Here is a 966,264-nt window from a genome sequence, read left to right as displayed (position 1 = left end):
TCAAATTAGCCCGTAATCCTGAATCCTGATACATAAATTTAGCCTATTAATTTAACACATGTACGACTGTACTCAGTGTTGCACTATCAAATGCAATTGAAGCGCCTCTGTGCCAGGGTTTTTATGTTCCTGGTCAGGCTATACTTAGTGCCTTTGATTTAATTACTTTTTATTTTTACAAGTGTTTGAAAAATCCATTTCAGATTTTGTTCATTGTCAAGTGAAATCTCAAATTGAAATGTCTCAATCTCAATGAGGAGACTCTGTATTTATTCCTAGAATTCCCCAAACACCGTCAAATTACCCTTTCGAATTGTTCGTGTGACGCTTGAAGGGAAGGAAGTCGACCTAACTTAACCAACTGCGTATTTCTATACTGCGTAGCTGGAAATTGTGGCGGGAGCTCTTTGACGCGCTGTTTTCGGCGAAGAATTGCGCGCGCAGATTTTGACAGCGCGAAATACCTACTTTAGAAGAAATACCAAGCCTTAAGTGAAGCATCAAATCGAACGCACACCATTGAATAGAGCTCTGTGATTGATTCGTGTGTCACCCTGTGCGTCCACGCGCACTGTGAGCAGTGGCGGCGTAAGGCGTGGGCGACGTGGGCCACCGCCTACGGCCTCGCGGTACAAGGGGCCTCGCGCATCAAAAATTTTGAAAAAATGTACACAAGGTGGAGATGACAATATCACAATACGACAATAAATGCAAACATTGACTATTAAATATAAATTCTTGATAGCTAAACAATGTAGTTAAAAATAAAAATATATTTTTTTCCAAACAAATTCAGCCATAATCAGACACAAAATTAAGCAAACACACGGTTTTAAGTGACGAACATTATTCTTTGGCGCAATATTCCTCACTGAATCAAGAAATCAGAAACTGTCAATGAATAGACCATTGACCCGTTTTTTTTATTATTTCATAAATTTTTATTTTTTTATTTTTTATTTTATTTGTTTAACAATGTTTCAACAGCATTAAATTGTACATAAATGTGCAGGAAGATACAACTTGAACATAAGCCAATTAAAGAAATACTAATATTAATTTAAAACTGTGCAATTTTGTGAACCAAATAAACGATATTTCTTTCTTCTTCTTCTTCATTTGAATTCGTCTGTCCATCAGGTCAGAAGGATAGCATCAGAGTTCTATGAAAACTTGCCGCAGCATAACAGCTGGTCGAGCGTGCTGTACGACTTTGTGACGGACCCCGACATCGGGCCCTATGCACGAATTAAGAGGAAGCACCACGGCCTGGATAGCTAGGTAAGTTGACAGATAGGCATAATGGTATGGGTTGACTGACAGCTATGTAAGCAGTAAAGTTTGACAGATAGGAAGATGGTATGGGTTGACAGATAGAAAGATAGTAAGGGTTGACAGATAGGCATATGGTAAGGGTTGACAGCTAGGCGAATGGTAAAGGTCAAGGGTTGACAGCTAGTCAGAGGGCAAGGGTTGATATTTAGGGAAGTGGTAAATGTTGACATTTACATAGATAGTATGGGTTGATAAAGTCCGGTCGCTGAGCAGTCGCGACTCTGCGATGGGCGGCCGCAGTGAGTGTGCGAGCGCGACAGCAATATAATTACGCGCGAGCGATAAGGATGGGTAGCTTGGGGTCATAGTACGAAATTCTATCTGCTCAGCGACCGGACTTTAGCTAGGCAGATGGTAAGGGTTTATAGCTAGACAGATGGTACGGGTCGACAGCCAGATAGATTTTTTTTATAAAGATACGCAATGGTATGTATTGCTTAACATAATGTTTTTTCTCTTTCAGATTTACTGAATGGTGAAAAGATTCTTACATGCAGGTACGCTTTTCGGGTCTTAGTTAATTGTTGTTTACTTCCAAATCACAAAATCAAATAGGAATAGGTACATACAGTATATTTTTTAATTTTATATGTACCCATAATAGTTACAGGGATAAATATAGGGTGTAACATTAAAAAAAACGAGATTTGAAAGCTTGGATCTTAGTTTTTGAATTGAATATAATGTAGTTTTGTAAATTACACGATATTTTAATTTAATTTTGCTTTATTATGTTGTATTTGAAAAACAATAAATATCGCTAGAAAATCTTTTACTACATATTTTATGTTTTTACACCCTGTATATTAAGAGTCACATTATAAATGTATATCGTTCTCTTTCGAATACCCAGTGATAAAAAAGGATAGCATGTCTATATATTTTTATATTAAAATGAGATTTCTTCATTTTATTTAAAAAACTGTGAACTTGAAATCTCAATAAGAATTTTTTTATCGATTAAGTGAATTTTTAAATTGATCTTTAATTTAACAATAATACTTATTATATTGATATTTATTTATTCAAAATTAAGTAAAGTATTTGCATATAAAAATACTCTCAAAAATTTTGTTTTTTAAAGGAATAAATTCCTGTTTTCAAATAAATACTTCTACGTTTTGTAGTTATAAAAATATTGTATTTTTAATACTTCAAAATATTGGATGTTGTCTATGAATATTTAAAGCTTTTGTATTATATCTACATACGTTGAAATAATGCCTTAATAATGCTAAAGTCCATTATAGATGTCATTTGTCAAGCACTTAAATCAGTCAATGCCTGAGGTTTGTGACATTGACATTTTGTATGACAAAATATACAGGATGTGTCGTAAATAGTGGTCCAAAGCAAAAGGGTCGATACACTATACACTGAGGTACCACATACCAGTATTAAAAAAAAGGTAAAGTCAAGCGATTTGCTAGTAGTGAGTATTTGATGAGTGCTGCTGACAACGCCACTCTTGTAGCGGAGTTTTGGGCTGACACTGTGTAGGTTTGTTGTCGACACGAAAAGAAGTAGTGAGTATTGAATTTCGAAACAAGTAAAGGTTTGTTGTCGACACGAAAAGAAGAAGTAGTGAGTATTGAATTTCGAAACAAACTTGTTTATTGAAATTCAGTTTTCAAAAAAAAATTGGAATACTTAGTTAATACATAAATGTAATTAAATTTGTAAAGCAAGGTACAAATTAAAAAAAAATAACTACCTTGAAAATTTTTCTTTTAAATACTGGTATGTGGTACCTCAGTGTACAGTGTATCAACCCCTTTGCTTTGGACCACTATTTTCGACACACCCTGTATAATTATGAAGGAGATCTGAAGTCTCGCTGACGTTTGAAGTCACCCTCACTTGCCACTCCCATACCTCAGGTACTGACTAGAGTTAAGCGTTAGGCCTATAAAATTAATTGCAGATGTCATTAATTAGTATTATAGTCTGGTCCGGGAGCACGTAGAATTTTGTCCAATGACCCCAAGCTATCCATCCTTATCGCTCGCGCGTAATTATGTTGCTGTCACGCTCGCACACTCACTGCGGGCGCCCGTCGCACAGTCGCGACAGCAATATAATTACGCGCGAGCGATAAGGAGGGGTAGCTTGGGGTCATTGGACAAAATTCTACGTGCTCCCGGACCAGACTATAGTTGATTTATTTATGCAAATGTTTACATTTTAGAGATTGTATGGACCGCAAACATCAAAATTAAATAATCTTTACAACAATTGTGTATTTTTGGTTCATATTTAATCTGATTATGGAAGTATTATTTTAGTATCATGGCTGTAACTTGTATTGTTGAACTCATAGAATTTTATTATCATAAGAGTGCAGATTTGGGCTGTTCTGTGTTAGTGACCTATTAGTGGATGATCAAACAAAAAGGATTTGGGCCCGTATTTACAAACATTACTATGAGGTCTCACAGTGCGCGTGGACGCACAGGGTCACACACGAAAAAATCACAGTTCTATTGCTGTGCGAGATTTGCTGCTTCACTTAAGCAAGCATCGTTTGAGTAAATACGGGAGTTAATCTATCAATATCTATAGTTAATCGGGAGTTATTCTCCAAATAAATTGACGTCCCCATACAAACTGCTGGTGTCTGAACTAATGTCAATTTGTATGAAAAGGGGTATTATTTTGGAAAATTTAACTTCTCTTGGGGAAATCGCTCACCCTGTATAATTCCAAACTAACGCTGAGTTGCACCACTTTAACTTTGACAAACGTCAAAAATCTGTCAAACTCCCTACAAAAGTACCGGTTATTGTTTTCAAATATTGGCACAGAGTTATTTATGCAGCACAAATCAAATCTGGTCTAAACATACCTAAGATATTATTAATGTTAATCTATGTAGTTTCTTTTTTCGAGTAATTAAACTGACTCCATCCCTGGTGTAAGTCGATCCTTTCGAACTAAATGGTCTTCTGATCAATTTCGTTGCGGGTCCAATGACAGCTTAACTTTCCCCCGGGACAAACTTGGCCTTCACAGGTTGGGTTATTGGTGGTCAAGCTGTAGATCCTGGCTACACAGGAGTTGCAGCGGTGGGAATAGTCCCGTTTGATAATTGAATTCAGTAACGCCAGATCTTATTTTAGAATGTAATTTTACGTACTCGAATTTGGAAACTAGACTATTTGTTGCATTTCACTGATTGTTACATTTATAACTACATTAATTTTTAAGGGTTACAACACTTTTTTATTTATTTTTAGTCTGGAATGATATTAATTACTATTGTGGAATGTTGAAATCTTCGATCAACGAGAAGAAATTATTTGAGACAATTCTCCTTACCGGGAATATTCCTAGTGACTTTATTCCCGTTAAATTGATTTAAAAATAACAATAGATACAACTTTGTGTCGAAAGTAGGATTGAAGAATAATAATATTATTGTATAAATTATTCTGGGGTTCCCAGTTCTAAAAAGTACTTCTCATTATAACTTTAAAAAGTATTTATTCCTAGTTTCCTAGTTCTTAAAAAGTATTTCTCTTGATCGAAGTTTCAAATAACGTGGTATTGTGTGGATATTATTTATAAATAGTTCATTCATTCTATTTTGATGTCGTTTTTTTGGTTTTTTTTTTCATTCCTGTCATGTCACGACATCCACGGGAAGAGTTTATGGTGGTCCTATTCTACCCCTATTCTACTAGTATAAAACGTTACTGCAATCTTTTAATTTTATTTTTCAAAATTGTAAGTATAAAAAGGTTTTATATCTGATGTACTGAGCTTTCTTAAAATAAGGTCACATTGTCGCTAATGTATGTACATAAAATGTAGAATTGTATGTTTTATTTTTAAATACATTTATTTGAACATTAGTCTTGTTTTTATTTATTTTTACCATTCCTTGCTAAATTATCTATTACTACTTTTTGACATAATTGAGTCGTCTAGTTTCAAAACCCGCTAAAACACTGCTGCAACTAATTTCTGTTTATATCTCTAAATGATGCTACTGCAATTTTCTCATCATACTGTTCAATCATTTTCGATCAAAATACACTAAAAGACTACTAAACTAGCACTTAAAATTAGGTTTGTGTTACAAACTCCGCTAAAACGCCGTCCGTTTCTTTCAAAACCCTCCAAAAGTTGAATGACCAATGGTAGCACGGTATTTTGGTCACGTGACTGCGAAATCAGTATGGAGTTTTTTTTATAACGTGGTTGCTTCATAATTTGCTCTTATCAAATCCCGCTAAACAACATGTCCGTTTCAAATCCCATTAAAACCGAATGTTCGTAACAAAATACGCCAAAATGAAAATATTTTTCATTATAATTCAAATTATATTTAATTTAAAGATAAAATTAAATAGCAATTACTGTTAGTATTGCCAGATGACAATAATAATTCGTATCATTTTTTTTTTGCCTAAGGCCAAAGCTATATGGATAAGCGGTTTTTTTCAATTTCTCGAAATCTTATCAAAATCGTTTTAGCGGGATTTGAAACTAGACGCCTCAATTATATGTGTGTTAATTTACATCAAAGTAAATTTAAATTTTATAAATTAATTACCCTTCATTCTGTGTTTATAGCCTGACCAGGAACATAAAAACCCTGGCATAGAGGCGCTTCAATTGCATTTGATAGTGCAACACTGGGTACAGTCGTACCTGTATTAAATTAATAGGCTAACTTTATGTATCAGGATTCAGGATTATAGGCTAATTTAATATTTTCATAAATTAACAAAAACATATTATATTATAGGTAAACTGGTTTAAATAAATTAAATGAAACCATCAATCGAGCAAGTAGGATTTTATTATTATTCATCAATAATCAAATTCTGAACTTGAATATTCAACTACAATGTCAGGCCTGGCTCACTCCGCGCGGTACATCCGATAATTACCTACAGCGAAGCGCCCCGCCGGCGGGTATTATATCAGTCGAGTGTCACGCGCGCGCCCGTCAGGACGCTGGCGTGCATTGTAGTATGTACCTAATTCTATGATCGAAGTATTATTTAAAAATGGACATAAAGAGAAAGAAATATTGTGCGGCGTTCGGGTGTTTAAATTCGAAAATAAATCTACCGGATTTATCTTTTTTTTCGCTTCCCAAAGATGCTGAAAGGTATGTTGGCCATGTAGGTAATCAATAATTCTTAGGATAGTATAGGAACCTAACCTACCATGACTACTGCTCAGAATGCATTCGTTCGTTTCAGCCAAATGACGTCCACTGCTGGACAAAGGCCTCTCCCAAGGTTTTCCATAATGAATGCGTACTTACATACATACGTATCATGTGGTACGTAGTCATGCCTCATGACATATAAGTAGATTAATTATTTTTTTCACTAGACAGCAACCCTAACAGCGTAAGAAGAGTTCAGAGGCACGCGATAGAAAGAGACAAAACTTGTAGGTGAATAAAATTGCAGGTACGTAGTGCTGTGCGAGCTGAATTCCACTGTATCGCGTCGCAGCAAGACTCGCATTTATTTAAATCGTCTTGCGGAGTAATCCTTCTGTACCTGTACTATTACTTATTCTGTGNGTTCCTGGTCAGGCTATAATTAATATTGACTGCGCATTCTTATTCCAAACTCTTTGGCCAACCAAAAATGAGTACGCAAACACGCCACGAGAGGGCGCTGCTAGTCTCGAAACTATGAGAAGTACGAACTACCTACATCCAGTCAAGTTCAATGGCGCGCGCGTGCGAGTGAAAAACTGCAACAACAGTATGAAGACCTGCTTTGTTCAAGAAATATGCTGTGAATAGTTGTGTGTGCAGCAAGACCCGCTGAAACTATTGGATTTGAGCCCCGGCCGGGAATTTTAAGCCCCAGGACTTTGCAAGCAAACGTCGACCGGCAGTTGGCCAAGTAAGTCCCAAAACTTCTCTAAAGCCCAGAACAGACGGTGAAATGCAACTGCAACGAAACTGCAACTTTCTGATGATTCTGATGAATGAAACTGAAACTTAGATGCTACTCAAAAGTAACTAGCAGTTGCAGTTGCGTTTCACCGTCTGTTCTGGCCCTAACTGTTGCGGGCCAGATAACCTAGAAACTCCCCCAGGTTCAATCTTTCCTTACTGAGAGTTTAGTAACTAATATAGCCCGTAATCACAAACATTATTATGAGGTCTCACAGTGCGCGTGAGCTCACAGGGTCACAGACGAACCAATCACAGAGCTCTATTCAACGCTGTGCGTTCGATTTGCTGCTTCACTTAAGCAAGCATCGTTTGTGAATACGGGTGAGTCCTATTTCTGGGCGTAGAAATTGAGGTTTCATATATAAAAACGTATATTTTCTTACAAAACTTTATTTCACATCTAAATTGGTTAGAACACTTCGTTCGTATCTAAATATACAAAAGGACGGCTGCGGTGATATGATCATAATTATGTTACCTTAAAACTAATTCAGTACATATTTAGTAACTGTCAAAATCGTTTATGTATTCACATAGATCTATAAAAATATTATTACACAAAAAAAACTTGCTAAAAGGAGGCAATTTCCAAAATTACACAAAAAAATCCCAGGTAAAATTTTTTCCCGTAAAATTTTCCTCCGTTATATTCATAGAGTAATATGAGAACACTTGTTGTAATATTTGCGACCTTGGGGATTTTTACTGTTGAAGAAAGAAAGTTTTATTTTCCCCTTTTTTTTCCTAGAGACGAGTGTTGTTAATAATCATTAAACTCAGTAATTGCTTAAGTGCTCGCCAACAAATACGGTAACCTTAAAATTAAGCAAACGGACAGACATTCACAAAAGATTAATTATTTTAATACCTATGGTGTTTTTAGAAGCAAACCGAAACTTCTCGGTATTTCTTACAATTAGGCACTACACAAAGGCACACTTTTTTTACATTTATGATCAGTACATACAAATTCTAATACTATAAAGTCGGCCTTTTGCTTACGCTATACATTTTTATATTAATAAATATATTTATTTCTGAATATGGCTGTGACGTGAATATAATAATTATTATAAATTGCCAATAATAATACAATGAATTTGATAATAATAAGGCACAAAAATTCATGATATTACAAAAATATTTTTAGTGAGATTCTTCAATAATATTTCCATTTCGTCAAGAGGCACACAATTTTATATCTATTAAGATTTAACAGGACGGATTATCTTAACAAATAAGGGCGATTTTAAAGTAATTAATACGCTTAAAATTAATTAAAAAATTAAGAGACATTTTATAAATGCACAAAGGTGAATAAAAATTAGAATAATGTTAACGTAAGATAATATTTTTTAATATTAGACACCCTGAAGACCACATATAGTCGGTCGATAGTTTAATCGGGCTGTTAATCAGTATGGACAAGTATGGAAGTGCGCACATTACACCGATTTGGTATCGGCCGATTCCTCGTACAATTTGAAGCCGATTAAACTATCGGCCGACTTAAAGTCTGTAGTCTTATTATAATTGAGAAGTCGACGTACAAAATGATCTAATTTCTAAAGCCCGGTCGCCGAGCACGTAGAATTTCGTCCAATGACCCCAAGCTACCCATCCTTATCGCTCGCGCGTAATTATATTGCTGTCGCGACTGTGCGACGGGCGGCCGCAGTTAGTGTGCGAGCGACCGGACTATAACATTGAATAGCAATTTCGGTAGAAAAATTGAACTATAAATGGCATGGTAATAAATAAAATGGCTTTAAATGTTCGGTGGTAACGTTTCAATTCTAAGCAGGTTTGGGCTCAATTAACTTACTGACATAGTGATCTATCAACGCACAGCCCAAACCACTGGACGGATTGGGCTGCAAGGCATGCAGGTAGATGTTATGACGTAGGCATCCGCTAAGAAAGGATTTTACGAAACTCCACCCCTAAGGGGGCAAAACGGGATCCACGCGTACGAAGTCGCGGGCGGCCGCTAGTTTTGCAATAAAACTGATCATTTTGTAGGTCGACTCTTTTTGTAAACATAAACGTATAATATATTTTACATAAGTATTAGTAAATTACATCTTAGTATTACATATTACACTTAAAACTCACGATAAGTCTTTTCAAGTGTGAAAAATACTTTTTCAATAAAAATATCCAATTCTCACTACTGCCTAAACGTCACACCTTATATTTTTTTTCATTCATTTAATAGAGTTGACCTTGGACAGGTTATCGATATTGATATTTTTAAATGGCAAAAATTAGCTCGTATTTTGAAACAATCGATTCATACAGAAAATAAAAATGTAAGTTCTATGATTGACAATAAAATCTTTAAAAATCTGATATTATTATTACGTCTAATAAATAATTTCTAATTTGTCATTGGTCCAAATATTTACAGTAAATAAATCCCAAGTTTATCGAACTCACTCGAATTTCGAATTTTGTGCGTTTAAAAATACAAGCCATTTATAAATTGCACACAGTCAAAAACATTGTCATATAAAACGCAGACTCACGCCCGTTTTCACCATCAATCCCTAATTTTTAAGTGACACTTAAGAAAACAAAATTCTTATTATGTTACCATAGGGATCACTTAAAAATTAGGGATTGATGGTAAAAACGGCCATCAGTGATTTCACAAGATTGAAGTTCAATCAAACGGGCTAGGGGATGCGCACCTTAATAAACTCTTATAGATAATTTTAGACGACAATCGTATGTACTTATAAAATCGATAAAATGACACGATAACTATGCTAGTAACAGTTTTGTACCTAGATCTTGTAAGGAATATGATAATAGGTTTAACGCGATTGACATTTTTAATTCTTTCTTACCATCTTATAAAAAACAATTGAGAGAATATTTGAATATATAACTTTGACCTACATAAATATAATTGTAATTTCTCTGCCATTTAATTTATATAATTTTATTAATTTTTGACATTTTATAATTTTTAGTAAATTTAACTGTTTGACATTTTATAAAATTGACACTGTATTTGTTTGACATTTAGAAATTAATGTATAATTTCTTACTTTTTAATTAATTTTAGTCTGCACTCTGTATTCATTTTAACTGTGGAAACTTTGCTGATTTCTGTCCTATTTTTTGTGTGATTATTTGTCTGTATAACAAAATTTTTTGTTTCCCTAATATAAATAAATAAAAGCTTATCGCGGCGCGCATCCTAGGCCTACTGGGCATTTAATCGATAACCGTCAAACTATCGACACTGGACAGCACTAGACGGGCGTTTCCAGACTCACCTCGACCGAGAGGGGCGTGGCTTCGTCTGCGCTGTCTTCTGATTCGTCTGCTTTGGACGGGAGGGGGTCTGGTGGTGGTGCTATGTCAGTTTCTTCTTTCTGAAAGTCAGAATGGAAAATCTTATAGCGGACCAGACCGATGATGGAGACCAATGCATGCACAATGGGGAGAATTAGAATGTCATCGTTACTGAAGAATGGAATGACAGTAATATTGAAATTGGCGTCATTATTAATTATAGTGTGGAAGCTTTATAAGTTTCGTCAGACTTTTTGAGCATCTGACATGGCTCAATCGTACCTATATTTATGTAATTATTAATATATTTTACCTATAGGTGTCGCTGTGGACTGAGGGTTAGTGTTACTAGACCCAGTGTGTTTTAGCAGAGTAAATAATCGGCGCAACTCCCCGCAGTCCCCGCTAAATTTTGTCAGTGTGTGCGTGCGCGCCGCATACATATTGGCGCGCTCACATACAAACCGCGCTCGGTGCGCTTCTATGAAGATGACCTACTCATTTGTATTTACTCTGCCAACGGTATCAGCTGAAGCCAATGAAAAGAAAGTTGCCCTTACCGTGTGTGGTCCGTCAGGCAACGGAGCCTCTCGCATCATATCTGCGAGGAGGCCCCTTCTATGTCTACTAGTGTCGCTGTGTGTAGTCTATGAGGCCCCTACTATCGCTGTTGATAGTGTGGGTAATCCCTACTGTGTCTAGTGGCCTTTGAGTCTATTGCCTCTTACCGTGTGTGGTCTGTCAGGCAACGTGAGCCTCTCGCATCATATCTGCGAGGCGGGCATGGTGGATACAGTGCTGTGAGGGGTGGTGGCCCTTTTTATGTATAGTGTCGCTGTTTATGACCCCTGCAATTTTTACTGTAGCATAACTTGCCCCTACTGTGCTTAGTATAGCTATGAGTGACCCCAACTGTTTCTAGCGTAGCTGTGAGTGACCCCTAGTCCCCTACTGTGTCTATTGTCGCTGTGTGAGACCTCTACTATATTTAGAGTCACGTTGTGGTGGCCCCTACCGTGTCTAGTATGGCCCCTACTGTGTCTAGTCTGGCCCCTACTGTGTCTAGTGTGGCCCCAAGTGAATCTTGTGGTTCCTAGCATGCCCAGTGTGGTCCCTACCGTGTCTATTGTGGCATCTACCGTGTCTAATGCGGCCCCTACCGTGTATAGTGTGGCCCCTACCGTGTCTAGTCGCCTTTGAGTCTAGTGCCTCTTACCGTGTGTGGTCTGTCAGGCAGCGTGAGCCTCTCGCATCATATCTGCGAGGCGGGCCTTTGTGTCAATTTTCGCTGTATAGCCTCTACAGTGTCTGGTGTCACTGTGTGGGCCCTACTATGTAAAATGTCACTGAGGGCATTTTGTGTGGCCTTTAATGTGTCTTGTATAATACATAGTAACACTTCTTACCGTGTGTGGTCTGTCAGGCAGCGTGAGCCTCTCGCATCATATCTGCGAGGCGGGCATGGTGGATACAGTGCTGTGAGGGGTGGTGGGACGGGATCCAGCTAGAGACGCGTTGAGAGACGCCATGGTGCCCATCTGTGGAGGAAAACACATGGTGTTTTAAGAAACATTCATATGAGACGGAAGATTTTTTAATGAATAATGTGGATTATTCAACTTGGTTCACATGGGTGAAGAAAGTGGAATTTTTATTGTCCTCATTTCACCTCGGAACCATTTCACCTAACTTCATTTCGAAAACGGTCACCTTTGTTCACCTACGAACTAATTCACCCTGGTGAACAGATGCGAAAACCTGGGTGAATTAATTCCTTGGTGAACAAAGACTGAAGACGTAGCGTGGGCAGGCCTCCCACTAGGTGGACCGACGATCTGGTGAAGGTCGCGGAAGGTGCCTGGATGCGAGCGGCGCAGGACCGGTCTTTGTGGAAATCGAAGTCGAATTCGAAGGTGGAAGCGAGCTTAATTAATCTTCAATCACAGACGAACTGGGAATTCCACTGGGTATCGAACCCGGGACCTCTAGGATAGATTACAGGGGCGATTAGCGTACATATTAATGTCCTACACTGAACCGCCCAGCTATGACATCGTCAGGAGGGCGCTACTATCAATGCTGGATTATTAGTTCCGGTTACTGCCACATTGGACAACCATATAAATATTACATTTTCAGGAGGGCGCTACTATCAATATTTGGTTGTCAGTTTTTAATTTTTTCCACTTGACGTTTCAAAATCTTTGAACTATAGATGACCTACACTGTAACTATAGTCTTTTTCACGTAAGATGATCCGTATGACACTTCAAGGTTATCCATATTACGCATTCTACATATGCAGAATATTTTTGAAAAAAAATTGATATTTTATTAGCAATATAATAAAAAAAAATTAACTACTTGTCTTGAAATATATAGTAAAATCTGAGTCTGTTGATTATATTTTAATTAAATACGTTGTAAAAATATTTTTTATTTAATGTACGCAATGTGTGAAACGGAATAGATTTAGTGCTGGGGTATTTCTTGTATAATAAAATCGATTATTTCCGCGGTTCATTAATCGATTGCAGTAAATACTTACCCCCTTACTAATAAAAAGTTACACAGTTGTTGAACACTGTTTTAAAATGACATTTCCATACTAAACGTCACTTTAAAACACTGTTCAACGAGCGTGTAAGTTTTATTAGTAAGGGGGTTAGTTATTAAAAACATCACAAAAATCAACTATATTTTTCGTTTATTCACTTTAATAAACGCATTGAAAATAAATTAATAGTTTTTAATTGAAATAAACAGAACCAGTACTTTTTAGGAATCGTTTTTTTTTAACACGAACCATGAAATTTGAATATTATCAATAAAAAATTGTTACAATAATATTTCTAATTAAAAAAACATGTTTTTTTGTTAAATAACACCTATACAAAATATTTCTCTAAAAGTAGGTTTACTAACTCTTCGAATAAAATCGATAGATAAATCGCTATGGTTTAGTTATGTGACATCTCTAAATCTATCAAACTCGAAACGTCATACGGATCATCTTAGGTGAAAAAGACTATAATTAACAGGGGGGCGCCACCATCGTTCAACTATTTATGTATAGTTTCCAACATGGTAAAAATCGGAACCAGCGATCCGGTATTGATGGCGGCGCCCCGCTGTCAATGTCACGGGTGGGACAGTCTATACTAGAGATGAAACGGATAGTTGTTTGCTAGACCAGCTGCTAGGCCGGATAGCCGGATATCCGGCGGCCGGATAGTTGGCCCATTGTCTCGTTGCATGTCGTGACGAGTATAGCGCCGGACAGGTACGAACGCGATCAGTGGGTCTATTAGTAGACTAGACTAGTCACACTTTTCAAAAATCGAATCTGTCCGCATAGAATGTCAGATTTTGCCACTTGTCTAGGGGGCAGATCAATTAAATTTCAGTTGCAAATGTGAGTGTGTGATTGAATAGCGAAAATTTAATTAGTTGCATCATATCATCAGACCATCAGTGAAAAAAGAAATTGGCAATATTTCGACATTAACAGATATTTTTACTATTTATGTATTCGTCATTAGAGTGAATAGGTAGCCCAGAAAAAGAAATTAGTTTTGAAATTCCTTAATATGGCTTTTTTGTAATTTTTGGACTATAAGTAAAAGCCGTCATTATTATAAGCCATTTTATTGATATTTACCTCAAAGATTAATGTAGGTAATTACTTTTATTAATAGGAAATTGTCGTAGTTTTTTAATATCCGGTATCCGGCCGGATAGTAAAATTAGGCCGGATATCCGGCCTACCGGATAGTTACCGGATATCCGTTTCATCTCTAGTCTATACATATAAGACTAGAATAGTAATTATCAGTTTTCACTTACCCTCAAATGCGCCAAATCCTCCAGCTTCGTCAGATCAGCCAACTCCAAATATAAACTATACACCAGTAGCCATCCATAAGCGCCGCACACACAGAAAACCACCCATAGCAAACACATCATTACATTATACGCGAAAATCATGTCATTTACAATAGCAGCAAACAGAAACGCGATCAGTCGGAATAATATGAACACTCCGAAGGTGTATAGCCAGGGAACTATGCGTTTTTCGTATTCCTGCAATGGGAAAAATATGGGTGAATTTTTAAACACATAAATATACATGCTTTTGCCCGCGGCTTCACCCGCGTGAAATTTAGTTTGGCACAGATCTTCATAAATTACAGCCTATATGTTATTCTGGGTTATAAACAATAATACTGTAAAGTTTCATCAAAATCCGTTCAGTAGTTTTTGCGTGTAAGAGTAACAAACATCCACACAAACTCGCATTTATAATATTAGTAGGAAGTAGGATGCAAGGAAAGGTGTTTTTGTGACGTCAAATGTCAGCGAGACTTCAGTGTGCCTACCATGAGTTTACGTTAGGTGAGCTCGCTAGCGAATACGTCAAAAAATTTTATGAAGATTTTATTTCTTGAAAGTAGCCGCTAGGGGCGCTGCACAATATGTCATACATTTAAATGTCATTTTTTTACGCAGTTGCTAGCGAGCACACCTAACGTAAACTCATGGTAGGCACACTGATTGTATATCGACTGAGTTATCGACCAATGAAATGAGTACAGTACCCGGCATTAAATATTGCACATCGACCTTTGGAAAGAGAATCGGTTAATTTCGGCTCGTAGAGCGTTATCTCTGTCGCACACTACCTATACGATTGACAAAACGTCATTGACAAAACATTATTCAATGAAAATATTGTCCGAACCCTTAGTATTTCTCTTCGACAAATACTTTAATGCATTGTGAACCACTTTTCTTTCACGACTATAAAAAGTTTTTACATTTAAAATAAAGTTTTTTTACACTTTGACAAAACGTCATTGTCAGTCGTTGTTCAAGTGCGACAGTGATAACGCTCCACAAAACCGAAATTAGCCGATTGTCTCTTTCTAAAGGTCAATGTGCAATATTTATCGCCGGGTATTGTATGTACCTTATAAATAAGTTTTTTATTCAACTTTAGTGTTATCAAGTTAAACAAAATGAAAACCAACTCAAACAAAGCAAAGACAATGGCATGTCAAGCTATGCACTGTGGCATCTTTAAGTGCTTGCAATAAGGTCGGTTTTGCAACGAAAATGTGCAGCCTAACGTGCTATCGTCTCTATTTCTGTAGGTATACTAGAAAAAAAAAAGCTATAATAAGACTAGTTTCATACCTGGTTTTTACCGTGCTTCACATACTACAAGATGGCGGCATGAATGAATGAATGATAGAATGAATGACACAATGAATTTGTTAATAAATTGAGTGAATGACTTACTAATGAATTAATAAATGAAACAAGAGTGTTACAAAACGCAAAATTTAAAATGTGTTGTTATATTGGTGTCTTAAAAAGGCATAAGTCTGACTTAAGGAGAATAAAATCATTTATAGACTGAGAGATAAACTAAACAAAATAAATCGATTAATAAATTAAGACTAGTCGAAGACTAGACTTTTTATCATCCGATAGTTGGGTCGGGCTGTTAATCAGTATACAGGGTGTTAGGTAAATGGGTATATGAGCCGACACTAGCCCATGTTAACATGGTCATATAAATGGTATGGTGAAGTCAGAAAATTGATATCTTCATTTTAATTATTTTAATTTTCATACAAATCGGATTTTATAAAATTTATTTTGTATGAAAATTAAAAAAATAAAAACACATTGGAATCGGGTTCAACTATCGGCCGACTAAAAGTCTGTAGTCTTGAGTAGGCGCACACCGTTGATTTTTAGTTGGTCGATAGTTGTGCCCGATTTCAAATTGTATGAAGAATCGGCCAAATTGAATCGGCGTAATGTGCGCACTACCATACATGCCCATACTGATCAACTGCCCGACTGAACTATCGGCCCACGAAAAATCAACGATGTGCGCCTACTCTTAAGATACGAATTTCTTTTTGTTTAGTCAAGTCACAACTTGCCTTGGACTAATATTGGACACACATTTGAATTTTGTAACACCATGTATTTTGTGCTATATTTTTAGAAACAAATGATTATTGGTACAGTCATACCTTCCTCAATGCGTAAATAAGCAGGATACTCGTCACCAGAACAGCTACCGACCCGATCCAGGAGAAGAGAGAGAACACGATCAGGACATTGCGGACTGAAATATAAAAATTGAAAAATGTTAATTGATCAATAAAAATATGTTTCAATTTACTATAAATAAAATCAATATGTCCCATTTTGTATTTTGTCTGAACTAATTAAAATTAGTACATGAAATCTTCAAATTTTATTTTTATATGTCTCACTCCTTTATTTACAAACGATGCTTGCTTATATGTGAAACAGCAAATCTGACTACAGCTATGTGACTGGTTCGTGTGGCACCCTGTGCGTCCACGCGCACTGTGAGACCGCATAGCAATGTTTGTGAATACGGGCGTCATTCTTTTTAGAGTTCCGTAGCCAAATGGCAAAAAACGGAACCCTTATAGATTCGTCATGTCTGTCTGTCCGTCCGTATATCACAGCCATTTTTTTCCGAAATTATAAGAGCTATACTGTTGAAACTTGGTAAGTAGATGTATTCTGTGAACTGCATTAAGATTTTGATGCAAAAATAAAAAAATAATAATAAATATTGGGGGCTCCCGATACTTAGAACTGAACTGAACTAGTAAGTAGTTTTTTTTAATACCTCGTAAATCGTAAACCGCTTATTACCGCGTAATCTTTCATACAAATAACTTAAATTAAAAAGAAATAATTCTAATTTCATAAATCAATGGTACAGAACCCTTTGTGCGTGAGTCCGACACGCACTTGGCCGGTTTTTTGCCCTACTAGCATTTTGAGACAAACATTGGCAAGTTTTTGTAAGTCTTACCGGGTGCGCTGCCAACGTAAACAAACTGGTAGCTGATGACGTAATATCCGTAATGCACCGAGCCGGGTGCCGCCATCCCCAGGCAGTACAGGTCGAAGATGCTTTGCGCGAACGTGAAGAGAGCTATGAACTGAAATAAATAATTTATACAATATAATTTTCATTTCAAATCAAACTGACTGAAAATGACCATTTTTGACAGTTAATGACTAGTTTTTGACCAATTTGACCGTAAATGATGGTGAGTCAAATTTAATCGCTTTAGTCATTTTCAACACTAGGCCAACGACGTCCGTTCGTTACTGCGGCACATTTACGACACCCCTGACTTGGATCTCGAGCGCATCCCAAGATTTGATGTTCGTAGGAAAGCTCGCGTTTCTTCTGTTTATATGGAGTTACAATACTGTATGATAGTTTTACCGTGACAATGGCCTAATCCGAAAGATAAGTGTTCCTGTTATGCAAATAAACATTTTATCTATCTAAGTGCAGATACAGCTCTGTTAAGCTAACTAAGCAAATATTACATTAAGGAATGCTCATAGCCTGGGTGTTGTTGTTTATACTGTACTAGCTGACCCGGCGAACTTCGTACCGCCTTAGCGTAGAGATTTTCTTAATATTTTTTTCCGTAAGAACCATCCTTGGCCTTCCACAAACATTAAAAAAAAAGAATTATCGAAATCGGTTCAGCCGTTCACACGTGATGCCGTGACAACGCGAAACGGGTTTCATTTTTATATATATAGATTTGTACTCTTACTTTCATTAAAAAAGCTATCACAAAATTATTTAATACTTACAAGAGAAATGAAACCAGTAAGAAGGGATCCCCTCTGTAGATCAAGAAAGAAAGCATCGTGGAGTATCGGTTTCTGGTACCACGGCAGACGGAGGGATCTCACCGACTTTGACGATCGGAGGTTAGTGGATGACCTGTAAAACGAAACAATGATTAATTTTTACAAGTGTTGCTTTTCTTTTTTCTAAGCAATCTTTTATTTGGATTAAAATCGACTTTCCAATAAGATTATACTTACTTGGTAGTGTAATGAGAATACACTGAAGGCGTAGAGCGATACGTAGACGGAGTTTTACGTCCGTACATCGTGATTTATCATAAAAAACACGAATCAAAAACCAATACAACGGCACCCAACACTTATGCCTAAATCACCGTTTCCATAGGGTGTGAAAGGATAAGATTCACAATGGTGAATGTAGTTAAACACACGCTAGTAGTTTGATGACTAATTTCTATTCAAAAGGCGTAAAAATACTAGTTTTCATTCAAAATTTATGAAAATAGCCACGCCTGTGATCAGTTGTTTGATGCCATTTTGACAGTTAAATACAGTATAATAACCGACTTATTTGAGAAGGACTCCAAAATTGTCAGCAGTGGCGCTAGTTGCAATGAACATTCCATAGAATTCAAACATGCCGCACCTACAAATTTTAGACATTTCAATTTGGATTTATTATCGTTCTAGGCATTTACGAAGCTACTTCAAGTTTACACTTAATTTCCGGTAAGTCCGGTAGTTTCCGACAGCTCACTGACAACAAAAAATCATCAAAAAATGTCAACAAGCTATTCAAAAAATATAAAAAATACATAAAAATTATGGCTGAAACGAGTAATCATGGGAACGATCACAAATCTAACAATAATTTCAAAGATGAATCAGAAATAAAATATATGGATGGCCAAAGTTATCGGACACATTGCGGTTTGTGTTGTGAGTAATTTTAACATCCATAGTTTCCGTTAAAAATTACAAATTCTTGATAACGATTTCATCCCAACTAATATTATAAATGCGAAAGTAACTCGGTCTGTCTGTCTGTCTGTCTGTCTGTCTGTCTGTTACGCTTTCCCGCTTAAACCTCGCAACCGATTTTGATGAAATTTGGCATAGAGATAGTTTGAGTCCCGGGAAAGAACATAGAATAGTTTTTATCCCGGTTTTTGAAACAGGGACGCGCGCGATAAAGTTTTTCTGTGACAGACAAAATTCCACGCGGGCGAAGCCGCGGGCGGAAAGCTAGTAATCGATAATCGGGACGGGGTCATAATTTCTTGTTGTTTACCACCTATTCATTGTTAGGATTATATTATCTTTGGAAGTGTATTAAATATTAAAAAGTTAACTGTTTCCGGTAGAACGCTCTTCCCTCTTCCGGCTATGTACGAACAAGATGTGTCTGTGTAAGAACCCGAATAATAAATGCTTATCTCGCTAACTATCGGTCTTTTCATTAAAGAAACACAAGTTCTGATAGGTTATGGGCCCAGACGCCCGTTAGTTAGAGTTAGGGAAAGTATTAATTGTAGATTATTCGGGAAAAAGCGGATTTGTGAAATATAAAAATGGCGATGTCAAGTAGTAACACGCCGCTACCGCAATTGAGTGCAGGGGCATACGACAACTGGGTTTTCAGGATAAAATGCATACTCGCAGAAAAAGGTCTAACAGAAGTTTTGGATATAAAGAAAATAGTAGACTGTGATGAGAAGATGAAACTCATGGATGCAAAAGCGAGAAGTATCATCGTCCAAAGCGTGACAGACCAACACTTAAACCTGATAAAAGAAAGCACAAGCGCGAAAGAAATGTTAGAAGTTTTGAAAAACACATTCCAACGAAACACGGTCATATCAAAAATATGCCTAAGAAGAAAGTTATTGACTTTGAAACATACAGGAAAATTAGAAGAATATTTCGCCAATTTCGACAATCTTATAAGAGAATTAGAAGTGTCAGGAGAGAAAATTGCAGAAAATGAAAAAATCAGCTACCTCTTAACTGGATTGGGAGAGGAATTCAACGCAATAATAACAGCAATGGAAACGGTAAACCAAGAGCTAAGGCTCGACTTCGTAAAGTCTAGATTGCTTGACAATGAGATAAAGAGGGAATATAGTAGCACAGAACCACAATCTTCATTTGTCATCAAATGCTATACATGCCATAAAAAAGGGCATAAATCCTTCGAGTGCAAAAGCCGAGGACGAGGCAGAGGCCGCAGATATAGAGGTACTACAAGAACACAGTATAATGAAACAGCACAAGGGCCAGTAATAAATCTGACAGAAAAAGTGTCAGTGGCATGGTCATTTATCACAGAGGAAATCCTATATCATGGTCATCCAGGAAACAGCAAGCTGTCGCCCTTTCAACTGCGGAAGCAGAGTATGTCGCCGCCGCTATGACTGTGAGCGAGCTATTATTTGTGAGGGGACTTGCAATCGATTTTCAAGACAAAAGTGATGCAGTGTTATATGTGGACAATCAAAGTGCGATTAAAATGGTGATGAACAGTGAAAACACTCGACATTCGAAGCACATAGACATTAAATTTCATTTCGTGAAAGACATAGTTTGTAATAATATTGTAAGTGTCAAATATGTAAGTACAAACGAAAATACGTCAGATATTTTGACTAAATCACTGTGTAATATCAAGTTCAGTTATTTTCGTGAGAAGTTATTAGTTTTGTAGTGATTTCATTTAAAGTTTTGTTTACATTAATAGAACAGTGTGAAGTGAGTTGCATGTGTCACTAGTTGTCATTAATGTCAGTTTCTGAAATGTCAAATTCTTTTTTTTAATGTTGCCATACTAAAACATAAGTGGAATATTGTTATTAGAAGTTTTTATTAGTAGATAAAAATTATTTTGTTTTGCAATTAAAAGTTAAAGCCTAACTTGTAATTGAGAGGGAGTGTTAGGATTATATTATCTTTGGAAGTGTATTAAATATTAAAAAGTTAACTGTTTCCGGTAGAACGCTCTTCCCTCTTCCGGCTATGTACGAACAAGATGTGTCTGTGTAAGAACCCGAATAATAAATGCTTATCCCGCTAACTATCGGTCTTTTCATTAAAGAAACACAAGTTCTGATATTCATTTCATTTATTTGCTAGTGGTCAGGCCTCCTAGTGGGAGGCCTAACCTACGTCTTCCGGCCCGTGTTCGCCACGCGAGAACTTTTCTGCCCTAATGGCCATCAGTTCTAGTCTCTAAACGAGCTATGTGCGGGCCCCACTGCCACTTTATTTTAGCAATGCCATTTCTGCAATTTGCCATTGCTATCAGTTATTTCTATGAAACATCATTATGGTCAGACTTAATACCACGAAAAGGGATCAACACCGTATTGCCTTTCGCGCGCTGTCAACCGCGAGGCGAGGCGTTTACGTTACGTTGCGGATAAGTGTGCGTTGCAGCATGGAGTTTCATACAAATAATACTGACCGCCTCGAGTTGATAGTTTGATACGGTTACGATCCCTTTTCGGGTTGATAAGTGTGCGACGTCCTTTTCAGGTGTATGCCACACTTTTCCCACTAACTCCCGTACTTACTATGGCCACGTGTTCTGCATTGATTGCTTCCACAAATACATCTGGACTCCTTCCAAAAGGGAATGTTCTGGAGATGCCTTGAAGAAACGTAGCGGAGAGCCCTCTGTGATCCAAAACTCCGCTAAGTAATCAGGAATTTGATTTGTGTGTAACTTTGTAATAAAATTATTTATGTAAAATGTAAAAGTGGTTTTAATTTTCGTTTGTAAAGGTCTAGCGTTTAACTCGGCCAGTGCCCGAGTTACGGGAGCGGCACGGAACGGGATTATTCCCACCGCTGCAACTCCTGTGTAGCCAAGATCTACAGCTAGACCGCCAACCCAACCAGTGAAGGTCAAGTTTGTCCCGGGGGAGAATTAAACTGTCATGGGACCCGCAACGAAATTAATCAGAAGAACATATTATTATTACGTGGAGTTCGAAGTTAAGGTTCGACTTCCCTCCATTGCAAAGCGTATGACCTAGGTCCTCCCTCCCATGCCGCTCCCATACCTCAGACACTGACTGAGTTTATAGTTAAGGCCCGGTCTGCGAGCACGTAGAATTTAGTCCAATGACCCCAAGCTACCCATCCTTATCGCTCGCGCGTAATTATATTGCTGTCGCGACTGTGCGACGCGCGCCCGCAGTGAGTGTGCGAGCGCGACAGCAACATAATTACGCGCAAGCGATAAGGATGAGTAGCTTGGGGTCATTGGACAAAATTCTACGTGCTCACGGACCAGACTATAGACTGAAACATAGTAGAGTAACTAAGTATGTATTTATTTATTAATAACCATAAAAATTGGATTGCTTAAAGTGGGAATTGAAGTCACAGCCCTTCGCTTGCCGGGCGACTGCTCTTATTTCTAGAAAAGGACAAGGAATATCAAAATAAGTTTTATCACAAACAAAATATATTTATTTATACAATCAAATATACCCCGTTGATATCAACCTTATACAAAAATGGATATTTACAAAGTTCGACATTATACAAAATGGCTTTGGTGTATTTGTACTTTTTAAGACTTTTACACACGATTTTTGGTTGTATGAGAAAAATGGCAATCGTCACATAAAAAAATGGTACACAGTCAGCGTCAAATAGTTCATGACACCCAAAGTGGCCAAAAAGTGGACAACTCAACCTTATTCCAATGAGGGCTATCGTTTTTATACTTAACAGTTGGCACCCCAGGCGATTGACAGGACCTTACTCTACAGTGGCGCCATCTTGATGAGTGCAAATGCGATAGTCCTCCTACCACTTTAGCGCTCACCAGTTGGTGCCACTGTCTTCGCTACTAGCAAGTGACAGGACCTTACTCTACAGTGGCGCTAACTGGTGAGCGCTAAAACGATAGCCCTCATTGTAACAAAGACGTGTCGCGAACTTTTGGCTACTTTGGGTGTCACAAACTATTTGACGCTGACTGTTTAAAAAAAAACTTACACCCAAACAAAAATACAAGAAAAGAAAAGAAGAAAAATTAAATAAATAATCGTACGTCCACCAGGCGACACTTAAAAATATTTTCAAAAAAATTCTGCAACTTAAATAATAAGTACTTAAATGAATGATATGATGATTCCTTAACGATTTCTTATCAATACATGAAAAATCTTTACATTCTAGAAAAATGGGATAAAAAAAGGAATGTTTAGACCTGCAAAATCACATACATAGCAACACATTTTAACTGTTTTTTACAATATAAAAACATTTTGTCATTCATCATCTCTTGATTTACTTTCATAAGATACTTTGTTCTTCCTAATTTAACCTAAAGATTTTCAAGACTTTTTATCAGTTTTTTCTTTTCCGTAATAAACAAAAATCCGTACAAGTGTTTATCTAGAACACATACACCCGCATTCACAAACATTACTATGAGGTCTCACAGTGCGCGTGGGCCGTGGACGCACAGGGTGACACACGAACCAATCACAGAGCTCTATTCAAGGCTGTGCGTTCGATTTGCTGCTTCACTTAAGCAAGAGTTATTTGTAAATACGGGTGAATAGTAATTAATTTAACGATTTATTTGTGATTTGCAAAATATTACAGACTATACAAGTAAAATAATCTAAAATTTAGATTTTATTTAGATTCTAAATTATCTAGAAATATTTTGTCTTTAAGACACAGCCTGATTGAATTGGTCCTAAAAGATCAGATCAATAAAGAATATAATAGATTTAATTACAACCCGATCGAAGTTCTCACTGTCTGTACCTAACATCTTTATATACCATGTTTAATTGCAAATAAATGATTATGATTATGATTATTATGATTATGATTATGATTATGATTATGATTATGATTATGATTATGATTATGATTATGATTATGATTATGATTATGATTATGATTATGATTATGATTATGATTATGATTATGATTATGATTATGATTATGATTATGATTATGATTATGATTATGATTATGATTATTATGATTATGAAGTAGCTGCGCACCTCGCTGGAATGCGACTCTCCCTCGCACTCACCCGCACACCTCGCCGCGCTCGTCCCGTCCGTACCAGAGCGGCGATGTGACGTCACGGCTGCCAGGTGCGCAGTTAACTTTTTTTTTTTTAACGCGGAAGCTCTTGGCCTGTATCTCACCTGATGGTAAGTGATGATCAGATAAGGGGCCATCCATAAAGTACGTCACACGAATTTCGAATTTCATGATTTTTTTACCCCCCCTCCGTCCTTGTCACAGGTGGTCACATTTCTGAGACCCCCCCCTCCCTAGTGTGACGTCACATGTTTTGCAATTTCACATCGAAAAATTATGAAATTAACAGCAGTTCCGAAATTAGTTTTATTTCCATTTAAATTAATTTAAATGGAAATAATGTTGATTTCATAAAAAAAGTACTTAAGAGCGTTGTCACATTTTTCATGCAGAAATCGAGAATTTGGCAGATTTCGAAATGATTTTAGTCATATAATTTATTGTTATAGCTTCTTTTGACTTATATCATCGTAATTATCATACATTTTTACGGAATGTCTATTGACAAAATCTCGTTCAAATTGGATTTTTGCCTACGAAAACAGCGAATTTCGAAAGCCCGATTTCCAGGTAACTCGCGAAGGCACAACTTTGAACTAATATTACAACAAATTTATTTCTAAGTAAGAAGATAGAATGTATTCATTAGAATAAGCATACCCTGAAGAAGAAAGTGTATTGAGAAAATTTTGATGTTTAATTCATTAAAATGCATTTTTATCATGTCTAAGATAGTCAAAATTCGAGAAAATTACTGCAAGAAAACAGGTCACATCTCATAATCTAAAAGTCATTTGGCAACATAAACTACTTTATACTTAAGAAGAAACATAGTACTATTATTGTGTGAAAAAGAAAAAATATCTATCTTCAATCTTCAAATGAAAAATTAATTTGAAAATACTATAAAATCGGGTGCATCAAATGGCATAAATCAGTCGTGCTTTGGCACTCGTAGACGCCGGGTCTATGTCAGTTGACTCTATGGATAAAAATCTTAAAGTTACCTCTGATTTTTTAGCATTATACGACCGTGGTTTATAATAATAAATTCTATAAAATCACAATGATATCAGTATTTACCTCTTTGATTTCCTGACTTGTTTAGATTTACAAAAACTAAAGTTTTAGATAATAATTTGAATGGTGCTTACGATGTTTAGTTACGAGCTCTTTGATGGACACAGATATTATAGATAACGTTTAAAAAATGGCACGCTCGTTTTCATATATTTCATTCTATTTATTTAACCTATCCATATTTATGTGCGGAAACGTCACAAAATCAGAATAAATCTTAATTTTTCCAACCCGCATCATAAAAACTAAAAAGTTTAAAATAAAATTTAAATAGTAAATATTTTTCATAAACAAGCTTTTGATGCTGTAAAAAGAATAAAATAAAACATAAATTCTTTCAAACCCATCAACTTATTACTTTACTCAATTTAAAGATTAAAAACTTGTCGCGGGATTTACTAGTGTAAAAAATACATTAATTACGTAACTTGATTTTGCTAAAAGTCTAATCTGAGAAAAAATCAAATAGGTAAATTATACATTATTTCTTTATTATTATGTATGATGTACTGTCTTAGGTACGATACAACTACGGATTAAGATCGTTTAGTCGACGCAGCGTTGAAATTGTACAGATAAATGCAGTTTGCGCACTTACTTCGCGACGTCAAGCAATAAAAACCTAAAATTCGAACGCCAACTTTTTGCTACAACGCTCTTAAGTACTTAACATTATATCAAATATTTGAAACAATGAAATGTGATGTCACGAAACTTAGGACCCCTCCCACCCCTTGTCACACCATGTCACACTTTGTCAACCCCCTCCCCCCCTCTTTACGTGTGACGTACTTTATGGATGACCCCTAAGGTGGAAGCGAGCTTCACCCGGAATCCTCACTACGGACGGAAGAACTGGCTATCTTACCTTTAATTGCCGGAACACAACAATGCTGTTAACATTGTTGTTATGGCGACAGACTTAGGTAAGATGGTGGTAGCTAGCCAGGCGGACTTAGAACAAGCCCTACCACTAACCAAACCGAACAGAAAAATCTGCCCCCACTGGGAATCGAACCCGGGACCTCTGCGTCTGAAGCAGATGGTCTTATCACTAGACCACAGAGGCGGTTAAAACTTGATCGGGTTGTAGTTACTTTAAACTTACGGCGCGCGCGCAAAGGTGACTTTATGACCGTGACAGTATCTCTCTGTTTCTCTTTATAAACGTGTAAAAGAAACAGATATAGGTAGGTAATTACTATCACGGAATAAGTACTGCCACAGCGACAAAAAAGTCACGCGTGTGCGCGCCCATATGTTGGAATACCCACTTCATTTCTTTTCCTATTGAGGAAAGAAGAAGTGTTTCACGAATAATGCTCAGAATTGTCACTAACTTGTATGTATTTAAAAGAGTAACTACCTACTTCTACTTTTCTTTATTTTAGTTAACACTGCGACTTTGGCAAGGCAAGGTTTTCACAAAGTTTAAAATTAAAGTTTAATATCAAACTCCTTCTAGCTCTTGGTCATTAATTGCAGTTTTCTCATAGCTAAATGATATTGGCAAGACTACCCATACATAAAAGCATCGTTACCATTTCTATTAAGACCAGTGTACCTACCATGAGTTTACGTTAGGTGTGCTCGCTAGCGATTACGTCAAAAATCTCTATGAAGATTTTGTTTCTTGAAAGTAGCCGCTAGGGGCGCTGCACAATATGTCATACTAATTAATGTCATTTTTTTACGCAGTCGCTAGCGAGCACACCTAACATAAACTCATGGTAAGCACACTGAAGAGAAGTAGAAATGGCTGAAAACCAGCGCAGACTGAGATAGTCCTTGTCAGCACGAGCTGAATCACTTCCAATTGCTTTACTTGATCTGTATCCTATTATGTAACTCCAACTTAAAAATAGCAATAAATGATTTATATTATTTATTTTATATATTTACAGTTTTAAAAACAGATCTTTTTAAAGTCCACCGTTTAAGTCAAACCGATCGAGCTAACTGCGTACCTCGCTGGAATGTCGATGTGACGTCACGGCTGCCTAGTGCGCAGTTAACTTGAGCAGGTTGTATTCGAAATTGTCATAAAAGTGGAGTAATTAAGATCCACGATAAAAAGAGATTTTCTACCTAACTTTCAACACTTCTAACTTCCACTCAAGGTTCTGGACTTTTCAGTTCGATGGGTATCTTCACAGTCGCACAGGGTTTTGGTCGTCTTCCGATCAGTAGCATGAACAAGCATATGCCAGAGACAATGAGCGATGCTATGCTGCCGACTGCTAAGCCTAGCTGAGCAGCGGCTGTGGAATAGGTCCCGTGGTAGATCAGGGTGCGGAGACTCTCTGGTAGTTCTTCTACGGCCTGTAACAATCATCATCATCAGAGGTGGAATTGTGTCAAGCAATCGTTATCATTTGACAGTTCATAACGTACGATTATTCTGACAGAATAATGCTGTGGGTCTAGACAAAGTGCAAATTTTAATCGCAAACCAGTCGAAAAGTGGTCGAAAAGCCCCTTTTTTGTATGGAGTTTTGACGGATTCGATTTTCGATTCGATCAAAAAGTGCGTTACAAAGTGCAAATTTTAATCGCAAACCAGTCGAAAAGTGGTCGAAAAGCCCCTTTTTTGTATGGAGTTTTGACGGATTCGATTTTCGATTCGATCAAAAAGTGCGTTTTGTCTAGGGGGGCTGATCAATAACGCCCGTATTCACAAACATTATATGTCTCACAGTGCGCGTGGACGCACAGGGTCACACACGAACCAATCACAGAGCTCTATTCAACGCTGTGCGTTTGATTTGCTGCTTCACTTAAGCAAGCATCGTTTGTGAATACGTGTGTTAGTCTCCACGACTAATTTACCAGAGGCAAATGGAGGATTTGTCTTCACTCCCTACGCTGGCCAAATGGGATTAGAATTGAAAATTACTTCTCCGTTTCAAGTATCATTATGAAAAATCAAGATTTCAAAACAGAACAACAATAACTATTATAATAACTAGAAATATAATGTATTAATTTGAGGGTAGCCAAAGATTTTCAAACCCGCTCAAACAGACTACGCCGCGAGCCGTCAGTCTGCTTGTGACCACGGCTGTAGCAACACAGCCTAACATAAATTTCAATTTTCGTCAAGCTTTAAAATTAAATGTCGCGTTCGCGTCTCGTTGCTCTATAAATTAAGGTGTGAAAGTGTAAAATGTTATAAGTAGTGAAGTTTAAAAATGTAGGTAATGAAAAGTAATAAAAACTTACCATTTCAAGCCACGCTACTGGTAAGATCAGACCTTGAGGTAGAAAACTCAGTGCCGTGAACGAACTGGATTTCCTCACTTGCACGTTGATTTGTAAGCTGGAATGAATAAAAGGTTATTGTTACTATTTTACCTTTTCTTTTAAGAGGATTCCGGATTTCCATAATAAAAGAGTGAAAAAAAATTTTTTTTGTGTGTTGAGAAGAGTACGAAAAGGGACTCAAGACCTTATCTCAAATGGAGTGGTCTCAGGACAGATTGGTGATGGTGGAGGAGCATATGTGAAAGGTAAGTGGCCCAATTTGTATTGAGAATTAGGCTTAATTTCTAACATGTCATCTGACTCACTGGAGATACTTAAAAGGCCAGTAGAATTAAACATGAAAATTAGGATCAAATCGGAAACAATTCCTACAAAAGATTTTATTGTTTTAATGGCTTCATTTGTTGCCCATTAAGACTATCCTAGGTTTGCCGACTTCGACGGAGTTATGCTTAAGTGATGGGGCCCCCCGAAAGGGGCATATTTGCAGTTTTACGGTTATACCGCGTAAAGGGCTTACAGTATCGCTTAAACTACATACAATAACCTTATAACGGCATAACCTTATTCCCATAGGTACCAAGAGGTGCATTTTAGAAAACCCTTTCTTAGTGTAGAAATTATTCTTCTTTGTCTTTTGCTCTTGGCAGAGTCAAGCGTTCAAGTTGTAGATTTCGCCGTCATCTCTAAGAGATGTAGGGCTACCGATTCGAAGTTAATAGTTGATAGCACTCACTCATGAGCTAGATACTAATCCTCCCCCCCGTGACCACCCGTGACGTATGGTATGTCAGAGGCCAGTGGCCTATTCACGTATTTTGACAGTCAAGATCTCGCTGACGTTCAGAAGTCTTCCCATTGAAAAACAGTTCTAAATTCGTATTCACAAGGGTCATTTCGATAGAACGTTTACTCGATAGGATCGCAACTTAGCGATTTTTTGTCGTTGAAGTTTTGTTATGTGATTAAGGCTACTGGTTCCCCCTGAAAAATAACCCTCGATACGCCAAAGGGCAAACTGCTTGCTGCAGTCAGATACTATTCCTTCTGCCGATTTGACTATTTTAGCAATTATTTATAAACTTTATTTACCTGGACTTCCCTCTAAGAGCGATGCCGAGGGTTGGGTGTATGTCCAGGTAGTTGTCATACACCCGCTCAGGGTGTAGCCCAGAGAACATAACTTGGAGCCGAGGGTCTCCGTGGCTGAAGTGAGGGAAGGACGCTAGGGCTGGAGCACCTGGAAAATGATAAAATATCTTTCATACTTTTGTCCGTACGGTCAAACTTTGTCACGGTTTTAGGTTGGTTTTAGTCACGCTGACGCACGCTGACCGTCAGCGCTGACAGCCGAAATGTAGCGTCGGCGTCAAGTGATCAGCGTCACTCAGGAACGTTTCCTTCAATTACATACATATTGATCTGTCAGCGCCGACGATCAGCGAGCGGTCAGCGCGATTCTAAAACCTGCCTTAAAGGGATATTACGGGACACGGGACGAGATTTTTTTATCCACAACGAGGAAGATCTTGGCTTGCATCTCATCTGATGGTAAGAGATGATCAGGCCGAAGGCGGAAGCGAGCTTCACCCGGAATCAACCACAGAAGAACTGGCATCTTACTTCTAACTGCCGGAACACAACAATGCTGTTAACATTGTTGAGTTAATCATCTATCCTATTTTTTCCCTGAGCCTTACAGTTTTTACGTGAAATCTACTTATTTTCTAAATTAGTAGGACTTAACTATCAGTCATCATAATGTCAAAATATTAAGATTTAGACTCCGCATTTATCCGAAACTTTTGAATCGGTTACGGTTACGGATATTTTTTTATTTCGGATATCCGATAGTTTCGGTTACGGTTACGGATATCTATAACATCCCTGTTAACAAAAGGTGCGATTGCGGTCAAATACCTGCGTTGTCATGCATAAAAAAATCCTCAATTTCCACTCACCCATAGCGCAAGCAGTGATGTTAATCACCCCTTTAGGGGGGCAAGTGGCAGAATCCACCTCGCAGTAGCACTGGTTGTCTGAGTTGTTAATGGGGTCGTCGAACACATTGTGGGGCAGACGATACCGGAGGAGGGGGATGCCGTCTAGCTGTAAGAGAAAGAGGATTTATTTAATTCATCATCAGCAAGGTTCTGGAGTGGAGGCCGCGTAACAGAAAACGTACAAAGGTGGACCGACATCATAAAGGTAGCAGGAAGGCGCTGGATGCAGGCCGCTACAGAATGGTCAATATGGATGAATCATTGAGGGAGACCTATTTTCAGCAGTGGACGTCCTACGGCTGAAATGATGATGATGATCATCAGCTCATTTAGTCTCCAGTGAAAGTCATGATTATCTAAGGCTGGGTTATAGCTAATAACAAACGTCAAAAGTCTGTCAAACTACATACAAAAAACACTGGTTATGGTTAAAGTTACGGTTCAAATAAGGTGGTGCAACTCAGCCTAAGATGCTAGTAGAATTTTTGTACACGATATTCATCATCATCATTTCAGCTACAGGACGTCCACTGATTTCATTATTGACCGGTTGGTAGCAGCCTGCATCCATCGCCTTTTTGCTACCTTTATGAGGCCATCTGTCCACTACCTTATTCAGGTTTAAAGAAACATGAGATGATCTATTCATCATCATGTCATTTAGTCTCCACTGCAGGAGCACGGCCCTTTCTAATTTACCAGAGGCAAATGAGAGCTTGGCCTACACTCCCCTGACTGGTTAGAAGGGTTGGGGAGGCCTGATTGATGTTCGTGAACCAATAAGTAATTTACTTAATCCTGGCAAAGAATAACGACAGTTTCACAAGTAGGTAGACAAATAAAACTTTAAAAACCTCTGTTGTCTTGTGGCTAAACGAAACCGCGAAAGTAAAGAACTTCCTACTTTTTTAAAGGTTGAAGGGTACTAAGCCAACTAACCTCAACATCCTTCTCGTAATGGAAGGGTAGTCTTCTGCACAAGTTAGGGTAGAACACATGCAGCACTTGCTTCCTGTCCAGCTGGGATGGTGGAAAGATGGAGCCATCAGTCGCGTCTATACTGCAAGGAAAGAAGAATCTATTTAGTCATCATCAAGTCATGAGGGCTATCGTTTTTATACTTAACAGTTGGCACCCCTGGCGATTGACAGGACCTTACTCTACAGTGGCACCATCTTGATGATTGCAAATGCGATAGTCCTCCTACCACTTTAGCGCTCACCAGTTGGTGCCACTGTCTTCGCTACTAGCAAGTGACAGGAGCTTACTCTACAGTGGCGCTAACTGGTGAGCGCTAAAACGATAGCCCTCATTGAATTTAAGTTTCAGCCACAGGACGTTCACTGCTGAACATAGGCCTCCGGATCTGATGATAATGATTTCCATATTGAACGGTTGGTAGCGGCCCTCTAGTAAACTTTGGTAAGCCAAAGGGGAATGGATTGGCCTACACTCCCCGCTCTGGCCAGATGGATTAGGGCCTTCGATTGTATCTATCTATACTTGAAGTAAAGAAGAATTCATTTAGCTATCATCAGGTCAAGTCTCCACTGCAGGAGCACGACCCTCCAATTTACTAAAGGCTAATGGAGGATTTGGTCTAAACTCCTCACGCAGGCCAGACGGGTTGGGGCCTACAGTTGCGTCTATATTGCAAGGACAGAAGAATTCGTTTAGCAATTATCAGGTCATTTAGTACACCAGAGGAATATGGATATGGCCTAAACTCCCCAAGCTGGCTATAGAGGGGTTTCGAAGGCCTGATGTTTGCATTTTAGTCATCAACAGGTCATTTAGTCACCACTGCAGGAGCACGACCCTCTAGTTTCTGCCATAGGACGTCCAATGCTGAACATTGGCCTCCCCCAATGATAGTTTACCAGAGGCAAAATGGATTTGGCCTACACTCCCCTCGCTGGCCAGACGGGTTGAGAAGGCCTAATGTTTGTCTCTACTGCAGGAGCACGACCCTTTAAATTAGAGAATTTACTAAAGGCAAATGGAAGAGGCGTACACTCCCCACGCTGGCCAGACGGGTTTGAGAGGCCTGATGTCCGTAGCTATATTAAGCCCTTAAGTAGTCGCTTTTCAGGACATCCATAGGGATCATTCTATTCTCATCATCATCATCAACAGCCCTTTACAGTCCACTGCTGGACTATGAGCCTCCTCCACTTATAGTGGAGGGTTTTGCCGGCCGTTTGGTGTGGTGGTTCAGAACGGACTACTATGCCGAGAGGTCCCGGGTTCGATTCCCGGCCGGGCAGAAATTGAAATGATGAATTTTAATTTCTGTGACGGGTCTGGGTGTTACTATGTATAATATGTATGTATTTAAAAAAAAAAAAAAAAAAGTATATAAGTAGTATATCCGCTAAGCTAGCACCCATAACACAAGCATATTAATTGCTTACTTTGGGGCTAGATGGCGCTGTGTGAGATTGTCCAAAGATATTTATTTATTATTATTTATTATTATTATTTGCCATAATCTCCACGCTTGGCAGGCGGGTTGGAGATCGCAGTTTAAAAGATTTATGTTTTTCAGAGAGCGCTGCTGCCCGTTCTCTGTTTGATGTGTAGTCCCTAAGTCGCCTCTTACGACACACCCGTGGGAAGAGTAGGGGTTGGTGACAAATGTATTCTACTCTGCCGTCACCTATTCTACTCTGCTGGAATCACCAGACAGTATAAATAGATTTACTCATTTACTTCATTCATTCATATGAATTTTTGTGGGTTCTAGCATTTCTAGCGAGGATCGAATCCGGAATATCTGGTGTCTAAACAATAATAAAACTAAATCATCAACTAATTATCTAATAACGTTTCATTTCCTCAATAATTACCTATTCCCTTGACTCTTTATAATAACAAACGATAAATACTGTAACTTAGAAGACAAATTGTGTTTTTAAATCGTTCAGAAATGGTGTATTTTCTTATCATGGGGTGATAACCTCTGCCCGCTCATTACAAGGGAAGTGGATACAGTAGGCTGGTGGGTTATCAGTCCTCGACAAGGTACTGAAGGGTAGTAGGTTCGACCATAGATATGTGTCGACGTCTACGACGCGCCACTAGATTAGTGGCAGTCATAACCCAACAGATGGCGCTGACACAAGGGCTACTATGGCATACTCCACCGCACCTACAATCCTGCATCGCGGTATCAGAGTTTTCTACCCCGTATATATAGAATAGTATAAATAGAAAAACCGAGATAGTAACAACTGGACCCAAACCCGTTCGCTGGACACGGCCTACCGTGGTGCCCTCAGGCCGCGTCCGTAGTCCCCTCGATCGGGCCTACTAGTAAGCCCGCCGTAGGCTGGACTTTGGTCCAACACCGCGGTGGGCAACCCTCTAGTTGGGTTCGCCACTGATCGGGCGCCTTATGCGCTCGATACGGACCGATCGCGAACGTTGGTATGCGACTTTATCTGATTTTAACTAAATATGCCGCTCCATAAAATTTGCCGCCCTAAGCTTTAGCCTACTCATGCCCGTTTTAACCATCAATCCCTAATTTTTAAGTAACTCCTATGGTAACACTTAACAGGAATTTTGTTTTCAAAGGGGTCAATTAAAAAAAATGGGATTGATGGTGAAAACGGCCCTCATCAGCCTGCTGGATATACTGCCACTTAACTGCGCATCAATACGACTATCCCTCGTACTCACTCGCACACCTCTTGCATTTGCCCCGTCCGTACCAGAGCGTCGACATGACGTCACGGCCACCCGGTGCGTAGTTAACTCTACTGGGTTATAGTTCCAGAATCCCAGAAAGCTTCTGACTCTTCTGAGCCCATCTATACTGTGTACTAGTGATAACGATGGAGCCAATTCTCATTCAGACGGTTATGTTGATAAGAGCTCGTGAAATGAGCGTACAGTTGTTTAGCAGAGGAACGTGATTTGATAATGTACTTGTACAACTAATTTGGCATGATATAAGTGGGATTTTAAGCCACTAAGTATAGTTTTATAGTTAGTTGATGCCACTGAATGTACTACAGTTCACGAGGCCTAAGCTGAGCTGTTCAAATTTTCCATAAGTAAACAATTTTGCGACTTAAAAATGTTTTATCTGGCTCTACATTTAGTGAAGCTGAGTTATCAGGATTCTGTGCCACTATTCAGGGCACGCAGACGTCCCAAATATAAATTACCCTACCTGCAAGTCGAAACAACATTTCAGCTGGTGCTGACAATTGGTAGAAGAAACTAAGTCACATCAGTCTTTTAAAGTCTCTAATGCAGGACGGGTCGTTGTGGAAACTATTTGGAAGGCCTTTGTCCAGCTAGATGTCATTTGGCTGAATCGACGAACAAAGGAAGGCGCCTTTAAAAGTCTCTTAAGGTCTGGTCTCTACAGGCTCTCTCCCTCTGTGTGTGACAATAGTGACTGAGTTTCTTGCGCTGCTTCTCAGCACTGGCCCATTCATTGTCCCGAAGCAGTGGTAGGGTTAATACTGGGACGTGTAAAAGTGCTTTTTAAAACCTACTTGCAAAAAATGTATGAGTTTTGTGAGTTTTTTATGAGTTTCTCTCTAACATAGGACCGGTGGTTATCCTTGAAGTCTTTGTCCAGCAGTGGACGTCATTTGGCTTAAACGACGAACAATAGAAGGTCTCTAACCTATTGCAATCAGGTCCAGTCCACATATCCAGCTGGCTCTGCCCGTCCACTTCTTCGATCATGTTCATTTTGTCCATGTTTTCTACCCCTGTGTTTATGGTCAGCTTCTCAGATAACGTCTGGTTTTTCTGCAAGAATGCGATAATATTTTAGAATAAGATTACAGTAATTTGGTCTCTCCCACAGATCACAGAAACTAAAGGGAGATGTGAAAAGGGGGCGTGGCCGGTGTCGCAGCAATATGCCCAAAAACAGAACACATTGCAATGATGACAACAGCGACGTCATAATGTAAACAGTTTACATTGCCTTCGTAGTTCTAAAGAATATTCGAACGTTGAGCAATACCGCAGTATAATGAGCACATATTTTGATTACTTTGTGTGTGAATTTCTAATGCGACACTGAGTTTCGAACTCAGCGCATTAGTTGGCATCTCTCTACATCTCTAATTCTCTATGGTCTCCCCAGCCCGTCTGACCAGTATGGGGAGTGTAGGTTTAATGGTAGCGCATTTTCTTACATAACTTTTCAATTCCTATCATTGGAGGTCCGAAAATATTTCTCATACAATTTGATACCATAATGATCATTCTTCATAAAAAATTTAAAACCTACATATTTAAAAACATAATCATTGATATTCATAATATCACTAATCATACACTTAGTTTTTACTAATATTTGTTTTCATATATTTTTCTATACTAATGATCGAAACTCCTAATCATTCGAATAAATAACTATAATATTCATAAATATGATGTATCCTAATATTTGTTTTCATAAATTTATTANCAGCCGAGTACCTCCCCTGGTTTTCGCTAACGGCGCGCGTGAACACATGCGCGCGCCGCCGCCACGGGTCCTCCTTTAGCGGCCACCAAACACCCCCGTGTCTAGTGGCCGAGGACTTTCACTAAGGGCCTTAGTCTAAGGCGGAGGAGAGCGGAGCGGAGAAGAGTTTTTAATAACCAATAAGATTTAATTAATTCCACTTAACTTCTCCGCTTCCCGCGATGGTGGCGCTCCGTTTCGCGTCGCGCCACCATCGCTGTCAAATTCTTTAGAATTTGAGTGCTTGATACTTCTTCGCTCCGCTCCGCTCTGCTCCGCCTAGGGGAAGCCTTTACCTTGTCCAATTTCTTGTGCCTTAAGAATAACGTTGTTTTCATGTACCAAACAGGAGACACAAACAAAGAAACCCTGAAAGGTACGGAAAATATAGACGGTTTTGGAAGCCAAATGTTCCCGAAGAACATGTTTAGCAAATACCAATTTGGCGGCGCAAAGGGATCGTCTGGTAACAATGAAGCCCTTACGGAAGGTAGGCTATGATTTTACTTTTGTAAACTAGTTAGCTTAGGTACTAACTAGAATTTTGTCTGTCACAGAAAAACTTTATTGCGCGCATCCCTGTTTCAAAAACCGGGATAAAAACTATCCTATGTCCTTTCCCGGGACTCAAACTATCTCTATGCCAAATTTCATCAAAATCAGTTCAGTGGTTTAGGCGTGAAAGCACCGACAGACAGAGTTACTTTCGCATTTTTAATATTAGTAGATATAGATACTATTGTAAAGTAACTACAACCCGATCGAGCTTTCGAGAGCGGCGATGTGACGTCACGGCCGCCAGGTGCTCAGTTAACTCGCCCGAGTAAACCCCTCCTGGTTTAGGGAACTAAGCTAAATATTATGAATGTTACGAGTGGGTTCACCATAATAGTCGAGCGGCGGGGATCGAACCCGCGTTTCGGATGTCGAGTCGGCCAGTCCGACCCCTTCACCGTTCGGCTATCGTGGCTTCAATTAGAAAGAGAGCAGCCCCCCTAGACAAGAGGCAAAACGTGATAAAGCCCGGTCTGTGAGCACGGTAGAATTTTGTCCAACGACCCCAAGCAACCCATCCTTATCGCTCGCGCGTAATTATGTTGCTGTCGCGTTCGCACACTCACTGTGGGCGCCCGTCGCACAGTCGCGACAGCAATATAATTACGCGCGAGCGATAAGGATGGGTAGCTTGGGGTCATTGGACAAAATTCTACGTGCTCGCAGACCAGACTATAGATAATATCGAAAGGCCTATGCTTCAACCGCACCAAAGCTTCAACCACAACAACGCGCGTGACCCATGACAGTCCACGCGACCTATCATTTCCCTATGATCGCCGGCGCCGGTGGTTGAAGCTTTAGCTCCAGCGTTTTTTTAGGGTTCCGTAGCCAAATGGCAAAAAACGGAACCCTTATATTGTATGGCTAGGCTCTATAACAAGTGGCACGTGACAGTTATAACATCGAAAGGCCTTACGCCCGTATTCACAAACGATGCTTGCTTATGTGAAATTGAATAGAGCTCTGTGATTGATTCTTGTGTCACCCTGTGCGTCTACGCGCACTGTGAGACCTCATAGTAATGTTGTTTGTGGACATTAGCTCCAGCGTTTTTTTACATCGCTCCGTGAACGGATTAGATTTTCGATTCGATCAAAAACTGGCACTTGTCTTGACCTACTGTTGTGGCTACAATTTAGAAATTAATATTTTCATTTGATTAACAGGAGATACACGATATGGAGCCCAAAAAGACGATATAGAAAACTATGACAACGCTGATAATGGAGATGAAAGAGGATCACCTGAAGTTAATGATGCCTTAACTGAAGGTATTAATAGGTCTTTAGTAGTTTTGTACCACGAATTAATAATGAATGCTCTGAATGAATGAATAAGTGATCACGAAAAGTCGAGTCAGACAAAAAGATAAAAAAACTAGTCGCCGCCCGCGACTTCGTACGCGTGGATCCCGTTTTACCCCTTATGGGTGAAATTTCGTAAGATCTCGTCTTAGTGAGCACACGTTCTAAAAGGAACCCCCATGCAAAAATTAAGACTCCTAGCACTTGTAGTTTCTGAGATTTCGTGATGAATGAGTGAGTCCTAGTCTGTAACTTTTCGCTTTTATAGATAACTAGCGGCCGCCCGCGACTTTGTACGCGTGGATCCCGTTTTACCCCCTTAGAGTAGGCGCACACTGTTGATTTTTAGTTGGCCGATAGTTGTGCCCGATTTTAAATTGTATGAGGAATCGGCCAAATCGAATCGGCGTAGTGTGCGCACTCCCATACATGCCCATTGCCCATACTGATCAACTGCCCGACTAAACTATCGGCCGACGAAAAATCAACGGTGTGCACGCAACGGTTAGGGGTGGAGTTTCGTAAAATCATTACTTAGCGGATGCCTACGTCATAACATCTACTACCTGCATGCCAAACAGCCCGATTGGTCCAGTGGTTTGGGCTGTGCGTGGCTGTGCGTTGATAGATCTATCAATCTATAGATCTATAGATAATTTTCATACAAAATAAAATTTATAAAACCAGATTTGTATGAAAATTAAAATAATTAGAATGATGATATCAATTTTCTGACTTCACTATACCATTTATATGCATATGTTAACATGGGCTAGTGTCGGCTCATATACCCATTTACCTAACACCCTGTATATTTAATTAATTAATGCCATTTAACAAACAGGAGAGGCGCCAAACAAAGAAGGCGGTAATATGATAAAGGGAAATTTTTTCAATAAAATGTTTAAAGAGAACATGTTCAGTAAACAGAAATTTGGAAAACCAAAAGGAAAATCTCAAGCCAGAGAAGATCTTACGGAAGGTAACTCGTACTTAAGTACTCAGAGTCAAAATACACTCGGCATCACATAAATCGCACCTCCCGCGACAGTAACTTTAAAGTTTTTCTTCTGACATAATCATGGACCATGGTGCCCCACCAATATTGGAATTATTTGAAAGCCTAATAAATATAAACTTAAAGAAAAACACTTTTTTTTATAGACAATTAACAGATACCATAAATGTGACTCGAAAAAAGCTTCACTTGGGGCTCACCTCTGGGACCAATTAAACCAATTTTTGACATTATAAAACCAAAATAATGATCTAAAGGTGCGTACGGATCGCGCGTACCCTGGTACGCGTACCAGGGTACGCACAGTTAGTTAGTTAGTTAGTTAGTTTTGCAGGGCAATCGAATACCGCACTTAGCCTCATGATAGGGCCATTGTGCGCGATTTGTGGTTTATCTTCCTACTCCAACCACCCCAGATCCCCCCAGAAGGCGAGCAGCCCGTCCAGGCTGCTGCAGGCTTCCTGTAGCGACGACGGTGATCGAAGAAATTGAGCCCGTTGTTCTTCCACGCTACTGCACTCCATGAGCACATGCTGCGGTGTTTCCTCCGCCTCCATGCACCCCCTGCACAGCGGGCTGTCTGTGACACCTATATTGTATAGGTGCTTGTTTAGCATACAGTGTCCGGTTATGACACTTAAGACCTTGCGGATGCTGTCCCTGTTCAGTNAACCGTGGCGATGAGAAATACCCTGTTACAATCTTACAGAAGGAGGAGCAAAAAGGAGGTCGAAAATGTTTATTTTAGTGTAACTACTAGGTCTTGGTTTTTGTGTTAATTATCGTTGTAATAAACGATAATAATCGCTAAACCTTATAAAATTGATCTTGTAGCTTCTTGTTATTTTCCAATGTAAAGAATAATCTGTTGATGAAAACCATAAAATCAGATTTGAGTTTATCGCCAACAGACAAATAAATGGGACGTGTTGTATACCTACATTTTAATGATAAATATAAACTCACAGCAGCCAACAGTCCGAACTGGTTGAATTTCAATTCTCCACGAATGCTGAGCAGTGGTTTGGCAGCGTTGAAGATGGAGTCTTCGTAGCCCCAGAGGAATCTGAAGACAATGGCATAACAATAAATAAAATAGGTACCGGCAAGCGCAGCATAGAATATCCACCTACAAGGTCAACAGACGACCTCATAAAGGTAGCAGAAAGGTAACCGGCCAATCAAGAAATCATGGGGAGGCCAAATTAATGTGGTCATCGTAAAAGGTGACTGGGACAAATATTCGAACATCAGGCCTCCCTAACCCGTCTGGCCAGCGTGGGGAGTGTAGGACAAATCCTCCATTTGCCTCTGGTAAATTAGAGAGGGTCGTGCTCCGTCCGGCAGTGGGGTCTATCTAATTGACCTGATGATGATGATACAATCTTATAGCTTATACTTCAGACAGAGGAAATAGGGTATTTACTACTAGGTACTTATTGAAGTCTAAGATAGCGGTAGCGTGGCATAGACGAGGCCTGTATCTTTGTTGGAGGCCCCTTTAACATTCGCGTGGGGTGCCTAACGGCCCCTATGAATCTCTATGCCCCTCAGTGCCGGAAAATTGTCTTTGTCCGGCATTGAGGGCCCCTATGGCCTGGGGCCTTGTATCATGGATAAGGCTGATACGGCAGCAGCTACGCCTCCTCATGCAGACGAAGTTATGGGACAAAGATTTTTCTGTTCGGTTTGGTTGGTGATAGGGCTTGTTCTAAGTCCGCCTGGCTAGCTACCACCATCTTACTTAAGTATGTTAACAGCATTGTTGTGTTCCGGTAGAAGAGGTAAGATAGTTCCTCCGTGGTTGAGTATTCCGGGTGAAACTCGCTTCCACCTTCGGCTTGATCATCACTTACCGTGAGATACAGACCAAGAGCTTCCTCGTTGTGGTTAAAAAAAAGATAGTGTAATATATCAATACATACTTACNCCTGAACAACTTGAATTCATGGTGCTCTAGAAACGGCATGTGCTTAAACGTCGATAAGTGCTTTGTTGTTAGGTTTACCAGGAAGAAGAAGCTAACCCCCTCTGCATATTTCCTCAATGGGAATCAGCTGTCGGAAGTGGAGCATGCGCGTGACCTAGGTGTTATTCTCGATAACAAATTACGCTTCCATAAGCACATAGAGAATATTGTGAATGCGAGTTTCAGGATGCTTGGTTTTGTCCTGAGAAATTGCAAAGAATTTAGAAATCCATCCACAAAAATAGCTATTTATTCAGCCCTGGTACGAAGTAAGCTAGAATACTGTAGCATCGTATGGAACCCCTACTATGACGTGTATCGGAAAAATATAGAAAGAGTTCAAAAGCGCTTCCTTTGGCATTTATCATACAGCTGTAACATGGCTAAAAAGCTCCCAAGCTACTCCGACAGGTTAAAGCATTTTAAGCTTCAGTCTTTGGAAGATCGAAGAAATCTGATGGATCACTTGTTTCTCCATAAGCTGGTTAATGGTGTCCTTGATGCGCCTAACCTTCTGTCGCAGATCAATATTCGTGCTCCCTCGCGTGGTATTCGTCTAGCTTCTTACATGCCCTTCGTTCAGAGAAATTCATCTTCGCGTCAGGGACTCCAGGCACCACTTAATAGGCTAGTGACTAATTATAATAAAGTACACAAACATGTCACAAACAACATGGGTTCGCTCAGTGACTCATCAAGCGAACTGATTAATGTGGATATATTTTCAAGCAATAAGTATATCAAAATTCCGTAAAGGACTAATTTTGCTGCCCTGATTGTCTTTTCTAATTTATATATTTAACGCACTATAGTATGATCATAATTTAATTTCATAAAAGTATTTTTTTTTTTGCAAAATTATTGTAAAATTACTAATTTATTGTTATTTAACTTATTTCAATTTAAAATTTACTAATGTTCTGTGCTACGTTAATTCAATTTATTTTGTGTAACGCCTATAATTAAGATAGCACTTAACCTATTATATAAGCATGTATAATATTGTCTAAAATGGTGTATGTCTTGTTGGTGTTAATAAATAAATAAATAAATAAATACCTGTGTAGAGGGAGTTGCACAAATGCTTCAGGATGGTTGGCAAAAGGCAGCATTGTTATAACTGGAAACTGTGTTATAGGGTTGAAGTTCGCTTCCACCACCTTTGACAGTCCCTGCGAAGTCAAAGTCAAGTTTTTATTCAGTACTTGGGCCCTTTCCAGGGCGCTTATACACGTCCCCAAATATAGCTTGCCCTACCACCACTTCGGGACAACATATGGGCTGCAGGCAGAGAAGAAGTGGCGGAAGGAACTGCTGTATAGCCAGGATCTACAGTTTGTTCCAATGAAATCCAATAAAAAAGTCATCCCAGGGGACAACTATCTGTCTTAAACCAACAATTTTTATTTATTTTATTCTTAACTAGATCCTGGCTATACAGGAGTTGCAGCGGTGGGATCGAGAGGTAGAATTTGGTTCTCGAATGGTGGCAAAGTGACCATGCTAGATTAATGATTAGGTGAACGTAATATTAGGTAAGCGCCTGGATGCGGTCAGCGCAGGACCGGTCGTTGAGGAAATTCTTGTGGAAGCCCTTGTTGAAAAGGAAAGATAGGCGACTTATTCCCGTTTTCACCACCAATCCCTTACTTTTAAATGACCCCTATACTAACACATAACAGGATTTTTGTGTTCATAGGGGTCACTTAAAAATAAGGGATTGATGGTGAAAACGGGCGTGAGTCTCTTGACTTCTTCTTAGTACTGGCCTTTTTATTGTACCGAAGCAGTGGTGGGTTAACCATGGGCTAAACTAACCGGCTAATCTGGAAAATTTTGGGACACTGTAGTCGACGCGACATTCTGTGGCTGAAATGTGATGATGAAGATGGACGTCCTTTGACGTGATACTGACCATTAAAGGCATGTTAGGCACTGAGATCTGATCGAAGACAGGTCCCCTTGACCGGTTGGGGAGGAACCTGAAGTCATTCATTTCTTGGAAGGTCAGCTGCTCTCCCTTGAAGGCTACGTTCACTCGCTCCACCTGCTGCCTGGAACAAAGTTAAAAAAGGGAGGTTAGAATTAGGGATGTTATGGATATGTAGTTTCGGTTATGGATACGGTTACGGATATAGGAATAATATTATACCGGTTTCGGTTACGGTTACGGATATTTTTTATTTCGGATATCCGAAAGTTTCGGTTACGGTTACGGTTATCTGTGCTTTAGAATGCAATTTGCAATAGTTGTCCAACACGGTTCATTCATGGCCGCACACTTTACATCGAATAAAAAGTAATAAAAAAATAAAAATTGATACTAGATGGCATTATAAAGGTAAATCAGGTTCCTTTACACATAATGCTATACAAAAACAATTTAAACTGCCTACATCCGAAACTATCCGAAATTTTTGAATCGTTGCATTAGAAATTCACACAAACAAAATAATCAAAATAAAAACAAAGTGTGTGTCATACCACAGAATAATAAAGTTCTACGGTCATACGTACAGCATTACTACATAAGCAGTGACGTGCGATTGAATATATTCTTAAAGTTAGAATATGCTCATTATCCACTGCGGTATCAGTACTCAACGTTTGAATAATCTTTAGCAATACGCAAGCAATGTAAACTGTTTACACTATAATGTCGCTGCAGTCATCATTGATGTCGCGAGCAATGTGTTCTGTTTTTGGGCATATTGCTGCGACGCTGGCCCCGCCCCCTTTTCATATTTGCCTTTAGTTTCTGTAATCTGTGATTCCATCCCAGTTTTCGTTGTCCCGTTTAAACCTCGTAAGCTAAACATGCTTGTGTTAAGTAGATTCACAGAACTGTCTACGGAACTGATAAACTATGCATATAATAAGTTATTTACATAATTGTCAACAGTCTGTTTACACTGTATACAATTTAATGACTACGTGCATCAATACGTAGACTTATTGTGGCTAGTTCGATGCAGGGTGCTGATAGGTTATCAAACATATTGGCCGTGCATGTAATGACGTTTATTTACCTAACTTTATATAATTCATTCATTGACGATGGTTGAGGGTTTCACCCAAGTGATCTAATTGAAGTGCGTAAGTATTGAAGTAATTCGTAAACATCCTTGGACATTGTACACCACGCCATTATTACGCGAACTGCTGCTATGTTCTTCTGATTAATTTCGTTGCGGGTCCAATGATAGTGTAACTTTCGCGGGACAAACTTGACGTTCACTGGTTGGGTTATTGGCGGTCAAGCTGTAGATCCTGGCTACACAGGAGTTGCAGCGGCGGGAACGAGAGATGGGAATAGTTTTGGTCCCAAACTAAGCTACTCGTTATGCCTTGTAGCTAAGCTTGTTTCGGCTTTTACTAGTCTAGCGCATACAACCCGCCGGAATGCGACTCTCCCATGCACTCACCTGCACACCTCCCCGCGTTCGTCCCGTCCGTACCAGAGCGTCGATGTGACGTCACAGTTACCAGGTACGCAGTAATTCAAGCAGGTTGTAGCTAAGTCAGTGCCTGAGGATATGTGAGCGGCACGGGAGATTGTATTTGTGACGTCAAACGATAGTGAGAATTCAGATGTGCTTCAGAATATGCTCTGTCACGTCATATCACCCCTCTCATGCCGCTCCTATCTTCTTATTCGTTACGCTCTTGGCAGAGCGGTCGTAGTCACGTTGAGGCGTTGTTCACATTGGTTGTAGAGGCGGATTAGCGGATACAACTCCCGCCATCACTCTCTATTGGCAGACTGTCTGGTGCAGTCACATACGCCGTCTTCCACTGCTGATTTAACTTGGTTGGTCCAGCGCATTGGTGACCTGCCACGCGATCGGATTCCTTCGACTTTTCCTTGGACGACCAGTCTTTCTATGGAGTTTTCATCCCGCTTTGAGACATGTCCGAAGTATTGCAGTATGCGCGACTCGTATACATCAGGCACTAACTCAATTATTCGCTAGACTTGTAGCTATGTAGGTTCCAGCAGAGTAGTATAGGACCACCCCTCTTCCCCTGGATGTCCTAAGTAGGGACAAATATGCGAACATCAGGCCTCCCCAACCCGTCTGGCCAGCGTGGGGAGTGTAGGACAAATCCTCCATTTGCCTCTGGTAGATTAGAGGGTCGTTCTCCTGCAGTGGAGACTAAATGACCTGATGATTATGATAGCATACCGATAACATACGGGCGAATACGCAGACCGAAGCTAAGTAAATATTATAGTATCGACGAAATTAAAGAAAGAAAAAAAGAAACATTTATTGCCATGGACATCACAGAAGACAAAAGATGTAAATAATAGAAAAAAAAAGTAAATAAGACATAGGTGACATAAAACATACAATGAAAGTGAAAGTAAACTGAGCAGTGCCGCCCTGTCGCACAGCGATGTCCATCGCAATGGGACCCCACTCAGCATATGCCGTGGCCCCCGGTGAGGGAGGCCACGACGCTGGTTTTCAGTGTGCCCCATGCCGAGTGGGAGTCACGGACACTAACCTATACTGCATAAAATATACATACATAAATAATAATAATAATAGTGCGCTAATAACTATTAACTATGTGCCTATTTTTCTATGACCATGAAGTCTTAAATGCATCTGTCAACAAAGGTAATTTGGAAAACACGTTTAGGTATTTGTACAATTATGTAGGTAACGGCAACCATTGTCAAAACTTGTGAATTATCGCTAGTGGGAATTTTATTATTGCCTATCTGTGCTCGGAGTTTCCCTGCGTGATCGAATCAGAAATGAGGAGATCCGTAGGAGAACCAGAGTGACTGACATAGCCCGCAGAATCGCTAAAATCAAGTGGCAGTGGGCGGGGCACATAGCTCGAAGAGCTGATGGCCGCTGGGGCAGGAAAGTTCTTGAGTGGCGACCACGAGCTGGAAGACGTAGCGTGGGCAGGCCTCCCACTAGGTGGACCGACGATCTGGTGAAAGTCGCGGGAGGTGCCTGGATGCGAGCGGCGCAGGACCGGTCTTTGTGGAAATCCTTGGGGGAGGAGTTTGTCCAGCAGTGGACGTCGATTATCTAGTATCACGGTAGTGTGGTGTGGTGCCCTGCCAAGGCGAGCAAACAAAACATTTTTTTCTGGAATAATTTTGTATGGTGCCTTGATTGAAGTTCCGCGTGACGTCACATCGTGCTACATTCAACCACGCCTTGAGGTCATGGGATTTTTATTAGTTTGAAAAAGTGAAAGCGTCGAGTATTTTTTGATAAGTTAACTGACGGACTAACTAATTCAAACTCTTGCTTTTTAGCCCAAGAAACAATCCTATTGTTTTAAGTTCACATTCTGGATCTTATCTTATATTTCAAAACCCCGACTTGAAATGTCTTTAGACACGTGGTCAAACATGACACCAAGTGAGGTCAAGGGCAAAAGATAAATATGCTAGCGACCGCACGCAGATTTTTAAAACAATTTAATTAAATTGCCTATTTAATTATTATGTAAGAAATTACATAATTACATTAAGAGTTTTTTGATCCGCAGTTAAAACATCTAAAGGTCAGACTTTGTTATGTGGTTAAAATATTATGAAAATAAATTCTATACTATTCTATACTAATATTATATGCGGAAGTAACTCTGTCTGTCTGTCTATCTTGCTTTCACGCCTAAACCACTGAACCGATTTTGATGTTTGGCATAGAGAGAGTTTGAGTCCCGGAAAAGGACATAGGAACTTTAGGAACTATCCTATGTCCTCACCTGACCGGGATAAAAACTATTTTATCCCGGTTTTTGAAACAGGGACGCGCGCGATAAATTTTTCTGTGACAGACAAAATTTCAAGCAAGCGATGGCGCGGGCGGAAATCTATTAAATAATAAACTCAACTGAAAAAATTGTTAAACATTGAAACAAGTTGAAAAACAGGGCCTTATTGCAAAAATTTAAATGTGCTTTGGACACTGTTTTAAAATATCACTTTTAACTACCCGATCAAAGTTAACTGCGCACCTGGCTGACGTGACGTCACATCAACGCTCTGGTACAGGGCGAAAGCGGGAAGGTGTGCGGGTGAGTGCGAGGGAGAGGCGCATTCCAGCGAGGTCCGCAGTTAACTTGATCGGATTGTAAAAATCAATTTAAACATTTTTGTAATAAGGCTCATATTTTTTCAAAGAATGATCATGGTTGACAGTGATCTTAAAATCGATTTTTCAATCTTACTAGTCTTACTTCTTACTAATATTATAAATGTGAAAGTTTGGATGTCAGGATGTTTGTTACTCTTTCACGCAAAAACTACTGAACAGATTTTGATGAAACTTTACAGTATTATTGTTTATAACCCAGAATAACATATAGGCTATAATTTATGACAATCTGTGACTTATTAAATTTCACGCGGGTGAAGCCGCGGGCAAAAGCTAGTTAACTAAAAAAAATGCTTTTAAAGTATAATAAAAATACCTAAAAGTGTAAAAGACCTATTTTAAAGCCTACTTGCACAAATAAAACAAGTTTCATGATTTTTTTAGGCGGATAACGTGAATCAAAGTGGTTTCAGACCCAACATTCGACGAATTCAAAAATTTACATTGAATTGATAGTGTAAGATTATTTAAAATTGTAAATTGAAATAAATAATGTATGAGTAGTGTGGCGGTGTTTACTTATTTAGAAGTAATTCCAAGAAATAATATTTATATTTATACAATTTGTGACAGTAATCTGGCACTATCTACCTATGTAAATGCTTATTTTTTGTTTGTTGTTGTTTTCGCACCAAATAAGCATACATATATTGTGTGGAGGCACTTTTCACGGCACTTATATTTACACGTTCTAAATATAGCTTGCTCTACCACAACTTCCGGATAACATCGGCTACTACAATCTATACTTCTATACTTAATATTATAAAGCTGAAGAGTTTGTTTGTTTGTTTACTTGAACGCGCTAATCTCAGGAACTACTGGTCCGATTTGAAAAATTCTTTCAGTGTTAGAAAGCCCATTTATCAAGGAAGGCTATCGATAGGCTATATACCATCACGCTACGAGTAATAGACGCAGAGCCACAATGAAAAATGTTGCAAAAACGGGGTTACACGCGTATGAAGTCGCGGGCACAGCTAGTAATAGGTACATAGATTGGTACCAAGAAGATAAATATGCGATGTGCAAAATGAGAGCTAGGCAAGTAAAGTCCATGCACTCTTGACATCATCATTTCAGCCACAGAACGTCTAAGTACTACTGAACATAGGACTTCCCAATAAATTCCAGGTTGGCCGGTTGATAGCCTTTATCCAGCGTCTTCATGCAACCTATATTTCAGACCTTTTTTTTTCATAAAGAGTATAATTTATAATTTGAATTTATGAACAAGAACAAGGGAGATAGAAAACATAATACTCCTTTCTACAGCCGGTTAAAGGGTGGCCTTGTCAGCAATAAGTCGAAACAGATAATAGTATCAGCAAGCAGCTTCGATAAAGCTTTATTGGGGGATGTGTAGGGACACCATTGTTTTGTTTTTCATCGGACAAGAATATAAAAGCGAAAGGTCACTCACTCATCACGAAATCTCAGAAACTACAAGTGCTAGGAGTCTCAAATTTTGCATGGGGGTTCCTTTTAGAACGTAGCTGCTCACTAAGACGGGATTTTGCAAAATTCAACTCCTAAGGGGGTAAGACGGGGTCCACGCGTACGAGGTCGCGGGCGGCAGCTAGTAATAGTAATTCATAATTTCATACCACGGGACTATTCCCACCTCTCGTTCCCACCGCTGCAACTCCTGTGTAGCTAGGATCTACAGCTTGACCGCCAATAACCCAACCAGTGAAGGCCAAGTTTGTCCCGGGGGAAAGTTAAAATGTCATTGGACTTGCAACGACATTAATCACGACAGGAACTGGACTTGACTTGTTGCCTCTAGTATAACTTCTTTCAAAGAATAGGTCGAGTTTTCCCTGTCATCCTGTATATTAGATTAGCTGTGCCCGCGACTTCGTACGCGTGAAAATAGTTTGAATAATATTTCCCGTTTTTGTAACATTTTTTTTACTGCTCCGCCTCTATTGGCCGAAAGCCTTTTTCTATAAATGGGCTAAAATACAATAATTTTTTTTCAAATTGGACCAGTAGTTCCTGAGATAAACGCGTTCAAAAGCATCTTCAGCTTTATAATATTAGTATAGATTTGGCTGTTTGTCTCTAAGAAGATATTAATAAAGACTTCTTTCGTCCCTTGAAGATTACCAAGTACTAAAATGTCAAATTGTATAGTAAATGTCTCGCCATAACTTATGGTGTCCCCACACCTAGTGTAATGAAAGATACCAAAATTAGATAGTTTATTTTATGGGCCCCATAAACGATGGTGGTGGTCATATCGTAGGCGATAACGTAAGCATTTATGTATATCAACACGTTTGTATGTTGCAATTTATTAACTACTTAGGGCTTGTTCCCAGAGAACCTTAACTTTGAACTCCTCCAATGTACTACTGATTAATTTCGTTGCGGGTTTAATGACAGTTTAACTTTCCCCCATGTTGATTTTAATTGCCATATTTGCATAGCCCGACGGATTAGCAAGCTGAAGTGGCAATGGGCAGGGCACATAGTACGCAGAACCGACTGCCGATGGGGTAGCAAGGTTCTGGAGTGGAGGCCACGTACTGGATAACGCAGCGTAAGACGTCCATTCACAATGTGAATCGACGGCCTCATAAAGGTAGCAGGAAGGCGCTGGATGCAGGCCGCTACCAACCGGCATTTGTGGAAATCATTGGGGGAGACCTATGTTCAGCAGTGGACGTCCTATGGCTGAAATGATGATGATTCTACTCACGAGTAGACGTAGGGCCCAGCGTCCTCCACGTGGAAGGTATCATCATATCCATCTCTGACGTCCCTCCAGTTGGTGTAGTTGAAGACGTGCACCTTCATCAGAGGCTGGACGTTCGGCCGCTGCCACACTTTGTAGGCTAGGGAGTTGTTGCGGATCACCATATTCTGGAAAAAATATAGATTTTACAACCTTGAACTGCTGCTTGATAGCTTTTTCGGGACAAACTTGACCTTGGTTGGGTGTTTTTGGCGGTCAAGCTGTAGATCCTGGCTACACAGGACGAGTCGCAGTGGTGGGCGAAAGACTTGACCTTCACTGGTTGGGTTATTGGCGGTCAAGCTGTAGATCCTGGCTACACAGGAGTTGCAGTGGTGGGAACAAGAGGTAGGATTAGTTCTTTTTCTTCGTCCCACCGCTGCAACTTAAGTGTAGGCAGGATTTAAAACTTTCTGTCATTAGAACCTAAAGTCAAGTTTATCCCAGAAGATTGTTAGAGGGAGGGGGGTTGGAAAAGACAAGATTTAAAGCTAACGATCCGGCTCTTTTAGCGAAGTAGGAATCGTATCGGTTAGAATGTGAGGTAGTAAAATATAGTCTACCTGCCAGTAAGCACCATCATCATCCTCAGGACATTTATTTTGTCTCTACTGCAGGAGTACGAAACTCTATAATTTACCAGACGCAAAAAGAGGATTTGGGCTACACTTCCCACGCTGGCCAGACGGGTTGGGGTACATAGATCGTTTCATCCACGAAGACGCGCCCCACCATTCTTCCGCTAATGTTTGAGTGTTATCGGTACACGCTAAATCATCCATGAGTGCACACGCACACTACAATAATGACGCTCGGATTGCTCGGATCAAACTCCCCGCACCCCGCGCGACCGAGACCAAACATTGGTGGGGCGCGTCTTCGTGGATGAAACGATTCATACTAAGCAGTATAGTTAATATTAGTAGTTAGTAAACAACTTACTGACAATATGGCGTCGTTGATTGTGTTTGTGAAGCAGAAGAACACTGTCCCTATCATGCTGAGCACGAACGTTGCTGATAACAGCACCAGCACTGAAACAAAACAAATTTTACATTACTTATTTATCTAAAGGCACAACAACATATACAATCTATACTTCTAAGTCTGTCTGTCTGCCTTGCTTTCACGCCTAAACCACTGAAACCATTTTGATGAACTTTGGCATAGAGATAGTGTGAGTCCCGGGAAATGACAGGATAGTTTTCATTCTGGTTTTTGAAACAGGGACGCGCGCGGTAATGTTTTTCTGTGAAAGAGAAAATTCCACGCGGGCGAAGCCGCGGGCGGAAAGATAGTATTCCTATAAATATTGCTATGCTTACAATCTGATCGAGTTAACTGCGCACCTCGCTGGAATGCGTTTCTACCTCGCACTCACCCGCACACCTCCCCGCATTCGCCCCGTCTGGACCAAAACGTCGATGTTACGTCACGGTAACCAGATGCGCAGTTAACTTGACCGGGCTGTTTTTATGTTTAGGCTAAGTTTAAAATGTACTACTCTGTAATGGCGCTACGCCTAAGTCATGTTAGTTCCAATTTTAAATCCTAGATGGCGTTATCCCGAGTTGACTCGCGGTATAAGTTTTTCCGGGTTTTGAAAAAGATGTTTTGCACAGTTTAGCAACAAAAATACCAAAAATTGTTCACACTAGGTAGGTATACTCTTACAACTCCACTTTTCTTTTTATCTAGAGCTAGATATAACTAGCTTTTGCCTGCGACTTCACCCGCGTGAAAATTAGTTTGTCACGAATCGTCATAAATTATAGCCTATATTTAAGGTCATAATAATCAATAATACTGTAAAGTTTCATCAAAATCCGTTCAGTACTTTTTGCGTGAAAGAGTAAAAAACATCCAGACATCCACACAAACTTTCGCATTTATAATATCAGTAGGATTAACTCAACAAATAGACAGACATTAAGAATTATATCGCTTGCATGTTTATGAGCATTCTTCTTTAATAACATGTCGTGTAAAACTTCAACCAATTGATGGATCAACAAATGAATCCATTAAATACTTTAATCCCAGAATCTTTAATCAATAATTAAATTACGTTTACATAAAATCGATGTGTAACAATGGTCATTTTATGTAGTTACAATAGAATTTAAAAATAGGCCATTTAAATTATTGCCGCAATGCATAAATTACGTAATTGGGCAATTGTTTTCAATGATTGGAATTGTTGCTTGAGCTTTTATGATCAATTAAAGGATGGGCATAGCGCTACAATAGTAATTAAGATCTACACTCGGCATCAAATAAATCGCACCTCCCGCAACAAGCACTTCTCAAACGTATGCAATTATGCATCCCCGCATCCCACCAACATTGATTCCATTTGAAAGCCTAGTTCTAAGCTTCATTTCATTAAAGGAAAGGTTTTTACCCCAAAAATGTGTAGGTATTTAGAAGGATCCAGAGTCACTTCTTCAAAAAATAGGTAGTTACGCTTGAGCCAACTTTTATGGCTATAAAATTGTTAAGTTGGGATTAATCGCTATACATCTGTTAAAAAGGATACGTGTGATCATTATTTGGTTTTACAACCATAAAATTTGGTCTAATTGATCCCAGAGGTGAGCCCAAAGTGAGGTCTATTTTCAAGTCACATTTATTAAGAAATGAAATGTGTTTTTCTTTAAGGGTATTATTTATTGCGCTTTCAAATAACACCAATATTGTTGACACCATGATTGTGTCAGAAGAAAATAATTAAAGTTCGCGTCGCGGAAGGTGCGGTTTATTTGATGTTGAGTGTATTTTCTTTCTATTGTAATATCATCATGGTCATTTAGTCTCCATTGCAGGAGCCCGACCCTCTAATTTACCAGAGGCAAATGGAGGATTTGGCCTACACTCCCCACTCTGGCCAGAGAGGTTGGGCAGTATAACCGTGCCGTTTAACCCATTTTATAATCGAGAAAGAAAGAAAAATATACAGGGTGGAATTTTATAATGCCACCTGGAAGGGAAAGTAGGTAGGCACAATACCTACTGTAGATAGATTTTTTTTCTCAAAGAAAAAATTGCTTTATTTTTTAAAAGAAAGAGAACTGCATTCAAAGATATTTAAAAAAATCTTAAATTAAACCCTATATCATAATTTTCTGTAAATAATTTAAATAAGTTAAGATTCCGTGGTTTTCCTTCAATTTGATTTATCAAGTTTGTTAGGGAGATTTCATCCTTTTAACCCTAATTATTGTTGAAATAAAAATACAGGATGTAATTTTTAACAGATTTTGGTTGGTTCGATTCCCGGCTGTGGCAAGCAAATTTTTGGAAATCTTCGAATGCAGTTCTATTTCTTATCAAAAATAAAGAAATGTTTTCTTTGAGTAATATTTTCTATCTACAGATTATTATGAGTAGGTACTTTCCCTCCAGGTGGCATTATATAATTCCACCCTGTATTTTTTAGTTCACCACGAGGAGTTAATAGGACTTAAAAAGAAGTACAATATTCAAAAGACTAAAAAAGAGGTTCTCAATATATTGTTATTCGACTGTTTGTTTATTTTACTTAATTGAAACGGCATAAAAACAATTTAATTAATTAAAATGTTGCAATTATTTTAGTATCTAGTTAGGTCAACTTTTAGGTCGCACTAGGTGACTAGAGTCGATATTTTAGCATAATAATTGATACTTCAAAGGTCAATAAAAGATAGCATTGTTACTACGCCCGATAATAACTTAAAAACAATTTTTGATTCAAAACAATATATCGTATGACATTTTACTATCAATTTGATTCATTAAAATAACTATTCTAGGTAACTATTCACAAACGTTACTATGAGATCTCACAATGCGCGTGGACGCACAGGGTGACACAATGAACCAATCACAGAGCTCTACTCAACGCGGTACGTTCCATTAGCTGCTTCACTTAAGCGTCAATGTGACGTCACGGCTGCCTAGTGCGCAGTTAACTCAATTGGGTTGTACATACTAACATTATTATTATTTATTCTGTATTGCCGCGGTATTTTGATCTGGAACAGTTCTGAACGCAGTTTTTCCATGGAAAATTATGCATACGTAGGGTTGCCAGGTCCTAAAACACAAAAGCCGGACTCTGTGCTTCATTTGTCCGGACATGTCACTTGGGGGTGCAATTAGTGTCATAGCTCACGAGTGAATTCTATCATCATCCCAACATCCTAATGCGTGCGCTTTCTTTCGACTTTCGCCTGGCGCGGCAACCATATAAAAAGCTTAACAAAAGCCGGACAGGCCGGACAAGACAATTTTTGGCCGGACACGACCGTAAAAAGCCAAACATGTCCGGCCAAAGCCGGACACCTGGCAACCCTATGCACACGTGTAATTAGGGTTCGTATTCAATTATCATGCGTGTTGTTATATAATTACCTGCATGTAATCGGAAATGAGGCTTGGTAAAGAATATTATAAGAATACCTAATAAATCTTGAAATTGATACTATTTTGGCACGACGGATTAGCAAGCTGAAGTGGCAATGGGCAGGGCATATAGTACGCAGAGCTGACGGCCGATGGGGCAGCAAGGTTCTGGAGTGGAAGCAATGACCGGAAAGCGTCCACCCACAAGGTGAACCGACGACCTCATAAAGGTAGCAGGAAGGCGCTGGATGCAGGCCGCTACCAACCGGGCGATATGGAAATCATTGGGGGAGACCTATGTTCAGCAGTGGACGTCCTGTGGCTGAAATGATGATGATAACGATGAATGAATACTATTTTGAGACATTTTATTAAAATCTCAAGAGTTTGATTGTTTGGTTGACCACGTTAATCTCGGACGAAATTAAAAATATTTTTGTGTTCTTAGACAGTCCATTTATCGAAGAAGGCTATGTAAGCATCACCCACAATTAAAAGAAGCGGAGCTTCAAAGAAAAATGTTGCAAAAACGAAAAAAAAAATATGAAAACTATTTTCAAGTGTACGAAGTCGCGGGCAAAGCTATTAGATTCTGAAATTTAAATAGTGACTGAGTTTCTTGCGCTGCTTCTTCTCAGCACTGGCCCATTATTGTCCCGAAGCAGTGGTAGGGTTAACAGGGACGTGTAAAAGTGCTTTTTATAAGGCAACTTGCATAAAAATGAATTTAATGAGTTTTTTTTAAAGAATAAAAAAAGGAGTCTAGCATAGCAATACAATGGTTGATGATGGTGGTAAGCCCCGTTTTTAAGACTATAAAAATAAACAAAACTTTAGGTTAAGGAAAATAGTAATAGTTAGCGTCGAATATGGAAATTAGAAATAAAATCTGATAGTTTGGAATATCCACCAATAATGGCACCACTTAACTATTATGGTTGATAAATTTATTATATTTTATTAAAGTTATGGATTAGGTTTATATTGAAAATTTTACCTATTGCCCATGAATTATACCCCAAGATGGGAAATAGGTAACATTGAAAGTACTATAATTATCCTTATTCGATTTGATGGTCTTTCAGGATGATTAATGCCCATTTTCACCATCAATCCCTCATTTCACCTTAGGGGTCACTTAAAAATTAGGGATCGATGGTGAAAACGGGCTCATGACTCTCTCCATTTGGGTGTCTAGAGTTCGATTCTCGTGTAGGGCACAAACATTGAAGACATACCTACTGTATAATTATAATTACCAGTTATTCGTTCGTTCGTTCGTCTCAGCCAAATGACGTCCAGTGCTGGACAAAGGCCTCCCCAAGGATTTTCCACAGCGACCGGTCCTGCATCCAGGCACCTCCCGCGACCTTCACTTAAGTCTAAATTGAGTAAATGATGTTGTGATAACAGTAAATTTAGTGACTCAAAATTTCAATAGATTCAACATCAGGTCATTCAGTCTCCAGTGCAGGAGCACGTCCCTCTAATTGACCAGAGGCAAATGGAGGATTTGTCCTACACTCCCCACGCTGGCCAGACGGGTTGGGGAGGCCTGATGTTCGCATATTTGTCCCTCAGTCGCTTACGACGTCCACGGGAAGAGTGGGAGAGATTCTATTCTACTCTGCCAAAACCACATAGCAAATAGCGAACAGTTTTTCTACATATACCTAATAGTTATAAGATCTAGCGCGGTACGGGAGGGGTGACTGATATATATATTATGACGTAACAGAGCATACGAATCTGAAGTCTCGCTGACGTTTGACGTTACAAAAACACCCTCCCGTGCCGTGCCAGGCACTGAGTCAATTAAGCGCTAGGTATTTGAAGATAAATTATGATGCTCAATTGTTTTGACAAAACTATTTTTCACAAATCACTGAGTCATCGTCGGTCATATATTTAAAAGCACATTAGCGTTTTTTAACTTCATAATTTTCCGCGGGAGGTGCCTGGATGCCGGCCGTCTTTGTGGAAACTGAGGCCTTTGTCCAGCAGTGGACGTCATTCGGCTGAAACGAACGAACGAATTAGCGTTTTTTAACTTCAAAATTTTCCTTGTCTGGCCATCAATTGTCAAGGTCAAGTGTAATGGATGTCCACAACAGTATAATAGGTTTTAATTGGCTAGTAGAGACTATAGTATAATTTGCGTATCAACAGGAACTTCATTCATTGTATATGTATGTATATGTACGTTTGCATTTTAGCCGACTGAAAAAAGGAGTTTCTCAATTCGGCAAAGTTTTTTATGTTTGTTTTCTGATCATTCCAAAACGCCTGGGTCGATTTGAAACAATCTTTTTTGTTTGGGGAATGAATGGAAAAAATAACATTTTCAGAATCCTTAAAAAAATTTGAAATATTGTCTTTTTCAACTTCAATAGTGGCTGAGTTTCTTGCGCTGCTTCTTCTCAGCACTGGCCCATTTATTGTCCCGAAGCAGTGGTAGGGTTAATACTGGGACGTGTAAAAGTGTTTTTTAAAAGCTTATTTGCAGAAATTTTCAAGATTCGTGAACCAATTTCGATGATGCTTTATTAGTCTGAAAGATAAAAACTCTTGAAATAGTTTTCTGAAAATTTCACAGTGTTAAGACTAGTAAATTTTTTCGTTCGTTTCAGCCGAAAGACGTCCACTGGTACCCAAGGATTTCCACAAAGACCGGTCCTGCGCCGCCCGCATCCAGGCACCTCCCGCGACCTTCGCCAGATCGTCGGTCCACCTAGTGGGAGCCGGTAGACTTAATAGATTTTTTATAATCATTACAATCCTACATTATTTCTGATGAACATAGGAGGTCCGAAGTTCCCCGGGTCAGCTAGTTTATTTATAAAAAGACCAGGTTTTAACTGGTTTTAATAATACAATTTAGTAGATAAACGGGGGTAGAAAATAATTTTAACAAATACAAAGTCGCGGCGAGCACATAATTTGTTAAACAATAAATTGTAGAAAACAAACTACTAGTAAGCAATAAAAATTAATTGTTTATTAACATTTACTGCCTTTTAAACGAAATCTTAAAGACTCTTTTTATTTTAATGTATGACTATGTACCTTCTCGTTAACTACTAAGTACGGCTTACATACCGTTGTAAAAACTGGTAGAGCAAGGGAGGTTTCTATAAATGCTATGTGTGAAGGAACTGCGTGCTGGTTCAGTTCGAGTAGGTACTAGTAATTTCTAAAGCATTACGGACCCCCTAAGGGGCCTTGAGCTGTGAGGGGTCTTTGCATACATAATATGGGGGGTCCCTGAGCTATACGAGTGTTCCAGCAACTTGGCCCACTTTTAGCTTGGTCCACGGGCCAAGTCGTCGGTTCCAATTTTTAATTTTTTTTTCAGGCAACAATAATAGGTTACAGAATAAACTGGATCTACCTGAAAATGTAATGTTTCCAGCTTCCATACTAAATGTATGCAAGCCACATACTCGTAATATTAGAAGTGTGAACTCTTATGGCCTATTTTTGAAAAGGCTTTATTTTAATCAAATGCCAAGATTTAAAATACTATACTATACTATATTTTAGTTTTGGATCTGATACAACTACAAGACAGGCTGTGCTGTGATTGAACTCACGAACCTCTGGCCTCTGGCCTCTGGCCTCTGGCCTCTGGCCTCTGGCATAGTAGTCCGGTACGTGAATTCGGCGAATTGTCTATATATGTATATAAAAGAAAGTCGTGTTAGTTACTCCACTTATAACTCAAGAACGGCTGAACCGATTTAGCTGAAAATTGTCAGGGAGGTAGTTTAGAGCCAGGAGAAGGACATAGGATACTTTTTATCCCGTTCGAAATTAAAAAAAAAGTCTGCTTATTTATTGCCATTAAGGCGGAACAAAGTTCGCCGGGTCAGCTAGTTTGTTATAAAAATCAAGTTGTTATGATGTGAAACAGTAATTTAGATAGAGCTGGGAAGAACCTGTTTAATCTCGGTTTTTGAAACACACGCGCGATAACGTCTTTCTGGGAAAAACCAAATTCTACTAGCATAATTTCGAACTCCTCCTATGTTCTTCTGATTAATTAATTTCGTTGCGGGTCCAATGACAGTTTAACTTTCCCCCGGGACAAACTTGACCTTCATTGGTTGGGTTTTTGTGGAGCTGTAGATCCTGGCTACACAGGAATTGCAGTGGTGGGAACGAGAGGTGGGAATAGTCCCGTAATTAATAATTTAGATGGAGCGGGCTACGCTCGCAGTTTCCCTGCGTGATCGAATTAGAATGAGGAGATCCGCAGGAGAACTAAAGTGACTGACACAGCTCGCAGAATTGCTAAAATCAAGTAATAATAANTGACTGACAGTGATTTGAATTGTCAGTTTTGGACCCAAAAGCTGGCCACTTATCAATACTATTTTGTTCATCAATTAAACTGTCGCTATCGATGCGTAATATGGTAAGGTCTTAGATTAATAAAACCTAGATAGATAGTCAGTGCACGAAAGGTGAGGCAGATTTTAGTAAGCCAGAATGGCTTACTCGTAAACGTCACATGAACTGTCAAAGTGAAAAATTGGAAAACACGTCCGACGACTTTTAATTAATTAAGACGGTTTGTGCTGTGAAAGGGTGTCTAAATACATCAGAAAAACTAAAGAAAGTGACCAGTGTTACATTTCATAAGTAAGCACTACGATTCGACGCGTATTTTGCTTGAATTTGGCTTTCAAAAATTAAATACGGGAATGATACCAGTAACAAGAAAATTTATTTCCCAATTGTTCGCCGTACAAATACACTTCCTTTTTTATGAAATCGAGACTTTTTCGTCGCCCCAGCAAGGGTTGAGCTCGTGCAGCTTGTCGGCCAAGTAATTGTGGTTGCGGAACAGCCAGAAGATCAGGTTGACCTGATCTCAACATCAATGCCGTGGAGAGCGTTGCGCTTAGCTAAATTATGTTTTTGTGACGAGTGGTTTCCCCACAATAGTCCAGCGGCGCGGCGGGGTTCAAACCAGTGTTCCTTGGACCCCGAGTCGGCCAGTCTGACATCTTCACCGTTCGGTATTGTAGCTTTGTTCTATAGTTCAGGATTCTATGTGAGTATCTACTGGTTGACTGCCAAAAATCCAACCAATGAAGGCCTGGGCATCATGAAAGAAACATAAATGGTCAAAGCCCTCTTTCCCACTGGGCACTTTAGGCACGTGCTCAGGGCCCCGCGACGGAGGGGGCCCCCGTCTGTCCGTCTCAAAATACCTTCTTCTAGATGACAAGGGCCCCCTTGATCCGTAAGTGCCCAGGGCCCCTAGTAGGTTAAAGAAGGCCCTGTGTTTACATAACTTTTTGTCCTAAATTAAATTAGAGAAGTTATACATAAGCAAAAAGGATTTTTTTTGTAACTTCTTCAATCTTTAATTTAAGGCAAAAATTTATATTAACATATTTGTAGGCAAAGCAATTTTCTACAAATTATGACTGTACAATTTTTTTGTACGACGCATAGTTTCCGAGACATGCACGCGGGCTACCGTAGCACAGGGGCCACGCTGCGCGGGCCCTCTGTGCTACGGTTGCCGCATGCCCCGCAACCCAGGCCGTGGGGGGCCCGCGCAGGCTGGGGCCCGGCTGGCAAATGCCACCCTGACTGTATGGCCAGTCCGACGCTGCAAGCTATTACTGAAAGTTTGAACTTACAGCTGTTTTTTCGTAAGCCATTCTTTATTTTGCTTTAGTTGGAGCACATAGGTAGGTTCACCTGCCCACACTACGTCTTCCGGTTTGTGGTCGCCACCCGAGATTTTTTCTGCCCTAGCGGCATACCTACTTACTTTTCTAATAACATATTATGATAACAAAAGATGTGCGTACATTTGAAGAATCAAAGTTTTTTTAAGACGGCAGAGTATGATCAACTTACCAAGATAATAGTCAGCGATCATGGAGTGAAAGTACATGGCCATGTTCATATTCTTGAAGTACCTCTCGCGCGCTGTGTCGCGGAACTGCCTGTGGTACCAGTTCATCACGGAGACCCCATCTGCTTCGCGCTCAGACAAGTAGTTGGGAAGATCGTTGCGGATTCTGGAAAACAGGTGACGATACCAATGAGTAAAAGCTTTGGCAGGTTTTACGGAAATTACATTGTTTCGTAGTTCGAGGTTTCTTAGTAAAGCTCGTTTAGATCGTTGCGGATTCTGCAAAGTTAGTGACGATACATAAGGTAAGTGCCCCCTACTTCGGTATATTAAGGCTCCTACGACTTTAACATTTTATTTAAAAATAACCAAGCATGATATCAGTATGAAAGCTTTTGTATGCTAAACTTTGGTCTTTTGACAGTAAGTTAATACATAATTTATAGTTATATAGTTTGAACTTTTTTTTATATTAATTGTTCTGCGGACCTCTTGTTTGGATCCTGTTTCGTGACAAAATTTTGCTCTGTTTCTAAGTTCGTGAACTCATGTCCCCTATTTCGGGATAAGGTTTTATGCATACAGTTAGGATATTTTAATAATGATTAAGGCTTTAATAAATTTAAAAACGATAGTAAAAATTTAGAATAAAATAATTATGTGAAATTGACGATATTATTTACCTGAAATATTCATAAGAAATAATGGGAGTGTAGTATAATATTTTGATTTGTTAATTCTAACAATATGTGAAAATATTCATATAACCATTAGAAATGCAGGGGGGGGGGTAACTTAACCCCCCCCCCCCGCTCATACCCATAAAAGTTAGATTTGTTATTTCTAGCGATATGTAAAAATATTTATATTAACCATTAGAAATGTGGGGGGGATTTACCCCCCCCCCTTCGTACCCATATAATTTTGATTTGTGTTCCCCCCCCCCTTCTCCCCATAATCCCACCCCTGGAGCTGTTTCAAGAGAGGGTAGCCCCCCCCCCCCCTGAAAATAACCCCAGATACGCCAATGACTCATAATAAAAAGTAAGTAATTAACTAATTTCTTAGGTGGGTAAGTATTAAAAACTAAAAAATATGTCGATTTCTTTGATAGTGTGTGTCATAAAAGTACCTAACACCATACATTTATATATCACGAACTTGGAAAAAAGTAACAATAATACGGTTCCTTGTTTCGGGATACTGATTATTCCAAATTCCCCAAGTAAAATTCATGGATTATTGTCAAAATGTGTCAATTAACTATTATCTATCCCATATACAATACAAATAAACAAAGATAAATAAAACAAATCGAAATAAAACCAAAATTATGCTGGTAGTACTTATGCTAATTTATCTTAAAATTGGTCAAGTATGTGAACTTCAGACTCGTGTCATATAAATTCTAGTGAACGAAACATATACCGAATTTAGGTCATGAGAAACTTAAATAAATGCATTATTTGTTTCATAACTTACATTTAAATTATCATAAATAATTATTTAAAAACCAAGCATCAAAATGTTATCCATAATATCCTTGAATCGGTAGTGTCACGAAATAGGGGACACCCGAAAAATAATATGTACGCTATTTCGTGAGTCAATTAATCGCAATTTTAAAGGAATTCTACGTTTTCATATAACTTTTTTCTAAGCCAAATCAATTGTCAAGGAACACATGAAACCACTATTACAAGTTTTATTTAAATGGACGTTCCTTTGCCTTTTTATAAGCTTAAGAAGTTGGAGTGCTAACCTTACGATGAGAGCAACCTTTGCAAGCCGCACGGCCGTTTTTGGCTCTCTGAGAGTTTGAAGCTTCGTATTGCTCTCATTTTTGGCGCAACAATGTTGGTACTTGGTTTTTTAGATAGCTTAAATAATAGAGTTTTTGTAGTAATAAAGAATTTTTATAAATAATATTCCATTTGCTTATTATTTGAGCTAGAAAAAAAAACTTACGAACTTACGTACTATCACGAACTAGTAGCCGTTTACCTTACCTATAAAGTTTTTGGAGGTAACATAGCAAAAATGTTTTAGCAGTCCGAGGTAATAAAGATAGTTCCTCTGAAATTGAGGATTCTGGGTGAAGCTCGCTTCCACCATTCGGCCTGATCTTCACTATCAGGTGAGATGCAGGCCAAGAGCTTACCCGTTGTAATTAAAAAGGGCACTTAGATTCTGAGGAGTTGAAATAGTTTAAATTGCATGATATCCAATCTATGCACAAGACGTATAAGTTCCTCTACAATTCTCGTAACTAAGGCAAAGAATATCAAGGAAAATAAAGTGTCGGGCAAATAACTATGGTGTTATTTGGATGTTTCGCCATTATAATAGCGCTCACCTGGTCCACAGTAAAGGAGGGATTCTCCTCACAGGAGGCAGATGGTACTGGTACACATCATCCAGCACTTTGTCATCTAAACTGATCAGATCTTCAAGTTCTGTCTCCGACAGGCCGCTGCGAGCTGCTGTGATGTACGCCAGAGCGTGGAAGACCAGTAGACGGCCATGCTGTGGAAGAAAACAGTTTTTCTATAATAAGGTACAGACGAGGGGCATGAAGCTAAATATTGTGGCATCTTTTGTGTTTGTAATGTTGGCTACTTATTCGGTGTCTTGTTTCAACATCATCAGGTCATTTAGTCTCCACTGCCAGAGAAGGCCCTTCTCTTACTTACCTAGAGGAACACTCTACACTCTCCACGCTGGCCAGACGGGTTGGGAAAATGTAGGTACATACGCAAATTGAATGATTAGAGAACTGGAGACTATAATAACCATTCACCTGCTTTTCAATCCTTTCAAATAGCATCATGATGGAGTCCATAACAGTTGATGCTAGATGAGTGTCCGTGGGTTTGGTATAGCTTCTCCATCTGCATACCTGAATAAACATAACGATTAGCAAATTATCCTTTGGTTAGAGATTAATTTAATCTTTAATAAAGCAGTGGGAATATAATTCCCACCATATTTTGAATCTTATTCACTTGTCTTAAGATCCAAAAACAATGAAAATTTTATGACTGTCAACAGGCTAAGTGACATGACGGATACCTCAGCAAAAACCAGCTTGACGAAGATGGGCAGAGAACAAGAGGCGATGGCGTTGGAGACCAGCCTCCACTGGTAATTGTTCAAGTCGCGAGCAGCTGATGCCATCCATAATCTACAGAAAAAGAGAATCATATTCAATAAGCTGTGGGACTATTGCAATGACTTTTTAAGCTTCAGCAAAAGCTACTGGGATTACATTAAAGCTAGTTTTCATATTCTTGGAGCTATTGCTTTCGTGCTGCTGCTTTTGAAGCTGGAATAGCTTCTTGTTCAGAGTAATAACCCTTCTAGTTACATGCCGAAGATCCCAGAAATGTCTGTTCTGGACTCTCATAAATACTTACAGAATTTAAGTAAACTGTTTGTCCTAGTTATTAAAATGAATGATGAGTATTATCAATATTCAAAATAAAGGCAAGACTTTTTGAAGAATATAAAACGAAGTAACTTACTTCAACACCTGCATAGCAAGTTCCTCCCCAAGTGCCGTGACTTCTAGAAAGTTCTCGTCGGAGTCTATCATGCGCCGCAACACCTCGTACTCCTTCGACACCTCAGGGTTGGCCTCCTCGCGAGCACAGGTCACTATTATCTAAGAATAAAATGGTATAGACTCCTTAGGATATAGCTACATGAAGCGAAGAAGAAGGGAAAAGAAGTATGTTTTGTATAGTGGTGGAACGTACGGTACTACGCTGTATCGCATTCACATCGGCTGCGTTTCAGTCTTAATTCAAATTATTTTATTCTTGGCCTACAGACGACCCTACTACATGCTCAATATATCTTGCCTTAACACTATTATTTTGGGCTGGTGCTTACTTCTAGTTTAGCGTTTCTATAAGGTAGTAGAAACGCAGGTATGTGCGAGTTAGGTAGACGAAGATCATACGTACATTTTTACTCGTTCTAACCCTAACCATTAACGAGGATCATGATTACGTCATTATTTTACCTTGCAATGCGGCGGTAATCTTGTTGGAAGCCACGATACTTTGTTATTTTCAGTGCCAATTCCAGTCAGCTGGTCAACCGAATCCATGAAGAGCAGCAGTGGCTGCTGCTGTGTGGCCATCGTCAGCAACTGCTTGAAGTGTGCCGTGAGGGGCACCAAGTCATCTGGGATCCCCTCGAAGGGTAGAGCGAAGTTGTATGATATCTAGAAAAAGAGGTTTCTTTGAAATAATATAAAATACAGGCAGTGGGCAGGCCTCCTACTAGGTGGACCGACGATCTGGTAAAGGTCGCGGGAAGAGCCTGGATGCGGGCAGCGCAGGACCGTTCATTGTGGAAAACCTTGGGGGAGGCCTTTGTCCAGCAGTGGACGTCATTTGGCTGAAACGAAACGAACGAATATAAAATCTAAATCATTTCAAGATAGCTCCAGGCCTTATAGAATTTCACTTAGTGCCTCATGAAAAAATCTTATCTACCTATAACTATTATTATAGGTACGATGATGTATAGCGTGAGTATACATCAAATGCGCTAGTTAGCGCGTAAAAAAATGATACTAAATGTATGACGGATTATACAGCGCCCCTAGCGGAAACGTTCAAGAACAAAAATTTTCATAAATTTTTTTAACGCGCTCACTATTGAGGACTTTTGATGTAAACTCACACTCAACCCACAGGTCATTTAGCCTCCATTGTCCAGGAAGACCCTGTCTAAATTACTAGAAGCAAATGGATGGATCATCATCTTCTTAAAATATTACTTGAAGTTACAAGCTCTCTTACTTTTCTAGTCTTCTCAAACATTACCTGTTGACAAATGGATATCAGCGTAGGAGTCAGAGCACTGGAATCTGGAGTGGTTCCAAGAAACCTGATGATATTGGTAGGGCGGACGTCGGCGAACCAGGTGTCCAGGCACATGGCTGCGCTCTTGGAGAGAAGACTGGTCTTGCCACAGCCACCTGGAGTCATAGGACATTTGAGGGATGAGAAATATTATGAACAATTTCAATGTCAATAACAATGTCTGTTAGTAATTCGGCTTTGGGAGAAGACGCAACAGAATTTTTTCCACTGGTGGACACTGGAAAGATATAATGAGCTTTGTTCCTCAGTGATGAACAATGAAACAAACAAAAACTATGGTCCTCCATTAATTGGTTTTATTTCCCCAACTTTTTTCAAGTTCACTTCATCATCATCATCATCTTTATCATTATCATCATCATCATCACCATAGGACGTCGGACGTACACTGCTGAACATAGGCCTCCCCAATCATTTCCACATTGACCATTTGACCATTCTTCAACTACCACTAAGTAAGATTTACCTACCTTCTCCATACAGCACAAGAGGTTTCTCAGAGTTGTTCTTCATGTAGTTCTCCACGAACTTCAAATCGTCGTCTCTGCCGTGGAACACCTTAACGTGGTTAACCATAATAATTAATTAGTGTTGTGGTATGATATTGTTGTTTTGTATGGGAAATTTAAAGGAAACAAATTTTTTTGCAAACATTTTTGCGATCTTTTAGTGAACTTTGCTTCGATTTTTGGAGATACCGATTTTATAATTTTTTGGACAGACTGAGACAACATTAATCACCTATTATAAGAAAAATTTAGAAAATTGCTACCTGTAAATTAAAACAAATGAAAATTTTCAAGCTCGCTTTTATAGATAATACAGATTAAGTAGTTCTTAAAATTAAAATAAAATAGAAATAATAATGGACATAGCCTATTGTAATAAACTAATACCTACCTAGGGAAAATCGGCGGCTTCACACCGTACCCCATATTGCAACATGTTTGTACCTACTCCTCAATAATTACTGNAACTAATACCTACCTAGGGAAAATCGGCGGCTTCACACCGTACCCCATATTGCAACATGTTTGTACCTACTCCTCAATAATTACTGGATAATGTTTGTACTCATTTACAATATAATGTTTAGCTACAACTGATAATGTTCCTAATGATATAAGGCAGTGTACTGTATACTTTTTACTGAAATAAAATATTCTTATTCTTATTCTTACCTTGACGGAGTTGTTGCAGGCATGCAGGTGCTGAAGGATCTCCGTCACGATCTGGCCCTGGGCGCTGCTGTCTTCTTTACGCATTGCTCTGGGAGTAGAAAATGGAAGATTAACTTTTAAGAGCCATTTATAGATCGTTTCATCCATGAAGCCCACCAATTTTTGGTCGAGGGAAGCGCGGGGTGCGGTGAGTTTGATCCGAGCAATACGAGCGTCATTACTGTAGTGTGCGTGTGCACTCATGGATGATTGATTTAGCGTGTACCGATAACACTCAAACATTAGCGGAAGAATGGTGGAGCGCGTCTTCGTGGATGAAAATATGATCTAACTATATCCGTAAATTATTTATCAGGAATTCCCATTTTTTACCGAGGCGCCCTTGGGTCTTTGCCATTTACAACTTACTTCTCTGAGCATAGCTTTGCTCCATCCCCAGGGCGTCGTGACGCACAGTTTGGGATTAGATCAAGCGCTTAGTTAGTGCCTGAGGTATGAGAGCGGCACGGGAGGGTATTTTTGTGACGTCTACCGTCAGGCAGACCAGACCAGCCAGCTTCAGACTTTTAGAGTAGGCGCACACCGTTGATTTTTAGTTGGCCGATAGTTTTGCCCGATTTTAATTTGTATGAAAAATCGGCCAAATCGAATCGGCGTAGTGTGCGCACTCCCATACATGCCCATACTGATCAACTGCCCGACTAAACTATCGGCCGACGAAAAATCAGCGGTGTGCGCCTACTCTTAGGCTCTGATATGTCACCCTCCCGTGCCTTTCCCATACCACAGGCACTGAGCAAGTCCTTTATAACAGACACAAGCTTCATCATCATCATCATCATTTCAGTCATAGGAAGTTCCTTGCTGAACGGCTATATTCAGCGGCTTTCTACAACCTTTAAAACTTCAGACTCGATCCACATTGTGGGTGGATGTCCTGCGTACAAAAACGTTTTTGTTTTAATAATATGACATTGCGGTTTATTTCTTTTTAGTTTCTGTATTTTATCAAATGTGTAGGTACTAACTATAGGTAGGTACTATGTAGGTACACTAGGCGTGAATAAATAGGTAATAAATATTACACAGGGCTAACATAAACTAGGTATTTCTAAGTCTACGCTCATTTATTACTTAAGCCACAAGGGAAAGAATATTTAGAAAATATGTTATTCCCACCCAAACAGCGGCGTTTAATAAATAAAAATAAAGATAGTCACGTACCGGTCTACAAGTTTGATGATGTTCTTGTAGAAATGGGTAATAAAGTGGTTGAGGTATTCTCCGTGGGTTTCGTTGTCCAGACCTTCTCGGCCGATCCACTCGACTGTGTATCTGAAAAAAGTACACATAACTTTGAAAAACAACATTTATTATGAGTGGACAAAGGTGTTATCTGACAAAACTGAAAAATCTACTTTTTTGCATGAACATAGGTTTTAAGTAATAATAATAATAATAATAATAATAATAATAAGCCCCCTGCAAACCTAACACCACGTCCGGTACGACCATCTGTTACCACGTGGGGGGCGGACACTGGCTGCTTATAGCAAATTACTTACCAGTGACCAACGGTGCAATAGTGTAACTATTATGCGATGCGACTCAGAAACAGAAGAATTCCTCAGGCGGGTCCTCAACAGAGGGAATCCCGCCCTGAACCACAAGGTTCGGGCAGCCCCATCGTATCTGAGGGGGGCAACGTATCGCTTAATACTGCCCAGTCTAGTACTGTTGCAGCAAACAACTCACCAACAACACGCACTACCATCTCGCGTTCTTCATCCAGAAGCTTATTCGAGTCTCCTGACTCGTCTCCACAGTCTTACTTACTCCGACATCCATCGTCGCGATCGACTACAACATCACCTATGTCAGACGATGTTGCACAGGAAGCCTATGCTATTTCTCCTGCGCCCACCCCTGACATCACCAACTCTGCGAGTACAATACAAATTAACTCACCTACCTACGCAGACCATAACACACACGCGTCCACCTCTATTACCACCACACCAGCAAGAAGTGTTTTGCAGGACATGCTTCCCGCAACCACCCTAGCTGGCAAAAGTAGACAACGGATGAAATGGACTTACCCAATTAATAAAGAACTCCTCCGTTGCTACTATATAGTCACACTTTGTGAAACGGATATGACAGCATACAGACCCCTGTTACATCAAAAATTCATAGAAACTTTCCCAGAATTAAGCCATCTATCTGAACAACGACTAGCAGATCAGATTCGTGTCATACATAGAAATAATAGAATACCAATATCTGAAAGAGAGCATCTAAAACAATCAGTTGCGGTAACTACCAATCAAATTATAGATAATCTAATCGAACACAATAACACCAATGGTGCCGTACAACAATCCCAGTCCGACTCGCTACCAAACGATGATCAACAATCTACAATAGACATGCATACCCCTGGCCTACAAAATACATCAACAAATACTACACAACATGCTTCTACAGGTATATCTCAAGCGCTAGAAACCACGGAACATATACAAACGACGGATACTGAACTGCCAACCAGAACATCAGAGCCAATAAACTTCAATAAAATCGAAAATGTTTTCATGGAAATGCTTATTAAATATACAGGTACGAATCCAACTCTCAGACCAGCCATACCTAAGCTCCAGACATCTCGAAATGTGATAAAAGCAGTAAATACGGTTAACATCATAATAGAAGAACACTTAAAAACAAAAGAAACAGTTACATTGGAAGAAATTCATGATATTATATACAGCGCAGCAAAAACTGTAACTACCATCCATGCTAAACAAACGACACAAAAGGACAACAATGCAACCAATAAAACACCAGGTCAAAATAAGCCGCAGTGGGAAATACGGATAGAAAAGAAGATTACAGAACTACGTAAAGAAATAGGCCGCCTAACTCAATATCTAAATGGAAATCTCACACAGAAAAAGCAACGAAAACTAAACCCTAACAATGCCTGCAGAAATGAATTAATTGACCGCCTTGATACCACCAAACAAAAATTACAAGCTTACTCTAAACGATTACGACGACTGAAAACAAGCAACCAACGGAAAAAAGACAATATTCTATTCAGTAATAACCAGAAATTATTCTATCAAAATCTTAACGCAGAACAGATTAAAATCATTCACCCACCTAATGTAGACGACGTCCAAAAATACTGGGAGAATGTGTGGTCAAAACCGGTTCAACATAATCCACACTCATCTTGGGTTGACATTGAAGAAAAAGAGACTGAAAACATAGATGTGATGCCGGAAATAGTCATAAATAAAGACGACAAAACCGGAATGCCGGAAATAGTCATAAATAAATAACACAAGCGATAAATAAAACTCTAAACTGGAAAGCTCCAGGACCAGACAAAATACAAAACTACTGGATTAAATATTTTACTGCAACACATGAACATATCGCAAAAACACTCAACCATATCGTCCATAACCCACAAGATTTGCCCACCTTTTTAACACAAGGTATTACATATTTGAAACCTAAAGACAACGACACAACCAACCCTACAAAATACAGACCGATTACATGCCTCCCCACTATTTACAAACTTCTCACATCCATCATCTCACACAAACTGAATTCACACATTAACCTAAACAAAATTATATCCGAAGAACAGAAAGGTTGCAGTAAGGGATCTAGGGGATGTAAAGAACAATTAGTCATTGACACTGAAATACACAACCAAGTCAAACAAAAACACAGAAACCTATTCTACTCATATATTGACTACCAAAAAGCTTTTGATAGTGTTCCCCATACATGGCTTTTACATGTCCTTCAAATTTACAAGGTTGACAATACACTCATACAGTTTTTAAAATACGCAATGAGTACCTGGTCCACTAAACTTAATATACGAACTAGTAACACCACACTCTCTACAACACCCATAAAAATTATGCGCGGAATTTTCCAAGGTGATTCTCTCAGCCCTTTGTGGTTCTGCTTAGCCATAAATCCTCTTTCCAGGATCCTCAACAAAACTGATTTCGGATACACAATAGACAAAGACAATGATATCAAACTCACACACTTGCTATATATGGATGACATTAAACTCTACGCAGCCAATAGACAACAACTCAACCACCTACTCCAACTGACTGAAAAATTTAGCACAGACATTAAGATGACTTTCGGTACCAACAAGTGTAAAATTAACAGCATCATAAAAGGCCAACATAAAGAAACAGAATCATTTGAGTTAGAATTACAAGGGGGCTCAATAGACAGCATGGATCCGAAAGAGACATACAAATATCTAGGGTACCAACAGTCGACATCAATAAATCATACAGATATTAAAACTACACTTAAAACTAAATACAAACAGAGGCTCAATAAAATACTCAAAACTCAACTCTCTGCAAGAAACAAAATAAAAGCTGTTAACACCTATGCAATACCCATTTTGACGTACTCCTTTGGAGTCGTTAAATGGTCAGACACTGAATTAGAAGCTCTTAATACCGCAACCAGAACAGCCAGCAATAAACACAACATTCACCATATCCACTCAGCAGTTCAAAGATTCACCCTAAAAAGGAAACTAGGAGGCCGCGGATTCATAGACATAAAAAACCTACACTACACCCAAATAGATAATCTCCGTAAATACTTTCTCACAAAAGCCAATGACAGTAAACTACACAAAGCAATAACAACCCTCCCCCACGCCGGAACACCCCTTCAACTGAACAATATCCAATACGACCCAAAACTGAAAATGCTCAAAGACGAACAGAAAATAGAAAACTGGAAGAAAAAAGCACTACATGGCAGGTATCCACATCAGTTAGAACAAGATCACGTCGACCAATCTGCATCATCCACCTGGCTTACAAAAGGTAACATATTCGGCGAGACTGANCAGGCATAACCTAGTAGCCAGAATCATCCATCAGCAACTTGCTCTTCAGTACGACCTTCTTGAATCTGAGACGCCTTATTACCGATACCAGCCGGTGCCAGTTCTCGAAAATGGTCATGCATTGCTCTATTGGGATCGTTCTATCATCACAGACAGGACTATTGTCTGTAATAAGCCTGATATTGTGGTGGTTGACCGATCCCAACGTCGGGCAATGCTCGTTGACATTACCATCCCGCATGACGAAAACCTCGTGAAGGCCGAGAAGGAAAAGCAAAGCAAATACCTTGACTTGGCCCACGAGGTGACCGCCATGTGGGATGTTGACTCGACGATCATTGTCCCGATAGTTGTCTCGGCAAACGGGCTAATAGCGAAGAGCTTCGACCAACATCTAAAGAAGCTCTCGCTGGATGGTTGGCTCAAGGGTCAGATGCAAAAGGCGGTGATCCTCAGCACGGCACGCATTGTCCGGAGGTTCCTCAGCCTGTGACCCTGACCACCGGTAGCTTGGGCCCTGCTCCGCTACCAGCGGAATAACTATTTTTAAGTATTTTTTTATAATGTATTTTTATTTATTTTTTTTGATAATTTACATTGTAAAAAAATATTTAAAATTAAGAACCAAAGTTAATAAAGAGAATAATAATAATAAATTTTATTTCCAGAAAAATGCACTTTAGTTACATATGCTTACAAAGTAGTTAAACTAATAGGAATTCAGGTGACTTACTGGTAGTCCCCAAACTAGGTAGTCCTGTCTTTTGGGGACTTGAGTTTGGTACAAAAGTGATGATAAAATTGACTAATGAGCTCAAAACACGCAATTTTGTTACGTGTCAAACCTTAACAAAGGTGTTATCTGACAAGCATTCATACATTTCAGGATTCAAATGTGGTATGAGCAGATTAACATTTTCAAACACTAATAACTCATTTTGTTAGTTAAGACCTTTGTCCACTCACCCCTTCAATTATTAACAAAAGTTGATGATAAAAATTTAGGCGACTATAGAATAAAGTTTTCGACGTCGAATTGGACATTGGCAGTCAAAAATCCTTGAGTTGGCTACTGCTAATAAGATCTTTGTCGATTGCTGGACTATTATAGTGAACTTTCTCTTAACACAATCATATTAAAAAAGTAGGATATTAGCAATATTCTAAAGAAGGACAAATAAGTACATCAACACTACATTGCACAGCACACAAAACAAGAAGGGAACAAATTACTTATCATAAAAGAGATTGACTATTCAAAATTTTGTCTCACTGATGTTATGAACGTATTCTAGAAAAGGCTCTAAAAATTAATAAATTGCCCCATTAAAAAGTTCTTTTTGACGTCCCTGTTAAACTCTACCACTGCTTCAGGACAACAATGTGTGCCAGTGCTATTCATCTTTCCTCCCATTCCTCAATTTTAAAAGCGCTTTATAAAAGCCTATTTGTCTATTTTCAATACACTTAACTCACTTTTGTATATTAGTCGTCTCAATCTTCTCTGGCAGTCTGACGTCTCTCAAATCTGCCAGCAGCTTAGATGCCTCCGAATCCAAACTCCTGTTGAGGATGTCCACGAAATTGCTGGCCTTCTTCAGGTTTTGAAGGTTGATGTTGTTGATGTACCGCACGTAGGCTAAGCAATGGTTCTTGGTGTTCTTTACGTTGAGCACCCCGTTGATTACTTCGCGCTCCGTCACTGGAATGGAAATATCATCATCATCACCAGTAGCATTAATATTTTATCATTATCATTATTTTACTTATTATAGTTTATATCTTTCGTAGAGAGTGCCTGAGAGTACTCTCTTGTCATCTAAGAGGACAACTGATGGTAAGTGATCGCCAACGCTAACACGAGAAGACTTGCTAATACGATACGATTCCTTTCATCATCATCATCATCATCTCAATCTGTATAAGGCCTATAGTGAGAGGCCACGTTTCCGAACCATAAGTCATCACTGGTAACACACATTGGTTGTAGACTTTCGTCTTCAGGCATGTATATAGTATTTTGGACGAAAAGATGCTGCGTAGTTTCCCGAACGCTACCCAGCCGAGTTGGATTCGACGATTGACCTCTTTTTCGAAATTGGACCTCCTACCTAGCTGAATCGTTTGTCCGAGGTAGACTACGTAAACTTACCAGACATAAAGTAGTTGTGCATGGCGTCTTTATCCATCTTGCCAGCAGCGTACAGCTGGGACGAGGCCTTGCGAAACAGCTTCTGCATCTTGCACAGCGTGTCCCACCAGACTGCCTGGTCCTCTGCTTGGAGTTTTGGTACTCTCTGGAAAAGGAATTCAAAGAAATGGTTCAAGTTTACTTGCTCTTTCTAAATTTGTACCCAAAGTCGGTGGATCATTCTTGAAGAAATTTGTTAAAAAGTTAAAAACGAAATGTATTAAGTTCAGATCGGTCTTAGGTCTTATAGCCGGTTAATCTTTCCCTTTCAATCATCAGGCTACGGAAATTCATGGTTTATTTTTAAAAAAATGACCTGACTATTCTCACCTCTTGCTCTTGCTGCTGTAACTAACGCTTGAGTAGGATTTACAGATGTTTATATTGTGCACATTTAAAAAATACTTTGATAAATAGATGCTGTTTAGTACCTATCTTAGCTGTAGAAACTGACTACTTAGGAGCTGCAGCAGTGAGAGTAAGTGATAATAATCCCGTATTTTTGAGATACAGTGAGAGAACGTAAGTTTTGACAGACATACGAGAGATACACAGTAGAATCATTAGTATTATTAGGTAAGGTCCCGTTGGCACCCTTTGAGTGACTCTCGAATCGCTGAAAACCCAATTACTCCTACCAATTACGCTTAAAACAGGTTATTTCGGGACCAGTATGTACCTTGTTGTTGAAATTGATCAGTATAGATGAGATGGGCTGCAGAACTGACACCGGAGGTACAGCGTTTGAGTCCTTTTTGTACCAAGTGTCGAGGAGGATGACGTCGACTCCTCCCGCTGCAAGTTCATCTCGGAGCATTTGGAGTTCGGATGAGAGGACGTAGGTGGGTATGGGCCTGAAAAAATGTAATAAAATATTGTACTAGCGACCAGACCCGGATTCACCATGGTGCAAATTAAATAATTTCCTCTTGAATCACTCTATTCATTGATAAAAACCGCATTTAAATACTTTGCGCAGATCTCCTTTAAAGACAGACTGGACGTCGTTGTTTTATACTATGTAAAGAAGCATAAGTCTTTTCTATTTACAAAAAATATCATTTTTAGGGAAGTTACCTGACGAAAGAAGCTTAAAAAGTCCTAAAGGAATTAAAAGTTGAGTGCGCAAGTACGCACAATTTAGAGCTCTAATAAATATTACTTTTTGCATGGTCTCCACGACCTACGAATTGTGTTGCCTATTTGGTACAGACAGACTAATCAAGAAATGATCACGAATTTTATTCCAGGAACTCATTCACGACATAAAATATTCATTTTAATAGTCTTATCCTTTTACATTAATTTGTTCACCATTAGTCACATACATAGTTTATTCAATTACTGACCTGTAGAGACGATGGCCGTTGGAGCAGAATACGTAGCGTGGGCAGGCCTCTCACTAGGTGGACCGACGATCTGGTGAAGGTCGCGGTAAAAATATGGATGTGGGCAGCGCAGGACGGGTCGTTATGGTAAGCCTTAAGGGAGACCTTAGTCCAGCAGTGGACGTCATTTGGCTAAAAGACTGACCTGTAACCATATTTCTGTCCCAGAAACACCACGAAGTTGGGTCCCATGGACAACCGCTGGCAGTTCTTGATCTCCCTCATACACAGCTCTGTGGTCATGTGGTCGTCTGTGGCTTCGTCTCTGACACCCCATCTCATGTCCACCACCTTGGAAAATAAAAGAAATAAATCATCATCATCATCAACGTGACTGAGTGAAGACCGAGGGAGAGAATTTACTGAAATACCTCTTCTTATGAACACAAAAAAAAGCAAGACAAAACATCTGATTATGACCCAAGTCGATTGCAGATATAAAAAGGAGAGAAAAAAAATCATCATCAACAGGCCTTTATAGTCCACTGCTGGACTATGAGCCTTCTCTACTATAGTGGAGGGTTTTGCCATAATCCGCACGCTTGGCAGGCGGGTTGGAGATCGCAATTTAAAAGAAATAAATCAATGGATACTTAATCAAGGCGAGTTGGATTTTTTTTTGGAAAGTTCGCTCCATCATAGGTCGCATCCTCCCCCGAGTGAGATTCGTTGAAAGAAAACAATTCGTCGTCGTTGTTTTAGCCAAATGCTGTCCACAGCTGGACAAGTACCTCGTCCAAGAATGTCTGAATAACCGGTCCGGCGCTGCCCTCATGTGCCCTTCTCCAGATCGTCACTCCGCTTAGTGCAAAAAAATATATATTTTCTTGAATTTCATAGAAATTTTAATTCCATGAATTTTCAAAGTCGACGCTATTACTTTCATGAAACAGATTTGAATATTGTAAACACTTCAAACAAAATGAAAATCAAGACTCAATTTTAGGCAAGATCAACCCAACTTCGTTCAATTTCAAAGGAAGAACTGTTCTATTAAGTTATTCTTTGGCGTAGTTTTGTAAACGAACGCAAATAGCCGTGCTAGGCGCAAACGGGAGCTGTAAACATTCACAAAAACCCAGCCCTCGGCGAGTATTTCGGTCGACGGAAATAGTGCTGTCATTCTATCGACCATCGATAAAATATGAGTTACCGACATGGTGGGTTATACATATTTTCATGTAAAATGTTGCCATACACCTCGTACTGTCAGAAGAAAGCTATCAGATCTCATGTAGAAACTATAGAAAGTCAAGCTTCTAACTCTACAGCCACAAATTCTATAGATCATTGTTTTGGTTAGGTCGTTTGCTAGTTTTTCAGTCATTAGATTCAATCGTTAGTCTCATAAATTCTACGAAAACGAAAAAAAAACTTACTTATCTCCTAAGAAACAAGTAAAGCAACCCTGAGTAATACCAGTAATAGTAATAAAAACCGTGTGTTAAAAACCAAACTAATTTTCTTGCATTCGCCAATTCCGCGAAATTGGTTGCATAACTCCTTTTAGAACTATTATTAGTTCTGTTAAACTCATAGCACGTTCGCGTGAGCCTCGACTTTGAAACTATCGACACCTGTCCAGCCCTAGCGTGTGTAGTTCATGGTTAATTTTAATTGTTCAATACATCAACCCTGGCACCGGCACTAGCTAGAGCTCAAATAAAATAGTTTGAAACCTCTGTTTTCGCTTGTATTGTTCTTGACTTTCCTGGTCCGAACCTGATACAGAAAATCTCATTTGAAAAGTTTTGAAGGTACTAGGTATTTTTCAAGCCTGTTATTTTTGTAAAGTCACTGGTGTATTTTACCTAGATACCTATGTAATTCTATGCAAGTATTTCTTTTTACAGCCGCATGCATGGCCTGTAATATAACTCACATAATTTGGTAGGTACCTATTTTCACATCCTTAATTATTATAATTATTACCTACTAGCGGCCGCCCGCGACTTCGTACGCGTGGATCTCGTTTTACCCCCCCCCCTTCATCTATCTTACGCGGTTCAGATTTTTTCATACAAATGTTTTTTCCCGCTAACTCCCGTTCCCGTGGGAATTTTGCAATATCCTGTAGTAACTAAGCTTTAAGTTTACTAAGGTACCTGCATGCCAAATTTCAAGCGTCTAACTTAAGCGGTTTAGATTTTTCATACAAAAGGATTTTCCCGCTAATCCCCGTTCCCGTGGGAATTCCTAAGTATCCTATAACCTGCCCAGGAGTATGAAGAATAATTGTACCAAGTTTCGTTAAAATCCGTCGAGTAGTTTTTGTTTCTATAAGGAACATACAGACAGACAGACAGACAGACAGACAGACAGACAGACAGACAGACAGACAGACAGACAGACAGACAGACAGACAGACAGACAGACAGACAGACAGACAGACAAAAATTTTACTGATTGCATTTTTGGCATCAGTATCGATCACTAATCACACCCTGATAGTTATTTTGAAAATATATTTCATGTACAGAATTGACCTCTCTACAGATTTATTATAAGTATAGATGTTGTGTTTTACGTTTATTGCTTAGAATTTTCACCAACTCACTCCAAAAACTCCAAATTATTAAATTCTGTAGAGCATTACCTAACTGCCGATTTAATCACCTCATTATATCCGCCCGGAAAATTCTCCTTAATTTAAATATGAAAGTAAAAAATAAAAACAAGCGTTCTCACCCAAACGATTTCCGAGTCGTTTAGATCGTGGCTTATTATTTAAATTCATTTTGCGTTTTCAAGGAAAAATATCGGGATATCGTAAGATTAAGGGAATCAAAAGAGGGACTGTTAAGGGGGAGCTCTCTTTTAAGTAATTATTTATTGAAAGATTCTAGTAATTTTGGCGTCGAGACCTTTGGTCATAAAAAAGTCCAGATAATTCTTTAGCAAAAACCAAGTAGAGTTATTTAGCGAGAAAATACAAGATTCTTACCATTCTTTATAGGTTGGGTTCGTTTCATGCAATAAAGTTACACACCTACTATTTATAATTTGAAACTTGGTGCCGCAGCAAAGCTTTTAAGTAAGTGCCTCTTTAAATAGTTTTTAATTAAGTGCCCAATTATAATCTGGCCCTAGAAATCATAATAACCCGGTCTAGGAATATATTTTTCTGTGAGTTCCTGCCCTTAAACGTAAATGAGGATTTGAGAACGGATCAGAGGAAGACATCAATTTTTATAGTTAATCTTGAGTAGATTACTCATCTGGCTTCTGGGAAATATATTTTCTGGGAAAAGTTAACGAGACAAAAACAATTATTGTGAAAACCCTCATACTTAGATTCCAAAGGGTAATTAAATTTTAATTAAAACAAAACTCTAACAACATTTATTAAAAAATAAGGACAAATAAAAAATTACATGTAGAATTACCTAAAACTAGTATAGCTCCATCTTATCGAAATAAAAAAGAATTTGAACTCTCTAAAATCCTGAAATTCTGGGTTCAGTACCCAGTTGGGAGATATTAAAACAATTTATTTCAAACTACGACTACACACGTACAAGTAATCTACTGGTTTTTAATTACCAGTTCAAGGCTTCAAAAACGGCAATGGTGACAATAACGTTCATAAATGTATGAAAATGTTTGTACCAAACTGAAGAAAAGTCTACATAGATACATATTCAACAGAGTAAGACCACGATGCTCGACCTTTGCCAATAATATTCCTTATAAAAATTACAAAAGCTTCAGTCGACTCCATATTGCGAATCCTTTTCTCATTCCTACTATAAAATGAAAGATTCATAGCAATCGTTTTAAGTCAATTCATTTTATTTTAATAGAAGCAGGATCTTTGCGAAAACTGTTTCATATACTGGAAGCTCTTTCACAATGGAATTTATTGTATTTTAGAGCTTTGCTCTACGGAAATGAGATTATTGCTATTCTTTATTGGTAGGAAAATATCTTTGATACCTAACTTCTATTTTCACAAAGGTTTTCACTATAAGTAGATAATGTATAATAGAAAAAATTTGTCAAGTGCGTGTCGTGCCACGCGCAGTGTAGGGTTCCGTTGTTGTCCGTCGTTAACATAATCAATTTCAGAAGCAAGCAATTTAATATTTTCTTGTAAGAAATTTTCACAAGTTAAGAAACAACAGTTTATTCAAATATTGCTCTTATATTAGAAGAAAAATAAGAATAATACATATAATTAACCTACATAATAGACTAAATATTTACAAATATTTTATAATACATGAGTCAAATGACTCATGTATTATATAACTAACTGATGTATCCTAACCGTTTTAATTTTCCTTGAAAGTTCATGAAAAGCAGTATTATAACGAATTTTGCTAGATTTTTCAAGCCAACACAGTTTAGTTTTTAGGGGGGACGCCCTGCTCGGAGAAAAATTGGCACTTTAAACTTTAACATTTTGCAAACGGATCCCTAAATGGAAAAATAGTCTTAGAAACCCCTAAGCCATTTTATAAGACCTATCCAACGATACCCCACACGATGGGGCAGAAGACGAAAAATTATCCCCACTTTAGAAGTAGGGGAGCTACATTAAAAAAAATTTTTTTTGACGATTTGTAAGAATTAATTTAGTTAGTGTAATCAAATAAAGATATTTTTGATTTAGAGTCATATGTGCTATTATTTGAATTTAGAAAACTGAGTTTCATGCAGTACTTATTAAATTATTTGACCCGAAGGCTTTTAGACTTAATCCCAACTAATATTATAAATGCGAAAGTAACTCTGTCTGTCTGTCTGTCTGTCTGTTACGCTTTCCCGCTTAAACCTCGCAACCGATTTTGATGAAATTTGGCATAGAGATAGTTTGAGTCCCGGGAAAGAACATAGGATAGTTTTTATCCCGGTTTTTGAAACAGGGACGCGCGCGATAAAGTTTTTCTGTGACAGACAAAATTCCACGCGGGCGAAGCCGCGGGCGGAAAGCTAGTTTTTTTATAATTATATTAAAAAATTACACATCTCTCTCATAAGTCTCTAGGTATATTTAAATGTAATTCTGCAATAAAATATACATTTCCTCCATGTAATACAAGCTCTGCTGGTTATTTAAGCGCATTAAATGTTTCTCCATACAGTTTCAGCTTTGATAAACCATTTATTCACTCATTCCGAACATTCAACGGGCGCTATTTGCATTTCATTGGGTTGCGTTTGCATCGGCCATACATTTGCCACAAACATTCGGTGGAATAGTCGAATGGTTGGAAACTGATTGCGAAGTAACGTTGACTACGAATCGACACGACTATTTTGTGTGATGTATGTTCACATTTTCAGTTAAATTTACCAATGTTATGTTTAAATAACCCTCCTTCTAGCGCAGTTGGGTAAAAAGTAGTTTGACCTATTAGTGTTAGGCAGGCTACATTAAGAACATAGAAGTAATACATAAAAGCCTCGGTTAAAAAAAAAGAAACAGCTGTTTTATACAAAAAGTTGTGTGTAAAATGTGTGGAACAATAGATTTTTCTCATACTCGTCATTGATCCTAAATAGGATTTGTTCATAAACATTAAATTTCCTGAAAATTGGCAACTGTTTTACAAATAATCATGATTCTTACAACGGTGAATACGGTCAATACGAGTAAGTATGTACTATCGCCAACAGTGTTAACTGCCCATTGAAAGTCATGTCATCTCATTCTATCGCAAAGAATCGCCATTTGATTAAAGCGAGAGCGTGTGTACATAAAAAAAATTACCTACTGCTACTAGTTTGAGTAAGTATTGCATTTTAGGTTCGTTATTGTTTTGATCGACGTACGAGTAGGTAGGTACTCCAACTTCAGGAAAATAAACTCTGTGCTGTCGACTGAAAGAACATTCGAGGGTTAACTTACTTGGAACTCCAGTCCATGTTTCTCCCTGCAGTAGTCCTTGATACGAGGGTAGCACTTGGCCATCAGTGTGTTCCTCTCCATCGTGGTGTCTGGAATGGCAAGTTACAATTATTAATTAAGTTTTACTTGTACGTGTGGACACTGGGTCTCGTAGACCCAGCTATTTGAGAAAAATACTCTAGCTGAAAGTCCAGAGAAAGTTTCAGGATAAGTCACTATTATAAAAGGAGTCAGTTGCTTAGTCCTTTTAGTTAGGTATGTTACGGAATACTTAAACAGTGTCATAATATTTGGCCTATGAAACCTTCTAAAAATAAAGGTTTAACGAGCGACAATTTAATACAACAGTGACCTAGTCTTACGTTATTAAATGGTCGAGGAATGCATTCTATTCTACGCCAAACGGGACTATTCCCACCTCTCGTTCCTACCACTGCAACTCCTGTGTAGCCAGGATCTACAGCTTGACCGCCACAAAACCCAACCAATGAAGGTCAAGTTTGTCCCGGGGGCAAGTTAAACTGTCATTGGACCCGCAACGAAATTAATCAGAAGAACATAGGAGGAGTTCGAAATTAAGGTTCTACTCTATTCTACGCCAATGAGCCTCTACAAAATAGGATATTCTAGCCTTGAAACAATTACCTATTTTATAAGTTTTACAGCGAAATGAAAAGCAACTTGGTTTTCAGGGCTGAAATGACCGTTTTTCAAAGAGTTGTCTTGAAATTTTCGTCAGCTACCCAATTCTAACCCATGTCCACCTTTAATAAAGATAGACAACAATCAAGAAAATTGTCTTTCTAAACCTTTTACCCTCCTTTTGTGGCACAAACATCGCGTGACCGGCGGCTCAAGGGAGCGGCGGTAAATACGCCGCCACTCTCTGTAATGCCGCCCATTGTCTAAGCCGGCTTTTAAAACTGTGACCCCGTTCTGACATGTCTATACAGGGCGCCGAATTTACACCCTCCTAGTCCTACGTGTCTATACAGAGTGAAGATTTGGTGTTGTGAGAGCTTTTTTGCCCACGTGGCCAAAAATGAGAACAAGATCGAATTGAATTCAAACACTAATTTTTTTTTGATAAATTAAGCCGTAGGTTTTGAGCTTTCACACTCCACAAATACTCGTAATTGTTGTTAAGAATGCCGTGATCAAAAATGGGAATTATATACCCTGGAATACTCTTTTAAGCCTTATGAAATTAATATCATTAGCTCGTAGAACTGATGGCCATTTCGATAGAAAAGATCTCGACCATGCACAGAGAGACGTAGAGTAAGTGGACCTCCCACTCGGTAGACCGATGACAAGCACCAGGCTTGCTGGAGGCGCCTATATGCAGATGTTGGAGGACCAGCTGTTATAGAAACCTTATCCAGGAGTGGAAGTCTTTTAATTGGAAAAGAGGAGTCTTGAAGGACAGAAGAGTTTCCGGCGCAATACATTTTTCGAAAGTCTTTAGATTTTTTTTTCTTTAATCGACCTAATTGTAAGATTTAAGTTTTGTTGTTGTTGAAAGTAAAGTAAGTAGGCAAGTAAAGTTTGAATTAAATGAAAGTTAGTCAGGCACTAGGTACAGTCGTGTCTAATTTCCATTATATAGATGCAGTGCCTACGTGGCACGTCGACCTGGTTGCAACTGCGTCAGCACAATGCAGATTTTGTAATGCAGGTTGACGGTAATTTATTGCAAGCCTTTGCCCGTGGTTTCGTTCGTGAGATCTTGCCATCTGTCAAAAGCTTTTCCTCGAGGGCATTAACCTCTGTTGGTTTAGGTATTTATAAAAAGAAAATAGTGAGACAAAATTTTATTCGGATCATGTACAAGGAGACGAAGAAGAAGAAATAAATAAAGAAAGATTTTTTTTTAGTACAAGCATTGGTTATCATTGTGAACCGTTATGGCCTATAAAGCAAAAGAAATAAAGCGAACTTATAAAAAAAGAGCTTTCGAGTTTTCTTAATCTGTTGTGAAACCATCTTGATCAATTTTTGTTTGATGAATTGATGAATTTATTTAGCTTGAACTAAATGGGAAGTAAGATTTTGATTAACTAACAAATAAAGATTGTATTCTCCCACACGTTTCTGAGCAAACTTACAGACATAAACACAGACAAAAGATCACAGTAAAGGCGCTGAAATGACCCTGTTTTGTGATAAAAAAACAAGGGTAAGAGTAAGTATTATCAAAAAGCCTTCATAGACTGCTATCCAAACTTCCGTGGATTCTTCGCTGACCTACTTTGAGTAATAAAATATACAACAATAGCCTTCTGTGGGGGGTGGGGGGAGGGGAGGGAGAACTTTTAATTAACAAGCATTATCTGATAGTGGATGCGATCGCTCGAAATTTAATTAGCGCACGAATTTTGATGGAACACTTTACCACACTGCAAGAAGGACGAGTAAGCCTTTTTTAAAACAAGAGTTTCCAAAAAACATGCTTCTAAAAAGAAGATAATTTGACGCCCCTTCAAGGATTTTTTAAAGATTTTCATTAATTATCTTTTTGATTGAAAAACCATAAATAAAATACTATATGGTAATAGACAGAGACTTTTAGCAAAGATTTGATCTAATATCGCAAAAACGATGACTTTCTTCAGTTTTATCTTTAATACCTATTTTTATACTGTCAAAGAATTTCTGACTGATTGATTTATGTACCTATAATGACATTGATTTTATTTTTTAATTAATTTATTACTATATTATTATTATTAATAGATTCTAATTTTGTAAAATTTGCATGCCTATCCTGGACAAAACATGTTGGTCTTGACATTTTCTAACGACCATTTTGTTACCATGTTTCTGAGCAAATAAATGATTTCTTATCATTTATTATCAAGTTACATACGTTTTGGGACAACAAGCAAAAACATAAGATGAGTTTTAATATGAATTCTGTTCAATACTAGATTTGTTTCAATTGATAAATTAAAATGATGGAAGTGAAGTTCATCATCATAATCATTGTATACCATTGCATTAAGTTTGCCTGTAATAATATCGTATGTGTAATAAATAAATAAAATAAATTTCAGCCCTAGGACATCCATACTACGTAATAGGCCTCTCCTACAGTGAAGTTATCGATTACAAATTGGAGTTACTGTTCCTACTTGCAGTATGGTTTTTATGCGCCATAACGTTACAGACAAAATCAACGGAATTGCTATTAAAAATGGCTTTTAGGGAAAATTCGATGAAAATCCGATGGCCGAGTATTTTTGCAGGAATCGATGGACATTATTAAGACGGCAAGTCAAGCTCAATAATGCATCTTAAGTAGTGGTCATAGGTGTGATTTTGCAACGAAATATTTAATAATTTCTATTCAATATACATACCTAGTTTGTACGCAGGGAAACTCCGAATATAAGAAAAGTTAGTAATCATTCTGAAAACTCGTATTTATTTAGCACATTACAGACTAAGGAATTGAGTCGAAAAAATATCAGCAAAAGTTCATAATATTAATTTACAACCGCTAAATATATTTTAACGAGCAAAATCCGAATAAACACTCGCTACACGCGAAACATAAAACCTTTAACGGCATTACTATTACTTATCCGAAAAATTTAAGCTTTTATTACAACTGTATAAAGTTCAAATTGGGATGACGATGTCGTGCCCCCAAAGGACAGGTGTGGCGAATTCTACTAAGAAGTTGTAAACGTTCTGAACAGTTTTAGCACTAAACTGCAGTTTAGTGCGACTAAATAGGCCTGAAACTGAGTTAGGTAATGGTTTCATGTGTATGAAGCGATTTCTTAAGACTAAGTTATTCATTTAGGTCCTATGAGTATGTACACCTCACACGGCACATAGCTCGTAGAGCTGATGGCCGCTGGGGCAGGAAAGTTCTTGAGTGGCGACCATGAGAGCACTCAGCGGACCCCTGGTCCGGCATATCGGGGGACGGCCTTCTCAATGCCGCTGCTCAGACAACTCTGCTGATCAGAGGAGTACTGAGAGCGCCCCTGGGCAAACACCCCTCTAGCCCCCGTCTGTGGTGGTTTTTAAAGATGTCCACTACATAGCGGACCAGGAAAACGACCCGGCATCCCCGGTGGCTTGACGAGATCTCCCGCGCACGGGGTTTATGTCTGCACTGGTCGACCGGGACCAGAGTAAATTCAAATGAGTAGGTCATCTTCATAGAAACGCACCGAGCGCGGTTTGTATGTGAGCGCGCCAATACGGCGCAACCACGACTGGCTCCCCGCTAATCCACGCTAAATTTTGTCAGTGTGTGCGTGCGCGCCGCATACGTATTGGCGCGTTCACATGCTAACCGCGCTCGGTGCGTTTCTATGAAGATGACCTACTCATTTGTATTTACTCTGCTGGGACCCCTCACGAATGGGGGGCGTTCCCCTATCCGTAACCTGAGGACGCGTCGATGGTAGACCCAAAACTGCACAATAGCTTCCTATGAGACATGCCTGTAGTGTCCAGCAATGGATAGTAGCAGTCTTCGGTGCTTCTTACCTGTGAAGGTAGAGCTGGTGAAGATCCTCACGATCTTCGAGCTGACCGGTGGAAGCAACTTGAGCGAGCCCGCGAAGATCAGGTCTATGGTGCGGTCGTCCATTGTTTATGGTGGGTTTCTGGAAGAAGAATTTTTATCGTTTAGTAAGGGATCAGGGTCAGGGGGTTTGAATATGTAAACTGATTTTAGTCCGGGGATTTATCTGAATGGATTTCGGTCACTCTTTACAAACTACATAATTTATTAAAATCAGAAGCATATAAAAATAGTTTCCACATTTCTTATAAAACCAACATAAGGAATTTTGTTCACATAGGTAAATTTTAACAAATTACTAATAAAGATAATTTAAAACATTTGATTATCGTATCAAAATAGCTTCAGTAGTTTAGATGTGTAAATGTAACAGACAGTTTTCTCTGTAATTGCTATGCTGTTCTGTGTACTGAATGAAAGTAGGTAGGTATACGTAATAAGTATCTAATGTAAGTAATAATAATATCTAATTGGAGCATAAAACCAGCCAAAGGTCTTAATTTTGTGTGTGTCATGTCACGTCGGACATCTGACAGTTCTGACAAGTAAATTAGCCGCTAGCTCAAAATAGCCAAAAGCCAATTGGATAGCGGTTCATGGTCATTATTATAGTCACAAAGAATTTAGTCACTGTCATTTTTAAAGTTCTGGAGCCGTAATCATCATACAACGTTCTAATCACTAGGTGACGAGACGATCACGGCCACACATCCACTAGGTGGACCGACGATCTGGTGAAGGTAGTAAAAAATACCTGGATGCGGGCAGCGCAGAACCGTTCGTTATGGAAATCCTTGGGGGAGGCCTTTGTCCAGCAGTAGACGTCATTTGGCTGAAACGGAATCATCATCATCATCATTTTAGCCTATTTATGGTAGTCTTCTACTGGGCTTAAGTCAGATTGTAATGTTAATGTTTTTGCTGTAACTCCCATAGTTATATTTGAGCTTTCATTCAGTCATTATTTACTTTGGAAGAAAGAAAGAAAAAATATTTATTTGGTACCTACTAAAAACTCTTCCAACTCTGTAGGACACAAATTCTCGTTCCCATCATGGTAATGGCTTCTGCGTAAGCACCATAGACTAACCTCGATCAATGGAGTTTGGGAGGTCCCAGGGGAAAGCTAACTGGCCAGCAACGAAATTAGAAGTAAGTGGGGAAGGACCTAATAATGGTTATAAGAATGACATCGGTAACTCAGCAAAATTTCTTGCGACAACTCTAACGAACGTATGAGAGTGCGCGTGGACGCAAAGGGTGACAAATAAACTAATCACAGAGCTCTATTCAACGCTGTGCGTTCGATTTGCTGCTGCTTAACTTAAGCAAGTATCGTTTGTGAATACTGGCGTTACTCTGGTGCTTAGGCTCATGAGCTGACTCACAAAGTTGATGGTAGGTACTTTTCATTTCTTCGGTTTTAAAAAGTTACATTAAATCATGGCATAATTTGACGTGTGATTCCAGCAAGGATTATGACTACCACCACTCTTTTTATGAATATCTTAAAAGGCCACTAAGGGACAAATATGCGACCATCAGGCCTCCCCAACCCGTCTGACCAGAACGGGGAATGTAGGCCAAATCCTTTATTTGCTTCTGGTAAATTAGAGAGGGTCCTGATGATGACCTGATGATGATGATGATTAATGTAACAATAGGATTCCCATTGGGTTGGTTTCAGCTAAATGTCGTCCACAGCTGGGCAAAAGCCTTCCCCAAGGATTTTCATAATGACCTGTCCTAAAACCCGAAGGTGTACCCCGGAGCCCAAATAAACGGAGCCGCGAGTTATTGTCCTAGCTCGGACATATTTGTCCGCAGCTCTGGCTCAGGCTAGAGGGAGGGAGGAGGGAGGCTTTGAGGGAACGCCCGATCCCCTCCTCCAGTTGTTTTTTAAAATAAAGGTTTTCTCCTCGTGGCCCTGGTATTCCTGGTACAACAAAACCCCCGGCTCGTCACAATGGGTTAAGAATAATGACCTGTCCTGCGTTGCCCGCATCCAGTCTCATTGACCGATCATGCAGGACCGGTCCCATTGGGTACATCTAAATATAATAACTGACTGACATAGTGATCTATCAACGCACAGCCCAAACCACTGGACGTATCGGGCTGAAATTTGGCATGCAGGTAGATGTTATGACGTAGGCATCCGCTAAGAAAGGATGTTACGAAACTCCATCCCTAAGGGGGTAAAACGGGATCCACGCGTACGAAGTCGCGGACGGCCGCTAATGACTTATAAATTCAGGCCAATCCACGGGCAAAAAGTAGGCTAAATTGCAACAAAGATAAGTATGCGCATTTTAATAAAACAGCAAACATAGTCGTAGTTTGGATTAGCGCCCTTTTCCCTTATCAGTGCATTGATAACGAACCCTAAGTTATCATTGGCTTTGTATCATCTACCTATAGCTTTTAGGTAAATTGCAAGCGATACGCAGTATCTACCATAGATTATGTCCTTGCGGTGTTGCCAGGGTGAAACATGGTGATTGATGGATTTGTTATACAGAGGGAGAAAAAGAAAAAATACGTTATGTTTTGGGGAAAGTTGGCTGAAAGATATTATTATGCACGTGAATTTTCGGTTTTTTGTTTTATTTTATTTTTAATATTGTATTGCATAAAAATTAGTTCTGTTTATCGTTTCGGAAGAGGCGAGTCATTTTCATTAAGGTCAGTATAGACTAAATCAATTCTATGTAATTTTAAGTGCTTACGAATGATAAAATAAACGACGTTTGATTCGTGAAAGAGTGATACACTAGAACATTTCATAGAGCGGCTCGTTGTTCTGTTACGAATAAGTTCGTTCGTTCGTTCGTATAAGCCGAAAGACGTCCACTGCTGGACAAAGGATCTCCACAAAGATTGGTCTTGCGTCGCTCGCATCCCGGCGCCTCCCGCGACCTTCACCAGATCGTCGGTCCACCTAGTGGGAGGCCTGCCCACGCTACGAATAAGTGTTCTAATCTATACCTATCTACTCACCACTCACCATCACAAGTATCGGGAAAGCCCCGGCACAAAAAATTATCAAGTTATTGTGATTTTTTTTATTTTTATTAACACCACCATTATTTGAAAAGTTTGCGTCTAATTTTTTCCTATCTATAAAAAAATTTCCTCCAGGACAAACTTGACCTTCATTGGTTGGGTTTTTATTGGCAGTCAAGCTGTAGATCCTGGCTACACAGGAGTTGCAGTGGTGGGAATGAGAGGTGGGAACAATCCCATTTATCTATAAAAAAGTCAAAACCTATATCGATTTTCCAAAACTATTCCTATTTTGCCGACAGAGGTCGTCCACCGAGACATGTGCGTTTCATATTTAGTTTACGATACAATTATTGCTCTTAGACGGTATACGTTTCCTGTATGGAACTTTTATGTGGTTTGAACAGGATATTTTGTAACGAAATCAAATTTTAATGTGCATACATGAACAAATAGTTTTAATGGGTTTTCCACCAGGTGGCGGGATTTTACGCTTGGGTGGGCGATATTTTTTTAATGTTTTGTAATTGTAGTTACTTTTTCCCGCTTTTACACTTTAATCGATAAAAATAATGATAAATGCGAAAGTCTCTCTGTTTATTAGTTACTTTTTGTATGCCTAAACCACTGAACCAATTTTGATGTATTTCGTTATAGACAAAGACGCAACGACCATGAAGCTACAGATAAAAATGGAGGGCAAAGTTGGGAACAAAACTTGAGTCAAATACCTACTTATATCTATCTCGCTCTCTGTGGCCCTACTTCTCTTTTTAGTGTGAACTGTAGTATTGCTATCTTCTTATTTAAATCTCCTTGTAAATTCTTCGAAATAGCCAATTCACTAACCAAATAAGAAGTTAAATAAATAAATAATTAATATTTGAAACTTAGATTACCTAGTTAAATAAAAAATCACAAAATTGTCGGCCATTTAGGCTTAATGTGTTGGCGAATCAGGGAATTACAATCCCAATTTCTGAGGTATCGGTAATGTGGCAACATCGGCCGAATCCGGCCCATCATGGCGGTTGTTTACTATGCAGTTGATTTCGTTTGAGATTTTTCAAGGGACCTTATCATTGTTTTGTCTGAAGAAATGGTGCAAAATTGTATAGTGCGTGGTTGCGGTAGTTCGTGTTGTCCTGGAAGTGATATAAAATTCCACGCGTAAGTGTTTATTTCGTGATTTCTGACAGTGGATCATTGTTAACATATTTCTTTGTATTTTCACAGTAATTACTTCCTAAAACGTTTTACCAGTATTTAAACTTATTATTAAATGTTACATATGTCAAGAAAAAGAAGATTTTACATTGAGTTTCATTGACTTTGAGCAAATTTAAAATTTTTGTTTCTATAAGACATTTTGAAGTAGTATGACCATATTGAGGATATATCTGGGACTTTCTGTGGGACCTTACTTATCTAATTTTGCATAATGTTTTCTACGGCCGTTTACTGTAATCAATCCATATCCAAATCCGTCTGTCAACTGCCAAATTAAAATCTGTTTTCTATCAAATATCCACAGTTTTCGATGCCTTTACACTTTCTTAATGTTGTAATTCATCTTAAAACAAAAACATCGAAAACCTTTTTTCATAATCATATTAAGTGCACTTTATCAAGACACACTGTTTAAACGTAAATCAGTCTTTGTCGTCCTGAGAAAAATAAATAAAAGGTTACCCTACTTAGAAAGAGAGAGCCTGCCCACAGAGAGCGAGATAGTGATACATAGGTTGTGCTTCAAGTAGGTATTCTAAGTCTGGCCTCCATTTTTATCTTTAGCTTCATGGCAACGACGTAGAAGAAGACATTCTGTCTGTTGCAAAACCAAAACATTTGTTTCACTTTGTCGGTACAAGTTAATCCTTATTTACTCTCCATAAACTGAATATCTTTTAAAAATCTGAAAATTGGCAATTAGCCACAGTTAACGTGCGCATTTTCTTCATTCATTCATTCTCTAACTTTGTGTACTTAATGTACTTTCACAAACAAAAAATACTCACCGTTCCCCAAATAAAGCCTTAAAACCGTCGATAAACAAAGTAAGTAGGCTGGGATATGAACATTTACATACAAATGGCAAGTTTACGCAACGCGGGCACGGCAGGAATCCATAACTACGCCGAATAGACAAAGACAGGTGCTTGGCCTAGTTCTGAACGCCTAATCAATACGATTGCACCATTTCTAATGTTAAGGTCGCGGACAATCGATTAATTTTCACTTTCAATCGAATTGAGACGATTTGCGGTCAACTCCCAACACTTTTAAAAAAAGTTAAACCCAATTTATGAAGAAATCAAAACTTTTACGAAGAAAAAACGCGGTCGTCTTTTGTTTTACCGGCGAAACGTCAAATTTGAATTCAAAATCGGAACGCGTGGTGTTCCACAGTGCAGCCCCGTGGTACTGAAGATGGCGAAGAAAGTGGGAAAATTGAAATCTTGTTATTTGGTTGCTAGGCAACGACTTAGATTTGCGTTTCGGCAAAAATTTTAATTTAGCACCATGACTTGGGCAAATTGGCGGGAAGGCCGAATTCACACTGTCGTTTTATCAATAAAATCATTGTTTGTACAATCCATTTTCAGTTTTAACTAGGACTTTTGGTGGGAAAATGAAGTGTCATGACAGTCATGTTTGCTGTTTTACTTTATTTGTAAAAGTGTGTTTAACCGAATTTTAATCTAAGTAACTAAAATTATTGTAGATTTCAATAAGTGTTCGTAAACGTTCATGAGTATAGGCAAGTTAAAAAAAAACAGAGCAACGTCCCTTTAAATTATTTATGGAAGTTCGCGTGAAATCTTAGTAAAGCGTCGCTTTTTTACTGAAATTCAGCTAAGTAATAATAATATACTTTTCAGAGACATAAAAAGATTCATGACTTATTCGGGTCATTCCACAAAAATATGTCAACTCTTAGTCCGCGCCACATTTCACATGAAATATTTGTTAATATTTAATTCCAAAATTGTTAAATAACAGCTCGCAATGTGCTTTATTCATCACCCATTTATATTTTTTGAAACTATTTTTAAAACATCTTAAATTCCTTTTGAATGACCCAAAACGTCATTCCCTAGGCATGTCCGTACTCCAAAAGTTTGTGTTTTGGGACCCACATTTATAAAACATCAACTTTATCCTTTGTTTTAATTAACGAATAATCTACTTAAATGTATATTACACCAAATTCTATTAATATTTTGCGGTTTCAATAAACAATAATTTGATTTTCTTTAGTTGAAAAAGAGTCTACAGTTTTTAGCGTCATTCCCTCGCCACGCACTGATTTTATAATTTTGCGCTTTAATATGTATTTAGAGTGAATGACATTTAGTTGAGTTTAAAGTACGATACGAAGTTATCCTCAGACCATACTGGCTTTGCGGTAGCCGTTTTTTGAATAAGTGCAAACGTGCCAGTTGTTGCGGAAACATGTGTTAATCCAGTCACTTCGTCAGTCCCTAGTTGAGTAGCTTTATTGATTATAATAGGAAATTGTATATAATTTAATAGTATTTACGTGTGGTTTTTTGGCTATTTTCGGCACATCGTATTAAGCATCTTATAATATAAAGTTAATCTGCATTTGTGTTAAGTTTTACTCCAAATCGTCAGTCCCTAGAGCGTCAGGCCCTAGCTTTAAATGGCACTTGGGACTAAATTACTGGTTAGGGAATGATGTTTTTTATATAGTGATAATAACAAAACAACTACATTATGTGTATTAACTTATCTATAAATGTTAAGGTTATAAGTTTTATACTTTATTAGAAGTCATATAGGAGTAATGTAGTATGAAAAAATTGAAAATTGTAATTTCTCCTAAAATAAAGCATAAAGTGACTGGCCCTTTTAGACATAACATAATTAATTAATAAACAATAATTTACACTAATAAAGTATTCAAAAGCATCTTAAAAAAGTTACGGACAAAATGACGTCGAAAATATACAGATTTTTATGGAATGACCCATTCAGAAATGAGGAGATCCGTAAACGAACTAAAGTCATTGACATAGCCCGACGGATTAGCAAGTTGAAGTGGCAATGGGCAGGACACATAGAACTGACGGCCGATGGGGCAGCAAGGTTCTGGAGTGGAGGGCACGTACCGGAAAACGCAGCGTGGGACGTCGACGACCTGATAAAGGTAGCAGGAAGGCGCTGGATGCAACCAACCGTGCGATGTGGAAGTCATTGGGGGAGGTCTATGTTCAGCAGTGGACGTCCTGTGGCTGAAATGATAATGATAGATTAAATTTTATGAAAAAAAAATGTAAAAAAACATCGAAAATGAGATACGAATTACTAGAAAAACATTTGTGTCTTACTGATAGTAACTTTCATTGTAAATTAAATATAAACTTTATACAGGGTGTTAGGTAAATGGGTAGGTATATGAGCCGTCACTAGCCCATGTTAACATGGTCATATAAATGGTAGGGTGAAGTCAGAAAATTGATATCTTCATTTTAATTATTTTAATTTTCATACAAATCGGATTTTATAAAATTTATTTTGTATGAAAATTTGAAAAATTAAAATGATGATATCAAATTTCTGACTTCACCATACCATTTATATGACCATGTTAACATAGGCTAAAGCCTGGTCCGTGAGCACGTAGAATTTTGTTTAATGACCCCAAGCTACCCATCCTTATCACTCGCGCGTAATTATATTGCTGTCGCGACTATGCGACGGGCGCCCGCAGTAAGTGTGCGAGCGCGATAGCAACATAATTACGCGCGAGCGATAAAGATGGGTAGCTTGGGTTCATTGGACAAAATTCTATGTGCTCACGGACCAGGCTTTAGTGTCGGCTCATATACCCATTTACCTAACACCCTGTATATTTACTGACTTGTAATGCCAGCTATGTGAACAACTGTTTACACTGGAGTGTACGTACACGCAAATGTACTTTAATTTTGTCAATGGGCGCCACTCGAGTTGTCAAATAATAAAATATGGGAATTTAATGGGAAATCGTTACCAAATTGGGGCATGATATTTGATACTATCTTGTATGAAATATGTATGGTAGAAACCTGTAAATGATATTGGAAAAGCAATAACAACTTGATGTTGTTTTTATTAAAATTAGTTATATTTGTTTGTTGTTTTAAGTCGATTTTGATGGAAAAAGAATTAATTATACGAATAAAACAATCAATTAAACGCGAAAGTTTAATTAGAGTGGATGGATGTTTGTCTACGCAAAAAATACTGTACGGATTTTAATTAAACTTTATAGAAATAGAAATAGAAAAACCTTGTTTTGACACGATAGCATATTATAATATTATAGCATTTCTCTGTTTGCAGTCGTTGCCGTCTATGCTGAGGTCGTCAGTCCATCAAGCAGGTGGACGTCTGATAACCTACATCCTACGCGGTCTAAGTTAACAAATAACTTTAAAGAAAACTTATTTTTTTACAATCACGTTATTGTTTACACAAACAACAATCCAAAGAGTCCCGATTCCTGAAAACAAGCATTGTTTTTGGGGTATCCCTCAGGAATACAGATGGGATGGATCCCGGAAAACTTTCGGGAAGTCAGAAAAATGTCGGGTCGCCTCTCACAATCTCCACGGTTTATCTCTGACGGTAGTAATGCATTTAAATATTTGTTCTTGCTCTTAGGGCTTGTGCCCACGGAGACATCCAGTTTTGAGGGATACAGTAATGCAGGAACCAGCAATATTGGACTGTCGTGTGTGAACACAAAAGTGTGTATTTGAAATTCAAATTCCAGATTCGGACGGATCGATTTTTTGCCGGACACTGCAAACTGGATGTTGATGATGACACTGCGAACGGAATCCTGCAAAAAACGGAATGTCTACGTGGGAAGGAGCTCTTAGTTTTGGCTTTTCGTGATCATAATACACTAACCGAGCTATATTTTAGAGCTTTAGCCTGAAGTGAATAATCTATATTTACTAACTAGGGTTTTCCTGAAGCAGGGGCGGGTCGCTAGTATCTGAAATAAATTAGAAAATACGTTCGAAATGGGCAAGAGCTAGCGTATCTAAGAAAGGAGCGAGCATTGTATTGAAACAATCAAACTCTACATTAATCATCACCATCATTTCAGCCATAGGACGTCCACTGCTGAACATAGGCCTTCCCCAATAATTTCCGTGGCCGGTTGGTAGCGGCCTGCATCCAGCGCCTTCCTGCTACCTTTATGAGGTCGCGTTGTACTTTACGAGAACTCTAAACCCACCTAATTATACCTCAGTTAAACTGTCTTTACCCTTTTAAAAATAATTAAACCAACTTAAACAACCGTTTGTAAATGTTGACACGTCGTTTACTAATGGATGGACGGATGGCTGACGTCTTTATACCAATTACTCGGACGAATTGAAACGACGGCATCACGTAAGGTTTGCTCGATCGATCTGCGGTAACGATATAACTAGCCTAGTGGGGGTAGATGCAGTGGGTTTACTCCACAGGTGGGATTGGGAACACCTGTTGATATAGAAGACATCTTGAAGATAGATGGTTCTCTATGTCAGCGGTTCCCAAATGGTGGTCCGCGGAACCCTGAGGTTCCGTGGAAAGGCCGCAAGGGTTTCGTAAAAAATACTATCCCACGTTTCGTGACCGACGTTGTTCGCTCGCACCGACTTGTTTACGCACAAGGGAGGGGCAGGGCGTGCGGGCGGAGTAGTACGGGGGTTCCGCTAGGAAAAGTATCATCAATTAGGGTTCCTTGGCAAAAAAAAATTGGGAAACCCTGCTCTATGTAACGGAGGCCACAAATGTAGTGTAGGAAGCCTCTGTGTTTGATGGTCCGAGGAGGTCAAGAAAGTTGGAGCCACTGAGTGGCTGGATGAAAAAAGTTACATTTTGTTCTTTGGCACTTCTTGAAGGAAACTTTTGGGCTTCGAAAGTTCCACCACACCTAGAAAGTTGGCAGTGACTTGATGAAATAAGTTAGGAGATAGGTATAGGTCTTTGGCACTCATTTAAAGAAGGTTTAGGGCGTTTGAAGTCACACACACCACATCTAGCAGTAGTGACGATGAGCAAAGCATTTTATTCACCTCAAAAAACACCAAAAACAAGCTAATTACTAGCTGAAAACTGCAAATTTGGCTTTCAATCATCGTGTGAGTTTTGACAACTGACTTCTCGAATTCACTAACCCAACTAAATTCACTTTTTCTAACTGGTCATTACAGAGGTCCGCAGGAGAACCAAAGTGACCGACATAGCTCGCAGAATTGCTAAAATCAAGTGACAGTGGGCGGGGCACATAGCTCGTAGAGACGATAGCAGTTGGCCATCAGTCAGAAAAGGCCTTTGTCCAGCAGTGGACGTCATTCGGCTGAAACGAACGAACGAACATTACAGAGAGGAATCACTTCTTACACCTCAATGCTGCGTAGAATTTCTTATTACCGTGAACCGTAGCTACTAGTATTACTGTATTGACGGCCATTGTGTAATAAGCCACAAAGCAATCCATTAGCGACATTGTATGCAGGCCGCACCTTGCGGCTCTACTGGGCGTAACCTTTATGTGATGGGTCAACTCATAGGCGGTAGCGGTAGCGGAAGAGGTAGCGGCGGTAGCGGTGCAGTGTTCTGTCGTCAAAATAATATCGGGACTGTATAATTTGAAAAATGCATCATCATTATGTTATTTTTGGTATCTATTGCAGGAACACGACCCTCTCTAATTTATCAGAGGAATATTTAGGGAGGCCTCATGTCATGTTCTCATATTTGTTCCTTAGTCATTTCTTACGAAAAAAATGGAAATGGACCTATTCTGCTCAGTGTTCAGCCACGCCAAAGTAGCATTAAAAGCCTCACTCACTGTATTTCAAAACTTAAACTGAATGTGAAAGAAATAAATCCAAAAAGCCAGTAAATGTTTTACACGTTTACCCAACATTTGCGTCCGAATACAAAAATACAAAATTACTGAATCCATCAGCGCTAAATATCTAGCAAAATGAATAAAGATTGTAATAACCCTCTTTCTGGTGGAGTCGAATAAAAATTGAATCAGAATCAACACAAAACCAATACTTAGAACTTAATTTACCTAAGATTTATACAGACCCATGCATTGGCTAAACTTCGCACCTTATTCCTGAAAAACACATTAAATCTAAGTAGAAGCAAATATAGTTATGAAGTCATGGACTACACCAGTAGAAAATAAAATTACTTGCAGACCACACCTTGCTGCGTCTCACTGGGCGTAGCCTTTAGAGTTTGGGTCAAGTCATAAGCTGAAGCGGGGACATTTTTTTATGATTTTATGAGTTAGTTCTATTTTATAAAATTATTTTTCATCAGTATCAAATTATTATTTGTATCAAAAATCTCTTGTTAACATTGTCAAACTTAATAATGTCACATTAAAGTTATTAAGATTCTCACCATAATGCATTTAACAATGGTGATAATATGACGGTATCTGCCTTAATAACTATTTCGAGCTATGGGCTCGATTTTATGTTGTTTTTATTACTAAAATAACTTACAAATCTTATAATATTATCTACGGAAACATTGTTTATTTTCGGAATAATCATAAATATAATATTTTTTTACACTTCTAATCTAATTTGGACGTTAGTGTTTTTGGTCACCACTTTTGTTATTTACCCAGGAGAAGATTTCATTTTACGATTCTGTTATTCTAACTAGACAAAATTACGACATTTCGATGGCTCCTACGTATAAAGGCGAAACTGCCGCTTACGCCTTTTTCCAATTATTTAAGCAATGATTTCATTTTGCTCTAATCTATAACGTCAGTAAGAAAAAAAATTTTTTTTTCCATTAAATACAAAATAAAATTTTAGGCAAATAGGCGTATGTGCAAAACTACGCCACGTATAAAGCCCAATCATACGATTCGTCAATCTATACGAGTAGTTGCTTACATAAATATATATTTTTTATAATCCAAATCTTAAATAAAGCCACGAAAATATTTAGCAAATTGTTTTATATATAAAATATGACACATTATATAGTTATTCAATTTTTAGCGTTAAGAGTCGCATCTCAAACTAATTTGAAAATTATAAATAACTTGAAAAAATCTAACTGCCTAAGGCATCGTGGGTTCAATTCCCGCCTTAGACAGCAGTAGCAAAAGCATTACATGTTAAGGCTAAATGTGAAATTTCATTAAATTCGTTTTAGTAGGTCAGAAGATATGACCCAAAAATATGGTTCTGGCCACTAAAATGGCTCTCCTGTAAAATTTACTTTTTTCACTTACGCCAGTATACGTAGGAGCCATCGATTTTCGTCTATTTTGAAGTCATCAAAACTAAAATACGTTTCCGTACTTACTTAAGAATTACAGTTGGGCTTAATAACCTTTTAAACTAATTACAGGAAAGAAAATGCATATTTCACGTGATCCGTTTTAGTGCTAAACACAATTACTTGCAGCCGCACCTCGGTGCGTCTTCCCTGGGCGTAGTCTTTATGCGCTGGCTTAATTTATAAGCGGAGGCGGGCGCGGAAGCGGGTTATTAATTGTGTTAGACTGTACGGTAAGAACAAATTATAAGTTACACTACGCAAGTCTTAAGTTTATTTATTGTTTCATAGCTCTTAAAAATGCTATGGGGCAAAAAAGTTCTTGAATTGGACTTGTTGACACCACGAATCAATTGAAGTTCTTTTTGAAACTGTGAAATCAAGTCTCTCCCACAGATTTTGTACAATACAAGGAAATGACGTCACTGTTTTGTCCTATCAATTTTACTTAATTTATAGGTAATTTGAAGTTACATAATTAAGTTTATAAGATCAAAATGAAGTGTCTTTTTAAAAAAGTTGTGATTTCGAATTATTGCGAAATGGTGTCAAAAGTCTATAGCGACCACGGACTGAAAAACGCAGTGTAGGTATGCCTCCCACTCGGTTGACCGACGATCTGATGAAGAAAAGGAAGGAAGCAATTGAATCTTCTATCTAACAGTGTAGTGTAGACTAGACATTGTGGAACTCCGTGGAAGCCTTTGACCAGCGGTAGACGAAACCGATGGGAACACGAAACAAATACAATTTTTTCTCAATTCTTCCATTGCCATTGTATTGTTTGTTTAATTTCTATTTACTTAAATCATTACTCACTAAGTAGGAAAAGGAAAAACATTAAAATTAAACGTTCAAATACCGCCTAAGCTTGCACTTTGCACCACGCGTCAGCGGAAACGCGTCTATTTCTGTACCTACCTTCAGTTTTCCGCGCCCAGCCCGCAACTCTATTCCGCTACGGTATCTACGTATTTCAGTTACAGTTTATACTTCGTAGAGCTTTCAGCTTCAGAAGCTCATTTCCGTCTTTTTAATATGATTGAGTTCGAAGAGCAGGTAGTTTTTTAAAATACTCATTTTGTTGAAAATCATTTTAAGATGGAGGGTTCGTTTAGGTTCGTTATTATCTATTTAAATAAAAGCAAAATACCACTCACTGATTAATCGCAAAATCTCAGAAACTATAACATCTATAAACTTGAAATTTGGCAGGTAGGTTCCTTATAGGGTGTAGATTATACGCTAAAAACGGATTTTACGACACTCTACCCCTAAGGGGGTAAAACGGGGTCCACGCGTTGTTCATGTAAACAAAGCGATTATATCTGTAATAGATTAATAATGTGAGTCAACAGACGGCCATCTGTGAGGCTTCCGGCGACTGGGACCGCAATTAACTAGGACCGCGGTCCCAGTCGCCGGATCCATAAAAAAAAAATTTTCTTCCGGCGACTGGGACCACTCATAGATAACTTAAAAAAAAAATTATTCAATCCAAAATTGGTACAGTACTAAAATCCATGAGTGGTCCCAGTCGCCGGAAGAAAATTATTAAATTTTTACGCATCCGGCGACTGGGACCGCGGTCCCAGTTAATTGCGGTCCCAGTTGACGGAATCCTCCTATGGTTATGTTATTGATGAATTGATATTGTATGCATTTCAATTAAATTACTATTATTATCTAGTCGATTATAATACTGTGTTTGTAAGTGGTGGTAGAGTAAGTGACATTTTTGTTTAAGAGCTTTTTTTTCAGTAGTTTTAAACAAGGATAATGTATTTTGTATTAATTTTCATCATCATGAGTCTATCTAGAATTCAGGTTTTATATTCAATATTGTATTACATTTTGTTAAATGTAGCTTATTTAGATCCTAAAGGTGTGTATAGACTAGAGCACTATGTAAGACCACTTATGTACCTACCTGGAATTAGGCAAATAAAGAAATTTGATTTGATTTGATTTGAGCATTTACTTGTAAGAGAACAACAAACCGCTCTATGAAATGTTCTAATGTCAGTGTCACCTTTTCACGACCCAAACGTCGTACTTTTACCTGTATTGTACCATTCTCGACATGGCGCTTGTTATGTCGCGAATATTGCTGAGCGGACGCCTCTTCAGCATAGCTTGTAAGTTAATGATAAGTACTGTATTTTTTTCATCACCATCATCATCTCAGCCATAGGACGTCCACTGCTGAACATAGGCCTCCCCCAATGCTTTCCATGTTACCCGGTTGGTAGGTTTTTTTATGCTGAATAAAGTATTCTTATTCTTATTCTTATTCGTAACTAGCGGCCGCCCGCGACTTCGTACGCGTGGATCCCGTTTTACCCCTTTCATCTATCTTACGCGGTTTAGATTTTTTCATACAAATGTTTTTTTCCGCTAACTCCCGTTCCCGTGGGAATTTTGCAATATCCTATTGACGCTAAGCTTTAAGTTTACTAAGGTACCTACATGCCAAATTTCAAGTGTCTAACTTAAGCGGTTTAGATTTTTCATACAAAAGGATTTTCCCGCTAATTCCTGTTCCTGTGGGAATTCCTAAGTATACTATAACCTGCCCATGAGTATGAAGAATAATTGTACCAAGTTTCGTTAAAATCCGTCGAGTAGTTTTTGTTTCTATACGGAACATACAGACGGACAGACAGACGGACAGACAGACAAAAATTTTACTGATTGCATTTTTGGCATCAGTACCGATTAGAGGTGGGCGCCGATATACAATTGGCCGGCGGCGGCGCGCCGACTTTTTGACCTCGGCGGCGGCGGCGTCGGCGGCGTGACCTTGTTTGACCTTTGTTCATTGGGTATTTTTTTTTAAATCTACTTTTTTAGTATCTGTCGTCAAGACTAATCAGGTGATTTGCAGTTGGTTGGGGTTTGAGCCACTAGAGCAGTGGTTTATCCTAGTAAATTAGCTCTCTTGATCATAGATACTTTGATATTTGGATAGCGGGTTTGGCTGAGATCAGGTTCTCGTGTATTTCCTAAAAGCGAGCGTACCAATGTGCCGATAAAAGTACCCTTAACATGTATTTTTGAGCTCTTTGGAGGCACATAGTTAATGTTAGATTAGCTGACTGTCGGTGGAATATTATATTCAGTTCTGTTTTATTTATATTTATGGTCTTTCTATGTTATCCTACGGTCCAGGATGTTAATGTAGCTTGATTGCAGCAATGGGTCGAGGTCTAGATTAGCCGGAGCATACGTTTCACGTCTTAAATGATAATATGGTGAGACTTCGGGGCTTAATTACATGCGCCACTTGGTCAGCCAATCAGCTGACTTTGCAACAGTGTAGTCACTTTAAGATCACAGTTACATTTGTGGAAGGCCGCAGCTTTCTGGTGTCTGGGCTACTTTACTAGTAGATGTTATAGAGCATCGGACCAAGTACAGAGTTCTGGGGTACTCCAGCTCTGCAGCTAAAAAGAGAAGATTTTGTCACCGAGTTTGATTTTAAACTGTCGTTCCAGGCTGATGGATTCTTAACTGTGTGTTCAGATAAGAATCCATCAGCAGGTAGTAGAAGTGTGCTAGAAGGTACTTTTTAATTTCATAGAGTAGTCCTTTATGATAAACCCAGCTGAAGCCGCAGCGAAAGCAGACGTACAGTATTCTTTCTTTTCCAAACATTGTACTGATTATGGTTGGTATGGTTTCTGCCAAAATTTATGGTCGGGTATACTATATTACATGGGTCATACTTAGGCAAGGGAATAAACGAGCAAGAATGATCCTTTTCCATAATTTTAACAATACAAATGTCAGATTAATTGAGCGATAAGAGAATTCGTTAGGCGACTTGCCAGTCTTATGGATAATTTCCAAAGTTAAGAGACTTGCGAGGTTCTCACTCAGTGTGTAATGCAAGTGCTTTACGAGGGTTCATTTTTGCTATTTCTTTAGTTTAGCCATCTCTCTTAGCGTTAGTTCTTTCGTTTCAGCCGAAAGACGTCCTGCGCCGCTCGCATCCAGGCACTTCCTGCGACCTTCCCCAAATCGTTGGTCCACCTAGTGGGAGGCTTGCCCACGCTACGTCTTTCGGCTCGTGGTTGCCACTCAAGAACTTTACTACCCCAGCGGCCATCAGCTTTACGAGATATTATTATGTGCCCCGCCCACTGCCACTTGATTTTAGCGATTCTGTGGGCTACGTCAGTCACTTTGTCCTCCTGCGTCTTTCGTCCTCAATTAGCGTAGTAGGAATCAATCTTCTACTTTGAACTTGAGGAGGGTAAGTGGAAACATGGCGGTCAACTCCTCAGATAGTCAAGTATAAAGATGTCCAGAAGCAGCATAGAGATGCAAAATGGGCCCTCTTAAATCACAATGGGAAGGTTTGGCAGCACAGCACCTAGAATGGCGGGAGATTGTGTTGTGTAGAGGCGAGTCCGCAAATTCAAGGAGCAGCGCACAACTGAACTCGACGCAAAACGCGATGATGTAAAACTCTCAATGTGCGAGGAGTTTGCCGCGAATATCGGCTAGGTAAGTCATCTTCGGGCGCACCAGCGCCGCTAAGACAGCTAAGTCGAAGTGGTCACCATGACCGAAATCGGTCGGATGAATCAAAGGCAGGCATCATAGCTGCAAGTCTCGGATCAAGTTCAATGCTTGATCTTATTTTTTTGATTGAATTGTGGATTTTTTGGATTATCCGTGTCAATGGGTTTAAATAAACCGGCTTGTCGTGTAGCAAAGGTCTGAGATTTTTCTTGTCAGTTCGCACTCATGTATTATCGGACCTAATAAGCGGAGAACACTTTGAGGGAGGTACTTTGTTGCCTTCCAGAGGTTGTGGTTCCCATTTGCATTCCGAGACATATTTGCCAAACTCTGTGTGTGTGATTCGCTTAAAGTATAGTCCAACAGTGTGGGTTGTCTGCCAGACGAAAGCGGGGATTTTTTTCTTGACAGCAAGAGGGACCGACGCCTCTCGCGTTCAATTATTTACTAGACCAAGCAGCAACTTAAATAATGTACTTGATTAACTGTTAATATAGTTAGTATTGAGTTATTCAATCAATTTATTAGTATATCAACGGCATTAAGTTGCGAAAAAATTATGCCAACCACATAATTTACATTAACTCAGACAGTCAGGCCACGCTGATGGCTTTAAACTCCAACTTAATCACCTCAAAGTTAGTAGAAAACTGCATGAGTCGACTGAAAACCCTAGGAGAACGTAACAGAGTAACGCTGAAATGGGTTCCAGGTCACGCGGGAATCGTGGCAATGAAATGCCGACGAACTAAGCGACGAGCGGAGGGAACACAATATGGCCCAGAACCCTTTTGTGGCATTCCCAAAAGTCTCGCTTGAATGACCCTGGAGAACATCTATTTAAACAAATCCTTGAAGGCATGGTCAGACACGCCAGTATTAACTCATTACAAAGCTCTCATAAAAGCCTATGACCGAAAATGCTCTAAGCAGATCATAGGACAAAATGCGCATCTTAGTTCGAGCCCTCACTGGACACTGCAGCTTAAACAAGCACTTGTCCACTATGGGACTGTCCGAATCAAGAACGCGCAGGATGTGCCAAGAGGCAGATGAAACGCCACCACACATTCTCACGGCTGCGGACCTTTGATGCGCAAGCGGAGCTTACACCTGGGCAAACACATCCTAAGCCCACAAGATGTAAAACATATCGCCCCCCAAAAGATACTGCAATTCCTAATGGATGTAGGACTCGGAGACAAACTGTAAGGAAAATAGCAGCGATCACAATAGATCGGTACCGGTCGTAGTGATACTAGGACTTTATTGAACTAGAATAGCCGCTCAACTCAATAAAAAAAATAGTTCTTCTGCGTTCGAAACACAAATTAGTACAGTATAGGAGAGGAATAAATTGCAAATAGTTGGTACAGTATCAGTATCGGCGCGCCGACAGCTGGTCGTCGGCGGCGGCGGCGTGAAAAAATTCGCGGCGGCGGCGGCGCGCCGGCGTGGCGCCCACCTCTAGTACCGATCACTAATCACCCCCTGATAGTTATTTTGAAAATATATTTCATGTACAGAATTGACCTCTCTATAGATTTATTATAAGTATAGATAACGTTACATAACATAGAAATGCTCTAGTCTGTACTCACTACTACTCACCTTAAGTGTTAACACATCGTTTGAGTTTTTAGCGCCATCTACAGGCAACGTACATCACTTCAGATATTAACTCGGTAATTTGTTGAGAGATTCATTTTACGAGGGTACTTAACAGGGTAATGCACGTTCTTTGCATATTGCACGTTATACGAGGAAAATGTTCCTGTTAAAATAAAATAACTATTCATGTAACTAAACAGTCTTCCTACTTATTACAGTCTCGGCCGTTTGGTGTAGTGGTTCAGAACGGATTAGTATGCCGAGAGGTCCCGGGTTCGATTCCCGGTCAATTTCAATTTCTGTGACGGGTCTGGGTGTTTTCTATGTATAATATACATATATGTATTTGCGAGCAGGCTATGCTCGGAGTTTCCCTGCTTGATCGAATCAGAAATGAGGAGATCCGCAGGAGAACCAAAGTGACCGACATAGCTTGCAGAATTGCTAAAATCAGTGGGCGGGGCACATAGCTCGTAGAGACGATGACCGTTGGGGCAGAAAAGTTTTTGAGTGGCGACCACGGGCTGGAAGACGTAGCGTGAGCAGGCCTCCTACTTAACTAGGTGGACCGACGATCTGGTGAAGGTCGCGGGAGGTGCCTGGATGCGAGCGGCGCAGGGTCTCTAACCCATAGTACAAGCTTTGCTTAGTTTGGGACTAGAAGCGTAGTGTAAAATGTCTAAGGATATTTATTACAAAAGATGTTTTTCTTTTCATCATCATCATCATCTCAGCCATAGGACGTCCACTGCTGAACATAGGCCTCGCCCAATGCTTTCCATGCTGCCCGGTTGGTAGCGGTTTTTCTTTTATCCAAAGTTATTTTTATTTAATATTTATTTTATTTACAATTTATAGTAAAATTTTGTACACCAATTATAAATCGTTAATTGGTGTAAGTTAGTTTAATCGATTAAATACAGAACTTTACTCGTCAGGTTAATTTGGAAACTTAATATTATGACGTAATCGTTAAAGTTGCTTTCGAGTTAATAACGATATTTAATTAAGGCAACGAGCTTAACAATATCCTTTGTTCTATCCTCAGTAGAGTTTATTAAATAATTATGAAAAGATGACGTCAAATAAACGAATGGCACTGATTGAGTTAGGCGCTAGAACTATAATTAACTTTAATACTTTAAAAAAATGTTTTATTTGACAAAGAGAGCGATATCACATTTACACAAAATACAAAAAGTAAAACATTGTGCCCGGCTTTCAAATAGGGGCACTGATTTTCAGCGGTCCCTTGACGTTGCTGCGTCCAACCGCCGAAGGAGAAGCACTCCGTAAAATGCCTGTCCGTCGGCGGGAACGGGAAACAAAGGGGGCATGCAGGCATTCGCATATAAATGAAGAAAATTATGTACCCATAAAAACAAACACAAAAATTAAAAAACAATAAGAATTTAAAGAAACACAATATTTATTTTACATAGTGAATCGGCTAATTGACATTACTTTTTATCTGATGTCAAAACCTCTCCCATAGATTTTGCTTGAAAGAGACATCCAATGTTCCGTTATTTTTTCACCAACTAAATTTTCAGCGTACTTACAATCGTATTTTACAGTTTGAATTACCTGACTTTAAACATGAGCAAAGTTTTATTTTAGAAAAGTAATGCTTTAAAAAATATCGATTTGTTTTGTCGACTACCGGACTATCCTACATCTACCGGACTTTCTTTCTATTTTTCAGGGAAGTAGCGATCAGATCACGAATACAATAATTATATTATTTTATAGATGTATCAATGATTACAGTTAACTTGACAAACATACTAAAAAGACATAAGTAACTTTTACCCTCCATTAGCGTAAACAAACGTGCCTAAAAGAACATTATCTATATCCAAAGGTACACATGTGCCTCGAGTTACATGTCAAAAATAATTGACAGCGCAAGTGTCTATCTGTCAATAAATAATAGTGCTCGTGCTCTTCTGTCAATAAAGTATAATAATCCGAAGTTTTTGGCTGAGGGTAGATTTGTATTTTTATTGTTTTAGGGGTCCGTAGTCAAACGTGTAACTCGATGCCTGAATGGCTGAACCAATGTTGGTGAATTTTGGTATAGAAAGAGGTATAGCAGGTAAATTGTTTACTTTTGGTTGTAAATAGTCATTTAAAAGCGGGTTGAATTTAAATTGTAATATAAAATGTGTCTTTGTCGAATTAATTGCCTTAGGCAGTTGTTCCATTTTTTCAAGTAAGTTTTTTTGAAATTTTATAGAAAGTCATGCTCATTTTAGGTTTTCATTCATTTCGCTCATAAAAGAGTTTCACTTAATTTTAAATATGAAAGAATCTGAAAACTTATTATTATTCAATACCAGGATCTACTAGTAAGAAATACGAACTTATTAAGATTATCCTTTTTAATACGAGCAATACGAGCATGTTACACGCGTCGTATTTCACTCTCCAGCAAGTCGAATGCTCGTGCTCGCGTGCATTCGTGCGTGTTCGCGGTCGTTCGCGCGCGCTCATTCGAACCAGTGCGTTAGCAATATGGATGCTACGAGCTTGTTAGCGCATCTAGTTACGTTCTAGACTACCAAGACGAACTTATCGAAAACAACTTTAATTTCGAACTCCTCCTATGTTCTTCTGATTAATTTCGTTGCGGGTCCAATGATAGTTTAACTTTCCCCCGGGACAAACTTGACCTTCATTGGTTGGGTTTTAATGACGGTCAAGCTGGAGTCCTGGCTGGCTACACAGGAGTTGCAGCGGTGGGAACGAGACGTGGGAATAGTCCCGTACCAAGACGAACTTTAGCCCTTTTACACCCCTTATCTTAAAATGCTAGATTTATCTGGAAGACTGTGACTGGTTGTCACATTTTAGATCAATTTTAGACTTTAATATTTTACCGACCTCAAAAAAAGGAGTTTTAATACTTCATCGTTGTTACAGAATGCGGGTCTGAATATGTGTTTACCATTGGCTATACAAAAAACCTTTCTAGTTTCTACGTTTGCATACTATTATTTTTCATCATCATTTCAGCCACAGGACGTCCACTGTACATAGGCCTCCCCCAACGACTTCGAACGGTGGACTGACGACCTACTACTTTTATTTGTAATTTTATAATACCTCATAATATTATGGTTAACTCGCAAAATCGTATAGTTTTCCAGTTTTCAATAGACACTCGTAGTTATCTACGTTTTTAAAGGACAACGTTACGTACAGTTGCTGGACTATGAATCGAATTTAGAAACGAAAACGAAATTAGGAAATACTAGTGTATCATAGACGTGGCCTAAAACATAAAGTATACAAAAAACAGCTGTGCAGGATCGTTGACCGGCACTGTTATACCGATCTTCGGTTGATACTGTGTTTCCATTGTATGACGTCATTTATTGCTCCTACACTGTACGTGATTTTTAGGCTGGGTTGCACCATCTTACTTTAACTTTAACAAATGTCAATGTCAAACTCCATACAAAAAACACCGGTTATAATTATGGTTAAAGTTAGATAGTGCAACTCACCCTAAGACTGAACATTTTTAAAAATTAATTCATAACTTGACTTCGATTTCGTTTAAGTAATTTACTAAAATATATTTTTAATTGATTTCTAAGTAACTCCTTAGAAACAAAACGAACATTGAGCACTGGTCTTGGCCACAAAATTTTTGTGTCTTGACGGTTACCCATCCACACCCGACCACTGCGTTGGTTGCTTAATTTCAGTAGGTAGTCACCGACGAAGAGATTTCCCACAAGTCACAAGCGTATTTATCTTAAGTTGGACCAAAATAGGAAACTTTTATAATCTAACTTCTAAATTAGTTGTTACAGATCTTAATCGCAACGTATTGTGCATCAGACCTGTCCCAAGAAGTTTTGGAAAGCAGCTTTATCTATACTGTTTAATATTAAATGCGAATGCCCTTTCTTTCTACGTTATTCTGATAAATATTGCAACAATTTACAATTCTAACTGAAATAGAGAAATACGGATCTCAACGCGACATTTATAATTATGAGTTACATAAAATTATGTCTGCTTGTGACCACGGCTGCAGCATAGCAGCCGAAACGTCAAGCCGTGGAGTCCTTAAATATGTACTAACTCATATTTTAAATATGGCGTTGAGAATTTCTCTTTTAATTTACAATTAATTTATATGAATTTGGTATAGAAATAAATGGAGCCTTAGAACCTTCGCCTTTTAAGAGCGTGAGGGCTTATAGGATATTCATCCATCATTCGTTCATCGTTCTTAGTAAAAATAATGTGTTTATTTTACTTTCACTCAAAATACATCATCTCCTACCAGGTGGTAGGTGGATCGACATGGTGAAGGTTCCGGGAAGCACCTGGATGCGGGCAGGGCAGGTTGTCTTTCTGGAAATCCTTGGGGAGACCTTTGTCCAACAGTGGACGTAAATTGGCTGAAACGAATGTTAGTAGGCCAAACCACGGGTAAAAGCTATTAAACTTAGGCTCAGTTGCATTGCACCAACTTACTTAACCGTAACTATAATTAACCAGTGTTTTTTGTTTTTGACGTTCGTTAAAGTAAAATGAGATGGTGCAACTCGGCGTTAATAATTTTGAATATGAAACATCAATATGTGCCTTATTGTAAATTATAAGAAAATATCTATAGTATAAAATCTCTTGAGATAATGGAAACGCTATTAATCGGCATATCCGGTAACTGTTGAACGAGTTTAAGCCGGATCTGTAGCGTTATTGTTTTTTATTACTATGTGCTAATAAGAGACCGTAGGGTCCAATTCACACACATTTTTATATTGTGTGGATATCGAAGGTTCGACCTCTGTCTGGTGCGAGAACCAACAAGGCCTCAGCCTCGAACTTAGCGGGCAGCGGGGCGGCGGCGGCGGCGGCGAGGGAGCGGCAATATCTTATGCGTAAAATCAAATAGACCGGTTCTCGAAAACAGCGGCGCGGCAGCGGACAACGAGCGGGCAGCGGCGAGGGAGCGGGCAACGAGCGGGCAGCGCACTCCTTCTTTTGCCCACAATAAATCGAGCGTTAGGAATAAATTTGAATCGAAATAAAATTGTCGCCGTTGTTCAGACATTTCGTTTGCGAATAAAAACAAATATCTCGACAACACAACCCCGAACACAACACTTCGCCGCTAAAGCGCCGCGCGAGCTGCCCGCTTGTTTCGAGAACGGGTCTGCGTTGCCCGCCCCGCTCCAGCGCCGCCGCCGCTCCCGCCCCGCTGCCCGCTAAGTTCGAGGCTGAGGCCTAATACAGACAGCTAGCTGACTTAATCTCTCTCCCTCTCCATTCCTGATGGTACGGGACTATTCCCATCTCTCGTTCCCACCTCTGCAACTCCTGTGTAGCCAGGATCTACAGCTTGACCGCCACACACGTTTGTCCCGGGGGAAAGTTAAGCTGTCATTGGACCCGCAATGAAATTAATCAGAAGAACATAGAAGGAGTTCGAAGTTAAGGTTCGACTTCCCTCCATTGCAAAGCGGAGATGTGAGTGAGTGAATGATGAGTTGATTCCTGGTAGTGAGACGTGTGCTCTATAACACACTTAATTTATTTTTACTTAGGTATAAAAGTTCAAAGTAAAAAAAAAACAAAATTAAACATCTCACTCAGCCAAATCATAATAAATTGTCTATCAGTTTAATCAAATCTGTAAACGAACTAAAGTCGCTGACATAGCCCGACGGATTAGCAAGCTGAAGTGGCAATGGGCACGGCACATAGGTAGTACGCAGAACTGACGGCCGATGGGGCAGCAAGGTTCTGGAGTGGAGGCCGCGTACCGGAAAACGCAGCGTGAAACGTCCACTTGCAAGGTGGACCGACGACATCATAGAGGTAGCAGAAAAGCGCTGGATGCAGGCCGCTACTAACCGGGCAACAAGAAAGCATTGGGGGAGGCCTATGTTCAGCAGTGGACGTCATATGGCTGAGACGATGATGATGTTGAGTCTAATCAATGCCATCGTTGCTCTCTTACTTATATCAAACGAAGCGAGCGATCAAAGTGCCCTTCCATGGCGAATATCTTACCATAAATAAGTCAACAATTAGCATATCAAATTAGCATCAGCTTCATTTCACGCCCACGCAATCACCTAATTAATCCCCGAAAATCCCGAAATAACATCCCTACATATTAAAATAATAAGCAATATATTCGCTCCCTTGTCACCGTTATAGCCCCATGACTATGGTTGTCACTTATCAGCTATCAGGATGGTCTAAAACTCATAAAACTAATTTTATTTTGCAAGTAGGCTTTTTAAAAGTACTTTTACACGTCCCAGTATTAACCCTACCACTGCTTCGGGACAATAAATGGGCTAGTGCTGATAAGAAGCAGCGTACGAAACTCAGGCACATTATTATTTTTTTTATCCACAACGAGGAAGCTCTTGGCCGAAGGTGGAAGTGAGCTTCACCCGGAATCCTCAACCACGGAGGAACTGGCTATCTTACCTCTAACTGCCGGAACACAACAATGCTGTTAACATTGTTGTTATGGCGACAGACTTAGGTAAGATGGTAGTAGCTAGCCAAGCGGACTTAGAACAAGCCCTACCACCAACCAGTAATCAGAAAATAAGCTGCGAACAAACCTCTTATCCTCAGTGCCTGGATTCTGGATTCTGCTTATCTCCGTTATGCAGTTTGCTTGTGTTGCACATATTGATGGAGACGACCGTGAATTCCATAGAGGCTGGATCAATCAATCGGTTTTGAAAATTGTCAAAAGCTTTGGTAGCTTCCGAAATAAACACACCGCTGTTTTTTGGTAACCAAACTTCTTTAAGAGGCAAATATCACTTCACTAGACTCAGAGTACTACAGATTTATTATACTTTAGTCTATTATTACATTAAAATTATTTACAACATGGTTCAGCAAAATTGTCCATGGTTTTCGTTAAACTACCCTCCAATTTTCACACCGCTTGCGCACTCGCGTTTTAAAACTGCACTCGCGTCACTCGCAATGCGTGACTAACTTCACACTGTCTGCGCTACACAAAAACTTCAGAATGAAAGAAGTGTCGCCAGTAAAAATAATAAATGGAGAAAAACACAATTCCTCCTAGTTTTTTTGTTTTATCTACTTACGAAAATGAAAAAAGCCAATGATATTTTTTCAGGGTTCTAATAAAGCGAAATTACTTTTTTCAGCGTTGTAATAAAGCGACATGACAAAATTTTTTGCTATAAATACCTACTTAATATTAAAAATTAGCTTTACAACCACTATCAAGTTTCTATCAGTGTTAATTACGTTAAAAAACATTACTTACGCTCGTACTCACAAACGATGCTTGCTTAGGTGAAGCACCAAATCGAACGCACAGCGTTGAATAGAGCTCTGTGATTGGCTCGTGTGTCACCCTGTGCATACGGGTGTTATTCGTCATCATCATTATCATCATTCAGGACGTCCACTGCTGAACATAAGCCTCCCCCAATGACTTCCACATCGCACGATTGGTAGCGGCCTGCATCCAGCGCCTTCCTGCTACCTTTATCAGTCGTTATTTTCTCAAGTAAATTCTCGAGGGCGTTTAGCGTGTGGCAGCCCTAACCTACCCCCTTAAATTAAACAAACCGGTCGGGGAGAGGGATAATTAAAACACAGAGAAGTATTTATTAAACCTTCGCCTCGGCATCCGCTATTTATTTAATTTGAGTTCTGTTTACGTTTGCCGACTATTAGATGTTGATTTCAGCTGTTTTGAATGTTAGCCAGTTTGTTAATGTTTCGCTTTTTGCCGTGGATCTACTCGCGTTAATTGATGATTTAAAAAAATGCTTATTGACCCATGGTAGGTACAGCATAAAGTTACTACCAATAAGATTTTGAATAAATGTTAAACTTAGGTTAATACAATTCTTCATTTGCATCTGATAAATTATTACAGAGATGGGTCGTCCTCATGGAATAGACTATACACTCGACATCAAGTAAATCGCACCTCCCGCGACAAGCTCTTTTAAACGTAGGTATGTATCCCCACTTCCCACCAATATTGGCACCATTTAAAAGCCTAGTTCTAAACTTCTTTTCTTTAACACCTTTGCTGCGGCAGTAACTTTCTAATACTTTCCATTCCTTCGGTACAAGGTCAGTAAACTTGGTATTAAAACTTACATTGTGGCGGCACAAGGCTTAAAGACCTTGTAATATTTAAGATATATTAATTTTATTTTTGGCTTCGTGTTAATAGATATTGTGTTTTTTTTCTTTGAATATTAATAAAAATGCATTTATTGACATACACCTGAAGGCGTTCGTGAATAACTTGTTTAGTATAAAAACTATAGCTATATTCAAAATACAAGGCTTATGCACCCTGTGCCGCACTGAAGTAGGGAAGTCTGGTGGGTATTCTAGGGATGTGAAATACAAATATCGATAGTTTAAATTAAGTTTTAATAAAAATTTAAAAAAGTAACAAACAAAGATGTTTTAATAATTTAGTCTAAATATTTTACAAATAAGACATACGTGCATAAATACTTTAATAAGCTATATTTCAAGAAAACATATTATTTAATAACATTTAGTTACAACTTCAAATGTTTGTCACGAAAAACATTATTTAAATTAGCAATAAATCGTGTAGCAAATTAAATAATCAATTTGCAGTTTTGATTTTGTTTGTTTCTCTTGACGCCATGTCGACATACTGCGTTTCTTACGAATGCGAGGCAACACTGGCTGCACGAAGCTAGCGTGGGGTGCGGTACCAGGTGCTCAGGGTACAAGGTGCTTCGACCTGGTTTCGCATTGTGAAGACATTTTATTACTTCCGTGCGGTACCAGGTCTAAAAACCTGGTATTAAGGTAGGTACATCATTGGATTCTATTTTAAGAATACATCATAGATATATATTCATCACTTTCCTACACCGGACCCAATTGAAGTTATGCCTTTCGCACGACAAGGAAGACTATAATTTTCTTAGCCGCACGGTAAGCGAGACGTACACAAGGTCTATAGACCTGGTTTCGCACTGAACGTGTTAAAGGAAAGGTTTTTACGTGTTTAAAATGTGTCTTTAGAAGGATCCAGAGTCACTTCTTAAAAAAATAGGTAGTTACGCTTGAGCCAACTTATATGGCTATGGGATTAATCGCTATCCATCTGTTAAAGAGGACACGTGTGATAATTAATTTTGGTTTTATAACCATAAAATTTGGTCTAATTGATCCCAGAGGTGAGCTCAAAGTCAGGTCTTTTATTAAGTTACATTTAGGGTATATGTTAATAATTTATACAGAAATTAAATGTGTTTTTCTTTGGGGGTATTATTGGGCTTTCAAATAACACCAATATTGTTGGGGCGCCATGATTGTGTCAGAAGAAAATCTTTACAGATCGCGTCGCGGAAGTTGCGTTTTATTTGATGTTCAGTGTAGTTCTGATGATGATGATAGTTTAAGTTAATGTCGTCAATATTTTAACAACACGAAGAGGGATCCAGTATAACCCTCTGCAACAATAAGCCAACCCACTAATTCGAGCATTCAAACCGTCGGGCTAGATAATTCCACGTAACGCAGTACATTATTCCTTTAATCTCATGTAGGGTTGTTCTGTTATCGATCATTTTGTCGATGGTTTCACAAATTTGAGTGCACAGGAAAAATAAAAATAAAATAACACACGGCCAACTGCTGGCTGGCTTTGTGGAGAGGGAGGACCTTTTTATGACGATCTCCTTATTCAAAAAGCCAAAACAGCGAAAGTGGAGATGGCTGCATCCCAATGGTGCACAGGAAAAAAGAAAAAAGTGAACTTTTTAATATTATTATAATAGGGAAAGTGTAGAGTGTAATCATCTCATAATTTACATAACTTTAGGGTTTTGCATTCGCTTTTTGGGTTATTTGAAGTATTGAATTTCTAAAAAGAAGTAACGATTCAGAGGTAACGATTATGTGACGGTAAATTTGATACAATTCTCTAGATTTTACTCCTACTGTTGTTAATAAATGTAGTAAAACTTTCATAATCATAATCAACATTTTCAGCCACAGTACGTAATTATTACACGGCACAGATTGTATCGATAAAAACATGCAACTATCGACTAATACATATCTCTCCCATCACTAGCCTCCGTCTACCGCTAGCTAGACATGGATATAGTATGTCGGACACTAACAATGCGCAATGACATCATCCTACGCGATGGAAATCGTGGACTGAATGGACGGCCGACTATTAGAGCCGGCATTATCTAGAACAGTGTCCGGGAAGTATCCGACCAAGGGATATCGTGGCGCTGTGGTGCTATGAATCAGTTTAAAAATTATCTTTTGATTATAATTGTTTCAATAAAAATATGCCGACTGATTATGAAAATAATGACCGTAAAATTAATGTATTGTATGTAAGCGAAAATCTAGCATTCATCACAACAAGTTTTCATCGTGGCATTTCATTTATTTCGACTAAGGGCAAGCAAAATGCGAAGAAAATTTGTGTGATATGAACAGATTAGAATAAATTTTAAAGAGATTATCGAAAATACTATTTTTGATCGTGTCGCGTCTAAAAAAACTTTATTGTGCCGCAGGAAGTGTGCTCCTATTTCGTAGACAAAGCGGTCTTTGTCTTGCACCTTACCTAAAGAGCACCTTATCTCTATTTTTAAGTCCCGAGTCTTTAGTTACTTTATTTTGGGTTTCAAATAAAGCGACTATGATGTAAAACATTGCTTTATCCCGAGACTATAAGAAAAATATTATGAAGGTCGGATACTTTTCGGACAGTCCTTGTGTAGCGTACGTAACTATTCATAGTTTACGTAGAGATTATTTCATTATTTGTTATCAAGTGTACAGTGTACGAGTATGACTCAAGTATGAGTAAAGTAAGTGACAAAAATGTCGGCTCAAGTCTGACACCTTGGGTTCCTTAGTTACTAGGAAATCTAACATTTTTGCTACGTTCTAGCCAAAAAAGGCGACTAAGGAACTTTACATCTTAATTCCTTAATTTTTTTCTATATTAAAGAAGGCCGTGCTTCTGCAGGCTACTAAAGCCCGTACTCACAAACATTACTATGAGGTCTCACAGTGCGCGTGGCCGCACTAAGCTCTGTGCGTCCAAGTGAACCAATCACAAAGCTCTATTCAACGGTCAGCGTTCAAGCATCGTTTGTGAATACGGGCGTAAATACCCTGATGTTGATGATGGTAAAGATGATGACAATTTATGTGCTGATGACTTTTCACAAGGTACCACAGTAATTGTCAGTCAGCTTGAACTGCCTTCGTCTATGGTCCGTACCAAAATAACAGAACATAAAACAACAGAAGTGACACTACAAACGGTTCAACAGTTCGTGTCCAGTTTATTGCCTATTAGCAAACGAGGCAGAATCACGCCGCTCCATTGGTTTTTATGTCTTATGCTTGAAGGGTTAGGTTGACTTCTGTAGTTCGTAAGATTGTTCGCAATAAAATATAACGAAGGTCAGTTTTGGGAGTCAAATTGCAATGGCCGAAATCCTTATATGGGTGGAAATTGTTTCCCAGAGAGGGGTCTTAGAGGTCTTAGAGGGGTAGTTTTCAAGCCAAGGTCAAGAAAAATAAGGACAGCTTAGACCAAAAGAAAATGACCACGGAAAATATAATAAACAGTCAACATTTGGCACTTACACTATTTTCTACTTAAAGAATTTCACAGCATTTATTTATGTTGTGACATAGATTTCCCACATGGTCTAACTAAAATTTGTCTCAATGAATTTTTTAGATGAGTATAAATGCAGTAAAGGCAATATAATATTTTCTAATTAGATAACATGTGACAAATTTAAAATATCCAGTAAAAAATATGCTGAATCATGGTGACTTCAGAATTTTTCAGGAATCGGTCAGTTATTGAGATATCAGTAGATCAACCCACAATCCACATAGTTGTTTCTTCATGGGGTAGTACCTACTTACCATAATATTAAATTAAATAATCTAATGTTCTGTCAAGAACGATGCGGGATGTTAAATTGGTATTTAGTACCATTACGTCATTGAAAGTACTTTGATCCTGTTTATAAATTACATTACACAACCTTCGGAGAGTAAGAAAAATAAAGAAATCCTTCAACGCTTCAAAGTTTAGACTGAACAAGCAATTTATTGTTAGAAATAGAAACGGTGAACTTTGTTTTATTGTGGCTTCGTGTTGCGGTGAATTTTCTCGGAAATAGACTACAAAACTGCCTGTTCCAATTTAGTTGAAGAAAACCCAGCTAGGACTATATTAAACTTCAAACGAAAGAATTTCCTCTCGATAAGTAAATTAAATAATCAATCTTTATTATAATGTAACTTGCCACCTTTGACAGTTCTCATAGGAAAGTAATACTGCATTTTTCGGGAAAATTGTTTACGGCTAGTTCACAAAATCAAAATCGAATATTTGCTTGAACTGTTAACACATGACAAAAAACAAAAACACGACTTATCTAAGCAAATATTTTACAAGCCTTTCGCCAATCACTTTAATGTTCTCGACCCTCGATCTGTGAATAGGCATTATTATACTGCTATTCACCCGTTCAAAATGTAAATCGACTGACCTATCTGCACGTCAGTGTCGTTAATCTTTGACATTTTAATCATCTATAAACCATGGCATACCGTAACGTTGAACGCATAAGGAGACGTTCTACGTATTATGAATGAAAATATAAAATCATAGGACATTCACGAAGTTTTATCGCCGCTCTGACCCGTTTTGGTAGATTAAAATCGTGTGATGGCGGTCGTGAAATGCGCAGGAGTGTATTGAGCTTTATGACAGGGGTGTAAAGTTGATGTTTGGATGGAAATGCGTTTTATTACGCACTCAGTATTGTCAGTATCGATTTTGATGGTTCACGTAAGTTTTTTGTGAGCGTGAGTAATTTTTGTGGGTGAGATTTGAGGATTTGCAAAAAATGGTATCTCAACATACTATCACTCGGTAATAGTGATGGTTGAGTTTTTAATTTTCAATATTTTAAGGGAAAAGATCTAAAAAGTGAAAATAATGTTTCTGTGGATGGATGTTTGTTACTCTTTCGCGCAAAAATAACTAAATGAATTTTCATTAATACTGTTTATACATGAGAAAATCATAGGCTATAAACATGCGTGACCCGCTAATATTCACGCCGGTGAAGCCTTGGCAATTTTAATATATTTACAATAGAATAAAAAAGCTATTACTATCTTCAATTTTTTTTTAAATTTATTTAACAACTTAAAGACAGTTACATTGAGACAATTACATTTAGATAGCTTTAAAAACCACTAGGGTTTGATGTAAAGCTAACGAGTTTGCAGTGGGTACATTCACAATTTCACATACAATTACATAATACAGCATAAAATTATTTTGATATTGTTACATTAGCTTTAGGAAATAGTCCTTCAGCTTATATTTAATATTTTTAACAGTGATTTCTTTCACAAATTCGGGTGGCATGCTATTTATAATCCGGGGCAGTAGGCACTCGACCGTGCGTGTGCCGTACGCGTTGTTGGCGCACGGCTGCCACAGCCGGTTTTTAATTCAATTTCAATTTTTTAGTTCAATTTGAATGTGCTTTTATGTTTGTTCATGCCCTTAACTTTTACTACCCAACAGAAGTAGGTGACATACTTTTTAAATTATGTCACCGGCTCTTACAACGTAAAATGCGAGCAAAAGAAATCAGTAATTAACGAAGGGAAAGGGGAAGATGAATACGAATATGTAATTACTAGCATCATTCATTTTCCGAAAATATTTTTATTATATTTTTGTGCATTTTCATCCTCTACTTTGAATTAAATAAAGAACATGACATAAAAATCAAGTGCAAACTCTTTGGTGTTTGAAGAAAAACGAATCATCACTGAGACTTTTTTGAACATTTTGAATTACTTAATTTACTTGACTGACTTTACTTTGTATTTTTTTTTACATTTTTTAATTCAGTCGGTCACAGATCAGTTCATGCTGTGTCCATGCAATTCATTTATTAACTAAAACCTAAATTAATATAAAAATAAAAACAATCTGAAGTTAATTAAACACAGCATGACCTAACACAAACAGAAAACCCCGAGATTAAGACTGAGTTGCACCATTTTACTATAACCGTAACTATAACCATAACCGGTGATTTTTTGTATGGAGTTTGACAGAATTTAGACGTCAGTTATAGTTCAAGCAAGATGGTGCAACCCAACCTAAATGTCCTCAAATTCTTCACATCTTCGTTCTTCTTTATTCTTTGCTGAAAAAACGGCACCAACACACCTGAAAGTTTGCTCACCTAGTCCAAATACAGGTAAGAGCAACAATTCAGGCCCATCAGTGTACCGGTTTGGTCTTGGGTATCTTCTTCTTACTTCTTCTGCTTCTAATTTCGAAGTTCTTATTTTTCAGCTTGAAACTTCAGTTCTTCTGTCTTGCGTTCTTCTTTCAGCTTAGGTTAAACTAGATTTAACTTAAGGGCAAAATCCTAGGTATTGTTTATTTTATGTAATTGAAGTACAGGTATGTTCGTAAAATACATTGATCTCGACGTATGTAGTAGCAGACACAAAATACGATTATTTCAAAATATTGACTTAACTATTTAAGCGATATTTAAGTCATATTAAATACAATAGTAGAAAGTAGTATGTAGTCACAGATAATATAAATGTAGCTATGTGTAAATAAAAACAATAACAAATTGCAACAGCAAAACTGCTACCCTTCATTTGATTTTGTTCACTGGGATGAACATTCAATTGAAAAAAATAATATGCCGAGTGCATACGTCTTAATTTCTGGTAAGTTTTTTTTTTCACTAGAAAATATACTTAAGTTTTGGTAGAAAAATATTTTTATGTGCTAGTCACAGTCTGAAAGTGTTAATTTTAGCCAAAATGCCGGCCATAGCGAAGACCAAGCTTTAGTGTCAAGGTGTTTATTCAAGCTTTACATGTTTTTTATTATAATTGAGTAATGACAGTGGTTTTAACGTATTGCATAGTGTTCATGCTTAATAACTTGATTGATTTACAATGCTCATTTAATAAATAAGCCATGTTATACCAGGTCAAAGTCGAGTGTTCATCCCAGTGAACATTGCCAAATTACTAGTAATCTTTGATTGTTCATCCCAGTGAACGTTGTCAAATAGGCTATGAAACGTTTATTTTTGCTTAATTTCATTTCAGTGGACTAATTTCTTTATTTAGAGTATTTTTTATTTTGTTTGGGATGTTGGCAGCTTAATACTGTATATTGCATGAAATGTAATATCAGAATAATGTTTTGTTACTGGTAAAAGTGGACATAATTGTTTTCTAAATTTTCATGCAAAATAATTACATATTTTAATTTAGCGGTTGTTTGTAGATTCAAAGTTTGTAGTTCCAAAGAATATTTTTGATTAAAAACATTTTTACTTTTTTATTTAAACCCTAAAGAATATATTTTATAAATGTGGGAGCTGTTTTTTTTATTAATTAGTGCGACTTGTCCACTTTTAAGTAACATGAACAAAAAATTATGTTTTTTTTCTTTAAAAACATTAAACATTGTTTTACCTCAACGATCACACAAAATTGTATGGTAATAGTTAATTTCTTACTATTTTGTGCACCAAAAAGCGTTAATAATATAAATTTTACTTTTTATATGAATAATTGTTTTAATTTAATGCCGCTACCCTAAATTGGCAATGTTCACCCCAATGAACAGTTAAAATTCTCCATATATTTGGCAGTGTTCATCGGGATGAACATTGTTTTTTTTTCTATTTGGTGAAGTTCCGATTTTTTATATATTTTTTTCTGACCTATAAATAACCCTAAGAACATAAATCCGACGATGTATTTTTATTTTTTGATAAATAATGAGTCTGCCAAATTAAGGGTTAAACTCGTATCGTGACCGCAAACAACATCGTAAGTTCGCAAAGAATCGAATAACAATCGAATGCCGTTCGATTTACAATCGTAAAGCACCCCTCATAACGTGGCACGTGTTCAATAAAACAAAACACTATCTGAAATCAAAATCTACATCATTATCATTATGCCGTTGACAAGCGCGGTGCGGACAAAATGGCGCGAAAAAGGCGCGCGATTTGACAGCTGTCAATTAGAACGCGGGAAAATGGGCGGTCGGTGATAAATGATGCTCGGGTACACGCAAGTATGCCGTAGTTTGGGCTGTTGTTTACGATGACGTTATGATACCGATTTATTGTTTTTCGTTGTTTTTTTCAGTTTATTGCGATATTATTATTATTTTTTATCCATAACAAGGCAGATATTTGACCGCAATCGCACCTTGTGTTAAATGAGATGCAGTCTAGGATGGTACATATCTAACAAAAATATTATATGAAATCAATTGATTGGTTGCTAGTTTCTGGTAGGTACCTACTTGTTTTGTTGTGATATGCCTTAATTTTGAAATAGGTATTGTTGAGATATTTTCACAAATTTTTACATAATTAAAATAACTGTGTAGTTCGTTTTTTTTTGTACCTCTATGATGTGTCCCATTGTAATACATATTTCTTTCATTCTTTCAAACGCTTGAAGTCTAGATTTTATCATTTTTCGAAGAGCACTCACTTCAATTGTTATTTTAGATGCTTTCTAGTGAAAAGCAATTAAAATTTAGCTACGTCAGTCTCAGATTCTGTGTACAGTTTCATAGCCGACCTAAATCTGAACGGTATGAAGTAAAATTGTATTATTAATAGCAAATAGCAAATTGTGCCAAAAGCAACATGCGTGACCCAAGCAAAGTCGGACCGATCGAACTGTTTATTAATATTAGAATTAGTCACGAATTTCATTATTTATTATGTTGTCTTAAACGAGTATTTATTGGCAGGATGCTGGTGACTTTGCAACTGTTAAACGTGACAATTGAAATGTCTAAATTTAAAAGTAGATAAGAGAGTAAGCACTTGCAAATTAGTCCTGTTATTTTGGGAAATATTTTACAATGTATGGGGTTTATAAAAAAATGCATTCTTTGAAGAGAGAATGGAGAATTTGTACTAAAGCGCTTAATTCGAATTAATAGGTACCTAATCTATCAGATACATAAATTATTAACTCAATATAACATAAGTGGCTATACTGTAAAAGTCTCTTTAATACAATATAATGTATTGTTTACGTTAGGTTACTATTTACTGGTCATAAATGAAGTACGTAAATAATAAAATAAGATAGTAGCTATGTCCATTTTTTGGATGGTTTTCAACTGGCTCTACCAAGTTAAAAATCGTCAACACGTTCCATGTCACGCATACCGTGAACTCTCGCAAAAATATTTTGTGCAGACACGTGAAACGGAATTCGATAACGTGTTCAATATTTTTGGTTTAAATTCAATACTGTTGTGTGGCTTTGGCTATCAAAATTACAACAAAAGCCAGAATACAACGAAATAATCTACATATTTCATTCAATGGATTTTTCAGATGAACGATATCAGTACGTTTCAGTCTGAATGGATTTTCATAATGAGAGCGTACATACCTACCTATTCATTTTATATTCCTACTATACATTTAATTGTATGAATATTTTGGATGTCCTGGGAAAGAACATATTACGATAGTTTTTATCCCGGTTTTCGAAACACATTCGACAAAATTTCACGCGGGCGAAGTTGCGGGCAAAGCTAATTTCTTATAAATATATGAAAAATAACCCCAAAAAACCTCCGTAACCGATTCCAGGCACATTCTATACCCGACCGTAATTTCCAATCTTTGCCTGTACAAACACTATCACAGTAGAACATCAATCAAGCGAAGGGAAACAAAAAATATCAATTTATTTTCCACACAATTTCCGCTTCGCCTAAACGCAGCCGCTCCTCGAATACGTAACCACTCCTGTACCTCTAGTACGAAAAACTTTCGAGTTCGTTTCGTTTGCGTATTCAGTGTCATCGAAAAATTTTGTATGAAAAATTAAACAGCGCCCCCTAGGGCGGCTATAATATAGGGGGCGCTGTTTAATTTTTCATACAAAATTTTTCGATGACACTTTGAATACGCAAACGAAACGAACTCGAAAGTTTTTCGTACTAGAGGTACTGGTAACTCTAGTGATGTAACCGATCGGTTAAAAGATCCGATTTTTTTGGTAAAAGTCCGTACAGACTTATTACGGTCTTGAACTTGAGTCAGTCTCTACATAAGAATTAAACGCTCTTTACTTTAATTTTCATAAATATTTACTTAGGATCAATCACAGTACCTAATCTCTTAATTAATCAAGAATAAATCAGTCAAAAAGATTTTTTAGTCAAGTTTCCTAATAGTCATATTATTATGGTTCATGATGAGCAGTTATTTTTTCTAAATATAATTTTAGGCAAAATCCTCCATCTCTCTGGTTAATTAGAGAGGGTCATACTCCTGCAATAGAGACTAAATTACCCTATAAAGATAATGATGATAATACGGATAATCCTATTATCAATGCTGTAGCTGAGGAGTGGCTATTCTGTAGCCACTTGATGGTTAATTCTCCTTCCAAATGACTCAGAGGCCTACCTTGGTACCTTAACGTAGCGGATCTTCAAGATTCGGATACGTCAGCCCATCACTACAACACACCCAAAGCAACAGTCACACCCGTCGCGTGACAGAGCTCACTACACCTAATTGGATTAGCTATACCATCCCATTTCATCCACTATAAGCTATCTACCATCGTAAAAATGCAGGCAATTTTTACTCGACCTCGTACAATTAAATTGCTCGGTTAATTGATAAGGTTATGAGGATGGATGGGAGTTTTATTGATATTGGCTTTTGTATTGATAAAAGGTTGAGGTAAAACTTCAGAAATAAAAGGCAAGAGAGAATATTAGGTAAAATACCTACATAGTGGTAAATAGAGTCAAGTCTTATCTATTATTTTACGAAAAAGAGCAAGCATTTACAGAAGTTCTGGTTAGTTGACAGGTTACTACCTAATATTGAATTATAGGGTGGATGTCTCAATATCAATCTATCTAATATAGGTATAACTCAAAGGTGACTGACTGACTGACATAGTGATCAATCAACGCACAGCCCCAACCACTGGACGGATCGGACTGAAATTTAGCATGTAGGTAGATGTTATGACGTAGGCATCCGCTAAGAAAGGATTTTACGAAACTCCACCCCTAAAACGGGATCCGAAGTCGCGGGCGGCCGCTAGTATTGAAATATATTATTATGTAAATAAATGATTTGATTTGATTTGATTTGGATTTCTCAATCGTCAAATATTTTTATAGCTAGAAAATAATGTCATTAAAATTTTTCAACGTTCATGAAAGTTACTCTGACAATTATTAAAAAATTATGACTTCACGATATTTCTAAGTCTACACATAATTGTAATATTGCTTCTATTGTATTTGAATACGTTTCACAATAAGACTGTAGAGACATGTTTATAAAAGGACAGAAACACTTGGATAATGACTATGTGAATGGTTTAGTTTTATCTCTAGCACATCACAATTATTTTTGCATACAATACTTATACAGCATTCAGCGCTTCTAAATAATACCTTATTATTCTAGCTCCTCATCTATGAGGATTTATAAACAGCCTATATGCCTATACTAAACACGCAGTTAATAATAATAATTTAAAAACCGTTTAAGGCCTGCATTAATGGTCTGTGGGATTAAGAGGCTGGAGACCATTTGTGTAGAAATTGAAAACACCTAAAAGCTGTTGTTACCTACTTTTCATTTAACTTAGATTTTGAACTTAGACGTGAAAAGATCGCAACAAATAAATTCCTAAGTAAGTACCTACTTGGATTTATGAAACTATGAAACTACCTACTACTTGAAATTAATTTAGATTTTTGTCCATTTCGATCTATTAAATAACAATTTAAGAATTAACTATTTGTGTCATGTGCGGAGAAGGCCAGTCTTTTTTCAGGAACTATTAAACACTCAACCTTCAATATTGAAGTAAATCTTCAATCATGAAAGACCATTACACAACATGACGTCATAATAAGTATTAGGCCTCATCCTACTCCACGCTCCATGGAGCTGATCATCCATCACCCAGCAGCGTTTCAAATAAATGGTTCTGTGTGTCATGTTCAATAATACTATATCAATCTGCCTACAATGGCCTGTGATTATCTTATCATGTTAGGCACGATATGGACATTCTATAATGGTTTTGAATTTTGAGTTTGCTACCTATTTGTGTATTCTGACACATCTTTAATCTATGGAAGGGTTTGGTGCAAATACTCGTAGAAACGAACATAAGTATCACAAGATTTTTTTTACTTTGAAAATGTCCAACACCATGATTGTATTTATGAATAAATAAGTAATTGTTTTTCAATAAACACTTACCCCCTTACTAATAAAAAGTTACACAGTTGTTGATCAGTTTTAAAATGACATTTCCATACTAAACGTCACTTTAAAACACTGATCACCGAGCGTGTAAGTTTTATTAGTAAGGGGGTTAAAATGTATGTAACGGAATATAATAATTTCTTTCATGTATCCGACAGTAATTACGTGTAACAGCTACTTACATGATGTTGATCATACATAAAGAACATTTATTATTAGTGTATTATTAAGAGAAATCCATTAATTATAACGTAACATTGTATTATTTTCATGTTATAACGAAGTAACACACTTCAAGCAAAACAGCGTAAATGCAAACGCAATTTGTCAAAAGGCGCAAAAACTATTGTTACGTTGTTCTTCATATCGGGTGTGATTAGTCATCGCGAAATCAACTCAAATGTCAAAATCAAAATCAAAATCAAAATCAAAAATATTTATTCAGTTTAGACCACAAGTGGCACTTATGAACGTCAATAGAAAATAATAAAAAAAGAAAAGATAGCCCTTATGGGGCACTTTACATGTCTCCTTATCTTTTGGGCCCTACCAGCGCTTCGAGACAAACATATGGCAAGTGCTGAGAAGAACAACGTGTTACAAATAGGTTCGAACAACTTGTGTCCTAGATGCCAGTGTCATTCATTTCTAGGGTTCCGTACCGAGAGGGCACGGGACTATTCCCACCTCTCGTTCCCACCACAGCAACTCCTGTGTAGCCAGGATCTACAGCTTGACCGCCACAAAAACCCAACCAATGAAGGTCAAGTTTGTCCCGGGGGAAAGTTAAACTGTCATTGGACCCGCACAACGAAATTAATCAGAAGAACATAGGAGGAATTCGAAATTAAGGTTCGCCTTCTCTGACCGAGAGGGTACCATTTATTGCCTCCACTGTCTGAGTGGGCTAGTGGCTATCTTCCTAGGTGAGCAGTAGAATTAGGCACGCAGCGTGGGACGTCCACCCACAAGGTGGACCGACGACATCATAAAGGTAGCAGGAAAGCGCTGGACGCAGGCCGCTACCAATCGATCAAAATGGAAACCATTGGGGGAGGCCTATGTTCAGCAGTGGACGTCCTATGGCTGAGATAATGATGATGAGGCAGTAGACATTTTAGAGAATATACATATCTTTACTAAAATTTAATAGAAAATAAAGGAACCATACCCCATAATCTAGAAATAAACTTCTGATACTTTATGCCGACTTTTAGTCAAAACTAAGCAAAGTTTTCCTATGGGTGCTAGAGACATGTAAATACTTTTTTGTTAAATTCAATATCATAGATCACCACAAAAATTATTTTTAACGTTTCTTGTTTCTGTTAGATTGAGGAAAGTCAATAGACAGAATAATAGCCTAATACATTTTAATCTTGGGAAATGTTACGGAACCCTTCATTTGCTATCCAACTCAAACTTATCTCGTTTTTTCACAATGCCCGCCGTGTTCATTGATCAAGCTAAATTGGCGTAATAAGCTGCTAAGTACCCTATTTTGAACCTTAACAACATGAGTATAAGGAGCATAAACACTTGTGTTACAACTAGCTAGTCATGACAGTCACAGTCTTCGTAGCAAATTATTTTTAAAGTATTTGAAACTGAGCATCAGTTTATGTGGGCGGGAAGCAATGAACAGTAGAAAAAAAGCATTTACAAAATGTGGGACATTATTGTCAATGCCAGTAGTTCCCAAAGTTGACTGGGCCACGACTCATCTAATACAAGTTCCCAAACTCAGGATCCATCTATAGGAAATTTCGCCCGCTGCCCAGCGGTTAGATCGGCATGTGGTGTGTCGTTCTACAGGCAGGACCCACTCAATGTTCGCTCGTGACCCACCACTGGGTCGCGACCAATAGTTTGGGAAACCTTGGTACGTACAGATCCATCTCTATTTTGTTAAAGAAAACCAACTCCTGTTATGAAAACATATACTAAAGAGAACTAAACATTCCATCAGTCTAGTTTTCTAAACATTCCAACAGTATTTTGCCTTCAATTCGATATTTTTGTTAAATAGTTCAAAAATTACCTACTCTATTCTAACATTGCTAAGTAAATGGTGTTTTGCCAAGGCTTTATAAAACATCGCATCTTCGATCACAAAAAGACTGGTAGTAGGTGAATTAGGAAAGCAAGAGATTCTTCTTTGCAGTGCTCCTTGGGGTGGATTACAGTAGTGGTCAACCATAGGCTTCTTCTTGTCGTGTCGACAACAAACCTACACAGCGTCAGCCCAAAACTCCGCCACAAGAGTGGCGTTGTCAGTAGCCTTCATTAAATCTTCCTGCGTGCAGTTGTCTGGGCACGCAGGGCACGACATCATGTGCTTCGTCGACTGGGGAACAAAACCACACTTGCACTCATTCAACCATAGGCTGAAATTATAGTTATAGGTACAGTCAGTTCTTCTTTGGTTAAGGATTCCGGATGAATCTCGCTTCAACCTTCAGCATTATCATTATTTTATTTCCCAGTGAGATAAATACCAAGAGCTTGTTCTTTTTAGGTAAAAAACAATACTTTGAAGTGACTGTGAATTCCATGAACCTTAATAGAACGTAACAATCCAGTGCTAACTGCAAATTTAATAAAATAACTAGAGCACCAATTGCTAGCAAGTAGGACACGTTTATTGGCATAAATTCTATTCTGTCCAACTGTATTTTTTTGTTATCTTTTGGTCAAATTTATATGAATAAGTTTATTAATTTTACATTGTGGCAAAGTGCCCGAGAGAACTGAATTTTAATTAAAATGGCTGAGAGAGTTGTTAATTACATTATCAATATTGTTATAACTTTGGAATATTTTCCTGTCCAAGGAATAAAGGCTGGGCTTTTGCTTAGTGGTTTTATTTTCGTTTAAGTTTAAATGACTCGCACTGTTGAATTCTTTCTTTCTCTCTCACACACTCTAACCATGTCTACAGAGGCATGTAGCAGGTATCTAATTACAATCTTATTTCATTTTCAACGTGATCGAATCAGAAATGAAGAGATCCACAGGAAACCCAATGTGACCGATATAGCCCGCAGAATTGCTAAAATCAAGAGTCAGTGGGCGGGGCACATAGCTCGTAGAGATGATGGCCGTTGGGGCAGAAAAGTTCTCGAGTAGCGACCACGGGCCGGAAAACGTAGCGTGGGCAGACCTCCCACTAGGTGGACCGACGATCTGGTGAATGTTGCGGGAAGAACCTAGATGCGGGCAGCGCAGGACCGGTCTTTGTCCAGCATTGGACGTCATTTGGCTGAAACGAACGAATGAAACTACGAGTATTTCACTGAAAACTCTTTGCAAAATGTTAGCCTTTTTTAGAGATTTTATACATCCTAAATGAAAAGTAACCTAAAGCATTATTTCACCCCTATAAAACTGTTTAATGTTACTAGCAGCAATAATAAAGTTTCAATTGTCTTCAGTTGACCTACGGCGTAACCACGGGTGGTCGGCCATAGCTATCAATTTAGAAACTGACTCATAACACTGGAAAATTCTCAGTAACTAGAAACAATAAATTTTCTGGTTATCTTAGTTCGTACATCTTGATATAATGAACTGATATAGTAAGGTTGTTATATCCGATATCTTGAAACGGGATTCGTACTCTAGTATTTTTTTATTTATTTTTAAGTTAATGGGTACTTCTCATTTACACTAAAATTTGATGGTCACACAATAATAGTTCATAAACGGTATAAGTTAGAACAATACCTTTGAAATCAGATGATAAAATATCTATTTAGCTACATACAAAATAAATTTTATCGTAATAGAAGCAAAAATAATACGAAAAAATCACATGAAACGATAAAAAACGGGGTCATTTTTCGAGTTCTCATCGTGTCACACCTTCGGTTGCAATGAAACATTTGGTTACTGCATTCACAATTTTCATTCAATTTGTGTGTAGCATATACTAAAATCATCGTAATTAAATATACTTTCCACACAATAGTCAAAAAAATATCTTCTTATAATTATTTTGAATTGAGAAAGCGAAATACGTTGGTCACACGATTTTAGGTACCTAAAATTTTGAGTAATAATACAAGATTGCCGTTAAACCGAACACCAGGAACCAATCACAGTGTTCTATTCGGTTAACGTCAGTCACGCTTCGACCATTGGGGAGGTGAGATAGGTCGATCGTCGCTCCGCGAAAAAAATACGTAGCTTTTTGTGATTGTCCATAGACATACCGTCGCTTGCTTGAACAATATTTTCTACCTCTAAAATTTAAACAATTTAATTGAAACTTTGCCATTGAAAACTTAACATGTTAGACTTATTTGTGTAGTATTCGACTTGAACCGTTAAATTCAAATTTAAGGATAATTCATAAAAAACTAAAATTTTCGTCACCTTCGTGGCATCACCTTCGTGGTGTTTTATACACGAAGGTGATTTTAGGCCACGAAAGTGATTTCTTGCTTTGGTTTATTTTAAAATATAGTGACTGGTGTTTATGTTTTTACAATATTTTAATAACTAATAAATTATACGTGGTAAAGTAGAGATCAGTACATCAATAAATAAATAAGGGCCTCGTATTTTTGTTGTCTGTCTGTATGTATGTCTGTATATGTGACTGTGTATCTGTTTGTAAGATAAATTTAATCTGAAGTTTGAGTTAAAAGTTGTACAACAAAAATACGAGACCCTCTGGGCTAAAAAAAAATATATTTTTGTTGAGGGACTGATAATCAGTTAGAGTTCTTTTTATTGAGGTACTGATAATCCGTTTTTTGCTTCTTTAGCATTTCAGAATGCCACCAGTGTCACCCTTAAAACCAATTTCGTAGAATCTTGTAACTTAGTAGGTGACCTAATCCGTAAAATTTTATCTTGTATTTAAGTAGGTACCTATTTATATTATGTTATTGCTATTTATCTATGAAAATAAGACAAAACATATGTTTTATAAACACTTAAGAGTCATTTACAGTAGTAAAGTTTGAAAAAATTATTGCTGTGAAGTACAGAATCACTTTCGTGGCATCGAAAAATTCAAAACGTTAAATCTTCCAAACGAGACTCACTATTTGACTGATTTACTGAGAATACAATCTTCACATCAAGCGCTACAATTTTTGTTTACAAAAAGTTGAAATAAGTTAAAAATAAAATTCGCCACGAAGGTGACGATGAGAACCGTGCCGATGAGAAATACCCTAATAATAGGTTTTGCATACTAGGGTGTATCGAACAAAAGCCTATTGGAAAATAATGTCTATTTCGTTGTATTTACATAAAAGGATCGTAACTTCAATGCCCTTAAGGTGACGAATATAAAAAGCTGGTAGGTATTATGAAGGTATACACTGAATGGGGCGTCTTATGTAATTTTAATAAGTGAGATTTTTTTTGTGTACTGTCGATTGTGCTATTTCATGTGATGGCATTTATTCTGTCAGGACTAACATTAAGAGGTGCAATTTTGTAAGAACAAGATGGCCGACTATGCCAGCTAAAATTCAAAAAATGCTTTTAGCATTACGATTTGTTCAATATTTTTGTGCAATAAAGTATAAAACTAAATAAAATAAAATCATGTGTTTGATCTTTTTAGTACGTTTTATTTTTTCATTTTTCATGTTCACTAAAAGCTTTGTACTTCATAAGATTAAACGAATACTATCTTTCAGTGAGTAAAATATATAAGTTTTCTTCAACTTTTCCAAGGAAAATCAGTCCGTCGCGTTTTCAATCAGTCCAAGTATACATTTTCTCTGAACATTTTTAAACCTTGTCGTTCAGTTTTAGTGTGATGGGGACTGAAATAAAAATGTTGCTAAGCTGCAGTGGAAATACACACAGAAGCCTTATTTCGTAACCTTTATAGGTGTAACTTATAGGACCGACGACATCATAAAGGTAGCAGGAAGGCGTTGGACGCAGACCGCTACCAACCGGGCAACATGGAAAGCATTGGGGGAGGCCTATGTTCAGCAGTGGACGTCCTATGGCTGAGATGATGATGATGATGACGATTATGATGGTGTAACTGAGTGAGAGAGATAATGAATATCAATCGAGTAGATTGTTGGTACGGTTAATTTTTCTTAATGTTAGTAAAATAATCCAGTTTTCAGCATGTGCCTTAGGATTATTGATGAGCGTTTTTCACAACTTTCAGGTTTCTGATTTTCAACGATAAGTTAAATTTTATTGCATAAACAAGGAATGATGGAGCTCCTACCCAGTGCGGTTTTGCGATAGGGGTGCCCCCTGAGGTGCACCCCTATCGCAAGGGGTGATATCGGCTTGTGAGGGATCGTACGTGGTACGTGAAGATTAAATTTACTCAGGAGCTGGCTACTGTCAACCCTACTTCTCATGTTGTTATGGAGAAAAACCAGGTCAAGCAACTCCCTTCGCTGATTAAGTGTTTACATTTTGAAGTGCATGAGCCCTTCTCTATAGATGTAAGCTTTTTATGAGAACAAAGGAGCTTGAGAGATGCCAAAGAAATGATGATATAACCAGTAAGCTCTTGATGGAGCTTTCTGATTATATTTGTGTTGTATCACCGCCATTACGGCGTAGTAAAACGGTTTTACAAGCGATCGCTTTCAGCGACAACGCGGGTTTACTGGCTCATAAAGAGATACTGTATGGTTGGGGATATTCGAAAGATTTACATATTAGTAATTTTGCTGAGTATTTGTACTTGGCTGACTATTAATGAGATTAAAATGCTTATGTATCAGAAAAACAACATTCCGTAGTCAAAAACGTTTTGATTTTGTTATTTACTTTCGAGCTAGCTTCCTTTGCTTCATAGTATTATTAAATTAAGTAATTTAAGTTGCGTGAAACAAAACTTAACGTAAGTATTACCTAATACCAATGATTCAAACATAGATTCAACTTTGTTGTACATCTAAGTAGTCGCTGCCTGATTTAAATAATTTTCGAAACGCTATCATGGGTGTCTTTTATTTGTAGGTACCACGCAATTTTCCATAGAGAAGTAGCATAAACTTTACTGAGGCTCAATTACATCATTTAACTTTAGCAAACGTCAAAAAACACCGATTATTGTTATAGTTACGGTTAAACTAAGTTGGTGCAACTCTACCTTAATGTCTGGAATTTCATAATAAATTAATTATGAAATGAACATTATTAATAACTTTAACCAGATTAAATGGTAAATAAAATAATGGCCAATTTGACTGGATTAAATAGGGGGAGCAGTCTCAACAGTGTTGTTAGGGGTTCTCAAGGGAAAGCTAACTGTCTTGGAACCCGTAAGTAAGGCGTTAGTTGGATTGATTGCACTGCAGTGGTTGTAAACTCGAGTTTTAGAATGACATTAGAATGAAATCAAAACGAATAATTTCTAAGGAAAAGGAATCCTGAAAATGTTCGATGCGGTACTTTGCAATGAAATGAAATAGGTTTTTCAATACATAGACCCTTTCAAGGGCACGATACACGTCCCGAACATAGCTTGCCCTACCACCACTTCGGGACAACATACGGGCTGGTGTACTTACCTAAATAGATTTTAAAAATGCTGCTATATGAATAAAAAAGCAAGAGTTCGTGCTTTGTGTTGTTCCTTGGGTGGCGTATGCGCATTGCGCAGTAGTGCACTGAAGGGATGATGATAATGATGAAAATTAATCTATTATAAATAGGACTTCTATTGCTGCAGTTTTCAGCCTTGTTCAGTCTGACACGAGCCGCAACATAAGAAGAACGACAGCATATTATGGCGAAAAAAGTATGAAAGCACCTTAATTTATTGGTGTAATATGGAAACACATAAATAGCAAAAAATGGTCGATGCGCTGCGTTGTGTCGCGTTTGTCGCTAACGTAGAAAAGAGAGAACAAACATTAAAACATATTTATTAGGTACCTACCATATCTTTCAAGTCTACTGTTATGGATAATATTATAAAAAGACCGAAATCTTACTTAGCTATACAAAACACGAAAATATCAAATTACATAATTTTACCGACCAAAATTAAATTACGCTTCAATTTGGGGGTTTTATTATTATTATGGATAGCTTTGAAAAAAGTGCTTTTATTACTCGTAGTTTTGTATTCAATTTCTTATTAAATTACCGTAAAAACTGATAAAGGAATTTTACCTGGTACACTTTTAATATTTGCTTTAAGTGGCACCTAGCAATGAGGGCTAGGTATCGTTTTATACATAACTAGCGGCCGCCCACGACTTTGTACGCGTGGATCCCGTTTTACCCCCTTAGGGGTGGAGTTTCGTAAAATCCTTCCTAAGCGGATGCCTACGTCATAACATCTACCTGTATGTCAAATTTCAGCCCGATCCGTCTAGTGGTTTGGGCTGTGCGTAGATAGATCACTATGTCAGTCAGTCAGTCAGTCACCTTTAGACAGTTGGCACCACTGGCGATTGACATGACCCTAGTCTACAGTGGCGCCATCATGGTGAATGCAAATGCGATAGTCCTCCTACCGCTTCAGCGATCACCAGCTGGCGCTACTATCTATCTACTACTAGCTTTCCGCCCGCGGCTTCGCCCGCGTGGAATTTTGTCTGTCACAGAAAAACTTTATCGCGCGCGTCCCTGTTTCAAAAACCAGGATAAAAACTATCCTATGTTCTTTCCCGGGACTCAAACTATCTCTATGCCAAATTTCATCAAAATCGGTTGCGAGGTTTAAGCGGGAAAGCGTAACAGACAGACAGACAGACAGAGTTACATTCGCATTTATAATATTAGTTGGGATCTATCGCGATTGACAGTGACCTTACTACAGTGGCATATTGGTGAGGCTCATTGACCGAGAGCTTATTACCTACGTTCGTTCGTTCGTTTTCAGCCAAATGACGTCCACTGCTGGACAAAGGCCTCCCCCAAGGTTTTCCACAATGAACGGTCCTGCGCTGCCCGCATCCAGGCTCCTCCCGCGACCTTCTATTACCTACGATTGAAATCTAATCAAATCAAATAATGTTATTGCATAATGTAGATAAATATTAGTCATACATTAGCAAGATATTATTTAGCTTCATCACACCATAATGCATAATGGCGTGTAAAAAAATCAATCGTTTTGTTCATCGTTTTAGGAAGTAATTTTAATCATTACTGTAGTAATTTAGTAGTAATCAATGTTTCATGATTCAAGATTAAAAAAAAATCCTTTTGTTTTACTAAAAATAATCTTCAGTTAGGTCATACACACTTAAATAACTACATACCTATTATGTAGTTTTCAACATGTCGCACACCTAGATCTAAACTGAGACAACTCAAAAAGGGCATTTTTCAGGAGGCGTATTACTACATTTTTTGTTAGGGAAGTTATGAAACTCAGTTTTATTTTGGATTATTGATAGGCTGTGAAATGACCCTGTGTATAAACTGGGTCAAAAAATCTATCCTTTTTATCTTTAATCGCAGTTTTTTTAGTTGTTACATTTTAGGGGAATGACTTTGTATAAATAATAAAGTACATTTAGACTTGAATCAGTTTTGTTTGGACATTTTGAGATTTGAGTCCTCCTTTTCCACTCTTAAATTTTTTATATCGTGCCATTTAACTTGATTCCGATTTTCGTCTACAACCAAATTAGTTGCCCACATTTTTTGCAACATTTTAGTGTCATAAAACTTTTCAAATGTCATCTCTTCCACGTTCTTTGGTCCTCTGTATTTCAAAATTTCAAGATGTGGCTGAGTCCTGTTCCTGCACTATTAAAGTGTTTTCATTCAATGTTTCGATATCCTTAATCATCAATTTAGGAATTTTTTGAGAAAACAGTTCTTTTTTAACACGATTTGGATCAGCATAAGAGATATAAATGAAGGTTTCATGACATGGTGAACATGATAGGTGTTTGAGTTTCTTCAGCCACTGTTTTCTTAGCATCAACTGATTGATATGTTTATTTATAATTTATTTACTTATTATAGACCTTCTTTCTACATTATTTTTTATTTCTACATTATAAAGAAGGTTTTATCTCTTGTGCAGACAACAGCATATCAGACTATACACTTGTATTACAACTACATTAGTTACTACAGTGTTTAACTTGAAGTGCCGTCGTATGTACATTGCTATTTTAACTATCTTTACACTGTTCTCTCAAAATATTTAAAAGAAAACGACCTGGCATATTTTCTTCGGAAAATAAAAAAAAATCCACTGTAATTTTTACTTATCCAACAATAGTAAGTTAACTCAAAACACTGTTCTCAAACACAACAGTTGAACAGTTTGAATAAAACTAACTTTATTTAGAAACAGGGATTAGATTAGAACACCTGATTTTAGGTGAAACATGCAAAACTACGCGTTCTGTATAGAAAAACATTGAATTGAAATTTGTTCCAACAAAACTACGCCAACTAGAAAATCACAAGTTGATTCATCAAAACAAACTCAACTCAAATAAGTAAGAAAATATAAGTTACTTTATCAAACAAAACTGGAACAAGTCAAAATGATCTGGTTGACTATTGCAGAACAATTCATCAATACTGTTACTACTCAAATTAACTCATTATACATTTTCTGCTTAACTGTAACAAATCTAAATATCCGCGTTTTCGTTTATTTTGATACGTGCACTCTCTGATACTAGCGAAGGTCAACTGACAAAACGCTTGTTTAGGTGGAAGGGGTTGACAAGCGTTGATTCAACAAAAGTAAGTTATCGCCATCTAGCGGCAAATGGATCAAGGCTTTATTAAACCTGTTATGTTGGAAAGATGCGTATGATAACCGAGTATTTGAATACAAGCATAAGTCAAAATTGGCAATTTTTGAGTTGTCTCAGTTTAGATCTAGGTGTGCGATGTATACGCTCAGCACTATATACGGTATACTTGAAACACCAGAAACGAATACTGTGCGTCATCGCTTATTAGCACCATAGCTGGGCATTAACTCGTTAATCCGTTAATCGTTAATTAACGAAGTTAACATTTCTATTAACGGATTAACTTTTAAGTTAACTTTAAAAAATGTTAACGGACTCGTTAACTTCCGTTAAATTATCCTAAGTCCGTTAATCCGTTAATCCAGTACCTACTATTTACCAAAAGCACGCTGAAAAACGCTAGAAAAACGCGTTCTGACAAGTACGTTCGGGCTTCCAGAACTTCCAGAACCCAAAACAACAGTTTTTGTAACCAGATCACTAACGACACATGTAAGTATGTGTAGGACAACTCTTGCAACTGAATTTAAGACCAGTTTTCCTCAACCGATTGAGCTGAAATTTGGTATACTTATGTAAGTCATTGTGACAATGCAATGTTATGGTACCATTGAGCTGGTCTGATGATGGAGTCATGAAGTGGCCATAGGAATTCCTAAACGAAACGGTGGAAACTTATCGAGTTTGGGTTTGCTGGATTTGTCTTTTCGAGCACTTTGGTGCTAAATTGTATTGTAATTGAACCAAGGCTCTGAGATTGAGATACTACTAAAAAGTGTAAAATAAAATTATAATAATTAAAAAACTTTTTTAAAAACAAGCTTTTATTCTGAAATGCAGTTGTACTAAAACGAAAAAAAATTATTGTACTTATGCAAGGTTCAAATAATTTCGAAAGCTTGTAGCGCAAACAAAAAAACCGGCCAAGAGCGTGTCGGAAATTATTTTTTTTAAATTTAAGTTATTTGTATGAAAGATTACGCGGTAATAAGCGGTTTACGATTTACAAGGTATTCAAAAAAACTACTTACTAGATCTCGTTCAAAACAATTTTCGTTGGTAGTTTTTATAGTAATGTACATCATGTTTTTTTTAGATTTTTCATTTTCTTATTTTAGAAATTAGAGAGGGGGGGAAACCAACTTTTTTCCACTTTGGAAGCGTCTGTCACGCAAACTATTCGATTTAGAAAAAAAATATTTTAGAAACCTCGATATCATTTTTGAAGACCTATCCATAGATACCCCACACGTATGTTTGATGAAAAAAAATTTTTGAGTTTCAGTTCTAAGTATGGGGAGCCCCCAATATTTTTTTATTTTTTATTTTTGCATCAAAATCTTAATGCGGTTCACAGAATACATCTACCTACCAAGTTTCAACAGTATAGCTCTTATAGTTTCGGAAAAAAATGGCTGTGACATACGGACGGACAGACGGACAGACAGACATGACGAATCTATAAGGGTTCCGTTTTTTGCCATTTGGCTACGGAACCCTAAAAAAGAGGAATAAATTCCATGCGCGATACAAGCTTTCGAAATTATTTGAACCTTGCATACAATGATTTTTTTCGTTTTATTATCATGTGTTAACGGATTAACGATTAACGTTAACTTGCGTTAAATCTTGTGAAATGTAACGTATTAACGTTTAACGAAGTTAATTTTTTTATTAACGGTTTAACGATTAACGAAGTTAACTATTTGATTAACGGTGCCCAGCTATGATTAGCACACGCTCAGCACTATATCCTAAAATCTACACAACTTTTATAGTACAGTCAGTACATAAGACCATAAAATTGCAAAGTAGCACTTATAACCATGTGCATAAGGTTCATATTATGCCGTTGCTGTGCGTATGCGCGTGCGCAATAAACAAGTGCGCACGAGCTTGACGGACAGACGCCAGACAGCGGTTGACTCACGCCGTGTGGTCCATATGGCGGCTATAACCTGAATCTTTTTGCTGTACTTCTACTTTTAAGGTTTAGAGATTTTTTTATCATCATTAGGTCATTTTGGGCCCGGTTTTTGAAGTGAGATTTTCAGCTTGAGCTAGCAAATTTTCTTCTCAAAAATGAATTTAATAAAAGCTCATACTTTATGAGTAAGAGCTCACGACAAAAACATCAATTCTTCTGAATTCTACCATGCATTAGTCTCAAATTGTAGGAGCACGACCCCTTCCGATTTACCAAAGGTAAATGGAGAATATGGCCTACATTTGCCCACTGGCCAGGTGGGTTGAGGAGGCCTGATGTTTGATGTGGCATATTTATTTCTCCCTTATTCGACCCTTATGGGAGACGCACGAGAAAATGCGAAGTAGGCCTGGAGGCTATTTAAAAAGGATCATTGAACACAATTGGAACATAACGACTCTACAGTCTAAAGATTATAATAAAAATCTTTCCGACAGAATAGGCGACAATGCAAGAGTATTTTTCCAATTTTAAATATTATAAGGCTCAAAAATTCACCTGGGCTCTCTCAGACCCCGCTCGAGGCGTTATAAGGGTTAAGAAGTACGCACGAGTCGACACACTGTCAGCTGAGTCACGTTGTGTGGTCCAGATGGCCAATAACCTAAATCTTTTATTGATAAGTGTTGCAACATAAAAACTATTTTAATGTTTTATCGATCCATAGGTACTAAAGGTTATGTGCGTTAGCTATTTTATCTTTTGTGAATATTATTTATTTTCTTTATTAGGAAAAACTATGATATTTTATTGTAGTGACATAGTAGGTAATATTCCTAATATAATTATGATCATTACGGGTCCAATGACAGTTTAACTCTCCCCCGGGACAAACTTGACCTTCATTGGTTGGGTTTTTATTGACGGTCAAGCTGTAGATCCTGGCTACACAGGAGTTGCAGCAGTGGGAACGAGAGGTGGGAATAGTCCCGTAGCTGCGACTTAATTATTATTGAAAGTTTAACGTTGACCTAGCATTATATTTGCTTAGCTCTACTTAGTCATAACAAAATTAAATTAACTCATCGCCATTTACCAGAAAAAATATCATGTTCAACTGTGGTTCTAGTATTCCACCTGAGAGAAAACTTTTTTCCCAAATACCTTCATATTAATATGCAATTGAACAAACTTCAAACTTCCACATACAAAATTCTGAGCGAGTTCTTTTCAAATTACAATCCGTTTCGCCTACCACTTAAAAGTTGGCCCTACTTCTAACTTTAGCTCGAAACTTAGGCATTTAGGCTTTCAGACTTGCTGGCCTGGCAAAAGTTCTATTGGGGCTGACTTTTGAAGTCTGGACTGTCGGAGAAAAACGTAGAAGCAGTTTTTCGTATCGAATTTAACACCACTTTTTCAATAAAATGTAGAGTTAAGTAACAGTTAGGTAAATGTACAGTACAGTAAATCTAGTTAAGTATACCTACAAGATGTGTCATCCTAAACCTAGCCTCAGCTACAATAAAAAGCTTTATGTAGCAAAAGAGAATGTAAAAGCGTTTTTTTATGACTTTTTAAAACACTGTTTAACTGATTTTTAAAATTTTGCCAGCCAATACGAGTTCAAAAATAGTTGTAGTTCCTCTTCTAAGATTACTTCGTTTACATTCTAAACTTGTAGAGATCAAGGAAACGATGTCAGATTTTGTGTTCTTTGATTTGTATGAATCTTTAAGCACAAGAAATAACTCCCTTTGGCAGAGAAAATCCATTGATTTTCTATTGTATTAGGCGTTAGGGTGCGAAAGCTTAATTAATATATTTGGGCTTTCGCAGTACACACTACACTGCACAGTGGGCCTTATTAGGAAAAAGTTAAACCCGGGACGAACACTGGTTTAAAACGTTTCCACACTAAATCCCAGTTGCACCATCTTATTTAAACTTTGACAAACGTCAAAAAACTGTCAAACTCTATACAAAAAGCGCCGGTTATTGTTAATGTTACGGTTAAAATAAGGTGGTGCAACTTAGCCTAAATGTCAATTTAAACCAGAGCTCAACCAGTCTAACTTTTTGTATTATGTTGGAGTGATTTTGAGAAATTCTTCTTTTAGAACAAAAAAAGCGATTTTATCTACGTTTTAGCTTCTAACTTACGCCAAGACCAGATCGATCTCAAATCGGCCCGTATTTCTGTACGAGATTAATATTTTTTGGCGCGAGCTCAAGTTCCGATGCGTCTGCGATTCATACAATATTTTAAGCTTCATACATCGATTGCGGACTTGCTATTGAGATGTACAAGCTGGATTTAATTTCTAGATCAAATTTTTAATAACATTTAGCGACTGTTACTGTTGTAACTAAGACGACTATGAAAATACATAGAATATAATTATTATCGTTGATAAGATCGAAATATTTTGTCAAACTATAATTAGGTTGTTTTATTCATTCTGTCTACATTAAAGCGATTAAGAACTTTATTAAAATGTCGTACTTACAAAATCACCTCACTCACTTACGCGACCACCATAATGTGTAGGCATCTCAACGATATTGTATCGTAGCACAATCTGAAACAAACAAAATATATTTTTTAATTCGCTGCATCAATTATAGATTATACATACATAATTCGATTCGGCGTTAAGTGATAAAACGAGAAATCTAGTTTAATCCATTACAACCACTTTTCCTACATCTACTCTCTAAATTAACTAAATTCAATGAACTTTCTTCAATCTACTTACTACATAATATAGGCTAATCACTAGGAAAGTTGTTGCATTTGAGTAGTCCAGAATCAGCCTGTAGAGTCTCAAATCTACTGTATTAATAACATTCAGTACTAAACCTCTAAGCGAATTTCTCCGTTCAAAAAATCTAGGTCACCCAATAAACCGAATCAAAGATTAAAATAAAATATACAGAACAGACACTCGTCTGAAAGGCTAAGCAAATTAAACTGACAGCGCCTTTGATCCGTGAGGGAACGCACGCGCAGACGTAGGCCCGTATTTATACGACGGACCTGGTTTTTGTCTTCTGGATTTAGGTACTGACGATTGACGGATAGAAAGTTTTGTATGTGTCACAAATTGTTTAAAAGTTCTTAGTTTTGAAGATTTAACTAGTTGGTGATGGTGTAAGGCATGCTAACTCTATCTTAAAATATCATAGCATGCCAATTTGGGAGACAAGGAAGATTGTCAAATTCAAAATTTATTTACTTAAAATAAATAGTACCTAGTTAATCAAGAAATAGAAAAAATAACTTGGATTCACATATCAGGTTTAACAGTATTGGTAGTGGTCTTCCTGAAAACTTTATGAGCTCGTCTATCCACATCGGAGAAACCTGTGTACAGCAATGGATATCTTGTGACTGATGATATTGATGATGACAGGTCAAATAACTAAATTACATAAGATACAGTAGTGTTTTTGATTATTATTTTAGTTATCAAGTAGGTATAACATTACATCTTTTAGTTTTAACCGCCTCTGTGGTCTAGTGGTTAGACCACCTGCTTCAGACGCAGAGGTCCCGGGTTCGATTCCCAGTGGGGACAGAATTTTCTGTTCAGTTTGGTTGGTAGTAGGGCTTGTTCCAAGTCCGCCTGGCTAGCTACCACCATCTTATCTAAGTCTGTCGCCATAACAACAATGTTAACAGTATTGTTGTGTTCCGGCAGTTAGAGGTAAGATAGCTAGTTTCTCTGTGGTTGAGGATTCCGGGTGAAGCTCGCTTCCACCTTCGGCCTGATCATCACTTACCATCAGGTGAGATACAGGCCAAGAGCTTCCTCGTTGTGGATAAAAAGGACTATTCATAGAATTTAATGGGATAGACATAGGGATTCAACCCCGCAACATCAAAATATGATCATACTATCAAAAAGAAAATGAAGTAATCTTGCAAATTACAACCCAAGTTCATACAAAAGATTGGATTTGTCCGCTCTCATATCTAAATTACAACGTTGTGGAAATAACTAGAATTTTTCCGTTACATTACAAGTTAGTTCGCAAAGGGGTTGGGATATAATAATATAATATAATATAATTCAATCCAATCTGACTTCATTCAATCCTGAGGGATGGAGTGTAGTGTATATTTTCCTTTATTAAAAACAGGAATTCTTCGGCTCGCAGTCAAATTAGAAGGAAAATATTGTATGAACTGTATGTTTAGATTTAGATAATGAATGGAGAATATCTCCGTGATTGTAATATTTGCATGGATTAGGGATCTATTTATGTCAAAATTGGGGACATTATGTAGGTACCTATTTCTGTATTTTATTTAAGTGTTTCTTGGATTAGAGTTTTCAAATATCTTAATAATACTTGAATTGGATTGATTGATGGACTCTACATTTTAGGAATGGCGCTCTTTGAATGAAGAGAAATTCAAAATTTTGTCATAATGTCTGAATAGGCTGAGCAATAAAAATGTAAAATATCCCAAAGATCTTTTGATAACTATTAATTGTGGATGTAAAATATTTTTTCAATCCCATGTAATCAAAAGCACAAAAACAACAATTGAATCTACATCAAAGTTCTTAATCTTATTCCTTCTGCATACATTTCAATGGGAATCCCTCAATAAAACTTATTCGCCATTCTATGCAACTAATCTTACGAATCGAAATTGAAGAAGAAAATCTCTATTCATTCATAAATCCAGGTCAGAACTCACGAGAATTGCAACTGTGTGCATTACGACAAAATGTAATAGAAAATTCAAAGAATAGGTATCTGGATTCTTCGACAATAATTGAGGGTAGTTATTGGACGCGTCCAACGATGACAAAAGCCTACACCGATGTAATATCCAAGATAAATATTCAGTGAGGTATTGAGATAGTAAAGGAGCATATTCACTGAGGAGCGCTCGCGAGCATTGAAATTGATGGCATAACGATTTGTGCGCTAGGAAAATTGAATTGGAAGCGAGGCGGAATCGAAATGAAAAATTGTTAGTCTGATAATATATCTTTGGAAAAGTTCGACGTAGAAAAGACTCGTTTCAGTCATAAATAAGTTTCTAGTTAATATTCTAACCAGTTATTGAGGGGTATTCTAAGTTCACGACTCTAGGAGCTGAAGATTCTAACATTACACCAGTTTTTATTGTTTTAACAAAGAATGATATTACAATCAGCACATTCAGCAAGTACAGCAACAGGTTAAAATCTGCAGAACGAACAATAACATGCTATAAACATTAGCAATTTCTTTAGAATACTGATTGTTCGTGTCTGACAATGTGACGAAAGCGCTCTTTGCGGAGTCCTTTTTTAGGGTTCCGTAGCCAAATGGCAAAAAACGGAACTTATGGAGCATATAATATTATCAGAAATTTTATTTAAAAATAGGCTAGCATTCTATTCTCTTTCACTTAATTCACTACGGTTATGTGTTTACTCATCTACGTCTATCCAATAATGGGCCATTATCTTACGAAACAGCGAATGCTCGTCATCCAGCCCTAGTGGGCTTACTTCCTAACCACAAATCGATCGTACGAACGGTTCAGCTAATCCTCGGGGAGAATGAGCTGCGACTCCAAGATAGCTTCCATTTTGGCGGCCATATTTGAAACGAACATTCTCGAAAATTTATTTGATTTGGGACTTGTCCGTTCGGTAAATAACTTGGTTTGAAATATTAATGCTAAAGTATGTAAGTTTGGTTAAATTATGAGGATGATGTAAATATCCGATGATGTATTGGTTTTTCATTAAAAAACTTGAAAATAAATACATAATAAATAAGGAGTCATCAATTTTCTGGAAAAATACACTTTAAATCGTTTTTTAGGGCACATTGAGCTTTATATTTTTGAATCTTGGTAGGTACAGCCAGCGTAAAATAATTCGTGACACCCAAAGTATCCAAAAAGTTCGTAACGCGTCTTTGTTACAATTGGAATAAGGTTGTGTTTTCAACTTTTTTGGCACTTTGGGTGTCACGAACCATTTGATACTAACTGTAACCTACTAAGCCTGTGTTGCACTATTTTACTAACTATCACAAACGTCAAAAGTCTGTCAAACTCCTTAAAAACCCCGGTTAAAGTTGTACTTAAAGTTAAGATGTTGCAATTCAGTCTAAGTACTACAAGTACGTTGTAAATGTAATGCTGATTGCTGACACAACAATATTTACGTCACAACATCGTTATAAAAAGACATAATAGTGTGCACCCAGCGTAACAATGCTAAAATAATGGCCCAATAAATCAATAAAAGGCACTCCGCTGCACTCCTCCCGAGGGCTGTGACGTCACTCAGCCTTGAGACGCCATTGTTTAGACCCGTATTCATAATCACAGCCCAAAAATATAGGCAGTCAAAATATCTGCACATTATACAGTAAAATATGGACCGTAACAGGTCAAATGTCACAAACGTGTATTACATTATCTACGACTTTTATATTGTTTGGGGCACTTTAACAAAGTTTTCTTCAACAGTGAAAACCATGTATTGCTCGATTGCGATTTTATTTACCCACGACTGACTTAACACAAATCTACACTGATAATATTATAAAGAGGAAAATTTTGTTGGTTTGGTTGTAATGAATAGGCTCAAGAACTACTGGACCGTTTTTAAAAATTCTTTCACCATTCGAAAGCTACATTACTCACGAGTACCATAGGCTTTTATTTTGGAAAAAATAGGGTTCCGTAAAATATGTAGATATGTAGATAATGTAGTCCATGCGCGCGAAGCCGCGGCCGGAAAGCTAGTTTTCAATATTTTTGTTACTTTTTCAGGAAAAATCTTCAGGCATACCTACCTACTCGTGTGCTTCTTTCATAAAGTTATCTAAACTTGCCACAATTTCAGCCTAACCCTAGTTTTCTGTAGCATTTTTTGACGCTTCCAATTTTGCTGCTACACACACCTGCTGCACACCGCTATCGCCTTTCAAAAAACACGTTTAGATTCACTGAGACGGTTCGTTCGTTTCGATCTAATGCCGTCTACTGGACAAAGGCGAGTCGTTACATTCTCTAAAATANCAGTGGACAAGCTTTCCTGACGAAAAAAAATGGATAGGTATTGTATACGGTTTCCTATTCCCTATTCGATAATGGAAAATTTGTGCAACTGATTTTTGACACTAGACTAGCGCGATCTATGAACATTGAACAAACACTGCTGCACTGTCGCGCGTTTCAATTTGCCTTTGTTAGCACACGTTTAGCTTGACGGCCAACCTCTGGCCAAACTGCAAATTCCAAAGCCATTTTTTTACTTTGTCTTTACAAAATCGTCAAAGGCACTTCCAGCTAGCGTTGAACCATAAACTCAGTTTGGGAAATCTGGTTCTGTTAGGCCCACTTTCCACCAAGACGGAGCAGTGCGGAGACGAGAGAAGACGTGCGGCAAAGCTGGCAGCTGGCGCAGGCTATTTCCACCAAAGCGGCCGCCTAAAACAATCGACGCTTATTAAAATAACCTCCAGCGGAATGGTACAGATCATAAGATGTAGCGATTTACAATATTAGAAAAAATATTACAGGACTATTCCCACCTCTCGTTCCCACCACTGCAACTCCTGTGTAGCCAGTATCTACAGCTTGACCGCCACAAAAACCCAACGAATGAAGGCCAATTTTCTCAAGAAAAAAATGTTAGTGGAAGACAGACAGATACTCAGAAATGAGGATTAAGTTAAAGATAAATAAAATACAGGTTGATTAATTGATAAAAAAATATTCATGCCCGTTTTCACCATCAATCCCTAATTTTTAAGTGACCCCTATGAAAACAAAATTCTTGTGAAGTATTAATATTACCATAGGGTTCACTTAAAAAATAGGGATTGATGGTGAAACAGGCATGGGTCTACTGCCCAAATGCAACTAATTTTCCTAAGAGAACTGTAATGTAGGTCTTCTTATTATTAAAAATAGTGACAGATAAGTACATTTTAAATCTTAAATTACTATTTAGTTCAAATTTCCCAAAAAAAGTTACCTTTCCATACAAATTGTCCTCAGAAAGCCAATGAGTATGGGGGACGTCATTTCTTTTAAGAATTTAGATATTACTACCGAAAATCCTGTATTTGAGAAGTAGAATTAACCCTTTTTGTGCTCAACACCTACCAAAGAACTCCTTTTTTATAAAACTACTAGTTTTTGCCCGCGGCTTCACCCGCGTGAAATTTCGTTTGTCACAGATCGTCATAAATTATAGCCTGTTATTCTGGGTTATAAATAATAATAAGTACTGTAAAGTTACATCAAAATCCGTTAATTACTTTTTGCGTGAAAGAGTAACAAACATCCAGACATCCAGCAATCCAAAATTTCGCATAACTATAATATTAGTAGGATGAATACAATTTTGGCAGACATTTTTTTCCCATGAAATACAGGGTGTGGTTTTGTAAAACAACGACTATCTCAGGGGTGTCAGTATACACGACACTGATGCCAAAAAAATATGTATGTTTCAAATCGCTACTGCTTATGTTTTGTAGGTGTGCGCCGACGCATTCATTTATTAGTTCAATAATATTAGGCTATGAGTCATGGCGCCGTGCTGTATGTAGAGTCAATAGCAAAAGTGTATGATCAAAATCAGAAATTTATTTTCTTTTCTTTTTTATACAGAGATAGTATTCTCTATATAAAAGAAAGGAAAAAGAGTTTCCATCCGCGGCTTCGCCTGCATAAAATTTTGTCTGTCATAGAAAAACTTTATCACGGGCGTCCCTGTTTCAAAAACTGGAATAAAAACTATCCTCTGTCCTTTTCCGGTACTCAAACTATCTCTATGTCAAATTTCATCAAAATCGGTTCAGTGGTTTAGAATAGAATAGAAAATACGACACAGACAGACAGACAGAGTTACTTTCGCATTTATAATAAATATTAGTAGGGATTAGTAATTTGTATTGCACAAATATAATTCGAACGCGAAATTTTATTTATCCACAGCAAGGGAGCTGATCTGCATCTCACCTCATTCAGGACGGAAGGTGGAAGCGAGCTTATAAGCCGTACCTAAATGGCAGAATCCTCAACTACAGAGGACCTGGCTATCTTGTCTTCAACTGCCGGAACACAGCAATGCTGTTTTAAACATCGTACAGAACACAACTTCGTACATTCATTTTGAATTTCTGACTTGATCATCAATTTTTGCTACCGACTGTACGTTGTATGTGTTCCCATTGTTAGACCACGATTCCTAATTATTTATGTCAATTCGAGCTGAAATTCCAAACTTTGACGCATTGGGCATTTGGGCCATTTCTTAAAGTTAGTGTGAAATGGTAAGAAAATAATTGTTAAACCTTCACACTATAATTTATTACATTATTTCATTCAATTTAATTCAATTTTCAATACTACACAATATTNTTGACTTTGACTTTGAAAGGTCTCCCCCAAGGACTTCCACAACAACCGGTCCTGTGCTGCCCGCATTACATAGGTACACCTTCACTAGATTGGGACTATTCCTACCTCTCGTTCCCACCGCTGCAACTCCTGTGTAGCCAGGATCTACAGCTTGACCGCCACTAAAAACCCAACCAGTAGGTCTTTGATCCTTTGAGACCTTCACTAGATCGTCGGTCCACCGAGTGAGAAGCTTTCCTACACTACCTTTTAAGGCCCGCAGTCGCCAGTCAATAACTTTTCTTTCTCACCCAACAGCCATAATTTCTACGAGCTGTTACAGTCAAAACTCATAACTTATTTTTTCAGTCAAAATAAGTTTTGACCAAGGGCGTTAGTCAAAACCACTCTTGACTGATTTTTACAGTCAGATTGGTTTTGACCGATTAAGGATGGGTTGCACCATCTTGCATTAACTTTGAAAAACGCCAAAAATCTGTCAAACACCATACAAAAAATACCGGTTATCGTTATAGTTACGGTCAAAGTTGGTGCAACTCTTCAGCCTATGATTAAGTTAAATTAAGCCTAAATTAAGTTAAGTTAAATTGTTTTTAATTACCTAAATGTTATTCTGAGCTTTGTTACGTCTTGTTTGAATAGTGTAATTGGTACTACCGTTCTATTCATGAATAAATAAATAAATAAATAAATGATTTTTAACTTTACCAGAGCTAAATTCACTTCCACACGCGTTCACTCCACAAAAATCACTGACACAAATACAGCATCATTAGCATTCCGCGAATATTTTAACGTCTTATTAATAGTAATAATTATTATTATTCTCCGGACCGTTATTATAATAATGGAAAACGTAAACTTCCTCAACAATAGTGTGAGAAACGATTATTTATATTAGTAGTTGAAATAACGGTATTGTTTTGAATTCGAATTTCAAATAAATAATTCAAAATCTTTAGTTTGAATTTTTTAGCATTTAAGGCTGAGTTGCGTTATTTTACTTTGATCATAACTGTAACAATAACTGGTGTTTTTTGTATGGAGTTTGACAGATTTTGGACGTTTGTTAAAGTTAATGTTAACAGCATTATTGTATTCCGGCAGTTAGAGGTAAGATAGCCAGTTCCTCTGTGGTTGAGAATTCCGGGTGAAGCTCGCTTCCACCTTCAGCCTGATCATCACTTACCATCAGGTGAGATACAGGCCAAGAGCTTCCTCGTTGTGGATTAAAAAAAAGTAACTTTAAGCGTAACTATAACGATAACCAGTGTTTTTGTATGGAGAGTTTTTTGTGGAGTTTCAAGTCAAACAATTATTTTTTAATTACATACTTACTTGAAAAATATCGATGGCCATTCGCCAAATCATCTCGGATGAGAATTAAACCTACAGTCGACCTTATGCTTGCCCGGCGACTGCTCTAAACGTTGGCCGTGGGTTAAATTCCCAGAATGTAATCTTTTTTTCGTTTTTTTTTTGTTTTTTTGGTTGTTGCTGATCCCGTTGTCCGCTGGACTATTGTGGTGAATTCACTCCTAACACTAGCTTAATCTAGCTTACTTGCAGGGGTTAACAGGGCCCTATGTAGTTTACGAGAAAAATGTAGTAGAAATATTGTGAGCGTAGATGGATGAAAAGTACTGGACAGATGTTGATGCAACTTTACAATATTAAATCTTATTCTTCAATAGTGCGCTATAGTAAATTAGGTTTCTTTTTAACCGACTTCAAAAAAGGTTCTCAATTCGACTTTTTTTTTTGTCTATTTCGATGAAGTCAGGGATAAAGCTAGTATATTTTTTATTGTTTACACAGATGTCCCGATTACTCGTAACTTTAAAAAATGGCCACCCATACAGAATTCCTTCCGAGAATTTTGAGGGGAATCACCTTTACCGTTAGGCAATAATTATAATGTTATTAATAATAACAATACAGTTTATTCATGTCGTATGTCGTGAATGGTTCTATTTTCAACTAATTGACAAATGAATACGTCATTGTGTCGTTAATAATTAATTAACGCATGTAATACTCGTATTATGTTATGGAATACAAAGCTGAATAATTTAGTTTTATTATGATTTATTTAAATTATAATAACAATATTTACGATCAAAAACTACATTTTTTTAAAGATTATTAGTAATTTGTTATTACACAAATTACTAAATTTTAATAGTCCCGTTAGCCCCTCGTACTAAGCTAAATATGCTTGTGTCACGAGTGAGCTCACCACAATAGTCGAGCGGCGGCGGGGACCGAACCCGCGTTCCCCGGATCACGAGTCGGCCAGTCCGACCCCTTCACCGTTCGGCTATCGTGGCTTCTACATTACAATTTTAGTAATAAAAACGAAAAAAACTAGCAATTTTGTCGTACCGTCGATAGCACATCAGCCTACACAATTTTGTTGCATTCATTAACCCTTTAGATTCAAAAGTGGGAACTATATTCCCACTATAAGTGGGAATATACTTTCCACTTTTGAACCTTATTCGCCTGCCTTCAGTGTTTTGCTTGATGTGTTATCGTCTGTACCTTCAAGGAAAGGGTACATTAAAAGGTAGAATAAAGTATTTTAGATAATGGAAACACCAATAACGTCATCAAAAATGCGATAAACCACAAATTCAATGTTCCAAGAATTCAATTTACTTGTACAAATGTCAAAATGTGAGGTTTTTTTGTTAAAAATCTTAATAAATAATCATTCATCTCTACCTCTAATAATAATATGGGTTTTATTATATACGAGCTTTTGCCCGCGGCTTCACCTGCGTATGATGGACAAACAATAGTTTCATCGAAACCCGTTCACGAGTTTTTGCGTGCAAGATTACTAAAATGTCTACATTGACTTAGAATAATGATGTTAGTAGCATAGTAGGAAGTAGGAAGTGGGAAGCATATGACAGGTTTTTTTTATAAATCTTTGAACAAAACACTCCCTTATTTTCCCAATCTTTTGTCCAATATTTGTTCAAAGCCTTAATTCTGAAAACGTTCGTATTTGGTTTTATCCCGGAGGCATTGCATTGCTCCAAATATATCGAGCGCTCGCTAATTCGGAATGTAGGCTACCGGGCAATTAGCGAGCGTAGGCGAGAATGACTCAGCTGAGTCACTCATTTAACTCACCCGGTGTAATTATCACTCGTTAACGCACTCACTCTGGTAATGGGCGGGCGATGAAACTTTTTAGTAACTGTTAGCCTTACTTTCGAACTCCTATGTTCTTCTGATTAATTTCGTTGCGGGTCCAATGACAGTTTAACTTTCCCCGGGACAAACTTGGCCTTCACTGGTTCGGTTTTATTGGCGGTCAAGCTGTAGATCCTGGCTACACAGGAGTTGCAGCGGTGGGAACGAGAGGTGGGAATAGTCCCGTTAACTGTAAGCCGAGGCGCAGACCACCGACTTTTAGTTGGCCGATAGTTTGGTCGGGCTGTTTATCAGTAGATGTTGAGATGTATGAAAGTATTCATTTTTTTAGATCCATTGGGAATAGGGAAGTAACTATATTTGAAACTTTCTTGCCATGTATTAGAGCCCAAAACCATGGTAATCTCTCGATAAAGATTTAAAGCTGCTTACTTTTAAAAGTTTAGAAACTTTGCTTGTCCTCTTTGATGACTAAAGAGTGAGATGAGAGGCCTTTGTTTCAAATGATTCCATTATTGCCTTCATCCATCTAGACGTCTCAGGGTAATATAATTCCAGAAGTATGCTCTTTTATTTCTAAACTTAAATGATATCGTAGACCAGCCTATTAGGCTTGAATCAAAGAAAATTAGGACCAACTTCTTCAACTATTCTATTCTTAACAACGAATCATTTAAGATACTCGTACTCAAAAAACGCTCTACATTTAACGAAGTAATGAATTTAAATGAAGAAATAGGAATAAGAAGAGATCATTCTAGGAACGAAGTTAAAAATCCTGATTTAAGAATTGAAGTTCCATACCTGCTATCCTGTGAAGTAAGGACAAACTTCTTCAACTATACTTAATCAGAGTCAGGAACAACACGTCACAACGAACAACGAACCAATTCAGAAAGAAGAATCTAAAGTTAAGTTACGTATCAACTTTTTCAAAGTACGAGCAACTTTGCAAGTCTTTAAGGAACCCCCGCGCTTGGAGTCCCGTTCCCAACTGACCGTCCAGTGCTCAAGCCAGGTCTTTTAAGCCAGTGACGAGGGTGCGCGCGCACCGCCAATAACCCTAAATGCCAGCTCGCCCCATAAACTGCCCTCATTACTGAAGGGCGCAGCTCTGCACACACCTTTATAGTCACCGTACCTCATTTATCCTATCATCTGTTTATTTTACTTTAAGGTCGTTGCTTGTCTTTATAGGTTGTTTTTGCTGAGTTATAGGACTCGGGCCGGCCAATAAAGCCGGATTGGCGATTACCCCTAGTAATAGAGTTATATGGGACCACACCTCGTTGGACAAATGCCGAAGAAACGGGGGTGTGGCGGCCGCACCTTCGATGCTCTGATTTATCAAGCCAGAAAGTTAGTGCTATTTTCGGTTTTTCCGATGGTGGCAACCCTTTTTAATATTTATGCGGGCGACACCGTCCCCCGGTCAGGATGTGGGTGTTGCCATACCTCGTGCAGTAAACTTGACTGCGTCCTAAAACAATTTGGTTTTCTCTTGTTATTTTGTCGGCGGTCCATTTCGTTTGGTGGATGACATTGTTGCAAATTTTAGGGGCCTGTTATGACTTACGGGATATGGTTTGTTTTGAATTTTCTTCTCAGTTTTTTCTTCGTTCCAAATCCGCTTAATCCTAACTTTCTATAGAATCTTATAATCTGAATGAAATGCTGAAAAACATTTCTTTACTGACTATTCTAGAAATTATTTTGAAACATTTTTCAATCAGGCAGGAGGACCAATAACATTAGGTATTTACCATTTATTATTCATGATTTCCTTATGGAAACAATGATTTATGTATTCATCACAAATTCTACCATAGTTATGACTATCATCCATCGTAAGAACTTAATCCAATACAAAAATATTTCATCAATGAGTAACAAAAACCAATAAATTCCCCACCAAAGTGGTCTTTAAATAAAACCATTCATTACTTCATCGCCAAATAAAAGCGGAGAACAATATTTCTATTCTCGCCGGGAATCGAACCCGCGCCATTGAGCGCCTAAAACAATCGACGCTTATTAAAATAACCTCCAGCGGGATGGTACAAATCATAAGATGTAGCGATTTACAATATTAGAAAAAATATTACGGGACTATTCCCACCTCTCGTTCCCACCACTGCAACTCCTGTGTAGCCAGGATCTACAGCTTGACCGCCACAAAAACCCAACCAATGAAGGCCAATTTTGTCAAGAAAAAAATGTTAGTGGAAGACAGACAGATACTCAGAAATGAGGATTAAGTTAAATATAATAAAATACAGGTTGAATCATTGATAAAAAAAGATTCATGCCAATTTCCACCATCAATCCCTAATTTTTAAATGACCCTATGAGAACAAAATTCTTGAGAAGTATTACCATAGATTAGGGGTCAGTTTAAAATTAGGGATTGATGGTGAAAACAGGCATGAGTCTACTGCCCAAATGCAACTACTTTTCCCAAGAGAACTGTAATGTAGGTCTTCTTATTATTAAAATAGTGACAGATAAGTACATTTGAAATCTTAAATTACTATTTAGTTCAAATTTCCCAAAAAAAGTTACCTTTCCGTACAAATTGTCATCAGAAAGCCAATGAGTATGGGGGACGTCATTTCTTTTAAGAATTTAGATATTACTCCCGAAAATCCTGTATTTGAGAAGTAGAATTAACCCTTTTTGTGCTCAACACCTACCAAAGAACTCCTTTTTTATAAAACTACTAGCTTTTGCCCGCGGCTTCACCCGCGTGAAATTTCGTTTGTCACAGATCGTCATAAATTATAGCCTGTTATTCTGGGTTATAAATAATAATAAGTACTGTAAAGTTACATCAAAATCCGTTAATCACTTTTTGCGTGAAAGAGTAACAAACATCCAGACATCCAGCAATCCAAAATTTCGCATAATTATAATATTAGTAGGATGAATACAATTTTGGCAGACATTTTTTTCCCATGAAATACAGGGTGTGGTTTTGTAAAACAACGACCATCTCAGGGGTGTCAGTATACACGACACTGATGCCAAAAAAATATGTATGTTTCAAATCGCTACCGCTTATGTTTTGTCGGTGTGCGCCGACGCATTCATTTATTAGTTCAATAATATTAGGCTATGAGTCATGGCGCCGTGCTGTATGTACAGTCAATAGCAAAAGTGTATGATCAAAATCTGTTTTTTTTTCCTTTTTTTTTTATAGAGAATACTAGCGACCCGTCCCTGCTTCGCACAGGTAAAATGTATTATACATGAGAACCTTCCTCTTGAATTACTCTATCTATTAAAAAACCGCATCAAAATCCGTTGCGTAGTTTCAAAGATCTAAGCATACTTACATAGGACAGACAGCGGAAAGCGACTTTGTTTTATTCTATGTATTTAGTGATTTGTATTGATAGAGTCTAGAGTCATATTCGAACGCGAACTTTTATTTATCCACAGCAATGAAGCTGATCTGCATCTCACCTGATCATAACTTCAGGTTCCGGATCATAGATTCAGGACCGAAGGTAGAAGCGAGCGTCAGTAAATTCGTAAATGCCGGAATCCTCAACCACAGAGGACCTGGCTAACTTGCCTTCAACTGCCAGAACACAACAATGCTGTTTTAAGCATTCTAAAGAACATAACTTCGTACATTAGTTTTAAATTTCTCACTTGAACGTCAACTTTTGCTACCGACTGTACGCTGTGTGTGTGTTCCCATTGTTAGAGCACGATTCCTAATTATTTATGTCAATTAGAGCTGAAATTCCAAACTTTGACGCATTGGGCATTTGGGCCATTTCTTAAAGTTAGTGTGAAATGGTAAGAAAATAATTGTTAAACCTTCACACTATAATTTATTACATTATTTCATTCAATTTAATTCAATTTTCAATACTACACAATATTGAATTATTATAAAATTATTATAATAAAATACAAAAACCCTGCCTTTACCTGCATACTACTAGGTACCTATGCATTTTTCCGCGATTTTTCTATTGAAATGCTATAATAATATCAACAACTATTATTATTATTATTTGTTTAAAAGAGATCGTTTCATAAGTATAAGACCGCCCCTGTGTGCCGTCATAAATGGGTTTCCATGAAACTTTAGCAGTGTTTTAAAGGTAGATTTATCGAAATGGTCAACAGAAATCGATATGCTGACCAATCGTTGCGCATAAAACGAAAAATACTAAAGTTAGGTAACCCATTCAAAGTGGACAAAGGTGGGGCAAAAGATAGGGAGTGTGCCCATTCAATGATAGCCATGCATTGGTAGACTTGATAAGACATGTCTGCCCACTATAGATACTGAGGCAATCACTTAGAGCTAGCTCCATATTTGGCTCTACGTAATTGACCTCAGATTGACCTTATGGAAAGAGGACTGCAATAAAAAATGGGACCTGGTCCACTTCAGATTAGATTGATTTTCAAAGCATTCGTGTCAAATCGCACACGAAATCGCAGAAATAGGGTGCTCTCGGAATGCGGTTCTGTTATAATTGATTGGTTAAATGAGCTATGACGTCACATTTACGCTAAAATCAAAAACAGCAAAACGAAAACTTAACAGCTTGGTTTTTAGGGTTAGAATCTTCTTTTTCCTGGACCATTCCCTTTTTGCGGGCTTGGCTTTCCGTATCATGCGGATCCATTTATTTTGAATCAGTGGACAGGCTTAACTTGAATGAAGTGTTTTTTTTTTAGTTTGAGTCTTGGGTATTGCTCAAAAGCTGGGTGAAAATTGGGTGGGTAATTGTGGGGCGGAGCGGCGAAAGAATGTCTAGGCCGTCTAGCTCGGATAATAACTCGCAGTTCGGTCCCAAAGACTTTGGAAGGACACCGTCAGGTTTTAGTGAGTAGGCCTTGCGCATCTGGCAGGGAGAGCCTCACATAACCCACTGGTTCCGCCGGGCCAGTGGACAAGCTTTCCTGACGAAAAAAAATGGATAGGTATTGTATACGGTTTCCTATTCCCTATTCGATAATGGAAAATTTGTGCAACTGATTTTTGACACTAGACTAGCGCGATCTATGAACATTGAACAAACACTGCTGCACTGTCGCGCGTTTCAATTTGCCTTTGTTAGCACACGTTTAGCTTGACGGCCAACCTCTGGCCAAACTGCAAATTCCAAAGCCATTTTTTTACTTTGTCTTTACAAAATCGTCAAAGGCACTTCCAGCTAGCGTTGAACCATAAACTCAGTTTGGGAAATCTGGTTCTGTTAGGCCCACTTTCCACCAAGACGGAGCAGTGCGGAGACGAGAGAAGACGTGCGGCAAAGCTGGCAGCTGGCGCAGGCTATTTCCACCAAAGCGGCCGCCTAAAACAATCGACGCTTATTAAAATAACCTCCAGCGGAATGGTACAGATCATAAGATGTAGCGATTTACAATATTAGAAAAAATATTACAGGACTATTCCCACCTCTCGTTCCCACCACTGCAACTCCTGTGTAGCCAGTATCTACAGCTTGACCGCCACAAAAACCCAACGAATGAAGGCCAATTTTCTCAAGAAAAAAATGTTAGTGGAAGACAGACAGATACTCAGAAATGAGGATTAAGTTAAAGATAAATAAAATACAGGTTGATTAATTGATAAAAAAATATTCATGCCCGTTTTCACCATCAATCCCTAATTTTTAAGTGACCCCTATGAAAACAAAATTCTTGTGAAGTATTAATATTACCATAGGGTTCACTTAAAAAATAGGGATTGATGGTGAAACAGGCATGGGTCTACTGCCCAAATGCAACTAATTTTCCTTTGCAGGAGGCGTCATCCAAATTTTTGACCGGAAGTCGTTATTTCTACTTTCGACATTTTTGGACCAAATCTCCCAAAGTGTGGCAACACTGGAGAAATTTCTTCACCCAAGCGAAACCTCTCGACAAGACACACAACCGCCTCATACAACTCGACTTTCCAAAATGTTGCCAACTGCTCGAAAAATGAATTCCAAAATTTCGGAATTTTCAACTTTTTACAAAATGGCCGACCACGCCGCCGCCATCTTGATTTTCTGACATTTCGGATTTTTCCCATAATCTGGGTCGTATATCTGACCAAACGCCATTTTTATTTTTTTTTCTGCCATAATTCTTTCTGTCCGTCACTAACTTTAAAGTCACCCATGTCGCAAAAAAAACTTTTCCCCATAACTTTCAGTGTTGCCAGACTTTTTTCACAAAAATGGTGAAATGTCATTCGGGTCCCCAAATGTCACCAGACTGCATACCAAGTTTATGGAATTTTTGGAAATTTCCATTTTCTACTATCCGGGGCCGTGGGGGAAATATTTCTTCCAAAATGGTAGTTTTTTCCTATTCATGGCAACACTCGAATAACAGACCAACAATCGCCCGGAACATTGTACCCCACTCCGGTGTCGCCATCTACCGGAAAATTGCTGTCAAACTTTGGGAATTTTTTGATCGCAACAAAATGGCCGACGGCTCAGCCGCCATCTTGTTTTTTGATAATCTGTAAATGTGGCCTTGAAGCACACTATACAAGTCACAAATACCCAAAAGAATTTTTCAAAAACACTTGCGCATCTCGGAGTGACACCTCCCTGAAAACACCCCGAAATCGCATTTTCAATCCAAGATGGCGGCGCGGCCATTTTGTTTTTCTTAAATTTTCTCAAATTTTTGAACACACCTTGGCAACCCTAATAAACTCCCAAAAAGGAAAAAATTCAGGATGAAAAACAAAAAAGTTGGAGTTTCAAAAAGTGCCGCCATTTTGTTTTTTGGTTCAAAAAATGTAAAAAACCTGGGTGTCAAAAAATCTAGTAAAAAACAAACACTAACAATTTTACCCCTCTCCCCTCTTAATACCCCAAAAACACCCCTGATCAGTCAGTCAGTGAGTCAGTGAGTGGTAATCGAGCTTTATATAATATAGAAACCGGCAGAAGTGGTGACTGAGTTTGTTGCGGCGCTTCTTCTCAGCACTTGCCAAATGTTTGTCTCGAAGCGCTTAGGGCAAAAAAAGAATGAGACATGTATAGGCTCCTTAAGAGCATTTGACGATTTGTAAGTACTTATTTAATTAGTCTAAACAAATAAAGCTTACGCTACCAACCGTGCGATGTGGAAGTCATTGGGGGAGGCCTATGTTCAGCAGTGGACGTCCTGTGGCTGAAATGATGATGATGATGAAACAAATAAAGATAATTTTGATCTTTGATTTTGATTTTGAATGCAATCTGATTGGTTTTTCAAAAAAACCTTAGCTTCCTTCCTTCACTCTACCTTAGTGGAAACCGGGTCTTAGCATCACCCAGCTTTTTCCTTGACCTCTGGCCTACGAAACCCAAAGCCAAACTTTTTTTCACTGCCTTTGTCCATAGAGCCAGCGTTGAACCATAAACTCAGTTCGGAAATCTGGTCCCGTTACATGACGCAACGCTGCAGACAACAAAGGGATTTGCATACGTTTCCGAACGCAAGTGGGGCGTTCGACGCACGTGTTCCATTTTCAAATTCGAATTTTGCCGCTTCCAAACGTTTCAATCTCAACCTTATCTTTATGGGCTCAAGATCTTCAAACTGTCATTCAACGTAATGCGCCTGGGCTGTGCAATTTTAAATTTGCGGCTGGAATTTTAAGTAACCATCCAATTTGGATCTTACGGTTCTGTTCTTAGAGTTGATGAGTGTTTTTCGGAGTGAATTTGATTGGAAGAGAACATCTCAAAGAATGGGTTGTTTATAGTGAATGGATCTTTAGACGTACAAATGAGTGTTCTCGTACTGAATGCGTTGTGTGTTTGTAAGAATGAAGTATGGACTATCAGAGGCGTAGTATATTCCTGTGGGCTTTATTCATTGGGGTTAGGGTTGTTTTTTGATTGTCACGACGAAGTACGTGTTTAATCAATGCATATGACGATTTTGTTTCTGTATGAAGGCGGCTTTTCTGATGGGACTTAGAAAATTTGAAATATCTTTAAATGCAAATGATTCTGTAAGGGAATTTCATATACGCATCACCATTTTTGGGATTTCTGGGAAAATACAACTTTTTGTTTTAGTCCTTGGCAGTTTGTTGTACTTTATTGGTATCAGGTATCAGTTTTTCCCGATCATTGTGACGTGACATGCATGTTAATTCGATATTCAGTTCGATTCGATCAATAACAACATACCTGAGCGCTTTGAATAGTCGTCTCTTGGTAATGGTAGTTATGATAAATCAAATCGTTGTGGGTTCGATTCCCGCAGGGGTAAACTAATAGCACAGCTAATAGGTACGACGATAAATCTGTACGAGATAGTCTTTATATGAGTAGGTAGAAGGTAACTATTCGTACTTTATGCTTATTTTTTTATTAATAACGTTCGTTTTAAACTATGTATGTTTGAGAGCAAATTCGCAATTTCCATTGTAATGTGATTTCTACCATTGCCAAGAGATGGCGTAAGTATGTTTCTAACTCGCGCAAGTCTGCTCGCATTATCTAAAAAAAACTGTTCCGACTAGAGTTTTCAAATCAGGATAGCTTTCGCCCACTAATGATGGAATTTTTCCTAATTACTATCCAAAGCGACTGAATTTAACCCAATTTAGGTACTTGGTAATATTTAAACAACGAAAAGTCAGTATCTAGATGTATGTAGCCTAAAATATCCTGACAGTAGTACAAAGGAGAACTTCTTATGTCATCGTCATTTAGAGAAACTAACTAATTTTACTCAACTCTGTCTCTCCAAAAGTATTTCTGACGTAACAAAAATTTTCCAAAAGCATTAGTAGTCTTTCTGACGTTAAACATTTAAATGAACCCATTCATTTGGATCCATACACATGTTTCATGTCAACCAGCGCATCTATTATGTTAAACATAACTCACCGTGTAGACACGAGAATTACTCTGTGCCCCAAATTTAAAAAAAAATATGTCAACATTTTGTCCCGCGTTCTTCAAACAAAGAAAGAATAAATCAGAATAACGCCGATTTGAGTTGACCTACCCCTCCCCCGGTCCTAGGGGCCTACTCTAGAATACTGTTTGCGTAGTTTTGAATCTATCTGTCACTGTCGCTCATGATAGCATCTAGCTTTGTGTGAGAGGAATGGCAATATTCGAAACTTTGGTTTACATTTTTCGGAATAGGCCCATTGGAAGCATGACGTATGAAGCTGAAGGCATACAAAGGAGCCTCAGAGACCAACACAAACTGGTCCCCATCAGCGTTTTACATCTGTTGCTACAGTCGCCAAAAAGCTTTTTCCACTTTTCAAATTATCATACATTTGAATTTAGATCTTGTGCTTTTGCAAATAGAGACGTATGCGTACACGATTTTGGTTTCGCGACCGCAGCGTTATGTTTGTGGTGAAACTCTTTAGCGGGCTTGACAATATAACCTTTTTTAAATTACGCTACCATATTGAGTTATTTAATTAATGTAGAGCAAATGCTGTGGTTTTCTTTGTTCTAAGGTGGTTTGTAACATTTTCGTTATTTAGGTTAAAAATAAATCACCAAAGGAATTTAAATTAACAAGCATTAAACAGGGTTAATTAATGGTTATTGACATTTACAAGCCAGAAGATCAAAGGCCTCTAGTGTTTAGAGATGGATTCTCTCGACCCGGAGGTTCTAGGTTCAATTCCCAGGTGTAGCATACAAATTGAAAAAATACTACATATCTAGTTATTATCAGGTTTATAGAACGTTGCGGGCTAGAAACAATTTGATTAGTCATTTTAGACGACAAGTTTTCGTTCTTTACTCGTTACGATCTGTTCAACTGGTACCAGACATTCATGATGTTTTATAAAATCTGACATTCTTCTTTTTTGATGATGTTGGCGATGCATCGTCGAGGTTGACTTGATTTGTGCCATTTTCAAGTATATAAGTGATACGAGTTACAAAATGAGATCAAGTAATGATATAATGAAGGATGATAGATGATACCCCTTCCCACCCTTTGAGTCTCAGTAAAGTTGTGGTGCTTTACTGAGACCTCAATGGACAACTTGAGAGAACCAGAAGAATCACGATGCACTATTTTGCTTCACTCGCCCACACCCATGCACGTTCACGAACACTTAATGGTTAATAATCCACCATTATTACACATTAATAGTCGCCTAAACACGAATTTGAGGAAATAAAATAAAACCGCTAACATGACGCTTCAGATTCCCACCAAGAAGTCCCTCTGTTGTTTTTACAACCCTCATTATGGAAGAAAGGAATTGACACCTTAAACTTTTTAAATCGTCGTGCCACTTACGCCCGTATTCACAAACGATGCTTGCAGCAAATCGAACGCACAGCGTTGAATAGATCTCGGTGATTGCTTCGTGTGTCACCCTGTGCGTCCATGCGCACTGTGAGACCTCATAGTAATGTTTGTAAATACGGGCGTTAGACCTTTTTAAATCCCCGTGCCACTTAGGCTTTAAATAATTACCATTAAAAAAAGCCTTAACTGGACTGCTTAAAGGTTTCCTTATAATTAACTAACGGTTTACAAATCCTCTTGCTTAGCTCCACACCCGAGCCGACGCGTAAATGTCAAAGTGACATTTAATTAATGCCATCAAATAGCACAGCCTTTTAATTGGCATTTCGTCTAACGGCACATCAAGCTAATATGTTATGTCTTTGTAATAAGAGTGAATTTGCAACAAAATTGTGATGATGGTGTTGTGCTGTGTGCTAGTGAGCGCGTTAAAAAAATGAATGAAAATTTTAGTTCTTGAACGTTTCCGCTAGGGGCGCTGTACAATCCGTCATACAATATCGCAAAAACGGGGAAACAGCACAACTAGTCTATCCATAAAAAGCGAAAGGTCACTGCTGACTCACTAATCACGAAATCTCAGAAACTTCAAGTGCTAGGAGTCTCAAATTTTTCATGGGGTTCCTTTTATTAGAAAGGTGCTCATTAAGACGGGATTTTGCAAAATTCAACCCCTAAGGGGGTAAAAAGGGGTCCACGCGCACGAAGTCGCGGGCGGCCGCTAGTTGTACAATAAAGCTCAGCTTGACTGTTTGACAAGTCGAAATTGCGTTTTGTTTTATGGCCCCGACGTGATTTTAGGGTTCCTTCGGCAAACACAGCCTTTATTGTCCAAACACGTGTTTACAGGCCCGTATTACGAAACGGCCTTCGAATTTAACATGTCATTGGTCAATATTAAGACCAAATACTTTTAGAATTGATACTTGAATCATTTCAGACCACGAGTCTTAGTCATAGTTTCTAAAATCTATACTAATATGTATAATAAATGCGAAAGTAACTCTGTCTGTCTGTCTGTCTCTCTTTCACGCCTAAACCACTGAACCGATTTTGATGACATTTGGCATAGAGATAGTTTGGATCCCGGGAAAGGACATAGGATAGTTTTTATCCCGGTTTTTGAAACAGGGACGCGCGTGATAAAGTTTTTCTGTGACAGACAAAATTCCACGCGGGTGCAGCCGCGGCGGGCGGAAAGCTAGTTAGTTTATATTAGGTTTCACAAATCACTAAGCCATGCAAGAATAATTGAGAAAAAGACCACCAAGAACTACCTGTTTTTGAGAAAGAGTCAAATGAAAATGAAATTTATTCAATTTTGACCAATATTTTGTAACACAAAGGACATACGAATAACATAGCGATAGGGTTCCAATATTTTTTAAGGTAAGGAACCTTAAAAATGGGATTATACCAAGGTTGGCTGTAGATATTATGTGTTTAGTAGATAAGTATAATCCTAATCCAATTATAAGTATTAGATTCCATAGTACCCACATCATGACGCCGTTCGTACGTAATTAACTTAATCGTGATAAAACGTAGAATCCATTATTTCTTCTAGCACTTTACTTACAACAAAGATTAAAAACACTATACTACTAATGCTTATGGAAGGATGGAAGCTCGAAATTTTGGGATAAATCCAGTTTATTCTGTAACCTATTATTGATACAGTTTGATAGAGCTCGTGAAGCACTTTCAGGATCAGTAACCACTTTTTCGATATCTTGTAAACTTTAGGAATAATAAAGTGAGGTCACTCTGCAAGAGATCCATCGATTGAGACGAGAGATCAAGTGAAATCTATCCACCCTGTAGAGCTTAATACAAATTTGGCATCCTGCAATCATGACCTTCTTGGTTGGGTTTTATTGGCGGTCAATCTGTAGATCCTGGCTACACAGCAGTTGCAGCGGTGGGAAAGAGAGGTGGGAATAGTCCCGTATTCTGCAATCACCCTGTACAGATTGATTTTCCTCGCCACTTCTCTTCTACGCCCTTATCTATGGTTGGGTCCACTTGTTTGTCTATGCTAATGCACGTGATGTCATAGCAAACAGTTCAAAGTGACGTGTTGTAAACGGGGATTAAGACTGTTATCTGGATTAAAGATGTTGCCCAAGATCCGTGTTGGACACATATTTAACACAAGTTTTTGAGGGAGTTACTGAGGTTGGTTCAAAACTTTGGAATAACTTGAATTTCATGGTGTGCTCATGAAGAGATGTCCAGTTCTATGTAACCCTGGGTATACTCCAGACAGTATTAGAGGAATTTAACCATTGAAATACCATAAAAAGAGAAGTTTTTAAGTACGAGTGAAAAACATTCAACATAAAATTTGGAAAAAATGGATTAGTATTATGGACTTACCAAAACTTTCATGAACATTCCTCCAATCTGTAACAAAAATACCAACAATTAAGGTTTATCCGAAAACCAAATGAAAGAAACAATACAAAAAGTATTTCAGCTAAGCTGTTTCTACAATCATAACAATTTAAGGATTAAAGTAGTTAATAAAAATAATTGTTAGTTTTCTTAGATATGTATCATCATCATCATCAGCATCATCATCGGTTATAGTCTTTACTGCAGGAGCACGATTCTCTCTAAATTACCAGAGACAAAAGAAGCCTATACTTTTTATTTATAACCTACTTTTCCTAGACCCAATTCATCGGGCAATTTCAACATCATTTACAAAACGGAAATTCTCGTCCATTTTCAGTCCAAAAATAACCAAACCCATTTAGGCTTATAAAATTCAACCGTTTATAATTGGGTTCTAACCCAGATTAAAATAGGAATGGCTACTCTTTTTTTGGCCAATAATAATGTTCCCGAAATAAATCGGAACGGTCCGAATTCCCGGTCAGGCATTTCTGGAGAGCTACTCCGAAAAACGTTATCCGAAGTTTCGAATGTTGCCATCCCTCTTACACAAAGCGAGGTGCCAGCATGAGCGATGGTGACAGATAGATCCGTAACTACGTGAGCAGCATTTCGGAGTAGAACCCTGGTTCCAATGTTTCCGTTCAGAATCAGATGGTTTATTCATTGAATCACGATATAAACAGTAATGACGTGGGTAGGGCTTAGTCATAGTAAAGTGTTGGGAGAAGTCAGTAAGTAATTTTTGGACAATAATTTGAAAGTGGCGGATTTTTAATAAATTAAACTTTCCATAATCATGAATCGGTGTTTCTTTACGAGATCGAATCAGAAATGAGGAGATCCGTAAACGAACTAAAGTCGCTGACATAGCCCGACGGATTAGCAAGCTGTAGTGGCAGTGGGCAGGGCACATAGTACGCAGAACTGACGGCCGATGGGGCAGCAAGGTTCTGGAATGGAGGCCACGTACCGGAAAACGCAGCGTGAGAGAGACGTCCACCCACAAGGTGGACCAACGACCTGATAAAGGTAGCAGGAAGGCGCCGGATACAGGCAGCTACCAACCGTGTAATATGGAAGTCATTGGGGAGGCCTATATGCTGCAGTGGACGTCCTATGGCAGAAATGATGATGATGATAATCATGAATTATAGGTAGGTAGGTAAGTACGTCAGTCTCTCGTTTGTACATAGACTTTACATAGGTTCTCTGTTACTGTCGGTAACAACTCACCTGTCTGGAATAACAGAGTAGAGTAAGAGTAGGTACCTCTACCACCACTTTTCCTTCGGATATTTCTAGTTCTTTAGCCTCTCATGCCCATACGAGTATGTCATCATGATAAATGCTAAGCGGGAGCCTATTGACACAGTGGCTCACTATCTTCTATATTCGTTTTGTGTTGTTATTGTTTATAATTTTATTTGTGTTTACTGTGATCAATAAAGTCTATTTCTTTCTTCTTTCTTTCTTTTTCTCAGAAGCGACTAAGGAAATCCAGGCCTCCTTTCTGGCCAGTGAGGAGTGTAGGCCAGATCCTCCATTTGCCTCTGGTAAATTAGACAGCGTTTTTCTCCTGTATCGGAGACTAAGTCAAATCAAATAAAGTATATTTTATTGAATTTAGATCACTGGTGGCACTTATGAACGTCAAATATGGTAAAAAAGGTAGCCTTTAAGGAGTGACGATGATACAGGATGTAAGGATAGTGAATCGTGAAGAAGGCCAACAATTTAAATGGTTTACTGCTCCATCTACACTGTAAAGGAACATTACTGAGATGACTAATATCTTTGCAAATGTATTGCGCAATGTCAGGTATTCTTGTACAATCGAGCACATCAACCTATACATTTCCATTGCAATATAGCTCTTATTACAAAGACCATAAGATCCCACAGTGTTTATGATAAAGATAATATTATAATGGAATCTGAGTGAAACGTTGGCAGAAGAAGGTTAGCAAAATTGTTTACGAAAACGTATTTTAGAATAAGTAAAACAAACATCCATTTCATTTGCAAATTGTTTTGTTTCGCTATATTTTTGTTTCTCACGTTTATGTAAATATGTTTGAAAAGTTTTTATGGCTACAACCTCACGTTTATTTGTAGGTATCTACAATATTATACTTTTTAGTGAATGTTATTTTCAACATAACTTGAGATAGAAGCAACGATAGCTCAACGGTGATCTCGTTGATCGATCGATAGCATCAATCTGCCGATTTGACTGTAGTTTTGATTCCCGTCAAGCGCTGACTATTGTGGTGAACCTAGGGTTGCCAGGTCCAAAATCAAAAAAGCCGGACTCTGTGCTTCATTTGGCCGGACATTTTACCCTTAAAAAGCCAAACATGTCCGGCTAAAGCCGGACGCCTGGCAACCCTAGGTGAACCTACTTCTAGTACGAGCTTATTTTTCTTGCTTAAAGGTTAATTAAAACAAATCACTAATCATGCTTTTAACGGTTAATTTCAGTCTCCCAATAAAGATCTTAAATAAGAACGCAAAATGAGTTCAATAGAACCAATCAAGAAAGATCTTTTAAGTCGAGAGTTTTCTTAAGAGCATCGTCTATGCAAATACTGTCTAATTATGAATAAAACCTTCAAAGTTTCAGGCTTCAATTTCCAAGTGGAACATGCCCTATAAACAGATAAATAGAAGATTGCAATGGAGGGAAGTCGAGCCTTAACTTCGAGCTCCTCCTATGTTCTTTTGATTAGTTTCGTTGCGGGCCCAATGACAGTTTAACTTTCCCCGAAGACAAACTTGACCTTCACTGGTTGTGTTGGGTTTTATTAGAAGTCAAGCTGTAGATCCTGGCTACACAGGAGTTGCAGCGGTGGGAACGAGAGGTGGGAATAGTCCCGTTTGTCCTACATTTGATGCTGACGTTTCATCTTATGACATCTACGGGAAGGATAGGATCCTGTTAGATGTAGTTCATCATCACATTTTAAGCCTTAAGACGTCAATGATTCCCATAAAGGTTGGTAGCGGCCTGCATTCAGCGCCTTCCTGCTACCTAGTATTATATTATCTGTGCTGCTACCTTTATGAGGTCTGTCTCTACTTAGTATGATATTTACTTAGTTATCATTATAAAACTACATCATTACTCTACCGAAACTACAAAAGCAACGCTATAAAAATTCCAGCATTAGCCTGGTACACCCAGCACATCAGGCCAATATAGCACCTATTCCCGCCACAAAAGGTGCTATATCGTATAGCTCGTGATGTACTTGTACGCGAGTGGCCACAAATCAATATTCAGCGAGTATGTGGGACGCAGATAGCTCTTAGTGCAGGCTACATGAAATTACAGCCGCTGGGGTGAGCACACTACATTATTTTTATAGGACTTTTTTGTCTCACAAAGTAAAAAAAAAGTATTTATTTCAAAAAAAACTTAAACAGTTTATATTTTGGTAAGTAAAGTTTAAGCCGGCCTTTGTTTCGAATAAATGGCGTCGGACTGGCCGAATCGAGAGATCCGAGAAACGTGGATTATGAGCTGCTAGACTTTTTTTGTCCACCATTCTATTGTACACCTACTAGTAATACAAGCATTATTTAGCTTACCACGAGGGGTTAAAAGAACTAACGTTCAAAAACAAAAAAAAATACTAGAAAGTTTGACATTAAAATACTTTTATGAAATGCCTAGAGCATTCAGCCGTCTTAGAGTTGATTTAAGAAACCATTTATCATTCAAAATTTTGTTTGTTTATTGCGAAATCGCCTCTAATACAACTACAAAAGACAAGACAGTTTAGCAACTGTGCTTTAGGCGCCATCGTATATCCAAAACAATTAATTTTAAAAGCTAGTTCATGGCAGTAATAACATCAAATAATCACGTGAAACACTCAAGCTCGACGCACGGTGTCAATTTAATATTAGCAGAAATTAGGGAGTCCCAAAAGGGTCGGCATTTAACGCCAAATGTGTTACGGCCCTTTGAAGATAATTCGCTAAGGGATGTCGGAAACGAAAAGCAGGTAAGTACATAATTCATGATAATTTTATAGCTTAAGCGACACGTCATGCTGAAGGATTTTGATGACATTACTTTCAGGATAAAATGTTTCTGAAACTACTTCGCATATTCGGTTATGGTTTAGGTATGATAGCAACTTATCGTATGACAGAGTCCGGTCAAAAGTGGTGGTAGGGCAAGCTATAATAATATTTGGGGAAAAAGTGTGGAAAGGGTCTATGTACTGAATAAACTATTTTATTTATTCATTTAAAAAAAGCAAAAAAGCAGGTTTAACCTTTTTTTTAATTTGGAATAGGGTAAACCACCCAATCATTGGCACTCTACCAATTTATTGGCATGCTCCAGTTTTTTAAGAAAATTAAGGTTTTTTGTAGCCAAACCTTATATTTTTTAGTAGAAATTGTACAGTAATATCATTTATTACTCAACTGGCTACACACGTTTTTATTTTTTTCAAACATCGCGTCGCATCAACCATTTGTTTGACAAACCGCGACCTGTGCGATAAAAACAATCGAAATATTCGTTTTTTACTAAGGTAAGAGCTATCATAATCTTTTAAAAAAATGCAAATCTATTTTGTTGTCCCTATACATAATCATTTTGTCTTATTATTGAATATATTAACTGCCTTTTTAAAACATTATTTTATAATTTAACCGCCAACTTTTAATTATTTGTGGTGTGCCAACATTTGGTATGCGTAAAACTGTTTATCCATTTTATTGGCACACATGCCAATAAAAGGGTATTTAAAATAATTTGAGTTTATTAAAAATTATACCTTGTTTGTCTCAAAATTGAGTTTAAATTGCATTTAAAATATTTTTTAACGTTTTGGATACACCAATCCAAATGTTGGCCCACTGCCAATTATATAAAATCCATTTATTGGCACGGGTGTCAAACATTGGTTAAAAAGGTGCCAATAAAAAATATTATCTTTTCAGCCACTTTCAAAGCCTTTCAAAGTCTTATTCCACTAATCCCCGTTGACAATCCCCGTCAACGGGGATTAGTGAACTTTTTGTTCATTAATTCCCGTTAACGCCAATGGAGTTTACGATGGGGATTACAATTTTAACTGACGAGGAAGAACAGCTTTTTGTTGACTGGATAAAATAAAAATCAGTAGCAAAAAAGTATTTCCGAAGAGAAAAGAAGATTTGATAAAAGTGTTTATGGAAAGTTTAAAACCATATTTAAATATAAGCGTTTGAACTGATATGGTATGTTCCTATACAAATAAATGTTACTTTTCTTATAACAAAGGATTTTATTTTGTTTATTTCTATCATGAATCTCTTTAAAACCTCTACATAAGACCTAGCAGCTATTTTTCAGTCTTGTGAGAACAGTGCCAATAATAGGTAATTATCACTGCCAATAAAAGGTTTGGCTATGCCAACAACTGGTATTTTGAGGTATTTTTTTAAAAGGTACACTATATTGAATAAATGATTTAATTTATTAATGATAAGTACTTTATAATATTCTGCAAAGATTAAAAGACCAATATAAATGTTTTTTTCTTTGATAAAACATAATTTTACATGCAAATTTTACCGGTTTTGTGAAGTAGCTGCTTAAAGTGCCAATAATTGGGTGGTTTACCCTACAACAGGTTCTTCAAAATTTCAGCAACAAAACAGTAGAGGTTTTTAATAACAAAACACCTCTCAGACACTTCTTAAAGCCTTAGAAGGGGTAGGTCCGAGCAAAGGTCAACATCCTCAGTACTGGCATTTTTTATGTAATGCGACGTGCCATCATAAAAACAAATGAATCTTTTCGTCCGTCAGATCCCAAAGCCATGGTCACCCCACAATTGCGTCAATGCTTTATGAAGTGGAGGCCCCCTCCTGTTGATTATCAGCTGAGTGATAACGCCCTCTCCTCCCCCTCCCCCTTCCCCTCCATATTGACCGGGCCCGCATAATAAGTGCGTGATTAGCAGTTTATTTGGATTAAATATACATTGAAGTTTGGAAGTAAACTAAAGTTTAACGGGTCGTCTAAGAGACTTCTAAAAGAGTTCTAAGATAATTCTAACTTGTTCAAAAGCGTACATAAATCAAAGCATTTTTAATGTGCGAATTTTAATTTTCGTTATACATTTTGATTATATTCAGATTTTTTAGGTAACCTTTCCTATCTATTTTAACAGAATTTTCAACCAACCACGTCTTTCTTAGTACTTATTCGTAATACGAATACGTATTTTTAACGAAATCGAAAAATTGTTTTATTTTTACAACTTTAATTTCAATTTAGAAAAGTTTGCAACGCGCAACAATAAAAAAATCGCTATCTCTTTTTTGTACTCAATGTCATAATAACTGACTAAACCCACCCAAAATACTCTCGCACAAAATTTTAATTACTGTCAAGACTAATTACAACGCGACCTATTTAATAATGAACAAATAAATGAGTATGAAAGGTAATATTGATGGAACCAGTAATGGATTTGCGGTCTACATGAACTGGAAAATGGAAACCACAAATTTTCCGATGCTGAAAATCCAGATAGTACCTATAACAGATTTTCCGAAAATTTAAGTGGCTTTATTTTGTAAATAAATGCATATTTTTATTCCTGAATATTATTTTAATGTAATTTCGTGACTATTATAATTATTATTACTAACGGGATTGCTACCATGTACCTTAATTTTGAGTTTCCGATATTTCTGCCTATAACATCTCACCCGCAAGTTTCTTCAGTTACACCATGACCATGGCGCTTGCAACAGTGCCGAAATATCGGAAACTCAAAATTAAGGTACATGGTAGCAATCCTGTCAGTAATAATAATTATGATAGTGACCATGAAAGTTTAAAACAATATATTTCGATGACTCTATGGATCAACGACTAGATAGCGCAAGATTGGTCATTGTGGGATTCTTTGAGGGAGACCTTTTTCTAGCAGTAAACATATGTATAGTAGAAGATGAATTATCATCTAGCAACATCATAAGCTGAGTTGCACAACCTAACTTTAACCGTAACTATAACGATAACCGGTGTTTTTTGTCAAACAAACGTCAAAAGTCTGTCAACTTCCATAGAGTTTGTATCCATAAAATGGTGCATGCAACTCAGCCAATTTCGGTTAAAGAATCCTGGTTCTTATGTCTTATAGTATTTTACCACATTCTTTAACTATTGCCGTTATTATTATACTTGAATAGATTCAGTAAACACTTAATAATAACCAAGGGTTTCTTGTATCGTTACAAAAAATACTAATTAAATACAGGAAACTACATAAAAACTTTACAGAAATGAGTTAAGGGTCACAGGTTATCATGTGGTGATAAAGTATGGGGAATGCCCACACGCGTGTGTTTTATTGAAATCGATAAATTATAATTCATAATAATAAAACTTGATCCCTCTTATTACAAAAAGTTAACACTATGGTTGAACTCTGGTTTATATTGACATCTAGTATGGAAATGACATTTTAAACCAGTGCTCGTCCCGAGTTTAACATTTTTGTAATAAGGAATAAGTCCTACAAAAGAGAATTAAAAAAAAAGTCACTTACCAACGTGCGATATTATTAAGAATTTGAGTTACAAATAGTGAGATTTTATGTGTGAATTTAATTCGAATGCTACAAAAATGGAACTAGAGACGTGGGCGGTGCTAACTTTTTTCGAAATGTTTTTGACACATTCATTTACAAAAATGACTTGACAAGTATGTAGATTTTAAGCTAGCACACACTACCTACACATAGTCTGAAATAGCCTTCAAGCAATTTAATAAAAGTATATCATTGGCGCCAAGAAAGACACCTTGTGAACTGAAAATTGAATTTTCTGAGCATGGTTAAAAGTATACCCGAGTTTTTGGTTCAAATCCTGCATCTTTCTATGTAAAATGTTAAGAGCACGAGCTAAGTTTACAATGTTAAATACTACGTAACTACGTACGTACACACTCTCTGAAGGGATCCCTATCACATCCACGAGCAGGCTCTGGATTGGAACCCCCAAGGAAAACGCAAACGTGGTCGCCCCAAGCAAACTTGGCGACGCACTGTGGCAGACGAGGCGAAGAAGATCGGCAAGACTTGGAGCGAGATCAAACGCGAAGCTCAAGACCGAACGCGATGGAGGACTGTTGTGGACGCCCTCTGCCTCATCTAGGGGACATAGGACCTTAAGTCAAGTAAGTCAACTACGTACCTAGTAGGTATACTAAGGCTGGGTTGCACCTACTTACTTCAACTTTGACAAAATCTGTTAAAATACATACAAAAAGCACCGGTTATCGTCATAGTTACCGTTAAAGTTAGGTGGTGCAACCCAGCCTAAGAAATTATAATTGATCTGCTCATTTTGGACTTAAAAGAGTAGAGGCAATTTTGAGATATAAAATCTTTCCCTGTTATTAATTCAGCTATAATGCAAAGAAAAGACTACCGTCATGTGTCTCAGCTGATTATTCGAATAAATTATGAATGGTAATTATTACACAATCGAACAATAAGATGGCATAATTAGTTCTTTGTAAGCAATGACAATCTTTTAATTAGCAATCTGTTTTGCATACGGAAATATTGATCCTTTATTGTTATTAGTATTTGATGTACTATGTTTGTTAATGAGCTGAGATATTAAATCAGTTTGATGTAAGACAATGGGATATCAAGTTCAACGTCATGTCATCTAATAGTTACAATAGGTACGGTTTTGCAAAAAAAAAATGTGGCTCGTAGTTCTGCCGGTGAGACTTTAGTAACAGTATGATAGACAGCTTCAGAATATAACATGTATACTATTTTGCGAATTATACTATTTCTTCAGGGAGAGACAAAACATCTTTTTTTTTTGGTCTATTCATCTAACCATGAGCTAAATAAAAATATAAATGGAGGAACCATCCTCCTCCTTTTTACCATTTCGTTGTCAGTGATTTATTCACAGAAGGCTTTATTTTAAACATGACCTTCACTGATTGACTTTTTATTTCCGTTCAAGCTATACACCCTTGCTACACAGGAGCTGGAGTGGAGTTACAGAGGTGATAACTATAATTCAGAACGTCTCTTAACACGTCTCTTTTTTTATTTTTTTATCCACAACGAGGAAGCTCTTGGCCTGTATCTCACCTGATGGTAAGTGACGATCAGGTCGAATGTGGAAGCGAGCTTCACCCGGAATCCTCAACCACGGAGGAACTGGCTATCTTACCTCTAACTGCCGGAACACAATAATGCTGTTAACATTGTTGTTATGGCGACAGACTTAGGTAAGATGGTGGTAGTTAGCCAGGCGGACTTAGAACAAGCCCTACCACCAACCAAACCGAAGAGAAAAATCTGCCGCCGCTGGGAATCGAACCCGGGACCTATGCGTCTGAAGCAGGTGGTCTTACCACTAAACCACAGAGGCGGTCGTCTCTAACAGAGCTATGTCTTAAAAGGAACTAATCCTTGCACGCCTCTTCAGATAGATGCAACTATGAGACTCTGTACCCTAAAAAGGATGGACAGACCCATTACGCAAGTGTCCGGCGGAACCCGCGCGACCTCTGCGGAACCCACGTGACCTCACGGAACCCACGTGACCTCACGGAACCCCACGCAGATGCGCGCTGACTCATGCGCTGGCGCAGGGTACAGTCGGCCGCAGATGTTGCGAATAATTGTTTTGGAAAGGTTTTAAAATGATCTTCATGATCGAGTATCGAGAGATCGAGCATTTTGGACTAATTCCCGTTTTTACCATCAATCCCTAATTTTTAAGTGACCCCTATGGTAACACATGTATAACAGGAATTTTGTTTTCATAGAGGTTACTTAAAAATTAGGGACTTCAGACTCTGAAGTTGCGAAATATTAAATTTTCGAAAAGTTTTTAAAATGGTCTCTGTAGGCGTTTTGGATTATTGCGAAAAAATAATTTGCAGTAAATAAATGAATATAATAAACATAATACTCTATCGAAAATTTAATAGATAAAGCTTTGAAACATTCTAGGACAGCCTTTATTGCAGTCTTGAAAAATAAACTGCATTTATATCTAAAGTCACCCACGAAGTCAACCTACTCAATTCTCACGCCCGTACACAAACATTACTATGAGGTCTCACAGTGCGCGTGGACGCACAGGGTGACACACGAACCCATCACAGAGCTCTATTCAACGCTGTGCGTTCGATTTTCTACTTCACTTAAGCAAGCATCGTCTGTGAATACGGGCGTAAATATCAAAGCGCCGAAATACACACAAAATGTAGTAAGAACCTAACTAGACAATAATTTAGGACAGAAACGTTACAAGCCATTGTGAGACTCATAAATAAGGCAAAAGGTCAACTGCAGAACAGCTGTTGGAATCCATCGTATTAAGGCTTTTAATTAGCTCCGTACTGACCGAAGGTTATACAGGGTGTTGATTTCAATACCCGCCATATTTAGGGAGTAGATTAAGTAGCTTATTCTGATCACGAATCAGCAAAAAAACTGACTTCCAAATTTTTTATTATTATTTTTTAAATATCTACGATTTCCATAATCGACCACTACAGTGCAGAATAGTCCCCCAACGCAAACGGCGCGCGGCGCTCACCCGGTGACCCGGGCAAACGCTGCGCCCCCCGTCCCGCGCCCCACTACCCGCGCTCGCCCATGAGTCAGTCAACTATCAGCCACAATCAGCTGTGAGTTCAAAGACGACTACTGGACAGAGCTTAATCCAAATCTACCCTAAAAATGTAATGAGTAAATTAGTTACTTACACCTTATCATGTTACGAGTTTATTTGTTGTTCTAAAAACTAATTAATTAAGTACTCTTTAATTAATAAAAAAAACCTTTTACACGAATTTGCTTCCTTCCGCAAAATAAAACAAAGTATTTTTCCCGCCGCTTTTACATTCTCATTCGTTGATAGACTTCCTGTACTAAACTGACGAAATTAAACTTTTCTGATGTTAAAAATTACGTAAAGTAGTTGAAAATGAAGAATAACGATAACTACCGATTCACGACGACATTCGATGGACGTATTTCATCGAATGCACTTTTCTAATTGCAAATTTGCGATTTTTGATTGTTTTCTCGTGCGGTTTTGAGTATTTAGTGTGTGAAAGTGTGATAGTGAGTGTAATAATAGTGAGTGAGTGTTAGGAAGATGCCAAACCATACGTACAGTGCTCGTGAGTACGTAAACATGGTTTACTGTTACGGGAGGGCACGTGGAAACGCATCTGAAGTCGCATCGGTGAGTAGGTACCTAGTTCTAAACTTAAAGGAATGTGTTTTTTTTAATGTAGGGAGTAAATAATCTGGTAATTTTGTGTACAAAATACTCCCGCGATTGCGGTAGGTAGTGGCGGAAAGCGCGTAGGTACGCTCCAATACACACACACACACACATAGGAAACAGCAAACTAATTTAAAACGAACTTTAACTTTAGTTAGTCAAACAAAAATACCTATTTACACTACCTATTTTACGTGGCTTCCTTCAGTAGACTATCAGACATGATAAGCGAGCGATCCGCGTAGCTCGATGGGTGCCGCAGTTGAAGCGTATTGCAGTATTAAGAGCCACAGTACAGTTGATGTCGCACGGAAAATATTCGCTAAAAATTCTACTTTAGTTTGTAATTTTTTTTTTGGTGGATAATGCGTTTATATAAGTCATAATAGATCACCTAAATAAATATGGCGAGGATTGAAATCAACACCCTGTATAACGGAGCTACTAATATCCCTTAAGTTTCTTGAAGCTGAATTAGTGTGGATTTATAACGTAACCAGCTGCTTTGTCCAAAATAGTCTGCGAGTTATTATTTGGCTTATGTAGCCATTATCTTTATGGATTCTATCTTTCTTCATGATAGTCGTTTATGACATTACCTTCGTTATTTGGTGTGAACTTGGAACCTTGTGGTTGCAGGTTCAAAAAGCAGATATTTTCATGAAATGTGCCAGACAGTAAAATAATTTTCATGATTATCCTTTTAAAATAAAAACAGAGCATTATGCAAAGAATAAGATGTATCACAGAAACTTAATTTTCATGATTTACCTTTTGAAATAAACACAAATTTTGCATTATGCAAACCGTAAGAAAACACCATTATCTTATTTATTGCTTTGTTTTTATGGACAGTCGTCAATTTGATTGAGAATGGTGTCAATTGCAATTAGTAGAATTTAATAACGTGTGAATTTTCTCAATGAGACCACTAGTGAGATACGTAAAAAATGTTATTTATGCTAATTCACATTCATACAAGTTACGAAGGCATACCTCTTTGGAAAAATGTTGCAATAAATTATTGTATTAACTCAAAAATGCGCTATGACACACTGAAATGGACACGTAAATTGTAAATTTCTTTATAATTTAAAAATGTTTAATATCAAAATCATAAAACCCATTTATTTTTGCAAATAGGCTTTTAAAAAGCACTTTTACACGTCCCAGTTTAATCCTGCCACTGCTTCGGGACTGTAAATGGGCCAGTGCTGAGAAGAAGCAGCGCAAGAAACTCAGTCACTATTGTCAGCCTCTTTTTCAAGGGTTTTTACATAAGCTCAACTATCCAAATGTGAAGCGATGCAGTTAATTCTTAAATTCTTATAATAATTAATCTTAGCTAATCCCAAGAAAGACTGTTTTGGCGTCTTTGATCAAGAAGTCCAAGTCCAAGGAAATAAATTAAATGAGAAAATACAAAGCAACAAGTGCACTTTCCATAGTCTTGTTTTATCTCTAAAAACTAGAGTTTTCAAACTGTGTATTGTAAACGTTTAGTATGGTAGGTAATTACAGATAGCGGCTATCTCATCTGAAAACAAATACATCTCAAGGCCCTCACACAGCGGACTCCTTGGAACTACATAGAGACACATTCATTTCTTTACTATAGATAGTAACTGTTAGATACTTTGCAACTGACCTGTTTTGGAGATTAGACGAAAATCTAAATACATATAATCTAACTCAAAGGTGACTGCCTGATAATATAGTGATCTGTCAACGCACAGCCCAAACCACTGGACGGATCGGGCTGAAATTTGGCATGCAGGTAGATGTTATGACGTTGGCATTCGCTAAGATTTTACGAAACTCTACCATCAATCCCTAATTTTTAAGTCATCCCTATGGTAAAACATAACAGGAATTTTGTTCTCATAGGGGTCACTTAAAAATTAGGGATTGATGGTGAAAACGGGCATAAGACTATTAGAGAACCAATAGCTTAGTCACAACTTATAAAAATAGACCTAAATAATGAAATTTATGAATTGAACGTTTCTGTACAAAATGACTCTTTAAGAATGCGTTTCCATTTCACTAAGAAAACATATTGCTTTCATTCAATCACGCTGAATGTATAAAAAAGGTAAAAAGTAGAGCGAAAGAGATGCAATGCCCCATTGTGTTGTCTCTGTCGAGTACTCTTTGATCTCATAATTGAATATCAATTTCGTTATCATTCTGTCATTTATTCATCTCCAGTACCTTTTTGTATAAGTTTTTGCCTCGACTCCGCTTGCGAACTTGACGTTTGATAAGAAAGACCTAAGCACTTATTAAAATTTAGTGCCATTGATAAAATAATTTAACTGGACTTTTTCCAGATCTTTTTCCCACCGCTGCAACTCTTTTGTAGCCAGGATCTACAGTTTGATCGCCAATAAAAATAAAATCAATGGAGGCCACCCGAGAACTTTTCTGCCCCAACGGCCATCGTCTCTACGAGCTATGTGCCCCGCCCACTACCACTTGATTTTAGCAATTCTGCGAGCCATAACGGTCACTTTGGTTCTCCTGCGGATCTCCTCATTTCTGATTCGATCACGCAGGGAAACCCCGAGCATAGCCCGCTCCATCGCCCTTTGGGTGACCTTGAGCCTTCTTATGAGGCCCATAGTAAGCGACAGAGGCCAAACATGTCCCGAAGAAAGACTTAAGAAAAGTCAGACCTTAATTTCGAACTCGTCCTATGTTTTTATTGATTTCTTTGTGTTTTCAACGACGGTTTCAAAATAAATTATTGAAATATTAATTAAAACTTAAGATGTCAATAGAATCAAGATAGCCTAATTTCCTTATAACCCATAAAGAATCACAAGTAAGGCCTAATTTGTTCCAAATCTGAAAAACAATTCGCACACGTAATTTTCTATTACAGCAAGTTATGTGTCAGACAACATTAAATGTATCTCAGAAACATAGACGTAACCTAATTTGGAAGAAACATTATTTCCTAAATTGGCCCGAGTAGGCATCGAACCCGCACCCCGCGTTCAATTATCCGCCCACTGCACCATGGCGCCGTAATGGATATAGATTTTTCTTAATAGGTCATGTCAAAATGGTGATATGTCTTTTACTATACTTTTGGGAGTTCTGAAAAAGATCGATTGGTAAAGTTAGAAAGCCATATTAAGCTTTAATTTAGGCATTAAGCTCTTCTTTTATGCTTATTTAAGTGCAAAACGTCAATAGAATCGTACTTTGACTCTATTTAAGTTCTACAGACATTTTCTTAATTACTTAAGTCTTTTTCAATTTCAATATAATGATAAATGTAACACTCTCAGACTCCAGCAGTTAAAATGTATTTTAAAGTATTTTCCCAATTTCATTTTAATATGATTAGAGTTGCAGGATTGAATCAAAAGTAATTAAACGTGACCAAATGCCTTTCTAGCCAAAAAGGCGTCTGAATTAGAAACTCTACATTTTTCATTTTATCTTAAACACAACTTAAATCCTTTATTTGTGTAGGTAGACATTAGATGTATTACCACTTAGCCTTCTTACTTATTTCTATTTAAAACGAATTTGCAAAAATTGACTCTACATTATTAGCAACGTTAATTTCGATCGACCAACCAGTAACATCTCTCCTACCAAAAGACTAACAAAAAAATCGCTAGACACTGTGTACTCGACTGTACATCCTCCCACGGGCCCCCGGCGCCCGATCGGCCACAACAATTAAAGTATGTAGGTCGCTTGGACGCCCACAACGCTGTACTTGCCTGTACTGGTAGAGGATAGAGTAGCAAGCGGAGCGGGAGCGGGCGTGGGCGCGGAAGCGTTTAAAAATATATGGGTATTATGGGGCGTTTTTGACAAAAAAAATGCAACATTAAACTATGTAGGACGCCCACAACGCTGTACTTGCCTGTACTGGTAGAGGATAGAGTAGCAAGCGGAGCGGGAGCGGGCGCGGAGGCGGTTTAGAGATTTTGGGGTTTTCAGTTTCTTGCGCTGCTTCTTCTCAGCACTGGCCCATTTATTGTCCCGAAGCAGTGGTAGGGTTAATATTGGGTCGTGTAAAAGTGCTTTTCAAAAGCCTATTTGCAAAAATATATGAGTTTTTTGGGGCGTTTTTTTTACAAAAAAAAAATGCAATAATTAAAGCACGTAGGTCGCTCGGACGCCCACAACGCTGTACTTGCCTGTACTGGTAGAGGATAGAGCAGCAAGCGGAGCGGGAACGGGCGCGGAAACGGGTTTAAAAGGATTAAGGATTTGACAAGGGCCTACGTGCTAGTAGAAGGTTTTTAACAATTAAAGTATGTAGATCGTTTGGATGCCTACAATGCTGTACTTGCCTATACTGGTAGAGTACACAGTAGCAAGCGACACAGGAGCGAGCGCGGAAGCGAGCTAGTTTTTGACTTTCGGATTATAGAAAATTTTAAATATGGCACTTTTGGGACGTGTTTATGTGGTCTGAAAAGGGCTTGTATTCTAATACGCTGTAATAGCTTTACTGATAGAGCACACAATGGGAACGGAACAGGAGCGGGCGCATAGGCGGGTTTGAGAGATTATTGTCGATTTGAAAGTGAGTGAGTGAGTGAGTAAATACTCTGGAAATGGGTTAACGGTTAGTTCATATAATCATAGTTTATTCACTTCACAATGTAACAACAGTACAATACAATAATAAAGGTAACAAAGATTTTTTTAAACTTTAAGAAATACTATGTTTAAAAACTGGATGTTTTAAGAAACATAAAACATAACCGTATTCAAAGAGAACTACTTAGATGTCTTATTCTGAAAAAGCTTAAAACTTAATTCAAGCATAGATTTATGCCTGTGTTTGGTAGAAATTACTTTAACCACATGAATCTGCTTTGAGTGTAGATTCATACATGAACGTTTTATCAGACTAAGTACGTTTAGTTAAATTATTTAGCAAATAAATATTACATAGCCACAAAATTCATGCTTACAAAAAAAAGTTTTTCTTGCAAGAAAACACGGATTATCTCTACATAAATATAAAGCTGAAAAAAGCTTTACGAATTGTAAAACGAAAAAGGAACTCAGATAAATTTTGCTATTCTTTGATTAAAAAATAAAAAGCAAATCGAAGCATGAATTATTTATTTGAATAGTTTTGAAATTCACATTAGTAATAAATTGACCTCTGCGATATTATTGCCACAGTTCATCAACCCGAAAGTTTACATGGCCTAATAAATAATTTAATTTCCCAAAGTTCATTGCCCTATAATTTTCCATGGCGTTTTCCGACCGCGCCCGCGACCGCGCCCCGCACTATATCAGCGCCCGAGACCATACAGCCAGACCCCTCGATCCCTCGGCAAAACGACCCCGCCCTACCCCGATGGCTCAATGTTCGCTGGTCCAAACTATGACCTCAGCTTTCTGTTGTTCTTTATTTCAATTCAAACTTCTAGTGTGTGCGGATGATAAATGCGCCGTTCTATTATTCGAATCGCGTTCTTTTTTTTCGTTGCGGCCTTTTTGGAACGGGTTTTAAAAGTTTAAAATGGTTCGAACGAATTTAATGTTCGTTGTTTGAAAATTATGAAAAATAATTTGGAAAATCGCAATAAAAACGCTTGAAGATTATCTTTGCTATGAACAAGTTATAATTATTGCTTTTTTATTATTGTTTTTTATGATCGGCAAAAGCATGAAAACGTTTGTTTAACTTTTCCACCACTATTTTTCCTAATTTCTTATGGGTGTTTAATAAAATTAGTGGTGCATGTTTTTGTCCATGAATTAAGTAGAGCAAATAATGAATTTCCTTTTAAATTAAATGTGATGAAAGACGTAATAAAAATGTTGCGTCAAATAATGTAATTCAACAAATTAAATATTTCCGCTTGTGAAAATGTACTCAGATTAAATTTTCTTTTGTCATACATACTCTGAATGGAAAAACGATTTTCCTGTTCAAAAAGATTATCAGTTGAAATCCAACAAAAGAATAAGATTAACATGTAAAAAATCAGTATAATGTGCTTCCTTTCACAGAGAGAACAATGGTTGGAAAAGGTAGGTACCATGTCGGGAGAAACACATCTGTCAGAAAATTGCGACATTTGAGTCTTTCACTCGGTGACGAATGTCATCGTTTGTCATATTTTGTGTTAAAAAATTTAACATGACATGACTGTATTTTTTTGTCTGTGCTAGGAATAAATTATTTCTTTTTTTTTCGCGTCTTCATTATTGCGTTCTTATTTACGATGACAAAGAAGTGTCATTATAATTGCGATGCTAATGCACCGATTTTCTCTTTTACTTTTCGCTCGATTAATTTATTCCCTGCGAAGATTCCCTTGTTTTATAGCATCTGTGCCGTAAAAACGACGTTAAAGAAATAATAAAAGTCGATTTAGCAGCGCAACTGTCTCTTCCCATGGCTCATAATTTACGGTCTCCTCTAACCACAGAAGACAATAAGTCGTAAAGCATTTCATTTTAACGCACCCAAACATCAAAGGAACAAAAAAATGGCCTCGCTCTAAATCGAAAAATAAAAAAAAACTTCATCAAGCAAAGACATGGTACAGCCTAATTCGTCACGAAATCCGATGACTTATTGAAAAAGAGGCGAAAAGTTCGGTCTAACACTACAAAAAGCCGAAAGCTTTTAATCGATCACTCGCCGAAGCGAAAAACTTACGTTTTCGGCCAGATCCTTGGTGCTCCAAGCAAGATGGGCGGGCCGGGGGAAACGCAGTAAAATAATATAACACACTGAACTAAAAAGCACTAAAATACGCGTACGTTCAGAAACCATTTTGAGGAGCGGGCGCGCGACGGCCCTTCTCCCGCGAAGTCCGCTAGCCACTGATCGTGATCTAATTTCAAAACGCACGGCTGTGCTGTGAAAGTGACGTAATGCGCCGCCATTTTGAATCCCGCCCCCCGCCACGCCTCACTTCCGCCTCTGGAAAAATGCAGCATTTAATCAATTTCAGAAGCAGAGTGGTGGAATTTTTTTAAACTTCTCTTTATTGGTATGTAGTTTTTCTCTGGGACATTATCTGGATGCGTAGTGTAAGTTGAAGGACATGAAATGACAACTGGGCGGCGGACACGTACGAGCGCGAAACGATTGGAGTTTTCTCCATTTTGGGACTCAGTGTGCACGTAATTTTTCCGAGCGTTGCGTAGATTATTTTGTTTTATGTATCATCAAAGGCTTTTGTATTGCTGTCGGTTTTATTTTTATTTTCACAAGCAGCTTTTATGCTCTACAAAGCTGTTAAAAGCTTCTTCGTAGATTGCGATGAATAAAGTAGGCACCTTTCTGGAATTTTCTTTTTCAGTTTGAAAATGACGCGATACAATTTTTTTCAGCAAACTCTCTCATAGTTGAAAATTGGTCTTATTGCACTGTTTTTAGGTTCATATTGTGTTTTATTACAGACACGTGCCTTTTTTTTATCATTGCGTCTGAATCTAATGCATTTTCTATGATAGGGTATCTAAAAAAACGCAAATGCGTTAATTGAAAAAGTCGTTAAACGTTATTAAGCAACGTTTTTCACAAATTATTTTCGTTTAAAATCACAATATTAAGTATAATTTTGGTTTATTCTTCTGTATCAAAAAACCTCGTAATTTACACACGTAAATTAATTATTAACATAATATTGGTGACTTTATTATTCAATCACCCGTCTCCAAAACACCTTAATAACCAACTTTTCACACCCATAAAAAAACACTGTTTCAGTATTTAGTATTTCTTGAATCCTCCTTCATTCATGACCTACATTATTCCTAGGCTGGAGCGAGCAATCGATAGCCTCCACCGATCCGCCGACTGATCCGTGCTCCGTCTGCTCGACGCACTATTTTATTGTCAATCTTGAATCCATGAGATGGAACGACGCTTAAAACTGAATTTAATACCTTGGCGGCTAGAGTTTTATGCCATATGTTTGTCTCGAAGCGACTGGTAGAGTCCAAAAAACATTTAGTGTCCTTTAAAAGCTAGAAAAAGAGCGTTTCTATAAAAAAAGCTCTCTTAAGTGGTTATTATTTTGATTTCAACAAAAAATCATTTTTTTTCTTTGAAAAAATACGTAAAATAATTTAAAAAAATTCTATTGAAACTTGAAAAGATGATGACTTGAATGACTTGAAAGATAGAATTTAGACCCCCCTCTTTAAATGGGTTGATTCTCGATATTTTTAATGAATATTTGCAATATTTTGGGTCGGCCTTAAAACATTTTTTTTTTTCTTTTTTTTATCCACAAGGAGGAAGGATTTTTTTTTTGTGATGTGGCACCAAATTTTTTCTTTTTAATAGCAGGTACATATAGTCATAGACTTATAGATTACAACACACTACGACACTGACCTCCTTAATCCGTTAACGTGGGAAAATAAGCGAAATGATGAAGGAAACGCCACTTGAGTCCCAGTTCTACCTAGCAACGTTCCCGGGGGAAGGAAATCATCCAGTACAGTAATGAGGATACGGATACCGAGGTCTTGCGAGGGAACTGCGAGGAAGAAGCTGTTACTCATGATATTTAACGTTTTTGAATAAAATCATGTGTTATTGTTTAAACAAGGATATCTACAACAAGCAGCACCCAAGTGCTTTTTGAGACCTTCACCAGATCGTCAGTCCACCGAGTGGGAGGCCTACCCTCACTACGTTTTGCAGTCCGTGGTCGACAATAACGTTTATTACGATTGGATTTATTTTGCTTCTGAAATTTTGTTACTTCAGCATCATTTTCAGGTCATGTATGCCCGTTTTCACCATCAATTTTTAAGTGACCCCTTTAAAAACAAAATACCTGTTATGTGTTACCATAGGGGTTACTTAAAAATTTGGGATTCATTCTTGGAACATTCTTCATACACATTCACATACCTACCTAAAATGTATATTCGTACTTCATGTTCATAATGAACATGAAGTACGAATATACATTTTAGGTAGGTTATTATTAATGAACAGTTCATTAATATTAAAGTCATAAAAGTAAAAAATTAAACAGTATCAAGATCGTTTATTCCAATTTCCCCAGTATTGCTCTCAACAAAGTTTATTTTCCCTATTTGCCATGAGATTCTGGTACACCTATATCTGTGGGATTGATGGAATCCCACAGATACCTGAAAAAATGTAGAAAATCCGTAAAATTAAGAATGTAGACGCTTCCATTATCTTGAGGAGTGTAAACGTCACGACGCCTTTGTAGTGCTCATAAACTATTTCGGGTAAAACTTTATAGGTTCGATGCCCGTACATTTTTGACTATGCGAAGAATTTTTTGGTTCTGGAGAGTAATTAAAACAATGTTTTTGGGACTGAACTGAAATAGTACTTATTTTTAGTATTTTAGATAGGTAAAGTAGATACCGTAAATAACAGACGGTAAGTCGCGAGCTTTTATACTGCGCGCTTAGGATCGTAATAATGATTTATTTTCTCATAAATTTATTTAATGCCGTCCTAATAAAAAATAAAAACGAAAGTGATCTATCTTTTTTAATTTATTACAAGTAAGAACTTTAATAATAAATTAGGGATATTTAAAGGTATGAAACGCTCACAGGCATGCTTATGTTATGTGTGAAATATTTTTAAACCTCAACCAAAAAGGTCATCCAGTATCATCATCATCATCATCATCTCAGCCATAGGACGTCCACTGCTGAACATAGGCCTCCCCCAATGCTTTCCATGCTGCCCGGTTGGTAGCGGCCTGCGTCCAGCGCTTTCCTGCTACCTTTATGATGTCGTCGGTCGTCCCACGCTATCACTATCATCATCAGCCTGTAATAGCAGTCCACTGCTGGACATATGCATTAAAATGTGTGTTAACTACAGACAAGACTACACAAATTAATTTAGACGAGAAAAACAACGGACAGCCTTGAAGCAGTTATTTGCACGTAAGGAATTTATATTATTTTCCTTACGCAACTTTTCTCTGGGAATTTATGAAGGGTCCTTTTCAGAAGTTTGTATAGATTTCCTATGGTTTCTAGTTGTATTATGGTTCTATTTTATTACCTTTTCACCTCTTTAAACTTCTTTCTGTTTATTTTTTCATTTTCCTTAGGCTGAGTTGCACCAACTTATTTAAACCGTAACAACCGGTGGTTTTTGTAACGAGTTTGACAGATTTTTGACGTTTGTCAAAGTTAAAGTAAGATGATACAACCCGGCCTTAGTTTTCTTAATTTTTATCGCGAATTATTACACTCACATTAATATTACCTATCTACGTTTATATCCGTTGTCTAGTGCCCATAGTACAAGCTTTGCTTAGTTTGGGACTAGAAGCGTAGTGTAAAATGTCCAAGGATATTTATTTATTTATTGTTTACTGCTTTTTTATTTAGGTAGTATTTATAAATAAAGCTTGGTTCCACCTTTTGGCCTGAACATCGCATCAAAATGTTGTGGGAAGAAAACTATCCAACTGTATCAAATAAAATATTTCTATTCTATTATTTATTCTATCCACCATACAAACAACTTTGTTAGTTATCTTTTTTTGGCAACACTGGAAAATGTTGTTTTTCCAAACGATACTCCTTAGCAAACTACGCAATCGCTCTATACAACTCGACTTTCCCAAATGTTGCCAACTGCCCAAAAAATGCATTTGAAAAATCAGAAATCTGAAACTTTTTACAAAATGACCGCTCACTCGGTCGCCATCTTGATTTTCTGAATTTTCGGATTTTTCCCATAATCTGGGTCGTATAACCGACCAAACCCCATATTTGGATTTTTTCTGCCATATCTCCTTCTGTCCGTCCGTAACTTTAAAGACACCCATGTCGAAAAAAAATACTTTTCCCCGTAGCTGCCAGTGTTGCCAGGTGATCGAGATGAAAATGGTCAATTGCACGACCCTTTTGCAGGAGGCGTCATCCAAATTTTTGACCGGAAGTCGTTATTTCCACTTTCGACATTTTTGGACCAAATCTCCCAAAGCATGGCAACACTGGAGAAATTTCTTCACCCAAGCGATACCTCTTGACAAGACACACAAACGCCTCATACAACTCGTCTTTCCCAAATGTTGCCAACTACTCGAAAAATGTCACCTTTCAGTTTTAATTTCACTTTACAAAATTCGACAACCATCATTCAGGACTGATTTTTCGCAGGCAACCCTTTACCACCGTGTTCATAATGAAATAATCTTTATTTTCATTTAAATTTGATTAAATAATCAGACCGGTGCAAAATGCTCCATCAATTTACCTGTTTATACCTGGCAACCCGAGAGTTATGACTGGAAAAGAATAGGCAACCTAACGTTTGCATATTCTATGGGCTTCATACTTTCGATTGGTATGGAGTTTGTTTAATAGTCAAACCGATGCAATATTTAAAAAAAAAAACTATTTTTAATGATTAATTAATCATATCCTGGACTGAAATTTATTAGGCAACCATTAAGCAATATAATTATTGACATGTTAAATTGAATATAAAATATGTTTCATCAAATAAGCATCTCGGTGAAGGTCGTTGTATAGCGGGATCTTATACTATAGTTTGGGACTAGAAGCGTAGTGTAAAATGTCCAAGGATATTTATTTATTTATTTTATTTATTCCCGTTTCCTCACATAACACAGCATGAAACTTATGGGGCTGGACCAATGCCCTTTACCTACTGAACAAGCCCGAACAAGTTTCCCCATTCGTACTAACTGCTTCTGATGTAATTGACAGAACTTATTGATATTAGTTTCTTTTATTAATTCTGCTTTATTTATTGGTCTCCAGGTTTGTTCTTAGAAACTGTCTTATTTCATATTTTCCCTCTAACAATATGTAAAGTGAAAAAGATTTTGGACTGTGAACACCATTGCAGGCAAAAATCAGTGAAATTATTAATAACATAAAAAAATCAAGATCATTTTGTGCTATTTCTCTATCAGCTAAATCTAAGATTAGGTACTAATAAAATATTACTTACCCACAGATCTGTGTAAGGTCTGTGTCATACTCTATGGGATTTCTAGGATTGATATAACTGTAAGCTCTTTCACAAGATCTGTCTTCCCACTCTATAGGTGCGTACAAGACGTACTTACCTATTTATAGACTTATTTTGCTCTTAACAATCCATATAAATAAATATTTTATCGTCAAATAATCTATGAGGTACTCGTCAAACGCAGACTTGGTTTTATAAACAGTTTCATATTAAGTTCTTAAGGAAAACTGTTGAAGCTAAGTTTGATAAAATAAATAGGGTACCCGTACGAAGATCGCCTTTTATCCGCGTGTGTAATCCTAAAGTTAATCTTTACAATTTTCCGTTCGTCAAAAGTTGCGTAAAGTTGCTAAAAGTTGCCGAAAGTTGAACAATTAAGAAAATTCCTCTTCGTCATTTGCCGATGAGCGGTACAAAGGGTTAAGACGAGTATACATAGACGTTTAAAATATAATTGGATATCAAACGCTCGTAGGTTCGATTCCTAGATAGGATGAAGTTTCTAAGAAAATTAAATTTCGTTTTCTCTGGCAGCACTGAACCACGTTTTTAGGGTCCCGTAGTCCTGACCAGGAACCCTTATAGTTTCGTCATGTCTGTCTATCCGTCTGTCTGCCCGTCTGTCTGCCCGTCTGTCTGTCTGTCTGTCCGTCCCAGGTTTTGCTTTTTGAGCGTGTGAAAAAAATTCTTCTGAAGTCAAACCATCAAGAAATGACTTTACTTATATTATGAATTTATTTCATATTTAGATTCTGTTTAAAAGCTTGGCCTGCTTTTTACCTGTTAGAAAGTGATGATTAAGCTGAGATTCACCCGGAATCTTTAAACACAAAAGAACTGCCTATTTTACCTCTAACTGCCAAATACATCTGAGTGATATCAAACGTGTATCAGCCTAGATAGCATCTCAGTTAAGATCAGGTGCGATTGCGGTCAAATACCTGCCTTGTTCTGCATAAAAAAACACAGAGGAATTTACCAATTTTACCTCCAACTGCTGAAACACATTATCAGTGACTAGCGGCCGCCCGCGACTTCGTACACGTGGATCCCGTTTTATCCCCTTAGGGGTGAAGTTTCGTAAAATCTACCTGCATGCTAAATTTCAGCCAGATCCGTCCAGTGGTTTGGGCTGTGCGTTGATAAGTCAGTCAGTCAGCCAGTCAGTCAGCCAGTCAGTCAGTCAGCCAGTCAGTCAGTCACCTTTGAGTTATATATGTCAACGCGAAATTGTGAACTCCGTCAGTTTTTATAATATAACGCATGAGATTGGGTTATGTTGATGAAGTGGGTTAGGTTAGGTTAGATTGTAATTTAACTACGTTAAATTATAATCTGACGGAATTCACAATTTTACGGTGACATACATATTTAGATATCAAAGGTGTAATAAGACTGAATAAAGTATCCCGAACAATGTATCCTCATCTTTTATAAAGATCTCTGTGAGGATATCCTTCCAGTGTGGGCACTCCTCGAAGGGCGAGGGCCGCGAACTCCTAACTACTACAAATAACAATGAGCTTGCTCGAGTAACGGCCGCGTTTTTGTACAGCCTTGTACACTGCGGGACAAAAAAATGGTTTGGCATAACTCAACAACACGTAGACCAATTTTACCAATTCTTTTTTTAAATGTTCCTTGAAGTCCAAGGATGATTTTTACGACGAGGAAAATTCGAATAATTTCCGGAAAGCCTTAAAAACAGCCCTTTTCTTTTTCTCATAAACTTGATTTCTATTTGAGTCAAAAAATAGTCTTCTTTGTTCTTCCTAACATAAGTTAGGAGGATTCTGCTGCTGTCATAGGACAATTAGGTGGTTGGTATATTATTATCATTATTTTACGAATTTTGAGTAGTAACAGAAAATTGACACTTTTACGGGCAACCCATAATCTAATCATTATAAAACAATTGAAAAATGAGCAGTAAATACAAATTGATATTTGTAGGCTAAAATGTAAAGTTTTTAGAGACAGTGTTTTTCAAATTCTTACGGCCAAACACAATTAATTAATTTTGGAAAACAACAAAACTATCATTTATCTTGTGTAAAAATATCATTAAAATAAGTTCCAAGTTAAGTAAGCAGTTATTAAGCCAAAAAGGAAGCAGTTCTATTTGACTGCTCATTATACTAAGTTCAAACCAAACATAACCGACTCATTTTCCAACGCTCAAAATATGTTTCTATTTTAGCGAGAACACAATACGCAACTAGTAACAACCGGGGATACAAGTTAAAGTTAAACTCCAGTTAGCCTCGTTAAATATAGCCCTTAACTACGGTTAAACACAAAACAAAGTTCTGTATTTGGACACGTTTAATTTTGAGGTTAGTGTGTGTGAGGTAACATGACTTTTGGGAAATGACCGGCAAAAAATTATCATGTTTGGTTATTAATTATGGTGGGATGACGTGTGAGTTTTAATAGGGAAAAATACAGTCATTCGAACTTTTTTCAATTCAACATAAAATCCAACAAAATTGGTGCAGCAGCATAGGTAGGCGTGGTAATATGGCAAGAAAGTAAATACACTTAGGGTTGATTTTTTAATCGTCAGTTATTTTTTAACTGAAGAATAAGCTTGTCATTTAGAGACATTTCCCATACTGAAACTGTCAATGTCCCAAACTTATTCTTCAGTTAAAAGTCCAAACGAATAAGTAGGTACCTACCTTAACATTAGTGACTACACGGTGAAACATTTTAGGTACTTACTGACGACATTTTTTAACTCTACTTATGAATCAAAAAGAGTAAAAATAAAAAGTTGTCCAAATCTTTTGCACTGCAGTGTAACCGTTCACAAAAGATACGAGAGGCTGTTATTGGCCCGCGAAGTATCCGAACTCTTTGTGAGCCGAGCCCGGAGTCGAATCTTGACCTTCGCGTGTTTGCTTTTAGCTCAATGGAAAAATGGGAAACGACATCGGGGCGTAAGGTGTACTCGAAGAATAAAGATCGATATTCATGAATAAAATTATAGATACTTGAAGAATAAAACGTGTAAAACCGAATTGAGAACCACCTTCTTTTGTTGAAGTCGGTTATAAAGTAACACTGCACTGTTCAAACCGAAATTGAGCAATTAAAAAGTAACTTTATTTGGTTTTAAGACGAAAAAATTTTATGGAATTAATAACGAAATCTCTATAAATAAATTATCTATCCCACACACACACGTGACACGTAGAAGGTATACTAATAAACGGGATCCTGCTAAAAACGGGTTGACTCTTTGAGAAAGAACCCCTAATCTCCGTTTTGATGTACTATGTCATTCTGGAAGAAGTATCTACAAGCTCGGAGAGCTGATGGCCGCTGGGGCAGGAAAGTTCTTGAGTGGCGACCACGAGCTGGAAGACGTGGCGTGGGCAGGTCCCACTAGGTGGACCGACGATCTGGTGAAGGTCGCGGGCGGTACCTGGATGCAAGCGGCGCAGGACCGGTCTTTGTGGAAATCCTTGGGGGAGGCCTTTGTCCAGCAGTGGACGTCTTTCGGCTGAAACGAACGAACGAACGAACGAAGAATAAAGCGTGTAAAACCGAATTGAGAACCTCCTTTTGTTGAAGTCGGTTATAGAGTACTGTTCGAACCGAAACGAAGCAATTAAGGGAGAGACCGCTAATTTGGACCAGTTTTTTTCAATCCCATTTTACACATAGTTTTCTTTTGTTTTTGCTAATGTCCATGGTATATAAAAGATACATTATTCAACTTACTATTTCATAAGTATTAATTAACATGATTGTTGTATATTTAGCACAAATCAACAAAATACGAGTTCAGAGCTTCGGTCCAATTTAGCCAACCGGTTCGATAATTTGTTCCACAGGGTTACTAAATTGGATTTCAAAAAATTTCAAGCCTATAAAAAAACTATGGCAAAATATTATACGATACATTCTTAACAAATTAGGAAACGAAAAGGAACAGTAGTTAATAACATAGACAATCGATATTGTTTTTCACGTTATCACGATTTTGAGTACAAGTTTTGTAATTCCAATTCTCGTAACGCACACTTGTACCTAATGTACTTTGCCAGTCTTTTGCTTTCATTTATTGTTAGTCAAACATAACTACGCTATTATAACTTCAAAATATGATTTACTAAAAAAAAATTTCAAAATCCTTTGGTAAAGTTCCATACAACTTGATGTGGTACAATTTAGCCGACTAGGTGATAATGCTTTTAAAAAATCGGTAAAAAATATAGCTTATAAATACCGAAAAATGTTTCAAATAATTGTAATCCACACTAATTTACGATTCTAAATAATATATTAGAAACACCCTGTGATTAAATTTAACAAAATTACAAACTAAACATGTATTGTCAAAAGTTACTTGAAAACAATGAAAAAATACTTTTCAAAATAAAACACACGTGTTTGTTGTCACGGCAAAAACCACATGGCCGATATTAATTTATTTTAGTTGTGTATCGCTGAGTATTGCAATTACAGACATTCAATAAATACTTTACGAAATATGAGGGTGGTACAATTTACCCGGCGGTACAATATACCGAACTCTCCCCTACTAATTAGTTTTAAGTATACCTATCCAAAAATCTTCATCTCTCTTATTCCAAACAAATCAAAATTTTAATTATTTCATTTAGAGTAATTGCATTAGTAAAAGTCGTCAATCATTCAGTTACTCTAGAACCTTTACATACCTATTATTTTCACCCTATTAGCGCTTTGACATGAACTTGAATAATTGAGCTGAAATAAATCATGATGACATAATGTAAGAGAAGTGATTGCAAATATAGGCTCTAAGTACATGTCTGTTATTTTCCTGTTTTCCTTCTATAAAACCTACTTACCTATCAACCAAGTGCAAAATAGATTGTGTTTTGTTAAAATCATAAAAGTTAGTCGTTCTACACTGTCTGCATAGCGGCAAACTTGATATGCAAAGGTTTTGTCGTACAACGGGAACAGATGTAAAATTCATATTTTACTTTGTCGAATAGTTGGTCTTATTATGTTAGTGTCTTGCCGGCCGCGTTTCACTAGTTTGGCGAAGATCTACTTGAGTTTCACCTTAGTTGTTCTTGTGGGGTTTATAATACGAAATGAAATTTTAGCAGGTGAAATGTATTTGTCTACGATATGCATTTTGTTAACACAGTTGTTTCGTTTGAAAATAATACAAATATTAAATCTGCGCACACGCGTCATGGAAGAGTACAACAAACTAAGTAAATGATATTTACCTACCTACACTCGCGAGAAAAACTATGGAATCACTTACATGAAGTTGTTTCCACGCGATCTTGTGTACTAACGAATTTGTTAGTAACAAAAAAAGTGGCACCATTTTAAAGATTAAACTTTTACTTTTAAATTGATACCAAATTCATTTAAATCACACCGGTATTTAATAAGATATCCCGGCTGATGTGAAGAAGTAAGGAAAAAGACATGTATCAACTGTTTGATACGTCGCGAGTTGCGGCCTACTTACCCCCTATAAAACACGTGTTTTCGGATTTTTGCTTTTACACGTTGATCCATACACATCTCCGCTTTTTTTGACACTTTACCTGGGATTCTACACCTACAGAAGCAGCACAAATCGTTGCACTATTGCAAGAAGGGCTCAGCCAGCGGGCTGTCGCATGTCAGCTCCACATAAGCCAGTCCTGGGTTTCGAAAGTTTTAAGACGCTTTCGGGAGACTGGTGGCTTTATCCCGAGACCAAGTTCTGAACAGCGCCGGTGCATATCGCAGAGGGATGACCGTTTTTTCATGTCAACCTCTCTATGAAATCATCATTTGAGTGGTATCGACGTCCAGCAAGAGCTCAGAAATGTTCGTAGGATAGCTGTTAGCGTGTGGACAGATCGTCTAAGATATAAGCAATAGAATTTGACTCCAAAAAGGCCTGCCACAGGCTCGAAAATGACGGCAGGTCACCGACAAGCACGCTTTCAATTAACTCGCACTTATTTTGATGGGTAGGCGAGTAATGGAGGCGAGTTTTGTTCTCCGATGAATGCAGACTGTGTTTGCAGTGCAGCAGTTGAAGAGGTCGGGTCTATAGGCAGCCTGGGGAGCGATTTGTGCAGTGCTGGTTCGCTGAAACAGTAGCTTATGGGGGTGGCTTGCTCGACTTCCCATCGAGATGTGTACGAGCAAATTGAAAGCGTGCATATCGGTGACCTGCCATCAGTTTCGAGCCTGTGGAAGGCCTGTTTGGAGTCAAATTCTATTGCTTATATCTAAGACGAACTATCCACACGCTAACAGCTATCCTACGAACATTTCTGAGCTCTTGCTAGACGTTGATACCAGTCAAATGACGATTTCATAGAGAGTTTGACATGAAAAAACGGTCATCCTTCTGCGATTTGCACTGGCGCTGTTCAGAACTTGGTCTCGGGATAAAGCCACTAGTCTCCTGAAAGCGTCTTAAAACTTTCGAAACCCAGGACTGGCTTATGTGGAGCTGACATGCGACAGCCCGCTGGCTGAGCCCTTCTTGCAATAGTGCAAGGATTTGTGCTGCTTCTGAAGGTGTAGAATCCCAGGTAAAGTGTCAAAAGAAGCTGCGATGTGTATGGATCAACGTGTGAAAGCAAAAATCCGAAAACACGTGCTTTTATAGGGGGTAAATGGGCCGCAACTCGCGACGTATCAAACAGTTGATACATGTCTTTTTCCTTACTTCTTCACATCAGCCGCGATATCTTTTTAAATACTGGTGTGATTTAAATGAATTTTTTTATCAATTTAAAGGTAAAAGTTTTATCTTTAAAATGGTGCCACTTTTTTTGTTACTAACAAATTCGTTAGTACACAAGATCGCGTGGAAACAACTTCATGTAAGTGATTCCATAGTTTTGCTCGCGAGTGTAGTTTTTGAACCATTATAAAAATAGCAAATAAGTTCGCGAATTAATAGGAATGGACAGTATGTCAAAATTTGCAATTTTCCAAATCACATCTGATCATGGTGATACAAGGTGGACCGACGACCTCATAAAGGTAGCAGGAAGGCGTTGGATAGCGTTGGGATGCAGGCCGCCAGTCCGCCACCAAACGGCCATTGTGGAAATCATTGGGGGAGACTTAGCAGTGAACGTCCTATGGCTGAAATGATGATGATGATGATGAATCAGAATCAGAGCATCTTTCTTTAGTTCACAAGCACTTTATCAAAACTTAACGTCTGAACTATACGTGGTTTTTGCTAGCTTAACGCTGATCGACGGGCGATATGCAGAAGCATGTAAACTCCCGACAGAATTTTCCGCAACATAATGCTAATTAAATTTCCTTTATCACGAAATGTCCTCGAGTATCAAGGCCCGTATTTATGATTCCCAAAGTTTGCGGCTTAAAAACGCCGAGTCATTAGTCTGGGGTATGAATATGACAGAGATTAAGCGAAAAGGAATTTAAGACGGTGCTTAGCGTTCGATACTTGACAGTTTTATGGATAGGCGATAAAATAGTAAAGAAGCAGTATTTATTTACGTAACAGAGATTTTCCTCTTCAGTTTTCATTTTACAGTTTCCAGGCTAGTTTATTTGTGATATTTAGGCCTTAATGGGGTATTTTTATAATATTTACTTACCTTAAATTACATATGTGTGGTCTATTTCAATTGTTTAATCGGAAAAAAAGTATTCGTAAATATTTGATGTAAAGCTTAAAGTCCAATTTTGGTTACTCTTAAACTTAATAAAACCTGTCAAATAATGGATTTATTTTTATTTACAATGGATTTTAAAGCCTCTGAAAATTGACAATTTGACACCATTCCCCAATAATTCGAAATCACAACTTTTCTAAAAAGACACTTCGTTCTAGTCTTAAAAACTTAATTAATTTTAAATTACCTGTAAATTACAATTTTTGGTCGCATTGTAATTGAAAAAAGTAGTTTATTTGAGTTGACAAAATAGTGACGTCACTTGCTTGTAGTGCCATACAAAATCTATGGGAGAGTTTCGTTTTGACAGTTTTAAAAAGTACGTCAATTGATTGGTGGTGTCAACATGTCTATTATTCCAATATGCAGTATTCTAGGAATTCAACTCGGTTACATAACTTTAACCAACTGCTTTTTCCGAGCGGTTAATGCGAGAACTCGTCGAATGGAGATGCCGGGCGGGCGGAAAATTTCATAAAACTTACATTCACTGTAAAACTAAGGATTTACAGCAACTTTGGGCAAGTTACAATAAAACGAGCTCAGGGTTTACGGGCTCAGAACTGTGAGGAATTCAGTTTGTTTGTATGAAAAGTCTTATTACAAGTAGGTTACTTAGATCATTTCGTGAATCATAATCCATCATCATTTCAGACATAGGACGTCCACTGATGAACATAGGCCTCCTCCTCCTCGACGACCTCATAAAGGTAGCAGAAATCCGCTGGATGCAAGCCGCTACCAACCGGTCATTATAGAATTATGATTAAAACAGGAAAACCATGAATGAGCTCGCAGAATCGCTTCTTATAATTCGGCAATTTGCTTATGAACAAACAATGGCAGTTCTAGTTAAACGCTTCTGTTGTATCGTTGCGAGTAGGTATTTCTTTTTAACAAAATTAATTCTGAGAATCTTTAATTCTTTAAACGCTATCAAAGACTCGTTTAAAATATACTTTTCTCGCCTTGTTGTTAAGAATATGGAGATAAAAGCGTCTCTAGTTTGCTAAGTAGCCAAATTAACGAAATCGAAGGGTCAAGATTTTAAATACCGAAAATGCAGACGTCCCGAAAATGAGCAACTAACGAGAATAGTTAAACGGACCTGTAATTTGCATACAGATTGGCTTTCAGGGATAAACGCTCCATTTGTATTCAAACACGGCAACCCAGCTCAGTGGCCGAAGAACAGTTATCCAGTTTAGGATTTGAATCAACCGCGGTATCATCTGCTTATCGATATTACCTCTGTAAGCACTCCGATCGATTTATGTCAAAGAGCGTGATTGGAATTAGTGCGCAGATTTATTGAAGAATTATGCTTGAGCCGTGGCGAAGATGTCTATAGACGATCAGATGGTATGCTCAGAGGGAGTATTTTGAAGCATTTTAACCAGGCGACGCGACGATAGAATAACGGGTTGATGCCGTATTGCGATTCTAGGGCCGCTAGATCCATCGCCGTCGACCTCTGGACTATTGTGGTATTGGTCCCATTAAGACAAGAATAAAGGTTATGCTTAGTTGGAATATTATTATTTTGTATTAAAAATACGTTAGTAAATAAGTTACTATATCTGAAATCAAGCGATATGAGTCGATGCTGGAAAAACTACTAGTAGCACCATCATACCTACATGAATTCATATTTCTTTCTGTGTAAATTATGATAGCATTTTTAACGCAAAATTATTACCAATCCCACCCAACACATCCCTAAACATGGAACTAAAGTAACCAGTCGAAATTATTCCAGAAAAATCGTAGTCGGACGGATGTAAAATGATATAGCTACGGAAAGACAATGGGAGAGGTGAGTGACACGGAACAACGACGTTAACGAGGGGAGACTCGCCGCAAAAATAGACCAAATTGATATTGTACAGAGCACATCAAACTAAACAGCGCCACCTTATGCAGTTGAAATAGGTTCCATTTTGCAAGAAAAATGTATAGTCTGATGTGCTAACATAGGTGATTTTTTATGGAGCGCTGGGTGAAGTGCGTCATATTTTATGAAGGAACCATTTGGTTGCTGCTACGGCTAGACTAAAAACTAAGCTAGATCAAACAGTTATTCCCAGTCGCCCCCACCGGCATCGCCCCAGTGAGGGCAACTGGGAATTCGTAAAAAAAATTTTTAAATTAATAGTCCCAGTACGTGTCATAGCTCTTGAAGCGCATTGGTAGACCAAGCCTTGTTTGTTTAAGTAGACTAGTTCAGTGATTATGTGAGTTGTACTATGCTATAGAAGGTTGGCAAAGGAGAAGTGGCAGTGGGCGGGGCACATAGCTCGTAGAGACGATGGCCGTTGGAGCAGAAAAGTTCTCGAGTGGCGACCACGGGCTGGAAGACGTAGCGTGGGCAGGCCTCCTACTAGGTGGACCGACAATCTGGTAAAGGTCGCGGGAAGAGCAGGACCGTGTATTGTGGAAAATCTTGGAGGAGGTCTTTGTCCAGCAGTGGACGTCATTTGGCTGAAACGAACGAACGTACAAACGAATAGAAGGTTGATAAATATAATTTGAAAGTTAAATGTAACACATAATGTAACCAAGTTGTCAAATGTGTTTGTCAACATCGGAACCGTGTCGCCCGCGTAGCCTGCAGCGATATCTCCGTTTATGCCAGCTGTAAATTACCGTGAAGCCTCCGAAACTTGTCAGTTAACATCATGTTAAATGTAAAGTTTAATTTTGTGTCACCCGCTTAAACTTTAACTTTCCCAATTACGATTATAAATGTACGCTGAAATGCCGGAAGTGAGATGGCGGCGTTTAATTTCGTGCACGTATTAATTATAATAATAAATGTTTCAAACTCGTTGGTTATTGAAATCTCAAATGATTTTAATACTGGCACGGTCACTCTACTCGTATTTAAGAAATAAAACAATACTATTCTTATTACAATGTGAATTTTCACTTGAAGAAAAAATCATTTGCCTTAAGGTATAGTAAGTACCTACTGGAATCTACGATCTTTTACTTTACCAGATGGCTACTCTGTTCACTGAGCTACAGCCAATTAGGATGTTATGCGAGTTAGTAAAGGACTTGCACATTGTTACTTTGATTGTGAGTGTAGTGGAAGTTCATAAATAAAAAGAGTGGACTGTACAAAATTAATTGTCTATTCGGTGTAAATTTACAATAATATCGAGACCGCTTAGTGCAAGGTCGTTGAAGAGAGTGCGTCAGGATCGTCTTCTTAGATGTTCGCTCGCGAACCGAACATTGCTCGTTCGTTCGCCGAACGCTCGCCGCTCCCTCCGGTCACGCCGCCCGCGGGCAATGTCCGTGAGTAGACACACATCATTCAGTGAATCAAAAGACACTAATTATTTGATACGAAGTTGAATTAAATTTTAGATTCTTACGTGCTGGCGAGTGGATGGTCCATATCTATGCGATTATTTTGTTTTCACATAATACATAATGAACGTTTGAAGAATTTTATTTAGTGAAATATCTTCAGTACGTAGGGTTGAATATCGAGCAGGATCAAAACAGGAAAACGTTAAGGAAAGTCTCCTAAGATTTTTCCCATAGCTACAACGGTTAAGGCACTTGGCCTTTCCTGTATATTAATCAATAGGTACCTAAGTGCTTTTTAAGAAAAATTGAAGATGATACCTAGCTTTAGAAACTTTAAAGGCCAATGTATAACCCACTTAATTTTAAGCTGCATGTGTCAAACAAGGCTGTATGTTTCTTTAATAAAGATAAATAAAAAAATAAAAAATACGACTATCAAACTTATGGATTGTATTGGGAAATGGCACTCGAGTACGAATTCAGGAATAAATTAAAGTCTGTTACTTATTGGCCCATATTAAAACTTAAATTATGTTTGTGTTTCAATCTCTTGATCCTCGTTTCTTAAACAAGTTTTGTTCTAGGTAACTGAAAACAAATTAGATGAATTTGGTTGGACCAACGTTGGGCCAACGTGTGAAGCTGGCCTAGAATAGTTTCAAACGTAATTAGTCGATTAAATGTATTAGCTTAGGCGCAGACCACCGATTTTTATTTGGCCGATAGTGGGGCCCGATTGTTAATTTGTATGAAGAATCCGCTTCATACATGTGCATACTGATTAACAGCTTGACCCAACTATCGGCCGACAAAAAATCGGTGGTCTGCACCTAGGTTTAAAATTCAATGAACCAGTTTCAGATTGAAACGATTTTGAATTTGAGTTCTGAGCTTCGTAGGGCTTCAATCAACTCTAGTTCCATCACCCTTCGCATAGGTCTGTCATAGTACACAAATATAGCGGCGTTCCCTCGGGCGATTTGGTTTCAATGAGACAGACAAGGGCCCTCGAGCGGATTGGATGTCAGTGGGCCGAGCCATTGAGCAGTCACCACGCGTCGCTCACGAGCACCCTCCATCTAATGTACCTAATGAAATTAAATTAGTGTCCCTTCAGCCAACCACTTGTCTTCAGTAGCGTTTGTGTTACAAGTAGCTTGCAGTTTGAGAGGTTAATAAAGTTATTAATTGGGATCTTGTGATTTTGAGGAATATCAATCAGCTTAAAATAAGTGGGCGCTTAAACAAGCTATTGTTCTATTTACGTAAAGTTCCTCTAAGTCTCTAGCAGTCAACCATTAGTCAAGCAGAAGAATTATGGCGGTGCATAATTTCGGAATAAAACATACAATATTAAGGCTGAATTGCACCACCTAACTTTAACGGTAACTATGACAATAACCGGTGCATTTTGTATGGAGTTTGACAGATTTTTGACGTTTGTCAAAGTCAAAGTAAGATGGTGCAATCCAGCCTTAATATCTAATAGATAAACACACACGCGTACACATAACTAGTGTCTGAAGCTAAAATATCTAGTAAAATATAATCCATTGTCGGTAGTTTTACTGCGAAGCTTTGCGTATGAGTGCTAAAGTTTTTTGCGCTATTTTTCGTGACCTAACCTTTAGTGCTTTGCTTTCAGCTCGCAAACGGAAAGGCGTTATGATAGTACCATGGATTAAAGATCCATTTTATGATTTCAGCCTATATGGTATCACAGAAAATATTCTTACCACATAATATCCACCAAGTATAAATCATGAAACGCAATATTTCGGTATTCCTTTGGATTCACACGAAATAACTGGTCTTTGAAAATATTAACGTATAAATCAAGAATAGTCCAGATAGTAGCCATTTTGACTTTTGTCCATTACATAATGGGGGAATAAAGGCTGTTTAGGATCATGGTAATGCTTGTTCAATAGCTTTCTTTCCTATAGAAGCCGGTTGAGTTATGTGCCAAGTTTCGATGGGTTATTTCTCCCTATTGTGTGTTTATTTTTCGGATGTACGGTCTTAAAGGGTTTCTGTAGGGTTCAATTGTATACCCGCAGTTTTAGGGTTTGTGATATCAGTTTCATAATTCTAATAAAATTTGCGAACCAGCTTGTTTCTGGCCTATTTACAAGTTAATTTATTTAAAGCACTGAATTTCAGAAAAGTAAACATAAGTTTAATTAATCAACCCTGACATTCTGGTGAAATAACGAACAAAATTCTAAAACAAATATTTACTTTGTAAAATTAAAACGGGCATGTGGGCTTACTACTGCCATGTGGGTTATGGAAGGGTTGCCAATGCGTTTCAAGAGAGTCGTAAAAAGCCGTAAATGTTAGTTAATCATTAAGTAACATGAATAAATTCTCTTTATTATTTCAATTTGAATGTTTTTTTCTTTTTCAGATAACATATGCTCGTCCAAACAATTTCAATGCGCGAACGGGAAGTGTATACCGCTGTCATGGGTGTGCGAGGGAGACGACGACTGTGGCGATAATTCGGACGAGAACATAGAGCAATGCAAAAAAGGTATGTACTATGATTATGATGGCATGATAATTTAATCATTATTTACAGCGACGTTTTGGTTTCTCGGAAAAGCCCAAAATAAATAAGGTTAAAAAAAACGTGCTTAAAGAGCTGAAATTATTCGAGAAAAGGTCGATTTATTTATTTATTTATTTATTATTAGGCATACACAACAAGTAACAATCACAAATANCATGCAGGTACCTTAGTAAACTTAAAGCTTAGTTACAACAGGATATTGCAAAATTCCCACGGGAACGGGAGTTAGCGGGAAAAAACATATGTATGAAAAATCTAAACCGCGTAAGATAGACGCTTGAAATTTGGCATGCAGGTACCTTAGTAAACTTAAAGCTTAGTTACAACAGGATATTGCAAAATTCCCACGGGAACGGGAGTTAGCGGGAAAAAACATTTGTATGAAAAAATCTGAACCGCGTAAGATAGATGAAGGGGGGGTAAAACGAGATCCACGCGTACGAAGTCGCGGGCGGCCGCTAGTTCTAATAAAATTTGCGAACCAGCTTGTTTCTGGCCTATTTACAAGTTAATTTATTTAAAGCACTGAATTTCAGAAAAGTAAACATAACTTTCATTAATCAACCCTGACATTCTGGTGAAATAACGAAACAAAACTCTAAAACAAATATTTGCTTTTTAAAATTAAAACGAGCATGTGGGCTTACTTTCTGCCATGTCGGATAAAGGGTTGCCCAATGCGTTTCAAGAGAGTTGTAAAAAGTCGTAAATGTTAGTTAATAATTATGTGTCATATGAATAAGTTCTCTGTATTATTTAAATCAAATGAATGTTTTTTCTTTTCAGATAACATATGCTCGTCCAAACAATTTCAATGCGCGAACGGGAAGTGTATACCGCTGTCATGGGTGTGCGAGGGAGACGACGACTGTGGCGATAATTCGGACGAGAACATAGAGCAATGCAAAAAAGGTATGTACTATGATTATGATGGCATGATAATTTAATCATTATTTACAGCGACGTTTTGGTTTCTCGGAAAATCCCAAAAAAAAAAGGTTAAAAAAATAAAAAAAACGTGCTTAAAGAGCTGAAATTATTCGAGAAAAGGTCGATTGTTTAGAAAAGTAATTTTTCATTACGTTAAACATTTAGGTTCGTATAAAAAGGTCCAAAACCCGTTTCAATTTCAGGAATAGATTCTGCTTTGTGATTGGTCTGTATTGAAATTCATCCAATCAAAAGCGTCAGTTTACGGTTGAAATTGAAGATTTGAGTTTCTTACGCGCTTAGTCTTAGTAGGTATTTATACAGTCATGAGCACGAAAATGTTTAACACTTCGTAAATTATTCCAATGTGATAAGGTAAAAATCTAATGACACTGTCTAATAATTTTGCACGTGACTATACCGGCAGTGCGGTAGGTAAGTCCTAACCTAAATTGCTCTCATCAGACACTCGGACCTACGCGGTCGCTAACGTATTTCTGTGTATCTTTGATCGCATAAATAACACTATCTGTGACCTTTTCCTGAAACCTTTTTTTAAGCTTTTAGCCACAACATAGTTGATTAAGATAACAAGCGTTATTGAGGCTTATTCTATTTTCTAAGTTCTTTTTATTAAGCTTAAGAAATGTATGAGATATTGGCGAACTATTACGTCTACATTCTCTAAAAATAGAATAGAATAATCATAGCAGAATACTATTTGTGTTGTTAGCTCAGTGGATACAAAGAGTATTTTTCCAGAATGTTAGTCTTGTTTACAATGTACGCGAATTCATCTTTTATCATAAGTAACGAACAGCAAATTCAATTGATGTTGATAAATTGGCATGCTACGTCTACGTCGAGGATTTTTGCTAAATTAAATTGCTGTATGGTATCGAATAACGATATCTAATAAGGAGTCTATTTACTTGAACTTGTTTGAAATAATTGAAATCGAGGTATATAATACCTGTAAATCATAGGTACCTTTGCGCTTGTTAGGTGACCTGTTAACCTTCGGTAGCTGAATTGTTATTTGAATTAAATGCGAATGAAATACAAAGTGCTTGCATCATTGTCTTGAATGCATTACTTGTGGTCAAATTGTCATTATACTCGTATAGCCCCAAACTTAGAATAGAATATAATTTATTTAACACACAATATAAGATGAATACATAAAGGAAAAATAAAAGAAAGTAAAGAACACAATTGAATTATAATTAAAATGGCTTTGAGTGTCCTGTGCCATAAAAGCTCAGCATTGGTCGTTACATTATAGGTGCAATGACACTGGTTTTTTAGGGTTCCGTACCTCAAAAGGAAAAAACGGAACCCTTATAGGATCACTTTGTTGTCCGTCTGTCCGTCCGTCCGTCTGTCAAGACCCTTTTTCTCAGGAACGCGTGGAGGTATGAAGCTGAAATTTATATCAATTACTCAGGTTTACTGTCCCTTGAAGCTGTGAAAAAATCAAACTTCTAAGCCAACGCAATCAAAAGATACAGCCGTTTATGCCGCAAATTTTCGACACTTGCAAGGGAATCAAAACCTACAGGGTGCTTCCCGTGAACTCAGAATCTTGAAATTTGGTGCGAAGCAACGTCTTATAGCATAGATAAAGGAAAAATTACGAAAACTATACATTTTTAGTTACATCACATAATATATGTTTTTTAATAAATATGTCGCAGATTCAATTGGATTTGTAACCGCGTTTTGGTCGTTGGTGTCCGCCATGTTGATATTTTATCAATCAGTGCGCACACCCTGCGCAGGCGCCGTCTCGATGGCAAGTGAAGGCCTCGATCGATCGAACGCACCACTGACAGATACAACACAGACAACTCCAAAACAGAAAATACCGTTACTGTTAAACGAAATAATGAATATCGTTATCAAATACAAACAAAATATTTTTCATAATCCGACACAAATATATATTCGTTTTTTGTAAAAGAGCTTTCAACATTACATCATCAGTTCAATTCGGAACTCCAGTAGTCAGCAAAGCGTTAGAGCTTTCAACATTACATCATCAGTTCAATTCGGAACTCCAGTAGTCAGCAAAGCGTTAGAGCTTTCAACATTACATCATCAGTTCAATTCGGAACTCTAGTAGTCAGCAAAGCGTTAGAGCTTTCAACATTATATCAGGATCAAATAATTGAAACTTTACAGCAAAGCGTATCAGCTTTCAGCATTTATTTGGGCCAAGCAAAAGCTTTCAATCTTTCAACTACAGCAAAGCGTAAGAGCTTTCAGCATCTAAATCAAACCACTCTGTAAGCCAACATTAGCCATGTATTTGCTCCAATTAAGAAACAAACAAATAACAAACAAAAATGTGTTACTACAATTAAGAACTAAAATTGTTAACAAAATAATGGTGTCAGTAAAAATCAGATTTACTAATCAGCAACAAGATGGTATGAGTAACGAAACAATGAGATGCGATAAGACTTTGATTAATTTTTAAGTTACTCAGGCTCCAAAAATTCAGACATTAACGGTTTGCAATTTCGGATCTTTGAGGTCTTTTAACTTTTCAAGTCGTTGCTTTTTAAAACAGGTAAATTCCGAATGCCCAGGTTTGTGACAATAAGAACATGAAGCGGGTTTGTCAACTGATTTATCGTCTGACATCAAAGAATGATCGTTACTCTCATCTTTACGGTTATTTCGTAACAATAAGCAGTGACGTTTCAAATGGCCTATTTTGTTACAATAGTGACAACGCCGGTCATTAGATTGTTCATCAATTTTAGGTCGTTTATTATTAACAGGATCAGGTTCACTCCGGGTATTATCAAAAGGTCGTTTAAAACTTTGAATATTAGGATACGTACTCAAATGTCTATCAAGTGCAACAAAATCGGTCGGGGTATTTTTAAGTAACTCGGAACGTACCTGAAAGTCTGTGATGCCTGCAATCACTACCTCAATTTTGTTCAATTCTCCCCAGCCGGTCTCCAGTCGATCAATCAGCGCCAACTTGTTGGTAGAATATTCGATGTACGTCGCCGCATGTTCACTTTTGTACTTCACCATGTCTCGGTACAGGTCGTGGAACCTCTTTGTTGCCGCAAACTGTCGGGTAAGTCGTTCCTTCAGCTCTTCCCAAGTCTTGCATAGAGGATACGAACGGGCCGCCCACTTCTTCGCACGTCCTTGTAGATGAGTGAACACAGCATTTCTAGTTTCATAATCCGTCCATGAATTGTTTCTGCTATGATGTTCGATCTCTTCACACCACTGTGCCGCAGTGAATTGACAATCATCCGGGTCAAATGGCGGCAAATAAATCTCGCTCGCCTTGAGCTTCCTCGTTGTAACGACACTCGAAGAAGGATTTCGATTTGAGTCCTGGAAGCCCGCCATCATATTTTGAAAAAATGTCGTCCATATTTCGGGGGTAGGTCCAACATTTGGTACCGCCATTTTCTCCGTTCCGTTTTCTTGAGCTTGATATTCCGCCGTGAAATATTCTTGATTTTGAGTAGCTGGTATCGCGGTAGGCTCGTAGGATTTTTGTGAAAGCGATCCCAACGCTGCTGTCGCAGATTCAATTGGATTTGTAACCGCGTTTTGGTCGTTGGTGTCCGCCATGTTGATATTTTATCAATCAGTGCGCACACCCGGCGCAGGCGCTGTCTCGATGGCAAGTGAACGCCTCGATCGATCGAACGCACCACTGACAGATACAACACAGACAACTCCAAAACAGAAAATACCGTTACTGTTAAACGAAATAAAGAAAATCGTTATCAAATACAAACAAAATATTTTTCATAATCCGACAAACAGTAACAAATAGGTAACAATACTAGCTAAGGAGAGCCAAAAGATAAGGAGACATGTAAAGTGCCCCATAAGGGCTACCTTTTCTTTTTTTATTATTTTCTATTGACGTTCATAAGTGCCACTTGTGGTCTAAACTGAATAAATATTTTTGATTGATTTGATTGATTTTTGATTTTTAGCTATGTCAAAGTAATGCCCGAAGAGGAAGCGCAGTAGAGGATCTTTTTGACGTTGCGACGGAATCGGACGTGCTTAGGCTCGAAAATATCGAGATCTAGTGATGTCGATGTTTTGCTATCGTTCTGTAGCAGTTCATTGTAAAGCCGACACATTCGTACTACTGGGTTGAAAAAGGACGTGTTATTCTTGAATACTTGCAATACAAATGTCTTTTTGCGGTTTCTAGAAAGAATTCTGGCGTTAAAGTTAAGCAAGGAAAGCAAAATAGGGGAGTCAAAGGCAGAGTGCAAAATCTTATGTAGGTGAAGAAGATCCTGTTGCTTTCTACGCACTATCAATGGTGTTAACTTGAAGTGGCGAAGCCTGTTTAGAAAAGCGATTGTTTAGAAAAGTAATTTTTCATTACGTTAAACATTTAGGTTCGTATAAAAAGGTCCAAAACCCATTTCAATTTCAGGAATAGATTCTGTTTTGTGATTGGTCTGTATTGAAATTCATCCAATCAAAAGCGTCAGTTTACGGTTGAAATTGAAGATTTGAACTTCATACGCGCTTAGTCTTAGTATAATGAGCACAAAAATGTTTAACACTTCGTAAATTATTCCAATGTGATAAGGTAAAAATCTAATGACACTAATGTGATAAGGTAAAAATCTAATGACACTGTCCAGTGCGGTAGGTAAGTCCTAACCAAAATTGCTCTCATCAGACACTCGGACCTACGCGGTCGCTAACGTATTTCTGTGTATCTTTGATCGCATAAATATAAACAGTCTGTGATCTTTTCCTGAAACCTTTTTTTAATCTTTTGGATAAGGTAAAAATCTAATGACACTGTCCAGTGCGGTAGGTAAGTCCTAACCAAAATTGCTCCCATCAGACACTCGGACCTACGCGGTCGCTAACGTATTTCTGTGTATCTTTGATCGCATAAATAACACTATCTGTGACCTTTTCCTGAAACCTTTTTTTAATCTTTTGGTCACAACTTAGTTGATTAAGATAACGAGCGTTATTGAGGCTTTTTCTATTTTCTAAGTTCTTTTTATTAGGCTTAAGAAATGTATAAGATTTTGGCGAACTATTACGTCTACATTCTCTAAAAATAGAATAGAATAATCATAGCAGAATACTATTTGTGTTGTTAGCTCAAAGAGTATTTTTCCAGAATGTTAGCCTTGTTTACAATGTACACGAATTCATCTTTTATCATAAGTAACGAACAGCAAATTCAATTGATGTTGATAAATTGGCATGCTACGTCTACGTCGAGGATTTTTGCTAAATTAAATTGCTGTATGGAATCGAATAACGATATCTAATAAGGAGTCTATTTACTTGAATTTGTTTGAAATAATTGAAATCGAGGTATATAATATAAATCATAGGTACCTATGCGTTTGTTAGTTGACCTGATAACCTTTAATCGGTAGCCGAATTGTTATTTTAATTAAATGCAAATGAAATACAACGTGCTTGCATCATTGTCTTGAATGCATTAGTTATGTGGTCAAATTGTCATTAAATTTTGTATCACCAAACTTAGAATAGAATAGAATATAATTTATTTTGCACACAATATAAGATGACTACATAATTATTTTTTCTTCCACTACGATCGGCCATCCATAGCCGTAATTAGATGCGTTCTGGGAGCGGATTTATTTGACAGGTATTCCATTGAATAGCAAAGTCCATTACTGGTACTACTCTACTTTCTTTCGCCGAGCTCGAGAATATACATAATATGAATACATACATGAAAAAAAAGGAAACTATATGACAAAATTAAATTAAAATGGCTTTGTGTCCTGTGCCAAGAAGCTCAGCATTAGTCGTGACATTATAGGTGCCGTTAGGCATCTTCTGATTGATTTCGTTGCGGGTCTAATGACAGTTTAATTTTCCCCCGGGACAAACTTGACCTTCATTGGTTGGGTTTTTATGGCGGTCAAGCTGTAGATCCTGGCTACACAGGAGTTGCAGTGGTGGGAACGAGAGATGGGAATAGTCCCGTGATGCGTTAGGCGCTTGGTAAGTAAAACGCGGGCTACAAAAAGTTTTTTTACTATTACAATTATATGTATATATGATGTACTTCCTTCGTTCTGTCCTTTGCTTCGTGCGTGCGTATTATATTAGTAGGTATAGTTTATAAGGTCGATTGTAGCCATGATTGGCGATGGCTTCCTTTATTGACTAGAGATGACTTGCCGCGACTCTGCGGCGCCTATCCAATGCGACTGCGCGACCCCACTTGTACTATAATGACGCGCAGTTAAAATTATACCTTAAATTGATTCAATGAAAATACTTTTTACCATTTGTTTTGTTCTTGATAAGAAATTAGTGGCATAAAATAACGGAACGATGACGATAAATGTGTTTTAAGGAAATATCTAGTCATTTCCAAGGATTCATTAATATTAATTGGTGTCGACGATGTCATTGTTTTACACCCCATAAATTTCATAGAAGACTATCCTACTTAGGTATACACAATAGACATGGACCATTTTATACATTATATGCTCTGTAAGAGTGCTATGTAATGCACTACAATTGATGTTCAATGCAAACACGCACCCAACTGCTACTGGTGTCTGTACTAATAATGAACATAAGTATTACCATTTACTATCTTGCAAAATTGAAACCAAACGAATAAAGTCAATTTACCCTTTATCAGGGGTAAATCCCGAATATCAGAATATTAATTTCGTTCCCTTGGTTGCCTCCGCACATTCTAAATTAACACATTTAAACATCGCAGCGGCGTCGCACGAATGAAGCTCGTTGGAATCTTTACGAAGTTGCGTGCACAGTTTAAAATTTGCCGCAACCAACTTTAGGGTTGCCAGTAATTAAAAAAAAAAAAGAAACTTTTTGGGTAATTTACTGTGTCCTTTCTATCTAGATGACTCTTTTAAGCTTCTGCTATTCTTAGGCGTAACAAATAACAAATATTTTGGGAGCGTATTATAATACATACTATCAAGTATGAATCTATGTAACTAAAACTATATTCACAAACAGATTAATATTCAGTGGTAGCGCTTTCGTTAAGGGCATTTTCCTAGTTCGTTTCTATTGATACGAAAACGTTACAACGGAGCAATTAAGAAATCAAATGAACAAAATATTTTAAGGATTTCCAAGCCCTAGTTTGTAACACCAACGCTCATTATCGTTTTACGAAGCAATTTGGTGATTTCGACGCGTTTGCCAATCTTTACGGCAAAATCCTGCATCTTCCCTTTCTAATGGGAAGTTCTCGTGATTCCGTAATAAATTGACTGCTAACTGTAGTCCTATTATTTTTTATGTACCTACTCTCACTCAACCCTTAGTTTTCATCTGATTAATTTCTGCTGCAGTCTTCAGATAGTGATTTTCATGTACCTACTTTCAATACTCAGTTTTCATCTGATTAATTTCGTTTCAAATCCAATGATAGTTCAACTTTCCCCTTCACGACNTTCCCGATTGAGCCCAAAAATGTAACATGATTAATGGAAATGAATGCTTGAGGGATAGAAATGCGCATTGCTAGAAATGTGTTACGAATCGTAAACTATATTATGATGATGATGTAGATGCTGGGTAGCATTACTTACAGTGACAGCATAAGCGAGGGCGTCACGCGTCGTTACGTCACATAACTTATTTAACGTTATGCGATCCCGAAAACTTATTATAAATATAAAAACGTCACACACAGCAAGTAGTAACTCCGGTATTGGCTGTCATCGGGAGATTGGGGTCTTTTAGGTGTAACGACCTCCGTTATGGCGACCTGAACATCTGTCACTCCTCGGATTCGGGCAACAAAGATAATGTCACCGACATCCGACCATTACCTACTGATAAGGCGAAGTTACGAAAAATTGCAGAAGACAATTTAAATCAAAGGGAAGGAACTCAATAGCTGCGGTTATAGTATTTTTCCGTCTTCAGTTGAAGACTGTGCGATAATATGAAAGGGAATTGTCTTCGCAAGCAAGAAGGTGGCTTTCTGACATTTCTTTTGGGATTTTGAAAGCCAAATTTAAGGAATTGTGGTTTTGGAAGCATCTTTCGTTACTCTAGTTAAATTTACCTCTAAAAACCATTATGCACTAATAGNAAAACCATTATGCACTTTTGTGGTGCCTAATCTAGTACTTTGATTGATGACAATCTATGTTTTGTTGAGTAGCTACTGCCTATTACGAAGAAAAGCTTATGCCATCAATACAGCAATTAAGCGCTTTGTATTCGTAATCGAAACCCAAAATTATTCCAGGTAATCTTAATTCGCTGTATAATTCTGAGCCTTACAGCGCCCGAGAAATGATTATACAATTTGTAGGTGTGATGAACTCTTTTTAATTCGCACCTAAATTATATCCAGTAGATCAAGCTGGTTTATCTCATCCATCTCTGTGATTCCCTGAAGTAATCTAAGAACTTGCCAAACAACTCGAAAACAAAGTGGAAATCCCGATTAAATTCCAAAAGTACTTTCAAACTGTTTCATTGTAAATTATTCTGTACGTATTTGAATAATGTAAGAATAACATTGGTTGGCTTATGTAGGTACTTTAGGGTATTAATTGGTAGGTCACGTAACGGTTTACGAATTGTTGTCGTGGGTTCAAATTCTGATAAAGGCAAATGTTACTTAAGGTGATTGATTAGAATTGGTGTGATTTAAATGAGAATTTATTTTTATTCATTTTCTAATCTAAAAGTTTTTTAGTTTTATCATCAAAACATTGGAAAGTTTTATCCTCATAAAGCCAGACGACGGGAAAAATGGTAGCAGGAAGGCTGGATGTAGTTGCCTCTACCAACCGGTCAATCCGGAAATCATTGGGGGAGGATAAGAAGAAGATATAGGGAGGCCTTTGTTTAGCAGTGGAAGTCCTGTGGCTGAAATGATGATGGTGATGAATGTTTCATCCATTAGTTTAAGTCTCATTATTTGAAAGAAAACATCATTTTATACAAAATCTGTCGTTGCTACAGATACTTACACCGTATCTAAATAGTAATTTTCCATTAGAACGAAGTCAGGGCGCCCATCTTGTTACGAAGAATACCGCTGAGTTTTTCTTAATTTTATTGAAATACCTGATCAAACTCTTAACCCGAGACGAATAATGAATCAAAATATCCAACTGAGACGTCACGGACAATTATTATAATTTTCAAGTCCCGAAAAATACCAAACAATTAAAATGCTTAATGTTTTAATTATATCGGGTTATTTAACTACGAGCGGAAGAAAGCTGACGAGTCAACAATTAAATTGAACACTCGGCTGGAAGTTTTTGTGGGGGATTGGAATCATAATTTGGGCAGTTGAAGATGAGTTTCGAGAATATTCTCTTTGGACTTTCAAATGAAAGTTTATGCAGGGAAATTCGGACTTTAACCGGATTGTGGTCTACCAGGGAGCTTTTTTGAGCAGTGTAACTGAAACGTGCGTTTTTTCTGACCAATGCACGGGTTAACAGTAATGTTGCGAAATACATAATTATAATGTGGAATTTATTGGAATCAACACAAATATGGCAGTCAGCCAGCATAACATGCAGTGTATAGCGCATTTAAATTATGGAAATAATATTGAAAATATTTGAAACATGCCATAAATTAGCTATTTAATTTAGTCTCTCTATTGTGGTAGCGATTTCAATTGTTTTGACGTGAATGATTTCACATTTTTGTTTTGTGAAATTCCGGTAATACGAGTATCGTTTACAGCATAAAATCATTTTTCATGTGTTGGCATTGAACACTTGCTTGGCGACAATATTGCTCGATATTCATCATTTTAACGAGGTCAAGGAACAAAAAAGTGACTCGCGTGAGGAATCGTGAAAGATTCGTTTTATCTGAATGAATGAATATGAATGCCATATATTTGTTTGTGTATTTAGTTGAGTAATAAGATACTGGTTAGTTGGGAGGATGGTCACGTGCGGCAGGCTCTTTGTCACAGAAAAATATGAGACTTGATGATAGATGAATAAATAAATGACCAAAAATAGTACGTAGACTATTCATAAATAAATACCTAAATAAGTGCTTTGTCTGTGTCATTACTTATCTATGTACCTATTAAAACAGCCCGTTTAAATTTTGTAACATAACATAAGAGATAATAAATGTATGAAAATATAGAACCGATTTGTATTTTCACAAAGGCTATGCATGCATTTGACCTCAAATTAACCTTAATATGCCTACAACTACAATAAATCGATTCGTTTATTTTACATAAAAATAGCAACGTGTTAAATAGCAATTAAAAAGTAAAGTAAGACAACAATAAATCGGTGTCAAAGTTAGTAGGTTATATTTTTGCAAGTCCATCATTTTCTATTGTCGCTGACTGTACATGATACACGCGTGAGCTTCTCGTATTATGTTTATTAATCATTACATTACAGTATCTTAGCAGTCTCTTCTGTATTCAGAAAAAGATAACGACGTCATAACGATTTCAATGTTATCTTTTAATTTGCTATGTAATCAGAATTGCTTTTATTAATTAAACGTGTCTTTATTCAGTATTATATCAGTTTGGTATACTCTAGACATAAATTATGCTTCTGAAATACCATGACATGTGCGGAATGATATAAGGTATTACAAATCGCCAAAATATCTACTAATCTACACTAATATTAATAAAAAGAGGAAAGATTTGATTGTTTGTATTGAATAGGCTCCGAAACTACTGGATTTAAAAAAATCTTTCACTCTACATTTTCTTTGATGGACATAGGCATGATGAAGTCAGACAGAAATTAACGCGAGCGAAGCCGCGGGAAAAAGCTCGTGCTTTTTATTATTACAAATGTAAAGTTACTCTGTCTGTTTATCTGTTCCCTCTTCATGCTTATGCTACTGAAACGATTCAGATAAAATTTAGCGTCTATTATAGTTTGAAACCCATGAAAAAAGGTATGGTATTTTTTTATCTAGATATCCGAAAGGACACGCTCGCTATAAAGCCTTTCTGTGTCATACAAAATTTAACGCGGAATACCCTGCGGGCAAAAGCTAGCATCAAATAAATAACGGTCTCCTCCCAAAATAGCGCTCTTTTACAATTATTACCCGTTTAAAAAGATGCTTTACGCTACATGTTAATAATAGTACTGTAAATACGAATATACCGCTGGCTCACTGCGAATTTCATACGCCATTAACTGTCGTTTGTGGGACGTCAGCCTTATACAAAGTGACAACCCTTTCTGAGGTGGCCGTTGCACCGCACACTATATTCACTCTTATTTCCAAATGTATAACAGCGATTTTGCCATGAAAATATTTTTTAATATATGAGTTGTGTTCCGATATAGCTAAGGATAAGTAATGAGGCATAGAAGCAGCACTTTTGCTTGATGATACTTTAGGAGCTCATTTCTGTGTATGGAAATTACGAATATGAGAAGATAAGGAAGTATTAGGGTTGATATTAAGGAATTAATGTATGAGTATAATATACGCGTTTGATTACAAATTGTGCTTTTAATAACATTTAATTATCATGTTGAAAGGGATTCTGAAACGTAATTAAAAAGTCTCACTCAGCATAGATTAATGTACGTTAATCTTTTACGGATTGAAACATAAAAGTCTTTTCATTCTAACCGCCTAAAAAAAGGAGGATGTTTGACTGTATTTTTTTTCTACGTATGTTCACCGATTCTTTGTCAATTATGGCAGACCGATTTTCAAAATTATTTTTTGCTCGATAGAGTACACTTGTGTCTGTCCCATTGTCACCAAGTTCGGATCTGATGATAGAACCTGTTTACTAGGGAAATCAAGGGCAACCCTCAAATTTTATAGGCACGTAGGTATCAAGCATACATTGTCAATTTTGATTGGCCGAATTTCAATATTTAGACCAATCACAGTACGGAAACTTTAACTGAGATTGAATAGTCTTGAACATCGTTTTGTATTTAATATGAACCTCAAACCCGTGTTGAATTCGAATATTTAAAACAACTACAGGATTTATTATATTTATATTCTTAAACATAGATTCATATTTTAATATCACTTTAGAATGTTAACGAAATAACTACTTTAATATGAAATTCGAAAATTGCAGATACTGAAGAAATTTTGTCCAGTGCTTTGATAAAGTATTAAAAGCTGAAAAGCTTTTTTGATAAAATAAAAAGCCGGCTCGGTTTGTATCGAATATTATTCCAATAAAATGTAAATTGAGTGCTTTATACAGAAACGGACATTTTTCGATGCAGATTAAAAAGTTGATAAACATTTACGAGGTATTCAAATAATTCTGTGAGTGTGTTAAGTGAATATATATAACTTAATAAATATTGGAACTGTAAATAAATGGACTTTACACCACATAATAAATAAATAAATACATACACATTACAAGCTGATAGAGCTTAAGTTTACTATCCATACACACAGAATATCTTAAAATAAACAAAACCTTTGTGTTTATTTATGATCACCAGGACTCTGCCTTGACATGATTTTGAGAAAAAGATAACGTAGGGTACATTATCCGGCTTTACATAAAACGGCAATTTGTAAAGATCAAATTCCACATAATATGGCATCACGACCCAATATTTTACAACCAATAAACCATTGACAAAGATCGGCGACGAAGAGATAGCTTTAAGCAGTCTCTATAAAGAGTGGAAGTAATGATTGTAATAACCATGACTCCCGAAAACCTATAAAGTTTGAACCAATCTTCCGTATTTCTAAGATGAAGGAATGAAGGGTAGTAATTGCCTCTATAAACTGGTGTCCCCAGAATTGGGGCCGGCATTAAATTTTAGTAAGACTTTTTGGCCTTAATTCTCATCGATTTCTTTGTCGCACTCATTTATTTTTAAATTCAATTTACCTAAGTGCTTCGGGGCTATTAGAGAGATTAACGGCCGTGCTTCTTAGCGGTCGATACAGTAATCATTGTATCGTTAGCTCTATTTCTTTCCAATCGCGCAGATGTTCACGTGAAGATCTACTTTGAGGCATTTCAGCAACTGGAAATGCTCAGCGGAAAAGAATCGGTCAAATAAAAGCATTTAATTTTCCGTTATAAGGATTAAAAATGGAACAACCCTGATTTTAACTTTTTTTGGAAAAACGTTTTGAAAAAGTACTACCACTTCAAAAGTACTACGTATTTAGTTATTAATAATCTGTGGTACAACTACCTACTTCACGCAAATAAGGACTTCTTAGGTTCGCAATACAAAAGTCACTCAAATCTCAAGTGAATTTTACTGATTCTGTCTTGTGATTGGTCGAATTAATATTAAAATCAAGGCAATTGAGGCTTGAAATTTAATCTAGTTTTGAGCTTCGTTCTTTAATATGCACCTAAGTCAAAGCAAAACACGCTACACGTTCAATTGATATAACTTCTAATAAGTATGGAAGGAACATAAATGTATAGATGGGGTATTTTAGCAGTAAGTGGTGCCTCTCCAAGCAAGTCACGTAGAACCGCAAGGCTGCTCCTGTAAAATTGTACGCAGCTATAGAATAAATAAATAGTTCTAACGTTACAGTCAATCGGGTAGAATAATATCCGAACAAATACCAAATAAAATACTAAAATTGGATAGATCAGTTTAGATTTTTATGAGGTACTCGCTAAACACTGAGGCGTCTTAAAACAGTTATAATAAGAGCGAGTTTGCAGCGACAGTCTTATGTGATGTGTGCTGAAGAACTTTTATGGGGTAGTACAAGTAATCATATGATCACAATCATGTTTTCTGTAAAAAATCGCAAAATATGAGATCACGAGCCCGATGTGATGTGGCGGTTCCCATATTATGACTATGGACATTAGCTGTGGTTCCGGATTTTAATCTCACTAGGGCCACATAATATAACACACGTTTTCTACTGCCATATTATGTATAAATTAATAGTACTTCGCTTAGTTCGGGGATAAGATGATAAAAATCTGAAAATGAATATTGAAAACATGGTTGAATATTTGTGTAGTATTTTCCGCTTAGTTACCGCTATACCAGCTTTTATTATATCGCCGACGGGTTGAATACCCCTAATAGTGGTAGTATTGAAGCAGCTTTGAATGTAAGGAGTAGAGCTCTGAGTATTTTAGTAACAAGACCATCTAAGCATTCGGATCACGTCGCGCCCAAGGCTGCCTGTAAAATTGTACCCAGCTGCCTGCGGTACGGGCGGTTCGCAGCCAAACAAACAACAATGTCTTATTGAGCCAATAACTCACATCTCGAAGACGTATTCACAAACAATACTGTTCAATTAAATTGAAAGAATTGATCGGACTCGTTTAGGCCAATCGCGAACTCAATGGATGGTTTGAAACTCTTGTAGCTCTGATTTTGTAAAGACTGTTGCGTAGTAAGCTTCCCCCAAGGATCGCCAAAGAGCACTATCTTCATCTTTTTTCATTCTGCAGTCATTCATTCTATCTGTAGTCTTGAGTAAGTCGATCTCTCAAATACCTAAGGGAAGTACTTTTGCCTTGTCTTTATTTGATACTGAGTTTTAAAATACCCTTCAAAAGGGCTATGCCTAAGCCCTGAAAGGTTCGTGGCGTTCCAAATAATAACCAGCTCCACAATTTTGAACCACAACTGACTAAAATGAAGTGTCGTGTCATGCATTATTCCCAATTTAATTCTATAAGAATTTCGCCGAGAATAATAAAATATATTTAGTGAAGATATAAGCCATCGGAAGGGCGGTCATAATGAAAAAAATATACAAAGAAACGCCGGGAGCAAATTAACTTTCACTTCTTGCGACAGATCGCCGCGTTTGCGACAATAGTACGCTACAACACAATTTCAAGGAAGCAAGAGCAGCGCACTTCACCCAATTTACATGAAATTTCCGTCATGAAGAATTTTTTCTTTCTTTTCTCTGCGCCTTTAAATGGTAATGAGGGTCGGTTGGAAAAATTTCAGGATCTGATTAGATTTTCTCCGTATATTGTCGCGCGCGATGCCGCCATGCATTCGCTCGTTACATTTGTCATGGGCAGTGATACGGATAGTTTTCCATCTACATATTTTAGGAATGTACCGAAAAGTCTGTAAACGTTTCAGAATGGTATATTTAGGGTAAGTTTTTACATTCAGTTGAACAGAATATGTCATGTAGGTACTCTACGTGCATGTGGATTAAAATAGGAAATACAAAGATTTTTTGTTCAGACTAATGATGTTATTTAAGTTATTTTAAACCACAGATTTAAGTTAATTAGTAAATTTTACATCATTGTTTTTTATATCCGGAAAAAATTGCTTTCAAATGACAAAACCGCCTGATTTTACTGAAAGAAGCACACAACATTTTGTGTTTCATATTCGCGTTTCATGTGGCGTACAAAATCATTCTAGGTAACCTACCACCAAATCATTCGGTTAAATTGATCGAAGCCAGAATGTTTTCGCAAATTCAAAGCTACACGCGAGAAATATTCCTACCAAAATTACATAAACGCGGCCCATTACCTCCAAACACAATGACGTGATATATTCCTTAGAATTTTTACTCGAAACATTTGGTTGGTAATTTGACGCCACCAAGAAGCCGAGTGGTAATAGCGAAGCTGCATAATCCCGCGCCGTTTCGGAGTTGAGGGTTGATACACATTTAAGCGGGTTGACATTGTCTGCACGGCATGGCAATATTTGTTGAGCGGCAAAGCTGACCCGAATCATTGGGGGAGGCCTATGTTCAGCAGTAGTGGACGTCCTGTGGCTGAAATGATGTTCCGCACATATACATTAGTTAGTGTAGGTATATGTGCGGAAAACGAGTGTGTGCAGGTTTTTTCTTTCAAATTAAATCAAATCAAATAATTTTATTTGAAGAACAAAATGTCATGACATTTAGAGGAGAGGATGAGGTATACAGTATATGAGTCAGTTCCAATTATGTTCTACTGGGGATTGTACCAGTGTGCAAATGTAATACAATATTTTCTTTTGTGGCAGGCTTCTCACTCTATTGAGCCACGATCTGGTGAAAATCGCGGGAAGCATCTGGATGCGGGCATTGCAGGACCGGTTGTTGTGAAAATCCTTGGGAGAGGTCTTTGTCCAGTAAACGATGATAATTTTATGTGTGGCAAAGCCAAGTAGTATTTTTCTCAAACATTCATCTATATTATTAGATTTTAATGCTCGGCTATTCTGCTCAATGCCGGCCCGCTTATGTGTGTAGCAACCCTGAGCCCCGGCTACGGAATTTGCCGCGTCATTACCCCGGCCTGGTAGGCGCCCGGATAACAAACACACCTTACCAGCTTTGTTTCATAGCTCATAGCCGGGTTAATACACCTGCAGTGTAGTAGGGGACCGCCTAATCCGCCATCAAATCGCGGTAATGCGATCTGTTCCAAAATTTTGGAGTTGAATTAAAAAGTTTTGTTTTAATCACGGCGATAGCCAAGACACGAAGTAAGCAGAGATTGTGCTATGGCAACGTGATAATGGTACTTAACAAGGTATTTAAATAGAAACATGTGAATATAATAGACAAATAGGTTAAATGTTCATTGTATGAGTAGGTATAATAAATACACGTGGATGTCAATTGAAGAAGCACATGATGATGATCATGATGACGTGAATGATCAGTCCAATCGCCCGGCATAATCGTTTGCCATGCAAAGAAGTAATATTTTATTATGATTGATAAAAAAAAATCTAATGACTTGGTGAGAGGTTTATCTTTCTTATAATTTTCGTCCAATTGTTCTTTGAGTATACGGTTAACAAAAATATCACAGTTCTAAGCAATATTCTGTGCCCTTCATTCCGAAAGATAGAAAGTACTTTTTAATTCTATCGATTCGCAGCGTTGTCCAAGACCCAGGATCCTTTGCCTAATGACGCTTCGGTAAGTGATTTCTTCGGTATGGCTGCTCCTGCGAAGGCCCCTGAATTTCTCATAACAGTCCCTTTTTATTGTTATGGGGCTTGCTTGTAAGCGGTTTTAACCAACCTTATTCTTAACGTTTGTTATACTTGCTTGAATTTTGCAAAGAAATTGCCAATTACTGCTCTGTTGATCTTATAATACTTAAAGTCTGTTTACGGTGTAGTTCTTGATTATATTTTTATTCTGTCCCGAAGAAAGGTGTAATTATATTTTTATTGCCTTACCATCTACAATGCATAATGAAAAAGCGCCGTATTGTTCTTACACTGTCAACAAAGAAAGTTAATTCTCCTTTGTGTTACTTTTATTCATTGTTCATTAAAGGTGCTTTTAACCTTGTAAGTTTTCATCGGTACTGCGTCAATTTGCATTTCATGAGAAACCGAAGCTGTAGGTATTTATCTTAAAAGTGACCTTTAATTCAATAGCGATAAAGTTTCACGTTTTATCACACCGTTATTTAAATAGTCTCAAATATATCGTGAGAATTTATCGACCGTAGAGCCACTGCAGCGGAAAATCAAATGCCACCGATAAATTTTCGAATCACGCTCCGGAGCTACCCTGCCGTTTAAAAAATTGCTAGTCTTCCAACAATTTTCCGCAAACAGCGCGATTGGTCGAACGTGGGCCTTGTAAATTAAGTTATATCTACCTGGCGATGACTTTTATTTTTGGTCTACACGTACCGAAATGAAGGTTTCACGCGGCAAAATACCGCTAAGTTTCTTCAACCATAATCAAGTTGGAAAACGTAGGGCTAGATTAAGCCAAGTTAACTAAGATCAAATGATATTACACGTCAAAGACTCACTCAAGTAGTTGGCAACACAACCACAACGCAGGTATCAGAATATCAAGAATTAAAGGACATATTTAATGATCTAGGTTATATTCCGCTAGACATACTAAGGCCATGAAGTAGAGGTTATCAACGGGTCAAGATAGTTTTGTATTGTTTGATAGAACAATGCCAAGATGGTCAATTCATACCAGACATCGAGTTACATTGTTCACTGATCGTAGCATGGATAGGAGCGTCTTGTCCATCTGGAAGGATTATGCTACATTGATCAGCAATTTGCGTAATGCTTTGATAAACTAATGTAACATAGTATTAGGTAACATCCTTTGACTATTCGGAATACCTTTGACGCACGCGAGACGTCATTACATATTACCAATGTGCAAATAGAAAAGACTGAAGTACGTAAATGAAACAATCTGTGACGTCGACCTCAAAAACAAAACACACGGATCTCGAAAAGGTGACTGAAATATTTCCCGTCCCAGTTTGGAGGCCACTTCCCGTATTTGTTCAATAATTTATGAAAGGATGAGCTTGCTCCTCTCGTTTTTTAGCACGCGTTCGTTCAGTCTTTCCGCGATCCTTATTTTTCAGATTTCAGAATGTGATCGTATGCTAATACAACCCTCTGTGAGAGAAAATTGTAGATTTTTTCCATTCCCACTCGAATGAACTTTGGGTTTTCTTAAAGTATGATATGATAATAAGGGGGATATTAAAAAGTTTTACCTTATTATTATTCTGCATCATAATAAGAGCTCACATAAAACTCGCGTTTTCATAATTCAGGGTTGCGTTTGACTAGAGTATTCAACTTTATGCCTTGCAAAATAGGATTCACGAGTTGTGTCGAGTATCAACGATACGATTGCTCGTACCCAAAGATGGCTGAAGACATTGCCAGCAAAAATATGCTTGCAACAGCTTTATACAAGCCATACCCAAGTTTTCGCAGTCAACTAGGCGTGAAATCGCCCATCACAAATGATATTACGCCGCATGTAATCGCATCGAAGCCAAAGGCGGGACGTTTGCCCTGTAATAGCGCTTATTTTGTCACATTCGTCGCGGAACGTGACGGAGCGGCACAATAACGCGGCCCATACCGTAATGGCCGACGCCTCAGATTTATACTTATTTCTTTTATGTGCGTACCAAATGGCTTTCTTTATAGAATGTCGTCTTTTTAGGGACGCGGCCACAGGCAGCGACGGCCGCACTAAGCGAGTTACGGTCGTTCAGATTAAATTACGTCCAACCTTAGTATTGTGTTTATGAGGCTACATGCGGTTTAGTGTCAGATTAAGCGATTGGTTTGTGATGGCACGCCTTTTGGGTCACGTTAATCGAATCATATTTCAGTTGTTACATTCGATTCGATGAATTGTGGTTTGAAAAGTACTTTGTCGTTGTTCAATATTAAATTAAAGCTGTTACCAGGTAGATTACCAATAAATTCTCGTAATCCGATCATTCGTTAACATTGGCCTATTTAATATTTACAATTGACTAAGCTTCGAACTGAAAGTAATAAATAATTCTAATGGCGAATCTGCGCAAACTACTTGAATAAATCAATTCAAAGGGGTCGAAAGCAAAAGTGGGCCGACTAGAAAAATGCTATCGGCATATTTCGTACACTCCAGTTGAACGAGGGACTAGGACGAGGTAGTTAATAGCGATTTATGGAACCCCTTTTGTTCCACGTCTCTTATCTGCGTCGCGTGTGCTATTCACGGTTGATTTATTGAGCCAGGATGTCAGGGAAGAAAGAACATGAGGCCTCTCTATTGTAATCGTAAAAGTGTCGCCTGCGCGGCGATGAAGGTAGAATGACGGCCGCGTAAAAGAATTTTTGTGTACGCTCTGTCTTTGTGCGTAGTCTTGGGTAAAGTTATTTATGTAGTCGGGATAACAAAACAATGTGTGGAAGTAAACGTGTCTTCGTTTAAAACCTAACTCACGATCTCATAAACTCTAAGGCTAAACTGGTAAACAATGTACTCTGATGGAAATCTAAAACTACACACTTACAATGAAAGACACATATGCTAGTTTCAAAAGCTTTTTTTTTATTGTCATTTATTTATTTTTGTGTCATTACCTGTACAATGTGGACTTTAAGAAAAACAAAATTATAATAATGGCCGTGAAAGATGAGAGACTGTAATATAATTTGGAGGCTGATACACATATATCAAACGTAAACAGCGCTGGAACGCGATAAGGAACGAGAAACAAAACGCCGGAATGGCTGTCATTACGTTTTACCACGCCGGCGCTTTAACTCGCCGGGTGCTTATGTACTTAAACGGCGGCTCGTCAAGCGTTACACTCTATGGTCTTATGTAGTTGGAATACGGGCGAGTTTGCAACGAAAAAGTAAAGTCAATGTGCTCTCTTCTGTACTTAGAGCCTATCATACTAGTTTGAGCGATGGCGACATCGCAGTAACATTATGTATACTGCCCATACTATCCCATACCGTAGCTATATTACTAGTAGTTACTAGAAAGAATCACAGGAATTGATGAAACCGCCATTCTTGCACATGATTTTTTTCAAAATTCGTCGTGGTGCTAAAAATATCAAATGTTAATGTTTAATAATATTTAGTAATTTAACTTTTTATTTCGATGAGAGCACATCTTAGTTTCTCCGTAGCAGTAAACAAAATGCTACGACATTTTTCACTGCTACAACTGTAGCCATTTAGTGTATTCGTAGCGGTCCCATAACGATGGAGTAGTGCGTTGGTTTACGCATGTAATAAATAATGAGATGATATTCGTGAATGTTGTCGTAAATGTCTATGATCTTGGGGCTTTGGACTTATAGCCGATTCCAGTAAAGTCTAATAGTTGCCTATTATCGTTCATGGCTTTACGTAAGTCGCATTCAGTCGTATTAAGATGCTGGCATTGACTAAGCTCGATCTTAGTTTGGGTTACGCCTGTAATGCGTGTAATCACACGGTGATTATTTCGTTATTGTGTTGTTATTTGCCTTATTTGTAGTTCAATCATGCTAGCCTTTTATGTCTAAATGTGGATATGTTTCAATGTGTAATAAGTTTATGATTATAACTTCTAAACATAATTCACCAAAAAGCTAAAATCATACATTTGAAGCCAACCTAAATGTTAGAAAAACTACTTACAATATTTAAACAGCATTGAATGTAAGGAAACTAAATAAAAAATTTCAAGTCACCCTTTGAACTGTCCTGTATAAGAAAACCTAAATAACTTGATCCGTTTTTGAATAGCCGGCGTATAACGAGGTAAGAGTTAAGTGACTATTATTCCAAGCAGAGGGAGCTGTTGGAAACTTAATCAGCCTACAACAGCTAGTTATCACAGCTAATGGGACGAGCCGGCCCCTCGGGTCGATTCTTGTTCTTCTTAGATTCTCATACAAGTCGAAAACCGATCTCGATCTAGACTCTATTATTTTACCCTTAAGCTCGGTATTTCAATGGCATTTGACTTATCTACTTCAGATATGAATGCCCTATTCATGTAAATAAGAATCCCTTGTATATGACACAAGTGGCTTGCTATTCATAAAGATAAATGGTATTTTAGAACAGTGTGGTCTTCAATGTTGATGATGCTTACGTATTAATGACATAATCGTATTATATTGTTCGTAATTAATGTACGATGGCATTTCAAGCCTAACACTGTGGTATCTTATATTCTTGTAATAAATAAGTGCTATTAAAGAATAGAAATCTATATTCTTATTAATACTGCAATTGTTTATTATTAATAAGAAAATATATTGAAAATTTGACATGTAATAAATAAATAATAAATAAATAAATCTTTGGACAATTTCACACAGCGCCAGCTAGCCCCAAAGTAAGCAACTTAATGCTTGTGTTATGGGTGCTAGCTTAACGGATATACTACTTATATACTTTTTTTTTATTAAATACATACATATTATACATATTTACACCCAGACCCGTCACAGAAATTAAAATTCATCATTTTAATTTCTGCCCGGCCGGGAATCGAACCCGGGACCTCTCGGCATAGTAGTCCGTTCTGAACCACTACACCAAACGGCCGACTAAAATTACGAAATTATTAAAATAATGAACATTATGAATAAATATAGTCAGAAGTGCTATCGCTGTGAACAAAATTACTCTTAAAAATATTATGGCATGTTTGCTGTAGTTAATAAATAGGTGCTATGTAACAGAAATCTTAAGTAGGACGTGCTATCGCTGCAAATAAAAACGGCGCCTAAAATATTCATTTTAACGATTCCTTCGGATAAAATGTTTGAATGTTATCTATTAAAGGAGAGGGGAGCGATATAATGCCAGGAAAAGTAATAACCTGTGACATTTGGCAAATATTTGTTCCAATTTTGGAACCAGGTCAATCGATGATCGATCGAACATTCTGTTTCAATCATTAGATATTAATTAACCTAGTAAATAAATTAAACCTGGTATACTTGCGACTAGCTGACCTGGCGAACTTCTTGGAGCCTATATTCATCAGAAATGATATAGGTATCTAATCATCATCATTATTTCAGCCATAGGACGTCCACTGCTGAACATAACCCCCCGAATGATTTTCACGTTGAACGGTTGGTAGCGGCCTGCGTCCAGCGCCTTCCTGCTACCTTTATGACGTCTTTAAGGATTCTAATAGTGAAAGAAATTTTCAAATCGATCCAGTAGTTTCGGAATATTAGTGTAGAAAATTAAACCTGGCTGCTTTCCCCCGGCTTGCACCAAAATTCTTCCGTGAAGTTTGCTCGGTTGGTGTTATCTTTAAATTAACGTGATACCGTTTGAAATGAATTACAACAACACTTAACCTAATAACTTTGTTTGGGTTGTTTATTTTATCCCAGGAGTGGTCGTGGCGTTTTATTCAAATTTGATGGCGAAACATATTTCATGTCGAAACGCTTCTTTCTGGGTCGANTGTTATCCAGCTACAGGAGTACTAAAACCTTCATGCCAATAATAGTTTAATAAAAGAGATGTTAAAATTAGGGATTTCCAATACTTCAGCGTAATATGCGTGATGCCGAAAGAAAGGTATGCTAATAAATTTTAGGCAAATATTTTTTTCGGCCAAAGTATAATAGTGCGAAAACAACTGTCAGGCTAAACAATAATAATTGTGAGTTAAAAGTACCTATCGGCCAATGTGGTTTGGCTAAATGAAATTTTAGACGTACCGAGGGGCACCCGACCACGCGACCGTGCTTGTGCCGCTTAGTTTTATACATTTCCTAATACAATATTGGAATTCTATAAAATTCCTAGGAAAAGTATACATTTCCTAGGATATCTGCGTATTAAAAAATCTCTGAAGCAATATTTTATACATTTCCTAAATAGCTTCGGAATTGTATACATTTCCGAGGAAAAGTATACAATTCCTAGATTTCATACATTTCCTGTATCATATAGATAAACAACCAGGGGCAAATTTATATTACTTATTATTACCAAACAACAATCAAAATGATATGATTAGATTCCTAAAATTGCGTGACACTTGAATCGCTATCTCCAATACAGTTTACGTTTATAAATAAAATACCCAAATGAACCATGTAAATATTGACGATCGGGTAATTTTAAAACAGGTAACTCTATAAAAGCTGTTCAGAATTTCGATAAATTCCAATCAATTTCATATTCACACTATTCGTACCTAAATGACGATAGCACAAAATGTTTATCTGATGAAATTCGCGCTGCAAATACTGTAAGCTTGTTTTCATTGGAATTGGGAAAAATAAGCGAGTATTTTGAAAACGGGACTTTTGTAGAAATACGATTATTCCAGTATTTTAAGCGACTGATTGAAATCGGCGGATACTTGAGAGTTTTAAGATGGAGATTATATCTTATCTTATAATCTCGTCCGTAAAATCGGAATAAGAACATTTTTTGTGGCAAGGACATCTTGACATGGTTGCTTAAGTCTTAAAACTACGCTACGTAAGTAATTTTTGGACGGTTTTGATATATGTTGACGCGAAGCTAAAGAATCACAAGTCGGCATTAAAACATTGAATGCCCTAATAAAACTTAAAAAACAATAATATAGTAATGAAACGACAGAATCTTTTTCAAAACTTGTACAGAACACTAAAGAGAGATATGGTTGTGGTAAATCATCTTATTGTGTTTGTTATTGGAGAAGTAACGTTAATGTTAGTTTTATTTGTTTATTATTTACCGTTTGTTTGTTCTGATTCCAACAATAACAAGTTAACAACAGTACATTAGATTGATTATGGAAATGTTAATCTGAAACAGCTTACGTAGCCGATTTCCCAACGGAGCGGCTACGAGACGTAGGCTACGAAGGGTCGTAGCGCTACGAACTACGGGTGTAGCCACCTGACTCGTAGTGGCGAGCGGGTGAACGAAAGTGACTACGAACTTGTAGGTGCATTTTGTAAGCATAATTTGTTAGTGAAAAGTTTCGTAGTACATACCCAGAAAAATAAATGAAGAACGTAACATAACACATGACAAAAATTTGCAGCCTCAGAAGGAACCACGACCTTTCGTTTGACTGATAATTACACACTACTGAGTTGCGGGGTCATTGAAAAACTTAATCATCAATTAGTTACGGTATCGTACACAAATTCGCTCGTTCCACTAAGGTCTCACTATCAAAAGCTATTTCTTAAGTGGTTACACTAGATTCGCGCAGCATCAAAATCTGTTTCGTAAGTGTTCTTGTCTTCTAAACTTCATGACATCCCTTCAAATTTTACCCCGTGACCTACAAATGTGATCTCAATAAATGCTCCGCTGGCAACAGTACCGCGGTCCCGTGGGCCCGGGCACGCTACTACCGTTACCGGCTTTCAGATTGATCCGAACACAGACTTAGTTAATCCCCCGGATATCATGTGTGCGTAGTACTGTAATTAACACAACCCGCGATATCAGAACAATCTCGATTGTTAATTTCATTTGGCATTAGATCCGCTTGTCGGAATAGGTGGGCCGGCTTCACGTACACGTAATTGATTGATGCTGTAATCAGATTCCGGATTTAAGCCCTCATCCATTATTTGTTTTGTGATTGGTTGGACTATAATGAATGTTCAATTAAACAAAATTTCAACGCTGAAATATTGTCGATGTCATTGTTTGAAATTAAAAATCACATTTCGAAACAAACTCGTTTGTGAGTTAACTCCCCACAGGGACCACAATGACACATTATTATGAAGTTAATTTAAAAAGTTAAACACGTCCTCAAAAGTTGGTTGATTCCTTTTATAAAAATAATGAAGTGTTCATAACAATAAAATTGTTTTGCACGCGACTACAAGCGCTCCGGTTTGTATTATTTCACAATAATAAACTCTGCATTCCGCTTTGGAGTCTAGGAATTTTCAGACGCTGCATAATTTTTTACGCCAGCGAAATAATGTGCTAGTAACAAGAGTTTTGACATTATTATGGAAAATGACACGGAAACGTGAATTTACGGGCTCGTTTTACCCTCCTGCAAACGAGAAATGAGTTTGGCTGACTTGGAACATTCCTCGCAAACTGCGCTCTTGCTAACTTACATTATAAACATTTGCGTCTCAAAAATTGCTTTAGATCATTCTTTATCTGCTTAGTTATCATCAGTTTCTTCTTTCTTTTTCTTGTTTTAGAAGGTTACAAAGTTTGCTATTTATGTTTAAAACAAAATACTTATTATATTTAAAGTAATTCTTATTTTGGTTTTTAAATACAAATTTTGTTTTTTACATCTCTGCTGTGTATTTCTATAATTTATTTTATTTGAATATTTTATTGATATCTTTTTAAGTTTGTCAACTCAGAAGCTTTGTGGGTCTCGGGCGATGGCAATCGAGTGAAAGAGTTATAGAGTATTTCTCGCTAAAATAACTAAAATAACAAATTATATCATTCTGTTGTTCCTACACACTTATATTAGCTGTGAGACTCTGTAATCGACAAAGCTGTTGAGTTTCCAAATAAATAAATAAATATTTAGCAACATCTCATTATCCCACAGCCTATCTGGTGTATTTAGTCTTTGAATATGGTTAAAAGATTTTCAAGTTAAAATGAACATACCAATGTAATCAGTGTGCTTTTAGGTGTGCTTACCATGAGTTTACGTTAGGTGTGCTGGCTAGCGAGTACGTCAAAAAATCTATGAAGATTTTATTTTTTTAAAGTAGCCGCTAGGGGCGCTACACAATATGTCATACATAATTATGTAATTTTTTACGCAGTCGCTTACCATGGTAAGCACACTGAACACATTAAATAGCTCATATTCGTAGGTCTAAATCTCTACTATACCTAATTGTAAGAACACAGATAAATACTAAGGGCTTAACATAAAAAAATGTCTTCATTGTTCGCCAACCCAGATTAAACCAACTGTCCCTTCTACAGATTGGGTATCGCTTAATTGGCCTCTGTGACTTGTGACTCGGCTGTATAAAGGTTCTATAGTAATTACCACTGGTCATTGTTTGTATTTGAGAGCAACGAGCGAGGGCGTTATCGGCCCCCGGGATTAGAAGTCCGCTCGCATAACAAATTAGATCGATACCCTATCCTTAAGGTTTGTTGTTTGTTTATTACTGGATTAGTTTAGTTTTAGCTTAGATATGTATAAAAGCGAAACGAAGACCCTTGGGTGACTGTAAGCCTGAGTATTTAATGGCTAGCTTATTTTTTTTAAAGATTTTTAGTAATTTGTTATTTCACAAATTACTAATAGTCCTGTTAGCCCATCGTACTAAACTAAATATGCTTGTGTCACGAGTGAGCTCACCACAATAGTAGAGCGGCGGCGGGGACCGAACCCGCGTTTCCCGGATCACGAGTCGGCCAGTTCGACCCCTTCACCGTTCGGCTATCGTGGCTTGGTAGTTAAATGTTGATGACAAGTACAAACCAGTCGAGATAACTGCAAACCTGGCAGCCGTGACGTCACATCGACGCTCTAGTTTGTCAAACAAATCTCACTGAATAGAGGATTTTAAATTGATTGGCATAACAAGACATGAATTTATAACATAACGTTTATCTACGAGTAATCGTAATAAATCAAAAACTTGTTCTGAAAAATCGTAATAACAGCAAGCTTTATATTGTGCTAATGACACTCAAGTATACCTGTTGTTCCAGAGTGTACGTTATTAAGCTTTAATTAATATTATATAATTCTTATAATATGATTGTAAAGAAATAATAAGAAAGCTTACTCATATAGATTGCCAAATTGTTAAGCTCGCAAGTTCATTCGCAACGATTACCAGCCGCCCTCGGGTCTTTTCCCGGGGGACTATAAACAACATGTTTTTAAACTTAACAAAATATATAGTAGAAGCTAAATGCCGTAGGATTACTTTTACTAGGAAAAATGATATTGTCTAAGCTTGAATTCTGTTGAAACCATCATGAAAGAATAATAAGTCTTTTGGAGAATTCATCAGACTTTATGTAAGTGGAATTATTATCCGAAAATTATTAAGTGAAACGGAACAAACTTCCTGAAACTTGGTGGAAACGCGGTTTATAACTAATTACATTTTGAGCACGACAAGAAAACAAGTTTCTCCCACTGCACGTTACAGACGCTTCTTAAAAACTTCGTGACTTAAACTTTGCCTCTATGATTAAATAGCATGTTACAAGAAAGACAAGTTCTTTCGTACAAAGAGTCATATGCAATGTACGTTGCAATGTTTCATAGATGAGTTAGGCATGAGACGTGCGTATGGGCCTCTTTCAAAAACGGGCTGATACTCATGCCGAAAAAATGTTTAAAACTCATTTAAACTAAATATGAACGAATGAGACACGTGAGGATTTTAAATCAAGGTTAATAATTCAATTCAAGTGGGCAATGTGAACCTGCGGGGCTTTTCCGTAACGTTTTCACATGTTAGCGGTATGCCTGTCTCTGTTAGTAACGAACAAATCTCAGTTTGAGTAAAAAGGAAAGACAGTTCCAAAATGGTTCGACATGGGTGTCAGTGTCTCGAAATAAAGACGAAACTTCTTCGAGTCCATACTTAGAGACTCTTACGGTATGATTTCGAACTCCGCTGCATGCACAGGACTATTCCCACCTCTCGTTCCCACCGCTGCAACTCCTGTGTAACCAGGATCTACAGCTTGACCGCCAATAAAAACCCAACCAGTGAGGGTCAAGTTTGACCGCTGCATGCAGCAATACTGTCGCAGAAGTGCTGCCACGCGACATTGTCGCGTAGCTCCCACACCCTTAAGAAAAATATATTGCGGGGTGCTATTCTCGAAAAATTGCGATTAAGATGTTACTTTATGGGTGCAATAAAGGCGAAGTCATTGGCGCCAACAAATGAGCGATATAATATCATTGTGAAGATAATGGACGGCGATCGTTCCACATTACGGCTCGCGGGGCCTTTGGGAATGAATTTACGGGGTTTTAACGGCACTACTTTTACGTGTGAATATAAATCTTGTAACTTTATTTCACCCGCGGAATATTTTACAACTAACCCCAGATACTTTTATGTTATTCGCATTACTTTAATGTATTATTCTTCTATGTTGAATTTATAATTTATAGTATTTTATCTAGAGTAAGACATTTTAATATGTATTTGTATTATTCAAACCTTTTTTTGGCAGATAAAATATGTTAAGATCCTTTATTTAATCGCTTTCAAGACTGTACCGTGCATGATAATGCCTATTTCATAGGCAATTAGAGTCTACTCAGAAAATATTATCTTGATAATGAAACTAATGAATTGAATTAACTAGGTACTTTCCAAATTGAAATGAAACGAATACTTATCTATCCATCTCAGCTTAGTATCATTTATCGACATGAAACTTACTACATCTGTATAGTGAATAATCTGATTCAGTGATCAGTTTTCAAGTCACCCATAGCCCTTCGATGTAGCTTAACGACTGTTATCGAATGACAACAGCTGGGATTGACTGGTGAACCCTCTCGCGAAAATAGGTCAAGACAAAATAATACCACTAGGTATCTTCTTGTTATTTCACTTTTATTTTCTGACGGTAGTTGGTTTTGCAGCTTCACTTCACAATATCAATATATTGTTTCTTGAAGTTTCTTTAAAGTTATGAACTTTAAAATCAAAATTGTTGTTTGGAAGTACGTAGATATAAAATAAATATGTAGAGGCTCTTTAATGCACACAACACAAAATAAAAAATACATAATAAACTTTGAAACAAAATGATACTGAATCGCTGCGTTTTCCGGATCACTTACAAGGTGGACNGTAAAACAAAAAATCGTATATGTCGAGATGTCACAGTGTCGTCGCAAATGGGCGGTGTGAATATAAATCTTGTAACTTTGTTTCCCTCATGGAATATTTTACAACTAACCCCAGATATTTTTATGTTATTCGCGTTACTTTAATGTATTCTTCTATGTTGAATTTAAAATAATACAAATAGGTACAAATTAAAACATCTTACTCTAGATACAATAATAGTATTGTTCAAATTTTCAAACTATTATTTAAATGCAGAAAACATTGTTAAACACAATCTTAAATGAAGCATCAGTTAAGATTCTTTTTAAGACAGATAATTGTGTTAAAATCCCTTATTTGATCGCTTTAACGACTGTACCGTGCATGATCACTTTTTCATAGGCAATTAGAGTCTGTTTAGAAAATATCATCTTGATAGGTAATTACCTAAACCAATGGATTGAAATGGTGTAACTACTTTTCAAGTTGAAAGTGACCATATCAACATGAAACTTACTACATCTGTATAGAGAATAATCTGATTCAGTGATCAGTTTTCAAGTCACCCATAGCCCTTCGATGTAGCTTAACGACTGTTATTGAATGACAACAGCTGGGACTGACTGGTGAACCCTCTCGCGAAAGTAGGTCAAGACAAAATAATACCACTAGGTATCTTCTTGTTATTTCACTTTTATTTTCTGACGGTAGTTGGTTTTGCAGCTTCACTTCACAATATCAATATATTGTTTCTTGAAGTTTCTTTAAAGTTATGAACTTTAAAATCAAAATTGTTGTTTCTAAGTACCTACGTAGATATAAAATAAATATGTAGAGGCTCTTTAATGCACACAACACAAAATAAAAAATACATAATAAACTTTGAAACAAAATGATACTGAATCGTTGCGTTTTCCGGATCACTTACAAGGTGGAACGACGACCTGATAAAGGTAGCAGGAAGGCGCTGGATGCAGCTCGCTACCAACCGTGTGATGTGGAAGTCATTGGGAGAGGCCTATGTTCAGCAGTGGACGTCCTGTGGCTGAAATGATGATGATGATGATACTGAATCACAAAAATTATGACCTCATTCATCGGCAAAAAGGTATTCCACGAGTAACCTAATATTTTTAGAGTACTAAACATACTCTTGTGTTCCATAACTGGCAGTTTCCAACAAAGAAAGTATAACCTATTCGGAACGAGCCTTTAAGTACTTCGCCCCCGTCTTATAGGCATTCGAGTTTAATTACACACTCGAAAACAGACGAGGGTAGTTCAACAGAGTTTTACGGCGCTCGCACTATGTGTCAGGCGGCAAATGAAATACAATACGGTGGCTTTCAGTCGCGAAAATTTATTGAAGTCTATCCACTGGTAACAGGGCTTTGACACTTTGTTTCACGATCCTATTGTGGAGTCGGGTATGACATGGCTCGTGTACTTCACTATTGTTAGTCTTTTGTAGTCCTTTTTCATCAAGCCCCTTTCTGCCCAAAGTGCTATACAGACCGACATTCTCAGAGATATTAAATAAATACTACGATATCTAGACAATATAAAAGCAAAGATTCTATCTTTTTTAAGTAACCCCACACTGTACAGAACTTCTACTATGGCGACAAAGATATGAATAAAAGTTTTTGCATGTATCTAACATGCGAATATTTAAATAAAAAACCAAGACGGTATTATACCACATGTATCAGCTTTAGCTCTACAATATAAATTTGACTCACGATAGACAAAATTTTAATTGTAGTCCGCTACGCAAACCACCAACCACCTACCTATACTTACTACACGGGTATAAAAAAACTTTTTGATAGATCATCGGATTTTCCTTGCAAACTTCAGGTAAACGGATAAGGTGTTAGTCTACACTATGTAGCGTTAAAATACGACAGTGAAAACGTTCATTTTAACCTCTTTACCTATGTCTCCCGAGTGCGCCTCCTGGGACGAACCGGAAGTTTTGCAAAAGGTTTCGCTGGATTTTATTCCGATTGTTGTGCTCGCTGTATACTTCGCTTAGAATATATTTAAATATATTGCGCTGTCTTTTAAGGTTGGAGTTTATAAAGAAGTATAGCAGCAATGGTTTTAGTTTTAGGAAAAAGAATTTAGGATTTTCTGCGCTGTTTTTTCAATTTAAATAATGAGAAATGTTCCTAAAATATTACAAGAATGATGGATTCAGTAAATTCAATTAATTATTTTTTAATGTACTTTGATGATTACGTCAGGGTAAAACTATTAATGATGGCAGAGAAAATTAATAAACAAGTGACTGATGAAGCGCAGTAAGAATTAATTACACCGAAACATTTTAATCATCGTCATCTACCTACTTTAAACAACTCCGCGGTGAAATTTTCGTCCAATTATTATTTAAGTTTAATTATTATTATTATTATTATTATTATTAATTACGGTGCTAAAGTGCGAATTTTAATTAATCAACTGTTGACCGCAAAATACAATTATTGTTGAGCCATTGTTTTTTGGTTGCTTATTGTGATAAGTGGCAATATGAAATAAAAAAGTTGCCAAGGCAAATATACTTATAATATGGTCGCCAGCGGTTTGATCGCACGAGTATTAAAATTGTTTTGCATGTAAATGTATAATAAATATTGTATAAAGCTTGTAGAAAGTAAGCCCGAAAGACACGGGAGTTGAGACTAAAGGCAAAAATTTCATATTTTGCCGGAGGTATTTCACAAGTTTATTGGGCATATTAATATGAACGAAGCTGCATTGCTTTTGTTCTTTTGCAATCTTGCGAAGAAAACTTAAAAGAAGTTTATTAATAAAATAGCATTTATTAATTGCAATTTATCAAGCCGAGACAAAGTGGCTCCAAACGGTTAGGTAAAGTTTAAAACTGAATTCCTTCATCCTTTACAGCCAAGAATTATAATCGTGTGAAATTATCTTAAACGAGAGTTTTCTCCTTGAAAGCGTTAAGCGAAACTGAGCTTTAAGTTCAGCGTTAAAAAACCGTTAAGAAAATCTAGGCCTCAAGTTTGCCGTTAAAAAAGCGTGAGCAAATATAGGCCTTAAGCGTTAAAAAGTGTCAAGCAAAACTAGGCCTAAAGTTTTTCGAATAAAAAGTTTAAGCAAAACAAACGAGTGTCACGAAACAACAGCTGCGCCTGGAATTTCTTGTGCACATTAGTCGGGCTTGAGGGTTTTTTTACGTCGTCTTTATTAGTATGTGCCGAGGCCTCAGGACATTACGTGACATCGTAACCTGCGCTCGTAAAGGGCCGCCGTGTTCCCACGTACGCGCCACAGAAAAACTCTCAAACTGTATTCGTAGATCTGGCCTTTCAATAAAACATTGGCTTCAGTGCGCTAGATACAAAATAATATTGTACGGAATGGTAGCAGGTAGGAGTTTAGGTAGATTTACCTTTGCAAACATGTTGCTAAGACATGCTCGAAAGTACTCTACCTACATAAAACACAACTTATTTTACCATTTTATGATATTGCGTATACTTCACGCTGTTGATTGCAAAGTTTGAAAAAGTGTGTCCGTATTGTTTATTAAATAGTTAAATGATTAATTTTTTTACATGCAAGTGTAGGTGAAGGTTTCCTTTATGCCTTTCAGTTTTCGTGGATTCAGAACAGAATATGCAGTAAATTGTTGCTCACATAAATGATGCTATTTACTGCTACTTTAAACCGACAGTTCTTGGATCCGGATCGAATGCAGTGCAAAATAGCCCTAACTCTTTTTTATGGATTGGAAGTAGGTTATAAAAACAACGCACTGTCAAAGCTCGTAGAAATTTTAGCAGAAAACGTATCGGTATTTTAAAACGCGGCATTTATGTCAACACTCGGACAAACAAAATGTTTTCCGCAAAACGATATTGAATGAAAAAATCATTTGCAACGCGAAGCGTCTAACAATTAATCAAATAAATTGCCCATGATGAATTGTTATCGCTGAGGGAAGACAAGTGCCATTCATGAGATGGCATGTACGTATGCATAGGTTTGCATCTGTTTTAATTGTCAAAACAAGAACACATTGATTTATGATGTTTGATTACACTTAGACTGAGATGTCAAGCTTCATACAAAAACACCGGTTATCGTTATAGTTACGGTCAAAGTAAGGTGGTGTAACTCAGTGCCTTAACCCATTCTGATTCCATTTTCAATTCCCATACGAATATACACGTAATATCTATCGTAGAGAAAACATTTATTATGTAACAGAATTTTTGTATCACAAACGCTTCTTCAAAGATGCATTTCAAACCCCACTTGATGTTTAGCCGCAAGCAATTCTGAAGCGTTCAGCCGATCGTTTTGGCATTTCTAGATGACCTAGTCCAGTTTCTGAGTAGCTGTGCAATATGTGCGAGTATGCTACAACGGCTTTAAAGGTCACTCGGGCGAAAGCCGACAGTGATAAATGTTTCATTTATTCTGCAGGAAGCTTGGACATCAGTCCTAGAGCTGGCTAGGTTTCATATTCCACTATTAGCTTTTAAACATACTACCTACTAAAGGTCTAGCGATTTTGTCAGTGCCTGAGGCATGGGAGCGGCACGGGAGGGTGTTTTTGTAACGTTAAAGGTAGCATTCGGATCAAGACGACCGCGACGCGAGACCGCGACGCGAGACCGCGACTCGAGACCGTGACCGGCGACCGCGACCCACTGCTTTATATGAATTAATAGGAAGTGCTGACGGATGCAAGCAACCGAGTCGCGCGACGCGTTTNGTAGTGTGAATACTACATATTAAGTACATGAGATAATATTATAAAAGCTGCATAGGTTTTTCAGGGTTGCAAACTAGAGAAATTACTCTCAAGAGACCTAGGAGAAGCGAAAGTTTGCTTTTTTGTTTTGATAAGTTTTTAGTGTAATTATACAGTTTGCTTCGTAACGGCTGTATTATTCTACTCTACTATTATGATTTTTTGCCATTTCAGTTGTATGCTAGCTCTATGTACTCGTACTTTACTTACAACAACGCACGCTGCCGCCGTTCAGTATAAAGATGAAATTAGGATCTTACCTGTGTTCCATAATAATATTGAAACATTTGTGTTTCGCTTCACCTGGAAAGAAAAATAAATAAAAATAAAGCACACTAGGAAAAAATGCGAAACATAAATATTAAAGAATTTATAAACTTAAGCGACATACTTTTGTCACCCGCCAAATAACTTTTAAATGTTTAATTNTGGGCGTGGCCTGCCGGCTACTTGCGTCGCGCGACTCGGTCGCTCACAAGGCAGTGCCGTGACGCGACAGATGCAAAATGGCCGTGTTTTCTTCGCACGAAATGAGTCGCACTGAGTTTCGTATGGGTCGCACGACTCGTGTCGCGAAGATTATAAGTAGCTGTCGCCCTGCGACCTGCGACCGGTTGCCTATCGCGGTCTCGGGTCGTGGTCTCTCGTCGCGGTCGTCTTGATCCGAATGCTATCTACGTCAGCGAGACTTCAAATCTTCAGATTTATAAGTCAATGTCGCCTCTCTCGTGCCCCTCCCATACCTCAGGGACTGACTGAGTTAAGTGCTTTAGCTTTTGCTCGGGGCTTTACTCCATTGAAATTGAATTTCTGTCTGCTACAGCCTATGTACAGTCGACAACACATCAAGTTATACATTTTCAATGCAAAGTCGCCCCTATCGCAACTACGTAAGATACCGCAGTGTTTACGTTGACGTGCTGTCGACTGTACATTATGCCTACTCATGGATATTGTAGCATTCAAATGACAGAAGAATATTTGAAATCGGTCTGGTAGTTGTTGAGTTTATTCGATAAAAACATACCAGTCTTTTCTCTCTAAAATATTAGCATGATTCCATTCCTAAGTTTACTTCACCTTTGACCTACATTAATTCCCTTCTGCGCATGTTAAAGCCCTGAGGTTATCGCTCAGGTTGAAGCCGTCAGTCATCAATGATTAATTGATGTCCTAGATCCAGGCAGACCGCCCACAAAACGGCTAGTTTAATAAATAGTTTTAGAGAAGATAGTGAAAGGTTAACGAGACCTTCACCCGGGTCATGAATGAGCATCGCGTTACCTACGAGTACCTTTATCTCACAGAGATCTTTAGGTCGTAAATTAGGGGATTATAGTTTATTTTAGCTACGAAACTGGCTGAATGAGTAGAATATTGTAGGTACCTAAAAGTAAAAAAATAACTAGGTATTCATCAAAAACGTGGCCATGCAACTACGATATGGCATCTAAAGATAAAACAACAAGTTACTATCGCTCATATTCACAAACGATGCTTACTTAAGTGAAGCGGCAAATCGAACGCACAGCGTTGAATAGGGCTCTTTGATTCACCTGTGCGTCCACCCGTACTGTGAGACCTCATAGTAATGTTTGTGAACACTGCCCGGTGCCCGTGTGTCTATTTCTTAAAGTGCTACTATGTAAATGCACGAAAAATCTCCATTGCAGTCTAGCGGTCGACATATAAAGCGGACAGTGATGAATGTTTCATTTATTCTCTGGCTGCAGAACAGTGGACACCCTCCCAAATTTGCAGGTTTTATTTAATTATTTCCCGCCCGGCTTGCGGACTTCTTTCACATTCCCGTTTACAACACCGAATTTGGGGTGAAAACGGGGCTTTGTTATTAATTTTTATGAGTTTGATGTAAAATTTGAGCGATCATTTATTAATGGTGTTTTGGAGAAAAATAACAGCTACTTAGTCAAGTTGGATATCTATTTATAATGCTCTCTTGCTGCTTTTATGCGGCTGAGAAATTCTCATTTGCATTCATTATCAAGCTGTAATAGTGAGTCTACTGATATAGAGTTATAAAAAAAAGAGTTATCAAGGAATCGCGCTAATTGCGTCGAGGGAGCATAGTCTACTTTAAGCTTTAGTCTAAAGAAAAAAAGGCAACAACAAATCTCGCAATAATCTTTTTTTTTATTTACAGGTAAGTTCATTCTTCTTTCTCCAGAGTGGAAACTGTAAGCCCATGGAGTTGCAAATGGATATAAAAGGTAATTGATTTGATTTGAATATTATACGAAATTCACTTTTTAAATTACTCATGACTTTAAGGGCATTTATTATGCATAGGTAACATTACATACTCTAAAAGAAGAACGAAAAATATATTTTGACATAACTTCATACGAAAAATAATGGGCTCTTACATTACCTGCAAGCCAAAAACGTTAAAGAATTATTTCCTTTGTTGAATTTTAGCGGACTGAAAATAGTGTACTTAGCGTACGTAAAGTATTTTTAAGCTGTAATAAATGTTTAAACGTTTTATATTATGAAAGTATGCGTGCATGATTAATGGTTGTTTAAACTAAGCGACTAGGTACTACTAATACAGGGTTTTTAAGCAATGGATGGATAGTGCGTATCTAAAGCGCAACTAGTAAATGCTGATAATTAAGAAGAAACGTTCCAACAGCAATAATTAAATATTTAAGAGCACTTTTGTCAATAAAGTAAAGCAAAACAAAAAAGAAAGCAAGAAAAACAAACAATTTAGTGAAAGCAACAAAAGATCGACTCTGATTTAATTAATCCCTAAAGTTAATGTTGACGATATTACCTCGAAGTTACCTCTGCTTTCCATAAATTTGTCATAATTTAAAAGGGACGAATATCTATTTCAAATGTAAATTAGGACGAAATGACCTTCGCAAATCTATTCGAGAAGTCATTGCCCTCAAAGCTGAACTAAATAATAGGTAAGCCTATCGGCTTATCAATCCTTTTACTTGTTGTTAAGTGTATTAAGGACTAGCAAATAATATTAAGTGACATTATAAAGGATAAAGGTATTTGTAACAAGTTTGACAAATGGCAACTTCATATTAGTATTAGTTGATAATTTTGCAAGCAGCATAGGTTTTTCAGCGTTGCAAACTTGACCAATTACTCTCAAGAGACCTAGCGGAGCGAATGTTTGATTTTTTATTTTTATACCTTGATAGTTTTTAGTGTGAATATAGGTACAGTTTGCATCGTAACGGCTGCATTATTATTCTACTCCTCTGTTATTTTCTTAAACGTCGAACCATTTCAGTTGTGGGCTACTTCAACGAACACGCTGTCGCCACACAGTATAAAAATGAAATTAGGATCTTATGATTGAAATGCTTAATTATTTGGGTTTGGCTTCACCTGGAAAGAAAAATAATAAAAAAATAAAGCAAACTAGGAAAAAATGCAAAAAAGTTAATAAAATTATAAACTTAAGCGACATATTTTTGTCGCCAACCAAATAACTTTTAAATATTTAATTGTTAGCGCACGAGAAAATATAAATGAAATGCACATTGAAAGCTTCATAAAACAGAAGTATGGACGTAAAATATGTGCAAACGGCCACAATAACTAACAACGCGGCGTGAGTGGTCACCGGGGGCAAATTGCGAGAGGAATCAACCCTTTGCAGCATTTATTTCGTATTTTTGTGTGCGTATTAGGCTTTAGGCTCCTTTGTTTTCACGTTTCAGCGGCGGATATTACCATAATTTAGCGAAGAGGACGTAATGAACGTTAATGTAAACGGCGTTAAGCGATATTTTTTAAGCGTTATGTGCGCATTGTTCTTTATATCGCGTTTATGCACACATGAAATTATGGCCGGACATATTTTGAGGAGAGCGTGGGAGAGGATACATGTGGTAAAATTAGACTTGTGTCAAAGGGCAGGCAAATAAACTTCTTGAATTAGCAGCGCGTAATACTTTTATTCGAGGTGGTGCTAATTTTAATTAATAAAACACTACCTATTTGCGAAGTAGGTAAACAATCTATTTATTAGGTATCACCGCACGCCAATATAGCTACGAGTACAAGCAAGTACCAAAAATTCATCGCCATTCTACTTATTGCTAAGTAATTTGGAGTCAACGTTGAATAGCAGTAGTAGTTTCCTAAATTATTTTTTTTTAAATAAATCTTTGGACAATTACACACAGCGCCAGCTAGCCCCAAAGTAAGCAACTCAATGCTTGTGTTATGGGTGCTAGCTTAACGGATATACTACTTATATACTTTTTTATTTTTATTAAATACATACATATTATACATATTTACACCCAGACCCGTCACAGAAATTAAAACGCATCATTTCAATTTCTGCCCGGCCGGGAATCGAACCCGGGACCTCTCGGCATAGTAGTCCGTTCTCAACCACTACACCAAACGGCCGACTTAATTCTAAATCCTAAATCTGGGGGCACGGCAGTGCCCCCACCAAGTCGAGCAAAAAAGCGGCACGGCCGTACCATCCTTTTCTCGAAGCAATTCAGGCCATTTTCGACCGCCTGTAACTTCGTTGTGGATAAAACTAGAAGGCTGAATTTTCATTAGCTATGCAGGCATTGTAAAGACACGGTATATTTAAAATTTCATTCAATTTGACCCAGTAGTTTAAGAATTATAACGGGTCAAAGTTACTTAATTTTGTCACTCACTGACTGACTCACTGACTCACCGATCATCAAAACTCTAAGGCACTTCTAGCAGACCTAGAAGCTTCAAATTTGGAATATAAGTAGTGTTTGGTGTATGAATCAAGGAAAAACTAAAATATTTGGGGGCACGGTAGTGCAACCGCCAAGTCGAGTAAAATTTTTCAATTTCGGTCCAGTTTTCTAGATACATAACTGCTGTCTACAAAATACAAAAAGAAATGAGATCCCATCAAAAACAATACTTGTCAAAAAAACCAAGTCTCGCAACTCAGTTGTTCTACGGTAAAAAGTTGTGAGATCCATGTAATACCAAGTCCAGGCCAGGAAATCTTTAACGTTTTACATAAATATATTGACTTGGCCATCGCATGAAAACACGTGTAAATTAAATTATTTAGTGCGATGGCCAAGTCAATAATTTATGTAAAACGTTAAAGATTTCCTGGCCTGGACTTGGTATTACATGGATCTCACAACTTTTTACCGTAGAACAACTGAGTTGCGAGACTTGGTTTTTTTGACAAGTATTGTTTTTGATGGGATTCATTACTTACTTAAAGTTACGAGTAAGTATTTACTATGTAGAGACAAAATCTTGAAACTCTTTAAGTTCCTGCATTTCTACGAAAACATCCACGAATTTCAAGTTTACCTCGCGTGGAAATTCTAAATTTTCACTCAAGTATAAAGATATCAAAGAAATTATCGCGGTAAGATTACAGCACCGCCGTAAGACATTACTTGGGATGGCTGGTGTGACGCAGCCCCCCGGGACTGGTCGTTTAATCAAAACAAAATGGCATCCCGTCGTTTGGCATGGTACATTTCGTCAAGAGACATAATGGTTTTCCGTTTTTCCATTCATTAAAATTTAAAAGCTGCCGCGATACAATCGTTTATCTCTGACGTCACATCATTCATGTCACGCGCCCTTATAATGGAAATAAATTTGGGAACTATCCACTGGGATTAGCCGACGCCATAAATAGGGATTAATTAGGTTTAATTATATAGCCTTTTTGCTCGGATAGTTGAAGCTTTCAGAACACGTCCGCGGAGTAAGCGGCTATCCAGAATTAGAGTTGTTTTGATCCTGATAAGTATCCGAAAGTATTGGATATTTAGAGACTTGGCTTATGCGAAACGTTTTAAGAATAATTTATTTATTTTTGTATAAATTATGTAATCACAGTGCATAATATAGTTAGTTGAATAAATTTGTATGAGTAGGTACCTATTAGTTGGTGTGCCTTGAAAATTAAATAGGGATAGGTAACTTTTTAGGAAATTCTTTCTTTTTGGTATTGGTCTTTTGTTAATGCTCATCAAGTTGGCAGTTGCTTATTTGTTAATTAATGTTAATGTTCTTTGATTGATTTTCTTTCCTAAAAATCGCATTCTAAATTAATAACCTGGAAAATATCGAATAAATAATAAACACATATCTATATTGAGAGTTATATCATAGACCTACACGCGATATGAGTAAAATAATTCACTTGTTATAAATTCTCCGCAGAAATTACTAGTTGGTAACCTAACCCGTTTTTGTTAGTAACCATATCCGAAGACCCGTATCCCTACCGCCCACACGGCTCAACTCTGCAGGGCTACCCCGAAACGTATAGGTACGTAGTTTCGGGGATCTTTCTGTCAGTCGGCATCTGGCATCTTGCTTTGCATGAGAGGGATGGTAACATTCGACTCTTCGGATGACGTTTTTAAGAGTAATCCCCCTGACTCTCGCGCTCATCAGCGCATGTTCCATGTGGTTCGTGAGGGCTGTATTAATATCGTTTGTCTTACACAATTATTTTATTTTATGTATTCTCTAAGAAGTTACGAGAAATGTTATGTTTTCTCTTTGAGTTAGTTTTTCTGTTTAAGCGCGAATATCAAGTTATACAGATATATTTTTTGTCTTATTTATTTACTTATGGGATTTACAAAGGTTTGGTATGTCTAATATTTTCTTTGTCGTTCGCCTGAAAATGTATAAAGCTCATGTTTTATTTACTTAATGTTTGTTGTTTGGATCTCTTTAAATAACCTAATCTGTTATTCTGAAAAAGAAATACAAGCTCTAAACTTAAATGAAAAATAGTGAGGCCATCACACTGATTAAATTATACCTACATAGATTCAGGGTTCAAATTATAATGTGACCAAACCATTACTAAAATATTAGGCCTCCCGCGCACTAGGTAGCCTGGCTGTCTGTGGCAGTCAATCAGTGTGCTTACCATGAGTTTACGTTAGGTGTGCTCGCTAGCGACTACGTAAAAAAATGACATTAATTGTATGACATATTGTGCAGCGCCCCTAGCGGCTACTTTCAAGAAACAAAATCTTCATAGAGATTTTTGACGTACTCGCTAGCGAGCACACCTAACGTAAACTCATGGTAGGTGCACAGCACAGGTATATGAACACTCTTGGTTGCTTAGTGCGCAGGCTCCCATACTATTACACAGTCGTATAGTGCGTCATAAAGGTAGCAGGAAAGCGCTGGACGCAAGCCGCTACCAACCGGTAACATGGAAAGCATTGGGGGAGGCCTATGTTCATCAGTGGACGTCCTATGGCTGAGATGATGATGATGATGATGATGATAGTGCGCGGGGTCGCTCACAGCACAGACGACTATCAGAGCAAAATACTGTGAATTTTGTCCTGTTTTTACTGACGTCTCACTGTCCCTACCTACTGTAGGTAGGTATACAGCGTCTACGAATGGGTATATCAAGTGAACATGACTTACAAAATTCAATTTCACAGCGAGAAAACCTTCAATAATATGCTATGGTATCCTTTTATATCGACACGAGAACGCGTATTCTAATTTTACCGTGTATTTGCTTTGTTTAATAAGTTTTCTCGGAATGTGTAGCTGTAGGCGTTGGGAAATCAATTATTTGATTATTAATTGAATAGTAGACATACCGTTGAAAGTTGAAACCCATTAAAATACTGTGCAAATAAAAGAGTAAGTTTGTTGTGACGTAGGTGGTTTTAGGGTTGCCAAAAAAGGAAAAAAACGCCTTTATATGGTATCAAGTCCAATTATGACAAAATCCCATTTAAAACTAGTTTCAGCTTCAGTTACAGATTATGTCCAATCATTTCAAAGCTTCAACTATAGTGATAGGTTTTGTAAAAGATGCTTATTATGAAACCGCTGATTCGTCGATTGATATAAAATAATGAGGGATTAATTTTTTTTCCTTTTACCTACTTCGTTGTGAATTTTCAGTATTAAAACACGTGAAAATAAACCAGATAGTTCGTCGTAACTTCTCAGTCCGTCGCATAGTCTGTGTAAATTACGCAGCAGCTGTCGCCTTAACGCTCGGAATAGTGATGAGGATGCAGGAATAACTTTATTTTTTACTATCGATGTGCGAAGGACTCCTTTTGTGGGAAAGTGTTGTGATACGAGACTAGTAGTGTTTAACGCGTAGGAATATTCGAGATGGAAGTGACAAAGAAGACATTTCACTTTGTGTACAATTCTTAGTTTGGTTATGGAAGATCCTAGTTGTGGACGTCGTAAAAGTAATAAACTAGAGCTTATTTTCTACATAATGTAACGATTCTACGAATGGTACAATACAGGTAAAAAAATGTAGGTACGACGTTTGGTTCGAGAAAGGGTGACACACTGACTCAAAAACATTTCATAGAGCACCTCATTGTTTTGTTTCTGTTTCGTTGCGCCGAGTTGAAACTAGAGTCTGTACTCACCTTTATGGCTGAAACGATAAATTAAGGATGGTAATGTGAAAACAATGATGACTCTCTCCTCAGGGAGATTACATACAGCTATCTGTCAGATTAAGCCAAATTATATGCCAGACCATAAAAATGTAAGATAGTAGAAGTAATTAACGCTTTAACTTAGTGGTTAAACATTGCTACGCTCTATTTAAAGAATAAAAGTTCTAATAGAATTAGCTCACAGGATAGTGAAAATAAACAATGGGTAGAATTACTTACTGAACTGTTTTATTGTTTTATTTTACTTTCAGAAAAGCAAGTAAAGCAGATGAAGTTAGAAATACCAAAGTCATTCAATAAAATTTATGTGGGTAGTTCCGAGAATCGCGGACTTGTAAAGGAATTTTGAATTTCTAGCTAATCTCAGCTACAAGTATTTCTGTTTACTTTAAATATAATAATTTTAAAGCTTTATTCGTAATATTTTAGTTAAAGTAGAGCTACCAAAATGGAGTCGATATTACTAGACAATAGTTTGGCTTTATCCAAATGACAAGGTTCAGAATCGGATTATAAATAATTTTGAATCAATCTTATATTAATACGGTGTCTAGCTAAATAACTGTTGCCGAGGAAAAAGAACCTTTAATTTACATTCGAAATTAATTAACATTTTAACTATTATGCCACCACTAGTAACTCACCAGTCAACTAGTCCTAAACTAAGTAGAACTTGAATATTCTGACGACTAGACAACGCATAAGCATACTGAAATATTAAATACCTAGTTAGGCTAGGTCAGAAAATTTCTGAGAAGCGAATTTGTTGAACATTCACTTAGGAATGTGACATAATAAGGCATAATATTGTTTCAACGTCACGCCACCAGGCCTGGCCGTTCAATAAGCTCAAAAGTGGACGCTTATTTATGAGACAGAAATAGAATTAAATGTCTAAAAATAGCCGCTTAAAGCCTATTTAAAAATACACGATGTGTAAACCTGCGCAAACCACAAAATGGAGATCAATAGAGACGAGCCATTCGCTGACCACTTGTATGAGCTGGCGTGCCCCGCATTTCAGAAATTGTTTGCGGCAAGCAAAGTTCTGTAGGTGGCTTAACTATGCCTCAACGCTGCGGTCCACCGCTATATCGCTAGAAATTTCCTATTTACAAACGCACAAATATCACCTTTTAACTTCGACCTCTAAAGGGTATTGGAGGTGAAAACGGTATGAATCTCGTAATCCACTTTCAAAGCTCATTTATAAGTTGCGCCTTACAATAGGCCAGACAGAATGTTAGTTATCAGTTTTTGATCTCAGTCGAGTTGTCTAAACTATTGAATTGGGTACGCAAGAGGAAAGCGCGATTAGGAATCTCGGCGAAGTTTGGTTAATTTCCTCAGTTACGTATAAATGTACAATTCAATAAGTTAAGAAACAAGCAATTTGAAGAGGAGACCGAGGAGAGTTGTAACAGAAGTGAGTTGTCACTTGACAGACAGTGTAGAGTCTACACCTATGATAGTTAACGAGCTGTCAGTTTCACGTAAACTGTGGAGTGTCGAAAAAGCAAGGAATTAGTTACTAGCTTTATAAAAAATATTAGGTTCAGAAAAAAGATATACCGAATTGGTTTATAGGTAGCGTGTAAAGTCAAATCGCAACCGAATCCAATTCGAAAAATATAAAATTGTGGCGCAATTTTTTGACACCCAACATGGGTTTAGCGTCTATTCATATTATGCTGACAGCATTTTTTAAAATTGCGCCCCAGAGTGAATGACAGCGAGACAGCTGAAGAAAGCGGCATCTTTCAAAATGATTTCAGAGTAATAGAATTCTTTCAGACTTTCTTTTACGGGTACAAATATTCGAGCGTGCTTCGAATAATTATCTGAAAAATGTTTTTCACAAGCAAAAACCAACTTGTCGACTGCCAGACATTGCTTGATTACTTATACAATCCAATTTCTAATTAATTGTAACTTGATTAATATTCCCCTTACAAGTTCAGTCGTGTTGTGGATTTCGTTGAATATTTTAATAGCTTGTTTCTTCAGAATATAAAATAGCAACTTGTATCTCATATAAATGATGAATGGTACCTAGACTAGAAAATTTGATCACAAGTCGTCGAGGTAATATTTTTAAAGCGCTTGAATTTACATATCCTTTAAGAATCAAACTTATTGATTAGTTCAGATTCGTATCCGAATCGGAAATCAATGATTCAAAAACAAGTCTTGGAGACTTCAAAATCCCTAATTAATTACTCTGTATTCGGTTATTAGAATAGGGACTGACCCCCCGAATACCGCACGTGCTTGGTCAACCGGTGACCCGCAGGCTCGGAATGCCCCGCTCTAAATCGGTTACTAATGGCATAACTAAGCTACCGACTTAATTAATATGAGTATCTATATCAAATACTACATTTCCAGGGACTATTTTAAGGTGTATCGATTCTAAAATACGAGTTAATGAATCTTATTGAGGTAACGAAATCGTTCTGAGAAACTGGTTGCTGAAACTCTCGAGAATCATTTGACAATTTTCTCGTACATATTTTGACTTTCCGATTCATTGAATTAGGAAAAGTTAAACACATACGGAAAGTTAATCATGTAGTCGTATATTATACAATACCTTACCAGTTACTGATGTTCTATATGAAACCATAGAGTATTTATTTTTAAGGAGGGTTCTGTGAAATCTACAGGAATTTTGTCGTTTCTCACTTAGTCATGGTTTATGAATGTACGCAAAAAACTCGGCCTACAAAATATGTGTTATTTTGGCTTAACGTAATTACTGTGTCGGCTCTGAGACGTTTTCCGAAATGTTTTAGCAAGTACCATTTTTCCTTATTATTCAGGACCGAGAGTGTTTCTGTTTCAGGTTGTCATCTAAGAAAGCTTTTTTCATGTCTAATTGAATACTTTGTGCCTCTTCCTCTGTCTGGCCGCTGAGAGCACTGTGAATAATTAAAAGTCGTTTTCAGCGTAATTTTTTCTTCGGAACTGAAATTCATGTTTGGAATTATAAGGCGATTAAATTCGTATCTCGTTAAAAGTGCTTTTGGTCGGCTCTAATGTTGCTTTGAATTGTTCTGTTTTTATACAGCGCTTTCTATATTTTCCATTAGCATTTTCGTGGGGTAGTGTTTCTTCCCGATTTAACCGCTGGACCTTACGTTCCTGTTTGCATGCATAATGTGTAAACTCCCTAAATGCTCTCTCATCGAATATAAAGTTGCGGTGGTTTGGAGTGGGCGGTTGACTTGTATCAATATTTTGTGAGCGTTTTTGCTTACGAAAATATAGAAAATTCTGGGTGACCTTTTTTGTTAAAAGGATCACTCGATCACGTGATTAAACACGTCAAACATACTTTCAAAGGCTTAATAAAAAATAGCTAAAGCTTTTTATAAAATTTTGCTAACATAAATGTTCTAGAAGACATTGTCTTGATGGATGGGTGTTGGGAACCCAACAACGCGCGGGAGGAGACGTGCGGGCGGCGTACAATGACTAACGTCACCTCGGGCCGACAGCGTCATCATCGGCTGCGCTCGGGTCACACACTCGCCTTTGGACACCACCGTCGACGCACGATTACCGCGTAGTCTTAGATAATTTTCTGTAATTAGGCTGGCGAGAATTACAGCACCTATTTTTTATACAGTCCACTATTTTATTTATACTAATATTCGTTAGGACCCTAACAATGGGGGTGATAAGATAACTTGAAAGATTGATTCCTAACTATCGCTGATTTATTTCTTGATGACAAGCTTTTGTTTAGCCCAGTGTCGTCCCAAACTCATCTTTAAAATTATTTTATCAAGATTCTTCCTTCTCTAATTCCGAATCGGAAGTTACATAAAAACCGTTTATAGATAACATCCCGTCGTACCGACCTACAGTTGGATCGAACGCCTACGGCTGGGCGCATTTGTTAAGATTATCCTTCGCCGACGGTAATAAAAGGTCCTAAGCGGCGATATTGCCTGCTAAAGTTTTATTTATTATTGTAACATTCACTGGAAGAGGTCAAAGAAATGTCCTATTTGATGCTTTTCATGTAATAGGACACAAACCCTTTAATATTCGAAATGCAATTATAGATAGTTACAAAGCCTAATCAATTAAATGACATTTAAATTAAAGGCTTTAACCCTGACTTCTAGGCTTATAAAATGATAGTTCTATTGCGTTTATTATTACAACAACCAAGGTTGAATAAGATTTTAAATACATAATTAATGGGAACAATTTATCTACACATTTTGTGCTTTCTATCTAGGAATCAAATCCAGTACCCAGGATCCATGGTGTCCAACTCTATTACTACTGGGCAATGGAGGGGCATCGTTGGAACATAAAGGCGCATTCTACGTTGAAAATGTTCCATTTGATACAATATCAATCCTGCATTTTACTCCTGTATGATAAAATGTTAGGCTTCATGCATTTAAATTGGGACTCTTGTTGATGCATATTCAGCAGCTCATCAAGCACATCAATTTACTACCAAAATTACCAGCACCCAAACTGATGTAACAAGTTCTTACCAGGAGTTACCTATATCCCTCATTGAAACTAAATCGGCCAACTTTGGGCAGGTAACGCGTGAAATGGTAGCGATTCGAACTTTATGAGCTCTTATCAACATTATCATGTCGTTCTAACCAAATGTGGCATCGTCTTCTTTAATGTAAGCGCCAGAACCGATGCCAGACTTTATTTGCTCTTTAGCTGCGATGGATTTTCGTTGAGCATAATCATCATATCAAGCTTAGATTTTGTTCTTTACCTAATGTTAAAGTTTAAGGGCCACCATAGATGTCTGACGTACAATGGATTGACTGACCATATAGCAACATTGGATAAGTTTAAGTTAATTTGCATGGCACTAAACATATTGATTAAGCTTAGAACCTTCTCTTTGAGTGCTGTAGCAATTTAGAAAATAAACCTTATGTCTGACTCGAAGAGCCACCGTACCATAGACGTCTGATATAAGCCAATCGAATAGTTTTTTTCACAAGGTAAATGCCACGCGAATATCGAACCTAGAACTTTAGGCTGAGTTGCACCACCTAATTTTGACCGTAACTTTAACGATAATCGGTGTTTTTTGTAAGGACTTTGACAGATTTTTGATGTTTGTCAAAGTTAAAGTAAGATGGTACAACCTAGCCTTTAAGTTCCTATCTCTCTATTAGATCTTTCCGCGATGTTTTAAGGTCAAGTAGCTAAGCAAAAAAAGTATGACGAAGTGCACCAAAGAAATCAAAAGCACAGGCAAATTCAAAGAACTGGCGTTGAGAAACAAAAAGCTGGTATAACAAAGAAGAAATTCAATATTTTTTTCGCCCTGCAGCTACAAGTAAATTGTTTTTATAACCTTATGATCTCGTAATTTCTGTTCCTTTACAATATTGGATTGAAACGAGAGTTGGGTAATCTACGGGTAAATTACAAACATAAAATTGTATTGCCTAAAAATAACGCTACCGTTATTTTGCAATATCTTTTGTATCTCGGTAAGAGAAATTGTTAGCCTGAAGTAAACAGGTAATTACGGAGCGCGGCTTTTTAGCCTTTTCCAGGTTCTTTTTAGGTATGAATAACTACGTTTATTAAATTAGTACCTACGTCAATTACAAAGATGTCTGGATGGGGAGAAAGATGACGCACGTAAGGTACAAATGTCTTTCAAAAATCAAAAGGATCTAAAAAATTAAAATTCATTTATTTTTGCAAATAGGCTTTAAAAAAGCGCTTTTACACGTCCCAATATTAACCCTACCACTGCTTCTGCTGCTCTCTTTGATACATTAGTAATATGAGTAACTTTACATGCTGAAATCTCAGTTACACGTCACATTATTTTTCTCTTCATTATTATATGAAACTCATGTTAAGAGCGCTTGTTTTTATGTATGCTCTAAAGTCACTCTCATTCATAGCACAAGGCAGCTTTATTAGGAAAAACAAACTTTGTACCTTAAGTTTTCTTTAATAGAGTACATTCTCATTTGAAGCAGCAACAAAAACTTTCCAAAGGTGTATTCTCAAGCGAAAAGTTGCACTGAAANCACTAAAATTGCGACATTAATCCAAAAGTCAACGCTCCTCAGCGCTAACGGCTAATGCAAACGTTATTAGTGCGCGAACAATGCTCTCAGATATGCAGTTCGAGTTCGCCGGTCTCTTGGCAATGCTCGCGGAACTGTTTGAGTTGTGCTTTGTCAGGTAAACTACTGTTATACTGCTATTGAAATACTGCACTTGATTTTGAGGACTGTGAGGATATGTTAAGACCTACATTGGCATGCAACTATACTGTTTCCTGAATCAGTTTTAATTTCCATGACCACTAACGGCCTGCCGTTAGTGGTCATGGAAATTAAAATTGTAAAGACGTCATAGTGTGCGCTCGCGACCTGAACATTGCTCGTGTTCGCTCGCACATGTTTGAAGATGAAGACGCAAAGATATTTTTCTGATATCTGTAGTATAATTTATACCTAACCGTCATGCATGGATAGGTGCTTTGAACCATAATTTGAATTATTTATAGTGCCAAGCTTTCTGAATCATACAATTATGGTGAGATATTCATACCAATTAGATATTTCATTCCACACACGAACTTGCTGTTAGTAAAGTAGTGCTTTTTATCATAGAGCAATTCCAAACTACATATCGTCCATTTGCGACGACAGTGTGACATCTTCAATTAGATTAACACAGACGATGTCACGTAGTCGTCGCAAATGGACGATATTTAGAACATTTCAATTTGTTGAATCCTCTCAAAACTACATCGGGTCTCTTTATGATCATGTATTCAAAAGCGTAGTGTGCCTTGTTCTGGCATGTTTGACGGTGATTCAAAAGTTTTGACTTCATTTGAGTGTAGAGTATCTGCTTCGTTCAACCGAAACTTTATACAGCTTTAAATTCAGTGGAAATCCTATACGAATCGCGCCACAAACACTAGTCAGTTAGAATAAAAATGGCGTTACATGCAGTTTCTTTTTTTTTCGTTCCGTATCCAAAGGAGTCCCGAGTTTATCTACCCTGCCAGTGCCAGCGATTGGCCGGAGGCGAGTGCGGTCAGCCGTAAACGTTTACAATATCCACGTGGTTGGCTTACTGAGTACCATGTCTGCAGGTTTTGGTACATCTATATTAATAATTTCGTCAAGGGGTACGGTAGACTGGATCGAAACCTTATATGAATAACAAAGAATAAAAAAATATCGATTTTGAGTCGACAACATATATCCGCAAAATTCGGATAATGGAGAATTTCGTTAAATTCCGATGGCACTGACCTCTAATCCATATCTGTGGCACTGACAAACAAACCGCTGTCGCCATCTTTAGAAGTTCACCATCCACTCACTATAGATGACCCACGCTGAACTGTCCCGCCAAACTCAATGACAGGGGGGCGCTACCATCGTTCAACTATATGGTTTCCAACATGGCAAAAATCTGAACCAGCGATCCGGTATTGACGGTGGCGCCCCACTGTCAATGTCATCGACAGTCATGTCATGTCATCATTTTGTTGTCATGTCATCGATCCATAAAATTAAATAAANACATATTTAGAACATTTCAATTTGTTGAATCCTCTCAAAACTACATCGGGTCTCTTTATGATCATGTATTCAAAAGCGTAGTGTGCCTTGTTCTGGCATGTTTGATCGCGCCACAAACACTGGTCAGTTAGAATAAAAATGGCGTTACATGCAGTTTGTTTTTTTTTCGTTCCGTATTCAAAGGAGTCCCGAGTTTATCTACCCTGCCAGTGCCAGCGATTGGCCGGAGGCGAGTGCGGTCAGCCGTAAACGTTTACAATATCCACGTGGTTGGCTTACTGAGTACCATGTCTGCAGGTTTTGGTACATGTATTAATATTTCCGGATTGGTAGGTTTTGGGTACTACATACCTAACAGCGGTAATGCTTTTGAGTGTATTCTGTTTTAAAACATTCTGTTTTCCGAGGATCTTTCTTACCTATGCTCTTGCATATGAGTAAAAAACCGGTTTCTTTACTCATATGGTATGAGGTAACATCACGACTGAATTAATGTCTTTATCCACGTAAGATATTCACCCTAAACTGTAAATACTGTATAGATACTCGTAATGACCAAAAAATGTTCCATCCAATCCGTTTCGGTCTCGATTTTTGTATAACAACTCGGAATTTCGGTAAAGAATAAATAAAACGGCTATTTTGCGGGCAACTTGACAATATAATCCCACTCGTTTTATGTCCAGAACAATCCCAGGGACGTTACTGTTTATGATTCTGCGTCATTAACCACGGGAGAGGTTAGGGCAAACAGGCCAAGGATATACGGTTTCCTTAGCGCAGCGTGCACGATCCGTCTTGCTTCCCGTAGGTCTTGCTGCTTCCTCGAATAAATCTTGCTTTGTCCGAGCATATTAGGTATTAGGGCTACCATCGCTTGATTTACCGATACCCATAAAAAAACTAAAAGNTCTAAAGGCCATTGATATAATTCTTCGGGTACTTTGTATTCCCTTTTGACAAGATATTTTTACGACATAGGTGACTAATTGTGCGTCCACATTGGGCGAACGGGCTCGCGCGGCACGCTAGTCATCCATCCTGCTCACCCCGCTTTTGAGTGAGCAGGATGTCGAGTTTGCCGCACGAGCCCGTTCACCCAGTGTGGACGCACTATACGTTTGTTGCGGCGCTTCTTCTCAGCACTTGCCAAATGTTTTCCTCGAAGCGCAAAAAAAGAATGAGTCATGTATAGGCTCTTTAAGAGCATTTGACAATTTGTAAGTACAAATTTAATTAGTCGATACAAATAAAGATAATTTTGATTTTGATTTGACAAAAGTAAAAACGTTGGTTTTCATTTTCTTTCATAATTAATTTGTTTTATTTTTACNTTATTTACAATGTACTCTTATTGATTAGATTAGATTATCCAAACACACACTTTTTTATTTAAATCTTCTGAACGTGTTTCTGGCGTCTTACAAACTAGGGCTAATCCTAGCTGGCAACCCTAGTATAAGTATAGTTCTGTCCGGCTCTCTTGTATATGGACACTCTACTGAACACCAAATCTGAAGGCTTGAGTTACACGAACTTGCAATACAGCAACATTTGTTTTAGGACACAGTAGATAGACGACAGAGTAAGCAAGTACGTGACTGAGTTTCGAACAAAGTACGCAATGCACTCCGCTCCATCTTTTACCTCGTTTGTAAGTTCCAGTTTGTTCTTTGTTGTGATAAGGACAACTTTGAGTGTGAGTTGGTTCACTGAGTGCCAGTCACAATTATTTGTTGCCTATGCTACAAAATACTAATATACTACTGGTAAGTTTGTAGGGACAGATACTTAGTCGATTCTAATAATATTAGGTACAAGGTAGGAGTTATGTAACTCAAGAGAATATGAGTTATTGTTTAATAGAAAAATGCTAGTTCAGCTTGTGAATACATTTATTGGAGTGAATCGACATATTTGACAAATACATGGTTTAAAACTTAACGGTAGGGGTAGCAGCGCGTCCATTGGCTGCTTAGATATCACGCGATCGCAGCCTTTTCTGATTGGCTGTTGCGGAGATCACGTCACAAGAACGGTAGCCATCAATTCTGTGGTACGATGCGGATAACGCGAGACAGTAGGGTGACAATGGGTTTGGTCGGCTCGAACAGTTATATTCATTTGAAAAGGGTTGTTTATGATTGAATACAGTTATTTTTCTTTACTTAGGAAGTATTACTCTGTCTAATTTACCAAAGAAAAAAGGACGATTTGGTGTGTTTGTATTATGTTTGTAAAAAGTTATTGACATCTCCATACAACTGATTTTGGATTGGGCAGAATTTTCTGCAGTAAATGGGCTATACTACCAAGGTTATATTGTTTCCTAAGCGTAGCGTGTACACGATATGTCTTGCCTCCCGTAGGAGGCTCACGCTACACGGGGTCCTCACCTCGCATAAATCTTGCCTTGTTTGGGCACATTATGTACTGTTATACCTTTCCCAGATAAGTCTATACAATCATGGTCTCTTGATTGAACTCTATATGCATTGGTAAATCCGTATTTTTTTAAACAATCACAATTAAATTCGAATTTTCTTAAATTATACAAGAGATGCAAATTATATCAAATTCAAAATCTTTATTGCGGAGTTACTAAGTGTCAATTTGTAATGGTGGAAATTACATAGATATGGGCTTACGACTTAGTTTATCTAGGAGGTATTGAAACAGAGTAGGTTACAATATAATCATCTAGAGACACCTCTGCGGAGTGTATAAATAAATAAAATAACATCTAAATATCAGGCTTTTTAACCAAAAGCTAAAGGACCTGAACCCATGCGATCCATAAATAACGAAAATAGTCGTTACCTTTTAAAACCTTTCTGCTCCAACTTTACAAAAGAATGCCGTATGAACTCAAATAGCTGCAGCTTACTTTCATATAACTCGATTCCAGATAAGCGATTTTCGTTATTACGACGTTGGGAATACCCGAACAAAGAACGTTTCACGTAGTTAACGAAGTTTACATGAAATTCTTAGTTGAATTGGGAATAGGGACATTTATTATTAAACTTGAAAGAAGTTGCCCCTGAAGCTTCTAGCTTCTATTAGATGGGGCTAAGTTATTTCAGGGAGCGCAAACTCGGTACCTTTAGGCCGGGGCTACACTATTTAACCTAAGCCACGAGTAAAGTACGCGATTTACCGGGTGACTTAGTGCCAGCATTAAAGAGGTACATAGATAAACTACGCTAATTCCTAAAGGAGCGCACACAGATATTCTAGAAGCGATTTCGATTTAACTCTCTGGGACAATATTACTAAATAAATATTAATAAACATGCGATAAAAACTGAAAATCGAAAATGTATGTGTAAAATTTTCCTGAAGTTCAATTCGCAAAAAGATTTAAGGTTCAAAGTGATTATCTGAAATCTAAAAGAATAGTCATTAAAATACATAACTAATAATTATTTGTTGGGTTTAAACGATCGATAGTGAGTCCTTCTTTTAATTTGAATTTTTTTATTTTTTATTTTTTAATGTAACTTTAACGTTAAGTTAACAATAAGTATCGAATTAAATTAAAACCTCAAGAGAATTTTAACACCAGGTGTGAATCCAGCCTTAGAGCCCTATTTTCAAGCAATTATACGGAATTGGATTCAACGCTCAATATTTTAGAGATAAACGGAAAATTAGACCAGCTTATTTTCAAACATTTACAATTTTAATTTAATAAGACGTTGAACCCGTTTCTTAAAGTCATCCTCTTGAAATATTAACGTATATTTTGGATATCCTATTTAAATAAGTTTGAATGAAACATCAAACAAACTTGGATTATTTTCAGAGTCAAAAACAACATGTAGAGTCTCGGAAGATTGTATATTAAAAACACTTTTTTTTAACTAAAAAGAAAACTTTTGGCCTGCGTTTCACCTCATGGAAAGTAGTAATTAGGAAATAAAGAAAAGTAAATAAAAGCGTGGGACGTCCACACACAAGGTGGACCGATGACATCGTAAAGGTAGCAGGGAAGCGCTGGACGCAGGCCGCTACCAATCGATCAACGTGGAAAGCATTGGGGGAGGCCTATGTTCAGCAGTGGACGTCCTGTGGCTGAAATGATGATATGATGATGATGAAGAAATAACATTCTATTTTGGCGCACAATTTTATATTATTACAGAGAGCTACACTAGTTACCGAGTTGACGCAAGGTATTTTGCTTATTTACTCACATCCATTGTAATGAATGAAGTATTTTCACGGCAGAGGTGACAATATGCAGTATCAATTTTATTAAAAGCATGGCTTTTGTGGAGATTAAAATAACAATACAATGCCATGTTGACGTTAGTCACAATGGTAATAGCTTTTATTATTTGCTGAACAACTGTTGTTTATTTTGTTGCTAGAAATCCAGTACGTCGGATTTTATATTCCAATAGCAACAAATACTGGCAATTTGAATATGCATTATGATAAATAAACCGAAACAGAAATATAACTATATCAGTATCATTAATATTACCTCACACGATACATTCGGTGTTAATTCAGCTGTATATGGGCACGTAAGTAGGTATTCTTAAAATATGTTTCTTAAAAGATATGAGTCTACTAAGAAACTTCGATCGCGTTGTTGTCGTTGGCTAAAAGCAAATGATTGTCAATGAGTCTACATGTAACATTAATATCAGTTTTTATATTTTTTCGCTTCGTTCAGCGCCAAATAAAACCAAAAGTGATAACACAAAATAAAAAGTGCTAAAAGTGACATTATAACGTACCTAAACCAGAAAGACTGGCGGAGTCATTTTAAAATACCAACAGTACCGCGACCCTGTGTGTCGTGGTTTTTGTTTTAGGACTTTTGTCTGCCTTTAAATGGCGTTATTTATATTTAATTTAGTATGAATTAAATAAATAAAGGTCACTTAAATCTGTTTATTATTTTGCAGAAACGAAAGCAATAAGATAATAAAAAAAAAACTCCAAATGCTTTTTATTTAGTACTAAAATAAATAAGAGCGAATATTTACTCCATTTATTCACATAATAATAGAAGCACAGATCACACAACCTGTGTGTTCTGTGAACAGAAGTCTAAAAAACAACTCACTTTTGGTACTTAAAGGAGCTGAATTAATGTATTAAGTATTTGCATTTTTCCAAGGATACTTTTTGTTTTCACATACAAAAACTACTGATTGCTGCTTCATTAATATAACCACGGCTCAGCAACAGCAATGCTTGCGTTAAAATAAATAAAATACAAAGTTAGTTATTTACCAGCCGCAGCCGGTAACAGGTTAACTTGTGTGGACAAAGTTAGCTAATTTTCGCTGAAACTGTATGTTGCGACGGTAAACTGACAGTTATTGGCTACAAGTGTGTGACGTCATGAGCGCGGCGGCGGTGCGGTGTTTGAAAGTTTCAAGTGATCGTTTGCTGTTAGTGTGTTCTGCGGTTTAAAACCATTTTATTTTTTAATGGAAGTTCGCGACAAGTTTCTTGAACGAACATTTTAATGAGCGATATTTTTCATCTAATTTAACATTAACCGCTCCTAGTAATTTCAGGAATTAATTCATTAGGTACGACAAAATTAGCACAGATTTCAATTAATTCAATATAAAAGTGTTTTGAGGTACCTATATGAAGCTGAATAGTGGTCTAGTTTCTAAATACGCGACTAGCTATCGAACTTTTTCGAACGGTTACCGGATACTGATAATATTATTTACTTTGAACGTTAGGATTTTTTTTAATTGACGGACGTTGTGTTTTCAAATTTTTACAGCAACCAGTTGCGCATAAATGGCTACCAAAAGTAGCAAAATACTTCGTAAATTGTGCTCAAATTCTCAAAAAGGGTTTGTCGTAAATTGTGCTCAAATTGTCGTTAACTGCGTTCTGTGTGCCTACCATGAGTTTACGTTAGGTGTGCTCGCTAGCGACTGCGTAATAAAATGACATTTAAATGTATGACATATTGTGCAGCGCCCCTAGCGGCTACTTTCAAAAAATAAAATCTTCATAGAATTTTTTGACGTATTCGCTAGCGAGCTCACCTAACGTAAACTCATGGTAGGCACACTGCTCCGCCCAACAGTAGTGTAGTCAAGTCGAACCCACAATTTTGCACCATGACAACAACAAAAGTCGAGCTAGACAGCCAAAAAATGAACTTGTAAGGACAAACTGAGCTAATTTCGCGAGGCGGTTGATGCGGTGACATTTATTGGCGCGACCCTGCGAGGTGACGTCACAGGCGACAGTGACGGACGACCGCGCCGAATGCGAAACGAGACTTATTGGTGACGATTTTTCAACGTCACTCGATGCACGCTTAATACGGATCCCTTTCTCATTTAACTTCCCAGTCATTCTATCGAACTGTCCCGGTCGATGAACTCCATTTACAGTGCTTAACGTTCGTTTCGTTTGTAATTGCTTCAATGTCGCCACAAAGTAAACTTTTGCTCTGCAAATTGCAGGATCCAGACCAGAAAGCAGTTATTTTAGATTCCAATAAGACTAAAACAACGCTATANGTAATTTGCTTATTTTGCATATATTTAGTTAATAATTGTGTTATTTTTTGTAATATTGCTAAAATTAAAGGATGGAAGAAGTTAATTAACCTTGTTTTTGTTGACTGGCGTTAATATTTATTGAAATATGAGCATTTAAAGTTAGGTAGGCCTTATTTGTATCAAGTACCTTATAAAAAATTAAAAAAAAATCTCAAAAAATTTTTGACCTCTTTTTTGTCGATAAAAATAGGTCTAGTTTCATCTATTTTCATATGTACACTTTAACGTGACTCACACTGTATAAAGAAGAACTGAGGAGGTATGGTATTCAATTACTCACCACAAAGTTGTTTTCTCTACATATAAAGGGCAAATATTTAAGGTTTCCCTTTATATTGGAAAATGTTTCAAAGAAATTGTACGGTAAGCAACAATAAAACTTGTTTTCACGCGGAAACCATGCGAAGGATCGGAAAATATAATTCTATGGAAATATCACAAGCATACAGCGCAATGAAAATTGGTTCGTGACTCAACAATGTTTACGTAGAATGTGTGTGGTGATATTACATTAATGTAAAGTAAGTAAAAATATTTCTTATTTATAGAAACAGATTGATTACATTTTCAGTTGGAGTAGGTTCTCAAGTGTATATAATGGTTGCCTATGTAAAACTCTACCATTCTCCTAGTCAGTTAATTTGTTTTGATTCTACATGGAATTTGGACCTTTGATAGAGATCAATATCGCCCAATCACATTTTAAGTGCCCATCAGATAAAAATTAATCTCAATTACGGTCCTTCCGAGCTTAGACTCTTTGAGTGTCCGAAGGCGAGTGACGCATAGGTAATATCATCTAGTCAGTTATTTGTTTTGATTCTTCTAGCTCTTAGGCATTACCTCACTCAAATTACTGTCTTGTAATAAAGATCAATATCGCCCAATCACGTTTTAAGTGCCCATCAGATAAAAATCGATCTCAATCACGGTCCTTCCGAGCATAGACTCTTTGAGTGTCCGAAGGCGAGCGGCGCATAAATTTGGCCCGACCCGCGGCAGAGCCAGTAATTAAACTGTAAATTACCACTAAGTGCAGACCCGGCTTGAAGGTCGTATCGAGCCCCTCCCAAGAATATCAATGAACCCGGGACCGTAATCAAAAATTTATTCCCCACCCAGGCATAGGCCCGATATACGACGCTCCCGAGTTTGTCTCTGTCGCATCAAGTGATACTGAAAAGTTTCAGGAATCGTGTGACAAATAGGAATTGGGTTCCTCGAAATGTTTACAGAAGGTTTGTGTAGGGGCCTCGACCGGGAATTGATGAAATAAAGAACGTAGTGGACTGTATTACAGGTTTATTGAAAGAAATAATGTTAATGACAGTTTGGTTGGCAATTATAAACAAGGGAGCGCGCGCGGTATCTGCGGTGGCGTGAGGTGAAGTGAGCGGCCGATCGCCGCGGGTGCCGCGCGCCCGCGCCTCTGGGCCGAGAGCAGCCGAGGGCAGCCGAAGGTGCTCGAACAGTTTGAATTTATAAAATGGTGTGCTAAAATATGTCTAATGGTATGGGCTTGATAGTGTCAAAGTATAAGTAATCAGAGTGTGGTATTGTTTCGACTAGGTAATTCGATATTATGAATAAATTGTTCATTCAAACTTTTTATGAAGCAAAATTCGGATAGGTAACTAAATTACGGCCAAGGAATCATCAAGTAAGATCCAATCAATATTTAAATAAGTAACTAGAAAATCTGAATAGATCTATAAACTCGTGATTCATAGTGTCGTAAATGTCAATGATATGGCTTTTGATAAAGCAGAACTTCCATTTGGTTGATTAGAACATAAAATAGTTTTGTGAAATTGACGACCAAGATTTATGGAACTGGAGTAATATTAATCAAAAATTCAATCAACTATGAAAAGGTTACGGAAATTGCACAAACCTTTACATGAAACTGTAAACAAAATACATTTCTGGCCTTCCTAATGTCCCTTAATCGAACAAGCATAATTTGGTTACTATTATCTGCTTGAGGGTTAAAAACAAAATGAAATAATAATACCCAAATCATTCTTTTAAATTCCCAGGAAACTCGCAAACATAAGCCTAACGAGATTCCGTGTACAGACCAGCCCATTTCCAGCGGGTCCTGATTCTGTTGCGATCACAATTACGGCGCGCGGTATTCCCTAAGATATTAGTAAAGTTGCGACAAGGAAACGCGTGAAGTGGCCCCGCCACGAAACTTCGTTGCCATTTTGACTCGTAAAAGAACGTAACTGCTGCCGTGAATAGATAATAAGGATTTTATTAAAATTCCTTGCCCTTGTTTTGCCATTCACAGGCCGCCTTGCGAACGCTTTTGTTCTGGTGGCATGCGAACCTTTAAACCTTCCTAAATTCTCTCATAGTCGACTCCAATGAAAATTCAGTGCCTCGTTCAAGCCTTTTGTATTTGTACTTATGATAACATTTTGGGCTGGAGCTTTTTGGCAGAAATTTGCGGTATAGCGTACAAACAAATAAGGTTTTGAACGAAAAATCTCACTGTATATGTTTCAAAGATTTAAAAGCACTAGCTCTTGTTAAAACACGTGGACAGCTGATTACTTTGCATGATTTACCTGAAATAAATAATTTACACGCAACCGAACTAATAACGAGTGTTGATTAAACTCACCATTTATCAGAAAAAGCTTTCAATTGACCAAATAATTAACTCAATTTTCATGGAATCAAACGTCATATACGCACTATGCGGGAAAATGTAAATTACGAGTGCACGTCACAGTTTTAATTAATCTGCCCGTACGAAATAACAACGCGAATTCAATTTTCTGGTCAAACGGCTCGCCATTCCGAAACGTGCGGCCGACATGTGGCAGTAGTATTCCATTTTTTCATCATTCTTCATTCCGATGTGCATCCAATTTACAAGGACGTAGGTTGCATACGCAAAGAGAGCAAGACCGATTGATTTGCAAGTTAAAAGGTTATCGCCAAGGAACACTAAGCCTTTGCTAATAGTTGAATATTTCTATTTTATGATTAAAAGCTATTGTAAGAGCCAATATAAAAATCGACGCATTCATCTTTTCAATGACTGATACCCACAACTGCGACGTTCTTGCATCTCACTTGAATCAGCCTTTGAACCTTTTGATACCGACTGAAGGTGTCTGTAGGTTATCGCACAAGCTCATAATATAAAGGCCATATTATTGTAATGGGTCGTCAGTTTCTTTAAATTACCAGGGTACCCCATTGAAATCAATCCTTTTTATAAAAACTTTTAAAAATAAACAAATTTACAAACTTTACATAGAGAATTTTCATTAATTTTCTTTTTGTCTTTAGCAACAAACTTCCATTATTCAACCAGTTTAAGGCGACATTGATTAGAAGGGCCGTTTCAATTGGTGTACAAGTAACGCTTAAGTGGATCGGAATGATTCGTTAATTCATTATTCGGTGGCCTTAATTTGTGTCATGATATCGGCATTGGCAGTGATTGAGTACTCTGATTTGTTTTATTAAACACTAACGTCACTCGCACGTTATAAATTTAGACTAAATTATTATGTACTACATTATACCTAATGATGCATTAAATTTTGAGACTGTTTAAGTATGTATGTCTGGGCCACATACATAGCGAAGTCTTTGCGACTATGCAAAAAAGGCTTGGCTACACACATCGCGATAGGAAATTTCCTAAATTTATTTATTTATCTTTAAAAGAAACATACAGCCTACTAAAAACACATTTGTTCCAGAATAGACAGTATACTATAGGTTAAGATTTTTAACTCAATTTTTAATTTAATAATATTTAGTACATAATCCCTGAATGTAACTATTTGTTGTCCCAAATACTTAAATAGAAAAATAAGATCCAAGGGGATCTATAGATATCGCCTTTTATAATTTCATCCAATTGTAGGATATAATTGGTAGAAATTTATATTTTATCTCTAAGAAATAATTCAGAAGAATTGACTCTTATTCTCCGTTGCTCTCGGTCGAGAGGTTGTTTTATTGCTCCATTTCCAAGAATAATGTTTATTATGTCGAAAATTGTTCGCAAAACATTTTCGTTGTAACTACTCTTTTGCAACTTTAAACTTGGTACATTGTAGAGTGAGATCCAGAAAAGCGTTTTATTTTCTAAAACTGTCTTTAAGTATGCCCCAAGGCAATATTTGACCGTAATTACAACTTAGTTAATAACAAGATTGAGAGAGATAAACATAACTTAATACCGGGTATATGGGTGGTGGTAGAAAGTTGCAAAGTGACTAGTAATTGCATTAGTTCTTGTATTGAAATTGTGAAAAGGTTAGGCAAAGATACAAACCAACTCTTGAGCAAGTATGTTAAAGTGATAAATATTTATCATGACAAATATCCCAAGACATTCGAGTACTCTAATATTGGAGTACATCAATCACCAAACTCCTACATAAGTAAATTCCGCCCGTTCTTCTTTTATTGCTGTCTTTAACTTTACCTAATATTCGATCCTTGTCTAGTATGTTCTTGTTTTCTCGATGAGAAATAGTTTTCTAGTTATTAGTTACAAGTTGAGTCAACAAAGATCTCTTAGTTACATATTTGAGAGTACGTCTAGTGGCGGTTGCGGTTCATCTTTGTCTCACGAACTGTATTTAGGTACTAATCGTTATAACATTTTTGAATTAAGATATGTGAAAATGATAAAAGTCAAAACTACCTTAGCAATTTTTATGTCTATAGAAAACAGGTAACGCACTGACAAAAATAATATAAAAACTTAATCTAAAACTCATGCGTATCTTACGCCCATTTTCACAAACGTTACTATGAGGTCTCAAAGTGTGCGTGGACGCACAGGATGACACACGAACCAATCACAGGGCTCTATTCAACGCTGTGCGTTCGATTTATCACTTCTAAAAAATGTGGGCAATATATTAGACTTTGTAGAATCTTACCACATTCAGGTTTACTGACAAACCACAGTAATCCGTTCGTGTTATTGAACGTCTGTGACAAGTGACAGCCGACGGGTGTTACCGTCACGCCCTGGCTGGGATAACGCCCGTCTAGCCCGTTATCGTTGTAAAACTTGTGTAAAACCATATTTGAGACTTGGGAGGAATTTGTTCGCTTTCGTTGCCCACATTTATTTAATGGTGTCGTAAGAGTCATAATACCAAGATGTAATAATTCCACTTACTTGACTCTGTCTCTACAAGTATTTTACCTTTATTTAAGCCTTTAACTTGTATGTTTTTTTTTATTTATTTTTTATGAGACAGGAGGCAAACGAGCAGACGGATCACCTGATCTTATATTTCGTTCGTTCGTTTCAGCCAAATGACGTCCACTGCTGGACAAAGGCCTCTCCCAAGGTTTTCCACAATGAACGGTCCTTCCACAATGAATGTTATATTTATAATCTAAGTAATTAAACAACACATCGAATACTAATCTGATTTTATCTTCTAGTAATAAACCTCTTCATGATATTGGATTCTTTTCATCTGCAAATTAATGCCTATCTAATACATAGACGCCATCAAAGCTTAGACTCTCCGTCTCCGTCGAGTACCAATTGTACTCCAAACCGATCATAGTGGCATCTTACTAGTTCTAAAAGGGCGCCATTATGTAACAAAAATTTAAACGTAGTCTGATGATTTGTCGACTGGTACAGTCAGCGTCAAATAGTCGTGACACCCAAGGTAACCAAAAAGTTCGCAACACGTCTTTGTTGCAATTGGAATAAGGTTGTGTTATCAACTTTTTGGTCATTTTGGATGTCACGATGTATGTATTTAACGCTGACTGTACCTACAGTCCGGACCTTCGCTCTTTTCAAACATCTGATTTAACCCCAAAAGTCAGATCAAATCAGAATATCGGATCACTCGAGAACTATGGCACGAATGCTCTTCAGTGAGAATGCGTTACTTCGAAAACCGCTAAGTTTCGGATTAATCGATTACAGTGCGGTGCGATTGGGCAACTTTGGTTGCGTCTGACGACTCAAGTTCACCCATTTGTCTGAAACATGCCCAACTTTGCCCTGACAAGAAAGTACGAATGACCTCATCAATATATTAAGGGCTCCCCGAACCGTCCCTTATCCCGTTTCAGCGGCATAATCTTTTTATCTTTAGCCCCTAAACTTGTAAACTCAAATTATCTGTTGCTTCCGCGGTGTCCGCTTTAGCGGGTTATTAAAAGCTTTTTGAGGTCCTAAAGTTTATTAAGATTATGTCGCAATAAGATGAGACGACCGTGTAAAGGAGAACATTAAAAATTACACTCAGGTTGAACACTAGTTAGCTACGTTATGCTACCTTGCATCTTCATCATTTCAGCCACAGGACGAACAGCCTATAGGCCTCCCCCAATAATTTCCACATCACCCGGTTGGTAGCTACTAGGGCTTCCAATCCCGCAATACCGAGATCTCGGTATTCCGGGATCCCGCATCATTTTTTAGTCCCGCGTGCTGCGGGATTACGGGTGCAGGATCCCGCGGGATTTGCGGGACTGTAAAGAAACATGCGCACGACCATTCGCGACCGCGTTTCGTGTAATTACTGTGCGTCAAATGACGATGAAACATTCTGTCTTCCATCGACATATTTACTTCGAAAACCAATTACAGAATTCGTCATGAGAATGAAGTTCGGCATTTTAAATTCACCTGAGATGGAGAGCAATGCCGAGGAAGGTCTTCTTCAAGGGACAAACAACTGTGAAGTTTCGCCATCCGATCCTGATACAAGAGGAGTTGGAGTTAACTATATCATCAGTATGTAACGTAATTTGCCCGTCACCATCTCGAGCTAACAGTCTCAAATCGATCATAAAAAAAGAAATTACTCTTTATGAGTCCGGAGGGTCAATGGGGAAATATCTCACACATACTCGTATATAATTTTTTCAAAGGAATACCACCGACTAGTCTAGAAGCCGAAAGAGCCTTCTCTGCTGCTGGCTATATTGCCTCTAAAATACGCTGCAGTTTGGCAGACGACACTTTAGACATGCTATGTTTTCTTCGCAAACATTTCCAATGGAATGATAAAAAAAATATGAAAGAATCTAAATAATTCTTTAACATTCAGCTGAAACTGTTTTTTGCTATTGTACTTGATTGTATTTTTATATTTGATCTCAGTAATTGAAGTGTAATTTGATTGATTACATTTTTTAACGTTAATTATAGTGAAATTACGTTGATTTAATTTGATTAATGCATTGTTTTATTTGCCTCACATAATATTTTTCATAATTATATGCGGGATCCCGCCAATACCGGGATCCCGCGGGATTTGAATTCCAACTCCCGCCAATACCGGAATCGAGCATGGGGTGCGGGATTGGAAGCCCTAGTAGCTACCTTTCATGCTTATTTGACCTTTAAATATTTTTATTTTAAGCAACGACATTATTTTGTTCAAAAATCATATAAAGTAAATGTATCATTTTCATTTTATCCATGACTGACTGCTACGAAGCGTATTGAAAAAACATTGAAATACGATTCTCATTAACGTTTCCATTCAGCATTCAGACTATTTTTGATGAAAGAATATTCTTGACCATAATCCATTAATCAAGCTAAATGAAATTGATATGTCGAAATTAATTTTCCGCTCCGTTTCAGTACGTATCAAATATTCGGCGGCCACATTTTGCCATTTGACTTTTTAATTTTTCACAATGACAATATCCTTTTCCCTGCTTCAGCATTGTTAGGATTGAGGATCATATTTTGCTGATTTTATGACCCTTTTGTGAGTGGTATTCGGCATATGAGATGGCAAGGTTGTATTGATAATAATGATATATCTGTAGTATTTAGGTAGGTACTTTTCTTTTTCAAGAGTCAAAATAAGGCCTCTGTGATTTTGGTTAAAGAGTAGAGTTGCTTGATACGATCTCCTGCAATTTTTCCAAACTGAACACTCTTTTTGTGTGGATTTATAAAATAATCTTTCATATACCTAAGTACTTTTCCAGTATATAAGTAGTCTTGACGTTTTAGTAAATGATAAAATAAGAAATTCGGTTCCTACTTGAAATGTTACTTTAGATAATTCATCCTGTGTCACATCTACTTGTAACAAGGGTTAACATCACCAATATTGATGTATGTGACCTTTAGACGTAGATTTATAAGCTAAAGTTCACCAAAGGAGGTTGAATTCAGAGGTATTTTGTCCTAAACTTATTTTATATAGGTTTTTAAATCTCGACTCTCCATTAAGCACTGCTTACGGATATTTGGATTGTTAAGGATTTTTGGGGGAGGCCTATGTTCAGCAGTGGACATCCTATGGCTGAAATAATGAAGGAATTTTGACTTTACCATAATACCTAAGTAACTATAGTTAGGTACGTAAGTTACGGTAGCTAAGCCGAGAGTTAAAATTCAATGTGTTTTGCTCTACATTCAAATTATTATTAAGTAGGTATTAATATTAAGTAGTGGTGTCGACTTTGACAAGATAATTTAAATAATAGGTCTGTGTGTGTTANCTAATGATTGCTGGGTACGGGTCACCTAGTTACATTCAAAAGTGTTCCTTTGTATGAAAAACGGTCTTCATTTGACGCCTAATCTGGGTTCAGAATGACACCGCTCGATAAAGGTCGCCTTTTATTAATGTATCCTCAGGATTTTGTCCCAATTTGCGTCGATGTGGAGATGTGTGGGAATATAATCGCCTTCGATCTTTATCTGATTTGAAGGTTGCCAGTTTTCTGTATTGCTAATGCTTGTGTGGGAGCCGTAAGCTGGGTTGGATCTAAAAATTATATTTGATGAAGATATAAAAGTTTGCTTGAAATTTCGAAATTAATATGGCTGAAGATAATTACATTGCAAATGTATAAATGGGTACGTTAATCAGATTAAAATGACAGAAATAACTACTTATGAAAACAAAGACGTGAGATAAATCTTATTCTTTCTTATTCTTATAAATTAAGATATTAATGGTAGTCGTTGCATTTGAACAAACATTCTAAGAATCTTTGAATCTTCGACAATTATTTATTCAGGTCATAAGAAATTCAGTGACGTTCATCGCAACAGCGCAGCTAGTGTGTGATATTGTTAGTGATTTCTATGAATTACTTATCAATTTTGATTTAGATCAATAGGTTATTTCTATTAGTAGAACATTTCTGTCCTACTTTATATGTTTCAGACCGCTAAGTATGATTCATTTAATGGTTATACATAGATACTTGTAGATCCGTCAAATATAATGATAGTTGTAAAGTTTTGAAATGTTTCGGTAATAAAATAATAAGAAATAAGTCAGTAAGTAGGTATGTTAGTATATAGCATGTACAGCATTGTTCTAGTATAAACACAAAAGGTTCAGTATTTTTTTAATTTTTTTAACCTAGCATGGATAGGGCGTTGGGGATCAGAAGTCCCATAAAACTGTCCTTATGGTACACTGGGGTGACAGCAAACTGCTCGGTAACTACTTGTGAATTGAAGACATTTTCAAGTAGTTTCAAACTGTGGACGTTTCAGAGCAAGTATTAGTTTTATTTTGAAATAGGAACTTTACATTTCTAAACAACAATTAACACATTTTGCGGGGATACACTGCTTAATTGGTTGTTTCGGAGTTATTTCAGTTAGATGGAAAACTCTATAATGCTGTAGAAATGTTTTCGAGCTTGTAGAAGTATCAAATGTTTTATCAACATACTAATCTCTGTATTTACTTACAAAACAATAAAATCACATCTTTTAATAGTCTTTAAATTGCAATATCAGTTTCTTTTTAAGCTTTTTCGAGGGCTATATTAATTGTAACATAATTATCATCAAAAAGTAAGCTCAGAACAACGGAACAAATATTTGCAATGAAAAAGAAACTACAAAGTATTCCTTAACGAATTACATTATCTTCGCTTTATCCAGAAAGTGACTTTGCTCTTGTTTACCATACCTCCAAGGATTTCAGTTTGTTGCCGGCAGTTTTCTTCGCAAATCGACAGGCCAGTTGTGTAAGCATCAACAACGTTTTACAGACGATCTAAGGGTAAGGCTAGACCTTCGTCAAAATAGTTTTGTTTTCCTCAAAGGTAAACAAATTAATATATCATTGTATACCTTCCAAGTAAGATAAATAAGCTTGTGTAGAGAGGACTCACCTTAAATAGTCCAGCGGTCAACGACAATGATCCAGCGTTCTGTGAATCTCTAATTGATACAGGCTCTTGACGCCTTTGGGGATTCTAAAAACAGTAAGTACATACACTGTATTTCTTCTATTTACCACGTACATAATTATGTTACTGTGGATGAAATTGGCTGACTGAATGGAAATCAATTCTTTAGAGCGCCTTCAAATTAGAGACGCGAGGAAGCGCTACAGTAGCGCTATTGCGCGCTTGCCGCACCACCACTAGCATTCATACAATTTCTAGAAGCGCAGTTTGTCAGTAGCCTTTAACTATTTTTTTATTTTTCCTAGGTCTAGTGGCACTGTCACTTGCGTGGTCTAGTAAGAAAACATTCTATATGTGAAGTTAGCCTGGCATTAGTACCATTTAAAGCAATAAATTACAAGTTAAGTGAGTAAACGTTTACAATACTGACTGGATAAATGCTATGTACTAGTGCGTCAACGGAATCTGACTCAACACTATTTTAACATAGAGCCCAGTATTTACCTATCGTCTAGCCCCCTCCTTACAAATAACTTTGTTGGGGATAAACGGACGCGGAACTTAGAGCCCTCGAGGCCACTTAAAACTTGTGTGGCTTCGTTAACCATAGTCCTATATTCTGAGTCTTGTTAAGACCCAGCAACTAAGGTCTTTGGGTTTCAATTTATTGTTCCTCGTCATAATGTGGTTTTGGGCACGTTTAAACGTTTGTTTATTAAGACCATTGCTAATAAACGGGGGCAAATGTTGATATTTTGTTGTGGGTGATACGTATTTGTTTTTATTTTAATTTAAGTTTTTGTTTTGAGATAGATCTGACAGTAATATATAGCAAATGAAATTATTTAAGCCAAAAAATCGACAAAAATCGAGTTGGACTCGCAAGCATGGTACCTAGTAAATAGTAAAAAACATAACCCTCCGTCTGGCGTAGTCGGGTGAAAAAATTACCCTTCTATTGAAATACATACCTATTGACATTTAGGGACAAAAGTACAGACACTGAAAGCTTAGGTAAGAATGCTTTGTGTACGGAACACTAGTAATTACTTAGAAATTGTCTATTTAAGAGCTTCACTAGTAGATTGCATCGATGTTCGTATACTCTTAACTAGTGGAACAAACTATTTTCTACAACAGTACGATGCGACAATCTATAGTGTCGCAAGAGAGCCGAGTCAATACCGTCACATACCGTCTTGTATATGTCACCGTAAAATTGTGAATTCCGTCAGATTATAATCTGACGTAGTTAAATTACAATCTAACCTAACCTAACCCACTGTTAGTTTACAATCTAACACGTTATATTATAAACTGACAGAGTTCTCAATTTCACGTTGACATATTATATAACACGAATACGTCATGTAGTGTTGCTAATGAAATGATACGAATATTGTACATTTTCCGAGAAATCATACATTATGTCGTAGTCAGGCAGTAATATTGGAGAGGTGACTATTTAATTAAGAACACGACGTGGTAAACGTAGGAATTACTTTTCTAAAGTTTCAATTACTGCATCTTAAAAGCACACTATCATTCTGACAGAACTTATAAGACTAGTATACGAGTACATTTATGTTGCATAATATCACCGATTCGAATATCAACGAATAAGAAGAAGAAATGTAGTTGTATATTTTCTTCTTCTTATTCGTTACGCTCTTGGCAGAGCGGTCGTGGTCACGTGGAGGCATTGTTCACATTGGTTGTAGAGGCGGATACAACTCTCCGCACGATCTCCCGCCATCTCTCTCTATTGGCAGACTGTCTGGTGCAGTCACTTACGCCGTCTCCCACTGCTGATTTCACTTGGTCGGTCCAGCGCATTGGTGACCTGCCACGCGATCGGGTTCCTTCGACTTTTCCTTGGACGACCAGTCGTTCTATGGAGTTGTCATCCCGCCTTGTCTTACAACTACATTTAGCTTGATTATAATTTAGGCACTTTTTATATATCATTTGCATTCAAGAGAGTTTCTCGGTGGAGAAAATTAAGTGCAAGAATAAAAATACAGCTTGGGTGTACTAAACAAACACATTGTTTGTTTTCTCTTCGATAGTGGGAAATTCTCAAACTTCAGCGTTTTCAGATAAGGGAGAGTCCGCTAATTTGAACCAGTTTTTTTCAATCTCATTTTACACATAGTTTTCTTTTGTTTTTGCTAATGTTCATGGTATATAATGAGAGATAAATTATTCAACTTACTATTTCATATGTATTAATCAACACAATTGTCGTATATTTAGCACAAATCAACAAAATACCAGCTCAGAGCTTCGGTCCAATTTAGCCAACCGGTTCGATAATTTGTACCACATGATTACTAAATTGGATTTCAATAAATTTCAAGCCTATAAAAAAACTACGGCAAAATATTATACGATACATTCTTAACAAATTAGGTAACGAAAAGGAACAGTAGTTAATAACATAGACAATCGATATTGTTTTACACGTTATCACGATTTTAAGTAAAAGTTTTGTAATTCTAATTATCGTAACGCACACTTGTACCTCATCTACTTTGCCAGTCTTTTGCTTTCATTTATTGTTAGTCAAACATAACTACGCTATTATAACTTCAAAATATAATTTCCTAAAAAAAAATTCAAAATCCTTTGGTAAAGTTCCATACAACTTGATGTGGTACAATTTAGCCGACTAGGTGATAGTGCTTTTAAAAAATCGGTAAAAAATATAACTTATAAATACCGAAAAATGTTTCAAATAATTGTAATCCACACTAATTTACGCTTTTAAATAATATATTAGAAACACCCTGTGATTAAATTTAACAAAATTACATACTAAACACGCATTGTCAAAAGTTACTTGAAAACAATGAAAAAATACTTTTCAAAATAAAACACACGTGTTCGTTGTCACAGCAAAAACCACATGGCCGATATTAATTGAATTTAGTTGTGTATCGCTGAGTGTTGCAATTACAGACATTCAATAAATACTTTACGAAATATGAGGGTGGTACAATTTACCCGGCGGTACAATATACCGAACTCTCCCCTAATAGATATACACGATTTTGCTATTTCGGTAAAATGGTATTTGCTAGTTGAAGTTCAATACATTTTTATGTCTAGAACAACATTGTTTTCTTGTTATTTGATATATCTGGCTCCTTTTTGATTTAAAGTTAACCAATATTATTTTCATTTTATAAATAAAAATTACTTATTTCAATTTGCTCGTGAACACGTGTGCATTAACACTTTTTATTACAATTCTTTATACTACTTTATATATTTTTATTACTTCAATAAATCTCTAATATCTAGTTTAAATCCCCAAACTAAGCAGAACTTTACGGTTAAAAAGTACTTAATAGAATTGTACATCAGTCTACTACTTCTGAATTAGCATAAATGATTCAAATAAAGTTACGTAACTGTGGTAACTACTGAAAACTTTCTCTTGGAACTTGAACATCGATACTTCAGTAATTGAAATTCCATAACGTATTTAGAATCTAATGAGAAACCTACATCTATAGGTAGGTATAACGCTAAATACAGTTAGTTCCTGAGGTACGGGAGAAGTGACATTGACATGATGACGTGACAGAGCATACACTGCACAAAAATTTAACCGCCTCTGTGGTCTAGTGGTTAGACCACCTGCTTCAGACGCAGAGGTCCCGGGTTCGATTCCCAGAGGGGGCAGAATTTTCTGTTCAGTTTGGCTGGTGATAGGGCTTGTTCCAAGTCCGCCTGGCTAGCTACCACCATCTTACCTAAGCATGTTGCCATAACAACAATGTTAACAGCATTGTTGTGTTCCGGCAGTTCGAGGTAAGATAGCCAGTTCATCTGTGGTTGAGGGGATTACTAATGTTTGGCCAAAAAACGTTTCCCAAATTATCACATCGCAAACAACGTTTCGCAAATTTTCATTTGGCAAATTCTCATTTGGCAAAACAACTTATTGCAAACTTTTAATTCGCAAATGTCGTTTTTGGCAAATATTGTTTGGCAAAGTATGTTTTGTCAAATGTTTCATTTGGCAAAAATGTTCCACGATAAACTATTCACAAAATAATTTGATTGGTGCATAGAATGGAATATAAATTAGCTTGTGGTTATTATTTTGTTTAGTGGGTAGTTAATATAAAATTTGTTATAAATTAATTTTCTTATTTCATTATTTTTATCGAAATTTCCAAAATAGAGGTGATTCTAGCGCTCGGCGGCCGCTGCCGCGGCACGCTTCGCTCGCCTTCGCGCATTAAGGGTCACTGTTCTAACCTAACCTAACCTACTATTTTCTGCAATACCTACTTTTTGCAACCATACTATTTTTTGCAATCTCTTTGTTATACATAAAATTCTTGTGAAAACCATGATTATGTGCCTTATGCTTTGATTTGTGGGTAACGGTGGGTAAGTATGTGAAGTGTCAATTTGACCAAACAAATTATTTGGGATATAATATTTGGCAAAATAAAACATTTGCTATTTAAACATTTGCCAAGTAAAATTTTTCCAAATGATAATTTGACCAAATGAATTAGTTGCGAAAAGTACAGTTGCTAAAAGTTCATTTGGGAAATGGACTATTCCCACCTCTCGTTCCCACCACTGCAACTCCTGTGTAGCCAGGATCTACAGCTTGACCGCCACAAAAACCCAACCAATGAAGGTCAAGTTTGTCCCGGGGGAAAGTTAAACTGTCATTGGACCCGCAACGAAATTAATCAGAAGAACATAGGAGGAGTTCGAAATTAAGGTTCGACTTCCCTCCATTGCAAAGCGGATGACAGGTGACAAACAAAGGTTTAAAACCTTTAAGAAAAAGATTATGCACCACGGACAATAAATTAAATTAAGGGGGCCTATCTTATGAGCAATTAGCAACTACCTGCCAATAATATTTTTCACAAAATCGCTTAAAAGCACGGAAATTTTTCCTTGTCGCGACAAGATCGGTGTAATAAATTGCGGAAACAGATGTATGTTGTATTGAATTAAGCATTATATCACGTTCATGTTTCCAAAGATCACACTCCCACAAGATATGATGGGCAGACTGCTCATGACTGACATCATCAGTGGAACACTCGCAAAAAGGAGACGGAACTAGTTTGAATTCGTGAAGTTTATGTTTAAAGTTGCCATGTCCCGTGAGGAACTGCGACGAGCAATGGTCGATTTCTAACCATCGCCTAGTTAGACGTTCGCGTACATTCGGGAAGAATTTATATAAGTGACGTCCTTTGACTGACGTATCCCATCTTTTTTGCCATTCATTAAGTAAATCTTCTTCAACGACTTCTCGGGAATCAAATAATCGACTTATTTTAGTTCATTTGGGAAATGAAACTTTGGCGATAAGTTGTTTGCGAAGTGAAATTTGGCGAAAAGTAATTTGGCCAAACGGAAGGATACCGTGGTTGAGGATTCCGGGTGAAGCTCGCTTCCACCTTCGGTCTGATCATCACTTACCATCAGGTGAGATACAGGCCAAGAGCTTCCTCGTTGTGGATAAAAAAAACATCTGACGGAAATTTGAAGTCTCGCTGACATTTGACGTTACAAAAACACCAGTGCCGCTCCCATACCTCAGATACTGACTGATTTAAGTGCAAACCTATAATTTATATACATTTGTATGAGTTATAAACTTTATAAGCCTCTCAAAACACGAGCAAGTATAGGTATTATATACGATTATTGATTTACAATACGGCTTCCCTCGTGGCTTTTATGATATGATCAAAGGCCTGTGATTATTAATATGAATTGATACAATTTGGTTATATTACCTGTTCAGCCATTTATGTAAAGGAAGCGTACGGAAAGATACTAACTCGTGTATTGGTAACGCGGAACTTTGATTATAAATAATAATATGTTCTTACTCGTAGATGTTTGTTAATCGATTCCGAAAAAACTGCCTGGCGGATTTTGATGAAGCCACGCGATTGAAGTCGCGGGGGTGAATAGTTAAGCTCAGCTAATTACTTCTTTTTCTATTTATTTATTTATATTAACCGGCAGACAGTGGTGACTGAATTTGTTGCGGCGCTTCTTCTCAGCACTTGCCAAATGTTGGTGTCAAAGCGCTGGTAGGGTAAAAATATTATGAGACATGTAGTTGTAGAGGCTCCTTAAGAGCAAAATATTTGACGATTTGTAAGCGCTATTTAATAGTCTATACAAATAAAGAAATTTTGACTTTGAGTTGCACCATTTTACTTTAGCTGTAACTATAACCATAACCGGTGTTTTTTGTATAGAGTTCGATAGACTTTTGACCCTTGTTAAAGTTAAATTTAGATAGTGCAAACCAGCCTCTGTCAAACTCCATAAAAAGCACCGATTATTGTTATAGTTACCGTTAGAAGCTTACAGTGGAATTCCTTTTCTAACGAAAATCATTCTAATACAGTTTCATGTAAAATTTTCAATTAAAAATATATCTTTGTCAAGTAATTCCATTATTATTGTGTACTGCATTCTTATTTACAAGAACCTCACAATTAATCATAGTCACTTTTAACTTGTGTAAATTTTGTTTTGAATAATCACTTTCTGTTACCAGACAAGGCACAATTAGTCATTCTCCTGATTATTTCTGTGTATGTTGTTAAATTAATTTTCCCCTAAGTTGTGTTGCCATTTTACGGTTATCTGTAACAATTTAACAAAGGGATAACTCGAAATCTCTCCGTTTTCAGACTAAGATGCATGAATTTTGAAATGCTTATCGTGCAACGCTTTGAATAATGTTGGAAGATGTTTATTTGATTTAGCATTGAATCAAATCATCTTTCATTAATACAAACATTTGTTCATGTAAGATTATCTTACAATTGGCCAGCTACGTTAAAATTTCTAAGTACTACTTTGTTCTAACACTACAATTCCTTTTTTGCCAAGTGCATACCCAAATCCTTACTTAGGACATTCTTTATGATGATAATGGTGAAGAAAGTTAGAGCCTAATGAGGCGATGAAATAAAAGGTATAGGAGGCACAAACAATCCTGATAGGTAAATGTCGAATTGCTCCATGAGCAATATTTTTGAGCAACCGATAATAGAATATCTGCTATTCTTAGTAGAGACAATTGATGAATGTTATGCATGAAAACGCCGACGATGTCGCACACCTAGATAAAGAGTAGCACAACTCAAAATAAGCCAAAATAAGCCAAAATCTAATCTTTGCTATTATAGAATATGCGTTCAAGACTACGTGAATTACCTACTGTTCCTGTAAAAATAAGTATTTTGAGTTATGCTTATCTACGTGTAAGATGTGAAAACAGCTTTATCATAAAACTTCGATCAACGCTCACGTTAACATAAATACTAAAATAATAAGCACCAGAACAATGATAACAAACGAAACGTAATTAAGGTTTCCACGTCTGCACTCCAGAGTCAAGTAGACTGAAACACGCGTGTAAGCAGTAGTTTAATTTCCCCAGCGATGTTATCGAACTAACTCACGGCCAGAATAAACTAATTTGTCTCGTCAACTCCTAGTTTCCTGTGGCGGGGGACCGGCGACGCACAACATTGATGTTTATGTCGTAGATAGAAAGAGTGTTTTTGAATGACGAGGTCAGGGAAAAAATGTTTATTGGTAAAGAAGTTTCCTAGTTTGCTATATGTTGAGCATTCGATGTACGCTTGTTCTGTTTGGAGAGTTTGAGTGCTAAGTTCGGTTTATGTTTTAATATTTATAAAAGAAAAATCAATTCAGTATTACCTATTGCTTATGATGTAGCTATGTGAGTTTGGGTCTTAGGATAATTCTGACGAAAGTACCTATTTAAGAGCTCTTGTATTTATTCGTTATGTAGTTTGAACCTTTCCCATTTATTTTGTATATATACTGTTACATGTGACAAAACATAATTAAGTAACTACACACACCTTCAGACAGTGTGTCAACATAACTGTTAGACATTTACTAACTTGTTTACCTATTTAGTAAAAGTCCCAAGTGATTTAACTTACCTACTAAGTATTTGGCTACAATTTTACTCGTACATTTTGGTGTTAATAATCAAAACACATACGATAAACCACATTTTAAGTATTTTTAAGTCCTATTAATCTTCTAAAGTTGAACAACCTAGGTACGTTAATTATTCGTAAATAAACCGGTTAAACTAACCTTTATTATTACACACCCTATTTATTAACCACATAAAAGACACGCGACAAAAGCGACGTTGTTGACATCGCGAATGAGCGTACACTTTATTGGCTTAATCGTTGTGTTCCAGTAATTTCGGTCCTGGGCTCCGTATTTGAGGGGCGATATGTTACCGGTTCAAACTAGATTTCAGGGAAAACCGGTTTATCTTCCACGAAACCGGTTTATATACGTAACGGGATAAACTAGTCTTAGAAAGTCTAATTACAAAAACATCTACTTTGTTAAACTATTTCAATATTTCACCTGTCCAATCTCGATTTAAGAAATTCTTTTCTCTGCCAAACCATTTTATTCTACACGTGTCAGCAGAACTTGGTATTTATCATTTTAAGCGTTGGCATAAACTTGGGAATTAGTTAACTTTCAATAATATCAATCCGCTTTGCCTTTTGGGTAGTATTTTAAAATCTACTGTATGATATTGTAAATTCCAATCTCCATTGACACGCTGCAACCAAATCAATTGGAAACAAATTCTGGAGCTTAAATCTCCATCGTTGTTTTTGCTGCACTACATTTGTATGCAAACATTTGCATGCATTTCGATTAATTAAATAGATGGACGAGTTTTTATTGCACTATTTGCTACTGATTTTTTTTCACATGTAATATAACTGCCAATCCGTCTGTATTTGGGACTAATGTAACTTTACATTTTAGGCCATTTCATGTTTTCCTCTTCATATTTTTAGTTTCTTATTTTAATTAAAGGTTTATAAGTCACAAATGAAGTTATTTGGCTTACATTAATCGAGACTTACTTATAGCAGATTTCAATGCTTGTTGTTTGGGACGTGGTAGAGCCTAATGGAGTCATATACATATTTTGCACGAGGGATTGCATACTATTTTGATGTTTGCAGTGATATATTAAACTATTACTACGTGGAAATCCTGCTTAATTAAATGGTAATATTGTGGTCCTAGAGTAGATAATTTAGGCTGTAATACGATGATAATGATCCCGCTTAGCTTTCAAAACGTAACATTTTATAATCCTTGTAAAACGATGCTCAGATTGTTACACGACCTAACAATATTACGTAAACAGATATTATAATCTAGATACACTATGTTATTATGTTAATATCTCTAAAGGGGTTTGTGTTAAACTGCGAACTGTAATTAGTATTGTATCTGTTTGCTTTGCGGATCTGCCAAAATGGTGCGCCGGCCGATCCTTTGAGGCCCGGGGCATTCAATCTATCCGCTATTAATATCTGGAACCGCTCTATCTCTGTCGGTCAAGCCGCAACTTTAGCTGCTATAATTATTTGCAGACCAATAGTTTGAATGGTGCCATTCAATTTAGGGCGGCAACTTTAAGCCTTGCAATATACACTTACAAAGGGGTTGCTAAATACTGTTTTAAAGTGATGTGTCAATATGTTACTATGTTAGGTTTTGGGTCACTAGCTATCTTAGTTTAAGCTTGAGAACCATCACATCAAAGTTCCAATCAGATTTTTTTGTAAGTAAGTGCTATTGGAATGCACTTGCAATTGGAGCTAGTGATTTGCAAAAACTTCGACACAGGTCACTGAAACATCAATTGCTGATACCTTAGTAACAGAGTCCGGTTCTTACCAGTAAAATCGGACAATAAGGCCGTAAACTATTCCAGCGTAGGACATAACAAACGATGAAGGACTACTGCCAACTCACCTAACTTTCGGCGATGATAAACGCAGCGCTCGGATAGGGTACATTAGCGCAACTCCTCTTAAACTTGCTTAATTTATGTTGTCTAACTTCGGATTACGAGACCCAAAGATTAACGCACCGTTTGTAAATTACCATCAATAAAATAAAACGTTAAACCGTTGTTTCAGCCATAACTAAAACCAAAGCCCGCTTAAGGCTAAGATAAACGAGGCATATGTTCAGCGAAATTACATGTTTAATTTTGATTTCGCTGCGCGGAGCGGGTCTTTGTAAAATTGAGCTTAAAGAAGTTAGACTAACAGAGTTAATAAAGGAGCTTTGCGCATACATTGTGTGCCTAACGTAGTTTGTGTTCGACAAACAAAGTGCATTTCGCTCATAAATCTATATTATCTATACGGTAGCCGTCAACAGGGCAGACAGCGGGGCCGGCACAAAGACGGTTATTGAATTTCAATATAAAATGTTTTTCCGAATACATCGAGAAATCAAATTTTGAAAAGTTTGAAAATCACTCCGTGGCTTACTTCTATTCAGTTGGAGATAAAGTTAAGTTGACTGAAACGGGATTTATAACGAGGTTTTGGCGACTTGTCTTTGTTACTTGTGCGATGAAACTAAGTGATACCTAGTTAGATGAACTTTTAAGGGCGCTCTCGTGCCTTTCAGTCCTTGCCGTGGTTTTTGTTATGCAGCTTTGGTCTGATTGTTACCTGAATCTAATTTTGAAATGGCAATTAGCTAAATGTACTTTAATCAGGTATATTAATAATAATGATCATTGACAAAAGGTGTTTTTTTTAGTCATTTTCGCTATGAGTCCTAAAATTACAACAATAGAATCAAAACGCCATAAAGACGATAATTAATAAAAACTTTTTTTTTTTCAGGTAAGTCACAATTATTTAATAATGCAGCAACGTCAACTCGAGTGCCTTACAAGAAAACACAAGTAAGTTGATATTATTAAGCTGTACCGATTTAAGTAAAACTGTCTCATGATAAGCAGAAATAGCAAATAACTGTACCTTTGAGTTGTCCAAGCCAAGTAGGTATGGTATCGTTATTAATTTAAAGATTACTCTATCTAAGAATAACGATCGTGATATCGCGTTTATCTAATATCAGTCAGGGATGTTATGGATATCCGTAACCGTAACCGAAACTTTCGGATATCCGAAATAAAAAAATATCCGAAACCGTAACCATAACCGATTCGAAAGTTTCGGATAGTTTCGGAATGTAGGCAGTTTAAATTGATTTTGTAAGTATAGCATTATATTCGATCTAAAGTGTGTGGCCATGAATGTAAAGTGTTGGACAACTATTGCAAATTGCATTCAAAAGCACAGATATCCGTAACCGTAACCGAAACCGGTATAATATTATTCCTATATCCGTAACCGTATCCATAACCGAAACTACATATCCATAACATCCCTAATATCAGTATAACGTGTTATTGTGCAAAAGTATTTAATGTCAAGCAAGATTTGAGCAACAAAGGCATATCTCGTGACGTGACAGCCCGCAACCGCAACACGTATCAACGTCAAGCCTACGTTTCAACGTCTCTGGGCTTTAGACATTACGCTACCCAAGTTATAAGTAAATACCATTTATATGTCATTATATGTATAGATAGATAGTAATATTTTTTTTGTAAAAATTGTTAAAGCCTATTTCTAAGGTTCATCATCATCATCATCATCATCATCATCATCATCATCATCATCATCTCAGCCATAGGACATCCACTGCTGAACATAGGCCTCTCCCAATGCTTTCCATGTTACCTGGTTGGTAGCGGCCTGCGTCCAGTGCTTTCCTGCTACCTTTATGATGTCGTCGGTCCACCTTGTTGATGGACGTCCCACGATGGGTTTCCGGTACGCGGCCTCCACTCCAGAACCTTGCTGCCCCATCGGCATTTCTATGGTTAGGTTGCACCATTTACTTTAACTATCACAAACGTAAAAAATCTGTCAAAAGTCCACACAAAATCACCGATAATCATATAGTTACGGTTAAGGTTAAGTGGTGCCACTCAGCCTAATTGTTACTGATACCACTGATACAGACTATACGTTTAATGAATTTTATGAAGTCTAGGGAGCTCTGGACTGTATTTAAAAAGTAATTAGCCGCCATTTTGACGGCACATGCTTTAGATAAAGGTAAAAAGTCATGCATGGTCAAGTGGGGTTGATAAATGTGCCAAAAAGTCATATTAACTCTTGACTTTTATATAAACCGCATCGTTTTGGAAAATGAGAAGAATGAAGCGAATGCAGTGCGATGGTTTAATTTTATAACGTCAATGAATGCGTTTTACCTTTTCTATTTGCACATTCGAAAGTATGTACGTAGATAGGTACTTTGTCCAAATTTTCTTTTATTGGGTAAAACGGTTAATAACGGTTAGTCATAATATCTTCCAACTAGTAAAGTACCTACCTAATATGTAAAATTTTCATCAAATTATTTTGATACTGTAGTCCACTTAAAGCACCCGCCCAAATAGCACCTAGTTTAGTCCACATAGAGCACCTTACATCATCAAGAATTGAATAGCAAATTTTATTGCAATAGAGTCAAATTACTACGACTCGGGTCCATCAAGTCAGCACTCTACACATGAGCACGTTACATCCACCACATCGTTAGTTCCATACACCATAAGAGTCTCGTTAAAATTAATGGCGGTCACGAAACTCCGTTCGGAATTAGCTTCTCCATTAAAAATATCTAGCGAGTCAACGTGGGGTTACTATGGGAGTTTGGAAGAGACTTTCAAAGTCCTTATAAATGAGCTCACAAATTTTAAAAGCAATGGCCTTTTTGTTAGGTCAGTACCTAACAGTTAAAAAAAAGTAAGTATCTGTAATTCGGACGCAGTCTTGAGTACACTATTCACTGAATCAATAAAACTTGGGCTGAGTTGCACCACCTGAATTTGACCGTAACTATAATAATAACCGGCGTTTTTTTGTATGGAGTTTGACAGATTTTTGATGTTTGTCAAAGTTAAAGTAAGATAAGTAAGAGAACCCAGCCTTAGGATGATAATTTTTACTGTTTTGTTTATTCTTACCTGGACTTTCCATCAAATGCTTATCCGCCAAAAAAAAATATTTCAAAACGAAAGAAAGATCAAAATAATAAGAGTTATCCGAACAAAGTGGGAACTATGGTAACTCTAGTTGCACGAATTCACCGAGATATTTAATTAGCTGGTATAATGTGGTTCATGCTAAGGCATTTAATAAACCTTAAAACTATTTCCAACTTAATTTCTTGAAGCAAACAAAAAATTAAATTTTATAACACATAATTTTCGAGACACTGTATTAGTGTGTGTGTTTTTAAGGCAAGTTTGTATTTTTCTAAGATATATCTAACCTAAAAGCACTTTAAGACTGTATAGACTAACACCAGGCCTCCGTCACTCGCCTATGTCGGCCGAGATAATTACCTACAGCGCGCGACAACTTCAAGTTGCAAATCAGTCCGGGCCGCCAAGCGCCTGTTTGCACACGCGTATCTATAGGTACACGCTCGGTCGATCATAGTCGCAATCAAGGTTTATTGTTCCAACAGCACTGTTATTCTTCTTTAATGAAAAATTGTAATATTTAGGAATAATAATTAACTGTAGTGATTTAAATAATAAAAAAAAACTACACTTTTTAAATAATAAATTATTTTGAAATACTTATGACAAAAAACTATAGCAAAAAAATTATTTTAGCTAATAAAAACATTAACTTTACTTCACCGTGTCTATTTTCCGACACTACACCTTTTAAAACTGTTTGTTTAATTTCGAATTATCGCAACACTGAAGTTTATTAATAGGTACTTTTAGAGATGGTACGATTATACAAACTCCACTAGATTAAAGTTTTCTAATCGTAAATACAATAAATGCTTCTTAAAATTAAGTTTTTATTTATTTTACTTTGCTCATACAACCCTGACGCTTGAGCGGTGACGTAGATCAATTCTTAACACAAAAAAAATAGTAGTAAGTACAAAAGTAATAGTAAGGTGCGATTTCGAATGCACCATGTGCGTTGGATATTTTGCATTATTATTATTACCGTTAAAATGTCGGCATCTGATCCTACACAAAGGAGTGCAATTTCTGTTGCTACTATTATGTATTCTGTGCTAACACCTCATTCTAAAATAACTTTCAATGTTGTTTATATTCCCGGATAAACTGTCCGAGCTTAAAATCATAATTTATTTTTTAGAAAATCATACCGCCACAGAGTCTGTGGTCTAGTGGTTAGACCACCTGCTTCAGACGCAGAGGTCCCGGGCTCGATTCCCAGTGGGGGCATAATTTTCTGTTCGGTTTGGTTGGCGTGGTAGGGCTTGTTCCAAGTCCGCCTGGCTAGCTACCACCATCTTACCTAAGTCCGTCGCCATAACAACAATGTTAACAGCATTGTTGTGTTCCGGCAGTTAGAGGTAAGATAGCCAGTTCCTCCGTGGTTGAGGATTCCGGGTGAAGCTCGCTTCCACCTTCGGCCTGATCATCACTTACCATCAGGTGAGATACAGGCCAAGAGCTTCCTCGTTGTGGATAAAAAAAAAATTGATATTAGTCCTAAAAAAATGGTTAAAAATGCAAAAAAATCATTAGAAAACCAGAACCTCACTAACCACTACTTGGAAGACTAGAACCGACTGTTCTATAAGATAAAACTACAAACCGTCAAATCTAGAAAGTGGTCTAAAAATATGAAATTGCTCCTGCAATCCACTCCGACTCGACTAGTCAAAGTGAAAGAGAATTCTCATCTGTGCAAAAGGGCGAAAGAGTTCAACAACTCGTAATTAGATAGTAATGACGTTGCCGATGGCCAATTACAAAGGAACAGAGAGCTTTCCCGCCGACCGAAGCGACCACGAACAATAACTTCGTTACGACTTTTGCCGGATGTACAAATAAACAAACAACCCGAATAAACAACTTCCAGTTGTACTTTAGTTCAAACAGATTCTGAGCTTTGACATTGAATTCGGACGAAATAAGCACTGAAATATTGAAATAGAAATGTTTACATAGACGAAATTTATCATCGCTGCAATTATATTATAGGTAACTAGCGGCCGCCTTTGACTTCGTACGCGTTGTACCTTATAATACAGAGTACAGGTACATTACAGTAAATTTCAGTCACAAGTTTGTGTGAGACTGGTGCCTGAGCTACGTAGGTATGAAATACCTGTGTTACAGGACATCAGGCAACCACGACACAAAACGGCCTAAGCAGTACACTGAACTAGTAAAGGTTATCGGAATAATTTAAAGTGATAATATTTGAACAAAGTGGACGAAAGATATAAATAAATGTTAGACCTGCCTAGTTGTGGAGTTTCGTCTACATCCTATAAGGAACCTACGTACCTGCCTTTCAAGTTTGTCGGTGTTAGTTTCTGAAATTTTCGTGATTAATCAGTGAGTGGTATTTAGCTTTTATATGTATAGATTTAAACTCAAATAGGTCTTCAATTAATGAATGAATTATAAGCGAGAAATTAAAGCCTATTTTTAGACGTTGGATAGGAAAATTTAGTTTGATAAGGCTTCTTCTGTTGGCTGTGATCAACATCAAAGCGACGTGTTTATACTTTAACTTCTTCAATTTATTTACACAGTGAAGAGAGCAAAAGAATAACTATATGCCGTGCTGTATTCCTTCAGTTAATCTTTGGGTCAAGCGCAATAAGTAGGTAGCCTTTTAGAGACACACATCCGCACGCATTTAGTTTCTATCTAGTGTTAGACTCTACATGACTATGCAAAATGATTAGGTATCTATACTTATAATACATCTGTAGAGAGGTCAATTCTGTACATGAAATATATTTTCAAAATATGTAAAAGTCTGTCATAAAAGCCTCAAACATCGCTTCAACTCGAAAAGCCTTGTTAAAATTAATATTTAGTGTGCGACAATCAAAAAAGTCTTTTGTGGCTTGTCTTTTTGCGGAAGCTGGAGCGAAGCCAGCGCTAGACAATGCTGTTATGAGATTGTACTGGCTCGGAATTACCGTGACTTCAGATTGTTTATGGTCCCTGCCACATATATCCAACTAATTTTATGACGAGCCACCAAACTTGGTTAAGCGGTCTTCTGGGAACGGGGCAAGTTTGAATCCAAACTGACTTTTAGTGGTGACTTGATTGGAGGTATAATTACTGGGTCACATATTAACTTACGATACATGCTCAATTGGGTCTAAACTTATAAGTAAGAAGGTACAATATAGGTCCCTAAAAACTATTAAATTTTTCTTTCTTTGGAGTTAGATAATATTCACAAATTGATAATAGATATCTATCTTTTCTTATTTTATCTGTTTATAAAAATAATGTTTGAGCACGCAATGTATTTTGCCATCCAATTTATAAGCTATAGTTTTATCATTTCTTCTGAAAGATATTTGAGTTCCGACGTTCTTGCATCTCACTTGAATCAGCCTTTGAACCTTTTGATACCGACTGAAGGTGTCTGTAGGTTATCGCACAAGCTCATAATAAAAAGGCCATATTATTGTAATGGGTCGTCAGTTTCCTTAAATTACCAGGGTACCCCATTGAAATCAATCCTTTTTATAAAACTTTTAATAATGAACACATTTACAAAGTTTACATAGAGAATTTTCATTAATTTTCTTTTTGTCTTTAGCAACAAACTTCCTTATTATTATTCAACCAGTTTAAGGCGACATTGATTAGAAGGGCCGTTTCAATTGGTGTACAAGTAACGCTTAAGTGGATCGGAATGATTCGTTAATTCATTATTCGGTGGCCTTAATTTGTGTCATGATATCGGCATTGACAGTGATTGAGTACTCTGATTTGTTTTATTAAACACTAACGTCACTCGCACGTTATAAATTAAGACTAAATTATCTTGTACTACATTATACCTAATTATGCATTAAATTTTGAGACTGTTTAAGTATGTAATGTCTGGGCCACATACATAGCGCAGTCTTTGCGACTATGCAAAAAAGAATCGAAGTACATATTAGAATACTTGGCTACACACATCGCGATAGGAAATTTCCTAAAAAAACATATGTATTTGTTCCAGAATAGACAGTATACAGGTTAAGATTTATAACTCATTTTTTATTTATTAATATTTAGTACATAAGTCCTCAATGTAACTGTTTGTTATCCCAAATAAAGAGAACAAAAAGATCGAAGGGGATCTTTAGATATCGCCTTTAATAATTTCATCTAATTGTAGGATGTAATTGGTAGAAATTTATATTTTATCTCTAAGAAATAATTCAGAAGAATTGACTCTTATTCTCCGTTGCTCTCAGTCGAGAGGTTGTTTTATTGCTCCATTCCCAAAAATAATGTTTGTTATGTCGAAAATTGTTCGCAAAATATTTTCGTTGTAACTACTCTTTTGCAACTTTAAACTTGGTACATTGTAGAGTGAGATCCAGAAAAGCGTTTTATTTTATAAAGCTGTCTTTAAGTATGCCCCAAGGCAATATTTGACCGTAATTACAACGTTAATAACAAGATTGAGAGAGAGAAACATAACTTAATACCAGGTATATGGGTGGTGGTAGAAAGTTGCAAAGTGACTAGTATGTAATTGCATTAGTTCTTGCATTGAAATTGTGAAAAGGTTAGGCAAAGAGATCACAAACCAACTCTTGAGCAAGTATGTTAAAGTGATAAATATTTATCACTATAAGTTTTATAAAAAGGATTGATTTCTAGTAGGATATAATTGGTAGAAATTTATATTTTATCTCTAAGAAATAATTCAGGAGAATTGACTCTTATTCTCCGTTGCTCTCAGTCGAGAGGTTGTTTTATTGCTCCATTCTCAAGAATAATGTTTGCTATGTCGAAAATTGTTCGCAAAACATTTTCGTTGTAACTACTCTTTTGCAACTTTAAACTTGGTACATGGTAGAGATCCAGAAAAGCGTTTTATTTTCTAAAACTGTCTTTAAGTATGCCCCAAGGCAATATTTGACCGTAATTACAACTTAGTTAATAACAAGATTGAGAGAGAGAAACATAACTTAATACCGGGTATATGGGTGGTGGTAGAAAGTTGCAAAGTGACTAGTAATTGCATTAGTTCTTGCATTGAAATTGTGAAAAGGTTAGGCAAAGATACAAACCAACTCTTGAGCAAGTATGTTATAGTGATAAATATTTATCATGACAAATATCCCAAGACATTCGAGTACTCTAATATTGGAGTACATCAATCACCACACTCCTACATAAGTAAATTCCGCCCATCCTTCTTTTATTGCTGTCTTTAACTTTACCTAATATTCGATCCTTGTCTAGTATTTTCTTGGTTGCTCGATGAGAAATAGTTTTCTAGTTATTAGTTATAAGTCCAGTCAATAAAGATCTCTTAGTTACATATTTGAGAGTACGTCTAGTGGCGGTTGCGGTTCATCTTTGTCTCACGAACTGTATTTACTAATCGTTATAACATTTTTGAATTAAGATATGTGAAAATGATAAAAATCAAAACCACCTTAGCAATTTTCATGTCTATAGGAAACAGGTAACGCACTGACAAAAATAATATAAAAACTTAATCTTTAAACTCCATGCGTATCTTACGCCCGTATTCACAAACGTTACTATGAGGTCTACTATGAGGCACAGGATGACACACGAACCAATCACAGAGCTCACACTGTGCGTTCGATTTATCACTTCTAAAAAATGTGGGCAATATATTAGACTTTCTAGAATCTTACCACATTTAGGTTTACTGACAAACCACAGTAATCCGTTCGTGTTATTGAACGTCTGTGACAAGTGACAGCCGACGGGTGTTACTGTCACGCCCTGGGATAACGCCCGTCTAGCCCGTTACCGTTGTAAAACTATATTTGAGATTTGGGAGGAATTTGTTCGCTTTCGTTGCCCACATTTATTTAATGGTGTCGTAAGAGTCATAATACCAAGATGTAATGATTCCAGTCACGTGACTCTATCTCGACATTTATTTTTACAAGCTAACGTAACTTGCAGTTGCTAATATTATATTTATATCTAAGTAACAGCAACATCACATCGAATACTAATTTAATCTGTTTTTATCTTCTAGTAATAAACCTGGATTCTCTTCATTTGCAAATCAATCATCTAATACATAAATTCTATCAAAGTTTTTACTCCGTCGTGTACCAATTGTACTCCAAACCGATCACTGTGGAATCTTACTAGTTCTAAAAGGGCGCCATTATGTAAGTACCAAAAAATTTAACGTAGTCTTATGATCTGTCGACTGATACCTACAGCCCCGACCTTCGCTCTTTTCAAACATCTGATTTAAACCCAAAACTCAGATCAAATCAGAATATCGGATCACTCGAGAACTATGCCACGAATGCTCTTCAGTGAGAATGCGTTACTTCGAAAACCGCTAAGTTTCGGATTAATCGATTACAGTGCGGTGCGATTGGGCAACTTTGGTTGCGACGGACGACTCAAGTTCACCCATTTGTCTGAAACATGCCCAACTTTGCCCTGACAAGAAAGTACGAATGACCTCATCAATATATTAAGGACTCCCCGAACCGTCCCTTATCCCGTTTCAGGGGCATAATCTTTTTATCTTTAGCCCCTAAACTTGTAAACTCAAATTATCTGTTGCTTCCGCGGTGTCCGCTTTAGCGGGTTATTAAAAGCTTTTTGAGGTCCTAAGGTTTGTTAAGATTATGTCGCAATAAGATGAGACGACCGTGTAAAGGAGAACAATAAAAATTACACTCGCGTTAAACACTAGTTAGCTAAGTTATGTTACCTTGCATCATCATTATCATCATTCCAGCCATAGGACGTCCACTGCTGAACATAGGCCTCCACCAATGATTTCGACATTGCCCGGTTGGTAGCTTTTCATGCTTCTTTGATGTTTGAGTATACAGATACTCCGTTCCGTTACCTTTAAGTATTTGTATTTTAATCAACGACATTATTTTGTTCAAAATCATATAAAGTAAATGTATCATTTTCATTTTGTCCATTTGACTGACTGCTACGTAGCATATTGAAAAAACATTGAAATACGATTCTCATTAACGTTTCCATTCAGCATTCAGACTATTTTTGATGAAAGAATATTCTTGACCATAATCCATTAATCAAGCTAAATGAAATTGATATGTCGAAATTAATTTTCCGCTCCGTTTCAGTACGTATCAAATATTCGGCGGCCACATTTTGCCATTTGACTTTTTAATTTTTCACAATGAGAATATCCGTTTCCCTGCTTCAGCATTGTTAGGATTGAGGATCATATTTTGCTGATTTTATGACCCTTTTGTGAGTGGTATTCGGCATAATAATATGAGATGGCAAGGATGTACCTATTAACAATAATGATGTCTGTAGTATTTACTTTTCTCTTTCAGGAGTAAACACAAGGCCTCCGTGATTTTGGTAAAAGAGTAGAGTACTTTTTCCAAACTGAACACTCTAATTGAAATACAGAATAATTATATTTATTTTTATATTATATTTATTTTTGTGTGGATTAATAAAAAATCTTTTATATACCTCTAGGTACTTCCAGCATATAAGTAGTCTTGACGTTATAGTAAATGATAAAATAAGAAATTCGGTTCCTACTTGAAATGTTACTTTAGATAATTCATCCTGTGTCACATCTACTTGTAACAAGGGTTAACATCACCAATATTTGATGTATGTGACCTTTAGACGTAGATATTATAAGTTAAAGTTCACCAAAGGAGGCTGAATTCAGAGATATTTTGTCCTAAACTTATTTTATATACATAGGTTTTGAAATCTCAACTCTCCACTAAGCACTGCTTACGGATATTTGGATTGTTAAGGAATTTTGACTTAACCATAATACCTAAGTAATTACGGTTACATAAGTTACTTTAACTAAGCCGAGAATTAAAATTCAGTGTGTTTTACTCTACTTACAAATACATCAATTACACAACTAACTCTTTATTGTAGTAAGTACGTGTCGACTTTGACAAGATAATTTTAATAATAGGTAGGCCTGTTTGTTAAACAACGGCAAACAGAGACTTGAGGTACACACGGCCACAGTGTTAACTATCCATTTCCGTTTTTGCTCTCACTCTCATCAAATGGTGATTATTTGCGATAGAACGAGACGACATGACCGGCAATGGGCAGTTAACACTGTTGCCGATAGTACATGGTCTGCTGTTATGATGAACTTAGGTCGCATGTTTTATGATAGTTATAGGTTTCAAATTCGTAAGTACATAGTAGGTACTATCTAAAATTGAAACTAATGATTGCTGGGTACGGGTCACCTAGTTACATTCAAAAGTGTTCCTTTGTATGAAAAACGGTCTTCATTTGACGCCTAATCTGGGTTCAGAATGACACCGCTCGATAAAGGTCGCCTTTTATTAATGTATCCTCAGGATTTTGTCCCAATTTGCGTCGATGTGGAGATGTGTGGGAATATAATCGCCTTCGATCTTTATCTGATTTGAAGGTTGCCAGTTTTCTGTATTGCTAATGCTTGTGTGGGAGCCGTAAGCTGGGTTGGATCTAAAAATTATATTTGATGAAGATATAAAAGTTTGCTTGAAATTTCGAAATTAATATGGCTGAAGATAATTACATTGCAAATGTATAAATGGGTACGTTAATCAGATTAAAATGACAGAAATAACTACTTATGAAAACAAAGACGTGAGATAAATCTTATTCTTTCTTATTCTTATAAATTAAGATATTAATGGTAGTCGTTGCATTTGAACAAACATTCTAAGAATCTTTGAATCTTCGACAATTATTTATTCAGGTCATAATAAATTCAGTGACGTTCATCTCAACAGCGCAGCTAGTGTGTGATATTGTTAGTGATTTCTATGAATTACTTATCAATTTTGATTTAGATCAATAAGGTTATTTCTATTAGTAGAAAATTTCTGTCCTACTTTATATGTTTCAGACCGCTAAGTATGATTCATTTAATGGTTATACATAGATACTTGTAGATCCGTCAAATATAATGATAGTTGTAAAGTTTTGAAATGTTTCGGTAATAAAATAATAAGAAATAAGTCAGTAAGTATGTTAGTACATAGCATGTACGTACAGCATTGTTCTATAAACACAAAAGGTTCAGTATTTTTTAACTGTTGTAGCATGGATAGGGCGTTGGGGATCAGAAGTCCCATAAAACTGTCCTTATGGTACACTGGGGTGACAGCAAACTGCTCGGTAACTACTTGTGAATTGAAGACATTTTCAAGTAGTTTCAAACTGTGGGAGGTTTCAGAGCAAGTATTAGTTTTATTCTGAAGTAGGAACTTTGAATTTCTAAACATCAATAACACATTTTGCTGGGACTTGACTTACTGACTTAAGGTCCTATGTCCCCTAGATGGGGCAGAGGGCGTCCACAACATTTTGCGGGGAGACACTGCTTAATTGGTTATGTTTCGGAGTACTTCAGTTAGATGGAAAATTCTTTAATGGTATAGAAATGTTTTAGAGCTTGTAGAAGTATCAAAGGTTTTATCAACTTGCTAATCTCTATATTTACTTACAAAAAAATAAAATTACATCTTTTAATAGTCGTTAGATTACAATATTTTATATCAGTTTCTTTTCAATCTTTTCGAGGGCTACAGTAATTGTAACATAATTATCATCAAGAATTAAACTCAGAACAAAGGAACAAATATTTGCAATGAAAAAGAAACTACAAAGTATTTCTTAACGAATTACATTATCTTCGCTTTATCCAGAAAGGGACTTTTCTCTTGTTTACCATACCTCCAAGGATTTCAGTTTGTTGCCGGCAGTTTTCTCCGCAAATCGACAGGCCAGTTGTGTAAGCATCAACAACGTTTTACAGACGATCTAAGGGTAAGGCTAGACCTTCGTCAAAATAGTGTTTTGTTTTCCTCAAAGGTAAACAAATGAATATCACTGTTTACTTTCCAAGTAATATAAATAAGCTTGTGTAGAGTGGACTCACCTTAAATAGTCCAGCGGTCAACGAGAATTGATCCAGCGTTCTGTGAATCTCTAATTGATACAGGTTCTTGACGCCTTTGGGGATTCTAAGAAAAATACATACCTACACTGTATTAATTCTTCTATTTACCACGTACATAATTATGTTACTGTGGTATTTTTTACTGACTGTTTAATTTACTTTGTCAAGCAGTAGCGCGAAAGTTGCGCGCGCGCTTGCCGCGTCACTAGTAGTTTTCATACAATTTCTATAAGCGCAGTTGCAGCGCCACGAACATTTACATTAATTTGTCAGTAAGTAGCCTTCAACTATTTTTTTCTTTTTCCTGGGTCTAGTGGCACTGTCACTTGCGTGGTCAAGTAGGAAAGTAGGCTATACGGGAATTGTAGTGTTAGTCTGGCAATTAGTCCTATTTACATTAAATTAATTAAGTCTAGACACTCTTCATTTTGTTTATGTATTTTGATATGTAAATGACTGTAACCTGTATGTGTACTTATTGAATAAAATAAAATAAAATTGCAAGATACTCGTAGGTGAGTAAACGTTTAAAACACTGAAAGGATAAATACCGTGTATTACTAGTCCATAAACGGAATATGACTCAACACTATTTCAACATAGAACACAGTATTTACCTAACGTCTAGCCCCCGCCTTACAAATAACTTTATTGGGGATAAACGGACGCGGAACTTGGAGCCCTCGAGGCCACTTAAAACTTGTGTAGCTTCGTTAACCATAGTCCTATATTCTGAGTCTTGTTAAGACCCAGCAACTAAGGTCTTTGGGTTTCAATTTATTGTTCCTCGTCATAATGTGGTTTTGGGCACGTTTAAACGTTTGTTTATTAAGACCATTGCTAATAAACGGGGGCAAATGTTGAAATTTTGTTGTGGGCGATACGTATTTGTTTTTATCTTAATTTAGATATTTGTTTTGAAGCCAAACTAAGTACCAAAAAACATAGCAAGTTAAATTATTTCATTAAATTTAATACATAGTACAAGCTTTGCTTAGTTTGGGATGTCCAAGGATATTTATTTATAAAATAAAATCGCCCAACAACGAGTCGGACTCTCACACAGGGCATACTAAAATTACCCTCCGATTGATTTCATATTTTCACATCATTGTATTTAACATCAGGTGCAATTGCGGTCAAATAAATGCCTGCCTTGTTCGGCATAAAAAAATTAGAAACTTACAGACAGACACAGGAAGCTTAGTAAGAATGCTTTGGGTACGGAACACTAGAAATTACTTAGAAATTGTCTATTTAAGAGCATCACTAGTAGATTGCATCGATGTTCGTATACTCTTAACTAGTGGAACAAACTATTCTACAACAGTACGATGCGACAATCTATAGTGTCGCAAGAGAGCCGAGTCAATACCGTCACATACCGTCTTGTATATAACATGAATACATGTAGTGTTGCTAATGAAATGATACAAATATTGTAACTTTTCCGAGAATTCATACATTATGTCGTAGTTGGGCAGTAATAGGTATTGGAGAGGTGACTATTTAATTGAGAACACGTGGTAAACTTAGGAATTACTTTTCAAAACTTTCAATTACTGCATCTTAAAGGCACACTATCATTCTGACAGAACTTATAAGACTACGAGTAAGTATACGAGTACTTTTATATTGCTTGATTATAATTTAGGCACTTTTTATATAATTCGTATTCAAGAGAGTTTCTCGAGGGCGAAAATTAAGTGCAAGAATAAAAATACAGCTTGAGTGTACTAAACAAACACATTGTTTGTTTTCTCTGCGATAGTGGGATATTCCCAAACTTCAGCGTTTTCAGATAATATGTAGATATATACACATTACGATTTTGCTATTTCGCTAAAAAGGTATTTGCTAGTTGAAGTTCAATACATTTTTATGTCTAGAACAACATTGTTTTCGGGTTATTTAATATATCTGGCTCCTTTTTGATTAAATTTGTTAATCAATATTATTTTCATTTTATAAATAAAACTACTAGGTATTTCTGATTTGCCCGTGAACACGTGTGCATTAACACTTTTTATTGCAATTCTTTATACTACTTTAATTACGACAATAAATCCCTAATATCTAGTTTAAATCCCCAAATTAAGCAGAACTTTACGGTTAAAAAGTAGTTAATAGAATTGTACATCAGTCTACAACTTCTGAATTAGCATAAATGATTCAAATAAAGTTACGTAACTGTGGTAACTACTGAAAACTTTCTCTTGGAACGTGAACATCGATACTTCAGTAATTGAAATTCCATAACGTACTTAGCGATTAACTAGGTCAGTTCCTGAGGTACGGGAGAAGTGACATTGACATTATGACGTGACAGAGCATATACACTGCACAACAATTTAACCGCCTCTGTGGTCTAGTGGTTAGACCACCTGCTTCAGACGCAGAGGTCCCGGGTTCGATTCCCGGTTGGGGCAGAATTTTGTTCGGTTTGGTTGGTGGTAGGGCTTGTTCCAAGTCCGCCTGGCTAGCTACCACCATCTTACCTAAGTATGTCGCCATCGACAGTTAGGCGGTTATCACACTGCGCCGCGCTCCGTCGCGGAGCGCGTGATTTTCATATAAAAAAACACGCGCGCGGACGCGTTGTCAGTGTGAAGTGCCGCGCGTGTTTTCTATACAAACTGAGGTACTTTCATACAATGATTAAATCTGTCGCCCCGCGCTCCGCGGCGGAGCGCGGCGCAGTGTGATAACCGCCTTAGAGGTAAGATAGCCAGTTCCTCTGTGGTTGAGTATTTCGGGTGAAGCTCGCTTCCACCTTCGGTCTGATCATCACTTACCATCAGGTGAGATAGGCCAAGAGCTTCCTCGTTGTGGATAAAAAAAAACATCTGACGGAAATTTGAAGTCTCGCTGACATTTGACGTTACAAAAACACCAGTGCCGCTCCCATACCTCAGGTTAAGTGCCAGACCTATAATTTATATACATTTGTATAAGTTATAAACTTTATAAGCCTCTCAAAACACGAGCAAGTATAGGTATTATATACGATTATTGATTTACAATACGGCTTCCCTCGTGGCTTTTATGATATGATCAAAGGCCTGTGATTAAATATGAATTGATACAATTTGCTTATATTACCTGTTCAGCCATTTATGTAAAGGAAGCGTACAAAGACAGGTACGAGTATGTACCTAAGTATGTCAGGCAGTAATTTTGAGGAAGGAAAGATACTAACTCGTGTATTATTATCACAAAACTTTGATCATAAATCATGTACCTACTTAGATGCTTGTTACTCCATTCCGCGAAAAACTGCCAGACGGATTTTGAAGAAACCACGCGATTGGTTGCACCACCTTACTTTAACTGTATCTATATCCTATACTATGTTATAGTTACCGTTATAGTTAGGTGGTGCAACTCAGCCTTAGTTGTTTATATGTTTACAGTGGAATTTCTTTTCTAATGAAAATAATTCTAATACAGTGTCATCACTTTGTAAAATTTTCAATTAACAAAATATATCTTTGTCAAGTAATTTCCATTATTATTGTGTACTGCATTCTTATTTACAAGAACCTCACAATTAATCATAGTCACTTTTAACTTGTGTAAATTTTGTTTTGAATAATCACTTTCTGTTACCAGACAAGGCACAATTAGTCATCCTCCTGATTATTGCTGTGTATGTTGTTAAATTAATTTTCCCCTCAGTTGTGTTGCCATTTTACGGTTGTCTGTAACAATTTAACAAAGGGGTAACTCGAAATCTCTCCGTTTTCAGACTAAGATGCATGAATTTCGAAATGCTTATCGTGCAACGCTTTGAATAATATTGGAAGATGTTTATTTGATTTATCATTGAATCAAATCATCTTTCATCAATTTAAACATTTATTTATGTAAGAATATCTTTCAATTGATTACAGCGACTCGATGTGACTGTACGGACAAAAGTTTTACTTACTTACTTTGTTCCACCACGGCAATTCCTTTTTTGCCAATGGCATACCCAAACCGTTACTTAGGATATTCTATAACCTGATAATAATATGATGATAATGGTGAAGGAATTTAGAGCCTATGGAGATGATGAAATAGAAGGTAGAGGCATAAACAATCCTGATAAATATCGAAGTGCATCATTAGCAACATATTTGAGCAATCGATAACAGAATGTCTGCTATTCTTAGTAGAGACAATTTATTGAATTGTTGAATGTTATGTATGAAAAATATAATGCCTATCATGTCGTACATCAAGTCAAAGAGTGGTACAACTTAAAATAAACCAAAATATAATAATCTTTGCGATTAGCGGAATTTGCGTTCAAGACTACGTGAATTACTTAGTACCTTTCCTGTAAAAAGAAGTATTTTGAGTTATACTTATCTGCGTGTAAGATGTGAAAACAGCTTTATCATAAAACTTCGATCAACGCTCACGTTAACATAAATACTAAAATAATAAGCACCAGAACAATGATAACAAACGAAACGTAATTAAGGTTTCCACGTCTGCACTCCAGAGTCAAGTAGACTGAAACACGCGTGTAAGCAGTAGTTTAATTTCCCCAGCGATGTTATCGAACTAACTCACGGCCAGAATAAACTAATTTGTCTCGTCAACTCCTAGTTTCCTGTGGCGGGGGACCGGCGACGCAGAACATTGATGTTTATGTCGTAGATAGAAAGAGTGTTTTTGAATGACGAGGTCAGGGAAAAAATGTTTATTGGTAAAGAAGTTTCCTAGTTTGCTATATGTTGAGCATTCGATGTACGCTTGTTCTGTTTGGAGAGTGCTTTGAGTGCTAAGTTCGGTTTATGTTTTAATATTTATAAAAGAAAAATCAATTCAGTATTACCTATTGCTTATGATGTAGCTATGTGAGTGTGGGTCTTAGGATAATTCTGACGAAAGTACCTATTTAAGAGCTCTTGTATTTATTCGTTATGTAGTTTGAACCTTTCCCATTTGGTGTTAATAATCAAAACACATACGATAAACCACATTTTAAGTATTTTTAAGTCCTATTAATCTTCTAAAGTTGAACAACCTAGGTACGTTAATTATTCGTAAATAAACCGGTTAAACTAACCTTTATTAATTACACACCCTATTTATTAACCACATAAAAGACACGCGACAAAAGCGACGTTGTTGACATCGCGAATGAGCGTACACTTTATTGGCTTAATCGTTGTGTTCCAGTAATTTCGGTCCTGGGCTCCGTATTTGAGGGGCGATATGTTACCGGTTCAAACTAGATTTCAGGGAAAACCGGTTTATCTGCCACGAAACCGGTTTATATACGTGACGGGATAAACTAGTCTTAGAAAGTCTAATTACACAAACATCTACTTTGTTAAACTATTTCAATATTTCACCTGTCCAATCTCGATTTAAGAAATTCTTTTCTCTGCCAAACCATTTTATTCTACACGTGTCAGCAGAACTTGGTATTTATCATTTTAAGCGTTGGCATAAACTTGGGAATTAGTTAACTTTCAATAATATCAATCCGCTTTGCCTTTTGGGTAGTATTTTAAAATCTACTGTATGATATTGTAAATCCCAATCTCCATTGACACGCTGCAACCAAATCAATTCGAAATAAATTCTCGAGCTTAAATCTCCATCGTTGTTTTTGTTGCTCTACATTTGTATGCAAACATTTGCATGCATTTCGATTAAATAAATAGATGGGTGAGTTTTTATTGCACTATTTGCTACTGTTTTGTTTTCACCTGTAACGTAACTGTCAATTCGTCTGTATTTGGGACTAATGTAAAAATACATTTTAGGACTATTTCTGTTTGATTAGAGTTACCGGTTAATACAAGTCACAGTTGAAGATTTTTTAGCTCACGTCAATCGAGACTTCTGGTGATTTCGTTGCTTTGGCACATGGTGGAAGCTATGGAAAGAATGGAAGATAATATTTTGTATGAGATATTGTATTCTATTTTGAACTATGCAGTGACGTACGAGTAACATTAGAATTTTCCGAAAGTAGATAATTTAGGCTGTAATACGATGATAATGATCCCGCTTAGCTTTCAAAACGTAACATTTTATAATCCTTGTAAAACGATGCTCAGATTGTTACACGACCTAACAATATTACGTAAACAGATATTATAATCTACGAGCTAGATACACTATGTTATTATGTTAATATCTCTAAAGGGGTTTGTGTTAAACTGCGAACTGTAATCAGTATTGTATCTGTTTGCTTTGCGGATCTGCCAAAATGGTGCGCCGGCCGATCCTTTGAGGCCCGGGGCATTCAATCTATCCGCTATTAATATCTGGAACCGCTCTATCTCTGTCGGTCAAGCCGCAACTTTAGCTGCTATAATTATTTGCAGACCAATAGTTTGAATGGTGCCATTCAATTTAGGGCGGCAACTTTAAGCCTTGCAATATACACTTACAAAGGGGTTGCTAAATACTGTTATAAAGTGATGTGTCAATATACGAGTATACCCTAATATGTTACACTTAAGTCTAAAGCAGATTTTCAAAAATTAGGTTTTGGGTCACTAGCTTTCTTAGTCTAAGCTTGAGAACCATCACATTAAAGTTCCAATCAGATTTGCAAAAACTTCGTCACTAGTCACTGAAACATCAATTGCTGATACCTAAGTAACAGAGTCCGGTTCTTACCAGTAAAATCGGACAATAAGGCCGTAAACTATTCCAGCGTAGGACATAACAAACGATGAAGGACTACTGCCAACTCACCTAACTTTCGGCGATGATAAACGCAGCGCTCGGATAGGGTACATTAGCGCAACTCCTCTTAAACTTGCTTAATTTATGTTGTCTAACTTCGGATTACGAGACCCAAAGATTAACGCACCGTTTGTAAATTACCATCAATAAAATAAAACGTTAAACCGTTGTTTCAGCCATAACTAAAACCAAAGCCCGCTTAAGGCCAAGATAAACGAGGCATATGTTCAGCGAAATTACATGTTTAATTTTGATTTCGCTGCGCCGAGCGGGTCTTTGTAAAATTGAGCTTAAATAAGTTAGACTAACAGAGTTAATAAAGGAGCTTTGCGCATACATTGTGTGCCTAACGTAGTTTGTGTTCGACAAACAAAGTGCATTTCGCTCGCAAATCTATATTATCTATACGGTAGCCGTCAACAGGGCAGACAGCGGGGCCGGCACAAAGACGGTTATTGAATTTCAATATAAAATGTCTTTCCGAATACATCGAGAAATCAAATTTTGAAAAGTTTGAAAATCACTCCGTGGCTTACTTCTATTCAGTTGGAGATAAAGTTAAGTTGACTGAAACGGGATTTATAACGAGGTTTTGGCGACTTGTCTTTGTTACTTGTGCGATGAAACTAAGTGATACCTAGTTAGATGAACTTTAAGGGGGCTCTCGGTGTCTTTCAGTCCTTGCCGTGGTTTTTGTTATGCAGTTACCTGAATCTAATTTTGAAATGGCAATTAGATAAATGTCCTTTAATCAGGCATATTATATTATAAACATTGGCAATAGGTGTTTTTAAGGCTGAGTTGCACCACCTAACTTTGACCGTAACTATGACGTTAACCGGTGTATTTTGTATGGAGTTTGACAGATTTTTGACGTTTGTCAAAGTTAAAGTAAGATGGTGCAACCCAACCTTAGTCATTTACGCTATGAGTCCTAAAATTACAACAATAGAATCAAAACGCCGTAAAGACGATAATTAATAAAAACTTTTTTTTTTCAGGTAAGTCACAATTTAATAATGCAGCAACGTCAACTCGAGTGCCTTACAAGAAAATACAAGTAAGTTATATTATAAGCTGTACCTATTTATCTAAAACTGTCTCACCATAAACAGTAATAGCAAATAACTGTACCTTTGAGTTGTCCAAGCCAAGTGTGGTATCGTTTATTTAAAGATTACTCTATCTAAGTATAACGATTGTGATATTGCGTTTACCTAATATCAGTCAGGGATGTTATGGATATCCGAAACCGTAACCGATTCAAAAGTTTCGGATAGTTTCGGATGTAGGCAGTTTAAATTGTTTTTTGTATATCATTATATTCGATGTAAAGTGTGCGGCCATGAATGTACCGTGTTAGACAACTATTGCAAATCGCATTCAAAAGCACAGATATCCGTAACCGTAACCGAAACTTTCGGATATCCGCAATAAAAAAATATCCGTAGTAACCGTAACCGAAACCGGTATAATATTATTCCTATATCCGTAACCGTATCCATAACTGAAACATCCCTAATATCAGTAGCGTGTTATTGTGCAAAAGTATTTAACGTCAAGCAAGATTTGAGTAACAAAGGCATATCTCGTGACGTGACAGCCCGCAACCGCAACACGTATCAACGTCAAGCCTAGTACGTTTCAACGTCTCTGGGCTTTAGACATTACGCTACCCAAGTTATAAGTAAATACTATCTAATGTCATGATATTGTATTACGAGTACTTTTCTTAAAGATTGAAGAATCAAAGCCTCGGATTAGCAGGTAAATTATTATCAAGCAAAAATTATAATGAATTAATCAAAGAGTCAAGTCAGATTTGGGGTGGGGTGGTGCAATTCAACCTAAGTGTTTTACTTGGCGTACCGTCGTCTTTACCTATACGTATAATGTTATTTAGAGGCTATTGTAATAACAGTATTGTTAGAACTGCTGCCGACAAACTGTGTCACAGTTTGGCAGAAGATATTAATGTTTACTGTGTGTATTTACATGGAACATAAATAAAAAATAATAGATTATTAATAGGTCTAGTGCTTAATTCAGTAAGTGCCTGAGATAAGAGCGGCACGGGAGGGTGTTTCTGTAACGCCAAATGTCAGCGAGACATCAGATTTCTTCAGATTTATATGCTCTGTCACGTCACAATAACGTAGTCTTATCATCCTTACCGATTTACCGCCTTTTGTATTTATCTTTGCACTAATATTACTATTTATGTATGTTTATCTAGACAATTTTATGCAGGTTAGTATTTTATTTATTTTACCAATGGTCCGTGACCCTCACTCGGCATGGGGCACACTGAAAACCAGCGCCGTGGCCTTCGTCACCGTGGGCCACGGCATATGCTGAGTGGGGTCCCGTTGCAGTGGGCATCTTGTTGGTGGATGGGTGGCACTGCTCAGTTTACTCTTGTTTTTATTTTTTCTTCTTCCATTCTTATGTGCCACTGTCATGTCTATGTAATTGCCTGTATTTGTGTGATGTCCATTGTAATAAATGTGTCTTTCTTTCACAATATGTCAATGTCACCCCTCCCGAGCCGCTCCCGTACCTCAGGCACTGACTGAGTTAGCGCCAGATCTATAGTAGGTAGGTTTTTATAAAATTAAGGAAGCTCTGGACTGTATTTAAAAAGTAATTAGCCGCCATTTTGACAGCACATGCTTTAGATAAAGGCAAAAAGTCATGCACGGTCACGCGCGGTTGATAAATGTGCTAAAAGAGTAACTAATTTTCCACAAGACCACATATTAAATTTTACAAGCACCAACAAGTGCATTCTAAGTTATTTGTTGAATAATAATGCCTTTTCTATTGTAAGTCGACAGCATTTTACCCAAATCTTCTTCTATTGGAAGAGCTGATGGTTTGTCATATGAACATTTAAAATAAACCTAATTAAAATTTCATGGACCCGGTGTGAAAAGAAGAACAATAGAGTCATGGACATCATTACTTAACGTAAAAATACATCATCATCATCATCATCATTTCAGCCATAGGACGTCCACTGCTGAACATAGGCCTCCCCCAATGATTTTCACAATGGCCGGTTGGTGGCGGCCTGCATCCAGCGCCTTCCTCTACCTTTAGTGGTCGAGAGGTAAAAATGCCATCTATATACGAGTAGTAATACCTGACTATGTTATAATTCTGAAAACACATCCTACTTACACTATTAAAGGATTAAATAGTATGTTTCAAAAGAGTCAAATTACTACGACTCCGGTCCATCAAGTCAGCACTCTACACATGAGCTCGTTACATCCGCCACATCGTTAGTTCCATTCACCATAAGAGTCTCGTTAAAATTAATGGCGGTCACGAAACTCCGTTCGGAATTAGCTTCTCCATTAAAAATATCTAGCGAGTTATCGTGGGGTTACCATGGGAGTTTGGAAGATACTTTCAAAGCTAGTCCTTATAAATGATCTTAGAAATTTTAAACGCAATGGCCGTTTTGTTAGTTCAGTAACAGTTAAAAAAAGTAAGTAGTAATTCGGATGCAATCTTGTGTTCATTGTTCATTGAATCAATAAAACTTAAAATGAGAATTTTTACTGTTTTGTTTAAACTTACCTTGACTTTAAAAGTTGCCATCATTAATGCAAATCCAAAAAAAAAATTGAAACGAGAGAAAGGTCAAAATGATAAGAGTTATCCGAACAAAGTCGGAACTATGGTAACTCTAGTTGCACGAATTCACCGAGATATTTAATTAGCTGGTATAATGTGGTTTTCATGCTAAGGCATTTAATAAACCTTAAAACTATTTTCAACTTAATTTCTTGATGCGAACAAAAAATGGAAACTATATCTTAACTTTTACAAAGAATTTTCCAGTACTATTATTGTAGATTCATTCTTTTTAATTTCTAAAGATCGAGTGATTTCTTAGTAAAACTTAAATTTGTGGGACCTAACTAATCTTTAAGTTAGCTATAAAGTAACTAAAACTTATCCTAAAATAAATTAGGTCTGTGACTAATACCTAGCAAATTAAAAATGTTTATTTTATTATTATACTTAGGGTTTTAAGAGTACTTATTAAAGAGAATAACCTGTCATCCAAAGCAGTGAAAAGTATAACAAAACTTTTCAAATCAGGTGGTAAATACACAAATTGGTTTTGAATTAAGAAACAGAACTTCTGGATCAAGAATATCACTAACCACTAGCTACTAGGAACCATCAGGTCATCATCATCATCATCATCATTTCAGCCACAGGACGTCCACTGCTGAACATAGGCCTCCCCCAATGACTTCCATATCGCACGGTTGGTAGCGGCCTGCATCCAGCGCCTTCCTGCTACCTTTATATAACCATCAGGTAACAATCCGAAAAGACAAAACACAAACAAATCTAACTGAAAGTGGTCTAAAAATATGAAATTGCTCCTGCAATCCACTCCGACTCGACTAGTCAAAGTGAAAGAGAATTCTCATCTGTGCAAAAGGGCGAAAGAGTTCAACAACTCGTAATTAGATAGTAATGACGTTGCCGATGGCCAATTACAGAGGAACAGAGAGCTATCCCGCCGACCGAAGCGACCACGAACAATAACTTCGTTACGACTTTCGCCGGATGTACAAATAAACAAACAACCCGAATAAACAACTTCCAGTTTTACTTTAGTTCAAACAGATTCTGAGCTTTGACATTGAATTCGGAACGAATGAGCACTGAAATATTAAAATAGAAATGTTACATAGACGAAATTTATCATCTCTGCAATTATATTGTAACTAACGGCCGCCTTTGACTTCGTACGCGTTGTACCTTATAATACAGAGTACAGGTACATCACATTAAATTTCAGTCACAAGTTTGTGTGAGACTGATGCCTGAGCTAGGTATGAAATACCTGTGTTGCAGGACATCAGGCAACCACCACTCAAAACGGCCTAAGCAGTACACTGAACTAATAAAGGTAATCAGGAATGAATTACAGTGATAAGATTTGAACAAAGTGGACGAAAGATTTAAATGTTAGACCTGCCTAGGGGTGGAGTTTCGTAAAATCCGTTCTTAGCGAATGTCTACATCCTTTATGGAACCTACCTGCATTTCAAGTTTGTGGGTGTTATAGTTTCTGAGATTTTCGTGATTAATGAGTGAGTGGTATTTCGCTTGTATAGATTTAAACTCAAATAGGTCTTCAATTAATGAATGAATTATTAGCGAGAGTAAATTAAAGCCCATTTTTAGACGTTGGATAGGAAAATTTAGATTGTTAAGGCTTCTTCTGTAGGCTGTGATCAACATCAAAGCGACGTGTGTATTTATACTTTAACTTCTTCAATTTATTTACACAGTGAAGAGAGCAAAAGAAGAACTAAATGCCGTGTTATATTCCTTCAGTTAATCAAGCGCAATAAGAGTAAGCCTTTTGGAGACATACATCCGCACACATTTGGTTTCTGTCTGGTGTTAGACTCTACATGACTATGCATAATGATTATCTACACTAATATTATAAAGAGGAAAACTTTGTTTGTTTGTTTGTTTGTAATGAATAGGCTCAAAAACTATTGGACCGTTTTTAAAAATTAACATAGGCTAAATTTTATTTTGGAAAAAAATAGGGTTCCGTAAAATATGTAGATAATGTAGTTCACCAGCGCGAAGCCGCGGGCGGAAAGCTAGCAGTAAATAAATATGTAAAAGTCTGTCATAAAAGCCTCAAACATAGCTTCAACTCGAAAAGCCTTGTTAAAATTAATATTTAGTGTGCGACAATCAAAAAAGTCTTTTGTGGCTTGTCTTTTTGCGGAAGCTGGAACGAAGCCAGCGCTAGACAATGCTGTTATGAGATTGTACTGGCTCGGAATTACCGTGACTTCAGATTGTTTATGGTCCCTGCCACATATATCCAACTAATTTTATGACGAGCCACCAAACTTGGTTAAGCGGTCTTCTGGGAACGGGGCAAGTTTGAATCCAAACTGACTTTTAGTAGTGACTTGATTGGAGGTATAATTACTGGGTCACATGTTAACCTACGTTATACATGCTCAATTGGGTGTAAACTTATAAGTAAGAAGGTACAATATAGGTACCTAAAAACTATAAAATTTCTTTGGAGTTACATAATATTCACAATTTGATAGTAGTAATATCATCTTTTCTTATTTCATCTGTTTATAAAAGTAATGTTTGAGCACGCAATGTATTTTGCCATCCAATTTATAAGCTATAGTTTTATCATTTCTCCTGAAAGATATTTGAGTTTNTTGAGTTCTTTATGATCTAGATTGGTTATTATTCTTTAGTAGCTACTTATCAATAAATTCCAAAGCTATAATAATACCTACGTTTCCAGACAGAAATAAGAAATACAATATAATTTTTTTGCTCCGCTTCGTCGAGCAAAAACGGCGCAGTCTCAACTCCCGTGCGATAAAAACAAGATTATCCACGCTATCATTTTTCAAGTCACATCCCAATCCATGAAAGCATCGACATTTTTACCCTCGCAACTTTTTTGGTAATACGTTGGCTTCACCGACCAATTCGAATCCAATTTACATTTCAATCGGGAGCTTCATGTAAAAACATGAGCTCCACGCCAGCGGCTCGTTGAGAGCTTATGAAATAATGTTGCACGCCACAAATACTCATGCATACTATTCTTCCTCCCCCGTTTTATTTAACAGCCGCAGAAAAAGTTAATTAAAATTTACGCGGAAACTTGAGCTGGCTGCGACAACAGAAGTGCCAGACGGATGAATTTAAAGAAAGAATAATGAGAGCCTAAATAAGGACTTTGTATAATTTCGTTTCACTTTGTGTGGAATTTCATCGTATCAACAAAATGCTGTGTCGTTTTCGTGTCAAAACAGTGACTCCATTTATTTTCACAAGAGTATCCTTTTTAATTAATGATAATCTTTTGAAATATTTAAGTAAATATCGTGTCCTAATTTTTTTTTTAATAAATAACAAAAGTATCTAAAACTGAAAGTGCATTAAGAGAAAAAGTATTTAAATTGTATTCAGTAGGTGAATCGAGAGCTATATCCATTTGAAATGAAAAATAATACTGTAATAAACATAGCTCGGCAAGTTTTGAGAAAACGGCTGATTTTCTTAAGTTAAACATGCATGAAGAAAATACGAGCACATAGTGGTTTCTTTCAGAATGCATTTTCAGTGTATGCAAAGAGCCGTTTAGGGATGTTCTTTGTACACGATCTTTTGGAATCGAGTTAACCTTTTCACTTCTCAATTCAGGGAATTATAAAAAATACGATACAGAGAACTTAACTTATTGAAAAAGGACCTAATTTCTTTTTCTGTCCAGCTTTTGTGCGAATATTCGAGCCCGATGTTAGCATCTAAAAGTCACGAAAAATACATTTTTTTTATTCGATTCAAAAGCAAAATAGTATCGGACTCGGTTGTATTCGATTTTCCGAATCAACTGAACACTCGCATCAGGTATTTCTCGGTGCATCTCGCCTCAGGCCACAGATAAAGTTGCTAGTGAGCCTGGGAGCCTGTAAACTAGTTTTATTCGGCCATAACACCGGTCCTGCGGGTAGGTGCATGTCGCCCATATACCGGCTTTATCCGTTATTGCTTCACGCTTTACACGAAAGCGCTTTACGTTTTTGAGGCACTGTAATATCGCGCTTTTAGATAAGCGACATTTTGTGCTATACCGGCATTTTATCACGGTAGTGCTCTACACTTTTCTCATACTCGTAGATTGCATAAATGAAAAATACTCCTTCTTGATATTATAAAGGCTCAGTCCAGTATATTAGGTATTCAGTTGGTTATCCAGTATGGGGGAGACCTATTGTTTTTATAGTGTTCAGCAGTGGACATCTTTATGGCTGAGATGATGATGATGATGATGATGATCCAGTATACTTCTTATGAAAGAAAGTACTTATCAACGTCACAATAATTTACATTACATTGGATACTATTTTACTATCACAACACCAATTGACCAAACATTAAAATGATCATTAATACGTTATATGTATAAACGCATCACGCACCTTCATATCATTATTAATTTATTGCAATAACCAGCGTAATACTAGCGTTCACGTCAACAATTATTTCCAGCGAATGTGTTGAACCAATTGATAGGATTAATTCGTTGATTAACAATACATGCGATGTTTCGCCATTTGTTTGCGTCCCTACTTAACAATTCAAAGAGGTGGAGGCCAGCTACATGAGGGTTAAATACCTACTAACTAGAATTGGATTTGTTATTTTATTTAACCTTTAAGTATAACAGTAACATTTTCGAATGGTAGATTTTCTAACGAGTGATACTGATTGACTCATGATATAAGTATTTTTGAAATACGAGTATAATACCTATTTAAAATTAGAAACACAAATCTTTCTGCCAAATCTACAGCATGTAAAATAAATTTTAATTAAAGCCATGATTCCTTTGAAAAGTTTATTTGTATCTATTTAGTAAGGGTTAATTCCGTTTCTACCTCTCCTACTTACACCATTATGGCTGAAAATTTGGGACCATTCCCACTTCTCGTTGCCATCGATGCAACTCCTATGTTGCTAGAGTCTATAGCTTGGAACGTCAATAACAACTACCTACATAGGTACTTAGTTTGGTCCCGTGGTAAAATTAAACTGTCATTGGCTCATTGGACCCGCATCGAAATTGATCAGAACTACATGAGTACGAAGTTATGTATCTGTTACGGTCAAAGTGATAAATGTGAAAATTATGAATAATCGCCGGTTATTATGAATAATTACCGCATGATTTGGTAAATGTGATTAATATGAGGTCATTTATGTGTGTATAAAACTAAATAGGCGGCTTAGCTGCACCTTAACCTATTTTTCACTTTAAATCAAAACATTATGGTATCATCATAAACAAATCTAGCCGAAGACCCAAGAGCTAGACTGACCCGACACTACACCGAAGATATCCCGGACGTCAGCCTGTACGAGATTAGAATGGCTCTCAAACAGCTGAAAAACAACAAGGCACCGGGTGATGATGGAATCACGGCTGAGCTTCTGAAAGCAGGAGGAACGCCGGTACTAAAGGCTCTTCAGAGGCTGTTCGATTCCGTCATACTTGAGGGAAAAACGCCTACGGCATGGCACAGAAGTGTGGTGATACTTTTTTTCAAAAAAGGCGACAAAACCTTGTTGAAAAATTATAGACCCATCTCACTTCTGAGCCATGTCTACAAGCTCTTTTCGAGAGTCATTACGAATCGTCTCGCTCGCAGGCTCGACGACTTCCAGCCTCCCGAACAAGCCGGTTTCCGAAAAGGCTTTAGTACCATAGACCACATACATACGCTACGGCAGATTATACAGAAGACCGAGGAGTATAATCAGCCACTTTGTCTGGCGTTTGTGGACTATGAAAAAGCCTTCGACTCGATCGAGACCTGGGCAGTGCTACAGTCTCTCCAACGGTGCCAAATTGACTATAGATACATCGAAGCGCTGAAGGGCTTGTACGAAAACGCCACAATGTCGGTCCGCCTCCAGGATCAGAACTCGAAACCTATCCAGTTGCAGCGAGGGGTGAGACAGGGAGATGTCATATCTCCGAAACTGTTCACCACCGCCCTGGAAGATGTTTTCAAGCTTCTGGACTGGAGCGGATTCGGCATAAATATCAACGGCGAGTATATCACCCACCTTCGTTTCGCGGACGATATCGTAGTCATGGCTGAGACCGTGGAGGACCTAAACACAATGCTCGATGGCCTCAGTAGAGCCTCTCAACAAGTGGGTCTTAAAATGAACATGGACAAGACAAAAATTATGTCAAATGCCCGTGTTGTACCCACTCCTCTGAAGGTTGGAGACACTACACTCGAAGTTGTTGACAATTATGTATACCTGGGACAAACAGTCCAGTTAGGTAGGTCCAACTTCGAGAAAGAGGTTAATCGTCGAATCCAACTCGGCTGGGCAGCGTTCGGGAAGCTTCGCGAAATTCTCACGTCCGAAATACCGCAGTGTCTCAAGTCAAAAGTATTTGACCAGTGTGTGTTGCCAGTGATGGTGTATGGCTCTGAGACGTGGTCGCTTACTATGGGCCTCATAAGAAGGCTCAAGGTCACCCAAAGAGCGATGGAGCGTGCTATGCTCGGAGTTTCCCTGCGTGATCGAATCAGAAATGAGGAGATCCGTAGGAGAACCAGAGTGACTGACATAGCCCGCAGAATCGCTAAAATCAAGTGGCAGTGGGCGGGGCACATAGCTCGAAGAGATACAAATAAAATAGAAAGTTCTAAAACTAATTCTTACTTACAAACTACAAATTATAAACAAAATAACTACAATACTAATAATAATAATAACAAAAAAGAGACAAAAACAAATAATAATAATTTCAAAAAATCATATCTGTGCACTATTTGTAAACAGAATCATTTCTTATTCAATTGTGAATCATTTCGTGCTCTTCCTATTGAAACCCGTATCCAAAAGGCGTCAGACGCCAAAGTTTGTTTAAATTGTCTTAGACCAGGTCATGTAGAAAATAAATGCAGTCTTNGCAGTCTTGTGCCTTGTAAATATTGCAAAAAAATGCATAACACTCTTTTGCATTTACATGAATCAAACCCCACGCCTGGACCTTCTGTCCCAATTAACAATTTTGCAAATTCCACCGACATTAATAAGCAGATTACTACTCCGCCACATGTTTTGCTTTCCACAGCGATGGTGAAGGTGCTGGACAGCAAGGGCGCCGTGCACCAGGCTCGAGTGCTGCTCGACAATGGTAGCACGGCGAACTTCGTCACGCAGTCATTATGCGGTAAGCTGGGTTTGTCTCAACGGAGTGCTAGCGCCACGGTAACGGGAATAAATAACAACACTTCATTTAGCACACAATCTTGCAGCCTAACTATTATGTCGATTCACGATGATAGTTTCAAAGTTACTCTTGACTGTCATATTTTACCCCAAATAACTAAATCTTTACCTTCTTCATTCATTAATATTGATCATATTAACCTTCCATTGGGAATTCATTTAGCTGACCCGTCTTTTAACATACCTTCAGCGATCGACATATTGGTCGGCGCCGATGTTTTCTGGTCAGTCTTATGTAATAATTTCATTGATTTAGGGAAAAACCAACCTAAACTTTACGAAACCAAACTGGGTTGGCTGGTGTCAGGGTATGTTACCCGCCTTAAGGCACAACAATCTTCTCCTGTTTGTCATTTTATCAACCAACAATCTGACCCCGATTTAACTCGATTCTGGGAATTTGATAGTGTTTCCGTCGAGCATACCCTGTCTTCTGAGGAACGTAGTTGTGAGCAGCATTTTTTAGAAAATACCTCTCGTAAAGATGACGGGCGCTTTGTGGTCAAAATGCCGCTGAAGCAAAATCCTTCAGTCTTAGGCGACTCTTTTCAAAAGGCTAAAGTCCGTTTCTTATCTTTAGAGAAAAAATTTGCTCGTGAGCCCGAATTCAAAGCAAAATACGTGGATTTCTTAAATGAATACGAGTCTTTGGGTCACATGACACTTAATAGGGAGCCTTCACCCAACCCTCTTCAAAATATTAATTATTTTTTGCCTCATCACGGTGTCATTCGTGAAGAGAGCCTTACAACGAAGCTCCGTACTGTATTTGACGCTTCAGCCGCAACCAGTACTGGTGTGTCACTAAACGACATCCAGATGATAGGCCCCACAGTACAGGAAGATCTGACCTCCATATTGTTTCGCTTTCGCCAACATAAATATGTTGTAACTGGCGATGTCGAAAAAATGTATAGAGCGATTGAACTACATCCTAGTCAACGCTCTCTTCAACAGATTCTTTTTAGACCAGACCCTTCAAAACCCATTCAAACATACACACTCAATACATTGACCTATGGGACATCATCAGCTCCATATTTGGCCACCAAGTGCTTAGTAAGTTTAGCACATACAGCTCAGGATAGTGACGTCAAAAAATCGATTGAACGAGATTTTTATGTCGACGATTACTTGGGGGGAGGAGCAACAAAAGAAAAAACAATTAAAACTTGTAAAGGGGTAATATCAACTTTAAAATCAGCTCAATTTAATTTAAGAAAATTCAAATCAAATGATGACACAATTTTAAAAGAGATTACAGAATTAAAAACACATAACAATGATAACAATAAATTAGAATTTGCAGATATAAATAAAAACATTTCATCCAAAACTCTTGGTTTACATTGGAATTGCTATAAAGATACTCTTTCTTATTCAATTAATATAGAAACATGCAAAAAACTTACAAAACGACACATACTATCTGTCATCAGTCAGATCTTCGACCCTCTGGGCCTTGTCAGTCCATGCATTATTGAGGCCAAGATCATTATGCAGAGGTTATGGGTGGATAAATATAACTGGGATGATGATGTCTCGTCGGAAATAAAAGAGTTGTGGAGTTCATTTTCGTCTACTCTACCTTATCTCAACAATTTAAAAATCCCTCGTTGGATTCTTAGCAACGGCTCTGATCATTATGAAATCCACGTATTTTCAGACGCATCGGAACGAGCTTACGGCGCTTGTTTGTATGTTCGTTCTGTGAGTCATTCAGGGTCCGTCACAGTTCACCTTTTGACGTCAAAGAGTAAGGTAGCGCCTATCAAGCCAACTACGATGCCGCGTCTTGAGCTTTGTGGAGCCTTATTAGCCACAAGATTGTGCAGTAAAGTGTTGGCTGCCTTAAGTATTCCTATTGACAGTTGCATGTTTTGGTGTGACTCCACTATTGTGTTAGGGTGGTTAAAAACTCCACCTCTTCAACTTAAAAATTTCGTCCGCAATCGTGTCAACGAAATTCAGGAAAGTACGAGTAGTTACACGTGGCGCTACGTACCTTCTAAGGACAATCCGGCGGATCATGTTTCTCGGGGGCTGAAGGCCGATTCCATCTGCTTTTCTTCTCTTTGGTGGACAGGTCCTAGCTTTTTATTAAAAGACGAGACAGACTGGCCAAAAAATCCTAATAACANGACAAAAACAAATAATAATAATTTCAAAAAATCTTATCTGTGCACTATTTGTAAACAGAATCATTTCTTATTCAATTGTGAATCATTTCGTGCTCTTCCTATTGAAACCCGTATCCAAAAGGCGTCAGACGCCAAAGTTTGTTTAAATTGTCTTAGACCAGGTCATGTAGAAAATAAATGCAGTCTTGTGCCGTGTAAATATTGCAAAAAAATGCATAACACTCTTTTGCATTTACTGATTCAAATTCTGACCCCATCTCTGAATTAATAAAAAATCAAATTTTACATATTTACAAAGATCAATGGCATATTTACAGAGGTTCATTCATAATTGCAAAAATAAAAATAATAAATTAAATGGTTACTTAACTGTACAAGAGCTTAACAATTCGTTAAATGTTATCATACACAAGGCACAGATGGAAATGTTTCCTTCTGAATATGCCATTCTTAAGTCAGGAAAAGCACTTCCTATCAAAAACCGTCTTATCTCATTATCCCCATTTTTAGACAAAAATGACATTATTAGAGTTGGTGGGAGAATACAAAATTCCCCATACAGCTTCGATACTAAACATCCAATTTTATTATGTTCTAAACATCATTTTACAAAAGTTCTTTTTAATTATTTTCATTTAAAACTTATACATGCTGGTCCACAGCTTCTTTTAGCCAACATTAGGCAAACTTATTGGCCATTAGGTGGCAGAAACCTAGCCAAGGCCACAGTTCATAAATGTGTTCGATGTTGCAGATTCAAGGCAGATACTATCCAAACTATCATGGGACAGCTGCCAGCATCTCGAACTGAGTTAGAGTACCCTATTTTNAAATGACATTATTAGAGTTGGTGGGAGAATACAAAATTCCCCATACAGCTTCGATACTAAACATCCAATTTTATTATGTTCTAAACATCATTTTACAAAAGTTCTTTTTAATTATTTTCATTTAAAATTTATACATGCTGGTCCACAGCTTCTTTTAGCCAACATTAGGCAAACTTATTGGCCATTAGGTGGCAGAAACCTAGCCAAGGCCACAGTTCATAAATGTGTTCGGTGTTGCAGATTCAAGGCAGATACTATCCAACCAATCATGGGACAGCTGCCAGCATCTCGAACTGAGTTAGAGTACCCTTTTTTGCATTGTTGCGTTGATTACGCAGGTCCAGTGTTGATAGCAGACCGTAGCGGTCGTGGATGTCGACTCATTAAGTCATATTTGGCAATTTTCATTTGTAGTTCGATTAAAGCCTGTCATATTGAACTCGTTACGGCTCTGTCTTCTGACGCTTACTTAGCTGCTTTGAACCGCTTTATATCTCGCAGGGGAAAGCCCCAGAGCATTACTTCCGATAACGGAACGAATTTTGTAGGCACTTACAATGAACTGTCGAGATTCTTGGTTCAGTCTGACCTTGAAAGCCGTGTAGCTCAGGAGGGCATCGAATTTAAATTCGTTCCCCCACATAGTCCTCATTTTAACGGTCTGGCAGAAGCAGCGGTCAAATCAACCAAATACCACCTTAGACGCTTGCTACAGACAACCAACTTCACATTCGAAGAGATGGCTACATGCCTCGCTCAAATTGAGGCCGTTTTAAACTCCCGTCCACTCACTCCTCTCTCTTCAGACCCCAATGACCTTTCTGTCCTTACTCCTGCTCATTTTCTTATTGGACGATCACTGTCTTTTGTGCCTCATCCACAGATCCCAGAGGAGACCATCATCAACCGGCTGCAGCGCTTCAAGAGAATAGAGCTCATCAAGCAGCACTTTTGGAGACGCTTCTCCTTGGAGTATGTGGCTCTGTTACAGCAGAAGGTGAAGTGGCAGTCATCGAAGGCAGAACCAAAGATTGGCGCTCTTGTGCTCATCAAAGATAGAGCTCTTCCACCACTGCTCTGGTCTATGGGCCGAGTCATCAAGCTCTATCCTGGCACCGATAATGTGTCTAGAGTCGCTGAGCTCAAGACGAAGGGTGGCACCATTCGAAGAGCCCTCATTAATTTGTGCCCTCTTCCAGATTTTTGAAGTCTTCTCGTCTTCAGACTTCAAGCCGGGGAGCATGTTGGGAACCCAACAACGCGCGGGAGGAGACGTGCGGGCGGCGTACAATGACTAACGTCACCTCGGGCCGACAGCGTCATCATCGGCTGCGCTCGGGTCACACACTCGCCTTTGGACGACACAAATGTCTTTGTTAGACACTCGCCTTTGGGACACCACCGTCGTCGCACAAATAACGCGTACTCTCATAATTGATTGTAATTAGGCTGGCGAGAATTACAGCAACCTATTTTAATACAGTCCACTATTTTATTTCTTACTAATATTCGTTAGGACCCTAACATGTGCCATAATTTTTTTTCTTCTTGGATTATGAATGAAAAATACAACAGAAATTATTAACATATTGTTTTATTAAATCACATGAAACTACTACAAAAATAAAAAGAAGGTTACCTACTAATTAATAATTTAAAAATGTATGATAATTTTGAAAACACGGATGAATACAAAGGTTTACATTACACTCGGAACACATGAACTTCGTCATTTTTCTTTGTTTGGGACCACGTACAGTTGTAGAACATACATGGCATCGTCGAAATGGCTTAGAACGCTTCTCGGTGGGGGGTACCGGGCTTGGAAAATGTCGTCCAATTAAACGAAAAAGTGAATCTTTATGGGTTGAAATGCGACTATCTAATGTTATACTACCCCGGTGTTTCAAAATGAGCTGTTCTATTAACGCGTACTGAAAATCAGCCAATGGGTAAGATTCTCTACCGGTCAAATGCTTAAAAGAAGCGTACGAGTTAAGTAAAATCAAATCCAAAATATGGAATCCTATTTTTTTTTACCATTTCTTACTTTTACGAAGACAACATAATGAACTGAGTAACATGTCTGTCTTATCCACTGATCCCATGTTTTTATTACAAGCTTTTTATTATTACAAGCTTTTTTACAAGCTTTTTATTACTTTTATTACTTTCATTACAAGCTTTTTACAAGCTTTTTTTTTTTTTTTTACTTTCANCCATCAAATTTGAGTGTAAATGAGAAGTACCCAATTAGTCGTCCTTCGAGCGGAATTAGTCGCTTGTTCTATTGATCTCAATCTCAATTCTGACCCCATCTCTGAATTAATAAAAAACAAATCAAATTTTACATATTTACAAAGATCAATGGCATTTTTACAAAGGTTTATTTATAATTGCAAAAATAAAAATAATAAATTACAATCACTTATCTGTACAAGAGCTTAATAATTCATTAAATGTTNAAATTAGGCTGGCGAGAATACAGCACCTATTTTTATACAGTCCGCTATTTCATTTATTTCTTACTAATATTCGTTAGGACCCTAACAAGATAGCAAAACGTTCAAAAGTTTGGCTGTACACGAGCACGTACACAAGATGTTGTTCTCTTTTAAGAAATTTGTTAGTACTAAGGTTGAATTATTAAATAATCACTGTTAAATGTGATTAATTTATCACTTTTACCGCGACTGTCGGTAATTATTCATAATAACCGGTTATTATTAATAATTTTCAATTTATCACATTAACCGTAACATATCCACTTTTCTGTGAAGCGTGGGTGATAGGAGTTCGAAGTTAAGGCTCTATTTCCCTCAAAGCGTGGGTGATGCCAACAGATAGAGATGAAAATAGAACCAGTTTAGTAAACTTAAGCTCACGAGCCCTTGCGGGCGGGTATATCAAAAAGGTCACCGTTTAAAGGCGTCCCATCCAAAATTTATACTTGAAGGGCGCTTGTATTGTTCACGCGTCGACTCGCGAGCGAAGTTATCGTTTCGCATGTCAGGTGGGAGATATATCGCTCCGGCTAAGAAATGAAAATGCTCTCACGCCGGATCTCATGTATATGTTACTGTAAAAGCTCGAACTACGGTTAATCTTAAGATTTAAATGTAAGTCTTAGGATTTACCGACATGAGTTGGTAAATGTAAGTATTTCTGAAAATACGACGATTTTTTCGAGCTTTTACCATACGAATCCAGTATATTATGCTAGGTTTTACCTCTGTCAGCTGGTAGATGTTGGTTTTAGGAATAAAACAATGAGTAATTCTTAATGGGGAATTATAACACGATCGACTAAAAATAACTTAGCGACTGATGATGGCATACTTACTGTTTTAATAACTTGTTAGCCATTAATGTAAATCCTAAGATTTACCAACGAAATGATGGTAAGAGTTCGAATCGCAAACCTTTTGGGACATTTACCATTAGACATTGGTAGATCTTAGGTTTTACTGGAATATCTTAGGGTTTACTGCAATTCGAGCTTTTTCAGTAACATATATATTTGGCATTTGCCGTTCCTTTGCTGTATAGCAATTTTCACGCGGTGTGTTTTGCTCAGTTGATAAGCTTTTTGCGGTAACCACAGTATATAACCATACTATATGACCTATTTACATAATTAACATATCAGTAGTAATAATAATATAGCTATTTATTGCCTCGTCGTTCAAATTTTACTCTACAAATTTTAATCATCATCATCATCTCAGCCATAGGACGTCCACTGCTGAACATAGGCCTCCCCCAATGCTTTTAATGTTGTCCGGTTGGTAGCGGCCTGCGTCCTGCGCCTTCCTGTTACCTTTACGATGTCGTCGGTCCACCACAAATAAATAATAATAATGACAAATAAAAAAAACATTACAGGCAAAAGGTGCATAAGCGAGGTCAAGCATACCCGATCCCGCGCTGATTTTCAACCTACTTTTTCCTTAGTTGGAGGGTGGAAAACAACCAGTAGTAGCCATCGATGGTAAAATTAAAACAAGAACAATTTCAATCATGATTTCCATGGCTTTGTGAACATTTTCAAATAATTGTTTGTAGATGTGCAATATATGAAAAAGGTTCTGAACCCCTAAACAATATACCATCGTTATGGATTTTGTTTGAAGTCTCCTAACTACTGTTTTGGACAAATAGTAGCGATTATTGTCGCTTTCGTTATCTATGGGCATATCTCATTTGATGTAACCTATGAGAGTCGCCTCTGTGTAACGTTAGCGACATTATTACATCCTGTATACAAACCATATACAGCAAATAATGTACGAGCCATGAAAAACTAGCGTTGTATATCACACTTTTACCCTTGCTGAAGGCACATCGAATATAGTCGCTAAACGCTCCGACTAAGACAAGTCACCTCTATTTGTCTCATGTAATATGACCGTCCACACTGCTGGCTCTTACCTCCTTGGATTTCGTATTCCTGTACATAAGAGAAAGCGGGCGCGGAAGCGTTTAACTTGATTTAATGGAAAACAAAAGTCTATGTGCAACAATTTGAAGTGATTAGCGAACTGAGTGTTAGGTAACGGTCTACAGAACATCATACCTATTGTCATCATCATCTCCATTAAAGGAAGACGAGGTTTTAGCCTGCACTGGCTGCCAAACAGGTGGCACCCACCCTGGTCAGATAACCAGGGTTTGGAAGGTCGGACGTTGTTTCTGCCTTAAGACGGGAAGATTGGGGGTGTTTCTATTCTACTCCGCCAGAACCACACAGGTGAACTCACATTTTTTTTCATATTTACTAGTATAAAAAAAAATTCAAAGCATTGCTCGGATTGGTAATGATTTGTCAATTTGACTTAGATTTATTCAGATCCACCTCCGCCTCCGCTTCATGTTATGTAGGTATTTTTTATTTCTATAATAATAAGACCAGTTAGTTGATTGATTTCGTTAGTGCTTAGATTTCGCGGAAAGTGTAGGTGGCGGATTTTAAAAGGGCTTCTATTTTAGGAATATTTTGATGCTGGATGATATTTTAGCATATTAATTATTATTTGAATGATATTTCGATTATTTAAAAATACTACTACGACTTTAATAAAAGCGTACTACCTATTTATAAAATAATTCAGGATAGTTTTCCCTACTGACTAACAATCTAATTCAATCGAAAATTCAAAAGTAGTTTAAGCATTATTTTATATTATGTTTATCCAAACCACCTCCAATTCTGTTTAGAAAATAAATTAAAGTCAACTTTATTCCCTTTAGGAATCGGTGATGTTGATGGATTTGCAAGTAACTAGAAAATTAATCTTTTTTTTTCATTTTTTAATGACACAAGTTAGTTAAAGATTACTTTTAAAATACGAATTTTGTATCCTTTCTATTTGAGTTCCCTAGTTTCCCCAAAGAAATGTTTATGTGTTAACTAAGCAAAACTCAACCGTTACCTTGTTGCTTTTATAAAGTACATCCAAGAGGCTTCCTTCCTTTGTCTGCAGATCCACCGCACAGTGGTATCTGCAACTTGCAGTCTGAACATTGGGTTAAGCATTCATACTATGCAAATTGTTTTCAGTCTAAAACATTCCCTTAAAACTGGTTTATCATTTTGTAGTTACATTTCCAATTTACAGCGAATATTCTTAGGTATCATGAAATTCCTAACATTCCTTTTGAATACTAAATAAACGTACATTCTATTGCTTGTTGTTGACGTTTAAGGGTGAAGGTACACGCGTTATTTAGCTACGCTATTGCCCATCTTTTGTCATATACGAGCCTACATAAACCTATCGAAACTCGACGATCCATTCGTAGAATACATACAGCACTATTAAAAAATATTTACCTATATAAAATAATCTAGGTTTAAAAAAAACATGTATTTAATGAACATAGTAAGTAATTCTAAAGTTTATTAAGTCTTAGTTGAAACGTGACCATTTCTATTAACTAGGTACATTTCATAAGACGTTTTATAATTAAGATTAAACGCAGAACAGGTAAAGATATAAGACATATCACGCTATATTCGGACGTCAAACTCAACAATATTATTATACACAGAAGAAACACTACCCTGTAGGACGTCAACCTCAACAATATGCGCAAAAGAAATACTAACCAGTGTGCCTACCATGAGCTTACGTTAGGTGTGCTCGCTAGCGACTGCGTAAAAAAATGACATTTAAATGTATGACATATTGTGCAGCGCCCCTAGTGGCTACTTTCAAGAAATAGGATCTTCATAGAATTTTTTGACGTATTCGCTAGCGAGCTCACCTAACGTAAACTCATGGTAGGCACACTGTATCGCGTGTGCGTGGGCCCTAACAGAATTACCGCCTCATAAATTTTACGAACCCGAGGTAATATTGTTTGCTTATTAGGTAGACGCGTTTCCCCGAGCTTCCTTTAACCACTCACTACCGCGCACTGGTATTTGCATAATTTTAATTTGGTTTCGTGTTAAGCTGTAAGAATAGAATTTCTCAGCGTCTTGGCGGTTGACGGTCGAGCAAAAGTTCAAGTCTTGTACTTAATTTTGTTTGAAATCTTGAAATGAAATGGCGTTACTCTAGTTTTTCAGCTTATTCACCTAAAACCTAAGTATTGTAGTGATACGATAACGAAAAATCTTATGAATTAATAATTATGACTATGTGAGGGTAGGTCTCCCTATATGGACCTACGATCTGGTGAAGGTCGCGTGAAGTCCCTAGATGCAGGAAACTCAGAACTGGTCGTTGTGAAAATCCTTGGGGGAAGTTTTTGTCATTTAGCGGACCAACTCACGTGGCTGTCATTCGATCTTCGTTATCCTCCTTCACACAATCTGTCCATCTTTTCTTTGGTCATTCTCTTCTTATTCTTCCACTCTCACATCTATACGCCAGAAGAAGTCCAAGGCTTCCATTCCATTTGTCACCAGAAGTCAAAGTTTTCAAGGCATAAGATAAGAGAGAAGAGAACGATGCAAGTCCGCAACTTGTCCGCCATGTTGACGTGCAAAGTAAGCCCAAATCCTCGCAGCCGAAGAGCACAAGCCAAGTTATTTTTTGTTCTAAATAAACCAGCTATCACAAACTTAGGCCGGTGAGAAAAGCCAGTGAATGCAGTGGCAACCGTCCTAGGGCTTGGCAGCTCGCCAGCACCACAATGTAGTAGCGGTTACATGCGTAAACTAGTAAAAACCAGTATAAAACGCGCGCCAAATGATCCTATACCTCTTTTTGTGAATTCGCGTATATTTTTGAAATTGGTTCGTTAAGCGGAGGTCCATCTGGCTTTAATATCCAGCTGTGAGTACTCCTATACATATTTTTATGGTTATTACATTACTTTTAAAACCGCGAACGTATAAACTTTTATAGTTAACTATTTTAAAATACAATTGGTATTCCCGCAAGAGGATTTGCAGCTATATGTATTGTTAAAACTTAGATTTGTACTGTATTCACTGCTTTGCCCTTTACTGTTGAACTAAGTAGAATATAAAAACCGTTATAAGCGCTATCAGTAGAGTCACACTGTACCTACACGTAAAACCTGAGCACCAAGAAATGTGCTTGTGTCTTTAATAAAATGTAATGCTGTGTTTTTACGTAAATCTACTGCTTATTCTTCTTCTCTGTTTTCTACTTCATACCAAAAATTGGCAATGTTTAATCATAAAACGTAATAAATAATATTTCAGACACTGTTTTAATTCCAATTATTCTGCTTCAGGATGTTTTGAAAATACTTTCAAATTATTTTATCGTGATAACTATTCAGAAAACCTAATCAGTGTCCGCTTGAAAATCTAAAAGCATTTCGTTTCAAACACAAATAAATGTTATTGAACGTTCCTAAATTAAGTGGATATTTTGGAGAGCCATCCAAACGGGCTATTTCCGAGGGTTTTAAATTGAGGGGTCCAATTGATAATTATGTCTTACCTCCCGCTCTGATTTCAACCGTCTCGTTTTGCCAATACAGAGCAATCGTGATGTAGGTCGACGTACAATTTCCTGGGAGTGTCTGACCGCCTCTGTAAAGCTCGGCCCTTACTGACAAGCTGGAGCCGGATATAGGATGTCAGTGGGCTAACCTTCGCCGAAATTGCTTCCGACAAAACAATGCATTCGCTGACAGTAACCAGTGACTCTCTGTAGCATGTCTGTGACTTTGCACATTGGCGACTTCGCACATTTGCCCGCCGACTAGAGAAATATAACACTGACAACACACGTCCATTTTCTTCACTCGGTTGTCACAGCAACTGTCGGTCAGGCTGTAGATCCTGGCTACACAGGAATTGTAGAGGTGGAAACGACCTTCGCCGAAATTGCTTCCGACAAAACAATGCGTTCGCTGACACTAAGCAGTGGCTACTGACACTGTCCATGTCTGTGACATTGCACATTCGCCAGCTGACACTTGAGAAATACAACATTACCACACACGTCATCCTTCTACTCCCGATTGTCATAGCAACTGTCGGTCAAGCTGTAGATCCTGGCTACACTAGAGTTGCAGTGGTGAGAACGAGAGGTGGGAATAGTCCCGCATATCAACTGTCAAGTTAAGAGTTGAAAGCAACTGCCAAAAAAGTTGCTGATGTGATGGCGGCATGGATAGTTTCCCAATTTGAACGAGATGTGAAATTGCCGCCGAAAGTCATGTCGCCGGGCTGGCGAGCTTGGTGTGTAACCTGCTTAACTGACAAGCTGGAGCCGGACATAGGATGTCAGTGGGCTAACCTTCGCGAAATTGCGTTCGACATCGATGGAACCAATGCTTATGCTAACACTGACTAGTCTGCCACCAGTGGCTCTGTGTGGTCGCGTAAATCAGACGCGCCTGGATGGACACGTCGCTTTTATTAACATCGTCATGTGGTCGGGATTTGCAATACCGGTTTTGAAGTAATTTCATTGGTGGTGAACATAAGTTTCCAATCATATGTATGCTGCATGATAAATATGAGGTTAATTTAGAATTTCAACTCGATCGTATTACTTTGTACCTACTGTGTATTTTCTATTGCAAACAAATAATAGACAGTACAATATTCTTTTGTAAGAAACATATGAAACATGATTGCCTGTTTACTCTCTTTTGTACAAGAGAACGATTTTGTGGAGTAAAGTCTGTTGCAGGCGCTGTACAAGCTAAAGTAAAATACTGTCTTGTTTCGCACCGTAAAATATTTCTTACTATGCTTTGTATCTACCTAAAGGTAATCTTAAAAACTATTTAAAAATCTCCTCTTGAATCTTTAAAAAAATCAATTTACACATAATCTTTCTAAGCGTCTAAGCGGTGACAAGAGACTCGTATAAGGTCTAACGCGCTTTAGCCAATCCCTTTGTTTGACGGGGCCCTTAATATCATCCGATCTGGCAGAGTCAGCGAAAAGTGCCTTTTTATGTTTCTCCAAAGGTTCTTTTCTGCGCATTTGCGTTTCCGATAGTCAAACGCATCAGTGAAAATGCCATAGGTATAAATTATTCAGAGGCAGCTCGATCGAGATAGTAAGGGACCGTTCACACTAGCTAAAATTTTAGAAATAATACTTTCTTGGGAAGTTTTGTTTAATTTGTTTTCTACGTTTATTCTTTGGAAGGATCAAGTGTAATCTAGCTTTAGCAGCTTTGAGAGAGAAATGCAATAAACTTCACGTAACTTTCGTAGCATCGTAGCAGGATGACGTCACAACAATCGTGGCTTAGACGTTATATTTTTGATACAATGTGCCCAGAGAAGTAGTAATCAAACTTTAAGAGCGATCTATGTACAAAACGTACTACACATTTTTTATTATAAACTTATATATTGAGTAACCTAGTTACCACTGCATAAGATGCGAATTGTCTGAACAATAAAAACACGTAAGATTAGATAGAGGCTTACTATTCTTTGCGATTCTACCTCACAAAAACTAACAATTACCTACCTATCTACCTATCTACAAGAAATACAAAATTTCGGTAAGGCATAATAAACATACCTGTATCAATCCTCTAGTCCTGAGTTAACAACGTATCGCATGAGCATGATAATGCAAAGATATGGGATGAAAAATGTACCCAACCTTTATTATTGCGTTATTATGGTCAGAATCCTTAAACATATATGTATATTACAAATGCTAACTCTGTCTGTCTGTTACGTTTCAGGTCTAAAACTTGATATCTTTTTTCGCAAAAATGAATCTTAAAATCAATGAAATAGAGTATGAAAGTTTAGGTATTAAGGGGAACGAATCATATCCTACATAAGGGATATATCCATTTGGTGAGGTTACATAAGAATGAAAAGTGTGAAGCGCTTTATAAAATACTATATCGAGAGAAATACAGTGAAGCCTTAGGCAGAAAATAATTATGATTTTAATGAGTTTTAGTAAAAGCCAACCCAACCACAAACATGTAAGGTTTCATATTAATAATGCCTAAGAATAAGGTTCTATTCAATTTTCAAGAAAGGTTTTCCAGCGATCAAATTTAGATCACTTGGCATTGTTAAGGAATTCTAAAGAGTAACGTATACGTGTTTGGTATTTCATTAAAATGTGAAAGGAAAAGAGAGCTTTCAAAATATGGCCGGCGGTAAAATGATACAAGGCCTTTAATATGTGGGTATGTGGTTGACATAATAAACGAATAATATAAATAAGACACAACTCTTTAAAATAAACATTTCATTCAAGCCCTGAAAACCTTGCCAGTTTTCAGTTTGCTGTAAAATTAGATTTTTTGTAGTTTTTAAATCAATGAATCATGTGTGGTTTGACATCATTATGTGATTCTCGTTGCCATAGAATATTCTTAAAAAGCATGTCAATATAAAGGTGCTCAGCGGTGGTACTATATTCTTAAAACCAACCAATCTGGTTTGTCTGGAAGATTATTTCCTAGCTATAAGAACGCCTAAATGGGGCCGTGCACATTTTATAACTTTTGACTGTTATTTATGTTGTACAACAAAGAGCATCTACTTATCGCTGGGAACGAAAACAATAATACTTCTTCTTCTTCTTTTCGTGTCGACAACAAACCTACACAGTGTCAGCCCAAAACTCCGCCACAAGACTTTCTGACAATTGGGCTGACAATAATACTAGTACTCAGACTTATAACCGATGTCCAGATGGTGCCAATCCTAAAATACTACGTTGATAGTCGATCGGGTGCATCTCGAATGCATTTTAGATGCGGACACAGATGCGCGCGGAAAAATTATGGAGGTCTAAGTTTCTCATTCCAACGTTAAATTGGATTTGACTTGAATTTATATGGGCTTCGGATACCTATTTATGTTATTTATACGTTGTTCATTTACCAGAAAATATTCGAAAAGAAACAGCTTGTTTGTAGGTACTGCTACATTATTACATTACAACATTATAACTACAAATCACGAAGTTTTGACTTAGAGGTACTGGATTCTAGGTATTCAACACAAGACGCTAAATTACATTCTGAATTTACAGTTGGACTAAGATCTAGGTCTCATTTCTGAGAAGATTCGTTTACTTTGTGTTTCAAAGAACAACAATCTCGACTTGTTTTGTAATGTGATCAGTGTGCCTACCATGAGTTTACGTTAGGTGTGCTCGCTAGCGAATGCGTAAAAAATGTCATTTAAATGTATGACATATTGTGAAGCGCCCCTAGCGGCTACTTTCAAGAAATAAAATCTTCATAGACTTTTTTGACGTATTCGCTAGCGAGCTCACCTAACGTAAACTCATGGTAGGCACACAGTAATTTTACTGCTAGATAATACAATTACGAGACATGGTCGCTCTATGACCTCTGATGGTATATGGATGGTACTGAAAGTGTTGTGAATGCTTATACTAAAACGTTTGTTTTTATTTGTATAGAGAACAATAGTGTCTAGACAAACCTAAAAAGGATTTAGGACGCTATTTGGATCAAATATGTAATTGCTCAATAATGAATAATAAATAAATAAATAAAATAAATAAATAAANATATTATAGGGAATGTAACGACCCGCCTCACTTTTAAACAGATACCTAAGATACAGGCAATAAATTTTGCTTAGTTTAGGTATCATTAATTACTTACGCACACTAACCTTAATTTTATCGAAACCAAACTTGTACGTGTTTAGGCTAAGTTTTTATACAGTAATAAATTTATTCTTATTCTTATTCTTAACTTAAGCGGTTTAGATTTTTCATACAAAAGGATTTTCCCGCGAATTCCCGTTTCCGTGGTGGTAATTTGGTGATGGTGATGGTAATTTCGGGTGATGGTGATGGTAATTTCGGGAATTTCTTGTTGTAATTAAGCTTTAAGTTTATTAAGGTACCTACATGCCAAATTTCAAGCGTCTAACTTAAGCGGTTTAGATTTTTCATACAAAAGGATTTTCCCGCTAATTCCCGTTCCTGTGGGAATTCCTAAGTATACTATAACCTGCCCAGGAGTATGAAGAATAATTGTACCAAATTTCGTTTAAATCCGTCGAGTAGTTTCTATAAGGAACATACAGACAGACAGACAAAAATTTTACTGATTGCATTTTTGGCATCAGTATCGATCACTAATCACCCCCTGGTAGTTATTTTGAAAATATATTTCATGTACAGAATTGACCTCTCTACAGATTTATTATAATTATAGATGTGAGTCCAGTCCCCCTAGTCAAAGTTACCAATGTGACAATTAGGCTGGGCTGTACCGTCTTACTTTAACTTCAACAAACGTCAAAAGTCTGTCAAACTCCANGTGGTCGCTTACTATGGGCCTCATAAGAAGGCTCAAGGTCACCCAAAGGGCGATGGAGCGTGCTATGCTCGCAGTTTCCCTGCGTGATCGAATGACAAATGGGGAGATCCGTAGGAGAACCAGAGTGACTGACATAGCCCGCAGAATCACTAAGATCAAGTGGCAGTGGGCGGGGCACACATAGCTCGTAGAGCTGAAGGCCGCTGGGGCAGGAAAGTTCTTGAGCGACCACGAGCCGGAAGACGTAGCGTGGGCATGCCTCCCACTAGGTGGACCGACAATCTGGTGAAGGTTGCGGAAGGTGCCTGGATGCGAGCGGCGCAGGACCGGTCTTTGTGGAAATCCTTGATGGAGGCCTTTGTCCAACAGTGGACGTCTTTCAGCTGAAACGTTCGAATACTGAACTGAAATGGCAATTTTCATTCTTAAAGTATAAAATTGTCTCTCTAATCTTCTCTTCTTCGACTTTTTAGTGTACTTTTATAGCGTATAGCAACCCAGACTTCCTCCATTTATTTGATGTTAATTGTACCTACTTTACGAAATTAACAGATTAATTACCTTCTTGGAATATTCTCAGAAACGATTCCATCATGAGGTGGATCTAATATTAAACCACACACATAAGTCAGTCATTATTGTAATAATTAATTACTAAAATAGAAATAATGATAATGTAGAAAGGCTTAATCTTGCATCAAAGAAAGGACCTTTAATGAAACCTCAGTTTTATAAATAGATTCTTGATAGGTAATGTTTAAAATTTAACTTTCCAAATCATTACACTCCAATCGCCAGCAGCCAGCAGTAACTTTTGATTTTTATGGCAAAATAGCAAGTATGGCAATATATCAAATCACAATGATTAGCTCGATTTAGGTACCGTTCATATGGACGAAGTAGCAGTCTCCCGCTTTATTTTTCCAAAGAAAATTGCACTTAGATATTTATTTTGTACCAGTGTTACATGCTATCGCTACACTAGGCTAAACTAAGACATTTTATCTTCTAGAATGGCTATTTGAAACTCAGTTAATTTTGTTTTGTAATTCGTATTAAAAAGACAGCATAAAGGCTTAAAAGGTTACGCTCTTTAATCCCGCCCGGCCAGACAGCTGAAGTTAAAAGATAATCCCTAAAAAGAACAACTGAACTATCTTTAGATTGTGTTACAAGTGGAACGCCGTGCACTTTTCCCGACTCCTGTTTACACCGTTCATTACAGAAAGTCAGCCCGCAGACTATGAGCTAACGCACAAGATGCGTTGCGACGGCGGTGCGACGCCGGAGCGGTGTCGCTGCGTCGTCGTCGACTCCCCGCAGAATACAGACTTTTAGTCGGCCGATAGTATACATATAATTTGTAGGAAGAATTGGCCGATCCAATGTGCGAACTTTCATACATGTTCTTAATGATTAACAGTGCGACTAAACTATCAGCCAACTAAAAGTCGGTGGTCTGCACTTAGGCTTACATAGAAATATCTGCGATCGGCACACAAGCGGTGCGGCGCCTCGCTGCGCGATTCGGCAAAATCTTTGCGGTGTCGTGTGCTTTGGCTCTATAGTGCCATCTTTTTTCTTGTTTTGCTCGACATTAAACGGGTTTAATCGATTTTCAGGACGTCTTTCAGGTGTGAGAACAATGTTATTAACCTTTGTGAGGGATGCTTTTGTATTTCAGTGGTTAGAGTTGTCTCTCACGAGACGTATAACGCAAAAAAGTGATTTCATTTTTAGCTCGATTCGATCGTTGCATTATTTAAAAACCTGTGGTGCGATTGTGTTCAATGTAATGTGGCAATCGTATTCATTTGACAGTTCATAACGTACGGTATGATCTGTCAAACGGCTAATTCTAATTGTGTACCGAGTTCATATAACGATAACGATTTGATCGCTGATTATCTGAAATATATGATTTACTGGACCCTCGTTGATAGAGCCTTGTCAGATGACTGCTGACAGTCTGACGGCGGGGTTGTGATCTTAGTTAAAACTTACATAGTAGGAAGAGGAGTGACATTGAGTCAACCGCTATAGGTACTTACTAGTAAATGCGTTATCTTGATGCACTGATGATGATTTTATTCACGTTCACATTTCTCAGATAATAAGCACAAATAATTCCACGTTTTATTTTATTTCACACACACAACGCACAAAGTGGTTCGATTACACTGTTTCTAACTAATTAAGGTCCATTCGAAATCGCATACGTTTGAAACTAAACACCATTCAAATGTTGCGTGCACTCGACTGTTTATCGTAGTGCTTGATGCACACCGCAATTTAATCAGTGGGTAATTCCCGATGCAACCGCAAAACAATCGAAGAGCGAACTATACTTATAAAATCGTTTGTCCTGACTGTTCTATTAATAACTAGCGGCCGCCCGCGACTTCGTACGCGTGGATCCCGTTTTACCCCCTTCATCTATCTTACGCGGTTTAGATTTTTTCATACAAATGTTTTTTCCCGCTAACTCCCATTCCCGTGGGAATTTTGCAATATCCTGTTGTAACTGAGCTTTACGTTTACTAAGGTACCTACAACTACATGCCAAATTTCAAGCGTCTAACTTAAGCGGTTTAGATTTTTCATACAAAAGGATTTTCCCGCTAATTCCCGTTCCTGTGGGAAATCCTAAGTATACTATAACCTGCCCAGGAGTATGAAGAATAATTGTACCAAATTTCGTTTAAATCCGTCGAGTAGTTTTTGTTTCTATAAGGAACATACAGACAGACAGACAGACAGACAAAAATTTTACTGATTGCATTTATGGCATCAGTATCGATCACTAATCACCCCCTGATAGTTATTTTGAAAATATATTTCATGTACAGAATTGACCTCTCTACAGATTTATTATAATTATAGATGTGAGTCCAGTCCCCCTAGTCAAAGTTACCAATGTGACAATTAGGCTGGGCTGTACCGTCTTACTTTAACTTCAACAAACGTCAAAAGTCTGTCAAACTCCATTAAAAAAATTCCGGATAGCCACGGTTAAAATAAGATGGTGCAACTCAAGCTTATAATTCCGAAAACACTTCGCTGCGACTACTTTACTTTGGTACTTAAAGCGATTTCGACATTAAAGCTGTCATGAATGTCACTATGACTAGGGTGACAGAAAGCTTAAGTACACCTAGTATATTTTGTAACGTAAAAGGTCGCTTAGAAACATTTTTTAAAGTGATTTCTGAAAAACCGTATTTAAAGTTAGACGAGAATTTGGCACTTCTATTTATAGAAATAAAAAATATCCCTCCAAAGGCAAAAGTTTGATAATTTGGAAGTAAGGGACTAAAAGGTTTAGAAGGAAAATTGTGTCTCAATATTAATTTACTAAATACAATTTATTAAACTTTTTGTTCTTGTTAAAATGAAAACTTTACACGTGTAAAGCAGTGGGTAAATCTAAAAAGATTTTGCTGTACTGATTAGTACAGTTATCGGTAAACTCTGTTAATATCTTTATGTGTGTAATCAATGTTATCAATTACGCACAATAACACAATAACTAAGTACCTAGTTACTTATTGAAGTAAATACATAATATCTACGAAGATGATATAACATATCGGTCAATACAGTTTAGAATTGGTTATTCGATTTGATATAATCATAAAGATTCTAATTAAATACTGATTAGACACTATTTTTACATTATTCTTGGCCAAAAATACATTTGTTAAAATACTTTTTAAGCCTATGCATGCAGAAACATAATATTCTATTGAAACTACTTATCAAAATATTTCATTAAGGAATAACTCATAACCTCTACATGACAGCACAAATTATAATGTACTAAGATAATTACTAAATTTACTTCTCATCTAGCTTTTAGCAAATAGAACCACTATTTGCTAATATTAGGAAACATCATTGCAAATCGACTCTTTGATGCGGTCAGTTTGAAATTACATGTGTACCTACCCGAAAGTTCAGATTAAGTTCAGAAGAAAACCACCGTACTTCTCGGTAATTTAATATTGAAAGCCGCATTATACCCTATAATATTGGTTACAAGTAATTCGTTAGTTAATTTAGATTTAATATCAAGTACAATATTGGTAACGTCGAATAAACTACGAGTGCTTCTCACTATTTTAGAGAATTTGTGCTAGAGTTATTTTAACCACTGCATTAGATTAACTCGTAACACAAGCATATTTAGCTTACGAGCAGATAAAGGGATTATTAGTAATTTGTATTTGACGTAGTCCACTTAGAGCACCCGCCCAAATAGTACCCGCACGAATAGCACCTGGCATAAGTAAGTCCACATTATAAATTCTTTAAAAAAGTAAATTATTGGATCTGAATTTATGAAAAGGTTTATTTATCACGCTTTTGCCCGCTAATCCGGTGAACATCGGCTTATCAAAACGTTAATTGTCCACAATTTGTGTATTATGATTCCAGTATGGATTTCAGATAAAAAATAACTTACTTAAACGTAAAAAGTACTAGTTTATATTATTCCATTATATCATAATTCTATAATTTATCCTATGTAACATGGGAAAAGCTAGTACCTTGTGGCATAATATGTTTTCATGTGATTTAACAGCCTACATGTCTTAGTAGAAGACTGTCCAACTTTAAATTATGGAGAGTCACGCCTAGTGCTTAAATCTGCCTATATACCTACACAACATTACTTACTTTAACTTACCCAAGCTGATAAAAGTACTTACCAAGTTTTGAAATGAAATTCAGCTGGTTTAGATAATCCCTTAACATAAAAATAGTTCACGAGCAGCGAAGTTTTACTTTAGCAAAGTTGAAAATTTGGGAAAACTTTCGTTACGGACGCATTTTAAGAAAGGATTCCATTCGACCATTATTGCTACGCTTCTCACTAAGGGTGAATAAATTTAATTCTAACTTTACCTTTAATTTCGATATTACCCAAAAAGTTCCCTTAAAAATTGTAGGGACTTTGACAAGTCGAGTCACGAGTCGCAATAATTTAACTATTTCGATCCTTGAGTTATTCTAATTTGCCATTCCTTAAACGTAAAATATTTGGGAGTTATAAAGATTGGAAGATTTTCCTGGTATTTAAAGCTCGTCGTTGTTTAAAAGTAATTGTAATGAAATACACGTGTCGACGACAAAAGTTATCAGTATTTTGGTTAATTTTTTGAATCTCTTTTGATTTAAATATATTCGGTGTAGAGACTTTGCTTAACCAGAGATAATATTTTTTGTATGTTAGCGCAAACGCTCCGTTTGCCTTTATTAAATTTTAGATGATCGTTTTCGTGGAGACGAAATGACCCAATTAGTATGGTGATGATGTACTTACATAACTTAGTTTCATTTTTATAAAGATTATGGTGAACCCGAATATCAAGGATTACATAAAAGAATTGTAAGTTTAAGAAGAGCGTGTTAAATTCCAACAACTGTCAAGTTTTCTTAGCCTGATTGCGGCACGTCTCGCCGCGCAGATCAAGCTATCTGCTCGGGGCGGAAGCGACCGTTTAAGCTGATCGCTGTGAGGTGGACCTATCTCAACAGCAGTCAGGATCACGTAACAATGCGAAAGGTGGTGGCTTAATGCAGGTGGATGCAGAAGGAACACTCCACACAAGTATAAGGAAGGCCCGTAAAAAGAACACTATGGTCGTAGTTTCATACTACGTAGGTATAAAATTTGTCTCAAACAAGCACCAAACGTCATGCGATTAGTTTAATTTCGACATTATTACAAATCACGGGCTTGATTCGATTCTTATGAACAAATTCTTAGTACAATATCGTTTTGAAGTATAAAAACAAAATCAAAGGAATTGGTAATTGAGTTCGAGAAATATTTCAATTACTTACATTATTGTAATTTCCATCAATTGAAATCTTTCAGTTTATTTTTTTTCACTCACGTTTCACTTATTTGTGAGCTCTACATCAATAAGTAAGTAATTACTTACCCGCCTTTGACAAATTCAAATAATGGTAGTTCAAATTAAATTCTACATTTTGGTAGCATAATTATAATTTAGCATTTCAAAGAACCAAAATTCTGATTTTGCAATTGCGCCAACTCTTACTATAAACACTAAACAGTAAGAGCGTCTCTTAGTTAGACAATAAAGGCTAATCTCGCTTAACCTAAAACTGTTATCAGTATAAACTGAACCAGCTGCGTTAATTTATATTGTGAGTGCGGTCCCCGTCGTTATCCCCTGAAACCTCGCCCATTGTGCAATAGCTTACGTAACTGAACTTTTTATTTTGGTATTGTGATTGCGACTCGTGGGATTAGAACGTGGCTTTTAATAAGTGAAGCTACTCTTTAAAATAACTTTACTAGTCACATTCGAGTAATTTATCACCTCGTTTCATTAGGTTTGGTGGTCATGAATATTTTAGGTACTCATTTAAAAGAATTGACTCTACCTTTCATGAATTTGGCGCTAAAATAACTGAAACGGGTTTTTTCTTTAAAATGGTTAATTTTAAAACAATATAAGTACCTAGGTTTAAATTACATACGAATTTGGTGTAATTCGATCTAACATAACATTATAATAATGACATAATACAATTAAGAGAGTTAGTAAGTAGTAATGAATTCATAGCCACTCTATTGATTGAATGCCATTATTATAACTTTAAATGAACACACTCAAAGAAATATTTCTAAGTATCGAGCCTCTCATAAATGAACGCTTATTTATCTACTAACAAATGACTCTTGGAATTCTAGTTTCAGTAAAACAGAAATAGTTTAAAATAAATGCCTCGTGATTGCTTAGACATCAGACAATAATGAACTCGTTACAAACACTTCAGAGAATTCATTTCGCAATCTTCTTACAAATTAAGTTGTCGATGAAAAATATTCGGCATCGTTAATCATGATAATTTGAGATCAAATATCGTGATTTAGGTGCTGTTACCAACGAATTCTTGTATCTAGAAGATATTCTAATTACTATTGCTATTTGAAATTTTAGTTAAGAATTTTCAGAATTTACTATGATGATTAAATAAATTAAATTAAGTTCATACTAACGATAAAGAAACTCGTAGACTACCCTCGAAACTCGAAGAGGACAAAGACAAAGAACGAGAGTCTTTGAACCCAGTTGCGAGCTTCAGGAGACCCAATGACACTTTTGGGGACAGTCCGGGTCAAAATTTCCATCTGATTGATCGCTCCCGAAAATTCTCCTGGGTGTTTTCCGTGCCTCCTGATTGGGGCTCAAGGGATCGGAACACGGCGTGCGCGGCACTTAAAAAGTCATAAATTAAAAGCGGTTGGCCGCGGAGCGAGGTGCTCCACGTGAATAATAGCCCGAAAATAGTCCGAACAGCGGTATTAACGCGCTTCTTAAACATTCCTACGTAATTCCTGAATATTTTTGGCGATTTTTAGCTATTGTAGCGCTTTAATGCCGAATTTTATGGTCGGGATTAACCTGGCGCGGTTAAGTTGCAATAAAATATAACAACGCCGAAGTGTCTGAATTTTTTCTGAAAACAGAGATGGAATTCTTATTTAACTTGCTATAAAACATTTTTCCATTTAATTCTCGCTTAATCAAATCTTCAACATCTAAAGTTAAATGACTTTAAGAGAGGTAAATCACGTACCACTTTCAGAATTACTTGTTTTATTTTATTTCATTTGAACTAAAATAGGTACAAAGCACCTAGTGGGAACTGGAATTCCAAACAAAAAAGTTTTTAACGTGAAATTACAATTTGGTTTAAATTACAATATTCTCGTTAGAACCAAATAATCCGATATATCTGGAACATTCCAGACCCGTTCTATTGTTGAATTTTGGTGTGAAACCTATGCTGTGGGAAAACCTTCATTAATTGGACGAAATTCGATATTTCTATTGGCTTTGTTTATGAAACATATTTTGAAAAAAGTAGGTATTTTGAATGAAATAATATTAAAATGTTTTATCAAATTAACACCGCATATCAGATTTTCAAAGCTTTCAGTGTTATGAATAACAAGATAAATAGGTATTATTATATTTCAAAATTAGCTTTATTGCTATATTCATGTATAAAACAGGGTGTAAGGAATGCTATATGTTGAAAAGCTTTTTATTTTTCATTTATTTTGGCGTTAAATAGAAATTGAAGTTGATTCCATATAATTCAATTTTTTTTTAATAGCATACTTACCGATAAAGCACATTTACGCCCGTATTCACAAACATTACTATGAGGTCTCACAGTGCGCATGGACGCACAGGGTCACACACGAACTAATCACAGAGCTCTATTCAACGCTGTGCGTTTGATTTGCTGCTTCACTTAAGCAAGCATCGTTTGTGAATACGGGGGTTAGTCTATCCACACACCCTCATTAATAGCATAAAATACATTGAACAATGTGGGGTTCAACGTTGATCTTCTGATTCCAGGAAAAAAGAACTTTATAACAAATTATATCGAATTCGGGAAAATGTTAATTTTTGCCATCCTTCCCTTGCCTTTTATCTTTGGGAAATGATTTCTGAGTAATAATTATGGTTTAAGATATTTATTCTCATTAAGAATTACAAAAAATCGCTTACTATGAGAACTTAGTTCAAACACAATGGTATTCATAGAAAAACGCAAAAGTAGGGGGTAGGTAGTACATAAAAAGTCACAGCGTCATGTTTTGCTAAAGCGTAGATGTTTTAGCAAAACAAAACTTCGACCGCGGTAATAATTTTCAGCTTTAAAAAGTGATTTTTTTTGTTTTGCACCCTTTTAGAAACTGGAAACAGTTTCACTAGTGTTGTACTCGTACAGAGCACTAAAGCATTCGGCTTGATTTTTCGCATTACCGGGGCAATAATTCACGGGGCAACCGCCCACCTCGACCGCGGGCAGCGCTAATTTACGGGCCTTTAAGTGCCCGTGCGGGTCACGCCGACTATTTGCCCCGACCGACACGGCCTTACGTCAAAACATGGGGCAATTCCTGATTGGTTGTCTTAACTGTTTGAGGGTATATCAAAAGCGGCATTGATGTTATTTCTAGGTATGCAGAAGATATTTAATTTTAAATCACTGCAATTTTCATCAATGAAAAAGAGGCTCACTTTTTTATTTAAAATCTTTATTGCACACATTATAAATAGTGGTACAACAGGCGAGCTTTACGCACTGTGGCATTCTCTTCCAGCCAACCAGAAATGTATTGTCATGAAGCAGTGGTAGAGTTAATACTGGGACGTGTAAAAGTACTTTTTTAAAAGCATTTCACGAATAAATGAGTCTTATGAGTTTTTTTTATAAAACACGGTATGTATTGTCTTCTTTAAGTTAATCTTTGTTCTTATAACAGAACTATTGCACAGAATTTGATAAAACAAATAATTGAAATGGGTTTACCAGAAAAGCACAGGCTTTTTTTCCGAAAACCTCCTCGTGGAAGAACTGAAGCGCCTAATGTGCAATGCACTCTCCTATTCCCAATCCTACAGCTTTGCCACTAATAAAACGCAACCCCACTATCAAACATACAAATACCTGTAATTACAAGTTACCTGGGCAACTTATGTCAGCACGTAGCTTTATTTATGGCTTTTATTACCTAACCTGGGCACTGCCGGCAATTTGCCCAAAGCGACCAACAACGGCCCTACGTCAAAACATTCACGTTTAAGTACTCGTTAGGACTAATTGTGTGTGTTTAATTATAACTTCTGCCTTGTATTTTGGGGTTTCTAATTCTACAGAGACAAAGCAGATTTAAATATAGCCCTTTGTTTGTGATAATAAAGCTTGGGTTATGTAAGGCTAAAGCTGTAATAACTGATGTGTTAAGTAATCAAATTGTTAATTTTGACGTTATTTTTGTTTCAGGTATGTAAAAACTTTAATGCTATGAACTCTACAGGTAAAACAGTTTATTTTTTATTATTTTCACTGTCAGAAAATAGGAAAACCTCTAAAATAAAATACCTATTATGTAATTGAAAATGGGTGGATGGGAAATGGATCCAATACTAGGTACTTGTTTACATTGGAAATGGGTTCGTTAATCTAAGACAATTATGTATTTATTAGGAGATGTGTATTTAAACCTTTTCATAGTTATAGTAACTCTCAGGCTAGGTAATTAAAATAGAGAATCACGAGTCTCAACGTCGTATAGCCGAAACATCAAGCGTAGGTATGTACTCGTAGGTACTTCATAAAAAATGACGCGTTGGGACCTGTACAGTAGTTCTCTGGTTTATTTTGAATAATACGCGAATGTTTAAAATTCCTAGGTAGATTGACAATTTAAATTGTAGAATAACAGCAGCCGAGTTGCACCATCTTACTTTAACTTTGACAAACGTCAAAAATCTGTCAAACTCCATACCAAAAGCACCAGTTAGTGTGATTGTTACGGTTAAAATAATTTGGTACAACTTAGCGATAGTTAGTAAAGTTTTGACTGTAACGAATTAGCGATTACCGGCTGATAAGCGGTATCTATTTAGGCCAGACGTGGGTCAAGTCTGGGCGAGTGGATCAGCTGATAACCCCGTGACGTCACAGCGTCGCGGCGTGACGCAGAGAACCGGCTGCAGTATTACGCGTGAATTGGTTATGTCCCAGACATAATAATATTATTCAATCAGATATTTATGATACCGAAAAACGAGATCTGACCTTACTTTTACATCACTCTAGGTATATGACTGTAGTATTGTAAGGTCAGTAAAGGTCAGAAAGATGCGTATTGCGCATCTAGTGGAGTCAATCTTCGGTTTTGATACGGGCACTTTCAGCTGCATTTTTACGTTCATTGCATGTAAAGAAAGAGAAACCTATAAACAATACCTACGAAATCTTACAGATACTAAACACATAGCAGTAGCACAAGAAAACATGAAGTAACATACCGACCTAATAATACATCTTTCTGATAAGTATTGACAATCTTACTACTATTCATCAATCACCATGTTGTTAAGAGTTCAGGTTTGGTCTGAATTTGCTTTTAGCACTTTTATCTTAGTGCTTCTTTCGTAGGCATTTTCATCCATATCTAAATATAATGGTGACTGACTGACTGACATAGTGATCTATCAACGCACAGCCCAAACCACTGGACGGATCGGGTTGAAATTTGACATGCAGGTAGATGTTATGACGTAGGCATCCGCTAAGAAAGGATTTTACGAAACTCCACCCCTAAGGGGGTAAAACGGATCCACGCGGGCGGTCGCTGTTCTATTAAAATATTCAGAAACTAAATTGGAAGTGTATTTCTTGTTACACAATAATCAAATCACACTCCAATCTAGAAATGTCATCTATGGATACGCACCTAGTTGACTCAAATGTCACTCAGCGAATCATCTCACTACCATGCACATCTATTCACTAGCACCAGTTAAATTGCTTAGGTAGCCCACGTAGCAGTTAGTCGTGAACATCCTACCTACTACCCGAGCACGGAAGTCATTGTCACAACAATGTGATTGTGTGTGAACACCGCTTAGTGTGGTCGTACAGGTTCAAGCACATTAGACTGCATAGTTTAGTTGCAAAATCGAACTTATTGGAACTAGATAAGGTGTCACAGTGTTTACCTTGATGTGCCGTCGTCTGCTCCTGTCTAGTGAAGAGGTGACGTGTATATACTCGTACTTAGACTTACCAATATTCATTATATTGCGCTAGCTGTTGTCCTCTTTGCATGATTGGTGTCATGTTTTAATAAAATCTGAGAATAGGTAAAAGAAAAGCGCCCAATTCTCTACGTTCCTCTACGTTACTCCAAAATCAGAAGGTTTTACATGTAAATTCAAAACTTTCTAAGTAAGCCTAAAGGTGGCATGGGCTGCCTTCACACCTTTTATGCATATTTAGGTTAGCTGTAGGAATTTGTGCACTACAAAATTCGTCCCATACTCTGTCTTACACAGACAATAATAAAATTACTTAATTTAATCATCACGTACTTATAGCGTGACGAGAAGTTTAGTTCCACGAGTTGCGAGTTCCCCACAATGCGCCACTGCGTAACAAGAATAAAAAGTTTGCCCTTAATATTTCTTTGTTATTCCGAAGAAACAGTTCTCCATTGAGAGTGTGAAACGCTGTTCCCGAAGTGTTTCTATTACGCTCGTGAGAGTTCCCGAGCTGATATTTTCAATCAATTTAAAAATAACGCTGAGTCAAAGAACACATTTCTCAAGTTTATTCCCATAAAAGCAATATTATTTCACCCGTGATGACTTAACCCAAATTATGTTACGGTTGGGGAAATGATACGACTTTTATTGGGTTATTATTTTAAAGAAACGTTTTCTAGTAATAACTGAGCAGAAATATGGTTAGGGTATTCAGTGTGCGGGATTGTGAATCTTCGCATGAGAATTGCACTTCGATTTTATTTCTTCAATAAATTTTAGCCACCTTGCAGTTTAAATAAGATGTAAAATACATTTAAAATTGACCGTAATTTCACTTAGGTAAAGGATGATGGGCACCAATGTATATGATGTATGATGTAAGATATAATATTAGTTTTAGTTTTCTCTATTTCTCATACATTTCACTCTAAGCTCTATCAATATGCAATGCAATAATTTTCGGCTCTATCAAAAAATAGTTCAGTTCACCCATACGAAATGAAGGCTGTCATTTTGTAATTTGAAGAGGCATATTATTATGAAAATAGTCGACCGTTTGATGTAGAATATGGTTTTGGCCAATCAGGGGCTTGAATTGAAATCAAATTTTGGGTGACATTTAATGAATAATGGTAATCAAAGATAGTATGAATAGTTATTAATATAGCAAAGATAGTTGTAATAATTATTAACCTTCTAAGCTTCGACCGAGTTCTCGTAAGGCGATACACTGACTGAAGCAACTCAATAAATAAAACGCTGCTTCAGCATTGTTCAACAGGCACTTGAAAGACAAAACCAGGTGGAAGCAAGTTTCCTCATTTATCGGTCGCTCCCACAGGATACGGTGCAATCCAGCGGAAATGGAAAGTCAAGTGCAGTATAGTTAGGTGCGGATAAATCCGGGATAGCCAGGGCACAAACAGATTTATTCTTTAAGTGTGAGCGTTTACTGCGCTGTGGTAAGTGAAGCTGGAAGATTTATCTGTTTCAGTCCGCAGCCTTTTACAGCGGGTCAAATTGACTTTATTGTGCAGGGCTTAAAAGTTTTCCGGGAAAGAGGTAGTGTCTATGTAAGTATCTACATACGCATTGGTACATAATATAATGTTTTTAGTTGGCACTACTACCCGTTCGCGCTAAGTTTGCCGGTCCGTGGAATGCGCGTCCCCTCCTCCAACCGCGATTAAACGCAAATAATTAGTGATTAAACGCAATTGAGTGTTTTATTTTATGCAAATACACAATTTTTAGGGTTCCGTAGCCAAATGGCAAAAAACGGAACCCTTATAGATTCGTCATGTCTGTCTGTCCGTCCGTCCGTCTGTCCGTCCGTATGTCACAGCCATTTTTTTCCGAAACTATAAGAGCTATACTGTTGAAACTTGGTAAATAGATGTATTCTGTGAACCGCATTAAGATTTTGATGCAAAAATAAAAAACATATTAAGAAAATAGTCGACGGTTTGATGTTGAACAAGGATTTGGCCAATCATGGGCTTGAATTGAAATCTAATTTTGGGTGACGTTTAAAATAATGTTTAACGTTTAATAAAAGATAGTATTTATAATTAATAATATTTTAAGCTTCGACTGAATTCTCGTAAGGCGATACACTGAGCAACTCAATATATAAAACGCTGCTTCAGCATTGTTCAACAGGCACTTGAAAGACAAAACCAGGTGGAAGCAAGTTTCCTCATTTATCGGTCGATCCCACAGGATACGGTGCAATCCAGCGGAAATAGAAAGTCAAGTGCAGTATAGTTAGGTGCGGATATAAATCCGGGATAGCCAGGGTACAAACAGATTTATTCTTTAAGTGTGAGCGTTTACTGCGCTGTGGTAAGTGAAGCTGGAAGATTTATCTGTTTCAGTCCGCAGCCTTTTACAGCGGGTCAAATTAACTTTATTGTGCTGGGCTTAAAAGAGTTTGTATCTATGTAAGATATCAACATACGCATTGGTACATAATATGTATATATAATGTTTTTATATTATAATGTTTTAGTTGGTACTAAATAAGTAGCTAGCTGGTGGCAAATAAGTTAGCATAAATACTATTTATGACGGCACCTTTACAAATTCAAAGATATGCAACTTCTATCTGGTTGTATTTTCTGTCAATAGGCTTTCGAGTTGCTAGATTTGATTTGATGTGGTTCTGTTTGCTCGCTTCAATCAATGTGTGTTCGATAAGGAACAAGATTCCGTTCTTTGGTCAAAGGAAACATGAGGCATTTAGTCTGAGTGTTGCGTGTACAATACGAGTCACATCAGAAGAATACGTACGTTATTCTATACCTAAGCCTGTCAGAATCAGATACCATACCACACATCTAGCGATTGTTTGTGATCCCTGTTTCAAACCATCCCAAGAAAAATGTAGAGGTACAAGTATAAATAAATTGTTTTCTTACCTACATTTTTGTTGTAAAAAATATCTCTTATAACTTCATCAGAGGCCACATTTTTATTTAATTTAATTTAAAGACTTTATTGCACACACAACAATGTTCCGTACAAAAGGCGAGCTTAATGCCATAAGTCATTCTCTACCAGTTTACCTTGATGTCTAGGTACTTCATTCAATGTACTGGACTTCATTCGAAACACAAGTCGCTAAACTAAATCAACAGCCAAATTCAGCGCCTGTGTATGAAGAATTAAAAATTAATCCCCGTTCTGCTCGGAAAAAATTTACTAGAATGTAAATTTACGAGCCTGCACAACCTCTCCGTTTAAATATGCACATGCAGACATTCCCGTAAACACACCCTTGTCAGATTTCCCGGTTTTACCCTACACTTCAAAGAGGGCTCCTCTTTTTATCACCGCTTCAACAAATTCTACATAATATGCATTTTTGTTTGTAAAGGAAACTTTTAATATATTCATTAATGTATGCTTTGTAAACGAAAATTTAATTTACTGAAATGAGTACTTCGTTTTTGAATTTGAAATAGTTCACCCGACTATCAACATTTATTAAAATAAATCAGTTTATTAACAAAGTCATAAAAGTAGGTAATAAATTTAGTGCAAAAGGCTCCTTTATACGTCCTAGTATTACTTTAACCCTTCCACTGCTTCGTCACTTTAAATAGGCCAGTGCTGAGAACAAGAAGCAGTTGTAAAAGCCTACGTGCGGAAAATATACCACTTTTACAATTTATATGAAAATGGGTAATTCTGGTTTCAACAAAGGAACGGGACATTCCCGATACCCTGTACAGCGGACGAAGTAATTGTGCGAACTAGTTCTCATTTTTTCCTCGTTGCTAATGAACTTCAATGGACGAACTTTTTCCAGCAGCTGGATAATTATGCCGGTTCTTTTGTTATATATTTATGCGCAATTTGACGGCGGTTGACTGCTCTTTGACGAGCTAACTTCGTGTTTTTTGTAACGCGCTCTTGACTTTGTTTTCAAACGGCTTTTAATCTTGAGGTCTGAGATGATACTCAAGTATGAATCGACACTTGAAGATACATTTAAGCTTGTGATTGATCTAAATAGGCACTGAAAGTCGACATTAAGGAAATGGCCAATACAGAAATATTTTTGTTTTTGTGACGAATTCTTGATTTTTTTGAGACAAGTATTTGAATATACTTGTGCATAGTGCAAGGTTTGTGTCCTAATTATTTAACTAAATCTGCAATAATTAACATAATAACTATTAACGCAAAGATATATAGGTATGCTAGCAAAGCGCAGAACTTCAAATTAAAATATTTTTTTAAATTAATTTTCTCATCCTTTAGGTTGCATTTTGTTTTCAGTTTATGACTTACAAAAGTAATGGCCCTAAAATCCGTTTCCAAAATCGAATAAGTATTCACACAAACTTGTCCTTTCCTACACATGAAATAAGCTATCTTTTCTCACTTACTACAGTTGAGTTGCAAACAAAAGAAGGTGAAATATGACAGATAAACGGATAGACGCAATAAGGAAAAGGTGTACTCGTGTCCTTCTATCTAATATGCGCCTCGAGTACTTTTCGGGGCATGCCATCGTTCAGCGAAATTCATTCCTTTATCAAGCGGAAATTACGCCGTAAAGAACAGAATCGACCTTATTTCCATCTTCCGCGTTTTCTTTAGAGCCAAGAGTACATTGCCACTGAAGTCCTTAATAATTTGAGTTTAGAACCAGTTGCTTGCTTTGTTCTTTTGAAATGGAGAAAAAAAAAATTTTAACCAGTTGCTCGGTTCTACGAGTACGTCATTTTGCAATATTTTAAATTTGTAACTAATCACGTTGTTCTTTTGAAATTAAGAGAAAACATTTTTATCAGTTTCCATAGGCTTAAGGCCCAGAACAGACGGTGAAACACAACTGCAACGAAACTGCAACTGCTAGTTACTTTTGAGTTGTATCTAAGTTTCTGCCATAGCGTCCGTTGAGAGACCACACATGACGCGACCAGTTTGAAACTTTCAGTTTCAGTTTCATTCATCAGAATCATCACAAAGTTGCAGTTTCGTTGCAGTTGCGTTTCACCGTCTGTTCTGGGCCTAAAACGCCAATTTAATTTTTTAGGGTAAGTTGGATTTCATAAATGAGTTTCTAGCTAATAGCATTTGAATTGGATTGATGTTGTTTTACAGTTTAAACAAAGGAAAATATCATTGACATTTAATCTATACATGCCAATGAAACTATAGGCATTCCTTCAAGTAGATATTAAGTTATTTCAGAGTGGTATCAAGAAAGCAATTTTGAACTTATACAAACATTTTCATATCTGCATCGTCGCATGTTCATCCTTTCTATTCTTAATATAACAATCGGCAATGTCAGAGTCGCAGTACATATTGTATTGTTTGCAAAGAAAAATATTGCAATTCAGCGCCGGTGCAATTTCGTAGAATGGCGAGCAATCGTCGATCCATATAGACTCTATATTATAGAGCATGTGCATAGTGCATACCGTTCATTTTGTTCTCGCTTTCTTTTGGGAAAAACGTTGAAGGGATTTGCGATGGTCTCTAAATCACTCGAAATTTTGTTTTTACGAGTATGTACTTACATCGTCTTTTTAAAAAGTAAATAAAGCTCAAAGATGTTAGAAAAATTCACACTTACCTCTTATTAATCGCGAGTGGAAGATTCAATTTCATTATTCAACAAATGGTAAACACATTGCCAAGTTGATTTGGATTGATTATGTGAATATACCTGTATATTATCAATAATATTCAATAATATTAATTTAATGACGTAATGTATTACAGAAAGAAAGAACGATATTTCGATTTCTGTAGTCTTAGAATCAAGTTTTTGTAATTTTAGGTGATAAAAATGCTAATATAAAAATGCTATGTAAACTTTTTGCCTTTTTAAACTTGCAGTAGGTAATTAAGTTTTTCAGTAGAGCATAGTATCGAAGATCGATGGATTATCCTTAGACAATGCACTGCAGGTAATTAATCGTTCAAAGGGAAGGCACTTTGAAACAAATTCTATCTGTTCCTGTCTTTCTTTCTAAAGGAAAATAGCTATTGATCGGATCCTCTAAAGAGTTGCAACTCTGTTAGACACCGTCTAAAGCGCGCTAAGATTAGTGCGGGAAGTTTGTGAAAAATGCGACGGGCGTTGGATCGGGGCCATGTCATTAAGTTGCTTTATTGGACATGGTGTCCCATATTATCTAAGTTCTAACTCAAGGACTACTGGATATTAGGTAATTATTTATTTTGACATTATATTCGCTTTTTTCTTTACTCGCGATGCATTATTTTGGCATTGTATTGCTACCGATGGTATATATTTTGTAGTAATTATTTAGTTTTCTAATATCGGGAAAGTTGTGAGAAAAAGTGATATACAACACATTATTCTATAGTTTTACAAGTTTGAGTGAGCTCACTCGTGATACAAGCATATTTAGCTTAGTGCGAGGGGCTAACGGGACTATTAGTAATTTTTGCAATAACAAACAGCATCTCGAGACCAATCGAAGATTCTTGGAAGGTACTAAGGCTGGGTTGCACCATCTTACTTTAACTGAGACAAACATCAAATATCTGTCAAACTCCATACAAAAAGCACCGGTTTTCGTCATAGTTACGGTCTGGATGGTGCAACTCAGCCTAAGTATCAAAGCTTTAAAATATGGATTTGCATGAAAACCTCAACAATCCTAATGCTGACTGCAGCTAAAAAGGCATCAGTATTCCTTGTATATTGAATAAGTTTATTAGGCGTGCCTTTATAATGGTAATGAGCTATCAGACGTAGTGGCACTCGCGAGTTCCGCGAATCCAGATTAGTGCATCAAGTTTGCGGAGAGCTCCGAAAGGCGGACTTGGAAGTTCCCGCGGAAATCGTATAAATGTTAATGAAAGCCAGACGTCCCTAATGAGATTACCGCTCCCGTGAAATTGGATTCGCGTGGGACTTCTTTAATTTTCAGCCGGCGTGAAAATTAGGTGGATCCGAGCGACATCCGCCGCCGGATCGTTCGCGTTTCAATAATGCCTATTACTTGCGCCTAGTTACGTGCGATGCTGGGATACTGTTCAACACTCCAATGTTTTTAACGAATATTAGAATTTTTTATTGCATCAATGACTAAATGAGACGACTTCACGGGTCATAGGAAAACACCTGGATAAGCATAACGCAGGCAGAACCGGCCGTTGTGGAAATCTTTGCGAGAAGCCTTTGTCAAGCAGAGAATAAAACCAACTAAGAACCTCGTTGACTCCTTCAGCTAAGTTAAATATAATGCTTGTGTTAGGAGTTGATTCATCATAATAGTTCAGCTAGAACAACACACCATCACCCATGGCCATACCAACCTTGCGGTTATACTGGCCGAATCGCGGTAGATGTGCGCGGAATTGCGGCTGCCTAGGGCAGATTGCACTCCACCGCGCCATACTTCTTGACTCCCTACAAGTTATTTTTCTTCGTCCTTGTCCCTATAGTACAGTTCTCCCCCTTCTGGGGCCTAACGATCACTCCACGGATGACACCCTCTGGTGTGTTCAGCTAGAACAGTAGGATTCGAACTAACAACCCATTGATTTCGGAATTATTTAATTTTCAGCCGCCGTGTAATTTAGGTGGATCCAAGTGACATCCGCCGGATCGTTCGCGTTTCAATAATGCCTATTACGCGCGCCTAGTTACCTGCGAGGTTGGGAATACTATGTCAACACTCCAATAGATTTGTAGGTTATGTTACACGTAAAATCATTCAAGGCTATATCGCTGGATTAACGGGAGTAAAATTATTATGCCCTAGTTTAGTTTCATCAGGTTTTATTTACATTGATGTATTTTATAAAAACAAAAGACACATCACACTGTTGAAAGTCGAAAAGATGATGATGAATGTTTTAATTTAGTTAAAATAAAGACTAGAGTACATTTATCTAATGGTACCTATTACCGCTGTGTGACCAACAACGTACAAAGCTCATTCTTTCTCTACAACGTAAAAATATACAACTCAAAGCGTAGAAAAAGGATTTTTACTTGCAAATTTTGGGTCATCCTCCGCGCCTAGTTATATCAAGCTAGAAAATTAGGAACTCCGACTAAATTAGCACATTTCTCAAAAACATTATGCGGTGGAATGCGTAAGCAGGATAAAATTAAAATAGCAAGGGTTCTTTCTAATTACAAAGCTCGTTATATATTTACTAGTGCTAACTTTAGGTGAACCTAATTAAGAATTAGAATATTTAACTTAGCGTTGAGAAAGGTAATATAGAGAAAGGTATTTCAAGATTAACACTATGAAATTTTATGTATTATGTTACAACACATAGCTAGGTGCTATTTTGCAATAAAATGTAGCTTTTTGTGCTGTCGATAGTGGATAATTTAGTTTCGAAATACGTCTCAACGACATACATCAGCAATATTGGAAATCCCATTCCACCTGATGATACAGTTTGTGTAAGTAACACTTGACTTGGTCGTGAGATGATATTGGACTGCAGCATAATATACGTATAGGTCCAATCAGTCAGAAGTCTGGAGCACGTCATGAATTTCACAGTAGCTCGTGCAATATTCACCTGATGCCAGGGATGCGCATCCAATCTGCCGATTCGTAGCATCCATTTTGAACCATACAGAATTCAGTTTTATAACTAATGGAAAAAAAAACTAGTAACTTTAGGACTAAGTATTTTAATTTGATATATTTTAATTTGATAAATAATCTGGTAAAAATATCACTGAGAGTTGAAAAAGTAAGAGCAATTTGCATTTTTGAGAGTCGCGCATTTTAAGGGAAATTCTAGAGTTCTCGTAAGAAGACAAAAATAAGACGAAGATTTCCATCATGTATTATGTATACGAGCTAACCTGGCGAACTCCGTATGGCCTATGTTCATCAGTAATTTAGGATTCTAATGGTGAAACAATTTTTCAAATCGTTCCAGTAATTTTGGATCCGTTTCAATACAATCAAATCTTTCCTCTTCATAATATTAGTGTAGATGTACTAGGCAGAAGAACGAGTTCCCAGTATTTCTATTCCTAATAAGTATCATGCGCTAAATCAAAATAATAATGCCACACTGTTAGTTAATTTTGTTCCGTTTGCCAGTTAGCTGTTACGCTTCGCGGCAGCAAACAGCTCTTTGTTTAAGACGAACATCGTACAGCCCTACTGTCGCTAGATGCCAGTTTATGAGAGTATATGCATATGTATTTACGATGCCGCGAGAATTCGGCGCAATATCGTATTCAAATTTGCCATCCCAGCCTTTGAATTATAACGTGTTTCATTTGAATCTTCACGCGCGAAGCTATCAATATCGCAATAACTTTGCCTTGCAAGTTAATACTCAGGTGAGTTATTTATTCTCATTGCTTTTTGACACATTTTATTAAAGTTTATCGAAAATTCACGAAGAAAAACATTTCAAGTGGGTAAATATATTTTCTATCCCATTTCGGTAAGACTACTAGAACTTTTTGCAATTTTTTCGTCCCGTCCTTGGCATGGTATAGCCACAAAAGGCCTGTGTAAAAGTGCTTTGGTTCATCATAGTGGACATAGGAGTGGGTACTCCTTAGCTATACTTGTGTTGTGACACAAGATTATGAATAAAAATATTGCTGGCAGTAGCTGTATGAATAAAACGAGACCTTACTCTGTGGTGCTCTTTTAACTATGATCTGCTTAGATATGCCCGGCATTGGATTGAGATGAGAAAGATTATAAATACACAGAAATAGACCCTTTACTCTAATAGGTAAAAAAACTAAATGATCTGCTGCAGTCTAAAATAAAGATAGATAGCCCACTTGCCAGTGATGTGAATCCAACAACAAAAATTAAAGTTCTAGCCGAATAGCTTCGAAATAGCACATAAACGGGCGAAAGCGACGTTCTGCCGTTTATAGAACGGGGCATGCACCACAAATTGAGAGACGGGCCTCAGCGGCTCAGTGCAAATTGAAAACGGTCCCAAATTGGTGCAGACCTTTGTATTTGTAACCAGGGCCTCGGAGAATCAATCAGGGTAATGGGGGTTTGTCCGAATCTCGAGGATTAGTCGGACGAACTGCTCTCACGGACGAAACGACTTTTCAATCGGCACGTGGTAATATCTTTTGTTGCACAGATTGGACGACCTTTCAGTGGGTATTTCAGATTTAGCTTCTCATATTTGGACGCACGATGGTGAAACGGGAACGAAAAAAGGAACGCGTGAACAGCGAGGGAACTTTCACCAAAAATGGGCAGACTTTATCCGTTTTCTGTTATGAATTCAAACGGATCTACATAAATTACGGTCTGCGTCTGTAAGTTTTTTAGAAGCGAAGTTAAAGATTAACGTAACCAAATCGTGTATTTTTGAATGTTAAGACGCTTTTTGTTCTATACCATCTTAAAGTTCCAAATAGCCTACCTCAGTACCTTTGCCTTTCACGAATTATTTCTCTGAATTCATTTGACAAATTAATGATTCTAAGAAATAAATGCGAAGCAGAATTATCATAACACAAAGGTCACTTTCGCATTTTTTATTTTTTTTCCTGCAACTACAAATTACTGTGAATGATTTTTATTCCAATTAATTAAGTGATTCTCCTTATCAAAAACGGATGAAGATAATAAATTGCGAAACTTTTTTACTTCATAATTTAATTAAATCAAAGAGACCGGTAAAATATTACAACATATACTTACTTAATTCTCAACTCGACCAACGAGCAAAGTAGCGCATTTGCTAAGTCTCATTGACAAATACCTAGTCCGGACTTATTTCAGCACGAGTCGCGTGAATTCTAAAGCGATATCCAAAAAGCTAGTATAACTTAGTTATTTCACGTGCAGCTTGTGCAGGATTTCGCGAACAAATAGTGTTTCCACGTTTTTAGAACACACATCCAACTTACTGTCACGATTGCATACGAAATCAGTTAAATTGGAACATTGAAACCGGCGTTGTATAGTGAGCAACAGTAAAATAACTACGTAGGTAGGTATGTGAAGTTAATATGCAGTTGTTAAAAAAACTGGGTAAAATAATAGGTGTTTATTTCGACAAGCTTCAATTTCATTTATCCGAGTACACTTATGTATTTTGTTAATACATTTTAAACTAATGAGTTTTTAACAAAACCTCTTCGTCACGTATAATGTGGTATAATAGACATATTATGTTTAAAAACAGTACCCAACTCTTGTATATTTACGAGTAATAGCTTTATTTTCCTTTCCTAAAGAAAATTATGACGTGTTTTCATGCAATGGCTTAATTTGATCAATAGCTGATAACTGATATCGTGATTCCAACCGTAACGCAATCCTCTTGATTTCAAATTAGCTTGCTGATGAGCGGGAGATCCATCGGATGCAATAGCTTAGTACTAATTGAGCACAATTAAAGACTAGCTAACTAATCCAATAGGTTTCACGTTGATACATTGATCTTAGATTACGTCTACTGGTTAAATTGTATTGTAGGTCGCCCAACGAAAGTTGAGGCGAATGCGATACATGCACTAATGTAATATTTGAATTAGGAACACACAAATCAGAATACGCAAAAAGTCAGCGCGACAAGCGTATACGGATTCAAATCGTTGCTTGTGTTGATCGCTTCAACTCTTTCTGCGCGACCTATAAAATCAAAGCATTTAAAAAACAAACGAAACGCATAAAGATGAGTAATGGAAAGTTCTAACAATAAAAAGTATACGAGTGATTTAAATTACGAAAAAAAAAAGATGGAACAAAGTCAAATCCATGACTTTGAAAAGTTTGAGGCTAACTCTGATTTAATTGCTATTTTGTTTGGGTTACTGGGTTTTCGTAGCTGGCAATTAGTGTGCTCTTGTAAAACAAATACACCTTTCTTTGACCCCGTAGATATTCGAGCCCACGACCACAGCAAGCGTATATTTATTAATTTTTTTGAATTGCAAAATTTTATGTTCCAGATAGATATCTAATTGATTATAGCACCATTTAATTTATTCGTAAGTACCTACACAATATGTGTTCATTTGACTGAAAATGAAAATTGAATATTGTTACTCAATAGTAATTTTAATTAACAACCTTAAATAACATATTTGTATATTCACTTTGAAATTAACCTTTATTTTGGTTTGTTCATTAAATCAGCGCATGCTAGTTGCCGAATAAAGGTTAAACGTTGCTCATTAATGACTATCATTGTTTCAATTGACCGATTTTCAGCGTTATGGCACGGTTAAAACAAGCAACAAAGCGGCAGAATACAATGAGGCACCGAACGAGTTTATGGTTTACAATTAACTACTAGAAGTATTTAATTAGAGGCTTTCAAAACGATTAGTGATTTTTTAGCCTCTTGTAAACGTCATATTCGAAAATTTAAGGCTGAGTTGCACCACTTATATTTTAACCGTAACAATAACAATAACCAGCGCTTTTTGTATGGATTTTGACAGATTTTTGACGTTTGTCAAAGTTAAAGTAATATGGTGCAACCCAGTCTAAAAGTGTTCACTGTACAAACTTAGCTGTCATTTATGGAGTCTACACACAAAATCAGGCAAACCGACAGCCGACATGCGTCGTCAACTTGACTAAACCGCCGGGCTGTTGGACGATTAACTGTAGAGTCCTAATATTTAACCGGTCTCCCTTTTTTCCATTTATTTTTGTTAGTCTGTATCTATTAGCAATATATTCCGCACTACACCTTTTGGTTCACCCCAACGTAAGAATGAACTGAAATTTTGTAACTGAAAATATCGACGGAAAATTTCTACACGTCAAAAACGAATTGAGTTGTCTACCATTTCCTACCTTTTCGCATGGAACTCGATTTGACGCAAACTGCAGCAAACGGCAGCGTTTGGCTAAAGTCAATTCCCGTTGTTTGAAATGCAAGTTCCAATGCTGGTATTCGATTCGGTAGTTTAATGTTTTGGCACGCGTTGCGCGGCACCATTGAGCGCTATTAGTCCGCTGCGGTAAATTACCCGATTTGGGGAAAATAGTAATATTTTGATACTTTTGTTGGGTCAAATAAGAAAGTAAAGCTAGCATTTAGCCGGAGCTTTGCATTCGGATTGTAATTCAGGCTTTTCTCGGCGTGCCAAGTTTAGTTTTGAACATTCGGAAATTAACTTCTTTGCGAGTTTAACCTAAATACGGTTTCAAAACAATAAAGTTAGAAGGTGATGATTCGTTTGACCACTTCAACGATGAAATGCCAACCCACTGTGTGATAGGTAATAAATATTAAACTTAGTATAGATTGTTCCATCCACGAAGACGCGCCCCACCATTCTTCCGTTAATGTTTGAGTGATATCGGTACACACTAAATTAAATTACCATGAGTACTTAAATAATAACGCTCGATTTGCTCGGATCAAATTCCCTGCACCCCGCGCTTCCCTCGACCAAAAATTGGTGGGACGCGTCTTCGTGGATGGAAAGATCTATAGTATCCCGAATCCGATTGCAAAATCTAGACACTAATGTGCGTGTAAAAATGTTTTACTGTTTTTATTTTACTGTAACACTGTTTAGGTTAGACCCAAACTAAGCACTGCGTTAAGTGTCCTACTTAACTTATTAGAGTACTTACCTACCTATACCTAGAAATAGGTAGATGTTGTAACTAATACAATTTAGGCACACTTCTGACCTATTACGCATCTAAGATGTTTTGTTAGGTCTGATATTAGTCTACGTAATGTTATCATTATGAAATAATTTGATAATCCTTTTCATCAGCTTTAATATAATTTTGTCGTTGAAGTCGTAATTGGACCGGCATCGGTTGTCTTTTGTTCCGTAGGTCTTTATTTTTCAAACTTTTAGACCCTTGTAGCTGTTTTCCAGAGAATAGCGAACCTTTTAACTTAAAAAGATAGTTACCATACATATTTACAAAAAGTTTGCATTATTTTGTTTTTGTGGAAAATTAAATTTTAGAGCCTAATTTTGGCGAGTTGCACCACCTTATTTTAACTGTAACAATAACAATAACCGGTGCTTTTTTATGGAGTTTAACAGATTTTTTATGTAGTTTGTTTGTCAAACTTAAAGTAAGATTGTGCAACTAAGCCTCTCACAGTCATATACCTAGCTTTACTTTTTGTCACGAATTCTTTACCATACCATGGTAAGTCCCTAAGGGTACACCGGATTAAGAATCCCAATTGTTATAACATGGCTCTGGATCAATTCTGTAACAAAGATTAAGCGGTGATGTAACCGGTGGCCAGACTGATTAGCCAAAACCGTTTTGGGTTGCTAAATCTGATTGGATGATTGTTCTGATTTACGTAAGCTACTCTACAATTAGGTTTGTATAATTAGTCTGACTCAGTCTCTAATTTTTTAAGTGCAGTGACATCAGTATAAGAGTCTTACAGGCAAAAAGAAGATGGACTTCAGAAAGATATTATTATTATTGTTAATATGTATTCATAGTCAGTACTGAAAATAGCTTTCCTATAATATAATATCAACGAACAAAATAACCACATTTTTATCAGTAGCAATAGCAGCCATTTTCCATATTGTCTGCATGTCAGACAATATCATAAGTTTCCTAGAAAATACAACTTTATTTATCAAATTGAACATCTGTCCGTCTGGCTCCGATAACAATTTCCCAACGACGCACAAAAGCTACTGAATCATTATTTTATCACCAATAATTAAATTATCTTCCGTCTGGTTAATTCCATTATTTCATTAATTAATTACTACAATAAATTAATTACCAAACAATCCATATCGCATCATCTCATTCCATCCATCGAACGCTGCTAACGTGAAAATTGAGTTTCGTGAATTCAGCCTGTAATTAAATTTTCTAATCAATTACAGTGTCTCAGAAATAGTTTTAATTGTGAAGAAGTCAATTACTTACTTTTTCTCAAAGTCGATTCTTAGAAGAATAAAGTGTCCAAAAAGAAATTTAAGGTAACCACTTTTATTTTGATTGCTTTTTTAGGTATGGACAACTTTTCATGATAATATAATTTGTAATATTTTAAACTATTATGTTGCATTTTTTACTATAAAATTATCACTTCACGGGATTTATTGCAACAATATCTATTTTAACGGTAAATAATATTTACCCTCCCGACGTTTCGGCTCGGTTGCACGAGTCATGGTCGCGGGCAGACTGAAGAGATGCGGCGTCGTCTGCTCCGGCGCGATGAGTTTTCTTCACCCACCCGCATTTGCACAATATTTTCGTCAGTGGTACAGTCAGTCCGACAAACTACACTAACAGTGTCCGGGTTTCTCTGAGACGGCCTAGAACGCGATTTGTACTTCGTTATCACCGGATTCCACGCTGATGATAGGTTAAATCCATCTTCTCGATTGAAATTCTTATGCTTTTTAATTTCAATGGCTTCACGTATCAACCTAACATGAGATCATCAAGAGGGATAAGCAACCAATGGTGAGCAGGGAACCAGCTTTCCTTCCGTACGTGAAAGGGGTAACGGATAAAATTGGAACAGTACTCAACAAATACTCCATTAAGACTGTATATAGTCCGTTGTCAAAAGTAACGAAGGAAATTCGCTNAAATTGGAACGAACTCACAAATATCGTTATCCTTATCCACAAGGCGACCTGATTCCCACGATGAAGCGATGACACGGCGCTTTTCGACCTCCAGGTCGAAATTACAACGGTCAAATCTGGACTTCTGGAATCTTGTGCGTTCTGTGCTTTTCTTCTTGTAGAAGACCTCGACGATGAGCTGCGACTTCCACCTGCAGTTCCAGTAGGCGATGACACGGCGCTGTCCACGTAGGGGCCAAAGTCCACGAACCGTCCCACGTAGTCTTCAGTTGCTGGATCTTTTCGCGGCGAGTAAAGGACCAAAATGTAGGGGCCTCGACCGGGAATCGATGAAATGAGAACGTAGTGGACTGTATTACAGGTTTATTGAAAGAAACTACGTTAATGACAGTTTAGTTGGCAATTATAAACAAGGGAGCGCGCGCGGTGTCTGCGGTGGCGTGAGGTGAAGTGGGCGGCCGATCGCCGCGGGTGCCGCGCGCCCGCGCCTCTGGGCCGAGAGCAGCCGAGGGCAGCCGAAGGTGCTCGAACAGATGGGTCGTAAAGGCACTTTTTTTGGGAATTTCGACAAACTAAATATACAGATCGATAGAGAATTAAATTCTGAGTAAAACTGTATAAATAACTCATTTTCGGTATTTTGTCCTTTACGACCTTTGAGCCCAGAGGTATCGATATGCTGGTGCGTCCAGAGCGCTCGTCATCTTCTATGCATTCATGGTCTTCTTAGATACGATTTTACCACTCGTGAACCCTTGATTCACTCACAGCAGACTCGCCAAAGACCATTTTTAACATTTCAAACACTTTTCATTTCATTTTGTAGCAAAACTTGATTCAAATTCTTTGATCGTAAGGAGTTTGTTCCGGCGTTTCTTCTCAGCACTTGCCATAATTTGTCTCGAAGCGCTGGTAGGGCCCAAAAGGTAAGGAGACATGTAAAGTGCCCCTGTTAGGGCTACCTTTTGTTTTTTTATTATTTACTATATTTTGACGTTCATAAGCGCCACTTGTGGTCTAAACTGAATAAATATTTTTGATTTTGATTTTTTGATACATTTTTTCTAACAAACAAAAATCGCCGTACTTATAAAACACGTGTAACTTAAGTGAATAACAAAAGTTCTCGATCGCAGCCTTTGAAGGTCCCATTTTTGGGTTTTTCGCTTATATCTCAGAAACTGTCTAAATAAATAACTATGCGTCCTAGCGATATGACTATTGCAACAAAATGAAAACTCATTTAATTTACTACTTTTTCAGTCAAGTTTTTCGATAATATCTTGTATGGTTTTCGAGATATCTGCTCTTTATAGTTTTGTAAAACTTAAACATTTTTGCCTTATATTTTCAAATAATTATGCGGAAATAGTTGCCATAATTTACAATTAGATAATAATTTTAGGTACTTTTTGATGATGAAAGAATAAAAGGCGAGTCATCAATTCTGATGTTTCACAAATTTTTAAAGATGCTGAATTATAAAACTAGATGGCGATACAGTTATTTAATTGATACCATAAAAAATTATTTTAAAAGTTTACTGCTTGAATCTAAGTTACAAATTCTAAAAGGGCAGAAGAGGACCTCTAGGCAAGTTGTTTTGAGGATTGTTTACTATTTCTGGGTTTACAATGATTAATTTAGAGTCATTTGCTTAAATAGAATAGCAAAATGTAAAATAACATTAGTATTTCATATTAAAATGGAGTTTAAATTTTGTGATCATTTACTATTTGTCGGTAAAAAGTAGGTATTTGTTTGACTTAAATTATTATCATCTTTCATTTGACATTATTGATTGACAAACATTAGTGTGCATGAACATTATAATAATGTTTGTTTCGGGCTGGGTGTTTTCTAACCATAATATGAATGTATTTATTTATGTTATGTTATTTAAGTATGTTTATATCCCATAGTACAAGCTTTGATTAGTTTGAGACTAGAGGCGCAGTGTTAAAATATTATGTCGAAGGATATTTAATTTTATTATTTAAGCTGACCCGGCGAACTTTGTTCCGCCTTAATGGCAATAAATAAGCAGACTTTTTTTATTTCGAACGGGATAAAAAGTCCTGTCCTTCTCCTGGCTCTAAACTACCTCCCTGACAATTTTCAGCTAAATCGGTTCAGCCGTTCTTGAGTTATAAGTGGAGTAACTAACACGACTTTCTTTTATATATATAGATTTATTCACTATTTGAAGATTACGGTTCAATTCAACTTACGGCTTGTTTTTACACTGTGGCGTCATCGCGTCGCGCGAGTGTCAGCGCGAGTGTCAGTGCGAGGTGTGCGGGGGCTGAGGTAAACGAATGCACGGCATCGAGGCGGTAAATCCTAGCCTTAACTTATTAGAGTAGGTAGGTACTTACCTATACCTAGAAATAGGTAGATGTTGTACCTAATACAATTTAAGCACACTTCTGACCTATTACGCAGCTAAGATGTTTTGTTAGGTCTGTTATTAGTCTACGTAATGTTATCATTATGAAATAATTTGATAATCCTTTTCATCAGCTTTAACTTAATTTTGTCGTTGAAGTCGTAATTGGACCGGCATCGGTTGTCTTTTGTTCCGTAGGTCTTTATTTTTCAAACTTTTAGACCCTTGTAGCTGTTTTCCAGAGAATAGCGAACCTTTTAACTTAAAAAGATAGTTACCATACATATTTACAAAAAGTTTGCATTATGTTAGCCGTGGTTTTGTTTATTGTGGAAAATTAAATTTTAGAGCCTAATTTTGGCGAGTTGCACCACCTTATTTTAACTGTAACAATAACAATAACCGGTGCTTTTTTATGGAGTTTAACAGATTTTTTATGTAGTTTGTTTGTCAAACTTAAAGTAAGATTGTGCAACTAAGCCTCTCACAGTCGTATACCTAGCTTTACTTTTTGTCACGAATTCTTTACCATACCATGGTAAGTCCCTAAGGGTACACCAGATTAAGAATCCCGATTGTTATAACATGGCTCTGGATCAATTCTGTAACAAAGATTAAGCAGTGATGTAACCGGTGGCCAGACTGATTAGCCAAAATCGTTTTGGGTTGCTAAATCTGATTGGATGATTGTTCTGATTTACGTAAGCTACTCTACAATTAGGTTTGTATAATTAGTCTGACTCAGTCTCTAATTTTTTAAGTGCAGTGACATCAGTATAAGAGTCTTACAGGCAAAAAGAAGAAGGACTTCAGAAAGATATAATTATTATTGTTAATATGTATTCATAGTCAGTACTGAAAATAGCTTTCCTATAATATAATATCAACGAACAAAATAACCAAATTTTTATCAGTAGCAATAGCAGCTATTTTCCATATTGTCTGCATGTCAGACATTCCTAGAAAACACAACTTTATTTATCAAATTGAACATCTGTCCGTCTGGCTCCGATAACAATTTCCCAACGACGCACAAAAGCTACTGAATCATTATTTTATCATCAATAATTAAATTATCTTCCGTTTGGTTAATTCCATTACTTCATTAATTAATTACTACAATAAATTAATTACCAAACAATCCATATCGCATCATCTCATTCCATCCATCGAACGCTGCTAACGTGAAAATTGAGTTTCGTGAAATCAGCCTGTAATTAAATTTTCTAATCAATTACAGTGTCTCAGAAATAGTTTTAATTGTGAAGAAGTCAATTACTTACTTTTTCTCAAAGTCAAATTCTTTGAAGAATAAAGCGTCCAAAAAAGAAAATCAACCGTTTCAATTTTGATTGCTTTTTTATGCATAGACAACTTTTCATGACATTGTAATTTGTGATTTTGCAATCTTATATGCCGCCAACTGAATAAATTACTCTTACTTACCTCTTACTGTAATGCAACATTATCGATTTCAATTCCATGATGCCACACAACAATATTTTCGTAAAAAACATATCGATGTTATACAACGTAATACGACTAACTTTATCTTATTACGTGTCCGACAAAAGAGAATTTAATAAAACAGTAACCGGGTTATTCCCATCACTGCATCAACTCAGTGGCTCCATCAGAAAGGACGACGTAATCCCATATTGCTACTGACAATGCGCCCGTAAGGGCCGCACTGCGTCGCTGGCCGCTGCAAACACATTGCAAGCAATGGTATAAAACTTCGATAGTCCATCGATAGTATCTTTCGGTACTATTTAATGTAGATACTATCGATAGTGTCCAAAATATTTATAGTTTCGATGCTATTGAAAAAATCGAACCGCCTAAGGTGGGAATCGAACCCACGACCTTTCGCTTGCCGGACGATTTAGGCAGTTCGATTTTTATTTGTAACTAGCTGACCCGGCGAACTTTGTTCCGCCTTAATGGCAATAAATAAGCAGACTTTTTTTTATTTCGAACGGGATAAAAAGTATCCTATGTCCTTCTCCTGGCTCTAAACTACCTCCCTGACAATTTTCAGCTAAATCGGTTCAGCCGTTCTTGAGTTATAAGTGGAGTAACTAACACGACTTTCTTTTATATACATATATAGATTCAGTTAGTACCAATTCTAAATGCTAACGAATTTTAGTAACTATTGGTAGGTACTATTTTTATGAAGAAAAAATATCGATAATTTAAAACTATCAATAGTAGCTCTTGTTCTTCACGCAATATACCTACTCGTAGATAAATAAATTAATAAAATTCTTTAATGCTTCTACAACTAGATAGTATTGATTAAACAAAAGCAGAGACTATAATCGATACTAACTAAATTCAATAGCATCGATAAAATTATAATATAATGTTTGGCACAACACTCCGGCGAAAGACCGAGTAAAACTTTCATTTTACTTTTCAGGTTTTTGGTCTAGCTAAAATACGAAGGCATTTTTTTCATCAATTGCAACTGACATAACGAGAAGCACAATGCACTATTGTACTGACCATGGACGTATACCAAACCGGGACTGAAAGGGTTAAAAAAGGTCTCTCCAACACAAAATGAAGAGTGAATAGTGATGCACTCGTATATGTTAAGAGATTATAAAGACTAGCACTGGTATTCCTATAATACATATTTTAATTTAACATATTAGTTCTAATCCGTAATTTACCATGATGTAATTAATTATGTTTGTATTTCCTATTTTATGACTGCTATGCGAATGGATATGAACGGCGCTTCATCCATTTTTATACGTCCATGGCGTTGACATTTAGTACTTTTTACGTTTCACGCATCAACATAATACACTCGACATCAAATAAATCGCACCTCCCGCGACAAGCATTTTCAAACGTATGCATCCCCACTTCCCACCAATATTGGCACCATTTAAAAGCCTAGTTCTAACCTTCAATTCATTAAAGGAAAGGTTTTTACCCCAGAAATGTGTCTTTAGAAGGATCCAGAGTCACTTCTTCAAAAAATAGGTAGTTACGCTTGAGTCAACTTTTATGGCTTTAAAACTGTTAAGTTGGGATTAATCGCTATCCATCTGTTAAAGAGGACACGTGAAATCATTATTTGGTTTTATAACCATAAAAATTGGTCTAATTGATCCCATAGGTGGGCCCAAAGTGAGGTATTTTTTCAAGTCACATTTATGGTATATGTTAATCATTTATTAAGAAATTAAATGTGTTTTTCTTTAAGGATATTTATTGGGCTTTCAAATAACACCAATATTATTGGGGCACTATGATTGTGTCAGAAGAAAATCGTTAAAGTTCGCGTCGCGGAAGGTGCGGTTTATTTGATGTTGAGTATATTAATTTGTTTTCGGCTATAAAGCCCATTTTGTGTCAGTCTTGATAATCCTGAAAGATTGTAATGTTTTATGCCGCGTTGGTAGTAGATTTCCCACATAATCATACTATTGTCCAGTTGCATCGGATCATGGCATCAATTCAGTGGGCGCATCACTGAGGACGACGTAATCCCTTAATACGATCGACACAAGCGCTCGTCATAACATCTGCGCTACAAATGACAGTTTAATGTTCTGTGCCGTGAAGGGTTAAGAGCCCGTGGAGGCTCGAGTGAGACTGGGGATTTTATTTTTCTTATTTTATGGAAGCAAGTGTAAAATCACTCTAACAAACACTACATACTTACTATAATGACTGCATGTCGAATCAGACGCTAACTAGTGTGGTTCACACACTGTGATTTGTCGTGAAATTTTGTATCATATAAACTATAATCTGATGTGTAAAGAGGTAGGGATTAGTGGTATTACATTAATTTAGAAATTGAAATATTTGGAAAATAAATCTCAATGGGTTAATTTGATGTGAGGTCCAAAATTATCAATCAAAATTATGGCGAGGTGACTAGATCACGTGTACAGTAAAACCTGCCTTAAATAAATATTGGTCCCTAGCAGGGTTCAAACCTACAACAGCCGGTGTAGTTCGAGACAGCCGTCACATTAACCAGCTCATCTCCCTAATTAGGTTCATCTACGCGCGCGCTACGTTCGCTTAGGCCCGGTTTCCACCAAGACAAGAGATGTGCAGCGAAGCTGGCGGTCTTTTTCCACCAAAGCGGAGCGGAGAAGAGCGGAGCGGTGCGGAGACGAGAGATGTGTGAGCTGTGCGTAGCTGTCAGCTGTCAGGCTATTGCTATCTATGAAATACCGTAACTCTCCGCACATCTCCGCACTCATCATCATCATCATCATTTCAGCCATGGGACGTCTACTGCTGAACATAGGCCTCCCCTAATGTTTTCCATGTTGATCGATTGGTAGCGGCCTGCGTCCAGCGCTTCCCTGCTACCTTTATGATGTCGTCAGTCCACCTTGTGGGTGGACGTCATCTCCGCACTGCTCCACTCTTATCCGCACCGCGCGCCGCGCTGTCAAATTCTATAGAAAAACAAGTCCGCCTGACACTTCTCCGCTCGATCTATATCCACCGAAGCGGAGCGCAGTGGAGATGTGCAATTAATAGATTCTGATTAATAATTCAAAAAACTCCGCACCGCTCTGCCTTGGTAGAAAACGGGCCTTAGTTTACTACGCTCATGCAGCTCGCGCGTAACTTTGCGGTGGGTTACACCCCAGCTGCTAGAAACTTAACTCACATGCACTGGAATACAGTTACGAATAAATTAACATACAGTTAGTAGTTTCAGTTTCATATTATTGTTGATGACAACCGAACGGCATCAGAGCCGTTCGGTTGGATATACTTTAGAATAACTGACCTTAAGGATTTTCAACTATTACGATTACCAGCTTAATATTGTCTTATTAAAATAGATCTTGTACTGCAAAACTAAAGACAGCGATTTCATGCTTCAATTCATATAATTTTACATCGTATAACGCTTGAATACTGGAGTTAATAGCAGATGCTTTTAGTTCTAAGAGCTAGACAGATTTCTAGGTAATTTTGGAGGACAAAATCCTTGACAAGTTTAATCTACACCTAACTCACTATCCTATGAATAACTTTGTATTAGGCTAGATATAACCCTATTTTATATCCTCCTAGTGATACTTAACTGTTGTACGTAAAGCTTAGAGTATGAAAGCAATTTACTAAACAGAGTTATTAAGCTTTCAAGATTTGATTTGATTTGATTTGATTAGCCATTTATGCGCTACCTGCTACTAGGTCTCGGTTCTGTGGCCTCAGCGCAAGTGTTTGGATAATCAATTGACTATTCAATTAAATGGGCTGCTTAAACAATGCGCCTAGCAACGCATTGCATATTGTTTAAGCGGCCCACTTAATTACTCGCATTGAAGGGGAAATAAAGGGTTCACGTGGGTGTGCTCAGAGGAAGGTCACCGGAAATTATGTGAAAAATTCCGATCGTAACTACAAAACAGTTAAAAACTTATAGTCACATGTAATACAAATTAGCAATTATGCTCTCATATTGGCATTGGGCAGGGCACATAGTACGCCGATGGGGCAGCAAAGTTCTGGAGTGGACGCCACGTACCAGAAAACACAGCGTGGGACGTCCACCCACAAGGTGGATCGACGACCTAATAAAGGTAGCAGGAAGGCGTTGGATGCACACCGCTACCAACCGTGCGATGTGAAAGTCACTGGGGGAGGCCTATATTCAGCAGTAGACGTGTGACTGAAATGATGATGTTGATGATGCTCTCATAAACACAATGGGACAAAACGTCCCTCAAAATGACGCTACAATGTCACTCAGTGTTTCGCACCATGCCTTGCAACATTATGCAAAGCTTGTACATGGCGAATAAGAGATTGTTAAGCTCTCAAAATGCGAGTGCACTTAGTACATTGAGTCTTGGACATCAATTAGGTGTTTGAGGAACTACATTTTCCGGAACATGTTACTCTATTTATCTTCTAGTAAAGGGTAGAAATAACAGCTTTCTACATATTATAAATAAGAATTCAGGATAAAAATAGCTCTGGGAAAGAGCTCTAGTACGCCTGATCCGAATTCGGTCCAAAACCATCAAAATACGATCCAAAAAATGTAACTAGAGAAATCGTATTACGGAAATCGGATCTAGTGCGTAAACTACCATAAAAATAGTTCTACGACCATTTCAGGACGTATTTTCACGGATTCGAACCGCTCTAACATTGCTCTACCATGATATAATTTTGTCTCACTTATAACACCGGTTATCGTTAATAGTTACGCTTAAAGTTTGGTGGTGCAACTCAACCTTGAAGTACATAAAATTGAAGTAATTTAAGTAATCAACCAAATAAGGATCAGAATTAAAAACCAAATGTCAAACAATTGCTAGAACAACAATCAGTCGCTAAAATTACACGCAGAGCTACATCTAACGTCATAAACTGCAGGCTTACCGATTTAATCAGTGCAGCAGTATGCCGGCCGCGTGCGACCGCCACAAAGACTCAAAGCTTTGGCTGCACTGAACAATTACAGTAATAGACGTTTGGCCGACCGCACGCCCTTAACGCTGTTGCGTGTCTGGGGGACTATTCGCAATGTTTCGATTTATCGACTTTATTCGTAGAGCTTGATTCCTTCCGAATAACGAACGATAAAAATCGTGCAATTTTGCTCAGCTGGACCGCTCGCGCCTGCAAGTCTGGCCTCTGGGCCTCTGGGTGACTAGTAGTTCTCAAGCAAGGCTTCAATCTGTCGACTTTATTTATTAACTTTACCAATCGAGTTTTTCCTTGCTTCTACGTCTTTAGGAAAAAACATTTAGTATACTCGCTGTATTGTCACTAGTGAGGACTGACTACTATCAGGCGATGTAGGTTAGGCGTATGCTTTAAAATGAAATAAATTCNAAAAAAAAAGTGTGGTTCATACACTGTGAAATTGTGGTGTTATAAAATACCATCTGATGTGAAAAGATTAAATACATATTTACAAAATAAATCCTAGGTTAATGGTGTGAGGTCCATAATTGACTATTAGGATAATGACAAGGAAACTAGATTACGAATAGGTACGGTAAATACTTAGGTACCTTCTTTAAATAAATATTTGTCCCTAGCAGGGTTCAAACAAACCTACAACAGCCGGTGTAGGTCGAGACAGCCGTCACATTAACCAGCTCATCTCCCTAATTAGGTTCTTTCACGCGCGCACTACACTCGCTTAGACCCGGTTTCCACCAAGACGAGAGGAGATGTGCGGCGAAGCTGGCAGGCTTTTTCCACCAAAGCGGAGCGGAGAAGAGCAGAGCTATCTATGAAACACCGCAACTCTCCGCACATCTCCGCACTCATCATCACCATTTCAGCAATAGGACGTCCACTGTTGAACATAGGCCTCCCCCAATGTTTTCCATGTTGATCGATTGGTAGCGACCTGCGTCCAGCGCTTCCCTGCTACCTTTATGATGTCATCAGTCCACCTTGTGGGTGGAGGTCATGTCCGCACTGCTCCGCTCTTATCCCTACCGCGCGCCGCGCTGTCAAATTCTATAGAAAAACAAGTTCGCCCGACACTTCTCCGCTCGATCTATATCCACCGAAGCGGAGCGAAGTGCATAATGCAAATAGGAATCTGATTGATAATTCAAAAAACTTCTCTGCTCCGCTCCGCACCGCTCTGCTTTGGTGGAAACCGGGCCTTAGTTCGCTCAGTGCGCTCATGCAGCTCGCGCGTAACTTAGCGGTAGGTTACACCCCAGCTGCTAGAAACTTAACTCACATGCACTGGAATACAGTTACGAGTAAATTAACATACAGTTAGTAGTTTCAGTTTCATATTATTGTTGATGACTTATCCTGATGCCGTTCGGTTGGATATACTTTAGAATAACTGACCTTAAGGATTTTCAACTATTACGATTACCTGCTTAATATTGTCTTATTAAAATAGATCTTGTACTGCAAAACTAAAGACAGCGATTTCATGCTTCAATTCATACAATTTTACATCGTATAACGCTTGAATACTGGAGTTAATAGCAGATGCTTTTAGTTCTAAGAGCTAGACAAATTTCTAGGTAATTTTGGAGGACAAAATCCTTGACAAGTTTAATCTACACCTAACTCACTATCCTATGAATAACTTTGTAGTAGGCTAGGTATTACCCTATTTAATATCCACCTAGTGATACTTAGCTATTGTAGATAAAGCTTAGAGTATGAAAGCAATTTACTAAACAGAGTTATTAAGCTTTCAAGATTTGAGTTGATTTGATTTGATTAGCCATTTATGCGCTACCTGCTACTTGGTCTCGGTTCTGTGGCCTCAGCGCAAGTGTTTGGATAATTCATTGACTATTCAATTAAGTGGGCTGCTTAAACAATGCGCCTAGCAACGCATTGCATATTGTTTAAGCGGCCCACTTAATTACTCGCATTGAAGGGGAAATAAAGGGATCACGTGGGTGTACTCAGAGGAAGGCCACGGGAAATTATGTGGAAAATTCCGATCGTAACTACAAAACAGTTAAGAACTTAAATAGTCACATGTAATACAAATTAGCAATTATGCTTTCATATTGGCATTGGGCAGGGCACATAGTACGCAAAACTGACGGCCGATGGGCAGCAAAGTTCTGGAGTGGAGGCCACGTACCGGAAAACGCAGCGTGGGACGTCCACCCACAAGGTGGATCGACGACCTGATAAAGGTAGCGCTGGACTATCAACCGTGCGATGTGGAAGTCATTGGGGGAGGCCTATATTCAGTAGTGGACGTCCTGTGACTGAAATGATGATGTTGATGATGCTCTCATAAACACTATGGCACAAAACGTCCCTCAAAATGACGCTACAATGTCACTCAGTATTTCGCACCAATCCTTGCAACATTATGCTACGTGAGTAAGCTTTTACGTGACGAAGAAGATATTGCTAAGCTCTTAGAATGCGAGTGCACTTGGTACATTGAGTCTTGGACATTCAAATTAGGTGTTTGTGGAGTTACATTTTCCGAAACATGTTGCTCTATTTGTCTTCGAATAAAGGGTAGAATTAACAGCTTTCCACATATTATAAACAAGAATTGAGGATACAAATAGCTCTGGGTAAAGAGCTCTACGCCTGATCCGAATTCGGTTCAAAACCATCAAAATACGGATCTAAAAATGTAACTAGAGAAATCGGATGAAGGAAATCGGATCTAGTGCTTAAACTACCATGAAAATTGGTCTGCGACTGTTCCAGAACGTATTTTCACAGATCCGGATAGGACATATTTTATTTGGGAACCGCTTTAACGTTGCTTGTTAAAATTAAATAAATAAAATTGCAGCTGTAAATTATTTCAACACCAGAAGTAATACAATCAGCCGAATAAGGATCCGAATTAGAAATCAAATGTCAAACATTTGCCAGAACAACAATCAATCGCTAAAATTACACGCAGAGCTACATCTAACGTCATAAACTGCAGGCTTACCGATTTAATCAGTGCAGCAGTATGCCGGCCGCGTGCGACCGCCACTAAGACTCAAAGCTTTGGCCGCACTGAACAATTACAGTAATAGACGTTTGGCCGACCGCACGCCCTTTTAACGCTGTTGCGTGTCTGGGGGACTATTCGCAATGTTTCGATTTATCGACTTTATTCGTAGAGCTTGATTCCTTCCGAATAACGAACGATAAAAAATCATGCAATTTTGCTCAGCTGGACCGTTCGCGCCTGCAAGTCTGGCTTCTGGGCCTCTGGGTGACTAGTAGTTCTCAAGCAAGGCTTCAATCTGTCGACTTTATTTATTAACTTTACCAATCGAGTTTTTCCTTGCTTCTACGTCTTTAGGAAAAAACATTTAGTATACTCGCTGTATTGTCACTAGTGAGGACTGACTACTATCAGGCGATGTAGGTTAGGCGTATGCTTTAAAATGAAATAAATTCTTTTTTCGATGCCAGATTTTGTTCATAAAGGCGGTAAAATACATAGATTGTTTTGCATAGTCGGACCTCTCTAGTATGTCACTGTTCTGGAAATATAGAGACCCCTCTAGTGCTCTCTTACTGGGTTACAAGGTATCTGAAATAAAAAATACAATTTGTCAAATCCTAGAAATATTAAAATTCTATAATTATCCAAAATAATTAGCAGGTGAGGAAAACTTTTTAAAATATTTTCGATTATTGTAATTTCCTGATGACTTTTACTTAGTTTCCTATTGCCTTTTTAATCTCCCACACTGGCCTTCACTATAAATAAATACAATTTACTCGTACCTACCGACTAATAAAATGACAACGCAAAACGAAGTTTATGCAAATACTATTTATTCCACACTACACTAATGGGTATTGCAAATAGAGCTCGAATTTTATTATCTCCGACAAAAGCCAATTACATGACACGTGCAATGTCACCGAACGGTTTTTGTGGTATTTACATAAAACTGGATTCATTTATTACATCATGAAACTATTAGCAGTTGTCTATTTATAAAGTATTAGAGATCTCTTACTTTAAAATAATTTTGTTTCTAGTTATATTACATCATTACGCGTATTCGACTGGATTGAATTACAGAAGGTATGTAACTGTTGTAAGGTTCGGAAAAAATGCGAAATAAAGTTGTATCGTTGTAGTGTGGTTCCAGCACAATAATAGTACCACTCCTGCTCTTCCCATGGATGTCGTAAACGGCGACAAGGGACAAATATGCGAATATCATGCCCTCCCAAGATAACTGGCCAGCGTGGGGAGAGAGTCGAGATACTGCAATGGATTTTTTTAATCCCAACTAATATTATAAATGCGAAAGTAACTCTGTCTGTCTGTCTGTCTGTCTGTCTGTTACGCTTTCCCGCTTAAACCTCGCAACCGATTTTGATGAATTTTGGCATAGAGATAGTTTGAGTCCCGGGAAAGAACATAGGATAGTTTTTATCCCGGATTTTGAAACAGGGACGCGCGCGATAAAGTTTTTCTGTGACAGACAAAATTCCACGCGGGCGAAGCCGCGGGCGGATCAACGAAATTATAACTACACAACATTCAACTTAATCGACGGGGGGGTCTAGAAAGGAATATACAATAAATGACCCGATTATGATGATGATTTAATGATAATCCCAACTAATATTATAAATGCGAAAGTAACTCTGTCTGTCTGTCTGTCTGTCTGTCTGTCTGTCTGTCTGTCTGTTACGCTTTCCCGCTTAAACCTCGCAACCGATTTTGATGAAATTTGGCATAGAGATAGTTTGAGTCCCGGGAAAGAACATAGGATAGTTTTTATCCCGGTTTTTGAAACAGGGACGCGCGCGATAAAGTTTTTCTGTGACAGACAAAATTCCACGCGGGCGAAGCCGCGGGCGGAATATACAATAAATGACCCGATTATGATGATTATAAAATGATAAGTGTACAAGAAGTACAACTCTGTACTTAAGCTTATGTTCTGGTAAATGGCCTAAAATATTGTAACAACCAATAAAATCACTGGCTTAAGCCTAGGCGCAGACCGACGACTTTTTGTTGGCCGATTGTTGGGGTATGGAGTTGCGCCCTTTTCGTCATACAAATTAAAAGTCGACCCAACTATCGGCCGACTAGAAGTAGGTAGTCTACGGTGAGTCTAAACGTGTGTTTAAAGATGAACCCGGTTGAGTATCGTTTAATAGAATAAACGCTTCAGCTCGTATTGTGCAATAATTTTTGAGCACCATTTCAGGGTTTTAGCTTAATTTTGCGGCCAGTAATTCAACTTGTGTTAGTCAAAGCAAGTCCAGTGCTTCCTTTGACTCATTTGAAGTTGCGTTGTGGTTTATGTAAATGAGTAACCTTTCATGCCTCGAGTATCAAATTGTATTTGTACGTAAAACACTTCTAAAACCTTTTACGTGCTTTTATTTTCCAAAAACAAGTTTTAAAATAAAGTGTTTTGTTTATGCGTCACAAACATACAACTTTTAATGGAAGAATTATTTCATTCGAAACTCTTTTCGAAAAGTGAAAAACTAAAATTTTCAATCTGCTATGAAATTCTCATTTTTCAGCTCTTAACAGCTCTTGAATAGTTAGACTGAAAGTTTTCTATAATTTTCACGGCACGCGAATAAATGTCTGTATATTTGTAGCCTTTGTTTATTTTTAATACGAGCTTCGATGTACGCTCGTCATAAATCAAGCCAAAAGTTGGACAGTTGAGTCGGGTATTTTGAAATAAAATAAAACTTTCCTTTTGAGATTGCTTTTTTGTTTTACTTCGTTTCGTAGGTCCTTTACATTAGTAAATTCAAATTACGTACAATTTTTATTCTAGGGATTCCAGACTAAGAATGTAATTTGAATGTTGATTGAATTGTGGAAGTACTGTTACAAGTTGAGCAATAAGTTTAGATTCAATTTGTACCTAAGATCTTGTATCTAATTACTTAGTTACGCTCATATTTTTTCATTAACAAATATAAACAAAATGTCACTCGAAAATCTATCTCAGAAAGCTTGGTTACTGAAATTATGACTTAATCAACAAAGAGACTTAAGGGCTATTTAACTGAAAACTCATTCCTTCATCATACTACATTCAACACTTACACAAACCTACTCTCGACACTTCGCAAGGGTACTTTAAAATTCCGCGATAGTGCTAATTACGCGTGAAGCGCTCACTAATTACCCTTCTACAGGAACAAAAGCGTGTGTGTGCCCCTTTATTAAACACCCCGACAAATGTACCCGGTTTGTTTGCAGTTAGAACTGGTAATTTATTCTACGAACGCTGATTTTGTAGGTTGTGTACTCAAATTGTTTTGTTTACTTTGAAGCTTATGAAACTCGATTTGTTATCTCAGCCGATAGTTCGCGTTTAGTCTACTATCAAATTTTATGCGCAAGCAGGTCCGCTAATTACTTACTCAAGTAGTGGTCTTCGACGGCGAAGTAAAAATTGGAAAAATTCGCTGAAAAATCTCCCTTGTCATAACGATGGAGGGAAGATTTATACGCAAATTGCCTGGCTGATAGGAGAAAAATAGTCGATGATTGATTGGGTTCGGTGTTTGAACTTAAAACCCAGCTCAAAACTCGATTCATTCTCAACTTAAGAGCCTGCGATTGGTTGAATTTCATTATTTAAACGAACGTAAAACATGTGATAAAACACTAGAATTTATCTTTTTAAAATACTGCAGCAAACCTTAGTTTCGAAACAATCAATAAACATTTTATATATTTACGAACACGATGAGAACATTTTATTTTTTACATATTTTTTAACACTGACTCGTTAAAACTGGTGATTGTATTAACTTTCAATTGAAGTATGTTGTTTATTGACATATGTCTTTATTTTTTCAGGTACGTAAAACAGCAACGTTACTCGTCCATGACCCAATCATCTAAAATTAGTAAGTACCTACTTTAAATGTCCTACTTTAACTAAGTAAGTTAATCGTTCTAATAAACAATTTCAATGCCAACATTTAAAGGTAAAGGCTCTACATATTTATACTATTTAATTATTCTACCTAAACTTTTGAAGTTATATTTATTCGAAAAGACTTATTAGCTACTTATCAAAATTTCTGCCTAAATCGTGAATAACTTTAAGCGTCAGAATATAACGGTAGTCTTTAAGAGGCTCTGTAGGTATATTTCTAATTAATTACTCAGTAACTACTTAAGTACAGTTTCCAAGTAAATTTTCTGCCTGGGTTACTGGGAAGGATTTCATAACTATCACAATAACTGTATTAACCTTAAATTTCAAGTGTTATTATGATTTCACCTTTAATTTGTTTCTGTGTAGAGTTTCATTGTTAGATCCAATCTTCAATCAATAAAACCTAGATGGATAGTTTTCAAACAATCGCTTCGTCAAAAGTGTGGTAAAAATCTAAGGCCATTACTGTCAAAACGTTGTCAAAAATGTTTAAATAAGGCGACTTTTTCGAAAGTGAGAGACTTTTATACACGTTTATCGTATTAAAATGTTATTATTTGTTATTTTAATAAATATTTATTTTAAACAATAAAGTTTCTAAAAGTTGCCTCACTTTTCGTGTGCTTACGATCGATTGAGGCTAAGCTATGGCTCTAATAAACAAGATTAATTTCTTCATTGTAAGTCTCCCTTAAAATTATGTTGTGAACTCATTCTGGAATATAGAGTGGGTCATGGCAACACGGAACGTGAGATCAAGGTGCCATGAGGATTTTATTGATTTAAGCTTCAATAGAATCGTATTTCTTTTACCCGGAGCTTATCATTTTTCCTAAATCCCATAAGATCTTTGAAAGTGTACGAATGTACTTGAATATGATCGTATAATTCTCATATTCAATGGCGATAATCTAAGATCTAACGTAACGTTTACACGTGTATGTTGCCATATTTCTCTCATCTGATTATAATAAAAAAATACCCAGTCTCACACTAACGGGACTATTCCCACCTCTTGTTCGCACCACTGCAACTCCTGTGTAGCCAGAATCTACAGCTTGACCGCCATAAAACCCAACCAATGAAGGTTTTTTTTTCTTGAAAGTGCCGCATAACTCTGTTAGTGTCTGAGGTATGGAAGTGGTACGGGAGGGGTGGCATTGACATATTATGAAATGACAGAGCATATGAATCTGAAGTCTAGCTGACTTTTAACATCAAGAAAAACACCCTCCTGTGACTGTGATATGCGCTAGATCTAAAGGTAAGACACCGCAGTGTAGTTCAAGGACTATAGTTCTTCATACATCTATCCGTTTGAAGTACATATTTTTACTATGCAAAATTTCCCAGCTACATTCGAAGCCAAAAAGGGCAAAACACGTGACGTAGGCCTTACTTTTTACACACCCCATATCAACTTCCAATTGTCCAGGACCGCAAAAAAGTCACAAAGGAAATCTGACGTTGATCAATGACGGAGCTTCTGACCGCTGTCATTTTTATAAACGCCGCTTTAACACGCCGGTCGGCTTTTGTTTTGGCCACAATATTGACAAAAATGTACAAAAATGGCTATGCAAAATAGCATCTGTTACAACTAAATAAGGTTCAAGTGTTTATTCATACTAACGGCGCAGATTTTAACAACAGGCTTAAAACAGTACTAAATTGGTCCGACGTGACCACGCGGCCTTAATAATTGGATGAACTTAAGTATCAACTAAGTCCATTTTGAAGTTCTTAGTTCAAAAGGTTGACCTTGGTTTGGTCATATTAACAACTACATATATACCTAATTAAATTAACACAAAACCTGAAATTAGTGTGTTTAGAATGTAGAATAGAATCGTAATAGGTATCCTGTAAATCTATTCGTATCGTAGATCGTACTAACGATTAGTCAAGGTGAAATTTTGACATTCAAATCTTCCACACAATTTAGCCTTTTCATACAAATTCTCATCAGAAATCAAGCAATTAGTATTGGGACGTGAATTTTTTTTGAGAATGTTGATATTATTTCTGTTTGAAAGTTGTTGCATTTGCATAGTACAATCAATCTTTGTTTGATCCACACTCACAGGGACAGCCTGTATAGTTTTACTCAGACTAATCATTAGTACGATCACGATGACTCTCCAATAAATAACGATCATTATTTACAATTGTTACCTTTGAATTCGCGTACAAAGTTTCGAACTATTCGTACCCCATTACCGGTATAAACAATAGTCCGAAGTTATACACTATCGACGGTCAATGATACTTGAACTAATGGTGCTTGAACCCAATCAATAATTAACTGATTAAATAATAAACAGAGAGGAATTTTAGGCAGAGAACCCTGAAATTTATCATTAACAATTCCAACTATAGCTATAAATAACCGGTAGTTTTACTCCAATGCGGTTCCTAATTTATTAGTTTAGGACCGATTTATTACATACGGTTTTAGGCTTTTCCATGGAAACTAATTATGGCCGGATATCAAATTATTATTATATTCTAATTGGAAATTATTAGAATAATAGCTAAAAGCATAATTACAGAGCAGAGATACAGAACGATTAATTTCAATACGGTAACATACCTAGATGGATGTTACTCTACAAAAACTGGATGAATCGTGATAAAACACACATAATACTATCCGTTCGCTTTAAGTTTGCCGCTGGTGATATGACGTCACTCGAAGGGATGCGTCTATAACTATGTATGACAAACTATATTTTTTAACATTTTTTTATTTATTATTATTGATTGATAAAAAATGAGTATTTGCGTAAAATAAGACACATTAATTGCGTTTAATCACTAACTAATTGCGTTTAACCGCGGTTAGGGGAGGGGACGCGCATTGCACGGACCGGCAAACTTAGCGCGAACGGGTAGTACAGTGTTATAATATGTACCAAAGTAACCGGGCAAAGCCGCAGGCAGAAACATTACTATCATAGATTTAAAACGTCTCCATGCGTACGTGTAAAGAAGCCAAAAGATATAAAACTGCGCTCACAATAGCTATAAACGGGACGCGCACTTTCTCTCTGTCGGCTGAAGGGTCTGTCGCGCGCCCTAGGGAGTGTTTCAGGAGACAAATTGCTGTACAATGCCTATTGAACGAGCGACGTGGTATCTAACTACTGGAGAGAAGACTGATGCAAGTTTTACACGACTTTAGGTATAGTGGCATACATTTACCAGACAACACTGTGTACATATTAGAGGCCGAGAGATCTATTCTCATAAATAAAACACTGAATACTCAACTTTAACACTATATTGCCTTATTTTAAATACAATTCATCACATAGCATCAAAAGCGCGGCTAGTCGTCTTCCCCGCGCGTCCCACTATTCTGTTTGCTCGTGTGACATTGACATTACGTCAATGTCACTATGACAGCAGCTCATTGGCTATAACGATACCGTTATTTTAACGTTGTAAATTTTTCACAATTAACACTAAATACGGATTATGTCCATAAGCCAGGTCAATCTAAAACATTTACCAGACTGTAAGTTACCTAAGTCGGACGATTTCGTGATGCTACCAGCTAAACACCGTGGCGTCTTATTTAGCTGTAATAAGGTTTATTTTATAAATATAAGTGAGACCTATCCCAGCTAAATTGCAGAAGAGCCGTCTGCGGTGGTACGGACACGTCATGAGGCGACCACCCGACCATATGACCAAAAAAGTCAAACATCCAAACTAAGCCCGGCAGACGAGGAAGACCCTTAATTACATGAATGTCCGTAATCAATAACGACCTTAAAGAAGCCCAAGTTAACAGTAAGACAAGACACAGGACCGAGCCGCCTGGAGACGCAAGACGCAGAGGTCCGACCCAAAATAAAATGGGAATGGGCCAGGCAAAGTAGAAGAAGGTTTACCTATTTTATAACAAACATGTAGTTTTATGTAATACCTAATATCCATTTTGTGGTTGGTGATTTTCACCGCCAAAGTCTAGTCAAAACATAATAATTATATTTTTACGTCAAGATTTTAATCAAGTGCTTTATTTTAAAATAGAAACCTGTAAAATGCCTTTGATCACGGATTGCAATAAACTTTTTGATAAGTTTATTTTCTGAAGGAATGGATTCATTCCAGCGGAAATTACTAAGGAAGGGAAAAAATGTAAAATGACATTTTTTGCTCTTTCTATCAACCGGGATTGCATTGGAATTGCAAAGAATACCATCTACCTAAAATGAACAAATTTTCTAATAAAAAATAAAATACCTACAGTTAATAAAGGTACGTACGTAATGCAAGAGCGTACAGTTCTTAAAATACATTTAACTTGAAATAATGTTTCAATGAAAAACAAACACATTCTGATTTAGTAAATTTGAACGTTTTTATTTATTTTACGAATGTTTATTAAAGTAACAGTATTACCTTTAAAACTACATTATAACACCGCCCACATTTCAGCCCACTCTGATATTAAATAGATTGCCAAGTGAAAAACTCATGCTATGGCGACATCATTTTTCATTTAAATAATTTCTCACATACCTATGTTAGGATTTCTGCTTTTTATTCGTTCCAAACCAACGCGTGCAGATCGCCTCGGTCACTGCGCGTGCATAAGACAGATGTCCTGTCATTGCTCGCGCATCCTGTCATTGGCCTATGAACGCCATTGGCGACGCGATTTGCACGCTTTTTATTTGGCTGAAGTTTCATTCATAAAAATATCATATTTAGTGAGAAGAAAAGAGATAAAAAAGTATTTTAATTCAAAATAAACATTGAGACTGTTATTTGATGAACACGAGCTAGGTAATTCAAAACTATAGCAATTTAATAGGAATCTACTCGTACAAGGAAGATGCTTAACTTGATAAACCGTACCGGTACATGTTTGTTACAGAAACACAAAAACACGAGCATGTTTTCAGGACAACGATCATTTCTGAATTAACCCAGAATTGAATCTGGATTCCGTGTTCAAGGTAACCTTAACCGGGTCGATATACACATACAAACGTTCAGTGACACATGTAAGTTGTAGCCCATATATTTTTACTGTCTATTTATATAAAGAAATAGCAATAACACCGACAGTAACGAGCCGCACTGCCGTTTAGATAGCGTAACGATTATAAAACACATAAAGTTGAACGCTTCATTATGTCGATAGATAATTATAAAACCGTGCAGCGACCTTTTATCTGTAATTACTTAACATTGAATAAATCAGTTCGTTTAGACCTCTATTGTAGGCTCTGAATGTTTAATCGAACTTCGACAATTCCACGGTTCAGTTCTGATGAACAATAACTTTACAGATTTCGGTCGGATTTTCGCTTTGGGCTAGAGTTATATGGATTTTATATCGTTTTGAAAATGTAATCAATGGCACGAAATTGGAGTGCTTTGAGCACTGACGTTTAATTAACATCGATTAATTGGCTATGATAGATATAGATAGATAGAATACATTATTATATACCACACAAGACAAGAAAAAAAGAGAAAGAAATAGGTATACACAATTTGGGCGTTCTTATCGCAATATAAAGCGATCTCTTCCAGACAATGATGCTTAAAGATACAAATGTTTATGCGCTTATTTATCTACTCTTGTAGAATATTAAAAAAAGGGTTAGTAGTAGTTTCGTATGAATGTGCGACCCAAAAAATAGTATGTAAAACTGTGTCCTTTTAACCAAATCAAAAGACGCCCTCAAGGATTTCCGCAACAACAAAATAAAATTGCACAACTGGATAAAACTTTTCCACGTTAATACATATAATAATACTTATTTCCGAACGAAGCACACATTATTACTTGGTACATAACATAGACATCCAGTCCTAATTGTGTACCGCCTAATTGACTTACATAATCATGAGCTCATTGCCTTTTCCCTCCGCAACACAAAAATACGAAAAACATTGCCGAAAGCTGCCCATTGGATGCTAAAGTTTTGACGTTATAACGCTATTTAAGGCAGCAGGTACACTACGCTAAATATGTATTACCCAACAAGTTTAACACTGCACACGGTGGGCAAATTATAAAACAGGCATTAATTATAAAGTTTGAGACGGAAAGTTTGCACTGCACTGTAATGCTGTCTTGTTTATAACGTGCTCGCGCATAAACATGACGTTAACACCGACCATTAGTGTTTCGCTAACCCCTTATTTTTATTACTAACGGGCAATAAGAACTGCATAGTTAAAGTTAACGGCACCCGAAACACCCTTGGGTACGCTTTGTTTCGCCTTCTTTTTAAAATGCGGAGGTAATTGTGTTGGTAATGGATGGGTAAAATGACAGCAATCAAAAATTTTATCTACTTTTCGTTTAGCATAGCTGTAAGTTGTAAGGGTTAAGTAATATAAAGATATGGGTTACTTAAACTTAGGTACTTACTTACCTAGTTTGTAGCGATTTAATTGGTAAATGATGGGTTTAAAAAAGCGGGAGCAGGATGAATCGTTCGTCGTCTCGTAATGACTATTAATTCTGCCGAAGGCCTACCACAGAACGAGCGGCTATTTTTAACTAAATTGTTATTGTTATAAAAATATATTTTTTTTTTATAAAAACATCCATTGTTTGCTCATTTTACACAAAACCCACTCTGTGAAAACTGAAGAAAAATAATTCACAAACGAATAGTCCGTACCACGTTGGTACAACTCGCTTTTCTGTGTGTATTAAGCTTTATTTGTTTTTTGAACATATTTTTTGTTCACTCAAATAATACCAATATCTGATCCCATATTTACAATACCTGCCATACAACAGTAATAATAACATCTTGAACGAGTTATAAGACTATAAAACTACATACAAGACAATAATATTGTAGCATTACGAAGTTGCGAAATTGATTTGTAAAAGTCTGTATTAGATTGTAAGAATACTTACCTAATCTAATTCGACTAACGTAATATCGCTTGGGGAGTGACTCTTGATATTAGGTTTGGTATTACATTGTCTCACTCCTGCTTATTGAGCTTTGTGTGGTATTTTTCCTCTCGTGTATAACACATTAACTGTTCGTAAAGGGATGGCGTAAAACCATACGGTTTATTAATTAATGAAGTGCACGGAATGTTTTATTTGTTTTTGAAATTAAACGGATACAAATAAGTAAAGAAGGTAAGTCAGATTTTTTGGTCAGATAGTTTGTGAGTTCCACCCCTGTAAGCAAATCTTGGTCCGTGGCGACAAGGTAATGAATAATCACATTTTGGCCCTCAGTGGAATTCAAGCATGCCATGCCATTATTAGCATTGTAGACGTAAGTAATCCAGACGAGGTCATGCATGGTCTGCAACTCTGCATCATTAAATGCAATGGTTGAACTATCCTTATACAAAAAAAATCTGTTATTTTTATAAGGATTCCTAGTTCAGCTATTACCTACTCCAATTGCATGAATATGTTCACGTTTTGTTACACAGTACGATATATGTAAAACGTCTTTGATCATGCCATGTATGCAAAACGTATCCCAGCCCGTGATTCAAGCCTAGACGAGGTTGCTCTTTGTAGTGACCAAGCGCAGGGCACAACACGAGAAGTATATTATCTAGGGGTTTATTTAGGCAACATGTGCGCTGTTTGTCGAGCGATCGCTTGATTGGACCGCGCTTTGTTTTCAAGAGGCATTCAATGCCCACTAACGAGTGCTCCGATCACAGTCTTGTTTATTTTCCCCCGAACTCCGGCAAACCCTTGCAAATTGTTTACCGAATCAACTCCCCGGTCCCCGACGTCAACACAATTAGGATTTTTAACGAAACTTCACTCTCCATTAATTTTTCTGCCAATTAACATTTTCGAAGGGGAAAACATAAATTAACTTGCGAAAGCCAATTTGATTGAGGAACTTGGCTTCGGATTACGGGACGATAAAATGGGTGTGGGCGGCTTCCCACAGGTGGACCGATGATCTTGTGAAGATTGCGGGAAGTATCTGGACAGAATAGATAGAGTAAAGAGATAGGTAGACCCTTGTCCAGTAGTGGACGTCATTTAGCCAAAGGAACGAACAACAAAAAAGATGGGTGGTAATATCCGCACGTCGCGATGGGTTTATTATGACATCGCGCGACAAATCTAAGCGCAATTGTCTACAATACGTTTGCAGGTTGAACAATAAACCTCGGCCTTAGGAAATAAATAGCAGACAGCCTTCGTCGGTGTAAGCACGGGCCATTTGAGAAATTTATTGTGCGCACTTAACCACAAATAAATTGGCCAGCAGTGTACGCGGTCGGCCGTGCCGCCCGGCGTTGTATGCAACGTTATTTCGTTTATACATAGAAAATTCACCTCTAACGTGTATGATTAACGACTGCGTTTAGCTCGGAAAAACAAAGAGAAATGGGCCTCGAGAAAGCAATAACTTACTACTAACGTTAGATCAAAGATTTATTGTAAAACTGGTAACGTGTTGAATGAGGGAATGCTGTTTGCTGCCTAAAGGTTTATTCACATTGCAATTCGTGGTACATTGATGTCTTTTATTACTACGGGCCAGTGAAAGATATTGTTTTGTCTACATACATACTCTACGTCCTCCGCAGTCTCATCCAATTTAATTTTCCAACTTGAAAATTATTTTTAAGAAAAATATGAACCTATTCATTCCCGAGTGTTTTTTTATTACTGTTGAAAGGTTCCTAAAAACTTGCACGATACCTAGGTACAGGGTCGATTTTCATCTCAGAAAGGAACAGGGAGGAGTGTTTCTATAACGAAAGGAAATCACTTCCATTAATTATGACTAGTGACCAACAATGAATGTTAAGCTGGATTGCACCATCTTACTTTGACTTTAACAAACGTCAAAAATCGGTCAATATTCATACAAAAAACACCGGTTATTGTTATAGTTACGGTCAAAGTTAGGTGGTGCAACTCAGGCTTATACTTACATCATTAGAGATATATTTTTCCATAGGTTAGCAAAGGAAACGACATTAATGGTCTGTCAAAATGTATAAAATCGTGTGCGTCAACGGCAAAAATAACCTTAGGGATGCCTTTGCTAAAGGAAAAACTCCCAATTAACCAGTTTGATGTGCTAAAAGGGAAAGATTGGTACAAAATAAATAAGGATAGACGAAACAGCCCAATCCTCTCTCGCTTTAACCAAAAAATAAAATTATTTTTCTTTTCCTTATGAAATTGACAAAGCCTTCGCAAATGCCTACATCACAAAACAAAAATCCTCTCGTATAATAACGCGGGGAAATTAAAACGAAATTACGAGGCAACTCATATTTTCACGTCGGTTTCTGTAGTTACTTACATTCAAATTCAAATTCAAATTCAAATTCAAATTCAAATTCAAATTCAAATTCAAATTCAAATTCAAATTCAAATTCGTTTATTTCTTTAACTTAGCCTAGTTCAGTTACAAGTTGTTGGAGCTTCCTGTTAAGCTGCTTNGTTTAGCTTGGAAAAACAAAGAGAAATGGGCCTCGAGAAAGCAATAACTTACTACTAACGTTAGATCAAAGATTTATTGTAAAACTGGTTACATGTTGAATGAGGGAATGCTGTTTGCTGCCTAAAGGTTTATTCACATTGCAATGCGTGGAACATTGATATTTTTTATTACTACGGGCTATGAGCCAGTGAATGATATTGTTTTGTCTACATACTATACGCCCTCCGCAGTCTCATTTAATTTTCCAATTTGATTAAGATTATGTACCTATTCTTCTAAACTTTGACGTTTATAAAATAATGAAATTTATATTAAGAAAAATAATTATGGTCCTATTCATTCAGGAGTATTTTCTATTACTGTTGAAAGGTTCCTAAAAACTTGCACGATACCTAGGTACAAAGTCGATTTTCACTCAGAAAGGAATAGGGAGGAAAGTTTCTATGACGAAAGGAAATCACTTTCATTAATTATGATTAGTGACCAACAATAAATGTTAAGCTGGGTTGCACCATCTTACTTTGACTTTAACAAACGTCAAAAATCGGTCAATCTCCATACAAAAAACATCGGTTATTGTTATAGTTACGGTCAAAGTTAGGTGGTGCAACTCAGCCTTATACTCGTACATACATCATTAGAGATATATTTTTCCATAGGTTAGCAAAGGAAACGACATTAATGGTCTGTCAAAATGTATAAAATCGTGTGCGTCAACGGCAAAAATAACCTTAAGGATGCCTTTGCTAAAGGAAAAACTCCCAATTATCCAGTTTGATGTGCTAAAAGGGAAAGATTGGTACAAAATAAATAAGGATAGACGAAACAGTCCAATCCTCTCTCGCTTTAACCAAAAAATAAAATTATTTTTCTTTTCCTTATGAAATTGACAAAGCCTTCGCAAATGCCTACATCACAAAACAAAAATCCTCTCGTATAATAACGCGGGGAAATTAAAACGAAATTACGAGGCAACTCATATTTTCACGTCGGTTTCTGTAGTTACTTACATTACCTACATATTTTGGTACTCGGGCAATAAATAAGGAAAAAAAGAAGACTTTATTGTATTTGCTGAGTTTGTGTAGTAGCTATCTACTGTAGATAGGTACAATCCATGAGTGCTAACTACTTTTAACATAATAAAAAATGTCGCGTTAAGACCCGTGTTTTAGGTAAAGTATACAATCCAAATTACAAAACATTATTTTAATTAAACAGCAAAATAAAACAAATTTCAACTAACACACTTTATGAAGGTAATAACTAAATACCACGACAGAATAGTTCAGAATATACCGTTTCCTACTTAATATTCAGTTGAAGTATATCTTCAAGGATAAGCTAAGAATAGCAGTAATACCTCCCATTTGGGTTTTAGACGGTAAATTCACTAGTTGTTAATTCACTTAAAATGGATTCAGTCACACTGTAAAGTTTTAAGTGCTGAAATAGGTACGAGTACCTACTGAAGTACTGACTACAAACTGGGTAAACCTACGCAAATCTCGTGCCCACTTATTGTCTGCCTGCTGCTTATTCAGAATATTTTATCCTTTCAATAACGAGTTAAGTGATCTTTTGGTCCACGTCGTCTAATGATAAGTTCCATTGGGATTCCTTTCAAGACATTTCAAGGAATCTCGGGAGAATTTATCACGGCCCGCTTAGAATGCTGGCCCATTAGATTTAGGTATTATTTTTAAAATACCTACTATTTGAAAGGCATTCGTAGGACAAGATTTATCCCATTCTTTTCTACCACTGCAAAGTTACGTCAGTTAAACTGATCAGTTTAAGTGCACCGCGGAATAAGGACCAAATTCTATGCGATTTACAATGTTGATATTCAAGTAACTTATTACAAGAGAGCTTCATTTTAAATTTTAGCAAATTCCTCAAAGAACACGATAGCATTTTATAGCGACAACAATATGCCGGAAAAAAACAAGAACCACAAATTTTCAAAATTCCTAGGAAAATAAGCTTTCGTAGGATTCTAAACGATATAAATGTACATTGGAGTGAACGATAATAATGTTATGTTCATGTTTCTAAAGATTATGATGCACGCTCAGAATATCATGAGTTGTAGGTATCATCGTGACTGACTTCAACAAATAAATTGTCACCAAAGGGAATCGAAACAACTTTGAATTTGTTTTGTTCTTTTAAATGTCTTTTGTAAATAAGTTTATTTCGACTTTTCGTTTAACTTTTAGAATCAAAAACCTCTTTTTTACTTCCCCTCTCTTTCTGCGTTTTATTTCATTATATTATCATTTTCTAGGCTGAGTTGCACCACCTAACTTTGACCGTTACTACAACGATAACCGATGTTTTTTTATATGGAGTTTGACAGATATTTGACGTTTGTCAAAGTTAAAGTAAGATGGTGAACCCAGCCTAAGTAATTATTAAAAACATTGACTGACATTTTGCTTTTTAAATAGATAACATATTTATCATCTATACAAACTCAGGAGCTCGTTCGTGTTGATACAAAATTTATAAATTGAACTCTACATACATCCAACCCCATTACCGGGCCGCGACATTTGCTAAATTACTCGTTTACATGAAATACGCGAAAAGTTTTTGTTTCTAATTGAAAATCAACTATGTAGGGAAAACAACAGCACTTTACGTTCCGAAAGTTGGTAACTCCCAATTTATAAGGTGACTGTAATTACGTGGGTGTCTCGTAATCAAGTCCAGAGTTATAATAGAGCTTGTGTCTAGATAACTAGTAATCTAGCGGAATAACCTATTAACCGGTATCGCCGTGTGGTGACGGCAGAGTAGAATACATTTGTCACCAACCCCTACTCTTCCCGCGGGTGTCGTAAGAGGCGACTTAGGGACTACACAACAAACAGAGAATGGGCAGCAGCGCTCTCTGAAAAACATCAATCTTTTAAACTGCGATCTCCAACCCGCCTGCCAAGCGTGGAGATTATGGCAAATCCCTCCACCATAGTGGAGGAGGCTCATAGTCCAGCAGTGGACTGTAAAGGGCTGTTGATGAACCTATTAACACGCAGTTAGGTACTATAGATATCAATCTATTACACACCTGCGTAGTGCTTTGCTTAATTGAAATCAAGTAGCATCTTGTTGGCTCAAATGATTTGCATGATTGACCTATTTATACGCAAGCAACTAGAGATATTTAAAGCAGATAGATAAAATTAGATGTTACTGAAATGGGTATGTTAATTCCTTAAGTATTTTCTTCATGGGGCGATGGCACCCTACTTACATCGACATCGAAACCCTTGATATCTTTTAGTGAAGATTCCTATTAGCCATGATGGGCGCCAGCGAAAAACCATGTCACTGCTGGCGGATAGTTTGGATAACACATTAACAGGGTTTTGTTTCGTTTTTCTTTAAAATAAAACCATACACCCTATATCGAACATTGGATTTATTACAAAACTCAACCAGTGAAGCCGAAATTGGTCTCCGTGTTAAGTTAAATGGGGTCGATTAGTTGATTACTTACTTACGAAACAAGTACCTAATGAACTACCTCCCATTGCTATAGCAACTTTTAATATGTACTATGTACTTAAACATGATATGAAACCTTTAACATTAAACGTGGGTCGTACACATTATCATCCCACCAGCGGAGTTAAATGGACATTTAAAAAACAATTGCAATCGAAAAGCCGAAGAGAAACGAACGCAAAAGAAATATCCAGTTTACGTAAACAGGATTGGGGCAATGAAGCGTAAACGACTCAGCCGAGCTCCGGGCGAAGATCTACTGATGAAATTACACAAATGCTAATGAAAGTCCTGCTACAGCTAGATTAGCGTGCTCGGTGAAATTGGACTCGTTTACGGTGACTTTACAAGCTAGGACATGCCAGGACATCTCTCACGATGGCTTTGAACGGGTGGCAAAACAGTTATCGTACCTACCAAAGGAGGCCAAATTGTGTCACTTATTATTAAATTTAAGCGCTTGCCTTTTTGGAATAGATTATAAGATCTAAATTACAAGGTGCTATATATTTATACTAGCGACCGCCCGCGGCCTCGTACGCGTAAATTCCGTTTTAGCCCCTTAGGGGTGGAGTTTCATAAAATTAAAATTCTTAGCCGATGCCTATGCCAGTGGTTTGGGCTGTGCGTTGATAGATCACTATGTCAGTCAGTCACCTTTGAGTTATATATGTCGGCGCGCGGGGCGCAATAAATTAAATAACTTAATGTTATAGTTCTCACAACACTTTGAATGTGTTAGCTAATTTATTGCTATGGAATTTTAAGCAGCGCCAAAGCTCTTATGGTCAGAGTTAAGTGCGCGCCTGGGAACGAAGGTGACATAAATCCCCATGTTGCCTGACGTAGTTGTGGACCCGTTCAAGTGCAGTATTGATGGATTAATAGCTTTACAAAAACTTCAGGTACAGAGCCCTGGAACGTAGAGATTTTGGGACTCAGTGTTAGAGTCATTGCACATTCGGGTTTTAGACGTGGTGGTGACTGGGCGTGGTTCACAAATTCGTCAATCGCTCCCAATCTATTTAATTTAGGCGTCTCTAGCTTTGTTAAACTAATTCAATAACTTTAATCTTTCTGTTAAATTTAACTGTGGCCAATATTGATTAAATTACGAACCAGTCTTTACATTCTAGTCTATAGTAAAGTTAGTCGTTTATAATCAGTGATTATAATTAGTGTTAGTATCCACTCGCACGTGTCCTATACGCCCACATAGGTAGATAGTATGAATTCAATGAGAGACCCTTCTGGTGCCGTCCGAGAGCCCGACGCTCCGACATATATATTTAGATACCTAATAGTTACTCTCTATTCTAGAGCGATAAACTTACAAATGGTACCAAAATTGGATTTAGGTGGGTACGCATTTATGTAATAATGTATTTAAGGCGTAGAGTCAAATGTTTGCCGAGTTTTATTCTTATACCTGGAAATTCAAAAGATAGAGCTCCGTCTACTTTATTCCCGAGTGATCATACAATCTTTCATAAGTTTTACCTATAATAAAAACAAGTTTCCATTCTCAAAAGTTTCTAGACCGATATTCTATTTTTAACTTTAAAAAAAGTAAAATTAATTAATTGATTAAAACTTTTTAAGTAAAGTTGAAAAGAAATCTTATTAATAGTATTCAGTTATCTAACTTTAAAATAAAAATACAAAAATTCACACTTACAGACGAATAGAATCGCTATAAATACCGTTGTCCAACCCACACATAAACGTAACTTAAAAAGTTAACAAACATAAAAACCTTTGTTGATGCGAATTAAAAGGTTCTTTTACGTAAAATACACAAATAATAACGTAGGCACGCCAGCTCACGCTACCCTCTGACTTATTCAACTTTATTGTCGGTGGGCTACGTATCTCGAGTAATTACGTGCCGAAATAAATTATCTCCAATGTAAATAGCCCAGTAGGTATAATTACGCTACACACAAAGATCAGGGATGTGCGTACACGTAACGGTTACCGTTATCATCGGATACCGAAATAAAAAATATATTATGATGATTTGTAATAATGTTATCCATGTGATGTTCTCATGTGAGGGTCTTTAATATTTAAGATAGCGGCACACGCTAAATACGGACTGGTGAGATCTACACAAATGCTAAAATGTAACAAAATGCAAAGTCAAATTTTTTGTTGACTCATTAGCGAAACACAACCAAAAGAGTCAACTGCTACTTTGTAAAAGTACCAATGATTTTTTACGAATAACTTGAATTTTACCCGTGGACGTAAAGCCTAGCTATAGTACATTATAACTTAACTCATCATTACCCATAACAGTTAGGAAAAGTGTCAGTTAAATTATCCGTATCCGAAAGGCACCTCTACTACGGCCCTAACAAAGGCGCCCTTTGTAAAGGCACTGAAGTTTCAACTGCTAGATATCAATAATGGTACGCGTAGATGTATTGCCTACGTATAAAACATTATTATTTAGTTGACTCATTACCCATAGCCGTAACTAAAAGAGTCAATTAATTATCCGTATCCGAAATGCACCTCTACTACGGCCCTAACAAAGGCGCCCTTTGTAAAGGCACTGAAGTTTCAACTGAGAGATAGCAATAATGGTACGCGTAGATGTATGGCCTACGTATACTCGTAGTACACGATGAATGCTTGCGCACTAAATGTCTAATTTAAACTTAGATGTTTTGTTAGTGGGAGAAAGTCGAACAGGTGAATTTAAAGTTATGTAACTTTGCACGTTGATTTAAAGATATACAAAGAGAGAGAGAGAGAGAGAAATAAAATCAACAATTTATTTACTTACCTACATTGGTTTCGGACGTTTATCGCATTTGACTGCATCATCATCATCACCATTTCCTGCCTGCTTGCTACCTTTATGAATTATTTTAGTAAAAAAAAAATATCTTTGTCTTTCGAGTTACGTATTATTAGCGCGTCTCGTACCAAAATATAACGTATTTTCTGTACTAATATGTATCTTTTGCCTAACAAATGTCATAGAAGGGTCATAATTTGTAAAGGACATTTATTTTGTCATCCCGTGGGTGAAGATTGCTGGAAATATATTTCAGGTGTTCTTAGGTAAATAATATTCTGATAAATCTAAATTAGAAACGTCCTTCATCCTTCTTTATTATGAAATATAATTAGAACTAACTAAGATAAGTAACGTTAATAAACGATAAATGTAGTGTATTCTTGACTGAATAATTCTTCGAAATCAGAAACGTAAAAACTTTCATAATATCTAAGCACTTGAATTATGTAACTTTCGTAATTAGATAGATATTTTCAGCTATTGACCTTTTGTTTCACTACTAAATAGGAACTTATTTTGATTCATGTCTTGAATCTAAATTAATAAATGATAACATTCACAAGATGTCATCAAAATTCCCATCCACAAATAAAATGGCTTCCAACGTTCCCGACTTGTGAAAAACCGACTTCCTGACTTAGATGAAAGTTGGTGTTATTTATTTATATGTTCGGAGGCTTAATGTGAAAGCTGTGTTCCCGCGGTGGGGGCGTGACATCTCGATAAATTAGATCATGTTCGCCATTGACTTTGAGACCTTAGTTTCAACAAAAGAGTATTCATAAATATGTTGTTGGCTTAATATTATGTATAATAAGATATACTTAAGTCTTATTTTTGCGTTACCTCAGTGTAGAATACGAGTACCTACAATCATAAAAGCTCTTGTTTAAGATACTATTTTTCTTCAAGTCGTCTTACAATTAATTGTTTGTGAAATACTAGAATATAGTAAAGTACGAGTAAAAGTGCCGAAACGGCGCGTTAGCAATTTGATTACCTAATCTAATACATACAATAGTAATAAAGCAGATAATACAATAGTAAAGACAGCAAAACTAACCAAGCTTTTAAATTAATATCGTTTTCAGCAAAATCAATCTGAACAAAACCGTAGTGTAAGACTTTTTGAGTTGTTTTGGCTCAACCGCTTTCTTATGCCAATTTTCAGTATGATACATCTGATAATTGAATTATGGACCTTGAGAGAAGAAGATATTCCAACCATGGAAGCTATGAACTGATTCATCATCATCATCATCATCATTTCAGCCATAGGACGTCCACTGCTGAACACTAGGCCTCCCCCAATGATTTCCACAATGGCCGGTTGGTGGCGGCCTGCATCCAGCGCCTTCCTGCTTCCCTTATAAGGTCGTCGGTCCACCTTGGGGGTGGGCATTCCTACGCTGCGCTTACCGGTACGTGGCCTTCACTCCAGAACCATGCGGCCCCGTGAACCCATTTCAATGAAAAAAGATATCGAAATTTGTTTTTGAATGAAGTTCGTACATCTGTAAAGATATAAAACCTTCCGCGTCAATAGCTTTTTATCGACTCTGTTTTCGCTTTCTTCACAAAACGCGATAAAAATGTCATAACTCTGATATATAAGAGCATTTACCCGTTCAACGGTATATTTATCGAAAAGCATTACTTAATGGTTGCTATGCATATAAATCCCCTTAATGGAAGCATTGTGACTGTAATTAAAAACTTATTGCCGATATAAATCAATAGTAATGTTTATTGACGTTGTCGAACAAAGTAAATAAGATCGTTCAGTAATGTGATTAAACAGTTACAATAAATTGAACTCTATGGTTTCTTTGTTTTGTGAAATAATTGGCGATAAGCGCTTGTTGTTCTGATTTTGTAATTGACAAATCAAACAAAACAATAATTGAAGCCAGTCCTACTTCTCATATAATTATTTTACCAATATTATACACGTGTATCCGAAATTTTGCGGATCTGAGAATTGAAACCTCATTAGAAACAAAATCGACAGTCAACCTGGATAAAGTTACTTTGTTAGGTATTGGTTTTTAGAAAATAGTCAAATTGTTTCGTTTTCACTAGGTATTTACAAGAGATAATCTTTAAACAAAGCTATGCTTGTACTGTGAAGTGGTTTACTCATCAAAGGAAGTGCTTTTCACAACAACGTTAGCCCCCAGCGGGAATCAAACCTGAAGTCAGTTAGTGTTTAAGCGGTGTAAGCAAACCATCAGGTGGTTACTTTATTAACTTGAGAGTAAGTAAAAAAACACGTACCTACTTGAAAGAAAGTGACGTATTTTTCTCTACACTAAGGCTGGATTGCACCATCTTACTTTAACAAACCTCAAAAATCTGTCAAACTCCATACAAAAAATACCGGTTATCGTTAAAGTTACGGTTAAAATTAGATGGTGCAACTCAGCCTAAATGTTCATGTCGACCTCCATCAGTTTCAGTGCACTGTCAATCCATTTTTACCCGACTCCGTCCAAAACGAAACAAAAAACAATCGCAAAACACATACATTCCATTAATTGCTCATCAAGTTTCAAACAGAGCTGAAAAAGATAAAAAATGCAAAACTTGGGTGGAGCAAATATAAATTCATTAAAGACAACAAAGGGCGTTCAGGCCTGGGCTAATGAAGAAGGACGTCTTGTTTAATTACCTTTTGTAATTTTTCTACTAAGCGAGCCAACGTAAGTATAAATTAATTTTCTTTCAGTCGCCTGTCCATGAACCATTAGGTATGAGGCACGAAGTGAAGCTCCTTTGCGTATGACTATAAAGTCTAACAGTGGCATTTTGTGAGCTGTACGTAGTTCTTAGTGGCTTTTAGAAGGTGCGGTTGATGATTCGAGTATTGATGGAGGCATTGAGCGAATACTATCGGGGTCGGGGTGTGTTAAAAAAAAGTGAAGACTCCGTATGGTGGGTGAATCCAGATAATACGGATTCACCCATCATACGGAGTCTTGGCCCACTTTTAGCCTGGTCTACAGGCCTAGTCGCTGGTTTGAATTTTTAAGTAGTTTTTCTTCCAGTGACTGGGCCCGCCTTCAATGTTTTATTAATAAGTTAAACACTACATTAACAAAAATCGAATCTTAGAGGTGGGATCAGTCACTAAAAGAAAAACTATTTAAAAATTCAAACCAGCGACTTGGCCTGTGGACCAAGCAAAAGTGGGCCAACTCACTAAAAGACTTATACTGTATCTTTTCTTGTGCCTACCTCTATTATATCCTCCTATCTCCTATATGACAATTTTATTTTAAAGTAATTTTTGAGGACTCTTTGGTAAAACAAAAATTACTGCTATTAAATTACAATTTCATAATGTTATGATAGTTATCATAGGGAAATACGCATCGGAAACTGCGCAGACCTATGACATACTAGATATCTTATCAGTAACCGGATGCTCGATCACTCACTATGTCCATAGTTATAGTGACACGCATACACCATGATCTAGTGAGGTAGGTGGTACTTAATCCCTGTTAGTTATCCATATTTCATAGTAATGTCTCTATTTTAAATATGAGATACCGATAAGGTATACTGTTTTGACACAACCTACAGCACCATTAATACCTAAAATTGAATAGGTACTTACTGAAGTTTTCTTAAAAAAATCTTACTACATATTATTTACTTGTAGATATCTACATAGTTACAATACCTACATGCTCGTAATGTAAGCCATGCCTGAAAATTCCGAGCCCTCAAAATCGACTCCACAAAAATGTCATAAATCACAAGAGTTGTCTAATGTCAATTTTAGGTATTCACCTCAAGGAGCTTTCAACTGTTTCCGAGAGCTTACGGAAAGCTCCCAGGCGTCGGCAGGTCCGTTTAAGGTACTGCGCACATTATATCGGGACGCGAAGGGATCCTTAAGCATACCTATATTATTATTATGCACATGCACACCTACGGCAATTAGGTTGCGGAATCCTTAAGCATGACTAGACATCCCGCGGCATCCTTAGGCATGCCGAAATATGATGCGATTTCGCTCATGCGGTCGTGGTCAAAATATCAAGTTTAGTATACCTACTGTATTCCGAAGGCTGCCGACGCATCACGAAGGCTGCAGGTTCGGTATTCCTAAGCATGCCTTGCTTGCTAAAATCATTAACATTGCAATTTCAACCATAGCGTTAAACTTTAAGATGCACTATTATTCGTCACCTAAAATTGCCGTGCCATCCCGACAATTTGCGCAGCCCCTAAGAAGCGCGGTGGAACTTTTCCAATATTTTTTTCATCACGTTTGTCAACTTCTAGCGCCGTATCACGATAACAAACAAACAATATTTTCTCAGAGACAAGTTTTCCGAAGTCATTTGAATTTCCCATTCGGGAACGTGTTGGTGGCAATTTAGGGTTAGTTACTGAGAATAAGGTGCATAATATTTATCTACTTAGGAAGGAAGCTTTTCGTGTTATTTTCCTGAAAATGGCATTGGAAAATTGTAATCTATCAGCAGTACTCAGTAATCTATCAGTAGCTACAACATGCCCTAGTTGTTCTTTGGAATTGTACCGTCCAGTAACCTAAAATGTATTTATGATTCTGTAATGAACTGCTTAACATTCAACGTTAGTTTTTAGAAATTCTACTCTAGATAGATATTATTGGACCGCTAACCTGCAAAACCGTACAGTGTATCTACCATGAGTTTACGTTAGGTGTGCTCGCTAGCGAATACGTCAAAAATCTCTATGAAGATTTTGTTTCTTGAAAGTAGCCGCTAGGGGCGCTGCACAATATGTCATACAATTAATGTCATTTTTTTTACGCAGTCGCTAGCGAGCACACCTAACGTAAACTCATGGTAAGCACACAGAACCGCTATTGGATTTTCATTTACCATTTTGTATACTTAGTAACACTGTACAACCTTTATATCTGTCAACGTGAAATTGTGAACTCTGTCAGTTTATAATATAACGCGTTAGATTGTAAACTAACAGTGGGTTAGGTTAGATTGTAATTTAACTACGTCAGATTATAATCTGACGGAATTTACAATTTTACGGTGACATATCGGTGTCACTGCCCTTCTGCTCAAAATAAAACAGGAGGACTAAGCTCAATCTTCGTGGGAGTCAATTCCGTGGCGCTCGGTCTTCGTTAGGAGCGCATCGCTTTTCATTAGCTGTCAGTTGACAGCAAAACTTAGTGTTTGCCGGATATGCCCTCACCCGGATTCGGTTTGTAGGTTTAGCTTTGCATTTAGTTTCATTCCACGAACATGGAGTTCCACTTTGTGGAGCTTAAATAGTGAAATAATATTCCAGTTGTTTGTTTATTTACGTAATTTGCGTTTCATACGATTTAGGGATTAATTGCAACATTTACAGTTATACAATTTTAAGCTCCTATCATGATTTCGTATTTAATTAAACCAATGATCCCGATTTTTCTAGAAACAAATTAATGAAACCACTCTCTAAATAAAACAACAAATTCGACGAACTATTTTGGTTTTATCTCTTGGAGATACCGAGTTCTATTACGGTTTTATGTCTCTATGTTATGTGCTACAGTTCTGCAATTCTCCTACCGGGAGCCCGTGTGTGAAAAGTCTCAGCAATAAGAACGCTAGAGACTTGTTGTTAACTTTTGCACAAGTTTTTATATGTGAGAACTACGTTAATTCTTCGCGACGAGTCCCGGGAGATGTGCTCTATTAGACGCGGATAGAGCGTCGCATCGTACGAGTTTGCTACGTATCGTACTTTATCGCTGTTTTTGCTTTGACGATTTCAAAGTGTCATCTATTTTCAAAAGTTTCTTTTGTTTAGCGATATTTCACTCGAAGAAAACACGTGAAACACTCGATTTGAAACATCAACGTAAAATTGCATCACCTCAAACTGACAAAAGATTTAAGTAATAATCAAGCAGGCATTTTTAATCAACTCATTAACTTAAATAACAGCTTCCCGGTTCGTTCATTATTAAGAGCGTAGTAACATGAACTTTTTTGTATCACGCGGTGACCTCTCATTCGTAAACTTAAGTCATCTTAGTGCGGACAGTCGGTCAACTCTGAAACTAGACCATACTATCACTTATATGTAGGGTTGCCAATCCTTCAGGCAGGGTTTTGTTTGGATTGGTATTATCCGGTTTGGAAAATGTCAAGTCTTAAGCCGATGCCGAGCGATGAGATGCGACTAAGCTTAAAAAAAACTGTTAACAAGTCTGGGTTCTGGGCTCCATAATCCGCGGTTTTCACGCATCTTGTCCTAGTTACCAAATTTTAGAGATGGCAACCCTATTATTATGTTATATCGCAAGTAGGTCGTAGGGTGCGCTATCTGCCGATATTGTGCCATTAGTGCATTAAACTGTTACTGTTATTGCAGCCCGGGTCCATTAGACATTTACATCTATATTAACGTCATGAGATGAATTCCGATGAGCTGGACACGATTAAGCAATATCCCTGATACGCACGGTTGTGATTCATTCGAATCCAAGTTTCTTCTTCTATGCGTCATAATAAATAAATAAATAAATAAATCTTTGGACAATTTCACACAGCGCCAGCTAGCCCCAAAGTAAGCAACTTAATGCTTGTGTTATGGGTGCTAGGTTAACGGATATACTACTTATATACTTTTTTTTTAAATACATTCATATTATACATAGTAACACCCAGACCCGTCACAGAAATTAAAATTCATCATTTCAATTTCTGCCCGGCCGGGAATCCAACCCGGGACCTCTCGGCATAGTAGTCCGCTCTGAACCACTACACCAAACGGCCGACAAATATAATAAATTATTATTGTAAAAGACAATGCTATGCATGTGGGTGGGTGCTATAACTTCGAAGTGGTCTGTTGTCACCACCTTGTAGCATTTTCAAGTAGTTTTTTTATTTGGTTGGTTGCTATATTTTTGATCGGCATCAGAAAATTAACCAATCTTATGAAGGATACTGTCATTTAAGTATCAATCATTACTTCAATAATACGAAAAGTTGCAAAAATGTGGTCTTGCTAATATCTAATTTAATTTAAACCTTATTCCGGAAACAGTTGTTATTTTTTGTAAATACGAGTACATCAAAGAGTAGTTTACTTACTTAGATAATAAGTACTGTATGTAATAAATAATCAGAAATCATAAACGCAGATGGCTCTCATCACAGTGCTTACTAAGTGGCCATCCCTTAGACAAAAGACTCGGTCAAGTGTTTTATGGGCGGTCGCCATCGGTTCACTGTCTGCCACCATTTAGCTGAAAGGTCCTGATAAAATAATGTTACTCGTATAAGAGTCCTTAGCGAGTGTTGGCAGAGATAAGACCGCGGTTACATTGTTGGATATTTTTATGTCGCCACTAAATAAAGAACGCAGTGGTTGCAGCTTTACTGCGCTAAATGTGACAATGTGGTGGTGCAGTAAAATAAAATGAGTTACACATTGCGCGATGGGATGGGCACACACCTATTTATTTTTATTTATTTATTTTTATGTTATATTTTCACGTTACATGTGTCGAAATGCAACGTGCATTTCTGTGTGTGTAGTGTCCTTAAAAATCATTGTTATGTCTATATGATTAGGCATAATAAAACTGATTAGATAAGTAGGTAATTGGGTATATTTTATACTCTGTAACTAACTATACATAAATATAAGAACAAATTCAATGATTCCCAAATGTTAAACGCATATGGATGTACTTATGCCTTTGTATTGATTTTTCCCAGAGAATTTTATAAATTAAATTTGACATTTGTTCACGCATTTCCAAAGTTTATCCACAACTCGCCATCTTCCTGTTAGTTTCTGTATCTGCCTTTTTTGTAGTTCGTATTTTGTTTTTGGACTCTGGTCCAATCATCCTGAAAGCATCGGGCACATCTCGCCAAATAAATAGGTACTCCCCTTTATTATTTCGCATCACATGTCTGTGTCTGTGTATGTTTTGTTATTTTTTTCGACCTACTAATACATTAAAGGTAACCTTGTCTGCAAAGCCGACGAGTAGAGAAATACCCGAAAATGATAAGAAATTACTATACTAATCTTTTGTAGCCCCTAACGTTGATAAAAATATTCGGACAAAAAATGCTTAGACTGTATCGAATTATATTACTTTATAGTAGGTATTCTTAGAACCAATTCCAGCACTGTCTCGTTGGTTATTTTAACAATTAAAAATACATAAGGCACTGTTGTTTTGTAGTTGGAGATTCGAGCATAAAGGACATTACTCTCCAGTGCCAACTCTCCCGTGAATATCTTCATGTTTCAATCCAGATGAAAATATGTAACCCAAACAGAATAAAAACCAACATACCAACGTTTAAAAAAGCTCAAGATCTTTTTACAATTAATTGAAGAAAAAAAAAGGTAAGACGTAAAAGCTTCACTTTTGCAAAATTAATACTGATACCGAGAAATCTTTGTAATTTATCCTTTGAAGTGTTTTTAGTCCCTTTGGCAAAATATTCCTGATACTATTTATAGAACGGCCATCGCAAATCCGTCAATATTAATCCTTCCGAGTTGATAATTGAAGGGGTAATTGAACAAAAGGGCTATTTTGATTGTTTGTACGGTCGACAGCATATCAACATAGGTACCATGAAATAACACTACAATCTCAATTGATTTTAACCTGTATTATTTCAGGCATAAAGCCCATCTGGGATGCCGTTTTAAGAAGGTTGATTGTAGATTGTAGGCGACTGTAAATAGATTCGGAGTACTGTCCATGAGTGCCCTGAGCATAAAGGACTCTCGTGATCGTATAGTAATCGTAGAGCTGTAATTGTCATGACAACGGATTGCTTCTGTCACAAGAGAAAATAATTCGCTGATTTGCGTGAAGGTTAGCCCAAAGCTATCGCCATCGCGCACGCAGGCTGATCGCGTTGGTTTGGCCAAACCTTTAGTAATGACCGATTGGTAGTGGCCTGCGCGCGTTCCTGCTACCTTTATGAGTTCGTCAGTCCATCTTGTGGGTGATTTTTGCCCCTACCAACCGGTCATTATGGAAATCGTTGGGGGAGGCCTATATTCAGCAGGGAACGTCCTATGGCTGAAATGTTGATGATGATGATCGCGGAAATACTTGATGAAAAATAAAAACTTTTAAAAGAATGTTAGCACAGTTAGTCACTAGCTTTTTTCGTAAATATCTTTTCATCGTTTAAGAATCCGCTGTCAGGACAATTACATGACAAATACGATTACGAGTTATTCGTACTCGGGGTACTGTCGTGTTTCAGAGGATGTTACGGAGTGGCACCAATCTCGCTGATAATTATATCAGTCCAATGTCGAGACGGCCCGCTTTCTGATGTCGCTTATCGGTCCGCAGACCAGAAGTTCAAAAGTTATTTATTTACAAATTACACGTGGACTGTAATTCTGTGTAGCAGAAATACAGTACGAATAATTCTGTGTAGCAGAAATACAGTACGAGTAAATCTGTGTAGCAGAAATACAATTAACAAATTTATACTTATCAAACGGTTGTCTTCAGACTAGTCTGAAGTCTAGGTCTAGATATAGAACACCTAGGTTACAGTAATTATTTTAAAGGATTACATTTCATCAATAATAAGCCAAAATTACTTACACATAATTTTAGTCATGCCATAGCAATTACGCGAAAACACAATATTTTTATAGGTCTCTCAACAGGTTAAATATAATATTGCTTCATCCCCTACGTAAATAAATGTTTGATAAAAAAGGAAAAACGTTAACCCGTGTAGCGCCGGGTTAATAGTTCCCACTTCCCACTCTTCGAGCGGGAAAGCCTTCTGGGAACGCGCCGACAAACTTGACACATTGACTGTTCTCTGAAGGAGACAGCCATGGATGTCGATCGGGTTACCTCGGTACTAGCGTAAGCGTGGATTTTCAATTTTAGAGCGTTTACAGTCGCTTTGGGGCTATCTTTAATTGTCTCATACTTTTTAATGAAACTTTGATAGGCAATTCGTAGCGTTCATTATTAGAATACATACCTACATATGTTTTTGAGAAGACTCCCTATTTTATAAATTTCAGTTTTCAAGCCGTCATGATTCATATGATTTGATATTTCAGTGACAATAACTTTATGAAACTGAAAATTAATGTCACTAGTAATATTTCATTTCATATCAATGTATGATATTAAAAATGCGAATGTATTTTTGCTGAAATAAAAGTAAATTCAAATCAACGTTTGTCCCCGCGCGCTTTTGTCGCAACTGTCAAATTATTATTTTTCAGCTCAAAATGAGCCCCTGTTATATCTGTTTCGGGGGGTCATGCCTCGTGCTAATATCGGCTTTATGCGCCTTGCATTGTGGCCAAGATCGCTTACACAGTTATTACGAATTAACGAGCGAGTCAGGCGTGTCACATGTCTGCTCGGAGTGACGTCACATGTATGTGCGGGTGACACCTCCCTTACTTTTGATAAACGATAACACGACATACAAGTACCTAGCCTAAAAAGCAGAGATTTTCAGATGTTTACCTGCGCTTAAATTAGCACCATGCGGCCATGGTATAATTTTTGCAGTCTTTTAAATATCGCTGTAGTGCGATAGGCATTTGTTTCATTTTGAATGAAGCTTTATGTAAGTATGGATGGTGACATGTCAAGCTAATAAATTGTATTAACCAATCATAACTCAAATTGATTTCTATTGAGTCTTGAAACGGGGTGATTGAAGGGCTAAAAATGTCATAGTCAAAATAGATGCATTTTTGCAACAAAAATACATTATATTAGTTATATGTGCTGTCAACGGCGTAAATTTTTCGAATCGTGACTATCCAGAAACTTTTAATTTTCATAAAGGTCTTTTAATTACTTTTGTATCGCAGCTTTTAAAGGGCTGAAATTTAAACATGTTTTAGGAAGGTTAAGTGTGTGTTTGAACAAAAGAGCTTATCTTGGGAAACAACGCGTCGTAACTTTCCTAACATATAAGGTTAACATCCTTATTAAAGTAAAACAAACACAACAAATTGCTTTGACCTTTGAACATGTAAATATAACAAAGAAACTCATCATAAGTACCGAGAAAATATCGTTTACAGCCTTCAAAGTCGCAGAATAATTGGGCGTTCGAATAAAAATGTATTGCCACACGCAAAAATCATCACGACGTTAAATATTTTACGGTTATTTCGCTCGAAGTGAACTTCCACGTATGTGCAAATGACACCTTCCACCCTTTGATAAACATAAACACAATAAAGGCGTTCGCAGATTGGGCGCTGTTTGCGGGGAAACTCACTTCTACGCGAATGCAAAAAACAAATGACATTCTAGTGCTTGAATGTTGAACGAAAAAGTGACAACGGGTTGTTTAAAACTCTACATTCATGTTATTAGTTTTTCAGTTACTGTCTTTTTTTTTTACACGCTCATAACATTTTTTTTAATCTCAATCGTGAAATCGTGCGATATCATGACGTTGGAAATATCTACTACTAGCTTTCCGCCCGCGGCTTCGCCCGCGTGGAATTTTGTCTGTCACAGAAAAACTTTATCGCGCGCGTCCCTGTTTCAAAAACCGGGATAAAAACTATCCTATGTTCTTTCCCGGGACTCAAACTATCTCTATGCCAAATTTCATCAAAATCGGTTGCGAGGTTTAAGCGGGAAAGCGTAACAGACAGACAGACAGACAGACAGAGTTACTTTCGCATTTATAATATTAGTGATAGTGAGGTTTATAGCCAAGAAAATTCGGGAAAAGGGGGTAAAACGGGATCCACGCGTACGAAGTCGCGGGCGGCCGCTAGTGCTTTTATAAAAAAAGGACCAAGAGAAGCTCTGTCTATAGGATACCTGCGTCTAATTTGTTTTAATTGTACAGCGACAGATAACAGAATATACCTAAATTTGTGTTGAAATATAGCCTGTATTATAACGAGATAAGATGTCACTGTGTTTTACTTGATGTACGATAGGTACGTTACACGAAAGAAAACCGCGTGAGATTCGCGTCACCCATCTGAAAACTGCCTTAACATACTACACGAATATCACGTACCTACTCGTGTAAGGTATCTCTTAAGGCCCCGAGCTTTGAAGGTTTCATTAAATGTAAATTGTCAGCAAATCTTCTAATTACATTACGTATGTATATTAAAACGTAGGGGAGACTGGCCCAAAGCGGGCACCTTAAGGTAAAGTAGGAAAAAAACACACAGAATAAGCAAAACGGAATAAGTTTTTATCGTGATCAGTTACTACATTTATTGTAGTTTGACATGGCGTTTTCAAATCATTCATTTGTCTAATATATAAAAAGTAGGCACTCAAATACGAAACACTATCACTTGCTCACTTTGCCCGAGGGGGTGGCCTAAAGCGAGCACCGGCACACGGGCAAAACGGGCATGCAGAGGGCAATAGTTTTATTTTTATTTTTACTANCTTAATATTCCTTTTTAACGAAATAATTCGTTTTAAAATAAGATAAACACAAAGCTCACAACCTACATAGATAAGTCATCGTTGAACACCGATATCTTTTCAAATCATATAATTTATTAATTTTTTTCACTGATATTACTTTAAAAGTTATAAAAAGATTGTTTACATTGTTCGACTAGCAAAAAAACGGACTATACCTACACGATAAATGTAGAGGACTAACAATAAAAGCAAGTTAGTTTATATGGCTATGAAGAGGGTAAAGAGAGCATGCTCATTTTGCCCTGCTCACTTTGCCTTTTGCGCCACCACACCACGTTTCATAAAACATAAACTATAATTCCTTTTTAATAATTTTCGAGGAAATATCCTTAAAACACGGTTAAGTAGGTGCAACACATTACGCATACATTGATAATAACGTACGTCACTCAGTTTAATCCAAAACACAACGAACATACCTTTGTTTTTTCAAATAAAATTGACGAATTTCGTTTATCGCTGTCCACGCGTGGTGTTGTTACTCGGAGGTGGCGCACACGACTTCCGCGGGAGCGGCGGGGCGGGGGGATAATGTTAACAAGACAAGACAACAAGTCGAGCAAATGAGTGTAAGTTTAGAGGGGGGTGCCCGCTTTAGGCGGAGTGCCCGCTTTGGGCCAGTCTCCCCTAAGTAATGCAAGCAGGGTGAAGGTCGTTCTTTGTCGCGGTTTGTTTGATGTATTTTAATAAGCTGAGCTGTGGCGTCGAACGACCCAGTCCTTAGCAATTTTAAAATAGAACAAGAACCACTATGTTGCGTTGATTTGGCTTTATTTATAAATAGTTATCTTTCCCTTTACGTCTATGTAATGATATAAAGCATACAAAACAAAATTTAGTAGACCCCTCAACTGTTTTCTGTCTCATCTCCTAACTCACTTTTTAATGGAGATTTTTTACCCTTTTTTACTTTTTCGTAAAGATATTCAAACGTAGCTATGCAATTAACAAAGCATATTAATACAAAGTTACACCCTAGTTGAACACTGTTTTAAAGTTATTCCCATACTAAACGTCACTTTAAAACAGAGTTCAACTATGCTGTAACTTTTATTAATAAAGTGGGTAGGGTACAACTAGTTTCTGTGATGTGTGGGTACAAAAAACAAAAACAAATACAACACCATTTTTTTTTTCATTAATCTACTATACAATAAAAATAAGTCGGGTTTTCCTCCCTGACGCTATAACTCCAGAACGCACGAACCGATTTCCACGGTTTTGCATTCGTTGGAAAGGTCTCGGGCTCCGTGAGGTTTATAGCAAAGAAAATTCGGGAAAAGGGGGTAAAACAGGATCCACGCGTACGAAGTCGCGGGCGGCCGCTAGTAAAATATATTTAAAAGTGCGCTAAGCTAAGTAAACAAAATCTTACCTAGTAATTTATTACGCAGCAGTCACTACTTACTTATGATAAAAATATTGAAGAAAAACAGTCAGTTTCTTACTTACCCTATACATTCTCGCCCATGATCAGAGAATGGAACGAATTCCAGGATGTTAAAAGCTCGTTATCCTCAATTTGGATCCCAAAACCGGGTAAAAAGTATAACCTGACCAAAAGGCAATGGCACGCGTTTGTTGCAGTAGAATTCTTCACAAACTGCTTTTTTGTTCCGCGAAGATGAAGGTCGAGTTTTGACTTGCGAATCCAGTCCTGTTTAAGTATGATTACACTCTGATGCAATGTTGCTCATGCGTCGGTGAGACTTTTATTTGAAGCCTTAAGTAGGTAGATCTCACATAAGCTAATACATAGACTAGGTACAGCCAATCTGGGTAACTTTGCCAAACAGTTTGATATTGACTCAAAATATAGTTGCGAATTTAGGTAGGTTTTTTTTTTACTTTGATTTTTTCGTTGTTCACAAAAGCTTGTTTGAGATATAATAAATCAAAGCAAAAAGTATTTTTCAAATTCTGAACCATAAAACTAATTTCGGAGAAGATACCAAACAATATTCTTTCAACTTTGGAAAATATTTTGCCTGGTAAATTTATTGAATTTACTAGAGAAATTACATACGCGTGCTTATACAAACGCTAAATAAATCTACGTCAAGAAAGAAGTAATCTTGTTCACTTTTATGCTATTGTTATTATACTCAGAATCAAGCTCTATAACGTCTGATTGATCTAATTATAGAGTTCAAAGTGGGTTGCCTATCGATTGGGTTGCCTATTTCCAATCTACGTCTCGTCGTCTTTTATTAGGTAAATAACTATAATACCTAATCTATTCAGTTCTGCAATATTACCACAATAATATTGGTGAACAAAAAAAAATTAGACTTAAAGTACATTATCTACGTTTTATTGTTAGTAATTTTGGACAAAAATAGGCATATAGTTTTAGTTTAGATAAAAATAATATAGATGACATCAACGACAATCAACTCCATTATTGGAATTCATAAAATTAAATCTATAGCTATCGTTGCACAAAATACTTACGTATTTATTAAATTTGACATCCTTTGACTGTAAACGTCACTTTCTGTCAGAAGGACACTGGTCCAATCAATTCCACCAAGGGTAGAATTCCGTAATTCGTACGAATCAAGCTTTCAAATTACTTGTCCCGTTTTATTCCGATGAGATAAAGGATGATAAATGCGCAGAACAGTTTACTGCGATCGCACTGATGCAATCCTGCGCAGAAATCGATAAGACTTGTTTACTAAGAGATGCGTGGAAGATGCGTAAATTGAAATTGTTTACCTATGTTAGTATTTAAGGCGCCATTATTTCAAATACAAATGAAAATATCAACCCATTTACATTAATTTTCCGTGAGTTCGATCAGGTCGCTGCTTCTAATATTTGTTCCGTTTTGGTATTTGTCCCAAATACAGACGTGAACTACATTAAATAATGAAGATTTTCCACATAATAGGGACTGTTTGATATTACGAAAATAAAGTAGGTGGATAGACTAGGTGATGATTTTCATCAGATCTATTATTAGGTAAAATCTAACAAATTACATGTAGCGGCTCAATATTGCCATCGGATTTTTTGGACCCACGGGTGAGATTAGTATCAAAAGCAAGCCCATATACCTACCTAAATAAAAAAAAACAACTCAATTGAGAACCTCCTCCTTTTTGAAGTTGGTCAAAAACTTGGCTTGAAAACAGGGTGACACTATCAGCGTTGTGTCAACGCAGCACTGATTATACATTGCCGTTGCGGTCAAGCTAACAAAATTCCTATCAAACGACACTGGATTGCTTAGATTTCCATAATTCAGATTGCAATTAGGCGCAAGCCTGCATCAGGCCGGACGGGACCAGTCTGATGCAATTTCGCCGCGGCCGCGATAAGAAAACTGCTATTAGAGCTTTCGACAGGTTGCGCGTACGCATACGTACGGTCGGAATCAAAATGTTAGCAATTAGGAAGCGATTTGAGGCTCTTGCGCCATATTGATAAGAATAATAGATTTAAATAATCATGTATTGTTTGCCATAGGTAAAATGCTGGCTGAAAGTAAAAACAAAAACTGGTTGATTTGGCTCATACACGGCACTGAATTAATAGGCTTATATCGATATTCATCCCGCAAAAATATAGCTATTCCGTGTGTAATAGAGCCAATATCTGATCTATAATATTAGACTACAGCATATCGTAACATGTACTAATTTTATTTATTTCTATTGCAGGTAAGTGTGTGCAAACTCCGTCACAAATTCAAGATACACAAGCTTCATCTCCCAGGTACGTATCTGCTGACGGTACACAATCAAGTTATCGACCCGTGTGGCGTTCGTCTGGAAATTAAGGACATGTATGCCATGATGTAATAAATCATATTTTTACGTCCAAACGAGGCGAAGATGTCATCAAAATAACGGCATAGGGGCACGTGTAAAAGTGAAGCAAGAGGAATGACGTCAATCGTCAAAGTTTACGTGTAGTAGGTTGGGGAAACTTAAACAGTCAACTCCGACTACTATCCCAAATTCGTTAACATTAGATTTTTTCCCGGAAAGAATGTCAGTTTATTTTTTATCCATCTTTTTTGTCTTGATCATTTGTACAAAAGTTATTTCTCAAAAGCTTGACTTCATGAATTAGCAACAGATTTTTTTTAATGCTCCCAAAGCTAAATTGTGTCTAAGATATAATGCGAACATCGTTCTGGCAGCCATAGTAATAAGAATATTAAAAATACCTAATTAATGACTTGAGGCTTACTCTCTGTAGAGCTTCACCTAATTGGTATTCGTATCAATAACGTAATAAAATATTTGCTTGATAATAAAATTTATTTTTTGTGAAATCATTAATGCTTCGAGAACTACAAGTAAAATTATTGAACAGACTCAGACTGAGAGTGTTTGCAAAGCTTTTTTGTTCGCTCTCCACTCGGGTGGTTCCATTAATTAATAAAAGTAGACATCCACTGGCTGAGCTTTCGCGTCGTAGGCCAAGAGTTAATATCGACTGCAATTCTGGGGGCCTCTTTATTTTTACAGCCCAAAATAGAACCGTAATATTAGACCAATAAGCCAGGCATTGATTGACGGAATGGCAAAGTAAACTAGCCAGCCCCTAAAGCTGTCTCCACACGACGATGGCTAAGCTCCTAACATTACTGAACTAAAATACTCAATTATTGAAGCAAGAGGTACAGCGACAGACTGACAGTCTTCTGAGTGGAATGGAAACAACGTTATGGAACTCTAAAGGTACAATGTGAGTACAACTTAACAAGTCTACGCACGGGCTTTGGAGGACTTTGAATTTGACGTTTGACGTTTAGATTCACAAATCAACTGCATAATATACCTACATATAGGGGCAGCCTCAAGGTGTCATTGCCTTATCATTTAGGTACTTACAAGAACCAAAGCCAAAATACATAAATGACACAAAGTCTTGAGACGACGCAACCGATACGGCACTTAAGGGCGGTTCCCCTCGTAGATCCAGTGATTATATTAGTGCGACGGCTATTAGAATGATGTTAAGACTCATGTTAAACAGATCTTCACCAAGGGCGGGCTCTGTGGTCATTGATAGCTACCCTTAACTGTAAGGTAGATTTGTATTTAAAGTTCCATGCAAAGTACCGACGATCGCCAAATGGCTTTAGTACCTACCTTCTTCACTCGCCACTCTGCCCGGTGAAGCTAGAAAAGCTACTCCAGTTACCAGCGCGCGCGTAGAATTGGTCAATTATTCCCTATCTGAGAAAATTGCAGTTCTGTTGACAGCCAATGTTTGAGTTATTTGACATCTTATTTAGCTTTTGTCGCCTTAGTGATCATGACGCTATACAAACCTGGAGATTTTAACGATGCATGTTGAAAACATAATTATTTAGCAAGCAAATTTTCTGTGCACAGAGCTTTATTTAGAGCAAGCACTATATCGAATCCACCAACCAAGTGGCTCTTCAACCTTCAGCGTGAGATAGTCTGGCGCACCTAAGGGCAATGACCGTAAAACCTATACCTACTCATTGACTAGATTAGATGAGCTCCTAAAGTTAAAAAGCAAACCTCTTTTAGATTATAAAATGAACAGTATTTTAATAAAAAAATACAAAAGGAACGAAAATTTTGCACGCGAGTTTGTTTGGATTTCTTAAGCTCACGTGTTTAGATAAATAAGGAGTAGGTTTGAGTAAGTAATGGAATAAAAGCTAATAACATTTGGGAACAGCAAAGTCTTTTATTAAAGTTAATCTGGAATCATTAGGTATAATGAGATGAATGAACTTGTAATATTATTCGAAATAAACTTTCTTATTACTTGCGTCTATATGAGGGATGAACAATAACACTGAGTTAAATTCAGATTAAAATAAATCTGAATGCCTACGTGCAAAATATCGTTTAGCTTTAGTTGTAGAATTGGTCGTAGAATATAATTTAATTGAGCGTTATCGGATACTTTAGCCCGACCTCTAACGGGGTTTCACTTTTACAAAGCGTTTAGTTTCAAACGACAGCGTCGACCGCGACGCTTAGATTCAGTAACACCTAATAGGAGATAAAGCATCGATTTTCCCACAAAGAGAGGTTAGTGGCGCAACAGCGGCCCTTTCAATAAAAATCGCATTTTCCTCCGCAAGCGGGCTGGTGCCTGGTAACATTCATGGTAGAGTTTAGTGACTTCCGAAGTAGCAGGTTATCAGACGTGGAGGGGTGCGGGGCGCGTGGGGGGTGTTGGGGGGAAAAGCTAGATGTCGGTGGTGGGTTCGCTTTCGCCCCCGCATTCGAGTCCCGACGCTCGGAGCGCTCGCCCGCGCTCCCGTCCGCGATTCAACATCCAATTCACTCCGCGAGACCTATTTTATTTACTTTCGGTCACATTGCGTTCCTAGTGCTCCAGGTTTGTTGTGACAAGTGACGGTGTTTTAACGGTTCCACAATTCGTATTAAATCTTTAAAACAAAAGCGATGCGTTAATAAAAGGAATTTATTTGTTACAGTAATAAAAAGGGACAAATAAATAGCCCCTCGTTTCTTGTCTGTAGACAACAATAAAATCTTATGACGGCTTTAATGTTTAGATACAATCTGCGCTTTGTTCCCGAACATCGCCACTTGAATTGGGTATATTGCGTGTAATTAAAGCAATATTATTTTGTTGCGTAAATAGGAAGTGGTTTTGAGAAGAAATTCACTCGAGTGTTTGAATATAAATAATAGGGTAATTGTCGCTTCATTCGGTCCAGTGGAGCTGGAATCTCTTAATCGATTAGCGTCTATTTATAAGTCGACTTCGCCATAACCATTTTTCATCAACAACCCTTGTACATCACAATCAGATGTCCCCTAATAAATCTGGACTACGGCGGTTATCCTGAATTTATTTGATGCTGCCTAAGCAATTTCGTGGATCCTAAGCAACCCTTAACGCACATTAATCTGACGAGATATAAATATCGTTCATAGGCTAGCTAGATTAGGATCACTTAATTTGTGATTTTAGGATTTATTTTTGAAGAGTGAAGGTATATTTTTATTCCAGAAAGCTCTCATTCGACAATATAAAAAGTTTGTGAATAGTTTGCTTCTTAAAAAAAAACTTTCATTTCCCCAAAAAAGCAATGGCATGTCCATGTCAGTAGATTTATACTTACCAATAAAACATTTTAACACTTGTTGACGAAAGTTGTCTGTCAAATAAAGTTTTATTTTCGTTTCATCTCGCGCTTTGAGACACGCAACGTGATTTGGAGTGACACAAAGAAGATTGCCCTCTGGTAGGAGGAATTTTTGTGTCATTTCAGGACCAATGTTTTCACCAAAAGATTTTACTATAAATAAATGGTGATAAGACATCAATGGTTTAAAAGGTCCTCTTATTTATTAACAATTTAAGGCTGAGTGCACAACCTAACTTTGACCGTAACTATAACGATAACTGGTGTTTTTTGTATGGAGTTGGACAGATTTTTAATGTTTGTCAAAGTTGAATTAAGATAGTACAACCCAGCCTAAAACTTTTTATAAAAAATGAGAGAAAGAGAATGTCGAGTGTGTAATTAAACAAAATTAATTTGACATTCTGTGAACTGATAAACATTGAACAATATTCTGATAATGATTACAAATTAATATAGTAAATCACACCAGCATCCAGTTAACTGTACCATTTAGATTATGAGAAACAAATGAATGAACTTAAGTGTCTTTGTGACTACATTACATGAATCATGTTCTATAAATAAAACGTATTAATAAATAATAATTGAACTATCGTTTAGTACTAATAATCCCATTTCAATTAACAAGACAATGACCAAACTATTTATTAACCTACTTATAACAAAAAGCTCATAAAACATTTATCTCAATGTTAGGTAATAAATTCGATAACTGCTAGAAAAAATATTCTTATGATAAACGGGAACATAGTGACCTACTTACGTCCAGTTTGTTATATTAATAGTTATCTTGAATTGTTATTCTAAGTTATAGCTTCCGTGTTTATCTTAGGCTTGGACTACACTTCTGTAAACNCGGTAACCTTCCTGAATAGTTTAGGAGAATTTGAGTCCGAGGAATTTTGTGAATCTATTAAAATTTTATACATAACTAGCGGCCGCCCGCGACTTCGTACGCGTGGATCCCGTTTTACCCTTTAGGGGTGGAGTTTCGTAAAATCCTTTCTTAGCGGATGCCTACGATCCGTCCAGTGGTTTGGGCTGTGCGTTGATAGATCACTATGTCAGTCAGTCAGTCAGTCACCTTTGAGTTATTTAATACTAGCGGCCGCCCGCGACTTCGTACGCGTGGACCTCATTTTAACCCCGTTAGATATCATGTTGATAGATGGCATTTCACGGCATGAATATTTACGAATGTCAAAAACAGTAGTTTGTCCAGCGCCGTAGATTTTAACCAATGACGATAGGTGGCGCTTTTTAGACGTCTTATTTATTTATTAAAATTTATTTGTCACTTATCGTCATAAATTATAGCCTATATGTTAATCTGGGTTATAAACAATAATACTGTAAAGTTTCAACAAAATTCGTTCAGTAGTTTTTGCGTGAAAGAGTAACAAACATCCAGACATCCAGACATCATGACATCCAACATCCAAACTTTCGCCTTTATAATATTAGTAGGATTTAGATTCAAAAATACTATTGTTACAAAATACAGATTTGGTTTGATATTAATTGCACGATGTTTATCTATTTAATTGGTTGTGTGATTTACTTATGCAAATAGAATTGAAATACCATCTCTTTTCTTAAAAAACTGTAAACATGAATTCATTTCTTAATGTAAAAAGTCTACACCTCAAGACTTAATCGTAACAAAATCCTATCCGTGTCTAAACTCTCAAGAAATGCAATATCGTAGTTATCATTAGTGTCACTACTTTGGTAGAGTTGTATCGTTGAGCGAAACGCGAAATGTCGTAGTAGATACCTACGCCATAAGTCCCAGCAATGCCGTCTTACCAGCTACGAGCCCTACATACAGTGGCCTTCTCGCAAAAACCGTAGCAGCGCGCTTTCGATCCGGCAAAGCGGCCAGTTTCTGCAATGATATCCGAGTACTTTCGCGAGCAAAATACTAAACAAACTAATATTTAAAACCATTCGAAAACAAAACACGATTATCGCCGTATATTTTTCTTTTTTTTTAATAATTAATGGCAACCAATCCTCCTCTGTGGGAAGTTTTTTTTCTGCCAATGTTAATTCCTTAACCTTTTGCATGTTGAATAGCTAATAATATTTAAAATCATTCGAAAACAAAAGAAGATTATGGCCGTATCTTTTTTTTAAAGGTTACTTGAACTTTTCTTTCTCACCTGGCATCTTTTTTGCACTGGAAGTCGATCCTTAACTTCGAACTCATCTGTTATGTTCTTCTGATTATTTCGTTGCGGGTCCAATGACAGTTTAACTTTCCTCCGGGACAAACTTGACCTTCACTGGTTGGGTTTTTGTTGACAGTCAAGCGTAGATCCTGGCTACACAGGATTAGTAGTGGTGGGAACGAGAGGTGGGAATAGCCCCTTAAAATACACGATCATTAAAAACAATGGCACGCTATTTTTGTAAGACTCATTGAGAACGTTCTTCAATTCAATTGAAATATAAGCTTTACATTCAATAAATTTAATAATAAGTCTTTTTGCATCTTCCTCGTTTGACGAAGAGAAAAAGAAAATGAAAACATTCAATTGATTTAAATACGCGAAGTGTTTGTAAACAAAGAAAAATTATTTCGTAAAAGCTTGGCTCCAGTCACTCAAATGAGTAAGTTTTTTCATCATTAGTTTATTCAGTATTTTGAAGAAACCTTTTTAAAAATGTTTTTCAAAGGTATAAAGCACAAATACGTAAGTTTAAAAATGAACAAGAGTTCAGATTTTAAGATAACCTAATTACATAGATTCTACGCAGTTTTCTTTGCTATCAGTGATGTAAATAAAACAAGTTTATTACATAGCTTATTGTTTACTATCTATTAAAACATATAACGCAAACGATAAACTTCGTAATTTAATTGGCCGTTCCATAAAAGCGCGTAAGTAAATAATTTTAACAACTCATTATACCCATCATTAATAGTTTTCTTTATGCAAAGTTTTTAAGTCAAAAGTTAAGACGCCATTCTAAGACAAATTATTTCTATCAAACTACTAAGTGGGCCCTAAAGATTCTTCTGAAATTCGAGAAGCCTTCAAAGTTTTGGTCCCATCTTGTAATTAAAGGGTTCGCTCGAACTGAAGAGAAAAGATAACGCTGGATATTAGCAGTTGTCGCTATTAAATTAATTACAATTTGTAAATCAATACGTACCGATTGTATATAGACGTAGAAAGTGACCCTTTTGAAAACTAAATTCCTGTTGATGTGTTACCATAAGGGTACCTTGAAAATTAGGGATTGATGGAGAAAACGGGCATTAAAGTACTTACTTACTTAATGAGATGACCACTAGTGGTTTTTCTTAATTTTCAAAAAGTGATATTACAGGGCAAAAATGATCTATGCAGTGAGTTATAAAAAGTGAAGGGAAATTCCAAAGAAGCTTGAAAAGCTGTTAAACTTTCAAATTTATTAACGGTCACGTGGCGTACCATAGGATTTATTTTTCCAATAAATAGGTAACTTAGCTTTTATATTTTTTACTAAAAACGAGTTACGTTTTCGTTCTCGATTGCACCAATCCATCAAACGAGTCGATATAGTACAAGAAAAGTGCTTCTATGAAGTACGTGTCGCGAATCGGGGTTGTCCGACAACTTTCTTAATATGTCTGCCATTCCACAAGCTTACAATGTATCATGACAGTCGCCAGTTGCCACAGGACTTTTTGTAAGTACCCCAAATTGATACCTTGTTTAGCACCAGCATAATTGGGCAATCTTTTTAACAAATAAAAAGCTTTTATACGAGTAGGTTTAGGTGTTCTTTGCAAGAGTTTTAATATTAGTTTTTTTTTTAATTTCCTGTGTGTGTAAAATTTTAACTAATTAGGTACTTGATATGAACTTGAAGTACTTGTATTAATGCAATAAGCAAGCTATTATACCCTGCCAAACGTAACAATATTGGAAAAAAATTGACGCAAAATTCAAAACGTTTCCACTTTTAAGTAACATCGAAAACAAGGTCATAATCACAAGATGACAGGTATCATCTATTCATATCAATATTGGTCGTCGTTATTTGTTTGCAAGTTTGCCAGATTCTATGCCTATACTTACAATTTTACACTAACTTTTAATTGGTCAAGTTTATTGTTATTTAACACTGTCACGTGTATCGAATGATATGATTTCAAACAAATTGTTTTAAGATATAGGTCAATGTTTATAAACAAACGCAAGGTCATTGTCTAAAAGAAATATATTATTGTTTTTAAATTTTAATATGTTCAAGATAATGGTGGCCTTCATTAAAATCGGGAAATAAAGCTAGCGCGCAACATTTTGTAGAGCATTGCGCATCAACCTTAGCAATGATTTCCTTTTTTTATGTTGTCATAATAATGGATTTTTAATAACCACCAAAGACATCATTATAAATTGGTGTAGTTTTATCATTAAAACTGTTATGGATCTACAGGCTAAATTGTGAGTTTTAAAAATATCAGTGCTGACATGATAATGAAGGCCTATAATGAGTTTTCAATATTTTCGGTTTAGCCACTGTCGCTCATCGTTAAAAGTGGAATGGATGATAGATCTGAAAATACCGACAGCACTATAGCCCATCGATTAAAAAGATTAAATCCACACAATGTATTATTTATAGATAGAGAGGTACCTGGTACATACCGTAATAATTGTATCCATATCGATACATGCAAAAATAATTGTATGTGATAATTAGGGCACATTGTCAACGACCAGCATGTTACGTCGATAATTTGCCCGTTACACAATGTACTTTACAGGTACCTACCTTAGGAGGAAGTAAATCAAAAACCCATTCTTTCCCAGATCTATAAGCAATACTGTATAAATACATTCGATGGCTCATCAAACGAAGTTTCTTTTTTATTATTCCGTGAACAGCCCGGAGCCGCGAAATAGGAAAAGTTTTAATTCCGCCCGGTTATAGTGACGCGTTGTGCGCCCACAAACATCATGGCAACTTATATTGACGTTCTGAAACGGATGTTTTTCGATCGTAACTCAAAAGTTTTGCCCTCGACCTATATTGAATTTTTCATAAGGCCCATGACAGTGCCTTGTTGACTCCAATTCTATGTAAGTCAAACGCTCATAGTGAATTCGGACTTATAGTGTGTGAGAGTAATGACGATTATTTTTTAAATTCTGTTTATTAGTTTATGTACTGTGTAAATACTATTTTTTTCTATACTAGTGCGAACAGAATGCAAAATAAATCAAACATTTAGTCATTTTATAAAAAAGCTATAAACATAGAACTTTCTATAGTACCTTATAAGGAAATTTCAAAGGAATTAGACTCTAATCCCGTTGGTTCGTCAGAAACCGCCTCCACTAACCATTCAAGATCACATTAATGAATGTCAAGCTGTGAGATGGTGCGGTGTGACCACAGAGACACGTGCCCACACTTAGAACGTCTAGTGACAATGGTATAATCCCCTTGTTATCATCAAACTGGAATTGCAGCTTTGTGTTCTAAATAATAGAGATTGTTATTGCTTTTGAGTTCCGAATTTATGTATTTGAAATTTTAGTAATAATGTTCTTCTACTAGAAGTTAATTCGCAAGTGGAACGGTATCATGACTCTTGCTTTTAATATTGTTTTATTGTGTACAACTGTGTCATCAGGATTTAATGACTGAAATGTTGCTTGATTTTTCCATTTCGAATACCAATTGACTAAATGCCAGATTTAGTCAAACATACTGCTTTTATCGGTGTTTACATTAAAGCTTTTAACGTTACTCCTGCAAGGAGCGTTTCCTTTAAATACGATATACCGCACAATAATTTCAATCAGGACATACACACAAGCTGTGTTGGAATCGCACTTGCATTTCAGTGCTCATGTACGTGCCAGCAATATTGGAAGCAAATTATGCGCCACAAGGTCTTGTACCTTGTAAGGAATTCTATATTGTAAACAATATTTACACGACTACCTTTAATTTAATTTTACTGTCTCTTATGACCAGTCCGTAATTCAGATATTCTAGTGTCGCTGTGAACTAACAAGTTTCTTTATAGTGTTTGTATCTTGACAGTTTTATGTAGGTTAGTAATAAAAAGTTAAAAGGCCAACTAACACAGCTTTGCAGCTTTGTAGCCCATAGTATCAGACAGGCTCCCTTTACGTAGGTACGTATGATGGGCCATTTAAGGGACACACAGGAACAGCATAGCCTGCAATTTGGATGTTTTTTCTTGATCGTATTAAAGTATGGTACCTAATACCTGCGCAACTTTTCTTAAATAAGCTTCATTAACTTTAAATGATAGTCTTGAAATAAAGTGAAAAATGTACGATTTTTGAATGAATGTCTGTAAAAGCACTTCGCTTAAGTAAATGAAAGTAAGGGACATTATCGTTCTTTTGGGAGTATCTTGAGAAATATCTTAACGACTAACAATAAATTTGAATATAATGTACAGCCAACCATAAATCAAAAGCAGAGTATTTTCGGAAACTTGTCTTAACCGAAAACAGAGAACAATGATCATGATCACAAAACATTCGGTGTAATTCGCTTAATCCGTGCCCGATAAAAGAATGTGTATCCCAACACGAATGCCATTCATCCAAAGGTTTTGTTCATCCAATTACTGTGAAATTAACGCAAATTTCACGCCAGGACTTCCATTATGTAGTCTCAAGGCACCGCCCAACACCATTCGTTAGTGAAATTCAGTAATAAATATCCGGATTTTGATGCGAATGCTTTTCTCTCTACGGAGCAGAGTGACATTTCACATTCTGAATTTACTTTGTTGTAAAAACAAAATTTCTGGATTTATTTCTCACTTGTTTTTCATTTGATGCTCGTATTAATTAAGCAAAATATTTATGGCAGTACATTGTGTGGTTTGTTTAATGCTTTTTGTATTTATTTTTATTGCAAGATTGACTTAGTTTCCGTAGGTAATAGAGTTACGTTATTTAATTACTTTTTCATAGCCGTTCAAGATTTTGTTGGTAAAAATTTGGCTTTTCTAAAAGAAGTCTACCTATATTATATTCTTTAGGGTCGTTATTAAAACTATTTTTAAAACTCGCAAGACAGGCAAGAAATCTACTTAAATTATTGCCTGTCTGTCAGTCAGTGACGATATTTATAAGTACAAAGAAGATAACATTGCTTAACCTTCACATAATTAAGGAGATGATGTATTAACCGCGTCATGTCACTCGGAATTAATATGTATTATTAGATATGAGGGTTTAATTAACGTTCTTGGAGCTTATGACGTAACGTATAGAGAAGAGGTAAATGGGTGCTTTAATATAATGGGTACGTGAGCGTAACAGCACACTATGGTTGCACGCAGCGGAACGAGAATGTAAGCCGCTTACGTTCCGAGCCCTGCATAACTTTTCACAGAAGCGAGTCTTGTCACCTGAAAATTATATGTGAATTCAAATAAGATTGCGAATTTTTAGACGATTTATTATTTCTGCTACATGTTTTTGTTTCTGATACATGTTTTGGTAAAATGCTTCTAACTGTTTGTACTTATTTTTATCCCTAAGGAGACTTTGTTTTTCAAAATAAATCTGTACCTACACATTGTCGAAAGATTGGCGCAATCGATTTTAAAACTTAAATTACTCGTATGTAACCTAGCTAATAATTGAAAGTTTAATATGGCAGATGATTCCTAAACACAATGCGTAGGTGCTATAAATGGTAACTTAGATACAAAGCTCTAAAACACATTGGGATGGACTAAACCGCACTATACAAATCGTAAGCAGCTTATCTGCAATCTGACTACAGGTGCACCCGCCGCACAAATTCCAGTTAAATCCGTCAAAATGGTTCAATAAAGACAGAAAGTGTTCACATTCAGACTGACATAAAACTATTTTTCATATGATCATAGTTTTTAAAGCTATTAAATATAATAACGATTGCTAGGCAAAATTGAATACTATGTTTTCGTAGTGCGTAACTTCTGTGGCGACTGACGACCAATGTAAATTCAATAATTATTGATTGAAGAATGAGATTTTAATTTATAAGAGCGTGATTAATGTACCCGTATTTATAAAGTTTCTAGCCCAAAAGCTGATATAATAATGTTTGAACCTAATTACTTTTTCTTACCTTATTACGTACTGAAAGAGCCATTGTTGAGAATATGACATTAAACGCATAAAGCCTAGTCACCGATGGCGACGAAACCGCACAATACAGACTTTAAGCCGCTTACCTGCATGTGCACAAGCTCTGCATAACTTTCCACTACAAAATCCGTCAAAATTCGCTAATAGACTACATTGTTCTACCACCGCCGCTTGAGGTGAACGCCCGATTATCCAGTTATGAACTGAAGTAAGAGGGTTTGGTTATAACCCCGGGGAGCTCTTTCGAGTGTTTACAAGCTTAAGTAAGTTCAGTTAATAATCACGGCAATTTTGTATCGACCGTCATCTTCGATACAGCATTGGCAAATAGCATAAACAAACCATTTAAAATGGAATCAAATAAGTACAAATATTTCTTTCGAGTAAGTCTTTTACAAATTTTCTGGTCTTAATTGATTACGAACACTTCGTTTGATTCGAATTATATCTGCCAATAATTTCGGTACGCTACGTTAATTGTGCGTTTGATTAATGCTAGCAGCATTTGAAGGAGACTGTCTTGAGGAAGTCGTTTGCACATCGCCGACTGCTTAGTCTGGTTCTATTGAAGCTTAATTTACTGCGAACGGGGTGTGGCCGAATAGAATGATGGGCATGAATTTGACAGTGGTTGTTAATTATATTCCTATCGGTCTTAATATACCTCCTTGCGGCACTCCTTAAAATTACGATTCAAGCCCCGTTTAAGGTACGCGGTTTGATGATGTCGTAAAAAGAAAATTTAAAGGTCGACAGATCTCTCCATCGGCAGGTGAAACATTTTATTGCGTGCTCGTGTTAGTATTTTATTGTAGAATAAAAGATACGGTAATAGCGTGTGATAGGCGAAACGTTTTATGTAGGAACCTTTCCTTTGTATTCTAAGTGCTTCAGGCTATATTCATGCAAAGTGTAGTAAAACGGGCGTATGAATAAATCACGTAATAAAGTGAGGAAAGCGTGAAAAATCGAAGAACTTACCAAAATATTATATCCTAAAACTGAAATTTAAAGTGCAGGAATTAGAATAACTTAAATTACTACTAGAAAATTGTTGGGTTGGTTTATACATAATAATCGCAAAGCAGTCGTATAAATGTGAATAGCCAACCGATAGTAAATCGTTTAAATCGATGATTCTCTCGATGTAGGGGAGCAAAATAATGGCGTGGTGTAACTGACGGCTCCTGAAGTTGCTCGTAATTAATACTCGGATCTCCCCAGTTTACAGGGTTTAGTCATGATTAAAAGGGTCCAAGAGTTTGATGTGTGGGGGAGAAAAATTGTCGGATAAGCTCGGATCTGAAGTGGAAATCCATATTTATTTTTACCCCTGGAAATACTTCATGAATATTGAATTGAAAAACAGAGCATCGTTAGATGGAGTGATCGTATAGCAGCTCTGCCAAACGAATTTACGCGGACTTTTATCTAAACCTGTCCAAGTGTCCACTGTTCAAATATTTCAAAACAGGCTTTACTTTACTACTAACTCTCTTTAAGAGCCTTTTTAACTATGCCCTAAAATGCTTCATAAGTTACAGGCTATAATTTAATAAACGCCCTATTTATAGATACGTCCGTGTAACTTTCCTCGTTTAAAGTTCACGGTGAAGACACGGTGGAAATAAGTTCGTCAACTTACGTTTCCCCACGTCTTTCTTATTTCACGTCAAACTCAAAATGAAGATAATGTCCACTTGATAAGTTGGAAAACTCATTCCCTTAGCTTGAAAGTTGGGATGCCCAGGGATGGACTAATATCCGTAACTTGATAACAAGTATTTTCACTCTTTTACTATACCACAAAAGAAATCGAGAAATTCTGCGAAATTATTTTGATGTGACGATTACAAAAAAAAAAATTGTAAAGACTTAAGTAAATAAAACAAGAGAATTAAGCATAATCATGTGTACTTTTGGTCCATGTCTACGCACGGATATTTAAAGGGAAACCCGTTTAAAGGGAACCTAGTTAACAAAACCCTGCTAAAATTGTACAAGCGCATTGATTTATGATAAGACACGCACGCTTTCTCCCACGCGTTTGCAGAATTAGGCAACGCAAAATATAATATTTCGAGCCAGTTTGCAATTATTTTGTTATACCTACTTACAACAAAATGAGGCTCAGTTCCATTCCCCAGATAATGGACACTATGTCAATGAAATTAGCTTTATCTTACATTTATAGTCACTTTTCCTTTGTTTCGGCTGTTATCTTACCCGCGTGAATTTATTTTCAAGTAATAACTTAAAAATAAATGTTACCTATTAAGATTAAAATAAATGTTTGTTTTGCATTGCTTAAATGTACACCATAATGCATTCATCCTAAAAAATAACCAAAAATGTTATCTCAAACTAAAAACTCATCCAAAAAAATTAGACAGAATAGGTGCTAAACACAATTTGAAATACTTCAGATATTTCAAATTAAAGGTTCGGCCAAACCAACGCGATCGACCGGCGTGCAGCGATGGCGATCAATGCATTTAGTCTGGTCGCCATCGCTTCACGCCGGCTGATCGCGGTGTGATCGCGTTGGTTTGTCCGAACCCTAAGACCATTGCCACGCTTTAGTTGGTAGTTACCTACTAATAATACAATAACTATTGTTACTGTACTCGGTGAGTTTAGAATACATAGATTTAACTGACCCAAATATTCAGAGCCAGTGTAATTGTGCGATCCGTTTACTGCGTCCCGTGCAATTGACACAGCCAGTTTGCTAGTCATACAGAAACATTGTGTTTAAATCGATTAATTTCCTTTGATGATAGAGGAGAATCCGATAATTTCATTGACTCGATACCGGAAGCAATGTAATTGTGTTTATACTGCCACGAGGGCGATTCCGATATTGAAAACTTCCAAAGTTCCGATTTCACATATCTGATGACTGTCAAAAGTAAATATCTCCAAGAATATTCATTGTGGAGAAGTGATATGATCCAAATTTCGAATTCCGTTGAAAAGTTCGAGTTAAAATTCCGAAAGTTAAATTCTCAGACGTCATTCTAACGTCGGTAGTAGTCCGAGACTGCTATGGCTTTGGCCCGCCAATCCTATGCAGGTTTCCCGGAATGGGAAACCTGTCGAGATTCCCGTTCGACCGTCCCTGTCTGACTTTCAAGCAATCGAGATCAAATCGAGGCCGACTCGCATTCTAGTTTTGTTTACGATTCTCCGATTGGAATTCAATCGCTTCATCGAGAATCTTGATGCAGTTTAATGTGACAGGTCCGTTCAATTCAACTGACATTGTAAGATTTAGACCATCTGAGATGTACGGACGACAGCACATCAGCTAAGCACTGCAGCATAATAATATATTATGTACTTTGTTGTATTTTGCAACAAAAAGTCTGATGTACTCCCGATTGTACATACATACATAATCATCAATTGGTTAAAGCTATTAAAATTGAACTTTACAAAAATGAAGATAACATAGCCTTTTTACACCATTAATTTTTAGCTCGGGTCAAAGCGTACGGTTATCCTATCCACGGTTTGTAAACAGGAATCTAATCTGAGTAATATTTTATGCCCATAAAACTTTCGGAGGGACCTCCGTGGGAGACAAGGGGTCGTGGGGATTACCCCGCAGTTACCTGCTTTTAATTCAGGCGGCTCCCTGTAGATTCATAATTTAACTTCGGACTAATACACTAGTTCGCTCATTACTCTCTTGTCGGATACATTAATCTATCGTTTGATGTTTTAATTGATACTCCAGGGTTGGATGTGAAATGAGATAGAAATGTATCTCCAAAATGACGAGTAAGGATGTGATTAAATCTAATTAATCCCCGAACACAAATTTGTTCAAAGAGGCGTATATTTAGTTGTCGATGCGAAAATAGTGTTGTCAATTTAAGTAGACTAATTAAAACAGTGAAACTAAACGAAGTTTACTAAACGAAGCAAAATTAAAACTTACGCAAGAATAATATTTTTTTATGGAACCGTTAAAACCACCGTTTTATAGCTGAATAAACAATCCACAAATCGCTTATACCAAACTTTTGTTTGCATTCGCAGTTTAATGTGCTGATGTAGAAAGTGCGGAGACTATCGTATTTAGTGTGAAAACAACTAGTGAAGAAGAAACTACAAAATGACTAGTTCTGGCGTTATATGGTTCACGATATGCATCGTCGTTGTGACCGCTGAAGCATCGATATACGACGACGACTACGATTCGTATACTAAGGTGTACGACTACAAAAATTCAGGTAAATTCAACACAAATTTTATTGTTACTCTTTTTATTGGGCTCTTCTATACTGGTCGTTATGCTTTCGATTGAAGCGAAAGGCGTCCTCTCAAATTGGATTTTGCATCGAACCCTTAGGGTAAGAGTCGTTACATCTAGATATTTGGAGCCTTTGCTATTTGATATTGTTCTAACATGTTCAAATGAATATTTGTTCTATCTGTTTTTGTTGAAAATATTTTGTCAGATTGTTTGACTACGAAATCTGTGTAGGCAGTCTAAACACGTTTATTTATTTTAACGTATAGAACATAAATGTAATTACAAAAGGCAAACTATCACGTGTAGTAATCTAGTTTATAGTGTATATAGGTTTTGATAGTGTGATAGTAGTAGTAAAGATTATAATATCTAGTAAAACATGATTAAAATGCATAATGTAATTGAACTATGATAAACTGTAGGTTTAATGTGGTCACTAGATAAGCTTTCAAATGGGTTTATGTTATTATTTTATTAGATAGTAACTAATAATTGTGTAAAAATCAATGTTTACACGATACTCATTAAATAAATGGGTAATAAGTTATCAGTTCTAATTAACAAACGGTAAAGTTATTCAGTTTCATAGCTGATTCTCACTGAACTTAGATTTACGTACTATTAGAACTTAACCGACAGTATCAAACTGCAACAGCCTTCAGGTTACGTCTTATTTGCAAATGCAAATGCCAGGATGCAAGTTCTGCTTGTGTAATATTCACCGCTCCAACAGAACATTATGATCGGCGATACATTTTATGGAAGCCATTAGAGTTGCTCGAAGAAGACTAGGTCGCAGTCACTACAAAGCTCGTAGTTACAGTACGGTAACGAATGCACTCATCTCTGGCTGAGTGCAGACCGGTAATACAATTTCCCGGTCCCCCCGCTATTGCCATCTTGGGGACAATTTGGCCTAATGCTTGCACCTAGCACTGGAGTGCATTGTTTAAAATATTCGTATAAGACCTTTATTACCTTCTTGTGAAGAAATGAAACTGCAAATGGTGGAATATTGTAAACTAAATTCTATAGAAAAGGTACAAGAGACTTCGGGCAATCTTACCTTAATAATAGAAGTGAAACTAATATGAACAACTAGGAGTTATGTAAAACGTTTAAGCAGAAATCTGTAACATTTCCGACGAAGCCGACGCTAACTTGTCCCAACATATTGTCACATGATACTTAAACAGTGATATTTGTAGAACACAATGTCTTTCACGCGAATTCTTATTTACATTTCCTTATATTTCACGTATTTCATGAAAACCAAGCGCCTACACGGAGCATCAAAGAAAATTCAGCGGGACACAAAAAACAGAGAGTTCGTTTTTACAGAGACGATAGTTACAAAGCTCTTTGAAACATAAAACTGTTATTCAGTCGTCGTTATTCCTTTGAACGGAATCCGCAAAAAACGGAACGCAAGAAGCAAAGAACTCGTGAATACGTATTTAACGCAGTGATTTGGAGCGTAATGAATAATAATCAGCTGGTTTTAGCTATGGCTTTATGGCTTCTGATTCGCAAGTAGAAATAACACTACATAAAACGACTATGAGCTACGTCATTATTGTACAGTCGACTGCACATCGTACTGTACATTTTTGATGCAAACTAGCACCTATTCCTAGGTACATAAGATGTTTAGTTTAGCTCGATGTGCCGATGTGTTTACTGTACATCCGTTGGCATAAAATGTGATGTTAGAGCTTATTTTATGTACTAACTGCGTGTACGGAGCTTAATGTGCTTTCCCCAACATAGTATTTAATTGAAATTTACTTGATGGAGAATTTATTTTAGAACGTGTATTTTCAGAATTCTGTCTCTAATTATTTTGTTGACTTTGAATCAGAAAAACAACAAGTTCTTAAGCGAAATTAAGCGGCTTATTTTAAAGCTACTCGACTTAGTCACGACTTAATGATTACGTATTACAAACGAAGCTTAAACGGCTAATTTCAAGCATCGATCGGGGTTTTTCATTGTTTCAATCTCAATAAATTAGGGCTAATTACAGGATTCTGCCATATTCTGTCAACGACTAAGTTTGAATCGTACCTACCTATTAAGCATTTTTTTTTAATTGGGCCTGTATAAGCCCAATTTAAATAATACGAGTANTTTGATGCAAACTAGCACCTATTCCTAAGTACATAAGATGTTTAGTTTAGCTCGATGTTCCGTTAACTGTACATCCGTTGGCATAAAATGTTATGTTAGAGCTTATTTTATGTACTAACTGCGTGTACGGAGCTTAATGTGCTTTCCCCAACATAGTATTTAATTGAAATTTACTTGACGGAGAATTTATTTTAGAACGTGTATTTTCAGAATTCTGTCTCTAATTATTTTGTTTACTTTGAATCAGAAAAACAACAAGTTCTTATGCAAAATAAGCGGCTTAGTTTAAAGCTACTAGACTTAGTCACGACTTAATGATTTAGGTTACGTATTATAGAACGAAGCTCAAAACACTCAAGCGACTTAATTTCAAGCATCGATCGGGGTTTTTCATTGTTTGAATCTCAATGAATTAGGGCTAATTACAGGATTCTGCCCTATTCTGTCAATGACTGATACTGAATCGTACCTACCAACTAAGCGTTTTTAAATTGGACCTATATTCGTATCTATGTCTTTTAATGATTGGGAGAAATCTGTAGTTAAATGAAAAGTGCCTACACAGCGCGACAGATTAGCAAGCTGAAGTGGCAATCTCAGCTCAACCGATGGGGGAAGGTTCTTAAGATCAAAAACCGAGGAATATTGTCAGCATAGTCTTAATCTGTCTAACGACACTATAGAGCAAAACGACACTAAACGGTATTATACGGAGTTTTAATTCTAATAGCAAGTGGTTCAAAGATAGACGCACATAATTATGTTCTAGATTCTAGAAAGTCTTGAATGACGAAAAATATCGGAGTTATTACGTTATTGGTTCATTTAAGTGTTTATATTAAACTAGTGGCCGCCCGCGACTTCGTACGCGTGGATCCCGTATTACCCCCTTAGGGGTGGAGTTTCGTAAAATTATTTCTTAGCGGATGCCTACGTCATAATATCTACCTGCATGCCAAATTTCAGCCCGATCCGTCCTGGTTTGGGCTGTGCGTTGATAGATCACTATGTCAGTCAGTCAGTCAGTAAGTCAGTTAGTGAGTCAGTCAGTCACCTTTGAGTTGAAAACTACTGAGCTAATTATTTTCTCAAATCTATTGTGGGCAATGTAGAGCCTATGATTTGATATGACTAGACTCTACTAGACGTTGTTCCATATAAATGAGACACCTAGGTATTTCTAGGTTTACAAAATAAGACATAGATTAGAATCATAAACGCTTATTGCGGCTTTTATATCTATCTATTACATACTACCGTAGAATGAGGTTACTTTGGCCAATTTTGAACTTTGAAGGTCCATATCTTTTAAATTTGTGGGTGTAAAAAAATACAAAAAAGTCTAATAATCGGTTTTTATAGTACTCTCGATTCGTGTAATAAAAAATGAAAAAATATAGCTCAATTTTGAGAAAAAAAATAAAAAGTATGTGATCAAAGCTAAAAGAAGAATGGGGTTACTTTGATACCCCCAGATTTTATTGCGTACCTAAATAGAAAGTAACCACATTTATAATACCAATAGATTTAAAAAAATCAAAATCTGCCAACGGGATAAATAGTATGTAGGTATATTATTATTTTCTTGAAGCCTTTTACGAATTTTCAGGCACGGGTAAGCTACGTTTAATTTCAAGCCAGTATAACCTGTGTATGGAAGTTAATTCTGCTGGTAGGCACAATAATTATCTTGTCTCAAATAGGGCTCGAGATAAGCGTAGATACTATAGTGTAGGTCTAGCGTTTAACTTATTCAGTGCCTGAGGTATAGGAGCGGCAGGGTAATTGTGTGACGGTCAAAAGTGAGCGACTTCAGACTTCAGATTTGTATGCCCTGTCACGTCATAACATGTCATTGTCACCTCTCCCGTTCCGCTTCAGGCACTGACTGAATTAATCTTAAATTAGACCTATATTGTGTACAGTGGCAGTTAACATTATACGGGGTGACTTTGTTATCAGTATCCAAATTTTTTTAATAAGCTCGTTAGAACAATTTGACAATACAACTTTATCGTAGCTAATTATTTTTATTTGTGGTATTTTTCGCAAAAAAAAAATATTGAAAGTCTAATCCGCGGGTGCCCATATCTTAAGTTTTAAAGGTTATTGCTTATTTTCGCTCACCATTATGTCTATTAAGCTTTGCAGTTAACTGTGTGTACGTATTTTTCCATGAATGAAGCAAATTTTCCACGTGAGTCAATTTGGAAACCGCGCGCAGCGAATGAAAATAATTAAATATGGAGAAAAAAGTTTTGTTTTCTTTACGTAAATCAATTAAGTTACTGATTCTGAGTCGATCCTGAGGATACTGATTCAAAAATCACCCTGTATAGGTAAACAAAAAAAAAACAGTAATCGTGTAAGTAATTATTTAATTAACTAATGTTTGGTATGCAATAACTGAAACAATCATCTTATTTAGCATAATATGCAGGTAACATAAACAGGTAGAGACGAATATAGAGCCTTAGCTGCTCGTTATTATCGTGTACAACAAACCAATAGATAAAAAAAAACATGTTTATAAAGACATTTTACAAAAAAAGAAAAACTTTTCTTATATAACAACTAACCTTTTCGACCCCTAATATACTTAAGGACGATGTCTCCATCGATAAATCTTGTTTGATATGTCGAGTTAAATGAGCAAGCCAGCACATCACTATCTAGTTAATTAATCCTCGTATATGGGCCCATTAGTCGAATGGTGTTCCGCCGGTGGCAATCAAGTCGTACTTGCGGGACGATAGACTGAATCACTAATCAACTGTGAGATCAATCTTAGAGAAAAATCGGACAGGGCGTTTCTTGCTTTAAGTCCTATTGGTGGATTTTCTTCATTTGGGAAATCTATATAAATAAAAATGAATTGATGTTCGTTAGTCTGATAAAAACTCGAGAACGGCTGGGCCGATTGAGCTTATTTTGGTTTCAAAATCTTTATCGTAGTCCAGGGTAGGACTAAACGGTGAGCAAGTACGCGCGCGATATTGTTTTTCTGTGACAGACAAAATTCCACGCGGGCGAAGCCGCGGGCGGAAAGCTAGTAATAAATAGAAATAAATGAATGCATTTGTTAATATTGCTCTACACGTGAGAAGTTGAAGTAAAACATGATTTCCAAGAAAGTTTATGTTGGTAATCTAATGACCTTTAGTTGCTCTATGATTCTTAAAAAGTTGCATTAGCTATGTATAGGTCTATTATTATTATTAGTCGAATGGTGTTCCGCCGGTGGCAATCAAGTCGTGGGACGATAGACTGAATCACTAATCAACTGTGAGATCAATCTTAGAGAAAAATCGGCTAAGGCGTGTCTCGCATCAAGTAGGTAATTCTGGATTCTTGGTAAACATAAGTAAATAGCAATCAAATGATTTGCATTTCTTTAACATTACTCTTGGGTACACATGGATAGTTAAAGAGAAATATTATGTTTCCAAGAAAATGCAAATTGAGAATTTCTTAAGTGACTTAGTTGCTATGAAATCTTAAGATGCCCTCTTTCTTGTGAACGAACTAAGTTCCATTACCTGGTATTACCTGGTATATGTACCTACGTGTTGTTATTGTTAAGATGCAAATTTCTGCCCGCGTGCTTTTCGGTTGTTTACTTTTTTACGCTCTGGGATATCTTGTAGAAAATATTTTTATGATTAAAACAAAGTGACATGGTTCACGTTTGGGCTTTAGCGATTACTTTTGTCTTTTTCAATTGTGAATGTGATTCAATTTTCACGTGACGCAAAAAGTTTCTATGACGTCTGTCTGACAGGTGTCACGTAATAACGGTTCCATACCGCCAGCGGGACCCTAAGCTGTACGTGATCCCACCCTGATCCCCACTGCCACATGAGTGGGTAAATCGAAGATACGTCGTTGGCTGATAAAACCGCTCTCGTGTCGTCTTTGCGGGAACAAAATCACTCTAACGTGAAATGGTGACAAAAATTGCCGTTCACGAAATTGCTTCGAGGCCCTCCGATTCGATGTTCATTGGCGAGTGTCATATTACATTCAATCATAATCTCGAGTTATACGGTGGTAAGTTTATTAACTGAGACCATGAGGAATTAAGAATCGTCTAGTTTCAAGATAAGTAGAAACCTTAACTTTTAAGTACATTTTGTTGCAGTATTACAGTCCCGTTGAAATCTTATTTTCCTTTTAAAATATATATGTATTAAATGTGTATCTTATTTCCATAATGAAAAAGATAACTATCACGCATGCAGAATAAGAAATCATCCGACTCAAATCGAAGTTCTAAATCGAAAATCTTCCTGTGACTGTGTCTTCTTTTATATTCATTCAAGCACCTATGCATAAATATATTATTATTAATTCTAGTTAGATACTATTTCCACGGTATAGTAGGAAAAATTATAATATTAATTTCTATCATGATCTCCTTAGTTTTATAAGGCTGCAGAATGTCGTAGCAATTATGTAAATGTATACTCCAGTTATAGTGGCGCCATAATTTTTGCATGAATAATTCCAACGTACGCCGGCCGCCCAGCACTAAAACTGCATGGTTAGCTACCGGGGAAACCTCACGTAAAACATTAATGAGAAAGTTAGCGCGATAATCGCCGGCTTCAAACAAGGATTGAAGCAAGATCCGACGAGAAGAAGCTCGCATTAACATTCCAGCGTAGAGGAGGCAATAATGTGGGTGTTACACGGTGAAGCGTTTCACTCGAGCAAATGGCCGCCCCGCCTCACGAGGGAATACCTTTTACACTACCCGCTCAGTTATTGTACCAGCCTTGTATTAGGCAACCCGACTGGCCCGCAATCCCAAAGTAAACGAGGGTCGCCGAGCAAAAGAAAATTTCAGAGTTCTTTTCCGCGCGTCTTAATATTCAATATCTACCGGTTCGATGCGATTTCTATTTACGTTAGAATTTGTGAAGTGTCTAATTCTGGCGGGGACATTGCCCCGTGGAGGGTAGGTACTACGAGGCACTGAGGAAAATTGACACATAACGTACAGGTATAAATATCGAAGGCATTCAGTAGGTACGTGAGTGCATTTCACAATTATGTCCCGCAAATAGGCATCGAGTAGGGTACACGTGTACCTATATATATGTCACCGTAAAATTGTGAATTCCGTCAGATTACAATCTAACGTAGTTAAATTACAATCTAACCTAACCTAACCCACTGTTAGTTTACAATCTAACGCGTTATATTATAAACTGACAGAGTTCACAATTTCACGTTGACATATATACCCTTCTTTTATTAAGCCACCAAGTTGTAGGAATGGTGGAGTAATCTGATGGTGCTCTCGAATTTATCGGCGACGCACTCGTTGAGTGAGGGCCACGTAGAGCGATATTATTCGAGGATGTGTTTTGTTTACAAATTGCCCTGCGGTGCGTGCTTGCCTCGGCTCGAACCACCTCAAGATAAAGCGGCTGCTGTCATTCCCCGATAATTTTCTTCAACCTCGTTTTATGTGCATGCTGATAGGTCTTTTCGAGCGCGAATTGCCTGATCCAATTTACGACTGCCCTCAATCGTCTGCCCGAAAGAATAATGGGTACTGTTTAGCAAATTGAATATGAATCTGCCTCCAGCGAATTTTATTTGAACTGCTTTAATCATGATTTGGATGTGTGTAAACGCTTTTAGCTAATAAATGTTGCTCAAGGTAAATACTATTTAATTTACGTGATGCCAGCGTTCTCAACATTGTACTCCGACATGTAATATTGCGCCCCGATATAAGTGAAGATTAAAGGCCTCCTAAAAGCGTCACCGTTTTCGTAGACACATCTTTCATATAAATTAAAAGAAGGAATTGGAGGTCTTTCCTCGAGTGACATCGTTCAACTTTCGCATCTACCACAAAAGCATTAAGAATAATTTTCCTCTGGTGTTTTGCGTTACCAAAATATTTATCTCTTAAATTGTGGCTGCTGAGAATGAATGAAAAATGTCCGTAGCGCGATTGTGTAACTAAACCTTTACATTATTAGTGGATTCGTTTATTTTGGCATTTATTTGTTAACAATTCCTCGCTTTCTTTTATTGTCCTGATTTATTCGTTCGTGAATTTATGGGTGAGCAGGAGAAAAATAATGTGCTGTTTTGATTCCCTACATATTTTTCATCACATTATCGCCTATTCCACATATCAACATCCATTTTTACAAAGAATGTATGAAATAAACAAAATTGTTGATTCCTTATAAAATAACAAGTATGATTCCAGACTATAGAAAACCATTTTGTAACTATCGGAAATAAATGGGCACGTGTAGGCAAGAATAATAATTGAAAGCAAGGTTTTTATTTATCTAATAATTCGTAACAAAAGAATATTTAAGTTGCTAAAGTAGCTGTATTTAGTTAGTGAATCAAAGAAAGTCTAAACATCGAACTTATTCCGTTCAATGTTTTAGGTAAATATTGTTCTAAAGTCTTGCTTCGGTATTTACCTACCAAAGAAATATTTGTTTCTACTTTTTGACTAAGAAATGTATTAACTTTCAATACAGAGCTATAAATGTGAGTGTATCAATAAATGTATATTTATGTAGGTAATACTGGTAATACCTAATAGTGACTTCAAATGAAACAATATCTATTTATTTCATTTATTTTTCTTATTACTTAATCCAACCCCTGACTGAAGCTTTTTTGTCTTAATTTTCCGAAACAGTCATAGTTTTTACAAAATTATTTATCTCATCTAGGAAATTGACTTTTCTTGCAAACGTAAAATTTAAAAGAATAGATCTACTAATGTTTTTTTTTCTTCCACAGAAAGTCGGACCTGCACATCATCAGAGTTCCGCTGCAAGACAGGACGATGTGTGCCGATGTCATGGCGTTGCGACAACGAGAAGGACTGTCCAGATGGGTCAGACGAAGAACCTGGAACTTGCAGTGAGTAATAGAAATCATATTTAAAGACAAAATTATACAAGAGTTCTTAATATGAAGGCCCAAAACCAATAATAATAATAATAATGCGAAACAGGTCTTGCCAGAACAAGTCTGTCTGAAGTGTTTCCAATTAAACAATGGGCAGCTCTAATTGCTCTTTCACCTTTTAGTCGACTGTTTTGTATAAGTATTAGGTATAATTCTACCGAAAGTCGAACCAATTTAGCTGACAAAGAGTACAGTTTACACAGGCACAATGAATGACGGAAAAGCATGGGCAGCAACTTAGGATAATTTGTATGAGTAAAATAAGCAAACAGTTCAGCGAAATTTACTTTCGGTCCTGCGCCCAGCCCCTTTGTGTTTAGATAGGTACAACAATGAAAAAACAAGGTCACAAGTGACAAAGCCAGATTTGAGGCTATGAAAACCGGACAATCTTCTAATCCAAAAAAGGGTTATCCCTGTAGGAGAAACACGCCCAGGGTACTTTTGGGTGAACGAGTGCTGCTCTGAAGTACGTACATGAGTTTTGTAGTGGTTTCGAATGACGAGGGTAATGTTTTATTAATCGTACGCAGGGTTCGCTGAAAAAGGATTAATGAGCTCATTCATAATAATGAGCATTGAAATTTTCCTCAATGGACCAGACAAAGGTATTTTATTGGCACGGGTATTTCGATAAAAGATAACCATACCGACTATATCTGTAAGTTCAACGAGTCCGAAGTTGCTGACAGACAGAAGGGTTGACGCATACCGTAGATAATATTTCAGGGGCATGGAACCTTAAAAATAATTATCTCACGATTTATGGGCAAAGTTGTAAGGTAGCACGCGTATTTCGTCCATAGCCAGGCTTCCGGGCAGATTAGAATCTTAATTACGGACGAAGTTTTTGGGCTTAATTTTATAATCTCTGCCCTCTTTTTTACTTGTTATGAATTGCCAATTTGCGTACATCAATTGGACGACTCCAGTCAATTGACTGGACTAAGCAAACTCTAGGTTCTAGGTAAAGTAAGAGAAGTAAAGATATCAATCGCTTGAAATTGAGATTTGGCGTAGGTATCAGATCAGATTTCCGAAACAAGTAATTATTACTTGTCTATCAATGGAATATTCAATATCTTGTTGGACGAGAATAAAATAGGCTATTCTATGGGTTTATCAGGATTTGCTTGTGTTCCTAGAATTTTCGGATCAAACAAATGAGTAGACAATATTGATTACCGCTTCAAGCTGTACGACCAAGCGTTTAACATCTGATATTAACACCAAAACCATATTGTATTTCTAGGAAAGTAGCTCGATACACGAGATGGTCTCAATTTCAGAATACTGCGTTAGCCTGAAAAAAAAAATGGCACGCTAAATCCCATGACGTTTGAATCTTGTCTTAATTTATTTGCCGACGTGACGTCAGGTCTGGGTGACGGAGAATACTTACCTAAGGGATAATAATGCGATGTGTTCAGGACGAGTGAACCGGCAAATTATGCCTGCAAAAGAAAGAGGGCTTGATTCCAATCGATTGGGAACATATGCCACGTATCTCGTGTTTGCAGCCTCCAATTTGTGCTTACAGTGAACTTCTTTTACTGATTTAAACGCGAAATTTATTGCAACGTTTCTTTTTAAGAAATTCGGGGTGAGATGGGTCTTCATTTATTATCACCTGTTCAACCTTTCAATGTTAGCAATGTGAAATTGATATTTGTCTACTCACGGACATTGCCCGCGGGCGGCGTGACCGGAGGGAGCGGCGAGCGTTCGGCGAACGAACGAGCAATGTTCGGTTTGCGAGCGAACATCGAAGAAGACGATCCTGACGCACTCTCTTCAACGACTTTGCACTAAACGGTCTCAATATCATTGTTAATTTATACCGAATAGACAATTAATTGTATACAGTCCACTCTTTCATTTAATTAACTTTCACTACACTCACTATCGAAGTAACAATATTCGATTGTTTTTTAACTCGTAGGTTATGTACGGCTGCGATTGTTAGCTCAAATTCCTTTGGGGGAAATCATGTTAGTGATGCGGTGCTTCTCACACTAAATAAAAGTCATAGCCGTTGATATTTAGTTGTCTAGTTTTCTTATTAAAATTTGGTACTTACTCGATTTCGAACTAGCTAAGTAACACCTAAATGTGAAAGGTAAAAAGGTGTATTTTATTTTTAAGTACTCAAGTTACGATTTTAAAGTTAACAATCAAGTGATTGTATTTCAAGATCAAGTGATTATAAAAAAGTTTTTATAAACTAATAACATGAAAAATATTTTCGGACTGATAAATCTCCATTGAATTTAAAATGAAATAGCTTGTTTTGGAAACAAATTGCGGGCACACCCATTAACAACGAAAACAAACAAAAAAACCTAAACCAACTTGCAATGTTAAAGCGAAAAGAGTATAAAGCCACATAACGGCTCGCTGTATCCTGGGAGGATATTCCCAAAAACGTTATCCGAGGTTTCGATATTTATATCCCTCTCACGCAAGGGCGGAGCGACAGTGACAGATATACAAGAAACTACGTAAACAACGTAACGGAATAGCCCTGGTTTTCCTGTTGTATATCATAGAAGGGTCGCAATAAATTGTGATTGTTATCGAGACCACTTTTCAATATAAGTGACCCGTGAAATTATAGGATGCTCCAACTTTTACGACTTTTCACGTGCTTGTAATATTACAGTTTTTCATTTACAAAATATTTCATCAATGGGAACCTTTTTCCTCCTTGATAAAGAAGGATAATATCGACTATAGAAAAAACCTTAATAATAATTACCTATACATTATTCACGGCATCATCAGTTCCAAATAAGGTGATATTCAGGCACACAAATATTTATATTGTGCGTGGAACGAAATTGCGATCTTTTATGCTGACTGAGTATTCAACCACATCGCCAATATAGTATAACAAAGTTTCTAGAAAAGATTTATGGATTACCAACTGCAAACTTTGCTAAGTGAATGCACCATCCAAACTTTAAGAGGAAGAGAGAAAGAATAAATTATTGCCCGACTTAATATTATTCAGGTGTGGTACAAACTTTCCTATGCTAGAGATTAATAACGATGGTCAACAGTATTAAGTCGAATGAATTATTTTGAAGGTTTGGCAAGTTACCAAAAGAATTACTTAACTAAGTTAAAAAGTTGCCTTGTCATGGAGTGACGCCGGAGTTTCTTTGAAATTCAAACTAAGACTAAAACAAGATTATCTGGAGGAGAAAAACTTTAGTATTCCTGCACAAAGTCATCAATCAAAGTATCGCTTATCGCTTAGTCTTGTTTAACAAGATGTTAATCACAAAGCGTTAATATTTATAACTACAGATTATTTTTTAAAAACTGGCCAAGTACCTACTAGTTACTCCATAGGAGACGTTACGAATTCGACAGTTTTCATCGTACTTATTACACGATTTCGTATGTAGATTGAAACATGAGTCATAATAAAATCTATTTTCTGTATGGCGTGTGCGTGAAATATGCCAGTAATGTGTCCAGGTAGACTAACCTGTGATACATAAGATTGTAGTATAGGTATTAGGTACCTACTTACCTATTTTAAAAGATTTTCAGGACTTGAGTATAATGTCAAAAATCATATTTCACTTTACGTTAGCGTATCGTTTTGTAAACGATTTTATTGAGGTGTAACATCGGTGTTCTTAGCACAAAAATAAACTTCTCCCCGACTTAATTTCTTGTTTTTCTCAAGCGAACATAAAAACTAAGTGGAAGTTAGCTCGGATTTATTTCGGGAAGGGGGTAACGGCAACCGCGAAGTCGCAACTTCGTGCACTGAGTGCTTCAGCGAGTCGACCCCACAAATGGAAAATCCTTTTTATTCGCTCGAAACACGCAATGTTTTGTCGCGAAACATTTTCACATAATCACTCATGTGGGACGACATGACTTGGCAACTTTTTGCTCTTGCTAATCTCGCACAAAGCTGAAGACACCTACGCCATTAGAGAGAGCGCTTTTGCATACGATATGTCGTTAATGGAAGCCATATCGTTAGAGTTTCAGTGGTGACATCAGTTCGCCGGTTTGCGGAAAATCCGTTAGCTTATGTACAGAATTTCCCTGTATGTGCTTGAGAAGTGATAGCCTGAATATTGAGTAGTGTTCACTATCCTACTTATCTACGAGTCCTTCTGATCATACTATGAAAGTTACAAAAATGTACGAGTAGTTTTTATCTGTATCTCGTGTTGATTTAATTATTAACAGGCTTTGAATGTTGAAAGGTTTTAAAACAAACATTTTGCTTGCAATATCGTAAGTACTTAATAAAGTATTTACAATTAGAAGGGTCTAACTTAATTTACTTATGCCTACTGTTACTGTCATCCAAATACTGGAAAAATTTAAGGCTGAGTTGCACCACCTAACTTTGACCGTAACTTTATAGATATTACTATCTTTGACCGTAACTTTATAGATACTTTTTATCGTTATCGATAACCGGTGTTTTTGTATGGATTTTGACATATTTTTGACGTTTGTTAAAGTCAAAGTAAGATGGTGCAACCAAGCCTAAGTCTATCGTTACAGTAATTATCCAATGATCGGAAACACTAACTACCCTGAAATTAAATTGCTACAGAGCTAGTCGTGTCCCGACTCGCAGACCCTCATAATTGGAGTTTATTTAATTTGTTACAAAGACGTGGAACAATATTAGACTGTAATAAGGACTGTTTAGTATCATTAATTACTCTTTAGTCTCGGCCGCGTTTAGCATTAGCATTTATTATTTTGCAGTCGTACTTTCGTAGCATACTAAATGAGTTTGTGTTGTCAGCTTGAGACGCCTTGAGCCAAGTTTGTACAGGCGACAGCAGATCAGAAGACACATTTTTGTTTCAAACTCGCTCTTATTCCAACTACATAATACCTCACATTGTTTAGCTTGGCGTGCTGTCGTCTGTACTGAGTACGGCCATTTTAATCTGCTAAACGGACTTAATTAGATCCGTTAAATATTTAAAAAGTCATTAGGATGTGATTGAATGGAATTAACATGCGACTGAAAGCACTGAAGCGTTTGATCGCTGAGTTATCTAACTGTATTGGATTAAATGCCTTTTAAGAGTTTTTATACTGCTTTTTACAATTTAATAACAATTCCTTCCTATTAAATGAGAAGCTGAATATCTACGCTTTTTCCGTGTTTACGTTTCGTCTTTCCTTTATGTGTAGGACTGAGAACAATTAATTTTTCTTTTAATTATAATTAATTACGTTTCAGAATCTAAGGTAACAGGGCCATTAAAATTATTGACCAAGTAGGCCAGGCTAAGTCGTAGGTTATAATTATTTATTCAATCTAGATAAAGTTGTATTAATAGCTACGGTATTATATCGACCACCTTGCCTGTCTGCATTTTATTAAATCTAAAGATAGGTAATTGCAGAGAAACTGGACTGATAGTTAAGGTTCGTTGACTTCGAAAGCAGGCTGCCCTATTAGATGATCTAACACGACACTAAACGTACCTATACATTTTCGGCGATAATCTTGAAGTGTCTTTGGGTTAAATTAACAAAATTATGTATTTCCAATAAAAAGTAGACAGGACTTGCGTCACAAATGACCCGTCTCCTTTAATCCAATGTAGAGCGCGGCAAAATGGAAATGTTGCATAAATGCATTCACTGCCTTAGCGAAAAAAAGACGATCGCCTTCCAGTTACAAATAACGTTTTTACAATGCAGCGAACCAACGCCAGTGTCCAGAACATAAATTCGTGTGCACCACGGGTCAGTGTATACCCGCTTCGTGGCATTGCGACGACACGCCGGACTGTCCGGACGGGTCGGATGAACACCAGTGCGGTAAGCCGGACACCATGCATGGTGGATATCGGCATGATATGGAGCGAGCATGCAAAGGGTCGTATGATAGGGGCTTTATAGCATCTTAATCGTGGCATACGAGATTGGACATTAAAAAATGTATCAAAACTAAAACTAAGGTCATTTTTTATGACGTCAAAAAAGTTCTGCGAATGTTAATTAAAGTAAAAATACTAAATTTATTTCCTGAAACTTCGATCCATATTGTTGATCGAAGTCCCGAATGTATTAAATTATTCTTACAACGACGGTTGGCTTCATTGGAAACTAATTTATGAGAGACAAAGAAACATCAGAAAATTAATGCCCTCCATAAAGCGTAAAAAATAAAAATATTTTGTACGTTTGCTGCTTCCCCTCGTCGTTAGGTGAGGAAATAATTTTCGTCAGTGATCAATCGTATTGTGTCTATAAATCAAAATGGATGTGGAACAAAATTGATCGAGTGCTCCGAACTTTATAGGGTATTGTAGGCTGTATATTGGTTCGAATTTAATACAGTTTAGGAATCAGAAATTAGTTTTTCATGTGTCATTTCTTGCAGGAGTATGTTCATAGTTTTAAGGTCTAAGATCGTGTGCATTATTCTGCATCGTACTTAGCATGAGCATGAATTGGGTTGACAGAAGTGGAGGCTTGCGGACCTGAGGAGTTCACGTGCCGAGGGAAACATGGCGAGTGTGTGCCTCTGACGTGGATGTGCGACGACAATCCTGACTGCTCGGACGGATCCGACGAAAAAGCATGCAGTAAGGGTTTGAACATAATAAAAAACAAAGGAACGTCGACATTTAAAGATACGCTCCCAAAACAAATTAGAGGGTGAATCTCGGCATTCCTTGACCGTAAACAAACTGTTAATGCTGGGTGATTATGCAAATTTCGCACGTAACCTACTGACATTAAAACCATTCCGCAGAAATATTGACGCTATGTTAAACAAATTGCGCATTTACATAATCACTCACTATTTGCTATACCTACCTATCTTCATCATCTGTTATAATGGGTCAGCATTCGTACTTAGGTAGTTTTATCGCTGTTACGATGGCCTACATAAAAGAGGAATGCACTCGAAATCGCCGGTTCATTGGCTTGTCATTACATTATCTAATTGCGCAATTGGCAACTTGAACCATGATATCTCATTATGAAAACTGCATGATGCCGACCTACATATTACTATCTTTTGTTTTAGTTATTATCTCCTTTATCTAGCACAAAGAGCACAAGTTCGCTTCAACAATACTTGTCCTATTTTAGAACTACGCAAAAGCTTAAACGCGGGTCAATTTCGGTCACGTCTCGAAAAATGTTTACTTTGTTAGTCCGCGGATGGAGTCGGTGTTTAACTATTCCTCTTCGGCGTCAGCGGTATCAATCAATCATGGGGGTGGATCCCGGGCAAACACTCTGTATTCTATCAACGGAGGGCTCATCCGTCTATAAATTCTTATCTGGCCTCACAGGTCCGAACGAGCCCGAGGCGTGACGTTGCGTGCACACTCCATCACCCGCGCTTTTCTTCCGGGCCGCGTTACCATGATTATGTCATAATTTATCTCATTATTCGGCACTGTCGAACTTTTTCCGATGTTTCAAGGCCTTGGGCTTTCAGAGCTTTTAAGTACTTACGTAATAATAATAATTTTTATTCTACATGTATCATAATATAAGCTGTAGGTATGTTTTCCTAATAAAGAAAAATAAAATAAAATAATGACTAGAAATGCCGCGAATGGAATACCGATTAAAATTGCCAGTCCCTATTGCTAATAGTCGAATACTCGTTATAAAAATTTATTAAATTATTCGATATAAAAATAATTTATTAGTTAAAAAATAATAATATACTTAGGTAACTAACCTAAGCTCTCACTATTAACTTTAACATGACTGATTTTAGCCTTACTTTTTTCTATTGACGAAAATAATAATTAATAATGGGCTTTTTTTTTTCAAGAAAATTAAAGCGATTATTTTAATTTCCAGATAAGACCACTGAAAACACAAGACAGTTGAGGAGGTCAGATGTTATGACATAATTAACGGTATAATGTTACGAACGAACGAACGATCTTTATCAAAGAAACATACAGCCTTATTTTAATTACATGTAGCTTTGTAAAATTGATGTTTTTTTTTACGTCTAAATACACATTTTCAGAGACTACATTGTTGATTGATTGACCAACTTCTTCAATCTATGCGCGAAATAAGAAATAAATAAGAAATTAGAACATTTTATTATAATTTCATATAAACAGTTGTGAAATAATAAGAATGAGAATTGTCCATCTCTGAAGAGTTTAATTAAAAGAAGTCTCAGCTTAATAAGACCAGTGATAATATTTTCTAGAACAAAAAAAAAATATCGTGAGATTTCCTAGAGAGTGAAAATAATAAAATACATTTTCCGCAAGCTCGCAATCATCTTTTTATGTTTTAGCGGATTACAGTTATGTTTCCTCTCTCATTACTTAATCAAAACCACGGCAGAGGGAATATAAATTGTGTGTTTCTATATGCAGATTCTAGATTCCTTGAGTTATGTGCTCTTTGTGCTAATGAAGCTACTTCGTTTGCAAAGCCATTGCCGATTTATTAATCCGTATTTTTATCAACATTATTTATTCGCATAACGTTCAGTAAACATTGATTCAAGTGAGTACCTAAACTTTGTTGTTACTTTATTGATTTTCCTTTGTTTTTATAGAGTTCTTTTTGATCTTCTTCTGTTTTATAGTTCTTTTTATATTTTGTGAATCCTTTTAAATTAATCTTCTTTTGTTTCTACTTTTGTAGTTTTTTCTTTTTTGTGAATCGAATCTCACATTCAATTTCAAATAACCAGATGAGACGTGCCGCTCGGACGAGTTCACATGCGGGAATGGCAAGTGCATCCAGCAGCGGTGGGTTTGCGACGGCGACGACGACTGTGGCGATGACAGCGACGAAGCCAAATGTCCGGCGCCGACTTGCCAGCCGACAACACACTTCTCATGCGAAGACGGGCATTGCATTTCGGCGTGGTGGCGGTGCGACGGCGATATAGACTGTCCCGATGCCAGCGACGAAAAGGTGGGTGATGAAATTACAAGTTACGTAGTTCAGCGACGATAGTGACGAGGCTAAGTGTCCGACACCGACTTGACCCACATCTACTTGGAGTATCTACGAGTCTACGCCCAAAATGAGCATAGTCCGTAACGAAAGACCGACTTTTTGACTATGTACTTTTGTACAATGCAACTCAAAAAGGAGTTGAGTTGCATTGTACTCAAATTAGAAATGTTACCTATAAAATAAATGAAAAACGTTATTTGTTGTGTTTCGTATTACGAAAAAAGTAGTCCCGGTTTCGCAAATTGCTGCCGGCGATTTCGTGTTGAGCCTTGAATATTTTTTGTTAGTACCTACTATCAATATTGAACAATATGTGACATTATTCGATAAAAGTCTACATCAGAGGCTACCGTTTGAAATGGAAAAACGTTAGTGTACAAAAAATGTTTTGCAATCGTCCAAAACTTTCCGTTCAATCAGCGAAAATATTGCAGATTGAAAATACTTCACTAGTTTTACCAGTTTTACGCAATCGTGTCACAAAATGTATTTTACGCTACTTAATTCCAGGGTTGTGCGACCACGCCGAAAGTGACATCACCATGCATATCATCTGAATTCGAGTGCAAGGACCGCATGACGTGCGTCCACAAGGCCTGGGTGTGCGATGGAGACCGGGACTGCCCGGACGGAGGTGACGAGGCTCCCGAGATATGCAGAGGGAACATAACGTGCAGACCAGACCAGTTCCAGTGTAAGGACCACAGCTGTATACCTGGTGCGCTGTACTGCAACGGCGATAAGGACTGCCCGGATGGCAGCGATGAGTTTAACTGCAGTAAGTACATTTTTGCGACTATGATTGACATGATTTTAAGTAGCGATTACTGGCCGGAAAACATACTGTGAGAGTAGGTACCTATTTGCAATCTTAAAGGTATGATTTTAGTGACGCGACTAACATGAGCAGTTCACTTTTGGAGTTTACATAATATTACCTAAGCTCTTTTCAGTTTTGGACATTGTTATTGTTATAATAAAATTAGAAGAACTAAACTTCAAAAATGTTTCTGTTTGTGGCGTCAGGGACCATTAGGCCCAGAACAGACGATGAAACGCAACTGCAACGAAACTGCAACTGCTAGTTACTTTTGAGTTGCATGCATCTAAGTTTCTGCCATAGCGTCCGTTGAGAGACCACACATGACGCGACCAGTTTGAAACTTTCAGTTTCAGTTTCATTCATAAGAATCATCAGAAAGTTGCAGTTTCGTTGCAGTTTTTTATTTTTTTATTATTGGTTTTTGGGCCTTTATTTGCGCCAANCAGAAGCGTCGCCAAGAGGCTCTTTTAGCTTTTCTGATTTGTTTGTTATATTCTGTTAGGGCCTTTCCGTACTTGTCCCAGTCGCACGGTTTGGCACGGTTGAATATACGACGTGTGATGGCTCTGAGCTTTTCTAGCTTCTTGTTCCACCACATTGGTGATTTGTTAGATTTTACTTCTTTTTCGGGGCAGCTTCGTTCGTAGGCATTGATTATGCCATTATTGAGCATTTTGACCGCGGCATTTAGAGAGTCCGGTGTTTTGATAGTTTTGGGTATATCCTTTAGATTCTCACTGAGCAGGGTTATATACATATCCCAGGAGGTGTCTTTTGGATTTCTTACTCTTGGATATTGAGCTTCTACCAGCCCTGAAATATCAAAACGTATATGTCTATGATCAGACATTGAGTTCGTTGCAGTTGCGTTTCACCGTCTGTTCTGGGCCTTACTTACACGTCAAACTGATTTTAATGAACACCTGCAAATTAATGTGAATTTTTCTTTATCTAAAATATCTTAATCGCCAGCTGAATTCAGCTGATGATTGACCGATTGGATTAATTTATTCATTTCCCTCGATAAGCTGTCTCTACAATGATTCATAGATACGTAAAACTATTATGATGTGATTAGCCGAATCACATCAGCTTAGTCAATAAATGTTTTTGTTTTATAATCGGCGTGACTTAGCTTATTTGAATTTTTCTGATTGCTAATTGCTTTAATCGACAATTATGACTACCAAATATTTAATTACTAACAACAACACCTGCACATTTACATTATCTATGACACTGATTTTATAATCTTAAATACAATTACATGGGTATTTTCGTCAAGTAATAGGTACTGTTTCCACTTACATGGGTATTTTGTTTTCGATAATATTTTAGATTTTTTAAGTGACGCAGTAAAAGTTGCAACTACTACTTAGGTAGTTACTCTAGTAACTCTAACTTTAGGGTCTACCTATAGACATTGGATCGACATTATTTTTTGTATAAATTGTTCATATTCTAGCCGACTGTATCTTTTCTTCATTCTGTACATACATACTATTCAAGTATTATCCCCAAAAAGCAAAGGAACGTCTCCTAAAACGATTACCTGTAACAACAACACACCTTTTCTTACAACTCTACCTAAAAACCCCAACAGAAACAAACGGAACTTCACTTCCTCATTATTCTTTACAGCGCGCCCGAAACCAGTTTGCGACAAGAAAACGGAGTTTGACTGCGGCGAAGGCATGTGCATCCCACTGTCCAAAGTTTGCGACAAGAAACCAGACTGTCCCAACTTCGAGGATGAGCCGCGGGACAAATGCGGCGAGAATGAATGTGAGAAGAACAACGGAGGATGCACACAGAGATGCGTGGACACCCCAGTCGGGTACTACTGTGACTGTGATAAGGGTTACAAGCTGACGGATAATAGGACTTGTGAAGGTATGTTGTTTGCACTACTCATCATCACCAATACTCAATATCAATAGGTTTTAATTATTTTTAATGGAATGAACATTTTGGGCCTAATAATCCAACTTAAAAAGATCGTGCGCTATTTAGGTGTGAGTGTGCCGCATTTCAATTATTTATTTTTATTTTACAGTAGACCAAGTAAATTAGCAAATTCGCTAATATTATTTTGGCTTATTTTCGGCTTTCCAAAAAACCCTACATCTTTTCCGAAAAACCTTGTAAAACTCCACGTAAATAAGTTCGGAGATCACCCAAATAAACAAAAAACAGAAATTTTCATTTTTATTCAATTTTTAACACCATGGGTATGTTAAATTTTATACAGTGTGTCCGGATAAGTACCTAGTGATCAAGGGCGTAGTGATAGGGACAAATTGAATACAAGAAAAACCAGGTCGTGAAAGTATTGTTGGGATTTCTACTAGCGAAGGACGAGTATTTTACTTAGAGTTTTGAACTTTTTCAGGAGCACAATGAAACAATACTTTTGACCGCAGCCATCTTTTTTTTTTATTTTCGATCATAGACAACAGAGTAACACCAAAATCCACACTTTGGCCATAGACACATAACGTTCAGAAATAATTAACTTTTAAATATTCAACACCCCCTCTCAATTTCAACTTTCGAAATTGTCTTACAGAAATCCTTAAAAATAATTACTTGTTAATTACACAGAGTTATAAAGTTGTTACACTAGATTGTTACTAAGTATTTACTTATTTAAATTATTTAAGTACTATGTTCTTACATAAACGTAATGTATGTATTTGAAAACTAACTATGAACTTTATCCATTATCCTTTTAAATAATGTATTTACTTACATTTTATACCAATACTTAAATATTTTATCTTACATATTTAGTCAGATCTTATGTTAAACTATTATTTTCTTAAGTCTGTATTATTTATTACATGATATTTAACTAATACATCATTAGGTAAGCTTATGACACAACTTATTTATATTGTTACATTTAATTTACTTTAGTTAAACATTTACCTTAGTTATAATATGTACTTTTACTGCAATAGTCAATAGATTGTTATTAAATTTAATCAAGAGTTTATGAAAATACAAAATATTTATTTAGTATCTTTAAATTTTACAAAAATACTTGTTTTAAACAAAACCACTACTCCAATCACGGACTTTACAANATTGAGTTAAAAAAACCTGAATAGATAATGAGTTGCTCGTTATGTGTGATTTACTTAATTGAAAATATGGACTTAAGATTTTATTTTGATAAATATTTTCGTAATTGTAATTCAGCTGAGGTTATTACACATATTACAGCATTATACACCACTTAATTACATTTAATTTGATACCCCACACATGCAAATAAGGTTGTTAGAACTAGAATAAAGACAATTTTTAAAATGTTACCCTAAGAGAATGGACTATTTTATTTTGTAATCACCATTCCCGATAGTTTTGTGGAAAAAAAGAACTTTTCTTTGCAAAAACTTAGTTTGATTTTATAAGTTAACGTTTAATTTTGCAGGATTCGAAAAATACAGATGTGGATAGTGCTAGCCTAAAAAGCAGTTATATGAAAAAGTTTAGTAATTAACTGCCATTAAGTTATGCATAACTGTATTAAAAGTTGTTAAAAAATTTTGGAAGAGCAGTTAAGCGATATCTACTTGGCTAAAAGGCGGTTATGTGTAATTAGCTGCTTTTTTGTTATGGATATGTTAATAACTTCCTGTTTTTTTCTGGCAGTTATTAATAAATCCATAACTTAAAAGCAGTCATGATTCTTTAGCCGCCATTTAGTTCTGCACACTTGAAGCAAGCCTTAAAATTTTACAAGGTTAGAAAGGAAAATGTGTATTTATTGAATTAATTATTAATATTTTACAAAATCAACTTACTTCATAGGAAAGTTGAAAAAAATACCTTTTTTTTGGTATATGACAACATGACAAAATGTTTATAGATACTGAGCAGCATCGGTTTGAAAATATTGCCGCTTTTTTCTGCTCTAGCTCAAAATTAGATTTTGTCATTTAGCGGCCTTTTAGCTTATAGACGGCAGTAGTGGTAGTGTAACAAATGACAATATGAGGGTAGTTGAAAATCTTCAAGCCCGCCCGAACGGACGACGCCGCGAACCGCCAGTCTGCTTGTGACCACGGCTGTAGCATCGCAGCCGAAACGTCAAGCCGTGAGTACATAATGTAACTCATTAATAAACGTCGCGTTAAGACCCGTGTCTTACTATTTTATTGTGGTGAACCCCACTTTTCAACCCCCAAAATTCTAATTGTCCATTACTTTTATTACAATCTCCTTGTTTTAACTTCACATTATTTCATGGCGAAATAATGTGAAGTTAAAACACACCTCTATACGATTTTGTTTCAACTTCATAACTCTGCTATTAATTCATTAACTATACTGGCTATTGCTAAACAAGTAACAATCCTGTACCTAATATCGGTTTCTTCACTTACATAACCCTGCAAACAATGTTATTGGTTTATCTAGACTTTAATTAACACACCATAGTTTAGCAAACTGAGCGGGAAGTCTAATGTTTGCGTCTGGAACAACATCAATAAAGTCGGGGTCGCTGGCATCGTTCACTATGTACCCAGGCAGTCGTATTATTTTTTATTATGTTTGATAAACACACTGTCTTATTTATTACAATCTATCTATATATATAAAAGCGAAAGGTCACTGACTCACTCTCTCAGCACGAAATCTCAGAAACTACAAGTGCTATGCTAGGAGTTTAAATTTTTGCATCGGGGATCCTTTTAGAACGTAAGTTTAACTAAGACGGGAATTTACAAAATTCAACCCCTAAGCGGGTAAAACGGGATTCACGCGTACGAAGTCACGGGAGGGCCGCCAGTATGTTTATAAAATTAACAACTTTACAGAACGGCGAGAAAACAGGCCCGGAATCTTGACCATGTAACTATTTGGTTAAAGGTGACCAGCCCATACCCATAAATGTTGCCCCGAAATGGTGGTAGGGCAAGCTATATTAGGGACGTGTGTAAGTGCTCAGAAAAGGGCCTACATATTAATTATTTTGATTGAATTTAGTAGATACCATTCTGTTCTGTTAACCCAGATGAGCCTGAAACTATTTTTACTTTAGAATTTTGACATTTTTGGATATACGGTTTATTATGATCCCAGTACCCTACGAAAAATAATTAAAAAAATTAGTCACCCCCGGGAAAGCGGGAAAATGATGACCCATACATGGGTCGGTCGGCACAAATACTGCATTTTACTTACCTGTTAAGATCAATAAATAGATATTAAAATAAAACACTTTTTATCAATGAAACATGTATGTATTAGTTTGAAAACGTATTTTTATTTATTTTATGATAATTATGTTAGTCTGTAACAGTATTTTTATATTGTGTGATAGTTAAAAAAACATTCTTCAGGATGTAAATGTATGTTGCACTTCACACAAATGTAATTACATTTTTTTTACATATTTTGCATTTTAGAATCTTACTGACATAGTTGATTAGATGACCTGTTTGATCGTATCTTGAATCTCCAAGGTGGCAGGTACAGGGCAAGGCCCACGTTTTTCACACCTTTTGAAAGTTTCTAACTTCAAAATATTATAAACGCTGATTTTGGTGAAATTTTGTATTTTTCTATACACGTCAAAATCTAGAAAACCACACGTAGGAAATCAACAAATTTGCTACTAAAGCAACCAGGATAAGGTCCTCAATCAAAAACTATATACAGTTCCTTGGCACCAAAACCACTGTTGACCATAATAATTCCAATGCCAGGGAAATATATATTTTTATTCACACACCAAAGTGGCAATGAACTGCAACAATATTTACTTATTTTTCAGAAGTTGTTATATGTTATTTTTTTATTTATTTAAACTTTTATGCCAAAATAAATTTGAACATAAGGCGTTGTATTTTTATTCAAACATGTTAGTATTTTTATTTATTTTCTTTTTTAAGAAAACATAAATACAAGTATGACTACTATTGACAGCACAGTAAATTACATGTAACATTCGTTTATTTTGTAACAGAATAGCACCTTTTAGATCTGCAAGATGCTGCAGTGTTTGCTTCGTTATACCTTAGTGGCACGTGATTAATTAAAAATACAATTTTTTTAAGGATGTTTGAATGATTGTTCATTTTCCGAGAAAAACTTCTGAGGGATCTAAATAAAAATTTTGAGGAGGTGAAGTCTGCATTTTACTTATAAGGCTACAAAATTATGAAATTTAATTTTATACTTCGGACGATTAAAGCCGCGGCCGTCCAATTAAATTATCCAATAACGTATTTTATTAAATAATCAAATCACAAATTTATCTAACCTACAATGTCTTATACTGTTTGGGTAAATTTACTGATTGCTATATCAGACTTAATTGGCAATCCAATACAAGAGATCCGTGATATCTTACAACCAAAGTTTTCCTCTCATTAATTATGAAATAAACAAGAACATCGAAAGTCCGTAACTTTTTAATTAGTTTTATTTGGTAGGTCTCCCTGGAAACTTTTCACTTGCTAACACATTTATGGCTTCAAGTACTTCCATTAGAGGAAATAGGGCAATTCAAATTAATCTTAATTAAATACATTTCAATTTGAAAAGATTTCTGATTCTCAGAACTTTATGAAGACGAATTTCATTCCCACTCATATTTCCAATTCGTCAGTGAAGTTTTAACAGTGCGTAAGTCATTTTTGGCGGTTTTAACATTTTGATGGCGTTGGATGAAGAAGGATCGCGTGCTTGTTCCGACCAATCTCCTGTGAAATGCATATTTTTGACTTACGCCAGAGTAAATATAAATGAATAGGTCATCTTCATAGAAACGCCCGAGCGCGGCGCGGCCTACTCATTTGTATTTACTCTGCTTACGCACTGTTAAAACTTGACTGACGATTTGTAGGTTGTTAATATTATCATCAGAATGACGTCAGGCCAATCTTAATTTGACAAGAATCCCCTTAAAAAAGTTGAGTGCTGGTTATTTTGCATCAAAAATGTAACTCGAATTGATTAATCTACCTAGCGACCCTTCAAAGTCAGCATCGGTTTGAATCTCGCTAGATATTTTACATAATGGGATTATATTTATTTGAGTTTATGATCGTACTTGTTAATTCGATATTCGTGGAAAAAATATCCTTTACTCTGAAACAGATTTTCAAGAAAATATTTCAGTAAAAGTAATTTTCTATCCATATTCCATTCGTGTTGTAATTCAAACTCAACATCGTCATATAACTCACAATCAGTATCGTCGCATTTTGTAGTAACATAACGTGCTTGAAATACTAGTTTTGGTGCTATTAAATTTTAAATTATACGTTCTTCGTGAACTTTATTTTCAAACTAAAACCACACAACTCAATTCGAAGTTTCTATTGCTATTTGAATAAAAATAAGCAATACAAAATCCGCACACGTCCGCACCGCGGTGCTTAAATGTGAACGTAGGGGATGTTCACAATACGTACAATTAAATGAAAATTCGATAGAAATTACAATTATGGAATAATAAAGTATAACTTGTGAATTCGTCGCCCATAAAAATTTCGTAAAGAATAAGGAAGTATTTTTTACATTGTCTCTCTTTTTATGAAATGGATAATGTACCTAATGGTAACTAAATGTTTCTTTATTCGTGGCGGAAAGGTCATATTTACACAATCAATCATTATCATGACAATTTTATTAGCACCCACAAAATAAAACAATTTAGTCTTTTTAGCTCGCATTTAGACGATTATCACACTGCACCGCGCTCCGCCGCGGTCCGCGTGATTACATAACGAATCCCGCGCGCAGACGCGGTGTCAGTGTGTTATGCCGCGCGTGTTTTCTATACAAACTGAGGTACTTGCATACAATGATTAAATCTGTCGTCTCGCGTACCGCGGCGGAGCGCGGTGCAGTGTGATAATCGCCTTAGAGAGTATTGCCAGAGGCTAATGAAGGACTTTAACTACGTTGGCCAGATGGGTTATAGAGACTTTCATTCCATTCCATATCTTTTCGGGGGCTCCCGTGGCAAGAGGAAAAGAAGAATTTTAAGTTTCCTTCCATAATTTCCAGCTGTATGTGGTGTGTAATAAAAATATCTATTTGTCACACCTCTATAAGTATCTCAAACTTTCACAAAGGTAAAAGTGTGTCTTTCTGTATAGACCTTTACCTTAGTTTCGCAGCGGCCAGTCCCGTGCCCAAGTCATCTGCGCCGGGGTGCCTCCTGCATATTTCATTGCAGGAATCCCAACCCTCGAGATGTCGACAGCCGTCCGCGGCAGCCTTATTTGCCTCCACATTCAAACTGAATTCTTAAGGCAATTTGTTTGGAAGGCTTATGGTTTGTGTCCTGATGACAATAGAGAAGCCACGGTTTCACAATGCGACCGCTTTTTGGAATGCGCACGGATTTTGCTTTGCCACTTTAAGGNTCACAGGAATAAAACTGACACGCGTCCGTCCTCCGTAAGCGCCACCGCGCGACTGATTAAGATTGTCCAAGCCGTCATGGCCGATTTTTTCACATTTTTTCAACATAGTAACTAAATAAGACGCAATAACAAAAGTTTGAAAAGTTGTCGACCTAGAAAATACAAAGTCCTATCTATTAGTATATATTTTAAGTGTAAAATGTTAAAAATGAATATATGAGAGTAAAACAAAAAAGCCGTCGACGTACTTCTTTGGGATTTTTTTTTATCGGACAAACTATGCAATATCGTGTTTTGGAAAAGTTGTCGCCCTAGTTAAAGACATTAACTTACTCGTACAATTTTTTGTTTGCTAAAATATCTTTTCATTTAGAAGCTATCTGCAAACAAAATCGGTCAAATATCGACATTGCCACTCTTCAGTACCTATTAGCAGGTAAAAAATCTAATTTATTGCGAACTTTACAAAAATATTGGGCAATTATTTCGAAGAAAAACTTTACTACCTACGCGTCTTTCAAAGGGTATGTTTTCATCGGAATATACTTAAATATTCTTTTAGTTTATAAAAGTAACTAAAAAGCTTTTGAATAATAACATTCCATTTAACCTTAAACACCCAACAGCAATGGTGGCTGGCAATCGTTTTATTTTCCACAACACTAGTTTAAAACTATCGCAGTTTACCTTCAAAGGCCTCGTTGAACTAAATAATTAAGTTGCAGCGAACAGAGGGGTCACAAAGGCGGGTGACGCCGCGCTCGCGCCACACTAGCACTCTTATGAGGCTGAATGTGGTTCACACTCAACCCACTTGCGGTAAATAGGTTAGGGGATCCGCTTAGCTAGATGTTTGTGTCAGCTTCGTAAACAAATTGAACAAAATAATTAAAATTAAGGCTGAGTTGCACCACCTAACTTTGACCGTAACTTTGACAATAACCGGTGTATTTTATATGGAGTTTGACAGATTTCTGACGTTTGTCAAAGTTAAAGTAAGATGGTGCAACCCAGCCTTAGTTGACGCTATGTTAGAGTAGACTGAAAGTGACTCAAATCTACTCAGCAAGTTGGATTAGGAGTGGTGCACCGTTAATCTTTAGCGATTCATAAGAGGCTAAATGTGGTTCACACTCAACCCACTTGCGGTAAATAGGTTAAGGGATTCGCTTAGTTATTACTAAATGTTTATGTCAGCTTCGTTAACAAATTGAAAATAATTAACTGTGCGGACATTCTAGAGGCGGTTGAAAGTGTGCAGCCTTAATCAAACAATGAGCGATTGTTGACAAATTAAGAGCAAAACATTTTTAAATAATTAGCACTCTTATGAGGCTGAATTTTATTATACGTAGGTACCTAGTTGTGCAGTACATTTACATAAAGAGTGAAGGGTTGGTGAAGTTTTATATTTTAAAAATCCGATTTCATGTTTCATTTATTCCTCAATTAATTTTAATAACCTTCATAAAAAGCCATTTTAATTTTAATTTCGGGCTAAAATCAAAGCCGAAAGGAATCATAATTAATTTTCTCAAACTGAAACTTCAATATTATAGTAAGAAGATAAATAAGAAAGTATGATGAGGTAGATAAATTAGTAAACCAAAATTTTAATCATCTTTATAAAATTAATGCTCTTTTCTAACGAGCTAGTTAAATAGGGCTTGTAATTCTGCTAAAGTACTAACTATGGTTTTAATGCGTGAAGTAACGTTTTTAATTAGTCTAATTAGGTACACTAATGCGAATTAAATTAATTATGTATTGTATTGTGTATGAAAGATCTAATTAGTTCTGACATAAACCACAATATATTTACTCAATAATTATATTGTTCAATCGATTTTTACAAGTCGCTAAATAAGTATTTCTGTGTGCTTACCTACCATGACTTTACGTTAGGGGTGCTAGCGACTGTGTAATAAAATTGATATTAAATGTATGACAAATTGTACAGCGCCCTTAGCTTACTTTCAAAAACTAAAATCTTCATAGAATTTTTTGACGCACTCGCTAGCGAGCACACCTAACGTAAACTCATGATAAGCACTCTGAACGTTACAAATCCTACATCTAAGAATCTGGCTATATGGAAATGATTTATGTACTTTCTCAATTTTATTATTTGTACTAAGTACTTCTTCCAAAAATTTATGATAAATACTAGAACTGATTGCTTTTCGTAAGCATGTTGTACGCAAATGAAATGAAAATTACCGATACACGTGCTTGACGAATGACGACGGCTAAACAAAATTATCTTTATTACGCGAAATTCGTCAATCCCGACTTTTTATTGCGAAGTCAAACAACCTCCTTCCGAAGCTGATTCATAAGGAATTTTTCTATTTCAACATACACCAAACGAGTCCTTGAGCCGTTAATTATAATGCTTTCTTTATGTTCCCTTTACACGATATTATAAGTTAAACCAAAGCAAATAGAGTCCATGTTTGAAGCTTACAACGCCTCATTTATGGTTATACATGTCGGTATTTGGTGTGGCGTGTAAATAGCCACACCAGGCGGGATCTTAATCGGAAGTCCAAATTACGTTTCCCAAATGATTTTGCCTGCAGAGGAGAAATAGTTGGTCCCACTAACCTCTGAGCCAATCTCGGGTCCCCTTCCGTCAGCTCGACCACTGCTGGGCACCGGGACACTCCGGGATGAAGATGGATCGGCTTCACTTCCCCTGCAGGGGGTTCAGGTCACGAGCAATTTGGGCTTTGAATGCGGAGATGGTTTGATGCGAATGCGTTGTGCGTTATGATGCGATTTGCGGGAGATAAAAGTGCGGTTTTTTCACTCGCGAAACTGCGAAGATGTGCGTTGCGTTTAAGTTCTTACGGTGAAGTGTGTCAAAGCTTGACGTTCAGAAACGCCAAGAATGACCACAGAGATGTGGAAACCAAACAGTTTTCTACCTGCAGACAAAACTATTTGGGAATTAAAAATAAACTAAAGTTAAGCGTACATCTGCGTAACCAGTATTTTAAAACACGACACTTCCAGGCTGTTGTAAAATTTAATAAGCTATAAATTTTAGGAAGCAGCCTCCCTATAAATTCAGGTGTCTGCTTGTAGCAAAGACTGCCGTCTCAAATATGCTAGGCTTTCAAATATCGAGAAAAATCCAGGCATAAAAATTTCTGTAACCTGAAATTTATTGAAAGAGCAAAACATACTGTGGAGGGAATTTTAATAGACTGAAACGGAACGATAAATAAGATAAACAACGAAAAACTGGGTTAGTTAAACACGAGTATTTTTAGAAGTTATTATGTTATTCTTTTTGTAATGTCAGACTTTACTTTTCTCTTTATACAGAACTTGCTCAAACCCGCGGCTTTTCCCGCTTCGGATTTTAATATGATCAATAGCATCATCCTATTACATTTTTAATTTTTGTGTCGAACATTTATCCTTCACTATTAGAGATCTAGAAGTTTTTTCTTTTTAAATCTATTCAGTCGTAAAGCAACTTTCACGAACGTACCAAAATCTCGCAGGCGATAGTTTAGGACTACAAGATAGCCATAAAGAAACAGCCCGGATCCTATCTCCTCACTAAAAGCCCCTCCGACCATTAGACCCCATAAAAATGTACCCAGCACAAAACCGCGTGAATGATTGCCAGACATAGCTCAGGCATTCATACCCGTGCCTCAGACAGTATCATAATAAACGACTGCTTATCATCCGGATCTAAATAAAATACAGCCATTTTCTCCCACATCCAGCATTTTTGCTTTGAAATGCCCCTCACGAAAACACCGCTGACACTTCTCCGGATCGTATATTTCCATTCATATTTCTCTATGAATATTTTAGTGAAATTAAAGAAAAAAACGCCTCTAGAATTTATAAGTGGCCAGTCCGACGGTTCGGATCCCCTTGCGTGCCTGTCAGATATTAATAAATTGCTCAGATTTTTCTGTATTCAATTCTTTAAATTGTTTTCGTGTGATACACAAAATTATGAACTACGAGTGTGTAAGTGCTTGGTCCCACGATTTGGCCCACTAGGTATACCTACTGCAAACTTTTACATCACAATCATTAACATGTTACTTTAAAGGTAATAGAGCATTTATTTGTAACATAACAGTGAGCTTTATGATATGTCCTGTGTGTGAGTCCCTTTCCCGAACCAAACGTGGTACATTTAACCTGTTTTGTACCATTCATAAGAACCTTACATTACATAGAAATGCTCTAATCTATACACACCTTTATGAATCGCGAGGCACTAATAATAATTGCAGATATTCAGAAAGCAAAATGAAAAACCAATTTTGACAAAGAAACTTTACTTCACATTTGATTAAACCAGTACAAGCGCACTTTTCAGACATTTATGTAACTTTTTATTATATCAAACACTTAAAATTACGAAGTTCATAACTCCAATTATGACTAGAATAGCAAAAAACTCTTTCCCAAAGAAAACTTTCGTCAAAGTTAAAAGTTTTATTGGAGCTTTCAAAGCTTCGGGCGTAGCTATAAATAACATTGACACGTTGATTACTGCGGAAACGCGTAGGCGTTGAGGGTAGACCTAAGGAGGACAGTCCCGCCAACTAATTACAGTGAAGTACACAATTTGTTTAGATGTCAAACACAATACACGAACAGAAAGAAGGCACAGTCCACAGCTACCTCCTCTTACACCCGTATTCTCTAGCGATGCTTGCTTATGTGACGCAGCAACGCTATGCGAAGACAAACGCACAGCGTTGAATAGAGCTCTGTGATTGATTCGTGGGTGTCACTCTGCTACTCAAGTATTTATCTACAAATAGGTTTTTGTGACCCTGTGCGTCCACGCGCACTGTGAGACCTCATAGTAATATTTGTGAATACGGGTGTTAGATGTCGATGCAAACTGAAAAATTTGCTTTAGGATGCGCCTGGCCTGGATGTTGTATGTATGAAGCTATTTCCAACCTACAAAAGCAATGGCTGACCGATGGTAGCAAAACGTACCTTGTCGGCTCTCTACACAGCTGATACGCATTGTTTTCATCTTTAGACATACTCTCTAATCTGTGGTTTTCATCCTTCCTACTATCTTCTTCTTGTTGTGTCGACAACAAACCTACACAGTGTCAGCCCAAAACTCAGCCCCAAGAGTGGCGTTGTCAGTAGCACTCATTAAATCTTCCTGCGTGCAGTTGTTTGGGAACGCAGGGCATACATTACTATAGGAACCGCGTTTGCTGTGACTAACACACATTAATCACGATGTCATTGATTGTCATTGTCATGACATTGACATTCCTTATAAATATTATAGGTAGTGTGCTTTCCAAAATGGATAGAGTGCTAGTAAAATCGAAAACATGTGGCAGCTGTCATTGTCCCATTAATTGGCCTTAGCTATGTCTGGATAAAATGATGTCGTTCGTTTGCCTATACATTTTTATTATAAAATGCCTCTTACTATTACAGTGTTATAATCTATGTCTCGTCCGTACATCAATGAGTGATCCTACTGTATCTTTGTGTAGTAGACTTCTTTTTGAAGGATCATTAACCTTAATATTTGTCAATTAATCTGATGTTGGACAGGCCAACTTTCAGAGTCAACGCCCCTTAGGAAAATGTTTAACTTTTCTCAAGCATCTGTAGACAATGATGAAGTGTGAGTACGTGCCTCTTATTTTAAATGCGATTTAAGTCTTGGATGGAATTTTTAGGAATATTTGTACATCGTGAATTAATCAAAAATTAATTAACTGCGTGAAGGATGAATGAATGACCGAAACCAAACTACGTGATTGAAACTCCGAACAAAAACTATTCTAACAGTTTTATCAATATTTATGTGCGTGCTATTTAACGAACTTTAAAACTCGATTCAATGTCAAGTACAATGAGGCTTTTGTGAACTACAATATTTGTACCAATCACTGAACATAATCTATCTTTGAAGTTTAAATGGAATTTAATTAAATTAATTTTGAATCTTAAACAATCTAAATCTAACCTAAATCTAAAGTCTTTAATTAACATAGCTCATTCAAACTTGCTAATCCATTTTGAAAGTTCGTTAACTAGTATTTCACTAAAAACTCGGCTGAAAATCTGCCTTTTTAACAGATACAAATGAAAAGAATAGAAAATTAACAGTCCTCCGGGAGCCATAACTTTACCCAACATTAAACAACGTGCGGTAACTTGAAAATGTGTTTTTAAAGCGCTCGGATATTTTATTTTGCGTTTCAGCTGTTTTATTACCAACCCATAGTGTATTAAATATTTTTTTTCTTTTTCGAAACGGACACTGGACGATTTATTTTATTTTAGTGGCGAGAGAATATTTTTACTTTTTTTTTAGTCCAACAGGATATTGTTTATAAAAGCATTGCCAGCTTGGTAACTTTGGTAATCAAAGATTCAAATAGAAGGTACCTATTAGATATTTCCAGAATAAAGTTTCACAATGCTACATTTAACGTCCTCTAAGAACTGTATTATAAGTCGCTAAGGAATCTATATTACAGAATAATACAGTTAAGTTTTAAATAACATTTCTACTTAAGAACAAGCCCATTTATTGTCCCGGAGCAGTTGTAAAGTACCTAATAATGGGACGTGTAAAAGTGCTTTTGAAAAGACTAGCAAAAAATAAAATGAATTTCAGTCAGTCAATCATTTTTCTACTTTTTTCTTGTAGTACTGATACAACCCCATACTTTAAAAATAGGTACAAACTAACATTTTGCTATTTGCATTTGAAGGTAAAATTCGCACATGAGTCTTTATAATAACTTTAAGAGGATAGAGTAAGGAATCTTCCTGCATTTTCTACAGTAACAAGACTCGGCACTCGCGTGCATTCATCATCTTGAACGTAAAAACGTCATCCATCATAGTAAGCTCGGGGGTATTAGTCACCATTTGCATCAGGGACATAATACTTAGTTTGTTTCTGACAGCAGAAACTTTGTTTTTAGACACATCTCTTATCTAATATCTTATAGCTAGGGCAGATTACAGCACATCAAGCTTGAAAACCGTGGTGCTGTGATATTTTAAAAGAAAGAGTTTGATGTGGCGTGCTGTAAATATAATAAATGTTAACAACTAAAAATCAATCGACTAAGAATGCCTAAGAAATTCAAAAGCTGTTCTTTGTTTCTTAGGAAATTAACAGGGAAAATATAATTTAACTATTTACGTATTACCTACCCAGTTACGATATTAAATTATCTTTTCCCTAGTTAGAAAAAAACGAGAGAATACTACTTAAGTAGTCTCTTAACAACTGAGGCGGAAACTAAAGTCAATCTTTATGAGCCGTTATAGGCTCTTACTCTAGTCTGATAGATATAACTCATCGGACTGATGGCTTGACGTGCCCTCTAAAACACGGAATCATATTGCTTTTCATCGAAACTGGAAACAATTACACAAAGTGGTTTTCACACTGAGTCTAACTGTATCCAACAAATGGATTAATAACTACCAAAACCTCTACAACTATACCTAGATTTTATCTATATCTATGCTGTAAAGTCCACAAGGTGGAGCGACGACCTGATAAAGGTAGCAGGAAGGCGCTGGATGCAGGCCGCTACCAACCGTGCGATGTGGAAGTCATTGGGGGAGGCCTATGTTCAGCAGTGGACATCCTGTGGCTGAAATGATTATTTATTATGATATGCTGTAAATACACTCGTACCTATTTATTTCCGAAATAAAGCTCTCCAACCTTCATCATATCAGCATCTAAGCAACCGAAAAATTCTGCATTTCTCGCATTCCAACTCTTTCCTCAATTTTCCCTCTTTCATAAAGCAAAGCTCGTTATTCGTAAACCGATCCTCTTACGGCCCTCACAGTCAGGCGCAGACCGCACTCACATTGGTGCACAAAGTGGACCGATACACTCGAATGCACCACGATCTTACCTTGCGCCGTAGCCCAAATGAAAGCAACATCCATTTTTAGGTAGGTATTCAAAATGTGGGTTTGACTTTTGTGAAGTAAAGTAAATTAGTATTCAAATTCAAAATCTGCGAAACACCAGCTTTGAACAATTCCAGTAATAGTTTTCTTCATAAAAAATATGTCTGGTGTACAAAAGTTTAAAAAGGTCAGCTCTGCCTAAAATAAGGATTTTTTTATTTAGACGGTTCAAAATATCAAAATATTTTATGGGGTTTTGGATGCTTACCGCTTCATCATGGGCGATACTTAATCATTGTAGGCCTGAGAAAGACGTAGAACAGAGAAACATTGCAAGATAGAGTCAAAAGGTAGGGATGATTGAAAATTTTTACAATCTCATTTTTGAGTTCGAGAACTTTTGTAAACTATACCTACTAATAAATTAATCTATCTTTTAGGGATTTTGACACAGATATGTTCTTCGCTAACTGTTTTCAAGGAAAACATCTTTGTGCCTCTTTACACTCGAATTTATATTCCTAACATTTTATGTGAAATGACATGGCCGTTCTGTACAAGCAAGGCCAACACCCACTACAGAACACCGCGTTGCTTACAAACGCCACGCCATTATGACCCCTGCTCCATTCGCCCACGGTTCACTTAAAACACGCTGTGGCCAGATGAAATCGACTGAGACGCATTAGTATCGGGAAAGTACTGGAACATCGTGCGGTCGGGTTTATTTCTACCGATTTGTTGTATTTGGTTAGGAAATTACCTCAGATTTTGTTGTACTAACAATGGTATTTTAAAATTCGAAGTTTCAAAAAGAAAATTAAATATTTTATTCAGCGACACAAAACAACATTAAAAAGAACTAGAACTAAATAGAGTAGGTATTTTGTGTGTCACCGAAACGGTATCCACTCAGCATCATGCCGAGGTGTCGTAAGGAACACCACGACCCTGGACTTCCGTGGATACTCGAAGGGCAAGAGGCACTGCTATGACACAGCAATAGTACTTTGGTTTGATGATTTATTTCATCATCATCATCATTATCATTATCATTATCATTTCAGCCATAGGACGTCCACTGCTGAACATAGGCCTCCCCCAATGCTTTCCATGTTGATCGATGGATTTCTTTCATGTTGCAACTAAAAACCGAGTTCATTTCTTAGGGGGCATGAAGATTAATATCATCATCATCATCATCATCATATCAGCCATAGGACGTCCACTGCTGAACATAGGCCTCCCCCAATGCTTTCCATGCTGCCCGGTTGGTAGCGGCTTGCGTCCAGCGCCTTCCTGCTACCTTTATGATGTCGTCGGTCTACCTTGTGGGTGGACGTCCCACGCTGCGTTTACCGGTACGCGGCCTCCACTCCAGAACGTTGCTGCCACATCGGCCGTCAGTTCTGCGTACTATGTGCCCTGCCCAATGCTACTTCAGCTTGCTAATCCGTCGGTAGATTAATAAATATCGCTAAAATAAATAAAGCAAGATTTCACGGTTACAAACTTACGTGACTTTATTTACATAATTTTCCCATCAACACACCCAAATTGTATTTTTTCCTAAGCCCATTTTGTCTGCTGAATCAACTACAGGATTATCCGTTTAAAAAAGCTTGACGTGATCGACTTTTCGAAATCCATTGGCGACGTAAAAACTGGCAAGGGTGAGCGATGAGTACGGCTTTTAGGGTGTGTTTGTTATTAAGACTTTAAGCTTAGAAACTAAAATGGCCCCTGTTGTTCTTTGAAATATTATTATGTAAGGTAATGTCGCACTACTAATATACGCTAGCTTAGCGCTTAACTCAGTTCCTGAGGCACAGACCTGATCTGTGCCCTGAGGTGTGGGAGCAGCACGAGAAGGTGATTTTCAACCGACTTCAAAAAAAGGAGGAGGTTCTCAATTCGACCCGTATGTTTTTTTTTTTTTTTTTTTTTTTTTTTAAAAGTGTGCGAGACCCGTTGGACCCCGGAAGAAGAGAGGAACGTTCAGGGTAACGGCTTATAACCGCATGGCTTCCAAGGTACCCACTTTTCCATCCTTCAAGTAGGAGTCTTTCCGACCTGACATCGTGCAGTTATCTTAACTATTAGAGTCTTTTAATATTTAGGCTGAGTTTTAAGAAATTTGTAGTGGCAATAATATTCACCAAACCGAACCTAATTAACGACCCTGAATCCCTTGAGATTGGCACTATTACAGTAGTTATTATAATATCGTAATTGTTAACTATATAGGAGCATACGAGATAAAAATAAATTGTGTCAATTGAGAGGGAGCTGTTTTATTTATATTTTTTAATTTCACACAAGGAACGGTAACTTATATAAATTTCTGCAAGCCGGACAACCTCTTTTTCACGTGCAGACAATTCACCATCGTCTCACGTCTGCACCGGTGGCGGTTCAATTCCAGTCACCAAGCCGCCAGGAAAAAATCCTTTCTTGCAGCTGGTAGGGCAAAAAAGAATGAGACATGTATAGGCTCATTAAGAACATTTGACGATTTGTAAGTAGTAATTTAATTTGTAAAAAAAACAAATAAAGATAATTTTTATTTTGAATTTGAATCGTTTGTTATTGAAATCCATCATCATGCCTAACATTTAGTCTCTACTACAGGAGAAAATATATCGTCTCTTAATAATTATGGAGTTTTTGGGTCACACTCCAACACTGGCCAGACGGGTTAAGTGAGACTGACTCCATCGAATTTAGAAAAATAAACTTTAAGCTTTGAATGATAAAAATAGCAACGACAAAAATCTGCTACTTATCGGGGCCAAGATATCTTTACAAAAGTCAGAGTCCTCCATGAGAACTAAACCGATGGATAATTAGTTGCGGTACGTTTGGGATCAAAAGACTGGTTTTTGTAGGGTTAGCACACGAAGGACCAAGACCTAATTTAAAAGTGACACAATTGCAGGTGCGGTTTTGTTCCTCAGTTGATGAAGTACATGATGTCGTGCCCGAGCAACTGCACGCAGGAGGATTTAATGAATGCTGCTGACAACGCCATTCTTGTAGCGGAGTTTTGGGCTGACACTGTGTAGGTTTGTTGTCGATACCTACGATAAGAAGTAGAAGTGACACAACTGACTCTGCTTAGACCTCTACAAATAGTGTAGTTTTCTGCGAAGTAGGCAGAGTGCAAAATAATCCTTAATTTTATTTGGAATACCTTAAAAGAGTAGGCAGCGGCAAAGCATGGATTAACGAGCAAAGACAGATACAAATACACTAAGGTGAAATAGTGATAAGACTTGTTCGTTAGATTTCTCTTGATACTGCCCAAAATACAGTATTAACAGCTAATTACAAACCCAAGTACATTTTTGATAACCCAATTTATTATTTGAGAGTTGACATTAAGAAATTTCCATTTCTACTTTTTTCTAAGTGGCAATTATGTTTTGACGTTAAAAATAATTCGTTCGTGCCAACCCTACGTTTTTACCTCATCCTTGATTCCCGGGGATGTTTACATCGCTGTCCACGCTCCTCATTACGCGGGCGAAGCAAAAAGCATCCCATTAAAACTTCTCCGTGATATATCCCGTATCATCCCGTGACGTCTTTACAATATAAATAAAACTTTATCCATTTCAAAGTTGATGAATAATTGCCATCTTTGTCTGATGCCCGTTGAATATTTATGTTGGAATTTACATTGGGACAATGACCGTGTACACGTCCACTTAAAATCAAGGGCTGTTTTAATCAGAACATTGACCGAATTTGGAAAATTTTGAAGAATAAACGACATAATTTTATAAATAAAACATGAGACACTCTCAAGCTGACATGCAACAACTAACTTTAACCGTAACTTTAATAATAGCTGGTATTTTTTGTATGGAGTTTGACAGATTTTTACGTTTGTTACAGTTATAGTAAAATGGTGCAACTCAGCCTAAAGTCCTCCTACTTGTTATAATTATGATTTCTTATTTAAAAATATTACATTAAAATAGATGCTAATCGGTGTGCTCTTAGGTACTCGTAATTTTTAAGTTAACAGCCATGATGACCCAGAGCCATGTCAACCTTAATCTCATAATTACGTTAATATTATGTTGACAAGAGTGGGTGGGTGGTGCCTAGTTCATACTTATTACATACAAGTATCTTGTTCAGTATTAAAATTTCTTGTAATAAAAAAAAGGCTTACAATGGTGACTGAGTTTTTTTACGCCTCGTATTCTCACTCAGCACCAGCCAGATATATTGTCCCAAAGTGATGTTAGGGTATACTATTATTTTGGGACATTATAAATTACTGTGACAGGGTTTGAATTTGACGACTGTTTAATACGTAAAACATAATAAAATAAACGCAACATAAATTCACTAAAACCACGTAATGCACAGCTTTCATAATTATCCAATGAGTGATTTAACAACAGGTATTAAATTACACTAAATAATTAAAAAGAGATTAACGCGTAGTTAACATTGAAAAGCGTGTTCGTTATAAACAGAAAAAACACGCAATAAACAGCTAAATACTGACCTAACACAATTTGTGTTTACTGAAGGAAGGCGTATTTACGAAACATACCTACGTACCTATTTCGCAATGATTTCAGCAGTATTGTATGAGTTACTAAATATCCTTTACAGTGTTTAGAGGTCCTGTCTAGCGGTAGTGAGCCAAAATGAAGTATTTGTTAGTGGTTTTGATATTTACGTTCGTTTTACATGTCAATGGCGGGGAAGTTTTTGATAGAGTCAGTGGAAAAATAGTTCCTGAAGCTGATTGTGCAAGGTATATAATCTAACATACTGTTACATAAATCGGAATAATATCGTACCTTTCTAGCAAATTACAGTGGTGAAAGAAACAAAATTGTCTTCATTTAATTAGTTCGATGAAAAACCCGCTGTGTCTACTCGTAACTAGGTAGATGACATGCTGAATTACATCACCAGCTGTAGATGCACATTCGACCGTTTGGTGTAGTGGTTTAGAACGGACTACTATGCCGAGAGGTCCCGTGTTCGATTCCCGGCCGGGCAGAAATTGAAATGATGAATTTTAATTTCTGTTTATTATGTATGTATTTATAAAAAAAAAGTATTTAAGTATGTTGTTTATATTCGTTGTCTAGTACCCATAGTGTCCAAGGATATTTATATTTATACTAGCTTTCCGCCCGCGGCTTCGCCCGCGTGGATTTTTGTCTGTCACAGAAAAACTTTATCGCGCGCGTCCCTGTTTCAAAAACCGGGATAAAAACTAACCTATGTTCTTTCCCGGGACTCAAACTATCTCTATGCCAAATTTCATCAAAATCGGTTGCGAGGTTTAAGCGGGAAAGCGTAACAGACAGACAGACAGACAGACAGACAGACAGACAGACAGACAGACAGACAGAGTTACTTTCGCATTTATAATATTAGTTGGGATTGGGATTCGAATCCCGATAGATGCAAATTTTACCAATTAATTATTTTTTATTTGAATGTGAAGAACCATCTTACGCAACCCAATCGATGCCACTTTTGCAGTCATTGTTCCTGTAACGGCTGAAAATTAGTGAACATTAAAAAGACTTAATAACACGTAATAAAAGGCGTTAAATTACCATATTCGATGAAATATTAGCGTAATGACTCATATTGTAATATGCATGAGTAGGTACATTACATATAATTGCAATTTACATAAATTGGCCCGTGAAGTTTAACGCCAACGTGTTTATTATAATGAGCATTTAGTACGCTGTAAAATATGTTCTCTACCATTTGAAATAGTTGATGAATATTAAAGTCTGAGTTTTCCAACGTTAAATATAATAAAGAAATTACAATATTTTCATTTAAATTGTGAAAAATAATTCAAGACAAGAAATTGTGAAAGGTATACTGTGATTGAAACTTTTTCTGTAGATCATTAAAAGCAGGAAGGCACTGGATGCTGGCCGCTACCAACCGGTCATTATAGAAATCATTGAGGGAGGCAGCAGTGCGTCCTATGGCTGAAATAATGATGACAGTAACTGGATAAAGAAAATCAAGAGATCGTGCTATGTGATGATTTTTAGGAACGGCTTACACACGTCATGATGTAGTGGAGTCCTTTTGATGATGATGATGAATATAGAAAGACGTTCGTTTTTTTTCCTAGCAAGTAACTGCGTTAAAATAATCCGTACATCAATAACCCTGTTTATGTTCGCAGACAATGTGCAATCGAGGTGAAACCATGCACTCCTCATGAGGGTAGTCGGATCGATGGCACGTGCAACAACTACAAGCACCCAACTAGAGGGTCTGCTAAAGGACCATACTTGAGGCTGCTCAAGCCGGAATATGGACATAGTAAGTTTAGGAGAAGTACCTAAACGGCTGGCATATAGTGAAAGATGATTTCTTTAAGCAGTCTTTTATCTGCTGTATTACTCTATGTATCCAAAGACAGTTCTCTTTTTCCCTCGGAGAATCTTGAAAACGATATTTATTTACCTACTTATATACATACCTATCGTCCCTCATACTTTAACACCGCGAAACTGCACTTTCGTAACTTTAGAGGAGGTTTTTTTTCTCTCCTGTAATGTTACGAACGTGCAGTTTCGCGGTGTTGAAGTATAAGGGACGCATGGACTCGTACTTCTTTAGTCTATCTAATACATTTTTATTTTTTTGTTATTAAGCTAACAATCATGATCCAGGGCCCACTCTGCTTGGGGCTGAGTTTGAACGTTTTTATTGCCCACGCAATAAGCTTTTTCAGGAATAAAGTTTTACGTCAAAGTTTAAGTTTACATCAAAGTTTTAAATCTTTTTAGTCTAACTTCAGCAATTTAACTTTTGTTATGATTAGGTATTTAATATAAACATTTTCTTGCGTTATTTATTATTTCAACCGGAGTATTTAGGTAAGGTTTTATAAATTATTTATTAAATAACACATTACTCGGCGTTATGAATGTTAAAAATTGTCTGTACACTCTCGACATAGAAACTAAATGTATTTACACGTTTAATTACTTTTTTGTATCTTTAATGCTCTTGTGACTATTATTGAAAAGAGCCTGAACGCCGCATTCTTAATTTGACAAAATATTTCAGTGGGGGGTCTTCGGGAAACCAAGCATGGGGAGCCATTACCCTCAGCTCGGAAGGTCAGAACAGCCTTGCAGTCCAACGGCCGAGTTGTGGATAAGACCTTCAACCTGGCAGCTGCTGCCTTTCTGGAGTTCATCAACGTGGACATCAGTTTAGTCACTGGCCCGTGTAAGATTTGTAAAGAACTTTAAAATGCACACACAATTTTGACCTATTGACTTGTAACAATCGATTTCAATTAAATAGCGAAGAGATTTGTGATTTTCAGTTGTGAGAAAAAGATGACAAGACTTTTAAAGGCCTTTAAAAAGATTGTTCTATTTTTATGCCTAATGTAATTTTGAAACCCATTTCAAGAACAAGAATCATAACACTAAAACTAAAGATATAAACTGTCCTATAATTTGATCTCAGTATTCAGAATTTCAAATTCAACGCAAAAGCCTCAATCTACCCTTGAGATTGAATAAACTTTTGATCTTCGATCCGTAAGATTCATTTAAATCTAAGGCTGGATTCCACCATCTTACTTTAACTTTGACAAACATCAAAAATCTGTCAAACTCCATAGAAAAAACGCCGGTGATCATAATAGTTATGGTCAAAGTTAGGTGGTGCAACTCAGCCTAAAAGGGCGTTTTTTTTTCTCAATATCTATTTCTCCAGTGGACTACCTCCGCGAAAGAACCTACTGCTGTTACCCAGAAGGCGCCAATGACCCTCGATGTGACCCCATACCCATTCCCGACGATGACCCCTACCTCCGGGTCACAGGTTTACACTGCATGAAGTACTCCAGGATCGAAACCTTCCAAGACAATGGCTGTATACCTAAAGATACGCTACCAGAGCAAGTAAGTACTTCGTAACTTTGTCTGACATTATTTAGGCTGCAGATAGATGGTGAAAACATCCGTTATGGCTGATTTACACGTATTAAGTAGTTAAGTAGGTAGGTAACTTTTTAACTTAATTTTTCGGGTAGGTATGTTGGTGGGCGGGGCTTGTCACTTGACATGTTTTGACAAGCAGTTACATAGCAAACAAGAGCTTGACTACATATGTTTGGACATAGACATAAAATTAAGTTTAAAAGTTACCTATTTAACTAATACGTGTACATTATTATACACTGTAATATTTTGTGGTAAAACCTTGGCGTTTCCTAAATAAATAAATAAATCAGCCTGCAATTTAACTGGAAATTTTTGCAATTCTTTTGGTGATTCGAAGAGTTTTACGAGTAGATACTTTTTCGATCTTTCTGCGTGAGACACGGGTCTTTCAAATTAAACCCATTATAATCGATTCTTAGGTTCAGGGAAATGGAAATTTAACTTTACCTCTTGTAATTTGTGTTTCAATTCACAAATTACAAGAGGTTTTTCAATTCAACTAACTAAGGGTTTGTCTGTTTGAAAAATTTGTAAATTCCAATTTTTTTCAACCTTATTTTTTTCAAAATTATTTGTTTTTAAATTATGATTCATTGAATAATGAAGCAACTCACCTAAAGACGAAGTTTTCTATCTCGCTGTAACACATTAGCAGAAGCATGGCGGGCAAGGAAAGTATCCTAACATCGCACTTCAACGCCAACTTTCACAACTTTCACGTTTGGACAGGCTTGTTGTTATACCTCTGAATATTCAAACATTTCAGAAGGTAATCGATAAACTTACGTACGTGTATTAAAATTTAAATAGATAGGTATAAAAATTTCAAACGCTTTCCTAGTTAAGTATTGGCTCAAGAACTCTTCGTGAAATAAAATTCTAACAAGGTTAATTTATTCTAACTGTAACTTGGCAGGAGAATAGAGATGTCAGAAATACATTATCGTGGTTTTTTTGCCAGATTCCGAATGGTTCAGGTAACCCGGATACGGTAACCATTAATACGCAGGTGACTCGGTAATTAATTAGCTAAAGAATTCGTTAGATCCGGTTTGGATTCCTAATGTCACTGAACGAGTTTAATGAACTCTCGTAGGCATAATCCTGAAGCTACAAGAAATACTTTAATATTTATGTTACCAAGAAATATTAACTGAAACCAACTTTCTGAGAAGATGCCAGTATGAAATTATTATCGTCGCTAAATTTCTTGAAGCGACCGCGGTAGAGTTTATTAACCTTTCATGTGTAGATACTTATTCCTCTTTATACACCTCATACTTACTCATAAGCTACCTCATAAAAAAAATGATTTATATTATTGAATAAAGGCGAATCCTTCCATTTGGCACTCGTAATTTACAGTTTGGTGGTTCTGCTGTAGAGACTCACTCCCGTAATTACAAACATTACTATGAGGTCTCACAGTGCGCGTGGACGCACAGGGTGACACACGAACCAATCACATAGTTCTATTCAACGCTGTGCGCTCGATTTGCTGCTTCACTTAAGAAAGCATCGTTTGTGAATACTGGCGTCAATAGCCAGATGATGATGATGAATTGACTAAACAATTAACCCTAACCTTTTTTCAGGTAAACAATCAAACGCCTTTGCTAGATCTGTCAACAATTTACGGAGTAGACGAGGAAGCCCTTAAGGCCATCCGGATGTTTGAACATGGATTATTATGAGAGGAAAAGAGAGGAGGCCGCCACGTGCCGTTGAATGAAACGGAAGATGTCTGCTTCCAGAACAGAGGGCCTGACCCTGTTTGTTATAAGTTTGGTAAATACTTAAACAAGTAGTTTGAATTAAGGTTGTAGCGCTTATCTGAGTTGGTGCCTGAGGTAGGGGAGTAGCACGGGAGGGTGTTTTTGAGACGTCTAACGTCAGTAAGACTTCAGATCAGTGGGTCTAGACAAAGTGCAAATTATAATCGCATACCATTCGAAAAGTGGTCGAAAAGCTCCTTTTTTGTATGGAGTTTTGACGGATTCGATTTTCGATTCGATCTAAAAGTGAGTTTTGTCTAGGGGGGCTGCTTCATGTTTGCATGCTCTGTCAAGTCATAATATTATGTCAATGTCACTTCTCCCGTGTCGCTCCAATATCATAAGCACCAACTCCGTTTATACCCTAAACCTTCAAGTAAACAGTAAATACTTGTGGCAGTCAGAAGTCTACCAGTGCTTAGTTTTGCTTAGTGTTCTCGTAAAAACTATGGAAAACTTAACTGCGGATAAAAATAACAATTAAATGATGGGGTAAACTTTCCCAAATTATTTTGAACTTGAATTAATTCAAAAAATGTTATGGTATATATAGGAAATGTACCAGTAATATTATTATCAATAAATACTTGTAAAGGAACCTCCGTGATACCAAACCCCATAATCAGGAAGTATGATTAACTCCAAAATGAAGGATCATTACAACTCAATTATATTAATTTGCCCAATATTTCCTCCGAAATAATTACTATTAAGTGGCCCATCGTGTTCATAGAATTATAATATCGTATGACAATAGAAGCAATACTAGCTTTCAATATACCAAAGTGGATGAGCAATATAATTTAATACAAGTTAATAGTACGAGTGTAAATTAATGAAGACGCTGGATGTCGATGAAAACAAGGTGAAAACAGTTCATAACTTTGAAGCCATTTGTACCTCATAGTTTCTGATTTCTCTCTCTCTACGGCATGTTCAGTAACAAAAATAGACTTAAGTTCATGCTTAAGTAGACAATGTGCACACTCAAGGGAAAAACCTCAATTTGGAAACCGGGGGTCGGTTTATCTTCATAGCTAATCTTGCTGTGATACCTTTTTAAGACGAACATCATTAACATTTGACATGAAAAGATAAACTTTAATCGATTGACGAATCTCTGTGACTGAGTTTCTTCCGCCACTTCTCAGCATCAGCCCATATGTTGTCGCGAAGTGGTGGTAGGGCAAGCTTTTTTATGACATATAAGCGCCCTGGAAAGGGCCTTATGTACTGAATAAACTATTTGATTGTTTATCCATAGGTTACCCAGAAGCTGGCAACATAGATCTGACCACAACAATTATGACTATCTACTTCTACCGGGAGCACAACAGGATCGCACGGGAGTTGGGCAAACTGAACCCGTGTTGGAAAGACGACAGGCTGTTCAAAGTGGCGCGCCAGATCAATATTGCGACTGCATCGAACATATTCTTGTATGAGCTCCTACCGGTATTGATGGGTATGTTGATTTTATGTTGACTGTGTAGACTAGAAATGTAGTGGACCAGGAACCATATTATATCCTTACCAAATCATTTTCACCCTCTTGATGTTAAAAAAATAACTTGAACTTGTAATTTTCAAAGTTTGTTAGTCCGCTTATTAGTGACTAACTAGTCAAATTAGATACTTTGAAAACAAAAAAAACGCTGTAAGAAAAATCTAATAGTTACCAAAATCGGTCCTGAAATTCCCCTGAGAAATCGTTATTCATTGTTTTAGATTTTTTAAACAAATTTGCACTTGAACTCGACAGTCGAATTTTCGAAGTGCAACTTACAAGTAAAAGCTTGAATTTTATTACTGCTTGAGTTTAGACTCCATATCATAAAAGTACCTAAATATAATATTTTCATTTCGAGAGTTAGACAATTAATTTCAATAACGGTATGTTCTATTATCCGTACATAACATAAAAGAGCAAGAAAATCTATAAACACCCCAGATACTGTTGAAAGATGTGAGAATAGTTATACCGGTGAAAACCTCAAATTGATCCTTAACACAACGTGACAGGCTTCACAATCGCCTGCACATATGAACAGAGAGGACAAACGAGCGTGACTAATAGGAGCCTTCGGCCTAGGGTTGCCAGATAGATACATAACAAATCCTGGAAAATTCTACTAGGACGACGGTTTTCTTTTATCCACAAAAGATTTTATTTTTATTAGAAAGGAAAAAGAAAATTTATTTTCTAATACACTTTTTTTTTCTTATGCATAACAAGGCAGTTATTTAACCACAATCGCACCTGATGTTAAGTGGGATGCAGTCATGTGCTCTGTGTCTATTCACTTTTATTAAAACATACTTAGTAGGACAAACAGGTAGTCCCTCCGTGTCATTAGTTAGTTTGTTTTGTCACAAAACTAGTAGGTTTTCGGATATCCGAGACAATAAGGTCTAATTATTGGACACGGGACAAGACGCAGAATTCCGGGACAATCCCGGATTTCTGGCAACCCTACTCTGGCCCCTCGGGGTAGGAAGCCCAAAAACAACTAATTATCGCTGAGAAAACTTAATATACCCGTTAAGTCTTTATGTGAGTGCCGACTCGATTTATTCGGCCGTATTACGTTTCATGCGCGACGATTGCCGTTGTGGCGGAGATAAGCGGAGTGATAATAGTTTTGTGTAAATACTATAGCATTTTGTTAATAGAGAACCATTTCTATTGATTAATCTCACTTTTTCTTCTAATTACGTGGCTTGTGCACGACAATTTGATTAGCCTCTAACAGTACTAAATCGTTCTAGAGACTTATGCCCATTTTCACCATATGTAAACAAAATTTCTGTTATGTGTTCCCATGGGGGTCACTTAAAAATTAGGGATGTATGGTAAAAATGGGCATTAATTTACCAGCCAGGGCAAGGAATTATAATAACGTATTTTTTTAAATCATGGTAGCTTAACTCTGCATTACCACCGAGCGATTTCTTATTATAACACCCTTCCGGTAGCATAAACATAAAATATTCATTCATACATGATACAAATGTCCTACCTTTTTCCAGGGTACAAACATTTGTTGCACAGCGGCCTTATATCCAAAAACGTGGAGTACGTAAATGCATACGACGAGAGCCTGGTACCCCTTGTGTTCGCGGAGTATGAACTGGCAAGACGATACTTCCAAACAATGTGGGATGGACGGATCAAGTAAGCCTACATAATGCATTGAAGCGAAGTAAAGAAGGACATTTTTATTGCAAAATTAAAACTACAACCTGGTCAAGTGAACTGCGCACCTAGCTGGAATGCGGCTGCCAAGTGCGCAGTAAACGTGACAGGGTTGTAATTAAGACGGCATAATATTAATCTTGACGTACCGATCAAACTAAGTGCGCACATCGCTGGAATGCGGCTGCCAAGTGCGCAGTAAACGTGACAGGGTTGTAATTAAGACGGCATAATATTAACCTTGACGTCAAACTAAGTGCGCACATCGCTGGAATGCGGCTGCCAAGTGCGCAGTAAACGTGACAGGGTTGTAATTAAGACGGCATAATATTAACCTTGACGTCAAACTAAGTGCGCACATCGCTGGAATGCGGCTGCCAAGTGCGCAGTAAACGTGACAGGGTTGTAATTAAGACGGCATAATATTAACCTTGACGTCAAACTAAGTGCGCACATCGCTGGAATGCGGCTGCCAAGTGCGCAGTAAACGTGACAGGGTTGTAATTAAGACGGCATAATATTAACCTTGACGTCAAACTAAGTGCGCACATCGCTGGAATGCGGCTGCCAAGTGCGCAGTAAACGTGACAGGGTTGTAATTAAGACGGCATAATATTAACCTTGACGTCAAACTAAGTGCGCACATCGCTGGAATGCGGCTGCCAAGTGCGCAGTAAACGTGACAGGGTTGTAATTAAGACGGCATAATATTAACCTTGACGTCAAACTAAGTGCGCACATCGCTGGAATGCGGCTGCCAAGTGCGCAGTAAACGTGACAGGGTTGTAATTAAGACGGCATAATATTAACCTTGACGTCAAACTAAGTGCGCACATCGCTGGAATGCGGCTGCCAAGTGCGCAGTAAACGTGACAGGGTTGTAATTAAGACGGCATAATATTAACCTTGACGTCAAACTAAGTGCGCACATCGCTGGAATGCGGCTGCCAAGTGCGCAGTAAACGTGACAGGGTTGTAATTAAGACGGCATAATATTAACCTTGACGTACCGATCAAGCTAAGTGCGCACATCGCTGGAATGCGACTTTCCCTCCCACTTTTCCGCACACGCGTTTCCCCGCGTTCGCCCCGTCCGGCCGTACCAGAGCGTCGATGTGACGTCACGACTGCCAAGTGCGCAGTTAACTAGACCGGGCTGTGAATTCTAAAAACAGTCCTGTAGGCTAGTTAGTTTGCAATAGTCCGTTCTTATTCTTATTTTAGGAAATATGATGAGAAATACCACTACGCCGGACAGTATTCGTTCAGCGACACTTTCTTCAGACAAGAGCTCATTGAAGAAAAATCCAACTTTGAAGAGATGAACCGTGGGCTGTTCTACCAGAAAGCAGCCAGTATCGACGATATACAAGACCCAGACGTAAGAAATGTGCTTTTAAATTTAAACCTTTAAACTAAAATGTATCTATACTTATTATAAAAACAGAAGTTTATGAGGATGAATCGATGGATGTTTGTTACACCCTCAAGCAAGAAGTACCTACTTGTCGGATTTTGAAGAAGATTTACAATTTTGTAGCTTACACAATTACACATCAGAATAGCTTATATAGGCTATAATTTATCGAAATCTACGAGGGTTAAACCGCGATCAAAAAGTACTAAATTAATTAACATTATTTTCCTTGTAGCTTGCTGATAAGTACTATGGAGAACTGCTCAAAGCTCATGATCGACCTGCAGTAGATATACAGAGAGGAAGAGACCTTGGTCTGCCGGGCTACATCAGCTACAGACATGTATGCGGTCTAAGCCCAGCTAAGAAGTTCCATGATCTTTTGGATGTGATGAGTCCTGAGGTAAGTAACCTTTATAAAAGGTGTGAAGTTCTCGGCTGACAAGCTCGAGGTCCAGGGTCCAAATAAGAAGGCCGGTGTGTAGCCAAAATGGGTACTTTATTGCAAAGTACGGGGCAGGCACAAAAATGTAGGTGCGGGCGTCTCCCGTCCGTCAGCCGAATTTGAATGTTGTTACACCTTTTTAATATTTATCTCAAGTGGGCGAAGATTCTGGTTGAAGCTCACTTCTACCTTTTCCATTTTTGATCATCAACTGCCAACAACTGTTGCAGCGGTGGGAATATGGGTAAAACCTAACTCTTGTTATGAAATTACGGGGATACAAATATGAATCTTTACATGTGAATTAAACCAACAAGTTGCATAATTATAATCTTCCAATGCCTGGTCTTCTTAAATATTTATAGAAAATGGAAGCCCTAATGGACCTGTACCAGCACATCGATGACGTAGACCTGCTAGCCGGCATCATGGCCGAAGACCCAGTGCCCGGCTCCTTCGTAGGGCCCACCCTGTACTGCATCATGGCTAAACAGCTGTACCTGTTCCGATTCAGCGACCGGTTCTGGTTTGAGAGGGGGAAGCAGTACCACAGCCTTACTTTGCGTGAGTTTTATTCTTGAATATTCTACCGGTAAGTTAAGTTGTAGAAAAGTTCTCGAGTGGCGACCACGGGCCGAAGACGTAGTGTAGGTAGGCCCATGATCTAGTAAAGAAAGAAAGAAAGAAAGAAAGATACATTTATTACAAGGTCGGATCCGATCGGCCAATGAAGGTCGCGGGAGATGCCTCGATACGGGCGGCGCAGGACCGCTCGTTGTGGATATCCTTGGGGGAGACCTTTGTCCAGCATTGGACGTGATTCGGCAAAACAATATTAGATCAATGAAATTTTGTTAAGACTTGTATCATACCCTTATGAAACAAATTGTTAGTGCAGACGATACCTCAGCCTAGTCCTAAGTTCTCAGCAAATAAAATTCAAAGGAACCTACAATGAGCCAGTAAGGTTGAAATTATCGTAATTATAGGAATAGGGTTCACCGTAAGAGTTTAATTACCCATTTAGTGCCATGGGGTGTAACTTGCAACGGAACCAAGCGAGCGAGCAAATCTACCAGACTGCCCCTTTTGTTTCACCCACGCTCCCAACTACGGCAGAACTTGTCTTTGTAGGTAGCAGGTTTAATTGAATTAAAGCAAATCTGTTAATAGTTTGACGAAAATTTACAGTAAATTATGCTAGTAATTAACAAAAGTTATTTGAAAAAAATGGTAATAGTTATAACAATCGTTTGTAAAAATTAAGCTCTGAGAATTTGATATACAAATTACTTTTTTATAGATTATTTCAATTCTATGAAATGTAATTTGATTTGATCTATTTTACTTTGAAATATTAAACATTGCATATAGATTTATGCTTAATCTTTTTAAGCCAAATTAAAACTGATAGAGTAAACCACTCGATCTTTCTACGAATATGCAGCTCGTATTTGTAAAACTTTATTTAACCAATCGCATATCAAACAGTTAGCAGTAAAACTGGTAAAACCAACGAAAAAGTAACCCGAAACAGTCCGTTTTCACGTAAGTTAAATGCGGCTCAAACTGTATTCAAAACGGGTCGAATGGCAGATTGCAGTCGGTTCCCGCTCATTGTCAACAAACAAAAATGTATATGCGGGACATTGGTCGAACAGTGCTTACCATGAGTTTACGTTAGGTGTACTCGCTAGCGAGTGCGTCAAAAAATTCTATAAGGTTTTTGTTTTTGAAAGTAGACAGTAGGCGCGCTGTACAATTTTTCATGCATTTAATGACGCATTCGCTAGCGATCACACCTAACATAAACTCATGGTAAGCATAAAACGATAATACGCACACTGATGGGCGAAATAATTAACAAACTGAACGGCTAGCACGAAAAACTTTCGAGTTTGAATCGTTTGCGTATTCGACTCGCCATCAAAATATTTAATACGAAAACTACAACAGCACCCTTGTGAACGTGTTAGTGAACTTAAAATGAGAAATGGTTGCATGAAACTTATTTTGAGAATCAAAATTGTCACGTTATCGTTAAATTCGAAGGTTGAGTATCGAATTTTGTCGAATACGCAAACGATTCGAAGACGAAAGTTGTTCATGCTAGAGGTATTGAAATGCATGTTTACTATCTGTCTCAATCAATTCCGCACTTATTGTCAACAAAAATGTTCGCAGCTCAACTGCATGAGATCAGGAAGACCAACATGGCGCGCCTGGCGTGCGACAACGCAGAGGGCATCACGCATATCCAGCCGCAGGCGTTACTCAACGTCGGGCATGGGTATGTTTTTTTATAAACAGTAATAAAAATGCATAAAAAGTCCAATCAACTTGCGACATGGTTACGTTTTTAAAACAATAACAAAAACTCTTCAAAAATTCCGACTTCAACTTGAGATGTATTGTGGGTAGACTACATTTTTATGGTCAGTGACAATACATTTACAGATCGGTTTTCAATTTACATTGTTGTTCACCAATGGAAATTCTGTCCATGGCCCAAGAGACGGTATATTATACTTATCTTTAAGATAAGTAGATTTTATGAAGAACTTCACTTTTTCACACAAAACGTTACGCTCTATGATGACAATTAATACTTTTGCAGAGTGCAAAGATGTACTCGTATTGGCTAAAATCGTCGTAGGTACCAATTTGGTGTAATTCTGCGACAAAATTCAATTAATTCAAATAAAGAACTCGAAAAAAGTTATAAGTATGTTACGAGTACTGGCTGGCTAGTGGCCACAACATAATAACACGGTAATAATATCATACAGTATTGTAACTTCATATAAACCGACGAAACGCGAGCATTCCTTCGAATTTCAAATTTCGGTACGCGGTCGAAAGTAAAAGTTAGGGGTGTCGCGAAGGTGCCGAACGGACGTCGATGGCCTAGTGTTGAAAATGACTAAGTTGATTGAATTTGACTTACCGTCTTAAACGGTCAAATTTTTCAAAAACTACCTAGTCATTAACTGTCAGAAATGGTCATTTTCAGTCAGTTTGATTTGAAATGAAAATTATATTGTATTTAAAACCAGCTTTGGCCCACGACTTCACCCGCCTGAAATTAAAGTAACCGGTTCATTATGATTAGTAGATTCAAAATTATTTTAGTATATTTTTTTAAATTAAATCTACTAACCACAAAACAACACGCATTTTTATCCAATTCCATTCAAAAAGTATTTTGTTTGTCTAAATAAAAAAAAATTACAATCACAATACTAGATAGAAATTCTAAGTAGACAGATGTAATTAGAATGGGTACTGTAGGTGAGCAGCCCTATCGCATGTTGTCATACCGTGACGTACCGCGGGGCTGTTGACATTTATTTCAAAAATATGGCCGAGTTGGAATACTGTATAGATAGTATTACCGTGATAATAATGTCCATCTTTTTTCTTTCTTTTTTTTTAATTTTAACGTTCTTTTAATGACGTGCTCTTAAGTGAAAGAAAAATGAAAATTAAGTGATACACCATTTCCTCTTGGTTGCAATGGAATGGGAGAATGCAATTAGAAAGGTCCCATTTATTATTCAGAACAAGAAGCAAAGAGCTCTAAATAGAATCGGGGCTACATCAAAAGAATTTAAATTCGGGTGCCATTTATGGTGCTAACTTATTTTTAGCGCCTCGATTCCGCTTTTTGGATATTTAATCAGTGCTGTACTATTACTCGTACATAAGTCAAATTATTATTATCACAGAAAAAATAAATAAATTGCTTTTAAACTACGAGTGTTATTCCAGTTACAGTACCTACTTCGACACAAAAATGAAATAACTCTCTTTGCGATTGACTTTAGAACCAATTTGAATGTTTACTGATAGGTTCTAGGGCTGAGTTGCACCACCTAACTTTGACCGTAACTTTAACGATAACCGGTATTTTTGTATGAATTTTGACAGATTTTTGACGTTTGTTAAAGTTAAAGTAAGATGGTGCAACCAAGCCTTAGTCTCCACAGCAGGAACACAACCCTCTAATTTGTCAGAGCCAAAATGGAGGATTTGGCCCACGCGGTGGCCAAACGGGCTGGAGAGACCTGAGGTTTGAATTGTGTAAAGCAATCGTTATTATTTGACAGTTCATAACGTACGATTATTCTGTCACACGCGTTGTTTAACTGACTTTATCGTACATTATGAACTGTCAAATGATTACGATTGCTTTACACAATTCCACCTCTGATGTTTATTTATTTGATCCTTAGCCGCTCTGGTAAATTAGAGTTCTTCCTGTGTTCCTGAAGTGGAGACATGATGATGATGATGAAGATTATAAATTCAAAACTTTTTTCTTATTTCAGAAACGAACCATTGCCATGTTCTCGGATTCCTGGCGCTGACCTGTCAAAGTGGCACGACGACTCCTGCCACGCTCAAGGGCACAAGCAACACGGAAACTCTTATTTTAACTATCTTTTCGGTCACAATAATAATTAAAAAACCAAAGAAAACACTTTAATTATGTTCCTCTCTTTTATTAATTGTATTAACCCAATTTTTTTTCTGTTTTTACCAAGCCTTTTATCATTAGCTTTCATTTTGCTTTCCTTGTCCAAAGAGTAAATATTTATAATGTTATAGGAATAATAAAAGTAGCAATAAAGTTATTTTGAATACCGTTATTTATTTAATATGATCTATCTTTTTACCTTTCAATTTAATGAATAAGTGGTAGGTATTTATTCTTTATTTACTATACACGTTTAGATAATCAGACGTAGGAAAGAGTATAAACCTTTATTTTGAGTATGGTGAGAATAAAAGTTTTTTATTTATTTATAAAGAGAGAGAGGATGAAGCTCTCAGTTCACGTGTCCGAATCGTAGCTTAGCATTTTTAATCATCGATTGTTAATACCATAAACTAAGTTAAAAATAAGGCCAATTACAAAAATAATATTGAAAAACCATCCCTCTCCAGTGTGCTATAACCCAAGTGGATATTTCGGATTTTCCGGATTATACCCAAAAATTGGCGCTAAATGGATCCACGAGATCTGGGAAAAGTGTATTCGGTGCAACATTTTACCGGAGCCAATCGAGGTCAGACGTAAAAGGTCATTTGTTTCGGACAGCTTTAGCTACCGTATTCCGATAATCTGACTTTAACGTAGTTTAAGGTTTGAACCAACCGCCATTGTATTTTAGAAGCCCCAATTTATAGAATTACTTAAATATTGTTATTAATACGTCATTGCAGGTTTGGCATTTGTTTTGGATCGCTCAAAAAATGCTCTCAGCATACTATCACCCGTATTCACAAACGATACTTGTTTAAGTGAAGCAGCAAATCGACCGCACAGCGTTGAGCCACGTTTGAACAGAGCTCTGTGATTGGTTCATGTGTGACCCTGTGCGTATTACTCTGAGTAATTGTGAATACGGGCGTATGCTTCTACCACAAAACGGTGCAACAAAATAAAGTTTTCTCTATTTCTATGCAATACAGTTTGTTTTAATAATAAAATATAATCAGTTCCAAATATAAAGTACTTACCTAAGGTATCAATTTCAATCTTTTTTGCTTTTGGTAATTAGGTCATGATCTTTAAAACTATTTAGTTTACAACCGTACAACAACACTTATTTATTTTTATCGCCTCCAAAAGAAACTAGTCGAGGTTAAAGTTTATATCCATTTTCTAATTTTCGTTTTATTTAAGGCGAATGTTGCTTAATTTAATATAAACTTCATTACTTAAAGCTTAATATTCTAATGAGCTTAACACGAAAATAGGGATAAAGATGAAAATTAGACGAAGATTACGCCCGTAATTTCATTAAGTACAATAATATTAGGAGCTACTTGTAATTTTACATTTTGTTTGAGAACTTTACAATGTGTGTTTATTTATTTATTTATTTATTTATTGATAAAGGTACACCAACAGCAATACACATTTAAGACATTGTGTTCTGGGGAAGTATTCTTCGACGCGCTAAATTTACATTTTTTGAGCTTGGCATTTGGCAGACTGGCACCGACTCCGAGAATATCAATCATGGTAATAATGTGTCCTAATAAATAAATAACGTAATTATTTTCCTTTTTTTCAGTGCATTTTTTTGTTTCTATTTTTTTATGTCGGTTTTTACTAATAATAATATTATTTTGTGTCAACTAAGATGAATAAAAAGTACCAGGGTAACATAACAAAGGTGCGATTCGAGGAAAAGTTTAGGTGCGCCTCAAAATTGATACACTTTAAGGAATACCTCGAACTGGGTTAAACTGAAACATACTATTTATTATTCAGGAGTAGTAAATACTTACTTATAATGGCGTGTTGAGGAAACTTTAACAGCAAAATCACTAAACTAGACACGTATCCGTCCTTAATAGAACACTTGACGTTAAGAAGTGCTCTGAAAGCATGTTTTCCCCACTTGATTGGGTTTAGTTAATACGTTACTTAGGCCCAGTTTTTTGATTCTTAGTTAAAATAACCAATTGTCNTCAGGAATCATTGTTCTTACACACAGAATCGTATTATTTCGCTTTCGGGTAGTAATATGTCAAAATTGTTGGTTCTTAGGCGAACAATGTATGGAGAACGAACATTGTCCGCTACTAATGGTTAAATATTAACAAAATGTAAACAGATAGTTAAAAATGTACTAAAAGTCAAGCTAACCATTGTTCGAAAAACATTTTTTTCTGATATTTAACCACTTGTCATTTGACATCTGTCAAATTTGACCATTGGTTATTTTAACTACGAATCAAGAAACCGGGTTTTTGAGTAAATAGTTGAAACAAATGAAATTAGCAAAATTATGTCCTTTAACCGTAACTATAACTTTAACCGGTGTTTTGTTTGGAGTTTGACAGGCTTTTGACTATGTTGTAATTAAAGTACGATGGTTCAACCCAGGATAGTAAATAAATAATAAACTAAACACTATCGACGTGGCTCAGTGGCTTGCAGAGCGGACTTCAATAACTATGAGCGTTTGTGACAAAATGTTCATGTAGGTATATCCGGAACAACCTACATTTATATCCGGAATCAGCGTAAGATATTTACATAATTTTGTAAGGCTGAGTCGCACCATCTTACTTTAACTTTGACAAACGTCAAAAATCTGTCAAACTCCATACCATAACACCTGTCATCGTTATAGTTTCGGTCAAAGTTATAGGTGGTGCAACTCAGCCTAAGTAAGTATTTACCAAATACTGATTGCTTTAAAATACTAGTAGCCTATTTTTAAAACACATAACCAGTTTTTTTAACCCCACGAAACTGATGTAGCGATAAATTGCCTTTGAATGTGGTGAATTATTTTTGATTGGGCACATCCTGTAAAATAAAAATAATTAATAATTTTAATTACACCTATTACTTATCAACCATTTATAATAAATAGGCCTGTTTCATCCAATTATTTTTTTACCTCGTTCGCGATTGAGAAAATCCAAAAATCGATAGACTAAGGCTGAGTTGCACCACCTAACTTTGACCGCAACTTTAACGATGACCGGAGTTTTTGTATGGAGTATGACAGATTATTTAGAAGTTTGTCAAAGAAATAAGATGGTCCAACCCAGTCTTATAGTAAGTCCGATTGATTAGAAAAATGAAGTTATTCTGTAACCTATTTTAGTATAATTTGATAGAGCTCGTGCGTGAAGCACTTTCAGGATTAGTAACCCAGTTATTCGATATCTTGTATAGTTTATAAATCGAGTGAGATCACTTATCGTTTCCACCCTGCATACTATCGATAGCCAAAATATCGGTATTTCGACAAAACTATTGTTATTACAAACGTTATTGACATTAATAAGCCTTTATTTGTCGGCCGTTTGGTGTAGTGGTTCAGAACGGACTACTATGCCGAGAGGTCCCGGGTTCGATTCCCGGTCGGGCAGAAATTGAAATGATGAATTTTAATTTCTGTGACGGGTCTGGGTGTTTCTATGTATAATATGTATGTATTTACAAAAAAAAAGTATTTAAGTATGTTTATATCCGTTGTCTAGTACCCATAGTACAAGCTTTGCTTAGTTTGGGACTAGCGGCGCAGTGTAAAAATGTCCAAGGATATTTATTATTTTATTATTATTTTATTTTTTATTCCTAGTAATTGACGCGTAAAACAAGAACCTCGAGTTTTATTACTCTAGTTTACAAATTGTTCACACTGCAGGAAAATATAATTATGAAATTATGAAATGATATGATTTCGTAACAACCGCATCGGTATTGGATAGTTAACATCCCTTGGAGCACAAGTGCTTCAGAGGTCCGAGCAAACGGTGGTGGCACAAAATGAATTGTTTTAACGCGTTTTTCGTTTTCATGTCTATAGTGTTTCTCGTAGAGTGCGGGGAACTCTTTGATAGACATAGTGGAAAGAAAATACACGAACCGGACTGTGCAAGGTATAATTTAATATGATTTATTGACTTAACAATCCACAAAATACGAATCTTGGCTAAGAGACTCTTTACAATTCGATTGATAGTTAAACGTAAAAGAAACAGGTAAATGGACATCCAGAACTATCTGAAAAATATAATTATGTATTTCTTTATCCCTAAAAGAATTAGTACGAGAAACATATTTATTAGTTATATTTCTCCATTTTCTTTTGTTCGGTTTAATATAAGCACTTTCATGCCAACTTTATACATAGTATTATTGACAACAAAAAATATTTGACGATAAGTAGGTACGTACTATGAAATCGAATAATCGTGAACCGCCTGAAAATTTGGCTGAATTTTCTTTGTTGATTTCAATAATAAAGCGATACAGTTAAATGCTTTAAGGCAAGTACGAGTACGTTTCAATAAAATTAAAGCTTCAATTTTGTATTTATAGCAAATAAAAAAAGTAAAGAACACGCCAATACAAAGGGTTTGTATAACAAGTACGGCGTTGCATAATATTTCACACCTTTGTGACTTTTGCTTGCATAACGCTAACCAGTAAGTAAGGGTGCATACACACAAAACGCTTAGCGCGGAGCGTAGCAGATCCTAGGCAAGAAAATTAATTTAATATGCCAGCATAACAAAGCACTCATAGACTGAGGTTCCCGCATAGAGCTTGTTGTAGGTAAACCTTTAAGCTCCTTTAATAAAGTGCGCGCTAGTTCCGCGCGAGAGAACTTTAATATCGTAATTTCTCTAATCCCTACTCCACCATAACAAATTGAACTTCAAACACCTCCAATCCGCCGATTATATGATTACATGATGCCCTAACATGATTGAAAAATGCATGCCAAAACTAGATGTCAAATACTTTATGCACATAAAGATCGATGTCAGAATAATTTACATTGAATAATATAATCAGGGGCAGTTTCACGTGCACCAGACATGTATCTTCGCTCTAATTTCCGCCTGTTTGCAGACAAAACATAATTTATTAAAGTTCTTGCAACTCACGAAGGCGAGTGAGCTTCACTTGTGTGTGTATGTGTACATGCACATAACGATAGTAGCCACCACACATGTAAAGCTCACTCGCCTTGGTGAATTGCAACAACTATAAGTATCAACCACACCAACGCTTGCAGATCTGCATCGCCGGCGCGATCATAGACCAATGTCAGGTCTCGCGACCCAAGACAGTTGCCGCGACCTGTAATTGGCCTATCTGCACGCGTTGGTGTGGTTGAAGCACAAGACAGATTGAAAGTGATTACGATAATTTGTGTATGTCCTTCATTGTGTACCTATGTTTTTCCTGCTTGTGTCTTTCTATCAAATAAAAAAATATTCTATTCTATTCTAATTGCAGAATATCTTATAAGGGGCAATAATCCCCGCTTTGTCCCCCTCTCTAAGTCTCGCCTATGTGTGAACGTACCCTAATGTTTTCCCAGGCAATGTTCAATCGAGGTGAAGCCGTGCACCCCACACGAGGGCAGCCGCGTCGATGGCACGTGCAACAACTATACAGGGTGTTTGGCGCATCGTGTGCCNAGTTGTTGTTATTATTTAAACAAGATTAGTATACCGTTTGAATGGGGATAGACTAGAAAAGTTTTGATAAAATCCGAAGACCGCTATCTCTTTTAAAAAAAATTTTACAGCCATGTAAACTTAAATGTTCAGTCCATTTTTAACTTTTCGGAAAAGTTCAAAGCTGAATTAAAAAAAAACTAGATGATATTTGCCAGTAAATTTAGATTTGATGCAACCCTATATCAATGCACGTCAAAACAAAATATTTACTTTGAGGCTACGCTTAGTAGTTTTTTTTAAAATCGAAATTAAATGATGCGATTTGGGTATTTTGGTGAATTACTAAAAAACTTAATATAAAAGTAGCCGCCTGACATGGAACGTGTTATGGGGGCTGAAAATATAGGAAATGGCCCATTTTATCCGCCAAATCATTTTGGCACACGATGCGCCAAACACCCTGTATAAACACCCCACAAGGGGCTCCGCCAGAGGCCCCTACTTGAGGATGCTCAAGCCGGATTATGGACATAGTAAGTTAAACTCAAACCCCCTTATTAATAAAAAGTTACACCTAGGACGAACCTTGGATTAAAAGTAATTTCCATACTAAATGACAATTTAAGCCAGAGTTCAACTGGGGTGTAACTTTTATCAATAAGGTGGAAAGACTTACTTTATTGTACAATACACAAGACCAGAAAAAAAAGAAGGAAATATACAAAAAATACGGCATAGGCGGTCTTCCTGCTGTAAAGCGATTTCTTCCAGACAACCTAGACCACCGTAAACATTTCAAAGAAAACTATAGAAATAAAATATGAACTAACAAAAAAATCAAGCGTTGCCCGTAAGGACCATTAATATGTCTCATAATCGTTTATTGTTTTGGGATAGGCCTTGTGTAATGAAACGTTGCTCATAACCATAAAAACTCAAGTTTATATTAGTTGCATTTCAATATTTAGAACCTAGATAGCTTAAGATATGATAGGATGCACTTGTAACAACTATTATAAACACCCACAAGAGGCTCCGCTAGAGGACCGTACTTGAGGATGCTCACGCCGGATTATGGACATAGTAAGTTTTAGGACAACACTCGAGTCTCGACTGATGAAACGACGACGCTCATAACTTTGAAACTTTAGCTGAAATTAGTTGTATTTTAGTATTTAGATAAAGCAACAGTGGTGAGGCTCGATCCAAAGTGTCAATCCAAGTCATTTGTCGATACGAGAATTTATGTTTTTAATGAGGTTAGGTTTTTTCCATCTACAAGAGGAAGCTCTTGGCCTGCATCTCACGTGATGGAAAGTGATGGTCAGGCCGAAGATGGAAGAAGTATAAGATATAAATATTTTATAGGTAACTAATAAACATCCAATTTACGAAGGTATAAAAACGCCAAATTGATTAGTGACCAACCTACTTCTAAAATTAACCAATGAAAACCAGTTGCGTACATACAGCGTACTTATATAAATTAATATTTTTTTCGTTGTTTCCGAAGAATTCGTTCGTTGTTTTCAATGAAATATATTTTTTTTTTTTATCCACAACGAGGAAGCTCTTGGCCTGTATCTCACCTGATGGTAAGTGACGATCAGGCCGAAGGTGGAAGCGAGCTTCACCCGGAATCCTCAACCACGGAGGAACTGGCTATCTTACCTCTAACTGCCGGAACACAATAATGCTGTTAACATTGTTGTTATGGCGTCAGACTTAGGTAAGATGGTGGTAGCTAGCCAGGCGGGCTTAGAACAAGCCCTACCACCAACCAAACCGAACAGAAAAATCTGCCCCCACTGGGAATCGAACCCGGGACCTCTGCGTCTGAAGCAGGTGGTCTTACCACTAGACCACAGAGGCGGTAAATTTATTTCATCAAATATATTTTTGCTCAATAAAAACAACAATTAATTTAGAAGGAAATGTTTTAAAAAATGAAAGTTTATGAACGATTAGTTAATTAACAAAGGTTGAAAATTAAAAAAATCCCGAGCATAAAACAAATACTGATTTCTAATACAAGACATGTTAAATTACGTAAAATTATGTTCTAGTTTAGTGTGTTTAGTCGTCATTATCCTTTATTACTTCAATAATAAAAAATCTTACTCAACTTGAAAATGCAGCGGAATCATTAATTATTTCTATTACGAAACTGGTAATAACTGGTGTTAAATAATTTAATGCTTTTAACTCATTTTGCAATTACTCAAGTCTCATAAAACCGATTTCTATTATTATTACATCCACGTGTGTGGGACATACCTACATAGGTAACTGGCATCGTAATCACCATACTAAAATAATAACAATTAATCAAATCTAGTTCTAGTAGTAGTTTACCTGCTGCTGATATAAAAACTTAAGATCTCTCAGACATTTCATAGGGTATAGAAGAGCTTATATCAACCCACTATAATTTCTTCGTTATTTAAAGGCTGGTACAGGGAACATCTATTACTCGTTGCAGCTGTATTTTTCCTAAATAAGTGGTATTCTATGTAAGTACTGTAATTCCATTATAGTATTTACAGTGAAAATGCCCCAAATATAGGGCGACTGCTCTAAATTTATATATCTAGATCGGGTGAGACATTATTATAATATTCTGCGAACAGACGTAGCTATTCATGTCTCGTATGCCTTCGGCTAAATGTGAGTGAATTTATATTTCAGGCAAAAGAAAAACATTTTCCTATTAACTAAGCTGTATGAATACGGTGAAAAATATTCTGTAAGGGTTCGGGCAAACCAATGCGTGCAGCCTGCCTGAGCGATGGCGATGGCGATCAGATGTCGTGTGAATTTGTAGCGGTAAGTTCACAACAAAGCGTCCTGTCATTGGTCGCGGCGATTTAAGCACGTGTTAGGATATTTATACGCGCAATGATAGCCATCGATAACGCAAGCTGCGCGCGTTGGTTTGGCCGAAGCTTAGTGGTGAGGATTAAAATACAAATTTTAAATTTCATATTTGACAATATTCTTCAATTTCAGTGGGTACACTTCGAGAGAACAAACATGGAGGTTCTCTTCCCTCAGCGAGGAAGGTCAGAACCACCCTGCAGACTACTGGTCGGGTGGTGGACAAGAAGACCTTCAACATGGCCGCTGCCACCTTCATGGAGTTCGTCGGTAGCGATGTCAGCCAGATCAATGGGCCATGTAAGATTTCTTATTCAAATAAAAGACTGCATCTAGCTCAGTGCTAGTAGGATAGGTTAGGACTCACTGTTGATTTCACCAGTCGTTCCCAACGCTGACAGCTCAGGTAAAGTCAGGAGCAACAGTACGGGACTATTCCCACGTTTCGTTCCCACCGCTGGAACTTCTGTGTAGCCAGTACACAGTAGTTGTCAGTAGAACTCAGCCAGAGAACTCTCTGACACACAGTGGGAAAGAAGAGGCGCATAATCCAAATATATTGAAAACTTATTGCGGATAGTTAGCAAGTGCTTCCAAAAACAAGACCAGCGTAAAACATTATCCAAAGGAGACCTAAGTTATCGACGTAGCTGTATCGTTAACTCGTAGTTGTTTATAGAACTCATTTATTAGAAATGTTTTAAGTAGCGTTCTCAACCCCAATCGAAATAAAAAAGGCGCAGAAGAAGAAAAAAATTCTAAGTGCCTTTTCATTACGCGTTTTTCTCCATTGTGATCGTGATTTATGAAAACTGTTTTTTCATACAACTGTAATGATTTTAGAATGTATATCGTATTTTATAGGTACGATTGGTTGCTTATAAATAGTTATTGTAACAACTTTAGTAGAATTTAGAAACCCATTATTAAATTAAAATACTTTATTTGATTACTTCCTGGACATGTTACAGATATTAGAACGATTTTTTTTAAATTAATTCTGTATTGTATTCGATTGTCTCATATTATTGTTTAATTTACATTAATTTTAGAATTTTTATTGTATATAATTTGCTATTTTAGAAATAAAAATAAACTAAATTAATAATTAGGTAATGCAATTGACTACTTCCGGGGCATGCCGTCGATAAGTCGTTTGAATTTGACGAATGGAAGGGGAAGCTACCTTTTGCTGGCATGCCACCGGACAGACAGTTCGATTTGAGCTTTCAAACAAGATGTACTTATTAGTAAGAAGTAATGTTGTAATTATGTAAATCAGTGGTGTAGAAATACATACTTGAACAAGTCTTCGATTGGTTTTTCTTCACACAACTAATGCATTTTTCCCACCAGTGGACTATCTAAGGAAGAGGACTTACTGCTGCCACCATGAAGGCAAAAAGGACCCTCGATGCGCGCCCATACCCATTCCCCACGATGACCCCTACCTTCGCGTGACAGACCTACACTGCATGAACTACTCAAGGATCGAAACGTTCCAAGACATCGGCTGCATTCCTCATGATACGCAACCAGAACAAGTGAGTAGTTTAAAAGAGGATTTCACCATTAAACCAGCTAAACCTAGTTTAAGAGCTGATTCATTATTACCATGACCAATGGAATTGCTGTCACGATAGAAAATTACTTTACTATAAATTACGTAGATATTGAAAAAAAAAACAACGTAAAGAAACAACAATAAATTCTATGTTGCTAAGACAATGCTCTTGAACTGGTTTAAACCGTACTAAACCGATTTTGGCTATCGAGTGAAAATGTATGAGCTTGAACCCAGTTTAGCGTTTAGTTTAATGTCAGTAGTGAAATCGGCACTTAATCCTTTAATTAATCCTACAAACGTGGGCGGAAATATTCAAACCACGAAGTGATTAATCTATTTCGAATTTATGCATTAATACTCTAAAACGTGATTCTGTTCGTCGACAGCACAGCAGACAAAAATTCTCGTATGTTTGTTGCAAAATAACATTTATTTCAACTACTTAAGATACCACTTTAACATGTCATTTTTTGTTATGAATTAATCAAGATATTATAACAAGGAATACGTCCTCATACTTTTTACCAACTGTGTACTGGAAAATTGTGCTAAAACTTTAACAATGTTAATTCAACATTCACATTACAGTTAGCTTTTCCTTGACAATATTAGTCAGTGTATTGCATTAGAGATTGACATAAAAACTAAATAAATAGTCAGAAGATTACCTTGAAAAGCTATGTTCAATGATTATATCAAAATATAAATTCCCTATCTCACAACACACGCTATCGGGGCGCGAAGAAAATTCTCTCACACCACCTTTCAACACTCCACTTTTACAACTTGAACGTTTGCTACGAGCTTGTTATAAGTGCCGAACTGTATCAACTCTGGAAATACTGGAATCATATTGGGAAAACGTTTTGATGAAATTCCATTTTATTATTTATGTTTTCCGTAGCTTAAGCTCGAATTTGCACGGTTTTATTTAAGATGCTGTATCGCGCTTTTTGATTTTGGTGCATAATACAGAGTTTGGATTTCAATTAAGCTAGAGTAGTGTCGATGAAATTGAGAAAATAGTGTATCAGGTAAAATTTTAATTTTGTCTATACCAAATTTTGATCAAAGTTCACCAGGTAAATATTTCTAGCAGAAGACATTTTCTTCTTAAAGAGACCCTCTCACGAGGGCGCAAAATAAGTTCACACCAATTCAATTTGAATACATTTTCAATGTTTTCAATAATAAAAATCTATTCAACTTTAATATTTTGAAAAATTTTATATCTTTTCATCTAGATAAACGAGCAAACACCGTTGCTGGACCTCTCAACGATTTATGGAGTTGACGACGAACACCTTAATTCTATTCGGATGTACGAGCATGGTTTACTGAAGGAGGAGAAGAGAAGAGACCGCCATGTACCCACCAACGAGACGCGAGATGTATGTTTCCAGAACAGAGGGCACCATCCCATTTGTTATAAGTTTGGTAAGTATTTTTATATGAGACTAGCGGCCGCCCGCGACTTCTTACGCGTGGATCCCGTTTTACCCCCTTTTCCCGAATTTACTTTGCTATAAACCTCACGGAGCCCGAGACCTTTCCAACGAATGCAAAACCGTGGAAATCGGTTCGTGCGTTCTGGAGTTATAGCGTCAGGAAGGTAAACCCGACTTATTTTTATATAGTAGACTAGCTGACCCGGCGAACTTTGTTCCGCCTTAATGGCAATAAATAACGGGATAAAAAGTATCCTATGTCCTTCTCCTGGCTCTAAACTACCTCCCTGACAATTTTCAGCTAAATCGGTTCATCCGTTCTTGAGTTATAAGCGAAGTAACTAACACGACTTTCTTTTATATACCTATATAGATTTGAAGTTATTCATTAAAATGGGAGACTATAGATCTAGTCTAGTGCATTACTCTAGGTATGAGAGAAGCACGGGAGGCTATTTTTCGTTACGTCAAATTAATATCATCATCATCATCATTTCAGCCATAGGACGTCCACTGCTGAACATAGGCCTCCCCTAATGCTTTCCACGTTTCTTACCAATCGATCAACGTGGAAATTAATGTCAGTGAGACTTCAATTCGTATGCTCTGTCACGTCATAATATGTCAAAATCTCCCCTCCCGTGTCACTCCCAATAGGTACCTCAGGCACTGGCTGAATTAATTGCTAGATCTATAATTGTTCAAAACTACATAATGTCTTAACGATTTGTGCCATAAAACACTTCAAATAACACCTACACGATAAATAAAAAGAAATTTAGAGCCACATACAAGTAACGTCTGACAAGTCCCAATTGGATTGATTCGATAGAGCGTAATGTTCACTCTCAAATACATTTATTTCGGAAAATCAGGCATGCCTATTCTACCCAAAGTGGGAGTAGGTATTTTATACAAAATGACTTTTCAATTGCCTTGGGAATTGAACTTTAGGATCAAGTTGCAAGCGACAAAGACTACAGTGGGCGTACTGTGAGTTTCTCACTAGTGAGGACGTTTGATATAAACTCACACTAAGCTCTCAATATTGTAGAATAATTGATAATACTACAATTTTTTTTTAATGAGTGCAATTGATATGCACCTGCAATTGGAGCTAGTGGAGTACTCCAATTGCAGTGCGGTGATTTAGTTTGTGATTTTTATTGTTGTAATGTGTTGGCTGCTTATGTTTGGTTGAATTCTTTTAAATGATCGACTATATTGGTAATGTAGGCTTTAAAACTTTTTGCTGTATCTTCTTTTCTGATTATTTCTGAGAGATTGTATGGATCGATGTTTAACAAACGGGATATCATTTCATGATTATATCGGGCTGAAGCAAATCTAGGGCACTGTGTTAAAAGGTGTTTCCAAGTCTGTGGAGTCATCGCAGGGACAGCGGTCATCTGCGACGATATGGAAACGATGTAGGTATTCCTTATGATAACCGTGGTTGGTTAAGACCTGGGTGGTGGCAAAGTCCGGCCGAACGATCTTTATGAACTCCTGCAAGGTGTTGTATGTTGGCAGGAGAGATCTTGTATGGACGCAGGTGTTCGGGTCCATATACAAAGTTTTGGCCGATTCTTTGCATTTTTGCCTATTTTGATATTTAACGAGGCTGATGGGTACTCTTTGGAAGTCTAGTATTCTGCGCATTCTTGCAGCAGCCTTTGCTGCCAAGTCTGCTTCTTCGTTGCCATTGAATCCAGCGTGGGCCTTAATCCACGCGAATTCGATGGTATAACCAACAATAAAAATCTTTTCTGCAGGTAACTCTGAGGTCGCCAACTTCGACTTACCAAGAACAATGCTAAGCATCTACTTCTACCGGGAGCACAACAGGATCGCTCGGGAGTTGCACGAGCTCAACCCGTGCTGGAAGGACGAGAAACTCTTCCAAGTGGCGCGGCAGATCAACATTGCCACTTTTGCCAACATCATGCTTTACGAGCTTCTGCCAGTTCTGATGGGTACGTAGATCTTGCGCTTAATAGTAATAAAAGTAGTAATAGAATAGCACAACAGGATCTCTCGGGAGTTGCACGAACTGAACCCGTGCTGGAAGGACGAGAAACTCTTCCAAGTGGCGAGGCAGATCAACATTGCTACCTTTACCAACATCATGCTTTACGAGCTTCTGCCAGTTCTGATGGGTATGTAGACCTTACGCTTAATAGTAATAAAAGTAGTAATAGAATAGCACAACAGGATCTCTCGGGAGTTGCACGAACTGAACCCGTGCTGGAAGGACGAGAAACTCTTCCAAGTGGCGCGGCAGATCAACATTGCCACCTTCGCCAACATCATGCTTTACGAGCTTCTACCATTTCTGATGGGTACGTAGACTTTTACACTTCTAGATGGTAATAATAGACGGATGTTGGGGCATGCGTGAATTGGCACAATGCAGCAATGTGTTAAAATTCCATTCGAATTTGCATCAAATTAATATTAGATTTCGTTTGACGTTTCCTGGAACGAGACAAATGACTGTCAAATTTGTCAAGGGATATCGATATTAATGGAGCTGGAGGATGGTCAAACTCATGAAAATACAGCAGTAGCTATATTGGCGTTTGCCAGTGGATTACTATAGGCTGAAACCATCATGATGATCTCAAAATAGTAACTTGGTATTGTCTAGTTGAAAATTTACTGGTATTCAACTAAGGTGGTTTGTTTCAATTTGTACTAACTCCTTACACCCTTTATCTATTCATACCTCACATTGACTACAGCAATTCGAAACTATTGCTATAGTTCGTTTCAACCACGAGTGTGGGGAGTTTAATCCGACCAATCCCAGCGTCATTGTTGGCATCGGCAGCGTTGCAATTGGTTAGTTGTCCGTGAGTTCGCACGCAAACTACGTGCATCTTCGTGGATGAAACGAACTATACCATGAACAAAGTTCACCACCTTTTGCAGGTCGCAAGAACTTGGTGCACAACGGCCTTATGTCTGAACATGTGGAGTACGTAAACGCTTACGACGAGAGCATGGAGCCGCTTGTGTACGCCGAGTTCGAGCTGGCCAAACGATTCTTCCGTACCATCTGGGATGGAAGGCTGAAGTAAGTACGAGTAACTTTTTGTAACAGGGTTATTGGTAAAAGTGAAGATATTCGTCAATTTGTGGAAACGAAAAGTATAGTTTAATTCGATCTCTTTCTATTTTTTAGTTATTATTTAAATAATAAGTTAAAGTATCACTAAAGACTCATGTATTTGGCATAAGAAAAGGCCAATCCCATCTTCATTATTATCGCAGTTAATAATGACGATGTAGAATTTATATTAGAGTGGCGTCACTCTTATAATTATAATAATAATAAATAAATACCCATTATAATAATAAATATCTCGGCTCTATAAAAAAAATGCTATAGATACATAAAGGGAGTCTCAAAAAGTATTGACTCCTAAACTATAAAAAATCTCGGAACATACATGGGTATGATTCGGGTAGCCCTGGTGATGCTCTACCTCTGGGCTTCGGCTTGACACTACTTTTTGGGACACCCTGTATATCCCACCGGATGGATCTAAATCGAATCTAAAATATTTAGTTTTTTTTAGGAAATACAACGACGACTACCACTACGTTGGCGAATTATCGTACAGTGACACGTTCTTCAGACAAGAGCTCATTGAACAGCACTCGAACTTCGAAGAGCTGAACCGTGGTCTTTTCTACCAGAATGCCGCTCAGATTGATGACATACAAGACCCTGATGTAAGTACCTAAACGAATATGTCATAATACTCGTACCTAGCGTAATTTTGTTTAGACAATTTAATATGAGATACAAAAAAAAGTACCTACTCATCCGAAAATGGGAAATGTACCGTTCGATACGGTATACTCTGATAAGGCTTAGGATTAATTAAATAGACGCCAATCAGGTATACCATCATAATGTATCGTGTGATTTTTTTTCTGTAAAGAGTAGGTAGACATAAGTAACAGCAAGAAATTTTATCTGTAATTTTAGGACTAGCCTTCAACACCTGATAAATAATTAAAATTTTAATTGTTACCACTATCTTTCAAATCTCGATATATTCGTAGCATCGTCGCATGACATAATCACTTACCCAATTGTTTCCATTTCAGTTTTCCGAAAAGGCTTACGGAGAGATACTCAAGGCCCACGACCATGTGGCGGTAGACATCCAGAGAGGCAGAGACTTCGGTCTACCAGGCTACACCAGCTACAGACACGTGTGTGGTCTCAAACCAGTTAAGCATTTCCACGACCTTTTGGATGTTATGAGCGCTGAGGTAAGTTTCCCAGTTCAATTACATTTTTATTTATTATGCATTTACTGTAGTTTTCATTTGCACTGTAGTTTTTGTCTGAAATATTCTGATGGTATCACTTTCGACAACATTACTTTGACGGCCATTAAACTTTGTGATGTTATCCAACTTTATCTCGTGGAACCCTAAGCGATCGCATGAGACCAACAATAACAATATTGATTTCTATTATGCCTCAATTTGCTGGTACTTGAAGGTTCACAGAATATTTTATTTTTATTTCTGTTGAATCCTTCAATGTATTAACTAAACGCCAATTGCAAGCGAATTGCTTTATTGACCACAAACAATAACCGAAGAATTACGAACCTACGAGTGAAGAGAATTCAATTCTCCAGCAATTCCTGACGAATGAATAATGTATTAACAACCTTGGTTATTTTAGTACTGTTTATTTAGCTAAACCCGTTTACTTTACCTAAAATACTTGTCTGTCCTTAAAACTCCCCCTTTATTCAAATATTTAAATAAATTCCTTTCTCCTCTAAATTCGTTCGTTTCAGCCAAATGACGTCCACTGCTGGACGAAGGCCTCCCCCAAGGCTTTCCATAATGAACGGTCCTGCGCTGCCCGCATCCAGGTTCTTCCCGCGAATTGGTTCGAGAGGGGTCAGCAGTACACCAGCTTTACTCTACGTAAGTACATAATTGAAATAAGTAACACCCGTATTCTCAAACGATGCTGGCTTAAGTGAAGCAGCAAATCGAACGCACAGTGCAGCGTTGAATAGGGGTATGTGATTGGTTCGTGTGTGACCCTGTACGTCCACGCGCACTGTGAGACCTCATAGTTCTTTGTAAATACGGACATTTGTATTATACAAGTACTTAGTTTGTAACAAGACCTAAGCTCTTAACCACGAATCAAAAAATAAATTATTATCTGTCCGCGAGGTGTTACACTTTAAAGTTCTATGTAAATAATATTCGCTTGAAATATTAGCTATGGGTTGTAAGTATAGTAACCAAATATCACAGTCTAAAATGAGACAGTCCTTTGCCCATTTTCACCATCAATCCCTAATTTTTAAGTGACCCCTATGGTAACATATAACATGAATTTTGTTTTCATAGGGGTCACTAAATACATATTCTACTTGAAACTATCTGAAGTATTTTTTCAAGTGCATAACATGCAGTCTAGTCCAGGTCAGGCCCCACACTGCTATCCCCGTCTGCCTCTCCGGGCATAGATGTAAATGCCTCGCTCAAGTGCTATACTCCCCCCACTTATCCAGAGTGAATACTCTCATAATAATTTAGTCCTATTTAATTTAAAAAACTGTGGTCAGCCTAGTCGTAACTTGCAACGGAACCAGGCAAGCGGGCAAATCTAACGGCTGCCTCTTTTGTCTGATTCCGCGCTGAACTACTAAACTTTGCTTTGGTCCTTTGAAATGAACTTAGTCTTACTAAAGGAAGGAGGTATCAATATTGCTACAGCGGTGTCCTTTCTGCAAATAACTTGAATAGACGATATTAACTTCCATGGAAATTGGAGAACAAAGCTTGTTATCTCTCGCGTTTAAGTTTTTGATCAATCAAAATAATATAAAAATAAAAATGATAAAATCGATTGTAACCAATTACCAACGTTTTACCAAAAGTTTGGTTTATAGTACCCAGTGGGTAGGTGTATGAAACTTGATAAATAACCAAATGAATTTGTTCAACAATAGTTATGATAAAAATACATTTTTAGCTGAAAACATTGATTTTTTGAATGGATGCAGTGTATTCTATAATCTATTATTGATACCGTTTGATAGAGCTCCTGAAGCACTTTCAGGATCAGTAATCAGTTTTTCAATATCACGTATAGTTTAGAAATAATCGAGTGAGATCACTTATCGTTTCCACCCTGTTACAATAGTTGTTTCGTTACTTAGGCTGAGTTGCACCACCTAACTTTAACGGTAACTATGACGACAACCGGTGCTGCTTTTGTATGGAGTTTGACAGATTTTTGACGTTTGATAAAGTTAAAGTAAGATGGTGCAACCCAGCCTTAGCTTTTCCGCTTATTGTCAACGAATATTATGTTCGCAGCTCAACTGCACGAGATCAGGAAGACAAACATGGCGCGCCTGGCGTGCGACAACGCAGAGGGCATCACGCATATCCAGCCGCAGGCGCTACTCAACGTCGGACATGGGTATATTGTGTTGCTAGTTACAAAAACATTACTTTTATTCTTAGTAATCATACTATCCGTACTATCATTATTATCCGTCCTATTCGTACTATGTATACGAATAGTATCGTTCGAAAGTATGGATATACTTCCATACTACGAGTAATATCATAAATACGAAAGTAACTATGTCTGTCTATCTACATATAGGTACGTTTTTATACCACTGAACCGATTGATGTTTGATAAAGAGATCCACCTGGATCTCTTTATCTTTATTTTTTTTTTATTGAAAAAAGCGGTACATGAAGCGCGCAAAGTATTTCTGTGACTGATAAAAAAGCTAATACTCTTTAATACTCGCGGGCTAGAGCTAGTAATCGTTTATACTCTAAAAAATATAAACAAAACGTCAAGTGATGTCGACTGTACCTTTACAAAATAATGTATTTATTTCTAAACTTCGCTTTACCTCTTTATTTTTAACATTCAAACATCAAAGTATTTCAAACAGCCTAGTTTATGAAGCAGGAAAAATTCAACGAGCACAAATTACACCATTTGTAAGCAAGTACTGGCAACTTTCGCAGAAAAACAACGACATTTCTCTGTATTAAGCGCCAAAATCCCTTGTCCACTTACAAAATATATAAGCTCTATCTCGTTGAATTCTGGGCGTTGCATTTAAAAGCGAAAATTAAGTGAGACACCATCTCCTCTTGGTTGCAATGGAATGGAGGAATGCAATTAAGGAAGGATCATTTATTATTCAGGACAAGAGGCAAAGAGTGCTCAAAATTGAATCGGGCTTACATCAAAGGAATTTAAAGATGGCCGCCCTTTAGTGTTCTCTTAATTTTGACCGCTCGATGCCTGTTTGTTGGATGTTCAGCATTCGTTACCATTAATTTGACCTTTTTGATATTTGGAGCACAAAATAGGATCTACTTTATCACAGTATTATGAAAATTAATAAGACGTAAACGAATTACATACAATCATAGAGTTATAAAGGATAGAGAACCTTTCGTTAGCAATATTCTTACTCCAAACCCTGTATATTATTTAAGTACTTTTGTAATGAAATAAAATATTTTGTATTTTTTGTATTTTGTATTCTTGCTCCATTTTGGAAAAAAAATAAAAGTAAATCACTGAACGAGCCCTTCACTGCAGCTGCTGCATTAGTTTTGTCGTCTAACCAATAGGTGCAAAAAATGTCTAATGTACCTACTGTTGTCTGTAGGCAACGTAGGCAAATAAATTGCCGAGGTGTCTTTTCATATTGAAAACTTTTTCCTGTGTTCTCTAAGCTAATAATATAAACAAGTAACATCCAAGGAAATATAATTAACTAGATACAATTAATTTCAGAAACGAGCATGTACCGTGCAACAAGTTAGCCAAGGCTGACCTATCGAAATGGTACGACGACTCCTGCCACCACAGCCACGACTACAAACCCTATGGAAACGACTACAAACCCTACGGAAACTACCACAGCCAGCCATACTACGGACCTAGAGTCAGTAGCTACTACTCCCGTTATCAGTAACAATCCAGCAGTTAGGCTTAGTAGCACCACCAAACTTTAACGGTAACTATAACGATAACCGGTGGTTTTTGTATTGAGTTTGACAGATTTTTGACGTTGGTCAAAATTAAAGTAAGATGGTGCAACCCAGCCTTAATGTTTTTAAATTGTTTTTTCTTTAATTTTATGGTGTTATTCTTAAGCTTGTTTGACCTTCGCTTTTTTCGTGTTCGATATTAAAATTTTACTTTAATGTCGTTGTTTTTATGAACTTAAAGAAATGTCAACCCCACTTTAGCGGTAATTGCTTATCAAAATGATACAGTAGTGTCTTACGTCATATGGACATCATACATCTAGGAATCTAACAGGGCAATTCAATTATCTAACCACCTACACTAGTTAAATTACAAGATATTCAATAGAACACCCTGTATACTGGGCGGCATTTAGTTACCAGAATTTTATAAGTTTAACCCTTATCAAAACGACCCGTGAGATTAACCATACGATAACGTTGGTCTAATTTTGTATGAAGAAGTAAATCACATTCGAAAATCCAATATCGTTAACATACGAGTAGTAAAAGCTAGTGGTTGGTTTTGATAATGNACCACAGATAAGTAGGTATATTTTTATTTAGTTACTAGCTTTCCGCCCGCAGCTTCGCGCGCGTGGACTACATTATCTACTTATTTTACGGAACCCTATTTTTTTCCAAAATAAAATTTAGCCTACGTTACTCGTGGATAATGTAGCTTTCGAATGGTGAAAGAATTTTTAGAAACGGTAGTGATTGAGCCTATTCATTACAACCAAACAAACAAAGTTTTCCTCTTTATAATATTAGTGTAGAAATGTCATAGGTAGGTATTTAAATAGGTTTTCCATTTTTATCTCCACCTGGTTAATCTGCAAATGAAAACGAAAATGGGAAAAAATACCAAGTAATTAAAAGTACCTACAGCATATTATCATCTAAAATCATCTTCTCTCTATTCAAAGCCTCGCCAGAACAAGCTGCGTTTTGTATTCTGGAATCTGTGTATGATCCTGCATCACAATTCGCATGCTTTGTTACCGCAAACAACCGATTCCGAGCGACGCTGCGGGGACTGAATTGAATCCCAAATGGTAAAGCATAACAATAAGGTCGGTTTTCCATGATGTGTAGACTAGAGGAGATCAGAAGAGATGTGTGCAAGCAACCAATTATACTATGTATACTGTATAACATTGGATATTTCTACTTCTCCGCATGTTAAACAATAAGGTCGGTTTTCCACCAATGTGTGAACTAGAAGAGATGTGTGCAAGGAAACAATTTAATAAGATTATTTCATTTCTCTTCTCCGTATGTTAGTTTCAGGGCCGTTTTACATCAAAGCGTTTTGGAGATTTTTTTTAACCACGACGAGGAAGCTCTTGGCTTGTATCTCACCTGTTGGTAAGTGATGATCCGGCCGAACGTGAGAACGAAATAACGAAATTCTATTGGGAGCTTGAACACATCTCGCCTCTTCTCGTCTCATCCAGTATAGGGCTTCAGTGAGATGATTGAGCAAAAAGATCAAATATGTAGCAGTTACAGTTACATAAAATACAACATTTGAAATAAGGGTTCTTTTTAGGGGTAGGTCAGAAGTAAACCTCCCATAGCAGTTTCACCCATTCTGGGACATCCTGTATACAAGTTTCAACACTTGTGTTAGTTTTGAAGTTGACGAAACATTTTATAATGCATGATGTCCTTTAGTTTATTTCCTTTTATTATAAGGAAGTAAAGTCGGAAAGAATATTCCTAATCGAATAACCGATGTAAGCTCATAAAACCTCTTTATTACATTTTCATTATCTTTCTGTGAGACAAAGTAGACATTATGCTTCCCTAATGTACTTAAGTAAGTACCGAAGGATACTTACTTATAAGAATATGTAATTAGGGATACTTTTAGCTACTTCCTAAACTGCCTACGCAGATTTTCATATATTATCCTATTACCTACACAAAATTTAATAACTCATGAACCTATTTAAACTTTTCCTTAATTTAAGTTTGGAGGTGCTTAAGTGTTTGCTAAGTCTGAAAACTTGATAATTATTGTTAGACCTAATTACTATAAAACGTCTATTTTAGGTACCTTAATTATATTCTCATTCATAAGTAAGATAAAAGTTAAAACATCTTTGGCATTTAGACTTAAGTGATTGGGTTTCTTCCGCCAGTTGTTCTCAGCACCATCAGTCCATAATGTTTTCTCGAAGTGGTAGTAGCGCAAGCTATATTCGGAACGTGTGTAAAAGTGCCCTGAAATGGGCCCGAATACTGATAAAGATTTTGATTTTATTAATTAATTTGAAGGATCACTTCTGCATTAACTGTTCAACAGAAACAAAAAATAATCAGCCTGTATCCTACTAATATTATGCGACATTTTGGATGTTTGGATGGGTGTATATTTGTTACTCTTTCAAGCAAAAACTAATTAACGGATTTTGATGAAACTTTACAGTTTTAAATTTTGTAACCCAGAATAACACATAGGCTATAATTTATGACGATATGTGAATTTCACGCGGGTGAAACCGCGGGCAAAAGCTAGTTTACAATAAATACTTTTCCCTTCCTTTTGCCTTTTAAACTGAAGTGATTAATTGTTCTTGTTAATTACCAACTACTTAGTAAAGCTTGTTCATTCCGCGATTCAGTGCAGAATACCAAACTAGCATTCTATTTTGTTTCGAGTCTCCGTTTGCACTAGAGCTTTTTCTCTCAGGATCCACGTACTTAATCAAACCTTTCTCTAAGAGAGAAACTTTGCAAGATCTCTCCAGTTGCACTATAAACAGAGATAGTAAGCTCACTGGCTCCAAAAAAAGTGGTTTTAAGTTTTTCAAAAATAAGTAAGATTTGACCTGAGATACAGGATCTTTCCTAGTTCAGGTATCAACCCGCCATAATCGGCAAAATGTTCCTTTTAATATAGTCTATGTTTCTTGTATGATTTTAGTTAGAATAAATAAAGATATTAAGGATTAAAGATTTGCTTAAGGATTATAGATTAAGTCACTATGAACGCGTAAGTGCCTACAACATTATGCGTCCTATATAGGGAAGGTTTTAAGATCGAGGTCTCAAGATTCTCTAAAGATGTGCTGCAAGTATAACACTAAGATACTGCAGTATAAAAACCATTGATATCTTTGATAGGAGCCTCTTGTGAACTGACTAATGCCCGTTTTCACCATCGATTCCTAATTTTAAAGTGACGCCTATGGTTACACATAACAGGAATATTGTTTAGGTACATAGGTGTCACCTAAAAATTAGGGATTGATGGTGAAAACGGGCATAAATCCTTTACAAAAACAATTACGTTACTTAGCGCACTCACTGCAGTTTCCCCCACTGTACTTTGGTGGTAATAAAATAAATTAAAAAAAGTACTAAGCGTAGGTAGTGCAACAGTCCTCATTTATTCAACGGGGGAATTGAAGTAATTTCTTCAGGAAAATTAAAAAGAAGCGGCTTATCTTGGCGAGGGCTCGCAATTACGTCCAGCTAACCAAGTTTAAGTTTTCCCCGTTGTTTTACGAAAAGGCGAGTGTATTTAGCACAGCGAGAATTATAACAGTAGGTGTAGAAGATTACGCCATGTTACATGAAAGCCTTGATAAGGTGGGTTTGCTTTGTTATAAATAAGCGGCCCATTGACTCTACAACGCATACGCTTCTCGGCATGAATCCTGCTTTCATTAGGTATGTAAGTATATTATATTCCGGCAAATTATAGTTTGACGTACCTACCTACATTGCAATCTAATCTAACCTCAGTGAATGTGCTGAAATAGGTAATTGGTAGAACTTTAAAAGGTAAGCAACCCAGATATAAACACAATCTGAACGTTACGCTACAAAAATAGTTTACCGTGCTAATACTTACTCGTATGTTTCAAGAAACCGTGAATACATTTCTTTAAAAGATCTTTGTTTAAAAGTGAGAACAAAGTGGGGCTGCTACTTTTTCTGTACTCTATTATAGTTATCAACTTAGTTAATCTTCTATAGCTCTTGTCCGCTTTTTAGTATTGTGCATTTAAGCGGGCGAAGGTCTGGTGTTGACTCGAACCGTTTAACTTTTAATATTGAAAGTTTCCGAGATTTTAACAAAGAAAAATGCTTCACCGCTAGTTGACTTAACAGGAAATATAGCCGGCTCGTTTTCATGTAAAAGTACTCCTTTTTCCTGATTTTCTATAAACTTACTGTGAAATATCATTTACTTTTTTTGTCTGTTTGGATTTCGAGGAAAGTGCCTCCCTACTCTTTCAGTACTTCGAATGTATGATGACGATCTTTCAACTTGTTGGCCTACATACAACGGATGTTAATAATTTTCATCCCAATTCTCGCTTCAGCTTATTTAAAAAAAAATATAATAATTCGGCTTATTTTAATAATTAACAACAACAGAACACAATAACTAACATGTTCATATAACTTAACATTTTTTTTGTGTTAAAATTATTATAACATTAATATAGAGTATAATATTACTATTAGGCACATTTTCATTTTACCGAACTTTATAATAGTAAAAATAGTGTAAGCATTTTTAGTAATATTTCATCAAAAACTAAAATTTCCCTCATTATCCCTCTCACTTGAAATATCGATAAGCCGTACCCGAGTGACCATACAATGCGGACACAAAAAGCTCATACAATTTCCCTTCCACAGAAATTCTGCGGAATTTTTTCCGCGCCGAACGCAAAGTGCCACCTACGCATGTAACAGCTTGTTAAGCAATTTGGTAACCAGGTTACAAAATTCAAATTCCCCGTTATTCACCCTTGTGCTCGTGTCTCGCTCCTTTTTCATTTTAAAACGGGATGCATATTGCATTTGCGCTGCGCTATTTGATTTTGGAATTTCTTTTTTATTCCCGGGTAACTTTGTAACTACGTACAGTNATGACTGTACCTACTTTTTGGAGGATTTTAAATTTATTTTAATATTTTCTAAGTTACGTAAGTTTTAACTAAAAACTGTTAATATTCTGTTTAACAGTTTATTGAGTTATAAGAAAAAAGTCATAAATGGTCCATAATTAAAATACTTTCTTTAATTTTTCATCTCAATGTGTTTGAAATCTTTAAGTGGGCAATAGCTATACGGTTTACCCTACGTGAAAATAAAGTTGGTTTCATGGGCTTGTCAAATAATGTGTATGATATTATGAACACGTAAGTGATTATGGTGTAATTGTGTATGAAAGTGTTTGTTTACATCTCTGCTGGATTCTAAAAAATCAGGGTATAGGTAGGTAGGTCTTTGTAAATTTCATTCAGCTTTGGGTAATAGTGGTGATTAGATTTCACTATTTTTAGAAAGAGACTTACAAAAAGTTCACAAAAAAAGTTCCTAAGCGTATTGAAGTTATTAAAGTTTTATAATGAATTTAGAAATTACTGTAATACCCTCGGCCTTCGAATTTTCGAAATTCGAAAGTTGAGGCCAAACCTTAGATACTACAATATTTCTATTTCGTTTGCCTCCTGTCTCAGTCAACGCATTTTGAACCCAAGAGAATCTTTATTAAGCAAAACCATCATTTAAAAAATATTTGTTCTAAGCTTCTATCGAACTACCATCAACTAATTTAACTTGTTATTTTGTTTTCATTTCAAAGTGTGTCATTGTGAGTTAGCACTTTTAAATTCAGACTAACAAGTAACAAAAGACAATTTGTTAATAACCCTTTAAACGCCAAGAAATGTTAATGATCCATCAACCACGGCTTCGAGCCCACCTCCGGTAAGGCGATCGCTGGAGCGTTTCATTTAAAAATAACGCACCCTTCCGGTAAACCGGGGATTGGATGGCCTCTTTACCCGAAGATACCCTGAACTACAGCCTAAGGAGAACAACCTACTCACTCCAGTTGAAAAATACATGGTGTCTCGGTCGCGACACGTGTTGTTTGGGAGTTACGAAAAAAATAGGGCTGACTTACTCCGCCGAAAAACTGAAAGTAGAAGAATACGGAAAGCCAGTCTAAAAAATGAAGACGTCTTAAAAAGCAAACCTATTACCCGTTATTTCAGAATTCTTCCACTTTTTAGGTAACTATGTACCTACTGTTCAGAATAAATCAGTTGGCAAAGTTAAATTGCGCGAGGAGTTTAGAAGTTAGTTATTATGGCGTAACAGGAATTAGCGAGAATTTTCATAGACTACGAGTATAAAATGACAAAACATGTACAAGAACTAAATTGATAAATGAAGAACTCTCTAAAATCAAAACGCTTACTTACAACATAATTTGAAATTTAAACTCGTGCTAATGATTTGATTTCGTTCGTTCATTCGTTCGTTTCAGCCGAAAGACGTCCACGGCTGGCTGGACAAAGCCCNCCCCAAGGATTTCCACAAAGATCGGTCCAGCGCCGCTCGCATCCGGGCACTTCCCGCAACCTTCACCAGATAATCGGTCCACCTAGTGGGAGGCCTGCCCACGCTACGTCTTCCGGCTCGTGGTCGCCACTCAAGAGCTTTCCTGCCCCAGCGACCATCAGCTCTACGAGCTATGTGCCCCGCCCACGATTTGAATTATGACTTAATTTTAAAAAATCAAGTAGATTTTTCATAAACAAACGAGTCCTTTTCTTATATGGACTGTTTGTCTTCCCTGTACCATGTAAGGGCCGAGGGCCGGGTTGGGTAAAATGGTACATTCAGAGCCACATTTCGTACGAACACGCTATTATTGAGGTCTTGAACTTGGGAGAAAGACTCGATTTACTGGCGGGTACGGTCGCTGATTATTTACCTACCTCTGACCCTTGGTATCAGGCTTCCTTTGTCTATAATGGCGGGTTTAGACAGCCCATAACAGTATACTGTATCGGAAGTAAAGGGTGTAACGAGTGCTTATATCTACAGTGCGCAGGCTTTTGTTCAAAATTAGACGTTTAGATAACCGGCTTTAAATCCGAGGTAAAATATTTAAAAATAATCAATATTTTTTTTATTACAATCTTAAAGGCTATGTGCAGTCGTTGAAACTAATTGATATTGTAAGAATATATTTATTTTTTGCTTCTAGTCACACAATTACTGGTCTAACTCGATAGAGTCAGGGATGCAATAAGTAGATATTACCTACTTATTGCATCGCTGACTCATTGTGATTTTTCAGTGACCGTCAAAAATGTTTATAGTTGGAGATAATAAATGCTAACATAATAATAAAATCTTTATTCAATAAACAATAATTTTATAATATATTTACATAAACTTAAAATCACTTAAAAACTAAAATTTAAAAATTACCTACTAATGATAAAAACTATTTACAAAATAAAAAATACTTCGACCCCAGCGCCGCAGTCAGGAATGGTGCCCAAAAGGCTGGCAGCATAATTATGTATAAAGTACTAAACATTTTTATTAGAACAGTCTCATGTTCTTCAAAAATCTACGCACATCCATTCATCTTTTAATGAACGATTAAACAAATAGGATAGGCGACGGCTCGTCAAAAGCTGAAACAAGGAATGTAGATCACTATCCCCTTCGATATAGAGCCTTTTTTCCGGGAAATGAAAGCCGAAAGTTATTTTTACTCCTTTTTTACTCGTGAATAGTTAATAGTTTATTTTTACAAATTGGTTGTATTTTTATTGACTTCATTGTCATTCGCACGTTCATAATCAAACCGTCACTATACGAAATTGGGAGAAATTGAGTTAACAACGCCATCTATCAGAGCTCCGCGAAAAGTGCATGCTGTAAAAATCCCACGCTTAAAACTCAAATAGTTCGGCAGATATGACTAGTGTCGTTATGGAGTTTAATGGGGAAACCGGCATATGTTGTGAGTAACAGTGACACGTTTTTAGTAGTGACGGGAACTGGACGGGCACGCCGTGATAGTTATANCTTTACAATACATTCATTTTGTATGTTAAATAAGAATGTTGGTTAGTAGTCAAAGCTTTAGTAAAAATATCAGATATATTCTTATTACTTTCAACATAAGCTAGTGAAGCTACTTTCTTAGATATAATATCTTTAATGTAATGTGCTTTAATGTCAATATGCTTTGAACGTTTGCTATTTTCATAACTTTCAATAAGTTTTAAAGTACTTTGGTTATCTATCAATAATTTACATGAAATGTTTACTGATCCAAGATCTGATATGACACCTTTCAAGTTTACTATCTCAGTAACAGCTTGAGCCCCTGCTAAGTATTCCGCCTCGGCTGTAGATAAGGCAACAGAATTTTGTTTCTTTGCATACCAAGAAATTAGTTTCCCACTATAGAAAACCGCACACCCGCTGGTACTTTTCCTGTCAGCTTTATCAGCAGCCCAGTCTGCATCCGAAAAAGTTGTCAATTCCTTGAATCCTCCTTTCTTCTTGTACACTAGTCCTTTATTTTTAGTCCCCTTCAAGTATCTGATTATCCTCTTTCCTGCTTTCCATGCACTTTCTGTAGGTTTATCTAAAAAGCGGCTTAAGTATGATACTGCAAAAGTTATATCAGGTCTACTATTTGATGATACAAACAACAATGTTCCAACAAGTTCTCTGTAAGGTACATTGTCAATAATCACTTCCTTTGAATCCACATTGAATCCTGCTTCCATTGGAGTTGAAACTTCTCTGCAATCGGTCATTTTGAATTTTTCTATAATTTTCTCTATCTGTTTAGTTTGACTTATTTTAATTCCATTCTCTATTTCTTCAATTTCCATTCCCAAAAATTTCTTGATTTTTCCTAGATCCTTTGTGTTAAATTCCTGTTGTAATATCATCTTAATTCTTATTATTTCTTTTTCTTTTCCCATTAACAAAATGTCGTCTACGTAAACTAAAAGTTTTACATCTTCATTGAAGTACAAACAAAAATCGTGACTTGACCGTTTCAATCCTGTTTTGAGCATAACTTTATTGAACTGTACATTCCAACACTTAGGACTTTCCTTAAGGCCATACAAACTTCTTCTGAGTTTCAATATGTTGTTTCCATTACTTTTAATTCCTTGTGGTACTTTTATGTAAACATTAGATTCCAATATTCCGTTTAAAAATGCTGTTGGTATATCCAGTTGGTAAATTGGCAGACCTTCTTCTACTGAATGCGCTAAGAATCCTCTTACAGTCGCCATCCTCGCTACTGGCGCATAGTTTGTCTCAAAATATTTATCTGGTATTTGGAAGCCTTTTGCTACCAATCTTGCTTTCTTAATTCCATTTTCTTTAATATTAAAAATCCATTTTGTGTCGATAGCTCTCATTCCTGGTTTATTTTCAATTACTGTCCATGTTTCTAATTTTTCTAATGACTCTATTTCCTTGTTTATAGCTTTTCTCCAGTCCTTGTCTTTCATCGCTTCTTCATAGGTTTGTGGTGTCTCATCCTGTGAATTAGTTACTAGACAATATGCCATGTACATCTCATATTCTTGTAAGTGTCCTGGTTTATTAATTGTCCTTCCATATTTAGTCTTAAATTTTCCTTCTTCACCCGTTGCCTGTTCTTCTCCACATTCCTCATCTGGCTGAATCCTTTCTTTTTCCTCATCTTCATTGAACTTTTCCTTTTCCTCGTACTCATTGATCTTTTCCTTTTCCTCATACCATATCTTTTTCTCATAGTCACCTTCATTTTCGCTGTTTTCTTTTTTCTCATATTTAGTTCTGCTTTCATCAAATATAACATCCGTTGATAATATTATTTTGTCATTTTCAGGATCCCATAGCCTATATCCAGATTGTGTGTATCCTACCATAATCATGGGTGTTGCACGAGCATCCAACTTACTTGGTTTAGGTATAACCACTCTCCATGCTCTTGAGCCAAATACTTTCATTCTGTCTATTTTATTAGCTCCAAACCATATCATTGCCGGTGTATTATACTGTAGTACTCTGCTTGGACATCTGTTCAACTCAAATGCTGAGCAACATACTGCTTCTCCCCACAAATGTCTTGGAAGTTTAGTTTCAACAAATTTAGTTCTTGTTCTCTCCAATAATGTCCTGTTCATCCTTTCACTGGTACCATTCTGCATTGGTGTGTGTGGTGAAGTATACTGTAGTATTATTCCCTTTTGACGACAATAGTTTTTGAAGTAGTTTGATGTAAACTCACCTCCATTATCCAGTCTCAACCTTTTAGTTTTGTATCCCAGCTGTGTTTTCACTTGTTTTATGTAATCAATTAAGTTCTGTTCTGCTTCATTTTTCTGCTTCAATAACTTTACTGTAAGAAAATGCGAATAGTCATCAATTATAACCTGAAAATATTTTTCTCCATTAATATTTGCTGGACCTATCGGGCCACACACATCCGAATGAATTAAATCTCCAATTTGTTTTGAATATTTTCCTGTTTCAGTAAATGACCTTCTAGTGCTTTTTCCTTCTGTGCAACTATCACATTTTTCACTTGATACTGGCAAACCTAATACTTTTAGTCCGTTTCTATTTAGATGTCCTAGCCGTCTGTGCCAAAGAGAGGTGTCAATATCTTTCACTTGGTTCAGCATACAATTCTCAGTAATATTTAATGTAATTACATACAAACGTTTTTGCAATTGACCTTGAATTACTTTCTGTCCCCTGAAAATAGATACAGTATTATTTTCAAATTGCACTTTCAAACCTTTATTTAATAATTGCCTTACAGACAGTAAATTATAAGACAAGTTGTGAACTATTAAACAGTTAATAGTAATATTTTCATTTTGCCAAGTTACATTAATTTTACCTTTTTCATTGCTAGTTAAATATTCACCATTAGCTACATATATTTTAATTTCATCTATCTTTTCAATGTCATACATCAAACTTTTATAACAATCTTTAATTAAATGCTCAGTAGCTCCGGAATCTATTATGAATTTAATACAATTTTTACCAATACCTTGCATGTCATAATTCCCTTCATTTGCTCCGAAAGCCGTGAATGCCCATTGCTCCTTCTCCTCTTTTTCCTCGGTGTTCACCGCGCAGGTTGCTCTTCCCCGTCCTCGCATCCTTGGTCTCCTTTGCCATGATCTTCCTCGGGTTCCACGTCCTCGATTTCCTCGGTAGTTCCGCACCTGGTAGTTGTCCTTGTCCTTGGTGGTCGGGCATTCATAAGACTTGTGTCCCTTCTTTCCACATGTGTAGCATGAGAATGCTTGCTCCGGTGTCACTTCCTTGTCAGCAAATTTTATCTCCGTATCCAACAATCTTGACTTGATGAAGTCTATTCCCAAGCTGGTGTTCGTCGACATAGTCTCAATAGAGGTTATTATGGCGTCGTATTCCGGTGGCATAGCAGCCAGTAAATAGCATACTTGCTCTTCTTCATCAATAATAGTGCCGATTCCATTTAGGTCTCCTATGATTCCATCAAATTTCATAAAGAAATCTTGAAGTTTTGTGCCTGATGGACATTTTAGGTTTATTAGTTTCCTTCTCAAGTGCAGTTTATTTATAATACTTTTTCTCTCAAGTAGATTTTCTAACGCTGTTAACATGTCTAAAGCGCTTTCACAGTTCTTTACCGTCTCTAAATACTTGTCGTCTAGACATTGCACGATGGCGCATTTCGCCCTCATGTCCTTCTGTGCGAATTCTTTATCATCTTCCTTTCGGTATTTCACACTTATGGTGTTATGTAGTTCTCTTTCTCTGAGGATCATTTCCAGTCTGAATCTCCAATTTGAGAACGATTCTCCTTCCCGCAGGATAGGTAGATTATGCAGTTTCTCCATGTGGCGTCACTTAGGTTATACTTGACAAAACTTGTTTTTAAAATCTTACCTATCATTAAATGACAATGAATCTAAGTGTGGTCGAGTTTGGGGCTGGTCAACCGCAGGAACAAACAATGCCAGTGGTGGATCATTTTCTGCATCCATACCATTAAACAGGATACTAGGATTTGCCGAAGACTACGAAAAAATTATTATTAACTCTAAACACGAGTTAGTATTACTGAGAAGTAATACTAATCTTAATGCGGTCAAGTTAAACGCGGGTGAAGTTGTAGATGACATTATAATAAATAAAATTATATGGCGAGTTCCACACATCAAAGTTTCGGACCGAGAAAGAATTAACCTATTAAAACATTTAGAGAAAGATCGAGCTATTCCATTAACGTTTCGTAATTGGGATCTGTATGAATACCCATTACTGCCTAAAACACGTAAGCATACCTGGTCTATAAAAACTTCTTCACAAGTAGAGAAACCGCGATTTGTTGTCATTGCCTTACAAACCAACCGCAAACATAACGTTGCATTGTCAATGGCAGAGTTTGATCATTGTCACGTCCGTGATGTAAGAGTCTTTTTAAATTCATCATATTATCCGTATGAAGGTCTAAATATTAGTTTTTCAGAAGATAGGTTTTCTTTATTATACGAACAGTATGCAAGATTTCAACAGTCATATCACGGACGTCGGTCAGAGCCGTTGTTAAGTTTGAAAGAATTCAGAGACGTAGCTCCTTTAATTGTTATCGACTGTTCGAGACAACACGAAACTTTAAAAGGTTCAATCGATGTGAGAGTTGAAATCGAAACAGACCAAGAAATACCAGATCAGACATCTGCTTATTGTTTGATTTTAAACGATTGTATATTCGAATACAAACCTTTGAGTAACATCGTTAAGAAAATATCATGAATAGCAATATAGTTGTCGATCTGCAAGGATTTAAAAATAATAGAAATGAATTTATAATAAAAGAATTTGCTATAGCTACTCAAGAGCATACCCATCTATTTTTAATCAAACCTCCATACCCATTCTGTTCATTAACTATTGAAGAGAAAAGACAAGTTTGCTGGATCGAAAAGAACAGAGGCTATCGGTGGAACGAAGGACATATTGACTACAGAGAGTTTCAAAGAATTATCGTACCTTATTTAAAAGGTAAACATATTCTTGTGAAAGGAGATGAAAAGATTAAATGGGTGCATAATTTATGTAATCAAAATAGTGTAATGGATGTAACTTGTCTAGGTGCTCCTAGTTTAAATACTCTTTACAATCTTTATTGTTTAGATAATCCCAAATTATTTAACTGTGTTAACCATGAAAAAGTATGTGCATTAAAAAATGTAATATGTATAAAGAAATGGTGTGTTGAAAAAAATGTAGCAATATGATTGTACTGTACTTATTATTAGTTTAGTGTTACTTTAATTATTATGTAAATAATGAGAGCTAATTACTGTTTTAAAAATATTTTAAATGATAAATAAATGTGTTATGTGTTTAATCAATAAACTGTTTCATTTTAGCAAAACCTAAATTATTTAATAAAAAAAAGTGTAAATGTATTCAATTTTATTAAGAACTTAACTAAACATAAACCTCTTATTTAAGCTGAATTGAATACTATTAACAACAAATACCTAGATATTATATCTTATAAATCAGTTTCATATTCGTAATAAAAGTCTAAAGGTTTAGATATGATTTTATGTTTTTTTACACATTTACAGTTAAACGGATAGTTATATGGATGAAATTTCATAAAATATAGAATATAGTCTAAAACAACGCATAGGCTACTTTAACAACATATTATATTTAGCTGACTCAATTACGTTAGAACGGCTGAACGTATATGAACTTGATATAGAGATGGAATGGAATAACATGTTATAGGCTACTTTCTATCTTGGAAATAATATGTTATACATATGAAACTTATTATTATTTTTTTACTTTAATCGTGTCAGAATACCTGAACACATAAAAATGAAATTTCACTAGCTCTCGCTTCGCTAGAGTTGCGTGCCAAGTNAGAGATTTGGGGGCACGGTAGTGCAACCGCCAAGTCGAGTAAAATTTTTCAATTTCGGTCCAGTTTTCTAGATACATAACTGCTGTCTACAAAATACAAAAAGAAATGAGATTTATTGACTTGGCCATCGCACTAAATAATTTAATTTACACGTGTTTTCATGCGATGGCCAAGTCAATAATTTATGTAAAACGTTAAAGATTTCCTGGATTGGACTTGGTATTACATGGATCTCACAACTTTTTACCGTAGAACAACTGAGTTGCGAGACTTGGTTTTTTTGACAAGTATTGTTTTTGATGGGATTTTAATTTTCTGATCTAGTCTGATCATAAAATATATGCTGTTGTAGTCTGATCATAAAATAAGTAAATGTTGTTGAAAAGATGAAGATTAGGGTATCTGGATCCTGAATGGATGGATCCAGATACCCTAATCTTCATCTACTCCCAGGCAATAATTACTTATTGCATTACAGTTTGGGGAGCCGTTGGTAAAACAAAGTTAATACAGCTTGAACGGGCTCAAAGGGCAGTTCTGAAAGTAATGGCATCGAAGCCAATCAGATATCCCACCATAGATATTTTCTGCTTCTGGGAGGTTCTTTCTGTCCGAAAATTGTTTATCGTAAGTGTTGTTTTGCGTTAACATAAAGACCTTGTCTTTGATCCAAATAGTTATATCGCTGACTAAAAGAAGAAAAGACATAGTATGTGTTACAGTGGGGTGTAGGTTGGTATTGGCAAATCATCATTATGATTATATAAGTCCCAAACTTTACAACAAGGTTAATAAAGTACTGAACATTTACCCTCTAACATCACATAAGTGTAAAGCCCTTCTGAGTAAATGGCTGCTTGCCCTTGGTTATGATGAGGTGGAAGCCCTGGTTAAGTAATTTCACATACATAAACTAACACTCACATCACACACAATACATCACACACAACACATCACACACTACACATCAAACACTACACGTCATACACTACACATCATACACTACACATTACTCACACACTGCTATTTTTGTTCTTAGTTAAATGTATACCAACTTAATGTTATTTGTTAATGTCTTTGTCTAAAACGTCCGTCTACTTAGAGGTGGGCGCTAACATCTGCGACACAGTCTTAGACTACTGCATATGTTAACGCTAAAATGATTGTGTAAAATTGTTTCTGGTTTCAAATAAAGATTTATTTATTTATTTATTTATTTATAACTCCAGTTTTAAATCCGTTGACATCTGCTGCATCTGCCATCTTTTTGGTTAGAAGATTCTTCCATCTTGCAGCGTAGACCTTTAGCTACAGACCTTACACAGTATTTTTGTGAAAATTCTTACGCATGGTGGAGGAAGGGACGCTCTAGACACTCAAGTCTACAAGGAGTCACATGAACTCCAGTTTTAAATCCGTTGACATCTGCTGCATCTGCCATCTTTTTGACTAAAAGATTCTTCTATCTTGCAGCTTAGACCTTTAGCTACAGACCTTAGACAGTATTTTTGAAACATTCTTACGCATGGTGGAGGAAGGGACGCTCTAGACACTCAAGTCTACAAGGAGTCACATGAACTCCAGTTTTAAATCCGTTGACATCTGCTGCATCTGCCATCTTTTTGACTAAAAGATTCTTCTATCTTGCAGCTTAGACCTTTAGCTACAGACCTTAGACAGTATTTTTGAAACATTCTTACGCATGGTGGAGGAAGGGACGCTCTAGACACTCAAGTCTACAAGGAGTCACANCAAACTCATGATTCAAGTATACATTAAAGAGATTTTAATTTTCTGATCTAGTCTGATCATAAAATATATGCTGTTGTAGTCCGATCATAAAATAAGTAAATGTTGTTGAAAAGATGAAGATTAGGGTATCTGGATCCTGAATGGTTGGATCCAGATACCCTAATCTTCATCTACTATTACGATTTGCCTTAGCTCTGCCGGTATTTTGAATTTGTAGAAAGATTCCTGCAAACTAACTTTCCGTACTTTGTTAAGCTTTTTGTAACCAGTTTTTTTACTTGATAACAGAAATGTTTAAAAAATGCTGAAAAGTCGGATCCGGCTCTCACCAATTAAGGATGATATAGAGGCAAAAGGGTTAAAGACAAAAGGGTTAATTTTTTAAGGAATAGTGTATGTTCTATGAATTATTATGTAGTTAAAGTTTAGGGGTTATTGTGGCCGCGCGATGTGATAATACCTTCACAAGCACAATACCACGCGCCGCTTAATCGAGGATCGATTAATTGTTAACGGCTCGTTTGAATCGCCGCATCTCACATCGTTCGGAAAATATGAATACGGCCTGCAATGACGAACGTGCAATTAATCCAATGAATTCAGAAACAACTAAATACGAAGTAAAACCTTAAACAGCTAACAACATTTGTACATTATATCGCTAGCGTTCAGTCCGTAATTGTCACAAAATAAAAACAACGTTTTGAATTTAAATAGAGCATTTCCGCAAAGGTCAGGGTTACAAACCATAACCAAAAACTGATTACAATCATTTGCCAATGCGTACAAAAACTAACTGCCCGACGCTTCGAGTATTAAGGAAGTACTCAGCAACCGTTTTAATTTCATAAACGTTTAATCACGTTTCACCTCGGGCTTCGTTAGCCAGATGCACCGAAAGCAGGTAAGCTGTCCAACAGTGCTATGATTTAACATTACGTGCAATAAGTCGAGTTTAGTACCATGGTGATAAAGTGTGGTTGAAGTGCTAGTGGCCAACCGACTAACTAAACCATATTTAAATAATAACTAAGGATATAAAATAAAAACAAAAACGAAATAAAAAATCGCAATCAATTCACGCTGGACGTTTGTTCATAAGGATAAATTACTCGGACTGTTTTTATGTAGATACGAGTATACTCTGAAGGCCAACCTCATTATTTTGATAATTTAGACCGCTCGACCGAAAAAATAATAATGGCCTTTTAAAATAGATCGTTGTGACACGAGACTAATAACAAACGAAAGTCTGAATTATTCTAGAAAGATTAAAATAAATGCGGTTCATTGAACTGGGCGTTCTAAATTTGTACAGTCGAGGGTCCAGATTCAAGATGGCCTTTCCGTTTGACCCTCGTTGCGGAATCGGAGCAGTGCCGATGCGGCGACGATCGTTTCGCGAACGTCCAGCGTCCATCGACGGCGACCAATTGACACTTGACCCCGGCGACGCTTCTGTCGCGACCTTGGACTCGTAAGTACTGGGAAGCTCATTAGAACATGATGTCAGTGATTAATTCGAATTGGAAAGCGAAGCCAGTACTCGCGGGTCATGACAGGTGGCCCTGTGTTTAGTTGAGGCGGTGTTAGCAGCGATTGCGTTTCAGTCGAACCGCGCGCTTACCTTGGGGCGGTTGTTGTGGAATGTATGGCGTGAGGAGCCGCGATCGCTTCTTCTCATAGCCTTTCTGTGTGATATCACCTGGAAAGAAAAAAATACCTTTAAGTATTGGCTTTTCATAAAGAATAAAAAACAAGCTATCGTAAAATGTATTATTTATTACTGTAGACTACAAGAAGTTAGTAGAGTTAGCGTTGGAGTTGTAAGAATGTATGAGTAACTTAGGATACGGGTACAAGTTACAGATACGGATAAGTTTCTAATATTATAGAGAGACTCAAGTTGACAGAGTTATTAATATGAATTCTTGAGCATCAGCCGTCGCAGATCTAGTCAAAGTTTAGTACAGTCACGGAATGAAAAGGTTCGTCAGTTTTCAAATTGATTCCTTCAACGAATCGCGAGCACATATTACCTTTTGAAACTATGTTACAGAATAATCTTGAGTTAGAGAAAATAATCTTTAACTGTTCGTCAGTAAAGTTCAAAATTATTCAGATGTTGATGTCAAAGTTGTTTGACGATTTATCTTGTCAAGAAGATTATTATGATTGATAAACTAAAACCTTCTTGTTGGTTCAACCTGCCATTATTATTTCTATTAAATAAAAAAAAACTATTGTCAATTGGTCAATGTCATCATTGCATTGCACTGATGGGATTAGAAAAATAAACAAGCAAAACCTTATTCGTTAGCAAACGTCATATTTATATAAATGTTAGCAGCACTGTTTCTTGCACTGTTATGTTGGCAGGTTTGACTCTTACAGTACCTAGTGCAAGCGAAAACCGACACTAAGGTGACGAACCTTTTCATTCCGCGACTGTACATTGTTATCTAGTTTGCTTTGAGTTGTAGGACCGTACTTTTACGGCTTTGCTGACTTGGAGCAGAACAGCCGTGCGAGGAGAGACTGCCCCTAATGAGTGTGGAAGGGAGAGGGGCGCAGACGGCGACCTCTGGCGGCTCCACTCGTAAAATAAGGTAAACGCCCCGACCGATGACCCACACGCTACAGCTCGTCCATTTGGCTCACTTTGCAAACTCAGAGCCCAAATAAAAGTTCAAAAGCCGTAACTAAGTCTGAGTGAGCGCGTCTGAGACCTCATCGTCAATTACCATCAGTTGAGACTGAGGTCAAATGCAGCTATTTTTCATTAAAAATATATGATAGCACACTTGCTGAATTTTAAAAGTATCTAATCTGATATTTCTTATTATAAAGAAACATTCCAAGAGTTCAACAATCTCATATTGTTTGCGCAAAAACATGTAAACAGTCGCAAAAAGACAAAATCTGTAATTAAGGTACACAAAAACTATAACGTCATCGCAGATTTAGTTGTTTTATTAGTGGCGTCTAACTGCAGACGTATTCCATGTACTCACATAACGTAATTTGTAACTCTAATTATGTATTTACATGATGATGCAATCCTAGCTTTGTGGGCGGCACTGCGTCATGGAATCAATTAAATAACTTATTTGTACGAGAGGGTCTAAAGGCCTTACTCATGTTTTTGCAACCAAATCCACATATACAGTGTGTTCAAAATATGTATGTCACGATTTAATCTGACTAAGGGTGGTATCAACTAAACAAGAGTAAATATTAATCTCAGAACAAATCGTCAGTTTTGACATATTTCCCATACTGAAACTGTCAATGTGCCAGTTATACCAGGAGTTATTCTCGGATAAAAGTTTGGCCGAATCGGGCCTTAGAGTCACTATAAAGGGAGTCCTTTAGTACTTTGTAAGTCCCATCTAAGCATCGTAGGCAGATCGAATTCTAAGCCACGAGGGCTGTATGTATAGGATTTTCTGAATGAATCATGTTTCCAGGGTATTTTATAAGTTAGTCATGTCAAAATATAAAAGTAGGTATCAAATTTTATATTAAGGTTTATTGGTATAACCGCTCACTTATCGGATCAAGGGTTTTCACCAAGAATAGTTCAGGGAAAATAAATTTCAGATATTGTTAAATCCCTTCGTCGCTAATTTTAGATTTAAAAGGTCACATTCTCCACCATACCATGTCCCGAACTTTGGAACAAATTGACAATACCTGGAACACAGCTATGGGTCTGGGGCATCGTTACTCTGTAGTCTAGACAGATAAATACAACTGCAGCGTCTGGCAGACCCCAGATTACTTTGCATGGCAGTAGGTATTGTTGGGATCCGTGAATGAGAGGTTACCGTCCCATCTACGGGCAGTCACAGCACTGGCACTATTCAACTCAAGTTTGAAACTCTGAATGCATTTGCAAGTAGCTTTGAAATAGATGCAAACCGAATTAAATTCCGATTTGAATATCTTTGAGAGTTGAATCTTCTACAACACATTTATACCAGAACTGAATATTTTCAAATTCACCTATAGGTTATTACATTTTCCCAAATGTTTAATGATATTTGTTAATCTTTTAGACGTATATCTTATAAATAAAATATAAATATACATATCTTATTAGGATATCAAGAAGACTACGAGTAGATACCCTAATTTCAATCACTTGCCGCTACAACCATTCATTCATTCACTTAACAATATTAATATTATCGTACCTGAGCGTTGAGCGCTAAGCTGAGCATTTCAATTTGCATATTCGTGGAACATCTAAGGGCATGTGCAATATTGACATTTGCATTCTCAAATAACCAATTACTTGTGTCGTTTTACCCCTAAGTTAGTCTTGTGATGAATAAATTATTCTCCACATCAAGATTAGCAATTTATACCGAAAGCTTGAGCATTTATTAGACAGATAGATATTAGAGGAGACCGAGGAGAGTAAAGTTGTGACAGATTAGAGTTGAGACATTGTCGATTTTTGGGAACTTACTAACTGCTAGCGAGCTCGTAAAAATGCGCGTTTTTAGTTCAATTCTCGAGCTAACAAATGCGCGCTGTTGCGAGCTCGCTGATAGTTAATAAGTTTCCAAAAATCGACAATATCACAACTTTCCTCGGTCCCCCAATGTAAACGCTCTAGATTAAACTTTAAATGGGTACACATACTGTAAGTACATAATAAGACAATAAAGACAGACAAAGGTTATATCACACCTAGACTATGTTCACACAATCATTTCAGACGACAGTTGTTACAATAAACAATAATGCGCGTCAATGCCACAACTAGGGGACGGATCCCGGTGCCGCGCGGTTTAATCAATGCAACTGCGTATGCGACGCCATAGATTAGGATACAGAGCATCCACATTATACTGACGTAATACACTAAAATACCAATAATACCGTAATAGACTAGAATACCATAAAAGCTGATTTTTATATGTAATATTTGGGCAATAATTAGAAGTAGATTCCTCATCAGCCAGACAGTTTTGACAGTTCTAACACCTTGCCAGATAGTTTTTTTAGGATAGCTACCAAAGCCACGATGACCCAAACTTCATGATTCACCAACATTCTATCAACCTATCTGACAAACTTTCAGCTTTTATAAAATGGCGTAGGTCCGGCGTTCACTAGCTCTTAGTCTATAACTTTTAACGTTTCAATTTTAAATGGGCAGACATCTGCGAATGCCATTTCAGGACGAGATCTAATCCGGTGACAGCGTTAAACCAATATCGCTATCGGCGCCCGATAAATGCGCCCAGCCTATCATCGCCCACGGCTGGGCACGGCTCGGCAAACAAGCCGCCCCTATCCTCCTGTCGCGTCCAGCCCGCCGAATTAAGACCGTTAGATCATCGGACCGGCCGATAAGTGGCATTACGTACTGCTGACTGGCAATCGGGATTCATCCAACGGTGCCTAATAGCACTAACGGCCTGTTGAATTAATCAGATTTATGCCCATCACGCGGTAGCCATATTGTCAATCAAGGTAGCCGTGCTTGCTGCGGTATTTCCTAAAATATCTACTTGATTTTTTAGTTTTCGATTCTCTATCACACATTAAATACTTTATGCAACTCTTGTTCGCATCAAATAAAGAGCGTCGCTACTGTAATTAGTTTGGAGTCCTGTCCACTTATGGAGTCGGTCGCGCGAAACAATAACAAGATCATTGTTGTGATATTCTAAAAAGGATACATGAAACGATTTTAACAAGTTTCCCGTTTCCTCTTCATACTACTCTAAGAAAAAAGGGTCAAGTTTTTATCAATATCTCAAGGGCTCTTGCAAGTCCAAGCAAAAATAACCTGTAACTGTAAGTCTGCACCATTGTACAGGTAAATTGATCAGTGCTATATTCAAGGTAACAAATACAACAACATCCAACACCTTCAAAGATACGAATTGACCTCTGATAATAGCATATAAAAGTGGGATAACGATTTATTACTATCTATCGACGCGTAGAGGAGATACATTTATGATTTTTGCTCTACCTTTTTTCCCTGCAGCTCTAGTGAAAGAAATGAGCCTCATAGGTATGACATTGTGAAAAATATTATGGTATGGCGTAATTTTTGACACCGAGATCACAAAGCAGGGTTAGCGACATGGTCACATAACAGTTAAATGAGCACCTACTCTTTGTCATACTGACGTCAATTTTGTCGCTTCATATTCATATCCACATTACGACTAGCACACACGCGTAACGCGGTACTAAACCCCTATGATATTATAATGAACTCTTGTGTTATAAAATAAGGCACAAATTCGTTTACAACTTATTTGACGAGTAACAGTGATCACGCGCATGATGCATTGTTATTGGTCAGTTGACCTGTTTCGTTAATATTCCGATATTAAAAATTATATTTAGAATTATGATGATCCCTCGAACAATGTATTGTTGATGTTAATTACAAAGTGCTATAATTGAGTAATTGAAATTCTCGCATTACTTTTCGATTTCAATATTTTCCACAAAGCAAAAGTTGTAACGTAATAATGAGCGCTTTTACATTCAAAGGATAATACAAAAGACCCGCGCTATGTATTGCTCTCCATTATTTTATGTAATTATTGTAGCTTCATTATAATTGTGTTATAACAGAACAATATCATAGAAACAATGGGTATACAATGCGAACAAAAGTGCATAATAAAATAACCACATAGTATAGCTAGCGACATATTTTTAAATTATCAATTGTGAATCAGTAACATATAAGAAGCATTTATTAAGATATAACGCGACATATTTTCAAAGAAAACATTCTATAAACAGTGTGGGGCAGAGAATGTACTTAAAATATTTATCTTTAGCTGGTGGTGGTTACAAAATTAAATGATGTTATTTTTAAAAATATGAACTAGCTATAACTGCCTAGGTGGAAATTAGGTTGTGTATCTACCAAAGCTGTACCTAATGTGCAACTAGGTGGGTGTGAGGAAAAATCTTCGAATTCGAAACTAAATTCAATTTTCTAGCCCCGATCGGCGAAATCCAGTCGGAAAAGGGCTGTATGTAAGCGGAAAAAGTATGAGAGTCACATGTAGCTACTATAATAGTAGGGTAAGGTGGGGCACAATGTTACACGGGGTACAATGTTACAATGCATATTTCTCCGTCAATTTCTATTAGTTGTATGATGTTGGTATACACGTTTGTTAAGCTCATAAGAGCTGCTGAACTGAGCCGCTGAACATCATACAACTATAGAAAGGGACGGAGAAATATGCATTGTAACATTGTACCCCGTGTAACATTGTGCCCCACCTTACCCTAGCTAGGGTATCGTAACAAACTAAATAATGTATCACACATTCATGTTAACAGCCAGTCAGTTCACGTATAAAGTAAATTGTATTCTAAAAAATACAGCAGATAAGTTAATTTGTGTATGAAATAGCATCCAAACCGATTTGAACCGCTTTTGAGTGTATGATATCATTAATAATACATTGGACGTGTATCTTTTACAAACATTATACAAAAATATGGATTTAGGTTATTTTGACGACGGAATCGTAGGATTAAATTTAAATCCTGACAAATTGATAGGAGATTTGTATAGCTGAATAAATATTTGTCGGCGCCGGACACAGATGCTGCAAATTATTATTGATGATTAATAGTACCAATCTTAATATTATGTTATCTGTATAAATCTGTAAAGCAGAAGGTTTTTGATTCCTAAACGTAACACCCGACTGATGCGCAGAAAAAGATAACTGTCAATCAGTTGTGTCATGTCAAGTGTGAGCAGGCGGCTGCGAGGTTGTCTTTGAAAGCGTGTTGAGTTTGGTGGAACGTTAAATTGTAGGGAAAGTGATTGTCAACCATCCAACATATTATCTCCTTGCCCGCTAACCCACGCCAATGGAGATTCCACCCCTAGAGTTCCTTCTGATAGAGACCCCGTGCCTTTATATTGATTATTATGTATGCAAGTACTGTATAAGTGCATTTAGATAGAAATGCATTATATTTAAGTTGTGTAAGCCGATTCCCTTTTTGATAATAAGGAAGTATACTAAAGCTGCATCGAAAAGGATTTCTAAAGGCGACGCGATAAACGTTACCATTATAAGGTTACGATCGAATGCAGTCTTACGTATGACATAAAAGAAACGGATTCAGTATAGTCCCCGTATGATGATTCAAATATTCTATGCACTATCAATCCCTGATGAAATTATATTATGAGCGGATTTTTTACATCAAGGTGCACAGTCCCAAAAAGCGAAGTTTAGTAGTACTTAGTATAATATCAGTCAAATTGCTACACATATATTTCTAAAACAACATTAGTAGAGCAGAAAATAACTCCAGTTTACATCGTTATTTCAGCAACAATGTAGTTATTTTTAGTCTTCACGCGTTTTCGGAAAAACATTTTTCAGTTGTCTCAAAAGCACTCGTTCAAAAATTATATACGTGTGATTATACGTACTTATTGTTTCTAAATTCGCAGTTTCACTGTCAAAATTACGAAGATATTTAACGAATTGTATAAATTCGATATTAAATAAAATAATTCGAAGGCACGACGAGACCCTTCACACTAATGTATCTGCATGCTCTATTAAAGCTTCTCTCACACAAAACTCATAACTATAAAGTCACAATACACGTTGTGCGAATGTTCTGCGCGTGCGCTGCCTCGAGCAACTGAAGTGCGCGGCGTTTTGCTTAACGAGATGGGCACCCCTCATCTGTGGTGTATCAGCATTATTATAATATGAGCCAATCTTCAAAGATTTTGTAAACATCTTTTTTAATCTTCTTGCAAATCTGCTTGAGACCATCTCCATGGTTACCGGACAAAATACTGTTGCGAGAACCTTTGGACAGGATCATTATTTGTATTAGGTAATGCTTATTGTTGATAAGGACCGTTCTGATCAAACAAACACGTAGGTTTAATTTTTTATAGAATAACTAGCTGACCCGGCGAACTTTGTTCCGCCTTAATGGCAATAAAAATTTCGAACGGGATAAAAAGTATCCTATGTCCTTCTCCTGGCTCTAAACTACCTCCCTGACAATTTTCAGCTAAATCGGTTCAGCCGTTCTTGAGTTATAAGTGGAGTAACTAACACGACTTTCTTTTATATAATAGAAGATTTAATCCCAACTAATATTATAAATGCGAAAGTAACTCTGTCTGTCTGTCTGTCTGTCTGTCTGTCTGTTACGCTTTCCCGCTTATACCTCGCAACCGATTTTGATGAAATTTGGCATAGAGATAGTTTGAGTCCCGGGAAAGAACATAGGATAGTTTTTATCCCGGTTTTTGAAACAGGGACGCGCGCGATAAAGTTTTTCTGTGACAGACAAAATTACACGCGGGCGAAGCCGCGGGCGGAAAGCTAGTCATACATAATATAGACCTTATCTATACGCATTTCAAGAAACGGGCCTACTGCACCTATCTATCGCTCATATTATGTAAGGTTTTAACTGCATATTATCTTGAATACCCGCGTTAAATAACTAACCTTTTATCAGATTACTTATCCAAAGTGCTTATTTTATTTGCATTGAAGAAATTAAGACAGTAATATGTTCCAAGAAACACCTTATTAGTAACATATCATCGATTTTAGAATAATACTAAAGAACTATTTTTGACTTAATGTGTTAGACTGCTTATAACTTCTTTGTAATATAAAAACTTGTCAAGTAATTGTTTCAAATTAAATCTCAAGTGCATTCCGTACAATCCCAAATGTTTTAACAAGTAGTACTGTATATGTGGCAATAATCAACTTAACCTTGCATACATCGTATATCAGTACCTGGACAATATAAGGTTACTCTTAGCGTGATTGCAAATTGTTCCATAATGGCTGCAATTAATAGTGCATGCAAAGCGAAACAATGGCGGGCGACGTAGAGGCATCTAAGATCATTGTCGTGGCACTGTTCGTCATAATCAAGAACTACTCGTATTGTGGATACGGTAGCATGATATAAGTACGTATGTTTGTAAAAATATGTTCTACTTATTATGTAACAAAGAATGAAATTAATTGTTTCAACTTATCACTATAAACATCTACGAACTAAGCAGAGAACTTACCTCGTAAATAGTTAATAAATAACAATCGTAAAAAATAACAAATAAAGTATATCGAAGTGAGGAATCGACGAACTGGTGGAAGGAAGATATTTGACTCGATGCGATTGTCATCGAGATACTACAGCAGCTTTACACACGTCAATCACAATTATGTACTGTGCCAAAAAATTGTATCTGATACGCCGTGGACTCTCGGCTCTACAATTTAGTGATTGGCTCAATCCACTGGATGTCAATGTCACTGGATGTCTAGACATAGACATAGTTTGTAATTTCAGCATATAGAGGAATCCAAAAAACATACAAATCCTTATACACTTGTCAAACATTAGTCAGCCTCTGTGAAACACAAATAGCAACATTTGAACAGCCGTTGGAGTTCGTTTTTCAAACCGGTTCGGCGCCTAGTTGGACGAACAGTTTTTCGAATAAATACGGCGATACATTCACTGGTTATCAAATTTTTCAACGTGAACGAACGCGAATTTTCCAATTGATATGATTTGATTAGGCTTCCGTAACTTTAAACCATACAACGCGAAAAACATTTTCACATTTATTGTTCTCCCGTACCTATATCTAGGAAATTCATATTTCTCGTTGATATTAAAGCGAGTTAATAAAACAGATAATCTCTTTTTCATTACTGTTGAAGGCATTATCGAGGATCAGAGGATGAAATAGGACTTCTAAAGTGGATTTCATGGAACTATGATTTCAATTACAACACCGAAATACTGATTAGTCAATCGACGCGTATTAATTATAAATTGTTACTTTTATTTTGCAAAATTAGTTTTTATTTGACCTATAAAAAGTACAGTGTGCCTACCATGAGTTTACGTTAAGTGAGCTCGCTAGCGAATACGTCAAAAAATTCTATGAAGATTTTATTTCTTGAAAGTAGTCGCTAGGGGCGCTGCACAATATGTCATACATTTAAATGTCATTTTTTTACGCAGTCGCTAGCGAGCACACGTAACGTAAACTCATGGTAGGCACACTGATATTTCCATAATACCTGCATAATTCCATGGTTTTAATACATGTACGCGAAAAACTGTAAGTTAATTCATGGCATGAAGTAGGGCGTTAGAGAAAAACGAATGTATAAAAATCTCACCTGAACTTTAAAATAATAACTATTATTCGTCCTAACTAGAAATCCAGGCGAGCGAGCAAAGCCACATATTTGTAATATACACTGGAACAGTAAGCAGCTTCATTAGCACATCTTCAGAATATACAGGGTGTTTGGCGCATCGTGTGCCAAAATGATTTGGTGTATAGAATGGGTCATTTCCTATATTTTCAGCCCCCATAACACGTTCTATGCCAGGCGGCTACTTTTATATTAATTTTTTTAGTAATTTCACCAAAATACCCAAATCGCATCATTTAATTTCGATTTAAAAAAAAACTAGTAGGCGTAGCCTCAAAGTAAATATTTTGTTTTGACGTGCATTGATGTAGGGTTGCATCAAATCTAAATTTACTGGAAAATATCATCTAGTTTTTTTTTAATTAAGCTTTGAAGTTTTTCTAAAAGTTAAAAATGGACTAAACATTTAAGTTTACATGGCTATAAAAAAATAAATAAAAGAGATAGCGATCTCCGGATTTTATCGAAACTTCTCTAGTCTATCCCCATTTAAACGGTATACTAATCTTGTTTAAATAATAACAATAACTTCACAAATTCCTTAAATTAGTGCATTGACTCTACTCGGACTGATTTCCGAAATTTGTGTTTAAAGCCCCTTTTGTGTGAATAGCACGTTATTAAACACCTAACAGGTAACAATTATTTATCTTATGCAATGTAAAAACCTTTACCCTATCGTTTTTCAATGTGGATTTCTTGAAATTAAAGACGAAAATAATTATTTTGATCGTTTATTAATTATTACAAATTTTGTTCAAAATGACCGTCTCGGCAACGTATACACTCACGACATCTTCTTCTAATTTTAACTGTTGTCGTATGCAGCCACATTTCTCTTTTTATTACTACAAAGGCGTTTTCTACTCGTGGATTGGAAGAGATGGCCCTATACAGTGGCCTGCACGTTCCCCAGACCTAATTCCATTAGATTTTTACGTCTGAGGACGAGCTAAAGAACTGGTGTACGTAACGGATTCAAACAATAGAAGAACTACAACAACGAATAGAAAACGCCTTTGTAGTAATAAAAAGAGAAATGTGGCTGCATACGACAACAGTCGAAATTAGAAGAAGATGTCGTGAGTGTATACGTTGCCGAGGCGGAAATTTTTAACAAAATTTGTAATAATTAATAAACGATCAAAATAATTATTTTCGTCCTTAAATTCAAGAAATCCACATTGAAAAACGATAGGGAAAAGGTTTTTACATTGCATTAGATAAATAATTTTTACTTGTTAGGTGTTTAATAACGTGCTATTCACACAAAAGGGGCTATAAACACAAATTTCGCAAATCAGTCCGAGTAGAGTCAATGCACTAATTTAAGGAATTTGTGAAGTTATTGTTATTATTTAAACAAGATTAGTATACCGTTTGAATGGGGATAGACTAGAGAAGTTTTGATAAAATCCGAAGATCGCTATCTCTTTTATTTATTTTTTTATAGCCATGTAAACTTAAATGTTTAGTCCATTTTTAACTTTTAGAAAAACTTCAAAGCTGAATTAAAAAAAAACTAGATGATATTTTCCAGTAAATTTAGATTTGATGCAACCCTACATCAATGCACGTCAAAACAAAATATTTACTTTGAGGCTACGCCTACTAGTTTTTTTTTAAATCGAAATTAAATGATGCGATTTGGGTATTTTGGTGAAATTACTAAAAAAATTAATATAAAAGTAGCCGCCTGGCATGGAACGTGTTATGGGGGCTGAATATATAGGAAATGACCCATTCTATCTGCCAAATCATTTTGGCACACGATGCGCCAAACACCCTGTATAATAATCAGGTTAGTGCAGCGCTCAAATGCGGTGGATGGGTAGTTCGGCACACTGCACACTGCACACCTTCAAACTTTGCCACCACTCGATACGCGCGAAGCACTAACAAGGCAAATCGGCTCCGGTACAAACCCTATTAAGGAATGCAAGTCTGGTTTGTTAACTAGACAACTGCGTTATCACTTCAATTAGCGGAATTTATTGGTTCTTAATTTGTCTATTTCTAGAGTAAAATATTTTTGATAATACTATTAATTTTTTTTTTGTATCAATAGTTACCAAAGTTGCAGTTGAATTTAGCGCGATAGATATCGAGTTAAGCTTCGCTTTTTATTGAACTTAGGACCGACAGCAAGCACCGTCAGAGTAAATGATTTAACGGGCGACGCTCCGCATCAAAGCACTAGAAGGATTTAACACCTATACTACTTATAAAGCATTCATTGGTACTAAATCGTCCTTGCGTCCCACCTCAACGAAGCTCGGCGCTTTTGCTGCAGAGAATTCGAAATATTTATTGCATATCTCAAGCTTCTGAAAGACAGATGCGGTAAAAATGAAGAAATTTTCTTTTTAAAGGCTTATTTTTACACTAGCTTTCCGCCCGCGGCTTCGCCCGCGTGGAATTTTGTCTGTCACAGAAAAACTTTATCGCGCGCGTCCCTGTTTCAAAAACCGGGATAAAAACTATCCTATGTTCTTTCCCGGGACTCAAACTATCTCTATGCCAAATTTCATCAAAATCGGTAGCGAGGTTTAAGCGGGAAAGCGTAACAGACAGACAGACAGACAGACAGACAGAGTTACTTTCGCATTTATAATATTATATTATAGTTGGAATTCAGTATTGAATCCTCCGAGCTCTACCTACGCATCTTTTAGACGCAAAAATATACACAGCTTTCTATAAAATAGAATAAAATGAACGAATGACTTCAATGGTGACACGTAATGGGACAAAATACAGATGTATTATTTAAATTGAGCTATACAATTAATTAAGTACAATCATAAAAAAAACACTACACGCGTTTAATCAATATAAATTCTACCCATCTCAAGCGAAGAACCTGAACTTAATCTTACTATTCAAGATAACTTATAGTCTTTTTCACGTAAGATGATCCGTATGACACTTCAAGGTTATCCATATTACGCATACTACATATGCAGAATATTTTTGAAAAAATATTTGTATTTTATTAGGAATATAATTTTAAAAAAATTAACTACTTGTCTTGAAATATATAGTAAAATCTGAGTCTATTGATTATATTTCAATTAAATACGATGTAAAAATATTTTTTATTTAATGTACGCAATGTGTGAAACGGAATAGATTTAGTGCTGGGGTATTTCTTGTTTAATAAAATCGATTATTTCCGCGGTTCATTAATCGATTGCAGTGAATACTTAGTTATTAAAAACATCACAAAAATCAACTATATTTTTCGATTATTGACTTTAATAAACGCATTGAAAATAAATTAATAGTTTTTAATTTAAAGAAACAGAACCAGTACTTTTTAGGAATCGTTTTTTTGAACACGAACCATGAAATTTGAATATTATCAATAAAAAATTGTTACAATAATATTTGTAATTAAAAAAAAACATGTTTTTTGTTAAATAACACCTATACAAAATATTTCTCTAAAAGTAGGTTTCACTACCTCTTCGAAAAAAATCGATAGATAAATCGCTATGGTTTAGTTATGTGACATCTCTAAATCTTTCAAACTCGAAACGTCATACGGATCATCTTAGGTGAAAAAGACTATAACTCATCAGCATTATGCTTCGTAAGTTTCTTTGCAAAGTTATCGGAAACTTAGTTGAGCACCCCACACGTTCGCAGAAAGCTTAATCATGCTTGCATTGTGGTTCTGAGCAGCTCTTAAATAGCTACAAACAAGCTTAAAATCCAGTTTACAGGACTTTAAAAGACAGACAAAGGACGCAGGATATTAAAACACTCCTGTACAAAGCTTTTCTGTATCTTGACAACTTTTTACATTACTAAACGGATCTCAGGCTAAGCACCCGTTGGGAAAGCGACAACTTTTCGGGTCCCCGTGCAAATACTTCTAGCAAAACTATAAACCTACGAAGTCGCAACGTAAATGCATAAAGTTTGATATAGATCCAGGGAGAAGTTTATAAGCAAACTGTGTCGGAATAAAATTTAAGTTGAAAAATATGAGTTGATCATATTTTTCAACGCTGAACGCGTTATTTGCTCTTTTTCGATGTTAATAAAGCTCGTGTAAAGTGTGAACGTTAACTTTAAATTATCTTTGCAACATCCTTAGTTTTTAGTAAAAATGTTATAAAAGCTTTTTAGTCTATTCTTTTGAAGCTCCCTCATCAGCTCATGTATTTTTATTTCTCCCCGTCAAAGCTTTGTCGCGCAAGCATCACAAATATGAAACTTTCACTAATGTACCAGACGCGTCTGCTTTACTGAAAACTTAAGTATCTTTCACATTTTTATTTGAATGCCATTTTTCTCGTGTTCAGTCACATGGCAACTGCAGGAATCGAATCTTGACACACATGAGTGGTTTGCCAATGCGGTAGACATTGTAATAAGGGAACGTATAACCCCACTGTCTTCAAACACCGAGCGAATCTCAATTCAATACGCGCGACTACAATTTACTGCTCCCACAATATACTAGACATAAACTATACAGGGTGTTTCTTGTAAGGTGTCAAGCCGAAGGCAGGTGATAGGTGAGGACTAGACCTATCGATTTCACCCCCATGTATGTTTTACGATTTTTCGTAGTTTAGAAGTTATCGTTAATTTTGTGATTTTTTCAAATTTCATGACCTAGTGGCTTAATTTTTTTTAAATCTTTTTTTTGGGTTGACTTTTCTCAGATTTCTTTTTTTTGACAGATTCCCTATTAGTTGCAGATATTTGAAAAAAATAATCACCTTCCTATCTTTGATGCAAGATACAAAATTTTTGCTAGAAACATAAAAAATATGCTTTTAGTAGAACATTCTAAAATTTTCAATTGAAATGTATGAGAAAAAAAAAGATTTTACATAGGTCCAAAATAATTTTAAAATCTGCGCAGTTTTCTAAACTTTCATAATAACACAAAAAAACATGTACTTAATAGGCCATTATTTTCTGTAATCGCTCCACTAAAGTGGTAAGTCGGAGATTCCGTTACATGTTTTTGACTTTCTTAGGACTAACTAATGTTTGCAATCCCCTAAGTTTACGTTATGTAGAACACATTTAGAGACAATAACTAAAAAGTTTTTTTTTATCCACAACGTGGAAGCTCTTGCTCTTCATGTGATATACAAAAGGGAATATGAAAATTTTGATGATAAACCATATTAGAATGCAAGAAGATTTTGTAAATTTACGAATAATTGTTTTGCGTCCTTGTCGAATGTGCATTCAGGTCAGCGACGGACATTTTGAACATTTACTTTAAATTAAATCATTACACCCTTTTTTGCTCTCTCTCTCTCTCTCTCTCTCTCACACACGCACACACGCACACACACACACACACACACACACACACACACACACACACACACACATACAAACACACACACACAAACTCTTTCTCTTTCCTTTCACACTCTAATAGGTAGGTATATCAAATTTAATCGTAAAGTAACAATCACCACTGTGGTCTAGTGGTAAGACTACCTATTTAGGACAGCCAATTCCTCTGTGGTTTAGGATTCCGGGTGAAGCTCGCTGATCATCCAGCAGTTTCCAACTTTCCATCAGGTCAGATGAAGGGCAAGAGCATCCTCGTTGTGGATAAAAAATGTTCTGTTCAGTTATTGTCTCTAAACGTGTTCTACGTAACGTACACTTAGTGGATTGCAAACATTAGTTAGTCCTAAGAAAATCAAAAACATGTAACGGAATCTCCGACTTACTACTTTAGTAGAGCGATTACAGAAAATAATGGCCTATTAAGTACATGTTTTTTTGTGTTGTTATGAAAGTTCAGAAAACTGCGCAGTTTTAAAAATTATTTTGGACCTATGGAAATTCTTTTTTTTTTCTCATACATTTCAGTTGAAAATTTTAGAATGTTCTGCTAAAAGCATATTTTTTATGTTTCTAGCAAAAATTTTGTATCTTGCATCAAAGATAGGAAGGTGATTATTTTTTTCAAATATCTGCAACTAATAGGGAATCTGTCAAAAAAAAAGAAATCTGAGAAAAGTCAACGCAAAAAAAAGATAAAAAAAAATTAAGCCACTAGGTCATGAAATTTGAAAAAATCACAAAATTAACGATAACTTCTAAACTACGAAAAATTGTAGAACATACATGGGGGTGAAATCGATAGGTCTAGTCCTCAACTATCACCTGCCTTCGGCTTGACACCTTACAAGAAACACCCTGTATAACTATGAAATATATTATATCTAAATGCGCTTCACAAAGACTCGGTGCAAACTTACCACGAGTACAATGGAGTGGCACGTAGCGAATGTTTTAGGAGACAGCCGTGTATGCATTCGCATGCCTTCGGGCGTAATTATAGCATGTATGTTTGTACATGCTTTAATATTTGGTATCAAAATGTGGAGATTTCTCAGCGGCCTTTGTGCTTAGCTAGTGTGCCACAGCTTGCATGCCGCTAATGTAACATAATGATATAATGTGGTGCTTAAGTTAATTCTCGTCGTATAACACATTTACCAAAAGCACGCCTTTGAGGTAATTACATCACTTGAGACATAGGTATATTCGATAATTAGTTTCTTGATACCTTGTGTTGATTCTTCTGTATGCAAAACAAGTCTGTCCTACGACAGCTACTGAGAACAAGCTTGAACAACTATGAAGTATCAATTTGCTACGTTGAAAATTTCGATTGCAAGAGGCCAAAACTAAAACACGTGTTTATTTTCACTTAGTTAAAACAACGTGTTAAATCGTTTCATGAACGAGCGGCAAGATGCTCAATGTGAGGAAAATGGATTGGACTATTACAAAGAGCGAAACGAAAAAAGAGCAATATGCGGCTGTGCACAGAATATTATGCACACATGCGATGACCGAGGCAGCGGCAAAAAGCAGGTAACTCGGAAGTCATACATCGGCGAGCGAGGCGCCAACGTGCTTGCTCTGTACACATAAATACAAGGAGGCGAATATTCTGTGCTGGCTGTAACCTGGATGTATAAAATAGGATAGATAACCAATCTCGGTACCTATGTGTTTGAGATATTTTTAAGTTACATAGTTTGGCAAGATATGACACTGCAGAAGGTTGCGAGTGGCACTGAAAAACTACTAATCCTATTTTTCTTGTTAGAAAAGCAAGAATCACTTAAAGTAAATTGTGGGTGCACCCAATAGTTACGTCATAGAATAGATAATGTGATAGGGTCGCACCCTTGTGTTTCCTCCGCACTTCTAGCTAGCCGAGCCTACTAAGCTTAATACCTACATTGTGTTGTTTACTAAACGTCACTCGCCTCTTGAGTTGATACTCTAAAGGCAGACTCACCGGCTAGATCATGAAAATAGCAGGTTGAAAAAAAGCAATAAAACACGTACCTATCTAAGTGAAAGACAAAAATAGCTGACCTTCAGAACTACAACAGGAAAGATTTATAGACTAAATGGAGAAGTGGGTCATATTCCAAAGTTGTTCTTAAAATTTTGTTAAACGAAACAATCGCCATTCCAACGGGAAACCTTACAGAACTGTGATTTTCGGATATAGTCTGGACAAAAACGTAAGCAAGCCGTACAAACGGTCTACTAAGAAATAACAAGAAACAATTACCCAATTCCCATTGTTTGTGTTCGCTTGTTTCAGCTAAATAGCCGCCGGCGATCTCAATACAGAACGGAGGGGGATTTTAGTTGCTGACTGAATGGCGTCCATATTTATATTTGTTTTGCTTCGCAAATGGGTCACCCGTTATGAGTCGAGTTCCGATGCACGGCGTATTGCATTATGAGTGTGCGTATGCTACTAATAGACTATGTATAGGTAGGTGGGCAAAGTTGGTGTACAAACAAAGTAACAGATGGAAGGTGTTTTGCTACCTGGTTAAGATGTTCCTACAAACACATAAGCTCTCTAACATCAATATCTTAAAGCCCACACTAAGAAGGGCTTAATCATTTATGGTGACTCGTAAAATGTGATTGCATTACAAGAAGGATGTCTAATATTGTTTGTCTGAAATCTAATAAAATAAATCAGTTGTATTTCGACTGTCAAGTGCAGGCATCGTCTAGTCTGGTCTGCGAAAATAATCCAAATAGAAGTTTCGGTCTAAATGACCTCTAAGACTGCAACCTGCAGTCGCGATTAACCAGGGTGTCCTTGCCCGGGCAAAGGGTAACGCCCCGAAGGTCGCACCAGCCAGATGAGCTGGAAAAATCCGTTCCTGTTTAGGGAATTTAGTCTTTACTTAAGTCGGAAGAGTAGGTACTTACATATTTTGTGAATCAAAATATGTATAAGTAAATAGAGACTATAATTTGTCTCAAAAGCATAAGCCGATTGTTTCCCTCCAAATTGTCTATCAACCTTCTTAACTAATGCGAATTACAACGCCTCTGCGTCATCGTTCTTTAATAAATAATTCCCATTGTTCTCGCCTTTTACACGCCTTCCTTCAAGACAGTAAAAATATAGTAATTTCATTCGCACGGGAGTGACACACGTATTTACGAAGTTTGTTTGTAAAACTCCGAGTGAGAGTAAGTGTGCGACGACAGGAGTGACATGAAATGTAGGGCTATCATCGTAGGTTGACAACTGTTAACGGCTTTCTCAGTCATATCCGGACAAGTTATTATGAAAAATGAGTGCGTCGATTTTATGTTTGAAAGTGAATGGTAACGAGTAATTTTATAGATTTCCTTTCGATTTCGATCTGGTAAAGGGATAAGTATATTATTTGAGAATTTTTGGATGAATATAAAATTATAGTTCTTTTAGAATTCATTTTCACAAAGTATATTTCAACTTTTTATTCTTATTCTTTGTATAGAATGACGTATGTCGAGCGAGACATTAATATTGTGACAAGAACGAAAATGTCACTCATCATGTCACGCGTTACAAATATAATTTTCATATTTTAATTTAATATCGCAAAACAATTTCACAATTTAACACCATTAACTTTTACAATGTGTCACCGTAGCAAATACCTACTAGGAAATTAATTAAAACTTGTGAGACTGTTTTGTAATAAGAAGCTGTTTTTAATAAGACAATTAGTACGACGAAATTTTATTTCTCGCCCACATCTGGCGCTTACTTAGCAGTTAGAAGCGGGGTTCGTTTAAACTTTCCCGAGACTACCCCGACGACGATAATCGGGCTCAATTATAGGAGAGTTATTTATTTATTTATAGAAAAAGATATTATCCGAGATAGTTATCTAAAAGGAGTGCGGTATTTTTATACATTTGTCATACTTATGCATGCATTGCATGATTTGCATGTATGAATAGTATTGAATAGGTATTATATTAGCATCATCAAGTCATTTAGTCACCACTGCAGATACGGCTTTCTTCACTCTATATCTTGGTAAAAATCGCACGAAATCCGTTCGGCAGTTTTTGAGTTTATCACGAAGAAGACAGATGACTATTTGATTACTAGCGGCCGCCCGCGACTTCGTACGCGTGAGTCCCGTTTTACCCCCTTAGGGGTGGAGTTTCTTAAAATGCTATCTTAGCGGATGCCTATCTATGTCATAACATCTACCTGCATGCCAAATTTTTCAGCCCGATCCGTCCAGTGGTTTTGGCTGTGCGTTGATAGATCACTATGTCAGTCAGTCAGTCAGTCACCTTTGAGTTATATAGCGCTGCTGCAATTCAGTTAATTTTCCAGCGCCTCGACAAAGTGGGTTATGTTTTATTCGAGCATTGTACGATCGTTCATTAAAAAAATGTAACGAGTAGAGCTAGTTAAATTAGTATTCACCGTGCATTAATGATATTAGCGGCTGCCGCGAACGCCGCTTTACTAATGGGAATATTCATAGAACTAGTCAGGAATTTTAATTCAAATACGATAATGGAAATGAAATAAATGTACGTTTAAAACAGTTTTTTTTACAATTTCATGTTCTGTCGGAAAAAATATGTATTTTTCTCTTGACTTAATTGTGTGTACCTTATAGCATATCTACTTTTGACCTGTAGAAGTCATACTCATAAGGCTTGCGAAAAATTATAGCAGGTATAGAATTCCAGAATTCTAGTTGTTCGCAAGTCGCAACAGAAAAGAGTTGGTATTTAGTGCGGGCAGGTAACAGGCATGTCGACAACCATCGAAATCCTCTATGAGGTCAAATTAGGAATGAGGTTTTGCAAAAAATATTGTAACAACAACAAACTTTGTTGATCATGTGATTTTCTCGATGAATATTCGGTAACCATGAAGATTGTAATAAAATTTCGTTATAAGACAAGACAGTAACAGAAGACCACCTGTTTGTACCTACTTCATTTTGCTTATGCACAGAAGCGTTTCTCAAACGGGCGGAATTTGCACTCGCATTGGTTTAGACTGGTTTGCGACACTTCACGCGTGTCGTGTCCGTAAGCGATGTCTATGTGTGCGTTACCCGAGCGCACTTTATACTTTATGCGTAACGGGTCCATATTGGCTCACCTAAAGTTATTTACCCGAAATTGTTCTTCCTAACGATTTCAAATCCGAATGATCACTCTTCCTAAAATTTTTAAACCTAAAGTTTTCATTCATACTATTTGTAGTGCTACCGGCGATGTTCATAGCACTCATGTTTCCGAAAATTGTAATCAATAAATCATTTATGTAAATATATTTATATTCCTACTGTTTTTTATCAAAACACTTTTATCCCTAAACATTACCATAATATTTTCACTCATACCATAGAATAATAATAAATACTACGTACAGAAGTACGTTCTTCGCGAATGAAACGTAAGGCCACAGTTCTTACCTAACCTAAACCAATAATAATGAATAGACCGATTCGATTCTGGAACTTGACTGAATGACTGGAGCGGGACTCTGGCTTCGCTCGCTCGGCTCGTGCGTTGTGGTCACAGTTCTAACCTAACCTAAACCAATAATTATGAATAGGACCGATTCGTTTCTGGAACTTGACTGAATGACTGGAGCGGGACTCTGGCTTCGCTCGCTCGGCTCGTGCGTTGTGGTCACAGTTCTAACCTAACCTAAACCAATAATTATGAATAGGACCGATTCGTTTCTGGAACTTGACTTAATTACTGGAGCGGGACTCTGGCTTCGCTCGCTCGGCTCGTGCGTTGTGGTCACAGTTCTAACCTAACCTAAACCAATAATTATGAATAGGACCGATTCGTTTCTGGAACTTGACTTAATTACTGGAGCGGGACTCTGGCTTCGCTCGCTCGGCTGGTGCGTTGTGGTCACAGTTCTAACCTAACCTAAACCAGTAATTATGAATAGGACCGATTCGTTTCTGGAACTTGACTGAATGACTGGAGCGGGACTCTGGCTTCGCTCGCTCGGCTGGTGCGTTGTGGTCACAGTTCTAACCTAACCTAAACCAATAATTATGAATATGACCGATTTGTTTCTGGAACTTGACTGAATGACTGGAGCGGGACTCAAGTATACGTGCTAACGCCAACAAACTTGAACTTTAATATATCGTCAAAGAAAGAAATCTAAACAAAAAAGATATGACTTTGAATAATAGTGTAAAATATGGTTATGTTTAGAAAATCTAGGAGAACAAATAAAAGTATAATAGATGTTTATGGCTAATGACATTATGAAGTTGAATGATTCGGAATTATGAACATTAGAGACAGAGTAGTTAGGAATTGTGATTGTTAGGATGAAAAATTTTAGGAAGAACATTTTCGGACCTTCAATTAAAAAATTCAAAATTTAGGTGAACTTTGGCGCACCCATGCGTAACTTGTCTTCTGCTCCTATTTCGTGGTGATAATATTAGCTCCATATTGATGGCAACAGTGTGTATGGGACCGCGCCACGCCGTGTTACTAGGTTAACTTTCAATTAACCGACGCTGCCGTCCTGGCACCGCGCTGATAAATAATAATATGCCTGTTATAAATAAGCTACATCGTTTCACTTAACTTTGATAGACTACCCTACCAAAAGTGCCGTGATTAAATAATATCTGGTTAAATAATAAACTAAAAATAGAAACCTAGGCGTTTATCATTTTCAATTATGAGATATAAAAAATCATATCTTCTTGGAAGCGACACAGGGATATCTACTACACTACATCAAGCTGTGTTTAAGAAGATATAATAAATAATATGATGTAAAAGAAAAGATCAATGTTATTAAATCAATCAATGTTATTAGAAGATAAATAAATATCTTTAGATGCAGTCTCGGCCCTCGCCACCCACGGATTACAGTGTACTCAAAAATACAATTTTCATATCAAGAGAAAAACTGTCCCCTTTGGTCGGCGTTGCTTTTGATGCGTTTCAGTGGCAAATCGAAATCCACGGCTAAAGCGGTTATCCTGCGGTGAGAGCTGCAGCTAAGCTCCATACAAAATGGAAACAAGACTTAAATAAAACCTTATAAACGTTGAAATCCTTCCGACCTCCGTGTTGGACGGAAAAACACAACGTTCATTTTAAAAAGCGGACTTTACGTTGGGAATCGGATATTTTAAATGGCGAACGCTATTGGAAGGCATTTTAAAAACGGATTTTTAGAATGTTTTTAGGTAGTTCGACCTTAATAGGTCTACTCGTATTATTTCGAAATACTTGTTTGAGTTTAAAATTCCCTTTGCTCTTGGACTGGTGGTTGTGATTAATCATATCCATATTCCTTATCTTATCAACGATAGAATGTTGTGATAGATAGTGTTGTAATGCACAAAATGTTTGAGTCCTATGCTATGTCATCACCGGAGCTTGCAGATAACATTCAACAAACATTTGTTTTTGTTTGACAGATTGGATACATGGTTCACTTTGGGTTTTGACAGTGTTACTGGTTACAAAAAATCTTATCTCAATCAAATATGTTATAAAAAAATGTTCTGTTGGAATCAATAATAATGAATAGTCCAAAGCAACAAAACAAATCAGTCTGTGATTGAATACAACTACACTTGAGTAACAATGTCTGCAACGCAAGCGTTCATACTGACTGTCCAGCCTAGGGCATGAATATCGGAATCTCGGAATCTCGTAATATCGGAATCTCGGACTGCGAGATCCGATATTTCAATTCCGATATTGAGCGACCCAATATCGTAATATCGGAATCAGATAAAAGTTTTAATTGAGATTTTAAACAAAGCGTTTAAACTCGCCACAACCTGCCACAAAGCCCAAAGTACATGATAGGAAAATTCCAATTATTTTCTCATGTCTCTCACCATCACTTTTTGTTCCACTGCAAATATTTTAATATCTTATTACTATTTATTGTTAATTTAACTTGTTCTAAATCAATTTAAACATTTGCCATAGGTGCTTGGTCAACAAAGAACGACATCTCAACTTCCTTTCAAACATTAATTTTACTGGACTATGGACCGTCAGTTCTGCGTATTATGTGTCCTGCCATTGCCACTTCAGCTCAGCCGAAACTGGGTAAGGAGCAACATGGACATTCGACATAAGCTACGCCTACCTGTTGGGAATCTCTATTAAGGTCTTACGGGACTATTCCCACCTCCCGTTCCCAGCACTGCAACTCCTGTGTAGCCAGGATCTACAGCTTGACCGCCACAAAAACCCAACCAATGAAGGTCAAGTTTGTCCCGGGGGAAAGTTAAACTGTCATTGGACCCGCAACGAAATTAATCAGAAGAACATAGGAGGAGTTCGAAATTAAGGTTCGACTTCCCTCCATTGCAAAGCGGATGACAGGTGACAAACAAAGGTTTAAAACCTTTAAGAAAATCGTGGTTTTGTGAGTTGTACATCGATAGTCAAAAAGGAACAAATTACAAGCATATTCAAGTTTTTTACCGCTCTACAATTTTTGTAACACGTGATTTGAATGACTCTAAAATTCGTGCCGCCAACATAAAACAGGGTAATATAATGAAGGAGTAAAATTTTGTTTGATACCTGTGATTTTACAAAACACTTTAATTATGTGCTAGTCAATATAGGCTCATCATCAGTGACCATTCATTATCAGGTGATCCGTCTGCTCGTTTGCCTCTTGTCATACATGCCCATAACGTAAAAATGGTTTTAAAATACTTCAATTTTATGAAGTGCTGTTTTGTACCAAATTAAAGATTTTGATTAAAATGATTATTTTATTGTAAACAATCCAGAATTCTTACGAATATAAACAAATATTAATTTTATAGCACATGAACTCAATTCCGATATTAATATCGGAATTCCGATATTGAGATCTAATATCGGAATCCAATATCGGAATTGGAAACCTTCCGATATTACATGCCCTAGTCCAGCCGCCCAGCTCACATGGAGTTTACTTATGTGAACGTTTTGTTTATTTACCGACTTCGTATTTAACCTTCTCATCTAACAAAGTTTTACACTTGCATATTATTATAATTATCCATCGATTACATTTGCATGTGTTAAAAAGTTCTTGCATGCTACGTTATAATTTATATTTCCAAGAAATACTGCTTCCCCGGGTAAAGCGGGTGTTCTTAGAGCATTTAAAATTCAAATGATGGGCTATTTTCGCTATGACTGGTGAAATTAAGTGTCATCAGTGTAATGCCTCATAATGTCTAAGACACGCCGACGGCAATTATTCCCGTCAATTTGAATTAAAATTAGACAGAATACCCGATGGTACCGTAGTAAATATGAACTATTTCAATTTCTCCACATGACGTGTGCGATTAGAACGATTTGATGAAGTGTTCCCACATACATAAATAATTAAGTAATTTATAAAATGTATTTTGAATAGGTAGCTTCAGGGAATTAAAACACATGCACTAGGTTGCATTTCTCCATTACCGAGGTAATATTGTTCCACATAATATATGGTAAAAAAATCTTAATTGCAAATGAAAAGCTTGTCGTTTCAATAATCGAAATAAATAGGTCGGGTTCTATCTGTCTTGACGTCGGTTAATGTCTTTCGAAATCATAATATGTCCATGTGCACCCGCGACCTATTTCCACAAGTAAATCAATTGGATTGAATTTGTCTCCAACCACTGGACGCCCAATCACTGAATCCGCTCTCGGCATAGAGAAAATAGAACGGTACAATCTTTTGGAATACTATCACCACCAAATCACTGCTGGATTAAAAATAAAGGCCGTATCTACATAAATACTAGTAATAGAATCGTAGATCATTCACATTTCATGAAATGAGTGTGGCAGGACTGGCTGTCGAAGTTCTGAGTGCAAGAGAGCGAGTAGGAATGATTTATGCAAAGTGCATGTTGGAAAAAGACGACAGTACAGTTTTTTAAAGTATCTTCTCATGTATGGCTTATATGTATACCTTTGATCTTGTGCGTACAGGAAACTTTTGATAACATATCAAGTTCGGCGGAGATGTAAGAAAACGTACTCCGTGCTTTGATTCGAAGACCACTCATGTCTTGTTTCTGTCTCCAAGTATCAATTAATGTAAGTGGTACTTTATATTCAGTTTAGTTGCTGTACAAAGTGCGGTGCTGTACGGGTGACGAGATCACTTAACATTACAATTGGTGATGAGTGTCAGATGCATTTGTTAAATGAATTGACACTATTTAGTAAACTGAAAAATGCATTTTGATTATTTCCCTACAATCGTACTAGATGTCCCTTGATTTTGTACAGAGTAGCGCGCATACTCGACCGCAATCAAAAGATAGTAAAATTAGTGGAGAATTCCTGTAGTCCCTAGCTACGTTCGGATACGCGGGCTTTTGTGTACAGAAAATCGAGGCGCTTAGTATGAAGTGGTTTTGTCAAAATTCCCTTTTCAGTGCTACAACGGAAATCCCAATACTGCAACTGCAGCTTCGCAGTTCTGCAGCAATTCAAACTAACCCGTGAATCCGATGATAACAAAGTGTTCAAAACTATAACGTGCTTTAATTTAGGAGTTTGGAACTCGTTAATAACAAATTTGCCCATTCGTCTAATTGTTCGTACGTTTGGATTGGATAGACTGAGTGTGCAACATTGTTGGTTCCCGATTATTTCCTGACCACTTCCAGTTTGGAATTAATTAAGGTTTTGGCGGATTGCACTGGGCCCTTGGGCCGGAGTGTGCCCAAACCTTGCACAAACTGCAGGATGGCTCGTTTAATTAAATCACGGATCGTTTGCAACTCCTTTAATTACGTGTATTTACGCGTTGATGCGGACGAGTAAATCGGCGTCTTCCGTCCGAAACAAGGCACTCGGGTTACGCGGAATTTTCTTTTGCCACTCGATTCTCGATTCGCTTCGAGGTTGAGAGCGAGGGTTAGAACTGGAGAATATTCGCTGCTTTATACTTCATGGGAAATGGTGTTTTTCTAGAAAAAAATCAATGAAATATGCTCTTAATGTTTTTTACCTTACGAAATTATAGACCTTACCTACACGTAAAAAAGCTAAGTCTTTTCACAATATTACTCAACTAGGAAAGAAGTGCTAAAATGGAGCCATTGTAGAGCATAATATATGAAATATCTTTTAGCTATGATATATCTTTTAGGTACGTAGCTCGTCTAAATGAATGTTTGCCCATTTTTCATTACTCATATCATTTCTCCTAAAAATATACGTTGCCCAGTTACCTAATTAAGCAGCCGGAGCCAATTAACCTTTGGGTCACATTCAATGTGGCGCCGTAAAACCCGAGCTTAGATCAAAATAATTCACAGCACAGTGTAACTCTATGCTCTGATAACCCAAAAAGACAAATTGTCAATTATTTGTTACCTTCATAATATAATATTAAGTTATCCAGCGGCAGCAGAAAGTATTTGCTTGAATCTGTTTTTTAATAGGAATGGTTTCGACAGATAAAAATAGGACTACGTACTTTTCTCGTGGATGTTGTAAAAGGCGACTAGGGGACAAATAGGCGAGCATCAGGCTACCTGTCTGGCGTAGGTGGGGGCCAAATCCTTTTGCTGAGGAAGATTCAGGTACCTACTTATTTGCCGCACATAATTAGGATAATTTATATCCTGAAAGGAAGACGCGCACAATGAAGTATTTCTATGACGGACCGATATGCACGCAGCCAAAGCCGTGGAGAAAAGCTTCAAAGTAATATAGTAAGTATTTAAATATTTAATTTTTTACTAGCGACTCGCCCTGCTTCGCACAGGTACAAATACAATGTATTATACTGAAAAAACTTCCCCTTGAATCACTCTTATCTATTTAAAAAAACGCATCAAAATCCGTTGGGTAGTTTTAAAGGTATAAGCTAAGGGACAGGCAGACTGGAAAACGACTTGGTTTAAAATATGTAGTGATAGTGATGCTGCTTTATAGTGGAGCGTCTACTCTTCCCCCACTTCCACTACAAAACCGATCTCTATTTATAGCCTCAATCTATACTTCTATACTAACTAATATTATAAATGCGAAAGTAACTCTGTCTGTCTTGCTTTCACATCTAAACCACTGAACCACCGATTTTGATGAAATTTGGCATATAGTTTGAGTCCCGGGAAAGGACATAGGATTGTTTTTACCCCGGTTTTTGAAACAGGGACACGCGCGATAAAGTTTTTCTGTGACAGACAAAATTCCACGCGGCCGAAGCCGCGGGCGGCAAGCTAGTGAAAATATTATAAATTCGATATCTTGAGTCAGACTCGCCGGAGGTAGAGGATCCTTTGAAGCCCCGTCCCGTGGGATAACATCAGTTAATTTCTATCGGATAATATACTGAAGGATAAAAAGTGCATTCGATAACTCCACTGCGGTTTATTTTATCTTCAAGTTGATTTTAACGATCAAATAAATAAGTTTTCTGCTATCCCATTATTAGTTAAGGGAGTTGGCGTGATAAAGTTTTCCAGCGAGAGAACCTGACCTTTTTTATTTAAAACGCAACTGGATTTTAGTTTACCAAAGAATAAAAATTTTATATGTATGAAATAGGAAAATGAACAGTAGCAAAATAGGTGCTTATTAAAACCATAATCTTCATATCTGAGCAATTGTTTTGTCATATTAATAAGTAATTCCCAGTTTTTGTGTCAAGAACGATAAAGACTAATACGAATGTAACGCGAATAATTTTGTTTATCTAGACACATGCCTTGACTCACGCAGATTTGATATTCGCAGAATATTATAAATAGCAACTTCCACCTGGGTGACCACTCTTAAAATACTTATTTACAGTTTTTTAAATCATCGTGGTGGATAATGGGCAATTAAACTTAGCAGTTATTTTTAGAGAGTTTAACGGTACTCGACTCCGCTAATTAAAAGTTCAATATCTTAAAAAACGACTAAGTACATAAGCAACATGTAGAGGGCTCAGTGCGTTTTCACTACATCACGTTTGTATAGCCATTACTTTAATAAAGTACCCAACTACTCTACGCTTTAATAAAGAAATTGTTTCATTTTTTAGTTTCGTACACAATGGGCGACCACAGGACGTCCATTATCAACATCTAGAGGGCATATTATTGTTTTGTCGAATGGTACATTAATATAGTCTAAAACTCTTAAAACATACTATGCACGTTCCAAGTAGCACTTATGCGCAAGAGTTCACAGCTGTATGCAAACCGGAGTTCACGCATGTATATTTTATATTGTGAATGTTTGTATGGGAGTACCAACTACCGCGTGCTACCGTGAGGAACAAGATATTATGAGTAATAAATTCCTTTTACAGTTTGAGTACCCAATAAATGTTAGCTTGATTTAGTTTTAATTACACCATTGCATTGGCAAGTTTATAAAATAATTTCAATATATTATACAGTGTGAGTCACGTTAAAGTGTACATATGAAAATAGATGAAACTAGACCTATTTTTATCGACAAAAAGAAGGTCAAAAATTTTTTGAGATTTTTTTTTTAATTTTTTATAGAATTTTTTTTCTTCCAATTACTTATTGTAAAGAAAACGTAATAACTTTTAAACTAAGCGGTATATCCTGATAAAATAAAAACAGTAATAATGCTAAATAACAGGCGATACTAAAAAACTACATAAAATACACAAAAAAGGCCAACAAATAATAAAAAATGATACTTTTTGAAAAAAATCTGCTTTTAATTTCATGTTTTTTGATTATTTGATAATTTTCTCCAAAGAATGCCCCTATAACCGGTGGTTTTTACTACTTTGTGTTATTTTCTATCGTATTACCTTCGTAAAATCAAAAATCGCATGTCTCTATCCCTATCACAACATTTGCAATGATCGTTTGAACAACAAAAGCAGCTTTTTTTCAAAAAGTATCATTTTTTATTATTTGTTGGCCTTTTTTGTGTATTTTATGTAGTTTTTTAGTATCGCCTGTTATTTAGCATTATTACTGTTTTTATTTTATCAGGATATACCGCTTAGTTTAAAAGTTATTACGTTTTCTTTACAATAAGTAATTGGAAGAAAAAAAATTCTATAAAAATTAAAAAAAATCTCAAAAAATTTTTGAGCTCTTTTTTGTCGATAAAAATAGGTCTAGTTTCATCTATTTTCATATGTACACTTTAACGTGACTCACACTGTATTATGTAGTATTTATTTATTTTCAATATTTTTTATAAATCATGTAGAGGTCTGATCTCAATTTATTGACCCGGTTGATAAAATCAATTGGGATTTGAAGCCATAATTTGTTGTTCTCCTTAAAATTCTGCAGTCAATAAGTGTATATTTTCTCCCAAACAAGTTATAAAAAAAATGAACTCCTACCATTCATAGGATTATTTTCATCAAGAATGTACATCGTGAAGGGAATCCATGTTCCAGAAGTGCTCCTATCAATCCCATAATTCTCCTTCAGAATGTGGTGCCATTCTCCGTCCCATCCACACATGTCTCGTCTCGCTCACACCAGCATCACTCACGGCGTTGGAACGCAATCTATAAAGCAGTACCGCGTGAAAAATATTCATAAAATTGAAATGTTGATTTCCGTAGAAGTTCTATTACCCATTGTTTCCAATACTGCAGCAAAGTTTAGCACAACCAGCAGTTTTTATTACTTGCAGTGCTTGCAATCTCTGCGTATTTATTTAGAAAAACCAAATTCACGTCATTATTTTAATCAGTAATTAATTAAGTTCAAATCAAATTGCACAACAACAACTTTGCTGTAAGTAATCGACTCTCCGTTAAATCTCAATTGTAATTAATTTAGCTGAAAAAAGTTATCAGTCTTTCACTCAGTATTCTTAGAACGGTTTTTAAATACACAAAAGACTCAACAAGCACATTTTAAAATGAAGTCAGTTAACTTAAAAGGTACACTAAGAATTACATAAACGTTCCGCGGCCTAGTTAGCGCTCAGACAGGCGTGCGACTGAAAATTTGCATTATTAAATTATTTACGTGTGTACCTACCCTCAATTTGCGATGTCCAGGTGGAAAGGAAAATATGTCTGTGAGAAGAAAGGTAGGAAAAGTGTAGATAAAAAAGACAAAGCGGCGAATTAACGGGCTGTTAATTCTTTTAAGCTTACCAAAAGAATACGGGTGTTTGATTGCTACTTTTATTTCTGAGATAAAAACAGATTCATTGGAACTGTTGTTATGATAGGGATCGGCGTGAGCTGTTGTGCAGAAGTAAACAACTATTTAAATGTTTTTAATTGAACCTTCTTGAGAGTGTATTCACAATCGGTGCTTGCTTTAGTGAAGCAGCAAATCGAACGCACAGCGTTGAATAGAGCTCTGTGAATGGTTCGTGTGTCACCCTGTGCGTCCACGCGCGCTGTGAGACCTCATAGTAATGATTGTGAATACGGGCGTAAAGCTTTGTAGCCTTTATCCTCCAGGTTTTCTATCCGTTGTTTTACTTCAGACATCTAGAACCTGTCCCCTGACCACAAAGCTATCGAAGCGTGACGGAGTCCTGTACTTAACTTACGTTTTTAGTCTTGGGCTATGACTGGGGAGAACTATTTCATAAGTTAAACAGCTTTTGGTTTGACGATAATGAGGTATAGCCTGACCAGGAACATAAAAACCCTGGCATAGAGGCGCGTCAATTGCATTTGATAGTGCAACACTGGGTACAGTCGTACCTGTATTAAACTAAGGCATGTATTTAAATGATCTTTTTAAATTAGCAAAAATCACAAATAAAAAAATCTAAATGGTCATCTATTTTAATGATTGATCCTCTTTCTTTGAGACATAAAATAAATGAAATCGATCGATATTTTAATCTCTTTTGAACTACGCAAAAAATTATTGAGATGTAAAAATAATATCTGATCGTTACTTGTTGGTCCTCAAAAATAAAAGAAATGAGCACCAAATATTCAATATTGTGATACTTTTTTAAATAATTCGATTTGTATAAATTATTTTTTGTCTATATCAAATAATCTTCAAAATAATTATGTTATGGTACTTATTTTTATTAAGTTGTAGTCAAAGGATGGAAACTATTTAAAGGCACTTGATGTTCAAAGATTTATTTTTTACTAGCTGACCCGGCGAACTTTGTTCCGCCTTAATGGCAATCAATAACGGGATAAAAAGTATCCTATGTCCTTGTCCTGGCTCTAAACTACCTCCCTGACAATTTTCAGCTAAATCGGTTCAGCCGTTCTTGAGTTATAAGTGGAGTTACTAACACGACTTTCTTTTATAGTAGTTGAAACAAACCACAGCTAATTTTCATAGTTGACTGTACTATACGATAAACATGTCAGTCAATTTGACAACCTTTGTCGGAAACATTATTCAATGAAAATATTGTCCGAACCCTTAGTATTTCTCTTCGACAAATACTTTAACACATTGTAAACCACTTTTCTTTCACGACTATAAAAATATTTTAGCAATTTAATTCACAAAATCAATTGCGCACATTTAAAATAAAGTTTGTTTACACTATGACAGCAATAAACTGACATGCAAGGTGACATTATAATGAAGTTTTCAGTTACTGTTGCCATTAAAAGAAATTAGTACCATTAGTTTTCCGCAACATGGCGAGGGTTTTTATGTTCCTGGTCAGGCTATAATAAGATAATTTTAACCAACTAGTTAAAGGATTTTTTCCATGTTCACGATGTCAAAAATATCCCAACCATTTGAGATTTATCTCAACACTCAAAGCAGACGCTCGGCAAGCGAAATACCGTGTGATCACACTCGTAAGACACACCTGCCTGAGGCACTAAATTTTTCACAGTAAAAATATTTTTTATCAACCTTAGTGTCCAACACATATTGAGTCCATTCCAGGTGTTTAAGGTATAATAAACACATCAGGAAAGCAACATTGCAAAAGCGCTCTCGTTCGTTCCGCTACCGGCCAGTTTCTACGGCGCTGGTGTGGTGTGGGTGAACGTCCTAGCCCTTGGTCAAACAATGGCTGAGCCGGCCGACTGCTGGCGTGAAGAATGCGTCTGCACATAGATTCCGAGATTAGCAAACGCATTGTTGGATTGTGATTTCTGTTATAGTTTTTGAAGTCTTGTTTTTTTTTATTAAAGGTTGCCATTAAATTCTGAAAATTGGTTTTGAAATTTCTCTCAATGGAGTAACAAAAATTTACCGGCGAGCTGTGCAGTGTTATTTATTTACACGGTTTTAAAAACACGATTTTTTTATTTGTTTTAAATAATGTGTTTCATATTGTTTAATAATAGGTAGTTACCAAGTTTGGTTTCCTTTCCCCTTTCCTCGTTATTACAAAAAGTTAAGACTATTAACATTTAGTATGGAAATGTCATTTTAAACCAATGTTTGTCCCGGGTTTAAATAATAAGGCTTTTTTATTTTAACGTTATCGATCAATCTCTACTTTAACAACCGTTTTATTTACTAGCCCAATTGCCAGATTCTTTTATTCCTCAGTTAACCACTCGCGACATGAGGGAAATCGGTTCAAATTTTAAAAGCAAACAGTTGCAACGCGCGTGAAGTTGTTTATTTGCTCGGAACGTGCGACGAGTTATCGCTTTATATCGACGACACCTTTGGAATAAGGCGGCCAACCGTCCCGCATTCTGCGGGACCGTCCCGTAATGACAGTTGCAATTCCGCATTGCAATATTTAATAAAATAGTCCCGCAAATCGTCCGAGGCGTCCCGTATGTCCCGCATTCCTCGTTTCCCATCGTTTTGCTCGCATAAAAGTGTTCGACATCAAAATACAAATGACGAGACGCGGCGCGCCGTTGCTGCCGCAGTATATGATCAAGCGTGTGTGTGTACTGGAGTGGCTGTTATTAAATGTTAATTCGGTAGTAGTGTTGTTTGTTTCTAATTTAAGTACACCATTAACAATTCCAACAAATCCTAAGTCTTATTGTGGATAGGGGTGGGTGTCCTGCATTGACTTATTATAAAGTTGGCCGCCTTACTTTGGAAGGTTCTGAAAGCGTAGGTACAGAGTTACAGACGATAACACCTCAGACTATGCATTTTTATTGCATATTCGCTCTTATTTACAACGGCATAAGAACCCACAGAGTTCAACTTGATTCGTCGCCTGTACATTATTAATTCTGATCAAGAAACTGTTCCCTGCCTTCCTTTCTATTGAATAAAATATAACCTAACCAATCGACGGACCAGTTTGTTTCGTTCAAAGTGGAGAACATCTAAAAGTACAACAGTTATGACAGTCTGACCATAAGAACTAAATAATGCTGTAAACACTTTATGCCAGACCTGCTTTAAAACCTAAAACTAACATACCATCAGAGTACTCCTCCTAAACCGTTTGTATGTTTACCAGTACACGCTGAATGAAAGCTTACACCTGTGTAATAAGAGTAGTTTTCGCCTAACCTTTCTTGTCTTATACAACCGTACACCGAGACTGACCTCCGTAGTGCCTTTTATACAGTGTTATGGTTAATATTTGATGAGGAGAAAATATTCTCTTCTACTAGGGAAAATGTAATCGTGCTGAGTAACAAAATACGTTGTTAATAAATTAGAGAAAATTTTAAATCCAAGAGCATGTGGTAAGCTCTTATAGTACAGTCCATTAATATGATTACTAGCTACATTATCAACACTAGCTACATAATCATTAATTACATTGAGTGCATTATACATTTCTTCTCTAATTATAAAGAACAATACGGGTAATATTTTTATATGAGTAATATTAAAGTATCAAACACTACATTCATGGAAAAGCAAAATGTAAAGCTTTACCAGTAACTAAAACAAAAGCGGAACGAGTTGTGTATTAACATTGAAATAGTTATCCGAGAAACGAACAGAAGTCGCATAAATGTTTATTTAATTGTTCATATTTTCCAATGATTCAACTCAAAAAACGGAAAGCTAAAAGGAAGGTCAGAGGTAATTGTTAGGTTTCTAGGAATGGCCTTTTGGCGAAAACCAAAAATCGAGCAGTGTAACTCAACGCCTGTGCCCTCCACCCAACGAATAAGTCGATAAGACATACATCAAAACTAAGTGCATTAAATTTACCTTACCTAATGTGAGGCAGGTTCCCACACAATTGATGGTGAAGAATGAACCATTAAATAGCATAAGTTCCACAACATTCTTGGGAATCACTTTAGACTCTAAACTTCAGTGGGGTCCTCATATTGAAACCTTGTCAGCAAGGCTCAGTTCAGCTGCTTTTGCAGTGAGAAAGATAAGGCAATTAACTGACATTGAAACGGCAAGGCTAGTTTATTTTAGCTATTTTCATAGTATAATGTCATACGGCATATTGTTGTGGGGCTCAGCTGCGGACATTGAAACTGTGTTCGTTCTGCAGAAGAGAGCAGTGCGGGCCATTTATAACCTTGGACCCCGATTTTCCTTGAGAGAATTCTTTAAGGAGATTAATATACTGACAGTAGCTTCACAGTTCATTTATGAAAACCTTTTATATGTTCGCAAAAATATAGAGCAATTTACTAGAAAGAGTGATTTACACAAGTTCAATACAAGAAACAAAAATAAACTTGCCGTTCCAAATTTCAGACTGCACAAGATTGGTAATTCATTTATGGGGAAATGTATTAAACTTTTCAATAAATTACCACAAACTGTTGTAGAATTGCCCATTCATAAATTTAAAGCACATATCAAAAGCACCTTAATGAAAAAGGGCTACTATAAAGTTGATGATTATATAAAGGATAAAAATGTTTGGAATGTTTAACTACCTAGCTCGCATTAATTAATACTTATGACTATAATTTGTATATTTTAAAGACTGTAAAACCTTGAAAAGGAGGCTGACAATAGTGACTGAGTTTCTTGCGCTGCTTCTTCTCAGCACTGGCCCATTTATTGTCCCGAAGCAGTGGTAGGGTTAATATTGGGACGTGTAAAAGCGCTTTTTAAAGCCTATTTGCAAAAATAAATGAATTTTATGAATTTTAATTTTAATTTTTATAATTTTATACAAATCCCACTTTATCCCACGTATTCGAAAAATTCCATTGAATAAAACGAATTCCGAACGAAAGAGATTTGCTTCAATTTTTAATTAGTAAAGTAGACGGTATTTATGCTCTAGTCCATGAAAAAGCCGAGTTAAATCTCGCAGCTATTCTGCATTACAAACATTTGGCTAGAACCTCAACTCCGAGCCCCGAGCTAATTGCTAGATAGTTAACCAACGAACTATTCACATGAGAGTGAAGCCGAGCCGTGACATCAAAGCGAGTTAACTTATACTAAAAACAATATACGTACCGAATCTACAGTTTTAGGACAATGATTATTGAGATGTATCAATTAAATTTCCTTTTCGTTCAGTCTTATTTAAATTGGGGTTAGCATTATCATCAATACAGCCAAGAAAATTCAACTGCTCAAACTTGAGTATGTTACATAATCTTTCAGTTTGTTTTCTATTCACCATCTAATTCACTATCTTTATATCGTAAGCCTTCTAACTTCTAGCGAGAATGGTGTTTTCCTTCAGCCTTCTTCCGGTAATCTTCATAGGTCGTCTATCTATTGGGCTAAAAGGTCTTCCACCGTTGCTTTTTCCTGTAGGCGGTGACCTGCGTTGCATTCAAGAATCTTCTTCGCGTCTAAACTTAATATACATATTTGATTTGCAATATAGACTTCTGTTTTTCTCTTAGATCCTTGTATCTTTTCCATCTACTTTATTACTATCCAGCTCGATGCGTGTTTGCAGTTCTACACCCATGAACCTTGATGCCCATCAGCTATCAGTTCAGAGCAAGTAACGTCAGCTATGTAGCCTCCTATTGCTTTGTCAGCTTATCAGATGGGCAGCTACATAAGTCAGGTACTTCTACGAATTTCTTTTGATAAGCCCTCGTTCGACTCTAAAATCTTTAGGTAACTCGTTTTGGGTTATTCTACGGTGGTATCTATATTCCGAGTTCCCTTAACAGGTTTTTTGAGATTTTATGGGAACACCCCATGTGTGTGAACTTGTAGCCCTTATATTGCGAATCTTATTGATATGGTCTTGTGTAAGCACATTGTTTAAGCTGACATCTGCTCAATATAAGAACCCTGTAGTCTGGAAAGACAGCGTCAGAAAACCAGTGTCGGACATGTTCCATGTTGCTAGCTAGTGTCCACGTGTAGCCAGCGGCTCCTCGGGGTAAGCGGAGCTCGCGGCTACGTGCAAACATCTAGAATAATAAATACGGGCGCCATTTAGAAGCACACCCGTTTTGGACTTATATCTCCTACTGAGTGGGAGCTTGTTTGGCACTAAATTGGCGTTAGATTAATGAATGCCAACAGTTTTAGGATTGTTTATGTTTCGTCTAAAATATTGTGTTCTTGTCTACGAGTATCTTAATCTAATCTGCCACTGTATTGAACGAGCTATCATGATCCGACTTCACTAAAACAAAAATAATTTCTCTCTGTCTACGACAAAAGGGTAAAAAGAGCGAGATTAGTACACGCGCACGCGCAGCTTGCAAAAACGGAATCAAATATGGTATCGCGACAATATTGTTACACTTTCAATCCAATAATACACACATCGATAGATAAATTGAAATACCGCTCGTTGGTAGATAACACTGCACAACAAAATTGCAACTTTTGGCTGATGATTGACTTTCATTACATGATGTTTACTAATTTGACGTCGCTGATTCTGAATCTGCCGTCCATTTTTTCGTAGCAGCTCTTGTTTACGTGTTATAGCTTTCACTCAAAAATTGCTAAATTTCAGTATTAATTCGCCGACAGTTCAAAAAATGCTATGTTTTCTTTGTATAATTTAATATGGTAGAATTAAGATGTGTTTGTGTGAATGATCTAAATCAATTTTGTTTCATTTGCGGAGAGGATATGTTTAAATAATCCGTTTAAATGTGACAAAGTTCGTAAAATTGGCTTACAAAAATTAGTTTGGGGACCCAGTGGAAATGAAAGATAAGCCTTGAATTCCGCAAATGGCGTGGAAAAGATGCGTTGAGTTTTTACGTTTATAAACAAATAAGAATATGTGTAGATTTAGGTACGAAACCGCTATGATCTGAAAGGAACCCTTGAACCATCGCGACGACTGTTATTTTTATTTTTGAACAGAAATGGTATTAACCAAAAAATATTGAACTAAATGGTAATTCCTTGCATACGTTTGGCATGTAGACGTCTTTTCAACCCTAAGAAGTCACCTGAACCTCATGTTGATACTTCACATGAGGATTTTGAGGCGAAAACTGTCAGTGTGGTAGAGACTTTGAATGTGACCCGAAATTTTCAAAACCATGTAGCCAAGATGGTTTAAACGATCGTTTTAGAGATTTAGGATCTTCAAGTCTTCCGAAAAGATATGGAATGAGTTATTTTGGCATTTTAATTTATTTTTTGGAAAATCCGAAAAAATCTTACTATTCTTACAAATCGAACAACGTATGAGTCACTTACAAACATGTTTTTTTGGTTGGATGTAATATAAACATCGAATTACACTCCCTTCGCAATCACCTGAACAATTTTATCACAACTCTTAAGGATCTAAGTGAAGAACATGGCGAGCAAATCCACCAGGGCCTTCGTACGATAGAGGGACGCTATCAGGGCCACTGGAATGCACACATGATGGCTGACTGCTGTTGAATCATTCAGAAGAGCTGTCTGCCTTCAGCATCAGCAAGGAAGTCAAATAAAAGAAAGTTTTTTCAATATAACAACTTCATAAAATAGGATCATATCTAAAAAAAGAGTGTTTTTTTACAAAAAGACCCAAGTGTCATATTTTTTTAACCAGAGCTGATACAGACATTTCAATCACAGATTTGAAATCGTCATTAAAAATTGGACTGATATCATGTAACATAACCCAATCATCAGAAATGCTGTTGTGCAGTGTAATACCTGGAGTTCGAGTTATCAGTATGACTCACTATGAAATGATGTCAGATGTTCTCTGCTTTTTTATTTTAATAGCAATATTTACTTGCATGATTATTAATAGTTAACAAACTATAAATATGATTACTTTCCTATGGCAATGTTATTGATAAAAAATAATTTATTCGGCAGAAAACATTACATTACAAAAAATCAGAAGAGTGGGCTGATCGTGTTCACACTACACGCAAAATCGATAACCGACAGGTGTGTTCGTAACTGACGTTCATCTAACTATATAATGCGCAAACGCACATTGGAGTTCAGCGATGATTTTGTTATTTTAATACGATCAATTAGTTTAAAACAATATTGTTACTTCGCTCCTGAATAGTCAAATTACTGTCCTGTACAAGTACTGTTCTGTAGTCATGCTACTGAACTAAGGTCTATAGATCTATAGGTTGATAATAGCATGTCAGCAGTGTAAATATATTTTTGGTACTGCTGAATAAAATCTTCTCTAGGTTTCTATGACGTGCGATAGATGACCCTTGATCGGATTGCTTCACGTTGTCCGTTTAAATATTTAAAGCCAGCCACTACGGCGCTAGTGTGTATTGCGAGTTCAGAGACAAATTCATTCATAAAGCCGGATCCAGACGGGTGTAACGCGTAATGTAATCCACCGTGTAACGTACGGAAATAGTATGGTCAGCACTTTACATTTAATGCTCATAGTGCCGTTCACTCGTAGAATTCATATTACATATATTACACGGTGGATTACATTACACATTACACTCATCTGGACCCGGCATAATATCAACGTTTTAATGAATAGCAAACCAGTCGATTTATTATCTAGTCTTTCTATTTCTTCATCATTAAGTACCGGATCATTTAGTCTCCACTATTTACTCTACATAGTATTTCTTTACGTTGTTTATGTACACAAGGACGTCAGCCCACTAAATAGAAGTAGAACCGTTATTTTTAATTACAGCACACGCATAATTATGATATACGAAGCACTAATGGATAGTTACTAGTAGCGTGTTGATAAATGATAAAACAGCTATTTAATAAATGAAGAGCGTAAAATATATCACAGTTCTCACAGTTCGCAATCACAATCTTTTTATTGTTCAACGCTTACTATTCATAATAAACTTTCTTTGTGCGACTGATGCAAAGATAACATAGAGAAATACATAACAAGCGTATCACATGTCTATTATTATGTGTCTAAGTCAATAAAAATGCAAAGAGAGCAACCAGCCGGAAAGGAGCATATCCACTTAAGTATGATAACAACTGTTTGGATTCTAATTTAAAATAAGAATTAATTACCTATGTGCGTCTAATGAACTTTTTATCAATGAGAGAATATAGATCTGACATCTTTCTTTGAATGGAATTGGTAATTATTTGATTTTATGACACGGTACGGTATTAAGTTATTTAATATTTCTATGATTTGAAATGTTCAACCTATCGATTTTGACAATCGACTCCCAACCGACTCTACCAGTTGGAAATGTTAGACAGCAACCATATTATAAATGTTGGCCATGTTAAACTCGACAGTTCAAAGTATATATTTTTCCAGTTTCGTCAATAACTAAATTCTTCACACAACTACATAATTAAAGGGCGATTCTCTGTAAGCTCGTAATCGGCTGTCCCGGCCGATTTTTTCAAAAAGCAATCAAAATATTTAAAAAAAACACACTCGTAATGAAACTTTAACCCCAAAACTTTACGGGCCCTTTGTTTTTAGAACCATAACTATTTTTAGTTTTTTTCTAGACTCNCAGTGGACGTCCAGTGCTGAAATGATGTTGATGACTAACAATGAAAAGTGTCAGCTGCTTTTGCAACAGTGGTTCTTGTGAGCATTATAACGGAAAATCTTTAATCTGCTGAACCTGAATTGACCAAAAATTCCCCTCAAAGATTTGATGATGAAATAGCAGGAATGGGTGGTACTCGGAATTCAGTGCCTCAGAGGTTAAGGTTAATTTTTGATATGAATGTTTATTAAGGAAAGTTGTTATTTCTGTAAAATTTTTATAAAGACATTTTGTTTACTATTGATTTGCTATAAAATAATAAATAATTGATCAATTTAAAATGACTTTTTCTTAAAGCATAACAGTCCTCTGTCTCAATTAACAGTCCCCTGTCATGATTTCTTGGAAAATCGCTAATAACTCGGAAAATATTAATAATTTCAGTGGGACTCCTTATCTAACTAAAATAATAGTCAATTTTCTTTGAAATAGATCACGGTTTTTTGGAAAATGTTAAAAATAATTGCCAGGACAGCATTTGTATGGGACCTGTACGAGCTTACAGAGAAATGCCCTAAAACAGAAATATTTAACGTTCACTATCTAAGACGAGAAACTTCGCCAGATGATTTATCTTCGCGTGGCACTGAGCACGAATTAGGTATTTTGTGTTACTACCAAAACGAGTTTCAATTCGTTTGTGAGTTTGACCGACTTCTTAAACAAGCCCAAACCATGTCACTTACCAAAAATAAAAACGACTGGCCGATATAACTCACTTAATTTTGCCTGATTTGTTACTTTATTTTTGTTTTATGCCGCACATTTATTCGAATTTTAAGTAGGACATTGTACGGTACTTTGTAGTACTATCGAGGTAAAACAATAAATTAATTAGCTATGCATTCAACGGCTTCTAGGTGGGTATCATTAGTCACTGATAAATTCATATTATGTAATTGTAGCTTTTTTTCTATGTAATTAACACTGTACGCCTCAGGACCTACTTTGGTACGTGGTTCCAAACGAATTACCATATCAATGGCATTGATGAGTACTAAATATTATTGTCCAATATTCATGTTACATTCTACTAGGCACAATCACAATAGTGATCCTCGCACAATCGGGGCCGTAGTGTTAGTCAGACACGTCATTACAGCAAACGGGTTTGCGGTGCGTCATGCTTTCCACATAAAAAGGCGCGCGGTGCGCGAGCGCACGGCGTCGGTATGCTCGCCCAGAAGGGTTAGCAATATGTCAACCGATTTTTTGTAGCCAAAGAGGGTTACTGTTACTCCCCTTTTCATGCGCACCCCGAAATAGTTTAACCTTAGCGTCCGTGGAAAACATTTTTTAATAAGTATTTAGTGTATTTACTCTTTTGTTTCGTGTAACGTATTTCAGAAATGAAACTGATGCGGCTTATATCAATTTTATCACGCAGCAGTTTTTATGTGAGTGGAATCATCAAAGTACAATCCTGAAATTATACGTTTTTTGTTCTAAAATCGCTCATAATTAAACTACACAAGGCGTTACAGTGTTAGCTTGAGGTGCCTTCGTTTTTACAATAAAACGTAAAAATAAAGTATCTTGTAGTTTCTAATTGCATTGTTAATGGGTAGCGGTATACTAACCATTTGAATCAACCTTATACATAAAACACGCATAGCGTGCGTTGTAAGTGAAGAATAAATGTTGATTTTTGAGACAAAAGTAATGTAATTTAATTAATAATAACATGTTTATAAGCGATTTCATTTAATTAATTGATTCCGTTTGCATGCAATGACGATTTATGATAAACAAATTCTCGTTTTCACAAAAAATATGATAGCCAAAATCATCACTAACATTTTGAAAACCATAAAGCATTTTAGCCTCAAGATACATGTTCGTGCCTACATTTACTTCCTTTCCATAAATTACGTCTACATTGAATAAGAGACGTGAAATAACTATCCGGTGCACCAAGTTACCACAATTTACAATTGAATAAATATTCACGGAGCAGACTACCTGGTGTTAATTTATCGGTGTAAATAGCAGAATATTTATTTTTGCACCTTAGAAGTGAGAAGCAAACTTAATTTCCAGCCTGCAATCCGCTCGGGCGAAATAAGGCAATAGATCCGAGGAAATCTCAATATTGGTTTATTTAAACCAGAGTACGGTTTGCAAAAGTGATTGGTCAAGATATAAATCGACTGCAATACTATGAGATTGAAAATCTTGAAACGCCACTATCGGTAATTGAATTAGTTCATCCAATTATTAAAAGTATTTAACGATAAGAGAGAGAATTGAATTTCTTAAAGAGTTTTGTAACTTTTACTGAACTTTCTGGCAGTTTTAATATTAAGTTTTTAGATATTAATAACCGATATTTTCAATAGTCAGTGGGATGCCACAGACATAGATATTCGCATTTATGGCCTGAAGCTCTTTTGTTGGAGGCAATAATCGTATTGTCGTGTGTTGGGGACTCGTTGATATGAAACCACGGAGGGATTACCTACCACCGACCTGTACTTGAGGCTCTTATTTAGGATGCTCTATACAGCACATTCAATGTATTTGTGTATTTTTATAAGACTTTTAAGGTAAGTTAAACCGGTTTTTAATTAAAGTTAAACCGGTTTTTATAAGTGGAAAATAGGTCGGATTTCGCAAAAAACAACGCATGAAAATAAAACTATGTACTTATTTTTATATAGCCAAGCTTTATATAATTCATCGCTATGCTAGCACTGTAGAAAAATGAGTAAAGCGAGAATCGAATATCACTGATTCCGAGGGACTTGCACTTAATGGTTTTAAATGTTAACTTGCAAAGTTTAATTTTATCTCCTTTTCGCCATTTTGTCCATAGATCTGCTTGATAGGTTTTATTACATCACGGTCGCAAGGCTGCTGAGTGTGCAAGGTCATTCGTTCTTAGTTCTTTATTGCTTCATGTCTGAATAATAATTGACCTGTAAAATGTTAACAGAGAGTTCAGTAAAGGTTACCAGAAAATATCTCGGTTTTGCAGATGGGAACGTAAAGTAAGTAAAAGTTCTCCTACCTACAAAAATCATGGGTAGCAAAGATCGAAACGAATATGCCTAATAGTATCTTTCTCACACTGTATCGGGATATTTTTTAATATTTTTGCGCTCGCTTCGCTTGCACATTTCATTACGTCGAAATTTTATAAAGTTTCATTATAAAGCTCACGTAAATGTTAAATTCTATAGCTCGTTTTGTGCTATGGTGATAGTTTGTAACAGTTATTTTAACTATTTAATTTATTTGAATTTTAAAAATTGTTCGCGCTCGCTTAGCTCGCAATAAATAGTAATTTGAGATAATGCACCATACTTTTTGGTTAATCAGGCTGTGACCCGCAATAGTTATGTGTCGTAAAGTCGTGATACTTGTTTCAACTACTTTAATATGAGATATCCAGATTTTGCTGTTTGTTTCTTTATCATTTTTATAATTTTGCTAAAATTAACATCGTGTTATTTAGAAGAGTAAATCATCAATCTACGCTACTCTCGCCAAAATCAATTTTGTCCGCAAACTTTACAAAATAGTTCTTTATTTTTCATCTCCTTTTTGAGCCCTCTTTGCTTATCACGTGTGTCTCGTGTTTAGATCTTTTGTTTTTAATGTCACGATATTTTGCAAATGCCTTTAAAAATATATCTCGCTTGCTCGCTCGCTTCGTTTTCCTTTTTTTATTCGTTGCAACTCCAGATTTCAGAGTAAAAAATGGGTTGCGCTGGCATTCTGTTTGATAGATTTTTCTTTTTCATGAAACGTACTGGAATTTTAGCTGAATATCTAGATCTAAAATCAGGGTGTAACAACTTTTACAGCCCTTTTTTTCGTAATTGATACAACAATTGACAACCAATATTGTTATTTTTCAAAATCTTGTGTTTTGCTTAATGTCTTCATTACATAGCCCCGTAAATGATTAGCGATAGACGCTAATTACTGTTCATCTCAATTACGAATCCATGAAATTCGTGTCGTAAATTCAGCTTTTCTTTGCTCAGACATAGCACACGCAGTGGAGTGGGTTATTCTTAATTGTGGATGCCGATGAGCAGGTATCTCGGATGCGTTCATTGCTTCGCGCTTCGGTTAAGTCTCATTACGAACAATTACGTACGATAAACCAATAAAAGTAGCGGCTCGTTAAATGTTTCAATACGTTACGTATTGTGCTTCTGTAAAGCTGCGTACCGTAATATTTACTAGTCTATTTCCACTTTTAGCCGTCAAATTTTGCGTCGCGTACAGACTACAGAAAGAATGCGTACGCGCCGCGCCATATATATTTTTTGTGTGAATTCAGGTTTTGATTGTATGTTTGAGTTCCCTTGCTTAAATGTAGTAGGTAAGTTACAATGGAACATTTGAATTCTTCAGCCATAATTATAATATCAAAGGGTGTATCAACCCATCATTGGTATCATGATGAAGGAGACTTTTGTATGGAAACAAGTTTACAACGGCAATTTGCTTTTGTATTCAAGACGTGTAAGCCCCATCTCTTTTAAAGAAATTATAATAAAAATAAAACATAAAAAAACACAAGCACAGCAATTTACTTCAATAAGCAAGGCCAATTCGCTGTGGCAACAGTCAATGGTGACCGTGTGACCGATGTAAATAAAACAGGGTTTATATAATAATAAAATAAAATAATCATTCGCATGGCAAAATCTTACAGGTTTAATAAAAAATTATGAGTCTTTTATCTTGTGAAGTTCAGGTTTTAACTTAATGGTTCAAACTTAATCTAGTTTTTAAATCTGGTACATGGTCAATGGGTTTATTCTGGACAAGGTATGAATACTTTTGAGTCTTTATTTGCTTAACAATAGGTAACAAAGTAAAATGGGGTTGGTTCACATTCAGCATATTGTAATCAGTAAGATTTTGAAAGATCAATAGGATAAAGGATATCTTTGTAAAGACTTGATTTTATGCTTACGTCGTTGAAAATAAAATTGTATCAGATGATGAGAAATGTTTCCCAAGCTAATAATAATACTGTTGAAGTATTTACTGCTGACTCACATTCACATTCCTTATAATGATTTTAAATGTAAATCATAACAAATGTGAGCTGTTTGTTATTGTTTGAAATTATTTAATAAACAACATCAATTATGTTGTTGCTTAATACCTACTTATTTACTTATNGGCCACTTTGTAAACATTTTCAACTTAAAGGTTTCCATAAAACAGATGTATACTTAAGTAAAAATATTTAAAAAAATGCCGTGCCGTCGCTCCATACAACACATTACCTCTTAACTTAGAATGACCCTTATAAAATTTTCCAAGTAGAATCCAATCCAACTGAATCTGTAAATATGTCCTGCATAAGTAGTAGGTACATACTAATAGAGCAATTTTAAGTAAATTATCAAAAATTCCTTACAGATAAATCTTCAGAGTAACAGATTAGATTAATTTAAGTTTTCCCTGGCATTTTTGGCTAAACAGGATGCCAGAGGGCAATTTGAGTTCAAGAACTGTACAGTGCATCTTACAGAGGATGTAAGCAATTTAAAAGTGGCTTTAAGCTGTATAAAAGAGGTATAAAGAGTTTGATTCAGACACAAAGAACTGACAATGAGTCGATCGCGTGTAAATTCAGACTCGTCTCTACAAGTATTACTGGTACTTTCGTCGGCGCGGGCCTGCGGACGATATTGCTCATAGGCCCGCCGGCCGCTAGGATGAGTAAGACAATGTAGCGCCTATCGAGGCGGCCAAAACAGGCGTCAAGATAACTATTGTACTGTTGCATTCCGTAAGAGGCGATGTGTAACCACGAACCAAGTCGAGCGTGAGCTCTCAGCTTGATATTCTTAACAACAAGAAATACCCAGCATCATAACTGCGGACGACTCGCTAATATTTACCTACTATAGAAAACATCATCAGCTGTCATTGATTACGTCAATACCCGTTAAACCTGTTTAAAAATTCTTAAAAACTATCTACATAAAGAAATAAATAAATACAATGCTATAAAATAACAGAAAAACAATAGCTTGTTTGCACAAAATAATCAAAATTAACAAAATTATCGATCTAAAGAAACGCAGACTTTACTGCACTCTTACCTTCCGATAACTCCAAGTCCAACTCGGCCAATTTATCTCTTATCTCGTCCGGCAACTTTGATATATCAACACTTAAGTCAGCCATTGCGGAAAAACACTTTTTTTCTCACAAAACAAATAAAGTTAACGACAACACTTCAAGACACCATCGTGACACATGGCCATCTTGAATTTAGTTTGAATAAAATCTGCTCGACTCGAGACCGACCCGCTAACTAAAGTTCGCACACAGTGCTCACCAGAGGCCGCTTCACGAACTCTATGATTAGTTGGTTTTCCTTTACCAAAATTACACTCTGCTCTAAAAAGTAAACAAGAAAGCATAGATCAAATTATTTTTTGCATCTTGCAATATTTAAAGTTTTCAAGTCTGTAACCCAGAATAAAGGTAAATCTGCACCAGGTGCTGCCAATAATGGGGAATACTTGAATAAGAGCGGGACAGATTGATACTTACCTAAGTAAGGAAGACAGAGAGGAACAGTACATTGCCCGTTCTTGACCAACCTACACGTTATGAGGTAGTAAATTAAAATTTAAAATTATTGTAATCCGGGCTTAAACTTAACAATGTTTTTTGATAGGTAGGTACAAAAACTATATTATATCCTACTACCCTACTAATATTATAAATGCTAAAGTTTGGATGTTTGGATGTGTGGATGTCTGGACGTTTGTTACTCTTTCACGAAAAAACTACTTAACGGATTTTGATGAAACTTAACAATATTTAGTCAACATTACAGATTTCAACTTTATAAGGCAGTTCTTTAAAATATAAGCAAGATGTACGAGTAAGCTTAGAGAATCTAACCAATCTCGTAAATATGATAAGAAGCTTTTTGTGGTTTCTCTTTTTTTGGTAATTTCTTGTTGGTTGAGGGGATTATTTGTATAATATTGTAGTAGGTGAGCATGCATAATGTTAAAAACACTATGTAACAAATCTAGATGTACATAATCACTGTGTAGGTACATAATATTATGTTTTCAGGTTTGGGGAGTTCATCGCAGTGATTAAGGTATTTATTTGAAAATCACGTTTTTGTCCTTAGAAAGATTGAGCAAGTTGTAACATTAATTTGGCAGTAGTAGGATTTTTTTGTAAGTAGGTATGCATTGCATTATGAAACTTTGAAAGCCTGTAACAGGATTTATGTAAAGGATAACAGCTAAGTATCTCGTTCAACGGATTAGCCTGGTCATACAACTTGGGCAATGCTGCTAGCATTTTGGGCACCATCCCGATGTATTTTTGTTTTGTACATAGTATTTAAAGATGATGTACCTAAGTAGTCTGTGTGAATAGACGATAGAATAACTTATTATTCTATAGTCATAATAACTATTGGTATTTTTGTTACTGGGGGATTCAACCGTCACGGGTGGGACACTTGTACCTTCATTTTCAGTATGTGTAAGTAATTTAGGGTAATCATTCAATGATATCAAATTGGATTATATAGGTACATACAAAATAACAAACTAACCTATGTACTTTTATAGTAACAGTAGAGACGGGGATAACACCATATTATTATAATGTTAAATATAAAAGACAGTAAATGTTTGCCACGGGTGGGACAGAAATGTGACATTCTTGTTAGACATTAATCATATTCAATAAAACTCTGCTAATTTATTAAACTTTTTAATTCAAATTACGATATTTCTTTGAGATAATAAACTGAACATAACATATGAATAGAAAATAATGCCCTATGATTCAGAATTTTTTTTTACAAAAATTAAATAAAGTGTGTCACGGGTGGGACTCACAATGTCACGGGTGGGACACGTACGATTTACTAGGCAAAATAAGCCGCATATAAGTTTTTTTTTCTTAATGAAGGATGCTAAAGTTTCATAATCAGAGTCACTCCAGCTGCTTGAGTCTGTATCAGAGAATATATTTGCTTAATAGCTTTGCATCTTGTCAGATCTGAATCAGCAGAAGTACCCATAAATAAGTCTTCGAAAAAGTGGAGCGACTGTATTGAATTTTAAGAACAGTTGCAAGTTCAAATCACAACTGACGCCACAGTGTTGGCAACTTTACGTAAGGTTCGTTTATCAATGTTTGCAACTTAATAAAAAATTAAAATAAATAAATATACCAATATTTTTTAAAGTAGCGTGAAATTCAAAGTATTTTGTATTGATAATATAAAACAAAACTTTAAAAAAAAGTTTAAGGTTTACTCTCTCGTAGAATCCCCCTAATATCAATGTGATAAATGTGAAAATTATGAATAATCGCGGGTTATTATGAATAATTACCTCATGATTTGGTAAAAGTGATTAATATGAGATCATTTATGTGTGTATAAAACTAAATAGTTAAAGTAGTAGGTAGTAAGTATAAACTAAATTAGTTTATGATTAATTTCAGTTTTGAAACGTCTACATCTCCTAAGATTTTCAAGATTTAGGTTCTAAAATACTTGAATTACTGGAATTTGAGTGATTAAGTCGGATAAAATGTTTGTTAGTAGTTTTTATGGGTTTTTTAAAATTCTTCTTCTTTTCGTGTCGACAACAAACCTACACAGTGTCAGTCCAAAATTCCGCCACAAGAGTGGCGTTGTCAGTAGCACTCATCAAATCCTCCTGAGGTTTTTTAATTAATTTGAAAACTTTCCTTGAGTAAAGTTGTATTCTGAAAAGTTAGTCCAAAGCCGAATTTCTTGCTTGATGTAATCAGTTTGTTCTCATTGCATTTACGAGACGCAATCCATAGACAGTATATTTTGCACCTGGTAACATTACTGTTTGTGTCATTTCACTAGGTGGCGCTAGTGAGCGTATTTCTCTTGCCGTCATTCTCATTCGTCGCTTTGCTGCCTAGTTTTTCTTTTTACATTCGGAAGGTAGTTTAGTTGGCTGTAAAGTTTATTCTCGTAATGGCTGCCACGCTAAAAGTGTAGCTTATTGGTTATGTCATGTTTATAAATTTTAAGTTCGTGTGTGTAATTCGACTAATTCAACAAGTGTTTCGAACAATGTTCGCATGAAAGCAGCTTAATCTCAATCTCCCTGGATCGTTTCCTCTTTCATGTTTCCTTTTTTGGCAATTAAGTTATGGACTCGGCGTTTGTGTACTGTATGTAATAAAAACATAATCTATGCTCCGTGAAAAGTGTCCGTAAGAACCATATTGAGTGCCAAGTGGTTTGTCACGAGTTAAAATGACGGATACGCGTTCGTCATCGGCGCTGTTCAAGCGGGCTGAGCAGTTGAAGAGATGGGAGGAATCCGATACCAACAAACAGTCGCCGACGCCGAAGCGTGCCTCGAGGATCCAGTTCTCCTCGGGGATCGTGTTCCTGGCGGCATGCACAGCCGGGGACAAGGACGAGGTCCAGCGCCTGTTGAAAATGGGCGCTGACATAAATACGGCAAACGTGGATGGCTTGACAGCCCTGCATCAGGTTAGTACCACTGCTTACCATCTAAACTCAGTACCCAATAATGCATGTATCACTATTTACTCTTAGTTGGTAGTAGTGTAAACAGTATAGTCATTGGAACTGCATTTTATTCATTAATATTTGAAGCAAGCAACAAGTGTTTGATTGTGCTTTGTAATTTTGAGTAGTATTTGTTTTTAGATACCAATATGCACACTGTTGATGTTACTAAAAATGATAGATAAATAAGTCTTGGCCTCTTGACACTATCCAGTACAAACTTAGAATTTGTCAGAAAATTCCAGTTTAATGTCGTGCAGCATCCGGTTCCTCAAGTAAAAATATTCTCAATGTAATGCAGTGAAATGTTTTATTTTTTCTATTTTACTCATTCTTATGATGTCTTCTGAGGTTCTGATTTGTAATTTTATGGCAATCAATTGAGACACATTATTGAATAATATGGAAATGATGTGACCTGTATTGTTCAAACCATACCAAATTTAACTATAATAGTTAAGGAGGTTTTTTGTCTGCCATTCTGATGTTTTCCATTTGCAGTAACTGCGGAATGCATATTTGTATCCTATACATATTTTTTACAAATGACTTCTTTACCAGACCATAGGTTAGCAAAAAAGAGGTGTATGTTTTGTACCATCTAAAAACAGGACACACAGAACTCGGGAGGGATTATGTTAGTTATCATTATAGATTAGGGTGTTTACAAAACAGCCTTTTATATTCATGAGTAATATAACATTATCAGCGTTACTATTTAATGCATTCAAATGATGCCAAAGGACATTGGGAACTTTAATATGAGAAAATGCCCCACGGCGGACAAAGATGAAACTTATTTTATTTCAAAGCTTTATACTTGTAGGTATATTCACTTAAAGCGCTATGTTGTGAGATATGGGAATTCTGAGATATGACGAGTCCAAGTTGAAAATATATTTGTCTAAAATGATTTGATATTTTTACATGTTATGTTGTTTGGCATTGCAGAGTAACCAATAAAAGTCAATAAAATAATATAAATAAATAAAAAATATAAATAAAATAATATAAATTAATAAAATATTATAAATATGTACTTAAATTAATATTAGACAACATCTCATATATTACTCCAACCCAAAATAAGTAGCTAAGGCATTTGTGTTATGGAAATCGAGAACGACGAACCACAACACACCCAAACCAGAGACAATGTGAAAAGATCGTTTTCTATATTGTACCGGCTGGGAATCGAACCCGGGACCTCAGGATTGGCCCGGCACACCTTGAAAACCTGTGTGTGCGCCGCTCCGCCACAGAGGTCGTCAAAAATGTTACCTAAATGTAAAATAAAATAAAATATTAAAACTTCATTTTCTCAATATTCCCATATAAGAGAGAAAAAAAAAATGCACGGAAATTCATTGGATATTAGTATGTATCATCTGTGATAGGTTTCGTTTGTGTCCGCTACTTTTCGAAAAGTGGGGCAAAAAGTTCCCAATGTCATTTCTCAAAATGGTAACAAAAATATAACTAGATCTAGAAATCAAACCGAAACATTTTGTCAGATTTATGTATCCTATAGTTAGTGTATAAAATTAACTATTGAATAGCATATCAGAGCGTATTATGTTCTGCTATTCTGCAATAGCAAACGTTAGCATAGTATTGCAGCTCTTCCGTCCTCTTGCGATGACATCTCCTATGTTAATCTAATTTATTTTCTATGTTGTCAATATTGTAAATAATGAATTATTATTGCCAGAGTAATACAATTAATAGTAACATTCTGCTACAAAATTGCATAGGCTATGTGAAAATGTAAACACGATCCGTTTAAATGGACTAGTTGCATTACCCGTTAAAGTTTTAAAGTGACGGAGTGTTTTGCATTATTAATATTTTTTGGTAAACTATTGGGTTTGTATTTTATGATTCACAATCAAAAGCGCCGTCGTTTTTGTTTGTAGTAAATATCTGAACATTGATTGTTCTGGATCTGAATACTTCAGTAATTAAAATTTTTTGGTGTTAAGTAAGAGTCGTCTCTCAATCTAAATGTTTTAAAATATCTAACTTGAAAAAATAACTTTGTTTACACATTTCATCCTGGTAGCATTACCCCTTTAACAGCCGTTCAAGGGTTAAGTTTTTTATGGCTCAGTGGCAAATAGGTACCTAATTACTATTGTAGTTAGTATCATACATTTGTAAAAGCTAAACTTTTAACAGTGAGTGAATGCAGAATTGCAGATCCAATTTTTGAGTTAAAAACTATTTAGGTGAAAAATTCTTTTGATATTTTCCTACATGTTTCCTAATTATTTTTATTTTTGAAGCTAATTTTAAAGTATGGTATTATTAGAGGCCGGTAGATCTATTCTCATAAATAAAACACTGGATACTCATCTTATACATTATATTGCCTTATTTTAGATACAATTCATCACTTAGCACAAAAGCGCGCGGAGTCGTCTCCGCGCGTCCCTCTATTCTGACGTTTGATTCTCGTGTGACATTGACAACACGTCAATGTCACTATGACAGCAGCTCATTGGCTATAACGATACCGCTATTTTAACGTTTTATATTTTTCACAATAATTAACAGTTNAAATAAAACACTGGATACTCATCTTATACATTATATTGCCTTATTTTAGATACAATTCATCACTTAGCACAAAAGCGCGCGGAGTCGTCTCCGCGCGTCCCTCTATTCTGACGTTTGATTCTCGTGTGACATTGACAACACGTCAATGTCACTATGACAGCAGCTCATTGGCTATAACGATACCGCTATTTTAACGTTTTATATTTTTCACAATAATTAACAGTATAAAAAAGTTACAGTACCTACATATAAAAAAGTTTTGGACTGTATCTCCAAAGATTTTCAACTTAGTGAAAATGTATCATGTAACTTTTAATTATTTAACAAAGTTTAATAGATAAGCATTTTAGAACAATTGGCTACTCCTTTTTTTTTTAAATCCCCGGCTAAAATTGCCGGAGTTCGGTTTTTGAAGTTAGATACCCATAATGTTATTGATATTTCAACCTTGAATTTCATTGAACCACGATAAAACTATCTTATGTCCTTTCTGTGATTAAACTATCTCTACATATAATAAATTTAAATCAAAATGGGTTCAGTGGTTCAGGCGTGAAGAAAGTGTAACAGACAGAGTTACTTTGGCATTTATACTATTAAATATTTGACTAATAGTAAATGATTTCTTTAGACAAATTCCTAGCAGGCTATAAACCAAAAAGTGTGCGGCAGATATGCATGCATGCATATTCTTGTTTAGATTTTAAATCGTTAACGGACATTAATGTGTCTTGAATGAGTTAGATGGGATTCTTGCGATGCCCTCATAGGCGCACTATAAGCAACATGCTATGCGCCGACAGCGTCCCATCAATTTATGTTTCCAATCAGCTTCCTCGAATCGCGTCTTCGATCAGAATGCGGCACAGCCGGTCACGTGCGTCGAGATTAGCACTCGGAATAGCTTTCGATTGTTTCGTTCGGCCACCGTACGTCACTGTCCAGAATTAGCCGCCGACTGTCTACCGGCCGTCAGACTCGCGCGCGAACCATCTCGTCGCCACTTCGCTCCCTTAATCCCGCTTCCAAGCAACCCATCAATGTGGTCATCACAACACTTGCGCCGCTATCGCAATGTTATGTCATCGCAAACGCACTCCGACTAGACACCATTCCGATTGCATCCGATTACGATAATGTCTCTCAGCTCAGCAATAATGTTGCATTCTGCTCGTTCATCGAGCTCACATGAAAACGCAACATTGAAGATAGAATTGACGATGTTCGCAGTTACAAGACTTGTATGTACCGCACGTTTCCCGTTGTGAAATGTGTTGGTGATTAATGATTTATAAACTTGATGCATGTGTTTGCAATTATTATAGTTTATAATATAATATTGATTAATTTTAATTAACTTACTGATATTAAACATAGTAAGGTTATTCTAACGTACATATTATAATATGTTATAAAAAGTATACAATACAATATTTAAATCAACAAAGTTTTTTAAAATCCACCAAAATATGATCTCATTTTAGTAACGATAAATAATTCTAATACGAATAGAAAAAACATCTTTCACCAGTAATTTAAATCTCGTCTGTGAGGTCTTCTAACTAACCCAAGGAACATGTCAATAATTGGTTTTAATTATCAGTCCTTACGACCCCGCCGGATTTAGAGACCTTTGCCCCGCGCCCGTGACTCATAACATGGCCGCGGACTTTTATGACCTGGCTGCATGTTCCCCGCTGGCTAGAACTCCAACATTTGAATATTCAGACCCGATAGGAAATCAATTGTCCTTGGCCGCGAGTGCTCGTTAAAATTTCTCCAATATTAAGGTGGGAACTCACAGGGGGCATATGTGTTGTACGGTTCAGGTTTGTGAAAAACATCGGTGGTACATCGTACATCGAAACGATTGCAGTGTTTGCAGTGTATAACATACCTACAGTTACTTGTTTTGATTCAGTTTTGATCTGTACCAATTTGTAAATCTCAAATATTTTTTAACTGCGATTTCTTACGGAAATTAAAATTGTAATGCATATTATAAATCAACTTTGAAAACCAAGTTTGAAACTGAAGCTACTTCAAAACCATATTTATTATTAGCAACTGATAACATTTTCCCTATTATTTCTTAATTTTATAAGTGTTCAGTTAAAAAAGTATGGAACTTTATGGCTATTTCAGGTTGTTTTAAAACTTATTCGTAAAGCATCATTTGGATAGTCCATAAATACAACTTTATAAAACCAAGTTTGTACTTACGAACTGAATCTGTACAATATTTTTGTAACAACCTGAAAAGTTTCCACATTTCTTAATAAACAAGAAAAATCCAAGACTTTCTTTACCATTTTAGAAACAATTGTTATAAAAATATTTTTTGTTTACTTCGGCGTGTTTTGTTGCGAAATATTGTTTTGCAAAAAAGAAGGAGGTACAGTACAGGCTTACATAAATCAGAAATGAAATTATAAATCTTGACTAGGAAATAAGTAGCGGCTGGATATAATAAATCTGACATAATTTTAATGAATTATAATATCGGCACGCGTCCGTCATTCATTGAAATAACTTAAGTCTACTTAAAGGGGATTTCTCGAGCTCCGTTAGAATATTCAGTAAGTACTGTTTTCCGTGCCTTATCACGTTGCAATTCATTGATCAGTCCATCGTTTACAAAAGTAGTCGACTTACATCTATGACGTTCGGTGATGGCAAAGAATAGCCGTGTCCAAAGACAATATTGATACTGGATCTGCGATTGTACAAACAATCGCTCAAATCCAACGAAGTCCATTGTTGGTTCCCAGTATGTGTTTGTAGAAACACCACGGAAACCTATTTTAAGGCTTGGTATTTCTTCTAAAGTAGGTATTTCGCGCTGTCAAAATCTGCGCGCGCAATTCTTCGCCGAAAACAGCGCGTCAAAGAGCTCCCGCCACAATTTCTAGCTACACAGTATAGAAATACGCAGTTGGTTAGGTTAGGTTGACTTCCTTCCCTTCAAGCGTCACACTCACAACACTTTCTAATAGAAATCATATCCAAGTGATACAAATTAAAACACCTTTCAGACTTTTTGGGAATATATTCTAGAATCGATTAAATATAAAATATAACTGCAGAAGTAAACACGGTTCAAAGTGGCCGTGGCGTCGCCCGACCTTCTGGAAGTTCTGCGCCGGCTTAAGAATTTCAAGATTACGTCGAGCGATTGGAATTTTTTTTTATGATAAGTTACTCTTAGTAGCGATTATTTAGAGCTTGGATAATAAATTTAATTATAGTTGATGCAATTCACGAAGCTTTGCATGTGGTTAATAACATTAATCAGTATAGGTAGATACGCATCAATTTTGTTCAGTCTCTTTGTTTATTAATAAATAAAAATATCATACTAAAATTGCAGAAACATATTTGTTTGTATTGGTCTGGGTGTTTTCTTTCTATAATATGTATGACATATGTACGGGGTTCTGTACCTATCGAAAATTGCTATGAGCATCACACGCGGTTACCTGCGTACCTCTGTGCACTCATGGGAGTTTAAGCAGAGGTCCCTAGAGTTTGACTTTGAGCTTTGTTTATAGTCATTACGAAGCAGACTGATGGGAAACTGCACTGTCTTGAATTCGAAAGGGTAATTTGACGGTGTTTGGGGAATTCTAGGAATAAATACAGAGTCTCCTCATTGAGATTGAGAATCATTTCGATGTACACGCAATACCTATGATGATGTCGGTTATGTTCCCCCCAAGGCCAGAAGCTGGGTAAGGCTTGCCCCTCCCCCCAGGCTATAAGCTGGGTATGACTTATCCCCCCCCCCAGGCCAGAAACTGGGTATTAGCATCATATTATGTATTATTATGTTCAATACAAACAATCATTAAGTTACACTCACCCCAACCGCGTCTCCGCATTGCATCGAATCCTATGAAAATGTGGTTTTTGGACATAGCAATACTTATTTTTCAGAATTTTTATTTTAAAAAATTACTGGTCGATAGGTTAGTTTATTTTGAAGAATAAATGTTATTAAAAGTTTTTTCTAAAACTGATAGTTTAGCCGGAAAAAAATATTTTCCATCCCAATAGTACGCCGGCTGCGCTCGATTCGGATATAATGACGTCACGCGGCCTTGCGTACGTTGACTTTTAGCGGCAAAAACGGCCTATGTTTATTACTTAATATCTTCGTAAGTAATGGTCCGATTTGGATAATTCAAAAAGATATATCTTTCTTATGTCTTAAAGATTAACGTAGATACTAGTTTTATTGAATTTTCTACAACAGTACAGATCCTCATTATGAAGTAATTAAGAAAATGTTTCCACTGTGTTTCTTGCAGGTTGGTTGTAACTCCCTCTGTAGTCTTACAACATTATCTTATACATACAGCGCCCAATGATGCATTACATGTGTTGTGGCACAGAGCAAAGAACGGTTTACTCGCAACCACATGGCTACAACCATCGCGATTGCATCACAACTACATCTCGAGCTCTCGATGACGCATTGCAACACGATACAAGTCATAGTCATAGTCAATGCGTTTGCGCATGTGAATCGCTAGCCCGGCTTGGAAACGATGCGTATTTGTAAGAATAATCGCGCCGTTTGAAAATACGTTAACATACACATAGTATGTCATTGATATTGTTAAAATAGCATCAGCTTCCACGGTCTGCTTTATGTGGAACGGATACATTTTTAGTTATGTTTAACTTTAATGAAAACTGTATGCTACGATTCGGGGTCAATACTCTTGTCGGCTGTAGAATTAGTGTTTGCAGTATGACGTGGATACCGAAAGTGAAACTCGCGTCAAATGTCGCTTTTGATAAGGTATTATTGGCTAAACTTCGATTATTAAATCAATTCCTATTCGCCAAACGTCACTGACGATTGGTCAGTGACGTGAGCTCTACCTTTCCGACAAAGACTCGTCCGAGAGACTTAGATTGGCGTTCTATAATTACGCAGAACTCGATTGATTTCAATTTATAACTAGTTTTAAGTCGGGATTGGTTGAATTATTCGATTCAGACTAATCACAGTGTCAAAACTAGTTTGATGTTTTAATTGAGTCTCATTCTAGAATACCGTGTATAGTTACAATTTGGCACTGACTGAGTCACTAAAATAAGAAAGTTTCGTTAGTAATTCTGATTTATCCTTTAAATGAAATGTGAGAAGTAGTTGATTTTGTTATGTATAGTTAAACTTTCATACCGCGGTAACTCTTATTGCATTACCTTTCCGCTAGACTTCATTAGCATTTTTTCGGGTCGCGAGTGTTCAATTTCAGCCTGAGCATGTTCTCAAAGTACTTTGCACTCTTTTGTCTATGCTTTAGCTGACTATATCATAATATTGTTGGATTTTTGATGAGCTCATAGCTTTATGGCATACATAAATCACTTAAGTTTTATTGAAGATGCACTTTGCACTTAGTTTCAATCCGATCTTCTCCAGATCAACTATCTTAACATATTCTTAGAAACAATTAGCCACAGGTCAAATGAAGCAACGAGTGGGATGGATTTATGAAATAGTATCCTCATGGTCAGCTGACCACTTTTAATCCTTATTTCGCAAGGCTTAAGGCCTAACTAATAAGTGACGCTGTTAAATGAACACTAACTGTAAAGACGTAGCAGCGCCTTACCGGCGCAGGCATTTATTGGTTAGCCTCTTCCTCAATAATAATTTTATTATTCTGATGTTTTGATCCTGACATCAGATAGAGTGTTTGTATTGAGCTATCAAAATTCCTGACCTTAGTGCTTTGTAATAAATCTTTGCATAAATAGATACGCCCAGAACACACTAGCACATAAAGTAAGTTCCTACTGAGAATCGAACAGTGGCACACTGCGCTTTATTAGTCATGCCACCAAAAAATATTCTATATTTTAGCATTTATGAATATTAGACTGAATCAACCTTTAGCATTTAAATTATGCTCTTCCAATTTAAATGTCGATTGTAAAGAATTGAACTATTGACCTCATCGAGGATGCGTCTGTTAAGATTAATTAATTAAGTAGCTCTCTCGAGGTCAGGCAAATTGGCTGCTTACGGACTATTTCCGAACCGACAAACATTATGATATCACAGCATTGTTGTTATTAATATTTGCGAAGGTCGGCAGTGCAGTGAAGAAAGTATTATTTTGACGTGGACCGAGTTTGACGTTTAGTGTTGAATCACGTCTGTTTAAAAAGTTTATTTGAAACATTTCGGTCATATCGAAACAAATCCAACATATTATAAGTACACCAATATTACCTACCCAGCTCTCAATACTTGGTGACTGTAACAAATAATACATTTATGTATGTATACGTAAACACAATCGTCCATGACTCCAGGCTTACATGCTCGTGTTCATCACATTTGCATTTGCTCCCGCCGGGATTTGAAGCCGCAACAGCTGGTGTTGTTACGCAAACCACTAGCCCAGACGGCCTATAAGATAAAACCGTACTTGTCATGCTCCAAGACATTTGTCGCGGCGAACAGTGCGCTAACGATGCCGGTCGTTATAAGGAACATAACCTCAGATTATCATCTGCAACAAGTTACGTTCTTGACAATTTATCTAAATTGTGTTGAACTTTGTAAATGCAAATACTGGCGATGTTACGATACGTAATTAACCATAGGTCACCGATTGTGTTAGCGCCAATCATTCGGTGGACTTGCAGTTAGAATTAATTTTACTGTTCTGTCATTGTGTGCACGTTGAACGTTGAATTTTAAATAGACCACCGTTAAGGGGTCACGGCATCTGTTTGTCTCGTTGATGCTATTAATTATGTCTGTTTAATGGATTTTTAAAATAAACGTGTGTAGTTTTACATTAATTCATTTTGACAGTTGTTTTAATTTTAAGAGTGAAGGTTTGTAAGGTCGTTATTGATTACTGTTGTAGAAATCTGCTGATCCTGATCCAAAACGTCAGAAGATATTCGTACTCGCTCAATCTCAGTGCTTGGCCAGGCTGCAAGCGCTAGCGCGGCGCGTACTCATACATTAAGTATTATTCGTCCAAACTTTTTGAGCACTTCGGGTGTCACAAACTACTATTCGACGCTGACTGTACAACGCACCGCGCCCGCGTGTGCTGTGCAGCCTAACCAAGCACTCACACAAAATCGGTTCAAAATCGCTCGTAACGCGTTTTTCTCCGTACCCGTGCCAGCAAACGGCCTATGTGCTAATAGAAGTTTCCGCTTCTCGGCATTACACGCTGTTTCCTTGACCACAGCGAAAATATCACTGTAAATATATTTCGGGAGTTACGATACGAGGACAATAATTAAGACAAATGGTCGAGCTGATGGGGTTCTTCACTCTTAAAAACTAACTAAATAAATTAAACTAACGTGTTTCAATGTTGCTACGAGGGCTGCACTAAAAGTATCGGGAATGGAATATTTACACTGTTCCTATCATATTAAAATATTTTTAATTGCAAACTCCTTGGTTTTAAGCATCGAATACCATTTATTTATTTAAAAAAAGATTCTCGGTCTTATCACAAGGTCTTGTGAAACTTGTTTAGTCGTTGAGAAAATGGAATTGACTCGAGAAAATTCAAGAGCGATGATTTATTATGACTTTCGGAGTGGTTTAACACAAAAACAGTGTGTTGACCGGATGATTTCTGCATTTGGTAATGAAGCCCCATCCAAAACCATAATTTATCGCTGGTTTGCTGAATTTCAACGTGGACGTGTCAAGCTCAGTGATGGTCCCCGTCAAGGTCGTCCAAAAACTGCAGTCACCCAAGAAAACGTTGATGCTGTGCGTAAGCTGATTGAAGAAGATCGACATGTGACATACCGCGAAATTCAGGCAACTTTAGACATTGGCATGAGTCAAATACAAATAATCTTGCATGAACAATTAGGTGTAAAAAAGTTGTTTTCCCGATGGATACCGCATTCGCTCTGTGAAGAGCAAAAAGCGGCTCGCGTTACTTGGTGCGTCAGAACTCTCGGAAGATTACATGCAGGATCCTCAAATGCTGTATACAACATCGTATCAGGTGACGAATCCTGGATATATGCGTACGAACCCGAAACAAAAAACCAGTCACGAGTTTGGGTGTTCAAAAATGCGTTAAAGCCAACAAAAATTGTTCGTTCACGGAGTGTTGCAAAAAAAATGGTGGCCACGTTTGTCTCCAAAACCGGCCATGTTGCGACTATTCCTCTTGGGGGATAAAGAACGGTTAATGCAGAATGGTATGCTAGCATTTGTTTGCCACTAGTCGTTTCTGAACTCCGTAAAGAGAACTGCAACCGCCGCATCATCCTCCATCACGACAATGCGAGTTCTCACACCGCGCACAGAACAAAAGAGTTTTTAGAGCAAGAAAACATAGAATTATTAGACCATCCGCCGTACAGCCCCGACCTAAGCCCTAATAATTTCTATACTTTTCCTAAAATAAAGAATAAATTGCGTGGTCAGAGATTTTCATCACCTGAAGAAGCTGTGGACGCCTACAAAACGGCCATTTTGGAGACCCAAACTTCCGAATGGAATGGTTGCTTCAATGATTGGTTTCGTGTATGGAAAAATGTGTCAAATTTCGCGGAGAATACTTTAAAAACCAATAAATACATTTTTAAATAGTAATGTTCTTTCACTTCCTTGATTCCCGAAATTTTCAGTGCCGCCCTCGTAATACTGAAATAGCATGGAAATTGGTAACATTGGCTTTGGTTATTTGTAAAGTGTACCAAAATACGCTCAAAACTGCAGTACACATGCATTTACAACAAACTTCTTACTAATAGCTTTCAATGTTTCGTAGATATTATGTAGTAAACGCAATGGTCTAGTGCATATGAATTATGGCTGAAATTTTTTGATCATAAATTATGCCATCTGTATTATTTACATCACACAATGTTTGACATTTAACAATGTATAATAACAAAAATCTAACCTTATCAGTTAGGACGCTGCTATACCCACTGTACTACCATAATAATCATACGAAAGGTTTAATATACCTCGTTGAAGGCATGACAGTTGTTTGACAACTTATCATAATATTCTCAGTCTCCAAAGATCAAACAGAATGACGGGGACGACGGATATTACGTGAACGAGCTAATTTCTTGACCCAACACGCCAATCAAGTAATCCGGTGGTTTGAATTCAGACCGATAAACCGTTTTTTTGTTATACATTTGCAAGATTATTCTTTTACGATAAACTGACATGTAGGACATTACTGTCAAGTTTCATCAAAATCTGTTCAGTCGGTAGATTGATTTTAGCATGTTAAAGTAACAAACATCCATTTTCAAAATCTTTCATGATAATACTAGTAGGATGATATTGCTATTGCTATCTTACGACTAGGACAAATAAAATGGGTAAACCAGCAATCCGTTGCTCGTTGACGTTAAAATGGGGAATGTACTAAAATCGCTATAAAATTCACCGCGTGATTCATTGTGTACTCATAACATACTCAATGAATCTCCGCAATGCGTACCATGACTAAGAAAGTGTCATAGTGTGATAAAATATGATGGGACGATGCTATACCCTATACTACACTACCAGAGCATACCATTCTAAAACTTATTATCCGTATTAAAAAAAATATTTATCATTTTCCCCACGTGTAGTACATTTTTGACCAATCGATGCCCCCAAAGCGGTCAGCCGTGTAATGACTGATATCGAGAATAGAACGGCTACAAGAATCGCAGATGGCGAGTTGTAAACCTACGAGATTTACGGCGACGCCGCTTGGCACTGCCCGCCACCGAATGACGGGTAAAGGTGATCATACACTTTAGAGTTTAGAAGCAACAGCGAAATAGCCGAAAGAATTGACTTCTTGAAATCCTGTAGGACGTCACACGATTATCACAGTTCTAGAAAAATCTCTAGATGAAATCGATTGGTAAGTTCGTTCGGCGTTGTCCAATGCACAATGCGGACTGGTGAACGTTCACCTTAAAACCGCTTTACGAATTTTTATGTAGACCGTAAAATATAACTTGCGACATTGATACATAATATGGGAAACCCGTCCAATTTCTGCTTTTTTTCCCCTGACTGTACGTACAATGGTAATACTCATTAAAATGTTTTTATTATACGTATTTATGTTAACCTTTTCGACAACACCTAATCGAGCTACACTGTTAGGAATATAATAGAATAGGATAGGAAACAGCTTTTGGTAATATTTATTCTCGTTTTGTTAATTGAAGCGTTAAATATTTGACTCTCCGGCAAACTCATTTCTTACAAACGCGTGGTTCTGACAGCCTAATCCAAGTGTCGTCTGGTTTAGATCTATAAGGTTTTCCACCGGTCGTCTTGGCAGTTTGGCACAGTCCGCGAGTGAGCACAAATAAATGTTCTGCCGATAGCGCCACTACATGTCTGTGTCGCTAGTCGCTACCGTAATGCCTCGCTGACGTCGACGGTGACGTCAAAACAGACGGTGATCTCCCACATACTGACACATTCCACAAATTACAGTAAACTTAAAAAATCTTACTGATTCATAGCGTGGAATATTCTGGAAAAATCTTGAGCATGGTGTCTGAAAGAATTTGTAATCATATCTGATTCCCTTTTATTTCTGGTAAGAGTAAGAGTTTTGACTTTCTCGACCTGTCTGTCTTTTGAGATGATGCAAGAGTATCCAGTGTTGAATTAACAAGTCTACAAGTACCTTTGGGTATGATGGTTTTAAATTTAAAGATGTCGTTTTTTTTGATAGTTGCTCTATTGAATCTTTGACAATTCCCTAAGAAATTTTGCGTTGCTATGATAATATGTTTTTGATAGTTGCCATAAGAACTTAACAACGTTATTATTACCATGAGAAAGTCTAGCATTATATTGTTAGCCTGAGAACTTACATTCGATGTTTTTTGGATCAGTTCGAGCATGACCAGTATCATGGTCGTTAACATTTCTTCTTTCGAACTAGAGCATAAAGCTAATATGGCTAATATCCTGGAATCACTCTTTTTAACTTAACTTCTTACCGAGAAATAACAAGCCCAACCGATTTACGTTTTAAATAAACGCAATTCTTCGTAATTAACTCTATCTTTTTAATTAGCTCAACAAATCAAGACTATAATCTCTTTTTTGTTTTAACTACGGATTACTTGCCGTCTTAAACCTGCCTAGATAGGCATTTATGATGTACTAGCGGCCCGCCCTGGTTCTACTGGTGAGTTATGAATGTAATAGATACGTCTACATCGTCGGCCATGTCTGCTTCATTTTTTTGTTATAAAAAGTGTTTTTTGTGCGAGAAATCTCTGCAGCTTTTGGTAAATTACTGGAAATTCTTGATGTTAAACTAACAAGTTCCTAACTTTTTATCTCACGCAGACATGGTGTTGAGTGAAACAAACAGAAGCTAGTTTGACACTGGTTTATTTTTTCTTAATAGGTTAAATCTATGGTAAATCTATGGTACAAAAAAGTATGTAAAAGGCTTTAAAAAAGGTGGTCGTGAACACATGGATTAAATTATTTTCTGTAGCAAACGCAACTTCCTATTGCCGATGGGTTTATTTTATAATTAAATTGCTGAGGCTTTTATAAAACTATACCACCGCAAATTGGTGAGTCGAATTCTGCTGTTCTGCCAGCTGGGAAATGGTAACTGTTACGGCTGCTAAGTTGACATTCATTTTTTCATCGTGGTCGAATGCTTAGACCGTGTCAGATGGCCTTGGCGAGCAACCTTGCGATATTATAAAAAGTGCTGACGTTTGCCGGTTTGTGAAAAAGCGGAAATATTCTAACAACATCACACGTCGGTGGGTTATATTTAGTGCGTTTGTACGTAACGTGTAGGTCTGAAGCGCCGTGGTTAGGGTTGACTGCTACACTTGAAACTACAGTGACCAGTATTAAATATTCACTTAATATTAAATTAAAGTTATTGTTTTTAGAAGTATCCACCTACATGGGAGAATAAGCCAATTCCACTAATAAATAGTTCTAGTGCAGTAAGTATCTATACCAGTATAAACATATGTAACTCATATCCTCCCTTTGCGGCCTTAACTTTCAGATTACCAGTAAATTTCAAATTAAAAAATTGACTTGCTATTAGTTTTAAGCTGACCAATGATTTAAACACAATATCTCAGTAAGTACTTTTGCTTTCTGCCAACCAGGAAGTGAATATCCCAGTCCCGTTGACAACCCTACATTATTATAAGAGGCTACGGTCGTCTGCCAAAAGCACGTAGAGGGTACGCGTGAATTATATCATGTGGCACCGGCTTAATGTCACAGAGACCTACTTTGTACATATTAATTTATAATTAAACGGAGATGTCGGGCTTGCTATGGGAGTATTATGAATGTATGGTTTATGTTATGCTATCGACTGATTGACTATAACTTTAATTAAATCTTTTACGGGCATGGTAAGTTCAAATTTTTCTTTGTTTTTGAACCTTAACATCAGGGAATAAGTTAAAAAATATAATGGAAACATCCCTTTTGATTACTTAAAAAACCAAAGTAAATTCAAACAAGTCATTAAAATGTGTTAGTGGCAGTTATCGTTGTAGTTTTGTTGGTAACTAAATAAAGCCAATTAGTATAAATAATTAAAATTCATATCGAATCTAGGATACGCAGCAGGATTTACTCGTATAGAATGTCATTACAGTTTGACGTAAAGAGGATAACACGTAACTAAACATAAACAATAACTTTATTATTAGAAAGCAAAGACAACGTGATAAATGTTTGTTTATTTACAAGTTGTGGTGATTCAAATTTTAGTTTTTATAAAACTTTTATAATAGAAGTATTCGTCATAAATTACTTGAAGTTTAAATACATAGACGTCTAAATACTTCAGACCCGTCGAGAGATATCTCTCACAAGTGAAATCAACTACGATTGTGAAATAAATCAAAATTATTGTAGGTACATGTAATTTGGGTTTCTCATGCAATCTTAAAAACAATGACGGGAAATATTAATTTGATTAGATTTTCATCGTTAAAACATTATTGTTGTCAGGTAGGCTAGGTACCTACTTAATTGCATCATGCACTCTACGCCCCTAAATATTGCTCTTTTATAGCTCTCTACCTTACTAATAAAATGTTACACACGCGTTGAACAAGTATCAAATGTCATTTCCTTACGAAACGTCAGTTTAAACTAGTGTTCACATCACCTCGTGCGTGTAACTTTTATTTGTAAAGTCGCTAGTATATGTAGAGTAATGGGTTATTTATAAAATATTCATGGTCACTGGTCAGCAAACCTTTTGCATTTCGAATTTTCGCTGCCATCTTGTATTATACCGTCTCTGCTTCGACCTTCATAACCTTACGGTTTTACCTTCGCGGCTCTGTGTTTACACATCGATCGGGTTCATTTTATCGATTGATATACATTTTTATGTATTTACGCGGAATGCGTGCCGCATCTGGATGTGCGTGTCTGATTTACAAAGTGCGGTTTTTATTTATACCTTGTTGCTAAGCGACAGAGGCGATTTATGGGATACGAGTTTGTAGAAGCGATGATGAGAGGTGAGATGTAACTGGAGTGATTAAAATACGTGGCGTTTCAAATCAACATTATGTCTGTCAAAGTATGTTTTATCTCTATCTATATTTTCAATGTAAAGAAATGCTATTGTTTACTTTATTTATCAAATGAACCTTGCCTAACAACAGTGCTCTCTCTTTCGATCATGAATTCAATTTCAATTGACAGAAGCAATCAGCTTGTTGTCTGACGTTGATTAGAAACATACTTACAGTTCTTCTTGCGCCAAGTTATTATATGAAGCGCCGTATTTAATAATTTATGAGTACGACCAAAAACTAATTACATTAAGCCTAGGCGCAGACTCCGACTTTTAGTTGGCCGTTAGTTGGGTCGGGCTGTAAATCAGTATGGATGGACATGTATGAAAGTGCGCACATTGGTATCGGTCGACTAAAAGTTTGTAGTCTGCGAGGAGCAAATTATAACGATGCCCACTTATGTTGAAAGGATTTGTCACACTGCATGCGGTCTGCGATCAGGTCAAAGTGAACGCAGCCCGCATCGTAGACATGGACAGCATTGTCTGTCAGGGCAATCAAAACAATCTATCAGCGGTCGTGACAAGGAAATCTATCAGCGGTGCGGCAAAAGTTCTTTGCTCAGGCCCGAACAGTCTGATCGTATACATTATATACGAATTGTATCGAGACCGACAAAGTTTCCCGCAGAACGCCTCGAGTGTGACAAATCCTTAAGCGTTTATTCTTTGTCATTGTCTACAAGTCCAGTAGCTTTATTATCCATTAGCTTATTACATATTTACCTGGATTGTTTAGGACACGACAACAAAGAACAAAGGTCGCAGATGTGTGCAAGTTATTCTGTTCGGTTCGTGATGTCACCGAATGTTTGCTAATGAATGACGATCATTAACAGATTGTGAGCCACTCGATTGTATGGACTAACCCAATTCGGCATAATAGCCCTTTTTCCTCGTGCGTTAGTAGATAAAGGAGGTATTTGATGTACATTTTCATTGAACTACGTTTCAAATAGTGTTTCCCCCTTTTCCTTCAAAAGCGTATTTCTATGTATGGATGGCATGAATATGAGCGTATATCTATGTAGGTACCTACTTAGATTCATAATGAGGTACCTACATAGTGATTGTAATCATTTAGCTACTAAGCTTAACATTGATTACTCCAGAACGTCAGAAATAAGAACCCTCTTTTTTACTCGACACGTACTTAGTTCCCGAGAGAAGTAAAAAGTTTTCTATTTTCTGCTACATTCACACAACACAAACAATGGGGATGTTGCCTGGGTCAAAAAGCAAGAGTTTTAATTAGTCCGTCAGTTAACTTATCAAAAAATACTCTACACGTATTTTTCACTTTTTCAAACTAATGAAAATTTAAAGAGATAAAGCGCCCCAAAGTTCATAAGAAGAGGCCCGTGACGTCAACGCTTGCTTAAAAATGCCGCACGTTGTGACGTCGTGCGCAACTTCAACGCACCATAACTATGTAATTATTTGTTAGATTGACAAATAAAAATATATGTGTCCAATATTTTTTGATATTAAACATTACGGACTAAAAAAATTTTTTTAGGCAACTAGCCTATTACAAAAATACCTGCACAAAAAACAAAGCTACAGGCAAAAGTTAGTCGGTTCAAACTTCAAACTCAATAGTTTCAATCGTCGGCTATTTCATTTGCCAGTTGTCCGCTTACATTTCATTGCCTCGGCTGCAAGCGCAATAGTCCGTCCAACAGCACAATATTATTATGAATAATACTGGAATGTTATTAGAACGACTATAATAGCAATACTGACGTCTACTAGTCTGATCTGAGGTGCGCTTTGGCACAATTCTAGAAGCAAATAGTTTCCTTCGCTCATAATTTGAACTTGATCTTAGCGTTATTTTGTAACCATCAAATCTGGCACATATATTTACTATCTAAGAACATTTGAACGTGATGTGTTTGTATGCTTTAGTCGTACCTCGTGCGCTCTGGGTGGGCTAAGCTCTAAGTAAAACAAGTCACACCCGTGAAACTCACCGTGCACAAGCAGAAACCAACCACAAATCGATTGAAACAAAGTTATAATTACTTTACGTCATGCTTCCCTATTTAACATATTTTTACTTGAGGATTTAGGCCTGGAGAGTTCTATCGTTTCTTAGTGTTATTGCCTCAAATTAAATGGGCAGTTGAACTAAAACTCTCTTTCAATCGTTCAATTTAAATTGCCGCATCTCATCAATTGTTTACGACAGCGGCGTCTTATTTACAAACAAGATAATTGTCGCTTCATTACGAAGCGCAACATAAATTAAAATGATATTATTCATCAATTAGCTCATTTATTGTCCAAGTGTTGTGAGCAAAACTGACTCAGCTTGGGCATTTCCCAACTTCATTGAAGTAAAATAAAAATGTAATATTTTTTAATTGTCTCGAGTTTGTGAAATTAGGAATATGTCGAGATTTTCTTTTATGTAATGAAGAGAGAATGCACTTTCCTAAAAACTAACCTATGACTATTAGAATATGCGAATCCTGGCTCGCGAAATGTAGATAACGGTGGTCGAAATTTTTGGACAAATAATTTTCGGTCGGACATTAAGTACCATAAAGAAGCCATGTACATTACCTTATGACATCTAATAAGTTCTAAACTACCTGAGACAGGTATGACAACATTCGAGTGCAATAAAGGCGTGTCGCCCGTCTATTATATTGTAAACACACATGTTTTAAAGATCATTCCGGACTGAGTTATTATTTTGGCAGCGGCAGACCGCGGATGCGTTTTGTCTCGCGTTGTTTAGCAGTATTTATAGTATCTACAGTTGTATTGCTTGTCATTACATTGCCCGGAAAATTGGGACGATGACTCTCTTACCTTCGTTTATCAGCTTGTATCCATTCTGCTTATTTAATTTGTGACGAAAATTATTGCTATCGTACACTTGGGATGTGACAATTCTGATGACGTATTAGTTTTGTTTGATATGATGACTGCTGTGGCAGACACAGAATGACACGTTTTCCTCATTGCGCTCGTTAAGTTGACCCAAAAACTTCATTGGATTGAAAATGTGCGCTCCAATTATTGTGCTAACTCTGGGAATTAGTCTAGATCGTAATATCAGCGCTGCCATTGACCGACCCAGATATTTTTTGGGGAAATGATGCATCAGTGAAAGACAGGACTGCGTGTTATTTTGGAATTGGGTGAGTCTTTTCGAGGTCACGTCGAGCGAGCACGGTGTTCGGTTGGCTTGGGCAGCGTAGATAGTGGCGAGAGTGGGGAAGGCGGACGGATCAAACGTTTGACAGTTTCAGGGCATTCATGGTAATGCTGTTTTCCATACGCTTTGTTTGCTTACTCTAAGCGCAATAGAGTGAAAACTGAATTCCGCAGCCAAGTATACATCAATCAAATTATTTATAGGTCAACTGTCCTCGTTTCGCCAAAAAGAACACTAGTTTACAAGGTTTTTTACCCAGAGATGAAACTGATATGTATCGTTAGAGTTATTAACCCTTACTTAAAAACTGAACTTAAAAAAAATTTAGGACGTCAAATTTTGTAAATATTGATAATATTATTTTTTATCATTTTAATACATTTATCTCTAAAAACAAGCAAAAATGAGTCGTATTACTCCTTCTTTTATACTAATTAGTATCAATTTCCCTTATTATAGACCAGCAGCAATCCGCTAACATATTTTTATCCCCAATTCCTTAGTATCTTTCCTCAAAAACCTTCAAATCCTGGTGAAAACTTTCGCCATGCTCAACACTCACGCTTCCCAGGTTCTCAGGAAAAAAATCCAGGTGAGAATGTAAAAAATGAATTTTTAACGACTTATTCACACCCATTCTTTGGTAATTCCTCAATAATTTGGAAACAATTTCTGCATAATTCTCAGATTTTATAGTTTCCCAGGAAACTTTTCACTACTGCTTTAAAAATGAATACCAAGCATCTTTCCCTTACTGGAATTGCTGGGTAATGACGGATAAAGAACTCCTTCAGATTGCAGCACAGGTTTTGTGACTGATGCAACATCAGGATATTGTATGTTCTTGGTGTTTGTTGATAAAACCTGTAGTTTTAATGAGGCAGAAGTAACAGTCATTAGTGTGATTTTTTGGTTCTCTCCATAACATTGGGGTGCCGAATCGTATATGTTTTCTTTTTCCTGCAGCCTAGTGCAATAATATACTTCTCAAATTTTCGCACACTACACCAGGAACCCATTTTTTATCAGGTTTGTTACCGAAATTAGAAAGTAATAGAAATACGCCTGTTTTACGGCCTTAGTGATTGGTCTCTTCTTTTTTGACAATATAATTTGACCACAAACTTAGCAAAAGTTATTTGGGCTTTATTTACACTGCTTTGGTGACATTTTAAACCAAGTAAAAATGTTAAAATAATACATAATCGCAATTAAAATAAAGTAGAAACTCTGATACGGCTAACAAGACAGCTTACTTAGGTTAATGTGGATATCTCAAAAACTTGACGTGATAAAAATATGAGACATATATTTTTGTAATAAGGGGGCTGGTAGAAAACACATCCAATATGAATTATCTTTGGGTAAAAGAAAAACTTTTTTTTTGTAAACTAGTGGAATTAGTACCTACACTGTTAGAAGCCAGTTAGAAATCATTAATGAACATATTTTGTATTAACGCTTCAGCGCAACGCTCCGCGTGTCTGTAATCGCAACCTTAATATGGCGTAATCCGATAGTAAATATTTTGCAGAGTAACCGTACTGTTTCAAAATAATTAAGACGGAATTAAACTTATTAAAATGGATGATTTAATGGACGATAAAAACACCAAAAAATATGCTGCATTTAGTCTGTGATGACTTTAGGACATACGAGGATACAACCTTGTCATAGATATACCCAATACAATTTGAATTAACAGCCTAGTTCAAGACACCACTAGCTCGTGTCCCGCTATGTCCCACGCTCGTAGACACGTGCGACTGCTAAACTACCCTTACTTCGCTAAAATGCTCCTACAATGGCCGTCAAATTACATAATAATAGAGGTGCATAATCGTGTGAACTGTGCGCCCGCAGTTAACGACGTGCGCATCCGGCGTCCGATAATACGTTGAGATCTGTGCCGACCGCCCTCAACAATGGAGCTATCAAATTGACATGCACTTGGCGTTGCCCGTTCACGCCAGTCAGTCAAGTACTCGAGATAAAAACCAATATTTAAAGCATTCAGTAGTCTGACAACAATGCTAATAGCTACATGGCTACTGTAAGCAGACGACGACTTGTCATGCAGAACCAATAGCTGTGTATTACATACAATCGATCCATGGGTACATTTGTCCTGAAGAAACGGATTAGCAAGGATACCGTGGAGAAAATTAAAACGAACTGAGGCGTATTTCGAACTGACGGCATAAGATGTCTAAAGAAAGGTCACCTTTCTTTAAAGGCAATCAGGACTCAAGTCTTCCATTCCCCATTTACAAAAAGTGATTTCATAATTTGTATTGGGAATTGGGAATCGAATCCAAAACCATAAAAGACAAAAACCAAAGTGAAGCCCATTTCTTAGGCGGCTTAATTAATACGAAGACTGTGCTAAGAATACGTCATTCGGATAAATTTCTATTAAAGTTTTCATCGTTGGTGGTCCTTCTGTTTGTATTATTTGCTACTTGCGAATTATGTGATCAAACTCTTTATTAATGGTTATCCAATAACATGAAAGCCACTTGACGTCTCACCATACTGTGTACTTAATTCGTTATCTATCCGTATTGTTCATTTCACTTGTTCCGCCTCGTAGGAACTGTTGATTAAAATTTACGAGTCTAATTACAATGCAAAGCAGTTATTCCCTTGGCGTGTACTCCGAATACATTAATTTATATGCGATACTTGGTTTTGATATCGAATATTTACGGCATCACCAATAGTACTTATTATTAATTTAGTACCGTCTACGGCATATTATACGTCATTACTAAAGCAAGATCTTATAAGCGGTTTCACAAATTCTATAGCTTTAAGTTTCTAGCTTTTCTGTTTGAATATCCCAAGAATCATACTGCTGTTATGTTGTTTGTGGTTTTACGATAGTGTGATTTTCGCCACGGAAACTGAATCTACCTTTTCTATTTGTCTCTGTCTGATATTTTGATCTGTCATTTCCAAATGATCTTAGTTTTATCGCGAAATTTTAGATGATCCTCTTATGGACATCCGACTGCAGAAGACGGGGTGGCCGTATAAGCACTATCCACATTCGGTTCATAAGCGAACATTCGTAACGGGCAATCAAAACCCTTTTATGACTCCCAAGACGGTCTCCACCACTCTTCTCTTTCTTCAATCGACATTATTCACGATGGTCGCGCTACTCTTGCCTTTAATCACTTAGTCACCTAGGATCCTATAATACATCCATAATACGTAAGGAGCTTATGAGCATTAAAGTAAGGTTCCTGAAGGCAGTTATATCACCTTTACCGCAACAGCCGACATGCGCCGCCGCTCGTGGCAGTGACCCTGCGTGCGTTCTGTGCGGGTGCACACTGCACTAAGGCACACGAAGGTCTTTACTTCTGCGAGGTTGGGGCTCACCTTTTCTTAAAGACATTGGACGATTTGAACATATCAGCAACGCAAAAATAATCCGAAAACTAACAGAAATTGAGATATTCAATAAAAATCAACACTCCACTAAAAGGCACACGAAGATCTTTACTTCTGCAAGGTCCAGGCGGTCCTTTTCGTCTACTAGACATTGGACGATTTTTTTTTTCATTTATTTATTTCCACACACATTATCACTATCTTTACAGGTACTTTGATTTGGACGAATAACTCAAGAAGGTACGGTAGAACTGACAGAATTGAGATATTACATATTAATCTAGAAATTCAGTTGATTTTTCACATATTGATCCGACTGTGCAGATGGTATGGAATATGCTGAACAGAAATCGGTGGCAGATCATCCGCTCCATATTTATCGTCGAAGCTGTCCATCAACTTGTATACGTACAACCATGTTTTTGAACCTTGAAATATTCGGCTGGTCACGGAAACTAAAATAACATTTCTCTCAAGTTCATTAAAAAGACTAATTAGATAGAAACTATGGTAACTTTTCCGGGTTTATATTCTTAGTATATCCTTTTACCGCATTGAATTTGTGTGGCATTACTTTGACAGCAGTAAGCTGTTTTACAAAGAATTAGGGACAATATGGGTTACTAATTACCACCACTAGTATTTTTAATCTCACTTACGTCAACAACTCTTGAAGCCTGTGCCGACTTTCAATTCAAGGACAAGTTGCATCATCTGCGCCCATCGCGTGTGTTCCGAACTGCTGCACAATGCACTTAGATACGGGCTTCGGCCGAATCATTTGATCCTTATCTCCTCAGACATAAAGACCATTAACTCAGGTGATAGACACAATCGTCTGAACTAATAAGTTAAGTATAAAAACAATTTCAAAAAGCAAGTAGCTGCATCGGACCGTTACTACCATTTATCCAGAATTACAGTTTTCGCTAAAACGTTAACAGTTGCAAGTTGAAGACTTATGTGTTACAGTGATAATATTTCGTTTAATTATAACTGTATCGTAAAGGAACAAGTCTTATGAAGAGAAAGCTATCTAATGATGACGATGAACTAACTGATCCTTTTTTAAGCTGACTTAATTCTGCACGCAACATACCTATTTAATTAATTCGATATAAGTTTTTCGTGCCAACCGCAATAATCGTTCCTTGATCTGACGTTTATTGATGGACTTATCAATAATACATTTACTTCATGTGTTAGCTATTAATTAGTATTAATTGATAATCCATCTCCGAAAATGTCTTTATATGTAGCTTATTTGGAAGCAGAAGGCTTGTAAATCTTGTCACAGGAGAGGTCAGGCCATTACGATATGTCTAATCTATGTGAAATAGCCTTAATCAAGCGATTTAGGTTCTTTAATGAATAACAACAAGTAAGTACCTAACTAACCATTCTACATAATTTAATTAAGAGTCTAATAAATCCTGATTAAGGTCTGGCTTAAGATTTATTTTATGCACAAATCAGTACATAACTCAGATGCTTAGCGATTAATTTTATGCGAAGTGGTTTGTGTTTTCAATTTTGTTTGCATTCAGAAGGAATATTTGTGTGTAGCAAGTAATAGTATATTGGAAATAGATATTTGGTCCGATTCCAAAATCTTGATGTATTTGTATCAATCTTCATTGCCGTCAATGAACGCCCCGGCTTCGAGCTGATATTTGGCAAATACTGGTGATATATCTAAGGCGAGGCCAGTGCCCTGCAATAGAAAAAATCCGAGTGTCGAGTACACTGATCTTTTTTATAATTAATCTCCGAACCAATACATTCGTAAAGTAAAATAAAATAACATTTGTAATTGGTTCTTCAATAAAATAGAATTTATTACTAGTTTCCGTTAGATCCAGCCCAAAGTCCTTATTGAAAATATGCTGTGCGTACATTATTAAGTCATGTTTAGTAATAACTTTAATTGAAAACCTGTTATTTGCAAAGCCATAATACTCGTAAAATGACTACCTAGTATTGCTGTCATTTGAAAAATGTAAGAAACAGAAATAAGGATTCTCTTCCGTAAAAAAGGTCCCGCAGTTAATGTAACTCTCTTTGGAAACATAAAACTGCTGGCGTATATCTTAGCTTTAAATAAATATTACATAATTAACTTAATGTGTTTCGTTTAATTCAATCTAATCCGTCGCGACATCGCGTCGTCAAGTGTGATTGACGCCTATGAACGGCAGACGACAGTTGCCTTCCTAAAATAACTTGAATTGGGTTCGAGGCCCATTTCTTTAATCGAGATATTAAAAAGTTATTGTCGCATTATTTTTATGACAACACAAGCTTGAAGATTAATGCTACGATTCGATTGTTCGAATTCAGAGATAGTTTCGCTGTCGATTAAATACATTGTTGCGTAAAACCTCTCGGGTCGCAATTTCGCAAACCTAGCTTCTAGGAGAAATGAATAATGACTCCGTGCCTCATTAAACCTTCAATGCTGCTACTGCGATTTGTATTTTCCATTTTCCTTGCAAATGATCCATGCAACTGTTCATCTGGGTGCGAATTGTTTAAACCCTTTTCAAATTGCATTTCCTACAGCGCCGCGAGCTTCGACGTGAAAACTTCATAATGCTGATGCAAAAAATATTTCACTCTGCATTGCGAATGTTTACTTTCAATGAATGTGTTTGAAACAAACTCAGTAGCTATGTAATTCTCATTTCTGTCGCGTGTTGCATTGATATAGATGCCATTTATTTGCAATGTTGTAATTTAGCTTAAAATTTTGAAAATCATATAATATTCAAATTATTTTCTGTAAAAAGAAGCGTAACATAAACAGACAAAGAGTTGTGTACGGTGTAATTATGTTTACTAATTAATATGAGTTACGCACGATGATCACCGTGATCAGAAAACATGCTTTGTTTTCGGTCCGTTAGTTAAAATGGTGTTTTTTCTGAGAAAAGCTTATCAATTGACTTTGAAATGCGCTGGTTGTACATTATAAAAATTTCACAAGATAGGTACTTTGAACATTTGTTTCTATAAAACTGTAATTTTAAATTTCGAAAATCTTGATTATAAAAAACTTAGCAAAAGACTCTAGAAGCAAACTTACTAAAATTTAAGCTGTGCAATACATTTGCTTCCTTAGAAGTTAGTCAAGTAGTTGCAGTTAATGTTTGTTTGTACCTACTAGTCTGTGTCGTTATTGTTTGTAGTAAGGTCATGTGAGAATCATGCATTTTAATAACAAATATATTATTTTACAATACTTGTCAGTTGTCACAGTGATTCACTTTCATCGCTACTGTGTCAATATTAGTCACCAGCATCTAATACTTCACATCCCCATATTCCCCATGTTAGTTTGTGTCGCTAATAAGTTAATTTTTGCATGATATGAAGTATGTTTTTAGTATAATCAATCCTCATATCATTGGTAGGAGTATATTTTATAATCTCGATAACTTTCTTCTATTCTCTAAAATTATAAGTCTTTATGGATATATCGTAATGTCCTGTAAAACTCTGCCATCACAAAAAATAGAAAAGAAAGAAATACTTATCTCTGAATGATTTGGTTACAAGTGCCCATTTCTTTTGACGCCATGTTGTATCTTGTATGAACATTGCCATGCCCTCAACCTTAGGACGTGTGGTTTCCAGGCATGCATCGACGACAACCTGGACATGGTGGAGTTCCTGGTGACCCACGGGGCCGACGTGAACCGCGGCGACAACGAGGGCTGGACTCCTCTGCATGCCACAGCGTCTTGCGGCTTCCTTAGCATAGCGAGGTGAGCAAGCTTTGATTAATATTGAAGACTTCTGTTCCTGCAGACCACAGACTTTTATCGGCCGACACTTTAGTCGGGTAACAACCCCGATTTAAGTCATCAGAGTCAGCAGATTGCTCGTATTTATAAATTAGAAACCGAGCAAACTATTGGCCGATAAAAAAATCTGTGGTCTGTGCGTGGACTATAACCTTGGGTTGCACTATCATACTTTAACTAACACTCCAAGTCTGTAAAATTCCATACAAAAACACCAATTAAAGTTATATTTACGGTTAAAGTAAAGGTGATGCTACTGAGACTAAATCAAAAAACATATGAGCATCACGCAACCAAGCGCAAACGAATAGGCGGGGACTGTGCCGTGGTTAATAAATGAAATAAAAATTGTTATTATAGAATAATAACAAATAAATCAATAACTTAAAGAAATAAAGTCCGTTGAACAATGAAGTATAAAGGACAGTGGTAAATAATGCATTGTTTTTTTTTTGTAAATCAGCTGTTTTTGTATGATGTTTGTATGAGGTTTCATCAAATTTCCTATATGTATTGTTCTCGTGAATTTTGCCAGCTTTTCACCCCTCATTCACTCGCACTTATGCTAAGCGGAAAAACGCGAACGCACAGTTTTGTATAACTCACTGTTTTCTCGATATAAGACATGATATCAGTTTTGTAACCGATAGTATGAGTTCATTGACTATTGCATTATTATGTTTAGTTATTCATGCCCATATTCAGTTACTTCATAAGAGTCATAGACTATTCATTGATGCTCTTCTCATTTAATAACGTAAACAACACGTACGTTCATATCATTTAATTTTCGTTATGTGGATTATTTGGATGAAAAAATAAGCGTTGTTTACTGCTTGTGTTTCATCAATGACGTTATACAAGTACTGATTCTTCGATGTATGTAATTTGTACGATTATTTCCTATTACATTATGAGTAATATTACACGATATGTCCCACATAAGCGTGACAGTCAGTATTATTGTAAACACGCTCTGAGTCAGTCTGACCCAGAAGCCGCAGGGAGTTCCTGTCATACTAAGTTAGCTTTTACACGCGAATCCGTCCCTTTGATATACTGTGGACTTTACAACCGCGATCACGTGATAAATGGATTTAACTGAATTGTGGTGATTTTGTCGGACTGTTTTGCTTCGATCTTTGATAAAGCTATTTAATTAAGATAGCACCAGTCCTAAGACAAAATTATGTATGTAAACCCCTTTGCTTGAATTTGTGTCTGTCTTGTTGGTTGTCCTAATGAAATAAATAAATAAATACTTGACCCAAATTCGGATTCGGACTCGGATCAGGCTTTACAAGTAAATAATTGAAATCTTTAGACGAACGCACATAAAAAGTACCTACTGGCTTGATTTAGAAACCTTAGTGACACTAAGACTGGGTTGCACCATCTTACTTTAATTTTAACAAACGTCAAATGAAAATCAAAAAACACCGGATAACGTCATAGTTACGGTCAAAGTTAGCTGGTTCAAATCAGCCTATGTCACACATAAATCTGTCCGTTTTGAAACCATTTCGCATGCGCTCTAGATAATTTTAACATAATATCGACTAATGTGAAGTAAAGAATGACGAATGTATTTTTTATGAGTATGTTTAACAAAGATATACATTTTCGGGCTATTCTTATTATGCTGACTAATCAAATCAAATAAATGTAACGATTTCAATTACATACTGACTCTCACTATGTATTTAAGATAAAATCGTATCTATTCTTCTTTCAGAAGTGCATTGTTAATAGATATCTCTTTATCAATGTATTCTCAGTATCTTATACTTGACGTAATTTGTTGGAACACCAGAATCTATATGACGATTGTCAGATTTCTTTGATTACTTGTGCAATGAACGCTATGCGAATGTTTTGATAATTGGTATGTCAAGATTTTTATTAAATTAAGCGGAGTGCACATGTATTTCATTGCTTTCGATACATTCGATCTACTTTGCTCGCAGTCATATGATAATGCACATCATTGTCTCTATTGAAATGTCCAGCGGACTCGTGCGCAATAAAATTGATTCGGTTTGCTCCAACAGTTCAATCTACTTGACATTTCCTTCTCGAATACATAATATATTCCTTCTGTCTGAACGCACCGTCTAGGGTCAGACTGGCTTTAGGAGAAATCATTAGAGTTTATAACTTAGATTATAGGCTAGGTAATGTTTTAACGTAGAGTTATCTGCAGTTGTGCATTTATTGATAAATCGAAGTGAAACAGTGACTGGGATGAACTAAATGATTTCCCAGAAAGGTGTACGTGGAACATAAACTTAGAAGCAAGCACACCTCATTTTATTACAAAACTGGCGAAGTATATTTATTTACTCGTTTTAACGTGAACTTATGTATGTATTCCCACATAACTGGATTAAGTCAAATCCTTATCCTGCAATAAGTAGTGTGAACTTTAATGTATGAAATTAATATAATTGGCGCCCGAAATCCGACGCTCTTTCAACTTAGATTAGTAGAACCTGTGATCGTTTGAATTTTAAGCGTTACACTTACACCATCCACAGGAATCACTTGAATCTACGCTTGGGTTCGAATCAAAGTTTGAAGGACGTTTCGAGGCTAAGGGCCCTCGAAGGGACGGCATCCTGTTACACTGAACCGAGCACTTGACCGGTCACGCACAATTCACACTTCAGATCGGTTCAACCATTCCCTTTGACTGGCACATTAACGAGAGACCCTTTAAAATTAATCTGATTCCCCAAATTACAACTTATAAAAACCTTTCCGTACATATCATCGCTATGTCGTACCAAAAGTATATTGATTTTAATGTTGCTCCTTTAGTAGAAGTAATTCAATTTGAGGACAATAATCTTTTATTGAAATATCTCAGTCGCTAGCTTATTAGCTAGCCCAAAAATACCAATTTTATACCCTCAGGTGCTGATGAGTTAGGAGAGATGAATATAAATTAGTTGGATATTCTTATGAAGAGTAGCCTGCACTTTTTCATTTGATGAGAGTATTATATGCAATCATGCTTTGAAGAAAGCTTATAAAGGGTCTGTTCACGTATACAAATAACTTTAAGTCAAAGAAATATACTTACATAAATCTTTCCCATTAAAACTCGAGATTTTGTGATTTAACTTTACTACATACTGTATGTTTTTATTTGCTTTCAAATTATTTTTGCATGAATATAGTGTCTGCATGAACGTTAGTAGTACAGTAACACATCAGTTATTAAGTAAAATTGCACCTATTACAGGAAGAGTCTTTTATTGAGCGTGTTTGTGAATGGAAATAAACCTATAGATGGAGGAATTTGAATATAAATCATTAGTATCAACGTAGACGTTCATGCCTGCGTACATCAATAATGGTTTTAATTTCTTTCACCGTTATTTCTTGATACAAATTACACACAAGTAGACTAGGTATTTCGTATATTAGTTAAATGGTTCAACTGTATGCAACTACGCCGTTAGAGCAGATCCGACCAAATGGTCTGATCTACTAGTATATCATTATGCGACCAGGATTAGGAATTCCCTAAAATGTAATAAGTATCCTATTGCCATTTGATTAAAAAGCAATTTACTTTGAATTTCAGGTACTTACTGGAGAACGGCGCAGATGTAGGCGCGGTGAACTATGACGGCGAGCTGCCGGTCGACATCGCCGAGAGCGACGCCATGGAGGAGATGCTCCAGAAGGCGATCGACGAGAAAGGTGAGCTCTATGCAGTTGTGATAAGGTTCATTTGAGAGCGGCGCAGACTTATGCGCGGTAAACGGCGGGAGAAGATGCTCCAGAATGCGATTTACTAGAAAGGTGAGATCTTATGTGGTTGTGATAGGGGCGATTTTATTTCATGATTCAAAGTCTATGGCGATACACCACTGCTTAAAGCTGTGTCTGTCAACTGTCATCGACTGCAGAGAAGTCGATTCTTAACTTCGAATTTCTTCTATTTGAACGAAGCCGTGGATTACTTCAGAAGGCGATTGACAAGAAAAGTTTTAAAAGCTAGGTTTATTATTATGATAGCACATCTCTGTTAATCGACCTATGGAAATCGATAATTTTCAGTTATGCTTCAGTAAATTTTTTAATATTATATTGGAAAGTTAAATTTCGAGAGAGCTCTTTTATATTATAAACTGCGTTGAACCAGAAAGGTTAAAATTATGACATCATGATTCCTCTCTTTTTCTCAAAACGGGCATTGGATGTTACCTTGTGAATATATTTATGATATCATCAGAAGTACATAACTACATGCAATCTGATGCGTTACACAAGAGTGCCATTGATTGTACTAAGGAAGAAACTATATGCCATATGCGCCTTACAATACAATGTTTTAAAGTTTATTTATAACGAAGCGTAAAACAGAATTTGTAACCAGAATGCTACTTTGAAATCAACATAAATCTGGACATGACATATTAAACGCAAGGTTCGCAATCCGCATTGTGTGGTGTTTTAATGTAAGTCTAATGATGTACATCTTCTGAATCTTTAGGCCGCTTGTACACACTAAGAAAAGTCGCCGGGTCTATGCAAGTATTCGTGTCGTTTCTTCACACGAACCTTGTACGTCGTACGTTGCTTCGACGCTAACCAAGAAATAATTCTTGTCTGCGCTAGATTCGATTCGCGACAGACGTGCAGTGTGTGACAAATTTTCGTAGCTAAGTCTGACGAAATTATTGTCTTGTCTGCGGCAGACACGGTAAAGTTTCTGAGCGTGTAAAAGCGGCCTTACACCGAACTGTTTTTTATTAATTGCCCTTTGTTTCAAGGGGTCGACTGCGAGAAGTCCCGCAACGCCGAAGTGGACACACTGATGAGTGACGCCAAGAACTGGGCCGCGAACGGCTACGTCGAGGTGCGGGACCCCAAGACTGGCGGCACGCCGCTCCACGTTGCCGCTGCTAAGGGATACATTGATGTAAGCCATCAGCAGGACATTTAAGGCTTCCACAGACCAAACGCGGGTCAGAAGCAGTGCGGGTCAGTTGCGGCGCGGCTGAGGCACACTGAAAGCAGCGCAGTTTCAAAGCAGTTGCAACGCGGGCGGTTGTCAAAAATTTAAATATTCGAAAACCGCTTTCAACGCGCTGCTACTACCCTGCGTCCGGTGTGTCATGCTAATATGGCCGCCATAGTAATACAACAGCGCGGGACCGCGCTCGCGCCGCTTCTGTCCCGCACTCGCGCCGCCTCGTTTGTCGCGGTTGGAGCGCGGGCCCGCGTTCAAAGAGTTTCTTGTATTACAACTAGCGCCGGCCCGCATTCAAACTGCGCTGCTACTGCCCTGCGTTTGGTCTGACCAAGCCTTTAGTATTCACTGCAGAATAGAGATTGCAAACTGGGCCCGGTACCCTCTTAGGTTAAGCCCGAGCCCGCCGCGGTGGTGGAATTGCGGTTTTATTTCAAAACTCACAGGATCGTTTATTTGCGCGGTTACGCAGCCGCCGACAAGACGGTCGCCCGCCAATGAGGGCTATCGTTTTAGCGCTCACCAGTTAGCGCCACTGTAGAGTAAGGTCCTATCACTTGCTAGTAGCGAAGACAGTGGCGCCAACTTGTGAGCGCTAAAGTGGTAGGAGGACTATCGTATTTGCACTCATCAAGATGGCGCCACTGTAGAGTAAGGTCTTGTCAATCGCCAGGGGTGCCAACTGTTAAGTAAAAAAAGGATAGCCCTCATTGATCGCAGAGCGTGCGGGCGCAAACCGTAGAGGCTGCGGTTACCGCGGCCCGCGCGATGACGAATATAACCAGTTTGCAATCTCTACTGCAGAACCAAGACTGTTCAATTCACTATAGCCCTTTCAGACCCGGCTTAAATAAGCGTGCGCATTGACTTAAAATAAAAATTTGCTTGGCAAAATTTTGTTTCTCGGAACGAAATCGGTACGCGGCGATCGTGCGTATTATGATACTTTTAATAAAAAATATAGGACCCTCTTGCGGGCAGTTGGTCGCCGGATAGCGATTGTGAAAGTTGTCAGAATTTTTCGGCGCGAACTCCCGGAGAGGTACGTAAACAAAAAAATAGTATTTTGCTAGTATTTTTGTTAATATGTTATTAATTATAAAGTAAACATTGTATTCTAATGAATAAATGAAAAACCATTAAAATAATTTATAGTATTGCTTACTTAAAACTAACTTAAATGTAATACGCACTATCGTAGCAGTTCGGTTTAAATTCATTTTTAAAGGGATAAAACGGCACGCTCGTGCGTATTGTTTTTTTGGATATTTAATTAAAATAATAGTCATTTTTTAATTTAACTCTTTAATGCAGCAGTTTAATTATCAGAAAACATTATCTTATGCTTATTAGGTGATGAAAATGACTCAGACATAAAAAAAAATCCATACGAAAGGTACCTTCTGCACCATTTAGAACAAAAGAAGGAAGTAGTATGAAATGAAGTTATTTTATGCCAGCAATCCATTGATTTGGCTAGATCTGAGCCTGCAGAGCCATCAGGGAGTACCAGTAGTGCTCAAACCTCCGTAAAAATAACTTTACCATGTATTACGCCAATTGAAGAGAGAAAAGGGCTAGGATATGGAGGCAAAGGGCATATCTGTAAAATAAATGAAAGATATTGATAGATAATCAATATATTCGACTGTACAGACTCCAATGAAGTACTTTGGAAACTTCCTTGGCCATAATTTTATAGACTAGGAGCCAAATGCTTCAATAACTACTACTTGAGAAAAACTGGGCGAGCCGTTAATACCTCCGTTGATGAAATGTGTGGTATGCTTTCATACATGGATTTTTTTCTTTCCCCAATTGTATCTGTTCTGGTGACTAAATATACGATAAGTAGTCATAGGTGACATTCTGAAGACGTTAGGATTCGCAACTTTGCAAAGCGTATTGAATTTTGTTCCCTATGATCATCCTACTTCTCTAGAGGACATACCTTTTGTGGACAGTACAGCCTTCAAAGTCTTGCAAGCTTGTCAGAAAATGGATAGAGTGTCTAATAGTTACTAAATAGATGAGTAACTGTTATATAATGAGTATATGTTACTGACAGATGCAGGTTGTAAGAAATGAACCTTGCTCTGTTTGGCTTTTAACAGCTGGAAGACTGATGCTTGATTTCAGTATTTATTTGGATGCAAGTACAGCTTTTGCTGAGCAAGTGCAGGGTATTGGTGCACTAGTAATTATGTATACATAAGCGGTTTCTCCACACAGATTTATATACATCGACACTTATTTCACCAGCGTCCGTCATGTTTTTAGAAATTTGACAGTAATTGCCTTTATATTATGGAACTAGCACCATTATCATGAATGGTATTATTCAACGAAAAACGGTAAATTTCATGTCTGACCATAAGATGAAAAGAGGAGAGTCAGAATAATTCGTGTTTGATGACTTGGGTCTCTTAAAATGGATATACAACACATTTGTTATGACAATCTCCAATTGTTTCACCAGGAGCTCATAACACTTCAATGGTCATGAGTTGGAATGGTTTTATTCAAGTAAAAGCTGATTATTATTATTTTTTAACAATAATATCCAAAAAAGTGAGTCTTTTCTTAAGGATTTCCTCTAATTTATTAATTATGCACGAGCGTGCGTATAGTGCACTTAGTCCTAACACGCACGATAGTGCGGGTAATTTTCTGAAAAATTGGAAAGTCGGAAAATTTTTATATTATTTTTCTTGTCTTCCTTATGGACCAAATGTTACATAAAATCCGAAAAAACATAAATTTTGTGGAAAAAAATTTTCAGGTCTGAAAGGGATAGGCAAATTGATAGTTTAGACTACACTTATATTGGCAAGACGGATAGGGGACTCCTGCCTGATTGATAAATCGCGTTTTACGACAAAAGTCGGGGTGGTCCTGTAAAGCTAGGTTTACACCAATAAAACTTGCAGAAGTTGACTTCCACTATCTGTCACCACTGTAAATCATGCAGAAGTTGGCTTGCCACCGTGGTAAACAGTTTGCGGTAATCAACTTCTGCAATATTAATGAGGGTTTTCGCGTATGAAAAATCCGTCAGATGGCAATACGTAGACGCAAGGTCCAAATGCTGCATGATTGGTTATTTTTGACATGACATTGACAGATATGTCAAAATCCACCAATCACGCAGCAGTCAGACCCCACATCCACGTCCCGCCATCTAGCGGATCTTTCATAAGCGAAAACCCTCATTGCTAGTAAACCTCGCTTTAAACTCCGGTCGGCCGTTTGGTGTAGTGGTTCAGTTGAAATGATGAATTTTAATATATGTGACGGGTCTGGGTGTTACTACATATGTATAATATGTATGTATTTTGTAAAAAAAAAGTATGTAACTTACTTTGGGGCTAGATGATGGCGCTGTGTGAGATTGTCAAAAAAAAACTGTCTGAATCTCGGGGCATTGACGTAACAATGACAGATATTTATTATACTACACGTCAGATCTGCCAACTTCTACCATCTGTATTATTCTGTTGAATGAGGATTCAGTTTTCTAACACAGTGGCACTAATGTCAAAAGTACTAGTTGACTTATAAAGAACCCTTCTCAACAATTTTATTTTGTTTATCCGTGAAGATTTTTTATAGGACTGTGGTAGTCAGACCTGCAGGTCTCCAGATATCTCAAAGGCTCTAGAGCAATTCTAAGTATGCCATAAGTAAAAGCCTAATTAGAGTCATCAAACGTCTCAGCCATTAATTTAGAGCCACTAGAATTACAAAATATGAGTTGTTTTTTGTGTGTAAGCTGAGGACACGCGTCTCCAGCTGACACTTCTGTATCTTCGTAAATGTTTATGCTACGATAATGTATTATACCTCAAAAATTACAGTCGAATCCAATAAAGGTTCGGTCAAACCAACGCGATCACACGCGATCAGCCGGCGTGCAGCGATGGCGATCAATGCACTTAAGTAGGCTCTCCAATTTTCAAGACTTTAGCTCAAATACTGTCAAAAAACTATTATGCGAGCTGGAGTACCGTGTTTTTCATTTTTTATTTTTTATGACGCAACGCAGCGCAACGGACTAATGGGGCCTCACCCTTATTAAGCTCAAAAGGAATAAGGGATATGTTTCTTATTTTAGGTAGCAAAAACTCTCCTGGAAGAATGCAACGCCGAGCCTGACTGCGTTGATTACGAAGGCTGGACGCCATTGCACGCGGCCGCGTTGTGGGGACAGAAGGAGGCGGCCGCGCTGCTTCTGAAAAGTGGCGCCGATCCGCATGTCAATAACTACTCGGTGAGTTGAAGCACAGAATAACCTCTAGTCTCAGTAGTACGGTTGTTTTGTCCGGTCCCGGACTACTAATACTAATAAAGTCTCAAAAGTACGGTTATGATGTCCAACCGAACTAATGAGACTTTATTAGCATCAGTAGTTCGGTTAAGGATGTTAAAAACAAAAATAACACAAAAAGTATTAGGAAACGAAATTTGTTCTTTTAATAGTAAAAAAAGAATTTGTAACTAAAGTAAAAGCTGTTTCTCCTAGCGAAAAATCTTATTTCTATGGTTTCTTCTACCACTAACAAAACTACAGATAAAGTCTCATTAGTTCGGTTAGACGTCATAACCGTACTAATGAGACTTTATTAGTATCAGTAGTCCGGGACCGGACAAAACAACCTTACTACTGAGACTAGAGGGAATAATAATATGTACAAGTCGGCGTCAAATAGTTAGTGACACCCTAAGTAGCAAAAAATTTCGCAACATGTCGTATAAGGTTGGTGTTGTCAGCTTTTTGGCCACTTTGGGTGTCACGAACTATTTGACGCTGATTATATTCATTTATTTAAACTTTTGCACATACATACCTAGTCTGGTCATAAGTTCTGTCACATGATTATAACTTTTGAATTTTGAATGAAGGTCTCAAAAATATTTATTAAATTAGAATTGAGAATATTTAACGAAATTAAAAATGTGCACTGTTTTGAATTTTATTTGTTTTTAAATATGTAGTGGACGCATAAAGAAGACCGAACAGCAGTTGTCACGCTGCATTGGTGCGGTTACGCGCCAAAGCAGATTTTCGATGTGCTGAAAAAATTGAATTAAATATCAGTTTTACGTTTATCGTTTCATCAAACGATATAATGAAGTTTTAAGTGTAGAAGACACAAAACAAAAGTAATTGTCCTTGCACGGTTAGGACTCCGGCAGCGTTAAAAGCTGCGAAGGTGCGAACTCATAAAAATCCCATGCGTTAGCAGACTTTGCCTGCCCTGGAGGTAGGTTTAAGCACAACCAGGGTGAAATTGGTATTTATGAAGACTCAAGGCTTTAAACTTTTTGAATAATAATCAAAAATCACTTGGATGCGCGTTTAAAAGACCTGAGATTGAAGAAATCCAACGTTTTGTTTAATCGGTACGCGGGAAAAAAGTACCTTGAAAAAATTTTTTAGAATGTTTTTTTTTTACCATGGAGGAAAGTTACAAAAAACAAAATGGTAAGTGGGATGTGTACATCAATGAAGAAACACCAGCTTAATTTCGGCTGTCCAGCTAGACCAGCTTTTATCGTCACTGAAGGTTTGATAACATGTCTTAAATTTGGGCTTTTTTGAGGTATTTTTTGCATGAAAGGCATAAAAATGAATGCCATTCTGTATCAAAATTCAGTTCTCACAAAGCTTATGGAACCTTTTTCACTTATCATGCTCAATAACAGACACTGGGAGTTCCAGCAGGATTCTGAGCCAGCTCATAGAGCGAAAAGCGCGCAAAACCCGCTCGTAGGGCGTAAAATTGACCTCAGCCGGCACGAAGTCTGGCCCTCATCCAGTCCAGACTCTAATCCGTTGGATTACAAAATATGGCAACATTTGGAGAAGAAGGCCTGCTCTATGCCTCATACTGATTTGGAGTCCTTCGAGGCATCCTGTTTTAAACCAGCCGCCGATATTGATAGGAAACTCGCTCGTGTTTCTAGAGACCGCTGACCGCGCAGTTTGAACCCTTGTATTCATAATTGCGAGGAAAATATGAAATATTTTTTATAAGCATAAAATCTTTGTTTTAGTACCTTTCTATTGGTATATAAATGATTGCCGATGATACAAGTACTGTGTCGCCATCTAGCGCACCACAGTTTTTATTTTCTTTCTTTTCATAGCGAATATATTTTTTTTATAATGGGTGAAGAATACGCGCGCGTACGTTACTCACTACTCGATCGTGAATACTTTGTGCATTAAAAACCCGCGGTGGGTGCGCCGCGCGTGTTTTGTTATCGATGCCTGCTTGGATAGTTTCATCTTCCAACATTGGCACTTATAATATTGTGTGGCTTTACTAAATGTTTGGAGGCAAACATTGAATTTTCGGACAAATCCAGTTTATTCTGTAACCTATTATTGACACCGTTTAATAGAGAGCTCCTGAAGCACTTTCAGGATCGTTTACCAGTTTTTCGATATCTTGTATAGTTTAGAAATAATCGAGTGAGATCACTTATCGTTTCCACCCTGTATATCAATAGCTTAACAAACATAATAATATGCATTCGCGCGCGTCGACCCTTAAATAGAGTTGTGTAAAATGTGTGACTATTATAAATATAAACTATCTAGTGGCTCGAAGATGTCACGTTCTGCATTGTATGCAGTTTCGGGACATACGGTGTAATGCGTCAGTCGTCTTATACCGCGCTTCCCAATCACACTCTCATATTACTGTATTAAATAGTATTGTGCCGTTATTCGAAACCTATTAATGTGAGTAGCCTTCTTTTCCAATTTTTAAACTAGTAACGACGTTAAATTTGCTGTACTGTACAATCTTGGTGCACTGATTACAACATATTAATAATTATTAGAATCTGGATTTATCGTTCGTTTCAGCCGAAAGACGTCCACTGCTGGACAAAGGTCTCCCCCAAGGATTTCCACAAAGACCGGTCCTGCGCCGCCCGCATCCAGGAACCTCCCGCGACCTTCACCAGATCGTCGGTCCACCTAGTGGGAGACCTGCCTACACTACGTCTTCCGGCTGGTGGTCGCCACTCGAGAACTTTCCTGCCCCAGCGGTCATTATCTCTGCGAGCTATGTGCCCCGCCCACTGCCACTTGATTTAAGCGATTCTGCTGGATTTATACTCAATTCTCAACCTTTTATTGCATCCATTATGTACTTAAAATTAGAACATTATGGGCCCTTATGATTTCTTATTTACTACCGCATAGTCCAGCCGCGAGCCAACCAAAGACTCTTCAACTACATTTTTCATGAAATGAATTTATTCAAATCCCTACAAATATTATAAATGCGAAAGTAGCTCTGTTTGTCTGTCGGTCTGTGTCGCTTTCATGCCTAAACCACTGAACCGATTTTGATGAAATTTGGCATTGATATAGTTTGAGTAGGAAAGGACATAGGATAGTTTTCATCCCGGTTTTTGAAACGGGGACGTGCGCGATAATTTTTTTCTGTGACAGACAAAATTTCACGCGGACGGTAGGTAAGCTATTATGTAATAAAATGTGTTTACACGTTGACTTAATTATTTATGTTTCTTATCACCAGGGGCAAACCTGCGTAGACCTAGCAGACCCGTCGATCTCGGCTTGGCTCTCCGAAGCGGTGATGAAACTGCCCCGGCGCATCAACAACAACAACAATAAGCGCAAGCGCAGCCCGCCTAAGCAGTACGACGCGAAGCGTGTCGTCGAACTACACATCACGGGACAGGACGCTGTCAACGGTACGTGTCATTCAACTGATTTTACAACGCCAGCCCTAGAATGCGCGCCGTGATTAAATCATATCTATGATTTTAGACGACAATTGTATGGGCTTATCATATAACGTCGACAACAACCCGCGATAAAAGCTTATCGCGGCACGCATCCTAGGCTTACTGGTTCAGAGCTTAGACACAGAGATAATCGCGCTGTTACTGGGCTATTCTCTTACATAAAACCGTGTCCGTAAAGTGACTGAATTTGATTGACCGTCATTTACTGTTAAATTGGTCAAAATCTGTCAAAAACTAGTCATTACTGTCAAAAATTGTCATTTTCAGTCAGTTTAAGTAATAGTTGAGTACTTTTTTTTTTTTCTCCTTTTACAATGGTTCTAAAACTTCTAAATTGACACAATCAGTGAGCGCATCGCCATTGAAAATCACCCAGAAACCGCGCGTTTATCATGCGTGTCCGAACTAGGCCCTGCCTACAGTAATGTGACGCAGATGTCAATTCCGTTAATAGTACGCGAAATTTAGATTTGTAAAGGTTAAATAACATTAACGTCGATATAACCACACAACAACCCCCGTGATTTTCAGTTTATCACAGAAAGTATCTTGCCATAGAAAAACCTAAATGAGGTGTGATATCGGTAATATGAGAAATGATTGGCCCCTTAGACATGCATTCCTATTATTTAGCATCATTCGCTGTACGTCTGCTAGGTACCAAAACACTGTTTGTCTCCCGAAATTTCCCAGTGATTGTAAAATGAGGGATTTAATTAATTTATGCTCTAGAAAGACCTTTGATCTTGACTATCGAAGCATTTTTTTCTTCAGGTTTGGAGTGATCTACATTATGACTTTGTTATTAGTCATAATTACATATATTACTCCTTTTTAGTTTTTTATCTAATGAAGTGGATTGATCTAAATTATGACATAATTTTGATCATAATTAGATTACTTTCATATAGTTCTTTTTTCAGGATTAGAGTGATCTATGTTATGATTTTTTTTGTCATGACTAAATTACTCCTTTTTGTTTTAATAGTTGTACTTTTTTTGTTTCAGTAAAATGATATATAGCCTGACCAGGAACATAAAAACCCTGGCATAGAGGCGCGTCAATTGCATTTGATAGTGCAACACTGAGTACAGTCGTACCTGTGTTAAATTAATAGGCTAACTTTATGTATCAGGATTCAGCATTACGGGCTAATTTGATATTTTCATAAATTAACGAAAACATATTATTATAGGTAACCTGGTTTAAATAAATTAAATGAAACCATCAATCGAGCTGGTAGGATTTATTTTATTATTCATCAATAATCAAATTCAGAACTTGAATATTCAACTGCAATGTCTGCTCATGAACGCTTCAAACTCGGTACCTACTTCTTTTCCAATTCCATAAAATTCAACACGAAAGTGACAAAAAATTTTAAAATAGGTAGTTGAAACAAACCACATCTAATTTTCATAGTGGACTGTACTATACGATAAACATGTCAGTCAATTTGACAACCTTTGTCGGAAACATTATTCAATGAAAATATTGTCCGAACCCTTAGTATTTCTCTTCGACAAATACTTTAACACATTGTGAACCACTATTCTTTCACGACTATAAAAATATTTTAGCAATTTAATTCACAAAATCAATTGCGCACATTTAAAATAAAGTTTATTTACACTTTGACAGCAATAGACTGACATGCAAGATGACATGTCAATGAAGTTTTCGGTTACTGTTGCCATTAAAAGAAATTAGTACCATTAGTTTTCCGCAACATGGCGAGGGTTTTTATGTTCCTGGTCGGGCTATAATAATATTTTCTATTGTCGATGTGAAAGTGCAACTTATAACTTATGTTTATTTATATTTTTTTATAATTATTTATTGATTTGATTATTGAGTGCAGACTAGTGAGCAGTTCACTGTGAGTGCTATTAATACAGGGTGGAAACGATAAGTGATCTCATTCGATTATATCTAAACTCTTGTGTAGTATATCGAAAAACTGCTTACTGATCTTGAAAGTGCTTCACGAGCTCTTTCAAACGATATCAGTAATAGGTTACAGAANGTCCATCCCGTGGCGTCGGCTTATCCTTGAATTTTGGGACACGTTGTATACATAGTTGGTCAGGGAATTTTGAAAAAATTGTCAGGGAAAGTCAGGGAAAAGTCAGGGAATTTTTTCGAACATTTGCAGTGGACACCCTGATTCAGCAGCTTAGGCTTGAAAATATCAGTATTCAATTTACTTTTGCATTTGTAATGATAAGTAAAGAAGAACTTTTAATAAATAAAAAGACGTGACTAGTTGTTAAACAATCTTCGCTTTGAAATTAGATATGGTCGAGTTAGCATTATAGGAAAAGTGCAATTTGAAACTTATCAACCTTACAAATATGGTAGCGCGTGTAAATTGTTAGCCAATACTTATAACATAATGTACGAGTATAACTGACTGCCCTAATATCATCGTACAACCAGCACATATCTTTTTTTAATAACGAGGGTGAGCTCCGAAGAGGTTTTCTGAAATTCAACATCTAAAGGAGTAAATTTTCTAAGACAGACCGAATTCACGCGGGCGAAGCCGCGGGCAAAAGATAGCCTAGTAAAACTACAATTCGTTTTCATTTAATGGTTAAAAGTCAGCTAAACCGCACCACATAAGATCTCAGACGTTACTAATATGGGAAAATCCGTTCTACCGTGGTGACATTATGTGTTAACATCGTCTAACATGGCACACTGCCTGAGAGGCGGCAGCTTTTCAATGTTCGACCGCACTTTAACTACTCATGGGGGTGCAGCCAGGGTGAAATAGACCTTAAACACGGACAAAGATCATGTGTTTGAACATTAAACAACATTATTTCAACTTGAGTCGATTTTATAATTTAAAGGGGTAAATAATTGGCTGCCTATTTCTTTGTAATGAAAGGTACTTGGTAACTGGATGTATGATTTGAGTCAGTTTGATATTTAAAATTATATAGCCACTGTATCAGTGGTTGATTTTGATTTATTGTATCCGACTTAAGTTATTAAAGATTTCAATACTTCTATCTGCGTTCGCTTCGACACGTTGCTAATGTGGATAAGTGAACGAATGTATTGAAATAGTTCCGCTGTCATGGTTTTGCGGCAAAGATGTGCCGGCGTTCTAGACGACCAACCACTAAAGTACGAGTAGTTAATTGTAATGGTTTCCATTTTCCTTTTCGACATTACAACTCTTAACAGGTTTTCGATATCGGTAGCTAAAACTGACTCTTATCATAGAACCAGTACGTCAAATGTGTCTAGACACCTCGTTATCGAATTTAAACCTTTACCCCTGGCTCCGCCTCACCTCGCCTCATACCTAACAACAGACAAGCCGGCGGCGCCGGAGATCATAACTAAGGTGGCGGAGGGCAAGCCGCCGAAGGGGCGGGCTCCGTCGCCGGAGCACGCGGAGCCCGAGCCGACGGAAGACGCGCCGTCGTGGCGTCGCTCCGCCAGCTTCAGAAGGCAGCAGGAGACGCCCAGTAAGTCACGTTCGGGATAATGACACGGCTACATTTGCGCCTTTTTACATTGGGAGCCTTTCACACATTCACTGTTGTTGACACACTTGATTTCGAACTCTTAAACACTTGACTTCGAACTCTTAAGTTCTTCTGATTAATTTATTTTCCCCAGGAACGAACTTGACCTTCACTGGTTGGGTTTTTATTGGTGGTCAAGCAGGACCTACAAGCCTGGCTATACAAAAGTTGCAGCTTAATTTCTGCCTTAACCACATTTCGAGTCTTTGACTACTTTGCCTAGCCAATCGTTTATTTTGTATATGTGCTACGAAAGTAGTATCGTGTCCACACTTGCAAAAACCTTGGTTCATTTGAATAACCACCTCGTTTATACAATAAAAGTTGACACTACGCAGGTTTCTGGATGTTAAAAAAAACCACGCAAGTGAGATATTTCACTTATAAAAAAAAATTAACCAGAGGTGGAATTGTGTAAAGCAATCGTTATCATTTGATTTGACAGTTCATAACGTATGATTATTCTGTCAAACGCTTTGTTTTGTCGTACGTTATCAACTGTCAAATGATTACGATTGCTTTACACAATTCCACCTCTGATTAAATTGAATCAAAGTTATATGTTATGGCGTTAGCTTCATGAGGCGCAGATGGAGCCGTTACAATTTATGGTCAGTCACAACCAGCAAGGGATATTACTCGCATTCACTCCATGAGGGTGGATTCGACCAAACAATCGTCAGTTTTGACATATTTCCCATACTGAAACTGTCAATGTGCTAGTCATACCAACAGTTATTCTCGGGTAAAAGTTTGGTCGAATCGGGCCTAAATGGCATAAATAATCAACATACCTAAACGTCATTAAGTTTTCGGCACTAAATGTTCATTAACTTGACACAATTGCAGTTTTTGTGTACGGTTGGGTTAGGAAGATACCCAAACTCGACAGCCTAGGGATCAAAACTATGGTTAATTAGAAACTGGTTAAGTGGATGACAAGAAGTGTTTGGCATAATAAAAAATTATGCGTTCTACAAAATGGTCGCTAAGTTATACTGTTTTTCTTTTACAGGAGATAATAATAAACCAGTTAACAACACCGTAGACAACGACACCATCCTGAGGAGGACGCACAGCTTCGAGAACGACAAGACGTGAGTTCAACGCCATTTTATACCTAACTTTGATGTTAATATTATTTTATTTTTTTACATAAATTCTTTCAAACAAGACGAGAATTTCCTTGGCATGTATAAAGAAATCATCGCTGTACAGTGCTGGCATGATTTCCGGCCTAATATCGTAACAAATGCTGGCAATATTTCACTAAAATCCATAATTAAAAATATCATACGATGTTATAACAATGTGCTAACGAGTCGTTATTACCTATAGATATGATTGATTTCAGAAGAGAGAAAGGCCACGTTGTCAGTTTGTTAATAAGCCGTTTCGATAAAACAAGACGGTCGAGAGGTTTTCAGGAGCTAAGTGCTTTGGATCAGTTAGTCATCTCACAGTACTTGTGTTTGTTTTTAGCGTACACTAATGCCCGTGTTACTATACCACGTTCGAAACTCAAGTATGTAGATTCAGTTCTGTGATAGGTTTATTGAAATTAAACCTATCGAAGAGTTGAGTTTACTCAACATTGAAACGAGTTTCGTGCGTGGTTGAGTTTTACGGGCCTAAGGCGTAGTCTACACAAAAAGATGAAAAACACTTCTCACATCATGCATAATATAAAAATGTCGTTCACATATCATAATATCTTTTTGTGTGGACTACGTTTTAATTTGTCCATTGTATCGTTCGAAATGTGGTGTAGGTGATAGGGGATGTGCTTGGCTTGAGGACTGTCCTATTCAATGTTGTGGAAACGGATTCTCTGGCAAGTGACAATTTCATGTTGTGATGTTTCTTAAATTTTAACACTACTGTACATATCAATGTACGTTTGTATTCCACTGGCGGGTTGAGTTGGCTAGAAGCTTTTGTGTCTGTTAACAAAACGATTATAAAAATAGTTAAAATCTTTTTCAAAAGTCAAAGCAATAAATCCACTAGATAATAAACAGTAGAATCATTTTGTGTCCCGCACGGCACTAAAATTAAAATTTTTTTGATTTGCAAAATGCAAAGCTATATGCTTGATATAATCATCGATATACTCTTAGACACATTTTTCTTGTCTTTATGTTTCATACAACTCACGTTTCTATGCACACATTTCATAGTGCGTGCACCATACAAAATCACTGCTGTTATCAATACTCAAACATATAAAAATGCAGCAAGGTAGAATAGTCCATTACGTAAAACATGCACAAATTCAAAATAATTATTTGACAGCAAAAATCTCACATAATTACCATAATGTATGCTATTCAAATTCAATTTATTTAATTAGATTTACCAAGTTATAAGTACCTAATGCAAAACGTTTTATGGAACCCCAATCCAATAAAGGATGGCAAATAAATGAAAATGAGACATAATTTAACTAAATAAATAATTATCTTCGGGGACTTTACACTGCGCATGTAAGTCGCAAAACTAAGCATAGCTTGTACTATGGGTATTAGACAACAGAAATAAATATATCTAGTATATTACTTTTTTAAAATCTTCATTTAATGATCGTTGTCCCTGGGCCACACTCATCGTGATAAAACTCGGGCGCCAGTGGAGCGAAGTCGAAAGAACACTGAAGTATTATAGTCAAACGAGTTTCAAGAATTGATTTGGCAAAAATTGGAACTAATAACACAGTATTCATAAAGGCGCCTTCAAATCTCAACTAATAATCCCGTATTGATTGAAGCGCCCTCCTGTCAATGTCATAGCTGGGACGGTTCAGTGTTGGAGAACTATACGCGAATATTTGGGCCAGTTGTTAGTAAATAGTTTCTAGTGTAAAATAATTCATTCACAAAAGCTCACCCGACCTCGCCAGCCTTACCCGCCCACTGTAGCATGCTTGTGTGTTGTGGCAGTTTCTATCAGCGCTACCGTGACGTCACGGCGCGTATCAAGGCCTCGTCGTGCCCGTCCATCCCGCCGCTGCCGCAGGCCGCGTTGGCCGCCGTCGAACTAAGGAAAAAGGAGACTAACACCACAGAGAATACTAACGAGGACGTGCAGACCAGGTGCCGACGACTGCGCGACGGTTGCCAAATGTGTCACAAACTTCTTAGTTCAAAAAATTTGATCTCTAGCTCCGATGGGATATCTTTGATAATGTTCTTAAACAGAGATTGAAAATATCCTACTTTTTCTCTAGCGTCTCGTACGTGTATGTAAAAATTCCTTTTACTTGTTTGAAAAGTATTGGGACTACGATTACGAATAATTTCAGCCTTACTGACTAAAATATAAATGCCTCCCCATTGAACAGGAAAAAAGAATGAGATCCGTTTTAAAGTGGATCATTCAACATAATATGTATTTCTTCGATACAGTATGCAGGGTGTGGTTTTGTAAAACAACGCCCATTTCAGGGGTGGCAGTATAAACGACACTGATGCCAAAAAAATATTTAAAAAATCCATGAAATTAGGAAAATGGTATTATTACGCGGGCGAGCTATCGGACAGTCCCCCTGCTCTCCCGGGGCGGCCGCATGTGCTCGGTGGTGTAGCGGGGTACGCGGGGGTGGTGCGGGCGGTAACAAGCGCCGTCTTGAAAGCTTTAGGAGACGTTTGAACAAGGTTTTTTTTACTATTAAAGTAATAGTACTTGAATCGCGACAAGGAAAAATTTCCGTGCTTTTAAGCGATTTTGTAAAAAATATTTTTGGCAGGTAGTTGCTAATTGCTCATAAGATAGGCCGCTTTAATTGATATTTATTGCCCGTGGTGCATAATCTTCTCTTAAAGGTTTTAAACCTTTGTTTGTCACTTGTCATCCGCTTTGCAATGGAGGGAAGTCGAACCTTAATTTCGAACTCCTCTTATGTTCTTCTGATTAATTTCGTTGCGGGTCCAATGACAGTTTAACTTTCCCCCGGGACAAACTTGACCTTCATTGGTTGGGTTTTTGTGGCGGTCAAGCTGTAGATCCTGGCTACACAGGAGTGGCAGTGGTGGGAACGAGAGGTGGGAATAGTCCCGTTATTAAAGTAATAGTTAAAATTTTATTTATAATTTTCTTAGAATTATTTTCATGTGTGCTACCAACCCTGAGATGGGCGTTGTTTTGCAAAACCACAGTATTTCATCATAGTATTTAAACAATGTTATTCGATGATCGAAAATACACATTTGGAAATCGTCGTTTACTAATAATAAGTAACCAATAAACTAAATTCTCATTAGGAACAAAGGACATCAACTAAATCTTCTAAAATCGTTTGCTACGCTTTATACTTTCTTATTTATTTATCTATATCTGAATGTAAACATGTCAACTATTTTAATGTGTCTTATGGTTATATCTGTAGTGTGTTGTAAATATGTTTAGTTCATATTTTTTGTATTTATTGTTTTGTATCGTAAGTCTTGTGATACGTCCCAGTAGAGTTAATGAAAACTATTTATATTTAAGTATTTATTTTGTTATTATTTATGTATTTCAGATGAAACAACATAGCTTTAATCCTGAATTATAAACATTGCAAAATTTTATTTATATTTTTCTTATTATTTGTGTGAAGAATTAACGTAGTTTGGGTAGTAAGTAGTAAAATGTAACTTAGATGATATTTATGACTTTAACACTTATCTCCAACACAGTGTTAACTGAAGACTGCGTACTTTATAGCTAGCCTGTTAAAGATCGTAAGGCTAAAGACCAAATTATAGATCAAAAGTCAACGTCAACGCCCCTTAATTTTTAGGTACTATTTTTCGTTAGTCTCTCTAGCTCCAAGGTGACTGACTGACTGACATAGTGATCTATCAACGCACAGCCAAAACCACTGGACGGATCGGGCTGAAATTTGGCATGCAGGTAGATATTATGACGTAGACATCCGCTAAGAAAGGATTTTACGAAACTCCACCCCTAAGGGGGGCGTAGTTCCTCTACGCGTACGAAGTCGCGGCTGCCGCTAGTCTTTTATATTATTTAAATCGGTTTGCGAGTTAAATGTTCCCCTCAAACTTATCAGTCTTCAGATTAATGCGTGTTACACAATAAGTAGTACACTACTATATCCATATAAAATGTGTAATGACATTATCTTTCGTACAGAATAAACCCATCGGAGAGGAGAGAGCGCGACGTGAACACATGGACCGCACCCGCCACCACCGCCGCCAACGCAAACACAACCACCACGAATGCCATCACCACGTCACAGACCACAGTCAGAAGGTACGTCAGAATGACGCACGTCATTATAAAAGTTCTTTTTCATCTGTGCCGTTTCCCATTTCGTTTGGGGTCGGCGCTCCTCGTTGTAAGGTGCCAAGACGCCGTTATAAAACTGTAGTCGTATTTGAATCAGTAAATAGATATTTGAGCCGTAGACAAAAAGCCTATAATTTTAGGCACATTTTGGCATTTATGAGACACATTTCTGTCGTTGTTGAATAATGTTAGTATGTATTGTTAAAAAAACACAAATATTTTAGTTCTATTCCTAGGTATGCCACAGCGTAGGAAGAATTTACATCTCAAATCATAATACTGAAACAGCTTTTGCGTCGATGGAGTTATAAATTTTTGTCCATCCTTACAAACTCTCGTTTTTATAATATTTAGTTAATATTTACTCTTGCACATAGTAAGTATGTACATTGTACACATATAGTATGTAAGCGTAATAATAATGTAACAAATACGAAGCGTGTGCTATCACGACTTCGTTGTTTATAAACTTTTTTGTTATTAAATTTTTGACAAATCTAATTTTGAGTGAACCGTGATGTCTTTTTCACTCTTACCCACTGCAAATCCAGAATGTTTTGTATGTGGTTCACTCCCTTCAGTTTAATTAACGATGATTTATATCGTTATGTGTAACACTAAAAGTAAATATTGACTTCATTCAATAAAGAGGTTAATTGCCTGCAATAGTGTGAGCATGTCTATTTCGTTGAATACAATCCAAAATATCCCTTGATCCTATCGACAGTAAGTTGTAAAGAAATTGGAAGTAGCTGTAATAATGTAAGTAAGTTTGGTTGAAATTGGCATTTAAATGTAAGGTAAATGTGAGTGGTGGTGTTTTAGAGCACGTAGCCTATTGGTTTCACTGTAATGAATAAAGTAATTGGTAATAGTAGTTTGAGATTGTTATCCACCTATTAGCTCTTTTTCAAAATTCCTTTCTTCCAACTTATTGTAGGGCAAAATAATTACGATGTTTCGTGACTTGGATGAATGTGACTGGTATGATTCATAAATAGGTAGGTACCACTCAAAGGTAGTAAGTTTAAAATTCATGTAGCTACTCGGTAACATAACTAGAAGGTACATTTTAATATTTTAACATTAAATAATATCTCAAAAGAATTTCGATTCTGTATATTCGGGCAAACTTTTTTTTGAGCTTTGAGGCATTTGCTGCCACAAATGTTAAATGTAAAAAGACAAGACTTTATGATGAAGTTATTGCGCTTTAAAACAGCTCTTCAGTCCAAATATGTACTTTAAGTTTACTAAAATAAGGCGCATAGTAATAAAGTGGTATGTACGCAACAGCACTCCAGAGAGCGTTGAGTCGAACAGTAGCAATTCCACGCCGAGCTCCGCGACGCCCACAAAACTGTCGCCGGGGAACATATTCAAGAATTTCTTCAAGTACCTACACCACATAGTTTGATGCTCACTTTGCTTGGAAAAATATCCATTACTTTAGCACAGCCCAACCCCCCAATACAGGGGATAGGTCTGCCAGACCCTAGGCATTAAATTTTCGATGTTTTTGATACTTGGAGCCTGTGTTTGGAAGCTATATTCAAAATCAAATTACATTCAGTCTGTGTTTTTTGAATTCTAATATTTGGGCCCTGTTTGCAAATTTACTAACTCAAATTATAATATTGAGATATGATACTATAATGATATCATACATATTATTAATGATATTTTAAACTTGATTTAGCTTAAAATTTAAAAAGCCGCTTTTACTGAGCTAAAGTAATTTAATGGCAGTTGCGAGCTTGCATTTAATTTTGAGTTTTGAGAATAGCTTCCAAAAATTATGCATAATGAATTATGCCAGTTTATTTTAAGATGTGTTTTTAGTTGTTATTATAAAAAGCTTTTTACTAGTTTTCATTTATTTTGTTACACTTAAATTTTATTATTTCCAAGCAAAGTAAGATTTTAGTGTGTTTAGTTAGCTTCGTCTATTATTATTATTTGCTCGGATGCATTTTATTTGCGGATTTTATTATTCGCGCATGTCGTTTGTGAACGTTAGATTAGGACTCTTATATGCATGAGTTTTGTTTTCAAGTAACGTGTTTTAGCGTGATATTGGCAGTAATAATCCACTCAAATTTGAGCTTTATGTCAATGTGAGTTGGACTGAATAATGAATGACGACTTTCAAACGGTCACAGGTCGTTCGTTCCCCCGGTGCGGGATGAGGAGAGTGAGACACAGAGGAAAGCTCACGCTAAACGAGTTCGTGAGACGCGGCGGTCTACCCAGGGGGTCACGCTCGACGAGATCAAATCCGCTGAGCAACTAGTGAAGAAAAAAGCTGGTAACGGCACCACAGAGAGCCCTTCACCGGCCAGCCTCAAGAAAACAGAAGACACGCCAGTACCTGCCACTACGGACAACGGATCGGTATGTAACCTACCGCTTGGACTAACTATCCCCTAGCAGAGGTTGAAGGGTTAAAACTAAAACTTTTCTCTTAGGTTTCAACTAATTCGGTATGAAATCGGTAGCTACGGGATCTTTCTTATTCTTATTGAAGACGCTTATTGTAACTTCAAAGGTTTCTGGATTCTGTAAAGGAACAATACACTTGATTGATTGGCCAAGAAATATTAGAGAAACTTCAAAGTCTGCTATAATTACTTGATCCTTGTACATACGTTGAGTTTGAAGTTGATGTGCTAATGCGGCTTGGTCACCATTTGCCGAAACATTGTTTGTATTAAATAATATTTGTATGTACATCATACAGTGTGGCGCTGTTTTAATAAGAACATTCTCATATGAATGTGTTCAATGTTCCATGCTTCATTTATGTTTCGTTTCCCAATACAAATGTGTAGTATATTTTGTACTATTTGTATTATAAATTCATCATTGGATTATCGGTGCAGTAATTTAGTCTTAAAATATGTGCAAAGACACAAGCACTAGAGGTTTTGTACCATTCCTTACTTGCGCGTGGCGGCGACGTGACGTAATGACATCGACTGAAATTCCGCAATTTGGAACTCCCTTACAAATTTTGGAACTTCCGTTAGCATCAGTACATACTCTATTCTTAGCGATGCAAGCGCCGTTGTCCCCTGCATAGCACCAATACATAAGGTCGCAATTCGTTAGGCGCGTGGCGGCGACGTGACGTGATGACATCGACCGAAATTCCGCAATTTGGAACTCCCTTACAAACTTCCGTTAGCATACATACTCTATTCTTAGTGACGCAAGCGCCGTTGTCCCCTGCATAGCACCAATACATAAGGTCGCAATTCGTTAGGCGCGTGGCGGCGACGTGGCGGTGCCGCTAGCGCTGGCGTGCGCGACCGCGACGGCGACCGCTACCATCGCCGCGAGCAGCGAGCGCCGCCCGTCGTGGCGGCTACGGCTCGACCCCGCTAATAAGGTTGCCGCTTGTTCTTACGTTACGGTGGGATTTGAGATGCTAAAAGTCATTTATTTTCTGCAAATAAGATTTGAAAAAGCGCTTTTGCAGTCCCCGTATAATCTGTTTCAATAATGGGCAAGTGCTGATAAAGATGCGCATGCGCCGGTACACCAGGGATTCTGCGCAGAACGAAGCAGCCAAGTAACATCGAGAAAATAGACTTCAAATTATTTATAGTGCGCGATATTAGAAAGATTATACATTGAATTATTAACTTCTTTATTTCTTGCTTTTTATGTCATACTAAGTCGGCCACGTAGTAGCGAAGCCTCATTCCCTCATGGTGGAATTAAGAGGCAAGTCCAGACATCGGGCGAAGTTAGCCGATCGTCAAGAATCAATGATACAGAGCATAATGTTCAATTACTCCAAAATCATTTTCATTTTCCTACAAAATGTTTGTTTGTCATTCATCTGATAAAAAAGCGTTTTACAATCCCGCCGCAACAAAACAAGCATTCTAAATTTCTATCGGCATGGTTTGACCACGTCTAAAGTTAGTGTTTGACATTTGGCGACAGATGGCCGTCGATACATAGTTCACTGGGCTTTGTACTCTAAAATATAGATCTTATTTCTGTTGCGAATGGGTCTACTTCTAATCAGCATGAGCTTTAGTTGTAAATATTAAAGTACACTGTTGTATAGTATCTAATTTGGCTAATGAATAACTTGCAATCGCCCATATTGATCTATCGGCTTCACGCATTTTGTGATATAATAGCATGCTGTAAATTATTTCTAAAATGCATGTAGTATTAATTGCCTGTCATTAATACTGTAGAACTATTCTATCGCTGCATCTTGTAGTTTTGTGTTACTTATCAAATGTTTTACAGTTACAGTCAGAGTCAAAAAGTTCGTGACACGTCTTTGTTACAATAGGAATAAGGTTATGTTGTGAACTCTTTGGCCACTTTGGGTGTCACGAACTATTGAACGCTGACTGTACATAGATGTTTCGAATACAGTGTGAGTCACGTTTAAGTGTACATATGAAAATAGATGAAACTAGACCTATTTTTATCGACAAAAAAGAGGTCAAAAAATTTTTGAGATTTTTTTTTTATTTTTATAGATTTTATTTTCTTCCAAATACTTATGGTAAAGAAAACGTAATAACTTTTAAACTAAGCGGTATATCCTGATAAAATAAAAACAGTAATAATGCTAAATAACAGGCGATACTAAAAAATACATAAAATACACAAAAAAGGCCAACAAATAATAAAAAATTATACTTTTTGAAAAAAATCTGCTTTAAAATTCGTGTTTTTTTGGTTATTTGATAAATTTCTCCAAAAAATGCCCCTTTAACCGGTGGTTTTTATTACTTTGTATTATTCTCTATCGTATTACCTTTGTAAAACCAAAAATCGCATGTCTCTATCCCTATCACAACGTTTGCAATGATCGTTTGAACTAAGCCTCTCCGGGCGCGCCATTCAAAGCTTCGTTATCAACGAAACTGAAAATGGCTCTCGATATGTAATTTTGATAAAGACAAGTTAGATTTCAAATAAAAACTAAAGATTTCGAAGAAAAATAAGAATTTTAGTTAAAATTAAAATTGTCTCTACCTGTAGCGGAGAATAATGTTGTGGCAGGCCTTTGTTCAAACGTTTATAGCAAATGTTGTGATAGGGATAGAGACATGCGATTTTTGCTTTTACAAAGATAATACGATAGAGAATAATAAAAAGTAATAAAAACCACCTGTTATAGGGGCATTTTTTGGAGACTTTATCAAATAACCAAAAAAACACGAATTTTAAAGCAGATTTTTTTCGAAAAGTATCATTTTTTATTATTTGTTGGCATTTTTTTGTGTATTTTATGTATTTTTTTAGTATCGCCTGTTATTTAGCATTATTACTGTATTTATTTTATCAGGATATACCGCTTAGTTTAAAAGTTATTACGTTTTCTTTACAATAAGTAATTGGAAGAAAAAAAAATCTATAAAAAATTTAAAAAAAATCTCAAAAATTTTTTGACCTCTTTTTTGTCGATAAAAATAGGTCTAGTTTCATCTATTTTCATATGTACACTTTAACGTGACTCACACTGTATAATGTTTTAGTAAAGTTAACTTTGTTTCGATCAAATGGATTTGGGAGGAAATATTTCACAATAGCTAAAATAAAAAAATACAGTTTTGTTATAGCATATCATAATTATGTAATTATTCTACTATGTAGTTCCATCCAGTTGATTGAAACAAATCACAATTGGTGTTCATAATTTTGGTTAATTATGATATTTTTTAGGAATCAAGCACGTTAAAAATAATTTTATCAAGTTTGATAATGAAATGTTCTACGATGCACCCTACACTTTGAGCAGTTGTTTTTATATTTCCAGCACATTTTTCACTTGCATGTAAATCCAGTAAAAATCAGCAGCAAAGACTTATGTACCCCTAGACAGGCTGTTCTGAACAAAAATATAGCTCACTAGATCACACACAAAGATAACGAAACGCATTTAATCGACTGTTAGTGAGTAAAAGGAGCAGATGTAGCGCCGAGGACTGCGAATTGAACAAGCTGACAATCGTATTGTTAAAAAAACGTCATAATTAGTTACATATAATTAATTTAGGTTTCTACTGTAGTGGAGCGATTTAGGAGGGTCTTTTTGTTAATTTAAAACATCCGAGAGACCGTCCGTTTCTGTACGCATCTCTGTAACATTTTGTGTACGTGATTTTAGTGTGCAAGTTTATCAACAACTTTTGTTCAGAACAGTTCTAGTATCATTTAGAAGTCTTTGTTCATCAGTATGAGTATTACTAATCTGGATTATAAATCCCAGTTCGAGTTGGAAGACGCGGGCCGATCGTCGCCGCGCGCGGCTGCGCCTGCGACCGAGGCCACCGTCACGCTGCCTCTGCGGCGCCCTCCCGCGGGCTCCACCGCCAACACCACGTCCCCACCCGCCAACGATGAGAGAGAAAAAGGTATAGTTCCAAAATACTGAACTGTCCTATCCATGACATTGACAGCGGGGCGCCACCGTCAATACCGGATCGCTGGTTCCAATTTTTGCCATGTTGGAAGCCATATAGTTGAACGATGGTAGCGCCCCCCTGTCATTGAGTTTGGTGGGACAGTTCAGCGTGTGTCATCTATAATATGTCATGACAGCTTAATTCACGGTCACTCCGATAGTTATGTGTAGTGCAAGTTAATAAATATGTCGGCTCGTCAGGGATTCGAACCTCAGATATTGTGGGCAGGGTATCGTGCAATGAGAATGAGACTTGTGTTCGAACACTTTTAATAATCTTCAGACAGAGTTCAAAATCAGCACTTAGTTCTTAGTATTACAATCTAGACTTCGTCGAGCGATAAAATAGGCACTAGGTGAAACGTGGGACAGTTCCGTGACGATGTCTTCTCTTGTCGGCGTCCGGAGCGAAAGTGAGTTCGATCCGTCCCGCCGTGACCGTTACGACTCTGTCGAAGCGCGCCAAAGCGGTGTTGCGCCGATTCGCCGCTAGGTGGCGCACTTGCGTTTCACTTTAGTGTCCGTACTCATGACCGTCTGCGACAAATAAAATAACGAGTGTACTGTATAAAATTAGAATATATTCGATATAAATTTACAATTATAAGGAGACCGTTTAGTACAAAGTCGTTGAAGCGAGTGCGTCAGGGTTGTCTTCGTGGATGTTCGCTCGCGAACCGAACATTGCTCGTTCGTTCGTCGAACGCTCGCCGCTCCCTCCGATCACGCCGCCCGCGGGTAATGTCCGTGCGTAGACATTCACCAAATTTCAAAGTTCCGTTAAGGTCTTTGATCTCGAAGTTTAAAAATATAACACAAGTCTCTTGTGCTCGGGGAAAAGCTTTACGTTTGCCTTCGATATTGACTGCGTAAAAAAGTGACATTAAACTTATGATGGATTGTACAGCGCAACTAGCGGAAACTTTCAAGAACTAAAATCTTCATATATTTTTTAACGCAGTGATATCGAATGCGTTTGACGTAAACTCACACTACGCCCCCTGTAGTTACAACGGATGGTTCTAGTATAGTTAAAAATTACCAGTATTGTATTTGTACCTTAAACTAAAGACACGCTCTTCCTGTTGTCCTATAATGCACAGCTTCATGCATCAAGCTACTATGATATCTCATTAATTTGTAATAAAGGGGTTGTAAAATGAATACTCTGATGTCCACATTAAAAGTCCAGCCTGTATCTTACGTTGTATTGCAGGCGACGAAGAGAAGGAACGCGAGAGCAGTTCTGAGAGCAAGTCGTCTTCAGCCTCTCCCGCCAGCACGCAAGCGGCGCTCAATGTCATCCAGCGCCGGCGCAGGCCCAAGCGACGCTCCACCGGCGTGGGACACGTCGACATGGACGTACGTAATCAACTATAGTCTGGTCTGTGAGCACGTAGAATTTTGTCCAATGACCCCAAGCTACCCATCCTTATCGCTCGCGCGTAATTATATTGCTGTCGCGACTGTGTGACGGGCGCCCGCAGTGAGTGTGCGAGCGTGACAGCAACATAATTACGCGCGAGCGATAAGGATGGGTAGCTCGGGGTCATTTGACAAAATTCTACGTGCTCACAGACCGGGCTTTACACTCGACATCAAATAAATCACACCTCCCGCGACAAGCACTTTCAAACGTAAGCATCCCCACTTCCCACCAATATTGGCACCATTTAAAAGCCTAGTTTTAAACTTCATTTCATTAAAGGAAAGGTTTTTTACCCCAAAAAAGTGTCTCTAGAAGGATCCATAGTCACTTCTTAAAAAAATACGTAGTTACGCTTGAGCCAACTTTTATGGCTATAAAACTTAAGTTGGGATTAATCGCTATCCATCTGTCAAAGAGGACACGTGTGATCATTATTTGGTTTTATAACCATAAAAATTGGTCGAATTGATCCCAGAGGTGAGCCCAAAGTGAGGTCTTTTTTCAAGTCACATTTATGGTGTATGTTAATCATTTATTAAATGTGTTTTTCTTTAAGGATATTTATTGGGCTTTCAAATAACACCAATATTTTTGGAGCACCATAATTGTGTCAGAAGAAAATCTTTAAAGTTCGCGTCGCGAAAGGTGCGGTTTATTTGATGTTGAGTGTATTTTAATGAATGTATAAAGATACCGGCTCTAGTGCCCAACTAACAAAGCTTGTGCTGTGTGACGTCATCCAGCGCCGGCGCAGGCCCAAGCGACGCTCCACCGGCGTGGAACACATCGACATCAACGTACATATTCTTTTGATATCTTTATTTTTCTTAGCGAATAGTCGCTTCTCAAACTAAATTTTAAATATTTTTTTATATCTTATGCCGAACTTGCGATGCTTTAGAGCGTGCGCGCACGGGCGTCACTGTCGCAGTTTATCTCTCCATAGATAAGAATAAGTACTATGTTATCTCTCTTTTTCTCTTTATAAAAGTGTAAAAGAGAAAGACATTCTGTCACGGTGGCAATCAGAGCCGGCGCAGGCCCAAGTGGCGTCCCACCGGCGTAGGCCAGGTGGACATGAACGTACTATCGCCAACAGTGTTAACTGCCCATTGAAAGTCATGTCATATCGTTCTATCGCAAAGAATCGCCATTTGATTAGAGCGAGAGCAAAAATGGAAATGGATAGTTAGCAGTGTGGGCGTGTGTACGTAAAGGACTACCGTAGCAAATATTAGTACTTTTCAAAATGCCAGCTAGTGCCGAACTAGTGAAAGTTATACTCTATGACGTCATCGAGCGCCGGCGCAGGCCCAAGCTTCGTTTAACTGGCGCAGGCCACATGGATATGGACGTACGTAACAAACAACATCATCGGGTCATTTAGTCGCTACTGCAGGAACATAACCCTTTCCAATTTACCAGGGGCAATGAAGATTTGGTCTACACTTCCACATAGACCAGACGAGCTGGTGAATTGGTCTGTAGTGCTGAACTAGCGATGCTAGCTAGCTAAGCTACTGTGTAATGTCATTATGTAGCGCCGGCGCAGGCCTAAAGAATTTCCAAATTATTCCAAATTTGAGAAGTCTTTTTTCCATATAATTTGCTACATTAAGGCCAGATTCGACCAAACTTTTATCCGAGAATAACTCCTGGTATAACTGGCACATTGACAGTTTCAGAATGGGAAATAATTATGTCATAATGTCGAATAATTGATGATTTTTTCTGAGATTAATATTTACTCTTGTTTGGTCGAATCCACCCTTATTTTTTTACACGTTCTTAGTGTCGCACTACAAAAGATCCGTAAACTTAGTACTGGCTCAGTGGAAAACTTTACACGATGTTAGGCGCTGCACCTTAAAATTGTTTGAAGTCAATAAACTATTACAAATAATTTTACGCCTTGTTCGCGAAACCATTATCCTCGTTTTCATGTAATATTATGTCTCAAACTGAATAACACGGTTTCAATACTAATCCCGATTTCGGTAACATCAAACATTGGCATTGCTATAAAACTACGCACGCACCTCGTTAAAACGGTAACACCAATTAATCCATTTCATTGTAGGGTAGATTAATTTCGATCATCACAATGGAGGTTGCCAACACTTGGTGACACGTTTTTCTCATAGAAACCGTGACACGTCGTACAATGAACCGGTTGGTGGTCTAATTTCGTAGTTCGTTCGCCAACTCGAGCGTTACTCCTCCATAAAACCGGGATATATTCAGTTTTATTTTGATTATGTAAGCGAATCGCGTGTTTATTGTTTGCGATGTAATGTCACGCGGGAATGTAGGCCGATGTGCGGTTATATTTAACAAGTGTTAGAACGCGACTTCGTTCACTGAAAACCGTAAGAAATGTGTCACTATGAATGAAGATTCGTGTGAACTGTTGTATAATACATAGTACATGCCTTTAAAAGTAACGAGATAATGATCTCATCATGTTATTTTATTTTTAATATTTCTAGAGCGAATTAGTAGAAGTCGTCGTATGGTATAAGTAATACTCGCGCTTTTATTTGATTTATTTTATTTAATGTAGTTTTTATTAACTGTAGTTCCGTGTGAAAAGAACAGTGAGTGCTTACGTCCGTAACACGGCGAAGTAAATATCCAAAATATATTCCAAATCATTAACATCAAAAATAACTCTTTCGAGAATCATTGACGTTTTTGGCTTTGCGAACTCCACGAATGTCACTCGGTGGGCGTAGTCGGAGATGATTTTACATAAATTAGCTTTAGCAAGCCCGAGTGGACAGCTGCCTTTTTAATTAATCATTGTAATTTTAGACCTAATCTGCGTAATTAGCACGTAAATACAAATATTCGCAGCAAAACTGCGTCGTTGAGATAAAAGATAATTTAAACAAAAAGACAATCATATTCTTTGGAACTAACTTACTTATTGCATAGCATATGAATGTCAGTACGAGTATTCACTTCTGAGTTGTGAAAATTGGAAAAGAAAGTAGGTGAACTTATTTGGGTATTTTTCAATATCCACATTGCGACCCCTAATCCAAAATGGCTAGTAACTTTAACAAATTAATTTGTTCACAGGACATCGTAAATGACCGCGGTGGGGGCGGCGAGGGTGATGGCGACACAGAAACAGTTCAGGTATGTTTTTTGACTAAATACACATTTTGAATTCCTTTAAAAAAGTACTAATACGTAAGGTTTTTGAACTCGAAGCGGACGTTACAGATAGCCTAATTAAAATATATCAACCGAAAATAAAAGAAACACCGTAATCTGATACCAAACATTTATGGTAATAGATACTGCCTGTAACCTCAATAAACTACTTTTCCCGTCTTAAGTCTGTCCGTAGGCGGTGTATAACGACCAAACAGTTAATCAACCATAAGAAGAGCCCACATAGCGACCAGTATGGGTTTCCTCAAACAAACCGAAGCGTCTTTGGTCATACTACGTGCTAATGTCATTGGGGTGACTCTATGCGTTACAAAGCTGGGTTCTTTTGTTTCTAAGAAGTTTGTGGTTTTCCTTTTATTGTGTTTGGCTTTCTATCTATGCCATTATTATGGTTTTATAGGCCGTTTTTGAATGATGAAAACAAGAGATTCTTAAAATCCTTTGTTTTGCATAATTAGTTTTATGTGGGATTATAACGAATGTATAAAACACTGCAAAATACCAATAGCTATCTGAACAAATTTTGAAAAACAAGCTACCTATATCTTGGTTCTGTGTTTCTATGAAATATTAGTGCATATGAATTACAATGGTAAAAGTTCGTGTATGTCCTAGCTTTAAAGACATTTCGTTACAAAGTAAATCTTGTTTGTACTATTGAGCATTTTAGTTGTCAATTCAGGCAAAGAAATGTCAATTTATAAACATAATATTTCAGGGAATCAATTTCACGCCCAAATCGCATCAGCAGAGGGCTGCTGAGCACTCAACGACCGAAGTTGACTCTGTGTCTGTCATAGACATTATTCATTTTTCTTTTAGCAAACTTGTCACATGACACATTATGAAATATGACAATAAGTGTGTCAGTAGGAAAGCAATTTTCACATCAAAGTCTAATACTGAGTGGTAGGACTTCTGAACTGGTCTGATGTAAACAAACTCATAAATAGCATTTCAATATCGTATTTCAAAGTAGGTGACTGAAAGTTGTAGGTGTGTAATATTATGATCAGGAGAAGTAATTTGAGATTAGCTCAAGTACTATTTTTAATTGCCTTCTATCTGGTTATTTCTATAGATCCTTATAACATTACTACCGGCCGCCCGCGACTTCGTACGCGTGGATCCTGTTTTACCCCCTTAGGGGTGGAGTTTCGTAAAATCCTTTCTTAGCGGATGCCTACGTCATAACATCTACCTGCATGCCAAATTTTAGCCCGATCCGTCCAGTGGTTTGGGCTGTGCGTTGATAGATCACTATGTCAGTCAGTCAGTCACATTTGAGTTAAATATATTTAGAACTAGCGGCCGCCCGCGACTTCGTACGCGTGGATTCCGTTTTACCCCCTTCATTTATCTTACGCGGTTCACATTTTTTCATACAAATGTTTTTTCCCGATAACTCCCGTTCCCGTGGGAATTTTGCAATATCCTGTTGTAACTAAGCTTTAAGTTTACTAAGATACCTGCATGCCAAATTTCAAGCGTCTAACTTACGCGGTTTACATTTTTTCATACAAATGTTTTTCCGTTAATTCCTGTTCCCGTAGGAATTTTGCAATATCCTGTTGTAACTAAGCTTTAAGTTTACTAAGGCACTTGCATGCCAAATTTCAAGCGTCTATCTTACGCGGTTTAGATTTTTTCATACAAAGGTTTTTTCCCGCTAACTCCCGTTCCCGTGGGAATTTTGCAATATCCTGTTGTAACTAAACTTTAAGTTTACTAAGGTACTTGCATGCCAAATTTCAAGCGTCTAACTTAAGCGGTTTAGATTTTTCATACAAAAGGATTTTCCCGCTAATCCCGGTCCCGTGGGAATTCCTAAGTATACTATAACCTGCCCAGGAGTACGAAGAATAATTATACCAAGTTTCGTTAAAATCCGTCGAGTAGTTTTTGTTTCTATAAGGAACATACAGACAGACAGACAGACAAAAATTTTACTGATTGCATTTTTGGCATCAGTATCGATCACTAATCACCCCCTGATAGTTATTTTGAAAATATATTTCATGTACAGAATTGACCTCTCTACAGATTTATTATAAGTATAGATAAGAAGATTTTAAAACAATTGCCACTAAAATATTTATAAGAATAGTTGATGATCGCACGTGAAATTAATACCGCTTCTCAATCCGTGCCAGCTGGTTTGATACATCCATACTGTCTATATGCGAATTTAATAGTAACTCATCTGGCCGCTAATGAAGATGTACAGTGCACCCAATTAGTTAATACCGATGCTTGTTTGTCGGCTCGTTAGTTACTGGGCGGGAATGAATACCACCTGCTAGATGTTGAAGGTTTGGAAATCTGTAATGACATATTTTGAAGCTCTATCTGTTAGGCTTGAGTTTAGAGTATCACTGAAGGTCTGGTTAATGATTACAATTAATAAAAAGACGGGTTCAAATCAATATGACACTTATCCTCCATTATGAACAAAATATTAATATTGTATATTCTTTAGCTTATAACAATCACTTTTGTTCTGATTCTGAAGGATGTCCTGAACCATATTTTTGTTCAGTAAGAAATACGTTGGTTTCGAATTCGTTTTGACATTAACGTCAAAACTAATAAAAAGTGGTTTTCCTCACAGATAGCCTTGAGTAACAATGTTATTATAACATTGTGTCACAATAGAACGACCGTGCCAAAGATTTCTCTATTTCTATTCTAAAAAGTAAAATCATTCGTCTATATCCATCAATTTGACTGTCGTTCTCTAATCCCGAAGCTGCCGTGCGTCCCGTACGTCATCTCACGGCGCGGGCGGCGCGCGCATTGACGTCACAAAACAAAAGCGCAGTATTTATAGATCCGCTGTACACATCCATCAAAAATGAGGCGTTTATTACATCCACATAAAGTCTATATTCCACCGCCCACCACCTCAGATACTGACACTGAAACGAAATATAGAGCAGGTGGGTACATAAACTGTGGGCATGTTATGACATTTTGACAGAGAGTGGTTTTTAGTGCAGTTTTCTCTTTTACAGATTCGATTGTTCATAGGAGAGTTTCGGATCACACCGGGAAGTGTCGTTTGACTCGTGCGCATTTGTCTTTGGGTATTTTAAAATGTCACAACTTCCCGTCGAGGTTTGGTTAAAAATACACACGTAAAATATATGTGTGTGTCGATAAATTTATGTTTACTCTTGACTTTTTTATTACACTTTTGATTTTGAATATTATTTATTTTCATTTTACTAGGTTTGAATTTCAATTATTAATGTTTTAGGGAATGTATTCCCATCCATGGCCAATGTAATCATGTAAACAAGTAGGTACGTGTGTGCTAAGTAAATACGTGTGATATAACCCAGAATCAGTTCAGATACGTTCTGAATAGTACCCGAACCGCAGAACTACTAAAATATGAAGAATATACCATGAATATCAATATTCTTGCACTAGATGATTCCGGACGCTCGTAAATAAGTCGTAAACTGGTCGAAACAAATACAAATCGAAGCGGAATGGTTTACTATGAAGTAGAAATATTTCACGACCATATTCCTGGGACCACTGAATCATGTGAGCGAAAATAGTAGCCATCGCCAACCTTGTAGCGCGACATGCTTTTAACATTGTAAAGTAAGATGCACTAAAATGTAGGGTAAGGCGTTTTCAAATCAGGCAGATTGAACATCAGCGGTTATGATGCGCATGAGTTGAGATACTGAATATGTAACTCAGAAGTTACACAGCATCATGTAAATCAGTTGTAGGATTTATCGATCTGAAGAACCTCATCCATGTTGTAAATTTTTCAAGAATGAGTTGCGCCGAATGCGAAACTATAAGAATTCGATTAGACCAAACTAAAACTGTTGCACACACTAAAACAATTCTGTCTTGTTAACCATCTTTGAGCCCTGGTCAGAATACATATTTTTTACAAAGTGTTCATTATTCATTTCGTGCTTTTTGAATATCCTCAAGAAAAGGTCATAGAAAGGTATCATTGGATATTACAAACCATGAGCTTTTGTTTAAAACTTTTTGTTAAGTTATACTGGATTCATATAATTTATGACAGATCTGTTGGTTTGTGCGGTATTTCATACCTATGAATATGAATACAACCTTGTAATATTGCAAAAAAGTGAGAGTGTTAGCCAAAAAGCTATCCCTTCGTCGAGTTTCACCGACCTTGCGCTCGCAAATAACCGCACTCGTGTCACTCACGCATATGAATCATGCGCTGTGACTACTTTAGTGCTTATTTGTTGGAAACGTAAACACTAATACTTGCGTTTGGTAAAAGCGTCCAAAATACGATAGTGACTCGGTGTTGCAAGTTGACATAGTGCGCTAATTAACTCTTAGGATGCGTTGAGTTGAAATGTGGGCCATTCTAAGCAGAAGTACCAAGCAAAAAAGTAGAAGGAGGTGCCATCAAGTCATATGCACTGTAGAAGAAAACACGATAGATAATATTTACTTCACATGAAACTTGATAATCAGATGTGCAGCTGCTAACAATGTAAGCATCTTAAATTGCAACAATTTAGACACGCGATGGCAGCAATTATTTATCTTAGATAATAAATGCTTGAGTTACCCTGTGTAAACCTTAAACCATAAATTAAATATAAATATAACCATAACCATAAATTGCTTGCGAATGCACTGGACGGCATTCGCAAGCAATTTATGTTTCCTTCTCAGCTTTGGTCTTTTGATCCTTTGAAAATAAGGAGACAATACCGTCAATTTATTTGCAAATGCTGTCATTCCATCCGTAGTTACATAAATTGCATTGAAAAAAAGTATTATATCTTGATTTAGAAAAAAAGCACCTTGTTTTTTCAATCGTACCGGTCAACCTTCCTTAACTATTCGTCATGTATTTCGTGCCATTTTTTATTCAACAATAACATAAACAATCAAGTCGGGATCTTATTAAGGACCAAAACTGAATACACTTTTCTGTGCTAAGAATATTAGTTAACTTGTTTATTAGATCCTCAGATTTTGTCATAGATGTTATTTTGCTAAAAACATACTCGTATACTATTTTACTTGAAAGAAGCCGCGGGCAACAAATAATATGTAGCACTAATTATCCCTTAGAACTTGATCCGTAGGAGAACCAATGTAACCGACATAGCTCGCAGAATTGCTAAAATCAAGTGGCAGTGGGCGGGGCACATAGCTCGTAGAGACGATGGCCGTTGGGGCAGGAAAGTTCTCGAGTGGCGACCACGGGCTGGAAGACGTAGCGTGGGCAGGCCTCCTACTAGGTGGACCGACGATCTGGTAAAGGTCGCGGGAAGAGCCTGGATGCGGGCAGCGCAGGACCGTTCATTGTGGAAAACCTTGGGGGAGGCCTTTGTCCAGCAGTGGACGTCATTTGGCTGAAACAACAACAACAACTAATTATCCCTTACCATAAACATCTTGGTGCGACAACGTGTGTTAACGTGCTTATTCAGTGTTGAAACTCACGATAAACAGTTGAAGTGATTGGTAGCCGCGTTGGCCCCGGTCCAGTGCGCGTACAGCTTTATAATCGCGCATAAATCCAACTAACCCTCCCGCTCCGAATAACCAGGTCTTACAAGCCTGAAATTGGCGTTTCCGAAAAAAACAACACTTCAAAGAAAGTAGGAACTTATTTTTAAGTTAAGATGCATGTAAACAATGTTAAAATAAACAACACACAATGTTAAAATAAAAACACATTGATTTCTGATAAAATCATGGCAAACAAACATTATGCAGACAATCGAGGAATGTTAATTTCACAATATGTATTTAAGTGTTGGCCATTGAAACGATTTGGGGGAAATAACCTTGTATAGAACTGCAAACTATTTTTTTCTCCATTCATTGTCAGAGTTGTTACAAAGGCTCAAGCAATTTCAAAAGTCGTTATAGTGTAGACTCCATCTATCGAGCTTTGGAAATGCCGTTACGTTTTTTAAAAGTTATTATTTTATTCAAAATTTTAAGCCAGATAAATATTTCACAGGCCAGGCATATCGTGAAAGCACAACTTTACGATCTAGCAACAGCGTGAAAGATAAATCATGATATTTATTGCAAGTTATCACCTCATTTAACTGCTGGGACTGTTCGTCATTTCTCTTACGCCGATCTTTTAATTAACTAATTAAACACGTCGTAAATATTGGTCACGATTTGATATTGGCGTAATTCATCCAGTACAAGACGTAGATATGAGAACAAGTGTGCTCAGACACAGAAGTGTAAAAGTTTAGTTTTTAAATATCAGTATCATTGACTGAGGCAGCGGAATATGTCTCAGAAGTAGGGTATGAATGAAACAAAAGGCTAGTTACAGCTAATATATCTCTATATCTCAGCGAGGCCTTATAACATTGGCTAAATTTTATGGAGTTTGCCACGTCGGTGATTGCTGTATCAGAAAGCTTTAACGATGCAAATGGTCAATGTTTAAATTCGTCAACTTGCAAGTAGTATTAACGCGAGCTTGCTGAGCAATATTCCCGAAAAATTATGCTTCTTTTTTCATTTAGGGCTTATTTTTCAATCATCGGATATCTTGTAACTGATGAATAAACTTGTCATTTGGACATATTTCCCATACTGAAACTGTCAATGTGCCAAACTTATTCTTCAGATAAAAGTTATCCGACGATTGAAAAATCAGCCCTTGATTGAATGCCCATTTTTGGGGAGATGATGTTTGTGGAAATTCACGAAGGGATATTAGGGACTCTCATTAGCGTTAGTTGAAGTCTTGATGGAAAACTGAAAATACACGGCCTACTTACGAAATAGCGTTAAAAGAAATAATCCAAACACGAATACTCTCTGTGTAATTTGTAAACGTAGCCACGTTTCTAAGAATATCCAATCTGACATAAGAAAACGGGGAATATTGTGCAACGTAGACCAAATAATATACACACATTTAGTCAAAAGGTTTTAAGATATTTTATTTACTTGAGTTTCTTTATTGGAGCTAGTTTATCTTGTTGGTGTTGGAGTTCTTTTTACTGTTATACATCAAGTAACAACTAGTTTTCTTAGTTTTTGTGGTGTATGTTTTCAATGTTGTAGGTGTGAAAAGGTTAAATGAAATTAGTGATGATTTCACATAAAACGATGAAAAAAAGGCGCGACAAAACTCGTAAGTTGAGTGAAAACCCACTACGAACAATGACTGAATTGTAGACATGCGTGTGAACGAATAAAACTTTTTATCTACTATTTCTCGTTCTAAAAACTAACTCCAGACGCCTACATCACTTGCGATAGAGGAAATTTACATCAGCAATACATAAATACATATATCTATCAAAAAACAAAATTTGACGGAGCATACGCGAATTTTATATTACTTTGATACTTTATTATTTTTAGCGTATCCGCCGGTGACGGTCTACTTCGAGTCTCGGCGGTGCACACATGGCCCGTGACGTCATCACTTCAAAACATTGTACATACGAAATTTTGTTTCCCAAACACTGTATATGTACTAAGTATATTATTATTGGACGGCAGTTTAAGACTGCTTGGAGCCTAAATACAGTTCGAATACTAGCTTATGTCACTGTTAATTTTAAAATCATTAGCAACGTGCATACATCTGTTATTACAAAAATCACAGCTGCAATCATTCCACCGTGTTTCCACACCTTAGTAAACAGGAGCGTTGAACGAAAATAACGTTATTTCTTAACAATTCTTAAGATGCTTTCGCCCGCGTAGTTCCAGTCAGATCCATTAAGAGTGTTCCAAAACAATATCTGGGTCATCCCCTGAACCGGAGCCGCGTAAACTTGAAAATAGATTCTAATAATAGGCGACAAAGACAAAAAGTCGCGGTCTAGCGCGTACAACTTAAATGTTTTTAATCGGCGACGTCACCCCCGTTAATATCGCATTGTGATGCACAGTTTTTATTTACGTTTGGATGACTTGCGCGGGCGCACGTATATTTAGACCACCGTGCGTACCTGTATACGAGCAGGGCGGGCGGAATCATTAACCACCGGCCTCCTATCCTCTTGCCAATTTACAAGGAAACCGTTAATTGATTGATGAGCTCGAAAGTGTTGGGCAATATATTTCAAAGCTCAAGTCGTCGGTGTGTTCTTAAGACAAAGTTTTCTCTATGTTCCCGTCTTTATATTTATGTGTGATGTTTTCCGCACGTGACCGTACAGGTTTGTCGGTGATGGCTACGGACGATGTTTCGAATCATCTTTTCGAAGCCAGCATATTTCTTTTAGATTGTTATGTGGAGCATAATATTAAATAGTTAAACTGAATTTCTTCGATGAAATGTTGGGATTTATTATAATGGCCTTAATGATTTTCGCGATGAAATATTTTATTCATTTTTGTTAATCAACCTCCAACTATGATAAAAATAAAATAAATGAATGATTTTGTTGTGTCAAGTGGGCTAGAGTGGATATTCCCCTTTTGTCTGCTCACTCCAGTGCGTCACTGGCGTCTCTCTCGCTCGGCCTGCGCGTGGGCGCCAACATTTTCACTCGCCGAGAACAAAACTCGGAAAAACACTCAGTGTGTTTTCGTTACGCCCGCGGTGCAACCGAGCGCTTGTCGCGCGGGACATGTGTTACGATGAGTCGGAAACACGACCGGTATAGCTCGCGCCCGAGGAGCCTCACCTCGCACTATGGCTCGTCTCCCAGCATGCTCGGATCCGTGCTCGGACAGTACAACACCCCATACTCCAACAGCTACTCCAACTATTCCAGCCCCAGTGCCGCCTACAGAAACTACAATCCCTACACAGCAGGCTTCGGCCGCGCGTCTTCCAACCTAGGCATATACGGGGGCACCAGCTCAGGGTATGGGGGTGTGTATCTGAGCGGGGCGACGTTAGGCTCTCTGAATTTGATGACGCCAGTGCTAAAAAAGTTGGACAAAAAGTTGTTGGCTAGTCAAAAGAACTTTAAACCCAAGCCGGTGCCGGCGGCTCCCGTGAAAGTGCCAGAGCCGGTGGAAGTGCCTGATGTGTCGCCGGTGCCGCCGGTGCGGCCGGAGCGCAAGAACCGAAAGCACAGCAACCTCGACAAGGAAAAGTCCCGGTCGCTGAACTCTCTGGACACTGGCCTAGGTCTCAACTCTAGAAGTCTGAGCTTAAATTCGCTCGCTTCTGATGGATATTGTGTATGTTGATAATGCTTTTTATTCGCTCCCTTCTCAGATATACTTTGTAGGTCAATTAAACAAGGCCTCAAGTACCTACAATGTGTTACTTCTAGGGTACAGCTAATCGTAGAAGTTTTTAGACGTAACCTTATTTCATTTAAAGCATTTTTAAATTTTTTCTTCGTTACCAATTACAAACAGCTAACGCAGCGGACGATAACGACGGATGAACTGCTTACTTTAATTAAGGTGTTTAATAAAATATCTAACTTTCAACAACTTGACGATAAGATTTTATTCGCGCATCGAGTGAAACAATCGCTTTTTGAACAAAGTGTGCTTAGTTTCAAGTCTAACGGAGTATTCTCACATAATAATTATGCCGCAAGTAGATGTAATACAGTGATACGTATTCATTAAACCGACCATACATTTCAACAGTTATAAAGAGTGATGTGTCATTATATTTTTATTTTAGACTCTGATGATCTCGAGTTCTGTTTCTGCTCATAACACTTGAAGTTCCGTAAATGCGTAGTGAGTATTGCTTTAAGGCGTTTAGTTTAGAATTATGGAAATATTGTTAGGTAACATAGATAGATGCACCCGCCTTTAAAGCGTAGGATCTAATAAAATTGTCGCAAACAGTTGTAAACGGAACGCTATAAATCAATTTGGCACAACGGAAACAGCATGTTGTAGGTACATTGTGATTTGTGAGTGAAAATAGATAATGAATAAAAATCGTCCGTCTTTATTTCCGAGAAAAATGTTCATGTCGAGTTTTGGGGCAATGATCCGAGCAGTAAAGTAACTCGTGAGCTACAATTTTAGCATATTTTCAGTATTGCTCCCCATGAAAAGTTGTTTCGTTTCACAAAAAAAAAACCCCGTTTAATCGATTTCCTCTAGGGTCCCACTGGTATAAAAGGTTTGCATTTGCAATACTACTTAACATCAAAGTAAATTTTGATTCTGGTATAAAACGCCAGTGTTCGTCTTTCTTTTGATTTTGTGAAGCAGAACGCGGAAGGCACTAGTAATGATGCATTGTCGTAAATATAAAAAAAATATTTTTTTTTTACTATATTCGTTGATAGAATATGAAGTTTTCTTAAATAAAACAAGTCATAACAAAGGTACCAATTTTGGTAGCGATCTCTCAAAATGGCGTCTAGTGAAATTTTATATTTCTGATTCTTAAATGAGGAATGACTGTAGCTGACAATACGGAAACTACGAAAGCATGTTAGTTAGAGAAAATGTGGTTCTTTATAAAAGTAGTTCAGAACTTCCCTGTTCCGTGAGTCGCAATGACTCACGACTATTGTGTTTACTTTGCGGACAGTTCAGTCACCAATGCAGATAGTTCAATTAAATCATTGATTTTATGAATTATTTGTTCCAGTCCGGAAGCGAACGCACCGAGAACCGCGAGGACCGCGACTACAAGAAGCTGTACGAGGATTCGTCGAGGGAGGTGCTCCGTCTGCGCACGCTCCTCGACACCTCCGAGCAGCAGCTGCGTGAGGCGCGCGCCACCATCACCAGGCTCACGCAAGTGGTACGCTCCCATGAGTAGACTAGCGGCGCCCCGCGGCGCACGAGGCGTCCTCGACGCGTCCGGGCAGCAGCGCCACCATCACCAGGCTCACGCAAGTGGTACGCTCCCATGAGTAGACTAGCGGCGCCCCGCGGCGCACGAGGCGTCCTCGACGCGTCCGGGCAGCAGCGCCCCCATCACCAGGCTCACGCAAGTGGTACGCTCCCATGAGTAGACTAGCGGCGCCCCGCGGCGCACGAGGCGTCCTCGACGCGTCCGGGCAGCAGCGCCCCCATCACCAGGCTCACGCAAGTGGTACGCTCCCATGAGTAGACTAGCGGCGCCCCGCGGCGCACGAGGCGTCCTCGACGCGTCCGGGCAGCAGCGCCCCCATCACCAGGCTCACGCAAGTGGTACGCTCCCATGAGTAGACTAGCGGCGCCCCGCGGCGCACGAGGCGTCCTCGACGCGTCCGGGCAGCAGCGCCCCCATCACCAGGCTCACGCAAGTGGTACGCTCCCATGAGTAGACTAGCGGCGCCCCGCGGCGCACGAGGCGTCCTCGACGCGTCCGGGCAGCAGCGCCCCCATCACCAGGCTCACGCAAGTGGTACGCTCCCATGAGTAGACTAGCGGCGCCCCGCGGCGCACGAGGCGTCCTCGACGCGTCCGGGCAGCAGCGCCCCCATCACCAGGCTCACGCAAGTGGTACGCTCCCATGAGTAGACTAGCGGCGCCCCGCGGCGCACGAGGCGTCCTCGACGCGTCCGGGCAGCAGCGCCCCCATCACCAGGCTCACGCAAGTGGTACGCTCCCATGAGTAGACTAGCGGCGCCCCGCGGCGCACGAGGCGTCCTCGACGCGTCCGGGCAGCAGCGCCCCCATCACCAGGCTCACGCAAGTGGTACGCTCCCATGAGTAGACTAGCGGCGCCCCGCGGCGCACGAGGCGTCCTCGACGCGTCCGGGCAGCAGCGCCCCCATCACCAGGCTCACGCAAGTGGTACGCTCCCATGAGTAGACTAGCGGCGCCCCGCGGCGCACGAGGCGTCCTCGACGCGTCCGGGCAGCAGCGCCACCATCACCAGGCTCACGCAAGTGGTACGCTCCCATGAGTAGACTAGCGGCGCCCCGCGGCGCACGAGGCGTCCTCGACACGTCGTAACAGTAGCTGCACGAGACGTCCTCAAGATAACACGTCCCAGCAACACTAGGAGCAAGGTTCACGAAAGTCCCTCAAAGTGCTTCCTCGAGTTAGGTACACTACCTCCGCGAGATTTTTCAGTCGTCGAAGCAACGGCTACTCCAGTGCTTTCAACGAGTACCACCAGATGAGCATGTCTTGTCTGCCTTGAATCCTCCTTTGGTTCAGGCCGAATGTATAGCTAGGTAATCAACTAATCACTTTGCCACCGAACGCACTAGAAACTGTTATGCAAAATATTCTCTAGGAAGCCATGCTCCTGGCAAAAGAAGTCATTTTTCATCATCCTTCGACAACAACAAAAGACCATGCAAAGATATCATTAAGCTCAAGCACGCGATTCATTCCAGTGACTATCCATATGGTTCCAGTCCACAAACTGTCATAATAAAATTATGATGTTGACAAACAAAAGGTGCTCGTAGCCTGACCTTCCACAAGTAGCATTGGATGTGGACCACTAATTAGAAAGAGTACGCTGCATTTTATTCTAGCATATGGTTATTTGCTAAAGCATGTTTGGCGAATTGTATTCAATAACTTTAATACGAATATAATACAAGATTATTCTGTCTGCCATAAATAATCTGGACCGGCCATGTACGGTGACGGCCGTGACACCGAACATATTAGCCACGAGTCTCATTTCCCTATTTTAAACGTTTGACTAACACCCGCCCACCGGCCCACTAATTATCACCACCTGTCGACCGAACTTCACTCCACTCATTGACTGGCACATGACAACAAACCCAACCTTATGCCTGACGAAATAAAGGTCTTTAAAACCGACCTTCACCAATGTTTATGTACTTGCACTTGTCTTGTTAGTTATTAGTACATACTAGAAGTGTGATGTTGCGTGAGAGTTGCGAGTGGCCAAATTTTGACTGTCCTATAGCTGAGCGAGCTTTAGTTCTGCATTTGCGAATGTGTTTGTTTTGTTTATTTAAGCTATGTATTTTAAGTCTAAGGCTAAATCCCAGGTTCGATTCTTGGGATAATCAAATCCTTGTGTTTTATCTTCATATAAGTGCTTCGTCAAAAGTGAGGCAAAAATAATAATATCATTTGACTTTGACTACTGTCAGAACGTATGTAAGAACTAAGCTGATGTCTAGTTTGAGTTGCCTCACTTCTTGCGTCTACTCGGTTTCTAGGCGTTACATTTCTATGGTTACCAACAGAAGATTTCTAAGCCGCACCATTAATTTAACGAAGGACTTATTATGCTGATTAATAAACATTACGCTATGTTATTTATATGTTTTTGTACGTCTGTAACAAATTGGCACAAATGGGCCAAACTACACTAATGTCAGTTGCTTGTCATCATAATAAGGTATCTTGAAAGTTGTTCATTAATTTTGATATAGTTCGATTTGAAGTAGAGAGACAAAAGAATTATTATGATTATTTCGTGTTATAATCTGATTTTTGTTGGAACTAAAAATTCTTAATTGCGCAAGCACAAAAAACTGTTCCATCGAGGAATGCATAACTAATTATTTTGAGTTAGTAGACTATAAAATGAATTATAATTAACGTTTTTGTTTTTGCTGTACGCTGTCCTTTGCTTGCTGATCTTGAACACATTATAATAAACCGTAAAATAAAAATCATTACTTTTTGTGTTATATGCGAATGTCGATTGTGGCTAGCGAGTTACTATTGTTGTTTTTAATAATTGTCATACTTATGAGACATTTTCTCTGGTTCCAGAATCAAAATTCATCATCTGAAATCGAGAAAAGGGAAAAGCGAGCTATGGAAAGGAAACTGTCTGAGATGGAAGAAGAACTCAAGGTAATGGCAAACTTTTAACAATATTACAACTGTACACTATCGCACACAACACTTTAATATTAAAAAATAGACGATGACGTCTTTTAAATTTTGAACGGTTATCCTCAAAATGGCGGCTGTCGCAGTGGCGCCATGATAGTCAAATCAACCGAGTTGTAATGTTGGTATTCGTTTTATAGCAATTGCAAAAACTAAAAGCCGAGAACGAAAGGCTGAGAGCTGAGAACCGTGCCCTAACGCGGGTCGTCAGCAAATTGACCAACTCTGCCGCAAAATAGGTAACTGCATTCCGAGCGTTGGCTCACTAGCGGCGCGGTGCGGCGTGCTCACGTACTATTCGCTTCTAGGTTTCGAGCTCACACTATACTTACGACAATGTTATGAACTAAGATATAACAATGTAGGTACAAACATATCTGTGTGATTTGAGTTTGAATTCGCAAATATAATGCTTCACGATCGTCCATTTTCGTCATGAACCTTTACTCTTACTATATTGCTTACTTACGATTCTTAAAATGTAACCAGACATTTCATAGTTGTGTGTATGGGTTTTTTTTAAATCATAACAAAAATATAAAAGAAAACGTATCTTCAGTACATAAGTGGAAGTATTGTTGTGAGTGAGAAAACTATTAGTTAATAGTGCTTTGACGACTGTGTTAAGTTACACTTTCAGCATCAACAATTTTGCTCACACGCCTCATTATTTTACACTTATTTTATTACATTGCAAAATTTTATTATTTTCTTTTATGAAAAACTCTTCAATATTATTAATTACAGTTTCATTGTTTACATAATCATGAACCGGTTCTGCATAACTTTCTTTCACCTATATGCTTTATAGGTGTACCGTAGAATGAGTCATTGTAAAGCCGTCAGTAAATTAATATCATGACAGCCCCAGAAGTACTTAATATTCACCGCAATTCATTAGTCATCTGAATTTGATGCCAATTTAAGATTGATTGAAAATGGTGGAATATTTATAGTTATATCATGAGAATTGATAAGAAATCTCGAGCTAAGAATCTTCTTCTCAGTCGTCACACTCTTGACAGAGTGATCTTGGTCGTCATGATTGTCAATGTTACTAGTGGCCGCCCGCGACTTCGTACGCGTGGATCCCATTTTCTCCCCTTAGGATGTCTACACCCTATAAGGAACCTACCTGCCAAATTTCAAGTTTGTAGGTGTTGTTTCTGAGATGTCGTGATTAGTCAGTGCTATTTCGCTTTTAAGTATTTTATTATGTGGATTTATTTATTTGGACATCCAGAAAAAACACATTGGAACTCACAAAATAGCAGTCAATAAGAACAATATCGTCGTGATTAAGTGTACGTGAGCAAAAATTGAGCTGCAATCGTAGCTTACCCGTCGAACACCGCACCGCGGCTTGTCGCGACCCCTCCCGCTGTATTCTAACCGTGTGCTATGGCAGCATGATTTGATACGTGTCTAACTTGCGGTCGGTGCGCGGGCGCAGGCCTCTATTCATAAACCAGCTACTTTCAGATAATGTTCCATTGGACCTTCATACTGTTGACTTGGATTATAAAATTGGATCGTAACCACACTTTTGGTGGCTATTTTGCACCAAATACGTCTACTCTAATGTGCTGTCGATTGTTCAAAAATTATATCAATCTTAGGATGTCCTCCGCTGAACATGAGCATATCAGCCGAATGGAAGTCTTGCACGTTTTGGTTATTTCCAACACAGTACATGTACAAGTAACATTGTACAATAACTAAATGTATCTTATTCTAAAAAACAGTGAAAGTGACCAGAAATATTTACAGTAAGTTATATGGTTACTATGGTTAGTTTATCTGTATCATATACCTAAACTAATAATTTTTGATGGATGTTATAGTGACTGTTTATGAATAAAGGACCATAAAGGTTAATGCGTTTGCGTTTCCGATTCGCGTCGTGTTGTGTTAGCAAGTGTTACAATCCTTTGAACTTCCAACCGTTTGCAAAAATAATGTTGTCAATTTGTCAACAAGTGTTCTATTGCGATGACAGTTGTTTCTCCGTCATCACTGTTACTAACTGTCATGTAAATATTTAAAAAACTACTTTTTACACTACCGCATGGTGGTAATCCGTCACATGAACATTAAAATTTTACATCTCCAAGGATTTTCCATGTCATAAATGCTGCTACACAGCAAGCGAAATGCAACATCACATTCTGGCTGCCGTGTTCTGCATGCTCCATACCATGGCTACACAGGACTACCACACAACACACAATATCGTTTACTATAAAGTTGATACTCGTTCTGTTCAGAAGCTCTTAAGGGATAGGCGAAAAGATTGGAGACGAGGCCATAAGATATCGGCTATGTCGCCATATTTTCAAGGATATAAATTGTTCTTAACTCTTTCTACTTAAGATATTATTTACCTGAGCTTTAATTTTACGTAGGCTTTATTTCTCAACAAATAATTGGGAGTCTGCTTCTAATGCAGTGCGCATTAAAGACGTATAAAAAATATAAACAATAGAGGATACATTGAATTCTTCAGTAGTAAGTCACTAAGTTGGTCTCACAGAAATACCTCAAAAATACATGATGAATACCTATTCGTTATGTCAGTGCGAGAAATGTCAGTTACATATTACTAAATCCTGAATTTTAGATATTTTTAGGTCTGCTAAATGGCTTTAGTTTGTAAATACCCTAACACCACCGCATACCGCACCATTGTACATAATGTGATAGCTTCCTTGAATTTTGTTGTCTGGGCAATTTTTAATATTCGTATTGAAAATTGCTGAGTTATAACAACTTCCTTGTCACATTACAAGCCCCTCATTGTAATATAAACCTGGTTGAAATCAGTTCTTCGTACCTCTTGTTTTTAGAATGCATATTTTGAAACTACCACTTCACACAGCAGTATTTGTGGTCCCTTTTCATGAGTAAATGCGTTCAATGGCGTTATTTGTATGGCTTTCAGTATCAGCAGGCGTTGCAAGCGGAGAACCAGCGGCTCAAGGATGAGAACGGGGCCCTGATCCGAGTCATCAGCAAACTGTCCAAGTAACCCCCACGCCTGCCACACTCACACAGACGCTTCCTACAAACTCACTACACACAACCGTGTCGCCTATATTAGATATTGACAAGTATTCGACAGTAGATACGCTGATAGGTGACTAACGACGTTGATTTGTCAACAGACATTGGCCATCGCTGGACCGATCGGGTATATTGGGACGTGTATGTATGAACGGAGATTAAATGTAAATTAAGTGGAACCGTTAATGTATTGTTTTAAAGTTCACGCTGTATTGTGTACTCGAGTCGCTCTTGTTTAGTAGAGTTTGAAGTTATGTACAGAGTTATATGGGGTGTTCATTTTAATGGTTAGAAATACATTTCAATTAATAATGCGTGTTTTTATTTTATCTAATGTATTTTGGGTTATTTATGATGATTATACGTAAATTTGATATAAAAAAGTAATAAAAAAGAGATGTATTACGTTTTCTAAACTATTTTATTGAAATGTTTTCTACTGAGAAGCATTATTGATTGTTTTTAGATATTCCTAAGTCATTAGAGTTCGTCCTCGCGACGTGATCGACCGAGTCCCGACAATGTAGTCGCCGCCACTTGTCACAAACGGCCTACTGTCTTAATGTAATGCGCCATTATAATAATTATTGTGTAATTAGTATTATTGAATTTTAATATTGTTGATCATCACATTAAGGACGCAACAAAACGTGAAAGATGTAGAAAATATGTCCGTAATTTTTGCGAAAATTCGTAAGTCGTAAGAGAACAGTGTCTTGCTATATGTAATTAGATATTTGTTGATATTGAATTATTTGTTTATGGAATATTTATTCGATGGCCTATGGAATGCGATCTGTCGGTTCACTGTTCAATCAGTTATGATTGAAGAATTGCAAATCATCACAGCATCAATTTCATGCATTTAAATGGTTTTCCTATTTTGCTGACATTTTAAACTGTTATGTATGATACAAATATGATATTTGCCAATTAATTATTATTATAATAATGTACTTGGTCCAAAATAAATTGCTTTAAACTTGACTCAAAATCCCTATATAAATAAAGATTTATATAATTTCCCTGACAAATATTTTTTCTTTTTATATGGGACAACAAACATATTTACTTTGTTTTATAAAAATATGACCACACATTACACTGCATGCTATAAATTGTTAAATTAAATATTTGTGATAAAATATACATTTGACATCGTTGCATTGTTAGTATGAAACATTTCCTGCTGGACCATACCTAAATTGTACCATAAACAATTTCTTAAGTTAAAATGAAGTTACTCTATTCTTTTTAGTTGTTAGAGCGGGAATCACAATTAAATCTTTAAAAGTGCCTGATTATTTATATATAACATAGTATTGTGTACTTATCTATTCATCGAATGTACTTATGAACAGCGATTATGTTTTGAACCACCATTTGCTGTAATGTTAATATCGCACCTTCAGTTTTGGGCCGAGATATGGATGTATGGATTGTGTTTTTAATAATCATATTGTTCTCGAGGTGTCCTTTTGTGTTTATATTTCGATGTATTCCTAAAAAGATAAGTGTAATAAAGTAGGTTAGTCATTATTAAAACGTTTTCGCGGCCCGCGCCGCTTTTATAATTTTGTGTAGTTATATGTATGTATCTCGAATTATTGAATGGATAATGATATTTATATATTTATGTATAGATTTTTGTAAGCAGTAGTAAAATGAATTGGAATGTGATATATCGACTTTGCACGCCTTAGATCATGTTTACACGTTTAGTTGTTCGCGTTGGGTTTGCGAATGTTTGTTGTTGTTTTCGGTCGTGTTCATTCAGTATCCAATTTTCTGATTTTTGGTGGCCCGCGAACCTCTGATTCATGCATAAAATCTCTATAGAGCTGCATACATTTTGTTGGTAGCCGGCGACTGGTTGCGCCGCCATGGTGTCCCGGTGAAATATAGCCCTTAATGATGGTACTTAATATTGTTGCCGACTGCTCTGTAAAAGTATGCAGTATATTTAGTATTCACATGCAATTTCAGTGCCACATTATAATCCATTGTGGATCAAGGCAGTTGCTGTTATCCATACCTTTCTAGTAATTCTCTTATTAACTCTCTCTCTCTTTTTCTACTCTCTTCTCAAGTTTTAAATCTCTGCACAAGTTTCATTAAACTAAAATATTCAAACAATTTTCAAAGGCCATGAAAATCATCAGAGCTTCGTCCGCGTCCGATGATCATAGCTACAAACAACAACACCTTAATAATTTTACCAATACGCCCACATTTTCAAATGACGCACTAGTCAAAGGTGACTTTAAGAAAAACATCGATATTTTATTGAACGTGACACGCTTTAGAAATTCGAAACAACTGTTAATGGTAAAGTGAACATTTTTGTTTCATTGCTTCATTTTGTAATTTTATTGAAATGATAAACTAATTAGAACATAGAATGATTGAGAGCGCGTTTATGTGTACTTACTGGCTTTATGTGATGGGTGGGACATAATAATATGTTCCGTTATCGTAACTAACAAAAATTTGCTTCGTTGTAGAAACAATACTCATGACTTTCTATGTACTCAAAAGAGCCCCGCATATAATGGTTTCTTATAAGCGTTTCTGTGTTCTATAGTTTAAATTTTATCTACATGGCATGGGTTCAAATACCTTTTTATTTTGGAATATATAAATAAATATATATCCTTTTTTTTCATTGACTTATCTATAATTTATTGAACAGTCAAATGTTATAACCATTTGTATAATCTCACGATGAAATTGAATATGAATAGATTTTACTACTTGACAGCAGACATTACGATGGGCGTCAATGATCTTCAAAAATATTGTAATGTATAAAATTTGTAGCCTTCGAAACATAGTGGTTCTAAAATTTTTGTTCATAAAGTTTTTATTTATTTCCAGAGGTAAGAGTTAATACAATAAATTTCTTCATTAATTTTTTGTTTGTTTTTATTTTCCTTGGTTTGCTTAAGTTTTGTTTGCAGCACCTCGCCGTGCGGTGAGTTTCCTTCGGAGTGCCTTGTTTTTCGTAGCTGTAACTTGTTTTTTATTTTTTTTATGTTTTATTTAGTAATCGTCGAAGTGTTGATAGATATAGAATTACTTTTGCGTCTTAAATCATATACATATAAGAATATAAACGAATGTTGTTTTTCCAAGGAGTTATCATGATTTATTTTACTACTTTAATAACAGATTTATAAACAGATAGTGCCATGATCTTACATCAAAAAGAAGCACAAAAGCGCTATTAATAAAATTATTATAACCATATAGATACTTTTTAAAAACATGTTTTATGTATTTTGAGTAATTTTTGCAACACAGATTTTATGTGTATACTTACTTATAACTTTCTCTACTTCGACGATCGTAAGGTTAGGGCTTCCATGTACATGATGTAATGTGTACTGTTACGAATAACACCAACGACTACTTTTGGACTTCGGTACCGCTACATTCCCAATACCTACCTAGGCTAAATTATATTTCCGAGTACATTTAAAGTTCTTATAAAATTTACAATATGCTTGGAATGTTTTCCTGCATATGAATAGGGTACTTACATCCTACGTGGTATAAAGGTACTGTGTCCAAGCAACTATTTTATATCTAGAAAAAAATATTTGATAATATTATATACACGATACCTAGTAGTTTATACGAAGTTAGCATAAGATTCATAAGAAATTGTGTTCTATTGGAAATTACGCGTGTGTAAAATTGCGAAAAATATCACCAAGATTATTCATTATCACATTCATAAATACCATAATTGTTGAATTAAATATTTGCGAAATATTTCATTTATGCAAATTGTGTGCTGTTAATAACATTTTATACAAGTATAGTTGAATAGTAATTAAGTGAATGTAAGTATACTCAACATCAAATAAACCGCACCTTCCGCGACGCGAACTTTAACGATTTTCTTCTGACACAATCATGGTGCACCAACAATATTGGTGTTATTTAAAAGCCCAATAAATATGGGATCAATTAGACCAATTTTTATGGTTATAAAACCAAATAATGATCTCACGTGTCGTCTTTAACAGATGGATAGCGATTAATCACAACTTAACAGTTTTATAGCCATAAAAGTTGGCTCTAGTAGCGTAACTACCTATTTTTTTAAGAAGTGACTCTGGATCCTTCTAAAGACACATTTTTGGGGTAAAAACCTTTCCTTTTATGAAATGAAGGTTAGAACTAGGCTTTTAAATGGTGCCAATATTTGTGGGAAGTGGGGATGCATACGTTTGAAAATGCTTGTTGCGGGAGGTGCGATTTATTTGATGTCGAGTGTATTTCTATAAAATACATTTTCTCGTCTCTTTCCCCCTTATTACAAAAAGTTAGGCTCTGGTTGATCTCTGGTTTTAATTGACATTTAGTATGGAAATTTAATGTCATTTTAAACCAGTGTTAGTTCCGGGTTTAACTTTTTTATAATAAGGCCCTTTAGGTTTAGATATTTTCAAATAGTTTGAAACCTCCCATCTCCTAAGAAATGTACATCTACCCTCCAAATTGTTAACTAACTTTTGGGATAGAGCTGAAGTTTAAACCCCAGTCTTTCTAACTTATTGATTTCTATTGGACTATCTGAGATTATAAGGCCGGTGTCACTTTGGATACATCTTCGTTCGAATAAAAATATCTCTAGCTGTTGTTATTTTTGTGTGTACCCGTTCTTCGGATAGTCATTCCTATTTGTGTCCGTATTAAGACCGGCCTAAATAAATATTTTCCTCCGTCCCGTTATAATTCAAATTACTTGTTATTTGAAAAGTTATTCACATTCATAAATCATTATTGTTCACCTAATTTGTCTAATACATAATATCTACTTGTATTGTTTGTCAACGTTTTATTCGTGTTTGCCCACTAAAATTTCTTCGTGCAATTTATGTCATAAATGTATTTAGTAAGATACTTTAGTAAAATGTTTGATGATAATATTTCGACGGCCTTTAGAAGTGCATTTCCAAGATATTATGCACGGAAGACAATATCTTAGAGACTTATTACGAGTATGTGCAGGGCCAGTCAAATTGGAATGGCAAAGTAACACGCGAGAGAAAGAAAACGCCATGTAAAATTGAAAATTATTCGAGTACCTACCTTTCCCCGCTTACCAACTTGCGGGCACTGTGCAGCGAATGACTATGATGGAACTTACGTTAAGATAATGTTAGGCTAGATTTCATGTTTTATAATAAGTATTTTGTGTCATTTGTAGTTACGAGAAAATATAAATATTATCTTTGCAATTTTTTTAAACCGGTTTTTAAAACTGATAAAACAGAAGTAAAGATACTTGTCTAAATAGAAATAACTAAAATATCGGAACAACGAAGTTTACGTGGGATGTATACTTAGTTGTTCAGATATTTTAGTTCTTTTTAATTTTTACATCCCATGTATACTTCGTTGTTCAGATATTTTAGTTCTTTATTGGACAAGTATCTTTAGGTACCTACTTCTGTTTAATCAGTTGGTGCTCCATGAATTTGTGATTTATGTTTCAATTAAAACATATTAACATAACTCACGGCTCGTACTGCTATTTACCCTCTGAGAAAAGTCAGTGTTCAACATAAACATAAATTTTAGCAATAAGATGAGAAACATAGTATTGATATTAGGTAGTACTAATTTATATTTTCATCCTTATAACATCAAAATATGGTATATTCATATTATATGTGTTAGTTAATTTTGTATAGAAATTTTATAGAAACTCATCAAAAGTTATTTTAGAAATCTTGTAAATATAATTTCTCGTACCTACATATAACTGTACGAATACCTATGTGTTACGTTGTCTTTCTTGATGTCTTGTCAATTTTATACAATAAATGCGAGTTAGCAAAATATTTTCGTATCAATTTTACATTGTAAAGTTATTATTTTAGTTGCTTGTCCTTAAATTGATATTATTTCTTATTGCAATGCTGTTCGCACCAACAGTGTGTGAATAAAACGTCTCTTGTATATTTTAGTTATTTATTTAACGAACCAAACTAAAAAGTAAAAATAAAGTATCAGCAATATAATTGTACATTATTATAAAAATAACAAAAACATAATGGTTCGCATTGAAAATGAACACAAGCATGCTGTGATAAGCTAGTTAAATTTTATTTACCTACAACAATAGTTGTAAATAAAATCTAACACAATAGTGAGAGTCCCGACTTGATTTACATAGTACGTTGTTAAAAAATATTTCATAGTTTATACCCAGATTTATGTTGGTAGGTACTATGGGTTACAGTTTCAGCTACCCGTTCTCTCGCAAAGAATCACCATTTGATAAGAGCGAGACAAAAACGGAAATGAGTAGCTGGAACTGAAACGGAACTGTGGCCCAATATACACTACCTACAGAGATTTAATATAGGTCTATGTTTTGTTGTGCCGATAATATTACGGTAAACAGTTTTATAGATATAATTTATCACAGCTGAAATAAAAACGCAATATTGAAATAATGTAAGTAACATTAGAATCCCGATTGGGTCAACTTTTTCAGGCAGTGACGGGTAGGCAAATTTCGTAAATTCACTAAATATAAATTTAAATTTAACTATATCTATCTATTTACATGAACACTTAAAAGAATTGTAAAATATATAAAAGGTAATGTTTCATTGTTATGCATGTAATAACCAAATATAAACCATACATTAAAAAAGACTAAATTATACCAACAAAGGCTCTTGTAATGTTAGTAATCTCACCAAAACCCTATAAAATTAAATAAATATCCCAAGTTATAAGAATCATATTTAGTGAGAATCTTTTTGTATTAGACGTTTATTTTTGTATGACACTGTCTTGGATTGGTTTAAAAACATAATAAAAAGGAACAATTTAATAAGAGCAAATTTTTCAATCGCCAGTTAGTTTGGTTTTATCTGAAGTTTTTAATGAAACAGGTATTTAATGTCATCGTCAACATCTCTGGAAAAAACTTTCCGGATAATGAAAAATTTGGCCTTAATCTAAAGTAATTACCATAGCTTTAACCTAATACTATATTTATAAAAAGCAATACAATATTATTTTGGCATCAAATCCTATATTCTCTTACCCTACATCGATACAACAATAAATACATTTTATCATCTTATTTTATTATGCTAATTTACTCGTTAATACTTTCGGTTCCATATAAAATACACAATGATATAAATTAGAAGTTTCAGTAACTCAATTCTGAAAAAAGAAACAGGTTTAGTTGCCAGGACAATCGAGTGTTATCCTATTTTATTAATTGAACAGAAAGTATTAAACTAAGTGTTGGTTAAATTGCAAATTTTTGACTTAACTTTGTTTTAGGTATCACAGGCACATTTAGTAGATAATTTTCAACACGGCATGTTTAATAAATATACAGATGGCTCGCCAGTTTAACATACAAAAATTTGCAATATAACAACACAATTAAAAACTATTTTATTTATCATTATTATACCAATTCCAACTCATTTACATCTTTGGTTCAATACCTAGTAAGGGTTGGTGATTACAGCGAACACATAACATTTTTGTAACCCTCGACTCCTTTTGAAATCACTACATTTACCTATTCCCTAACCTATTGCGTCATTTTGAACACTCAACTCTAAGGAAAATGGTAACCATTGTGATAAACAATTTTGTATTTAAGTATAAAAAATTGATGTTACAATTTAGCTTCACAGGAACATAGTTGTACCAAATAAGAGTTTTTGACTGATTTATATGACACTATAGACACGAATACGATCGATAGAATCGATTCAGTTGGTTACCCATGTTTGTTTTAACTATGGTCCTTTGAGCCGGATAGCTCAACGCGTGTCGAGCTGTGCAGTTTTCAATTGTTTCGTTTGAAGGTTGATCAACGGACCGCAACGCCGTTAATGGTGACAACGGCATTAGGTCCAGTTGGTTCGGGTTCGTAAGCGGAATCTGTGTCGCTTCGCCTTCCATAGGCTACGTTATCGGCGATTCTTTCGCTGTACGGTGAGTCGTATACATTATCTGAGACGTGATCGTAAATATGGCGTCCGTTTGTGTCGTGAAGCGTCGCGTAGCTCATCACTGCTGCGTTTTGGTCCTCTTTTCTTTCTGCGCCTTCGATATTCTCTGTGTTTTTCACTGGAGTCGCTTTTCGGCTGGAAAAAAATGACAGTTTAGAATTTTGATAAATATAGACTTTATGGAAAAGGAATGTTGTTACAAAAGTGTAATTTCTCGTACAATACTGGAAAATTAATTTAACCTTATCCTATATCTTTTAATCGATAATTAATGAAATATTTGAGCTTGTGACGCGCCCCGCGACGCATCGACAGCCCTAGNCCATTGTGTTATTGATTGTGCGTTTCCTTGGTCGAATATCCCTGTAGGCATCCTGGATAGGTACACATCCCTCATCGCAGAAGGCGAACTGGGACTTAGTACTAAACAGCGGGGTGTCAGACTGAGCTAGCTAAGACGCCCCGTTGCAAGCTCATAAAGGAAACTACTTACAGCCTCAAGTATATGACTCCCAGCAGCATTAGTAGGAACAATACAACTCCGCAGCCGACGCCCACGCTCAACGGAAGAGTTCCGTTCTCAGCCGCCTCGTTGGTGGCCAGCTCACAGCTCGGTTCTTCCCCGGACCACTTGCCGTCGTCCATGCACTTCCTCAGGAAAGGACCGACGCGTTGGAACTGCGGCAAGCAGTGGTACTCGATGGAGCTCCCGAATAAGGTGGAGCTGTTGGATATTATGATACGGCCGTTCTCGATCTGGCCGGGCGCCTTGCAGTCTATCGCTGTAAGAGATAAAAATGGTGTTTTTTGTTATTTGGCTACAGACCTTGATTTAACAGACAGTTTACATCACAAGGTGGATCACGACTTACGTTTTCAAACAATGGACCTTTAACAAATGTGTGTGCATCAGAAGGAATCAAGACTTGTGTATGACAACGGACTCTAACAAATATGTAGGCACATCAATCAAGACTTACGTATGCACACAGGCGGAGCGCCCCTCCACTGTCCCTTCGGCAGGCACTCCCTGGTCTGGTTGCCCTTGAGGCTGTACCCGCGTTCGCAGCGGTAGTGCGCCTCGCCGCCGATGCTGAGGGTTGAAGTGGCCACCACCAGACCCGTGCTGCCCTTGATCTGGATCGACGGATCGGGGCATGTGATTTCTGGAAAAGGCACAGTAGGTAATTTTATTTGTTTGCACAAAGAAGAAGCATGAGAAAACTTCAGTCTGGCGAGGATATTCTAGTATAAACTACTAATACAATAACTTTTCTCTTCTGGCCTTCTGGGCTCTGGTATACCTATAAAAATTACAGAGGTCTTGTTGAGCTGTCACTATTCCTATCACTCGCACAACGGTCGTGTTATTTATACGGCGTCGACCGAGAGCAGTGTCTCTTGCCGTTGTAATCCATTGCGATTTGATGAGTGTTTAAAGAAGATTGTTGTCTCATTACCATTCCATTGAACAGCGGCGCCTTTTAATTCCAGAAGGTTCGTGACTTGATAACTATTGTCCAAGCGCATACCTTTGCACATGGGTGCCTCCGAGCTCCAGGTGCCGTTGTCCTGGCAGAGACGACGAGACACGCCGTTAAGCTGCCAGTGCTCCTCGCACTCGTACAGCGCGGCCGCGCCGTAGTACGTCGCGTTGGTTGCCAGCGTCACCTTGCCGTTGTCGATGCGTCCAGGGTTGCCGCAGTCCACATCTGAAAGAACAATTCATTAATGGGCTTTCAGTCTACGGTCGACCCGTTAGAGCTTGTTAAGGGACATTCCATAATCAGAATACAGGCGCCATGTGGCATGTCATCTATGGTTCAAGCTTTCTAGGTTTGCCACAACGTCTAAACCAGCGTTTTTCAACCTGTGGGTCGCGACCCCCTGGGGGGTTTTTTAACAATCTATTTAATATTTCTATTAAATTCTTTTAAAGACAGATAAATCCGAAATCTAATTATGCAAATGTTGTATGGATTAAAGTTTTCGGTCCCTACAAACATCTTTGCAACATTATAAAATTCATGAAAAAAAAAGCGAACGGTCGGGGGGTCGCTAAAAACTTTTTCATAATAGGGGGGTCGTGTCATGAAAAAGGTTGAAAAACACTGGTCTAAACAATAACAACAATTAAAATGCGTCTACATAGAATTGTTGGGCAGTGAACTAAGTATAGTAGGTAAGTAGGTAATCTTCATAAGGATTACAATTATGTAAATCTTTACGCTTGATCCGTTTGAGATTGGTGCTGGTAATGCCAGTTAAATCTGTCATCTTTAACCGAAAAGTATTGGTCCACTCACATTGACATCTTGGCGTGGTGCCGCTCCACTGTCCATTATCCTCGCACGTCGACAAGCTCTCGCCGACCACCTTGTATCCTCGCTCGCATCGGTACTTGACAAGGGCTCCGATACGGTAGGTGTTGCCAGAAGTCACGCTGACTGATGTCCTGATGAGCGTTCGCCCGTGCATGCGGTCGTTGCCGGTGACAGAGACGATACTGTTCTCAGGCACCACTGGGTCGGGGCAACGGATTTCTGGAAGTTTGCATCCATGAGAGACATTTCTTCTTATTCCAAAGACAGTTCAGACGCTGGAGGTATATAAGAACACAACATCACACACAAAATGGCCTCATCATGAGGATGAAGCCTAGCTAAAGTAAACTTAAAATATCAGTTTGCTCATTTGGAATTAATTTGCGTTGGACTCCTGAGGGCGGGTTAGACCGCTTCATTTCTGATGAAAACGGATCTGATTAAACACAATGCCAATATCCATGACTACGGGACTATTCCCATCTCTCGTTCCCACTGCAACTCCTGTGTAGCCAGGATCTACAGCTTGACCGCCATGAAAACCCAACCGATGAAGGTCAAGTTTATCCCGGGGAAAGTTCAACTGTCATTTGACCCGCAACGAAATTAATCAGAAGAACATAACAATAACAATATCCATGACTATAGTAGCTTTACGAGGATGTTGTCGTTGTGAAGATACCTAGATGTTTTCGATGTAATTAGTACCTTGCTAAACATTTAAACAGCAGCTCCGAAGCATAAGGGCAGCAGACCACTTCTATTGCAAGACAAGGTTGACGTCCGTACCTTCACAAGCATCTTAGGGCATCAGTTAACGACTATTGAAGATAAGTTGATGTCCCTACCTTCACATCTAGGAGATGAGTCGCTCCACTGGTAGTCGGCAGTACAGACGCGGCGCACGGGCCCCACCAGACGGTAGTTTGTGGTGCAGGAGTACTGAATCACGCTGCCCAGGTGCGTTGTGCCATTCAGCAGCTCTGAAGCACCGTAAGGCAGAGGCGGCAGTTTCCCGCAGTCCACGTCTATTGGAAGAATCGGGTAATTAACCAAAAACAAGTCTAAGTATAGTAAACAATAACACAATCGGGGCAAGTTTAAGCCCTTGTGACTTAAAAACAAATCACCACCTCGACACAAATATGGACACAATAGTGTCCTATTTTTATCATGAGGAGAAATATCTGAGATGTTAGGTTTTTCATGCATTAACTGCCATTTTATCAGGTTCTACGCGCCATCTATAAGGTAATCACTGCGGTATACGAATCACTCTCAAAACTTGCTATAAGGCCCAGAACACACGGTGAAACGCAATTGCAACGAAACTGCAACTTATAGTTACTTTTGAGTTGCATCTAAGTTTCTGTCAAAGATTCTGTTGAGAGACCACACATAACGCGACCATTTCAAACCGGTTTCAAACTGGTGTTCTGGGCCTAACTCAACAATAAGAAGGACCGAACTTACATTCACACTTGGGCGACTCCCCGGACCATTCGCCGTCCTGCTGGCACACCAGGCTCTGCTCGCCGACCAGCTTGTGGCCCTTCTCGCAGTGGAAGTCGATGCTGGAGTGGACGTTGTAGTCGTAAGCTTCCATGTACCCGCCGGAGGGCACTTCGGGGTCGGGGCAGGTTATCACTGGAACGGTGAGATGATATTAGGATGGTATTACTGGTATTACAGTCACGCTTATACACGCTTATTGGCTCTGTGCACGATTATAGCGCCAACTAGCGTCCACAACTTTGTGGGCTCTGTCACATTGACATTTAGGTCGTTTATTTGTGAAAAAATATCGAAATGAAATGAAGACCGGGTTTGTGAGTGTTACAATATCAAATTCCAACCACAAACCGTATTTAAAGGAAAGTTGTTGATATTGGCTGGACAAGTCCGAGATGTAGAAGAATTAAGAACAAAACAAGGGCAGAGTTCAATAATTCACGCTCTCATCACAAGGCAAACATCTGTGCACAACAACTACTGTGACTCATTTTTGTACTACCACGTTGTATAGTCTAGTTATTTCCAAATTGTAAACGGCTATTAAACCAGCCCTATCGAAATACAGTCCACTCTTTTATTTAAGTTCCCAGTAGGACCCTTTTCATGCGATTAATTAATGATATTAAAATGTATTGTGTAGAATCGCTTTGCCATTGACAGATACATCTGATGACAGAGCTTACATTATTTCTACTTTTGACCACCATGAGCGCTGCGATAGATTATGTTACCCCCACCTAGTACTTCGCACCCAGCGAATTACGCCCGCGCGGTTTGTCAGCGTCGCGGGCCACTACATACATTAGGTACATACGTTTGATAGTTACACTATGTATAAAACGAACTGAGGTTTTGGTTCTTACCAGTAGCCTCGGATCAGAAAATGAAGGAGGTCTTATCTAGAGTGTTGGACGATGTGAAATCAATCAAGTTAGGTAGAAATATCATCTACGCCCTATTAAGTCTCGTAGATGTTAGTAGATTTTTTAGCTACTCATATTTTAGGGATAGACGAAGTGTGAGATCAATAATCTCGTCTGTGGCAAAGGCAAAAATGATTCTACTTTGTATAGTCGATATTTATTGTATACGCAATGGAGTCGATATGGAATTTCATCTGTCTAGACTAGATGCTAAGGAGATACTTATAGTCATTATGATGTTTTTTTTTTAATTTTAGACATTTATTAACTATAAGTAGGTACTTACTATGGTACAACTGCTCCGTTATGCTACGCTTTACCAGGTGCGTGTACTTATTTTACTACTTTACTTCGTCACCTCTGCCTAATAGTTGGTTTATCTAAAGCATAAAATACAAATAAAATGGCAGTAGGTACTCACGTTCACAAGACGGTATATCATGCGACCACTTCCCATCCCTGTTGCACGTCAAGGACTCTGCCCCGGCCAGCCAGTAGTCCTGTTCACACGCGAACTGCGCGACCGAGCCGTATGTGGTGGTTCCATTGAGCAGGCGGAAGGAACCCTTGTGAAGCTGCGCGGGAGTGCCGCAGTCGACGTACTTGCACGACGCCGGCACACCCGACCAGACGCCGCCTAGGGTGCAGGTTACGCTCTGGAATAAAATACAATGCTTTAACGTTTACCACACGTACACACAACGTTTAACACATTATAAGCGCTCCTGCACACGACGCCGCCGCCGCGCCGCCCCCGCGCCTTTGCACTGTTTATTCGCGCCGCGTGAAGCCCGCTGCCGCGCCGCCGCCGCGCCTTCAAAGCCGGACCGGTGAAATTATGCTTTGACGGCGCGGTGGCAGCGCGGCGTCGGCGCGGCGGCGGCGCGGTGGCGGCGTCGTGTGCAGGAGCGCTTATAAAGGCGAAAGTTTGTGAGTGTATGTTTGTTACTTATTCACGTCTAAACGGCTGGAGCGATTTTATTAAAATTTGGTATGTAGTTAGCTGACACCCTGGATTAACACATAGGCCGCCCTAATAAAATGCGGAACAACCTCGGGTAATACAGCCAGTATTGTATAAATACGACCTTGGTGTGTCTGGTATCCAGCTGAGAAGTATCTTATTGTAGTATTGGTAACCAAAAGATTGTTTTCAACAGATTTGGCTGATGATGATGAGGTTCTGATAGACAGCTCTCGTCACCAGGCTACACCTTCAAAAACTTCCACTCACATAGTTGCGGCTGCAGGACACTGAACTTTTCATAAGAATTGAAATTGCAAGAACAATAATTAAGTTCGACATTATAGTAGTTTCATATTATGCTGATTAATCCCACCCTTCCTATACAACCTAGAAGTATCCACAAAGGCAAAGAATCAACACTTTTCAGTAATATGGGCAGAATCTACGCACAAGTTGCTTCAGGACATGTCCTTGTATAGTCCGATAGAACAGTTGACGACATCTACGAAGATACAGCTGCAACAAAGCAGCTGGTGCAGGAAACCATTGAAATTAAATTAAAATCCTCTCAATAGATGTCGCTACAATACCGTAGCTGCCGTAGCCGTAGTCTTCGTAGCTGTTCGTAGCGGACTTCTATCCAACTTACTTAGTTATAATAGGCTCGTAATTTCGTAAGTTTACTAATCTCATCTCAGAGTTGATAATGTACGATTCTCATCGACCAGTTAAATAATTTTTATCGTAAGTACCTACTCATTTACGAAGTTAATCAGGCTGAAACGAACAAACGAACGATATAAAAGTTTATCTATTAAGTTTCTGAAAACCCAAAAATCTATGATCGTGTATTCAACCATGATTGTCTAAATTAATAACAATTTAAACAGTTGTTATTTTCATTGCTTTTAAACCGACCCTGGCCGTTTCCCGGGACACGGCACTGCCTCCACAACCCTTTCCACATTTTCCACCCAGGGCTACCCATCTCTTTCACTCCAAACGAAACGCCGGCATGAGCGACCGCGATAGATGGACAGACAGCAAGTAACATCACTAGATGGCGTTAAGATCCCGGAGCGTTGTGAAACAGGCAGCAAAACTTCGCGTTTTTCACAAGTTTTTATAATGTTAACGTCGCATGAATCTGTGAAAACCATTGCTACTTATGTACGAGTACCTATTGCCTGATTAAGTTGATGAAATCACAATTTTCAAAATTTATTCCCTATTTTAATTTTACGCGTTAGTAGGTAGGTAGGTACCTACTTAAATACTTAGGCTAAGTTAAGTAAAACTAAAAGTAGATGTGTGCTAGCCTCTGTGAGCCTCACAAATATAGTTCGTGATACCCAAAGTAGCCAAAAGTTCACAACAGGACTTTGTCATAATTGTCGGCGATGGTTTGGTTGAAGCTGAAGGTTGTGTTGTAACTTTTTGGCCAATTTGAATGTCACTAGGTTACCCGAACTTTGATTGAATCTGAGAATTGAAGATAGGTTTTAAGTCGTACTGCTCGGGCCTTAGCTGAATGCTGAACTAATGAATAGATTCTTGGAAGGTGATAGGTCCAATCTATTTAAGTTTTATGTTACTTACTTACTCTGTGGTTTAAAAGTAGGCGCACACCGTTGATTTTTCGTCGGCCGATAGTTTAGTCGGGCTGTTGATCAGTATGGGTGTCGCAGTAAGATAGATAAAGCCGTAATATAGTTATATCCCTAGGGATATAATTATATACCGTAACATAGTTATAATAGGAAAGCGATTCATTACTATCTCACTAGGAATATAGTTATAAAACGGCCCAAGTTTAGTGATATAGTTATATTATAAGTTCAGTGTTATAAATATATTACTTGATTAAGCTTAGTGAAATAGAAATCTACCATATACAGTGTGTTTGGGATAGGGTTAGCGATAATTTAAGGCGATGTTGTGATGTCAATTTTATCGACAAAAATGTCCCCAATTTTTTTTAATGTTTTATGGTTATTATTTCTCATTTTTAGGGTTCCGTAGTCTTGGCAAGGAACCTTTATGAGCATGTATGGGAGTGCGCACACTACTCCGATTCGATTTGGCCGATTCTTCATGCAATTTGAAATAGGACACAACTATCGGCCAACTAAAAATCAACGGTGTGCGCCTACTCTTACCTAATCTCGTATACGATTCACCCAAGACTTGTCACTGGGATTTTTCAATAATGCAGTGATACGAATAATTCCTAAGTAATTTTTATGGTTCTATATTGGCTCACATAAAATTCTAAATCCTATTCTTTGTCTTACTACCGATTTGTGTTCATAATAATCTCTCTTCATAATTTTATTTTTCATACTTTTTTTATTCATACATTTTTATTACTACCATCGGAGCTCATAACAGTTAGTAATCATAATTTTTTTATCAATACTGTTACTACCAAGAACCATTTAAAATACATAATTTTTATTTTCAGATCTTTTTTCTTCATAACATTCATTGATCATATTGTTTTAATTAATAATGTTGTTACTAAGAACAAACTTCAACTCATAATGTTGTTTTTCAGAATGATTTACTTTATAACAGACATACTCGTATCTTTAAAAAATCATATTATATAATTTAATAGAGTAGATAAGCATGCAGAGCATGCAGCATGAAAGCAAGCATGCAGCATGCATTGGTATCTCCTCGTCTCCGGCGCTGCGGGATGTGCAGCCCTTCCGCCCTTGCGTAACGAGGCTCAGGCACCCACGCTTGCTTCCGCAGCTTCGGCTTTTTGGATCGCCATCGGCGCCTTCGGCGCCTCGGCGACCAGCCTCAGCCGCTCCAGCTCACCCGGGCGCCTGAGCCTCGTTACAGCGGGCGAGGGCTGCCCTCCCTCCGCGCCTCCGGCTTTTAAATTACACTCTAGGGGTAGGGCAGACAAGACTACGTGGAGTCGGTTTTGCAGCGATTCGTTTCTGTCACGTTAGTTTTGTGGCACAAAATATTGCCTGTTTTGGACCATTTCAAATTAATTTAACGTTAAAATACGATTTAATACGAATATAGACATCATGATTTTCAATAATATGGATAAATACACTTATGAGTAATAAATTTATGAAAACAAATATTAGGATACATCACATTTATGAATATTATAGTTATTTATTCGAATGATTATGAGTTTCGATCATTAGTATAGAAAAATATATGAAAACAAATATTAGTAAAAACTAAGTGTATGATTAGTGATATTATGAATATCAATGATTATGTTTTTAAATATGTAGGTTTTAAATTTTTTATGAAGAATGTTCATTATGGTATCAAATTGTATGAGAAATATTTTCGGACCTCCAATGATAGGAATTGAAAAGTTATGTAAGAAAATGCGCTACCAATTTTTATACAATAAGATAACTGCTGCGATGTATTTAAGCTTGTTAAATTTGATGATGATGATGATGATGTTCATTATCATCATCATTTCAGCCACAGGACGTCCACTGCTGAACATAGGCGTGGGACGTCCACTCACAAGGTGGACTGACGACCGTATAAAGGTAGCAGGAAGGCGCTGGACGCAGGCGACTACCAACCGTGCGATGTGGAAGTCATTGGGGGAAGTTTGTTAATATTATTTGTTAAATATTACTCACCGGGGGTCCAAATAGTATGAATCCATTTTGGCAAGTGTACGTAGCGAGAGAGCCAGCTTTGTGTCCGCTGATGGTGACTACAGCGCCGGCCACTGGCGGGGGCTCCGGGCACCAGTCGAACAGGCACTTCGGCGCCTCTCCGCTCCACACGCCTCCGTCTCCGCACTGCCGCTCCGCTTCGCCCACGAGTGTGTAGTTCTCGCGACAGTTGTATACCGCTTTAGCGCCGTGGGTCGTTCTACCGTCCACTAAAGACACTTCGCCATCTTGGATTGGCGGCAGACCACCGCAGTCAACGTCTGAAATGGAAATTGTTGTGTTTATTACCTACAATGTAGGCAACCTGCTTTTCTTTTACCCAATGTATTTTATGAGTTATAAGCTGGGTACGAGTGAATCCTGAAGAATCACCATTTTTTCTCCAAGATGATGATTCTACCAATACATAAAAGAAAGTACCTACCTATTTGTACTAATTTGTAGTACCTATCGAAATACATAATTGTACTTAGTTGTAATTGTTTTTAAGTCTAAAACACAACTACGAGTATAATTTGACAGTTAAATACACAAACGGTTTTCGTGACACCATGTGTAGTGAGGGTAGGTAATTAGGTAACACAACGTGCCAAATTGTCAAAGGAATTCTGGTACAAAATGAATAAATCAACATGGACGATGTCTAGAATTCTGTCCTTTTACCGCCTATTTAAACGAAGGACCAACCTTTACCTAGTGGTTAGCTTTACAGCCTAGAGAGGAAAGTGGCAGGTTCAAAACCGGGAACCGGGAACCATTTATGTTTGAGTAACGAGTAAGTAAGTAACCTACCTATTTGGGTTGTTTTTACGTTATACAGGTAAAGCTTTAATTTTATCGCTTGTCATCATAACACTTTTACTTACTTATTATAAATCAATCTTCTTAGTCTTAATAGTACTAGGTATATTATAAATTAATAAGTAATTAATGTCCATAAAGTAATATAATAATTAGTAATGATGTAGCCTTCCCGATATCTAAGCCACAAAGGCTATTGTCTTAATATTTATTATTATCTAACTAGCTTTCCGCCCGCGGCTTCGCCCGCGTGGAATTTTGTCTGTCACAGAAAAACTTTATCGCGCGCGTCCCTGTTTCAAAAACCGGGATAAAAACTATCCTATGTTCTTTCCCGGGACTCAAACTATCTCTATGCCAAATTTCATCAAAATCGGTTGCGAGGTTTAAGCGGGAAAGCGTAACAGACAGACAGACAGACAGACAGAGTTACTTTCGCATTTATAATATTATATACTAGCTTTCCGCCCGCGGCTTCACCCGCGTGGAATTTTGTCTGTCACAGAAAAACTTTATCGCGCGCGTCCCTGTTTCAAAAACCGCGATAAAAACTATCCTATGTTCTTTCCCGGGACTCAAACTATCTCTATGCCAAATTTCATCAAAATCGGTTGCGAGGTTTAAGCGGGAAAGCGTAACAGACAGACAGACAGACAGACAGACAGACAGACAGAGTTACTTTCGCATTTATAATATTAGTTGGGATAATATATATAATATATATATAGTTGGGATTGGGATAATAACGATTCATCATAATACTTGCCTGCGATGGATTACTAACGATGTGAATTAATATCATATTTCATGATATACTTTGTGGTTGTGATTATAATTAAGTAGGTATTGATATGTTGCATACGCCTACATATCGTATTCTTCGTCAGAAATAAAATGCCCTGTTACCTACTGAACTCCACTGGTCCTAAAATCCCCTGTCGTTTCAGCCAAATGACATCCACTGCTGGACAAAGGACCAAAAGCAGTTCCACAACGACCGGTCTTACGTTGTCCGTATCCAGGTTCTACCCGCGACGTTTACCAGGTCATCGGTCCACTTAGTAGAAGGCCTTTCCACAGTTCCACACGATGTCTGAAAAATCCCCTGACAGTAAAAAATGATACTCACATTTACAGCTCGGTGCTGATCCAGACCAGAAGCCGACTTCCTGGCACTCCCTGGTCTTGTCTCCCAACAGCATGTGACCCTCCGGGCACCGGTAGTGAATGGTGGCACCGACTTTGTAGTCGTTCCCTTCAATTGTTGTGTTCAGTAGCTTGTCCGGACTTCCACACGACGGAGGCACTGCAGACAGAATAACTGGTCATTTATGTAGAATTAAAAACGAAGTAGGTACCTATTTCAGCATAGCAAGACACTTTTATAAAATTCGCTCCGAATCATAACACACAATTAAAAATTTAAGGCGCCATAACATAAGACATGTTTGAGTGATTATTACGCGCGGTGACGAGCTCGTTATCGCGGTTTCGTATAAAAAGGTGGCTTCACCCCGAATCCGCTTACAAATTCTTGTTTACGCACATTTCATAGGTGTAACCTTTGATATGCCTGTTAGGCACTTACTCTCTGTCCTGTGGACAGGTTGTTCCAGAATTTTCCACGCGATGAAAAAAGGTACTTAGGACGTTAAAGGTCTTTTCGAACACTAGAGGACACTGGCGTATTTTTGTGCCACAGTAAAAGGAAAAATACTTAGTAGAAACATAATAATAACTCAGCGAAGCGATTACGAAATGGAATCTGTCTAAATGTTACATTTAAGCTTACCTATAAGTAAAACACTTCACACATACGCCATTAAATTCCAGACGTTCTGTCTGGAATATAGCACCTAGTTCCATTAAAAGTAAACGAAACACACAAAAAGAAAACATACGCAATCTGACACAGTCAGTAGATAAGCATCAGTGAGCATTGTCATACATTGTCGAAAACAAGTTCCACTTAGAAGTGAACTTAGAGAGAGGGTAGGTCGATTTTTCTGTCAATAAAGCCTACCCGCTTTTAGTTTAGTTTTTAAAAATGCAGTCTTACAAAAAAAATCAATTTTACACCATTTGAAAATTGTGTCGACTAAGTATGAACATTTAATGATTTTGTGGAATGAATGTTCTTATTTAAAAACTAGCGGCCGTCCGCGACTTCGTACGCGTGGATCCCGTTTTACCCCCTTCATCTATCTTACGCGGTTAAGATTTTTTCATACAAATGTTTTTTCCCGCTAACTCCCGTTCCCGTGGGAATTTTGCAATATCCTGTTGTAACTAAGCTTTAAGTTCACTAAGGTAGGTACCTGCATGCCAAATTTCAAGTGTCTAACTTAAGCGGTTTAGATTATTCATACAAAAGGATTTTCCTGCTAATTCCCGTTCCCGTGGGAATTTCTAAGTATACTATAACCTGCCCAGGAGTGTGAAGAATAATTGTACCAAGTTTCGTTTTAACGGATTTTAATCCGTCGAGTAGTTTTTGTTTCTTTAAGGAACATACAGACAGACAGACAGACAAAAATTTTACTGATTGCATTTTTGGCATCAGTATCGATCACTAATCACCCCCTGATAGTTATTTTGAAAATATATTTCATGTACAAATGTACAGAATTGACCTCTCTACAGATTTATTATAGGTAAGTACCTAATAGATGATTAAAGTTTTTGGTATAATATGTACATAATAGCTTTATTATTTCGTTAAGCTGTTTTATGATTTGGGCACCAAGTTCCAGAAGCTTAAAATTTATTATTTTAGTAAGCTATTTAAAATTCCTTAGTCGAAAGGTATATTTATCTATTGACATCAAATCATTTACAGAAACATTAAATACTTAATAAAATAACCTAACAAAATAACATTTCGTAAGGTACGAAAACTGCGAACGTCACTACTACAAAAGTGACCTACTTTTAACTGACTTTATTATTTGTCATCTTCACCCTGTACAGCTACAGCTACAGCAGTACACTGTAGCATGATTTGATTTGTCACAATGTCACCGCTGAGAACAGGACTGGGGCGGGACGTGGTGACAGCGTGGTGAATACTAATAAATTGACCTTGCATCTGATACTACAGTTACAAACTTTAGTCTGTAACACTTATAATGTAATAGCAATGACTTCTTTGCTGGAGGTTCAAGAGTCACCAGGTATAAATAGCTAGTTGACCAGTAACTTTATTTTGTTTTTGGCACGCATTATATCGCAGACTTGTTAATAAGAATAAGAATATTTTTATTGATGTAATACACTGTAACATATATGTAATGTAGGTATACATATTTTCTTTGTTACTTGGCAGGTCTGAAGCCTGGTAGCCCAAGACACAGGTCTTTCCTAGTTTGGGTACCAGTCTCCCATATATGTACATTGTACAATATTATAGCATATCTGTGTATTATATACTTAAGTATTTATTTAATGTTAGTAGTAGTAAGCTTGTTTTGTATGGGAGAAAAAAAAAACCTATTATTAAAAAATATATATTATTAACTGGTTGCTCATACGCTCATACTTGGTTGTGCAACGTTGCCAAACTTTCTGAGCATTAGTTACCTAGCTTTTCTTTTGATAAACAGACATCCATCCAGCCTCAGTAGGTAGGTACTTCTTTATTCATTTCACTTGCTTGTCAACACGTTCAAGGTTACTATCAGTTTTTTCTATGTCACTATGCAATTACAGCAGTATATTTGTTAGATAATAGGGTAAACCGTAGGTATAGCTATTGCCAACTTAAATATTTCAAACACATTGAGATGACAAATTAAAAAAAGTATTTTAATTATCGACCATTTATGACTTTTTTCTTATAACTCAATAAACTGTTAAACAGAATATTAACAGTTTTTAGTTAAAACTTACGTAACATAGAAAATATTGAAATAAATTTAAAATCCTCCAAAAAGTACAGTCATTGCCCATTACTTACACTAATTGCCCACATCAAAGCACAGTAATTGCCCAGTATCTTAAAACAAAATAATCAATTTTAAAATGACAAAATAGGCTTTAAATAAACAAAACAAAACATTTAACTTAAATTCTAGTAGTATAGTTTTCAAAATTTCAAAATAAATTGCGTTTGGCCTTAGTTAACTATATTATCAAATATTTCTTGAGCTGATGTTGATGAGTCAGAATCGGTAGATACAGAATCATCTACTTCAAAACATAGATGACGCAAAAATTTGAATTTTATGTGTAAATTTTATATGTATTTATTTTTTTATCGTCTTTTATATCAGTTCAAGTGGTTGCTCAGAATGTTCAATTAGCTGTTGGTTATTCTTCCCTAAAGTTGTATCTATTTCCTTACAATTAACATTTTCACTAGTAGATTTAACGTAGGATTTTCATTTTATGTATTTGCGTTTGAATTTTTATCAATTTTTTCAAGCCAAACCATATTTTCAGCAATTTATCTTGTAGATAAGTTGTTGGATACATCTTGTACAGCTTCGATCGCTTTTTGCAAATTTTCTATGCTATATTGAACTTTTGGAGTCTTTGGCCCTACTGAAAATGAAACATTAAAAGCCATTTCAATATTTATGCCTGTAAATTGCAAAACAAGTCTAGCAATGAGCAACTTAAACACTACTACTGCATGGTGGCAACACTCTAATAATAATTGCCCTGGGCAATAACTATACATTAACATATGGCAATAACTGAAATGATGGTGGACAATAACTAAAAATATACAGATTTACGTGCAGTGATTACCCACCGTTAAAATGACCTTTAGGAATCAAATTTTATCATTTATTTTCATTGATAATGGAGAAAACACTTATAATTTCGTCATGACTATACACCATTAGTTGAATATTAAATAACTTGCAAAAAAAAATTAACCTCTAAGCAAGTAATTCCTTAGTAAAATTGTTAAAGTCTTTACCTGTTTCAGTAACAAAATCCGCCATAACTGTTTTTTTTTAGTGTTTCCTATTGTAAATTTTAAATATACATATCTACTGTACATTGATCTCGGAGTCATCTACTTAGTAAATTCAAATCTAACTAGAGTGATTCAAAGTCAGCACCTGACAATATTATTCTAAAAGCGGGCAATCACTACCTGTGGGCAATCACTCTCTGGTTTACCCTACTTCATTCCTAATCCCTTCAGCCAATTCATAATGCGTAGGTAATGACAATCGGAGACTGTCTGAGCTCGTCTTAAAAACGATTTTTCAATAAACCACACAAAATGTAAGAACCTGACTGGATTTGCGCTACGAGATTAAAAGGAACTTTTAAAGGTATTAGATAGCAGAGTTTCTGATAGCTAAACGTACCTACCTATAGATGCCAGCGTATGGACTGTGTGTTCTTAAGAAGTTGGAATATGGTTGAGTTTGCAATAAAAATGTATAGTCCGATGCGCTGTCTGTACGTAGCGATTCATTCTATCCAGTAGAATACGAATCCGGATTCTGTAATTGCAATCTTTTCAGCAAACATCACGCGAGACCGGATCGCGACCGGATAACCACCTGTCCCGGATAACTAAGTAGACCCAGTGTACACAGACAGGTACGTTACACATGAATTCTAGACTAAGAGCTAGTGAACGCCAGACCTACGTCATTTTATAAAAGCTGAAAGTTTGTCAACGTATGCTCCCAATATAGGACATTATGTTGGTGAATTATGAAGTTTGGGTCATGGTGGCTTTGCATGGTGGAGTTGGAACTGTCAAAACTATCTGGCTGTTGGGGAAAATACTTCTAATTATTGCCCAAATATTATACATAAAAATCAGATTTTTAGGGTGGTGCAAAGCCACCATGACCCAAACTTCATAATTCACCAACATTAACTATATCCTATTATTGGAAGCATACGCTGATAAACTTTCAGCTTTTATAAAATGACGTAGGTCTGGCGTTCACCAGCTCTTAGTCTGTTCTTTTCGTAGCACGCAGACATTCTGACGCAGAGCACAGAGACCACACAAATGTCAATATGGTCTGTGACGCTAAACAAACAATTTTAAAAACACAACATTGTAAAACAGATTTTACTAAAACAAGAAAATTGTTTGTGCGCCAATAGTTTTCTTGTGGCCAATGATTTTGAATTATGCTTAGATTATTAAGCTTGTATTTTTATTTGACAAAGGATTTTCTCTCGGGCCGTTTGCCAGGGCTAGGCCATCGAGTAACGGCTCTAATTAGTACATACTTAATAAAGTGTAAAAGGAAGAGTTAATGAATACAATAAATCCATTGCTCAAATAAAGTAAAAAGTGTAAGCTGCAACTTCATTGGTCGGTCGTTAAGTAATTAATTTCTGTATTAATCTTTTGAATTACTTTTATTTGATTGCACATTTCCTGGGCCCTTGTTTGCATTCAATAACAACTTCAGTCTTTGCTGTTAACAAATTGATCTTCCTGAATGAAACTATTCAAGGGAACTATTTGCTTTCGCTTCGAAATTTTCACTTTTAATATTCAAGTGTAAGTAATTAATACTGAATCAATTTTAAAGACTTTTTTTTTTACTTTGTTAGTACTGTTGCTAATTTCAGAAAGTCTGGACCGATTTGGCAATACTTATTTTTAAATAATGAATTTCTGACACGATAACTTTATATTAAAATTTATAAAAGCTCATTTCTAAGAATTTTGATTATTTTAGCTCAGTCGGCGTCTATAAATTGAATGAACGAATGAATCCGTCTGAAAATGAATGTTGACTAGTAAATCAGACACACTAACCTACCTGTGGCAGTGTCACAGAATAAGTAATAGTACCAAGGGCAGTGTTTTGCTATTAATCGCATTAGGCTATGCGCACACGGGTTTTTGACACCGTGCGCGTGGTCCGTGACCATACATTTTTCTCTTTTACATTTTTATAAAGAGAAAAAGAGAAACAACATAGTACTTATTCTTAACTATGGAGAGACATATTGTCACGGTGACAAAAGTCTTTTAGGCAGGATTATTTTATGCTAAACACTTGGCTTGAAGTAAGAATGATGGACAGACGTGGATTGAATCTTAAGTTTCGTATAATAATATCATAAGTGTACCTACCTATTATCACACTGAGTAATAATTATAAATACCAATCATAAAATCTAAATTGAAAAACTATTAATCTATGAATTTTGATTAGGTATAAATAAAAGCTGTGCGATAATTTCTTATGTTTTTCATAGAGATTTTTATAAAATTTTGTTTATAAACATATTGCTGAGTTTCGTGGAATTGTTAAACGTAAAATTATTAGTTACCTACTCATGTTGGAAATTTTAAACATTGTGAAGAGCAGCCTTATCCTAGGACAGCTTAAATGGATATGGCTAATTTGTAATGACAATGTAACATGTGTTTCATAATAAAATATTTGTATTTGTAAATAAAGCAATAGAAAGAAATAAAAAAAATATTGAATTCTGTCACCCAGTCTTTTCCAGAATTTGCCTTTTCTATTAGGTTTTGCGGGATGCAATTCCCTCCCCTCGCCACTCTCCCACCCTCAGCGATATACAAAATATTTCGAATTTGATAATCCCACAACATGTTCATGCATGTCTGATGATCTTATTATTATTAATCGGTGTACCATTTGCGTACCTAATACTTACTAGCTTTTGCCCGAGGCTACACCCGCGTGAAATTTAGTTTGTCACAGCACAGATCGTCATAAATTATAGCCTATTATGTTACTGGGTTATAGAATAATAATGTAAAGTTTCATCAAAATCCGTTCAGTAGTTTTTGCGTGAAAGAGTAACAAACATCCATCCAGACCTCCAAACTTTCGCATTTATAATATTAGTAGGATGAACTGTGTGGTATTACATTCTCATTATTACTGCATATTTATTAATTACTAATTCGTAGTTTGGCACGTGCCAGAGATTAGCGCATTATGTACTATATAAGTATTAGATCTAAGGAGAGATCCATAAATACATATCTATTGGTTTCTACCTAACAACAAACTCCACAACCGCATGAAATGAGGCAATAATCTAAGTTAGCATAGTGAAAAGTATGGTATATTGGACCGACAACTACATTGTTCGTTCGTTTCAGCCAGATGACGTCCACTGCTGGACAAAGGCCTCCCCATGGATTCTTTCTATCGCTTACAGCAAAATAATCTTCAGCATAAATAAAATCGCATATGCAATGTACCAGCACCTACCAGCACAAATCAATTAAAACTCGCGTAAAGTTTTGAAACATAGCAATGTTATTGTCATATTGTTTGTTGGATTGAGCGATAGTCACATAATTGATTTGTTATAGGGACCACAATTTTTATCAATGACTGTCAATCCCATTTTTGTATTTTTTTCCACAATAAATTAGTTAGTGAAGTTGAAATTTAATCGTAAAGTTGTGTCACGCAGCAAAACTTAAAAGTACGGAAGCATCATAAAGCCCCAACTGTTTTCACTCAACTTTAATAAATTTATACAAATAAATATCACATTCATTTATTTGCATTCAAGTTTAATTTTTTTACTTTGCTCGCAACACTGGACGCTACAGTTGTGGTGTTGGTACCTATATTGTGAATACAAAGAAACTTCGCTTCCGCCCTCGTGGTTATAAGGTGTGAAATTGATTGCCACTTGTAAGGACATTTCAATTGGCAATATTGGCATCCTCAAACGAATGCACCTTCTGTTAGTATTTAACCTGTGGTTCTACTACAATATAATTGTTTATCATTCTTCCAAGTCTAGTGAACCATCTTTTAGCGTTTTTATATCTAGAGTTCTGCTTGGTGACATCTCAAATTAGCTTAGCATTGTGCGTCCTTAGACAAAGTAACTTGTGACAGATTCAATTGCGCAATTCACAGATAGAAGTGGTATGAGTATGTCCATTGTCCAGTCGCAATCTTATGCAGTAACGATACAAACGAATTTGCAGCGTAAATGTCGACTGCAAAACAAAGAAGTAACGAGACTACTCCCACCTCTCGTTCCCGCTGCAACTCCTGTGTAGCCAAGATCTACAGCTTGACCGTCAATAAAAATCCAACCACCGAAGGTCAAGTTTGTCCCAGGGGAAAGTTAAACTGTCATTGGACCCGCAACAAAGACGTAAGATTACAGATGAAACTGTCACAAAGCTACTTCGGAGAACGTTTGTGGGTTATTACCATCTCGCGTCGCACCTTCGCAGCGCAACCAAATAAAGTCGATATGTACCTATAGGTGACACTCACGGTACTGGCAGATCCAGTGCAGGTAATCGAGGTTGCAGCCCACGTCATTCCACAGCCAGGCTCGGCCTCCGTCCAGCATCACGCAGTTCTGTTCGCCGTTGTAGTTGTTCGGCTGGTCCTTGCCCCAAGTAGGTTTGGTCACCACTTCGCCTGGGGATTAAACGTTTATTAGTTAATTTAATGACACAAGAACATACATAATACTTGGTTTTGGCCTGGACGGATAATGTGAGGAGTGTTGGCCAAGTTTTCCAATAGCCTCGGATAAGCGTTGAGCGGTTTCAGCCAAGTAAGAGTAGGTATCAACAATAATCCGTATTCAAAATTACAAGCATCGTTTTTCATAAAATTGTAGCGGTAAATGTACAGAACTTACAAATGTGTCCACCGCAAATGAGTAACGGCATGTCTGTCTAAAGCACAGCGCTTTACACACGTTTACGGGAAAAAACTAACATGATTGATTTTCGCGCGCCGAAGTCGACCACAGGTTATACGGAGTATGCAAATGACTTCAATGAGGTTGAATAGGGGCCGATGTTTAATTGTTATTTCATTATGATTTATAACGTTAGTATATATCGGAGGGGGCGAGAGCCTTAAACTATGTTTTTATATCTTTTTTGATAGGTATCCAATTTTAGATCATCATCATCATCATCATTTTAGCCATAGGACGTCCACTGCTGAACATTAAATAGGTACTAAGACCACAGCTAAGACACAAATACATTGTACAACTGTCTGATGGAGCGACATTTGTCATCTTAACAAAGCTTCCTAAATAAAGAGTTAAAAACTGTTAAAAACATTATTGATTTACAAGGCCAAAAGGGAAAACAAGATGGAATATTTAAGCCGTAATGGTAAAAAATGCTTTTAAAGATTTGCGCGTAAGAACGCGCTCTGTCTGGGCTGGGACATGTCGCACCGAAAAACGGGCCGCGTGACATTAATGATTATTAGAAAAGACATTTTTTGTATTTCATAAAACACTTTTTCCTTTTCTTGAGTGAAATTTTGTACAGACGACGACACATTAAGGTAAATACTGTGACATCTTTGTGATATGGGTGATTTTGCACCAAAATGTGTTAGTCTGATGTGTCAACAACTGTACATTAGTGTAGGCGTACATTAGGCGACAATCGCGTCGACTTTGTATTTGACTTTGCGACGATTCTTGTCAATTTAATATATGACACTGACAAGATCACGAATTCACGACAGAGTCGCGGATTCGCGACAAAAAGCTATTATTATGAAATTGACAAGAACAGGGGTCAAGTTGCCGAGCTGTCGCTGTCGCGTGTCGCCTAGTGTGCACCGTCTCTATGAGACCCACTGGACCGTGACCCGACGGGGTATGCAACAACAATACAGGGCGGCCACGGGGAAGTGTGTGTGAGCCCGAGGGAGAGTCGCATTCCAGCCAGGTGCGCAGTTACCTTGACCAGGTCGTACTCACCATCCACCCATTTCCAAGTCCTGGAGGTGAGGCCGGGCTCCTTCTGGGCCCCGATCCAGACTAGTTGAGTCTTCAGCTTGGACTTGCGGCGCTCCAGCTCTTGGATCAAGAAGCTCGATGTTGCTCCCTGAGGAAGAACAAGCAATCAAGAATAAACACTAAGAAACATTGATTACATTGCGGACATCACACAAAGACAAAAGTTTTACAATTGTTTGTTATCCCTAATTAAAAAAAAGGATACATAAAACCATTAATTAACGATGGCGCGACCCTGGTTTTCAGTGTAGTTACTTAACGAGCTCGTCTTTTTCCAACTTTTTTCGTGTGGTTTTTATCTATCGAAGTTACATCACTGCTGTCGTACTTTATGAGGCGTAAGAGAAATGGATCGGATATCGGATTAAAGTCCGCATTACAAAAAGTGCTTAAAACTTGTACAAATAAGGTACTTGATACAAATAAGGCCTACGTTCTAATAAGGCCTATACATCAGAAAACACAGATAAATACATCCAGCCGGGATAATATTTCAAGGATACGTACTCATATGCCCTATAACCCGGTAGAGTGCAAAAGCGTCCCGATCCATGATCCCAGCACCAATTGGCACGCGTTCTTCTAAGGTGGTGGGTGATTTCGTGCTCTCTTATAAAAATCTGGCGATTTCATCTTAAATTTTCGGTAAAATGACGCTGTTTTAGATTAAGCTTTTCTTTGTAATCGTTTCTAAATATTTTTTACTAGCTAATAATTACCTTAATTTGTACTACTGGCTATAGATGCATTATTTGTAAATTTTTAAAGACAACAAGTGCGACATGTCTAATAAGGCCTAGGCCTTATTTCAGCATGGTAGGCCATATTAGATACTTATGTCAACACCTGATTATGGACAAATTAATTAATCTAAATGAGTCATTGAGTAACTAAATATTTATTCAGTAAATAATGTTACTAACAGCACAGAAAAGAAAAAGAAAAAAGTGTCGAAAAAAATTACAAAACCTGTAAAAAAAGAAAAAAGAATACAAAACCAATAAAACTTAAGAAAAAAAGCCGTATGTATAATTCTAAAGGAAAGAATAATAAAAACTGGTATTATCATGCCTGTCTCGAAGACAACGTAGCAGATATACGACCATAAAGGACTGCTTTTGGTGGTATCACAAAGATTATGTAGGAGTTCGTAAAGATGATTCAGAAGCCTTTTTATGCCCTGGTTCTAACAACAATTGAGATCTCATTTTGTTTACGAAAATTCAAGACTAAATGATGTTCCTAAACTGATTTATTTAAAAGGTTTTATGTGTAGGCCTTATTCGAACACGGTGCTTTAATAAGCCTCATACAAAAAAATAATATTGTTAGTTTTTGTAATTTTTTTTGATAATATATGTAAGGAATCATTACTTTGTTATTATGAATATTTAATTTTATCTATAATTTATGTATATTTCTTAATAAGTGGAATTTAAGTTTGTCTAGAGATACAGATACAGTATATTTCTGTTTACTTGTTATGTAAAATTTTGATAACGCAAACAAAACGACGTGTTTAATGTTATAAGACTGACTACTGAAGAGGCATTTGAATCATATAGGCCTTATTCCGTGTAGGTGATTTATTAAAGCCAAAATCAGTGGTTTCGTAATTTGCTTATTTTGAATAGATTTTGTTAAAAATTGAGTTATTTTTTGTAATATTGTTAAAATTAAAAGGTGGAAGAAGTTAATTACATTTGTTTTTGTTGATTAGCGTTAATATTTATTGAAATATAAACATTTAAAGTTAGGTAGGCCTTATTTGTATCAAGTACCTTACACACAAAGTCACATCACTAGGTACATATTAAAAAAGTCGCCTTCCTGTCTATCTGTCCCTATGTACCTATAGTTAGATTTTTAAAACTCGCAACAGATTTTGATGCGGTTTTTTTAATAGATAGAGTGATTCAAGAGGAAGATTTTTAAGTATGACTAGACTAGTACAACATAAAACTTTGTGATTTTACACTGTATGTGCCATACAAGGAATCAAACTATGAACCTCTTGAGTGCGAACCTCTCTCTCTATAGATTTCTAAAATTGTTTGAAAAAGATGAAAACAAAGGAAAAATCTGCTTGAAAAGTGTCAAGGTACGAGACTCGTGTAACGACAAATACATAAATATTTTGAAAGGTGCTTTTGATACCAAATGGGAAGGTTATGTACGGTGACAAACACATTAGTCGTGTCAGTCAGTTACATTACATGAGATACTGTAAAATTAATTATGTATAATGCGAAATGACTTTTATTTTCATCCACCTGTTTATGACATTTACTTCATTCAATAATTCAGAACTTAATTTTGCCTTTCATGATAAAAAGCTTTTTGTTGTTACCTATCTCAAGCCATTCTTTGCGTGCATTATTAGTAGACTATTTTTATATCTCAGAGATTTTAATACAACATCATCTGCACAGTAATTAACGTAATTAAAAGTGGTAGGTAGTTGAAAGAACAATGCTTTGGCTTAATCAAAATCGCGGAGCTCACAGGCTTCCAATAATTTCATTAAACCTTCACAAACAAATTTTATATCCGTCCCATTATTAAGTTTTCCGATATTTTAAAATCTCGAACACAATTCGCTTTAATTTTGTCATGATAATAATAATTTGTTTCGTTAGTGCGTAGGTAGGTATATTGTTTTTAAAATCTGTAGGTTATTGGAAAATACGTGGTGATTAAATTCCCGAAATTTTAAACAAAATAATAAAATCATATTTATTTCATCATAAAATCATATTACTCTCACACACAAAAACAAAATTACTATATTACATTATTTGAGGCATCTTGTGTGTGAGAGACTGGAGCCTGATATAAGAAGGTTTCAGAGAACCCGTATTTCAGGTGTAAAAAAGTGTATTCATCAAATTATGCTTTGTACACGAGTATTCACGGTGACATACTTACTTCATTTGATTTTGTTGTTTACTGTTACATTTCAATGTTAAGTTTGGTATGTTGAAAATGCTATTAGCTTAGCTAAGCTTGTTTAACAAGTAACAAATAGTAGATAGGTAAGATTGTTTTAAAAATTTGTAGCGGAAACATTGTTGTTTGTGATGCATTAAATCGTTTATCTTTTGTTGCAACCAGGTCTTGGTATTCAGATTTAATGAGCCGACATAGGTGTCTGGCTCAATTGAATGGACCGGCTTCAATGTGCCCTCCGAGGCACTCAATCATACTTTTTGGACGTGGTACCTAGTGATTCAAGCCTTCAATTTCCTTATAATATAATGCGGGCAAACACAAAGTTTTACACATTATTAATCAAATAGGATTCTAACCCGCAACGAAAGTCTTATTTTTATCCACAAGACCACGGAGGGGTTCATAATCAAATTATAATTTTAACTTTAACTGGAAAAGAGAATCAGTATAAAAATTTGCTATTTCCTCTAAAAATATCCGAGTAAATAAGTACCAGGTAAATCATAATATCGGTTGCATATTACGGATTCCTCTGGCCGCTGGGATGAGGCGCGGGGAAGCAGGTAACGACATCTTCCGTCTGCATTTCGATCAGGGATGTTATGGATATCCGTAACCGAAACTATCGGATATCCGAAAAAAAAATCAGTAACCGTAACTGAAACCGATTCAAAAGTTTCGGATAAAGGCGGAGTCTAAATCTTTACATTATTTAATATTTGTTACTTGTCTGGCATTCTCTGGCACCATCTAATATCTCCGCCTATTTTACCTTTATCATAGGTCGACACCTAGTAAGTACCTACATAAAGTGGATGTGGGTCACGCAGAATTTGAATTTTACATTTTTTAAATTCTAATATCCGTAACCAAAATTATCCGAAACTTTCGGATAATCCGAAATGATTTCATATCCGTAACCGAAACCGGTATAATATTATTCTAATATCCGTAACCGTATCCATAACCGAAACTTCATATCCTTAACATCCCTGATTTCGATGACATTCGTGGTTCGTCTCGACCTCACTCGAAATAGAACCAATAAGGCTTAGTCGCACCACCTACTTTGTTACTCGGTGTTTTTTGTATGGAGTTTGACAGATTTTTGACGTTTGTTAAGTATAGTTATGTAAGATGATGTAACCCAGTCAAGTTTCGAAAACATATTTTTTATTCACCAAATGTTATCGCTCGCTCGCTTTCACCTTCTGCCTGATCATCACTATCCTTCAGGTGAGATGCAGGCCAAGATCTTCCTCGTTGTGGAAAAAACAGCTTATTTAGCAGCATACTTAGCTATTGGAAGTATCTGCGAATAAAAACTGCGTCGTAACAAACACGTTTCAAATATGAGTTAAGTAGTTATTATACTGACAGGTATTCCGTAAAAATGCAATGTAAAATGAAACGTTAAAATCTTCAGAGGACGCCAAGTTTTATCAAGTCAAATGAAAACATTTTTCAGGTACCTAACTGTAATAAGCAGAATTCTTCTCTGGAAGCAGGCATTGCTTGAATTAATTTGATTTCCTGCAAGTTTTCAGAGTTATCTAGCAATGTTGTTTATTACACTTTTGTGGAAACATTTCTCATAATGCGAAGTAATGAAATACCTGCGATTTTAAGTGCGCTGCATCTCAACTTATTGTAGTGAGGAGATTAGAGAACTGTTTACTCGAACGTCCATTTATTTATGTAGGTTATCTAGTTATATACTTCTATGTATATTGTGTTTTATTAATGTACGTGGTACACATACATTTATAGATAGAAAACATCCAGATCAACAAATAAGTTCATACACGCAATATTTGTACTGTGCGGGAATCGAACACTGGCATAGTAGTCCGTTACGATTACGAACCACTACACTAAACTGGCGATTAAACCACTAATACTCGTACTTACCTACTAACTATACTTTTAATAGTTCAACTATGTATATCACTCATTAATGAACACATCCAGTATTGAGTGGCAACTGTACATGTACATAATATTGTAATCAGGCTATTGTTCCCGATCGGTGTATTGTGATGCTAATCACTTTCCCACACCGTATTACAATGAGAGAAAAGGTCAATTTCCAACGTGACGGATGAAGAGTTCGAAAAGAACTGGCAATGTGACAATGAGCCAAAAATCGACGCGTGCGACGCCGCACCGCAAAGATTTCGCCGTATCACCAGGCCTGTTCATCTCCGCGAGTACATCGAAAACAAAACACGCACGATGGCCCACCTACAGGATACTATTCGACAAGGCCTCACATACGAGCGAACATTGACTCACGCACGCGTATTCTTGTGTATGATGTAAGAAAATAAAGAAAATGGTGTACTAAATACTGTGCAGTATTTAACTGCCTAAATAATAATAAAAACACAGAATGTACCTACTTTTTTAAGTTGCCTCAAGACACTGAGAGGTAAATAACTAGTTAATATTATTCATAATAATTCATGCTAAATCATGTATTTCCTCCGCCATTTTCCGCAGTTTGGATCACGTCACATCATTTTACCGAAGTCAGCCCTATAGCTTCGGCGCAGTGCCGATCACTGACGTTTGTCAACAAAATGGTGCTTGACTCTTGAGACATGCTAAATTACACCATATTGTTAATGACATTGAGCATACATTTTTTTAAATACCTTCGCGAAGTAAAACTTCTGTACGTAGTAGGTACTTATTATTATTCTGTGGTATCACTCACCGCTCGTGTGTCCGCCACAGATATTCATATAACCCCATACGTCCGTTGCGCTGCGTCGCGTTATAAAAAATGCCCGCGGCTTCACCCGCGTGAAATTTCGTTTGACACAGATCGTCATAAATTAAAGCCTATATGTTAATATTCTGGGTTATAAACAAGAATACTGTAAATTTTCATCAAAATCCATTGTGTAGCTTTTGCGTGAAAGAGTAACAAACATCCAGACATCCAGACATCCAGTCATCCAGACATCCAGACATCCAAACTTTCGCATTTATAATACACTCAACATCAAATAAACCGCACCTTCCGCGACGCGAACTTTAAGTTTAGAACTAGGCCTTTAAATGGTGCCAATATTGGTGGGAAGTGGGGATGCATACGTTTCAATGTGCTTGTCGCGGGCGGTGCGATTTATTTGACGACGAGTGTATTAGTAGGATATATGGAAAACGTCGCAGCATCGACGTAGCGAAGTTGTTTTCTTATATTTTTTATGATGCGACGCACGCATCGCAACGGACTAATGGGGCCTCACCCTAAGTCCACAGGTTGACTGCGTTTCCACCGGAGATGTGCGAGGAAAATGTGTCGTGCGAGGATGTCTAGCTGTGCTGTGAAAATGTGTGGGGGGTCTCCACCAAAGCTGTGCGAGGTAAATGTGTCGTACGAGGATGTGTATGGGCGCTGTGAAAATACGTATTAATGTGTGTAATGGCTTACTCGAACAAAAATTGGCACTTTAAACTTTAATAATTTGCAAACAGATCTCAAAATGGAAAAATAGTCTTAGAAACCCCTTAGCCAACCTCCACAAAATTACAGCTCTCTAGTGCCAATAGTTTCCAAGCAAAACCTCAGACAGACAGACAGACATTCGAAACTATAAGGGTTTTCGCGATGTCAAGTAATATTTTTATGATTTGATAAAAATATTACTTGACATTGTGAAATTTTTGCGTGTCATGTAGACGAAACATGTTGAACCTAATTGTTTTATCTGACATCTGTATTGTACCATGTTTCTGTGCAAATAATTGAATTTAAATACTTAAGTAAAGTTGTATTATTTCAGGTTTTTTTGGGTGATCTGATGATGAAAGATCAAACTTCGTAAGTTAGGTGTTAGATGATACTTTTTAGTTGCCGATATTTAAAGTAGGTAGCCTGTATTTTAAGGAAGATTAACTTATTTACCCTTTAAATGGAAAACTATAGTCTTATGCTCGTTTTCACCTTCAATCCCTAATTTTTAAGGGACCCCTATGGTAACACAATAGGAATTTATTTTTTTATAGGGGTCACTTAAAAATTAGGGATTGATGGTGAAAACGGGCATTAATATCATTAAACAGGTTTTTTATTTTAAATTATATACCAAATTATATACCATGATGATTTTTTGGAATCGGTGCCGGTAAATTTAGAACATTTCTTGAGCTTGGCACTGAGCAGGCTGGTCGGTCGGTTTTAATGTTTTGCAGGTACTTTGAAGATTTTCTAACTGACCCATTTTCTTTGCAGTCCAGTGTAATTTATTTATTTATTAAAAGATTGCAATTGTAGCATTAAAAATCCTTCCGTGGCATTTTATCAAAGTGATCTATCATAAAATAAGTCCACAAGTTCATTTGACCAAAAAATAAAATCACAAACTACTAGGACTATAACTTTCATGACTTCAGTTTAATAAGTAAGCAAAAAAGGTGTTTTTGCGACGAAGCCAGTTTATGTTGACTACCTAGCACATGGAGGTAGCAGGTGAGCTCGGATCGTTTAACATGAGCTACTGGACCGCGCCGCTTCTGCTGAGCGATTGTGACCATTATAATGGCTGGTTACCCGTACATTTGCGGATGATCAAGACAATTGAGTACGGAGGCCTTTCGGCCGATCTAATACCGCTTTGGTTCTATATTTAGTAGAACTCTCACCGAAAACTTTGTCACCGCGATTCAGGTTTGTATGCCAGCGCGGTATTTTGTATAGAGGTAATGTTTCAGCGCCATCTAGTAACGCCTAACTTCAAACCAAGTTAACTCCACTTTAGAGTGAAACAATTTTTTTGTTTTTACTATGAGATTTTATAAGGTAAGTCAAAATAAAAAAATGCATTTTTACTTTGGCGTGTCCCGAGACAAATCAAAGTATTCACGACAAGCTTAAAATATACTAGCGGCCGCCCGCGACTTCGTACGTGTGGAAGTGGATCCTGTTTTACTCCTTAAGGGGTTGAATTTTGCAAAATCCCGTCTTAGTGAGCATCTAGGTACATTCTAAAAGGAACCCCCATGCAAAACTTGAGACTCCTAGCACTTGTACCTACTTGTAGTTTCTGAGATTTCGTGATGAATGAGTCAGTCAATCAGTGACCTTTCGCTTTTAGAGATATAGATCGAGCTTTTGATTTAATTTTAAACTTATTTTATTCTTTTTAAAACATTTAAAAAAATCTTGTTTCTTGATAATAATTTTACATAATTAAATTGTTAAAACAATACAGATTTTCATGTTACACCAAAATGTTTGAAGGTTTGAAGGTAAGCAACACAATTGTATCACTGCACAATGAAATTTTTATTAAAAAACAAAATTGATATTGATTAAAAAACGTTTGTAGCACATAATATACTAATATTCTGGTGAGTCATCTCAGAACTTTTTTATCCTTAATGCACCTTATTCTACAAAAGCCATAAACTAAGGAAAAAGCTTCAATAAAAATCATACTCGTAAATAATAACAAAAAGAGCATTATACTCGTATACTCCTGGGACCTTTGTCCGACCAAATAATTCCCGCCAAAATGCCTGTTTTATCTAAGATGGAACGTCTGTTTCTCGTTCCGTCTAAATAGATGGATCCGCCAATGGCAATACAATTGACATGTTACTGTTCACGACGGGTCCGTATTTGCCCGTATAAAATTAAATATGAAGAGTAACATACGAATTGTACAGCCGTTGGCCAATCCGTCTTTTTAGACGGACCGAGAAAGCAAACGGTCCATCTAAGTGGGAACAGGCCCATTCTGTATTTGTATAACTCAAATCGAAAAACTTAGCTACCGCGATTCAGGGTTGTATGTTGTTGAGGTGTGTTGTAGACGCGTAAGGTTACAGCGCCATCTATTGAGGATTGCATGAACCTCTTTAAAAACAAACAGATTTATTCATACCATTTATATGCACATGTTAACATGGGCTAGTGTCGGCTTATAAATCCAGTTACTCGTACCTAACATCCTGTAGATAGAAAACACTCAGACCAATAAAAAAGTAATGTTTGTACTGTGCGGGAATCAAACCCGCGACATCGGCATAGTAGTCTGTTTCGAACCACTACAACGGCCGGCCATTAGATATGTTAGAGTTCTCATTACCTGAAAGCCATGGATCAGGTCACCCCCATGGGATTGGCACTGCTTCCTCGCCTCTTCAAAGGAACCACCCTTGGCTACGTTGAACTCATAGCAGTTCCGAGAGAAGGCAGCCAGTTCGATGTCCGCCGGGGCCCCAGCCGGTGCGCAACGGTCGTTCGAGAATTCTGTTGAAGAAACCAAGTCAATGAGGCAAAGAATATCTTTAAAGAGTAAATATTATTTTCACAAGAGTTCAATTCTATTTATTATCCTTACAACGAAGGTTCTGCGAGTATATTTTGCGTTATAAACTAATTTCGTTTTTTATACTAATAAAAGTGGATTTCTAACTGCATGCAAAGTGCAGCTGTACAGTTTCAGTAAGGATCCATGCAGACTACGATTTTTCAGGCGCCACCGAAAAATTGCATCGAGAAGTGCTATCCTGACCCAATATGAACGAGATAAAGATGGGATCCCATTCTATGTGATCTACGGTGATGAAGGCCACGACAGCTCACGACACTGATTTTCAGTGTGCCCTATGACGAGTGACGTTGTACTCACTTCTGCTGCCATTCACAACGATTTTATTGGTGTTGCCAGAGTTTTTGCTCGTTACTGACACAATTTCACACTGGAACGACGATCTGGTGAAGGTCGCGGGATACCTGGATGTGGGCTGCAAAAGACCGGTCGTTGTGGAAATACTTGGGCCTTTGTCCAGCAGTGGACTGAAACGAAAGAACTGGCTAAAACATTTCCCGAGAATTTATTAGGATAAAACATACCTTCGGTCGTGAAGACCTCGACTTCGCACAGGGATAGCGAGCCCTCCACCCCCACCAGTTGCAGGAATACGTGCTGTCCAATCAAGGGTCTTGCGCAAGTAAAGGTCTTCGTCACTCCTTCATCTGAAAGTTAAGGCACAGTTACAAATCGTTTGTAAAGAGTCTGGTCTGCAAACCATGCTAGAAAGGCCGTCAAAAATAACGGCTAAACATTTTCCGATTCTTGAATTTATTCATCAATCGGGATTAAAAATTTGACAGTTATCAGCACAACAAGCATGGAACACGCTGAAGAAGCAATACAATTTCATAATTATTTCTTGAAAGTCATTAAACAAACTATGGTTTGGTGGTAGACGAGACACAAGATATTTTTACCTTTTAACAAAATTATTCTTCATCAAAAAAGTAACATTTCAGGCAAGTTAGTTTTAAGTTCATGTCCGAGTTGATTTTTTGGGATAATACAATTAAATCTATCAGGCGTTTTACCTTTTTAGAAACAAGTCGCAAACGCATAGACCTAATCTCTGAAAACCTTCACAATATCAATATTGTCCTGCTCTAAAACTGCATTAACCACGCGTAAGGAGGTACCTACATTACATACTGAAAAATCACATATAAGTTTATCTACAATCGTATTTCCCTCCCATTTCCCACCACCTACGTGACGCGATTGAGGTGTCAATCCGTGGAATAGTGTTGGGCAATGTAGCTAAATATTAAATAAAAATCGATGTAAGGTTTTTTTGAAAGGAAGTTTTTGAACGAAACAAGTTGGAAGAAGATGATTTGGTTAAGAACAGGGCATGTTTCTAGTAATATCTTTCTTTGTAATATTTATTTTTGATTACGGTTAATTAGTTAATGCTTAGCAAAAAAAATAAACTTTGTGTAGTAACATTAGCGTATATCGATAAAAGAGGGTGGACAACACTACGCACTGTAAAGCTAGCTTTGCTTTGTTAAATGAAAAAAACAGTGACCCTTAAACGGACGTGTGTACGCCAATTTTCAATTTCAAAGTGTTGGTTTCAAAGGGGTTTACCGTCGTGAGTAGGGTTGCCAGTTCCAAAAACACAGAAGCCGGACTCGGTGCTTAATTTGACCGGACATTTTACCCTAAAAGTCGGACACGCCTTTTAGTATCATAGCTCATGAGTGAGTACTATCAACTATCATCTTCGAATCGGTAGCCCAACATCCTAATACGCGCATGTATGCTTTCGACTGGCGCGATAAAAAGCCTAACAAAAGCCGGACAGGCCGGACAAGAAATTTTTTGGCCGGATTTTTGGTTTCAGCCAAATGACGTCCACCGCTGGACAAAGGCCTCCCCCAAGGTTTTCCACAATGAACGGTCCTGCGCTGCCCGCATCCAGGCTCTTCCCGCGACCTTTACCAGATCGTCGGTCCACCTAGTAGGAGGCCTGCCCACGCTACGTCTTCCAGCCCGTGGTCGCCACTCGAGAACTTTCCTGCCGCAACGGCCATCGTCTCTACGAGCTATGTGCCCCGCCCACTGCCACTTGATTTTAGCAATTCTGCGAGATATTATGTCGGTTACTTTGGTTCTCCTGCGGATCTCCTCATTTCTGATTCGATCACGCCGGATCGCGATTTGGCCGGATAAGTCCCTAAAAAGCCAGACACCTGGCAACCCTAGTCGTGAGTGACATGCCCAATTCTCGGTGCAGAGTAAACTAGCTGTTTCTAACTAGGTGTAACACAAGGCACAAAACGTTCTGGATTTTTCTTTGCCGAGTGAACGGAGCAAATTGGAAACGCCGGTATTCCGGTTACGGGGAACTGCGAAATTGTTTTACTACCTATATGCATTGTTAGTTTGCGTCTAATAAAAAGATTCCTCGTTAATCCGTAACCCGAAATTCTGACTTCGTTAGTTTACAATTGCGGTGGTGTGCACAATCTGCCTAAGTTATAATGATGCTGGACACCTAGTAGACATGTTGTCTGCTTTGTCTATGTGCAGTCACCTTACACGTTGGATCTGAGTTGTGTTGTGACCTATTTCCCAGAGTCCTTTGAGCTAAATTTTGCATTAGACAATACAGACTACCTACTCACATATTTTTTGTACATGAAAGTGCGCACACTACATCGATTTGGTATCTGCTGATTTCGTATCAATGATGTTATGGATATCCGTAACCGTAACCAAAAGTATCGAATATCCGAAATAAAAAAATATTCGTAAATGTAACCGAAACCGATTCAAAAGTTTTGGATAGTTTCGGATAAAGGCGCAGTCTAAATCGTAATATTTATAATATTTGTTACTTGTCTGGCATCCCCTGGCACCATTCTGTTATAAGTACCCGCCCGTTTTACCTTTATCATAGGCACCGTCATACTTACATAAAGTTTTTGTGGGTCGCGCAGCATCTTGCTATTTGAATTTAGCCTTTTTAAAGTTTTATTATCCGTAACCGAAATTATCCGAAACTTTCGGATAATCCGAAATCATTTACTACCCGTAACCGTAACCGAAATTGGTATAATATTATTTTAATATCCGTAACGTCAGTTGGTATCTATATAATAAAAGAAAGTCGTGTTAGTTACTCCACTTATAACTCAAGAACGGCAGAACCGATTTAGCTGAAAATTGTCAGGGAGGTAGTTTAGAGCCAGGAGAAGGACATAGGATACTTTTTATCCCGTTATTTATTGCCATTAAGGCGGAACCAAGTTCGCCGGGTCAGCTAGTTACACATAATTTAAGTACTATCTTACTACCTAAGCACCAGAATTTGGCTGGGAAATATTTACAATTGTTTGTTTTAATTATTACGTCAAAAAAATTAGGTAATCCTATCATCTTGACTCTGCAATATCACAGTTGAGTAATAAATAGTAGTCGTGCTACGTTTATCTCGCTTTTCACAAAATTATTACTCGGAATTGGAATGATTCCAGATTTGAGTCGTCCGTGGTTGAGGATTCCGGGTGAAGCTACCTTCGGCCTGATCATCACTTAGCTACCATCAGGTGAGATACAGGCCAAGAGCTTCCACATTGTGGATAAAAAAATAAAAAGACAAAAAAAATACTGTAAAGTTTCATCAAAACCCGTTCAGTAGACTAAGTCTAAAAATTAAGCTATAGAGCTTACTGATGTTCGAACGAACTATTCAAAGTTATTCAGGTTGAGTTAGTAAACTTTTTTGATTACCGCTTTAGAAGGTCCACTACTTAGATTGGGTGGCACAATGTACCATCTTCTTTAATTTTAACAAACGTCAAAGGTGTGTCAAGCTTCATACAAAAATATTGGTTATGGTTAAAATATGGTGGTGCAACTCAGCCTTATTGTTTGTTTGTTTGTATAAACTACCTAACATTATGGCTGGGTTGCAGCAGCATCTTACTTTAACTTAGACAAACGTCAAAAATATACCAAAATCCAACAAAAAACACCGGCTATCGTTATAGTTACGATCAAAGTTAAGTGGTGCAACTCAGCCTAAGTATTTCTGCTAATCTTTTCTTTTAAAGTTTTTAAACCTTTGTTTGTCACCTGTTATCCGCTTTGCAATGGAGGGAAGTCGAACCTTAATTTCGAACTCCTCCTAAGTTCTTCTGATTAATTTCGTTGCTGGTCCAATGACAGTTTAACTTTCCCCCGGGACAAACTTGACCTTCATTGGTTGGGTTTTTGTGGCGGTCAAGCTGTAGATCCTGGCTACACAGGAGTTGCAGTGGTGGGAACGAGAGGTGGGAATAGTCCCGTTAAGTATTTCTGCTATGGCGCGGGCCTACGTTACACCAGTTACACGAAGTTATGCGTCGGTGTAAGCGCGTGACGCTTTTTTTAGGCGTAATAATACTGTGAGAACATTTGAGCAGTCACTTGTTCGGGACAATCGCGAAAACAAACGTGAAAGCGTAAGTTTAGCCTTTCACACTCATAAATAAGAAGGGAAGAAAATGGTTAAAATGTATGTTATGATGATTTTGAGGAAGGTATTGTCAGTCGTCTACGTCTATTAGGTTAGGCATATTAAAGAATATAGACGACTGATGCAATCATTCATTTTCAAAAGTAAGATTTCCACTGATGAAAAGAGGCCTCAAGCATTTCCTCAACTATCGTTCTTGCGCTTTCCGCACCCAGGCGTTTTGCTCAAGATGCGCACTATTAGAGTAGGCGCACACAGTTGATTTATCGTCGGCCGATAGTTTAGTCGGGCAGTTGATCAGTATGGGCATGTATGGGAGTGCGCACACTACGCCGCCGATTCGATTTGGCCGATTCTCAAAATCGGGCTCAACTATCGGCCAACTAAAAATCACCGGTGTGCGCCTACTCTTATTGTTATCTTTTATTGATTTCAGAAGATAAGCTCACAATATCTTTATTGTCGTCTAAAATCGACAATTAGATCTATCTGTCCACTGAGTAGGAATACCACAGATCACAGAAATGAGGCCTGCGTTTTATGAGGCGAGGTTCTAGAACGTTTCTGAATTATTCATAAATAACATTATTGTCTTTCAAAACACAAGTAAAGACTGTACAAGTGAATGAACATTTAATAGACAGCAAATTAATCACCATAAGTTTGGTTCAGTAAGCTAGAAAACTCCTCACTCGAATCTACATAATCTTACATTTTAAGAGTGAATATTATTAAGTTTCGAGCTCAGTTATCCTAATTTTGACTTTACCTTTACTTACTTAGGTAAGTTGATGTTAACATCATACTTTAAATATGAAGACGATGTTTTTTCCATGCAGGATTCTACAGAGGTAGGAAGGTCAGAAGAGCCTCAGCGAATTTTAACTCACATTATAATTTGTAAAAGCTACATGTCTGTAGTAGTACTTGGACTAATTGCTCAGTGTCTGTAACGCTTTATGTACATAAAATTATGTAAAAATGTTATCTGTTTAGAATTCATTACATAAGCGTGCGGTTGGTTGGACGTGCTTTTTTGTGTGACTTTTTTTAAGTATGACGTGTGACACAAGTGAGGTGACACCAGTAGGGACACTTAAGGCTTGGTATTTCTTCTAAAGTAGGTATTTCGCGCTGTCAAAATCTGCGCGCGCAATTCTTCGCCGAAAACAGCGCGTCAAAGAGCTCCCGCCACAATTTCCAGCNCCATTTTCTCTGTTACCCGGCCTTAAAGCACTGCCCAGTCCCACCATGAAACGAAAGTCAAAAGGTCATTTTGATTTATAAAAGTAGTAAGTATAGGTGTTTAAAACAGCTAATTTGACAGATCATCAATATGAATAATTACAATAGTTTGGATTTTAAATAGTTACCGAGTATTTTCGAGTGTACGTAACAGCACAAGCACTTAGGTTGCATTTGTAAATTCGATATTTTGAACGTTCGATATTTTGATCATTAGATATTTTGAATGTTCGATATTTTGATCGTTCGATGAAACGTGTTCGATATTTTGATTTTCGATCATTTATAATTCGATATGGTGGAGGTAACCCGCAATGTGGGGGTATGGTGTGCTTGCTCTGATGGCCCTACTGACTCGTCTATATTTGTCCTGTATTCTCACGAAACGGTTTTTGTTTGCAGCTACGAGTATAATTCTCGCACGGTTAATACTTTGTTTGTATTCTTTTTGGTTAAAATGTGAACCGTCTGTTTGATAACATCTTAAATGCACTGTGAAGTAGTGGCAGTGGTAAGGTAACTATCACATAAATAATATGTAATCTGAAAAAAATTGTTTGTAATAAGTCGATCATTAACATTTTAAAAAGGATATTTTTCTTCTCTTCATAACAACTTTTTGCGGATTTCAGCTTCAGATGCTATGGCATTGGCAGCAACGCTTTTAGCAAATAACTTCTGTTCTTTATAATAATATGGATTAACATCTCGCGAGGCAAAATTGGCTTATATCAATTTGTACTGCAAAACCAAAATTACTAAAAACTCAGTGTGCTTTCTTTACGGGAGTCTCTTGTTTATCTAAAATAACAGGTACCTATTCAGCATATGTTTTTATTTATTGTCTGTTATGTTTTTATGTTTTTTTTTTATGTACTTACTCTTGCTTTGTATACCTTAAATGATAATTATGCTGAATAAAGACATTCATTCTTATTCTATTGTTCCCTACTTTTATCTCTGTAAATATGGCAAGGATGCAATAAATCCTTTTGAGTGTTGTTTCATGCTTTATGAGTCCACATCTTCTCTTATCCTAACTTTCCTCACAAAGGTGATATCACAAAGAAAAACAAGGAGGAAAAACCATCTCATTTTCATATTCAGCAGGATCGAACGAAACTTCCTATCGCCTTCTTCCTTTGAAACGATCCTATCCTCAGATCATAGACTATGATCTGAGGTCCTATAGCTCTCGTTACCAACCAAACTCCGCTAACCAAATCTTTGTTGGAATGCAAGCCTTCCAGTTTGTGTGCTAGTTGCGTCATAACTTCGCTGAAAATTTTCTACACACAAACAATATGCAAATGGTGTTCATCCGAATTTCGGAGTATCGGATTAATGTGATGTTTGCGTCTATTGACGTACAATAACTAATAATGCTTCTAACCTATTGCTATTGAAAAATGCTTTTCGGGAAACAACTAGACATACCTATTCATAAATTGATTAAAACTACACACGGTATTTACAGAGGTAATAGACAACCAATGTACCTATTTCTACTAATTAGATTTAGTTTAGAAAACATGTACGAGAACCAATTGGTTATGCGACCGACTGTCATTACGTTGGTCATAAGCCAAACGACCACGATACGATTTTATATATCTTGCGATGTTTAAAACTTAAATAATTGCACCAATGTAAGTTTGAATGGTTTATTACTTTAATAACGCATTTATTTATTATAGTGCATCAATAAAAATAAGTTTAACGAGTGAAAGTCAGTGTGCTCATATTTCGTGATTACGTGTTGGATAATAATAAAGCAGTAAGTATATCGATAAAATAAACAAAACACGATCTCGATGTCTAGTAGTTAGCATTTTCTTGATGATGTTAGTACGAATGAGCTATATTTTTACCCCGTATCGTGACCGCCTTGAAAAAATATGTGCGGGCGTCCTCCGTCCGTCAGTCAATTCCTATGAGGGCTGCCTGAAAATATACGTTTTCTTAAAATGTATTTTTCGCAAAATGTCTGCTATTCAGAAATTCTAGGTTGTTTCTCCATGTGTACATGTTAACTTTAATTTGTTTTTAATTAAATTAGTAAATATTGCACTATTTACTAATAATCCCGTTAGGCCCTCGTACTAAGCTAGATACTTGTGTCACGAGTGGGCTCACCACAAATGCCACAACAGTCGAGCGGCGGCGGTATTCGAACCCGCGTTCCCCGGATCACGAGTCAGCCAGTCCGACTCCTTCACCGTTCGGCTATCATGACTGCTTATTTAGAAATGACCTATTTCTTATGTGCATAAATGGAGAAGATACGACTCAATCATCGAATCAACTCAACAAATGCTTGTATACGAGCATATAAATTCTCAAAGAGCGGCATGTATCAATCACACAACAACAGCTGCATTCGACCCTGTCCCATATTCCAAAACGACCCTCCTTTGACGCACAGTTTGCACGCCTATTACTTAATTCAGGCCGCGTCACTCTCAATAGGGCCAATTTTATGCACCGACTCGTTATCGTCGCTATTTTCAAAGTGACAAGTGGATGATTGAGCCAAATTAGAACCAGCGTCCTTTGTGATCCACACACCTAATCTGGGATGGGACCTTGAAAGGTTATTGCTTAAGGTCGTGAGTTTTGGAAACTTAGAAGTCGAGAAGATTGTTGGAAAATGCCATTAGTAAGATCTGTGAACAGTCAATTTAGATGTCAATTTGTAGGACAGTTGAGACAGATTTTAAGTTTGGGAAAAGGAGCGATTAATAATTTATAATAATTTATTTAGGAGGAGATTTATAATTTATAATACTGTAGTTTACGTGAAATTGTCAGCTCGCTGAGGTTCAGTCAATCCAACGCGTGCAGCCGGCGTGCACGATGGCGATGGCGATCAGGCTTAACGCAATGGCTTTGTGACAACTCACCTCTGTTACAACTTTCCTTGATCTCCTCTACACTGTTATTACACGTGTAAATACTTATGTTACTATATTGTAATAGCTGCTATTTTGTAAACAAAATTGTATACCTAGTCTGATTTAATGTCGATTGTATAAAGCTCTAAAAAAGCTGCTAGCTGGTTCTATCACCAATGTAAACAATCACATTATTTTTAGCAATTTTCATGCTGGTCTGGTCCCACATGTCCTTTGTTTTGGGCTCACATTCATGCAGCGATATTTAATTAGGTAAATCAAAGCATGAAAGAAAACATTTTGTTAAACTGTCGTACGTGTTTCTGGAATCGAATGAATGCTGTGCCATTGCAATGCAACAGTTTTCAATATCGTATTGTCAAGCGTCACCAGAAATGCTTACAATGCTTTTTGTGAGTTTTCGAAATGAATGTTTTTACTCTTGATGGAAAATGAAACTAATTTTTACGGTTTTTTCATACGACTTAAAATTTGTAAAATAAGAAGCCTAAGCCGTACTAAGGAATTTTCCTTTGATTTGCTCCTATAAGTAGGTTGTTTTAAAAAGTTGGTAAATAAGTTGTTTAACTTATCTTTTTTCAGTGACACATAGAATTCACTTAGATCATAATTCATTAAATTCATAAATTAAATTAAATATTATTATTTATTACTTTTATTGTACATCAGTCTGAATACCTATTAAATGGGTATATATATAGGGGCCATCGTGATAACAAACCACTATTCCCGCTTAACCATTTAACCATTAAATAATATCTCAACAAAATTACTTGCACTGACAAAAGCAGTCATAACCCATTGAGCTCAACGCTACTGCAATCTTAATTGCTATAAGTCACTTTCCAGGTTGTCCACAAATTGCGCGCAGCAAAAACACGCATGTGCGCGCGCGCCGGTTCCCAGCGCGAGAGAGTATGTGAACTGACACGATTTCCACTTTCGTTTTATCGAGTGGTACGACCATCATTAGAGTATCTTCTATTGAGCATTATGTGTTAATAGCTACATTAAATGCAGTATACTAGTTACTTTACTGTCGTATTTTTTAAATTCGATTCGATAATTTCACTTGGGAGAGTGGGGTAAGACGGGGCCATTAACGTTTGATGGTAAATAAAATTGACCGTAAAGAGTTTTATTAATTTGTTTTATTCTTATAATCTTCTTCGATAATCAGTCTTCATTGTTAATGTGTAATTTGGCAGTCTAATCAACATAATAAAATTTAAAAAAACAAAAAGTAGAAATACACCCTTATCCCCATCATGCCCCACCCCTAGGGTAAGATGGGGTACCCCCGTGGGTAAGATGGGGTACCAATAAGAGGGCAAGATGGGGTATGGCAGCAAACGACTATTTACTTTTCACAATGTTCACAAGTGAACACGGTATCTGCATCTTCGTCATCTAAACCTGCACAGCTGCAGTAAGCCCATTTGCCGCATGCTGAACAAGCAACCCAGCCTTCATTTGAGTCCAAATATAGGCCTTTACAATACAAAAAAGGTGTATTTTCAGTATTGCTGTCACTATTCTCGTGTAATGATCTATTCTTAGCCCCTTTTTTCTTCTTTGTTACTCTTTTCTCCTTAGTTGGAGGTTTTTTTTTTAGATTTTTAAGTTCCCTCAACTCTTTTTTTTCGCTGTATATCCTCTTCCGCTTCTTTCTTTTTCTTAATCGTTTTTTTTTTATAATTTCTCACCATTCTAGAATAAAATAAATAGTAAAATTAGACATTTCTATGTCGCTTGCCTTCATACCCCATCTTGCCCCTTAACACCTACCCCATCATGCCCCCGTATGCCAAATAAAATTTAAAAAATAACTGAATAAAACCAGTACGCAGCAATGAGGAAAACAAGTTCTTACCTGTTAGTGTTGTTATTTTCACATTTGATAACATTTAAATCAATTGCGAGGTGTTATTATTTACGGAAAATACACGCCCAGTATAATATAGAAAAATCACTAGCTATTTAGCAAAAAACAGTTTTTTCCAGAAAACAAATCAAATGCGTGGTGTCGTTGTCCGCTCACTTCGATAACTGATTGCCGTAATGGCGGTGCGGCATCAGGTGCTAAAACGATCTTGATTGGCTAATTCGTTCGCACTCAGGATCGGTCGCCCCGTCTTGCCCCCCACCCCGTCTTACCCCACTCTCCCCTACTGATATTTTCTAAGCTATTCTGCAATGTTTATGATACTGTGAAGATTCAAGAAAGTCTGCAAAAAATTTTGCAGGCGCTGCATTATTTTCCCTTTTAAGTGATCTTTCAACGCACAGCCCAAAGCACTGGACGGATCGGGCTGAAAGCCATGCCGGTAGATGTTATGACGTAGGCATCCGCTAAGAAAGGATTTTACTAAACTCTACCCCCAAGGGAGTAAAATGGGATCCACGCGTACGAAGTCGCGAGCGGCCGCTAGTCTAAAATAAAGCCTATACATATTTACCAATTATACTATGTATCTGTGGATTTAAAATTGAATTTCCGTAAATTCCGTAATAGTTACAAGAAAGTGTTAATGCAAAAAGTGCTCGTAGATTTTTGAAGTATGGTGGAGCAGTTGAATATGGTGGTATACTTTTTCAGTTCGCGCAGTGGTTGTGAGCTCAGCTACCTACTACGTCAGAGGTCGCGGGTTCGGTTCTTAGAGTAGGCGCACACCGTTGATTTTTCGTCGGCCGATAGTTTAGTCGGGCAGTTGATCAGTATGGGCATGTATCATATGGGAGTGCGCACACTACGCCGATTCGATTTGGCCGATTCTTCATACAAATTAAAATCGGGCACAACTATCGGCCAACTAAAAATCAACGGTGTGCGCCTACTCTTATAGCTTTGTGTCCTGGTTCGTGAGCTACAAAACCGCTCATAATTTTTACTAATTCTATACAAATAGTAACTTCATACTTAAAACTGGAGCAAATTTACAAAAAGCTTACACGAAGGAGGTCGGGTGAGTGTATAAAACTCGCGGAGTTTCGTCATCGGCCTCCTTTCGGCTCGTGAAATAGGTGGTAGTGTTGTTTTATGCACCTGAATCGAATACTAAATCGATTATTGTTACTAAAGTGGACTCGGTGGTACAATAATCCGACTTTGGTTGCTAACGAGTTATAAGAAACATATATTTTTGGTTATGAATTAATTAACCCAAAATAGATGCTAACATAAAGACACATTCGAACAAATTCTAAATCAGCGTTTCTTAACCTTTTTTGTCCACGGACCCCTGAGGAAATCAAGCACAATTTTAAGGAAACCCTTAATAAAAACAACAGCAATGAATTTCGATTACGATACATGATTTTTGGTGACATTTATTTACGATTGTTAATGATCCATAGTAAATGTCTCTAAATAAATGTAAAGTTTCTGCTTGCCTTTTAAATCCATGTGGTACATGCGTGCCTAACTGCAGATTTTATTAAAAAAACACTTGCATAAAATTGTGATGTTTATGGTAAATTACCAAAAAAATCGTACTTGACGATAATACACTTTGAGTAAAAAAAAACTATAGCACATCACTAAGCCGGTGCGCAGACGCCGACAGCACTAACGTGCAATTGTTTACGATTTGCTATAGTTATGTTATTTGTTAAATGTGGCAATAGTTGATCTACAGATTTATAGATCAAGCATCTATTTGAGAGCTGTTGTTTTCCAGTTGAATTCGGGTCAGATTGCGTGAATAATGCAGAATAAACATTATATTATGCTCTTGGTAGGTACGTGGATTCGATTTGGATTTGAATGTCGATAGTTTTATTGTCTGTGAATGTGATTTGGATCATGGATCTTGAAATACTGTACCTAAAAGGGGAGACCGAGGTAAGAAGTAACAGACACAGGAGAGTTGTGACATTGTCGATTAAACCTAGTACTTAATTATTATCATCGAGCTCGCAACAGTGCGTATTTGTTAGCTCGAGACTTGAACTAAAAACGCGCACTAACTAGCTCGCTAGTAGTTAATGAGTTCTCAAAAATCGACAATGTCACAATCTCCTCTGTCACAACTCAACTCGGTCTCCTTTACGCGATGTTCATCAAGATGTACTGATATTAACTACGTTTGCGATTTTGCAGACTCAGCTAATGAAGGGCATATTATAAAAATTACACGCATAATTATTTTTAACCACAACGAGAAAGCTCTTGGTATATATCTCAACTGATGGAAATGTGATGATGATGAAGGTTTAGACAATTAATAGAGAAACAATCTGAGTAGCTAATTACTTTCGCTCGCTATTGGATTCATTAAAGTATAATTTTGCACAGCTTACAGAATCTACACATAAAATGCAATCGTAACAGACCGGAAAACCCGGCCCTACATCAATCAACCGTCTCAAGCGGAAGACAGAACTGGTTCTAAAACAGGCGCACGGATGTGTATCAAGGCCAAGTTCTGTGTCAGTGTGTTGCAACGCCTGTGAGACATAAGTTGCTTTAGCAAGACTGTGGTGATTAAAAACCATGACGTCAACACGAATTACAATTTCGCGGTTCTTTTCTGTTTGTGATATGAGTAATGGTGTCTTTGATGATCCTTTGATCATCATCATCATCTCAGCCATAGGACGTCCACTGTTGAACATAGGCCTCCGCCAATACTTTCCATGTTACCCGGTTGGTAGCGGCCTGCGTCCAGCGCTTTCCTGCTACCTTTATGATATCGTTGGTCTGATCCTTTATCAGATGAAAAGTTCATAGCAATGTCACCCAGGGGGGGGTGATAATATTGAGTAGGTACTCGTAAGTATTGCGTTAGTGATGCTGTGAGAATAAGTAGAATTTTCTCAACTAAGATAATGATAATAAAGAAGACTTCTAGAGGTTGAAATGTTCTCAATTATAGAATGGAAAATCGTCAACACTATGTCTTAAAAATTTACATACCTATTGTGCCTGGGAACCAGGCACACAGCGGGTTCCTCTGTAAGTCTGTGCTGCTGTTTCCCACTCGGATCTCCAGGTCTTGAAGAGGCTGGTGACCTGTAAACAGAATACAGTTAAAACAAACGATTACTATAACACACTTTTGGTCTAAGAGCGCTTTCACATTAGGGCGTTTGTAGCGCGACTGCAGCGCGGCAGCGGCGTTTTTATAATGTGAAGGAACGCATCCGCTGTCACATAGTATGAAATTTTATGCAGCGCGTCTGTCGCGCGTTTGTCGCGCTGCTAAATCACCTAAATGTGAAAGCGCTCTAACGGTTTATTCAGTCAGTGCCTGAGGTGTGGAAACGCCACGGGACAGGTACATTGACATAATTATTATGACGTGACAGAGCATATAAATGTGAAGGGGATGTGAATTCTGAAGTCTTGCTGACGTTTGACATTACAAAAACACCCTTCGGTGCCACTCCCATATCCCAGGCACTGACTGAGTTAAACTCTAGAACTATTAATTAACTGACTCTACTTAGTAATTGCTTGAATACATTTTATCCGATTGGCAATGCCTCTCATCAGAAAAACGATCAGATTTCCCCGAAAGCCTTTAATTAAGCAGGATCAAATCACATCGCAATTGCGTCACATTCTGGTACCATAAATGCACAAGCTGAAAACCCGCTATACAACCGATAATGGAGTTTTAATTAAAGAGTTAATTAATGCTTAAAACGCTGCTCTAATGGTGAATCAGAAATCCAATTTTGAAGTGGTAGACCGCAAAGGTTGCGGCGTATAGTGTAAACGATCCAGCTCCTGACATATACCAGACATAGCTCGCAGAATTGCTAAAATCAAGTGGCTCGAGCTCGTAGGGACGATGGCCGTTGGGGCAGAAAAGTTCTGGAGTGGCGACCATGTGCTGGAAGACGTAGCGTGGGCAGGCCTCCTACTAGGTGGACCGACGATCTGGTAAAAGTCGCGGGAAGAGCCTGAATGCGGGCAACGCAGGACCGTATATTGTGGAAAACATTGGGGAGGCCTTTGTCCAGCAGTGGACGTCATTTGGCTGAAACGAACGAACGATCCAGCCTATGGTAGTTATCGCGCGTGCCATAACATACCCATCCATAGCCTGTAGCGACGTCCGCGAGAGCTTAAATGTGGCAACGGTGACCGGTATTCCTGATTCCTCTTTTGCACGAGCAATCTAAAACCAATAAACGATCCTGTGTGTACATTGTACACTTCTATGTGGGACAGACACGAGGCAGGTGTAAGCACACAAGACACGACGATGTACGAATGGGATTTGAAACTTGTGAATAGTTTTATTGGAAGCTACATACAGATGGAGATAGTTTGGGAACCAATGAGTCCACGTTTATCAGGTAACCAAGCAATTGATTGAGATCTGTTATAGTGGTCAAAGTTTTCGGATCACGTAATGTAGAATTACAGGTTGAAATCCAAATACTGCGACCTAGCTATACATTACATATACCTATAAGGTATATTTTATTTTCAAAGTACTGAGCTTAAACAGCTCTATCTTCAGATAGACCAGAAACTGAGTAAAGGACTCTTCAGTCTCAACCAACATTATTTTTGTGAAGTTAATGCGGCGAAAAACGAATAACAGCAAGTTACTCAAATGGCTTTTCCGTGCTACGGTTCTGTGATTAAATTACTAGTATTTTATATCCTATGCACTAACACTATACAGTCGCACAAGAACTATTAGAGCCTAAGCACATGATACGTTGCGGCGTCGCACCGCAACGTTGTTGCGTTAACGCTCGACGCGGCGCTCCACCGCTCGCGTGCCGGGCTCCACAGATATTTCTATGTAAGACGACGTACCGACAACGATCCGGCGTCACATCGCCACCGAAACGCATCGTGTGCTTTGGTTCTTACGCATACTAGGTCCACCTGCAATTGGCAACTGCACATTCTGACAGCTTCACAGTCGGTCGGCGCTTGCGCAACCCTCGCTCGGCTGTGACGAATGATGACAACTGAAGCAATAGTGGTCACCTCTTCGTATTTGTGGTTAATAAAAGTGAATGCAAAAAGACTCGGTAAAAAGATGTAATGATATGATAATTCGACTGAGCTTAATGATTTATTATATTTTTTAAATTAAAGCAATAGAGACGTAGTGTAGTTAATTAATAAACATTCGCCTGGTCAAAGTTAATTTATTGTATTATGGACGAATCATTCCGCCTCTATTAACTAAATATTTATTTATTATTTTAATTAAAAAGGGTTAATAGATATATCCATCAGTAACGTGGTAGTTATAATTCCACGACTCAAATATTCAATGAAAATACGCCGTTGATTCTGTAGTACATCGCAGTGTAGTTACCATCTGGACGTAAGTAATATGTACTCATAGATGGTAACGAGAATAGACGTACACTTACCATGTTAAGCGCAACTGAAATTCTACTTCACGAACTTGAAATTAAGTTAAACATTTATTGGACTGCTAGGACACTTGTCCGGGAGAGCTAGGTTCCCCCTAAACTTCTGTCTTCACCACGACGGGACAACTTCGTATGTAAGTAACTTTATGTAATTGACATGCTGGCACGTGTAACTTAGTGAATTGCGTAATTTTTATGATAATGCTCTAAATATTATTAAATATTATTTATTAGGACGACCAATATATAATTAAATGTATGTAATATATTTGAAAAGTTTCAGATTTTGAGACTGTGTGCTAGACAATGTTTGTTCGTATATTTCAGGCAAATGACGTCCACTGTTAGACAAATGGCTCTCCGAAGGACTACAACGACCGGCCCTGCGCTGTCTGTATCCAAGCAGGTCCTACTCCCCACGACTAAAATCACTGCGGGTAAAGCCACGAGTTAATACTAGTCAAGTATTATAGCATGCACTCAATGACCCGAGTGCACGAGATGCATTAGCATACTTTTGACCATAACCATTACCATAGTATGTTATACGCAAGTCACCTCAATGACGAGGGTAGTATGCTAGCAATCAAGTTCAGGATCAATGCAAACCGGCTTCGATTATACAGGGTGACTATGAAATCCGAAAATACGGGGTTATTTTTAAAAAGTAGCTAATTTTGAGATACGGTTTTTCTCATGATTATGAAAAAATTAAATCAAAAGATCTAGAAAAGAAAGAGAATGTGAGGAAATGCATTTCATTGTAAAAGCTGTAAACATTTTACAAATTCCGAATTTAGATTGACCATTTAAAATAAGTGCATGTTATTATTATAAATTACTACACACTTTTGTAAACAAATTCAATCAAACTTGTTATGTTGAATTATATTTCATTAAAACTTGTTATGCATGAGTTGCTTTGTGTTTAACATAATTAATTAATTACTTACTTTAAATTACTAACATTTTTAATCGTCTTACACAAATTAATATCATTAATCATATTACTGACATATTTGGAAAGAAAAAATAAATTGATTTACTACATTATGAAATTAAAAATTTCTTTAACGAGATGGCTAGGTAATTATTGCGGCTACCTTACAGTTTTTAACATTATCCTTTGAAAAATGTTGTTGCAATAATTTTATTTCATAATATTTTATACATTCCCATACTTTTCGGTTTCATGGATACCCTGTATAGTTTAGCTCAGATGCTCAGTCATCGAGCATCAGTAATATGCAAGAGAAAAGAGTGAGATATGACCGGCAATTTTTTTGATTTTAACCCCCTTACTATTAAAAAGTTACACACTTGTTGAACACTGTTTTAAAATAACATTTAATTTTCCATTCTAAAAGTTAAATATTTTGTACCGTGTTACAAACAGAATAGTTTTTTACATTATTATTGTGATGTAAAAAACAATTTTAAGTAAAACGGATATCAGTTTCTTCAAGTTTAAAAGAACTAAGAAGTAGAGTTCGATTTCCGGCCGGGCCAACTTAGATAGCGATGTTTTTTCTATTTGTGAACGCTTGTAAGTTATCTAGATGCACTCAATCTAGAGAATCTAAGTTAAAATGAAATGTGTAACAGAATTCATCGAAGTTTGAATAAATCACAATAAACGGATGGGTAAAGCCACTTTCTTATTATAATATTATACATAATAATTTAACACGCGCTCAAGCGGTTTTCAATTAAATACCTTTATTAAAGCCTCACATCAGTACTGCACAGCCCACGTATGTTTTTAAATAAATAAATAAAATAAATAAAATATCCTTGGACATTTTACACTGCGCCGCTAGCCCCAAACTAAGCAAAGCTTGTACTATGGGTACTAGACAACGGATATAAACATACTTAAATACTTTTTTTTTTTTTGTAAATACATACATATAGAAAACACCCAGTCCAATACAAACAAATATGTTCATGCACACAAATGTTTGTACTGTGCGGGAATCGAACCCGTAACCTCCGGAATAGTAGTCCGATTCGAACCACTACACCAAACGGCCGACAATACATTGATTGACCCCCACTTAATACTAAACTCGATTTTAATCCGTGGTTTGTGAATCCAACCGAATGGCTTTTTAGTGTCGAACAGATTAAACACAGTACCATTGATAGTGACTGACGAATTGAATTGATTATCAAACTTCCAACCGGATTTGTAACAGTCCGTTTGATTCGAATAAAAGATGATATAAAAATAATTACCGATTTCATTAATTGTCTTTTGTAAAAGTATACTGTAGAAAATTAGTACACAAATGGTGTAGAACAAAGCCGCGTGCAATAGATAGTGAATTTCAATTTGATTTGGCCGTTAGATTTGATTCAGACTAGAAGAGTTATGAAATTTCTCACAAGTAAAATATTGGTTTTTGCTCTCTTTACAAGTTTAACAGTTATCTAATAATGTATTATTAATAATACTAATTATTAATACTCAGAAGAGATCTGTGTGCCTACCATGAGTTTACGTTAGGTGTGCTCGCTAGCGACTGCGTAAAAAAATGACATTTAAATGTATGACATATTGTGCAGCGCCCCTAGTGGCTACTTTCAAGAAATAAAATCTTCATAGAATTTTTTGACGTATTCGCTAGCGAGCTTACCTAACGTAAACTCATGGTAGGCACACTGTTCCACAACTCGATATTATTTCACCTCAAATATAGAAGATTTTTATAGCCCGTATTAAATGATGGAAAGCGAATTTAATGTGGAATTCTCGTCTCTCGCAGTGACCGATGTCATTGAAAAATACTGCTCTTTTCAGTACATCTCATAATCGTCGTGCTAACACATTTTCACGGTTCACCATTAGAGAAGCATCATGGTATAATGATTCACTAAGACACGCTTGTCTGCTGGCTGGATTGCACCATCTTACTTTAACTTTAACAAACGTCAAATATCTGTCAAACTCCATACAAAAAGCACCGGTTATCGTTATAGTTACGGTTAAAGTTAGGTGGTGTAACTCAGCCTTAGTGAATCCACTTGCAATCAGGCAGGGCTCGGGTTGAGTCGAGATTCCTTCCACATGTTCTGTGGTCTTCTTGCCCAAGTTACCCTACATAATCATAGTAAGCAATGGCCACTTACCACAACAGCCTCTAGTGGTGACTCGGACTACTTTGACGGCGTAGTGTCTGAGGAGATCCACCTGCCACCACGGGGAAGCCTCGCGCTGAGTTTCTGTGCACCTCTTGCCATCGTGTTCTGTGGTCTTCTCGCCATCATTGCCATTGGCTGCGGCGCCACCACGCACTGTGGTGGACTGGTTGGCTGGCTTGCGGAAAGCTACGTTTGTACCTGCAAACAAATACGGAGTTTAAAAAAGATGCAGAAACAAATATTAGTTACGAGTTTCGTGTTATTTAAGCATTTTCGAAGATCTAATTTCTAAACAATTGTTACGACCTGTCTCTCAATTACCTTTTTTACCCCAATTAATAGAACGATTTTGTATGTACTTGTAATAATTGATTCATCTCATCAATTTATTTTTGTCACTGACAATATCAATTAAGAAATTATCTTTCGAAAGGTTAATTTTTTGTTTGCGAACAAAATACACACATTAAAGCCCTTTTGGCCGCTGGTGCGGAACATTAAACTAATTGCCACCTTCCAGAAATAACGTGATTCGTAATTAACGATATGCACTTAATTAATCAGTAAAATGTTTCACTCTTAATTAGACCCATAATTGAAATTTGACCAACGGTACCAGTTCTCCGAATATTCGAAAAAACCACAAAAATATGGTCGGCGACAAATAATGATGTTTGGAATGACCAAATATTAAAGATACAAATGTTAAAGTGCACCGAATTTTCCATGAGAGCTCGAATATTTTACAGTAAATAATTCAGTTTTGAATGGAATTGAAAATGTACATTTTGAACGATATTTTTACTTTTGAAGAACACACATACAAATAAGGCTGGGTTGCACCATCTTACTTTGACTTTATCAAACGTAAAAAATCTGCCAAATTCCATACAAAATACGCCGGTTATCGTTATAGTTACGGTCAAAGTTAGGTGGTGCAACTCAGCCCAAGAGTGTTTACTTTTATGTAACGTTACACGACAATGGTAGGTAGCTAGCACCATAGTGTGTTTAACTATAAAATTCAAACGAAGATCTGTCTAGAATCCAACCTAATATTCTAATTTTTGAAAAAATATAAATATTTGTTAATATATTTTTACTTCACTTTTACTTAGGGTGTGCGCAAGCTTGAGACTTCATTTACGTGCGTTTGCACATACCTAGTAACGTAGTTATAGTAGCTATAAGCGCACATTGCGCACAAGCAATGGCTGCTAAGACTTACCACAAAAGGGAGGTTCAGCAGTCCAGTCTCCCCTCAAAGTGCACTCTCTCTCATGTGCGCCGAAGAGTTCATATCCATCATCACACTCGTATGTGGCGAGCGTCCCTGGGACGATGGGGTCCGCAGACAGGGACACTCGGGCGTTGGCAGGGACAGCTGGGTGCCCGCACAGTCGCTCGGCTGTAGACAAAAAGCATTGGTTAGAACGAACATTTTCTACAAGGGATGGAAAATGCTAAAACCAACACTCCGAATAGGTACTGTGCCGTGTTTTATTTTGAAGATTGTCCTGTAGATTTTCAACGTATTTTGGATTTTGCTGTTTCTCCTCACGTATTAAAAATGGTTTAAGGAAGCACACCAAGCCCACTTGTCAATGAGAGATGAAATTTTAATGGTCCATACTGTAGAAAACATGAGTTAACTTAATAATGCTCCAATGATGCAACGGAGTAAAAATTACTGCCTATAGCGTTTTACGTAAGGCTTCTGGAGCTAGCTGACTTCATCATGTACTAGAAAAGATATTGTTAACCATCTTTTAAAAGGAGCTCGCCAATTTTCCGTACACAGGCGAACAATGTCGACGTCACTCATACATGAGTTGCATGACGCGTTCTCGGAAGGTATGTTGTACCTCGGATAATAAGTCAGCCTTGGTGAAACATCAACATCCACAAAAGCTTTCCTGTGATATTATCGACACATTTTTGAAAAGATTGTAAATAAAAGAAGACGAAGTAATAATGTCTTAACAACAACCGGGCCACTTTTGAAGTAGAAGGCACAAAAGTATGTTTCCTGTTTGGTTAAGAGATTCTAAAAGATTTAAGAAGTTACAGCCAGCAATCAAAACAATGTACTTAATTGCAGTATTTCACATGTTTTGTTATAATAACTTGTTCACATAACGTCAATAAGCGTCGTAACTGCCCGCTCCGTAAACTGTCATTTCAAATTAAAGAACAAGTGAGCTTGCAACTTCACTTTCTTTTGTTCCGAGCGGTGTGAACCAGTTTAATTGAGTAATTAACACCCCGCCATCTAATCGCCATAATAGCTCTGTTTTCTCTGCAAATCGCTGAGAATCGGCTAATAAGAAGAATGAACGCATTGCGTAAGGCACTTCAGTAACATTACATTTCAACCAAATGTCAGAGCGTCCTTGCAACAATAGTAACCGCAACGCGACTTTTAAAATTCGACCATTCATTGCGGGTTGTGGGGAGGAGACAAAATAAGAGCAGAACGAAAGCAGGAAATGGTGTGGATTCAACCAAATTGCAACGCTTTCAGTTTGGGAAGGGTTTTGGACTGCAATGCATCGATTCCGAGTTTCGTTTAAGGCAGAGTTGAAGATATTTAGATACATTTCTCTGGCGGTGCGCTAGATTTTGCGCACGAAAAAGTAGATCCTAGGTAAAGACGACCAGACTTTTAAAGACGGGCAATTGTGAACGGAAATGATGAAAAAACAGTAGCTACACAATAATCAGGAACAGACAACAGTTAAAAAAATAATGCGTTAACGTTAAACGAATAAAGTTTTCTTAATTCAGAATATTTACTTGTATTTACATATTATTCAATTACTTAGTGTAATCATAATATCGCTTTAGCAAATCTATCTCCTTTGTATCAGATAAGTTATCAATTTCTATTCAAAAGCAAGCTCTAGAGCCATCTAAGATTATTATAACGATCGAGATCACAATAGATATAATATGTATAGTATAATTCGGATAAACCACACGTACAGCCATACAATAGTTAATTCGCTATGTTATGACGGTGATGTAATGCTGATCATTCAGGGCCCCGATTGCGCTAAAATTTTCAACTGCAACGCAATTGGACCAATTGAACGACGAACGAAAATCAGCTTAATGACAAATCCGTATCGCGGTATCGTTTTGACAGCTAGTTCAAACGAAGCTGAAACGTAAACGCGCCTTTACGTAAAAGCTGACAGAGAACTATTTTTTCTCAAACGCAATTCAAACGCTTCACGAACATTTGCTGTGTTTTGAATTAAAGACATTACAAATTAGCAATTATGGTCTACTTTTAATGTACCTATTTCAGACAAAATTAAATGACATCCACTGCTTTACTAATTATTTAACTTAAAACTATTCATATTATCTTTTATTCTTCTTCGTATGAAAACCACATAAGTGGTTAATGTATTCTATTTCCCTATAACTTTTACTGCGGATGCAAATACTGAAAGTCTGAAAGTCTGAAATTATGAAAATAAATCCCCGCTTTTTAGCGCATTTGTTTGTTTAGGTAACATGCTTTTGCACAGAGAGTTTGAATTTTTTCTCGATTTGCTTTGGTGTAAAAGAAGCTGTTTTCTTTACATATTACTGTGTATTACTCGTAGCTTGTTTGTTTAAAAAGAAGTTTAGAGAAGAGAAATTGTAAAAATAAACATAACTTGAAAACTATATAACTATATATTAACAAAGTTAATAATTTATTACTAGTCATGTAAGTTTCCAGTTAGTAAGGTTTAATCTATATATATAAAAATGAAACCCGTTTCGCGTTGTCACGGCATCACGTGTGAACGGCTGAACCGATTTCGATAATTCTTTTTTTTAAATGTTTGTGGAAGTCCAAGGATGGTTCTTACGGAAAAAAATATTAAGAAAATCTCTACGCTAAGGCGGTACGAAGTTCGCCGGGTCAGCTAGTGTATACTATAAAAATCACGGAAATTGGAGGAACGCCCCGGTAGCCCGTAGTGGTTCTCTAGGTACCTCTGGGTTTCGGCCTCTGGGTGTCACTATTTTTGGATACCTTCTATATTGAAGTCAGAGTTCCTAAATCAATTAATACTGTAACCATCCTAAAGACCTAAAAACATAGATCTTTGTGCAATCACAAACTTTTTGTTTAGACTAGAATTCTGTGCTTGACTTAAACATGTACTGTACATGTATATTTCTTTCCCGAAATTGAGTCGAGTTTAGAACTTCATTCTGTAACATGCACCTTAGTACATTGTTACAGGATGTGTTACAAAGTAGAGACGTCACGCAACGTCGTCTTGTCGCCTGAATGAATATATGCATGGATGTGATATAACTTCCTATACACGTGACAAACGTTACATAAACATTATACATATACATTGCATTTCCAGGGCTGTCATGTAAAATTAAAAGGTTATAAAGCTACTGTTTTGGTAAAATATATTATTCTTAATGCTCATATGTAATATAAACTTATTCAAATTTTTGGAATTAGTCTCGTATACATAAATATTTTGGTAATCGAAATGGTTATTGCAAAAATCACTGTTAAAATCACATTTAAATTCAAAAAGGAAAATTTTATGTTCCTAATTATTTTACATTAAAAGTGTATTAAAAACATGTTGATTTTTGCAAATAATAAAATTTATTTTGAAAAATCTGAACACTGGCCGAAAACTAACACAACAAGCGGCCGTAAACTGAATTAAATGGCCGAGAATAGGCAATATTTTTTTTTTTTTTTTATCCTTGGACATTTTTTTTTTACACTGCGCCGCTAGTCCCAAACTAAGCAAAGCTTGTACTATGGGTACTAGACAACGGATATAAACATACTTAAATACTTTTTTTTTTTGTAAATACATACATATTATACATAGAAACACCCAGACCCGTCACAGAAATTAAAATTCATCATTTCAATTTCTGCCCGACCGGGAATCGAACCCGGGACCTCTCGGCATAGTAGTCCGTTCTGAACCACTACACCAAACGGCCGACAATTTTCTGAATACGAAATTTTGCTTAAATGGCCGTAAACCTATTGAACTACCCTATGATAAGTTTTTGACACAAATTTNATAGTAGTCCGTTCTGAACCACTACACCAAACGGCCGACAATTTTCTGAATACGAAATTTTGCTTAAATGGCCGTAAACCTATTGAACTACCCTATGATAAGTTTTTACACAAATTTCAATGTAAACTCTGGTTGTACCCAATTAAATAAGCTTTTTTGCAATATTATATCCGTTAATTATTTTATGAATAACACCAATCGCCAAATCATAAGGTGCAGACAAGCGACTTTTAGTTGGCCGATAGATGGGTCGGGCTGTTAATCAGTATGGCCACATATGAAAGTCAAATTCAATTCTTCATACAAATTAGGATCGGGTCTAACTATCGGCTAACTAAAAGTTGGTGATCTGCGCTTAAGCTTATCCTTTAATTATGACATCGATTTCCCCAAAAGTTGAGGGAGAAATATCAGTCACTAGGGCAGTAAGATCGATAGCCCTGACACCTGCACTGCATAGCCTACGACTGACTATTCTATATGAGTACAGTCGATTGCCGGTGTTCCTACAGCTATTAAGTTCGCCCGCGGTAGTCGGCGGTCGATGTATCACATGCACAGCGACTGTTGCGCAATTCTTGTGCAACAAAATGGTCGCCTTCCGCGTTTCTTTTCGCGGGCAAATCGGTGTTATATTTTTAGTAATGGACATTTAATATGGAAGGAATATATTTTACAATTAGATTACGGACATGCTTTTAATTTTGCCGTTGCTAACAATTGTTAATTTAGCTCTAAATTACTAACTGCTAACATAGTAAAATGTGTCTTTTCCTGTTAGTTACTATTAGGCTTTGAAGAAGTACGAAGAAAATATTGTAGTAATAAATCAACATCTGCCAGACACTTTCAAGCTTTTAATTAACGATATCATTTAAATAAATTTTAATAATAACTTTCAATAATCATATCTCTTCACAATGACTCTTCTCGAGGTCGGTGGTCGGTGGACATCCAAAGTGAAGCGAGCTTCCATCTTCGGCCCGATCATCACTTTCCATTAGGTGAGTTGCAGGCCAACAGCCTGCTCGTTGTGGATAAAAAATATTAATCTGTTGATGTCGGGCGTATTGACCTCTATCGCGAATGTCGTGACATTCCAAAGTTAGCGCTAAGTGAAGTGGCGTGCGCGCGCGCATGTGGCAATTGTGGCGTGCTCCCGCAATTCCGGGTTCTGCGCTCATTAGCGGGCATGCTTTCAATTGACACTATAAAAATGACACAAATGGCATAGTAGAGTTATTCCAATGAGTAGAACAAGTCTGACATCAAAGACTAGGCAAATATATCAAAACTATAAAGAATACGGCACCTAATTTATTACACCTTTGTATACATACAGGCCTTCCCAAAAAAAAATACTTCAAATCCCAACTATAATATTATAAATGCGAAAGTAACTCTGTCTGTCTGTCTGTCTGTCTGTCTGTCTGTTACGCTTTCCCGCTTAAACCTCGCAACCGATTTTGATGAAATTTGGCATAGAGATAGTTTGAGTCCCGGGAAAGAACATAGGATAGTTTTTATCCCGGTTTTTGAAACAGGGACGCGCGCGATAAAGTTTTTCTGTGACAGACAAAATTCCACGCGGGCGAAGCCGCGGGCGGAAAGCTAGTATTAATATAAAATATCAAAAAATTAAGTTTATCTATTGAAAAGGTTAGTCTAAAAATAACTAGTCAAATTTTTAATGAAGGTATTTCCAATTTGAAACCCCAGGAAAGTCTCAAAAGTATTTTTCGGCAATTAGGCTAGTTTTGACTGATTATACATTATATCATCATGATGACCCTTACACTGCAGACTTTGGAACAATAATCTGAGGAAATACAACAATTCTAGCTAAATCGGTCACATCGGAACGAAGAACGTATAATTAAATGGAACATATTACGATGCATGTCTAATACGATGGCTTACAAATAGACTGAAATATCAGAATATTGATTTGAAATGGCTATAAAATGATGCAGGCGACAACCGGCCACGTAATAGTTGACCAACTATATTCACCATAGTCACCATAGTCATCCAATTTTTCTACACTAATATAATTTGTTTGTTTGAAGTTAATAGGCTCTGAAACTACTGGACACATTTGAAAAAGTCTTTCACCATTAGAATCCTTTTTTTTTCTGCTGAACATAGGCTGTACAGTGTGTTTGGGATAGGGCTAGCGATAATTTAAGGCGATATTATTAGGTCAATTTAGTGGACAAAAATGCCCCAAAAACGTGTCCGTCAAAACTGAATTTTTTGACAAAATCTAAAATTCCATAATTTTTTTTTAAGTTTTTTGGACTATTAGCTGCAATTTTTTATTTATCTGTATCTGTATTGTTATACAAACCACTTATGGGGGTATTTTGTTCGATAAAATTGACATCACAACATCGCCTTAAATTATATTATCGCTAGCCCTATCCCAAACACACTGTTTAATACTTTGAAAAAGTTAAGCATAACACTTCGATGAGTTACCGTTTAATCAATGTAGTTACGTATTTACTCCGCCATTTTCCAGGATTGACACCTCATGTCAAACAGGCTATGTGCAGAAATTAGGGCTATCATTTTTATACTTAACAGTTGGCACCCCTGGCGTTTGACAGGACCTTACTCTACAGTGGCGCCATCTTGATGAGTGCAAATACGATAGTCCTCCTACCACTTTCGGGCTCACCAGTTGGTGCCACTGTCTTTGCTACTAGCAAGTGACAGGATCTTACTCTACAGTGGCGCTAACTGGTGAGCGATAAAACGATAGCCCTCATTAAAATTGCGATTTCCTTTAAAGACAAGTTACTTAAAAAGCTTTTTCAGTACGAAGTTTGCTGGGTCAACTAGTTACTAATATATTTTTGTCACTATAGGTATTGTTAAGTATGTGGAAGTTAGCACATTAAATTATTGCGAAACCAAACATTATGAAAGCACATACCCCACAACTTGTAAGCTCTTTCCGAAATGCTTAACGTTTCAAATAAGGCTTACCATTTCACGTACCTATATTGTTAGCCATTTACTTAGAACCAAAACTTCACATCATAGTGCAGTTACTTTGAATCTTCCACGAAATTTGCAGTAAATTTTAGAGCCACCGAGGCAAGAATCTACGTGGTTTACTTTGACGGTACATCAAAGTACTATTTAGATACTAGTTATCAAATTAATTAGATTATAATACTGTCTCTATGAAGAGTGTGTTTTTCAAAGCTCTGATCGCATAAAGTGGTAAGTCATGGTAAATTCATGACAAGAAATTGAAGGTTGATACAAAAAAAATGCCATAAATTCAAAGCGTATTCGCCATTCATTGAATAATAAAGAAAATCTCATTATTTAGTTTTCCCATTGGTCCTTGTTATTGTGGCGTAAGTAGGTAGGTAATTAGGTTTTCTGGTGACAGTACATTAATTAAATTAAATATCAACTTTCTTTAACAAATTAAATTCCATGAAAGCTGCGGTTAAAACTTATGGCTACAATGACCTTGTAACGCTATTGGATAAAATTCTATCCGTAATCTTCCTTGGCTACGTTGCAAAACAATATCTATGCAACTATCTCTACTCGAAATCGAAAACAAATAGTAAATACAAGGCACTAATCCAAGACGGAAAATTGTGTATTCCTACCTGTTAACCTAGAAATTATTAATGAGGATATCGACGTTGCGACTGTCGATTGCGACTCATAATTATATTCCGTGGCTGTATCTGTTCCAGAAATATATCGCTTTCGACTCAGTACAATAAACAAGTCATCATCATCATTTTAAAGCACATGACGTCCACTGCTGGGCATATGCTTCACTGCTTCTATTTCAATCTAGTTGAATTCTTTTTTTCGTCTCCCGACCGAGGTGAGTGCTATCTGAGAGTTGCAATATTATAGATGTTTTGGAACTTATTGACCATTAGCGAGCTGGTACCAGTGCGCATTTTTAGTTCAAGTCTCGAGCTAACAAATGCGCCCTGGGCTCGTGATATTAGTTAATTAATTTCCAAAAATCGACAATTTCCCAACTCTCTTCTGTTACAACTCTCCTAGGTCTCCCCTATTTACTAGAGATGTCCTGTACTCCCGCTAAGCTTTTTGTGCGCGAGCGCATTCAGCCAAATGATCTGCGACTTGGAGAAGTCTCATTCAGCTACAAAGCGCTTTTCTGCGACTATTGGAGCAGTCGACATTCGACAAAGCGCTTTCACAATGACCGCGACGCGCGCGCAATTTTAACGCGCCAAAAACGGACGGTTGCGTAAAACGTTACATTACAGACGTATAATATGTAGACAATGCAGTGACATCATCGGTGACAAATTATTTTAAATCAATTTATTAATAAGGCAGTCTATATGAACATCAGTCGATGTAATATCATTATACTAGTGACACGACCCGGCTTCGTACTATTAAGCAAGGTCTCAGAATGGATTATAAGGCTGTATGGCCTAGCTAGATTGTGTACTCGTATTATTGAAAAGTGTATAAAACAGTTTTTTTTTCAAAATTAATAAGGCACTCTTATTATATTTTAATTTAGATGATTTACTCAACTTAAGAACGGATTTTATATCGCATAGTCACGTTGTAACTTCGCAAAGGTAGTAAGATTTCAACTTTATGTACTCATCTGAAAATTATGATTCGAGCGCAACTAAGACCTTGCCACTGAGGCGTAAAACATTACAAGTGAAAGGGTAAAAACTTGAACATACCGCACTTAAAGTCATTCACGTGGATACAAATCTAATTCACATTGCAGTATCATTTGAAACATTCGCTATCTATCATGGCGGGCTTGCGGTCAAAACCGTTTTCACAGTGGCGGAAATAGTAAAACAACTTTGAACTGTATACGTACACGTACTTACACCTAGCGTGCGTTTGCCATTAACTATGATTTGTCTAATGATTTCGAATGAAGAAGATTTGTCAGATGCCTCTTTCCCACTAGGCACTTCGGGTACGTGCCCAGGGCCCAGCGACCACGTCTACTCAAAATACCTTTCTTCGGATAATAAAGGCCCCCCTTGTTCCTTAAGTGCCCAGGGCCCTTAGTAGGTTGAAGACGAACCTGGTCAAGTGGTTTGTCTAATCAAATTCTTGCAAAAATAAGGCTAATTCTTCGTGATCACATTCAGGCTTACTATCTTACGGGTGGGTCATTTACCTTATTTCGATGAACAACTTTTTCAGCTAGACCCATTTTGTGGAGCATATACCTATTACCTCTTGTAAATGCACCCGTAATTTATGTACCTAATTAAAATATACCTAATAAAATAATAAAAAAATAAACTTTTTCATACGTCCTCCCATGAGTCAGGCTTGAATTTTGTTTCCACTGAATACCTATGAGTGTAATCACTAAGTAGGTAAGTAATTGCAATGAAGGCGTTATGGTAATTAAAGTTATTCGGTATTCTGCAGATTTTTTACCGTTCTTCTTTACTGTAAGTGTACGTACACCATACGTGCAATCGAAAGACGTACTCTCAAAGAGTTATTGGTGGTGAAGTATCATTACCTACTCGGAAACGGGACCTACAGTATACATCAATCGGAAAGGTTGAAGTGCATTCATGTCGTATTTCTAGATCTTCGATTTTTCATTTGTACTGGTTGTATCGCTCCGATATGCAAATTCAATCAAAAGAAAATATACGTATCGGATAAGTGTATTGTTACGACGCATTCAAACGGATAAAGCACGGTGTAGTGTCGGTTTCTTGAAACCTCTCTGCTTTATGTAATTACAAAAACTTGTTCATAAAAAAATCAATCAATACCCATGTGCCCATTTGAAAATCATCTGTCACTAACACTGCTATGAAGTCACTAATTCAAAAAACTAAATGGTGAAAATGATGTTGCCATTGGGCTGATACTTTATTTGAAAAATAATAACTAGGTGTCTTTTAAATATCAAAGTTGAGGTGAGGTAGCCTTAGAGCCATTTTAATCAGGCTTAAGGTTAGCTGGAAGGCTGTAGCAAATTATGTTTTCCAGAACTGTAAGGTGGTAAGATACGTAGTTTAAGCTGTCATCAATTTGGTAAGATTCATTTACACAATTCATTATTTTATCAAATTGGCTATGCTTGGTGGAAATTTTTAAAATGCCATAGATGGCAATTTAGAATTACAAATATTTACTTTACTCGTACATCTGAGGTGGAATTGTGTAAAGCAATCGTAATCATTTGACAGTTCCTCCTAACGTACGATAAAGTCAGATAAACAAAGCGTTTGACAGAATAATCGTACGTTATGAACTGACAAATGATTACTTACGATTGTTTTACCCAATTCCACCTCTGGTGTAGAAACTAAATGGAATGTCAGAATATGATCAAAGGTATGGGGAATTGGGGACAAAGGGACCACAGCTCTGCACCGATTGGTTCCTAGAATATTAATTAGCGACTTGTCTAGAATTGTGGGAATGGCAAGCTTGTGCTGTATTGCTAAAGTTTGCCATAGTTGACGTTTGCAAAAGAAGTTAAATTGCAAATTACACAGAGCGGTGAATTTCCTTTAATTAGTATTAGAAAGCACCAGAAAGCGGATTCCGACAAATTCAGGTATGAATAAGGCAGGCGTGGAATTCTGAGAATCAATTAGTTATTGCACGTTGGACTGAACACTCGAGACTTTGTGAGTGCAGTGCGCTTACCATGAGTTTACATTAGGTGTGCTCGCTAGCGACTGCGTAAAAAAATGACATTAATTGTATGACATATTGTGCAGCGCCCCTACTGGCTACTTTCAAGAAACAAAATCTTCATAGAGATTTTTGACGTACTCGCTAGCGAGCACACCTAACGTAAACTCATGGTAGGTACACAGATTAATTAGTATGAGTTTATTCAAACAAAACGGTGGCAAATTACCTAGTAGATGGTCCGATACTATTATACCCACTGGAAAAACACTAGACACGAGAAGTACCTAGTTTAAATCAGAGATTTATTCCAGTAATGATGTGTGATAAAGGCAAAAATTTTCATAATTATACTGTCGACATAATTTATTTCCGTGTAAACTCTATTCTCTCTGTTGGTGAAAAGTAAATTCTCAGATTAACCTATAAAATGAGTACAAGACAGACATACCTACATACAAGACTTTTTAAAGACTACCTTCTTTGTTTTCATTTTTGGACAAGATTACAGATTATTAAAAATCTTTACTGTGTGACGATTTTAGGCACTAACTAATCTATTTTTGTGCACTTAGTACGAGTAGATTCTACATAACTGCAAGTACTATGCCATTACATAGGAACGGGGTAACCTCAATAACTGGACGTGTTAGACCGGTTCTACAAATTGTCAATTTATACTTTATTGCACTAGAAAAGTAGATTTGACATTGAAGCCAGATTGATATTTTCTTAGCTTATCCAGTTTCAATTTCAAGTGCAGTTAATATAAAAGTAGGGACGGTCGCGGGAGGTGCCTGGATGCGAGCGGCGCAGGACCGGTCTTTGTGGAAATCCTTGGGGGAGACCTTTGTCCAGCAGTGGACGTCTTTCGGCTGAAACGAACGAACGAATATAAACGTAATAACTCTCTAAAGACACTACTACCGTACAGACATTTCCGCTCAGATTAGAAATGGATCCTTATATTTGAAGTCTTCACAAGTATTTTCTTTTGAATGATTGCTAATATTTCCCATGGAACTAATTTAGCATTTTGCTGATAGATTTATTTTTGGTTTTGCAGTAGTGGGAACAAAGGGTAACCTTTCTCGTAGATGTCAGTTTCGTTCAAATTTATTTGTTAGGACCAAGAATTATTTTGTCTTTTGTACTATTTGGTGATTTGTAAAGTTCCTTGGATGTGCAGTAGTGGAAACAAAACGTAAACTTTTTACTGACTGACGTTTGTTTTATTTAGTGAAATCTATTAATTTCACAGATTTAGAGACGAGAAACTGTGTGTTAAATAGGATTGTTTTGTCTTCTGTATTGTTTGGTGATGTAAGGTTCCCTATAAATTGATGATAATTATGGACTATCAATTTGAGCAAAAGGTTACTTTCTACCATAAAGAATGTGAGTTAAAAACTCGTGTTTAACTCAAAGTTAACTTATTATCTGCACGCGACAGTGTTTGCGGAGTACCTGTTGCTGCAAACTTTCGCCTTCCGTGACCCGATGACCTTGCTATTGGATTGTAACTTTCGAGTACAAACCGTTGGCTATACATATAGGTACATACAATGCCTGGTGTATCAATGACTTCTTTAGTTATAAAAGCTATGTCTTGAGAGGCCATTGATTTTCTTTTAATAAGTTGACGTTGGGTTAAAAACAGTTTGTTTTTTGGATTCTGGTACAGTTTCGTCTGAAGTTGAACCCAATAGTCTAAGACACAATTATTCAGTTGCCATTAGGCACCAATTTAGAGATTTCATATTACTTTCTGTATCTAAAAGACTTTATTAGCTTTCCATGCCACTACAAGCAGCATCAGGCAGATTAAGTCTAACTAAATTCCTCCCCATTTCTCTTACTTTGCTTCATCCGGGAATCAATCCTATGACCACTGGTCAACTATCACCCACAACCACTAGCCCACGGCACCATTCCATGTAACTTTACCGGTCGCCGGCCGCGTGGCCGAGATTCCTCTAACGGACCGATTGTTCTAAACACAAAAACCTATACGCGGAGACGTGCGTGCCCTACATAAGGTACGCAGCGCTGGCGCAAGACAAAAACAACAGCATGTTCGAAATCTCAAAGGTAAGGTAAATAAACATGCACTAGTTAACGAAGTTTGTTTTTGAAATAAAGGGCCCTTAGTGGCTTGGAGTAGCTGTTTGGTAAATTGGGTTTGGGACGTCTTACTTGTTTCATAGGTATAGAATTACAGATCAGCTTAATTACCACAATATTTACACAATAATAATGTGTCTCATTCTCATCTAATAAACCTGGACCTGACAAAATTTTGAACAGCAGGCAGGGTTCGCAGGGCTACTTAAAGCATTATCTGGATCCTGCCAGATAAACGGAACCGAAAAGACTTAAGTTTGGGACAAAAGTAATCAAGACAATGTTTTATGTTTTCTAAAAGCCTTCTTTTTCTACAACGACTTTTGAATGGGGTCAGTCAGATTGTTGATATTTTGAACGTGGCCTGCGATTAGAAACCGTCCGAAACTGACCGCCGTAAATTGAAACTGAACCGCTGTGACATTTGCGCGCTTTGCGGTTGTCATGTACCGGCCGTGTTATAACCACAAGCCAAATGGTAAATCTGAAATCATCGGTAATCCGTCGCCGCCTATGCCCGGTCCCAAGCGGTCAAGAATGTAGGCACATCAATGTAAACATTCTGGCATCTAATACAGTTGTAATAGGGTCAGCTTTGCTACAAAAATGCATAGTCTGATGTGCTGTGTGTAGAAATCGTGGATAGTATTCATTTGAGCCAAACGATGAGCACATGATACGTTGCGGCCCCGGTGCGTCCCTGGAGCGGTGTCGCTGCGTCGTCTTAGAGAGATGCCACACGGGCGTTGTCTGTGCGGTGAATTAGCTGTGCGTCAACGGTTCTACATATAAAACTGAACGATATGCCACACGATGCGTTGAAATGACGGATGGCGACGCCACACACGCGCAACGCACAAGGAGAGGAGGCAGACGAGGTGGGGAAGGGAGATGCGTTGAAACGACGGAGCGGCAATGCAGTATTTAATTATTATTATTCAATTCAATTATTTTATTCAACTCCATTGTCGTTTAAAGACTGAGACATCCTACAACAACGCTGCGACGTCGGAGATAGCTGCGTTGACGCAGCGCCGACGTAGCGCTCGTGTGGCAGTTACTGCGTTGAAATAATTGCGTTGCGATAACGCGTCGCAGCCGCAACGCTCGTGTGGCACCTCTCTTACATAGAAATATCTGTGGCAGGCACACGAGCGTCGGGTAAGGCGAGATCTTAGCAGTGCGGCGCCGCAACGCATAGTGTACTTTGACTCTAAGTAGAGTCTTTCAAATGCTACAGAGGTGTAGAGACGTGGCCTCGTGGACACTTTGTTAGCAAGGACGATTGACAAAAACAAGAACGCGTTTAACAATGGAAGTTGTACACGTGTGCTAACGCGTTTGGTAACCCTACTAATATTATAAATGCGAAAGTTTGGACGTCTGGATGGATGTTTGTTACTCTTTCACGCAAAACCTACTGGACGGATTTTGATGAAACTTTACAGTATTATTGATTATAACCCAGAATAACATATAGGCTATAATTTATGACGATCTGTGACAAACTAAATTTCACGCGGGTGAAGCCGCGGGCAAAAGCTACTAATTAATACACGACAGACTGAATGAAAGATCATCATCAGCTGGCTCTAAAATATTGACAAGTTTACCTTATATCATATTTGGACAGTCATAGTAGATGCCAATACTCGCGTGAAAATTCGTGGTTTCCTTCAAGTTCTATCTAGGATTGAGGAGTCAATTCAAGAATTAAGTAGGTTCTAAATCAACTAAATTACTAATTTTTTTTAAACCTATTAACTATCAGCGAGCGCGCAACAGCGCGTATATGTTAACTCAAAACTTAACTAAAAACGCGCACTGAGCTCGCTAGTAGTAAATAAGTTCCAAAAAATCGACAATGTCAAAACAGGTCTCCTCTGTTACAACTCTCCTCGGTGTGCCCTATGATGTTCACGTAGTTATTTCTAAATATTACGTTAGTAGACTTGTTTATAGAAAACTTCATATTACTCGAGTATTTCACAGAAGAACCCAACATTGTCACCAATTCAACGCTGTGCGTTTGATTTTCTGCAATAAGGGCGTCAATATCCAAACTAGGAGTAAAAACCCAGAGTATCTGGAGTCACCACATAATTTTTCACTTAATTTCGATTTTTTCTAACTTGTCCGCTAAAGGACTCGAACCCGCGAACCTAGCGTCACGCTCCACTGGTTCAACCTCGAAGATAACTGGGCCGTAATGGTAACTAGTGAATGTTATTCGATATTCACGTACTTGAAAATAGAATGTCGTAAAAGTTATATTTAGACCTTTTAAACTATTAGTTAACACACTCATCCACAAGTATAAGAAAGGACGCGTCAATCCTCATTGTATGGGATGGACATGGTTGAGTCACCCACCCATGGCTAAAGACTGGCGTTCTGCTTATTAACAACTATTGAAAATGGCAAAAATTAACACCATGACATCACGGCCACGCTATCAATGTCAGGATGGCGATATACACAAATGTATCGTAAAATTTCGAGACAAAGTAATATTTTGAAGTTCCGATGTTTTGACTTTTAAATCCAGAAGTTAAACAGAACTTGTAGCGATCGAAGAACCTTTTTCGAAGTGACGAGAAGGATCAGCAGACTTAAGTAATCAGTTAGTACTTGCTCCAAACTAAAAAATATCTTGTTTTATGTAGAATGAGATAGATTACATAGTAGAAGCTCATAATGTGAAGGAGGCCTATCATAAACGTACAAACACTAAGGCTGAGTTGCGCCATCTTCTTTAACTTGACAAAGGTCAAAAATCTGTCAAACTACATACAAAAAGTACCGGTTAGTGTTATTGTTACGGTCAAAATAAGGTGGTGCAACTCAGCCTAACGGTTTTACAGGTATTGGTGTTATAGTAGTGTTAACAAGAACTATCTAGGACCTAACAAATTTGAATTCACCCTGTATAGCCATGACCGTAAGTGATCAGCATTAAAACACAAGTATTGTCACAACATGGTAATTTCGACTTGTCGAGTCATTGACTTGTGCTGAATAAATAATGAGTCAATGTATGCGGTCGAATGCCTTTTTTTAAATCTCGTAACTGGCCGATCGCTTAGTACGCGCTATGCATTTGGTTCAGAGTAGGTTATGTCACTTGAGTATGTTAGAAATGAAAAGGGCGTTACGAAGACATTTCGAATCAAGGACGATAAAGTAATAGGTAACTTAATCCTGTCCAGGCAAAGTCTTGGCAAAAAAATATTTGAATTCACGAAATATTTAAGATACAAAATTCTGTTCATCGAAATTTAGATTTGATTCTGGTATTCGGCCTTTCGCAAGAAACAATTAAATTGCATCCAAAAAGTATTTTATTAGTATTAATTATTATAATTATTTTTTGTTATTAATTATGTTCAGGTATGTACCTATCTACAATTTGTCACTTGTGGGTATCAAAAAACTTCATTTTAAATGACATCAAGATGCGCTGGATGACGTCCACGGCAAAAAACCGTGGTCACACGGCAAACGACTCGCATCTCCCGGCAAAATATCGTAACACGGGAAGTTATTTATTGGCAATTGGTGTACTGGGTGTTTTTGAACAAACCTAGCACGTGTCTTCAGCATCCCACGGCCAACTTCAACTTCAACTTCATGGAACTAAGAGGAATCGAAACCACCCGCCCTTTATGCTGAAATTCACCGGACCGGGTGGGATATACGCGCGAGGCTATCCTGAATGAAGATGAATAGGATTCAAAGTTTGAAATCAACAGTAAAAAATTTCTTACGTTTTTGTACCTACTCGTAATTTTGTGGATTTTGAGACATAGTATGTAGATTGTAGGTAAGATAAATTTTAATATAACCTAGATTTTGCTAGAAGTTATGTAAGTCCACTCGTGCATGAAAAATTACCGGGCTTTCCATCAAACACGAAAATCGCATTTAGGTTTTCAGTTTAAAAAACTTTGTGCCCTTGTTCATTAAAATCACATGAAAAATACATTTCCAAGCGTGTTAAAAGATTTGCCAGTTGAAAAATTGAATATCCCAAAAATCGGATGCCCAATGCACTGAAAAATTAAATCTAGTTTCAGCATGTCTGGTTGTTTTTCCACGTATTTAAACCTTAAAATCCAAAGAACGCAAAAAACATTATGCTGAATTTGAAATCCTGTTATTTTCGGTAAAATACTGGGTAAAAAGCTTTTTAGGCGTGTTGGGTTCACAAAATAGTAAGTGCTTCAAAGATTAAAAGGCATTACAATCATAATGAAATTAAATGTCATGGAAAGATTACTATTAGAGCTACTCTTTTTTTACAAACGAAACTAACGCCCGTATTCACTAACAATACTTACTTGCTTAAGTGAAGCAGCAAATCGAACGAATTTGTACGTGTATCACCCTGTGCGTCTACGCGCACTGTGAGACCTCATAGTAAAGTTTGTGAAAAAAGGGCGTAAATCCTTTACCACTTTTTGTCCAATGTGATGTGAATATCGAACGTAGAGATCAAACATAATATTATTTTAGTATTAGCTACATATTTCATTGTGGTATTAAGTTAGTAGGATGCTAAAGCATGGGCTAAAATTACCTTTTTCAATGTTATGGTACTTAATACATATCAGCTTTCAAATGAACAATGAAAGCTTGGTGTCTTCATAACGGAAAAAATAATAAATATCCTACTAATATTATAAATGCGAAAGTTTGTGTGGATGTCTGGATGTTTGTTACTCTTTCACGCCAAAACTACAGAACGGATTATCATGAAACTTTACAGTATTATTGTTTATAACCCAGAATAACATATAGATATAATTTATGACGATCTGTGACAAACTAAATTTCACGCGGGTGAAGCCGCGGGCAAAAGCTAGTGTACCTATAAATAAATTGGCTTATCACTGACACGTGACCTCTAAGTCTAAAAGACTCACGTCCGTATTCACAAACGATGCTTGCTTAAGTGAAGCAACAAATCGAACGCACAACGTTGAATAGAGCTCTGTGATTGGTTCATGTGTCAACCTGTGAGTCCACGCGCACTGTGGGACCTCATAGTAATTTTTGTGAATACGGGCGTCAAACTCTTGCCCTTGGCCTTGTTGTCTAGAAACAAAAATATGTCCGTCCATTATCATGGTATTGATATCAACACCGTGATCAACCCATTAGTTAGATAATCACCTATTATTCTGGCTTAAGGGATATACCTATTATCTTATTAATTATTATCAAGGTAAGCGCGATATAAGCTCCCTGTATGATTCATGTCTATAATTAGAATAAACAATACAACAGTTTTAATAGTGCCGTAATTGAGTACATCATTTTGCATACACTGTGTACCACAATCATGTGATAATAATATTCAACAATAAAATAATATCCATCCTATTAAGCTATCAGTAGTTAAGTGTGGGAAAAATGTACAATGGGTTGCGCCATAGGCTCTACTGGGCGCCCTTGAGGCAGTTTGTCCTATACTTAGGATCGCCCCCCATTAATTAATGCTGGACTTCTATGTTCCATCCTAATCCAAATCCGTCCATCAACTGTCAAACTTCAATATGTTTTTGGTCAAAATATCTACGGTTTTCGATGTTTTTACATTTTTTAATACTACCCGTTTGCGCTAAGTTTGCCGGTCTGTGGAATATCGCGATTAAACGCAATTAGTTAGTGATTAAACGCAATTAATGTGTCTTATTTTACGCAAATACACAATTTTTATCAATAATATATAAAAAATATTTTACATAAAATATAAATAATCGCTAACAACTAAATTAACTAGTTCTCGGATTGATTAAGATATTTTTGTAGACATTGTGACATCCATTAAACGACATAAAACGAATTTTCACCCAATAACAGCCAGACGACTTTTAAACATGACTCCCCAACTGCATCAAAAACATTCGTCTCAAAAAATGACTTGTCAAATACTCCATAGCTTATCTATTTTATTACTTTCAGTTTATTCATCTTATCTTCATGGACATGTGTTGGTACTTAACATGTAGTAAAACAAGCCAGACTCCTGTCTGTTGGTGAGTTAAAGAACGTACTTTTGAAGGGGACCCAAAAAACAGAAACACGACAGATAGGTAAAACAAAATAACCAAAAACAAAAATGAAACGTAAATATTACAGCCAACGGCTTTGTACTATTTTAATTTACTGGTATATTTGAGGAGGATTTTTGCTGTTCAAAGCTACGAGCTTTTACTTCTTCATCAAAAACGAAAAAAACTTGAAGAACTTGTGGTAACGTAGGTAATTGCAGGGAAAAGTTACAAACTTGCATACTTTTACAAACAGTAATACTTACACTGTACCTACTGTACATAAAATTGCTGGTATAAACACTACTACAAGAAACTGTTTGAGCTGAGCTGAATGCATCATTACCTGTAACAAAACAATAAATAAATATTAAGATTTGAAAGGAACTGGATTTTTTTGACGCGACTTAAGTGACATGCAACACAGATACACGAATATTATAAGTAAATAGTTGCTTAAAACTAGAAATAACTAAGGCTGAGTTTCACCGTTATAGTTACGGTCAAAGTTAGGTGGTGCAACTCAGCCTTAAAAATCCAATAGACAAACAAAAAATAACTGTCATCACTTAATACACCATAAAATTAAGGGTAAGGGCACACTGCCAGACATTGACCTAAATAAGACCACACATAAGTTACGACCCATGGTCCTTCCTGCCATAAAGAGCGAGTGGTCAGAAGATAAATCAATCGGCAACATGTGTTGCGCAGGCGCGGGCGCACAGGGTGCCTAAAAAGGGATGGGATTAAACAATTTATTTAGAATTTCACGCATTTTTTTTAACAATTTCTTAAGAAACTCACTCAAATTCATTTCGTTTGTTTTATTTTATTTATGATTTTTTGTAATAGTGTCAAATAACTTGAAATATAAATTTTATGTAGGTTTCTAAATTGAAAAGAAAAACAAAACAATAATAATTTGTATACAAATTACTGTCTTCTGGCCGATTCAAAAAGCCTGAAGTGATGATCTTTAATTAAAGAAGAGAAATAGCTAAAGTTATCACAAAGAACGTATAGGTGCCAATTAAAATTAATATTACCAGAAAAAAAGACATGTGAATTTTGTCCTTAAAATAAATAAGTGGCACTAGTCTCAAATCAGCAAATTAATTGCTGCCATTAACAACTTCAAACAGACCTCTTTTCTCATACACATTATAGCGTGTTTAGATGGCATTTGGTGACAAATGGTGCTATTTCAGCAAATAGATTGCGTCATCATAACAGTTAAAATTGCGAGTGACCCACAATTTGCGTCCTTGTTAGTTCAAGACTTGAATTAAAACCATCTTGTGCGGCCTGGCTGGCCTAGTTTGAGATGTTTGTCTCAGTAAGGGCCCATAGATATAGCAATTGTGCCATAGAGACGCGGTGTGTCTAACTCTGAGTAACAAACGTCTGTTGATACAAATCTATTCATAAATACAAATATGAATCCCTACTTCACTGGGCGTTCCCTGTATTACCAATGATGAATTGGACATGTGAGTACATCTAATATCAGAAAAAACTAATAGGCATACTCATTTTGCATGTTTGATGAATTTTAATTTAGCAGAAATAATAGAGAAGAATCTGGCAAAAACAATTTTCACGAGGACGAAATCGCGGGCATAACTATGTAATGTAGTATAATAAAAATAATAACTTATGATCAAATAAGTCATTTTCGTACCAAACGTGCACGTTCTCACGTTTAATACGACTGTCTTGGAAATGTAATTTAGTTATTAGTGAGTAAATTAAAACTATTATAGATTCTCCTTTGTTGTACAAATGTTGCAGTCTATTAAAATAATTACAGCTGTATTGATTTGTTAGTCTGAAAATATCTTCAAATAACACTTTCCATCCCTTAACATTAACAATTAGGCTGGATTACACCATCTTACTTTACCTTTGACAAACGTCAAAAATCTGTTAAAATCCATATAAAACACCGTTAAAGTTACGGATAGAGTTAGGTGGTGCAACTCAGCCTTAGTAGGTTAGGTATACCTATACGGATAGTTTATTAGTTTACATTTAAAAAGTGAAGTGGTTTTCTTCTCCAGCTAACTAAGTGACACTGAAATTAATTAATTGATTAAAGTGACGGGTGTCGGCGTCGACGGTAATCACTAAGCATCAGGTGATCCGACTACTCGTTTGCCTCTTGTCACATAAGAAGCCAGAAAGTAATACCTAAAACAAGAGATCTAACGTATTTTCGGTCTGTAAGTTCTGTAACGTTCAAGTTTACCTCTACATCTCAAGTTTCCACGAATGTAAAATCTTTATGCAAGAAAACGAAAATTATGCAAAAAGACGAGAAACCCAAAGAAGACTAATTTCTGGAAAACTAATCACTGGGAGTAGGTACACTAGATTCTAGGTCGTGGACAAGTTTTGAGGAACTATGAGAACTTCGTTTGCACCTACCTAACCTTGGGCTGAGTTGTACCACTTAGTTTGACCGTAACTTTAACGATATCCGATGTTTTTTGTATGGAGTTTGACAGATTTTTGACGTTTGTCAAAGTTAAAGTAAGATGGTGCAACCCAGCCTTAGCTTAGTTTCAGTCAAATGTTCCTAGAAATTGAGATGTGAATAATAACAAAAATAATGAGCTGGTTTTCACTAAAGTTGACGTAAGTATTCAGTTAATAATAACTAGAAAATACTAATTTTCAAATTAGTTTGAGATGCGACTTTTAACGCTAAAAATTTAATAACTATAGAAAATACTAGTTCTACATCCCACTAAAACAGAATTCAAATCATATTTAAACGTCATTCATGGATTCCTATCGAAACGTATCGTTTTAGCATTAATTTGCAAGACTACAAATCTTATGGTATTCATTTTACTTTTAATAAGCATGGTGCCCATAATATTTTTTTTCGGTAAGAAAGTTCTTAATCCTTTTCCCCTTACTTGTGATCTAAACTAAAATATTTTTGTACTTATCTCTTTCCGTAGTTGGATTTAGAAAACGGAGCAAATATGTTCAATTAGAGTTCAAATTTAATCGGATCCCAAGGCATTCAGTCCGGAATAAAATTACTTAATAACCTTGCAGGAAAAGGTCTGCACCATTTTTAGACTTAAGCTGATCTCGGAAATCTAATTTTCAGAAAATATCTTTTACTGTGCATTTTTGTACTGAAGGAAATAGGATTTTTCTTGATGTGAACTAGCGAGTTATGAGTAATACATACTTCATGTACAGTCAGTGTCATGTAGTTCGTGACACCCAAAGTAGCCAAAAAGTTCGCACCGCGTCTTTGTTACGATAGATGTGTTTTCAACTTTTTGGCTACTTTGTATGTCATGAACAATTTGACGCCGACTGTCCTTAGTTATTGTGGTTATAATCACAAACTGCGTATTACAAAATCATATCACAAACTAGTTTAAATACAGAGCAATTTAGCACGCGCTAAACTAAATGCATTTAAAGTCATTTCAGAGTGCAAGCGTACTCGTAAGTTTGAGCGGAAGTGGGCTATTTCCCACCACATAGGAAGGAGCGCTCTTGAACTCACCTCTAGGGCATTTCAATGCAAGCAACTTACAACGTCGTAATAGGATNGTACCACTATATTGACAAAGTTCTCCGTCTTCGTACGCGATATTGGAAATTTGGCATCTACCATCGGCTGATCTGACATTAGGCGTAGTCTGGCTTTGTTATTAAGGTTGTATTACATCAATCAACTTTGTTGGCATTAGCTGTTTAAGTAAATGTTGTTTAAGTGGGGTTGGTTTTTTGACGGTTCATTTTAAAAAATGAAATGTAGGTATTTCATGAATTTGCCAATTTATTTCTTATATTGAACTCTAATAAGGGGTTCTGGAAGAAATGAGAGAAATAATTGTTTGCTCGTGCTAGAACCGAACCGTTGTTCACGTTCGTTCGCCGGCATTCGCCGTGCCTCGCTCGTCTCACATTCCCTTTTTTAATTTCTATGTTCTATGGCTATGTTCGTGAGACATTTAGATATTAAAAATTCAGAAGAATATGAAAAAGCCTTCATATACGACCAGGTAAAGTTAAATTTACCTATCATTCCACTCTACAGATGCAGAAATTTGCAATCTTACAAATATTATTGGTGCTACCTTGAACCGGAACTAAGCACGCCATCCGGAGAAATGACACATTTTATTCCGTGCTCCCTATTTTCTTTCCTGTTCATCCGTTTTTATTTATTCCCTTATTTTTGAGATGTTTAATGTTTGAACTGTTTCATTGAGTAGTACTCGTAGTTATTGAAGCGATTGCGTTGGTTTAAACTACTCAAGCGAAAGTAAATATTACTTACATTTTCCAATCTTTCATCATTGCCATCTTTTATTTATACTATAAAAAAACTATACGCTGAAATAAAATATTATGGATCCATCAATTTCACGCTGGATTATATTAATGTAGTCTATCTTTTATAATAATACTTGCAATTAATTTGTGTTTTGTGTATACAACATGTTTGTGTAGAGTTGTAGACAAACAACTCGAAATCTCATCAAAATGTCTCCTGTAACATTGTAGCTTAGGTACTTGAAAAAATTAAAAATACACACTGGCCGAAATCACAACGTTTGAATTAAAAATAGATTGAAAACCTATAGACATAATGTCTATTTTAACATAGCATAGTAAGAAAGAGGATGCACACTGGCCGAAAATCTAACATGTGGTACCCAAAAGCTTAGGATTTTAGAAACAAAAGATGCACGGCTTCTTAGAAAGGCCCGGACGTCAAACGGGTCGGTCACGCGTTGTGATCGCAAATATGGTCACACATGTCAGCTGGGACTCTATTATTTTAACAGCGATTGATAAATTAACTGTGGCTGCCGACAGTTCTGTGCGAAAACAGACTCTAATAGCTGGGGCCTGTTGAGTTTCGGAAGTTTAAGATGAAATTGAGTATGTTTTGGAACGATACTGAAACCCGATTCAAATTCAAGCTTAAATTCGAAATTCTATTGGTTGACCAGTCTTGAGTGTATACTCTAAATTATATTTTTAGTTTATTGTTTTATTTCTATTTTAATGTCAAGTTGTAGTTACATTAGAGGAATGTCATTTGGGCCCTAATCACTTAAGTCGCACGCGCCGCTTCATCTATTCTTAAACATTTCCATGTTTGGGTTTTCATTGCCATAACTACGATCAATGTCGATATCTACTTCAGTAGATTAAAGAGATTGTTTTATTCCACAGATTATTAAGTAGATTAAAAAAGACGAACATACAGAAGGGAGAGTAATGAAACCGGCGCAAAAAATGAAAGAACTAATTAATAAAATCAATTATCTCCGATGCAAACCATTAAACCGATTAAAGATCCTGATGCTGAAACAATATTGGATTGATCTCTTGTTTGCGATTCAGTTTCTTATGAAGTATCATTTCCGTTTTATGAAACTCAAATGGATTAAGTGCACAAAGAAATTCCAGATTGACTTGATCGCTAGGGTAGTGTATACCGAATATATATATACAGGGTGTTAGGTAAATGGGTATATGAGCCGACGCTAGCCCATGTTAACATGTACATATAAATGGTATGGTGAAGTCAGAAAATTGATATCATCATTTTAATTATTTTAATTTTCATACAAATCTGATTTTATAAATTTCATTCAATCCTTGAAAATGCGGACTTAGTACTATTAACTCTTTTTAATACAATTGTAAGTGACATGATTCTGTATTTTAGCAGTAGTAGCGGAAAAGTTCGCTGAAAATAACCAGCCATAACAAAAATATGGAGAGGACCTTCCAATTTTTCTCCAACGTTAGGTAATCATTCGTGGAAGGAGTGACCCTTCACTATTAGCCATAAATGGAATATTCTTTCAAGAGTCCTTCACGTGTATCTACATCGTTAGTGAGGCCTCGTACGATGCAACTTTATTGAATGAAAAATGTGAATCTACATATTTGTAAAGCATACTTTACTGACCTTTATATTGAATACTTCCGTTCTAGCGATTTACGAGTATATCGTTTGAATAAGTTTCTATTCGATAATGATCATGAATATACCCTTTATAAAAGTATGTTTTTGTAATAACTTTTTTTTTATCGCCGTCCTCTGTTGTAAACTTTGGTATCATAACACCATCTCCGTACAATTCTTAACATTGAAATCTGTATCATGTTAGGTGTACCTACAACAAAACGCGTTTCCCACTATTGTTATGCGGATTCTGTCGAAAACAGCTTCGGTTCGGCGATGAACAATAAATTACAAAAACAATTGTTCTAGCAAAACATTGTGAGGCATTACAAAATAAATGACATTTGGAGGAAATTGAAAAAAATCTTTGAACGGTGAAGTGTGAAATATGCCATTGGCCACCTGTGGCAGTGGTGCCTTATTGGCTTTGCGTTTAATTGTTACATTTTGTACGGCTTTAGCTATGGGGCACATCGACATAAGAAAGCAACAGTAACAGAAAGAAACCTATGAACGTTGGTTTTGAGAACACTTAAAAGTAAAATGCTAAAAAACCGAGGACATTGAAAAGTAGTCTGGAAGCTTTGTTTTTATTTTTTCACGTTTTTAAGCATGCCTAGTCTAAAAACTAATATTTGGCTTCCTAACTAAGTTTATATTGTTTTGAACCACTGACTGGTCTTAGTTTGTTTTGTTTTGATACAAAGCAGTGGTTAGCTAAACGTTCACTGGGGTTTCACAAGTTCACCAACGTGGGTTCTTATTGGCGGTCAAGCTGTAGATCCTGGCTACACAGGAGTTGCAGCGGTGGAAACAATAGATAGGAATAGTACCGTAGCTAAACATTAAGTTCTGATTCGTACCTGAGTTGCGTGAACAGTCAAGACCTTTTATCTATTGCGCGAGGCCTGGTGGACTTTTCGATGAATATTTGAGAGTGATCACTGTAACAGAGCTGTGATAATGCGAGTAAGAGCCATGACAACCGACGCATACACAACAAAAAATAAACAAATCACAGCTTTATGTCGTAGTTACATGGCCACTGACACAACCATCCTTGCACTGATTTTTAACCCATAATTTTGAACCCCACAACACAGTCTTGAATGACAGGTCATGGATAGCGAGACCTTTTTCAAGTAGCCTTGGTCGACTTCATGACTTCAATGGAAATAGGTATGCATTTTCTACATTTATAAAAAGCTGCACATTAATGCTAATGCAGAGTATAATTTTGCTCTTTTGAATTTTCTATTTTTAACTAAAGGAAAAACAAATACATAATTAAACGCAAAAAGAGCACGATTTATAGCTTACTAACTACTTTGTATATCTTTGGCTTGTAGCGATACCTTATGACAACAAAACATGCAAACTATTTAATAAAACATGTGTGAAAATTATTCAAAAGTAATTAATTTTGTGGTTTCAATATCCCTTGTAGTAAACGCGTTATGGATTTTGACCACAATAATAATTAAAACTGGGGTCATGCACATATTATTACCTATATTTATATGTTATCTAGCCACCAAAGTACAAGCCCTGTTCGAGTCTGGAGGCAGTAATTAACGGTGCAATTTGTTAATTTTGTTACCGACTACCGTCCATATTGGTTTGCAACTGCCCCTTTCCAATTTACTCGCAACATGAACTTTTAAAGAGTATTTGATTACATACTTCCGCTCCGCGCATGGGGGAGGAAGGTACGCACGGAAGAGTTGTGCATTTTTTGCTTGTCTGACATTTTACTTTTTGCAATCACTGGATGGAATGAACGTTGCAGGGTTATTTAAATTACAAAATAAGACTATGTGTACAAACCTTGAGTTACCTTGAGTACAAGCATTGAGTTGCTTACTTTGGGGCTAGCTGGCGCTGTGTGAAACTGTCCAAAGATTTAAAAAAAAAATTAAAGCCATGATTTCCCAAATTGTCGATATTTGACCGATTTTGTTTGCAGATAGCTTCTAAATGAAAAGATATTTTAGCAAATAAAAAATTGTACGAGTAAGTTAATGTCTTTAACTAGGGCGACAACTTTTCCAAAACACGATATTGCATAGTTTGTCCGATAAAAAAAAATCCCAAAGAAGTACGTCGACGGCTTTTTTGTTTTACTCTCATATATTCGTTTTTAACATTTTACACTTAAAATATATACTAATAGATAGGACTTTGTATTTTCTAGGTCGACAACTTTTCAAACTTTTGTTATTGCGTCTTATTTAGTTACTATGTTGAAAAAATGTAAAAAAATCGGCCATGACGGCTTGGACAATCTCAATCAGTCGCGCGGTGGCGCTTACGGAGGACGGACGCGTGTCAGTTTTATTCCTGTGACAGTTCGCGATTTGTCAATATTTTTGACAAAATCGCCTCGGTCTGGCGGGTGGCGAGTCACAGTATAATAATATCAGTATTACTGGAGAAAGCTAAGAATTTTCAATCATGATACATAGTACATTTTCCAAATATCAGATAAAACCAATGAGTTAAAATTAATTTATTTATGGGAAATTATGAGTCAAGCCNATTTATTTCATATTATAATGAAGTTTAAATTTTTGTGATCATTTACTACTTTTGTCGGTAAAAAGTATTTGTTTGACTTAATATTATCATCTTTCATTTGACATTATTGATTGACAAACATTTGTGTCCATGGACATTATAATAATGTTTGTTTCGGGCTGGGTGTTTTCTAACCATAATATGTATTTATTTTTGTTATGTAAAAGTATTTAAGTATGTTCATATCCCATAGTACAAGCTTGCTTAGTTTGAGACTAGAGGCGCAGTGTTCAAATATTATGTCGAAGGATATTTATTATTTATTTATTCACTATTTGAAGATTACGGTTTAATCCAACTTACGGCTTGTTTTTACACTGTGGCGTCATCGCGTCGCGCAATGTCAGCGCGAGTGTCAGTTCGAGGTGTGCGGGGGCTGAGGTAAACGAATGCACGGCATCGAGGCGGTAAATCCTAGCCTTAATTTTAAGTGCTAGTTAATAAAAAAAAACCGAATCACCCCGTAAGTAGTAGAAAAAAAATTCTGAATGCTCTCATTATAATTCCACAATCTGGTTTTGCGTTAACTTTTTGTGTCTGAGGTGGAAGACCCATACAAAATGACCGAGACCACCCTTTGCAGTTAAAGTCTGCGTCTTCAAGCGCTGGAAAAATACAATGAGACATGTGCGTACGTAAAAGCGTTTTCAGGCAAGTTTTTTTTTTATTACTGTAAGAATTATCTGCAAAATATCTTAGGCTTAGTAATTTCAGTGAATAGTTTTAACACAACATTGCCAAAACAAAAAAGATTATTTAATGATCACTGCAAATATTTTTGATGCTTGTGATTTCCATTTAAATTTTAGTGAAGTTTTCCATTTTTCACTGTTTCCTGTGAGTGAGAGCAAAAATTAAGTTTTATTGAAATAACAAAAAACCTTTTAACTAACGGTGTAAGTTACAGCAGCTTTTAAATACATCAGCAACAAGTATAAATGAAAATGAAAAATCTTTATTCAGTTTAGACCAAGTGGCACATAAAAAATTCCCAACAATTTTCAGTTGTCTTTATTTTCTTCTAACCAACCGTTCCAGACATAAACTTGTATTTGAACGATATCCATGCATTCGTCTGTACATAAAATTCGAATGCCGATTTCCAATACTTCATCAACTCTCCAGCTCTAGCGGTAAGGACATTTCATTTCAGTTTACAGACTCGGTGGAAACTCAAACAATTTCGTAAAACTAGTAATATTTTCCATTTCGTTTAAGTTTACGTTTGCTCAATTGACACACGTGCCTTCTATGTAACTCAATTTTTCAGAAATTGAGTTTCCACAGCCACGTCTAAAGTCCCAGACTTGAAATGAAATAGGAAATGACTTCTGTTAGGAAAAAATTAGCTGTTTTGCTACCTTACCATCTTAGGGCAAGAACGGGTATTTTAAAGGAAGTTTCAACCTTACATTTATATTGTTAACACTTGTAAGAATGTTCACAAAGTTACGTGCACATGTACAATACCTAACCGTTTGTAACACGTTCTTTGCTTCGACTTTTATAATGCACAGCAAAAGAGTGACGTGAAGCCTGCCAAAGGACTACTATAAAGTCATGAAAGTATTTTTTATTTTTCCAGGCAAGCTCACTTTAGGTACGTTACATGTGTTTTAGAGAGAATAAAAAGAGTTGTGAAATATTTTTCTTTTGAAATGTTTTTTCGTGATCATATTTTTATGTATAATCTAGTGATGCAGTAACGCATAAAAAGCTTAAGAAACTAGACTTTGCAAGTATTAAACAATAAGAATAAGTTTTTAGAAAACTAAAAAATCTGCTTAGATTCTTTTTAACTGCTTCGCTATTCAGGTTCACAATCAACTTTTATATTCTGTTGATTTAAGTAATGGTACTTAACGTTGAACTTGAAGTAAGTATAGGAAAAGTATACGGAGAAGCTTTAGTCTTCTATTATTCTACTGATATTCGATTCCACGAACTTATTGAAATGTTTACAGGAATAATGCTCCTTCGGAAAAAGCTGCAGCGCCGTTGGATTTAAGTATTCATAGAAATTTACCTTGCGAGTATTCGAGTACAAAAGAAAAATCACCACAAGTTGAAGCATTTTTAAATAATGCTGGAATGAAATGTGTGCCAGCTAGCTATAGGATTTGTTTAAGAGGCAGCTCCATCATTGCACTTGTGTCTTGTGCCGCGTAACATACAATCCACCAGTTGGTGTTTTATTTTCATATAGGTAATCAACTTGAAAGCTCCCCATAGAGACGTAGACACTTTTGTGTCCAGTTCTTCCACTTGACACATTCTCGTCTTCAATTAAAAAATGTTCGTGAAAATAGCCGAAAATTACATTTGGCCTTTCAAGGCACAGAACATAGATACTATGTTCTATGCTCCAAAGCTTTGAAACTAAATTAGTTCGTCATTTTTCTATAGAATCCATAATCCTCTTTGAAATAGTATGATCTATTTTCACTTCTACAATAACGTTAGAATACACGCAGCAACTTTCTACTGATGGGTCACGATGTTCACATGAGTATTTAAATACAATTGTATAAGTGGATAATATATTTATAGTAATTTTCTGAGATTAGTTTCCTACTGCATAGTATAAATACAAATCTAGACGATTTGATATACACGATCGGCAGGAGCTTTCAATTAATTATAATAAAATACATTAACTACTCTTTTTGTTTCTTCATCACTTTGAGTGTTGAGTACAGAGTGATGTCATTTCTCACTAGCCTCCTCTTTGTATTTCCACTCGCTATTCTTATCTGTTCAACCAATTCAAGTTTACACAATCATCAATGGACTAGGCTAATACGTTCGCATAGTTTTACCAAATGCGAACAAAGTGCAATGTACGTACCGGCGCCCACGCATCTTGTGGGCGCGAAATTAAATGTGTTCAACAACTGACAGCCTGTTTACGCAGGTCCATGACTATTTGGGGAAATGTCAACTACTTCTCATTCTATTTGCATGTTAGAATGTTAAATAGCTAACGTATGCATAACAGCTGTTTTTGTATCTAAAGTATAAACGACATCGTGAGCTACACAATGTGGAATCTTAGATAGTTGTGATAGAGACAATTTTTAGATGTAAGTATACGTAGTCCAATATTATGTTTTTTCTCTGTACAGAGCTAAAATCAGTGATTTTCAATATTGGACACTGAAAGTAGGCCTTCACCGCAATCGACTACACTTGGTTTAGAAACCAAATGGGCCTATTTTAACTCGGCTTACATTAAATTTTTAAAGTACACAAGCCAATAATAGAACAGAATAGAATAATTTTTATTGCTAAAACTGTGTGTAAGGGCAGATTTAAATCATAAAAAACTTAAACAATTTCATAGAGTTCATAGAGTAAAATATTGTTCTGCTTGTAGTAAAAATTTTCCATTTAAGAAATAAAGTCGCATTTTCAACGGACAGACTTCTAAGAAAAGGCTAAGGGTTAGGCTTCTAAGAATTTTCATTGCAAGCGATCCTGCGATGCTCGCATCCAGCATTATTATGCCTAAGCCTACTCAACGTGATTAATTTCACTTAGTGAAATGACTATGTAATATGAATCTTAATAGCATCTTGATACGTCTATCTTGACAGATCTCCCGATAACAAATTACACGGAACTCCTTAGCACCGTTCGCAATTATTAATTATCTTCAACTAACGAACAATGTTTAAATAATAGAGTATTAATGTCAAAGCCAATCTCCGTGTCACGTATGCGCGTGGGCATCAGTCCGCTCACAAAGAGCCGGTAGCGTGCGCAACTTACTTATCTGACAAATATCATAGCGATGCTCAAACTTTACGAGATTTTTGCTACTCGTACATCAAAGCAATTTTAATTTAATTTTTACAATTTTCGTATCCAGAGGCTCGTGTTTGGCGAAAATTTTAGCCGACAACTAGCCACAATAATATTTTTAGAAAAGTAATATCCTCAATGCGTTATTTTCAGGAATTTTTATTGAGTGGGAACTCGCACGGGCAGACAGAGCAAACATTTTGCAATAGCGATATGAAATACCTTTCTAAATTTAGAGTTATTTCAATATAGCTCGTATAAAAATAGGTACAGTCTTGGAGGAAGGAGACTTCTAATTAAAAAAAAGATCACATTTTGATTCACATAAATACCTCAAGACGACGCTCAAAATATATTTCCACTGATTCACTATTATCATTGGCCATTTTGACTACTATTCCGCACAAAACGATACATAATAATTATGACAAAAATCAATAAACACCTTTTGTTACGAGTACAACCATTATAATATTGCAGTCATGATGGCTAAAATATCCTGGATGCAACAAAACCAACTAAACCACTCCTAAATTGATTCCATACACTTTGACAGCTTCTGATTTGCGTGTCAGTCACGGCCGTGTAGTTTTGGACAAAAATGTTTGGAGGTTATAGCAAATTACGTGCTGGGCAGAAGTACGTGTTACAATTGCTTGTAAGATTGCGGTTTGTCAGTTACAACAAGTTACCTTACTTACATGGTATCTTAATAGAAGACTGGACTACGGGCTCCTACCGGGCAATGTTTTAGGTCTTAGACTATTTCTTATAATTTTTGTTGTATTTACTGTAGACTCTTGGATCATGAAATGAAATGTAAATGTGAGCGTTAATGAGTGCTACACAGACAGAAACTAAGTTATTGTAACCGCACGTAAATAACACAAAAAGCGTAAGCTACTTAAGCACCAAAGTTATTGCGATTTTCAATTGTTTGTTTTTTTTTCCTTCACTATACTTTTTCTCATAGTGACTAAAACTGGATTACATCAGGTTATGCTACAAAAACTATTGCATTTAAAGTGCAATTTAGTAAAAACTCCTCAACTCAGCGGTATAAGATTTTGCACAATTAATATATTTGGCGGTCACATTAACTGTTACATTTTATTATTATATCATCTAGTCTAGTTGGAAAAACAAGTGCTCACCAAACTGACATTTGCACCCAGCGAGATCCAAACCAGCAACATTGATTGGTTGTTACTCAACCACCAGGTCAAGTTGCAATCAATACTTTACTATAACCTAGACCTACAAAAAATTTTTGGATAATATTACAACAAGCGGTAAACGAAAACATAAAACTGAATGTCAATAGCTTAAAAACGATCAAAACAGAAAACTGGATTGAAAATGTTTCATACCCAGTATGCAGTTTCCTGTTCGACGTGTAAATAAACACAATTTAGAAATTCAAGTGTGAATATTTTCCAGGATACGGCGGAAATGGACATACTCATGCAAAGGAGTCCCCGTTGTGTAGCATTTGATTGCAGCTATCTGGAACTTTTATATTGGATTTCATATCAGTATGATTGTTAGTTCTATGACTGATACACAATACACTGTGATCATTATGACTGACCATACTTTATACTTGGCGACAGAGATTCTTTTCAGATCTAGTCAAATATTGTTTTCGAATCGTTAGGCCAGAAGGGGACTTTAAAAGGGCATTAAAAATAAATAAACAAATAAAATTTTAAACTGCGATCTCCAACCCGCCTGCCAAGCGTGGAGATTATGGCAAAACCCTCCAGTATAGTGGAGGAGGCTCATAGTCCAGCAGTGGACTGTAAAGGGCTGTTGATGATGAAACAAATAAAAATGAAACCCCTCTTTACAAAGGCATTTAACTTTGACTTTGGTGGTCTATGATTAAAATTCAATTAAATTCCTCAGAATCAAAATTCCTTCAAGTCCGTTGAAGTAGTAGAAGTCTGCAAATGTAATTGCGTTCCAGCATTTATTTTATACTTTGATCTCCACTCGCGTAATGTTTGCAGACAAAAACCAGACTCATAATTATTTAACCAGATAAATCTAGTTCAAACTTTACATAAGAATGTCTGTTTTAATTTCGCACTAAGTCGGTGGGTTATGCTTTTGCTTTATGTTATAAATTGTTAAGTTTTCTAGGTTTTACAGCCGGGAAAAAGAAAATGATGATTATAACTTTTAAATCGATTTCAAACGGCTAAGGTTTGAAGGACTAAATAGTTTTCTGAGCTGAACTTTTGTAATCTTATGAGGGAAATGGTGTTCCAGTAGCCCAGCATAAAGTAGGTCAACGAAGAAAGCCTGGATTTCCGTCGTATGACAGGCACAGCGCTCACCAAACTATCATCGGTAAAAGGATATGTAAAGTGGAATATTTAATGAAATGTCATAATAATGCATGAAATGCGGTGACATAAAAAGCCGTGTCAGATAATATAAAGTAGGTAGTGCAAGAGTCTTCTTGTCGAAAGACATTTTGATGTGGTGTGATTGAAGACTACTTACTCCAACATTTACAAATTAATGGAAGTTTATAAAAAACCTATCACTAACAAAGTAATCGTTAAGTTTCAAAGATACGAGATGTAAGTCAAAGTCAAAATGTCTTTATTTGTATAGACTATTAAATAGTACTTACGAATCGTCAAATATTTTGCTCTAAGGAGCCTCTACATGTCTCATAATCTTTTTACCCTTCCAGCGCTTCGAGACCAACCTTTGGCAAGTGCTGAAAAGAAGCGCCGCAACAAATGTAAGTATAACCAGTTCGCCAGTTGTTATAATGTATCCCGATGTTGTCCCGAAGTGGTGGTAGGGCAAGCTATATTTCGGACATGTATAAGTGCCCTGGAAAGCGCCTATGTACTGAATAAACTATTTGAGTTTGTACACCAAATATTCCACAAAATCGAAATCAATTTCCATAATTTGAAACGATGGTTATTCACGGCTAAACGCGGCCATGCATGAGCTCTCGCCAAATGAGGCGTATTGTAATAGACATATTCAAGTTCAAGTTGAAGTACGAAATAATTATAAGCACTGTGCTCTCGCGATAAACAAGAGGCGAATACAGGTATTTGCGGTATGCGGTGGGCGGCAGATGCTCCGGTGCGGGTGGGTGGTGTAAAGTCAAGTGCAATATTTGGTACTTTGCTGTACAAATAATAAAGAGGAAAGATTTGTAATTCTGTATGTTTGTATTGAATAGGCTCCGTAACTACTGGACCGATTTAAAAAATTCTTTCACCATTAGAATCCAATTTTTATTCTGGTGAACATTTTTTTTTTTTTTTTTTATGCTAGCCAAGGCAGGTATTTGACCGCAATCGCACCTGGTGTTAAGTGAGATGCAGTCTAGGATGGTACATACCTGCCCTGTAAGTGCCTATTCACTCTCGCCTTGAAAACGCCCGGATTATAGTGTTCAGGAAATACAGCAGCAGGCAGCGAATTCCAGTCCCTAGCTGTTCGCATTATAAAGGAGTCGTCGAAACGCTTAGTGCGAGCTGGTGGAATGTCGACAATGTAGGGATGGTACGCTAGCCTGCGTCTGGTTCCCCGGTGATGGAAAGGGGCTGGTGGAATTAANTATAATTTGTTGGGTCAGCACGACTGCCCTTTTTAGGTACGGTAGCGCTCTACAATATAAAAATGTATTTATGTTGCTTGTCTTTAATTAGCAATTTTTAAATTGATTGTTGCATTATTTAGATGCTTTTTGTCGATCAATTTTAAGATAATCCGTGCGGGTTATGTAGAAGGGACAGTACACAAAAGTTTTAGGTAGGTCTATACATTAATCTTAGTTAATTCTTGTAAGTTAGGTAGGTTAAGTAAGGTTACTTCCTTAGGTCTATAACAAAGAATCTTAATTGGATGTTATTGTTCTACAAAATGCTCAAACAATTGGAATGCGTCATCATGGGACCAAATTAAGCTATTAAAGTGATGCTACGAACTTTAAAATGCGCGATGATGTTTGCCTATGATACGAATAAAAACGACAAATAAGCTGTTTTATTCATCATCTTTAAAATTAAGGCTGGGTTGCATCATCTTACTTTAACATTAACAAACGTCAAAAATCTGTCAAACTCCATACAAAAAGTAAAAGCGTTACTATAGTTACCGTTAAAGTTAGGTGGTGCAACTCAGCCTAAGAGTGTGCGTTAACTTCAATTGTTTTTGGGTTAATTCGTTTTCAGATTTTGGGGTACAAATGTTCTATAAAAATCTGCCAGTAGACGAAACGAGCCTTAACACCATATTAATATGGACGACTCTCCTAATCCCAACTAGTCCCAACTAATATTATAAATGCGAAAGTAACTCTGTCTGTCTGTCTGTCTGTCTGTCTGTCTGTTACGCTTTCCCGCTTAAACCTCGCAACCGATTTTGATGAAATTTGGCATAGAGATAGTTTGAGTCCCGGGAAAGAACATAGGATAGTTTTTATCCCGGTTTTTGAAACAGGGACTCGCGCGATAAAGTTTTTCTGTGACAGACAAAATTCCACGCGGGCGAAGCCGCGGGCGGAATAAGTAATAAAGCGTTTATAATTCTAAAAGTAACAGAATGCCGTAATTCAATCGGCCACATTTCGATCCCGTTTCGATATTACATCGCAAGAGGTAGTCAGGTTTTTAAAAAAGTTTTGGATATTTTTATCTCCAGTGCTTACAGATATCTGAAGGTAAGTTAGATAAAGGTAAGTTTAATGAAAATTAAAATAGGTAGGTATATCTCAATATCGAGACCTGTACTTAGTACCTATCTATCAAAATTATTTGATATTTGACAGATAAGTTACTTATTTTGTATGAGGCACTTTACCAACGAGCAGTCAAACAGTCAACTCTATTGAGATGGACATTGGATTCCGAATATAGATAACTGTCATGAATTGGTTCCAAGGCTTCCATTTATGCAGACCCTGAGCTGGAAGCGTCAGTTACTGCCTTCCCATTTTAATCGCATTTTGAATGGCCGACCGCAGTTCCGAGAATACTGGACATGGAGGTTCTGATACACGGAACTATTTCTATGCAATCTCAACATAAGGTTAACATCCATTTTGAGCACTGTACGGTATTTCATAAAGCCTCTGGGTTGAAGCACTTTGTGAAGTAACTAATTTTCCTACGAAATTGATTTTCATCATTATACTATTCATTTAAACAGATATTATTAGTAGTTAAACGTTATTAGTAGTATTATTAGTAACTGTTGATATTATTACGAAGAAACTTTGTATCTAATACCTACATCAAAATCAAAACATAGAAAATCTTAATGACTTTAGATAATTATGCATATAAACCTAATCAGTAAGTATTAACGAGAAACATAGTTAACTAAGGGGCTATTATAAAATATGCTTTCGCCTGTAATTAAAGAGAAAATGTCGTTATAGAACTATCTGTTGACCCACTAAGACCACGATTTTAAACCAGTCGTTGACGCGTGTAATTACCAAACTGGTTCTTATTCAGGTAACCACCAAATTGCTACAAGTATTCATATTCATACGTTTACGTAAACTATAAATAAAATACATGATTTTACCATTTAGGCTATATTTTTAATCGTACCAGTTTTTCGCGGGCTAGTTTTTTGTTTCTGTCATCGACTTGAAAATCCTTTTGCGTGAAAATCAAGGCTGCATGATGTACGACCTTGGCCTGTTTTTGCACAGCGGATTTAAAAACGACACAAGCGATTGTTTAAGTTTTTGAAAAAATAATTTCTGTTTCGTTTGAAAAGACATTTGGTCATAACGGCTGGTTCACACAAGTTTTATCAGTGCGTGAGCCTGACCTTTATTAATATTTTTATAGAGTAGGATGATAGATAATGGAGTTGTGGCAAGCCTTTGGATCAGATAAAAGCCTATATGTGCTTGTTAATTACTTTTAAAACGCCAAATAGCCTACGCATTTAATACTACAAAATGGTTCTTAATTTATTGGAAACAACAGATACCATGAGAATAGAAAAGATCTGATGTATTGGTCCTCTGTATTTTTGGCGTAGTTACAGCCAAATTAGACATGTGCCACTATACCTTGTGATATCCTGGTATACGTGTACTTTTTTTTATCAAAAAATTCAAATGGTTCAACAGTAATCTGTACTCCAACTTTTTTTTGCAATAAAAATGGTGCCTTCATTTACTTTGTAGTACTTTTCATACTTTATAAGTATAAGTACCTCAACCTCCAACCTTGTGAAGTGAATAAACAAACTAAAACCCTATAATTTCGGTATGAAGTGGGCGGAAAAAATGTCGCCCTAAATGCATTTTAGCGATGCATTGTCACGATCCTCCGATATCTGCAAACAGTACTCAATTAGTTCGAAGCTTTTACAGGACCGATTTTTTTGCTAGGGTTTTTGCTTTGTAGGTACCTACTTCAAAGTATGGTACACTTTGTTCTATGCTATTGGGTTATGCGAGCAAGACTAGATGAGTGGGCTGCATGGATCAAAGGTAAAAAAGCCTCGCACTTAGCGCTAAGATTTTTGACCGTGCGAAATTTTTCAGTGTTATTTTCTTTTTCACGGGTGAAGGGGCCTTTGAAATTTTGAAAGAATGGCATACATTTCGAAGTTGACTGAAATACAAAAAAGCCGGAGCTTTTATATAAAAAAATTGTAAGTGCAGTGAACTTGGTTGCTAAAATAGTTTGAAAATAGTGTAACATTTTAAGAAACCCTTTGTTTCTCTAAAGGACATATCAAAAGAATCATGTCGACGACTTACTACGAGTATTTCTATGAGTTCTGACAACATGTCAAAATTTGACGACTCACGACGACGGTTTGGTGTTTAAACTGCATAAGCATTCAGAAACATAATAGGTACTTACCTATGAATAAGCTTTTATAGTGATGATATATAAAGTGATAATAATTCCTCTCAATCTACAAAAATCTGCTGATATTTTAATCCAAAAGTCATTTCTACAAAAAAACTAGTACTTATTAGTTTCGAGTTAGAATAACCTTAACATTTGGCAGTTTCTCTTTACAAAAAGTGGCCACAAAAACAGTGTTTGATAAATTGTGCGCTTGCGACACCTTGTGAAACGAGTTTATCGAAGATCTCTGGTAATAATTTGTTGGGGCTTGAACAATATCTTGACATTTAGAAGGTAGCGGGGCGAAAGGTTATTTTGATAGAGACGATTTGTACAACTTTTTTAAACTTTGATTATTTTAAATTGACCACGGGTTGATTTTTTCGTTTACTGACCAGTCATATTCATTTGACAGTTCATCTTTCAACAGTTCAACTCTGTCAAACGCCTTGTTATACAGATTTTATCGTACGTTTTGATAAAGTTTCACATGGACAAAAAAGATTTTGAAAAATTGATAATTATTTTAAATCCAATTAACTAGCCGCCGCATGGCTCTTCGGTCAATTACTTTATAGAAAAATAGAGTTTAATAAACTTACGAGTATAATCCACATTACACAGTATTATGGTATGCTCTCTTGTTATGAAGTTATTATTAAGCAGGTGGTTAAAATATTAGTTTCTATCCTGAAACCAATTACAGCCGTCAATAAAGTTTTGAATTTTAAATTTTCTGTTGTAAACAGTTAAGTGAATGGCGTAACAACATTATTAACCATAAGTTTGAACTCCCACAAACATCAAGAGCGGTTTTAAGAAAGTTTAATCAAATAATTGCACAAAACAATACAACACTTATTTCAATTCAATTTGTTGTGTGTGAGTATTATATCAAACAAAAACTATGAAGTAAACACCTTTACATATTATATTCGAATCATTTTAATTCTATAGAATCACGTTCCCCGGTACAAACCAGATATTGTTGTCGTAAATAATATTAGTACCGTTACTAGATCGATTGGTGTTTTTATGCCTTTTTACCGAAAGCTAGCTTAAAATTATACAGGCAAGGAATTTGGGTCAAATGGTGGGTGTTAAGACGACCAAGCCAAAATGCGAAATGGTCACGTGATACACAGTAACGCTAAATTCCATGCGCAAGCGACTCCACCGGTTTAAGGTTGTCACTGTTGTCAGTCTTTATTATTGTCAGTTTTCAATGAGCATATAGTGCCAGCCGTTTGTTTCATAATAAGTACTGATTAGAAGTATAACATTGTCTTCAGTGTTTCAACTGATATGTGATGGAACACATCGTCAAAGCCACATGAATGTTAAAAAGATTATAAAAAGTATTTTTGAAGCTCTTTACACAGTTACAAATTTTTTGGCGCTAATAGCGTTGTACATAAATAAAACAAAGTTTTCAAGTTCTGAGATGAAGACGCCGGAACTAACTGAAGCATGTTTGTGAAAAATATTTCAGGTATTGAGTGGAGGCAGCAGGCTAACTAACTAATGGTTTTCCCCAACAGCATTTTACCCGTATCCTGTTTAATTTAGGGGATGCGTACGTCATGTCCTAACAGTTTCCTGGTCGCGTTGGGGAAACCATAACTTGATTAGTGGCAGCCCTTGAGTCGTCTAATGAAGCGCACAGGTGTTAACAGCGCGCCGGCGCACCGTTACTCAGCATCAATTACTAACCGCCAAATTTGAAAATCTGTGCTTCTGGTGTGACACCTATGCAGGTTGTTGTACCTACGGATGGATCGGGTTTATTTTTCGTTTCATTTTGAATTTAGAATGTTATTTGTCGCGGTGGATTAGGTACCTATTTGGTTTTGAATTTAAAAAAGGTTTTTCCAGTTTTAAATGATACTTACTTTTTTGTCGCGGGAGGCATTTTATTTTGATTTTAGAATGTTTTTGATGCTTTTATGCGTTGTTTTTGTATGAAGATTTAATTAGTTTATTGTTCATTTTAAGTAAATTGCTGGTTATATCATTTAAGTAGCAAATTGGTAATGTAATTTAACCAATTACTAATTCCTATATCCAGTTTTCATCCAAAAGTAAGTCTACAGAGCTGGACGCACGGCTCTATGTCAAATTACGTATGGTCTGGTGATACCCGCCACGCTACGACTTAAATACTTACGCGTTTTAACTGAGTTATCTGACGTTGATGTTGGTGCTAAAATACGAGCTAAATGTAACTGGCAAGGACGTTATATTTTGAATGTTATAAAATACTTTTACGTGTAGTTTAAGGGCCTATTTAGTACCAAGATTTGAGGTACAAAATAGAACTTTGTAAGGATTCGTATGTTGTATTTTGTTTACCAAGACTGAGGGTCAGTAGCTACGCGATAAAAAAAATTGTTAATGCCATATTTGCTCGAATATTATTATGTGTTTGTGTGTAAAGAGAGCACTAGATGACCACCCAAGTTTCTAACAATAAAAATAGATGCGTACTCGTAGTTACTATGTCATGGTATGAATATAATTTGACTTTGAAAGGTTGGTGGTACAGCTTCACGAATGCCGAATGTTCGTAGTACAGCGAACAAAGGCATAACTAAAGGAAGGTTTGAGTGCATGCATATGCTTATGCATGTCATTCCGTACCTAGTGGTTTTATGTAAGGTAGTCCTAAGTTTGATCGAAAGGGCCAGTGTCTAAATGCTCCATGCTTAGCTATCTTGAAGTACTGATCGTGGTTCTTACGTAAAATATCAAATAATACATGTATAGTTGAACGATTCCGAAAACGTCAAGTGGCAAAAATCAAAAATTAAACCCAGTATTTATATTAGCGCCCTCCGGCAAAATATGATATATTACACAGGGTGTTTGACGGAAAGTTAGACAAACTTTGTGGGTGTATAAAGTAAAAACCGAGATAAAAAGTTCAACTTCGAATTCGATTTAAAAAAAAATTAAAGGTGATAATGGATTGCCAATAATCTTAAAAACATCTCTAGCTTCTCTTCTTTCCAATAATATATCACATGTAGTAATTAGATATTGAAATTCGTCAAAAATTCAAAGTTTAGGGAAGAAAATGGAATAATAATACAAAAATTATCGTCTCACGGTTCAGAGTACATCTATACATGCCCTGCGGCGTACAAATACATAAATGCTATGACAGGTATCAATTTAGCCATTCTTTGGTTCAAACTTGTTGTGAATCACGAAACGCCATACTTAGTACGACAATGGTTAATAGGTATGCTTCACTAAGGGCTGATTTTTCAACCGTCGGATAACTTTTAACTGAAGAATAAGTTTGGCAGATTGACAGTTTTAGTACGGAAAATATTTTATGTCAAAATGACAAGGTTATTCTTCAGTTAAAAAATATCTGACGATTGAAAAATCAGCCCTAAGTGCAAACAAAAACAACCAGTAACTAGTCAACTTTTTAAAACAGTCCTACAAAGTAACATTATTTATTTTAGGTACTGTGGACGTTCGTACCTCTCTATGTACATATTTTTCATACTAATATCTTTACCAATTTGTATTAGAAATCATGTTATCAAAGCAACCCTTTAAAGGCAATAAGTTTTGATATTACAGCCCAGATGTCATTTTCCTATTTCGTACCGCAAAGAGAAATACCAAGAATATGCTGCAATGAAACTCCGATATTCTGGAAAAGTACTGAATGTTATTTATAAAACTAGTTGCAATATTATTCAAAGCTACATAATACTTATGTACTTATTATCTACATTCTACCTATTACTTTCATATATATTTGTCTGTTATTTCATTTCTATACTTATTGATTTATCTTTTATTAAACTGAAAACGTAGTTATCTATTCATCGCAGTGGAAAGTATTATTTCCTTATTGAAGTAATTAATTACCTACCTACATAAATAATGATTATGAATTTTCAGTGTTTGTGGCTATGTAATCGAAGAAAAGTTATTTATTAGTAGACAGATATTTATGTAAAAGTTAAATAATACACATTTATTTTACTGCAGGGCATATCCGTTATAATATTATGCAGTCCCGTGAGAAAAGAAACGGCCTTGCAGAACAAATCCTCACGAGCGAGTTAGAGGTTACATTAAGATCGTGCATACTTAAAAAAACCTATAACACTAATGAGTTTATAAACAAAACGTTGATCGAATGCTCCATTTAAATAATACAGAGCAGTTGGCGCGTGAACCCACAGTCGGCTTTAAAGGTAACCGCGCCTGGTGAGCGGCTGAAGGTCGACCAGTCGGCCGTTTTCCGCCATGTGCGAAGAGGGTGACCGCCGAATTCGAAAGTCGAACGACGCTCCGCATAACATTTTTTTAAATATTACACCTTGCTGGCTGCCAGGATTTAAAACCTGTGGGTCTAGACAAAGTGCAAATTTTAATCGCAAACCAGTCGAAAAGTGATCGAAAAGCTCCTTTTTTGTATGGAGTTTTGACGGATTCGATTTTCGATTCGATCAAAAAGTGCATTTTGACTAGACCCACGTATGGTCTTACTGTCAATCTAAGTACAGTTTTATTAAAACGTAAATAGTTTGCTTCAGGCAGGGTGCAAGGAGTTTTGATAATATAAAATCAGTTTATAACAATAAAACCTCCATGGTGCATCTGTCAATCTAAGCACAAATAGTTTGCAGGCTGCCAGGGTGCAAGGAGTTTTGATATTAAAAAAAATCAGTTTATAATAATAAAACCTCCATGGTGCATCTGTCAATATGCACATTTTTAAAAACGTAAAGCGTTTGCAGGCTGCCAGGGTGCAAAGAGTTTTGATAACATAAAATCAGTTTTTATCAAACCTTCATTTTGCATCTGTCAATTTGCACATATTTTTAAAAACTTAAAAAGTTTGCAGCCTGCTTTAATGAGTTTTTATTCAATTGTAAAGTTACTTTTAATCTACTTTGGGGGATTTGGGTGAATCACTTGTCAATCCGCCAACATTCGATACATACTGTTGCAGGGTGCAAGGAGCTTTGATATCCTTTTGCATTATAACCTCCATGCTTCACTAATTGCTCAATCGAATTAATATGGATTGCAACAGCATTAATCTGATTGAAGTTCATAGGCACAAAGCGAAACCCGGCATTAGAGCTTGTGCATTTCATCCTACAACCCGAGAAATAATCCGCCTATCCAGTCGATTATGTACTTTGAACACTACGAAATCAATTTGCTTAGATATGGTAATCTCTTTGTTACACAGAAAGCCAAACGCACTCTGTTTATCAGGCTGTATCCGATTTGGATCTGTGCCTATTGGATGCAGTGCATAAGCGATATCCAAATTCGATTTGAATTATCATTATTTTCTCGAATCTGACTTAGTTACGCAATATACACTGTAGCTACACTATTACTGCTGAAATTTCTCAGCAAATATAACATTATGTATTAATTAAAAATTTACAGTGACAGTCTTGTTTGCTTATAAATAAATGTAATAAATAATTGCTGATTGCCTGTAGTTGCAACTAAAGTACACTAACTTAAAAAAGAAATTTTAAAAATCTTACTGTGTTAAATTATTAAGAATAAAAAAAAACTTAAAGTGACAATGTTTCCCGGCAAAGGTATGAAACGTCCATTGATTGGATCCATCTAATCTGAAAGTCTTAACCGTTGTCCGTCCTTATAAAATGTTGAAAGTTCGTTGGCCACATTTTAAGCTCCATATTTAGCGGGCTTAAGTTTGTCGAATCACATAAATGGAAGATTACGAACTAGTAGAATACGGTAGGTTCCTTACGCACTTGAGTTGTGACTTGATAGAAATACAAAAGCGGTAGGTACAATTTTATCAAAATAATTTTAAAACAAAAAGTTTTTAACGTTATTTATTTTACTGAATAGGCTTATGAAACAAAAACAAAAGAAAAAAACATTATTTAAGCATCAAAGTTTGACAAAAATAGTCTACGCCCAGTATCAAGCCGTGACTACAGAGAGTGCGATACAGCTACCGGATTCTGACACCATGATAGTTGCAAATAGGTTATGTCACTGTCGCGGTTCATTTGGTATGCCAGCGTATGCCATAGTAGGATTCTGACAACCTAACGGCTGAAAATAGGTTAGTCGCTGTCTCGCGTTGCATTTCAACGTTCATTTGCTACACGTTACTGTGTATAATTACATTATCCACAGTGTCCACTCCAAGATCATATCGGCTGACGTCATGGCCTTAAAGCTGCCCACTCAGTTTTGCATACATCATATTCTCAACAAACCTTAAGTATTTTAAACCAAAATGTTTTTGTAAATATGCCAATAAATGTCAATTTGCACACTCATCTGAATGTTAAGCGAACGTGACGTGACCAGTACAAAGCTTTGTCCAGGCACAAGACCCTTCAACGCGAAATCTATTTACTCCCGAATCCAAATCCTGTGATGCCGAGCCGATTCGATCGCCAATATACTGGCTGGTAAAGGCTTTGCTAACTCGCAGCCGGCAACGTTAATTAAAAGTCAAAGAGAACTTGAAAGCATAGCACCGATTTCAGAGCGGGAGACTGACAGCAAATAAACGTTGTAAACTCCACGAAATATTTGTTGTAGCGCAATTTTATACATCACACAATTCAACATTAAGCCGGTGTAGGGCAGACATAGTCATGACTACTTTAGGGAATTAAGAAAAAAGTTCTGTGTAAGCAGTACTGCTTAGGTTGCCTTTACAAAAAAAAGAAAAGAAATATTTGAAAAATTGTGGTCGTGGTAATTCCAAAATATCACAAAGGATGTTTTTCGAAGAATTTCATAATAATTTAGGTACTGTTGTTTAAAAGAAATTAAGATAAAATTTTCTTATTTTTCCTAAAGTATTCATGACTTTCCACCGTACTAGTTTTTTAAAATGCATACTTTTCAAATTGTTTTTCTCGTAAGTAAAAAAGGTCGAGACCACAACTGTAGGATAAATAAATAAGCGCAGAAACTAACTAAATTTCAAAGATACTCAGACTGAGTTTGAACTGTCTCAACATTTTCACATTTCAATTAAAGGTAAGTTTATTTTCATCTCTGGAGACTTACACAATCCGATGTAAATTTTAGTCGGTCTTATTTGTTTGCAAGAATTTTCCATCCAGATCCATGAATATTCTACGCACGAACGATTCCAAATTTTCAAAGTCACTTTCATAAGTCGTGTTTAATCTAAAGGTTTAAAAGTCAATGTGAATCAATAGTGCTCGAATCTATTGATGATTGGTCCTCGATATATTGGAATGTGTCATTAACTAAAACCGCTCTATCCGTGTCCATCAAACCGCGGTGTGAGGTAGACTGTATGATTGCGATAATATAATCATTGTCTATTACGCTGTGAACCGGTGGGAAAATTGGTGAAGTGGATATTAAATGACAGACTGTGGTATTTCATCATACACCTATCGTCTCACAGGTTGTTGGCTAAAACAATTAAAACTGCGCTACAAGATAGATATTAGAGTTAGATTAGAATTCGACACGACACACCGCTTAGCATAGAAGTCGAAAATATGAGTTCCTTTAAAATAATAACATTTTTTTAGACTGACAATATTTAAACGTCTAAGGAATAGTTGGCTTTTGCGAGGATTAAATAATTATACCTGAATTAACTCATCAGGTACTTGTATTTAATTAATACTTAAAAAAATTAACGTACTCGAGCGTTCATTTTTGCAAAAATAACAACAAAGTCAACTTTCCATAATGGACTTAAAAGCCTTTCAGTTGAAGTTCGTGCGCTGTTATATTAAGAGCTATTAATTACGTCATCAATTTGTAAATGCATTGCTTTTCACCTTTATTTATCAATTTTGCTGATGGATCAAGAGGATTCGTAGAGCTGCTGCATATTAGATCCATAATGCACAAGCTAGATGATCATTCTAATTAGCCTCAATCTGACTTGATAACAGATGAACATACATTACTGGGGGAGGCCTTTGTCCAGCGGTGGACGTCATTTGGCTGAAACGAACGAACGATACAATATCACTATGTATACAAGTAGGTACATGATTAGTTTCAGTAATCAAATTTATATTAAAGAGTTATTACCAACGGAAGCTTCTGCAACAGAATACCTCTATCTTACAATCCTTTATATTAGTTCAAACGTCGTACTAAAAACAATTTTAATAAATTGTGCTTTATTTCTGTAGAGTCTGCTTTCAGCATGCACATGCCCACAGAAGTAAAGGACGTCATCAATACTTGTTCAGTTTTATTAATTTTAAAGTCCTTTATAACTCACAAGGTTTTCTAACCCTGCAATAGCGTGTGGCGATATTGGTGTCCATCAAATATCGTGCGACAGCCCTAACCACGTCGAATATAGCCAGATTACGCTTAAACGCGTTAATTGCATGTGTGTCCATCTCCTAATTTGATTGGCGCGCGATCCCCGATACGCCATCGGGAAAATTTACGCAAAACGACGCTCCAGGCATTTTTGGGCTAATAGACTGGGTACAAAACGATATGATATTTCAAGATCGATTTTGGGGATAACCACTTCGTTTCATACTTGTAATGAGTAGAAATATTGTTGTCATTCAATGGTTTTAAATTATCAGTCTCTTTATACGTCGTTTGCTTTTTGCTTCTTTAACAGAAAGTTCCTCTACCTAAGAACTTACTTCTCTTTTTCATATTATTTTTCTGGTGCTGACTATTTAAAATTGAGAATAGAATTAACATTGATTCCTTGGTGTAAATTATTATTTACAGCAATTAAATGATTCCTAAACCAATAACAATTTAAAAGGCAACGCGACGGATACAATTTAAAACAGAGTTTACTTTGTATTCCCGCTGTGCGGTCCGCTCATAGCCTTTCTACAATGACTGGAACCAAACTCTAGCTTTGTTTGTTGTTTGTTACTAAAGCAATTTATATTCTAATTCGAAGTTGAGTGTTACAATGAAAGTCAGTTCTGTTCGCAGGCTTGTGCAGTATGGCCAAACCAGTCGGACCGGTCTCGAGGTGTGACGTCAGCAGACGCGAATCAGACCGATATGCGGGGTGGTGACAATCTGACGACTTACTATGAGTGATGTCACCAAAAATGAGGTCTAAAATAGTTTGTTTCAGCCAAATGACGTCCACTGCTGGACAAAGGTATTTCCAAGTCGAGCGGTCTGGGCTGGAAGACGTAGTGTGGGCAGACTAGGTGGACCTACGGTTTGGTGAATGTCGCGGGAAGTATTAATTCCTTCCTTTTCAGCCAAATGACGTCCACTGCTGGACAAAGTATTAATTACCTACTCATGTCTATAAATTAATGATTAATAAATTGGTAGTATTGGTAGTTACAATAAATATATGAAGCTAATAGGGCTTTAAAAAACTCTTTTCTTTAGGATTTTCTAATTTCAAAGTCAATCCAGAGGCAGTGTTAATTTTTCGATTTCAATGAAACTTGGTATTTTAACTCATTTAATCATATAATAATATCGCTATTAGAAGTCAAAATAAAACAAAAAAATTCCCCATACTATAGTGACCCACCCTACTGTGATCCAAATATAGCTCAATTCAATCAGTTACGATATGATGGACAGACCGTCCGTAAAATGCTTGCTACCTGCGTCAGAATGGACATGGTAATAAGTTTATGGAATGTATTGGAAATCCAATATCAATAGAGTAATGCAAGTGTTTAAGTTAAAATCAAATAGTTAAATACATAAGTACATCTAGTAAATCTCGCGACAAGCTTTTAATCATATAAATTGAGTAAAGTAATAAGTTGATGGGTTTGTTATATTTTATTCTTTTTAGAGCATTAAAAGCTTGTTTTTGAAAAATATTTTTTTATTTATTTTTTTTTACTTGATTGCTTATACTTTTTTCTTCCCTGAAATGTATGATTCCCTCTATAATTTTCTTGGAAATGGTGGTTTAAGTGAACTAGCCTCAAAACTTATGTGTCTCTAGTTTTATAAGACCATGTATAATACTGATGTTCGCTAGAAGCAGACCAACTGTACCTCTATATTATTGCTACGTCATACAGTAAAATTTATAATATGTCGAGGCATAATTATTATCGTAAATATTTTTCAATAGCTCAACTCAGTTATTTATCAAAGACTGTTTGTTAAGTACTATGACTCGGCAAGATAGGTACCCGGTCATATTATATCAATCCCAATTGATGATAGCGACCACGACTTCAAGTATGTAATTAGTAGTCATAAGAATGAAAATGTGAGCATAATTAACACTTGTGTGTGTGATCCCCGAACAGCCAAACTTACTTAAAAGCTTATTAAATCTTGTAGCTTAGCTTTTTGTTGTAAGTAGTTGTTATAGTAAATATCTAAAAGCCTTTACTATACTTTGAGACTAATTACATTAGCTTTTAAACATTTTAAGCCTACTTGTGTAACCATGCTTAAGTTTAAAATCCTTTACTTCATGGAATTATTTTCGATCTTTCCCGAGAGGATGTTTCGATTTTCCAATGGACCTCTCTAAGCGTGCCGCGTGAGTGAGAGTGCATCCTGTAGATATTCTCGCAACGTAATTACTACTTCAGCTTGTAGATGTTACTTTTACCGACCGACCGTCATAATATTATGGTGGTTGGAAACGCCTGGATTGATAAAGTAGAAGTAATACACAAACACTCGCAAATTTTTGTCGTGATGAACCACATTTTTTCCAGCAACAATCAGTTAATTATCAGAAACACATGGCCTACTGTAAAAAACTAAGTGTAGGTTTTGACTGATGCACTTGGTCAATACCACTTTTGACTGTTTTTTCGAGTCAAAAGTGGTTTTGACCGAATATGAGTTTTGACTGTAACATTAACAGAAACATTTATCAGTCAAGTTTTAATTCAGGAGTTCAGAAAGTCTTTTATGGGATTATTCTGCTTAGTAAAAATAACCTTTTAGAACATCATGTCATGATGAGAGTCCCGCTACATGATATGCTCCTTTGATGTTCTTAAGTACATAATACGCAAGAATGTAGGCCAATGTCGCCAAAGAAAATATGCATTTTAAATATTGCAATATTTATTATACGCAAAAGAACCTTTCAAAGGAACTTCTAAGAAGATTCATATTGCTTCTACGTATTAACCGTGCATGTTTGGTTTTAAAATTACACTCATACTTCGCTTTGCATACGCTCCGTGGAAAATGAGGAAAGGTAAACTCCTACGTAAAAATGATAAAACATTATTTATTGGATGCGGCTGCATTGACGTAAAATGTTACATCACATTAAAAGTCTGACTGTTGACCTGTTTTTCAGTCCATACCCATGGATCCTGTGTATCTGAAATTGGATTGATTTTGATTAAGTTTGTTTGATAAATAGAAGAAAGCAAGGACTTCCTGAATGTCACATCGAAATGATAACAAATCCGGTCTTGCTATTTATGGAAATATCAGCGATCAAGGTTGCGACTTGCGGGGCAGGGAAATCATCGGCCTAGGGCAACCTCAAACCAATATTTGATGTGATTGCTTGCAAATTGTTGGATGAGTTGACATACAAGAAGAATGTACTGTCTAAGCATTGGCCGACTCATGACGTAATAAGTAATTTGTATCATTGGTTTGTTCACTTATAATGTAATCTGAAGATAGGCCCCCTTAATTTAATTTATTGTCCGTGGTGCATAATCTTTTTTTAAAGGTATTAAACCTTTGTTTGTCACCTGTCATCCACTTTGCAATGGAGGGAAGTCGAACCTTAATTTCGAACTCCTCCTATGTTCTTCTGATTAATTTCGTTGCGGGTCCAATGACAGTTTAACTTTCCCCCGGGACAAACTTGACCTTCATTGGTTGGGTTTTTGTGGCGGCCAAGCTGTAGATCCTGGCTACACAGGAGTGGCAGTGGTGGGAACGAGAGGTGGGAATAGTCCCGTTATAATGTAATCTGCTATTATTCTTTTAAAAACGGCCTTTGTCCCTTTTTTGGGATATTTCCGAATAACAGCCAAGAAGACCCAAGGGCTAACGCATTTTTTTCGTTTTGACGGACTGTCAAAAATTAAGCGAGCTTGTGACTGGTATAGGAATCCAAAAATAATTGAATTTTAGACTCATAGGAAAATCCTTGAAATTGCTGCAAAATAAAAGTTACGCCATTACCAAAGTACCGAAGGATCTAGGCGCATGATGATTGTAAAAATCCTACACTACAAAAATACTACTATCTCTCTTGGTCAAATTGGGATGCTAGCGCATGTGAAAGAGAAAGATAGAGCAGTTTTAACAAAATTAAATCTGTTACACATTGCACCGCTGCTGTACAAACATGGCGTTATTCGGAATGACGAAATCCCTTAGGACGCGGTTCGATTCGATTTAAAAGAAATAGCATGCAGTTATATCGATATAACAACTGCACTTTTGTATACAACTTGTGTTTATTTATTCGATTGCGACTAATCTGGGCAATCGAGGTGCTACTCGTATTTTGATTGAACAGAAAATATACAGTGCAATAAAATGTGCTCATCGAAATTTTGTGTGAGATTTTGTGTATTTTTTTTTGTTTTCACAATTCATGTTTATGTTATTCCATCATAACAGTTAAATATGATATTTTGAAACCATCGCCATCTAATGTTAAAACTTTTTGTAGATAGGACTTTCATACATAATGATTTTGCCTTCTAAGGTAACAAGATAAAATTGTAGCCAATATTGTTTCTGCATCTGCATTATTTAGATTGCCTAGAATGAATTTTAGGAACACATCACACCTGAAGTTTTTGAATATACCTGCACAAGTCGAATAGGTAGTAGTGCATGCAGCAAAGCAGTTTGCGATGTACGGTCTGCGCCTCGTTTAGTCTTTTTTTCTTCAAGTGCATCGTCAAACCGGTACCACGAGTGAAGTCTTGGCCATAATAGAACTTTCCCCGGCTTGTCCCGACGGCTAAATGAAGTGCTTAGAACACGCCCTGATAAGACCTCTGATAAAGCTGCTGAAGTCGTTTAATATCAACAAATTAATGCAGAAATCATGAACGGTCTAGCAGATAATCTTAAAGAACTTCTTAAACCTAGTGAAGAGATAAAAGATATACAAAACGTGAAAATAATCAAAGGATAGGAATAAGAAATGAAGACAAAAAAAGTAAGTAGAAAGTTAGTAAAAAGAAAGAAATAAATCTTAATTAATTGAAAGAAGGAAATGTTGTTGTGGAAAAGACATAATGGCAGCTTAAAAACTTTAAACATGCATTAAACATTAATTCGAACATCTACTGGTATTGTAAATAGATAATTAGGTCATAATAATAATTAAACCATAGATTTAATTACGGAATCCATACCTGAGTGGACTTTTGACCGCGTAGCACCGACGAGTGGCTTGTCATGCAGTATTATTAAGAGATCTCTAGTTTATTAATTACTATACACTCGTCGAATCAACATCTATTGAGCGGTAAATACCATTTTAACGTATTATAAAAGTGCCAATCAGTGGAAAGTCGATGAAACGATTGCGTTAAAAAATTTTTTTTTTTTAATTTGGAGAATAATCTAATATTTGGTAGGTATAAGTATGTGGTGACTATATTTTATCAAATTAACTAGATTGCAGGTCAACATTTTCTATGTAGAGTGTACTTCAATTTCCATTTTTTGTTTTAAGTGTTACTGCCATCGAAACTCTATAATATGAACTGCTGAACCAATTTAAATAAAGATAAACGCGTGGAAAAATACAAATCACAACAATTTGAAACCGACATAACTTCTTGCAAAATACATTAAATAAGAAAGTTTTCCACATCGTGATAACCCCTGCCCTTAAGAAAATAGTTTTATGATTAGAAACTGCTGTATGGATTAGAAAAATCGTCATAATTAAATTATTCAAACGATTAATTTGGTATTCTGACAACATGACCAGGCAAATATAAGTGTTAAATAAATAAAGTATGTTGTATTCACTGTAAGAGATATTATTTCAAAATATGCCAAATGTCAATGACCAGGTACAGCCATTATATTTTTTATTTTGATTGAAGCACATGTCGTAAGTTAAGTTTTGCAACGGTCATTTTGGACAAGTAATTGGCAAACGTTGGCAAGCCTGACGAAAGGCAACAAGCAACTAATATCAACAACATGAATTTCTTATTCGAGTCGGTGTTTTGAAATTGGACAGCAAAAATTAATCGACTAATTGGAAATAGGCCGGTAAGAGTTATACAACTACAAATCGAAGTATGCAACGAATTTTCCAATTTTTTTTTCACAGGCAATTCTATTGTTATTTCTACTTATTTCTAATATTTTCTTCATACCTACTTGGACTGGCTATCAATTATTTAGACGATGAAAAAAATCTTGAAAACTGTGAGTACCTATTCTATTTCTCATTTGTATTCTTTATTTTACTATGTCCTCTGGCTAAATGTATGTCGCTCGCTATTCAGTCACAATTATAAATGAAAGTAATCGTTATTCAGGTTTATGAAATACAAAATAATCATATACACGCCGCTCTAAGTAGGTAATACGTTCTTTTCCTTTTTTGCATGGTTAATTGCAAAATTATCAATTAACGACATATCAGCTGCTATCCGGTTGACGATGCTTTCGTAATGTGTTTCAAAATAATTATAACAAGCCTTTGTTAGACTGCCGCATGCTTAAAATTCAATTTAGTTCAGGAAGCTGTTATCACGTCTCTTTTATACCTAGAAAGCTCGTGAATATTATATTATGAGAAGACTGAAGATTTTGATTGGTTGGTTGAACGTGGAACTATTGGTTCGATTTTTTTTCCCAAGGAAGTCTAATCATCAGGCTAAAGAAGCAGAGTGTCAATGAAAAATGTAGCAAAAACGGTTTTTATGCAATTTTCTGACTACACGCGGGCACAGAAGTAAAACTTTGAACACCACACTAAGATAAAAAGGATGATAAAAAGACATTGCGTTGCGCTTGCGTCGATAGGAAACGCAACGCATCGTGAGTGTAGGCTTAGACGAGCGATGCTATCTAAAATTCAGCACTAAAAAACCGGTAGAGTTCTAAGAGTAAAAGTATAATGAAGAGAAAATAATCTCTATATGATCAACCGATACAATAGCTGGTATTTAAAAAAAATATAAGCTTTTAAACGTCTTTAGAAGTTTGTATATGTAAGATAACACAAGATGTTTCTCAATTTTCGAATAGATAAGAACTTACAGTACAAAAGATCCTCACACATTATATTATTAAGATTGACATCTATATAGATGTGATAGGTATTTCAAGATTTCTGGAGTATCCTAACTTTTCAACAAATCAAGAACTCAGCATAATAGGATTCGGTGACATTACTTCTGACTGATGGGAGTGATGGGCAAATAAGCAGCAATCACCCACCCCCACAAAATCGTATACATTTTCAACGCAAAGCGGCTTATCTAGAATTTCCACAAGTTCATTTACCAACCCAGAATGCATCGAATGCCGGCAACCGGTAGGGTATATCGTTCAGTGGAACGCAGGAGTCGCACACACACAGAGAGAAGGATAAGTGAAAGCGAACTGCGCGCGCGCACGAGATCGCGCTTGACATACCGCGTGCTTGAAAGTGATTGGTTTGTATGGCGGTGTTTTAATTTGTTAATCTGATGTTTGATACATACTTTCAAGAATGCTTAGTAATCGGTAATTAGAAGTTTTCGGTTTGATAATATAATTATGTATGGTTACAAGCTCCTGTCGTTATTGTAATGTTTAATGTATGCTACATTTCTATAACCACTTACCAGATTTGGTCAAAAGTGCCTATGTAACAAAATAGAGTCTATTAACAATTAATTTAACTATAAATCAATTAAAAATTAGGGATAGGTTTTGTTTTTTTCCAGATTTTTCCATTATAAAAATGATTTTCAAGGTTTTTCCAAAATAATAACATGATAGACAATGGTCCATAGTCACAAAGTCTTGATGAGGCCATTTTGTGCCTGATGTTATGTTCTTCTACAACGTCAGAACTGTCTTTGGAATAAGAAGATTAACGTTTTAAAAGGCTATAAAATGGAATAATACTCTGATACAGTAATTCCAAAGACCTCTAAACTCCAGCATTTATCCACTTAAACGAACTCCTATTACGGTGTTGTTTACATATTTTAAGTATTTCAAACCGGACGAATTGACGTATGTATAATTGCATAAGTATTATGCTAAATGGATTTTAATTAACATAATTTAATGTTTAGCAAAGTAGAGGTTTATTCCGACTAGTTGAAATAACAAATAACATTTGTAGTTTATATTGTTCTTTTTACACTCAGTAAGTCTGTATGTACGAGTTGTAAGTTGATTGGAATTTTTTCACTTCCTAGGTGTTGTAAAGCTTAATGGAATCAATCATGACGCCATGTCTTTTAGCTAGTTTAACATGAAAAACTCGCTTGCGATAAATTATTGCTCGAGCAAAGATTATGTTAAAGAATCTAGTAAATAAAATATGAAGGTTATTCTGATATGGCAATTAATGAGAGTAATAACAGTATCTAAAGCTCAATGTCATTTAAACATGTTTTAGGGTCGAGTTTTTAATCGAAACTTTAATCTAAAGGATAACTATGACACTAATAGATTTTGTATAAACAAACGTTCAAATGTCAATATTATTCTTCAGATAAAAACTCTGTCATTGGTCGAAAAGGAAAATATTAGCAACAAGAAACCTTGCATATTTTAGGAGAACATATTTACAATTTAATATCTATCAAGATTCGATTTATAGAAAGCAGTGCGTCTCTATTACTCGCCCAGACCTCATAAGGCTATCATAATAGGAGTGACAGAGACAAACAACCACAACCAGACAATGGAATCACCTTACATTCCATTCTCCATACAAGGCTATATCTTTATTTTATTACACGTTTGAAATTGCTTACTATTATATACTTATCATGATAAATTGCCTCTATAATTTATGAAGTTTGAAGTTTTTGTTTTTATGCAAATGCGTTGAGAAACAATTAAAGAAATTCAATTGATTTCTAGAAAAATGTTTCGCTATCTATAAAGAGCTGTGATGTGAAATACCAACTCTATTGTTGATATTGAAAACTATTGGGGGCTTAAAATGATCTTTCGACCAGTGTAACATTAATAATTGAATTAAAATAATGATAATCGTAATATGTTCGTTCATAGCTTGTAGAAGGTGGTCGTCTGGGCAGAGCTTGAACCAATAAGTAGTTTCTTATAATCTTTGGACAACGAACGAAGAACAAAGCTATTGCATTACTTCTTTTCATATTAACTATTTTAATTTAGCTCTAACGTTGGTCGTGTGGAGTGTAAGAATGTAGGCAAACTAGAGAGTATTCAAGGGCAAATAGATGTCACATTGGTGAGAAATAACTAGATATATTATAATTAATGCACGCTTCTTAGAAAATAGTCATCTTTATATCGGATAAATAACCAAAAAATAGGTATACCATAATGAATCAAATCAAATCAAATCAAAATTATCTTTATTTGTTTAGACTAATTAAATTAGTTCTTGCAAATCGTCAAATGCTCTTAAGGAGCCTATACATGTCTCATTCTTTTTTTTGATTTTAAATGCTGCCACATTATTACCTAAACGTGTCGTATTCGTATATTAACATCAAAATCTATTAGCACATAGCGCCCGGCGTCCGAGCGAGCACCAAAACCTTCCAATATTGCGGTTTTACCGACAATTATAAGACATCAGCAATCTATCAAGTAATTAAAGTCCAGTATTCAAGTTTTTTGCGTTATCTAATCACCTAGTTACATCAAGCATCATTAGCGTTATAACCAGCCTATTGTTGGTTAATGTCCCCTCGCAGTTATCGACATAATTGTCACAAAGCTGAATAAATAAATAGATTATGTAATTAAGAAAATCATATTGTTACTTGCACTTTGATTTTTTTTTAAATATGCATGCAGGACTCCACGATCGTGATTTCTTGTAATAAAATGAATTATTATAGTCATTAAGAGATAAAATATTCTATAAATACTAAAAAGTATGTTAAAACAGATAAGTCTTATCAATAATAATAAGTATTTCTTCCAAGATGCTCTACGAAGTGGTGGCGCGTTGATGTCCATTACATGAGCTGAGGTTACGAACGAAAACTTTTTCTTTGTTTCTTTTGTGTCGTTAATCTTTAAAATATTCTTGTCCGGTACGATTAACTGAATAATACATGTACAAACTTTGACATTTGCTAAAATCTGCAAAGAAAAACAAAAAACGATCGCTTAAGAGTAGGCGCACACCGTTGATTTTTAGTTGGCCGATAGTTGTGCCCGATTTTAAATTGTATGAAGAATCGGCCAAATCGAATCGGCGTAGTGTGCTTGCTCCCATACATGCCCATACTGATCAACTGCCCGACTAAACTATCGGCCGACGAAAAATCAACGGTGTGCGCCTACTCTAAATGTTTTCGTCATGTATTTTTTTATCGATGCAAAATTCTTACTTGCCAGTATTTAAATTCCTTTTTTTCTGCGAAAATAGATCACGTGTTTCCCAATATCGATAGTGTTTTAATATAAAAACTCATTATTAATAACTCTAGCAACACAGTTGACATCCGCAATGTGACTAACAATGTGGTAGTCTGTTTTGCTCATAATGTGAAACTCTGTGACTCAGTAATACCAATACCAATATTTTTGCGGGCCGGCGCTTAGATAGAGTCGGCTACAGAAAAAGTATCACCCTAATCGTCCATAGACGACTCGACAGAAAGATTAAAAAGCTACCGTTTTACTTTCAGCTGACTGTACCAGCTTGTGGGAATGTAGGACAAGTGTCTCTTGGTCATGACGTTAATGCGACGTGCTAAATTATTCCTTATGTCCATGACCGAAGGGTCAGTGGTCAACCGTCTACATGCGATTCGTGCGACACGCTTGTAAAATTGAGTAAGTGGTGAATAAAGCCTGTTCGTGTGTATTTGAATGGTTTAGTAAAAGCCGGTCAAACAGTTATCTATAAATATGTACCTAAATCTATACGGATATCTGAAGTATGACAAGAAAGTCCCAAACAAGACTTAAAGCTCTGCTCCTGCTTACGAGTAAATGTAGAATGGAAAGTGCCATATTATCCAAGTTCTTTAAAAGCCCATAAGTTGCAACTTACGTTATTTTACTTGAACCAACAAACAACAATATGTAAAAGATAAAATCTAGTTTTTAAACGACCAATAAAAGTCCATATTATTTGCTGTATTTTCAATTACATATTTATTTTATGTAGCTAAATACGAGTATTCTCGGTATGCAATTCCATCGGACGGTGCAAAAGTATCAAAAAACTTTTTGAAGTCATATAATATCAGATTTTTCCAGGCAAACCATTTTGATGCTAATGAGAGATGTTAAGACGAGAAAAAAGGTATGCGTGCTAAACGCATCGCGGCCAATAATGAGATAATGGATTTAATATCAATTATTCATCAGTGACACATTCCCGCGATAGGTATTCACTTTCATTTAGCCTTTATAAAGTGATGCAAATAATATAAAAGATGATTTTGAAAACTTCATTTCACTTAACTTCTTAACGCACCCTGTATTACGAGGAAAAACTTTGATAAAAGTTGCAAAGCTCTTCATTACTTCATTTAAGAGGGACTAGAGCCTACAACAAAAGCCAGGGTCATATCCGAACCAGCTCCCGCCACAGAAACGTTCTGTTCCACCAAACAAAACAGGCAGACAATTGTACCGAGTAACATTATTTAAATTGACCAGTTTCACAATAACAAATGGCGTAACGTTAAAATAGTTTAAATTGCAAACTTACCTTGTGTACGCGCCGGCGTTAGGAGAGCGATCCAAAGTAAAGCACACAGTAGCATTATGTGTCACTAAAGTCACTTTTTCATGTCACACACTGAACTCGCGTCGATTGAAAGTAAGAGTGACGTTTGACAGTTGACGGTAGCGCTCGGTCGTGCGCCTGAGTTGGACTGGGGCCTGGCTTTGCTGGCGCCCGCGCGATCCCCACCGTTGCCTTTCACCGTTACGTCTACCAAACTGCGTTGAGCAAGGCTACGACGATTGACATTCAGCAAAAACGGACCGCATACCTACGGAAATAGCACCCGGGTTTGGCCAATAAGGCCTGGCCTTTTCGTGAAAGATCAGATGCAGGGCTGATCTGCGCGTGGGCTGCATTGTGTTCGGATTTCGACTCGTTTTAATGAGCAGGTGTATGTTCAATAGTTCGGAATTTAGAGCAGGTGCTAAATTATTTACCAACTAGCGGCCGCCCGCGACTTCGTACGCGTGGATCTCGTTTTACCCCCCCTTCATCTATCTTACGCGGTTCAGATTTTTCATACAAATGTTATTTCCCGCTAACTCCCGTTCCCGTGGGAATTTTGCAATATCCTGTTGTAACTAAGCTTTAAGTTTACTAAGGTACCTGCATGCCAAATTTCAAGCGTCTAACTTAAGCGGTTTAGATTTTTCATACAAAAGGATTTTCCCGCTAATTCCCGTTCCCGTGGGAATTCCTAAGTATCCTATAACCTGCCCAGGAGTATGAAGAATAATTGTACCAAGTTTCGTTAAAATCCGTCGAGTAGTTTTTGTTTCTATAAGGAACATACAGACAGACAGACAGACAGACAGACAGACAGACAGACAGACAGACAAAAATTTTACTGATTGCATTTTTGGCATCAGTATCGATCACTAATCACCCCCTGATAGTTATTTTGAAAATATATTTCATGTACAGAATTGACCTTTCTACAGATTTATTATAAGTATAGATGATATCCTCATATGGATTAAAACATATCTCTATCAAATGCATAATAATATATTTGGCGACTACACGATGTTGGTTAAGATAATTAAGCTCTACTTTAAAATTATAAAAAAAAAAATATAAAAGGTTTTAGTAGAGCTTGGCCTCTACCTGAGTGTAGAAGTAAATTTATTTAGACAGGTAATTTTGTTAAAAAAAGTTAATAGAACATTGTATATTAAATATCTAGGTCAAGATTAGTAAATATTAAAATTATCTAGGCATGCCTTCAACACCTACAAGCTTTCCAAAACAAGCAATCATTTAAATTGTAAATTCATCAAAACTAAGCCAACTTGGCCAACTAAGCATAGAATTTATTATGCCTTATATTTTATTATTATGGCCTCTAAAGCAAAAAGCTAAGCTATTGATGAGCAAAAAATTTACGAAATTTTTCGAAGAGGCTCATAAAGCCCGCCAGTATTTCCAATCAACTCATTTTTGAAAAAAATAGATTTTGTATAATAATTTAATAATGTGCTCAGTTAATAATCTTTTAGAGAGGAAACATGAAGTACAGGGTGGCCCAGAAAGAAATTCACTTTTGAAAATTCAAGGAAAAAAATCTATGTTATTTTGTAGAACTTTATTCATTACAATTCAAAGAAAATTAAATGAAATTTATTTTTAAACGTACCTTTATAAAATTACATCGTCCAGGAGATTTCCTTAACGCTTACAACATTCGATCAACATACATAAAAATCTTCAAGATGCGTTCGTTAGAATAGGCTAGTTGCCTAAAAAAATTTTTTTAGTCCGTAATGTTTAATATCAAAAAATATTGGACACATATATTTTTATTTGTCAATCTAACAAATAATTACATAGTTATGGTGCGTTGAAGTTGCGCACGACGTCACAACGTGCGGCATTTTTAAGCAAGCGTTGACGTCACGGGCCTCTTCTTATGAACTTTGGGGCGCTTTATCTCTTTAAATTTTCATTAGTTTGAAAAAGTGAAAAATACGTGTAGAGTATTTTTTGATAAGTTAACTGACGGACTAATTAAAACTCTCGCTTTTTGACCCAGGCAACATCCCCATTACCTCGAAACCTATTTTCCATTTTTTGCCGAATGTTCAGCTTTAGTTGCTGCATGGTTTTTGGATTATAGAAGTATACTGTATTCTTAAGGTAACACCACAAAAAGGAGTTTTCTGGAGTGAGATCAGGGCTTCCTGGTGGCCAGGAGATGTCACCCCTGCCTGAAATAATTTTTTTGTGGGAACATATCTCTTACCATCTAAATGCTCTCATTTGAAGTGTGACATGTAGCCCCATCTTGATAAAACCAAGTGCTCCTGTCTTAGCCTTGCGAATCTTGCCACTTTGAAATCAAAAAGCTTTCCAGCATGCCAGTATAACGTTCTCAAAAATTAATCATCCTTTCGATACAACAAACCAATTTAAGCAGGGGTGAAATCTCATTGCCACTAAGAAGCAGGGGTGAAATCTCATTCCAGCAGACTTCTTTTTATGGGGTTACATTATGAGCATAGTATACTCTCATAATCCAAAAACTCTGCAGCATTCATCTATCCTGAATCCGTTTCAAGGTAACTCTTACGAAAGTTTTCCAAAATTTTTATGCATGTTGACCGAATGCTGTAAACGTCAAGGGAATCACATCATGTACGATCAAAATTAAAAAAGAAAGTAAATTTAAAAATAAATTGCATGAAATTTCCTTTAAATTACAATAGTTAAAGTTCTATAAAAATTTACAGTTTTCGTTTCCTTAAATTTTCAAAAGTGAACTTTCTTCTGGGCCACCCTGTATTATAAGTACTTTTTTCAAGATAATTACCTACCTCACAAGAAATCCTTTTCCACTCTTGTTACCCTCTAAAAGTCGGTTACTTTTAGTTAGTGAAATTAATGTCCTAAATATTTAGGAAATTCCCAAATCTAGCATCCGCCTGGTAGCGACACCCGCATAGTCAGTTTTAGCCAAAAGGCTTTACCGGAGGCTAAGTTTCACAACAAGTATCTGATTTGGCAAGATTTAGGCGAAAATACAATATTTCAGGCCACCTATATTTGTAATCGATCTGTGACCTTACTAGTTTTACAATATCTTAATAAATAAGCTAAGGCTGAGTTGCACCAATCTACTTTAACTTTGAAAACGTCAAAAATCTGTCAAACTCCATACAAAAAGCACCGGTTATTGTTACGGTTAAAATAAGGTAAGTGAGGAGGCTAAGTGTAACAAAACCTTTAAGACATGTATTCATTAGGCAACATTTGTTGATAAACACTGTTTATAAACAATGTTTCATAATCTCTGTAAACAGTTTATAGACAGTCCATAAACATAGGTGATGAAACATTGCTGCACACAAACACCGCTATGAGTGGAGAGCCAAGTTTCAGAAACCTGTGTTTATGGTAAACTTGTTTCACACTAGTCATAAACAGTTTATTAACAAATGTTGCCTAATGAATACATTTACATATGGCTTTAGTAGACAAACGTTTTGAATTCATTTTAACCTTACAACCGTACCCTATTTATTTTCTGTAAGTAACGTCTTGTCTAGGGACATCATAACGGATTAAAGTATATTTTACAGATCATTTGGTAGGTACATCAGGCTGCAGGGCAAAGCGTGTTGCGGTCGCCATTTCATAAAAGTACGGAACATTCATTAACTAAAGAAAGCCGTTAGAAACCACAATATTGCGTTTTACTTGGTAATTGGCCCCCATAATACACGCCGAGTTATTTGTAGTCATAAAAAGGTTGCAAAACTTTTAAAATTCTCTATATAATATTTCTCTATTACTTATTTTAGTAAACAGCTGCATTCATTGCAAATATTATATTAATATAATTGTTGTATTTGTTAATATATAGTTTATAATAATATAATTAATATTATTATAAACTATGTATTTTTTAAATAATTAATCACAATTCGCAAATAACGTGCTGTATAGAAATCATAGACTTTAATCAAAGTGACATTAAGGCTGAGTTGCAAAACATCCTGATAATAACTCAGGGAAAGTTCTCAGCTAAAGTTAGGCAGTTACTTAGGCTGAGTTGCCCCACCTAACTTTAACCGTAACTATAATGTTAACTGATATTATTTGTATGAGATTATCATTTTTGTGACGTTTGTTATCGATTTTTTTTTTGTATGGAGTTTTCGATTTTTGATTCGATCAAAAAGTGCAACTTGTCTAAGGGGCAGGTATATTTAGTAGAATAAAGTAGAGGATACCGGGACAAGTTCCATACTTATCTCAATCTTCCGTTTTAATCTCCAAAGTCGCCACACGAACCACCATCAAGTTGTGATTGTCAATAATCCCTTTTGATCCATTTAATGCAAAAAATATTACATAATTGCCTATAGCAGCTGTTTCTTAGGTAAGCTATGTAGATTCCCATTGCAAACGTTGCGTTGCCTTACGGAAATAGACAAATAAGGTAGTGTATGTCTAACTAACGGTTTTACGTATGTTTCTACCTATTATCACAGAATAAATAATAGTAGTACCTACTATTGTGCGATAATACCATCTCGTTAGAGCCCCCAATACAGGTATTTTTGTAAGTTATCTTTTCATACTTATGTGTTGATTGCCACTAAACTATTTTTTGTTGTCTCTTGTTGAGATTTCAGCTAAGTACTAACTCTACTTTTGATTCAATAAAATGTTTACCAAAATTATATTTTATAGTAGCGCCTCAATATCTGAATTTATTAATATTATTCAATCATTCACTTTGTCATAAGACTACTTTTGATCAATCAAAAACTGGCTACCCATTAAACTTCAAGTTCATCTATTAAAAAATTCGACTTTAGTTCTTGATAAACGGTGCATCAGACGCTTCGTTAGATGAAATTGCTAATGAAAATTGTTAAGGCGCGTTGAACGAGAACATAATTATGCATCATCAATATTGTAGGGTTGAAATAAATCAATCATTGTTACACATATAGACATCTTTATTGTGAAATACACAGATACAGATTAAAACACATAAAATGCATTTCGTAGTACATAAATTCAACCGTCTAAGTACATTAGATTGAGAGCATAGGACACAAAACCTGAAATGCTTGAGGTAAGTCTACCACAAATGTCTACATCAGTATACAGATAGGTAAAAATGTGCTACATGGCACCATAATGTTTAAATATTTAAAAATAATACTACTTATGGACGATAGGTTTCAGACGGTAAAAATATTTTTAGTTAAACTGTTTTCCCAATAAAATATCGTTCCAAATCTGTTTAAATTGAACATACAAAAACAAATTCGTAGGAATCTAGATTTTGGTATACAATTTATAAGCAATTAATACCTTGTTACCAGTAAATACATATACGGGGACACTACTTTTATACAAATACAATATCAACTCTCCAAAAACAGTCTTCGATAAGATACAAAAGTTATGCCTAGATAATACAATAACATAGCAAATAATCTGAGGGTTCAAGAGAATCAAAATTGATCTTTACGATCGTAAACTAAGCATGAATGAAGTTCGCGTACGATGTTGTAATGGCGCCGTACAACCCCTCCAGTGGCAGAATCAAGGGATGGGCACGGTAAAGGACAATGACCTTGCCCCAGTATAGCGTAAAACAGTGATGTAACTTTCGTTACAACATTACACAGCGCAGGTAGAGCATATATTTTGAAACTTGTAACACAAACAAAAAAAACCGCTAAAATATTTTATTTAACATTGAGATTGATTTTGTTATTAAAAACTGACATTTAGTGCTTAGTGAAAATTTTAAATTCCTGGTTAGTCTAAAAAGTTATATTATTTTAAAATAAAATCAGTAGGTAGGTAGTTCAAGATAGGTACTTTTATATTTAAATTGGAATATCAAACTAATAAACACTTTTTGTAATAAAGTGAAAAAAAACCTACATAATCTGACTAACAGGATTCTTCGAAAACAGACTGAATAGGTGAATGAAAAGGACGGAAATATATTGATTAATAATACTGATTAACTCTTGCATTTGAAATAAGACTACGAAATCTCTGTGGCTACTCTACCAAGCATGACGTAACTATTTTTTATATTATAATAAAAGGAAACATCGATTGTAAGCTTAAATGCTAATATATGTATAGACAACTACGGTATTTTTATATCTTATTTCCAAGTACGCATGAACAGTTAAAAAAGCTTGAACACCATTTTGAATTTAAAACATAGAACATCTCAGTTGACTAAAAAATCCCATAGAAGTAAAACAATTCTCAATACAGTAAAAGCCTGACATGTTTTTCTATTCGACAGTCAAGATTCAAAAGGTAAAATTTGGCTACAATAACATTGTTTACTTAAAACTAATACTTAAGTATTACATTTAAAACTATTAGCTAAAAAGGAGTAATCTGTGTAAGTTGATCAAAATTGTAAAATCCTAACCACATTCGTTTCTCACAAATAGCGACTATAGTAGTCAGCAAGTAGAAAAGACTGTAATGAATATTACACTTTGTAAAAATAATTTCTTAGAAGTAAATAAATTATATTTGTGCGATACTTTGAGTATGAAATTGTTGTTGTATTAATAGACACGAGATAATACCTAAATAATCATGAGGAATGTTAACGAAAATAAAATTATAATAGTTTATTTTATAAAGTTTATCTTTATATAAAAATATATTATAAATATCCAAATAGAAAATAAAAGCATTTAATATCACGTCGAAGAACTTTCATCTTTCACTATGCATATTGTCACTATCATGACCACAAAATGTGATTCATGATTATTTTTAAAACTACTGTTTTAACATTAAATGTCAATAATTTTCTATTTTAATAACCGGAAAAACTATTAAGGTTTTAAGTTGTATTTACTATTAAATTTTTGATAACTTACCAATTTTAAGGTAGCCCTACGATGTAAGATTTTTCAATGCCAAAAATGTTAAATATTTTCTACCGTACCATTCTTAACAACGTGTATTTTAAAACATTTCATCACAGACTCTTTTACTTTTAAGTTTCTTTTTTTGGTTTGTCACAAACACTTAACTATATGAATGAATTTTTTTTTCTTAAAAGTTGACCATCTTTTCAAACGTTTCCCAAAGTTTTTTTTTTTCAATTTTTTATCATATTTTTACGAATAGCTGGATAAAAATACAGTAAATAGGTATACACATTAACTTCATTACCTATAATACATATTATATTAGCGCATTTTTTTCGTAGGTGTAACTTATGCTGCATTTAAAGTACAAGGGTCAAAAACTGAATATTTTAATAGGTATAACTACAACACCGATATTGCAACACTTATGAAGCTTTTTTCAAGTATATTATTACTCTTTAATAACACATTAAGAATAATCAAGTCAGCAAAGTAATTAAAAGCTGCTTACAGAAAACACTTTTCCTACAGAAAACTCGTTATCGCAAATATCCATACCGTAAGTCATCAGGGTTCAATTGTTCAATATCCGTTTCGTTCCTATATCGCTATGTAATGGTCAGTTGTCCTTAATAAAGCCAAGTCGGTAGTTACAATAATGTGAACGTTAGAAATGTTTTTCCAATTTCAAATACAAGTCTCAAAAAATATCAATCGCATGCGATAGCCTAGCCACATTTCTAGCGTTCACAGTATATCGCCAAGAGATCTAGTGGTTTAATACACCCACCTGCAGACTTGTTCTTTATTAGATCATAACTCCTGAGTGTCGCGGGAAGAAGACGCGCCACGCTGCGGGCTGCTAGAGTTCATGGCCTGGTGCATGATATGAACCCTCACATCGCCAGTAGCAGATTTGTACTCCAACGCCCTCCTGTGACGGTTGCTGAACGAGCCAGACAGAGAACTCTTGCAGCAGCAGTAATAGAAGAGATGAGCAAAAGCACGCCGGAAGTTTCTGTTCATGCAGCTGTAGAGGAAGCTAGTGATGATAGAGCGGCAGACTCCGAGCCAAGCGCAGTGGTAGTACCGAGAATCGATGGTACCAGGAGACTTGTTCACCAGAATCAAGTAGGGCAGCCAGGCCAAAACGTAGAAGACAAAAGCGGTCATATTCAAGCTGGTGGTCGAAAAGTCGCGCTCGTACTGCTGAGACCTCTTGTAGTACATATGCTCGCGTGCACGCCTCCGGACTCGAACGCAGGAAATAGTCAATCCAATGAACGTGATGATGCCAGGAATTCCGTGAAAGATGACAGTTGTAGCAATACGGTAGTAGAAGTTACCATAGTGGCGCCGCTCGCAGTAATCGTAGTCTAAGCCGAGGAGGACGCCGATCCCAGACATGGTAACGCTTACCGCCAACACCGTGATCGTGATCAAAGTTACCCGCATGGACATGAAGGTTTCGTACTCCGGAATTGAGCAGCATATTCGGTAGTATCCTTCAATCGCTACCAACTGTGGACAAAAAATTATTTTAATTTCACTAGATCGTAATTTCCTACTAATATGAATGATATAAAAAGTTTTCAATGTACTTACAACAAAAAAGAGGCTATAGCAATAGGTGGCTGTTTCAGTTAGAAATTGCAGACTGTGGCAGACCGGCAAGATGTCCCATTCGCCAGCAGAGAGGAGCACCACCGCCGAAATGGGCATCACGCCCGTGGTGAGAAGCAAATCCGATAGGCCAACACATGCCAGAAAAACGTTGCCTGTAACAAAGAAAACTTTTGTTACTTTCAGGAAATATTCCCATAATGATCCAGAAAACCACGCGAAATATCACCAAATTCGATTTAAACATTTAATGAATAGCAGAGAATAACAGTAACTAATTAGCTTGAAGAGGCGAAGCGAACGACGTTTCATTCAGTCCATACAAAGGCAATCGGACATAATTATCCTAGTTTAACTATCATTAATTACTAAAATTAATAATATTAACATTCATATTAATTAGTTACCTACTCAAGTAATAATTTATAAAATTTTCATTGGAATCGGACAATGTTTGCTATATTTAGTTATTCAGAAATAAAACTGCTACATTTTTTTGACTGAACACCATTACAAACAACAGTTTTCTATAACCATCTACTTTAACTAGGTACATGGTGAGATTTTGTTTAAGGAAAAAAACACTACCGGATCATCGTACTTTTCAACAGCAAAAATAACTTAAAAGTCCATAATTATGTAACCAGTCTAAGTTATATCTTCCCCGGAATCCCGGAACCATTTCGAAATGCACACCTAAGCACTATCAATATTTCACAAAAATGCCACACTTAAATACAACTTTATAAACTTTGCCTTCATAAGACTGATATTCTCCAAAAAAGGATGAAAATAAGTTTCACAAACTTCAAAAAGTCGCACGAGCTTAAATTTAAACGCGCTAGCGCCGCTAGCGCAGGCATGAGCCAAACTTTGAACTAATCGGGCATTAGAGCGATATTTGAAAAGCAAACTTTAAAGGTTCTCTTTAAAAAATCACTTGCACTTGCACTACATTCAAAAATTTACATTACACCAAAAACTACAGTGTTTTTATTCACATACTTCACAATACTCACCGACTCTTTTCAGAGTATGTTCGACGAAGAAAGCCGCCACGAAGAATCCATTGATAGTCGTCCCGATACAGGCACAAAACACCATGAAGATCAGCCGGCCTAAGGTTGGCCATTGTTGACTAAGTGTCACCGGCGAGAAAAACCGGGTCGTATCGTTCCCTCCGGAGTTAATTCCAACCCCATACATAGGGGGAGCGACCCCTGGCATGACAAAAAAAAAGTATTAACACACACAAAACTTAGGACATTACGCGCCGGTTGACGGCCAACTACTAAAGCCGGTGCAGCAGACCTCCTCTGGGCACTGCTGGATCACCAACTGCCGCTAGCTACTGGCCAATGTGAATATATAAAGCAGTCCCCTACCCCACTCCCCCTCCCATAGGTTCCCAGGCAAAACCACCCACGCAACTAGGACTCATATTTGCGTTTTTTTAACAATCACTGCTTGTAATTAGTTTATTTCACTTCGTATTATGCTTATAATACGGAATTACGTACTTTTTTGGGAAATCTACGGCCTTTTTCACACTTTTAAATTTTTTTTTCTTCGACAATACTATTTATTTTTGCTCATTTACATCAAAACTATGTCTTAAAAAGTTTAATAAAACTATATTTTATCAATTTTTTGAAAAAAAAAGACAATAATAATAAAGTCTATTTTTAGAACACTTTATTTCCGTTTACAATCGGCAGTTTTCTTTGAGTAATATTGTACTGTGGCGCGCCAGGATACACTCGAAAGGATCCTATTATCGCGCCAAACTTCCGATATATTTTTTTAAATATTTCATAGTTTTGTTGTGTCATGTCAAATTATTTCTTGTGTGTATTTTTGACACTGTTTAGCGTTCACTTTTACTTTCAAACAATGTAGTTAATTTTCTTGATTAGTTATTGATGTAAACACAGCACTATTTTATTTTTATTTAAATTTTAACCATTGTTATTGACATGAAATGTGAGTATGGCGGGAAAACTTGGCGCGATTTGAAAACGGCCATGAAGACTGCAACTGGAGGTGAATGAACTCACGTTATGCTCCACACTGGAGGGGAGTCGTTCCTATCCAGCCGTTACGGCATGCGGTAAGGCCTGTAGCAGCCTCTAACACTGCAAAAATAAACGTATTATTGAAAAAAAAACAATACGTACAATTTGCGCGAATCTTGAACAGCTCAATTTTTATTTTTGGCGAATTGTTTAGATTTCGTAAGATGAATTTAATTTATGATTTACGGAAAAAGTTTTTACAGGTTGAAAATAATGGGCTTTCGCCGCGGAGGTTCGATTCGTACTGAATGCAGCCTGTGTGATGCAAACGTTGAGTGAGATATGGCCCTGAGAAGTTCAAGGTCTAACAGGGCCGTAGCGATAGTGTAGTTGAAAATTATTTTAACCTACTTTAACCGTTTCTGGGGATAATTCTAAATCATCTGAAGGGTAAATATCATTTTTGTTTGATTATATGACAGAATATGTAAAAAAAAAAATTACATACATACTATCCAATTAAAATTTTGCTATTTTTTATAGTATTATGAGTATTTTTGTAATTAAAAATAGCTTTAATTGAAATTGTTATTTAATTTTAAAAATATATAACAATAACACTAAAATATTAAATTAATTATCAATTAATAAAATATTTATATAATGACTTATTTATTAATATACCATTTTCAGGTTTTCAGGGAAATAAAACCGAACGAAATGCATCTTTCAAACTATCAGGCACAACCGTTGAATGAGGTTGATAGAACAAATAGCAAAAATGCGTGACTTTTTAAAAATAATTAAAACATTAGCACAAATAATTCTTAACGTTATTATTGCTATCAATTTATTTATTTATCAACAGCAGGATAATTTAACTTGATGATGCTAGCAGTTTCATTAGATATTTAAGATTTCCATATTTAGGTAAAATATATTTTGTTCACATAATAATTATTTCGTTTTCGATAATTCGATAATTAAATAACCATAATAAACAGTCACAGTAACTTGCGATAGTTTACTGTTTACATAAAATTATTTAGGTTGCTTGTTTACTTTACAGGTGCCTCAGTTAGGTAACTGATATTAAAACTAATACGCTGTGTAGAAAACAAATGAATTAATTATTGTCATTATGCAAAGTGCGGCAAGAACTTTTTTACACAAACCATGAGGTTGAAAATTTATGGTGGGTTAAAAAAAACTTTTACGAGTCCCGGTTTATTGTTCGTTTTATGGACCGGTGACGTCAGTTACTGAATACCAGATGTTTAGAGTTTGCTCACAACATTTCAACTCGAAAACTACGCCTCTAAAAATGTAAACAATGGAACTGTTGAAATAAATAAATTACATAAAAAATGCTTAAAAAGGCATTAATGTGCAATAGAAGAATCATTTACTATTGCTGTTTGAATATCCCATATTCCCATGACATAAAGCACGTAACCGATTGCACTGACCTCTGCATCTAGGTCATAGGGACAGTAGGATTTATGCAAGCTTACTCATCTGCTCGTAGATTTTATAAATTGTTTACTATATCCTATTTTTGTAAATTGAAACCAGCGCATTTTAATTTATTTATCAAAATACAAATAAACACTTCGCTTCAATACGTACCTGGATATCGTAGTAAAATATATTTTTACAAAATTATACCATGTCGAAAAGTTCAGCGTTCAACACACAACACTATAACAACTTGATAAAAAAATACAACAATAAAATCCATCGAAAAATTCGAAAAAACACCACAATGTTTTTATAAAATATCCGAGACCATGTATAAAAATATGAATTTTCGTGCACACGTCTGTCACGCCGCTCACATAATTATTATTGTGCTACCTTCTTAATGTAAAAAAAAAAATATTAACTAAATTTTAGGTGGTGAAATCCGTTCTGTTGCTAGGCGTGGTGGGCGGGTATCGGAGTAGGGGGTTGCTGCGCAGAGGGGTGGTTTGGGGCAGTGCGCAGCCCCCTGCGCGAATTTCGGGTTATAAAAGGCGACAGTGAGGCGGCTGGAGATCGAGTACAGTCTCTCGCGATTCTCAAAGTCTACGCTCGTTCCCGTGCTCTGTGGTGGCGCTGGTGTCTACTCTCCTCCGTCTCTAGTAAGAACTTTTGAATTTTCTCAGTGTTGTGTGTTAAAAAATTGTTTTCACATCATTAATGTCCAAAAAATCGCGATGGGTGATATACATACCGATTCCTTTACGCAAAACCCTGCAGCCCTGTGATAACCAGTTTAAAAGTTTCTTGAAAACTTTTATTTAGCGGATTTTTAGTTTCAAAGTGGTAAAAACATTGGAAAAGTATAGAAAATAGTTCTGTCGTGTGCCTTTTTCTGTAAGGTCAAGAAAAGCTCTCTCATTTTTAGTTTTCAATGGCTTGGTCATAATTTTTCGTAGTTGTGTGATTAATAGTGTTTTATTTTAAAGAAAAGTTAATTTTTCCAAGTGTATAATGTAAGTGACCATCAGTTATTTTTATTATTAAGTTTAACGTATAATATCCTCGTTGTTATAACAACGGATTTTAAATTTCCAAAAAGTGCGACGTAACTTACCTTCGCAAGAGTTAATAATATACCTACGTAGCTCGATTTTAAAATTGAATAGTTACATACATTTATCTAAGAGGGGAAAATGATATAAAATACAAAACATTTTGGAAAATATCTATATTAATGTAGATGAGCACTTAACTTTACTACTGTTTCTACTTTTTCAAATTAGGTAGCTACGCATAGCTGTTGCTTAAAATTTATATTCATAGAAACACAAGTTTCGTTAAACTTACCTTCTACTCGATTAAAAACTTTCTTATTTTCAATTTTAAAAGACTTTTTATCCTGGCAATATAAGTTACAAAGCTGAAGCAATTTGTTTTACATAGTAACTTGTTTATAAAAGACTATCATGACATATTTTTATTAAATTTATTGTTCCTTTTTAGGGTTCCGTAGTTCTGACAAGGAACCCTTCTTATAGTTTCGTTAATGTCTGTCTGTCCGAGGTTTTGCTTGGAAACTATTGGCAGTAGAGAGCTGTAATTTTGTGGAGGTATGCCGACAAAACGGTAAAATAAAATTTTGAAAAAATATTTTTTTTAATGTAGTAAAGTGGGGATGAGTTTTTTATTCATCTTGTACCCCATTGTGTGGGGTATCTTTGGATAGGTCTTTTAAAATGGCTTTGGGGTTTCTATGATAATTTTTCGATTTAGGGATCCATTTGCAAAATATTCAAATAAAGTGCCAATTATTGTTCTAGCAAGCCGTCTCAAAAAAAAACTAAACTATTTGCTTGAAAAATCTGGAAAAAAACATAATAATACTGCTTTTCATGAACTTTCAAGGAAAACTATAACGGTTAAGATAGATCAATTAGTTTAAGAGTAATAGTCATTTAAGATTTTAAACTTTCGCGTTCCATTTCAACTAAAATAGTAAGACACGGGTCTTAACGCGACGTTTATTAATAAGTTACATTATGTACTGAGGGCTTGACGTTTCGGCTGCTATGCTGCAACCGTGGTCACAATTAAATAGTCATTTAACTCATGTACCTAATTATTATAAAATTTCTTAACTAATAAAAATTCCGTACAATTGTGTTAACGACGAACAACTACGGAACCTTACACTGCGCGTGGCACGACACGCACTTGGCTTTTTTTTTATATTCCATGTTAATAAAATATCATGGACAACTGAAGGGTGAAAAAATGTTGGCTTAGAACTTTACCAACTAAGGGCCTTTGAAATTTCGCTGCCTAAAATTTGCCATTTGGTACCTAGATAGTTGTTTATTAAATACAGTAACTATCATTTATTATAACAACAATACCTACTTTTTATGCATAACAAAAGGCAGGTTGACCATAATCGCACCTGGTGTTAAGTGGGATGCAGTCTAGGATGGTACATAATATCCGCCCTATAAGTGCCTATTCACTCTCGCCTTGAAAAGGCTCGGACTAAAATTTTGTAAATAACTAGGTATCCCGGCTTTAACTACAATAATAGATTTCTAATTTCAATACGAATTGCCTATAGATCCAATAATCATGGGCATTAAATAAAAGTACTACGGAAATGACAGTTTAATTCAATAATAAAATTAAGTTTTTTTAATAGTCCCTTTGTCTTTTTAGAACAATGTAATTTGTAAACCAAAGAAATTTTAATACTTAATTGTGTTTTATTTAGTTGTAGTTAATAAAATATTAAGTAGTCACATATTTATAGAAAATTATGAAGAACATTCGCAATGAGTAACAACAAAAAACTTTTTAAGCGTTTTTAAAATTGTAGGTAATTCAAAATGTCGTTAAAAGATTATCCATTGTGTAATTATGAATTACCTACTTACAATTAGATCTTTTGGGTGTTAATTAGGAGTTTAGCAACATCCGCAGTAAATAATACCACAGTAGATAATAATACGAATACCAACATGCCAACATTCTACAGTGAAACAATAAACTTTTTAACTTTCGCGCTCTTTTGGTTCCGGATAGCTGGATAGCGCCAAAGTTTATCACCAATAGGATCGGACCGATTTATTTCTTAGCTGCTTCTAACGCCATCTAGTTGAGAGTATAAACAATTAGGAATATTATTATGTTGGTAGCATTGGCGGCTTGTGAGCGTGTTCTTGTTTTGAACAAAAAATAAATAAAAATCTTCGAGTACATAGATAAGGAGATGTCATAAAACAGTCGCCCATAACGAAGTGACAGTCCCGGGACCATTGTTTAGTGTAAATATTCAAAAAATGTTACCTGATCAGAGAAAAAAATGCTTGCGGTGATCAAAAGGATAAGAAACATTAAATTGTAATTGTTACAATATTAATAATATTATGTCAAATAAAAAAGAGACATCCTGTAATAATGCCCATATTTATGAATGAATAAAAAAGAAGTTGTTGGTGCTGTATATTTTTTCAAAATATTGATCGATTATAAAATAATATTTAAAAATCATGTTCCCTAATAGACAATCAATGTAAACTAAACTGTAAGTAAACGGTTTGTATACCTATGTATGGCTATTACAAATAAATTAATGTATATGGATGTACGGAATCGAACCAGTGACCTTTAGTTTACTAGACCAATAAGTCAGCCCAAATCTAGGTGGGTGGGGGCCTATTTATAGCTTCTAGCAAAGAGTGAACAGGATAGCGCAGTAATTCTACCTGCGTCATTAGTATTGATTGCTTTGTCGATGCACCCCCTGCCCCTTGTAGTCATGTGTCATACGTCCAGGACCTGCGCTTCGTAAGTAATTATTTTTCGTTTGTCGTCAGATTGCTCTCACATCACACCGTGCGCCTGTTCGCTGTGTGCTGGTATTTACCAACGGGTTTTTTCCACATCGGGCTGTCCATTTGTCTTCAACGCCGTGCTCCTGTCTGCTGTGTGTGGATACCTACTTAGTACAAAAAAAACTACATAAGTGCTGAATAAGCACTCATTTTTTTAAGGGGACTGTTTAATCTTTTTCTAACTCTGTAAGTATCTAAGCTTTACATTATAATTATACAATTACGCATACACATATAGCTTCTACCTTCGTGACTTGAACCGTTTTCATCAATATTATTACAGTTGTTTCCGTAAACAATGAGGATCAGTACTGTTGTAGAAAATGCAATAAAACTAGTATCTACGTTAATGACATAAGAAAGATATATCTTTTTGAATTATCCAAATCGGACCATTACTTACGAAGATATTAAGTAATAAACATAGGCCTTTTTGCCGCTAAAAGTCAACATACGCAGGGCCGCGTGACGTCACTATATCCGAATCGAGCGCAGCCGGCGTACTATTGGGATGGAAAATATTTTTTCCAGCTAAACTATCAGTTTTAGAAAAAAACTTTTAATAACATTTATTCATCAAAATAAAGTAGGTAATCCATCGACCAGTCATTTTTAAAAATAAAAATTGTGAAAAATAAGTATGGCTATGTCCAAAGACCACATTTTCATAGGATTCGATGGAATGCGGAGACGCGGATGAGGTGAGTGTAACTTTATGATTGTTTGTATTGATAAATAATACCCAGCTTTTAGCCTGGGGGAGGGGCAAGCCTTACCCAGCTTCTGGCCTTGGTGGGAGGGGGGAGAGGCAAGTCATACCCAGTTTCTGGCCTAGGGGGAAGTCATGCCCAGTTTATGACCTGGGGAGAGGAGGGGGGTGGGGGAGCCATACCCAGCTTCTAGGCTAAGATTAAATAATTTCCAGGAGGGAGCAGCTGTCCTTTCTTGCAGCAGCTGGCCCGCCCATAGGAACGGCGAATAGATAGGTAGGTAACTACGTAGGTTAATCTCAGAAAAACTAAATAACAGGTAGGTATTGCGTCTACATCGAAATGATCTTCATAGCAATGTCTTGCTTGTAGCCTATGCAGAGTGTATCTGCCTCAGCTATACCTTATTGTTAGAAGTAAATAAATTAATACTTATAGGTACATTTTTATATTTTACTTGGAAGAAGATATGACTAACAACACTTATGAACACTTCATTTGAATAAATCGCCAAATATACCACCGCGGAGACCCCAATCGCGTCTCCGCGTTCCATTGAATCGTATGAGCATATGGATTTTTTGCGACATTTATCACAATTTCTATTTTTAAAAATTACCTATCGATAGCTTACTTTATTCTGATGAAGGAATGTCATTACAATTGTTTTTCTCTAAAACTTATAGTTTGGGTAGAAAAAATTTTTTCTATCCACGCAGTACGCCGGCAGCGTTCGGATCGGATATAGTGACGTCATCGTTCCCGCGCCGGGCGGTCAGTAAACTTTTTTAGTAATTTGGCCATAACTTCGTCAATTTTTGTCGTAGAACAAAAATTTTTGGACTTTATATCAAGGATTTCTTAGCCCTATCAATCTGCATTCACAGCTAAAAATCGAAATGATCCTCATTTTATTTATTACGATTAAATTATACAATGACAATAATTATTCATTAATAATTTAACCTAATTTACTTTTAAGTACAATGGTAATCTTAAGGCTATAAGTATAGGAAAATTAGTTAAACCTTTAAAATGATGTAATACTACCAGTGGAGTGAGTTGATGTTAAATGATTGATGTTAAAGTATTTTTAAAGTAATACCTAATTTGTAAACTCGTTGACTTGAGTAGCAGTTTTTTAAGTTTTCTAAATGTTAAAATATTTTTTGTCTTTTTAAGAAATAAATAAATTTTAATAATTTTAAAAAATATTTTGCTCACTGAAAACAATTACTGTTAGTTTTTGCCCGTGGCCAGAATCACTACCGTGGCATAACTTTGATGATGATGGTAGGATTAGATAGCGATATCAAATAGTTATAATCATTGTAACTCAGGTACGACTACAATACTGTTAGGTACTACTACTAATGTCTTCAATACATTCCCGTTTCTTCTCTAGTCACGCTCCATTTTCATTCCCACTGGTGTGCAATTTGGTATCACTGTAAAATTCACGCGCAAACAAAGACAAAACAATGGATATAATTATACACTTTCCATAAAAAGTCCGCACACCTTATTTTGAAACTAAAATGATTAAAACACAGGAATGAATGTTCATGAATTGTTTGAATTGCGTTTAAGAAAATGTTGCTTTCTGTCACTCAAAGGCAAGTTGCACTCCGTTTACGTTACAGCTGAGGTTACAGCTTTGTTTGAACTAGCTGTCAAAAGGACATCGCGACACCGCGATATGAATTATTTGTCTAAAGCTGATTTTTGTTCCGCAATCGGGGCACTACTTACTTTAAACACAAATAATTACAAAAAATGCAATTTTAAACACATGACGTGGTATTAAAAATACTCATTATTAATAAAATACGCTGCAATGCAATAATAATATGTTTTTAAAATAGCTAAAAAAACAATTTCATTATTATAGAATCATTATCATCATCGCCATTCAGTCTTACTCTTGACGACGAAGCTATTGACGGTCGCAAAATGAATTATCCTTAGTCTTAATTAATGACATACATTCACGAGAAGAGTGGGCCAATTCTAAAACCACATGGACGGCTATTACGAGCATTTGTCACATCAGTAGTTATTATGTTATGGTCATGCTCATGATAATCTAATGGAGTTGTGTGGTGCAGCGTGCAGCATGCAAGAAGTGCTAATTGAGAATGTTACTAGGTATGCAAAATCACTTGAAACCTATGTTACAGTTAAGCTTTTACATTTACAAATAAATTATTTTTTATTTCATTCAAAAATACCCAGTAGTTATGATTTTATAGGCATTCAAAGTTCGCTTAAATATTGAGTCCCGCCGACGGTCACCTGATCCCGCGTGACGTACATTCACAGTGTCCGCTCACTAGAAAACGGATATAAACATAGTTACTTAAATACATTTTTTTTTGTAAATACAAACTTATCATACATATTAACACCCATCACAAAAATTAAAATTGAACCAAACCCAAACTTGATGCGATTGTGTCGTTTTATTGCGAATTACCTTCCAGCTTCATCATTAGACCCCGATTACTATATAGAATTAAAATACTCATCAATACAAAACGAACGAGCCCAAACTCATGCATTTAAGTCGTTTATTATAGAGTTCCTATGGCCACCTTCCAGCACATCAGATCAGCTCCATGTCATCATAATATTGCATGGTCATCCAAATCACACGTGTTTGCGAAATTTCAGCTTAATTGGTTGCCGGGAAGTGGGTCTTAATTCAGCTTGCAAGATTCCACCCATACAAATATGAGCCAGTCACTGTAATATGACGTCACGCGCATAAAATGGCGGGCCGGCCGACGCCCGCACTTTTAAAATTCAATATCTTGGAAACTAATAATTGACGTATCGAAATAAATCTTTCACGTGTATTTTTTATTTTTTACAGAGAATACAGAAAGCTAAAAAACAAAATTAGTGCACATTCTTCATTCTATATCTGTGGTGCTAACTAAGAAGTTTTATGGTGATCTAAAAACTTGGAGAGTACTTGGAAAAATGGAACATTGCATGCTTCTTTATATTTTGTTGTCAGGTTGTCAGCATGTCTGGCGACGTATTTGACATTTTACTTCCCGTATCTCATCTGTTCTGTCACTGTCAAAATTCGAAAAGTAGGAAAATGCCGTGTTGTCCGACATGCCCTAAATTATTGTAATAAAATCAGATGTTTTAAATTAAAATGCTGTGGTACATTCGCTCCGACGGTTCCCAGCGTACGTGGCGATCGTTTACTTGACTCCGATTGAAAATATTTCGTTACTCTGGTTCTTCTGGTAAGTGTCATTTTGTTGCAGATCTTTACGACCTTGGTTGGCAGTGATCATCATGTAATTTGGCGCCACAATTGATTCTGTGCCCGCGATAGACCCCTCTAAAACGATTATTTAATCAACGCTCAGATTTTTAATAGACCAGTCGACCTTGCTGTTGTCATTCTGCACCATTTAACCTCAGCAGTAGTAGCGATTATTAGAAAAGGAATACCATCAGCATTTCACTATAGAAGTATTATAAATTAATTTATTATTTACCTCAAACTGTCCTTATCAATTTTTTTTTATTTCTTCAACATAATAATTAGGTTATATTAATAATTATTAGGTTTCTAATTTACTCACCAGTTTTCAATAATCCCTAAATAAAAATGTTTTATACATTAATGCAATTTATTATGTGACAAATCCTATTGAATTGTATTATTTTGTGAATCAAAACTCAGATTTATCTCTTTTTCATTGATCATTATAAACTTTACTATGCTTAATCAATCATGTATAAACAGGAAATTGTTATTAATATTGCTATCATTATTTTTTCAGAATGAGCATCCATCAATATGGAGGTTTCTACCGCTAAGTTACTATCCACCCTTGCCAGTTATTTTACAATTGCATCATGTGCATTTTTGAAAGTTCCGCAAATTATCTCCGTAACCGAGCGCCGGTCAGCAGATGGAATCGTTCTCAATGCTATGTTGATGGAAACTGCGAGGTAAGTGTAGTTTCTTTAAAGATTACTGATTGTGTAAAGATGTAATATAAATACTCTGAGAATTAAAATTATCTCTTTTGTAGCAATATAATGTGTTTAACTTTATATGGGTATACATTTATATGTTCTGATCACAACTTTTAACCTTTTTAGCTTCACCATCATGTTCCTATACAACTATACAAGTAATTACTCTGTAGAAACTTATTTGGAATATCCCATAATATTGGCACAGGTGTATGTGCTATTTTACTACGTGCTGATGTACAAGAGGCTGCTACACCTTAAACTTGTGAAGTTTATCATCGTACTATATTTCGCCTTGATTATTGGCTTTCTTACTGGGTATCTACATCCTATCCTCCTGTCTGTGTTTGTGGTAAGTTTTCGAATGTTTTACTATTATTTATTTCATAAATGAGTTTTGATAATTCATTATTATAAAATTATGTATGACCAAAAGCATGGAACAGAGCATTGCGTTCTGGTGTACAAATCTTTGTAATGTTCGAGTTGCAATGCACCATGAGGCATGGTGCATACCCAGATCAATGTGAATCGCATTCAATGGCGCAAACAACAATTTGCTGTCCACTACCACACTGCATACAGCTTATTAATAAATTTTACCACCTTTTAATGTATTTTTAAAGTCACAGTTTACTTTAATTTATAAATTTCTGTATTTCAGCCCCTATGTACACCTATGAGTGGAGCAGCTAAGGTATCATACCTCTATGGCATCATAGCAGACAACAATGCGGATGGCGTCTCAATCACCACTTGGATTATATCAATATTCACCAATGTCTGTGAGTATACTACCTACCTACAGTTCGTGCCAATAGAAACTGTTAATTTTGTTCATGTTTATTACAAAAATTGACCCAAAATGTTCTCGGGTGATGACCACGGGCCGGAAGACGTAGCGTGGCCAGGTGGTGGTAGGTGGACTGACGATATGGTGGAGATCACGGGAAGAACCTGGAAGTGGGCTGTGCAGGATCAGTCATTGGGGAAATCCTTGGGTAGTGGACGTCAATTGGCTGAAACAAATCAATGAATAATACATATTTGAAGTCAGTGATTACAAAAAGTATTATAATTCAATGAAAGTGAAGCAATCTTTGAAACTACCATAACTGACCAGATTTGCTGCTTGATCGTACTCATGAATTAAATTTAAGTTGATTAAAAGATAATAAATGCTCAAGACAAAAATCTACGTTCATAAACAGGCCATAATTATAGGTATATCTAATCATAGCAAAGATTACTCAGTCATATTATTGCAGAATGTTATAGTATGCGCTATGTAGCGAATGGAGCCATAAAGATTTTTTAGATAAGCACTACGATTGCTATTATGACATGCTAGCGAATATTAACAGCTAAATCATGTTCGTGAATCACGTTATTGTTAAATTTTCAATGCGGGCCGAGGCTTAGCTTTAAAATTTAGATGGATGAAGCAAAATAGAAAACTTTCTTGGGGAAAACACTTTTATGAACATAATATTTCAAGGATTTAGGTTAGGGAAGGACAATTTCATCCTTTATTACAACGAATTGCTGTTGCTTCGTGTATTCGTGTATATTATGGGGCAAACCGTGTCGGCGTATAGCCGATCCGAGATTCGAAGGTATTGATTCCAGTCGCTCCTGGTGTACGATATAATGTTATCGACGATCTTACAGATTTTATACGATTCTAGCGACCCGCCCCTGCTTTGTACAGGTAATACATTATACTTAAAAACCTTTCCTTTCAATCACTTTTATCTGTAAAAAAAAACCGCATTAAAATCCATACATACATAGGGACAGACAAACAGGAAAGCGACATTGTTTTATAAGGTAGTGAAGCCCATACATTTTGTCGTCTTAAATCGACAACATTTTATCGTGCCGTCACGATAAAATGTTATCCACCTCGGCTGGTAAGTTAACGAATAGAGGTTAAATTAGTCATAATTTCTTCCAGCGCGCATCTTCACGGTTTACATGGACTCCGGTGACGTCAAACTGATGTTCAACTTCCTGGTATCCACGATCCTGAGCTCCAGCGTGTTGGCAACAGCTATGTACTTCAAGTTCTTCGTGCCGCCGCCGCCGCCGCCGGGCCGCCCCCGCCGGAAGCCGTCCTATCGACGGTACAGCGACACCATGCACACGGATTAAACGGTTCAACCCTACGTGTAAACTGACCTCGATCATGCATTGAACTGACCCCTTAGAATACCTGAACCCTTTGTCCTTGGTGAGCGACGGAACGCGACGCATTTTCTCCTTTACTAAACTTCATGTGACATGTGTCAACAACGCGACCATAGTTGAACGATTTGAAACGTAAAATGGCAAAGATCGCCTGGCATTGATATAAAATGTCATAATTTTACTAAGGTAGTCTTCCACCTAAGATTGAGAACAACGGGTTAAAATCAATTATCAGAATCAGTCGTAAAAAATATAAAAAATCCATTGAAAAATGAAAAAAAATTAACGTTCGTGGTCAACTTAAACTTTCGGACCAGTTCAGTGTTAAATGAAAGAGGCCAGTGAAAAACATCTTTTATTAAAAATACTCTAGGTCTCATGTAATGTGAAAAATTCGATGGGGTTGTATTATGTTACTTTTTAAATTTATTATCTTTGATGTATATTTGTTTTTTAATATCTTATTGTAATTTTAATGTGATCATATATAGCCTCTTATTATGATGTTCAAAGGTTTTATGTCTACTCGACTTTAATTTATTGTAATTCTGATAATACTCTATATTTTAGGCATGTGCGGTGTATGGATAAGAAAGCGTCAATTATGTGTATAGCATTTGGAATAGGGAAATAAAACTGAAGAATTAGAAATTGAGGGAATAAGCTACTTTAGACGATTTGGTGCATAGCACAATACTTACAGGATTCGAGATAGCTATAAAATGATGAAAAAATTTGGCCAGTAGTGTTCTAGTCAATTTCTGCGTCTTGGTACCAGAAAACCAGAGAGCCAAGACAATGGTAACATCGTTAAGAAGAGGCTCGAATTAGAATAAAGGTAGTTGGTATTGAAAAGTTATGTACAATCCACATCAAAATCATGTTGCGGTATTGTATATTAGATTAGTGTAAAGAATGGTAAAAAAAGAGTATTTTTTTAAAAGATGTAAATAAAATTGTAATCGCGTATTTTTCTGACGACGTTCGACTTCACCGTGTTAGAAATTTCCTGGATAGTATTTTAATAATATCCATAAAAATTATTATCTAAGCATCAGCTAAAGTAAAAAAAAAAAACAAATTTTATCTTATCTTTAGAATAATATCGTAGACGAAGACATAAGTATCTAGACATGCTGTTGAGGATGAATATTGCGTCACATCTCGGGTGTATCCTAAAATAACTTCAAATAACGTAATTTGTTTATGTGAATTGATATAAACAACTTGCGTGATTTGAAATTATTTTACCCAATTAATGACTTTACCGGTATAAATGGTATGAGCACGAATAATATTAATATGTGAGTGTCTTGTCTACGTCGACTATTTTGCGATTCCCGCCGCATAATGTGCTCCCGCTCTCTCTCAATGCGCTAAATGATGTTGATGCTATATTGCTATGATAGCAATCATGATATGAATTATGTGACCAATATCTCAGAGGCAGTATGTCTAGGTACATAGTCTTTACGTAGAATAATAATAAAAGACATTGTTATAATTATATTATAGAAAATATGAAGTATTATATTTATTGATGTATGTTCGACAATGGTCGTGGGATATAAATATCTCGTTTATGGATAATCTCTTTAAAATAAGGTAATATTTAATCAATTAGTGAATTTATTTATTCAATAATTCAATATTTAACATTTTAAACTTAGATTCAAATATAATCGTGTAGTATTAAATGTTACTATTCCTATATTTTCTAGTCTTCTGTTATTAAATATATTTGTACTAAATTCAGTGCAAATCTGTAAGTACAAACCTGGTTTTGGTTCAAACTACTGGATTGGTGCAATTATTTTTTTATGTTATGTTCAAAATTATATTTAATCAGATTTGTGCCAAACATGTTACGGTTCTAGTTCATAGTAGTAAATATATTATAGTGTGATAGTACAGATTTTAATGTATCAACTTATGTAATTCGAATAAATTATGAATGAACAATTTATTGGCGTTTCATTTCTAGAATATCAAAAACTTATGAAGGACTCTACAGCTTAGGGTAGTTGAATATAATTATATTATCCTAAATTGTCGAGAAACCTAGATGTTGTTGTTTTGATTTGAGTAAAAAACAATCGATTAGCTGAATGAAGTGTAGGAGTAGATCAAACACTGAAGTAATATTTAATGTCATTTTGGCTAGACTCGTATAGTTCGTTCGCGTTAACAATGCAGTGAATCTTCAGTGCAAACTGCAACTGCAGGGTAAAGGTGTATTCACAGAAGTGTTAAAATTCAAACAAATTATACACTCGCGAGCAAAAGTATGGAATCACTTACATGAAGTTGTTTACACGCGATCTTGTGTACTAACGAATTTGTTAGGAACAAAAAAAGTGGCACCATTTTAAAGATTAAACTTTTATCTTTAAATTGATACCAAATTCATTTAAATCACACCAGTATTTAAAAAGATATCCCGGCTGATGTGAAGAAGTAAAAATATCAACGGCGGACGATGATGAATCAGTGAATCACTGCATTCTTAACGCAAACGTACTATAGTGTGTAGGTACTTATTTGGGTCATACACGTTTTCAAAGTCAGACCTACTAGGTAACTTGTAGCAGTCTAGTCTGGTATACCTAGGTCTGGCAGAATACCTAGGTCTTCGCAACCGTTCTTAGAAGAAATAATTACTAGGTATGGCGCATGTATATTTAAAATTATAAACCAGTACTTAATGAGACGGAAAACAACACTAAGTGTAGGCGCACATTGGGCGACAGACGCGACGACTAGACGCGACAACAGGCTGCGGCTTACAATTTCATACATTTTGTTCAAAGCATCGCATACTTACTTGGCGTCAGTCGTGGAGTCGCGACTACAAGCTAGTCTAATTATATGAAATTGACAAGGATAGGCGCCAAATCGCCTAGTGTGCGCCTACAATAATATTGCATAACTTCTAAGTCAAATCAAAACGTCCTCACTTTTAAGCTGTTTGAACTTCTGTAAAACTTTTTGTGCCGGGGACAAGTTGATATAAGTGGAAGACTTAATCGTCAACAGGTTAGAGCGAGTCTTTCGTGAAACTCCAAAATTACTCCTTGACGACTTCTTTCTCGACAAGCTGTCTCGGGAGTAGTTCAATCGCTTTGCCATCAGAAGCCGGGAACAGAGGACTCTGGGTGACGTCACTTCAAAAGAAGATGACGTGAGCTTCGACCTTGGGGACGAAATAGAGCCATGGCGCGGGGAACTTATGTAGCAAGGCTCACATCTATACACGTTATGGGACGGTTCTGCTGCCGAACTCTTAACTTCTGGCAACGCCGGCAACCCCTCAGGCTCGGTCGGAGTAGACTCATCAATGTTCCCTGGCGACTGGTCTTCTTGCATCATACCCTGAGGTTCCTGAGCAGCAAAGCTAGATTTACTTGCTAGCTTCTCGGCTTTACGCCTCGCTTTCGCTTTTGCCATCTTTGCATCACTCATAGACCCTATGAGGTGGATATTGTCGTCGATATACTTACACACCGCGTCCGCCTCTTCTTCAGGTGACAAATGAGCATCTCTAAAGAAACCATATCCTTCGCGCAGGTCATTCACTCCTTCAATGATGAGCCACAGAAGAGTAGCTATCACTAAAGAAACAGTTGTGATCACGGCAATAACTGTCGTAACATCAGGCCCTGTAAGCTGGTATTGGATTTTGCCTAGGACACCGTATGTAACAATATTGCGGGTTCTTTTGTTGGAGTGGGCGCGGCACGTGTAAAATCCTCGGAGGTCATTATCAGCTGATGCGACTAGTCTCAAAACTCGTCCATCGTCCACCGATCTCACTTTCTTGTCACTGAGAACGCTGGCTACGGAAGTATCCAGGAAAAGCCAGTGGGCCGAGTGAGGGCTCCGAGCGCTACGCGTGTGAAGGCACGTTAGATTCAACCTGTTAGAATTACCCCAAGCAGTTTCGTGGTAGGAGCCAGACACACTTGCAGTTCTGGAAGATACTTGAACCTTATCGTCTTGGTATCGCTCTACGTTAGCACTACGCAGGTCTTGTAACTTTCCCTCAATTCTAACAGATGCAACGATTCCTTCGAAAGACGTAAACTCCTCGGTAACCAATTTTTTGATCTCGACAGGCACACCCCCTATGTAGAGTTCATCATCACAAATTCCATATTCGTGTGCTGTTGGATGTTCCTTGCTATGACGCTTATGATCATTGGTCTCTCGGACATTTTTATGTGTAAAGTAAATCAAATGAGTCTGAGGTTCACGACGTTTTCGAGAAGAGTCCTCCCCGAATAAAACATGAAGTTTTTCACCTGAATTGATCAAAGCTTCGATTGTATTTGATCCCCTCTTTTTGGAAAACACCACATCAAGCCATTGATCGAATGAAAATTCTGATGAGCTAGCACTCTCTGAGCGGATTTCTTCTGTGGCCAATTTCAACTTCAATCTCATATTTTGTAATGACATGTGTAACCAATTTCCGCTAAGGCCATCTCTTAAAAACAGGACAGTCCCTGTATCTCTTTTTGATTTCAAAGTTATTCCTAAACGCCAGTCATCTTGAGATTTGAAGCAAGGAAGTCTAATGTACTGCTCGTTGTCTAGGCTAAGGAATGCCTCCTCTATATTCGATTTTTCATAGGCTACGTTAGAAACATAAGTGGGATAGAAATCGGATGTTCTTACTCTGCGGTCTCGTTCAATCATCATATTCAATGGAATGAAATTGAGTATAAGTTCCTGTATTTCGCCATGTAATCTTTCACCTACAAAGATATTGACTTTGTCGTTCGCTAGGTCGGGGTCGCAGGGGAAAGTACTTTTAGTTGTGATTTGAGAATCGTCCAGCCTCACAGAAGCAGCTTCGCTTGTAACAGTTATCATGGCGGAATGCCAAACAGCTGGATCAATAACTTCAGTTGAACAAATCCGCGGCAGCTCACAAGAGTGGGTGGTTCCACTTGCGTCTAAGCAAACATGCCATTTTTGTAGGCTCAGACGAACTTGAGGAGCGTGCAAAGTACCTCTCCGTACCAAAGTCCCGTGTGGCGATAAAGGCATAAACCTGATGTAGAAATGGAATAAAGTCGACCGTTTATTCTCGAAATTAAACTGTAGGTGCGATTCTCCATTTAAGACTGCAACTGTGTGTGAATAAACTTCACAGGGTATGTGGTGGCAGGAACCAACTTCAGTTCTAGGACCAACGCAATTTTGTCCGCCGCCAGCTGGTATCGGTCTGGTGCAGGATCTAGTTCGAGACCTTCTGCCCGCCCCGCACGACTGCGAGCACGGGCCCCAAGCGCTCCAGCCGGACCAACCGCCCTCCATAACACATTTTGTGTTCCCACATATTTCTAGCTGGTCGTGTTGTCCGCGGCAGTGCGTGCCCCACATCCCCGCAGGGCGTTGTTTGTAAACTTCGTTGCAAGTTCTTCGCCTTCGACGTATACCAGTCCCACATTTCTCGGAGCAAACCGTCCACGGGCCCCAGTCGCTCCACTGCCCGCCCGGTCTTACAAGAGGTTCGAATTCGTCAGTGGCGCATTGATCTCCTTGGCACTCCTCTGCTTGCAAGGGTTCTCCTGCGCAAAGGAGGAGGGCATCCGAAGGAGGAGGGTTGTCGCAGCGTCGGAGCCTCCACCGCAGACCTTCACCACACCTGGCACCGCAAGTAGACCAGGCGCCCCACGGTCCCCATTCCCCGAAGACCGGGCAGCCTAAATTGTGCTTAACGCACTGAAGAGAGTTCCACAGGGCTTCAGGATTGAGTTGCCATGTGTTATCTGTCGCCAAAGCTGCTTCTATGGCTTCAAAGGGACACTCCATTTGGAGGCATCGCTCCATCAAGGCTGGGACCGCTTCTAGCTGGCGTAGTGCTTGCATTCTGACTGCGTCACCTTCGGCTAGTTTTTTGAAGTCTTCGACGGTGCAGTTTGAGAGGTAGCAGGTTTCGGTTTGTTCGGCGAGGCCACTGCAGGGTGTGCCATCTCGTGAGGGAGGTGGATTGTTGCACAGTCGCGTTCTCCTCCGGTGGCCGACATCGTCGCAGGGCCCGTGGCAGGTGGACCAGGGGCCCCAGGGCGCCCACGCCCCATCGACGGGACATTCCGGGTCATTAACAACACCCAATTCACACTCAAGTCGCCATACAGCCTGCTGACGTTTACTGTACGGTTTTTTCGCTTGAACCACAGGCACAGGAGAATATACTATACTCATAAAAGTTAAACTTAACACGTACTTATACATACTGCCGCGTTTGTAAAGTATTGAGAATTCTGCAAAACATGGGTAAAACATAATTTCTAACCTCCTAACATTGCCTCATAATTCACAATTTATTAAACCTGACATATTTATATAGTTCCAAAATACTGGACTGTCCTGTCGATGACATTGACAGTGGGGCGCCACCGTCTATACCGGATCGCTGGTTCAGATTTTTGCCATGTTGGAAACCATATTATAGTTGAACGATGGTAGCGCCCCCCTGTCATTGAGTTTGGTGGGACAGTTCAGTGGGTCTAGACAAAGTGCAAATTATAATCGCAAACTAGTCGAAAAGTGGTCGAAAAGCCCCTTTTTTGTATGGAGTTTTGACGGATTCGATTATCGATTCGATCAAAAAGTGCGCTTTGTCTAGGGGGGCGGCGTGGGTCATTATGAGAATCAAGACGAGAATAGAGCAAAGAGCATAGATAATTTTGGCATTATAAAGGAGGAAGAACTCTATTTAGTATGTTTGTGATTGCTAAACTAATTTTGGCTATCTACATTAATATAACAATAATATTATGTAGTGTAATGTAGATATTAATGTAAAGTAAAAACAAAATCACTTTTAATAAAAATATATTTCATTAGGTACTTTCGCATTAGTTAAAATTTATTTGTATTTCGCAGCAGCGCAACTTACACTTCAAAAACATAAAATGTGCATTATTGCTTTGCGCCAACCAATCATAAAAACACTTGTTATTTGTCATTATCTTTTACAAAGATATAAATACTGTTAATAAATAAACATCTAAATACAACAACAGTCCAAAAATAGCGATAGTAAATATCGAATAACAACAGCCACACAACAATTATTGCCACAATTAATAAATAAGGACCCAGTTTTGGGGGTGGTTATAAGCCAAGAATATGGGACAGTGTAATATTAAAGAGTACGAGTTTTTGTCGAGTTGTTGTGATATTTGAAGCCATTTTTGTAGCCAATCCCTCATGTCATTATTTGATAAATGGCTGCCGTTCAGTCCTCTTATGTGACATGCATATCTTAAGGTCTCCATATTGAGCATGTCCACTCCCCCTTCCCTGATTATAGCTCTATCCATTTCCAGGAGAAGGAAAGCACGGTATTTCAGTTTATTCAGTCTAAATACACGCTTCTTAAGTCCATGCATTTGTAGTAGTTCACCCTGAAAAACAATTTGCGCATAATCAATAAACAACTATGACATACAAACATAAAATTACAAGTCATGCTTCTGAAGCAATAAAATGTTAAAAATAGCAAATGATAATAAATACTTAAGACACAGACAGTAAGAATTACTTAAAATGTAAGTTATTAATAATGTGTTGCACGAATTAAGCATAGCTGCTGCTCTAGCTCACACCCACTACAACACAAAACATTATTATATTTATAATGTTACACAGATGTGCAAGTCTATACAGTAGCATAAGGAATAGGAGTGATTTTACATGAAAATGTATAGTCTGACATTTATTAAATAAATGTAACCTACCATATGATGGTAGGTCAGGCCGTTCAAATGGTAAGGTTCCTTTGTGAACAATTCCTGGCAGGCCAACACGTCTTCCGGCATAGGATGGACCCCAGATCCAAGAAGAGCGACCACTTTTTGCCAGCGCCGTTTGAGATCCCCTTCAGGTATGGAATCCAGTTTGGCCTGCAATGCCCGGAATACTGGCCTATTGTGCTTGAGGCGGTCTGTCAAATCTTGAGTGGAAAAATCTAGGCGTTGTTGTATGGACCAGAAGTGAGAGCAGAGGAGAGATTTTGGCTTCAGGAACCTGGAATCATTTTATTGAATGATAAGTTTTAAATCAAGACAAACCGATTCAGTTTAAGAGACATGATGCAGACAAACAGTATGAGTAATGGTGCATTATGTAGAAAATAAAAATTATTATCAATGTAAGAATTTCTTTGAAGGTATTAACATTAAATTTTGTATGTCAAGTTATTGGTTTATGTCCATTGCTCATATTAATAAGTTGTAGAAATTTTATAATACAATGTGTATGTTCTGTGTAGCTTATTGACGTGTGTGTGTGTAGGTATGTAAGTGTTATTTTAAGAACAAATAAATAACACACTTACGCCAATGGGAATATGACGTAATTTCCGAAGGGGATTGCTGATAGTATCAGCACTGGGGCTATCCTCCACATATCTGAAGGCATTTTTTCATACAACTCAATCTCTTGCCGACTCATTTTAGAGAATCCCTGATCTCTGGTAATTTTAAACCTTAATGATATGTAAGTTTTTAAGTCTTTTAAAAAGTCCTTTATGCCCACACTGAACACTCTGTACATCCTCACAGCAGTAGGGAATCTAACCTCCAAAACTTTGGTATAATTCTTTACATAATCTATGTATCTCTGGACTACGAAAACACGTAACTTTTCTTTCTCTGTTTTTAAGGTTTTTGTGTGTTTAGATCGCTCCGCAGTTAAAAATCTGTAAATAGAAAACAAAATCGACGTCAAAAAACATAGTGACTCATCATACTATTTACTAGGATTGAATACTTGGCTACTTCTCGTGTTGTTTACTAGCTGATCTACGTATAATTTTAAAATAAATACTTGCCTGCATGTGTTGAGTTGATGGATATTTATTTTCATTACTGGTTTTGCACGATTACATTGTAAGAACATGCTAGAGAACGTAACTATTCTGTGAATAGGCATTTTGAGGTATTATAGTTAACTATAATATTTTTTAAACAAAATTATAACTTCTTATATATTACAAAATTAAGTAGGTAATAGATAGTGGCGAAATTAGAGATTTGAGTTCGTATTTTAGCACAGCAGGAGGAGGTCGGTCTGTCACTGTCAATGTCATCTGTTGACGGCTGGTTACACTACAAACAAACGTCAAATTGACAAATAGTGTTGTGTTTAAGAATTGAATGTTTGTGAAAGTTCAATTAGGATAATTATTGTAGTTCAATTGAGGCAATACGGCTAAAATACGAAAAGTGCTTCATGAGCTCTATCAACTGCTATCAATAATAACAAACAATAGGTTACAGAATAAACTGGATCTATTAAAAAAATCAATGGTTTCATATTCCATACAGTTTTTTCCAAACAGTTTTTCTTGTTAACTTGTGTCTTGTATAGCTTAGAAATAATCAAGGTGATATAATTATTTGATTGTTTGTAAAGATCTTTTATAATAAATAGCAAGCAGTTAACACACAATGTTGATGACCGTCCTCATAAAAATTCAGTTCTAATTAAATTACGTAAGATTAATAAAATTTATGTACTTAATCCGCATCGCCCTGCATAAATAATAAAAATTCATAAAAAAATATTTTATTTCAAATAAAGAGAAATATTAAATACGTTTACGGCAGAACGCCGATTATCCGAATTAATTGGGACCCGGGTCGATTCGGATAATCGGACATACTGGTAATAAAGAAAAACGAACTTTCACACATAGAACTTTATTGAATTTAACTGAGCGTTATTGTAGATTTGTTTACAGTTATACAATACGCTCAATTGAAATATATCTGGACTCCAGCGATTTCCAACTTGTTACAACAAAAGTTACTTGGTTTTATTTTTTTATAATAGGTAGCTACGCCTAGGACCGATTCAGACAATTGGCGATTCGGTTAATCGGCGTTTTACTGTACCTACTTTTGCGGTCTGTTCCATTTAGATACAATAATAAATAAGGTTTATAGTTTCGTTATTAGGTGACAATTATAATACGCATTGTGTCAATAGATGCGTTCTGCGGTTTGCGGTTAGGTCAATTATTACAATCCTTATTGAGGCAACACGCAATAAATATAAAATGTATTGAGATTGTCAATATTAATAATTCATACAATATGATGCCGGCTACGTTTACATTGACCTGAGCGCAGATTTCAGAACGCATCCAGGGTGGAAAATCGTTTAAAATTGACTGTTAATAAAATAATTATTAGTTGGGTGTTCTAATCGATTAATAACATTATTGAAATAGTTCAATTGTTAAAGTATTATTTGACGTCGAACATCCCTATTATTCTGAACTGACAGGTGATGTCAAACCATTGTTGCCAGTAGTATAAAAAGCTCAAAAAGTTGCCAAGCTACTTTGAAAAATTTCCGAAAAAGTTTTTAATAATAAAATAATTTTAAAGTAAGTAAATGTCAATGTGACAAATAGGTAATGAGCGAAATGGGACCGGAAAATAGAATTTCCTAAAATGGATTCTAATACTTCAAGGTTTGTGATTAATAAGATAATTACTATACCTACCTATAATTATTCGCAATTCGCAATGTATTATTAATTGCAGAACTATTTTATACCGGAACACTAAATGCTGTGAAGAATGTAAGGACTCAACTTCCGTGGATTTGAGGAAAATATGCCAGTCTGAATATAAATCTGCACCTACTTCTTATAGTCAGAAAACTCCGAAGACAAAGGAGCAAAGTTTAGTAACAGAGGTGAAAATTAATTTAGTAATTAATATTAATTTTCCTTTTATAAGTAAGTAGAGTTTAACTGTAGTTTGTATTTAGTCTCACATTAAAATTAAATAGATACTAAGTAAGTAGAAGCTCTACACAGGCTATCACCTGCCCCCCTAGACAAATTGCACTTTTTGATCGAATCGAAAATCGAATCCGTCAAAACTCCATACAAAAAAAGACCTTTCGACCACTTTTTGACTGGTCTGCGATTATAGTGCTCTTTGTCTAGACCCACTGGTGTATTTCGAAAACGCCGAGTCTCTTGGAAAATAAATGATAATTCAGTAGCTGTGTTTTTAGTTGTACTTTCGATGTTCAAAATCCTAATAAAATAGATTTATTTGCACATAAATACAATAAGTAGGCACCTACCTGAGTAAGTAATTTATGCTCATAATGGTGGAATCTGACTATCCAAGTGGGCGAATATTCACTCAAGTGGCTAAGTAGGGCTGAATGCTTGTTTGTTACATTGGTACATATTATTTACAATGCACAATGTGTTATATTTTTAGTACAAGGCTGTCTGGGCTCCTATTTGACTTTCGAAAAGTGCGATGTTTTTCACTAATAAATACGGTAAAATAGAATAGAAAAATATTAATTCAGTATCTTCTATCGTACAAAAGAAGTAACAGTTTTAGATTCTTACTCAAATAAAAATTGATAGGTTTCTTCCTTTCTTTCTTTACATCCTATAATCTCGCGACGTAATTTATAATGATTAGTGTAGGTAAGTATTAGGTAAGTCGTATTTAGATTATTTTATAACTTTCATAAAAAATATACTTAATTTTTTTAGGTCACATAGGTTTATATTGTTCTCTGTTACAGTGGTGGTATGTAAGATTGTAACTAATTGAAAAAAAAGTGTCAATATTATCTGATACTTAGCTATTTTACGATGTTTGTACTTTCATTTTGTGCAGAGATGTTTGCTAATAAATGCATGTGTTTAAATTGCTTTCGTTTCGTAATAGGTTTCTAGGTGTATTAGGTCATTAAGTAACCTCACTTTTAAAACAATTTTTGGAATTGGTTTCATATTTTCGTTCATGTTACAGGAACTGAAGAGAAGCAATGCAAAGAAAGTAGGCACTATTGTTTTGAGCGACTCTACCAAAACTCGGGCCAGGAGGGTAGAGCATACAGAAGAATGTTGGTACCGAAATTTATTTTTTATTTCAATTGTTTTCCAAATAAACATAATATTATCTCGTTAAATCAACGTTAAAAGCTACGCGAGTGCCTTCTACATTGTATAAAATTTTTACTTTAATCTCATGACTAGATAAAAGGCTTTTTCACTTACCTAGAGTGCTCACAATAATCTACTTTGTGCACAGTTGATGTTTATGATTTATTCATCGGATTTCTTATTTCTTTTGTCAATTTACATTAATGAGGACTTTTTAAAAAACGTGGATAATGTAGATAGGTTTTTATTAAAACCATTTCACGCTTAAACAGGTAGAGGTAGGCATTTTAGTTTTACTCTCATGCGAGTTTCTTGACAGACTAGAGAATAAATAAAAAGCTACTTGCATGAATTGATAGGTAATCCATTTTTTTTTCTGATAAAAATTGTGATCGTTCTCCCAGGTCCATACAGACGCAGATGTTACCAATGCCGGGACTTAGTTGTCAGAATTCGGAGTTTGCTAGATGAAATAAAAGCTATTAAAAAAAATAAAGCTGCCGGTGTGATTTGCGACTTCTGCGAAAGATTAACCCCTTCGGGGAAATGCAAACGATGCGAATTTCTAGCGGACAGATACAAAATAAGCGAAACTATAGATAACGATGCCAGGCAGCAGAGATTTAAAATATGGCTCTGCAAAGTGAAACAGTTTTTGTACACAATTCTGGAGAGGGAGACATGCAAACACAAAGTTTACCCGCAATCTCCAGCAACAGATGAGCTTACCCACCTGTTGCATGAGCTCAAGTCTCCATTAACAATACACGAGCCAGATATTGGCTATTTCCCATCTATAGACTCACTAGAAAATATAACTGAAAGCAAAGATATACTCGAACAAGTTCTCATGAGACTTAAATCCGATAAGAAATCTGAGGAATTTTATAATATGCAGAGTTCTTGCATTTGCAAATATTTCGCTGACAAAAAGTTCGAAGAAAAACAACCTTCGGAAGAAGAAAAAGAAATTTCTACTGAGAAAGTAGTTCCAAGGCCTACTCCCCAGGAGACAAAAGAAAATGTAAAGGTAAAAAAATCAAAGGAATCGAAAGAACCGCCTAAGAAACCGAAAGAAAAACCTCCAAAACAGGAAAAAGCACCTCCTCCCAAAGAAGAAAAGAAGCCAAAAGAGGCAAAGCCAAAGGAAGAAAAAAAAGTAACTAAGGCAGAGCCTAGGAAACCTAGTGTTGATGCTGAGGCAGATTTAATGGCGCAATTAATGAAGAAAGATACGACTCGAAGGGAAGTAGAGAAGCCGGCGAAAGCGGCACCTCCGCCTCCAATACCAAAAATAGAGGAACTACCAACTCCAGTTCGTAAGATTAAGGAGATAATCGAAACTGTGTCTGAAAGTATTGCAGAATGTGATATAGAGGATGGTGAAGTAACTGAAATGGTAAAAGGGAATAAAATTGTCCCCATTGAGCCCCGTAAAGGGTTAGATACTGGTTCTGTTCAGCCGCTGATGTTCAAAGTGCAGCCGGAATGTCCGAGCTTGCCTGGTCAACACGCTACTCCGAGTACAACCACACCTTCAGGGATTACAGAAAAAGGGAAAAAAGTAAAAGAAAAAGTTGAAGCTGTAAGGTTTTTTTCTTTGTTTTTCTTTTTATTTTGCGCTGAGATTTGGGGCTGAGTGACATTTTTTTTAGGAAGACAAGTCGGGCAAAGGCGTGATACGATACATGCTGTCGAATAGAGAATTCATTGAAAAAGGGTGGACACTATTACCAACCACAAAGATAATGCGACGGGTAAGTTTTAGTCCATCTTCATCGCAGACAAAAAAGTATGTAGGTACTTATAAATTTTCATGTGAAAAATTCCACAAAGCGACAAGCTTTCATCGATTAGGTGGAACCCGCGTTCTGCTTTTAGCGTTTTATTTGTGAAACGCAAACATAACAAATACCTTGTTCGTAAATAAGCCGTGTCCTAAATGTATCGTCTATGCAGATGAATATTTACAAGATGGTGCCTGCGAACCCCAAGTTCGACTGGTTCGACAGGCACAGGACGCAGAGACTGGTGTACTACGACACCGGCGAAAAGTTTGCCGAAATACAAGAGGACGGCAGCGGGAAGTGGTTCTATAAGAGCGGGATGCTGGCGTTAGATTATTATTGCGCTCAAGGTAACTTTTAGTAAGTTTAAAAGCCTGGCCGCAGACCACCGACTTTTAGTCGGCCGATTGTTGAGTCGGGCTGTTAATCAGTATGGAATTGGATGTTTAGGAGTGCGCCATTATGCCGATCAAAATTCTGTACCCCCAGTGAAAACGGAGTTAAGTCGAAAATGGTGATTTTTGGGAAATCGCATTTGAAGTTAAAAAAAATCCTGCTTCGTCGCTATTAGAGATAACTTGGTGAAATATTTTTTAGGTGAAAGGTAATGTTAGATATAATTAGGCAGTGTGCCAGTTTGTGAAATATAGCATGTAGTTTTTTCGTAATTAAATAAAAACCCAGTTATATCGCCATGCACGGCAATTTTACATTCGTGTAAAGTGATGTAATGGGACATAAATCATTTTACACCACACTGAATTGACCACCCGCTAACAAGTGTAAAGTGATACATTTTACGCCATTTCTGTTGATATTTTTTTGTTTCTTTAATTTTAGAAAAAGTTGTAAAACAAACATTAGTAATTACACTATGAGGAATCATTATTTCAGGTTATTTAGGGTAAATCGTCCAAAAATTGTGTGTGTGTGTGTGCATGTGTGTGTGTTATTATTATTAATCCTGACCTGTCATACCGTGACCTTTTACAACAATCCAGTGCAATATGATTGGTTAACCTATTGGAAAATGATTTTAAAACTTCCTCACAGTAAGTATTTATGGGATGACCTTAATATCACGTTCACCTTAGTTCCTCGTTTGCAATAATAATAATTTCTGTAATAATAATACCGCTAAAATGATAGAGAGCGGGCGGTGTTATTTATTCATCATGGCTAATTATTTCTGGTCAAGGTGGCGCAGTTACGTTGTGATCGATAAAGTCGGAGCCGTTTACTTCCATTATTGTCACTTTTGTATCACAGAAAGTGTTTGGAAACATAAAAAGGAAAACAATCTACTGACGTCTATTAGCTTCGACATAATTGTTGAACAAAAATACCCCTTTCCCAGCGATTCCATAGCGCTGTTAACATGCGAAAATGCACTGCCTGAAAGAAACACACAACCTAAGTATTCCGACTACATGACTAGCCGCGCTATGGAACCGCTGGGAAGGGGTATCTTTGTTCAACACTGATAAACATAGACTAATAAATTTACATTCGTTTTGTAGAATAGCTCAAATAACTACCTACTAATAATACAAATCATTAAAACATACTTTAACGACCTAGTTTTTCTTGTGTTGAAAAATAACTGAAAAAAGTCATGTTTTTTTCTATTTTTCTTGGCAATCAGCCAACTATAACTATCAAACTCGAAATGTAACAGGAATCGTCTTAGGTGAAAAAGACTATAACTTAGCTCTTGGTTGGCTTTACACTCGCATGTCGCAGGCCCGCACCACAAAATATAACAGAAGGTAAACTCATGTATGTACTTCGCTTCGCGAGCCTGCGCTCGGCCGTCGCGCTAGGGTTGTCTTGTCATGTGTTGCATTTATTTCGTTATGATAGAAAAAGTAACTCTTAATATACTATGGAAGAAAGACAATAACAGATATCCACATTATTCACGTATAATTATGTAGTTATGTTTAGTACGTTATAATAGTTATAATTTGCAAACAAATACACGAGAAGGAAGTAGTATGTAGTTGAGTGGTTGACACTATTATCCAATAATTCCTAAAACTTCTTTAAAACAATTCGATATTACTAATAATCGAGTTGGCTTTCAATTTGTCAACGATAAACGAACTATTTAAATACAAATAAATACCTTACTTACCTCCCGGAATCAACTGGTAGTTTAAAAAACGAAAATTTAGTTTTTAATGTTGAGTGTAGGTAAGCAACCGTCTACTTAACAAATGTTATAATACCCCTTTTTTGTTGTTCACTCATTTTCGCACAAACAAAATAATTTTACAAACGCGTGAGCAGCGTCACTCAAGCGAACGCAGTCGCGCCTCGCATTCGTCCAAGACAGTCTTGATAACGCGTACGTGAGCGGTGTCTATGTGTGCGTGGCTCGAGCGCGCTTAGTATGAAGTTTACCTTCTGTTATATTTTGTGTAAAAAATACATTAATTACGTAACTTGATTTTGCTAAAAGTCTGATCTGAGAAAAAATCAAATAGGTAAATTATACATTATTTCTTTATTAGTATGTATGATGTACTATCTTAGGTACGATACAACTACGGATTAAGATCGTTTAGTCGACGCAGCGTTGAAATTGTACAGATAAATGCAGTTTGCGCACTCACTACGCGACGTCAAGCAATAAAAACCTAAAATTCGAACGCCAACTTTTTGCTACAACGCTCTTAACCACAATTTAATAGTCCTGTGGTCGACTCGCTTTCCTCAAATTACAAATCACCTACACATAATTGTTTTGAATCAAATCTTTGGTGTGGTTTAGAGGCCCTTTGGCCACAAAATATAACAGAAGGTAAACTCATGTATGTACCTCGCTTTGCATACCTCTCTCGCTCGCACGCTCGGCCGTCGCGCTAGGGTTGTCTTGTCATGTGTTGCGTTTATTTCGTTATGATAGAAAAATGTAACTCTTTAACTATTACTATGCAAGAAAGACAATAACAGATATCCACGACGTAAGTATACCACGTATACTTATTTATATTTAGTACGTTATTATAGTAATAGTTTGCAAACAAATACACGAGAAGGAAGTAGTATTTAGTTGAGTGGTTGACACTATTATCCAACTAATATTATAAATGCGAAAGTTTGGATGTCTGGATGTTTGTTGCTCTTTCACGCGATCACTACTGAACGGATTTTGATGTAACTTTACAGTATTATTGTTTATAACCCTGAATAATATATAGGCTATAATTTATGACGATCTGTGACAAACTAAATTTCACGCGGGTGAAGCCGCGGGCAAAAGCTAGTTATCTAATAATTCCTAAAACCTCTCTATACAATTCGATATTCCTAATAATTGAGTTGGCTTTCAATTTCAATTGAAATTCAAATAAATAACTTACTTACCACCCCGAATCAACTGGTAATTTAAAAAATGAAAATTCGGCATTCAATGATGAGTTTAAGCAACCAAATACCGAACAATTAAAATACGACTTTTTCTGTTCACTCATTTTCGTCAATTGCGCAAAACAAAATAATATCACAGGCGGTTGACCGGCGCGTGACTCAAGCGAACCACAGGGAACGTGTGGCGAACGTCTGTCTGTCGCGCCACGTCGCGCTCGCATTCGTCCAAGACAGTCTTGCTCGAGCGGTGTCTGTCTATGTGTGCGTGGCTCGAGCGCGTTTAGTATGGAGTTTGTCTTCTGTTATATTTTGTGCTTTGGCTTTGGTTTATAGAGGACGCCTAATTTGGCTAAACCATTTTCTTTTTTGCAGACATCGACGAATGCGCAGACCCCGGAGCGTGCTCCCAAATGTGTATCAACGAAAAGGGCACATTTAAATGCGAGTGCCACGCAGGGTACGCCCGTGACCCCCGTGACAGAACCCGCTGCAAGGCCACCGAAGGCCACCCATCACTGCTCTTCGCCAGACGCTTCGATATCCGCAAGATCAGCTTGGACCACCACGAAATGGTTGCTATAGTCAACGACACAAAATCGGCGACCGCGCTTGATTACGTGTTCAGAACGGGGATGATCTTCTGGAGCGATGTCACGGATGAAAAGATTTACAAGTGAGTGCAATATTTTAAATAATTATTTAGTCAGAATATGTATTGCAATTCCGAGGCATCAAGAAACGCTTCTACGAAGGTGTGATGCTTGGGATTAGTGGAAATCTTGAAGTTTGTTTCCACGATGAACCGTTACGAAAATGTCATAAGTAATGTGCCATAAAAAATGGTTCTACCTAGACACAGAATACTATCAATATATTAATTAAAACATTCGTAGAATATTATAATGGATTGTACACATTTTGTATTTCTTTTTTATCAAAAAAAAAAAACTGTAAAAGAAAAAGAAGTTGAATAAATTCATTTATTTATTCATAATTTATTTACACATGTAAATACTTAAGTGCTTAACTGATGATAGGATGAGATCACTTACCTACCTAGACGTACGTACGTAAGACGTACTTCTTATCTTACTCACTGCAACGAAATTAAAAACCTTTACTTTTAGGGCGCCAATTGACGAAGGCACGCAACGAACGGTGGTCATCGGAGACCAGCTCATCACCTCCGATGGGTTGGCAGTGGACTGGATATACAACCACCTGTACTGGACTGACACCGGGAAGAACCACATCGAACTGTCGGACCTGCAAGGGAACATGAGAAAGATCCTGATCAGGGACAAACTGGAGGAGCCGAGGGCGATCGCGTTGAATCCGCTTGATGGGTAAGAATTCATGTACAGACAACAACATATTAAGCTTTATGGCACGGGTACACTATGCGCCTCAGCATTACGACTAGATACTTGTTGAAGATAACCCTAAGTCAAGTCGCATGTTTCCACTCTTGGACAACCTGGCAAGTAACTCAGTAGCTGGTAGCGCGGAGTTCGCTCGTGAAGAAGCTTGCCGGGTTCTTATCAAGTGTGTGTTCACATTGATGCGGCTTGGCAATTTCCCGCATAGTGTACCCGCATCATAACACAATGGGATCATATGTAGTTGCAATAGAGGCGAGCTTGCAACATAAATGTATAGTCTGATGTGCTGTCATCTGGACTTAAGACGAAGAGACTAAGCTAAATACTGCCACATCTTGTGAAGAAATGTCATGTACAGACGTCGGCATATCGGGCTATATCTTCAGAAATTGTATTAAAGGCTATTTTAAAACAAAACTGGAGTCCTCCAGCGACTCAGCCCATTTTTAGCTTGGTCCACAGGCTAAACTGCTGGATTGAATTTTTAAATATTTTTTCTTTCTGCAACTTGGCCCACTAAGATTCTAGAGTACATTTTTGTTGATTTAGTGTTTAATTTATTAATAAAAAAAAAGTGGGCCCAGTTGCTGGAGGAAAAAATATTTAAAAATTCAAACTGGCGAGTTGGTCCGTGGAAGCTAAAAGTGGACCAAGTCGCTGGAAGATTCCAAAACTGTAAAGTATGTTGTCTACTGTACTTTATACTCAATGAATAGGTAACCATAAAAACAATGCAAGGAAGTTGTAAGCTAGATGCATTGTCAATGTGATATAGTTCCAAAATACTGAACTGTCCTATGCATGACATTGACAGTGGGGCGCCACCGTCAATACCGGATCGCTGGTTCCGATATTTGCCATGTTGGAAACCATATAGTTGAACGATGGTAGCGCCCCCCTGTCATTGAGTTTGGTGGGACAGTTCAGCGTGGGTCATCTATACCTACTAATGACAATGATGCATTGTCACCAGTACCTACCTATGGTTTTCAATAATTATTTTTAACGCTGATATAATTATTGACGTAGACTTGTCTATTTTGACTTCTTGACTTATACAAATCAAGAAATCTAGACTTAAAAAGTTGTTAACAAATTCTTGTTAACATCTTTCTAAGTCTAGACTCATAATAAATACTACTAAAAATTGTTTAAGGAATACAATCAAGATTACCTAGTAAAATTACCTACCTGCTCGTTTGCCTCCTGTCACATAAAAAAACCTATCATTTCTAAAGAAGTTTAGGCTTTGAGCGCGTTTAAAAATGACATTAAATGTATGACGGATTGTACAGCGCCCCTAGCGGGAAACGTTCAATAACTAAAATTTCCATACATTTTTAAATGCGCTCACCAGTGAGCTCGTTTGATGTAAACTCGCACTCAGCCCACTGCAGCTAATGCCAGTAGTGTATATGATCACTTAGAGTCATTTAAAACAAACAGATCTTAAGCTTTTGCAACCCAAGTACGGATCGGAACGTTTCAAGCTTGAGATTACTGTATTTTTCCCCCTTTGGGATTCCCATCTTCACAGGATATGAGACAAAGTTAACAAACACAGAAATGACCGAGGCATCATTGTTTTTAAACAGACAGGAAATAAGTTACATCTCGTGTAAATGAAATGCTTGCACGTGCGTTTATTTGCGTAAATACTGAACAATAAGTATATTGTACACAATGACTTGCTTATTATTGTTTTTTGGGACGACACGTTATGTTAATGTGCAAATATCCTGAAAATCAGATATCGTAAACTTAAAAAGAAGACATCATAATGCTATGCAGACGCATATAGCAGACGAAAATTCTACCTACAAAAACTAATGATGATGACATAAACAACGAAATGACTATTGTTTCAAAATGATTAGAAAACAACATCATACACATACTTTACGATAGTATGAACATTATTATGATATTTTCAAATTATTATGAAAATGTATACGCAACATTTGCGTCATTAGAACCACTAACATAAGATTGTGCGAGAAAAATCTGAGAAATACTAAACTATCCATGTTTATATCGTAGCAATAATTCCGTAGAGTATTTAATTTGGAACTTTCGCGTTCGATTTTAATTAAAATAGAGAACCACTGGTCACGGCTTGACGTTTTGGCTGTATTGCTACAGCCGTGGTCAAAAGCAGCCCGACACTTCTTTGTCGCCTTGGTGGAAACCGAGCCTAACTCATATAAAATTGTCGCACAGAGACCCGAGTTTCTCTATTCTAATAATAATTTTATTTGATTTTCGCCTTACTAGTTTGCTTCTTCCTCAGATGGATGTACTGGACCGACTGGGGCCAGGTGCCGAAGATCGAGCGTGCCGGTATGGACGGCTCTCACAGGCAAACCATCGTGTCGTACGACGTGAAGTGGCCCAACGGACTCACGTTGGATCTCGTGCGAAAACGCGTATACTGGGTACGTTATATGACTGGATTCTGAAAAAAAGAGGTGGACTTAATCAACGCTAAAGGCCAGAGAACACGGCGAGCTGTTACTAATACCCGTTTTCACCATCAATCCCTAATTTTGTTTTTAAGTGACCCCTATGGTAACACATAACAGGAATATTGTTTTTAAAGGGGTCACTTAAAAATGAGGGATTGATGGTAAAACAGGCCTAAGACACCCTGCAGACTACAAACTTAGTCGGTCGATGTAATCGGCCAATTTGTATGAGGAATCGGCCGATACCATATCTATTCAATGTGCGCACTTCCATACATACATGTTCGGTTCATTTGACAGTGAACTGCCCGTTATCATACAGAGGACTTTTTTCTAAAAGTAATTTAGTTTGTAGTTGTACATACAACTCTTGGTCTGTCAAAAAACTACTCAGTTCACCTATTTGAGGTTCTTACTTATCAGCCAAAAAACCCCAAAACAACTCGTGTAAAAATATTAAAAATGTAAGAAGTAGGTACCTACATCAATGTTATCCACGCCATATTATCTCAACAAACCAAGATAGCGTGATTGATATTAGCTTAATTTGGTATTAATTAAAATACCCGAGGAAGTAATCGTCTTATCTTGTGTCTTCTATCGAAAACTTTCGACTATAATACGGCATGATGGATATTATATCAGACACGTAAAACAATTAGCTGATACCGCACGGTACATTCCGTATCCTTGGAATTTTACTACAACTTGTGCGCAGATGGTTTGTTTACATTTTTTTTATGATAGTAAACAAGCTCGTGACAAACCAGCTTTGGCAGAGAAAAAACGTCTTTATGGCCTACCATAAGTACCAATACTTGTTACATACGTCAGTAGTTATTGACTATTGAAAAGGCGGTAGTTCATCACGGTCATGGACGTCTTTAACTGATAAATTAGTAAAGACGTCCGTTGTACAGTCGCGGAATGAAAAGGTTCGTCACCTTAGTGTCGGTTTTCGCTTGCACTAGGTACTGTAAGAGTCAAACCTGCCAACATTACAGTGCAAGAAACAGTGCTGCTAACATTTAAATAAATATGACGTTTGCTAACGAAATAAGGTTTTGCTTGTTTATTTTTCTATCCCATCAGTGCAATGCAATGATGACATTGACCAATTGACAATAGTTTTTTTTATTTTATAAGAAATAATAATGGCAGGTTGAACCAACAAGAAGGTTTTAGTTTATCAATCATAATAATCTTCTTGACAAGATAAATCGTCAAACAACTTTGATCTGAATAATTTTGAACTTTACTGACGAACAGTTAAAGATTATTATCTCTAACTCGAGATTATTCTGTAACATACTTTCAAAAGGTAATATGTGCTCGCGATTCGTTGAAGGAATCAATTTGAAAACTGACGAACCTTTTCATTCCGTGACTGTACATATAAAAAACTAAGTAACATTAAGGCTGAGTTGCACCACCTAACTTTGACCGTAACTATTAAGTTATACGGTGCTTTTTGTATGGAATTTGGCAGATTTTTGACGTTTGTTAAAGTCAAAGTAAGATGGTGTAACACAGCCTTAGTCCTTCAAAAACAATACACGATCTCGACACAAGAGTTATCAATTAATGCAAATAAATGCAAGTAATTAATGCAGTCTCCTGAGACTAGGTGTCTAGGAGATGGTTTATTTACATATTAGGTACTTATTACAGACAGAGGATAAGTAATGACAGACAGCTTGTGATACAAGAATGTCAATGATCTACATTATGTATTATTATAATAAATTCTTAACGATAAGTATAATATGTAGATATTTTACTCAACAAATGGCAACACACAAGCCGTGTAAAGCCAACAACCGGAAAAAAAATGTAGATACTTAAAATTTATAAATAAGGAAGATTATGAATTTTCATTTTCATTACTATTCATCAACGGAACCCCGTGGAAATCTATGATAGATTATGACGACGAGTACCTATGACTCTTTTGTTTTTATGGTTTTACCAGTTAGATCGCACATCGACTATGACGCAACCTGCAATCAAAGGGGGCGTAAAGTATAGAAACTATACCTATAAAACATACGCAATTCCTAAGTAAAAATAAACCCGATTTCCGGGGTTATTCACTAATTTTATCACAAGAAAACAAATTGTTTTGTTAAAATTAGGTCACCGTAACTCACACGCGTCAATCTCAGTTCATCATAAAATACAAGTTTAACTGATCTGTCCCAAGGTTGTAAATTGCGTACATATTTTGACATTAATGTATAATAAATCATCCATTGCTTCCTCTTAGGTGGATGCCAAAATGAACACAATATCATCGTGCAACTACGACGGGGCAGCGAGGCGGGTTATTCTGTATTCGACAGATGTGCTTCGCCACCCCTTCTCTATTACCACATTTGAAGATTGGGTGTACTGGACTGACTGGGACAAGACCGCCGTGTACCGAGCCAACAAGTTCAACGGGAAAGATGTGGAGGCAATCACTTCTACTCACACGGTAAGCTAAATGGTTAAGTTATTTAGAGATAAATACGAGAAGGTTCTTTGGCACCGAAAAATATTAAATAAAAAAATATCTACAGGGTGGAAACGATAAGTGCTCTCATTCGATTATTTCTAAACTATACAAGATATCAAAAAATTGATTACTAATCCTGAAAGTACTTCACAATCTCTATCCAACGGTACCAATATTAGGTTACAAAATTAACTGGATCTATCCGAAAATTTAATGTTTTCAGTCTCCATACTAAATGTATGCCAGCCAAACAATATTAGAAGTATTAGCTAATTTTTTTTTATTTTATAATACACACTTAAAATTAACTCGTAAATTGGATTTTTATTTAAAATTATTCTTGGGAAACATTGGTTTTTAGGCTTTACTTGCTATAATATTAACAAGACATGAGTGCCATGACTGTGGCTGTACTAAATGTATAGTAGTTTCCAACTTCCAACATTGAATTTTCGAATGAATCCAGTTTATTTTGTAACCTATTATTGGTACCGTTGGATAGAGCTCGTGAAGCACTTTCAGAATCACTAATCAGTTTTTCGATATCTTGTATAGTTTAGAAATAATGGAGTGAGATCACTTAACGTTTCCACCCTGTATAAAAGCCAAAGGTAACTGACTGACTGACTCACCACGAAATCTCAGAAACTACAAGTGCAGAGTCTCAAATTTTGCATGGGGGTTCTTTTTAGAACGTAGATGCTTACTAAGACGGGATTATTCAAAATTCAACCCCTAAGGGGAGAAAACGTGGTCCACGCGTACGAAGTCCCGGCAGCCACTAGTTATAAATAAACATGAAAAGCAATAGTGGTTATGTAACTCTTGGATATTTCTAAAACAAATGCAAAACAGGTATTAATTATCAGGCTAATAAACCTTCGCCATCACCTTGTAGTGACCAGGTGAGGGTCACCGGGGCAACATACTATCAAAATACCGTTTTAGAGCTTTATGCTCTTAAGTATGTATTTTTCTTTCTGATCTTATAATTTATGATGCTGAAAAACATTCAAATGACCCTAGTAATTTCAGGAAACGTAGTTTGGCTCCTGAGCAGGGAGATGTTATTATTGATAAGACAGACGAAAAGTACACTGGGACTATGACACTGAGAAAGAGAAACAAGCTTGTGTTGCCAGATAGTAAATTAGAATTACATGGATCGGGACCATACTCCATGGCAATAAGGCTATATAATACCCTTCCTAAATATTTAAGACAGATAGATAATTATGATAAATTTGTGGCGTCCTTAAATGTTTTTCTATGTGATAAGTGTTTTTACAAAATTGATGAATATTATACTAGGCTGCAATAAATTTAAAATTAAATAAATATATTATTAAATGAAATATAATTAAATAACATAATTAATAATTGTTACTACTGATCTAAAATTGTAACTTCTTCTTTTATTTTGTAAAATGTATACTTAATGCTTGCTATGCCCTTGCAGGGTGCATGTGATGCGCTGCCCTACCATTCACCAACTATCAAACCACATGTAATGCAATGCAATAAATGATTTGATTTGATTTGATTTGACTACAAATGTAGAAGCTTTGATTGCCGAAGACAAATATCGCCTCGTCAAGCTTTGCTTAGTTTGGAATTGGATATCAGTCTGATTTATGATAAGTATTTATTAGGATAGATTTTCTGAAAATTACCAGATAAAATACTTGATAATTTATGTTAACGTAGTACCTATTTCCTTCGGCAGTGCGTCCACTAAAATTGGAACTATTTATTTATTTATATTTTTTCTTGACAGCTCCAAAACCCGATGGTCATCCACGTGTACCACCCGTACCGTCAACCGGACGGTGTTAACCACTGCGCAGCCGTCAACGGGCACTGCTCGCATCTCTGCCTTCCCGCCCCCAGGATAGGCCCGCACTCGCCTAAAGTCTCCTGCGCATGCCCCAACGGCCTCAGGCTGTTACCCGACAACCAGATGTGCGCCGAAGACAGTAAGTACAATTTTCATTGGCATAATTTGAAAGTACTACTTTTTTCTGCTGTAGGGAGTTGATGAGACCAAATGTCAATGTCTTATGTCAAACGACGTCTCTTCCTTGACGTAATTTTGACAAGACAATGAAAATCGAAAATCATACAAAGATACATCAAAGCAGGAAAAGTCATGTAGTTATCCTACTTCTTTATTAATATTAATTTGTATAATTTTATTTCATTGAACTTGCTAGTGTATTCAACCATGATGACGTCAAGTCAAATTACGTTTAATCTGAAAAATCGTTTTGCAGGTTTTGCGCTATCTCTAAAATTGTTTGAGGGCTATTTTTATCTGTAGTAATTAAAAAATACCGTTTATCTTCTGTCAAAAATTGTCAAATAACATCAATAGTCCGGGGTGTGTACTATCTTTAAAGTGGCAAAGGATGAAGTGAATCTGTATTACTACATTAGGTTCGTTGGTTGGATTAAAGTCAAGTGGAAAATTTGCAAGAAATTATATATTACTACTATGATTTATGTCCCATGAAAATATCATTGGGGCCATAAAGGTACTAGAACGTCTAAAAATATCAAATGAAGCGAAAAAAAGCATGCAAAACAATTTGCTACAACGAGTCGATTGAACAAAGTGATTGGGGCTATGCGTAGCAATTCATTAGTATGGTGTTGACATAAGGAATTCATTTACGTCAAAATTTTAATACGCCAGTGAAACAAAACAATAACTTTTAAGGCGTATATTTTGTAACTGAAAAAAATTGAAAACAGTTTATTTGCGAGAAAAACATCAAGTACTCTTGCGAACTGTGTGCATTTAACCCTATGAATCGTGTAAAATGTTAATCTTTGTTTAAAACTTAATTACGTAGGAAAAAGCTAGTAAACGTTGTAGGGGACGTAAACAAATTATAAATGTTTTCTTAAAAAGAGCATAACAAAATTAGGAACCTAGGTACTTAAGATACAAGAGCTTTATTTGTTTGCATGACCACATGCATCTGCATGATTGAGACTATTGAGAGACTGTAATGGGGCTCAATTTAAGAAAATTCGCAAACTGCGCATTAATGGAAATCAAATTGTGTAAACGGATGATATGCGTCATTATGTTCGATGTTTGTTCAGAGCTGGCACGTACAGTCAGCGTCAAAAATAGTTCGTGACAACCAAAGTAGCCAAAAAGTTGACAACACACCCTTATGCCAATAGTAACAAAGACGTGATGCGAACTTTTTGGCTACATAATAAGTCACGAAATTTTTTGACGCTAACTGTACCTATGACTACGGTGCATGAAGTCATGGTCCGAAACTCCGAATGTTACTCAGAGATTTGGTAGGTTGGTTCCATTTTTTGTTACTTTCCGCGCAGTCGGGACAGGTGGTTAAAATTTTGATCTGGATGTCCAGTACATAGGTATTAATCATACTTTGTTGATGGTCTGTTGGTATACATGTTGATTAATAGTAGGTAAGTAGGTACAGTATATTCACAAAACAAAATTAAACATGAGTGATGGAATTCTCATCGTTACACACAAAATAATTCCATTATTTACCGAGAGCACACAAAAACTATACTTATTTTTCTAAAGAACTTGACGATCACAACACAGCAAACAATTAATAGTTTCCTTCCAACTTCCTTATTTAATCTTACAATATTATTTTATGAATAAGTCAATGAGTTAGGCAAATATTTTTATAACAAACCATTGAATGTACAATAATATGAACTACCCAACGTGGGACCAAGAAAGGAATGGAAAAATCTTTCATACAAAGTTGTATAGGTCGTGCAACGAGAGTTGAGGCCAACACAAGCAAAGATTTTGTGCTGTTCTACGCTGCACTTGCGTTTTTGGACTGACGTGCTTTCCGTCTCATTTGCAGACATTTAAGATCTATTGGCTCTGTGCACGATTACAGCGCCAACTAGCGTCCACAACTTTGTGGGCTCTGTCATATTGACATTTAGGTCGTTTATTTGTGAAAAAATATCGAAATGAAAAAATAACAAATATTTTCGACTAATAAATTGTTGTGATACCACGATTTGGGTTGAAAAAAGGTTTTGAAATCATTTTGGTCATTCAAATCAAATGAGGTAAGTCCGAAAAGTGTGTTTAATTTTGATTGTGTCAGGGTTTGTTTACTTCATTTATAGTTGTAGTTTTACAGTAAAACAAAAAGAAAAAGCTACTTTAACGGTTTCATTATACAGGGTGTTTCTTGTAAGGTGTCAAGCCGAAGGCAGGTGATAGGTGAGGACTAGACCTATCGATTTCACCCCCATGTATGTTCTACGATTTTTCGTAGTTTAGAAGTTATCGTTAATTTTGTGATTTTTTCAAATTTTATGACCTAGTAAGCATTAAATTTTTTTATCTTTTTTTTGGGTTGACTTTTCTGAGATTTCTTTTTTTTGACAGATTCCCTATTAATTGCAGATGTTTGAAAAAAATAATCACCTTCCTATTTTTGATGCAAGATACAAAATTTTTGCTAGAAACATAAAAAATATGCTTTTAGCAGAACGTTCTAAAATTTTCTACTTAAAAGTTTGAAAAAAAAAAGAACTTCCAAAGGTCCAAAATAATTTTAAAAACTGCGCAGTTTTATGAACTTTCATAATAACATAAAAAAACATGTACTTAATAGGCCATTATTTTCTGTAATCGCTCCACTAAAGTGGTAAGTCGGAGATTTCGTTACATGTTTTTGACTTTCTTAGAACTAACTAATGTTTGCAATCCCCTAAGTTTACGTACTGTAGAACACATTTAGAGACAATAACTGAAAAGAACATTTTTTTATCCACAACGAGGAAGCTCTTGCCCTTCATCTGGTATACAACAGGGAATATGAAAATATTGATGAACTGCGGACAAAGCTGACTGAAACACAAAACCACATTACAATGCAAGAAGAAGCTTTTGTACACACACACACACACACACACACACACACACACACAAACTCTTTCCCTTTCTCTCACACTCTAATAGGTAGGTATATCAAATTTAATCGTAAAGTAACAATCACTACTGTGGTCTAGTGGTAAGACCACCTATTTAGGACAGCCAATTCCTCTGTGGTTCAGGATTCCGGGTGAAGTTCGCTGATCATCCATCAGTTTCCATCAGGTCAGATGAAGGGCAAGAGCTTGCTCGTTGTGGATAAAAAAATGTTCTGTTCAGTTATTGCAAACATTAATTAGTCCTAAGAAAGTCAAAAACATGTAACGGAATCTCCGACTTACCACTTTAGTGGAGCGATCACAGAAAATAATGGCCTATTAAGTACATGTTTTTTTGTATTATTATGAAAGTTCAGAAAACTGCGCAGTTTTTTAAATTATTTTGGACCTTTGGAAGTTCATTTTTTTTTCAAACTTTCAAGTAGAAAATTTTAGAACGTTCTGCTAAAAGCATATTTTTTATGTTTCTAGCAAAAATTTTGTATCTTGCTTCAAAGATAGGATGATGATGATTTTTTCCAAACATCTGCAATTAATAGGGAATCTGTCAAAAAAAAGAAATCTGAGAAAAGTCAACCCAAAAAAAAGATAAAAAAATTTAAAGCCTACTAGGTCATAAAATTTGAAAAACTCACAAAATTAACGATAACTTCTAAACTACGAAAAATCGCAGAACATACATGGGGGTGAAATCGATAGGTCTAGTCCTCACCTATCACCTGCCTTCGGCTTGACACCTTACAAGAAACACCCTGTATAACAGTAAATATATTTAAATGTTCCTGTATCGCTAGTAATAAATTAAATATCGTTTTCAGATCGATATGAGTATTGTTTTGAAGACAGGGTTTGTGACTGTTACAATATCAAATTCCAACCACAAACCGTATTTAAAGGAAAGTTGTTGATATTGGCTGGACAAGTCCGAGATGTAGAAGAATTAAGAACAAAACAAGGGCAGAGTTTAATAATTCACGCTCTCATCATAAGGCAAACATCTGTGCACAACAACTACTGTGACTCATTTTTGTACTACCACGTTGTATAGTCTAGTTATTTCCAAATTGTAAACGGCTATTAAACCAGCCCTATCGAAATACAGTCCACTCTTTTATTTAAGTTCCCAGTAGGACCCTTTTCATGCGATTAATTAATGATATTAAAATGTATTATGTAGAATCGCTTTGCCATTGACAGATACATCTGATAACAGAGCTTACATTATTTCTACTTTTGACCACCATGAGCGCTGCGATAGATCATGTTACCACCACCTAGTACTTCGCACCCAGCGAATAGGTGTATTTGACTTGAATGTTGTTTGTTTTGTATTCAAAATATTATCTACATCAGAGTAAATAGGTACGTGTTCGCCTCAACTTTCCTTGAGCAACCTATACCTATTTAATAGAAGTGACATTCCGGGTACAAAGATATTCAATCTTAAGGAGGATGGGCATCTTGTTATGCCCATTCAACCTCTGATTGGAATACAATTGATTGCAGTCAATAAAAAAGACGTTTATTGTCATCGTAAAATGATTGATTGACTGACGACCTTACCAATTGAACTGCCTCGAAGGGAATCTTAAAGCCAGAATGGCCGCCTTTTAACTAATTCCTATCAAATCGACTTCAAGGTGACACCACGAAGCTAAATGAATTTTAATAGGGACATACTACATATTAGGTTATCTTGAATTTATTAAACTTTGAATAATTTTACATTATCTATGTTTTAGACGGATTTTAAAGCGGAAATTGGTTAGTTTAATAATAAAATAGGTATATGATTTGAAATATGTTGATTGTAAAGAGGAAATTATAGGTAGTCAATACTTCATTAAATATTTTCCTGTTACGAAACACAACCATAACTGAATATTATTTTATCTCATCATCATATAGTCCAGTAGAATTAGCTTTTAAATAGGAAATAATTCCTACAAAAGATTTTATTGTTTTAATGGCTTCATTGGTTGCCCATTAAGACTCTCCTAAGTTTTCGACTTCGACGGAGTTGTGCTTAAGTGGTGGGGGCCCCCGAAAGAGGCATTTTTTCGGTTTTCCGGTTATACCGCGTAAAGGACTTACCCTATCAAAAAGTGGTCTTCATGACGGTTGAAGGGCACTTAATCCTGCATTGAATAAGACCAAATTCATATGTTTTGGACAAACCGTTCTCGCGCTAAAGTTCGGCAAAGTAGAAAATATACGTATAATTAAAGACCTTCTCCACGTCCAATGGTTTGTTACCCACAGGCTTCCAAGTCTTAAGGCTTGGAAGCATGTGGGTAACAAGCCATTGGACGTGGAGAGGGTCATTAATTATACGTATATTTTCTACTTTGCCGAACTTTAGCGCGAGAACGGTTTGTCCAAAACATATTATGAATTTGATCTTATTCAATGCAGGATTAAGTGCCCTTTAACCGTCATGAAGACCACTTTTCGATAGGGTAAGTCCTTTACCGAAAAAACGCCCCTTTCGGGGGCCCCCACCACTTAAGCACAACTCCGTCGAAGTCGAAAACTTAGGAGAGTCTTAATGGGCAACCAATGAAGCCATTAAAGCAAAAAAATCTTTTGTAGGAATTATTTCCGATTTAATCAATTTTTGTGTTTAATTCTACTGGCCTAATAACTTCTCACAGTATCTATAAGCTAGCGTGTATAAAAACCGTAAAAATTCAACTAAGTATAAAGAAAGTTTTAAAAAACTAGAAATTCTATGTAAACCACTGTTAATAAGTAACAGTAAAATTAACTATCTCAACATATCACATAAGAAGCGAAAAACGGATTTGTAATTTTAAAAAATGTTATGAGAAGTTTGATGAAAAACAAATACAAAAGCATGCTCATAAAAATTGCTTATTTCGTTATTCTAAGCCCCAAACGGTCCGGCTTTTGCAGTCTCGGGCAGAATCCACTAAGCCATGTGGTGGTCAAAAATTAACGTTGACCTTAGTTTTGTATTTGTACTTTGTGCTCACTAGCTTTTTTGAAAGATCTATTATGGCAATTTACGTCACAAAACAAAGACGCACGCACTTTTTACTATGGGTACCTTTAATTAACTAAAAAAATATGACAAGAATATATGACAAGAATAGAACATAGGTACATGGAACAAGTTAATTTGAATTCGACACACGATATGAAGGACGGTTAGAAATCCGTATTGGGAGATGTGAAAGGCTCGTATGAGCCTTACCTATGCTGTTTCCATATAGGATACTCCGCGCCAATAGATTTTGTCAGACGACAAACACTGGGCAATTTTTATTTAGTTGTCATTAGTGCGATTTTGCAACAGTCAGTGCCGTCGCTGTACATAAGATGATCAAAAACTGAAGAAAAAAAAGACAAGTGTGTCACTGCCATAGTACAGTGCCACTATCTTACTCAACATTATTTAACTTTGCCAAAGGTTAACTTATACTATTACAAGGGTCATAGAAATTAGGGAAGTTTCGGTTCGAATATAGAAACTTCAGTGACCATATTTGATGTTGTTCGGCTTTGCTTGCAAGATTGCCGAAGTTTATTGGCGCGGACTATAGAAAACCCAGTCCAACAGAACAGGTGCAACGACACATTAGTACTTAGTAACCTACAATTAAGTGTTTCCTTCGATGCGCTTACGCAGTCATTAGTCTCGTGGAATAGTAGCGGAACGCACATTCCATTGTTGTTTATTTTCCTTTAGTAACGTCACTTAAGGCAAGTACGGACGACAAGGATGCCCCTTATTCAGTTGAAATATGTATGTGCGATTTTTTAACAAAAAATATGTAGACACAACAAGTACTGAGATGTCTTGATAATTTTTAATTATGTAGATTATGAATATTCAAAAGTGCATAATATTTTTGCACCTTTAAATAATATTATATAGAGGTGCAAAAATATTTTTAACAACATACAAATTAATTACATCATCCACCTAACTCGGGCTTCCAAAACATTTTTAATGAAATTCGCAATCGAGACGCCGAGTAATCGACCACGTCAGCTGATGACGTTACATCGTACGATGTTTCGTGGCGATGACTGCGCGTGCGATTCCAACCTTGAACATGTTTTATGCCGCGATAGGAATATACCACGCCCCTCCACCTTATCTCTTTTGGCCATTGAAATTAATAGTAAGTAGTAATTAGTCATTCACAATCACAATTATTGTTTTATAGGCGTTATCGGCAACAATAATGTTATGTAGACATTTCTTCGTTTGTCGGCAATTTATCAGACTATTCCGACTATTTATCTGGTCACGCAATTTAATCACTTTAATAAATCGGTCAGGGATTTTTTATGCTTTCAATTAGGCAGTGTCCATCTTAATGAACGCCCTTGTCTCTACGGTAGAAATGTGCATGCAATGCAAAGTGGTCTTTATTATGTACGAAATGTACTTATGGTGAAAGAGATAGCAATGAAATATCGGAATGTTACTCGTGCATTGACAAGTCTAGCCCCACTGCAAACGGTTGGCGAATAAGGTGGGTGACGTCACAACATCACGCCACCTTTTGTTAGTCAATCTAAACGCGATCCGGCACGACGCTCACGCATGCTCTTACCGAAACGTGTCCACGAAATACCTGAGTACGTCAACGACAACTTTTTAATTTCTAGAAATTTCTTATTCATTTTATGCGTAAACGAACGTGAAAACAACATGTTTGTGGTTTATGACAACGTTTCTACGTTTTACATTATGATTTTGTTTTCAATTTTACTGATGAGTAGATTACTTTAAAACGTCATTAAAGTAATTTTAGCGTTAATGACATTATAGCAAATAAAGTATTTGCAAATTAACTATAAAACGAGCAAGTTTTCAGTGTCAGAATGTGAAAGTAAAACCGTTGTCATACCGCGCCATTGGAAACGTACACAGAAACCATTTCGTGAGCCGGATCGCAACCAGTTAATTTGACGGGCCGAAGCCGTGGTGGGACGTCAATGGCGCGCGAGCCGCTTTTCGGTTGCGGCGACCTGCCTCAGTTATTCCGTGTTGTAACTTGGCGCGGGCCGTATGTCAGCTGCCGCTCTGTAAATAGTATTTATTCCTAAATTAAAAAAACAACTGACACACACACAACACGGAGGAAAACATTCTACAATTATTTTGCTAAGGCTGTTTTATAATAAATCTACAGATGCAATAGAACAAGATGTGGAGGTGCAAAAGCAGAAAATTCGTACAAACGAAAGTATTGTAGATCAAGAAAATTCTGTAACCACCAGTGAGTATTTGTGATTTTGTGAAGTTTTTGTCAAATCAGTTCCTGTCTAATTTACCCGGCTTTTTGGATTGGTTAAGTTTGTGGCGTTTGAGGTTAGATTCCTCTGTAAATGAAAGTGAATGTGATAAAGTGATCTTGAGTTGGTAACAAACAATTTTTTAAGAATTTGGTGTAATTATTGGAAATAATGATTCGCAAATGCCACGAATTTGACCGAAATGCTTTACGGTTGAGGTTCTGTCATCATCACATCGATAAGATAAGGGATCATCTATATAATCGGGTTGCGACCGCATATGTCATGACTAACCAACAGTTTGCCAATCACTAAACAACCATCGTGTATGTTTTAAAGTATCTGTGTGTCTTCATCTTGGGATTCATTGATGATTTGCAGGGCATGACAAACTCCTTATTTACAATCCGGTGAATAACATAGTCGCGTGCGAATGATTAAGCGAAGGTGTAAAGACATATGGTGGATACAAGAAGAGAAAGGCTTTTACGCCTTCTCTTTAAATTCGGCCAAGCCGTATTTAAGAGTGAAGACAAGACTGACAACCCCGAGAAGATTGGAGAACGAGACTCGACTGCCAAAAGAGAATCGGAACCAATGATGCTGTATTGGGAGAAGGATAAAGAAGAATCATCAAACCACAATCAAGCGTACATAGATCTGTATCAAAAGGGCATTGCTCTGGAAAGGATACCAGACTCAGTCGACGGGTCCTTTACAGAATCTCATTATAAATACGACAAAACACTATCCTACTTGCCAGAAATCGTCAATACTTTAAATGAGGGTAAAGTATTAATTTTTAAATAAAATAATAATAACAAGCAATTTTTTTCTGTAGAATTTCGGAAGACACACAGATTCGCATAGAACTGGGTGCATGTGACATTAACTAACAAATATTTGTGAATGCTAAGTGATGTTCTAATTTTATGTGATTAACAATAAAAACCATTTGTCAATATCAATAGAATTGTCAATAATGATTGCATTGAAATATTTCCTTGTACTGTTGATTTTTCAATTTGTACTAGCCAATTCGCACGTTCGTATGAATTTATCGGTATAGCAAATCACTATTATTGTGATGTTTTGAATAGCTTTTCACGTGTCGTTAGCACGTACAATAGCAGATTTATCTGGACTTACATCCTTCCTGTCAGTCCTGAATTTAATAAACCCAGGCTATGTCATTATTTTTCCTCTATGTAGTGATTCAGCGTTACGTTGTATTGTCAATAGTAAAAACAATAGTATTTTTTTCTAGTAATTATCATATTACTACTTATGTCAGTCACTAATTGAAATTTAATATTACGGCAATGGTAATGTTGTAACATGGAAGTAGGTTAAAAAGATATTCTAGATAATCAGTATTAGTTGGCACGTTTCATTGCCATTCTGCAAATAGAACAACCAGTTCAGTCCAGTTACAACGCCCACCAAATTTTAACCGGCTGATTTTGACTGCCATATTCTATTGTCATAGATTTATACAATTGGGAAGTACGCCCGACCTATTGTTAACACGGTGACAACGGATCTACCGAAACTTCTAGATATCTTTGATTGAAATTTTTTTAGTTAACGACATTGACGTCATTACAATGCTGTCAATACCACTGTAAATTTACCAACCGTCACAAAAGTTGACGAGTTATTATTAATTTACGTGTCGTTAAACTCAAAAGATATTTTCGTAATTTCGGTTTAGGACGAACTCATTTCACACTAACTCTTCGTCTACCGCTGAATGTAAGGTGGTGGTTTCTTCGTACAATAACGTCAACAACGCCTGTTGTGCTAATACGCCTTTGTTTGTCTTTTTGTCCCACGCTGCAACACAATTGTCAATTTTAAACAACAGTACAGCTAGCCCTTTGAAAGGCACTTTAAAAGGTCAGATACATAAAAAGGCAGTTGTGTTGTTGCTATGGAATATGAATTATGTAATAACGTTGTGTTTTTTTACTTTCTAGGTGTTCCCGAATCGCCCAAGATTGGTACCGGAATCTCAAGCAGTGGCCGCGATGCAGGCTATGTAGCGGGCATTGTGGTGGCAGTTATTTCTGGAGTCATCATATTGGCAGCACTGGTATGTATTCTTTTGCAATCTAACCTTTTTGGTCTAATGCTTATCACGTCAATTAGGAACACACTTATCAGATCAATCACACCTTTTAAGGGACAGGTTAGCAAACAGTTTATTCTGAAGACCTTGCTAATAGGTTGAAAACCAATGGAATTTTTCCCGGATTTACGATTACCAACTTTTCGTAATGTAACGCCACGTGTTCAGTATTTTTTCCCAATCTGTTCCTCTTAAATTCCAGTCTTGTACTTATTTAGATTTTAGCGCAGAAGTACATAATAACCTAGTTGTTTTGTTCGGATAACTAGGCATACAGCTTTAGCTTCAGAGCACATTTAGATACCGAAAACAGTACCCACTGTCATAATAATTGAGGAGTGTCTTTTCAAAAGGGAATACCTACATTCTATCTTATTTTTCACAAAATGGGAAAAACTTATATGGGAAATATTTACAGACCTACCGAAAAGCATTATTTCTGTTATGAAACTATTTCATTACAGTGTTATAACTACACTTTTTGTCAAAAAATATGACTTATTAATTTAAAGTTACAGAGTTCAGAAAAATCATAATATCCTCTTTTGACACGGATCTTTTATAATATCCCCCTTTGTTCTGTACTTAGAGACCGAGGGCATTTGAAACAATTTTGACAATTTGTTTCATACACAAAACGCTGTAGGCAGAATTCATATGATATTAGTACCAATCGATAGGTAATTCTATACACTTGCGAATAATTAACTTAGAGAAATTGTAAATGATAAATATTGCGGTGAAAAATCGACTTCTCCGTAACAAGTCAATTTGTTTCAACTCCCCTCACACCGAGGTAAGATGAAACAGGGGTCGAGGAGAGTTGAAACATATATTTTTAAGAAGTATTGAGGGATATTATAATGAAAGTGAAGATATCATATAAAGGTATTTATTGAAATAAAACTTTTCAAATACGAAAACAACTTTTTTATCAACATTTTTAACTGATATAATTTTCAGTTAAGTAGGTTACTACAAGCTTACGAATAATCAACTCCTAAAGTAGTTAAAATTACCTATCACAACGACCTATGTGTAACTTTAATCAAAATAACGATAAACAAAATGTTTTACATTCCTTTATGATAATATATATTCTAAGTCTTTAACATAAAATATCAGTCGTTTCTTATTTATTACAATCAGTCTTAATTAATCAGTATTTCTTTGAATATTTAAGTTACAATACAACTATCTCACAAATGACTAAAATCAAAATAATTATGGAAATAAAAATATCAGTCTGACAAGCAGTTGTGGCAAACATAGGAAAATTCTCCACCAGTGCAAGCTTCATGAGCCCAGTTTTTGCACTCCAGACATTGCACCCACTTTTCTTTGGCTCGGCTATTAGAATATGGCTCAAAACAACAAAGGCATAAAGTTTCCTCTTCTTCTTCACTGTCTTCATTTTTTCTTTGTTTCTTTATAACCTTGGTCTTCTTAGTTTTAGTGTCAAGTTTTGAACTTTTCCTTTTTTTTGTTTCATCAAAGTTAGGTTTTTTCACTTTTTTCTTAGAAATTCGAACTGCTTCGATTGCAGCTAGTTCATCCTTTACGGGAGTGTTGGTTAAGATAGCTGATTTCACTTTGCGTCGATTTGTTTGATTTCCTTTTCGTGGTGGAGCCTTTGGCAAGGGTCTAAGAGTGTCAGGTGAGAATGGAATTGCTGTCATAGTAACTGAAGTATCTCGTGATGTAGATGCTACAGGTATTACATCAGATATAAAGACTGTAGAGGGAACAACGGGTTCAGATATCGCCAGACCAGGTGAATTTATACGAGGGTTTTTTGCATGTTTAAGTAAGTTTTCTGCATTGTAGCTGAGTAGAGGAGGAGTAACCGGTAAATTTAAGATTGATGGACTTGGTGTACGGGAATCGTGTAAAATACTGTCTGCAAGGGTAGAACATGGCACGGATTCTTCACATCTAGAAATGCCTTCCAAGTTAGAGCTCGATGGACCAGGACTAGTGGAAGTTGGCAAGGATCGATCAGTAACCTGACTGGGAAGATAATCAGCGTCCTGGAATATTTCAGTGTTAACTGGCCAAATTCCGGTATGGATGAATCCGGAAGATATATTGCGTGGTGTGACGGCTGTGTCAAACGAAGTTTTTACTATCCCAGGAATATCATAGATGGACATTACTTTTCCTGGATTAGACCGCATCCAATTATCACAAGCTGTATTAACTGCTTTTTTCACCGGCCCAAAAACGGCCCTGTCCATTGGCTGCAACTTATGAGTGCAGTGAGGTGGAAAAGTTAATAGAATTATGCCATTTTCCTTGCAGAACTCGATATTTTTAACTGCAGTGTGTGAAGCGTGGTTGTCTAATAACAATAGAACTTTATTTTCTTTAGATGGCCTGACTTGGTCTTTGAAAAATGTAAGAAATATATTGAAGTCATCTTCTTGCATCCACCCTGACCCATTCGCAGAGCCAATTGATCCAATAGGTCCATCGCGTATAAAGTGATCATTAAATCTTTTTCGCGGAAAGATAAACATCGGAGGTATGTGGTTACCAAGGGCATTTCCTGCTAGTGCTATAGTAACTAATGTTCCCCTCTCCGCGGAAGTCATGGCACTCACTTGTTTTTGTCCTCGTCGGGCAATAATGCGGTCTGGTTTCTGAACAGTCGTGATGCCCGATTCATCAACGTTCCATATATCTTTTGCCTGCAACTTGTATTTGTCAACTACTGAGGTATAATTTTCGAAAAAAAGTTTTACGTTAGTTCTATTAAAACTTGTAGCTCGAGCGATACTTGTAGGTTGAGGTAGTCTTAGAGAAAGAACTGGATGACGCTTCATAAAAGATCGAAGCCAAACCTCTCCAGCCATTTCATGCTCATTCCAAGAAGAAGGAATTTTTTTATTATATTCAACAGCCAACCTATAAGCAAACGTTCTGGCTTCCTTAGTTCTTAGGCCAAAGTTAGCAGCGGCACAGTTTAAAAGATATTCACAGAGTACTTTTTCTTCTGAAGCTGTAAAAACAGTCTTTTCTGGATATCCGACCGTCGGTGGATTCGCCGTTTCGTTATCTTCATAAGCAGTTTTTTTTTTAATATACCTGTATAAGGAGGTATGGTTCAGGTTGTAACTCGAAGCCGCGTCACGGAGACTTTTCTGTCGCAAGGTTACTTCTTCGGCTGCGAGATCATATATTTCGCGACTCGCCATACCTCTATCAGTCTTTCTTTTATAATCAGTAGGCATGCTGAAACAAAATGTCCAAATTAAATCAACAAAAAAAAAATTGAAAACGAGGAGAGTTGAAACACCCTGTTTCAAATCTCCTCAGTAAGAAAAAAACTCCCATTTTTTATTAAATCTATGATCAAGAAGCAAATACACAGAAACCAATTGTACTAAATATATATAACAAATCTTTAGTTAATGAGCTTTCGAAACATATATAACTTAAACCAAAATACAAAACATATAACAAAATAAAGGCATCGTAAAAATTCGTTGAAAACTTACTTTTCACGATTTTTGTCACATGGCACATTAAACTCCACAACCGCGCGACTTACGCGACGGACACGAACTGACATGTCTGCGGGAGGAGGGAAGTAGGTGTAAAGCGACGTTGCCAGCTTGCTAACGGTTTTGAGTACCGAGAAATCTGTACTGTTTCAAATCACCTTTGTTTCAAATGCCCTCGGTCTCCCCTACTGGGATGTTTATGTATTTTGTATAACACGATTTTTGTACGTGTAGTTTAGTATCCACACACGATTAAGTCGGGACACAAAGTATTACCACGGAGGGTAGTTGAAAATATTCATTTTTAATACAAAAAATAGAAATTATTCACATTATTTCATAACAATTTTAAAATACACGATTCACAACTTACCAGAATGTTTTAAATATGTATGTATGTATGTCTGCAAATCTGCAGTGACTGCACGATGGAGACAAAGATGTTTTTTCTGGTTCATCATCATCAGATAAAACTATAATTTGTCGTTGTCTATATACATACGAGGTTTCTTAACAAACTTTTCACCATATCACTATTATCACCATTACTTGATCGTTTCCTTTTACCCATTTTTACGCTAAGTTATTTTTATTGAAAAAGTACGTGTGAGTCGGACGAACACCAACACAAGTAATGACAAGAAATATGGCGGACCGCGGAATGTACTACGGTGCTGAGGAGTCAAAACACGTACTTTATTATATTTAAAACTTATATTTTTAAATAAATATTCTCTAAAAGTGTGATAAGGACGGCATCATCCCAGGTACTGCTGCATGTAAAACATAATCATCTTCGGGAGAGATACGAAGTATAATTACACGTTTCAGTGAACCACATGACCTTCATCAAGAAGAGCAATTCTTCTATAGACGATAATGACGAGCTTACCAGCAATGTTTCTATAAGAAGTAATAGGGTTCGCTCCAAAGTGAAACAGTCTGCTTGGAGCAGGTTGTTCAGCAGAAAACCAGCTGAAGAAGAATACGTTCTTCTTCCAATGTTTGCTAAAGAGAAGGATCAAATAAAAGTAGTAAAAAAGAGTTTGAAACAACCGGAGCAGAAAGATTGGTGGCTCAGATATTTTTGTTCAGAAAAAGTGAGTTTTATTTTGTTACGAGGGCGGCACTAAAAATTTCGGGAATCAAGGAAGTGAAACAACATTACTATTTAAAAATGTATTTATTGCTTTTTAAAGTATTCTCCGCGAAATTTGACACATTTTTCCATACACGAAACCAATCATTGAAGCAACCATTGCGGAAGTTTGGGTGCATTCGGAAGTTTGGGTCTCCAAAATGGCCGTTTAGTAGGCTTCCACAGCTTCTTCAGGTGATGAAAATCTCTGACCACGCAATTTATTCTTTATTTTAGGGAAAGTATAGAAATCATTAGGGCTTAGGTCGGGGCTGTACGGCGGATGGACTAATAATTCTATGTTTTCTTGCTCTAAAAACTCTTTTGTTCAGTGCGCGGTGTGAGAACTCCCATTGTCGTGATGGAAGATGATGCGGCGGTTGCAGTTTTTTTTGATTTTTTTTTTTTGATATTTTATCCTTGCAAACCAAATTCGTTGAAACCGTAGCAGTAGGTAACATATAATTTTCAGTAGCTATGAATTCATTAAACAGTTAAAAAAATATAGAAAATGTGACGTCATTACTTCCGACTGTACCTACAAATTGTTGGCGTTTCAGCAGGTAACGGGACTATTCTCACCTCTCGTTCCCACCGCTGCAACTCCTTTGTAGCCAGGATCTACAGCTTGACCTCCAATAAAAACCCAACCAGTGATGGTCAAGTTTGTCCCGGGTCAAAGTTAAACTGTTATTGGACCCGCAGCGACATTAATCAGAAAATCAGAAGAATATTTAGGAGGAGTTAAGTTAAGCAAAGGTTTAAGTAAAGGAGTAAAGTAAAGGAGTAACCTGTCAATAATATTTTTCACAAAATAGCTTACATTTTGGCTCACGTTTTGGCAGGTAATAAAACGATACTGGTGTTAACTACCAAAATGAGGGTTAATTAAACAACTTTGTACAGAACTCGTAACTGGATTAGTTATAGCTGACACGCCATAAAACATCCGTAAAACCATCCAGTTTCCATCTTTGTTGCTTAGATAAAGGATTTGCCACACTGGATGCGATCCGCGGTTTGAGTTTATCATGTACTAGCGACCGCCCGCGACTTCGTACGCGTGGATCCCGTTTTACCCCCTTCAGCATCATCATCATCATTTCAGCCATAGGAGGTCTACTACTGAACATAGGCCTCCCCCAATACTTTCCACGTTGATCGATTGGTAGCAGCCTGCGTCCAGCGCTTCCGTGCTACTTTTACGATGTCGTTGGTTCACCTTGTAGGTGGACGTCCCACGTTGCGTTTTCCGGTACGCGGCCTCCATTCCAGAAATTCCTTTCTTAGCGAATGCCTACTTCATAACATCTACCTGCATGCCAAATTTCAGCCCGATCCGTCCAGTGGTTTAGGCTGCGCGTTGATAGAACACCATGTCAGTCAATCAGTCAGTCAGTCACCTTTGAGTTATAAATTTATGTATATTTAGATGAACTACTTTGTCGGTCTCTACATTTTGATTTGATACGATTTGATCATGTGAGCACGAGCTAAGAATGCAAACAGCACCACTGACAGCACCGCAGAACGGATCCAGTGTGGCATACCCTAAAATCTCTAAAGCAACACAGTGGGTTGACACCGTAAACCAGTTACTAAGTTGGACTTTCTCCAATTTCATTAGCAGAGTCCAGTTGTCGTAACTTAACAAACTTGTAGCATAATAAGTTAGAACAAAAACATCGTAGAACAAAGTCCTATTGTGAATACTAGTGGCGATGTATCCAAGTTCTTGCTTGAAATTAAATGAGAAGGAATACTGAATCGTAGCATAATAAAGGTTCTTAGAACACTTCTTTACTGAACAACTAATATGAATAACAGAAAGAACTGTTTATGTTGAGTCATTGTGGAAATCCTTGGAGGAGGCCTTTGTTCAGTAGTGGACGTACCTCGGCTGAAATTATTATTAAGTCAAGAAATGAAACCTATTTTTTTAAAGGGGGTTTTGTCAAAATAACCCTGACAAAAGTGTGCTGTGCTGTGCCACTTTTTACCTGAATACCCCAGTTTAGATTTTAAACTTTCGCGTTCCATTTCAACTAAAATAGAACATAATGTAACTGAGGAATAAATGTCGTGTTAAGACCCGTGTCTTACTATCCCAGTTCTATATTAGTTACAGACATAAAGATAGAGTAGAATGTAAATCATTGATAAAGCGTTTGATTAACATATCAATAGTGGTAAATATTCACAAATGTATGTACTCGTATATGAGACCAAAAGTAATAATAATGCCCTTCCCATAAGCACTGCTCTAAGGCGTAACCTATCCAGTAAGTCTCCCTTAACACAAGATTAGTTTTAAACTTGGGCACTTCAAGCTGATTAAGACAGCTTGTCTCGTGGACTACACCATTACAACTAGATTGTGGCTTAATACAAGCATAACGTCATAATTTTAGAGCCAGTGTAATAACGGATTAATTTGTAATTAATACGCGCACAAATAGTTGTAGAAACTCAAACAAACAAGACCTGATAAAGTAGGTAGGAGTTAGTAGATGGCACGGGACTATTCCCACCTCTCGTTCTCACTGCTGCAACTCCTATGTAGCCAGGATCTACAGCTTGACCGCCAATAAAAACCCAACCAGTCGATACCTCTGGGCTCAAAGGTCGTAAAGGACAAAGTACGACTTTTCAGGAGAGGCAAAAAACGTTTTTTTATTTTTTTATTCGACGATAACTTTTTTGTTTTTTGAGCTATTAAATTATGACTTATGAAGAAAGTGCTTAGAATTCACAGCATTTTCCGAAGAGGTATTGAAAAACTGGACTAGAGCTGTATTTACTGAGATAGATTTCCTGTACGCCCTCAAAATTACAATAAAAAGACCTTTACGCCCCTCAAATATTCGTCCTAGGCAAGTTACTCAGGTCGTAAGTCTAGTTTTATTTCACAAAACTACAAAACTAAGGTAATAAATGACAATTTACATAGTTTTGTAGGTTTTCATGGGTCGTAACGGGACATCCAGGTAAGGTATTATGAAAGGGTAAATTGATGATTTAGCTTAAATATTTAATATTTTATGGTATTTCATATGCAATATACCATTTCTTCACATATTTTTAATGAATTATGGTCTTTTAAATTAAATAAAATTATTTTCCGTAACTTCATAATTTAATGCACACAATTTATAAAACTATTTAAGTAGAAGTTTTGATATCTTCGAACTAGAAGAAACTATTTACGATATAAAAGCAAATTTAGAAAATTAATATTATGACGCTTTTAAATAAAACTTCATAAATGTCTACTTTATAGGAAAAACCGAAACCAAATTAATTTTATTTATTTATTTAAACATTATTATTGTTTCGAAAAACTACAAATAGCGGACTTAATTCCATAGGGCAGTCTGTCCTCCAGTTGACCTTATGATAATGCAGATATAATAGAATTATTAAAACCAAACTATATTAATTACTAGCGGCCGCCCGCCACTTCGTACGCGTGGATCCCGTTTTACCCCCTTCATCTATCTTACGCGGTTTAGATTTTTTCATACAAATGTTTTTTCCCGCTAACTCCCGTTCCCGTAAGAATTTTGCAATATCCTGTTGCAACTAAGCTTTACGTTTACTAAGGTACCTGCATGCCAAATTTCAAGCGTCTAACTTAAGCGGTTTAGATTTTTCATACAAAAGGATTTTCCCGCTAATTCCCGTTCCCGTGGGAATTCCTAAGTATACTATAACCTGCCCAGGAGTATGAAGAATAATTGTACCAAGTTTCGTTAAAATCTGTCAAGTAGTTTTTGTTTCTATAAGGAACATACAGACAGACAGACAGACAGACAGACGGACAGACAGACAGACAAAAATTTTACTGATTGCATTTTTGGCATCAGTATAGATCACTAATCACCCCCTGATAGTTATTTTGAAAATTATTTCATGTACAGAATTGACCTCTCTACAGATTTATTATAAGTATAGATTTATTATATTATTTAATAAGAATTTAGAATAATTATTATTCTAAATTCTAAATAAATTAAACATTAATAATAATTCATAGTAGCTTAAAATTATGTCATTGTACTTGTGGTATAAAAGTAGAAAAGTTAGGTAAGTAAGATTACAAGTAGGAAGATTTTCATTCCAGTAAAATACATCCACTTACTTTACTCCTACATAATACCGTTTTTAAAAGCCAATTATTTTTAATATAAAAATATAACTTCGAAAAAAACTGCATTCACGCTTTTTAGTAGATTAAGAGTAGGCGCACACCGTTGATTTTTAGTTGGCCGATAGTTGTGCCCGATTTTAAATTGTATGAAGAATCGGCCAAATCGAATCGGCGTAGTTTGCGCACTCCCATACATGCCCATACTGATCAACTGCCCGACTAAACTATCGGCCGACGAAAAATCAACGGTGTGTGCCTACTCTTAGTCTCAACATATATTTTCCCATGTTGTGTAAATATTTTTCCTACTAGTTATTCTTTATTAGCTGATCCAAATAACTTTAGAAACTATACTAATTTATTATAATTGTAAAAGTCAAAAGTGGTTTTGACCAAGGGCGTTAGTCAAAATGACTAGGAAATCATTAAAAATAATAATCAAAAACGTATTTGTGACTTTTTTTCTCATAATATTTTTAACAAATCTAGCTTTTTCATTTTTTCAATTTTTATGATGACTATCGTTATTATATAGCATGTTTTTATTTTCTTAAATCATCTTTTAATAATTATCTTTTACCTGACAAATACCTAGTTTCTTCAAATATGAGAAATAATAAAAAGCAACATTACTTTACCCGATGTGGGTAGATGTCATCATTTTATATTTACAAATCACATAAATTACACTCTAAAATAGTTTTATTATATATTTTTGATGATTTTTTAGGTTCTTTCGTTTGTTCCAAACACACATACTTAAATACTATAAGGAACGTCTATCTGGGGGCACGGCAGTGCCCCCGCCAAGTCGAGCGCGAAGCAAACACTGCCGTACCATCCTTTACTGGAACCATTTCGCCGCATTTTCAGGCCCCTATTTGAGAACCTCTGGATAAGACCAGAACGCAGAAATTTTCGTCATCTAGTAAGCTATAATCACATACTTTAAATCCAAAATTTCAAGTCTGTAGGTTATTTAGTTCCGAAGTTAAGCGAAAGCAAAGTTTCGCATTTACGACACTCACTCACTCACTCACTCACTGATGATCATCAAAATAGAACTAGTACTTCCCATTAACTCAGAGGGCTGAAATTTGGTACAGAGTTAGGGTTTAATGGCCACATAAAGGGAAAACTATAAAAACTAGGAAAATCGAAGATCTGGAGTAACAATAAAGAAATCGCAGTAAGGAACCATAGACTTGGCACGACTTTGTCTAGATTTCATTACTTTTTAGAGATAAACAAGCAGCTCCATCGAGACTTGGCTAGTTTTTTACAGAATGTTTTTGGTGGGATAAAATTTACCTTCACAGTTATTTTAATATCCTCACTGTGTAGATTTTTAAAATATTTGTTTAGATAATCTAAGAGCGTAAAGGACAAATTATTTAGACTTGGGTATGAAATGTAAGGTTGTATAGGACAATAGATATACTACATGTACATTATACACCCAAAAATTTGTGTTTACTTGTTCTTTACTACCATGGTAACTGTACTAAAAAATCAAATGGTATTTACATCCCAATTTTCACGATGAATTCTGTTTAGCTTATCAAATATGATGGGTCGTAAAGGCACTTTTTTTGGGAATTTCGACAAACTAAATATACAGATCGATAGAGAATTAAATTTTGAGTAAAACTGTATAAATAACTCATTTTCGGTATTTCGTCCTTTACGACCTTTGAGCCCAGAGGTATCGCAGTGATGGTCAAGTTCGTCCCGGGGGAAAGTTAAACTGTCATTGGACCTGCAACGAAATTAATCAGAAGAATATAGGGGGAGTTCGAAGTTAAGAATGCAGGCTACTTGCGGCTGGTTCTTCTCTTATGACTTAAAAAGATGACAGGTGGCTACTCCTACTACCAAAAATACATTAGGTATCGTCATGATAATAAGGATTTACCATCTCGAAAAATATTGTCATCAATTGGCTATAGTCACTACCAAATGTTATCCAAGATTATTTAAATTTTCATATAGAAATGTAATTTAGACGAACTAAAGTATGTTATACGACACGTCTCTCATGCTTAATCACAATCCACCTTGAGCTAAACTATTCCCTCATGTACGAACGGGAGCTAAATGTACGACAACATCGTTGCTACAGTTTTTGTCCCATTTCCACTTGCTTGAGGAACCCTAAGTATATTAAAGTTTGTAACAAAACGTCGTCGGAAGAATCGTGGAGGACAATAACGACAGTTCTTGTTCAATCTGATTCAAAACCACGCTTTTGAATCGTACTTTAGTTTCCTCTTGAGCAGAAATAATGTTTCCTGGAAGTTTTATTTATAATTTTGTAGCATATTCGGTTTGTTAGTGTCATTATATTCGTGCCATATAGTATCAATGTGAAGAAAAATCAACAGAAAGGCCTAGTGTGTTTATCTAAAATTCTGGATAGATAGTACATTATTAATTTATCTACCTAAAGTATTTTTATCCCATTTTGTTTTTTATTTTACTTAATACCTTTTCTGATAAAACCCTTCATGTTAATTACTTTCATAATTAAATTCGGAAGCTATTACGAGTAGAAACAGAGTTGAGTTAGTATTATTAAAAAAGGTTTCAAATTAATTTGCGAACTTTTCATATAATTAAAGCAAGTATTGATAAAAAATCCTATTTCCTCATTATTATCCTGTGTTCGCGATTAATAAAAATGCTGGAAAAATAAAACACTGTGGTGTAATCGTTGCCTTACCACAACATGTCTTGTGGCCTTACCCTGAAAATGTTCTTATCGCCCCATGTTAAAACAAACTAAGAAGTCATGCTCAAGTTTTGTTTGAGTAGGCCACCACAACATTCGCAAAAGTTGCCCTTTCGGGTCAGCTGGGTTTCCCTTCGTTATGTTTTGTATACAGAAACAATGAACGATGACCAAACGAAGTATAGCCCGCACCACAATTTATTATTCTCCATCTTAAAGCCTGATCCGTGAGCACGTAGAATCCCGTCCAATGACCCCAAGCTGCCCATCCTTGTCGCTCGCACGTAATTATGTTGCTGTCGCGCTCGCACACTCACTACAGGCGCGCGTCGCATAGTCGCGACAGCAATAAATTACCCGCGAGCGATAAGGATGGGTAGCTTGGGGTCATTGGACGGGATTCTACGTGCTCACGGACCAGGCTTTAGTTACCTACATACAAATAAGTGACTGACGTTGATATCAATTTGTCAGATGATAACTTCAATTCTTTGAAACTAACAAAAGTTTATTTCATCAGGTATCATGGGTCCGGCACCGGGACATCCACCTGCTGACGGTGGGGCGCTACACGTACACGTCGGACCAGCGCTTCGAGGCGCAGCACAAGCCGCGCTCCGAGGAGTGGGCGCTGCGCATCCGCAGCCCGCAGCGGCGCGACTCCGGCCAGTACGAGTGCCAGATCTCCACCACGCCGCCCATCGGCCACGCCGTGTTCCTCAACATAGTAGGTACGGCACACACAGAGCGACTAGCGAGCGTCACTCACTACACCTCAGCAGCGGCGCGACTCCGGCCAGTACGAGTGCCAGTGTGCTTACCATGAGTTTACGTTAGGTGTACTCGCTAGCGAGTACGTCAAAAAAATCTATGAAGATTTTATTTCTTGAAAGTAGCCGCTAGAGGCGCTGCACAATATGTCATCATCAATCATCAACAGCCCTTTACAGTCCACTACTGGACTATGAGCCTTCTCCACGTGGAGGGTTTTGCCATAATCCCCACGCTTGGCAGGCGGGTTGGAGATCGCAGTTTAAAAGATTGATGTTTGTCAGAGAGCGCTGCTACCCGTTCTCTGTTTGATGTGTAGTCCCTAAGTCGCCTCTTACGACACCCGCGGGAAGAGTAGGGGTTGGTGACAAATGTATTCTACTCTGCCGTCACCACACGGCATACATTTGTACAATATGTAATACATTTTAATGTCATTTTCTTACGCAGTCACTAGCGATCACACCTAACGTAAACTCGCTGATCTCCACCACGCCGCCCATCGGCCACGCCGTGTTCCTCAACATAGTAGGTACGGCATACACAGAGCGACTAGCAAGCGTCACTCACTACACCTCAGCAGCGTAACACTAGGCCGTGTCCCTTTTACTTGATAGTAATGTTTTTCAATTGTGATCGAATTAGAAATGAGGAGATCAGCAGGAAAACCAAAGTGACTGACATAGAACGCAGAATTTCTAAAATCAAGTGGCAGTGGGTGGCGCACATGCTCGCAGAGCTGATGGTCGCTGGGGCAGAAAATTTCTCGAGTGGCGACCATGATCCGGAAGACGTATTGTGGGCAGACCTTCCACTAGGTGAACCGACGATCTGGTGAAGGTCGCGGGAGGTGCCTGGATGCGGGCGACGGAGGACCGATCGCTGTGGAAATCCTTGGGGGAGGCCTTTGTCCAGCAGTAGACGTCATTCGGTTGAAACGAACGAACGTTATTGTAGTATACAATAAGATTTATTAGACACAGACGAGTAGGTAATCATAATAGGCTAATTGGTCATGAATTTATTCATTACTTAACCAATTGCGGAAAAACTAGCGCGCTATATTATGCTACAGACTGAAACCTTCCTCGAGATAGGAATTCCTTGTTAAAGTGATATTAGGTACCTCGAGCGGAGCTCCTGCTCAAATTACCTACCTTATTATGATAATAACTTTTAGAGCACTTCCTTTCTCATAACTGGCAATATCAACATAGTTTCTTAATAAGACACTTTTCCGATAATGCAATGATGTCAAGATCAGTTCAGCGTAAAATCTGTAGTCATCTTTGACGCTTCAAGCAGTAAAATTGAAAAATTAACTTTAAGCTACAAGTTTTTTGTTAATGTAAATACCTGCCTAGTAAAATTACAGATTCCCTCAAAACCTTTTAATATTTGTCCAAAACTTGACCGATCTTTGACAATTTTATTACATTATGTAGAGCTCCTTAAAAGTTTCGGCTAAAACTCGTAAAACATTTTCATGAAATTCTTACAAACCTGGCGTATATAATCGGATTTTGGTTGACATTATCACTAAAAAGAATGGCCCATGGGCAAAACAACACGTAGTCTCAGTAAGCAATTAAGACCAAATGAAATAAATATTTATGCAATCGCTCGAATCTAGTTACTGATATGGTATGATGGAGGACCAGTTCGCGTGCAGATTTATCGATAAAAACTTTTAGCAACTTAATAACTCGTATTGTATTCGATTTCCTTCTTCGTCTAATAATAAAGATCTAAGATATATTTTGATAAGCGCTTATTCACCTTTCGTTAACGTCATTGTGATTAAAACGGAGCAACATACTTGTAGGTGTACCTAGGTGAACCGACGATCTGGTGAAGGTCGCGGGAAGTACCTGGATGGGGACAACGCAGAACCTGTCTTTATGGAAATACTTGACTGAGGCCTTTGTCCAGCAGTGGTCGTCCAGCAGTGGTCGTCGTTTGACTGAACCTAACTTGTTCCTTATAACGTTAAAATGTTAGTGACTAAGAAGTGAAAATTATTTTAGTAAAACTTCACAGTCATTTCAATTAATTCTCGTTTTTATTACTTTTTTTTTCGGAATAATAAAACGCAAGATACTAAGGAGAAAATACTGCATAATGCAAGCAAACCGTGTTGTAATTGTAATCTCATCTATAACAGCTTTCAAGTGAAAAACCATGTTCATTAAATTTCCGACATTACAAACGCCATAACTGTCAATTATCGCATACACAAGCCTGTAACCTACCAAATGCCGTATCAGCGTGGTTACTCCGAAAAACGTTATCCGAAGTTTCGAATGTTACCATCTCTCTCACACAAATCGAGATGCCAGTATGAGCGACGGTGATAGATAGACCCGAAACTACGTAAACAGCGTTTCGTAGTAGCTCTGCTGAATTACCATGTTCGCGGGGCGCCGGACCGGATCATTTGATTTCGCAAGCAAATCATCGAATTCAAATCATGAGTACATTTGTCCAGCGGATTTGCATAATGAACGCGTGATTAGTAAACTGCAGCTGGATTTCGATGATGAAGCATAAGAGGATTCTAGATGGTAAATGGATGTTGCAGTCGTTTGTTCGTTCGTTCGTTTCAGCCGAAAGACGTCCACTGCTGGACAAAGGCATCGCCCAAGGATTTCCAAAAAGAGCGGTCCGGCGCCGCTCGCATCCAGGCACCTCCCGCTCGCATCCAGGCACCTCCCGCGACCCTCACCAGATCGTCGGTTCACCTAGTGGGAGGCCTGCCCACGCGGCCATCAGCTCTACGAGCTATGTACCTACCTAGTCATTTGTAAATTGTATAATTCACATTTATAATCTCTTTAAAGAGGCTGATAAAGGTCGCATCGTAAGATGATCCCACAAGGACAGACGCCAACGGCCAATCTGGAAATCAATCTGTTCAGCGTGGACGTCCTTTGGCTGAAATGATGATGATGATGATGATGATGATGATGATGAAAAATGGTGACTAAGTGACAGATGGAAGCAAAATAGCCAGTAAAAGGTTTTAAACCTTTGTTTGTCACCTGTCATCCGCTTTGCAATGGAGGGAAGTCGAACCTTAATTTCGAACTCATCCTATGTTCTTCTGATTAATTTCGTTGCGGGTCCAATGACAGTTTAACTTTCCCCCGGGATAAACTTGACCTTCATTGGTTGGGTTTTTATGGCGGTGAAACTGTAGATCCTGGCTACACAGGAGTTGCAGTGGTGGGAACGAGAGGTGGGAATAGTCCCGTAGCCAGTTCATTTGTGGTTGAGGATTCTGGGTGAATCTCGCTTCAACCGTCGGCTTGATCACTTAAAAGCGTGTCGAGGACGGCGAATTCGCCGCCAATCCTATGCGCGAACACGAACGTATTGTATGACGAGATTTACGCGCGAATTTTTAACTCGCGCGTGTCTTGTGGTCGCAATGTATTGACTCCTAGTATCTCACCAACGTGCGTATGGATGGAGGCCCTAAATATCAGGTCAAAAAAACTTCCTCGTTAAAAAAAACTTTTCCCATTTCTCATACTGTCATTTTCTTTCAGAGCCAGAGACGGAGATCCTCGGAGGTCCAGACCTGTTTATCTACGCCGGCTCCACCATAAACTTGACCTGCATAGTGCGGCACACGCCGGAGCCACCTAACACTATCAATTGGACGCATAGAGGCAAGGTAAGTGGATTAACTAACAACTATTTCTATTATAGTTGTTGCAATTCACGAAGGCAAGTGAACTTTACATGTGTGGTGGCTACAATATCGTTATGTGCAAGTACACGTACACACACAAGTAAATATCCCTCGCCGTAGTGAGTTGGAAGAAGAAGAAAACTAACTTCATGAATGAAATATGGAACTACGAGTATAACATGTGGTTCAGGCAGAGTAGAGTAGGAACCCCCTATTCTTCTCGTAAATGTCATAAGTGATAAAAAAACCATTTCCTCCATTTTCACTGGTAAATTAGAGAGGCACATACTCCCGCAGCTGTGACAAATAATAAATCTATACTATCTATACTTAATATACAGGGTGGAAACGATAAGTGATCTCATTCGATTATTTCTAAATTATATAAGATATCAAAAAACTGATTACTGATCCTGAAAGTGCTTCACGAGCTCTTTCAAATGGTACCAATAATAGGTTACAGAATAAACTGGAACTATCCGAAAATTCAATGTTTCCAGCTTCCATACATTTCGTAAAGTTACATAATATTAAAAACTACACAAGATATTGCAAAACTAGTTACTGATCCTAAAAGTACTTCACGAGCTCTATCCAACGGTATCAACAATAGCTTACAGAATAAATTGGATCTATCCAAAAATTCAATGTTTCCATCTTCCATACATTTAGTACTATCACAGTCATGGTACTCATCTCTTGACAAATTATAGCAAGTAAAGCCTAAAACATATTTTCCACAAATAATTTTAAAGTTTCGAGTTTATTTAACCGACTTTTTAAGTTTATTATTTAACAAAAAATAAATTACACTTCTATTATTGTGTAGTTGGCATACATTTAGTATGGAAGCTGGAAACATTGAATTTTCAGATAGTTCCAGTTTATTCTGTAACCTATTATTGGTACCGTTTGAAAGAGCTTGTGAAGCACTTTCAGGATCAGTAACCAGTTTTTCGATATCTTGTATATAGTTTAGAAATAATCGAGTGAGATCACTTATCGTTTCCACCCTGTATATTATCAATGCGAAAGTAACTCTGTCTGTCTGTCTCGCTTTCACGCCTAAACCACGAAACCGATTTTGATGAAATTTGGCATAGAGATAGTTTGAGTCCCGCGAAAGGACATAAGGATAGTTTTTATCCCGGTTTTTGAAACAGGCGCGCGCGCGATAAAGTTTTTCTGTGACAGACAAAAATCCACGCGGGCGATGCCGCGGGCGGAAAACTAGTGACCTGATAAAGAAGACTTACCAAAATATACAAGTAATAAAAGCTTACTATTTAATTTTATTAAAATCTAAGTGATTCCGCTCTAGTTTGTCCGCAACAGGGCGACTAGTAGGTGTACTTACTTTATCAAGCGTTTAATAGTGTATTTTTTTCTGTAGTTCATCAAGAAATCAATGAACTGTGCACCCTATTTTCCCAACAATTAAAACAAATTAAGTATTTGCCTGATGTTATTAGAAATTATTAAATATATATAAATATTCAAACGAAAATGTTACTGCATGAGTAGAACGTACCACTATTAAACGAGTATACTATTGTTTCAATATTCAAATAATTATATTGATTGAATGGCGGATGCCACGAGAGATAATGTTCACTCAACCACACAGAATAATTGTCGCGATTTGAAATGATTTAATTTTGAAATACAAAACAATATCTAGCCGTTTAAACAGATTGTTGGATAAATATCGTGTAATAATATAAGGTAATTTGTGAATAATTTAGTGTAGTTTGTTCGCTGGCAACATGGCAAGATTCGATGTTAATGATTTTGGACTTGGTGTTGACCAGAAGAGCTATGTTGTATCTCGATTTATGTTGTAACAAACGTCTTCTTATACTTTATCCCGGTTTCTGGAAGGAGGACACGCGCACGATAAATATTTTTTGTGACAGACGCGGGCGAAACCGCGAGCAAAAGCTAGTTTGTTTATTAATTGAAATTTATAAATTGTTAACATTGGTAACATTTATTTTACTGAAAACAGATTTGAGCTGCAGCTTATGAAACCAGCCAGTAGCGTCAGAAATTATTCATACTTTGGTTGTGGCTTCGACGCGCTCGAACGCTCCAACGATACCATAGTAAATGTATGAAATATTTCATACGTCGACGTCGACGGTGAATTACGAATACCTCCTTTGTTTTAGGTACTCATAGAATATGTTTCAACAAACTTGAACATTTTATATAATAAAACACGTTATTACAGTAAGTGAAGTAGTATTACGATTCTCACTACCTACTTACGCAAGTTTTCACACTGCTCTTTTTCTCATTTAGTACCTACATAAAGAACCAGTTTCACCAATTCAAAGTAAGTTTCGGATCTGATATGAAAAAAAGCTAATAAAGTTATGTGTTTAGTGATTTTTCTGCCAGACCTATAACTGATACCTGTAAAACTAAAAGTTTCAGTTTATTGAACAATAAGTAAGTTCATAATAGACTATCAAGGAATTTAGCGGCAAAACAGACTTTCATTAAACTAAGATTACATGCATAACCCGTTACAATCCTGTTTATTCCACCAACAATTACACAGCAGATTGCCGGAGCGATTCCATACTAACCGCCCACGAAATGGAATGGCATTCCAATTCCAGAGTCTGCAATTAGACCGTAAACTCCGCGAAACAGCCCATACCTAAAGACTGCGGAGCTGTGGCAAGCTAACGAAAAGTTATTATACTGAATACTTGCAGTAGAGTTGTCTGACTCGCTCTGTTAGACGGTGTTTTATCCGACATTTTGGTTAAGTGCGCGATCTTGAGTTTTGTTTTTTTTTTTTCAATTGCTTTATTGTCATTTTGTAAATTAACGGTATTTTAAAGATCGGTTTTCGCTGTCCATAGTCACGCTTTTTGTTATTCTTTAACTCTTCACTGAATGTGCACGGTCTTCTCTAATTTACCAGAGCAAATGTAGGATTAAAATACTGAGTAAGTGTTCTGACTCAACTATCATCCACCTAGCCGAAGGCATTAGCGCTTGGAGGCAGTTAAGCTCTGAAAATTTGCCGTTGTCTCTCATCTCACAAAGACAGTGGGACGAGCCGCTCTGCAGACTTGTACGGAATAACTTATTAAACACGTCTTCCAGTTCTGCAGATCGAGCTCGTCTTCTGGCTGTAGCCGAGTGGGAATCAGGTCTTTGGCTTCACTCCCTACCTTCTCCTCATATTGGCACACTTTTGGATACTACCACTTTTAATTTAGCAGTCTCGCTCCGTTTGGGGGCACCATGCATTGTCCCCCATCGCTGTCCCTGCGGTTACATGGTTGACTCCCTTGGTCATCACGGACTGTCATGCAACAGAAGTGCCGGGAGAATTTTCCCGTCACGCCAGCCTCAATGACATCATACGCAGGTCTCTTTTGAACCAAATGGCCTGGTTCGAAGTGATGGTAAGAGACCTGATGGTATGACTTTGGTTCCATGGATGGTGGGACGGCCACTAGTGTGGGATGCAACCTGCGTAGACACACTGGCACCGTCTCATCTTCCGCAAACCTCGTCTGGGGCTGGTACTGCCGCTGCATCAGCGGAATCCCTCAAGCGACGCAAATATGTAGGTCTTAGTAGTACCTACATGTTTGAGCCATTTGGGGTCGAGACGCTAGGTCCGTGGGGACCAAGTGCTCATCGCCTGTACAGGGAATTAGCCAAGCGGCTGATTGACTGTACAGGTGATAGAAGAGCTGGCGCATTTCTTGGCCAACGAATCAGTTTGGCCATTCAGCGTGGAAATGCAGCCAGCATTCTGGGCACCATGTCGCGTTGTTTGGACAGCGATTTGGGACATAATTTTTATTTGTAAATATTTAGTCTATGTAGGTTAATTATTTGTATTAATCTTAATCTCTTAATTCTATACTTTTAATAAATACAATACCGAAGTTGGGATGTCATCACTAATTCTGAATTATAATATGAAGGTGTTTCTTCCTCACCCTTTATTTTGAACTAAGTATTTTAGACAACATCATGAGCACTTAAGATTTAGGTGTTGAACCGCCTGTATATCTGATTTTAATCAATTTAAAATCGTTAAGAAGTGCATTCCTGTATTTACGAGTATTTTCGCAACGCACCATTAGTACGTCAATTCCTGTAATTTGGCTTGTATCCTACTCCATATATCTTTGAAATGTTTGTATGCTGTTTCCGAAGATGTATGTTATGTCTTTACTCGCGAGTACAACCTGGAGCAAAGGTTATTATCATTTCCGGAATTATCTTCCATTTGTCTTTGTACATTAGTAGTATTATCTTTAACTGTACCAATTACAGTTGAACTGAGGATAGAGCAAACAATAATGGTTGTTAGTTTTACATAATTGTACATTAAGTATACCGTAATTTTTGTGTCCTTTGGATTTGTAGGTAGGTATAGACATAACTGATGGTTTGATAGAATTGATAGAAAAATTAAAGTTAAAAATCTGTGTGTGTGTGTAAAAATCATTGCTTTGATAGAAAAATTAAAGTTAAAAATCTGTCGGTAAGTAAGTACGGGCAGATATTTTTGAATGAACTGGGGCATTAAACATGCAACTGCCCAGTTGTAGAGAGCTTTTTCCAAAGAGTTTAAGAATCAGTCGCGATTGCAAGAAAGTTTGCGATTTAGAAGTTGATGCAGTCCAGTCCTTAAGTCAGTCGACAGTCCCGACTTGAACTACTTTCCTCAGCAAAGTTGTCGACGTTCCAATACTAGAGGGCGGAATGGAATATGTAATGTTCCCCAGGGTACCGGCGTGGATCCACTATCAACTCTACGTCAAAGACCGATGGTTAGTTATCGCGCACACAACACATCACTTTCTATTCTGGCTTGTATTATGGTGAGAAATGTTTGTCTATTCTTACTTCAGGTGTAAAGAGATATTCCGTATTGATTCTGAATCAGTAAGTGAGTTGTAATCAAGGCCATATACATCACCGTAACGTATGGTAATCTTTAGGTGATGGAAAATACAGAAATATTTTACGAGATAGATTTAAAACATTTTTCTCCCATTCTAGACAAATCAAGGTCTAAACTATGTTACTATGCCCGAAATGCGACACAACTAGCTAATCATCAGTACGATATAGCCGTAAATTGACTTCTTGTTAACTACATATTAGTTAACAAGAAGGCAATTTACTCTGTTAAAATCGTGAACGCACTGTTGACATAAACTTTCCTTGGCTCGCTCCTTTATCGCAACGCACTCGTAATTTTAAGAATTAAATCGTTCACCAATGTTTTAATATGCAGTAAAAACTCGTGGCACTTTTTTTTGTTATGTGACCATCCGGACCATGCTACATTGTATTTCACATAATTTATATCCAGTTAAGTGGTATAACAGCTTACCTATAAGCCAACATTTGTCTGTGAGATCCAAATGGAATGTACTAGAAACTCACGCGAAACTCTTGACAGCTTTCAGAACTTCCCTTGGCTGCCTAATTTATCGTAACCACACGTTATTGAGTTACGTAGAAGACATATTGCCGTCACATGTTATTCTACTGTAAATAATATAAACTGTGTGCGCCAGGACTTACAAGTAAAAGTTAACATGGGTAAAACACTAATCCACCGGAAAAAAATTGTATAACTCATTTAGGATCTTAGGTCTTCAATTATCATATAATTGAAGACCTTTTTAATCTTTATATTAATGTTCCTTTATAAAATTCAAAAACATCTATCCGTCGAAAGTACCTACTGTATAATATTCGAACACAAAATGTATAAGGCCCAGGACGAGCTACGATGTTGTGTAACGAGACCTTGTCATATCGTCAACAAAAGAACACGTTTCATACCACGAGACGTTGCTACGTTGATGCCACGAGAATCCAACATACTGCGTTATAGTAATAATATAATCTAGCTTCGTTCTTTATAGACTTTTTTGCTTTTCCATAAAATATTTATGACTTTGCAGACAAATCTGACTAAATTGCATACAACTTTGACTAAACATGTTGTAACGACACGTTAATTAATATCCACACATCATCATCATCATTTCAGCCATAGGACGTCTACTGCTGAACATAGGCCTCCCCCAATGCTTTCTACGTTGATCGATTGGTAGCGGCCTGCGTCCAGCGCTTCCCTGCTACCTTTATGATGTCGTTACATCATAATATCCACACGCGTCGTGGAAAAAGCAAAGTAATTGTATTATATGTAGGTTTGATGTTGAAATAAAATGCTGAAGTTATTATTAACACTTGGGGTTTTATTCTTCATAATTACTTCACAACTTGTACAACAACGTCTGTCCTTCGCTTTTTCTCCAATAATATTCCATATGGCCGCCGCAGTGTTGCCAACCATTACATCATATCCCTTTTCCAAAAAAAAATATAAAAAAAAAGATGGAAAACCGCAAACCGGATGCCAATAGGAATACTGCTAATTGTTGCTTAAAATTTCTCCACCTCGTAAGCACGTTACCTACAGAGTCCATCTGAAGTGGTTGAGGCATTTTGAATTCGAGAGGAGTGCCCATTTCTTCGGTTTCTTGTAATGTTTCTTGCACGTGTTTGGAGTGGTTTTTCGTATCGTGATTTTCGTCAGTTTTCATAACTTCTTAATGGTTCTTGAAGCCGACTGCGCCATGTATTATATGTAGGTTTGATGTTGAAATAAAATGCTGAAGTTATTATTAACCCGGCGTCAATGACGCTGGGTCATATTGACCCGAGGCATTTTCAAACGTTCATAATTTTTTTTTGCGTCCATTTTGTGGTTCGAGCGTTCGTATAGCTGGAGATAGAACCTCCCTAAATCCATTCCGTTAGTTAACGTATTGTGACTCCGCTTGCGTAGCGAGATACACAGGCTTCAAATTAAAACGGGTCATTATGACCCGGCGTCATCGGTGGCGCGGTGATTTTGTGACTTACTTTTATTCGCTTATTTTGTGTTTAGTGCTAGCTTATGTTGTTCTTTTTTAAGTTTTAGTCAAAATGTCTTTGTTAAATGACCCAGCAAGAATGTAGCGTTACTGGAAGAGTCGGATTCCGAGATTGAAGAATTTCAGGCTGTAATAGCCAGAACTTAGAAATGGCAACGAATGTGAAAAAGACGCAAGTAATGGGGACTCAGTCTTCGGATAATCTCGAACTTGCATTAGTACGACGCCGGCAAGTGCGTCATGCCATATTTACATGCCCAGACCATTTGATTACATACTGCACCAGTTGCAGCAGTTCCATGGCTCTGAATGATGAAGTAGAAAACTGATCTCATTGTATCTGCATATAAAAAGTTGATTTTATCTCTTTTTCACCATATAACATTGTTGATTCCCATTTATACTAAAAATCTTTACCAAAAACAAAAAATATAGACTCAAATGTATTTCTATACGTGATTTTTTCATGTTTTGTTTAAAAATTCATAAAAAAATATTTATTTCATGTATTCGTTTTATTTTTGTTTTATTAGATCAGTAAAGAACCCTATATATATAGACAGTAATTAAAATTAAGATTACTTGTACAATTTCCTAAAAAATTATCGATGAAATGTGGGTCAATATGACCCGGGGTCATCGTCTTTGCAATTATTTTCACGTCATTGGCGCCGGGTTAACACTTGGGGTTTTATTCTTCATAATTACTTCACAACTTGTACAACAACGTCTGTCCTTCGCTTTTTCTCCAATAATATTCCATATGGCCGCCGCAGTGTTGCCAACCATTACAGTAATAATCTTACTTCATTATCTACTTTGAAGAACGTGTTGTTGTAGTAAACAATTACAACTCGATCGAGCTAACTGCGCACCCCGCTGGAATACAACTCTTCCTTCCACTTACCCGCACACCACCCCGCGTTTGGCCCGTCCGTCCTAGAGCGTCGATTTGACGTCACGGCTGCCGGGTGCGCAATTAATCCTACTGGCCTGTACACTATCGTTGTCGTATCGTAACACATTTCGTTGTAGCAGTAAGACAAATACAGACCACAGACTATAAATGTTCGCGAAGCCCACACTAGGCCTCGTCGGCACACGCACTGACGATCGCCAAACGGCTGGAGTACCGTATGTACTCGCCACTCTGTCCGGTGAAGCTGGAAAAGCTCTTCAAGCTACCAGCGCGCGTCCCTTAAAAAAAAAGAAAAAAATATTAGTAATGACACGGCAATCTTCATTGTCCTATTGTCGTGGTAAAGCAAATAAATAATCCAACTTCCTTGTCCACAGACTATAAACTTCGACTCGACGCGCGGTGGTATATCGCTAGTAACAGAGAAGGGTATACACAGTAGCAGTAGGCTACTGGTGCAGGCGGCGCGGACGTCTGACGCGGGCGCATACCAATGTGCACCAGACAACGCACAGATGGCTACAGCACGAGTTCATGTACTTACTGGTGAGTTCTAGTTTTCCTCAGAAACAGAGAAGGGTATACACAGTAGCCGTAGGCTACTGGTGCAGGCAGCGCGGACGTCTGACGTGGTCGCATATCAGTGTGTGCCAGACAACGCACAGATGGCTACAGCACGAGTTCATGTACTTACCTACTGGTAATTTCCAAAGTTACTATTCCTTAGTAACAGAGAAGGGTATACACAGTAGCAGTAGGCTACTGGTGCAGGCAGCGCGGACGTCTGACGCGGGCGCATATCAGTGTGCGCCAGACAATGCTCAGATGGCCACAGCACGAGTTCATGTACTTACTGGTAAGTTTTAAAGTTACTTTTCCTTAGGAACAGAGAAGGGTACAAGGCTACTGGTGCAGGCAGCGTGGACGTCAGACGCGGGCGCATATCAGTGTGCGCCAGACAATGCTCAGATGGCCACAGAACGAGTTCATGTACTTACTGGTAAGTTTTAACTTATGCAAGTGCTAACGTTCTGTCAATACTTCTAAACATTGCCGTAGATGATTTTAAAGGTATAATCTATGACTGTACATTTTCTTAACAGTCCATCTTATCTAACAGATTTAACTAAATAAATAATCACACCTTAATGTCTGATATTTAGTACTGAAATTAATTGCTAAAATTTTTGATGCATGCACGAGCATGAGTGCCTGGCATGACTGTGACGCAATGCAGGTCATCGTGACAAAAACGCAACGCCACGCTACGCTCACTCTCGTTGCTTAGCGGAGAATTTATAGTATCAATTTTAGCTAGGTGTAAACTCAGTGTCCATTTAAAGTTTCGCAAAGGTAATAATACCCACCTTTGCATGTCCAAAGCTCGTAAAATAAACAAATTTCACGGGTGCTGACGTTAATTATGCCTATTCTAATTACTCATTTGGGTCGTTCATGTCTAAATCCATTGCTGTTACCGCTGGGCCTTTTCTCTTTTGATAATTTATTGCGTTTAAGAATTTTGAACTATAATTACGTACTTTTCAAATTAACGAATTAAGATTTTGTTAATTTATCAACAACTGCAAATGATTCTAGGATGGAAATAAAACTATAGGTTAACTCAATCAGTGCCTGAAGTATGTTCTTTGCTCATGCGGCCCGCTTATGAGCAAAAGAAGTATCCATCTCGGGTGACACATCATGCACCCGGATGAGATAGCAGATATCACGCTCCAAAGAATCTGGAAATTTATAGACTCAACGGGACTAAGCAGTGAACTCTAAAGACAAGGGCTGCCACAATAGATCAAACCTGGTCGAGCTGGCGCAAATGAAGGCCCAAAACCAAAAATAATAATAATAATGGGAGCGGCACGGGAGGGGTGATTTTTAATTATTATTGCACTAGCTTTCCGCCCACGTCTTCGCGCGCGCGTACTACATTATCTACATATTTTACGGAACCCTATTTTTTTCCAAAATAAAATTTAGCCTATGTTACTCGTGGATAATGTAGCTTTCGAATGGTGAAAGAATTTTTATAAACGGTCCAGTAGTTTTTGAGCCTATTCATTACAACCAAACAAACAAACAAAGTTTTCCTCTTTATAATATTAGTGTTGATATTAGTATAGATGACAGAACATACAAGTCTGAAGTGTCACTGCCATTTGACGTAACAAAATACTCCCTCCCGTTCCGCTCCCATATAACCCAGGCGCTAACTGAGTTATGCGTTATATTTCTAATTAAATTATTTAGTAAGTAACAATTTTCACTATAATAATATTTTTGTCTTCAGGAGAGACCCCAGCAGCGATGCAAGGCAGCGCACAGTGGGCCAGCAGTCTCAGTTTGCCCGCACTGTTTGTCGTCGCCAGTGCGGTCATATAAAATGTAAACAGTGACAGTGTCATTAATATAGAGTGTAAACAATGAAGTGAACTTCAGTGAATATTGACTTGTAAAAATATCAAGGAATGTGAAATTGAAATTGTGCTATCGTGGATAGTAATTTGAGGACTGGATGTAGATGTTAAGTTCATATAAAATGTAAATATTAAATATAAAATAATGTGAAAATCGACGCGGTAAAATTGATAATGTGCAATATGTGAAATAAAATTGTAAAATAGTTACCAAAATATCCGAAAGTTCAAGTTATTTACGATTAAAGTCATGAACTTCATAGCTAGATATTGATGTTAATACAATTTTAAAAACTGCCAGGGGAAATCAGATTGTTATTAACGATATTTAAATTTTTAGGTCTGGAGGTGAATTACTACTATAAAGAAATATACATTTAAATTCAGAAAATTACTTTCGTAACCCAATGGACGTCAATAAGCTTATCGGCAGGGCTTTAAAATTTTGTAGGTTTATTTATTTTTCAGAGAAAAATCTTTATTTATCTGTATTTATTTCCAACTAAATTGACAATGCAAGGATTTACAATGTATACGTAAGTAAATTTAAATTATCAACTTATCAATGAGTTTGTAAACAAACGTTATTATCAAATCTCCATTTATGACGTGTAAATAATAAAGTGTATTAGTGAGAAGACTCCATGAGTTATGTTGTTAGATGGGACAAAATTAAAATTTGTGGTTGCCAAGCCCGCGAGGTTATCAGCGCCACCATACATTGGAATACGAGTGACAGCGTTGAAGTGGTCTACAACTTGTAGTAACAACTTGGAGTGACCACTTGTAGTGACCACTTGAGGTGATCTCTTGTGTCGATCACTTGAGGTGACCATCTAAAGCTTTAGCGACCGATGATAGGACGCGCGTCCTGTCATTGTCCTATGCACGCGCAGTGACAGCCATCGCCGACGCGATCTGCACGCGTTGGTTTGGCTGAGGCTTTAAGTGACAATTATGGTGACCATCACTTATGAAGACTAATGTATGGTGGCGCTAAATATCCTGATCAGGGTAATGTATTGTTAAGATTTTATTGGTGCATTGTAACGTATAACATTGTTTTTTTGTTGATGAATAAATATTATTTATGTTATATTTTGGCAAATGTTAAAAATGTTTAGCATCGCAGTTCGGAGTACTTTTTTCAATACAACAATGAAATACCTAATACTTTTTTAAAATCAATTTCGTTTAAGTCGAACCTTCTGAGAAACTCTTTTAATATTTGTTTCACTAAAAGCTGTTCTATTGTTCAGTTTTGTAAGAGTTTATAAATCAAATATCAAACGATTGTATCAAAGGGTTTCAATAGAAAACACAACAACAATGTCACACGTTAACGAAACTTTAGAAATGAAACAAAGTTGTAAAGCTGGGAAACGGAATAACGGTAGCAAACCAAATAGTCTAGGTAAAATTGTATTTTCAATTCCAAGTTGATTTCAATAAAAGACATTTTTAAAACAAAGGCGTTTGATTTCGTTCATTTGTCAACACTAAAGTGGAGCAGGGACAAAGCATTTACGACAAAGAGTGAAATAAGACAAAAATGTAAGACATGAACGTCAACTGCAGATGGCTTAAATAACACCAGTGCTTTCTTCTCTCTCCCTCACTCTTTCTGTCTCTCTATTTCCGCAGTTCTCGTTGAATATTCAAATGTTTACCGAGGAAGCCAATCTACGGTTTCGAATTTCGAAATTCGAAAATCAAAAATCATTGCGATGAATATACCTCCTGCCTCTAGTTCAATAGTGGAGATTGCTCAAGGTGTTATAAGTAACAAAAGTGATGGGAAAATCTAAACACAAAACGCGTTTTTTCCAAAAGCGAGGATTTGCTTTTAAGCAAATCAATTTGACTTTTAATTCAAATTCAAAAACAAAAAAGTGTAGTTTCCATTAACATACAGGTAGCCAGCGGCAAATTTAAGTAAATGGATCACTTGATGGTAAGCAGTTAAGTATGTACCACGGCCCACTGTCGTCCGCAGCACAAAAAGAGTTTCATTTAAAAAACGAGTAAGTAAAGGGAAGTAATTATTTTTGAAAAGAGGTCAAATTGTTCTAAATAGGTATAATAGTACGCTACTGTTGACCTATTTTGAAGGTGCCTCTATGTAGTCCTGATAAGACTTAACATACTTTTTGGATTCCCATTCAATTGCTTACAAAAACTATTTGGAACATTTCTAGGAAATAAGACATATTACAAACATTTGAATGGAACACGATTTAGGAGCGTGTATAATAATTTCGTATTTCTTTACGCAAGTGACATGCTATAGAAAAGCTTGACACAAGTCAACCCTTTCACTCTATCGTAACTCACATCTGAGGTTCTCATCTCTCATCATCATCCTACCCTGAAAAACGAAACGTTTTTGAATTATATCTGCCTCATTCTCACCCTGTAATATTCGCATGGATAAGCGAGACGACTATAGATCAAACAGTGTTATTTTGTAACATCTCGTAATTTTTCGTGTGTATTTGACCCATCCTATTTCCCGTAAACGCCTCTCACCTGTCGTATTAAGAAGCTTTGAATGTGACTGATATGGTTCTTCGATTTCTGGAAAAGCTGTGGCATCCGCTATTAATAACAACTGATTCAATCATTTTAAGTACTTACGCGAAAATACAGGAAAATATAGGTGGGCCGACGATCGCGGGAAGTGCCTGGGCACAGTGGGTAGAGTGCGGGCAGCGCAGGACCGCTCGTTATGGAAATCCTTGGGGGAATAAGAATAAGATATAATGAACATTATTAATAAATAAGTTTATTTATAATGTTCATTACATGTACATTTTTCAATACACTTCTTATTCAGCTTTTGTCCAGTAGTGGACATTAATCGGCTTAAACGTACGAAAAAAGGAACGATGCGAAAAAGCGTTAGACTTTTTAGAGTGTAGGCAGACTACAAATTTTTGGGCGGCTCAGTGAGCACAAGTATTACACACATTACGAGTATACCTACCGATTTAGATCGATCGATTCCTCATACTTTTAATAAGAAGCCAACCACAACACTGGCTGATAAAAAGTCTGTAGTATGTGGGGGACGACGATCTGGTGAAGGTCGCGGGAGGTGCTTGGATGCGAGCGGCGCTGGACCGGTCTTTGTGGAAATCCTTGGGGGAGGCCTTTGTCCAGCAGTGGACGTCTTTCGGCTGAAACGAACGAACGAACGAACGATGTGGGGGGCTTATATGGCTTTCGCGTTGGAAGCCTAACCGTCTCTGTTGTCTAGTGGTAAGACCACCTGTTTCGGACGCAGAGGTCCCGGGATCGATTCCCAGTTGGGGCAGATTTTTCTGTTCAGTTTGGTTGGTTGTAGGGCTTGTTCTAAGTCCGCCTAGCTAGCTACTTACCACCATCTTACCTAAGTCTGTCGCCATAACAACGATGTTAACAGCATTATTGTGTTCCAGCAGTTAGAGGTAAGATAGCCAGTTCCTCCGTGGTTGAGCATTCCGGGTGAAGCTCGCTTCCACCTTCGGCCTGATCGTCACTTACCATCAGGTGAGATACAGGTCAAGAGCTTCCTCGTTGTGGATAAAAAAAGTAGTTAGCGTTACTATAAACATAAGTATTAATTAAGTTTGTATATTAATGTTGGCTCATCTGCCAGGAACATTTAAAAGCAGCTATTTGACTCTACACAGCTCCTCGTAATAAAAAGAGCTGAACGGTCTATGGAACGTGAAATATTCATGAGGATACTGAAATATTTTATGAGTAAAATTTAAATTTATATAAGAAGTATTTAAAAACTTACTCAACTCAGACTCAGGTAGGTGAAAATATAAACTTCATGGGTTAAGTAACCAAGTTTGTGAAAAAAACCGGATACCTACCATTAGTACCTACAAGACTCCCGAGTTTGCCTATACTTATACAATCTCGTAATTCCGGGATCGGAAAAAAGGTCCGGGATCGAATCTATACTAATATTTTAAATGCGAAAGTAACTCTTGTCTGTCTTGCTTTGACGCCTAAACCACTAAACCGATTTTGATGGAATTTGGCATAGAGATAGTTTGAGTCCCGGGAAAGGATATAGGATAGTTTTTATCCCGGTTTTTAAAACAGGGACGCGCTCGATAAAGGCTTTCTGTGACAGACAAAAATCCACGCGGGCGGAAAACTGGTCCTCTAATACAAGAGTAACTATAATATTAAGCACTATTTATATGGCCACAACGCAGCTAATCTAATTTCATTTTGTTATTTTACAACCTACGTAACTGTGGTATACAATAAAGATATCCCAAGGGTTTACCAAGCATACAATCGTTCCCGAAAATGTCTTTAGAAACATCAAGTGCTATTCAAGGAATTCCGTCACTGACATTAAAACTCGCTTCTATTAGCACTAATACATACGTATTCCGTACTCGTGCACGTTTCTACAAAATAGGGGATCGACCCCATGAAAAGAGCCAATCGCGGTGTATAGGAAAGCGCCCTATTTACCAGGGATGTTATGGATATCCTTAACCGTAACCGAAACTTTCGGATATCCGAAATAAAGAGGCAGTTTAACACTAGAAAGGCCGCCGTCCCATTTTTGTCCCACTCGCGAGTTTGATCGTCTCTAACTTTTTTATTTTTCAACGAAAGTCCATGAAACTTTTTGACTTTTTCTGATTTATTGAATTTTATCATTTTTTAATGTTTTTGATAATATAAAATGAATAGAATTTTTTTAATAATCGGTTTTACCTAGAAGCGCCACTGGGTCAATTTTGTCCCACCCTGGTATTTGCCACAATAATTCGATGAAGAGTACTTTTTTCGAGGAGATATGAAAGTGGAGAGGTGAGGAGAGCTTAGGTGACTCGTAACAATGCAGAAATGTAAATATATTGTTCTAGTTTTTGCCTGTGACTTCACTCGTGAGAAATTAAGTTTATCATAGAAAAACCTAATTTCTTGACACTTATCGTTGCTTTTTGACCAAATAACTGAACATTATTCTAAAATATAGCCTATTTTATGTTATTCTGAAGTATTAACAATAAAACTGCAAAGTTTTATTAAGATCGGCTTAGTATTTTTTGGGTAAAAGAGTGAAAAAATATCCGTCGATCTAACCATGAATCCATACTCACTTAGTTCAAGTTCCAGGCATATATCTATCCATTCATCCTTCCTATCCATTCATCAGTCCATCCATCCTTCAATTCATCAATATTTATTAACTTTTACATGTATAATATTAGTAGGAAGGTGGCTTCTAGACATAAGCCAGTTCATACATTGTATGATTTGATACATTTTTAAAATGTGTGACTTATAAAATTTTGAAGATTAAACGTACATACTTTTCATTGTAATTGGTAAAAACTTCATTGTTTGTGTACAGATAACAGAAAAATAACCATACCTATAGAAATTCCTAAACACACAGTACACCAGAGAGACAAAAAACCATACAAAAAAACTTTGTGCAAAATGTGCACTATTATTTGTAATATGTTTATTTTTTCTTTAAAAATAATAATGACTAGTTAAAGTAGTAATTTCATTATTTAAATACAGTATAACACCATGTTATATGTGATTATTTTAAAATGAAACCAAAAATATCTGACTTTTAATAATTCAAAATTAAAATTGAATACATTTATATTTTTAAAGAAATAAATACATATTGATTTAACTACATAGATAAATCTTTTTTTAAGGACACTACAAATAGTTTTAACCATAATATTCATGACTAAAACTAAAAAATGTTACAAAATACATGCTGGGACATAATTGACCCAGCGGCGCTTTTAGGGGGGTCGTAATCTTCGGCACTTCTAGTGTTAAATTGTTTATTGTATAGCATTATAAAGGCATAACAGCCTGATTTACCTTTACAATGCCATCTAGTATCAATTTTTATTTTTTTATTCGATGTAAAGTTTAGTGTGCGGCCATGAATAAAGCGCGTTGGACAACTATTGCAAATTGCATTCTAAAGCACAGATATCCGTAACAGTAGGTAACCGAAACTTTCGGATATCCGAAATAAAAAAATCTCCGTAACCGAAACCGATATGATATTATTCCTATATCCGTAACCTTATCCATATCCGAAACTACATATCCATAACATCCCTACTATTTACTGTGGGTAAGCCGGTCGCTGCATCGGTGGGCGATTGAGCTCTTTCAAGCGGTATTCAGTGACACTTTAGAAGTTTTCAATGGAACCTTTTTGGACTTGACGATTTGAGTCATTAGTTTACTTGAGTGAGAAGTTGATAAATGTGAATATCGTGCATGTATGCATGTGCTAGCCAGTTAAAGAGTCATTCTCATCACAATTAAAAGCTCTTGGGCTTAGCCTGCAAGAGTTAATTATGAAATTGCTACTACTAATTATTAAATAATATTGTGTTACTTAATACGTCTAAAAGCAACACACTAAGAAATAAATCAGCTAAAACCACAGGGTACCTTATTTACATAATAAGGTTTGCTACAGCAAACAAACCCCAAAAAAAAACAATGAAAAATATGGTCCCTACGAGTGTGTGTATATTTTTTCTACTCATATTAAATTAGCTGTATTCAGGCAATAACCAATTTGGAAAATTAACAAAATAAAATTAATAACGTAAAGTTGAATTTATTTCTCATAATATTTTTTACAAAAAATGTCTTTCATTGACAAGAAAAAGCTACGAAAATAGGGAATAGGAAAAAGAATTTCTATTTTAGAAAAAATAATTATTGGTGATTCAAATTAATGACCGAAATTGAACATCGCATTTTTTCCCGAGAATAAAATATAAACTTTTTTTTCCTGTCAAATTAAAGGACAAAGTTATTAATATGTATTTTACACTTTATTCTTTTAAATGCTTTGTTCATAAACAATAACCCAGCTTCTAACCCAGCAGAGTATCTACCTACCAATTTATTAAAGGCAATAATGGCCCCATGATACTCAACCCTGTAATGCCATAGATTCAATATCAAATTACCTTGCCCAATCTTAACTCGACAATTTATGACTCAAAAGAGGCATTTAGCACCTCGTTCTCACCCTTTGAGAGAAAATCTAATATTTCACCTGGTTGATACTTTAGCGACTTGTTAAGGGAAATTTTGGGGGAGGTTTGTGTAAGGAGTGGGCAATACTTCTTGTAGTCTAACGCCCGTATTCACAAACGATGCTTTCTTAAGTGAAGCAGCAAATCGAATGCATAGCGTTGAATAGAGCTCTGTGATTGGTTCGTGTGTCACGCTGTGCGTCGACTGTGAGACCTCATAGTAATGTTTGTGAATACGGGCGTTAATATACGAGTAGGTAACATTATCGTGTTTAGGTATTTACTTGAACTTTTCTTTAGGAATACGATAATGAGTTTGTGTGTGTTGCTAGAGATGATTTTAGGTGTCTCTGGTAAAGAAATAGCAACGTAGCGATTGGTACAAAACATTCTTGGAAACTACTAGGGTGGAAAATAATATTTTACAATAATTACAAGTGAAAGGTCAATTAAATCAATTTAAAAAAATCTACCTAGTTACTAATAATTTATGATGATGATGGTGTGTGGTATTTTGTTTTATGATTTATCGATTCTTACAGTATTCTATCATTTCCATAGATTTTTTACTGAATTTGAGCTTAAAAGTTTTCAATTGAGACACAAATCAATTCTGCATTAATTTATGACCATAATATATAAAACTAACTGTAGTAGCAAGATAAGTAGGTACCTAGCTTATTAAACAAAATGAACAAAGTATGTTTCACTCCATGAAAAGACATCTGAATATTCAGCAGAACAGAATTTTTTAAACATTTTTGTCAAACATTCCAGTCGTTATTTTTTAGGCGCAAACTGTTATGCAAAACCCGTGATAATGAAGTGTGAAGTCCAAAAAGTTGGGCCAACTCAGTAAACATTTCAAAAAAATTCCACTTTTCCCTCACTTTCACTCCTTTTGACTTATTGGCGAGAGTGAAGGAGACAGTTTGATAAGTAGGAATAAAGATCTATTCGTAAATAAGACCCTATCTCATTCTACGGGGTACTTACTAATGAAACCGTCACTCAAAATTATGGGCCATAGCCACTTTTCGCGTTGTGCTTTTTACCAAGTTTGCTATTTGTATAATACTCGTATAACGTTTCATGGAGAAAAATGTTGTACTTTAAAAGGTTTTGAATAAAAATGTGTATCAGAAAATATTTTTAATAAACAACCATTATTTTCGAAACTCACTACCGACTTTCAAAAAAGCATTTTGTACTTTAAAATACATTTTAATTTTAAGCCGTGACATGGCTGGATTAAATTAATGTGAATACCTCTGTTGGTTCAAACCGTGATATTATTACGAGTAAATAGCATGATTTTTATAAATGATTGTTAAATTAAAATTATTTTTGAGCCCGTATAAAAACCGATACACAACTCAGCTATCAATATTTGGAGCATTCACTGCGTTGATTACCTTTTTGAGAATAATTCCCTGATTCCACCTACCTAATAGTCTCACTCATTTAACTCCAATTACCCACGAGTGCTAAAACTAAATTGGGCCATACAAGCCCGGTGTCCATCGCCTAGTAGACTAAGTATTAAATTACTTACGGACTGAAAGCCGAAATTGGGATCAGATCATTAAATTTAATCTATATTCTAAACCATTTAGGGCTGCCTACGAGCGTTTGCTCGTGGATAATCCCGGATTAAAGTTAAGTGCTGCTAATTTACTGGGAGCCCTTTTGGAGTCGGTTTACATTGACGACGTCACTGCCCTCCTATAACCGCCAGTTCCTTTGAAGCTAACAAACCTTAAGTGTCGCTTAGTCGTGTTACTCGTTAGGAATTGCTTTATAGCCTTCTTCTTTTGTTCTTGTCTTAAAAAAAAGTAGTTTCTTAACCTTTTCTGTGCGGGACGCGTCTATTGATGCCTAGAGAATTCACTTCTTAATGCAAGTGGCATCTATTGATGTTTTGGCAAATTCAATAGGAAATCAAGGTTAACGAAAAAAAAAGTATGACTAATATCCTAAGTTGTGCGCATTCGATTTGCCATTTTCTTTAATACCTGTGTCTGTGTTAGTGTAAATACAATAAAGTATCAATCTATCGTATTTTGTGAAATAAATCCTTCAGGTAATACAAATTTTATAAATTTGTATAATCCGAAAATTGCTTGTAGCCTACGCCACATACCTAATCATTACTGAAATTTCAAACCATTAACTGCTTAGTTTACAGGTTGCTCTTGTTACGTTCTCGCCAATGATATAAGCATATTGGATGGCTGTGTATGAAATTCTGTGAAACGAGCTTCAAGTTTCACAGCCATTCAATCGTTTTCATTTAGCTGGAAATCACTTCGAACGGAGTCTGTATGAAATGACGTGGTTTTATTAAAGTAGTGTTTTAAAGCATGAATATTTTAATACAATGGTATTATTTATAATTTATGCGTTTTAATTGAATTGAGTGAATCGCACCAGATGGATTCACAGACGAAAATTTCATCGTGCAAGTTGTTTTTTTATCCATTACGTGGAATCTCTTGGCCTGTATCTCACCTGATAGTAAGTGACTATCAGGCCAACCTTATACAGCCATAGTTAAAATAAAAGCTTTACATAGTACATAATATAAAAAAGTCGCTCCTGTTTTCGCTTAGGTAGATCTTTTAAACTACGCTCAATAGTATATATAGCGTACGCTCAATAGTATATATAGACCTAATAAGGTCGCGTAGCCGCACCACGAAGGGTTAGAGAGAAAACATACCAATTTAAACGTGCAAGAATGCTTTTGAAACGAGACATTATTTATGTTTTGTATGTAGTAATAAAATAAATCATCGAAAAATGTGTGTTATCTTATAATGTAGAATATACCTAGGTACTCCCATAAGTTACAATCGGGCACGTCGTTTTCCTGTTGAATTTAACTGTCAAGATAAATATGTTCAATGAGGTGTTTTGCATACTACCTACATGGGAAATACGTTCACATAGAAACGGTGCCTGTAGACAATCCATTATCGATTTCAATTCGGTAAATCCGCATACATCTGTATGCCTTTTGTGCCTACTTTTGGGGTGTAGTGAGGCGATCACGAAACGAAATTGTTTTTAATGATTCCATTATTATTCTCGTACTTTGAGCAACTTTATGATTGAAACCCTGTACTTTGCTTAACACAAAAGTAAAATATCAGTAGATTTGACAGAAAAATTAACTAAAATTTTTTTATCAATATTAAAGAAAAACTTTACCTACTATTTTATTAAGTTTCCCTAAATACTTGTACCAATTTCATAAATGCGCTAGTCACTTTTTGCCAGTCTAGTCTAGTTCTAGTTCTAGTTGTACAATTTCTAACATCCCTACGAATAATTAAAACACAATCGCCGTTAATGTATTCCCCGTTTAACAAACTCAATGTGTATCTTCAGTTTGTATTACCAAACCTAACTAAGCGTTCCCTCAGGACGTACGGTCCCAAATTTGCTAACAATCTCGAACATCTCAAAATTCAAATGATAGAATCAATGCTATCCCGAAGGTTGATTATGTATGCGATACGAGAAACCCCAGGGAGTTGTAACAGACTAACAATGGTACTGGTTTTGTATCTAATCAGCCGATATAGTTCCCAATAGTGCCACTTGTGTTAATATATTCATTGGGAGTCACATTGTTTGTTGGATGTCTGAGGTGTGACAAATATAACGTTTATTTCATGAAATTAACATAAAATACTCGTGCGAGAGAAAATTTGTCAATCGATTCGTTTGTAACGTTGTTACGCCTAAACTACTGAGGGCCTACTTAGTGTGAGTTTACATCAAACGCGCTCACTAGTGAGCGCGTCAAAAAATGACATTAAATGTATGACGGATTGTACAGCGCCCCTAGCGGGAAACGTTAAAAAACTAAAATGTTCATAAATTTTTAAACGCGCTCACTATTGATGTAAACTCACACAGCCCACTGCTCAGTTTTAATTAAATTTTGGTATTTACTACTCATCTAAAATCCATCCATTATCCACTTCTAAACGACAACTGTAACAATAGTGACTGAGTTTCTTGCGCAGCTTATTCTCAGTACTGGCCCATTTATTGTCCCGAAGCAGTGGTAGGGTTAATAAAGGGACGTGTAAAAGTGCTTTTTAAAAACCTATTTGCAAAAATAATTGACTTTTATGAGTTTAAAAAAACACTGATGTCTAAATACGAGAAATGTATGACAAAACATATTCTGAGAGTTGATAAAAATCGTAGTACTGACAAGTTAAGAGTAATAACTGGTCCTAAAAGAATGGTGCTACGATGTGATCAATACGATTTAGAAATTAATAACATTGCTAGCTCTCAATATTCTCTCTGAACAAAGGGGAAGGCTTTTAGAAGCCTTTCGGAAAAATGGGATAAAAACTTATTTAGAATTAAAAAGTTCAACAAAAACCTTCATCGTAGCTCTCAGATCTTACAAAATAAAAGTCTTTATAAATTCACAAATACTCTAAGTTCATTTATTATTCAAACTGGCTATTATTGACTTAATGTATTGTAAATAATGGTTCTTACTTGATTTGGGTAATTTATTATGTACGAATAACGGATCCATTAATTACTTCTTCAAGTTTGTTGTTGGCGGATCAAGAATTTATTTCTACCTCACGAAAGTTGGAATTTACAGAAATAAGTGGCAAAACTTCTACATTACAATGCGTGTATTGTCCAAGTTCCCACTCGATGAACCGATGATCTGGAGAAGGTTACGGAAAACAACCAGGATACGGACAGCTGAGAACCAGTCGCTATGGAAATCTTTGGGGAAGGCCTTTGTCCAGTAGTGAGCGTCCTTTGGACTGACTGATGATGAGTCTCCTAGTCTAGAGTTAAATCAGTGCAAAAGTAGAATTAGCTGCATATTTTTAAGACTTCTTTTTTAACATCTAAAAACTAAGTTAGTTCTAATTAAACTATCAAAATGAGATTATAACTTCAATCTCAACTGAATTGAACCATATTAAGCATTCCGTTTCTTTACAAGCGAGACTATTCTGATCTACGCGTAAAGGATTTTCGTTTTCTTGATCTTGTCTATCTCCCTCGTTAAAGTTATAACCCGCATATGAGTAAGAGAGATAGTCAATCTCGATATGCGAATTAATCTTGCAGAATAGGACTCCAAGAATCCTGAGTCCGTTTGATTCGGAGCAAAATCGAAAAAGTTTTAATTCGATCGGGCCTCGATAGAAGTCGTGTGCAAATTAAACCTCCTATCGCAAAAAACAACTTTACACAGAAAGTAAAATACTATTTGAAGCTAATGAAGAACTTTAATGAAAATCTCTTTGAAACCACCTCTGAAGTATTTTTGAAGGTTGATTGCAGGAATACCATCATCAGGGATTAATTAATTATGGCAAGAGGTATTAGTGGAACAAGATAAACAATAGTAAAAGAAAAGTTATGACATTATTACTTACAGTAGGGTCAGCGTAGCATTAAATCTGTCCAATCATAATCACTTAACGATGTCATTGTATTGAATTTTCTGTTTCAGTCGCTGTTAACAAACAGGCTCTGTCTGTAGGAAGGTTACAGAAGACCTTGTAGCCGAGTTTTGGGCTGACACTGAGTGACGACAAGAAGAAGAAGACCTTAAACTTGATCGCATTTCATTACCTACATCAAAGTGTAACGTGGCATTTATAATGTGTTACATGAGTACTAAACAGCTAGAGGTTTCATCTGTGATTGTGGTCACAAGCAGACTGACCACGTTATCACAAGTAGCTTAACTATAGGGAATGGACATCGATTTTCAAAGTAATTAAATAACGTATAAATAAACACTTTAAATCGGACTGAAAAATGTAACAAGTGTTTAAACTTTTTATTGAAATATAACTGAGCGTGACGTCAAATGTCACCCGCCCATAGTAACTTGCATGGGACTCTGAGTGTCGTTCTAACATGACCAATGACATGATGAGATCTCTAACGTCTATATCTTAGATATCTTTTGAAAGTTAAAGAAAAGCACTGATTGATTTGATAAATCCAAGGCTACTGAAATGTGAGAAATAAAAAACCTTGCTTATTCTCTATTACACTATGTACTACTCGTACCTACTAAATGTCGCGTTTACGTTACTGCTTTATCTTTAAGTGCTGCTCTAGTTTTAAGTGCCCTTTACACCTTTATAGATATGGGTCGTAGACCTTTGAACGTTTCGAAAACTGATAGTGTGGTTATTATTCCCAAGTGCCTTTTAAAACCGTTGCTCCCAAACAAGATGTGATAACTTTACCTCGTAATAATATTTATTGTAAAGGTGTGTACAGACGACAGCCATAAGCTACACTTTGGTTCTTATGACGTTTTAAAAGGTGTTAATAAACTACAAAAATGTATAGTTTGATGTGCTCTAGTCTGTAGGGGAGACCGAAGTGAGTTGTAACAAAGGAGAGTTGTGACGTTGTCGATTTCTTGGAACTTATTATGTGCGTTCCCTTCGAGAGGCCACTGTGGAAAACGAAGGTTTCGTATACATAAATATTTAGCAGAACCTCTAAAACAAATGTAGCCAGAATGATAAATTTGTAGGTGTTGTAAGTTGGACGCTACAACCCGCCGAATGTGGTCCCTCAGATGAACTATGTCAAATACCAAATTACTGAATCTGACCAAATAAGATGATTTTCATGAATGGTAATATTTAGGAGGTAAATCGTAGGGCTACATACGAAAATAAGAGCTCTGGATAGTTACTGCAAATAAAGAAAATCCAATCAGACGATGGGCCCTCAGTTCACCAGTGCACAAAATTTACTTTAATGCTACAAATTGGAACTTGAGACTAAGTTCCTTTGGTAAGGTTTTAATTTTAGCAGAAGTAGCCACAATGCTACCCTGAGAGTACAGGGTTTATAATATTCTACTAGTACAGAATAAAAGCTCTAGTAAAGTGAGCCCTCGGAACACACGCTAAAAACCAATTCCATGATAAATATCTCGCCCAACTATCAAACAATTGATAAAAATAGTTTACACCATTTTATGTACAAAATTTGCAGTTTAAAATTGTATTCAAATATTATTGCTGTATAAAGTATTTAAAGAAATATCTTGCTTCTTAGATTCTCCGTAATGATTTTGTGTATGTTAACCACATTGTCGATTTTTTTAGGAAACTCAAAACTAAAGTATAAGTAGGTATTCTGTACTATTGCCTAAGAGGTATTTTGAGATAAATCCGAGTCTATTTCCGAGGGCTCACTTTACTAGAGCTTTTATTCTGTACTAGTAGAATATTATAAACCCTGTACTCTCAGGGTAGCATTGTGGCTACTTCTGCTAAAATTAAAACCTTACCAAAGGAACTTAGTCTCAAGTTCCAATTTGTAGCATTAAAGTAAATTTTGTGCACTGGTGAACTGAGGGCCCATCGTCTGATTGGATTTTCTTTATTTGCAGTAACTATCCAGAGCTCTTATTTTCGTATGTAGCCCTACGATTTACCTCCTAAATATTACCATTCATGAAAATCATCTTATTTGGTCAGATTCAGTAATTTGGTATTTGACATAGTTCATCTGAGGGACCACATTCGGCGGGTTGTAGCGTCCAACTTACAACACCTACAAATTTATCATTCTGGCTACATTTGTTTTAGAGGTTCTGCTAAATATTTATGTATACGAAACCTTCGTTTTCCACAGTGGCCTCTCGAAGGGAACGCACATGAACTTATTAACTACTAGCGAGCTCGTAACGTTTTTTAGTTCAATCCTCGAGCTGCCAAATGCACGCTGTTTTTCGAGCTCGCTGATGGTTAATAGGTTTGCAAAAATCGTCAATCTCACAACTTTCCTCTATTACAACGATAAAGAACTGAGCGACCGCGATGTCACTAGCAGCAACACTGTGTGATAAAAAAAATATGCGTGATGGCGTCGTCGTCACGTCAAACAGAACCATTTTTGAACCTATTTGACAGTTCGTTAGCACTCATTGGCACGCTGAAAATAATTATGAGCTCTGAGATTTTATCAGATTATACGTGACTGAAAAGGTGCTTCAGAAACGTGGTGAGGTTCATCATTCATCGTTGATATTGAAATAATCCTGACCACTGACACACAAATGACATCCAGTGTCATCCAAAATTTGTTTTGTTTGACAGCTCATGGTTGTTGCTCTATTCCGAAGGAATATTAACTTTATGATTACAACTCGCCTCGGTCTCCCTTACATGTCTACGGATACGGTTTAATATCTTTTCCCCATTACAACCGTCCATCGTGACGTTTATTTTATTACGCGACACCGCGCAAGTGTACTTTATTCCATCCCGACGGGTAAAATAGACTTTTATTCCGGCATTATGCGATGAACAGAATATTGTCGGCCATTTTATGAATAAAAATTCAGGTGACATAATAATTTAGGGGAACTGCAGGGTTTTAATTCCGCGTGCTTTCAAGGAATGACTTTTCGATGGCCAGAACTTATTTTGCTCCATTGTTAAATGATCAATAGAAAAAGCAAAAGAAGTTGTGACGATTAGGATTGATATTATTCATTTAAAAACTAACGTGACATTATTTATTATCTGAGTCCACTGGCAAATTATTATTTATCAGCATTACATAATAAATAATATGAAGCACTTGTGGCCATAGTGGCATAAAACCGCAGTCAAAATCCGTTGAATTCTAATTATTATTACATGCAAAAATTAAAAAATTATTACGTTCACATTGCTTGATTATACCGTCCACAATGTTCATGGGTGTATCTGTACTAATATTATAAATGCGAAAGTAACTCTGTCTGTCTGTCTTGCTTTCACGCCTAAACCAATGAACCGATTTTGATGAAATTTGGCATAGAGATAGTTTGAGTCCCGGGAAAGGACATGTGATAGTTTTTATCCCGGTTTTTGAAAGAGGGATGCGCGCGATAAAATTTTTCTGTAATAGAAAAAATTCCACGCGGGCGAAGCCGCGGGCGGAAAGCTAGTAGTGCATACGCTTATTTGTTCGATTCTCATTATTATGTAATCTAGTATTGTGTGATTCAGTGGAATACGTTCAATTAATTAAGTTATGATGTTCCACGTTACATAATTTATTACCCTAAATTATTCCCAGATTTATTCATAATATAGACGGCTTAATTCAGTTTCACACCTAATATAATCATTCTACCTACTTTAAAGACAATCAAAATTGTTCAAGTTTATAATTTTATAAGTTTATAATTTTATTAAAAAACTAGATGATTATTTTAATGATTACCTTTACTCTTTTAAGTACTAAGACCTTTTCATATTCCTAATTAAAATAAAAAATTATAACACAAAATCATATTAACACAAACTTTATTGTTCTGGAACACGCATTACCGTAATAACTGAAGAAGAAAGAGATGTCCAGGGTTCACACGCAATAGCCTAATTAGCGATTGTTCGCTAGCTTAATTATTTGTAATGGCTACATTATTTTTAACACTTGTGACAGCCTTATAAATGGGTTTCACGATATGAATAATAATTTGCGGTTATAACGAAAAAGGTTGAAAATCAAAAAATCAAAATCAAAAATATTTATTCAGTTTAGACCACAAGTGGCACTTATGAACGTCAATAGAAAATAATAAAAAAAGAAAAAGGTAGCCCTTATGGGGCACTTTACATGTCTCCTTATCTTTTGGGCCCTACCAGCGCTTCGAGACAAACATATGGCAAGTGCTGAGAAGAAACGCCGGAACAAACTCAGTCACCACTTATTGCCAGGAATTATCTAACGGTAAGAATAGTCAAATTTAAGTACATCAAATATGTGCAGACTGAACTGACCACGCATCCTTGTCATCAATATAGTCTCGAACCTTGTAGTACCCTTTGGACATAAGGGTATTTTTTATATGTATCTTAAATTTGTTTATTGGCAATTCGACAAGGTTGTGTGGTATTTTGTTAAATATGGTAATACATTTCCCCAAGAATGAATTACCTATCTTATGCAACCTAAATGATGGAACAGCAAGTTTATTCTTATGTCTCGTGTTAAATGAGTGGACGTCACTTTTCTGTTTTTTTTGCGTTTAATAGCAAATTATTAGTTGTAAACCAGTCTAATACTTTGGAAAGAGCATTATTCACGTCGTCAAATATTTCCTGACGCCTGTCAGTTTTAAAAATTAAAGAAGTGTCATCAGCAAATAATACTATCTCACAAAGGTCCTTTGAATAAAAAGGTAGATCATTTATATAAATCAGAAAGAGCAATGGTCCCAGTATTGAGCCTTGGGGCACTCCCATTTTTAGGGGGGCGCCCGAAGAGTTAGTTCCGTGAATATTTACTTTTTGTAATCTGTCTGAGAGGTAAGAGTGTAATAGGCTTAAGGCCTTGCCTGATACGCCATAATGTTCTAGCTTAAATAACAGAGTTTGATGATCAACACAGTCAAACGCCTTCGATAAGTCACAAAATACACCAATAGCATCTTTTTTCTCCTGCCAAGCATCGAAAATGTGTTTGATAAGAGCAACCCCTGCATCGGTCGTACTTTTCCCTTTTGTGAACCCATATTGTTTTTCATGAAACAGTTTATTTAAGTTAAAATGAGACAGTAGTTGATTGAAAATAATTTTTTCAAATATTTTACTGAGCGCAGGTAGTATCGATATAGGTCTAAAGTTGGATGGGTCACTTTTGTCTCCTGCTTTAAATAACGGTATGATTTTACTATGTTTCATCAGGGTAGGGGACTGTTGAATGAATAACACGCAGAATTAGAAAAGTAATAAGTAGTATCAGTTAATTATTTTGTTTTATTGCTTAGTAAAAATATTAAGAAAACGATTCCAAATGATAGAATTGAAAAATAGACAACATTTTTTAATAGTTTTTGGCAAAATTTATCAAAAGAGATTACACAAAAAATCATCAAAATATTTACCAAAACGGTTTAATAAAAGACTAGCGGCCGCCCGCGACTTTGTACGCGTAGATCCTGCCGATGGGGGTAGCAAGGTTCTGAAGTGGATGCCGCGTAACGGAAAACGCAGCGTGGAACGTCCACCAAGGTGGACCGAAGCCATCATAAAGGTAGCAGGAAGGCGCTGGACGCAAGCCGCTACCAATCGATCAACATGGAAATCATTGGGGGAGGCCTATGTTCAGCAGTGGACGTCCTATGGCTGAAATGATGATGATGGACTATTAATAGGAGTATACAAAGAAACTATAAGTTTCAGTTAAGTTCAAGTTTCCATCCAAACACTCCGCAAGAATCTCACGAGTTCTCATACAAATGTAGTTTGGTTTTGTTTGTGTTCTTGGGAGGAGACCGCGACTTGGCAAACGCAAAGACGCCTCCAGCGGGGCTGCAACAACATACATGAAGCACGTCAAACTATCTGGACCTTATGTGGGTTGTAATAGAGACGAGTTTTGCTATAACAATGTATGACAATGTACTTACATAGCGGTTAAGGAACGACCGTAGATTAGCGGTTAATGACATATCTTTGCTTGTTATGGATTTGATTTAGAAACGCCTTTGAAAATGATGTGAGGCGTTTGGCGTAACATGATTGGTAAAATTTGAGAAAACAGACAGAGATGTTATAAAATTAACATTAAACAAAATCACAATTTAAATTCAATTCTGAACATGTGAAGCCTCAATGTAACCTTGTTAGTGATCAAATAAATAAATAAACATAACATAGAATTCTTTCAGTTTTCAGCCTGAACATTAAAATAGGTAGGTACGTTAAATATTTACGTTAAAAAAACCTTTACGTGAAATATTTTTAATATTTACCTGATTTCCGCCCAAAAATTTCAAAAGCAATAACAACTGAATGAAATACGACTGGCAAAATAAATTCGGACGATACACAGGATTTAGTGGCCTCTAAATAATGGCTTATCAGATGAATGCTTTATCGCCGCCCGCCCTACGCCGCTAATTTACTGGATTATCGCCCTACGGGTAATGAGAGCTCGGGGACCGGTTTGTGAATTTGTGCTTTACTTGGAATTTGACGGAATACCCGTATAGGCGATAGTTGTTGCTGGCAGTTTTGCCAGCAATCCTTTTCGATATTTTGTTTATGTTTTTTTTTTTTACTTTTTTATTGACATTGTTTTTTTTTCCTTTTGAAGTAGGTATAAGTCGTTGCATCCACGAAGTCGCGCCCCACCAATTTTTGGTTGAGAGAATCACGGGGTGCGAGGAGTTTGATCCGAGCAATCCGAGCGTTATTATTGTAGTGTGCGTGTGCACTCATAGATAATTTAACGTGTACCGATAACACTGAAACATTAGCGGAAGAATGGTGTTCCTTTTAAAAGGTGCTCACTAAGACTGGATTTTGCAAAATTCAATCCCCAAGGGGGTAAAACGGGATCAACGCGTACGAAGTCGCGGGTGGCCTCTAGTTCAATATACCTAGCGACCGGTAGGTATATACTTACGTTAATGCTTACTTTACATAGAATTTGAGAGGGTACCCGTATGGTTTGAGAGTGGTTTCCTCTTTATAGTATTGAAGGATGTTATTTCTTAAGTTTGTGAGATTAAATAAGATTTGAACGAATGAAATGTGCCTGTAATAAATATTCATTTATAAGTCAAGATTTTGATAAATTGGTAAAACATTCGCAAAATTAATACAAATTAATACTTTAAAAAAGAGTAAAGTTTTTTTTTAATTTAGAGACAACATCACGCAATGCAAGATTGTGCAAGAACTGCAATTTTATTATTTTTCATAACTACCCACTTTTTGCCTAATATTCACCTGCTATCATTCGCTGATTTTTAAAATAGTTTACAAATTGCCATGGCTCATTCCGGACGTCGTCGTGCCCTTCTTTAGCCGACTTCAAGAAAGGAGGAGGATTTCAATTCGGTTGTTCTGAAACGTTCTGTCATAGCAATTTCCGCGGCGCGGTATCGAGGCCTGACCAATGCTAACTATGAGTAATTGTGCTTTCAAAATTCAAAATAATGTGGAGTGTGTTTTTGTGAAGTGTGCTCATAAAATCCTGTTGACCTAATCGAGGCAAGTGCTTCATCAACTTCTTCAATCTTCGAAGGCAGAGAGGAGAAAGTGGAACTGCGGATCACGCTCTGGAATTATTGGAGCTGGTAAACTGCAGAACAGGTGAGTGTGCTAATTATTTATTGTACCTATTTAATATCTGCCCATCGTGAATTTATTGAGGCACTTCACTTAAGCGTTGTCCCATGATTATCCTGTCCTGACAAGTCCTGGCACTTTCAGCTTGATTCATTTAAATTATAGATAGTGCCAAAACAATTACAATGTTAAAGTACCAACATGAAGTAGGGATTGCTTATTTCAACATAACAATTGAATTCCAAATTCGAATAATCCTAACAAAACACAAACGTGAAAAACAACCGAAAAATTTACGAATTGCTAAAGGCTTACTTAAACGGTGTATCTTTGTTTGTTTTCGACTACATTTCATGCGGGTTCCAAACGTTCCAAAAATGGAACAAAAACATTGGAAACGCACTGAAATGCACATGACGCCATGTGGGAATAATTGAATATGTATCTCGACTTATATCGACAGGCCTTTGGGTAGTCCCACAGTAGACATCACTCATGACACTTAGTTTCATTACCAATACATCAAATTAGGTACCTTAATTGGGGTGCAAGAGGTCGTGGGTTTGGATCTCCAACCATTTTATAAAACGTTATTTGTAGATTGGCAATTTAGAATTTTCTCTTTTCTAAATTGGCTCCTGGGTATGCTGCGAATCACCGGTAAAATCCGATGTCCATAATGATTGAAATATGGTTGGGCGCATTTTTAATTATTTATTTACCTATCGATGACAGGAAGGAAATTAAGATTAGAATCTGTCCACGCCACGGATTTTAAAGGCTTTTTTTACAAACGTCTTTCTTTGGGTCCGACTTTTGTGACAACTAAGGCACGACAACGGCACACTTAAAAACTTTATGTGCACGCCCTTAGAGTTTTGGAACAACCTATGTTTTATTTAGGGTTTTCATATTGGAGTGTTATTGTACAACAATCTATTTTCCTTTGCAGGCATATAATCCTTCAACAGTGATTTATGTTACTGGTATAACCCAAAAAAGAGAGGCAAAGACAACCCATTGTCGAACATAATATGTTGGGTTTAAAATTTTGCGGCAGAGATCGGCTCTACAGACGCTAAAGGAGTTCAATGTATCTCCGTCCTTCTCTACACATTACGATTATAGGATGAGTGAAAGAGACAGGGGTGACACATTAAATCGCATTGCAAAGTAGACCCCTAAACTTAATGGAATAGATAACGTTCGCAGATATCAGATAAATCAGCGGAACCCGACTCGTGACGTATCGGCCTTTTTCACATAATTTACTCAAGGACTTATGCTTTAAGCCTTTTGGTGTGTGAAAAGCGAAAAACCTTTACGCAAAATTGAACCGATTTGTGGTTGATACCTATATTTTTTATTTTACAGAGAATACATTAAATCTATTAAGTGTTTTTTGTTAAATACTTTTGACTTTTTAAATAAGAGTAAGTGCCATCAAAACCCGTTCAGTGATTTTTGCTTGAAAGAGTAACAAACATTGTGACTTTTCACATATTAGTAGGATTAGTAGGATAGGAATTGTTTTTGAATTTATCGCCCGTATTCACAAACGACGCTTGCTTAAGTGAAGCAGCAAATCGAACGCACAGCGTGAGACCTCATAGACTGTGAATACAGGTTTAAACGCTTAGTACGACCCCAATCTTCTCGTTGAAGTTATGCCAGTTAGCGAATGAATGAATGAACTGGATGTCATTTCGTTCAGGTTATCACAAACAAGTGGACTGAAAATACCACACAATACATTTGAATACAGTAGGCACAGAATACATTTTTGTTGCAAAATTCACCTTCCACTCTCGGTCAGTAAAACTCCAGAAAATTTCCAAACGTACATGCCTTTGCCTGTTAAAAAAGTAAATGTATTAAAACGTAAATAATACTACAAAAAACCGGCCAAGTGCGAGTCGGGCTCGCGCACAAAGGGTTCCGTAGCAGCAAATATAATAAACTTATTATGTCAATTTAATCAACCTATCTCAAAAACTATAAGAGATACTTTGATCAAACCAAAAATCGTTGAAAGAGTTAATTAGCATGCATCACATCTATTTTTTTTAGAATTTTATACCCCGTAGTTATAAAAATAGAGGGGGGGGGACATACTTTTTACGACTTTGAGAGCTGATATCTCAAAAACCGTTCACTTTAAGAAAAATGTTTTTTAGAAAACTTTATATCATTTTAAAAGACCTTTCCATTGATACCCCACACGGGTATGTACATCGAAAAAAAATTTTCATCCCTCAGTTACATGTATGGGGGGCCCCACCCCCAATTCTTTTTTTTACTATTTAGTGTCATAATTTTGTAGCGGTTCATACAACACATATTCCCATCAAATTTCATCACTGTAGTACTTATAGTTTCCGAGTAAATCGGCTGTGACAGACGGACAGACGGACAGACGGACAGACGGACAGACGGACAGACGGACAGACGGACAGACGGACATGACGAAACTATAAGGGTTCCGTTTTTGCCATTTTGGCTACGGAACCCTAAAAACTATAAACAGCCAAGTGCAAGAAGATAATTAAGATAAAATTTATAAAAATAGTGTCTTTACAAGACTTGATATGATGTACATTATGTTTTCAGTCATTGCAATAAAGCTAGTTCGAGTACTTTTGAAGATGTTGAAGATTTTCTAACCGATCTTTTTCTTTGCGGTCCAGTGTAGATAAGATATAACGGTTTACTTCAAACAGTTTTTGGATACAGTTTTATAGTGAACCTATTGAACCTACCTGTTTTGTGACTAAAAACACAAAGTCGGCATTTTCTGGCTCCTGCAAGTGAAATAATGAAAACGTAGACGATCAATGCGAGGTCCAAGCAAATCTCCAGGGACATTCCTTTTGGACTGTAGAGGCGATAAACTGAGTGCCTAGAGCTGATTTTTCTCAGCATTGGCCCATATTACTGACCCAAATTATTGAAAAGTTATAGTGGAAAAATACAGGATGTCTCAAAATTAGCACGTCACACAGACACCAGAGGTTGTTGACTCTAAGACGCATCGAACAAGTTTATTAGGATTTTTTTATATAACGAATGTCAATCATACATTACTTCATAACTCATTAAACTTTTCTATGGACATTATGAATTAAAAATTGGTCATATCTCAAAACTTATGAAACTTTTCTATAGACATATATTAGCCTCTTTCGATGCGTCTTAATCCCAGCTACCTCCAGTGTCAGCATAACGTGCAAATTTTAGGACACCCTGTATTGGAACGTGTAAAAACTAGGACTTCAAAACCTTTTGAAACAAATAACATCGTTTTATTTTAGAACTGAAAGTAATTTTAAATTCTGAACATTTTCAAATGTCCTAAATTTCCTGTTTATAAATGAATCTCGGGATTACTCAAAAGATGAATTTACCAAATCGTTTTAAAAAGACATAATTTGATCCCAGAAATCGCGCATCTCTTGGGAGTTGTACAGGATAAAAAAGGCCTCATTTATTTGCGAAAAAATTCATGCAAATCAGTAGCATGATTGGGTGAAGTTTATAAAATATTCTGTATTTTCGCAGTACGGTTTATAAAATCAAATCAAAAATATCTTTATTGAGAGTGCTGAGAAGAAGCGCCGCAACAAACTTAGCCACCACTGTCTGCCAGTTTAGTTCAGTAGCATTAACCACTGTTTTAATTTATCACCAAACATGATAGTAGTGTTAATTTTTAATTATTATTTTAACACAAACCACGCAGAGGTTTACGAGAGCAGTTATTTCGTTAACCGATTTAATATTCGCTTCCACAGTAAAAACAGATGAGTTTGTTAAATTAAAGTAATAAAGTATGCATTGAAATGTTGGCTTAAGCCAATATGAAATGAAAATACAGGGATTGTCATAATAATATGGCGACATTCGGAACGTAATGGATGGCTTTAGGCTTGGCTTGGGACGAGAGGAGATGTGTTATGATTAACCGTTCAGATTTCCGTAAAGCTGAGCGAAGAGATAATGTAAAAATAACGAAATCTTCTCCTCTCCGATTAGGTGGAATCTGGACCTTAGCGAATCCGCATACATCCGACTCGCGTGGTCTCCTTTCGAGTACCCGTAACTTTTGTCAGTTCACAAATAGATATGACCGCTTAATTTGGTTGAATATGACACTAACTTGTACTCTTCGAGCAATTCGGGCAGTGTAGGACCGTTAATAATTGTGGAAAACCTTGGGGGAGCCCTTTGTCCAGCAGTGGACGTCATTTGGCTGAAAGGAACTCTACGAGTATGAGAAAACAAAGGAGAGCATTTAGATACTTGACTTACGAAGAAGTAATTTAGAGAATTCACATTTCGGAGCAAATTCAAAACTGTAAAATCACATTAACTGAATTTGGTATTGCGATAAAAAAATAACACCGAAAGTAGCATTTTTCGTTTTGCAGTCAAAATCTGTTACTAGATTTAGGTAACACCAGTTTGCGAGTTACTTTTTGTACTGAAAACGAAAAGTTTAGTTAATAAGCGACAAAAATATTTTTCAGTATAAATGTAGCTGTCTTTTTGTGTGTTACTGTGACACTGCTCAGGAAGTTAATTAAAAACACGACTCGATGCATTCCAGTTGAAACGGGCAATGAAAGAATTATGGAATTATTCCATATCGTCATCGCGATGTAATGGAGGGAAACGAGTTCTTTGTTTGAGATATTTCAATAGAATAAATACTTAACGTGTTTGCCTCGTTTATTTTTTTGTTTGTGTTGATAGGTTGATTACACATATTTTGGCGAAGTTCGGGGATTTTGTTGGTAAAAGTTTATAAGTAAGTACTTATATCGTTATTTTTTACAGAATATTTTGTACGGTATGAAGCTAGACTGTGGCATCTTATGAATTTGCAAAAAAATTCAATTGAAATTAAACTGCAACAGAAGTAAAAAGTGACAGTATAAAACGCATTTATACCAAAAAGCAGTGCGTGGACGACTTAAACATCACTAAATCTTACTAATATTAAAATGCGAAAGTTTGTATGGATTTGGTTCTGAATGTCTGGATGTTAACATGTTTGTTACTCTTTCACGCAAAAACCACTGAACGGATTTTGATGAAACTTTACAGTATTTATTGTTTATAACCCAGAATAACATATAGGCTACAATTTATGATGATCTGTGACAAACTAAATTTCACGCGGGTGAAGCCGCGGGCAAAAGTTTGTAGAATTATAAATGAGGAGTCTTGATTTAAACTTTACAGCCTAAATATATCCTACTAATACCTAAAACCTACAATGACGGCAGCCCGTTTTGACAGCTTCTAAACCGAACTTACACTTATCTTCAATGGACAAATTGAGAACTGTCAAACTAAAATTAGTGTTTTGCTTTATCTTGCTGCCATAACTTCAGTGGTGTTGTTCTCACACAAACACTGTGAGCTCTAATCTAATTGCGATTGGGGCGATTTTCTAACATTGTATGATGAGTGCTGAAAACTTAGACACTGTGAACCTCTTTTAAAACAACTAATATTTAATTTTGATCTATACTAACGTCTGATATTCCCAATAATAAGTATAGCAGAAGAGCCTATATTTAAGGCCGCTTGTATACGCTAAGAAAAGTCACCGGGCCTATGCAAGAGTTCTACATACGAACCGTGTACGTACATTTTTCCGGCGCTGACCAAGAAATAATTCTTATCTGCGACATACGCACTGTATGCACAATTTTCGTAGCTAAGTCCGACGAAATTCTTATCTTGACAGATACGGTGAATTTTTTTAGCGTGTACAAGAAGCCTTATGGTCTCAACCAAATTGATCACAAAGCGATTTTTCAAGTTTTTCTATTGAATCAAGTTGGAGTAAAACTAAATATTCCATACATTTATCGAGCAAGCAAAAAACAGGGCATCACAATGGGCAAGAGAAAACAAAGGCAGATAATCATCCAACGAATGAAGATTGCAAAAAAGCGTATCCGACTTCCAACAATGGCGAAGAAACACTTGCATTTTTACTTATTTATGAGTCCAAGATAAAGTATGAACGGTGTAAGATGAGTGATGAAATCCAGGCCGTTTACCAGGCTACAGATAGGGCTGTTTCTGGAAAGAAGACAGCTCTAAAATATAAAAATATCTACTACATTTTGCCCACAGCGTGGACTTATAATATCGATCATATTGACGGAATTGCTACCATGTACCTTAGTTTGTTAGTGTCCATGAAAGTACACCCTTTTTTGGGACAACCTGTATATTATAATATCGTTATCAACTGGTCTACATTTATTCTGATGTTTATACAAAGTTTCATCAAAGTCCGTTTCGTAGTTTTTGCGCAAAAGATTAACATCCAACCATTCTCAGAAACTTCCATTCCCATTTATAATTTTAGTAGGATTTAACTCTATGCATAAAGAAATAATCTGTAAGCTACTTGTCTAATTTAATTTTAGTATTTAATTGCAAATGTCCATGAATGATTACGTCCTATTATAAAGTTGGTAGGTACCTTATAAGTACCTTTTCCATGTCTTGTTTTGGTTTCCTTTGTTGTCTTTTCTTAGTACAGACATAATCAGTCGGCCATTTTTCTTTTTATTCTCTAGGGTCTTCTTCGGTAAGAAGTGATTCAAGCACTTTTCGATAAGATCAAAAAGAATAAAAGGATTGCGATATATTTTATACTCATATATTATACTTTTATAATTCAAAGTCACCCTGACTTTGAAATCGTTGGCATCCTTTTAGTATAAGACTCTACTCATGATACCAATGATACCCCTAAAATATCCCCAAATATAAGACAAATTTCAAAGTCACCCTGTATAATACAATGGATATTTTCAATCTGCAGATTTTAATGAAATGTTTAATTGTAGTAGGTACTTTATTATTATTACGTTTGTTGCCAACCTTTTAAATAGAACAGCCTAACAGCACTACCATTTTTTTGGGTGGTTAAAAAGTCTGCGTTTATCGGATCATTAAAAAAACGGATGATTAACCAACTTAAATCATTCTAATAGAGTCCTTTTTACGTTAATAGGTTTTTATTTATTTTATATTAAACTTAAGAGTTCTACAAAGCTGTGCAAGTCTAACAATACTAAATCAAACTAATACAAAAGTTGACCATTAAATTGAAAGTTTACCGTTATTGTATTAACTCACTTACTAACTATCAATTGTTGGTAAACTTCGGCGTCTAGAGATTCCCAGCTTTTAGCAGTTTCAATGCTGAATATTGTGTTGTTGGCAGCACTAATTTATAGTGTCTGTATCAACACTTCCTAGGGCAAACTGAAGTTTAAATTAAGAACAAATAAGCAGGAAGATGAAAAAGTGATAATAAATAAATGTTAAAAAGGACACTTTGTTGAAGATGTGCAAAATTATCTTTCAAATCAAATCAAATCAGTTTATTTGTATAAATGTGGATAAAAATTAACATGACAAAGAATATGGAAAAAGCACAAACACATTTACCAAGATGCCGAATCTATTTATGTTAGCCAAACTATTGTAATGTTTGATTTCGCATTAAGGCACTAAATAACTGGCATACAAATATTTTATGGTATCGATATATGTGACTGATAACGAAATAGTGGTGATCATGGAGACCATTCAATCTGTATTTTTTTTATTTGTACTATTAATACTCCAATTTTGTTATTTTGCTTCACAAGGTACATACCTACTATTATGTATTCTGTGATTGTTCTTTAAATAATTTTAAAGAGTTTATTTGCAAGGCATACTCGTACACTATAAAGACGAATTAGATACTTGTGTATTATGAGAGAAGATCGTTTTGTACCGAATCAATAACTCAATTAAATCGATACCCAAACTATGCAATCCAGAAATGGAAAATAATCAGCTGGCAGTGCTTGTATGCGAATCCGATGAATATGGATGAAGCGCAAGAAAGTTTCGGGTGGAAAATTAAATGGTGCTTCGTTCTGACAACTTGCAAGAACTTTGCACAACGAGCTGTTATTGGTTTATAGAAGTTTGGTAGTTTGTTTTCGAAATTCGGGCATTGTTAATTTGCTGATGACTTATTTCAATAATTGTTGAATTAGATCAACCGTATGTTTATTTATGTCAGCAGATATACTTTGTAGATAAACAGGAAACCGCTGAGCGCCATTATAGATCGTTACTTTTTAGAGCAAGCATTAGTTTTGCTGTTAATCACACTAATATTATAAAGGCGAAAGTTTGTGTTTGTTACTACTTCACGGCTGGAGCGATTTTAATAAAATTTTGTATGGAGTTAGCCGACACCCTGGATTAACAAATAGGCAACGTTTTACCGCGGGTAACACCGCAGGACACAGTTAGTTGTTAGTTTTTTTTTTCTCATTTTTTCATACAACAAAAAAAGAATAATTCATACATCGTTTGTAATTTGCAATTTTGGTAGCTCGCTGTTCGTTTTTCAAAAGTTTTGATAGACATTATGTGCATGTACACGTACAAAGCTCACTCGCCTTCGTGAGTTGCACCACCTAACTTTGACCGTAACTATAACGACAACCGGTGTATTTTATATGGAGCTTGACAGATTTTTGACGTTTGTTAAAGTTAAAGTAAGATGGTGCAACCCAGCCTAAGTAGGTATATCAGTTTTTGATGGTGTCAAATTCAAAAACGGAACACCAACGTTATTTCGCATAAAAAACACAAGCACTGCTGCTTGAAAAGCAAAATTCTTTTCACTCGCATCCAGTATTACTTCTCATTTCAAATGTGAATGGAAACCGCATTTGACGAATACATTCCAGTTGGAACTAGACAGTCGGATATTACGTCATAGCTGTAAGTTATTTCCCGCATTTGTATGGTGATTTAAACATTGCAACTGTTATTATTCGCGGAAAAACGGGACATAGCCGCAAAATTCTATATTGTGTGCTTATGAAATTCTTTAGGGCACTCTATATTTCATTTGTGGGAATTCAAGGAAACGTAGCAACAGTTTAGTTTTCAATGTGTTTGGCGTCCATCAAAAATATTCAGCATCTCTGAAAGAAATAGATACCTGTGTATAACGCAATCTGATTACGGGGATTTTTCATAGTGCTCCATACCAGTTACAAAAAAAAGAAAGCACAAAGCTGCAACTGGTAGACAACAGTCATTAGCTCTAGAAGTAAACGCTTTGTCTCTTATTAGATTTTAAAATAATAAAAAAACAAATAAGAATCGTTTTAGAATGGAAGTTTAAATATAAGTACTTCTTTGTTTAAATAACGAACACTAGTTCTTCCAAAACACATCGTCAGCTTATCAAAGCGAAAAACAAACAAACAGCGACTTTCAAATTGGTCCCCAAAATGTAGATCCTAGCACCGCTTCCATTCCCATTCCTGGCTAATCACATTTTTGGCAAATGTTCAACGGTTTCCATCGCGGGCCTAGACGCTGGCTTACAGAACCCACTTGACTTTTTAGACTAAGAGCTAGTGAACGCCAGACCTACGTCATTTTATAAACACTGAAAGTTTGTCAGCGTATGCTCCCAGTATAGGATATAATGTTGGTGAATTATGAAGTTTGGGTCATCGTGGCTTTGGGAGCTATCCTAAAAAAACTGTCTGGCAGGAGTTGGAACGTTCAAAACTGTCTGGCTGTTGGGGGAAAATACTTCTAATTATTGCCCAAATATTATACATAAAAAATTTACAGATTTTATGGTATAACGTAAGTCTAACTTTTACGGTGGCTTTTTCTGTATATTCAATAGACTGTAATTCTACTAACTTTTATAAATAATAATAATAATAAAATCTTTATTTAAGCAAGACAGATTTACAAAAAACGGAATGACAGTCTTAAGCTAATTACATGCTATGGTGGATTGTGAAGAAGTGTTGGTAGCGGTTCTCGCACTAGGTATGCATATGCACCTGTATCGCGAGAAACCAAGTAACATTTTGCCAAGAAATTTTTATGCGGGTGGACTGAATTGGCGACTGCCTTTGGGTAATTTACTTACACAATACAAATTTACAACAACAAGCAAATTATACAAGAGTGGAGATAGATTGTATGAGTGTGTGTGAGCGTATATGAGTACCTGCAGTGCATGTTGTCTTTATTGTGGTATTAAAATGACTTAGGTCTGGCGTTCACTAGCTCTTACTCTATTTGAATTTGTTTGCTTTTCATTACAACGCACAAATGGGGAGACGGCTTTTGCCACATGTTCATATAACAGCTACATATAATGTAGTATTTTGCCAATTCTAGACCTTCCGCATCTGAATTAAGGGTCATTTCGTTGGCCAGGACCATCTCTGTGAAACGCAAACGGTACTCGGAAGTAATTTCGAAGGATTTGAACTTCCAGATGTTGATGTTTCATCATAGCGATATTAATAATCATTTTCCTGAAACCTTTTGAGAGAGTGTTAATTTGATAAATTGTTGTTGTTATTTTGATTGCAATACTTCGAATCTATACCAAAATACAAAGGTGGCTCTGACAGTAATATTTATTAAGCTTTTACGTGTAAACTGCTAAATAATTTTTGATTAATTTTAGTTATAAGAGTATTATAGGTACGTACAGACTTAGCGTGTAGATAAAATGTAACTTGAAAAGGACTAGAAAAAAAATGGTGGACTTGAGATGCAGTTGACTTGACTTTGTGTGCGTATTGCAAAATGAAGTACATGTGATTGTCTTCTGTTACATTTTGTTTCCATATCTTCTTACAACACACGCAATTTAAAAAGAAATCAAACGATGTCTAAATTGACTCTATCTGGTATCACACTACCACTAGGTATGCATACTTCGAGTCCGAGATACGAGGCAGATACCGTTAGATATTATTTCAATTAAATAAATTATTAAGTATAAGTCAAAACAAACAAAATTATCTTTATTTGTTTAGACTAATTAAATTAGTACTTACAAATCGTCCAATGCTCTTAAGGAGCCTATACATGTCTCATTCTTTTTTTGCCCTACCAGCGCTTCGAGACAAACATTTGGCAAGTGCTGAGTAGAAGCACCGCAACAAACTCAGTCACCACTGTCTGCCGGTTTAAAAATATAAAAAAGTAGGAAGTTACAATACATTCAGAAGCAAGTTACTTACCACGCGTTCCCGTTGTTAGAAGGTGGCCTTTAAGACTCCTATCCCAAGTCAAGGCTTAGGTACACGTAAGAATTGAATTTTGTATAAGCTACCAAACATGTATAGGTACCGTATACATACGTACTTTCTTTGATCATGAGCCTGCCGAAAATTATCGTGAATTCCTAATTATTCTTCACTTATGTATACCTACAACAAAAGCGATTACAACACACAACTTTGACGATGAACGGAGCCCCATTGTTTCATGCTCAAAAGATGATGATAAGCCAAAAACTTCGCTTAACGAGTACCGATAGAAATCGATACCAAAGATTTATAATTCAAAGTGTACTTGTTTATTCAGGGTGGTTCCTGTAAACTGTGATTTTTTAAATCTGATATATTTTTCTAAAATTAACAAAAAGAAGCCCAACGAGTGTCGCGGTTGATTTGATTGATAAGACAAAACGCTACCATGATTTATTTCAACAATTTTAGCTAGACACAAAGCAATCAGATTCTAGATAGGTAGTGTCTTATATTGAATCGTAGAAATAAACGAGTATTTATAACGATAGATGCTCGTACATTCACATAAGTATTACCTAGGTAAATTTATTTGACCCAAAGCCTATCACATCCTATCACCTCAGCCAGTCTAAAAAAAGATTACCCAAGATTTGAACCTTAGCAGAGCAGCCTCATATAAGTGTGTTATTCCTCCCTTTGTAATGCACGGGTGCGATTCCTTACGGGAAAGGTTTTTCTTTCTTTTTCATATTAATTTAAGTTTCGAATTTAACCAACCACGTAGACTTGAAAAAGTGCCCTGTATATTATACGTAGGCATAAAATTCCCTCGTAAAATAATGTTTTGGCCACTCCCCGTGCCCAGGAAAGATTTTCAGTTTACTGCCCATAGTTTCCGAGCGATGTAACATCCATTTTTATCTACTTTTTTCTGAACAGCTTTTGAGAACGTAATATTTATGCCACCAGCCAGAATAATGCCAGTTTCTCTTTAGAATACGGTCACATGACGCGTAAAGTTCTTTTTTGCTTAAAAAACTTTTTGGATTTTTTTTTTACTAGCGGTCGCCCTTGACTTCGTACGCGTGGATCCCGTTTTATCCCCTTAGCGGTGGAGTTTCGTAAAATCATGTTTTAGTGAGCACCTACGTTCTAAAAGGAACCCCCATCCAAAAGTTTTGAATCCTAGATCTCCTCTCTGAATCTCATAGTAAGATTTTTTAGTAAAATGTAAGAATTTAAAATCAATACTTAAAAAATTAGTATAATCAATCGTGTTGGTCTAAACGCCATTTTGACGATCTTTTTCGTACGTTCAGCGTTCTATAATGCCTAAAAGGCATTCATCATAGTGAAAATATCTGGATTCCGTATGTTTATTAAAATAGTAGTTCTTGATTGTTTTACCTTATCCAACGTACTTTATTACCTATTTCATCTTCGCTAGCGACGTCAAATGTTGATAACATCCCTTCTACTTGTCCAAAACAAAGAGATGATCGGGCCCGCTAAGCTGATAGCAAATTGAAAAGGCTGACGAGGGTTTATTGGTTTCTGATACTTGCTAATGTAATCTAAACTGTAGAGAATTAATCAAATACAGTAAAGCTAAATATGGCTATTAAGGTATAAACCTTAATAATCGTATTGAGCTAGTAGTTCGACGTATATTGCATTAAAATTAACGAATATTTAATAAATTGTCTGACTAATTTATAATTTTCTATGTATGTCCACCGATTTCTCCGTCAATTGTGGACCGATTTCCAAAATTATTTTTTTGTTCGATAGGGTAGGTAGGTACACTTTTGAGGATCTGATGATGGAATCCTAGGGAATTCGAGGAAAACCCTCAAAATTTTATAGGCCACGTGCCTTCATATTTTTTTCTTAAGTTATTCAAGTATTTGTATCTCCTAGTCATCATCTCATGTTGATGAGGTGATGATGAAAGGTATACTTACAACTCCTAAACGGTTAGGAGTTGAAGAAAAACACAAGAAGTTGTATGAATGATCGACTGTAGGTACAAATGTTGTAAAATAAAACGTCCATCCGTGGAACTGGCCAAGACATCTTGCCAAATAATAAACCCAGGGCGATCGCCAAGCGATAGTATTTGTCTGACAAACCTTTAGTCCATGTAATGATATCGTATATACCGCTGAGGATTCGGATTCAGATGCCAAAGGAGTTTAGTTCTGCCAAAAGAACCGTCAATTGTTTTTAATTGTAGTTAGGTTCACGTCCAGTCCAGATGACGAGAAATAACTCGCGCATTTCGAATTGCGTGATATTGAGATACCTATTAGAGGTTCATACATTTTGTTCTCATGCAGTCGCGCGTTTTCGCTAGTAAAAAATGCGTCATCTTAAAAGGCTGTTCTTGTTTTAATTTATTTAAATAATCTGGAAACCATTCTGTTCACCACTATTGAAATTATTAGCTAGTTTGTTATCCCTTTCAGCACGAGAGAAAAAATTGACGATTTCTAAAAAATCGCGTTAGTTTCTGGGGTCTTTAGGACCTTAGTAAATAGAGAAAAATAGCGAAAAAATTTAGGGGGTGACTTTAACCCCCCTAAACCCCCCCGCACGATCGTATCAATCCGTCATAAACCGATGAATAGCTATTTCATTACAATTACAATTTAAACTAATTAGAAAAAGACATTTTAGATATATGGAGCTTTATTATTCTTCATAAAGACATGATATCGTAATTAGATACTAATTTCTGCAAAAAAAATAAAAAATAGCTCATGGCCCTAACCTAGAACTCTGTCAAAACCTGAATTTTGGGGGTAGTAGCATCTTAAAATTGAACATGAGCTTTCGTTTTTAGTAATAACTTATTTTTTTTGAATCCCAGACGTCGAGGCTATTATTCAATAACACATGGGGTTAGATATTTTCATAAAAGGGATCATTTTGGTTCATCTATTGTTACTAGAATCCTGGTATCCTCTCGATATTTTCACTGGTGGCTGTATTTTCTACAGCGGATTTGTACTATTTGGTGGTTATGTGTCTCGGAGACATTCTTGAGTTTATTCTAGAGTAAATCTGATGTTCAGGCCTTTAAAAGATTCGAAAGGTTTCCATTACTCACATTACCAAAACTTCAAACATCGTCCCGACATGCACGCTCGTGCTGTAGAACTTTAGGAGTACCTGGTACTCGGCTACATCTAACTTTTTATAAAATTAAAGCGAATTATATTTTTTAAGGATATAATTTAAATTAATACGCACAAAATTCATTGAAATCCACAAAAGAAGTAATTTAAATAAATTAATACTTTCCACGCCTCCCGTAGTCAGGTACACGTCCATCTTTGTCACTCAACACAGCACCGACTGAACGCCATTGAAAGTTTTTGTATGAAAAATAGCAAATATATCGAACCGTACATTCGATCGGAAGCGTCTTGGCGCGGTAAAATTGATTTACCAATTCACTAGATTTTTTCAAAGTCGAACGCACTTTCGTATTATTCTGTGCTGAAAGGGTTATTTATGCTATCTTTGCCATTCGATGAAAAATAAGCTAGACATAAGCATCATTCTAGACATTGTCATCATAGAAATGTTATAAAGAGAAAAGATTTGCATTTTTTTAACGAATAAGTAAGTATAACTACTGGACTGATTATAAAAATTCTTTTAGAAATGCTACATTATCCCCGTGTAACCGAAACAACTGGTTATAGAAAGGTAGAAACTAGTTAAAAGACCTATATCTAGTATCATATACATTTTAAGAAACGTCCTTCTTAGAACACATGAACCGACCGACTAATTAAGAACTTTTATTCGTTTTGGCCAAAATTTCCAATTCAAACGAAATGAGGAGCTTCATTTTTTTAATTACCATCAACATTGAAAGACAACATTTTTCTTTCAACCAGAAATGTAAATATTCAACTGCCTACCGTTAATTATGTAAATGTATTCACGAAATCCTCCTTTGTCTCGTTAAGAAATTATTTTGCCATCTCCGCCCTCAAGGTCATATTGATTTCGGCTGAAAGCACTCTATTACGCAGTGAAGTTCAATGCCCTTTGTTCTGTTTTCAAAAGCTTTAATTATATACCTAATTAAAGCAAAGGCAGAAACAATTTGTATTTTCAATAAATACATTGTTTCTCATGCTATAAATACTTTTTCAGTCTGTTTTTAGAAAGTAACCTAAAAATAATATAACAATTGATTGATTGTATTTCTATACGTTATTAATAGCAGCCAATTTACTTAGTTTCTACAGCTTTTCCATGATGTACAAATAACTAGGGCATGTTTCTACTGCGAGCGAAGCATGTATAAATAAACTAGCGGTCGCCCGTTACTCCGCCCGTTCCTACGCGTGGATCCCGTTATACCCCCTTAGGGGTGAAGTTTCGTAAAATCCTTTCTTAGCGGATGCCTACGTCATAATATCTACCTATATGCCAAATTTGTTTGGGCTGTGCGTTGATAGATCACTATGTCAGTCAGTCCGGGCCTCTTCAAGGCGAGAGTGAATAGGCACTTACAGGGCAGATATGTACCATCCTAGACTGCATTCCACTTAACATCAGGTGCGATTGTGGTCAAATACCTGCCTTGTTATGCATAAAAAAAAAGTCGCCTTTGAGTTATATAATTTAGATACTATTTTCTTAATGACGCCTTTTTGTGAAAGATGTTCAATTATTTGAAGGCAATTTGTAGCACCATGGAATTTTCCCCTCTTTTCATTATTATCTAAACTTTGATACTCACATGATTTTCTTTACATTGTTATATTCATGGTTCTGAGATTGCTGAAGATTTTAATGGCCTGATAAGATTTGACTAACGACTCCTTGAATTTGACAAAGTGTAATAAAGGAAGATACTTAGGATGTAAGTACATTGTACATACATTAACGCATTTCAATATTTCTTTAGGTATAAGATAATTTAGAATGTTTTCATGCTTTTAAATTTCTTCTAAAGTAGAGACTCGCAGAGAGGATATTTTCAGACAAAAAGTGCTAATTATCTCCTTTCTAAAACTTTTCAACATAATATCTATATATAATAATATAAAAGAAAGTCGTGTTAGTTACACCACTTATAACTCAAGAACGGCTGAACCGATTTAGCTGAAAATTGTCAGGGAGGTAGTTTAGAGCCAGGAGAAGGACATAGGATACTTTTTATCCCGTTCGAAATAAAAAAAGTCTACTTATTTATTGCCATTAAGGCGGAACAAAGTTCGCCGAGTCAGCTAGTTACTTAGTAAAAATGGTGTAAGTCCTTGCTTTAAATATTACACTTACAACTTTTTGATTTCAAGAGTGCAGACTTGCAGAGGTCAGTAAAATCTCCAATTGTCTTCTTAGGTTTGATATACTGCAACCAATTTTCATCGTTCGCCAAAGACAATTCTTTTTAAAATGAGTCATTTGAACCTGTCAAGATCTTATAATTGGGTTTGCATTCAACTGTTAACCGAAGATTTTCCGGAAATGCGTGCTGGCAGTACTGATAACCTCAAAATATAACAGTATGACCAACTTCAAGACTTGTACTTAAATATGCAGTTTGGCTTCGTTTAGGTACGTTTGAGACTATAACGAATAACCATTAATAGGTAAAAAATATTAATATTATATATAAGGAAATCTTGCAGATATGAGCAAGTACAACAGAATGACTGTGAGTCTTTCTTTTCCACATAGTGACACACGAACCAATCACAGAGGTCTATTCAACGCTGTGCGTTCGATTTGCTGCTTCACTTAAGCAAGCATACTTTCTGAATGCGGGCGTTAGTAACTGTCTTGTAATTCAGCACAAGACAGTTTGATTAAATCTACCAGTACACGAGTATGTCAAAGAAAAGGACTAACTCGTATGCTAGCTTTTTTTAAGCAGCAAAAGACGGGTCCTTTATTTGACCACAATCACTCTGATGTTATGAGATGCAATCTAGTGTTAAGTGTACTATAATAACGTTACTGCGTAAAAGATTAAAGGGTTAAAAGAAGGTCTACATTTTTAAAACCGTTTTTAAAACCGTTTTTAAAGCCTGGTCTGGCTGTTTTCCCATGTGTGTGTTTTGGTTATCCTTGCCAGATATTGGCTTGGTGTTTGCGCGCAGAATTGTTGGATGAATTTCAAATACCAATTGTAATTTGGACGCAACGTGCTGCGTAATGCCGGTTGTTAGATAGTTCTGAATGGAGCTGAAGATTGTCTATGAGATTATTATCTTTTAATCCCGAAAATGGACTGGAGTCGTTTGTGAAAACTTGAAATTGTTAAGTTGGTTCCTTTTCGCTTCATGAACACAATATACCTACATCATTATTTTGTATCAATTGCACGATGATTGAAATATGAAAGTATAACTAAACATTGACTTCTTATAAACTTTGCTTCGCCATCACAAAGGCCACTGAGTCCACCATGGTCTAGTGTACTCGCGACGTCTCTAACCGTCAGAAATGGAAGCACATCGCCAGGAGAGCTACCCTCGGAGATAAAATCATCCCACCATGTACCTCGTCAGCGTAACCACGACCACTCTGACAAGAGTGCCCGACTAAAAAGAAGAGAAACTTTGCTCTATGGCATCTACTACATATTTCGCTATTATTTAGTAAAGACTTCTCATCTGTTGGCGACTGTAAATCAAAAATGAAATCTCAATTTAAAAATCGGTCGATAGGTCTAGACTTCTATTTAAAATTATAGCTGAAAAATATATTTTGATCAGATAAGTATATCATATTCAAATAGCACGTCAGAATTCATTAATAAAACTGAGAAAATCCTTCGAAAAGATTTTAAGATGAAATGAATATTACAAATTCAATTTTACTCATAAAATTGATGTGACAAAAACGTTTTTAGTTAATTAATACTGTTCACAGCGTTGCCTTGTCATGGCAGAAGGAAAACTATACAGCTTCTGGATTTTTGCTTGTCATACTGACATTAGGGGCGTATGAAACTTTGCTCACAATGAACAAAGACGAATAGACTGCGGTTGCAGACAAATGGGGGGACAGACGCTGCAGTTTAAACTGCAATCTTAAGTTCTATACGATCTAAAATACAGTCGTGGTAACAATAGGGGTTGTCTTGACAAGGTGGTAGTTGACAAGAAGTTATTTTTTTAATCTACAACGAGGAAGGTCTTGGCCTGCAGCTTATCTGATGGAAAGTAATGATCAGGCCGAAGATGGAAGCAAGCTTCACCCGGAATCCTCAAATTAGAGGAACTGGCTATCTTACTTCTAACTGTTGTAAGTTTTCAAAGGATTTTTGGAAACAGTTCGATGAATATTGGTTAACTTGAAGTTATTGAAGATGTAGACTTGAGTGATTTATTACCTTGTAACCTTGTAATATTATTTAAGCCACTGGACGTCCACTGCTGAACGAACATACGCTCTCCCAGTACTTGATACCTACCTACATCTATATTTAAACTATAATCTAGGTCATGATTTCAAAAACTTTAGACTTCTGATACATCATAACAAGAGTTTTGGATACCCAAATACTTCTTGGATTTCGTTTTCAGTTGGATGTTCAAGTCGCTCAAAAATCATATTTTATTCGTCGACATCTATGGCTCATACTAGTCTATGCGCACAATATTCAAGTCTTTTAGCACATTGTAAGCTTGGAAGTCATTATGGAAATTTACATAGTGACACTTTTTAGTACGAGGCTGAGTAAACGACTTTATGAGCGAACAATACGGCGAGATTGTAATTTGCAAAGTGCTTTATTGTTTCGGATGTGCTTTTGCTTGTGCATTGAAAATGCTTTTAAAGATGTAATTTGAGCATTCATTTACCGACAAGTTTTGTATGTCATGAAGTGGTCTTATAAAGAGTCTATAATTGGCCACCGAGGGCGCCATATGCATGTAAGCAATGAGAAAGACATGGTCAAGGGTGCTTTGTTCATTGAGTCTGGTGGCTAATGGGTACCTACTTCTTTTCTCAAAATAAAAATATCAAGCGCTAACTGACTGAGCTAGGTATGAAAATAAGTAATTTGTACAGGTAAAGAAGTGAAACAAAAACGTAAATATGTATTACCGCATTGATTAAGATTCCGCAGTGTGAGAATTTCAAGAAGATTTTTACTTTAGCTCAAAAATTTTTAAATTCCTATTTTTCCGTTCTTCTCTTTCTCATAATCAATCGCTTTTTAACAGCAGATTAACTGCACTGCGCTTATTTAAAAACGCATGTGTTCGCTTGCACACTATTTTTCAAACACGCCATAATATTTCTAGCCCAGAATTTCGTTCCGAGCTTAGAAAAAAGGTGTCACCTTTTTAAAATATGTCCAGCAGTAAGGCCCGCTCTGCTTAGGCGAGGGTACGTGAGCCTTTTGCATAATTCTGGGGCATTATCTGCCTTGGTCTCGGTTTGGAATAGTGCCATTTTCTATACAGAAAAGAGGCACGTTACTGTATCTTAACAAGAGCTGACTAACGGTAATCTGACGTCTTTGTGTAGTTTAATTTGAAGTTGTAATGAGATAGGTACGTGAAATGTATTGTATTTACTATTTGTTCAATGAAATAGAATTATTTAACATTGAAGTCTGTGTTAGAACGTTCAAAACTCAATTCAATCAATCGCAGACATAGATTTGATAGATCATAACATTCTATATAATATCGAAATTCAACCAAGCAAAAGCCTATTCTACATTTAAAAATTTATGAAATGCTAAAATGACTGATGATGTTACTTATGTTTAACCTGTTTTGAGACAAATAAATACTTTCTTTTTCTATTTCTATTGCACATATTGATCTCTGTCGTAATCATCATGTGGGTAATTCGAATCTCCCTTCTCCGTTTAGTCATTGGCTCAACGTCTCTCAAAAATGATCACCGACGAAACTCCCACACAATATAACCACAACGTTTTCGCGTAACGTTTTTCATAAGTTATTTTAAATTTTAATCACAAACCGCAAACTAATGACAGGACTGTCAATTTAACTGTAATTTTAATCTAATTGTCAGCTAGTTCAAAGTATATTACCAAGTAGCAAGTGCTATTATTTTGCTGACGGCCGATGGGGCAGTAAGGTTCTGGAGTGGAGGCCGCGTACAGGAAAACGCAGCGTGGGACATCCACCCACAAGGTGGACCGACGACATCATAAAGGTAGAGGAAAGCTCTGGACGCAAGCCGCTACCAACCGGGTAACATGGAAAGCATTGGCGGAGGCCTATGTTCAGCAGTGGACGTCCTATGGCTGAGATGATGATGAAGAGCTATTATTTTAAGCTATTTTGTAACTTTAATATTGTGTTTACTACAGTTTTACATTTATTACGTTGTTGCTTTTACGCTAGTTGCATTTGGTTGTAAACGAATTCATTTTGTGACACTTTTAGAAGCCGTAAAGAGCAGAACGGGCGTGTAGTTACATTTTGTAATTACATTAGTCGGGCAATGTAGAAATTGGCTAGAAATGATGTTTGCTTCTAAACCAACAATATTTTATGTTTTTGCACCATTAAAATTAAATAAGTAAGTACTGAAAAATTCAGCTGTATCAAATTTATTGCAGACTTGAAAAAGAAATCAACTGCCTTAGCTGAGAATTGGACATTTCACTTTTATGTTATGTTCAAGTATTAAAATAGTAGATTCATTCAAAAAGAGACGTTTGAGACGGTCCAACCTAATAATTTTAGAAACATATTTAGTTAATTAGTTTTGGTTTTAGTTGGGTTAACTATTAATTAGCAAAAATAAGTTTTTTAGCAAAATTTGTCAGAATAGTAATTAGTAGAATTACTATGATTGATTGTAGAAACTTAACCCCTTACTAACACTTGTGTCATTTTAAACTACTGTTCAACCCGTGTCTAACTTTTTATTAATAAGCGGTCAATTGTTTAACTGAAACAAAATAACATTAGTTTTCGAAACATGTTTTATCATTTCACCGCATTCCTAATAGCAACACTGACCCAAATCGGTTATTTATTCAGTATTGTGCTATTAAGCGACAAAACGAGTGTTCTGTCCGTTTCGAAATTCAGTCGTTCATTGAATCTGGATTCAAATTGGCTTCATTTGTGTAACTAATTGGATCCAGGCTACTATGGGCTCGTTAGGATCTGTTGTGAAATTTGGAGTAAATGTTGCTTTTATTATTTTACTAACTTTCCGCCCGCGGCTTCGCGTGGAATTTTGTCTGTCACAGAAACCTATATCGCGCGCGTCCCTGTTTCAAAAACCGGGATAAAAACTATCCTATGTCCTTTCCCGGAACTCAAACTATCTCTATGCCAATTTCATGAAAATCGGTTCAGTGGTTTACGCGTGAAAGCAAGACAGACAGACAGAGTTACTTTCGTATTTATGATATTAGTGAGGATTCGGCGAGGAAGAATTCGTTCCTGCTACGTTTAAACTAGTTATTATACGGCCGGTTAAGCGGAAAATTAACCGTATTATTTTCGTCTGTAGCTTTATAATTTTTGTTATTATCATTTCAAACAAGGAAGGCGGCTACTGGTTATAAGCCCCGGTAGGTACAGACTTGACCTTCACTGCTTGGGTTTTTATTCGCGATCAAGCTGTAGATCCTAGCTACACAGGAGTTGCAGCGATGGGGACGAGAGGTAGAAATAGCCATAAAAAGCACTATTTCCCATTTTTTAATCCAACTGCTACCAGTCAACTAAGGTCGGCGGTCCATCAAATAGGTGGACGTCCCATGACACGTCTTACTGTGGATTCAAGCTTGAGATTCTGTTTAAATCAATCACAAGGTTGACTTTTCTTGAATGGAAATGCATACTTTTATTCAGAATACGAAAGCTAATCCAACGCCATTTGTAAAAATATCAAACTAAATGTAACAATACTATAACTCAAACAACAGCGAGAACATTATTGAAAATATATTTCCTTAGAAATAGTAAGTGCACAGATCCCTTAAGCCCATAAACCCTTTAAGGTGGTTCGAGTGAGCTCCACACATAGATACTTTGTTTGTAGTGCTTCAAATAGGTTGAATTACGTGACTCGAATGTGCCAGCACCCTTATCGAAAACGTCGTGCTGGCTGGAAGTGCCAACTTTGTTAATTAAGAAACAAATTACTTCAAGAATAAGGAAAGAAGGTTCGAAGTCCAGAAAAGGTCAATTCTATAATTGAATTTGTTTATTCTGTTGATAGAGAAAAGGACGGTGTTGTTTGTTGTAGGATTTAATCATTATTACTTAAGTAAATAAAGAAGAATTTGAGTAAGTTTTTTATTTACTCGTACACAGCGACTAGACTGGGCGTTAAGTGAAATGTTGATTTTTGCGTTGCTTTTTCACAACACTTGCCAAATGTTGAACTCGAAACACTAGTAGAGTGACGTCATTTGGGTTTAATAAATGGTTGAGAACTAATGGTTGAGACTATTTTCTTGTCGGACCAAATCTGTATGACCTGTGATCCTTTTTAAACATTATTGCAAAGATTTAGAGTGCAATCGATATCTTGAAGGAAATTCCTGTAAGAGATAAGGCAGTTTTGTGAGGCTTAATTTTGCAGTAGAAAGTACTAAAAGTTATTCTACATAGATATAGTGGAATCTCATAATACTTAATTAACATTTATATGTATTTACTTCACCAGGAAATTATTTAGGTACGTACAACTTAAAATTTATTTGCTTTTACGTATATTCCAGATAATTCTACATCTTCGTCATACTCTTACACCAACGAGTGTCATTTTCGTTGCTACGGAGTGTAAATTGTTAAGACACATGTCGAGAATTGTGTTTGTGTAGTTTAAAGAAAATACACTGGACTGTTTTATTTTGTTTTTCAACATGTTTAGAAGCATAGTGTCATTATGAGTTAACTTTATGGTATGAAACAATAATATTACCGCAGACTGTCTGTGACTGACTGTGTGGAATGGACTGTCGTCTGCGGTGTTTCCGGACGGATACGACCTGCAAGCTTTCAAGAGGAGAGCGTATCTTCACCTTAAAGGCCGGCAACGCACCTGTAACGCCCCTGGGTCTGCGGGTGTCTAGATGGGCGACGGTAATCACTTACCATCAGGTGATCCTTCTGCTCGTTTGCCTCCTGTCACATAAAAAAAAAGAAACGATAGGTATTATTATAATACTAGGTATTGTGAATTAATGCAAACTATTTACTTTTCCAAGAATGATCCTACTTAATTATCAACACAGCATAGAAAGTATGGTCATACAAACAGGCTCTTTTAAAATAAAAAGTTTTTCATCACTTGGAAATTAAGTTTACTATGAAATAAACGAGATCTCTAAAATACTGAAACTACTTTCAATAGCACTTTTTCTTGTCACATAACATAATTATACACTCGTATTTTATATAATTTAAACGAGCAAATTGTAAAACAAACGAATTTTCCAATTTAACACTTATTCCTATCAGATTAATAATATATTCACTAAACACTAAAGCGTTAAATCGAAAAATGCGAGCCAACGAAAGTACCCAGCAAAAAGTTTAAGACTTTTTACCAATAAATATTTAGACAGCTTTTACCAGATTGAGGCAATCGTCGGCTCAGAATTAGCACATCAAACACATGGTGGTATCTTATGTACTAAGTAATACAGGTGATTTTTGCAAAAAACATGTAGAGTCCGATGGGCTCTTGACTACTACTTACATATTTTATCAGGAACGTTAAAAACTTCTTTCATCCTTCCGACTGTTAGTCGACATAGAAACTTTTTCTAGCCTAAAAGATACTCAAGGATCAAGGTTTAACCCTTAAATGGTTTCTGTCCGTTATAAAAGGACATGTCAAACAATTGCCTACAGAATCTAAATTAAAGCAATTTATCGATTTTCAAGGGATATTTTATAAAAAGCATGATATTTTATGTGAAACACGGGGCAGTAGCTCCATAAAAAACCGCGAATTTTAAAAATTAAGACAGTTGAATAACTGCAACAGGAAGGTCAAGTTTTCGCTGTTGATAAATATGGCAACACTGTGGGTATTACACTTGTTCTTGTGCTTTATTGACTGATTTTAGAATATTAACGAATAAAACTGACGATTATTGCCAAAACTGTAAAAAAATATCGATTCTTTTTCATTCATTTCAAGGTTACAAATGTTATGTCACTTAAAACAGACAACGCCATTTATCAGTAATAAATACTCATGTGGATTTTTAGACATTTTTGCCCCATTTCCCCCTTTTAGGGGTTGAATTCTGAAATAACCTGAAACACGTGTTTATTAATTTATCCATCGGAGTTCTCCTGTGAAGTTTCGAATTAAATAGTGCAACTAATTTTGTTTTGCCCTACAAACTTTGGACCCCCATTTCACCCCCTTAGGGGGTAATTTTGGAAAAATCCTTTCTGATCACACCCTTAGACCCTAATAAGGAACCTACATGCCAAAATTTGTGTCTTTATACCCACTGGTTTGGGATTTATGTTGATAATCAGGCAGTCAGTTTCTTTTTTTATATGTCTGGGTATTTTTTGATAAATTTATGTAAAATCAACAGTAAATAGTCCGGATGGATTGCAAAAGGCGCTGGATTAGCCCGAGGCTGATTATCAGGGATTCCTGTATTGTTATTAATAAAAGTTGTTTTACGTTTGTTTTCCTAAACTGGCAATGTCCGCCCTAAGTGACATGGATGTAATGCTAAATAATTGGCAATGTCCGTTTTGAGTGACATGTCATAACTTCTATACTAATTGAAAATTTTTCAAAAAGAAAACTTTTTTTTCTTAATCTATCAAAACAATACCTAAATCTCAAATTTGACCATTTTTGAAGCAAGGGTTCAATGAGTGCCAATTTAAGGGTTAAGTAGAAAAGTAAGTTACCTACATAACTACTTAGTTTCGATTTTCATTCAGTTGGTAATAGCTTTCAAAATATACTCGTAGTTGGAAGATATTTCAGGTCAATTTGCTACAAATTAAATTTGTCTCAAAATTTAAGCATGTTGAATATTGATTGGATTTTTTTAAGCTGTAGTGAATTATTACTAATTGGCATTTTTTCTCGGCTGTTTTAAATCTTTGGACAATTTCGCACAGCGCCAGCTAGCCCCAAAGTAAGCAACTTAATGCTAGTGTTATGGGTGCTAGCTTAACGGGTATACTACTTATATACTTTTTTTTTAAATACATAAATATTATACATAGTCACACCCAGACCCGTCACAGAAATTAAAATTCATCATTTCAATTCTGCCCGGCTGGGAATCGAACCTGGGACCTCTCGGCATAGTAGTCCGTTCTGAACCACTACACTAAACGGCCGACATAATGAAATTACTAAAAGTTTCAGCAGTGTGCTTTTGACGACGATGGCCCATTTATATAAGATTTATTTTTCTTTTAATAGGTACCTAATTATGGCTAAGATACACCATAGAATATAATAATAGTAGCACCTTTGTCTTACATGATCTTACGTCAATTTAGTTCTATTTTCAGCTAAACCCGCATTTTCTTGTATTTCATTCAATCCAAACTACAATTCTATTTTGTTCTCCCAAAATCAGTTTGCTATTTCTTCGGTTATTCGCGTACATTGCTTTTGGCTGCGTTTAGGATACCAAAAGCGTGCTTTGCTTAAATTCTAATTTCGCTCACACCTGCGCTGTGGTGTGTTGAAGGTTGAAGTGACTAGATATAAAGCTGCGTGCAGGCTAGAAATAGTAAGGAACTAAATTAAATTATGTGACATTCTTTTTTTATGTAATTTAGGGAAAGCAAAAAAAAGGCTAGCCGTTATTTTGTTGATAGACGAAACAATACTTTTATCGTAGCATGTTATATTGTTGCGTATGTTTTAAATTTGTTTTTAAAACAAATTCTTTCAGCATAATACCTACCTGTGTACTTTTTTCTTCAATTATTAAATTTCTGCATTTTTTTGTGTCAGAAAACGTAAATATAATTCCTGCTTCGTATTCAATCTATGCATGCCAAAATTACAAACAACGGTTCACACCAGTTAAGACGTGGAACAACACACACCTTCACACCAGTTCTGTTCTTTTCTATTACTACATAAAAGTACTAAATATGACTATTGGACGATAAGATATCACACCGTGGGACGTATGCCGCGTTTCACGCCAAAAGTGTCCAGGCATTGAGCCAGAAAACTTGAAATACATCTGTTCTTGTAACTACTTACAATAGCCTTCTCAAGTTGCAGACTTGGTCTATTGCTTTTATGTAATACCCTACTTTTGCCTCATTAATATTAAGTTTTAGGTCATAAGTATCGATATTCAAATATTGATATCATCTAAATATTATGAATTTACGCTCAAAACAGATTCAAGTATTTGTTGGTCTATTTAATGTTAATCAACCACTGTTCGCGCCACTTAATGGCCTTTCTTTTCATTCACGAATAAAAACCTCATTACATAAAACCGCATTATTAGCACTGGCTGGCAAGTGACAGGTGGACTTCATTCGGAAGAACGTCAGCCTTTCCTGCAGTCATTTCTTCACCGCAGTAGATTTGCTCCGAATCGCATTCGCACAAGTAGGTACTCTAAAACCAAAACAGTTAAGATCGCAACCTATGAAACCAGCCAAAAAGGGCTCAGGAGTGCCGCCACCCTGTGACGGAACAGCCTGTCAAGGATCCGGTGAGTCCCCTTTAGCTAGTTTGCCAGGCTATCGCGTTTTCGCGTCCCACATTCCCAAACCACAGTCTTGAATCTATTCTTAAGATTGAACCAAGTTTTGGTGTCTATTCATAATTTAATACGTGCCTTAGTTTTCTACAATATTTTTCAAGGCTTGATATCTGCTATTTTTTTCTCGTGTTTTCGTATCGAACTACTTATTCACCTCAAAATCTATAATAAACGACGTACCGCCTCTTCTTTTCGTATTTTCTTTCGTATTTGTTTTCACAGCTTCAGCTGGCAAAAACGGTGAGTTATTTAGCATTCAATCTTAAGTTACTCACATACTTATGTTCTTCATCTCAGATCGACTACTTGGTGAATACAAGCAAGACATGTTAAGCATTGGTTTATGCTAAGTAGTATGAAAGTGAAAAATGTTTTTCTTCATCTTCTCAACTGTTCGTAATCTGGTGATAGTGTAAGATTTTAAACTTTCGCGTTTCATTTCAATTAAAATAGTAAGACACCGCCAGTCTGCTTGTGACCACGGCTGCAGCATTGCAGCCGAAACGTCAAGCCGTGAGTACATAATGTAACTCATTAATAAACGTCGCGTTAAGACCCGTGTCTTACTATTTTAACTGGTAATAGTGCTTAACTTCATACCCGTTTATTATTATTTTTATTAATTAAATTTTCTAAATATAATAGAGCAGATAAAACACGAATAGGAAAGAGTTATTGTGTAGTAGAAACTCATTTAGGAAAGCAAACCGTAAGATGAGTGGGGTGGGGTAATCAGCAGCCACTCAAAGAGTCGAAAGAAATAAATGACACCGTTTCCGTGTTTCATAAATAAACTTGTCCCTTTCACTCGTAGAGAGGTATTGTGATGCGTAAAAGTGACAAAATTAAATAGACTTTAAATACCAGACAGATATTTCATGCAGTCTACCAAAGTAGATCGTTCTAGAAGTCAATGCAAGAGTTTTCAGTATGCTCACCAGTGGACACCCAAAGTCGTAGAGGTACGCAATTTAAATATTCGTCCCTCGGTCAATCAATAGGGTCCCTTATATCGAATACCTTGAACGTGAGAGCAACAACACGTAGGCATGTATGTACGCTTTTTGGCTCCCAACCAAAGTGTGGGCACCGTGTAATTAAATGGGACTTCTAGACCGTCATTTAGCAACTCGCACACGATATTTTAGGCTTTCGTTTATTTTTTATGCGTCGAGCCAAGTCTGGTTTTTATGTTGTATGAGAAATTTGATTTATTGCAAGCGAGTATTTTCGCGCGTTTTCGGGATTGCTCTTGTGTAATGGACGCTGTAAATTATTATTCGTTCGCGCAAAAGTGAAATAGACAATTTACGTGTTTACATTAAGTACAAGCATTCAATTCAAAATTTATTTGCACAATAATTTTGATAGGTAAACAACATACTTAATGGCCTTAAAAGTAGTATATCAATAGAGCACCAAAAATTATGACTGATTGGACACAATGGACAGAAACTGACCATCAACTTTATAACTTAGTACTTACTTCCATTTCAGTGATACTTAATCATGTTTTTATGATTATGAAACATCATTAGCTGTAACTTATCATGTACTAATAATAAATGATTACATACAAAAAAAATATTATCAAAGAAGCTACGTAATGAAGTCATTAATGTTAACGTATTCAAGAGCTCTAAAAATTGATCTTATCTCCTAGATTCGTGAACCAAGACAGCTGGAATTCAATTAGAAGTTTCAATATTAATTATGAGTTTATGCTGTAACAAAAGCTTGCTAAAATTAGGTAAACGTCAAGTAATTACTGGGGTTAATTAAGACCAGGCTGGGCCCAAGTGACTGCGCGGTCCCATTAACCAATATTGTCTTTGGTGGATATAGGGTTGTGGGAGACGGATAAACAATTTTGAGTCTTAAATACATCGGTTAGTGACTATATTTTTAAATTTTACATGACCAGATAAATTATAGCTGGATTGTAGTGAAAAGAGCAGTTCCTCTAACTAAAGTGAAGTAAAAATCATGTCTTCTTCATCTTAAGGTGTCTAAGTACTTGTCGACTAAGCGCATTTACATGTAACTGAACAATGAGCTGCTCTATGAAATGTGATAGACTAGTGTATCGTTCGTTTCAGCCGAATGACGTCCACTGCTGGACAAAGGCCTCCCCCAAGGATTTCCACAGCAACTGGTGCTGTTCCGCTCGCATTCAGACACCTCCCGCGACCTTCACCAGATAGTCGATCCACCTAGTAGGGAGCCTGCCCACACTACGTTTTAGTATATCATCAGTCAGGAACCAATCGTCCTACATTTTAACTGTATTGTATTCGTAAGAACGTTACATTAAATAGAAATACACTAGTTTATACTCACCTTAATATACGTTTTCACTGGTATTTGCCTTTGTTTTTGTTGTATGGAAAAAGCCAGAGGTCAAGTTTGAAGTGCCGCTTTTTACGCTTACTATCCATCTAGGCTTTATTAATCCAAGTCCACACCCCACACGAAATAACAATAACGTTATTAATAACGGAATAACTAATCGACTAACCCCATTAGCCCTGAGAGATACAGCTGTCTGCAGCAACTCATTATTTTTACGCTACATTATTCACTGCATTTTTTTTTTTTTTTTAGGGACGCNACTTGGGAGAATATCCCGTTTTGATTAAGATTTAAGTGACGAAAGTTAGTATTCAGCACTAAGAACAAGACTGCATACTCAGTTTAATAAATAATAAAAATGTAAATATCCCCTTTTGAATAGACACTCCTCAATTATGGGGCACCAAAGCCCGAGCTTATCTCTGGAATTAGCAATTTTACCAACAGACATTAGGTTATCCGAATCTGGAATTCTGCTTAAAACGAAAAACATTAAAATGTTTAGGATGTTTCGTTTTGCATTCCTACATTTTTAACTTTAGATAATTTTATTCGAAGCTCGGTCACCTAGGTATAAACTAATAAATCTCCATTCTTTCAACAATTGACGGTTAAGCCATTAGCCCAATTATTATTACAAGTTACGATCTGTTCAATAGACGAAATTAAAGCATATTACGGTGCGACGTAATATTTAAAACTGTGCATCGCGAGAAATGTTTGATCTTTGGCCTTGAATTATAATGACTGAAGTGTCTGCACATCACAAATTGTCTCTTTCTCACACCCTGGAATTGACAGCTAGCTTAGTGAGGGAGATGGTTAGTAACAAAAATGACACTAGGTTACTAAGCGTACTTAGAACCATGAAGCTAAAGATAAAATGGAGGCCAGACTTAGAATACCTACTTGAAGCACAACCTATGTATCACTATCTCGCTCTCTGTGGGCAGGCTCTCTCTTTCTAAGTAGGGTAACCTTTTATTTATTTTTCTCAGGACGACAAAGACTGATTTACGTTTAAACAGTGTGTCTTGATAAAGTGCACTTAATATGATTATGAAAAAAGGTTTTCGATGTTTTTGTTTTAAGATGAATTACAACATTAAGAAAGTGTAAAGGCATCGAAAACTGTGGATATTTGATAGAAAACAGATTTTAATTTGGCAGTTGACAGACGGATTTGGATATGGATTGATTACAGTAAACGGCCGTAGAAAACATTATGCAAAATTAGATAAGTAAGGTCCCACAGAAAGTCCCAGATATATCCTCAATATGGTCATACTACTTCAAAATGTCTTATAGAAACAAAAATTTTAAATTTGCTCAAAGTCAATGAAACTCAATGTAAAATCTTCTTTTTCTTGACATATGTAACATTTAATAATAAGTTTAAATACTGGTAAAACGTTTTAGGAAGTAATTACTGTGAAAATACAAAGAAATATGTTAACAATGATCCACTGTCAGAAATCACGAAATAAACACTTACGCGTGGAATTTTATATCACTTCCAGGACAACACGAACTACCGCAACCACGCACTATACAATTTTGCACCATTTCTTCAGACAAAACAATGATAAGGTCCCTTGAAAAATCTCAAACGAAATCAACTGCATAGTAAACAACCGCCATGATGGGCCGGATTCGGCCGATGTTGCCACATTACCGATACCTCAGAAATTGGGATTGTAATTCCCTGATTCGCCAACACATTAAGCCTAAATGGCCGACAATTTTGTGATTTTTTATTTAACTAGGTAATCTAAGTTTCAAATATTAATTATTTATTTATTTAACTTCTTATTTGGTTAGTGAATTTGCTATTTCGAAGAATTTACAAGGAGATTTAAATAAGAAGATAGCAATACTACAGTTCACACTAAAAAGAGAGGTAGGGCCACAGAGAGCGAGATAGATATAAGTAGGTATTTGACTCAAGTTTTGTTCCCAACTTTGCCCTCCATTTTTATCTGTAGCTTCATGCTTAGAACTTAAAGTTCTCAGATTGCAGACTAAAATATGCAAACATATCGCATTTCAACAGTCATGAGGATCGAAATACTGTTGTCAGATTATGATTGCTTTCTAGAATCGCGCATGCAAGTTTATTGTGCTCATTGTGCGCGTTCGTTTCTGTAATCACTTTGTTTTAATGACGAATGTTAAATTAGTAGTCACGAATGCTATTATGTTTTAACTGTCAACCTCCATAATAATGAGTATACTAAAGGATTTAAGATCCTAAACAAACTAAAAAATACTTAAAAAAAGTAGTACAGTAACTTAGTTCAGTAATACAGAATCGATTCTAACAATTAGTTTAGCATTTTCAATCGCGCAGTCTAGTCGGGTAAAACTACTTAGTCTTTTCTAAATCAAAACATACGGTTATCGATTCAATTACCACTTAAATATAACCAAGTGGATTTTATTGAATAGTTGCAATAGAACAATTAGTTTCGACGAATGTTTATATGAAAGCGCACAAGTTTTTAAAACAATAAGGCACGAGCGTCGTTAGGAATGTTCTCGTATCGTCAATGGATGAATCGCCCCTGCCAATGGTTTAATTGTCCGATTTCATCACAGAGCCTTCTTAATTGACGCCAATTGATATCGCGTTTAACACATCCGTTCTTATAGGCCTTGTCGGAAAATTATAGGATCCGTATTTACCAAAACACATTAGTGCCCAATATGGAATGTCGTAATTTGAACAGTTTATACATGGAGTGGTTAGTAACATAATAATTACTGTATAATAAAAAAAATACTGATACTGTGGCGCAGATAAGTAGGGACTTAAGTCTGGCAGCAGACAATGTCAATTACCTACATTTGATTGATTAGGTATTTTCAATTACAAAGAGGATTACCTACTTATCGTTATTTTAAATCACGGCTTAATTGCACTTTTATAACAACACACAAAAAATAATTAAACACACTTATCATTTCAAACGATTCCTTTGTGTTTGGAAAATTCCATAAGAAATTGTAATCAAACGCAAGCAGCAAGAAAATTCGCATAGCACGTAAATTAATTTGATACCTCTATCCTTTACAGATCGCAGTGCTTATGTACCGGCATTACGTGCATCGCAACGTCACTTCTATGAACTTCGACAACCCGGTGTACCGCAAGACTACGGAGGACCAGTTCGCCTTAGAGAAGAATGGCTACGCACCGGGCAGCAAACTGTACCCAAGCACGGTGGGAGAAGAGGTGAGAGCCCTAACCGCCATGGAGTGTACCCTAAACATACAAAACAGCCTTAGATAAGCCCCCAAACAACAAACTCCCCTCCAACAAAGGAGCCAATTAAGTAACGGGTTAACACCGACCCACGTAGATCTTAATTTTCATATATTTTTACTATAAATAAAATTATTTTCGAACGTCACTTCTACTTCTCGTGTACAATGAAACGTTTTAAGACCCCAGAATTAACTTGGCCAAAGATTGTAAATAAACAAGATTATTTAGGGTTATTTTATTATAGTAAAATTAAGGTCTGCCTAAGACATTTTAAAACTTGATGTATTTAGAGTTATATTTAATAGGCATTATTTTAAGGATTTATAGAAAATATTTTCGTTTAGATTGTAAGGATTCGGGCAATTTAAATGTGCCAACATTTTTACCGCATCAGTATTAATGAATAGTTGCCAAATTATAATATTGGTTTTAAATGGTAGGTGTATAATGCTGTAAATAGTCCTTTTGAAATAGTGTCATTTTATGGTATTATTTGGTATTTTTGGCTAACGCTTAACCCTAGATCGATAATATTTTACTGCCGAGAATTTATTTTTCATGCGTTACATGCGAGGGCTATAAACTCGGTAAGTTGTATGTGTAGTTTAAAAGATGTAGTTACCAATTATGTTGTACTAGCGGCCGCCCGCGACTTCGTACGCGTGGATCCCGTTTTACCCCCTTCATCTATCTTACGCGGTTTAGATTTTTTCATACAAATGGTTTTTCCCGCTAACTCCCGTTCCCGTTGGAATTTCGCAATATCCTGTTGTAACTAAGCTTTAAGTTTACTAAGGTACCTGCATGCCAAATTTTAAGCGTCTAACTTACGCGGTTTAGATTTTTTCATACAAATGTTTTTTTCCCGCTAACTCCCGTTCCCGTGAGAATTTTGCAATATCCTGTTGTAACTAAGCTTTAAATTTACCAAGGTACCTGCATGCCAAATTTCAAGCGTCTATCTTACGTGACTTAGATTTTTTCATACAAATGTTTTTTCTCGCTAATTCCCGTTCCTGTAGGAATTTTGCAATATCCTGTTATAACTAAGCTTTAAGTTTACTAATGTACGTGCTTGCCAAATTTCAAGCGTCTAACTTAAGCGGTTTAGATTTTTCATACAAAAGGATTTTCCCGCTAATGCCCGTTCCCGTGGGAATTCCTAAGTATCCTATAACCTGCCCAGGAGTATGAAGAATAATTGTACCAAGTTTCGTTAAAATCCGTCGAGTAGTTTTTGTTTCTATAAGGAACATACAGACAGACAGACAGACAGACAGACAGACAGACAGACAAAAATTTTACTGATTGCTTTTTTGGCATCAGTATCGATCACTAATCACCCCCTGATAGTTATTTTGAAAATATATTTCATGTACAGAATTGACCTCTCTACAGATTTATTATAAGTATAGATAACTATAATTTCTTGTAGCTACTTATTATTTTCTTTGCGCGTGTAAGGTGTAGCTTGCTACGTAGATATTAATCAACGAAAGTTGTTTAAATGTCAACAATTTGCCTTTATGGCCAACTCAAACTGGCATTTCTGACGTCAATATACATTTTTGAAACAATAAGAATAAAGTTGCCACCACATTTTGAACCTTATTCACATAAGGTCAATAGCCAATTAAAGTTGTGAACATGTGGCTCATAATGACATGAAATAAACTAATTATTTATTTCTTTCTTTCCAGGCCCAAGAACCACTCAACACACCCAGTACAAATGACTTTGTATAGTGTACAAGCCGGCAGCAAATACATTAGTGCGTCATTAAATGTGAAAAGAAAAAGAAGGACATGTGATACTTAAATAGTGTGAACCAGTGAATGGGACATGAGCTAACATTTTGTAGTAAACTCTAAAATAGTTAGCATTAGTGCAATGGGACGAGTGATGCTTATTGGAACCAAGTTCTGTTGGGCTCGCGTTGGATGGATCTCAACCGCAATCATTGTCAAACAGTAATACAGTCGACTGCACTATACATTTTCATTGCAAAATAACACCTATTGCATAAGAATGAAGTGCGGTCGAATGTACCTTGAGATCGTTGAAAGCTTTTGTACTATGCGTATCACATTTAGACATTAGGTGGGAAGAGTTTTCTATGATTTTCTCTTTAGACTGTGAATATAATAGAAATTCGAATATTTTACAATATGCCTGGTGCATTGTAATTATTTATAATAGAGTTTACAATTTTTATATTCCAATTTAGTTAAGGGTATGATCGCTTAATAACCTTTACAGTTATTACAACCACTTAATTCAGGCACAAATACGCATATCTACGCAGCTTATATTTTATACAGTGAGATGTACTTATTTAGCGAGTTTGCAGTTTAGTTCTCAACTTAAAACTTTGTACTGAATATACATATTTTGATAAACTAAAAGACGTACTGGTCACTTCATTTATTTCGGATGTTTTCCTATAGGTATAAATTTATTTATTTATTAATGAAATGGATAAATGACACACTAAAGAATAGGCTAGTAAAATCAATGCTATATGTGCCAAAACTAGTGAAATATAAATGTCGCCAAATCCATAGTAATTGGTACTGACCGATAGCAAATCTGTAGCGATAAAATTTAAGTCACATACTATTTGTTGCCCTGTATTTATTTGAATTATATAAAATTGTTGTTCATTACTAAGGTTTAATATTTATATTATATTTTATGTACTGGTTGTGTTTACCATACAATATTGTAATTAATATTTTTATCATAGTAATGATTAAATTACCGTGTATTTGGAATGTGACTTTGTCGTGCAAAATCCTGCCAAATCTCCTAAAATAATATTAACTTGTTTGTAATGTAATACGATTACATTAAAATAAATCTTGATGCACATTTCATACATGCCTAGCTCAATAAGTGTGGTCACTAAAATTATTGTGTAAATATTGTCAGTAAAATATATGTAAAATGTGTTAAATCATTTCTTTTATTTGACCCTGACTTTTTCAAATTAGTGAATTTGATAACAAATGAATGATGCCATACGGGTTCGGTGTCGCAAAGGGGGTGCACTAAAAATGACACTTAATTTTATTTTTCACGATAAGGGCGAATATAGCGATCAAATAAAATTACAGCTCTAAAATAACAGCTCTCTAGTGCCAATAGTTTTCAAGCAAAACCTCGGACAGACGACAGACAGACATATCGAAACTATAAGACTAAAATTTTGAAAATACAATCCAAAAAAAAGTCAGTTTCCTACACCCGAATTTTCGAACGCCTTTTGTGAGTTAGGAAAAATTTGATGAACTTAGCATGGAGTTTGGACTTTTTAATTTGGAAAAATGCAAAAAATGCGAAAAGTGACTTTTTTACTTTCTCATGGGATAGTACCTTAACCGAACTGGGGGTCTACGGGGGGGCAATGTGACCTTATTTTTGCCCTAGAACGCACCGTTTTCGAGATACGAACAAGTTTCCTACACAGCCGAATTTTCGTACACATTTTAAATGGAGTTGGGACTTGGCATGGAGTTTTGGCTTTTTAATTTGGAAAAATGCAAAAAATGCGAAGTGACTTTTTTATTTTCTCATGGAATAGTACCTTAACCGAGCTGGGGGTCTACGGGGGGGCAATGTGACCTTATTTTTGCCCTAGAACGCACCGTTTTCGAGATACGAACAAGTTTCCTACACAGCCGAATTTTCGTACACTTTTTAAATGGAGTTGGGACTTGGCATGGAGTTTTGGCTTTTTAATTTGGAAAAATGCAAAAAATGCGATGTGACTTTTTTATTTTCTCATGGAATAGTACCTTAACCGAACTGAGAGTCTACGGGGGGGCAATGTGACCTTATTTTTGCCCTAGAACGCACCGTTTTCGAGATACGAACAAGTTTCCTACACAGCCGAATTTTCGTACACATTTTAAATGGAGTTGGGACTTGGAAAAATTTTGACGAATTTAGCGTGGAGTTTTGACTTTTTGATTTGGAAAAATGCAAAAAATGCGAAAAGTGACTTTTTTATTTTCTCATGGGATAGTACCCTGACCGACCTTGGGATCTACGGGGGGGCAATGTGACCTTATTTTTGCCCTAGAACGCACCGTTTTCGAGATACGAACAAGTTTCATACCCGAATTTTCGAACGCCTTTGGTATTGAGTTGGCACTTGGAAAAAGTTTGACGAATTTAGAATGGAGTTTGGACTTTTTAATATGGAAAAATGCGAAAAATTACTAAAAATAATTCTAGACTTAGCACTGGGTAAGGTTCACCAGTTTAACCTAACCTAGTATTTTGTAATCCAGCTAATTCTTCGGCTAAGTCCTGCATCTCCTTTGCTACTCTAGATAGAAAAAAGTTGAACATTTTTCTAAGTCCATAGTCCATACTAAATTCGTCAATATTTTAGAAAAGTATCAGCTCCATTCAAAATGCTTTCGAAAATTCGGCTAAGTCCTGCACCGTTTTTGCTACACCCTAAGGCCGTATACAGAAAGAATGCTGGAAACTTATAAGCGCTTACCGGCGCTTGACAGCGCTGGTAACCCGCGAAGGAAAATATATGAACGCGCGAGGATAAGCACTGAACGGCGCCGACAAGTTTCAACACGCGCTGGCCAGCGCTGGACTCTGCCATATAAAATGCCATTCAACTTGCTTCCTTTGTGAACGAACGGACCAGCGGTGACAAGCGCTGGTAAGCGCTTATAAGTTTCCAGCTTTCTTTCTGTATACGGCCTAACTATAGTTTTCTTTATGTAAATAGCTATTTGAAATTCACATTGCTTTGAGTAGTTCGAAACATACGACAATGCACACACACATACACAAAAAACTTCAAAATTCTGATATTATTATTATTTATTGATTAAAACACGAGCTCAATACAATTGCACGTAAAATTATCAGTTTATAAATGCGTAATTTAAAAATGCGTTAACTTCAAAATAAAATAAGGAGATGAAGAATTTTAAACAAAAAGTCAAAATAATTAAGAATCTATACAAGATTAGAACAATGATACCTAATAAGTCAAGGTAAAATATTTTGCACACCCAATAGTACGGTAGAATATGACATCATGTCATGAAACTTAAATCAAATCTCGCTTTTATTACCTTGATTTTGCAATGCTAAATAGACAAACTATTGCCATTTTGGCAAGTGATTATACAGGGTGTGGTTTTGTAAAACAACGCGCATCTTAGGGGTGGTAGTATAAACAATGATGCCAAAAAAATATTTTAAATTCTCATGTAAAAGTCCACGAAATCAGGAAATTATGGTATTATTACGCGGGTGGGTTTTAGGATACATTTGAACAAGGTTTTTTACTAATAAAATAATAGCTAAATAATTATTTTATATTTTTTTGAAATTACTTTCTTTCATGTACTACCTACCATCCCTGAGATGGGTGTTGTTTTACAAAACCACACCTGTATAATACTCCATGGTATGGTAAAATAATTTTAATATTAAATCAATAATCATCTTTTTTTAGATAACTAATTTAGTCTGACCACATCGTCAAACAATGTTGGCGTATTTTTAGTCTAAAAAATTACATGAGATTTAAGTTTCCACTCTATTGGGATGTGCTCGATGGTGTTCTGTTAACATTTTTGTTTTTTATAAATGAAACCCTAAACTTAGGCTGGGTTGCACCATCTTACTTTAACTTTGACAAACGTTAAAAATCTGTCAAACTCCATACAAAAACACCGGTTATCGTTAAAGTTACGGTCAAAGTTGGTGCAAATCAGCCTTAAATTACAATCGGTTAAACTAATCAACACATATCACAATGAACTATTATCTAATACTTATCATAAACATCACACTACTGGCACATACCCAACACGACAAGGAGAGAACTAATAATATCAGTAGGCCAATGCGTGTTAAACACGAAGCTAAATCGTAGGTAAAATGTAAGCCGTATTTATTTATTTATCATTGCAAGTAAAATTTACTTTATATTCAAGGCATATTATCAAATATTTATCTATTAAATTAAAGCAGCACCTTGCAAAGCTCAAAAGCATCATATGAACTTGGCGCAAAAACGTACAGTCGAATGGAGAACCTCCTACTTTTTAACACATTAGCATATTTTATTACTCCATTCAACATGGCGCGGCACAGACTCAATCAGGAACGCTCCATTGAAATATACTGGTCATCACAAAAATCGGCCCACCTACGTTTTACAGAAAAACTCGTTTCTACTGACACAATCATGGTGCCCCAACAATATTGGTGTTATTTGAAAGCCCAATAAATATCCTTAAAGAAAATCACATTTAATTTCTTAATAAACAATTTAAACGATTAACATATACAATAAATATGACTTTAAAAAAGACCTCACTTTGGGCTCACCTCTGGGATCAATTAGACCAATTTTTATGGTTATAAAACCAAATAATGATCTCACGTGTCCTCTTTAAAAAATTGATAGCGATTAATCCCAACTTAACAGTTTTATAGCCATAAAAGTTGGCTCAAGCGTAACTACCTATTTTTTGAAGAAGTGACTATGGATTCTTCTACAGACACATTTTTGGGGTAAAAACCTTTCCTTTAATGAAATGAAGTTTAGAACTAGGTTTTTAAATGGTGCCAATATTAGTGGGAAGTGGGGATGCATACGTTTGAAAGCGCTTGTCGCGGGAGGGTCGATTTTTTTGATGACCAGTGTATAAGCGCTCGGTAAGCTTTCGGTGCCGCGTATGCCGAGCGTGCTGATGTCGTGGCGCTGCCGCGCCGACAAGTCAGAAAACGGCCTAAATTCGATTCAACAGTTGCAAAGTTTTAGAAAGGAAACGAATACTGAAGGAGTTGAAGTTCTTCTTATGGCACCGGAACCTGTATCCGTCCTTTTAAACGTATCAGGTCCAGTGGCGCCAACTGGTGAGCGCAATTAAGGAAACTCTCGTTAATGTGTCCCAGATGTTGGTATTTACCATAACATTGGCAGCTCTATGCAAATTGCGTCTCTAGCTGCACTGCTCTGCATTATGCAGTATAATTTTGTATAGTTGTCCAATACTGCACCGTCTTAGCTATGACATTGACAGGAGGACGCTACTATCGTATTTGATTATTAGTTCCGATTTATGCCACGGTGGGCAACACTGAAGAGCCCCATAAAATGTAATAAAGGCGTTTACAGGAGGACGCTACTATAAATACTGTATTATTGTCCGTTCCATCAGTGACATTGACAGGGGGCGCCACCGTCAATACCGGATCGCTGGTTCCAAATTTTGGCAAGTTGGAAACTATACAGGGTGTCTCAAAAAGTTGTGTCAAGCCGAAGCCCAGATGTAGAGCATCACTAGGGCTACTTAAATCACCGTGACTTTTGATAGTTTTCGAGTTATGATTTTTAACATACAGGATTTTAGTTTACATTTGTGTTATGGATGTAAATACTTCTGAATCAGCTAGACCTAGTATTTCACTAATAACAATAAAAAAAAATAGGCATGTAACTTGACTATTGGCGCCACAGTGACCAAAAAAGTGCCTAAGCACAGAAATTAAAAACAATCATAACTCAAACACTATCAAAAATCGCAGAACATACATGGGGGTGATTTGGATAGCCCTAGTGATGCTCTGCCTCTGGGCTTCGGTTTGACACTAATTTTTGGGACATCCTGTATAGTTGAAACATGGTGGCGCCTCCCTGTCAATGAGTTTAGTGGGACATTTCAGTGTAGTTCATCCATATTAGTTTCATTTTTTACCGCTTGACGTTTCAGAATCGTTTGACTATAGGTAGAAACAGTCAACAGCGCATCAAACTATTCATTTTTGTTACAAAATAGCACCTATTACCATTGTATAAAATACGACAGTGACAAGCTTGATGTGCTGTCGTCTGTACCTGTGCTAAAACCGAATGTATAGGTACGCGCCAGGTATTTGTAGGCCTTACATCTTAATAATACGACAAATAATAAATTAAAACAACAATTTAGTTACACCTTAATATTATACTCCAAGCATATTAAATTAGTTCACATAACTATAGGTACTAGTGTAAATGTTATCGCAGCGTATATTTTTGGTTAAAATGAAAATTCGATTTGGTCAGATTTTGGAAAAAAAATACTGTAAACTCGGTTCTAACTACATATTATTATGCATTAGTACTTATTACTTATACTACTTACTTCTTAAATCTTAAATAAAAGAGTGTTCCGATTTTACATACGTCACTAAATGGCAGCTGTTTTTATTAATTTTACCAACAAAGTAACAATAGATTCTTTAATCAATTATTGTATTGAAATAAAACAAATACCAACCACTTTTTTAGACACGAATAATCGTAATTTAGATATGATAAGGAGTTGATCATTCAATTGACATACTTTTTATAATGCTGTCAAGACTTACTTTACGTAATGTTCATTTAATGGGGTTTTCGTAAATTGCTAACATTAAAAAATCATAGGTTTTTTTAATAATTAATAAATAATAATCTATGTGAATCAGTGCGCTAAAGATAGCGCAAGAAATATACCAAATATTTCACCAAGTAGACAAAGTCCGCATCTAGAATACTAATTTTTATATCATTTCTTGCAATATTTTTTAGTTTTCTGTTCGATTAATTAATATAACATGTTAAATTATGTCAAAAAACCCAACTAACTGAAAAATTGCATCACTTCATTGTGAGGTTTTTACATAATTTTCTGGTTATTTTGAACATCTTTTATCCTATTTTAGTAGGTAAATAGCTATTATTACTTTGTTGGTTTCATTTATGCAATCTAGCCGGTAAAACATCACAGTATGTTTTAACTGACATTTGTTAGAAACGTAAAAACTATGTTTCATGGATTACTATGATCATGCCCGTGGTTTATGGAGTTGGAAATTCTATGTTTTGAAAAAGAGTGTTTTAAGTTACAAGTTACAACCCATTAAAATAAATGCAATGAATGAATTATCTTGTTAAATGATGTATCTTTTTTTTCGAATTATTTGTAAATTATTATAGAATTTTTATACCTACCTACTTTGTAGAATCTAGTTCGATTTCTTTTCACTTATCTTAAATTTTAATCATAATCTTACACTAATATGACAGGCTGATAGTTATAAAAATGTATCTTTTTACAGCATCAAGAATTTTTGCTTTCCAATCAAATAAAAATCACAGAACGTTTATGGCCAGTCTCATTTTCTGAACATGAAAAAAAACTCGCACAGTTTGAGCAATGTTTTAAAAAATGGTACATGTTTCTAAATGAATCAATAAAAGACTTATATGAACTACTTCTACTAGACAAGCTCTGTTGAACTGTGATATTATTCACAAAAAAGTTTAACTTACAAATCACCATCTCATATCATCGCAACGTGAGCGAGCGAGAGGAGCAAATGTACGAAGCCTACGAATATTGTAGTCGACAAAATATCACTTCCAACGTTTAATAACCGACAAAACGCACTAGTAAGTATCTATACAATTCATTTTTACAGCTTGTTTAGTATTAGGATACTAGTCTTGGATAATTAAACGTAAGTACAAACAAAACTACATCTACTCTCACTAAAGTTGTACATCAAGTTACACTAACCACTACCGTTAACTACTTTGGGTAAGTCCCCGTTACTCACACACATCTTCTTTTTCATCTGTTCAATTTCTTTCTCAGGGACTTCAGGTTTTTTCACTTCTGTTTGTTGTTCCTTCAATAGTCTAAATTGTGTAATTATATGGTTTTTGTACGCTTCGTATGTGCGTTCTGCGATGTGACGTCGAGCGTGAACGAACAGCTGGTCGAAATGATGCAGGTTGTGTCTGAAACCAAATAGGTATAATGTTAGACTTCTTAGACCCATTCTATTAACTGAATCCTGTGATTGGTCAACTTCAATCATTGTAATAGCATATTTTCACAGCCTGAAATTGCAATAGGTGATATTTTGAATCAACAATTTATTTAAACAGTGTTTGAATGTTGCAGTCTATTATCACTGCACTGTCAATTTTGTCATGCTACTTTTAGAGTAGGCGCACACCGTTGATTTTTAGTTGGCCGATAGTTGTGCCCGATTTTAATTTGTATGAAGAATCGGCCAAATCGAATCGCGTAGTGTGCGCACTCCCATACATGCCCATACTGATCAACTGCCCGACTAAAGTAGGTATCGGCCGACGAAAAATCAACGGTGTGCGACTAGTCTTACTGATATTAATTATAAAAAAACCTTTTCATTTTGCTAATAAATTCATATAAATACTCACATGCTCAGTAAGACGTTTGATAGCATTTCCCTTGTGTTCAGAAGATGCCGAATGTATGCCCTAGTATGTTTCTTACACGTGAGACACTCACAGCCTTTCAAAATAGGTTTGAATTCGTCGCTATACCTGGAAACATTTGAAATGACTTGTTAGGTTTTCATACGATTAAATATTGAAATGTCATATGACATAGTTATTTCTAATATGCCATAAAAATATCCAATGACGTTGAAGAGCTTATAAAATAAAGACTAATTAGCTCGGGCACTATCGTCCATATTCACAAACATAGCTATGAGGTGTCACAGTGCGCGTGGACGCACAGGATGACAAACGAACCAGATCTATTCAACGCTGTGCGTACATTTTCTGCTTCACTTAAGCAAGTATCGTTTGTGAATACGGGCGTAATTCACTCTAGCACTAAGGCCCGGTTTCCACTAAGGCGGAGGGGTGCGGAGACGAGAAATGTGCGGCAAAGCTGAAATGAACTGAAATTATTATACTTGAGACCGTACGATGAGTGTCTGGAATTACTGGACTTTTAAACTGGTTCGTAAAACTTAAGCTCAAGTTTTGCCAAGTGTAATAAATTAATTAACACTCACCTTTCATCAATCAGATCTAATATGCACATGTCTTCATTATTTTGGGTGAGATCAAAATTGAAAGCCAATGCTTGACCAGAATTGGTCAGTTTTACTGGGTAAGTTCCATCAAATACGTCCCAGCCATGTTCTATGGCTATCATGATAATTTCAGGGTTCCAACAGCCTTCTACAAAGTGTACCATATCGTCGGGGAGAGCTTTCTGAAGAATCAAAGATAAATAAGTTATTAACAAGTCTTACAATGTATTTTTAACGCAGTAAATATCCAGTCATAAAAACCAAATTAATCAAAACAAGTTTAATTTAGTATTGTGACACACATTTGCTTTTCCTAATCTGTTATCAGACCACATTGAATGCAATATTTTATCAAGTAAGTAATTGACAGTCAATGATAAGCTCTGTTTTTATGACTAATTGTTTACGCAACTAAACAATATTTTTATAGCTTCTTAAGCAATAATGAGGCATTACGCACAGCAATTAGATACATAAAATGTTAAGTTTGCAATTAATAAATCATACATTATTTCAAATAGGTTGACTATCAATATTCTCCAAATTAACAACTTAAAGATACACTTTGTTCTTGCAAATCCTATCAGAACAGCACACTAGGAGCAATATTTGTATACTTACACCAACAGTCCGAAATATATGTTCCAAATCTTTTACTGGCACATTCATCGACTCTTCCGTTCCATCGGTTATGCCTGCTAATGCAATACCAAGTAGGTGATCTTTGTATTTTAAAATGTGATCAATACAATCAGAACATTTTTTGGGATTCCCAGTACCAACTATTACACCTGGAAAATACATAATAGAATTACTGTAATAAAAATAAAAATAAATACTTAACACTTTTTCCTGGTGATAAGACTATAAACATTATAATTATTATGTGGACAGTATTCTAGACAGAATAATAACTACCTATTATTTAATTAGAAGTTTCCACACAGACAGACATTCACTGCCCATATTTTTAGGCATTTGGTGTATTAGAATTGGACAGTTAAATATTTTGAGGAAAACAATGACTTTACCTACAAGTGCTGTACTTTTTAATGCATCTGAGGCTTTATATCGATACATGCAAGTATCAAAATAGAAAAGGCTCCTCTCAACGGCTTTAACATTTCTTTTGTAACCATCAGCTAAAGTGGTGCGACCATCTGCAATCGCCAACATAATATCCGGTTTGAATGCTTCCATGTAATCCATATATCTGAAACATTAAGTTATTTTAATATTTACATTTTTTGTTAGATTTGTGTAAAAATAAAACTAGTGTTAGTTGAATCATAAAACTTAAACTTTACAATAACAATCATTGATTGCTTACTAGCCATTTGCATTTGATTTGATGAATGAATCGTCAACTGAGATTCCAAGATGCATACAAACTAATTCAAAAAATAATAATTGTGTAATTAAGTATGTACACATTCATTTTGTATTTATAAAAATCCATCAAACCGTACAATGAAGTCCATAAATAAATTGCCAGCTTACAGCTATGTCCTTGAATAAAGTGCTACAGAGACGATGCTATAATTTAAAAAAAACAAAGCTTACATACCGATCAGCTGTTATCATTTTCTTCCCTTGCTTAGTCCACAGAGGAGCCATTTTTCCCTCGAAATGACCCTTCTGGGTCAATTCATTAGTGTTATGCAGTGTGGTGCATGTAATGTGATTGGGCAGTCCAGCAAACTTGGCGATCCCTTCTCCCTGCGCTTTTACACCGTTTTCTAGATGTGAAGAGTTGCAGAGTGGCACCCACAGTAACTGTGGGGTGGTGAACACTTTGGATAATACTTCTGCTGTTAGATTGACGACACTGGCACCCTGAAATTAGCATTTAAGTCCTTATTATGATATTCTGACAAGTCTAACCTAAACTATTGTGTTAATATAGACTATAGCTCTCTATCCACCAGATATAAGGTTATTTTGGATTATAACAATTACCTGGGTGAGAAGTGCGGCAGTAGGTGTTTCAATAACAACATTAGATTTAGTGAAACCGGTCAATATACCAGTGCGCTCGCAACCAATGCCTACGTTTTTAACTGTAAATCTCATTTTGAACTTATTTTAATCAGGTACTTGAGGAAATAATAAATCGATCGATCTCCAAGAAATTTTCAAAATTTCATAACACAAAACACCAACAAACAAAAATAACCTCAAAAAAATTACCACAGATTAGGAAAAGTTGGTTGTCATTTTTTTTATTTTTAATATTTAGCTTTGGACTATATACGGCCAACATTATTTTAAAAACTTTTTTTTTTTCAATCCCTAATTTTGAAGTGACCTCTATGGTAATACCAGGAATTTTGCTGCCATAGGGGTCACTTAAAAATTAGGGATTGATGGTGAAAACGGGCATAGACTACCAAATCGTCTTAGGTATGTTATGGTGGTCGTCTTGGATGTATGTAAGTAAGTAATTACTTTTCAGCAAGAGACTAGGCATTTCATACAGCTACTAATCCACGTAGCCACGTACAAAAACGTGATCATAGATTAGGTAACTGTGCAGAGTTATCACTGGCTTTTTACCGATGATCTCTTTCACGTAAGTCCAGGTAGTATTTAGTACACATACTAGACTGTCAGGTAAAAAAACTGTTCATCATCATCATTCAGCCATAGAACGTCCACTGCTGAACATAGGCCTCCCTAATGATTTCCACAATGGCCGGTTGGTGACGGCCTGCATCCAGCGCCTTCCTGCTACCTTTATGAGGTCGTCGGTCCACCTTGTGGGTGGACGTCCTACGCTGCGCTTAACGGTACGTGGTGGCCTCCACTCCACTCCAGAAAGTATTATGTAGGTACCTACACCATCCTCTGGTGCTATCAATCGGCAATAGTTAATAGGTCAGATAATTGTTTACCATGGAAGAGCGTCGTTTCTGTTTAGTTTAGTTTTTATTCTTTGCCTCGACTCGTTAAGCTTGCGAGTGGCCCGTGTGCATGCCTGCATTAAGTTTCATGGTATTATGCACCATCGCGCCACGACGCATGACCACGCTTTCTTATCCGAGAAGCTTTATTATGCAAAGGGTTGTCGTTGCATTTCCTTAAGATCCACTTCATGGCATCTTCAGCATTCTGAATCAAACAGCGTTCCACATAGTGCGTCTACTTTGGACCGGTTGCAAAGGAACTGCCTCCAAATACCTACTTAGAGGTCTGTTTCATTACATTTACCTAAGTAAGTAGGTACCTACATACTAAGCCTGCGAGTAAGTAGGTAAGTAGGCGCAACGCTTCCAAGTGAAGTGTGCATTTTTAAAATTACATTTTGGGCAAATTATTATGAGTGTGTGTGTGTGTACCTACCAAGGGAAAGTAGCAAAAACTAGAAATATACAATAGTACGCTAGCTACTTACTTAAACAATTTTTTTTCAGGTTCAGGTAGATAAAAGGTATCCCTTCCTTCGAACTTCCTTATCTTCAGCACTTCGAATTCACTTTTCTGCAGAAATAAGAAATAGTCAAAAATTAAACATCTGTTTCAGTTAAGCACCGAAGATCGGCGTACAAAATAATTATCATTTATGTAAGATTTGCAAAGCTTAATGAGGTTTTGAAATAGAACACGGCTCTCTGAAACGCTCCTCTGATTTGCATTTCGTAATTACTGGTGTTTTTTACTCTTTTCTTTCTTTTAACAACTCTTGTTTTATGTCTGTTTCCAGTTTAAACGTATTCGGAAAGTTCGTTTTTATGGAAATTCAAACCAGTGCCATTATCTTAGCACCTGAGGAGAGAATCGAGTTAATTGCAAGTGATTCACAACGGAATAGTTAAATCTTTATTAAATAAGATCTACTTCTATGATAGAACCATTCAGGGTTGTATAGCAAGAGGTCAGCTGGATATGACTAGAAACGGTAGGAAAAATTGCCTTCAAAGTCCATAATATTGTCTAAGCGTGGGCTGGCCACTGCCCAAAATAAAAATATTTTTCGCAAAACGCTTACTACTTTGTATGTAGTTATCATCATCATCACCATCAACAGCCCTTTACAACTCACTGCTGGACTATGAGCCTCCTCCACTTTAGTGGATTAATGTATGTAGTTAGGTATAATAAGCACTAAATGGTCAGGTTCAAATCCACTCAATTTGAAGATAAGGAAGAATTTGATTTTTTCCTGGATTCGTCTTAATAATTTAGACCAACGTCCAATCAATCTCCAATGCAAATACATTTGCAGAATGAATACTTCATACGCACCGAAATCCCCCTCTGAATAGCTAATTCTTTATCCCGGGGCTATATAAAATTTATCCCTTCAACGACTATAATGTTATGAAAATTAATAAATAATGAAAAACCCGGGGCAAAGCACGCAAACGCTCCATTGCTGGCCTTATTGAAAATTTGAGCTGCTTTGTATTCAAAATACCTATTCGACTAATTATCGTCCTTAAGTGCCACTCAGTATAGTCGTAAATAAGTAAACTTAATTAATATCTTCATTAAAGCGGCAATGTTCGTTGAAACAATAAAATTTAAGGGGTAACTCAGTGCAACCCTCCCTCTGTAGGGGCTCGACCGAAAGCTATGAAAGAAAATGAAATAAGAGTCACTCTTATTGCCATAACTATTTCGCTCCCGGCCCAGCTGTTTGCTGGCTTATAATAATGAACCAATCTCATTTGAAGCGGTCTCTATACAGACCTATTTTAATTTATTTCGGTAATGCCAAGTAGGTACTATATCTTGCATGAAGTTTGTTTTATAGAAAACTAGCTGACCCGGCGAACTTTGTTCCGCCTTAATGGCAATAAATAAGCAGACTTTTTTTTAATTTCGAACGGGTTAAAAAGTATCCTATGTCCTTCTCCTGGCTCTAAACTACCTCCCTGACAATTTTCAGCTAAATCGGTTCAGCCGTTCTTGAGTTATAAGTGGAGTAACTAACACGACTTTCTTTTATATATTAGATAGAAGATAAGGTGTACCCTCAGATCATAGAAAGAGAATGATCCCTTCTATGATCTGAGGGTGTACCTGTACAGTTGCTATCATTACAGGGCTTGGTGAAAAAGATAGAAATAGTCTGTCAGATTTTAAAATCCAGACAATTTTATTGTAATTCTGACTTGCTTATGAAGAGTTCTGCTTGACTTCTTAGGAATAGATTACAGTCAGTCGATAGATAGATAAAATGGACAGCGGAGGCATTGTGACCAGTATAAGGTTCACACTGCAAACCCCCTTTGGTAAAGCTCATATTTTTTAAATAAGTAAAACAAGGTGTGAAATTTAGTCTCTTTCTTCTAGTGTAAGTAACGTAGGTACTAATCTAATAATACGTCTGCCTCCATATTAAAATACGTAACATCTTACACCGCATAATCTCCGCCGTCTTACGACTTCATAAATTCACAATTGCTCGCAAGTAGGCAGCATGTTAAAATGTCGTCTTATTTACAAATGTAATTTCCAACATTTCCCACGGGCAGCCTCAGACGCCATATTTAAATTACTTCTCTCAAAGTAAGATTACGTTTAACCGAGGTTAACAGGCAAATTTCACTTAATACTCACACACATACTTGTAATTTCTTTACCTTCAGCAAACTCGAGTTCACTGCGTTAACATGGTATTTGAATAATAATTACTTGCGAAATATCTTATCTAAAATACGTTTCTTTTGAAATGAATTTAGTCTTGCGCACACTTTTATGTCGTTAAATTGAATTGCCCAACGTTGTGGATGTGAATAGACGAGGATTTCTCAAATTAGTAACTTATGATACAGTAATGTATACAGTCTGCCACAAAAGGAAAATTCGTTCAAGGAAACTACTAATAATCATGAAATTGAAGGCTGGACAGACTTTTCACTCACTGAATTTTCGTCATCATTTTCTCACCTTCTTTTTTGTTATTATTTACATACTTAATTAAAATTTTATTGTATTGCTACCATTAAACTCTTGAAAATAATTAAACACATTCCCTTTGATAGGCATAGAAAAGTGGAAGAGAGATGATCAAATACTATGTAACTGTTTGAACATTTTCAAAATTTCATCCGTTAAAAGCCCTCAAGTTATTTCTGAACTTTAGTTTAGTAAAAGATTTAGAATCTCAAATCGCTTATTTTAAAAATAAAACCATAAATAGAAAACGAATAGAGGTAACTTTGGGAATTTATTCTATCGAGTCAACTTCATCAAATCGTGTTTCCATCCGTTAATAGCCCTAGAAAATATCCTCAACTATGCCCAATAAAAATCTTAGCCTTTAATTTTACTGTTTAGTAGGTACCTCAAAAATGAAAAATGAAAACCTCATTTTCGCCATTTTCTCTGCTACCCGGCCTTAAATGCTTATTGTTTGAACATTTTTACTCTAGGTCCCGCTGCAACTACCGCTTCACCAAACTATCTATTTTGTGACTAAACTTAGTTTCTGAAACTGTTCACAAGCATGGTCTATTCCCACTTCGTAGAGTGGGAGATACTAATGGAACTGCGAACAATGGCTCCAAATTATACAGATGGGAATTAATCAGTGAGGCATACACGTAGACTGTTGGGAAGGTCCCTTTTAACGTGTAGTTTGTAACCAGCTTCCAACGAAGATGTGTTTGTGCTCATCCTTAGAGATGTAATTTAACTGACAAACGGGAGGATGGACTCGGGATTAACGTTAAGCTCTTAGATGGCCTTTTCTTATTCAATTAGAGTACTATGTATGTTTATAAAGTCTATTTTTAGTTAAATAGAGATTTTACCTTACAAACCAAAAGTGCTCGAAAGGTCGTCACTTTTAGAATAATTTTGGATAAGAACTAATTATGTCATTTTTATATTTTAACTGAAAGAAGTTGTGGAAGCAGAGTGGTTTTAAATTCTGTGAATGCGAATCCAGGCGTATATTTATAGTATGGAATGTCTGCCTCCAAAGAAAGCAATTTTAATCTTTAGTGAAAATCCTCATAATGTAAAGCTGCTGGGATATTCCACAAATCCTTTCTAGTCTGCGAAAAATTTAATTTTTGATGAGCGCTGAGATTTATGACTTGAGTTCGCCGAAAAATTGCAAAAATAAGGCGGAGCGCTTTAAAAACTGAAGTCTAAGCTTTAGTAACATAATGTGTGGGTTTTAATAGAGTTTTTAAATTAAGATACCTAGCTTGACATTTTTTTACCGAGATTATTAAATACACCCACGAATTTGAGGACAGTAAGATTTATAAAAGACAAAAGAAAAAAACAAGAATAGCTCTGCTTCCAAATAATATCAGTTCTGTTGCTGACAAAGGAAAAAACACACGAGGAACGTATAACAACTCACTGGCCACAACCAACGCCGTTTATTTTCATTGAAAAAAAAAAAAGCCCTGACATCCAGGCCCTACCCAGTGTCCGACCGTCAGGCGTAACGTATTAAACTTCCCGCGAATCCCTCAACGAGAAAACGAAGAACGCTTTTTGTGCGTCTGAAAAAGTGGCGTAATTTATTTTCCCTTGGTGCAATATTTAGTGCTGTCCATTACTACAGTTCGCGACCGAACATTATTCACGGACATCCATCTTTTTTTCTCGGCCGCACGCGCGTGCGGTCCTCCATATTAACTTTTTCATTCATATTCTTCCCAACCTTTCCGATATTGGAAGACGGTCCGTTTGCCGAAACTGTTAATTATTAGAGTTTGCCGCTTTTTGTGTGAACATCTATCATAGCTTGGTTTTGGGACTACTAACTACCAAATGAAGGTTGTTTATTTTATAAACATCATAGAACAACGTTAAGAAAATTAAATAATGAAAACCCACCCTTTGGGTGGGGCTAACTACTTACCTAGTTTAAGTAGGTAGGTGTTTTTAATATTAAATCTAAATAAATGTGACCAAGGTACAGAAATAATATTGACCTATAAGAGAGGACAGAATGAGGAAAATTCACAAAAGAAAAACATTGTGAAAGATCTACCTCTAGATTTAAACGTTAGATTTTTGACTATACTCCACGCTAACTATGAGATGAGAAGACGTGAAAGATCGCAAAAACAATTTTCAGTTTTCATTAAAGGCGTTAGAATTCAGTTTGCAATGCTAATTATCCTTGCAGCTTCTTCAGGCCGTGTCGTTGCCAAATCGTTCGTTATTGCTAACACCATCGGTCGTTGCGGTAATGTTTGCGTCGCGCGAGTGGTGTCGCGAAGGAAATCCGCCGGCGTCGTGTGCCGTGGCTCTAATGCACGATGCACTTAGCTCAATCACCCGCCAAATGCGTGCTTACTCGTGTTCACAGACATGTACGGAGTTGCATAGAATGTGTGGGAGTGTGGTTATGTTTCGGAAATTTCCTCAAGCCATTTCTGATATTGACAAGATTTCAAGTGTCTCAATTTTAATGTTAGGATTCGTAAATAACACAACACTATTATTTTCTCGAGTAGCTTAATGTTATCCTATGAAGACACAAAGATGTACTGGAAATACTATTCATTGAAATATTACTTATACCTAATTATTGTTTGTGTCGTCATTTCCTAAAGTTTAAGCTTTAATGCCTACGAGTAAAATTTCCAATTTTAAGTAGATCTACCTACCATATCAGAAGTGATCAGAACTTAATACCTGGGTGTAATAAGGGGACCTTACCTTGTAATGTAATTTCTTTTATACACCTATCTTATAATCATCTTAACTTTTAATAAATTCAAACGGCTCACGACCCGTAGATCGATCAAAAAGCTCTGTAAAAAAGTCGATTATGACTTAAAAACTAATTAACTCTCTTTAATTTACAGTTTCCACGTTGTATTCTCATCTCGCGTTCATTTTAATAAATTAGTTCAACACCTTCCCTCCCAAATAAACAAAGTAAACAGACTAATGAGTTCACATAACAAACTATCAACACCAGACGCGTTGGAAATTAAATAACGTTGCAATTTTCCAACGGCAAACAATAAACAATCCGCTGCGAATAAGAGTAATTAGGAGCACCCTGAAACGGTGCCAGGTAATAAATCCACTTAGCTCTGAAGGGAGCGCTGATTCGCGCCGCAAAAACAGAAGCAAGCGGACCAATCGCAACTCTGGCGCATGCAGCGAATAATCTTTATAAACCAGTTATTAGATTACTCTTTCGTCAGTTAGGCAATGCTCGTGGTTAAGTAGTAGAGTTGATTTAGGGATTGAATCCAGAAACTTCAGCTCTCTAACTTCGGAGATGACAATTTGTAAAACAAATGAAAATTATGAGTCATTCAAGGATTAGCATTAAAAGACTACAGTCTGATCGTTTGAAATGGATTATAGTTTCAGTTACTATGTTTGAGACATCATGTCAGATGATTATGGCACCTACTCTCACATTTTGAAACTAGAGTCACCCTACGCCTCTTCACTCTAGACGAGACTATAGTATCTAAACTAGCCAAAATAGAAATACGGCGGACCAATCGCAGCTCGCGCGCATGCAGCGAATAAGCTTATTAAACCCGTTATTAGGTTACTCTTCCCTCAATTAGGCAAGGATTAGTGGTTAGCGAGTGAAGGTACTGGAATCGATCCCTAGGTGACACTTTGTAAAGCTAAAGACTTTGAGATTTTGTAAAACTAATTAATTTATTTTTGGATAATAGGATTCCATCTTGATCATCTGAAATCGGTGATAGTTTGCGTTAGCCTGATTGAGCCATGTCAAATGGTTATGGCAGCTTATAAATTCTGAAACTTAGGTAAACTTACAAGTAAGTCACCCTGCTTCACTCTGGAGTGACGAAATCAGTCTAAGCTAGGGAAGGTGTACAGTATAAAAAAATTTTTTTCAGGAAGAAAGTTGTCTTTAAAAAGGCAATGATTTGCAGATGCAACTTCGCTCAGATTTCTGATCACAATATTACTTAGATGATTTATGTATGGACATGCCACGAAGTTCACCTAGACGAATCTTATTTCCCGATATAAGTACTTTATAAGTCTCACAGCGCCTTAAAATATTCCACTACTATAAACTTATCGCCGCAGTAGTTACGCCTTAGAAAAACTTGAAATTTTTAACAAGACCCAACTCACAATACGGGTGAGAAATTAAGCTGCGCCTCGTCGCGTGCATTTTCAAGTTCTGTTGGTGTAATTTTCCGGGTCGCGACGCGTTATACAATGAGCTGGCCTCCAGCCATCATTAAGGCAGGAATGCTGGGTCTTCCCTGGTCCCAGTTTGCCAATTTAGCCCCATGCGTGAATGCAGCGAGCGCATTTTGCGGAACACAATATCAGCTAGCTAAATGAAGCTGCTGGAATATCCGTACCGCGCGGGAATAACTTGACATGTCATTTTTGCGTACTTTTCAGGGGAGCGATTTTAAAGTTTAGAGTTCTCTGGTAAATCGGAATTAATGATAATTGATATTTTTATGATTGAAATAAGCTAATTTGATGCGTATCTTTCGATTGGCGTAAGAATTTGATTAAATTATCTTCTTAATCTATTAAAAAAAAGACTTGTCAAGTTGCGTACCGACGACTTGTCAAGTTATTCACCAAAGAAAAACAAACATTTAGTNTATGATTATACGAATGTAATAGCTGGATAACTCCAAATATCCAAACTCTTGACAGTGTGCATAACTAGACAACTGCACATATCATGGATATGTTTAGTACTCAGAGGGGATCATAACTTGATAACTGTTTTTGTCAAATTAAAAACGAAAATCCATAAATGTATAAGTCGACATATTAACAAATACATGTTCTGACATACATTGATAAATCGAAATATAAATGTTTGTACGAATAATATTAATTGGATATATCGTTATGTCAAATATTTATTGCCTAAATTAGAGATATTTACTTATGAACAAGAGCTGTATTTCAAGTATTTTTGGGTATTTCGAGTTGAGTTTTTTATACCAGAAGGGTATAAGGTAGAGGAAACGTTTAAGCTAATAAAAAAAAAAAGTGCAGGTCGAGATGTCAAGTTATTCCCGCGCGGTACGGATATAAAGGTAAGTTTTTTTGTAAGTTTTTTTGAAAGGTAAGTTGTCAGTTGATTTATATCTGTGAAAAATTCAAGGTTCTGATACAAGCTCTTGGATCAGTAATAATGCAGAAGTTTTTCGTATACTTGTAGTCCAAGCCTTTTATCATCTCTTACAATACAATGCTTATTTTTGCTGTTTGGAAAAAAAATAATTAGCCATTAAATTGGCTTCAGTGACAATTAATTATGCACCCATTTCATAGATATGCCTTGATTTTACTTAGGTACTTATAAGCAGAATAGGCAGTAGGTATCCTTTTATGAGCGCAATATATTATGATTTCTTAACTATATTGCCTCCTACGAGCGTGCGCTACTTACCTTGAAAGAATTTTCAGTCAAAATTTTGTTTACTATGCCAACAAAATACTCGTAGTATAATGTAAAAGCCCTGTCCACACAAGGCAAGCTCAAGTCTTAGCGCTTAAATTGAAAACCAAGCACGTGGTAGCTTTACTGGCTAGATTGTCCGCGTTTTGTAGTTTATACCATATTATAAAAAAATACAGTAGGTGAGCTACTGGAAAAAAGAGTCAACTATCGCTACAGTAAAACCTTAGATACATTTATCAAGTTTTTAGTTTAATTTCATGTTAATGATATTCCCTGTCAATTTAAGATAGCTTAGGGTATCGTTAAGGTAGAATACTTACTCGTAGTAAATATCGTTCAAGCAAAGTTGGTGTGATGCCTTGTCTATTTGTCTTGGATATGAATGTTACATAAGGTTAGTTACAAGTATTGTGTACATAGGAGAATACCTTCTAAATCCGTCTATACTGTGCTAAAACGCCCTAATCCTTTGTAGTGTCGCGGGCAGCGATCACACCGCGTGCGCGGGATTCGCTTCCAATCACGCCGGACCGCCGCCTGATTAATGCATACTAAGCAGCTCATTTCAGATGCTCTTTCTTTGTGGTAAAGTGATTTGTTTTGTTTTAATTGTTACGCTGAGTAAGACCTTCTAAACCCGTCTATGTTGTACTAAAATGCCCTAATCCCTTGTAGTGTTGCGAGCAGCGATCACACCGCGCGCGCGGGATTCGCTTCCAATCACGCCGGACCGCGGCCTGATTAATGCATACTAAGCAGCTCATTTCAGATGCTCTTTCTTTGTGGTAAAGTGATTTTTTTTGTTTTATTTGTTACGCTGAGTAAGACCTTCTTAACCCGTTTATATTGTGCTAAAACGCCCTAATCCCTTGTAATGTCGCTGGCGGTGATCATACCGCGCGCGCGGGATTCGCTTCCAATCACGCCGGACCGCCGCCTGATTAATGCATACTAAGAAGAGTTTCTTTGTGGTAAAGTGATTTGTTTTATTTTATTTGTACCGCTGAGTAAGACCTTCTTAACCCGTTTATATTGTGCTAAAACGCCCTAATCCCTTGTAATGTCGCTGGCGGTGATCATACCGCGCGCGCGGGATTCGCTTCCAATCACGCCGGACCGCCGCCTGATTAATGCATACTAAGCAGCTCACTACAGATGCTCTTTCTTTGTGGTAAAGTGATTTGTTTTGTTTTATTTTTTACGCTGAGTAAGACCTTCTAAACCCATTTATATTGTGCTAAAACGCCCTAATCCTTTGTAGTGTCGCGGGCAGCGATCACACCGCGCGCGCGGGATTCGCTTCCAATCACGCCGGACCGCGCCTGATTAATGCATACTAAGCAGCTCACTACAGATGCTCTTTGTGGTAAAGTGATTAGTTTTTTTTTTACGATCTCTGGTTAACTACTTCACTAGATCTTAAAAGGAATTCAATTATCTAATTCTTATTTTCTCTGTGAACTGTATCACATTGTCAGACTATAAGACACTGCCACAAGCATCTAGGTAGATAAAGTATGTCTCAAGATGATTTTAGACTCCGAATAATTATTATCATTTCTTCATCTAACTTGAAAAAAATTAATAAACGATTCTTTCCCATCGCCATCCGATTTTATGTCATGTTAAAATCAACGTAACATGAATAAGTAGTCATACTAGTCATACCCATCAAAAAGTAAAAGCCAACTCTGTATTCACCTAGATTAGTAATGAAGTGTGTTTTTTTGAATCGCACTACATTTTATGTAAAGTTATTGTTTTATCGCGCTATACCCAAGCACTGAATTTCACTCCTATTTGCGTTCTAGATTTGTCTTATGAAAATAAGTGGGCAAATAAAGCGTTGCCGACGACAAGTGACTGACTGGCGGGCAATTAGCGGCCGGCGGCCCTGCAACAAAAGGGCCTCTTAGTTTAACTTAATTAAAAAGCCGACGAGAAAAAATGCTGAGGAATAAGACCTCGCCGCGAGTGGAGACCGAGTGCAGTTCCTTGAGAAACACTTGTACTGGACAAAGTTCTTATCAACGCCATTTATAGTTTGAAAATCTAAAAAAAAAAATACATTATAAGATGTATCAGTGTATTCAGTAACTTACATAAGTCTTTCAATGCAGACTTTACACAAAAAACTTATGGACGATGGTCCATGGTAATCTATGTCCAATGGCTTCACACAATTTGAATCAAATAGTTGGAATGAAATGGGCACTGGATGCACTATTTTAGCTCCACAGGAATGAGCCTTTGCCAGAAAGAACTTTTCTCTTGATGAATACCTGTTTATTATCAGCCTAGGCCCAAGAGTACATTTAGATTTTCCATGTCACTAATGTTCGACAAATATAAAAATTAGGACAGGTTGTGTATGATTTTTGCTATAAACTTATCTTTTTAGACCGTAACTGTTTCGTTTTATCATTAAACTGTCCAAAACATTAGGTACTCCCTTTACTTTGTTTACTTTAACTGCACGAACAAAATACAACGCTTGTAACTTTATACGGCGGGGACAAACGCACTAAAGAGCATCATAACTTGTGCTACACCATCAGAAGGCTACTAAAATCCACAGGCTGGTGATATAAAAAGGTAAATGACGGTTGGAAGTAGGTCAGGAATGGTGAATGAATCCAAATCGCATAATGTGCCCAGACATTACCGTGTCATGAAGGTTTAAAGTGGGTATGTTGGGCTTTTGCTATTGATACATAAGTGTGTGGATTTTCTCGCAACAATAACTAAGCAGAATTCCGATTTAAAACATTCAAAATTATCTTTTTTCTGTTATGTCTCTTAGACTACTCGTAACTGACCAAACTTGATGATCAATGGTTAAATAGGACTACATTCAATAGATACCCTAGACATTTAATAAAATTCGCTCTTTAAAAGCCTGATGCCCGTTTTCACCAACAATCCCTAATTTTTAAGTGATCCCTATGAAAACAAAATCCCTGTTATCTGCTACCATAGGGGTCACTTAAAAATTAGGGATTGATGGTGAAAACGGACATGAGACTCTCAAACCGGGTAACCTCATCATGCCCAGTGATTGTAATGATTATGTATGGCTAATCAAATAAGGCCAAAATCATGGTATTTTATACATGATAAAAGTAAGTAGTTTTTTTTTAAGAGTCTACCTAAAATAAGTTTTAGACTCTTACAAAATTAATGCCTGTAACTTGCTGTGCCTCCTGTTTCTAGAGGCTTAACGTAGCAAATACTCGTAGCCTCGCGAGAAATTGAATAAATAACTTTGATGTACAGGTTTTTATATTAGTTGCAAATTCCCTAAGTAGAATTACATAAGTGAAGTCACCTCAATCAACCTCCGTAATAGGATCTACATAAAGCATGTAGGCAATATATTACCGTAATGGAAGCTTGAAATGTACACGACAAGGTATGTTTGGGGTCACACATGGCCCATCCGTCAATTCGAAAGTACTCTATAATACCTTTGCGGTATAGTCGACGACATAAATGCCCAATATTTTAACGACAGGTGTTTTAAACTTCTTTGGTCAGTCTCTGTGAAGATCCAATCCAATAGTGTTGCAGTTTCTTTTTCCGTTCCTTTTTCATTTCATTTTTTTCTTTTCGAACAGATGTAAGTTATATTTTGGGAATGGGAAAAAAACATTAATATTAATTTACTTTAATCGTTTAATAATGATGACAGTTTCATTACCTCCAGGTTTTACTACGTGGTTCATTAAAAGGTTTAGTCCGATTTGGCCCAATTTACCATTGGATATTTTATTACCCGACTGCGCCAGAAGGAGGGTTATGTTTTTCGAGTGTATGTTTTATGATTATAAGCATAATTTTGTATTCGACTGTAGCAATAAATTATGGCTCAGAATACGCATCTATCATGAACTGCCTTTGACCCAGTTCAAGATGCCTGTCTCCGTCACGTACAGTTAGCACATTAGACTTTACATTTTTATTACAAAATGACACGTATTACGGCTACTTAAGATGCAGTGTTTAACTTGATAAGACGTCGTAGTAAGTACATTAACAGTAGGCGCATACCGTTGATTTTTCGTCGGCCGATAGTTTAGTCGGGCAGTTGATCAGTATGGGCATGTATGGGAGTGCGCACACTACGCCGATTCGATTTGGCCGATTCTTCATACAATTTAAAATCGGGCACAACTATCAGCCAACTAAAAATCAACGGTGTGCGCCTACTCTAAACAGATAAAAAATAATCTTACCTTATGCTGTCAGGGAAAATAAAAAGTAGAAAAATAATTTTATTTTCATAAAAAAGTATTCAATATATTGAGAGAGCTGAATGAAGATAAATTCTTACAAGGTCATGTATAGCATAAACTCTTTTATTAAGCTTAAAGATATCACGATTAAAAGTTACGTCATAATTTGACAGATTTTCAAACGGACGCCTTTCATTTTTTTTTTTCAAATTTTCTTCTCTACAAATTCAAAAATCGTATTAAGTTAAGCAACCTCCGTCCCACATTAACAACATGTCATCAAATTAACGTTAACTTCACAAACTATTCAACTCATACGTTCAAGGATCCCAGAAGCTAAGTAAGCTTTTTAGGTCACCAGACCTCAGAAATAAGTTGCAGCGCGTTTTAAAAGCGAAATAAACTACTGAAGTCACGAGCTAAAAGCTGGTAAATTATAATTAGTTTAGTGACTTGCATTACACACATGTCCCGGAGGAAAACACATTAACCTCTTTTTCGTTTCGTCTAGCCATAAAGACTGAAATCGTAAAGTTGATGCCGTTTTAGGGCCGTTTTAATATCGGCATGATTGGATCGGTTAAGCGAATAGGATACTTCAGATATATGAAAGCTTTGGGACTTTTACGCTTTTGCAGAGATACTCGTAGCGTTAGGTTAACTGAATGCCTGGGAGAGCTATTTTGGACGTGTTTGTGTCCTAAAAAGGACCTATTGAATGTGACTTTTTGTGGTTCTAGGGTTCTGCACCCAAAGATTGTCAACTGAAACTTCTGAATACGGGTGATCATTTATTTTAGAATTTAATTTCGAAAGATCATTGAATTATAATTACACATCTCTCTCTCTCTCTCTCTCTTAGATAAAAATAATCCGAAAAAAAATTCAATTAGCAAAACCATTTCCTTACAAGACCTGTGTCTTTCTCTAATTAAAAACATAATCTAGCCCCGTGGTCATAACAAAACCCATTCCAAAATATTATTAAAACTCACTGCACTTTTGAACTGTTCCTTCAAAGACGTGAACTTATCTTAATGTTGCCATCTGATGTTGCCTTATATCTCTAAAAAAGTACCCCCTTTGGTACATTAGGGGAGATATTTTTCCAGAGAGGTGTAATTAGCAAGGAGTGAAGCCCTGAGGATGTCTTTTTGCCTGACTTGTTTTGTTTTAGTGTTATTGCTATTCAAGCAAATTATTGTGGGGGAGATGGAATTAACTTTTTGTAACACGGAAATAATGACCCTTGTCTGATTTTGTAGAAAAAATGGTTTTCGGGGTGGATTTTCCCGAAAATGTAGCCTATGTGACAGAATAGCGGAAAATCCTGAATTTTCACGATGAAGCATTAACTCAAATATTAAATATTCTGAATGTTAATTTTGTGTAAAATAAGCAAACTTTTAAAGTAATCACTAACCTTAAACTAAGATCGTGATACAATTAACTTAGGCTTAAATGTGGTTTTAAAACGGATTTAGAATTTAGAAACACCCCTCAATTTACATAGCAATCGCATCTTTAAACCTCCAAACGTTCTGACAAAGTTACAATATCCGAGTACTTAATTAAATTGAAAAGCTAAATCAGTATGCATTCAATGAGCCGTGCAAGTGATCCCAAACCTCCAAGAATTAAACGCCGAAGTCTTTCGTATCACCCCTTGTCCCTATCCAACCCCTGCAATTAAAACGCACCAGAAGGGTTGGTTGCACTGCTTTTGAAATTGCAAACACGTCCATTGTTTTAATCTACTCCTCTCTTAGAATCCGGGATATTATACTAAAACGGTACCACTAGTATACCTTGAACCCTCAGTCTCGAGCAAGTTTGTTACACGCAGGAGATACCAAAGTGTCTTCAAGCGCTGGACGGTGGCACGAGTGCGGGAATTTCCCAACGTATACTTGATTGAAATATTAATTTCTAGAGACTCTATCCTGTTTACTACTGTGAAATAACCAGGCAACAATGTTAAGAATAAAAATTAACAATATTTTCAAACAGTCTTGATTATCAAAGCCAACTGTGAGTTGTGCAAATAATTCACTTTGCTTAATATAAAATAGTGATTGCTAATAATACGAATATCCGCCTTATGTGTCATTTCTTATCTAAATTACTTTTCGAAGAAAATTAACATGCGACACAGTCTATGTTGGATTCGACGATTAACCTCTTTCTCGAAGTTGGACCTACCTAACTGGACTGTTTGTCCCAGGTATACATAATTGTCAACAACTTCGAGTGTAGTGTCTCCAACCTTCAGAGGAGTGGGTACAACACGGGCATTTGACATAATTTTTGTCTTGTCCATGTTCATTTTAAGACCCACTTGTTGAGAGGCTCNTTTGACCAGTGTGTGTTGCCAGTGATGGTGTATGGCTCTGAGACGTGGTCGCTTACTATGGGCCTCATAAGAAGGCTCAAGGTCACCCAAAGAGCGATGGAGCGTGCTATGCTCGGAGTTTCCCTGCGTGATCGAATCAGAAATGAGGAGATCCGTAGGAGAACCAGAGTGACTGACATAGCCCGCAGAATCGCTAAAATCAAGTGGCAGTGGGCGGGGCACATAGCTCGAAGAGATGATGGCCGCTGGGGCAGAAAAGTTCTTGAGTGGCGACCACGAGCTGGAAGACGTAGCGTGGGCAGGCCTCCCACTAGGTGGACCGACGATCTGGTGAAGGTCGCGGGAAGTACCTGGATGCAAGCGGCGCAGGACCGGTCTTTGTGGAAATCCTTGGGGGAGGCCTTTGTCCAGCAGTGGACGTCTTTCGGCTGAAACGAACGAACGAACGAACGAACAGTCTATGTAATTAGATAATATGAATAAATTATTACACACACTTTTTAAGAAATTAGGAGGTTAAGAACGCTAATAGGCGACGTAATTGAGTCCGAAATTGTAGGGGTGATTTAACCCTTTTTAATGAGATACTTAAAAGCATTTTTGATCAATTCAACGACCGTCAGAACATTACTATATCAGCCATGGAAACACGCGGTCAGTCCCATATATTCGACATCAATAAATTCTTCTGGAAAATTTTCGGGATATGGCCTGGAGAGATTCCAAAGCAATATTACAAATACTATTCGTTCCTGTACATCTCAATAACGACGGTTATGTACAATGGTTTGCTAACCTTAAATTTATTTTACACGCCCCGAACCCTTGAAGGGATGATTGGAGAGGTCATATTCTTTTTTACTGAAGTGGCAGTGGTCGCGAAAATAGTGATGGTCCTTGTACTGAGAGAAAAGATTATTTCGATACTGAAATTAATCGATTGTGCTGAATTTGAAGCGTGGGATGCGACGGGAAAAGACATTTTGGATAAAATGTCATCGATTTATAAGACCTGCTGGAGAGCCTGCGCTGCTGTATCAAACATATCATATTTCTTCTTTATTATTTTACCGATTTTATCACACTTCATTTGGAAGGCTGACATTGAGTTGCCTATATGCAAGTATTATTTTCTTAGCGATGAAATTAAGCAAAGATACTTTATGTTATGGTTTGTTTATCAAGCTATTGGGATATACGCCCATATGTCATATAACATAAATATCGATTCCTTTATATCGGGTTTGATGTTTGTGGCGATACGACAGCTGAAATTGCTTAGTCACAACTTTTCGCAGATACAATCCAGAAATAATTCTGTCCTAACTGACTCCAAGTCAGATTTGGTAACGTTGCATAAATTACTAAAGCATTATGATATTATTATAAAGTAAGTATTTCAGGTTGATTTGTAGGTAATCTTAACATTTTATGTTTTAGGGTGTTTTAATTGGTTTGCGTTGATTTCAGATATTGCTACGATATTCAAGACATCATAAGTTTGGTCATGTTCATACAGTTTTGTATGGCATCGGCAGTTATATGCGTGACCATGTTTGGATTGATAACAGTAAGTGTAACTGCTGAAATACACTATTTTATTCAGGTTAAATACTAGTAGTTGTCATTTTCTGTTGAGCTTTTATAGAAAATATTAATTTTTAAATATCTACTACTAAATACAATTTCCCAGGTATCTTCACACGAAATATTCTATGGAATGCTATCATACTTATCAGTGATGACGTCACAGATTTTCGTCCCATGCTATTTGGGAACACACTTGGATTATGAGGTACGTTCTATGGACCTTCTTTACCTAGTTTAACACAGGGTTAAAAGTCATACAGTTGCTTTTGTATTACGTTAGTTGCTCATAGTGATTGACTTAAAAACATTTTTTTAATGGTTTCAGAGCCAAAATTTAATGATTGCTGCATACAACTGCAATTGGGTGCCCCAGTCTGAACCGTTCAAGCGCAGTCTTCGCCTCTTCATATCGAGAGCCAACATTCCTATTGTCATCCAGGGTCTTAAGATATTCCCACTGTCGTTGAAAACCTTTATTGGAGTAAGTTTTTAATCTGAAACTACGAGTACATTGTGTATTAGGTACCTAAATTTTGAGGAATTCGCGGTTCAGAGATCCTTTAAGGTCATAAGGTATATTTTTAATATATTTATAGTGGAGTCACAAATGTTTTCGGCGTTCAGAGTCCTTATTTTAAAAAGCAACGAGTAAAGCGTAGGTAATTTGAACTGCACCTTTTGTGAGGCGTCCAAAAAACTGAGTTAATTTAATTGTGTAATTGATTTATTTTCAGATAATGAAGATGGCGTATTCTTTCTTTACTCTTTTGCGGAAAGTGCAGGATCGTGAAATGTAATTCACAAATAATTACGTTGTTGTTTAATAGTGTTGTCAAAGTAGTAACAACCGAATTTATTTCAAATAGATTTTTTTAAGTATCTACCTGTGTATTCTATCTAGAGTTCGTTCGTTTCAGCCAAATGACGTCCACTGCTGGACAAAGGCCTCCCCCAAGGTTTTCCACAATGAACGGTCCTGCGCTGCCCGCATCCAGGCTCTTCCCGCGACCTTTACCAGATCGTCGGTCCACCTAGTAGGAGGCCTGCCCACGCTACGTTTTCCAGCCCGTGGTCGCCACTCGAGAACTTTCCTGCCCCAACGGCCATCGTCTCTACGAGCTATGTGCCCCGCCCACTGCCACTTGATCTATCTAGAGTAGTAATAACCTATGCTTGAGTTTGAATTGTATCGTGAACATATTTTCTAAATACGAGCCCACAACATGCCATTATAACACATTCATTTTACCCAACTGCTGTGCTGCTGTGTAGTGCTACTAAGGATGCAGAAAGATGCTTTTGTTAGCTACTTCGTGCTTTTCCTTGTGCTCTCCTGGATAGTGCTAACGAGCCTGGTCATTACTGTGCGTGTCCTGAGAGCAACTTACAAGGACATGGTTAAGTCTTCTGTTTAAATATCAAAATATACATACAATATACGTCTAATGTCAGTGACATGAATATTATTCACGATAATCCCATACTTGTTCATTCACTGTAAAATCAATAAAAATACAGTGTGAGTCACGTTAAAGTGTACATATGAAAATAGATGAAACTAGACCTATTTTTATCGACAAAAAAGAGGTCAAAATTTTTTTGAGATTTTTTTTTAATTTTTTATAGAATTTTTTTTCTTCCAATTACTTATTGTAAAGAAAACGTAATAACTTTTAAACTAAGCGGTATATCCTGATAAAATAAAAACAGTAGTAATTCTAAATAACAGGCAATACTAAAAAAATACATAAAATACACAAAAAAGGCCAACAAATAACAAAAACTGATAANTCGTTAACAACAAAACTGAAAATTGCTCTAGATTTGTAATTTTGATAAAGACAAGTTAGATTTCAATTATAAACAAAAGATTTCGAAGTAAAGTAAGCATTTTAGTGAAAATTAAAATTGTCTCTACCTGTAGCGGAGAATAATGTTGTGGCAGGCCTTTGTTCAAACGATCATAGCAAATGTTGTGATAGGGATAGAGACATGCGATTTTTGGTTTTACAAAGATAATACGATAGAGAACAATACTAAGTAATAAAAACCACCTGTTATAGGGGCATTTTTTGGAGAAATTTATCAAATAACCAAAAAAACACGAATTTTTACGCAGATTTTTTTCAAAAAGTATATATTTTTTTATTTTTTGGCCTTTTTTGTGTATTTTATGTATTTTTTTAGTATCGCCTGTTATTTAGCATTATTACTGTTTTTATTTTATTAGGATATACCGCTTAGTTTAAAAGTTATTACGTTTTCTTTACAATAAGTAATTGGAAGAAAAAAAATTCTATAAAAAATTAAAAAAAAATCTCAAAAATTTTTTGACCTCTTTTTTGTCGATAAAAACAGGTCTAGTTTTATCTATTTTCATATGTACACTTTAACGTGACTCACACTGTATATGTGTAACGTAATGTTTGTATGTAGCTATACCTAATATCAGTGCTAGTCAAAATAAAGTTGCTTAATTCTTTCAATAATTAGATTTTAAGATCAACCATTGAAGGACTTGACTTGCGTACAAACAAACAAACTTGGTGTTTTATTATTATTCTGAATTTCTCCAATAAGTAGATACTTCTAGTATACAGTATTAATTCCTGAAAAGCAAATAATTGCATTGCAAATTGATAGGCAAAAGAACTAAATGACAGGCCGTGTAAATATTGATGAATCGTCCAAATGACAGCCTTTCCTACCCTATGTGTTTAATTTTCATTAGCTGTGGGTAAAGCATCAGTACTAGCTGTATTGTTAAGCTGTGACACGTCTGTGAGTCTAAATAAAAGTATTAAAATAATCTATCAGAGCTTTTAAGGAGGTTTGGTATCGGTTAATTTTTTAATTACTTTACTGTTTGTACGCTACTTAATATCATTTGTTTATGATTTGCATTTGCTTTCTCTAAAAAATGGATCAAAAATTAAATTATTTAATTTCGGTTCATATTACATACCTACTAAATATTCTTTTATTTTACAGTTTAAAACATGTTTCTTTTGAAAGAAAAAGACGTGATATCATCGAATACCCAATCACAAGTATTCAAGCCGAACATATTTTTTTGGAAAATATTCGGATGGTGGCCAGAAGTTACATCAACCATTTACTATAGATGCTACTATATTTCTTTTTTATCGCTAACATCTGTGGTGTACTTGTTCCTTTTCACATTGAGCCTACTTTACTCTCCGATTGAATTGGAAATTATCATTGCCCAAGCTATGTTTTATTTTACGGAAATTTCTGGTCTATCGAAGATATTTATGATAGTAAAAAGACGAGAGGACATACAGAAGGCTTTCAAAATGCTGGATTCTGAGGAATTTCAAGGAGATGACGTGATTCCCAGAGAAATTATAAACAAGAATAAGGTTTATTATTTAAAATATTATAGGGCTTGTGCCACATTCTATTACATAGGATCATTTTTTCTCCTTTTCCTGCCAATCATTGAGTACGTAGCCGGCCATGCGGATTTAGAATTGCCTCTCTGTCAGTACTATTTTTTATCTGAACATGTCCGAGATAAATACTTCAATGTGATATTTATTTACCAATTTTTCGGTCTGTTTGTATTGATATCGGGTAACGTTAATATAGACACGTTTATCTGCGGATTGCTACTGATGGCCATAGCTCAGTTCAGAATGTTGAATTGGAAGATGAGTAATTTAAAAATGAACCCACTTGATTTGGAAAACGAGTCTGACGATGAAGAAACTATAATGATGCGAAATCTGAATAAATGTTTGAAGCATTACGATCTAATTTTGGAGTAAGTACCTACACCACACACCAACATTAATTCTGGTTTAAAATATTTCCTAAATATCCTCAAATATTACAAATCCTTTCAGGTACTGTGATCACATTCAAGACGTGCTAAGTGCAGCAATATTTGCCCAGTATGGGACTGCCGCAGCCACTATGTGCCTATCTATGTGTACAGTTCTCATGGTTTGTGTAATTTTAAGTAGGTACCTATGATATTTTCAGCGACAAAAATTGTTGAAGGCAGTTGCTGCTACTTACATGGAAATAACCATTTTTTTTAAGTTATAGTATAAAATTGTGTGGTTGTGTATTTCAGCCAATGGCAAGTGAGGATTGGTTGTTCATGGGATGTTACATAGGAGCAATGACACTAGAAATTTTCCTTCCTGGTTTATTAGGAGCTGAACTAATGAATGAGGTATTTTAAAGTTTTTTGGTATTATTCAGTGAACTTTTAAACATAAACTAAACTTTTAGAGTTAAAAGCTAGTGGCAGCCGCGTACAGTGCCGATTGGATACCGCACTCAGAGAGTTTCAAGTGCAGCTTCTGCCTCTTAGGAACATAAATTTTGATATTCTAAGGTAGAGCACGCAAACAAACCCATAGTAATCGCCTAAAATGAGTAGAGCTAATGTTTTATTTCTCTCAGTAAACTGTATAAACTAAACTTTTTAGAGTCAAAAGCTAGTGGCGGCCGCGTACAGTGCCGATTGGATACCGCGCTCAGAGAGTTTCAAGTGCAGCTTCTGCCTCTTAGGAACATAAATTTTGATATTCTAAGGTAGAGCGCGCAAACAAACCCGTAGTAATCGCCTCAAATGAGTAGAGCTAATGTTATATTTCTCTCAGTAAACTGTATAAACTAAACTTTTTAGAGTCAAAAGCTAGTGACGGCCGCGTACAGTGCCGATTGGATACCGCGCTCAGAGAGTTTCAAGTGCAGCTTATGCCTCTTAGGAACATAAATTTTGATATTCTACGGTAGAGCGCGCAAACAAACCCATAGTAATCGCCTCAAATGAGTAGAGCTAATGTTTTATTTCTCTCAGTAAACTGTATAAACTAAACCTTTTAGAGTCAAAAGCTAGTGGCGGCCGCGTACAGTGCCGATTGGATACCGCGCTCAGAGAGTTTCAAGCGCAGCCTCCGCCTCTTAGTAGAGCGCGCAAACAGACCCATAGTAATCACCGGCCTCAAGATGTTCACGCTTTCTTTGGAAACCTTCACTTCGGTGAGACTCTTGACTTATTCATGGGTTTGTCTCAATGAGTTTAGTTTTAAAGTCCGAGTAGAGATACTTTTAGAGGAAACGCGGAAGGCATTTGGTGCACAAATGCATTGTCTTTTTGACAGTGCTACGAGTAGCTGCAATTATATAATGTGAATAGAAGGACCCATAAATATACCTCTAAGTAATAGAGGTAGGTAACTAGGTAATAAGTGGATTTGAGCATGAAACAAAAAATATGAAAGGACAAAGAAATACATTACGAGTATAATTATTAATAATTTTGACATTCTCTTTTCTGTGTGAATTTCTGTGATTAATTAGGTTACATGAAATTTTATTGTTTTGGGTCGATATTATAATTAATTGTAACTATTAAATTATAATTTTACTGAATATATTAACAAAAATGTATTAACTAAAGGTCGGGGTGTCTGATGTTTTGGGTTGTTCACATTCGTGTTAACAAAATACGCCAAAAATCTTGAATATTTCATTTAAAATTACAGATCATAAAATTGGCGTACTCGTTCTTCACGCTTCTGAAAAATGTTCAAGAAACAGAAATTGCATAATCTTCACAATGTAGCAGCTTGAAAATATTACTCGCTTCAACAAAATATTTTTAATCTTAAGAAAATGTATTCTTTTAAATTCCACTATAAATGTGAACGTGTTTTATTGCAATAAATTTTGATTTTACTCTTATATGTATAGATATTACTATGGCTTCAGTAGTTTTTGTTTGTCAATGAAATCGTTGACCCTAACCTTCTTCCTACTTTATTTTTTTGGCCTATTTTTATCACGGTGAAATCGATATTTGACAGAACGTAAAACACTTTGACACAATGTTCGTAATGATGACTGTTACTTTTTATATTAAAGAGTTTAGGCTGTAGCCACACTATGTTGATTATAACGATTGACTGGGTGCCAAATAATTTCACCTACGGTCAGCGTCAAATAGTTCGTGACATCCAAGTGGTCAAAAAGTTGAAAACACAACCTTATTCCAATCGTAACAAAACATGTTGCGAACTTTTTGGCTACTTTATGTGTTTACGAACTATATGACGCTGCCTGTATAATTTATATCGTAAACATGATTAAACTGTTTCTACCTGTATAAAGACCTCGTATTTCGCGACGCAGGTGCCCAAATCACGGTGCAATCAAGGCGTTCGAATCAAATTTTGCGTATTCCACTAATAGGTGGCGCCACCTGCACACGGATCATTACCAGGCGGGCTGGAATCGTCAATTAATGCCGTTATATCAAACCCAGTCACGTGGCGTAGCGATAATTGCTATGACTTATATAAACGATTGTAGTAATTTGAATTGCTAAATGTTACACCTAGAGCGGAATTGGGATATTGTAAAGATGTTTACAGTAGACTTACTTAAACTCACTTATAACTCATCAAAAATAGCTCAAGATTTTTTAACAACAGATTTGTATTGGGAAAACGAAATCATCACTATAATCTGTTCTAGATAACATCAACGTAACTGAGGAAAAAAACATTATAAAAATAGATTTGCTAGAGCATATTTTACTATCACGAAAGCACATAGTCTAGTAATAGTAGAGTTCATATTTTATTGAAATAATAACAAAGAACTTCTAGAATATCAAAAATAATGAAACTACTGTACCTACTATTTGTATTGTGGTTGTATGGCCGACCTGTAAATTTTAACTAACGCGAATTCGCGATCTTAATTGAATTCGACAGGCGTGCGCGTAATTGTTACAGTACGATAAGTAAGTGGATTACCACCCTTCAATAGTTCTATACAATGAAAATTTCTCTCAAGTAAAGCTTACAGCCTTTGCAAAAATTTATAAAGATTCAAGGCATGATTAGGATGTACTGATTTGTCTTTTCTTATAGAAGCTAAGTATTGCAAGGCAAGTTTTTTTTCTCAACGTTAGCGTTACTATCGATTTACATTGTTTGTATAGCTACGAGCGCTACGATGCTACGAAGCTACGAAAGAAACGTCTTTACCAGCGTGCAGTTGGAAACTAGCGCCCGTATTCACAAACATTGCTATGAGGTCTCACAGTGCGCGTGGACGCACAGTGTCACACACGAACCAATCTCAGAGCTCTATTCGACACTGTGCGTTCGATTTGCTGCTTCACTTAAACAAGTATCGTTTGTGAATATCGGCGTAAGTCTCAACTTGCTGTAAGTATTTTTATTAAAATTGACCCGATAATCCGCAGTGCGATACAGGGTGTAAGAGACAGATTTATTCCTGCCACATGTAAGATTTGTAAAGCTGTCGTTTGCATGTTTTTTTTATTTAAACATCTTAACAGCATCAAGTCGCTGGCGAAATAGTACTCCAGCTAAATAATACTCGCTGAAGAAACTCTTTTCTTTTAGTGTAGACACTGTACAAATGTATAAGTCCACTATTGCATGCCGTGGCAACCTATAATTAAGGCAGCACTTAGATTAAGTTTAAATACGTTGTAAACATTGATTGTCTTCTAGTGTATGTCTTGTTGGTTGACCTAAATAAAAAAAATGGGTTAGTAGACGTTTCGCACATTCGTGCGAAGGAAAATCGTGCGAAACTACTAGTAACCCAAAAAATAAACAAAAAACAGTCCTAGGCACCTTTAGCACCCAACTATAACTATGTAAGATACCTACTTATGCAGATGTCGTAGTTGGCACATTTTCGCATGAGACGTGCCGCGGCTAATGGGTTGCCTCGTTACACAAATCTTGGAGATAACAAAAATATAAATAATAATTAGCTGAGTTTCTCAACGGAGATAATGTTAGCAGTTGGACTTACGCTAGTTTTGGTTGTGTGGTAATTTTGTTTTCATTTTGTAAATTAGAAAGGGTGCTTAAGTAACGTTAAAATGTTAATGGCACTACGTAAAGTAAAATTAAATGGAGTTTGAAAAGTAGTTTTTAATTTTAATAGAAACTTAAAATATATTTTAGAGAAAGTGAAGTAAACGATTAGGTAGAAACAGTTAGGCTGAGTAGCTTTAAAGGTAGAAAAATATAAAAATTTTAACAGCGGGTCATCGCATTTAAGAAGTGTGATCACATTATTATTGATTAAAAGACTTTATATATACCGCTAATTCTACCTGGAATTGAAAAACCTAGTGCTTTAATATGAATAAGCCTATGATTTCAATTTTATATAGCAGTGTCTTAAAGACTCTTAACCTGTGTACCATCAGCCTTACAAACAAAAGAGCTTCAAGTTAACACCATTTGATTTGAAAACGAAGCGAAAGCGAATCTTGCTTACCACAGTCAACCGCTAATGATTTAAAAACAAGAGAATTTACACAATCCGAATCAACGTAAACACACGAATCCGAGTTAGGGTTAATGTCAACAGTTCGCGTTTACATTTAGTTTAGAATGAGCTTTGTAATGATTACACTGTACAAAAGCTGAGTTCATCGTATTAAAAATTTACATTGTAATTAATTTTCACAGTTTGGATCATGTGAGTACAATTGAGTACATGACATGCACACAATCAATCAATGTAAATGATTGAACAATATTTTAATTAGAGGTGGAATTGTGTAAAGCAATCGTAATCATTTGACAGTTCATAACGTACGATAAAGTAAATTAAACAAAGCGTTTGACAGAATAATCTTACGTTATGAACTGTCAAATGATTACGATTGCTTTACACAATTCCACCTCTGGTCAATACTTTTTCACATGGTTATCAGTTCTGTTTAACTCGTCAATATTTTTTCGGCATTTAGACTGGTTTGCGCCATCTTACTTAATAGCTATGATAAACGTCAAATCTGTCAAACTTCATACAAAAATCACTAGTTCAGGTTAAAGTAACAGTTAAATTAAGGTGGTTCTCACTCAGCCTTAATGACTGTTGTATAGATTACAAATAATTTTCTAGAGATTTATTTAATAAAGCACCGTACTCACTGTTAGGGTAAAAGAAGAAGTAAAGACAACAGAAACTGAGCCGTTAGCAAAAGTTTTAAAATTAACGTTTAAATTTTGAAGTTGGATTGCGGGTGTATAATTCAGAGCGGTCTTACTGGTGGTCTCTACGCAAAGTGACAAGGGCGCAAAAATGAAATTTTTAAGCTTCGGATGCAATAAAAATGCATCGTCTCGAAAATAAATCTTATTACTTATTATTTAATTTTATAAACGTTTAGGGAATAAAATTTATCACTTTTCTATATTTTATTATGTGCATAATTTTATTACGCGCAGGTATGTCTATTGATAGGATATAGCTATATTTGGGACGAGTAAAATTGCCCTGAAAAAGGGCCTAGATACCTACTAGTAAATAATATTATGAATAAAAAAAATATTTTTATTTAATTGAGTGCGAAATTATATTACACTTTTTATATTTTGTGTACTTCACCAACGTAATATTAATGTCACTCAGTCGTTGATTGCACTTGAATAACCTCTTCCTAAGTGCGTTCTTCAAATTTGAGGATCGTGACCCCTTTTATTTAGTCGCCTCCTTGACGAGTTGTCTTCATTCGTCTTTTTTGTTTTGCTGTTGAATACTGGATTGAAGTATTTTTTGGGCGAAAAATACGCAAAGTAAAAAAATAAAAATTTTCGACTTGCATTGTTTTCCGTTGGAACCATCGCTATTATAGTCCCTGAGGCTGGTGAAGATTAATCGTTTGGGTCTATTTAAAAATTCAAATTATCTATACAGCTCTGCTACTTTCTGATTTCAGTTGTAAAGAGGGAATTAATATTTAAAATTTTACCGCTTAAACTGAGCCGGAGTTTGGGTTAAAAGTGATTGCTTATTTACATTTCTCGTTATGTTAATGTTGGGGTGTCTTGTTAATTTATACACCTTTATTCGTGTAAAATCGCTTAAACTTTGTATGCAGGCACTTAAATACATTTTTGCTGTATTCATTTGAATTGAATGTCACGTGGTAAATATTTTGTTTATTTACTGAGTCAGGTTTTTATGAGGAAATTATTCTGCATGAGGATTAAAAGATAATTTACTCTGAGTATTTTTCCTATCTTTACGGATTATGACTATGAACTTTTGCTTTAGGACAAAACATGAGTATTATCATCTGTATTACTATGTCGATTTTTAGCCCTAAGATGGAATAGAGACAAAGTGCCATACCAAAAATTTGCCCTTTTTCCTAGTTAAATAAATACGATAGAATAGTTAGTACTACTCGTATTGCCACCATTTTTGTAATGCAATTTGTAAGGTAAAGTGATTCAAGTGTGATCCTGTATGAGGGCAAATCTTGACATGTGTCACAAATAAACGTCACGGATATCTTCAAAGTAATGGTAAGCCGATCGGGAGCCAGCTTTTGTTCTTCGTATAGGAGGTGCGAGTGGGGATGATCCTTGCCGAAACGAAGCCCTACGGCGGTGAACCCTGTATTGTGTAGTCAGAGGTAGAAAGTATCAATTTTCCTAGCAAATAAAGGCGAATAACATAGACATTGAACTCTCTATGCATGTAGAGATTTGAGTAAACAATCTTTGATTGCCAAGTGTAACTCAATTATTTAAGTCGAGTTTTATTTATTATTAACAATCTCTAAATATTGTCAATTTCTATCGGCGCAGACTATAGTATACAGGGTGGAATTTTGTAATGCCACCTGGAGGGAAAGTACTCTTAATACTGTAGATAGAGCATTTTACTCAAAGAAAACATTAATTTATTTTTTAAAAGAAATAGAACTGTATTCAAATATTTTCAAAAATTTGCTTGCCATACCCAGGAATCAAACCAACTAAAATCCGTTAAAAATTACACCCTGTATTTTTATTGCACCGATCGTTAGGGTGAATTATAAGGATGAAATCTCCCTAACAGACTTGATAAATTAAATGATAGGAAAACCATGAAATCTTACATTATTTTCATTATGTTACAGAACATTTTATGGTATGGTAGTGAATTTTCGAAAAAAATTCGAAAATATTTGAAGGCAGTTCTCCTTCTTTTCAAAATTAAAGGAATGTTTTCTTTGAGTAAAATCTAACTACAGTATTAAGAGTACTTTCCCTCCAGATGGCATTACAAAATTCCACCCTGTATATTATACATAATCAGCTGGTTCACTTGATTACCTTTGGTGGATTTAGAGGTGAATTACAAACAGGCAGACTTTATAATTATAATTATTTTTTCTGTTAAAATTATTACTTTAATCATCAACAGTAAAAACCATTTGGCATATTGTCAAAATATTAGACATCACTAGCTCACGATTTTTAACTAATCTCAGGATTTGTGTAATTTTGCATGCGAATTGAAGTAATATTGCTTTGAAAATACGTCTCCATATTCTTTGGGAGAAAGCAGGTGATAGAACTGAAAGGAAACGATTACTGTCTTGTTTGATGTGTAGTCGAAACAGAATTGCTAATGAAACAAGAACATATTATCCAATTAATTCCCTTTGTTTCAAGAAATTAAGTGGGAAATAGGTTGTACTTAGTTAATTTCTATAATACTGGATTCTAGGAACTTTTGCGATCCATGTAAAGTTCACTTTATTTTTCATGTGACCTATATTTTCCAATGTATACGAATATTATAATTTCGAACAGTTAGTCTAAAGAATTAAATATTTAATTATAATAAACGAACTATGCTACAAAGGGAGATAAATGCAAGAGAGCTGCTAACAATGACATCAAAAATGTATAAGCCAAAAAATGGGTTCACACTTTTCATTCACAACTAACTTAGACATTTAGTATATTTCGCATTTATTACATTTGTCTAAACAGCTTCGTTTTTTCAGATTATCATTATTTCTTAAATTTTTGAAAATGAACTCCTATCTTTTTATTATACATACTTACCCCTACGTAATGTATAATATCTATCTAGAATATGCTTATCCACACCAATAACAGTTGCCTAATTTAACCTTCAAATACGAAAGCGAAGTATTCCACTCGTTTATCTGTTGAAAACTTCCCACGAAAAACTGAATATCATTGAGTTTATGAACTCAAACTGGCTGGTAACAATTTTCTCCCGGTCCCAAACTTACCTGTCCCGGACAACTTTGTTATGTCATGTAACAGAAAACAACAATTCAACCTCAAGAACTTTGCCGACAATTTGAACGTTTTGATTTTAACGTATTGTGTGTTACAAGTTTTCTTGTTAATGCCGCGTGTGTGCGGTGCTTTAAATAAATTATTTTATCAAGTTCGTAATTAAGTTTGGCTTGATAAGAACAAAGCAGTGACTCTACCCTCAGTAACAAAGGCTAGGACGTCTGTCACAGAGACATAAAAGGAGGTGTCCGTCTAGTTTAGTATTACCTGTTACTAACACTATTTCTTGATCACGGTAGATAAAGGTTGATTTTCGTCGCTTTTCAGACATAGCTGTCGCTATCACTCTATCTTTTTAGTATTTTTTTTCCTGATGATTTTATTTCAGTTTCTAACATGTTTATTTCATCAAAGCCTCCGGCACTAACTAATCTTGGTGATCTTCGTTTGTAGATGATGTCAAGGCGGGCACATCCCTTCCTGATCCGTAATACACCTAACAAGTTCACCTGAGGTTTCAACCTAAAGTCTAAATTGTCGATATGAATAAGCTAAATGAGTTTCTGTTTGTGTAACCTTTCTCTATTAATCTTAGTAGTCTGACTTTTTCAATGTGACGATCTGAAACTAACTCAATGGACCAAAGAACCTAGTTTTAAAATTTAAGATTATTTTGAAGGAATCCATCTCGTGCTCATTAATCCCATTTCTTTTTCTTATTTACATATCATTATCAAGATGGAAGGCTGCAGGCTCTGTTAATTAAAGCGCATTTCTGGACCATTTTGCGGGTGGACGCCCGTCACCCACTAATTGCATCTCATTTAAAAAAACTACCGTTTCCCGCAATTAACCTACATCCATTTGCATTTGTACATGCCGGGGGTAAAATAGGACGGCTCAGGAGGCCCGGCTTAAGTCAGGTAAAGGCTAACTCTAGGGAAATAGGGGGCATAATTTTATTGTTTACTAGCTTTCCGCCCGCGGCTTCGCCCGCGTGGAATTTTGTCTGTCACAGAAAAACTATATGGCGCGCGTCCCTGTTTTAAAAACTGGGATAAAAACTATCATATTATTATGTCCTTTCTCGAGACTCAAACTATCTCTATGCCAAATTTCATCGAAATCGATTCAGTGGTTTAGGTGTGAAAGCAAGACAGACAGACAGACAAACAGAGTTACTTTCGAATTTATAATATTAGTATAGATTTAAAAAGAGACACTCGATCGAGAAGAGAAGAATTATTGTCTTATGTGAAACTTTATAGCTACATAACATATAGGGAATTAATGTATGCATCTTTTATGTAGTAAGTATCTGAAATGGCCTTTCGTAGCGTATTCTTGCAGAACTAAACAAAACCACAATACAATCTTGTAGATATGTAGCGTTAAGTCAAAAAGTAATAACAGTCGTTTGTTTTATGAAAGTAGGCTTATAATAAAGCGCTTTTACATGTCCCCGTATAATTTTAACCCTACCACTGCTTCGGAACAATAAGTAGGCTAATAGTGCTGAGAAGGAGCAGCACAGCCACCTTGATCTTATTTTGTTTGTATTTATCGTTGTATCAACATTTTTATAAAGAGAGCTTACTGCACCTTCCTACTTTTCCTTGCCTAGTTCTACTTTCTTTACCTTTGAGGCCGTCACCATATAATTTCTGTCCTATAGTAATTCCACCTTCAAAGAAACTCACAATTGTAGATTCCAAGGAAAGAACCCTGTGCTTGTCTTAATTAAGGGATTACAAATTTAATGAGCCTAGATAATCACAAGTCAGTGAAAATGCTTAGTTGGATAAGATAGACCTCACCTTTTTGTTGAAGCCAATTTAGTTTTGTTAATTAGGCCTAGGCATAAGTCAACCATTTATGACAGGGGTGGCCAACTTGATTAGACATAAGATCAACTGTTTACCAAAAAAAACCTGGGCGATCTACCACTTACATACTTCTTGAAATCTTAAATGAAACAGCAAAGTTTAGTACACAATCATGTAGTATTTTTTGCCTTGCCACGATCGACTGGACTAATCGACCGGTTGGCCACCCCTGATTTATGAGATATGTACCTATTTCACGTAGGAGAACCAAAGTAACCGACATAGCTCGCAGAATTGCTAAAATCAAGTGGCAGTGGGCGGGGCACATAGCTCGTAGAGACGATGGCCGTTGGGGCAGGAAAGTTCTCGAGTGGCGACCACGGGCTGGAAAACGTAGCGTGGGCAGGCCTCCTACTAGGTGGACCGACGATCTGGTAAAGGTCGCGGGAAGAGCCTGGATGCGGGCAGCGCAGGACCGTTCATTGTGGAAAACCTTGGGGGAGGCCTTTGTCCAGCAGTGGACGTCATTTGGCTGAAACGAACTAACGAACGAACGTACCTATTTCAAAAATCAAATAAAAATACATACGATTGTTAAAGATTTATGAACTAAAGAATTAACAAATGATCATCTTAAGTACCTATTTCAATCGCTATTAGTAGATATTTTATAGTTTTCAATCGTTATTATCGAAACTTCAATCGAAGTTGTGATGTCTCCAAAACACTTTATGGGCTAATTTGTTAGAAGATATTTTTTTAAATTTATTTATTTGCTAAGAGCGTTTTTTCATTAGTTCATGTTTTAACGTTGCTTCTTAATTAGCAAGCTGGAAGTGAACACGAAATCCTTACATTAATTATTAATGATTGATTAAGCTTTCGGACGGCAAATTAAGAAATTATACAAAATAGAAAGTGTTCTACATTTGCGAGTTTGCACATTAAAATCGGGGTGTAAAGTAAACATTGTTTAAAATGCGATTAATTATAAATTACATTTAAACACGTAAGTGTAATACCGTCCATTAAGCAAGGTTTATTACTGAATAGAGTCAAATTAATAGCAGAAAATACGAGTGTGCCGATTTTAAGTTAAAATCACGTTTACATTTATTTGTTTAGGCGTTTCAATAACTGAAAAGTTTGACGCCATGACGGTTTTCATTTCAGTTATAACCTAGATTGATTTATTAGACTTACTAGATTTTATTTGTTTTAATAGACAAAGTAATATTCTAAGTCTAATGATAATATCAAACTCAAAATACTCATTATAACCAAAACAGTAACTCTACACTGAAACAGACTGAAAACATAAAAGTAAATGACGCGGCAAAAGAATCATAACGAAAGTAATCATCGCCGTAAGAAAACATCGCCCTTAAGTAGCCCAAGAGCACAAAACAAGTGTGGGAAACACATGAATAAATAGCTGTTTCTCGCTAGAGGGAACACATTTTCCCAAGGCCTGCGAGAAACAAACGTCACACACAACGATCGGGGACAATGGGTCTGTTCAGCAGTTCATCTGTTAGCCTACGCGGTAATAAGGCGTGTTTTTGCCCAACACAACGAAAAGGAAACAATGATTTTGCCCGTGACTAGATAAATAAGATGTCCGGGCGTGACATGGGTACCATTACCGTTTTTATGGAATCTTTCAGTGGGTGTTGCGTCGCCAACATCCACCTGCTTCTCTTTGTTTAGGCCTGAATACATTGTTAATGCTCGCATCGGGAGGAATGGCGAAGGTCACAAGTTCGGAACCGTGACGGTGTTCAGCTGGCAACGGGACCGAGAGCTTTTTATTTCAATGCTGTGGCCTTTTTCTGAGGTTCTTCGTACGTTTAACTTGCTTTATTAATACATTGGTATATTTATACAATAATACCCCAACGGTATGGACATTGGACTACCAATTCTAGAGCTACCTAGTTCTTAATTTTTTTTTAATCTCTTGCTGAAATTGCCGGAGTTCGGTTTTTGAAGGCAAACAATTTCTTGTAATTAAACAACAATGTATTTTTTTTTTATAGCAAGTGCTGGAAGTTTCTCGCTAATGTCTACGAGCAAACTTGTAGTCTCTATACTTTATAGACGTTTATTTATATACAAGGTTTTTTACAAATGAAGTAACTATTTTTTTACTGTTGACCTGAAACTTAATCAGAAACCAGTAAAACTGGTCCTAAGTGAGCATTCGTAGACATGATCAATCTTGTTTTTCTATCAGATAAATCTAACCTCTATCTATAAGAGTACGGACAGCAGCTCATCAAGCGAAGTGACAATGATTCAAGTAAATAGGAACTATGTTATAACAAACATTTTGAGACTGGCGTGATGTCTACAACAATGAAAGGAGGTAATTATTCAAAAAACAATTGCATTGTACACTCGGTCCCACAAAAAAGGGATAAAACTCGCACCGCATGTCCTTCCTCAACGATGATTTAGTGGCCTGCCCAGGATTTATAGAGCGGCCCGCCCGCCCAGCGACTTCAATGAATAATATTGAAGATCTTTTCGATATTATTGATACTTCGGGTTTCTCCCGTGATGTATGTTCGGGTGCGAATTGAAACCTTTTATTAAAGCATATATTACAGCGCACGTCTAGCTTGTGACACTGAATAATACGCTCCTTGTTGCGACAATTCTTCGGAGCTCTCCTTATTTCGGCTTTTATTACACCGGGATTATTTATAGCCTGTGTACTATTTTGGATAAAGTCTGGGTATAACATTTTCAACGTTTCTTAAAATAGTAGCTTATTAAATTCTGCTTCAAGAGTATACAATATGCGCTAATATCTAGACGTAGACATAATGTAAATAAGCTACGATACATTAAACACTTTATAAACATCACTAGTGGGCCCATAGTACAGTCAGCGACAAATATTTAAACCCAAAGTAGCCAATAAGTCCGCAACACGTCTTTGTTGCAATTGGAATAAGGTTGTGTCAACTTTTTGGTCACTTTGGGTGTAACGCACCAACTATTTGACGCTGACTGTACGTACTCTACGAGAAGAGAAGAGCAGAGGTAAGTAGTCCTTTTTCTCTACACTCACCTAATGTCGTAAGAGGGCAAATAAGAAAGAAATATGAACATCAGGCCTGAAGTAAATTACATGAATTTCAAAAGTAAATAAGGAAAAATACATGTATAGTCGCAGTATTATACAATAATGTTTTATTGTTTTGACTTTCACCTTGTTACCGAGCCATTGACATCTAAGGTTGATTAGGTGAAAGACGAAGACGCGACGTAATGGACTCATTATTATAGAAACAAAAGAATCCAATAACAAGTGAGCGAAAAAATTGAAACTTTAATTAGTTTCGTAAAAATTTGAAAGGTTAAGATTTATTTTTCATCTCATAAATTGTTATATTTTAGCCTTAATTTAGAATTGAATTTTTATGCCTCATATAACTTCTGAAGTTTGAAACCGAGTAGTTAAGTAAATAATAAAGTAAAAAATAACAGTACATCAATTTATTTTTAATTTTCAGCCTAATAATGGTTTAATAGCATTTTGGCACGCACAATGTTTGAGTAACTGATATTTTAAATCAACTGATGAATTAATAATTTGTTATGTACACTGTGTCCTTGAAAATATACACTAGAACATCATAAAAGGTACTAATGCCAACAACAATTTTTTATTTATTTTCTTTATTTGGAAAACCTACAGCTTATATTATACGTAGCATACAAAAAACCGGAATACGCAGCGTGGGATATCGTAAAGGTAGCAGGGAAGCGCTGGACACAGGCCGCTACCAATCGATCAACATGTTCAGCAGTGGACGTCCTATGGCTGAAATGATGATGATGATGATGATAAGTCTAGATAAGTAAAAAATAAGTCACTACACATTTAAAAGTAATACAGAATAATCCTTCCAAATTAAAATGTATGTTAAACTACGTAACCTAGAACAGTGTAATCCCAAGACAAGATGAACATTGTTTGAACGGGTAAGAATTTGCAGTGCTAATTCCGAATGGCGTTCTAGTTAGTCTTGTCACTTCTCGAATACCTAACGGAATGTAGTGTGACGTGACGAGGACGACACGTAATTTGTGAGAAAGTCCGTCTAATAAAGTGTTAGTTCAGTTGATGTATGTGCTAGACTAAAGATGTGGTAATTGATATAATTTGACTTATTAACGCGGATAGTAAAAAGTCTCTATAAAACTGGCTAAAGTCTGATGTCGCAAAATCTGAAACGCCCCTGGGTCTGCGGGTGTCTATGGGCGACGGTAATCACTTACCATTAGGTGATCGGTCTGCTCGTTTGCCTCCTGTCACATAAAAAAAATCTTTAACCCTCCAACTCGCTAGAGTAATTTAAAAATCACAGCCAATAAATCCACCGTCCGATTTTCAAACAAAAATCATAGTCGCACCGGAATCGTGTCGTCAATGTACAACACAGTCAGTTCCCGCGGCGGGTAACACAAACAGATGGTAGTGGGGTTAAAACTTGCCCCGCATGTAAAATTAGTTAAATAACTCCCCCAGAATCTTCACTCTATATGGAAACACGTCTTTGCTTTAAGCCGAGCAAATTAGACTCGGGAACTTGTGAGCATTACGCCCGTATTCTAAATTAATCTACGTACAGAGGGTGATTAAGAAAAAACATTGTTTCTAAACTCATATTTTGCTAGTGTTATGTTTCAGCGGCGATGGGTACGATTCTACGCCGAGTAAAAGTTAACGTTAAAAGCTTTATTTATTAAAGTTGAGAGAATAAATAAAGGGGATGGGTGTTCTGGGACTCATTTGGCTCAAGTTCGTCATTGAATGACCCTAGAACTGTGTGGTCAGAAACGTGTTAAAAGGACATGTCCCGTAATGAGGTAAGTCTGTCTCGAAAAGTGGAGGAAAGTTAGGTATTACAGACCAGAAGAATACAGAAATTCTTAATTGGTTAGTAAAATTTTTCATTGTATGTGGTTGGCGGCACCATAAAATAAAAGCGTGTTAAAAAATGAGAGAAAGTTAGTATTTTCATACGGGTATTAGGGTGGTCCTTATTCCTACGAAAAAAATTTTTTTTCTTATATTTTGCGGGGCACCACGTAATTTGAATATATACCATATGAAATTCTTTCATTATTATTTTTTTAAAATTTTAAAAGACATTTAGGGGTCGCTACCAAGGTTTGAATTTTAAGTAAAAACAAAATCATTGTTGTTGCTATGAACTAAGATATTATGTACAATGTATGTACATATTTGAATCAATTATTTTTAAGATATAAGAGTTTACTTGTTAGTATCTCGACGCGTCGGTACTATGGTCGGTACAGAAGAGGGGTTAAGGGGAGAAGGGGACAAGAAGCGATTGTCTATTCTATCTATGCGATGTTTATTTGCACGTAAAATGTGATATAAACACTTAAATAAAACATTTATGAAACCATGATTTAAGATCTTTCAAAGCTTTTGTAAATATTTTGACAGCTGGTAGCGACCTCTAAATCTTAACCAAAAAAAAAAACAAAAAAAGCTAATTTCATATTTAGAGGTATATAATCGAATGAGAAAGTGCCCCGGGGATAATTCAAAGTCGAAAAATAAGGACCACCCTAACGGGTATAGTATTAATAAAAACGATTATTGAATGCAATAACAATGTCTTTGTGTGACAATTTATTTCAATTATTTACAATAGAGTTATTTTGGAGAAAACAATTACTATTAACTATGTTCACAAGCCTACAATGTTGCATTTATTATTCTGGGACAGATCTCTAAAAGTAAAGTTCCTTATCCAACTTAATACACAAATTGGGTACAGTTATTAAGTCGATTAGTATTAGCAACTTCAGATATTCAATTGTCTTAATACCCGAGAGTTACAATTACTCATCTTATTGCCACGAAGTTTCAAAGTTATACTTAAGTTACATAATGCCCGTGTCAGTAACTGGCTGAGGCCTAGGGAATCCAGACAAGGTTTGTCTGAACTTGATTTACTAACTCAACTGTAGCTGTCGGTGTCAGTCTGATTATAACTATTTGAGTTATAGGGTCAACTTGCTTGAACAAGTTATTTGAGTCTTGGAAAAATTACACTTTGAATTTGCTTTAAGGATTAGGCTCTTCTGAGAAGAAATTTTATATCTTCTTAGAAATATTATCTTAAGCTGACTTTACATTGACGTTGATCTTGTGCCTGTATTCACTGACCGAAAATAGGTACCTGTTTGTTATCTCTGAGATTGGGATATGCTTTTTGCAACATTATGCTTAGTTGTCCAAGTCGGTCAGTCGTATAATGACGTTGTCCTACATTTAACGTTTACTGAGAACTTAACTTAATAATCCTTATTCGTACACTTAACCTTTAACCGACGACGTGCGGTCTCACAGACCGCTCCGGTTTTTGAAATTTCTGGATTGCAATGTTCTACTTACTCCCGTGTCCCGAGAGACTCAGTACCTTCGAGTTTAGTTACCCATACGCCATTACAGGTAGTGGTTACATCGATGAGGGCAGTTTTAATAAGATAATTGGATTCAAAGTTCAATAGCGGTCTGTGGGACCGCACGTCGCAGACTACGTAACATTTTTGTACCATACTAAAACTTGCGTTTTTGTTTTAGACGACTGATTTTTTGTAAAAATGATGGACCTTGGGCCATCACAACCTAGAGAAAGACATTTCCTAATGATATATTGATAATAGGACATAATTTATGTAAACGATGGTAGTCTGTAAAAAAATACCACGGAACGGGTGGTAAAGCAAACAGTGACATGATTATTGGCTCTGACATGCCAAATCAGCCTGATATCATTGCAAAAAAGTCGTACATTTTAGTCCACCTAGATTGCAAACGAAATTATCTTACAGGTGTTACTTATGCATACCGAAAATGCTTGGCATGCGGTAAAAAAATATGTCCAGATTGTGCCTAATGTTTACCCTACGTCAAAATTTTTTTTTGTGCATGTAATGTACGTGTCATTTATTTTTATTTTATTCATTATGTTCACTATATTTAGGAAGCAGTATAGTTTTTCTTGATTTGGTTAAAATTTACAAGATTTAAAGGTATTATTGAGCTCTAGTGTAATTTCAATGAAATTAAGGGTCAAAAAGTTTTAGCCATATTTAAATAAAAAATATACATTATTTCCTCACACATTATTAGTATGTTTATTTGTGATACTATAATGTTCTCAAAAAGTATAAAACCAATATACTTTCATACAAAAAAAGATTATTTTTTGAATAAACAGTATAGCGGTCCCACAGACCGCACGTCGTCGGTTAAAGGTTAATAACATTCTGCTATTTCCTAGGAAAGAAGTCTTCAATTTAAACCGGGAAAAGCATGCATAAGAATTAACTGCTAGCTGTCGAATCATTTGTCGACAGGAAGTTTCCGAAACTTCTTCGCGTTAATGAATAGCCGACTCCTGTGGTCTCGAATCCAGTAGCTCCTTCGCTTGATCTTAATTAATTCATTCGAGCAACTTTGACTCGTCCTGATTAATTCCGACCAAGTTCGACTTGGACATGGAAATTCGGAGCGCTTAGCAGAGAATTGAGCGCATCACACTCGTTAGTCTGTCGATCGATGGTGTCGCGCAAACACTGATTAGCAGCCGGCCGCTGCGGTTGTGGCGATGCAACTCGGAGCTTAGTGCTGACGACTTCGTTCGACGCACATGAAGCACAAGCCCTAAAATTGCTAGAAGTGATTGTGGGAAGACATGGATCTAAGCTTAAAAGACACAACTTTAGCAACATAATCGAACGCATCACACTCGTTAGTCGTCTGTCGATCGATGGTGTCGCGCAAACACTGATTAACACTAATTAGCAGCCGGCCGCTGAGGTTGTGGCGATGCAACTCGGAGCTTAGTGCTGACGACTTCGTTCGACGCACATAGAGGACGAGCACTAAAATACACTGTAAGTGACAGTGGGTAGAGAATTTTGAGCTTAATTAGGTACAACATAATCGAGCGCATCACACTCGTTAGTCTGTCGATCGATGGTGTCGCGCAAACACTGATTAGCAGCCGGCCGCTGCGGTTGTGGCGATGCAACTCGGAGCTTAGTGCTGACGACTTCGTTCGACGCACATGAAGCACAAGCCCTAAAATTGCTAGAAGTGACTGTGGGAAGACATGGATCTAAGCATGAAAGACACAACTTTAGAAACATAATCGAACGCATGACATTCGTTAGTCGTCTGTCGATCGATGGTGTCGCGCAAACACTGATTAGCAGCCGGCCGCTGCGGTTGTGGCGATGCATCTTGGAGCTTAGTGCTGACAACAGACAGAGGACGAGCACTAAACGCACTGCAAGTGGTATTGGAAGGACCATTTTGTGCTCAGACATGCCTACAACTATAAATAACGTCACCTATTACACTAAAGCAGGCAAGGAAAACCAATCAAGAGGCATTATAAAGTCTTACTAAGAGATATTCTTCCACTTTTCATAATATCTTATGTAATTATTTTTTTTTACATATTTTTTGGTAGTCAATAGGGAATTTATTTCTTCGGATATTAAATAAAGAGTAATTTGGAAATAATGCTATACTAAAAATATCTAAACCACTAAAATGCTTCGTAAATTCAAGAGGTTTATCTAAATTGTGTAGTAAAAAGTACTGATTGCCAGAGTAAGGGTTTCATCGAAGCACTTGAGTAGAAATACTGTTCAAACCCGAAGGAATATACCTAGTTAGATCATATTTTCGGCTGTAACTCTCTCGACTGAAAATATGGAAACCTACCTAGGTCAATAAAGTCTGATGCCCACAAAACCTTCTCATAAATTGGGTATAAAACGGAATAAACTTTCAAAGCGGCTGTCAGTTTCATCGGTTAGTCCATAACAAATGATTCATCCAGCGCTTTGGTTCTTTGTCCGTATTTTATTGGTTTCGGTGATCGCAAGCGGGCACGGAACGAGTTTTCTATTTATCTAAAGAGCGAGGACTGAATGTATGTTAGTTCTGTCAATTGACTGTCCCGCCCCTGCTGAATAGTCCTTGATTAAAGTATTCGAGGTTTAATCGTACTGTTGCCTTTGTGTTTTCAGATGTTACTTGCATCCAGATGTTTCGTTTCTGACAAAACAAAGTGAATCCCGAGTGTAAGCTAATTTACGGTAGTTAATCTGGTTACAAACGTAGGTAAGGTTTTGATTAACGAAAAATCACTTCGTTGTATTTTATTATCCGTTGTTAACATACGTTGGGTATGTTTGTATAATAAAATTATGTAAGTCTTTGTAAAATTGAAAGTAGGTAGCATGTTTTCTAAAATTTTTCTACTACTGGCTTATATTTTAAAATTCCATGTTAAATCAAATAGTAAACTCAAAAATTTTCCGTATCCTGAAAACCAAGAGCTAACCCATTTTCTGACTATTCCAAAATGTAGACCATACAGTTGAAAACTAAAAAAGTATGTAAGTGCGAATTGTATTCACATATTTCACATGCGAAAAGTTCCGTACATTTCCGTTGTATCGTTAAACGTTTGTACTTGTTCAAAAATCAAATGATAAATTGTTTTTAATAGCTGACCACACGAAACTGACCCATAAAATACATATTTACGTTTGACGTTTTGTATCACCAATTAAAGAAAAAATCGTGCGTCAAAATAAGTACCTACCACGTGACCATAAAAGTGCGTATCTATAAAAAAAGTTTCAGAAAGACAAACCGCCACGTGATCTCAAAGGCTCAGCTCATTTCAAAATCTTCACGGAACCCTAGAAACAAAAGTCGACGCAAACCGAACTAAAAGGTATTCCGAGAGCCGAACAAGTCGATTTATTCAACGTTTTAGGACACGGCTCTCTTGCAAGTGTAGAAGAAAGGCCCCGAGTTGATTCGTACGGCTAAAAGTTTTGAACAACAGTTCAAACATTTTGTGGTGCGACATACAACATTCCCCTTTCAGATGGAGCTCCGTGGTATTTGTGCTCTGCACTCCGCTTCGATTGTTCTATTCCCGATTGGCCGAATATTCAATACGAAGTTGGGCGTTGCTGTAAAAGAATTGCTACAAAGGCTAAAGGCTGGATATCGCTGTTGCGAATGCTTTGAAAATGTTCATGAATACATAATACACAACTAAAGTGAACGTTATGATCATAATATGATCATACATCTACCTAAAACTATACTTTGATTTGTCTCGAAAATATTATTTTCAAGACAATAGTATAGTTGATAATGCATAAGGGCATATGAATAGAACGTTGGAATTATTGGTCATTACATTTAATAGTATTACATTATCTTGTTTGGAGCCATGAATGTAATTATTTTCAATGAATTTATGATTAAACAAATATTTGAAATGGGGCTTATTTTAAATTTAACTAGTACTTATTGAATTTTTAGTTTACGGTATTCATTCGCACTCAAATGACACAGATAAAGGAGACCGCGTTAAAAAATTAAAATGCTTACAACATTACGCGAAATTTTGCCGTTGCATAATTTAGTCGCGCGAATTAACTTTAATTATTCCATAAATTTAAACAGCAACCCTTGCATTATTAGCATTCACGGCGTAACTACAGTTGAAATAAAGGGTTCAAATATTTCCAGGTCAACTTAATTTGTACGAAAATTGCAAGTTTAATTTCTTTCTGTTAAGGGCCCTTTTCGCTTGTCCCGACGCGGAGTCTCTTCACAATTAATTTAGTGTGAGGAAATCTCCATTCCGCGACAATGTTACAGCGTTTACTTTCTATTGCTGTCGCCATTTTGTTTCGAAAGGACGCCCTTTGAATTTATTCTTGAAGGTCAGTTTCGGTTCAGACGTTTTACAACTTCTTCATTTTGATGATTAGCACGAGTCTGTTTCTTCGACGTTGGTGCTTTTGTGTGGTTTGTTTAATTAATAACGTTGATGAATTATGTCTATCTTATTTTTTTGGACTGTCCCACTGAAGCGCGTAAGTACTTCGAGTGTACGCGCCAATGTCAGGTTGTAAAAGAAACACATGTTTACTAAATATAATTGGGGATCAGGCTTAGGCTGAGTTGCACCACCTAACTTTAACCGTAACTTTAACAATAACCTGTGTATTTTGTATGAAGTTCAACAGATTTTTGACGTTTGTTAAAGTCAAGGTAAGGTGGCGCAACCCAGCCTTATGCCCGTTTTCACCATCAATCCCTAATTTTTAACTGACCCCTATGGTAACACAAAAATAATTTTGTTTTCATAGGGGTCGCTTAAAAATTAGGGATTGATGGTGAAAACGGGCATTAATCTCACAAATGTTTTAGTTGTAAGCGTCTGGATTATCACAGAAAAGTCACTATGTCTGTTAAGTAGTAAGTAAAAAGTATACGTCTAGACGAAAAGTCTAGGCTCTATTTCTTTAACCCATAACCTATAAATCTCCATCAAAGTGCAGTCCATAAACATAATCTCTATCGAGTGATTTCTCTTTCCTCCGGCACATAAATCGAGGGTTGTTTATATCTCAATTGAGATTTTTTCAGAGTAAATACGTAGTCGTCACCCTGGGGAGCGATCTATCACATGACCTATCCGGGAACTTTGCCCCGTTCCACTATTCGTATTATTACCATGAGTGTAGACTTTAGTGGACGTGTCTATCCGTGTCCGGATTTGCCCCGGGTTAAGTTTTGATAAATGTATCACTTTGTGACCGTGAGTTGAAGAAAATATTGTAGTAATGCGTCTGGAGGTCGTATTATGGAAAAACGTTCAGAATTTATTCAAATTCAAACATACTATAGATTAGGATTTTGTTCCATAGTAATGTTATCGATTGAAAAATTATTATATTGATTTAGCACTAGTTATCGGTTGTATCTACTCGTACTAGATTTATCACTGGTTAAAATGTATGCTTGAGTTTGAATCAAGATTTGAACGAAGCTTGAGACTTGTATTTTCTTGATATTCTTTGATCAAGTTAAAATCAAAACCGATCATTTACAAACTGAAAGGGTTATAAATTCTGATAACAATCATGAAACATCCAGAATCAAAAGATAAAGTTAAATAAATGAACATTGAAAAACAAAACGCCCACACTTTGTGTACTAAAAACTCATCGCTCGTGTACATATTTCTTTTTTTATTAAAAACTGTAGCCAAGCAATTTACGTTACAAATAACAGTAAAATAAGGTTGCTGCGATCAGCTTAGTAAGGGTTTGAAACTAATCCAATTACAATTAAGTAAATTTATGGCTATCGTGTCATGAATATTAATTTCGTCTTAAAGTTTAAAGTTTATTAATACTTTTTCATTGTTGTACCTATTTAATAAAATTTAAAGGATTGTTGTCGAAATAAGTTTGAGTCTCGTGTCTGTAAAAGAGCTATTGTTTTTATTAAGAGTATTATAATCACATTTAAGACCCAAGACAAAATATTTTTTAGAATACAATTAAAATATTTTATGTAATGCAGAGCATCGATTAGGATAACTAGATTATTAAATCTTCAAATAACTTTTTAACTGACTTCGAAAAAGGAGGAGGTTCTATGTTTCCTGTACTTATGTATTTTTTTAAAGAGTAAGTTATCATAAGTTTTAATTAACGAAACTTTGCCTAAGATTGGTTTTTGCTGAGTTTTCACCATGGGATAGGACAAGCTATATTGGGACGTGTATAGGAGCCTAATGCCCGTTTTCACCATCAATCCCTAATTTTTAAGTGATCCGTAGTCCCCATATGAAAACAAAATGCCTGTTATGTGTTACCATAGGGGTCACTTAAAAATTAGGGATTGATGGTGAAAACGGGCATGACATACCTATTAATAAAGAATTTGAATTTGACTTGTGCAAACAAACATTACAGTTGTTGTCAACTACTTATCAGTTTCACGAGTCAAACGTTAAAGGCGATATAGCTTTGTAAACGTATTTGCAAATAGTTCTCTTCAACACAAAACCGTGACACCGTTCTTCAAGCGCTACATCCAGCACATCCAGTTAAAATCCTGGAATCTTATTCCAAAAAGTCAAAGTCAAAAAGTCAAAATTTCTTTATTTGTTTGGACTAATAAATAGTTCTTACAAATCGTCATTTTGCTCTTAAGGAGCCTCTACATGTCTCATAATCTTTTTACCCTACCAGCGCTTCGAGACCAACATTTGGCAAGTGCTGAGAAGAAGCGCCGCAACAAACTCAGTCACCACTGTCTGCCGGTTAATATAAATAAATAGAAATAGTAGTAGTAGGTACATTCGATTCAGGAGCAGTTCACTGAATTTACCATGCATTCTTGTATGGTGTATCTTATAAGAATGGGTATACAAGATTGCGTGGTATATTAAACAAGGTAGTGACGTGCTAATATCTAGACTTACATATTAAGATACTAGTAGAAATGACTCGCATACATAAATTTGAATAACTTGGATTGACCAGTCCCCGAAAGCAGCGCCTGTTCACAGACATGACGAGTGAACCAGCCATCGCTTCACTCGACCATATTAGAGGGAATGTAACGACCCGCCTCACTACGCCACCACCCCAGAGACATTTTAGTGAGAATGACAATTCCAAGTTATCTCTTTAAAAAAAAAAACTAATAATAAAGCTAAGTAACAGTCCAGATTGAGAAGCATGACACTATAACATTTGAGAAATTATTATTAGTTTATACATTACTTTTCATTTTAATTCTTTTTAGTGCGAGCATGAGAGGACCATAATCCTACTCCCAGGATGACTTATCATTAAGAAAATCTCGAGTTGTATAATAGGCTTTTTTAAGCATGTGATCTTTAACTATATCTTTAAATTTATTATACGGTAGCTCTTTATATTTATCAGGGACTTTGTTATAAAAATGGATACCTTGTCCCATAAAAGTGGCAAACACTTTATTAAGTCTAAAAGCGGGTATAGCCAATTTATTTTTATTTCTAGTGTTAATTTGGTGAATATCACTTTTCTTTTTGAATTCAGTAATATTTTTTTGAATAAATAGAATACAGTTTAAGATGTATTGTGAAGCGGCCGTGAGAATGCCAATTTCTTTAAACAATTCTCTAAGGGATGCTCTTGCTTTCATTTTATACAAGTATCTTATCGCACGTTTTTGCAAAATAAATATTGTTTCAAAATCTGCAGCTTTGCCCCATAGCATGATTCCATATGACATTAGGCTATGAAAGTAGCTAAAGTAGACTAAGCGAGCTGTTGAAACATCGGTTAATGACCGTATCCTTTTTATTGCAAAAGCCGCTGAGCTGAGCTTTCCCGCCAGAGTTTCTATATGGGGGCCCCACTGGAGTTTTGAATCCAGGGTAATTCCCAGAAATACAGTAGAGTCTACCAGATCGATTGCATTATTATTAAGTTCTATTTGAGTACTAACTGTTTTTACGTTAGGCAAAGAGAATTTTATACATTTTGTTTTCTTTGCATTGAGTTGTAAATTATTTGTTGTGAACCAACTTAAAACTCTTGTTAGTGCATTATTTACATCGTCAAAGTTATTTTTACTTCTATCGATATTAAAAATCAAAGATGTGTCATCAGCAAATAACACGATTTCGCAAGAGTCCTTAACAAAAGTTCCGTGGTCTTAAGTGCGGTTTTGCTACAAAAATGTATAGGTTAATGTCCTGTAGATACAACTCATCGACCGTACATCGGGAAAAGCGAGCAAAAACGTGTGCTCTAATGAAGCAAGATTGTTTCTGCCGGCGCACCTGATGCGAATTCTACATGGAAAACGCTTTGGGTTCAGTATACAGATAGTTTGTTAGTACTCAAATTAAATTGAGCAAAATTTGAATTTATGCTAAATTTATTTTCTGTACTTGGGCTCTTTTTACACGTCGGAGTGTAACTTGCTGAAATTGAATTATTTAGGCAACATGGTAAAATGAAATTGTTTTGTCTTGAATTCAGTGTGCCTACCATGAGTTTACGTTAGGTGTGCTCGCTAGCGACTGCGTAAAAAAAGGGTAGTATTTAAACGAGTGACTGTAAATTTATGTTGTAAGTGTCAAAAATAATTAATGTGGGCTAAAGAATTACTAAGTGAGCGACTGAGTGCGAGTGACGAAAAATCAAAAGAACAGCAACTTACAAAAAAAAAATTGGGTTCCTTAAAATACAAAATGAGAAGCTTCATAATATTTGAGCTACCTAATATTTGATTGAGTGTCAACGTTAGGTCCTGCATTTTTTTCAATATTTGGCAAATGCTTTTTTTATACTGAGCGGTATTTTTAACTTTAATAAAGTGTTTCGAATGCAAAAACTACTTTGAAAAATACTATTATGAGCAGCGTATTATGAGCCCACATTTAAATAAAAAATGATCTTATGAAATAAATATTTGACGGAACACTATTCTAGTTGCGAAAAAAATAAATCATTAAAATTTAAGGGTAGGTAATCAAATGAAACAATGTATTACGAAAAATGAAATAAATTTGTATTTCTTAAATCGAATCAACAAAAAAAAAAGTCGCTTCTGTAAACCCAAAAAAAAGTAATCTTATTAATAAGGTTCATTGATTGATACCTATGAGGATTGAGGAGCTCTACCTACTCATCGTCACTGTATGATAAGTGCTGGCTTGGACTTAGCGGGCCGGCCTCGTTTTCTTGTCCAATAGGTATCAGTTTTGCTTCCAGTGGCGGTGTTGTTAGTTTGAGCCGAATTATAATAATAATAATTTATTTATTTCTCTCACAACATAAATTATGAAAAACATTTCTTATAATATATCCGTTAAAATATAGATTGCATTGTGAGAGCTGGTGCCTATTGTAGATTTTAAGAAAATCTGTATTGCAGGTCACCAGGCCCACTCTGCGGAATCTATTTTATTAAATACTTATACATTTAAATAATTAGAAGATTCCTAGAGGTACAGAGTGCTGAGTTCTAATTAAATAGACAGGCTAAACAAAAAATAAAATAAAAAATACCATAAAAATACAATGATATGAGAGTGTGAGTGTGTGTGTGTGTGTTAGCGTGTGTGTGGGTGTGTATGTAGATGAGTAATTGGTGTAAGGGCGTACTATTCCACGATATAATCATAAAAAAAAATTGAAATTAGAATTGCTAGACCCAAAACGTGTTTGCATACATATTTTGTTAAAAATTCGGGACAGTCGCCCCGCCCCCATTCGAATTCGCGCGCTGTAACAATCTGTAAACTCGAAAGTTTTTCCTACTAGAGGTACTGTAGTTTTCATTAATAAAGCGTATCAAAATAAAAAACATGAGACCTCAAATATAATATCAGTAACCAATAATCATTAATAAAGCAGCTCACACAACTTTGCTTAGAATAAACTTTTTTGTAGTTCGTTCAGTAAAACCTCAATTAGAAAAATCTAATGTATCTTCATATTAAAGTTGCCCTCTCTGTATTTCTAGTCGCTCACTTAGTAATTTAGTCGCCCGGATAGTATTTTTATGTCTGAAATGTAATAATCAAAACCCACATTTTGTAAGCTCGTTCTGGATTTTATTATTGATCAATATTCGTCGTTAGTTTGGTAAATTTATCGCTTACTCAAATTCATACCGCTCAAGGTATTAAAACAGTATGCCATCATCAGTCGCAAAGTTTTTTTTTAGTCGCTCGTTTTATAATTCCCCGTAAAAAAATGACATTTAAATGTATGACATATTGTGCAGCTACAGTGCAGCGGCTACTTTCAAGAAATAAAATCTTCATAGAACTTTTTGACGTATTCGCTAGCGAGCTCACCTAACGTAAACTCATGGTAGGCACACAGATAATTGAGAATATCGACACAGAATGGTTTTGGGAAATCGTATATCGGTGAAACTTTATTCCAAGAAGCAAACGTTGATTAAGAATGACTGAAAGGTTATTTGTAAAATCGACTGTGGAATTAAAGTTTAGTACCAAGAATTTCAGCAAAATGTTTTAAAGGCGAAGGAATCTAGAGTTTCAGTTTAGGATACGCTGTTGGAAAAAACATGTTTTAAGTAAGACATAAAACACTAAAGTGTACCAGATATAATATTGACAGGTGGGCACTACTATCAATACTCAGTTATTAGTTCCGATTTTTGCCATATTAGACAATACTGAATTAGTGTCTCATATAATTTTGACATTACTGTCACTACTATCAAAGGGTTATTTATTAGTTCCGATTTTTGTCGTTCTACATTTCAGAATCGTTGGAACTATGTATAATAAATGTACCTGTTTGTTCATTTGGCTATGTTTATATTGTTTTGAGATACTTTTTAAATGTTGACACTAAATCACGTTAACAGCATGCAACACTTCTTGATTCCTGCAGTACACAAACTCATCGACTGACGATAAGCGTTTGTCCTAATGAGGCGAGATTGTTTCTTCAGCCGCACCTGATGTTCGGAGCAATATTCCCGCGGGTTCGCTCCACGCGATTCCTTTTTCGTGATGAGCAAACCATGTACAGTCACAAGTGTAAACATGTATGCAGTGTTATTTATTTTGCTGTATTAAGATTTAAATTCCAATAAAAAACATACAGGGTGTCCCAAAAAGTAGTGTCAAGCCGAAGCCCATCACTAGGGCTACCCAAATCACCGTGACTTTTGATAGTTTTCGAGTTTATATTTTTACAACTTATAGGATTTTAGTTTAAATTCGTATTATAGATGTAAACTTTTCTGTATCAGCTAGGAATAATATTCATCTAAAAATAATAAAAAAATGAGGCATGTAAGTTGACTATTCGCGCCACAGTGATCACATGGGGGTAATTTGGTTTAATAGCCCTAGTGATGCTCTACCTCTGGGCTTCGGCTTGACACTACTTTTTGAGACACCCTGTATATTTTGCACTTTAAGTTATGGCATTTGGAGGTGTCATAATGGAAGTGAACCGCGAACCGAGTGCAGTCCAGAATGTAAACCTCTTCCAAGAAACTCCACGAGGCACGATCTCCCGCTTTTCATTCAGCTTCTGCCAGTCATCTTCCTTAGAGTGCAATCTTCTGCAAGTGGGCGTTCTACGTTGCGGTTACATGCTGAGATGTGGTCTAAGATTTGAGCTAGCATGGTAGGTATTTCTAGTTTAAATTAAGAGTATTTGTAGAGACCTTATTAACTCTTTTTTTATACGATAAGACAGCATAGAAAAATAAACGATGAAGATAATTTAATTGCTTCTTTACTTAAGAAAATAAACGAGCGAATTTCAGGTTAAAATATTGTAATTCTGGCTTCAAATTCGCTAGAGGAATTTGAAAAAGTCAGCCATTGAATTCATAATGTTGTTCATGAAAACTTTAGGACTGTTTAAGTTGGATGGAACGACCTACATAACTCGCAATTTGCGTTACGTTAAAATACTGAGTAAGTAACTAATCAGAGTTAGTAAATTATTTCGGCACAATATGCCGGGTGGTTTGCACGTGCGATGCTGGCTGCATGCTAGGTTTTATGCAGGGATGTCGATTAAACGTTTGTGTCATCGATTTTTAAATCACATTACCTAATCTATTGATGACAACAATCAATAATAATTGTTGGATGGTAGAGATTTTGTCATTCTGTCGATTCAGTAGTATACGGCATTGCATTGAAACAACGGCGGCAATAATAAATTGTAAAGAAAGCTTGTACAAAGCATTTTAGGATTTTGCTATACAAATTCAATTTATTAATCGTAATTACGATTAACTACTATATAAAAAAACCGAAAAAAAAAGCTGTAATTATTGGACTAGCATACTTTTATGCTTCACTGGAAAATGTGTTGATATTGCTTGAAAAAGGGTCCACCCTTGCTAACTATTTTGCTGGCATCTTTTGGAGTTTTTTCAAACATGCACCACATCACCCCTAACTATCCGTCAATTTGCGTATTAGCGGTATATTTGGGGCTCACATAAACATTTTAATTAGACTGCCCGCCGCAGAGGCCAAGCAAACAAAATTTATTTGGTGCACGCGCACTTATTAACTTGTGGCTGCGCTCGGGAGAGCTGCATTCCGAGGTTGGTATGACCGCAACTAGCGCGGTGCAGAAGTAAGTGCCAAGTAATGTGGCCAGTTTGAAATGTCTGTTACAAACTATTTTAAGTTAATTGAGTTTTAATTCATGTATTAAACTTGAAGTAATTGAACTTGGGGACTGTTGGTTTTTTTTTAATATTGGCTACTTTTTTGATGCCCGTCAAAAGATGTGTGGGTCTGTGTCCCTACAAAACCTAATACGAGCATGTAAGTAAATTACATAGAGGCCACATTGTTGAATGTGTCATTTGTACAAAAAACTAACAGGTTATTTTAGTTTGTTTGTATTGTCGTAATTTGTATCTTACTTTGCGCAGCCTATTTTTAATATTCATAAATAAATTTTGATCTTATTGTTGACAATAAATAACAAAAATTGGCCGTTATTACTAAAGCAGACGCAAAATAGATTTGTGGTCGCCCAATCGTTAGTTTTTCCCTTTTTTTCCCGGCAATAAATTGTACATAAAGGCCCAAACGCGAGTCACGCATAACATCTCATAGATTTATTTCCCGCACTTCTGTCCAAATTTAGATTTAGTGTTATGTTTAGCCGTAACTCACGGCTAAGGGTTTCGCAGAGGGCTGGGGTCATCCAAATTAATACTTCATATCACTTAGAAGTATGATGCACTCGCTGTAATTAAATAAAATTGTATCTTTTTAATTCTTTAGGCCTTTTTTACTGAATACGATATAAAAAATACTGATAAGATACATATAAAAAATACCCTTATGTCCAAAGGGTACTACAAGGTTCGAGACTATATTGATGACAAGGATGCGTGGTCAGTTCAGTCTGCACATATTTGATGTACTTAAATTTGACTATTCTTACCGTTAGATAATTCCTGGCAATAAGTGGTGACTGAGTTTGTTCCGGCGTTTCTTCTCAGCACTTGCCATATGTTTGTCTCGAAAGCGCTGGTAGGGCCCAAAAGATAAGGAGACATGTAAAGTGCCCCATAAGGGCTACCTTTTTCTTTTTTTATTATTTTCTATTGACGTTCATAAGTGCCACTTGTGGTCTAAACTGAATAAATATTTTTGATTTTGATTTTTTTTGATTTTGAATACGAGCGGTTAGTAACTTACGTTCAATCAGTCTTCTGGAGGCTTAAATTGATATTGTTTTTATGAAACTCCTTTTAGTCACCTGAACCTTCAGTAGGTACAAGAATTGATAAGTAAGAATCGAATAAAAAATCTAACTGTCCTAATACTCAATTGTGATTACTGGTAAGAACAAGATGAAGTAACTATTAAGTAATTAAAACAGGGAACATTATTACGAGTAGACTGATGCGCTAATGATACGATTGGTCAGAACTCAGAACCTAAAAATTTAAACTGAAGCACCTTAATGAAGTGCAAAATTTCAAACAGCGCCCACCAAACGGGCACTATTTGAAAATTCATATAGCAATTTACAACTGCAATTACCCACCCTAGACAGACCTGAGAGGTTAATATGCGGGCCTCGGCGGGCATTTATAACGGCTCGTCCGGCATATGAGCTTTACGTCATTTCGGAAAATTTTTCAAAGCTGAACAATTTTTGAAACGACTGGGTTAAATAACACTCGTTAATTTTGAGAGCGGCCGCTTTTCGGGAACGATTTTAACGGGTTGATTAAAAAGCTCATATTTTTCTAGAGTACCGGTTATTTTTCATTTTACGCATGGACAGATAAAACTGCCTGTGTGTACAGGCTTGGAGAATAATGACGCATTTAAACAAGGTCTGATATTATACAAAGCTTGATTGTTGTCATGACGTCTTCTGATTTAATGTTTAGTTTTTTTAACCTTATGTTCCAAACGTCTGAAGCGGAACCCTATAATTACTTCATCCTTACTAACAAATTCAATTCAAAGTGATCTTTTATTTAAGGTTAAAATTTAACTTTAACTACATACACAACTCTAAAAATTACGTCAAATACTTCAACAAAAGATCATAAATGAGTACGCGAGACGCGTAAGCGTTGGAAAATTTTCACCGACTTCCATATCCGAAGAAAGAAAAAATGGGAATGTTCAAGAGCCATTTCGTACTTGTTATTCAAATCTGTATGTACCTGACAACGTCATATCCCCATTTCAGCGGATTCCGGACGTGGCTATGTGAAAAATTTAATTCATTGCCACCAAATTTATATGCATACCTACCGCGGCTGCAGTTTATTAAGAATGCACCGCTACCCTCGGTGGGTCTAAAATAAAATGGTCAGCCTCGTTCCGTCCATTATATTTTGGCTAAGACAGGTGAAAAAGTGCCACTTTGATTACAGCTATAAATTACTTTGGGAATACCATGGGCAGGTAACGTTTTCCTCTAAGGGTAGGGGATGATGATTTGAAACTTTCGAATTTAATAGTGCCTTTATTAGGCTGAGTTGCACCACCTTATTTTAACTGTAACAATAACAATGACCGGTGCTTTTTGTATGCAGTGTGCTTACCATGAGTTTACGTTAGATGTGCTCGCTAGCGACTGCGTAAAAAAATGACATTAAATGTATGACATATTGTGCAACGCCCCTAGCGGCTACTTTCAAGAAATAAAATCTGTGCCTCTACCATGAGTTTACCTACCGAGCATCTCGCTATCGAGGGCGTAAAAAAATGTATGGCAAATTGTACAGCGCCTCTAGCGGTTAGTAGCTGAACCACAGCAAAACTAAAAACACTACCATGAGTTCATCTCAAATCGTTAGGTAAAAAACCTATCTAAATGAATACGATAGCGACTAAAGTTTTTATTAAGTTTCATACAAATAACTTACCATGAGTTGCAATTTTCAAAGATGTCATCGAAAAATACCTTAGCTGTCACAGTAACGTAACTCACTGGCTTATTGACGTGTGAAAAGCAAAATAAAATTGTGGTTTTAGGTCATTTTAGGTGTTTTCTTTATTAAATTATGTCGGAAAGAAGTTTATTACGATGGAACATGTTATCAGCATGTGGGCAGACCTCCCACTAGGTGGACCGACGATCTGGTGAAGGTCGCGGGAAGAACCTGGATGCGGGCACATTGTGGAGATCCTTGGGGGAGGGAGAGGATGCTGCGTTTCCCAGAGATATGCGAGGGAATTGTGTCGTGCGAAGATGTCTAGCTGTGCTGTGAAAATGTGTGCGGGTTTCCACCAAAGCTGTGCGAGGAAAATGTATCGTACGAGGATGTGTAGCAGAGATTTGAAAATGCTCATTAGTGTTGTACAGCCTGAGCCTTTTCTACCAGAGATGTGCTGACCGAGGCGAGGTAAATGAAGCGATTCTATTGGTTCTTTACAAACACATCCTTCGCTACGCATCCTCGCACATCTCTGGTGGAAACGCAGCCTTACGAGATCATGATAGAAAGCTAATCCGACAATGAATATGTATTTTCATAAGTTGAAATTTACTTTTGTTTTTAATCAGTCTGTGTATTATGTATTAGGTTTTGTGAAATAAATAGTCAATAAAAATTAATCATTTTATTTTCAACTAGCTTTTGCCCGCGGCTTCGTCCGCGTGAAATTTAGTTTGTCACAGATCGTCATAATTATAGCCTATATGTTAATCTGGGTTATAAACAATAATACTGTAAAGTTTCATCAAAATCCGTTCAGTAGTTTTTGCGTGAAAGAGTAACAAACATCCAGACATCCAAACTTTCGCATTTTTAATATTAAGTAGGATATTAGTAGGATATGTATTTACTTAATTATTATTACTGACGAGATTGCTACCATGTATGTTTAGTGACCATGAAAGATTAAAACAATATAATGTATTTAATTAATTATAATATCTTAAGTTTTACAATAATAAGGTAGGTATATCCATCCAGTTACCCTAGGTCTTTATTATGGATTTAATTTACAAGTAGTTATTTACAAGCACTCTGCTCTAAATCCTTTGGCTTCAGGGAAGAACCTGGACCGCCACCAGTCCAGTGTTCCCTTGGCAGCTCTGTGTATGCGAGTTGCCTTCTTCTTGCTGTCACTCCACACCTTAACAAATAAACATTACAAATAATAATGACGAAATAAGATAAAAGCAATCAAAATGAATAAAGTAGTAGGTATTTATACACACTTTTCTCAATTTCTCAGTAGTTTTTGTGTCGCCGGTGGCATCAGCATTTCACGTTCGCGTGTCCGTTAGTTCCACCCACCGTTGACTATTGTTGGCTCTTTCTTGGGGCCCTTCAGTGGGCATACTCAGATCGCCATATCTATAGAAAAACAACTTTATTGTATCTAGAAAATATAAATCTAGCACTCATATTACTGAATTTTAGCTAGGCACGTGGAAGTTATGCTGGAAAGGTTGTATTTCTCCAAAAAAACCAGCTCAAAATTATTCGTTTAATATCGAAATTCCTCCACCACATAGTATGTTTATTTTTACTTAACTTACCTTTCCATAAATTCTACAATCGGTTTAAACGGATAGGCGCAGGTTCTCATTTTCCTATCGTGGTTAAAATCCAATTTTTTGTGGAAAATTAATCATCAATAATCCTTCAACAAAACATGTTTTGTTATTTGTTGTCATGACAACAGCTGCGTCAAAGTCGCAATGACAAGAAATAAACAATACAAATTTAAAATCATCATGTTAATTCAGCTTTAAGCACTGTTCTAGGACACTTAAATTTTGCAGTGTTATTTTTGACATTTTTGTTATTTCCTACTCTATCTTTTCTATATAGTTAGAAAGGAGCGGCATTCGTTCTTTCATTCATCCATTCATAGAGTGTGAAGTTGGATACGTTTACATGTTCACCAACATGACATCACAAAACCATCGAATTATCGCTGGCGAGTAAAGTATACGGTAATTGAACTCATGGTATGATTTTAATGCAAACTTCATCGATCCACGTTTAAACTCTATCGACTGTAGTATACGAATACAAGTTTTCGATGGCAACTCATGGTAGAGGCACTGCATAGATTTTTCTGACGTACTCGCTAGCGAGCACACCTAACGTAAACTCATGGTAAGCACACTGTTTGACATACCTAGTCTGGTCATAAGTTCTGTCACATGATCATAACTTTTGAATTTTTAATGAAGGTCTCAAAAATATTTATTGAATTAGAATTTAGAATATTTAACGAAATTAAAAATGTGCATTGTTTTGAATTTTATTTGTTTTTAAATATGTAGTGAACGCATAAAGAAGACCGAACAGTAGTTGTCACGCAGCATTGGTGCGGTTAGGCGCGAAAGCAGATTTTCGATATGCTGAAAAAATTGAATTAAATATTAATTTTACGTTTATCGTTTCATCAAACGATATAATGAAGATTTAAGTGTAGAAGACACAAAACAAAAGTAATTGTTCTTGCACGCTTAGGACTCCAGCAGCGTTAAAAGCTGCGAAGGCGCGACCTCAAAAAAATCCCATGCGTTAGCAGACTTTGCCTGTCCTGGAGGTAGGCTTAAGCAGAAAAAGGGTGAAATTGGTATTTATGAAGACTAAAGGCTTCAAACTCTAACAAAAAATCAAAAATTACTTGGATGCGCATTTAAAAGACCTGAAATTGAAGAAATCCCACGTTTTGCTTAAGCGGTACGCGGGAAAAAAGTACCTTGAATAAAATTTTTCGAATGTTGTTATTTACCATGGAGGAGAGTTACAAAAAAACAAAATGGTAAGTTGGATGCGTACATCAATGAAGAAGGACCGGCTTAATTTAGGCTGTCCAGCTAGGCCAGCTTTTATCGTCACTCAAGGTTTGGTAACATGTCTCAAATTTGGGCTTTTTTGAGGTATTTTTTGCATGAAAGGCATAAAAACGAATGCCATTCTGTATCAAAATTCAGTTCTCACAAAGCAGAACCTTTTTCACATATCATGCCCAATAACAGACACTGGGAGTTCCAGCAGGATTCTGAGCCAGCTCATAGAGCGAAAAGCGCGCAAAACCCGCTCGTAGGGCGTAAAATTGACCTCAGCCGGCACGAAGTCTGGCCCTCATCCAGTCCAGACTCTAATACGTTGGATGACAAAATATGCCAACATTTGGAGAGAAAGGCCTGCTCTATGCCTCATACTGATTTGGAGTCCCTCAAGGCATCCTGTATTAAACCAGCCGCCGATATTGATACGAAACTCGCTCGTGTTTCTAGAGACCACTGACCGCGCAGTTTGAACCCTTGTATTCATAATTACGAGGAAAATTTGAAATAATTTTTATAAGCATAAAATCTTTATTATAATTCCTTTCTATTGGTATATAAATGATTACCGTAAAAACAAATTTAGTATCAATTATTTCACTATAAACATGTGACAGAACTTATGACCCGACTAAGTATTTTTGACGTTTGTCAAAGTTAAAGTAAGATGGTGCAACTAAGCCTTAGGAATTTTATTTTTTTAAATAATAACTTTCTTATTCTTATTTGATATAGGTACATAAGTCTCATTTCATATAATTAATACTATCTGAATGATGGACATATCTCCACGACGATTTTTCTAAGGAAAAAAAGGTAATGAAGAAATATCCATCAGACATTTTGTTCAAAATTAAAAACCGTTGCCTACCGCAGACATTACCAAGTAGTTGTTTCATCTGATCTCCGAGTAAATGTCGGGCCGCCATGAAATATGCATTAAATATTTACACAGTCTCGGGCGAGCCATTCCCTTGAAGTTGACTGAACCGAACAGATTTGCAATTCACCGAACATCCTATAGGAAAAAAGGCGAACAAAGCTAAGGAAAGAAGTCAGAGCGAGGGTTTAAATGGTGGCCTACATTTGAGCTTTCAAGAATTCGATGCGAGATTACGTTTGACGAGCGATTGGGGTCCCAGCGTTCGTTCACAAGTAGTCTGCCAATATCTGGGGGTAAGGAAAGCACACATAGCAACTTTACATTCGGGCGAGCAACTGGTAACACGGAAGGAAGACGTTTTTTTTAAATGGTCAAAATATGATTTGATTAGACTTGTTTTTTTCCTACATAAAGGTATACCAATACCTAGTTAAAAACAACTTGAAGCTAAATTCATTAGGAGTGCCCACAACTAAAGTTTAAAACTTACCTTGAAATAATTCCTTCAGATTGACAAATGAGATCTTGATCATTCCAACTAGTACCTATAAAAAAATTGTTGCTGTTTCGGTGCCTCTTGTTTTCCGTTTCTCAAAATTGCTGCAACAAATGACTTGTATTAATAATTGTACCGATTTAATCGAACTGCTTATCATAGCCCACAACCGTTACACTGAAAGAAGGAATCCTTAATAAAATCCCATTGAAAAAGGTTGTAATTTTTGCCAGCCATAGCTTTACTAAGTGTGTTCAGCGCCTTACACGGAAATAACCTCATTGGGTTCTTGCTTGCCTACTTGAGTACAGCGTGGACAAATTAAGTAGCACTTCGTGACACGGCTCTTCTCTTTTTCTGTCATCACGCTGTTTCGTACAAAAACATGGTAAATTCTGATTAAGCTGGGCGTGGAACGTGGGCAAGGTGGACCGACGACCTCATAAAGGTAGCAGGAAGGCGCTGGATGCAGGCCGTCATTGTGGAAATCATTGGGGAAGGCCTATGTTCAGCAGTGGACATTCTATGGCTGAAATGATGATCATAGCATATATTAACTGGCTTGACTAGACTATCTAGTGCAAAACCATGTTTATTGATGTAACCATGAAGTATATCGTTGTCATCATCATCAGCTGCTTCAAGACGCAAAAGCAATTAGAACTCTACATCGAGTGGCTCAGACCCATTTCCTTTAACTAGGTCGTCAATCCATCGGGTGGGATGCATACCTATGCTGCGTCTTCTAGTCCGTGGTGTACATGAAGTACTTATGTGACTCAGGACTCTAAGGGACAGGTCCCTACACTACATTTATAATTCCTTTGTTAACCTATTTCTGATGGACACTCATAAGGTCTGCCTGCACAACCATCTAATAGCTGCCAACTAGCGCAGTTTTCGTTCAATCAATCGGTTCCACGCCTCCCGAACTCATCGAAGTGCAATCGCTGACACCAAAGCAGTAAGTTTAGGGAACACATTACGTCAGACGGCAATAACTGTCGCTGAGGATCGTGAGTGCACGCTTTATCTCTCGCCGGCGTCGAATTGATGCGTTTAATAACGGAAACGCTTCTTAAAACGGATTTAGGGATGCTAGATGTGTTAGAAGGATTGATTACCCTCATTTAGGGATGTTAAAAGTAAACTGTATAAAAATTGAAGTAAGTTATTTTAAACACCTTCACTGTTCACCTGTCGGGCAGTTGATCAGTATGGGCATGTATGGGAGTGCGCACACTACGCCGATTCGATTTGGCCGATTCTTCATACAAATTAAAATCGGGCACAACTATCAGCCAACTAAAAATCAACGGTGTGCGCCTACTCTTAGGCGATTATCGGAATATTAGGAATAGTCGGACTGGCCGACTCAAAATCCGAGCTATGGGTGACGGGTGTTCGAACCTCAACGTCTAGCTATTGTGATGAACTCATTCTTTGTGATACCTACTCGTATTTAGCTTACCATGAGGGGTAAACGAGACTATTAGTTTGTGCAAGAAATTAACTAAAATACTGAATAACATCCATCCCTATAAAGATAATTCTGGAAGTGTTGTAGTGATTGGATAAAATAAATGAAGATCGCAATTTCCATGAAGCTTTCGTCATTCAGTCTCTTTATACTCCAACTGTATAATGTAAATAAAATGTGTTTTCCTCACGTTATCTATACTAATATTATAAATTTTAATTTTAGTTTAAGTTCCAGGAAAGGACATAGGATAGTTTTTATCCCGGTTTTTAAAACAGGGACGCGCGCGATAATGTTTTTCTGTGACAGACAAAACTCCACGCGGACGAAGCCGCGGGCGGAAAGCTAGTTTAGAATAATACTAAATTACAAAACGTATGATCCCTTAGCATGTCACTTCCAAAACTCTAGATCCTCACACTCCAGACCAACAGAACTCTATTAGAATGCCTGCGGGGACGTAACAGTCGAGCGAGCGTTCTCTAATGCCCGCCTCGATCGGCTCCTCGTGATCTAATATGAAAAATCACAATTTATGATCGATGTCAATAGATATCAGCGTTAATGGCTTTTTTCCTCCGAAACTTTTTGCGTTTGTTTTTGGCGTTTGATGTTTTTGTGGTTCTGTGCGATTTATTTAATCACTGTTTTTTGTTTTTGATGAGTGTATTTTTTGTATTTGGTCCTTTATTATTTTTTGTGTTTTATCCAATTGTACTGAGATTTTGCATTACGATTTTTATTTTGAATTCGTAATAATTTAATAATGGTATGAAGCAATTAACACTACAAATTCAAATCCTTATTCTGAGCCTAAATTGAATTGACAAAATGGGTTCTACGTATACAAATCTGGCCTTAAAGAATAAGGATTTTTTATTTTAAATCAAAATGATAATAATAAAGTAATATTATTTATAATTATTCAGATTGATAGGTCAATTAATTGCCTGCTTCATCTAGTAAGATTTTTTCCAGGTAACGGGATCTTTATTATACTCCCACTTGCATTAACGAGGTAACTGCAACAGTTTTACAACAATGTGGAACATTCGGCTTCACCCTTCACCATGCTAGGAATGCGCCAAGCGAGGTGCAAACTGATGACGTCATCACGTTTATGAGCATCCCTTATTACTAATGACTTTGGTGGTTCGGGAAACCACCAGAATCTGTTAAGTGGCTGAAATGTAGGTTTGTTTAAGTACTTAGGATTTAAAATTATTTTAAATTATACCTTTTTGAATATGAGTCGAAAAAATTAGTTTTTTTTTTAATTTTTAAAATTATTAAATTTTTATTTAAGTAACAATAATTCGCTCTGTGAGTAAGAAATATTTTTTCAACAAATGTTAATTAACAATATTACATAATAAACTAAGAATCTATCGTTCAATTCGATTGTTCACTAGGTACTTGACCCTGTTAGGTATTACGCCTGGCAAAATAAGACGTCTCCAACATTTTCAATACATAAGAAAATACGTACAATCCCTTTATTTTTCTATTTTCTGACAAACTTCGTCTCCCTGGAGACAGCTACAGAACTACTCCAGACCTAATGAGTCTCATAACGCCACTCTACTAATATAACGTGATTATAAGAAGTAGATAACGCGGGTCAAAAAGAACAGGATTAAAAGGCATTGGCTCACTGCCCATTCAATTTTCTTTGTTGACGTCCCTTGGGAGCTACACTGAGATTATCTAGGTGTATGTTTCCATTGTTAGCTAGGAAAATATCGTCACTTCTAAAAATGCTGGCACAATCCGACGGATTAGTAAGTGAAGTGAAGTGGCCATGGACAATGGACATGGCAAATAAGCACGCATAACAGACGGCTTATGGGGAAGCAAAGTTTTGGAATTGTAACCATGAACCGGTAAGCACTGAAGGCGTCCATTCATAAGGTCAACAGAATTGATCCTATATAGGTTGATGTAAGGCACTGGATGCATGCAGGCTTCTTCCAACCGGCTTATTTCGAAATTTTTGAAGGGGAATTGATGATGATGAAATTGATTCCCGCTTTTTGCATCCACTACATCTTTATCGGTCTCTACATAATAATATGATTTAAGTTTGTGAGAAAAAAAAATTGGTATCTTGAAGACAAAAATCAATAACTTTACAAGTATTTGTAATTATCTAATAGAAATTTTTCGATCAATTAATATTAGATATCGACAAATACTTCGAATGGAAACACGCCATAACAAAGCAAAGACAGTGAGTCTGGACGCCTCTGAAACAATGTAATCGTTTACAGCATCTGACGGAGAAAACAATTACATACATCTTTTAACTCGGGCCTTTGTGAGACATATACGAGTACCTACGCTAACATGTATGTCACTACAAAGGCATCCGTATTTACGACAAGTTATATGAAAATCTACCATTTATTTTGTCATTTCATGGATTCTCTACTTGTGAAATTTTGATTAAACTAAAATAAATGCTTTCATTTATAAAAATACACGTATAAAGTAACTTAATGTTCTACTGGTTGTTCTATAGAATATAGTATTCGTCAATGCTACGTCATTGGAGATACCCATACTCGTAGCACTCGTAGACCGTAGAGGGACTAATAATTCGTGATTGGACTTCATCTTCGTCGTCAGAGAAAAAACTGTTTCTTGTTTCATTTTCAAAATTATTTGAACTTAATTTCGATATTGAATTAATAANACAAGTTGGGTTTCCGTCCTTTCCAAATTTCAAATGGAGTTTTACCTTCTAGTGCCTTTGTTGGTGACCGGTTGACAACATATGCTGCAGTCGCCACAGCTTCAGCCCAGAAGCTCTTTTCCAAACCAGCATAAAATAGCATGCACCTCGCTCGCTCAACCAGGGTTCGGTTCATCCGTTCAGCGAGGCCGTTGTGCTGAGGCGTGNCTTATTAGTTATCATAGCAGTAACCATCAAAAAATTTTTCGTGCCTCTAGCATCAATGTCCATGTTTTATTAAATCGGGACCACTGTGCGACGTCGCAAACTCTTTGGGGCAAATTGTGCACTTGTGCGACATATAGTGTCGTTTACATTTATGATATAAGTATCAAATAAATAGAGCAAAAAAATACTGAAACAATTAACTGTAACTATCTACGAGGGGCGGCTGAAAAGTTTTGAGCCTAGGGTATTAAAAATGCCGATAGAAAAGTATAAAAAATATATTTTTCTACTTAATCTCCCTCTACTACAACGCACTTCTTACATTTGTGTAAAAGATCTTATAACCCACTGAAAAAAAATTCGCAATCTTTGCCTTCGAAATGATCCTCTAACGCCGCCTTCATTTCTTTGTCACTCAAAAATCTTCGCCTCTGGAGGTCATTTTTCCAATTTGAGAATTATAAAAAAAAAGCTAAGGATTCGGACTAAACTGTGTGGTAGGTGATTAATTTCTTGAAATCCAGTTTTACCCGGGGCAAGCCTTGCAACATGCGCGGTGTGCACGGGCGAATTGTCTGGCAATAACAGATTTCATTTCGCCAGTTTGCCTCTTATTATTTCGACAACCACTTGACGCACTCTTGAAATGTTACGGCTAAAGATAGGTGTGAACATAAACTTAAGATTAGCCGGCTAAACTTAAGTTTAGCTTCGAGAAGCAGCTAAAGTTCGATAACATGTTAGTTTGCGTCATGATATTCCATCTTTAGCCGGCTAATGTGCACATTAGCCAAAACGATACGGCTAAAAATGTATTCGATGGGCGCGCCAGGCTGGCGGAGGGCTTGAGGGGGCGGTGGGGAGACAACGAATAGCTCCATATTATTTAACAATTGTGACTAGATATTGTTTTAAGTAAATTAACACTGAAGATGTTTTATTTTGTTTTATTTTGTAATTTTAAATACCTACCTACAGAAGATTCTGTAATGACCAAATGATTCCTTATTATTTTATTTTAATGATTAGGTACCTAGATATTGTTTTAAGTAATTAATATGTTGTTATTGTAATAATTGTAATTTTGAATACCTACATAGGTACATAAAAGTATGTGTAATGAAAGTGATTACTTTTTAATAAAGTTGTCGTGTCAAAATATTAAACATTATTACATTGTTTCCTTTTCCATTTAACCTTCTACATTTTTAGCCAAGGGCCTGCGGTTACACTTAAGTTTAGCTGGCTAAAGATAGATGAAACTAACATTAGCACCTCGTCGAAGATGAGTGTATATCATAGTTGCGACAAACAAAGGTGCTACAAACGTAGTGGCGACAGTACGTTATGCCGACAATCAATGGCGCGACTGCACATTAGCTCGACGAACGTTAGCGCGACAGAACGATGGGGCGACAAACGAAAGCACGACAGTACTTTGGAGCGATAAACCTTAGCGCGACATTACTTAGGCTCGACAAACGATTGCACGACAGAACCTCCGATCGACAAACTACACTGTGACACAACTTTTTACTCAACGACCTAAAGCATTAATGTTATACGAAAAAATATTTGATAATGCATAACTAGGTTTTTTTTTTTACTTTCATGTTTACTTACACATTTTTATACAATTACATTTTTGTTAACGTTTATGTAGGTATAATTTAATTTTAAAGTAAACATGTAATTAAAAAATAAACCTAAAGCCTAACTATTATTATACATTACTAATACATCCACATACATAATATGTTTGTCATGCTTTAGGTCGTTGAGTAAAAAGTTGTGTCACAGTGTAGTTTGTCGATCGGAGGTTCTGTCGTGCAATCGTTTGTCGAGTCTAAGTAATGTCGCGCTAAGGTTTGTCGCTCCAAAGTACTGTCGTGCTTTCGTTTGTCGCCCCATCGTTCTGTCGCGCTAACGTTCGTCGAGCTAATGTGCAGTCGCGCCATTGATTGTCGGCATAACGTACTGTCGCCACTACGTTTGTAGCACCTTTGTTTGTCGCAACTATGATATACACTCGTCGAAGATAAACTTAAGTTTAGCCGGCTAATCTTAAGTTTATGTTCACATCTATCTTTAGCCGTAACAGAAATATTNGTATGAATAGATAACTAAAGAATACTAAATACATAGATAAATAGTAAACTAATAATTTTAAATATGTAAAAGCTGTAATTGTTATAGTCTAACTATTGTGTTTTTATTTGGGGACATAGTGTGGTGCTTTACAAGTAGCAAATTTAAGACGTTATTGTTAAATTTGAGGAGGAGTGTTGAAATACATAAAGCACAACACTATGATCGTCAATTGATTTGCACTTCACTAGTGTCAATTTTTTTTTCTTCTTCTCTCTGGTCGCGCCGAGCGTCCCGTTGGTGTTATTTTGGTTAATTATAAAATGTGCTGAAATAAAAGCAAGTTGATCTACAAACAGTTTATCATTATTCTCAATAATAATCGACACTGGTTAAAAGGAGTTAATGAAATTCCTTATTTAACATAACTCGTTTTTAATATATTGCATTGCCTTTATTCAGGCTTATACTCGTATCGTTTCCTATCAACCATTTTTGTTTTTCCATAACGATTGATAATAACGATTTTGGATATAGGCTATAAAAGTCGATACACTAATAAATATATTGGGAACAACACCATTAGGAGATGTTAAGGGCCTCTATTTATTACGGTTCCTTTAACTCCACGTTTACGGAGCGATCAATAACTATCAGCCTGAATGGATGCCGCGACCGCAGCAGGAATTGATGTCCCAGATATTGGGACGTCCGTAGATTTCCTTCGGCTCCGAAATGCGTTAACGAGCGCTTGTAATGACATAACTCAAATAGCCGACCTGGTTACTTTGTTGTGACTTGATAACTATTATTTTTTGATGAACCTGGTTGGCCTGATCATCACTGTCCATCTGGTGAGATGCAGGCCAACAGCTTCTTCGTTATGGATAAAATACACGCATGCTAGACTGCAGCTAGAAGGTTATCTTAAATCAGAACAGGGTGTCATGTTCAGGAGGTAGATGCTACTTATGCCGTCAGTCAAACCAACAGGACTGCTACTTAACACCCTTAACAAAGTTTAAGGTCTATCTGTCATTGTCGCTCATACTGCCATCAAGCTTTGCGTGAGAGGAATGAAACATTGATGCGTGATTGGAGACGCGCATGAGGTCAAGATTTTATATACAGACTGATATCTACGCAAGCGAAGCCGCGGGCAAAAGCTTGACAATAATAATGTCTGAGTTATAAGAAAATCGCGTGAATAAACTGCTTCTATAAATATTCTAAAACCTCTTAAATATGACAGCCTTTTTCTAAAATAAAAGGTTAAAGTCTGGTAAAGTGAAATGTTATGAATTTAATATAAAGAGATTTTCACAGATTTCAGCGCGAAATTCTTTACATTGATGGATCGGTCTGAAAATGTTATTGTAAAAAGCGTAGTGCATTGGCTAGTATCTAGAGATCCAAAGATCTTCAATCTATTACGAGTGATATAATTCTATGTCAGATCAAAGTTCTTGACCTAATCTTATATCAAGGTTAGGTAAAATATTTGTTTCTCTTCAAAGTAATAAAATTGTCCATTGGATTAAATTCCTATTACAGATATGTAGAGTAGAGAGTAGGTGACGAACTGCAGACTTACTTGTTAAAAATCCAAGCTACTGGTTAACAAAAGTAAAATTTTGACAAATTATTCTATAGAAAATTTGTTTCAATAAATATTATTTTCAATAAGCACCTGCTAGGTAGGTTCTGGCCTAGAAAATCATTTTTCTCTGCAACCTATCTCTGAAACATAAGCTTGTCCTTGTCACAGTTTCTGTCTGTCACTTGCGTCTGTCATTAATTTATCTTGCCGTAATAACGTCGTGTCGCGTCGATGAGCAGATGCCTGTGAGAGGTTGACCAGTGAGACTGATGGTCCTTTTTCTTATGAGGGCCATGTAATATTCATAACCCATTTATCACAATGTAAGGGTTCGCTGGCTAAGAATAAATCTATTAATATTTTAACAGCTGCTATGAGATATGAGTATATTCTAGTTTCTAGGTATAAGGTAGATTTAGTCCAAATCTGTTGCAATTGTGCTTTGATTTTAATTTCAATGAATCATACCTCCGCTTTTTATGGGCCTTAAATTATAATTTTTAGTGCTTATTTATGCATAATTAAAGCCTACATTGGATAGTTGAATAAAACACTAAAGTGGTAACAATACGTTAAGCTTTTTTGTAAAGATAAAGTTTTAGGCTGAGTTGTACCACCTAACTTTGACCGTAACTATGACGATAACCAGTGTTTTTGTATGGAGTTTGACATATTTTCGACGTTTGTAAAAGTTAATCGTTGGTGCAACCCAGCCTTAGTTTTGATGATTTGATGGAATTTCTAATAAAACACACCAGATAATAATTGTAGAAAAGATCTTCCAAATAGAGCATCACACCTGCTTATGTATTCTTAAAGTTACCCGTACTTACGTAAAATGAAGAAATATTGCAATAACCAAACACAGTAATAAAGCTCTCGGCGATTTACTCGCAATCATTTGCATAGCTCGCCGTTAACCCGCAGATGGTGCAACCCTCCGGCCCACTTTTTCCCAAAACTTCTCAAATATGTGCTCGGGAGATAAGGGTCGCACCTGCATCAGTTACCAACCTAATGGCACATTAAGGTGGACAGTTTTGTGGGGTTAGACACCAAAATGTCGTCCGTACGTACGAGGGTTAACGACCGACGACTTGTGTTTTCAATTAACGTATAGTTGTTGCAATTCAAGGCGAGTGAGCTTTACATGTGTGGTGGACTATCGTACGTGTGGACTGCATTTTACCTCCTTAAGGGTGGAGTTTCGTAAAATCTGTTCTTACTGGATCTCTACACCCCATAAAGTACATACCTGCCCAAGTTTTTAGGTGTTATAAAGTTTCTGAGCTATCGTGATTAATCAGTGAGTGGTATTTCGCTTTTACTTAAATAGATTAACGTTGTCGGACGTTTTATAGAAAAATAGTCGGATGATAGCACACCACGTGTGTGAGACGTCTAATTTGTCTGGTTTAGACTCATCCCCTGTCATGTCCTGTGATATACATACGTCAATTAGGCGCTAGGATTGATAGTGGGACAAAGTAAAACAGGCTAGTTTAGTGAGAATGAGTTTTCAGAAAGAGCCAACAAATACACGGTTTTAAAGACGTCATAAGTTAATGTAAAATGAAACCAATTTCGACTGTGGATACATCTTATAATTGGATGGGTATTATGTTAATCAGTGGTTCTTAACCTTTAAGTCATGAGGGATCATTTTACCAAATTTCTGTCTTGTCAGGGACCACCTCATAATCGGTCAAAACCAGTTTGACTGCAAAAATCAGTTAAAAGTGATTTTAACCAAGGTGTGCAAGTGCACTTCGTGGACCACTTGGAATGTCTCCAGGGACCACCAGTGGTCCGCGGACCACCGGTTAAGAACCAGTGATGTTAATGCTTGATGGTTCTAAGTATTTATGATGAGTTATAATATCACTAGTACTAAGGAAATCCTTAAAAAGTTGCTGATTTACAGTTTCAAGCTGTAAACTAGATCAATTGATTTCATAAACTAAAATAAAAGCTTAGTTTTATCAAAATATTTTTTTTCCGATTGAGTTCACCTATTTCCTGCAAATGTATAAAGCAAATAACTACACACAGTTTCCTATTTCTCCAACTATACAAGTCAATTTTACAGTGGCCGATAGCAGGAGTCGTTTTGTCGTGGAAAATCTCGTTTTACGAACGTGTGCCACCATCCTTTATTGCGAAGCTTTCGCAGTCCACAACCACAGCCTAAACATAACAAACAGGTTACTGTAAAACTTATAACATTGAGTTGTACTTACAACTTATAACGTTGAACGTTGATGCGGTAGATTATAAAAGCTACCGCAGAGTATTTAAAACATCAAAATTCTTACTTACAATGTTACGATTATTTTGAGATAATAATAAGTAACAACATATTTTTAATTGCTAATTTTATGTAGTACCCTATTTTCTGATTTTAAAATTAATTTTGTTTCAACACACTTAAGGCTAAACTTGGGATATTAGACGAGATATAATATTAAACAAAAGAAGAAAAATTATCAGAAAAAAGCACATCTCGGAGTTTTAAATCCAGATATTAGAAGTGTTTATCGTTAACATTTTAAGCCTTAGTAATCTTACGAAAATATTTAAGACATCTTTAAAGTAGCCTAGCTGATATTCCTTAGCTATGGCCCTACTTATAGCTCGGACGATGATTACCCTGGGGCGATATCCATCATGGCGCTGCTCTTATTTTTTATTTATTGCCCCGATGCCGGGACGCCTTGTAACGCGAGCTAAATAGATTCGGTCACCTTCGTTGATAAGATGCTTCTTAATCATTTTGGATGAATTTTGTGATGATACTTCGGTGAAATACTGAAACTTTTTCAGCTTGTTCTATTTCAGTTTTTGTTGAGTTGAGTTTTTGGGTACATGGTATGTGGTTCATTATACTTAAAGTAACTCAATTTATTGCTTATATCATCATTAGTAAATTTAATTATAGTCCGGCGTCGTTTGCTTGGGCTTATCTTAGAAACTAGGTAGATTTTTATCCACAGTACTAGAAAAGAAGGTTATCTAGCTAAGAACGCTTGTAGACGTCCGTTTTTTCACCGGACGACGGACCGTCAGAAAACGGATATCCTTTGTTTGCTGTCAATTTTCTCGCCGGACCTATGTCCGATGCATGTGCACACGTTCATTATAAACCATACGCCACCGCTAAATCCGGTGAAAAAATCGGGCCGTTGTCCGGTCAAAAAAATGTCACGATTAACGTGAACTTCTCGTTACTAATATACTTAAACTTTTAAATAAACTAAACATTGTCCATAAAAATATTAAACCTAAAAATAAAACCTTACTTGCTAATATAAACACTACTTACTTAAACTATAAATAATTAAATACTAAATAAAACTAAACATAATACTAACTAACTTTCAAACAAAATCCTAATCCATACGTCATTTAAATGTGCATCGAAATGTTACTGCGCTGTTCTCGCTATTAAAATCGTACGGGTTATTTGGTGCTTTGTTTACCGCGTCTCAAAGTAAAAAACTGCCGTGAGGATCGCACCGGCGGCGCCACGCAGACTAGCTTGGCGGCCGAGACGAGTGCGGTCGTCCCTACTGCATTGAATGCAAACCTATTTCACGCTCGACTGATTTCTCAAGTCGTTCATAAGCGATTTACTATTTTCGCATACTTCTATTAGTGCTAGTAACACTTTACTACTGCAAGATCAGTGTTAATTATAATTATTTCAACCCCTTGACCGGGTAAGTAATGCATACCTATAAATTAGAAAGTAAGTTAGTTTTTGTGCATGACCTTTACATGACCTTCGCATAGGGCGTGTTAGATATTTGGTTTATTCTGCAATTAATACTATTACTATGATTGTAGTTAGTGTGTAGTAATAATTAATTAGTGTAATTAAGAAACAATACTTAAGAAATTATGTACTTCTTGCATTTATTGTCAGTACATAGCACTCACTATGGGTGTAAATTCGATAAATGCTTAAATAAATATTAATTTAGTGGTATTAATAATAATACAAATTAATTACTATGTTTCTTAGGTATTTATTTCCTTAGATTGTATTGTAAAGATGTTTATTTTAATTTTAGATGCAAAGATTGCGTAGTTCCTTCTCGCTTAAAATTTAGCCATTATTATTAGTTAGTTTAATTCCTATCAAAAAGTCCTTTCTGCTTTCTTTTGCCATTAACCGTGACTGCCACATCGCGATTTCTAATTAGTAGCACAAAATATATTTTGTGTTAGTAGTATTAGTTCCTAAGCAGTTCGCAGTTTTGTTGGCCAGATAACGGAAGTTCGCGTTCATGTTGCAGTCACGGTGAAAAGTCGGACATTTTACTAAGTGCCTAATACTCGGTGTTCCAGGGTTTTTATGCCGGGCATAATATTAAGGGCAGACTACACCACGCTCAAGCAAGGACGAAG

The 966,264-nt window shown here is 36.8% G+C and overlaps 15 protein-coding genes, 1 long non-coding RNA gene and 1 other non-coding gene across 36 annotated transcripts; 8 read left to right on the top strand and 9 right to left on the bottom strand.

Moving 5' to 3' along the window:
• Positions 1–2,402: 2,402 nt before the first annotated feature.
• Positions 2,403–2,965, top strand: LOC114350378 (uncharacterized). Its single transcript, XR_003655696.1, has 2 exons — positions 2,403–2,835; positions 2,891–2,965. It is a non-coding gene; the product is annotated as an uncharacterized LOC114350378 (long non-coding RNA).
• A 7,450-nt stretch (positions 2,966–10,415) lies between these two features.
• On the bottom strand, positions 10,416–18,793 carry pasi2 (Protein). Of its 2 annotated transcripts, none has more exons than XM_028301186.1 (7): positions 18,494–18,792; positions 18,257–18,389; positions 17,451–17,580; positions 16,627–16,721; positions 14,423–14,659; positions 11,983–12,114; positions 10,416–10,656 (listed from the first exon to the last, which is right to left on the bottom strand). In XM_028301186.1, exons 1-6 carry the CDS (start codon positions 18,559–18,561, stop codon positions 12,019–12,021), a joined length of 759 nt encoding a protein of 252 aa, XP_028156987.1. In that variant the 5' UTR covers positions 18,562–18,792; the 3' UTR covers positions 10,416–10,656; positions 11,983–12,018. The 2 variants fall into 2 exon arrangements, with proteins under 2 accessions (XP_028156987.1, XP_028156988.1); XM_028301187.1 differs by lacking the exon at positions 10,416–10,656 and adding an exon at positions 11,326–11,346 and having other exon boundaries at positions 12,025–12,114; positions 18,494–18,793.
• A 187-nt stretch (positions 18,794–18,980) lies between these two features.
• LOC114350398 (uncharacterized) lies at positions 18,981–21,986 on the top strand. Its single transcript, XM_028301191.1, has 2 exons — positions 18,981–19,195; positions 21,788–21,986. The coding sequence occupies exons 1-2, from the start codon at positions 19,081–19,083 to the stop codon at positions 21,952–21,954; spliced, it is 282 nt and encodes a 93-aa protein (XP_028156992.1). The 5' UTR covers positions 18,981–19,080; the 3' UTR covers positions 21,955–21,986.
• A 5,301-nt stretch (positions 21,987–27,287) lies between these two features.
• Positions 27,288–57,919, bottom strand: LOC114350385 (lysosome membrane protein 2). The gene is made up of 12 exons (XM_028301160.1): positions 57,883–57,919; positions 50,835–50,926; positions 49,857–50,020; positions 42,931–43,069; positions 42,075–42,187; positions 40,013–40,112; positions 35,330–35,457; positions 31,624–31,744; positions 30,643–30,790; positions 29,774–29,921; positions 28,640–28,736; positions 27,288–27,739 (listed from the first exon to the last, which is right to left on the bottom strand). The coding sequence occupies exons 1-12, from the start codon at positions 57,917–57,919 to the stop codon at positions 27,533–27,535; spliced, it is 1,494 nt and encodes a 497-aa protein (XP_028156961.1). The 3' UTR covers positions 27,288–27,532.
• Positions 57,920–59,046: 1,127 nt separating this feature from the next.
• LOC114350384 (NACHT and WD repeat domain-containing protein 2) lies at positions 59,047–85,198 on the bottom strand. The gene is made up of 17 exons (XM_028301159.1): positions 85,096–85,198; positions 80,587–80,675; positions 74,878–75,023; positions 74,024–74,198; positions 73,306–73,450; positions 72,630–72,855; positions 67,460–67,570; positions 66,236–66,323; positions 65,525–65,612; positions 64,995–65,149; positions 64,184–64,387; positions 63,681–63,820; positions 63,229–63,340; positions 62,957–63,055; positions 62,513–62,682; positions 60,159–60,322; positions 59,047–59,153 (listed from the first exon to the last, which is right to left on the bottom strand). The coding sequence occupies exons 1-17, from the start codon at positions 85,196–85,198 to the stop codon at positions 59,047–59,049; spliced, it is 2,322 nt and encodes a 773-aa protein (XP_028156960.1).
• A 114,336-nt stretch (positions 85,199–199,534) lies between these two features.
• Positions 199,535–886,275, top strand: LpR1 (Lipophorin receptor 1). Of its 6 annotated transcripts, XR_003655697.1 has the most exons (17): positions 399,829–399,934; positions 412,898–413,091; positions 422,034–422,156; positions 428,678–428,800; positions 430,906–431,132; positions 431,688–431,955; positions 433,642–433,893; positions 786,038–786,338; positions 786,793–787,011; positions 789,338–789,482; positions 791,779–791,988; positions 793,787–793,985; positions 802,146–802,232; positions 802,630–803,035; positions 804,228–804,343; positions 883,128–883,286; positions 885,020–886,275. XR_003655697.1 is itself a non-coding variant. In XM_028301175.1 (16 exons), exons 2-16 carry the CDS (start codon positions 412,974–412,976, stop codon positions 885,062–885,064), a joined length of 2,592 nt encoding a protein of 863 aa, XP_028156976.1. In that variant the 5' UTR covers positions 399,829–399,934; positions 412,898–412,973; the 3' UTR covers positions 885,065–886,275. The 6 variants fall into 6 exon arrangements, 5 of the variants coding, with proteins under 5 accessions (XP_028156981.1, XP_028156976.1, XP_028156977.1 ...); XM_028301175.1 differs by lacking the exon at positions 802,630–803,035; XM_028301176.1 differs by lacking the exons at positions 428,678–428,800; positions 802,630–803,035 and adding an exon at positions 427,911–428,030.
• On the top strand, positions 291,507–291,578 carry TRNAL-CAG (transfer RNA leucine (anticodon CAG)). Its single transcript has one exon. It is a non-coding gene; the product is annotated as a tRNA-Leu (tRNA).
• Mbs (Myosin binding subunit) lies at positions 552,754–632,344 on the top strand. 11 transcript variants are annotated; one of them, XM_028301165.1, is made up of 20 exons: positions 552,754–553,382; positions 579,789–579,919; positions 583,551–583,669; positions 584,746–584,894; positions 589,060–589,215; positions 592,505–592,682; positions 596,067–596,222; positions 597,298–597,379; positions 597,637–597,729; positions 601,419–601,541; positions 602,874–602,972; positions 603,740–603,971; positions 604,843–604,968; positions 607,828–607,972; positions 609,239–609,384; positions 612,536–612,595; positions 623,184–623,339; positions 626,243–626,326; positions 626,506–626,604; positions 629,307–629,522. In XM_028301165.1, exons 1-19 carry the CDS (start codon positions 553,140–553,142, stop codon positions 626,602–626,604), a joined length of 2,577 nt encoding a protein of 858 aa, XP_028156966.1. In that variant the 5' UTR covers positions 552,754–553,139; the 3' UTR covers positions 629,307–629,522. The 11 variants fall into 11 exon arrangements, with proteins under 11 accessions (XP_028156966.1, XP_028156967.1, XP_028156965.1 ...); XM_028301164.1 differs by lacking the exon at positions 597,637–597,729 and adding an exon at positions 599,222–599,374 and having other exon boundaries at positions 552,755–553,382; XM_028301163.1 differs by lacking the exon at positions 626,506–626,604 and adding an exon at positions 599,222–599,374 and having other exon boundaries at positions 552,755–553,382.
• fw (CUB and Sushi multiple domains furrowed) lies at positions 635,626–745,979 on the bottom strand. The gene is made up of 18 exons (XM_028301162.1): positions 745,767–745,979; positions 688,022–688,201; positions 686,782–686,991; positions 681,212–681,307; positions 668,208–668,330; positions 667,438–667,601; positions 658,346–658,472; positions 656,878–657,027; positions 648,777–648,953; positions 646,808–647,106; positions 642,624–642,858; positions 641,238–641,411; positions 640,613–640,792; positions 639,747–639,983; positions 638,973–639,152; positions 638,421–638,606; positions 637,934–638,222; positions 635,626–637,575 (listed from the first exon to the last, which is right to left on the bottom strand). Exons 1-18 carry the CDS (start codon positions 745,819–745,821, stop codon positions 637,299–637,301), a joined length of 3,339 nt encoding a protein of 1,112 aa, XP_028156963.1. The 5' UTR covers positions 745,822–745,979; the 3' UTR covers positions 635,626–637,298.
• Mtnr (melatonin receptor-like) lies at positions 750,985–758,130 on the bottom strand. Of its 2 annotated transcripts, XM_028301184.1 has the most exons (5): positions 757,930–758,130; positions 756,343–756,420; positions 755,305–755,505; positions 754,268–754,440; positions 750,985–754,183 (listed from the first exon to the last, which is right to left on the bottom strand). In XM_028301184.1, the coding sequence occupies exons 3-5, from the start codon at positions 755,489–755,491 to the stop codon at positions 753,476–753,478; spliced, it is 1,068 nt and encodes a 355-aa protein (XP_028156985.1). In that variant the 5' UTR covers positions 755,492–755,505; positions 756,343–756,420; positions 757,930–758,130; the 3' UTR covers positions 750,985–753,475. The 2 variants fall into 2 exon arrangements, with proteins under 2 accessions (XP_028156985.1, XP_028156986.1); XM_028301185.1 differs by lacking the exons at positions 756,343–756,420; positions 757,930–758,130 and adding an exon at positions 756,463–756,550.
• LOC114350396 (PQ-loop repeat-containing protein 3) lies at positions 758,505–770,517 on the top strand. Of its 3 annotated transcripts, XM_028301189.1 has the most exons (6): positions 758,505–758,777; positions 761,628–761,831; positions 766,165–766,336; positions 766,490–766,715; positions 767,028–767,148; positions 768,321–770,517. In XM_028301189.1, exons 3-6 carry the CDS (start codon positions 766,182–766,184, stop codon positions 768,515–768,517), a joined length of 699 nt encoding a protein of 232 aa, XP_028156990.1. In that variant the 5' UTR covers positions 758,505–758,777; positions 761,628–761,831; positions 766,165–766,181; the 3' UTR covers positions 768,518–770,517. The 3 variants fall into 3 exon arrangements, with proteins under 3 accessions (XP_028156990.1, XP_028156989.1, XP_028156991.1); XM_028301188.1 differs by lacking the exons at positions 758,505–758,777; positions 761,628–761,831 and adding an exon at positions 765,423–765,618; XM_028301190.1 differs by lacking the exons at positions 758,505–758,777; positions 761,628–761,831 and adding an exon at positions 765,671–765,850.
• On the bottom strand, positions 771,108–774,860 carry LOC114350386 (uncharacterized). Its single transcript, XM_028301161.1, has one exon. It carries the CDS (start codon positions 774,845–774,847, stop codon positions 771,491–771,493), a length of 3,357 nt encoding a protein of 1,118 aa, XP_028156962.1. The 5' UTR covers positions 774,848–774,860; the 3' UTR covers positions 771,108–771,490.
• On the bottom strand, positions 775,428–777,639 carry LOC114350393 (LETM1 domain-containing protein 1). Its single transcript, XM_028301183.1, has 4 exons — positions 777,402–777,639; positions 776,907–777,269; positions 776,308–776,596; positions 775,428–775,974 (listed from the first exon to the last, which is right to left on the bottom strand). The coding sequence occupies exons 1-4, from the start codon at positions 777,500–777,502 to the stop codon at positions 775,651–775,653; spliced, it is 1,077 nt and encodes a 358-aa protein (XP_028156984.1). The 5' UTR covers positions 777,503–777,639; the 3' UTR covers positions 775,428–775,650.
• LOC114350392 (uncharacterized) lies at positions 805,492–807,888 on the bottom strand. The gene has a single exon (XM_028301181.1). It carries the CDS (start codon positions 807,610–807,612, stop codon positions 805,621–805,623), a length of 1,992 nt encoding a protein of 663 aa, XP_028156982.1. The 5' UTR covers positions 807,613–807,888; the 3' UTR covers positions 805,492–805,620.
• LOC114350377 (uncharacterized) lies at positions 808,725–828,792 on the top strand. Its single transcript, XM_028301153.1, has 4 exons — positions 808,725–808,985; positions 816,395–816,635; positions 820,227–820,354; positions 828,613–828,792. The coding sequence occupies exons 1-4, from the start codon at positions 808,725–808,727 to the stop codon at positions 828,790–828,792; spliced, it is 810 nt and encodes a 269-aa protein (XP_028156954.1).
• A 4,590-nt stretch (positions 886,276–890,865) lies between the features above and the next one.
• On the bottom strand, positions 890,866–896,396 carry LOC114350382 (queuine tRNA-ribosyltransferase accessory subunit 2). Its single transcript, XM_028301156.1, has 7 exons — positions 896,175–896,396; positions 895,783–896,051; positions 895,247–895,428; positions 894,837–895,006; positions 894,195–894,397; positions 893,587–893,712; positions 890,866–893,139 (listed from the first exon to the last, which is right to left on the bottom strand). The coding sequence occupies exons 1-7, from the start codon at positions 896,286–896,288 to the stop codon at positions 892,911–892,913; spliced, it is 1,293 nt and encodes a 430-aa protein (XP_028156957.1). The 5' UTR covers positions 896,289–896,396; the 3' UTR covers positions 890,866–892,910.
• A 16,413-nt stretch (positions 896,397–912,809) lies between these two features.
• Positions 912,810–919,430, top strand: LOC114350383 (uncharacterized). The gene is made up of 10 exons (XM_028301158.1): positions 912,810–913,558; positions 913,639–913,738; positions 913,862–913,963; positions 914,084–914,239; positions 914,493–914,551; positions 916,754–917,545; positions 917,628–917,727; positions 917,861–917,962; positions 918,622–918,777; positions 919,284–919,430. Exons 1-10 carry the CDS (start codon positions 912,810–912,812, stop codon positions 919,347–919,349), a joined length of 2,382 nt encoding a protein of 793 aa, XP_028156959.1. The 3' UTR covers positions 919,350–919,430.
• Positions 919,431–966,264: the final 46,834 nt, after the last annotated feature.

This window comes from Ostrinia furnacalis, unplaced genomic scaffold (assembly GCF_004193835.3).
Source record: "Ostrinia furnacalis isolate ACB-3 unplaced genomic scaffold, ASM419383v2 OfSCF0876, whole genome shotgun sequence".
NCBI lineage: Eukaryota > Metazoa > Arthropoda > Insecta > Lepidoptera > Crambidae > Ostrinia > Ostrinia furnacalis.
The sequence above is the reverse complement of the archived record's forward strand: the minus strand, read 5'-3'. Positions and strand labels throughout refer to the sequence as shown.

What these genes read in the sequence shown, in the direction of transcription:
- LOC114350384 (XM_028301159.1), bottom strand. Translation starts at nt 85,198, where the DNA reads ATGGACGACCGCACCATAGACCTGATCTTCGCGGGCTCGCTCAAGTTG. An exon ending in GATTACCGCCGCATTGCAAG is followed by an intron (nt 63,821 to 64,183) that starts GTAAAATAATGA and finishes TTTTATTCTTAG; the next exon opens with ATAATAGTGACCTGTGCTCG. An exon ending in CTTGCTATGCAGGTGTTGAA is followed by an intron (nt 63,341 to 63,680) that starts GTAAGTTACTTC and finishes CTTTTTCTGTAG; the next exon opens with ATTATGGATGGCATCAGCTG.
- LOC114350377 (XM_028301153.1), top strand. Translation starts at nt 808,725, where the DNA reads ATGACCTTCATCAAGAAGAGCAATTCTTCTATAGACGATAATGACGAG. An exon ending in GATATTTTTGTTCAGAAAAA is followed by an intron (nt 808,986 to 816,394) that starts GTGAGTTTTATT and finishes TAACTTCAATTC; the next exon opens with TTTGAAACTAACAAAAGTTT. An exon ending in CGTGTTCCTCAACATAGTAG is followed by an intron (nt 816,636 to 820,226) that starts GTACGGCACACA and finishes ATTTTCTTTCAG; the next exon opens with AGCCAGAGACGGAGATCCTC.
- pasi2 (XM_028301187.1), bottom strand. Translation starts at nt 18,561, where the DNA reads ATGTACGGACGTAAAACTCCGTCTACGTATCGCTCTACGCCTTCAGTG. An exon ending in TTATTTACGCATTGAGGAAG is followed by an intron (nt 14,660 to 16,626) that starts GTATGACTGTAC and finishes TTCCCATTGCAG; the next exon opens with GAATACGAAAAACGCATAGT. An exon ending in AGGATTTGGCGCATTTGAGG is followed by an intron (nt 12,115 to 14,422) that starts GTAAGTGAAAAC and finishes TTTCCTCCACAG; the next exon opens with ATGGGCACCATGGCGTCTCT.
- LpR1 (XM_028301175.1), top strand. Translation starts at nt 412,974, where the DNA reads ATGACTAGTTCTGGCGTTATATGGTTCACGATATGCATCGTCGTTGTG. An exon ending in AGAAAATTCTGTAACCACCA is followed by an intron (nt 802,233 to 804,227) that starts GTGAGTATTTGT and finishes TTTACTTTCTAG; the next exon opens with GTGTTCCCGAATCGCCCAAG. An exon ending in CAAGCACGGTGGGAGAAGAG is followed by an intron (nt 883,287 to 885,019) that starts GTGAGAGCCCTA and finishes CTTTCTTTCCAG; the next exon opens with GCCCAAGAACCACTCAACAC.
- LOC114350396 (XM_028301189.1), top strand. Translation starts at nt 766,182, where the DNA reads ATGGAGGTTTCTACCGCTAAGTTACTATCCACCCTTGCCAGTTATTTT. An exon ending in ATGTTGATGGAAACTGCGAG is followed by an intron (nt 766,337 to 766,489) that starts GTAAGTGTAGTT and finishes TAACCTTTTTAG; the next exon opens with CTTCACCATCATGTTCCTAT. An exon ending in TCCTCCTGTCTGTGTTTGTG is followed by an intron (nt 766,716 to 767,027) that starts GTAAGTTTTCGA and finishes TCTGTATTTCAG; the next exon opens with CCCCTATGTACACCTATGAG.
- fw (XM_028301162.1), bottom strand. Translation starts at nt 745,821, where the DNA reads ATGCTACTGTGTGCTTTACTTTGGATCGCTCTCCTAACGCCGGCGCGT. An exon ending in ACCTGATCCATGGCTTTCAG is followed by an intron (nt 658,473 to 667,437) that starts GTAATGAGAACT and finishes GTTCTTCCTCAG; the next exon opens with GGAGCAACATCGAGCTTCTT. An exon ending in CTCATCTCCTAGATGTGAAG is followed by an intron (nt 639,984 to 640,612) that starts GTAGGGACATCA and finishes GCAAACTTCCAG; the next exon opens with AAATCCGTTGCCCCGACCCA.
- LOC114350382 (XM_028301156.1), bottom strand. Translation starts at nt 896,288, where the DNA reads ATGAGATTTACAGTTAAAAACGTAGGCATTGGTTGCGAGCGCACTGGT. An exon ending in CTGCCGCACTTCTCACCCAG is followed by an intron (nt 896,052 to 896,174) that starts GTAATTGTTATA and finishes TGCTAATTTCAG; the next exon opens with GGTGCCAGTGTCGTCAATCT. An exon ending in AAAAAGTACAGCACTTGTAG is followed by an intron (nt 895,007 to 895,246) that starts GTAAAGTCATTG and finishes TGTATTTTCCAG; the next exon opens with GTGTAATAGTTGGTACTGGG.
- LOC114350392 (XM_028301181.1), bottom strand. Translation starts at nt 807,612, where the DNA reads ATGCCTACTGATTATAAAAGAAAGACTGATAGAGGTATGGCGAGTCGC.
- Mtnr (XM_028301184.1), bottom strand. Translation starts at nt 755,491, where the DNA reads ATGTATGGGGTTGGAATTAACTCCGGAGGGAACGATACGACCCGGTTT. An exon ending in ACATACTCTGAAAAGAGTCG is followed by an intron (nt 754,441 to 755,304) that starts GTGAGTATTGTG and finishes TCTTTGTTACAG; the next exon opens with GCAACGTTTTTCTGGCATGT. An exon ending in GCTATAGCCTCTTTTTTGTT is followed by an intron (nt 754,184 to 754,267) that starts GTAAGTACATTG and finishes TTTTGTCCACAG; the next exon opens with TTGGTAGCGATTGAAGGATA.
- LOC114350383 (XM_028301158.1), top strand. Translation starts at nt 912,810, where the DNA reads ATGGAAACACGCGGTCAGTCCCATATATTCGACATCAATAAATTCTTC. An exon ending in CGTTGAAAACCTTTATTGGA is followed by an intron (nt 914,240 to 914,492) that starts GTAAGTTTTTAA and finishes ATTTATTTTCAG; the next exon opens with ATAATGAAGATGGCGTATTC. An exon ending in AAAGTGCAGGATCGTGAAAT is followed by an intron (nt 914,552 to 916,753) that starts GTAATTCACAAA and finishes TTTTACAGTTTA; the next exon opens with AAACATGTTTCTTTTGAAAG.
- Mbs (XM_028301163.1), top strand. Translation starts at nt 553,140, where the DNA reads ATGACGGATACGCGTTCGTCATCGGCGCTGTTCAAGCGGGCTGAGCAG. An exon ending in ATATTCAAGAATTTCTTCAA is followed by an intron (nt 602,973 to 603,739) that starts GTACCTACACCA and finishes AAACGGTCACAG; the next exon opens with GTCGTTCGTTCCCCCGGTGC. An exon ending in CCACTACGGACAACGGATCG is followed by an intron (nt 603,972 to 604,842) that starts GTATGTAACCTA and finishes GCAATTCGTTAG; the next exon opens with GCGCGTGGCGGCGACGTGGC.
- LOC114350386 (XM_028301161.1), bottom strand. Translation starts at nt 774,847, where the DNA reads ATGTTTTACCCATGTTTTGCAGAATTCTCAATACTTTACAAACGCGGC.
- LOC114350398 (XM_028301191.1), top strand. Translation starts at nt 19,081, where the DNA reads ATGGCTGAAACGAGTAATCATGGGAACGATCACAAATCTAACAATAAT. An exon ending in GACACATTGCGGTTTGTGTT is followed by an intron (nt 19,196 to 21,787) that starts GTGAGTAATTTT and finishes CGTCCTTTTCAG; the next exon opens with GTGTATGCCACACTTTTCCC.
- LOC114350393 (XM_028301183.1), bottom strand. Translation starts at nt 777,502, where the DNA reads ATGCCTATTCACAGAATAGTTACGTTCTCTAGCATGTTCTTACAATGT. An exon ending in CATCAACTCAACACATGCAG is followed by an intron (nt 777,270 to 777,401) that starts GCAAGTATTTAT and finishes TTCTATTTACAG; the next exon opens with ATTTTTAACTGCGGAGCGAT. An exon ending in TACGTCATATTCCCATTGGC is followed by an intron (nt 776,597 to 776,906) that starts GTAAGTGTGTTA and finishes AAATGATTCCAG; the next exon opens with GTTCCTGAAGCCAAAATCTC.
- LOC114350385 (XM_028301160.1), bottom strand. Translation starts at nt 57,919, where the DNA reads ATGCCAGAGGCCAGAGGCCAGAGGCCAGAGGCCAGAG. An exon ending in ATTACGAGAAGGATGTTGAG is followed by an intron (nt 30,791 to 31,623) that starts GTTAGTTGGCTT and finishes TTTCTCTTACAG; the next exon opens with CTAGACGGCATCCCCCTCCT. An exon ending in CAGTAGCGTGGCTTGAAATG is followed by an intron (nt 27,740 to 28,639) that starts GTAAGTTTTTAT and finishes TGATTGTTACAG; the next exon opens with GCCGTAGAAGAACTACCAGA.